The 993,644-nt window shown below is 37.4% G+C and overlaps 2 protein-coding genes across 2 annotated transcripts; one reads left to right on the forward strand and one right to left on the reverse strand.

Annotated features, from left to right (window-relative positions):
• Positions 1 to 99,771: 99,771 nt before the first annotated feature.
• Positions 99,772 to 960,064, reverse strand: THSD7B (thrombospondin type 1 domain containing 7B). The gene is made up of 28 exons (XM_060626021.3): positions 959,878 to 960,064; positions 839,298 to 839,470; positions 677,317 to 678,127; positions 639,977 to 640,222; positions 626,270 to 626,439; positions 575,245 to 575,400; positions 565,000 to 565,197; positions 488,647 to 488,838; positions 486,429 to 486,663; positions 478,134 to 478,249; positions 449,724 to 449,853; positions 445,362 to 445,465; positions 345,944 to 346,138; positions 340,276 to 340,542; positions 292,010 to 292,188; positions 201,999 to 202,132; positions 194,906 to 195,056; positions 143,205 to 143,346; positions 141,090 to 141,205; positions 138,797 to 138,914; positions 123,486 to 123,631; positions 118,230 to 118,389; positions 117,045 to 117,218; positions 116,849 to 116,944; positions 114,121 to 114,203; positions 111,879 to 112,071; positions 108,706 to 108,793; positions 99,772 to 100,954 (listed from the first exon to the last, which is right to left on the reverse strand). The coding sequence occupies exons 2-28, from the start codon at positions 839,434 to 839,436 to the stop codon at positions 100,873 to 100,875; spliced, it is 4,821 nt and encodes a 1,606-aa protein (XP_060482004.3). The 5' UTR covers positions 839,437 to 839,470; positions 959,878 to 960,064; the 3' UTR covers positions 99,772 to 100,872.
• Positions 284,874 to 285,086, forward strand: LOC132673394 (thymosin beta-10). The gene has a single exon (XM_060626022.2). It carries the CDS (start codon positions 284,950 to 284,952, stop codon positions 285,082 to 285,084), a length of 135 nt encoding a protein of 44 aa, XP_060482005.1. The 5' UTR covers positions 284,874 to 284,949; the 3' UTR covers positions 285,085 to 285,086.
• Positions 960,065 to 993,644: the final 33,580 nt, after the last annotated feature.

Consider the following 993,644-nt stretch of genomic DNA (forward strand, 5'->3'; position numbering starts at 1 on the left):
CACACTACCATCTTTCCACATGTAAACCACATTCAACCTCAGTACCTCTAACTTACAAATAAATGACACCTATAATTCTGCTTTGGTTTTTCCATGAAATGAAAATGTTCATCCTGAAATCACTCTAGGAGTCTCCCTGGAGAGCTGGATTGATTGGAGAACACAGTGTGCTCATTACCATTTTTTTTTTTTTTTTTTTTTACCAAGTCTCATGGGGATATTCTTAACAGATTTTCCTTTAATGTCAAAGGTGTCCCTATGTTTAGATTAGCTTTAGAAGTTCATATCGGAACAAGAAATAGCTTCATGGGGATAATACCTCTGTAAAGGAGACATTAATAGTCCAAATAAATCCCAACTGCCATGAGGAGATAAGATATGAAGAAATGAGTAGAAGGCTGAATGTAGATTGAAAAAGAGATGTCAAGTTCACAAAAGACTGTCCTAGGGAGGAAACCACCTACTATTCTCCATTTGAAATCACACAATTTTAGACATTGATGTAGCGATTTTACTAAAGCAAACACTGCAAGGTTGATAAGAGTTATTGTGTTTTCCAAAAGCACATATCCTCAGTCTCAAAGCATATATTGCATTACAAAGTCAGTTGAGCTAGCATCATGTAAAGTAATTCTTCATTTTTCTTTCCTTTCCAATCCTGCTGAGATGTCCTCAGCTAAAGCAAAGGGACTTCATATTCAGTGGTAAATATAAACTATTTTGGAAAGTAAATTTATTTCCAGAGAATTAAAAAGTATAATCTTAGATAAAATGTTTTTGAAATAGTCATTGATTTTGTTTCTTGGGGTCTATTCTTCATTTGAGAGACTGAATTAAGTTTCATTAGGACTATAACCTGTACACGTAGCTGCTTACCTGGTTAGTCCACTCCAGGCACCAGAATCTTGAATCTAATTTTATAAGGTGGATTCCATTCATCCCATGACAAAATACGGAAGGTTCTTTGAGAAATATTGTCTGTCTTTTGTCCTCTCCTGCATAAAATTTCATCTACACACATATAATGTACTTGAAAGTAATTCAATGGTTCTTAGTCTATTTGCAGTTCTAATTACTGTGGAGCTGATACTATCTCTAAGCATGTGATAAGGGACTAGTTCTGCTCTTCTCTGGGTTCTCTCTTTTGGGTATACTCTGATGTCTGTTTCTTTGGGTCCTAATGACTTCTCCTTTTGCTTGTGGGGCAGCCATTAGCAATTCACCCATAGAAGCTGTACTTTATTCCCATACATTCTTCACAGTGCCATCTTCCTATTTTTCATATTATCAAAAATAGCTCTGGGTTCCTGCAAATCTCTGCTCTCTACCTAAGGGATGTGGCTGTGCTGTCACCTGTGACCTCTCTGTGAGGTCAGTATTATCCTGGGTGCTATTGAGATGCAAGGGTATTTCAAAACCTCTTCTGTGGAAAAAGTCCTTTTCTGCCCAGAGACTTTGTAGAAATTGTGCTACTATCTAGCTTAAGCCAATGCAATGGAGTTATTCACAATTATGAGGGTTTTTTTTTTCAGTTGGCAATGGGAAGTATCCAGTAGCTTAGAGGTGGTTGGGAGCTAACGGATATCTCTTACTACCACAGTTAGGGAGTTACAATGAAATATTGTACTGTACAGATCAAGATTTATTAGCAAGCATGCACAAAAATCATAGGATGTGTTCAGTAGTACTGATGCAGTCCCAGGTCCCTGACCATTTCATTGTTCCAACATCACCATACATAATTACTAGGGACAGATGTGACATCATTCTAGAGCAGCACTGACTTAATGTTGGGACAGATGTCAAAATTCTGTAGGTAGTTGTGACGGTTAATTTTATGTATTAACTTGGCCATGGAGTGTTTAGATATTCAAACATTATCCTGAGTGTTTCTGTGAGGGTGTTTTTGGATGAGTTTAACACTTAAATTGATAGACTAAGTAAAGCAGATTGCTCTTCCTAATGTGAGTGGGCCTCATACCATCAGGTGAAGGCCTGAATAGAGTAAACAGGCTGACCTTTCCCCAGTTACAAGAGAAATCCTTCTGCCTAACTGCTTCTGAAGTGAGACACTGGTTTTATCTTGACCTCAGCCTTAAACTGAAACCTCAGCTCTTCCTGGGTTTTAGCCCAGCTAGCCTTCAGACTAGAACTTACGTCATTGGGTCTCCACCTTGCCTCCTGTAGATCTTGGATCTCATCACCCTCTGTAATTGCTTTAGCCAATTCTTGATTATCATTTAATACCCTATGTGTCTTATTTCTGTAGAATGCTGATGCAGTGGTAAAATACAGCTCTAATTTCAGAATCCTAAATCTAAGATTGCATCCTATAGTACTGAGCCTGTTGGGTATGCTGATTCTTACTCTCTGCCCTTACAAAGGTGTTTGAATGAGACATGTTCACCGTGAACAATAACTCTCTCCTCACCCATCTTAAATGCCACTTAGTTCACTGATGAAAACACACTTTATCACCTAATATTTTAGCTTTTAAGGGCTCTGTTGTTGATTAGGAATAAAAACCTGTAAAGCTTCTGGACTAGAGACTCACATGGTTATAGGCTGGTGTATTCCAGTTAGGGAACTTGAAATGTTCACTTGGTGTCCCTATGTTATAGATTAAAAACCACACATGTAGATTGTCTGAGGTATTTTAAAATCAAGTACAGGCAATATAACATAACCAGATCCTTACCACAAGTACAAGGGCAGCAAAACCCTTCCTATATAACCCACTAATTTCCTTTCAGTGGCAGTAACTTGAGTCCTTTTAGTCTCATTATTCCATGACCTATATTATGGGACGATCCAAGAAATATGTCATTTCATATTTTGCATAATACCAAATCTTGAGATTCAGACTCTATTAGCGGCACTTTTAAAAGTATGTGGAGACCGGTGTCTTAATATGACCTGTTCTTACATACTCGTATTCTCATCTCAGCTCCCAGGCTTTTCTGAAGATATACCATTTCATTGCCCAAGTATAATGCATCTTGGAGCATTTCAGGGGAGCAAATTTCACGCTGTCTGGGTTCTTTTGAATATATGAATATACAGACACAAAACCAGCATTCACTCCATATTATTCTAGTCTCCGTTGGTTACCCTCTTTCTTTAAAATGATTCCAGTTCCTAAACATACACCTTCCTATTTTTTCCTTTGAGTAAGAAAACAACATCCACTTCTTAGTCTCTTTACATCGTTTTAAAAAAAATTACCACAGAACCTGGGGCTGATGTTTATTGCTTCCCATGAAACCCTAGCATATAAATCATCTAGGAACTAAAATCTCTTCCCATTGCCAGTAATCTTTTGATACCGTCTGATATTAACTCAGTTTAGCAGTGCCATCAAGACACTTAGTCTGACTATTGCTAACCACCCACTGTGGTAACTGTACTGGTTTTCAGCCTCAAATGAAGTGACCGATAAAAATTCCAAATACATGAAAAATACTACAAGTCCAAAGCCCATATCCAACTAAAGTATTTCTCCTATCAATTTGGCACTCAACACGGGAAAGCAATAAATTAAGGGAATTTCCAGATCTAACCTTAGTGCTTCTGGAGGAAAAATTGGTTCCTTCCTTGTTTATTCTTCTCAAATCCTATTGGGGTACCAGGAAAGCTTCAGCTCCATTTTGAGTTTTAAGGTGGGATAATAACAATACGCTCCTTAATTAAGCTCACAACTTGTCATTTGGGCTAAAATTTAGGTTATTTTACCTGAATACAATCTGAAAGGGAAGCATTGAACATCTGGTCCCCAAGTTCAGTCAACCAATGTACAAAATAGTCTTCATAATTCCTTAATAAAAAGACTAATTAGAATAGGCCAATCAGTTATTCGAGTGAATTCCTATTATGATTCAATTTAGCAGCCTGTTTAATTTGTTATTTCCAAGTTATTCATTTTAAGTGGGTTCTTTTCTAGTATATCATAATTTACTAATAATCTCTATGGCCTAATTGGATAGATTGCTCTAGCACTTTCTAGATTTGAGGACACAACCAATAGGAGAGGAAACAGTGATATTATTATTTTTGCTCCTGCGTCCTCCTCCTCCTGTCTAGAATGATTTTGGAAGCCTCTGACAAATCCAGAAAGGCCACTACAAGCTATGACGGCCAGGTGGTTTTGTTGTGACAAGTTTTAGTATTGCTCTATAAGCCTGACTACCTGGAGGGTAAGGGAGGGTATAGGGCTGCACGTTCAGACTGCCTTCAAGGTCTAGGTCACAAAAAGCACCCTGAATGAAAATTTCTAGGGAAGAAGAGGGCATGGGTGACCCTTCTGTGGTAATAGGGAAGAAGTTAAAGGCAGAAAACAAGACAATGACATGGGGAAACTGGGCATCGCCCCATTCACCCCAAAAAGTGTCAGGGCTGAACTGGTTGGGAGAGATTAGAGCACCTGCATGGGCAGGAGCAGCTGGTGAAATGCCTGTGTGATAATCAGATCAGTAGCTGCCTGTGCACTGCGATAAGGAAATGCAAATTTCACAGGGTTAAAGGGGGAGAATATTGCGTATCTTTAACTGACAAGTTCTAATTGTCCTGTAGGACTGGCAAAGGATCAGCCTCTTAAGGAATACACTTCAAAAAATGCCAAGTGGAAACTTCAGGGCTTTTAGGCTGCTTAGAAATCTGTGTGCTCTTTCAGTGTCCCTCAATTAAAGGAGCACTCAACCGTGCAGTGTTTGCTGGTGGTAAAATGACCAGAAAGGAGGAGCTGAACAAATGGGCACATAAAAAACTGAATATCCAGGTCAGCATTTGGGAAGCCATAAGGCTGGTTTGGTTTCTTTCTTAAAGCAGTATTGGTAACTGGTGAGAAGAGCATTCTGGAGTCCTGTAGATTCACATTCTAGCTCTGCTACCCACTGTGTGACCCTGAGTAACACTTAATTTCTTTGCCTTGGTTTACTTAACCTATAAAATGAGGATAAAGGGATAATGGGTATGGAGGGCTTGGACCAGTGCCTGGAGCTGGATAACACATTTTCATTAGGATTTCTCATGGCTCCCAGGTGCTGCTATGTGACTAGGCTAAAAGAAAAGCCTTTAGAATTCTGGCCTTTCTCTTGATAATGAGAATGAGCAGAATAGATCACATGGCCCCTTCCTGCATGCCTTTTTAGGTGGGGGATTTGGGTGGAGATTATAGGAAGGAAGTTGCCAAAGAGACTTTGAGGGAATGGTGACACCCAAGGAAGTCTACTTAGAAGAGAGTGACAGGCTCCCGTACAGACGGGATTGAGAGTTTACTGCTGCTTTGTTGCCTTTTCGTATTTAACTGAGACAAAAACATGTCCTGATGCCCACTCTTGGCATTTTTATCACACTGCCAGTCCCAGGTGCCCTGACACGATAACTTGGTGGTACCATCTACTTCGAAAAATCTGTTGGAAAACAGTTTTCGAATGAAAGGCCAAGCACCTTATGTAGCTAAACTATTTACAGGTATTGTGAAGGGTCAAAATCTTTTCTTAAGTTAATGAAGTAATAGTCTTCTACCTACAGCTTACATCACCTTGTCAGTTCAATTTACTTTCTTGCCCATTTTCTCTTCAGAATGCAAGGCTGTTGGAACCCAGCTTCATTTCTTTCTGTTGAGGCACGTGTCTTATATTCATTTAGTTACTGTGCGGCATTTTTATGTCCAGAAAACCACAATTGCTGTCATAAAATGACCCTAAGGTAATAAACCATGAATTATCTTTAAAACCTGGTAAAGGATTTTGAAGTTATAAACAAGTAAAATAATTTGCAGGCACTATTATTTCCACACCAGACTTACCTAAAGAGCAGATATTGTGGCAAGATTGATTTATTACACAACTTGTTGTAAAAATGGTGAATGGATATTCCAATTTTTATGCACTCTACTTTCAAATTGGGAGGGAACTGGATGTGGAAGTTGTGGAGAAGCGCTCCGAAATCAAGTTCACTAAAGAATTAGAGAAATAATTCTAAAGTGAGCAAGCTCTTTTAAGACCTGACATCATGTTTAGTATAAGAAATGGGGAAATTGATTTAAATCTGCTATGGAATAAAATTTTTAAGAGTTCATGTAGCATGTGCATACACATTGACATTTTATACCAGCAAGTACTAGGTCCTGCTATCAAAACCATTGGGATCAAGATGTGCCAAGAGGACTTTCTTTTTTTCTTTCATTTTTGCCAGCAATACGCTACGCTCTCACTAAATACCAACCAGTATATATGATGTGTATAAATGTTTATACATATGTTTGTGTACAGCCAGTTCACTGATAGTATTAGTCATTGTATTTGCCTGCTACAATGACTTCTGTATATTTTTCCATAATTTCAGTGGCTTAAGCATTTGGAAAGGTGAGAGAAAGAATAAGATAACTGAGTTTTCAGAATTAGAATATATATTTAAAAATGTATATTATGCAGGGGCACCTGGGTGGCTCAGTTGGTTAAGCGTCTGACCAGCTCAGGTCATGATCTCATGGTTCATGAGTTTGTGCTATGATAGCTCAGAGCCTGGGGCCTGCTTCAGATTCTGTGTCTCACTCTCTCTCTGCCCCTCCCCCACTCACACTCTGTCTCTTTCTTTCAAAAATAAATAAAAACATTAACATTTTTTTTTAATTTACAATAATGAAAAGGAAAAGACAAAATGGAGGCAAAGAAAAGCTAAAAGAAGGGAAAAAAGTAAAGGAGAAAGAAAGTAATGAAGTATTGAAGAAAAATAATCAGAAATTAGGGAAAGGAACTAAAAAGGAATTGGGAGGCAGTCTCTCAATTATCTATGAGTAAGAGGCTCAGAAATAGTTTCCTGAGGGAAGAGGTCTTTGTTAAAGAATAGGAGAAAAAGAAGAGGATGAAATGGGTACAGCTTCTCTTAAGATTGAAGACCTAACAGGAGGATGAAATCTTGCCAATTATCAACTAATAGTACAGAAAACCGACTTCAAAATTGTTTTGAAAAATGATCATTTCTTATACTGCACCTTCTAAAATACACATTATTTACTTCCTATTTAGTTAGTTATTTTCCCTGTAGCCCTGTAACTGTTGGAGGTTGAATTTATGGTTCCTGTAACCTACATTGGAGATTTATAGGCTACTCACACAGTAAGTCTGAGGGCAGGTATTTGCAGACATTGGTCCTGTTGCTCAAAGGTATCTGAGTCCAGGTTTCTGTGACTTTTCTTGGCTTTTCATCAGTGGTCTTAAGCTGGCTGCTCTCACATTTGCACCAGTCAGAAGGAAAGGAGATGGTAAAGGGTAAAAAGGCATGAATGTGCCAAGTCTACCCACTTCAAGGGAGATTTTCAGGAAGATGTCAGCTACTTGTACTTAAATCTACTTGACCAGAATTGCATTACAAGGTAATGTAATTGAACTACAGGTAGTGTAGGTTTTTAAAGGCTGAGCCCTTTGGTGCTGCCCACACAATTGGGATGTCAGTAAAGAAGGGGAGAATGAATACTAGGTATTCATTAATTCAGCTCCTTTAGAATTAAGTAAATTAAATTTACTGAAGTTAATTAAAATAATAAATAGGGCTGGCTTGGGGCACCTGGATGGCTCAGTTGGTTAAGTGTCAGACTCTTGTTTTCAGCTCAGGTCATGATCTCATGGTTCATGGGATCAAACCCCACATTGGGGTCTGTGCTGACAGCATGGAACCCGCTTGGGATTCTCTAGTTCCTTCTCTCTCTCTGCCCCTCCCCTGTTTGCTCTCTCTCAAAATAAACATTTAAAAAATAGATAGGACTGGCTTCACCATATCTTTGATATTAAAGTATTACATTTTTAGTGAATACCTAGGTCTCATAAAAAAATTCTAAAGCATAAATAAATGTTTAATAATGTCTGCATTCTTTTAATATACTTCAAATAATCACCAGGGAAAGTTGAAACTTAAATGCAAATGAATAAATTAAACTATTTACATGAATAAAATCAAACAGAATAAAAAGATGAAAATATTTCTTGAATGAGTGGTATGGATGTCCACAGTTTCTGGGAACATTTATGAATTATTTGTAAGCAATATTCTTACTAAAAATAAGAGTAAACTTGGCAGTTTATAAAGCGATAATATGACTGAGTTGGGATTAGTTTGGCTGCATAAAAGAGAAAATCAAATAACAGTGACATAAAAACGCATAAGAAGTAGGTAAGCCAGTCTCATCTGCTGGTTTGATGAATTAGTCACCTAATGTCTAGGTTTCTACTCAGATGTCTTCACTACAGGGCTTCTATCCTTAAGGTGGTTGATTTCTGGATAAGAGGAATTCTAGGGTTCAAGACATCTTACCTTCAATACAGGTCATAAGAAAAGTGGCTAGAAGGACAGCGAGGCTGTGGAACTGAGTCCGTTCCCCATCTGCAACTTTCCAGGAAACCCCACAGTCCTGCATATATCTTATCAGCAGTGATCCACTCACATGCTCACAATTTGTTGAAATCTGGAAAAACAAGTGGAAATTGATTACATCCTCACTCTAAATAAAAATTTAGAGTTTGGTTTTTATGGAAGAAATGGAAAAATAGATATTGGCTGGCAATTAACATCATCTGTCACAGCAAGTTACACTACTCTACTTCCAGCAGTTTGTAGAGCTCTTAACAATTTGCAGTGCCTGAGTAAATAGAGTAGTGGCCACCCAGCCAACTTCATGATTAGAAATAGGAACTTCATGATATATACAACACAGTAACAACAAGGGAAAAAGGTTTGGGTTGCACATTGTAACAGGTGTACTTTTGCAGCTCAGCCCTTGTCTTCTGCTGATGCTGAGGCTAGGTGTAACATTTTGTAACTTCTCCTGCAAATCCCATACATTCATCTTTGGGAGATTTGCTGAATAATAAAGATGCCAGGAAAGATGTGTGCAGGGAAAGAGATAGATGATCACTTTGCATATAATGTAAGAAATGTCCCTGTATGCCACATCAAACCACTTGGTCTTCGTGGGTTTTTTTCCCTTTGGTGGGCAAATATCCACCGTTCTACCAACTCTTGATTCTGTAGAAGCTTCTCCTGCTTTCTGTTTGAGCCAAACACTCAGATTCACAGAACCTTATTATCTTATCCATGGCAACACCAACAAGAAACCTAAAAGTCCCCTCCGATACCCTACCAATGAAGAACACATAATATTCCTTAACTAGTATCACTACATATTGAGTAGTTATTAAATTTTTGCTATTTAGATATAACAGGATCTGGATTCTTAACAAAATACAAGTGTGTATAAATTGGTGTCTTGGGGCTTTAGGAGTTTGAGCTCCAGTGTAATGTAGAATGTAAGTTCCATGAGGACTAAGGGTGTTCTGCTTGGCTACCAGTGAGTGCTATGAACATCAATGAAGAGAATCATGAGCAAGTGTTGACTTTATTTCTCACGGGGCCAAGCATACCTTCTCTGCAGCTATGTGTTCTCTCCTTGGTGGCTGCTTTCAACAAATGTTGTTCTGGAGTCTTTTCTTCCTATATTTTCCAGCTGGTTTTGTGATGAACATTAGAAAAAAAATATTTTTTTTTCCCAATAGTAGCAAAAAGTAGGTGTACCCCATAGGGCTGATAGAAAATAGATAACTATTTATTATACTTTACTGTGTGCCAAGCTCAGTGCTAGGTGCCTTACAGATATTATTTCATCCTTTATACATAGCTTTAAGCTACTTATCTCTTTTTAATTTATTTTTTTAAGTTTAAGTATAGTTGATATACACTATTATTTCAGATGTACAACATAGTGATTTGACATTTACATGTTACAAAATGATCAACATGAAAGGTCTAATCACCACCTGTCACTATACATAGTTATTCAATATTATTGACTACATTTTCTATGCTGTACTCAATATCCCTGTGACTTATTTTATAACAGAAAGTTTGTACCTCTTAATTCTTTTCACCATTTAGCCCATCCACCCCCCCCCCCTTCTCTCTGGCAACCACCTGTTCTCTGTATTTATGAGTCTGTTTCACTTTTGTTTATTGGTTCACTTGTTTTGATTTTTAGATTCCACATGTAAATGAAATCATACGGCATTTGTCTTTTCTCAGCCTGACTTACTTAACCTAGCATAATACCCTCTAGGTCCATCCATTTTATAACAAATAAGATTTTATTCTTTTTTATGTCTAAGTAATCTGTTGTATAGCCTTTTATATGCATATACCATATCTTCTTTACCCATTCATCTATCAGTGGACACTTAGGTTGCTTCCATATCTTGGCTATTGTAAATAATACTACAATAGATGTCTTTTGGAATTAGGGTTTTCATTTTCTTTAAGTAAATACCTAGAAGTGGAATCACGTCTGGATCATATGCTACCTTTTTTAAAAATGTTTTGAGGAACCTCCATACCATTTTCCATAGGGCTGCATTAGTTTACATTCCTATCAACAGTGCATGAGGGTTAGATTTTTCTACACATCCTTGCTAGCATTTATTATTTCTGGTCTTTTTGCTGCTAGCCATTCTGATAGAAATGAGGTGATATTTCATTGTGGTGTTGATTTGCATTTCCCTGATGATCAGTGATAGTGAACATCTTTTCATGTCTGTGACCATCTGTATGTCTTCTTTGGGGAAAAAAAAAGTATTTAGGTCCTGTGCCAAATTTTTAATTGGATTTTTTTTTATTTAGTGTGGAGTTGTTTAAGTCCCTTGTGTATTGTTTTTATTAACCCTTTGGTATATATCAGATATACCATTTGCAAATATATTTTCCTAGTCAGTAGGTTGCCTTTTTCAATTTATTCATGGTTTCCTTTGCTGTGCAAAAGCTTTTTATTTATTTTATTTTTTTAAAGTTTATTTATTTTGAGAGAGAGAGCAGTGGAGGGGCGGGTGGGCGGGAGGAGACAGAATCTCAAGCAGGCTCCATACTGCAGTGCAGAGCCCGACACGTGGCTTGAACCCACAAACAGATCATAACCTAAGCTGAGATCAAGAGCCAGGTGCTTAACTGACTAAGCCACCCAGGCATCCATATTTTTCTTAATTTTTTAAATGTTTATTTATTTTTGAGAAACAGAGACAGAGAACAAGCAGGGGAAGGACAGAGAGAGAAGGAGGCACAGAATCTGAAGCAGACTCCAGGCTCTAGGCTGTCAGCACAGAACCTGATGAGGGCTCCAACCCATGAACTGTGAGATCATGACCCGAGACGAAGTCAGTTGCTTAACCGACTGAGCTGCCCAGGTGCCCCCTAGATCTTTAATCCATCTTGATTTTATTTTGTATATGCAATATAAAAGTATTCCAGATTGATTCATTTGCATGCAGTTAAATTTAACAAAGAGACTGTTCTTTCCCTCTTTGTATTATTCTTGCCTCTTTTGCAGTATGTTAATTGACAATATAAGCATAAGTTTATTTCTGGGCTCTCTCTATTCTGTTTCATTGGTCTATGTCTTTGTGCCAGTACCACACTCTTTTGATTACTATAGATTTGTAGTGTAGTTTGAAATCTGAGATTGTGATACTTGCAACTTTGTTCTTTTGTAAGATTGCTTTGGTTAGTTGGGGTCTTTTTCTGATTCCACACAAATTTTAGGATTCTTGATTCTAGTTCTGTGAAAAATGCCATTGGTATTTTCATAGGAATTGCACGAAATCTGTAGATTACTTTAGGTACTATGGACAATTTAACAATATTCTTCCAATCCATGAGCATGTTATATCTTTCTGTTTACTTGTGTCATCTTCACTTTCTTTCATCACTGTTTTACACAATTCCATTCCATTCAGAATACCAGTCTTTCACCTTGTTAAATTTATTACAAATATTTTATCCTTCTTGATGAAATCATATTATTTTCTAAATTTCTATTTTTGATAGTTTGTTATTAGTGTGTAGAAATGCAACACATTTCTGTATATTTTGTATTCTGCAACTTCACTGAGTTTATTAGTCCAAGGAGGTTTTGGGTGGAGTCTTTCAGATTCTGTATTTATGGTATCCTGCCATCCATAAATAATGACACTTTTACTTCTTTCTTTCCAATTTTGATGCCTTTTATTTCATATTTGGATGTCTTTTATTTCTTGTCTGACTGCTGTAGCTAGGACTTCCAGTACTATGTTCAATAAAAGTGGTAAGAGTTGGGATTCTTGTCTTGTTTCTGATCTTAGAAAAACAACTTTCAGGGGTACCTGGGTATTTTAGTAGGTTAAGCATCTGACTCTTGATTTCAGCTCAGGTCATGATCTCATTTGAGCCCCATGTCAGGCTCTGCACTGACACATGAAGCCAGCTTGGGATTATCCTCCTCTCTCTCTGCCCCAACCCCACTCACATATGCATGCACTCTCTCTCAAACTTAAGAAAAAACAGCTTGCAGCTTTTCACCATTGAGTGTATTAGCAGTGTGATTGTTAAATATGGCTTATATTGAGGTATATTGCTTTTATACCCACTTCTTAAGAGACTTTATTGTAATGGATGTTGGATTTTGTCAAATCATGTTTCTGCACCTATTGAGATGATCTGATGATTTTTGTCTTTCATTTTGTTAAGGTGGTGTATCACATTGATTAACTTGCAGATAAAAAGCCATCCTTGTATCCCTGTAATAAATCCCACTTGATTGTGGTTTATTTCCTTTCAATGTATTATTGAATTTGGTTTGCTAATATTTTATTGAATATTTTTGCATTTATGTTTGTCAAGGATATAGGCCTATAATTTTTTGGAGTGTCCTTGTCTGGTTTTCTATTATGTTAATGCTGGCCTGGTAGAATAAATTTAGAAGCATCCCTTCCTCTTCATTTTTTGGAGTAGTTTGAGAGGATAAGTATTAAGTCTTCTTTAAATGTTTAGTAAATTCACCTGTGAAGTCATCTGCTCCTGGGCTTTTGTTTCTTGGGACTTTTTGATTACTGACTTAATTTCATTTCTAGTAATAAATCTGTTCAGACTTTGTTTTTACTGATTTAGTCTTGAGAGATTGCATGTTTCCAGGAATTTATCCATTTCTTTTGGGTTTTCCAATTTGTTGGCATAATTGTTTATAGAGGCCTTTTATAATCTTGTATTTTTATGGTGTCAGTTGTAACTTACGGTTTTTTTAATTTGAATTCTTTTTTTCCTGATGAGTCTGGTTAAAGTGTCATCAATTTTATTTATATTATCAAAGAACCAGCTCTTAATTTCATTAATCTATTCCATTTTTTTAGTCTATATATTCACTCTAATCTTTTAAGGATTTTTTTATGTTGATTTTTGAGAGTGAGTAAGTGGGAGAGGGGCAGAGAGAGAAGACAGAGAATCCCAAGCAAGCTGCATGCTGTCAGCACAGAGTCCAATGTAGGACTCAAACTCACAAACTGTGAGATCATGACCTGAGCCAAGATCAAGAATTGGACACTCAACCAACTGAGCCATCCAGGAGCCCCTCATTCAATCTTTATTCTTTCCTACCTTCTGCTGACTTTGGGGTTTTTAAAAATTCTTCTTTTACCAGTTCCTTTAGGTGTAAAGTTAGATTTTTTTTGAGATTTTCTAATTTCTCGATGTACACCTGCATTGCTATAAACTTCTCTCTTAGAACTGTTTTTCCTGAATTTCACAGATTTGAGGATGTTATGTGTTTTGTTTTTGATCTTCTATTTTTTTTTCTTGTAATTGATTTCTTGTTTCATATCATTGTGGTTGGAAAAGATGCTTGATATGATTTAAATCTTAAGCTTATTGAGATTTGTTGTGGCCTAAGTTGTGATCTACTCTGGACAATGTTCTATATGCACTTGAAAATAATATGTATTCTGTTTTAGGTTGGAAATTTCTGTATATATTTGTTAAGTACAAATGGTTTAACGTGTTATTCAAGGCCAATGTTTCCTTATTGATTTTCTGTATTATCTATCCATTTATGTAAGTGGGATATTAAAGTCCCCAAATATTACCATGTTACTATCAATTTATCCCTTTTACATCTGTTAATAATTCTTTCATATATTTATATGCTTTCATGATTGGTGCATATATAATTGTTATAGCCTCTTTAAAATTTTTTTTAACGTTTATTTGTTTATGAGAGAGAGAGAGAGAGAGAGAGAGAGAGAAAATGAACAAGTGGGGGGAGGGGCAGAGAGAGAGGGAGACACAGAATCTAAAGCAGGCTCTAGGCTCTGAGCTGTCAGCACAGAGCCCAATGTGGAGCTCAAACCCAAAAACTGTGAGATAATGACCTGAGCTGAAGTCTGATGCCCAACCAACTTAACCACCCAGGTGCCCCTTTTAACAATTCTTGAATCAGGCTTAGTGATGGACTCCTTTGACTTTTGTTTTTCTGGGAAGCTGTGTCTCTTTCAAACCTGAATGATAACGTTGCTGGGGAGAGTATTCTTGGTTGTTGTTTTTTTCTTTTCAGCACTTTGATTATATCATGCCACTCCTTTCTGGCCTGCAAAGTTTCTGCTGAAAGATCAGCTCATAGCTTACCAGGGTGTCTCTTGTTTGTAACTATTGGCTTTTCTCTTGCTGCTTTTAAAATTCTTTATCTTTTATTTTTGCCATTTTAATTATAATTAATCTTGGTGTGGGCCTCCTCCTCCTTGTTTGGGGATTTTTGTGCCTCCTGGACCTGGATGTCTGTTTTCTTCCCCAAGTTAGGGACATTTTCAGCTATTATTTCTTCAAATATGTTTTCTGCCCCTTTCTCTACTCTTTCTGGGATCCCTATAATGTGAATATTTGTACACTCGATGTTGTCCTAGAGGCCCATCAAACTATCCTAATTATATATATATGTGTGTGTGTGTGTGTATGTATATATATATAATTTGTATATATTATTTAGATTTATATATATTTGTATATATTATATATTATATATGTATATACATATATATGTACATATATATACATATACATATATATATATATATATGTATATGTATATATATGTATCCATCCATCCAATTGGATGATTTCCACTACCTTGTCTTCCAAATTGTTGATCCATTCTTCTGCGCTCTCCAGTATGCTGTTGATTTTCTCAAGTGTATTTTTGCCTTCAGTTATTGTATCCTTCATCTCTGATTGATTCTTTTTTATTATTTCCATCTCTTTTTTGAAGTTCTGTTTATTCTCCAACGATTAGTGACTATATTACCATTTCTTTGTACTCTTTAACAGATAATTGGTTTATCTCCATTTCCTTTAGTCCTTTTTCTGAGATTTTGTTTTATTTAATTTGGACCTTTCCTATTTTGCCTGGCTCTCTGTGTTTTTTCTATGTAGAAGGTACATCAGCTATGTCCCCTGATCTTAAAGGAATTGCCTTATGTGGAAAGTATCCTATGGGGCCTAAAAGTGCAATCCCTCATGATCACCAGAATCAGGTGCTTTAAGGGTATCCCCTCTGTTGGGTTGTATATTTTATCCTGTTGTGGGTAAGCTGACTGCTGCAGATGTATTGGCTGGTGGGGCTGGCCCCCTACCCAACTGGTTGTGATTCCCAGCTGTGATTCCTACAGACTGCCCCACCACCACCACCACCACCACCACCACCACCACCACCACCACCACACACCAGCTGCAGTTGCTGCAGGTGCACTGGTGGGCAGGGTTACCACCTGTCCCCAGTGGTCAGCCTCTTTGGAGGAGCACCAGACCCAGCTGATGCTACCTGCTGGGTGTGGTGGGGTGGGAGCCATTTGGGGGGTGGGCAGTAATGCCCAGTCTGCCTACTAGTGTGGCAGGCTGCTGGCCACTTTGGAGGGACACCTGGCATGGCAGTTGGATTGTGTGGGGGTGAGTCTGATGAGGAACTCCACGTTGGATGAGCATTGCTAGCAAGGTGATAGAGAATATCAGAACTAGTACCACCAGTGTCAGGCCAGGTAGGTAGAAGGTGGGCAAGAAAAATAGCACTTACTAGTGCTTCTCTTCCCAGAGGAAGTTCCTATAGATCCCTGCTCCTCTTGTACACATGTTAAAGTTAGTCAATAAATCTTTTTTACATATAGTTCAGGTGGTTATCTTTTTCTTTTTTTTAAATGTTTTTAAATTAATTTTGGGAGAGAAAGAGAGAGGTGCAGAGAGAGGGAGACACAGAATCTGAAGCAGGCTGCAGGCTCTGAGCTGTTAGCACAGAGCCCAATGCAGGGCTCAAACTCAAGAAACATGAGATCAGGACCTGACCTGAAGTCAGACACTTAACTAAGCCACCCAGGCGCCCCAGTTCAGGTGCTTTTCAAACTGCTACCTCTGTGCTAGGTCTGTGCTAGTAAGTGAGGTTGCATGTGGGTCCTTTAAGAGCCATCTCTATTTCCTATAGGCCTTTGGCTCTAGCAAGATTAAACCCCATAGACATTCAAAACTTCTGCCATTAAGCCACTGATTTTCAAAGCCAGACCTTATGGGGGCTCTTCTTCCCCAATATGGGGCTTGAACACCTTACTTCTTAGTGAGGACCTCTGTACTTCTGATGTCTCTCCCACTTATGAGTCATCACACAAGCAGTGTGGGTCCCAACCAGACCATGTCTCTCACCCTCCTACCATCCTCAGTGTGGCTCTTTCTTTATATGTTTGTCGAAGAGCTGTTCTGCTAGTCTTTAGGTCAGTTCTCAGAGTTGCTCCAAACGTAATTGCAAACTTGGTATGTCCATAGAAGTTGAGCTCAGGATTCTCCTACTCCACCATCATGATCAGGTGAGTGTAGTGTCTTAAGCAGATCATAACTAAAATGATTGAAAGAGGAATCTTGATTAAAATTTTATGTTTATGCTAATACAGAAAAAATAAAATCGTAAGCTACGTTTCATTATTTACATATTTTTTTCTCTACTTGTGACAATTTTATCAAAATTTTGATAGTTAAAACATTTCCTTCCTACCCAGTAATCCCTATCTTCCCTCTAGGAGCTTAAGAGCACAGTACTTGCCTCTCTTCTCTACATGGTCCCTCTATACCTTATTTAAGATAATTAACATATCTGTGATTTATGGATGAAGAAGAAACTTAGAGACATTAAGTAACATCCCCAAGGTTATGTAACCAGTAGCAGGACAGGAATTTAAAGTAAGAATTACGGGGCACCTGTGTGGTTCAGTTGGTTAAGCATTTAACTTTGGTTCAGGTCCTGAACTCCTGGTTTGTGGGTTCGAGCCCCACATAGGGCTCTGTGCTGACAGCTCACAGCCTGGAGCCTGCTTTGGATTCTGAGTCTCCCTTTCTCTCTGCCCCTCTCCTGCTTGTGCTCTATCTCTCTCTGTCTCTCAAAAATAAATATCAAAAAAATGTTTTTTAATAAAGTAAGAATTATCAACCAAAAATTGTATTCTCCTAATCATTATTATATTTAGTCTTTTAGATTCTTAGTATTAGGGGGAGGCTCTCCATAAACAAAGAATAAAACCTTGAATGACCATATCATTCATTAAAAAGAGTATGCTGGTAAATGTTTAATGGCTGGCTATCCAAAAACCCCTGTTTTTAGCATTTATTGATTTCTGTGATATAAATAGTCCCTCCATGGCTGATTTCAAGCAATTAATCCAACAGCACTGAAAGAGGAGTTGAGAAAAGATATGCACAAAAGGCTGTCATTATCCAGTGTGAGCCAACACATCAGTGACTCCATGAAAATTAGATAATTAATCTGTGAACTAAATAAGGCATATGTTGGATAGATTTAGACTTTTCAGCCAGGTCAATCAAAACTGAACCCTTGCCGTACTACTAAATAGCTAATAGATATAATAGATAATATGTGTGTGTGTGTGTGTGTGTGCGCGCGTATGTATACACACATGTATATATACATATATGTATATGTATATACACATTTATACATATATATACATGTGTGTATACACACACACATTACCTATATTTCCTTTATTCATCTATCAGCAGACACCACTTAGGTTGTATCCATGTATTTGCTATCATAAATAATGCTGCAATTAACATGGTGGTACAGATTTCTTTCTGAGTTAGAGGTTTTATTTCCTTCCAACAAATATCTAGCAGTGGAATTGCTGGATCAAAGGGTAGTTCTATTTTTAATATTTTTGAGGAAACTCCATGCTGTTTTCCACAGTAGCTTTACCAACTTACCTTCCTACCAAAAGCACACAGAGGTTGCCCTTTTTCCACGTCTTGTCCAACACTGGTTATTTCTTATCTTTTTTGATAATAGCCATTCTAACAAGTGTGAAGTCATATCTCGTTGTGGCTTTGATTTGTATTTTCCTGATGATTAGTGATGATGAGCACTTTCTCATGTACCTGTTGACCATCTATCTGTAGGTCTTGTTTGGAAAAGTGTCTATTCGATCCCCTACACATTTTTTTAACTTTTTTTTTTTTTTAACGTTTACTTATTTTTGAGACAGAGACGGAGCATGAACGGGGAAGGGTCAGAGAGAGAAGGAGACACAGAATCTGAAACAGGCTCCAGACTCTGAGCTGTCAGCACAGAGCCCAATGTGGGGCTCAAACTCACGGACCGTGAGATCATGACCTGAGCCAAAGTTGGATGCTCAACTGACTGAGTCACCCAGGTGCCCCCCCCCTGCACATTTTTTAATTGAATTTTTTTTGTTTTTGCTATTGGCATTGTATGAGTTTTTAAATATATCTTGGATATTAACCCCAAATCAGATCTATGATTTGCAAATATTTTCTCCCATTTAAGTTGCCTTTTCATTTTGTTGATGGTTTCTCTTGCTGTGCAGAGCCTATTTAGTTTGATGTAGTCCTACTTACTCATTTTTGCTTTTGTTGCTTTTGGTTTTGGTGTCCAATCCAAAAAAAAATTATCACCAAGACCAGTATGAAGAAGCTTAGGTCCTCTGTTTTTTGTCTTTTTGTTTTTTTGGTTTTTTGTTTTTTCTAGGAGTTTGATGGTTTCAGAGCTTGCATTCAAGTCTTTAATCTATTTTGAATTGATGTTTGCGTATTGTGTAACATAGTGGCCTGGTTTCATTCTGATCTTTAAATATCTTCCTTTAAAACACCATAAAACCACTGCTGGATAGGCCAGGTCTGACAGATCTGCTACAAGTTTGTAGCTTTTGAATTAGTGAATAAGGAGAGATTGGATAGCAGAAAAAGTAGATAGAGGAGCCTGAAAAAGAAGATACAGAGACAAAAATAATGAAGGGAGGGGCATTTGGGGCATTCTCCAGGAAGATTAGGGAGTCTGCTGCTAGTAGAGAGAAGTACTCTTGCAGTAGACAAGCTTGGATCAGTATCATCGACATAAATTGATCATGGTTGAATTCCAAGAAATATGATTTTTATTCTGTAGAAAATGAAGAATTTTTATCATAGAAAGTGATATAATTAATCTGGGAGTTGTAGATGAATTTGAGAATGTAAAAGCAGAACATGTGTTTTCAGAACCTCGTCCTTGGTGCCAAGCTGCCTGGATTTGCCTCTGGCTCACCACTTGATAATTCTGCTACTGTGAAGAAGACATTGTTTTTTTCTGGGTCTCAGGTTAATACAATTATTGTGAAGATTAAATGAGTTACTGATTATGGAATGTTTAGGTAGTACATAACACATAGGAAGCATTCAAAGCAATGTTAATTGTTATTATGAATGTTCAGATAAGGGAAATGAGCAGCAGAAACTGATTAAGAAGTCACTATAAATGCAGGTGTAAATTGTTTAATGAATCAAAGGCATTTTATGGCTTTATGAATCAAAGGCATTTTATGGCTTTAAAAAGAAAGTGTAAAAGTAAAGACTGAGGTCTCTCTCTTTTTTTTTTTTTTTTTTAACTTGACTAGTAAGAAAAAATATCTTACACTGACACAAATAAGGAATTGTAGATGACGAATCCTGTGATCAGGGGAAGAGGAGTTCAACTTCACATGCGAGTAGAAATTGAGATAAAATATAAAAATGTGCTGTCAGCAGTTGAAGATATAGGACAAGAGGTAGATTGCAATTTAAATATGACACATTTACTGAACAGTGAATGATGTGCAGCATTTTATGTTCAGTGCTTTAGAAAAACCAGATATGCAAAACAAAATCTATGCTGTTCATCAAACAATATGAAGTTTACTTAACACAGAAAATTAGACAAGGAGAATTAAGCAAGGATGATCATTCCACCAGGTAAGCACTAAAGAAATGATGGCAACAAATGCCCTGGGTGTTCACAGAAGAAAAAGATAATGTCAGAGATGGAGGAGCATAGGAACCTTGGGAAACAGTTTCCCACAGGATGTGCAATGATGTGGTACAGACTTGGAGGGGGGAAAAGTAAGCTTGAGAAGACACACACTGTGGAAGATAGAGGGCACATTGACGGTCCAGGCTCAAGTTAGTTTGGCTAGAATGTGGACTTTCTTTGGGTGTGCATGTTGTTAAAGCAAGAAAAATGGTTAGGAACATACTACATAGGGTCCTAATGGTAGGGTGATGACTTTCTTTTAATGTATAAGGTGAAGAGTGGCACTGAGCATTTTGGCAGTACAGTAATACAAGGAATCTCTGCTTTTGAAAGATTGCTATAGTATTTTATATTGAGTACTGAGTATTTTATATACTCAAATAGGAATTAGTAAATGGAGAAGGCAGACAATTACATGAGGTACAATTTCCATGATTTAGCACAGACTGTGTGAAGGTGGTGAGCTTGAAGGAGAAGAGACGTGCATTTAAGGAAAGCAGCACAGTTGGGCAAAGCAGCTGGTACCCAGGAAAACATCTGCAACTGAGAAAAGAGACTGAGCTTTAAATTGAAAATTTAATAATCACCTAGAAATCACTACTGAAACCGGAAGATAAATGGGATTGTCAGGGGAGCAAATTCAGTGTTAACTGAATCCCTTGGGTGATGCCTACACAGAAAGAATGGGAGAAAGGAGAGAAAACTTAGTGAAAAGGGCAAACTAAAGTGTTCATTGATGTAAAGGAGGAGCTAAGATAGGTCAACGTCATGAAAAACAGATTCAAGAGTGTTGGACAGCAGAGAACCAAAATCATTGAGGAAGAGTTCCTGGACCTCCTTCACTTTTTTCCTTCAACGAAAAGGAGGTCTGTAGGGAAAGTGCCCTGAGCTCTGTCCGACAGTGGGGAAGACCCTTCACTGTAGAGGACAGAATAGGAATAGCCAGAAAGAATTGAGAAGTCCAAAATATTCCCAATTAAAACTGAAAATGCAATTGGGGTTTTTGGAAACTTATTTACATGATATATGCCTATATAAATTATTTGGATTTTAAAAGTTGTTCGCTTTTAATGGAAATGTCTGGTTCTATGTAGACCTATCTTGATCATGTAACTCCATTACACTAAGGAACCATTCAGTAATTCAAGATTCATCAGCCTTGACTCTAATGATATTTTTGACTAGGTATTTTGTTGTTTAGGACTGCTCTTTGATTATAGGCTGTTGAGAAGTATCCGTAGCCTCTACCCACTAGATGCCAGTAGCATCCCTCAGGGGTTGAAAATTTCTTCAGTTACGAATATCCTTTGAAGGGCAAAATTGCCCCCAATGCCCTGCACTGGGAACCACTGCTATAGTTTAATAGTAGCCAGAGTAAGGGTTTTTGTTTTTGCTTTTGTTTTTCTTACTTCTATAAGGGGAAATAAAGCATACCTAGACAATGAAGCTCCTGGAGAATAAAATTTAAAGTTACAAGATTTGTGACATAAAGATGTCTTATACATATACATAAACATATACATATATTGGCAGAAAGAAAAAGTTATGCTTTTAAGTATCTAACGAGTGGAAGAGGCTGAAGTTATAAAACCGCAAAATAAATTAACCATTATATCTAAGCAGATATGCCAAAGGGTAGTATTTCCGTTTAGTGGCAAATACAATTAAGCAGACATTCAGTTTGAAGCAAATAAAATCCTCCATATATCTGGTGGCATCTTTACACTGATATAAACTGCAGTGAGAAGCAATTTGTATAAATCACTATTATTCCACAGAGAGATATATAGACCAAGCAAATCTAATGTGACAGATGTTATAAATGTCGTCATTATGGTTTTTCATTTCAATTCAAACAGTTCATAGACTTCCTTCACTGATTGTATTAAATAGGGGATTTGATCTTTTCTCGTCAAAAAAAGACAACAAACAGCCTTGTCACATAGTAAATTTGTTCACTCAAGTTGAGCCTTTTTAACTTCCTGTAGATAAAATGGGCTCCATACTATGGTATTCAAAACAAATACTTTGGATCAGAAATAGTCTAAGAATTTATCTGAAATCACAGATCAAGACAAAACAAGAAAAAAAATCCAGCCCATATGTAAGCAATTTTAGGTAAGTCTACGCAAAATAATAATTTTATTTTTTTCATATCAATAAATATCAAAATGCACAATACAGAGCCTGATCAGTGGTTTATAAAGGTCTTAATTCCCACATGCAGACACTGTAAGAGCTGTCTTGTGGCTGAAGTTGGCAATTTCCTTTCATTCCCTCAAAAGCAGTGGATGATATACAGGTAGATGAATTCTGCTCTACATGCATGTCTGTAAGGCTATTTCGTGAGAAATATTATTTCCCCTTGAGATCGTTCCTAAAATAATAATATACTGCTATCTATTAGGGGTGAGTTGATTATGTAATCTTAATAGCAAAATGCAGACTTGATTTTAAGATCCTTCTCAGAATAATAAGTTTAATACTTATAATATTTATATACATAGCTCTGTATATAACATTTATGAATGTGACTTATATATAATAGGTTTATTAGATGTTTTGGACTGAATTGTGTCCCCCTAAAAATTCATATGTTGAAGCCCTAACCGCCACTATGACTGTATTTGGAGATAGGGCCATAAGAAGATAATTAGGGTTAAATGAGGTCTTAAGATTGAGGCCCAATTCAGTATGACTGGTGTCCCTATAAGATGAAGAGACACCAGGGATGCATTTGCTCAAACAAAAGTACATTTGAAAGCCAAGGAGAGGCCTCAGGGGAAACCTAATCTGCTGATCACTTAATCTTGAACTTCCATCCCCTAGAACTGTGAGAAAATTTGTTGCCTAAGCCACCCAGTTTGTGGTTGTGATCTTTTGTTATGGCAGCCCCAGCAGACAAATACACCAGAGAAGGTAATCTCTGCCTAAATTTCCCAAAGCCTGTATGCTCACTGCTACCACTTCTTTTTTTTTTTTTTAATTTTTTTTTTTAACGTTTATTTATTTTTGAGACAGAGAGAGACAGAGTATGAACAGGGTTGGGGCAGAGAGAGAGGGAGACACAGAATCTGAAATGGGCTCCAGGCTCTGAGCTGTCAGCACAGAGCCCCACGCGGGGCTCAAACTCACGACCATGAGATCACGACCTGAGCTGAAGTCGGACGCTTAACCGACTGAGCCACCCAGGCGCCCCTCACTGCTACCACTTCTTAGACATAAAAGAACATGTAGAATTTTAAAGATTCTACCTCTGCAAATATCCCCAAATTCCTTAGAAATGCATGTGCTCCATGCAGAAATGAGAATTGACTAAAACTTGTGGTCCTTTTTCAGTGGAATAGCAATGAATGTGAGCCTATTAAGACAGGATTCCAAGCCACTGGTTTTTAAGGTTAGGTGCCCAAGAAAGTTTGGGCTACTGTCATCTCAGGTATTGCCCCACAATGATCGTAGTAGCAAATCTGACACAGCTGCTATTGTCTTAAAGGACTAGCTTTGGAAATGCACTGCTACCATCATATTGTAGGTGCCATTTCTACAGAAAAGAATTGGACTGCTGCCACATTTGTGGCAGTTGCTGTGCACAGGTCTAAAAGCAGCAGGGGCAAAACACATGGCCACAGGGGGCTGATAATCTAGTGAGAGAAATAACAATTCAGTAAATTATCTTGTATTTAAATAAAAGAATTTTCATGTAACTGAAGTACTTAATGATGGAGGTTGACGAAGGTTTCTCTGAAGAGGCAACTTTAAAGTTGAGACCAGAATGATGATTAAGAGTCAACTGCTTGAACAGTTAACCAATGAATGGCATTAGTGAAGACCTGAGGACGCACAGAGCTGGGGGAACCCCAGCGATAGAATGTTTGTAGGCTAGACCCCACTGTGCATGCACAAAAGGGCTGGACAGGCAGTGGGAGAAAAGGCTGGTGAGAATACAAGCTAGAGGAGGACAAAGGCAGATCCCATGCAACATGATGCTTGCAAACCACTGTTTGTGTCTGGCAAAAAGTGAAATCTATGTTATGTTTTCAAGGTGATTAATTATGCTATGCCAACTAATTTTTTTAAGTTTCTTTTCAGAGAGAGAGGGAGAGTGCATGGAGAGTGTATTAGGGGCAGAGAGACAGAGAGAGAGAATCCCAAGCAGGCTTTGTGCTGTCAGCACAGAGCCTGATGCGGGGCTCGAACTCACAAACCGTGAGATCATGACCTGAGCCAAAATCAAGAGCTGGATGCTTAACCGACTGAGCCATCCAGGAACTCCAAAGCTAATCTTCCTGTGCCAAATAATTTGGAAACAAATTACCCTGAAGTGATGATTTAATGTGTATATTGGTGGTAATTGAACAATCAAAGGAGATTAATTCAATTGAGTACAGGGGAGTATTTCTTTGGAGCCTGGTACAGAGATTGCCTGTGTTTGATCTGTTGCTTGACATGTATGCCTGTGGAGGGCACTTAAGATATTTGAAATGGAGCTAGAGCATGTGTTCAAAATATTTAAAACTCATTGATTCCTGATAAGAATCTTCACTTATCCAGAAAATAATAGGTTGTTTCTTAGTTTGTTGTAGCCCCGGAGGTCAGCTGCCTGAAGAATTACAGCTTCTGAGGCTAATTCTTTGCCAAACTAGAGTTGGCCAGAATATGGGAGTTGAGCCTAGTAAGACCAGAACACCACCTTCCTGCCATATTCTGTACCCCTACCAGGAAAGTGAAAGCATGTGATTCTCTATGCTGTGTTAAACACCCTACTTAGTCTTGGATATAAGAACTAGATCTTCAGTGGCAGGTCAACAAAACTAGTGAGTATATTCTCAATTTATTTTGTTACTAGAGAAAAGTTCCTGATTAGAAATAATTTCCAAGTCAGGGTAGCTTTTGAAAGTCTTAAGCCACTGGTGCCTCAGCCACAATCTGTTATAACCCCGTCTAATAATTTCAGCAAATGAGTCTTATGTGCAAATGGCTCAACCATGCTTTTAGCCTATAATTTATTTTCAAGACACTTAGTATACCCTATAGCTGTTAAAATTGTTAAAGCTACAAAAATAGTGATGCCTTTAAAAATGAAAACTAAGTAATTAGGGTTGGCCCTCAAAATACCCCCCAGGTGATCATGGAATTCATAAAGCAAAGATAACTGGTGAAATGAACCTTTAGGTCTTTATAGTTGTTGAGCTACGTGGTAGTCTCTACAGTAAAGATTTAAACATTACAGGTAAAAGAAGTGCTGGCTGGCCCAAACTTTATTCTCACATATTTCCAACTCAACCCTGTATTAAATATTAAAAAAACAAAAAAGTTTCTCCTGGGCTACATGGCACAACCCTCAGTAACTTCTATATAATCAATCCTCAGTAATAAGACATGTATTAGGGGCTGCCTGGGTATGATGAAGACGACAATGATAAACAAGAGAACCATTTTTCCTCCAAGGGGAATACCATTTAATGGAAGAGAAAGATGTCTTCATAAATATACCAACTATGAACTGACAGGTGCTAAATAAAAGTGAAGGATGAGAAGTGCCATCAGACCAAGGTTTGGTGCCAGATTATCATGAACTAAGAAAAATATAACGAGATTTTTCAAAAAAATTAAATATAGCTGAAAGGACTCAATTTTAAGATAAAGGTTATTCCTGATTTTGAGTGGGGAGGATGAACATAATTATTTCATAATAAGAAGATGTTATGGGTGGTAAGATGAAAAATCCAGTGATGAACCCAGAATGTCTTTAGTGGACAAAGACCTCTAAATATCTGAAATCCACTGCTTTGAGAGCCAAAGAGGAAGAATTCAGTGTCTATGTTTAAATATGTCTTCATAAAGGAGATGGTTTTGAGGTAGCTCTGCCTTGAATGGACTACTCAACATTCTGATTTTGTTCTCTCCTACACACAATAACTAAAATACTATTGATACAAAAATAGATATTAAATAGATCACCCTAGTCACCTTAACATTTAACTAGTACTAGAATATTCCCTACAATCAAGAGATTCTACCCCTACATATTGTGAAATTCTTTTTTGTTGACAGAAACAGAAATCAAGAAAACATGTAAACACACTAAGTATAGGAGCCCCTAAGTGTCCCCTAGGACCCAAAGGTAGAAAACAAGTAGAGCTGGATCTCAACCAAAAAACAAACAAACAAACAAAACTAGAAGATACAGCTGCACCATAGCTCCCAGTTTCACTTGTTTCCGTTCAAGTTACCAATAGAGACTTACTTTCTCAGTGTTAATTCGACATTCCCAGGAGACACTTGCTTGACTCAGCATGAAACAGGTAATTCCCCTCTCCTATCACATTAATTCCACCTAGGATGACGAAGGGGAAGTGGACACATGAGTTTGTATAAAATAATAGTCCTATGTCAGGTACTATTTTAAAAACAGTACTTGTATTACTGTTGTATTATTTAATTGTATTATAGACATAGTATTGTATTTATTATTTAATCTACCCAGCAATTCAATGAGAAAATATTATAACTATTATTCTCAATTTGGAAATGAGGAAACTAAGGTCCAGTAAGGGTAAGATCCTTGCTCAAAGTCTTAAAACACTTAAGTGGAAGAACTTAAACCTAAACTCATGTAACTTGGCTTTGGGAACAAAACTTACGTCACATGACTCCTTGGATCTCACACCTGTGATCAGAGAGCAACTGCCTCAAAACGGGAGAGAACTCTGAGCTGAAGAAACTATAAAATAATTAGAATTACAATTAGAATAATTATAATCACTGAAAATGTAATCATCTAAATGTTAGGGACAGCTTCAGTTTTTCCAGACAACTATACATGAAAACTATAAATGAGTTTTTTAAATGTGCAATTAGAGTATAAATTCAGATATAGCATATTCTCAAACTTCCTCTTATTTTGATAAAGTTATACAAATATGTTCTTGACAGAAAAAAAACAGTATCAAAATAGGGGTAACATAAATTTCATGTTGAATTCTTACACCTTGAAACTTAACAAAATTATAATAACAATTTACAGAGATTTTAGTATCCACATTTTAATAAATACTGCTATCTGGGACACTGGAATATACCTTGACAATATGCTTTCATACACAAGTTAGAAATTCTAAATTATCTTAAATACCAAAAGACAATTAGTACTGAGTTATCTTTGCAATGAAAGATAACATCCAAGATGAGCTAGGAAAATACAAAAGTACTTTAAAAATATAAATTGGTGAAGCACCTGGGTGGCTCAGTCAATCATCCAACTCTTGATTTCGGCCCAGGTCATGATCTTACAGTTTGTGGGATTGAGCCCCACACTGTCAGTGCAGAGACTGCTTGGGATAGATAGGTAGATAAGTAGGGAGGTAGGTATTGGGATAGGTAGGTATTGGTAAGCTATCCCAATCTAGGAAAACGTGACAAAGTTGAATTTTCTATGAAGAAACTGATGTGCCTAAATGTCTTAAGTAAATATCCAAAGAAAAGTGATCACTAAAAGGGGAAGGAGACCATTTTCCTTTATGTAAATATAATACAGATTTAAAAGTATATTGAGTATATATAAAATCATATCAAACAGCATTTTTTTTATTGTAAAATATTTTCCCAAAAAAAAGGAATAAGAAAATATTAAGGAAGATAAAATGAAAAAAAAAGTAAAATCTTAGATCTATATATTAGCTATTAAAGTAAGATTATATTGAGTATTTCAGATCAAATGTAGCTGAACTAAAAATACATTTCCATTGAAATTAGATACATGTTTCAGTTGCAAAAATTAAACTATGTCCATCATGAAAATCTTTTTATGTTTATTATTTTTGAGAGAGGGAGAGAGAAAGAGTGTATGTGTGCGAGCAGGGAAGGGATAGAGAGAGAGATGCAGAATCCAAAGAAGTCTCCAGGCTCTGGGCTGTCAGCATAGAGCCAGATACAAGGCTCAAACTCACAAACCACGAGATCATGACCTGAGCTGGAGTAGGACACTTAAAAGACAGAGCTACCCAGGCACCCCGAAAATAATCTTCTCATAAACTCATTAAGACTTAGGTAAACTAAAGTAGAATAAAAAGTGCGATTATTTTAGTCAATCTAAAGTAAACCTGTGGAGGTTTTCAACCCTGTCCAAGTTGGAAATAGGAGAAAAATATCCCCAGCGGTAGGTTCCCCTTTTCCAGTGTTGCAGGTCTGGAAAGTTGGCCTGGTGACTCTACAGGAACCTCCATATTAGATGTGTCCCCAACTCAGACCAGATCTACCTTTCCTCAAACCAGATCTACCTATCTTTTAAGTTCATCTCTATTTTATTTCCACCTCTTCTTGGCTTCTATTACTATGCCCCCTGTTCCATGCTACTAAAATACAAATCTGAATAGTGTTTGTTGAAGCAGCTCTAGATCTCTGTACCTTTGGGTAATGCCCACACTGCTTATTACACTATGGATATCTCTTTACAATCCAGCTCCTCTCTCCCTCTCAAGAAGTCCATTCCCTAGTCCCACTTATATCTATGCTTCTGTCATATGATAGTTTCCAAGTATATCCAGTGTGTTATACCTCCACAGTATTCTGCCTCTGATTATGTGCCTGGAATGCCACTCCCCAATCTAGCTCCATACTTTGCTCCAAGTTCTTTGTGCAGACATCACCTAGTCATTCTAGGCTACCTTAGTGTCTCTGGTCTTCCAGTGTATTCTGAACATGCTTCTATAATATTACCTAAACATTCTATTTTATCATACCATTTATGAGTCTTCCTTCCCCACAACGGATTATAAGTTCCTTGAGAGCAATGTTCATATCTCAACACCTAATACACAACATTGCTGGTTAGATGTGGTTACATACTAGTATCCTACCAGTTGTGGCTGTACAATGTCCTGAATGAACTAGAAAAGATCGAGACACTTCAAGTTGTAATGACTTGTGAAATTCTGTCATCCTCTTGAAGTCAAGACTCCATCAAAACAGGTACATGGAACTCTAATGGTCATCTCATCTCCTATATTTTCACATAATTTATATCATAAATACATTTGTCCTCTATTCTTTCTAATTTGCTTTATGGATTTTGGCCTTTTACATATATTAACAATCCCATTTTTTAAAAATAATAACAATGTCTTCAGAATAATGTTGAATAATAGCAATCATACTGGATACCCTTGACATACTCCTGACCTGTCTCCTTTACCAATGATAACTTATGCCGATGACTTATAGTAGGCTAAGGAACTTTTAATTTGTTAGTTTGCTAGTAGTTGTTAATCATTAATGGGCATTGAATTTAATCAAATACTTTTCATATATTTGAGATAATAATTTCTCCTAATTTTTAAATGTAGCAAGCTACATCTATAAATTTGTTTTTGAATGCCAATCATCATCATTACATTCTTGAGAAAACCTGATCTGGTTGTGATATACTTATAACAAATGTTTGTTTTGGATGCTAACATTTTTTTTTAAATATTTGCATCTATGGTCAGAGTTGCTGTAATTTTACTTTTGAATTATTTTTTTATATTTTATTCTTTGTCTTTATTTTCATTCTCTATTGTTTATCTTGGCACATCTGTTTATTCACTAAAACAAAAACTAATCAGTTCGGGCTGTATTTTTCTTAGTTTAAATTTGTCTAATCCTCTTGTTCTCATCTTTCCACAAATGTTAATCCTCACCCAAGAATGTAGGCATTATTCAGATTTCTCCATGGCCTCACAATAATATATAACATTTATAGACATAAAACATACATGTTCAAACATAGAAGTTTTAGGTGATTATTGAAAATTGAAGAGTCTGGATCCTTTTACTACTTTTTAGCACCTCAGTTTATTCAGTTGCTATTTCATAGAAATATTTCCAAGTTGGATGGTAACTCTAATTTTTTCTAATGGCTGTAAAATACTTCATGATGTACAGATATAATTATTAAACAGTCTTCATTATAAGGCACTTGCCTCTTTTATTCTTGTTCTATGAAAAATGCTGCAATTATATTGTGTATATGTTATGCATTGGTGTTTTAACCTCTATAATATGGTTTCCTAAGAAATACAGTTCTGGAAACCTGAAGATGTATATTTGATTCTTTTTCAGTAAATTTTTAGTAACATCCGCATACCAGATAGTGCACAAATCATAAGTGTACACCACATAGTTTAAGATGTGCAAGATAAGCAATACTTCATTCTTGAACCTTACATAGAATCGTTATACATTCTGCTGTTTATCACTTCTTTTGCTTAATGTGTATGTGAAATTGTTGCATGTAAAAATATTTACATCATTCTCACTGTATGACACTCCATTGTATTAACTGACCACATTTAATCCAATCCTTCATTTGAACATTTCAGTTGTTTCTACTTTAGGGTTCTAATTAATGGTGCAGTATGTACATGCTTCTACATATCTTTGGGTGCACATAGGTCCATTTGTATACAGAAATAGAATCAGTGGGCTTTGGGATGTGCTTTTATTCTACTTTAGTGGAGACTGCTACAGTATTCTTAAGGTTACTGTAACAATTTACATTCCTTATGGTAGTATACAGTCGTATGCCACACTCTGACCTACCCTTGATACTATCTTATTTTAGCCATTTTGCAAATGTGTAGTGGTAACTCATTGTAGTTTTTTTTTTTTTTTTATTTTTGAGAGAGAGAAAGAGCATGAGCAGGGGAGGGGCAGAGAGAGGGAGACACAGGATCCAAAGCAGGCTCCAGGCTCTGAGCTGTCAGCACAGAGCCTGATGGGGGCCTTGAACCCATGAACCATGAGGTTATGACCTGAGCTGGAGTCAGTGCTTAACCAACTGAGCCACCCAGACACCCCTAGCTCATTGTAGTTTTAACTTTAGTGTGTTGAAGACTAGTGAAATTTAGCACTCTTTTTTCATTTATTGGCCAATTGGATATTGTTTTATAAAATGTTCAGGTTTTTGGTTTATTTTCCTGTTGTGTTGTCTTCCTTTTATTGGTTCATAATAGTTCATATGTTCTGGATGCTTATATATCTTCTTGCTTTACCTTTTCACTTTCTCCAGTGGTATCTTTTGATGAATAGATGTTTTAAATTTTAATGCAGTTTGTCTATCAATTTTTTATTTAATGGTTTATGTTTTTATGTCCAGCATAAGAAACCTTTGCCAACCCCAAGCCTATTAAGATATTCTAACATATTTGCTGCCAGAAATTTTATTGCTTTATCTATGACATTTAGATTTATAGTCCTTCTGGAATTGATTTTTGCATATGGTGTGAGGTACGTGTCAAGATTAAATATTTTTCTATACCAGTACGCAGTAGACTCAGCATCAATTACTGGAAAGATGATTCTTTCCATGCTATATTACAGAGTCATCTTTGATATAAATCAAAGATGTGTAGAGTCTTTTTTTAGATTCTCTATTTTATTCATTTTATTTATTAATCTGTTTTGCATCCACACCACATGGCCTTAATTGGTGTAGCTTTATAATAGGTTTTGATACCTGGTAGTAACATTCCTCCGACTGTGTTCTTTTGAAGATTTGTCTTACTTATTCTTGGATCATCGCATTCTCCTATATATTTAAGAACCAGCTTGTGAATTTATATACACATATATATTTTAGGATTTCCTTTAATTTACAGATAAATTTGAAGATAACTGGCATCTTTACACCTCTTAATATTGTTATTATATTGTTATTCATAAAGTTCCACTTAGGCAGGCCACCTTTAAATTCTCTCAAAAATGTTTTGTAATTTTTCTTTCTTACACAACTTTTAGTTTTACTCAATATTTGGTCCTTGGTGCTAATGTAAATGGTATAATTTCAAGAAGACAGGAGTTTGTAATTGTATCTATTATTGCATAGATATCTATACTTTTATATCAACTTTGTAAAATAGATTTTTTAATTCTATTTTTAATATTTTTTCTATATATATGTGTATAGGTATGTAATGTCTTGTGCGAATTATGACCATTTTGTTATTTTTCCTAAACCCTTTTTTTAAATTTTTGCTATATTTTAGTAGAGAGGAATTTTCACAATGTTGTACAATGTTGGGTAAAGGTAGTAATAATGGATATCTTCCTCTTGTTTTTTATCTCCTGAGGAAAAACCAAAAGATCACTATTAAGTAGAGTGTTATAGAAACACTTCAATATTTTTCATTGGAGCTTACATACAGTGAAGTGCACAAATGTTAAGTATTCAGCCTAACCGATGTTGACATATGTATATACTTTTGGAGCCACCACTGAGTCAGTCTTCATAAATCCTAGTACATTGCAGGTATCTCAGAATCTCACATGTGGCCCCCTCCCATTTCGACCATACTTCTTGTTTAGTGACTGAACCCAATTGTTGTTAAATGGGTAAGAGGGCTCACTGATGACATTAACTATTTTCTGGAGAGTAGAGCATGATGAGGAATGTGAAGGTTAAATCAGCAGGACAAAAGGTCAGCCCTTTTTCCTCCTGAGAATTCACTTTTCCCTTCTGTTCTGTTGAAAAACATCTGTCCCCATGCAAAGTCCCAGCAGCTACTTTATCATCCTGAGATGATATCAATTCAGTCATCCTGCTGAAACCTAAGACACTGCTCTTTGCTCTCTGACAGCAGGAAGGGTGGGAATAAAAGGAATTAACGTAGGGGCACCTGGGTGGCTCAGTTGGTTGAGCATCAGACTTGGGCTCAGCTCATGATCTCACAGTCGGTGAGTTGGAGCACCCCCTGTCAGGCTCTGTGCTGACAGCTCAGAGCCTGGAGCCTGCTTCAGATTCTGTGTCTCCCTCTCTCTGCTCCTCCCCATCTCATGCTCTGTCTCTCTATCAAAAATAAACATTTAAAAAAAGGAATTAACATAAAATATGTATGTTGGAGTTGTGATCTCAGTTAAATTAGAGTAACAAAAGTCAGTTGAGCACACTGTAATATTAAAAAAAAACTAAAACTTGGGGCGCCTGGGTGGCTCAGTTGGTTAAGTGTTTGACTTCGGCTCAGGTCATGATCTCATAGATGGTGGGTTCGAGCCCCGCATCAGGCTCTGTGCTGACAGCTCAGAGCCTGGAGCCTGCTTCGGATTCTGTGTCTCCCTCTCTCTCTGCCCCTCCCCTGCTCACACTCTGTTCTCTCTCTGTCAAAAATAAACAAACATAAAAAAATTAAAAACTTTAAAAATTGTATACCTTTAAAAAAATTTTTTTTAAAGTTTATTCTGAGAGAGGGAGAACAAGAACAGGGGAGGGACAGAGACAGAGAGGGAGAGAGAGAATCCCAAGCAGGCTCCACACTGACAGTGCATAGCAGGGCTCAAACTCATGAACCTGTGAGATCATGACCTGAACCAAGATCAAGAGTCATACACTTAACTGACTGAGCCACCCAGGCACCCCTAAAATTTATATACCTTTCAAAGTCATGAAAGAGCTATAGGCACAAAGAAATCTAAATAATTTATTTTTATTTTTTTTAACGTTTATTTATTTTTGAGACAGAGAGAGACAGAGCATGAACGGGGGAGGGGCAGAGAGAGAGGGAAACACAGAATCGGAAGTAGGCTCCAGGCTCCGAGCCATCAGCCCAGAGCCCGACGCGGGGCTCGAACTCACAGACCGCGAGATTGTGACCTGAGTTGAAGTCGGACGCTTAACCGACTGAGCCACCCAGGCGCCCCTAAATTAAATAATTTTTGAAAGAGGATGGCTCTTCAGAGATGAGAAAGACCAGAGATGTTATTTCTTAATACAGTTGCTCAGTCTACATGGGAAAGAAAATGGGTGTAAAAGTAAGACCATTATAGGCAGAGGAACCTTAAGGAGAAAAGAAGTCATCTGAGATTTTTACCCCTGCAAATTGGCTGACATGGCTGCTAACCAATTCTCCACCTGAGAAATCTGGGTAACTGAGCAGTGGTCCTTGAAAACTGGAGGCTGTTGGGAAAATGAAGAGAAATTGTTTAATTTATCTCTGATTAAATTTCAAAGCCCTGCTGGAGGGTATGGCCTGATTTCACTATGAAGAACTAGAATACAAATTACCTAAACTACTGATTAAAGTGAAGATGTATAAGCACTTAGCTGCATAACAAAGGAACGAGGCAAGTCCTTTATGGAAGAATTTATTATCCACTTGAGTCTCTGCTGCTATTTTGTACCTAAAGTGCAATACGCACACAAAAAATTAGAAGACCCACAAAGTGGCAAGTCAATGTGAGCACAGTAAAAAGTAAGAGAGTCCCAAAAAGTAGAACCACTGATGAAACAAATGCAGGAATTAATAGAGTACAAAAAAAGTATTATAAACAAGTAATTTAGAAGAAAAGGTGGATGAAATGGTATAAAGATGAAGAATTTAAGCAGAAAAACAAGAAAATCTAAAACTAAAAGCTGTTTGAAGAATTCATTTGATTGGCTTAAAATAGACTGGACACAGAAGAAAATCAGAATTAATAACTTGAAATTTGAAATAATCTAAACTGAAAGAATTTTCTCTAGAGAGAAAATTAAATGTAAAATTAACAACTGGGGATTAAAGCTTTTTAAGAGACTTAATATTTCTGTATATATGTAGTAACAAATTGGGAAATAAAATTGAAAAATAATACAATTTACAATAACAGACAAAAAAACAATAGAATACTTAATTTCAAATAACCACAGGTAAGAATAATTTTCATACACTGAAAATGGGTGAAAGAAGTGAAAGGTATAAGTAAATGTAGAGAGATACTATCATCATAAATTGAAAGTCTGGATATTAAGATGTCATTTCTCCTGAAGTTGATAGATTCACATTTACCCCCTTCCAAATTCCAGTGTATTTTTATCTTAAAGTTTATTGCTTATAAAAGAATTATAAACTTTATAATAGATACCTAATTACATGTTAATATATATTTTAATAATCATGGTCAACTAAATTTGGACAAAACAGGAGATATTTCCAATGGAAAGACAGTCTCTTCAATAAATAGTGTTGGGAAAACTGGATTAAAACATGCAGAAGAATAAAATGCATTCCTTGCAGTGTAAGGGACCACTTCCTTACACTATAGACAAAAATAAATTCAAATGGATGAAAGCCCTAAATATGAGACAAAACCCATCAAAATTCTAGAAGAGAACACAGGTAGCAACCTCTTTGACATTAGTAGGAGCAACTTCTTACTAGACATGTCACCAAAAGCAAGGGAAACAAAAGCAAACATGAACTACTGGGACTTCATCAAGATAAAACCTTCTGCACAGTGAAGGAAACAGTCCACAAAACTAAAAGGCAGCCTACAGAATGGGAGAAGATATTTGCAAATGACATATATGATAAAGGGTTAGTATCCAAAATCTATAAAGAACTTATCAAACTCAACACCGAAAAAAACAACCTAGTGAAGAAATGGGCAGTAGACATGCATAGACATTTTCCCAAAGACATCCAGATGGCTAACAGACACATGAAAAGATGCTTAACATCATCCATCAGGGAAATACAAATCAAAACCACGATGAGATACCACCTCACACCTGTCAGAATGGCTAACATTAACAACTCAGGAAACAACAGATGTTGGCAAGGATGCCGAGAAAGAGGATCTCTTTTGCACTGCTAGTGTGAATGCAAACTGGTGCAGCCACTCTGGAGAACAGTATGGAGATTCATCAAAGTTAAAAATAGAACTATCCTATGATCTAGCAACTGCACTATTAGGTGTTTACCCAAAGGATACAAAAACACTCATTCAAAAGGGTATATGCACCCCGATGTTTACAGCAGCATTATCAACAATAGCCAAACTATGGAAAGAACCTAAATGTCCCTTGAATGATGAATGGATAAAGAAGATGTGGTATATATACAATGGAATATTACTTCACCATCAAAAAGAATTAAATCTTGCCATTTGCCAGGATGTGGAGGGAACTAGAATGTATTGTGAAATAAGTCAGAGAAAGACAAATACCATATGATTTCATTTATGTGGAATTTAAGAAACAAAACGGGTAGACATATGGGAGGGGCGAGAGAAGAGAGGGAAACAAACCACAAGAGACTCTTAATGATAGAGAAAAAACAATGGGTTGACAGAGGGAGGTGGGTAGAAGATGGGCTAGATTAGTGATGGGTACTAAGGGCATTTGTTGGGATGAACACTGGGTGTTGTATGTAAGGGATTAATCACAGAATTATACTCCTGAATCCAATATCGCACTGTATGTTAGCTAACTAAAATTTGAATTAAAAAAAGTGATTACACTTGCAAAAAAAAAAATCCAGAATGTAATTGTTGCTCCCATTAGATACTGCATCACATATAGACTTTTTACTTCTTTCAATACGTTCATAGAAATAAAAAAATAATTTGTTACATATTATATAATTAGAATTAGAATTCTAAAACTTATGGTATATGTGCTGCCAAAGTGAGCACTGGAATTCTAAAACTTATAAAACATATATAAGTGTATCTTTTATGTATAAATTTAAAGAGGAGCCAAGGCAGTCTGGAAAAAAAGCTGATGTACTGTATTTGAAGATTTAAAATAAAACTACATTAAGCCAATAAAATATTAGCATAGAGGTGAGCAAATAGATTAGCGGAACAACAATAAAAAGTCTAGAAATAAACCCTATATACAATCACTTGATTTTGACAAAGACATCGATGCAGTTAAGTAAGCCAAGGGAGGTTCATTCAGTTAAAAATACACACATTTATTAGGATTCTCAAGAGAAATAGAACTAATTGGATATATATAGATAAGAGGAGATTCATTATAGAAATTGTCTCTGCAGTTATGGATTCTAAGTCTCACAATATGCTTTATCTGTAAATTGGAGTACCAGGAGAACCAGTGGTATAATATAAGCTGAATGTGAAGTGGATAGGTGCTTGTTTAAATCCCAAAGTCTAAAGGCCGAAGAACAGGAGCTACAAAGGTTTGAGGACAGGAAAAGATGGATATCTCAGCTCAAGGTACGAGAAAGAAAGAATTCACCCTTCCTTCATTTTTTGTTCTATCCTGACCCTCAGTGTATTGGGTGATGCCCACCCACACTGGTGAGGGTAGATCTCTTTATTCAGTCTACTGATCAAAATGCTAATCTCTCACAGGTACACCCAGAAATAATGTTTTACCAGCTATCTGGGCCTCCCTTAGCCTAGTCAAGTTGACACATAAAATTTATCATTGCAACAAATATTTCTGGAGAAATTAGATAACCAAATGGAAAAAAAAGATGTTTACAAAATTAGTTACCTTTGACCTCCCCCCACCTTACCCCATGTACCAAAATTAATTAAAAAAGGATCATAAGCCTAAATGTCAAAACAGTGTTTAAACTTGGAGAAGGAAACAGATAAATCTGGTGTAGGCAAATATTTCTTAATTAGAACAAAAAGTGCTAACATAAAAACAATTTGACTTAAAATCTTCTACAACTGAAAGATTAAGGAAGTAAAAAGGCAAACCACAGACATGGAAAGTATATTTACAAAACCTATATCTGGCAAAGGATTTATATCCAGAACGTATAAAGAAATCCTAGAAATCATTAAAATGATAACTTTTTTTCAAATAACCAAGATATTTAGACAAACACCTTAGGAAATGAGATATCCATATGGTCAATGAGCATATGAAAAGGTTCTCAATGCCATGACTATAATTTAAATTATGTTCACAATGAAATTTTAAAATTAAAACAATACCAAACACCACACTTACCAAATCAAATGTTAAACTCCGAGGATTTGCGAGGATGTAGAGCAACTAGAACTTTCTGTATTGAGAGTCTAACATTGTACAACCACTTTGGAAAACTGTCTGCTAGTCTAGAATAAAATTAACCAAGCTTTGATCATATGAACCAGCAACTCTGTATATATCATGCACATCTTCCTTGAGAATATCCATTAAAATTTATAAAAGTTCCTAATTAGAAAGAACCTGAATTTTAAGCAATAATATATTGGGTAAGTAAATTAAGGCTCTAAGACCTTCAAAACTACTAATCCCAAGCTGTTATAAACAGGAAGCAAAGATTTATTAGGTAATTTGGTGAAATCTAAGAAGAATCACTCCTACCCTGCAACGAACTGAATATTTATCTGCCCAAAATTCATACGTTGAAACCTAATCCCCATTGTGACGGTATTTGGAGATGGAGACTTTGGGAGGTGATTAGGTCATGAGGGTAGAATGCTCATAAATTGGATTAATGTCCCTATAAGAGAGACCCCAGAGATCTCTCCCACCCATTCCTCTCATGTTGAGGTCAAAGTGAAAATATAACTATCTAGGGTATATAGTCAGTGGCATTGTAATAGTGTTGTATGGTGTCAGATGGGAACTACGTTTGTGGTGAGTATAGCATAATGCATAGAGTTGTTGAATCACTATGTTATACACCTGAAACTAATGTAACATTGTCAGCTATACTGAAAAAACAATAAAACCAAAAACAAACAAAACAACCAAGCTTATCAAGGAAATGGGTTTTAACCAGACACAAAATTTGCTAGTACCTTTGTCTTAGACTTCCAGAACTATTAACTTTGTACAGTTTCCAGAATTGTAAGAAACTTCTGTTGTTTATAAGCCATGCAGTATATGTTATTGTGTTGTAGCAGCCCAATCAGACTAAGACATACCCTAACACTTTGATTTTACAACCCATTCATGGGGGAGACAATAACTGGTGGACAATTCAAAGGGGGCTTACTGCATCATTTAGGATGCTCCCTTTGACCTTGAGTAGTCAGTCTCCCAAATGTTTCCATCCATAAGCAATTCCACCTTCAGCTGAACTTCTTATAAGACATGGGAGTATGTGGCGAGACTTCTGAATTTAGTGAGCCTATTGTGACACTTCATGTGTGTGAAATGAGTTCTCTAGTCCCAGGTGATATTGTGTGGAATACCTTACAAATGATAATAATTCTGTAAGTCTATTAATAGAGGTGCTGTAAAAGTAATTGATAGTAAATCCTACCCCAGGATATATTTCTATATTTGTGAGATCGACTCCTTCTTCCCTCTATGATGAAGGGTCCAGTATAAATGGTCAACCATCTAGTGGTTAGCTGGTTTATTTGGAGCTGGTGCCATTTTGCTCTCAACATTGGTGTCCATTAGTGGCAGGTTTTGCAGTCAACAATAATGATAGTAGTTAAGCATTTACAAGAGAAAGTACAGGCTTTTGAGCTATATATACTTCCACCCCTGTTATCAGGGCCTCATTATATATGAGCTCATTGACCAAACATCAGAGTGCAGGGGGAAAGAGGCTAACATCAGAGAATGGATCTTATGCATTAATTAAAAGTATCTGATGTTGTGGATATCCTCTGATAAGAATTTATGTAAAACATGGATATCTTTATACTCTGTGCCAAGATATTTATCAACTTACTTCACTCGGACCTCATTGTCACCAATTTTCCAATTTTGTTCAAGTCCCTGACTTACCAGCCAGCATATAGGATCACCTATGAGTTACTGTCGGTTTTTACCATGGGTCCTCTCTATCTTATGTAAGTGAAGAACCAGCTCACTGGGAAGATACCCATCACCACTGTCTTTCTCTTTTCTCTATTTCCACCTAGTGAGAGAACACTGTGTTGATTTATTCATAATCCAGATCTTTTTTTTTCTTTAACTACAGCCTCTAATTAATGTAACTAGTCTGTAACTAGGATAAGGAAGAGACAGTAAAACAGTAGGAGTAGGCACTGAAATCTAAGCCTCTGTGCAGTGTAGCCCCTACAATCTGGACCTGCTAATGCCAGATTGCATCCTATTTCCTCTGTATAATACAATGGCTGCTGAAAATGTTCCAATTTTCTGATTTGGTAACTTATATAACACCAAGTATGTAACAAGTACATAAGGAGTGATTTAGATTGCATAGCTACTTGGTGCCCTGTGGTCATGTGTTCAGTTTCTCCTAGTGCCCAACACCAAACCAGGGGCTGCTTTTCAAATGGAGTATAATTGTTAGTTGAAGAGAGCAAAATGGACATGACTGAACTCCAAAGTCCTCAGGGTCTGCACTGTGGTTCTTCTATGGGGGCTTGCTAGATGTTTCATTAAGCATCTCTCTAGCATAGACATTTCCAAAACCGTATGTCTGCCAGTCACAAGTCTCAATGACAGTACAGCTTTCACTGCAGCCTGTGCTTGCTGCAGAGGCTTTTTGTTGCAAGGCCCCACCCAAATCAAGAGTCTTTCAGTTAACCCAGTAAATACCTTGAAACAGTGCACCTTAATAAATGATAGTTACCCCCAAATCTAGATTATCATCACACTTGGATCTCTTTTTTCATTGATGTGCAGGGCGAAGTATAGCAGTTTCTTTTTAACTTTATAGGAGATATCCCAACATGCTGCATATCAGTGGGTTCAGAAATTCCCACATGGCAGGCCTCTGAATGTTCATAGGTATTTATTGCCCACTCTCTGGCACACATGTATTACTTTGTACTCATTAACTACAATGAGGAACTAGCATAATGTTTTTTGGGATATCCAGAAAATCAAACTCCCTTTGGAATATGTTATAGACAGAGAACAGAAAGGTTAATATGACAAGATCATAAAATAGTACACCATTGTTCATATGTGAAGCTAAACACCTTCTAACTTACTTTGCTCATACCAATAAGGGGAAAAACTTGTCAAGTTATTATCTGTATATTAGGTGCCAAGGGCTGTGTTGTTTTGCTGCAGAAAAATACCACATCTAGAAAGACAACTGTAATTGATATCACTAGCTGATTATGTTTATGCTGATGTATACTAAAAGACTTCTTCAGAGAAGATAAAAGGTAATAAATGGCTCTCATTCCATGGGTCAGAAGACATTTTGAGAACCACTAAGCTAGAATAACACTCAATTGGTTACCTGAACCCTAGAACAAGGGATATTATGGTAAGTAGGGTTCTCAAAGTATGATCCCCAGACTAGAAACATCACTATCACTTAGAAACTTAGATGTGCACTTTAGTGGGCTCCATCAGAGACCTAAAGACAGAAACTTTGAGAGCGGGTGCCCTGAAATCTGTATTTTTGGTAATCTTCCAGAGAAATGGGCAAAAAGACATGAATGTACACTTTTCCAAAGAAGACATCCAGATGGCTAACAGACATGAAGAAATGCTCAACATCACTCATCATCAGGGAAATACAAATCAAAACCACAATGAGATACCACCTCACACCTGTCAGAATAGCTAAAATTAACAACTCAGGCAACAAGAGACGTTGGTGAGGATACAGAGAAAGAGGACCTCTTTTGCACTCCTGGTGGGAATGCAAACTGGTTCAGCCACTCTGGAAAACAGTAGGAGGTTCCTCAAAAAATTAAAAATAGAACTATCCTACGATCCAGGAATTGCACTACTAGGTATTTATCCAAAGGATATAGGAATGCTGTTTTGAAGGGGCACATGCACCCAATGTTTATAGCAGTGCTATTGACAATAACCAAAGTATGGAAAGGGCCTAAATGTCCATTGACAGATGAATGGATAAAGAAGATGTTGTGTGTGTGTGTGTCTGTGTGTGTGTGTGTCTGTGTGTGTGTGTGTGTCTGTGTGTACACACACAATGGAGTATTACTTGGCAATGAAAAAGAATGAAATCTTGCCATTTGCAACAATGTGGATGGAACTAGAGTATATTCTAAATGAAATTAGAGAAAGACACATATATTACTTCATTAATATGTGGAATTTAAGATACAAAACAGGTGTACATAAGGGAAGAGAAGTAAAAATAATATAAAAACAGGGAGGGGGACAAAACAGAAGAGACTCTTAAATACAGAGAACAAACTGAAGGTTGCTGGAGAGGCTGTGGGTGGGGGCATGGACAAAACATAAGAGACTCTTAAATACAGAGAACTGAAGGTTGCTGGAGGAGCTGTGGGTGGGGACATGGGCTAAATGGGTAAGGGACATTAAGGAGGACACTTGTTGGGATGAGCACTGGGTATTATATGTAGGGGATGAATCACCAGATTCTGTTCCTGAAGTCATTATTGCACTATATGCTAACTAACTTGGATGCAAATCTAAATAAATAAAAAATAATAATTTAACTAATCTTCTGGGTGACTCTGGTGTATGGTAAGGTTTGAAAACCACTGCTCTCTTATTATACTAAGTCTTAATTCTTGGATAGGGTAAATCACAGTATGTGTATGAGCTTGCACTGGACTCATTGTGAGATAATGGATTGGAGTCAGAAGTTTATCACCTGACCTTCATAAGTCCACTCTTTGACTTGTGAAACATATTGTTTTTAGTACCTAGGGATTTGAATCAATGAATAGCCAGTACCTAATTATGTCCCAAAGTCCAGAATTAGGTCTTTGTGTTTCCATTTCTGTAGTGCAAAAAGATGATGGAAAATGGCCATGGGTATCTCTGGGGAAGGCTTGAGCTATGATTTGTAGTATACTGTACTAGTTACATTGTAGCTCTCCTTTCCTGTCAAGGAGCTCTAGGTCCATAAATTAGCCTAGGTCTGGGTATTGTGTAAGAGGCCACAATTCCCTACTTAGCCAGATTTGTGCCACCAATCTAGAATTTTCTGTATATGCAAAGCAGGGTCTTAATGAACTTTCAATGTATTTCTAGGGAAATTGTGGTCAATTAACAATCACTAAAGATCCTTATGGGTTGAAATATTCTGATTACTACACTGTCCCTATGAATTTTGTGAATGTTGTTCCCAATTTCCATTGCTGATTTTTAAGTACAGCAGCCTGAGCTTTCCCATGTAGAATCTTATTGTTCTCTTTAAAAACAGGAACCTAATTTGATTGCAATATTACCCAACATTATCTCTAGTCTGTATAAGTCAGCCACCATAAAACTTATGGAAACTGGGGCTCTCTTTGCAATGCATTTTTATAATTTTTCTTTCAGTTTTAGTTAGCTATAATTGGCATACAGCACTATATAAGTTTAAAGCATGCAGCACAAAGACTTACATATAGTGCAAAATGATTACCACAATAAGTTTAATATCCAGCACTCATATAGGTACATTTTTAAAAGAATTTTTTTTCCTTTCTTCTATTGCTATTTGTCAAACTTCTTATTTTGTTCATGTGTTGTTTTCCTAATTCTGTTTAGTTGTCTGTACGTGTGTTCTTGTAGTTCACTAAATCTCTTTAAGATAATTATTCTGAATTCTCCATCTGACGGTTCACAGATCACATTTCTTTAGGATCAGTTATTGGAGCCTTATTAGTTTCCTTTGGCATCATATTGACCTTTTTCATGATACGTGATTCCTTACATTGGCATCTGTGCATTTGAGTAAGCAGTGTCCTATTCCAGACTTTACAGGTTCACTTTGGCAGAGACATTTTTTCACCATGCCGTTTAGCTTAGGGTTCTGAATACATTCAGCTGGTAGCATTCTTGGGTAGATGGAACCTGCTCTCAGGATCTATTTTGGGCAATAGTACTGCATAAGCTCTGAGGTTGGTTGAGTAGTACTTCGGGCTGACGGCAGCTGAATAGGACAATTGGTTTGGTTCCCTGCCCAAGCAAAGTCCACAGTTGCTTGGGTTCCCTGGTCAGGAACCCAATTCTAAAATTCTAAAATCCAAATCTAAAATTCCTAGACTGGCAGGACTGGGTAATATACCAATAGGTATGGCTATTAGCTTCCCTGTCTTCTGGGGCATCAGAACAGACCCCATGTCTTTGGGGACCAGAATCAAGCAAGACTGACTACTGAATTCCCTGGCTAGACAGGGCCACCAGTTTTTCTCTGCCGATGGAGAAAAACATGCTTTTGTTTTTGTTTTTTTTCCTGTTTAAGTGCCAACTGTAAGCAAGGCTGTAGGGTCGGCTAGGCGGCTTCCCTGTTCTACTTAGGTTTCCTTCTCGGACAGACTGAAAGCTGTGTTCACCTATGGGCAGGACTATTAATTAGTTTACCTGCCCATACAGGGCCCCCATACATGCCCCAAGGCTGGCAAATGTCTTGTTTAGTGATCAGATTAGGCTGAACTATGCATTGGGTTCCTTGGCGTAATGGGCCATTATCCTAACACTGCAGAAAAGTAGAGTTGCCAGCCAGGTTCTCTGCTCAAGTGCCACTCTAAGAATTCAGAAAGGGCTGCATAGATTCTTGGGGGCCGCTAGTTAGATTTCCTGGTCTAGAGGCTGTATTCGGCATTGCACAGGGCTATAAGTTACCTTTTCTCTCAGGTTGGGACTGCAGAAGAGGCCCAGGGCTGGCAAGGATTTTTGGGAATCAAATCAGGCATGACTTCATGCTAAACTCCCTGAACAGATGGGGCCACTGTCTCAGTTCTGCAGATGGAGAGCCACTGGTCAGCCTCTCCACTCAAGTGCCACTATAATCTGGGCTGCAGAGTCAGCTTTCAATATTCTCCAGGGCTCTAGATAGGAATCCTGGTTAGCAGGGTTGGAGACTATATTCAAATGTGGGCAGGACTGCAGAATAATTTCCCTGCCTAGGAAGGGTGGGTCATAGAACAGGCTCCAAGTCTGGAAATGCTTTTGTTTGGGGAGCTAATCAGACATACTTATGCACCAAACTCTGGCCATAAAGGATTGCTGGCTTGACTCTTTAGATGGACAGAGCTGCAGACTAGGTTCACTGCTTGAATGCTGCTGGCTTCAGCAATTTCTGGCTTCCTGGTCAGGGAGGGTGGAAAGCTATCCTCAGTAGTGGGCAGGGGCATGAGTTTACTCCCTTTCCCTTGGCAAAGTGGCAGAACAAACTCTGTCTGGCAACACTCTATTTGGAATCTTGACACAAGCCAAACTGGCCCCAAGTTCCCTAGGCAAATGGAATCACTGGCTTTGCTGTGTGGATGATCATTATGCCTACCAAGCTCTCTGCTCCAGTGTTGCTTGGCTAAGCAGCTCACCAAGTGTCCCAACCAAGCTTTCTGGCCAGGTGGGGCTCAGAGTTACACTCAGCAGTGACCATGGTTATAACTTTGCTTTCCTGCCCTAGTGAAGGGATCAACCTCGTTCCAGGGCCAGCAAAGCTCTTTATTTAAGGTTCCAATCAGGCAGACTTATACCCTATCAAGTACTAAGGTCAGGTTTGGCCAACATCTTGACTCTAGTTGAACAAAGCCACTGGTTGAGACTACTACTTGGGTACTGCAAGGAGGATCTTAGTATGTGAAGTTCCAAGTATTGGTTACTATAAGCTCCTCTCCATTTCTCCACAATTCAATTCCTATAAGTCAAATCCTGCAGATTCCTCCATGATCTCCATGAGGAGAGACCAGAGTGGGACTCCCAACAAGCAACCCATGGTGCTGGGGGAAGTAGATGTCCACCCTGGACTGTTTTTTTTTTTCCCCACTGGAGGAACTGTGGGCTCAGGGGAGCCCTCTTAGTTTGGTGCCATGCCAGCCTGGGTGAGAAGGTGATGTGGTTAGTGTGTGGCCTCTCCTCTTACCTTTGTAATACATTTTTTCTCTGTGGTACAGGGAGTGGAGGTTGCTTCAAGCCTCACTGCTGTGTTTCTAGGAATTTCACAGTGTGTTCATAAATAGTTGCTCTTATGAGGGGTAATGAATTCAAGAAAGACCTATGGCCCTATCTTGGTGAAATTACTTTCTCAATTTACTGGTGCATTTCTTAATGCCTTGGGAAAGGCAGTAAGCTCTGAGATTTCTAAGAAAGCAAAGTTAATGTGTCATTGAGCAGGTTCAGAATAGTTTCATTCAAACTATTTGTTCTCTGGAGCTTTTGTCCTCTTCTTCTAGAGTATGTTTAATTCACTATTGTCTCTAGGTTTAAATTAGTCAACCTAGATGTCAATTAATATGACTCCTCAGATGTCCAATGTAACACATTAAACCATAAATTCTAGGTGATCATCTCCATGGCGACACACTCAGGTTAATCAAGTCTCCTGTTTTCCATTTTGGGTCTATCACTAGAATCTACTCACATTATGGGCACCTGGGTTGCTCAGTTGGTTAAGCATCCAATTCTTAGCTCAGCTCAGGTCATGAGCTCACAGTTTGTGAGACCGAGCCTGGCATTGGATTCTGCTCTGACAGTATGGAGCCTGCTTGGGATCCTCTGTCTCCCTCTCTCTCTGCCCCTCTCCCACTCGTGCACGTGTATGCACGTGCTCGCTCTCTCAAAAACAAACATTCAAAAAAATCTCACATAATTCTCCTCAGATTCCTGCCTAAACAAATTCGGTGAATATTTTAATTTTTCTCACCAATCTATACTTCACAATGGGATCTAATTCTCTTATGAGTCTATAGGAAATAAGTGGTGATGATAATGGATACCGAACAGAGTTGACAGCTCCTGTGACAAAACTTTCAGAAGTTTTTATGCATGGAGAAAGTTAGTCCTTCTAAGTGGGGGGGGGGGGGGAGGGGAGGAATTGCCTTTGTTGGCAAAAGAATTAGAGTAATTTGGTGGTTTATAGTTCACAGGATTATTTGTCTGCTTAAATGCCCTGTCTCATATCTCAGAGCCATATTTCTCCCAAATCAGTGGCTATATTTATTGCAAGATATCTGCAGTGCTTTACAATGAAGACTTGGGCTCATGTCTCAGCCATGACTATCCTGATAAACTAGCTGGCATACCAGTTTAATTTTTCACCCACCCATATTATGAGTTGGTATTCAAAACCTTTAATTTTTCATTTTCCTTCTATGTACTTTCCATCATCATTATGATCACTTTTGCCATCATAGCAATGAAGGGCAATCCTCCAATGTTTTGCTTTCTGTTTGTACTCCATAACATTTTACCACCAGTGTAAATCTGGGTAATTGTGAATCTATTGCATATTAATTACTAGGGTGAGAAAGTAATTTGTGTTCCCCTTAAACATATGAGCAATACCAGAATCCCATTTCCTAGGGTCACATTGGTACAAATTACCACTCAATTAAAGCAAGAAAGAAATGGCTTCAGCAACTGATTGATTTGAGTCTAATAAAAGTATTTTTAAATAATTAAACAGGATTAAGGAAAGCCAGTAGTCATAAGCAAGTATCACTTCTATGTTTAAAGGAGCAAAAGGAGGAAGATGGAAAGATAGGGCACTGGAACCCAGAGGGAAAATCTCTTGTTGAATGAGAGAGACACTCAGCAGAAGCTGTGGCCTTAATTAGAGAAATGTAATGAATTCATGGCAATCCATCAGGGAGGTGGTTGGCTGAATGAATAATCTCTATTTGTTCTTTGATCTCCTACCAGTATCTCTCACTGACTGATTGTCTCCCAGAGTCCAGAGTTCAAGGAAGCCCACTGATATAATCCATAAATTCAGTAATCTGGAGTTGGTGAAAGAATTGAGAAAAAAGTCTGGAGAGAAAAATGGAAAACATCTAAGACATACTGCCATTTATTTAAATTTACATTATTGCCTGTAAATAAACAAATATCCATCAGAAAGATCTGATCTGCCCTTTGTTTACCGTGTCTCCCAGATGACTGACCCATCTTCTGTCTCCTCTAATCTGCTATTGATTTTCTCTAGTGTATTTTTTTAAATTTTAGTTATTGAGGTCTTCATCTCTGACTGGTTTGTATATTTTTTTCTATCTCTTTATTGAAGGTATCACTGAGATCCTCTACTCTTCAGTCCAGTTAGTATGACCATTACTTTGAAATCTTTATTAGGAATACTGCTTGTCTCTATTTTATTTAGCTCTTTTGCCTAATTTTGTCCTGTTCTTTCATTTGGGACATATTCCTCTATTTCCTTATTTTTCCTAACTCTCTGTGCTTGTTTCTGTGTATTAAGAAATACAGCTGTGCATTAGCTGGAGTGCAATAGCCCCAGTTCACCAGAACCAGGCACTTCAGGGGTATCTCCTAAGTGGGTTGCAGGTGCTTTACTATTATGGCTGAGCTGCATTTTCCCAGTGAGTTGTGATTGCTTACTTTGCCTGTTGTGGGCATAGCAGGTAGGGTTTGTCCCTGTGCTGTTACAGAGCCAGTCTTGGGACAGGACAGGCTTGTAGTTGGGTGGTGTCAGCAGTGAAACCAGATGCCTGCCCTCAGCCCATCTACCAAGGCTGCTGTAACACCAGCCAGCAGTACCTTCTCCCTGTGTTTTCCCTTGAGAGGACACTGATGGATGGATCTGGCAATCAGACCACATGCCTGCTTCCAGTCCTGGACTGATTAGCAGGGGATGCTCTCTGCACTGTTAGCTATAAGGTTTGACTGCTGGGACTATAGGTGCACTGGTGTATGTATAGTTATCTTCCTCTCTTCCCAAGGCAGGAGTCACTTTGGAGTGTCATCAGTCTCTCTTGGGTTTGATTGCAGGATGTGTTGGGCAGGAGCTGCTTTGGAGTGATGACAGCTGAGGGGACAGGTTGGATGGGATAGATCCTCAGGACTGGGTTACAAGATGCTAACAAGATAGGTGGAGAGTGTTTACACTGATTCCTTCAAGTGTTCTGCTATCTGGGATATGAGGGTGGGGGGAGAAAAGTGGTGCCCACTAGCACTTCTGTTCTTGGAGAAATCTCCTAATAATCCCTGCCCTCTAGAGCCTGTTTTAAAATTAATAAATAAATCTGCTTCTCTCCCAGGCACTTTTCAAACTCCTGCTTTGATGCTATATCTCATCCAGGTTATTTATTATCCTGTGTCTATAAAGACAGAGACTCCATTTCCTATTTCTCTCAGGCTCTCCCTGAGCTAACTCTGCTGATTTTTCAAGTACTGAGAGTAAGCCTGCTGATTGTAAAAACTTATAAAATTAAGCCCTACTGGTTTTCAAAGCCAAACATTATCTTCTCAATGCAGGTCCCCATGTCTTGGGGTGCCTGGGGTGGGGTCTAATCCTCTCACTTCTCCATGCCTGTGGTGTCCCTCCTGTTTGTGGTTAGTCTACTTGGAAAGTTTGGTTCCCAACCATGTCTGGGCCCTCCTACTATTTTTGATTCGGCTTCTTCTTTAGATATAACTGTGGAAAGTCTGTTTTGCCAGTCTTCAGGTCATTTACAAGTCAGTTGCACTAATGGTGGCTATTATCTCAGTGTGTCCATGAAACAAGTTGAGCTCCATAACCTCCTGCTTCACCATCTTCCCAGAACTCCCCATGACTTATTTTATAACTGGAAGTTGGTACGTGTTGAACCCCTTCATCCATGTCCCTACCACCCAGCCCTTGCTTCTGGCAACTACCAATCTGTCCTGTTTTTGTGAGGTTTTTTACATTAATATTTTACATATAACTGAGATCATAAGGTATTTTTTTCCTCTAACTTATTTCACTTAGCATAATGTCCTTTATGTCCATCCATGTTGTTGCAAATGGCAAGATTCCATTCTTTTTATGGCTGAAAAACACTCCATGTATACATATACCATAATTTCATTTTACCTTTATCTGTCAGTTGGCACTTAGGTTGTTTACATATCTGGTTATTGTAAATAATGCTGCAATAAACATGGGGAGGTACATATATCTCTTGAAGTTAGTGTTTTTGTTTTCTTTGAATAAATACCCAGAAGTGGAATTCCTGGATCATATTTTAAATATGATCATATTAAAAGTAGTTCTATTTTTATTTTTTTGAAAAATCTCCATACTGTTTTCCAAAGTGGTTGCACAAATTTACTTTCCCACCAACAGTGCACGATGATTTCCTTCCCTTCTCATCCTCACCAACATTTATATCTTGTCTTTTTGATAATAGCTATTCAACAGGTCTGAGGTGATGTCTCACTGTGATACTGGTTTGAATTTACCTGATTATTACTTATTTTGAGCATCTTTTCATATATTGTTGGCCATCTATGCCTTCTTTAAAAATGTCTATTCTGAACTTATGCTCATTTTTCAGTGGGATTGCTTTTGGTTTCTATTTTGCTATTCAGTTGTGTGAGTTCTTTTATATTTGGGTATTAGCCCCATAAGATATATGATTTGAAAATATTTCTCCCATTCAGTAGTTTGCCTTTTCATTTAGTTGATGGTTTCCTTTGCTGTGCAGGTTTTTGGTGTGATATAATCCCACTTCTTTATTTTTGCTTTTGTTTTACTTTTTGTGTCAAACCTAAAAAATCTATTGTAAAACCAGTGTCAAGGAGTTGACTACCTATGCTTTCTTTTAGGAGTTTGACAGTCTCAGAACTTACATTCAAGCACCTTAATTCGTTTTGAGTTAATTTTTGTATATGATATAATATAGTGATCTGGTTTCATCCTTTAGCATGTGGCTTTTCACTTTATAAAAACCATTTATTGCCAAGACTGTCCTCTCTCCATTGTATATTCTTGGATCCTTTGTCAAATATTGATTGACCATATATGTATTGGCTTATTTCTGGGCTTTCTATTCTGTTTCATTGATCCATTTATCTGTTTTATACAATGCCATACTTTTTGATTACTATAACTTTGTAATATAGTTCAAAATCAGAGTGTGATGCTTCCACCTTTGTTTTCCTTTCACAAGATTATTTTGACTATTTGGGGTCTTGTTTGGTTCCAAAAAATTTTAGAATTGTTTTTCTATTTTGTGAGAATTGCTATTGGAATTTTGATAGGGATTGCATTAAATCTTAAATTGCCTTAGGTAGCATGGAGATTTTAATAATATTTTTCCACTCTATGAGCACAGATTATATTTCCATTTATCTGTGTCTTTAATTTTGTGTGTGTGTGTGTCTTTAATTTTTTATCTGTGTTTTAAAGTTTTCAGTGTATATATAGGTCTTTTACTTCCTTGATTTAATTTGTCCTTAGTATTTTATTTTTCTTGATACAATGATAAATAGGGTTGTTTTCTTAGTTTCTCTTCCTTACAGTTTGGCATAGAAATACAACAATTTTGTGTATTCATTTTGGTATTCTGTAAGCTCAACTAATTTGTTAGTTCTAATAATTTTTTGGTGGAGTCTTTAGGGTTTTCTGTATATAATATATGTCATCTGTAAACAGCGACAGTTTTACTTCTTCCTTTCCAATTTGGATGTCTTTTATTCCTTTTTTATTGCCTAATATCTCTCACTAGGACTTCCAGTACCCCGTTGAATAAAAGTGGTAAAAGTGAGCATCCTGTCTTGTTCCTGATCACAAAGGAATTCAGCTTTTCATTGTTGAGTATGATGGGAGCAGTGGGATTATCATATATGGCCTTTATTATGTTGAGTTATGTTCCCTCTATACCCACTTTGTTGAGAGTTTTTATCATGATGTTGAATTTTCTTACATGCTTTGCATCTATTGAGAAGACCACATTATTTTTATCCTTCTCTCAGTTCATGTGGTATATTACATTAATTAATTTGTGGATATTAAACCATCCTTATATTCATGTAATAAATCCCACTTGATCATAGTGTACTATCCTTTTAATGTATTGTTGAATAAGGGTTACTAATATTTTACTGAGGACTTTTGCACCTATGTTCACAGGTATACTGGCCTGTAATTTTCTTTTCTTGTGGCATTTTTGTTTGGTTTTGGTATCAAGGTAATGCTGGCCTCATCAAATGAGGAAGTGTTCCATTTCTTTCTTTCTTTTCTTTGAAGTGTTTATTTATTAGTATGAGCAGGGAAGATGCAGAGAGAGATGGAGACAGAGGATCTGAAGCAGGCTCTGCAGTCACAGCAGAGAGCCAGAGGTAGGGCTCAAACTCAAGAACCAGGAGGTCCTGACCTGAGCCACAGTGGGATGCTCAACCGACTGAACTACCCAGGCACCCCATTTCTTCATTACTAAGTCTTGGTCGATCATTTGTTTTTTGAAATCAATCCATTTGTCCTAGATTATCGAATTTGCTGGCATATACTTGTTCATAATAGTCTCGTGATCCTTTACATTTCTGTGCATCAGTTATAATGTCTTCTTCATTTCTGATTTTGAGTCCTCTATTTTTTTTCCTTTTGAGTCTACCTAAGGTTTATCAATTTTATCTTTCCAATAACTGCTCTTAGTTTTACTTATATTTTCCACTATGTTTTTCTTTATTTTATTTTTGCTCAATCTTTTTATTTTATTTTTCCCACTACTTTTGGCTTCATTCTTCCTTTTCTACTTCTGATATAAAGATAGACTACTTAAAGTTTTTCTTCTTAAGGTAAACATGTATCACCATGAACTTCCCTCTTTAAACTGCTTTTGCTGCATTCCATAAGTTTCGGTATGTTGTTTTCCATTCTCATTTGTCGTGAGGTGTTTTCTCACATTTCTCTTGATTTCTTCTGACCCATTAGTTCAGTATGTTGTTTAATTTCCACATATTTATTAGTTTTCCAGTTTTCTTTTCGTAGTTTGATTTCTAGTTTCATACCATTGTGGTTAGAAAAAATGCTTGATATTTCAGTTTTCTTAAGTTTATTAAGACTTGTTTTTTGGCCTAACATATGATTTATCCTAGAGAAGATTTCATGTGCAATTGAGAATGTATTTTGTTGCTTGTGGATGGAATGAAATGTATATGTCTGTTAAGTTCATATCCATAATTTAAGGCTAATGTTTTCTTATTGATTTTCTGTGGGTGATCTTTTTGTTGATCTAAGTAGAATATTAAAATCACCTATTTTTGTATCATTACTCTCTTTAGATCTATTGATATTTATATATTTTGGTGCTTCCATCATGAGTGCATAAATATTGATAAATATTTTATTGCTGTTGGATTTCCCCTTTATTATTATGAGACCACATTCTTTGTCTCTGATCACAGTCTATGGTTAAAATCTATTTTGCCTGAAATCAATATAGATAACACCAGCTGTTTGTTTGTTTCCATTTGCAGAATATGTTTTTTCATCCCTTTACTTTTAGTTTGTGTGTCCTTATATCTTAAGTGTATCTCTTATAAGTAGCATATAGATTGATCCTGTTTTTGTATCCATTGATCCACTCTTTGTCTTTTAAATTGGAGAATTTAATCCATTTAAATTTAAAGAAATTATTGATAGGTATGTACTTATTGCCATTTTGTTCATTGTTTTCTTGGTGATTTCTAATTCCTTTGCTCCCTTCTTCTCTTGTCTCTTCTTTGTGGTTTGATGGCTCTCTTTAATGTTGCATTTAGAGACCTTTATTTTTCTCTTTTGCATGTTGGTTTTTGCTTTAAGTTACCATGAGAATTACATATAACAACTTATATTGATAACAGTCTATTTTGAGTTGATAACTATGTAATTTTGAACACATTCTAAAGCTGTACTTTTTTACTATTTCTACTTTTTTTTGAGGTCGTATCTTACATCTTTTTATCTTGTGTATCCCTCATGTTATTATAGTAGTTAAAGTTAATTTCACTTCTTCTCTCTTTTAATGATCTTACTAAGCTTTTTAAATGATTAATGCTATACTTATATATTTACCTTTGCCAGTAAGATTTATACATGTGTATGTTTTGTTGTTACTCATTAGCACACATTCTTTCTCACTTAAAGAGATTCCTTTAAAATTTCATGAAAGGCCAGTTTAATATTGATGAAATCCTTTAGTTTTCATTTATCTAAAAGTTCTTTATGTCTATTTGAATTCTGAATGATAATCTTGCTGGATAGTGTAGTCCGGTTAGGTTTATTTTTTCTTTGTGCACTTTGGATATGTCTTGCTGATCTCTTCTGGTCTGTAAAATTTCTGCTGGAAAATCTGCTAAGTTTTATGGGGGTTACCTTGTATGTAACAAACTATTTCTCTATTGCTTTTTATTTATTTTTTTAAGATTCTCTTAATCTTTTCACATTTTAATTATAATGTGTCTTGGTATAAGTTTCTTTGGGTATCTCTTATTAGAACTCTGAGATTTCTGGATCTAGATGTTTGTTTTCTTCTCCAAATTAGTGAAGCTTTCAGCCTTTATTTCTTCATATACATTTTCTGCCCTCTCTCTCCTTCTCAGTCCCCTGTTGTGCGAGTGCTAGCCTAATTGATGTCTTAGAGGTCCTTTAAACTGTCATTACTTTTTTTTCCCCCTGCTCTGATTGGCAGAGTTCCACTGCCTTGTATTTGAGTTCACTAACCACTTTTTTTATGTTTCATCTAGTCTACTGTCAAACTTTATTATTGTATTTTTTAGTTTATTTATTTTATTCTTCAACTCTGTAACTTCTGTTTGGTACTGTATAAGATATTTTGTCTCTTTGTTGAAGTTCTCAGTGTGTTTATTTTTCTCCCAAGTTCAGTAAGCATCTTTTAACCATGACTTTGAACTCTATTTCAGGTAAATTATTATAATATTTGTTTCATTAAGGTTTTTTTCCTCAAGTTTTATATTGTTTTTTCATTTGGAACATATTTCTCTGTTTCTTCATTTTGCTTGACTCTGTTTGGTTTCTATGCATTAAATGAAACAGCCAGCATTCCCAGTCTTGAAGAAGTGGTTTTGTTTTGAAAATAAAACTTGTTTAACCATGCCCTAGCTCATGTTTGTCCTCAAACCATTGTGTTTGTTCAAGCAGCCTGTTTTTTTTTAATTCCAATATGATTATCATACAGTGTTATATTTCAGTTATAAAATATAACGAGTCAGATAGTCTATGCATTATACATTGCTCATCACAATAAGCATACTCTTAATCCCTTTCACCTATTTCACCTATCCCCCTAAACAGCACACCTCTGGTAACCACCAGCTCTCTATATTTGAGTCTCTTTTTTTCTTTGCTTTGTTTTTTAAATTCCATATATGGTGAAATCATATGCTATTTGTTTTTCCCTGACTTATTTCACATTGCATTATAACCTCTAGATCCATGCATGTTGTTGCAAATGACAAGATACACACACACACACACACACACACACACACACACACACACACAGGTTAAAAAGGTCAATGTTTTCTTATTGATTTTCTGTGGATTCTTTATATATATGTGTGTGTGTGTGTGTATGTATGTATGTATATATATATATACACACATACATACACACACATATACATGTACATATATACTTACATCTTCTCACTTGTTCATCTATATTTGGACGCTTAGGTTTCTTCCATAACTTGGTTATTGTAAGTAATGGTGCCATAAACAAGGGATGCGTATGTATTTTCAAATTAGTGTTTTTGTATTTTTTGGGTAAATACTCAGTAGTGGAATTACTGGATCATATGACAATTTTATTAATTTTTTGAGAGACATCCATACTGTTTTCTACAGTGGCTGTACAAGTTTGCATTCCTACCAACAATGCATGAGGGTTCCTTTCTCTCTACATTCTTTGACGATGGTTATTTTCTTGTGTTTTTAATTTTAGCCATTCTGACAGCTGAGTTAATATCTCAGTGTGGTGTTGATTTGAATTTCCCTGATGATTAGTGATATTGAGCATCTTTGCATGTGTCTGTTGGCCATCTGTATATCTGTTCATGTTTTCTGCTGATTTTTTAATTGGATTAAATGGGTTTTTTGATATTGAGTTGTAGAAGTTTTTGTAATATATTTTCCATACCAACCCCTTATCAGATATATTATTTGCAAATATCTTCTCCTATTCAGGTTACCTTTTTGTTTTGTTCACTGTTTCCTTTGCTGTAGAGAAGCTTTTTATTTTGATGTAGTCCCAATGGTTTATTTTTCTTTTGTTACCCTTGATTAGGAGACCTATCTAGAAAAATGTTGCTGTGGCCAGTGTCCAAGAAATTATTGCCTATGCTCTCTTCTAGGCTTTTTATGGTTTTGGGTTTCACATTTAGGTCCATAATCCATTTTGAGGTCATTTTTCTGTATGGTGTGAAAAAGTTTCATTCTTTTGCATGTAACTGTCTAGTTTTCCCAGCACCGTTTGCTGAAGAGACTGTCTTTTTTCCACTGGGTTTTCTTTCCCACTTTGTTGAAGATTAATTATTTAATTGTGAGTTTACTTTTGAGTTCTCTATTCTATCCCACTGATCTGTGTGTCTATTTTTGTGATAGTAGCATACTATTTTAACTATTACAGCTTTGTAGTACATCTTTGAAAACTGGGATTAGGATCCCTCCAGTATTGGCCATCTTTTTCAAGATTGCTTTGGTTATGCAGGGTCCTTTTTTATTCCATACAAATTTTAGGATTATTTGTTCTAGTTTTATGAACAATGTTATTGGTATTCTGATAGGGATTTCATTACATTTGTAGATTTCTTTGAGTAGTATAGACATTTTAACAATGTTTGTTCTCCCAATTCATGAGTATGGAATATCTTTCCATTTGTTGTGTTATCTTCCATTTCATTCATCAATATTTTACATATTTCAAAGTATATACCTTTTACCTCCTAGGTATTTTATTCTTTTTGGCACAATTGTAAATAGAATTGTTAATTTCTTTTCATGCTACTGCATTATTAAAGTGTATAGAAATGCAACAGATTTGTGTGTACTGATTTTGTGTCCTATTATCTTACTGAATTCATTTATAAGTTCCAGAAGTTATTTTGGTGAATTTTTAGGATTTTCTATATATCGTATCATGTCATCTGTAAATATTAAAGGTTTTACTTCTTCCTATCCAATTTGGAGGCCTTTTACTTCTTCTTGTCTGATTGCTGTGCCTAGGACTTCCAGTACTATGTTGAATAAAAGTGGTGGGAGTGGACATCCTTGTGTTGTTGCTGATCTTAGGGGAAAAGCTCTCAGTTTCTCACCAGTGAGTATGATGTTACTTGTGGCCTTTATTATGGCCTTCATTATGTTGACATATGTTCCCTTTAAACCTACTTTGTTGAGAGTTTTCATCATGAATGGATGTTGTAGTTTGTCACATGCTTTTTCTGCATCTGTTGAAATGATCATATCATTTTATCCTTTCTCTTATTGGTGAAATGTATTATGCTTTTTAATTTGCAAATTTTGGACCATGCTTGCATTCCAATAGGAAGAAATTCCATTTGATTTTGGTGAATGCTTTTTTAAAAATATATTGTTGGATTCAGTTTGCTAATATTTTGTTGAAGATTTTTGCATCATGTTCATCAGATATATTGGCCTGTAGTTCTCTTTTATTGAAATGTCTTTATCGTTTTTTTGTATCTGTATTATGCTGGTCTCATAGAATGAATTTTGAAGCTTTCTTTCTTCTCTGATTTTTTGAAATAGTTTGAGAATGATAGGCATTAACTCTTCTTTAAATGTTTGGTAGAATTCACCTGGGAGGTAGTCTGGTCCTAAACTTATGTTTGTTGGGAGTTTTTTGATTACTAATTCTATTTCATTACTGGTAATTGATCAAATTTTCTTTTTGTTTCCATTTCTGTTTTGGGAGGTTATATGTTTTTATAAATTCATCCTTTTCTTCTAGGTTGTTCAATTTGTTGACATATAAATTTTCATAATCTCTTATAATCCATTATAGTTTTGTGATTTTCAGTGTTATTTTTGTCTTTCATTTCTGATATTGAGTTCTTTTCTTTTTCTTTTTTTCTCTTTCTCTTTCCTTCTTTCCCTCTTTCTTCTTTCCCTGCTTCCTTCCTTCCCTCTTTCCCTCTTATCCTCTTTCTCTTTCCTTCCTTTGTTCTTTCTTTCATGAGTCTGACTAAATCTTTACCAATTTTGTTGATCTTTTTAATGAACCAACTCCTACTTTCACTGATACATTTTATCATTTATTTTTGCTTGTTTGTTTTTTGTTTGGTTGGTTTTTTTTTAGTTTCTATTTCATTTGTTTCTTCTCTAATCCTTATTATTTCTTTCCTTCTATCCTTCTACCATTTTGGAGTTTGTTCTTTCTTTTCTAGCTCCTTTAAATGTAGGGTTAGTTTGTTCATTTAAGACTTTCTTCCAGGGGTGCCCAGGTGACTCAATCAGTTAAGCGTCTGACTTCAGCTCAGGTCATAATCTCATAGTTTGTGAGTTTAAGCCCCGTGTCTGGCTCTGTGCTGACACCTTGGAGCCTCCTTCAGATTCTGTATCTCCCTCTCTTCCTACCCCTACTCTGCTCAAGCTCTGTCTCTCTCTGTCTCAAAAGTAAATAAACACTAAAAAGAAAAAAAGAAAAAATACTTTTTCTCTTTTGAGGTAGGCTTGTATTGTAATAAACTTCTTAGAACTGCTTTTGGTACATTCTGAAGATTTTGGACCATTGTGTTTTCATTTTCATTTGTCTCCATGTATTCTTTTATTTCCTCTTTGATTTCTTGGTTGACCTGTTCATTGTTTATTAGAATAGTATTTAATCTCCATGTATTTGTGTTTTATCCAGATTTTTTTCTTGTGATTAATTTCTAGTTTCATAGTGTTGTGGTCAGAAAAGATGCATGGTATGACTTCAATCTTTTTTAATTTTTTGAGGCTTGTTTTGTGGGTTAATATGTGATCTATTCTGGCAAATGTTCCATGTGTCCTTGAAAAGAATGTGTATTCTGCTGTTTTAGGAGGGAATATTCTGAATATGTTTGTTAGATCCAACTTTGATCCAACACTTTGAATGTGTTATTCAAAGCCACTGTCTCCTATTTGATTTTCAGTTTGGAATATCCACTGATATAAGTGCGGTGTTAAAGTCCCCTATTATTACTTATCACTGTCAGTTACTTCCTTTATGTTTGTTAATAACTACTTTTTGTGTTTGGGTGCTCCTATCTTGAGTAGATAAACATTTACAATTGCTATTATCTTTTCCTTGAATTGTTTCCTTTATATAGAGTCCTTCTTTGTCTCTTGTTACAGTCTTTGTTTTCAAGACTATTGTGCCTGATGGGGCATCTGGGTGGCTCAGTTGGTTGAACGTCGGACTTTGGCTCAGGTCACGATCTCATGTTTTGTGGGTTCGAGCCCTGCATTGAGCTCTGTGCTGACAGCTTGCTCAGAGCCCAGAGCCTGCTTCAGATTCTGTGTCTCCTTCTCTCTCTGCCCCTCCCCCACTTGGACTTTGTCTCTCTCTCAAAAATAAATAAATTTAAAAAAATTAAAAACAAAAGACTATTTTGCCTGAAGTAGGTGTTGTTATCCTGGCTTCCTTCTTACTCCCTTTGGCATGATAAATGATTTTTCATCCCTTCACTTTCAGTTTTTATGTGTCTTTAGGTTTGAAATAAGTCTTTTGTAGGCAGCCTATATATGGGTCTTGCTTTTTTTTTTTTTTAAATCCCCTCCTATATTTTTGGATTAGAACACTTAGTCCATTTACATTCAAATTATTGATAGGAATTTACTTTTTGCCATTTTGTTACTTGCTTTATGGGTTGTTTTTTTAGTTCTTTTCTGTATCTTTCTCCTCTTACTCCCTTCTCTCACAGTTTGCTGGCTTTAGTTATTAATATACTTGGATTTCTTTCTGTTTAATTTTTGCATATCTATTACCAGTTTTTATTTGTGGTTATCATTAGGTTTATATATAACATGTTATGTATATAGCAGTCTATATCAAGTTGATGGCTTGAACTTGTGAACTGTGAGATCATGACCTGAGCTGAAGTCAGACAATTAACTGATTGAGCCACCCAGATGGCCCTTTAAAATGCTTATTTTTGAGAGAGAAAGAAAGAGAGAGAGCATGCATGGTGGAGGGGCAAAGAGAGGGGACAGAGGATCTCAAGCAGGCTCTGTGCTGACAGCAGAGAGCCCATTGTAGGGCTTGAACTCACAAACTGCGAGATCATGACCTGAGCCAAAGTGGGTCACTTAACCAACTGAATTACCCAGGTATCCTGCTGAATAGAGTATTCTTGGCTTCAGGTTTTTCTTTTTAGCACTTTGACTATATCATGCCCCTCCCTTCTGGCCTACAAAATTTATGCTGAAAAATCAGCTGATAGTGTTATAGAGTTTTCCTTGTATATAACTATTTTCTCTTGCCACTTTACAAATTCTCTTTATCACTAATTTTTGCCATTTCAATTATTCTGTGTCTTGGAGTGGACCTCCTTGGGGGTTATTTTGTTGGAGGTTCTCTGGGCATCCAGAATATGGATATCTATTTCATATCAGATATGATATGATTCAGGGCATTTTCAGCTATTATTTCTTCAGTTATATTTTCTGCCCCCTTTTCTCTTCTAATGGGATCCCTATAATGCAAACATTATCACTGAGTTTCCTTAAGTCTATTTGCATTTATTTTCCCTCTTCTGTTCTCTTTGATTGCCTTCAATTACACTATCCTTCAGGTTGCTGATCTGTTTTTTTTTCCCCTCTAGTGTATTTCTTACTCCATCTACTGTATTTTTAATCTCAGCCACTGAATTCTTCATCATTATTTCTTTTTTTTTTATGTTTTCTCTCTTAGTTTAGGGTCTCACTGGGGTCCTCTACTCTTCTCCAGTCAAGTGAGTATCTTTATGACCATTACTTTAAATTTTCTCTCAAGCATATTGCCTCTCTCTCTCTCTCTCTCTCTCTCTCTCTCTCTCTCTCTCTCTCGTTTAGCTTTCTTGCTGTGATTTTGTCCTGTCTTTCATTTGGGACATATACTTTGGCTTCCTCATTTTGTCTAACATTCTGTGTCTGTTTCTATGTGTTAGGAAAGTCAGCTATGTCTCCTGCATCTTGAAAGTAGTGGCCTATAGAGGAAGAAGTCTACCTCTTATAGTGTCCTGCAATGCAATGTCTATGTTCATCAGAACCTGGCACTGCAGTGATGTCTGTGCATGTTGTGTGTGCCTGAGCCACTTTTGCCTTCAGTCTAGTCATTTGCAATGTCTCTCTTTGCCTGTTGTGGGCAGGATTTTGTTCCTGTGTTGTTAGTGGCCAGTGTGGGACCACTATGGTTGAGTCAGACCAGGCATTTGCCAGAGATGCAGTAGCACCCAAGTGCAGAGTGATTTCCATTGTTATCCTCTGAAAATCTTTCATTGGTGGGCAGGCTCTGTAGTTAAACCAGGTGTTTATCCCCAGCCCACTGCTGGGGTCACAGTCAGACTGGTGTATATTGTTATCTTCCCCTCTTCAGGTCAGGAGTTACTTTGCAGTGGTGCTATCCCCTATTTGGGCTTCTTACACCCTGCCTGGCTTGTAGTATCACTTTGCAGGGCTCCACAGTGTGTATTGGAGGGGGCAGGGCTGCAGGAGAACGTGGGTTTGGGGTGAGGAGTGCTAGCAAGGTTTTCACAGGTCTGCTATGAGGAGGGGACCTGGATCTGCTTTAGAAAACTGCTGCCTTATGGCTGGAGAGGGTGAATTCACAGGAGAGTGTAGAGCTAGGAAACACAGTGTCAGTCAGTTCCTCACTGTCTGTTGTAGGAAGGACTTGTATCTGCCCAAAATGCAGAGGCCAGCTGGAGAGAGAGCAGATCTGCAGAAGCACATGGGGGTGGGGCATGCTCTTAGCAAACTAGGTGGGAAGTGTTCTAGCTATGCTAGTTCCGTGTTATCTAGGCTGGAGGGTTGGGGAGAGAAATGGTACCCCACACATACCATGCCTAGCTCTTTTGTTCTTGGAGAAGTTTCCCAAAGATCCCTGCCCCTCTAGCACACACTCTGAGATTAGTAAATAAGTCTCCCTTATACCCCAGGATTCTTCAAGCTGCTGCTTCCATGTTGTATCTCTGTGAGTGTGTTTGTTGTGCTATCTGTTCAAGGATGGAGACTTAGTTTCCTGTTGCCCTCCTGTTGCCCTACCAGACCTGAGCCCACCAATTTTTAAAATTCCAGATGTTAAGCCACACTGATTGTAAGAACTTGTAAAATAAGGTTGCTCTGGTTTTCAAAGCCAAACGTTATGAGAATTCATCTTCCCTAGGTGGGTTCCCCATACCTGGGTGCCTGATGTGGGGATCTATTTCTCTCCACTCTCTGTATCGATGGCCATTCCTCCCTCCTAGGGACAGTCCTGAGGGCCTATTTAGCTCCTCACCCATCTCTGACCTTCCTAACCTCTTCAATGTAGCCTCTTCTCTATATTTAGCTTCAGAGAGTCTGTTCTGCCAGTTTTCAGGTCATTTTCTGTGTTATTTACATTGATGTGGGTGTTATCTAGGTGTGTTTGTGAGAAGAGGTAAGCTTAGGATCCTCGTACTCCCCCATATTTCCTGGAGGTACAGGTCACATTTTTTGTAGAGCCTTTAATATCTATAAATCCTGATGGTTTTTTTAGTCCTAGGTCACAGCTTCTCATTCACATTGTTTAAGCCAGTTATTTACCTCATTCCTTAGATGTCCCAGTCTTAAGAAGATCATTTGGTGGTTAGCTTGGTGGTTAGTGGCTATTAATAGGCATTTAAAACATTTGAGAGAATATAGTACACCCAGGGGGATGATTATGGTTACTATAAGTGGGACAGTTCCCAATATTTGGAGTGTACTTTAAGAACCATGGTCTCCAAGACCTAAACCAGTCAAACTCAGATAAGTCAAAGATCTCATGGAAGGAGTTACTGTTTTAGACCAAGTTGGCTTATTCCTATGTAATCAAGTTTTAACTTCTCCAGAAAGGTTAATCCAGGCATGGCAGGTGGTGTTGGACACGGCCCAGATCCCTCCTTGCTGAGCTCAAAGATAATCAAGAGCTATTCTATTATTAAGGACAACTTAGGCCAGAGAGACTAAAGATTTTTGTTAGGCTGCTATTGCTTTAGAAGATTTTGTAATAATTTTAAGAATTAAGGAGAAATTTTTGATCATAAGTTCATTTACATTTATCCCTAACCAGGGAAATGGGGACCTGCCAAAAGAGGTTTCCTTTTTAACTCAACAAAGTGAATTTAGGGGAGTGACCAATGAGATGTCTTACTTATGAAAATTTAAAGGCACAGTTAGATTTTGTTTTTTCTTAGCCTGAAATAAGTTACCTTTCTTTTGCAGAGATCTGGGAGATACTAATGAGATTTCCATCTTTTTAGGCCAATGCCAGAGTAAAGGAAAGGAAAAGAAAGAGAAAGGGTTTTATATTTAGTTGAAGTATGAAGTCTTGATCTGGTGTCTTGGATGGAAGAAGTCCACACCTTGATATTAGTTAATTCTCCTTGTCAATTTGGCTTAGAGGTCTCTAGCATCTTTTAGTTTGGCAGCAGTGTCGGTGGTCAGAAGCACTTGGTAAGGTTGCTTTTAATGGTGCAAGGGGTGTATTTGCTTTAGAATACCAGTTACTGGGCTATAGACTGTGATGGACAGGCTTTTTTGAATTGGAATTTAGGAACGCTTTTTTAACCAGTTGATGAAGCCTGAGTATAAAACATTAGAGATTTAACATTAGAAACTTAAACATCAGATCATACTAGGGTAAGACAACAGATCAGGAGGAGGTTGTGTACTGATAGAATATCAAGAATTTTGCAAGGTTTTTACTAAGGTTTCTATGATGTATTCAGTGGCTGCCTTGATCACTGGAGTTAATGGAAAGTACACTCCAGGTGGGAAACTTTTTTTTAGGTTTATTTATTTATTTTCAAAGGGAGAGAAAGAACCAGCATGGGAGGGATAGAGAGGAAGGGGGACAGAGGATCCAAAGCTGGCTCTATGCCGACAACAGGGAATCTGATGTCATGCTTGAACTCACGAACCTTGAGATCATGACCTGAGCTGAAGTTAGACATTGAATGTACTGAACCACCAAGGTGCCCAAAACTTTTTCTTTTCTTTTCTTTTCTTTTCTTTTCTTTTCTTTCCTTCTTTTTTTTTTTTTTTTTTACAGTTTTGTTTTGTTTTGTTTTACTGCAAGGACATCAGCCTTAAGCCAAAGAAAGGCTTTAACATATCTAGAAAACATATATACAGTAACAAGAACGTATTGATAACTCATACTAAATGGCAATTGAATAAGGTCCAGTTGCAAGTTTTAAAATTTTATAGAAGTCTCTACGCAAATGTTTGTTGATAATTTGAGTCATTTTAAATGTACTATTGTGGGTGAAGGAATGTAAAAACTGAAAAATGGGGTTTGTCAGGGAGCCTGGAAAAACCAAGTGGCTGTTTGGGGCTTCTCACAGTCCTATTTATTGAATTTATAGCCATCATTTGTCTATTAATTTTTTTCCAGAAGCAGATTATTGCCATATCACAAGGACATTAGAATGGTGAAAATCTGATAAAGGGAGCATTTTTGCAGAAAACAGAAATGCACTTTGTCTATATATGCCACAATCTTACAAACATAATCTAAAGAAGTCTTAGTATTATTTATCTGACAATATTTTCTATGTATTTTACATATTAAATAATCTAATTAACAAATCTTTTGGATATTCCAGGTTAAAAAGACCTTTATATATATTTATATATAAGTATATAAATATATATAAACTTTATATATATTTATATATAAATATATATATATATAAACTTTATATATATTTATATATAAATATATATAAACTTTATATACATAAATAATATGTTATATATTTATTTATATTTATATTTATAATATATATTGTATATATTGTTTACATATATGTTTATTATATAATATATATCATATTTACTATATAATATATATCTTATATATTATATAAATTACATACTATATATTTTTATATATATTACATATATATAAACTTAGTTACTTCAATCTTAGTTCTGACTACTCATATAATTCTTTTCCAAAGCTGCTTTTTCTCACAAACTTTCTACAACTTTCTTTTTCATTTATATTTTATCCTAAATTTTCCTTCTCTATAAACGAGTCTCATTTTAAGAGAAAATTACTTACTTTTCCCTTCACAAAAATGTATTCCCATTTCTCATTTCTTACCAAAAAAATTCTCTTTTTTTCAAAAACACATTTCTTACATTTCTTGCTTACAGAGTTGTTTCCCTTAGTATTCCAGTAGTTTTAATTATATTTATTATAATTCTTAATGCTTAGAAAACTTTTTACCTAGATATCCAAATTTATCTTTAGTTTCTTTGTGATAAGAAAGATACATAAACCTATGTTTAATAATCAATATTTTACTGTTTTATCTTACTTGGAAAAGACTTAGATATCCAACAAAATTAACCCATTTCATCATTTAACCTAGCAAAACTGCAAAGTTTTAGGTTAACAATATTTTGGAAGCTATTTAAATGTTACCTACAAACCATTTATCTATTCCACTTATTCTTAACAATTAGCCAGAAAAAGTTCATGAGACAAACAAAATCAACCATCATTTTAAGTCACTTTTGGTGACAGATTGCAACAGGTAGAATATGAATTTAATAAATTTAAGTAGAATAAAAGTGGGTTATGATGATGAGGTTAGGAACTATGGTGGTGGGGGAAGGATGGGGTGGGTACAGTTCAGAGTTGAGGGCCAAGAAAGAATTCTTGAAGAAGTCTTTGGTGCAAAATAGTGATTTTATTAAAGCACAGGCACAGGACCAGTGGGCAGAAAGAGCTGCACTGGTGTTGTAAAGAATGATTGGTTATATACCATGGACTTGGGGGAGGTAAAGTCAAAAGGGAAGTTTCCAAAGAGATTTCATATGCTAAAGACTCACAGATTACTGGAGGGAGGCCTAGCTGTTGTCAAGCTAAGGTTGTTTTTCCTTCTAGCAAAGCATAAACATTAAGACTATAAGGAGTTTCTGGATTTTAGGCTATTGATAAGATTGCCCTTTTTTGTAATTGTACTAAGATATATGTAAACTGATGGAGACTCTTAACAGTTTAACCATCTGTTTTCTGTCTTTTCCTTTGTCCTTGGGCAGCCAGGAGCTCCTGAGGAATATTACACATATCCCACCTGGGTGGGGGTGCCGTTAGCCTGTACTTTGCCCTCAACTTGCCCCACACTCACTCATCAGGTCGTTTGTGTCATATTTGATATTGATAAGTTGAAATGAGATGTCTATGTTAATTAAACCATCAATTTCAAACTAACTTTTATATCATATATATATATTTTTTAGATCCCATGAACCTTAAAAACATTGGGGTAGCTTTTATCTTTCTGAGTTTTAAAATGCTCAATTTTTATAAGTGCTTGTCTTCAAACCAGCTAAATGTTATTTTACAAATTAATTTTAGCAATACCATCTGGAGATAGAGAAACACATTTACAACACAAATATAAACACATGTCAACATACAGTTAGATGCAAACCTTATAGCTTCTGTTTTAAAATTACTGCCATCAAATAGGTATAAAATTTACTAGTTATAAAGGCTGGATGTGACTTTGTTTTTCTGGTAGATGTAATAAATTAAGGTCATATTAATTATACATATATATATATATATATATATATATATATATATGTGTGTGTGTGTGTGTGTATGTTAAGGTTATATTAATAAGTTAATATTTGTGGAGAATATACTTAAGATTTGTATTTGTCCTTGACCAGTTAAGTTTTAAATGGCTTCTCCCCCTTGTTTTTACATCCCTGAAATTTGCATTTTAAAGAGATGGGCTAATTAAAGAATCCCTGCAGAAGACCAGGCAGAACACTGTATATTTACATTATAGAGGCACAGGGGAAAATGCAAGCACTTTCTAGAAGGACTTTTGCTCTTTTAAGGCCAGACTTTTTACAATACTTATAATCCTTTTGAGATAAATAAGGGAGGTTTGGGAATTAGTGAAAAGGATTGGTCTTGGAATTGTTTTTGGAACTGTGTCTCTGGTCCTGTAAAGACTAGAGTTGTAAAACAAGAACAGCTGTTTTTTTAATTTCTCAAAGAATTTGGTTGTGCCCTAAATAATATTAAAGGACTGACACACCCATCCACCTATGAGAAAGTCTTTTTTTTCCGCTCTGAATACATTTAGCTTAGGGGAGAAGACCTAAACAAATTATTATCTGGCTTTGAATATCAGCTTTTAATTTGGCCAAAATTCTGATTATAGAGCTATTAAATTTTTAAAAAATATCTTGTTATGTTTTAGCCAGGACAAACAGTAAAGATTTCTAGCAGTATTAGCCCACATGGACCTAAAAGACATTTGCAAAGAGGGTACAAAAGATACTATTTTTATAGAGTTTAGAGCCACTCTCAAAGATAGCCAAATAAAGAACTGACAACCTGCATGTCACAGGCAGGCAGAAAGCCAAATCTTGTTCTTAGGATGTAAAACAAGACTTGCAAGAAAGAAATAGTTATTCCCAGGAGGAAAGGGATTAATAACCAGCGAATCTGGATTAGGAAAGGAAGGGATAACATGAATTTTTATTTTCCCCTCTCAACTATGCTCAGGAGGTAATCAATTAAAAACAACAAGTTCTGAGGATTCTTCCTGGGTTTAAGCTTTTTTAGGTTTTATTTTTGTTTTTTGGGTTTTTTTTTTTTCCCCTATGGCTTTTATTTAATCTTTGACCAAAGAGTGAAGTATCTGAGGAGGATCTCCTGTAACTTCAGGTGGTTTTATTTTAAAATGTAATTGTTGCTTCAGAGTAGAAAGGCAGTTGAGACAGAAAATTAGTAGACTGAGAACTCAGGTAAAGAAGGATAGAAAGGAGGAGTAGGAGTTAGGTCAGTATTACAATCTTTTGTTTCAGGTACTCTGTGTGTGTGTGTGTGTGTGTGTGTGTGTGTGTGTGTGTTTGTGTTTTATTAACCTTTGTAATGAATTTTTAATGAGACTATTTTGGACTCTTGAAGCCTTTTGGAGACTTCTGTATACCAGTTAAAATAGACATCCCATTTTGTTTAATTTGGGAACACTTTTTTTAAGTGCACTTTTTAAATGAACAATCTTGTCTAACTGGAACATTCCCCATAATGGCCACTGTGATTTTAGTTTATTTATTTATTTATTTGTTTATTTATTTATTTATTTTAATTTGTTCTTGCTAGACATCTGCAACTTCTGGGACTATAATTCTTAGATAAGATAAACAGGTGTGCAGGGAAGTAGTGTGCTTGATCTTTAGAATTCAAATATCTTATGAGCTAAGACTTTAGGTTTCTTACAGCCAAACCAGTGCCCAAAAGGGATGTGCTGCTGGGTTGGGAATTGGGAAGTGTGCCTTTTTGTACAGTTTACTTGAAGTCAGCAGGTGATCTAGCGTCAATCTAATGTATCCTATGACCAACTAATCCTATCATGCGAGCCTGTTTTAAAGTGGCAAGCACTGTAATAACCTTCCAATACTCAACCTATGCACATCAGTTTTTGCAGTTTTTTGGGCTCCTAGATCCCCACTAGAAATAGCCTTTATATACACAAAACAATATAAACATTGGCCTTAATGTATTAGTAGTCCTGCATCTTGGCCATAAGAAGGCCCTGTGAGCCCCACCACCAATTCCTATGAAACCTTACTGACATTTTCCACCCAGGAACTATAGCCTGGAAGGCTAGGGGCTTGAGTCTGCAGCAAAATATGCCAGCTCAACTGGGCTCTGGGCAGAACTGCCAACTCAGCTGGGCTATGGTTATACTTCTCTGCCAGCTCAAGCTGAACCGCCCTGTAAAGGAAAGCCAATTAGATCAGGAGCTCAAATACAAAACAGAGCAGAGCTCAGACTGAGCTGCCTCTGAAATGACAAGATCACAAATTAAAAGGACACATAGATGCCATGCCTCTGTTTCTTATCTCCAAATGCGGGGGGTGTTCACTTCAGATCCCACCACTGTCACCAAATCTGTTAAAAAACAAAACCAAGTAAGGTTGAAGATCTGATTGGCTTTATTAAATGATTCATGAATCAGGCACTTTTTAATCAGGCATTTCTTAACTCACCTACCACACAGAGAGGTGCTCTGAGGAGTTGTACAAAATGGAAAGTTTGGGGGCACCTGGGTAGCTTAGTTTGTTAAGCATCAGACTCTTGATTTCAGCTCAGGTTATGATCTCACAGTTTGTGATTTCAAGCCCCACATTAGACTCTGCTGACAATGTAGAGCCTGCTTGGGATTGTCTCTCTCTCTGTCTCTGTCTCTCTGCCCCTCCCACATGTGCACTTTGTCTCAAAGCAAAAACAAAACTGAATGTTTTCATAGGAAGGAGGAGATGGGATAAGGAAGTTATTAACAGAAGAAAATAAAGGATTATTTTAGACAAGGTCACTTTCCTTTAGGGGAAAGGGCAGGGTGTCTTATCAGGCAGATTGCTTCATCTTCCTTTGGGGGTTGGAGAGGACCCATGTAACTGAGTTTTTCATTGGTGCTGATCAAAACATTCCTGACTGACCAGTTTAGGCTACATTTCTGTGGGGAGGTTAAAAGTACAATTAGATTGGATACAAAGTCCCAGTGGGAACTTTGTAAGTGACACCATTTTGAGCCTTGGGTCCCCCTCCCCCTTTTTTTCCTAAACAACTAAAACTATTATACCAGCATCCTTTAGATTTGCAAAAATATGAAGATACTTCATAATTTCTAGAATCATATGCCTTTAAAATTTTTCCAATGTAGGATTAGTGATGGACTTTTGGACTGGTAGGGGTCCAGAGATGATGGCCAAGAAATAATTCTTGAGATGTCTTTGGTGCACAAAGGTGATTTTATTAAAGCAAGGGGACAGGATCCATTGACAGAAAGAGCTGCACTGGGGTCGTGAAGAATGCCTGACTATATACTATTGAGTTGGGGGAGGTAAAGGCAAAAGGGAGGCCTCCAGAGAAGGCTAAAGAGGACTCTTAAGATGCTAGGGTCCTTGCTATTGTTAAGCTAAGGTTGTTTTCCCTCTGATAAGGTATTAACATTAGGATAATAGGGGGTTCCTGGAGAAATGTTACAATTTGTATTTGCCTCAAGCACTTGTCAACGGGCTGCATGTTATAAGGAAATTTAATTTTACTTTCCATTTCTTTTTTGCCTTTGTTGTCCATATCACTCTGGAGGAGAGAGTGATATTGGAACTCCAGGAAACTGAGTCTATAGGTTTCTGGAGATTAGGCTAGTGATAATATTGTCTTTTTCTTGTAATTTACTAAGGACATATGTAAACTGATGGAGATTTATGTCCTGTATGACTGTCATCTCTTATCAGTGAACCATTTGTTTTCCCCTTTCCTTTCTTACTGGGCAGGCAGAAGTGTCTGAGGAATGTCACATCCCACCTAGGGGAGAGGGGGGTGTTGTTAGCTTGTGCTTGGCCCTCAGCTTACCTTATGCTCCTTCATCACTAGTATTTCCAAATATGTTTTAGTTCCTCTGTAATAAGAAACCAAAAGTAGATAAACCTGTTTAGTAATTAATGTTGTAGTATTTGTCCTGTTTAGAAAATGATCCAGATAATTATTAAAATATTTGGAAGGCTACTGAAAAGTTAAAAATTTTAAATTTTATTTATATCTATTTAATATACATGTTCTTTATAACTACGTTTAGATTAGAAATAAAAGTTTTACAGGACATTAAACAGCTAACCATCATCTTTATGTTATTTTTGCTGACAAATTGCAACAGATAAACCATTTAATATAACTAGTAAATTCAGGTAGAATAAAAGTTTATCTGCATCATATTCGATGTAGATAACTCTAAAGACATGCCTGTTTTAATTAAACCAACAAATTTAAGCTAGATTTTATACTGAATATTTTTCCAGATCATGTGAACTTGAAAAATGTTTGGGTTAGTTTCTATCTTCCTGAGAGTTTTAGAATGCTCAATTTTTACAAGCACTTGTTTTAAAACCAACTAAATAAAGCTCTTTACAAATTACTTTTAACAGTGCCATCCAGAGGTATAAAAATATCTCACATTTACATCATTAATGTGTGTGTGGGTGTGTGGGTGTGTGGGTGTGTGTGGGTGTGTAGTTCCTAATTTGTGGAGAAAATTTTTAAGATTTCTATTTGTCCCTGGAATTAATCTTAAGGAGGCTATGCTAGAGTTGGGCACAAGAGACATTTTGGAAGTTTGTGTTTTAAAGAGGCCTCTTTCCCCCCACCTTTTCTTCCCCCATTCATCTCAGGTGATTGTGGCCTGTGTGTACATTTTAAAGACATGATAAGATGAGTAACTTTAAGGGATGGAGAAAAAATGTAAGTTCCTAGAAGAAGAGCTTCCTTTTCCTAAGGCAAATAATTTACAAGCCTTTTGAGATAAACAGGGCAAGTTTGGGATTGGTAAAGAAATAGGTGAACTTTGAATTTCTTCTAGAGCTACATTTCTAGTTTTTGAAAAGATCTTTAAGATAAGGACAGTTGCTTTTAATTCCTCCAGGAATTGGGTTGTAACTTAAATGACATCAGAGGTTGATCCACTTATCTAACTACATTATCTTCAATTTGCTTCTTTCCTTCTGGATACATAGCTCTAATTTTAACTTAAAGGAGAAGGTGTTTTAAAAAAGATTCCTATCAGGCTTTGAATATCGGCTTCCAATCTGGTTGACATTTGACTGCAGAGCTAATAAAAAAAACAAAAAGAAAACTTTCCAGTTTTCAGCCAGGAGAAACAATAAATATTTCTGGCAGTATTTAAGAACCATCGCTTTGGTGTAAGATGGGTACTAAAGAAGTTGTGAGGATACTCCCTGAGATGCAGAGTTACTCCCAAAGATATTCCCCAAACCCCACAACCAATATGCCCCAGGCAAGAAGACAAAATGAGGCACCATACAACACCCAGTGCTCATCCCAACAGGTGCCCTCCTCAATGCCCATCACCCACTTTCCCCTCCCTTCCACCCACCATCAACTCTCAGTTTACTCTCAAGTTTTTAAGAGTCTCTTATGGTTTGCCTCCCTCCCTCTCTTTTTTTTTGTTCCCTCTTCCCCTTCCCCATGGCCTTCTGTTAAGTTTCTCAGGATCCACATAAAAGTGAAAACATACGGTATCTGTCTTTCTCTGTATGACTTATTTCACTTAGCATAACACTCTCCAGTTCCATCCACGTTGCTACAAAGGACCATATTTCATTCGTTCTCATTGCCAAATAGTATTCCATTGTGAGTATAAACCACAATTTCTTTATTCATCAGTTGATAGACATTTGGGTTCTTTCCATAATTTGGCTATTGTTGAAAGTGAGGCTATAAACATTGGGGTACAAGTGCCCCTATGTATCAGCACTCCTATATCCCTTGGGTAAATTCTTAGCAGTGCTATTGCTGAGTCATAGGATAGATCTATTTTTAATTTTTTGAGGAAACTTCACACCGTTTTCCAGAGTGGCTGCACCAGTTTGCATTCCCACCAACAGTGCAAGAGAGTTCCCGTTTCTCCACATCCTCTCCAGCATCTATAGTCTCCTGATTTGTTCACTTTAGCCACTCTGACTGGCATGAGGTGATATCTCAGTGTGGTTTTGATTTGTATTTCCCTGATGAGGAGTGACGTTGAGCATCTTTTCATATGCCTGTTGGCCATCTGGATGTCTTTAGAGAAGTGTCTATTCATGTTTTCTGCCCATTTCTTCACTGAATTATTTGTTTTTCAGGTGTGGGGTTTGGTGAGTTCTTTATAGATATTAGATACTAGCCCTTTGTTTGATATGTCATTTGCAAATATCCTTTCCCATTCTGTCAGTTGCCTTTTAGTTTTGTTGATTGTTTCCTTTGCAGTGCAGAAGTTATCTTGATGAGGTTCCAATAGTTCATTTTTGCTTTTAATTCCCTTGCCTTTGGAGATGTGTCAAGTAAGAAATTGCTGTGGCTGAGGTCAGAGAGGTATTTTCCTTCTTTCTTCTCTAGGGTTTTGATGGTTTTCTGTCTCACATTCAGGTCTTTCATCCATTTTGAGTTTATTTTTGTGTATGGTGTAAGAAAGTGGTCTAGGGTCATTCTTCTGCCTGTTGCTGTCCAGTTCTCCCAGCACCATTTGTTAAAGAGACTGTCTTGTTTCCATTGGATATTCTTTCCTGCTTAGTCAAAGATCAGTGGGCCATACATTTGTAGGTCCAATTCTGGAGTCTCTATTCTATTCCATTGGTCTATGTGATAGGTATTTCTTATGAGTCTATAGGGTCTCCATTGCCTTCAGCTCAAAATAGTCCATATTTTGGGGAAACTTGCTCTGTACCCCTTCAGTCCTGCCTAGAAAGTTTAAAGAAAATTCACAATCTGGCAGTTAACTTGATTTTTTAAAATCTGCTGTTTTGCTAAGAATATAGAGGAAAAAGTGGATAGTAAGGGATAGAAACAGCATGGGGAGGGAACAGGAGAAGGAAAGTGTTGAAATCTTAGGGGAAAGAATGGTGGGTAGGGCGAAAGGAGGAGGTAGAAGAGGAGGAGTTTGAGAAGAGGAGGAGTTTGTGAGGCTTCAGCCCACATATCAAATTTGAAAGCCTCTCAAAAGACCTCAATTAGCTTTTGAACATTTTGAGTTAACTCCTTGAAGGGAAGCAACCTTTTTAGTATTTCTTTTGTAGGCCTCCAGATGCCAATTAAAATAAGCTTTCCACTCTTTTGCTTTGATTTTTATAATCTTTCTCTTTCCAGTTGTGCACACATAGAATAATTTGGGGATATCAAGTGTCCCATTTTAGCCCATGAAATTTTAAATTATCCTGGGTAATGTGATTCTAATAGGAAAAACATTTATAGGACGAGGGCCATAATCTTTACAAAAAAATCCAGCTGGCATTCCCAAAGAAGGTTGATCATTTAGGGCTGTTATAGAGGAAACATTTCCTATGATTTGGAAACAATTTAAGTTTAAAGAAAACATGGCCACCAGAAAATAAGTTGAGCACTCACCAATAAATATCTTGAAACCCAAATCCTCCCCCATTTAAGGGGAGAATGGCATTAGAGTGAGGACAGAACCGGTTAGCTTGCTCAAATAAAGTTGGCCTGAACATTGAGTAAAAGAGGTGTAGGAGGTTCAGATCCAGGAGACCTCACAACTAGAACTCTGAGCTTCACACATTGGAAATGCATAGAGAACAATGGTCTCTCGGAGGCATCATCTCCATGTCCACACAGGCAACCAGGATCCAGTATCCATTGCTCTGGATCCTGTCAGCTATGCCAAGAAATGTCAACCAAGGAAGAATTCACTAAAAATTTAAGCAAACAGGCATTTACTTAAGCAATTGGAATTGCAATTTGGGAGACAGCATCAAGTAGAAACCTGACCCCTATTCTAAGGGAGACAAAAAAGGGGTATAAAGGTGAAAGGTGATGAGGATAGTTCTCATTTATTTCCTCTATGCAAAAAAGGGATTGAAACTAGGTTAACTGGGCTAAATTGGATTAATATGCAAATGAAGGATTGAAATTTATCAAATAGCTTTGGCTCCTTTTCAAGTGAAGAATGCAAACAATTCAGCTGTCATGGTGGTGAGGAAGAAGTTAAGTTCTGGCTGAGGACACATAGGTCCTCCCATGAGGCCATGCAAAAATTCTTAATCCTTTATGGTCTCCTGAGTCTATTTTAAAGGAGACTCTCTTAACTAGGCTTGCTTGCTCCATTTTGAAATCTCTTTTTACAGTGACCATCAGCATGATATAATTTTTGATTGGAGACACGTTGCTGTTACATTAAAGCATCCACATTTATTTTGAAAAGCATGACTTTTTCTTATTTTTAAATATATATATATGGCAATATACTTTCCTGCCCTATTGGTCTTGAATTTTATATAAGTGAATGTCTTCCTTAAAATACCCATAATAATACATTATTTGCTTCCCAGCCCTTAGGGAACAGTGTGCTTTAATTAACATATACATTGCACAAATATCTGCTCATCTTAGTTTTCTGCCTGAAAGGGATTGAAATTTGTTCCACCAAAGAAGCAAAATCAACACACTTGGAGGCTTGGTGCAGGTATATTAGCATTTCAGAGGCTCAAGTGTCATAACTGGTTTAACTAAACAAAGCCATAATGTACATTTCAGAAAACTGCCGGCAAGGAAAATCAATTCTGTATTTCAATTGAATTCAAATAAATTCAGCACCTTGTATCTGTACTCTGCATAGCCCTGCTAGGATTTCTATGAATTATTTGCAATCAAAGTTTTACTTAAGCTTGTTTGAAAAGAGGCATAAATTTACCATTTTTCTTAAACTAAAATGTTTGTCCTCACAGATTTATGGATAGTTTGTATCCTTAAAAGTGACTAATGTTGACCTATTTTTCAATTTAGAACTAGATTTAATTATTATAAATTAAAATTTTAATTATAAATTTACTCATTATGTTTGAAGATGGACTAAATGAACTGGTAGTAGCATATAATGCCTAGAAGCAGATGAATCACTTTTAGTGAAGAAAATGCACCAAATATTAAGTCATGTATATATTTAGTGTTTCTGTAAATTGATACTGACTAGCCTTCTAAGGGAAGTCTAGAAAGCTAACGGATTGGTGGATTACTACGTAGTACTTAAGCATTGTTTTTCATTTTTATTTTTTTTGAATCTTAGGATCAGACAAGATACTTAGGATAAGGCAATATTATAATATTTGAAAGATACACTGCAGATGAAAAGCTGATAAATTTAAGATCTTATACTTAATCTATTTAAAGAATATATCAATAAAATATAGTTTTTTAGGTAAAAACATATTTATAGAACTTTTTTTTTCATTAAACTTCTGTTTATGTGGTGTTTTTGCTTCAGTGTAAAACATTTTTTTTTAAATATTTATGTTTGAGAGAGAGAAAGAGAGAGAATGCATGTGCATGCATGTGAGCATGAGTGGGTGAGGGGAAGAGAGGGAGGGAGACAGAGAATCCAAAGCAGAGTCCACACTGTCAGCACAAAGCCAATGCAGGGCTCAAACTCATGAACCTGTGAGATCATTACCTGAGCCAAAATCAAATGCTTAACCAACTGAGCCACCAGACATCCTTAAAACATTGCTTTTTTTAAGAGTTTTTCATTTTAATCCCAGTATAATGTATAGTGTTATATTAGCTTCAGGTGTACAGCATAATGATTTAACAATTCTATACATTACTTAGTGTTCATCATGATAAGTGTACACTTAATCTCCTTCACTTGTTTTACCTGGCACCCACCCCCTGCCCCTGCCACACACACACATACACACACACACACACACACACACACACACACCCTTTGGTAACCATCTGTTCTCTATAGTTAAGAGTTTGTTTCTTGGTTTGTCTCTCTTTGTTTTGTTTCTTAAATTCTACAAATTAATGAAATTGTATTGTATTTGTCTTTCTCTGACTTATTTTGCTTAGCATTATACTCTCTAGCTCTATCCATGTTGCTGAAAATGGCAAGATTTAATTCTTTTTTATGGGTTTTTAAAATACGTATTATATTTATGTATACAATACACACACATACACATATCTTCTTTATCGATTCATCTATCAATGGACACTTGGGCTGATTCCATTGTAACACTACAATAAATATAGGGGTGTATATATCCTTTCGAATTAGTGTTTTAACATTCTTTGTGTAAAAACCCAGGAGTGTGATTACTAGACCATAGAGCAGTTCTATCTTTTTAATTTTTGAGGAACCTCCATAATGGTTTCCACAGTGGCTGCACCAGTTTGCATTCCTACCAATAGTACACAAGAGTTCCTTTTTCTCCATATCCTTGCCAATGCTTGTTGTCTCTTATGTTTTTGATTTCAACCATCCTGAGAAGTGTGAGATGACACTTCATTGTGGTTGGGATTTGCATTTCCCTGATGATGGGTAATATTGAGCATCTTTTCATGTGTTTGTTGGCCATCTGGATGTCTTATTTGGAGAAGTGTCTATCTATGTCTTTTGCTTGATTTTTAATTTGATTTTTTGGGGTTTTTTTTTGTGTGTTTTATGTATTAAAGTTCTTTATGTATTTTGAATACTAACCTTTTGTCAGATATGTCATTTGCAAATATCTTCTCTCAGGTTGTCTTATAGTTTTGTTGACTGTTTCCTTCACTGTGCAGAAGCGTCTTATTTTGATGTAGTCTTAATAGTTAATTTTTGCTTTTATTTCCTTTGCCTCAGGAGACCTATCTAGAAGATGTTGCTACAGTTGTTTCTCTGTCAGAGAAATTACTGCCTGTGCTCTCTTTTTATGGTTTTCAGGTCTCACTTATAGATCCTTAGTCCATTTTGAGTTTATTTTTGTGTATGGTCTAAGCAAGTGGTCCAATTTCATTTTACATGTTGCTCATTCCCAACACCATTTGTTGAAAAGACTTTTTCCCATTGCATTTTCTTGCCTCTTTGGTTGAAAAGTAATTGACCATAAAATCATGGGTTTGTTTCTGGGCTTTCCATTCTGTTCTATTGATCAATACATCTATTTTTTGTGCCCATACCATACTGTTTTGATTACTGTAGTTTTGAATTATAACTTTAAATCTGGAATTATGATATCTCCAGCTTTGTTTTTCTTTTACAAGATTGTTTTGGCTATTTGGGGTCTTTTGTAGTTCCAAACAAATTTTAGGATTATTCTAATTCTGTGAAAAATGCTATTGGTATTTTGATAAGGATTGTATTCAGTGTAAAACATTCTTATTCTTTATTTAAAATACAAAATAATATAATTTATCTTGCAAAATACTAAAATTAAAGGCAATTATTCCAATCTATCAAACTTTGAACACCATCAGGGTTGGAGCGTTATACAACTGTAGATGGAGCTACATGAAAACCAGAGAACAGCAACCCTGTTTTGCAACTAGTATATGTGAATTGAGTTTTGGGGGCTGGGCAATGCCCTATAGCTTCCATGAAGGCTATAAATGTTTCCTATATTTTGTATCCAACATCCAAAGAGGAGGACTTGAAATTCTTGTTTTTGTTTTGTTTTGTTTTGTTTTCTCTCTCCTAATGACATCTTTTTAAACTGCCAGAGTATTTTCTCCATTCCCATCCAAGTGATTAGCCTCATTGGCTTGTCCTGTTGTTCCCTTCAAGAGAAGATACAGTATGGAACCATTAAGAGGGATTACCTCTTATTCTGCTAAAGATAAAAGAATGGGAACAATAATGTTTAGGATCCTTCAGTGACCATGCCTCGAGCATAGCCATATGTTCATGCTTAAATCACACACAAATCTGTATGAAGATTTTAGTTTGCAATGTGATTAACAGCAATTCCAAGCACTGGCTAGGCTATGACATTGCCTATTAGTTAAACGATTAATCCCCTGAGTACTTGGAGGCCTGTTCTAGTGGATTTGTTACAATTTACTGATGGGATCATCTTTCAAAGTACCCAACCTCAATGTAAAATGAGAATAATAATGTATTTCTTGCCTAATGTAGTAAGGTGCAATATATTAATTATTGGACTTAAAATTTGGATTCCCTTAGAAAATGCATACACACACATATGCATATATGTATACACATAGATATGTTTTCTCAATTTTTTAGTCATGAATGAAACTTTTCATAAGTTGCTTTTTATTACAATGGCTTTGGATTCTTTCCATTTATGATTTAATAATCAGCAACGAAAGGTTTTCCTCAATTTTTTTACCTCTATTCTTTTAGTTTCTCTGTACTTCTTGCCTTTTCATATCTGCTTTTCTAATTATATGTTTCCTGGCTACTGTTTTTTTGTACATGAATATGATTATGTTAAAAATGTGTTAATTGCAGGTGTTTGGGTAAAGGGTCTGAAAAGAGAACTTGGGTGGAAGCACATATTATTCCATTGTAAGAAAACTATAAAAATAATATCTGTACAGAACATATTTACTATAGGTGAGTAGTTACACACACAGAAGTCTTTGACTGTTTCCCTTGTGCCTTTAAATATATTGCAAATCAATAATGTTTGATACAGAGACATTTGGAGAATTGAGAAATAAATTGAAGTTGTATTTTTAGGAACCAAAACAACAGCAACAACAAATGAGGCTCAAGTGGTTGTTCATCCTTGAAATGAAAAACAAGCCCATGGAAAATAGACATGGATATCTAAAGCCCTGATATACTCAGAAACAAAATTCTGATTGGTCGTGTATCAATGGTTTCTTCAGAATTACATTCACCAGATTTTAAATTTACAAGGAATATGCAGCAAAATGTAGCATCTGTCAGATATGGTGTGAACTATTGACTTGAGGTAGTTCATATTTCAACATTAGATTGCACTACATTTCTTTCAATGAGGTCACACTTTTATAAAGCTGGTTTTTCACTGATGTGATAAAAATGAATAGTGAATGAAAATCAATATGGAATAGGAAATAAGGGTGGCAGCATCCAATCTAATTCCAAGGTTGAAATTCCAGGAGCACAAATCCACTTTATATGTAATTATGGTTATTTAAAATATCTTTTAATTTGTGTGTATTTTTTTCCCAAAAGGTTACTAAGTTAAGACATAAATTATTAAGTTGTTTGGATCTCACTACTTCATAAACAGGCCAAAAGCAATACCTAATTATTATAGCAAGCACCATGGAAAAATTACTGAGACACTAAGGGTCCAGGAAATCAAGGATGTCTGGGAAGTTCTGAATTATACAATTGTAATATTTGACATGTTGAACAGTTTGAATCTGTTTATTGTTTTTTGAGAATAAACAACAAATGCCAAGTGACACTCTAGGAATTTTTCTGTGGTTGTTGCTTTGGTTTTTTTATTTGTTTGTTTTTCGGAGTGTGTGTGTGTGTGTGTGTGTGTGTGTGTATGATCTCTAGATTATGGTGAAATATTCCCAGGTTCCCTGTCTTTACCAATGAATTGAGGCAGTTTTTTCTTAATTAGGTATCAGAGTAGCGTGTTCTGCTTTCCACAACTCCCATTTGTTGTGTGAGATTAATGAGGTTGCTCCATGGTAGACATATGGGCTATAAGCTCATTAGTAGGGAGTCTTGTAAATGATTTGGTTATGAGAAGGAGGGTCCTAAGTAGTTGTAAGGGAAAAGCCATTTCACACTGCTTGATAAAGGAATTGAAACATCTCAGTTTGGGCTAATTGGTTCTTAGACCAATTCAAGAATGTGAAAAATATTCTCCTCTTTGTCCTCATTCCAAGGAATGTAAAAATTAGATCTGTGGGATAGCAGTGTGGAGGCAATTAGCAGTCTCCTTTTCTCTACTCCATCAAAATGTCTTAACTCTTGAGGGTGTAACTCCAATTCCAATGTCTTCCTAAGCCCCTCCTTGATCTCCCAAATGAAATTTTTCAAGCCTTCCTTGTGCCCCCTTTTAGATCAGTGTTCTTAATGTTTATATATATTTCTTCTAGTTTGTAAGTTCATTAAAAATAGGAATACATTCAGGAAGCCTTTGCCAATTCTCCTAATAAACCTCATAATCTTAGCAACCAAATAAGTCTTTGATTTTTCTTCTCTTCTGGAAAACAAATATTAACAATTATGATTGTTATCCATTGCAGGACTTCTTAACCTTATGGCATTCATATAACATAGTAATTTTATGACATATCAGGATAAAATGATGAGGTTATAACTGAGCTGGGGAAGGTTCTGATCATCTCCAAAGTAGAGGGGTATTGATTTCTCAGCACACCTATAATCCATGGGTAGCATGCATGTGCACTTGAGATATTAATTGGTAAGCTGGATTTTATTGTACTTTGGTTACAATAACATCTTGGCATAAATTTCTCAGAAGACAATTTATGTTTATAAGCATTAAAACAAATATGAGTCATTAAATTTATGAAATTCCCATGAAATCTGTTTCAAAATCATTGAGCTTGCTATTCAATGCTGTTATCAAAGAACTATGCAGAACTTGCCAGTAAATCCATCTTTCCCTGGGGCTTCTGTCCACAGAGGAATTTTCTGAGGTAGAGTCAGTCATTGAACACTGGTCTTTTTGAGTTTCCCCTACCATAATCATTTCCCATTCATGGAGTATTTGCTGTACTAAAATCTGTAGCATAGGCCAGGTAAGTAACAGATGAAGGAGCCTGGTCAGTCTGGGTAAGAAGAATAGGAAGTGATGAGACCATGGTGGCCTGGATCACATCATGTTATTCCACTGTTTAAAACCCTCCTGTGGTTGCCCATAGATGAGAATAAAATTCCTCACCATGGCTTCCATGGTTTTATGCTATATACTACTTATTTTTCTAACCTCGCTTGGTGATTCTATAAATATTTATTGAGTACCTACCATATTCCAAATATTTGGAATACATATAGGAACAGAATTAAGATCCTTGCTCTCATGTTGTTAACATCTTAATGTGAGGGGGAAAAATAAAATAAACTATAAAATATGTATGTATAGTAAAAAGAATTTTAGAGGTGATAGGGCTATGGAAAAAAGAAAAAGTTGGAGAACAAAGGGGTTTTAGAGTACCAGCAGGAGTGGGGTCAGCAAGTTTTTTTTTTTCTATAAAGGGCCAGATAATATTTTAGGTTTTGCAGGTCATAGGGTCTCTGTTGCAACTGCTCAACCCTGCCTTGTAGCACAAAGGCATGTGTAGACAGACAATATGTTAATGAACAGGCATGGCTGTGCTCCAATAAAACTTTACAAAAACAAGCAGTTGGCCTGATTTGACTGTTGGACTATATTATGAGAATCCTGGATTATAGTATTAAATCATCACTGGGAATGTCCCATTGAGAGGGTAGGATTTGAGCTAAGTTACTTTCTGTCCCAATGTCCTATATAGTTTTAATCATAACATTTGTCACCATGTTAACATGTTTTATTTGCATGTTTATTTCAAGCTTTGTTTCTGTCCCATCCTATGAATATGTAAGTGCAATGAGGGCTGTGAACTGGTCTCTTTTTGCTGGGCATCTAGAGTAGTGTCTGGCACGCAGTAGATATTCACTAAATATTTGTTAATTGATGAGTGGAGAGTAAATGTCATTGCTAACGAGTGCAGCCAATATTCAGTTCCAGCAAATTGTTAACATGAGAGATTGAAACATTAATTGTTACCAGATCTTATAAGCTTTGAAGAGAAGCTAGAAATTCAAATTTTTGCATAAAATCTCTCCATTTTAATGTCTGGGACTAGTAAAAAATAGAAGATCTCTGCACATCAAACTAAATACTCCTATAAGCTAGTTATCTAGAATTTTTGCTCTATACATTTATGGAATAAACCAGTTGATGTTTTTATGTGAGTCCCTTTTCTACACTGTGCACTATGAAAGATGACTTAGATGATTTAAGGTCAGTGACTAGTTAGTAGCATTACCTGGTCGCAACTCACTTTTTATGCGTTCCTACCCACATTCTCACATTCTCACATTCTCTGCCTGTAGGAACAACACATGTTAAAGTTGTATTTACTGTAAGAACAATATGCTATCTTAAGAAAAAGATTTCACAGACTTGATATATAAACTTGTGGAATCTGGGGGCGCCTGGGTGGCTCAGTCGGTTAAGCGTCCGACTTCGACTTCGGCTCAGGTCATGATCTCACCGTCTGTGAGTTTGAGCCCCGCGTCGGGCTCTGTGCTGACAGCTCAGAGCCTGGAGCCCATTTCAGATTCTGTGTCTCCCTCTCTCTCTGACCCTCCCCTGTTCATTCTCTGTCTCTCTCTGTCTCAAAGATAAATAAACATTAAAAAAAAATTAAAAAAAAAAAGTTAAACTTGTGGAATCTGTATCTACCTGTAGAATAATTCTATTTCACTTACATTTCTTTACTGGGCTTTGTTCTAGAGAGGTGGTTTCCATATCTTTGGATCTCTGTGGTATAATTTTAAGTAAAGTAAAAGTAGAAGGAATCCTGTTTCACTGATTGAACAGTGTAACTTCTAGCACTGTACCTAGCCCATGGTAGATGTTTAGTATGTAAGAATGAATACAAGAAATCTGTACAATCATGGTATTTGAAAAGTAAATGTAACTGGAATAAAAATATCTTGACTATTGTGTATATCTGGTAAGTTATGCAAGCCATAGATGTTGAAAAATCTCTTAACACGAATTCAATACATGGATAATTACTGAATTTATAGTAAATGAAACAAAAATAAATAAATGTGACACTTGAATGACCAAAAGGCCTCAATTCTTAATGTGCTATGTAATAGTAATTATAGATAATATTGTACTTTTGGTATGTGATGAATACTAATTATCTTACATTTATTATTATTATTTTAGAATAAAGCAGAAAATTTATTGCTAGCATCATGATTGTTCCAAACTCATATGATCTATACAGATTTAACAATGGTGTTAGATTATGGTGAAGTTATCCTCAGATATACTTAGTATTACTAGTGTGGTACTCAATACTTAGTACTACTTATTTCAGATTATTTTCAAAATAAAAAAATGCATGATACTCTAATCTTTGAAACATAAAACAAGGGATCTATTACTGTAGTTTTTAAGTTTATGATGCTTTGCTTTGGAGGCCAGGTTTGAAAAGGGCATGAATGATCTATTTTGGGATTCATTTTTCTAATACTCTTAATACACGTGAATCTACTTGTACGTTTAAGGGAAAAAATTGTCACAAATATTTCATAATATGTAGATAATATTGAGTATTCACTTCTCAAAATGACATTCTCAATCCTCCGCCTATAGCCAGAACTCTTAGTACATACTGGTAATTTTTATTTCCCCTACTTTTACTTTCCTTTTTCTTCTTTTTTTACTGAGCTATAACTGACATATATTAGTTTCAGGTACACAACATAGTGATTCAATACGTATATATTGCAAAATGATCAGCATAAGTTTAGTGGATGGCTATCACCACACATAGTTATAAGTTTTGGTTTTCCTGTGATAAGAACTTTTAAGATCTATTCTTAGCTACCTTCAAATACAAAATACAGTTTATCTATAGTCATTATGCTGTACCTTATATCCCCATGACTTATTTATTTTATAATTGGAAGCTTGTACTTTTTGACCACTTTCACCCATCTCTCCTATTCCTTACCCCCTGCCACTGGCAACTACCAATTTATTCTCTGTGTACATGAGCTTGTTTTTTTTTTGTTTTGATATTGTACACATAAGCAAGACCATGTGGCATTCATCGTGCTCTGTCTCACTTATTTTACTTAACATAATGCCATCAAAGTCCATCCATATTGCAAACGGCAAGATGCCATTTTGTTAGGGGTGAATCATACTCCGTTGCATGTTTGTGTGCATGCACGTGCACGTGTACCACGACTTCTTTAGTTTTCATCCATCTATTTAGCAATGCTTAGGTTTTTGCCATGTCCTGGCTACTATAAATAATGCTGCAGTGAACATGAAAGTATATATATATTTTCAAGTTATTGTTGTATGCTTTGGATAAAGACCAAGAAGTAGAATTGCTGGCTAATAGGATAGTTCTATTTTTAATTTTTTTAGGAAACTCCATGTTTTTTTCCATAGTGGCTGTACCAATTTATACTCCCACCAACAGTGTAGAAGAATTCCCTTTCCCACATCCTCACCAACACTTGTTTTGTTTTTTAACTTTTTGTTTTGTTTTTTAACTTTCTAATTTTAATTCTAGTTAACATATAGTGTTATATTAGTTTCAGGTGTACAACATAATAATCCAACAGTTCCATACATCACCCTGTACTCCTCACAAGTCCACTCCCTAATCCTCATCACCTACTAAACCCATACCACCACCACCCTTCCCCTCTGATAACCGTCAGCTTATTTTCTAAAATTAAAAGTGTGTTTTTTGCCTTGACTCTCTCCCTCATTTTTTCCCCTTTGCTTGTTTGTTTCTTAAATTCTGCATGTGAGTGAAATTATATGGTATTCGTCTTTCACTGTCATATGCTGCTTATACTCTCTAGCTCTATCCATGTCTTTGCAAATGACAAGATTACTTTCTTTTTATGGCTGAATAATATTTCATTGTGTATATATACCACATCTTTACCCATTTATCAGTTGATGGACAGTTGGGCTCCTTCCATATCTTGGGTGTTGTAAATAATTCTGCTATGAACATAGGGGTACATGGATCCCTTTGAATTAGTGTTTTTGTATTCTTTGGGTAAATACCCAGTAATATGATTGCTGGATCATGATGCAGTTCTATTTTTAACTTAAGGAAACTCCACACTGTTTTAGACAGTGGCTGTACAAGTTGACGTTCTTATCAACAGTGCATGTGTATTCCTTTTTCTCCACATCCTCACCAACACATATTATTTCTTGTGTTGTTGATGTTAGCGATTCTGACAGGTGTGAGGTAACATCTCATTGTAGTTTTGGTTTGTATTTCCCTGATGATAAGTGATGATGATCATCTTTTCATGTGTCTATTGGCCACCTGGATGTCTTTTTTGGAGAAATGTCTGTTCATGTCTTCTACCCATTTTTAAAATGGGGTATTTATTTTTTTGGTGTTGAGTTCTATAAATTCTTTATCTTTTGGATACTAACCCTTTATTGGATACATCATCTGCAAATATCTTGTCTCATTGCCTAAATTGCCTTTTAGTTTTTTTTTCACTTTGCTATGCATAACATTTCTATATTGATGAAGTCCCAATTGTTTATTTTTGCTTTTGTTTCTTGTGCCTCAGGAGACCTATGTAGAAAGATGTTGCTATGACCAGTGTCAAAGAGGTTATTGCCTGTGTTCTTCTCTAAGATTTTTGTGGTTTCAGGTCTCACATTTAGGTCTTTAATCCATTTTGGGTTTGTTTTTATGTATGGCATAAAAGAGTTGTCCAGTTTCATTTTTTTTTTTTTTTTGCACGTAGCTGTCCTGTTTTCCCAACACATTTGTTAAAGAGATTGTATTTTTCCTGTTGGATATTCCTGTCCTGCTTTGTTGAAGATTAATTGGCCATATAATTATGGGTTTTTTCTGGATTTTGTATTCTGTCCCATTGATGTGTGTGCCTTGTTTTGTATCAGTACATACTGGCTTGATTACTACAGCTTTGTAAAATAACTTGAAGTCCCTAATTGTGATGCCTCCAGCTCTGCCTTTCTTTTTCAAGATTGCTTTGACTACTCAGGGTCTTTTGTGGTTCCATACAAATTTTAGGATTGTTCTAGCTCTGTGAAAAATTCTATTGGTATTTTTAAAGGGATTCCATTAAGTGTGTGTATTGCTTTGGGTAGTATGGTATTTTAACAATATTTCTTTTTTCAATCCATGAGCGTGGAATATCTTTCCATTTCTTTGTGTCATCTTCAATTTCTTTCATCACTGTTTTATTATTTTCAGGGTACAGATCTTTCACCTCTTTGGTGAAATTATTTTTGGTGCAATTGTAAGTTGGGTTGTTTTCTTATTTTCTCTTTCTGCTGCTTCATTATTGGTGTGTAGAAATGCAGTAGATTTCTGTACATTGATTTTGTATCCTGTGACTTTACTGAATTCATTCATCAGTTCTAGCAGTGTTTTCTTGGAATCTTTAGGGTTTTCTATATATAGTATCATATCATCTGCAAATAGTGAAAATTTTACTTCTCCTATACCTATCTGGATGCCTTTTATTTATTTTTTTATTGTCTGATTGCTGTGTCTAGGACTTACAGTACTATGTTGAATAAAAGTGGTGAGAGTAGACATCCTTGTTTTGTTCTTGACTGTAGAGGAAAGCTCTCAGTTTTTCCCCATTAAGGATGATGTTAGCTGTGGGTTTTTTATCCATGGCCTTTATTATGTTGAGGTTTTTTCCCTCTAAGCCTATTTTGTTGAGGGTTTTTATCATAAATGGGTATTGTACTTTGTCAAATTTTTTTTCTGCAACTATTGAAAGGATCATATAGCTTCTATCCTTTCTCTTATTGATGTGATGTATCACATTGATTTCTGAATATTAAATAACAGTTGCAACCCAGAAATATATACAATCGATCATGGTGAATAATTTTTTAATGTATTGTTGAATTTGGTTTGCTAGTATTTTATTGAGAATTTTTGCATCCATATTCATCAGGGATACTGGCCTATAGTTCTTTTTTAGTGGTGTCTTTATCTGGTTTTGGTATCAGAGTTATGCTGGCCTTATAGAATGATTTTGGAAGTTTTCTTTCCCTTTCTATTTTTTTGAAATAGTTTAAGAATAGGTATTAACTCTTCAGTGTTTGGTAGAATTTGTCTATGGGCACATCTGGTCCTGGACATTTGTTTTGGGGGAGTTTTGTTTTGTATTGTTTTGTTTTTTTTCATTTACTGACTCCATTTCTTTGCTGGTTATCAGCCTGTTCAAATTTTCTATTTTCTCCTGTTTCAGTTTTGGGAGTTTAAATGTTTCTAGGAATTTATGCATTTCTTGTAGGTTGTCCAATTTGTTGGCATATAGTTTTTCATTATATTCTCTTATGATTATTTATATTTCTGTGGTGTTTGTTGTGATTTCTCATCTATCATTTGCGATTTTTAGTCCTTTGTTCTTTTTTTCTTTGTTTCTTTTTTTCTTTTTTTCTTAATATAGTTTTTCATTATATTCTCTTATGATTATTTATATTTCTGTGGTGTTTGTTGTGATTTCTCATCTATCATTTGCGATTTTTAGTCCTTTGTTCTTTTTTTCTTGTTCTTTTTTTTCTTTGTTTCTTTTTTTCTGGCTAAGGATTTATCAACTTTGATTTTACAAAGAACTAGCTCTTGGTTTTGATCTGTACTATGTTTTTATAGTTTCTAAATCATTTACTTCTGCTCTCATGTTTATTGCTTTCCTTCTGCTGTTTTTAAGTTTTGTTTGTTCTTTTTCTACCTCCTTTAGGTGAAAGGTTAGGTTATTTATTTGAGATGTTTCTTCTTCTTCCTTCTTCCTTCTTTATTCTTCTTTCTTTCTTAGAACTGTTTTTGCTGCATCCCAGAGATTTTGGACCATTGTGTTTTTGTTTTCATTTGTTTCCATGTAGTTTTTAAATTCTTCTTTGATTTCCTGGTTGACCTGTTCATTGTTTATAGCATTTTGTTTAATTTCTATGTATTTGTGGTCTTTACAGATTTTTTTTCTTATGGCTAAATTCTAGTTTTATAGTGTTGTGTTCATAAAATATGCATGGTATGATTTCAATTTTGAATTTTTTGAGATTTGTTTTGTGGGTTAATATGTGATCTGTTCTGGAGAATTCTCCATGTGCACTTGAAAAGCATGTGTATTCTGCTGTTTTAGGATGGAATGTTATGAATATATCTGTTAAATTCATCTGTTCCAGTGTGTCATTCAAAGCCACTGTTTCCTTGTTGATGTTCTATTTAGATGATTTTTCCATTGATGTAAGTGAGGTATTAAAGTACTTACTATTATTGTATTATTATCAATTTATTCCTTTATGTTTGTCATTAACTGTTTCATGTATTTAGATACTTCTGTGTTTGGTGCATAAATATTTACAATTGTTATATCTTCATTTTGGATTGTCCCCCTTACAATATGGTGTCCTTCTTTGTCTCTTGTCACAGTCTTTCTTTTAAAATACATTTTGTCAGATACAAGTATTGCACCTCTGGCTTTCTTTTGACATCCATTTGTATGATAGATGTTTCTCTGTCCTCTCACTTTCAATCTGCAGGCATCTTTAGGTCTAAAATTTGTCTCTTGTAAGCAGCATATAGATGGGATTTGTTTTTTAATACATTATGCACCCTATGTCTTTTGATTGAAGTATTTGGTCCATTTACATTCAAAGTACACACACACACACACACACACACACACACACACACACACATATATATATGTATATATTTATTGTCATTTTATTACTGGTTTTGTGGTTTCTGAAGATTGCTGATTTTCTTTAGTGATATACTTGTATTTCTTTTTCTTTATTCTTTGAATGTTTATTAGTGGTTTTTGATATATGGTTTTCATTAGATTTGCATATAATTTCATCTCCATATAGCAGCCTATATTGATGGTTGTTTAAGTTTGAACCCACCCTTTTATCCTCTCCTTCCAGTGTTTTAGGTATATATTATTATATTTTATATCCTTTTTTGTGAGTTCTTTGATTTTTTTACATAAATATTCATTTTTACTGTTTTTGTGTTTCGTATCTCTATACTGTCAGATTTGGTCTCTCCACTCAAAGAGTTCCTTTTAATATTTCTTGCAGACCTGGTTTAGTGTTCATAAACTCCTTTAGTTTTTGTTTGGGAAATTCTTTATCTCTCCTTCTATTCTGAATGATAGACTTGCTGGATAGAGTATGCTTGGCTGCAGATTTTTCCCTTTCAGCACTTTGAATATATCATGTTACTCCCTTCAAGCTTGCAAAGTTTCTGTTGAAAAATCTTCTGTTAGCCTTATGGGTTTTCCCCTGTAAGTTAGCGATTTTTTTTTTTCTCTTGCTGCTTTTAGAATTTTTTCTTTATCATTATATTTTGCAAATTTAATTACATTATGTATTGGTATCAGTCTGTTTTTATTGATTCTGTTGGCGGTTTTCTGTGCCTCCTGAATCTGGATATCTTTTTCCTTCACAAGATCAGGGATGTTTTCAGCTATTATTTCTTCAAATAAATTTTCTGCCTTCTTTCTCTGTCTTCTACTGGGACTTCTACAATATGAATGTTATTATGTTTGATGCAGTCACTGCATTCTTTAAGTGTATTCTTGTTTTGTATAATTCTTTTCTCTAATTTCATTTATTGTAACCTTTCTCTCCACTATGTTATTCTTTACCTCTGTGTTAAAGGTCTCACTCATGTCATCCACTCTTCTCAAGTTCACAGAGTATCCTTATAATTACTGCTTTAAGTTATTTATCAGTCATATTACTTTTATCTATTTTGCTTCTGTGTCTAGCTGTGACCTTGTCCTGTTCTTTCATTTTAGATAAATTTTTCTGTTTCCTCATTTTGTCTCCCTCTCTGTGTCTATTTCTGTGTGTTAAGAAAATCGGCTGTGTCTTCTGTTCTTGAAAGTAGTGAGTTTATGAAGAAGAGGTCCTGGAGTCCCCTGAACTCCAGTGTCCCCTGTTCACCAGAACCTGGCACTTCAGAAGAGTATCTATGTATGTTGCTTATGCCCTCCTATTGTGTCTGAGTCACTTTTCCTTTCCATGTGTGATCTGCACTGATTTTCTGCTTGTTGTGGGCTGTGCTTGCTTTCTGTGGTGTTAATGGGACACAAGCATGCCAGCTCTTGGGGGACATACCCACCAAGGAACTTGGGAGAAGTGGGGTGGTATTAACAAAATGTATGGTAGGACACTGGTTCTATGCCTGATCCCCTGAAATGCTGTGTTGGCTGGAGACTGCGTGCCATGGCAGCTAGGGATGCACAGCTGGGCAAAAAATACAAGGGTGGATGGGGGCACACAGCTAAGTAGGACATGGTAGATGGGTACTGAGATGAGCTCAGGGCCGAGGCCAGCAGTTCTGGAATGGGTGAGTCCTCAGGGGAACTCACGAGAGTGGTGCACTCCTAGTGAGTTAGGTAGCAAGTGTCTGTGCAGCCCTGCCTCCAACAGGTATCTCTCCAAATTCTGGGGGATAGGGTAGGAAAATGGTGCCTGCCTGCCTCATTTATAAGGAAGTCCCTCCCAATACTTAGGAATCAGTATGAACAGACCTGTCTCCTGTTTTTTCCTGGAATTGTGTAAACTGCCATTTTTATGTTGCTTGTTTATGAAAGCTGCTGTGTCTATAAAAGTGGTAGTCCAGCTATCATTTGCCCTACCTGCTTGTCCAGAGCTAAGTCAGGTGACCTCCAAAGCTCTGGGTTCCTAGCCCTATTGGTTTTACAAACTCACAGAATTCAACTCCTCTGGGGTTTGTTTGTTTGTTTTGTTTGTTTGTTTGTTTGTTTGTTTATTTATTTATTTATTTATTTATTTATTTATGTTTTTTAAAGTTTATTTATTTGAGACAGAGACAGCATGAGTGGGGGAGGGGCAGAGAGAGAGAAGGGGAGAGTGAATCCCAGGCAGGCTCGACACTGTCAGCACAGAGCCCCATGTGGGGCTCAAACCCATGTAGCCATGGAATCATGACCTGAGACAAAACCAAGAGTCAGACGCTCAATTGACTGAGCCACCCAGGTGCCCCCAACCCCTCTGGTTTTTAAAGACAAATGCTATGGGAATTGGTCTTCCCTGTGTGAGCTCCCTGTTCAATGGCCCTCTCTGCACTCCCTCCTTCCTATGGGCAAGCTTTCTGACCTTCCTAACTTTTCAGATGCAGGTTCTTCTCCTTACTTAGTTGTTGTTAGATATTTATAATTGTTATATCCTCTTGCTGGATTGATTCCTTTATCATCCTATAATGTCTTTCTTTGTCTCGTTATAGTCTTTGTTTTAAAATCTATGTTGTCTGGTATATGCATTGCTGCCATGGCTTTTTTTATTTTCTGCTTCCATTTCCATTGAGAAAGTTTTCCCATCCCTTAACTTTAGATTTGAGGTATGCCTCTTGTAGGCAGCATTTCAATCAGTCTTTATTATTATTAATTATTACTAATATTATTACTTATCCCTTCTGCCACCCTGTGTCTTTTGACCGGAACATTTAGGCCATTTACATTTAAAGAGATTTTTGATAGGTTTGTACTTACTATCATTTAAAAAATTGTTTTCTGTTGTTTTTTTAATTCTTCCTTGCTTTCTCTGTGATTAATGTGCTTCTATAGTGTTATGTTTTTCTTTCTCTCATTTTTTTTCTTTTTCCTCTTCTCTTCCTGTTTTACTCTCTCCTCCACATTTTATGTATATGTTGTCATATTTTACATCTTCTTATTAATAATTTTCTTAATACTAATTATGGCCATTTCTTGCACTTGAAGTCCTTTTATCATTTCTTATGAGGCTGGTTTACTACTGATAAACTCCTTTTCTTTCTTTTCTTTTCTTTTTTTTTTTTTTTTTTTGGTCTGGGAAACTCTTATCTCCTGGTCAAATATGAATGATAACCTTGCTGGGTAGACTATTCTTCTTTGTAGATTTTTTAGATTTTTTTCCTTTTATCACTTTGAATATATCATGCCACTTCTTTCAGGCCTTCAATGCTTCTGCTGAAAAAGCAGCTGATGGTCTCAGAGGTTTTCACCTCAAGGGTAACTTTTTGTCTCTCTCTTGCTGGCTTAAAGATTCTTTCTCTTTAATCTTTGGCATTTTAATTATGTGCTATGGTATGAACCTTCCTGGGTTCACGTTCTTTGAAATTCTTCATGCTTCTTTGATTTGGAGTCTATTTCCTTCCCAAGGTAGGGAAGTTTTCAGTTATTATTTTTTCAAATAAATTTTCTACACCTTTCTCTCTTCTTCTTCTTCTGGGACCCCTATAATGCAAATGTTTGTTTACTTGATGTCCTAGAGATCTTTTAATCCAGCCTCATTTTTATTTTTTTTTCTCTTTTTTCACTTCAGCTTGTGTTTTCCATACCCAGTTTTCCAGATTGCTGATATGTTTCTCTGCATCCTATAATCTACTTTTGCTTCCCTCTAGTTTGTGCTTTTAATTTGTTAGTCTTCAACTCTGATTGGTTCTTTTTAATATTTTCCATCTCTTTATTGAAGGCCACTGTTTTCTGTAGCCTGGTTAATATCTCTATGATCATCTCTTTAAATTCTTTATCAGGAATATTGCTTATTGTTTTATTTAATTCCTTTTTTGAGGTTTATTTTTGTTCTTTTTGGGGGGAGCATATTCCTCTGTTTCCCCATTTTGCCTGAATTGGTGTTTGTTTCTATGAATTGGGCAGAATGGCTACTTTTCCTAAACTTGAGGGAGTAGTTCCCTATATAGACTCTATGAGTTTGGTGACTTTTGCTGCCTGACTGAAACTGTGGCAGTATATGCTAGCTAATCTTTTAAGTCATTGCTTTTTATAGAAAAGAAAATAATAATAATGAAAGAAAAAAATGAAACAAAATAATAAAAGAAGAAAAAAGAGAAAGTGAGAAAACAAAAAGCACAAAATTAAAACAAGACAAATTGAAAAATACAGTAAAACCTTGGATTGGGAGTAACTTGTGCTGTGAGTACTCTGCAAGATGAGCAAACATTTTTAATAAATTGTAACTTTATAAACGAATGGTGTGTATCAATACGAGTAGTACATGATGCTGAACATCACATGATAACAACTGAACCAATGGTTCTTGAAATTCGCTTTGATATACAAATGCTTTGGATTACAAGCATGTTTCTGGAACAAATTATGCTTGTAAACCAAGGTTTTGCTGTAAAATAAATAATTAAAAAGCATACCAAAAAATTTAATAAAACAAAGCAAACAACAACAACAAAACCCATACAAAACCTGTGGCTTATTTTCTGTGCTCCAGCACCACAGAGGCTGGTGTGGGCTTGAGGACCCTGGACTTGCTGATGTCTCAAGCTCACTGTGATCTGGACACTGTTCTGGTCTGGTCTTTTAAGGTGGAGGTAGAGAGAGTGTCTCCACAACTCCTTGGCCCTTTTAAACTTCAACTTTTTTTCCCCCCTATGTTCCATCATGATTTGGGCTGGTCTAGGCTTAAGGATCCAGAGCTTGCTGAGGCCACAAGATTGCTTTGATGATTGGAGCCCCACCAGCTATGGCATAGGGACCTGCCCAAATGGTATCCAGACTTTTTTGGCCTAGGCTTTTAAAGATGGAGTGGGAATGTAAACTTGTGCTGTTCTCCAGTTCCTCTTACCTGGAGAGCATTCCTGTAGCTGCTCTACTGCTTGGCACAGTAGTTCTAGTGTCGTCTCTTTTGGATGCTAGTTGCTCTTTTAAGCCGTTGGCTTTTTTTTTTTTTTTTTTTTTTTTTTTCCTGTGCATAAGGACAGAGGAATCTCTTTCCAGTCCCTGAGTACCATGCTTCCCCACTGCTATCCACAGTGGGGTTCCCTTCATTACTGTGTCTCTGCATGTCTTGCTGTTCTCTTGCCATTCTCTCTGTGGTTGTTTAGTAGCTGTTCTTTTAGCGCTTCACTCTTCTCCAGGAGGAATTGTTTTATTAATAGGTGCAAATTGGTGTGTTCCATGGAGGAGGTGAGTTCAGAGTCTTCTTTCATTGCCATCTGGGACCAGAACTATCTAGCTGCTCTTTTAAACTGTTTGTCTGTCTGTCTTGTTTGTTTTTCTGTGCCTCAAATCAGACAAATCAGCTCATGGCTCCTCAGTACTATTCATCCTAGCTGTAGTTTTCAGCACAAAGTGTGAGGGTTTCCTTAGTTAACTGTGTCTCAGTCTTTCTTGCCATTTTCTATGTGGTCTCTTGCTCTTTTTTCATATAGAAACAGTTTAGTTAGCCCTCTAAATAGATGTTGATTTGGTGTCTGTGAGTTCAGGGTCTTGGACTGAAACTGGACCCACAGTCTTTGTTTTAAAGTCAATTTTTTGTCTCAAAGTATTATTACTCCAGCTTTCTCTTTGTTTCCATTTGCATGGAATAGATCTTTCCCCATCCCTTCACTTCCATTCTTTGTGTCTATGGGTCTGAAGTATGTCTCCTGTAGGCAGCACATAGATAGGTCTTATTTTATTGTCCGTTCAGTCACCCTATCACTTGATTGTTGCAGTTAGTCCATTTATATTTAAAGTAAATATTGATAGGTATGTTCTGATGGCCATTTTGTTAAGTGTGTTTTCATTATTTTTGTAGTTCTCTCTTTCTTTCTCCTTTTCTTGCCCTCTTCCCTTGTGTTTTGATGACTCTATTCCATGTTGTACTTAGATACCTTTCTCTCTATTTTTATTTTTTGTGTCTATGTATTATAGGTTTTGGTTACAATGAAGTTCATATTTAACAACCTATGTGTATAGCAATTTCTAGGTAATAGTCATTTATGTTCGAATACATTCCAAAGCACAAAATTTTAGTCTTTTCTCCATGGTTTGTAAAAACCATATTTTACGTTTTATTTTATGCATCTCTTGACTGATATTTGTAGATATAATTTATTTTACTACTTTTGTGTTCTAATTTTCTTCCAGTTATGGTCCTGTCTTGTCCACTTACAAAAGTCTTTTCACAAGAAATGTTAGTGCTGATTTCAATAGAGATAAAGTTCTTTAACATTTGTTTGCTGGGAAACTCTCTCACTCTCTCTCTTTCCCCTATTTTGAATAATAACCTTGTTGGATAGAGTATTCTTGGTTACAGCCTTTTTTTTTTTCCTTTCCTTTCAGTACTTTAAATATTCCATGACATTTCTTTCTAGTCTGCAAAGTTTCTTCTGAAAAATCAGCTGATACTCCTATGGGCTTTTCATTGTCTATAACTATTTGCTTTTCTCTTGCTGCTTTTAAGTTTCTTTATCTTTTATTTTTGTCATTTTAATTCTATTGTTTTAGTGTGGACTTGCTTGGGTTTATCTTGTTTGGGACTCCTTGTGATTCCTGAACCTGGATGTCTGTTTCCTTCCCCAGGTTACAGAAGTTTTCAGGTATTATTTCTTCAAATAACTTTTCTGTCCCTTTATCTCTCTCTCTTCTCCTCTGGGACCCCTATAATGTGAATGTTACTATGCTTATTGTCTCAGAGTTACCATAACCTATCCTTTTAAAAACTTTTTTTGTTTTTCAGCTTGTTGCTTTCCATTACCCTGTTTTCCATATTGTTGATATATTCTTTTGCATCCTCACTCAAATCTACTACTGTTTCCCCTAGTTTATTTTTCATTTCAGTTATTGTATTCTTCTGTACTGTATGGTTCTTTTTTTATATTTTATATTTTTTTGAGGTTCTCATTGAGTTTTTCCACTCTTCCTTAATTCTGTTGGTTACCTTTATGACCATTATTTAAACTCATATCAGGTAGATTGCATGTCTCTGTTTTATTTAGCTCCTTTTCTGTGGTTTTTGTGGTTCTTTCATTTGGAACATATTCCTTTGTTTTCTCATTTTGTCTGAATCTGTGTTTGCTTCTATGTGTTAGGTAGGTCAACTATGTCTCCTGGTCTTGCAAGTAGTGGCATTATATAGAAAGATCTTGTGGTGCCCTATAGCCCAATCCTGACCCTGGTCCCCAGGACAAGCTGTTCCACTGATGTACCCTGTGTGGGCTGCATGTGCCCTCCTGTTGTGGCTGAGCCGCAAGTGCTGGTGGTGTGTTTATGGGTGGGTCTTGTCCCCTTCCTGGCTGACTGAGAATCTCTGCTGCAAATGTTTTATGTGGGCTGGTGGGCAGGGGGCTGGCCCTCAGCTAGACTGGCTGCAATGGTAGGCTGCAACTGCTGTGTGCACCCTGGTTGATAGGAACTTCCCCCTGCAGAGCTGGCTGAGAGGCCCAGTTGCAGCTACTCTGTGTGTGCTGGTGGGTAGGGTTTGCACACAACACTATTAGTTGAGAGACCTGGCAGCCACCGCAGACTTGCTGTCAGGTGGGGCCAGCTCTCAGCCTCACTGTCTGCAATATTTGGTTGCTACTGCCATGTGTGCGCTGGTGGGTAGAGCCTGTCCCTGACTTGGTTAGCTGTGAGTCCTGGGTGCAGCTAGTGCAGGAGTCCTGCCGGGTGGGATCAGCCCCCCTCCTCTTTGGAGTGGGGGCAGCTTTAGTGCATCAGTCCCAAGTGAGACTGCCTTCTGGGTGTGGTTGGACACTTTGAGGAGACACTGGTCTGAACTGAGTCTGCCTGCTGGGTGTAGTGGGGCAGGAGTCACTTTGGAAGGGTACCTGCTGGGGTGGGTGGGCTGGGTGGGGCGGCTCTACATGGGAATGATGGGGAGGGCAAGCAGTCCTGGCAAGATAAATGGAGGGTGTCAGAACAGGCCACAAGCATCTGGCTATCCAGGATGATGGGGGATGAGAAAAATGATGCCTACTAGCACTTCTATTTCCAGAGAAAGTTCCTGTAGATCCCTGACCCTCTGGCAAATGTCCTAAAATAATTAGTCAATACATCTCCATGTATAAGCCAAGTGCTTTTCAGACTATTTCTGTGCTGGGTCTCAGGCCAAGTGATAAAGTGTACTGGCTCTTTAAGAGCAGAGACCTGGTTTCTCTGGCTCTCCCACAGTTAAATCCCACTGATTTTTTTTTAATTAAAAAAAATTTAATGTTTACTTATTTTTGAGAGAGAGAGAGAGAGAGACAGAGCATGAGTGGGGGAGGGGCACAGAGAGAGGGAGACACAAAATCCGAAGCAGTTCCAGGCTCTGAGCTGTCAGCACAGAGCCCGACACAGCGCTCAAACTCATGGACGGTGAGATCATGACTTGAGCCAAAGTCAGATGCCTAACCAACTGAGCCACCCAGGGGCCCAAAGTCCCATTGATATTTATAGGCAGAGTTAGGGGTACTCATCTTCCCTATGCAGGTTCCCATGGCTAGGAATGCCCAGTGTGGGGATTTATCCCCTAGCTCTTTCATGCTTATGATATCCCTCTCAGTTGTGTGCTGTGTGCTGCGGGCTTGGTTCCTGGACACATATGGCCCTTTTTATATGTCTTTGTTTTTATGATGTTAGCTATAACACTAGCTCTAACATAGATACTTGATGAAGATCTGTTGTGCCCATCTCCAAGTATTTTTTTTAGAATGAGGTGCAATACATGTAGTTATTAATTTGGTGTGTCCAAATGGGAGGAAGTTAGCTCAGGATCCTCCTACACTGCCTCCTTCCTGAGATCTTTTTGTTTCTTGATGTAAGCCTTATTATGATATATGCATTATCACTAATGGTTTGTACAGAGCATGTTTATTTAATCTTTATGTATGTGGGGATTTTCCAGTTTTCTTGTTGTATTTGATTTCTAGTTTCATACTATTGTGGTCAGAAAATATGCTTGAAATGATTTCAATCTTGAAGTATACTTATTTTGTGTGAGAATGTTCCATGTGTGCTTTGAGAAGAATGTATATTCTGCTGCTTTGGGATAAAATGTCCTGTATATGTCAAGTCCATCTGGTCTAATGTGTTATTTAAGGCTAATATTTCCCTTACTGATTTTGATCTATCCATTGACGAAAGTGGGGAACTAAAGTCTCTTATTATTGTATTGCTTTTCCTCCCTTTACGTATATTAATAATTGCTTTCTATATTTTAGGTGTTCTATGTTGAGTGCATAAATATTTAGCAATTTTATATACTTTTGGGGTTGACCCTTTTATCATTATGTAATGATGTTCTTTGTGTCTGATTATAGTCTTTGTTTTAAAGTCTATTTTGTCTGATGTAAGAAGAGCTATCCCAGGTTTTGGTTTCTACTTGCATGAAATCTCTTTCTCCATCCCCTCATTTTCAGTCTGTGTCCTTGGATCTGAATTGAGTCTCTTGTAGGCAGCATATAGATGGGTCAATGACTGCTATTTTAAACACTTTGTCAGGTAAATCACTTATCTATGTTTCATTAAGGTATTTTTCTGAAGTTTTATCTTGTTCTTTGATTTGGAACATATTCCTCTGTTTCTTCATTTTCCTCAACTCTGTGTTGGTTTTTATCCATTCGATAAAACAGCCACCTCTACAGTCTTGAAGGAGTGGCTTTGTACAGATGAACGTTTTCAATTAACCCTGCTAGTCTGTCAAACCTTTGTGATTGTCCAAGCAGCCTACTTATTTCTTAGTGGTTCTCATTAGATGAGGGTCTACCAAGACTTGTTAGTGTCCCAAAGGCGAGGATCTCAGACAGCATTTAGATTCAAATTGATTGGAAGCTGGAACCTCAGGCAGCAGCTTTTAAAGTATGCAAATGTATCTCTTATAGGAAAAGACTAGGAGATGGGCATTTCAGTCTCTTCCTTCTCCGCTGAGCCCTGGGGTAATAGCAAGTTAAGTACTGCTTGTTGTTTGATGCCTTTTCATCAAACCTATGAACACAAGGCTCCGTGGACACCAGAATCAGGTGGTCAGGAGGCCTCCCCTGGGTTGAAGCTACAACAACCAGGGCCCCAGATGTATATACAGTCTCCTTTCTAGAAGATACTGGTTACCTTAAGGCAATGGGAGAGCATAAAGATGGTGTCCACCAGCTTCCATGGTCTTTGTATTTTTGTAGGCCCCTCTATGTATGTTAGATACCTGACCCTCAAGTCAAAGATTTTAATATAAGCAAATAGCTTCTTTCATAGCAAGACTGCTGCCTATATGCTGTGGCTTGGAGGTTAGCCATGGTGGGTCTGTGTGAATCGTTCAAGAGCTAGTTCTCAGTATTTTTAGTCTTGTAGGCCTTGTGGATGCAAGTCCCATTGGCTTTCAAAGCTAGATGTTTCAGAGTGTCCATCTCTCAGGTACAGCTCTTTAAAGCTGGAGTGCCTAAAGTGAGGTTCAAACCTTTACTCCTGTGGGAGAAACTTGGGGATGTGAGTTCCCTTCCAATTGTGGGTCACTGACCACATGGGGTTTATGGTGAGATTGTGTCTCAGCCTCTCCTGTTTCGATGTTTATATTTTCTCATGTGCCTGATGTGTAGGAGTTGCTCAGATATTTTTTGGGTTTATTTCAGAGGAAGCTGTTCCATAGAAAGGTCTGTATTTGGTGTGTCTGTAGGACATTTTAAACCATAATCTCATTTGACATTTATTTTAATGTCTAACCTGAGATAAAAATGATTTCATTATCTTTATTTTGTGGGTCAAACAAGAGATAATTTGTCATCTTTATGCTGGACCACACACAGGTAAAGGGCCCAGCCAAGATTTCATTTCTGAAGCAGGGTCTCTTGACTGCTGATGATTTTATTTAAGAGAACTTATTAGAGGCCAACTCTAGGGGTTGTTTCCTTAGTCACACTATTGATATAAACCATCCTATTTTCATTTACTTTTTAAAAACCATAGTGCCATTGACAAAACCAGTTAGTCAGTGTTAAATGGTTAACAGAAGTCAAAAGTATAAATGAAAACACCCTCTTTCCACATCACATTTCTAACATTCCCATTTTCTTAAGTCATTTTACACATCAGCATTTGCCTTATTTCAGTGGTTTGTTCTAATATTAACTGAGCTTTAAATATTCCTTCAGAGCTACTCTGTGTAATTGTAGTTGGCTCTATTTCATATTGTTAAGAATGTGGAATAAGAATCCTTTCCTCTGTCAGCGATTTCAGCTGTCAACCCCTACAACAGTGACACAGGGAAGCTGTCACTAAAACTGTTTTTGTCAAAGCCAAAGGTATTTCATAAGTGAATAAATTTAGAATAGGCAACATCTCAGTCTCTTGAGCACTTTATTTGTTATAAATACAAGTCAATACCACAAGATGGCACCTTCTTACTCTCAACATCTACAATTACAAACAATTATCTTCATAAAATGGTTTCAGCCTTTTAATGTGTTTAGATATTATTGAAACCTTATAAAAGCAAGACTTGCTACAAACAGGATTGGTGTTCGATGTATATTAAATGAGGTCAGATAATTAAATTCAAAAGAAGAATTTATAAATATTCAGATAAGAAAATTGAAATTACAAAAGCAGAGTTTGTCGTCATTAAACTGAATTACAACTGTGTATGGCATAGTACTATATCTACATGGCTAAGTTTCTGTTAAAATACAGTTTCAGTAATCAAATAATCTACCTCATTCTCCAATATAACCACCTAACACTCAATACAGATTTCATTCAGAAACCACCTAGCTTTCATCTAAACCAGCAATTACACCCACTCCACTCCCCACCCCCCCACCTCAACAAATGCAATCCGTGAAGTGCCATCATCCCCTGGCTACAAAACAAAGTACAATATTTAAAGGTAAAAACTCAGAGAATTTCTGAAATGGTAAGCCATTCTCTCTGTGTTCATGAAAATAGGCAATCCAACTTGAAAGTCTTTGAACCAATGTAAACTCTAGAAAACTCAGTGTTGAAGTATGGGAAGAATAAAGACTTGCACTAATATAGTGCGTAACAAAGCAGTGTCAGGCTCGTCATTTACAGTAAACGCCTTGATTCGACTTTCCTCCAGATTGTCATCATGCTGCTGAAGATAAAGTTTATGGGAGTCTGTGGGAATTCCATCATGTTTTCTTCTTCCCATTTCCAAACAGGAAGAGAAGGGTTTTTCAGGACCCTTGGGAGAATCAAAAAAGTAAACACACACCCACAAACAACTTGAAAGCAAAATGGCAGACCTAATAATCCTTGACTTCATGTCCAAATGAAGTTGAGGCAATATTACTTTCGCAATATTTGCATTCTGCCCAATGTATCACATCATGAGATTCCTCAAAAAACTGAGAAGTCTGAGAGCTACAAAAGAGAAAGCGGTTAAGGCAGTTGATGTCTACATTTGGATTTCTTTTTCAGGTTACATGTCTAAGTCTCCATCGTAGGCTAAGGTCAGAGGCTTCTGTTGGGGAGGTGTGCTTTGATGTGGTTTTGGCTTCTTGCTGCAAAGGGAAAAGAATTCCTCAGATAAAAATGGTTCACAGAGTTCTGTTTGATCTGCCAAAAACTATTGTGAGGTATAGAAATTCAAGCAGCTAAATGACAAAAGATTGAGCGCTCTGAACCTGTGGCTTTGTTTTTTGAATACTTTACCCCTATTTTAAGGGGAACTTGTCATTTTTTCTAAATCTTAAAAATGGTTTCATGGAACCAGTGAATGTGGTAGAGGGCTACTTTTCTTGTTCTTGTTTATACTCAGTAATGCCAACATCTGCTGTTCACTAATTCCTAAGCTACTGTGACCTGCATGCACATCAGAGATGTTTAACATGAGCAGCTGGAGCAGCTAGGCTTCTGTGCCTTACCCTGGTCTCGTTTTTAAGTAAACACACTTCTGCTCTTGCCTGAAGCCTGACATTTAGATGCCATGTAACCAGAGTCTGTCAGGACACTTTCTCTGATTCTGCAGAGCCGCTCACACCTGGTCTCCGTTTTACCGCAGGTTGACAACTTTGCCAGGTCAGGGAGGGCTGCTCTTCCTTCTCAGAGAAGCTGAGGTTGACTAACCTTGGTAAATCACACAGTGATGGCCCAGATCTGGGGCAAAACAACCTGCATTACACTCTGAGTCTTAGTATGGGTGAAACTCAACTTACGTTGATGAATGTTAATAGTTTGAATTTGGCCACATGGTGCCCCACCTCTACCATAAGGCCTGTCTTCCTTTCTCAGTACTTTTGCATTCTCATGCCTTCAGTGCCCAGGTCTTGGGGGTTGTCCTTACCAGCAGGGAGGCAATTCTTTCCTTGTCTCCAAGTTTATTTTAATAGCATCTATTATTTTTATTAATGTTTATTTTTGAGAGAGAGAGCAGAAGCAGGGGAGAGGCAGAGAGAGAGAGGGAGACACAGAATCTGAAGCAGGCTCCAGGCTCTGAGCTGTCAGCACAGAGCCTGATGCGGGGCTCGAACTCATGAGCTGCAAGATCATGACCTGAGCCGAAGTCAGATTTTAACGGACTGAGGTGCCCCAAATAGCATCTATTATTGGAAATATACTAACTGCCAAGCCCTGTGCTGAACATTTTACATCTCAATAAATCCCAGAACAATCCTAAGAGAGGGGAAGCATTTTTTTTTTTTCATTACAGAGAAGGACTAGAAAGGTCACTTACCTTCCCTCAAGTCACCAAGTGGCCGAGCCTGAAAACTAAGCACCTCTAACACATAGGCCCAGGCCCAGGCATCAGCCTCTTCAGTGCACTTCCTCTGTATCCATGTCATTAACTTGGCACTTGGTAGAAACATTTTGGTGTGTACATGGGAATTTTCATACTTTGAACTTAAATTAGAAACACATTTTAATGTGTACAGTTCGGTGGCACAATGTTGTGTAACCATCATCTTATCTAGTTCCAGAACATTTTCATCACCTAAAGAGAAACTCTATACTCACAGAAGTAGTCTTCCTATTTCTCCCACACTCAAGCCCCTGGCAACCACTTAAACTTCTGCACCTTAGGGGTTTGCCTATTTTGAATACTTCATCCAGATGGAACCATTCTATATGTGGCTTTTGTGTCTGACTTAAAATGGAGAATTCTGTATTACATGAATTTTACTGCACACACACACATGTGCGTGTGCTTGATAGAATTAAAATGGTTTTAAGGAGAATCACCTAGTTTAAATGCTCAAGTTCTAAAAGTATTTTTTTGGTTCGATAATGAATCAAAAACAAGAAATGAAAAAAATGTTTAAATCACTAGAAGGGGGCACGTTGGTGGCTCAGTGACTTAAGTGTCCGGCTTCAGCTCAAGTCGTGATTTCACATCTCATAAGTTCTAGCCCCGCATCGGGCTCTGTGCTGACAGCTCAGAGCCTGGAGCCTGCTTCGGATTCTGTGTCTCCCTCTCTGCCCCTAAAAAATAAATGTTAAAAAACTTAAAAAAAAATCATTAGAAGGAAAACCACAGATGGCATCTGTGTTCCTGCCTGGCAGCTGGGGTGCAGTGGGTGCTCAGTGGGTTATGAGGTGAGGCTGGGCATGGGCTACACAGAGACACCTTCCAACTAGGGAAACTGAGGAGAGGAAGGAACCTGCTCTAGCATCCTCTGTCATGGGAAGCCTCCAGTTTCCTGCTTCTCAAAAGCTTATTCATTTTGTCATTATTAGAATAATAGTCAATGTAACTTTAATATAGAAGTATATTCCAGTGGCTCTGGTTCTATTGTTTGGCCCAGACTCTTGCATAGAGAATGGACCCAGCTTGAAATGAGGTCCAGAGCATGCTAATCTGTAGCATTTAAAAGTGCTAAGAAATCCCACAAACGACAGTTGAGGACAACTTGGAAGTAACAGCTTGTGCATCCACTGTGGTGGAGGTTTGGTTATAGTGGAGGTTGTCCTAATACAAGATAATTCATCTGAAATGACAGTTGGGGTCTTGCTCATCCTCTATCTCTTGCCTTTTGAGGGGGAAGGGAAGATACGGAGGTGTTTCCAAATAGTTTTTGGTTATCCATTCTTAATTTGCATTTGTGAAGGGTGATGGGCAAAAAAGCAAAAGCTGAGTCCTGGGGAGTGGGGAAGAGGGATAGAGATGGCTGGATCTTTATGTCAACATTGCCAGGGAGACACTGAAGCGTGGTCAGCTGTTTTTTGGGCCCATATTGTGCTCAAAATAGGAGCTGAGTTTCCACATAAGGAATTATGAACATTGTATCAACCACTGGGAAAAAAGAGGGGTTTTCTAATACATAGTCCTTAAATCCTTGTGGGCCATGGGGTGTGCTGGGGATCATTTGGATGAAGGCGACGTTTTATTATGATTGTGTAACCTCTCAATTGATACTAATGTCGTAACTATGAATGTGTGCGACCTGAGAAATTTTATTAAATGTTGTTAAATGTTGGTAAACCGAGTAAGGTGATACTGTGCTGGGTAGCTGTGGCTTTTGAAACCTTACTGGTGAGTTAAAAAAACCCCTGAGGGGAGGGGATATGTAGCAGGGTTGTCCTCAGCAAAGCCACCAACTTGGGGACTTGTCTTTAGAGGCCCTGCTCCCTTTCCTTTTTCCCTTAATTCTTTTTCTAAAAATATATTTTCTCCTCCACTCTGGTCTCAGGAAAGGTGTGACCACCTCACTCACACTAAATCAGGACCTGCCGTTGCTTGGCAAATAGGCCACCGCCACTCATCCCATACCCAGGATGGATCTCTCATCCATCACACTGTTCTTCCCTGTCGGACTGAGGTGGAGCCTCGTAACTCTTCCTAATAGAGCACTCGTGACAGCCACCATCACTTTCAGGTTTGGCACAGAGATAAAACTATTATGCGACTCTGGCTGTAAGAGATCTTTGAAAGACACACATTTTTTTTTTTCCTTTTTTTTATTAAAAATTTTTTTTTTAATATTTATTTTTGAGAGAGAGAGAGGAAGCAAGGGAGGGGCAGAGAGGGAGACATAGAATCTGAGGCAGGCTCTGAGCTTCAGCACAGCGCCGAACATAGGGCTTGAACTCATGAACTGGGAGATCATGACCTGAGCCAAAGTCAGACACACTTAACCCACTGCCCCAAATGACACACATTTAAAGTGACCTCTTTCATGATCATTTGAATTTTAGCAAGGGCTAAAACCAGTAAACCAGGAAAACAAACTGATTATAGACTTAAAGGCAAATTGCTGATACTCAACAGTACCAATGAATTCCAGCCCCAGGGCAGTAGAGCTTAAATAGCTTGATGAAAGATGGAACTGTCTTTGGTTTAGGCAGCCATTCCTAAGGGCAGGGCCTCTGGAATTGGGGACACTACTCTCAAACTTGGGCAGAATGGGGGCCCATTTACTGAATGGCACTGGGCAGGGCAGGATGGATATGCGATAGTTATCTGCAGCAATTTTCTGGTACTATATCTACATTAACTACAAGCTCACCCAGAGCTCATCTGGACTCAATTGCCTCATGGATCTTTACTGCCAGGGGAACAGGGCATCAGTAATATTTCAAAAACTTCGAACACTAATGGTAGATGTACAAAGGGTTGTATCTGAACAAAGCGGTCCTTAAGAAGACTATTTTTCTATATTTTCTCAAAAGCGCTTCTAAGTTTTATTATAAATTGCTTTCATCTAAAGTATACACCTAAGGCCTGGCATATTATAGCAGTTCTCTTGTCCTAAGCCTTTTATTTTGGGGAGAAAATATAAAATCACCAAAACTGTCATCCTCTAACTCCTGTGCAACCTATTTAATAGAAGTAAATGTCGTGAAAGTATCTATTTGGACTCTTTAGGCAGCTCATATGTAACAGTAAATGATATGGGTTTTGATATCAAAAGGTCTGTTCCCAAGTCTATAGCTTACTTGGGAAACAAAGAACATCTAAAAAATATGAAAGCTGGAGACACTACATTGAGTTTTTAGGATTACTGAAGAGAAAGAAATTGCAGACGAGAAGACCAGTGGAAAGAACGTAAGCTCTGGGCCTAGGCATACCTAGAAGTGATTTTATCAGGTTGATGACCTCAGAAAAACTTGCTCTGTCTTTAAAATGGGTATGATAATAGCAATAACACATTAGATTATTGTGAGGACTGGAAAAGACAATCTATGTAAAACACCTAGGTTTGGTTGTGTGTGTGTGTGTTTACTTACCACTCATTTAATCATCCACTTATTCTACTTTGGATGGTAGAGGAGTAAGAGATTTATAGAAGTAACTACAATCACAGCATAGAGTAAATGCCAGAGAAGAGGAAGCATGGACATGTTATTCCAGACTGTTTGGGAAAATGTTGGCATTTGAGGTTTACTGGGAAGAACTAATAGCATGTCAATAGCTAATGGTGAAAATTCATTCTAGATAAACGGGACTTAAGGAGGTACCTTGGAAGCAGCCGACTCCTTGCAAAACTAGAAGGTACTACCGTAAGCATCCTAATAAAAGGTTACTTCTCCCAAAAACATTATCCTTCAGAAAGAAGTTATAGGCTTATATTCAACCCTTATATAAGTTTTCCATATAATGAAGAGCTTACCTTTATAATAATAAAAAAAACTGACATCAAAATTGAACATGCACAGTGAAAATGAAAAGGCAAATTTCCCTAATACATTTGAAAGGGTACATGGGGTCTTAGGAGAAAACTTCTGAAACAGCAACATGGATAACAAATGTGGTATCTCAAACAACTTGGATAGAAATGAAAATGGTAAACTTGAGAAACTGAAACTGACTGTGGGAAGAGAGATAACAGTAATTACAAAGTGATCTGAAAGATGGATACAAACTTTGCTATGAAATGGGAAAGTAGAGAAAATGAGTATATTATAATGAATATATAATATAGGATTATGGGTACGAATGCAGAACTAAGCCTATTGGTTAAATATTACAGTAGATAATTTACCATTTCATCAAAATAAAGAGTTTATTAAGGAGGTAATTTTTCTAAAAAATTTCTTCAATGAGAAAAATACACACACGGGACTGTCCAAGGCATAGGGAAATAGATGTACTTGGAATGATTGTTCAGGCTGAAATTATGGAAGGCTAGCTAGGCAGCCAGAACATGACTTTCCTTTTGTTGTCAATGGAAAGTCACTGCTGGTGTCTAAGTAGGAGAGAGGCTGATCATTTGGCTAAATTTTAGAAAGACTAATTTTGCTGTAGATAACAGAAAGGAGTATTTGCATTAAGTCCAAGTATGTAGCTATTGTGCTATACCTAATGGGAGGTGATTAAGGCCAAGCATTGAAGATGAAACAAATAGATGTACAAAATACTGTACATAAATATTTATGTAATTTGGTCACTAAAATGTAAGGGGGATTATACTGATCTTTAAAAAATTCTCTAGAAAACTGTTTCCAGAATTCAGTGATGTACCTAATTAATCCCCAGAGCTTAGGGTCATTCAGAAAGGGCCTCAATAAATATTTATTCCTGAAGGAATGGAGAAATGCAAAAAGGCAAATTTAATGACTTACTGTTGATTTTTAATCTCTTAGATATTCCAGGGAGGCGGGAACAATAGGATTTGGAATTGAGGATGTAGCAATTAACAACTAGAACACATCCCAGCTTTTACAGAACAGATTTTCTGATTCTCTTACACTGTGTTGGGTCATTACTTTCAGAGGAGCTTCTCATCTGTCAAACCTTCATGTCCTTTGTTACAATATAAGACCTTTTCCTCCCTTTCTAATCTTTTCTAGTGATGAATGCATCCTATCACTCTGAACCTCATATAAGGCTTTCAACTTCACACTTGTTCATTAAGACACCATCTAGGAATACATACAAAATTTATCAATTGAGACATAAAAATTGGTCAAATCATTTGATTATAGGTTGAAGGACTAACCGAAGGTGTTACTTTTTACTACAGCACTATGGACACATTAGCTGGATAGAAATCCAATTTCTAGAGATTCAATTTGTAGCACTATAGGTGGCAGAAAGAATTAAAGTCATCTTATTTTCTTCACTAACTTTCACTGATCCAGAGCAAAGATTTAAAAACCTGTGTAACCTTGGAAACAGAATTTGAGACTAAATATACAACGGTTGGATTTGAATCGAGATTAAAACTTGGGTAAAAATTCTCAAGGAAATAGTTTAATAGATGATGAATATAAATATCTCAATTTGGAGAAAAACAAGGTAACATTTGATCTCATGAAAATAAAAAGATCCTTTGGAAATTTTGCTTTGGAAGCTAATAAAATATTGTCAACACACTTGAAAACATTCAAATGTATTTACATCTGTCTGGTCTCAACAACAACTCATCAACTAAATTTTCAGGAACAAGTCACTTAGAAAATGGGGTTCCTGAAATTGTCAAATTTTCTCTACTATCTGGTCAATGTGGATAAAACCTGGCCTCTATTTAAAATGTACTAAAGGGGCACCTGGGTGGCTCAGTTGGTTAAGTGTCCGACTTGGGCTCAGGTCATGATTTCGCAGTTCATGAGTTCTAGCCCCGTGTCGGGCTTTTTGCTGACAGCTCAGAGCCTGGAGCCTGTTTTGGATTCTGTGTTTCGCTCTGTCTCTGCCCCTCCCCCACTCTGTGTCTTTCTCTCAAAAATAAAAGAAAAATGTACTAAACAGGCTGATTGAACCCACTGGTCAAGATAGGTCATATTAGAATTATCTGGAGTAATGGCTCTTAGCCTTGGCTGCATTTTAGAATTACCTGGAGTGCTTTTAAACATCCAGATGACCTGGCCACATGCAAGATTAATTAAGTCAATCTCTGAGGCTGCAACCAAATATCAATTCCCAGGAGGTGCCAAGAGATGCCAACATACAGTCAACACTGAAAGATAGTCTAAATCAGGGGTGCCTGGGTGGCTCAGTCGGTTGGGTGTCTGACTTCAGCTCAGGTCATGATCTTGCAGTCTGTGAGTTCGAGCCCCATGTTGGGTTCTGTGCTGACAGCTCAGAGCCTGGAGCCTGCTTCAGATTTTGTGTCTCCCTCTCTCTGCCTCTCAAAAATTAAAATATTTTAATGTTTATTTAATCAAAAAAAGTCTAAATCAAAATACTAAAATGGAAATTTCCTTATAATGATTTACATCTTCTGATATTATTTGAAAACCAAATAAAAAAGTTATATTCTACTGTTGATAATTATTTGTGGGTTCAGGAGTCCAATTACAATAGCCAATGGCCTTTTAGCATAATATGTCACCTATAAGAATATGGAATATAAACGTTTTGCTAGTTAGTACTTACCAAAGAAGGTAGGAAGTAAATACTAGGAAAATCATGATAAGAAAACCGCCACCTGAAATGCCATAAACCCAGATTTTTACTCGGCCATCTGTTTAAAATAGAGATTAAATAAGGTTAGCATGCAAAAGAATTCTCAGACTATTTTAATTTTGTATGTTTATGTAGTCTTATACATGTAACACAAAAGTGTCACAATACATTTTGACAACATATACAGAACCAAAAAAATTACGAGGCAATCCTACATGCAAAGAAAATTACTCTCACCACTTTTGGGGACTTTGCTTCTTGAATGATGTTGAATGAACAAAAACTATATGCCCAAATAAGCTAATGATAAATTCACCAAATTATGTCAAATTATAACCATACATGTGAATATTTGCTTATTATTTTGATGCCCTATCTGCTATAGTTAAGAAAAATAGAACCCAATAGTCTGATCTGTTTTGTGATTTTTAATATGTATAACTTGAGTGTATATATGTTTTTCTATTTTCTGCTTATGTGAGCATGTTTAACTGGTCTGAGAGAGATGCCTGAGTATCTCCAAGGAACTGCATTCCTTCCTGAAAGATAGATGCACACAGAAGATTCATTATACTACGTGAATGTAATTAACTGCAGGTCCAAAAAACTTATTGGCATCTTGAAAGGCTTCTATGGGATGAACAACTATCAAAATCTATTGTAAACAACAACTGTTTGGAATAAAATCACAATTACGTTCAATTATATTATCACTACCCATTACAGTTTTTGCTTATAAGACACTTTAAAGCCTCAGTCAGGTTTTTAGAATGAGGTTTCAATGTAGTAATGATATTTTTCTATGGTCATAAAATTTTAACAAAGCTTTGATTCAGATCTCTTTGAAACACTAATGATGCAATCCCCTATTACATTGGAAGAAAGAAAAAAAAAGAAAAAAAGTCTTCCCTGAGTGATAAAGTACCTTTCATCTTTTTACTCCTAAACCTCCTAGAACTGAAGTACTGGGAGGGTCCAGTACTTTTAAATCCCCAGTGTAGAAGGATGTGGTCCATGTTACTTAAAAAAAGAATATAACTTTTTATAATAATATAATGGATAGGATCAAACTTCAAACTATTGAAAAAAGATATGTAGTGAAAAATAAGTCTCCCTGATGCTCTCTCTCAATTCCCAACCCAGCAGCGACCATTGTTATCTGTTTCCTTGTGAATCATTTTAGTTTCCTTTGTATATGCAAATATAGCAGCAGAGCATGCATGCAGTTTTCCATGCTAGATCTTAAAAGCAGGTCTCATTCTCTTTAATAGGAGATGTATAAGTGTATTATATTTTGTTTTTCCATATTCTGTTTATCAACATTTAGGTTATTTCCATTCTTTTTTTTTTTTTTTGTTAAAGTTTATTATTTTTGAGAGAGAGGGAGACAGAATCCGAAACAGGCTCCAGGCTCTGAGCTGTCAGCACAGAGCCTGATGCAGGGCTAGAACCCACAAAACATGAGACCATGGCCTGAGCCAAAGTTGGTCGCTTAACCAACTGGGCCACCCAGGCACCCCTCCACTCATCTTTTTATACAACAAGCAGTCATAACAAATATTATTTAGTATATATATATATATATATATAGTTGTATGATGGGTTCCTAGCAAAGAACTCTTAGGTCAAACTGTATGATACATATTGCCTAAACGACTTTCTTGAGGTTGTTCCAATTTACACTATCAAGAGAAAAACATAGACACACAGATGTATGTTGACATACATGCTATTACTGATATTTTAATTAGCTCCCAAAGGCTAAGGACCCCACGTGTGGATTTGAGCATTCATTTCTCTAGAACCTCACCCTAATTCTCTTCCTGAAGTAGGGTGGTCAGGCAATGGGTGACCCTGGCTACATTTTATATCCTGCTTCCTTCAAATTTAAAGCTACTGCTAATTCAGTCACAAAATGAATGAAATGTTTTTAAAACCTATAGCATGCCCAGACATACAGGGAGATCAAAAACGAATAAGATACTGTGGTCATCCTGAAGAGGGGGTTGAAGAGTGTACATCTGATTTCTCCTACTAGATCTAGTTTCTGTTTTTTTCTTCACTTAAGCACGCCATTGAGGCACTTTTGATATGCAGGTGCATAGGTTCTGTGGGGGAAATTCCCAGGGTATATTTTGCTTGAGCTTTGCCTGCCTCTTTCTTCTCCATGCCCTGTTGGACCACTTTGCTTAGTCATTAGTAGCATTTTGTTTCCTAGGAAAGGTGTGTATGATAAGCACCAAGAATCATGCTTTTGTTTTCTGCATACTTCATAAGTGGGGAGCTGAAACAAATGCTATCTATGAAAGGCCTTACTGACCTGCCTTTCAAATATTACTATCACTTACTGGTGGTATGACCTTGGTCAAATTCATTTTCATTGTTTCAGACTCCGAATCTCAAAAATGGGGGATGATAGCATCTCATTAGGTTTTTGCAATTTCATGAGATCGTTCACTCCGTATAACCAGCACAGAATGATAGGGTACACAGAAAGCGTCAAATAAATGTTCATTCCTATCCTGAATCACCACCAATTCCTAAGCCCTGCAGGTCCAGCATGGTGGTAGAACAACAATCCTGTAAGGCAGGTGCTTATGGACCTGTGTACTCACTTATAAAATCAATTAAAAGACACTATGCTGAATCACAAAACGGGTACATTCTGAGCCATGATGCCAAGGTATGTCTGTCTGTGAAATTAAGGCTCTTTACTACTCCACTAGTGTTACTTAAACTAGATAGGGTCCCTAGACATTTCCTAAGGTATCTACACATTCTTGATCTATGGCAATTTTTGCTTTTAATTTGAATTATATACAGAAAACTCCAGTTAAAAGGCATTCTCTCTTGCAGAGATAACTTACAATTGAAAGATAATTTTAAATGTTAATATTTTGAGAACTTAATTCAGTATCTTTTACACTGGGGTTGAAACAGATTTATCTTAAACCATCCATGAGAACATTTTACATTTAAAGGGACTACCTCTTATATGGCACTCAAAGTTAAGAAACCTTGAATTCGACCACATCACCTCTTCAGTCTCTTCCTTCCCTCCATTCTTTCTGTCATAAGCAGTGGTTACAACATGAACCCCACCCCCATGTGAAAAATGTGTATTTCTTACGTCTTAAATGTACCTGGATCAAGGGGTTGAAGTGACCATCCTTTAAAAATATCATGTATTTTTGAATTCACAGGTCTGTTTTTCCCAGCAAGGTTTTTCACATCAGCTTTTTTATCCTCTGAGCCTGGTACTTTCATGCAGTAATCCAAGAAACCATTTGATCTCATTATCTCTGTATAGCCCTTTTCACAGCCACAGACGCCACCCTATGGAATACAGAATAGTTTTACGGTTACACAGTGATGAAAAAGAAGAATTTAAATGTTGGGATCACTTAATACGTGCATGATATGTTATGGCAGTTTGGGGTTTTTCAGCAACAGAGTTGCCAAAGAGATGAAAAGCCAAACAGTTCATCTTTCTGAATTCCAAAGTCAACCCTTGAATACAGCATCAGATTTTTCTGCAGGTTTACAATTCTTACGCCTCCCCTATAAGAAATCACAACAGACGGCATTCATTCCATCCTTTTTTCTCTCTCGCAGAGATATTTGAGGCACACTTAATCAAATTATCTTCTACTCTTCCCCCAACTCTTTCAGATTCCTGCCCACTCACTCAAACCTGCTGCCCTTGATGCTGAGAAGTAAAGCAACACAGATTATGTACTTTGTGCTGTTTGATGTCTGTTGCTGCACCAGCTGCTGAATGTTGCTCATCCCTTGTACCCTTGATCACTAACTAGTCTGAACTACCTTTCTGCTTGGAAGCTTGGTTCTGCACTCAAGTAGAGCAGCCTAAGTAGAGGAAAAAAAAAAAAAAAAGACTTCACCAGATGTCCCATATGCTTCCTTGTAGTAACCTGAGTGTCACAATACATCACATTCCTAGTCGGCACCATGTCAATGTGTTCTTCATATTTGTGAATTTCTGGTCATTTTCATATACAATAAATCTCTCCAAGATGCTGGCTATGATGAGGCATAACGAACAAGGATTTTGTTCTGTCTCTAGGAGTGAAACTGAAAATAATCGTTCTTCCCTCTTCCCTCAAATAAAAAGACGATAGAGAAGAATAGAACAAGTTAAGCATAAAATTATGAATCTGTATGACTTTGCTGTTAGAGCTCCTCATCTGAAACTGTTGATATGGCATTATTTGAACAGGCCCCTAGCCTCACATAACCACTCAGGTCTGGGTGATTCAGAAGGATGGCTATATTTGGGTCATCAATTGTTAACTGAACACATGATTTTAAGGAGCAATAGACACTCCAACTAAAGAGGGCACCTCAATCTTGTACAAAAGGCAAAGATCAGAAAAGTATGGTAGAATTAATCACTGCCCATTGTTTAGTGAACAGGCAGCATTCTTATCATAATGACAATTATTACAACATTTCGTTTGAAGATATTACATGGTGTTCAATGGAGAGAACTAGTTATGACAATTGAGGTAATCTCAATTAGTCTAAGTAAAAAGTTGTAACCAATCACATATGCCAAAGGTTCAACGTAAAAGGTATTTGTTTTATTAAAGAGGGTATCCAGATAGTTGGTGGAAAGCCACAACTTCTATTTTGCAAATCTCATTAGCATATGAAGTTGTTGCTGACCCCTTTTCTCCTCTGTAAGCGTAGGTATTTGCTTTTCTGTGGTAAAGAATTAACCTACTTTAAAAGATCCATAAAATAGGATTGAGTGCTTGAATTATTTTTAACCAGATAATTTTTGGGAGAGAACACATAAGAAGAAGAAAACTATTTCTTTAGGGAACATGACATAACTTTATATATGCACCGCACACTGTGAGTGCCATTGATCAGAATACAGAATACATTGCACATTTTGCATTAATTCCTGAGGGGTAAATGGGAGAAGAACAGAGGGAAAGATTTCTGCTTTAAAAAAAAGTGTGCAGGCGCACATACATTCTTCATAGGCAAATATTCAACTTTTACTAAGTAATTAGCAAATATAAACATTTATATCTTTCAAAATAGTTTGGCTAGATGAAAGTTTAAGAAATACAGAATAAATCCACGAAGAACATTTATCGGTAAACAGAGATAATATAAACTAGACATCTGAAAGGTAGATTTGGCTATAGTCAGAGTTACAGAAAAAGACTGTTCTTCATAAGACATAGCTCTACAAAGAAAAATCCTTAATACCTGCATTTATTCCTGCAAACTCCTCTAGATGGTACCGTGAGCACACGGAACTGCTGCTGGGGCTGGAGCCCCCTGGAAAACACCCAATAGCATATGCATAAGACAGCAATTAACTGTAGAAGGCTCCCGCACCGGACTCACCTGGGTACAGTAGGAGAAAGGTTTCCTGCAGGCTGGATTACACTGCCGAATGGCAGCGGGACGGGCCTGAGGGGAGCAGCCTCCTACAAAAAAACAAAAAACCCACCATCACTTGTGGACTTTGCTATGGTAAACATTAAAATTTTTTTTTTCCTCTTTCCTCTCTGGCAATGGCCACACTATAACAGTATTATTTTTTTTATATCCATTTGCTTGACATATGGTCCAGCCGTATTTTGTAGATTACTCCAGGAAGAATTGTTCAAGAGGGGAGGCTCTGCTAACAAGATGGTCACAGTAGTTTTTACACCTGCTTATTGGCATTGTCATTCTATCATACAGCTCTGCTTGAGGGTAACATCTGCGTGCAGGGATCAGGAAAAGAACTGATGAAATTTCAATGTAAGTTCTGGAGCAGAAAATAGATCTGCTCAAAGACTCATTCTATGTATATTTTTCTCCTGCTCCTGAATACCCTAACTAGGCAATAAGCCAACTGGCAACAACCAAATGTGAAAAGAATGCCACTGATGGATTCATGGACGACAATAGCAAACACTTTGGTAACAGTTTTAAATGTATCTCAACTGGAACACACACACACACACGATCATAAAAATGAAGCTTTACACATTTTTCAAAGCAAATGTATAAGCTCTGGGAGAGGCAGTCATACATCTGACACAGTACTTACAGGTGTTCATTAAATATTTTTGAGTAAATGGATGGAATAATGTCCCTACAATCTGAAAATCATTTACATATTAGTCATGCCTTTCTGGATTCAAGGTACTAAGCTAAGAATTTGACATATTATGAGGGCAGTATTTAAATTGTATTTATATAATACTGGTTTCATTTAGAGATTCTAGATTTTGCTTTACTATAATTGTCACCCAATTATAGTTTATGAATGGGTAGCTGGCGAAAAGCTTTCAGCCAAAGGTGGTATAGAAAACAGATCTATGTTTTCCCTGGGAATGATGCGGCTACATTCCCACTGTTACTGTTCCCACAGGGGGAAAAAATAACCAAAACCAAAAAAATTCTACAATCCAGAATTAGTACCTATGGGTGAAATGGATAATCTGGGCATTAGTGGCAATAACCACATGGACCTATTGCTACCAATAGTGGTTGGAGGACTGTTTACACTCTTTAGACCAGTGATCTCCAAAGAGTAGTGTCTGCACCCCAGGAGTATCAAATCTCTAGGGAATTGGGAAGAAAATTCAAGACTTTGTAGAGTTTATACAGTGTTTAAAGTTAAAAAATATTAAGCTCTAATACTTAACAGCTGATACTCGTAACCTGAGCTGCTCATTGGATGGCCCTATGTTGTCCACCATGCACCAAATACTAGGTGCAGAGAATTTGATAGTGTAACCCTCACCAGTTAACTCTCAGCATGCTGCAGAGGATGCTACTTTCTGTGTTCCTGGTTAAGTAGATTTACAGTGTATTTAGTTTCAACAATAACTTACAGAATGGGCAAGTAGCTTAAAATTATTGTAGGTATAAACAATGGATTAAAGGGAATACACAATGCCGACAAAGGCAGAGGTGATGATTCTTCAATTCCTACAGAAGAACAGAACTTCTCTCACTGGTTCAATAAGCTCTGTCAGCCACAGGAGCAGTAAAAACAATGACAATTTTCTCTGATAAGCCATTAAAAAAACTCAAAATTGAGATCATTTGTACATTCAAATGATATCCACTGTCATGAATGAGGAAGCCTTTTCTCAGTCTATATTTAGATATTAAATAATAGTGACTAGCAAAATATCCAAAACCAAGTTTCTAGTGCATGACACGGAGATCTATAACCTAGAGCAAAAACAGTTTTTTGCACCATTAACAAATATATTTTATCTTTATCCACCCTTTTAATTTCAACTTTTGTATGTGTTTCATAAAATGTTAGGATAGCAGTTCAAGAATAGGATATGTTGAGAGATGTCCTCAAAAACTTTTTACTGAGAAGATAACATGATTTAAAACTTTAGAGACTAGTGTTTTAAACTCTTTTTTAGCCTTTGTCTCAGAACATGCTATTTAAGGAAATTTTATAGTGTGCCTTGTCATATATATTACTAGTCTTCAAATAGAATTGTTTGCATTCTAAGATGCAAAGTTTTATTACTCAGCCATAAGAATGAGATCTTGTCATTTGCAACCACATGGACAGACATGGAGGGTATTATGCTAAGTGAAATAAGCCAGACAGGAAAAGACAAATGTCCTCTTATTTCACTTTATATAAAATCTAAAAAACAAATGAACAAACAACAACAATAAATAAAGAACCAGACTTATAAATACAGAGAACAAACTGGTGGTTGCCAAAGGTCAAGGAGGGGGATGGTGTTGGGTGAAGGGGATTAAGTAGTACAAATTTCTAGTTATAAAATAAGTCACGGGGAAGCAAAATGCAGCATAGGGAATGTAGTCAATAATATCATGATATTCTTGTGGTGGGCATTTCGTAATGTATATAATTGTTGGGTCACTATGTTGTACACCCAAAGTTAATTTAACATTATATGCCAAGTATATATACCTCAAAATTTAAAACAAAATAAGGTTTCATGACAATTTGCTATGAAGATCATCTAAGGTCAACTGCCCAGTCTTCTCTTGCTTATAATGTGTAAGCTAATTCTTCTCACAAACACCAACACTCAGATCTTTTTGAAGTGCCCACACAAATCTTAGGCAGGAATACCTGTGACATTAATGCCATCTGAACGTTGGCACCATACAGTTCGTTCATTATTGTTCCAAAGACTTGCTTTCCATGTGTAGTGATAACATTTGCCTCCTGCAAGTAAATATGATAACAGCGGTTCTATTACACCTCACATACAAATAGAACAAGTGTTGCTCAATCAAGGCTGAGAACTGAAAAGTGCTCTTGGTACCTGTACAAGGGCGTGTTTCTAGAACCTGCTGGGGGCAGCTGTCTTGGTTCTCAAAAGACTGAACTATAAATGTCCTTGACCTAGATTGGCGGCCCATTGTCTCAAAGCTTCTTCCATTGATGCAGGTTAATTCACACGTGCTCCACTCTGACCATTCCGCTAAGTGGCAGTCTCCTGGATGATTGTGCAGTACAGAGCAAGGAAAATAACATGAACACTGGCACTTGGAAACATGGACAGGGCTCACAGTGAGATTTGTGGTGATGGCACAGTGATACAGGCAGGTTCTAGGTACTATACATTCCACCTTGACCAATTTCCCACTTAGAATACACTGAGAATAATAATTTATGGTTTAATCTAGTTTAGCAAGAAAGTACTGAAAACTAGATTACTATGATTTGAAATGAAGTAGTGGCAGTTTTATGTGGATAACACTATATGTCTTCTAGTGATAATAAACTTTTTAAAAGGGAGATGTAAAGATGATAGTAACTCAGTTTTCAAGGAGCAGCATTAACATTATAAAATAAACATCCACAGACACTATATAAAGGTAACAATTTGGTCTCTGAAGTGGACTATTTTTGAGTCTAAAGAATATATAATAATCTAAACATACACATTTGTAAGTATATATATATGTATGTATTTACATGTGTGGATATATTCAGGCACCTTAAATAAACTTATGCCATACAAGCTAGGTTGGTTATTAAGATTAAAATCAACTCATGCATATTATGTATCTAACAACAACCTTCACATTTTTAGAATGTTTTTATGAATCTATAGCATTACTTGCTCCTACCACCCCACCATTCATGGGGTCGTCAAAGATCCAGTCAGCATGTTTTGAGTGATGGCCAATGCTCTCAGGTTAGGCATTATTAACACATTTTCTAGATGTAGCAAACTTAGGCTCAAAGCACTAGACTCTATGTCTCTGGTAAACACCAGTGATGTGACAAAGATTTTAACTTAGTTCTTAAATTTCCAACTCCAGTGCTTTTTTGCCCCTTACCTACTCTGCCTCCATTGAAGCTGTAAGGATATTATAAAGTGGTAACTTTATTGCATTTTTATTGTGGCTAATATGAAATTTCAACTTTAATTAGACGTTCTCCAAAAAAAAAAAATTAAAATCACCAGGGAAGTCCCTCCCAATCATTTAAAATCGCATACCTGGGCAAGGCACAGAACATGGCTGTTTCAGGATGGTGTCTTGAAAGGGCATTTCTCCACACAGTGCCTCGTCCACACTTATAGCTGAGTGAGAGACTGAACCATTGTGGACCACACAGGAAAAGCTGCGGATCTGGACTCCTTCCCCACAGTCTCCACCCTAAGAAAGGAAAGGATGCTGTTACAATTACCCAATTAGCATCTCACAGTATTTTTGGCTCCTGCCACCTCTTGCCCAAGAAAATCCACAGCTTCCTCCTCTTGGGAGTTATCTTTCAATTGTTGACAATAAAGTATCACTAAGTAATCCTCCTAGAGCTGAAAGAGAAGCTAAAGTAAAATGCAAATTTATTCCCTGGAATGTATGTACTCAGACTCTGATGATTCATTTTGGAACTCAGCCAGGATTGAAAAAGAAAAAAAAAAAAAAACATACAAAATTTGTCTAGGTGTATGTATTAAAATAACCTAATCCATAATCACTCCCCAAGAGAGTATGTACAGCCATAGGGCATACATTTCTCTTTTACTTTGCTGGTTTTCCTTTTGTAGGGAATTCAGTACTTTCTCATATGGATTAGGTTGGAGTTCTCAATAAAACACTGATTTTCTCTCTTGCCACATGAAGTTGTTTTCCCAGCATGCCTTCTGTGTTAAATAATGTTCTTTGAAGATATTTAATACAAGTAACACTCAGATTTTTTGGGCAATTAGAAAAAAATTTTGTGCAATGTCTCACAGAAACAGAAGCTTAGAACTAGAAAGCTCTTTGTGGTTATTTGACCTAACCATCTGCCTGATGAAAAGTTTCCTACTATAACATTTTTGGCAGATACTCATCAGTATTTTCACCTCAGTTTTTGTCAAGTGCTCATACTTCAAAAGGAAGTCCACTGGATATTTGGATAACTCTAGACAGTAGCTCTATTTTTCCATAAATAGCTTAGAAAACAAAGCCTAAGGCAAAGCTTCTATGCTAAGGAGGTGAGATCCTAGGATGGCAGAGTGAGAGTAAAGAACTAGAGCAGGAACAGAGGGAAAGCAAATAAAAGGTAGTATGTTACCAAGCTGGCCTCAACTTCACAAGTAAACACAGCTGGTTTCTTGGTCACCCATATCTTCCAAACAGGCCATGTGGTAACATGCCTTAATACCATCCAAGATGGGGGAGGGAAGCAATCCCAGGCAGTATTAACTCCCCTAAACTTCCAAGGTGTGTTGCTCAATTTCCAAAAAATCCAGAAGTCAGTGTAAGAGCTGGAGTTTTCATGACTCCTGCTCATGTGGTGGGAGAGGTGGAGAGAGAAAAAGCTAGAGAGAGAGCTCCCACCTCTGCACCTCTGTTACTGCAGTCAGGGATACCACATGCTATAATCCACTAACCCGTTATTAGGTGACAATGTGAAAACTGCTTTGCACTGGGAAACTGGGGTTCATGTTCTTTTTATGCCCTGCCCCCTGCAGGGGCCAGAAACGGCCTTTCTTAGGCTTTGGAGCTTTTGTGGACTTTTGTGGCAGAAGCAAAGGAGGATGAGGTGATCAGCTAAAGTAGTCATGACAGCGTGCCAGGGCATGGAACGGGTCTGGGAACTGGAAGGCCAGCTGAGAACCGATCAGGTCAAGGCCCTGTGGCAGCAACTGCTGAATGCCAACGGCAGGTCGTGGACAGACTGCTAGAGGTACACGATGTTACAGAGTGGCTGTTGAGAAAAATTCTTGACATAACAAGAAAATTATGATTTAAAGACATACTGTCAAGAAAGAAAAGGTACAACTTAGGGGAGGTCCAAGTTGTAGCCATTTAAAGCTTAAAAACCTGAATAGGCACATAAATTGGGGAGTATCACCTTTGCTTCTAGAGATTTTTTCACAAGGATTAACAATTGTTTAAGATGGCAATTCACACATCTGATTTATCAATACTTCATAATTGCTATAATAATTTTTGTGGCTATTGTGAAGCTTTCAAATAAATGCACCCTAATTTTGACCTGAGTGCATTTTTTGGGAGATAAGTAGAGGTTCAAAGTCCAGACACAGTAGATTCATTTAAGGCAAATCCTCTAATAAGTGTTTACTCTCTAAAGTGGAAAATAACTAGTGTAAGTTGAATTTCTTTTTGGGGAGAGGGTTCTCTCTTATAAGTTATCATTCTGGATGATGGATCCATTGCAGAATTGTCTAAGCTATATGTTTTGCTACAGAGTACTTGGAAAGAAGAGTCTGAAGACTTGGCAGTGTATGAAATTTGCCTTCTGAAACCTCAGGTAACAGAAGATGCAGTTGATTAGAGTTTTGTTTGACATTCCAGGAGATGGGAGTGTGAAGAAGTGACAGGAAACAAGTCTACATCAGGGATCCCTTTAAAAACCAAGACAAACAAGAATGTGTTCCTAGTATGTACCCATATTCAACCTTAATCTCCTATATCTTTGACAACAGCAGCCATAAGATGAAGAGAAATCAGCATTAGAATGATAATTTTATTCATAAGGCAAGCATTCACTCACTGTCATTCATGAAGCTTTCCACACTAAGAGACTGAAAGTAGACCCAGGCTTCTTTGAGCAAGAATATCAACAAGTGAGGATTCTCTCGCTGACTCTCCACTGTCCGCATCATTGATGGATGTTTTGTATACTCTCCAGATGTGGAGAGGCAGATGGTGATAATAATCATAATCATAGTCTTAATCAAAATTATAATAGCAACTACAATTTATTGAGCTCTTAATTTATGTCAGGTACCAAGGTATGCACTATATATAAACTCTCTAATTCCTACCAAAAGCTCCCAGAAAAAAACAGGTACTATTTCTACTCTCCTGATAGAGGTAAGAAAAACAGACTTGGAGAGTTTACAGATTTGGCAGAAATGGCAGAGTTAGGAACTGGCAGAACCTTGGCCAACATTAAGCCTGTTAGACTCTGGGAGTCTGAGCCCATACAACAGATTCATGAACATATGTGTGGATACATGTTATCAACTGAGGAATTTGGATAGAAAGAGCTAGACAACACTAAAAAATAAAATAAAATAAAAGCAAAGCCTAAGGATTAACACTTCCTTTTGCTAATCTCTTTCTATGTTAGTGGCATTTTGCTACATCCACTGTGCCCTGTTGTAGCTTCTCTGATGGTTTGATCCATTGGATGGCAGTCAGCCACTTGGACATCACCACCACCCTCAGTGAATGAGTGCCCAACCTGTTATTTGGCAGGTAAGGGTAGCCAGGACAAGGAGAAGTGCAGCTGTGAGAGACGTGATCTGCCTTTGTATGCAGAGGCCCACATGTATTTTAATCAGTAATTCCAAACTCTGTTTCCATATACATTTAAGAAAAGGCAACCCGCTAAAGAGATACTGAATTATCTGTCTCACAAAGAGTTCACAGGCTTCAGAAAAAGCAGAAATGCAGCTTGAACTCAGGCAAAATTCAACTCATACCATCATGATTCCCTTTCTTTTTTGCCTCCTCTTTTTGTGTGGCACCTTCTTTGTTCGCGTCTGCTTCAGAGTTACTTATTTTATCTACAGGGCAGGAAAATGCAGCAAGAGTACCTGGATACACAATCTTTGAACAGATCCAATACTATTCCAAATTCTTAGGGAAGAAAGCTGACTGGCCCTGTTCCGGTAAGGTGCTCACCCCAGAACAATTCACTACCTAGACTTGTTTTTCAAGAGCTTTGCCTGAATTAAGTTAAACTGCAGCATTTCCTCCTGACTGGAAGTGTCAGTGAACAAGAATAACCTTGTCTAGAAAATGGAAGCATCGCTAAAATTTCTGGATACTCCTGCTACTAGGGTCTCCAGGGTCTCCAAGCCTGGGTATCTCCAAAGGATGCTACAATCCCCAACCCTCACTGGCAATTCTACAGAAAATGTTCACAACTCGCCACTCTTGCTCCTATGGTTCTGGCAAGAACTCAGTTATGTGAGAGCAAAATGAAACAGTACATTTGGCATTTCTCCCATAATATCCCCATGGGACAAGTTGGCAGATTGCATATTTAAAAAAAGCTCTTTATACCTGAGGAGATCAAAAGGGAAGGTACAAAAAGAACAGTTAAGGTAGAGTAGTAGTTATATGCCTGGCAAGACTTAGAGCATGGGATTTTTCTCAGTCTTATACCCTTTCTTTCTCTCCCCCCTAACTTTTTTCTCTATTGCCCTGCAATGGGTTCCTGAATTCTTTGAGTTTATTTTCTCTACTCTGTCAACAGTTATTACAATTATAAGGAAAACTACTCCTTCCATTTTTTATTGTGATTCCAAGCAGCATTTAAAAATTGCTTAAGATTTAGGAAAGAAGATTTTAGACTGGTAGGCAAAGTATTCAGATTCAGTAATGTTAGGTTACTATTGAATTAATGAGCATGATTATCTTATTTTCTGTAAAAAGGAGACTGAACAAATGTACCACACAATTTTGTTCCTCTGGGACTTATTAAAATACATGGGCATTTAACTTCTGCAAGATAGTAATGCTGCATGACAATGTCATCCTGACAGGAACACTAAACATCTCTATGAGAATACTCAGCAGATTTCTTAATGCTTAATCACAATTATTGTTACCTAATTAAAATGTGCTTTGGAATATGAACTGAAGGAAAAACTAGTAAAATAAGAGAATAAAAAAAATCAATGTGCTTTTTCGTACATTAGAAACCAGAGAGAAAATGCAGTAGGAGATCTTTGCTGATCCAGCAAAAGCTCTGGGTATGTGATATATGATGATGTTGCTAGGCATTTATATTTCAGGTCAATAAAAAAGTAATCGTTGAGGAAAGTGTAGTAACCTTGGTTTGTGTAATAATGTTAAAACGTAACTTTCATACACTTTTGATTTTCTGCCCATATGCAAGATTTTGTCTAAGCCTAAAAGTACGTCTTTAAGAAATACAGTCCACAGCAAGCTGTGCCATAGCATCAGGCTTTTGCCTAATTAAATAATACTTTGATATTTTCAATAAGCCAAGAAGATAACATGGTATTTTTGAGAATGCCTAAGAGAATGAAAGTCCCATGACCCTTTTAGAATCAGTGACTAATGAATGGCTATTTTCCTAGTGACAACACTTGGCATGAGGTTAAGTCATTTGGTTATATTTTTGCATGTGCTCTATTGCATAAAAGTACATTGTACAGGCCCCTGGTGCTGTGAAATTTATTCCATCAGCACACAGGTTGACCAGACAGATGCTTTAGGCATACTAAGAAGATTTCTTTAAGTATCATTACATGACCTACCTCCAATTTGCATGCAGCCCAGTTGCCGAGGACCCAGCTGTAGCAGGGCGTCACTGGGCAGGTTTTCTGCTGGGTAAGCTCTGTGGGGCATGGCCGTCCTTCTCCTTGGGTTGGCATAATGATAAATCGAGTCCGGCTCATTCGACCTAAAAGGATAAGGAAGGTGTTAGCTTTTTGTTTACAGGCTGGCTTAGAAAGGGAATTAAAAGACAGAATGTTGCCTTCCATACATAAGTCTTCATTAAAATATACTGAACTTTGTCATGTCTGGCTCTCAGTTTTTCTGCTATTTTAATTTAGGTTCCTATGGGCATGCAGGGTCTATAAAGTCTGCATAATGATTAAGGTTCTGTAGTTCTGTCTGCCTTCTACTTCTTTAGTTTTTCTAACTCCAAACTATATTGTTGCCCAAATAGACTGATCCTATAAACATTGGTGGAATGTTAATTAATTCAACAAATATTTATTAAGCTCCAGTATGATCCAGGCATCCTGCTATGGGCCAGGGATACAGTGATGAAATTGATGTAGCTTCTGCCCTTTTAGACCTTGTACTTTAGGCCAAGATTAGAAATATTAAAAATAGAGTTGCATCTTTCTTGTTAGGTTCTAAATTAGCAGGTAGGGTAAAAATTTGCACACAACTCAAATTACCTTAGAAAATTCCTTAGGAAGGTGCCACCCCAAGATCTTCAGAGTATCTCTCAATTAATTCAACATGGATAATTTTCCTACAGTTTAGAGCCAAATTCTTTTTTAACTGAGTACAAGATTAAGTTGTTGGCTTGTGTCAAGGAGGCATGATGTTTGAAAAATATGTTCAAATACTGGTATTTCATTTCATAAAAAAAGAAAATTGGTTAATGGGAACAGCCAAGAAAGAGCAGGGCTCCCATGTCATTTTAAGGGCACTTATGGGCATCAGGTCATAAGTCTGTTGAAGGGGAAGAGTGGACAGAATGTAAATGTCTGTGTTTTTCTCTGGCTCTTTCCCGACGCACTCCTGTCCTTACTCTTCTTTGTTGATGAGGTACTATTGTGTGGATAGTTATCTGTGACTATGATGTCCTTCCACTGTTGTTATAAAGTTAACTGTGTAATTGTATTTGTGATAAACAACAACAACAACAACAAAAAACCCCAGGGTTCTCTGAGAGAATGTTATGGGGATATATGCCAGTCTGGGAAGGAATCAGAGAACATTTCCATGAGCAGCTGACCTTTAAGTAGAAATCTGAAGGAGTCAGCCAGACAGGATATACAGAAAGTGTCTCATGATGAAGAAAGGGCATGTGAAGAAGTCATGAGATGCAAAGTAGCAAAACCTGTCTGAAGAACTGACAGAAAGCCAAACTGGCTGGAACAGGGGAAACCAGAAGAAGAATAGGTTGAGCCAATGCTATTAAGGCTATTTAAATGGGATCTTTTAGTCAATACCAAAGATTCTAGAATTATAGGTTAAGAAAAAGGGAAAACTAGGGGGTGCCTGGGTGGCTCAGTCCATAGAGCATCTGACTGTGACTTCAGCTCAGGCCCTGAGAGCCATCCAGCTTCGGGCTTCATGCTAAGCTGCTTAAGATTTTCTCTCTCTCCTCCTCCACCCCTCCCTTTCTAAAATAATAATAATAATAATAATAATAATAATAATAATAATAATAAAATGGAAAGCGAGTGATGACTTCAACACAGAATTCACTTGAAAGCCCTGGGTAGGAATAATTCTCAGATGCCCTCAAGTTTGGGGACAAGTAAGAGTGACTCACCTTTCAGTGGACTAGACCTCTTACTGGCCACCAGAATATTATTGATTTTGTAGTAAACCAATTTGGTCTGAGAAGACCTTTTGAAGAAAACTAGGAAGTTCTAATCACTGTATTCTCTATGCCTTCAGGCTTCGGCTTCTGTCCTTAACATGGTATTTCATACACATTAAGTGCTAACTGAATATTTGTACAATTCATATTTTCATAAATTATCTATGTGGTATTTGGTACCTGAAAATGTGTGATGATATGTCAACACAATTGTTGACCAGGTACCATATACAAGGCACTATTCTAAATACTTATATAGTGAAGAATCATAACAACCCTCAAGGAAAATTCTATTTCCCATATTGTGGATAAGGAAAATGAGGTAGAGTTTCAGTCAGATGTCTAAGGTCAAAAAACTAGTAAGCTGCAGAACAGGATTCAAACCCAGGAAGTTTTGCTCCAGAGGTTACTGTATTAGCCCTGAGTTGAGAGAGCAAGGAGAACTACTTACCACTGCCTTTTATGCAAAAGATAAAAGGAACTTTGGATGACAGTAAACCTTGAGTCAACAATAACCTGTGCTTGGTGAATAACAGAATCTACCCATTCTTCTTGGGTGCTGAGTTCCTATGTAGAATGCATTTTTGAAATGATGTTCTACCCAGCATCACTCAAATCAAGTAATACCATTTGGACATCATTTGTATGAAATGTTGTCTCTACTTGGTGAATACATTTGGTATTTTACATTAATTCTTGCTTAAATACTCTTCAGTTTTATAATAATCTTTACGTGTATTCTCTTGACCTAAATGCCTACTACCCTAAGTGTCATTATAATTCCATTCTGTTCTATAAATCGTTGTAAGAATAATAACAATGCAGTGTTGCCTTTATCACAGCTAAAAAAGGCTCTATTTCATTTTAACCAAATAATTTCAAGTTTGTTCTTGAATTGATGACATACAGATGGCCATTACTTTAGAACCGTTTCATTTATTTCTATTAAAGTGATATACCTTTTGCTGGGCATAGAGGTATGTGTGTGTGGGGGGGGGGGCGGGGGGACCTAAAGTATTCAACAGAAAAAAAAAATGATGCTTTTACTTTCTGAAATAATCAAGTCTTAAAACCATTCATTGTAAGCCCAGCCGTATGATTTCTCTGCCTTTTGTTATCCTAATGGAAAAATAATATTTTCAAACAGTGCCAGTTACTACCAAGAACATTTTAAAATCAAAGAGCATATAATAATCCTACATTTTGAAGTATACTGTCATGTTTAAATGGCGAGTATTAAAGTTCAATGAGAAAAAATATTGCTAATGAAAGCATGAGTGTGTAAAACGTTTCTGTGGGTACTTGATATCTTTCATTAAGTTTCTTTTTTAAGTCAGGGATTTGGGTTGTATAAATTAAATAATCAGAGAAATTGCCCCTCAAATTAGGCACTCTTTCACACATCCTGAAGTTTTAAGTGTTAAATTTAGCTGCATGGAATACAGACAGTATCAACAAGGAGGCCTGCCGTCTCCAGTGGTGGTAGTCTAAACTTGCCTGGGATTCCAAACATCAGAATGGATGGAATATTCAATTAAGCAACATCTCTCAACACTGTTTGTTCCAAAAGGAACCCTAAAATGAAACTCTTGAAGAAATGGTTTTGGTGATAGTGAATTTTCATGTGGGGCGGGGGGGGGAGTGAAAATGTGGCCAAATTAAAGACGTTTAAAGTTACGATGTGATAGAGTATATAAGAGAAAGAGAATTTTAAAATAGTGGATGTATGGTGAAAAGAAACCTGGACTTAGCATCAAAATTCTCCAGTTGGAAACAGTTCTCTCAAATTAACAGCTTGTAAATGATGTGAGCGCATGGAAGTATTTTAACTCCTCTGAGCATGAATTTCCTCTTCTGTAAAATATACAAAAAGTCCTTATTATCTGAGGATAACTCATGCTGAGGAAAATGCCACTTAAAAATGCATCTGTTTAAATAGGAATCAAATTATTTTTAATAAATAATAAAAGTCTAAATGGGACTTTTTCTGGAACTGAAAAGTATGCAAGTAGTTTTATTTGATCTACTGTCAACTACCGTGTAGATGATGATGGCGACCCTGCAATCATTATGAGGACAAATGATAAATCAGCTACTGATACTTCTTATATAATGTGGTGATTACCCTATAAAAGGTGCATTGTTTCATGACTGGCTTTTGCAGTTTGACCATCATAATCTTTGGCTTTCACCTCACTTTTCACCAATTTTCTCAAGAACTCCCGTTTATCTTTGGTGTACGGACTATTGCATTTTGTATCCCTTTGTTCTGGGTACATACTCTGTTTTCAGCTAGAGACTGGCCAATGAATACTCTGATGCAGTGACACAACATGTGTCAGTGGAGAAAGGTCATTGGTTGGAGGATGGCTTCATAAATAAATGGTCAGTTCGTTCATGAATATTTTGATATTATAAAGGGACTGGCTTCCTTCAGAACTCACAATTATGCTGATTCAGGTGAAAAATACTGAGATGATGAAGATTCCTTAGAGTCATCTCATGTTGGTTGTATCAATCAAAAAATATCATATAAGCCACCTTAACAATGTATCAGAAATAGAGTAGGTGGTTGTTGAAACTTCTTTTTTTAACCATCTGTTTTAACAACCCCTATTTCATATCCATTCCTAGAATTGGCCCTGGCTGCTTCTACCTGTATTCTATGGGGATTATAATATGAAATGCATATAACTATGAAACTCCTAATGATTCAGCCTGGTCCCAACTCACTAAACCCCTTCCACTCTAGCTTGGATTCCTTCTGCCCTCAGAGTAAGAGTGAAGGTCGCTACTGTGCATATCTTGATGCTTCAAATCTGAAAATGGGGCAATTTTCTTGGACACTCTGTTGCACTCCTCTTGTTTGGGTCTATGTTCTTAAATAGTATTAGACATGGGACTTGGAATCTATTTGGAACCTGAATTCAATAGTAACTATAGACAGGATGCTTCATGAGCAGTACCAAGGAGATGTAGAAATAGAAATGGACTCTCTATTCATCTACTCTTCAAACTATAAAAGAGAGAAAAGCACTGCCTTATAAAATATGTTTTCAATTTAATAAAGACCCAAATTACAGTAGGGTAAGTTTGCTAGGAATTCTCTCTGAGCCTTTTCCTCTCCTCTGAGGAATTTTGGGAACTCATTAAGAGCAACAGTGAGATTGGGCCTACACTTAAATTGGCAATAATTACTTGCAACAAAGGAAAATGAATTACATGGTAAGAACTCCAGAAAAAAAAAGCAACAAGGAGGCATATGAGTTGTAACACACACGTGCGCGCGCGCGCGCGCACACACACACACACACACACACACACACACACACACACAGAGGCCTATATTGGAATCTGCATATAGATTTAAAGCATATGAGACCAGATTACACTCCCATTGAACTCAGCAGTCTTCAGACTTTACTCTGAGGCTCCACTGACAAAGTGGATGTGGAAAATTAAAGCAGTAAAAAGCTCTCAAAACTATTCAAATATTTCTCAATTTCTATATTCATAAAAGGAAATGGAGTCAAATGCAATGGTTCTCTGACCATACTTTCAGGTACGAGGAGTCAGCCACCATGTACCTTTACAGTGGCATGCTTTAAACAACAGTTCTTCTGTGTCCCTGATACATAGTCATTGGATTAACTGAAAATTATGGTTTTGATAGCAGCTCTGGACAGTTTGAATATGACCCAGACAAACAGTGCAAAGTATGTATGTAGGGGAAAGTAGAAAAGGAAATATAAGAATAATAGAGCAATAAAGAACATACCTGTTTAACCTTAAATAGTTCATTAGAGTATATGAGCAATTCATATGAACATGCCCATAAACCCTGATGCACTGTAGATGTGTAAATACAGTATTAGTGGTAGATAAAGTCACTTTGTGCATATGCCATGTTAGTTGAATATTAAGAGTGGTTTGATTTCCACCATGGAATTATTTCTTTTGAATAGGATTTGACTTTTCAAGGCATATGCACAATTGTTGGCAAGGTTGGTCTTCCAGAGCTGACAAGTAACTACAAGGGGCTGACCATGGATGGGGCTCAATGTCGCCAATCTCAAGTTGATGGTCATCCTTTCTGATATGCACCCAACAATTAGGGTACTGAGTACAATGTTTCCATTTTTAAGTATTTCCTCCTATGGATTTATTCTTAAGGTTTTGGTGCCTGCTACCTAAGGTTAGTAGTGGCTAATTCTAGCAGATGACAAAATAAATGAAAAAGAAGAAAGGGAATACTAAAAAACCTCATTAACAGCTGGTCATGCCAATCTATTAATAGTAATCACGTATGTCTCTGGCTAAGATAATTTATTGTATAACACCTTCTGTCATTACAAAAGTATCCTTTATTATGGAGGGAGGGACTAAATTACATAAGTGAATACAATCTTCTTTGATACAGAGATGATATAGAATATTCTTGCTTCATTCTTCTCCCTTCCTTATTCTGCTTGCTTTGCTCCCATTGCCCTGAGAACACCTGTTCTCCCCACTACCCTCAAATAAATCACTTCAACAAGAATCCCGATCTCAGACTCTGATTCAGACACAATTATTAATACTCTCAGTTCATAAGTTGAAGCTCAGAGAAGTTATATATATACAAAACTTTTTTTTTCTTCAAAATCACGCAGCTAGCACGATTGGAAAAAAGGTCTATTTTATTCCAAAAGCATGTGCTTTCCCAGGATCTCATCTGGTCCAAATCAGGTGTCAGATGCTACAGTGTAATTGTTAGGACACTTAGACAAGTCTGAGATGTGTACTTAGGCCTACCCTCTACAATAAATGTGCTACCTGCATTCATACATTTCATATTTTCCTTTAGTAAAAAGTAATTAAAATTATAGTATTAACACCTTCCACTCTGATAGCTCTTTATTTGCTTTTGAGTACTTGTCACTAAATTTCTGAAAGCAGTAGAAACTATATTATCTAAAATGTTCAGTTGATTTCATAGGGCTCTTTATACTGCCATCTACTACTTAATTCTCTTAACAAATATCACTTAGAGGCATATGGTTGGCTCATTTGGTAATGCATATGATTCCTGATGTCAGGGATGTGAGTTCAAGCCCCACAGGTGGTGTGAAGTTTACTTAAAAAGTTAAAACAAATATTGCTTAGATTTTTTTTATCCAAATTTAAGTGTAAATATTGTTTTAAATATACACTCTGGTGGACATGGATTTGGGGTCAAGGTTCTTTATTTTTTAAAAATTTTTTAATATTTACTTACTTTTGAGAGAGACAGAGACAGAGAGCAGAAGAGGAGCAGAGAGACAGGGAGACACAGAATCCAAAGCAGGCTCCAGGCTCTGAGCTGTGAGCATAGAGCCCGATATGGGGCTTGAACTCACAAGCTGTGAGATCATGATCTGAGCTGAAGCTGGATGCTTAACCAACTGGGCCACCCAGGCACCCAAAGGATCAGTGTTATTTTCTAATATAACAACATGAGTAAAAATGTTGGTCCCCATCTGAAACTTAAAGACTGATCTTCGGCCTATGTTTGGCATTGTTATAAATGGAAGATAAACAGTTCTGCATTCAGAGCTATGGTGCAAGGGTTTCCCCTACAGAGGGATTGCTTGGCCTATGTAGAAATTGCTTCAGGCACCCATGTACTTGTCATCCTAGAGAACGCTCAACTCAGGTAAGATAAAGATTCCAGAAGATTTTCACAGTAAAGCAGACTAGTCCAAGCCATGATCATCTATCTGGGAGTGAGGTATGCTAAGCCAGAACCACAGGTTTAGAGATCAAGAGAAGACCATGGTATCATGGATTGCAGTAGGCTTTCCAAGAATAGAAGATTAGGCACCTTTGGTATTGCTTGGCAATAAAGAGCTCTAGACTTCTCTGTTAATGCGTTCTAGCCATCTATCTTTAGTTCTACTCTCAATAATCACATTTCAGTCCCATTAAAAGCTAACAAAAGTTGATGGACCACTGTAAGAACTTACATACAGCAGAAATACCCCAATAAGAAGTTCCCCAGGTGACACAAGAAGAGAAGGGCAGAGAGAGTGATTTTAGCCATCCTGCAGCTACTCTGTCTGTTAGAGTCACACACTTCCTGTCAGTAATATTAGCTCCCTGCAGCTATATTCCAATTAGACAAACCAGATAATATGCAACAATGTTGATTATGAAACCAGTAAATATTTACGAGGCTGAAAATTCAGAGGGACTTCTTAAAGCCCTTGCTGCCCCTTTGTGTTCTTTAAAATTTTTTTTAATGTTCATTTATTTTTGAGAGAGACACAGAGCATGAGCAGGGGAGACATAGAATCCGAAGCAGGCTTCAGGTTCTCAGCTGTCAGCACAGAGCCCAACGTGTGGCTCAAACCCACAGACTGTGAGATCATGACCTGAGCCAAAGTCAGACGCTTAAGCAACTGAGCCACCCAGGTGCCCCTGCCCTTTGTGTTCTAATCTGAGATCCATTTCCTCTGCTTATTTTTAAATATATGTATATATTAGGAGAATTTTTATAAAGTGATATAGCACCCAACACAGGGCCATATACACAACGTGAACATTTACAAGTACGGTGTCAGAGGCAAAGGGGCAAAACGGGGCTTTGGAGACACCTGAACATGGGTTCAAATCTTTCCTCCATAACAAGCTGCATGACCTTGAGCAGATTATTTAACTGCTTATCACCTCACCTGTAAAGTTATACCTGTCCTTTATAGTACTGTTGTAAAGTTACGAAAACACTCCTGGCTCTAGTAGTTGTGCCACTGAACAATACATGTTAAAAATGAAATGTTCTAACATTTCATCGATTTACAGATAAATAGTATAAGTTATGCAAAGACTAGTTCAAAGTCCTCTGACTTGCCATTAGAAGACCCAACTTGAAAACCTAGATCTTCTGGTTTCTTGTCTGGTCTTTGGTTTTCCCCATTCTATAATTTTATAATTTAGCTTATTATCCTCTTGTCATAGGAACTAATTACTTGATATAATTTTCAATTGTTATAGCAATTGGACTGTGCCTGCTCAAGGATACCACACTGATCACGTATTATACAGATACTAAAAATGAAGGTTACCAGCTTACCTTTGCTTAAAAGAAAAAAAAATGCTGGAAATCACAAAGTTGTGGTACTTTGGAGTTAACACAAAATTATCATTTTTTCATTATAGGGAAGAGTTGACAGAAAAATTATGTGCCGTTTGGGAGATACAAAGTCAGGCTGGATTACATAAAATAGAAAATATAAACTCATATACATTGAATTAAAAATATGAAATAGGAAAAAATCAGTTTGAGATTAATAATACTCTTAGAATGTTATCGGTTAAATAATAAATAATTCATGAAATGCTAAATTTAGGGAGTTCTACATTCCACTGAACTGATGAAAATTCAACAAAGAACATGACTAATCCAAATATTAAGCTATTCTATTACAAGCTTTGATCTTTGAAATCTACCTAAAAAGATCCCTTAGTGGAAGCTTAGAATCAGTCTCTGTCTAAGGTGAAATAAATTGGATTCGAACTGTTCTGACCTTGAAATCTTTAACACAATTAGAAAGTATATGCCAAGCATCAGGTGTACATTAAAGAGGTAATGCAGACACTTGGAAAAGAGAGAAAGAGCTCATTTGAAAATCTCTCCCCAGATCAATGTAGTTCTGCGGGTTTGACAGCGAAGTGTGGCTCACGGGGAAGCATCTAGGACATCTAGCACACCAGCATTTGCCTGGCAGCCAGCGAATTCAGAAACTGAGACAACTGTGTGAACTTCTGATAAAGCAGTCAGCCAAGAGCCACAGGTGCTGGAGTCAGACTCCCATGCAACTTGCTTGCCCACTTTAATGTGACTAAATAAACTATCTCCTCTCGTGACTTGTGCCCTATTGCCACCACCAGTTGGAAAAAAGGAAAGAGGCTAACAAAAGACAGCTACTGGTGTGCTGTCTCAGAAGAGACAAGGCACAGATGCTTTTCAATGATAGTTTCCAACCTCTTCAGCTCCAGAAGAGCTTATTGCTTATTGCTCTTAGGCTGTGCTGTGCGAGGATCAAGGCATGATCTAAATACACGATTCTCTCATTTTGGAAACACTTACTCTCTGCTTGTGGCAGGGGTGGGTGATGATCAGGGAACAGTGGTGCCCTAAGTAAAATCAGGGAGAAGTTTGGGGGCTGAGGGGTATAATGCAACCACAAAGGCAGTCTCAGCACCATCCTGAGGGTGGGTGCTTAAAAATTCAAGGGCCATGTATCCTAGTCTTCTTCGTACTGTTCAATTTATTTATTTATTTATTTATTTTTAAGATTGAAATCAGGCACAAATTAGAAAAATGCTTATTTTTAGGTTTTTGTTTGTGGGTCCTGACATCGAGGCTGGAAAATAACAGGTAGTCAAAAAATGCTTGTGAAATTGAAGAGCAGCCTACTAAAGAAAATACCAGTTATAAGAGCTATGGCACCTTGTCATTCAATTTTGACATAGATATTGGCTCTTCAGTGGCCTTTCTTCCCTCATCCCTCACTCCCTTGCATCCATCACATGATCTGTTTTGATTTCATCATTGGTTTCATCCTAACCATCTGTTATTTTTGTGTTTATTTCCTTGTTTACTTGCTGTGTGTCTTGTTATCGCCATCCAATTTTTCACTGGATTCAGTGAGACTTTGAATGTCAGGGGTCTTTGCCTGGGATCTTATGTGTCCCATACACAGTGTAGCTTCAGCTTTTGGGAGAATGCCTGAAGCTCAGAAAGCATCCAGTGAGTATATACGTAAATCATAGGAATACACTTCTACAGTCCTGCCTTCAAGAACAGACATCTAAATAGCATGGTCACCATATAATTTATTTTTCACATTGTCACTGTTGACAATGAAAGAGGACACTGTTAAGTGCCAGGATAATAGGTATAAACTTTACAAATCCTTGTTGAATACATAAAGGAACAATGGGATACATTCATATTTAGATCACTGGAGGGTTTGACAGATATCAGGATTATGGAATAATTTTTTTAAAGGTATTATTACATCTGACAATTCAGGAGATCAAGACATCTAAAGGTCAAGAAAGGATTTCCAAGAAGTCATGCTAATGGAGTTTTAGAAACTACCTAGTGGTGATTTGTAACCAGTGCTATATTGAATGTCAATGGATACTATTTAGATGACTTCCAAGTGCTTTATGCAAGTTGATTTCTGCCAAGTAGTTAACATTCCTTCCCTAATCCCACTGGTACCTTAGTTCACACAATTACTTCCTTAGGAAACCTTTGATTGTTTCTCTTTGTTTATTATTCTCTGGCTTAGAAAAGGTGAATTTAAGTTCAAACTCTAATAGCCTAGAATTCTCCAATAGTGGGATTCAGATTTGGAAATGTTTTTTCATTTGTTTGTTTTTGTCTTCCTAATAGACAACCAGGGTCTGGGGAGTCCACAGCACTAACAGAACTGCTTGAAAAATTAAAGTAATACTTTAATGTTAAACTTACAAATAGGGGTCTTATTTGTCAAGGTAGTATATTAGCACGACACGGAGATCTGTCATGTTTCACTGACTTGGTACAGTGGCAGAATTAGGACTGCCAGGCAAAAATAATAATGAACGGATCTGATTCCTTTGCATTGAATACGTTCTAAGGTAATGTACCTAAGACATATGCATTTAGTTAGAGGGCCAGGAAACCAGCCACTGGCAGGGGTTGGCTGCCTTTGGGCTTGTGATCCAGTCTGCAGGCTCTTCCACTTCCAGCTTTCTTCTATGATCCAGAGCCACCTGGGCAATGACAGATATTAACTGAAATTCCTCCGATGTGCCACCTATTGTGCTCATAGGAACTGAGGGGATTCACACATGAAGAACCCAAAAGGCATTTGGCCCCTCAGACATGCAGACATTGCAAGTGATTTGACGCATGCAAGTTAAGAGTAGTAGGAGGCAGTAGTGCAGTGATGGTAAGATGCTCCACACTCAGGGATGTGACTGAAATACTGTATTAGAGCATAGAGAGCCTATGCACTGGTGGAGGGTGATGGGACTAGAGAGGCAGGCACAGGTGAGATCCCACAGGTCTTTGTGGACCATGCTTGCAATATAGGACCTCATCCTTTCTCTACTTTTCCATGCTACCCTTTACCACCTTAAGAGTCACACCTCCCAGAGACCCATGAGGACAAGACTGCAGTGTTTATAGCAGTAGAATAACCAGGCTGAGTCACTGCTGGACAGAGGAGCAACCAGTTGTTCTGACTAAATGCATCATTAATGTGAAAAACATCTCTCATTTGTATGTCTTCAGCGAACTCATCAACATACAATATTACCTATTTGCTTGTTTACTGTCTCTTGTCGCTCAGTTGCATTGTAAACTCCATGAGAAGAGGGCAAGTATCTACCTCCCCCCAGTGCTGCAATCCCCAGCACAGTGAACCAGAACTGGCACATGGGTATTTGTTTAATGAATAAATTACTCTTAAGTCAATAGGAAAACAATTGTTGAAATTTGCATTTTTTGAGAGAGAAAGTGCACGCGTGCACACACACCGACCCACCTACGCATGTGAGTGGGGGAGGGGCAGAGAAAGGGAGATCTAGAATCTGAAGCAGGCTCCGGACTCTGAGCTGTTAGCACAGAGCCCGATGCCGGGCTTGAACTCACAGACTACGAGATCATGACGTGAGCTGAAGTTGGACACTTAACTGACTGAGCCACTCAGGCACCCCAGGTGCAGATTCCACACCCATTGCAAAGTCTGATGTGGGGCTTGATCTCACAACCCTTGAGATCATGACCTGAGCCTAAATCAAGAGTCAGCTGCTTAAGAAACTGAGTCATGCAGGCATCCCTCAAATTTGCAATTAAAAAAAATTTTTTAAAGTATTTATTTTTGAAAGAGAGACAGAGCATGAGCAGGGGAGGGGCAGAGACAGAGGGGAGACACAGAATCCGAAGCAGGCTCCAGGCTCCAAGCTGTCAGCACAGAACCTGACATGAGGCTAGAACCCATGAACTATGAGATCATGACCTGAGCTGAAGTCGGACACTCAACAGACTGAGCCACCCAGGCACCCCACAAATTTGCAATTTTAAAATACACTTATGCTATGACCATAATGTGATTTTGAATGGGGCAAAAGGATGAGAAGTGAAATTGGGAGACAGAGTGACTAAGTCTATACGATAATCCTTAAAAGATCCTAAGTAGTGTCTGATGACCCTCTCTACTCTTGGCAGCTAAGAAGATGGAGACAGAAATTAACATAAATAAACACCTATTATGTGTCAACTACTATGTTAGGTGTTCATATACTTCATATCATTTAATTCTCAAACCAAAAATACCTCCAGCGTGCATAAATTCCATTTTATAGATAAAGAAGCTGAGATTCAGAAAGATTAAGTAATCTGCCTAAATAGCTGCAATTTGAACCTAGATTTACCCAACTTTCAAGTGGATGCCCAGTTGGAAACTACACCATGCAGCTGATCAGAATATTTGAGGAAAAGCAGGTCAGTTACTGAAATCTTGGGTTTAAGATTTGCCATTTGCTTTCCTGAGGTTCTTTACAGGCTCTCAACTGTGCGGAAAATGGCATGTTATTATTGGGCATTTGGACTCCCGCGTTTTCATTGTGCGTGATGCTCTTTGCAGAAGTAGTTTTCAATTTCCTTAGTCACATTTTCCTAATACAAATCCCAGCTACTGTTTTTTGCTCTACCCTCTCCAAAATCTGACAGCTCAGTTTACAGATGAGCCCCTTTTCCAGGCTGCACCCTGCCAGTTACTCAGACAATCCCAACCGAGGCAGAGAATTATCGGCAACGCCAGCACACTCATTTCAGAGTAGCTCAGAAATTAGCCTATATACTACTGCCAGTGGGCCAGTCACAGAACTTCTAGGAATCTGTTCCCAAGTATTTCTGTTTGACAGTCAGATGCAGGTCTTGGTGTACCCTCCTCCCATCTTGATTCCATGATTCCTGCAACTTGCAATTCTTCCCTTCATCTCCTCTGCTTAGTGCCTAATCATACAACAAGATTTTCCCCTAGGACCCTAGTCTAATTTTCTGACGTTTACCTTGTGAGAACTTAAAATTCTTTTTCAGGATCAGAGTCCTATCCTAAACCACAGGTTTGTGCTTTCCCATTATGCTCTTGTTGTGCTCTCTTCCATGGACAATGTCTTGGTCCCTACTTTGGCCCAGTGCTGGTGTGCCCTCTATATAGCCATTTGTCTAGCTCCTGAGTATCAGTTGCCCTTCAATCCTTGCCATTGTATATCATTTGCTCACTGGCATCCTGGGAACTTGTGGTCATGATTTCTATCTGTTCACCACAGATGTATACTCCTTTTTCTCTATAGCATAACACTGTTGCTAAGAATTACTGGCCATCTAGAGAATACATTTGCTGCTCAACCATCTTGCACTGAACTGGAAACATGGGACTAAATTTTATATAATATAGATGATGGAAGGATGTATGCTACTTCCAAACTGGCTCATAAAAACCTGCACAGAGCCAACTGGATGGCACCATTCGGCTAATATTGGTTGTATTAAAGTGGTAGATTCTCCATCAACCTGTGTCCTTGATTGACTTTTTAAAGTGCAAGCAACACCTCCTTTTATGTGAGTGGCAAATTAGTCTCCAGTCAGGATATTAAGAGACTGTGATTTGGGGGTTTGCCCAACACAGGAGTCAGCTATACTTACATAGTACATAGTTCTTCCAAAAACCAGGGAGGCCAACATTTTTTTGGGTTGGTTGAGCTTATGACCTTCTGAATGAACACTGTCCCACTGGTCTAGCAGCTTCTCTGGTGTCTGCCACTGTTACCAAGTCAGTTTTGCAACCTCTGCCTAGAAGTAAAGGACTCATACAAGACCAAGTCCTATATCTCTTCCCCTCTGGGTCAGGCTCATGTTGCCTCCAACTGGTCAACATGCCTTATGATCATTTGTCAATTTATGGCGTACAGAAAGGCATTTATTTTTTTCCTTTTTTTTAAGTTTATTTATTTGTTTTGAGTGGAGGGGGGAGAGATATGCAGACAGAGATGCAGAGAGACAATCCCAAGCAGGCTCCACACTGTCAGCATAGAGCTCGATGCAGGGCTCAATCTCACAAACCATGAGATCATGACCTGAGCCGAAATTAAGAGTCAGACGCTTAACTGACTGAGCCACCCAGGTACCCCCAGAAAGACATTTAAAAACAAAACTGTCTGGGTGTGCCTGGGTGGCTCAGTGGGTTGAGCATCAACTTTGGCTCAGGTCATGATCTTGCAGTTCATGGTTTAGAGCCTGGTATCAGGCTCTGTGCTGACAGCTCAGAGTCTAGAGCCTGCTTCAGATTCTGTGTCTCCCTCTCTCTCTGTCCCTCCCTTACTCGTGCTCTGTCTCTCTCTCAAAAATAAAAACATTAAAAAATTTTTTTAAAAGCCAAACTGTTTACTGGAAACAAACATAGGGAAACCAAGTACCTCCATGGCCACAAGTCTTTGAACATTCTGTCCAAGCTGTCCACCCTGAGAGCTGACAGTTGACTACACATTCCACCAGGCAGTGAATGCTCATTCTCTGGGGCTTCTCCAAGTTACGCTGTAGATGGAAATAAAGTATGATTTTATTGAAGAATCATATCATTGTCAAAATAAATCACTATCCTTTCATGGGAAAGACTATTCTATGCCCTTTATGCTACAATAATAATCTTTCTACATCTTTGCAGGGAAAAATATCCTCTCATAGAAATTGGTGGGAGTCACAGAAAATGGTTGTCCTTACATCACAAATGAGAAATATATTGGCCCAAATTTATTTTTATGAGATCCACAACTCTAGAATAGACCTGCAATTAGTGTTCTGGGAGAGTAGGCAGTTAGATGCCACAGAAATCTGTCCTTGCTTAGCAAACACAGAATCAGGAGGATGCCTCAGTTTTAAATTCAGGTACCTTGCACTTCTGGATGGGTCAACAGCACATAGAGAGCTCAAAATTAACAGCTATCTAGGCTAAAAAAATAATAAGGATAAAAACAAAATCAACAACTATGCTCATTAAAAAGATCAGTTAGGTTGAAAACATAACCAAACTCTTAATCATGGGAAAAGTTGGTGCTTTGGTTTATTTCTTTCTTGTCGTCTCTGAAACCAGCATCTAGGCAAAATCTATTGCTTTTTGTAATGGCCAAGCTAGAAGAGATCTTAGTGAGAGAATAAATCATCTAAGAAACACTGAAAGAATAATGAAAAATTCCACTACAGAAATCATACACCATGTGCTTATTTAGGAAAACTCTGACATTGAACTCATGTTAAATGTTAGCAATGTCCACACCAAATTAAAATTAATGATTTTAGCATGATTACGTGCTGCATGGGCAAAAGAGAAATTACCATATAGGATCGATGATCCATTTGAGATGCATGGATATTCCAGATAGGTTAATAGTTTGGGACTTCTTTAATATTCTTTAAATATTTGTTTAACGTACGGTATTTGGAAACTGGTTTTTCTATTAATGAATAGTTCAGAACTTACTTTGTATCAAAAGAAAAAAATTATTACACATACCAAATGTAACATTTTCAACTTATTTGGAGTTGCTGCAGATTGGCCATTTATTTTTCCTGCAGACTTCTACAGAGGCAGATTCAATGAAATGTTAAAATAAATCGCTGACACATGGTGGACAGAACTTTGCCCCATATTGGCCAGTTTTACAGTTTCACCAAATGGGATGTTCATCAGATGGCCTGGTCTCAAAGTTGTTGTGTGTCTATGGCTATACTGTTAGTTAAGAGAGCCATGTTTTAATACTTGATAGGATAATACTTAAGTCAGGACAGGTGAGCAAAGTTTGGTTTTGATTCTAATTTCACTTGTGGACTCCACGTATCTTAGGAGAAATGGTACCAATTTCCATTAGCCAATTTGTGAGGGAAGCTTCTGTGGAAATATGAGTTCACTGACCCTGTATTTTCAATTTCCAAAGTTTGGAATTTTCAATTCTAAAAACTATGTTGGTGATTCTTCTAGTGTGACAGCATATGGTCATTCTTATTTCTATTAAACTGTCCCCATAGTGATTTTCACTTTGACGTTGGGGAGGAAATGCAACTTACTTGCAACAGCTTTGACTACAGCGTTTGTCCAAACTATACAGTTCATCACAGGAAAAAAAGGAACAGTAACATCATTACAAAAATTCAGAACTCACTAACTGGCACTTTGTAGGGAGGCATTTTAACTTAGATTGAGAAGAAAAGTACAACTGTGCTATTTATCTAGCAAGGCTTTGCTAAGCAAATTAGGAGTATATTCTAATAGCAAGTGTCAGTGTTCGTCTTATGTGCAAGGCACAGTGTTTATCATACATGCAAATGAATCACCTGCCTAACACAGAATCATATCTAAATATTATAGTCACCTGATAATGAATAGTTTGTTAGCATGTACATACATATAAGTTCTGGAAGTAATACAAATAATTGTTTAATCGACCCATTTCCTCAGTGCAAAATAACCTTTCCTGGTCATTTTGACTAAGTTCAAACTAGTGAGGTATAACTGTGCTACACCAGTTACAACTGAGCCCTAGTTTGGCAAGAAGGAATCAGAGTTTGTCATTTATACCAAGCGTCAAGACGGTAGACTAATATTACAAACAAACAAACAAACAAACAAACAACAACAACAACAAAACAAACCAAAACCAAAACCAACAAAAAATCCAAAGCCCCTAGCATGAGATACAAATACAAACCAATTACCTGCTCACACTGGTCCACACCAACTGGCTTGCCATCGCTGCGTACACAGCTCAGAAGGCGGGTCCTGATACCTTGTCCGCAGGTAGCATTTTCATTCAGCTGGCATGTGCTCCACTCTACAGGTATAGGATCACCACACTGAGTTTCAGAATTATGGTCATGTGAGCAAAATACAACAAACCTTTGATTATTTGCATTGGTGAGGCAGGATAGCATATATATAATCCTAAAATAACTTCCAGGTGGCTTCACAAAGCACCATGCAATTCTTTTACAGCAAAACAAGTAAACAACCAAATCAAAGTGAGTTACCTTCCTAAGTTTGCTTTCTAAAAGTAAAAAGACAGATGGTTTGTTGGAGACCGTGTCACTGTTGTGCTGAAGAGGAAAGGAAAGACACCAACAAGGATGGTAAAGGAAAACTAGTTTCGAATCATCTGTTTGCTGGGGGATAACTCATAGAAAAGGAACCCAGAGATGATGCTATTGCTTAATGTAACCCGAAACTATTTTCAAGGAACAAATCCAGTCATCTAAACCATTTGGTAAAGTTGGTACAGTGGAGCTTAAGTGTCTTAAGACACTTGCCTGAGAAAGGAAAGAGGTACCTCAGAACTACATGAATGTTACAGAAAATCTAATTTTTTTCAAATTATTGTCTCAGGAGAGAAGGTTTTATTTATTCATTCATTCATTTATTTAAATTTTTTTTTAAATTACTTTTGAGAGAGAGAGGCAGAGTGCAAGCAGCGGAGGGGCAGAGAGAGGGGGAGACACAGAATCCGAAGCAAGCTCCAGGCGCTGAGCTGTCAGCACAGAACCCAATGCAGGGCTCGAACCCACAAACTGTGAGATCATGACCTGAGCCGAAGTCAGATGCTCAACCGACTGAGCCACCCAGGTGTCCCCAGGAGAGAAGGTTTTAAAGATCTGGATAGTTGCATTGCAAACTAGACAACTGGGAGTCTGAATGAATTATGCCATAATTAATCTGATTCTTAAAAAAAACAAAAACAAAAACAAAAACAAAAACCAACTCTTACTTTTGGTGTGATTAGAAAGAATGGTCTTTGATGATATACATCAAGAACCTCTTTAAGGACACTTCCCATATTTGATAAATGACCTACGTATGAGTTTAATGGGAATAGTAAACCAATGCATAGTAAAATCAGTATTTTAAAGACATGCTCTCTCTTCCAGTAAAGCAAATTTCACTTATTTCTGAAAAATTACTATAAAAATCAAGGATCTGAAGCACCTTTAACTAAAGAGGGCAAATACATTAAGTCATCTTTCACCAATAAAGACAATCAGACTGCCCCACCCCACCCCCCAGAATTCATTATGAAGTTTTCTATGTGAGAAATATCATAGTGCCACCGTGACCTCAGTGGGGAATTTGTTTCAGAAGAGACTATTACTTTGCCTCGGCAGGCCTGTGGTGGTTTGGCTGTCAGTACTGAATTCAGTGCCGAGACTTAACATGGTTCCACATTTTGTGGCATTTTGCATGTCTGCTCCTTTTGGGAATGGCAGGCAGCAAATCAATGTAACTAAACAGTCTGTGGTATGAGACACAGGAGAATCCTGAGCAGTGGCTGAAAAATGAGGCGGAGGGATTCCCAGTGCCTCTAAAGTATCCCTGTCCACTCAGGACTACAATTTATCCTACTGAGACCCATTGAGCAAGTATACCACAAGCTTGAATTTCTTGAAATAAAAAAGGCCATGAAAGAGCTAAATTCTATGACAGCATGACTACGTTCTTCCCTAAGTGGTAAATTATCCCCTGCTGTGTATTTTTGTTATTGTGGTTATCATGGCTTAATTCAGCTCTTTTCTGAAACTTTGCCAAGTCTTTTGAAGCATCTCGGAATTTGGAGATTCCAGGTGGCCTTGCTGAAGCTACATGCCAAGTGCGGGCATTTCTTTCTGTGAAGGGACACTGGAAACGTCAAAGCCTCGGCCTTGCGTGCAATACACTCTCACATTCTACTGTCAGTCCTGAATCCCAAGAATGAAGACACACACGCACACGCACACACACACACACACATTCTCCCATTAGTCAATGTTCAGGGAAAATAGAATGGCTGTGGGTTTCAACCGTACCTGTTAGATTGTACTGGAACTGGAAGCAATTTTCATTGAGGAGGCAAGGCCGCACTTGCGAGTCTTCAGCACATGACCTTGAATTCAGTGAGGGTCTTAGCAGGTGGCGGGTTCTTCTCTGTGTTGAGTGGGGATCACAGGACTGTGAAAATCAAAGAGCAGACAGAGTCAGAATGGACCCATAGTTAGGTGGCAAATCATGTATGGTTATCTGTGTACATGTAAGCACTTGTGTAACAACTACAGGGAAGAGACAACTGAGAGTGTTAAATATAATACTGAGAAAATAAAACTATTTTGTAATTCACTATAAATTGGTATTTTGTTTGTTTTTTTGCACCTGACAACTCCTTTTCTAGGTTATGGTGAAGGCTACATTTCTGTCTTCCACGTGGAATTAGGCACATAGAGACTATTTTCTTCAATTAAACACACTCTGTACTCTCAAATAGCCTGCCACATAGCAAGAGATAAAATGCATTCTTGAATGTTTCAGTGGATGAGAAAAGGAAGACAATGTCCCCGTGCCCTCAGATAGCCCAACAGAAATAACCATGCAGAAAATCTTAATGAGAAAATAATTGTTAAGACCCTGGAACAGGTATATACAGAGAATTATAAAATCAAGATTGCCAATACACCAGAACTTCCCTCATATTTGGGAGGCTGTCTGATCCACAGGGGATGAGCCACTACACGTCATATTGCCCTTTAAACAAAATGAATGTAAAAATGTGACCTCCTGCGAATATCACTTTGCCCATGGGTCCTCTTACAGCCTCAAGTCATATAATGCCCTTGAGTCAGTAAACCCACCTGCCACATTTCATCCAACTTTTCTAGCCATGGTGAACCTTCAAGTTCCACCTACTGGAATCATCTTTCAACTGTCTAAAATCCTATCCTTTCCCTTCAGAACACTAATCAAGGCTTCATCATTGATACTTTTCAATAAAGATAAATTATTTTCCTCCTCCCTGAGCAAATTTCCCCCCATGCTCAGGAATTACTCTATAGGATTTGTCTCTGAACATATATACATACACATATACTTCTATACTATACCTGCCCTTATAATAATGCCATGATTTCTTTATTCCCTTGGCTCCTTCCTTTCTTTATAAACTGCTTGAAGCCATGACACATTATGGTTTCTACTTCCCATATCAATCTCTAAAAATCTTGTTCAATAAATACCATTAAATATGGTCACAACGACACAATTCAAACCCCCAAATCTGAAGAGGCATATAGATGCCTAAACCACAAGAGAAATAAAAGTCTCTGAATTAAGGTTACCAAATCATCATTTCTATATTGGATGTTTTATTTATTTTTATTCCTTTTACTTTTTCAGATATTATAGCAAGAACTCAACCTATAAACTGAATCTTGGCTATTAATCAAAATGATAAGGTTGGATTACACTGAAGTATGCAGAAAAATGATACAAAATTTTATTTTTACTTATTTTTAAATTTTTTTTAAGGTTTATTTTTGAGAGACAGAGCACGAGTGGGCGGGGGGGAGGGAGGGGAGTGAGAGAGGGAAACACAGAATCCGAAGCAGGCTCCAGGCTCTGAGCTGTCAACACAGAGCCCGATGCAGAGCTCTAATTCACAAGCTATGAGATCATGACCTGAGCCAAAGTCAGATACTTAGCTGACTGAGCCCCCCCAGGCACCCCACTTTTCTTCTAATTTTAAATGTTTGGAGCCATTGAAACACACTTTTTTATCCATGAAACTTTCTAGTTGGATGATCTGTCAATACTTTTAAACTAATTTTACATTTTAATTATATCAAATTATCTCTAAATGATAAAGAAGGGCCATCAAAACCAGGTAATTATACTTAATTATCAGCAAGTGAATCCCATGATAAATGTTTACCAATAATTTATTACTAGTTCACCAATTAATTTGATTGTTTGTTCTCATAAGAAGGAATAAGAAGTTAAATGATTTGCCAATGAAAGAAAAATGAAGGTATCTAGGTAGATACCCCTGATTAGTGTTTTACTGATTTTCTACCTTCTAAAAAAATCAATGTTGGAACCAAATGAATAAGTGTTAGAACTTATGTACCTGTTTAGTCTACACCATCAAATAAAGCAAACGAGATAATAACACACACATAAATTATGTCACCTTGAACAATTTACTTGTATATGATAGATCTTTGCTTATTTAAACTTGGGTGAGAAAAGTGGATCGGGGGATAGTGTAATTTGAGGATATTTAAGAATTTTCTCCCTCAGAGCTCACAGTCTATCAATCTTTAGTTCGGTGGGATGTGGTTTTAAAATATTCAGTTAAGCCTAACCCCTAATTCATAATCATGTAGACTTCCATAATTACTTTCTAGAAATTAATATATTGAAAACCAACGCTGCGTCTAACTCTCCTACTGATTCTCTATCCATAGAAACAGACAAAGGGGAAAGTATGGGTGAGGGGAATCCACAAACACAATCCAACCTAACCTTAGGCAATATTTTTATGTTCCACTTAAAAAGAAAAACTGCCCTGGCACTGCTAAGAAGTGATAGGTACGTTAGTGTTCTCTCCTTATTTCTTTCTATTAGCTATTTGTAGGAAGGTTATGAAATAATGACTTAGTCACAAGGGAGCTGGAAGTAGGGCTCAGAAAAAAAGAATGGTAAAGGAGGCTTATGTCTGGATGATTTCTTTATTGGACCAAGACTCCTCAAATACAAACCTGAATCTCCTCTCCTCTAGAGTATTTAGGCAATGACATATTGTCGGTTTCCTAAACGAAGTTGAGAAAGTGATGTGTGGATAACTAACCCAAAGTCAACTTTGGGCCAGTTTTATTGTAAAGATCAAGGTTATATAGCTAAAGTTTACTTGCTAGGGAAAGAGATGACCAGTAAGAACCAGTTAGTCTCTAGTAAATAAGCCCCCTTTATGAGACTGGATTTTCTAACTTATTACCTTTGAAAACCAGCACTTATCTTAAAGTTCAATCCTTTCTTATGACATTGTGCTTTCTCACCTTTTGTTCTCTCTAGCAATAGGGCCTTTACCCTTGGGCCTGACCTGAATATTTGTATTCATCTGTCAAAATTAAATCAGATATCCCATGGGAGAGCCACCAATGACTCCCTTGCGCCCATAAAAATGGAATAATCTCATTTTTTAAACATTTCCACTGTATATGTACATGTATCAATGTGTGTGCATTCTTTCCCATGGACTATTTGAAGAGAGTCATATCTTAATTTTCTTGGACACTGAAAAGCTTTTTCTATGTCTGGAATAAAGAAGGTAAATAATAAATATTTGTTGTATAGGATAATTTGGTTCTTCCTGGGCAATAATACTAGATATTTGTAAGCTGCCATTAGAAGACAAACAGGACTATGATCATATTTCCTGAATGTAAGGATTCCACAAAGATCTGCATATCTGATAAAAAGAGAATGTAAACTTCTAATTATCATACATTTTCCAGAAAATCTAGATGACATTTCCTAAAATAATAGCATCTCTCATTAATAAAACATATCAGTATTTACTGATGTGGTTTTGATTCACCACATAAAGGATGACCGTTAATTCAGGTATTTTAAAGAAATCCAGATAAAAATGTATAATTTGATATTTTTCTAACACCTAATTATTTTTTAAGTTTATTAATTAATTTTTTTTTGAGAGAGAGAGACAGAGTGAGCAGGGAAGGAAAGAGATAGAGGGAGAGAGATGATCCCAAGCAGGCTCCTACTGTCAGAGCAGAGCAACACAGGGCTTGAACTCAGGAAGCGTGACACCATGACCGGAGCCAAAATCAGGAGTCAGACGCTTAACTGATTGAGCTACGTAGGCATCTAACACTTAATTATTAACAAACACAATTTGAAAAAACTTCACTTAAGTCCAGGTACTTGTAAACTTAAGTAACTCAGTATATTTCTTATGTGGAGATGAGCAGGAGCAAAGTCTAGCCTTGTCAACTCCCACCAGATACAGAAAAATGAACGCTTTTATTCTGCTACAGGCTTTATCTGATTAATGTGAGATGGTTTCTCCCTCATTTTGTTGATTAGCCCTACTGACAGTAGCTCTGCTGTTTCTTTCCATCTCTCTCATGAGGCAGAACTGGATATATAATGCTTTTAACTTAAGTTTTCTTATTTGGAAAAATGGGGTAAAACAATTCACAAAATACCCCTGCAATGCTTTGTAAGGAGATTTTTAATGAAATTAAATCCTGATCCTCTTTCCCCACGTCCTCACCAACATTTGTTTGTGTTTTTGATTTCAGCCCTTCTGCAGGTGTGAAGTGATACTACATTGTGACTTTGATTTGCATTTCCCTGATGATTAGTGATGTTGAGCATTTTTGTGTGTCTTTTGGCCATTTGTATGTGTTCTTTGGAAAAATGTTTATGTCTTCTGCCCATTTTTAAATTGTATTTGTTTTTTGGTGTTGAGTTGTATAAGTCCCTTATATATTTTGAATATTAAACCTTATCAGATATATTGTTTGCAAATATCTTCCCTCATTTAGTAGGTCGTCTTTTTGTTTTACTGATGGTTTCCTTCACTGTGCAAAAGCTTTTTACTTTGGTATGGTCCCAGTGGCTTAATTTTGTTTTTGTTTTTGTGATGAGCACAGAGTAATGTATAGAATTGTTGAATCACTATATTATACACTTGAAACTGCTATAACACTGTATGTTAATTATACTGGAATTAAAAGAAATAAATTCTGATTCTCAAAGGTCGAGACGACCTCTACAGGAGAAAAATCTGGTCCTGAAGAATTGTTATTTATGCCTCTCATGCTTAAAAATATTCTCAAAGATTCTGAGAAGATGGTTACAGAAGTGAAAAAAAATCTTTGGATATTCCAGTGCAAGAAGAGCAAAGACAGAGACATATGGGAAAATGAAATTATGTGATGAATTATGTAATGTGATTAATATGAAATTAAGTGATGAGTTATCTCCATAAACAAACTATGAACATACGGGGACCAGTGACTGAAGTTATAGGACCTGTGTGACATCAGCATCCAATAGGGGAAAGCAAAAGGTACAATGAGGCATCTGCCATATACAAGAACACCAAGATGGAAAACTAAACCTGAGCATAGGAGGATTTTGTACATTCCAGAAGCAGGTGGCTAGAAAGGGGTTCATGGAGAGATTTTGGGCATTGATGTATTAACAAGCCAAAACTCCCTTCCAAAATAGTTCCCTGCACTGAAGAGAAGTGGATGAGAAGAGTTTCCTAAGGGAGCAAAATAGGGAAACTACCAATAAAGGAAAAGAAAGGACCAATAAACAAAGAGGGAAGGAAACAGGATCCAGTAAATCTCACATAGTAAGTTGCTGTAGTTCCGAACACTAAAAACAAAAGAGGGAAAGAATGAACGTGCCCTGGACCACGAAAATGAAATTAGAAAAAAGCAATCCTCAAATACACTCCCCCCCAAAATTTCACAAAACTTGATTTCACACACAAAAAAATAAGCAAAGAAAATGATCAAATTCAAATCCCAAACAACAGTATTATGAAAAAAGGTAATAAAGGTCAAAATAGTGTCCCCATAGATAAGAAAGTATAGTAGAAAGACATGCATGAAAAACAGACATGCATGCAAACTACTACTTCAAAGGAAACAAATAAGAATTTCAAAACTGGCATAGATAAGAAAGAACAACATAAATAAGAATTAGACACAGACCTTTAGTGACAGAACTCAGTAAATAGAAATAAAAGAAAAAGCATTTTCAGAAATGAAGATGAAACTAGGAGAAATACAAGAATAAAAATATACCATTTGGGGACACCTGATTAGCTTAATTGGTTAAACATCCAACTTTGGCTCAGGTCATGATCTCATAGTTCGAGCCCCACGTGGGGCTCTGTGCTGACAGTTTGGAGCCTGGTGCCTGCTTTGGATTCTGTCTCCCTTGCTCTCTTTCTCTCTGCCCCTCCCCTGCTTGTGCTCTCTCTCTCTCAAAAATAAATAAACATTAAAACAATTATCATTTTTTGTCCAAGAAAAAAAAGTGGAGAAAAATGAGATAAAAGAACATAGAGATAAAAGAACAAGAGATAAAATAATTTGAGAAAAACTAGCAATTAGAAAAGTGAGGCAATACAGATGCCACATGCATATAAGATTTTATGAAGAAGAAAACCTAAACAACAAAGCAGAACTGAAGAAGATTCAAAAAAACTTAAAAAAAAAAAGACTCAACTACTTATTGAAAGGGTATCGCAGAATAACTAATACTGAGACATATCCTGGTAAAAGTATTAAGCTTTAAAGAAAAAGAAGGAAATATTCTATGAGTATCTGGACAAGACTACCAGATGTTTTATAAAGGAAATAAAATCAAACTGGTCATGAGACTTTTTGACAGGAAAACATACCAGCTATTTGAAAGATGCACAAAGAAAACAAAGAAACACACAAAAATGATTCAAGGATTTTAGATTCAGCAAAGCTGATTTTCAATTAAAAGACAATGCATAAACTGTTAACAACATGCAAGAACTCAAGGAATAGTGTTTCCAGGAGTCGTAACTTAGGAATTTAGGGGACACTGAAGTTTAGACAACCAAAAGGGCTGAGATGACATTAATCTAAAGACTTGTGGTGAGTCAACTTTACATGTAAAATTTATAAGATATAGATAAAATTCAAATGTAAAAACAAATGAGAAGAACCTTTGAACAAAAATGAACATTTTAAAGTACTTGTGTTGGTAGCTGGAATATTATTCTGGGAATGTTTTCTGTTACATGGATCAAAGCAAATGTGTAATTACGATATACTTTTCTTTTACTGCCAATGTCCTTGAAAAAGTGGATTCTCAGAATAGAAAAAAAGGAGATACATATTTAATGGAGAATTTAAATGAACTCCTATAGTTCATCAGTATGAACCCCTGAAGTTTTTCATTTTCAAAATAAATGAAATAATCGCATGTATTTCTAACCTCTACCACTGAAGTGGCTTTGGGACACTTAATGAGTTTAATGAGATTAATGAATGTAAGCTTTCTGAATTATTAGAGCTGTGGATTTTGCAAGTGCAGTGAACTCTTATTAATGTATTTTGCACAGCTTAAAAATTACATGCAAAAAGGAATGTTTACTATGACATCATAGCAAACCTGATCAGAAATGAAAATACTGTAAACTAAAGTTACTAGTCAGTCAGAAGGGGCAGAAGTTGGATTCCTGGGCCCTACAGTGATGGGTTCTGTTTCTCTCTGTACTTTACCCCACAATTGAGGGGTCGAACAAGACATACAATCCTATGTATAGCAGAATAACCTCTATAGCTTTTGTTTGTCCTTTGAGATATTAAAAGGGTAATAACAGTGGAAACCGAACCATAATCCGGATGCCTAAAACCCCCAATAGCAACAGGTAACATTTTAGAGTATAAACACATGCCTAGCACTGTGGTAGACATTCCATGGGGATTAGCTCAAAAAGCCTTTCAACCTGCTACCGATCTAGGTGTATTTTAATATCCTTATTTTTACAGATGATGAAATTAAAATCCACAGAATGTAACAACATAGTAGGTGCTCAAGCCAGGAGAGGGCTAATTTGCTCTTCAGTATCTTCAACTGTTCTGCTACTGTAAAGTAGCGATACTTGTGGGGTAGGTTGAGGTGGGGACAGTGGGTACAACGTCTAAGAGAGTTGTTTAGTGACTGTGGTTATTGTGACTGCCATTTATTTTAACCTGGAAAGCATTTAGTATGTACAGTAGTCATTAGAAATGGAAAAAGAGAGAGAGACAACAGACACAAGGAACTTTATAAACTAAGCCAAAAGCAAAGTAAGTCACAGTCTGAGGTGTGGGGGACTCAATGTAGGGATGGGGCAGTGAACAAGACTTACTGCCAGCCTTTGAGGAGACCACAGTTCATAAAAGATGCTCATAGGCTAGGGACTGACTCATCGTATTTAGAGAGTTAATTGGAAAGAGGAGGGCCACATGTCTCAGTGTAATGAAACTGACAAGAGCAGGGGCAAAAGCTATCATATCATCAACATGAAATAACGTTCCTGGTAAAGCTTTACGGTCCTAATGCAAGGAGGAAGTTGGGATGACACATAAATATCTGGAGATTTTTGCTTAGCTAAGATGTTTGGGTAAAGATTTTATAATAGTCCGGGACATCCCCACGTAGTCCTTCTGCTTGGTATTTTATGACACTAAGGAGTTGTGAAGGTACAAATTTATATTCCAATCAGAGGCCTTGTAACAAATGAATGATGTATGTCCTATCCAATCACTATTTATATATTATAAATGGTATACCGTGTTCATATTATTATTGGGGCTTGGGAATGAAGAAAGAAGAATGACCAAACAGAGCCCAAAATAAAGGCCTACATTCTTCAAAAATGTCCAAGTCATGAAAGAAAGAGACTGAAGAGACCAAAGGGATAGAATCAGTAAATGCATTATGGTCTGGATCCTGTAATCAAAGGACTATAAATGCTAGAAAAGGCATTACTGGGACCATTGAGAATTTGGGAATATGGCCCAAAGATTAGTTGCAAGTACTGTCGATGAGAAATCTCCTGAATTTGTTAACTATGCTGTGATTATGTTAGAGAATATCCTTATGCTTAGGAAATACATACTGAATGGCCAATAGTAAGGGAATAAAGGGCATGTTGCTTTCAACACATGCTCAAGTGGTTCACAAAAAAGACCGTATAAACACACAGACACCATTATTTTTTCACATATATGTATATATGTGTGTTCATGTGGAGAGAGAAAGAGGTGCATGTCTGTGTGTATGAGGCAGGGAAAGATAAAGTACATGAAGCAAACTTAAAACCTGATGGTGTGAATTTTCTGTAAATTTGAAATTATTTGGAATTTTTTTTCAATAGCAGAATTATAAATGGCACTGGCACACTGATATTTAGGAAGTGCTTGTGAAAAAAATATAAATGAAACACGAAGTCATAAATAAGTATATACCACCTAGAGGATCCCTAGGGGACAACTGCTATGTGAACTGAGGGCAAACAAACTCTTATCTTCAAACTCTCTGTCCTTCCCCTTGCCCCACCCCCGACCCCTCCGGTCCTTCTCTTCTTTAATTTCCCTATGATGCTTATTTCTTTTTCTTCACTCTAAGCCTCATCCACTCAAGAAACAAATTTAAAAACCAAACCAAAATTAGCAATAAACTGCAGTTGGGTTCCTGGTGTGAGTTGGACCCCAGGACGCTGTCTGTAATGAGAATGTCAGGACAGAGTGTTGTGTCTGCCAGCAGTGCAAGAGTGCTGGGCCCCTCTTCTGACCTCCGAAGACTAAAAGAGAGTCAGTTTTGTGATATCTGTTTTAATGTCTGTACCCCATCTAATCCCAGCCCCCACCATAAATCAGAGGAGCTAAACAATGCACCTAGAATGAGTCTAAGATCTCACTCTCTACTTTTGCCTAACCTTTCCCTCCAAAGATCCTTGGGTCTCTTTCCTCTCAGGAGAATCTTATCATTTTTTAGCCAAAACCACTTGATCCACCAGAAGAAGAAGAGTGTTATTAAAATTCTATACTTGGGGCTAACAATATAGAGTACACCCACATGGGAAGCTGATCTGGGCTCATTCTTTATAGGCACCTCATGCATTATGGTCTGGAGCATGAGGTATAGGCACCTCATTGCTCTAGGCTTTTGCTTACACGGAATGTTTTCTTTCCTGTTTTTTTTTCCTCCCTCCATCACTCCTCTACTCCACTTTGCCTAACTAATTATTACTCATCTGAGGTTTATAGATGTATATTTTCTGCCTAGAAAACTTCAGAGATTCTTCCAGGTGTGAAAAAGTGGGCCAATATATGCTGACATGACAACTTTTGTTTTTTCTCTTTTAACAGCTACTACTCTGTTGAAATTGATTAGAAATATTTTGCATTCCTCAGACTGTAGCTTGCTTGAGGGATCATTATATCCTAATGTCTAACAGCATTCATCACCTAGGAGGCACTTAATATTAGTCCAATAAAGAGTATTTACAATTTATTTTTGTACTTACATGCTAGAAACTGTGCTAAATTATTTACATGTATTATCCTTACTATAACTTCTAAGTTGTGCATAATTATTTTAATTTTCCTGATTTATTCAGGTTAAATAGCTTTCTCAAAGTGCCAGTCCTCAGAAGAGAAACAGGAAGGAAAGAGAATACAATGTATTTGGGTTTTTAAAAAATCTCAAATTTATTTCCTATAAATGTTTACTCAACACTTTTGTATACTTAGCATTTGCCTTTCAACATGGCATTTACCATCTAGAGAAAAAGATATGCAACCAAATTGAAATCCATTTTATCTGAGGGTCTTCTGAAACAGGAAAAATAATCTGGGGGGGGGGGGTCATAATTTGGTTTCTATACAATCTGCAATTATAAAATAATTTGAAGGTAAAAGAACCCATAGTATTTTCATTTGCAATTTCAGAATTACCATTTTTCTATTTCTCCCATATAAGTGTACTATCTTAAAACTTAAAAAAAAATCTACAGACACATATAAAGAACTAAGGAATACTAGTGAGATAAGGTAAATCTAATTTAACCATATATCCTTTAAGAAAACATAGTTCACATAAAATTATTCACAGATAGTTTTCTAGGTAATATGGATACTATAACCAAAATGGAAAGGAGGTTAAGATTTGGAGAGCAACATGTAATTTTTAAAAATTTGAAGTATGTATAAAAATCACCAAGATATCTCTCTGATCAGACATGCCATTTTATGGAGAGTTCCCCTGGCAATCAATACTATAGTGTGTCATAGGGGTAAATATATTTTCACATTCTATCTTACCAACTTGAGGGATTGAAATGTTGCAGAGGGGGACTTGTAGGGTAACCTTCACATATGGTAAACACATGTTTAAAATTCAAAGTAAAAATCTGGCCTTTTCTACTTGGACATGAAACCGACATTTGGGATGAAATCAAAATCATAAGTAAAATGGAACATAGATCACAAACCTGAGTTAAAAACCATTAATATACAGTAGTTGGATACTAAAGTTTTAATAATAGCCATCATAATACTGCAATATCATTGACACTAAAGACAGCTCTTCATAGATCAAAGAGAGCAAATGAGTCGTTTCAAAAAATTAAATTTTATATTTCACTATTTCCAAAGTTAAAATAGTCACTCTTTTCAGACTTCTTAGAGAAAACTCCACTGGCAGAAAGCTCAGCAATTAGAAATATTACAAGTAAACTTGGGCTCTGACTCTGATGGTTTAAATTTTTCAATATTATTAATTTTTGATGTACTTGTAATCCCAATAAAATCATATCTGATATTCTAAGGAGTAATTATTATACTCACTTTTATAGATTAGTAAACATAGCTTCAAATAGTGTCAACAACCTGTCATAGCCACATAGTATAATACAAAGGACAGAAACCAGAATCTTGATATCACTTTTGTTATCTTCTTGGATTTCAAGAACTGCACCAAGTATTATCTTTATATACCTACTTTATAAATAATGTTTAACCAATATATGTCAATAACAAGAAGAATAATTTTATTATAATAGTGGCCGATTAGCTTTCATAGCCCATTATACATTATGTGGGTGGTTGAAATCTTCCAAGTACACTGTTCAATGATCTGGATGTTCTTATGTCAGAACTATCCTATATAAAGAGTTAGAGATTTGGGGAACCTATTTTTGCATATTGTGATTACAAAAGGAGCATTGACAGAAGCCCTGCTGCCTTAACAAACAACAGCCATTGCCTCTAGAAATAAAAGGCAATTCTCCATGTCTATTTTTTCACTCATAAATTTACCCCATATAATTCACAACGAAGATAATAAAATAAGTTTGAGAGCACTCTGAAGAACAAAAAGCATTCTGTGAACAGAGAGGGCACTCTGGTGAGGGGAGGGGTTCATACTGGACTGTGCCAAGAGGCAGAAATTGATTCAGCAAAGCATCATCTAAATGAAAACTAAGAGCCATCAAGTTCCAACTCATCACCAATTACCCAAAGGTTGGAGCCACTCAATCAAGTGCCACCAGAAACAAATTGAAAATTGGCAGAGCACAAAATAGATGACAGTCAGACACTGGAATGTGAGCCAGTGAGCATGAGGAGGGCTGATGACTGCTGAAGCAGAGTCTTTGGGGATGGTAGGTACACAGGAGTGACATAACAGAACTCACCAGATTTCTTCACTCCCTATTGACAAACACTCAGATGTATAAAGTATAATTTGGAGTGTATTCCCTGAAGAAGTATGGTGTTCTCTTAGGCTAGAAGTCCAATGCAACCAGAAAGAGGCAAAAGAACCCAATATAGGTAAATGTGAGACAGAAAAGACTACTGTAAATTTAGAAACTCAAACAGAGTTCATAGGGACAAAATTCCAGAGCATTATATTCAATAGATATGACCAATTTTCATAAGACAAGAATCTCTTGCTAAAGTTATGGAGAAATAGGTCAGGCTGAAAGAATATAGATGCTAGCTTTTGAATTAGGCTCAATTTTGACTCTGGACCCTGCAACCCAGATATTATAAGTCTTCTAAACCTTTCACTTTCCTCACTAATATAAGGGGGCTAATTATGCTATTCTATAAGCATTAAAAGATGTAATACATACAAAATACCTAGTATAGAGAAACACTGTATTTGTTTTTATTTATTTTTGTTTGTTTTGTTTTGAATTTGCTTTTACTTTGTAGAGTGATCCCAAGAATACATGGAAACCTATGGTCTATATTATTTCCAAAAAAGCTGAATGCCTATTTTGCTTCTGATGTGTCCTAAGTTCTAATGAAATTGATGGAGTTAGGAGTAGACAAAACGTGTCTGCTTGTTTCCTACATGATTGTGTGTGTGTGTGTGTGTGTGTGTGTGCATGTGGTGTGTGTGTGTGTATGTGTGTGTAGGAGGAGGGAGAAGAAGTAGGAGGAGGGAGAAGGCGAGTAGAAAAGAAGTAGGGAGAAAACAGAGCACAAAGGAAGCCTGAAGGCTTTGGAAAATGGTAACTTCCTGTGGCCACAAGCCTGCAGAGAATTGCTGAGTCTTCCAGGAATGATGCCTTGGTAGGGAAAGGGCAAAAGGATACATGAGTGAAGACCCACCTATGAGCTGTTAGAGTCACTCCATAGGCTTCTGGTTGATGCTTCTTGTTATGCATTAAATCCTCTAGCTTCTATTAAAAAGTTAAGCTTTATAAAAGCATTCAAAATGAATATCTTTGAGGGAGATGTTTATTGCTATCATATGAGAGGGAAGAAAAAAAAAACAAGAGAAAAATCTCTAAGGTTTTCTTTAGTGGGTTGCAAATCATTGAATTATGAGTTACACAGATATTTACAAGCTTGGCCTAGATAGAGTATAGTAATCTATAAATGCTGCTCAAGTGATTTATGGCACAACTGTTCTAACACATTACCAATAGCAGGAAATGTATTTAATTTATTCTCAGGGATGCACATTTACATTATTCACAACAAGCCATTTATAGGGAAATGTGCAACCCTTAAACTAAAGTGAATGCATCTCTAGTGGGTTTTGGGCAGTTATAACTGTCTAATAAATGCTCATATCCTAACTTACTGTATAAGCCAATGTAAATGTTCACTAGCTATCCTGTAAACACTTTATTCTGTGAATTAGTGAATAGTTCTAGAACGTATGGCAAAACATGTAGACTAACAAAGTTTTTTGGGTCCTGAGTGATAAAGAACCTACCTTCCTTGCTGAAATTTTGCTAATGCATGAAAAAGAAACTCATCTTTTTTTCCTGATCCCATATTGTAGGTTTGTCAGATGTAGCAGAGGGATGTATTTCAAAGTTCTGAGGATCTTTTAGCATATTTGGCTACTGACCAGAGAATGTACCATCTGGTGGACTACCAGGTCATAGGTCTAATTTGCAATCTACCTGTGTCAAGACAAAAATAATATTCTGAGCCTTTCTGTTTGTTTTTTTTTTTTTTATAAAAACATATGCATGCATATAGCTTGGAGATAGAGGTGAAGAAAAAGGGGGGAAAGAGGAGACAGGAACAGGATGAGAGGGAGTGAGGGATGTAGGAAGAGGGAGCCCCATCCTAAATCATCAAGGACTTTCATATGTTTTTATAATTTATTTCTCTCAGGAATCCCTAGGCGTAGTTGTCTAAATAACAATTATATATATATATATATATATATATATATATATATATATATATATGTCTTATGGATATACACATATATCCATATGTGTATATATATCCATATGTATATATATGATATATGGATATATATATATATATATATATATATATATATATATAGATGTATAAAGTAAGGACTATACCTCTAAATACACACTGTTTATAATTCCAACCGTCAATCTCTTACCAGTCAACAGTATAGCCCCAATTTAAAATAATTAACCTGGAATTGCCACAGTCATGTACTCTTTGCAGGTCTTAATTCAGAAAACTCCACGTACAGAATATTTTTCTTTTATAAATTTCTTTCATTGACTTTATGTCTTTTGTTCTTGATGATGCCTCAGTTTCTCTAACTATATGTTCTGTATCTTTTGGCCATTGGTCAAGTCATTCCTTATCATTAAGCAAATATTTAAGTGAACTAGAAGCCAACTCTTCCAAGGTCTAGATTCCCAGATAAATTCTATTGTAGTGATAAGTTATCTACAGATGTCACTGCCTTTTCAGAAAACAATTTCCCCCCTGCTTTTGCACTGGACTTTCTTAAATTAGTAAATGACTTTGACAGCTAGCTTGTACAGCTGATGCATTTTGAACACAAAGAAACTTGTTTCCAAACCCTGGAAGACCATGCCCTGAAGCCAGATGGACATTGGAGAGTTCCAAGGTCTAAGACTCTTTTAAAGTCAGGGAATCACCAATTTTATAGGTGTTTGAAAATATAGGTAGAATTCCATTATTCTAAATGCTATTATGACCGAGATCATATACAGCAATCTATTTCCATGTATCACGTAATTGTCCATGGCAACAGTAGTTTGTTGCATTAATTACAATGATGTTGCAAAAAGTTGCCCAACAGAAATTTTAGCCCATTTCTTTCAAACTAAGGGTCATTATCAAAGAGAATAAAGAGTGTATTATATTAACAGTCATTCCCATTACTACTTCTCTGGCAAAGTAAAAGTCTATGTAGGGAAGAACAGAGAAGAGGGCAAAGAGCTTTATTTATTCATGAAAATAAAAGCACTAAGTTATACTTTATTTAGGAAAGTGGGTGATGGGCATTGAGGAGGACACTTGTTGGGATGGAGCACTGGGTGTTGTATGGAAACCAATTGGTCAATAAATTATATTTAAAAAAATAAAAATAAAAATCTACCTCAAAGTTTTTTTACTAACCTTTACTCGAAGAAAGAATCAGAAAAACTTTTTGTAACTACTAGGACCGTTGCTAACTGTTGTGCCCTGGGAAAAACTATTTAACCTTGTATCCTCATTTATAATACAGACATGACCATATCTGCTAAAAATCCCTCATAGTTTGCTTGTGAGATCATATATGTGAAAGTGTGGAATTATAATATTTCTTTTACTTTAGATTTCCTTGGCACTCATCAACACATTCTGAAGAACTTAGTTTTACTGTCTTAATATTTTCTTTGGTGACTGTGTGTGTGTGCGCATATGCTACACATGTAGAATAATCAGAGGGACAATATCTATCATTGTATCTTAAATTTTACCTTATTTTTACAGCTCCCACTATATCTAAATTTTTCAAACCTGTGCTGAGATTTACTCTTACATTACCCCCTAATATTGGCTACTTCCAATATACTAATCTTACAAAATTTCAAAATAACCATCACATTACTTCATACTCATGGATTTTGGACCCTGGGATACCAGGCATACTAGTTTCAAAATATTCTTTTTTGTGAAATACCATATAGTTTTATTTACATATTCATGAAAATAATGAGTAAACCTTAAATATTACTCTACCCTTCTATTGTGTCTACAGAAAGCCACATCCTCTAGCATCCACATCTCTGGAATTTATACAAAATCACCTTGATTTATTAACCTATTTCAAACATGTACAAATAAAGTATAATATATAGTAACAGAGGACTAAATGTACTAATCAATCCACTGTTACTGGACCATAGAAAATACTACACATTACTATCACTTTTGAAGAGGAAGAAAGGAGGAGGAGGAGAACTAGGAAACAGAGAAGGAAGAAGGAAAATAAACTATTCATCTTAGAGACTCAGAGCACAACTCTCACATTAACTAAATTTGTATATACTTTGATGAATCTGATTGAAGTCAATTCATTTTATTTCAATGTGAGATAAATACAAGTTGAGATATAGTTAGAACTGTCTGATACTTGATCAGATTATGTTTAACTACGATACAAGATTTTGGTTTCAGAAGATTTATCTGCTTGTATGAGTAACCAGAAGATGATGTTTGAACACACAACTAAATGAAGTATAATTAAGGGAATATCTATAATGGATGTTTTTAGGAGGTATGAAGTTACCAAAACACATACTAATTCTATATGCTGCCAATTCAAAAGTAATTTGTTAATGCACCATTTAAGACCTTTGTTCTTGGTTCTCATTTAACTGAATCCCCTCAATTTGTTAACAGCTACACTCTACTCCAAGTAAGACAGCTTCTGCTCTTAGAAGATGCTGTATCAACCAGTATGTACTCATGCTCTTTGCCTGTGTTCAGTAACTTTCTATGTGCTCATCATGATTGCAAGATATCTTACTTTTAAGTAAGATATCTTACTCTCTTGGGATTTCAAATAGCTCACTCTCATGATCCCCAAATAAGATTTAAATGCTAACATATATTTAACTATTTTGTATTGCTCTGTGTTTTTGCCACTCATCTAATACCTTTTTTCTCTTCACTGAGATCTGAGTTTTTTAAAGATTAGAACAATGTGATATAGATCTGCAAAAGTACTAAGCAATGTATAAGCTCCCTAACGCTTATATTCAATATTTAATAATTAAAATATTAAATAGGTATCCAATATAAACTTCACCTAAAGGAGTTTTAATAAATGTCATTATTTTTAAAAGTTTTATATGACTGATAAGTCATTCATGATGGATCTATATCTAAAGATATATCTATTTTCATTGCCACATATAGAAATGTGTTTATGTGTATACATAGAAACACACACACACACACAAATATATTTTTAAAATTAGATTCCCCCCTAAAGGACAATCAGCAAAAAATGCTGTAGGCTATATATAAAAGACAGTTCATTCTGGTTTTTTTTTTTTTTTTTTTTTTGACAGAGAGAGAGAGAGAGCGAGCGAGCATGAGGGGGGAGAGACAGAGAGAAAAGGAGACACAGAATCTGAAGCAGGCACCAGGCTCTGAGCTGTCAGCACAGAGCATGACATGGGGCTGGAACTCAAGGACCAAGAGATCATGACCTGAGCCGGCCTACTGAGCCACCCAGGTGTCCCTCATTCGGTTTTAAAGTGAAAGTCAAGTACTTCCAAGCCAACGTAGTAAATCATTAAATTGTTCTGGATTAATACTTGAAAAAGTTTTAAGCTAAACAAATTGATTTGAAATTATACAAATAAGACAACAAAAGTACTAGGAATCAGGAAACATTTTTATATACTACACTGCTCTGACCCATTTGAGAATGTATTTATCTCTTGGTTGTTAGGATGTGTCTGCTTTAGGACTGCTCGGCTGGCCCGATGCTGTACCTATGACATGTGAAACCCACCACGACAATCTTCTCATACTAATTTCTCTGAGAAGATAGGTACAGAAAGGAGAGAATGGATAGATTGACAAATAAAAGGAGCAGATGTAGCATTTTTATATTTTCTTACAATATCATAATTTTGGAATGAAGTCTAGAAAATGGAGCAAAGAGGAGTACTTGAATTTTGGAGGCCATGATACAGTGATGAAATATAATAAGTAAAGGAGGCTCATGAAGTGGGGAAATACTTATTTCCTACAGAAAGAGTATTTTTAACACTAGTGAATTTAGTAATTTCATATGTTTAATATTTAAAAGTTAACAATATCTGTACATTAGTCATCAACAATGGGAAAGTAAAAATAACAATTTCATTTATAGTAACATAAAAATGTGAAAATAGAATTAACATGCAAAACGTCTATATTGAGAACTATAAAACATTGAATGAAATTTAAAAATCTTAAAAATAGAAAGATATGCCATAATCATTGATTAAAAGACTATGAGCCCCATGTCAGTCCTTCCCAAATTGATCTACAGATTCCATGCAATATCAAAAGGATAGCAGAATTGTTAGGAGAAATTGTCACTTTATTTCTAAAATTTATATGGACAGGGGCACCTGGGCGGCTCAGTTGGTTAAGCATCCGACTTGGCTCAGGTCATGAACTCACCATCTGTAAGTTTGAGCCTGCATCGGGCTCTGTGCTGAAAGCTCAGAGCCTAAAGCCTGCTTCAGATTCTGTGTCTCCCTCTCTCTCTGCCCCCGCCCCTGTCATGCTCTGTCTCTCTGTCTCTCAAAAATAAATAAATGTGAAAAAAATTTAAAAAATTTATATGGACATGCAAAAGACACAGAATCACTATGACAATTGAAGAATTACAAAAATTGGAATATTTATATTACCAAGTTTTAATTACTACTTTAAATATATAGTAATTAAGACAGTGTGATACTGGTGTGTGGATAAATAAACCAATTGAATAGGTACTCTGGGTATGCTTTTCTCCATTTGTACATGATTTGCTGCTAGTGACTTACACCTGAGACTCTAAGAGGACTGTCCCTGGAAACTTACAGTAATTCTAAAACTCTAAGGAAAATCATGACTATTCCCCAACTCCCTAAAAGTCAGCCTATAACTGGTGAGTAACTAGTGGCAGGGGACGTAAGGCCACTTCCTTAGCCTCAAGAAGAGACAATTCTGTGGTATAATCATGTTCTAAAGCTATTTTGGAGATCAGGCTGAGTTGGGGACTTCATTTGAGATGGCCAATTGGCTTCTTTCCTTTTTCAATTCCACTTCACCATTACCTTTTTGGTTTCTCCTAGGAATATTTTCTTAATAAATCACTCACACTGAATTATTGGCACAGGATTCAACTTTGGAATAACTAAAACTAATACACTTCTAAAACATGTTACACAAATTTTTGTTTTGTTTTGTTTTTAAACAGGGACCATAGATCTAAATGTGAAAACTAAACCTATAAAGCTTTTAGGAGAAAATAGAGAATGTTTTTATGGCCTTGGGTTAAAGATTTATCAAACAAGACAAAATAGATATCAAGTACAAAATAGAAAAAACTAGACATCATCAAAACTAACAACTTTTACCAAAACAACACAAAATAACCCACTTTAATGAAGGTAAAAAGATAAAGGTTGAAAAAAATATTCACAATGCATGTTTCTGACAAAGGACTTATATCCAGAATATATAAAGAGCTTCTTTAAATCAGTAATAAAAATAGGAAAGTGATATCAGCAAGACAGTGGAATAGGTGGTTCCTGATTTCAGTCCCCCTTCAGAGAAATATCAACCAGCAACTATCCATAGACGAGATGCCTTTGCAAAATCCTAAAACTAGGGGTCAGGGTGAAGCATGCCCTGGACCACAGAAACAAAAACACAGAAAAAAATCATTAGAAGATAAGAGGAATGGTTTCCCTTTGGCTGCACTGCCTCTCCCCCAGGCTGACACAGCATTGCATCCAGAAAGTTACCTTGGGCCTACTGTTTCTCCACTAGGGAAAAGAGAACCCAAGGTTACAGAATACTTTCCCATTGCTACAGAATGCTTCTCAGAAGGCCAACTTAGGTTTTGCCTCATGGGAATCACTGCAGGGAATCAGCAAACTAGACCACTGTGGATTATCTAGAGATAAGAGAACAGAGGCAAGAACCAGAAAAAACAGCACATGGCTCATGAAAACATGTTTCTGCTGGCAATGATGCTCAAGCAGAGATGCTAGCCAGTGGCTTTGGCTATGTGCATTACTGAGCTGGCAGCCCCCTTTGGCCAAGGAACTGGGTGAGTAGTTCTATCTGGTTTGGGTCCCCCAGCTAATAGGTCATCCTGGTGATAGAGCCCATTTTACAGCTTCAGCTGGATAATAAAGCAAGTCAGCAGCCCTCCCCAACTGATGAGCATAGTTTCTAGCCCCACTTACCCAGAAAGCCTTGAAAGAGACCTTGATTAGGCATGAAGCTCATCCAATGGCTAGCCTGGGTAAAAGACCAAGCTTGCAGCCCCACACAATGGTTGAGGAGAGCTGCCAGTCCTGCCTGAGCAGGGAGGCTAACAATGACTATGGAAAGCCTCAGTGCCCTGCCTACATTGGTGTCCCACTGTGGAGCTCAACTTACAGCCTCATCTGGCAAAAGAATACATACTACATCCCAGTCTGATTGCTGAGCACAGCTTGTGGTCTCACTCAGGCAAGGAGCCCAGTTAGTAATGCTGCCCAGTTATGGAGGACAACAAATGGCACTGTCCTGTCATGGAACACACCCTACAACCCTGTCCAACCAGAGGTGATTGCAGAACCCAAGTAGTGGCCCCACCTAATGGTGGAGCTCAACCATCAGCCTTGCTTCATCAATGAGCCAGTGAGTGGTCCCATTTGAATGTGGAGCCCAGTCAGCACAACCCCAATCTCAAAGCATGGGCAACGACCCCACCCAACTAAAGGCCACAACAGTAAGTCTCACCTGCCACAGACATTACCAGTTAACTCATTCAGAACAACAAACTAAGCTGAAAGGAAAAGGTCTATTGCTGCTGAAGGCAAACTGTAAAGGCTGCAAGAGGAGGTAGCTTCCTCAATTGTAGTTACCAATGCAAGGATCATAAAGAATAACCTGATAAACATGACACCACCAAAGGCAACTAATATAGATCCAATAACCAATTCTAAAAGAAATGTAAATCAATGAACTGTCTACAGAAAATTCAGAATAATAATTCAGAATAATCCTCTTAAGTTCAACGAATGCACAGATAGACAATAAAACAAATATTCGCAAACAGTGCATGAACAAAATGAGAAGTTCAATAAAGGAATATAAACTCTCTCTCTCTCTCTTTCTCACACACACACACACACACATGTGCATACATACATGCGTGCGCGCACACACACACACACACACACACACACACACTAAACCACACACAAAAATCCTAGAGCTGAAGAATATAATGACTGAGCTGAAAAATTCAATAGTTTCAACAGCAGACTTGACAAAGCAGAAGGAACAATCAGTGAACTTGAGGACAAGTTGCTTGAAATTAACCAGAGGAATAAAATGAAATATGAATGAAAAAGTTAAGAAAGTCTATGGTACTTATGAGACAGCATCAAAAGATTCAATATATGTGTTATAGGAATCCCAGAAAGAGAGGAAGAGAAAGGGACAGAAAGCTTATTTTAAAAATAGTGGGTGAAAACTTCTCAAATGTGAGGAGAAAAAGAACATTTTGATTCCTAGCTCAAATATCACCAATGGTTGAACCCAAAAAGAATTACATCAAGACACATAAAACAATTGTCAAAAAGTTAAAGACAAAAAGAATTTTGAAAGTTCAACACAAAACATGAAAACATATGAATGTATCAAAGTCACCAGCAGAGTAAATATATAGTCAAATTCAGATACTCTAGTATTGTAATGGTGGTGCAATAAATAAATTTCAACTTGAGTTAAAAAATTAAAATAAAAGGTATTAAATAATTACTATATTCACAATAATTTGTTATTTGATACACAATATTAAAAAGATATCAATTATAACAGCAATAACCTAAAGTGTGATCAGGGAGAGAAGAAAAGTATAGAATTTTATTAAATTAGGTTGTATACTATCAAATTTAAGTTGTTATCAACTTAAAATAGGATATTATCATTATAAGGTAGTTTATGTAAGTGTCATAGTAATCCTAAAGGAAAATTTGTAGAAAATACAAAGAAAGGAATAAAAGTATAACACCACAAAAAATCATCAAATCAGAAAGAAGATAGCAAGAGAAGCAGAAGCAAAGCAATTGCAAAAGAGTCACAACAAATTGGCAACAGCAAGATCTTATAAATTCTCTAATCAGAAGACACAGAATGGCTGAGTGGATAAAAATATAAGATCCACGATGATGAGTGGTGTTGAGCATTTTTTCATGTGTCAGTTGGCCATCTGGATGTCTTCTTTGGAGAAGTGTCTGTTCATGTCTTTTGCCCATTTCTTCACTAGATTATTTGTTTTTTGGGTGTTGAGTTTGATAAGTTCTTTATAGATTTTGGATACTCACCCTTTATCTGATATGTCATTTGCAAATATATTCTCCCATTCTGTTGGTTGCCTTTTAGTTTTGCTGATGTTTCCTTTGCTGTGCAGAAGATTTTTTGTTTTGATGTTGTCCAAGTAGTTCATTTTTGCTTTTGTTTCCCTTGCCTCCGGAGACGTGTTGAGTAAGAAGTTGCTGCGGCCAAGGTCAAAGAGGTTTTTGCCTACTTTCTCCTCGAGGATTTTGATGGCTTCCTGTCTTACATTTAAGTTTCATCCATGTTGAGTTTATTTTTGTGTATGGTGTAAGAAAGTGGTCCAGATTCATTCTTCTGTATGTCGCTGTCCAGTTTTCTCAGCACCACTTGCTGAAAAGACTGTCTTTATTCCATTGGATATTCTTTCCTGCTTTGTCAAATATTAGTTAGTCATACGTTTGTGGGTCCATTTCGGGGTTCTCTATTCTGTTCCAATGATCTGAGTGTCTGTTATTGTGCCAGTACCATACTGTCTTGATGATTACAGCTTTGTAGTATAGCTTGAAGTCTGGGATTGTGATGCCTTCTGCTTTGGTTTTCGTTTTCAAGATTGCTTTGGCTATTCAGGGTCTTTTCTGGTCCCATACAAATTTTAGGATTATTTGTTCTAGCTCTATGAAGAATGCTAGTGTTATTTTAATAGGGATTGCACTGAATATGTAGATTCCTTTGGGTAGTATCGACATTTTAACAATATTTGTTCTTCCTATCCAGGAGCATGGAAACTTTTCCCATTTTTTTGTGTCTTCTTCAATTTCTTTCATAAACTTTCTATAGTTTTCAGTGTATAGATTTTTCACCTCTTTGGTTAGATTTATTCCTAGGTATTTTATGGTTTTTTGTGCAACTGTAAATGGGATTGATTCCTTGATTTCTCTGTCACATTACTGTTGGTGTATAGGAATGCAACTGATTTCTGTGCATTGATTTTATATCCTGCAACTTTGTTGAATTCATGAATCAATTCTAGCAGTTTTTTGGTGGAATCTTTTGGGTTTTCCATATAGAGTATCATGTTATCTGTGAAGAAAGTTTGACCTCCTCCTGGCTGATTCGGATGCCTTTTATTTCTTCGTGTTGTCTGATTTCAGAGGCTAAGACTTTCAATACTATGTTGAATAACAGTGGTGAGAATGGACATCCCTGTCTTGTTCTTGATCTTAGGGGGAAAGCACTCAGTTTTTCCCCATTGAGGATGATATTAGCGTTGGGTCGTTCATATATGGCTTTTATGATCTCAAGGTATGCTCTTTCTATTCCTACTTTCTTAACAGTTTTTATCAAGAATGGATGCTGTATTTTGTCAAATGCTTTCTCTGCATCTATTGAGGGGATCATATCGTTCTTGTTCTTTTACTGATGTGATGAATCATGTTAATTGTTTTGCAGATATTGAACCATCCCTGCATCCCAGGTATAAATCCCACTTGGTCATGGTGAATAATTTTTTTAACGTATTGTTGGATCTGGTTGGCTAATATCAACATCACTCATCATCAGGGAAATACAAATCAAAACCACAATGAGGTATCACCTTACATGTGTCAGAATGGCTAACATTAACAACTCAGGCAACAACAGATGTTGGTGAGGATGCAGAGAAAGAGGCTCTCTTTTGCATTGTTGGTGGGAATGCAAGCTGGTGCAGCCACTCTGGAAAACAGTATGGAGGTTCCTCAAAAAAACTAAAAATAGAACTACCTTATGACCCAGCAATTGCACTACTAGGCATTTATCCAAGGGATACAGATGTGCTGTTTCAAAGGGACACACACACCCCCATGTTTATAGCAGCCCTATCAACAATAGCTAAAGTATGGAAAGAGCCCAAATGTCCATCGATGGATGAACGGATAAAGAAGATGTGGTATATATATACAATGGAGTATTACTTGGCGATCAAAAAGAATGAAATCTTGCCATTTGCAACTATATGGATGGAACTGGAGGGTATTATGCTAAGTGAAATTAGAGAAAGACAAAAATCATATGACTTCACTCATAGGATTTTAAGAGACAAAATAGATAAACATAAGGGAAGTGAAACAAAAGTAATTTAAAAACAGGGAGGGGGACAAAGCATAAAAGACTCATAAATATGGAGAACAAACTGAGCATTACTGGCGGGGTTCTGGGAGGGGGGATGGGCTAAATGGGTAAGGGGCACTAAGGAATATACTCCTGAAATCAGTGTTGCACTATATGCTAACTAATTTGGATGTAAATTTTTTTTAAAAAATTAAAAAAATTAAATTAAAAACATAGACTTTAAAACAAAAAACAAAAAACAAAAAATGAGAAATGTTGCCTACAAGACAGTCACTTTGGCTTTAAGGACACACATAAGTTGATTACAAAAAGAAAGAAAAAAATGTTCCAAGCACATGGAAACTAAAAGAAAAGGTAGTAGCTATACTTACATTAGACAAAATAGGCTTTAAGTTAAAAAGAGCCACAAAGACTAAAAAGGTCATTATATAATTATCAAGAGATCAATTCATCATGAAGATATAATAATTGTAAATATGCACCCAGCATTGGAGCACACACACACACACACACACACACATATATAAAGCAAGTAACTGCAGAACCAGAAGGAGAAATAAATAGCAACGCAATTGTGGAGGACTTTAATAGCCACTATCAATAATGGATGGATCATTCAGACAGAAAAATCAATAAGAGAACGGTGGATTTGAGCAACACTACAGACAACATAGACCTAACATACATATAAGGAGCATTCTCCCCATATACAGAACATTTCCTCTAGTAGCAGAATATACATTCTTCTCAAGTGCATACAAAAAAATTCTCCAGGACTGATTATGTGTTAGACTACAAAATAAGTTTCAACAAATTCATAATTGAAATTATATCAAATATCTTTTCTAACCATAATGATAAGAAGTTGGAAATCAATAGCAGGGTGAAGTTGGAAAATTCATAATATGTAGAAACAAAATAACACACTCCTGAATGACAAATGGGTCAAAGAAAAAATGAAATATGGCAGAGCAGGAGGATCCTGAGCTCACCTTGGCCCATGAACACTTAACTAAGGTAATAGCTACATCTGAACAAGTAACTCTGAAACTGACCTGAAGACTCGCAGAACAGACCTTGCACAGTTAATTATAAAGGGCTGCTATGGAAAGGGTAGGTGGGGCAGAGATGTGGTTGGGAATCAAACCCCCAGTGAGACTAACCACAAATGGGAGGGGCAACACAAGCCCAGAGAAGTGAGAGGATCAGACTCCACACTAGGCACCCCAGGTACTGGGAACTAGTTATGGATTCTGAATTCCCATAATATCTGGCTTTGAAAAGTACGGAGGCTTAAGTTCCAGAGCTTTTAAAATCAGCAGGGCTCAACTCCAAGAAAGCAGGAAAAAGATAAAAAACTGAGTCCCTGCCTTTAACAGAGCCAGCAAAATAAATAACCCTGCTAGACACACAGCAGAGAAGTAGCAGTTTAGAAAGCACCTGGGATACACCTAAAGGAGATTTATTTCCTAATCTCAGAAATGCGCTGGAGGTGCAGAGATCTTCAGGAGCCTTCTCCAAAAACAAAAGTGCTGATGAGTGCCATTTCTCTTCCCCTACCCCAGCCAAGATAGACACTTGAAGGAACCAACACTAACACTCTCCATATATTTTGCTAGCACTGCAAGCCCTGCTCCACCATTTATCCGAGGACCTGCCCCATCCAACCTGCCAGCCTCCACAGGCATTCCTCCAAAGTCACACCAAGCAAGCAGCCCCAGCAGGAACTTATGTTACAACAAAGTGCCTCTTATCCCTGGGAGAAGGAAAGATAACCCCAACAACAGTGCACCTGCAATTCCAGCAGCCAAGCCTTTTAGCTGACTGTGCAGGTAGAAAGCCCTGACATTGGATATACCCGCAACTGTGGCAGAGATGCTGACTACAGACACCTAGTCTGACTTCTGGCCAGCCCACCACAAAACAACTCTATGGGCCTTGCAGAGAAGCTAACTGCAAATAGATAACCTGACTGCTTCCCTTGTACACCTACTAGCCCACCTAGGCCTCAGAGAGGCCCCTCAACAGCTCAGAGACCAAAACCAGCCCAGCATGCTCACAGCTGGCCAAGTGTATCATTGCAGCTAACTGGGCTGAGGACACAGCAGTGGGGTACACACAGCTCACATAAGAGACACCCATGGAGCACCTGGTTCTGGTGAGTAGGGGGCATTGCACTACAGGACACCAAACAACCTCATATATAAGGACAGTATTTTAATTTTTTATTGGAGAGAGTGAATGGAGGAGAGTGACAGAGGGAGAGAGAGAGACTATGAAGCAGGCTCCATGCTGTCAGCACAGAGCCTGATGTGAGGCTTGATGTCATGACCTGAGATGACCTAAACCAAAATCAAGAGTCAGATGTTTAACCAACTGAGCTATCCAGGTGCCCCACAAAGACACTACATTTCAGACAAGGAAACACAGCTGACCTCCCTCATACATATAAACACAGAGAGACAAAATGAGGAGAAAGAAGAATATTTGCTAAATAGGACAAAAAATCACAGCAAAAGAACTAAGTGAAACTGAGATAAACAATAGCCTGATGAATAATTCAAAGTAATGGTCATAAAGATACTGAACTTGAGGGAAGAGTAGATGAATTGAGTGAGAACTTCAACAACAAAATAGAAAATATAGAACAGATGCAATAAGAGATTAATTCAGTAACTGGGGGAAAAATAACAGACTAGAAGGAATAAACAGCAGATTAGGGAAGGCAGAAGGACAAATCAATCATCTGGAAGAGAGGGTAATAGTAATAGAAAGAAACCAAGAATAACAGCAAAAATTAAAAAAATGAAAACTGAGACTAGCTCAAGGGAATTCAGCGCCATCATCAAATGTAGTAACATCCACATTATTGGGATCCCAGAGGAGAGAGACAAAAGGGGCAGAAAATTTATTTGAAAAAATTATAGCTGAAAACCCCTAATCTGGGGAAGGAAACAGACATCAAATCTGAGAAGTACAGAGAGCTCCTAACAAGATGAACCAAGGAAAAATCAACACCAAAACATATAATAATTAAACTGGCAAAAATTGGGGCACCTGTTGGCTCAATCGGTTCAGGGTCCCACTTTGGCTCAGGTCATGATCTCGTGGTTCGTGAGTTCGAGATCCACATCAGGCTCCGTACTGACAGCACAGAACCTGCTTGGGTTCCTCTGTCTCCCTCTCTTTCCATCCATCTCCTACTCACTCTCTCTCTCTCAAAAATAAATAAAAATGCAAAAATTAATGATGAAGCAAATTTTAAAGGTATAAAAGAAAAGAAAACATTGCATACATAGGAAATCTCATAAGGGTATCAGTTGATTTTTCAGCTGAAACTTTGTAGGCCAGAAGGGAGGGGTGTGATATGGCAAGGTAACATTCAGAATAGAAGAAAAGATAAAGAGCTTCTAAGACAAACAAAAATTAAAGGCATTATCACTACTAAGCCAACCTTATAAGATATGCTAAAGGGAATTCTTTGAGTAAAAACAAAAGGCCATAACTAAAAGTAAAAAAATTATGAAAAAAATTCACAGGTAAAAGCAAACACATAATAAAGGTAGTAATCACTTATAAAACCAGTATGGAGTCTAATGTATAGCTTGACAACTATAGTTAACAATACTGTATTGTGTTCTTGAAATTTGCTAACAGAGTAGAAGAGTCAATATCTAGTCTTCTCAAATTATTCCAAAAAATAGAAGAGAAAGGTAAACTTTGAAGTTCATTCTATGAGGCCAGGATTACCTTGATAACAAAACCAGATTGAAAAAAATCCATTAAAAAAGAGAGCTACAAGCCAATATCCCTGAGGAACATGGGTGCAAAAATTCTCAATAAAGTACCAATAAATTAAGTCCAACAATACATTAAAAAATCATTCACCACAATCAAGTGGGATTTGTCTCTGGGTAGCAAGGATGGTTCAATATTCACAAATCAATGTGATACACCACATTAACGAAAGAAAGGATTAAAAACCATATGATCCTCTCAACAGATGCAGAAAAAGCATCCGACAAAGCAAAACATGCATTGATGATAAACAAAATCCACAAAAAAGTAGATTTAGAGTGAACATATCTCAACATAATAAAGGCCATCTATGAAAAATCCACAGCTCACATCATCCTCAATTGTGAAAAGCTGAGAACTTCTCCACTAACGTCACGAACAAAACAGGGATGTCCACTCTTACCACTGTTATTTAACATAGTACTGGAAGTCCTAGTCACAACAATCAGACAAAAACAAAAAAATAAAAGGAATCCAGATTAGCAAGGAAGAAATAATACTTTTACTATTTGCAGATGACATGATACTATGTATAGAAAACCCTAAAGACTCCACAACGAAACAAAACAAACTTCTAGAAATGATCATGAATTCAGTAAAGTTGCAAGATACAAAGTCAATGTACAGAAATCTATTGCATTCTATACACCAATAATGGACCAGCAGAATGAGAAATCAAGGAATCTATCCCATTTACAAGTGCACCAAAACCAATAGGCTACCTAGGAATAAACCTAACCAAAGAGGTGAAAGACCTATATTCTGAAAACTGTAAAACCCTAATGAAAGAAATTGAAGAGGACAGAAAGAAATGGAAAAACATTCCATGCTCATGGATTGGAAGAACAAATGTTAAAATGTCTGTACTACCCAAAGTGATCTACATATTCAATGCAATCCCTATCAAAATACCACCAGCATTTTTCACAGAGCTAGAACAAGCCAACCTAAAATTTGTATGGAGCCACAGAAAACCCTGAATAGACAAAGCAACTTTGAAAAAGCAAAGCAAAGCTGGAGGCATCACAATTCCAGACTTCAAATTATATTACAAAAACTGTAATGATAAAAACAGTATGATACTGGCACAAAAATAGAAACATAGATCAATAGAACACAACAGAAAACCCAGAAATGAACCCACTACTATATGGCCAATTAATCTTTGACAAAGCAGGAAAGAATAACCAATGAGGAAGAAGTCTTTTCAACAAATAGTGTTGGGAAAATTGGACAGCAGCATGCAAAAGAATGAAACTGGACCACTTTCTTATACTATACACAAAAATAAATTCAAAATGGATTAAAGACCTAAACATGAGACTTGAAACCATAAAAATCCTAGAGAAGTACACAGGCAGTAACTTCAACATTGGCTGTAGAAACTTCTTTCTAGATATTTCTCCTGAGGCAAGGGAAACAAAAGCACAAATGAACTACTGGGAGTACATCAAAATAAAAAGCTTCTGCACAGTAAAGGAAACAATCAAGAAAACTAAAAGGCAACCTTCAGAATCAGAGAAGATATTTGCAAATGACATATCTGATAAAGGGTTAGTATCAAAAATACATAAAGCATTTATAAAACCCAAACCCACAAAAGAATAATCCAATTTAAAAATAGGCAGAAGACACGAATAGACATTTTTCCAAAGATGACATATGGAATCCCAACAGACAGATGAAAAGGTGCTCAACATCACTAATCATCAGGAAATGCAAATCAAAACTACAATGACATATCACCTCACACCTATCAGAATGGCTCAAAACAACAACACAAGAAACAATAGGTGTTGGTGAGGTTGTGGACAAAGGGGAACCCTCTTGCACTGTTGGTGGGAATCCAAACTGGTGCAACTACTTGGGAAAATGTGTGGAGATTCCTCAAAGTTAAAAACAGAACTACCCAAATATCCAGCAGTTGTACTACTAGGTATTCACCCAAAGAATACAAAAATACTAATTCAAAGGGATCCATGTACCCTGATGTTTAGAGCAGAATTATCTCCAATAGCCAAATTATGAAAACATCCCACATATCCATTGACTGATAAATGGATAAAGAAGATTTTGTATGTGTATACACACACACACACACACACACACACACACACACAGAGGAATATTATTCAGCCATAATAAAGAATGGAATCTTGACATTTACAAAAACATGGATGGAACTGGAAAGTATAATGCTAAGTGAAATTAGTAAGTCAGAGAAAGACAAATACCATATGATTTCACTCATTTGTGGGATTTAAGAAACAAAATAAACAAGCAAAGGGGGAAAAGGGAGAGAGGGAGGCAAACCAAGAAATATACTCTTAGCTATAGAGAACAAAATGATGGTTACCAGAGGGGAGGTGGGGGGGGGGATGGGTGAAATAGTTGATGGGGATTAAGCAGTGCACTTGTGATGAGCACAGCGTGATGTATGGAAGTGTTAAACCACTATATTGTACACCTGAAACTAATATTACACTGTGTGTTAACTAACTAGAATTTAAATAAAAACTGAAAAAATATAAATGTTCTCAACACAAAATCAAAAACAAAAAAAGGTATCTATGTAAGGTGATGGATGTGTTACCTGCCCCTACCATGGGAATCATTTCATAACATGTATATATATCAAATTCACAGTATATATCTTTAAACTTACACAGTGATATTTGTCAACTTTTTTCCAATAAATCTTGGGGGAGAAAAAAAATAAGAAAACTATACCCCCAAGATAAAAAAAATTGAATGCATTTAAAAAACAAATAGGTAAATGACTTGAACAGACATTCTACAAATAAAATCCCTAAATGGCTCATTAGAGCCATGACAAGTTACTCAACATTACTAGTTAGCAGAGAAATGACAGTTAAAATGACAATGAGATATTCCTACAAACTCAATGGAATGGGTGAAATTTAAAAAGGAGAAAACTTGTACAGCACCTGGGTGGCTCCATCAGTTAGGCATCTGACTCTTGATTTTGGTGCAGGTCATGATCATGGTTTGTGAGTGGGAGCCCCACATCAGGCTCTGTGCTGACAGCAGAAAGCCTGCTTAGGATTCTCTCTCCCCAGCTTTCCCTGCCCTTCCCCCACCCATGCTTGCATGCTTCTGTCTCAAAAATAAATTAAAAAAGTGTTCTTAAAAATTAAAAAAAAAGGAAAAAAACTTGAAAACTTTTAATGTGGATGAGAATGTATTAGAAACGGTACACTTGCACATTCCTGGAAGTACTGTAAAATGGTTCTAGGACTTTGAAAATTGTCTGAACATTTCTAACATAACATATACCTATCTTATGACCTAGTTACTCCACTCCTAAATACGTGTTCAAGAGAAATGAGTTAATATATCCACCAAATGACTCACAGAATCTTCACAGTAGCAATATTCATAATATCCCTAAACTAGAAATGACCCAAATGTCCACTAACAAGAGAATGCATAAATAAATGATGCTATATTCTTATGATAAAATACTATTTAGTACCAAAAAAGAGCAGAGTACTGACCTGTTCAACACTCATACATCTCAAAAATATTGTATTAGGCAAAATAAGCTGGACACAAAAGAATATGTATTGTGTGTTTCCATCTATATAATGTACTAGACATAATATAAAGCTAATGAGATCAGATACAAAAGGTTACATATTGTAATATCCCATTCCATGAAGTTTAAGGCAAGAAAAACTAGTAAATGTGATCAATGATAAAAATAATAATAGTGTTTAATTTGGGGTATGGAATTGTGCACATGAAGTGAAAAGTGGCATCAAAGTGCCTATACGGTGCTAGAACTGGCCCTACATTTTGATCTAAACAGATCAGATGGGTATTCAGATGTATAAAACGTAAAACTGTGTACGGTTGTACCCTTAAGATTTGTGCATTTTAATATATGAAATTTAAACCTCATCAGAAGACTATTAAAAATTCCTAGAATTAGAAAGGGAAAATGCACATATAATATCCTAACTCATACTACACTGAGTAACAGAGAAATGCAGCATGGATAAAGATGCAGCCAGTAATAAGGGAAAATGAGAGATAGAATAGGAATAATGCTATGGCCTTAGAATACGCTAAACATCTGAGCTTGAAATTTTGCCATAATTAAGTAAATAAACTCAAGGTATCATTCCAACTTGCTTGAGGTCATATTTATAATTAAAATATGTCAATTAAAGAGTATCATGTTCTTAAAAGCAAAAATAGTCTAATAAAGAAAATTTAATATTTTCTATACAGAAATCTACAAATAATAAATGATTATGTAAGATATAGGAGCTGATAAAAATGATAACTTAGCTCTGTAATTGAAAATTATATTGGCAAAATAAGAATTTGAGGGTAGAAATAAAATAAGCTAGATATTTTTGATACACAGTGTTCATAATTTAATGTTTTATTCATAAGTTTATAACAGATAAATATATATTCAAGGATTTTTATAAAAATCAAAAAAAGCAGTAATAGTAAAATACTGAAATGCATACAAAAATGCAAGTCACAGTCAATAAAACCAATGGAAACAACAGAAATCAAGGATACCTTCTTTTTAAGCATAAAACACAACAGATGCTAGTTATAAAAATTAAAACTTAAGGGGTGTCTGTGTAGTTCAGCTGGTTAAGAATCTGATTCTTGATTACATCTCAGGTCATGATCTCACAGTTTGTGAGATGGAGTCCTGTGTAGGGCTCTGTGCTAACAGTGCGGAGCCTGTTCGGGATTTTCTCTCTCCCTCTCTCTGGCCCTCTCCCACTCGCACTCTCTCTGTCTGTTTCTCTCAAAATAAATAAAGAATCATCTTAAAAAAATTAAAATTTAAATACTTCTATGAAAAGCCAAAATATTAATGTATGCTTATAATATAGATCTTTAAAAGAAAATAATATAGAAAAAATATCGAGCGAAGATAACATATATAAGAAGAAATAAAGCAGAAAAATCTATGTCAGATGAAATAGAATAACAAGGTAAAGTTCTGATGAAACAAAGATCCATTTAAAATAATTGAACCAGGGTCACCTGGGTGGCTCAGTCAGTTGCATGAATGACTCTTGATTTCTGCTCAGGTCATGATCTCATGGTTCATGAGTTTGAGTCTGCATAGGGCTCTGTGCTGACAATGCAGAGTCTGCTCAGGATTCTTTCTCCCTCTTCCTCTGCCCCTTAACCATTCTCTCTCAAAATACATATAAACTTTAAAAAATTACTCAAGCAAACATTTATGAAACTTATTGTGCTAAATGACATGGTATCAAACTATAAAAATAAAACCTGATCATAAAGGAGAGTTTGACAGAAATAAAATCATAATAGCATTCTAGCAGACTACTGTCAGTCTATAACTTTTTAAGTTGGCTAATGACACGTATTTATACAAGATTAATAAAAACTATAGAGCTGAATTTGTCCATTTATATGCATGCATTCTAAGAAAGGCAATAACTCATTTTTTTCAACCATAGTGCAACATTAATATTGATCCTGTAACAGTCTCCTAAGCAACCCTCAATATATTTTTAAAGCAATAGAAATAAATAAAATGTTAAATAAATAGGAAAGGCTTTGAAATTTAAAACCTTAAATATACTTTGAAAAACAACTATTTAGGACACAAGGACATTTGTATTTTGATGGTCTTTTTAGCCAACAATGAAAATGAGAACACTTCACATCAAATTTAAGGTCAGAGCCATACCCTTAGTATTCTAGCTGCTCTCACCCTGCCTGAATTCTATTATAGATAAATCCTATAATATCCTTTATATTAATATTATTGAATGTTCTCATTATTCAAAAGACAGTAAATACATTAAAAAGTGATTTATTCTAGTTGGAAAAATACATACCTTGAAACCTAAAGAAAATAATATAGAAAAAAAGATTGATAAGTACAATACCAAAAATAACTAGTTATAAAATAAAAAGACTAAAATTGATCATGAAATGAAACTTTGAAATTAAAATCACTAAAGTTAATAAACTTCTGGCAAATCTAGCCAAAATAAAAGGAGATAAAAAGATACTAAAAAATATGAAAGGAAATATAATAACAAATGCAGAAAGTCTTTTCTCCAAGAGGAATTTTTAAATATAGCAGAAAAATTAAGTCAAAGGACAATAGAAATTTCTTCTGAATAAAATGATAATCCTGGATAATTGAGGAAATTACTAAGGATGTCCCATCTAAAGGCCATGTCCAAACAGTTTTATAGACAAATTCTATCAATCATCAAGCATCACATACTTTCTCAGATTGGTAAACTGTTTCAAAGCACAGTAAGGCTTTAAGGCATGCAAAATTTATTTTATAGCATTGAGATAACTCTGACATCAAAAACTCACAATATTTAATGCATAAAAAGGAAATTAAAGGTCAACCTCAATTATACAAACAGGATGAAAAAGGTCAAGAATGTTCAATTATATAATACAGATACAAATGTATGCTCAAAAAAGAAACTCAGTGGTATAGTAAAAAATATAATACACTGTGAATGATTAGATTACTTTTCCTGGGACAGGAAAGATAGTTCACATAAAGAACTTACAGAAGATCACGATTCAGCAATTTATACACACGTACAGAGTAACTGTAATGTATGTCAAGTGTTTAATCAAGAAATCTAAAATCCATTTCTGGTAAAATCTCACACATGTATAGAAACAAATATGTTACTGTTCACAGATGGATATACTAGGCAAGTCAGGCATGGTGACTGCCAAGCCCAAATTCCCATTATGGTTGGCCTCACCCTGCCCACAGTTCTAGCTCAGACAACAATCATCAACCTGGTTCATGTCAGGATCAGGTTCCATATGCACCACATTGCTGTGTCTAGGCTAAAATTGTTTTTCCTAGTGTTAGTCATGGTAAGGTTAGCCGGGGGTCTAGCTTTTGGTCTTGGTCTTCTGTTTCTTGAAACCAAAAGAAAAAAAAATATTATAAATTATCTATCGCAATACAATAGTCATAATAACAATACAATACTTAACATTGCTGTGAAACTCAGAAATATAAGGATGCCCAACAACCAGTAATGTCATTGATCATGGTTGTTGTTAGTGCTGCCCAACTAAATAAGGTCTCATAAGAAAAGAACAATTATACACACTCAGAATAAGGACACATTCATTATTTGAGATGATATAGTTATAGCTCTTAAAATACCAAAAAAACAGACCCAAAATATAAAAGAGCAAGTACAGAAGTCAAGTGAAATGAATAAAAACATGAAAAAACTGAAAGAAAATCCAGTCCTTTGGGCTCCATGCCAGCAATAACACTTAAAGTGGTACTATTTAAAGTGGTAACGCATAAGTATAAGCTCAACATAAAATGCCTACATAAAGAACGCCACAAAATTTCACAGAGAAACATAAAAGAAGAGCTGAATTTAAAAAAAAGTGAAGTACACAAATTGTTAAGATTTTTACAAAGCTAGAAGTTGGACATTAACATTTTCTTTACATAATTCTCTGTAGTTTTTTGTATGCCTAAAATATTTCATGATTAAAATAGAGAGAGGGGCACCTGGGGGGCTCAGTGGGTTGAGTGTCCAACTCTTGATTTTGGCTCAGGCCATGATCCCAGAGTTGTGGAATTGGGCCCTGCATTGGGCTCTGTGCTGAGCATGGAGCCTGCTTAAGATTCATTCTCTCTCTCTCTCTCTCTCTCTCCCCCCCCCACCCCCTGCCCCTCTCCCTCATTCTTGCTCTCTAATATATATATAATTATAATTATACTATATAATTATAACTATTATGTAATTATAATATACTAATATATTCTATATATTTGTGAGAGAGAGAGAGAAAGAAAGAGAGCCCAATCAAGATGGTGGAGTAGGAGAATCCTCAGTTTACCTCCCCCCAGCGACATACCAAGGGTGCAACTATATACAAAGCAACTCTCGCTGAGTGTGACCTCAACACTAGCCAAACAGCTCTTACATAGCTAAAAATATAAAGAAAAAGTCATATCCAGTGAGCAGAAGGGGCAGATGAGGTCTGAGTGATACCCATAACCCTAGCATTGTGACCCACAAGCATGAGTGGTATCACAGGCATAGACGTCCTCCCTGAGGAGTGTGGGGTTCAAGCCCCACATCAGGCACTCCACATCCTCTCACCCCCACCCTGGGAATCTGTGTTATAAAAACTAGCCACCCTAACATCTGACTTTGGAAATCAGGAGGGCTTCACTCTAAGAGTGCCAAAGGGATATAGACACTCTGCTCTTAAAGGGCCCATGCATAAACTCACTCCTCTGAGATTCAGCATAGAGGCAGCATTTGAAAAGTGCCTGGGCCACTCAGAGAAGCAACAGAAGTGTTCATCAATACATAAGTGGATAAAAAAGATATGGTGTATATATACATGTGTGTGTGTGTGTGTGTGTGTGTGTGTATGTGTGTGTATAATATACCATACATGCATATGCATATATGTGGCATATATATATATACACACACGACTCGATATTACTCAGCCATAAAAAAGAATTAAATATTGCCATTTGTGACAACATGGATAGACATAATGGGTATGATGCTAGGTAAAATAAGTCAGAGAATATAAATATCATATGCTTTCACTTATATATGGAATCTAAAACCAAAACAAATGAACAAACGAAACTGAAACAGACTCATAATTACAGAAAACAAACCAGTGGTTTCCAGAGGGGAGAGGGGTGGGAGAATGAGTGAAATAGGTGAAGGGGATTAAGAGGTACAGTATGTAAAATGTAAAGTACAGCATAGGGAATATAGTCAATAATATTGTAATAACTATACATTACATGTCATCAATGTATGGTGACAGATGGTAACTTGACCGATCACGGTGAGCTTTTCATAATGTATGTAAATGTCATACAATTATGTTGTACATGTGAAAAAATATAATATTGTATGTCAACTATATTTCAATAAAAAAGAGAAAATATACCATATTTTAATTTTTAACTGGATATACTGAGGTAAAAATCTTTTCAAATTCACATTAAATAGAAATTTAATAAACATCCAAATTTCTTTTCCTTCAAAGTTTAACAAAAATGTTAGAAGTTTTATTGGGAATAATAAGATATGGATATAGCCAAAGATATTGAAAACAAAAATAAATGACAGGAATGTATCTGCTTAAACACTGAAAATACATACTAATATATATTTAAGGTATATGAACTAAAACGGAAAACACAAGACTTAAACACCAATATATGGAAGAAAACAGAAATGTCGAAATGCCAGAAATGTACACCCACACACACCCACACACGTTTACACAGTATGTGATAAATACATATGAGATAAATACCATGTGAAAAAAGAAAGGGAGATAATCACAGATAGGAGATTAAATGAATTCAAAAAGAAAATTACTTTAAATTGATTTTGTAAAAAATCTAGCAAAATATGCCATGCTCATGCATTATGTCAAAGACTAAAATTGACTCAAGAAGTAGAGGATTTCAAAAGAACATAACTGTGTAAGAAACTGGAAGGATTTTCAAAAACATTCTATTGGATAATAACCTGGCTCCAGATGTGTTTAAAATTTTAAAGAACAAATTCCCATATTTCAAAAAACTGGCTCACAGAAAAGAAATATCTGGAAATCTTTCACATGTATTTTTCCAAATAAGCATAATATTAAATACAACATTTTAATATGGGAAGAATGAGAGAGAGAAACATCCTGAACCAATTAAAATAATGATAAACTATAACCATATAGTTTTAAAATACATGCACATTTCCAAGTCAGTTCTATTTTGAAATCATAATATTCATAAAGGACAAACTCTAAAACTTGTATCAGTAATAGTAAAAAGCATTTGATGAAACAAGTCATTTCTGAAAACATATATACATATACACAGATATAGTTACAAATAGGTTAAAAAGGAATTTAGAGGAAATTCTTAAATATGAGAAAAAATGGCTCAAACATGTTATGATTAAAACCAGGGAAAGACTAAAAGGATTTCTTTTCGATTTTTGGCATTACTTACGAAGTTCTTGATAATAAAAGGTCTAGAAAAATAATATAAATATCAAAAAAGATAAAATATAATTATTTGCAGATTTTGTGGCTATATATAGGTTGTATGATTATATCATATGGAAAATCTAATAATGTAAACTAACGGATCGGATGGAAGATGGCAGTGTAGGAGGATGCTGGGCTCACCTCATCCTGCTGATCCCTTAGATTCCACCCACATCTGCCTAAATAACCCAGAAAACCACCAGAAGTCTAGCAGAATGGACTCTCTGAAGCCAAGCATAGACAAGAGGCCCACAGAAGAGGGTAGGAAGGGTGGAGAGGCGGTACTCGCTACACAGATTGGCTTGGGGTGGAGGGGCAGCCCGCTGGGCAAGGCAGAGCCCCCAAGTCTGACTTGCAAAAGCAGAGGGGCTGGACTGCATGAGTTCTGACAGCCAGCGGGACTTAACATCTGGAATGTTAAAAGTGAACAGTGCTGCTCCTGGAGAGCGGGGAGGGTGAGAGGACACTGGGAGGGAGAGGTGTTGAGCCCCCAAAGACATAGCTCAGCTCCGCCGGGGAACAAAGATGCTGGCCAGCGCCATCTCCCTCTCCCATCCCCCAGCTGAAATCCCAAAGGGAGCCAGTTCCTGTCACTGAACTTGCTTGCACCACACAAACACCCAAGCGCTGTTCTGTGGATCCATCCCTCTGAAGGGTCTGCCTGCCTCCTCCCAGTGCCACAGGGACCCTCCTGCAGGGGACAACCAAGGGCAAAGTGAGCTAAGCCTGCCTCTCCCGCCCCTGTGCACCTTGCAGATCCACCCCAGCTAATACACCAGATCCCATCAAAGCAGCACCACAAGGCTGGCAGTGTGCAAGTGCCCAGACAGGGGCCACACCACTCCACAGTGAGTCCTGCCCCTGGGAGAGGGGAAGATAAGGTACACACCAGTCTGACTGTGGCCCCAGCGGTGGGATGGGGGCAGACATCAGGTCTGACTGTGGCCCCGCCCACCAACACAAGTTACTCCAGACAGCACAGGGGAAGTGCCCTGCAGTTCTGCGCCACTCCAGGGACTATCCAAAATGACGACACGGAAGAATTCTCCTCAAAAGAAACTCCTGAAATAGCGACAGCTAACGAATTGATCAAAAACAATTTAAGCAATATAATGCAACAAGAATTTAGAATAATAGTCATAAAATTAATTGCTAGGCTTGAAAAAAGTATAGAGGACAGCAGAGAATCTATTGCTATAGAGATCAAGGGACTAAGAAACAGTCAGGAGGAGCTAAAAAATGCTATAAATGAGGTGCAAAATAAAATGGAGGTGACCACAGCTCGGATTGAAGAGGCAGAGGAGAGAATAGGTGAATTAGAAGATAAAATTATGGAAAAAGAGGAAGCTGAGAAAAAGAGAGATAAAAAAAATCCAGGAGTATGAGGGGAGAATTAGAGAACTAAGTGATGCAATGAAATGGAACAATATCCGTATCATAGGAATTCCAGAAGAAGAAGAGAGAGAAAGGGGCTGAAGGTGTACTTGAACAAATCATAGCTGAGAACTTCCCTGATCTGGGGAAGGAAAAAGGCATTGAAATCCAAGAGGCACAGAGAACTCCCTTCAGAAGTAACTCAAATCAATCTTCTGCACAACGTATCATAGTGAAACTGGCAAAATACAAGGATAAAGAGAAAATTCTGAAAGCAGCTAGGGATAAACAGGCTCTAACTTACAAAGGGAGCCCCATAAGACTAGGGGCAGACCTATCTACTGAAACTTGGCAGGCCAGAAAGGAATGGCAGGAAATCTTCAATCTGATGAACAGAAAAAATATGCAGCTGAGAATCCTTTATCCAGCAAGTCTATCATTCAGAATAGGAGAGATAAAGGTCTTCCCAAACAAAAACTGAAAGAATTCATCACCACTAAACCAGCCCTACAAGAGATCCTAAGGGGGATTCTGTGAGTGAAATGTTTCAAGGTACCAGAGACATCACTACAAACATGAAAACTATAGACATCACAATTACTCTAAACCCGTATCTTTCAATAATAACACTGAATGTAAATGGACTAAATGCTCCAACCAAAAGACATAGATAAATTGATAAAAAATTGATTTAAAAAAAGACCCATCTATTTGCTATCTACAAGAGACTCATTTTAGACCTGAGGACACCTTCAGATTGAAAGTGAGGGACTAGAGAACTATCTATCATGCTATTGTAAGTCAAAAGAAAGCTGGAGTAGCCATACTTATATAAGACAAACTAGACTCTAAATTAAAGGCTGTAACAAGAGATGAAAAAGAGCACTATATAATAATTACAGGGTCTTTCCATCGGGAAGAGCTAACAATTATAAATGTCTATGTGCCGAATACAGGAGCCCCCAAATATATAAAACAATCACAAACATAAGCAACCTTATAGATAAGAATGTGGTAATTTCAGGGTACTTTAATACCCCACTTACAACAATAGATAGATCATCTAGACACAGGATCAATAAAGAAACAAGGGCCCTAAATGATACATTGGATCAGATGGACTTGGCAGATGTATTTAGAACTCTGCATCCTAAAGCAAAAGAATATACTTTCTTCTTGAATGCACTTGGAGAATGCGCCAAGATAGATCACATACCAGGTCACAAAACAGCCCTTCATAAGTATAAAAGAATTGAGATCATACCACACACATTTTCAGACCACAATGCTATGAAACATGAAATAAACCACAGGAAAAAGTCTGGAAAACCTCCAAAAGCATGGAGGTAAAGAACACCCTACTAAAGAATGAATGGGTCAACCAGGCAATTAAAGAAATGAAAAAATAAATGGAAACAAATGAAAATGAAAATACAACAATCCAAATGCTTTGGGATGCAGTGAAGGCAGTCCTGAGAGGAAAATACATTGTAATCCAGGCCTATCTCAAGAAACAAGAAAAATCCCAAATACAAAATCTAACAGCACACCTAAAGGAAACAGAAGCAGAACAGCAAAGACACCACAAACCCAGCAGAAGAAGAGAAATAACAAAGATCAGAGCAGAAATAAACAATATAGAATCTAAAAAATATTGTAGAGCAGATCAATGAAACCAAGAGTTGCTTTTTGAGAAAATAAACAAAATTGATAAACCTCTAGCCAGGCTTCTCAAAAAGAAAAGGGAGATGACTCAAATGGATAAAATCATGGATAAAAATTGAATTATTATAACCATTCCCTCAGAAATACAAGCAATTGTCAGGAAATACTATGATAAATTATATGCCAACAAACTGGACAATTAAGAAGAATGGAAAAATTCCTAGGCACCCACACACTTCCAAAACTCAAACAGGAAGAAATAGAAAATTTGAACAGACCCATAACCAGTGAAGAATTTGAATCAGTTATCAAGAATCTCCCAACAAATAAGAGTCTAAGACCAGATGGCTTCCCTGGGGAATTCTACAAGACATTTAAAACAGAGATAATACCTATCCTTCTCAAGCTATTCCAAAAAATAGAAAGGGAAGGAAAACTTCCAGACTCATTCTATGTAGCCAGCATTACTTTGATTCCCAAACCAGACAGAGACCCAGCAAAAAACGAGAACTACAGGCCAATATTCCTGATGATTATGGATGCAAAAATTCTCAATAAGATACTAGCAAATTGAATTCAACAGCATATAAAAAGAATTATTCACCATGATCAAGTGGGATTCACTCCTGGGCTGCAGGGTTCAATATTTGCAAATCAACCAATGTAATATATCACATTAATAAAAGAAAAGATAAGAACCATATGATCCTGCCAATTGATGCAGAAAAAGCATTAGACAAAATTCAGCATCCTTTCTTAATAAAAACCCTTGAGAAAGTCGGGATAGAAGGACCATACTTAAACATCATCAAAGGCATTTATGAAAAGCCCACGGCTAATATCATCCTCAATGGGGAAAATCTGAGATCCTTCCCCCTGAGATCAGGAACACGACAGGGATGTCCACTCTCACTGCTGTTGTTTAACATAGTGTTGAAAGTCCTAGCATCAGCAATCAGACAACAAAAGGAAATCAAAGGCATCAAAATTGGCAAAGATGAAGTCAAGCTTTCCCTCCTTGCAGATGACATGATATTATACATGGAAAACCCAGTAGACTCCACCAAAAGTCTCCTAGAACTAATACATGAATTCAGCAAAGTCACAGGATACAAAATTAATGTGCAGAAATCAGTCGCATTCTTATACACTAATAATGAAGTAACAGAAAGACAAAGAAACTGATCCCATTTACAATTGCACCAAGAAGCATAAAATACATAGGAATAAACCTAACCAAAGATGTAAAAGATCTGTATGCTGAAAACTATAGAAAGCTTATGAAGGAAATTGAAGAAGATACACTGGAAAATGGAGAAATGGAAAAACATTCCGTGCTCATGGATTGGAAGAATAAATATTGTTAAAATGTCAACACTATCCAAAGCAATCTACACATTCAATGCAATCCCAACCAAAATTATGCCAGCATTCTTCTCGAAGCTAGAACAAGCAATCCTAAAATTTGCATGGAACCACAAAAGACCCTGAATAGCCAAAGTAATATTGAAGAAATAGACCAAAGCGGGAGACATCACAATCCCAGACTTTAGCCTCTACTACAAAGCTGTCATCATCAAGACAGCATGGTATTGGCACAAAAACAGACATATAGACCAATGGAATAGAATAGAGACTCACCAGAATTGGACCCACAAAAGTATGGCCAACTAATCTTTGACAAAGCAGGAAAGAATATCTAATGGAAACAAGACAGTCTCTTTAACAAATGGTGCTGGGAGAACTGGACAGCAACATGCAGAAGAATGAAACTAGACCACTTTCTTACACCATTCACAAAAATAAACTCAAAATGGATAAAGGACCTGAATGTGAGACAGGAAACCATCAAAACCCTAGAGAAGAAAGCAGGGAAAAAAACCTCTCTGACCTCAGCCACAGCAATTTCTTACTTGACACATCCCCAAAGGCAAGGGAATTAAAAGCAAAAATGAACTATTGGGACCTCATAAGATAAAAAGTTTATGTACTACAAAGGAAACAATCAACAAAACTAAAAGGCAATCGACGGAATGGGAAAGGATATTTGCAAATGACATATTGCACAAAGGGCTAGTATCCACAATGTATAAAGAACTCACCAAACTCCACACCTGAAAAACAAATAATCCAGTGAAGAAATGGGCAGAAGACATGAATAGACACTTCTCTAAAGAAGACATCCAGATGGCCAACAGGCACATGAAAAGATGTTCAACGTCACTCCTCATCAGGGAAATACAAATCAAAACCACACTGAGATATCACCTCACACCAGTCAGAGTGGCTAAAATGAACAAATCAGGAGACTATAGATGCTGGGGAGGATGTGGAGAAATGGGAACCCTCTTGCACTGTTGGTGGGAATGCAAACTGGTGCAGCCACTCTAGAAAACAGTGCAGAGGTTCCTCAAAAAATTAAAAATAGACTTACCCTATGACCCAGCAATAGCACTGCTAGGGATTTACCCAAGGGATACAGGATACATAGGGGCACTTGTACCCCAATGTTTATAACAGCACTTTCAACAATAGCCAAACTATGAAAAGAGCCTAAATGTCCATCAACTGATGAATGGATAAAGAAAATGTGGTTTATATACACAATGGAATACTACTTGGCAATGAGAAAGAATGAAATGTGGCCATTTGCAGCAAGGTGGATGGAACTGAAGGGTGTTATGCTAAGTGAAATAAGTCATACCAAGAAAGACAAATACCATATGTTTTCACTCTTATGTGGATCCTGAGAAACTTAACGGAAGACCATGGGGGAGGGGGAGGGGAAAAAAAAAGGCTAGAGAGGGAGGGAGCCAAAACATAAGAGACTGTTAAAAACTGAGAATAAACTGAGGGTTGATGGGGGGGTGGGAGGGAGGGGAAAGTGGGTAATGGGCATTAAAGAGGGCACCTGTTGGGATGAGCACTGGTGTTGTATGGAAACCAATTTGACAATAAATTTTATATTAAAAAAAAAGAATGTAAGGGGCGCCTGGGCAGCTCAGTTGGTTAAGTGTCCAACTTCGGTTCAGGTCATGATCTTGCAGTTTTTGAGTTCGAGACCCACGTCAGGCTCTGTGCTGACAGCTCAGAGCCTGGAGCCTGGTTTGGATTCTGTGTGTCCCTCTGTCTACCCCTTCCCTGCTCATGCTCTCTCTCTGTCTCTCAAAGATGAATAAACGTTAAAAAAAATTAAATATATATAAAAAGAACTATGTAAACTAATTTAAAAAGGCAACCAGTAAAATTAATAAGGAAACTTAAAAAACATAGTAGGTACAAGATACATATAACATTCAAGTTTAATTAGACCTTAGAACTAACCAGCAGAAATGCATAACCAGCAGAAATGCACACAGAAAAAAAAATTTACAGTTATGTAAATTTTAATTGCATAGGACAAAAAAAATGAAGAAAAGAAACCCTCTCATGAACAAGTTAAAAAATACGTACAATATAAAATACAGAAACAAGTCAGTGGAGGAATATTCATTTAGAATTTAAGAGAAAAGTCTATTTCATACCATATACAAAACTAAAAGCCAGATGAATTAGATATCCTCATGTATTTTTAAACAATAAAAATATTAGAAATATTTTTTAAATAAATCTTTTAAGTTTTTAAGCAAGAAATAACTTAGTTTCATAGAAACTAAATACTTTTCTGTGGCATGAGACACCATAAATTGTGTGAGGATTCTACTGATGGAGATTTGGGTTAAAGACAGAACACTGTGAAGAACTTCAGGAAATACTACTAAAAGATCTGAAAAAGGAGGTGAAATTAGGACTCAAAACTAGGGCTCATTGAAAGTCTGTTTTTGAAGCAGTTAACCCACCCATGTAGCCTCTGCCCACTTAGCATAGCCAGATGCTAGCCTTTCTCAACTCTCAGGAGTAGACCTTTGTCATTTGAAAAAAAAAAAAAAAAAAAAAAAAAAAGGTAAACTAGAATTCTCTGCACAAGGGACACTAGGCACAACGGAGCAGACAGTTACCATTTGGAAAATAAAGGGATGGAATGAAATACTGCCTATGTAACAAACAATGAGACCTCTAGACTTTCCCCCTATTTTATTCTCTACTAAATCATATCTAAAAATAGAGGTCAAGAGGTAAAGATAAGTAGAGAAGAGGCAGACAGAGACAGAGATACTAAGTGCAATAGAAACTTATTTTGTATCCCAAATTGATGATAGTGAGATTCAAAAAAATCACACTGCAAAAGAAAGAAAAACAAATTAAATTAAAAAAAAAAACAAAAAAAACAAAACTGGATGAGCCCAAAGGCTGCCTTTATAGGATTATCATTTGCTACTACATTGCATGAAATGAGACCCTTTTTTTGGCAGGGCCTAGTATAATTCTGGAAGTAAGAATGGTTCTAGGTTATATTAAATCTCACTGACAGTGGGGTAAAATACTCCACAAAGCTCTGAGTAATGAATTACTGGCTTCTAATAAAGAGACAATATCAATTTAACAAAAACAACCAGAGTTTTCAGTCCAGCATATAAAAAAATTAGCATTTTCCTCCACTGGCCTTCAGTTGTGAGTCAAAGAAAAGCATAAGGTAACTTAAGGGTCATGACCATTAGACATGCCCTCCAGAGACAAATACAGGTTGTCATCTGCATGTTATGGATTGAAAAGAGGTTGATAAAGTGCTTGGAGGTGAATATGAATAGTATACATTGGGGTACATTGTTTTCCTGGAAATATAACTTTTAGAGTACTGTTTCAGTGCTAAGGTACTGAAAATGCTGAGTCATCAGTAATAAAATGTCACTGTTGACAGACCCTACAAAAAATAATACTGGAGAGCCATGAAAAAAATAAGGTTTTCCTTAGTCCTCAAATGCTTACTTCTGGAGCTCTTAGAAAATTGGTCTACATTTCTCTAACTGTTTTAAACTAAAAGTTTCTTCACCTGGGAGGTTAATGGTAGTATATATCTGTTAGTATATACCTATACTCGCATCATATTAAGATTATGAAAGAATCCAGATTCAGTTGCACTTAAACTCCAGTTTCTTTGCAAAGCCCTCCTTTGTGATGCTTCTTCAGAAGTTGCCCTGGTAATAAGGCAAAGATTTGAGTCACTGTTTGATCATGAGATTGTATGTGGACAACTGTTAAATGAGTCTCCAATTCCTACAGTGAAAGGGTATGCCCAGCTATAGTTCTGACCAGCTTTTGATGCATTCAGCCGGAAGTAAATCAATTAAAGTTCAAGTAGGTTTGCTGAACTCAAGTCATCTTTTTGGATAGGTTTTGCAAAGGTTTATTTTTGTCAAGTGTACCTCACTTTGGAATTCACTTCTAGGACCCTCTCTGCTGCCTTCTATCAACATTATTGTTTCAGAAATTCCTTCAGTAAGCCTCCAAGGAGAGTCATAAAAATAGAAAATATGTATTACTCAATAGAAAATTTCTGTAGGGATTGGCAGCATACATGACGAGAACCATATATTCTTTCAGTTATGTCAAGGGCTCAACAGTTTCTGAATTTAGAAATTTATAAACCTCTCTTGAAGAATATATGATTCTATGAATAATACTTAGCAGCAAAATTTATAAAGAATAAGGATGAAAATGGGAAACAATTAGGATTAGGTAGGTAAAAAAGAAATTCTTGGTAATAAACAATGAACTATTATATATGTATTTTTCATATTTGTGTACTTATACACATACGTATAGCTTTAAAGAGTGAACACTATTGAAAAGGTTTTTAAATGTGCAATTCTATAAGCTTCCTTCCACATTAAAGCATTCTAGAGAAGTGAGCATATTGGGATAAAAAAAATAAATGAGGTGTGTGTGTATGTTGTATGAAAAACAAGAACATAAAAATAAGTGAAACACGTGGTTTTCCATTTTCTTCAAATTCTGCCTTGAATTGTGTTTGTTTTGCTTGATCCATAGTCTCCAGTTCTTTCCAATACAGTGAAAATGGTCCCAACAAAATTTTTAATGCCTTTGTCTTATTTGCTCTTTGGTATGCTTTGCAATTGGCAGTAACTTTAAGGTCAGTGACCCATTCATTCAAAGTTATCTTTCTGAAGCCTTATTTTTAGGGACTACTATCAAATTAAGCATAAGTCATTTTTTCAGCAGAGAAGATGACATTTTATTTCTGTAAGATCACATAATAACCCATTTTATGTGAAAGAAGGGACATTACCTGTATGACTTAGAAAATATATACCAACCTAGCTTGTTTCCCAACCACAGTATAAAACTTTGATTTGCTTCTTACTTTTCTTTTTTTTTTTTTAACAAATCTGTATCAAGTAATACTTGTGCTGTTCACTTTATACACATTATCTCTAATCTTTAAATGATCTGGAAAAGCAGTGGCCATTGTCCTTATTTCCCGATGAGGAACTTGTAACTCAGAAGTTTAAGTAACTTGGCCATAGCCACACAGCCAGCAAGTTTTCCCGTGCATTAGATCACACCCTCGTTTGTGACTATTTTGCTTTCCCTCCTTGGCAAACTAGTCAAATGATGTAGATTATTCAACTTATTCACAAATCCAATAACCAAAGTAAACCACAAAAAGAGACAACAGATTTTATAGGTTAGCATATTCTCTAGGACAGGAAGTATGGATTCTTTTTCTTTTGAGTGGTTAGGGATTATGTATAGATTACACAGACTTAAATAGTCATGTCCCTTTTGCTAGCTGTTTAAAAGCAGGTTACTAACCTGAGACTCAGTTTGCTCATTTATACATTGGGAGGATAATAGTATATTTCATAGTGGCATTCTGCAGATTAAGTGGGATAATAAATACAAAGTGCTAAGCACATTTCTGGCACATGAAAAGCATCTGTAAATATAAGCTAGGTGTCCAATTAATTCTACATGCTCACTCAATATTCAACAAATAGTTGTGATTACAGTGAGGTTGAGAAAAAAACATGACTTGAATGTAATGGCCTTAGCCTTGGGACTCAGAATGTGTTCCCAGAATAGCAGAATCAGCATCACCTGGAAATTTTATAAATGCAAACTCATGATCCTCACCCAGATGTACTGAATCAGAATCTATAGGACAGGGCAGAGATACTGTGTGTAAATGTACTTTCTAGAGGCTTCTTACATGTGCAAGAGTGAAAGTCATTGACCCAGAGGTTAGGAAGTATAATCATTTTATATATTGCCTACCACTTTATTAGTAAACACAGTGTGAACTAATAAACATTGCTACTCAGCTATTGAATCCTTTGTTATACATACACAGTATGTATTTATAAAGATACCAGAGCTCTGAGTTCTTTGGTAGTGATGGTCTGTCTCATATGCTTAGCCTGAGTGTAGGACACATGCTGAGAAATCAAAACATAATTTTACTTAAATAATTGGTTTTGCTAAGCTTGTTTTAATTAACTGGCAAATCTATTTACTATATTTAAAACATATTAAGCTTTTTTCACATTAAATGTAGTTTTTACAGTTAAATCAAAACGTAAATTTCAGAGTACCATATAAAGACAAACATATTTTTGTCTCAGAAATATCCTGTTTTTGTTTGTTTCTTTGTTGGTTGGTGGGGGTGGGGGCACTTCTCCTTATTTGTTTTTTTTTGGTTATGTGTTTGACTCTAAGTCACACTCTATGTGTGTGACTGCCCTTGTAAGAAAAAGATGAAAGAAAAACATAGTGAATTGGTCTTATTAACATATGTCACACTGCTGACTATCAAAGGAGAATTTAGTAAAATAATGGTCAATAGTTAGATGCACAAATTAGTACATGCTATAGAGAACAATTACACAATAATTGTTTTATTTTTCTCAGAAAATGCACATTGAAGTGCTAATTAAACTTCAAGTATAAAGATCCAGCTTGCTAACTTTGCTATAATCATGATCATGATCATTATCAAGTACTGCTTAAGCACCTATAATGTTGGGGCATTATGCTAAGATGTTGCAATTTATTAAAATTATGCAACACATTTAAGAGAGTCAGGTTTGAGACCTGACTATATTTTTTTCCATTTTAAAGACTTTATTTACACTTGAGAGCAGCACAGCATCTAGAAACAACAAGGTCATTGTGGTCAAACAGACCTGAGTGACTGTGGACAAAAGTCTATCATCATAGCATAGTGTTATGAAATTCCAGCACAGTGCTTGTTACATAAGATGTGCTCAATGAAAGTTATTACTGTTGTCATAGCTATTATTATTATTATTACTGAGCAGGTACATAAGCAGTTGACAGACCAACACTCTCACTTCCTGCTGATAAGCGAGTAACTGCCAATGTCATCTTCCAGACATATGAAAGGTGGCTGAAATATTTTCTCTATCTCCAATTTCTAAATGCTCCAAAAGTAGTGTGATTATGTTGGGAAAAGCAAACCTTAAAGAAAATTGCCTCTTAGAAATTCAAAGAAATAAACACAGGATGCCAGGCCATCACAACATTGTATAAAATGCTCCTACAACAGACATTTAGCTCAATGGACAGACTCCTTAACTTAAGAGGCAACATTTTCATTGTAATGTGAAGCCTAATGGAGTTTACTGTGAGAAAACTGGAAAAAAGAGAAGGAAGATCATGACCTCTACATTTAACTTATTTAGGTTGCTAATTCTTCTGCAAGTTGATTAATAATGTATGCTGCCACATTTTGTAAAGTGTGAATATATGTACTTATAACTACCTATATGTAGTCAGAGAATAATCATACTGACAGTTAACTTGCTTTGTTCTACCTTTTTGATTTTTTAATTTGGTGGGAGGGGGAGAGACGGAGAGGGAGAGACTGACTGAGTTGAGCAAAGAGGCAGAGGGAGAGAGAGAGAAAAAAATCTTAAGCTGAGTGTGGAACCTAACAGGGGACTCAGGGCTTGATCACACGACCTTGAGATCATGACCTAAGCCAAAATCAAGAGTCAGACACTCAATTGACTGAGCTGCTCAGGTGCCCTGAACTTGCTTTGTTTCTTAAAATAAATGCTGCATCTTACAGAAAGAGAAGTAGTGGATCTAAATCTACCTTAATTCTTCTAAGATAAGGGAGCCAAGGATGTAAGAGCAAAGGCTTTGGCTTCAGCAGACAGCATCAAGTTTATTCCCAGCTCCATCACTTATTCAGTGTAAAACTTTGTGCAAGCTACTTAGCCTTCCTGAGAATCAGTTTGTCCATCTGTATAATTGGATTGATAATATTATGTACTTAGTAAGACTGGTGTAGGGTCTAAAGAGAATAATTTTACATGTGCCTTGCACACAGTAAGTGTTCAATAAATGTTAACTTTCATTATATTTAAGTTATACAAAATAAGTGACTTAGTAGGACCAACATTCCATTCCTACAAATTACCGTTAATATCTCTTCATCTTAACATTGTGTTGTCCTACCCCTCCCAAAACAAGATACAACAAAGAAAAAATAATAAAGGGAAAAACTCTTTTAGGAATTGAATATGGAAATGTCAAAGATAAGTCTGCAATATTTAATGATGAACCAATAATTCAAAACTGCAAGTAAAGAATATTAACTGATTTCAAAAATATTTTCCATTTCCATGCAAAGATTTAACACAATCTTATTATAAACTGTCAGTATCACCACTGAATTCACAGTACCCTAAGTCTCCCTTTCCTAATGTTTGGAGCCATATAACATACTCCTTATCCTTTTTTTTTTTTTTTTTTTTTTTTTTAGCTCTGTAAGCTGAAATAATACAAGTCTAAAATATCAGAGTTTAGTTTCTGAGAATATTAAGTGGAACCGTTCTATTTGAGGAATATTTATTTTTCCACACTCACGTTATTTTTCCACTTTTTAAAAAAAGAAAAAAATAAAGGCAAATGCTTTAGACTTTAAAAAAGGTTTTTTGTCAGCTCTGGAAGAAGAACATGACAAAAGAACACCTCATCTTCAGGAAAACAGCAAAAGGCAAAAACAGATCATCACTAACAGAAGCTAAATTACACAGGAGAGTTGAGCTACTAAGATATAATTGATTCTTCCAGGATAAAAATGGAACAGAACCAAGAGATTATAATGAGAATCATTTTGGTACTAAAGAAGACCTCTTTAACAATGGGTGTGCATTCAAATCCTAGTGTGATCATTATAGGCTTATTTTCCTTGTTCGCGTTCCCATGATAAAGGCCTGAAGAGAAGCACTGGCATTTTAAATTGTTCAGTCTCGCTTGCTGAATTTTTTTTTTCTTCCTTCTTAGGCAAAATTATATTCTCATGTTACTAGAAGAATGTTTCGGAGAGCAAGTACTGTGAATATATAGCGGCCAACAGTGAAGATAGCACTGGAGGATTAGGGTACTGATAAGGGAAGAGAAATTACCTGTGGGCATTTGCTCCAAGGTCCCCACTCAGACATGACACATTCACTGGGACACAAGAGAGAGCAGGACTGGGTTTCTGGGGGAATTTCATCCTGGTTGCACAGGCTGTTATCCACGGCTCCCCCTTCACTATCTGCAGCACTCACGCATCTGCAAAGCCAGATCAAAGGATAAAACAATAGAGAGTAAATTTAAAATAGTTATGATATAGTTACTTACCCCTCAAAGATAGTTAAACATAAAATAAGACTAGCAGAGAAATCAAGGGAAAAATATTCCTTCTTCAGCCAGTTGACCTTTATTGAATGATAATCCTTTATTCAGCAGAGCAGGAGAGAATAACGCAAAAAAACTGGAGTCCACTGTCATTCTTGAAGAACTCTCTATCTCAAGAGACCTACACTACTTTAACTCAGGTCCAGCACAGAGTGAATTTTCTTTTTACGGTAACAAATTTTGAAGTCTTTCCTTCTCTGAATGAATTCATCATCACTTTTGTAACAGTGAGAGCCTTCGTAGTTCCTGTGACTCTCTTAGACCTTTCCTACACTTATATCTCACATAATCCAAACTTCCTTAATCTTTGTCCGACACATTTAAGGTCATGACCAAGTAATGTGAAACATAATTGAATATGTTTTTCTTTCAAGTATTCTCTTCATTTCAGTAAGGAATTTTGGTATCACAAACCAAAGGTCAATATGTAAGCATTTACATGCAGCATTTGAGCACATGGTGTGCAGATGCTTGGTCTAATCTATGTTGGGCTTGAGAAGAATGCTGGCAAAGGCAAGACAAAATAATCATGCTATTGATTCAATCAAATTAAAACTGAAGTATTATACCACTACATACCCATTGGAATGGCTTCAGTGAAAAATATGGAAAATATCAAGGGTTGGCAAAAATATGCCACAACTGTAAGTCTTCTTACATTGTCGGTTGGAGCACAAACTCCTTGAAAAACTAGTTGGCAGTATCTACCAAAACGAAACATAGACATATCATGTAACCCAACAATTCCATGCCTATAACATGTAAAGAAATGTGTATGAATGTGTATCAAAAAAGAAAAAAAATCTGGCAATATATGCATATTAACACTATTCATAATCATCCAAACTAGAAACAGTCCAAATATTCAACAAGGTCAATAGATAAATACATTGTGGTAAGTAATTCAATTAAATGCTATCAAGGTGGCGGGAATGCATGAACTATTGTTACATTATAGAGCATGGATGAAGATCACATATCCAATGCTGAACAAAAGAAGATAGACACAAGAGAGTATGCTCTACACGATTCCATTCATATAAATTTAAGAAGTAGGCAATATTCATCTACAGTATCAGAAGTCAGAAGAGTGGTTTGGGGGAATGGTTACTTACTGATAAGGGCTTAAGGTAGTCCTGGTAATATTTTATTTCTCAGCCTCTGGGCTAGCTACACAACTGTGTCTTTGTTGTGAACATCCATTCAACTATACCCCTATGAGTGGGCATTTCTCTGTATTGATATTAAATCCCAATTTGAATTTTCTGTTTGAATTCATTTTTTCAAAAATGTTTAAGAAAGACCAGCTGTGTGCAAGTCTCTTCTGCTAGATATGGGATTCAAAGTTAGTATTTTCAATAATAATTCATTTAGGAATGATTTTTAGGGATTTACTGGGTAACAGGCCCTTGCCTGGCTGTTGAGATATAGAACTGAAAGAAAGAGAGAGAGAGAGACAGACCGATAGACAGACAGACACGAGGGGCAAGATCCTGACTGTTAGCACACTTTTCTTCTAGTGATGATAAAGTGAAGATGAAAATGACAATAATGAAGAGTTAAATGGTGCCATTTGCTGATCTGACAATTTCAGACACAATGCCATAGCCAAGGAATAAGCATTTTAAGATACATATGCTGGAGAAACTTTGGTGCTCCTCAAATCATGCTATACTAGAATGAATTATCGAGAACATGAGCAGGGGAGCGGGTAGAGGGAGAGAGAGAAAATCTTAAGCAAACTCCATGCTTACCACAGAGCCTGATGCAGGGCTCAATCCCACGACCCTGGGATCATGACCTGAGCCAAAATCAAGAATTGGACGCTCAACCAACTGCCATACAGTTTTGTTTTTAATTCAGGAAAATGGCAAAGTAGTCCATTACCTTGTACACAACAAAATAAGCTTTGTGAGGTGCTAAGTAATGAAAGACTATATATTGTATAAAGGAGGTTAATGTAGAATAGGAGAGAGAAGATGTAAGTAATGCCTTTTAATATAGGGAGGCATTGTATAGAGTCATCTATGAACTTTAATTTCTTTTGTGGTAAGAGTCAATAGTGGAAGTAAAGACCACAAAATATCTTATGTGTCTTACTCCGGACAAACTTAAAAGTTGGAAATTGCTTTCCTTCTTGCCTGCATGCTCTCAGCTGATGTTCTTTTATTATTTATTTCACTGAGAAAGAAGAGATCAGACTTCTGGTCAGTGGCATCCAATTCAGCGTTTGCATTAGCCTTTGTTCACTCCCAATATGCCAGAAAAACAATAGTAAAAGAATTTGTTACAAAATCCACAAAAAGCCCACAAACAAAGAAAACCCAAAAACCCAAGGCATTTCCCTACAAGGACAAAGAACATGGGAAAAGGACAAAAGCAACAAATAGAAAATAGATGAACTAGTGGTAACTAACTTAGCATACATACCAAGAAAGCTGAATACTAAGACTTCAAGGAAAAACAAAGGAAGTAACTCCATTTACACCCCAGAACACATAAAAATTTCAGGAACTTGTGGCACCAAGTACCTCTGGAAATATGGCTGAAGGTGAGGCTGAAAACCTGGAAGATTTACTGATCATGTGTTTAAGAAGTACCTGGGCCCTCAGACTCCCTCCTACTTCCAGTCCACAAGGATAGTTGATGGCCTCTCTACTCCCCTTGCAGGTAACTGAAGGTTTATTATCTGGAGGGGTCACAAAAAGAATCTTTGGGCTAGAACATGCATGCCTCACTTAAGGATGGGAGTATCATATTGAAAAATAAGGGTTTAAGTATGAGTTAACACACTGAAAAAAATGACCACAAACCTAGAAGTTTTAACAATGCAGATTTATTATCTTACAATTCTATCGTATAGAAATACAACATGGATCATAGTAGGCTAACATCATTGCTTTGGCAAAGCTGGAGTCCTTTCTGGATGCTCTAGAGGAGAAACCACTGCCTTATCTTTTTAAAGGTTCTAGGGGCACCCACATTCCTTGGGCATGGCCCCTTTCTCCATCTTCAAAGCCAGCAGACTTGCATCTCTCTCTGCCTTACATCTGTAGTTACATTTCCCTTTCTCGCATATTTCCTTTCCCACTTTTAAGAACCCTTGTGAATAAATTGTCCCCGCCCAGACAATCCAGGAATATCTTCCCTTTTTAATCCTAACATCATCTCTGCAAAGTCCCTTTTCCTATGTAAGTTAACATATTCACAGATTTCAGTGATCAAAATGTGACATCTTTAGGGGGCCACCATTCTGTCTACCACATCAACAGCTTTCTTTCATTAGGTTCCCAAAACACTGGCTGCTAGGATTATCTATTTCATGCATGATTTACAAAGAGACTTTTCTGGTGGTTCTGACAAGCCCAAGAGTAATGACTTAAAAAGACTGATATTGAAGATGTTCCAAAATGAAAATACCCCTGCAGATACATATTCTGCATCATCAATTTCTTTGCCATATGTCCCTTCAATTGTCACCTCATTTCTCCTCAAAACTCATGGCAAAACTGTTTTAAAGCTAGTCTATATTTGCTTTCTCCACATGCTTCCCCCCCACTTCTTCCATAACCACCTGCTGAATTTACATTAATCATATGTTTATTACTAATCCAGATAAACCTTTTATCAGCATCATTAACAGAATCCACATGGCCAAACTCATCAATTCTCATCTTAGTAAATTTCTGACAACCATTTGAAACAACTGATTATTTTGTTTTCTTGAAAAACCCTCTATCTTCCCATTTTCATGGTTTTCCTCCTTTTCCAGATATTCTTTTTCAGTGCCTTTGTATAGTTTTCTCCTTGTTGTCATCATGAATATTGGATTTCCCCAGGTCTCCATTTCTTATGTCTTTTCTTATCAATATATACCAAATGTATAAGCTGTTGATGCACAAATTTATACCACTGTCTCTCTCTGAACTCCAAAACGGTACTGTCGCAGTAAGATGGCTAAAATCATCTCAAATTTAATGTGTTCAAAAGCTAGCTTTTGATTTTCTCTCTGAAACTCGCTTCTAATATTCCTCATCTCAACAAATGGCACCATCATTCCTATGATTGTTCAGGCACTAAAACCTAGCCATCATCTTTGATGCTTTTCTTTCTTCCACATTCTACCATCACTTTATAAATAAATCCTGTGGTCTGTACTTTCCGATAATAGTCCAATGTGACCTGCTTACCATCTTCATTATTACCAAGCCCAAGCTAACCATCAGTGTCCCTGAAAACTTCATCCCAGCTTCTACTTATGTACTCCAAAATACCTTCTCTACACTACATCCGACAAGGTCCTTTCAAATGCAAATAAGACTATGTAATTTCCTCTGTCTCAAACATTTCATAGCTTCAAACAGTTGGAAAAAAAATTCTTTGACATTGTTTTAGAAGGCTGTGTCATTTGAGTAGTGACGCCAGCCATATGGAACACCTTGCTATTCATCTTGTTATAACAAGCCAAAAAAGGTTTCTGGCTTTGGACACTCCTTCTCCCTGGGATTTCTTTCTATAGATCTTTATATTCATGCAGATCTCTCATCTTATTCAGATCACTGCTTCAATATTTTGCTGACGAACCTCTCCAAAACAGTATCCCCACTCATTCCAATCCAATTTTTTTTCTTGGCATTTCATAGTAAAGACATTCCATTATGTTTATGTGTTTATTTTTTTTCCTACTGCTACAAGTTATTTGAGGATAGAAAATTTCGTTCATTTTATCCCCAGTGCCTAGACTGCCTGACACACAGAATATTTTTTGAATTAATTGAAGATTGCAACCCAAGATGAACCGTGAAGATGTCCTCCAGATTAGAGGTTTCAAGAAAGAGAAAGGATAAGCTATTTTATTCATTCTAACAGCATCTTATTAAGGTCAGTAGTGGTTTGGAATGCAACACACCTGGAAAATCTGCTTCCCATAATTAATGTTATTATACACATAAAGCATGACAAAATTTGCCAGAACAAAATTTGCAACAAAATATCACAGACTAGGTGCCTTAAGCAACAGAAAATTATTTTCACACAGTTCTAGAGGCTCCAAGTCTGAGATTAAGGTGCTGGCAGGGTGGTTTCTTCTGAGACCCCTCTTGTTGGTTTGTAGATGGCAGATGGCTGTCTTCTCCCTGTGGCTTTACATGGTCTTCCCTTTGTGTCTGTGTCCTAATCTCCTCTTTCTATGAGGACATGGGTCAGATTGGATTAGGGCCCATCCCAGTGACCTCATTTAACGTTAATTACCTCTTTAAAGAGGCTGTCTCCAAATATAGCCACACTTTGAGGTTCTCAAGGTTTGGACATACATAAATTTTGGAGGAATGCAATTTAGCCCATATCAGAGTGATATTCATTAGCTGTGTTACTTTTATTATATCAAGCTCTATATGTTGAGCTGAGAAGTTAAAGGCCTTCTTGTTTAAGTATGTTTTTCCTCAGTCAGCCTGCCACAGTTCTGTTGGTAGTGATTTATTCTCTTAAAGCTTTCCTTTCTCTCCTGAGATTTTGCTTTAGTACTGGTAAGAGGCCTGTCTGGGATGAGAGTGGAGGTACCACAGCTCAGCTGCTTGTTCCTTGATAAGCTAGATTGATCAGTCATTTCTCAAAACCAAGAGAACAAGACACAGGAGATACAGATTTTGAAGAGAAAAAAGTCTGCGACAACCTGAGCACACCAGTCCCAAGAGGAAAGGGGACTGAACAAAGTGACAAAAAGACAATTTCTCTACTAGCCATTCACTTAGGTTGATGAGGAGGAGCACATCAAAGTTTCACTAACAGCTATTTCTTCCAACATGCTTATCAGTGGTTTTGCAACATTGGGACTAAGTCACAGAAATGGTGGATGTGGGTGCATACTGACTTATGGAATAAAGTAGGTTCACTGATGTTCAGTAACAATCAACACATATAAGCAGGCTCTGCCTTGGCAACTGACGTCAATCCAACAGTGAACTCAATAGGGAGTTACAGGCTTTGGGCACTGTCCGTTTGACATGGAGCTTCCTAAATCTCACAAAATGATACCCTATACTCATGCGATTCAATAATTGGCTAAACTCTATTTTCTTCTTGAATTCACATACTAACCATTGTTTATCATTAATATTTTAGTTTTTGCTTGTTCAGTCTCTAACATTTAATCCTCAGTTGGTAAAGAAATTCTTTCTTTCCAAATTGTTTTTGAACAGGCCATTTTGACAAATTCAGACCAAGTGTTTTCCTTTGCTTATCACTGCTGCATTTACAAGACAAAAACATTAAAGAAGACCACTCTGTAAATAACCCAGAATTCACTAAGTTCTTTCAGAGGTGTGCTTTCTTTGTATTAAAATTCATTGCTACTGTTTATAAATATTCTCAGACTTTAGTTTCCAGGGCTAATAGGGAGGGTTTAAATTGAGCTTTTCAATGCATTGACATTCAAAATTAAGATCATGTCCATCAACTATACTACCCATAGAGCAAAATCACAGCCAAAATCTCCTGTTTTTAAAATCTCCGTAACTGTTAAGACTTACTTATAGCTGATTATGAGTCAGTGAAGGGATGCCAGCCTGCTCCATGCAATTAGCTTTCCCACCTAAGTCATTTGTAGGAAACGATAAGGACTGTGACTGAACTGCAGAGGAAATCCCACTGTACACATGGCAGTTAGGGCACATATGCTTCCACAGATACTTGATGATGAGCGAAAGCCAGAGTATGCGGTGTAAAAATCAGAGAGTACTTGGATAAGCAACACTGTTCTTTTATAAAAATGTGTAACTTCCACAGGCCCATTTCCCAAGTGTCTCCATCTCTACACACCTGATTTTCCTAGATTGTGTTCCTCCTCCGCAGCGCAGAGATCTCAGCTCATTGTGGATTTTGCATGGAGACCAGTGTTCTACAACCCAGGAATACTGATTGCATTCACTGTAGCATGGGACTGCCTCATGGACCTGCCAAGCAAGAATAGGAAAGGAAAAAAAAATTATGTGGAACTACCCAAGGTATATGAAAACAGCCTATCTTTTAATAATGCCGGATGAACATAACCCAAGAACTATACTCTGGTTAAAACAGCCAAATTACACTCCCAAAAAGTGAGATGTATTTGGCTTCTCTGAAATTACTGACTTGCCTAAAGAAACATACAGGCGAAATCAACTAAGATTTGATGGCATGCCTTCACAGAAGAGAACAAAGGACAGTCATTTCCTACCACTGAGAATAAGAATTCCATTACCATTTCATTTCCTTGAAGACCTCACACAGCATCTATTAGACGGTCCAGCTCTCAATTATTTGGCGTATTGTATTCTCAGATGTACTTTAAGATGTCAATTGAAACAAATATATGTAAGGAAAATTTACTCTTGAATATAAGAGGTCCTTAGAATGCATAAGAAAAGTGGTGTTATTTGCACCGGAAATTTCTTTTTATGCCCCCAAATGATCAATGCTAACAGGCAATCATTTAGCCTCCTGGGTATTGTGGCTTCATATGAATTCATCTATTTGTAGGATGTTTTCAGAGCATAGCTATAACACTCAGACACACACACATACACAGACACACACACACACACAAGACAAACACTGCTAGACTATTAAAGGTTGTGCATGATTGATTACTGACTGTGAATATTTACACTTTTATGGTAAAAACAATGATTACAGTAAATGAATTCTTAGGTTACTTCCTATGCATTTGTTTGTGATGATTTTTTCCCCCTACAATTGTATCCCAATGGGTAGTCAATTGAGTTTGCCTATTTAAGACTGAATTTAAAATGCATTAGTCAATATAGAGCACAGCACTCTCCCTTGGTAAGAAAATGTTTCATTGCGTGATAGGTTACTCTAGATCACAGAGAGGGCTCTAATATAGCACGCTGATGAAGAGTGATTCAACCTATTACCAAAATACTTAATTAATGCTTTTCCTTTTAAATAAAAATTTAGGCCTGAGTTCTTTTCTCCTACTGCCTTTCTAATTCCACAAAATCATAAATGATGACTAGGCAATGCTACCCAAACAGAACTGTTCCTTGCAAGTTTCCACTAAATGTGAGGGAAAGCACTGTGTAATGGGATAATCAGAAAACAAGATTGGAGCACCGTCAGCATGTTAGATGGAAATCAAATGAGAAAAGGTTATTTGTGAGACTACATCTTAGGAATCACAAATAATGTCAGAAACTATTTTTAACCATGGGGTTCTATTTGGCTCTCTCACCTAGAGCACACAAGGAAAAGGAAAACCACAAAGTGAAAAATATGTGAGGGCAAAATGAAAGGAGATGGGGAAATAGAAGTGGAAATGGGTGTAGGAAAGTAAGGAATTAAGTAATAAAAGAATCACATTTCATGCTGCGAAGGCTGCCAAGAATGGAATGAAAGGTTTGGAAGCAGAATCTACATTAGAATAAGGAGGTAATAACTTGTAAGGGAGAAAAGTCTGCCTGAAAAACTTCTAGCATGGTAGATGTAAGAGAAAAATCGACAAAAATGAAAAGACAGGAACCCAACCGAGCAGACACCTGGAAAGTGAGCTGATGACAGCTGAGGGTTTAGTCAACTCAACTATACCAAGAAATAAAGATTGCACTGAATTTATGGGCTTGTTCTATAAACTTTTCAGTAGGTACCAGACCATTTAAGTAAAGCTCTTTGGCTTTCATATGAAATGCATGAAAGCCTGCCAAACCAACTTGGTACAAATGGGGTAGATGAAAATATTAATTAAAAAAGTGTTTTCCCATACCTCATGTATGAATGTGAAAGCAAATGGATGGAATATGTTGAAAGGGGCCTATATTTCTAAAGCTATCAGTACTAGGCAGAGCTTAGACTACCTTCCCTCCTATGGAAACCCCAAAGACAGATGGGGGGGGGGGAGAAAGAAAACCTGTTTAGTTGCATATTCCTCTGATATACACATTTTAATGTCTGGTCATATATTGGTTTACTGTTTTTACTCTTTATGCTCTGCAATCTACACCTGTAGCAGAGTAACCAACCTCAATGAAAAGCTGTTGGAAGATAGGGAGCATATTTAGGTAGGAAGATGTTGACCCATCCTCTTGGCCAATGGTATATAAAAAAGCAACTCTTAAAAAAGATTCTCCAGTCACGTGGATTTACTTGTTTTTCTTCCCCCTCAGATGTGTATGCTATTTTAATATTGCTCATACTGTTACTTCTAGCTGATAAATCCCTACCCTTCCTTCAAAGCCCAAGTAAACCCCATCGCTTCTGCAAGGCTTTTCCCATGACCCCTAGTTGGCATATCTTTGGTACTCACTGGCTGTCTCAGTTTTCAGTAGACCTGTAGCCAGATTATAACGTCAGGATGCACATGTACACAGCCGGGACAATGCTGGAGGTTAGAACCTCATTGTGTGTTGCTGGGGGAACGTGCACATTCAATAAAGTCATCATCTGACTCTCTAAATGTTTCCTATTTCTCACACCACTTTAACTCGTTTTCTCACCTTGGTCTTAATGTGTACTTTTTACTTTATATAATAAGTCTACTTTTTACTTCAAATAATATGGAGAGAATAAGCTCAGAGAAACACAATTTGTACTTTTCATACCTGATGCTTCTGGTCCTAACCAAAGTCAAACCTGTATAATCAGCATTTGTTTAGGTGGCTACTTAAAGAAAATTTTGAGTTTTAGGCAGTCAGGAACTAAGTTTCCATATGCCTGTTTTTCACAAGACATGGAGAAGAGAGTGGTGTTCAACAAGTAATTGTTGAATTGAAACTAATTTTTTAAGGGAGCCCAGTTGCTAATTGGCCCTCATGTAATTCTTCAGAGAACACAGGCCCACTAAACAGAACACGTAAGGGGTATTTTGCAAAGCCCAAAGGACAATAAGGAGGAACAAAAATAAAAACCTCTCCTTTCCATTATGGGCTGGCGTGAAGAACAATCACTGTGTCATTAAAAGGTACCGCTTGATGATTTTGTTATGGGGAAAAACCATGTCCTTTAAGAATTGTGAGAATAGGGGTGCCTGGGTGGCTCAGTTGGTTAAGTGTCTGACTTTGGCTCAGGTCATGATTTCGCCATTCCCAAGTTCAAGCCCCACATCAGGCTCTGTACTGACAGCTCAGTGCCTGGGGTCTGTTTCAGATTCCCTCTCGCTCTCTACCCCTCCCCGCTCATGCACATGCACTCACGCGTGCTCTCCCCGCCCCCCCCCCCCATAGTAAAATAAACATAAAAAAGAATTGTGAGAATTGTCTCCTTACAGTCCTTGTCCATCAGGCAAGGAATCTTATTGAGAGGGTTAAAACAACCAGAAGCGGCAAAAAGTGCAGTAGGCATTCCAGAATAAAAATTAACTACCCAGCTGGCCAATTTCTTCTCCTGTCAGTCCTTTATGTTCTGGCCATTTCATATTGCTGTTTCGTTGGTGCTTATTACAGTTTCATAATGGAAATGTGTTAAAGCATGGACTTTATCAGGGAATCATATGGAAATGTTCTGAAGGAGAGAAATGAGCCATGGGAAAGTTAAATGAAAATCATTCCTAAATGGCACAAATTAGGAAGAAAATAATAGGGTTTAATAGGGCTATAGATGCTAAAAATGCCACTGAAAAATCTAAATCCTCTGAGAGGCAACATTTGATTCTCCTAGTAATGAGTCTTATTTATTACTTCTTCAATGGGGAATTGTGTTTTTATAATTTTGCTAGTTCTGGAGTCATATCATAAACTTATTCATTGAGTCGGTCTTTTAATATTTATTAAATACATCTCCACTCATTGTAACTGATCAGTTTAACTAAGTACTGTTTTGTGATACCAGTCTCCAACTATAAACTGACTTCCCTGGCCTACACTTGGAAGCAGGGACTTAGTGGTGCTCAGCGGATGTCATTATTAATTATCAGAGTCCTAGGGCTTAAGGACTCAAATAAAGCAAACAAACAATAACCACAATCAAAACAAAAACAAAGAAAGGAAAATTTATGACTTCCAATTTTCTGTGGTAATAACCCTTTGCTCCAGGGAAGCTGCCAGTCAACAACGCCCAGGTAAAAGTCTTCAGGCTGTAGACTTCCATGCTGGGGACTGAGATTAATCAGTAGAACTTGACATCGGTTCAAAACCCCATCTAGGAGCAGAAATTCCTGCAAATCAGAGCCAGGTCTGTACCACTGGAGTGTGAGAGGAAGTGGTCTTCTCAGAGTGGTGAGACCAATAAAGCACTATGGGTTCCCTTCTGCCTCAAATGTTGTGAGCTTTTAACATAAGATGTACAAATTTCCTTCAGGGCTAAGACCCTCATCTCTTAATTCAAAGAACTTCTCCCCAGCCCTTCTCTACTTGCCTGTTTCCTCTCTTTCAGCCTCCAGTTTCCACTGTTTCCCTTCAGAAGGGTCCTCCATGCTACAGCCTCCCTCAGCTTAACCAAAATCTGCCCCTTTTCTTCTTCGGTCTACAACTAAATTAGGTGGTACTCCTCCATTAGGAATATCTGAATGACTGAAAAATATCACATTTATGTAAATAAACTTTTGCTTCCATTTTTGTTAATCATGAATTTATACCTGTCTGTGCATAATGTAATACATGCAGTGCTAAAGTTCAGTCCTAATGCAACTGCACCCACGTTTTACAGCATCACTGGTCCCAGGTTATCAGTGACACCACATAAGGTTGCATATAACTTTATAGCTTCTATACGACATTTTATGTCTCAGGTCTCAACCATCATGATCATTTAAGTTACACATTAGTAGAATCCCTATTTCCATGTAAAAATAAATAAAATTTGAAGATTCTGAGCCATTTATGGCTGATGAATGACTAGGCTGGTCCTCGAGCTGAGATTGGTGATTCGAAAAAAGTGCTGGGTTTTGCCTGTTTAACTTGTTTCAGGCATATCATCATGCTCTGAGGATATCTTTCCAATGAGGAAGATAATGCTAATATTTATAAATCCTAAGAAGGGAAAACCAAGAACAGAATTACAAAGATATCTATATAGTAGATTATGGCTATTACTTCATATAAAAAAATACTGCACAAGCAAGTCATTTCAAGGCTTCATGTATGGGGTCTCTTTTCATAATTTCGAAAAACCAAAAAGTATCTCTGAAAACCAACTTCCATGTTTAAAGCAAGAGCAGGGACTATGTCTTTTACGTGGTTGCAATTCTTGATGTGAATGGGGGATTTAAAAAATCCACAAATGCTTTTAAATTGGTGTCTGGGAAAAACATTACGTTCATCACTTGTCCAATGTGTTGCTCAAGAGGGCAGCATTTGGAGTCAGGTTTTTCTGGAAATCCGCAGTACAGCGATCCATACTTGTGAAGTGGGCAACTGTCAGTTCCAGCCTTGATGTTCAAGTATGAGACCTTGGCTGTTTTCCTCTTCCAGGACATTTTCTCACACTAGCTTCTTTAGCCACACAGCGTTTGAAAAGATTTCCTGAGAATGCCCTGAGCTTATCCCCATGCCTAGTTTGTGAGATTCACCATTGGTTTTAAATATGCATTATATGTTTTCTTTTCAGTTTTCACACTGCAAAATCTAAACACAAACCTAATAATGCTGACTGAGTTTTATCTGCAAAATTTGTAGACAAACTGTTGAACTTTAAAGCCAATGGGTATTTGATTAGAACAGTAAAAGTGGTGGCTACATTCCTCATCTCCTAAAAACAGCGCTTTCTGAGCTGGATGTGCAGACCCTGAGAACTGTAGCATTGTACCGAGGGGCCCATAAGTGCATTCCCATACCAAACCTTGTCTACAGTCTCAATGAATAATATAATCTCAGACATACTGTTATCACCGCTCCTCAAAGGAATGTAGGCAATGCTGTGATTAATGAAGTTTTAATTTAACTTGAAAGTACCGCTAAATTTGAAGTTCCTCATTAGAAAGTTTCTCAATCCAGGTTGGCTAAAAATGAAAGATCCTTATATCAAAAGCTCTGGGAACTACTGCCTTTACATACAATGAAGAGAAGAAATGGACTAACAATGAGGTTATGCCTTGAAATCACCTTACTATTTCTATTTTGAGACAAGGTATGTTGTACAGAATAGCCTTTTTCTAAAGTGAATATTGAAGAATATTTTTTACTGAGAAGTTCTAAACCCGAGATTTTTTTTCCTTTTCCTTTTCTAATGTTCTATTAGCACTTAACCCATTACCTCCAGTCTGAATATCACTGATGATCTCTTAAGCATAATGCCATCAGAATCAAGATGAATATCCACGCACAGCTTAACCAGCTCTGTCATCCACATGGTCCTCTTTTCCTCCCCAAAGTGGGGGTGGAGGTAGGGATGGGTATGGAGACTAAGTAGGGCCCCAAGCCATGCATTTACTTCTTCCCCTTCTCCATATTTCTGCCTCTTTCAAGGGTGTCACACACAACCTGAACTTTACAGAGGGTATTTAATACTGGGGAGCCACCAGGCCCTCACGTAAAAGGCCATGATTAAAGCTCAGTTATCTGTGCTAATGTAGTTTATTTATAATGGCAAACAAGAAGCAATGCCTTAGCTTTTTTTTCTTCATTAATACTGTATTTTCCTGATAGCAGATTTTCATTTCTTACTGTGTGTCATTTAAGTGACTATGAAAGTAAACCATGGTCTTAAAGTAAACTGCATGGTAATAGACAATCAAAAAAAATGATTATTGTGCAAATCCTATAAAGTGTATGATATTCTATAGTAAAGCACTAACACACACACACGTGCGCGCGTGAGCACTGACCAGATTCTCTCTGTGCCTGATATGTGTTACAGAACTGAGGCAACATATTGACATAGACAACTCGGGGCAAGTTGAACTATAAGGCCCACACTCTGTACTTTACCACTATGTAAACAATCATAAAAAATAGAATGAAAGAGGGAAACTCAATCCAGGGTTAGAGTGACTTTTCTAATACCCTGAGAGATGCCAACCACTGCCATGCTGTGTTATGACAAAAAATCAGATGATATTTTGTAGACTGCTCATAGCATGCCAGAGTCTACTGTCACGGTGGCCCATTGGATTTTCATAGAACAGATTGCAGTTACCAGTCAAGCTGAAGTAACAAACAAAACAAGAACAACCCCATCCCAATTATCACTGATACTTCCAGAAAACTCTGGAAGAGTTGAGCCAATAGCTCTTCAGAAATGAGGTTATGAATGAACCTTGAGAGCATTATGTGAAATAAGCCAATTACAGAAGGACAAATACTACATGAGTCCACTTATATGAGGTATCTCAAATAGTCAAACTCTTTGAGGCAAAGAATAGAATGGTGGTTGTCAGAGGCTGGGGCGAGAGAAATGGGGAGATGTTATTCAATAGCTATAAAATTTAAGTTATGCAAGATGAATAAATTCTAGAGACCAGCCTACAACACTGTGGTTATGGATTACAAATACTGTATTACATACTTAAAAATGTATTGAGGGTGGGCCTATGTTAAGTATTCTTACACAATAAAAATTTATAACAAAATTTTTGCAAGAGGTTTGTGTTTTAAAGGGAGTTTGATTGCACCATGGAAACCTGACTACAGAAAAGAACACTTCTGCCCTTACTGTATATGAGATACTGTCCAGGAGTCTGGTGCAAATATTAGATAAATAGATGGATAGATGGATGAATGGAAAGACAGAGAAAGTGAGTGAGTGAGTTATCACTTACCTGGGTCACAGAATATGACCACAAGAAATCAGGAGAGAAAAGACAGCTTTCTTTCTCTGTTTTAATAGAAGAGTCTGAAATGGAAACCCTTGCCTTCTGGCGGGTAACGTAAGTTTTACAAGTTAGAGGCATAAAGAGAGATGAACAGATCTCAGTTCTTCAAAACACATGTCCTAAGGGTATCTCTATGTGAAAGGTATATGGTACTGTTTTGGGTTCATCAAAAAACGGAGGAGAAGGGTTTGTTCTGAGGCTTGCAACTCATTCTCTAAGTGTCAAACACAAGTGAAAGTTTTGGCCAAAGTCTTTACTTTCCTTAATGGCCTTTGCTGGGACAGAGTCTAATATAGTTCCCACTTATTCTCAGTAGTTGAGAACATCATGCTATCCCTATACTCTGGAATACATGCAACTGTTTGTTCACCCAATAAATACAAGAAGCCTATGAAAACATGCTCAGGAAATCAATAGAATTTGGATGATAAAAAATGTAATTATATAGAGAAGCAGTGTAATCTAAGTTGCACACCCCTTAGGCAGAGAAATCCTGTGTTTGTGTGGCTAGACTCTCAAATACAAATGCATAAAGAAGAATAGCCCTAGTTAGGATAATCTAATAGGAACTTCTCTGGATGAGAGGTTGCCAGTCAAGCAAATGAACCACAGTCTAAACATAATTCTCATAAACAGTACACAAGGGCCCCAGTACACATGAGATGAAGCCTGGAGATTAAAGCTAGCTGAGGTAAGTAAATGGGAAAATGTGATGAGATAGAATTTTATTTGTAGATAAGGGGAGTCACTAAAATTTCTGAGATTTATATCAAGAGATAGATTCCAAATAAAGTTTGGGGAACATAAGTCATCTCAAACAGGAGAGAGATGAAAGTACAGGAGAGCTCTGAGCAAGGCGGAAATGGCAGCAGTCCCAGTAGGAGGCTACAGTTTGGGAATAATGATCCTCTTAACTGCTATCTCCACAAAGCTTCCAACTCAATGTGGTAGAAGAGACACCAGGATTTGGAACTGAAAATGAAAGAGACAACTCAAACATCAGTGCTACTTTTTGAAATCATTTAAGATTAGTGTATTCTAGAACCTAAGGACAGATAAAAGAAAACTTCCTCTTTTTCACCAACAGAACCGTGAAGAAAAAGACAAGGCATCAGCTTCCCAAGAGCCCTAAATTCCAGGGAGTATTACTAATGAGCAGAGCAGAAGAAACTCTTGGGTATTTGCCAAGAAAACTTTTCATGACATATTTACCATCTTATTTCGTCTTAAGTTGGTTTAGGTGGGATAAATCAGAAGCCGTGTATGACCTGAAAAGCAATGTGGTCTTTGCAAGGTTTGCTCAGAACTTACCAATACTCACAGTAGGCTAGCACGAAACTGGCTTCCGGCTTCACGACCAAAAGGAAAGCCTCATAATTGGTGTTTCACAGGCAAGGAGAGCTCTAAACCCACCAGGCTATCGCCTTTTAATCATTACCACAAATAAACCTTTCCTGCTCTGAAATGTATAAGAGTTCTCATATAGCACTATTTCAAAGTTAATCAGGAAGTCAAAGAAAAAAAGGAGCCATCAAAAATTTAAATAAAAACTTAAAAAAAATGGCCATTTTTTTTTCTGTTTAGTAGAACCAATTTAAAAAGAAGGAACAATGTAAGAATTGCCGACTACAAAATCCATTCCTAATTTGGCTAATTTCTAAATGATCCTGTTATAACAGACAGGAGGAGAGGAGGGGATCACAGTATCTTTTCATTAAACAAAAACCAGACACAATTATTAATTCCTTATAGGTTGAGCCAAAGATAATAATTACAAAATATCTCTAAAGAGACCTTTGCACAAAAATGTTATGTGTTATAGACACAGAGTGATCTTTCTGTACATAAACATATAAAGCAGCAGTTCTCAGACTGCATTGTGCTCTAACAGTTTTCTCTGCTATGAAACAAGGCCAGTCACAGCATAAAACAGCTTTTTAAAATATGAACTCTTCATGTGAGTCCTCCCATAACAAACCTGATGTATCTGGGACAAAGTTAAGTGAAACATAGAGCCACACATGATGTTTTATAACCCAGGACAGCACAGCCTGACCTTTGTGGAAAAGAGAGCAAGATTGATTGGTTAATGGAATCCCTGCCATTCACTTACATTGTGATAAATTGGGATCTTGCCTCTGATTTCCACCCTAGTTTCATCAGTTGGAGACTCTTATTAGGGACTAATTGGAAGCTGCTACTTTATGGAATAAAGAATATCATGTTGCAAACATTCTTCCTCAGAGTCAGTGAGGAAGGGACAAGACTAAGGCAGACCTTTCTGGTTCTTCACAAAATAAAAACAAGATGATTCTGCAGGAAAATGGTATTTTAAGGCAAACCTGTACCTAGCCCCTGTTTTAGTAAACCTTATTTTGACCAAAAGAAAGACAGCTGATTGTGAGATAGAAATCACGTCTAACAAGCATATTGCTATATACAACACAAATAACTAACTTATTCCTGGGTACTTGCAGAACACAAAGTTATTTGAAAAACCTGACAATGAAGGTCTTAAAATGTGTTATAGAAAGATCAGTTAACCCATTTACATAACGTGGGCACGTCTCTACAAATTTGACCTGGACAAACAGTTGAAACATAAATACGTGTGTGTGTGTGTGTGTGTGTGTGTGTGTGTGTGTGTGCGTGCGTCTAACAACAGCCTTTCTGGGGTCTGTACTAAGAATTCCAGAAATCCTATTTTGTGCAAACAACCCTCCCCACCCCACCAAAATAAATAAATAGGGCATAAAGCTATTGTGTGTCCCTAGTTTATACTGTGTGCTTAATAGATGTATACTGGCATCAATATGAATGAATGAGTGCAGAAATATTTCCCTGGGCGTGCTTCCTGAAAAGCATACACCTAGACCAAACCATGATGTTGGCATCACCTGAAGCTAAAAGTTTTGCTCTCTTTATAATTACTTTTACAAGAATTTTAATATTATGCATTAATAACTCAAATCTAACTGCTTATAATTGTACTCTGGTCCCATGATTTGGAAGTAGATCTACAAATAAATTCAGAGTCTAATATGTTTTTAGGTTTGTAGGATTTTAAAATTCTCTAATTTCTGATCTCTAAATATAGATGCTATTTATTAGACAGACAGTACTACCACATTTGCCTATCCCAATTATGGATGCCTTGAATTAAGAAACATACAAGTAATACTCAAGGTAGTCAGTTTTCACCATTCTTGGCTAAAAGCAGAGCCTGATGGCATGAGGGAGCCAGGTTCATTGTGACCACTGGATCTCTCAGAAGATGGAGGTGATACCTTGCACATCTCTTATGTTGCACATAGCATCTGACACGTGCAGGCTCTTGATAGACTCATAATAAATTCATATGGAACTTAATCAAGCTGTAGGAAGTATGGGACCTATAGTTCTAGATCTGAGCTGACATCTCATTTGTGGAGTGGGGTCTTGTTAAAATATTCTTCCTTACCAGGAATCACACTTCTCTGAACTGATTAAATGTCAAGTGTAGAGCAATTCAGGGGATGGGCAGCATCAGCTGCTTTACTTGTAGTGGATTCCAGTTCTCCATTATTGGATTCTTTGGTGGGAACCTATTAAGTTAATAATGGGGTCCTCTTCTGGGGTGGTTTCATTTCAGTCATGAAATGATCCTTTATACTGCATGAAAAATTATCTGTGGTCTAGTGAGCCAAGAAGGAAGCTGTAACAAAGGGGTTTTATATCAGCTTCTGGCATTGATTTCCTGGTAGCTCACTTAAAGGCCTCTCGGGGTCTAAAGTCATCTGCTGACTTTAATATTTACTTTCAAAAGAACAATAATGGTATATGAGCTTTAGAAAGTTTGAGAGAGTTCGCTTTAGTAAGTAATACCTGTTTAGAGTAAGATTAGCACTGAAACACGGACTAAAGAACTTTGAAGCTGGAAGTAATCTATACGATCATCTATTTCAACTACATCACTTCATTGAAAACACACCTGCATTTCCACGTACATTAACCTAATAAACTTTTGAATAGTTTCCAACATTACAAGCTCAAAACCTGGGAGAGATGACAGAATGCAAGAGACAAATGCCTTGAAGATTTATGCTTCCTCATCCTCCACAGCACCTAATACATTGCTGAGAAAAAGAGATGTACAGTGACAGCTAAGCCAGCAAAACAACTTCAGTCATTCCAAAAAAAGCACTATTATTTCTGATAAAGATACAAGGAGTATTTACAATTCCATAGTCACATCAGTTTTTGACATTTTCTATTGAGCATGAAATGATTCCTCCTAAAAAGGTAAAGTCTTTTTATAGCTGAGACATATAAAGTGCCCCATGTTGCAAGACTTAATGAAAAACTACTAACAGTTTAGTGATCACTTACAAAGTAGAGTATAAAGCATTGATGAGGAATAACATGAAAATAGAATGAATATAATAAGAATTATTCTTCATTAAAGATATGTGTTTGTAGATAACAGGAGTTATAGATCTTTTAACAGTTGAAGCTAGATTTCTTATACTTACTCATTCACTCACACATGAATTCATTGGATACTACTGATGCTCTATTACATAAGACCCAGAATCTTCTTAAACATTAGATAAATAAAGATGACACAAATCCTTTTCTTTTGCATGTTGGTAAACTATGGGCCTGCGGCCAAAAATGGCCTGCCACTGTTTTTAAAAAATGAGATATAACCTACATATCATAAAATATGTAGGTTTCTCCTTTATTTAATTTTAAAATATTTATTTTGGGGGGTGCCTGGGTGGCTCAGTCGGTTGAGCGGCCGACTTCGGCTCAGGTCTCGATCTCACAGTCCGTGAGTTCGAGCCCCGCATTGGGCTCTGTGCTGACAGCTCAGAGCCTGGAGCCTGCTTCGGATTCTGTGTCTCCCTCTCTCTCTGCCCCTCCCCTGCTCATGCTCTGTCACTGTCTCAAAAATAAATAAAAACTTAAAAAATATAAAATATTTATTTTGGGGGGGGAGAGACAGAGAGAGAGAGAGAGAGAGAGAGAGAATAAGAGAGAGAACTCAAGTGGAAGAGGGGCAAAGAAAGGGGGACAGAGGATCTGAAGCAGGAGCTGGGCTAATAGCAGAGAGCCTGATGTGGGGCTTGGACTCACAAATGGTGAGATCATGACCTGAGCCAAAGTCATATGCTCAACCAGATGAGCCACCCAGGCACTTCAGTATTCACTATTTTCAAGTGTATAATTCAGTTTTTTTAAATGTATTTGTAAAGCTGTGAAATCATCATTACTTCTAATTTCATAGTATCTTCATCATCCTGAAAAGATACCTTATACCCATTAGTCACTACCCATTTTCTCCTACTCCCTGCCCCTGACAAACAACAACCAAAGCCTAATCTACTTTTTGCCTCCTTTTTTTTGCCTATTTTGGACACTTCATATACATACAGCATGTAGCCTTTTGTGTCTGGTTACTTTCACTTAGCATAATATTTTCGAAGTTCATCCATGTTGTAGCATGAATAAATACTTCATTATTATTTATGCCTGAGTAACATTCAACTGTATGGATAAACCAAGTCTGTTTATCCAGGTTTGGATAGCTGAGGGACATTTGGGTTGTTTTCATCTTTTGGTTATGAATAATCATGCTATGAACATTGGTATACAAGGTTTTACATGGATTTACGTTTTCAATTCTCTTGGCTGTATACCTAGGAGTAAATGGAATTGCTGGGTCATGTGGGAACTGTTTACATTTACCTTTTAACTACCAAAGAGTTTTCCAAAGTGCAACATTTTACATTTCCATCAGGAATGTACAAGGGTTATGATTACTCTACGTTCAATAATTACTGTCTATCTTTTTGATTTTGATTATAGATATCTTAGTGGCTGTGAAGTGATACCACATTGAGGTTTTGATTGGTGTTCCCCTAATGACTAATGATGTTTAGCATCTGCACATCTTTTCATGTGTTTATTGGACATTTGTATACCTTATTTGGAAAAATGTGTACTCAAGACCTTTTCCCACTGATTAATTGGGTTGTCTTCTTATTGCTGAGTTGTTAGATATCCTTATATTTCCTGGATACTAGATTCTCATCAGATAGATGATTTGCAAATATTTTGTCTCATTTTGTGGACTGTCTTTGAACTTTTTGTGATGATGTACCTTGAATTACAAAAAGCTTTTACTTTTGATGAAATCCAGTTTACCACTTCTTCCCTGTCTTAGCTTGAGCTTCAGATATTCATGGTCTAATCCCAGGTCACAAAGATTTACACTGATATTTTCTTTTAAGAGGGTAATAGTTTAGCCCTTATATTTTGGGCTTTTGTCCATTTTTAATTAATTTTTCTGTGTATGGACCATACTTTATTTTTACTTTTTCACATAGCTCTTCTTTTTGTTGTTGTTGAAAAATTAGACACTTAATATAATGTGGCAACTCTGGAGACCAACTTCTTCCCTCTCTCTAGTATTTGCTATTGTTGCTATTTTTTGTTGTTTTTGACTTTTTAAAAAATATTGGGGTGGGGGGAAGAGAGAGAAAGAGAGAGAGCGCTAGTCAAGGAGGTACAGAGAAGTAGAGAGAATCCCAAGCAGGCTCCGTGCCGTCAGCACAGAACCCAATGCAGGGCTTGATCCCACGAACATTGAAATCAAGACCTGAGCCAAAATCAAGAGTCAGTTGCTTAACCAACTGAGCCACCCAGGCGCCCCTGTTTATTGACTTTTTTAAACTAATTCTGTGAAGTCTGAGTTTGTTATGCCTAATGATGTCTTCGTGTAATGATCTGACAAAGATTCCCTTTAATCCCTAGGACCAAAATGTCTCCAGTCTTTGCTGAGGGCCTGTGTGTTGGGGCACACTTTTAACTGTTCCGTCAGCAATTTACAGCTCTTTGTGTTCATTTTTCTGCTTGCACGGAGCCTCATGGTTAGCCCCAGGTGAGAGAGTCCTGTTATGGCTTTCCATAGTTATCTGCGTGTCCAAGGTGTTTTAACTCCCAGCAATATGTCAGAGTTTTTCAAAACTCCTATGGACATGTTTTTTATTCCCTAGCTTTTCCTTTTAAGCTTTTTGTTATTCTGTTGCTTGCCCCAATGGTTAGCTACTGTCTCAGGTAGCTGCAAGTTAAACAATTACTTCTGATTATTTTGAAGTAATGTCCCCAAGCTTCTTCACACTGGGTCAGTTGAGTCAGGTGAAATAAAAAAAAGCCTTATGAGTGGGTACTTCCAGGGAGCCACCAGACAGTTAAATAAAGGCAATTCTTTAAGAACAGAACTCTGAAGGAGCTCCAACCTTGCTCAGCCCTCTCAGTAGCTACCAGGCTGTTTATTATTATTATTACACCACGATTGTGGGCAGCTTCTTTCAAGGACATTATGGAGCTGGTGTTGTGAACATGGACATAAGACAAGTTAAAATGTAATAAGTATTTCTGTTCTGAGATTCACCTACTTTTCTTGAATAAATGCTTCCCATATTGCTGCAGCTTTTGATTAATGGACAGAGTCCTGAGAAATGTTATTTGGACAATTTTTGCCAGTGTTCTTGTTGCTTTTATGCAGAAGAGGATTTTTGGAGATCTTTTCTCTACTATTTTCACTGACATTGCCTAATTCTTGTATTATTTTTTTTACAATATTTTTTGTGCTGATTTTTGAGAGTGTGCACATGTGGGGGAAGGGGCAGAGAGACAGAGAGGGGCACAGAGGATCTGAAGCGGGCTCCACGCTGACAGCAGAGAGCCCAATGTGGCGAACAGTGAGATCATGACCTGAGCCCAACTCTGATACTTAACTGACTGAGCCACCCAGGCACCCCAGCCTATTTCGTTAAATTTTACTGAGTCACAGCTATGCTTATTCATATGTGTCTTGTCTATGGCTGCTTTTGTACTACTATGGTAGAGCTGAGGAGTCGTGACCAGATCTTACTGCCTGCAAAGTTATATTTGCTTACCCTTTCTTTACATCTCAGTCCATTCTGGAACATATTCTCTATGTTATAATCTACATTAAACTTCTAATCTTCTAGTTTTTTATATTGAAATTTTATGAACATGTTTTGGGGGAAGTCTTCAAATGAGTGCCTTTTTTGGTATAAAGTTAAATAAAAGTGAAATACACTAATCAATAAGATAAAGGATTGGTTATTCAGGAATAAATATGTCATGAACTAAAGAAGGATGTGTACCATCTTCAATCTACAAAAAGGAAACGACTTTATGCCAACAAAATGCATTTGGGGGTCAGTGAGCTAAAACAATACACCAAGTTGCATGTGCCATGCAGTATGGTATATGGCCCTGTTAGCAAAAAGTCGTTATTTTTACTCAGAGAAAAAGTTTCTGTAGGACTCTAAGAACTTATCTTTACAAATCATTATAGCGATCTTGGAGTTAAATATGAGAAGATGAAATGAATCTTTAATTTTAGCAAATGCGTCCTCTTCATAAGATGTTAGTGTATGCCCAGAGCATGAAATGGGAGACAACCCTACGAATGTCATGCCATGATTTTATATATATTTGACCAGAAAAAAACAACTTGAGCATTTAGATGAAGCTTAGACATAACAGAAGGTATCACGTTGCAAAGTTCTTTGGATTTGAAAGTCAGCTATCTAACCCCAGTTAACAGAAGATTGGGTAGGACTGGAGTTGTACATTTTGTACCATCCCCAGTGCACAGGATCCAAACTACCTAGCCATATTATGTTTCATTGATAGTCCTTGTAAAACTTTGCACATGAAAAAACTCAGGATTCTTCTGTGACTGACAAACTCACTTTAGCTGTACTTAGCTCCTGGCAGATAATGCATCATAAATATCACTCCAGTCTACTATACAGTTAGCCTCTGAAAACTTTACTGATGTTTTCATTATCTGACCAACAATATTTCAAACAAAATTGGGATGGACAGAAATAGCATGTGGATTTATTAAAACTATAAAGGAACTAGAGATTTATAGGACATACTGATGTAAACCTGAAAAAAGATTAATTCCTTTAAAAAAACAGGAGGGGAGATTGAGAAAGAGAGAAAACGATATTCTGAATGCTATTTGCTAAAAATTTGGTGACCCTAAAATCTGCTGGATGCTGTGCATGGAACTCTCAATGTTAAGTGTGGGGATAGAGAAATCCAGTACAATGTCATCTAATACACTCTGAAAGTAATAGAGAGCAGAGTTAGTATCAGAAACCTTTTCAGAGCCTGATATACTCCGCTGATTCTAAAATCTTAGGGCATTATTTTCTTCATATCATAAAATAAGCCAGGCATGACAAATTTAAGCCGATATCAATCAATTTTCTGGGTTTCTGAAATAGTTGTTTTGCTGATGTAAAGGTATACATTTAAGAGCGACATATAGGCAACTGACTCTCCTACGGGAAGAGTTTGTTTCTTTCATGTGTGAACAATGTTTTGATCAGGATTTACAAAGAGAAAAAAAGCTGATTTGTGAAGGAAAACGTCAAAGCTTCTTTTCACTAAATGAAAACAGTAGAGATCAAAACAGATTGCAACACCAACCTGAGCCTTTGTAGAAGTCCATGTTGGCAATGCATGACAAGCAAAAGGGAAAGAAAATTATATATGCATTAGTTGAGCTGCTATTATAATGCAAAATTGAAAAAAAAAAAGTAGAAATCCTTTTCCCGGGTTATTCAAAATTAATGGTTTACATTTCAGCTAGAATTTGAATGTTTCCCTCCCAAGTTTCAAGCAAAATGCCTCCTCTTAGTAAATATGAAACATATGATTGTATGGGAATAAAGAATACACGAATCTGAGAAAGCCGGACAGATTTTTCCCAGCTGTCCTCTGGCTTTGAGAGCCGATTCCTAAGACTATACACTAAATCTCTGAAGCTTAGGTCAAACTCACTTAGTATCCCAGTCACAGTCATCAATCATGGCAAGAAAAAAAATTTTTTTTGAAAGATACAGCACATATAAACCAGACTAACTCTTAGAATGTGGATTCCATGACACTTGTTCCTACTGCCCACTTTTACCCACCATGTATCTTTACTCCTTAACCTCACCATAATTTTAATTTTGAACTTACTTAAGTGACTATTTAATTACCGTAATTTCTACAACTAGTCTGTAAGACTGTATGCTCCTTGAGGGCAGGGCCAATACATTTTGTTGTTGTTGTTGTTGTTATTCATCATTGTATTCTCAATAGTTACCTAGTGCCTGGCATAGAGTAGATATTGCAAAACCATTTATACAAAAATGCATTAATGTAGTTCCGAGGCAATACAAATTAAAAATCTTATGATATATCTGAAAAATTATAACTCAACTCCAAAACAAATTTTCAATTTGAATTCAAGTTTTACTCTTTTATGTAAAATATCCAAAATCTTAACTTACAGAACATAATAGTTCCAAAGAAACTAAGTTTGGTAGGTCAATTAAACATCCATATACCTGGTATCTTGGGAATTCTAGTCATATTTCAATCAATTCATCATCATCACCACAGCCTATAAATACTGGTTGTTTACAACCAGAAGTCACTTCACAAACATAGCAGGTGGTCAAGACTTAGTATCACTATTTCAAAAACACTATGAAAATTGATTTGCTGGCTACAAATTATATAGGTCAAAAGGGGACTATCTTTGGTTTTAGATGGAAGTATAAAAACATTACAAGTGGTTAATGACAAGATACTTCGGAAAATTCCTGATAGAGAAATGTCCGTTTCATGATAATGGCTACATATAATTAATGCTAAGTGAACAACATACAATGTCCACAAAATTATTTTATTGGACATTAGTATTACATCTATGGAAGTGACTCATTTGCTTTAATACTTAATATTTTAATATTTAAATTAATATTACTACCCAATCTTGATGATTGTTCCCCATGGACTGTAATTTACATCAATGAAGAGAGACTTGGGCATATTGTCTGTTTCACTCCTATGGTTGTGTTGACACCTTGAGCTTTTTGGCCTGTCCAGAACTTAGAGTTAGTAGGATTCTATGAATACAGCTCCATAGTTTGAGGGTTATTACAACTCTTCAATTTCAGTTAACTGTACTTCTACAGTAAATATGTTAAAATATGTTTAAATAACAAATGCATTATTTTTTAAAATATTTTTTTCTAAAGTTGATTTATTTATTTTGAGAGAGAGAGAGATAAAGAGAGAGAGCTCACAAGCAAGGGAGGGGCAGTGAGCAGGAGAGACAGAATCCCAAACAGGCCTCTCCTGCTGTCAGCACAAAAGCCCTACCTGGAGTTCCATTCCAGGAACTGTGAGATCATGATCTGAGGCGAAACCAAGACTCTGATGCCTAACTGACTGAGCCACTCAGGAGCCCCAAGAAATGCAGTATAATATTAAAGGCCAAGAATCCTCTCAGGGAATAATAATGGGCAATTTCTTTAATATAGTTGGTTAAATTTCTAAAGGGCAATAAATAACAATAATCAAAAGAACCTTTTTTGTTATTTTTCAGGATATCTACTGAAGAAGTTTCCAACGTGTTAAAAATCAAATCAGATATGGGAATGTGACTGTACTTGATGAACCAAGTCATTTTCCAGAAGTTAAATATATTACTTTTCCTTCTTCTGTCTTTTAAAAAATTATGGTACCAAAATGTCATGGTACCATAATGAATTAATCCATGACATATATATATTATGGATATATATATTATGGATATATATTATGGATATATATTATGGATATATTATATATATATATATATATATATATATATATATATAATTTTTGGATAAGATTAATCGTCTATGCTTCTTGCTCAAATTTCTTTCAGATATTTCAACCGTTCTCACCTCTATAAACAGTTTTTATTATTTTTTTTCCTGAGCTTTAGTCAAGCTGCTTTTTGCTCTTTCTACTTTAAACTTCCACTAGTGGGGTAAACTGTAATGTGCTAAACAGAAACTGTCTACCTTTTCCTCTGGACCAACTCTATTTCCATACACCTAAATACTACTCAGTCTTTAAAGCTCAGTTCAGGTCTTAGTTTCTCTCCTTTCAAGTTTTCCCAAATCTGTGCTTCCACACTCCCTGAATTCCAGAGACACAAACAGAAATTCCCACAGATTTGCCTTTTCATATATATATGAATATATATATTCTATATTCCTAGATAGAGTCTAAGTCTGTTTTAAGACTGGGATCCATGGCACGTACATAAGACAAGCTCAGACCAGTTCACTTGGCTACTCAGAACACTGCTGGAACTCCCAGTGCACTCAGAATCATATCTGTGGTCCTCTTACTCATGGCCCATGGAGCTGTAAGTGACCCCATCCTGTCTATTTCTCTAAAATTATCTCCAAGTCTCTCTCTGAAGCTCCTTCCATTCAGTCACATAGCCACCTTCCATGTTGGTCCTCAAACAAGAAAGTGAAAGTCGGTTGCTGGGTCCCTGTGCCTCCTACTTCTCCTCTCTGTTGTAACATTTTTGTTTAGGCTGCCATGCTTCCTTTGCATATCAATCTTGACTATGCTTTGATGTCACCTTCTCAATGAAATCTTCCCTGATCATTCTATCTCCCTACCCTTGTTTATTTTCTTCACACTACCCATCATTATCTGCAAGTATTTATTTATACGCTTACTTATTTGCAAACTATTTCCTTCAGAATATAAGTTTATCAGAGCAGAGCCTTTGGCTTTCTTGTCCTTAGTGATATTCTAAGCCTATGGCAATAGGAGGTACTAGATAGTTATTCATTTCATGAGTAATTTCCTTTTTATACACTAGGCACCTGGTATAATGTCTTAAGAGTGGACTGAAAGCATTGGCAACTGTAGAATAAGAGAAGTTGGTAAAAGGATACTTTGTAGCTCTGTTTTAAGTGTCAATGTGGTCAGTAAATTTAAATAGGGATAGATGTTAGAATTCTATTTTCATGCAATATGATTTATTCATTATCTTAAATTACATATCAATGACAGCTAATATACATGGTAATTAAGACAGATTTCTAGGAGACAGAAACCTCTTTCCTTTTTACTTGCACAGACCCCCTCAGCATTTCCACAAATAATGAATTTTCAGCCAAGTGCATTAACATGAATGAAGAAAAATTGTATGGACATATAAATAATGAATACTAACTGATGGAAATGTAAATATGAAATATGAACCATAAGTAATAATGAATGGAATTGCTATCAAATTTTATATCTCAAGTATTTTCCATATGTGTTAGCTTTATTTACAACTTTTTATAGGCCCAAACACCATAAAATTAAATAAGATGCTGAAGAATATTTGAAATCTACCTTAGAAAAAATTGGAGAAGATCAAGCATTTTTATGAATAGATAGGGAGGATTTCAAAAGACAAAACCAAATTTCAATGCTAGGATTTCAATAGACAAAATCAAATTTCAATTCTAGGAGGATTTTACTCTCTCTCTCTCTCACTCTCTTTTGAGAGAGAGGTGGGACAGAGTGAGTGTGTGGAGCTTGTCACAGTCTCCACAGGACTTGATCTCATGACCCTGAGATCACAGCCTGAGCCAAAATCAAGGGACACTTAATCAACTGAGCCACATAGGTATCCCTGAATGTTTTTTTTTTCTTATGAAATATAATTAAACTAAGGTATGCCACAGTAGTCATTGTTACTACTTTAATATGGAACCGCATAAAATGATATGTTATTATATGATTTTTATATTAAAGTTATCTGCTGTGATCATTAGCGGTGTTTTTTCACTTAATGGACAACCTCACATAGAGACGCTAGTGACATATTTTTTACTCAGATCTCTGTGTATGTTTCTACATACTTTAAAATTTTGGGGAAAAAGAAAACTATTGACATATTTATTTTTAATGAGGGGCACACAATTTTGCCATAAGTGATGCATCTTTCTGTATTTAGTTGCATGGAGGTACAAATGAATTAGCTATTATATAGATTTTACAATTAAAGAAAGAGAAAAGTTGTGACACAGACATAACTCAAACTTGCCTCCTCTTTCCACAGGGCATCTGTATTTTACTGTCTCCTCAGAGACTAAATAAGAAAAAAAAAATACATTCTTCAGGAATCTCCTCAGTGATATTTTTCAGAGTACAACTTCTAGTTGGTCATAAAATGATATTCTACACTCACATTGACATAAAATGGATTGCTATGCACTGTTTAATAGCCACCACTGACTTCTAAAAATAGATGAATGCTATTAGAACTCTAGTTATCATGAATCCTCTGAAATCCTCCAAAAATAGGTAAGAAGGCAGAAAAAGAAATGACTTTATTTTTGATGGTACAGAAAGTAGATACTAAAAATGGAGGAATAAATTGGAATCAAAGCAAAGGGGGAAATACAAGGATTAGGAAAATAATCAGTGTTTCAGATTCTGTGGAAAATCAGAGTTGGAACAAAACAAGCTCCTCTAACACTGTTAATTGTGCACACATGCATGTGTGTGTATGTGTGGGCAGGTGTGCATGTGTAGAGTTACTTATACTTTAAGGATATTTGAATAACCGAGAGTGATAGGAAAGAGAAAGCTCTTAAGACTGCAGTTGCTAAATCAAGTGTTTTGTCAAGGTTTTCATTGTGCTTCCATGTAAAAAAGAATCAGGCAGTCAAACGATATTATCAGAGGCAAATTACTGGTTTTGAGTCCTTTAATCAGATGCATCATGCTGAAATCTCAATAAGCTAGAAAGCCCAGTGGCAGCCCAGGCTAAGGAGGTGCATGCTAGGGTTACATTAAAACAAATATAGTACTCTATCTGGGGATTTCACTACTTTTTTCTTTTGCAGAGAGTTATTTATGTAACATTTACAATACACTGCTTTCCACAGCACTGGACTAGGTCACTAAATTCATTTGGAATGAAGATCTAAAATAAAGAAGCCAAAACCATAAAGCAATAACAATTAACACTCCAACTGCTTTGCTTAACTTCTTGCTATATATCAGAAGAACAAGAATATTTTTTTTTCTTTTTTAGGTAGGTGTGCTGAGATGAAGGAATAATGAAGTTAGTGAAATGAAGGTAAATCTGAAAGTTGTACAATGACACGAGGAAGAAGTTCTTTTCAAGCAGAGGTACAGAAGAGAGATAGATTTAACCAGTATAGGAATAACAGGTTTTACTCTGTATCCTACTTATTTCCTATGGGACAGATTTATGAACATTCATGTTATGAAGAACTGGACTTTTCCTAATACTAGAGGAATAATTCAGGAATAATGCATTCTGAAGAAATTAAATTAACAATAAGGAGCCATTTATATTCAAAAGAAATTTGGTGAGTTAAAACAAATATATTTTGTCTTCTCCATCTATTATTTCTAGGCTATACCATTAAAAAATAGGCTACTTCATTATGTATGCCTGTATCATTACATATTTATATACAATATTACATACCATTTATATCACATAAGATATAGATATGTATGCATAAATATACAAATATACAGATATATACAAATATATAGATATACCTATATAAACATATATACCTATGTAACTATGATATGTATCTATAACATGTATCTATATACCTATTTTGTCTGAGCAAACAATATATGGTCAAATACTTGCCTATTTTTCTGATTCACATATTTTAAGATTCTCAACTTAATTTTTATTATCAAAACCATGGCTTATCCACTATTTTGATTCACTGGCATCAGACTTGTTTGTCCTAATGATAGTCATTTGATCTGTATAGTCACTAATCCGCTAGTTTATAGACTTGTTTTCATAAGCAAGTTATAAAATTTTTAAGTTACTAATAATTAAACTACAAGATCATAAAACCTGGCAGGTAAGAGCAGAGTCAGAGTAAGAAAGAAGGAGGAGAAAACCAACCATACTCTGTATCTTGAGACAAACTCTGGGGGGATACAAACATATTTTGTCTCTATTGTATAACCATGCAGTTTAATCATTATAAGAAATAATTTAATTTCTTGTATTCTCTAATAAGAAAATCTTACCTTAGGGATGTTCACTGTTCCCCAAGGGCTGTGATCTCATCAAATTAAATCCAAATTAAATGTGTTTTGTAGGAATTTATTAACTTATAAAACACATAGAAACAGAATAATCTAGAATTTCCACCCCCCACCCCGAAATCTAAAAGTTTTTCCTCTTCTATAACGAGATTATCTCTAGTTTCTTCAAAGATTAGCAATACCAAAAATCTAAGAATTTCCCTTTAAGGAGCTAAGTCAGTAATAACCTCATTTGTTTAGAAAAACATCCTTTGCTGGCATTTGAAATGCAGAGAAACTGGCATAATACATTTGATCAAGATGGTTTTAATGATACCCCAAGATGCAGATTCGAAATGGTCCTAAAGCAATTGCAAGACTTATTCGTTCATTCACCAAACATTTCTTGAACACTTATGGTGTTCTCAATATTATGCTAAGCAATTAACTTGGTAAATCAGAGCTACTATCCTCACTACCTTAAGATTCAACTTGAAAAATACAATTAAAATGAGCTCTTTCTTTCAAGTACACCTTGCTCCATCAAATACACTCTTTCTGTTTATTTTAGAAGAGTTTAATCATCTCTATTTGGCTATGAGCCCAGGACTTGAGCTCATTTATCCAACAAGAAAGCACTATTTGATATTCTGTGAGAATACCACAACTCACCCAAAGTCTCCATATCACTCCAGGAAGACACTTTACCTACTAAGAATTTAAGATAATACTGAATTAAGCATAAGTCACTAGGTAGTGGAATAAAGGAAACAAGCATTAAGGGGAAATAGTCACATAGGCTCCTTTGTTTTAAGTCCACCTTTAGCCCTTGCAATTAACTGCAGGTGTATGAAATTACATGTGGATATAATTGCATCTGAAATTAGCTGACTGCCCGTGTAACTGGTCAGTTACACACTCCCAAGAGAGTCCTTGGTTAATTACATCAATTATTAGGTAATTACAGGTATAATTATATGAATTTCCATATAATTTTATTGCCTTAAAAACTCTAGTGCAGAAAATAAGATATTCACGTAAGCTGTCATAAAATTTTCATTACGTTAGAGTGTTTTCAGTTTCAGTGCTTTAGAACTGAATTCCGCACCAACAGTTCTTAGCCTGGGTGCTTGCCCCTGTAGTCAGTCATCGTTTACTTGAATCATACCTGCACGTTGTCCAATAAAGTGGTGCAGCAAGGGCATCTGAGTCAGTATATTTTCTTGGGTTCAGAATCAAGTATAAATGCCATCATTAATTATAGAAAACATTATACTTTGATAAGACTGCTTTTTCTGATCTTCAGAGCTCAAGCACTGTAAATATTATACAATCAAGTGTTGTTTTCAGAGAAAAGCAGGGTATGTATCTCACTAGCAGGATATGATCTCACTTTACTGCTGTGGGGTACAATGCCTGTATTCCCTCAGTAAAATGAGCTTGCTCACTGTGATTTTGTTAAATCTTCTGGATATGCAAACAGTGCATTTAGTAAGATTCAGGCTATAAAAATGCTTTGTGCTATTAGAAAATCTATCCCAAATACTGCATGTTTGGATATTTGAGAACTAACGAATCCAGCTGGTTACCTATGTGTGCCTGTGTCTTAATTCCAGACACTAAGCTCTTGCCATATTCCTTGTGGGACCCAAGCCATTAATTATGGCAATTATGGTCATAGGTCCTACCCTTGTTCTCATGTGCTTGAGCCTACTCTGTGCTCTCCAGAACTGTTTTCTCTTTCCAGGCCTCCTGGAGTCCTGTCCTGCATCCTGAGCCCTCAGACCAGGACTGTAATAATGATCTCCAGGTCGTGCCTCAATATGGCCTCTTTGCATTTCCCAACTGGGTCTGCAGCAGGATGGCTCATCTTCCCATCTTGGTAATTAAAAGAGCCTTGTGCTAAAACAGCACAATTATCCAAGAGAGGCCAATGGTCAATCTGCCTTGAAGCTCTATCTTTTCATTGTAAGTATCGCCCGACAAATCCAGGAAGTATCATTCATATTACAGCTTAGTCCCATTTCTGTTGTGTTCTGGCAACATCATCCGCAAGGACTGGTGTGAATAGCACACCTCGTTATGGAGAAACACAGTGAGGCCCGGCGGGTCATTTAGCCACGCCCAGAAATAGCCCTTTGCAAATCTCACAAACGGCTTAACACAGAAGATTGCAGCATGTTTGCAGTCGAAGAATAAGCTGTAAATCTGTGAAACATTCACTTTTTAATAAGTTCAGTAGTCAAATTTATTTGTGAGACATCTGTATAGAACATACAGATACACAGAATATATCCGTCCCCTTTCTTTCAAAATGCACATTTAAGTATCAGAAGTCTGAGACTTCCCAGATTAAAAAAAGGTTTACATTTGTTACAATTCATGTTTTTCAAACTTATTTGAACATGAAACTCTTTGGGAAAAGAGTCTTCATAGCATCCTTGGGACATGCTCTGGAAAACACTGTTCAAAAGCTGCATCTGTAAACATGCCTTACTCATTTTGGATCCCCAGAGCTTCCTTACCTATTAGTCAGTCAATAATTGACTACTGCAAAGGATGGAAGAGGTAGGCACACCTCTATAGCAAGAGCAATAGAATGCAGATTTTTCCTACAGATCTGCACAGCTTTTAAAGTCTAATTCTCTCAGGTGTACTACAGACCATGCTGTGCCACTAACAGTAACTTTGAATTAGCAGTATTTAGAGAGAGCAGTAAAAAAAAATTTAAAGACTTCTTTCCTCTTAATTTTTCCCATACACTACTTAAAAGGCACTTTCCTTCCCTTGTCTCTCAAATTTCAAATGCATGGCAGGACACTCCTCCAAGTGCTGCCTGGTAGTTACATGGTACACTCCAAACCCACGTGTCGCTATTCCCATCTCTCATCTCAACTGCAGCTGGAAAACGAAGTGTGATAGCCAAAGGGCAGTTTAATTCTCTCCATGTAAAACACGTAGCTGCTCTCAAAAAGCTTCAACTTTCAATCTGAATTTCTGAAGTTGGCTAGCACTTCTCTGAGCACAGGTGCACTGTGGATGTCTTTTATTTTTTTGGAGGATTCTAAATTCCTTGAAATACCCAGAGTTCTCAGACATTCCATACTACACTTGCTGGTCTTTAATTCTTGTTTATTCTCCTCCTTCAATGTTCAACTGTTACTTTCACTTTCTTTGTGAGACCTCCCTAAGCACAATGAAATTATTCAGGCTTTATCTTTCCGATAATCATTAGTCCCTTAGCACATGCAAACCTTAGGATGTTAAATGAATTTTAGGTCAAAGAGCTAACTCCTTGATGTATTGAAAACCCCCACTTTTCTGTATGTCATTGTATTTCTAATGCATGTCCCAATGAATCATTCAGTCTTCCTTTCACTCATTCATTCATTAAGCAAACATCTACAGAGGACTCCATTAAATAATAATATCTAGATTGCTGATACTTCAGTAGAGAAATGAGGGAGGGGAGGGAGGTGACAGTCACATAAAAATGAATACTTCATAAAAGTGAAAAGTGTCTTCAAAAGGAAAAGGACTATCTCTGTGAAAGTGGGAGAATCCTGGAAGATTTATTTTAACCTCTATCACTGGCGATAAATAGGAATTTGCTAAAAAAAAAAAAAAAAAAAAAAAAAGATTTTTCATGTGAAAAAAATTACCTGTATGAAAATTTAATAACTACAGATAATTGTATGCCAAGAGCTTTTGGAGTGGCTGAAATGTAGAGGGTGGAGGAAGAACTACATGTTAGAAAAAGAAGTCTGGAAAGTGCCAGTCAGTCGTCTCCTGTGTCATCCCAATTAATGTGGTCTTACCCTGTGGACCAGGAGATCTCATACTCTGGCATGCACTTCAGAAGCTGCTAAGGATTCTGAAGAAGGAGGTCTACAATGGAGTCTGGGAATAAGTATTTGTAACATCTCCAGTGATTTTGATAAAGTTTAACTTCAGAGGAAGTTTTGGGAAATGCTATGTGTATGCAATGAGAAACCTAAGGCGGTTATTAAATAGGCTGTGTGGGGGCTGGATTAACTGGGGAGTTTAATTGTCCACTGCTTGCAGGCTTTGGCACTAGATCAGGCAAAGGGGGTCAATTTTAATGATGATAGTTACAAACAGCTTTATTTGCTTAGTTGCTCCTATTCTTGCAGAACACAAGACTTTCTGAATGATCTATAGTAAAGGCACTGAAGTATCTTTTGTTTGATTTGTGATACTCCAGCATGTATTACTCCTCTCTTATTAAACACAGCATATTACCCACTTAGGCCTCATAAAAACTCCATGAGGCATTTATTACTATCTCTAACAGATGAAGAAACAAGGGTTCAGAGAGTTGAAATGACACTGTTACACAATACATGCATGAGAGGACTTGGAGGGTATTATGCTAAGTGAAATAAGTCAGACTGAGAAAGACAAATACCCTATGATTTCACCTGTATGTGGAATCTAAAAAAAAGTGCAGCAATGAACAAACAAAAAGCAGAATCAGACCTATAAATACACAGAACTGGTGGCTGCCAGAAGGGAGGGGGTGAAGGGTAGACAAAATGGGTGAAGGGTAGTGAGAGATACAGGCTTCTGATTATGGAAGAAGTCACAGGGAAGAAAGGTACAGCACAGGAATATAGTAAATGGTATTGTAATAGCCTTGTGTGGTGACAGATGGTAGTTACACTTGTGGCAAGCACTGGGTAACATGTAAACTTGTCAAATCCCTATGTTGCACACCTGAAACTAATGTAATATTGTGTGCAATTAAAAAAATCTAGGTCTATGATTCTTTTTCCTACACCATGCTGCCTTTCCAAATGACTACAAAGTCACTTCTAAAGTATGCAATGATATACAACAGTATCACTTTTGTGCTCAACAAAGTTGAACACAAATGTAACATTACTGAAGGTTAAAATATAGGTACCAAACTTTCTTTGCATTATGATTCCTCTTATTGCAAATGACAACAAACCGAGCCCAAATGGTTTAAAGAAAGTGAGAATGCATTAATTCTTATGGCTGAAAAGTCTACGGTAGACGCTAAGTGTCATTTGATTCAGGGAACCAAAAACGACTCTAGAAACCAGTCTCTCCCTTCCCATGTCTTGAATGCTCTTTGCTATCTCCACATATAGTTCCACTGGTCCTGTCAAGATGGCTTCCTCCAGAACTCCAGGATCCTATCCTCCAAAGTCAAGTGTAATGGAAAAGAGAACATTTTTCCTACAGAAATTTCTGTCAAAGAACAACTCTAGTCCTTACTGGGTCACATGGCTATTCCCAAGTCAACTACCATATTCCCCGGCTGCTCAGTACTCTGATGCTCCAGGTGGGAGTCTATTATTCACCTTTGGCTCCAGCTTACACTCCATATCACAGCTTATGAGTAGAGGAAAAGGGTTCCTCCAAATAAAATCAGATTGATGGTACAAAAAAGGGGGGTTCGACTTGGGGCAGCAACATTAGCAAATATCCACCACAATCAGCTCAAGAAAAGAAGATAATGGACTGTGGCTTTTATTATTATGACAGAGCGATTAAACTCATCGATGAATTAGAAAATACTTACCTAAATTTCTTAATTTCTTTAGGATAACACACTACAAAAATAAATGGAATTTTCATAACAAGTCTGTTTTGAGATGATTTGAACACACACACACACACACACACACACACACAAGGATTTCTGCAAGGTTATTTGGTTAAAAATTGAATCCATTCAAATAAGATTATTCTGTAAACAAGGGAATTCTGTCATTTTGTTTTCAAGATAACCTGCTGCTCAATTGAAGCCAAGCACTTAAAGAAAAACCCTGAAATTAGTTTCTGTGCACATATAGACATACTCATTCTTCAGCCAAGGTACCTTGGTTCTTTTAATCCTTTAATCAATACTTTATTCCAGAAATTCCTATCTTTTTATTCCCTTTCCAAAATCATTCATTCCTCTAAAGAAAGCATTAGATTTTACTGATCCATCTCTTTGATGGTTTGTTTCACATTGGAGGAGCAGTACAAAATTCCTGGGAGTTTTCCTCTTTGGTGATATTTTAGTTTTTTGTTTGTTTTTGTTTTTTAGTATACGTGTTTATTTTTCAGCCTCCTAATCTTTCAAGCCATAGTTCAATTCTCTAAGCTCCAACATCCCCTTACTCAAAACATTTATCACATTACATACACAATGAAATACTACTTGGCAATGAGAAAGAATGAAATATGGCCTTTTGTAGCAACGTGGATGGAACTGGAGAGTGTGATGCTAAGTGAAATAAGCCATACAGAGAAAGACAGATACCATATGTTTTCACTCTTATGTGGATCCTGAGAAACTTAACAGAAGACCATGGGGGAGGGGCAGGGGGAAAAAAAGTTAGAGAGTGAGGGAGGCAAACCATAAGAGACTCTTAAAAACTGAGAATAAACTGAGGGTTGATGGGGGTGGGAGGGAGGGGAAAGCGGGTGATGGGCATTGAGGAGGGCACCTGTTGGGATGAGCACTGGCTGTTGTATGGAAACCAATCTGACAATAAATTTCATATTAAAAAAAACATTTATCACAATGTGCCACAATTACTAAGTATTAATACCATAATAAATTTCCACAATTTAAAAATTAGTTAATCGAACTAAGAAAATCAGTTTATTCCTACAGAAACTGAAAGCTCAATGAAGTCATAGCCCTGAATTTTCAGCCTCTAGGATAGTGTCTTGCAAATACTAAATGTTGTCTGAATGATCATATTATAAGCAGTCATGCAGTAAGTGAATATTTTATTTTTCCAAAAAGTTGATTTTGCTCTACCCTGCTGGGTGAAAGGTTAGGAAGGTAATGTACTCAGTATCCAGGTGTTTTATTTCCTCAAGGTGGAGGCCGGTGGGAGATGTGACTCCATCCCCCTCTCTCCAGGTAGTGGATGTACTAAGAATGGGGAGAAGAGGGGGAAATGAGGCAGAGAAAATAGATCAAATGGTCGATGGGTTGGAAGGAGCTAGGTAGGCACCGAATATCTGGAGCTGAAGAGTCAGAGCTGGGAAACAAAAGACCCAGACGCCAGAGAAGAGGTGCTTACAGGTGAAGGAGGGAAGAGGCTGGCTGGCATACCAACTGTGACAGAGGCTGGATGAAGCTAGCTTTGATGTTACTCCTAAGCAGGGACATAGGACTACATTAAGGGCTAGGAACAAGGGAGTAATTTGGGCACACAGACACTTATCCAGCCCTCTCTGACTCATCCAATGCTTATCAATGTGTGAACTCACCAGCAGCTCTTTACTCTCCAGCTTTTCTTCTCATTAGCTGCTCCATTTTCTGACTACAATATTTCCATTTGTTAGCATGGTGCACTATGAAATATTGGCATTAATCATATTTAAACGGATTACACTGCACCATTATGTTTGTAAAATGTGGTCCACGTGGATCAACACAACAAATTACAAATGCAAAATGCTACTTAAGCCGTATAATGACAGCGTATTTTAAAATTTATCCCTGAGTGGCAGTTAAGAGAGTTTTCAGAGAAGAGAGAAGAAGTGTACATGGTGGGAAATGGATGAACAAGTCTAAGTAACTACTTCTTGGAAAAGGTTTGCCTCATGAAATATGTGTCCCAAGACATGCTGATGAGCTGCCTGCCTCAGTGAGGAGACAGTAGCTACTACCAAGAGGTGGAAGCTCCTGGCCTCAGCTATCACTATCTCTTTTGTGGTGTTAAGAGTTAGAATAAACTAGGATGTCTGGGGTCAGTGAGAAAGAGTGGTAGAAATTATACATGGTGTGGGTCTTCTATTTTCTCCTTATTAATTCATTAAGTATATTGCTCATGTGAACAGAACATTGATGAGTGGTCCCACTACTCTGAGTACTTTGAAGTCCTAACCAAACAACAAATATATATGTATTTCATAGTAAGGACCAAGGATATGCAAAACATATGGGGAAACTAATCAAACTCCAGACAAACAACAACCAAGAAAAACTGACAGCGATCCCATAGAATACACAGTATGAAGTCTTCAATCCCAGTTGTTGGCACAAGTGAAAAAAGAGAGCAAGCAAGAAAACACCAAACAATGCTGTCCAGAACTCAAATGCATACATGTTCTAAAGCAGGGAAGACACTGAAAATATTTAACAACCTGTGTGGCTGTGTGGCATAATACATAATATATATTTAGTCTCTGCCCCTGGTTCCTGACACAGAGCTTCTAAATCTCTTAGACTTTCCTAGGTAAGAGGAGCATATTTTGTTTTAATGAGGTGGCTCTTGATTGGCTACTGCACAGCCATGATTAGAAGCTTGTACCTTTCAGCCCCAATCTCTGACCTGGAGGGAAGGGAGAGGGGCTGAAGATTAAGTTAATCACTGATGACTAATGATTTAAACAATCATGTCTTGTGATGGAACCTCCATAAACCCTGAACAATAGGGACTGGAGAGCTTCTGGATTCCTGTGCTGAAGGGTGGCACATGCTAATTCTAAGGGAACAAAAGGACCCTTCAGGACCTCACTCTATGTCCCTCTTCATCCAGCTCTTCCTCTGCATCCTTTACGGTAATATCCTTTATAATAATCAGTAAATGTAAGTAAATATTTTCCTGAATTTTGTGAGCTGTTCTAGAAAACTATCAAACCTGAGACGGGTTGTGGGAACACCTGACTTTATAGCCAAGTCAGATAGAAGTGCAGGTAACCCTGGGGACTCAGTACTTATGACTGGCATCTGAAGTGAGAATCTTATGGGATTGAACCCTTCAATTTATGGGATTTGACACTAATTCTGAGTAGTGTCAAGTGGAATTAAATTAGACAACATCAAGTTGGTGTTCAGAGACTGGGAGAATTGGTTGGTGTGGGGAAAGCACCCACATACACTTGGTGCCAGATTCTTACGGGTAGACTAAGTTTTCCTTTAGGCTACTAAACACCAATCTGAAAAGTCACCAAACAACCAGAGGGAGGACCAGTTGGTGAGCTGGACAGGTACATATCCATGGAATGTCAATCCTAAGAGAATGGGCTCCCCCAAGCGGAATGACCTAAGACTGGAAGCTGACCTCAGATCACTGCACGTCAATTTCCTGACTTAGCAAACATATTCTTTTCCTGCATACTCAGTACTTAGAAAACAAAATCTAAACTCTTTGAGAGTTGGGACTGTTTCTTATTCAACATTTTGTACAGGGCAGTTGATTCTAGAACATTGGCTTGACAAATATAAACAAGAATGGGGCAGGCACGTATTAAAATTGTAGAGGTTTCTATTCCGCCCTGTGTAGGAAAGTGATGAGGCACCTTGCACTCCAAAATAGCTTGGACCCAAAAATAGTAGTGAACAGGAAAGAAAGAAAAATGGACAGTGAGCTCTAACAAGCATGGTTCCCATGCTCTGCCAGCCAAGCGGCAATTTCTAGTGGCCCACGGCAGGGATGGTGAGGACACGGTTCCACATGAGAGACTTCTTCATGAGTTGGAAAATGTCTCTTGGGCTAACTGCAAAGCCTCCCCATGCTGACTTGGGATTTTCGAGTGGCTTATTGAATATCCTATTAGTATCTCAAGGCATTCTTTTAAAATGAGGTTTTGATGCCAAATCTTTTGACACTTTGACAGGCTACACAGACTCACAGCAGCAGGACTCTGTATCATTGCTGTTGTTTGGGTTTCAGTGCAGTGGACACACATGCAGTTTCACTCAGTAGACTGTAAATAGAATTGGGTGAAAGCCAGGAATTGATTAGTAGACTATTTTAATGGGGGAAAAATCCATAAACCACTACCTTGACATAAAATTAAATCACTCCGATGTATTTTTTAAGTAAGAGGCATGTATTGAGAACTTACTTGTCCAAAATATGTACAGCAGGGTTTTTCAAACATGGCTTTCCATTTATAATCACAAAATAATCCTTTAAAAAAATGAATTTGCCTCACTGGCACCCTTGAGCTTACAAAGAGCTAGAGATCTGTATGTAGAGGTTGTAAGAAGTAGGTCCCGGGCTGACTAAAATTGCATAATGGATTAACCATGACTGGCTTAGGCCCATCTTTATGAACTCAGTAAAGCTGGATGTATAACTGACTGAACACATTTGGGCTCTATGAATATGAAAAAAGGAATGGAAGGAAGAATGGCTATAGGGCAGGCAATCAACTGTGTCTGCCATATATTCCAAGCATCTCAAATTGTTCTCAGAAATTTTCAGAGTGAGATGGGAAATTTAACAGAGCATAATTTGAAAATAATAGTATTTATCATATCAATTCTTTTGGTATTCTTCCTGTTCGGTTGTGAGTACAATACACAGAAATAACTGGCAATGGCTCAGGAAAATGTGGGATTGGATTCAATAATCCCTAAGCTTTGTTCTACCTTTAAAAGCCCATGATTTAAGACTAACCACGGGAAACTCCAAATGTGAGAAGAAACCGAGCTTTCTGGCCCAGAAAATATGGTAATCTTATGGAGACATATCAGGACACACAGAAAATATTTGAAGAGAGTATCAGCAAATAAAATCTTGTGACAATAAAACTTTGAATGAATGAAAGGGCTATTAACAAAATAACAACTGCGGGCGCCTGGGTGGCTTAGTCAGTTAAGCGTCCGACTTGGGCTCAGGTCATGATCTCACAGTTCGTGAGTTCGAGCCCCACATCAGGCTCTGTACTGACAGCTCTGGGCCTGGACCCTGCTTCTGATTCTGTGTCTCCTTCCCCTCAGCTCCTCCCCTGCTCACACTCTGTCTCTCTCTCAAAATAAATAAAGATTAAAAAAATAATAAAAAAACAAAACAAAATAACAACTGCAACCTATAATCATGTCACTGAATATATGCATAGTCCATTTCTACGTGTGTGAATCCAAAATTATATATGTATCACCACACTGGCCTAAGGAAAGTATATTACTCCTCGCAGCATTTTTAGATTGTGGCATTTACAATGTCAAACATTAATCTTCCAGAGTAATCATTCAAAATACACATTTCTGTTCAGTAGCCACTATGTGGAACTTCCTCCACCACATGTGTTAGGGATATTTAAAGATGAATGAAATGCAATCCTTGCCATCAGACAGATAAACAACTGGTTTGAATGCAATCACCCAGCATAAATGGTAGTAATTGGCAGACTCTTAAATGAAGAAATGGTCTATCTGGAGCAAGTATATGTGTCATAACATAGAATTCTAAGTGCTCAGTTCTGCTCTGCTGAGAGTTTTCTAATCATATTCTGCTTTGTTCTCATTCATGTAGCAGGTAGGTTTGCTGCAAAACTTTGCCCTTATGAAGCTGGATTTATAACAATGTCAATGAAGTAATACAAAGCAGTGGAAAACCAGGGCAAAAGGAGTTGCAGCTAGGGTTTCTAACTGCTAAAGAATTCCACAGTTGCCCCATCTTTATTCTTTCCTCTCCATAAAAAAACAAAAAAACAGCCACTCAGAATTGCCTTCTTTTCCTCACCAGCAATCCATTCAACAAACATCCATCAAGCACTTCCTATGTAGCAAGAAATATGCTAAACACTGAGAAGAAAATGAAACTTGTGAGGCAGCCACAACTCTGGAGTTTCTAGGCAGATAGCATTCTATTTTTGAGATAAACAGATTGAGACATGTTACCTAACTTACTCATATTACCAAAGAAACCGGTACAAAACTAGGGATTAAGATTAGCTGTTTTGTACCTAAATGCTGTCTATATAGGGTATCCTTGGGGTTATCGCCCCAAGAGGGATCAAAGTTCAGGGTCACACAGGGTGGTGCTGCATGACAATCGGGGAGGGACTGGAGCACCCAGTGTCTTATGCTTGAACATAACACAGAATAAGGAGTGGAGGTACTCAACAGCTCAAGGACACATGCCAGCAGATCCTGGCCCTGCTGTGTGGACATTCTGCAACTGACAGACCCTCTGATGCTCTACTGTGTGACACAGTGACCATATGCTAGGAGCAGTCCTGCTCTGTGGGGAGCCGGATGGTTAGAGAAGCCTCCAAAGCCAGGCAGATGCCAGCAGCCCCTCTACTGTCCCTGATGTACCAGAAACAGCCTTGCCAGCTGGAATCTCCACCTCCTCCCACCATGCTTTGATCACAAAAAACAAACAGAGCTGAGCCACCAACAGCTCTATTCCTGTATTGGCACAGCTCTTCCTGGGAGAGATGAATTAATGGTCAAGGGAAAAAGTCCAAAGAGGAGGCCAAGAGGCATGGGTTGTGCCTTCCTCTGGGCTTCTTTTCCTTAGACAAGTTTGTGATGCACTTTGCATGGCCTTCTAGAATTTATTTATTACACAATCCCCCTATTCATTATTGCACAATCTCCCTACTCATTAGAGTACAAGCTTCCTGGTGACAGTGACGGTCTCACTGACTTGAGCCGTCCCAACTCTCTCCTGGCACAGTGGCTGGCATTGAGTGAGAGCTCAACAAATATGTTCTGCTATTTTTGTTAACAGTGATGCTGTGGTCATGAATTGGGATAAAATATGTATTAAATAAAGGCTTTTGAAATTAAAAAAATTTTCTTTAATGTTTTATTTATTTTTGAGAGAGAGAGACAGAGTACAGGTGGGGAGGTACAGAGAAAGGGATACACAGAATCTGAAGCAGGCTCCATGCTCTGAGCTGTCAGCACAGAGTCCATACAGGACTCAAACTCACAAACCGCGTGGTCATTACCTGAGCCCAAGTCAGACACTTAACCAACTGAGCCACCCAGGTGCCCTGGGCTGTGAAATTTATATGAGGCCCTGAGATCCCAGGAAAACCACCCAATCCAGAAATTCATACAAATTACACACCATCCTGGAGATATCGCCCAAGTGGCTATCAGTCTTTTTTTTTTTTTTTTTTAAAGCTCTTCAGCTGATTTTAATGTTCATTTATTTTTGAGACAGAGAGAGACAGAGCATGAACAGGGGAGGGTCTGAGAGAGAGGGAGACACAGAATCCGAAACAGGCTCCGGGCTCCGAGCTGTCAGCACAGAGCCCGATGCGGGACTTGAACCCACGGACCACGAGATCATGACCTGGGCCGAAGTCAGACGCTCAACCGACTGAGCCACCCAGGCGCCCCCGGCTATCAGTCTTTATAGCAGTTTTGCCCCTTGCTGGTTGGTTATGCAGCCTGACAGGCAGCAGGAACAGGAACCCAGCCCACTCCCACTCCAGCTCAGACAAATGATTAGAAAGGGGAGGGGGCTAATATTTTACTTCTCTCTGACCGCAGAGTTCATCACAAATAACTTTCCAACAACTTTGAGATGTGTTAAAAGTCTAAGTGCTATTGATTTTTAAGCATTAATCATGATTAATCCAGCATATTAAATTATCAAATATAATTCTGTAGAAATTTCATCACCCTCTAGCATTATGAAAGCAATAATATATAATTGCAATTTAATATGAAGCATTGGCACGCTTATTGGTTTCCTCATACATCTACTATGCCACTAAGATGCTAAAGACAAAAGTTTGTTGTACTGAAGAATAGTATGTGAATGGACTGGTTAAAAAGAAATCAAGCAGTAAATGACTTTACTATTCTTACAACTGTTGCTGCTACCACAGGGCCACCCAGGAGATTTCAGACCTAAAACACACCTAGTTTTTTTTTTTTTCTTTTTTAAAAACCCTACACATCAATGTCTTTTATTTTATTTTTTAATTTTTTAAAAATGTTTCATTTATTTTTGAGAGAGACAGAGAGACAGAGACAGAGTACAAGCAGGGGAGGGGCAGAGAGAGGGAGACACAGAATCGGAAGCAGGCTCCAGGCTCTGAGCTGCCAGCACAGAGCCTGACGCGAGGCTAGAACTCCCGGACTGTGAGATCATGACCTGAGCCGAAGTCGGACGCTTAACCGACTGAGCCACCCAGGTGCCCCAACACACCTAGGTTTTACAGGCATCTCTGTTTTACACATTTAATGCATTCAATGGAGAGTTGAGAATTAGTTTTAGTTCCGGATTCAGCTTGCCTTACATAAACAGAGTAACTTGTTCACTTATACCTCATTTGTTCCTCTGTTAAATAGGGGTACTTCAACATACTAATGATGATGATGACACAGAGTGCTTCTGGTGTCTGGCATATGGTTAGCTTTCAATAACAATTAGATTCTATTAGTTATAGAAGATGCCATCATCATGATCACCATCATCATCATCATCTTTTGATAAAACAGAACAATGTTTGAGGAGATCTTAAGAGAATTAATTAATCTACACTCTCCTTTTTCTTTAAAGAAGATATACTCTGATGGCTAATGTGTTATAAAAGTCACTCAACGAATCAGCAAGAAAAATGAGAATGCATCCTTATTCCAAGCCAAGAGCTTTTTCACTCAACCATGAAATAATGTACACTGTTTTCAGGATATTAAGGGTAATGGACAACATCAGAAACAGGGAATCTCTACCTCTTAGCATCTTCCCTTGCAAGGTTCCTATGACAAAGCTTCCATTCCCATAGACTGGCTGTCTATAGCTGCTCAGCTGTCTTTTAATGTCAGAACGAAAAAGGTAACAGATTATGAAAAGTTTTGATACTGTTTTGCTGACATTCACTCATTCTCTGAGATAGGTCCTCTTTCAAAAGTTCCAGTGACCAAGTTAAGTTTCTGTTCATATATTTTAAGTATTTATGAACTTTTTCTAAGAATTTGAAGGAAACTATAGGGTCTGCATGTATAAAAAAATAGGACCACTAACACCCCTACTTTATGGCAGAGGCTTTGTATTTTGTTTCCTTTTGATGTGTTACACATATACCTATTAAATTTCAACCCGTTACATTTCCTTCTACTTTCACCTTTTCACCTTCAAACCTGCAATGTACAATTTTGCAGGCTTCCTTGCCAGCAAGTGTCTGGTTATATTCTGTTACTCAGGCCAAAATGGAAATTACTGGAAAGTTAAGACATTCAGCTTCAGGCTGACCCTCCTGAAGTGGTGGTGGCAGACGGTATCCAAGTTCTACTACTAATTAAGCATTTTAAAAGCAGAAGCAAGGAGCTCCATCAAAAGGAATAAAACAGCTCCTGCTCATGTTCCCCTGCATGATTACAGTGGAACCAAAGATAACTGTTCTAACAATCTTAGTGGCAAGAATGCTTTTATGGACATCAGCCCAGAGATGGTGTCACCTTCCTGACATCTGGGCAATGTCTTCTTCTCCTTTTTCTTTTCCAAATCTTATAATACTTTTGTCAGCTTTCCCATGAGGGAAAAAAAAAATAATTCTCTGGCTTGGTCTAGATTGGTGTTGGTTTCCTGACTGGACAACGACTGATATAGACACCAAATTTCTGCAATAACTCTTCAAGCCAGGGTTGTTAACTCCACTTTACAGATGAAAAAATAATTCTTAGAAAAGTTAAGTGATATGCCCAGGGAGATCAGCCTAACAAATAAAAGAATAAGAATTGGAACTATAGTTCTACTGAGCTCAGATACCCTTTACCATTTAATGTTAAGAACTACCTATTTAAGCAATGTATGGAAAAAAAATTTAAGTGTTTATTTTTGAGAGAGAGAGAACTTGACCATGGGGGAGGCAGAGAGAGAGGGAGACACAGAATCCAAAGCAGGCTCCAGGCTCCAAGCTGTCAGCACAGAGCCCGATGTGGGGCTTGAACTCATGAACTGTGAGATCATGACCTGAGCTGAAGTCAGACGCTTAACTGAGTGCCTCTAAGCAATGTATGAAAATTTTCAATGTATTTCATTCTAATTTTGAAACAGTACATAATAAATTTATAAAACTTGGAAAAATACAAGCAATAAGCATTGCCTTCTGAGTCTCCAAATGAACTGAGCAGTGCTCTGATAATCCCCCATTAGCCTTTAATTGATGTGACATACAATACAGCATATATCACATATGATGTCATATATGTCAGCAGTAAGGGAGGGTGCAAGGTCAACTTAGAGATTTTCATCAATTCTCAGTTGATTTCTAGTGGGAAATGCTATCAATAATGAAAAGGCACAGTCATAGAAAGGATAGGCAAAAGAACACAAAACAAAACAGTGAGGGACAGAGATTGAGAGTAACTGGATTACTACTTTGAGACACATAAAAATGGTATTTTATGAAGGTAAATGGAATGATATAGTCAAACTCTATGTCTGGCACAATTTAGGTCTCCTCTCAGAGCCTCTGGATATCATGCATCTCCCACACTCCAGCTTTGGTCATAGAGACCCCCACCTTCTATCACTGTTCCATCTTCAAACTCTGCTCCTTGTCTGGACAACCTCAATTAAGGGTCTAGTTTCCTAACAGCCCAGACCATACTTCCTCTAGCTTTGCCTCAGGATCTGTTTTCTAGGGAACCCTGAGTAAAACAGAAGGCAAGAAAAATCACTCTTAATGAAAAATTTACCTATTTGAAAAATTTACCTCAATGAAAAAATTGTCTAGGTTTATTAAATTGATACTACAATATTTTTGTTAAATTTAATATGTGACCATATACTTCATATGTTGTTGAAGGCTTGAAATTTATCAAATTTATTTATGTCTACTTGCAATATTTGGATCATAGTTCTTCTAAATTATTAAAAGACTTTAGCTGCTTTTCTGCTCCATTGGCCAAGCCTAAATTTTTATGTGCAGCTGAATCCTGCACTCTCCATTTCCTCTACCTCCAATTAAAATATCAGTGCTATAGAGAGATCATCAATTTTTTAACAGTTCACTTTATTATGCCCTTTCAGATATGTGTTGTGGCAAAACTTCCTATCTCCTCACAATTCTTCACTTCAAAAAATTCATGCAGAATCACAACGTAACCTACTGCTTATAATTATTTTAGTAGTTGACTGTACTAAGTATGGGGTGTGAATCAGAGAAACAAACAGCATTATTAAAAATATGATATACAAGCCCTGATTGCTTAAACAACCTTGAGCTTTTCAACGTGAGAAAGCTTGAGGAAGACACTGGGGAATATCAGCGATCCATACAATATACCCTGCTGAGGTTTTCAATGGTGTTGCTTAAAACCTCACTGGTTGTCTTTTAAGTATACTTCAGCCCGTGTCAGTCCTTGAGAAACTTTGATATTATCCTAGGTTTGTTTCTCAAATGCTATGAAAGAAGAGATTCTATATGCTGGTGATTACTCCAGAGTACCTGAATTTAAATCCTGGCTCTGCCATTTAGTGGTTAGATGATCTTCGGCAAGACATTTATCCTGCTTGTGCTTAGTTTACTCATCTAAAATGAGGTCAATAATAATACTGCCTCACAGGAGTGCTGTGAAGATAAAATATATTATACTGAAATAATTAAGAATTGTGACTGCATTAAGTTAATCTTTAAATACATGAAATATTTTATCAGACTTTTCGAGATCTTTTAAAATGTAGTCTCTAATATCATTTAAAGGGGAAAAAAAAGCACTTAAATACAGATTTCATGAATGATTTCAAATTATTTATGAAAGCATTTAAAATAAAATAATTTCACTTCAAATAATGCCTTAATGAGGAATGTGGCTGGTTATACTCTACAGAAAACAGGTTTTAGGTTGATCAAAATTATTAAAAATAATCATTTCAGGACATTGAAAAATAAAGGTAGGCAATAAATTGCAAAAGTTTATTTGTGAAACACTGCTAATTCATCCACAAGAACAGAGATTTTGTGGCCATATTGCTGAATACATTCCTATTACCTCAGTTTGGTGGCATAATACTATAGCTTAACAGTTCAGGGCAGGTGGCAAAGTGATCAGAAATGTAAGTGAGGAACTTTGAAAGTAAGAAAGATGTAGAAAGGCTAAAAAAAATAATGGTTTACTCTTAGATTACATACCAGACAGAGATCCATCCAGATCAAAGATCAAAGAGTGGGGAGAATTGTGGATTTGCCATGCTGTTAAGTCAACCAACATACAACTCAGGTGATAGAAGATGGAAACTTGACTGGATGGAGTTGTGTGAACATAACCTCTGTATATATCACTGGCTAACCATGAAACTCTGCAAGAGCACCAGGCTATCAACACTGAACAGCCACATCAGACTCTGTACACATCAGATTTTGCAGTTTAAATCCAGAAAACTTAACTGACTGTTAAAACAGCACAACAGCCTTTTATGCTGGCATGAAAGTAACTACAACATATCATCTACATTGTTCAGTTTCTCACAAAAGAAATTATTTGACATACAAAGCAAGAGGAAAGTTATCAATCCACAGGGAAAAAACAGTCAATACAAATTGACCTGGAGTGGACTGGGCTAAACTTCAAAGTAGCTATCGTTAAGTCCACTCAAACTTAAAAAAATATATATATAAAGAAGTAGAGGCAAATATGTTCAAAGCATTAAAAACATATGGAAATACAGAAATAATGAGCAAAGAAATAAATTTGAGAACAGGTCAATATCCCATTCAAAGAGAGAGAAAAACCTTTAAAGGTAATGAGCAAAGCCTCAGAAATCTGTAACCTGATGTCAAGCATTCCATTGCTCATGTAATTGAAGTTCCACAAAAAATGAGAGAGGGAAAATGAGAATCAATATTTTAGCAAATAAATCTTTTTTTTAAAGTTTATTTTATTTGGTAGGGTGCAGAGCAAGAGGGAGAGAGAGAATCCCAAACAGGCTCCCAGCTATCAGAACTGAGCCCCATGTGGGATTTGATCCCACAAACTGAGGTCATGACCTGAGCTGAAATCAAAAGTCAGATGCTTAACTGACTGAGCCAACTAGGTGCCCCACAAATAATAGTAATCTTGAAAGTAGCAAAAGAAAAATGATAAATCATATACAAAGGAAAAACTGTATAATTAATGGCAGAATTCTCTTCAGAAACAGTGGAAGGCAGAGCACTGGAACTCTATTCAAAATGCTAACAGGAAAAACTCAATGAAGAATTTGATATCCAGCAAAATCATTCTTCAAAAATGAAGGTGAAATAAAGACTTTCCCCAAAATAAAGAAAAACAAAGAATTTGTGGCTAGGAGAACTGTGTATAAAACATAGTAAAATAAGGCCTTTGGGCTGAAGAAAAATAACACAAAACGCTAACTTAGCTACACTGGAAGACACGAAGAGCACCAGAAATGGTAAATGTGGGGCAAATATATCAAACACACACACAGGTATATATGTACTTTTTTGCTTAACCTCTTTAAGTCTCAGAATTGTGTAAAGTAGAATTTATAATGTTATTTTGGGATTCATAATGCATACAGATGTAATATACTTGACAACACAAAATGAATAGGGGAGATGGAGCTATACTTGTGCAAAGTTCCTATATTTTAACAGAAGCCAGTGTTAAACTTAATTATAGTAAAGATGATATTATAATTATTAGGGCAACAACTTTACAAATAATAAATCAATCTATCTAAAAAGTCAATAGAGAGGGTAACATGGCTATTAAAATTCATAAGAGGAAAGGAAGAGGAATAAAAAATGAGAAAGCTAGAAAACAAGTGGCTAAATTACATACCTAAATCCAACCCTATCAATTATATTACATGTTAACTTATTAACAGTAGAGATTTTCAGAATGGATAAAAAAGAAACTACCAGCTATATAGTGTCTATAGGAAACACACTTTAAAATTAAAAAAATGTAAATAAGTTGACAATAAAAGGATGGAAAAAGTTAAGGCATATAAAAGGGAGCTGGAATTGCTGTATTAAATTCCAGACAAAACAGACTTCAGGAGAAGAAATATTACTAGAGAAAGGAACTTCATATTTAATGATAAAAATAATAGATCACAAGCCTATAATCATTTTAAAAGTAAAATCAATTAACCACAGGAATGATGGCAAAGGAGCATGAGGGAAATCTGGGGGAGAACGTAAGTGTTCTAAAACTTGTTTTGGAAGTAGCGAAAACTGTAAACTTAGAATGGCTGAATTTTGTTGTTAATAAAGCTATACAAAATATATCAAAGAGGAAAGAAAAAAGAACTCAGACAGGAAAACGACCTTAGACCCCATAGGGCTGACACAGGGTTTGCAGGGCCGTGTGCAAATACTTTTGGTAATGTTGCCGTCTATATAAACAATTTTGGTGCTCTGAAATCAATGTCACAGTACTCTCTCCTAGGAACCTGATCTGCTATGATCCTGCAAATAATGCTGTGGTCACTAAGAATGATTCACTGGCCACATTGCCTCTCAGGAACCAGGACCTGCCATGGTGCCCAAGACAATAGTAATTCCCAGGACTGTCTTAGTTAACATGCATAAAATAGAGTGCCCAAGATCTTCCTGAGATAGAAAACAAGACACAATCCCATATAGGTCTAGGTCTGGCTCAGTACCCTTCCTAGATAGCCCTGCTGAGCCTCGATGAGTTTAGGCACAGGATATTTTTTATCAAGGAGAGCATTCCAAAGCTCAAAATCCCTTGAGAAGGGGCAGGACCACCATGCCAAGGACTAAGCATAGTATTGAGATTACACTTACACACATAAATTCAATTTAGCTAATTCAGTTTAAAAATCATTTCTTTTAGGAGTGCTGGATGGCTCAGTTGGTTGAGGGTCCAACTCTTGATTTCTGCTCAGGTCATGATCCCAGGGTCATGGGATCAAGCCATGGATAGGGGTAGCACTGAGTGTGGACCCTGCTTGGGATTCTCTCTTTCTTTCTCTCTCTCTCCCCTTTTGCCCCTCACTCCTGCTCCTACATGTGCACTCACTCTAAAAACAAAAATACAAAACAAAATGAAACAACTGAAATCTAAACTTGGTTTCAACTCATCAGTTTCACTTTAGGATATCTTACTATTTAATAAACATAGTGATTATTGTTTGCCAGTTACTATTTTAGTTGTTTAGTAAATATTTACCAATTTCATGATGGTAACAACCTTGTGAGGTACTTGCTATTATATTTTTCCCATTTCAAAGATGAAGAAACATTAATATGCAGGAAGAAACATTAACATACATTAATATGTAGCTGCTATTATATTTTTCCCATTTTAAAGATGAGGAAACATTAATATGCAGGAAAGTTAAGTAACCTGCCCATGTTTACACAGCCATTTAGTGGTAATGGAATTTAATGCAATTTAATTTAAATTTTTAAATTTTATTTTTATTTTAAGTAGACTCCACGCCCAATGTGGTGCTTGAACTCACGACCCAGAAACCAAGAGTTGCACACTCTACTCAGCCAGCTAGACACCTCACTTCTGGTATGATTTGTATTCTGGAATCCCAAACCCATAATGCATGATTGCAGTTTGACCTCCCCCAGGCTGGCAATTCTTGGACTTTGTGTTGAGGTAGCTCTATTTTCAGTGGTTTAAAAGGAAGCCTCAAGGTAGGAATGTTACTTTCTGGCATTGAAGTAAAACCTATTTGTAATTTCCCTCCAATTGCTGACATTGTACGATTGGTGACAAACAGGCCAGATTTTGGATGAATAAGAACACTGTATTCCCAGAAGGATTATCTATTTTCCTTTCAAGGAAATAATTATGTACCATGCTGCCCTCCCAAATATCTTCAAGTACCTCAAGTCTGCCAGCTGAGTTCGTATTGTTATACTAAAGTAAACACTACTTTCTTCAGAAAACACCAATTATGTGATTATTTCTTGCAAGCCTCTGGAGAGGAGTTTGTCTGCTGAGTTTAAGGTTGTCAATTCACTTTTCTTTCCATCTGCTGCACAGGACTCCCCTCTGACTCAGGTGTTTTCACTATTAGCTGCCTCCTGAGCCCAGGAGCCAGACAGCCTTGCAGTAGCTTCCAGGACATTCCCACAGAACAAAGGCTTAAAATCTATTACCACTGAATGGAGTTTTTATCATGAGGTCATCAGAAACTTGAAAGAACATTGTAAAAGCGAGTGCAAGATGCCCACTCTGAAGCTTTTTGTGTGGTAAATGCTAATGGATAATCTGTTTGTGGGGTTTTCTTGAACCTCCCACCTGAGTATTTATCTAAGACTTTCCACATCCCCTTGCCTCTCTACAAAGCAACCTTTGAGAGTCAGAAGTATGGAAAGTCAAAGACAGGTAGATTTAGTCTTCGTAGAGAAATAAAAGGCTGGTTGATACTAGTATAAGAATAAGGGTTTGGATAAGTTTTTATCCAGCAATACTGAAGAAATTAAGAGGAAATTAAAAAAATGTCTATTTTGACTAGAAAATGGTTCTCCCATGGCCATTACAAATCTCTAGAGCAAACCACCCTCAGATGGAACCAATAATACTTATGATAAAGAGACATCTAAGTGCTTTCTACACTTGTAAGTCACTTCTGAAACAAAGCTACTGGCTGTTTTAACCACGGTTCTAGTTTCTATAAATTGATACTTTAACAGCTACTCTACATATGCAAGACATCCTAATAATATGTCTGAATCACGTTGCCATGGTCTCTTGCCTCCATCATCTGACCCAGCCATTCCTTAGGGGAATCTGCTTCCCAGGGCTGTGCTTTTCAGATACAAACCAATCAATCCAGAGCCCACACCCAATGACCTCCTTTATGGAGCTCTCACACTCTGGGGCCACTATACACCTGCTCTGATCACCCAGGACCCGGTACCAAACTAGAGACAGTCCCTATGTCCAGAGCCCACTGAAGTGATTCAAAGTAGCCAATCCTAAGCCTGGTTACCTACCTCACTCATTCCTTCCTGTGAAAATCACAATAAAGGCCCTTGCCACACTCCCCCACTCCTGAGTACTTTCCAGTAAGACCCTGTGTGGTTGTGCTCCCTCCTCTTGGGACTGATGAATAACAGACTACCTTTTCAGTGATAGTCAACTCCTGATGTGCTGGCCTAACTATACCTTCAATTTTCTATTCATACACTCTATTTTAAAATCTAGTATTTATTAGGCAAGTTTATAACTCTGTGTACATTATCCCAGATGGCTGGTCACAGATTATTGATCCAGAGATGATCATGAAGCACACATCAACCATCTAAAGAGTGGACAATGGCCTATGAGTCAGTATGGGATGCAAGTCCTATGGAACTGAACTTCTTTGATTATAAGTGGAGGAGTAATAGAATCACAAACGTGGATTGATCAACAACTGAGTGCTCTCCACCCCTGCAACCCAACGCGTGGTGCTTGGACCAGGCACAAAAGCAGCTCCTGGGAGCTCACCAGAGCTGTAGAATCTCAGATCCCTTGGAAGACATACTGAATCAGAATCTGAATTTTAACAAAAATCCCTCAACAAGCTGTATGCTCGTTAACACTTGAAAAGGGACCACTTCTGGTGGTCCTGAGAATAATCTTTCAGGACCACAAACTGCTGAACCCTGAAATCCTTCAGTGTGTTTGTGCTGAGGCCAGGCTTCCCACCAGCCACTCCTAGTTTGTGACAGATTACAGCAGGGATACTATGCAAGCCCATTCTTGGGAAACTGGGACTCCTTTGACAGGTAAACTTGGCTCAAGGACTCTGATGACCTTGTTCAGACCTGCACTGTGGCCCAATGGCTCTACCAGTACTATTGCATTTTCTCCCTAGGACATGACCCCCATAAATTGCTGGCACCCTCAATCCTGTCTGAGAGTCTACCTTTTTCTTTTTCTTTACACGCCCCCCCTTTTTTTGAGAAATAGCATCAGCGGGTGAGGGGTAGAGACAGAGGGAGACATAGAATCCCAAGGAGGCTCCACAAGGTCAGCTCACAGAACCCAGTGCCAGGCTTGAACCCACAAAACCACGAGATCATGACCCAGGCAGAAATCAAGAGTCGGACACTTACATGACTGAGCCACCCAAGCACCCCTGAGAGTCTACCTTTTGAACAATCTGGATTAACACACACTCTATACTATTTCAAGGGGCAGGTTTGCAGACAAAAACTACAAAACTGACACAAAGAAACTGGCTGAGTTGCAATTCTGTGGATATAAATATTTCTTTCCTCACCAGCAGCAGTTGCACATAGCCCTTCCTGAAGTTATGATCCAAGACTGAATATCAGACAAACGTTGGACCCAATGTGAGTACAAAGACAAGACAAAAAAAAAAAAAAAAGGCACTTTTCCAAATCTGTGGTGGGGATCCAATTTTTGTTGGTCTCAATCTGATTTGTATTATATCAACCATTTTAGGTAAAGATAGTATTAAATCTCCTTATTGAAGACATTATTGGAATTATTATTATCATTTTGAGCAAGTTCATGAAGAAAAGCAGTCACCCTACATGGAGGAGATGGGAGGGAAATAATCTAACAGGAACCCTGGAAGCTAATGGATGTCTCAGCAGAGTGGTGGGAATTGAGGAAGAATGGGTAGGTAGGCTTTAAATTAGATGTAATAATGACTTATCATCTACAAAATACACACAAAATGTTTTTTTCAACGTTTTTTTTTGTTTTTTGTTTTTTTTTTTTTATTTATTTTTGGGACAGAGAGAGACAGAGCATGAACGGGGGAGGGGCAGAGAGAGAGGGAGACACAGAATCGGAAACAGGCTCCAGGCTCCGAGCCATCGGCCCAGAGCCTGACGCGGGGCTCGAACTCACGGACCGCGAGATCGTGACCTGGCTGAAGTCGGAGGCTTAACCGACTGCGCCACCCAGGCGCCCCCAAAATGTTTTTTTCAATTACATTGTATGCTGTGTATGAACATATAGATTTTGCATGTATTTCTGCAGTACTCTAAGAAGGTCATAAATTCATCACCCTGAAAAGAAACCTTACAAAACAAGACCCAGGGAGTTAGAGATACTGCACGGGACTGAAACTGACCAGAAGGGGTATTCAAAGTAAAAGTAGTTTGAAGATCAGGTATGTTCAGTAACCATAAAGAGTACCACCACAGGGTGAAATTGTTGCAGGATCTTACTTCCTCTTTTCTACACTCTGTAAGTGAGTATTATCTCTGTTAAACAGGAGAGGGAACCAGAGTTCTTAGAGGTTATGTAACTTGAAAGGGAACTATGCATCAAGAGACCAGTAATCTTAAAGTTGAAAGCAGGTCTGTTTTGTATCAGGCCCAGTGCTATTTTTACCACTCCCCAGCTGCATTGCTTAATATTCTTCTCAGGAGAAAGGCATAAACATATTATATAACTATAGTATCTACATATACAGCAATGTAGAATGTTCGAAATGTTTTCACTCTTCGCTGTCCCCAGAGCACAGCATGCTTATTAGAACTGAGTAAGTATGGTGACAAGCTTAAGATGGGGAATATCCTTGATTTTGAACCATGCCCCAGGGGGTGAAGCAAGAGTTGTGACTGAAAAAAGGACATGAGAAAACCTTTTTTGGTAAGCATATTCCCTATAGAGAATGATGTATAGAAATGTTCTATGCTTCAACGGGATGGAAGTTACATGAGTGTATACATTTGCCATATTTCATTGGACTGTAAAGTACACTTAGGAATACATTATATAGAAATTAAACCATCAATGAAGTTGATTTTATGAGTTAAAAAAGATGTCCTAGGGTTGTAACAATGATCTGCTTACAGATTATATGTTCCCTTTGGACACATGATACTCTGCAAACAGCAATGATAGAATGAAGGTTTTGCTTTAAAATACCCATTTTTCCCTCCTACTTTTTTGGAAATTTTCTTATTGTATACAGGCTATTATATGTGCAATATGCAATAATAGGTATCATTTTCCAAAAATTAGACAGGGCAAGGATTTTTTTCCAATTATGTTATATTCTATGAACATATTTGCAGGATTTTCTGCAGTACCCTAAGAATATAAATACAACAACCTGACAAGAAACATTACAAGTATGACCCAGAGAGTCAGAGATATCATACGAGTCTGAGATTGACTAGAAGCGGTCTTCTAAGTAAGGGCAATTTGAGGACAAGGTGTGTCAGCACTGCATTAACCCAAGTGGGGACTGTCCCACAATGTAAAAATCCCACTTGGTTTAAAATTAGTCAGCTAATATCTATTGCAGCTGTGATGAAAATTTTAGTTCCCCAGAGTTGGCTAGTTTGACCACATTTTAGTCTTAGGCCACAAGTAAGGTAGTTGATTTGGAAGCATTATTCAGTGCTAAGAGTCAAGTTTAGCAAGGATTGTATTCATTTTGCACTTCAGGTTTCATTAATAGAATCAATGCACTCCCTTTCAAATGTTAAATGTTGGAGTTGTTTCTTCTTATTCTCTGTGTCTCACAATATATACGTAACACAGCACATAAACACACATATGCTCACATACGTATCTACCTATGTTTAAGGGTTTATATTGTTCAGTGACCTGTTCAGACTTACTAAGAGAACTGCTAAAGGGCAAAATGATTATGATGGAAGAATGTTACTGTTGAAAGACTAACACAGGGATCCTAACCTTAATGCCTGGAACCTGATTTCATCATCATGGGTTTCACGGTCTTATCTAATACATTTTCAGGTTATGCTAAAATGTTTCACCATGCATCATTTATTGGTTTATGAGTTTCTTGCACTTAGGCTTAGGATAAGCAGTGAGAGCTGACAAATCAACACTTTTAGTTTGTGCATTGATCATCAGTGCCCATTTAATCCTTTCCTGTTTAAATTACTCAATTCATTAGCCAGACCACAGCCACAAACACTTCCAGTTGCATTCAGGAGAAGCTCAACATTCTTCCTTGAGGGAAAGCCCTGCTTAGATTTCTGTAACTACCTTCACGATTAGGCCCTGAATTTAACTTACCTCTGCTCTTCTGTGGCTTCAGAGATGTTAATTTCCTTGTTAACCCACAATTAGAGGGGTAAATCACAGGCAATTTTCTTAAGAAAATACTGAATGAAATGCAAATTACTGGAGGGAGGGGGGTGCTAAATTTTATTCTACTTTAAAGGCAAGTTTTCCATCTCTGAAACAATCTAAGGACATATCAATTAATATGAGTAAAGAAAAATGCTTGGAGGAATGGATTCATTTTCATAACGTGGAATAAAATCTGATCAGAGACTTCGAGATGATCTATTTCAACTCTTCAATAAAATACCTTTACCCAATTTATTGTTTTCTTTCAGAAAATAGATGCAGAACACCTCGAGGTAATACTGAAATGATTCTGATATTAAGGATGAATTCATTCAGCATTCTATACTGACTGAGCTTGCATTTTATTGCAGGCACTTTGTGAGAAGAGATGCACCATATTCTGTTAAGAGAGATCATTGCTCCTGCCTGCTAGATTGTAGCTCCTTTCTTCCGTCTATGAATACCCTTCATATTGATTAAAGGGACGCTTCCATAAGGCGCACAAATATTTTTGTTTAATCCTCACAGAGGCCCCCATAAATACATATTAGTATACATATTTTACAGATTTTAAGAAGTAGCTTCAGGGAGTGTGACTTTCAAGATTGCACTGGTAGTAGGCAACAAACCTGGAAAGCAAACATCAATGAACCTGACTTAAAACAGGCTTTTCTAATTTGCGTCATTCACTTTGTTGTTGTGTTAACTCTCTAGGCCCTGGAAACTCTAAAGCACAAACTAGCACCTATCAAATCAAAATGAGAAATGGGCCATCAGCCTCAATATGCACATCTGTAATATCTAGATCTTTGGTATTGAGCCAACAAGACATGTTTCTGAATTATTCGCATAATCGGTTAATTTGTATTTTCTATAGCAGATCTAAAGATAGACTCAAAACTCATTCTTAGCTTATGTCAGGTTGCTAAATTATCCCAACTTATACAACCAGATAGGTTTTGTTAGTCAACATTCAATTCTTGATTCTGAGATTTCAAAATGGGTATGTTAATTAGGTCACGATTTCACTAATGAGTGATAGTTGCCAAGGAAAAAAAAGTCTTCAACTGGAACTGAGGAGTTTTGTCTCAATTCCATGCTTACATAGTGTCTTGAAATCCATCTGCTTTTGTTAATTTCCCCCTATATTATCAGGATTGGCCACTACTGCAGTTTTTTACTACCCTAGTTTTCTTCATAAGCTGCATTCCTTTTTAGAATATTATAACCTCATCTTTCCTCTCAGGATTTATATATAGTTCCAATACCCTTCTCATTGCTTCCAAGTAATACTATATTGCCTGATCTCTTGCAACATATTCCTTCTCCATGAATTTCTGATAGTCTTCAAGTGGAAGTTGGAGGAGGGGAGTGGGGAATTGTTAGACCTGATCACTTTCAGCTACAATCACCACAGAGTATTTCTCATTGTTGATATACTCTATTCACGAAGCCACTTGAAAGGGTTGTGATGTTGACATAGCTCATGGAACCCTTGGAAAGAGCACTGTTAATCACTGATGGGAATTTGGTGAGAAGGTAAGCAATTCAATACCTGTCATACATAAATGACAATGGAATCATATGAAAACCCTTCAGTATTCATAGGGTGCTACTCTTTGACATAAAACATTGAAGGAGCATAAGTAGAAGACGATGAGGTGGATCCCCCACTGCAAAATTGGGAATGGATGCAAAATTAGAGGAATGAGTGGAGAGAAGACAATGAAATGTTGGAATAAGGCAATTATTTTGCTGTAGTTTATGCAACCACTGCTTAGAATGCATTTATGCTTCAACCAAGCTGAAAAATATCCATATCCTTTTTTTTGCAAGCACCAAGATATATTTAAAATTTCTCAGAACTATGCAGGTTGGACAAGTCCCTACAACCTCTTTACTATCTATGTTTATAATGAACAATTGAAACAAAAAGAAGAACTAGTCTCAGATTAGATTGGAATAGAACAGACTGAAGAAGCAAATGTTCTATGGACCTCACTACACTCCATTAAACCAATAATGAGATTTTTTAGCCTTGTCTCATCACCAGACTTCCCATTTTAGGGTCTCCTAAAAGAGGCTCCCACCATACCCCAAGTTTTCTGGTAATCCAGGACAGGTATCCACAGAGGCTTATGAGCCAAGTTCTCAATCACAGTCTTACATAGGAGCTACAGAACTCCCCTGTCCATATTCTGTACCTGGGAAACCACCGGCACAGGTGACCATGCCTATATTCAGGTCAAATGTGAAGTCTGTCTTGATTCTCTGGAGGTCAGAACAACATAGGATTCTTGGAAGAACCTGAGAGTATATCCCTTTCCCCATCAGGGTGCAGTTCACTTTCATTTAGGCCCTGACACTCTTTTGCTCTCTCCTAGAGTTTCATAAAGGCTACCATAATGATCATCTCTTTGGGATATCATGCTCAACTCTCTCTCCACTAACAACTAGTTGAAGTGGCCAATTCCTCCTACTCCTTCCTGTTTTTCTCCCCTTTATCTATGAATGAATGATCTTTATAGGAGACTACAAAATAACCAACAAGCAAATAACAGCCTTCCCCTACACCTTCTACTCATCTCATCAATAAAGTATCCCCATCTAATAGATACAAAAAAAGAAGCACTGGCAAATAAACTTTGTTAACGCTGAACCTTAGTTTGGGATTGGTGGGGCACCTTGTTTCAGATTATTTAACATGAGAAGATACACAGGATCACCTGGTCTGAGATTTTCATTTAAGGATAGGCAACTGAGTCCTAATAAGCATGCTCAAAGTCTCTGGGCTAGTCATGAAATCAATTCCAACTGTCTACATCATGATAATGAATTCTACATGTGAAAAAAGACTTCATTGTCCTTTTATGGAGATGGATATACTGAACTAAGTAGTAGTAATTCACTTTTCTCCCCCCTGTGCCTTACATAATACCGTAACACACAAGGAACTGGGGGGCAGGGTGGCTCAAAAAATACATCATCAATGAAGTCAAAGAGAAGACAGTATAATCTCCAGATTGATTTCATTTCATATTTATCTGAAAATACTTAACCAATCGCAAGAAATATTAGTTATTATGCTACCATTTTATATATGGCTAAGTTCTTTATGCTTTAGAAAATTCCAACTGAAATGGTAGTGAAGCTGGTGTTCTATGGTACAATGAGTCCTATCATGGTGCTTAGTTAAAATCCAGGATTGCAAGGAAATAAAATACCATTGAATCTAGGTTCTCCACATTAAGTTTACATTTTGTTTCACCTTGGTGGAAAATATTCAATTTGAGATTTTTGAGCCTTAGAAGGAAACCAGCTCTCCATGAAAACCAATATTAGTTTACTTTCTTAACGTTGCACATGTGTGACTTTAAAATTGGGAGTCAGTGAAGGAGTCATGAAACCTTCCTGCTATTTAACAATGCCTGTATTTCATGAGGGTAACTTTAGTTAGTAGTAACTGGCAGTAGGAATTAAGTTATACTGCTCTTAGGGAGTTTTTTTTTTAAAGGAATTAATTTCCAGAGGAAATTCTTCATTCAGGAAATAATTTTTTTTGCTATATTTGATCAAACAAAGGTTGTATGCAGTTGCTACATTTGGAAATGAATCTAGTCTCAAAACAGGGATAAAATAACCATGGTTAACAATAGTAAATTCAGAGGGATCTATAACTACTTACCACCAAGTTGAAAAAATTAGGTCTACATTAAATGTTTTTAGGATCTAAAATATTTTTTTGTTTCGCCAGCAAGTAGTTGAAAGAAAAATTCTATTAAAAGTTAGTGTACCATCAGTGTTAATAAACAGAACTTCATCTTCTTTAACAAGCTGACAGAGGCTTAAAGTAAGAGCTAGTATGTGTGTGTACACGGATTCACCTGTAAGATGCCTAACAAAGTAAGCAATATTTCTGGGAGTATGAATTTACTTCATTATAGTTCTGGATGAGTATTTCTTAACCAATTTTTTGGATTATAAATCCTTGAAAAACCTAATGAAGACTATGACTGTTCTCTGCAGAAAAAAAAAAAAAAAGGACAAATAAATAATCACACAGAATTTTTCCTATACTTTCAGAAGAATACATGGACTAGGTGATTAGAGCCTTTTAGGAGTAACTGCTGAATGTATTAATTTCTAAATCCTAAGGCCAGGTACGTTGTAGATACTCAAAAATTGTGGCTGAATTAAAAACTGTCTTTACGAAAAAAGAATAAAGAGAAGTCAAAACTAAATGGATAGAAATTAAGGCCATTTGGATTGGGGGTGTGTGTGGCAGAGCCCTCTGAGGCTTTATTAGGGAAAAGACACTTGAATTGGCTTTTAGTTAGGGGCCTGGACAGGAGGGGACACCTAGAGCCATAGCCTCTCCCTAACGGTAGGCTGAGGACTGGGGCGGAGCCTTACATGGGTCTCTTGTTCCCCATGCTCCCCTGCACAGCTCCTTCCCCCACTGGCTCTATGGCAGCCAAAGGAGTGAGGAAGCTGGGAGGGACCACAGTGGTTGTTCACCTGGACAGGACAGCAGACAACTTGGATACCAGCTTCCCATCTACATCACCCCTACTCGCCGGGTATCCACAACATCACAATCACTTTAGAACTCCTCCAATTGTAAGAGTTTATCTTATAAATAAGTGGATCAGAGATTTATACTACTCAAAGAGATAAAATATTACCCAGTTTTATTTGTTTCTTTGTTTTTTGTTAGAAGTGAAGTTGAAGGACAGAAGTTAAGAATATAATGGTAATTATAACGGGCAATGACTTAAAAAGAGCTGGCCACAGAGGAGAAATCAGCATGTAATAAAAGCTGGTCATACATTTGGGACTGTAAGGAAAACTACAAAACAAAGGGGACTCTAAGAGGTATGAAATGGGTAGGAGGAGAGAAACTTTCGACGGAGATCCCAGATTAATAAATCCAAATTTAAGTTTATCTTTGTTTTATTTAAAATATTATAAAAATTTTTGAGAGACAGAGAGAGAGAGAGAAAAGAAAACCACAAGTGGTGGAGGGGACAAGAGAAGGAGAGACAGAATCCCAAACAGGCTCCATATCATCAGTGCAGAGCCGGATGTGGGGCTCAAACTCACTAACCATGAGATCATGACCTGAGCCGAGATCTAGAGTCATATGCCTAACCAATTGAGCCACCCAGGCACTTTGAATTTAAGTTTATCTTTAAAATGTGAGAGAACAGGGGCACCTGGGTGGTTCAGTTGGTTAAATGTCTGGCTGTGGCTCAGATCATGATCTCACAGTTCATGGGTTTGAGCCCCAAGTTGGGCTCTGAGGTGTCAGGGCAGAGCCTGGAGCCTGCTTCAGATTCTGTGTCTCCCTCTCACTCTCTGCCTCTCCCGCACTTGTGCTTTCTCTCTCAAAAATAAACAAATTTAAAAAAATTTAAATGTGAAACTACACAGACCTAGATTACCTGGAGGGGAAAGTTCTCTGGAAACCTGGTGCTGGTCTGAATCTGTTAGTCTTTGGATACAGAAGGAGACCTTAGGAAAATCGTCTGTGAGTGTTGGTCTGGAATCTATCCATTACTTGCAAGACAAGAGGTCTCATTAACTGAGCTTAAATGTCTTGGTAAGCTTTAAAATTGTAACTTTGATACATTCCTAATTGCAGAATTTCAAAGGATGTTCAAACCACAACTCACCAATTTCAAAGTTTTCTTAAATTTTTGTGACTCTCATTTGGGATACATAAAGTTTTTAAAAAAAATAATAAAAAAGGTGAATTGTAAAGAGTTAAGTATATATTAAAATTTGACTCCCTAGAAAGATAACTGTTGCTTTTGATTTTTTTAATGTGGAAAAAAAAAATGAAACACCAAATGTGCAAATGAATGTAGTGGGCTTCAAGGAGGTAGAACTTTAAATTTGTTTGGACAGAATACATCATTTAAAAGCTGAGAGGCATAGATCTTGTCTAAGTATAGATATCAAAGATATTTTAGGGGCACCTGGGTGGCTCAGTTAGATAAGCATCTGACTCTTGATTTTGGGTCAGGTCAGGATGTCACGGTTCATGGGTTTGAGCCCACGTTGGACTCTGCTGACAGTGCAGAGGCTGCTTGGGATTCTCTCTCTCCCCCTCTGCCCTCCCCCGCTCATGCTCTCTCACACTCTCTCTAAAGATATTTTAGAGCAGACCTTTGTTAAGAACCATGTGCATAGTCTCTTTCAGTTACATAGCCATTCACTGCTCAGAAAGGTATGAAGTAGAAGGACACTGGAGAAGGGGGTAGGCAGTTGGACTCTTGGGACCCCTTGGCAGGCCCCTGAACTCATCATTGAGATGCTAATGAGAGCTGAGGTTTGGACATTCTAAATATCTAATTCACTCACTCTTGAGTCATTCCCACAATAGCACTTGGGGTGATGAGGGAGTTAACCCCAGAGTAAACCTCGCTAGATTTTGGAATTATTATGGGTGTAGGACTGAGAGAGGTAAGACCTGATTCCCCACCAACACCATCAGGGAAGAAGGAATCATGTGGGTAGAGTAGCTTTTAACAGCCAGGGACCAGATGGCAGCAGCTTTGAAAGAAAAAAAAAAAAAAAAAAAAGAAGTCAAGGTTAAGGAGCCTATTGTCTTATTTCCTGCCCACAGTAATTATTATACCTGCCATTTTTTTCTTGGGTATTATTTAATCTGAAATGATAATATTCATTGAAGTTTTTATGCATGTCCCCCACATACTACTAAATAGAAAAGATTACAAATTGGTTGAATAAACATTTTAAGTACACAGTATTTAGCGCTGTACTAAGGAGTCTACCTACCCTATATAGAGAAAAAAACAATAATTACAATATGGGAAATGATGACTGAGAGAGGGTACCCTTGTATTCCTTCAAAACTCACCAGGACTCACAGTGGTCTGGGATGGTGATGGTGATCAGGCCTGCACTCTTGGAGGAGAGGACACAAAGCATGGATGTTAAAGTATGTGTGGGGGTTATAAAGGCAGAGAACAGAGAGGTAGATTGGGTAGGTAAGATGGCAGTTAAACAAAGGGTAGACTGTTTGTTGTCAAGAAGGGAGATTTGAATGAAATTCTAGATGACTGACTTGACCATAGAGGTACTGTAAAAGTCATGATTACAAAGCTAAGGAAGATAAACCTTCTTTTGATATAATAAATAGTAGCTACAAAAATTATTCTAGAAGCAAAATATAGTTTAAGAAGCCAAAAGTAGGTACAAGATAGAAAAAAATGCAGAAGAGTAATAGGGAAAGGGGCAAGGATGGTCAAGTGACATTTCATAAATGCTTTCTAAGGACAACAAGATTACCGTTTTGCATTACCTGTTAAACTAGATGTTTAAAAAGGGCAGGAAAATTATATTCTATTCCCTGTCCATATATCACATGAGCACAGGTTCATTTCTGATTTGAGTATAGAATGAAAGCACAATAAATAGGATCTCATCTAAATACTATCCTCATGGTTTTCTGTACCTAACATCCAGAAAGAGAGAAAGGTGAGGAAACTGGCAATAAGTACCAATTTATTTCTCAAAAAAGTAAATCCTCAGAAATATTTATAGTTCATCCCATCTACTCACCTCTATTTTATGAATCTTGATCTATTGGACTCTCAGGTACAAAATAATATTTAGAAAATAAAACAGATCTAATCATCAGATAACATCCATTCATTATTCATCATAGCACACTCTATTTAATATGGCTAGGTAATAGACTAATACTTTGAAGCTATTTTCAACAGCAAAGATTAGTTACTTTCTGTTAACCACAGCTTTAAATTTTAATAATGAATGCCCTCTCTCCATGCATCTTAGTTAATCAAGAGTCAGGAAGATTGATTTCTCATGGGGAAGTGATGTGCTATTGTTCAATTTACTTACTAGTAAAATTTTATATTCAAAAACTCCACGCATCGAATTTAATTACTAAGCAGATGATTCCATATAAAAAAAGGGTGAGGTACTAAGAAACGTGAGGATTTAAGCTCTAAATTTTAACATTATCATTTTCCAAATGATGTAAAGGGCATTATGCACAATGGTAGGTTCCTTTTTGCCGAGTGTTGGTATTACTCTTCTTAAACTACATGCTGATCAAAATGAAAAAAAAAAAATTAAAAAGGAAATAGAAGCAGGGGAGAACACATTTCCAGGATGTTACTATTCTCTGTCCTTTTAGAAACTTCCAGACTTTAAAGGTTGTCAGCATCTTGCCTCACATCTGGGTGGCTTTGTTTCTCTCCAATCCACAAACCAAAGGTAAAATTGGACTCATGAGCTGACCTTTACCACCGGCCATTCTTTTATTTGAAGATGATAATGGATTTTCCTCATGGAGGAAGTTGTGAGCCACAAGAGCCCTCATTTATCATACCTTTCAAGTGTGTGAAGTGGTGACAGTGGGGGGACAGGAGGCAGCAGCCCCTAGGACAACAGAAGACAGGCATAGTTGCATCATGGTTTATTACCTCAGAATGTTCTTTGATTACATATAATAAAGTTAATCTTTTGCTGACATTTAACCTGCATCTTTGTGGCCAAAATAAGATCATTCTGCAAGCTGTTAGAGAAAGCAATTGTTAAAGTATAAAGCAAAGACCTCAGTAAATTTGACTCAACTTCGTATAAATCTCTTTTCAGAAAAACGAGAAAGATTTGAGGAACACTACAGATAAAATATGAAAACAACAAAGAATGGCTGTCTACAATATTTTTTTTAGTCTATTGCCAAAGTGCTTGAAATAGCCCCATTTCTAAGAGCTGATTTCTTGTGTTATTTACTAGCTGCTAATTTTTCTCTGACATTATCCTGGGCACTTTAAATACATCATCTAATTGCATCATGGCAAGGTTACTCCAAACTGGTCATTGTTAAACCTTTTTTACAGAGGAGGAAACTGAAGAATAAATGGGGCCAGAATGGCTACTCAAATGTTCTGACACCAAATCTCAAGCTGTTTCCATTAAGCCCATCTATCTCCTCTCTACTTAAAGAATTTTTCTTTTGCAAGACAGATTATATTGGGCAGATGACAATACTATGCTTATCAGCCACTTAGTTACACCTTAGTGTAACTTGTTTCAATTCAGATGTTTTCTTCCCTAGAGTTGGTTTCCTTAATGCAAAAATCGGAGTCTGAAGATGGTAAAAGGGTCCCAGTAGGCACATGGGTATGATAGAAATTTCATGGGTGGAAACACTGAACACTGGAAATAGGTTTAAGATGGAAAGAAAGGAAGTTTCAAAAATTAAGCTCATCATTTTGCTGCTACCTGGCCCTACTTAACTGAGGTTGGAATGTATTCTGAAAATTGGCATATAAAGTCTCATTTCCCTTCCATTGCAGTATTGGGTATGTACTTGTATCCCAAAGTAGCAGAAAAGGAATTTAGGGTTAAATGTAAAATAATAAAAGATGGATATAGTTGAAGACAAAGCTAATCAAGAAATTGCTCTTGTCTTCCTAATTGAAGTGCAAAGAGATTAGCTAAAACCAAGACCAGATTAGGAGTGGTATTCTTGAGGGGGAAAAAAAGGTGGGGGCAGGGGAGAAGAAAACACTTTAGATTTTGCAAAGATCAAACACAGCACAGAAATGCTTAATAAAATCAGGTAATAATCATGGCATGTAGGATACTGGAAACAATCTGGAAATTAATGGCATTGTACACTAATTTTCTAGAAACAACTTAATTCACTTCCTTCAAGGAATTTTTCTTTCACTTTTAACTCTTATATCATTTACCTTCCTTTCAATTGAAGTTGAAAGTAATGAAGGCAAAATCTTTTACAAATGAACTGGAATATTATTTCAAACAGTAGAGCATGTAACAGGTCTTGGCTTCATGTTGTGGCAAGCTGGCATCCAGCAGCCTGGGGGTGACGAAGCTTGTCAAGAACTAAATCTTTTGGCCAAGTCTGCATCTAAACTTGTATCCACATGATAGCAAAATGGTGGTTTATCTAGTTAAAACACATTGAGAATAGGGGAGTAAAAGTTACTAAATGCATTGCTTGGCAATATGTAAATTGAACTGAGCAGCTGATTCAAGTTTATAGATTTCCCCTAGTCCCTAGCTGTTACATACATCTAGACTAATGGATACAGTCAGTAGTAATAGTCCTATCAAGAAAAGTTTGCCACATACATAATTCCTTATGGTCTTTCCTGGTAGTTAATTCCAAAAAAAAAAAAAAAAAAAAAAAGATTAATGTGCTTTGTCTTTCTCCCTCTTCACCCTTCTTTCTCTTTTTACTCTAAATCTAGTTGAAAGGGGAAAAAAAAATCACCATTTGTGTGTGTGTGTGTGTGTATTTTGCTTCAAGGATCCAGTGAAAAGCTACCCTTTTGTTTTAATACTGCACAGTATTATGCACATATTAAATACTCAGCTAGACAATGGCCTGTCTACTGCAGAATACATCCTTGTGATAATATGAGACAATATGTCATTAGCTCAAAAGCATAAAAAACTCTACTTCTATATTCACGACAGCATTATTCATAATAGCCAAGAAGTGAAAACAACCTAAGCTTCCACTAACAGAAGAACGAATAAAGAAAATGTGATATATACATACAATGGGATATTATTCAGCCTTAAAAAAGGAATTCCTGCCATATTTGACAACATGGATGAAACTTGAGGACATTATGTTAAGTGAGACAGTCCAGCCACTGAAGAAACTGCATGATTCCAATTTTATGAGGTATCTGAAAGAGTAAAACCCATAAAAGCAGAAAATAGAATAGGGGTTGCCAGGGAGTAGGAAGAGCAAGAAGAGGTTACTATCAAATAGTAAAGTTTCAGTTATTTCACATGAATAAGTTCTAGAGATCTGCTATACAACATTGTGTTTTTAGGTGATAGCACTATATTGCACAAACAAAATTTTGCTAAGAAGGTAAATCTCATGTTGTGTGTTCTTGCCACAAAGATCCTGGGGTTAACTGAATAATTGTCAGTAGTCCATGGATCTCAAATTCAGATATAAAATAAACTTTTGAAGTAATTACTTGTTATTAGTATGACAAGAAAAATATAAATAAAGGTTCAAGTATATTATATGTTAGTATATAGAGCATTTGTTTGAATAATCCAGAATATACTTAAATTCATTCTTTTTATAAGAATTATCTTTGTAATAAAACATAATCACAAATACGTGCATGGACGGTTCTTTTAAACCACTTCTGGGCTGTCTAAACTATGTCCTTTATCTCCTGGAGATCCTCAGACCCCAGGTGGATAAACTTTTATGTAAAATATTAGCATATTTACCACTTTCTCAACAACAATGCTTCTGTTAGGATCTCCCGAGGGACAAAAACAAAACACAACTCCAGCCCCTATTAAAATCTTTAACTTACCTTACTTTCTATCATAATTTGGAATGGATTTATAAAAATATAGTCTTGTATATTTAAACTGAATTGTTGTCAGTAAAAAACATAATTAAAATTTACACCTTGAATTCTATCACATCTAGCAGAAACTTCTAAAAAGTCACTGTCACTGTTTTGACAGTCAGTGATCCACTGTAGGTGACACTTAGCTGGTACTTAATGAGAATCTTTCGAATGTTAGTTGGCAGATGCTAATGGCCAGGAAATACACGTTTTAGCTGTACTTCCTTTACCACGGTTTATAACATCATCATCCATGCTAGCTTGGTGATTACTCTGATCTTATGTTCTGCTCAATCTATTTGCATTTTCTCCTTGGTGAAACTCAAATTACCATTGATTTCTCTGATGGATTTTTCTAACGAATACCTGTTGCTCTTGAGTTGCTCAAGTGTTTCCTCCACATGATACCACACAGAAAAAAAAATGTTGTTCTATGGACTTCACAGTCATGTGGTGTACATCAAGGGGTGTGCATGTAGTGATGCGGGAAGCAGACAACGAAGACAAGGTTTTCTCTGCAAACTGTGAGTGATGGTTGAGATACAGTTAGTAATTTCAGCCAGCAAAACATAAAAACATTCTAGATTGAAGATGTATCTAGGATGTGTGTGTGTGTGTGTGTGTGTGTGTGTGTGTACACACACATCAGGAATAATGCTGAGTTCCAATTTGGGATTTCCTGCCCCCCAATCCTACCGAAGTATAATTGATATACCTGCACACTTGATATATACAATTTGATAAGTCTGACATACACATGAGCATATGCCTATCAACCCATGAACCTATCACCACAATCAAGGTAACAAACACGTACATTATCCTCTAAAGTTTCTTTCTGTCCCTTTTTTGTTGTTAAGAACCCTTGAGATCTACACACTTATTTTTTTTAAGCGTACAGCACCGTATTTTTACGTATAGTCACTATGTCAGGATTTCCTGTTTTTAACTATTCACAACATCTACAGAGTGACACAGTGATTTTCAAAGCTACATTAAGAATTTTCAAATATACATTTGATTTTTTTTTACATTTCTTTAATGTTTAATTTTGAGATAGAGACAGAGAGAGAGAAAGAGAGAGAGATAGCGCCAGTGGGGGAGGGGGAGAGGGAGAGAGAGAGAGAGAGAGAGAGAGAGAGAGAGAGAGAGAAAGAGAGAAGACAACAGAATCTGAAGCAGGCTCCAGGCTCTGAACTGTCAGCACAGAGCCCAACATGGGGACTGAACCCACAAACTGTGAGATCATGACCTGAGCCAAAGTCAGACACTTAACTGACTAGGCCACCCAGGTGCCCCACAAATATACATTTGATTTTAGTTCAATGAATATAATTCCTAAAACAAAAATAAAACAATTTATGGTAAGACTAAATTGGTAAGCACCAAATAAATAAAACCTAATTTTTTTCATTGGTTATAGGATTCGGTGGATTAGTATTTTCTTAAGAGTTGGAGAAATAGGAGAGCAAATGAGTCTTTTCTATTTGTTAGCACTTATAAGCCAAACACACAAAAATGTAAAGTTCCTCCCTTGATCAAATATTAACAAGTATAGGAAACTAGGTTAACATGCACAGAATTTCAATTTTATCCCTAAAATCAGAGAACTGAGGGCAGCCAGAAGGAGTGTTGCTTTGGGAATGTTAGTCCTGGATTTGGTCATCATGCTAGGAAAATCATGTTATACATATCTGTGGCTCATGCTACAGGACAGGTGGAACTTTGTCATGGATAAGGTTCTTTCCTGGTTAGCATCTAGCAATTTCAAACTCAGTATCTGTTCATTCAGTTCTAGTGATATGCAACTCTCTTCTCTTAAGCAAGGCACAAGTGAGTGCTCCCTTCTCTAAAATTCAGTGGACAATGTCTTAGTTTTTTCACCTCAGAAGATTTGTTATTCTTAATAATATACTGTGTGCATGTACATATGTGAAATGGAGAAAAAGAGAATGATAGGAAAAAACTGTGAGTTCTCAGCCTCATAGAGACAGAGCCACTTTGTTAACAGCTTTTAGAGATCATCATCATTATCACAGCCCCAGCATGGCAATCATTATTTCTCCCTGTGAATAACATTTGGGTCATCAGCACCTCTATTTCTAACTTCATAATCAGTGAAAATGTGTATCTTATATTGTAAGCAGTAGATACAATTTATGAAGATCCAATTTTAAAGTCATACCCCCAAATCTACTCCTATATCAATGTTTTGAAATTCTAAGTGCCTTTTTTCATAGAAGATACATATATATAAATATATGCATATATATGCGTGTGTATATATATATACACACATATACATATACATATAGAAGACACATTTAGAGAAGATAGAAGATATACATATATACATACATACACATATCAAACATGCATCTTAATTGTATAAATATATACAGCATATAAAATATACTATGTATATATATTTATTTTCAATTTTTTTTAACATTTATTTATTTTTGAGACAGAGAAAGACAGAGCATGAATGGGGGAGGGTCAGAGAGAGGGAGACACAGAATCTGAAACAGGCTCCGGGCTCTGAGCTGTCAGCACAGGGGCCCAATGCGGGACTCGAACTCACGGACCGCGAGATCGTGACCTGAGCCGAAGTCGGCGCTCAACCGACTGAGCCACCCAGGCGCCCTGTATATATATTTATATGTACTCCTATATATGTGAATACCTTATCTAGGTAATTAGTATTGCATCACTTTGATAAGTTACTTCTGATTATAAAAGTTAATATCAGTTGAATATTTTTACTTTTTGTTCTATCCCAGTTTGCCCTGTACTGAGTGTTTTGCAATGCTTCAGATCTAAATATCAAACTACTGGATTAGAAAGCTGCGCTTAACTACCTTAAGGAACCTCAAACTAGACATGTCTGGAACTAGCATCACATCGAACCCTCAAGGTTTTCTCTGTCCATTAATGGTGTTAGCATCTCACTAGCCATCCAGCTTGAAAGATGATTCTTCCTTAGCCCTCTCTGCCTCAAGTTCCAATCCATCAACACATCTTGTAAATTCTGTCTGTGAAATGACTCCTGAGGCTATAACCAGTTGTACCCAACAACTTACTATTCCCAGCCCCCACCAGTGGCTGAGGACCTTTGTGTTTTCCTGTGCTTGGAAGCCCTTTTTTCCGTTTTATTTTTGTTAATATCATCCTACAGGCTCAAGTAAGTTGTAATTTCCTTTATGAAACTTCCCTAACTTAATTTCCTAGAATTAATTGATTCCCTACTCACTGCTTCTGGAAATCCAACTATAAAAAAACAAAACAAAACACACACAATAACTAGAAATCAAAGAAGTGGATACTGTGCATTCAGGGTAAGGATTAGAGTATATTTACTTCTGAGTGTACTGCTCCAGTATATTCAATGGTCATTAAAGGTTTCAGATGGGATTAGGGGCTTCTGCTCCCTCACGTACTGACTCAGTAGAGAAAGGCATTAATTCAGACCTGGAGACAGGCTTCCTTGGGTTTTAGTCCTAGATCTGAGTTACCAGCTGTGCACCTAGGGCAATAACTTAAACCTTCTGAAGATCACTCTCTGAAGACTTTCTACAGCTTTAAGAAAGGCAAGAGAAGGGCACCTGGGTGGCTCTGTTGGTTAAGTGTTTGACTTTGGCTCAGGTCATGGTCTCATAGCTCGTGAGCGGGAGCTCAGATCCTGGAGCCTGCTTTGGGTTTTGTGTCTCCCTCCCTCTCGGCCCCTCCCCCACTCATGCCCTGCCTCTCTCTGTCTCAAAAATAAACATTAAAAAAAGAAAGAAAAAAAGGCAACAGAGTACTACTTTCCTCACAGGATTAATCCAAGAACTAATGAGATAACACGGGTAAAGCATCCTGCTCATCAGTTTGAACTGTTGATATTATTTCCATGAGCAGGAGACCCAGCAGAATATCAGAACAAATGATGGTTTGGTGCAGCAGAAGGCCAACACCAGCGAGGAGCCATAGATCCCAAGGCATCCTGTTGAGGATACTTCTCATTCCTAAGTGGGACAAAACAAACCTTCACAGCTTTTATCTATGCCTTCTGTCACTTAATAACCTCCCATTCTTTCTTCCTCAAGCTGTTTGCTAGAACCAGAGTGCAGTGCAATGATTTTATGTTCCAGGAGTCTGAATTACCATTGATCTATAATTCAGAGAACCTGAGCTGTGGTGGGCATACAGATCCACCACATCCTTCTTTACTTTCACCAATTCTTGTCACTTCTCCCTGTTCTGGAAGTAGGGAAGAAATCAGGACACAATCAAGGTGGAAACGGTAGTGCTGAGAAGAGAAAGCCCTAAGTGCAGGCTGAGGAAAGGAATAATTATCTGTAGGAGTCTATTGAGCCCTTCAGCCATGGAAGCTATTTCCAGATGGCAAGTTATAATTAAGAATGCTGATAGGTAGACTGAAGCCCAGAACTAGCAACTCTCAAACTATGTTCAATGGATCTCCTATGATTGTTCAAGGGGGCTTTCAGGGTTAAATAAGTTTGGGAAATATTTCCACCCTGTCATCTGGAGATTTACATTATATATAAGTCTATTAAATTTTTTATAGATAAAAAAATAGTTTAATTCTATTTTTCTGAAAATTATTTGAACATGAGAATTTACACAGTTGCTTTTACCTTAGAACACTAAGTAACTTCTTGGTGAACATGTGAGATATGGTTGAAAAGCTGGCCTATACTAATAACTAGTCAATGAATAAGGTTTTGGATGCAAAAATGGACCCTGTGGCTAAGCTTGCACAGAATGATACTTCCACGAGTCTAAGGAAATGCACTCTTCGCTTTTAGGGGAACTGTTCCTGAAAGCCCTTGGATGTGTAAAAGGCTAATGGGGTGCACTGTTTTATTTACATGATCTGATTGTTACTATCTTCTCTAACTCGAGATATTCTGTGAAGCTATTTACAGGGGGCATGAGGGCTGGTGAATGACAACCCATAGGCTAAATCTAGCCTACTCCCTGTCTGTGTAAAGAAAATTTTTTGTGAAACCCAGACATGTTCTTTGCTTACTTACTGTTTATGGCTAACTTTGCCATACAACAGAGCTGAGTAGTCCTGACAGAGAATCATATGGCCTACAAAGCCTAAAATATTTACTGTCTGGTCCTTTACAGAAGAAGCTTGCCGACTCCAGCTTCTAGGATTAGTATTTAATTTAAAATGAGAAGATCTCTTTGTAAAAGTAGGATTACAGACTTTATTCTCCATATTAATTCATTCTGGAAAATATCTGTTTAATTACTTTATATAGTGCCAGGAAAAAAACCTTAAAACTGTCATGGATATAAAACTAAAACATCAAAAACTGGCCATTCTCTCTGAGTGCAAAAGTCATGGCATGCATACAGTCTCAGTGTTTTGAGAAATAACTAAGAACTGCATACTTAGAGAAATCCTTTTTTTCAAAATTGACTTAATTTTCAAAGCTTTACTAAGTTGCCTTCTTAAAACTCCAGACACTTCCCATAGTCCTTCACACAGTTAAAATTTTAATCTTGTTAATTTATTAATGCACTTAAATTTAGCCTCTTCTGAACACTAATGAAAATCTCTATTTGAATTATAATTAATTGGAAAGTTCTTGAAACATGCAATTTAGTTTAATCAAAAGTGAAAATTCTCATCTCTTCTCAATAAAGATAGAACTTCAGAGTTATTGCTCAGTACACTCTACATGTAAATTGAATAAAATAATCTAATACCTATAGCTGGTTTTTTACAGAGTTGCAGAATTTGATGAGACCTAATGGTACTATGATAAACACCTTGTGTTGGTATTTTAAATTAGCATAATATCCTGTAAATAAAAATGAGTTTCCAAAAACTCTCAAATAACATGGTCACAGACTTTTTGTAAATACCGATAACAGTTATGATTTTAAATTGCTAAAAATAGCCTAAGCATATTCTTTGTAGAATCACTAATGATAATCTAATACTGCATTCTTGTCTCAAATATTAAAGAACAATCCAAAAGTACTTTGAAAGTAGTAAGTGTGAAGACCTGAGCAGCGATTGTACATCTAAATACATATTAATTCCAACATGACTGTTACATATGGAGAGTAAATGACATCATTCAAGCCCACTGAGGGCACTGGCCCTTCTAAAAAGTTTATTTCCCTCTTTGAGTCTCTGAAAAACAACACCCAGTCCTAGAGAGACTTAACACTTGGACAGAATTACAAAGAACTAAGAACAAAAGTGAGCAGAAAAGGGATTTAGCCCTTAGAATGATCTCAGGTCATGATTTCAGTTTCCAGAATTCAAGCCCCTGGGGTCCAGCTCTGAGCTGACAGCATGGAGCCTGTTTGGGATTTTCTCTCTCCCTCTCTCTCTACCCCTCCCCTGCTCACATCCTCTCTTTCAGAATAAACTTTAAAAAGATAATGGATTTATTATGACTAAGCAGGAAATCTAAGAGGGAAATGCTCTTTCATTTCAGGAAATTCTATACTCATCCTACTACTTTTAAGGTAATTGTTTCCAAAGTGCAGTTTGTGGACAGCTAAGGAGTCCTTAAGACACCTCCAGAGGGTATAGTGGTCAAAACTATTTTCGGGGCGCCTGGGTGGCGCAGTCGGTTAAGCGTCCGACTTCAGCCAGGTCACGATCTCACGGTCCATGAGTTCGAGCCCCGCGTCAGGCTCTGGGCTGATGGCTCGGAGCCTGGAGCCTGTTTCCGATTCTGTGTCTCCCTCTCTCTCTGCCCCTCCCCCGTTCATGCTATGTCTCTCTCTGTCCCAAAAATAAATAAAAAACGTTGAAAAAAAATATTAAAAAAAAAAAAACTATTTTCATAATAATAATACAGATGTCATTGGCTTTTTAATTTTTTTTTAAAACTCTTCTAGTATTTGTAATGATGATGCAAAAGCAATGAGGGTAAAACTGCTGTTACCTAAAATGAATCAAGAAGTGGGACAAACTGTATTATAGTCATTCCATTCTTCTCCACTCCACTCATGACTACATATACTTATAATATGCTGCATGACTAATTTTGAAGTGTGTATGTAACTCTTCTACTGCATATTGAGGTTGGATGGTTCTCTGAACAAAAGGCAATTATACACAATTGAGTTTCAAGCTAAACTAGCTCCTTTGATCATGGGCTAACACTATCACTTCGAAGAACATTTTCGAGCTTGGAGAAGAATGCTGGTGCAATTTTGATTGGGATTGAATTGAATGTGTAAATTTCTTTAGGTAGTATTGACATTTTGACAATATTTATTCTTCCAGTCCATGAGCATGGAATGTTTTTCCATTTCTTTGGGTCTTCTTCAATTTCCTTCATAAACTTTCTATAGTTTTCGGCATACAGATCTTTTACATCTTTTGTTCAGTTTATTCCTAGGTTATTTTATGGTTCTTGGTGCAATTGTGAATGGGATCAGTTTATTTCTCTTTCTGTTGCTTCATTATGGTGTATAAAAATGCAACTGATTTCTGAAATTTGATTTTGTCCCCTGCGACTTTGCTGAATTCATGTATCAGATCTAGGAGACTTTTGGTGGAGTCTGTCGGGTTTTCCACCTATATCATGTCATCTGCGAAAAGTAAAAGCTTGACTTCATCAAGGCCATCAAGGACATCATCAAAGGCCAATTTTGATGCCTTTGATTTCATTTTGTTGTCTGATTGCTGATGCTAGGACTTTCAACACTATGTTAAACAACAGCAGTGAGAGTGGACATCCCTATCATGTGCCTGATCTCAGGGGGGACAGCTCTCAGTTTTTCCCCATTGAGGATGATATTAGCTGTGGGCTCTTCATTTATGAAACATTTATGATGTTTAAGTATGTTCCTTCTATCCCGACTTTGTCAAGGGCTTTCATCAAGAAAGGATGCTGCATTTTGTCAAATGCTTTTTCTGCATCAATTGACAGGATCATATGGTTCTTATCTTTTCTTTCATTAATGTGATATATCACATTGATTGATTTGCGAATATTGAACAAGCCCTGCAGCCCAGGAATGAATCCCACTTGATCATAGTGAATAATTCTTTCTATATGCTGTTGAATTCGATATGCTAGCATCTTGTTGAGAATTTTTACATCCATATTTATCAGGGATATTGGCCTGTAGTTCTCTTATTTTGCTGGGTTTCTGTCTGGCTTGGCAATCAAAGTAATGCTGGCTTCATAGAATGAGTCTGGAAGTTTTCCTTCCCTTTCTATTTTTGGAACAGCTTGAGAAGGATAGGTATTAACTCTGCTTTTAATGTCTTGTAGAATTCCCCAGGGAAGCCATCTGGTCCAGGACTCTTATCTGTTGGGAGATTTTTAGTAACTGATTCAGTTTCTTCACTAGTTATGGGTCTGTTAAAATTTTCTACTTCTTCCTGTTTGAATTTTGGTAGTGTGTGGGTGTTTAGGAATCCTAAAATTTTCATGGAACCACAAAAGACCCTGAATAGCCAAAGTAATATTGAGGAAGAAAACCAAAGTGGGAAGCATAACAATCCCAGACTTTAGCTTCTACTACAAAGCTGTAATCATCAAGACAGTATGGTATTGGCACAAAAACAGACACAAAGACCAATGGAATAGAATAGAGACTCACCAGAATTGGACCCACAAATGTATGGCCCACTAATCTTTGACAAAGCAGGAAACAGTATCCAATGGAAAAAAGGCAGTCTCTTTAAGAAATGGTGCTGGGAGAAATGGACAGCAACATGCTGAAGAATGAAACCAGACCACTTTCTTACACCATTCACAAAAATAAACTCAAAATGGATAAAGGACCTGAATGTGAGACAGGAAACCATCAAACTCCTAGAGGAGAAAGCTGGCAACAACCTCTTTGACCTCAGCTGCAGCAATTTCTTACTCGAGACATCTCCAAAGGCAAGGGAATTAAAAGCAAAAATGAACTATTGGGACCTCATCAAGATAAAAACCTTCTGCACAGCAAAGGAAACAATCAACAAAACTAAAAGGCAACCGATGGAATAGGAAAAGTTATTTGCAAATGACATATCGGATAAAGGGCTAGTATCTAAAAATCTATAAAGAAGTCACCAAACTCCACACCCAAAAAACAAATAACCCAATGAAGAAATGGGCAGAAGACATGAATAGACATTTCTCTAAAGAAGACATCCAAATGGTCAACAGGCACATGAAAAGATGCTCAATGTCACTCCTCATCAGGGAAATACAAATCAAAACCACACTGAGATACCACCTCACACTGGTCACAGTGGCTAAAACGAACAAGCAAGAGACTAGATGCTGGCAAGGATGTGGAGAAATGGGAACGCTCTTGCACTGTTGGTGGGAATGCAAACTGGTGCAGCCCCTCTGGAAAACAGTGTGGAGGTTCCTCAAAAAATTAAAAATAGAACTACCTTATGACCCAGCAATAGCACTGCTAGGGATTTACCCAAGGGATACAGGAGTGCTGATGCATAGGGGCACTTGTACCCTAATGTTTATAGCAACACTTTCAACAATAACCAAATTATGGAAAGAGCCTAAATGTCCATCAACTGATGAATGGATAAAGAAGATGTGGTTTACATATACAATGGAATACTACTTGACAAATGAGAAATAATGAAATCTGGCCATTTTCGGCAACATGGATGGAACTGAAAGTTATTATGCTAAGTGAAATAAGTCAGTCAGAGACAGACAGATACCATATGTTTTCACTCTTATGTGGATCTTGAGAAATTTAACAGAAGACCATGGGGGAGGAAAAGGGGAGAAAAAAGTTACAGAGAGGGAGGGAGGCAAACCATAAGAGACTCTTAAATACTGAGAACAAACTGAGGGTTGATGGGGGTGGGGGGAGGGGAAAGTGGGTGATGGGCATTGAGGAGGGCACCTGTTGTGATGAGCACTGGGTGTTGTATGGAAACCAATTTGTCAATAAATTATATTTAAAAAATAAATAAAATAAAAACATTTTTGGTTAGCCTGGGTGGCTCAGTCCGTTAAGTGCCTGACCCTTGATTTTGACTCAGGTCACCATCTCACAGTTCCTGAGTTCAAGCCCCGCGTTCAGCTCTGTGCTGATAGTGAGGAGGCTGCTTGGGATTCTCTCTCTTTCAAAGTAAGTACACTTTAATAAATAAATAAGTAAATAAATAAATAAATAAATTCTCAAAAATCGAAGTGAACAGTGATAATATCAAGCTTCCGAGGAAAAATTAAAACTGTGGAAATGCTTCAGAGCTTCTCTATACTTAATTTTTTTCTGGAAAGATGAGTGGTGATATTAATATTAATTTTTAATATTATGAGGTGAAGTATGTCAACATTTCAGCATAACTCAATAGACAAAAATATATTCTAAATGATCAGTGCATGATGTTACAAAATCATGGATTAAAGACTTATTCAAAATGTCAGACAGCTCACTGGATTTTAAGTTAACAAATTATAACAAGTGGATTGCTGGATTTCAGATTTTACGTTGCAATTGAATGTTGATAAACTATTATTCAAATTTTGGTATATAGCAAAGACTATCTAGAGTTATCTAAGAAGGTCTACCACAAACTTTTTCTATCTACCTGTGTAAGGCTGGAATTTCTTCTTATTCTTCACTAAAACCTATTACAAACAATTGAATGCAGAAACAAATATCTTCTATGATGCTAGAGATCAAAGAAATTTGCAAAATGTCTAACAATTTCTACTTTCTAAAATTTTTTGTTTTGGAATATATACTGATTTTTCATTAAAGTATTATTAACATGTAATGGGTTTACTTTTAATTATTTTAAATAAATTAAATCTTTTTTCAATTCCTTACTTTATATATTGAAAATGGTAAACCCAGATACAATCCATATACACAAAAGTTCTTTGGGATCCTCATTTTTAATAATATAAAGGACCTTAAAACCAGAAAATTGAAAGTCATTGTTTTAAGGGCACTTTCCTAAAAGGCTTTTAAATTAAACTCTAATTTCTTCCCTATTTCAACTGAAATAAGCATTCTACAAATTCACTCTCCGGCATTAAGGCAAGCAATTAATATTCATGAACAACTATGTACCATAAACAAAGCATTACAAAATGGGCAGCAGGATGACTAAATTAAGGCCTTGAACTCCAACACCTGCAGACTGCAGGCTCGTGACATAAATACATAAAATAATCTCCATCTAAAAACAAGGACCTTTCCGTCTTCTTGAAATTCTCCACATTATTTTTCCATTAGTCATGTTATTTTTGATAGAGACTTGAATTCTGAGAATAATGCTTTCATTGTAAAACTACCATAAGAAAGCAAGAGCACAAATCTCATGATAAGTAGCCACTGACTATTGCCTCTGGCTTCCCCCTGAGCACAGACAAACCCTCTCTGGCCCTGTTCCCACTGTGTCTCTTCCTTATGGTGAATCATCTGTAGAGACCAGGGACATGTGTATGGGCAGTCTGATCTGTGCCTCCTTCTAGAATCTGTTAGATCACATTCCACAAGCCTGAACTCTAGAATTGTCTGCCAAATGTTCCTCAAAAAATTAAAACTAGAACTACCTTATGATCCAGTAATCACACTACTGGGCATTTACCCAAATAATGTGAAAATACTAATTTGAAAGGATCTATGCACCCCTATGTTTATTGCACCATTATTTACAATAGTCAAATTATGGAAGCAGCTCAAGAGCTCATCATTAGATCAATGGGGAGAGAAGAAGTGGCATATATACAAGGGAATAGTATTCAGCCATACAAAAGAACAATATCTTGCTATTTACAACAACATGGATGGATTTACAGAGTATAGTGCTAAGCAAAATAAGCCAGAGAAAGAAAGACCATATGATTTCATTCATATGTGGAATTTAAGCAACAAAGTTAATGAACAAAGGAAAAAAAAAAGACAAATCAAGAAACAGATCCTGAACTATAGACAACAAATGGTTACCAGAGGAGAGGTGGGTGGGAGATGGGTGAAATAGGGGAAAGGGATTAGGAATGCACTGGTCTTGAGCACTGTATAACATACGGAACTGTTGGATCACTATAGTGTACACCTGAAACTAATATAGAACTAGAAGTTAACAATAGTATAATTTAAAGTAAAACAAATATATACAACAGTAAAAAAAAAAAAAAAAAAAAAAAAGAAAAGAAAAAAATTCCCCAGCCAAATGAGTATGAGTTGCCTTCATGACTTGCATGGGTCTCTTCCCTTGGTGTATCCCCCTGGAGGATGGGTTGCACCTCTGCCTGCACAGAAGTACCCCTAGGCCTGAAGTGTGGACATGGATGCTGGTGTGCAGTGGACAGAGCTTGTACAGATAGTGGGAGTGTGGGCTGGAAGAGAATAAGTACAAACCATAGGCTGAAGATGGGCTCTCCTTACAACCCCACATTCCACTCCAAACTTTGAGAATCCCAAATTTAAGCCTAGCCTTCTGGGTTGTTATGAAGGTCTATTTTTTAAGGTAGAAGGATACAACATATGTTACATAGCAGTGTGTTGCACTGATTTATAACTTAATTATCCAAACATGAGATATAGGTGACTGTTTATTTGCTCTCTCCAGACCACAACCATAAAGGGATGAACCTGGCTATTGATGCCCGACTAGGTACAGGGAAGGAAGATAACCATTATACTGACAGAGTCTGTCTAAAGAGGACAGGCATTCTCAGATTCACTTCATATTTGCCAGATATTACTATTTTCACAGAGATATTAGGAATCTAAATTTTAAGGCAAAAATTCCTATTTTTAAAATTTCAACAATTAATCAAAGACCTGGTGGCAAACACTGATCAGTCTAAATAATGAACTCAGCAATCTATAACTTTCTAATGGATCACCAGATTAAATGATCTGGACTTGGAGAAAGTTTGTAATATGGTGTGGTTTCCAAAAACCTTCCCCAAAATCCTCACCAGCAACATAATCAAGAATGATGTTAGTAGTGACAGCTACTACTTATAGAATGCCTAATGCAAAGCCAGGCACTTATTGTTGACCATGTTGTCTTAACAGCATTTATACTTTCAAAGGTTTTCTCATCTATAGGAAAGCTTTTGGCCTCAGCTGTCAGTTTTCACTTTGCCAGTCCCTTTTATAATAATTTGCATCAAGAAATCTATTTATGCTTCTGCATGGTGACTTAACTGTGGCAAGTATAAAGTATGTACATGTAGATTAGAGCAATTTACCTGATCTGTGGAGGGATTAAATCTTGGCACAAATTGTAATTAAGTGAGTTAATCTGGTTCCATATTGATTCCAAGCCTGTAATTCAATAACAGGTTCTGGGCAAGTGAAAGTTGAACCTTTTTGAGCAATATGGGCATCAGGCATGAAACTCTTCTGCTTCTATGCCAATAAAATGTCATCTCTTGATTATGACTTCCTTTATAGCTTTTCCATAACTCCTTCAAATGGTATTCTAGATGGGCTATAAAGTAGTTAATCAGAATAAATTAAAATTTGTACTTAGCACTAAAATGTAAATTAATTGTAGGTTTTCTCCCAAATCTAACCATTTTAAACATCTGGTATATATATTTTAGTGCTTCATTCACTCTAATGGTGATAATTTTAGCAAGTTGTTAAAACTACGTTTCACTTCCTCATCATAGCAGTTCAAGGGATGCAGCTAATGTGTCAGCATCGAAGCATCCCTTACAAACTCATTAGAGAAACAACCAGTCCTCTTTGGTTCACCATAAAGTAAAATAGAGCAGAACATTATCATCTGCCCACTGCCAACCAGACAATGAAACCACTGGCCTTACTGTGAAGAAAGTTTAAAGTTTTCAAGACTCAAGGGCACTGAGTACAGAAAATTAATCTTTTCACTGCCATGTTTTATACTTCTGAATATCAATTTTCACCAGCTGTGATAGTTTCTTTTGTAACATCTGCTAGAGAGTGGAAAAGATGAATAGCAACTGTATTTAAGCATAGTGATACTTTTTTTTTTGATGATTAAGGCCAACAGAATTATGGGAAATTCATGACTTACAAATGATATAAATTATATAAAGATTGAAAATGCTCATAACTTACTTTTAATTAAGTAATAAACCAGAACAGATTTTTTGGTAGTTTTGAATAATGTGCATTTCAAATGACAGGCAATAATTCATGCAAAGAGGATCATATACTGAGTTCAAGATGTTCATATTTCATTTTTACATTCCAAAGCTGTTTCAATTCAGTTTTTCTCTTAGATCTTTGCTATCCCTATTTTGCTTTAAATAGCCAAATTGACCGATTGTTTCCTCACAATCATTCAGTATTTTACTCAATTATCTTTCTTGTTTGGTTTCCTAGATATAGAGGACTTCAATTCTAATACGTAGAGCTTTGGGGGTAAAGGGGACAAGAGAATCCAGATAGGTCTAGGTTCATGTCACCAAATGCTTCATTTTGGTAAATGATTTTCCCTGGACTTTACTGAACTTATCATTTTTTTAGCTTCATATGGACATAACTTTAGTCACTACATGTGCAAAATGTATCTTTTTTTTTTTAAAGTGGAAAATATAGACTAACAATTTAATTTTCAACAAAAATGGTGTATGGATGTACTGCTTATCTGATTTCAAGCTCGCTTATTTATCATATGGACTGAGGCACTGGAAATTTGGTTATGCCAAATAACTTGCAAAATGGAATGATACCCTTGTCCCCACCACCTCCCCCGCTCTCCAAAAAAAGTGTCAAGGAAGGGACAGGCAATTCATATCCTCATAGGGAAAGTATTAAGTCATTTTTCTTAACACACGAGAGACTTTCAGATATTCAATTACAGACATTAATTTTTCCATCTCAATGTAAGGCTTAAAAATGTTACTTAAAACTAATTTTACTCTTATCAAATTCAATGTCAAAAAGAGTAAAATTAAGAGTATACAGTGGACATTTTAGTTCATTCCTCAAAATACAATCTATCCCAGGTGATTCTCTGGTCTAAGAAAGAGTTCCTTCTCAACTGATATACATTAGCATCCGAAAATGTAATCTACAGTCCAACAGCTTTGCCACCATCTGGGAGCTTGTTAAAATCACAGTCCCTATCCCCTGGGAAGACAACCGCCTGCATTTTAGCAAGATATGTCACATGATTCACATGCACATGAAAGCACTGCCCTACCACCAGGGTCTCTTAGGTGGATTTCACGTGTGTATTAGACACTGAACCTAGGGTCTCAGACCATTCACTGTTGCCACAGACAAATTCCAACACATATTCCAGCTTGTCAGATGAATATTACTGTTTTCTATATGTACTGTGAAGTTTAAAAAATTAAAGGTTGGAAAATATTTGATTGAGCTAATCAAGTTCATCCCATGACTCCTTCCAGAGATGGCTTAAGAATGGACATAAAATCCAACTTCAGCCAATGAGGCAGTCTTTTGGGGGAGTGAACGAGGCTCTGGGAAAATTTTGTTGTTCCTAAGATGCCCCCAAAGGACACTCTCTTATTCTTCTGATCATTGCTGTAACAGGAGGCTATACCTGAAACTGCTGATGGCAGTTCCTAACATCCTGAGGATTAAATCAACACAGAAGATGAGAAAGAGAAATTAAGAACGACTATGTTCTTGATAACATTGCTGAGTCACAGAATCAATCAATCCTAGAACATGCATTACCATTGGATTTATTACAGGAGGTAACGGATTTTCGTATTTTTTTAATGCCAATTTAGTTTGAGGTTTCTGTTAGTTGCAAATCATCCTAATATAGAGAAGGAATGGATAATTTTGCTGATTGTGTCCAAATTTCTTCATGCATTTTCAAAGCTAAAGCAGTCCTGATGCTATAAGCATCTAGAGCATTATCATCTATAATTTCAATCTATCCAACCACTCACTTGAGCTTCCAAGAAGGCAAGTTCCCAGTGGAAAGTGAGCAGTAAAGTTTCTATGAGCATTATTGAGGTTTCCTCTGGGCATATCATTTATTCCAAGTGTTTGCTGAATGAATGAGTGATTGCTAACACATTTATAATTACTTAGAATTCAATTTTATTTTTACCTCTTCTCTTTTTGAAAGCTACCAAGTCTCATTAAAAATTACTATTGCCAAGAAGTCCCTGTCAATATCATACACTTAACATAATTTTGCCTGCTACATTTCTATAGCTCTCCTCCCAATGTCGTTAATTATATGGCATGGAAACACTCAATATTTAAATAATGCAAAGTGTAATATATTAACTACCATATCATACCACTCCAAACCATGGGTCCATGCTATATCTTATATTTTTCTCTGTATTCAGGGGTATTTGCACAGCCAGCAGTTATGTCCCCTCATGCCTAAGGAAAAGGGAGTTTCACAGAGTCCATATATTCATTTAAGTCATCTCCCACAAGATGTCACTTCCTCATGGTAAGGCCATTTCCCTTTAGCAGTACAGGGAGATTGTCAGAAGGGAGTGTTTCAGGACAGAGTATCCTTTATTTGTTTTCCTAATAGAATAATGACCATGTAGTACACATCCGTGTCCCTGGTATTTCTCACTGCATTTCCCCATGAATATCCCAGCTTCCTGGCCCTTCAGGTCTGATAAAACTTGGGCATATATTTTCCAAGTCTCCTAGAATTCCCAAAAAGCTTCAGCTTTTGTGGTCACCATGGTTTCTGGCTTAATAACACACCTCTTGTTGAAGAAGCACTTCTTATTTTCTTCCCTAGTGTTGCTTCCTGCACTTAAGAACTATACTTCTTGTTTTTGAATCCTATATCTCAGGCTCTGTTTCTGGGAGAACCTAACCTAAAACACTGTTATCACTTTTCAAGGTGCTTATCTAGAACCAGGCAGTGTATCTGTTTTAGGGGTGGCATGAAGAGGCAGCCAGAAATTAAAAACAACAATAAATGAGGAAATCATACAGTGGGAAAAGGAGAACCAAGGAAGGGTAAATGGGAGGAGCAAGGGTAAATAAATAGGTAAAACGTTTAGAAGGTAAATTTGAGCAAAGATTTAAAAATACAGAAATACTATGCATATGTCAAATGTCTTTTTAAAGGAATAAAATGTAAAATTTTGGATCAACAATGGCTTAAATACAATTGTGTTCTCTTGCTCCAAAACAGAGCAAAGCAACAGCAATTTCACTGTTATTACCATTTGGGTTTATGACACATGGAACCTACTGGCCCCCATTTGACACACAGTACATTGGAGAATTGCTTCAATTCAAACTTTTCTAATATTGCTACTCAAATCAATTTACCTTCAGTTCCAAGGGTAACAAGATTGTTGTCTATTAGTGTGGAAGATAGTTTTGAACAACCCTTCTGCTATTAGAGAATATTCTTTTGAGACAGACTTTGCAATTGGTTCCATACTTTCATGCTTTCAGCACAGGTAATAAGCACAGTGTCCCTTACCTTGCCATCTAAGAGAAAGATTTCTCTTCAGGAAAGATAGCTACACCTCTAATCAGCCTTGGATGGTCTATATTTAAATAGCAGTGGAGCAGGATTGTAAACCAGCATAGAGGGAATTTGGGGAGTAGCTTCCAGGGAAAAGGCAATACAGTAAATCCAAACATCTACCTTCATTAAAGAATGTTTTGGTAACTTGTAAGTTGAGTCAATTTTTGTTAAAAGCACATTAGACAGTCCCTTGATTTAGCTGATAAGCCTGAAAATGTGACTTCTCACTGTCTACAAGAAAGCATTGTATGAGGCCTGATGGGGAAGATGAAACACAGGAGTGGCTCCTTCCTCCTAACTCATAAGCTGTTTCCTTGGCCTGAGTGATTTGCTGACTTGAAAAGGACTCTGAGCTGGGAGACATGTGGTAGGGACAGGATCATTAAATATCTTATAAACTATAGTAGAGTTTGCACGTTACCCCAAAGGTAGCAAGAGACCCATGAAAGGTTTTATTTATGGCCAGATTTGTGATTTAGAATGTTTGCTGGGGTTGCTGTGTGAGGAATTGAGTGGAGGGGAAGAGAGGAGAGATTAGAGACAGAGGAAAGGTAATGGTTATAATGGCTGTTTTAGTAGACAAGTGAGCAGAATTCAGCCACAAGGGAGTGATCCTACACTTGTTCTCTTAAGACTTGGGGGTAGACACCAGTCACTGATATTCTGTCAAAGAGCACATGTGGAGATAAACATTTAATGTATCCATATGACTTCCAGACCCCTTTTGATTAGTATCAGACAGGTCATACTTCAGGTCATTATTTAGAAGTATATACTATTTGCATTTAGGATAATCTGAGATAATTTACAAGTTAAAATGAAAAATCAATTCTCTACTGAAGTTGAATGTATATGCATGTCCTATGACAGAAATTCTACTCTTAGGTATGTACTAAACAGAAATGCACACACATGAGCACCTCAAGACATGTACAGGGATGGTCACAGTAGTGTTATTTCTAATATCCCCAAGTTGAAAACAACCATAATGTCCACCCAACAACAAAAATAGTTAAGACGTGGTATATTCAATAGTATGATATACATAAGGACATAACAGAGCAATGTCAATGAAATATTGGTACAAATCACAAGATGGAAAATGTCATAAACATAATACTGAGGAGGAAAAGGCAGGCCCAAAGAATATATAGTGCAGAATCCATCTACAGAAAGTTTTTTAAATGAAAGTTTTTAAATGAAAATGAAAACCAGGTAGAAGTTACCCTTTTGTAAGAGATACTTACATGTATAAAGGAAATCTCCACTTGTAAGAGTGCCTCATTCTCTGTACCAGGAAAGGGGGGGGGGGGCGGTGAAACTCTGATCAATGGAGAAGACAGCAACTTAAATATGTATAACAACTTTGTGTTTACTGCACTTTTCCTGGTAGCCTGCTATAACTGACTCCCCAGTCCCAATATCTTCTTGGTCTTTAGCTCAAGATGGTATTTAAGGTGATGACTTCTGGCCATTTCAGGGAGTTACTCATTATTTCTAAGGTCACTCCCATGTATACAGGAAGTATATGGTTATTCAACTTTTGTTTTTGTCATATTAATCTGTCCCATATGATTTTAATTCTTCGACTAGCCAGAAGAATCTTGAAAGGTAAAGTAAAAATTTCTCCTCCTCAACAACAGTGTTGGAAATGTGAATGGTAGTTCTACTTGGTGAAAGGAAGGTAGTAAGAAAGCTGGAGCACCAAAGGGCCACCTGAGATGTTGATAATGTAGGATTTCTTGACATTGGTGGTAACTGAATGAAAATGTTCACTATGAAAATTCATAGAGCTCTACCCAGAATGATTTGGCTATCTTTCTGCTGTACTCTTTCATAAAAATGTTTAAAAAAAATAAAGATCCAAAGAATCACAAATTCATAGGAGATTAGTCACAAATATATAAAAAGCTATGTTTCCTTTTACCACTAAAAAAAAAATGCAGTGCTGAACAGGATGTTTAGCAATAAAATAGACTTTCCATATAGGAAACAGTGACAGTAGCTTTTACTATGTATCTAAGCTGAGTTACTACTACCAAAATATTTGACTACAAATGTTCAAGTAGCTAAATGTAAAAAGAGAAACAATCTGCATAACTTAGTTCTAAAAGGCAATATGGTATAGGTAAAAGCAAATGTGAGTTGTTAACAGAAATTATGTGTTAGAGACTAAGGAAAAACAATTCTACCTAACATTTTTCAAGCACATACTGTATGCCCAAAGAAATAGAAAGTTTCTATTTTCATTTTCTATTAACGAATACATATGAGGTAGTTGGCATTATTATACCCATTTGACATTTTATGAAACTGAGACTCAGTAAGGTTAAATAATTTTCTCCTATTCCCACAGCTAGGAGATGACAGGGCAGCGTTTTACCTCATACCTGATAGTCTCTTTAATCTCCTATATACATCAGGGTGGATTTGGGCAAGTCATTACACCTCTGTAAGCCTCAGTCTCCCCTTCTATGAAACAGGAGGGTTCTCCCAGGTCTGCTTTTAGTACCAAACAAATAGTGGTTGTCTTAACTGTTTGGATTAGGAAGGGCAGCCTTGCAGAGAAAGGCAACTGCAGAGAAAATCTTTTCCAGAACTGATCTCAGCAGAAATGGCAGCCTCAGTGGCAAGAATCTCAGTTCTGGCAGCATTCACCCACTTACTTGCCTGACCAAAAGAACTAGCAAAAACAAAACTTTGTTAGCAAATACACATTCTTGAATCCCTTTAACTGTGTAGACTACAGTCTCCAGAGCAGGGTCCTGGGAAACTTTTTAAAACACCCTCCACTCCCATGGTGATTGTTCTATTCTTATGATCAATAAAGGCTATGAAAACAATGAACTCTGGATTTCAGAAGATTTAGATAAACTTCTCAGGGAGACCATTTTTATCTTGACTCTTAAGTCACACAGAAAAAAAAAAAAAAAAAAAAAAGAAAAATCATGATTCAACAAATGCTTTTCTGTAGGGATTTATCACAAGATCCAGTCAGGATCTAGGTAACTTGTGTTCTGGGATATTGGGATATTGGGATAAAGCTTGAAAAATCTAAAGGGTACAAACTTTAACTAGTAGGTAAGCCCTGAAGATCTAATGCATGGTGATTATAATCAATACTCTATTACAAACTTTGAAGTCGTTAAGAGACTAGATCATAATTGTTCCTACCACAAAAAGGAAATGATAACTATGTGACATGAGAGATATGTTAGTTAATGCCTTGATAATCACTGCAATATATAAATGTACCAAATCAGCATATTGTATGTCTTCAACTTATACAATGTTACATGTCAATTATATCTTAAAAAAAAAAAGCTGGAGAATTAGCATGCCATTAAAAAACAGATATTCAGCAAGTTCATAAGTTCAACTTAACATTCTAAAAAGTATGTTTAGGTCTCTTGCTGCAGCAACGCGAGTGGGAGCACCAGTCGCCGGGCTCGAGGCGGAACTCCACGGATCGCTTTAAGAAAATGGCAGACAAGCCAGACATGGGGGAAATCGCCAGCTTCGATAAGGCCAAGCTGAAGAAAACGGAGACGCAGGAGAAGAACACCCTGCCGACCAAAGAGACCATTGAGCAGGAGAAGCGGAGCGAAATTTCCTAAGAGCCTAAAGGATTCCCCAGCCCCGTCATCTTCGAGACACCCTAGTCGTGGAGGAAGAAGAGCCACCTGCAAGATGGACACGAGCGACAAGCTGCACTGTGAACCTGGGCACTCCGTGCCGACGCCACCGGCCTGTGGGTCTCTGAGGGGACCCCCACCAATCGGACTGCCAAATTCTCCGGTTTGCCCTGGGATATTATAGCAAATTATTTGTATGATTAATGAAAATAAAACACACCTCGTGGCAAAAATAAATAAATAAATAAATAAATAAATAAATGAATAAATAAATAAATAAATAAAAAGTATGTTTAATATAACCAAATCTGGTGGTTAAAGTCAAAAGCATATTCCTTCAATGCCTGAAAAAAAATGAAAAACAAAAAAAAAGAGCGAAGTTTCCATTCTGTATTTAAAGCTTAAATGACAGAATGATTCATAAAAACTTAAAAAGTATGTTCTGCCACTATTTTTTAGAAAAATACTTGAGAACTTCTACTTTAAGCACTTGGTTAAGAAAACAGTTTTCTAAAATTGCAAACACAGACCATGTGATTTCCTATTAAAACTGACTTATCCAAAGTAGTATTTCAGGACTTCAGGAGTTAAGGAGCTAAGGAGGTGTGGGAACACAGTGAAAGAGTTACAAAGACAAAATTTGACAAAATTTACCTGCTTCATAATTTAATAGCTGTCTGCAGCCAATCCTGAAATTCCTGCCTAGGGACAGTATAGGGGCTAAGGGCAAACTGCCCTAAGATGGGCCATTTTGGCATGAAGATTACTTCAAGCTGAAAGCAATCAAGACCCTATGGGCTCAAAAGAAATGTTGGCACCACCCTTAACTACAGAAGAATCTCAACTGGAGTTCTTTCCCAAAATAGTGGTTATTCTCAGAGATAAATTTTATCTGAGTGATCCATCCACATGGCAGGGCAAACATCTAATTATCAAACATTTGCTCCTCTTATCACCCCATGAATTGCACTCCTTTCCCCTGAAGTCCCAGACTCCCACCCCATTCTCTTTAGTTCGGGATGACTTGTATACCTCATTTTGCCTGTCTTTGGAATTTCCACATCTGTGTGCATCTCCCATTCATGCACTGTTAAATTTGATTTTCTCATGTTAATCTATCTCATGTCAGTTTCAGTCTTAGTCCAGCTGGAAGGACCCTTGAAGAAGACATGAATTCTTGCTCCCAGGCAACAGCACTGGGGACATTTACCAAGCCAGCCTAATAAAGAACATTCTAGAAGTACCTAAGAGTATCTTGAACAACTGAAAGTGATTTTGAATATTTTCAGAGTAGCAATGCCTAATATTAAAACAGTAAAACACAAGACAAAGTGGACAACAGGTAAAGGAAAATTTCTTTCATGAGTTATTCTGGCAGCTCTCAAAAATGATCAAAAATTCAAAAGATTGTAACAACCTAGGGGGTATTACTTTGGAATGATCAATAATAGTTTATGTGGAGGCATCAATGTGGGGGAGAGAAATCTCTTAAGAAAAAACAATTTTGGGGGGACCCAGGTGGCTCAGTTAGGCATCCACCCCTTGGTTTTGGCTCAGGTCATGATCTCATTGTTCCTGGGTTCGAGCCCTGCTTGGGATTCTCTCTGCCTCTCTGTCTCTGCCCTTCTCTTGCTGTCTCTGTCTCTCTCTCAAAATAAACAAACTTAAAAAATAACGAGAACACCAATTTTTCTTGGAAATGATGACAGGGCAAGAACAGAGAAGAAAAATTGCATCTCCTCTGAGCTCAGCTCAGTGACATATCACAACGTGAGAGCAGTCTGGATTGGCAGACAGGCATAAAGGATAAAAAAATGGAAGAACACTAGCCCTTACGAGCCATTCCATGCTGCCTCTGAGATGGGGTGCCATATACCTGAGTTTTGGAATAATGAGTACTATGTAGGGGAGAGGTGAAATGTCCTAGGAATATCTGCCCTATTAAATCCTCCCAAATAACCCTGAGGAATGAATCACTGTTTCTCTTGATTTATGGCATATGATATTTCCTACTTAAAACAAGATTTCATCAAAGGTGCAAACACCAACACCACACACAAGAATGGTATACCTGAATGTACTTAATTATGAATAAGCTTGGGCTGCCTTTCATATTAATACTCAAGAACAAGACTTCTTACTCCATTACAGTCTGGGTCTCCTGCCAACATAGTAAGTCCCAAGTGAGCAAAACACTGCCAGGAATGATTTGGACTAGCCTAGGATGAGTGGGAGTTGGCCTGGTCAAAAAGAAGCAAGAAGCCAAAACTAGTTAAGCCAAATTAAAGCTCAAGTGTAGCCATATTTTTCTGATAAACAGACATTCAGATAGAATGACAGTTATCCTATTCCCACATCATAACATGCTACTGTTAATTAATGAAGCAGTATTTAAAAGGAGCATAAGCTATTTATCTATAGAAACCTTTTTTTTTTTTTTCATCTTAAAAGGTCTTCTAAGGAAGAAATATTCATGTGAAAATATTTCTATGTTTCTTTGGAAAGAAAACATTCTTCAAAATATTATTACACTGCTGTGAAAAATAAAATGCACTGCAACTCTATTTCCAAATTTAGACCCTCCTCTTTGGTGAGACAACACACCTTTAAAATGGCAATTGTTTCTAGAAAACACATTTATTTTATATCCTCTCATTCAGTTGCAAACATAATGAAAACTCTTTTAAAATTGTATTTAAGTAGATAGCATGTATTTTAAGAAGTATAGGTAATGAATCTCAATGTATGATTTTTTTTTTTTGCCCATACATACTGTGAACACACAGATTTGCAACCTATAAACAAAATATAATTTCCTAGAACACTCTTGCCTTCAGTCATGTGAAGAACTCTTAAGGGGAAATGTAAGTCCAATAGAGCTCTAACTTCCCCATACTTAATCTTCTATTAAGGAGACTTTCAAAAGAAAAAATAACAAAAGTATACAGTATAAGTAATTCACTCAAGACATTACAGACTATAAAAAATTAAAATATATTATGTATTTTATTATGCACAGGAGAGTCAAAGTATCTGCCAGCTGACCTGATAATCCAATAAACCATTTACAAAGTTTCTGCCTTGATAAGAGTTTTGGGTAAACTTTATGCTGGAGCTGCAGGGTCACAAATATACTTAGTAGAAAGCTACTCAAGTAATGCTGTCGCTTTGGCACTTCTAGAGAGAAAGCTCTCATGTTGATAGGTTTCAGTTTACAAGGGAGGCTTTTTATGAGAGATTATAAAAATTGATTCCATTAATAGATTCAGAACAGTTTATGAACTTGTCTACATAACAGCAACCCTTTATTTTTATTTTTTTTTTTTTAATCGTAGAGTTATGTTTCAATAGGGATTCCACATCCAGGAGTTTTCAGAGGAATCTTGAAAAAATTCAGGCAATAATAGTTTGGAGGTTCTTATTTCTTTCTTCTAGAAGGGCTAATATTTTTGAGTATTTGAATGACACATTGTAGCAAAGAGATCAGGGTTCTAACGTTTTTTATAATGGAACTAGCTACCTACTCAACCACGAGATTGTGACCTGAGTCAAAGTGGGACACTTAACTAACTGAGCCACCTAGGCTCCCTGAGAAGCCTTCTTTTAAAATAAAGAATCCGGTAAATATAATTTGACAATACACAGGGTAGTGCACTAGTGGCTGGAATGAGTTACACAGTAGAAAGACTTTGCCCTCAAAAGACCTCCCATTCTAAATGAAGGAGAGGAATGAATAAGCATATGTAGGTATGCTGATATTTACATAGGCATATGTATTATATATACATACACCAAGTTGTATATGTTTATATATATTTATATGTATTTATATTTATATATACATATATACATATATACACATATATGAAGTATATGTTGGGCTCAATCTGACATATACAGAATTTTCCTCTTGCTTAAGTACTAAAGATATGTGCCTCTCTTACCGCTAAAATTTGGTTATTATTTTTAAGCTCTTATGTGAATAGAGGAGGAAGTATAACCTGGTTCTAAAAACAGGAAAATAAATCCAAACATGAAAACCAACTGGAAAGTAGACAAATAACCTAAGGCCAGTAGTAAAAATGAACTTTACCAAAACGCCTTAGTATACCTCTAACTAGATCATACTTCCTCAAATAGTGATCTTTTCTAAAGAAGAGTTGCCATAAATAATAGAAGTTGGAGAATATTTCCTCAACAATGAAAATTCCTGTCAATTTATATTCAGATGAGTTAAGAAAATATGGCTAACTTCAAAAATATTTCTATATATTATATAATGCACATACACACATACACATACACACACAGGGGTGCTATCATATTTAAGAGTAAATATGTAATAAAGTCAGCAAGATCGCTTTCCACAAATCTACTTACAGGTAAAAGTATGCTTGCTTTAGAAAAGGAATTGCTCTGAGGAGAATTTTTTCTCCATTTAGAATTTTTTACAGCAGTATTTCCACTTGCTGTTAACAGACTTGCAAGTGAGAGGGAAGACATATTACATGTCGCCTGGACCAATTAACTTAGGTTAAAATATAGAGTATGGATTAGGGTGAAGTTTTTCAATTCAAGTTGAATTAAGCCACATACATACTAACTATATGAAACTTCTTTATAGCAGCATATATGCCACACTATATTTGATTTCTTGTCATTCAATCCCAGGATTCATTTCTGAGTGTAACAAATGAAGTCTTTGGAATGCTAAAATTCCCTTCTTGAGCTTAAGAGTTAGAAACACCTCTTGCAGACAGGCCCATCTTCACTTAATTTTCGCTTATGGAATTTATCTAAATTATTCTTAAAGTTGGGCTTATTATTTTTAAAAATATACATATTTTTTATTTTGAGAAAGAGAGAGAGAGAGAGAGAGAGAGAGAGAGAGAGAGGAGCCTCAGAGAAAGAGGGAGACAGAGAATCTCAAGCAGGCTCTGTGTTAGTGCAGAGCCTCAGGTGGGGCTTGATCTCACCAGCCATGAGATCAGAACCTGAGCAGGAACCAAGAGTTGGATGCCTAATTGGCTGAGCCACCTAGGCACCTCTGGACTTACTTAGTTGTTTTGTTTTTTTTGTTTTTTTTGTTTTTGTTTTTTTTTTAGCTTGTACTACTTCTTAAAGTTACCAGTCTTATATGTCAATTAAGCATTTTGAACAAGTTTCCCTTAAGTCACAACAGGTTTACAAGTACTTTTATCTTATCTTATTCATACTCTCAAATTTGATAGACACACTTCTACACATTTGCCTTTGCATAGTGGAAATACAGTCTTAAAGTCTGCATTCCAATGAAGTTCCTTTAATCCCCTGATAATTTCTTAGTTTATAAAATTAGCATATTGAAATTAGTGTTTAACACTAGTGTTATGAAGGCTTAGCTTCCATAGATAGTTTTGAGAAATAATAAGAATTGCCATGCATTTTTTACAGCTTTGTAGTTATTTTCCATTCTAAATGCCTGGAAAATCCCCTAGGGAGTGTCACATAGTCCTCATACATAAAATTCACTTGAAAAATCTCCTTGTAATCATAAACCTGTATTATACCTTTCTTTGTACTAAAGTAAGGCTGATCTCCTTATGCCATCTCTGCTCTGATTATTTCCCTCCTGTTTTTATTACTCCTATATCTTAATCTTCCCTTCACCAAACTACTGTTCATGTGGAGTTTTGGGGTTTGTTTTGTTTTCACAACCTCTATGTTGATTTTATGATCTTCTGCTTTGTCTTCCCCAATAGGTTTACAATAGCTTTGAGAGAAGAAACTATGGTCGCTATTTTATGATATAACCTTAAAAACCAAGACTAGAATACTGTCATCTTACAACAGAACTATTTTTGGATGGAATGGTAATTTCACTTTTCAGTGAGTTATGGGTCTTTTAGCAAAACTTAGGGAAAAAATAGCTAAAGATACTGGCCTCAACTTGACAAATGACACCTACTCATATGCATGCTATTCAAATTAATTAAGAATAAACATAGATTTCCCTTCTATTAAACAATCTGTATGAAAAACCTAATCAAAAGGGGGTTCATAGCGCAGAAAATTAATAGAATTAGTAATAGAACCTTGTGTAGCTATTCTGTTAAAATACATGCATGATCACAAAGGATATAACTACCCATATAAGACAACCTTCACCAGTTTAAGAATAAAGAATTTTCAACTATCACCATCTTGTGCTCCTCTTATTCAATTGATTAAAAACGTATGTATCAGTCCTAATCTAATAACCATTATGCATCATGGGAGAAATCTGAGGTCTTTATTATAATTCTTAACTAAATCTTAGACTGTTATATGTGTAAAGCCAACTAACATACTCTAATCAACTTTGCTTAGGATGACAATTTTATTAGATGTCCATATGGAAGGGTATCCTTTGGGGTTCCATTTATGAAAATAGCTTTGACTTTTTGGGAAACAAAGAAATAGCTCAGAAAAGACATGAAAATCTGGAAACTTTGGTAACATTGAGAAGAAAGGAAAATTAGATCAAGAGTTAGGTGAAGGAAAATAGAATTCCATTTTTGGAGTACATGTATGAGACCACTAACTATACTTACTTCCATAAAGTAATTGACATTCTCCCAGATTATTTATATTTAAATACATATATACACACATCACTTTTATAATAACATTAATCAAATTATGCTTCAAAAACATTTAAAAATCAAGAGGATTTAATTTTTGTAAATGTTATTATTTCTAGTAATACCAGGTTGGTCTCTACCTAGGAGTGGGCAAGTCTTCTATTACTAACTGTTATATTACGTCATGTCCTCCTTACCCTTCTCCTGAACTACTTGCAACATGATAATGACTCTGATTTCAACAAGAAATTATCAAGTGGATAATTTTTAGCTCCGTGTTGTTGTTGCTGCTTCAGGCACTTTACCTGATTCTTGAGATCCAATTTGGGACATGGGCGACCTCCATTGTAAGGTTTTTCTTTTAGCCATTTGGACCGAATTCGCACTCCAATCCCACAAGATGAACTGCAAGACCCCCAACTAGACCAGTCACTTAACTTGCAATCAAACGGGCATGGGATGACACATTCTTCTTGAATATAACCTGAAAGAAAAAGATTTAAGGGAGGAAAGTCTGGTCAAGATGTACTGATAAAGTTTACTTTCTTTTTCCAGTATCATAGCTCAGATTGTTCAATAATATCACTGCAATGGTTTCAGTGATTTTCTACTCAAACAGACCATCATTTTAAGAGATAAGTACATATACTTACATCTGCATCCCAAATTTGTGCCATCTAACACTTGATAGCCAATTCTGGGAGGGGAGTAAAGAAAAGTTCACAGTCCTGCTCTCTGTGATGAAGAAATAAGGTGGGTCAGGGCAAATGATGGCACCATATCCTCTCACTGACCCTTGTGTTCTATAATTCCCACAACTCCCCATCTGGGATCAGGGTGCATAAGAGAGTCCATTTTTCTTAGTGTCTTTCATCTGCCAAGCTTTCACTAAGAGAGCTCTTGATTCTCACTTCCTAGTAGTGTGGCTTGGAGGTGGGAGGAGGACAGAGAGTGGACAACACAATAGCAAGAGCAGGATATTATTAAAAGAGGAACTATAGGAACAACGAAAGGTTGAATGATGAGATTAGACTGCAATCAAGAGACATGGGTGGAAGTGCACAGGCAGATGTTCTAGCTTACCTGGCCTTGCTCTTGTCCCCAGTCCTCTTCTTACTACAGTCTTTCTCTGGAGGATCTCATTTTTTAACTATCACCTCTACTGATCACTACCAAACATATATTTACAATTCTAATCTCCCTACTAACTTTATAAGACCTACTGATACACTCTAATTGGATGGCCAATTATCTCCAAATTCAACGTATCTAAAACTGAGGCCAGTTTCCTTGAAAAACATGTTACTTCTCCTGTATTATTCATTTTAACTAAGTGCATCATATCTGATCCCTGTACCCTGGTGTGCATGCCTATATAATTTCATCCCTTTGAGTGTGGGCAGGACCTGTGAATGTAACAGGAAACCACTCCCATGATTAGGCTATGGTATGTGGCAAAAAGGAAGAGAATTCACTGATAACAATACATCAAATTAGTTGTTTTTGAGATGATCAAAAAGGAGATTGAGAGTTTGGCCCAATATGGTGGCATGAGATGACCCTGAATTCACCTCCTCCATGGAAACACCAAATTTACACCTATTTATATAGCAATTCCTCCTGAAGAACTATGGGCTGACTTAACAACTTCTGCACAACAAAACAGACAACATAGAGAATGGCAAGAGAGATGGCAACATGGTAACTAAAGAAACCGCAAACCCAACACTGTTAACTACGATAGTATGGAGGGGCCACAAGTAGGTTTGTCTACCTGGGGCACAGAAAAAAAACCAAACAAGCCATGGTTTAAAAGAGCAACTAAAATAAAAAGGAGCCAGGCTTAGATCTCTGCCAAACAAAGCTGCTGAAATTCTCTCCAGGTTGGAGGGGCTGGAGAGCATCACAGTTTACATTTCCCCTCCATCTTGACAACATAGACAGAAGCAGGGTCCAGGCATCCTAGTCACCCTGCCACCTCAGCAACCCCCTGGGCACCCAGCCCACAATAGCTCCACAAAAAAGGCCACAGTTTAAAAGAGCAACTTGGATGGCTCAGTCCTTTAAGTGTCCGACTTGAGATCAGGTCATGATCTCACAGCTCATGAGTTCAAGCCCCCATCAGGCTCTGTGCTGACAGCTCAGAGCCTGGAGCCTGCTTCCGATTCTGTTTTCCCCTCTCTCTCTGCCCCTCCCCTGATCATGCTCTGTCTCTGTCTCAAAAATAAACATTAAAAGAAGAAAATTTAAAAGTACAACTTGGACATAAAGGTTGCAGGCCTAGAACTCTGCTCAACAGTGGGAGAGCTGCTGGAACTCTTTCTAAGTCATAGGGCCTGTTGAATGCCACAGTTTATGTTCTCCCTCTATCTTGGTAGTGTGGACCAAAAAAAAGGATCCAGGAACCATACCTTGCCTACTGCCTCAGTGAGACCCTTGCCCCTAAACAACACTAGCCCCAGCCAGCTGTCCCACCAAGGAGGCTCCAGGACAGCTCATACCTGGTCAGCATTGGTCAGCACTCACTGCAGCTCTAGCCATCTTACCAAGGAGACACATGCACAAAGCACCCCCAAACACTCCAGGTCTGTACCACTCAGGCTCCAGACAACTTGGCAGGGCAACCCCTTGTGGAGTGCTTGGCAACACCTGGCCCATTCCTGCCTCAGCTCCAGCCACCCTTCCAGGATGCCCTGGTGTGGAGTACCCCGGGACACAAAACCCATGCCCATAAAGGCTGTAGGCACCCTGCCAGGGTGCCCCTTTGTGCAGAGTGCCCTAGGACACCCAAGCTTTCATCCACTTCAGCTTCAGCTATCTTGCCAGGGCAGCCCCAGCACATAGAACCCAGGACCCCTGTATGCAGCAGGCACAGCTCCATCCAGCCAGCCAAAATCATCAGACATACCTCTAGTTTAGGTGAATAGCTCTTCTGCCTAACTGATACAAATAAAAAGTCAAACAAAATGGGGAGATAGAAGAATATGGTCCAAATGAAAAAAACAAAAAGAAACCTCAAAAAATGAAATGACATGGAAATGAACAATATGCCTGATGAAGAGTTCAAAGTAATGGTCATAAAGATGCTCACCAGACTAGAGAAAAGAATGGATGAACCCAGTGAGAACTTCAAGAGAAAGAAAACAAACAAAAAATCAGAGTTGAAGAATACTACAATAACTTAAATGAAAAATACACTAAAGGGCATCAACAGAGAATTAGAGGACACAGAAAAATGATTCAATGATCTGGAAGACCAGGTAATGAAAAGTGACCAATCTGAATAGTAAAAGACACACAAAAAAAGTGAGGATAGGTTAAAGGATCTTTTATACAACATCATGCAAATAAACATTTGCATTATATGGGGTCCCAGAGGATAAATGAGAATAAAAGTTGCAGAAATCTTATTTGAAGAAATAATAGCTGAAAATTTCCCTAATCTGGAGAAGAAGAGACATCCAAGTTGAGGAAGCACAAAAGGCCTCAAATGATGAACCTAAGGAGGGCCACATCACATTACATAATAGTGAAAATGGCAAAGATTAAAGATAAAGAGAATTTTAAAAGCAGCAAGAGAGAAACAACTGTTACGCACAGGGTAATCCTCATAAGGCTATCGGTTGATTTTTTAGCAGGAACTTGGCAGGCCAAAAAAGAGTCGCATGATATATTCAAAGTGTTAAAAGGAAACAGACAAACAAAAGAAAATCTATACTCAAGAACACTATCCAACAAGATCATCATTCAGAATTAAAGGAGAGATAAGAGTTTTCCAAACAAAAATCAAAAAGCAGTAAACTTGCCTTAAAAGAAATGTTAAAGTAACTTATTGGAAACAAAAGGCCATAAAAAAAAAAAGAATGGAGGTTAAAAAAAAAAAGATGTAAATTATGACAACATATACATGAAGTAGGGAGGGGAAAGTAAAAATGTTCTCTTACAATGTGTTCAAACTAAAGTGACCACCAACTTAATATAGATTGCTATATATTTAGGATGTTAAAAATGCTATATATTTAGGATGTCATGGCAACCACAAACCAAAAACCTATAACAGATACACAAAAAATAAAGAGAAAGAAGGCCAAACATAGGACAACAGAAAGTCATCAATCACAGGAAGAAAGGAACACAGTAGTACATAAGCAACCAGAAAATAAGAAAATGGCAATAAGTATATCACTGTCAATAATTACTCCCAATGGAAATGGGCTAAATGCTGTAGTCAAAAGATATAAATTAACAAAATAAATGAAAAGCAAGCTCCATCTATATGCTACCTATAAGAGACTCACTATAGACCTAAAGACACACACAAACTAAAAGTGAGAAAAAAAAGATATTCTATGCAAATTGAAGTGGAAAAAATCTGGCATGGCAAAACTTATATTAAACAAAATAGACTTTAAAGCAAAGACTTTATCAAGAGACAAAGAAGAGCACTGAATAATGATACAGGAATCAATCCAGTAATTAGATAATGGTACAAATCTATGCACCCAACATTGGAGCACCCAAATACATAAAGCAACTATTTGAAGATCTAAAAGTAGATGCTGACAATACAACAACAGTAGGAGACTTTAACACACCACTTACATCAATTCATAGATAATCCAGGTGGAAAAATCAATAAACAGTGGATTTGAATGGCACATTAGACTAGATGGACATAAGATACATACAGAAAATTCCACCCAAAACAACACAATGAATTATTTTCAAAGGCCAATCGAACATTCTTCAGGATAGATCACATGTGAGGTCACAAAGCAGGTTCCAATAAATTTAGGAAGACTGAAATCATACCAAGCATCTTTTCCAACCACAATGGTATGCAACTACAAACCAATTATTAGAAAAACACTGGGGAAAAAAGAACACGAACACATGGAAGCTAAATAACATGCTACTGAACAACCAATGGATCAGTGGAGAAATCACATCAATGGAGGAATTTTAAAAAGTACCTGACACAAATGAAAACACAATGCAATTATCCCCAAACTTTCCAATATAGTAAAAGGTGTTCTAAGAGGGAAATTTGTAGTGATACAGGCCTACCTCAAGAAACAAAAAATCCCCAACAATCTAATCTTATGCCTAAAGGCACTAGAAAAAGAACACAGCAAGCCTAAAATTAGAAGGAAGGAAATAAAAATAAGAACAGAAATAAATTAGAGAAAAAAAAATAGAAAGATAAATTAAACCAGGAGCTAGTTCTTTGAAAAGATAAACAAAATTGATGAAATTTGGCAAGATTAAAAAAAGAGAGAGAGAGAGAGAGAGAGAGAGAGAGAGACAAGACCCCCAAATAAACAGAATCAGAAAAGAGGGAATGCCAACTGACACCACAAATACACAAAGGATTATAAGAGACTACTATGAAAAAATTATAGGCCAACAAATTGGAAAAACTAGAAGAAATGGGTAGATGTCCAGAAGCATACTATCTTTCAAAACTACATTAGAAAGAAATTGAAAATCTGAACAGATTGATTACTAGGAACAAAATTAAATCAGTTTTTAAAAAAAAAAAAAATTCCTAGCAGACCAAAGTCCAAGACCAGATGTATTCACAGGTAAATTCTACCAAACATTTAAACAAGAGTTAATACCTATTCTCCTCAAATTACTACAAAAGAATAGAAGAGGAAGGAAAGATTCCATATGCATTTTGCAAGGCCAGCATCATCTTGATACCAAAAGCAGACAAAGACACTGCAAAAAATATAATAAATACATACATAAACAAACAAAGAAACAAACTATGGGCCAATATCCCAATAAACATAGATGCAAAACTCCTCAACAAAATATTAAGAAACTGAATTCAATAATACATTAAAAGGAACATTTACCACGATCCAGTGGTATTTATTTCAGGGATGTGAGGATGGTTCAAAAGCCACAAATTAATGAATGTGATACACCACATCAACAAAACAAAGGATGAAAATGATAAGGTCATCTCAATATATACAGAATAAGACCTGGACCAAGTTCAACATCCATTCATGATAAAAACTCTCAACAAAATGATTTTAGAGGGAACATACCTCAACACATTAAGGTCATATATGACAAAGCCATCATTAACATCATACTCAATGGTGGAAGACAGAACATTTCTGTAATGTCAGGAACAGAGACCAGGATGTCCTTCTTGCCACCTTTATTTAACATGGTACTAGAAATGCTAGTCACAGCAGTTGGACAAAAATAATAGACATCTAAACTGGTGAGAAAACACAAAACCATCACTAATGGCAGATGACATGATATTATGCAAATAAAATCCTAAAGAAGGGAAAAAAACCTATTAGAATACATGAATCCAGTGTAGTCACAGAATACAAAATATACAGAAATCTGCTGCTTCTATACACGAAAAGCAAAGTAGCAGAAAGAGAAATTAGCAATCCTATTTACAACTGCACCAAAATGAATAAAATACCTAGGAATAAACTGAACCAAGGAGGTGAAATACTTACCCTCTGAAAGCTATAAAATGCTGATGAATGAAACTGAAGAAGCCACAGACAAATTGAAAGATACCCCCATGCTCATGGATTGGAAGAACCAATATTGTTAAAATGTTTATACTACCTCAAGCAATGGACAGATTTAATGCAATCCCTATCAAAACACCAATAGCATTTTTCACAATATCTAATACTAAAATTTGTATGGGACCACAAATGACTAGCCACATTGCCAAAAGCACTCTTAAGAAGAAAGAAAAAAGCTGTAGGTGTAACAGTCCCAGATTTCAAGATTTACTACAAAGTTCTAATAATCAAAACAGTATGGTACCAGCACAAAAAGAGACACCTATCTTAATAGGATCTATCAATAAAATAGAATAGGAGGCACAAAAATAAAGCAATGCTTATATGGTCGATTATTCTATGACAAAGAAGGCAAAAATATACAATGGGGCAAAGATGGCTTTTCAACAAATGGTTATGGGAAACTGGAAAACTATATGCAAAAGAATGAAACGGGACCACTTTCTTATACCACATACAAAAAGAAACAAAATGGTTTGAGGACCTAATGTGAGACCAGAAACCATAAAATTCCTAAAAGAAAACATAGGCAGTAATTTCTGAGACACTGACCTCACCTACATTTTTCTAGCCATGTCTCCTTAGTCAAGGGAAACCAAAGCAAAAATAAACTTTTGGGACTATAACAAATTAAAAAAAAAAAACAAAAAAAAAAAAACAAAAAAACACACCAAACTTTTGCACAGCAAAGGAACCAACAAAGCAAAAAGGCAACCTACTGATTGTGAGAAGATATTTGCAAATAATATGACTATAAGGGGTTAATATCCAAAACATATGAAGACCTTCTACAACACAAGAAAAAATAATCCAATCAAAACATGAGCAAAAGACTTGAATAGACATTTTTCCAAAGAAGACATACAGATGGCCAACACACATAAAAAATGCTCAACATCATTCATCATCAGAGAAATGCAAATGAAAACCACAATGAGTTATCAAATCACACCTGTAAGAATGGCTAGTATCAAAAGGACAAGTAATAACAAGTGTTGTCAAGGATGTGGAGAAAAAGTACCCTCATGCATCACTGGTGGGAATATAAATTGATGATGCCACTGCAGAAAACAGTATGGGGTTTCCTCAAAAAATTAAAAATTGAAATACCATATCATCCAGTAATCCCACTACTGGGTATTTACCCAAGGAAAACAAAAACACTAATTGGAAAAGACATATGCACCCCTGTTTATAACTGCATTATTTCAAATAGCTGAAATACAGAAGCAACCCATGTGCCTGCCCATTGATTGATGAATAAAGAAGTGGTGTATGTATAATGGGATACTGCTCACCAATATCTAAAAAAAAGAATGAGATCTTTCCATCTATGATAATATAGATAGATCTAGAAGGTATTGTTCTAAATCAAGTAAGTCAGGCAAAGACAAATACCATAGGATTTCACTTGTATGTGGAATCTAAAAACCAAACACATAAAATGAGCAGAAATAGACCCATAAACACAGAGAACAAACCAATGGTTACCATAGGGGAGGGTGATGAAAGGATGGACAAAATGAATGAAAGGGGTGGGAGGTATGGGCTTCTAGTTATGGGATGTGTAAGTCATGGGGAAGAACATTACAGAATAGGGAATTCAGTAAATAGTATTTTAATAGCATTGTATGGTGATACATGGTACCTACACTTGTGAAGGTAATGTGAGATACAGAGTTGTTGAACCAGTGTTGTGTACATGAACATAATGTAACCTTGTATATTAACTTTATTTCAATAATAGTAAAAGAAAAGGACACAGTGTCCATGATAGAACATTAGGTGCGAAACTACCACCACCACAACAACAAAGAAGGGAGGAGATTATTTGGAGTGGGCTTGACTTAATGAGATGAAAACCCTCATAAGAGTATCTGGGATATTTTTGTGGAGGAAGAGATTTTCTGTTGGCCTTAAAGATGCAAACAGCTGTGGATAAAAGGCCTGGGTAGTGGCCACATTGCAGGGACTGAAAGCACCCTCCAGGATCTGAGGGCAGCCTCTGGCTGTCAAACAGTAAGAAAGCAGGGACCTCAGCCCTACAGTGCATGTAGATGAATTGTGCCAAGAATTCCAAGGGAGCTTGGAAGAAGAGCTTTCCCCAGTCAAGCGTCTGATGAGACCCTAGCCTTGGTCTCCATCTTAACTATAGCCTGTTGAGACTCTTAAGCAGAGAATCTAAGAAAGTCATTCCTGTACTCTTGACCCATGGAGACAGAGATAATAAACGTTTTGAGCTGTTAAGTCTGTGATAATTTATGCAATTGAAAATTAACATATCATCCCCAATGAAAATTTGTTATCTTAGACCTTCCTCTGTCATTGTATACATATATTAAGAAGTGTACTAAGTTCCAATTGTTGAAACATCCCAAATATGTCCTTTACTCTTAAATTCCTTTGTCAGACCTTGGTTCAAGATCTTACCGTTTCTGGCTCAGAATACTACAATATTCTCTACACTTTTCCCTAATCATTCCTTTTTATTATTGGTCAAACACTCTGAAGAAAAAGTTACTTTTCTAAAAGAAATAACTTATGCTACTCCTACTTTTAAAACCTTTGCTGATTCTTCCTTTGCTTGAAAATAAACTGCCAAATACTTTGCAAAATCTTTAAGATTCTTTACAAGCCACTCTAAACAAAGGCTTTCAACTCTAGCTGTAAAATATATTTCCCCTGCCCAGGACATACTGCAGATCAACTTGATCAGAAATGTCATAGATTGAGACCTAGAGAAATACGCAGGGGAGTCTACTGTGCAGTCAAAGCTGAGGGCCACCTCTGTAACTCATTCTTTTGCCCTTCCCTCCCCGGAATTGTGAAATCTGTCCACATAGACTAATTCCTTTTCTCCAGTAATCTCTATGCTTTTCCTCATGAAAAAATGTTCTCTTACCAGCTTAGCCTTCCACTTGCATTACATCAGGCACTCTTTTGCCAACAGCATCAACCACCTGGCACCACGGTTCTTCTGCCCGCCAGTCTGGCAAAACTTCAGACCTAGACTGGTCCAGCTGTTTTCCTACTCTGCTTAACCCTGGACTACCAGGCAGAAAAGAAGAAAATGCTAATCGTATGCTTGTGACACTGCAGTGTGTGGTATCCATCTTCAGTCAACCATGTTCTCACACTGACTGGAGGTTCTTCTGAGGTTCCTATCTCTACCATCCCATATTACAGGTTGTTTACGCCTTCTCCATGTCCTCAAACTTTCACGATCTCATCTCTTCTTAACCGAGAAAAATAGAAATAAGAACTCCTTCAATTTTCTGTGAATATGTCTGTATGGATTCCCTTATTTTTCTTCTCTCTTCATATGATAATGGAAAAGGCATTCGTTTTCCTATATAGGGCACATTTTTACCACTCAAGTTCTCTATAAAGCTCTTTCAAGACCTTGTTTCCTTGACCGTATTCCTCCCTTCTCCCCATATCTGTTTTTCTGTGTTTGCATAAATATATACTATATACCTACTTTAAGTTACATATATCATTATATATATATAGTTATAGATACAAAATATATAGATATGTTTAAGTTCTATTTCTCTTCCATTAATATTAGAATGGTTTTACATTCCCCAAATAATACTCACTGACAAGACAGAGTACAACAAACATCTAGGGATCATCAGAAAGGATCCTTGTGAGGTTAAGGAAAATCGCTCTATTTGAGATTATTAAAAGACTAATTTTCTCTACTGTTTTACATAACTTTAATTCTACTATCCTTTGCTAAGAGCTTTGAGTATTAATTTAGTATTAGGTACATAACAAATGCTAATATAAGATTATAGACACCATAAGCATTACTTGATTTTATAGAGAAACTGAGTCACAAAAGGATGCCATTTGCTACTTAAAGAAAACAGCAGGAGGGGCACCTGGGTGGCTCAGTTGGTTAAGGGCCCAACTTCGGCTCAGGTCATGATCTCACGGTTTGTGAGTTAGAGCTCCTTGTAGGGCTTTGTGCTGACAGCTCAGAGCCTGGAGCCTGCTTCTGATTCTGTCTCCTTCTCTCTCTGCCCCTCCCCACTTGTGCTCTGTCTCTCAGAAATAAATAAATGTAAAAAAATTTTTTTTAAATAAAAAAAAAAAAAGAAAACAGCAGGACTAGTAATTAAGTGGAATTAATTTTCCTGGCATACAAGTTTCAAATATAAAATTCCAGGGGACTTTATATAAATAACTTCTAAATATTTTAGTGACTATATAGATCCCATTTTAAAGAAGATTTTGAATTAGATGCCCTTTTAATTCAATGAGATTTTTAAATCATTTTCATCTACACTTGCGTGATGAAGGATTTGGAGAGCCTCTAGCAACATTTTTTTTTTCTTTCTTTCACCCAAAGACATAAACCCAGAGGATCTCTGTGAAAGTCAAGGTCATAAATTCAATAAGTATAAAATAATTTTGAAATTAAACAGGATTAAGCAACAGTGACATTTATTTTTCAGGAAAGTTATTTTCATGCTAGAGTATACCCCAAAGGAAAGCCCATAGTGAGAACCATTAATAATTGCATATTCTTATACCTATCTCATAATTGAAAGGATTAGTTTTACCCACATACTTAGAGTTTTTGGCAACAGAATATGATCAAATATGACTACGTACAAGGTTAACCTGCCATAGGAGAATTCCAATTCCTGACTATGGAAACTTCACTAATGTTTTAAAAACTCATTTACATAAAATATACCACAGAATAGCTTCACTGGCAACATTCATAAATCTAAATCCAATTGCTGTGAAAGAAGCAGTTTTTCTGCCAAAAATATTTTACACCACAATTTATATGCAGAGTACATTGCTTGGACCATCAGATTACTTGGCCAAGGGATGCTTCACATTCCATTTTAGTTACCCATATGCATATGAAGCTAGGGATGAATTAGTGATTACAGAATTACCAATAGAGCATATAGCGAACATTGTGACTTTGTAAAGTACAAACATTACACGTAATAGGTGTCCAAAAAGTATTGTTGAAATTATGGAAAAAGAGGAGCTGAATAGGACCCATTAATAGTACCTCTATCTATATTATAACTAAAGGAATTTATTTAATAACTTAAACATCCAATGGGACTGAAGCCCAGAAACCTGAAATGACTTTTCTATCAATATTACTAATCACAAATTTTGCTGTTTAGGTAAGTACAGTGAACATAGGTGAAAATACAGCTCTCTGAATCAGGTCGTCTGATTGATGAAACTACTTCCTAATTCATTACCTACTGTGCATTTGTTTCCTCCATCATTCAAGTGGTAACACATCCCCTACCCACCCCCCAAAACAACAACAACAACAACAACAACAACAACAAGATCGGTTTTTGGAGGATGTAAAATATTGAGGATATTAAGTATGAGGAAATAACCTAGATCAATTTACTTGTATTTTCCTATTGTATAAAATAACAGCAAACATTTTAACTAGAAAGTGTGTGTTCTATTTACTGACACTTGGCTAAAATAATGAGAACACAGTTCTAACAGTAAGACAGGGAAAAAAAAATCTGATCCTCTTTTCCTCACTTCCAAGTGAGGATCTGGGAGTACCTTATGAGTTAAAATGAGATCATTTCTTAATATTTAATGATTTACTATTTCAATTTACACATTTTAGTACTACTACTTATCTAATAATATATCATACTGAGAAGTATCTGATGACTTGAGTCAAAGTAGTTTAAATTATTTGTTTAGGAGAGGTGTGCAGAAAACTGGAGGCAAATGTTTTGTCCATGTCGTAAGACAAACAACTTGAGAAATTGGATCAATACTTTGCCATTGTTCTCAGGGGAAGAACTGACTATATTAAACATTTAAAATCTCAATCCATTAGTGTGTGGAAAGGTAGGTCAAACTCCATAAGATTACCAGCTTGCTTTGGTGAATTTTATTTTGGTCTAGGAATACCACTCCTAAATAGCAGTTACATTCTTTCAAAGATGGTTACAACTTTGTTTAGGTGTCTGTGGAGCCTGAGACAGGAAAGTTGGAAAGCCCTGGAATTATCATCATCTGTTTTCTTTTAAATTCTGAGTTATTAAAACAAAGTTTCCAAAAGTACTCTCTACTACCAGAAAAATATCTTTATTGCATAGGACTTTTTAGGACATTAGCATAGCCTCTTTTATGTTAAACCTTATAAAATGATGGCTGTGAAATTGTAAATAACAAAGTATATTCTTTGGACCGACAGCCTAATCAGATACCTGGAATATAGCAGATTTAGAAGTTATACAAAGTTTAAACACTCACATTAACAAAAAGTTTTCCTAGATTCTTTAAACTGAAATATTTCATTGCATAATTACTTACTAAATTTTATTACATCTATCAAAAAAAAAAGTCATTTAAGTATCAACTAGTTTCTATAATCAAAAATATAATTTACTGATTTACTTTATTTTAGATGTAGATGCGCTATGCAAAGTCAGGAAGACCAAAAACTTCATTTTACAGACTGGTCAGAAATAGAAAGGGAACTCAAACCCAGACTTGACTGAGATACTTAGCTCACTAGCAAATAGGAAAAAAAAAAATCATTATATGCCCCAGAATGTTCTCCTTAATGCTGGAGTAATAGAGTAGAAAGTCAACCCTGCCCTTAAATTCATATTTTGGAAGACTTCAGTCTTATAAATGAGAAAAAGAAGGCATATAATTAACTACTTAAATTATAAGATACAAATACTATATGCCAATTTTAACATACTATAAGGTAACACAGATGCATATTCTAGCTTTACTTTTTAAATAATTCACATGAACATATTTATTGGCATAATTTGTGGTAGACACAGGTTTTGGACTAATTGCTGGAGATGGTCCACTTGCCATAACTAAATGTATCAGTGTCAATTTAATCAATCAACGAAATCATATAAAGAACCAATCTTTTAAATTGATTTGTCCAGGCAATTTAATCAAGATGGTGTCTCTAGTTGTTCACACAGAGTTTCACATGAACAATCTTGCACCAAGTTCCTCCAAGCAGGCAAAAGAGAGGTTACTCTCAAAATACATGGAGGAAATTAAGGACAAATGGAACACTGGACACAGAACAATTTGAACTGTTGAATTAGGGCAGTATATACTAAAGGGGTTTTCTATCAATACTGCAAATATGTGCTGTTAAAATTCGTGACTGAATGCTTTAACCACATAACAAAGTTGGCAGCTGAAATCCTACAAAGATACACAGATTATTAACAAACCAGTATTACTAACTCGTAGAACTGTGCCTGCAAGAGACAGTATTAAGTCCTGTCATTACATCTCCTTGCTCTGAAAACTCTCGACTTGAATCACACTAAACTTCTATTTCCTTTACAAAATCCTGCAAGCTGATCTGAGAGGGTGCCTCGTATTCATCAGTGCTGTTGCCCAAGTATTTTAAAATCTGCTCCTGAACACCTGGTATGATTACATTTCACTGCTCCTTGTAGTTAGGTGTGATCTTTTAATTTGGTTTAGCCAATGAAACATGCCACTTCTAGGTGGAGGCCTTAAGAGTCCAAGTGTAAATTTGCATACTTTCTTTGCCTTAGGCCACAAGGACCAAAAATGTTATAGAGAGTGGCAGCTCCATTAGCTAGTGTCCTGGAGTGAAGCAGAGCCCCTAGCCAATCCTGGACAGAGGTGAATAATGAGTGATCTTTGTGGCTTTCAACCACTGTCACCTTGAAATATCGGTTGCATTTGTTATTGTACCAGAACCTGTCTCATCCTGATGGATCTACCTTGGCATAGCACAGATAAAGTGGAAAGTCCAATGGAACAAAGAGCATTTTGAGAACCTGTATATAATGTCCTGAGAAAATAAAATTAAGCCTTATCAAGCACTTAGCATACTTTGAAAGGTAACAGCATCAAATGAGAATGTGACCTTGAAAAACTTGAACCTATAGATATGTAATTCAGGAAAGTTTATAATTTATTATTTAAAAAAGCACTGGAGATATGGATTATAAATCAAGGTCTACCCTTATGTGATCTGGAATAAAATATTAAATCCTAATAGTTCAGTCTCCTGAAGTGAAAATAAAAATGTAACAATACTTGTCCTTTTTCACTCCCTTTAACACTGTAAGGTCAAAAAATATAAGCAGGCCTCTGTGGAAAAAAAAATTAACATACAGCACAAATGACATGGTAATATTTTTACCACTACCAAAAGCTGTATAGCAAGGTAAAAGTGTTTTTGCCTTATCTTGTTTTTAGTGCTAGTGATTGATGGAGAATGTAATTCTGTAAACATGTTTTAGTAAAAAAGAAAAAAAAAACATAATAATTTTCACATTTCTCATTCCAAATCATTTTCGTGTAAATTAAAAGCTAGGGTAGCATTGACAAAATGAGAGATCCTGTCTAGCATCAGTAAATCAGTTGTTTGAGTCCATCTTTGTCTTTCCAAGTCTGCCACCAGCCAAGGCCAGACACTCATTATCTCTCACCTGGATTATTATAATGGCTCCTTAACTGCCTTCATGTCTCCAATCTCTTCTCATCCATTCAGGTCTGCTCAGTCCCTGTATTAATGTCCCAAAGCCTGTTTAATGTCCTAAATATATCATGGCCTAACTTTAAATAATCTCTAAAGCATGGAAAAGTTTTGATAAAAAGGTGATCCAGGCAGGAGGGATACCACAAGTTAAATTAAAAGGATGCATGGGGGCACCTGCATGTCTTAGTCTGTTAAGCATCCAACTCTTGATTTAACTCAGGTCATGATCTCTTGGTTCATGAGATGGAGACCATGTCAGGCTCTGTGCTGAGTATGGAGCCTGCTTGGGATTCTCTCTCTCCTTCTCTGCCCCTCCCCCACCCCCCCCTCTCTCTCTCTCCATATATATATTTATATATATATATACATGTGTATATATATATTATATATATGTATATATATATATACACATGTATATATATATATATACATATATATAATATATATATATATAATTTTTTAAAGATGCAAATGGACCTAAAATGTTCACAAGTCCATGGAGACATCTTTTGTACAACAATCTGCAATCTGAGGTGGGGAAAAGTATAATATTGGCTAGGTCAGGTGGGGCTATACTAGAAAGTCATGCTGGAGGGCTTAGAAAGTTGATTAAGAATTGTGATATTAATTCAGGTGTGCTATTGAGGAAAAGACATCTTGAGAACAGTACCTTCTTAAAAGGTGATTTGAAAATTCAGAACTTAAGTGACAGATGGCTAGGACTTAGACTAAAAGACCATTAGGTGTAATAGATATATATTACACTTACTTATATATGTTGTTAGAGAATGATATAATGAAATATGATTGACTATTACTTATAATTAACTAGCTCTGACATGTACACATGGCTAATATACTGTCTAAATGGAAATGATTATCTTCAAAATGACCAATGAACCAGGTCTTTAAATAGTAGCTTCATTTCCCAAGTGTTAAGACAGGTTTAATACAACAAATTGTAACCATAAGCAATGGCCAGTTTATGGGATAGATGCTTGTAAGTATCCCACGGGATTCAGAAATAGGTGAGCTTAGAAGAAAAGTATCCTTTTTGCTTCATCTTATAGGTCCCTAAAGGAAGCTCTGACATGAATCCAGACATAGTATTAAACCAGCATATTGAATTTATTCATTATCTATTTGCTTATTTATATATCTATTTTGAGACTAAGAGTTCAGTGTTGGGGGGTTTCATATGAAAACAAAGATTTCTGGCTTTTCTTGAAAACGTGGAGGATCTGGAAATACCTAGGTCCTGATTCTAACATTGCAATAATTGGCTGAAACTGAGTAGGGTCAGAGGCTCTTCAGGTGAAATATGGCATAGCAGTCTTCTACAGTACATGAGAGTGATAGTTTATATTTCTAGACCAAGGCTTTCTTTCCCCTCAACCTAAGGCAAAAACTGAACTCACAATTCTGATATGAAAACAGATGAAGGGGGTGCTGCTTGTATTGTAGGGAAAAGTAAAAGATAAAGATGCCCATAAATCAGGGCTCATCCTACTCATTACATGAAGGCATCTAAGAGGAATTTAACTAGAAATCCCTACCTTGGAAAAGGGCAACACAAGAAAAATTCCTAGACTGTAAGCTTCATTAGGAGATTTTAGTTCTACTAACACCAGTACCCTGCATATTATTCACACCAGCACTTAAACGTAACTCCTAAAGGTGTCAACAAGAGACATCAAAAACACCTAGAACAGTATGAATATCTAAAATGAGATGGATTAAGGCGTTTTCCATTCAGAGCCAACTGTCTCCAATCTCTGTAGCCCAGAGCAAAGCTCGCAAGTGATAAGGTGTGCATGAGACAAACTTCAAAGATGAAATTGTTTTATATTTGTTGGAATTTTGGGTCATTCAATGATTTGTATTCATAAACAACAAAACATGTTGTTATTATAAATTCTAAATCATGGAGTACATGATGAAGAAAATTTGCCTCCAAAAGTTTGCTTTTGCCAAAGAACTGCATGTTTCACTGAACTAATGCAGAAATCAATGTACTGGAATGAATTCACAGTACATTAACTCCTTGCAAGTTACTGTAAAAAACTTTGAAATATCACCAAGGTGTAAAATTAAATATGACTCCCTGCCTTGATTTATATTGAAAGCTGGCAATGGTGAATGTGTTTCACTTACCAATAAATTTGTTTCCTAATGGATTGTGCATCACCCAATCCAGAGATTTAGGCTTTTCTCATCTTCTACAGACCAAGAGCTACCTTATGATTGTATTTAATAATATACCAGCTAAAGGAAAAAGTTATGCAGTGAGACACCTGTATTTTTTTCCTCTAAGAAAACACAAATAGTCAATAATCTTCTAGTTATACTAATAGCGTCAATTCAATAAAAGATAAGACCTTTCCAAACTATGAAAAAGTCTCAAGAGTGACCAGAAATATTCCTCTGAGGAGAAAACAAAGGAACAGATAAAGATTATTTGTCTCCTAGTGCTCTCATAACAAATTGCCACCAACTTTGTGGCTTACAACACTGAATATGTATTCTCTGGGTTCAGGAGTTGGTAAGGCTGTGCTGCCTCCTGAGTCTAGGAGAAAACCTTTCCTTGCCTTTCCAGTTTCTTGGGGTTTCAGGTGCTACCTGGCTCTTGGCAGCATGCCTCCAATTCCTGCCTTCTCTTCACGTGGCCATCTTCCCTGTGCCCCACAGCTCTTTCTGCTTTCTCTTAAGGACACCAGTCACTGGATTTAGAACTCCCCCTAAATTTAGGATCAGTTCATCTCAATTTCCTTAATTTTACCTCCAAAGATGCTATTTGCAAATAAGTTTACATTCACAAATAGCATGAGTTAGGACTTAAACCTATCTTTTGGCAGGGGCATAACCCACTGGAGAGAGGAATAATGACTATGATAAGGAAAAAAATGTAACACATGGATGAGAACCTTGCCTTTTAGATCAAACCAACCTAGGCCTATATTCCACTTTAATATGAACTAAGTTTTCTAACCTTCAATTTCATCATCCATAAGAAAGATTGGCAAAGTACAGCTTACAAAGTCAAATCCAGCATCTGCCTGTTTTTGTAAATACAATTTACTGGAACAAAGCCATACCCATTTAAGTGCTGTGTATGGTGGGTTTTGTGTTGCAATAGCAGAACTGACTGGTCTCAACAGAGTTAGTATGAGGTACAAAGTCAGAATATTTACTATCGGGACCTTTATAAAAAAAGGTTTGCAAGTTCTGATTTATAAGATGGGAATGGCAGTACTTCCTACATAAGAAGATTGCATGAAAGCTCTAAGTAGTGCTAACCACACAAGCAAGCACCCAGTTGGATGTTTCTAGGAGAGATGCAAAGTGCCATGTTGCATAATAGCATGGGCTTAGAAATGAGAAAGACTGGAGTTCAAAGTCAGGCAGACCACTTCTTAATAGTGGTATTAATTTGTGCCTGTCACTGACCATCTTCAAGCCTTGATTTTCTCATCTACACAATGGAGGTAATTATTACACCAACTTCAAATAACTGGTCTGTAAATTAGAGATTTTGAACAAAGGGTTCACTAATACTGCTACCGTTATTATTCTCCAATATAGAAGATATAACATCATCTTAAGTATAGGAGATTGGATGACAGGTAAGAAGATAGTTCAGCTTGAGAAATCCTTTAAAAGGAGAAGATCCACATGTGGAGTTTTCAAGAATGAGATTTTCTCCTCAAGGCCCAAACCTATGCGGCATGTAGGAATGGATAGAGTGCTTGAGTGTATTTTGATCAAGAAAATAGAACAGGTAATGATGAGCTTTTGGTATTTGCCAATTAATAGTTCATTAAAGCAGGCATATCAAAATATTGAGCAGAGCTTGAAGGCACATGAAGATGGGGATGAAGTCACAAGACCATAAAAACACTTACAATGAACTCATAATCACTCCCCATCCCTCAGCCCTAACCAATCACATTACTCCTTTTAGGTTCCCTCTATCCTGCTCCTATATTAAAGTCCAAGCTCCTTGACATGACTTACGCAACTTCCCCCATCTGTTATTTCCAGGTCTCTCCATTGGCATTTAAGGTTCATCAAATTCTATAAATTCACAATGCTCAACATGTGGTGATAATATGATGAAGTGAAGATATAATTCAGGAAGCACTGAAGACAGCTTCCTTTATTTTTACTGTATGCAGTACATAAGAATCTTAGCTTTACAGGTATCTCTTTCCAATCATCATCAGCTCTGAAGGAAGCAGAGGATATACCTGTATATATTTGGAATATACCTCTGGTACAAGTACTGAATTATTCTAACTGAAGTTAAAATGTACTACCTTATCCTTCCAATGTCCCCAAAGACAGAGACATAGATAGATAAAATCCTCAATTCTTCTCACTCAAGAGAGCTGAGGTGGTACTAAGGTACTTTAAGGTCTGAATTCTTGTTTTGTATTGGCTGGAAATGATTAGATGAAACCAGTCCCTACTAGGATATATGCAAAAATCAGGGACACAATATATAGACCATTGAGATAAAAATTACTCTCTGGCTTTGATTCTGCATATGAGACTCAAAATCTGAGAGGTGTCAGCCGTACAATTCTGTATGTAGAGATGGAGAAAATGGAGAGTGAAAAGAAGAAAGAGTTGGAGGAATAAAACATTCTCACCAAAGGCTACCAACTATTGATTTTTGATGTATTTCTCATTTTTGTTAATGTTCTAATTTATTTATTTATTTACTTATTTATGTAAATTATACTATCCTACTAGCTACCTAATGATCATTCTGTAGCACAAGGTATTCACAACTTCGTTATTTGGCCAAAGCTGGAGTGAAGCCTGGACAATTATCACTAGTGGAAAAGAAATTTAAAATGCTAAATATGTGTAAAAGATGGAATACTATACAGTGTCCCCAAAGGAATATACAATCTATAAAGGAAAGATTGGAAGCAGTTAATATATTAAGAGATACACTCTAGAATCAAATTGCATGAATGAGAAAAGAAGCTGTCACATTCCTTGTTGGGCAATCTTGTACAACCTCTCTATTCTTTAATTCCTTTATCTAACATAGTAATAAGTAATTAACTGATAATGTTGGTATAAAAATAAAATGAGCCAGCAGATCCCTTAAAGACAGGTATAGCCTATTATAAATGCTCAGTATTACCCATCATTACTTATTGGGGAAAAAAATAGAAATACAACTATTCCTATATAGAATAGAATAGGAATAGAACTATTCCTATATACATAGAACTAGCCTATGATCCAGCAATTCCACTACTGAGTATGTATGAAAGAAAATTAAATCAGTATCTTGGAGAAATATCTATACTCCCATGTTCACTGCAGCTTTATTCACAAAAGTTCATATAAGGAAACAACCTATATGTTGATAAATAAAGAAAATGTGATATTTATATATAATGGAATAGGACTCAGTCTTAAGAAGAAAGGAGATCTTGCCATTCACAACATACACGAATTTGGAGATCATTATGCTAAGTGAAACAAGCCAGACACAGAAAGACAATACTGTGTGAGTTCACTTATATATAGGATCTAAAATAATTGAACACAGAAGCACAGAATGATGGTTGCCCGAAGTTGGGGTTGAAGCAGGGAGACATTGGTCAAAGGATGCAAAGTTTCAGTTGTATAAGATGAATAACATACAGAAATCCAATGTAGAGTATGGGGACTACAGTTAAGAGTACTGTATTATAAACTTGAGTTTTTCTAAGAGGGTAGATCTTAATTGTTCTCAGCACACATACAAAAAAAAAAATGTTAACTATGTGGGGTGATGAATGTGTTAACCAGCTTGATTGGGGTGATCATTTCCCAATGTATACATATACTAAAACATCAAATTATAAATTATATATACTTAAGTTTTATATTTGTCAATTATCTTCCAATAAAGGTAAAAATGAGATGGATGTATATTATAAATGTAAATAAATCACAAAGTAAATAATTATATGTATACTTATACTTCAGGAATGCATATACTTTAGTATAAACACGTAGAGTGGATTAGAAGGTTATAAATTAAATATGAGGGAAGCTAATAGGACTGGGGATAGAGAGTGAAAGGGGGAAATTGTGAAACTGAATTAAAAATCAAAGAAGGATGCGCATAGACTGAGGATGAGAACATGCGGCAACTCCATCAAATCCTTTCTCCAAGTATTTAAAATATGAGACAGGGAGACAGCAGTAGAGTTAAGGGAGCAAAACTAGGCCATCAAGCATGACTCAGGAGACCAAAGGAAACAAGACACATGGCAGGGAGCAGAGGCTAGAACCAGGAGCATCTCCTGAGGCAGAGGAAGTTTTCTTTGTTTCCTTAGCTCTCCATATAACAATGGGCCCTGATGCCTGAGGTTACTTACATTTGTCCTCATTCTTTGAAGTTAACAGCCTGATAAGATAACAGTATGAGTGGAAACTCCAAAGAGAAAATGTCCTCAGGATATACATGATAAAGCACTTCAGTTCAAGTTGAGACATAAAACATAAGGACACCAAAAATTATAATGAACTTCAAGATACTGTTTATTTTTCTCCTGCCATATATTTGAAACCTCTGTGTAGAGTGAACCATTGTTCTACTTCTTTGTATCACAGAGAATCTGAATAGATTGAAAATACTTCAATTTCTTCCAATGTGTTACCTTATCAAGGCTGGGCTGTGTGAGCACGGAGAATTTACTCTGGGTAAACAATTTTTTTTAATGTTTATTTTTGAGAGAGGGAGAGGGAGAGAGGAGAGGGGGAGAGGGGGAGAGGGGGAGAGGGGGAGAGGGGGAGAATGAACAGGGGAGGGGCAGCAACAGAGGAAGAGAGAGTATCCCAAGCAGTCTTCACATTGTCAGTGCAGAGCCCAACGCGGGGTTCAATCTCACAAACCATGAAATCAGGACTTGAGCCAAAATCAAGAGCTGGACATTTAATGGACTGAGCCACCCAGGCACCCCTGCATAAACAGATGTTATGAAATAACATAGGCAAAGCCCCAGACAAAATACCTAACACAAAGCATATACTTTGAAAGCTAATACTTTACTCGTCACCTTCCCTAGCCATGTCTCCAATATCCAGGAAAAGCTGTTAAAACATATTGCCACTTTCATTGATAACATCAGTGGGAAGGAATATAACTGATGAGAAATCTGGAATGTAGCTCCTGGGCCTTAATAGTCTTAGATGTGAGGATAAGGGACTTGGGGGGCAACAGGGTGTAATCACGAATACTTTTGAAAACTGGGTCAGTGATAGATGGGGACACTAGCAAGGGTCTGGTACAAACTTGAGAGTGGAAAAGGAGAACTCTGTTTTATTTTGTGGACTGAGCAGAATAATTAGAGATGTTTTAAAAAATGGAAAACATTTGAAGTCAGGAAAAAGAAAGGACTGTAATTATAGGTCTGGGATATAAATTTTGGAAAAGCATCTAGATGGCTTGGTAGGTGATAAGGATGATGTTGAGAACAGGAGAACAGGAAGACATTATCTTGGACAGAACGCTAAGGCCATATTTTTTTTATTTGGGATGGTGAGAGAGAATCCTTTAGCTCCTCACTGACTAGAAACTATCCTAGAACCATCAGCTGAGCATCTCTAAAACTGGAGAGATCTTTTCAAACTTTTCTATTACTTTTCTAGAGAGCGTGTGAGCAGGGGAGAGGGAGAGAGAATCTTAAACAGGCTCCATCCTCAGTGAGAAGCCCAACACAAGGGCTCGATCCCATGACCCAAGGATCGTGAGCTAAGCCGAAATCAAGGTTTGGAAGCTCAATCAACTGAGTCACTCAGATGCCCTGGAAAGATCTTTTTAAAATATAAATATAGCTCCCTCCATCCAATAGTTCCAAATTAACTTTATTCAACCAAAAATATAAAATATTGTCTACAGAAGCGTATTTCAAAAATCTGAATATATACACACATATATAAGATGTTCCCAGTTTTATAAATATTTATAGATGTTTTATTTTCCAGGCTGAATGCTGAGGGGAAAATGCTTGGTCCTTTTTTGTTCAACATTTTGATTAACAACTTCGATAAAGACACAGATGGCATGCTTATCAAATTTTGGGATGATATAAAGCAGAGAGTTAGAGCTAATATGTTGTATGTCAGAATCAAGATTCAGAGTGCTTAACAAGCTGGAATAATGAGCTACAACTAAGAATAGGAGAAACAAGATAGGAAAAAGCACACTTCTTTCTGCATTGTGGTACCCAAAACACAACTGAATGTACATACTCAGAATGGGGGTATAAAAAACTTTCTAGTATTTCCTAAAAAACAAGACTTCAGGATCTGACCACAAACTGAAAATGCATCAGTATTCACTATACAAATTATGCATTTATTTTAATGTAAACTCATCTACTGGAAGCATTTAACAAAACATGCAGGAAAAAACAAAAAAACAAAAAAACAAAAAAACTAAATGGCCCAAAGAAAATGGGTAAATACAATACAACATTGAGAATATTGTACTCCTATTTATTCAAGAGACATTGAGTATATATTTTGGCTGAAAGTGTTCTTGACCTATTATACATCTAGTTAACCTTCACTCTTTAGATCATATTTTCTTCCCTAAAGTGGCCTTGTCTGATTACCCACTTTAAATCATGTCTCCTCTTATTGTGTTCCCTGATCAATTTTGTCATAGCACTTAGGGTAATTTGAAAATTTAAATCCTCTGTATATATTTTCTTAAATATCTTTCAATAACTAGACTGCAAGTTCAATGAAACCAAAGATCACATACGTTTTGTCTAACACTACATAACCAAGGTGTAGCATAGTGCCTGACATATTAAGTGTTCAATAGATAGCTCATTAATTCATTAATGAGCCAAAAATAGGATACTAATAATTTGGGAAGGGACAAAGACCTCTGAAGAGATGAAATATAATCTAAATCATGTTTTATGTTGAAGTAGGACTATATTTCTGTGAGAATACAGAACTGCTCTGGTGAAGTTGGGGAAAATGCTCTTTGGAAAAATGGACATTCAAAAGACAAGCAGAAGTTCACCTTAAAAAGAAAAAGACTTTAAAAAGAAAAGACTAAGGAAAGAACATATTAGGCAAAGGAAGGAGTCATTCAAGGGCAGAGGGTGCGTGGGGAACAGTGGGAAGAAGTCTAGTATGGTTGCAGCAGATGGTACATGAAATGTGTAGTTGAAAGTGACACGAGGACACCATGTTCCCTTTACCATCATTTCAGTGCTTACCGCCAAATAGAAACATATTGGAGAAAAAACACAATAATCAAGGGCTAGAAATTGCATAGGAGATGGAGTACAAACCTCTGGGTAGTTAGCCTGGAAAATAAAGTATTTATATATTTTTAAATACAGGGGATACACACTCATAACATATATACACACATATATAATTTTTAATTGAATGAATTTGGAACCAATGGGTGAAAGGAGCTACATTTAGATTTTAAAAAGATCTTTGCAATTTTAGAGCTGTGCAGCTGACAGTTGTAGGATAGTTTCTAGTCAGTGAGGTTTAAGTGGAAGGTGCAGAACTCTTCTCCCACCCTCCCAAACAAAAATATGGCTTAGTGTTCTGTTGGAGATAATCTCTTCCTGTTTGCAATATCACCCTTATCACCTACCTTGCCAACAAATGCTATTCCAAAATTTACACCCCAGGCCTATAATTACAGTCTTTTCTGACCTCAAGTATTTTCCACTTATTTTAACATCATTATTGTTCTGCTCAGCCCACAAACTGTCTGAAACAGAGTTCTCCATTTTCCACTGTACTCTTGCCAGGGTCCCCATCCATCACTGACCCAGTTTTCAGATGTATTCTTGATTGCACCCTGTTTCTACACCTGTCACCAGTGTTGTTCCTCCTGACTTTCTTCCCTTCCCACCCCATGGCCTCTGCCTTTTTTTTCCACTCTCACTGAGGCCACTATAATGCTCTCCCTGCTAGTTTCTCTACGTTTAATTTTTCTTTATCTAGTCCACAACCTCAACCCTGAAGCCAGAATGATCTTTCCAAAGTAAACATAGAATCCTATCACGGCCCTTGTTAACAACCCTACTTTTAAAGCAGCAAGGTCTTCACAGTCTGAGATTTGCAGCATCAGTGGGAGAGATAAAGGTAGAGTCAGAACAAGGCTCCTGGTTTCACTCATCCTTAAGCAATCTTACCTATGGGGGAAACCCTTTGGAATATCTACTGCTGATGAGTGTCCTAGGCAAACATTATGGAGTATGTAAGTCTCCAGAGTGAAAAGGTTGAGAACTACTGCCCTAAAGCTGTTACACAGGTGTGGCTGTGGCTCTTAAACTCTGCAGATATTTCTTAGAGAACAGTAAATTTCAAATTTTAATATTTACAATTTTATGTTTCTTTCAGTTTTATATAGCTTATATTCTATGAGCATAAGGAGGTTCTATTTCATTTTTTGTTGATACATTTTTTAGTTTTATGATAAAAATAATTTTAGTTAACAATGGAGCTTTGTTGGAAGGGTGTCCCTTAAGAAAAAAAAAAAAGTTCAAACATTATTTAAGTTAAAAAAAAAAAAAAACAAAAGTGCCTTGTATGATAACAGTTTTTCTAGCATTTGAGTTCCTACACAAGTTAACTCAAACCTAGATTTCCAACCTTACCTTCAGTCACCTACCTATATCCTGGTCCTACAGAACTAGTTACCTTTACCAAACTGTATGATAGTTTTTCTAGCATTTGAGTTCCTACACAAATTAACTCAAACCTAGATTTCCAACCTTACCTTCAGTCACCTACCTCCTGGTCCTACAGAACTAGTTACCTTTACCAAACCACAATGTCCACTCTTTCCTCTTTTAAGACCCAGTTCAAATGTTAAACTCACCCCAGAATTAGTTTATCATCGACTTCCCCAAACACTTTGTTCATTTTTCTCTGCTGGCATGTTCTATATTTGATTAGATTTACTTATTTACAAGTCTATTCTTATCAAAAGTGATTCTCAGGAAAATCCTTAAAATGAGTTAGAATCCCAAGTGCCAATATTTTAGATGTGTGTGAATATCTATCTATCTCTACACACACACACACACACACACACACACACACACACACACACACATGTATGTATAAACAAATATGTAATGCATATATATTTTACATCAAATCATTCTTTTCAATTATAAATTCCTCATTAAGTTTTTAAGTTTTGTTTTATTTTTTCAAGTTTATTTTTGAGACAGAGAATGAGAGGGGGAGGTGCTAAGAGAGAAGGGGACAGAGGATCTGAAGCAGGCTCTGCATGGGCAGCAGAGAGTCCAATGTGGGGTTCAAACTCATAAATCATGACATCATGACCTGAGCTGAAGTCCGACACTTAACCAACTGAGCCACCCAGGAGCCACTTAAATTTTATTTTAGAGAATGCATGCATGAGCAGGGGAGAGGGGCGGTGGGGGGTCGAGGAGAGAAAGTATCTCAGGCAGCCTCCACGCTCAGCACAGAGCCTGATGTGGGGTTCAATCCCATGACCCTGGAATCATGACCTGAACCAAAATCAATAGTTGGATACTGAACCACTGAGTCACCCATGTATCCCACCTCATTAGCTTTCAAAGTTTACTTTTAACTTTAAGTTATTCACACATTAAAGTGCACATTTTTAAGGATATTCAGAGTTGTACAATTACTGCCACAGTCAATTTTAAAATATCATCACTCTCCAAGAAGACTGGAGATCATTAGCAGTCTGCTATGCAATGAATTGTGTTACCCTAAAATTCAGTACTGAAGCCCTGACTTCCAAGGTGATGGTATGTGGGAAGTAATTAGGCTTAGATGAGCTCATGAGTGTGGGGCCCTCATAATGAGAATAGTGTCCTTGTAAGAAGAGACACCAGAGACCTCTCTCTTCCCCACTCCCCTGGATAGACTGGTTAAGGTTCTGAAATTTTTATTTATTTGTAATTCAAAAAACTAAAGTATGTTCTGGCAGAGAGAGAAGATAATAGCAAATTTAGAAGTTCTCCAAACAGTCCAGCATTAAATTGGATATCTCCAATGAGCATTACTCCTCTTTATATACTATTATACAGAAAAGAGCCTGATATAAACTAAATTTTCCATTGATGTCTGTTAAAAGAATAAGTGAATACATATACAAATGAACCAGTGTTCCCAATGCAGCCCTTCACTAGTTGAATTCTTGGACTGAGTTCCTCAAACATTTTAGTAGTCCTACTACTTCAAATGAGTAGGACTATTTCAAAAGAGAATAGTACTGTCTTCAAATGAGAGGTTTTCAGTAAGACTTTGTCTCTATTAATAGTTAAATAGGTCAAAATTAGAAAGTAAAATAAACAAGATAATACAGGACCTCGATAGAAGGGCATAACCCATATGCCAAAACAAATAAAACCACAAAACGAAACAAACAAAAAAAGTGAATGGGATTATCAATTCCATATAATGTTGTTCACGAAAATAGCCAAAAGCCCCATTTGTTTTCTTAATTATTACATTTCAGCATTTTGCCAATTAATTTTCCAGACTGTGATATCATTCACATAAACCCCCTTGTGTAGACACAATGCACACTAAGAAATAAAGAACACTAGGTGAATGTTTCTAACACTTGAGAAGCTTCCAACTCATTTTCATTAGTACATCTTTAAAAAGTTTGTTTTCAAAAATTTACTAGCCTTAACATACTATGGTAGGCTGAATAATGGTCCCAAAGATATCCTAGTTCTAATCTCTAGAACCTGTGAATGTTACCTTATAGGTTGAAAGAGACTTTGCAGTTGCAACTAAGTTATTCATATTGAGATGAGAAGATGATCCTGGATTATCAGCACAGCTAGATACTCTTAAATGTCCTTATAAGAAGGATGTAGAAGGGGATTTGACAGAGGGAGGAGGCAATGAGACACTAAAGCAAGCGCCTATGCCACCGGCTTTGAAGATCCAGGAAAATGCCATTAGCCAAGGAATGCAGCTTTAGAAACTGGAAGAGGCCAAGAAACACATTATCTTCTAAAGCCTTTGAAAGGAACACAGCCCTGATGACACCTTAATTTTGACCCGGAGAAACAGATTTTGGACTCCTGATCTCTAGAAATGTGAGAGAATAAGTGTGTTATTTTAAGCCAGTGAGTTTGTGGTTTTGCTATAGCAGTCATAAGAAACACATGTACATTAAAATTCTTTATCCATAAGCATGGATTTACATTATGTTTTGCTAATTATTGAGTATATATGATATGTTGACTCTTTGCCAGATGGTTGTGAAGAAAGAGTGATTAAACAGTCCCTCCCTCAAGGAGCACATGTCACCCACTGGCAAGACCGACTGGCAATAAAGTAGCTGAAATGTGAGAAACATCTAAGAGACACAACACAGATATTTTCAGCTCTTAATGGGTATTAAGGGTTGGGGAAGGGTGGAGTGAAGAGACAGCCTGTGGTCTCCTAGAGGAGGTGATGTTTGTGATGCCTGGCTGGAAAGGTGATTAGGAGTTAATCAGAGAATTAGGTTGTAAACAGGAAAAGTTAAAGTCCTATCAGAAGTAAAATGTAGACATACAAAAGGCAAAAGCTTGGTAGGTGTGCAGATGTGCAAGAACCTGAGAAGCCTGGAGTTGAAACATAGGAAGGGTGAGGGGTAAGGCTTCAGAGATTCAAAAAACAGTAAAACCATGACAGGGCTTACAGGTCATGCTAAAGCATCTGGGCCACAGGTTTTAAACTCTCCTGACAACCTAGGAGAGGGATGATTCCATTTGTCTTTTGGTGACATGCCTCATGAAAAGGGAGAAAAAGGTGGTGGGAGGAAGGATCTGGCGAGGACAGTGGAGGAAACACCCCTGCAGTAAATTCAGGCAAAAGGGGAGGGACATCTGAGCTAATGTGAGGGAGAGCAACTGGGATGGAAACTCATGGGTAGAAGCAAGACACATCTCTAAGTACCAGTATCATATACATTTTTAAAATCAGTACTCATGGAGTGCCTGGGTGGCTCAGTGGGTTAAGCATCCAACTTCAGCTCATGTCATGATTTCACTGTTTGTGAGTTCAAGCCCCATGTCAGGCTCTTTGCTGACAGCTTAGAGCCTGGACCCTGCTGTGGATTCTCTCTCTCTCTCTCTCTCTCTCTCTCTCTCTCTGCTCATCCCCCACTAGCACTCTGTCTTTCTCTTTCTCAAAAATAAACACTAAAAAATTGTTTTAAATGAACACCCTTATTAAAGCAAACAAACAAAAAAAAAAACCCTAAAAAACAAAAAGACAATCAAACAAAAAACTGAGGAATGTGGATGGCTTAGTCAGTTAAGCATCCAACTCTTGATTCTGGCTCACATGATGATCTCATGGTTCATGGGATTGAGCCCCACATCTGGCTTTGAGCTCACAGAGCAGAGTCTACACGGGATTCTCTTTCCCTCCCTCCCTCCTTCCCTCCCTCCCTCCCCCATCCCTCCTTGGGCTCTCTCTCCACCCCCTCCCACAAATAAACATTAAAAAAAATTCAACATGAAAAATACAGAAACCTATTCATCTTCTCAAATTTAAGTTTTCTTGTCCCCTAACAGGCACAATTAATTCTTCCCTGAGTGATGATTTGAAGAGCTTTTAAATGTCACAAAAAACAAAGATGTATCAGATTAAAGGAAACCAGTCATTTGGCAAAAGATGCAGATGACTAAAATGTCTCTTTTTGTAACCAAGGATGGAGTGTACTATTTCATTCATTCTCTGTGGGAGACGTATGAGGGTAGCTCACAATAGTTCAACAAGCTGGTCTCATCTTTGATACAAACAAATCTTTGCCAAGACACTTTGTAAAATACTCTCTAAATCATCTCAGTTAATACAAAAGTTATTTTTTTTTTAATGTTTCTTTTTGAAGGATGCCTGGGTGGCTCAGTCCATTGAGCATCCGACTTAGGCTCAGGTCATGATCTCATGGTTTGTGGGTTCGAGTCCCGTGTCGGGCTCTGTGCTGACACCTCAGAGCCTGGAGCCTGCTTTGGATTCTGTGACTCCCTCTCTCTCTCTGCCCCTCCCCTGCTGGTGCTCTGTCTCTCAAAAAGAAGTGTTAAAAATGTTTTGAGACAGAAAGAGAGAGAAAGAAAGAGTGAGAGAAAGCTTGAGAGTGAGAGAAAGAGAGAGAAAGAATGAGACACAGAGAGAGGGATAGAGAGAAAGAGAGAAAGAAAAGAGAAAGGGAGAGAAAGAAAAAGAGAGAAAGAGAGAGACAGAGAGAGAGAGAGAGAGAGACAGAGAGAGAGAGAGACAGAGAGAGAGAGAGAAAGTGAGAGAGAGAGACAGAGAGAGAGAGAGAGAGTGAGAGAGAGAGACAGAGAGAGAGAGAGAGAGTGAGAGAAAGAGAGAGAGAGAGAGAGTGAGAGAAAAAGAGAGAGAGAGAGAGTGAGAGAAAGAGAGAGAGAGAGAAAGTGAGAGAAAGAGAGAGAGAGAGAAAGTGAGAGAAAGAGAGAGAGAGAGAAAGTGAGAGAGAGAGAAAGAGAGAGAGAGAGAGAGAAAGTGAGAGAGTGAGAGAGAGAGTGAGAGAAAGTGAGAGAGTGAGAGAAAGAGAGAAAGAGAGAGAAAGAGAGAAAGAGAGAGAAAGAGAGAGAGAGAAAGTGAGAGAGAGAGAAAGTGAGAGAGAGAGAAAGTGAGAGAGAGAGAGAGTGAGAGAGAAAGAGAGAGTGAGAGAGAAAGAGAGAGAAAGTGAGAGAAAGTGAGAGAGAGAGAAAGAGAGAGAGAGAAAGAGAGAGAGAGAAAGAGAGAGAGAGAAAGAGAGAGAGTGAGAGAGAGAGAGAAAGTGAGAGAGTGAGAGAGAGAGTGAAAGTGAGAGAAAGAGAAAGAGAGAGAGAGAGAAAGAGAGAGAGAGAGAAAGAGAGAGAGAGAGGAAGTGAGAGAGAGGAAGTGAGAGAGAGGAAGTGAGAGAGAGGAAGTGAGAGAGAGGAAGAGAGAGAGAGGAAGAGAGAGAGAGGAAGTGAGAGAGAGGAAGAGAGAGAGAGGAAGAGAGAGAGAGGAAGAGAGAGAGAGGAAGAGAGAGAGAGGAAGAGAGAGAGAGGAAGAGAGAGAGAGGAAGAGAGAGAGAGGAAGAGAGCCAGAGACAGAAAGAGAAAAAAGAGAGAGACAGAGACAGACACAGACACAGAGAGACAGAGACAGACACAGACACAGAGAGACAGAGACAGAGACAGACACAGAGACAGAGACAGACACAGAGAGAGAGACAGACACAGAGAGAGAGACAGACACAGAGAGAGAGAGACACAGAGAGAGAGAGACACAGAGAGAGAGAGACACAGAGAGAGAGAGACACAGAGAGAGAGAGACACAGAGAGAGAGAGACACAGAGAGAGAGAGACACAGAGAGAGAGAGACACAGAGAGAGAGAGACACAGAGAGAGAGCAAGAGAAGCAGAGCAAGAAGGAGACAAAGAGAAGCAGAGAGAGAGAAGCAGAGAGAGAGAAGCAGAGAGAGAGAAGCAGAGAGAGAGAAGCAGAGAGAGAGAAGCAGAGAGAGAGAAGCAGAGAGAGAGAAGCAGAGAGAGAGAAGCAGAGAGAGAGAAGCAGAGAGAGAGAAGCAGAGAGAGAGAAGCAGAGAGAGAGAAGGCGACAAAGAAGGCGACAAAGAAGGCGACAAAGAAGGCGACAAAGAAGGCGACAAAGAAGGCGACAAAGAAGGCGACAAAGAAGGCGACAAAGAAGGCGACAAAGAAGGCGACAAAGAAGGCGACAAAGAAGGAGAGAGAAAGAGAGAAATAGAAAGAGAGCAAGCAGGGAGGGGTAGAGAGAAAGGCAGAGGATCATAAGCAGACTCTGCTGACAGCACAGAGCCTGATGCCAGGCTCAAACTCAAGAACCGTGAGATCATGACCTAAGGGTAACTCAGACGCTTAATTGACTGAGCCACCCAGGTGCCCCTGATTTTCAGTCCCTGAACATGTTCTCTCAGCTTGGGCAAAATAAACTCGGGTACATGTAATATTAATGGAAATTTTTCAGTAATTTAAAGTTCAATACATACACATAAAATATAAGCTTTTTAGATGTATTTAAGATAATCATTTTTTCAGTAACTCCAAATATGTGAAACATCATTCTTTAAATAACAAAGAGATTGTTTAGGTTTTTTATTTTGTTTTGTCTGCCGTCTATACCTCTTTATATAGGAAAGCAAGTTAATAAAATTGCTGTAATGGTTAAGCTGAAAATTCTAGGTTATTTCTGGATGAAATATTAATATAATTACTTTCCTATTAAAATTATAATTCATCTGGAATCCACTATAAAACAGATCACACTTTCACTTTTCAGTTTGATGAATTAAAATTGTACAGAGCTATCACTGGATCACTTGGAAAACTTTTTTTTTCATTTCCTTCTAAAACACTGCTTGTACACCTACAGCAATATAACTTCACTTGCTCTAGTCCCCAACTGTAGATCAAGGGTAAAGTAGAACAGTAGAACCAGGTATTCTTATAGTCTTTGACCTCATATTAGCTGACTTCTCTATAGATCTATGTTCATTATACATAGTTCTATCCAAAGAGCTATCAGAACACAAATGCACACAGGAACATACACACTTCAGAACTTCTATGAAGGTCTATCTGTGTTGACTCTTGTCCTGTCTACACTGGTCTTTTCACACAGTCACATCACCCATACTGATGGCCTATGATGAGCTAGACACTCTTCCACATGGGGGATGAAGAAATGAACTTGATTCAGTTCTGAATTTCAGTAAGCTATAGTTTTAGTGAGAAAAAAGAAACCTACATGGAGAATTAAAAAAAAAAATGTATGGTAAATATAGGCATAAAAAGAATTATAAGGAATTGTAGGAATCTTCAGATGATGCTCCATTGTGTTCTGGGAGTGGGAATAGGGGAAATACTTTCTGGAGTAGACAACACTTGATCTTAGCCCAACGAGTCAAGAGTCTCCTGAAAGGAGGAGAAAGTACCTTCCAGGTAGACTAATGTCCAAATGTCCAGTGGGATAATGTCATGGCCTGTTAAGGAGCTGTTATGTGAAGGAACTGGGAAAGAGTGGAGACAGAGCACTGGCATGGTCACACTTTCCTTTTAATATGATGGCTGATGGTTCCATCATGATAGAGGTCAGGTGGATAAGACAAGGCAAAATACTTGAACATCTACTACTGGGAATATTAGATAGCAATATAAGAGGATTGAGAAATATTTGACATAAAATTATTAAGAATTACAAAGACTTGATTATTCAGTTCCTTATTAAAAATTTCTAACACTAAATTTCAAGCACTGTTCTTGGTGCTATGCATGCAGTTAAAAGAACAAAAAAGCAGCTATTTCTCTTAGAACTTTACTCTTTAGTGGTAGGAAAGACAAGCAACTTTTAAGTGAATATACAATATTTCAGTTGGTGATGAAGTGGACAATCAAGAAAAATAAGGACTAGTATGGGAAGTAGGAAGTGATGAAGTAGACTAATTTTGTTCATATCCAGTCTTCCTCTAACTCCTCTCTGAGAACCAACTAAAAGGAAGGTGAAAGTAAGGCAGGAAGGAGAAGAAAGCAGTTTATGGGAGTGCGTTCGTGTCCTGTCCTTAGACAAAATGTCAGTGGGATAAGAGACCTGGTTGAAATTAACTCATCTCAAGTATATTAATTTTGGCATATGCTATTTTGTTGCAAGAATTAGGTAATCCCAGTCAAACTCCAGCCTACTGTCACAAGTTGGGAAATATATTATTCCTTTGGTATTAAACCATGATGTGACTCAACAGGAACCAATAATCACTGACAGGACATAGAGAGAAATTCCTTGATTTTTTAAAAATAAAGTACAATTTTAAAGTTAGTCCTCATAGTGATGCTCTCAAAGTCAAATAGACTTGCCTGAGATCTGTGATCTGAATCATCTATGGAATCTAGGAGAATATATAATTAAGAATTTACTAGATTCTGTTACCCATTGCTGTATTGACCACGAGGGTCCACATTGGACACCTCAGCATGAGGAATAATTAACCTCATGAAGAAATTTATCTGATAATCCTAGAGAATCCTATTTATGTCTTAGAGATGCAGATGATAGACAAACCCATGTAAGAGCTTAAAAGGGCAAAGTATTTGCTGTTGTTACTAGGATAGCTAGATTGACATCCTTGCTCTGTGCCTGTTTGTACATGCTGAAATTAGAATTTTTCATAATCAGTGATCTCTGATTAAAACAAAAAAAGTTGTCTTTATTAATAAGTGCTATTAACTTCCCTCCATGTTCACTACCCCATCTTGATAGATGGGGGTGTGTCTCATTTCTAGAGGTGACAAAATGAAGTATTGTCTCTTACTCTTCTTAAAAAGTCCTCTTTGAATTATGTACTGTAGAATTATATTAACACAAATATAAAGGCTATGAGTCTATGGTAAACCTTCATCAAAGAATGGTTTTCATTTGCTGAAAATCTTTTACATTTTCTAACAGTTTTTGCTATTGTTCTGCCAATTGATTCAGTTAGGTCTCTTTTTTCTTAAGGATACGCTCTTCTAACTGAAATATGTATTTCTAAACTTAAAAAAAAACTTGAAAATTGAAAGTAATATATAAAAAAGATGACTGACATTGAGAATAATTTTTCCAAAAGACATGAATAGACACTTCTCCAAAGAAGATATCCAGATGGTCAACTGACACGTGAAAAAATGCTCAACATCAATCATCATCAGGGAAATACAAATAAAAACCACAATGAGGTATCCCCTCACACCTGTCAGAATGGCTAACATTAACAACTCAGGCAACAACAGATGTTGGCGAGGATGAGGAGAAAGAGGATCTCTTTTACACTGCTGGTGGGAATGCAAGCTGCAAGCTGGTGTAGCCACTCTGGAAAACAGTATGGAGGTTCCTCAAAAAATTAAAAATAAAACTACCCTACAGCCCAGCAACTGCACTACTATGTGTTTATCCAAGGGATATAGGTGTGCTGTTTTGAAGGGACACATGCACCCCCATGTTTACAGCAGCACTATCAACAATAGCCAAAGTATGGAAAGAGCCCAAATGTCCACCAATGGATGAATGGATAAACAAGATGTGGTGTGTGTGTGTGTGTGTGTGTGTGTGTGTGTGTGTGTGTGCATATTGGTACACACACACACACACACACACACACACACACACACACACACAAAATGGAGTATTACTCGGCAATCAAAAAGAATGAAGTCTTGCCATTTTCAACTGTGTGGATGGAACTAGAGGGTACTATGCTAAGTGAAATTAGTCAGAGAAAGAAAAAAATCCTATGACTTCACTCATATGAGGACTTTAAGAGACAAAACAGATGAACGTAAGGGAAGGGAAACAAAAATAATATAAAAACAGGAAGGGGGACCAAACAGAAGAGACTCATAAATATGGAGAACAAACTGAGGGTTGCTGGAGGGGTTGTGGGAGGGGGGATGGGCTAAATGGGTAAGGGGCATTAAGGAATCTACTCCTGAAATCATCGTTTCACTATATGCTAACTAATTTGGATGTAAATTTTAAAAAATAAAAAAACAAAATAAAATATTCAGAACTACAAAAAAAAAAGAATATTGAAATCACATTAAGCATTTTTCTAACCACAATAGTATAAAACTAGAAATTACAGGAAAACCAGAAAACTAACAAATATGTGAAGATTAAACAACATGCAACTGAAAAACTAATGGGTCAAAGGAGGAATAAAGAGAAATCAAAAAGTACTCAGTCAGTGAGAATGGAAATACCCACTCCAAAACTTAAAAGGTTCAGCTCAAGGGACATCTGGGTGGTTTAGTCGGTTAAGCACCCAACTCTTTTTTTCAACTCAGGTCATGATCTCACAGTTCATGAGATCTAGCCCCATGTCGGGCTCTGTGCCGACAGCAAGGAGCCTGCTTGATTCTCTCTATCCTTCTCTGCTTTTCCACTGCCCATGCATGAGCACATGCTCTCTCTCAAAATAAATAAACATTTTAAAAAAGTTGCAGCTTAAGAAGTTCTAAGAGCAAAGTTCAGAGTGGTAAATGCCTACTTTAAAAAACAAGAAAAATCTAATAATCTAACTTTACACCCCAAGATTTTAGAAAAAGAACAATGAAGGCTGAAGTTAGAGGAAAAATAAAATAACAAAGACCAGAAAAGAAATAAATGAAATAGAGACTCAAAAGAAAATAGAAGATATCAATGAAAACCAGAGCTGCTTCTTTGAAAAGATAAAATTAACAAACCTTTAACTAGACTCACCAAGAAAAAGCCAGGATTTGAAATATGAAATGCAAGGAGAAACATAACTGATATCACAGAAATCTAAAGGATCTTAAGGGACTACTATGAACAAGTGTATGCCAACAAATTGGAGAACCTGTAAGAAATGAATACATTTCTAAAAACACAAACAACCAAGAGTGAATCATGAAGTAGAAAATCTGAACAGATCAATTACTGTTAAGGAGATAGAATCAGTTGTCAAAATCTCCCAACAAACCAAAGTACAGAACCAGATGGCTTCACTGTTGAATTCTACTAAACTGTCACAATTTGCAGGCACATGATTTTGTATACAGAAAACTCTTAAGACCCCATAAAAATCATAATAACTAATAAAAGAATTAGGTTAGCTTTTGGGAAACAGAAATGGAATATCTATATGTATATCAGTTGTATTTCTTTATATATATTAATGAACTACAAAAAAATGTAAGAAAACAATCCCACTTATAATTACATCAAAAGAATAAAATGCCTAGCAGTAAGTTTAACCAAGGAGGTTAAAAACCTATACACTGAAAACTATAAGACACTGATAAAAGAAACTGAAAAATGAATGGAAAGGTATTCAGTACTAATGGGCTAGAAATAGTATTACAGTGTCCATACTAATCAAAAGAATCTACAGATACATTTTAATTCTTACAAAAATCCCAATGGCATTTTTCAAAGAAATAGAACAAATTCCTAGAATTGTTATGGAACCACAAACACCCCAAATAGTCAAAGTAATTTTAAGAACAAAACCATAGATATCATGATTGATTTCAAATTATGCTACAAAGCAAATAACAATAGTATGATATTGGCATTAAAAACCGACACAGGGAGCCCACAAAGAAACCCACAAATATATGGCAAATTAATTTATGACAAAAGAGCCAAGAATTTACAATGGGGAAAGAACAGTCTCTAATAAATAATGTTGGGAAAACTAGACAGCCACATGCAGAAGAATGAAATTGTACCACTACCTTGTACCTTACACAAAAAAGAAATCAAAATGGAATAAAGACTTAAATCTAAGACTTGTAACCATGAAACTCCTGGAAGATAACCTAGGTGGTAAGCTTCTAGATATCAGTCTTTGCAATGATTTTTTTTTTTTTTTTGGATTTGACACAAAAAGCAAAAGCAATAGAAGCAAAAAATAAACTATTGGCACTATATCAAATTAAAAAGCCTTCTACAAAGCAAAGGAGGCCATCAGCAAGATAAAAAGATAACCTATAGAATGTGAGAATATATTTGCAAATCATGTATCTGATCGGGGGTTAATAACCAAAATAAATAGAGAACTCCTACAACTCAGTAGCAAAACAACAAAATGAAACCCCCAAAACCACAAACAAAACATGATAAAAAAAGCAGAGGTTCTGAACAGACCTTTTTTCAGGTGTACAGATGGCCAACTGCCACACGAAAAGATGCTCAACATCACTAATCATCAAGAAGATACAAACCAGGGGCACCTGGGTGGCTCAGTCAGTTAAGCATCTGACTTGGCTCAAGTCATGATCTTACAGTTCATGGGTTCAAGACCCATGTCTGTGCTGACAGCTCAGAGCCTGGAGCCTGCTTCAGATTCTGTCTCCCCCTCTCTGCCCCTCCCTGACTCGCACTCTTTCTGTCTCTCTCTCTCAAAAAAATTAACATTTAAGAAATTTTTTAGGAAGATGCAAATCAGTCACAAGAAGGTATCACCTCATGTCTCTTAGAATGGCTATTATCAAAAAGATAACAAGTAAGTATTGTTGAGGATGTAGAGAAAGAACCCATGTGCATGGTTGTGGAGAAAGTAAACTTGGTTAGCCACTGTGGCAAACAGTATAAGTCGTCCTCAGAAAATTAAAAATAGAAACATCATGATCCAGCAACTCCACCTCTGGTATTTACCTGGAAAAAAGAAAATAGAACACAAACTTCAAAAGATATGTGTACCCCCATGTTAATTGCAGGACCATTTCCATTAGCCAACCAACCTAAGTAGCCATCAATGGATGGGTAGCTAAAGAAAACAATAGAAATATACAATAGATTATTATCCAGATATAAAAAAAGAAATCTTGCAATTTGCAACAACATAGATAGAGCTTGAAGGCATTATACTAAGTAAAATAAATCAGAGAGAAAGAAAAATACTGCATGATTTTACTTATATGCAGAATTGGAAAATAAACAAAAACAAAAAAGCAAAAGCAAAACTGAACTCATAAGAAACAGACTGGTGGTTGCCAGTGGGACGTGATGGGAAGTGGATAAAATGGGTAAAAAGGAAAAAACTTCCACACATATAAATCATAAAATGTTATGTGCCACATAGTTAATACTCCACTGTATATTTGAAAGTTCTAAGTAAAATCTTAAAAATTCTAATCCCAAAAAAGAAAATTTTAACCATGTGTCTTTGATTTTACAATATATACAAATACTGTATCATTACACTGTATGCCTGAAACACCTTGTATGTCAATCATATCCATTAATTTTTTAAAATTTAAATTGGATTATATTAACTCCCCCCTTCTCATCTATGATTGCACTTAAATTATATCTGTTCTCCTCTCCTTGTCCTACAAGATTCTGCCTACTTGTTCAACCTCACTTCACAAAATTCGCTCCTCACTCCCTATATTCAAATAGAAAACTTTTTTTTTGCAAGAACTTCTTGCTTACCTTATCTCTTCAGAATATATTGATGATCTTGTATGAACTTTTCACATGGTTGCTTCTTTCTCAGCCTTCACATCTCAAGTTTATGTTACTTTAAGGACTTCCCTAAAGTTTATGTCAAGATTTTATACTCAGCATCCAAAGAGCTAATAAAAACTTAAAATTCCTTTTGTTTTGTTTTTATCCCCCACTAGACAATTAACTTCATGAATACTTTGTTTCACATTAAATGTACACCCAAATCATAGAAGATGGGCAGATACATAGCTGGTGTTCAAAATACACATTTTTCTCAAATGAATGACTAAACCAACATGTACATGACATCAGTATGAGGACAGCGAGTTACCCCTCTCTTCTCCCCTTGTAATAACTAATTAGACATCTATAATAGAACAAAAGTGCCTTGGCACATTACTCCACAGGACTCAGAAGATATCTGTCAACAAGTGCATTCAGAAATAAACCAATGACCAAATGCAGAAAAAACATTTGACAAAGTACAATATTCATTCTTGATAAAAACATTCAACAATGTAGCGTTAGAGGGAACATACCTCAACAAAATAATGGAAATACATGAAAAACCCACAGCTAACATCATTCTCAATGGGAAAAAAAAGAAGAGCTTTTCCTGTATGGTCAGGAAAAAGACAGGGATGTCCACTCTTACCATTAGTATTTAACATAGTACTGGAAATCCTAGCCACAGCAATCAGACAAAAATAAATAAAAAGCATCCAAATCAACAAGAAGTAAAACTTTCAGTAATTGCAGATGATGTACTATATACAGAAAACCTGAAAGACTCCAAAAAACTTCTAGAAGTGATCAAGAAAATCAGTCACAAGATAAAAAAAATGTACAGAAATGTGCCACATTTCTATACATGCTAATGAAGCAGCAGAATTGGAAATTAAGGCATCAATCCCATGTACAACTGCACCCAAAATAGTAAGGTATGTAGGAATAAACCTCACCACCGAGGTGAAAGACCTGTATTCTGTAAACTATAAAACACTGAAAGAAATTGAAGAGAACACTAAGAATGGGAAAGTCATTCCATATTCATGGATTGGAAGTACAAATATTGTTAAAAAGTCTACACTACCCAAAGCAATCTACACATCTAATGCAATCCCTATCAAAATACCACCAGCATTTTCCACAGAGCTAGAACAATCTTAAATTTTTTTGGAACCGCAGAAGACCCCAAATAACCAAAGCAATCTTGAAAAAGTAAAGTCTGGTATCACAATTCCAGACCAAGTTATATGACAAAGCTGCAGTAATCAAAATAGTATGGTACAGGCGCGCGCACGCGCGCACACACACACACACACACACACACACACACACACACAGATGAATCAAACCAAAAAGAAAATCCAGAAATGAACCCACAATTATGTGGCCAATTAAGCTCCAACAGAGCAGGAAAGAATATCCAATGAGGGAAAAAAAGATGGTCTCTTCAACAAATGGTTTTGGAAAAACTCAACAGCAACATACAGAAGAATGAAACTGGACCACTTACACCATACACAAAAACAAATTCAAAAATGGATCAAAGACCTAAATGTGAGACCTGAAAGCATAAAAATTTTATAGAACACAGGCTATAATTTCTTTGCATTGCCCATAACAACTTAATTTTAGCTATGTTTCCTGAGGCAAGGGAAACCAAAGCCAAAATAAACTATTGGCACTGCATCAAACAAAACAAAGTAAAACAAAAACAATAACAAAAAAAACTTCTGCACAGTTAAGGAAACAATCAATAAAATTAACAGGCAACCTACTGAATTGAAGTTATTTGCAAATGACCTATCCAATAAAGGATTAGAATCCAAAATATATAAAAAGATGTAAAACTCAACACACCAAAATGAGTAATTAAAAATTGGGCAGAAGATATGAATGACATATGAAAAGACATATGAAAAGATGCTCAACATCACTGATTATCAGGCAAATGCAAATCAAAACCATAAGGAGATATCACCTCACACTTACTAGAATGGCTCCAATGAAGAACACAAACAACAAGTGTTAGCAAGGACCTGGAGAAAGGAAAACCCTTCTTGCTCTGTTGAGGACAATGAAAACTAGCACAGCCATTCTGGGAAAGAGTATGGAGGCTCCTCAACAAATTAAAAAATAGATGTACCCTGCAATCCAACAATCACATTACTAGGTATTTACCCAAAGAATACAAAAATAATAGTCAAAGGGATCCATTCACCCTGATGTTTATAGCAGCATTATCTACAGTAGCCAAATTAAAAGAAGAGCCCAAGTGATGAATGTATAATGAAGATATGGTACACACACACACACACACACACACACACACACAATACTACACAGCTATAAAAAATGCAATCTTGCAATTTGCAAGGACATGGATGAAGTTAGAGATATTATGCTAAGCAAAAGAAGAGAACGGAGAATACTGTATGACTTCACTCATGTGGAATTTAAGAAACAAAACAAACAAGCAAAGGGGGAAAAGAGAGGTAGACCAAGAAAAAGACTTAACTGTGTAGAACAAACGGATGGTTACCAGAGTTCAGGTGGGTGGGGGAATGGGTTCAGTAGATGATGAGGATTAAGGAGTGCACTTGTGTTGAACACTGGACATCATATGGAAATGAAAAATAACTATTGTACATGTGAGACTAATATGACACTGTGTTAACTAACTGGAATTTCAACATAAACTTCTTTTTAAGTTTATTTCCGTATTTTGAGAGACAGAGTACACATTTGTGAGTCAGGGAGGGGCAGAGAGAAAAGGAGAGAATCACTATCTGTGATGTCAGTGCAGAGCCTGATGTGGTAGTCAGTCTCATGAACCAGTAGGTCATGACCCGAGCCATAATCAAGAGTTGGACACTTAGGGGCACCTGGGTGGCTCAGTCGGTTAAGCGTCCGACTTCGGCTTAGGTCACGATCTCACGGTCCGTGAGTTTGAGCCCCGCGTCGGGCTCTGGGCTGATGGCCCAGAGCCTGGAGCCTGCTTCCGATTCTGTGTCTCCCTCTCTCTCTGCTCCTCCCCCGTTCATGCTCTGTCTCGGTCTCAAAAAAAAATAAACATTAAAAAAAAAAATTTAAAAAAAAAAGAGTTGGACACTTCACTGACTGAACCACCCAGGCACCCTGAGATTAGGGATTATGAACACAAAATGGACTGTTTTATCTAGGAGATGTTTTATGTAAGCCTCATGGAAACCACAAAGCAAAAATCTGGAATAGATTAGTAAAGATAAAAAAAAGGAAGACAGTGTATCACTGTGGAAAACTACCAATTTACAAAGGTAGGCAGAAAGAGACGGTCAAGAACACTGGAGATAAATAACCAAAGGCAGACTATAAGATGGTGGTTTTAAGTCTTTACATATCAGTAATCACTTTTAAGTGTAAATGGGTTGAATTCATCAATCAAAAGGCACAGAATGGCTGTATAGATAGAAAAACAACCTAACTGTATGATGACTACAGGAAACTCATTTCAACTTTAAAGACATACATACACTCCAATTTTGAAGGGACAGAAGAAGAATATATCTCATGCAAGTGGGAACCAAAAGAAAGTGGGGATGGCCATACTTAGACAAAACAGACTTCAGCCCCCAAAAAAGCAACAACAAAGATTATATAATGGAGTCAATACATCAATAAGATCTAACATCCCCAAGTGTATACACATTCATCATTAGAGCACCTGATGTTAAGTAAACACTAACAGATCTAACAAGAGAAATAGACAACTATTTATTAGCAGGAGAGTTCAATACCACACTGCCAATAGTGGATAGATCATCCCAATAGAAAAAGAAAACAAGGAAATGTTAGAAGTGAACAATACTTTAGTCCAAATGGAGTTGAGATTATATAGGCTATTCCACCCAACAGAAGAATGCATTGTTTCCTCAAGTGCACATGAAACATTATCCAGGATAGAACACATAACAGGACACAAAACAATACTTAACAAAATTTAAGAGTGAAGTCCTACTATATTTTCTGACCACACTGCTATGAAACTAGAAATAAAAAAAAAAAATCTAACAAGTTTATAAATACGTTGAAACTTAACAAACTTATGAACAAGCAATGGGTCAAAGAAGAAATCAAATGGGAAATCAGGAAGTTAAAACTAATAAAAATGGAAAAACAGCCTATCAAATCCTATGGGATCCTACAAAAGTAGTTCTGAGAGAAAAGTTTATAACAATAAGTGGATACATTAAGAAGTTAGATCTCAAGCTACCCTAAAACCTCAACCAACTAGAAAAATAAATTAAGCCCAAAATATCAGAAGGAAGGAAATAAGAAAGGAGGGGAAATAAAGAAATAGAGATTGGAAAAACAGGAATGATCAATGAAACTAAGAGCTGGTTTCTTTCTTTTTATTTAATGTTTATTTTAGAGAGGGCGGGGGAGGGACATAGAGACAGACAGAATCTACAGCAGACTCTAGGCTCCCAGCTGTCAGCAGAGAGCCTGATGTGGGGCTCAAACTCTCAAATCCTGAGATCACAACCTGAGCCAAATTTGGTCGCTTAACTGACTGAGCAATCCAGGTGCCCCTGGAGAGCTGTTTGAAACAAAATTAACAAACCTTTGGCTAAGAAAAAAAAAAAAAAAGACTAAAAATTAGAAACAGAACAGGCGAGATTATAACTGATACCACAGAAATATATATATATATAATCATAAGAGGCTACTGTGAACGATTACATGCCAACAGATTAGGTAATTTAGCAGACATAAATTAATTTCTAGAAGCCCACAACCTATCAAGACAGAATCAAACATGTGAACAAGTTAATGAGTAAAGGGATTAAACCATTTATCAAAACCCTCCCAACATAAAAAATCCCAGGAACAGAAGGCTTCACTGGTGAATTCTACGAAACATTTAAAAAAGACTTAATGCCAATTTTTCTCAAACTCTTCAAAAAAAAATTGAAGAGGAGGAAACAATTCCAATTTCCTACACGGCCAGTGTTACCCTCATACCAAAGTCAGATATGGACACTCCAAGAAAAGAGTACTATAGAATACTACTCATGAAAATAGATGAAAAAATTAACAAAATATTAGGAGACTACAATGAGTAAGACATGGTGATTATACACCATGATCAAGTATGATCTGTCCTTTCAATTCAAGGATGATTCAACATACACAAATCAGTAAATATATCACATTAATAGAATGAGAGACAAACATCACATGATCATTGAAATAAATGCAAAAAAATTATTTGACAAAATATCACATCCTTTCACAATATAAACCCTCAACAGATGTGTGTGGAAGAAACATACCTCAACATAATAAAGGTCCCATTTGGTAAACTCACAGCTAACATTATATTCAATGTTGAAACAGGAAAAAGACAAGATGGTCCTCTCTTACCTCTCTTGTTCACTACAGTACTGGAAGTCCTAGGTGGAGCAATTAAACAGAACAAAACAGAAAACAAAAACACAAACCCCAAGCAACCAAACAAGAAACATCCAAACAGGATAGAAAGAATTAAAATTGTCACTATTTGCAGGTGGTATTGTTTTGTATATAGAAAACTTCAAGCAGCCGAAATAGCTCAGCTGGGAGACTGAAGAAAACCTCAAAGACTCAACCAAGAAGAAACTGTTGAAACTACTCAGCAATTTCAATACAGTTCCAAGACAAAAAAAAAAAAAAAATTAACATACAAAAATTAGTTATTTTTTAAGTTTTATTTAATTTATTTCGAGAGAGACAAAGTGAGCACAAGAGGGGCAGAGAGAGAGGGGGAAAGAGAGAGAATCCCAAGCAGGCTCCACATTGTGGGACACTTTATCAGCTGAGCCACCCAGATGTCACCCCAAATCAGTTATGTTACTATGTAGTAATAATGAAACTTCTGAAAAATAAAACTATCCCATTCACAACAGCACCAAAACAATAAAAATACCTAGGAATAAATTTAGCCAAGGAAGTGAAAGATCTGTATGATGAAAACTACAAAACTTAGTTGAAAAAAATTGAAAAACAACAAATGGAAAAAAACAACCCATGTTTAAGGATCAGAAGAATTTTGTTAAGATGTCCTTACTCCCAAAAGTCTTCTATAGATTTAATGTCATCTTTATCAAAATTCAGAGAGCATTCTTTTTTTTAAATTTTTTTTAAATTTTTTTTAATGTTTATTTATTTTTGACAGAGAGAGAGAGAGACAGAGCATGAGCAGGGGATGGGCATAGAGAGAGAGGGAGACACAGAATCGAAAGCAGGCTCCAGGCTCTGAGCCATCAGCCCAGAGCCCGACGTGGGGCTTGAACTCACGGACCGCGAGATCATGACCTGAGCCGAAGTCGGACACTCAACCGACTGAGCCACCCAGGTGCCCCGAGAGCATTCTTTATATAGAGAAGATGGAGAGAGAGAAATGGAATCACCAAGGACCCCAAATAGCCAACACAATCCTGAGGCTGAACAAAGATGGAGTTATCACACTCCTGATTTCAAGTCATACTACAAATCTCTCATAATAAAAATAGAATAATATTGGCATAAAAAGACATGGACCAATGAAACAGAATAGAGAGCCCAGAAGAAAATCCATGCATATTCAGTCAACTAAGATTCAACAAGAAAGGAGGGCACACCCAATGGGGGAATGATGATCTCTTTAGATAGTGTTGGAAAAACTGAACACATGCAGAACAATGAAACTGGATCCTTATCTTACACTAAAAAATTTAATAAAAGATATCAAAGATTTAAATATACAACCTGATACCATGAAACTCCTAGAAGAAAATACAGTGAAGATGTTATTTAACATTGCTTTTGGTAATGAGGTTTTGGATCTATCACCACAACAGCAGCAACCCCGATAAGATTATATCAAACTTAAGCTTCTGCATAGCAAGAGAAGCAGTCAACAAAATGAAATGGAAACATAGCAAATGGGAGAAAACTTTTTGCCAACTATGTTTCAGATAGCACTATAATATACAAAGAACACACTCCATCTACTTATGAAACAGGCAGAGAAATAGACATTCCCTCAAAGACATCCAAATGGCTAATAGGTAGATGAAAAGATTTTCAACATAACTAACAATCAGGGAAATCCAACTCAAAACCATAGCAAAATAACACCTCATACCTGTTAAAATGGCTATAAAGAAGAAATAATCAATGTTGAGGATATGGAGAAAAGGGACCCCTTGTACACCTGTTGGTAGGAATGAAATTGGTTCAACCACTATGGAAAACAATATTAAAGTTACTCTAATATTAACAATAGATCTACTATGGGATATAGGAATCCCACATCTGGGTACATACCTAAAGGAAATAAAAACAGGGTATCAAAGAAATATACTCCTGTGTTCGTTGCCACATTATTCACAATAGCCAAGCTATGGAAATAACCTATGTGCCCATTAACAGATGAATGGACAAAGAAGATGTGCTGTATTATATATATGTAATATATATATATATGTATGTAATATATATACATAACATATTATATGTTACATATTATATGTTATAAATATCTCTGATTATATTTATATATATTATATATATGTAATATATATGTAACATATGTTACATATATAATACACATAATATATATGTTACATATATTATATATATATACATATATATATGTGTGTATATATATATATATATGTGTGTATATATATGTGTGTATATATATATATACACACACATATATATATATATATACACACATATATATATATATATATATATATATATATATATATATATATATATAAAATCAGGGAATATGATTTGGCCATCAGGACATCCTGCCATTTGTAACAACATGGATTGACCCTGAAGATATTACACTAAGTAAGCTAATTCAGAAAGAGAAAGTCAAATACTGTATGATATCGTTATATGTGTAGTGTAAAGAAATCAAACTTGTAAAAACAGTAGAATGGTGTTTACCAGGAGATGAGGGGTTGGGCTTGGGGGATAGGACACATGTTATTAAGCTATATCAATTTGCAATTAGTAAATAGGTCCTAGAGATTTAATGCACCCTATAGTGAATATACACACCTATAATTGTGTTATAATCAAATTGCTAAGAGACCAGAACTTAATTATTCCAACCACTAAAAAGAAATAATTTTGTAATGTGATAGTGATGCCAATTATCACTGCAACAGCAATCATCTCCCTATAAAATTCTATGAATTTAACATGCTGTACACCTTAAATGTATACAACATTGTAAGTCAAACATTTCAATAGGAGAAAGGAAAAGTAATTTTCAGAAAACACTGTGTGTGTGTGTGTGTGTGTGTGTGTGTGTGTGTGTGTGTGTGTGCGCGCGCATACATACATACATACATAAATGGAAAAACAAAGATTACAGCCAACCAGGTTTGGCTTTCATAAAACAGATCCACAACTTGTTTGTGATGTGTTTAATGTTTCTAGGAGTCAAATCACTGAAGAAAATTTTATAGAGTACCCCAGGAAGCAGAGCAATGATTTCACCAATTAAAAAGTTATTAAGCTTTAAGTTGTATTCATATAATGATATGGGCCTATCTTAAAGAACAGCTAATGCATGGGGAATGAAGACAAACTCTCATTTATCTGCCTTCTATGTCAGAACTTAATCAAATTACAATTTCTAATATTATTGAGAAAGCTGATTAGAACACAAGACTTTGATCCCAGAGGCCAAAATCTTTTATCCTCCCAGAGTTTGCCAGTCAAACATGACTTCTCTTTCATACTCTGTAAAAATCGTAACCATTTTAGTCTTGAAAAAAAAAAAAAAAAAGACAAACTAGAGTATGAAATTCATAGGCTCCATTGTAATCATTAGTCTCAGGCCACCCCACCCTCCCAACAACATTTACCCCAATTGTATTTAATCTCATTCTTTCTCATTTTCCCCATTCACCCCTATCTTTCAAATTTTCCCAAGATGGAAAAAAAAAAGTCTTCTTCCTAACTGACAGCTCACAGAACTCTCCCAGATTGCCTATGTTTTATTCCTACAGTTTTATTCTATTAATTTAGATATTCTTATATATTACAAGGTAAAACATTTTAAATCAATATTTTAATTGGTATTTTGGCAACTAACTTGGAAGAAATTCACAGCCTGGTTGCTTTCTAGATGTATGATCAGAGCACCAAAACATACCCCAAGATGTATTTTTTAATTAAATATGGCTTTTTCAGTGAAGTAGAGCAACTGTACTCGTCCACAGTTAACCAAGTGGCCAAAGGACGGAGTTAAGGATCCAAACTAATCTCCAAATAATCAGTAAAATATGGATCTATGCATTCCAAATGCCTGCATTTTATGAAAGGTAGTGTGTTATTGACCAAGGAGAAATAAAACAATTTTTAAAGAACAAAGCTACTAATTCTAGACCATCGACACACCTCCTGGGCTGTGTATGTTCCCATCTGTACTCCTTACCAGAGCTGCTGCAGTATGAGGGGTCAACAGGTCTTCCATTTTTATCAGAGCAGGCTATAGCTCGAAAGCGCATTCCTTTTCCACATTCTTTGCTTTCTCCTTGCACTCGAAATCCTCCTCGCTGAGACTCTCTTCTGCCTTCTGGAATAATGCAATCTGACCAGTTTCCATAAGGTTGAGATATAAATACATTACAAGGGCATAGTTCCATTTCCACGAGAGGGTACAGGTCAGAGTCCTGGCATTTCTCTTTCTTCCTGCTTTTCCCTGTTCCAAAAAGAGACATTGCTATATTAATTTCATATCTGTTTTGTAAAAAGTCACATTATTGTCTTTACTAGCTCTTAGAAAATTTAATCTTACACTATAGCCTCCCCCTGCCCTGATTCTTTATTGCCATGAAAGTAAATCTTAGGACAATGAAAGCAATTCCCAAAGCACCTGTGAAATTCAAATTATTTTGGAAAAAATAAAATTAAAAATCGTTTTATGTTGGAGAGTGCCAAAAAAACAAACTAAAAAAAGATGCTTGCTACAGTGACTTAACAGCTAGAAAATTTGTTAATTCATTTAGTATAATTTTCCCTGTGACTTGTTGATAAAAGCAAATTATCGCCTCTCAGTCTTCCTTGGAATCAATGGTTTCCAGGGAAACCAACATAAACACCCTCTCTTTGAAGTACATTTCTGAAAATGGTTTATTTATTCAAAGGATGAAAGGACACCCTCCCATACAATGGCCCTGGAGCGAGGTCAGGTGTCACTCCGGGTGTGGCAGACAAAGTAGAACTTATTTTGGTCCTTGCCATAAAGTAGCTCACAAATGCTGACACAATGAAATGAATGTTCCAATAACATTGGGTAATTTAATCCGAGAAAAAGGCATGGCTTCCACTTTGAGAGACTTTTAACTCAAGCATTCTAGAATATGACTTTGCCTTACCAATTGACTTTGATGGACCTTTTAGCTGTGATTCTGTCTATAAGTAATGAGAATGCAGAATCAATTCCCACTGCTCTGAGTACTTGATAATCATGTTTAATGGAGTTTCAAGTCAGCCTGTAACTTGATTTCAACTTTCTGGCCAATGTACTTCCACTCGATTCCTAAAAATTCTCAAGTAAATCTCATAATTATATTTTGTTACCTCATTAATAAGTCATCAGCTAGAGTCTTGGCAGGCTATAGAAAAATGAAGTAGGCTGATTTACTTACTGGTCTTATTCCCAGTCTTTATAGCTATTTTAGAAATGCTTAATACAAGCTGATGCATGGGATATTTTCTCATTGTCAAATAGTTTATATATATTTTTACAGTTGCTGCTGGATGATTGGCTCTATAGGTCTGACATGCTGCTTATGACCACAATAAATAAGGATTCCTGCAGGACCTGAAATGATCTTGCAGGAATTTCAGGCATGCCACTACCTCTCTGGGAGGATATATTCATTTCCTCTACCATTAGGGGCATTTAGGGAGAAAAAGTTTGGGAAACACAGCTTCTATCATGGCCATGAGAATTTACTGGTTGAGATATAAAGAAACCAATCACTAGGTTCTCTTTTCTGATCCATTAGCTTCACCCACAGAAAGAGTTTAACTTTTTTTTTTTATGTTTATTCATTTTTGAGAGGGAGGGGAGAGGGAGGGGAGAGGGAGGGGAGAGGGAGGGGAGAGGGAGGGGAGAGGGAGGGGAGAGGGAGGGGAGAGAGTATCCTAGGCTCCAGGCTCTGAGTTGTCACCACAGACCAACTGAGCCACCCAGGCTCCCCACCCACAGAAAGAGTTTAAATCATCTACAGCTCTTAAATTCCTTATTATTATCTCCATTCTAGATTTCTTGCTCAAGCTTCTGAGCCACAGACTGGAACTTTAAAGGCCAAACTCAACCTGGCAAAACCCATCCTCAAGCTCTTCACACCAGGGCCTTCCTTTCTCCATCTTCATTTACCAAGTATACCAACATGACCAAGTCAAAATGTAAAATGTCAGACTTGAATTCTGTTGCTCTACCCGACTACCTGTATCTGATTAATGAAAAAGATCATATCAAATGACTAAGTATCTCTTCAATCAGTCCATTGTTTCCATTCTGACCAATACCACCAATATTTAGCCCATCTCCAAATATCCAGCTTAAATCACAACAGCTTCTTCTAATATTTTATACCTTATTTTCCTTTTCATCTTCTCCCCACTCTGCAGTTAGAACCACCTCACAAAGATGTAAGTCTGATCATGTCATTCATCTACTTAAAAGTCTTCAGTGACTTACCATGGTTCTAGGCTCCTTGCCATGGTCATCAAGGCCCTTAAGTATCTGATACCATTAGCACCTGCCTCTTGCCTGTGTGATGCCACTCTGCCTGGGGAATGTTACAAGCTAGACAAAACAAGCATCTTTCAGTTCCTGGAAATGACTCCTTGGTTTCTGGCCTTTGCATTTCTTACACCAGAAATTTTCCTCAGTTCCAACCTCTCTCCATAGTCTAATTAATGCCTGCTTGTACTTCCTCCGTGGCAGGGGTAAAGTATTAGTTACCCCTGGAAAAGGTATTCTTCTGTACTTTTATTCTGCCTACCACAAGCTATGCCTTTCCAAGAATGCTCACATCCTATTTCTTATAATTGTGCTACCTTAGATGGCAAAATGCACTGTGTAGATGTGACTAAGATTATTGACCTTGGGATAAGATTATTCTGGATTATTTGTGTGGGTCCAACCTAATCTCAGGGCAGAGAATCTTTCCTAAACCAGAGGCAGAATGGTCAGAGAGACACAATGTTACTGAATTTCAAGATAGAAGAGTCATGAGCCAAGGAATGTGGACAGCCTCTAGAAGCTAGAAAAAGGAAAGGAATTTCCCCAGAGCATCCAGAAAGGCATGAAGATCCACCAACATTTTGTTTTCAGTCTGGTGACACACACGTTTATTTTAGAGCTATACAACTCAGAATAAATCTGTGTTCTTTTTAAGCCACTAAATTTGTGGTAATTTGTTACAGAAGCATTAAGAAACTAATGTAGCACTAATATCACAGCTATTGTCACAAGTGGTACACTGGGTTGTAACTGTAATAAATTCTCTATCTTCCATTACAGTGGAAGCTCTTAAAGTAGGATTCCTATCTATTCCCCAGTAGTATTCCTAAGGCCTAGCACACATAAGTAAACTGTTGATTAAGAAAGTAAGATTTAAGAAGTGGTAGAGTGGGGGAGAAAGTGAAGACAAAAGGAGAAAGTGAGAGCAAGACAGAATAGGAAGAAAGATACTAATCTACAAGGCAACCAAAAGTTGCTGGCAGAACAAGCATTCTGTACTAATATATGCCATGTCTGTATTTGGGATATCCTTAATTATGTGGCACCACTGTTTCAAGAAAGATTGGAGTAAACTCATACAGAAATGGTTCTCAAAATAAGAAACAAATTATCACTGGTCCTTTACTTTGATTACAGTATAGTCAACAATTAGCATTAACTTGTGGATTCAGAACTAGTTAGTACTTAAAAACAAATAAAAAAACACCAAAAAAAAAAAAAAACCCAAGATAACAAAAAAGTCTACCGCTAATACAACTATAAAGATATTTTTCCTCACTCAAGTCAGAGGGAAATTTGTGCCTGTTCCCCCAAGACATAAAACTATAAGAATATATTAAATGTTATTTATCAAGTTATTTTATATATTAATAACCTGAACAAATCTACTCAATGGATTATTTTCAGCACTGTATAAACAACTACTATAAATACCATTCAATCTAAAACCTAGGATGATCCCGTTTAGGTACAACACCCAGGACATTCAGATATTGAATTAAGGCCTATTGTTAAAAATGGAAAAAAAAAAAATGGAAAACAAGAACACCACCCTAGATGGCCCATTATTCCATGCAGTGGCTAGTATTACTGTGTGCTTCCCATGTGTTTGTGTTAGAGAGAGTCCCATTGTTCTATAGTCTAAGCCCATGCCTTTTACTACCACTGATGTTAGAGATTACTTAAGTTTACCACCAAATTACATGAGAAACCAAAATGCAAGCAAATACCACAACAATGAAAATAAGTCTTAAGAAGTGACAAATTTCAATTCACTACTGCCTCCCACACACCTAATACATGATTGTTGATTTTTTTTTCCCCTACAACGTAGGTGTTTCATAGAATTGACCAGTTATTTCCAAGACATGAAGACACACAAATGTCAATTAGCAAGCAAAAAGCATAATTAATAATAACTCAGAAAAAAATTTAAGTTTTTTGGTAGGATTAATTCTTAGGACAGAGTTTGCAGAAAAGCATACAATGGCTTTTCAATATTTACAAAAAAAGTTTATTTTAAATTTGTCAGCTTTGACAATTTGTAACAAAATTCATGAGTTTAATAAATATCTTGGGATTTTTGATATTCCCTTTTTCAATTTTCAGGTATAAAATACCATCAGTAAACCCTCAGGAAAAAAGAAAAAGACAAAAACTGGCCACTAATTAAAAACATCCTTTCCTTCAAAACTGTTACACCTGAACTTGAAATTATTCCTGTGACACACATTCCACTGCATTATATTCCCTGTAAGAATTTTTTCATTTTAGAAACACAAGCAATGCCGCATAAAGTTATATATGCACAGAATTTTGGGGAAAAAAGCACAAAGTGCAGCATACTTGACTGTTTCTATTTGATTATACATTTCACCTACACTTATGAATGGGCTCCCGGGTTGTGTGCAAAAACCCTGTTAAAGGCTCTCATCGATTAAGTAAATCCATTAGAGTGAGTTAAATTTAAAACAATCTTGTAAGCAATGCATTCAAACAAAGGGAATTTGAAACCAAGAGAATTAGCCCTTAAATTGCTTATAAGAACAAATGGTCTTCGGTGCTTAATTCTTCAATGTCAACACCAATTTTATTATCCCAGTGATTATTTTGGCATTTTTCCTCTGGGTCTTCATTACCTAAATTAAGTTTTTCTGGATATGCAAATACAACTACAAGAAATTCTGGGGTATTTATCTAGAGTAGTAGTACAATATGCTATACTGCATCAATTATTTGTATATTACAGGCAAAAATAGCTCCAGCACTTTGATTAAACTATTAATTACTTTAATTTCCATTAAATTGCACGGATGCAAACAGAACCAAAATAATATACCACAAAAGCAGAACCTATATATGTAATTTGACTTATCTTGCACTACTAACATTTTAAAATGTCAAATTGCTTGTAAGGTAATGGCAAAAAGAGAATGATACAGGTTAGATCTGCCTTTGACGGGTTTTACACATCAGTCACTGCTATCAACTTTGCTGAGATTCTGATATGACAAAATACCAGAATCTTTGTCATTAACTATTCCAAGCTAGCTCGTGGCTATATTGCCATTTAAGACTGTAAACATTATAAAGTCCTATAGAGAGGAACTTAATAGCTATAGAATGGTCCATATCATTTCACAAAAAATGAGTAGATATTATGTGGCAGGCATAGGCACAGAAGATACATCAAGTCAGTAATTGGCTGGGAAAGGGAGAGACCTGATACCATTTCTAGTCCTTCTGGAGCTTCCACCTTCTGTGGCAGGTTCAGAAACACATCCATTGTCTGAAGCTAAGAAATGAAAGGTACGCCCTAACTATGAGCTGTCCCATACCCTACCTGTGAGCTGTCGCCGTCGACTTCGGATTGTTTCACAATCTGTGGAACAGGGTGTAAACTTGGACCAAACCGTGAAGGTGCAGTCATCTCGACACGGGACCGTGCATTCTTGCACAAAGGGAGGCATGCCATCTGTCTGCTTGAGGCATTCCATCATTTCTGCCGACTGGTTATCATCAGAGATGCAGGAGACCGCTTTACAAGAAAACAAAACAAAACGACAACACATGGATTTGTTTGTATTATTTTGATTCAATCAGTCTGCTGCTGGTTCTTCGACAAAATAGCAGAATCCCCCCAGTGTTTGCAAATTTGGTTATCACTGTGACTATGTGTGTTTAACATAGCTAACCCTATTTCTCTCTGGAAATTAAAGGTTTACCCTTGCCAGTGGAGGTATTTGAGGATTTAATTGGTTTCATTAATCCAATTTGGTTACATTGACAGCAACCAAAATAACTTTCTGTAATTTATTGTACATGAGCTTGTATCTGGTCTCGAGGGATGATCTAAAACTAAAAGAATATGTAAGAGTAATAGAGGACAAAAAAAGGACAAAACCATTAAAATCATGTGAATTCTTCCTAGATTTAATTTACTTTACTTGTTTAAATGGCACTTGTAAGAGTGGTCCTATTTTCACTTCACAACCAGTATTTAAAAAAAAAAATGGGGCACCTGGGTGGCTCAGTCGGTTAAGATCCAACTTCGGCTCAGGTCATGATCTCACAGTCTGTGAATCCTAGCCCCACATTGGGCTCTGGGCTGACATACAGCTCAGAGCCTGGAGCCTGCTTTGGATTCTGTGTCTCCCTCTCTCTCTCTCTCTCTCTCTCTCTCTCTGCCCCTCCCCTGCTCATGCTTTGTCTCTCTCTGTCCTCAAAATAAATAAAAACATTAAATTTTTTTTAAATGTGTTGCGGCATGTGGGTGGCTCAGTCAATTAAGTGTCTAACTTCGGCTCAGGTCAGGAGTTTGAGTTCCACATTGGGCTCTCTGTTTTCAGTACGGGGCCTGCTTCAGATCCTCTGTCCCTCTCTTTGCACCTCCCCTGGTCACACTCGTTCTCTCAAAAATAAACGAACGTTAAAAAATAGTAAAAAAAATGTTGTTTCTTAGTAAACCTTTCCTTATTAACATTTTAGGATCAATGAAAAATTTTCAATACTTTTTTCTCAAGTATAGGTCTAATCTATCCAGATAATTCGCATTACAGATACCCTATCAATGGCAGTTATGTCTCATTCACAGCATTTTTCAATGAGAATGTTTCTAGTCATACCATAAAATAACCAATAATCTTAAGCAAAATTTCATAAATACTTTACCTCAATTCTGTATTTGATTCTTTGAGCTAGTGACATTTATTTAAGTATAAAGGATATTTTTGTGCATCTTTTATTCACCCTAATTATGGACCCTCTAGGGTTGTGTCTATATTCTCTAGACCCGTGTTTTGTAACCCTGGAACTATTGACATTATGGGATGGATACTTTGTTGTGCAGACCTGTGTTTCTTGTGCACTGTAAGATATTTAGCAGCATCCCTGGCCTCTACCTACTAGATGCCAGCAGCACACACATCCTCCTGGTTGTGAAAACTCCAAGTTCCAGACATTGCCAAATGTTGCCCTAGGTGAAAACTACTCTTCTAAATGAATTCCTAGTCATGGAGGTTTATGAGAAGACACAGATTCTATGGCATGCCTTCAAACCTACTGCATCAACATCTCTGGGGAAAAAAAAAATTCTAGGAATATTTTTGCCTTTAAGTGCCCCAGGTGGTTCTGATGCAGCCTTTCCACTGACAACCTACATTTGGCATCGTGCCTGTAAATATGGTGCATGTTACTGGATATTTGCTGAATTCATCATCCTAAAGAAATCATAGTTTAGGGTCATCTTTATTACGACTCTAAAATCCACCAAGTTACAAGCAAAAAACCTACCACAGCTTAGGATCAATATTGTTAAGAATACTTTATATAGAAACTTCTGTAAGGCAGGCTAAGTGTACATAGGGGCTCCATTTAATTGCCCATTCTTCTTATATTCTGAATTCCTTTCATTATTCTTAGCACAGACAACAATTCAGTGTGTGTGTGTGTGTGTGTGTGTGTGTGTGTGTGTGTGTGTGTGTTTTAACTGAAAGCCAAACCCAGTGTATGCTTTAGGACCAAGAAATTAGCTAAGATGATAACGGGTGCACACACACTTCCCCATTTGTGCATCTGCTCTGTGGCAGGTGGGGTTATTCAAGGATTTTGAATAATTTGTTTTGATTTTTATTTGCATCCTAGGAACAAAATCCACTGCACAAAAAGCCAACATCCCTGTGTTTGGCCTGTTGGGACTATTATAGTCATTAATGATGAATACACCAACATACTTTATCTTAGGGAGGGTGCAGGCAAATGTTACTGGAATTGCATGTTTAGATAACTAATCTGCAGTCAATTTAGGTGACTTTTATCTTGCCAAGGTATATGTTTCCCTTAAGATAACAATGTACTGATCAACATCAAGGGGAAATTTAAATACTTGGTAAAAGCATTGATATTTGAAACCTGAACTCCTATGTATATACAAATGAGGTATTTTTTTCGATAAAGTTTTTTTAAGATAATTCTTCACGTAAGTTTATAACTTGACAACTATGATAAACATTCAATTTTGAAATTCTGCAAATTACATTAGCAAATACTAGACTTATGAATGTCTATATTGACCTATTTTACATTAATGAAAAAGCATTAAAAATTAATAATAACTATGGCATAGGATATAATTCATAGACATTCTTGTCAAATGGTATGAATGCAAATTCCAATTCCAAACATCTTGAACTGAGTTATTTAGTCTTTGTGCTTAGACTCTCTATCTTTAAAATGATAAGATACCTATAACAAAGAGTTGTGAGAAATCTTAAAACAGTATCCCTTGTACACTAAGGGTTCAATAAATGCTATCAATTATAATCCCTTTGTATTTATTTTTTTAATATTAAGTTTTTTAAAAAATTAGAGCAATTTTTAATTTATTTTATGTCAAGCAGGCTGATAGTTCTCACAGGTATACATGCACACACTATCATTCTCCATGGCCTCATTTCTTCCTTGGTCATTCTAAAAATCTGAGGGATGAAAGAGAAAACCATGATTGAATCTCACAGGATTCTGGCACTAAACTTCAAATCCCCATTAGTCAAACAGTATGTCAAATATGCCATAAACATATTCACTACATTTTAATTAGGTTAGGTAGAACAAATCAGTTCCATTGCTCCTATACAAATAGGCATATTCGAGTCATCTAATGGAGACTTTAGGGAGTTCTACGGGCCAAAGAAAGCATCCACAGTTGTAGCATGAAGTTGGACGACACCCACATTAATCTCAAGATCCCTGCTGTGTGTTATTACTGATGGTCTCTTGACCCAAAGATGAGTGGCAACTGACACACTACAGATCATACAATCATCAGCATACAGTCAGGCATTATTGTTTTCAGATTTCTCCAAGCTCAAGATTCTAAAAAAAAAAAAATCACTAGACACAAAACCATAAATCAGTATTTCCTTCTTGGGAATGTTCTAGTAGAAGATTAATCATTCAATAAACATTTATTGGATGGCTGGATACTGAACTATATACTTTACTAGAGGGTAGGAAATTACTGAAGAAATATCAAGCACCAAGTCTGAAGGACTGGAAAACCAGGAAACAAAAAGAGAAGATATTTAGAGTAAATGAGGGTCACTAGTAGCTACTGGAACAATCCAATTTAGAGCCTCCTTCCATTAGGCCAACTCCTAAGGAGAAGCTATTTTTTAAATGTATTAATTACTTTAAATCTACACTATAGTTCTTAGTCATTAAAGGTATGTAGATTAATCACGTCAGAGAAATTCTTTTAAGAAATACTACTGAGGGGGTGCCTGGGTGGCTCAGTCGGTTAAGCGGCTGACTTCAGCCTAGGTCATGATCTCACGGTTTGTGGGTTCAAGCCCTGTATTGGGCTCTGTGCGGACAGCTCAGAGCCTGGAGCCTGCTTCAGATTCTGTGTCTCCCTCTCTCTGTGCCCCTCCCCAGCTCGTACTCGGTCTCTGTCTCTCTCAAAAATAAAATAAAAAACGTTACAAAAATAAATTAAAAAAAAAAACAAATACTACTGACGTAGCAAAGTGTACTGTAAAATTATACACCCTGGTGTCAACAGAACTAAGAGTGACTCTTGTGTTGCTGTTGTTTGTTACCTTGGGCAAGTTATGTCAACTCTCTGAAGACTCAGTTAACTCACCCATACAATGAGAAGGAGAACGCCTACACCATAAAATAAATTGATGCAGATGAGGTACTTAGCACAGTACTAGAGCACTTGGCACATTCGACTGGAGACTGACCTAATTTTATAATGAAGTCTACTGGAAATAAAAACCTAACAAGCATCAGGAAAGAAGAATCTACCATCACTTGTCTTGGTTCAGGAAAAATTCTCCAAATCCCACCAATTAGTCTGGACTCCTAAGAAGTTTAACTGGAGTCTCCTTTGAATTATACTCTTGAGGTCAGTAGCCTCTTCCCAAGATTGCATGGCTCTCCCAAGGATATTGTCTGTTATACTTCCAAGTCATGCTCTGTGTATTCGGTTTACGGTTTACAAAAAGGAGTCTAAGCTACCAGAGGAGAGCAGAACTGCAAAGAAAGAAACAAATCCAAGGCCCGTTGGGAATTCCTTCCAGAAGCACTAAGATCAAAATCCTTAACTCTTAAGAATTTCATGAGAGGACAGTGAACATTTGCACAGAAGAGTGCTGCCCACATTAGCAACTTTTTACCTCACTCACCGAGGTGGTCCTATCCAGCATAGACACGTGCCATGCCACTGTATGCTAAAGCCGAATTTTTAACATCTAAAATTTAGGGGCATTTATCAAACTTTTCTGACCATTAGAACCATGAACACTTCATTTCTGATCAAGGGAGGAGATAAGGCCAGAAAAAAAGTGTTCATCCCCTAAAATCAGGACTACATCTTAAAGTCATTTTCTCTACTTATACAGTGGTCTTAACATCAGACTTTGCTTATACACCTGGATCTTTATTACTGACATTTTTGTTCCCTGTTTATCTTACTGAACTTGGTCCATTCACTCATCCAACCATCCATCCAGTGACAATAAGTAACTATAAACAATTATGAAAGCATTGTGTTTACACATACATATACATGTACATAAAAATAATCTGGCCTCTGGGAGGCTACAATATTGGCAGTGACAAGAGTCCACAGTACAATGTTGTAGTCTCCCTAATGGAGATAACCAGTGAGGAAACTTGATATAGAAAGGAAAAGTAGGTACTTTAGTCCTAAATAGAAAGGATGCACAATAGGCAGGCTGAAAATAAGCCATTAGGGAGAATTTATCTGTCAGACATCTGCTATTTAGTTTAACTCTGAGTCCTGGGTCCTTTGGATCATAGTAAATCACTTGCAGGCCACAATCTAGAGCAAATATTTCCCTTTTGGTGTTTTTAAGTAGTTAAAGTACTGTACTATACTAGTAGGCAAAGTCTATGAGGAAAGGGAGAGACATTTACTACAGACTCTTCCTGTCATGCATTTCTACCTGAACTGAATTGTTTAAGGGATGGCAATTCAATGTTCAATGATAATCCTTTATTAAACTTGGAATATTGTTGTCTTTGCTGGAGGAAAATTGTACTCTTGGGTAAAATTAGCTCCAATAGCTGCAGAACAATCTCGTTACTGGGTACTGTTGGAAATGTAGCTACCTTAAGCTTTGGACAGAAAGTTGTCAGACTAGCTGTCTGGGACAGCTGAGTATTCTTAAGGAATAATGGAGAAGCAGGTGTTTGAGCTGAGCCACTCAGACAAGCGCTCTCATACAACAGTCACCTGGTAAATGGGTAGGGCAGGGGTGACCTGGAACTCACCAGAAACCTTTGTAAAACCCAAGGTTGTATTTTTCCATTCACAGTAGCTAACACACATAGAACGGAGTTCAGTTTCTTCACCTTTCTCATAATTACGAGACAAGCTGAGACTTGGAAGAAAAAAATAAATAAAAATCACAAAAAGAAGACCAGAGTTACTAATAGCTTTCCCCTGTTACCTCACTCTTTTTGATTTTAGCAGCATGAAAAGGAATGCCCTGACTCAAAATGTAAATTTATCTGATTATTCAGCAGAAGAAACAAAGCAAGGTCCTCTATGAATTCTCAGTGTGTCTGAGTTAATTTTTAAAGAACTACCTGCTGTTCAATGTGGGAGGTTTAGGCAGCCTTCTCAGGCTTCCATGAGGACTCAAATCATCAGATTTGACTATTACTATTACTATTATTAACTATTACTAAACAGATTATTAACTATTACTAAACAGTTAGGCTTTCTGCCCCCTGTCACCTCTAGATTCAGATATTCAGACATGCTGTGATAAAATGGTGTTCTTCTCAATTATGTTATGAGGAGGGCAGGGGTTGCTGTCCTTGTAAGAAAGGATGATGTCCTGCCTGGGAAGACTATGTGATGGAGATTGCTACTTCCTGTCAATTTACACTCCTCACCTTCACCAAGGACAACCACATTACTTGATCCACACTGCTCTGGACTAGAGTCCAATTGTAACAGTTGACAAGAAAGCTTAAGAAGAGTTTCTTTCAAGAGGCCATGATTTCCAGGAAACGGGAATGACATGCTAGAAAACCAGAGGGGCTCTATGATTTGCTGTCCTGCAACCCTGAGCAGCTTCGAGTGCAAAGCTCTATTTATATGCAGGTCATGGAGCAAAAAGGATGGACAACAGCTGATCAGCACAACCAGCATGTTCTCTATGTCAGGCCCTGCACTGTGGCTGGGGGTACACAGATGGAAGAAATGTAGAAATAAAAGGTCACTACCCTCAGGGCCCTGCAAAAGCATAGCCCTGGGGCCTCTGGCACTGGGCAGAGCAGCTTTCTGGAAGGACTGACACAGGTAAGCGGAGTAAGATATACCCAGTAAAATCAACTTGGGCCAGGCCAGGGGCTTGACATACCACAGGCCTGTGCCGACAGCCAGCACTATGGTGGGCTGGCTTCCTTTCCTTGCTAAGCACACTCCCAGGACTCTATGTCCCTATCTTTGAGAAGATCCATCATGCATAGAATTACAAGGTCTGTATCTGGGAAGTTACCAACCTAATGACATTATGCCAGGCTGCCCATAGCATGTATGGGGTCTGGTGTGAAAATGTAAGAAGATGTCATAAACCACAAGTCTAAGGAATTAAAAATTAACATTAACAAATGTGTCATCGATTCATTCTATTCTGCTACCTTAACGTATTTGCTTTCATAAGGACTTAGCTAGGTTACAATAAAAATTCTCAGAGGACTTCAAGTTTCAGTCTGGAATGTGCCTGCACCCAGTCCCACACCCTAGCCCCCTTTCTTCCCTTCTCATTCCCAGTTGAATTCTACCCCAGGAGCAACCTTCTTGCACTTGGGAATGGGACTGTTGTCAGTCCTGCAAAACTCCATTCACAAGTCAGCTGCCTGTGACCCACCCTCAGGTCTAGAGTACACACATAGCTAGACACAGCTTTCCTCAGGTCAGATTCACAAGAGGCTTCTTTTGTCCTTGAAGCTTGCTTAGGGCCATATGGGCAGGAAATTCTAGGGTTCTAAGGACTAGACAGAGTTTAGATAGGGGATGGGTAGGGAAGCTGGCTTGGGGGGTGCTCCTTATGCATGAGTGGGAAGGAAGCTGGAAGAAGGCCAGAGAAGAGCCCTCAAACACACAGGAGTTAGAGGAGACCACCTCTTGCTGAGTCTAAGGGCAAAACTGCATTCCCTTCCAATTATTTTGATACAGACTGATGTAATTGTCCTTAAAAGCTCCCTTCTTGGTAGGTAATCAGGAAAAGTACAAACTCCCAATTAAAGCTATCTGAGTTTGGGCTCTTTTAATTAGTGTCCTTCCTATTTATATTAATTCTTTTCAGGTAGATTCTTTTCAGTCTCCCTCTTTCAGCCACTTCCCCTTTTGACATAGGGGTATGGCACCCAGCAAGGGTCTTGGATTGCCAAGAAGATCCTTCAGAAGCTCTCTGGGACTCTTCCAACACCTGCAGTGGCCCTTGCCCACTTGATGACTGCTGACATTGGTGTCATTCACTTCTGGAGTCTCTTCTCAAGCCCAAAACCTCATGGTGATTCCCTTTCAGCCTGTTCAGGGACAATATTCCTCTAGCTGAGGAGGCCTAGCCTGTCCTGGTACCTGCTGGGGCCATGTGATCGGTGCCCTGGGGGACCCAGAGCAGATTCTTCTGTAATGCCTGCCAGACAGCACCAGCAGCCACCTCACCCTCCCTGGGGCAGGCAGGAACTTCTGGAGACTCCACAGCAGAAGAAACTCTGAGAACATCTGGGGAGCCACTAAGGCCCTCCTTATGGAGTGGGGCCCCTGTAGGTCACCTCTTCCCAGAGTTCCAAACAGAACATGGAGCACAAACTCTTCAGCTTCCTTCCTTTTCATTAGCCAAGCCCTCTACCCTGACAACATCAGCCCCGAGTCAGAGAAACCAGCACGGACATTCATTCAGCTCCACTTCCCCTTTCCCCAGTTTCTTAGTGTTTCTTCCCCAGGACCCACTCTGTCAGCAAGAGGAAAACTTTTATTCTTCTTGTCTGACAGACATTTCTCCTGCATTGGCATCCATATTCCATCTGAGGTGGCCTTTACCCTGTCCTTTTTCCTAAAGCCTTAATGACAGACAGGCTGCAGAGAGAAATCTAATTAGATTAAGTGTATAAATTAAGAAGCACCTAAAAAATACGAAGCCTGCCATATACACGCTTCACCACTAGGTGGGGAGGCCCAGGACTCGTGAGCCTGGGTCTGGCTTGTGTATGCACAGGTCTCCCAACAAGTGACTGACACACATTTAGGTGCCACTAAAGACAGAGATGGATTCTTTGAAGCCACTGTGGAGTAAGAGGCAGGGGCACAGAAGCACTCTGTTGGGAAGCCCAACACTTTCCTTTAGTTTCAGAAATGCCCCATTTTTTTAAATGCTAATTTATTTCCAGGGGATTGTTTTCCTGTTGCCACTGTAACAGATTACCACAAATTTAGCCACAAAAAGAACAAAATTTGTTTCCTTACAAATTCTGGGAGTCAGAAGTTCGGCATCATTTTCTGGAAGCTAAAATCAAGAAGCCATGGGGACTGGTTCTTTCTGGAGGCGAGAGAGAATCAAGTATCTCACCCTTTGAGACGTCTAGAGGCCACCTACATCCTTCACTGCCAGGCCCACAGAGTATCAGCAGCACATCTCCTCAACCCCATCCCTCTGTCTCCTCATCACGTTGTTGAGTCCTCCCGCTACCTTATAAAGGCAGCCATGATTACATTGGATCCTCCTGGGGATTAACCCTCCTGGATTAACCTGGGATAATCCCCACCTGAGGATTCTTAACTTGATCACATCTGCAAAATCCCTTTTGCCTCATAAGACCTTCACAGCTTCCAGAGATTAGACCTTGCCACTTTGGGGGACTATTATTCAGCCTCCAACATAGAGGAGAGGTGTTTCTTCCTAGCTCTGAGGTATTGCCTCATTCGTTAGAATAAGAACCAGGCCTACCTCATGTGTTCCCACTAATAAGGAACACAGATTTGACAGACTTACCACGATTTTCCCATTCCATGTTCTCACAACTATTTTGTTTTAATTCTTTTTTTTTTCTTTTGCAATTATCTGGCATGGCTTTCCTTAGTCATCCAGGCAACATTTATTATTTTTTTAAATGTTTACTTATTTATTTTGAGAGACAGACACACACACACACACACACACAGAGAGAGAGAGAGAGAGAGAGAGAGAGAGAGTTCATCTGCATGAGATGGGCAGACAACAAAGGAGACAGAGAGTTCCCAAGCAGGCTCCACACTGTCAGGGCAGAGCCTGATGCAGGGCTCAGCCTCATGAACCATAAAGTCATGACCTGAGCCAAAATCAAGAATCAGATACTTAACCTACTGAGCCACCCAGGTGCCTCCCCCCAACCCCGACCTTTTTAATATTTATTTACTTTGAGAGTCAGGCTACCTTTAGAATTACTCTTCCCATACACTGCTTGGGGTATCCTTAGAGAAAACAGGCAAGTGGACTTCTTTCTTATTCAAGATCAAGCATAATTAAGAATCTAGCGGTGCCTGGCTGGCTCAGTTGGTAGATCATGTGCCTCTTGATCTCAGGGTCATGAACGACTTCGGGCCCCATATTGGGTGTGGAGACTATGTAAAAAAAAAAAAAAAAGAATGTACATCTATATTAAATACAAGCACAGTATTCTGCCGAATACCAGCACCTGGGTCAGTCTGAGCCAGGCAAAATGCAAAGCCACTTCCCCCCATCCAATTTTTATGCTTCAATTGTTGGCTTCATGAATGAGTGAAGGAAAATCTCTTCAGAGAAATACTCGAATTGAGAAGGGAGTGAGAATAGCTAGAGGTAATAGAAACTTCCATATCTCAAAAAAGAAGACCCACTGTATGCTCTCTTTCACAGCAAGCATGTCTTGTTGTCTCTACTAAGAGGACATGCTCTGAAGTGTCCAGCATGAGCGAGGGCAGCCCTGAGCCACTCCCACATCCCATTCCATGCTCAAGAGCCAAGAGCTGGCCAGGGTTAGGAAGCACATCAATACTGTCACTTGTATGCTGTACGAAATAGTCTTCCCATCTTGTCTATGCTGTTACTCCGGCTGCAGTGGACACAGACTGCTCTGATCCTCTCCCAACATGGCCAGCCCTGGTGTGGGGGAGGGCCAGGAGCCCTGGTAGTATGAGGAAGAACAGGAAAGGTGGCCAGTTAACATTGGCATTTCCTAGGCACAGATATCGGGGTTACCCTGACATGACCAAGCCAATTCTTCCACACAAGGATCAAACCCAGGCCCTTCCCCTTTGGATTTAAATCACCTGAGTTGAACCAACCAACCATTCCACATACTCTAAATTCACTCAGTGGCTATCCTAGCAATGGCATTTCTGTGACAATCAAAAGTTAGTGGAGAATTTATGTTCACTTGCCTGTATCCAAATGAGTCAATTTGGAAGTAAAAGCCAGTTCTTGCCATGCCCCAAATGCGTTCGTTTTTCCCTTGCATTTTCTCTCTCCCTGTGCAGAGCACAGCATGTGGGAGCACAGTATTTGAAGGTCTCATTCTTCAAAACTAGAGTTTGAATAAAGTGTGTGCTTATGATTACATGCTGACTGACATATATGCAACTTTTGAGTGGAACAGCATGAATTGTGGAAATTGAATTAAACAATAAACCCATAATTGCTTGTTAGGGTGCTTTAATTGACTCATAAGTACCATATGCGAAGCTGTGTGGCTGCAGGAGCCCAATTATAAACTTGCTTATGGAAAGATACAACTCATTTTGCATGTTGGAAACATACTCCCCAATTATTGTTGCCTTCTCAGAGAAAAAGCATTTTTAAATAAATAAGAAATACTTAGTGAGCTCATAATGTATACTTAGTCCCTAGGTAACCTTGAAGCACTTTATTTAGGTTCTAATACAAGATCAGAAAATGTGCAGTTAAAAAATGCCCATTTACTTTATTCCAGGGCCTCTGTTAAGCCCTGGAGCTCTCTGTGTTCACAGCTAACCAAAGAAATGCACACGGTTAGGGCTCTTGACTTAAGGGACTTTTCCCCCCCTAACTGACTAAAACTGACAAAAGTACACATTTATGGAAAAAAAGAGAACAAAGTAAAATTACAAACAATGCATCAATTATATTTAAAAATGGCTAATACACATGAGGGCCACAGAGGAGAAAGCAGTGAGATCTTAAACTCTGGCTGCCGATGACTGTGGCAAATTCCCGAAGGGAATGCTAGGATTGGGGGTCAGTTTACCTCAGGTGTGGGCCCGTGGGAATGTGTGGTAGAAGTGGGAGCACAGGAGGTTCGTGTTGACCACTTGGCAAAATCAAGAAATCAGGGGGTTCCAGGTAAGTAGAGTGAGCATATGCTCCTACACTAGAGTGGAGAAGTAACCAGTGGAAATCCTAAATCCAAGAAGGAAAAGCATAAAATTGTCTCTCTAGGATACCATAGAGCCCATTTGTATGAATACAAGTGATCTTGGAATATCTTTAGTTCTCCAATGATTTCCAATCAGTCACAGTGAAACCACCCAAAATAAACAGCTACAAAGAGTAGCTCATTTGTTAACAAAGCTGCCAGACAAGTCTTTTAATCTCCAGCTACTTCCTTCCCTAAACTAGACCGAAAAAAACATACACTCTCAACAGAAAGGGAGGACATGCTATGCAAACAGCTTCCAAAGTTCTCAGCCACTCTTTCCATTTAGAATGCCTCTGTGAGTCCTTCCTCCTACAGAGATGTTAAAACCTGTATTGAAGAAAACCATTATAAATGCATATAAATCATCACACTCCGCAAGACACTGACAGCAATCACTCTAGGTCATGACAGCGAATATGAAGGAGCCATCACTGCATCCAACCTTGTTACACATCAGAGATTCTCTCCCTGATTTTGTAACACCTTAGAGTAGTTCCATTTATCTCACTTGACTTTCTTCCATTAAAAATAATTCAATGGGGAATGACTGCTAATGGGATAGTGTTTCTTTTGGGGGTGATGAAAATCTTCTGGAATTAGATTATCATGATGGTTGCACAACTCTGTGAATATACTAAAAACTACCAACCTATACACATACATTGGAGAGTAAATTGTATCTCAAAGCTGCTGTAAAAAATTATAATGTAAATATTCTGAATCTTGAACAAATATAAATTATAAATATAATTCTTAAGAAAAAGCTCAAAAGTCATGTCACAAAATCATGTCAGGCAGATGCTGCATTTCTAGAAATCCTGGGAATCATAAGCATTTACCAGCTACCAAAGAAATTATTCTCCCAGAAGTTAGGCTCAAAACCATTTACATTAACTTTTATAAACAAAGATGTTCCCATGAGTAATGAATTAGGATTTTATCATTAATACAGTTCTTTGCAGGGTGCCTGGGTAGCTCAGTTGGTTAAGCATCCAACTTCAGCTCAGGTCATGATCTCATGGTTGATGGGTTTGAGCCCTGCATTGAGCTCTGTGCTGACAGTTCAGAGCCTGGAGCCTGTTTCAGATTCTGTGTCTCCCTCTCTCTCTGTCCCTCCCCTACTCACACTCTCTCTCCCTCTCAAAAATAAACATAAAAAAGTTTTAAAAATACAGTTCTTTTCATATGTTTTCTGACCTGCAAAGTTTCATTTTTAAAATTTTTTCCTCCATTAAGTAAAACAAAAAGCAAACTACAATTGCCTAGACTTTCTGTGGTGCCATACTTACCAAATTAGAATTCTATAGAATGCTATTGAGAGAATATGATCAGTTGAACTGTGAGACATTACAGTAATATAAGACAGAATTTCTGCCCTAAGAGGGCTTATAATCTACACAGAATACTCAACTTCTAATGTGTGTGGGGAATCGACAAAATATAGAATATCTACGAACCACCTGTATGTAAATATATTTAGAATACAAAAGCATTTCATGGTGGTTAGAGCTAAATTCTTACCATGTTTTAAAAACTGTCAGGGTAAGAAATAGAAATCTTCTTATAAATTATTTTTCTCTCCTTCTTTCTCCATCATTGCCTCATTAGAGGTGTAAGCTAATGATGAGATGCTTTCTCGTATTTCCAAGTCATTTTTCTCACTGCCACTAAAAAGCGTTCAGATTAGATTCCTTCAGAAATATCTCCCACATTTAAATTCTGTGTCTTATGCCGAATGAAGTCCTCAATTCAAATCATATGAGTTTCTTGACGTTTCTTTTATATATTTAGAAAAAAATTCATAAACACTTCATTCTACAGAATATTGCCTATAACTATGCAATATGCTAGAAGCTTTATACTCCTCCAGCCCCTATTTTATGTACACATACAAGGGGAATGTATATTTGGAAGCTTTGAAAGAATAAATATGCTAATTCATACACTGCATGTAGAAGGTGATTTATTCCATTTTTAAAGGAATATGGCAGTATTTACATAAGTTTCACCTGTAACTCTGCAAACAGCTGTTGTGCAACCAACTTCCAAATCAGGAGAAAAAATGGGCTGGGTATTTTTTTAACAGTTGCTCTGGGCTTGACAGATGGATGGTGATTCAGTTACCCGCTGCACTTCATATAAAGGCACAGGGAAGACTTGGGCACAGAGAATCACTGCACCAAGTACAGAATAAAAAAAAAAACACGCCCCCCCCCAAAAAAAAAAAACCTTCCTCTTGGAGTGCAAAAGCTAAGATTCTTAAACGCCTATATAAAATGGAAACTTTAACTATACGTATCTGCCATGAAATAAGCTATCTTGGTAATGAGTGCTGTATCATTTGTCAGGACGCTAAACTTTGCATCACATAATCATTCTAGTAACAGTAACTAAGTAACAAATGAGATGTGAAACTCCAAATTAAGAAGTAATTTTGTGTTCTCTATTGAAAAACAACTGCAAAGACCCAGGGTATTAATTATCTCGCTGCTACAGAGAAACAATAAATCAGCACAATATCCACATGTATTCCCCCCACCCCTTGCCAAAGTATCCCACATTGTCTTGTGGATCTACTTAAAACATGTTCAAAGGAAATTTTCTTTTTCTACAAATGATTTACTCTTTGTAGATCACTATGAGTACTAATGCTTTACATGGGATCATAATCACCACCATTATAATCAATTGTCTGTTATATACAAAGCTGATGCCATGTGGAAAAGACATTTATTTTCATTTTGTTGGGTCTCCTCCTCTGTACACTCTGCCAGGATGCTGCTGAAATTATGTTTATTCAATCCCCATTTTGTCTTCGGTCCCTCTGGAGACCATGCATTTGCCGCATCCTTTATGAAAAACAAATTTGTTACACTTTAATTCAGTTCCAGAGTCTCAAACTTAATAAAATCCTATAATAAAAGTCTGAGTAATGGTGGATTCAGGGATCATATTGTAGTTCTTATGCACTATATATATTCGCTAGTCATACAACTTAGCTTCTCTCACAAGACGTTTTAATGAAGAACAACTCACTTCATTCAATATGTAGATGGATTCCTGAAAAGGTGTATGCAGTAAATATGAAGGAAATGAATCTACTTTAATGCAACAGAAGAGCGTGCTATCAAAAGGTTTTCCATCCAGAATAATGGTATTTAACCTCAAAGATTCATTTTTCAAAGTAAACAATGCATGCTTTTATGTGAAATTGAATTTTTTTGAAGTGATATATACCCCCAAATCAAGTGACCTCTGATTTCTTATGTGCATTTTTTTTTTTTTTACCTGCTAAAGTTGGCTGAGTTAAGAGTAAAGCTGCCTTCTAGTGTCTTACCGGTTGTAAGATAGGAACTTGATCTATTTTTGCCTTTAAGCACTAGGAAATAATAAACCTTCATGTGACTAATAATATCCAGTTCATACATTTAACTACTTTGAGCTAGTACTGGCATCTGCACAATTCAAATTACCAAGGCTAATTGGTGCCTATAACCAAAACTTCTTCTGATAATGCATTGTTTCACACATTTCCTTCAAGTCTTCATAGCGCCCAAGTGGAACTTGTGTTTTAGCCAGAATTCTACACCAATGACCAGGACCCAAACACAATCTGAAGATGGAGCAGGGTCAGTCAGGAGACTGAGTCTGACTCTGGCTTTTCCTGTGAGAGACGCATGACCCACTCTGGGTTCGGCTCATTAAAAGTCAAGTGTATTTATATGCATAATGATGGAGATGGACCCGGTTGATCTGCCTTCCAGCTCTAATATTACATGACAACATTATAGGTACAGGCAGGACAGAACATTCTCAAATGTATTGTAATCCAGGCTTTTATCAAGAACTTGCAAGATTAGCATAGATAGCTGGTCCTAAAGCAAGCGTTTATGTGTAACTGTTTTTATTTCATTTGATGATGTGTTGTTAAATACATATAGCACACTAGCACACCATTGCTAAAATTCTACAATTATGATAAAAATAAATCCATACTTCACTCAGGAAGGCATTTTATTTTTTTTATAAGACTTGTTTTTAATGTTTATTTATTTTTGAGAGGGGGTGGGGAGGAGAGAGAGGGAGACACAGAATCCAAAGCAGTCTCTAGGCTCTGAGCTGTCAGCACAAAGCCTGCCACAGGGCTTGAACTCATGAACCATGAGATTATGACCTGAGCCAAAGTTGGGACGCTTAACCAACTGAGCCACCCAGGTGCCTCAGGAAGGCATTTTATATAACACATATAAATTAGTTAGACTTCCAGGTAAAGATGGCAGAGAGGAAACATGATTATACTTCTACTTCCTTGTAAAACTTCAGTAAACTTTGTGAGTCCCTAGCACATTAAGAGAATAAGAAGGAACAAAATGGTGTCATGATTTTGGAAGCCATAAATCAGTGGACAAGAGGCAAAGGATTGAATGAATTTAGGGAAATGTTAAATTTGAAGGTAGAAACTACAAAAAGCCAAAAGTGAACTGGCTTGCAACACAGAATCTCTAGAAATGGGGTTGAATGAAAAAAATTGATTGAATAGGCCAGAAAAATCCATTAAAGTTTGTCTGAAATATGATCTGATTATCTTGAGAAAATATTTACTCAATCAGTGGAGAGTTTGGGAGTTTTTCAATTCCTGAGCTGTGTGGAAGGCAAAGGTAACTGGTTACTTAGAAGTTCTCAGTTCACTTTCCTTATTTAGAACTATTGTGGGGGTGCCTGGGTTGCTCAGTCGGTTAAGTGTCCGACTTTAGCTCAGGTCATGATCTCACAGTTAGTGGGTTCAAGCCCCACATCAGGCTCTGTGCTGACAGCTCAGAGCCTGGAGCCTGCCCCTGATTGTGTCTCGATTGCTGTCTGCCCCTCCCCCACTCACACTCTGTCTCTTTCAAAAATAAATTAAAACAACAACAACAACAACTATTGTGCCTTTTTTAGGACATTCAAACCTTAAAGATCACTGATTTAGAGATGACACAATCTCAGGTTTTATTTCTGTGTTTTTATTTCTCCATTTCCAGAAGAGTAGCTTTAATTTATGTATCCTTTACATCTTTCAAGATGAAAAACAAAGGGAAGGAAAAAACTGAATTAGGAACTCTATGGATAATAAAATGTTTCAAGAAATATATGATTATCATAGTGTACTTACACACAGTAAGACTTTAAAAAATACTTATATAACCATACTAATATAAACACTGAATACATTGATCTCATAAAACTACATGATAATCATATGGAGAAAATAGGAAGTGTATCAGCATAGCGAGGGCAGGATAATACAAGAGAGCTAAGTCCCTATTAATCATACTGGGAAGACAATGGTTAATGCTTAAAGCTGAAAATATAAGATGCCAGAAACCAAACATAGTTAGAGACATGAATTTAAAACAGCATAATCAGCTAAAATAGTTGACAGTAGTTGAGGCAAATGGAGGCAAGGAGAAAACCTTGTAGAATTATTTAAGTTTTTTATTTCTGTTGAAGAACTATTTGATCCTTCAAATTGAAAATCTTTACATTTGATAGAACTTACAGGGATTGAAGGAGTAAAACAGACTAACATATTTAAAATATTCCCAGGTATATAAAATAGTATATTAAGTCAAATACATAATATAGTAGATTATGCTTCATAAATACATTCTTTATAGGCAAAGCCTTTCCAATTTGTCTTCTTTTGCCAACCAACTAAAATGGAGTTTAATTTCATATTTCATTACTCTAGATACTCTACTTACATCTTTATCTTTCTCCAAACAACAACAAAACAACAACACCAACAACGGAAGGTGGCATGTTTTTTTCTTCTATTTTGTGACAATAATCGAAATACACACAGGAAACCTAGTTCTTGGCTTTTGACATGTTAAGTGGCTGGTTGGCATGGAGGTTGATTAGACTGATTTAATTTACTCTTATTTTAAAAAAAAAGAAATTGTTTTTTGTTGTTTTTGTTTATTTTTTTAATGTTTATCATTTAAGAGAGAGAGAGAGAGAGAGAGAGAGAGAGAGAGAGAGAGAGAGACAGCAGTAGGGGAGGGGCAGAGAGAAAGGGAAACACAGAACTCGAACCAGGCTCCAGGCTCTGAGCTATTAGCACAGAGCCCAATGAGGGGCTTGGACCCGTGGACTGTGAGAGTATGACCGAGCCCAAGTCAGATGCTTAACTGACTGAGTCACCCAGGCACCCCTGATGTAATTTATTTTTTACCTCCAGAAGGAAAAACTAGGACTGGACCCTGAGAAAAGTGTTGATAACAGAAGTCAAAATGACAAAAATGAAATGAAGTGGTTATTAGCTCATAATGAGAGATGAACTACAGGAACACCAGGGAGTACAAAAGAAAGAAATTATTCCTTAGCTGAGTGGAAAAGCTAAGGCAGCTGGTTATTTAGAAGTTCTCAGTTCACTTTCCTTATTTAGAACTATTCTGCCCCTTTTAGGACATTCAACTCTCAAAGACCACTGATTTAGAGATCACATAATCTCAGGTTTTATTTCTATATTCTTATTTCTAGAAGAGTAGCTTTAATTTACATATCCCTTAGATCTCACATGTCACAAAGAAATAGTCCAATGCAACTCCAAAGCAGTAGACATGAATTTTGGTGGTGAAGGCATCTCTACTCCTCTAAGCTGCTGCTTGCTAAAGCAAATAATTCCAGAAATGAATGTCAGAGACTATCAACAACAATGAACAAACCCAAGCCCAAATAACCCAGTTTCATTCTCGGCCAAGACAGACTCATTACTGACCATGAGAGATCTGCTTCCTCCCAAATTGTGATAACTTGTGGGGAAAAGGAAGGCAAGTGTCTGAGGTTGTTTCAAAACAACAACAACCAGGAAGGGATAGTCGATGAGCTCAAATCAGATCCAAGCAAAGCAGGGGGCCTAGCTGGGAAAATGGTAAAATATTCTTAAAAGACTTGGCTTTAACACACTGAGGTACTGCTAACATTCCAATCTGTCAGTAGTCTGTTTACTTGGGAAAAAAAAATGAACCATTATTAAAGAAACCGAGAAGATTTAGCAAATATATATCAAAATAAGACTAGTTTGAGAAATTCCAAGCAGAGTTCTAAGACTACTTTACTTAAATATGATTGAGAATTCTGAAAATTATGGGATAGCAGTCTTTTTGTGGTCAGGGTTCCCAATACGAGTAGCAAATATAATGAATACATCTTCTAGTTAGGTGGGAATTGGGAATTAATGAAGCAGATAAAGCTAAAACTCAACACACAATCTTCTTCCTAAGGAGTTAATAAGAAAATTTAGTTTCTTTTTAATAATACTTTCCAAATAGTGGAAACTTAGATGGCACCTATTTTTCTTTTTAACAGTGATGTGCTCTTGGCTCTATAATCTTCAATACTGATAATCTGCATTATCACAATAAAAAACATGTCTGGAGAGGAACCCAGGCATTTGAATATTACATCATTGACAAAATGGATTTGTATTGAAACCAACTGAGTTGTTATGTTACCCTTTAACAAACAATTCAGTGTAAGCTAGCTGAAGAATCCAGGATTAACTTAGCTAAATACCTTTGTTATTGATGACATAATTTTCATATGGCTAAGGAGAAAAAACAAAAGGTTATATAAATGTCTAAATTACTGATCTATGCTTTTTTTAAATTTTTTAAATGTTTATTTATTTATTTTTAATTTTTTTATGTTTATTTATTTTGGAGAGAGAGACAGTGCATGAGCAGGGGACTGGCAGAGAGACAGGGAGACACAGAATCCAAAGCAGGTTTCAGGCTCTGAGCTGTTGGGCTTGAACTCAAGAATTGTGAGATCATGACCTGAGCCAAAGTTGAATGCTTAACCGACTGAGCCACCCAGGGCCCCAATATTTATTTACTTTTCAGAGAGAGAGAGAGAGAGAGAATGAATGGGGGAGAGCAGAGAGACAGAGAGGCATAGAATGTGAAGCAGGCTCCAGGCTCTGAGCTGTCAGCACAGAACCTGACATGGGGCTCCAACCCATGAACCGTGAGATCATGACCTGAGCCAAAGTCAGATGCTTAACTGACTGAGCCACCCAGGCACCCGAGATAGACAATTTTTTTAAGAGAAAAAAAAAAAGAGAGAGAGAGAGAGAGAGAGAAAATCAGCTTAGCTTTTTGGTAAGATATTTTAGTATAAATTCTGTAACTTCTTTTTAATCTAGAGATTTGGGTTAATTATAGATTTTTTTCTTTTCTTTAACATATCCTAAATCCATCCTTCTTTAATTTTGGAAGGCAATTCCTTTTCTTTTTTCTTTCTTTCTTTCTTTCTTTCTTTTTTTTTTTCATTAACAGAGACAGAAAATAGTGAGCTCACATTCTGCCCCTAATCTTCGAGTATAAGTAAGACATGTTTTATTCTACCTCAACCATTCCTCTTCAAAGAAAAATGGCTTTGAGTCCTTTAGGGCCTTGGACTACATAGCCCACCCTCTACAACATATTCAGGGACGTTCACCAAATGAGTTATGTTATGGACTGAATATTAGTGTTCCCCAAAATTCATATGTTAAAGCCCTTACCCCTAATGCTATGGTGTTTGGAGATGGAACTTTGGGGGACAATTAGGATTAGATAAAGTCATAAGGGTGGTGCCCATGATGGGACTAGTAGCCTTAGAGAGGGAGCACAAGACAGAAATATCTCTCTCTCCACCACACACACCTAGGAAAAACCATGTAAGGAGCTAGCAATAAGGAGGCCATCTGCAAGCCAGAATTTTACTCTGCTGGAATAATAATCTTGGATTTCCAGCCTCCAAAACTGTGAGAAAATCAATTTCTCTTGTTCAAGTCAACCAGTCCATGATGTTTGGTTATGGTAGTCCAAACTACTGTAAATTATAAATATTATAGCATTTTAAAACTGGAAAGGTACACAGAGATAACTCATTCCAAGGGTTAAAAACTGGTGGCCTTTTGAATTAGACTGCAGACTTGTTTTGTAGGTATTCATAGAATTAAAAAACACTTTAGGGGTGATGACTATAATTTTATAGAAGAGTCATTAGTGTCAATGGCATCCCTCATGCCATAATAACACATTTTTGGAACTTGCTTCATGCCTGTGTCTCTGATTTCTATTGACTCTCTCCTTGTATACATGAGGAAACTAAATTTCAGAGATGTCAGGTGACTTGCCCAAGCTGAAGCAAGTAATTAAAATGAAAAATAGGTTTAGAATCCAGATCTCTTGATACCTTATCTAGTTTTCTACCATGTAACCTGTCTAAAGCTTATTTAACTATGTATTAGTTATGCTAGTTAACTACAGCACCAGGATGTGAGACTCACAAATAGTGTGGCTACTTGAAGCATGAGTACAAGGGGGAAATATCAAGTGAAAAGAAAAAATAATCATCTATTTTTCATTTTATCTATTTTTCCCAGATGGATTAATTCTAAAAAAGTGCATAGTAACTTTGAAGGTAAAATATCATTACTCTGGAAGTAAAGAGGCAAAACAAAAATTTCACATATTCCTCGAACTACTTCCATTAATAATTCACTTCAAATTGAATTTAAAGGGTTTTGGTAGAGAAATATAATAATTGATGACAGCAAAGGAAATAACAGAAAAAGGAAAATAGTTATGGAAATTCTATACTTTAATATTGTATTAGAAGAGTGAATAAATCCATTAAAATGCCTGTATTTTAATTTAATTACATTTTGTAATTAAATGTAATTACATTTATAGGAAACATTAAATATTATTCAAGTATTAAATATTAAAGGGTTATTGTAATTAAAATCCCCAAAAGTTTTCCTTTCAGTCACATCCTATATGCTATCTATCGCCTAATATTTCTTCTCCTCAAAATATCTTATTGATTTACAGCCAGTAAAAGAAAAATTGGAGAAACACTAGGCATTATTATGCCTTTTGTGCAAATCTTTCAAAGATCTGAAAAAGGCAAATAGTGATAGGTAGGGCAGGGAATTATTCCATTTCATACAAGGGGAAACTGAGGCTCAAAAATGTTCAGTCTCATGCCCAGCAGGGTCAGCCACAAGTGCACATTTTCTGCATTCTGGTCCATGTTTCACATGTTGAAATAATGTCTCTGAGGACACTGTTTCATTAAAAAATGTCACAGACTTCAGTGTGTTTTTATTTGGCAAGTTAATTTTTAGTATTGATTTAGTATTGATTACGTAAGCTTAAAAAAATGTAACACTCAGTTAACATAGACCTGCTACATATATGTTAAGCCCATGTTTTATCCACATTACTGGATTTCACATTAAGATGTCTATATTACAAGTGAGTCACTTATTCATTCATTGATTATTATTTCAATAAAAATATCTCACATGCCACCTGCCTTGGGAGCTTGGACGTGTTTGTGAATGTGGGGTCAGAGACCTGTGGAAAGGATAGAAAGATAAGTGTGGAACAAACCCCACTGTCTAGACAGGAGAACAGGAGAAGTGTGTCATATGCACATATAAAAAGGATACCTGGTACATGACCTGTTTTCCTAGAAGTTCATGGTGTGCTTTTTGAACGCAACATGGTATGTTTTAGCAAGTGTTGAAGGTTATTATAATAGCCCACAGGTTAACATGCACCTATAAAATGTAGGTCTGGAGTAAGTCAAGGGTATATAAAGGCCATAGGCCTACTGCATCCTGCTATCTCTGTCCTACTGCCCCCTTCAATGAGAACCTACTCTGAGTCCATCCACTCGTGGCTGACTTCCTTGTAAGTACCATGGCTTAAATCTCCCCGTAATCTCTCTAAAATTTTACGTCCTTTTCCACTGCCTTGATGCCTTGACAATGACTCCCTTTTGCTTAATTTAACGCTCAGATCATTTTTAGATAAGCTGTTTTTTCTGTGTCCTGGCACTAAGCCCTACCAGTCCTTTCTTTCAAATGCAACCCATCAGGGTCCTGGTCCCTTCTCACCCTACCACTGGACTGGGTGGTGGCCCAGAGGCTCCTGGAGGTAGCTCCTTCCCAGGATCATGAATGATGCATACAGTTTTGCCTGATGATATGGGGAAGGATGACATCCTATAGAGAGGTAATGGCATGGCTAATTAGCCCTCTTTGGACTAGAACCTAAGCTTTGTATGGGAAATAAGACTATAAAAGTAAGCATACACAAAACTGCAGAAGGCCCTAGATGCCCTATTAAGGGCTTTGGTTTCTATAGGAAATAAGGATCTGTGGAATTTGTTCTGTTTGTCTTCATCAGAGGTATACGTATTTTAGGCTATCTGATGAATGCCCATAAGTAAAAACCTTCTTTGTAAACAGCTTCAGGTACTCAGAACACCCACAGATCCATAGAGTTGTAACCAAGGACACTGATGTAAATGCTTCATAAAAGCTGACAACCAGACTGTGATACTTGGAAAAGCAAAGTTACTAAGGCCATGTTGAGATAGTCACTCATTGAGGCAGTATTCACTAAACACCTTCCAAATGCGAGATACAGTGTTTGGCGCTGAAGGGATCCAGAGTATAATATGGCTTCTGCTCTTCTTGCCTGAGAGCCACTTTCCCGAATGCATTCCCCTTGAATCCCTGAGATGTTCTCTTTCATAAACCATTAAGAGCTTCGCTATTTTTAAGATTTTTTTCATATTACTTTGGCATATTCATCTCCAGTCTTAAGTATACATATTTTTTGTAGCTGCTGGAAGTTTACATCTAATCATCTACTGTCTGCAAATTAAGTTAGCCCTTAATCATGACCAAGAATGCTTTTGCAGATGCTATCACAGGATACTGAAAAGTTAGCTCTATTGAATCATTTTATAAAAGAGAAAAGGAAATAAGGTTCTTATCAGAGCCATGGGTAGCAATTAAAAAAAATTAAAAACAAAAGAAATATGTTCAGGGAACACATCTGTGAGGAAATTTCAGTGGGTATCTCAGAATTCCCTTTAGGAAAAAAAAAACATGATGAAAGAGTCTTCTATCCTCCAAAAGAAGTGTGCTTCACTTGTTCTCATATATTTGAAAGAGGCATGTCTCAGGACTGGTACCTTAGGACATCACCACAAATAAGGGAATGTGTTAGGGCAAAGGCAGAAGAGAATAAATGGAGAAATATTTTGCTCTAAAATATGAATAAGTGGTAGGATTAAAATGCACACTTAGAAGGGGACTATTAGAAACACAGGTTAAAGCCTTACTCTCTATTTGAAGAGAGCCTTACTCAATGTTCTACCAAGTGTGAATAAGAGTGAGTTGCAGAGTAAATTATCATCACAGCTCTTTCCACAGTTATCACTACATGGGCTATTGCAATCTCATCCCTATGATGTCTTTCATCTTGCAACTCTTAACATCTGGGGATGGAAGATTAGAGAGGAGGATGGTATCAATATGGGTTATGCATTATCCTCAAAGGAGAGACTTACAAGTCCTCCAAGTTACACTGTCCATTTTCTGCCAATATCTTTTCAAACAGCAACATTTTCCCATAGTTTTATTTAAAGTCTGTCCAGATGGCCTCAAACCTCACAACCAGTAATGGGAAGGAGAGCCATGAATGTAATAACAACTACTAAGACATCGAGGGTCAAACATTTTGCTACGTGCTTTATGAAATCACTGTCTAATACTTGTCAAAATCCTATACATGAGAAAATATAGTCTTTGGATTTCAGAAGAAACTAAAGCTCAGAAAAGCCTATCATTTTTCCCCAAATCACAAAAATAGTCAATGGAGATGCCAAAATGTATACCTATGCCCACCAAAGTTCACAGGATGCAGTCACTGCTAATATACATAGCTGCTTCCACATGGAGAAACACACTTTTGAAGTAAAAGAACATTTGAGGATGTTTAATTATAAAATATCAATTTTATTATTTTTCTTCTTTACACATCTTTACACGTTTTAATGTTTATTTATTTTTGAGAGAAAGAGACAGAGTGTGAGCAGGGGAGGGGCAAAGATAGAGGGAGACACAGAATCCAAAACAAGCTCCAGGCTTTTAGCTGTCAACACAGTGCCCGAAGCAGGGCTAGAACTCACAGACCATGGGATCATGACCTGAGCCAAAGTTGGATGCTTAACCGACTGAGCAACCCAGGTGCCCCTTTACTCATATTTTCTTTAAGGTTGAATTTTCTTAATACCTAGTAAAGTCTTTTCCTGGGCATTCACCAAATCTTTCGTTTAATAAATCATACACATATAATGTCATTATTATGTTTCAACAAATGCAATTATAAAATCCATTTCCTAGGAACACCTAAGAACATTTTCAAGCCAAGCATACAACATCTGCTACCTAAGAGTAAAAGTATGCGCATGGTGTGTGCATGTACGTGTGTTTCTCTTCACTGGGGCAAGAGGTATTTGATAGTATTTTAGTTGGAATAGTAGGCATGACACTGTATCAGTTTATCTTTTTTTTTTTTAACTTTTTTTTTACATTTATTTATTTTTTATACAGACAGAGCACAGGTGGGGGAGGGGCAGAGAGAGAAGGAGGCACAGAATCCGAAACAGGCTCCAGGCTCCAAGCTGTCAGCACAGAGCCCGACGCGGGGCTTGAACTCAAAAATCACGAGATCATGACCTGAACCGAAGTCGGACGCTCAACCGACTGAGCCACCCAGGTGCCCCTCAGTTTATCTATTGATACATGCAAACTGCACAAAGCAAAGGCTTACAACTATGGGTTCTCTGGGCAATTCTCCTGGTGTTGCCTGGGCTCACCCATGAGAAAAAATTAAGCTGGAGGATCTGCTAGAAGATGGGCTGAGCTGTCACAGATGGAATAGCCAGGCTTCTTTTCCATGTGGTGTTACACCCTCAAGGTGTTCAAACCTTGTTCAAACAATGACAGCCGCCATCCAATAGGGCAAACTCTATCGGGCAAGCACTTGTCAAACCCATGCTAATGTCATCTTAACTAATACCTATTGGTCAAAGCAAACCATGTGGGCAAGCACAGAGTCAATGTTGGAGAGGGCTTTACCAAGGACATGGATAATAAATAATAGGCTACGAGACTCACTAGGAGCTATTAAAACAACACCCTACCATCGATAACTTTGTGGACTTGAAGTTTTCCTTTGGAAAACTGAGTAAAGCAGTCTTGTTTTTCAGGCTCCTAAAGAGATATTATCAAGTACTTGGTGTTTAAGAATTTAAGGGGGAAAGATGTCTAACCTTTAAGGTTGAGTCCTAAAGAGAGAAAGAGGGGCAAGAGTTTTAGCCCATTTATTGGTGGATCATAGAATCAGTCCTGAATGGACACACTAGGGCAGGTATAGCCCCAAGGGGATATGTCTGGGAAGTAAAAGTCCTGTGCAAAATTGGCAACCTGTGACAGGGTACCCTTGGCCAGAGTTCGCATTACAGCTGTAGAACTGTCTTCACATTAAGAACCCTGGTGGCCCAGTGAAACCTAATGGAGATTAACGCTATAGGACCACTACAACAGACTAGCCTTCAACAGCAACTCCCTGAATCATTGAGAAGCCATGCCTGTAGGGGACTTTGTGGATGCCCATTCTCACCCTCTTAGATGTGCATGGCAGACTACTACATCTATGATTTTTAGGGTCGGGTAAGATAAGGCAAATGGGCAAACAAGCAAAGTATTAGCTAAACTTTACAGACCACTTACTTTGTGCCAGGTACTATTCTGTACTCTACAGCTACGTTCTGTTATCATTCCTACTTTATACAGAAGGAAATAGAAGCCAAAAAAAAAAGTTAATTAACTTTTCAAATTCAAGGAGCTGTCATGTGGCAGAGGTAGGACTCACAGCCAGGAAGTCTCACTCCAGAGTGTAGACTCTGAACCACTGGTCATTCTGCCTTGACAGGGGGTCAATTCATTAGAAAAATTAATGGTGTGACTGTATTTACAACTCTTCAGAAAGTCCATGCTGATTTTAGAAAGCACTCATGCATTAGGAATTATGTATTAGTATATTTTAATCTTAACCATACTTCTTTTAGTCCATCCCAGATCCCCTTGTCTATGCAAAGATACTGATTTCTTTTTCTTAATAGCAAACTGACATTTCTTATACTTTTCATCCTGTCTTAAGATGCTTTTAGAAGAATATATAAATGTTACAATATATCTTTACAGAAGAACTCCTTTATTCTTATTGAAATATTCCTGCTATGATTGTGTCATTTTCTTCCTTGTAAAGTATCAATGATATGATGATGTTGCTTGTTTTGCAACACAACTTTGATGGGCCATTTGGATCCTCAGCCTTGCAGTATTTAAATGACCATCCACATCTCAATGTTAAGAGTTGATAGCAACTGGCTTATTTTTATTGCTCTGGCTCCAGCAAAAATAAAACCCTCTATAAGAACATGAAGCTTGTAAAAAGCTTTAAAGTTTGTGGCTCTTCTTAAAAGCATAAATATTTGAGGTCTGAAACTCATTCATGATTACTCCTTTCACAAACCATTAAAAACTCAATCATGCCAAATAAATCTATTAAAGATACTTATAGTGGATGTTTACTAATTTTTTTTTTTGATTTGGTTGTTTACTTTGCCATTTCTTTGCTAAACCAGTTTCTTGCTATTCTTTTTATTAAAGTTTTTTCCAGTCTCTCATAACATCTGCTTGAAGCCTCGCTGTTAATTTTAGGCAAAATGAAAATGCATTCAGAATATTCCCTTTGATTAGATGATCAAGACAGAAATAAATGGATGTTCAGATACGCAGAGGGACCTGAAATTCAAACTTCGATCAAAATATAACTGAGTTTATGAGATGTTTTTTGAACAAAAGTAGTTCCACCTTGATGCTATATATCATAACTACAAAAAAAACCTGCAAGATTATCATAGATTTCATGATGTGAAATATAACCACAAAGGCAAGTGCTAAACAGCTCAATAACAAGTGACAATGGAGCCTGTATGCAAAACTCTTAACTTGAAGCTATCTCCTATCTGCCAGATATACTCTATGTTATTTTGTTTATACATATTATATATAAATATAAGTATTATATTTATAAAATTGCTTGGACATCAATAGCAGAAAGAATCTAAAAGTACCAATATGTTTTTTATATTGCTTAGCAGAGGATTTGAATATATGAGTATTAAAGAAAAACCCATCCAATTGGTGAAACCATAAATATAATTATAAGCTATTGGCTCTTTCCAAATGTCTACTGTCTATCTACAGGTAATTTAACCAGTTTCCTTTTCTCTTTTTTTTTTTTTTTTTTTTTTTTTTTTTAAGCTCATTTATCTACTTTGAGAGAGAGAGAGCTGGGGAGGGGCAGAGAAAGGGAGAGAGAGAATTCCAAGCAGGCTCCACACTTCCAGCATGAAGCCTGATGTGGGGCTTGGATTCACAAACCGTGAGACCATGACTTGAGCCAAAAATCTAGAGTCAGACACTTAACTGACTGAGCCCCCCAGGTGCCCCTCCTTTTCCTCTTAAAAGAGAGACTTAAAATGTAAAGTGTCATGCATTACACACTTATGGAATTAAGATATCAAGAATAAGGAACTCTTTCTGACTGCATGATTATACTCATGCATTCAATATCCAAGATCTATGAGGTTGTGGGGATGCAAAGGCAAATAAGATACTACTTTAGCCCTTAAAAAACTCATAATCCTGTGAGAAGGACAATTATATAAACAAATAGCTGTAATGTTGTATAATCAAATATTTCAGCAGAGATAGTTGTCTGAAAGCAGAAGGGAGAGAGATACTAGCTTCTGCCTCCAGGGCCAGCCACATAGTTACAAACAGGATTAGTGGGAGAGAGAGGAGCATCAGACATCAGACACAGTTGGAAGGCTGGAATAGCAGGCCATATGGCTGTGAGATTACCTTTCTTTAACAGAAAGTGACACAGAGGTTGATTTAAATGTGTTGTATTTTCTTGTCGTAGCTATAGCCTACTAATTCTCCTAAAATATATTCTACTTCTCTTTTCAATGATGTGTGGTATTTCCTGATATATGTAAAATAAGAATTCTGAGAGATTTGAAAGAAAGCTTCTATATGGTTGAAGCATCTATTATATTCATCAGAGTACGCACACATCCTTTTATTCATATGTATTTATTTACAAGCCTTTATCTAGAAAACCAAAAGGATAAATCCACCTTAATTCTCACCAGTAAAGGATTTAAAAAGAGTGCCAGGCATGAAAACAAACACCCTACTTTGTAAGGGGTGCTACGAGATCTGGAAGAATAACTCCTCACCCCTATAATTCTTTTAGGGAAATCCACGTCACCATCCAGGGTAGGACAGAGTCAACAGAGACATTCCAACTTTAAGGAACAAGAGCAACCTAATAGGTTGGTTAGGACAGTTAAGGATATACATGGAGGCTGGGATGCATGGACACCTGTCTATAGCTGTACACCCCTTGTAGAGAACTGGGGCAGAGTTTCACTACTGATCACAAGCCAACAGTCACAGGAATGCTCTCACAGTACCTCTGAGAATGGATGCATCTTACTAAACTCTCAGGTGAGGCCACCTCTATCTCCCTAAGTTAGCACATCACCATACCTCCCGCTCAGCTTCTCTCTGACTGCTTTTCTTAATCCACATCTCCACTTATTCCTGACTTCCTTCCAACGCTGCATATCTGTCTTTAAAAAATGAGAATCTGAGTCAACTAGTCACTGACTGATACAGAACATTTCAACTGAGCAGAATTCTAGAACTGGACCTACTTATAAGGTACATAGTCTCTTTTAAGGTTAATTTAACATTTCTACTCTATTCCAGGGGACACTAATTCTAGGAGATCTTAAACAGATTTTATTCTGCCATCAAAAAAACTAGGGAAAATGCATACCAAATATACCTGTTAGAAATTCATGATGTATATTTAAAAATTTTTTTAAATGTTTATTTATGAGAGAGAGGCAGAGTGCGAGTGGGGGAGGGGCAGAGAGAGAGGGAGACACAGAATCCAAAGCAGGCTCCAGGCTCTGAGCTGTCAGCACAGAGCCTGATGTGGGTCTTGAACTCACGAATCATGAGATCGTGACCTGAGCCAAAGTCGGCATGACCTGAGCTGAAGTTGGACGCTTAACTGACTGAGCTACCCAGGCCCCCCATAATGTATATTTTTATACTGAAAGCTCTATAATGTTTAAAAACAAAACCTGTTTACCTCTGTTTAAATGGTATTTATTTAAAACAAAATTTTTTTAGTTTATTTATTAATTTTGAGAGAGACAGAGACAGCATGAATGGAGGAGGGGCAGAGAGAGAGGGAAACAGAGAATCCCAAGCAGGCTCTGCATTGTCAGTGCAGAGCTTTGATGCAGGGCTCGAACTCATGAAACTGCAAGGTCATGAGCTAAGCCGAAACCAAGAGTCAGACACTTAACCAAATGAGCCACCCAGGTGCTCCAAAAGTTATTTTATTTATTTATTTATTTATTTATTTATTTATTATTTATTTATTCATTTATTTTTTTAACATTAAATTTATTGTCAAATTGGTTTCCATACAAAGTTATTTAAAGATAAGACTATTACTTTTTCTGAACACACTTTGGCTCTCTGAACATTTAAAAACATTTCCACAACAAGCTTGGCCCTAAGTCTAGTTTGGGAGGCTCTAATCAGCTTCTAGTAGAGCTCTAACACCTGGTCCGTGACGTGTAGATGGAACATCAGGGACACATGATACCTATTCAGCAGTGCGCCTCAGGAACCACCATTGGGAACATTTGCCACAGCAGAGAGGCTGTCTGCTGTCATGGGAGGCATTCTGAATCTTGTAGATCCCTCTCTAAGTAAAGTCCATAAACCTTGAGAAAATAACTTCAAAAACAAGACATTAGATTCTCTGAAGCTGAGAGGATTCCTTCTTAGCCCATGAGCTAAGTCGGGTTCTGAAAGGACCAACAAAACTAAACTGTGTTTGAGTGGGAAGGAAAACAAATGTTTGCCCCTCCTTTAAAAAGTGGGACATTGAACATTAAAACGTGGACTTTCAGAAGTAATCCTTGTTCATCTCAGGTGAACCATTTGCCTATTAACTTCCATTTGGATTATGCAGACAGGTGAGCAAAGTAAGAGAGAGCAAAATGTCTGTTTTGTCCTGACTGGCACTCAGAATCCACCTTTCCTTTATAATTATATAACATTATTCCTCTCCTTTTTTTCCCCTTTTTTAGGTAAAGTGTTCCTTTTGAGAGAGAATAAATAATACGACCATTTACTGTTTTGTGGCATTAGGGAGGATTTCAATAAACCTTTCAATATTGTCAAAAATCTGTCCTTAAGAATTTCAGTTGGCATCTAGGCTTTCCCATGTCCTAATTGTCTTAGTTACATCTAGCTCTTCTCTTTACCTCCCACGTGCTTAGTGTCCTCATGCTGCAAGTTACCCAGAATCTCATTCTGATGACCATCTACATTCGATCTATTTCCTAAACTCTATCAAGACTTATACTCATTCTATCATAACTCTGTTTTCTACTTAGTTGGAAATTATCCCTACTATAAACTACAGGTATAACTCCCTCTGCTTATGAACAGATGGTTGGGTAGTCTTTAATATTACCACCAAATAATCTGAAGCTTTAGAGGTCAAGACTTGCCTAAATTCTCAGAAATATTGTGTGTATCCTGGTGAAAATATAGTACTTCATTAGATGGTGATAAAAAAAAAAACCAATATATCAAATGTATGATTTTAATGTTCCATGTTAAACATAACTTGCTAATTGCATAAGTTATAAAATGATACCAAAAACTTATACCATATTCTATGACTTGACCTTCTAATGTTGGAGTTCTTCAGGGCTTTGGATTCATCTCTTCTGACTTGACATTCTCCAGCTCTCAGATCAGTGGATCTTATCCAATCCCAAAGACTCAATTACCAATTCTGAGACCAATGATTACCAGGCTTGAATCTGCAACTCTGACTTTTCCATTTAGCTCCAGTTGCCCACTAGACATCTCCCCTAGGCTATTTATTTTTTTCAGGATCTTCAAACTCGACATTTCCAAAGTGGTTTTAACGATCTTTTCTCCATCCTGCTCCACCCTAGGGGCTAACTCATTAACGAACACTGTCGTTGCTCCAGCTGGAAACCTGAGTGTTGTCCTGGGTACTTCTCTCTGTTTTACTTCCCTATCTACTTAATCTTGGGTATTCTACCTTTAGCACATCCTTTTCTCTCCATCTTCCCTGGTATATCGATAATCAAAGCTACTATAAAGTCTCCAATGGATTATGAAAACAGTCTCTAACATGGTCTCTTGAATCCAGTTTCCCCCTGCCCCCGCCACACACACACACACAATCCTTCCTCATAGTGCTGTCAGAGTGATCTTTTTCGAACATAAATCTAATCATGCCACGCATCAACCTGACACTCTATTATGGTCCTATTGGTTTCATCATAAAGTCTAAGTACACTAGCTTACAGACTCCCATGTGATCCTTCTTCCCTCCCCACTGATGCAGCTTTACTTTAGGCCACTCTCTCACTCTATTACTGGCTATAATTTAGTCACTAGTTCTATTTCAATTATTCTAATGCACTGAACAACTTCCTTGCATATAGATTTATACATAATACTCCCTTTGTTGGAAGTAAACAACTCACCTTGATCAATCAAGTTCCTTTCATCTGGTATCAACTTTATTAAACTTATTCATTTACCCCAAACTTTTCCTTTACAACACTTACCAGAATAATAACTACTTATTTTTGTAAGTATTTATTTAGTACATAATTTCACTACTAAGTTAAAAGATCCACAGGGATAGTGTTCTATATTTCTTGTTCTCTAGTCCATCCTTGGTACCTTGGTACGTAGCAGGTTATCAAAGCACTTCTTTTTTAAAAATAATTATAAGAAAAAACCTATGATTTAAGAGACATTTTTAGTGATACTTGATAGAGATATATATCACTCTTTCCAAACCTAACTATGTGTTCCATAGTAGAAGTATGAAAAACTTAGTCTAGCAAATTATGATTAACAATTACCACACCTTATGATTTATCTGGGAGTTAACAGAAAAGACAGATACTTTTAAAAAGATGTTTCTTCCTCTTAATCTCTGGTAGTTCTTTTGATGTTATGACTATGGCATATTATAGTTCTCATTGGCTGATCATCGAGTAGGATTTTGATAAAGTATGGACTCATCTAAAAAAATGAGAGAAAATAGATATTTGAAATAACTATCACAAGTCGCTACCTGGGTATTCAAGAGTCAAAGAAAAATGGTCTCAATAAAAGGTTGAACACAGCAGGCAATAGAATAGCCTACTTTGAAACTGTAACTGGAAGCAGAGTTCGCAATAACTATAAGTGGGTCACACAGTTTTGCCCTCCTGGCATAAGTTTTTAAGGAAATTGAAAGGTTCATGAATTAAAGATAGACCTTTCTAAAATATTACAAATCTATAGCCATCACCCGGCACATTATTTAACAAATTGCTAAGGATTTTCATGAACTTTGCACACACCAGGCATGATTCTTATAAACAGCATTGGGGTACTATGTCTCAGCTGGCTTTAATCAGTTGAAATGGAATGCAATCAGCATCATAAATTAGTAATATTCCTTTTCATGATCATCTTGTTCCATAAAGAAATGACAAATGAGTAAAAATGCTGTTAAAAAAATCACAAAATAATGTCTCCCTAGGGAACATAAGTTAGTTTGATTTGAGGATTCCCATGATTGCTTATACATGATTTCCCAAATCAACAGACTTGAATGATGCTTCTGAAGCCATTTTTCATTTTGATCATCGAGTCAAATAAAGGGTTTTGCCAGAGGACAAAATGTATCATTAACTTTATCTAAACCTATCCCAGTCTGTGGAAATAGTTACATACACACACGTACATGCACACACACATGCACATACACACACATGCACATTTCAGGAAACTGCCATCTTAGATGGCCAGAAAAATATTATATCATAATTATTTTATAATGTTATTGATTTTTCAAAACTTTCAGATTTATTATCAATTTTTAAAACCTCAAGAAATGTAAAGAACAATATCCTGTAGGCAGGGATATGCTATCTTTACGCACAAATTACTAAACTTTCAAGACAACAGGAATAAAAAATGCTGCATGTAGATTCTAGTGCCTTGACCTTGGACTTGATTAAGTTAAGCTTTTGTGATCCACCAAGCCCAAGTAAAACTGGAAAGGTAAAAATAAATACATTCTTAGAGAGAGGATAAGGAACTATTCTACACAGCTCATGAAATACTACTACTGTTTCAGATAGACACTTTGATTTAATGTGCATTGCAGACAATTCAAAAATTATGACTGAGCCCTTATGTGACACACATACTCGCTACAAAGCTTGAATTACTCATTTGTTTATCTCATAAAGCATAGGCTGTTGCAACATAAGGACATTTCTAGCACACTCCATGGAGACATAATCTGTAACTGTTTAAAATGATAAAAGGCTAACAAAATGGATTGGACACTGAATATTGAGGGCATATGATTAACAGCACTCAGAAAATAAAAAACTAAAGAAAACACACAAAAACACATGAGTCTGAACATCTGGCCTTGCAGTTATGGATATTTTCATTAGGCATTCAGTGGCAAACAATTGCTTTTTAGTTAATAAATCATGCTTGGCTCTTGACATCACCTTGTGTAACTTGAATCTAGATAGTCTATTGGTGACATGTTAATCATATCTTTTGTTGAGTATCTACATCAATGGGATATTCATGAAATTTTGCATTTAGGTTTCTTTTCACAGTATCTCTCTTCACATGAGAACCTTTAAGATGTGTCAAATGCTTCCATATGGACTTTCCACATAGGTGTATGAACACAAACAAAATGAGTAATGGTCCAATTCAAGTGCAGCTACTGTAAAACTCTGGTCTAGAGTCTCTCTAGTAACGCTACATTTTTCTGAAAATGAATTCCCTACAACTCAACAACAAAAGTAACAGATACCTCAGTTTAAAAATGGGCAAAAGCCTTGAATAGACTTTCCTCCAAAGAAACACAAATGGCCAACAAGCACATGAAAAGCTGTACAACATCACTACTGATCAGGGAAATACAAATGAAAACCACAATGAGATATCATCTGAAACTCATTAGATGGTCACTATCAAAACTTTCCAACCCCCTTGCCCCCAAAAAATAAAGCCAAGAGTTGGCAAGGGTGTAGAGAAATAGGAAACCCTTGTACACTGTGGGTGGGATATAAAATGGTGCAGCCACTAGGAAAATAACATGGTGATTCCTCAGAAAATTAAATATACAATTACTTTATGATTCAGAAATCCTACTTCTGGACATATATTCAAAATAATTGAAAACAGAATCTCAAAGAGACATTTGCACACCCATGTTCATTGCAGAATCATTCATAAGAGCCTGGATGTGAAACAGCTTCAATGTCTATTGATAGATGAATAAAAAATGTGGAATATGCATACACTGGAATATTATTCAGCCTTATAAAAGAAGGAAATCCTATTTTATGTTACAGAAGGTGAACTTCGAGGACATTATGCTAAGTGAAATATGTCAGTCACAAAAAGACAAATACCACAAGATTTCACATATATGAGGTATCTTCAAGTGCAGGAATAGAAATAATGGTGGTTGTTAGGGACCGAGTGAAGGGGAGAAAGGGGAATTATTTACGGTATGATCTTTCAGATTGGCAAGATGAAAAGGTTCTAGAGATATGGACAAATAACAATGGACAAATAACACTCTGTACTGTACAATTAAAAACAGTCAAGATGGTACATTTTGTTATAGGTTTTTTACCACAATAAAAAAAAAAAAGGCCCTGGAAACAAAGGTAAAGAGAGTAAAAGAAGGTGCACAGGCCAAGAAGAGCTGTCAGCACCCTGGTTTTACATAGAAACTTACAGGACAGGTTCTCCTTCCTGCTCCCTGCACCACGCCAACCAACTCAGAACACTTCACCAAGGCAGGGTGCAGATGTTAACTAAATTAAAAAAAAAAAAGCATATGCCTTGTTTGGATTTTTTTTTCCAACTTGTGATGTTTCTTTCTTCCACATGAATTAAGTTTCACCAGCTGAACCTTGGTCTGTCTTGGTCCGTCTCTTCTTCATTTTCCCTTCCATGGAGGGCAGGAAATTGATGGGAGTATTTGGAATAATGTGGGTATACAAAATATAGCACCTTCCTTTTCATCCCATTAAAAATTGGGCCTTCCTGAAAAAATCATAAGGTCTCCTTTGCTCATCCACACTATGGATGTTACAGGGGCAGCGACCACATCTTTACATGTGGGAAGGCCTGTCCCAGTCTGGTGTTTCCATGACTATCTGGTCAGTCTATTTCATTTGGAAACTCATTTGTCCCCAGATATAAGCCACATTCTCCAATATTAGCTTAACAAGCAAAATATTTAATTACCTGTGCCTTAACCCATTGTCTTTTTCCTCAATTCACTCAGAATTCAAAGAGGAAAAGAAACACCATTAGGCCATATCAAAACCCAAAATGCGTATTTGAGATCACTGCTTCCATCACTTATTGAATCCTTTATGTTAGCAGTTTCTGGACTCAATAGATTTCAAAAAGAACGAAGTTATGCATTAAATTATCTTTTCTATCATTTCGAAGGATTAAGTACACTACAGTATATATTTGTACACTATATACTATAGCATTTGTACACTATAGGATGTGGCCTAGCAACTAGAATCATACCCCTTATAAGTAAAACAAATAAACAAATATACAGTCTAGTCCAGAGGCTCTCAATTAGGAGTAAAAGTGCTCTTCTCAGTAGAATTTAAAAATGAGAAGCATTGTAGTTGTTGCAATAACTAGGTGGTATTTAGTACCTAGGGACAGAAAAGCTAAACATCCTGCATTGCTCAGGATAATCCTACACAATACAGAGTCATCCTGCCCAAAATGTCAATAATGCCAATGTTGGGAAATAGCCCAGCCTAACACTTTGGTTACTTAGATAATTCTATGAATTCCTTATAAAACCTTTATATCCCTTACACGTGAGTTTTAAAATATATTTCATCTAGGGGCATCTGGGTGGCTCAGTCGGTTAAACGTCCAAATCTTGGTTTTGGCTCAGGTCATGATCTCAAGGTTCATGAGTTTGAGCCCCACACTGGGCTCTGTGTTGACAGTGTGAAGCCTGCTTAGGATTCTCTCTCTCCCTCTCTCTCTGCCCCTCCCCTGCTCATGTGCACTCTCTCTGTCTTTCTCAAAAATAAATAAATAAATAAATAACTTAAAAAATATATTTTATCTAAAACCTGGAATTTTAAAGTGAAATCTGAATTTCCCTTAAGTTATACAACACGGAGGACATATTTTAGATTTGTATTTATTTGGCAGAAAGAAAGTTCTGGATGTAACAGCACAGTTCAAGATAAAATGTTTATAATAAAGGAAGTGATTTCAATTTGTATTGACTACAAACCATAATATATGTATATATAATATATTAATTCCTATATTAATATAGGTATATATACATATATATATACAATATATACATATATTATACCTCCAATGAAAGATGCTGAACTAGTAAGTTTCTATATAAAAACAATCCTGTGATGTACTTATTAGAACTTTACCCTAGAGAAAAGAAAACTGGGGTATCAGAATTTTCAGGCAATCTGCCAAATATCACCTGGGTAATAAGTAGAAAAACTGGGATAAAATCCCAGATCTGTCTGATAGTGAAAAAGGGGGAAAAAAAGCTTATTCTGTTCTCTCAAGTCAATGAAATCAATGAAGTCAATGAAATCAATGCCCGGCAAGATGGTTAAATTGGGGAGCACAAAGAGTGGTAAGGAGAGAGGTATGGGCAGAAAAGGAGACACACATGTATGTGAGTGAAAAAAGAGCATCCCTTCCTGCCTGTCCCAAAGCCCACCAAAGCCCCAGAATAAAATCCAACAGCTGCTTCCTTCCATTAGTTGGTCCCTCTCTTAGAGTCACATCATGATAATCACGTGGCTCAAGAAACGCTTTCCTTTATTACTCTCAATAAAAAAAAGAAAAACAAAACCTGATTTATTAACAACAGCTGCCAGATAAATTTCTCCCAAACCCCAAACCACAAGTGAAGAGGCTTTCTTTCTTTTTTTTAAAAAACTCAATTTAGAAATTAGGACATCCACTCTAACTCCAGTGCCCAGTCCATCCCTTCAGAGTACTGCACTTTATTTCCCTGCTTCATCCTCTCCCATGTTCCCGAGTATGGCAAGAAAGACTTTCTCTTGATATATGTATATATTTATATATATAAATTTATATATATTTATATATATAAATTTATATATATATATTTATATATAAATTTATATATATAAATATATATATATAAATATATATATATTTATATATATATATTTTTTTCTCATAGCATTCAGCAGAACATTAAAGAGCGTGCACTTGTTTGCTCTTCTGTAGTTATTTTTGCATCTACCACAAACACACCTGCTTCAGTGATTTCTGGATGCGCTGGATGCTTGCCATCTGACAGGAACAGTTGCGCTTATTTGTCTGAGCAGAAAAAGCACATTTCTAATGGCATAGGACTCTGATTGATGACACGGGTCTTAGAAGAAAAGTACCAGAGGTCAGTCTTTAAGTTGTCTTCAGAAGATATTTATTCAGATAAAAATTTTTGTCCTTTGTCAGTTTTTAAGAGAAAGTTCAGGCTGGTACTTCCTTACATTACAGAGAAATAGATGATATCTATAGTATCTACTATAAATACTATCTTGTTAACTAAGTAAAAGTAGTCAGTTATAGAATCAAGAAAAAGATAACTTTTTCCCAATGCTAACGGACCTTCATGAAATCCCTAAAAAAACATTTAACCTCCACAGACAGGAGCTTTACTACCTTTTCAGTCCTTTTTCCCTCCCCGCCATCAGGTATGTTCACATTCATGCCTACAGGCTTTGTAATTAATTAAAGGATGAAATTTTGGTATGTCGTATTCAAAAACCTTCTTTACAGCATTTAGTACCACATCCCAAGCAGAATTAGGGCTTTAATGAAGCAACATCAACTGACACGTAAATTAATATTGTTAATTAAAAATACATGGGATTTTTAGTTTCCCTTGTGTTTAACTTTTCTTACTTTATAATTCATAAGCACCATAAGCATAAATAATATTTTCTTAGTTTTTTGAATTTAGATGTATTAAGTGGCATTAAAATTAATTTAAATCAATACTAGGTATGTGCAGTGGCTTATCTCCAAGATGTCATCATTAATTCCTTCTCTCCTTTCTGTGTAGGCCATTTCCCCATTGAGAGTGGCTGGCTGGGCTTCCTACTCCCGAGCCTTGAATCCACTGGCCTATAACTACTTTGATCAATAGAACATAGCAGAAGTAATAATGTGTGACTTCTGAGGCCAGGTCATTAGGAAGCTTGGAGTTTCCACATGGGTTCCTTGGAACACCTGGTCGGGAGAAGTTACCTGCCATGCAAAATGTCCAACTATTTTGAGATTGCTACAGTATGAGGAAGCCTAACTAGTCATTTGTAGTGAGTATCTAGAGAGAGAAATACCTGACTTAGGTGCACCTGTTCCAACCATTCTTGGCCAAGCTTCAAATAAGTAACTAAAGAAGTCTTCAGCAGTCCTATCAGCTGCCTTATGGCATCTGTTTGATGGATCCCAAGTGAAAAACATCAAACTAAGACAGCCGATCCCCAGAAGTATGAGAACTAATAACACTGCAGAGTTATTTTAATCCACTAAGTTTTGGGTTTGTCACATAGCATTACATAATTGTAACAGTGTCCATAAGAATATATTTTTTCATCTTTAAAAAGTGTTATAAAGAGCCAACCTGAAGGAGTTACCAATGGACAAATTTGGGACAATTTGAGCAATAATATAATTACAGTAATGGATTATAATTCATTGAATAAAATAATTATCCATGAATCCATACTGATATAAATAGTCGAATAAATTGATTGATGGAGAGGAAACAATTCCTCTTACCATTAGCATTCAAATGAATAAATGTAGTAAGAATGATGAAAACAGAAAATTACCACTTGACAAATGTTACATTTATGAATTCAGCGAATAAGAATCACTGATAGTTTTTAAAATAAATGGGAAAAAGAATGATGAGAAACAGGATATTTGTATAGTCTGAAAGTAATTTCCCACAAAAACACTTAGTTACAAGAGAAAAATAGCCATTTTACAATGAAGAAACCAGCCCGATGGTACATTAAGGAAGAGATCAAAATTAAATTGTAAGAAGACATGTTGCTATCATGCAACTCCTTATTTGATACCATTTTTGCCAAAAGATATAACCTCAATCTAAAGAAGAAAAAAAAATCAGATCAACCCATCCTGAGAAACATGCTATAAAATAAATGATGGCTGATCTTCACAACTGTCTGGGTCATGAGAGAGAAAAACTGAAGAACCGTCCCCTGTTGAGGACAATGAAGGCAGTATGACAGCTAAATGCAATATAAGGTCCTGGATTGACTCTTATATCAGAAAAACAAAACAAAACAAAACAAAAATAAAAAATCATGAGACAATGGGTGAATGTGAATAAAATCTAAAGATTATTAATAGCACTATACCACTACTACCTTCCTGGTTCGGAATAATTGTATTATTATTTTTATGTAAGATGTTAACAACAGGGAAAGCTGGCATACAAACAATCAGTGTATTATTTTATAACTTTTTTGCAGGTCAAAAATAGCCTGAAAAGAAAGTAAATATAAAACTAATACAAAACAGTGTGAAGGTTCCTCAGAAAATTAAAAATAGACCCACCCTATGACCCAGCAATAGCACTGCTAGGAATTTACCCAAGGGATACAGGAGTACTGATGCATAGGGGCACTTGTACCCCAATGTTTATAGCAGCACTCTCAACAATAGCCAAATTATGGAAAGAGCCTAAATGTCCATCAACTGATGAATGGATAAAGAAATTGTGGTTTATATACACAATGGAGTACTACGCGGCAATGAGAAAGAATGAAATATGGCCCTTTGTAGCAACATGGATGGAACTGGAGAGTGTGATGCTAAGTGAAATAAGCCATACAGAGAAAGACAGATACCATATATTTTCACTCTTAGGTGGATCCTGAGAAACTTAACAGAGACCCATGGGAGAGGGGAAGTAAAAAAAAAAGGAGGTTAGAGTGGGAGAGAGCAAAAGTATAAGAGACTGTTAAAAACTGAGAACAAACTGAGGGTTGATGGGGGGTGGGAGGGAGGGGAGGGTGGGGGATGGGTATTGAGGAGGGCACCTGTTGGGATGAGCACTGGGTATTGTATGGAAACCAATTTGACAATAAACTTCATATATTGAAAAAAATAAAAAAATAAAACTAATACATAAAAATATTGGAGTGGGGGAAGATGAGGTGTGACCTCAAAGAATTTCATTTTATTCTTGAAGAATAGACATTTAAATGGTGATTTTAACAGACATTTTTAAAACAATGAGGGACTTTTATGTAATGTAATGCTTCACTAAACAGCTCAAAAAGTTGATCTATAGTTCAAGGTTGACACACTTAGTTGTACGGTCTTCTGTCCAAGAACACAGTTTCATAATTTAAATGCCTGTCCTGTGGTCATCTCATTGAAGTTCTTCGTGTTCCCAGCACAGAGAGCAAGACCATGAAAAGAACTGCTCTTATTGCAATTGAACTGCTGGAAGATTTACACACATCTTGATTTTGGTTTGATATGTAGCCCATTTTGGAGGTAGAGCTAGAAGGGAAGGAAGTTTACATTCTCTAATACGATCTCTACAAAGTACATTCTGATGCACAGGGTGGATCTTTGGCTACCAAGTGGATATTGCAAAATTCTGCCCCACTGGCCATGGCAGACTGGACCAAGAGTTGAATGGATAAAAATTAAACTTATTTGAGTTAAAGTGGAGTCAGATAGATGCCATCCTGTGGTACCAGCATATAGGATATGCTCCAAGGATAATAAAACTAGATTCGGGGAGGAGGCAAGTCACTTACTAGCTTTTCCTGCTTCAGCTCTTTATATTCAGCTCTTTATATATGGCAGTTAATTTTCTTAACATCAGACATAAATATTAAACTATAAATGGCCCCAAAATATTTAGTCACCTTGAGTATTTGGAATAATCACATCCTCATGATTAACTGCTCCCCTTACACTATAGTATTGATAATTGAGAACTTTCTTCTACTGCCTCAAGGAAGCAACATATAACTTTCAATAACCAACACATTTTTATACTTTTATACAAACTTACAATGGTTTGACTTAACAATTTTTTCCAATTTTATAAAAGTGCAAAAGCCATAGCGTTCAGTAGAAACTGTACTTGGATTTTTGAATTTGGATCTTTTCCTAGGCTAGATATGTGTATGATGCTTTCTTGTGATGCTGGGCAGTGAGCCACAGCCCCCAGGCAGCCACACAATCAAAGGGCAAACAACTGATACACTTCCAACCATTCTCTACCATACACCCACTGTGTTTTTTACTTTAAGTATGGTATTCAATATATTACATGAGATATTCAACACTTTATTATAAAATAGGCTTTGTGTTGAACAATTTTGCCCAACTGTAGGCTAACGCAAGTGTTCTGAGCACAGTTAAGGTAGGTGAGGCGAGGCTAAGATGTGATGGTCAGTAGGTTAAATGTATTAAATGCATTTTTGACTTAGAGTATTTTCAACTTATAGGGGACTTATCAGAATGTAATCCAATCACAAGTCAGGGAAGATCAGTGTTTTATACTCCTCTAATTGGTAAGCATCTCTGCTCTTTGAAAATTAAGTGTATTAAATAATATTTATTAATTGTTCACTAGTATAATATGTCACCACCAGAAAGAAGCCACAAGAAAATTAAGAAAATATACAAATGAATAAAGCAGTACAAAGAAAAAGAAAACTACTAAAAACTAAAAAAAGAAAAACATTTCAAACTTGGGAGGGCAACATTCTTCACTTAAGACCCAAGAAAGTTTCCTTCTGAATATGCTATGTCTGAATCCTTATCACCATTCTCTGAGAAGGTAAAATCACCTAAAATCAATATTCTGGCCTTTCTTAGGCTTTTGCTGTCTTCAAAATGAGCATTTGATCTATTTACTCTAAGTGCACTGATGGGCAATAACTACAATTCAAAATCACCTTACTACCCCCTCTGTCCTTAATCTGGTTCCAATCTGTCTAACTAATGTAATGCATGCCAGACATTATTTCTCTTCCTAAACCAATATTATCACCAACTGTTGCTGATTTATTTAGAGGCTGTGAGCCTGGGCTATTAGCTCTGGCAGGAAAATTCAATGTGGATGAGAAAAAAACTCTTTCTTAGGGCGGGGAGAATAAAAGAAAGGTTAAAATAAAAGAAGCAAGACTTGATGCATCTAATCTGTTGCATCTGATGCATTGCTAATCTGTTCTCTGTTGTTTTATGGACCCTTCATGGAAACAGCAGGACAAAGATCAGATACTGTTTACAGAGCCTGTGGAGGACACTCACTTCCTTGGAAATCTATTACTAATAGTCAGTGTTTTTGTTACCTTATCTGTGAGCACTCAGAAATTCCCAACAGTAGGCAATTTTTGGCTTACAGAGGATTGAGAGGTAGTGTCTAACTTATGAGTGGTTGTATTCTTAAAGTTCGTATGTTATGATTAACTCAATTTGAGTTTCCAAATGGCTACCATATGTTTCCACAGAAATAAAATGTTCCCGGGGTACATCACAGAAGTCTAGTTAACCCAATTCTAAGCTTATTAAAGTCTTCTATTTCAGGATATATTTAGGAAAAATGCACTCAGGAATCACCATGGAGTGGCAGGAGCAGATGTCATGCTGGGTCAGTCATTGGTGCTGATCTCTAGGGGCAGAGTCCATGGGGGCAGGGGTGGGTGGAGGAGCAGGGAGGTACAGAGACATTTGTGTGAAGCATGTTAAAGAATTAGCACTGGACTAAAGGGAGAATTTGGCAGGAGACATATGATGGTCCAGAAGGGAACAAAGACTTGGGAGTGGATCTGGATATAGAGAAAAAGACAGGAAAGTTTCCCCTCACAGTACCTGCCCCATTTCCTTTCTAACACCTTATGGGGCTGGTGCTGGGCTGGACCAAGCTGAGGAGGGAAGGGGGGGAGGGTGATGGTAGAACAAGATGTACCCATTCTTACTTTCTCTCTTCTTTTTGTGACCATTTGCATTGAGGTAGAAAAAGGATGATATAGAACAGGCCTACATTTATTCAGGTAGAGGTACTCAGAGACAGGAAAACACAAGATTTAATTTAGGCAGGAGAGTGTCCCTGAAAACTTACTGATGAAAGAACCATTAGTTTCACAAATATTCTTGACATATTCCTGAATTTCGAGAAGTTGCAAATGAAAACAATGCATATTTATTAAATAGTTTTCTTTCTTATCTATTTGAGGAAATTACATTCTGAAAATGTTGAAGTTTTATCGCTCCTTTTTTTTTTTTTTTTTTGTCTTTCAATATTGGCTCTCCATTGCATTCTGGCTATGCCATCACTAATGGTGTTCCCAGGAGTTAAATGCTAAAGAAAAGCCACTCTAGAGACCATCTGAGATGAAAGAAAGCCAGTGAAAAGAGCCAGACAGTAGGCAAAGTCCAAAATTTTATAGTATAGACAATTAGAGAAAAGTAATAAAAAAAAATCCAAAATCCATATCTTTATAGCTAGATAACTAGAGAAGAAAGAGCCAGAAATCATGTTTACTTCCTGCTCCCTGATGGCTCTCAAGAACTCAAAGAAATACCAATAGGAGATTGCGTTTTAAGCATCATACGAACTGTGCATTTGCTAGCTTGCCATTAATTGCCTTTAAAGGAAATTAGAAAGTTGATTAATGCAATTTTAACACAGAGCTGAGTATAATAATGGCATAATATTACTGGAAATAACTTTATTAAGACATTATCTAATTTAATTTTTATAATCACTATGTGTCAAGCTATTAGCCCTGTTGGAAAGTAAATTTATGGATAATTATGTAATTTGATCCAGGTTACACAGTTAGACACCAAGGAAGCCAAGACTGGAATTCCAGTCTGCCTGACATCAAAACCAGATCTCACGACTACTTTTGTGTTTTCCTTCCATGCAGAGCTACGTATTGACATATGCATAGAGTTCCTAATCATTATACTAGATTCTGGGAAATCAGGATTAGGCACAACAGACGTGAGTTTGTAATTTGTTTATCATGGAGTCTATTATCTGGTCTTGTCAGATCATCAATAAAAGAGTAGTTATTAAGTAATCACACAGACTCACAAATGGAAGTTGTGAAAAGTACTACAATGACAAGGGGTGACTTGGGAGATCTTAGCAGTGTGGGAACAGAGAAGTTTCCCTTCTTGAGGAAGGTATTCTAGGAAGAAGGGAGAAATCTGTGGAGGGCCTGAGGTTGAAGAGAGCAATGACTGTTGTAGGAACTGAACAAAGACCAGTGTGGCTTGGCCAGTGGAGTCTGAGGGAAGAAAGAGATTTCCAGGCCTGAAAAGAAACACAAACATTCAAGTCTTTCTCAACCATGTAAAGGATCATGCCTTTCTCCTAAGAGGAGAAGAAAATCACCCAAGATTTTAGGCAAGCAAATGACATTGTTCTGTTCCAGTATTTAAAAGGTTGTTTGGGCTGCACAGTGGGGAATGGATTGCAATGCTAATATGAATTAGGGTGGTGGTGGTGGTGGAGGTGGAGACAATCTGAGAATCTTTAAAAAGTAAATGTGTGAGAACCTGGAGCTTGGCCAGAGATAGAGGGGGACAGATGTCCAGTATGATGCCTGAACTCTTAGCATGCACTCACCTACCTCTCGGAAACCTTACGGTGAATTGATGCATATGGTTTCTTGGATACACACAACTACATGACCACCTAACTCATTCTGTTGCTCACTAAACCTTTCTGTGTTAAGAGGATTTGGAAAGGTATGGAGGAGAACAGGAAAACTGGTTTGACCTACTAGTCAGTAGCCATCTAACACTCCTTTTCAAAGAGATATAGTTACTGCTAGTGTATATTCTGCTGTTATGTTTTCTTGATTCATGTTTTAGAGTGACAATTAAAAAAATTGTTTTTGTTTGTTTATCATAGTAAAATAGCAGGGAAATTAGCAGTGTCCTGATTAACATTTAAATGTTTTATTTGAAATTTCAGGAGTGTTCTCCATGAAATTCAAAATAATTAAGCATTAGTGTTAAGAGGACAACCAAAGCCTGTTGCTACTGGAAACTGACTACTGTATTTGTTCATAAGCTTTTCTCTGTCTTACTCTAATTTTTTAGTAGAGAAGCTCTTAGGGGTAAAATAAATTCAATTAAAAAATCAGCAGTTTTTTTTTCAAATTAATTTTAAAAAATAACATGCTATATTTACCTAATTGATTGGACCCAGGCATGTTTAGCTAAGAATAAGATGTCGAGTCTCACAGAACTCACAAAGTTCTACTCATAAAGAAGAAGAAGTGAAAAATGCCAACTACTTGTAAATACCTAATTATAAAGCAAAACCCCCATATCAGTAAGGGAAAAACACAGCAAGAGCACTGTAATCCTATGCTTCCATGGTATCTTGAAAATCCATCCAGCTGAGAAAAAAAACTGTCACCCTGGACTATCTACTTTTCAAAATGTCAGCATACCTTTCACAAAAAGGCCCCTGAAATAATCTGGAAACTTAAAAGGCCGCATCTGTAAAACTTGACAGCTTTTACTTAAAATGATTAATTAATGCTGTTTAGCTACTGTGCTATAAAGAAATACATGTGTATGACTAGAAATCAAAATTAATTTCATTCTCTAACAATTCTGAAATTGTTGCTTGAAAACATTTTTTTACTACATCTAGCTTTACACATTTCAAAGCCAGAGCTTACTATGCACTATGATTGCCTCAGATTTAGTGATCTATGATAAGCTTGCAGTAACTATTTAATGACAGAGAAAGACAGAGGAGAAGGGAAGAGAGATGGAGGGAGGAAATAGAAAGGGAGTGAAGAAGAGAAGGAGGCAGAAGGGAAGGAGACAGGGAGGAGATAAAGGCCAGAGAAGAGAAAATGAAGAGGGAGCAAAGTAGAATCCATGGAAGGAAGAGGAGAAAGACATCATTGGAAGAGTTAGAAGTTAGATTAATCATAGTAAGACACGCTGAGTTTCTATTCCTTGGTATCATATGGTAAGTAGGAAACTATAATGTGTTCTTCTAATATTAATAGTAATAAATCAAAACTAACCAATCAAATCCTGAATGCACTGGGTGGTTGATATGGGCCAATACTCTGGGTCAAGATCAATAAAGAATGCAGCGGACAGCAGATGTCATAGAGAGTCTCGAGCATGGCCATCACCTTGGCTTGCCAGACCCTCACCTGGCCAGATTGGTCCAGCTATCTGTTTTGTGCCTGCTCTTTAAATGAGAGACTTTGGTAGGAGAATATGCAAATCCTCAAAAAGTACACTCAGCTTTCACCTAGAAATGACAAATAACTTTCTAACCACTAAAGGAAGGAAGATCACCTAATCAGATAGAAATAAAACCATTAAATGTATGGATAACTGTATTTTCCAAGAAAGAATCAACAAGCTTAAAAGTTCTAGCATTGACCCACAGAGGGATTTTATGCATTTATTATTTTCATATTTAAACATGTATCATAAAACACATTTAAGCATGCCTGCTGTGAATATGAAACCACTCTGTATTTTATATTCTTAGAAAGTCTTCTGTTTACAAGGAAAAAGGACACATATAGACTCCAAGTTAACAGATTGACAAACAGCCTTTTAAACTATCTTTTAAACTACTATTTTTAACTGCATGTATCAAGGGGGTGTGAATTCTTTTGACATTCTCATATTGATTTGTGCTGGTTTAGTTGCTATTTTGTGAGGACTCAAGTCATTTTTACTTGTGTACATCCAGTTTCGTCAACTATTTTGATTTCAAAGAAAATTCATTCCAATGTCTTTTATTTGTCTTTATATCTCCAAGCAGCTCTCCATTTGGTAGACCTGAAATCAATGTCTTGGACTAACTGACCATTTTTCTTACTAAGAAGGGCAGTGTGAAAGAACTGACAGGCATGATTTGGGGGGGATTTTATAGTTTGAAAAATACAGAGCCACTGTTTCCTTTGCCAATGATTTAGCCCCACTTTCAGAAACTTAAATGGCTTTGTATAAACTGTTGTGAAGTTTCTTTAGTACGGTTTACGTTGAGAATCACTTACATGCCAGGCAAAGATGAAGGCATGTTCACACATTGTTACAATGCTGTTTGTTTTTAATGCATTCCTCGCTCTTCTCCTTCCTGAGGGAACCCTAGTTCTCCTTTGGGTATCTATTTCTCCCCACTAGGATTACATTCCTCTAGAGAAGTGAAATCCCTCACTACTGCCAGAGGTAGGCTTGAAGAGTATGAAAGTTATACTCCTTGAAATATTGATTGGATTAAGAATGCAACCTTAGGCCTATCAATTCTTGATATTCCCCTATTAACAAGATTGGTTCTGGAATGTGCTTGTGACCCAATCGAAGTCAACAGTGCATGACAGATGATTTCCAAAGGAATCTAAGAAAAATGTCCCCACACTTAAGAGAGGACACTAGGAAGATATATCTCCTCTCCTTCAGACGTGATGGCAAAATATGGATGTTAACTCTGGAATTGTGTAGCCATAGAGAAGCCATAAAATGAAGGAAGTACAGAAAAGAGTCAAGACAGTCAGAAAAATAAATGAAGCAGATGTTAAGTCTTGACTTCTGGGTAGTAGGATAAGTTGAGTAGTGTTTTAAATTGCATTAAAATCATCCCTCCAAATCCATTTATGTCATCTCATTTCTTCCTGTCAAATATAATAAATAGATATTATTCCCATATTAAAGATATTAAACTTAGCTAATGTGTACTGAGGACCAGACTCTTGTGCTAAATGTTTTGTTTGTTTTGTTTTTCAGATTAAATCATTCAGTTCTCAGTCATCTGATGTTGTGTCTTGTCATTTTGAAGATCATGAAACTGATGTAGGATACATAATTCCTCACAGTCAGGCAACCAATACATGAAGAAGTACAGGTCTGGCAAACCCCATCAGCAGGTTTTCTTCTGCAATATCATTTTGTTCAGTACAGGTATTTTCAACCTGGTCTCACTGTCATCCTTGCTTTTTTCTATGGGAAGTAAAATTGGGGGGGTAGGGAGGGGAAGCCGTAGATGAAAAGTAAACTATAGTAGAAGTCAACTGCTTACTTTCCCTTCAGTTTGGAGGTTCCTCCTCAGTGCCCCAGACATGAACCTTCTATCTGTGACCAGTTGTTTAAGAGAAGAGGTGGGGAGGGGCGCCTGTGTGGCTCAGTCAGTTGAGCATACGACTTCAGCTCAGATCATGATCTTACAGTTTGTGGGTTCAAACCCTGCATCAGGCTCTGTGCTGACAGCTTGCTCAAAGCCTGCAGCCTGCTTCAGATTCTGTGTCTCCTTCTCTCTCTCTGCCCCTCCCCCACTCGTGCTCTGTCTCTCTCAAAAAAAAATAAATGTTAAAAAAAATTTAAAAAGAGAAGAGGTGGGGAATGCTGCAGAATTCAGAGAGATGATTTCTTATTTAGCTGTGGCTGCCTATCCAGAAACTACTTCTTTCTACAGCAACAAAATCTTGAATAGACACAGCACTTAATGCCAACACCTATGACAAAGCCACAGGCTGGGTAAGAAATAAAACCAGTGAATTTGAGTAAATCTGTCATGTCACATCATGTTAACTGAACAACCAGCTGATGCAGTTAACTATGAAATGGACTTTGTTGACCTGTATTCGCAAGGAAGAGGTATGTATTGATCAAGTTGACTTGGGTCTGAGGCTTTCTTCCTCCTGAGAGAAAGCTCTTTAGAAATCAGTCAGTAATATGGGGCTTTGATTTTGCACTCATTCTTATGTTTTTTTTTTTTAATTTTTTCAATGTTTATTTATTTTTTAGGGAGAGACAAAGAGCATGAGGAGGGAAGGAGCAGAGAGAGGGAGACACAGAATTTGAAGCAGGCTCCAGGCTCTCAGCTGTCAGCACAGAACCTGAAGTAGGGCTCAAACCCATGAACTGTGACGTCATGACATGAGCCGAAGTTGGACGCTTAACCAACTGAGCCACCTAGGTGCTCCAGCTTTCACTCTTATTTTAATTCGTCTTCTTGGTCCTTTCTTTTAACTAGTCCCCTCCTGTTTTTAGACTCTTGATTTGACTAGTATTTCCCTTTGTTTATATAAAAAATATTTCTTTAGCTTTTATTTTTCCATAGGAATATACATTTTCCCCCTTAAACTGTCCATTGTTAATAAGTGGACAGAAGTTAATAAAGGAAGAAGAACTATGTAAGAATCAATATGAGAAAGTTGCAATCCCTCTAAAAAGTATGTTGGTTAATAAACATTAATAGCCCTTTTAACTATAACCATTGTGAGGGTAGGAACTATAGAGGCTATTTTTTGTTCTTGTTATTTCACAAGGTGCGTAATAAAATCCAAAGCAATGAATAATTGGGTTCTAAAATATTTAGTAAATTCTCATTGAATGAAATAAACATGATGAATTTCATTAATTATTGGATGACTACATTACTCATTAGGGAAGAAACATAATATCATTAGTTTATTTTTTTATCCACTAATTGAACAAACATGTATTGAGTGCTGACTTTGTGTCCAACTACACAAGGCTCAAGGGCTGTACATGTTAAAGGCGTTGATTTTTGCTGTAGTGCCTTTAGGATACAGAGAAGTAATTAAAAATGCAAAATAGTGTGACAAGTGAAAGGAAAATAGCAATACCTATCAACTTCAAAGCTAACCACTCACTTTTACATTATATCCCCAAGAGTTCACTACAGGGGAAGAGATAACCTAAGTCTCAAATGATGATATCTCTTGTGGCTACTCATTGCTATAAGCCTCAGAAAGTGATGTATTTTCCTAATTAAAATTCACTTTCAAAATGATCATGACCTAGGGAAAATATGAAAATAAATGAAAGGTATTACTGCTGACAATAATGTGGCATTTTGCTTTGCTGGAACCAGAACATTTATTCTTGTCAAATAAAATCTAATTCATCTTCCTAAATTTTCTCATATAAAATGATGAATATACACCTGTGAAGTTTATGGAATTAATATCTTTCAAAATTACCAATTCACTAAAGTTTGTCTCCAGTTTGGCTGTACAACAAATTTGTCATCAAGCTTCCCGTCAAATTCATTCATACAAACAAGAGACTAAACACTCACCTACTTGATACTACTTTATCAAAATAGCTTACTTTCTTCCCTCCATAGATAATAAGTGTCAAAGAAGACATGCACACCTAGAGCTACGTATAGCCAAAATTCTCTTATTTTTATTTGTTTATTTATTTTTTATTTTTAATTTTTTTAATGTTTATTTATTTTGAGAGAGAGAGAGAGAGAGAGAGAGCGGGGAGGGGCAGAGAGAGAGGGAGACACAGAATCCGAAGCAAGTTCCAGGCTCTGAGCTGTCAGCACAGAGTCCCATGCGGGGCTCGAACTCACGAACTGCGAGATCACGACCTGAGCCGAAGTCAGACACTTAACCGACTGAGACTCAGGCGTCCCTGTTTATTTATTTTTTGAAAAGTAGTTTCCGTGCCCAATGTGGGGCTTGAAGTCACAACACTGAGATCAAGAGCCGCATGTTCTACCAATTGAGCCAGCTAGGAACCCCCAAAATTCTCTTCTTAATGCCACACGCTGCCTTCCAGCATAGTCAGTGAAGAGTAGATACTTTAATTTATTCTTTTGGTTGAAAGTAAAAGAACTGGTTCATTGTACAATGGGAAGTGCAAGAGCACTATAAAGTTATTTTGTCAAGAAAGTTGAGAAGGAAGGATTTCATGAGAATAAACACTAAGCTTCTGGTGGGAGAAAGACACTAGGGTCCATGGAAGCCAGGTCAGACTACTTATTCCCTTGCTCATGAACTGGATTCCACCTCTGCCTCTATCTTCATACTTGTTCTAGTCTAGTCTCTCTGTTAACTGTACTGTTTTTCTGCTCTTCTATTTTATACGTCTTTTTTAATCCCATGGTTTCTTCTCACACATAGTTTTTCTCACTCAAAATTTTTGATTGAGCATCATTCATCACAGCCTCTTGACTTCTCTATCAACACATTTCTTGAGTTTCTACTAAATTATGTGTGTAAATATGTGTTGAGTGGCTTGGGTCAGTGAGCCTGCTCACAAGTCAGGAATGTGGAACCAAACAGTAACAGATGTGGTGGGGTGAGAGCTGCCCTTTCATCAGGAGCTTTGGAATGGCTTTCCATTACAAAATCTGTGCAAGTGTCAGATAATCTATTCAATGTGTTTATGATGGAGATAAGAAAACATCCTCTCCCCCATGTCTTCCCATACAAATTAAACCTAGGTATTTATACATGAAAGACAATGAGGAGAGGCTCTATGTCAAATAGAGCTGTTCCAAGTCTAGATGAGAGGGTATTACTCTTGGTCATTTCTTATATCTTACCTACCTATATTATAACCATTTCTAAGGCTATGATTTAAAGATGTCTGATCAAATATCAACTCAAGATCAAAATATACTTTTGCCTCAGCTTTCATCAAACCTGTCAACTCACATTTACGAAGTGAAGAACAGCAAAGTTAAGGTTGTCATCTCTCTGGTGACCCAACATGTGCTTGAGTCCTGATTCTATACTTTCTTCATGACTGAGCTTGGCAAAACTCATTTCTTTGAGATTTAGTTTCCTCCTACATACATAAAATGGGTACAATAATAGTACCCACCTCATAGGAGTTTTTGAGTACTAAATACAATAATTCATATAGATTGAACAAAGCTGAAAAATAACTTTCATTGGATGTTATTATTATTATACACCAGGGTCTCTACTGCGTACTCTGCTTCTATGATTGTACTTTTAATCATCATAATGTCTCTACTGGGAAGGTGTGATCGCTTATTTTTGACAGAGAAGGTGGTAGATCTGGGACTGGAATTAAAATTTTCGGGGCGCCTGGGTGGCTCAGTCAGTTAAGCGTCCGACTTCAGCTCAGGTCACGATCTCACGGTCCGTGAGTTCGAGCCCCGCATCGGGCTCTGGGCTGATGGCTCAGAGCCTGGAGCCTGCTTCTGATCCTGTGTCTCCCTCTCTCTCTGCCCCTCCCCCATTCATGCTCTGTCTCTCTCTGTCTCAAAAATAAATAAAAACGTTAAAAAAAAATTAAAATTTTCACAGAAATTTCCAGTCCAGTGATTTGCAACTTTATAAAAGCTTCTACTCAAAATCCAGATTAGGGTTTAAATTATGATCCCACACCAGAGAGGGAAAGGGAACTGAGTTTTGGAATGAGCAAATGACTTTTTAAAGTTTCAAAATTATATTCCCACAGTGGTATTAACACTTGACAACCATAATACTCTACAACCTTAAAGCCCTGCTTAATTCAACATATGAGGAGTAATGGCAGTGCATAGGCAGCCACAATGCAGAGTCTTTGAGTGCATAAAAAGCATCTGCTTCCCCATAATGTCTCAATGAATCATTATGACAAACAGAAATAAAGCCAATGCATCTCACTGTATAGCTGATGCTGCTTTTCTGCTCACGAGGCACAGAAGTTAATTATTATGAACAGATGTGCTTAGATTGGATAAGAATTTATACTCCATGAAATTCAGCATGGACTAAAACAACACAATATGGTTGGTATATTTGTATTTCTTTATGGTTGTTGAAAGAGATGCACAGCTCACCATCCCACAGGATCCATTTGAATGCTCTTGAGGGCTCGATTTTCCTATTGCCAACATCTTCACAACCATTTCACTCAAAAAGAATCCACTCTGCATACTGCCACATTGCCTCATTCCTATGGTGTCTGTGATTGGCTGGCTCAGCTACTGACATGACAAACTGATAAGACCAGGACCATAAGTATCTTCTTTATCTGGGAAAGTTAATTTTATTTTGTATCACGGTGAAGCTCTCTCCACCCCTCTGGAGTAGATGATCAGATAAGAATATGTAGATTCATTGGCACACACACAACACTTCTATAACAACTCAGAATGTGTATGTATGATCTTCATATACAAAACACAAGGCACACAAAAATCAATCATTAATCCAATCATTCATCCAAAAGATACATAGTAAAATATATAAAAAACTCATACCACTTAATAGTCAAATTAGGTGACCTGAGTAGATATTTTTTTAAAGAAGACATTCATATTGCCAACAGGTACATGAAAATATGTTCAATATCACTAATCCTCAGGGAAATGCAAATCAAAATGACAATGAGGTATCACCCCCTGCATGTTAGAATGGCTAGTATCAAAAGGGCAAGAGACAATAAATGCTGGTGACGATGTTGAGAACAGGAATTCTTATGCACATGGTGGGAATGTAAATTGGAGCAGTCATTATGGAAAACAGTATGGAAGTCCTCAAAAAATTGCAAATAGGACAACATGATCCACCAATTCTACTTCTAGGTATTTATTTGAAGAAAATGAAAAAAACTAACTCCAAAAGACATATGCACCTCCATGTTCATTATAGCATTATTTACAATAGCTAAGACATGGATACCACCTAAGTGTCCATCAACAAATAAATGAATATGTGATACACACACACACACACACACAAAGAATATTATTCCCCTATAAGAAATAATGAAATCTTGCCATTTGCAACAACATGGATGAATCTTGAGGGAATTATGTTAAATGACATAAGTCAACCAGAAAAAGACAAATACCATATGATCTTATTTATATGTGGGATCTAAAACCAAAGCAAAACAAAACAAAACAAAAAAACCGAACTCATAGATACAGAAAACAGATTGGTTGTTACTAGAAGCTGGGAATGGTTGTCGGGGTGAAAGAAGAGAGTCAAAGGGTATAAACTTCCAGTTATAAAGTAAATAAGTCATGGGGATATAATATACAGCATGGCAACTATACTTAGTAATACTGTATCACACATTTGAAAATTGCTGAGAGTAAATCTTAAAAGTTCTCTTCATACACAAAAAGTAATTATATAATTTTGTATGGTGATGGTAGTTACCTAGGCTTACTGTGGTGATCATTTCACAACATTTATAAGTATTAAATCATTATATTGTACACCTGAAACTAATATAACGTTGTATGTCAAATATACCTCAATAAAACAGACAAAAGTTACTTTAGATTTACCCTGTTCAATGAATGACTTCATCACAATTTAGTTCTAGGTTACTCAAAGATTGGTAAGAAATGTTCCTGTTCTACACTGCAGAATTTACCCTTCAAGAGACACAATGCTCTAAACTACAGTATATGTTAAGTGCTAACATGGAATGAATATTTCTCGTAAAGTTAATGCTAAAGATAAGAATAATGAAAAATTCTGTAATTTGAGGATTAAATATAGACTGACTTCTTTGTGACAACTTTATGTAACTAACCTCATTTAATCTCATAGCTATTTTATAGAATAAGTATTATTATTGTCATTTTAAATATGAAACCACTGAGGCTTAAGGAAATTTAGTAACTTGTCTACAGCACACGTAAATTAAGGTCAGAGAGCCTAGATTAGTGCCAAAATGCATTTTGCAGTAGTACTCTGGGAAGCTAGAGAAGGGGAGGAATAATTCTGTCTTGGAAATTGGAAAGACTTCAGGGAAAAGGTTCCATCTAATACGGGCTTTGAGGATAAGTAGTATTTTATCTGGCAAAGAAAGGAAAGAACATTCAAGGTAAAGGAATAATTGTCCCCAAGAGCAGAGAGGAATTAATGAATTTGCACTAATTGGGACACACTTCTTCCAGTCCACCTTTGTGAGCTTTTTTTAATGTGTAGATAATAATACTCATTCCTCTATTTAGATATGAAAGCATGAGTTCAGGCATTTGGTACAAGGTTACAACCCTAACACTATTCCACGTATTATAGTCAATTTCTATATGGCCCAAATATACAGAGATTAACTCAAAATTAATAAGGTTTTAGGATTCTGCATCTAATGTTATTTCCTTAATCAAAGACTAATAAATGTTACTGAAGGTGTGCAATTTCAAAACAGTTATACTTTCTAATAAACTTGAATGATTCCTTTTAAGAAAAAGGTAACTTTTCTTGATAGAAGTATGGTAGCCTAAAAATGTTTGTCAGTGCTGTGCCATGTAACAAAATATATGTTTATACTTATATATTTATAGTATATAGTTTATATATTTATAAGTATATATGTATAAGTCTATATTATATGTAATATATATTTATATATTTATATATAAATGATATCATAATATATGAACTGATATTTATTGATATAACTATATTGATATTTATATATTTATAAATATACAATTTATATATTTATATACAATTATAATATTATATAACTTTATATTACATATATATTATATATACAGTTATATATTTATATATATATATAAATAATATCAGAATATATGAACTGGGCTACAAAGTGATATAATAATGATATATTTACACATGTGTAAGACCATATGCTAAATTTGGGTACTATGGCAAGAAATAAAACAAACAGAAAAAGTCTCTATGAGAGTCTCTATCATTTAGGAATTGTTATTCAACTGCTAATAACAAATCCAACTCTAGTGGTTTAAACACATAAAGTTCTCTTTCAATTTTATTCTCTCTTATAAAACAAACCCAGTGATAAGCGGTCTCAGGCTGATAGTGTAGTTCCCCTAAGCTCTTCGTGCTTTCTGTCTCTCTGCTGTTTAGTCCTTGGTGCTTGCGTTCCGTCCTCAAGGCCATAAGATGGCAGCTAGCGCACCAAAGGTCTCATTCACCACCCAGGCAAGAACAAGCCAAAGGGATAGCTGGGTTGGCCCATTTAAGGATATTTACTAGTAGCCCTACCTAATAATTTCTGCTTATAACTCACTTGCTACCTCCAGCTTCAAGGATGCCTGGAAATAATAATAATAATAATAGTGATGGTAATAATAATAACAATGATGATTTTAATTATATATAATTATAATCATCATTGTTATTATTATTAGCCTGACTACTTCTAAAAAGTCAAGTTTCTGTTAAGGAAAAAGATAAAAATAACAATTGTACGGGCAACTAGATGTCTCCACCACAGTATCTGATATGAAATATCCAAACTGTTAAACAAGGTGAGAAAACAGCAGCAACAGCAGTGATGGATCTTTCCAGTGCTTCACACTTTATCAGGGGCTTCTGCAGGCCACACAGTATTGAACGTGAAGTGATTAAAGAGCAACAACACAGATTAGAGGGGCTTGGGTGTGCAGATGCTGAGACACAAATCCCTGTGCGATTCCCAATAAGAAGTAACTCCTGGCAAAAGCATTCTAAAGTGCTCCTCTGTGGCCATGATAGGCAAAGTGACATGTGAACACAGACACATCATCCTCAGGTGAGAGTTATAGCTGTAGGTAGCATCGTGCAACCAGGCTCATTACCGTGTGGAGAAGGAAGTCAGCAGCCTACAGATCACACTAAAGACAAGAAAAATCTTCCACAGAAACAAACAGATAAACATCCATTCTCTAAGCTTTGAAGAAGCGCACTGTGAACAAGTGCTCTGAATAAAAGAAAAGACAGATGAGTACCTCTCTGTAGACAGCAGTAAGAGCTATCCTCCAAGCTGGAAGTGGACATCATTGCCAAGTTGACATGCAATAAGAGTACCTCCAAGATAAGAAGGGTGTAGAACAGGACATTCCCAGAGCCAAATGTGTGGCCCATGATTACCAGAACCTTAGTGAGGAGGAGCTGGCTCTCAGGACCCATTATATGTCCTTCCTAGAAACATACACATGAAGTTTTGTCACTGTAACAAAGCTTCATTTATTTAGTCTTCAAAAAGCCTCGGGTTTAACAAGGCTCCATGGTTTTTCACGGAATTATAGAGAATATAAAGAGATATCTTGTAAGAAGTATTACACTAGAATACAGTAAGATTTTAAGGTGAGAAACAATAAGACAGGCAACTTGCATTACAAAATTCTGCTTAATGAGTCTCATTTCCAGATATGCTACACATTACACCTTTCCATATTTGATGCAATTTAATCTTCATAAAGATCCTTATAAAGAGGGGCTATTCCCATTTTATAGATGGGAAAACTGAAGAACAAGGAAGATAGAGGTTAAAATCAAGGTTATAGGGCTATTAGGTACACAGACAAAATTCAAACTCAGATAGTTAGATTCTAATTCTTATGCTGTTTCAGTCAGAAAGGAGTAGAAAAATGATCTAGTACCATGACTGTCCAACATTATCATTGCCCAATATACACTGCCTCCATCCTCTGCTGTCAATATCCTCCCTTTTCCTTGGAGGGGAAAGCTTTGCCCTCATATTCAGTAGATGTACAGGTGTGGGTTCAATTCCAGGCTACAGTAATAAAGTGAACATTTCAACACGATGAGTCATTTTTTGTTTTCACAGTGCACATAAAAGTTACCTTTACACTATGCTGTAGTCTATTAAGTGTGCACTAGAATTATGTCTTAAAAAACAACATGCATGTCTTAATTAAAAATATTTTATTGCTAAAAAATGATAACCATCATATTAGCTTTTATCAAGTGGTAATCCTTTTGCTGGTGGAAGGTCTTGCCTCAGTGTTGACTGATCAGGGTGGCAAATTGCTGAAGGTTGGGGTAGCTGTGGCAATTTCTTAAGACAAGAAAATAATAAAATTTAACACATCAATTGACTTTTCCTTTCACAAACAATTACATTGTAGCATATGACACTCTTTGATAGCATTTACCCACAGAACTCTTTGAAAATTGGAGTCAATTTTTTCAAACCCTGCTGCTGCTTTATCAACTAAGGTAATGGAATTCTTTTTTTCTTTTTTTTTTTCCAATATATGAAATTTATTGTCAAGTTGGTTTCCATACAACACCCAGTGCTCATCCCAAAAGGTGCCCTCCTCAATACCCACCCCCCACCCTCCCCTCCCTCCCACCCCCCATCAACCCTCAGTTTGTTCTCAGTTTTTAACAGTCTCTTATGCTTTTGCTCTCTCCCACTCTAACCTCTTTTTTTTTTCCTTCCCCTCCCCCATGGGTTTCTGTTAAGTTTCTCAGGATCCACATAAGAGTGAAACCATATGGTATCTGTCTTTCACCGTATGGCTTATTTCACTTAGCATCACACTCTCCAGTTCCATCCACGTTGCTACAAAAGGCCATATTTCATTCTTTCTCATTGCCACGTAGTACTCCATTGTGTATATAAACCACAATTTCTTTATCTATTCATCAGTTGATGGACATTTAGGCTCTTTCCATAATTTGGCTATTGTTGAGAGTGCTGCTATAAACATTGGGGTACAAGTGCCCCTATGCATCAGTACTCCTGTATCCCTTGGGTAAACTCCTAGCAGTGCTATTGCTGGGTCATAGGGTAGGTCTATTTTTAATTTTCTGAGGAACCTCCACACTGCTTTCCAGAGTGGCTGCACCAATTTGCATTCCCACCAACAGTGCAAGAGGGTTCCCATTTCTCCACATCCTCTCCAGCATCTATAGTCTCCTGATTTGTTCATTTTGGCCACTCTGACTGGCGTGAGGTGATATCTGAGTGTGGTTTTGATTTGTATGGAATTCTAAATCCTTTGTTATTATTTCAACAACCTTCAACAGCAGGAGTAGACTTTATCTCAAAAAACTACTTTCTTTGTACATTAATGAGAAGAAAATCCTCATCCATTAAATTTTATCATGGGATTGTAGCCATTCATCACATCTTCAGGCTCCACTTCTAATTCTGGTTCTTTCCACCATATCCACAGCTACCTTCTCCACTGAAGTCTTGAACCCGTCAAAGTCATCTATGAGGATCAGAATCAGCTTCTTCGAAAATCCTCTTAATGCCAATATTTTTGCCTTTCTCCATGAATCAGGAATGTTCTTACTGCCATCGAGAATGGTGAATTCTTTCCAGAAGGTCTTCAATTTACTTTGTCCAGATCACTATCTATGGCAGCTATAGCCTTATAAGATGCATTTCTTAAAGAATTAAGATTTGAAAGTCAAACTTACTCTATGATCCATGGGCTGCAGAATAGATGGTGTGTTAGCAGGCATGAAAACAACATTTATCTCATTGTACGTCTCCATCAGACCTCTTAGGTGACCAGGTGCATTGTGAATGATCAGTAAAATCTTGAAAGGAATCTTTTTTCTGAGCAGTATTTCTCAATAGTAGGCTTAATATATCCAGTGACAAACAGACATACTGTCATCCAGGCTTTGTTGTTCCATTTATAAAGCACAGGCTGAATAGATTTAGCATAATTCATAAGATCTTTAGAATTTTGGGAAGAGTAAATAAGCATTGGCTTCATCTTCAAGTCAACAGATTCATTAGCCCCCTAACAAGAGAGTCAGCCTGTCCTTAGAAGCTTTGAAGCCAGGCATTGACTTTTCCTCTCTAGCTATGAAAGTCCTAGATGATATTTTCTTCCAATACAAGGCTGTTTCATCTACACTGAAAAATCTGTTGCTTTGTGTAGCCACCTTCATTAATTATCTTAGCTAGATCTTCTGGATAACTTGCTGCATCTTCTACCACCAGTTCCTACTTCACCTTGCACTTTTACATTATGAGTACAGCTTCTTTCCTTAAACCTCACAAACCAACCTCAGCCAGCTTCAAACTTTTCTTCTGCAGCTCCCTCACTTTTCTGTCTTCACAGAAATGAAGAGAGTTAGGGCCTTGCTCTGGATTAAGCTTTGGCTTAAGATAACGTGGTGGCTGGTTTGATCTTTTATCTGGACCACAAAAACTTTCTCCACATTAGCATTAAGGTTGTTTTCCTTTTTTATCATTCATATGTACATGGAGTAGCACTTCTAATTTCCTTCAAGAACATATCCGCTACATTCACAAGTTGTCTACCTGTTTGGTGCAAGAGGCCTTGCTTTTGGCGTCTCAGTTTTTGATGGGCCTTCCTCATTAAGCTTAATCATTTCTAGTTTTTTATTTAGTTAGAGACATATAGGAGACTGGAGGAAGATGGCAAAGTAGTAAGATCCTGAGCTCACCCCCTCCAATGGACACACTGAGATAATGGGTACGTCTGTGTAACTAACTCTCAAAATGACCCAAAGGCTGGCAGACAGACCTTCCACAGCTAATCATAGAGAGGAGGCCACATCAGAACAGGAAGAAGAGGCAGAAGAGGACCCAAAACTCTGGTGAGACTACCACACACAGGAGAGACACCATAAGCCTGGAAAAGGGAGAGGAACAGACTCCACACTGGGAGCCCTACGCACCAAGGACCTGAACGGGGATAACAAGTTCCCATAGAAATTGGCTTTGAAAACCAACAGGGTCTTTCTCTGACTGACTTATTTCACCTAGCATAATACATTAGTTCCATTCACGTTGTTGCAAATGGCAAGAGAAGGATAAATACATATCATGTGATTTCACTCATATGTGGAATTTAAGAAACAAAACAGGTGAACATAAGTGAAGGAATAGAAAAATTAGATACAAACAGAGAGGGAGGCAAACCATAAGAGGCTTCTAATTCAAATAACAGACTGAGGGTTGCTGGAGGGGGTGTTGGGTGGGGGGATGGGCTAAATGGGTGATGGCATTAAGGAGGGCACTTGGGATGAGCACTGGGTGTTGTATGTAAGTGATGAATCATTAAATTATATTTCTGAAACCATTAATACATGTTAATGAACATGGATTTAACATGAAGATCTGTTTACTAATCTCAGAACATGTGCTTGAGAGGCAGATTTTCAGGAGACTTCTCCAAGAACAAAAGACCTTGAGGGTGCCATTTCTCTTCCCCTACCCTGGCCTAGATAGCCAGACACTTGCAGGACCCAGCACTAACACTCTCCACCTATCATGCTAGCTCCGTGTGCCCTGTCCCTGTGTTTGCTCGTGGACCAACCCCGTCCGATCCCACTGTCTTGGCAGGTGCACCTCAGTGCTCCACTACACAATGCAAACGCTCTGGCAGGAACCTATACCACTCCAAAGTGACTCCTGTCCTGGAGAGGGGGAGATAACCCCACATACCGGCATACCTGCAGTTCCAGCAGCTTCGTCTTTTAGTTGACTGCACAGGGAGAGAGCCTTGCCATTCAGTGCATCTACACCTGTGGCAGAAGCTGGTTGCTGACAAGTCCTCTGACTATTGGCCTCTCCCATGGATAAAAGCTTCTGTGGGACTCACAGGGAGAAAGCCCTGCTGAAGGATGCACTGGTGGAGACAGGCTATTTGCAGACAGCTAGCCTGACTACTGACCCTGCCCACCTTTATGCCCATGGAAGTTTCAGACAGACCCCTCAACTGTGTAGGGACCCAACCCTACCCAGTGCACCCACAGCAGGCAAAGCAGGTGATCTCAGCTGACTGAGCTGAAGGCAAAGGTGGCGTAAACACAATAGTAGAGTGTGTGTAGTCCACACAGTAAACAATCCTGAAGTGCCTGGATCTGGTCACCAGAAAGCATTGTGCTACAGAGCCAATCAGGACCTTTTCTATACAAGGCCAGTAATTTCAAGACTAGGACACATAACTGACCTCTATAATTCATAGCAACAAACACAGAGCATTAGACAAAATGAGAAAACAAAGGAATACACCTCAAGTGAAAGAACAGGACAAAATCACAGCAAAAGAGCTAAATAAAACTGAGATGAGCATTATGGTCATAGAGATACTCACTGGACTTGAAGATTGCATGAAGTCAGTGAGATCCTCAATAAACAGAGAGAAAATATAAAAATGGAACCAGAGATGAAGAACTCAATAACTGAAAACAAACAAACAAGCAAACAAACAAAACGCTAGAGTGAATCAACAGCTTATTAGAGAATGCAGAAGAACAGATCAGTGATCTGGAACACAGGATAATGGAAAGCAACCAAACTGAACAACAAAAATAAAAATAAAAAGAATAATAAAACTGAGAAAAGGCTAAGGGAACTCAGTGACATCATCACGTGCAATAACACTTTCATTAAAGAGATTCCAAAATGAGAAAAGAGAAAGAGGCAGACAAGTTATCTGAAGAAATAAGAGCTGAAAACCTCCTTAACCTGGAGAAGGAAACAGATATCCAGATCCAGGAGGCACAGAGAGAGCCTCCACCCCAACACACATAATAATTCAAGTGGCTAAAAGTAGTGATTAAGAGAGGATTTTAAAAGCAGCAGAAGAAATAAAACAGTTACATACAAGGGAAATACCCTTTAACAAAAGTTAAAGGAATTCATCACCACTAAACCAGTCCACAAGAAATGTTAAAGGGAATTCTAAGAGTGGAAAGAAAAGGCCATAACTAGAAGTAAGCAAATTATAAAAGGAGAGAAATTTACAGGTAAAATAATACATATAAAAAAGGTAGATAAAATAATACATAAAAAAGTATGTAATACACACTTACAAAGCCAGTGTGAAGTTTAAAACACAAAAGCAGTAAAATCAATTATATCTAAAACAAATTAGTCAAGGGATACAAAATTGAAAGATGCAAAATATGATATCATACACATAAAATGTGGAGGGGAGAGTAAAAGATTAGTGCTTGTAGAATGGGTTCAAACTTCAGCAAACATTAACTTAATATAGACTCTTATACATAGAAGATATTATATTTGAACTTAATGGAAACCACAGATCAAAAACCTATAAGAGATACACACAAAGTAAAGAGGAAAAAATCAAAGCATTTCACTAAAGAAAGCCATCAAACCATAAGTGAAGAAGAAACAGAGAACTACAGAACCAACTAACAACTAATAAAATGGCAATAAGTACATACCTATCAATAATTACTTTAAATATAGATGGACTAAATGTTCCAAACAAAAGACATAGGATGACTGAATGAATTAAAAAAAAAGAAACAAAACCAAAAAAACCCCCCACAAAAACAAAGAAACATAACAGCCAAAAAAACAGAACAAAACAAAACAACAAGAAAGACCTGTCTATTTGCTGCCTACAAGAAACTCATTTCAGACCTAAAGACACATACAGACTGACAGTGAAAAAATAGAAAAATCTATTCCATGTAAGTGAAAGAAAAACAAATGCCAAGGTAGTATTCTTATATCAGATAAAATAGACTTTAAAAAAAAAGGCAGTAACAAGAAACAAATAAAGATACTACTTAATGGTAAAGGAAACAATCCAAGAAGATATAACAATTATAAATATCTAGGCATCCAACACAAGAACACTCAAGTACATAAAACTACTATTAATAGACATAAAGGGAGAAATTTGACAGAAATACAATAATAGTAGGGGACTTCAACACTCCACTTACACCAATGGATAGATCATCCAGACAGACAATCAACAAAGAAACAGTGGCTTTGAATGACATATAAGACCAGATGGACCTAACAGATATGTTCTGAACATTACATACAAAAGCAGCAGAATTCACATTTTCTTCAAGTGCACATGGTACATTATCTAAAGTAGATCATGTGTTAGGCCACAAAACAGGTCTCCATAAATTTAAGAAGACTGAAATTACATCAAGCATCTTTTCTGACTATAACAGTATGAAACTAGAAATAAATTACAAGAAAAACTCTGGAAAGTACACAAGTATTTAGAGGTCCAACAACATGCTAGTAAAGAATGAATGTGTCAACCAAGAAATCAAAAAGGAAATATAAAAATACATAGAGACAATTAGAAATGAAAACACAATGGCCCCAAATCTTTGGGACACAGCAAAATCATTTCTGAGAGTGAAATATATAGCAATCCAGGCCTACATCAAGAAACAAGAAAAATCTCAAAAATACAACCTAACCTTACATCTAAAAGTTAAGCTAGAAAAAGTAAAACAAACAAATTCCAAACCTAGAAAAAAGAAGGAAATGAAGATTAGAGCAGAAATAAATGAAATAGAGGCTAAAAAAGCAATAGAATAGATTAATGAAACCAGGAGCTGTTACTCTGAAAAGATAAAAGTATAGACAAAATTGATAAACTTTTATCAAGAGTCATCACAGAAAAAAGAGGACTCAAATAAATAAAATCAGAAATGAAGTAGGAGAAATAACATCTGACACCAAAGAAATATAAAGGATTATACAAGAATATAATGAAAAATTATATGCCAACTAGTTGGACAACCTGGAATAAATAGATAAATTCCTAGAAACATATAGTCTTCCAAAACTGAATGAGAAAGAAATAGAAAATTTGAACAGAGTGATTACCAGTAATGAAATTAAATCCATGATCAAAAAACTCCCAACAAACATAAGTCCAAGACCAGATGGGTTTGCAAGTAAATTCTAAAAAACATTCCAAAAAAATAAAAGTAAGGAAATCTTCCCAATTTACTCTAAGAGGCCAAAATTACCCCAATGCCAAAACCAGATACCACAAAACAGGAAAAAAAAAAAAAAAAAAGAAAGAAAGAAACTACAAAACTGAAAAAAAGATACTACAGAAACTTTAGGCCAATATCTCTGATGAACACAAATGCAGAAATCCTTAACAAAATATTAGCAAACCAAAGTCAACAATTCGTTAAAAAATCATTCTCCATGATCAAGTAGAATTTATTTTAGAGATGCAAAGTTGGTTCAGCATTCCCAAATCAATCATTATGATACATCACATTAAGAGAAAAGATTTAAAAAAACATACGATCATCTACTGAAAAAAGCACTAGACAAAATGCAACATCCATTCATAATAAAAACTCTCAACAAAGTGGGTTTAAAGGGAACATACCTTAACATAATAAAGCCAATATATGACAAAGCCACAGCTAATATCATACTCAATGGTAAAAACAACTGGGAAATTTTCCCCTATGATTAGGAAGACAAGGATGTCCACTTTCATCACTTTTATTCAACATAGTGCTATAAGTCCTGTAGCAATCAGACAAGAAGAAAGAAAAGGTCTCCAAATTGGTAAGGAAGAAGTTAAACTGTCACTATTTATAGATAGCATGATACTACATATAGAAATTCCACCACAAGTCTATGAGAACTGACAAATGAATTCAGTTAAGTTGCAGAATACAAATTAATATACAGAATCAGTTGCATTTTTATATACTAATAACAAAGTAGAAGAAAGAGAAATTAAGAAAACAATCCCATTTAAAATTGCACCAAAAAATAAAGTAAAATAAAATACCTAGAAACAAACTGCACTAAGAAGGTAAAAGACTTGTGCTCTGAAAACTATAAAACACGGAAAGAAAAATTGAAGATGACAGAAACAAATGTAAAGATACTCCACATTCACAGATTGGAAGAACTAATATTGTTAAAATGTCCATACTACCTAAAGCAATCTACAGATTTAATGCAATCCTGATCATAATACCCATATCTTCTTCACAGAATTAGAACAAGTAAAATTTGTATGGAACCACAGAAGACCCCAAATAACCAAAGCAATCTTGAGAAAGAAGTGCAAACTTGAAAACATCACAATTCCAAATTTCAAGATATACTATAAAAATGTAGTAATCAAAAGAGTACTGACACAAAAATAGGTATGTAGATCAATGTTAAAAAATAGAGAGCCCAAAAATAAACCCATAAATTTATGGTTAATTACTCAATGGCAAATGAAGCAATAATATACAATAGGGATAATACAGTCTTCAATAAATGGTGGTGGAAAAACTGGACATCCATACACAAAAGATTGGAACTGGACCACTTCCATAAACCATACACAAATATAAACTCGAAATAGATTAAAGACCTAAATGTGAGATGTGAAACCATAAAATTCCCAGAAGAAAACACAGGCAGTGATTGCTTGACACTGTTTATTGTAACATTTTTCTAGATATGTCTCCTCAGGTAAGGGAAACAAAAGCAAAAATAAACTATTGGGACTACACCAAAATAAAAACCTTTTGCACAGTAAAGGAAACCACCAAACCAAACTGAACAAAACAACAAACAAACAAACCAAAAGGGCAACCTACTGAATAAGAGAAGATATTTGCAATTGATATATCTACATCCAAAATATATGTAAAGAACTTATCCAACTAAACATAAATGAAACAAATAATCTGATGAAAACCGGGAAGAGGACTTGAAAAGACATTTTTTCCAAAGAAGACGTACAGAAGGCCAATAAACTCAAGAAAAGGTGCTCAACATCACTCATAATCAGGGAAGAGCAAATGAAAACCACAGTGAGATATCACCTGTAAGAATGGTTAGAACAAAAAGCACAGGAAATAACAAGTGTTGGTAAGGATATGGAGAAAAAGGAACATCATGCACTACAGATGGGAATGTAAATTGGTGCAGCCACTGTGGAAAACAGTATGTAGGTCCCTCAAAAAATTAAAAACAGAAAAACTGTATGATCAAGTAATTGCATTACTGGTTATATATCCAAAGAAAACAAAAACACTAATTCAAAAATATATATGTATCCTATGTTCATAACAACATGATTTCCAATAGTTAAATATGAAAGAAACCCAGTGTCCATCAAAAGATGAATGGATAAAGAAGATGTGGTATGCAATGGAATATTACTATCCATTAAAAAGAATGAGATCTTGCCATTTGCAACAATATGGATGAACCCAGAGGGTATTATGCTAAGTGAAAGAAGTCTGACTGAGACAAATACCATATGATTTCACTTATATGAGGAATCCAAGAAACAAAACACTTGAACAAATAAACAAACCAAAAAATAAAATAAAAAGAAAAACAGACACTTAAATGCAGATAATGAATTAGTGGGGGGATGAGTGAAATAGATAAAGGGCATTGAGAGTTAAAAACTTCCAGTTTTAAAAGAAATAAGTCACAGAGATGTAAAGTGCAGCATAAGGAATATAGACAATAATACTATAATAGCATTATATGGTGACTGCACTTATCATGGTGATTATTGGGTAAGGTGTGGTATTGTTGAATCAATGTTGTACACTTGAAACTAATATAACATTGTATGTTTATTACACATCACTAAAGAAAGGGAATTAAAAAAAAATAAAGTGGGAGAGTTGTGACTCTTCCTTTCACCTGAACATGTGGAGGCTCTCGTAGGGTTATTAATTGGCCTAATTTCAGTATTGTTGCATCTCAGGAATAGCAAGGCCCATGGAGAGGGAGAGAGACAGGGATGGGCTGGTGGGTGGAGCAGACAGAACACACACAGCATCTAAGTTTGCTGTTGGTATGGGCATAGTTCATGGTGCCCTCAAACAGTGATAATAGCAACATCAAACATGACTGGTCACAGATCACTGTAGCAAATATAGTAATGATAAAGTTTGACATATCGTGAGATTTACCAAGATGTGACACAGAGACACCAAGTGAGCAAATGTTGTTGAAAAAATGGCAGAGATAGGATTGCCTGTGTAAATCTTCAATTTTTAAAATACATAGTATCGGCAAGCACAAAGATCAAAGCTCAATAAAAAGAGGTAGGCCTGTATTCGGGATAGGCTCCACACCATCTCACACCTCCTTGTGTGGGTACTGGACTTAGTGCTAGTCTATGGGAGTCACAGTGACTGTTTCAGGGACATACCCCCAAATCTGGGCAGTAAACCTCAATTTGCCACATGGTTCGCAAAGCAAAATTTCTCATTGTCCTAGGTTTGTTGGGCCTGAAGTGGAGACATACTTCCCTCATGGCTGAGGACAGCTGGAGAATGGAGCCGGAACACAGGGAAGCAGACCCAGGAAGAAAACTCAAGCTCTGATGGCGTTATTTGAATTCTCAAATTCAGTCATGCTTGATGTATGCTCTGCATCATAGAGTTTTGAACTATGTAAGGCAATTAATTCCATCTTTTTGCAATTGGCCTATTTTGTTACATTTTCTGTTACAGTAAGGAAAACAATCTTGACTAATAAAGTTGGTTTACAGAAGACAAAAATATGATGTAAGTACAGAATGTAATTAATACTAATTACTTAGAACTCAAATCAGAGTATAGCTACATGTAACCTAGGATTGATACTTTTTAGAGGCCAAGTGTTGTCAGTTATTTTACCTTCTTTATCCACATTTGTAAAGTATGAAAGTATTTGATTAGAATGTTCTGGAGTCCTCTTTTTTTAATTTTATTTTTTTTTTATTTTTGCCTTGACGTCATTTGATCCTCTAGAATAAGTAGTCCTGTTACCATATACCAGATTTCATAAAGTACCTATATAAGCAGGTAATTGAAGAAAACATAGTCATCCCATATTACAAAAAAGGTTTATATGTAATAGGCTCATTATACAATAATCAGTAAACACTATTAAACACCTTCCACTCATTAAGAGTACTCTAGTGTATGAAAGGACTTCAAATAACTGCTCATAGATGTATGGGAAAGGGAAAAATAGATCAGAAAACTGCTATGTAGGCCAGTGTCATTTTACAGATAAAAATAATACCTGATCAATATTCTGAAAAGATAAAGAAACAAAAAAATCAAGATATACAAAAAATTTACATATCAACATCACCTGGGGCAAACTGTCAACTGCATTCAGGGATCAATGTAACATTGTGAATAAGAATTACATTTATAAATTATTTCAACTTGTACTCAAAATTCCACAGACTTCTCCTTGTATGGTTTTTCTTTTATTCTTGAAATACTGATTATGTCAGAATCTTCCAAGTCAGAGAATTAAAAAGCCTTAATTATCTCTGGGAGTAATAAATTGATATAATGTTAGCAACACTTAATGATTATAAATTCTACTTCCTTCACTGGTTCGTCTCTCCACCTATCTTTCTCCACAGGCAGGTTGTGAAATATATAAAACTGATAACTATTTCTTAACAGCAATTAGTTCTTATTTAGATGACTGACTTCTCTGAAACTAGACTTTTTTTTCAATAGTTTGAGAAATATTATATGAAAAATTGGGAAGATATGAATAAACCCATCACGAAAACCACTAGAGTAAATTCTTAAAAACTTTTTTTTTTTTTTTTTTTGGCTAATTGTCAGAGGTTATTTTAGCACAGAAATGAAGACTGTGGCATTCTGTTAAGATAAATCATAACCCAGTTAAAAAAAACAAATAATCCAGGGGCGCCTGGGTGGCGCAGTTAAGCGTCCGACTTCAGCCAGGTCACGATCTCGCGGTCCGTGAGTTCGAGCCTGAGCTCTGGGCTGATGGCTCGGGGCCTGGAGCCTGTTTCCGATTCTGTGTCTCCCTCTCTCTCTGCCCCTCCCCCGTTCATGCTCTGTCTCTCTCTGTCCCAAAAATAAATAAAAAATAAAAAATAAATAAAAAATAATAATCCAGTTAAAAAATGTGCAGAAGACATGAATCAAAATTCTTACAAAGAAGACATACAAATGACCAACAGACACATGAAAAGATACTCAATATCACTCATCATCAGGGAAATACAAATCAACACTACAATGAGATATCATTTCACACGAGTCAGAATGGCTAAAATTAACAACACAGGAAAATGAGGTGAGGTGTTGGAAAATGAGGTGAGGTGTTGGCCAGGATATGGATAGAGGGAACCCTCCTCCTACACTGTCGGTGGGACTGCAAACTGGTGCAGCCACTCTGGAGAACAGTAGGAGTTTCCTCAAAAAGTTAAAAGTAGCGCTATGCTACAATCCAACAATGACACTACTAGGTATTTATCCAAAGATACAAAAATACCAATTCTAAGGGGCACACGCACCCTGATGTTCACAGCAGCATTATCAACAATAGCCAAATTATGGAAAGACCCCAAATGTCCAAATGCTAATGAATGGATAAAGAAGATGTGGCATATGTATATACAATGGAACATTATTCAGCCATCAAAAAGAATGAAAGCTTGCCATTTGCAACAACATGGATGAAGCTAGAAAGTATTCTGCTAAGCAAAATAGGTAAGTCAGAGAAAAATACTGCATGATTTCAGTCACATTAGGGAATTTAAGAAACAAAACAGATGAACATGGGAAGGAAAAAAACAAGAGAAAAAGAGGCAAACCATAAGAGACTATTAACTATAGAGAACAAACAGTTGCTGGAATGGAGGTGGACAGAGGATGGGCTAAATGGGTGATGGGTAATTAAGGAAGGCACTTGTGAGAAGTACTAGGTATTGTATGTAAGTGAAGAATCACAAAATTCTAATCCTGAAACCAGTATTACAGTATATGTTAACTAACTGAAATTTAGATAAAAACCTGGAGAAATTAAATTATTTAAAATTTACCATGTTCTATAGCATCTTAGTTTTTTAAAATTTTTTTTATATTTGTTTTTGAGAGGGAGAGAGAGAATGTGAGCAGGGGAGGGGCAGAGAGAGAGGGAGACAGAATCTGAAGCAGGCTCCAGGCTCTGATCTGTCAGCACAGAGACCAACGTGGGGCTCGAACTCAAGAATCATGAGTTCATGACCTGAGCCAAAGCCAGACATTTAACCGACTGAGCCACTCAGGCGCCCCAGCTTCTTAGTTTTAAAGATTCATCCAAAGCTACCATTTGTGGTAATCCTTTCTCCCCCCATGCAGCCTATGCAAAGACTATAACTTCTAAAACATCCGAGAAAGTGTATACCTCTTTGCTAAAATTGCTAATACATTTCCACCAGATTTATCTTGCTAAAGTAATGTTTTACTTAAGTAATAATTCTGAGATGATATCAAAGACTATAGAATGCAACCAATGTCAAGTCTTTAACATTAAAATAAACACTTAATAAAGGATTCAAATATTTACCTGGAAGAATAATTATAGAAAATTCTTAAAACGAAAGGTAAAATGGGAAAAATTTACCTAGTAGATGTAAAAACATAATATAAAACTAGGCATGTCACGACAGCAGAATGGTGGTATGTAAATAGATGAATCAAAGAAAGAAAATAGGGCTCAGAAACAGACCCTTACATGGGAAATTTTGATAGGCAGTTTTTCAAATCATGAACTACCTTGGGTAACTGGCTGGCTACTTAGAAAACAATACATTCAATCTCTACCTCAATTTTATCCCACATGTATTCCAGCTCAATACAATAATTACATTTAAAAAATTCAATGTAACAGCAAAAGTACAGGTAGATATTTTTATAAGCTTGGGATAGAGGAACTTTTCTAATATAACACTTAATCTAGAATACAGACAAAAATTTGATAGACGTGCCACTAAAAAATGTTTAAAAAATATGTGTATCAATCCCTGAACTCTGTTCAATAATTTTTAAAAACACATAAATGGTATTAACTAAACAAGAAATATCAAATTGGGAACATATTTGAAAAATATATGACAAATAAGTTTACTATTCATAATATACCAAAGAACTCTTTCAAACTATAGGAAAGACAATAAGACAAACGGCCTTATAAAAATAGACAAAGAACTTTAAGAAGCAATGTTTACAAAAAAAAATAAAGAATATAATTGGCTAAGAAATACCTATAATCAAAGAAATACTAGTAAAAAACTCTCTTATGCATTTTGATCAACAGATACTAATAGTCTTGAGTAGAATTAGCTAAAGCAGTGAAGATATAGGCATGTTATACTGCTCTCAAGAGAAGAAAATAATTTTACATTTCAGAAGCTAATTTGGAAGTATTTACTAAAATGTCTAAAGATACATGATCTCTGGCCCAACAATTCTACTTTACTGTAGAAGTAAATCTTAAAATTAAAAGTGGATAAAGTTGTTCATTGCTGTTTCTGATAAATACCTTCATATCAGTTAGCAATAGATTAGTTGCCACAAAACGAAGTATACATATAACCAGTTACCTTTACATCAATTAAAAAGGACTCTTAAAAATGTCTATTAGGAACCATCAGGAAATTTTAAAAAAACAGGTATGTTTCTGTGATACATATGTAAAAAGATGTGTGAGGGATGCCTGGGTGGCTCAGTTGGTTGAGCTTCCGACTCTTGATTTCAGCTCAGGTCATGAGCCCAAGGTCATGGGATTGAGCCTTGTGTCGGGCTTCATGCTGAGTATGGAACCTAAGATTCTCTCTTTCTCTCCCCCTCTCTCTCTCTCCCTCTGTCCCTCTCCCATGCTTGTGTTCTCTCTCTCTCTTTAAAGTAAAACAAATAATAATACAATAAAAAGATGTGTGAAAAGTTGCTTGCTAAAATTTAAAGACTGGTTTTCAGGCTGGTGAGATTGCAAATACTTTTTATTATATTAGTTTCTCACAAAATTCTGTGTAACAATGGGTGTACATATATATACATATATATGTAACTTTTGCATATTGTATTTTGCATATGTATTTTTGCATATTGTATTTTGAAAACTAAGAAAATTATATAAATATATAAAACAAGCAAAAAAATTTGCTTGTCTGTTACCTATAACTTGACAACTATGTGTTAATGCGTGCTACTGGACAATTTGGGGCTAAGATACATGAACTATTCATGATTCTGAATGAAATCTAAAATAGGCCTTCTTAAATGTGGCTGTTATATATGATAGTATTCGATCACTTTTAAACCCCTCAAAGACTTTAAAGCAGAGAATTGTTTATGCTAGGTCTTTATTCATAGATGAAAGAAGTCTAAGTAGAAAAAAAAAAAAACAAAACTGATCTAGAATCGGATCAGAAAGCTCAGGGCCAGTACAATGAGTCCTCACATGATGTTTAAAAAATGCCTGCTCCCTTATTTCTGGTGATCTTTTCTGCTTGGAGCTCCAATAGAGCAGAGCCCTCTCCACCGCTAGCTGAGGTTGTGGCTTGAGTTTGTGAGTGTGGGTGCACATATGTGCAACATGGTAGGAGCAGGTGGGAGGAAGAATAAAAGGTTAATTTAACACCTGGAAGAAAGGATAATGGGTAACTTCCATTGTTTCCTCTACAATGCATCACATGTGTTTATCAGATAAGACAGCAGGGATAGGATGACAAGGAGTTTGCATGATAGGAAATAGCTGCCCTATTTGTAACTATTCCCAAAGGAGTTCTTGCCTTCTGCTGGCAGGTGGTAGCAGCTCCTGTGAGTTGGCTCTAAGACTTCTATCATCAGAGTCCCTTGAGAGGAACATCTCTGCTGGTCAGATTCTGGAAACCTCTGAATGACAAAGGCACCAAAGCCAAGAATGATATAAACCCTAAAATACAAGCTAATCCTACAATTTACTCTGAGAAAAAGTATGACTTATGCTTGTACAACATAAATCCAGTTTATGCCAGCAATGTTCACATTGCACACAAAACAGTAAAGATCTTCAGTGGTACATGACCATTGATTTTTTTTTTTAACCTTTCATGAAAAAAAAGTGTATGCTTTCATAGGAGTGGATGCCTGGTAGCATTTTAGGGACACATTTCACATTTGGCATTCCCATTTCCACACCCCAATAAATAAAGCTGCAATTTATCTAGAGCCTTCTCATGGCGTTTCTAATATGTGTGTCTTCAGAAAGTAAATGAACACCACCTTTGGATTCAGGATGAAATAGAAATTGATATTGGCTCAGAGCAGTTTCCTCTTATTCCTGGGTTGTAAAGACACGTTTCTAGAAAGTGTAATGTCTCTTTGGTTTTGTTTGTTTGTTTGTTTGTTTGTTTGTCTCCTGCTTGTAATCACTTAATGCTCCCTCTTGTCATGAGGGATCTGGGAGTCACCTTGACTGAAGGTGGTCTTTGGCAAGTGGGCTAAAAAAGAAGCCTTTCACAGGTCTGCTGGGAGCATCCACATCAAAAGTGTTAGCAAGGCAAAAAGGCAACTTGAACTCTTCTTCTCTTAAGGGTTTGCCTGTGTTGTTAAACCTGAAAGAACTGTTAATCCCAAAATAATCCTTCCCTTCTAAAATACGCCTATTTTGTAAAGCTGCTGCAGAAGTTCATGCTCCATGTTTCAAGCTAGTCCTTCAGCTATAAATATAAATGAACAACCAAAGAATCCCAAGATATACAAATCATGAAAACCAGCAGCTTAACAGAGAAACTAAGATGAATGGAGATGATGAAGATTACAGCAGAGAATTTAAGTATTCCTGTTCTCAAAGACTTAAGAGGGCATTGTATCACTTTCTTAAAAAGGTTGTACTTGAAAATATTCATCATCTATTTATCCATTTACCTATGCCTTCCTTTATACTTCTTGACAATGGGACAATTAGAAAATAATAATTATCAGAATTGAAAAAATAACATTGTTGGTATTTATAAACATTCAGTATACATGTTAGAAAACAGAATATATATGACTGAAACCTTATCATAGATCCGAACAATAAATTTAAAAAAGCAGGGGGTGGGGGGTGGTGAGAAAGAGACAATAAGAGAAAAAAAATAATAGAAGATAAATATAGAAAATATGTATCAGTCTAAAGATATCACAGAAAAAAAGAATAGAAAGCATAGAAATAATAAAATATAAATTCTTCATCACTAAAGACACATGCAAATCTGTACCTTTTGCCCACTAACTATAGAGCAAAACCTAAAAGAACAAAACAATAATATTAAAACTATTAACTATATAGATGAGGATGAGAATGAAGATGGTGGTGATGACAAACTGGCAAATTTTTGTAAAATTTTAGAAGTCCAGGTTTAAAATGAAATCTTAAAAGTTTGGAGAAAATGAAAGAAAACATCACAAAAATAGTCCACCTAAAAATATGTGCCTGATGGTTTTATAACGTGTTACCTTGGCTAGTTTTCCAGGACTTGAACATTTCCCAGAATTCCCTTGTGTGTATACTTCAGGTTGGAGTGGGCCACAAGGAAGATTTCAAGGGATTGAAAAGAAGGATGAGAAGGATTGAAAAGAAGGATGCGCCATTTTGTAGCTCAACAATTGTTGCTGATCTGCTGATTTGCTTCCTTGGTATGAAGCAGCAGCTGAGCCTCTACTACCTCCCCCTGGATCTACTTTTAGGTTTTCTGACTCCTGGGCCAGGTTATGTGTTTAATTCTGACAATGAACCCAGACTCAGCTGGATCCTTTCACTACTAAAGTCAAAGAGGAACCCGAGTTTCAATTCATCCTTGTGAGTTTGCAACTACTGTTTGCAGGTTCCAGCCTCCTGTGACCTCTTCTTCTTGAGTATGTACTCTGTAGAGTTCAAACTTCAGCATCAGATAGATACAGCCTTATAGAGACTGCTTAACTAGTTTCCACAATACTGTAAGCTAACTCCCTTACTAAGTCCATATCTCCTACTGGTTCTGCTTTTCTGGTTAATCCTGGACTAATACAAAAAGTGTCTTACTGGCATGATTTTGGATCTGCAGCATGTGTGTTTGGGGGGGGTTGTTATTTCAGAGCCAGAATGCTGTACTTAATCAGATGGTCATTTCAGTTTGAGGGGAAAATAAACTTTTTTTTTTTAACATTTATTTATTTTTGAGACAGAGAGAGACAGAGCATGAATGGGGGAGGGTCAGAGAGAGAGGGAGACACAGAATCTGAAACAGGCTCCAGGCTCTGAGCAGTCAGCACAGAGCCCAACGCGGGGCTCGAACTCACGGACCGCGAGATCGTGACCTGAGCCGAAGTCAGACGCTTAACCGACTGAGCCACCCAGGCGCCCCAATAAACTTATTTTTTAACACAAGAATATCGGAAAGTTACCACTCAGGACCCTTGAAACAAAGCCAAGCAAAATTAAATGCAAAGGTATGAAACACACACACACACACACACACACACACACACACAAAGAAGAAAGAGAGAAAGATAAATAAGAAGGAAAGTAGAACTAAGCTTAAGTTCAAGTCCTGGTTTTACATTCAAGCTGCTGGTCTGGAAAGTCCCATGCATGTGTTTTCAAGAAGACAGTGTTCACCATTAAATGAACAGTTGATCAAAATTTGGAAATGAAATTATTTCTTATATATCATAAGTTTATGATACATAGTTGCTAAGAAAATACATACCACCTATTTTTTTTAAACAACTAAACAAACAAAAAGGAAATTCTAGGAAAAGAAAAAATAAAAAAAAATCCATGGTTCAGATGAAAAAAAGCTTGAAGCAATTAACAGGGCATACCAGAATTTCCCGGAAAAACAAGAGCATACATACAACAGTAAAGAAATTGCAGATGAATAAGAGGCCTGCTGAGAATATGAAGTCAGATGATTTATAATTTTTATTTAATTTGTAATAGGTACTAACTATAATAATTATTCCATGATGGGTTTTTTTTCTTTTTAAAAACTATTTTGTCACTTATAAGAATTTTGCCTTTGCCTATTATTATTTTTAAATCTAGATTTATATCTGAAAATGTATTCTTGGTTTTAAAAGTAAGTTTCATCTACATTGAAATTATTCCATCTTTACTTCCTAAAAAAATGCCTAGCACAAAGTCAGTGCTTGGTAAGTATTTTTGAATCAAGTAATTAATTGTAAAAATCTAGGAGGATTGAGTTTTCTGTTTAGAAATCAGTGGTACATTCTGATTTTTAGGATATAGTTCATCAATTTTTATTAATGGGAATAAATTTATGGCCATTAAGAAACACAATTAAAATTACAATAACAACTTCAACCTTTTAATATTTCCCTGGATCTTTTTTAACTTTAGATTAATTTTTGAGAACCAAATAATTCTATTTTTGAAGCTAAAATGCAGCATTTGAATTATAGCAAATTTCTCATATCCATATCTGATCTTGTTCTTCTGTTACATTGACATAAAATAAAACATTTTTATTTATCTTATTTTTTATGTTTATTTTATTTATTTTGAGAGAGACAGAGACAGAGAAAGAGAGAGAGAGAGAGAGAGAGAGAGAGAGAGAGAGACCACGAGTGGGGGAGGGGCAGAGAGATTGGGAGAGAGAGAATCCCAAGCAGGATATGTGCTGTTAGCACAAAGCCTGATACGGGGTGCCCCAAAACATAACATTTTTAAATAAAAATATTAACAGGTGTATTTTTTCTTGGAAGTGAGTTTAGGAGAAAAAGTATTTGGTTCATATGAAAATATAGCTTTTCTTTATTTTCTAACATTTTTACTGAAAATGTATATCAATTTTTATATTCAGAGAAAAATTAAACATAAGTTAAAAATGAAAACTTCCACATACAATTATATGGAAAGGCATCTGTATTATAAACACTAAATAAAAGTGAAAAGGTTGTAGCACAATACGAACCTGTATTTAAAAAGTGCCTTTATGTGTGTCTGTGTGGATATTTGCACATGCATTTCTGGAGGGGTACACACCAAGGTACTTCTGAGTTCATTTGAGAAGTGAGACAGTGGTTGGATTCATGAGGGACAAGGGTTGAATTTATACTGTGCCATTCTTTTATTTTCATTTTTAATGGTCATAATTTCATTTTTTACTACATAAAAGATTAAACAAGTAAAACTCATCTCTCTTGCCTTTGAGAACATCCTTCCAGCAATTCCTTCCCCTTTGTCCACCATGAGTGTCTCTTTCTACTGAACCATTTACTTTAGCTATAAATTTTCCAGGGTTAGAAACTAACAAAATAAATGAACAAACTCCACTACCCCACTATTTTACTCCCTTTACATCAAAAGTTGTTACAAGGTTTATTATATTTTTATTTTTTTCCCCAGAAACATCTCCAGTCCTCTCTTGAACACACCACCGATCATGCTCTCGCAATCCTCCACATAACTCTTCTTTCGAAGATCAGCAGTGACTTCCAAGTTGTAACATCTCATGGGCCATTCTCCAACCCATCTTACTTCTTCCAGCAATGATTAGCACAGTCAATCCCTTCTCCTCCTTGAAATGTTCTTTTCTCTTGGTGTGCAAAGCTCCACACTCACCTGGTTTTCCTCCTACACAACAGTCTCTTTTCCTCTGTCTCCTTTGCTAGCTGCTCCTCATTTCCCCAATCTCTTAGGTCATTCCTTGGACTTTTCTCTAGCTACATAGATTCCTTGGTGGTCTCATCCAGTCTCACTGTTTAAATATCAACTATGGGGTCATGACGCTCAAAGCCATACCTCCAGTCATCCTAGGACAACCCATGTCTCATAACATTTATCGAATCTTTTTACAAAGCCCAATAACCCTATTCTCAAGATCAGATCCTGTCAGTCTTCTGCATGAAGTCGTCACTACCTGTTCATTCCACTCAGAATAAAAATCAAAATTCCTTCCGAGGCTCTCCTCCACCTTTCTGACCCCTTCTCTCCCTTTTTTCTCCTCCTGGCTTTTATGCTCAAGATCCACAATCTTTTGCTGTTTCTTGAATACAACTGGTTCTTTATTATCTGAGGACTTACACATTTCCCAGATACACGCATCATTCACTCCCTTCGCTCTTCCAAATATTTCCTCAAATGTCACTTTCTTTTTTTTTTCTAATTTTTAATGTTTATTTATTTATTTATTTATTTAACGTTTATTTATTTTTGAGACAGAGAGAGACAGAGCATGAACAGGGGAGGGGCAGAGAGAGAGGGAGACACAGAATCTGAAACAGGCTCCAGGCTCTGAGCTGTCAGCACAGAGCCCGACGCGGGGCTCGAACTCACGGACCATGAGATCATGACTTGAGCCAAAGTCCGATGCTTAACCGACCGAGCCATTCAGGCACCCCTAATGTTTATTTATTTTTGAGAGAGAGAGAATGAGAGAGAGAGAGAGAGAGCCAGCAGGGGAGGGGCAGAGAGAGAAGGAGACACAGAATCCAAAGCAGGCTCTAGTCTGTGGCCATCAGCACAGAGCCGGATGCAGACGTGGGCCTTGAACCCACGAACCACGAGATCATGACCCCAGCCAAAGTTGGACGCTTAACCACTTAACCCACTAAGCCAACCAGGCACCCCACTCAAATGTCATGTTCTTACCAAGAGCTTCCATCAACATATTGTAAATTAAACCATTTTCTTCATCAGATTCTCACATTTCTGATCCCTCTTTCCTGATTCATATTTCTCCAACATTGATCACCATCTGACATACATACCATTCCTTTATTTTGTTGATAATCAAGTTCCTTTCACTATAATTTAATTTCCAAGAGGTAGGAAATTTTTATTTTGTTTACTAATGTATTTAGTATCTAGAACTTGTGCTTATGATATAGATAGTGCCCATTAAGTATCTGCTTAATTAATTAATAAATAAGTGGATGAATTGACAAACAATCATGCCTGAGAGAGAAAGAAGAACATTTTGAAAGCTGGGGTGCATAGCCAGTCTCCTGGGAGCCAGGAAGGGAAAAACAAGATCAGCATTTCAAAAGGAAGCTGGGGGAAGTTGGGTTAATGTCTATAATAAACATTAATGGGCTAGTTGTGATGCAGTGCCAGGTGCAATAATTTTTTTAAAGAGCCAGTGGGAGGAAGATTTTCATATTGCTTTATAAATTATAAGTAAGGTTATAAATTCCAATTATAAAAAGACTTTCATTCCTTTGTCAGTCATGAGAATTACAATAAATAAGTCCATCCCTAGCACAGCCACATATACCTTATTCTCCACCCGTGCCCCCACCAAGGTGGTTTTTACAGCTCTTATGCTTTTTTCCCACATGTCCTCTGCTGTCTCTGTCCTCATTGGCCTGTCTTTCCCCCTACTCACCTCAGTCAGTGCAAGAGCTCTTTCATTGTTTCTTTCCATATACATCTGTTCTACCATCTTTACTTTACCCATAGTCCAATATCAAATAAACTACCCATCATCACCAGCATGAGTGTTTTTCCTTGCTGATTTCACTTTTCCTTTTTCTAGCACGTGCCTTCTATTACAGCAGTGCTATCCTCTCATGAATTCTTATAAATTTCCCATCTCCTGATTTTCAGGCAGTATAAATTACATGTCAGGGACAATGCATTCCTGCTTTTCCACACTGAATTGGTAATAAATTTTGAAAATTTCATTTGCCACATGGAAATGTCCTAACGAACAATAGTTGGACAGAACACACACACACACACACACACACACACACACACAAATTTATCCTATAATCACTGAATCAAATGGTGTCACTAAACATAGATGGAATAGAGATAATACACCATAAAATTATCATTCAAAGGAAGGAAGGAAGGAAGGAAGAAAGGAAGGCAGGAAGGCAAGTTTGTAAATTATAAAATAACACACCCAGGTTAAATTCTTCATTATAGTTGATTAAATGATATGCTATAATAAGTATGGATATTCCAGTTTGAATAAATTAATTTTTTTCTTGTGGTTTAGAAGCTTGCAGAGGGAAGGGGCAGGTAGGAATAAGAAGCAATTAAAATAGCATTAAGTTTATAAATGCTAACTGTAATGAGATTCCTATTTGATTTCCCTTAGCACACAAAATGTAGACGAACAATTCTGTCCATGAAACAGATTTTTGAAAAATCATAATCAACCTTTATCTACTTCCATTCATTCCATGAAGTAGATAAAATATTTTTCATCAAGCACATAACAGTGAGACACAGCAATGCTTTTGTAAGGAATATTGTTCAATGCTTTATTACCCAATTGAGAAAACAGAAGTAAAAGATTGCATATAATATCATGTTTTATGGTTTAAAAGCAATTTCTAAAAAATATAACAAATATATATAGAGAGAAAGTTTGAAAATCATATCTATCATTCACTTGTGCCAAATCAATTTCCTATAGTGAATAGAAAAAAAAAATTACACAATAGCAACTCTTCAAAGTTAAAAAATATGTATGTTTAAGTTTAATAGCCAGTTAAGCCCACAAGTTTTAGGTATTTTTAAAAATGTGATAAGGGTATACTGTTGCTTTTCAATAAAAAAATGTTTCCCTAAATCTTTCTATATCTTAATAAAGTAGCTAATAGCTGCACTAAAATTTTGTTATTTTGTAGCTTTGTTCTCAGATTTCATGATCTGAAAAACCTAAATGCAACCTTTCAATGGCACAAAATAAAATCAATAGCTTTTATAGTTCATCATATATTTATACATGTTTAAATAAAGACTACACCAAATTAGATTAGTAAATTTGCTCTAGAATATTGTCTATTCTGCTATAGAAGTTAGGCTCTTTGGGTTTAGTCCAAGAGTGTGAGAGGAGAAAATGATATACAATACCAACTTCAAGGTCACGTAATGAGTCATGATGGAACTTGGCTTTAAATACTTAAATTGCCATACTTATGGATTCATTTTTTGGCAACCACTTTATTCCCCTTTATATATCTGCGTATTTCTTACCTGAAATTTGTGGTTTTGAGAAAAATTCTCAAATCTCGCCAAGCTAGACTCAGTATGCTTACCTATAACGTATGTTTTAAAGGCAGGGGAAAGGATGGTAAGACAGTGGGGTCATCCTACTATTTATTTTCTGAGATCTCCAACCTTCACATCTATAATTCTTTGGAAAATACAACAGAGCTAAACAAATGTACAGATCTAAGCATTATGAGAATAATAATAAAAAAGTTCCCTGGAGATAAAAACAGAAAAGGCAAAGCAGTAAACATGAGTCAAATATTTGAATCTGATAGGCCAATTATAAGGAATATAGTTTGAAAAAGGTCGGAGTTTTATAGTTAAGGAGCAGCTGAGTATATTAGAATGGACCAAGAAATGAGCAAGAAAGTCATAATATCCAAGAATTTCTAGTCACTGAAGCTTCTCCCTAGGGACTAGATAACTGTGGTAGTTAATTCTGTGTCAACTTGACTGGACCTCAGGGTGCACAGATATTTTGTCAAACATTATTCTGGATATACACATGAGGATGTTTCTGGGTGAGATTAACATTTGTATTGGCAGACTGAGTGAAACAGATTGACTTCCACAATGTGGGTGAGCCTTGTCCAATCAGTTGAAATCCTGAATAAAGCAAAAAGACTAAGTAAGTGGGAACTTTTCCTGCCTGTTTGAGCCAGAACATTGTTTCCTTCTGGCTCTTCCTGTGTCCTAAGGCATCCACCCTTCAGATCTAAACTTGTACCACTGGATGTTTTGAGTAATCTCTGTCTTGTCCACTACAAATTTTGGCATTTGTCAGCCTCCATATCATGTGAGTCAATTCTTTATAGTATAACAACAATAATGAATATTTTTATATAATTATATATTATATAAAATTATTATGTTATTCCATATTATATATAATTTTTTGTTTGTTTCCCTGGCATGAATTCTCTTCATCATCTAGGAGCTTAGATATCAATAGAGAATATTTAGATATAGGTTTGCGATATGACATATGTGAAGAAAAAAAATTCCCATGCCAAATGGATTTACCTTCTCAATGAATCTTGAACCACTTACAGCAGGAAAATAATGGTATTTAACTTTTGATGTTCTGGGTTAAAATGCTGTATCATGACTTATTGATAGCCATAAAGCATATAGCTTAAAACAAAATTCAGGGGCACCTGGGTGGCTCAGTCGATGAAGTGTCTGATTATGGCTCAGGTCATGATCTTGCATCACAGTCCATGAGTTCAAGCCCTACATCAGGCCCTGTGCTGACCACTCGGAGCCTGGAGCCTGCTTCAGATTCTGTGTCTCCCTCTCTCTCTGCCTCTCTCTCTCTCTCTCTCTCTCTCTCACTCTCTCTGTATCTCAAATAAATAAACATTAAAAAATTATAAACAAAATTCAAAGGGAGAACTCAGTCATCAGTGAGTGAAAGAGTGAAAGAGGTCAAGTCATTATAGGACACAGATTTACAAAGCCTAACCCAGCTTGGCCAACAGAAGATAAAGTGTTTTGGGCTTCAGAGATTAATGGAAACAAAATAGTGACATGAACATCAACACTTAAAGAAATATAAGACTAGAATTTCCAGTAACTAAAAACATTTCTCCATTTCAGTAGGGCAAGATGTTCTATTTAATACTACTATGTTTTTCACTGCCTGTGGTATTTGTGTACTCTTTGAGGGCCAGGGGCATGATATATAGGAAAGTTCAAAATTCCCAAGGGAATCATATAGAGGCAACACATGCAAAAAAAAAAAAAAAAAAGTAGGCATCTGTGAAGACTAAGAATCTATCATTCAAATATAGTATTGGAAACTAGGTAAAATGGAAAAATAAATATTCAATTGATAAGTTGTGTTGTTTATTTAAGCTATTTCCTTAGCTTCTGTTGTTATGATATTGCTTGCTGTGCTAGTGTTTTAATTGGAACAGACTGTTGTTTTCTAGAATGACTCAATTAAGGAAATGTAAAGAACATGGAGATAATAACAAACTCATACTAGAAATAACATGTGAGATGTGAGAGCAAGTATCAGCAATGTCACTGCAAGGAGAGGAGGGGGAATAAGGGAAACACAAAAGTAGTATGTTAATAATTATTTAATATGTATGTGTGTATATACATATATATGCATGTGTATGTATAAATGCATACGCACACACACACACACACAGTATATTTGAAACTCTTCCCACAATAAAAAAGTAAAAAAGTCATTATTAGGTAGAATTCCATGACCACAACAAAAGAAGAGCAATGTTATCTATTTTCCAGATATTTACTGGGTGCCAAGAATGTGCCAGATGCTATATATTAGGGTTACAAAGATGAATAAAACATAATTTCAGCCCATCAATAACAGTGAGATAAGTAAACCAATAATTCAACTAGCACTAAAAATGTCCTAAAGAAGATTGTTGGGGCAAGGTGGGAAAAGAATCTTTCATTCATACAGAAGTAGAGTTTGGGCAAAGAAAAGAGAGGAAAAACTACCTGGGGAAAATTAAGTGTGCAGCTGATTTACATACAAGAGGTGGGGGATAGGGGTAGGACCAGGTTAAGGGAAGAAATGAAAGTAGGGGCAGATCATGAATATTTCTATGTGTCATGCTTCAGAAGTAACAGGGATGTATTAAAAATGTTAAACAGGTGGTGATGTAATTAAATATTAATTCTAGAATAATCACTTAGAAATACCAGGTAGAGTTTTTGTAAATAATATGATATAGTCCAGAGATGGTTGAACTAAACTGGCAGTAGTAAGAGGAGAGAGAAGAGAAGAGATTTGGGGTAGAATCTACAGAATGTTCTGCTCAACAAGATATGATCAGTTAAGAATTGGGAAGATTCTAGAATAATAAAAGTAATGTCATTCTTTTTAATATGAAATATAGGAAAAGCAAGTTTGGAGTATTGATATGTATTGAGGATTTAAAATTGCAACTGAGAGAACCAATTCTGGTTAACTTAAGCTGAAGAGCCAGAGAGACCAAGACCGAGAGAGACAGAGAGATAAAGGTAGGGAGAAGGAAGGATATGAGATAGTTCACAGAACCAGAGAAAAAAATAATGATACCACATCTCAAAGATCAAGTAAACATACAAAATTAGGGCAGTTCTTAAATTTGAATACCAAGAAAATTAAAAACACCACAAATGATTCACTCAACTTAATATTCAAAATCCAGGAGACTAGTCTTAATGACTGGCTTGGAAATTATGCCACCTATACCTTAGCCAGAAGAGAGCAGCAATCAGATTCATAGCTCCATTAAGAAATAAAAAAATTCACTGCTCCCACTGGGTTGTAGTGGACGAGGAGTGATAATGCATATATTTAACCCACAAGATGAAATGAGTGATGAGCAAGTCACATTCTACATAAAAAGGCCAATGCAGAGTGAGGTCTGCACAATGAAGTCACGGTCCAGAGCAATTAGAATGAACTGGGATGATGAAACTGTTGCTGGACGCTAGGGAAAGGTGAGGGACTTTACATCCAAAAAATATTGGTAGTTAGCCTCAGGGAATACGTAGCCTAATATGGAAACAATATTAATAGATAAAAGGTTGTGGTGACAAAGTTATCCTTCTGGTAATACAAGGAAGAAAAAGTGCTCAATAAATGCCAACTGTGTTAACAGTTGATTAGGTTGTTACAATAATACCATTACAAATTAAATTTAGCTTCCAAAATATAAACACAGAATAAATAGCTCTTTATGTAAGGTATAATTATACCATTCATGTCACTCCAAAACCCAGACTTTCAAGGAAAGTTGCTGATAAGATGGCAGAGTACTCACATTTTCAGTCTGTATAAGTGCGTCAGTGTTTAATTATGAGTTTGCAGTTTTGCAATTGTCATTATTACCATTTTCCATCCAACTGCAAATTCTGAACTGCTCTGGATCTACACATCAAAACAAATTCTTTTTTTTTTTTAATTTTTTTTAACGTTTTTTTTTTATTTTTGAGACAGAGAGAGACAGAGCATGAACGGGGAGGGGCAGAGAGAGAGGGAGACACAGAATCGGAAACAGGCTCCAGGCTCTGAGCCATCTGCCCAAAGCCTGACGCGGGGCTCGAACTCACGGACCGCGAGATCGTGACCTGAGCCGAAGTCGGACGCTTAACCGCCTGAGCCACCCAGGCGCCCCAAAACAAATTCTTTAAACGTGCCTTTAATATGACTCTGGCTTTAAATGCATTTGTAATTCTTTTACAGCTATACACACAGTTAGCCAATTAGCTTATGTTGTTAACCTGAGCACAATTGTAAGAAATATTTATATGAGCAGCATTCCAATTAGTCCTTTAAATGATAAAGTATTTTAAAATTACATGTGTTTAATCATGAGAAAGTGAAGCTAACACTGTAGTTTTGGCTCTCGAAGGAAAACTTCTCACACTTGGCATTACTGATATGCCAGAATGTTGCCTGTTGTACATCCTGCCTCCTAGTCTTTACCATCAAAAATGTCTCGAGATGTTGCCAAATGTTCCCGGGAGGCAAAGTCACCACACCACATGTGGAAAACCACCACTCTAGAGAAAATAAAACAACACCTTCAGCAGGTCTGCTATGGGTAAGAGCCAAAATCCTCTCATTTTCTTGTAAGTTCTAGGAGAGGAACCTGATAATTACACAACTTTAATTCATAATCTTGACGTCAGGTGGTAAAGTATTTTATCATCATCTCATTATCTTACACAAGAAATATACTTTTGAAACACTTTGTAAAATATGCATACTCTAGAGTAAAGGTTATTCAGACTCTACTCTCTAGGAGTTAAACTCCCATAAGCACAGTTCCTTTTACCATTATTTGATTGAAGCATAGATAGAATATTTTATAATAGTAATTTTAATATAGTATACTTTTTAATTTTGCTTTTAAAGAATAAAATTACATATGAATTATATGTGTATCATATTTTTGCTAAAGTTCTGAACTTCCTATTCTGATACACAAAATAATTGTTGAGCCGATATTTACTGAACAACTATTACATATATAGTACAGGGCTATTTGGAAGCACTGGTGATAGAGAGGTGCATAAGGTACATTCTCTGCATTTGGAGAGCTGAAACATACAATAAGAGGGGACATTTAAGGCATTATATAACACAACACATAAAGTACTAGTAAATAGGGAGTGCACAATGGAAGGGTTTAACTACAACTGAAAGAAGGGAATTATGTGGGGAAGGAGGTAATATCTGAGATGGGACCAGGAGGTGTGCAACTGAACAAGTGGACGAAGATAAGAAGGAGATTTCCGGGCTGAAGAAGAAGGCTGACATTAATGAATGCTTTGTGGATGATGAGTGTCACTTGGGCAATGGCTAGCCAGGGGGACTCTGGGAGACAACACTGAGAGAAGTAAAACAGAATATCAGGTTAGGAGGATATTTAGGGCACAGAGTCATGGCTTCAAACGGGAAAAAGGTTAGCCAGAGAAAGTTCTTCAGTAGGTGAATGATAAAATCAGATGAATTACTCTATACAGATAGCCCTGGCTTCAAAGCAAGGATGGATTAATAAGACATATACCTAGATATAAGGAGAACCGCTGGAAAGTTACTACAAAACCCAGAATACATTCACAGTGATCTAGAAAAGAGGGAAGATACTGTGGAGGCCTTAGAAAGATGAAGCTGCTAGGATTTGATGGCTGACCCTCTTTATTAATGAATGAGAGCGATTTAACTACTTGACACTGAAAACTCAGGAAGAAAAATCCAGTTTCTGGAGGTAGTAAGACAATTTTTGAAACAATGATTTTAAACAATCAGTATTCTGTCTGCAGGGTGAGTAATGTTCAGCAGGTGAAAGTTCTAATCTGGAGTTAAGAGAGACACTTGCCTTAAAACAAAGACCTGGTGATCATCTCTGGAGCTTAAATCCGGGAAAGTCAGGATTCTCCAGGCAGACATTATGGATGGGGATGACAATAGCAAAGAGAAGTATAGAGAATGATGCCATATAAGATTTGGATAGAGGAAGAAAAGTCAGGCTTAGAGATTAGGATCTAAGTATTCAAGAGAGGTAGAGAGAAAACTGGGACATAGGAGTGGGGAGTGGGGAGTCTCAAATAGAAAGGGAGACCCTTCAGAGGTATTTAAAATTAGAAGTTCATGAGTGACTACTGGGAAAGCCATTTTGTAAAAACTCTCTCATCTTTCTTCCTCACTCCTCTTGTATTTGTGTCCTGATATTTTCCTCTAGAGTTTTTATTAATTAATTAGTTTATTTGAGAGAGAGAGAGAGAAAGCAAGTGGGGGAGAAGGGGCAGAGAGAGAGAGAGAGAGCGCTTCCCAAAGCAGATTCCGTGCTCAGTGCAGAGCCCAACACAGGGCTTGATCCCAAGACCCTGGGATCATGACCTCAGCTGAAATCCAGAGTCTGATGCTCAACTGACTGAGCTACCCAGCGGCTCCTCCTCCAGAGTTTAGAATGAAGAGAAAAAGGACTCTTCTTCTTTCCAACTCCTGAATTTATCTCTACATTCAGTATAATCCTCTCCATCCTTCCAGAATCATACTCATATTAATATGTTCTCTCTTTATAACACCTTCAATATATTTCCTTAACCATTTATTTCTATTTTTTCTTCGTATTTGTTTAAGGTGGTCCTCTATGTGCTCTTTGAACCCAGAGCTATAATGCTACTAATTTCCTTGTGTTCTTTGACAAATATTCTATAACATCATCTATAAAATATCCATTTCCTCTCAGATCTTGATCTCAAAACTGTGTTGTTTCTCATCTACAACTATTTCACTGAGACTAGACTCTGAATATGAAACTATGTTCAGTCAGTTGTCAAATTCTTTCTCCCATCTCTATTTACACAGTTATTTCTAAAACGTTTGGCAATACCACATATACATTTCTTTAAAAACCCCCCCTCTGATTTTTATGATACTTTATAAATATATTCATTCTTTATATATATATATATATATATATATATATGTATATATATATATATATATATATGTATGTATATATATATTCATTCTTTCTAATGCATTCCCAAAGTCAATATTCTGGTATAGGCTTTCAGAACTCCTTGTGATATAATTACAAAACCTCAGTGAACCTTAAATTTCTTAGTTTTAGTAGCTACTTTCAATATATTGCTATGAGGTTGATCATTCTACGAACCTATTGAGTTGAATTGACTTTAATAGGTTTTTAATTCTCATTCCTCATGCATCTGGATTAAAAGATTGGGTTCTTTTGTCCCACCACATGACCCTTCAAACTGTGGTTGGCCTAAAAAGGTACTTGTTTTGCAACTTTGGTATCTATTTGAACTCAGAGCAGTGGTTTGTCTGAGTTTTGATGCTCCTCTGTCAGTTTTCAGAGCCTCTACAGTGAGCGGGGACTCCTCCTCCTCTCACTGTTACTAGGCTGCCTGATGGAATTTCTGTTTTCTTTAAAAATGTACAAACATTACTTCTTTCTGACACAATCCTAAGATGGCTCATGGGATAACCAGAAATGAATACTTTGACCTTAGTAACCTGAGAACTAAGGGAAGCCAAGAGATTCGCATCTATTTGAAGAGACTGAATTCGGGTCTTGGACAAGAGAAGTATAATCTTATTACATTTACACAGTTTGCAGTAGACTTTGAAATTCATATTAACATTCCTGAAGGGAAGATAGTTCTGTAACTGAGAGCCATGCAATCAGAAGAGAAAATGATTGCTCCGAGTTTAGCAAATGATTGCATCACTCAAATGAAAAAATAAAAAAAATTACCCCCTACCCGTTCCCTCCCCTGAGACCCATTTCATCAGGGAAATATCTGCTAGGGAGGTGAGTAGGTGGACTTCAGAGTTACTTTGTACTTTGTATTACAGCTTTTATGTTAAAAAATGGAGAGGCTGGTGAAAGACAACATCTCTGAATCTGCATTTAGTTAATAATGTGTTACTAAAGCATCATGCCTTAGGTCACTCACCTCCTTTAATATTTAGTTTTAATTTATTGCCAATTTTTTTAGAAATGTGCATATTCTACCTGCAGCAACCATGAAAGCTCCAAAGCTAATCTTATTCTAAAACATAAAAAGGAAATAAAAAATAACTCCCAGAATCATCATTCACTTATATAAAAATGCAATCTTTGCTATAAGTTTAACACTTTACTCTTTAAACCAATGCCTATGGTATTATAAAAACCATTCTTTTGTTAAAATCTGAGGATATTTTAATTTAGAGAGTTGCCCTACACTGTCACTTTAATTCTACATTCTATCCTGAACTTCCTTGTATTTTCACACTTAAAAAGACCATAGTTGGAGGAGATGTTTTTAAAGTTCCTTAAAAAATATTTATAACTGCTCATTTTTAATCAGGTGCTAATTAATAAGATAACAAAAAAACATGATGTCCTCCAATTGGTTCTTCCTGTGTTGAAGTCAGAACTGAAGTCAGAAATCACCCCAAGAATGATCTTCAATACAAAGAATATTGGGGTCTGATCATTTTTCCTGTGACATGAGCAGTTATTAAAAATGATATCACAAGTTATTGAAAATAGTGTTGTTCATTGCCTAGATTGGAAACCTTAGTACACTGATTTGGGATCTCAACTGGTGTCATGCTGTGGCTTCTTGAAATTGACAAGAAAGATACCATCACATGTCTTGGCCCATTTAAGAAACAGTTACATCTGTGGAAGGAATTCCTGAGGCAGCTACAGTTACCCCCCATTCTCTACTGGAAATGCCCACAATTCATAGCTCATTTTGTTCTCCTTGAATTAAACAGAAATTACTCCACTTTCCTTCCCAGCAAACTTTCCCCTATCTCCTCCCACACCAAAAATAAAACAAAAATAGAAAAGACTATCTTTGCTTTGATTATTGCTCATAGTTTAAACCTATATATTTTTCTTCTGTGAATCTACAAAAATGATTTCTATTTTTTCTTGTTGTAGATAAATATGAAAAAGACAAAATGTGAGCAACTTATAAGGTTGAATGACTATGACTTTCTCCATCTAGAGAATAAGAGGACCAGGGGCGCCTGGGTGGCTCAATCAGTTAAGCACCTGACCAGCTCAGGTCATGATCTCATGGTTCATCAGTTTGAGCCCTGCGTTGGGCTTTGTGCTGATAGTTCAGAGCCTGGACCCTGCTTTGGATTCTGTGTCTCACTCTCTCTCTGCCCTTCCCCTGCTCGTGCCCTGACTCTCTCTCTCAAAGATAAATAGACATTAAAAAAATTTAAAAATAAAAACTTAAAAAAAAGACTAGAGATACTCTATTCCTTTCTTAAAATGCAAAGATTTTTGGTATCAGAAAGAACATGACTAGTTGACTGACTGTTTCAACATTTTATTAACAGGCCATAATTATTTCTCTATTTCAGAATGTTATGTTTTTTGGGCACCTGGATGGCTCACTCAGTTAAATATTCATCTTTTGATTTTGGTCCTGGGATCAGGTGATGATCCCAGGGTTGTGGGATAGAGCCCCTCATCAGGTTCCTTGATGAGCATGGAGTATGCTTGAGATTCTCTCTCTCTCCCTTTGTCCCTCTCCTCTGTTTGCTTGCAATCTCTCTCTCTTTCTCTCTAAAATAAATAATAATTAATAAATTAAAAATGTATGTGTTTTATTGTGTTTCTGTGTGTTTTCCAGACAAATGTTGGCTAAGGGGCTGGTAGTGGGTCAATATCTTTAACTTTCTCCCCATGAAGACAATATAACCAGAGAAGAACATTTTTTGGTCATAAAATTAGAGTACTTGGACCTACAATATGAGTAGGTTCCTCTTAATTCAGCTTATGTAATATCTTTATTTCCTGTTTGATAGGGATATATAGTTTATATTTATATAATTTATATAATCCTACAAAAAGTATATAAATCAATTTTTAAAGATTTAATCATGCATTAAAAGCCTTTTAAAAGTATGGAGTTCCCTCAAAAAGTTAAAAATAGAACTACTCCATGATTCAGCAATTGCACTACTAGGTATTTACCCAATGAATACAAAAATACTAATTCAAAGAGATCCATTCGCCCCAATGTTTATAGCAAAATTATCTGCTATAGCCAAATTATGGAAACAGCCCAAATGTCCGTCAACTGATGAGTGGATAAAATAGAGGTGATAAATATATACACACAGTGGGATATTACCCAGCAATTAAAAAATAATGGAATCTTGCCATTTGCAATGACATGGATGGAGCTAGAGAGTATTATGCTAAGTGAAATAAGTCACTCAGAGAAAGACAAATACCATATGACTTCACTCATATGTGGAACTTAAGAAACAAAACAAATGAGCAAAGGGAAAAAAGAGAGAGAGAGAGAAGAGAGAGAGAGGCAAATCAAGAAACAGACCTTAACTATACGAAAAAAAAAAACAAAAAACAAAAAACTGATGGTTACCAGAGGGGAGGTGGGTGGGGGCATGGGTGAAATAGTTGATGGGGATTAAGCAATGCACTTGTGATGAGCACTGGGTGATGTATGGAAGTGTTGAATCACTATATCGTACACATTAAACTAATATTAAACTGCATGATAGCTAACTAGAATTTAAATTAAAACTTAAAAACAAAGAAGGAAATAACGTGAAATAAAGCCTACTTTACTAAAATGGCAGACACACACAAATACATATTTCATGTGAATTTTCATTTTTGAATACCTGGTATTATTGCTTTACTATTAGAGTTTAGACTACTTTTTTTTTTTCCTTAGCTCTTTCCTATTTCTAACCCTCTTCCTTTTTAAGAAACTCATTTTGAAATTGGATTATTTTGCCAATTTTTTTTTCTGGAAAAGACCTTTATTTAAAGAGATCCCTTGGATGCAAAGAAAACACACAGATTCCATCAAAACTACTGTATAAGCAGACTTTGCTTCTCTCAGAGACAAAAATTAAGGAAGAACAAAAAGATTTGACAGAGATAGAGTTCTGCCTGCATTGGTCCACATAAATATTACTCAGTGAAAACAAACCAAAGAAGAATACAGGTACTTCATGGAAGTCAAGGATATCTGAAGCAGGACAGCTTTGATCTCCAGCACCTATTATGCCTCTATCACAGTGGAATCTATGTCTCGTTCCTATTTATGATGGAGTATACTCACAAGCTTATAAAGGAAAAGAAAAGTATTATCCAAAAGAAACACACTGGCAAGGCCGTTGGTCAGTTTTAAAATAGTCACTGTGAATAGCGTAAGTATCAGACCATATCAGTCCACAGACAAATTCAGTCCCCTTCTAGGACTGCCAATATCTTTAACTTTTTTCTTTTTTATGCTAAAATTGTACCATTTAAGGGAAGTTTCCTCAAGGTATGTGAGAATACTGAAGTTTATTCCTCTGATATTTTCATTTGCCATAAATATTGAGCTACCATGCCTTCTTCATTCAGATTAAATACTGGAAGCTGGGCAGGGAGGATACCTGGCTCTCCCTACAGTATGGGGCAGCTAGGACAGTGGAACCCCAAACACCCATTTCTTTGGAGGTGGTGTAGACATTTAGCTCCAGCTGTAATTCTACTTGCCCTTCTATTTTCCTTTCTTTCTTTTTTATATAAATGTATTCTTACTGTAAATCAATTAACCAGGTCACCAATACAAACAATGACATAAAACAAGGAGTTCCTCTGTTGTGAACAGTGTAATGGCTTAGAAATCATAAAAGACCTCTCACATGAAAAAAAATGGATAAAACATATATCTTCTAAATGTATCATTGGGCTGGCCCCAAAGAAAATAGTCCATAAAGCACAAAACAAAGTAAAAGCTTGGGATGCAAGGTAAACAAGAAAGACAACCTTCATCCTGAAGGCTTCTACCAAATCTTGTAGGCCCCAGTTTCCATTGTCATGTCTTTAAGTACTGCTATGGAGAATCTTACGAAGGGCCCCATAGCAACAATAATGATGACAAAGGCTAGCCCTTGGTGTATGGATGAACTAGAAATAAACATGCAAAGCAAAATGCCTTAGCAAGGCCACTTGCAAATCTAAAACTGAACACTGGATGGCGGTGGGGGAGGGGGTCTCTTCTGAGAATTTATAACCCCAAGCTGGCCTTTCCATGATTTTATGGTCTAAATTCATACTCCCTCTGTGACTCAAAAGCTCCTCAAAGAAAATTTATATTTAAACTGTTTTTGGATTGATAGGGCATCCATGGACTGAAAAGTTTAAAAGACACCTGGCTAGCATGCTAAAGCAGGTAGAAGAAGGGAACTGAAGGTCTCTTAATTCCTTATTTGGACTTCCTTTTGATCCTCCTGATTTGAGGCTAACACTTCATCTCCACTCTCCTCTGCCTGTTGTTCAAAGTATACAATTCTTCTGGTTTTATATCACCAGAGAATACATCTCCAGGCTCCCAAAAGAATAGGAAGAGGGTGACATTGCTCACTGCTCTTAAATCAGACTTTCAAAAGCCCCTGTGTTTTTCTCCCACCCCCAAAACACACACACACACACACACACACACACACACACACACACACACTTGCATACTTCCTTCTGCAGGATATGGTACCTTTCTGGAGTTCTCTAGGACAAGTCACTTTATTTCCCTTCATCCCCACACCTTCACCCCTGCCAAACTTAGGCATAATCTTGTTCTGCAAACTACTTTACCATATCTCCATTCACTTTCCTTTTTTTTTTCATTTTTTAATGCTTACTTTTGAGAGAGATAGAGCATGAGCAGGAGAGGGTGAGAGGGAGAGACAGAGAGAGAGAGAGAGAGAGAGAGACAGAGACAGAGAGACAGAGAGACAGAGAGACAGAGAGACAGAGACAGAATCCAAAGCAGGCTCCAGGCTCTGAGCTGTCAGTACTGAGCCTGACATGGGGCTCGAACTCAAGTGCGAGATCATGACCTGAGCCGAAGTCAGATGCTTAACCAACTGAGCCACCCAGGGGCCCTTCCATTCACTTTCTAAATCATATATTGTGATTGATGTTACAGATATCTCCTCATTTACGTGAAGGTGAGTTTATTGTGCTTCCTGTTCTCTGGAGCAATTTTATAAAAGAGATCTACTGGAGATTAATTTTATATTATGGTTTCATGTTGTCCTTGCTGGTTTCGAAGTTATTTTAGAGAAAAACTGGAGTAGATGTTTCTTTCCTTCACTATCTTAAAATTGGAGACCCATCCCACTACTTTAAAATTACAAGTTTTCCAACAAATAAACACTAGAAATTTTCTAATATTGGTGTCTAATTTAGAGAAAACTCAAGAAGATCACTTGCCTAGTCTAAGGGACAATCAGTTCTCCAGCTAGAATCCATGTAAATTGAAATCCAAAATAGAATTATTTGAGGACAGATAAAATAATTTGCCATTTATGTGATAAGATTCTATACCTTAGGAGCCACATCTCTTCACAAATTACTAAATGGTTTTGCAATGAAAACCAATCATTATGATACCCTAGTATCAAAGTGTCAAAGTCTAGGCCACCATATAGAACTAAGTTGTGCACCACACAAAAGTACCATTTTTAAAAAATTTCACTCCTGTACATATTGCTAATCAAGATATGTTACAGAAATTTTCCAGCAGAAAGTAGGCAAAGGTCTTATAATTATAAGATCATATTATTACAACAATTTTGGAAGTAAAATGTTTTAAGGAGGTGCTCCCATCCCTTAATTTACACAGTCAGTATATAGCCTCATAGCAGTCCTGAATAAAACTACCTGGCCAATAAAACTCACATGTATAAATGTTCTTAGACATTATTTACAAAGTGTAATTGTTATAAACTGATGTGATCCCAAATTTCTTTCTTAAAGCTCCAACCCCAAATAATAGTATATTTGAAAATAATAAAAACCACCAGAAACAGTTTGCTTTTAGGTAGCAAGGCCAACAACATGCCTTTCCTGTCCTTAGGGGTGTATTGACTCTTCAGCCTTATTTCATAATTTAGTTTATGGGCATCTTGACTGTCTTTTCCTTCTGCAAGATAGCAAACTAGTCCATTACATTGATTACATTACTCTGAATGGATCTAGTGAGTAGGAAGTAACAACTACCCTAGATATTTTTGCAGACGTTTTGACATCAGTGGATAAGAAATGAATTTGAAAAAACTCAGGGACCTTCTATCTCAGGGAAATTTCTAGAGGTCCAGTGGTGTGAGCTGTGCCAAGATATCCTTTCTATGAGGAAGAATGAGTTTTTGCATTTGGCCCCTCCTGCAACCCAAACTAGGCACAACACCTAGTGGGCCTCTTTGGATTTTGGAGGCAACATATTCCTTATCTGAGTGTGTTAGTATCACCTATTTGCCAAGAGACTCACAGAGCTGCTAGTTTTTAGTGGGTACCAGAATAAGAAAAATCTCTATAATAATCTTGGCTACTCTGCATACTGTTCTGCCAGTTGGGCCACATTATCCAGCAAATTCAGTGCCATTGAAGTATCAGTAGCAGACAGGAACACTGTTTGCAGGCTTTAGCGGGCTTCTATAAGTCAGTCACGGGATAGGTCCTTAGGATTTTGGAGCAAAGCCCTGTCATTCTCTGCACATAACTATTTGAATGAAACACCTCCTCACTTGATACTGTGTCTTGGTAGAGAATGCAGGCTTAATCATGGGTCACCAACTTATCATGAAACTCAAGATGCCCATCATGAACTGGGTGTTACCTAATCCACCAAGCCACAATGTAAGGTATCATCAAATGTAAGTCGTATATAGATATCTGGGCCCTTGTAGGCCCTGAAGGCACACGTATGTTACATGAATAAGTAGGCAAATATCTATGGTTCCCACTTCTGCTACACTACCTGCTCTCTCCCACCTTATACCTATGGTCTCATGGAGAGTTCCCTACAATCAGTTGACAGAAAAAGAAAAGACTCTAGCCTAGTTTACAGCTGGTTCTGCACAATATACAGGCACAACACAAAAATGGACAGCTAAAGCACTATAGTCCCATTCTGAGATACCCCTGAAAAGAGAGGTATTTTCCTCTTCCCAGTGGATAGAAGATAAAACCGTATACCTGGTTGTCCACTTTGCTTGGAAGGATAAATGGCCAGATATGTGATTATATACAGATTCATGGACTGTGGCCAATGGTTTTGCTGTATGGTCAGGGTCTTGGAAGGAACATGATTGCAAAGTTGATGAAAAGTAAGCCTGAGGAAGAGGGATATATATATAGACCTCTCTATATTGGGGAAAATGAGAAAATATTTGAGTCCCAAGTGAAAGCTCACCAAAGGGTGACTTCAGCAAAGGGATATTTTAACAATTAAATGGACAGGATCATCTGTTCTATGGAGACCAGTCACCTCAGTCATCCCTCTTTCCCCAGTTACTCCTGTCATCAACGAATAGGTTCATGAACAAAGTAGTCATGGTGGCAGGAATGAAGGTTATCCACAGGCTCAGCAACATGGACTTCCACTCACCAATGTCAACCAGACTATGGCCATCACTAAGTGCCCAATATGACAGCAGAAGAGACCAACACTAAGTCCCCAATATGGCACCACTCCCCAGAGTGATGAAGCAGCTACAGGGGAGCAGTTTGATTACATTGGACCACGTCCACCACAGAAGGGAAAGTGTTTTGTTACTACTAGAATAGATATTTAACCTGGATATACATTTCCCTTCCCTGCAAACAATGCTTCTGCCAAAACTACCATCCATGGACTTACAGTATGTCTTATCCATAGTCATGGTATTCCACACAGGATTGCTTCTGATCAAGGAACTCGCTTCACAACAAACAGTGTTGCAATGGGCCTATTCTCATGGAACTCACTAATCATACCGTGTTTCCCACAGTCCTGAAGCAGCTGGCTTGATAGAATGGTGGAAAGGTCTTTTGCAGACTCAGTTATAATACCAGTTAGGTGTTAATACCTTGCAGGGCTGAGACAAGGTTTTACAGAAGGCTGTATATGCTCTGAATAAGCACCCAATTTTGATACTGTCTCTCCAATAGGCAGGAATCAAGGGGAAGGAATAAATGGGGATGGCATAACTCACTATTACCCTTGGTGACTCACTAGTAAAACATTTGTTTCCTGTCTCTTGCTATATTATGTTCTGCTGCCCTTATAGGTCTTTGTTCTGAAGGAAACAGTGCTTCCACTAGGAGACACAATAAGATTCCATTGATCCAGAAGTTAAGATTGCCACCTGGTCATGGTGGACTCCTCACAGCTCTGAATCAACAAACAAAGCAGGGAGTTATTGTGCTGGTTGTAATGACTGATCCTAACCAATACAATAACCTACACAACAGGAAGAGACAATTCTAAATATGGCTTTTAGAAAAATTATAAAACAAGTATAATGCAGTTGATTCCACAAGGTCTTATTTTGCTACATATACCCCTTTAGCAACAAAGTGGTTAGATTTTAAGAATAAAGCACTTCTTATCAAGCTTCATTTGACTGGTACCTGGATTATGAATGAAACAGAAAAGTGAGCAGCCTGATGAGTCTCTGAGTGCTTTTCAGAGATTTCAATATGCCATACCTTGGCATTGATGATTAAAAGCACTTCTACTTCGATCCAGATGCTTATTCACAGGAATAAGATAGCTCCTTTCTATGTATATTATATATAGAACATATAGTAATTATGCATATAACAATTACATTCAAGTCATGCTTATTAAGATTAGTCAATTGATTCAGTTATCCTTAATTCATTTAGCAAACATTAAATTAGCACCTAAAAAGTGCAATGTATACTGTTGGGTCTAGTCATAGACATATTCTTCATTCCTTGGATCATGTCCGGCATGTGTCTGGAACATCAGCATTGGGATATGCAAATAACTAAGAATTCACTTACAGATATTCGCTTACATTGCACTAGTTCACAGATACACTAGCTGGTTATGGTTGAAAGAGAGTATAAAATCAACAATAATTCCCAACTTAAACTCAAATACTGATAAATATAAATAACGTAATCCAATATCATAATTATTCAAATATAAAATAAACAATAGTCTATAAGAAAAACATAAAAAAACTGTTTTAAAATGCCCTTACCTCTTGTTTGTATCCCCTTTCCACAGGCTTCACTGGTGCCCATTATCCCCTGCCTGACAGACTCTGGCACCAAGATACAAGGGCTCCATTTCTGTGGCTTCCACCTGTGATTACAAAGAACAGCGGACTAAAAATTTCACCATGACAAACACACGAAAGAAATATAAAAATAAGTGAATTTGAAATACAAAAGCACAAAAACAGTAATTCAATAAAAATGTATATAAATCCAATGTGATAAAATGGAACTCTGGCACATAATAGGGAGGACAAGAGTCTACTCTGCCCCAGGTTCATGGTTAATGCAGCGTTTCCATTATTTTAAATGTGGACATTTCCCATATAAGCTGTAGTCCATATACCAAAGTGGCAGTAAATATCCTTAAAAGCACGGATCAAATCTAGAAGGCTTACCCTCCTTATCAACTTAAAATCATATGAAGAAGGAGGAGGAGGAGGAGAAGCAGAAGGAGACAATGATGATGATGATGGGGAGGAGGAAGGAAAAGGAAGAGAAGAAGGAGAAGACAGAGAGAGTGAGAGAGGGAGGGAGAGAGAAAATCCTTATGTTCCACTGTATCTTTAGAGAGTCAGGGTTTAAACATCTGAAAGTTTGGGGTGCAAACTTTCACACTCAATCTTCCACTTCAACAATTGTTATAAGGTATTTTCTAAGACTTTAAAGTGACTCAGACATCTCAATAGTGAGGTGGGGAGCCACAGGGACCCATCTTATGTGATAGTTCATCTCATGGAAGAGGAATGGATCCATTTCTGATGAATTATCAATATTTCTATTCCTCAAAGGAAATACTCTGTAAGGAAGGCGTATGGTCTCCCACTGTTTTCCTTTCTCAGGTAAACAAAACTTTCTATTTTTATGACCCACAGGACAGACTGACTTGTATCCTTAAACCTGTCTCTTCAGAATGTACCCAAAAACCCAAACTCTAAGTGTAACCACAAATTCTGCTCCTTCCTTAGTATATGTTGACACTTTTTTAATATGTGCCAATACCTCTAATAATAGATATTACTTCAAAAAATGAAACAGGGGAGCCTGGGTGGCTCAGTAGGTTAAGCATCCGACTTCAGCTCAGGTCATGATCTCACAGTTTGTGGGTTCAAGCCTCATATCAGGCTCTGTACTGACAACTCAGAGCCTGGGGCCTGCTTCAGATTGTGTCCCCCTCTCTCTCTGCCCCACCCCTACTTGTGCTCTCTGTCTTTCAAAAATAAATAAAAATTAAAAAACAAAAACAAAAAAAATGAAACAGAAACATGAATCAAAAATATTATTGAACAGTTTTGCAAGATGAAAAAATTCTAGAGATCTTCTAGATCTGGTCAATAATATTACATATATATTATATTACAAAACTGGTCAATAATATATATTACGTGCGGCGCCTGGGTGGCTTGGTCGGTTAAGCGTCTGACTTCGGCTCAGGTCATGATCTCACGGTCCGTGAGTTCGAGCCTGTGTCGGGCTCTGTGCGACTGCTCAGAGCCTGGAGCCTGTTTCAGATTCTGTGTCTCCCTCTCTCTCTGCCCCTCCCCCGTTCATGCTCTGTCTCTCTCTGTCTCAAAAATAAAAATAAACGTTAAAAAAATAATATATATTACGCTACAAAACTTGTCAATAATATTACATGTGTGTGTGTGTGTGTATGTGTGTGTATAAAATCATTGATCTCACTCAAGTGGACATCGTACTGTCAATAGTTGAGGGATTGGAGAGAAATCAAGAAACAGCTAAACAGAAAAACAGAAAAACTTGGCATTAAAGAAATCACTCCTTAATTTTAAATAGTTGTAAGTTTACCTCGCATATGCATAGATGCATTTAGTATAATTCTAAAACACAGAAACTGAAATGGTAAGGTGTTTCAGGGCAATTTTTCAACTAGGATGTATCATTCGTTCAGATCCCTTAAGTTTACTAAGACTTTCTAGATTGAAATGAGATCATGGTGTTCAGTCTAGTTTAGTGTGCTGCATAAAATGAAATATAAGGAATTTTCAGGACTTGTTAAACTCAGTCTTGGAATGATAAACTTGGCCTCATAAAGGTTAAGTGAAATCACTCAGATTTCACAACTCAGCAGGCCAGTTATCCCTCCTAAATTCTCGGATCCTTAGCCATAGACTCTTGACCCCACATTAATTCTATGTAAGGATACATCTTCATGTTTTTTTCCCTTTTGCTTATTAACTTAATGTGTTGGAGATGTTCAAATTCACAGAAAAATTTCTACAGACATTTTTTTTCTATTTTAAATGGTAAACATGTGAATATGTTACCTTAATGGAGTAAAAGAAGAATCAGAAGAAAATGATACAGGTCTGTATTAACTCAGCTCCCTAACATACCAGTGAAAAGGGATACAAAACTAAATTGGAATATTGCTTAAAATTAAAGGGCGTTTTATTGAGGAGCAGAGAATCTTGCTGATAACTTGTACACATATTAACCTCAGCATCAGGAGAAATGATACAATGATCCAATCCAGACACAGCAAAACTGGTTTCTGGGGAAAATGGCAGGAGGTCAATGATGGAAACGAGTTTAAACATTAATGGCTAAAATGGAGTGCAACCAGGGAGTTCAGAGAGTGGACAATAGAAAGGAAAAGCTCACTAACAGCTTCTAGGATTTTCTCTGATTATAATAGAACTGGGATTATAAAAACTTCTAATAACGTTTAATTTGGCTAATTTTTTTCAATTGGCTACTTTCCCCAAGAGCTCTTTTGGTGGGCTCAGAAGTTTCAATATTTATATATAGTATAAAGAGATGAATATTGACAGTGTTTCCACAGCAGCCCTGTGGTTAATGAAGCAACTGGTAGTCTGGGCATGTTCCCAGTGTTTATTCACATCCTCTTTAAACTGGCCATTAGGTAGAAACAATAAGAATAAAGGATTATAAAGCTGATAGTCATTTAGATTCTTCAGTGGCACTCTATCTAATGTGAGGAGCCTTCTTAAAAAAGAGAGGGGGGCGCACCCGGGTGGCTCAGCCCGTTAAGCCTCAGACTCTTGATTTCAGCTCATGTCATGATCTCATGGTTTGCAAGATAGAGTTCCACATCAGGCTCTGTGCTGACAGGCTGGAGTCTGCTTGAGATTCTCTCTCTCCTTCTCTCCCTGCCCCCTCTCTCCCCACTGCTCATGCTCTCTCTTTCTCAAAGTAAATAAATAAACTTTAACAAAAAGAGAGAGAAAGAAGGAAAAAAAAAAAAAACTTGTGTCCTCCTGAATAAATTAGCTCTTGAATTTCATATCTTTAAGATATAGTTCCTCAAATAATCAGGAGAAACACTAGGCACTTTTGATAAAGGCATTTTTAAGTGTACTGATAACCACAGGAATTTTAAGACAGTGGTTTTTTCTTCACAAGTAAGTAAAACTCAACAGTGAATGATTTTAATCCAGATGTACTTTAAGGCAATGCTTCAATCCAACATTAAAAGGATGGATATTAATGACTAAACACACAAACCTCAGGCATTATTTTTATAAATAATAGTCCCCAAGTTGCCAAGAGGGAATATATTTTAAAAGTCATTTTCTTTTTTTTAATTAAAAAAAATTTCAACTTTTTGTTTATTTTTGATAGAGAGAGAGACAGAGAGAGAGAGGGAAGACAGAGTGTGAACAGGGAAGGGGCAGAGAGAGAGGGAGACACAGAATCTGAAACAGGCTCCAGTCTCTGAGCGGTCAGCACAGAGCCCGATGCAGGGCTCGAACTCATGAACCATGTGAGATCATGACCTGAGCTGAAGTCAGACACTTAACCATAACCGACTGAGCCACCCAGGTGCACATTTTCTTTTCTTTTCCTTTCTTTTTTCTTTTTTTTAAATATTTTATCCATAGGTTAAACTTTTTTATTTTCCCTAAGTAGTTTATTAAAATGTGTATATGACAAAAATTAAGAACCAAATTTTTTTAAAATAAAAGTAAATAATTATTTTAAAAGTAAATTTTTGTCCTTAGTTCTTCATTAAAGGCTTTAGGATGAAAACAATAGAATGAAGTAAATTACATGTGTGTTTGTTTTCCAGGTAGTCTTTATCCTGAATCTCTTTGGATCCTAATCCTTAAAATTGACTGCCTAGGTGACAGAACTCCAGCAGCTCACTTAAAAGCAAACTATGTTTGTTTCTTTTCTGATAATTAGACTTTCTTATTCCTTACTCCCTCAAAATACATTCAAAATAACAGGGGGAAATACTGAGGTGTTAAAGATAAACATTACCTTATCTTCTTTCTCACTAAAAATCATAAACTTATTAAAGAAAATAAGTCATGATTTACACTAAAATCTAATGATTATTTTAAAAGGTAACTAATTACCGATATACAGGACATAATGAAATATCTTCACACTCTCGCTCTTCAAATAAGGTATCTGGGCATTCTTGGCCTCCGTTGGCTGCTTCCTGGATGATAATCCTATATCGAGACTGTTTTACCGTGGCATTTCCTAAAGTAAAGGAAAAATAAAATTATAGTGCCTTTTTATGTAGCTGCACGGAAAAATACAGGGTTAGTAGCAGGCAGGCAGGCATACAGGCAGGAAGGAGGGGAGGAAGGGAAGGGAAGAGAAGGAAAGGGAAGGGAAGGGAAGGGAAGGGAAGGGAAGGGAAGGGAAGGAAAAGGAAAAGGAAAAGGAAAAGGAAAAGGAAAAGGAAAAGGAAGGGAAGGAAAAAAATAAAGAAACAAAGAAAGAAGGAGGTGAAGTAAAAACATGTGGTAAGACTTCTTGGGGAATGAGAATGACAAGCAAAGACCAGGGGTTAATAATATTATACCAATTCTCACTCCTATGAGATAGATAGTTAATACTCAATAATTGTGATTTCAAATCTATATGACCTAATATGCAAAGAGTGTTTCCCAATTGTCTTAATATGCTTTAAATTAATCAGAATTTATATTACCTATGGCATAAGAATTACATGGCATAATCTGAGAAACCACAGAAACCAACTTTGATCTCACAATAGCTCAAGGGCCTAGAGTTTTACTATCAGCAAATCACTTCCTCAGGAAAGGCATTTCCCTCTGGAAATACTCATTAAAATTAATACATTAGTAATTTATTTGTGGGTATTAGTTTCTTATAATATCTCTCATTCATCATAACCTGAGACAATATGGATATAATTGTAATTTAGGGGAAAGGCACTAAAATTGTGACAAAACAAAATATTGTCTACTTCCTGGTTTGGCTAAAAAGCAGAAGTATTAATAGGCACCTCAATAAAGACAGCCAGTGTTCACTATCACTTTAATGGGCTGGGGCACTCATCTCATAATCTTTAGATGCCTTCTGATCAATAACAGCAACAAAAATCAATTACAGTTACAATGGTGAGCAAATATTTCAATTGCTATGTGCAAAATATGCACTAGATATAAAAATGAAAATTCTTGAACTTACCCAGAAAGAAAATGGGGCAGATAGAGATACAACAAATTTAAGACATTGGTAGAGCGAGAAATGTCAACAGTGTGCAGTACTAAGAGAGTATGAAGAAAGAATAATCATTTTTGTCTCTAGAAACCAGACAGTTCCTGGAGGAGACAGATTTTATTCTGGGACTTGAAATCTTAATAGAAAAAAAAAGTTGAAGTCATTTTAGGCCAAGGAAAGTCTGAGAAAAGGTACTCCTGAGACATAAATGGGTGCATGGAATTCATAGAGAAAGACATGTAGGTGCATTTAGATGGAATGTGGATGTTCACATGTTGGAGGGTTATGAAGAATGGAGAGAAAGGGTGGTGTAGGAGAAAATGGAATTAATTGGTAAGTCTGGGACAGACCTAACCATGTTAAGAAGAAAATTTCTAGAAAGCCAGTAAACAAAGTGGAATGTGACAAAAGGGGGGGGGACTTTCAGTAAAATTATATTTTCATGTGGTTTTAAAAAAATCATTAGTACCATGACTTACAATGAGAAAAAAACTGACCCACAACCAATTCCCTGTCCTCCTTCCAGAAGACTTTGAACTCTCTTTATTTAGTTCATCTGTGGTTATCTCCAAATCCATAAATAATAAACTTATGTCATTGCTTCTTGATTCATTAATTTTAGACATCATTTATTGACTTTCTGCTATAATGGATGGAAGTTTACTTTGTACCACCTTTCAATTTTTTATAATTGTATCACTATTTTTATGCTTCTAATGGTTATTTAAAGGCTTTAAAAAAACATTTTTTTTCCAGTCCCACTCCTCACTCCTCCTGTCCTCTATCAGACCAGCCACCATGGTTCTAAAGAGTCTTCATGGGTAAACAAACTTCCTCTTCTCTTACCACCCACATTCCTGCTAAGTTAGGACAAGCTTTCTGTGCTGCATCATCAGTTTCTCTGATCTTTAGTCTTTGTCTATTAAGTTTTCATAAATGCATTTAGAGCTCTCATCCACTGATGGTCTTCTCTCTCTTATTATTTTTTTAACATGGGATTAGGGCTTTCACAATTCATTTCTGTTATTTTAATGAGATTATGGAAAGAAGAGAAACGAATGTACTTGTACATTTCATGATCATGAACTATAAGTTAAGCAGATGTATAGGATCTTTTCCATCTACTTACAGATCTATCCCCCTGCTTTATATGCTGTCTACCCGGGGAACTGATCATAGAAGGACTGTATCAGTGATTCCCTTGTCCATTGACTTCTGGTTGGGTTTGGCCAACAGAGGGATGGGGCACACAATGTAAGAAAAAAGATGATAAGAGGAGAGAAAGATCAGGGAATTTATTCCACCAGATTTTATCTTCTAGATCACCTTAACTGGTTCTCTACACCAACCAAAAGGCATGGTTTCTGTGGAGTGGCCCTCTCATATAGCTGTAATCCTACTAATTGTTCCTACCTCTATCAAATTTCAGGCTCCTAAACATCACTACTTCAGGTACTGAACCATCCCCTGTTAGCTTACGTAACCCTTTCCAGTATTTTGTAAATAGACCCTTCATTAATTTTTCGCCAGTTGCCCCATTTGAATGGGCCACCATTCCTGTTTTCTGCCAGAACATGCCAATAAAATAAGAAAGACATACTACTATATAGCAAGGAAGAATGTTATAATTGGCCCATTTCTAAAACTACTTAAGGTAGTGTGAGAAATATAAAATAGGAGTTTAAGAAGAAATAAAATAAGTGTAATTAAAATAGTTCTGGTGAAAAGCTGAGAGATTTTCCTTTAAGATCAAGTACAAGACAAAAATGCTCACCCTTGTCACTTTAATTCAACATAGTATTGGAAGTCACAGTCACAGAAATTAGGCAAGATAAAGAAATAAAAGGCATCCAAATTGGAAAGGAAGAAGTTAAAACTGTTACTATTTGCAGATGACATGATACCATAGATAGGAGACCCTAAAGACTCCACCAAAAAACTATTAGAACTAATAAATGAATTCAGTAAAGTTGCAGGATACAAAATTAACATGCAGAATTTGGTTGTGTTTATATGTACTAAAAACAGCTATCAGAAAGAAAGACAAACTAAGAAAACAATCCTATTCATGACTACATCAAAAATAATAAAATACCAAAGATTAAATTTAACCAAGGAGACGGAAAACCTGTACTCTCAAACTTTAAGACACTTATGAAAGAAATTGAAGAAGATGAAAATAAATGGAAAGATATACCATGCTCATGGATTGAAAGAATTAATATTGTTAAAATGTCCATGCTACCCAAAACAATCTACAGATTCAAGGCAACCCCCATCAAAATACCAATGGTATTTTTCACCGAACTAGAATAAGAAATCCTAAAGTTTGTATAGAATTGCAAAAGATCCCAAATAGTCAAAGCAATCCTGAGTGGGGGGGGGGGGGGACAGAAACAAAGTGGAGGTATCAATCATATTCTCTGGTTTCAAACTATACTATAAATCTACAGTAATCAAAACAGCATGGTACTGGCATTAAAAAAAGATATATCGATCAGAAATAAATCCATGCATATATGGTCAATTAATCTATGGCAAAACAGACAAAAACATGCAATGAGGAAAAGACAGTTTCTTCAAAAATTATGTCAAAAAAACTGGACAGCTACACGAAAAAGAATGAACCACTATCTTACACTATATACATCTTACACTATATACAAAACTATTTTAAAAATAAATTAACGGGATGCCTGGGTGGCTCAGTTGGTTGAGCGTCCGACTTCGGCTCAGGTTATGATCTCACAGTTTGTGGGTTCGAGTCCTGCATCAGGCTCTGTGCTGACCGCTTGCTTGGAGCCTGGATCCTACTTCAAATTCTGTGTCTCCTTCGCTCTCTGCCCCTCCCCCACTCACTCTTTGTCTCACTCTGTTTCTCAAAAATAAATAAATGTAAAAAATTTTTTTAAATAAATTAACAACTTGTATATAACATCTGAAACCATAAAATCTCAAGAAAAAGGATAGGCAGTAAGCTCTGTGACATTGGTCTTAGAAATACTTTGTGGACCAGTTTCTCAGGCAAGAGTTAACAACAGTTAAAATAACAAATAGGAGTATATCAAACTAAAAAATTTTTGCTCAGCAAAGTAAACCATCAACAAAATGGAATGACAACCTACTGAAAGAAGATATTTACAAATTATATATCCAAAAGGGTTTAATATCCGAAATATATAATGTACTTATTCAACTTCATAAAGAAAAAAAAAACAATTAAAACATGAGCAGTGGATGTAAATAGACATTTTCCAAGGAAGACATACAGATGGCCAACAGACACATGGAATGATGTTCAACATCACTAAAGGTCAGAGAAGTGCAAATCAAAACCACAATGAGATATTACCTCACACCTGTCAAATTGGCTATTATGAAAAACACACACAAAAAAATAAATGTTGGTGAGGATGTGGAGAAAAGGGAATGAAAACAGTATGGGGGCTTCTTAAAAAATTCAATGTAGAACTACCATAAGATCCAGGAATTCCGCTTCAGGGTACTCATCCAAAAAAAAAAAAAAAATGAAAACATCAATTCAAAGAGATATATGCATCCTTATGTTCACTGAGACCCTATTTACAATAGCAAAAATATGGAAGCAATTGTACTGTTCATCAATAGATGAATGGATAAAGAAATTATAGTATATATACACAATAGAATATTATTCAGCCATAAAAAATTAAGATCTTGCCATTTGCAACAACATGGAAGGAACTGAATGACATGCTAAACAAAAGTCCGACAGAGAATATATGTGGAATCTAAAAAGCAACACAAACAAACAAAACAAAATAGGAACAGACTTGTAGGTAAAAGAAACAAACTATTGGTTACCAAAGTGGGCAGGGGTGGGGGGATGAAATAGGGAAAGCGGATTATAAGGTAAAAACTTCCAGTTATAAAATAAATAAGTCATGGGATTGTACCATTCGGCATCAGAAATATAGTCAATAATATCGTAATAACTATATGGTGACAGATGGTAACTAGACATCTTGGGGATTATTTCATAATGCATAAAAATATTGAATCACTATGATGTACACCTGAAACTAATAGGATATAGTACATCAATTATACTTCAATAAAATAAAAACAGTTTTGCATAATAATATAAAGCTATCTTCATTTGGGTGGGGACAGCTTTGTAAAAAATTATGCCTTTAAGAATAAGTCTCCCATTCTCAGTTAATTCCAGTTACACTGTACTTTTTCTGAAAATTATTTTTTACCCTTAGGATTAGTATGAGTGTGGGCCTGTGTGTATATGTGTGTATATGTTTCTGTGTGTATGTGTGTGTTGTCCAAGTGTTATCTTAGAAGATCAGAAATAAAAATTGAAGAGGATAGGAAAAATGAAATAGATGCCTTTCTTGAGAGAGAACATAGATCAATGTTTCTCTGTTCGCATTGTATGTGTATGTGCACACATGTGCATGTGCACACACACACGCACACACACACAATGAACACTCACACACAGAGGTTTTCTGCTTTATGGTGTAATTCCAGGTGAAGTCATTCAAGGTTTAGGGAACACGGCTGCATTAATTTATCATGCCCTACAGATGTTCAGGTGAGGGTTGAGAAAGATGGATTCTATGGACAAAACAAACTTTTAGAATAGAGGTTAGATTTCTACAGGAAAAAACTGATTGTCACTGTATAGAAATGAAGACATTTTATATCTTTTCAAAAAGAGAAACAGAGATAAGGGATGATCTTGACATAGTGAATCAACACCAGGATCTGCAAGATAGCTGCTAAAAATTTCTTTTTCTGTGTGATGTGTTTCTTTGTCCTTCAACTTTGGCACGGTAATATTTAGCAATCACTTTTAAATGATTTTTCCATTTTTTGTAATATAAGTGCCTCAGCTTATAACCAGACCTAAAGCAGAGTCAGTTATGCACAAGAGACATGAATTAGCTGGGGTGTCATGGAACCTCAAGGGCAGGCAACATCCACACTTGGGATGGAGCAGTCAATAGTCTTCTCACTTCACCTGTACTTTGAAGCCAGCCTGAAGGGAGCACTTTTGTACCAAGGAAGGACATTAATTCCAGAAACCCAAGAGGTAATTAGCAACAGAAGAAGCGAACGTCTCTGGCATCACCCAACATCAAGATCTGAAGTCAGACAAGAGATGATGAGCAAAAGGCCAAGTGGAAGATCTCAGAAATCGAAGTCAAATAGAACCTCACTTTCTGTTGAGGACACAAGAAATGATTTAAGGGAAGTAGACAGAAAACGGAAGACAGTGTCTTTGGAGGTTGCAGACATTTGGATTTTAAACGTATGTAAAATGCATTAGAAATTTCCAGGAATTTTCTCCTTCATCTATATCAGATCTGCTTCTGGACATTTTGCATATGGTATCTCATTTTATTATTATAATGCTACAAGGTTGGTGTTACTACTACCATTTTCATTTATTTTAAAATTATAATTATTGTTCCCACTTTCCAAATAAGAAAATGGAGGGTGGAAGAGTTAAATAATTTGCCCAAAGTCACCTTGCTAGTTGTTAGGCGATTAAAACTATGTCATTAAAACTGGCTAAACAGACATCCAAGCCCATGATCTTTCCACAGAGACTTTATGGTAAAACAAAGAGAGAGGGACATTCCAGGGAAGGGTTCACATCATAATTCCTCTGTTATTCCCATGGGACACCTCTTCCTTTTTAATCAATTCTTCAATAGTACCCTGTTGGCAGAAGGCTTCAAATGCCAGTAAACACAGTGCTTGTGGGGCTTGGTGAGTGATGCTTCCAACCTCATTAGGCCTATGAAAAATAACAATAAATTAAAATTCCTGTTTGCAAACATAAGTAACTGTTTAAGCACGATTATTGCTAATAAACTAGTCTAAATTCAATTTTTATTTATGCATATTTTATCATCACTTAGTCATCAGGCATAATTATACTTGCTACCAATTATAATCGAAAGAAGTAACATTTATGAAGATGGCAGCTTAAACATCAAGAGCCATATTTAATATCAGAAATATATAAGTGATTTATTTATACATATATAATAATAAGAGATATTTATAGATTCTCTGAGAAGGTCTATACCAGTCTTTCCCAGAAAGATGGTAGCAAAAGTAGAAGAAATTAGTCTTGCTAAACCTCAGCTTACTTGGCTGTAAAACAAACCAAAAAGAAGTTTTTATGTCATATGATTGACAGGAGGATTAAATGAGATACTGCATGTAAAGGATGTACATATTGCCTGATACAGGGAGTCTTCTACAACATGAATTCATGAGAGAAGGTGAGAAAAAAGATTTAAAAAAACAAAAAAAAAACATAGAAGGGGCACCTGGGTGTCTCAGTCAGTTGGGCGTCTGACTTTGGTTTCAACTTAGGTCATGATCCCAGGGTCATGGGATAAAGCCCTGTGACAGGCTCTGTGCTGATCATAGAGTCTGCTTAAGATTCTCTCTCTTTCTGTCTGTCTCTCTCTCTCTCTCTCTCCCTTTCCCCCACTGTTCTGTCTCTGTGTCTAAAATAAATAAAATGAAACAAGGGCACCTAGGTGGCTCAGTCGGTTAAGTGTCTGACTCTTGATTTTGGCCCAGGTCATGATCTCACGATTTGGTGAGATCAATCTTCACATTGGGCTTCATGTGCTCACAGCAAGGAGCCTACTTGGGATTCTCTCTCCATCTTTCCCTGCCCCTCCCCCACTCACGCTGCATTCTCTCTCTCTCTCTTTCTCTCTCTTTTTCTCAAAATAGACTTATAAGAAAATAAACAAATAAATAAATAAAATGAAACAAAAACACAGAAAAATGCTTCAATAATTGAGGCTTCTTTATATTAAAAGAAAAATATGACAAACTGGCCTTCTATTCAGTGCTACATCTTGGCCATATTCTGAGCATTGAGGAGTAGACTATGAGTGGCTGAAAATCATCCCACATTCCTGGTAAATTAAATTACAATTGCAAGGCAATTTGTATCAACCACCTTGTCATATCATTGGAGAGGAACAGATAAGCTGATCAAGTACCTGTTTGCTCAAGAAAGTCCTAGTTAATGCTTGTTATCTCATCTTAAATATGAATAGCTCATCCACTCACTTTTCGGAAGTACCTCTGTTTGTATGAAAATTATATGCTTTCCGAAAAAAGACTATCACCTCATGCGAATGTAAGTAACAAGCACATTTTGTCTCTCACTGCAGCGTAGGGTTGCATTTCAAATGTATGGAAAAGATAGACTGTGCTGCTGTTCTTAAAATTATCTATTCAATCTGATCACTGGACCTTTTTATTTCTTGCCACAGAATTCTGCTTTAGATATCAGTTCATGCATCCAAAGAAGATGGTCCTGTGCCCCAAGCACACTTGCTCATGAATCATTAAATTAAAAATGAAAGGGAGAGGAAAGTATGGGGCTTACCTGAAGATAATTGCCTGGAGGTACGTGATATGTGTTGTTATGATAGAAACATCACGAATAAAAGCTATGTAACTAAAGAGAAGTGGTGTTTAATCAAAGTGGAGCATCAAAATGAAGAGAAAACAAGTTTCACTTGGCAAAAATTCCAAATGGTCATTAAGAAGTCTGTCAGCCCAACTTTCTTCAACATTACATCCTCTGAAAGCAAAACAAACAAACAAAAACAAAAACAAAAACAAAAAAAAAGAAAGAAAGAAAAGAAAAGCATTCTCTCTCCCGAAAAATTATACACAAGAGAATGGCCCTCATTAGTCTACTCACAACCACTGCTGAGATTTTTTTTCTTTTTTTAGGAAAGGCACAAACCAGGGTTCACCACCAGCCCAACTATCTCCCACTTAAATATGGAAAAACAGTGACTCTGAGTTCTCAAAGGGAAGCACTTACTACATACAGGGTTGTCATTGGTCATAAATATTTATCAGGTTTCCTCTATATGTAGGAGATGAACCTAGGGGCTGTGCGTTATACTGAAACATATATACATGCATTATTAAATCTCCCCAGTGAAGCTGAAGTGAAACTTGATGGATGGATAATAATGTAGAAGTTCTGCACAGTTTTATAAGGATTCAGACATGATAATATAAACTTTATATTTACTATCCAAAGCCCATCAAGCCAGTATCTCTCTCTTTGTTCAAGGATAAATGGCAGGCTTAAACAATAAACATTGTAATGCCCTAGAACTATGAGTAGAGAGTTTTCATACACTTCTTGCCTATTCATCTTGGTGTTCCATATAGAGAACAGATACATCAAGAGTGTTTCCCACCCCCCAAAATTCCCTCCTAGCCTGGACCTCCAAGTACTTCAACATGAACACTGAGCCTATCTATATACCGGTGAAATTAAACAAAATTACAAAGCTTTTCTGCCAAACTTTCCAGGACTGTTGAAAATAAGCTCTAGGATATCCATATACATCTTTCATTTTAAAATGTTGCCTGGTAAAAATGTACTCTATATTCTTAAATGTTCATAATCATCATTCACTTTGCAACAGAGGCCACATTCAATGGCTCTGGCAACAGACAGGACCTCCAGGGCTCTGGTTTCTAATCCCAGCTCATTACTGAATTGCTATATAACCTTGGGCAATGCACTTCACCTTTCAGAGCTTCAATTTTCTTGCTTATCCTATGTGGGGAATACTGTTGAGCCAACTCACAGGACAGCTGTTACGAATGTCTAATTAAATTGGATTTAAATGTAATGTAGTGTGTGTGTGTGTGTGTGTGTGTGTGTGTGTGTGTGTATCCACTTAAAATTCTTTACATGCAAGCCCTCAGTTTCAGATGAAGCAACTTGTGTTCATATCTGCAGAAACTATCTAGGATGACAGTCGAGGCAAACAAACATGTCCTCTCTATAGTAGTTACCATACACTCTCTAAAGCCTATGCAATAGTTCTAATTTCTAGAGACTATCTCCAATTTCCTCTACTTCTATCCTCAACCACTGCTGCTCTTAGAATATCTGCAATCTGTAAAGCTAACCTTATCAAATAGTGACCACCTTTGAGTCTGGCCCGTCCTTTCTCTAAATATGATAAATGAAGTTATCCACAGCTGATCTTGCTTTCTCCTCAACCCATGTGGTCCTTAATCCTGGCTACATATTAGAACCTCAAGGGACACTTTTACAGACTCCTAATGACTCCCCCAACCCAAACCATTTAAATCAAAATCTCTGGTGGGTACTGCCCAAGCATTGGTGTGTTTAAAAAATCTCTAGGGCAAAGAACCACTAATTTAGCACATTTAAAGCTAGCATCTCTTTTTCATCCAATATGTAAAACAGGAAAAAGACAATTCAGCATGCTTAACCAAGCAATAGAAAACAAATGAGCACTAGCTAAATCATTAATGCTCTCAACACATTTAAAAAATGCAACCTGCCCTCTAGCGAAGTACATCATAATGGGTATAATTGGAAATGTGTACTATAAATGAGGAGGGTTAACAACACTATTTATAATGACAATTTGCACTTGTCTTTTCTTCTTGCCAACCCATGCTGAAATGACAGGGATTTATTTTCCCTCCATTCAGACCCCTTTTCATTTTAGCAGAAGAAATGTCTAGTGGCTTCTTGCTACAGGGCTCCCTAACGCATTGCACTCCATCAGCCTTAAGAGTGAAATTCTCTGCAACACCACACTGCACTGTATGCAGACAGGTTTGGGGGGACACAGATGTCATCTAAGATATAAATTCAAGACACAGTCATTAGTAGGCATGAATACTGAACCATATATTCAAAGCAACTCTTTTTTTAAAAAATCTATATTACTCTAAACTTATTAATGCTTTATGCCCTCATGAGCATAAAAGGATTCTATTCATGCCCAATATTGTTGACAGCTAGGGGACAGAAGAACTTCTAGATCAAGTTTATGTGTCACACACAGTGAGGTCACAACTCAGGGATGCACAGCTAGCAACTTCAGACCCTTAGATCCTCTGTTCTTACAGAAGAGTGAAGTGTATCCCTGGGCCATCTACCTGCCATTCTCAAAATGCACCACCATTCACTATGGTTCAACCACATGAATCCTGGTTTCTGCAACTTTTTGCAATGCCCCAGGATGCGTCTACATGTAAAAAAATGGTTTACGTGAATTTAAGGTATGTGGGATCATTTAGATATTAATATTGATTGTGATATTAAAGTTTTTGTTTTGGTGGTAGTAGTAAGACAAGGTAAAGAAAAATAGCTCTGTAAAGATAACCCAATTAAAATAAGGTTTTTCACTTTTAACTATAAATTTTATCACGATGAAGACAAAGACTCTTAATTATCCCTTTTATGCATGAGGTGTGTGTTATTTCCTGTCTTCTTGTCTTCATTAATTTGCAGCATCAACATAAAGCCTCTGGTTTTTGAAATTCCTTTTTTGGCTTGGTGTTGATGTAGTAACATGACTTTTTAGAATTGGTGAGTCTGGAATGTCAGGTCTGTAAACTTGGGAAAATACTTATTCTCTGGTACCTCAAAGGGAAATAATTAGAATAACTTATTTGGGGCTTTGAAGAAGAATAATCAGGTAATGGAATGTAATATCAAATGAACTCAATATATCTACCCATCAGCTTCAACAATCATCTGGCCATGCTTTGTAAAATCTATACCCCTACCCATTCATGACCACCTGAATTATTTCTAATATTCAGGCATCATAAAATTATAACTGTAAATATTTCAGAATAGATTTATAAAAGATAAGGGCTCTTTTTGAAACATGACCACAGTAATACTACCATAAATAGAAATAGCAATACCAATTCTCCTAAAATACTAATAAATATATAACTGTCATTGGGTTATAATTCAGTTCCTGACTGTCAACTGAATTATAATTGGTTGACATGTCCTATAGGCTCCTCCCCTTTTTCTTCTTGTTTTCTTTGGAATTCCCTTTGAAATATTTTCAAAAACAGATTATAAATGCAGGTATAAAAAGACAGGCAAGTAAAAGAAAGTTTGGAGCACTGGTCCTTGATGAAATTTCTCCATTGTTGGCAGTGAGAACACGGCTTTTAATAGATCGGTAAATCAAGAAAGAGGAGACAAAAACTGTGTGGCCAGAGTACAAAGTGATGTTTGGTCAGAGACTATCCCACCGATACACACATAAAACTAGAATTCCCTTCGTGTGTGGATAGTGAAAAAAACCTACTCTGACAGAAAGAGTGGGGTTGCTTTCTTGTCCTGACCTTAACTCTAGAAAGAACAGGAAAAAAAAAGAAAGAAGTCACCCAGAGTTTTCCTAACCAGATGCCTCTTTATTAATAAATGTGTAGAGCTGGAGCTATTCAGCACTATTATATCTGAAGAAGAAAATCTAAGATAATAACCGTTTATCATGTGTTCGGGATTGTTCTGGAAAAAGAATATTGAAGTTATCTAAGGAGGAGATGCCATTCTTGAAATTGAAAATAAAACAAAACAAAAGAAAGAAATATTACCTCTTGGACCTTACATTCTAGTGGAAGCAGAAGGACAATTGCAAAGATAAGTCAATATTTACTATTTCATAAGGCAATTAAATACCATGCAAAACACACACACACACACACACACACACACACACACACACAAATATAGCAGGAAGTTCTAAGGAGTGTGTGTGTGTGTGTGTGTGTGTGTGTGTGTGTTTGTGTGTGTGTGTGTGTGTATGTTTTAAAGAGAGGGAAAGTTGTAATTTTAAACTTCAAAGTCTCAGTGAGAAAGGGATATTTGAGCAAGAACATGAAATACCTAGGTGGTCATCTATATAATACCTAGGAGAAGAGAAATTTATGCAAAGCAAATGCTGTGTACAAAGACAAAGCAGAGTCAAATTCCAGAGAGAGCAAGGGGGTCCAGACTGGCTTTCTTCATTGGGTACACTGGAGTTGGGAGAGGAGGGAGGTCAGTGTTTCCGCAAAGAAAAATAATTCCTATCTAATATCATAGATGAAAATGAATTATTTAAGGCTTACATATAAAAGCTTCTGGAGAAAAACACGGGTATCTTTATGTCTTTGGGATAGGAAAAAAATCTTAAAAAACAAAAGAGGAAAATCATACAGTAAGTAATTGATAAATTCAATCATGTTAATATTAAGCATTTCTGTTCACTGAATGACAAACCTCACTCTGAATGAAAAACCTCACTCTGAATGGTAAGATCTGCGTTATGTGGAAGCACGCAAGGTTTATTATCCAGAATATAACCTTCAAAACAATAAGAAAAACAATCCAAGCACTTGCCATGCTTCATTCATTTGCCAAATGCTCTACATAAATCAACTCAATCCTCACGACAATCCTAAAACACCGTTACTCTTGTTATTTCCATTTTGGAGGCCAGACAATGGAGGAGCAGAGAGGTTTTGTATCTTGTCCAAGATGTCAGTAAGTAATAAACAGGACCTGAAACCCAACAAGTCTGCATCCAAAGTATGTGTTCTTACTGCTCTGCTTTGCTATCCTCTGCTTCCAACCCCTGAATATTCTCAGCCGAGTGCAAGAAGAATTGCAGTCCAATGAAACTGAAATCCAATAATGGCAACTGTTCACAGGAATAAAAGCTCTATCCAGTTAGGAGCCTGGCCCCTACAGAAAGTCAATAAGGACCAAGACTAGCCAGTTCATAGGGCCCCAGGCTCAATAGCGCTCTTAGTTTAGAGTTCTGCTACAACTGTCTTGAAATATTTAATAATTTTTGAACAAGGCATCCCACATTTTTATTTTACATTGGGCCCTACAAATTATGGTTCTGGTCCTGATAAAAACAGTGGCAATGTGGAGAATTAATGAGATCCTCTCTTTTGGGCTTATCTTACTCCTTGGAAGTATAGACACAGAGAGGGGACTAGGAAGGATGTGTTCTGTCCTGGAGTTCTGACAGTTACTTACTGATTTTGCTTCTCTCTTAGCATTTAAATTCCTTGAGCAGGAGAGAGGGTTTGCATAATCATCCAGTTATGTGAACTCCACAGGATGGGCAAAGAACTCAGTACACACTGGGTCATAAAGACATGCTATTAAATACTGTTGAGTTATGGTAATTTATACACTTACGTACAATTCACATTTTTTTTATTCAAGAAAACAGATCCTCCTCATTTCTTGCCCAGATAATTGAATGGCCTCATAATTTTCCCACTGGTTTACAATGGTGTCTAACCTCATTATTTTCTGTATTACTTTTTTTCTAACACACAAATCTGATTTTATCACACCTATGCTTAAAATTTAAAGCATCTATTAGAATTCCAGATAATGTCCAAACTTCTTAGAATGGCATAAATCTTTTCATATACTGGCTCCTGCATATCTCTCTAACCCTATTTCTTATCATCCCTCCCTATGCATTATGCATCCCAAGCATCACTAGCTGCCTATTACTCATTTCATTAACATGTCCTCTCAAGCTGCCAAGCCTCCATACATACATCCTCTCTTCTATATTTAAGGTACTTGTATTCCATGTTTATGTGGAAACTCCTAATCTACCAAATATTACATTATCGGACCACTTAGCTAGAGTAAGACACCCTCCTTTCTGGCTGTTAACACTCTGTGCTCATTCTTGTTAGAGGAAAAATATGTTTACGTACTCTAATTTCATATAAAAAAAAGCCCCTTGAATAAAGTAATCTCATCTCATTAATCTTAATGTTACTAGCAACTGGCATAAAGCTTGGTATATAGTAAACCCTACAAAAAGTTTGCTGAATTAATGATACATTCATTTGTTATCATTCATTTAATTACTATGTCGGCACTTACTCTGCGGCAGCCACTATCCAACGTGTTGAAGCAGTGAACACGACATGGAGCTTACTTTCTAATTGGGAGAATGGTTAAGCACTATGAATAAAAATAACATGAAATAGTGAGTAAGAAAGAGAATGGGAAGAGGAGAATTTCTAATAAGGTTCTCAGAGAAGGGTTCACCAAGACATGATATTTAAACTGAAAACAAATGTTGAGGAAATGGCACCCATGCCAAGGTGAGAGAAGAGCATTTTAGGAAGAAGGGGCAGCAAGTGCAAGTCTGAATAAGAGACAACAAACTTGGTCAGAAGGGAGGCCAGCATAGCTAAGAGGAAAGTAAAGAAAGCAGTGAAAGGTAGAACAGAAGTTTACAAAGCTGCCTAGCATCAGTCTGTGAGGGTAGAGCCCTTCAGATGATTCCTTCTATGTGAAGGGAGATCTACTTCCACAGTCTTCTTTGTCTCAGGACTTTCTCCCCTTCCCCCATTGTGTCTTCTTTGGTAAGGATAAGGGCCATCTAAATCATGTTATTTTGGGAGATGGAAGTGGACATACATCACCTTTCTTTCATTCTCCTTCTTGTTCTTTGGGATGTATCTGTTCATAGAATGCACATATTCTGCTCTTTTCTGGGGCATGGTCATTCAAATTTTTAGTAGTGCAACATGGTCTGTGACCAGAGGGTTAAGCCTGTCTAATTACAGGGTTGAGAATCAGCTGATATTTTGATCCCCCTCTACTTGGACTAATTCTCCATTGTTTCCAAATTTGGATGGAGGAAAAAAGTGGGTGGGGAAAAGGCAGACTTCCTTAAATTCCAAAATCATACATGAGCCTGTTGATCACGTATAATGGTATTTCATGTTCCATGCAGTGTAACAACATATGTTTAATAAACTTCTATTATTTTCCTTCTAGAGGAAAGTCTCTTTCTTGCTTTCTCTCATTTTCACTCAAAACATACATTTAATATATTTCTATCTTCTGTTTATAAAATTAATAACTTTATAGCTTGAGCCTGAGTACTCATGGATCCTACAGCTTACTCAGGGATGATGAAATACAAAATGGAGGGCAAGTAGGGAATTAACACATACAGAGCAACTACTGCTGAGCCAGCCTCTTCATGTAGGATAAGAAAACCCTAGGAAGTAAATTGTCTTATAGACACTACATGTTATGTTTATGTTACAGATGAACATATAGAGTTTCAGAAAGGTTTACTAAATTTTAGTTAAAATTAGCACACAGCTAAGGAGCAATGCCAGGGATGCACCATACACATGCTAGATTCTTCCCACTACACATGAACAAATTAGAGAGAAGCTCAAGAGAGAATATAATTAAGTGCTAAACTGAATATAATCAAATATCAGTTCAAAAAGCATGTGGTCATCCAGCAGCAGAAGAGGATATTGTTGGCTCAAGTTAGAAATGAGCACACTTCCCACAGAACCTGTCATTGTATATGTGGCCTTCTTTGGTTATCATTTGTAAGGCTTCTAAATAAAGTTATTATAAGCATATTTTAGGAATCAGCAAATTAAATTTAACTTGAAAATACCTCAAATGGCAAAGAATCTATCATTCCTAGAATACTTACTTGGGGATACTTTACTCCTAATCACTGAAAACATGCCAATCAGTAGATAGTCTATCTGAACTATCTCCATGTAGCAACTTAATTTTGAAGGAATTTTAAGAGATTAACAGAATATTCAGTGATGATTTTTTTCTATTAAGGAACACTTAAAAGTTGTTCATCTAAATCATGAGCAATCTATTTCATTTTGAGCATGAATTTAATATCTTCTTGATTTGTTACCATACAAAATCATTTGATGTTCTTATAAAACCTGGAGTTCCTAACTGACATATTAAGATCCCAACATTTAGTTCCACCTTTAACTTTCAGGTTTGTTATAGTAAGACAAATTAAATAGTTTATAAATCTACCATCATGTTAGCTAATCCAATGAGTCAAAAGCCTCCTTAAACCACACTCTAATTTAGAATCATACTAAAATAGGATCAAAGCCAAGGAAGTGAAAAATAATTAATGTATTTTTTTTACTTGTAGAAAATTATTTAATAAACTTAAAGTAACACCCTACCGAAATCAAAACTAATTTATTCTATTTCCTCATAGGAAGCATACTGAAAAGTCTAAGAATAAACTCCTAATTAGAACGGGTACCTTGGTTTCTGAAAGGCAGCTTATTTACCTCTACAGGCAAATAAAAGTTATATTGTGATGCACTGTAAAATCTGCAGAGAATTCTAGAGATATGGGAAAGAAACCAGCCAGAACTTAACAGTTTGAAAAGAAGAGCATTCACATCCAAAGAAACACAGATTCTTTGCCACCATGGCTAACAATAAATCATTATGAATATCCATGTGAGCCACAGGATTTATTTATGGTAATGTAGCTTGACTACTGAGTGAGAGATTAATAGTGCTTTATAGCAGGTATTACATGCAAATGAAGAAGTTATGAGTAAGGGTGGATTTCAGATGTAAGGAACAGAACCTCATGCATAAAATCTACATTTTAAAATTTTTGTTTGCTTTTACTTATTTGACTTTGTTTGGTATGTTAGTTTATTTTATAAGATGACCAATACAACACTGTGTATGATAGACTGTTGATAGAAATTACAGCCTGTACATTTTGGTAAGAATTCAAGTACACACGGACTACATATTTTGTTTGTCTGAAGTAAAACCTCTGGCCCAGATCATACTCAGGGTGAGTGCTTTCTCTCTTCTACAAGTTTCTAGTCTACATGAATATACAATTCTACTGTATTTATGTGCCTGAGGCTTCATTTTCCTTTTCTGTATTTCTACCTAATGTAAATCACTCTCTTTCCAAACCAACTCTGATGTGATAAGAGGATGGCTTTTGTGCTGGAAGCAGGCAGGTAGGCCTTACCATGCCTCTGCTTGCAGTTCGGCCAACAACAGAAACAGACTTGCTGAAACAGAAGTGAGGGGAGGAGTCACGTTCTGAATTCTCTCCCAAAGGGCTGAGCGTGGGCCTCCTGGAGAGGCCAGTCTCTTTGGGGAACAATCACTGCTCCGAGAGGGAAACTTCCAAACCCAGTTCCTGTTACCTTTCTGCAAACTGTCCCCTCCCCCTTTCAGATGGGTCCTGACTTGAGGAGGCTGGTCCACATGCTGCTGAAGTGGCTGAGGACCTGACACAAATGGGGCCATCAGACTCTCTTTCTTGGTAACCCGAATAAAGAGCCAGAAGGGAAGTTTCTGTCCACGTTGGCTGCTTGACTTAAAAAAGTGTGGTAGAGTCAAGGCTGGGACAGCCATTCTGGGGCTCTGTATCTGCTAGTTATGACAGTGTACAGATTCAGAGAAGGCTCATTAGAAGAGGCAGACAGTAGGCGCACACAGATTAGCAGAGACAGGAGGAAGCATGCTGGCCCTGAAGCTGCAGATAAGTGCCAGGTCTTGTTGGCATTTCTAGTTCCCATGACTTCCATGGAGAGGTTTTTTTTCCTTATTTTTGGCTATCTGTGAGATTTCTTGTTATAATTTTCCAACAAGTCGTTTTAACCAACTATAGCTTAAAAGCCTTTGATCCTTGAAAACCAAAACAGATGATTAGAACTATACATAGATGCAAGTTATACATTTCTTAAATTGTCCATTGGCTAATGATTAAATTAAATGATCCTATAGTTCAGTTGTTCTCAAACTTTAATGTGTCTTAGAATTACTAAGGCAGTCTATTTAAAAATGTAGATTCGGGGGCACCTGAGTGGCTCAGTCAGTTAAGCGTCCAACTCTTGACTTCTTCTCAGGTAGTGATCTCATGGTTCATAGGTTTGGGCCCAGTATTGGGCTCTGCACTGACTGCACAGAGCCTGCTTGGGATTCTCTCTCTCTCTGTCTCTCCCTCTCTCCCCCTCCCGCTGCTGTATGCTCACTCTCTCTCTCAAAATAAATAAACATTTTTAAAAAATGCAGATTTTAAGGGCCCAGGCTTGACCTCAAAATCAGAATCTCTTAGGGTTTTAACAAGCATCCCTAGTCACTCTGAGCTGGAAGTGTATGGGCCACATTTTCAGAAACTATTCAAATTATTGTTTTACCGTTGGGCCAATCTGGGCCACTGCAAGACTGCACATGAACACAGTTTTGGGTTTCAACATTATGCCCTTGGGTTTTATTTAAAAAGAAAAAAAACATGAAACCTTTTACTTCATTTCCTATGGACATAATGCCTCAGTTGGTGACCTCTGTTGGAATGGGAAGTTGCAGCAGGAAATGCCTTCTAAGAAATAGCGATTGAATAGGCTTTGGTTCCCAGGAGATACTCATATAACTTCATTAAAAATAATAATAAACAAACAGACTGATGGACATATGAATGAGTGAATTAGTAAATGAATGTGTAAACAATTATAAAGGATAAAGAATTCTTTTTAATCATGTTTGCCAGGAAACCAGAGCTAAATCAGATTCTCTAAGTCCCCCATCTTCTTTTTTTTTTTTAATTAATTTATTTTGAGAGAGAGAGAGAGAGAGGGAGAGAACAAACAGGGGAGGGACAGAGAGAGAGGAGGACAGAGGATCTGAAGCAGTCTCTGTGCTGACAGCAGAGAGCCCAATGCAGGGCTCGAATTCACGAACTGTGAGATCATGACCTGAGCTGAATTCAGATGTTCAATGGACTGAGCTAACCAAGTGCCCCTAAGTCCCACATCTTGTATTGCCAACATCACTGTGCATGTTCTTGCAGTGAGCCATGGAAACATTTAGAAAAGAAATTTAGTTGTAAAGGCATATCAATTTCCTCTTAGCAGTTTGCTAGCTTTGCCTAAGTAGGTTGCTTCTAACTGGCATCTGTTTATTTTGTACAGATTTACTGAGTTCTGTTCCATCTTAAGTTTATTACTTAGGCACTTTTGGGAATGAAGGCAGAAAAAGGTTCTAGCCTTCAAAGATTTCACATCCCTTCAGAGGAACACAAAATACCTTTACGGATAGTTAGAATGCAAGCAAGTTAGACAGGGTTATGAGACCCAAGAGGGAGGAGTGGTTGTTTCCAGCAGAAGGATCAGGACAAATTCTGTGGAGGAGGCAAGGATTTATACCTTGGTAAGATCTTGGCAAGCAATAGAGATAAGGAGAAAGATATTCTAGACAGAGCGGAAATCTGATTTCCCTTACTACTTTCTCTCACAACAGTCTCATCTGCCCAACACATACTACAATTGGTATTTAGGTAATTGTGGGTTCAGTGGCTCCATCTTCCTCCAGTAGACTGTACCCTCCACAATGGAAATGGATTGATCTGTGTCTGTTTCACTCACCAGTCTACATATATGCATGCAGTACCTAGCAGAAGGGCTGCAACACGCTGATTATTCAGCACATGTTTATTGCTGAATGAGTAAGAGCCTAGGCTTCCATGTGGTTTTGCCCTCAATTAGTTTTGCAATCTTGAGTCCTATCCCTGGGCCTCTATTTTCTCATATGTAAAATGGAAAAATAACAGTTCTTTCCATATAGGGCTGAGATAAAAATTAAACAGGATGATGGATAGCAATAAATTATAATTTTGATTAATTTGACAGGAAGAGGCAGTGAGATAAAGCAAAAGCATGTGGATGTTTTGGCCTTTTAGTGATAAGAGTCAGACCTTGTCTAGCTTTTTTTGCCTACTACTGTATGGGCTCACCAGACAAGGCAATGTAGCAAGTTTCATGTAAATTGGGTATCTTCACCTGCTCTTTGCTCCGTTTGGATCAGGTGACCAGGAGTGCTTCCCTTGACAATTCCGTTGCCTCCTCTCTGGAGCAGGACTAATGGAACAGCTGTTCCTTTTTCACCAAACTGTCAAGGAAACAGCATATGTGAAAGCAATGTGTGATAGTTCTGTAATGTGCCAAGCCTGTGTCACAGGTTTGAGAGTCCCAGGCTGCAAATTCTTGAATTGCTAATAAACAAGCAAAATGAGTGTGCCTATTGATATGAGAAATAACTTGTTCTGAGATAAAACAGGCAGGCGCTGGAGTCTGAGAAATCTGGATTCCACTCTGGCTCTGCCTCGGCCATGCACATTGGGTAACCGTGGACCCATTACTCCATATTTCTGAGCTGGGGTTCCTCACCTCTATAGTCATGTATGATTACACCTACCTCCTGGGGCCACTGTAGCAAGTGAAGGAAAATCCCAGCTGGTGATGCTGTGAACTCCAGGTCCTGGTAGCTGTACATCGACTCTGGTGCGGAAGAGCTGGGAGTTGGGGATAGGAGGAAGAGTGTGGACTAAGAACACTTTCCTAATATTTCCTCTCAAGGTGAGGGGTGGGTAGTGCCAGCTGCGTGCCAACCTCTGAGCAGCAGGTTGTCTATGGCACAGTGGTGTTCCTCCATGTTAGGAAATGGTCAAGGGGCTCTGATGAAATATTCCCCCCCCTTTTTTTTTCTTATTTTAATGTTTATTTTTGAGAGGGAGAGAGAGAGAGAGAGAGAGAGAGAGAGAGAAAACATGAGCAGGGGAGGGGCAGAGAGAGGCAGAGAGGGAGAATCCAAGCAGGCCCTGCACTGTCAAGAGCCCGACATGGGGCTCAAACTCACAAACCACAAGACTGTGACCTGAACCGAAATCAAGAGTTGGATGCTTAACCAACTGAGCCACCCAGGCACCCCGGAATGTTCTTAATTTATGTTGTTGCCAAACCTGATTTTTTTTTTTTTTTTGCGAAGTCAAATCCACTTCATACTGGGTTTTAAAGAATCAGGCAGAAGGTGCCAAATTTTAAGGAAAAGCAAAAAAAAAAACAAAAAAAAAAAAAACAAAAAAAAAAAACCAAAAAAAAAAAAACAAACAAAAACAAACACAAGAGCAAAAAATTCCAAATCCTTAAGAGAATTTTATCAATTATTTTTTCCCCCATGAATTGAGAGAAAGTGTCTTTTATGACTTTTACCAGCAGAACTCAGTTTGGCAGGAATATGAATGATTGAGAACTGTAATCTCCACAAGCCCAAATGTTTGTCACTCCTCCTACTACATTTTCAGGAATATTTATTGAGTACAAGGGCAATGTAGTGATCTGTATTGGTCTACATTGATCTACATCTACATCTATAGGCTTTAAATTATAGACCAAAGGGGGAAAGTCACCCCCAGTGGAGCCTGTAAAAAACAAAAGAACCTATGCTCTGCATTTTGAGGCTGGAGCTTGGGACATGTATGTGAGATACACTCCTTATTTCATTTTAGTATTTCAAAAACACTTGGAAATAAACAACATGAAACATTTACATAGGTGGTAACTGAAATTTAGGTTAAGTCACTTTCTTAAAGAAAGTCAGTAGAGCATCACGATGCCTTCAACACCATTTTGGGGACTAGTGTCCAAGGCCTCCTCATTATTTGGGAGTAAATTAGTAATCCATCCACCACTTCTCAGGTAGACAAAAGTATTTCTCCTGTAGGGAGAAACAGGGAACGATGCGTGCTGGAAAGGGGTAAGTGAAGGGAGAGGGTGGTGTTCATGTGCATCCGAGTGGGAGAAATTCTGGATTCCAGAACAGGTGATTTTTTTACTTATCTGACATTATAACTGACCAATATCTTTTCCCATAATTGGCATGGATCTGTTAATGCTATGGCTTCATCTTAATGGAAGCAAAATCTTTAGGAATTTTAACTAGTTGTGGGAAAGATGCAGAATTCATTTATTCATTCGTTCAACAACAATTACCGAATGTCCTTCCTATGCCAGCTCTGGTGTTAAGCACTGCAAGTTCATTAATAAAATCGGAAGACAACTGCCCTCTAGATTTTATAACCTGTCCAAGAAAAGCACAGACATGAAACAAGCACCATCATACTCACACAGGATGTCTAGATGTTGCAGGACACCAACATAATAAAAGACAAGTTCCCTGTTCCTAAGGGACTTAGATATTAATAATAATAATAATAATAATAAATTTCCATGTACTTGACATTCTTTAATGTGTCCTGTTCTCAGTTAATCCCTATAACCACTCTAGGAAGTAGCTGCAGATATTCTCTCATTCTGTACAGGAGGAAATTGAAACACAGCAAGTTTAAAGGGAGTCTAAAGTGACTTCTATGGCAAAGATGGGATTTGAGAGTCCATGCACTTAATTGCTACGCTACACTACCTTGGTATTTAAAAAGAATTACTGCCTTTGAATCTAAAAAACCTCAAGACCTATCTCCAGGGGTTTGAACAGGAACAAAGGCTACCACCAGATGAAGTTTCCTACCAATTCCCGGCAGTGGTTTGCCTTTGGCCTTCCTGTTTCCACAACACTGCTCTCCAGCTTGCCCCTTAGAGATGAAAGTTAAAGGAGCTCCCTCAGGCTTTAATTATTGATACTGAAAAATAATTAATCATTAGCTCCATGGTTTCTAGGAATTTATAATAAGAGCTATTTATACATGTTATCTTCCAGTCCAACAGCTTCACCTCCTATGTATTTCCCTTCTATGGAAGTGGTGTACACGTTTGGGAATTATTCCAAAATAATCCATGGGTGGGGTGGTGGAAAGGGGGACAATGGTAGCATGGGGAAAATGAGAGTGGCCATAATTTGGTGATTGTTTTCACCTGGTGATGGTAACACAAGCGCACATTCTATTGATCATTAACCTTTTGCATTAACATTGTATTAATTTATGTACACATCTGAAATTTCATATAATTCAATGTTTAAAATATAAAATGCATCCATTTAAAGATAACCTAAGAGAAATCCTGGAAAATCAGTATTGGTTTCTGACTTTAAAGGAAAAGCATGAAGTGTGATGGTTATAAGAGCAGTGACCAAGATTAATTCCCAACAACACCCAGACAAACAATTATCAATGATCTCCTAAAACAGGTTAAAATGTATGTGAAGGCATGTTGCAAAGTATAAAGCACTAAATGTTTCTCATCCCTGCCCACTAATTAAGAGTCACTTTAGGAGAGTTTTAATATTGCCAATGTCCCTTCAGCATGAAGAGATTCTGACTAACATGGGCTAGGATGAATCTCAGACATCAGTGCATTGGGGGAAAAAAAGCTCCACAGGGCTGAGAACCTCTACAATAAGAAACCTGTTGCCATCATTAAGCAAATAACGTTGGATACTTCAGGCAGTCCTTTGTATTATAGACTGAAGGAAGAATTAAAGAAAACAGCAAGAAAGTACCAAAGGATGATTCTTGATCATTTGGCTAATTTATTACTGGGGCTTAAAAATGAGAAAGGCCACAACAGTGCCACAGCTTGACAAATATCTGATTTGCTTAGAAGAATGTGTGACAATCATTAATCATTTTAGGAGAGACTCAGGTGAGGAGAAGTATGAAGGCTGGAGTAGTGGCTGACTACTAGCTAGAGATCGTTCATGGCTTGAGAATACTTTGAAGTCATAAGGATTTAGCTCATGAACCCAGGCAAGACCAAATAAAAGCTGACACAATTCAGCCATTGCTAAGGCACAAATCACTCCTGGTACACTCAGGCCCCTGAATCCACCTTGGCTCTCTGAGAGGTTTCAAATGGATTTGGTTTGAAGTTCATATCACCCAGTGATTCCCTGATCATATGGAAACTATTAAGTCATAATGTCTTAAAGTAGAACCCAAACATAAATAAAAGTGTATTCTAGAGATCTCTAGGTGATTCCGCTGTGTAGTCAAATTTGGAGACCACGAATATAAACTATTCTTAATTTTGATGACCCAATATGAAATCACACCTGCAAAAGAAAAGCTCCTCCTTCTTCATTAGCCAAGGTCACCACTTGCTCTGGCCCATGCTTCTCCAGACTTCTCAGTTTAGGTTAAACCACTTCTCCTCCCTCCACCCTACACAGTACCTCACCTGTGTCCCCACCTGCTGATCTGTTCCTAGGCTATGCTTTTCACTTTACAACTTTGACCATGTCACTGTCTTGCTCAAAAATTTCTAATGAACCCCACCCTGAACTGGAGCTTTGGAACCAAAATATAGTTATTACCTGGAAGCTTACATTAAGGTACAATTCTAGACCCCATCTAGGTCTACTCAGTTAGAATCTGTATTTACTAAGATTCTCAGGGGATATGTATGAGCATTTAAGTTTGAGAAGTATTATTCAAGAGCACCATTATCCAAAGTACATTTTGAAGCACACTCTCAAGGACAGAGAATATCCTGCCTGGATTCAAAGTCACATCATTCTCTCTCTTTACAGGACATTTGTCCATTCAAAAAAATAGTTATTGACTGACAACTATGCCCCATACTGTGTTGGGTTTAGATGATCTATCAGTGAAGATGACAGAAATGGTCCTGGCATTCATGGACTTCTAGCAAGGTCAATATTGACATGGAAAGATAAGGGTGTCATAAAGGGGGATGTGCAGGATGCCGTGGGATGATCTACTTAATGATGTGAACTGGGGACAGCCTAACACATTTGGGAGATCTAGGACATGAGAATAGCATTCCTGGGGGAAAGCTGCTAATGCAGGTCCCTGTGGATGCACAGGGTCAAAACAGGAGGGGCATCTGAATACAGTGTCAGCTTCACACATAACAGGTGCAAAGGCTCAGGGCAACTAAGGAAATGCTTGCCCAATGCTTACTCCATGCAACAATAAGAAAACTGTTGCCATCATTAAGCAAATAACGTTGGACACTTCAGGCAATCCTGAAGCATGACCCAATCATGCTCTAAGTGATTTCCATATATGTAGGCGTGACTATTAACCCTGTTTTTCAATTGAGGAAACTGAAGCACAGAGAGATGAAGCAATGTGTTCCCATCACAGAGCAAACTTTGAAACTCAGTCTTGCCTATCTGGCTCCCGCATCTGTGTTCTTAGCCATCACATTCTACAACTGTTCCGCTGGGAAGAGCACGATGCATTTAAGAAGCTGAACATAGGCCATTATGTCAGGAGTTCAAGCAGTGATTGTTTATGGATCTATTGTTTTTGTTTGTTTGTTTGTTTTTTATCATCAGAAATAGAGTGCATTACCATTCAGGAGCAGCTTCTTACAACTCACATTTTTGAGAACTGTCCCGTAGTTAATGAATCAGAATTTCTAGCTCTGGAGCTGAAAATAGGCATTTTGGAATGCTTCCAGGTGATTCAGAGACAATAAAGTCTGAGAACCACAGGTTTAGAGGTACAATTCCCTTTAATATTATCCTCCTTCACATAGTCCCTCCTAATTAAGCCATGGTTATTTAATAATATATTGGTCCCAAGGTATAAACTAAACATGAGGGTAAACAGGATTGGAGTGGAAAGTTGGAATAAATCTGAAAATTGAATCTTTGCTCCTCTAGGTCCCCTGACTGCCAGGCTGTGAAAAGAATTATCTAGGCTTGAAAAATTGGAGGCAGAAAAAGGACCACAGAGGCTTAGAACTATTTTCATTACAATGCCAACCATTTAAATAACTAATTGAATTTCCGGAAATTGAAGTAAATTTAAAATTGCTGGAAGAGCAATTATTTCACATGCTCTATGATGCCTCCATCCTTAGCCAGTGCTAGAAGATTCTCAGGCAGCAGGGAATCTTCTTGATGGCAGAATACATGCAAGAGCAGTCTCTGAAATATTCTCTGGCCACTAGAGTGCACTGGCTCAACAAAACGAATATGTCTCCCTCCCTGTCAGGGGACCTTGACAGCTCCAACACCAATATCTGGCTGCCAGTGGGGTCTTCTTTTTAATTCAGTCTTTCCTTTCCTATAATCACTTAACAGAGGAATTATGCTAATCTCTCATGAGGAAGAAACTAAAAGAAACAGCTGAATCTCAATAAAACTCCTTCATCATATATTATTTTATTTTCTTGCATTTTTCCAATACCTTTCTCTCTCTCTCTCTCTTTTTTTTTTTTTTTATCTTTGGACATTTTTTCAAGTACATTACCATTAAAGTGCCAAAAGTCAGCCTCCTGGATGTTGCCTTTCAAATGGTTCAGAGAGATCATAGCTTTTCTGTCCCACTCTGTCTGGAAACAGCATTCTCCTGGTTTCTCTACAAACCCTGTTCATTCAATTCCCTTACTTTGTATCCCCATTCAGGAGAATTAGTTTGCAAAAGTTCCTGGAAGAACCTGTTGTTTCCATCCCTTAAAAGATCATAAAATTATTCCACTGTATTTTTCAAAGCTCTTTCATATTCAAAATATTTATTTGTAATTCTACCCATAAGAAAGCTCACTGGATACAACTATATTAATTTCATGACAAAATATCATTAAGAAAATGAAATGGCACAGTTATGAAAACCTTATGCAGGTTCCCCACCGCTGCACTATAAGACACTGATAATAGTAATCTTCATTAGCTGTCACTATCCCTTTGCCAGTCACTAAGAGTGGGTTTGAAGTATCTGGCAGATCTATGTCTGTGTTGGTCATACTTTCACATCACTCCCATGACGACTTGCGAGTCAAAGAACATTTAGGGGATCCTAGATGCGCAGGGATGGAATTTCCCAAGGAAAGGTATGAATGCTCTCAACTTTTGTGTCAGGTTCTCCCCTTCCAGAACTGCATACAGTACTTCCTTGTCCCTTCTTCCAGAAGGCTAATATAGCCTTGTCTTGTTTGAGAAGACATGACTACAGAGAGAAGGCTAGGATATGTGTGTGAAACCCAATTTACTCTGGGCACTAGGGTTACGATTCTATGCATCCTTCCTTTTCTTGGATTTGCCTTTTCTAACTGTGGCAATGGTAAGATCCAGAGGACCAAGGCTAGGGTATAAGACTATGGGTATAAGAACCAAATTATTAATTCTATATCTTCTGTAGAAATGGAGATTTTGGACTAGGAGTACTGGTATTGACCCATGGACTAGCTCATCAGGGGAGTGCAATGTGCTGGGAGTAAAGACCTGTTCCATGACAGAGGGTCATTCTACCAAAGAGCTCCTGTGTGTTTTTTTAGGATTTTGGTATTAAGTATCCTGGATCACTGCCATCCAAATACACGCAGGTGTATGAAAGTATCAATATTTATAGTAAAGAAACACAAATCTTATGTTGCCAATTTTTGTACCGATTCAAAACTTTTCATGTATCTGCCCTTGTTCTTCCACAGACTTACATTTATCAGTGATGTAAGCACAGTGCTTAAGGCCCTATAGTCTAATAAAGATCCCTACAGTCAGACTCCCAGCACACAGGAGCCACAAAGAAACTGCCATGGTGTTGAGGCTTTATAAGGAACCATATTTGAATGGCTGTTCAAAACACCACAACAAGGTTAAGAGAGGATAAGCATTTCTGCAAAGCGCTACAGTGAAATTTTTGGCACGCAGTAACTGAATAGGTTTGCCCTGCCACGTTCTGGTGGATCTGGAAATCCAAGACTTCATTTACAAATTTTACCAACCTTGTTTCACAGGGGGACACGCAAATGGAAAAGAAAGATGTTCCCATTCTACAATCTCTCATTTATTTAGCAGTGGGGAAGACAATTCAGGTGGTCGGGAAGGAAAGCACTAAGAAACAGAATGCACCGACCTGGTTGGCATGACCTTGGGCAGGGCGTCCACTCACTGAAAGCTGTCACAGTACAGTCTTTTTTGCACGGGAGAAGACAAGGACGCACTGTTTCTGGCCGAGTGGAATCTGGACATCTGTCAATGTGAAGAGACAACATCAGTGCCTCCTGGAAAGAGTAAGTTGTTTAGTTCTATGCTAAACAATAGAACTATAGGATTTCAGAACAGAAAATACTGAGGTTCTGTTTTTACTTTTATAGACAAGGAAGAGAGAGACAAGGAGTTGAGGCTATTTTCCCAAGGTCTCCCAGCCAGAGGCAGAGCCAAAGCAGACTTCAGCTCTCTTGACCTGGAGACCAAAACACTTCTTCACTAGTCCAAGAAAACAGCAATACCAGAAACCAATGAAAGACGAATGCCAAGAAAGTGTCTCACCATCAGCATCAACTCAAGTGACACTTGATTTCTTTTCAGAACGAACACATCTGATAAATTTTTTTGGAAAGCATTTTATTCAGGGTAATATATCAAACCTGTGATATTCTACAAAAGGAACAGGAAAATACAGGGCAATATATGAACATAGTGGGAAACAAAAGTCATCGAAAACCATTTACATTTGCTTTACATTTTGATAATAAAAAGAATTTTAGAATATTTAAACAATCGGTAGGTATCTCTTTTGAACATGTGGAGTGATGAGATGGAGTAAACAAAATGTGACAGAAGGCAAAGGCCAAATAAACTAACTAGCATTAACAAGAGAACACTTCAATTCCATCATTTTGCTGAGAATGAATGCTCATACTTGGGACGAAAATACTACAGTCAACTAATTCAAAGTCATTTAGAAGAACTAAAGTCTCAGAAGATGGCAATCAAGTTGTTGTTTTCTTGCCTGCTTACTTGTTTTATGAATACAGAGGGCTAAAAACCACATTTATTATCTTCTAAAATAGTGATATGCTGAGAAGAAAAACAGGAAAGAACTCAGCAACATTTTTTGCATTTTAAATTCTGTTTCTCATAAGTTCCTCATAAAGCACATAAATGCAGTGTGCGTAAAGCTTAATAGCATGAGATAGCCAGTGCTGAGTTTCCTAATAACAACAGTGAGAGGCACTATAGCCTTCATTTTCAAATGATAAATTGAGGCACTGAAATAATCAGTAATGGACCCAAAGCTACATGGGGACAGGCCATTTGAGAAAAATTATGACAGAACAAAACACCAGTGTAGCAAGTTCAGACAATCAACTGACCTTATAGAAGGAGAGAACAGAAATTAGAGGAGACAAAATTAACAAGAAAATAATGAATTAAAAAGAAACACAGAGCTGACGAAAAGATGACAATTTAGGTGAAAAGTCCACCAATTGTACATAAAACAACCAATGTGCAAACACAAAGGTTGTCCAGTTTTCAAATACTTCATAGAAGTAAGAGAACAGACAATAATGGTTATGGAAGAAGAGGAAGAATTACCCAAGAATGGAGAAGAATCTGGATGACATCAGACCTCATCAATTTAGATAATTAACAAAATAAAAACAATTTCTTAGTTTTAAAACTTTAGAATAGAAATAATATATAAGCCAAACATGGAGGACTGAACTTGACCATGGAACAGAATGCACATGACATCACTTTTGTGACCATAAGGTAAAGACAAAGTAGACAAAGAAGGGGAGATGGAAGGGGATAGAGAAAGAGCGGGGGCTTGGATGTCCTCATCTGACAACGCAGGTGGGCAGAGTGCCAGTCTAAATATAAATGAAAACAGAAACAAAGCTCTAAAAAGATTAATTCAAAGTGCTAATGTAACCTGCCAACAGAACACACACCATTTGGGAGTCGAGACAGGAGTTAGTGTAAATGGGTTCAGGTTCGTTGCTTTCACAAGAGGGAATCGAGGAATGGGCATTTTACATTGACAAGTGAAGATATTTATGAATGATATGTGGAAAATATATTATTTAGAGTCAGGAGGTAAACATCAGAAAGGGAGGAGGACTACAAATATATACTTGTGCTTGCTTGCATTGACATAATGGATGGAGATAAGAAACTAATACAATGGCTCCCAGTGGCAGGACAGGAGGTGGGGGAGGTGGATGGGAGCAGGGGCGTGAGCATGAGGATTCTCTTTGTTATATATATCTTTGCATGTTGTTATGACTTGTGAACCATGTGGAGGCTCACCCAGTCAAAATAGAGAGACAGAGAAAAACACAAAACAACTGTTAAAAAGTTGTTGTGGTTGTGTTTGAGATGTGGGATACTAAATGGAGCATGAGATGGACGGGACCTGTTGCTTGCCATCATCGTCTCTCTGTATCATTTCATTTCTTCTGGGGAGTATATAAAACGGACAAAAATAAATTAAAAGAGAAAATGCATATACTCACAGAAAAAAAATGGCTCAGTAAATTATTAGTGGCATTATTATTATTTTCATTATTATCATTAGTATTTATTTATTTTAGGGAGTGTGAGGGAAGGGCAGGAGGAGAGAGAGAGAGAGAGAGAGAGAGAGAGAGAGAGAGAGAGAGAGAATACCAAGCAGGCTCTATGCTCAGCATGGAGCCTCATGGGGGCTCCATCCCACAAACCTGGGATCATGACCTGAGCTGAAATCGAGTCAGTTACTTAACTGACTGAGCCATCAAAGTGATTCTAGTGGCTTATATTATTATTAATTATACTTAATATACACAGAAACACTGCCTATCAAAGAGATCAATTCAGTAAAAAAAATGAGAGAAAGAAAGAAAAGCGTCTTTATGAGAATATAGTGTTACTTAAACAAGCTACTCGGGTAAGGAAAACTTATGTCATACTTTACTGGAGATAGCAAAAAACACTAAAATCATTCCCAAGTCCTTTATTCATACTCTAAGGTCTACTAAAATTAAATTGAGCCGCTGTTTATTCTAACTCCTCTCCAACAGCTCCTGTGGTATATGGCTGGAAATGAAAGTATGACTCGGGCAACGCCGACTTCTTGTGTGCTCAGTGGAGTGGCAGGAGTCCCACTAAAACCAGCCACCTCACTCTCACTCCTGCATTGGTAAAATAAGCTTAGAAATATTTGTGGCACTAGCTTCAGGCTTTCTCGAGAAGGAGGCTGATCCTGCAGGGATTTTGCTCATTTCAATTAGGAGCAGGTGTTAATCTCTTTTCGGGAACTGAAGTTGTCTACTTTATTTACCCTTTATTGGCATCATGCACAATAAATACTCACTGGGCATAATGTCAAGTTTCCATAATACAGCCTCTTTCTCTCTGTGTGTTCTTCCCTTAAGTCCGTAAGAGAGAAACGGTATTACCTCCTCAATAGCAAAGATCAAGCTCAGGTTACATTCCTTTTATAGAGGCCATGAACTGAGAGCTTTCCTAGAATGTGATTTGTGGTCTGATAGGAGCCAAACATTCTCTTGTCAGTGAAAACTGTGTTTTTGTTCATTTCTTTTGCAACCTCTTTCCACAGGGGTTCAGCTTCCTCTTCCTTTCTCCTTAGATAATGTCTATCCCTTCAAGAATCATCAAATTTCTAATTTGCATCAATTTCTTCTTAGTCTTCAAAAATACTCTGACCATTAGCAACATATGTGCCCTCCATTTCTGAAAAAAAAAAACCTACAAGGTTTATTTTCTGTATTATTGTATTGATACTGACCAAGAAAGGCTTTGACCTCTCTTACTCTGTTTTCTTGCGTGTGTGTGTGTGTGTGTGCGCGCGCACGTGCGCGTGCGCCTGCGTGTCTATGTATGCATGCATGATGCATAAACTAATTTTTAACGCCTTAATGTGGAATTGCATCTTATATCATATCTTAAAAGCGCCATATCTTAGCTCAGTGTAAATATTTAGTAACAGTAAGTGAATGATTCAATAGTATTCAATGTTATTGGAGCCTGAAGACAAATAAATCCCTGGGGATATTAGTCTAATTTGTCCAGCCATTTCTTAAACAAAATTAAAGCCTTAAAATCCAGGGAAACATATGGATTCACTTTTTACATAGTAAACAAAGTATGGCCCCTTGGCTTTTGTCATAATTTATACTTCCTAATTTTGCATACCACTCTGACCCTAGATTGGCAGTGGTCTCAATAAAAGGATGAATGTATTTCATTTCAGCACATGTATTTCCCTGGACTAGCACTGGAATGCTCTATAACTATTATCTCTTTGTTGCTCTGTAGCCTTCAGTTCCTTATAAACACTGTGCTGAAATGCATCAAACTGAGCTACAAAGATCTGCCATTTTTCAGTTATGCCTCCATAATCAAGATGCAGACACAAAGCTCCATTTCTTTGATCAATCCTCCAACCCAGGAACCAACGTACGTCTCACTCAGCTAGGTGGGGCGAACCTGCCAGGTTTGTCAACATTAAATGTTTAAATGGAGCTCTCTATTATTACATCTCACACAATGCCAGGTGTTTTCACATTAAAGGCAGCAAGTGCCTTATCAGGACTTTCAGGAGGCTTTGAGTTGTGTGTTTTTAATCTTTTTTATTATTTTTTGAATGCTGCAACTGAAAAAAAAAAAGACAATAAATAGTGAAACAAAACCAAACAAAATCCTAGAACTATCCCAATAAGCTCTTACTTCTGTTTCACTTGTGCCCTGGCTAGTTCTCATTTTCTGATATGATCAGTTCTATTACTCATACAATGCTAACATTCTCACCTATACAACTGCATAGAAACCAAGACACCAACCCAGGGAAGCAAGAACTTGCAAGGAACTCTGCCTCCCAGTGCAGTGGGCTTGGAGATAAAACACATTATATTAGCCATCCAGTCCATGGAGACATGCTTCTTTCTCTCTACCCCCAAAGGCCCCCTCTTCCTCAGCATACTTCCTTCTTTTCTGTTTCTATTCCCCTACCCCCACTCCAAGGATTTCACAAATGGCAGGGAATCTTTTCCCACTGCAGTATCTTTTACGTGGAAAAGAACAAAAACAATATATTTTTTGAAAGGGCAGAGTAAACAGTATTTTCTACTGCTCATAGTTTCATTATCTCACTATGTGCTTCACTGGACACTAGGTATTAATCTCTTATCTCAATTAATCTCCTTAACCTAAACATTTTTAATTAATTTTATTAAGGTCAACTCAGGTTCCTCATATTTAGCAGGGTCATTTGGAGATACACAGTAAGAATTCAACCTAAGTTGTTAAGTCTCCAGCCTCATTAGCAGTGTAAAAAGTAATTATCAATGTCTCTCTCTCTCTCTCTATCTCTCTCTCTCTCTCTGTGTGTGTGTGTGTGTGTGTGTGTGTGTGTTAGGGAAAACATCTGTGCAATTTATTTTCTGTGATGGTAAACTGAGCAAACCTGGAGGCTATTCACAGCAATAATAACATTTATGTGTTCTGGCTTAAAAAAACAACAACAACCATTTGAAGTAATTCTAGAATAGAAAAGGAAATTGGAGCTGCTTTAACATGTAATCCAATTTTTCATGTCAAAACAGACTTTTAAACGTGACAATTTATTTGGTGTTAGTCTCAATTCTAAAGTCCCTTTGCTAAGAAATAAACAAACTGCGCTCATATCAAGTGGATATGAATTCCCTGTTCTGGTTCAGAGCTGAAAGGGTTTTTGTTTTATTTTGTTTTGTTTTTTTAATTTTATTTTGAGGGACAGAGAGCACACAAGCAGGGGAGGGGCAGAGAGACAGGAAGAGAGAGAATCCCAAGCACACTCCGCACTGTCACTGCAGATCCTGATGTGAGGCTCGAACTCATGAACCATGAGACCATGACCTGAGCCAAAATTAAGAGTCAGACAACCAACTGAGCCACCCAGGTACTCCAAGAGCTGAAAAGTTTTTATGTAAGGGAGAAGATCAGACATCAGGCATGCTAAATTTTCTCATCATGATAAGGAATAACACTTTGCTGCATTTTATGTAGGGTTTACAACTATAAGCCATATTTAATTTTATTTGTATATTCAAGTTGATATTTCATGAGTCTTTTTTAAGCAGTTGAAAATTTACATCATAAAAATTAACATTAGCAAGCCTAAAATCCTTCCCAAGATAAAGGGAGTTTTCACATCTGCATAATATCTTTAGAAGCTTTTTAGGATTTTACCGTAACCCCAGGAATTAGATTTTCACCTGAGTCTAGTGATATGTGAGCATTATTTTCCGTGTTTGGCTATAACTCCCATTGGTTCAATCAGTCCGTGTAGTGCTATACATACCAGGTGAGTTGCAAAACACAACTGACATAAGCTGATACTCCAAAAAACATTTCAAGCAATGTCAAGTCAGGTCTGAAGCAGAAATAACATTTATGAATTAATAAGAGTAGAAGGTCATGCATATGATCTAGTCATTACTTTCTATGGCAGTCCCCTTTGCCAAAATGTATGATGGTGGATCAAATAATTTTTCTTGAACAAAAGATAGACATTAGCTTTTGTCAGTCTTCTGTGATTCATATCCAATCCTCATTAAACCCTGTAACTTTCCACATATAAATATCGTCGATTCCAAAGACATTTATGGTACACCAGCTATATGCCAAACATTGTGCTAAAGTCTGGGTTTGTAGCAATTAAGAACATCCAACTCCAGTACTCTTAGAAGCCACCTTTGGGAAGAGAGAGAGATTAGGTCTTCTGAACTGTGCTTCACTTCAAGTCATATTATCTTTGCTTGCATTTGCACAGTCATCTGCACATCGGATGCTCCAACACCAGCAGTATCTGGCCAGTCTGCATGACTTGTGCCATCCACAGTTCACTACCCTTATCTGAGTTCCTATGACTTTCCTTACATAGCAATTGTGGTTTCCATACCACCATGGATAAGGCTCAGAGTCTATCATCAAGGTGTCCCAAGGTGAAATTAATCAGGTGCTTGAGATGTCCCAGACAGCAACACAAATTGGACTGAATCAGGTGGACAAGTAAGTGTATCTGCCTGTGTTGCCAGGAAGGGCAGGGGCACACTTAGCAGGATAGGCCAAGGACTTGATGTTGCCAGGATGTGCTCTGCTTCAGTTTTTGCTTCTTTCTGAGCATCTTTTTCACTCCCCTCACCTGCTGTTTTCCCCAGGACCATGCTTGTGGCAATTCTCAATTCATATACTTAGAGCCTCATGAACAGAAAGAAGAGAGGGTTTCATTTTCCCAATCTGTGAATTCCTGGGGAAGCACTTTAAGTTGCCTAGTTTGTGACACTAGACAAAAGTTTGGGTGTTCCCATCCTGGTGACCCACCATTCCTGTGATTGGAGTGGGGTTGTTCTGTTTGTTCGTTTGTTTGTTTTAAGTAGGCTTCATTCCCAGCATGGAGTCAAAGGCAGGACTTGAACTCATGACCCTGAGATCAAGAGCTTGATGCTTCACCAACTCAGCCACGTAGGTGCCCCTGGGGTGGGATCTTTTACCACAAGAAGGAGACTAGTTCAAACATGGCTACTAGGAAATCTCCATGGACAGAACAGTTACCTGGTCACTGTACATTGTGTAGGTCCCTTGCATTGTCTTTTCCAAGATACTTCCCATGTGGAATGAGGAAGAGTCAGGTCTTCTCCTCATTTGGTCTAGAGATGAAACTCCCACAGTGGAGTTTTCTGCCTAACTACTCTTTTTGCCTATCACTTGCAATTGTCCCTGACTCTTTTTCATAACTATATCCTAGTTCCTATATCTAAATTATCCTGTTTTGTTTTTTAATTTATGTCTTCATATGAAGAGTCTAACATATATGAGATTATAACCTACTTGCAGGCATGAATTAGTCCATTCAAATGGCTATGTGGCTTTATTGCCCATGTCAGAGAAGATCAGTGGAACCTAAAGAGGAGTGTGACACAACCATATCCTTTCAAAGGGGGGAACCTACCTTCACACTGAACTCGTCTTTATGTGAGTGAAAAAGAACCAAAAATACTGAGAGATCAAGAAAATGTTTGATTACTCAAATAGATACAATATTGGTGGGCCAAATTTACTTTCCATAACTTTACTAATGATTCATATTATAACTGTTTCTACCTTTGTTTGAGAGATATGTACTTTCTTTTTTTAAGTTTTTCAATGAAAATTTTTACTGTATTTATTTATTTTGAGAGAGAAAGAGAGTGTAAATGGGAGAGGTCCAGAGAGAGAGGTGAGAGTGAAAATCCCATGCAGGCTCCACACTATCAGCGCAGAGCCTACCACAGGACTTGAACCCATGAACCATGAAATCATGATGCAAGCCGAAGTCAGATGCTTAACTGACTGAGCCACCCAGGTGCCCCCATACACACTTTCAATAAACTATTGGTGATACCTTTTGGTCATCACTTGTCCCACATGACTCTTGACACAGAAGACCCTCCGTGTCTGAATGCCCACACCACAGGTGGCTTCTCCATTCCAGCCAATGGTTGCATTAAGGGCAGTTACCAATGTGTCTTCAGAACAGGGGCCCCAAGGCGATGTCTCCCAGTAGAGCTGCATACAGGAATGGTCATTACATGAACGATATTCTTGGAGGGCCTGAGTAGCGGGACATGGTTTTCCACCTACAAAAAAATAACAATAAAAAAAGGATACATAGTTTTTGCTGTTGTTCTTAGCAGGCTGCTGTTGTTACTGTCATTCTTATTTTTGCTGTTTTCGCTGTTTATTTATTTTTAGAGAGAAAGAATGTGAGCCAGAGAGGGGCAGAAGGGAAGAGAGACTCCCAAACAGGCACCAGGCTTCATGTAGAGCCCAAAATGGGGCTCCACCCAGCGCTTAATCTCACAACCTAAGACCACAATCTAAGCCCAAATCAAGAGTCAGATGCTTAACTGACTGAGCCACCCAGGGGCCCTTGTTTTTGCTGTTTTAATGGTCCAGAAAGGTGGTTTCTTGACACAGGATTCCAAAGGCCTGAACCTCTGTACCCTTCTGCCCATTCCAGGGCCATGGTCTTTTTGTCCTGAGTAACAATCTGAGGACAATATATTGCACTTTCCCTCCTAAATAATAGGTAGCAGCACATGTTGATTAGATCAAAAACAAAAACAACAAAAAACCACCACCAACAACAAAAAGAGATTCTATTTCCCACCTCTGAGTCCTGTGTCTCTGAGATAAACTCCAAAGAAATCTACTTTTATATTAGTAACATGATGCCTACATAAGTTAGTCTGTTAGATATAGTAGCCCATGACCTTGAAGTGGTATTAGGTCAAACCTATACACTTACACACACATTACCTATATATGGTCTCTTTTTCCTAAGAGCATTATTTTTCTCAGAGAATCATTTTAAGACACCCATCTTCCATCAAGCCGTGCATTTTACTGCAATTTTGAGAAACCCAGAAGTATCTCTTAAAGCTTGGCAGAAGAGAGCCTATCCTTAAACTCTGAAATAATATCTGACAATGTGTTATCCACTGGCAGGGAGACCAGACAGATGTGCATCCTTACACTCTTGGGTGAGTCAGACAATCAAATTTCATTACTGTCTTTTCTTTCACATTTTTATACCCATGTAAAAACTGGCATTAATCTAAAGTATTGATTTTTTTTTCCTACTCTTCCACCCTATGATGTTTTATTCAGTGGGCCAAATGCTGAAAAAGATTTGTGACCTTGGTTTTGTTATTCTTGTTATTTTTTTCCCATTAAATACTGCTGACTTTTTTATCCTTCCAGAAATATAAAAGACAAGAGGGGGAAGCAACTGCAATTTAAGAATATGAAAATCTTCGTTCCTCTTGACCCTGGCCCCATTTTTCAGGATCACAGAACAGAATCTTGTTTAAAAAGGAGCTCCTCACAGCCAGTGGCCACACCATCCTGCTGTTCTTACTGAGCCCTAGGCAGGGAGAGCCTGAAAGAAAGAACGTATGTGTCTGGGGGACAGAGACCATGGCTATCAATGATAGAAACAGCTGCTCCTCCAATTTGTTCTGATGTCACCCGTTTACATTTCCATAGCACATTTTAGCTTCTTCAAAGCCATTTCAGAGCCTTCATCTTCTTCCCTCTCACAACATGCCAGCATGACAGAACAGGAAATTGGGCCGCATGGATCAGATAGCTTGCCGATGTCAGTGGCAGTTCCTGGTCAAGGAGCCATGTCTCTTGATTCCTAATTTGGAGCTTTTTTTTTTTTTTTTTTTTTTTACCAGACATATTTAAATTATATTCCCCAATGTCCCAATGTATGAGCTACCTGAAGCTGGATGTGTGGCAATCAAACTTTGTGGTCCCCCCCCACCAAAATAAGTATAATGAAAAATAACAACCATCTGATTGCCATGGCCTAGGCATAGGTTTGGGCTAAGACAAATCATGTAAATATAGAAACTCAGTATAGATAAACTAGAGAGTTAAAGAGAAAAAGTATGCATAGAAATGACATTTAATTTTGACTCAGGCCATAGAGCTATCACCTGTATGTGGCTACTTCCACAATATGACCTTCTCAAGTGCTTACGAGAAAAAAATAAAATAAAAACAGTAATTTGGCCATTGATTCCCCCGTTGAACCCTTCACTATTACTCACCTTCTCCAGGCAATGCCAGTATAATCCTTGATCTGGTCTGTTTCCCATCTGCGTTTTTATTTGAACAAGACTGTGAACAGGATGACCACTCTGTCCACTCACTCACCACACAATCCATTCGGCAGGGAATTTCGCAAGCCGTCCTTTCGGGAGGAGGAGATGCTGGGCAGAGACTCCCTGATACATCTTCTCCTGTAATCAACCAGATCGAGACAGATGCTGATTAATGCACAATTGAGGAGAGTCCAAGGAACATTTAGGTTCATTGCTTCCTCTACTACTTCAGTTTAGCCGAGAAGACTTCACCTTCTGTCTAAACCAATAAAGTGTGAAAAATGACGGTTTCTTCAGCCATTCATAATATTTATGTCAGGAAAAACTGCCAGGAGATCATTTGGCATTTAGAAAGGTAGATACCACAGCAAAACTCTCATTTGTCATCCTTCACAGGGACAGAGTGGGCTTCTTCCAGGAACAATTTAGCCACGGCTGGCTAGAGATAGACATGATTGACGTGCTATTGATAACCATATGTAATAAGTATATCTTTTTCTGCAAAACAGGTGCTACAGTGGTCTGTTGGACTGCAAACCTCAATTTATGCTGAACATTCTATTCTATGCTATAAAGAATTATATCATTCTAATTATCTGTTGGGTGACTTTACCTCCACAAATGTAACTTTAAGCAAGATTAACACAAAATTATTCTTTTGTTATGTTTGTACATGTGGTAAATAATCCCAGACCATGGTGGAAATGGACTTGTGAAAAAATTATTATATAATGTTGATGGGCCGCCTGGGTGGCTCAGTCAGTTGAGCGTCCAACTTCGGCTCAGGGCATGATCTCACGGTGCGTGGGTTTGAGACCTGTGTCGGGCTCTTGTGCTGACAGCTCAGAACCTGGAGCCTGCTTCAGAGTCTGTGTCTCCCTCTCTCTCTCTGCCTCTCCCCCGCTCATGCTCTGTCTCTCTCTCTCTCTCTATCAAAAATAAACATTAAAAACTTTTTAAAAAAATATTATATAATGTTGAGACAAATTTGAAGGCCCATCTGACATTTTTCCTAATACATTTATTATTCTCCCTTTGAATGATCTAATTAGTCAAACCCAAAATTTTATATATAAAAATAATAGTGGAGAGTTGTTTCTTTTGTTGTTTTGTTTTACAATGAATAGATGTTAAGACTAAGGGGATCATTTCTAAGTTACTTTTCTGTATCTCAAATAATTATAATAATTGAAAAAATCTCTTTTAGGTTATTTACTCACTATTACAATTCCAGTGTTTCTCTTTATAGATTATAGTTCAACTCATTCTATTTCCCCTGCTCAATGTCCCTTCATAAAAACAGAAGACATGAAGAATAATGATGTCATTTATAGTTCAGAGTAACAACACATATTTGGAACAGCATCTATAGGAAAGAGAAGTTTTGTCTGTGTGACTTTATGCCTGTGGAATTCTCCTATCATAAACTGCCTGACAAACAGAATAACTACAAAGGGGACTAATGTTTATAGGGCATCTCCTTTGTGCCAGGCACTGTCCTCGTAAGAAGCTCTTAGAAGCAGGTATAACCCATCTTCTTTTACAGATGAGGAATCAATGGTTCTGGAAGGAAAACTTGCTCAGGGTCCCTGAGATGGGAATCAAATTAAAACTTTCTGACTCCAAAACTTCTGCTTTTCCCATTAAGCACATTGTGTCTAATTCCAAGGAGATGGATATTCCTTTGCTGAGGAAGTAAATAAAACCAGTCGACAGTAAGACTGCCTGGAGGAGAAGACAGTATACTGTTAATATCTGCATTCATATTTGTAAATGAGGCCAGGCTCATTGCCCCTGAGGTACAAATAAAACTTTTCAAGCATATTATGAGAAGTAATAGAGATTCTAGCAGATAATCAAGCTGAAAGACCAGTTCCAATCATTCTGTTTTTAGTCTCAGTCTATTTTTCAGGTTGAGTCCACACTGTATAGTATGTGCATATACACATGCACACAGATGCTCCCTCCCTCTCTCTCTCTCTCTCTCTCTCTCTCTCTCTGTCACACACACACACACACACACACACATGCACACACGCATGTGCCCTGACACAGCTGAGGGATAGTCTTTTCCCAAGTACAGAAGCAAGGAGGCCATACAAAATACCCAACCTACATCTAATCAAAAGTTAATTTCCATATTTGTGAATATTATTAACATAATTTTGATACAAAGCATTTTAGTTCTTAAATTTTTTAAAGTGTATTTATGTACTTTGAGAGAGAGAGTGCACGCACGCATGCAGGTGCAAGCAGGAGAGGGCCAGAGGTAGAGAGAGAGAGAGAGAGAGAATCCCAAGCAGGCTCTGTACCACCAGCACATCTCCAACCGTGAGATCATGACCTGAGCAGAAACCCGGAGTCCAATGCTTAACTGACTGAGCCACCCAGGCACCCCTATTTTTTAAATTAAAAAATATAGTTTTATTTATTTTTTTTGAGAGAGAGAGAGAGAGAGAGAAAGAGAGAATGAGCAAGCAAGCAGGGGAGAGGGGTGGAAGGAGGGGGAGACAGAAAGAGAGAGAAAGAGAGAGAGAGAATCTTAAGTTTGGGTGTCAACCCCATGACCATGGGATCCTGACTTGAGCTGAAATCAAGAGTCAGATGCTCAACCAACTAAGCCACCCAGGTACCCCACAAACCACTTTAAAGCAGTGTCTCACAGAAGACATTTTTGAAGCATAATAGGTATTAGTAGGGCTCTTACAAAAAAGTGGGGAGAAAGCTGTGAATACTGAGTTAAAATAGTAAACTTGGTCTCACTACTGAAAAACTCCTCAGAGTGCTGAAAATGCCAATGTACAGTGTAAATTTCTTAGGGTGGAAGTTGAATGTAGTGTTTTACAGACTTATTTGGCCAACAATCATCCATTTTTGAGGAGAATATCTCCTAGAAGTGGTATTTTGATGAATTGTTTTTAGAAAGCCCTGCCTTCAAGAGTTATAAGATTATCAAGTACTATTTGATGAACGTGTGCTATGTCCAAGGCATATAATGGGGCAAAAATCGGTGAAGATACTATTATATACCCCACTAGAGTTCATAACTCATAACAGAGATGAGCTATAAACATATAAAAAGAAAACTTAGTCCAAAAGTAAATGCCAAGTTGCAAATGTGTGTTTAAAACAGAAAATACTATAGTAGTTCAGGGAAGAGAAGGTCATCTGGGGGACTAGCATGATAGCAGAAGGCTTTCAACGAAGAAAAAAAGAAAGGTTGAAACTTGGTGGCAATGAAAGAGGATTCTCCAGGCAATGAAAGTATCAACAAAATAGGAAATAGGAATAGGTGGTAGGAAAATGCAATACATTTAGAAGATAATACTGAAGCTGCATGAGGAGAAGACAAAACCCATGCTGAAACTGTTATTTGACATCAAATTCTGAATCACTTAGACTGACACGCAAGTTTTGCTATCTCTCTACCTTCCTTAAATTTCCAGTTGATCAGGTTTACCATGACTCAAATTTAACATCCTTCCAAATCACCATTCAGTACCCTTAGTATTCACATCAGGTGCTCAAATACTTTGAACACCTAAGCTCTCATTTAAACTGATATACCTATTTCCTCCATGCAGTTAAATGTCAATATTCCTACCGATATTTTGATAGCTTGTCTATACAGGATAATTCAGACATGTGAGCAAATGAATGAGATTTTCTTTAGGGAAATCAAACTACGAATCATAAGCAGTGTCTGCAGTTTGTGAGTGAGCTGCAATGGGATCCCCGTTACAAGGTAGCCCAGCTGCATACAGTTAAGTGTCTAGATGTGAATCCTCGCCCTACTTCTCCTCTCGAGTACATCACCTAACTTCTTTGAACCTCAGCTATTTCATCTGTAATAAGGAAATAATGACACTTATCTTTCAGGGATATTCTAAGGATTAGGAATCGTTTATGTGACATATATAGCAAGTACCTAGCACATGAAGGACTTTCATTATACAGAAACCTTTAAAGTGTGTTTGCAAAGATGTACACCACAAAAACCTAATGGCCTTCTTTATATGAAAAATCTAGATATTTATGTCATAGCCATTGAAAGCACTTACTGTGCCATTCATATATGTGTACAAACAACTACCAACAGTTTCACAGTCTGGTTCACATAAAATATAAAAACTATGTATAATTATCCAGATCATTTTATTTATATGGTTGGTGAATCTAAACCATTTAAGAGTCAAAAATAAAGCACTTGAGCCTGAATAACCTCAACTGCCCATCCAAATCAGTATAATTATCTGCCCTCATTGTACAGAGAGAATCCATCTCAGAAGAGGAGCATTTATACTTTCCTGTTTTCATTTTCTCGGATGGATCAATGAGACCAACTGAAATCTCAGGCAAGCATGGAAAATAAAGCGGCACATGGGACAGAAACTTGGCTATTAAAAGTGATTTTCACAAGCTCTGATAATCTAATGTCATAATAAAATAGAATATATTTAAGAAGGAAATTGAATTCATCTTTCAAGAAGACTGTAAAATTACTTCCAGCCCTTATCAGCCTCCTCAGGATCAATAATGACAAACTCCACATTCTCTCCTCATGGAGTGGACTTATTTAAACCAATTGTGATTCTGAGAATATGGGATATGATGCTGCTTCAATGTGGCCATTCAGTATTTTTTTAGTAACTTAATTTGGGGAAATTCACATTATATAAAGTTAACCATTTTAGAGTAAACACCTCAGTGTCACTTAGTAACCCACAGTGTTGTGCAACCACTGCCTCTATTTAGCCTCAACACCTTTTCATCACTCCAGAGTAACACCTTTTATACATTAAGCATTTTTCCCCTTTACTCCTCTCCTCAGACCCTGCAGGCACCAAGTTATGTTTTCTCTCTACAGATTTATCTATTTTGAGTATTCCATTTCAATGGAATCACACAATTTCTGATATGTTGTGTCTGGATTTTTTCACTTAATGCTTTGCAGACTCATCCATGTTGTACCATATACACTACTTTATTCCGTTTTATGATGAATAATATTCTATTGTACATATATACCACACTTTGTGTATCCATTCATCCATTACTGGACATTTTTTAAGTATTGTGAATACTGCTGCTATGAAAGTGCTTATACCTGTACTTTTTTGAGTACCCGTTTCCAGTTATTTTCAGTACATGCCTAGGGGTAAAATTTCGGGGTCATATTTATCACTCAGTTTTGTTTGTGATTCTGGGAACTGTGGCACAGATGGCCAGATAACTAGATCTTAGACACAGTAGTTTATACTACTGTCCTCATGCCCACCCATTCCCAGCTAAAAGCTAAAGTATTTAGATGAAAGGAAGATTCCTGAACATATGGATATACTCACAATTCCTTAAAAAGGTTTATTTTCCCCATTGAAGTGCCACTTAAAGTATAAGTAGCTCATGCAGACTCTATGGCTACTGGTCAAGCAATCATGTAAATTTAACACTAGTAAGCTATCAGAGAGAGTCTGGGCTTTCTGTATCAAACTAGTATTTAAACTATACCTATGGTATATATTACATTCTGTAACATTCCTTTTTTGTGACCACTAAGGACTTAGAATTCAATATTGTGAAGTACCATCTATCTTTTGTAACAATAGAGCAAACAACTATAATTCTTAGTTTTCTGATCTATATGTCCAAAAAGAGAAAAGATTATAAACAAAATGGAAAAAAAAGAGAACCCAGCTATTCACAAATCTACAATATTATTTGGAAAGTAGACCAGCATTTTGTCATTATACAAACTTCAAACTACCTTGCTCTGCCCCAAATAATTCACTCTGGGTACTTTATTGATATTTTCTCTTGTATACTATTATACTATCTATGAAAAATAATGAAACAGTTATTGAAAATACTCTACATGTCATAAAATTTTATGTCCTATTTAAATCTCAGAAAAGAATGCCAATAAATGTTGATTAAATGCTTGCCGACAGCTGAGTAAGATGTCAACAGATAATACATAGCAAATTTACTGGAATTGATATGCACTTAATTTCATTTTTAAATTTAAATGTTACCTTCTTAAAGGTACGTAGCCCCTGGCCACTTTTGGACTGAGACCTTAATCAACTAAGGAAGTGTTTATATTTTAAACCAATAAAATATAAAACTAAAGCTAAAGGCTAAGCAGAATCTACATGTAATAATGCAATGCCAGCAATAAATTAATGTTTCTGCTTATTAATTTCACAATTTGAAACTTACTTGTCTATCTAGTTGACACATATGTGAAGACAAAGAAACCTGATGTTAGGTATTATCATAATCACAATAACAAAAACAACTGTAATAAAAGAACATCAGCATCTGACATTTGAGAAAACATAGAGTGTATTATACTCTGTACTTACCGCTTTACATGTAGTGGTTTACTGAATATTCACAGTGACATCATTAGATACCATTGTTTACGCCTGAGATACAGGAAGGTTAAAAAAAACTTGCTCAAAGTCATACAGCTAGTATCTGAAAACATGGCACTGGAAAACATATCTGTTAGACATTATAAATGATATTCTTATCTATTATGCTGTATTGCTTCCTGGCTCCTATCTCACATGTGCATTCATCATTACATTACTTTCAGCTGATGCCAAAACATAAAGATGTGATTCTACACAATCCATTGTCAGCTACTCAATAAATTGATTATTAGAAAGAGTAAGCCTAAAGGAGTGGGCACCTTGATAATCTGGGAATTGCATCACAGGGTGGGGCAGAATAGGGCAATCTATTTCAAAAATAAAAAAGATAAGCGGATGAAAAAAAGCTCAGAACTAAAAGATGGAAGGATAAGACAGAACACAAGACTGGAAAGGAAGTGGATAGGAGGGACACTCAGCAGAAACAGCACAATGCATGATTAAATAAATGATACAAACACAAGCAAAAATATAATAACGATGTAAGGATATTCACAAAGTAAAAACAAACAAACAAACAAAAAGAAACAATCAAATTCTAATAGCTATTAAAAGAAAATAAAGAGAATACAAGAGCAAAGGCTTAAGATGAATGGGGTACTCAAAAGGACTGCTAAAAAGAAAATACTTTAGGTAAGATATAAGAGTTAAAAATAAGAAGCCAATATTTCTAAGGTAGACATGTTTTAAAAAGCTGTAAGTTAGCTGAAATTTAATCTACATGGCAGGTGAGATGTTTGTTCAGAAATCTAACTGAGCAGCGATATCCAGTTCCCCAGCATATAATAACATAATAGCAGGTAACACTTTGATCACCTAGAATGTCACCTGCACAATCTTACATCTAACATGTATTTATTAACTCATTTGATCCTCAAAGCATTCATAACGGTAGACACATGCACCATATGTAGTAGATGTCAGTTGTTACTCTAAGTAAATTACATATATCAACCCATTTAAATGTCACAACAATACTATGAGGTATGAACTATAATTATGCTCATTATAGAGATGAGAATATTGAGTCTTGGATAAATTTAACAATGTACCCAAGGACAAACCTAAGTAAAATGTGGATCCTGAATTTGAGCCTGGACAACCTAGCTCTAGAGCCTATTTCTTAAACATGATGCTTTATTGACACTCATTATCTTCTCACTGTCAAGACAATATATGTCCTGGGCTACATAAGGCCTGATCCACTGGAGTCAGTCAAGCATAGAGGATTATAATACCTTTAGCTCATGAGTACTATACTAAGTGTTACTCAGGGTGAAAGAAAATGTAGACGAGTAGACATAGAAGTAAACTAAAATTATCAAAAACAAAAACAAAAACAAACCCAAGTAAAATCTAACAAAGTGTCTTAGAGCTGAAACGCCATATTTTGTTGGACTTAACCACATATTTCAGAAGAAAGTAACCACTATTTCCTGTGTGTATGTAAAGATTTGAAAATTACTCATTACAACTAAGGTGTGGGGGGAAAAGTAACTATATATATAGTGCTGTTTTTGACACCTACCATAATTTGACCTTGAAAAATAACTTTTTTTTTCCTAAAAATGACATCAATTTGTTAACAAGTCCCAATTTCGGGTTGGTAGTCAAAAACAGACAGGAGTTGCAAAGGGAAGGGGATACATAAATATATCCATTTAAAGTTCCTACTGAAATATTTCCTTAACTTGGTCTTTGTTATATCACTCAAAGATGCATGTTTTTAAAGATGCACCTGCATTATTGCTAATTTATAGTCTTTGACATAGCTTCTGATTTTCTAGTCCACACACTTCATACTCACCTAGACCTGACTCCAAGCTAGTCCCAGTTTCCTGGAGACAGTTAACACTTCCTATCCCACTTTGGAGCATACAGGAATTTTGGGAAGACTTCATATCATAAATGGCCCAGAAGACCAGGTTGTGAGGGTGATAGGCAGCTAGCTCTGATCTCCTTTCTGTGCCTAAACACAGTACATCATCCTCTCACTGTTGCAGCCCCATCCCTTTAGGTGTGGTGCAGGGAACCCCGTGTGCACAGGCTCTTCCCAAAGTATCAAACAGGGGAATGGTCCCTCTGCTTTTGCTTCCCCTTTAACCTATCTGAAACAGCCAGTTTTCATATTCATTGTCCAATATTTCATTTGCAAAAGGAGAGGGGGTAAGAGACACTCATCTGTGTACCTTCTCTTGCCCTCCCTGGGAACTGGCCATTGTAGGATTCTGGCTGACACTAAATCTGTATGGAGTCCTTTGGCCTCCCATCTTGATATCTACAGGGAGCTATTTGGAATTTACAAAATACCTGGCTCTTGCATATGAAAGTCTGGTTTTCAGGATTTTTGTCTCTGAAAAGAGCTTCAAGATGGCAATTTTGGGCACTGACTGGTACCATCTGTTTGCACTCAAGGTATAATAATCCTGATCTTTTGAACACAGTGGACAGCTCAGTAATCAGGGTATGGGGGGAGGCGGTTGCCCACAATGAAAAAAAGCACACTGTTACATCTCAAAATACAATCCGATGACATCTGTTTAATATGGAAACTCTGTTTCTCATGAGAATTTTATAGAGATTCTCTATAATTTTTAAAAGATGAAACCAAAATTCTAACAATGGAATAAATGATCTAAATTTCCCTTTCAAAAGGGAAAATCTTGAAGTAAGTAAACAGTGGTTTATAAGGAACACAATATTTGATAGGAGTTGTGACATCTGGATTTGAGTTCTGCTTTCAACACCTACCAAAATGTGGCCCAGGAAAACTGTTAGGCTTAAGATTCCTTGAATAAGTGGTAGGAAGAGTGCTGCTATCATTCCTGATTATATTATTGGTATGGTGATAGATCAAAGAGGCTAATGTAAAATAATACTTTGGAAATTGCAAAGCACCATTTATATATAATGTGGCTTTTTATTATTGGTTGAAAATGGAGATAAATGACACCCCAAACAGAAAAATGATTTGGATCAAAGATACTACCTCTATTCTCCATCCCAATTTTGTCTTAGCTAGAAAAATAAAAAAGGAACTGAAATGAGTATAAAGGCAGAAATAACATTATTCATTTTGCCTATCTATATACCTATCTGTTTATATATCTAGCTATTCAGAAAAATATATGGATCAGCTTGAATATATGGTATACCTTTAGAAAGTATTTCAAGTTGTCTAAAAGTTTGCAAACATTGATAACCAATGTTTTTTTTTTTTTTTTAAATTTTTTTTTTTTTCAACGTTTTTTATTTATTTTTGGGACAGAGAGAGACAGACAGAGCATGAACGGGGGAGGGGCAGAGAGAGGGAGACACAGAATCGGAAACAGGCTCCAGGCTCTGGGCCATCAGCCCAGAGCCCGACGCGGGGCTCGAACTCACGGACCGCGAGATCGTGACCTGGCTGAAGTCGGACGCTTAACCGACTGCGCCACCCAGGCGCCCCGATAACCAATGTTTTTTAAGTTAAACTGGGTAAGTCAATAGAGTAAACTGATAATATAACAGTAAAAAATGATCATTTCTTTCTATATAATAAACCCTCAACAAGATAATTTGAATGCCTTTAGTGAATAAGAAATATATTATAATTTACTTAGCTACCTTGTTAAAATTGCACAATTAAGACATTTTCAATTTTCTCTGTGACACATAACACAACAAAGAATATTCTTGACCATATCATTGATTGTTTTCCTAAGAACAAATTTTGAGAAATGGAAAAACAAAGTCAAAGGAGATGAATTTCATTAAGGTTCTCCCATGAAAAGAGTTGTCAACGTGTGGGCTTTTTTCATTATTTACCATTACCCACAACTTTTTAATTAACATATAATAAAATGCACTCTATGTATTGTATGGTTCAATGGGTTTTGGCAAATGCATGGAACCTTGTATCTACCAGGGTTATCATGATACAGAACAGCTCTATCAACACAAACATTCCTTGTGCTTTCCCTTCGGGGTCAATTTGTCTCCTGAAATTCTAGTCCCTGGAAACCACTGATCTGTTCTTTCTCTCTATAGTTTTGCTTTTTTTCCCCCAGAATGTCATAGAGATGGAATTACACAGCATGTAGGCTTCGGGGGTTTTTTCATTTGTTTGTTTGTTTTCTTTTCTTTTGTTTTTATTATTTTTTTATTTTTTACTTTTATTATTTACTTATTTTTTAATTTACATCCACGTTAGTTAGCATATAATGCAATGATTTCAAGAGTAGAAACCAGTGATTCATCCCCTACATGTAACACCCAGTGCTCATCCTAAAAAGTGTCTTCCTTAATGCCCCTTACCATGTAGCCCATCCCCCCACCCACATCCCCTCCAGCAACCTGTTTCTTCCCTATATTTAAGAGTCTCTTCTGTTTTGTCCCCCTCCTTGTTTTTATATTACTTGTGCTTCCCTTCCCTTATGTTCATCTTTTTGTATCCAGAATTGTGATGCCTCCAGCTTTGGTTTTCTTTTTCAGGATTGCTTTGGCTATTCAGTGTCTTCTCTGGCTCCCTACAAATTTTAGGATTGTTTGTTCTAGCTCTGTGAAGAATGCTGGTGTTATTTTGATAGGGATTGCATTGAATTTGTAGATAGTTTTGGGTAGTATCAACATTTTAACAATATTTGTTCTTCCAATCCATGAGCATGGAATATTTTTCCATTTTTTTGTGTCTTCCTCAATTTCTTTCATAAGTTTTCTATAGTTTTCAGTGTATATATTTTTCACCGCTTTGGTTAGGTTTATCCCTAGATATTTTATGAGTTTTGGTGCAATTGTAAATGGGATCGATTCCTTTATTTCTCTTTCTGCTGCTTCATTATTGTTGTATAGAAATGCAACCGATTTCTGTGCATTTTTTACATTCTGCGACTTTGCTGAGTTCATGGATCAGTTCTAGCAGTTTTTTGGTGGAATCTTTTGGGTTTCCCATATAGAGTGCCATGTCTTCTGCAAAGAGTGAAAGTTTGACTTCCTCCTTGCTGATTTGGATGCCTTTTGTTCCTTTTTGTTGTCTGACTGCTGAGACTAGGACTTCCAATACTATGTTGAATAATAGTGGTGAGAGTGGATATCCCTGTCTTGTTACTGACCTTAGGTGGAAAGTTCTCAGTTTTCCCCATTGAGGATGATATTAGCAGTGGGTTTCTCATATATGGCTTTAATGGTCTTGAGGTATGATCCTTCTACCCCTACTTCCTTGAGAGCTTTTATCAAAAAAGGATGCTGTATTTTGTTGAATGCTTTCTCTGCATTGATTGAGAGGATCATGTGGTTCTTGTCCTTTCTTTTATTAATGTGATGCATCACATTGATTGATTTGAGGATCTTGAACCAGCCCTGAATCCCAGGTATAAATCCTACTTGATTGTGGTGAATACTTCTTTTAATGTATTGTTTGATCTTGTTTGCTAGTATCTTGTTGAGAATTTTTGTATCCATGTTGATCAGGGAAATTGGTCTATAGTTCTCCTTTTTGGTGGGGTCTTTGTATGGTTTGGGAATCAAGGTATTGATGGCCTCATAGAATGAATTTGGAAGCTTTCCTTCCATTTCTATTTTTTTGGAACAGTTCCAAAAGAATAGGTCTTAACTCTTCTTTAAATGTTTGGTAGAATTCCCCTGGAAAGCCATCTGGCCCTGGACTCTTGTTTTTTGGGATATTTTTGATTACTAATTCAATTTCTTTAACTGGTTATGGGTCTGTTCAAATTTTCTATTTCTTCCTGTTTCAGTTTTGGTAGTTTACATGTTTCTATATTTTTCCCCCATTTCTTCCAGATTGCCCAATTTATTGGCATATAATTGCTCATAATATTCTCTTACTATTGTTTGTATTTCTGTAATGTTGTTTGTAATCTCTTGGGTCCTTTTCTTTTTCTTTTTGATCACACTGGCTATGGGTTTATCAATTTTGTTAATTCTTTAAAAGAACCAACTCCTGGTTTCATTGATCTGTTCTACTCTTTTGTTTTGTTTTGTTTTGTTTTGTTTTGTTTTGTTTTGATAGCATTGATTTCTGCTTTAATCTTTATTATTTCCTGTCTTATGCTGGTTTGGAGTTTTATTTGTTGTTCTTTTTCCAGCTATTTAAGGTATAAGGTTAGGTTGTATATCTGAGACCTTTCTTCCTTCTTTAGGAAGGCGTAGATTGCTACATACTTCCATCTTCTGACCACCTTTGCTGCATCCCAGAGGTTTTGCGCTGTGGTATTATCATTTCATTGGCTTTCATATACTTTTTAATTTCTTCTTTAACTTCTTGGTTAGCATTTTAATTCTTTAGTAGGATGTTCTTTAATCTCCAAGTATTCGTTGTCCTTCCAAAAAAATTTTTTTTGTGATTGATTTCAAGTTTCATAGCATTGTGGTCTGAAAATATGCATGGTATGATCTTGATCTTTTTGTACTTGTTGAGGGCTGATTTGTGTCCCAGTATGTGATCTATTCTGGAGAATGTTCCATGTGCACTCAAGAAGAATGTGTATTCCACTGCTTTAGGATGGAATGTTCTGAATATATCTGTTAAGTCCATATGGTCCACTGTGTCATTCAAAGCCATTGTTTCCTTGATGGTTTTCTGCTTAGACAATCTGTTCATTGTTGTAAGTGGGGTGTCAAAGTCCCCTAATATTATGGTAGCATTACCAATGAGTTTTTTTATGATTGTGAGATTATATATATATATATATATGCATATATATATTTGTATATATACATATTTTTGTATATATGTATATTTTTGTATATATATATATTTGTATATATACATATATATATATATTTTTGTATGCTCTCCTGTGGGGGGCATAAATGTTTATAATTGCTAGATATTCTTGGTTGATAGAGCCCTTAATTATGATATAATGTCCTTCTTCATCTCTTGTTACAGTCTTTATTTTAAAATCTAGATTGTCTGATATAAGTATGGCTACTCCAACTTTCTTTTGGTGACCATTAGTATGATAGTTCTTCTCCATCCCCTTACTTTCAATCTGAAGGTGTCTTTAAGTCTAAAATGGGTCTCCTATAAATAGCAGATAGATGGATCTTGTTTTCTTATCCATTTTGTTACCCTATGTCTTTTGATTGGAGCATTTAGTCCATCAACATTTAGAGGGAGTACTGAAATGATATGAATAAATTCATATCTCACTCTTCATTTCTTTTTCTCAGACTACCAAGAATTGAACAAGGTAATGTCCCCTACCCATGCTGCTGTGTCCACCATTGCCACTATTTTAGATACCTTGGCCGGGGTGTAGGAGTGTGTCAAGCCGTGCTGGACTTACCAAATGTCTTTTCCAATATACCTCAGGCCACCACAAGATCATTTTCCTTCACGTGGAAGGGACAACAATAGACTTTTCTCTAAAGTGTTTCCCCAAGGTTATGTGCACAGCCCAATCATTTGTAATGGGATGGTAGTCTGCAACCTGTCCCTATCCCCTTTCCCCACATTAGTAAACGAGACTCATGACATTGATGACATAACGTTAACAAGTGAAGATGTGCCTCTGCTGCAGGACACCCTGTGGGCTTTGCTTGAATAACTGTGAGGGAGAGGATAGGTGGTGAACAATACAGAATTCAAGATCCAGGAACTAATGTAAGGTTTTTGGACGTCATCTGGCCAGGTAAGATACATGTGGTCCCAGAAGCTGTGACTGATAAAATGCAAGCTCAACCAACTTCTAAAAATATTTATTCCCCACATGAAATAGCATCTCCATCCCTTATGCCACCAAGTAAAGAAAGGACACATATGGGACTGGGAATCAGAGCAGCAAGCTGCCTTTGAGAAGGCAAAAATCTAATGAAGCAGATTAGAGCTCTGGGCATCTCTCAAGCAGAGCTACTATTTGCATTAGATGTGTCCATGACTCTGGAAGATACAGGTTGGGCACCTTGGCAGATACAACAGAAGGAGAGAGTGCCCCTAGGATTTTGGTCCCACTTGGAAGGAATAAAAAATCTGATATGCCCCATACAGCAAAAGCTCCTAGCAGTGTATACAGAGCTCCTCAAGGTAGAGTCTCTCTTGAAGGAACAGCATATCAAGGTAAGAATTTCCCTTCATATCAAGGGTGGGTTAAAATATATATTCCATCAACTCACCTCTGCCATGGCTCAAACCCCCATTTTGACTAAGTGGCAAACCTGTTTGCAACTGAGGACTACCCTGTCCACCAGCCCACTGTCTCTAGACATGTGGGTGCTATTAGGCCCTGTAGAATATGTGAATCCCCCAAATTCCCCTGTCCTTATTACTGTTTCAACCTCTGTGGCCTGTAGAGAGGGAGTGAAAGAAATTCCTGCTGATACCTGCTATAAAGATTGGTCTTGTGGAGGCAATCTGTCCACATGGATTGTGGTCCCTATTCAGCCCAGCACTGACACAATCTGGATGGAAATGAGAACAAATCTCAGCAGCCAATGAGCTGAACTTAAAGCAGTTTGGCTAGTGAAAATTCATGATCCAGGGCTGTTAACCCTTTGTATTGTCAATTGAGCTGTTATAAAGAGATTTACCCTATGGATCAGATAATGGGTAGCCAAGGCGTGAGTGATTTTATAACAAATTCTTGTGGGGTCAGGATATATGAAAAGACATCTGAATTCTCATATAAGAGCTAAGACAGTCCTCGTTGTCTTCTTCATCCCACCTCATAAGACACTGACACCCCTTGCCAATCAGAAAGCTGATGTTCTAGCTCAGATACAAGCTTAGCAACTGACCCTTCAGTAACTACAGCAGATTAGGTGCACAGAAAGGTGGCTACCACAGTGCTCAGGTGGGACAGCATATTGCCAAGGATGCCAGGTTACTTTTAAATTACAGTGACTTGGTTAATGAAGTAACAGAAGGACCTTTGTGTTCTCACCAATATCCAAGGCAAGTGGCAAAGAAGGCTAGCGTTATCTACCAGAGTTCCCAACCAGTGAGGAATTGGTAAATTGATCATATTGGCTCCTGTCCCCGAGTGAAGTTTCTAAATATGCCATGGTTTCTGTAGACACGGCATCTGACATGACCCAAGCTTTCCCTTGTCACCATGCAAAGTAGGCTTCCATCATTAAGGGGTTAGAGAAGAACACCATATATGGATGCCCCTATTGAACAGATGGTGATCTGTGGTCACATTTTAAAGGTCATAATGTGCAAGACTTGGCAAAAGAATATTCCATTAAATAGAGGCTCCCTCTCCCCTATTACCCACAAGTAGCAGGGTTGGTAGAAAGAAAAAAAATGAAATAATAAAATAGCAGATTAAATTAGTAACAGGTAAAATCACCTCGATTCAATGGACTGAAGTACTGTCCAAGGCTTTAATACATTTCAGTGATCAACCAGTAGAGCTTGTTGTTCCACATGCCTGACTGGGCACCTCTGCTGAAGCATCCAATACCATGAAGGTATGTAAGCCTCAGCAAACAGTCATTATTGCTCTGACTCTCACTGTGGATCAACATGGTCTGCCGCTGAGAACACCAAGCCTATTGTGTCTGAGAAAGGAGTTATCTACTGGGATCTGCAGTGGGATGGGTGAGTTACTTAGTGTGCCCCTCAGTAAGCAGGAACTATTCAATATCCACTGGGATCCCATTGCCCTTCTGCACACTGAACTGTTAACATGTACTATACCTGGAATGGAATATGAACCATTGAAAGAAGGGAAATGGTAAGGGTCCTGGTCCAGCATATCCCACTCCCCCATCCATTTCCTCATGCAAGACGGTGCTGCTTCCTCCAGCCAACATGTGCAGTGTGCACAACCAGGTTCAACATTAATAGCTAAGGATCAGTCCACAGGTGTAATTTTCATAGAAGAGGAAGATCTTATACAAGTTCTTATTAAATATTTGTCTTTTTGACCTTAGACTTTTGCTGCATCTATAGTTTCTGGTCACAAGATGAGCACCTGATAGAGATACTTTCTACAGTGGACCCATTTGTATACCTAACAAAGAAATCAATGCCACTGTTGACTATGTGGGCAGTTGTCCTTCTCTAGCTCTCCAAGATTGTCATAGTGGTATTGCCACTCCAGGAAGGGGATTAGACGTCCCTAAAGTAATACGTTAAGAATTAACAAGTTAGGGGCGCCTGGGTGGCTCAGTCGGTTGAGCGTCCGACTTCGGCTCAGGTCACGATCTCACGGTTCGTGAGTTCGAGCCCCGAGTCAGGCTCTGGGCTGATGGCTCGGAGCCTGGAGCCTGTTTCCGATTCTGTGTCTCCCTCTCTCTCTGCCCCTCCCCCATTCATGCTCTGTCTCTCTCTGTCTCAAAAATAAATAAACACTAAAAAAATTAAAAAAGAAAAAAGAATTAACAAGTTAGGACTAATACTCTTAATTCATCGGACATCACCAATACTGATCTAGAAACCTGTGCCACACACTACCAGTAACACTGTGCATGGGTATTCTTTTAATGTTAATCAAACGGCACAGGCAGCCCATAAAACTGCTGATCAGAAGGGTCCTAAAAATTCCACTATCAAAGCCATGGGTGGCTATGTTCAGATTTGGGACAGGTTCATATAACTTATCCCACATGAATGGTTATGGACATTGAACACCTTGGTAACCTCATGTTAGGAAGAGAATGCACTCTAGACAGAACCAACTCAATTATCCAAGAAATCTGGGATGGATATCACCAGAACTATATTTTCATTAGGTCATATTAAAGGATAATGACTGGTTTTCACTGATTGGTATGCCCACCATGTATTCACTAAGTAGCCCTGAATGGCACCCAGCAATTATGTGCTACAAATCTTTGGCCATGGCTTCCACCTGAGTGGTTGGGCTTCTTCACCCTGGGTTTTCCCTGGACACAGGAGAGAATCCACCCCACATTGAAAATTGCCAATTTCACTTCCCTCGAGGTCAGATGGGCACATTCTGTTTTCCACTGATATGGTCATTAGGGACCGTCTTTGCCTTCCCACCCCTGGCCTGCAGGATGTTACAGCACATATAGAAGCCCTTACTAAATCCACCCAGACAGCCTTAAATGATAGACAAAGTTTGTCCTTCATAAACATTGAAATGTCTTTAATGAGAAAAACTGTGCTCTGAAACAGGGTGGCCTTGGACATAATTCTACCTCACAAGGATGTACCTGTGCTATTCTCCAAACAGAATGTTGTGTATTCAACCTGAGAAGTCTGCTAATATATCATCTTTATTAAATAACATGAGGACACATTGAATGATCTGATCCTCTGGCTATAGGACTTAATAAATCAGTGGTTTGGAACATGGGGGCTTTTGGTGGAAACACTTGTCACTGATTTTGAAAATCAGTGTCTTAATCTATGTTTTCTTTTGCATGTGCCTGTATCATTACTGTGGCATCTGGCATCTGCCTTCTGTGTAGTCACATTGCTGTCAAAGAAGCTACCTTCATGCTAGTGAAACCCCTTGCTGACTAATCAGAGTACACTATGGGGGAGGGGGCTGTGGAACATTGTAAGAGCTGGTCATAAGGATGGAGTGTTGCAGGAGGTCATGGAGAAGATGTAACTGCCAGTTGATCGGTGAACTGAACCCAAGCAATTAGAGGCTCCTCACCCCTCCCCTGTCCTTGGAATGTGCAAGGACATTCTGTTTGCCTTCCTCACTCCTAGGATCTGCCCCAAGGATAGAGCCTCAACATAATGATGTGGTATTAAGACCACATGCACATTATATATGACTGAACCCACTTACGGCCTCTATATAAACTTTTACATTTTGGCTGGCAAGTGCAGGAATCTACTCATTTTGCACAGCCACTCAAGACAAGCCTCATATGTAAGTTCTCTTTGCTTATTAAAAGTGGTACCTATCAATCAGGAATAGCCTACCTCTGTCTTAGGTCTCTCCAGTCCTTCAGATTATACTCCGGAAGCTCCTGATGTTACAAACCAACATCTGGATACAAGTTCTTTATCAGACTTGTGATATGCAAATATATTCTCATAGTCTGTGTCCCTCCCCCTCCATTTGTTAACAGTATGTTTTGCAGACCAATTTATTTTAAAATTTTTAATTAAAATTTTAATTTAAGTCTAATCTGCCAACTTTTCCTTTATGGATTATACTTTGGTGTCATATCCAATTTCCTTTTAAGAAGCCAAATGTTCAAGAAGGAAAAGAAAATGCATTTTCTGCTACAAACAAAAAATGAGTTGAAATGTACATATTAGGACTTAAAGTTTCATAATTGTGGGTATTGTGACTCTCCAACCAGCATGCTCTAGTATACAAGTTGTCCACATTGGGTGCTAAAGCACAGCTTTTCCATGTCAAATATTTACTGATATAACAACCAAGAGATGAGCATTATAATATACTGTGATGCAATGGACATTAGCTTCCGGCTAAAACAACATTTATGTATAATCCAAACAGTATAATAAACAATCTATGAAGATGGGACTTTGTATCTTATAACATTGCATCAAACATTTTACACAATGTCTAGCACATAGTAGATATCAATAAATTCTGAAGGAAGGAATGAATGAGAAGTAGAGAGAAAGATGTTTAGTCTATTTAAGATATAAACTGTATCTTAGGTTTTTGTAGAAAGCACCCCAACCAGTACCTTTGATAGATACCTGTGATGAGTCTATTTGGAGACATCAGGAACTGACTGGGAAACAGTTCCCAAAGGCCATGTTTTCAACCGCAACATTAACCGAGAAACAGTATACGTATCCTAATGGTCTCTGGAGTCAGACTGCCCTGGTTCATATTCTACCTCTGCTACTTATTAGCTAACACTTAACTTCTCTGTGCCTCAGTATCCTCATCTTTAGAATGAGAACTTCTAGTTCATGGGTGACTATGAGAACAGTATCCTTTTTACAGCACTCCTATTCTCCTCAGTTATCATGTAGGAAAAAAAAAAATCAGCTAATACATGCAAAGTCCTGAGCTGGGAGCTTACAACATAATAGCTAATATAATAGCTATTATGATATAATTGTGTTGGTAACTATTGAAAGTTACAGACCATGGTGAACTATTTTTATTCCAACAAATTTTTAAGCTCAAACCTCTGGGAAGCTTTGAATGAAGTGTATGTTTGCCTTTTTCTCAAGTTGGTATATCCCTATTCTTTTCTGTTTGAATTATACTCTTGCTACTATAGGAACTATAACACCAGTTTTTTCCTTCAGACCCTGCACAATTTGGGCTCTATGAAGAATATGTAGAGTTAACCAACATCTTTTAAGGATTTTTATACTGGGAAACAGTTCAACAAAAGCACAATATTTTAAAGCAGTTACATATCCCTGATTGTGTAGTTCTCAGAGGACAACTATCATGTTTCCCTGTAAAAAAACACTGTTGATGTTTTTCCTGTACTTGATCTCTTGGCTTTTAAACTGTTCCTATTCAATTTTGCAGAAAATGGCAGGTGTCTAATGGCTACTTTTTATCATATTGAGGAAGTATAATAAAATGCCAAACCATAAAACTACAATGAAGGTTTCCAGTGTTGAACTTGTGGAGAATCACGCTGTATCATTTTCTCATCAAAATGTTGCAAATTATTGAAAGTCCTAAATAATGACTGTCTAGCATTTTTCCAATTTGTTCTACAAACTTAGTTCATATATAGGATTACAGTACTGTAGACCAGAGGGCACGCACACTAATGCTCAGAATATGTTCCATTATCCATCATAATTTGAGATCCAACATAAAACAGAAAGCTGTTAAAAGCTTACTTCAGTCTCTCATAAAGCCAGGCAAATAAAAAAAAAAACAAAAACAAAAACAAAAACAAAAAAAAAAAACAAAAAACAACGTCTGAATGAAAATCAGGTAGATAATAATTAGAAACATGGAATGCTAAAAGATGAACACTGAAGGTTTATTAAAGTTCATATTCAAGTCAAGCTGATGAAGGTGGAAATATGCATGTATGACAAATAAAAGTGTTTTCACCTAGATTAATTACATGGATAGTATGATTTTGATGAATAAATGGATTTTCCCTATTATAATTTTTACATACTGCATTTCACTAACATCATCTTAAGATTAATATTGATGTCTCTTAGCGATTGAATGAATTATAAAGTAGAATAAACCCTATCTCTATTTGCCCAAGTTGCCCAAACTGATCTACTAGTTATAATTACAATTCGTCACTGCCATTTTTCCAACTAATCTCAAATAGTTTAAAAAAAGCCAATAAATGAACTTAAGTAAAGTTTAATAAATAAAATAAAATATATGCTGAGATACTTCAAAACACAAGGAGTTAACTTAAGCAAACATCAAAAAAATCCAAACATTACTTTACATCATTTCCAAATTCTCCTCAATACTGCATAAGTGTAACCATGACATTTGATTCAAGCTGTGTGCTCAGAATAATAAAAGATGAATACAGACACTTGAAATCTGTGTACTCTTGTTTCTTCTGCAGTGAGACCAAAAAGAAACATGTTCTCATTTCATGAAATAAATATTACTTTATTGGATGTCTGCTTTACTTAAGAGGTCAAATCCTTAATTAGATCATTAATAATTATGTTGACATTTACTGCCTGCAAGGCATGGTTTCTTTGGAAGCAATTTAAGAACATTAGATATATCTGATCATTTATCTTATTCTAACTGGCCCACTGGTTAAAAGAATAATTTTCTAATACTTCTAGGCAGTTAAACTAGCACTTATTAGGTTATTTGTACATAGGCACTTTTTTTTTCCTGAGACATAATAAATGAAGGGAAACTTCTGCTCAATAAATTTAAAGTCATATAATGTCTCAAGTATTTAAACCATTATATTGCTTGCTTGGCCAAAGAAAATGATATATCTCATGTATTTCTGAATCCCCCTTGCCTAGAACACTATCTCCCTCATAGTAAGTATTCAATAAATGTTAAATGAACTAAAGTAAGGAATATTGAGCTAAAGCGATGCTTAGAGTCTTAGACATTTCTGGCATCCATAGAGCTAGCACAAATTGAGGAAATTTTAAGATGGTTAGCAATGCACCAATATTAATATATCTGAACAAAGTTCTACTACTAGGAGTAAAAACACTAATTTAGAAGCAGAAAGTTCTGGGTTTGAGTTTTAACCTGTCCTTAATAGTTATGTATCACTAGGTAAGTTATTTCAATTCTCTACATACTGGCTTCCTCATCTAAATATATGTATAATGATTCAATATCAATTGAATATATATATCAATATATATTGATCAATGTAGCACAGGGGTCATGTGATGATTAAATGTGGCAAGACCGAAGTAACAGGCACCTAGGAAGTGGTCAGTATGTGTTGGTGATGATGATGATGATGATGATAACCATGACAGCGTCAATGACCACATAAGTCTACCAACCTCTGTGTAGATCTCGCACATGTTCATTGTAGATACAACTGAGTCTTTGAAAGACTATTTTAGAACAGCAGAGCATTAAGAAAGGATGTAGAAAATGATGAGCATACCAAAAGGCATTTATGGAAAGCTTTGTGAGGCACCATCTGATTTGTCAGTTTTTGTTTGCTTTGGCAGTGGATTTACTTATCCAGGATATTCATTTTGCTTGGGGTAACATTCTACCAGCATACATTTCCTCAGGGGGAGATGCTGAGAAGCAATGCTGGATGTCAAGGAAAACTTGTGGAACGGAAAATTTTGCAACAGGAGCTCTCATTTAGGTAATCAAAAATGACCGAAGGAGCCAAGAGAGGACAACAGAATATTCAAAAAATAGTTAAATTCTCACTACGCATATCTTGGGAGATATAGGAGCAAATTTGCCCTGAAACAGTTGGGGGAGGTAATCTAGATAGGGTCATTTGAGAATTTTTAAAAATATGAACACTGCCATAGGCAGCCTGAGTAGCTGTTTCCAGACCTGTCCTCATGTGACTTTCCAGTCTAGTTTGTGGAGATCAGCCAAAGCTCAGGAAACCACATTTTCTTTCCCTGTGAACTTTCACAAACTATGCGAGTTTGATCATCAACCTGTTCTATATGTGAAGCCAAAGCAAAGCCGACTAACAAGGTCTTGCTGAGTATGCCAAACCCATCCTTGGACACTTGGGCACCACAGTACACTTGCGTCCAGCTCGGAAGTAATCATGCATTGCTCACTGCCAGACTGTGGCAGAGTTCCCTATAATTCCACACGTATGAAGTGTCAGCAATGTGGAAAGGGAAATCTGTTCAGTTTTCCTCATTTATCACTTTACATAAAGTCTCAAGCCTGTAAAAATTTTGATCCATTATTCCAAATTAATATGTGGAAATGTTAAGAGGATTATGTGTAATAATTTGCCCCAAAATACAAAAGGCCCAGAGTTAGAGAAAGTAATACTATTTCTCTTAGAAAATATTCTTCAATCCTCTTCAATATTGAGTTATAATGGAAGAGAATATCCTGACTACTACTTTTGGCAGAATTTTTTACACTGCTGTGTGCAAAGAAGTATGTAAACAGAGAAAAATATTAAAACTTTCAATGTTAATCTATATTTTAATACCCAAGCATACCTTGACAAACTTTCAAATACAGAATGCATGAAATCATAAAATATATATAAGTGTGATTGCATTACTGTTTCTAATTTATTTTCCCCTCCACAAAATTCTGCCTTTGAGTTCTTATTTATTATGCCTTTTATTCAATTGAGTACCTAGGCAGAAAATACAATAAAGCTTTGCTAATTTCATAAAATATTGAAACACTGACACTGCAAATAGAATTGCACTGTCATTATGTACTTCTGGGCCCATCTCACAATTTAATCTAGAAACCTAGTTAAGGAATGCATAATTTCCCAGACCCTTATTCTGATATATTACATTCAGAATCTTAGAGAAAAATATACATATTCAGAAACAACATTTTCATTTTCTCAAAAGTAGTCAGAAAGCTAATTCACAAAGATTAAGAGATTAAGGAAGACAAGTGTGGTCAATGTCTTGACATATTTCTTTTAAAGTAAGTGTGTCTCCTACCCTCTTGCAAGGTTTATAATTGAGTTGAAATCCTGCAAGAGAATAAGGAGTACTTTTAGGTGATCATCTTTATTAGGTCAGCATTTGAAAAATTATTGTACTGTCCTAACTTCCTAATCACCATATCTCCTTCAGAGGCTGAAGCATATAGAGCTCTCCAGGTCAGCATGCTCCCCCCTATCTTCCAGAAGGCAAACTCCTTATTCCAAACAACTCCTCTCTCTACAAACACTTGACTATTAGTTTTCAGAACTCATACAACCTTCTTGGAATCCTTGGCCTTTGTAGAAAAGGATGAAAGTAATTTCAGTTAAAATACTTGTATCTCTCTTTACCTTCTATCAAAGCCAGGACTTTTAAGACTTGCATACATATTATATACCATCCTAGATATGCTTATTAGATTTCATATTCTTATTTTAAAAGCCCAATTTCCATTTATTCTATGGTCAGCAACCTTATAATCTAAACATAGAGAAGATGGCAAACAGAAGAAAAATCCAGGTAAAAATATATGACAATATTAAGAGTTTCTTGTCTCTTAAAAAGAAAAAATAAAAGGGGAAACATATGTGGGGAAAACATATATACTACCATTTGCACATAAAATTTATGAAATAATGTTACTAGCTAGAATCAGAGCCTTCACCTTATTAATTTATTTCTTTTTTACCACCTGAAACATACTGACATGCAAATTCTACCTCTGAATAAAATATATTACTGTTATTATCACACGAGACTGAATTTTACCACAAAAGAAACTTCAAAAATATCCTTTTGATATTAAATCAATGTCAATACTCTTCATTGTTTCTATTATGTTAACTTGATTTTCCAAATATTCTAGGAAGAAAAATGTAGTCATCTTATTAAAAACAAAAGCTTACATATCATTCTCTAAAAGGAATATATAGGTGTTTTCTTAGGTGTGTATCTGATATACCCACATTTATATCAATCATGGTAATTATACACAATAAAAAGAACTTTAAATGTATGTTTCTACATCATTTGTTTCAGACATTATGCTCTGATGACAAATGTGAACAAATAAAACTGGCTGAGGTATTTAACTTTGGTTTTTAACCTAACTTTTTAAAAATTTATATATATGAAAAAGAGAAGGTGAGACTTTTGTGTATACTTTTAAAAGTTAAAAATGATCTTATTTAATTTTAACAGAACTTAATTTAATTTTAGAGCCTATTAAATAAAAGGTGGTCCTAGATATTAAAATTATAAGCAGAACCTGAATCCATGGCTCCAGTATATTATTAAAACTTCATCCTAATGCAATAAGTGGAATTGAAAAACTTCACTCACTTATAATACAGATTTGCATCACTGTAAGGTTCATGGAATGACTGAAGTTTGCCTGAGAAGTTAGGCAACTGGGTGTTCCTGTATCTGGTTCTGTGGTCCAATTCTGCCTGCCATTAGCATCGCTGGTGTCTACTTTGGTTTAAATGAGAATGAGGACAACTCCAGGTCCCAAGATCAAGATTTCAAAATGGGTTTGTTAGTGTTGGTTTTGTCAGCCCAATGTGACTGGGAGAATAGTGGGGATGAGGGATTAACTCTCTGTTTTCTACCTGAATTTTGTTTTACATTTAGTAGATAATTATATACACTATGTATAATTACATGTGATTATCTGTTATTATATATGCTGTATCATACTATTGACTATAATATAGCATAATATAAACTATATTATATTACATACTATATATAACTTGATACTAACTTAATCTAATAATCTAAAAATACCACCTCACACCTGTAAGAATGGCTAAAATTAACAACAAAAGAAACAACAGCTGTTGGTAAGGATGCGAAGAAAGAAGAACTTTCTTGCACTCTTGGTGGGAATGCAAACTGGTGCAGCCACTCTGGAAAACACTATGGTGTTTCTTTAAAAATCTAAAAATAGAACTACCTATGATCCAGCAATTGCACTATTAGGTATTTACCCAAAGGATGCAATAATACAGATCCAAAGGGGTACATGCACACCAATAATGCTATAAGCAGCATTATCAACAACAGCCAAACTATGGAGAGAGCCCAAATGTCCACTGACTGATGAATGGATTAAGATGTGGTCTCTATATACAATGGAATATTACTCATCCATCAAAAAGAATGAAATCTTGCCATTTGCAACAATGTAGACAGTAGAGTATATTATGCTAAGCGAAATAAGTCAGAGAAAGACAAATACCATATGATTTCACTCATATGTGGAATTTAAGAAACGAGACAGATGAATATATGGAAATGGGGGAAAGAAAAAAAGGAGAAAGGGAAACAAACCACAAGAGACTCTTAATGATAGAGAACAAACTGAAGGTTGATGGAGGGAAGTAGGTGGAAGATGGGCTAGATGGGTGATGGGTATTAAGGACGGCACTTGTGATGAGTCCTGGATGTTGTATGTAAGTGACGAATCACTGAATTCTATTCCTGAAACTAATACTGCACTGTGTGTTAACTAAAATTTAAATAAAAAAAAATAAAAAAACAAACATGCATCTTATATATAACTTTATGTTATATAGGTTAATCTAATTTTAAATACTATCGAATATATCATATATTATATATAGTATAGTATTTGTTATGCTATTATAGATTATAATCATCTGCTCATTTAGCAAGAAATTCAAGTGGAGGGAGAGAGTTGGTGATATATAGCACAGATATACTGAAATGTGTCAGCTATATATCTGATACTGGAACTTTCTCTATCTCTCACTCACTGGAATATGAATTTTAGAAGTAGTCATAGAAAATGTGTTATGTGCTCTGTCAAAGAGAAACCAGAGATGGACAGTAAAGTATTTTTTTGGCCTTTTGTTGCTAATAGTTTCATTGCACCCCTGAACCAAACACAGATTGAATAAAGGAGTCTTGCAATAGAGGGGAAAGAAACTTATGTATAGAACCCAGGCTCAGTTCTAAATACAACAAAGAAAAGAGATTTACAGTCAAGGAACAGAGTGAGGAAATAAGTGGTAGATAGAAATTTTACTAAGGGGTAGGATAATTCTTGTTAATCTGACCTAACAGAATTCTTACCGGTGACAGGCCAGGATGATCACGTATTACCTAGGGAATAACCGAAGATAAGGAATTTGGTCGGATACTGAGGGTCATCAGGTACCAAGTGTGGGGATTCTTTCTAAAATGACTGAGCAGGGTTCTTGCTAAAACTGGACTTTACAAGGATGGAGACTCAAGCCCAAGGTGGGGCCTAGCTGAGAAGAAGTCTCAGAGAAGCCTCACTAAAGCTGGCCAAAGAGACTCTTTATCAGCTCCTAATATGCTAATAGTTCTCAGTGTATTTGGAATTACTTCACAGCCTCCTTCAAATTCAGGTTTCAAAGATACTGCATACTTGATAAGACTTCCCTATAACTTTTTGTTTTTCTATTTGTTAATTTTTTATCATACAGATATTAGCTTATGGAATTTGGAACAATTTCTACTTAGGCAGATGCCATGAATCTGGGTCTGAGTTGAATGACATTCTTGTCCTTGAACCTTTACTCACGTATCAACTATCAAGGAAAATATTCTAGTTCTTATTTTTATCCCCGAGCCATAATCCTATACCATTTGCTGTTCTTTCTCAGGCCTTCTCTTCATAGCATCTTAGTTCCCTCCCCAGGGCTGTCCTCAATACTCAGTGCATCTTTTTACATATTCACATACTCAGGTCTCACCTTGAAAATGCTTCATGTTCATGATTGACTAAGGATTGCCCTGAGCAATATAATTTCTGAACTAAAAGTCACAGGACAAAAGTGATATTCTTTGTGTAGCAAAGAAAATGCCAACTTAGAGATGAAGCCTACCTTAGAGCATTTATTATTTCCATATTAGCTCTCAGTGCATTCCACTTTGAAAATCATTAGTCTCAACTCAGACCATGTCTTAATTTGCTTTAAAATTATGCTACATACTATTTCTCTTGGATACATTATCAATCACCCAGTTTGACAAAAATATTGACAAATCAAATTAGAACCTGAATAATTTTCAAGCATTTTCAACTCTTCCCAATATTGGTAAAGGGTTTCCTTATGAAGACTTTTCATAATTCTGATAAGAATATCTAATGTAGGGGCGCCTGGGTGGCTCAGTCGGTTGAGCGGCCGACTTCGGCTCAGGTCATGATCTCGCGGTCCGTGGGTTCGAGCCCCGCGTTGGGCTCTGTGCTGACAGCTCAGAGCCTGGAGCCTGTTTCAGATTCTGTATCTCCCTCTCTCTGACCCTCCCCTGTTCATGCTTTGTCTCTCTCTGTCTCAAAAATAAATAAACGTTAAAAAAAAAAAAAGAATATCTAATGTAACATTGTGTATCAACTATACTCAAATAAAAGCAAAATAAGTTGAAAAGAAGTTTTTCATGGGAAAAAAAAAGAACAGATGATTCTATACCACTTAAGTGCCTCTGAAATGCTACTACCCACATGCCTTTGAGAATAAAATTAATAAAAAGTCCACTCATCAGGATGCCTGGGTGGCTCAGCTGGTTAAACATCTGACTTGAATTTAGCTCAGGTCATGATCTCATGGTTCTTGGGATCAAGCCCAACTTTGGACTCTGCATTGATAGAGTGGAACCTGCTTGTGATTCTTTCTCTTTTGCTATCTCTCTCTCTCTCTCTCTTTCTCTCTCTCTCTCTCTCTCTCTCTCTGTCTCTCTGTCTTTTCTCCATGATCTCTCTCTCTCTCTCTCTCTCTAAAAATAAATAAATAAACATTAAAAAAAGTCTATTCATCACAGGTTGAATTCAAGAAAAGACACCTATAGAACTATGATATCTGCCTAGGATGTTTAAAACTGACAAGAATCAAAGGGTAGTGAATCCAAGAGTGACGTCATTTTACACAAAGTATAGGTTTTAAAATATATTTAATCAGATAAACATTTAACATAATTGGTGACTTTTTAAAGAACATGTCAGAATATATCACTACAAATACTGTTGGGATTTTTATTTTTGTTTTTGTATTGATGCTAGATTTCCTCTTTTGCTTAGCTCCAAGATGACAAAACCTGTTTCTGTTTTTCTCAGCGTGGTATGCTCATTCCCACACTGAACCTAGCACAGAATATGTACTCAATAATTACCATTGAATGAATGGATGCAGGCCTAACAAGGAAGGCTGATTTTTTTCCAGCTTTATTGAGGTATAATTAAGATATGATATTACGTGAGTTTAAGGTGTACAATGTGATGATTTGATACACATATATGCCACAAGATAACAACCACAATAAGGTTAGTTAACACATCCTTCACCTCACATAATTACCATTTTTTGTTGTTGCGGTGGTGGTGGTAAGAACATTTATGATCTATTCTTTTAGCAATTTTCAAGTATACTGTACAGTATTATTACCTAGATTCACCACACTATACATTAGGTCCCCAGAATTTGTATTTATTATAAATAAAAGTGTATATTCTTTGACCAGTAACTCCTCATTTCCTCCACCCACCCAGTCCTGGACTAGCAGTCTACTCTCTTGTTAATAGCTTGGCTTTCTGAAATCCACATATAAGTGAAATAAGTCATATAACATTTATCTTCCTCTGTCTACGTTAATTCACTTAGCATAATGCCCTTAATTAAGGTCCATCCTTGTTGTCGCAAATGTACCCAGAAGTGAGATTGCTGGACACATGGTAGTTTTAATTTTTTGAGGAATCTCCATATGATTTTCCACAGTAGATATACCAATTTACATTCCCACCAACAGTGCAGAGGTTTGTTTTTCCTCAGCATCCCTAACAACACCGTCTCTTGTCTTTTTGATGGTGGCCATTCTAACAGGCGTGAGGTTGATTATGAATGTGATTTTGATTTATATTCCTCTGATGATTAGTGATGTAAGCCTCTTTTCATGTATCTGTTGGCCATTTTTATGTCTTCTTTGGAGAAATGTCTGTTCAAGCCTTTTGCCCATTTTTTTAATTGGATCATTTTTATTGTTGTTATTGCTTTTGAGTTGTATGAGTTCCTTATATATGTTGGATATTAACCCCTTATCAAATATACAGTTTACAAATATTTTTTTCCTACTCAATAGCTTGCTATTTTCATTTCGTTGATTCTTTTGCTGTGAATAAGCTTTTTAGTTTGATATAGTCTCACATACTGACCTTTGCTTTTATTGCTGGTACTTTTCATACCACATCCAAAAGACTGTCAAGGCCAATGTCAAAGAGCATTTTCTTTGTTTTCTTCTAGAAGTTTTACAGTTTCGGTCTTGCATTTAATTCTTTTTAATCCACTTTGAGTTATTTTTTGTGAGTGGTATAAGATAGGGGTCCAATTTCATTTTTTTGCATGTGAATATCCAGTTTACCAACACCATTTCTTGAGAGACTGTCTTTTTCCAATTGAGTTTTCTGGCTTCATGTGAAATATGAGTTGACTTTATATGTGTCAGTTTATTTCTGGGCTCTTGATTCTGTTCCATCAATCTACAAGTCTGTTTTTATGCCAGCATCAAACTCTTTTAATTGCTACAGCTCTATAATATAGCTTGAAACCAGGAAGTGGGATGCCTCCAGTTTCAGTATTTCTCAAGATTGCTTTGATTATCTGAGGTCTTTTGCAGGTACAAATTTTAAGATTGCTTTTTCTATTTCTGTGAAAAATGTCATGGGAATTTTGATAGGAATTGTATTGAATCTACAGATTGCTCTGGGGATTACAGGCATTTTAATAATATTAATTTTTCTGATCATTCAACACAGGATATCTTTCCATTTATTTATGTCTTCTTTAATTCCTTCACCAATGTCTTATGGTTTCAGTATATAAATGTTTCACTTCTTTGGTTAAATTTATTCCTGAGTATTTTATTATTTTAATGCTATTATAAATTGTATTGTTTTCTTTATTTCATTTTCAGACAGTTCACTGTTGTGTACAGAAATGCAACTGGTTTTGTATGTGATTTTGTATCCTGAAACTTCACTGATTTCATTTATTAATTGTAACAGTTTTTTTCTTTTTTTTTTTTTTGGTGGAGTCTTTAAGATTTTCTACATATAAGATCAAGTCATCTGCAAAGAGAGACAATTTTACTTTTTGCTTTCCAATTTGGATGCCTGAAGGCTGATTTTCAATCCTTGATTTTCTTTTCATAATCTAATAATAGGCAGGTGCTCATGTAAATTCCATGAAAGATACTTTAAAATAACAACCATAATTACATTGACAAAAATAACAAAAAAAAAATAAATTTGTGGAGCACTTAACTGTTTACTAAGCAATTTCCCACACTGTGAATCATACATTCCTCACCATTGTTATTAGTAGAGATATTAACAGTCTTATTTTGACAAGGAATCTGAGGCACAAGAAGATTAATTGGGTTGCCCCAAGTTAGCCAATAAAGGATGGAGCCATATCTCAAAAACAGGTCTTTCTACAAAGATCATGTATAAATTCTATACTGAAAGTTATCTAAGTAATTAAGGTACATTATTATAACATTAAAATAAATTGATTAATAATAAAAATTACATAACATCCATACATCTGCCAAATAAGTTAATGTTTTACTTTTTTTCATATAGAATTCTAGCTTAATTGAGGAAATGCTGAGTTTGAGACACTGAAAGCACAACTATGACCTATCTTCGTGTGTGTGTGGAGGGTATGTGTATGCATATGTATGTTTGTGGGTGCATGTGTGTTGCGAGTAAAGGGTGGACAGAGTCTGGGTGAAGAAACAGACAAGCAGTTTGGGTTAAAATTTTACATGGGCGATGTTCTATTGCTCAATGTCAAATTTTATGAACAAAAATATCAAACAGTTGGACCATAAAATATTGTTTCTCATGGCCAGTATCTATGTCTATATGCAAATCTCACTTCATGAGCTGAAGTGAAAGATATCTGAGGTCATTTGGTATCTTTGAAACGTTAAATGCCTGGGAAGTACCTGCTATAATAGGTTCTCAATGAATGTTCACCTTCACAAGCTGCTGAACTCCAGAAAGAAAAAAAGCCAAAAAAAAAAAAAACAACCCCAAAAAACCTAAGAAAGAATTAACTAATGTTCCTGCAATCAATAGGATCAAAGTTTCAAAGAAACAGCTATAATTTCAATAAATTCTCCTTTTCTTCCTGGATAAATTATTCTAAAAACCCCTAAGAATAAATGAAAAATGGATAAGGAGTTCAAAATCCATATGACATCGAAAAACCTGATATACCTAGAGGGCTAAATTCTATCTTCTGAAATAACTTTTTTTCTAAGTTTCAACTCGAGCATAATCTCATTAAATGACATAATGCAAAAGTGAACATAGAAGTTGTACAAGAGAAATATTAAGTACTTTCAAAAGAAATTAATGTTTATTGCTATAGTCTTTGATACTCTGCTCATCTCTACTTAAATGCTGTTTAAATGTATTACTATACATCAAGCCAAGTCAGCCTAGTAATTTCTTATAAAATTCTCCCACTCAAAGTTTATAAGGATTTGACAATGATGTATAGGTGTTTTTTACAGAGATTTATTCTTGAATGTTTTCAATGTTTAACTTGAAAAGGAAAAAAATAGAGGCTCCTACGTGACTGTAAGAGCAAATGCTTCAAATCAGCGGTGATAGGTGATTTAAAATAAATGCATACATATTCAACATCATTTTACAGATTACCTCTTTCCCCCATGTATCTCTGCACCAATTATGCAAAATTTTTTCCAACTACATGGGGCAGAACTTTTAATATTTTATGCCTATGTGCTTAGACATGATCTACTTATGCTTATTGATTACGTAGTGGGAATAGCTGCTTAAATGTCAAAAAGTGAAAGCTTGATAGACTATGAAGAACTTAGATGAGCAGCATCATTGAAGAGAAAAATGAATCTCATGCTGCGTTAGTTTGTTCAGGCTGCCATAAAAAAATTACCACAGACTCAGTAGCTTTAAACAACAAATTTATTTTCTCACAGTTCTGCAGGCTGGAAGTCCAAGATCAAGGTGTCAGAAGGCTTGGTTTCTTCTGAGGCCTCTCTCCTTGGTTTGAAGATGACTGCCTTCTCAACTGTGGTCCTCACATGGTCTTTCCTCTGTTCCTACACCTCCCTGGTGCCTCTCTGTGTCCAAATTTCTTCTTATAGGGACACCAGTCAGAATCGATTAGGACCCACTCTAACAGCATTATTTTAATGAATCACTTCTTTAAAAGTCCAATATCCAAGTGTAGTCACATTCTAAGGTACTGAGGATTAAGACTTCAATATGGTTTTTTGGGGAATACAATTCAGCTCACAACACGTGCCAAGTTACCGTAACGGTAGCATTTCTTAAATTCAGATAATACTTGGTAACTTGCTCTCTATCTTCCATGTTAGAATTGCAGGTAAATCAAATAACTGGGCATTAATGTAGTGATTTGCTTATTTGCAGAATTCAGCAGTACCTAGTTCAAATTTTTTTTAATTCAAAAAATGAGTTTACATATATGACCAATTTTTGTTTTAGTTTTTATTTAAATTCCAGTTGGCTAACATACAGTGTAATATTAGTTTCAGGTGTATGACCAGATTTTTAAAAACAGTTAATAGGGATAGTAGTAATTACATTATTTCTAGGTAAGCAGTATAACTGTCTTGTGTTCAGCCACAAATCGGGCACACTATGGAATCTGGTAATAGTCACCAGTGAAAAGACAAAACTGTATCCATTCATCCATTCATTTATTTGTTATCCATTTATGTTTAATGAGAGAAAACATCTTGTGCCAGGAGTTAGGGATTCAAGAAGAATTAAGCATGTTTCCTGCCTTCAAGACGGTCAGAATCTAGTGGGGTTAGCTATGTAAGCAAAAACCAATTTAACCAGTCTTATAGGAATTTGAGAATAGCAGTGATGGCACAGAGGAGGATGTGACAAAGAACATGTAACATATAGGAAAAGGCTTCACAGAAGAGGTGTCAAGGAACTGAGGTTTGAATGGATAGGAATTCACTGAATTCTAGGAGAAAATTACACGGTCCAGACTTTTGTTCTTGTGTTCTTGTCCCATCGCCCACTCCTGAAGTGACCCACCTCCCCAACCGTATGCAAATTCAATGCCATCTCTTGGCATCATGACTAAAGCCATGCTCTTTTCACTAGTTTTTATGCCACGTGACTTATTAATACGCTTTTCTTCCTGCAAACCATTTGACTCATGCTCTTGTGGACAAAAGATGAAGGAGCAAAGCACTATGTAGAAATTTGTCACCATCTGTTGTCTCTTATGTATTAATTCAATAATTCCTGATTTACTAATGGCTCTTTACAATATGTGTCTTTCTAAGGCAGTGGGGCTTGGTAGATAAGCGAAATGAACATTGAAATGAACCAAGGCTTGGACCCGAAAGATCTGGATTTGAGCAATAACATCACCCATTTCTAATATTCTGACCTTGAGCAAATAAATTAAATGTGCTCAGTTTCAACTTCCTCATTTGTAATATATAAATGTCGATAATAAACTCAACCTGGTTTAACTGTTAACATATGAAAGCACAGAACAGAGTGGGCATCCCTGACTAGCAGATGCACTATCCTTCACCTCCTCCTTTTCCTTTTCACCTCCCACCTCCTCTCTTCATTCCCTCTGATACTGTCCTGAATTACCCATTTAAGTATCTGTTACTTTCCAAATAAATAAATGAATATCTAGTCCTTTCGAACATCAACATCCTCTCCCCTTCTGAACTTTCCTTTCTAGAAAATAGGGACTACCTTACTCAAGCATCACCGTAATCAATTCACATCCCTTCTGTGAACAGTGCACACTTGCTCTAATTAGATCAAATCCTCCCCATATCTAATTGCTTCTATTTCTCTCAGTATGGTAATTTGTATTCATAGCTCCAACCATGAAAATGCATCTATTATCCTTCTTGCGTTCAACTTCAAGTACTGGGTCTCAGCAAACAATAAGCTCATGAATAGTGACTGGCTAATAAGTTAAACAATATGTGTGTCCTTGCCCTCACTCAGATACCTTACCACAAAACATATCTCTTCTCCCTACCCATAATGTCTGACCCAGAATAAAACTCTCCACAATTGTATTCCATTCAAACATGGGGGCCCATTCAGTTCTTATATAGAGAGTAGTTATTTCCAGCCCTGTTTGCATATTAGAATCATCTATGGATCTTAGAAAACATATTGACACTAGGGTTCAGTCCATATTCAATTAAATCACGAGTGTTTGCCACTCTAACCTCTTTTTTTTTTTTTTTCCTTCCCCTCCCCCATGGGTTTCTGTTACATTTCTCAGGATCCACATAAGAGTGAAACCATATGGTATCTGTCTTTCTCTGTATGGCTTATTTCACTTAGCATCACACTCTCCAGTTCCATCCATGTTGCTACAAAAGGCCATATTTCATTTTTTCTCATAAGAGACTGTTAAAAACTGAGAACAAACTGAGGGTTGATGGGGGGTGGGAGGGAGGGCAGGGTGGGTGATGGGTATTGAGGAGGGCACCTTTTGGGATGAGCACTGGGTGTTGTATGGAAACCAATTTGACAGTAAATTTCATATATTAAAAAATAAAAAAAATAAAAAAAAAAAAAAAAAAAAAAAAATCACGAGTGTTTGGGGATAGGTCCATTAATGTTTTTTTAAAAGCTCACCAGGTAATTCTAATGTGAAATCAGGGCTGAGAATCTGTGAGAGGAAACTGCTTACATAAAATTGTGTTTGGGGCTTTAAATACTTTCATTTATGTTTATTGTTTCTCCCTCATTAATTATATTGTTGAACTGAAGAGTATTTCCCTGTTTAAGTTTGTGCAGGTACTAGATGCCCTTAGGTAAGTCATTTAACCTCTTATCACCACATTGTCTTGATCTTCAGAACTTAATGAGGCCCCTACCTCCCAGTGTCTTATCAGTAATTAAACAAGAAAGCAGGTGGAAGATGATGATACAGAGAGGTCTGCAGCTGCTTGAGAATAAGCCACTGAAAATGCCTTTCCTCTGAAATCAACTTACAGCCCATCCCTGAAAAAAATAAAGGAGGGGAAGGCCTGTGTGTCTCAGTCAGTTAAACATCCAACTCTTAGTTTCGGCTCTGGTCATGATCTCAGGTTTCATGGGCTTGAACCCCACTGCCCTGGATGTGCAAAGCCTGCTTGGGATTCTCTCTCTCTCCCTCTCTGTATGACCCCCTCTCCCACTCACTATGTCTCAAAATAAATAAACTTTTAAAAAAAGAAAAGAAGGAATATAAAAGATATGCAGACCCCACAAAAAGCAAAAAGGAGAATCCTTGCTGAAAATATAAATCACTTTCTTTGTCGGAAGAGGCACAGATTTGTATTGCCAATTTACTTCGGTAATATAAGTAAATAAGTTAGCAGATAATATCAATATGGAGAAATATGCTGACAACAATTTACTGCTGACAATATTCTTAACACAATGATAAATAATGTATTAGAAGAGCAAGTAGAGTTTGAATTAATGCAAACTACTGTAAAATAAATGTACAGCTGTTGTAGAATCACTTCCCTGGGATTTAAGATGCACATAATATTAAAAATGAAATATTTAAATTCGAAGGTAGGGCTTTCCAGGACCCTAGAACTTTTCAGTCTGGAGCCATTTCTACACACCTGAATTTTTATAAAAAAGGACGAATTTGGAGAAAAGAGCTTCCAAAGAGGACAGTGATGTCCAAAGTCATCTACAACCATAACACTGTAGAGGCCTCATATCTACTGAAATCGGAGATGACAATGGGAAAACAGCCTTTGCTTCTCTTGAACAAAAATCCATAAAATATATAAAAGAACCAAAATTTACATAATTTAAAAAATAAAATAAGTGTTAAAGGATTGGGTTTAACCATCTATTTCCTTAATTTCCTGAAAACAGCCCCAACATATATTTTCCTCATTTCTTGAACTTTTTTCCAGTGACCAGAAACTTAGTATTTCATTATAGTAACTGAAAAGATTTCTTATAAATTCTATTCATTTGTGGTAGAAGAATCTTTGGGATTCTGTAGAGTATCTTTGGGACCATATAAAACAAATTTAAGACATGTTCTACATGACAGACTTTAAATGCTCAATGACAACTTTTTCAATCCCCAAGAAATCTCTAAAAGATCTACAGTTTTTCACTGTCACTGACACTATATTTAGAAGTAAAACTGGCATTAGAAAAATTGTATTCAGTGACATTCTGCTAATTTCCTTCCATTGAGATTTGGACTATGGTGGGATCTGGACCCAGTTTATTCAGAGTCAACAGAGATTAATGAGGTCAGTAGATTGAAGATACTCCTTTAGATTATCCACTTGTGGTTCATCTGAACTTGTGGTCTCTCACACAATAGTTGGATGCTATATTCAGGTCCAGTATCCCATAATGATGAAGGTTTTTGTCATGTGTCATTGATGTTCCTTGACTCTAGTTTTTGTTAATCATTTTCATAATCTTATAATTGCCAATGTGTTGTAGTGATTTTTTTTTTTTTTGCCTTTTGGTAAATCTGCTAAAATTATATAATGAAATCACTACATCATGAGCTATGCAAAATGCTGCATATCACAACTCACGCTTTTCAAGTATAATTTAAGACATGCAGTTGATTTTTGATTTCCTAATGAATTTTATGTAGGTAATATGCCAAAACAAACCTATATAGTAAATAAATGTGTGTACATAAATATAATTATATTTTAAAAGAAAATGTATCATTTTTGAAATGGTTTCCTTTAAAAAAATCAACAATACAGAATGTCAATTATAATTTCTCAGCAACTCTAATTCTTTAACCTCAGACCTCAATCACACATAGACAACTGAACAGCAGATAAACCGACATGCAAAGTCACTAATAATAATTCACGGCCTATAGAGTAGCACAGAAAATATGGAAATCTGAAGACCACGACACCAGGGGAGAATAATATGCACCACAGTTCTCCTGACCATTACCAGGCATCTTCTACTGGAAGACAAGTGAATAATGGGGAAACCAAATTTTCTCTTTATTTATTCATTTTTTAATGTTTAGAGAGAGAGAGCCAGAGTGCAAGCAGGCGAGGGGCAGTGAGAGGTAAACACAGAATTGGAAGCAGGCTCCAGGCTCTGAGCTATCAGCACAGAGCCCCACGTGAGGCTCTATCTCAGGAACTGTGAGATCATGACCTGAGCCAAAGTCAGACGCTTAAGCAACTGAGCCATCCCGGTGCCCCACAAATTTTCTCTTTTATCCCTTCTTTAGAAGTTTGATGTATTCATACTTTAATTTTATTTACAAGAACACTGAAGCAACTTCTTTTTTTAATTGATTTTCCTTTTAAAAATGTTTGCAACTTTAAACTAGCAGATTGGAATGTTAGTTTCATGGTACCCACCCCAGAGGCCATGCAACAGACTGTCTTCTACATAGAACCCCCAGAGGACTCAACAACACACCTCTTGTCTGTCATTCTGTTCCAATTATCATCACATCGCCAATCTGAGAAATGTTTGATGTTAATTCCCTTGTAACTCTAAGCTGTTCTTTTTCCCTTGAGATTGTGTATGGTTATCTTTCTGTAAAACACTCATATTTCTTGTTGAATGGGCTACATGCTCCCACCTGGCAAGAGAAAGGTTGCCTCCAAGGGGAGTGTGTTATATAGTATTACATCTCCAAATTCTTGGAATAGCAAAGTTCATGCAAAGGTGTGTGTAATGGTAGATTTCTTAAGTTTCTGTTCAAATGTTTTATTTTAATGAATAGCAGTACAAATTGAGAAATACAGTGCACAAGATCCTATTTTCTGAAGTTCAAAGATCATTTTTAACATAAGTACACATACACATACCCACCCATCATTCTTTATTAATATGTTTTAAGGTTCCCAATGTTATTTCAATGATAACTCAGTCCTTTAGTGCAATAAGCAGTCCTCAAACCTACTAACAACAAATTGCTATTTTAACTATTAACAAATTACTAAAACAAGTTTTAAGTTTTCCTTTATCTCATATCTCAGTGAAAATATAAGAGTATTGGACTAGAACCAGAAGCATGACCAAGGCCTAGTTCATATGTTAATTAATTAAGTAAAAAATGAATAAAATTAGTCATTATTTATTTTCCACCCCACCATTGAGAACTAGAGAAATACACCTTTTTAAAATGTGAATTAGCTGTTTTTACTCTCTTATATTCATCCTAATGCCAGAAAACCAAACCTAATTATTATCTTTCTATTCAGGAAAGGATACATTAAAAAAATATGTTTTGAGCATTTTAATAACTATGAGAAATTAGTTCTTGTTCTATTCACTGTTTGGTACCTTAGAACAGGTAATATCTTATCTAAGAATTAGGAGCATATATCATTTGTCTTTTTGGAGAACAGAGTAAATTTGGAGAAAAAGTGAGGAGAATTCCAATTTTTTAAAAAGTTTACAGGGGCACCTGGGTGGCTCAGTTGGTTAAGTGTCTGATTTTTTATTTCAGCTTAGGTCTTGATTTCACAGTTCCCGAGACTGAGCTCCACTTGGGGCTCTGCACTGACAGTGTGAAGCCTGCTTGGGGTTTTCTCTCTCCCTTTCTCTCTGCCTTGCCCTTACTCATGTTCTCTCTCTTTCTCCCTCTCTCTCTAGATAAATAAATAAACATTCAAAAATTAAAAATACATTTTAAAAAGTTTACATAAGACTTCTGGTTTTGGTTATAATGGAATAGCTTGACACACACCAATAATCCCACTGAGAACAAACAAAAAGCCAATTAAACACTCTATTTATCAATTGATCAATCAATCGTCTATCTATTACCATAGGAGAACTGCTGAGTCAAATAGGAATCTTGAGGTTAAGTTTCCAGCAAGATAGAATCACAGAGACTTGACTACACTCTACAATCTCTCTGTCTTTAGAGTATTTGCCAATTCCTGATGTGAATCTGGGCTTAATTCAAGGAACCATAAACAAGAAACTCTATGAAACCTGTATTAATTTCCCAGGGCTGCTGTAACAAATTACTATAAACTTGTTGCTTAACACAACAGAAACTTTTCTCTCATGGATCTGAAGACCAGATGTCCAAAGTGAAGGTGTCAACAGGGCTTTGTTCTCTACAGAGGCTCCAGGGGGGAAATGGTCACTCGCTTCTTCCAGCTACTGGTAGCATTTGCCATTTCTTACTTTGTGGTCACATAACCCTTAATCTGCTTCTGTCTTTTTGCAAAACCTTTGCCTCTGTATTTTCTCCTCTGAGTGTCTTTCTTCATAAGGATAGTTGTGATGGCATTTAGGGCCCACCTGATATAATCCAGGATTATCTCCTCAAGAGCCTTAAATTAGTCACACCTGAAAACACTTTTTTTTTCCCAAATGAAGTAACATTCAGAGGTTCCAGGGATTTAATGCAGATATCTTTGGGGGAACCATTTTGCAGCCTACCACAAAACCCAAGGAAAACAATAAAAACAAAATCATCCATGAGCTCACTCAAAAAAACAGAATCCTTATAAGAAAATTATAATAAATTAGTTCCATAGAAATTTAAAATCTCTTTTCTTCAAAAGACAGTGTTATAGAAGTGAAACAAGTGAAACTGCACAATACACAGTAGGGAAAAGATCGTGGGAAACAAGCCATGTCCAAAATATATTGAGGATCAAGTACTCTTGGAGATCAGCAAAACAACAGACAGACCATCAGAAAAATGGGCAAAGTGTTTAGGAACTTCACAGAATAGGTGTACAAATGGCTGACAAGGATATGAAAGGGCTCAATCCCTTTATTCATGAGAGGAATGCAGATTAAACCACAAAGGAGATGCTGCTACTTTCCCACCTGAGTGCCTAAATGGAAAAAAAGCAACAGCACCCGCATTGACGAGGGTAGGGAGCACCCAGGACTCTCTTCCACTGACACTAGGCTCCTCGCTGGCGCAGCCATTTTGGAGAAGTGCAGAGCCACTTGTACTAAAAGTGACTGCATGTGCATCATATGACAGAAGTCTGCCCTGAGTTTTAAATGCAAAAAAGACACACAGAGAAGTGACCATCAAATTACAATTAATAAATAAATCTATTGTAGTCAAACAATGGACTGCTATTTTGTAATGAAAGAGAATGAACTAAATGGATATTTACCAATAATATTCAATATGAATGAGTATTAGAAACATAATGTTAATAGAAAATAGGTTATTTCTACATAAATTCCAAAAAAAACAGGCAAAATTAGACTATGATAGTACAAGTCAAAATAATTACCTTGAAGAGTGTGTATCCATGGGATGGGACATAAGGAGAAATTTGGGGGACTTAGGAATGTGCTATTTCCTTATATGTATACTGGGTACATGTAAGATTACATTTTACAAATTCATTCAGGAAACATTATGATTTTACTGGTTTCTATGTGTATATTATGCTTTATAAAAATTTATTTTAAACATAAATAGGATAAAGCACCTGAGTGGCTCAGTCAGTTAGGCGTCCAACTTTGGCTCAGGTCATGACCTCAAGGTTCCTGAGTTCGAGCCCTGTGACGGACTCTGTACTAACAGCTCAGAGCCTGGAGCCTACCTCAGATTCTGTGTCTCCCTCTCTCTCTGCCCCTGAGCTGCTCGTACTCTGTCTCTCTGTTTCTCTCTCTCAAAAATAAACATTAAAAATAATAAATAAACAGGATAAACTCATTTTAAAAATCGGTTCCTAATAAACCAAGAAATAAATAAAAATGTGAAGAGAAATCTAAAACAACTTGAACACTCAATTTAAAGCATTTACATACATTTTATGTATAAACATGCCACAATAAGGTAGACTTAGTGGAGATTTAAATTGAAACTAATGATTTAGTTCTCTTACTAATTGAACAAGCACTTATAAAGAGCTTCCATATCACACCCAAATTGGGGTGAGAATGACTATGGTATATAGGAATATACAAAAAAGAAAAAGTCACTTCCATGCCCTTGAATAATTTTCAGCCATCACAGAAAAATATTATATATATATATATAATTATATATATGTATATATTATATATATTATATTTGTATTATTTATATTATATCTATATCTATATATAAATATCTATAGATATAGATATTTATATATAGATATAGATATAGATATAAAATTTGAGTAGAGGAATTTGATGTCCTGGATTTGCACTATCTATTTGAAATTAACAGCCAGAAGAATGGATAACATTAGGTCCCCTCACTATTCCAATAGGGGGAGATCTTACACATATACATATGAAATATCTAAGGGAGAATGCAGTGGTACAGATGTAAGAATTTGAGTAAAGGGAAAATCATTAAAGACTGAAAGATATTCAAGTTTCCAATGCTCCTTGAAGAATGAAAAGGAATAATTATGTGAAGATTCTGCCATAGTCTAGTCAGAGTCTGAGGCTATTTCTTCCCATATCTCAGCTGTGTCTCTCTAGAAATATTTGGCCACCAGCATTCCTTTCTCATTAATCATTCTAGCCACCTGATATCTGGAAAATATTTTATACTACCTTCATGCATTTCATTTTCTCCATGAAAATCAATTTCCACATAAAGTTCAAAAGTATAATGCAAGAGTATCATATTTGCATATTTCCCTTAGTTAAGCAGAAAATAAAGAACCATTTTTAAAAATCTGAGATTGAGAAATAAATTATCCTCACTTATCAAAAGCAAAGATACAATATGCTATGTTTATTCTCAACACTATTTTAGGATATTCATCACAAGATAATTTTTTTTTTTATCTACTACATGGAATGAGTATTAGAATTAGCTTTCACTGTCTTTTCAAGATGATCACTGCTAAAAGCAAGTACATAAGACCCTTGGAGATCAACTAAAAGGAATAAGCTGATATGTCTGTATTTCAATGCACAACAAATGTAAATATATATATATGTATATGTGAAAAACATTTTGAAACCTCAAGTTAATAATGTTAACAAGTTAAGCCTTGTTGATTATTGAGACTAGAGGGAATGGGTGAATGAGGAAGGGGCTTTCAGAACGGGATGTTTTATTTTTGATGTTATATATACACTTATTTTTTAAGTATTTATAATGTACATTAGCTTGTATATTGCATAGTCTTAAAAAGACTATGAATATCCTATTCTCTTTTAATATACTTTCTACAAAAGCAAGGAAAATGAAAATGAAAACCTGAAAAAAAAAAGCATTGTTCTTAAAACATATTCACTATTGCCAGTGAAGAGCTACACATAAAACTTTATATAATACAATTCACTTGCAGAATGGGACGGCATAACCATTATTTATCCAATTACACCATAGACCACACAGGACTACAGTGGTGAAGCTGTGTAACTCAGCTCTGCCCCCTATTAGGATGGTGAGGAACTCTAATGACATCCATTCTTTTGATTGTTAATTTCAAATACATAATGCAAATCCAGGAAATTCTTATACTCAAAGATCTTCCATGAAACCATGATGATATTCTCCCAAAGGTATCCTAAAACTCAAATAGTAAGGGTAAAAAATTAATAGTAAGATAATTTAAAATTTTAGTCTAGAAAACAAAAGAAAATCCCTTCCAAAGGATTTTTCATGTATAACTGCTCACTTACCAATATATTGTAGAGGAAAGGTTTAGTGCTGAGGGTACAACCATTTAAGGAGAATCTGCAGAAATCAGGAGTTAATTAGAAAACAAATTCCAATTTATACATATAGAACCCCTATCCCCAGCCTTCTTCTAAACACATCTTTAACACACAAAGAGTATGCATGCCAGGGAGGGGAAGGGGGGCATTATCTGGTCCTCACTCAGATGGTTGAAAATAGCAGCTAAAATCCCCAGTCCCTTTTTCTCAGAAGGTTAAGTGGTTGAAAGTAGTGGCAGAATTATTTTGAAAGTGCAGCTTCTAAGAGCTTGGAAAGAATGGCAGAGGAGATGTGAACCCTAGTTAAGCATTTTTCCATTTATTCTCAGTAAGCAGATTTTAGTTAAACATAACTCATTCCTCTCCAAGTGTCCTGGTCTACCTGTCCGAGGTTCAGTAATGATGTTACAGGTTACACCACTGAAAAGATTATAAAGGGAAAATGCCACTTCTCAAATTCTCCTTTTGCAAGTGGGGGAGAGAGGCAGGCAGTGGAGAGAGGAATCCCAGAAGGAAGAAAACAAATGAGGACAGGAGGAATTCACTCATCCTATTGATTTTTGAACCCATCACACCTCTCAAGAATTTCTGATAAATGACTACATAGATTCATTAGTATTTCCACTTTTCTTTTATCCCCTTTGGTAAAGAAATAATGAAAAGTAGGAACTAAATAATTGAATAGCTGGCAAGCAGAAAGATGGAGTAGAAACAGAGGCATGAAGGATGTGCAGCTACTTCTTGGAAATAAAAACTGAACTAACACACACACTCTCTGTGGATGTGTGCACGTGCACACACACACACACACACCATATATGTGTATACATGTGTGCATGAATATGTGTTACATAGGAAATGGCTCAGGTCATTTGATTGATACAGGATTCAAACGGCTATCAATGACCATGTAGACCCAGTCTTACTCTCACTGATATAATGGACATTTCTTACACTGAAGAGAATCACACATTTTCATCTTTCACAAACAATGTGTACTAAATGTTCTGAACAAATGCCGATGCCCTAAGGTTATGGAAGAGAATGTTGAGGTTGTTTCAGTGATATTCCCAAGCACCCCAAATCCAAGAACAAAGGTTTCTCTGCCCCTTGTGACTACAGAATTTTTGAATTGCCAACTGTAGTCTATATGTTCCCAGTTCATCTTTCCAAAACTTATGACTTACCTTGACATCTCCTACTCCCCATTTCATAATGTCCAAACTTCTCTCTCTACAGTCTAGTCTCTATTTCTTCTGCTGAATGCTTTTAATGAGCATACATTTGGATTAGTCTTTATTTCAACTTATTTTTCAGTTTTTACACAATTTCATATTGCTATGCATTATCCTCCCCAAATTCATGTGTTAAAACCTAATCCCTAATATGATGGTGTTTGAAGGTGGAATCTTTGGGAAATGACTAGGTCATGAGGGGGGAGACCCTCATGAATGGGATTATCACCCTTATAAAGAGACCCCAGAACTCTCTTGCCCCTTCTGCCATCTGAGAACACAGAGAGAAGTCAACTGTAAACCACGAAGCTGGCCTCTACCAGACCCTGAATCTGCTGGAGCTTTGATCTTGGACTTTCTAGCCTATCTATTGTCTATAGTATTCTGTTATAACTGCTTGAATGTACAAAGACACACACACTTTCATAAAAGTTATAAGAATAAAGCAAAATATTCCTGCATGCATTCAACAAGATTGCCTGAATGTTACATTTTACTCTATACTAAACTGGATTATTCCTCTCTCTCTCTCTCTCTCTCTCTCTCTCTCTCTCTCTGTCCTTCCCATCCCCTTCCTTCTTTCTCTCTTCTGGGTTTCATAAACAATGTATCTTAACATTAAAAATAATATCATCATATAATTTCCAAATCTTTTTAAGATTTTGCTAATTACACCAATGATGCAAATCCTAAATCATGCCATATTTTGCATGCAGTTGTTTTAACTTTTTCTCCTTTAATCTGAAAGAGTTCTTCAGTCTATGTCACAACTAACATTTTTGAAGGTATTTTGCATAATTCCCCTAATTTGTGTTTGTCCAAAATTTCTTCCAGGTTATATTAGATATTTCCTCATGACCAGAGTCAGGGTATGTACCTTTGGCAGGCCAGGATATCACAAAAGTGATACTGAGTTCTCCTTAGGATAAAGGAGGCACATGCTGTCTATTAGCCTCATTACTGCTGATATTTGATTGTGGAAAGTGACACCCCCTCATTCTTTTCATCTGTAAAGTTACCATTTTACTCTCTGTTTTTAAAACATATCTTGTGTGGGGGTGCCTGGGTGGCTCAGTTGGTTAAGCGTCCAACTCTTGATTTCAGCTCAGGTCATGATCTCAGGTCATGAGATCATGAGATAGAGCTCTGCATAGGGCTCCTTGCTGAGTGTGAACCCTGCTCACAATTCTCTCTGTCTCTCTCTCTCTCTCTCAAAATAAATAAACTTAAAAAAATATCCTGTGGGCATATGTTTTTCAATTATGCAAATATGTTCTTCATGAGACTTTCTTTTCACCCACAGTTTCAACATCCCTTGATGATTCTTGCCTGACTCAATAATTATTATGATGGTTGTAAATAGCTATTGCCTAATTTTATCTTTCATTGTTTATTCATTACTTCTAGCTTTCTTCTGCAAGAAAGAGCTTTCCCTTCTCCCCTTTACTCATTCATTCATCCATTCATTTTTATCAAAGCAGACTTTATACTTTATCCAACATATTTTAAACTTAAACATAACTTACTTGAACTTCCAATTGTCCAAGACTTGGCTAGTAGAAAGCCTTTCAAAGTGGCTCCTGCACTCTTTTGCTATATCCTTACTACTTATTGAGTGTGTTCTTACTTTTTGGCACAAGATGTTCCAGTCTCATCCTTGTCCTTAATCCAGTCCTGAAATCAGCTTTTTCCAAGGTGACCAGGGCCATTTTAGTGGAGAATGACATTTAGAAACCAAGATCTAGGCTCTAGGAGTATTTATTGTTGCTGAAATATCACTGCTTTTGGACCCTTTCAGGAAAAAGGTGGAAAATAGATGTTTACTGACACATACATACAAGTATATATCTACATATATATGTACATTTATTTATATTCAGTGTTTGGCTTTTTCCAGTATTTTTTAATTTTTTTAATGTTTACTTATTTTTGAGAGAGAGAGAGAGACAGAAACAGAGAGAAGGAACACAAGCAGGGGAGGAGCAGAGAGAGAGGGAGACACAGAATCCGAAGCAGGCTGCAGGCTCTGAGCTGTCACACGGAGCCCGATGCAGGGATCAAACTCACAGTGAGATCATGACCTGAGCTGAAGTCGGGTGCTTAATGAACTGAGTCACCCAGGTGCCCTAAGCTTTTTCCAATTCTTAAATGAACCTTTATTTGGCAGAGTCTTAGATTTACAGAAAAGTTGTGAATATAGTACAGAGAGTTCCCATATATTCCAAATTCTATTTCTAGTATTGACATCTTACACTGCTATGGTACATTCATCCACAATTTAATGAGCCAATGTTGAGACCTTACTGTTAAGTAAATTCCACACTTTTTCCAGATTTCCTTATTTTTTATGTAATGACTTTCCCTGATCCAGGATCCCATCCAAGGTACCACATTACATTTAGTTACTACATATCCTTAAGTTCATGTTGGCTGTGACAAGTTTCTGAGATGTTCCCTGTTTTTGATCAACTAGACAGTTTTGGAATTGCTCCTCAGGTAGGTTAACAGAATATTTTTCACTGAGGTTGGATGACACTTTTCTCATGGTTAGACAGAGGCTATGGGCTCCAGAGAAGACAAAATATAATTCTAATTACCTCATATCAAAAGTATATACCATCAAGAATCACATTTTTTTTTGCTCAAATTGCAGTAGCTTTGGCCACTGTGAGCCCTTTTAGGTACCTTTGTATCCCTTTGACATACATATGTCTTTGTGTGTGTGTTTGTAAACAAGGCTGTTCAGCACTTGCTCATTTTCCGGCACTGCAAGACACTCAGGTTCATTATCCTCCAGGCTTTTTTTTTTTTTAGTTTATTTACTTATTTTGAGACAGAGAGAGAAAGAGAAAGGGAGAGAGAGAGAGAATGTACACACAAGTTGGGGAGGGGCAGAGAGAGATGGAGAGAGAGAGAATCCCAAGCAGACTCAGCGCTGTCAACACAGAGCCCGATGCAGGGCTCGATCTCATGAACCGTGAGATCATGACCTGAGCTAAAATCAAGAGTCAGATGCTTAACCAGCTGAGCCAACAAGTAGCACCTATCCCCCAGTCATGTCTTAATTCATCATTTCTCTAAGGAGCACTGGTGCCTTTTATTAGAGAAAGATATTAGAAATTAAGGCCTGGGTACTAGGTGTGCTCAATGACCTTGCTTCTAGGACCTCTCAGCCGACAGAACTAGGAAATACATGTGTATCTAGTAACCCATGAAGATACATACATCTATAAATATTTCTATACATATCCAACCAGGTATACATTAAACAAAACATGAGTTCATACTGATGTGTCCAAGTCTATCCTGTTACCACATCGATCATTCTAGCCTCCTCCCTTTCCACTCCAATAGCTCCCACCATCCACCATCTATTTACATAATCATTCAGTTCTGGTATACATGTAGCGTAGTTTCAGAACTGTTAATCCCCTCGATGTGGAAAACAATCTCAGTACTGGCAGTTGCTTATGCATAGTTCTTTTTGCCTAGAGTCTTACATTTTCCAGTCATTTGCAAAGTTACTTAAGTCTGTGCCTTTTCTGCCCACACCCTTCAGTAGTCATTTCACACATGTCAATACTGTTAGATTATTTTGTCACCATCTGCATTCCATCCTAGGATCCTAAATAATTAAAAATAATTGTCCCTAAGGATTTTAGCAAAATTTTCTCTTTATCTGTGGTTTTCTGCAGCTTCAATAAGAAATGCTTAGGTGTTTTTGTTGTTGGCTGTTTGGGGTATTTATTCTTGAGCATCCTAAACAGCTCCATTTTTTCTTTCTTCTGTTTTTGCCAATTACATGCATGTTATAGCTTTTGAAATTGTCCCACAGTTCTTGAATGTTCTGTTTTGTCTTTTTCATTCTTTTTTTCTCTTTTCATTTCATTTTGGGTATTTTCTATTGACCTATCTTCAAGCTAACTGATTCTTTCTTCACTGTGTCTGGCTTATTAATGGATCCATCAAAGGCTCATTCTTCATTTCTGTTGCAGGGATTTTTATTTATTTCAAATACTTCCTTTTGACTCCTTCTTATATTACCCATCTGTTCTTAATGTTGTTACTTTTTCTCCTAGAGCCCTTAACATTTTAATCATTATTATGTTAAATTCTCTGTATGATAATTCCAACATCTGTGTCACATCTGAGTCTGTTTCTAATAATTACTTTGCCTTTTCAGAGAATGTTTTCTCTTGTTTTTTGGTATTCCTTGTAGGTTTTGTTGAAAGTTTGACATACCATACCAGGTAATAAGAATTGAGGCAAACAGAATTTCATTACGTCGATTTACATTAATCTGAAGAGGAGTTAAGCTGTGTTTAATTTTGGTGATAAGTATAAATATGAAAGCCTTCAAATTCTTCTACTGTCATTGTTTTTGTCTTCACTCTTGACTCTGGGCTTCCATGTATATTACTCCTTGGAGACAGCCTGTGTTTTGCTGCTCTTTGAGCTATAATCTACTGTTATTATAATGGAGCCCTTTGGTGTGGTGGTAAGGTCCAGGGGAAGAGGGATATTCTATAATCTTATAATTAAATCTCAGTCTTTTAGTGGTCTTATGTCTTAGGGCTGTGACTTTCACAGTGTTTCTATAATGTTATACCTTTCCCCCCCCTCTCTGACCCCTATTTTCTTCCCTGGCTGCAGCATTCCTAATCTATCTACTCTTCTGACATAACTCTATCCTCGCTTAGCTGAGAGTGGCTGGAGTAAGGAGGACTTCCTTTCCCCAAGCTGGGATAAAGTTTTAGGCTTGAGTTCTGGTAAAGTCCTTTTTCAGGGAGAGTAGATCTAGATGATAGAGGAGACTTAGCATATTTCACAATTGCCTCCCCCTGCCACTGCCAAGAGGGGATCTTTCTGTCATTTTCACCATGACAACCTGATAGGGTTCCTGAAGGGAAGCCCATCAAAGAGTGGTCCCGTTCCCGAAGACTGTAGCCCCTTAAGTTGCTCATTGTCAAACTATCCCACATTCTACCTCTATCAGTTTGACAAAATTGCTATTTATGTGTTCTTTTTATTTATGGTTCCAGCAGTTTCTACTCAATGCACACAAATCTCAGGTGCTGTATTCCTGTAGATGCACCTGTCTCTCCAGATGTTAGGATGCCACTTTATGCTGAGGCTTTGGTTCTATGAAGGGTCCAAGAAAATTAATTTTTAGTTTTCCAGCTTTCCCTTAGTTGTAAATATGTAAGTGAAGACTTTCAAGCTCTTTATATGTTGGAATTCTTTATCTCTATCTATCTATCTATCTATCTATCTATGTAATCATCTATCACATACTGAAGACCATGATTTCATACTGATATCACCAATTTTAAACCAAAATGACAGTGTCCATTTCATGATTTCTCCTTTCCAGATCTGAAATTCACTGCTTCAACAGTGTAAAACCTGGCTTATAGAATAATGAATAACAAGTTGTTTCAGGATTGCTAACCCATGCTTCTGCAAAGAACACTTTTTATGAGACAATTAGAGGTCTGTATTTCTTTCAAATGTTTTGGTTTGTTTTTCTGTCTTTTTTAAAAATATAATTTATTGTGAAATAAGTTTCCATACAATACTCAGTGCTCATCCCAACAAATGCCCTCCTTAATGCCCATCACCCACTGTCTTTTGATGGAAAGTGTATGACTTAAATGTTCTGTTTACAAGTTACTTGAGTTAGTTCTCTTCCCTCACCTCACTTTACCGTGACTGTATGTATTAATTTTAAATACAGTTAATTTATTTCTATTTGATTTTGCTTTAACTTCACCTCCTCCTTATCATTACAGGCTTTATTTATTTTCTATTATTTTTTAATTTATTTTTGAATATATGAAACATTAACATAGTTCTAAAAATAAGGTCTGTAAAAATGGTATATTCACAAAAGGGTCACTTTCTACCACCACCATTCCCAATTCCTTCTGTCTTTTCCACTCAATTCCCACTTACATGGCAGAGGTAATTAACCTTAATCTCTGGATTTTCTTTTGTGTTTCTTAATGTCTCTTATACAAAAGGTAGGATAGTATAGTAACATTTTCATGGTTTGTATGTTTAATTTAACAATACATCCTGGAAATGGGCCTATGTCACTTCAATGTGTGAATGTATCATAGTTTATTCAATACTTTCCACCCAACACCTCTCCTATAGATGGACATTTAGATACCAATGATTCATAATCACAATGGCACAATAAGTAGCCTTGCTTCTGAATCTTTTTGTACCGTGGGAGGTGCATTTTCTGGGTAAATATGTAAGTGGGAAGGCCAAATCAAAGTATAAAAGTGTATATAATTTCGGGGTGCCTGGATGGCTCAGTTGGTTGGGCGACCAACTTCGGTTCAACCAACTTCGGTTCGGGTAATGATCTCACAGTTTGTGGGTTCAAGCCCCGTGTGGGGCTCTGCTCTGACAGCTCAGAACCTGGAGCCTGTTTCGGATTCTGTGTCTCCTTCTCTCTCTGCTCCTCCCCCACTCATGCTCTGTCTCTCTTTCCTTCAAAAATAAACATTAAAAAAAAATTTTTAAGTGTATATAATTTCAATAGATATTTCCAAATTCTACTTCATATCGGTCAACTTCAATATTTATTCCAATGAGCAATATGTAGGGATGCCTGTTTCCCCCATTTCACTGACAAAGTGTTGTTAGAATTTCTTAACATATGCTAATCTCATAGATGAGAAATCATATCTCAGTATAGTTTTCACTCGTGCCACCATGAGTAAAGGTGAACAAATTTTATATGCCCAAAGGTCATTTTTCTATCTATATATTTTTTGTGAATTGTCTGTTCATGCTTCTTCAAAAATTTATATTGATTTTCTTACCTTTTACCTTCATTTTTTAAAAAGAATTCTTTATACAGTAGTTTATGTAGAACTTTAAAGCTATGATATGCAAAATAAGTAATGACAAGGAAGAAATAATTAATCAGAAGGGATTTTATAAGGAGGACACTTGTTGTGATGAGCACCAGCTGTTGTATGGAAGTGTTGAATCACTATATTGTACACCTGAAACTAATGTTACACTGTATGATAACTGTAATTTAAATAAAAACTTAAAAAAAACCCACACACACACACAAGAAACTACTTGACAAATGTCTATGCAAATAAATATGAAAATCCAAATGAAATGGAAAATTTCTAGAGAAATACAGTTTATCAATATTGACCTCATTAAAAATAGAAATCTTAAACGGATCAATTTTCCTAGAATAAACAGAGAAAGTAATCATTGAACCACACCATGCCAGGCCTATAAGGTTTCACAGGGGAATTATTTCAGCCATCAAAGACCAAGTTGCCCTACAAATTGTTACAGAATATAGCATTGATAACTAAACCTACTAAACCCTAGTTAAATTAGTACAGAATATAAAACATGTTTAAATGTTAATGCAGATATTTTAAATAAAATATTACTGAACAAAATCCAATACCATATCAAGAAAATAATACATGGTGGCCAAGTGGGACTTATCCAAGGACAGCAAGGTTGGTTCAATATTAGGAATCCACTTAGGCAATAATGCATCATTTAACAAAATTATACATGCAATCCTATTTTAAAAAAAATATATGTAAGAAAATAGGAATTGATGGATACATTCTTAAAATATGTTTACCTTAGTCCTAAAGCTAGCATCTTTCTTAATGGAGTGATCTAAAGACGTAGGCAAGATTTCTCCTTGTCCAAACCACTATTCATCAATAATGTAACACTCAATGTATTTAGATAAGAGAAATTGATTATTTGGATAAAAATGAATAAAAAGAAGTAAAGCAATATTTTTTGTGGGGATTATATTATTGTGTACTTGGAAAACCTTAAAGAATCAATGGTAAAATTAACTCAAAGGATAAAAGGATTCAATAAAGTAGCAAGCTATAAAATTAGCATAAATCAATAGTCTTCAATTGCACATATAATATTTAATTAGAAGATACAAAGTGAAAAAATGCAATTTACTATAGCAACAAAAGGATGAAATATTTAAGAATAATTTTAATAAGAAATGTACAAAACTTCTACAAGGAAAATATCAAAACACTAATGACAGACACAAAGGACTACCTGAGCATAGGCTCTTTGCTGGAAGAATCAACATTATAAAAATAGAAGTTCTCCTTCAGTTAATTCATAAAATTAATGTAACCCAAATAAAAATACTCACATACTTTTTTCTCTCCATGCAGCATTGCCTCTCCAGGCTGTCTGCTCAAATCAGAGATTTTTAAGTCTCTTTCCAGAAGAGAAAGCTCAGAAGTCAAGTGCATTTTTTCAGTATTTTCATACATGAAGTGATTTTTTTTTTCCTTCTTATGGTGGGTTGAGGTCAGTTTTAGGTCTGCTGCTAGCTCTCTGGTCCCCTCTTTCCTAGAGAGCACCCCTTTCCCCCTACCCCTTAGCCCAGCTTATATTTCCTTATCTCAGGGAGTGCTAGAGACACCTCACTGAATTTGGTGTTTACTTTTCTACTTAATGTGATTGTAAGTTTGGGTCTTCTCTGCCTTCTACTTATGCTGATGTTGTAGGGTTTGCGTAGTTTTGTTTGTTACTCTCATTTTTCTTTTTTGGAGAAGCTGGGGATATCCATTTTATATGACCTGCATTGCATTGGCTATTACCTCAGTGAATCTTTACAGGAAATCTGTGAGGTGAGACTATTAACCCATTTCCCTATGAGAAAGCTAAGGCTGAGAATTAACACTCATTTAATGCATAGCTGAAGAGATGAAGAGCAAAAAAAGCAGAGAGTTGGGAGTAATACCAAGGATGCACAAGTTTATTTCTGTGATTTGCCGTCTAGGTCTAAGAAATGACACGCTTCAAGGCATGCAGATTATAAGTTTTGTATGCGTTTCCTATTCTGTGGCTTCTGGCTTTCATATCCTAGTTTGTATAATTAACATTCCTTAAAGAACAAATTCTTGATTTTATAGGAATCTGCTGTGTTTACAGAAAGTCCAATGGCATGCCTATCATTAAGGACACCAATAAGGCGGACACAGTACTGCCAAGAGCATCCATAGCAATTCCCTCCCTTCAAAACCTGGGTCTGCTACCTCAGGATGCTTCCTTACCAATGAGATTTGTCATGTCACTTCTTGTTTCCATTTCACAGTCCTCTCAAAAATAAGCTAACATGCTCACATACAACCCAGCTTACCTACATACACAAATGCCCAGGAGTGTATATGCACACACACACACACACACACACACACACACACACACATATACCACTACTGGTGTGGCCTGGGTACCCATCACATTGCTGGATTGTGGAGGGGTCTGGTAAGTCATGGCAGACGGGCTGGCTCGTGGAGGGGCACTAGGGATGGATGGATGAGTGACCATTTACCAGTCCACAGTAAACTATTTATTACTTCCACAACCAGCCCAGACCCTCTGAAAATCAGTCATATAAACACACACACACACACACACACACACACACACACACACTCACATACATATATAAGCACAAGAAGCTCTCCTTTCTTAACTATGGAAAATACATCAAAATCAGACTTTGAAGCAAAATGCTCAATAATGTAGCTTAATATGAAGACCTCACTTGGCATTTTCTATGGTTCCTCATTACTTGGCCCAGGTTTTGAAATGGATTTTAACATGCATTTATTGAATTAGCAGGACTTATTAGATTCAATATATATACTACATGAATGAAAGCACGCAGTTACAGCAAGAAGCATAAAGGTGGCGTGCAAATGACAGGTGTGAAAAAAATAAGCGTGAATGTTTCTTATTCATGTGGCAACTACAAACTCTCACTATTCTGGAAAAATATCCATTGCTTTTCTGTTTCTAAGCTTTCCTTTTACAATTCTTTGCACTTTGAATTCTCCCTCCTATTTCTCATCTCCAGTACACAAATCACACCAATTTTTTGGGTCTCCTTTCAAATACCATCTTATCTAGAAAGCTCCCCTACCAGAGAGAGCCAAAGCATAAGAGACTCTTAAAAACTGAGAACAAACTGAGAGTTGATGGAGGATGGAGGGAGGATGGAGGATGGGTGATGGGTATTGAAGAGGGCACCTTTTGGGATGAGCACTGGGTGTTGTATGGAAACTAATTTGACAATAAATTTCATATATTAAAAAAAAAAAGAAAGAAAGAAAGCTCCCCTACCAGAACCACCCTGGACAGAAAAGACATCCAAGATTGATTACCAACAGCACTTGAACTACTCTTCCCTTATGACTTTTTCCATGATCACGCCATTTCTGAATTCATACTGTTCACATTGTATGCTGCAAAAGTCTTAGAGTATATTTTCTGCATCTTCCTATATCCCAGAACACATATGCTTGCCTTCACCATGTCTTATTGAATAAACACATGCTATATACTGATACCATATTATTTATGATATAGCCGTGATCAAACTGGAATAAATGCAGACAGATGCAGGCACTTTCCCCACCTCATCTCTCCCCCCACTCTGTGGTGAACTCTTTAATCCCAAGAATTCTGTGGGAGGTGAAAACGCACAAAACACAAACTGACAGCAGCGATTACTCTTCTAACAATTCATCCTAAGGAAAGCATAAAGATTTGCTTGTACAATATTCACGTCAGCATTATTTGTAACAGCCAAAAAAAGGAACATCCTAAACACCCAACCATAGGTGACCCTTTAAGTCAAATCGTGGTGCATTTGTCCTATGGTATACAATGAAGTTATTAAAATCTGATGTAGAAATGGCAATGAGAAATAATGAAATGTGGCCTTTTGTAGCAACGTGGATGGAACTGGAGAGTGTTATGCTAAGTGAAATAAGTCAAACAGAGAAAGACAGATACTGTATGTTTTCACTCTTATGTGGATCCTGAGAAACTTAACAGAAGACCATGGGGGAGAGGAAGGAAAAAAAAAAGAGGTTAGAGAGGGAGGGAGCCAAAACATAAGAGACTCTTAAAAACTGAGAACAAACTGAGGGTTGATGGGTGGTGGGAGGGAGGGGAGGGTGGGTGAGAGGTATTGAGGAGGGCACCTGTTGGGATGAGCACAGAGTGTTGTATGGAAACCAATTTGACAATAAATTTCATATTTAAAAAAAAAGGTAAAAAAAATCTGACGTAGAAAAACATGTAAGTGATGAAGTGCTCATAACACAGTGGATGTCCTTCTGCAGTATAGACACTGTAGTCCATTTATGCACAACTAGGGTTGCATAAGCCCCACAAAGGGGGCATATCTGGGAGAGAGCCTATCAAATGGAGGGAACCAGAGAGGGCTTCCTGGAGGAGACGGCACATAAGCTGAGATGAGTGGCTGAGGGAGGTGGCAAGGGAAGTACGAATGTGGTATAGAACAAACTGTGTGAACACACTGCGTGTGTTGGCACACAAAATGGTGTGAATAAAGGCCTAGAAGAAAAATAGGTTTGGGGAACCCCAAGTAGTTTACTAAACATTATACTCAGACACCTAGTAAGGAAAGTAGCCAAAGTGCCATGAACACCAGGCTCCCTTACTCCTGTGCCAGGCTGGCTCAAAGCAGAAAGGGAGCTCCTCATCCCAATCTGAGCTCAACTGTGTTCCCACATAAGCCTTGAGGATGCAGCAGAGGGACAATGAAAATAGAAGGGGTACTTACAGAATTCTCATAAGCTTTGGAAAATAAATTATATATGGACTATAAAAGAAACAATGATATCTTGTTATAACAAACTAATGTGGAGAGGACGAAATTGAAGAGGAAAACAAATCCTGCACTAATGGACAAGTGTTTGAATAAATACCTGCCAGGCCAATAGGTGAAGTGACCAAGGATGGCGATGGTGGCACTTTTAAAACTGCTTGCCATTCCCAAGAAGAGTGACTTCACCCGCAGAAGGTTATTGCCAGCACCTCTGCCGGCTAAGCAAGCCCTCATTAGGAGAGAAACCCTCCTGGTCCCCCCAGACCTTTGTAAGGGCAATGGCACACTGCGGTGGGCAGTGTGGCTTGCATGATCCCCTGTCAGCAGCAGTGTGCCAAGAAACTGCAGCATCTCTTGACCCTGGCTTAGCCCCATGACAAGTGGTCCGCCTGAGGAGACACACAGCGATCCACAGCCACCTAACTGCCTCCAGGCTGTCAGTAGTCAGCCATCTCCCAGAGCAGCAGTGACAGCTGACCCGACAAGTGCTCCATCAACACTCCCCATGAGGGAAAAGGTGCAATCCCCTAAAAACCTCAGAAAAAAAAACCCTACATTTGTCAGAAATATGATTTCCTGACATGGTGAACTGCAGATCATTTCCTCTATGAATTAAACAGGTGGATATACATATGTTCTTTAGCCAGCCCCTGGGGAGTTGAAGTTGTCGCTCTGATCCTTGAAAGCCTGGAAACAATGGCCAGCAGAGTCATGCAGTACAAAGACCAAGGCTGTAAATACCTGAGGATACTTTTGCCAAGTGTCATCAAAATCAATGGGTTCAGAAAAAGAGCAAGTTCCCTTGCTGCAGGTGGGGCTGGAAGAATCCTTGTCACCATGGCAATCCCACACTCCCAACCCACCTCCGAGATGGCTCAGAGCAGATGTTATGAGGTTGAGTCATAATATGCTGCCCAAACTCAGGCAACCTGTTCCAGTCCTTCAAGCAACCTGGACACAAAAGAATTAAACACCGGCAATAAAGCAATGGATATGAACTATAATGTACTAAGTGGCTGATACGTCCAAATTCTGAGTAACACATGACATATACGCTGCCTCAGGTAAGCCTCACCACAAGCTTGTGGAGTTCATAAAAATCACCTCCATACTGTCAACTATGAAAAATACTGAGGAGACAGTAAGAGGTAGACAGTCACTGGTCAGTGAAACCCAGAAGAAGGCTTCAGTCATTTGGACCTCTGCAGACTTAATTGTGGGCTACTCCCCTCTTTTTAATCAAAAATATTTTCTGTCAGCCTGGATTAGGCTTCCACACAGAGGTGACCTGATGCAAGTTGCTGGACCATGTTTAAGGGCCGAACTAGGTAAAGTCTAAAGTATTTTCCATGGTTGAAACTCCCTGATTCACGTGAGCCTTACAAAATTCTAGGCACGGCGGGCAATTAAGAATCATTAAGCCAGTTTCTATTTTCAAAGAGAATACATTATATGAAAGAACCCCAAATTAAAATATACAGTTGAGCAATTAAGTGTAAGGCTGTGTAGTAATAACTACATGTGAAATAGGAGAGGAAGGGAAGAGTCAATTAAGGCAGCATAGTCAGAGAAGTCTCCAGCTGCAACACAAAACATGGTACCATGGCAAGTCGAGGAAGTAGAGGCAAGTGACCAGAAAACCCAGATGATGAATCCTGAGGCTCCTGTGGAGAGAACAGACCTGCTCCTGAGCTCCAGAGAGTGTAGACCACAGATGACTTGGTCCTAAATGGTGAACCTATAAACGGAACAGGAAAGAACAGCGCCGATAGTAGACACGGTGGATGTGCACAGCACAGGATCTCTGCTGGGGACTGTCATAGGGCCTATTTACACACAGCTGTTTGTTTTAACTTTCTGATTATTTCCGTCATAGGTTCTTAGCAACAAACATGAAAGTTCTTCAGGAGAAACCAGTTTCCATGGCAAGAATTTTCGAAAACCTTATTTCTAGTGGAAAGAGCTGGCCCCTGGGTTTCACGTAGCTAGGGGGTGACTCCGCATAATATAACAGCAATGTGAGAAGAAGTGAGAACTGAAGGTGATGTGGATAGAGATCAAAGGGGAAGGTGAGTTGCCAACTAGCTGCCAAAGGTGAGATTGAGTTGAAGAGACACGGTGGCTATTGTGTGGGGCTGAGCATGGGAGAATGACTATGTGTCCAAACCTGAATACTTCTGAAATTGAAAAGGGGTGGCATTTGTGATTATGGAAGGACAATGGGAATAAACAGGGTTTTGCTGAGTGAACAAGGGTGAATGGTTATTCTATAGAAAACTCTCTACCCTTCCTATGAAACTTCAGCATAATATACATTTCTCACAGATGCCTAAGTTTAACTCAGTTTAATATCTCAGTTTAATATCATTAGAGGGAAAGAAAGACTTCAAGACATCCTGAAGATGGTCACACCATAGAAAAAGCAGCATAAAAAAGAGGCTGCTCCCAAGGACTGCAGAGAAATGGGTAAGACTTGGTCAACCTTAGAAGGTAGATGACCGCAATCCCCGAAATGTCATCACTGGGAATACTCTTCTAGAATGTGTCAGTATGCAAATTGCAAATAAAGTGCTCATTGCTCAATTTGAAGAAACTCTTGAGGAAACATAATTAAGTAGGATTCTTCAAAGGCATTCTTCTTGGAGCCCTTTCTATAACAATGATGCATTAAGAGTTTCCATAAGAGAGATAACATGTGCAGCATTTTCCACTTTTATTTAACCAGAGAATCTCTTTTTCCAGGTTACTTATTAGGAAACCCTGGAACTAATGTCCCATGGTACATGATTTGGAAAATTCTCTGTTCAAGGGATAAGGTAGATTTCCAGATACAATATCTACCCACAATGTTCCAACTCATAAACTCAGGAACATCAAAGTAGCCCTGCCTTTACAAATGGAATATCCATTTGCTGACAAATGGATGGTAGAAAGAGGACTTGGCAGGCTGCAAGGTGACTGGATTCTAATCTTAGCTCTACCTCTCTTTGAAAAATGAAACCCTTTTGAAATCTCAATATAATGACAGGGTTGAATTCAATGCCTAAGAGTCCTTTGGCTCATAAATCTTATGATTCCTATGGTGTCATTAGGGAGATCTAGCATTATTTTAACTCATCAAACAAATACTGAGTGCCTACCATGTGTCAGGTACTGTGCTAAATTTTAAGGCTACAGGATGAGCAATGAGGCCTTTCCTGCAGTGTGTAGAGCTGGAATCGTTAATCCCCTGGGGAATTTCCATCGAGAGCAAAAGATTTTTTTTACATTTAGCATAAAAGGGGAGCCTGGGTGGCTCAGTCGGTTGGGCGTCCAACTTCGGCTCAGGTCATGATCTCCAGTTCTTGAATTCAAGCCCCTCATGGAGCTCTGTGCTGAAAGCTCAGAGCCTGGAGAGCCTGCTTCAGATTCTCTGTCTCCCTCTCTTTCTGCCCCTCTCCCATGTGCACTCTGTCTCTTTCTATCTCTCAAAAATAAATAAATGTAAAAAATTTTTAATTTAGCATAAAAATCTCAGATATTGAATGTATACATTCCTCGGAAAGAGTGTGGATGGGGGTATATTTGAAAGAAGATTAAATAATATTAAAATTGATTATCCAAACTAGGGAACACTGAACTATTTTTGGAACCAACAACAAAGGAAGCCCTGGTTGAACATTCTGGTCTAATGGCCACAAGATAATATCTCATTCAAAATAAATAACATACCTCCTTCATCACAACTCAGCACCTTCTCTTGGCGTTCTCATGTTTTGCCCAGAGTGGTAGTCCTGGTGTTATTACTCTGGCATTCATTTCAGGTGTGCCAGATCACCTTGCCAAATATTGGACTTCTAGACTCTTAAAAGCAAAAGGGTTGGGAACACCTCTGCCTAAACTGTGCACTGGCCACTCACATTTAGTAAAGATAATAACCCCCTTTCAGGAAAGAACTTCAGTCAAAAACAATCATTTAGAATTCAAAACACTCCCTGCTCTTAAGCTTTGTGTAAAACTGGCACAGGTGCTCTATTTGGTGGGATGTTGTGTAGAACACACAAATCTAAGGAATGGACTTGTAGTTCCTTCCTGACATGCACCCACACACTGGTTGGTTCACAAACCCACTGTCCATATTAAGCCTTGAGAAGCCACATTACCATTCCCCAGTGCCCACCTCTCTCTTCACAGCTCTTAGACTAAGTAGTTTCTAAGAGCAACACCTACAAATATCAAAGATTAGGCAATGGACTGTGCTTTCACAGACACAAAAGGACTTCAGATGTCATTCCCTGGTGAATGAATCAAAATATGACATAAGGAAGAATGGCCCATACTCTGTTTATCCCATCCCTGAAGCCACCTGGATTTTCTAAACAGAGTTTATAAAAGGCACCAAGGATAAAACTCCATAGCCATCCTGTGGCTAGAAAGTCCTCACAGGTGTTTTTCATTAATAAAGTTTTGTTTTGTTTTTAATATGTTGATTTTATTGTAGGGAGCTTATTCTCTTCTGGTTGGGTATTTGTCATTTCTGGAGCTCCTTTTGGGGATACTCATATATTTGATCAAGCATGTCATTTTTATTCTCCATAACTCTACAAAATTGGTTGTAATACACAGTCAATGTGGGAATGATAAAACAAAACAAAGACCTGAGTTGGGAAGTTATTAAGTTATAAATTAATTCATATAATTCAAGAAGAGCCAAAAATTATTCCCAATAATTCAATTTTGGGTAAATAGAATGAAGCCTCATAATCCAAAAACCTATCATCACCTCTAAACAGATTTCAAAATAGTTTTGCCCCATCCATGCTTTATGAATAGATTTCTAGTACAGACCATTTTATTATTTTCTCTCCCCTCTGGCTCCCAAACTCCCTTTTCTCCTCTTCCCAAAGATATTGGTCTAAGGAACAGGAATTTTAGGTGTAGCTAGAGATAGAGAGATACATAAATAGAGATCTTGAGACAGAACATAGATGAACATATAGACATATAGATATGGATTTTTAAGTTTTACTCCAGATAACATAAGGATAGAAATACTATTCAATTTCCCGTATGGATTTTTAAGTTTTTCTTCTAGATTACATAAGGATAGACATATTGATCCTTTTCCCATATGTGTATGTGTGTGTGTGTGTGTGTGTAATTTTAAAGTTTTTCTCCTAAATTACACAATTATTTAATATCTGTTTCAACTCCATGTCCCTAGAGAATCCCAGGATTCAGTACCTAAGACTTTGGAAGTACATTGGTTCAAATATTTGCCTTGTGATCTCAGGTAAGTCATATAATTTCTCTTGTCTTCAATCTCCTCTGTCGTCAAATGAGGGTAAGCCACAAACTCCTGACCATCATGTAGGGCTGTTGTGAGGAATAAAATGAAATAATGTAAGTGAAAGTAAGTGTTTTTTACAGTGTAAAGTAGTATATAAATGGAAGGTGCCATTATCTTTAATCAAAACCACCAGAGAACACATGCATTTTTCATCCGTATTGCACACCATAAACAAATTTGAACTCTAAAAATGAAATCAGCCCAAAGTAAAATGTTAGAAATGACAATAAGTCATTTTTCAGAACAAAGAAATTGATTTTCCATAGATGTTCTTTCCTGCTGCATGTAAAGACCTATATCCATCAATGCCTAGGTCCCCTGTTTTGACAGTGGGTGTAATTATGGCTGATCACACAGTCACTTGGCTCATGTTACTATCAGAGCTTGGGGCCACTATGTTTCCTCCCTATTACCACAGGGATATGTCAGGATTTATAGCAAATTGTGCTGTTGCCAAGACATTTTTTTAATTAATTAAAAATAAAAACCATTATTTTCAAGAACGTGATCTAAGCCTGAAGCTTGAGCTATGTGTGTACTTTCCAGTTCAAAAGTTCTAAATCTTTTACAATCATCACTTTCAAGCAATGTTTTCAAATATCAAACTAGACTGACTAAAGATTACTCTACTTTTACAGACAAGATCAACTTTTAAGAAAAATCAAGATACCTGCCAGACCCTCCATTAAGCCTTTATATTATTTTATAAGAACTCTCAAAACCAGCTATATTGTACCAACATTCATTTCTGGTTTTTGGTAACTGAGCTGTCATTATGTGAGATGTTAAAAATGGGGGAAGTGGGTGAAGGATATAAGAGAACTCTTTCTACTGTTTTTGCACATCTTTGTTTTTTTCTCTAAGTCTAAAATTAGTTCAAAATAAAAAGTAAAAAATAAAATACAAATCTTACAAAATAGTATCCTATTCTTATGAGTCTAGACACTAAGCCTCTAAGAGATGAATCATTTGCCTGAATTCGACTATTGTTTCCATTACTTTATACCATCAGTTTAGTCTACAAAGTATTTAAGGTAGCTCATTTACATGAAATAAAAGATAATAATTATAATAAAAATAGCTTATATTTTTAACCACATACCAGGAATTGTCTTAAGAACTTGACATATGGATGCTTGCTTGGCTCAGTTGGTTAAGCATCTGACTCCTGACTTTGGCTCAGGTCGTGATCTCCCAGTTCCTGAGTTCAAGTCCTGCATGGGGCTCTGCACTGACAGTTCAACAGTGAGGAGCCTGCTTGGGATTCTGTCTCCCTCTCTCTCTGCCCTTTCCCCACTTGCTCTCTGTCTCTCTCTCAAAATAAATAAAAATAAACTTGAAAAAAAAGAACTGACATAGAAGAAATCAATACCTACATCAACCTACAATGCAGGTCCTATTCTAATCTCCATTCATACGAGAAAACTAACGTGCCAAGGAGATCAGTAACTTGCTCAAGGTCACACTTCTAGCAAGTGGCGGAAGGAGAATGACACCCAATACTATACAAGATGACATTCAAACAGCAGAGAAGAAAGGCAGAAACTAAGGGGGAACATGAAGTAGACCCAGGAGAGAAGCAATAAGGAAGCCTGTCAACAGCACAATTTTCAGGGTACATTCAACAGAAGCTGATCAGGAGATGGGAAAGCATCTTTGATTTGGGACTAGCCAACATTTCTCCTAAAGATCCTCATATAGCAGGCAAATAAGCACAGCAGAAAGAATCGAACTTGCATATCCTCTGAAGAAGTTACAATGAGTTTTATGGGGAGGAGTATTATACCCTGACACACTATAGGCAGCCGATATCACAGCAATAAGTGATTCTGTAAAAAAAATTCTGTAGGATGTCAATATTATGTGCTCCAGGGACATAGCTTTCATCTTCCCTGACTTAATCCAGGAAACAATTTTGGTATATCTTTACTAATATTGTTTCTCTCAGCTGCACTTGTGATAAATATTGGATGGAGATGGTTTTGAGATTATGCTCCTTCCAGTTTCCTATAGAACGGTGTTCTACTTATCTCAATAAACACACTCTCATATGCCACACTATCCTTCCAAAGAGGAAGTCAAGCTTCTCCCTCACATCATTCTCCCACACCCACTGGAACATATTATAAAGTAATAAACCTCATTTATTAATCATGGAACTGACTGGTCCTTCTGAATATGTAAATTTCCTATTCTCCTGAAATCTAAAATTTTAACTTCCAGCATGATCTTTTTTGCGTGTGGTTTTCTTTTAGCTGCAATGCATACAAAAAATGCTGAAAATTTCATCTTAATTTTTATTATTTAAATCACCTGGTTAAAATTCATTATTTAATTAAACATAACCTTTTCTTGATAACTTTGGGAAAACTGGGCTTTTTTTTTTAAGTTTTTTTTTTTATTTTGACAGAGAAAGAAAGCATGAGCAGGGGAGGGGCAGAGAGAGAGGGAGACATAGAGAATCCCAAGCAGGCTCCCTACTGTCTGTGCAGAGCACCACATGGGGCTTGATTCCATGAATTTCAAGATCATGACTTGAGCTGAAATCAAGAGTCAGATGCTTAACTGACTGAGCCACCCAGGTGCCCCAAGACTGGGCATCTTCTTGCTTGCGTTTTCCCATCAGGAGAAATCCTCCTGGTGGTGACTACAAATACGTGGGGTTCATTCTGAGCTGACACAAGGACTAGAGGACATGACTGGCATTTTATGGGGGAGATTCAGGGATGATAAGTATCTGTAGGTGCAGGAAAATCAAGAGCAATATAGAACTATCCTGTCCAAACTGGCAGTAGAGGATGCACAGAGCCAGCCTCTCTTGCAGAATAGTGTGGAGAATCTCACCTCTCCTGAGAGGTGTCTAGCCTCTGTGCAAATGCCTTCAGTGACAGCGAGCTCCTTACACTAGTCACCATTGCTAAGGCAACAAAAATGGAACCTGTGTTCACATTTTAAGCCAAAGTTTGTCATATTTTAATTTCTACCTGTTTGCCCTCTAAAGCAGTATGTCTCAGGAAAATCACGTCCTCAATGAACACTTTCAGTTTATTTTAATACACTCTGATATGATATTAAGAGCTACTTTGGTGTATAGAAGTCTGCTTGCTTTTTACTCCCTCAACTTCACAAATTCCTTGAATCTCAAAATATAGTGTCATGGGCAGTTCTGTTATTGCCTCCCTGGAGGAATACCTCTACTCTGAAGGAGTGAAAAGCTAGTTGTCCCTTAGTAGTTGTCTCCCACCTTCTCCTTTGTGACTTTGCATATCTTCTTTTTCAGAGATTCTGCTTCTCTTTCTACTCCAAATCCAGTCTGATGAATAAATTCTATGCTGCTTAGCTGTCTGAATATGATCAAGATTAGAACTAAAGTTGCCAGGGAAAACCAGATAAGTACTATATGTCTAGTTCAAATACACCTTGTTGTGCCAGAAGGAAACGTGTGTGGGCTATATGTTTTCATTGTACCTGATGACCTCTCTCCTGCTGCTAGCTCAGATCAAAGAAAAGAGAGGCAAGATGCTTATTGTGAGACTAGAAGTGGGTTTCAACTTGTGGACACACATCAGTCAGTTGGCAGTGGATGCCTTGAGTGCAGCGTTTAGAGTGAATTTCAGGGTAAGTCTCACGTAACAAACAAACAAACAAAATAACATCTTAACTAATGAAAGCTATTTCACAAGTCTGAGACATGGCAGTGCTGATGCTGCTGGTGCCTGTGCTCTGCATTTGCTGACACTGATGAAGCAGAACAAGCACAGGTTTGGAGTCCTAGGTCTGGAATTCAAACTTCTGGTGTCAGAATTTGCTAGTTGAGTGACTTTGGGCTATCAACATTTCTGGGCTACAATGTTCTCATCAGTAAAACTGGAATAATAGTAATACATCCCAATTGGGCTGTTGTATAAATCGACTGAAATGACTCTTTTAAGTTCTATAAATATTTATTGAATACATCTTAATACACCAGACACTCTGGCATCATGCCAAGAATAAAATGATGAATGAGTCAAGGTCTCTGCCCTTGAAAAACTAGGAGTCAAACGGGAAGAAAAAGAAAGCAGATAATTTCAATATAAAGTGGTAAAGACGTTAATAACTGAACCACAAAGTGTTATGAGAACACAGGAGACAGGCACCCCATCATTTAGAATGACTTGTGCAGCAGCTAAAATAAACCAATAGAATAAGCCAATAGAAACTGGCTTTTACAATAAGGAAATCTATTGTCTTACTTAACAGCCAGTGCTCAGACTGTTGACTAATGGGCTCAACAATGTCCTCTAGGACCCAGAGTGTCTTCACAGGTCTTCCCTACTGCACACAGGAATGCTTTCACCCAGAAGTTACATAAACTGTAGATCATACCATGGATCAGGGAAGCAACTGAAACAACACCCTTCTTTTTTCATGTCCCTCTTCTCACATCCCATTGGCTCAGATGGATTCAACCTGGCACATTTCTGAACCAACCATCTATCAAGCAAATAGGATTATCATAATTGACAAATAATCTGAGGTGGGTGGTAACTTTAATGTTTACCTGAGAGTCCAGAACAGCTTAAAAGAGGTGGGATGGTAGGGAAGGGATGGTTTTCTAAAGGACATTAATCCAGGTTTTCAAAGAATGAGTGAGATCAGACAAAGGAAGAAGAAGATGAGCATCTAAGGCAGGTGAATAAGTGACTGGAGGCAAATTCCCACAGAAGTAACAGAGGTAAGAGTAGCACTTGGTGTGAGCTATGGATTTTCTAGATGTCTGTTGTTGACTGAAATCTACCTCAGGACTAAGGGAAATACCAGGTTCTTAAGATAACCCTAAATTAACATTCAACACTTTTTTACCTTTTAGTTTGTGTTTCTTTGATGTAAAATATATGATTTCTCTAAAATAATTTTTGATTTCTACGTCTTAGATATTTCTCCATGGAAAATGATCAAGTTCTTTGGGATAGCAGACACTCAACTCAGTAAGTATGGAAAGAACAGCACAGCAGAAAGGCTTATACACTATGAATTCTTAACTTTGATTCATTAATCACTTAGATACAGTACCTGTACTAATTATTTCAATTTAGAAATTCAGAGTTAACTATAAAGTCTAAGTAAAATTTTTTCTAGCCTAAATAAAATTTCCTTCTAATTGATTTTGCATGGGATGGATAGGCCTTTCCAGGAGAGATTTTTTTCATTATATTTTCCCTAAAACACTCAGATGGGTACAGCACAGGTAAGCCTGTGATTGCATTTCCTAATCTAGTCATATTGGTGATCCTATCAGTGAAAATTACTCCAGCATATGAGAAATGTGTTTTAATCCACATACCTTACTTTTCCTATGTCTACATAGAGGGAAAAGTGGGGAGATGCTATGTCAGGAGTTACCAGCCAAAGGCCATATGAAACAGCCAAATGACACTTTAAAATGCATTTCAGAATGAGAAAACAAAGTTATATCCCTGTGACTAATGCTAACTAATCCCTGTTAGTAACACTAGTAGAATATACAATGGAATAGGGAAAACTCAGAGCTTGCCCAGAAAATCGAAAGTAATGGCAAGGGTGACAGTCTCACATTAATTCCCATTGGAAGGTCAGGTTGACCATTTAATCATATGAACTATATTTTGAAGAATCAGTACAATCTATGGTTTGTTTTGGTTTTCAAATCCTATGGACCGGGAACAGAAAGTAGACAGCCATTGAGAATTTCAGAAGAGATAGAAAAAAGAGACAGCCTTTCTATGAGACACACAGGCACACTCAGGAAGCAATTTCTTTTCAGGTATTTCCAAATATTAAAATCTGGAAAAATCAGACTATAGTTAATGGGGTAGTGATGTTAACACAGTCATGTCCTTGGGAACCTTGGTAACAGAGTAAAAAGACAAAAGCTAACTTGCATTGTCTAAGTATTTACCAGGGTAGAAAGAGGAAGTAATTCAAAATACAGTATCTGTTTATCGACAGGCAAGGTACAGTAAATATATTTAAACCGCATTGCAGTTCCTCTCTCTTTAACATTTAAATTGATTCACCATTTACATCTACTCCCACCTTCCCATCAAACATGGATAGGGAAACTGATTAGAACAAGTCTCTATTTTTCTCTTTTGGAGTCCCTCATTGCCAAGCATTATTAAAATTTCACCTTTAATTTCACTGCAAGACATCTAAATGAAAGGGAATGCAGAACTTGGCTACAGGAACTCTCAAATTTAATCTCTTTTGCAGTCTGATTCCTGTAGCGTGAATAGCAGCCTGATCTTATTGGCACTTTCAACTGCAAAGTCAGGTTCACTTCAAAATTTAATACAACGTATTTGTCATCACCACACTTCCCTCAGTAAGGACACTGACACCAAACTGCTACCAGTTGGTGGTCTGAAAAAGATAGCTTGCTGAAAATGAAAATTCTCTCCTCTAAACCTAAATAACTCATCTCACATATTATGTGTCTTCTGTTTCTGCAAGAGTACACTATTGCTTTCCACTATTTGATCTTTTAGTAATCCATCTAGGTAACAATAAAGAAATAAAAGAATATTTACTCACTGCTTGCTTCTGGAAAGACAGTAATATATTTCATAGATTTCAAGAATAACTTCCCCAGCAGGAAACAAGAAACAACAGATTATAATCAATACTATTGTTGATTCTAAGTATAAGACATATCTGTCACTGCTGTAGCCTACTTCTGTTATACACAAACATTATGAGGTTGCCTATAGGCCCCCTTCTGCCTAGAGCAGTGCTTCTCAAGGTGTGGTCCCTCAACCATCACCATCAGCATCACCTGGAAACTTATTAGAAATACAGATCCCTAGCCGCATCTCAGACCTACAGAATCAGAAACTCTGGAGTGGGGGCCACTCCATTTGTGTTTTGTTTTTTAATTGAAGTACAGTTGACACATAATGTTACAATAGTTTCAGGTGTACAACATAGTGATTTGACAAGTCTATTAGTTATGCTATGCTTATCACAAGTGCAGCTACCATTGGTCATCACACAACACTATTAAAATACCATTGACTATATTCCCTGTGCTGTACCTTTCATCCCCATGACTTACTCATTCCATAACTGAAGCCTGTGCCCCTCACTCCTCTTCACCCATTTTCCCCATCCTCCCACCTCTTCCCCTCTGGCAACCAGCAGTTTGTTCTTGGTACTTATAGGTCTGTTTTTGTTTGTTTGTTTTTTTTGAATTCCATATATAAGTAAAACCATATGGTATTTGTCTTTCTCTGCCTGAAGTATTTCACTTAACATAATAGGTACATCCATGCTGTTGCAAATGGCAAGATCTCATTCCTCTTTCTGGTTGAGTAATAATCCATTGCGTATATATACCACATCTTTATCCATTCATCTATTAATGGATACTTGGGTTGCTTTCATATCCTGACTATTGTAAATAATGCTGCCATAAACACAGAGATGCATATATCTGTTCAAATTAGTGTTTTTGTTTTCTTTGGGTAAAAACCCAGTAGCAGAATTACTGAATCCCATGGTAAGTCTATTTCTAATTTTTTGAGGAACCTCCATAGTGTTTTCCACAGTGGTTGTACCAGTTTACATTCCCACCAACAAGGCACAAGGGTTCCCTTTTCTCCAAAACCTCACCCACACTTGTTATTTCTTCTTTTTGTTATTAGCCAAGCTGACAGGTGTAAGGGGATAACTCATTGTTGCTTTGATTTGCATTTCTCTGATGACTAGTGTTTTTATAATCCCACTGGGGGATTTTCACACTGTAGTTTTTGAATGACTGATCTATAACAAAGGAGATAGAGAAATATGCTCCCCAAACACTTCAGTCCCAATTTTCCTACACAAATAATTCCTTTAACATTCCAAAGACCTGTTTTTCTCTTGTCCTTATTTAGAAATACTCCAATACACTCTGGAATCCACTATAAAATGAAAACATGAATAACCTAGCTAGCCTTCCCCTGAGAGTCATAAAATAACTCAATTGTTGGAAAACAAGACTCAGGAGGATTGTATAAGTTACCAGTATTGTCTAACTGGTAAAGAAATGGGATTCACTAATGGTTTTATGCTTTCAAAGGATGGGGGAGGAGTGCAGAAGCAGTATACTGAAGCCATCTGATATTACCAAATACTTGTAAATAGTGAGGGTTGTTCAAAATTTTGAATGGTATCTCATGATTGGCAGTATCATCTCTTCCAAGGAAGTTGTTTCTTTAAATATTATCGACATGGTACGACTGGAATTGGATCCTCTATCTGCTGCAGGAATGGATCCATGAAATATCTTTTCACACATCCTTGTCTCAGTTTGAGTCATACCACAATAAACCCTTTGACAAAGATTCTTGGGCAAGTGTTTATTGGGGAGTTACGCCAGAGAACCAATGCAACAGTAGGGGATGAGACAGGGAAGGAGGCTGAGAGAGGGTGTGTGATCAAAGGAAGTCACCATGATGAGTAGGTGGAGCTTCCTCTCAGTGGGAGCTCTCGGAAACAGCAAAGAACATACATCTCAACGTTATCCCATCTGAAAGGCAAGGGCAATGATTTTTACAACTCCCAATCATGGGTTGAAGGCTGCTCCCTGGGATTGTTAATTCCCTGGCACTGCTGACTGCACTTCTGTGGGCAGAGAAATTCCCCCGGCAAACAGAAGCAAGTCATGTCAGCTGGAACTTGGGGGCTGATATACACAGAAATGGTAAATGGCTGAGAGGATCTGAGCAGGAAACAGTGCATGCTAAGTTTAGCTATTTCAAAAAGGCTGTCTCTGGATTTGCACTGCTAATATAAAATGCATGTCCATATTTATTTCCCTATCCTTCGATCCCTCTGAACTCCTGGCAATACAGTTTTTAAATTCCCAAACCTTATGCAAAGGTAAGTGTGTGTATGTGTGTATATAAGTGTTTGTGTGTGTGTGTGTGTTTCTGCTCAAAACAGAAACAAATAAAAATAACATAAGATGAAAATAATAGTTGCTTTCTTATAACTTTAAACAATTAAAATTACTCTTATCCCTTCCAAAATGCACATCTTAATTAGCTACATACTTATTTCCATGAAAGTGCTCACAACTTTTAGAAAAATTTTATTTGAAATTTATTTTGAGGCTGTGTAATCTCTGTGGTGGCTCTAATATGTAGAGTCTCTTTAGCAGGTTGATAGACCACAGACTAGTACTTGTGTGGCAAAGAAATATCTCACCGATAATTTATTCTTTTGTCTTCCTAAAATATAAGAAAATAAATATTGTGCTAAAATAGCAGTTAGAAAACCTTGTAAGACAAAGAAGAAGCATAGAAGAGAAGTAAAGCAGTGCTCAATGACCAAAATGACATACAACATGATCAAAGGGTTTAGAAAATAGTACTTGAAACCACAAAAGGGGTTTTATTTAGAATTCCGATGAATAACTTGTTATCTGGAGTTTGACCTTCTTTTCAAAGCTAATCTAAAGAACATTTCTTGAGATTTAAAGATAAAAAAATAAATAAAACAAAACTTCCAATTCAATCATAGATTTAAAAACATTAAAAAAAATTAACTCACTTCAGTTAAATGATTAACCTAGCATGCTTTCTACCAATTAAAGTCATCCTATGGGTACTTATAAGCACATGCTTATGAGCACATGCCATTTTATCCAAGATTAAATATCACATTTTTGGATTGTCCAAGGTTAATGATGCAAGGCAATAACTCACAGAAAAATGCCTCTGAAATGAAAAGCAAAGTAACCTTAATGATGGAAAATCATTCCCCAAGCTTTCTGTGCAAATATATACACCACTTAAGGAAAATATTTGCATGGAGAAAATCTAGTGCAACTGAAAAATAAGTATCCCTTTATGGAAGGGGGCATTCCAGTAACACTGGAGAACCCTAGTTCCATGTACCTGTCAACATGTGAACTTTGTTCTTCTTAATGTATTAATACTCTGTGTTATACCAACACGGGTATTTGCTTTTTCCAAGTACAGAATGTACACGACATTACCTCCAAATAAAGATGTTTGCCGAAATATACACTCTTTTTTTTCCTCAAGATAACCTACTCTGCAAATTATGGAGCAAAGCACTTGGTGAGTACTCAAGGTCTGACTGCCTAGTAGACAGTCTGGTGTTTATCCATTGACCCTGTGATGTCATCTGTCCACTTTGCATTACAGAGACATGAAAGATGATAAATAGTGATCATATGTCAGTCACTAGGAATGTTGTCCACTGCCCTAGCATTATGGGGATTTTCCCAACCTACTCTGGGAAGATGGTATATAGTGGTACACCTTCATCAACTGCCAGTGAAACCTGGCAACAATGAACTAGTTACGCATTTGAGAAACAAAGTTTAAAACCCAGCATATTAACCTGATAATCTAAAGGAGAAGTAGGTTGGGCATCCAGTTTGCATCACAGTCCATTTATTTTCAAATGTCTACTTTGACTTGCAGGAAACCTGCTTGTCAATGAGACAAGAAAAACCTATGTATATTCTATACTCAGTAGACTTCTATTGACCCAGATTAGTGATAAGATGTTGTGCAGAGGAAAGAAATCAAAGTTCATCGACCAAAGTATTAGAAATCAGATACAAATCAGAATACTCATTCGTGCAATCTTTTATACAATTTTCTTCCTAAAAATAAGTATTACTAACCCATTGTTTGCTACAATCACAGGCTGGATGAGAAATAGTAACTTCAGTAAGACGGGACACTCACTAATAAATCAAAGTAGAGCATGAGTCAAAACATACCTCTACACAGACTGTAGAAATTCATAAATGACTACTTGGATCTTTGATAGTCTAAAGTCGATTACATTCTTAAACTAGCCCACAAATTTTGGTTATCTCAAATTGTTACTTACTGGCTTCAATGTGACAGAGATTATAGATTTTCAAAGGCTCCAAACTAATTTTTCTTTTTTAATTTGAGAAAGAGACAGAGAGAGAGCATGAGAGGTGGAGAGGGGCAGAGGGAGAGAGAATCTTAAATGGGCTCCACACTCAGTGAGGAGCCCAACACAGGGCTCAATCCCACGACCCTGGGATCATGACCTAAATGAAAATCAAGAGTTGGGACATTCAACTGACTGAGCCACTCAGGTGCCCCTAAACTAATTATTTAAACACACTTCTGGGAAAGACAAATATTCTTTCTAGTGGCACAAATACCCAAGAAGACACTTTGAAGAGGCCTACAGAATCCTGATCATGGCTATGTGGAAATCTCTTGGTTCCACAATCTGAATGGGATATAGATATTTTGCAAGGGGTTTCAATGTTATACACACACACACACACACACACACACACATACACACACACACGTGTGTGTATGTATATATCATATACATATGTGCACATACCATACACATATATACATATGTGTGTGTATATATATATATATATATACACATATATGAAAAAGTTACCCTTACAAATTATAGCAGGACTTAAGTCTGATTAGATCTAATATGAATTTGTTTTGTTTTGTTTATTTCTTTGTTTGTTTACCAAAATGAAGATACTTATTTTGGTCTTACCCAGTTAACTCTAAATAAATTGTGAAATAAAGGGCATATAAAACAATAATAAATTCAGAAAGATGAAAAGAAAACTACCAAATGTTACTAGAAAAAAAATCACAGCTGACTTATTAAATATATCTCAACCGTTTTTTTCCCTTCTCCAAGCATTTAAATGAGTGTCAACAGTTCTGGCAGTTCCTGCAGATACGGAAAGACCATGATAATATGCAGAGAGTTAAAGAGAAGCACTTTTCTGTTCAACTTCTATCATAAATTAACCAGAATATCAAAGAAGCTGAATTGCAAAATGTGCAACCAGACCACATTTTCAATTTCTCACTGGACAAAAGACTACTTCAGCTACCAGGCTAGAATGTTCTTGTAACCATGACTATGGCTGATACCCCACAAATGATTAAGGAGCCATCCAAGTATGTAAACACCATAAAGACTTCATGGAATTGATATAAACCAGTAGTAATTTCTACTTTTCCCCATAGAAATCAAGAGTTAGGTCAATGTTGAAAATTAGCCATTTCATAGAGATAAGCAATAAAACTCTAGAAATGCTATACAATGGTAAAATGGATATCTCTGTAGAAAGGATTCTGCATCCATTTTCAGTGGGACAGTATGTGTGTGTTGGGGGAGGTGGGACAATTTCCCCACACCACACCACGGAATTCTCCAACACCAACTGGACGTCCTAATATTCAACTCAGTTCTGACATCACCCAGAAATAGCATCAGATTCCACAGGGAAAAGTCTTGGTCCCACAAGACCACCCTCCTCTTCAGAGGTCAACTGTAAGCCCAGGTGAGCTATGCTTCTAAACAACCAGCTACAAATTTGAGTTTCCCACAACCCCCTCTTTGGCTTTGATTAATTTGCCAGAGTGGCTCACAGAACTCAGGAAACCTGTTTTACTTACTACATGACCCTTACTACATGCCTGGTTGACTGTGAAAGATGTAATTCAGGAACAGCCAGGTGGAAGAGATGAATAGGGTGAGATATGGGGAAAGGGCGTGGAATTTCCATTGCCACTTTCCAAAAATCTCCACAGTGTTCACCAACCTGGAAGCTCTCCAGACCCCCAATTCTTTTTATTATTATTATTTTTTTTATTTTTTATGGAGGTTTCTTTACATATGCACAAGTCATTAAATCATTGGCCATTGGTGTTTGATTCAACCTCCCCTCTCTCCCCTCCCTGGCAATCAGGGGGTGAGACTGAAAGTTCCAACCCTCTATTTGGTTGGCTCCTCTGGCAACCAGCTCTCATCCTTAGGTGCTTTCCACAAATCACCTCATTACCATAAACCCAAATGTGGGAGAATGGTGCTTGTTATGAATAACAACACACTCATTTCTTTCTCTTTTTTTTGTTTTTGTTTTTGAGTAATAACATGCCCATTTCACCTTTACAGAAGCAACTTCAGGAATTGAGGACAAAAGACCAAATGTAACAAAAGATGCTCCCATTGCTCTTTTTGCTCAGGAAGTTCCAAGAGTTTTAGCAGCTCTGCACCGGAAATGGGAAGAATATGTATTTCTAATTATAAATCACAATCATATCACACTCTGCAATACTACAGAAGACACAGATTGTGAAATTGTGAAAAACTCCCCAGCCCTATAGACATAATACATCATGACAAGCCTCTAATACCTGCTGTGAGATGACAAAGCCTGACAGTAATTTGTCTTTGGGACTCAACCACACAAAGCATCTTTTTGATTCCACAGCTGGAGGTTGGGAGGAAGAAGTGATATGGTTATTCTAATACTCATCATTATTTTCATATTATATAAGAATGCTCTTTGCACAATTCCCCCAGGGCAGAGAACAGTAATAAATGTGTATTATAAGAAAAATAATCTTATAGCTTATTTTGAGTGGCTATGTGCCAGACACTTCACTAATCACTTTTATATAACCAGTTTAACTCTCACAATCAGTGAGAGGTAGATTTTATTACCCCTATTTTAAATCTGAAGGAAAGGATGCCTCCACAAGTTAATTAATTTTCCTGAGTTCATCTAGCAGGGGAGTAGCAGACTTGAAAGTCCAACCTGGCTGATTTAGACTCCAGGTTTAAACCTCTATACTACTCTTCCTGAAATCAAAGAAAAGCAATACCACAGTGATCTTATTTGCCTCTGTTAATAAGTTGTACATATATCACCACAATTCAAAAATTATTTGGTAATGTTAGAAGCCACTATTAGTTTTAACAACTTAGCTAATACAGCCTGTTGTTGACCTCTAATTAAACAAATACCTTTCATGAGATAACTGATTACACTGCCTGACAAAATGTCTATCTGCTAATTATGGTGGTGGGAAAGAAAGAAGGAAAGAAAGAAAGAAAGAAAGAAAGAAAAAAAAAAAGAAAGAAAGAAAACAGATCAAAAGCAGGAGGAAAGGAAGATTAGAGAAGGAAAGAAAGAAGAAAGTGAGAGAGGTAAGGGCAGGAAGAGAGGGAAAGAGAGAAAGAGGGCTGCAGGGGGAGACAAGAAGGAGGGAAACAAGGAAACCATTGCTGAATGTCAACCCTGTGTGTATGCGAATAGCCACTCTGAATCCACTTTGTAATTTCCTTCTATTCTATGGATTACTTCACTCCATAAGTCAAAACGTTTCCCTCCACCCATCAAGAGCATTATAAATGGGATTAATAAACATACCAATATTCTTCCAAAAGACTGATTTTTTTTAACTGTAGGATAAAGGTTTACAAATGTCACTTTCCTCATTTCCATGTGACTTACATGTTTTCTAAATCACCCTTCATTTCAAACAACCATTGTACTACAAGCTTGACAATGAAGCAAAGACACCACTGTTTACAGTTTTGCAAATCTTGACAATTTAGATTTTAAAACGGTTCTTTAGAAATATCAGTATTATGTCTAGAACTGAGTGTAGTTGAATGTTCCATAAATGAAAAGATATAGCTTAGTATTTTTTTTCCCTTAACTTGGAGAGAATTGTAGCCCTGGAATCTTTACAAGGTAGTATTTGTTAATAATATATAAAACATGTTACATATTGACCTCAAAAAAGGCAAATAAAACTTGTTTGGTATTGATAAGTTGAAAACTACCCAGAGGAATTCTGTATTCTATTTGTCTTGATAAATTAAGAACTGCACAAAAATCTCTAGCTTCACTGTGTTGCACTGAGGCATAATCATATACTTTTCTTTTGGACTATGTGGCCTCACATTAACTCAAGACTGCTTACTTTGCAGCAATTTAGCACGTGGCCTCAACATAAGTATTCAAGGATAGGAAAGCTGTTTCCCTCCCTTGGGAAAACGACCTGTTTGAGAGCAGTGACGTGTAATAGTAATAGGGCAGCTCTCACTTAACAACACATATGTCTTTGCCTCATACCTCGGTCATTCTGGCACACAGCCTTCAGGATGCGATGTCCTCGGCCACATTTTCCATGATCGGGGATACAGACGCCTTCAGACATCAGCCATCGGTAACACATTGGATCCTCACAAGGAACAGACTCCACCAAATGAGGGCAGTGGCCCGCAGGCCCTGTGGATTCCATGAGGACATGGCGCTGCCTCATTCTAAATCCTGAGAAGAAAAGGAAAAAAAGTTTCACAGGATTCAACTTTATCCACCAAAACAAACAAAACAAAACAAAACAAAACACCAGCAGCAACTAGAAAAGAGATAAAACTTTTATTTTAATCTCTATAGTCCTAAAAGGTGTATGAGTTCAAGGTGTTTTCTTTTATGGGAAATGGGGTAGGGGGATACAAAAAGAAAGGGAAAATGGAAAAGAACTAGAGCAGAGACTGTGTCTTCCAAGACTTAACAATCTTGGAGAGGCCATACACAAACACACAATCAAATGGAGTAGCAAGTAGCACTGGTCCAATGGCATCAGTACACCAATAGAAATAAATGAAGACTCACAGAAATAGCCTAACATAGATAAATCTACATTTTATTTTTTCTGTTGTTTTTGACATTTTGCTTATTCCACATTAAGTTGAAATACATCTACATTTTGACATATCCCTGGTAACTAAGAAATTCACAGCTTTATGCCCGGAGATTTCCCTGTATCCCTTCCTTGACATTACATTCCAGGTCAGCCTTCCCTGTAAACACAGCATCTCTTTGGACTGCATTCCTCACCTTGGCTAGACATGGGTCCCTGGACTATTATTCAGTTAAAAAAAAATGTATTGTGGGACTACAGCCCAACATCACCTGTAATAAGGATATATATGGGCCTTCGACTCTATAAGCTTACAGAGTCATAAACTCAGTGTTGCAAGAGTCAAACAGATACAAACTGAGGGAAATGAGTCAATTGTACAACTGTAAGGAGTCCTGAGTTGTGTGGTGAAATGGAAGATGTATGCTTGCTCTGTAACAGGTGGCCATAATCCTGTTTCCATTGGCTGCTGCCATGAGGGAATGTGGAATTTATCTAAGGAGACAGAAATCCAAGTTGTGTTTTGTTTTTATATGAAATCTCTCCATTTTTAACTAATTTATCATTTTTAAAAAACAAAGTGCCCTAAAATTAAAGAAAAAAAAGTGACTGAGAACTAGATACAACTCTTTAGTCTATGAGTTTTTAATCTCTGGCCTTTATTACATGTCACTTCTGAAATTTTTTCTTAATTTTTTAAAAATATTTTTATTTATTTTTGGGGGAGAGAGAGAAAATGCAAGTGGGGGAGGGGCAGAGACAGAGGGAGACAGAAAATCCAAAGCAGGATCCAGGCTCTGAGCTGTCAGCACAGAGCCCAATGCAGGGTTTGAACTCATGAACAGTGAGATCATGACCTGAGCCGAAGTTGGATGCTCAACCAACTGAGACACTAAGGTGCCCTACCATGTCGCTTCTAAAGGCTATGCCTGCTTTCCATGGACCTCATATTTTAACTTCCATTCTCTAACACATTAAATTCTGTTAACCAATTTAATTCTTTTAATTCCTTCTTTTTAATGAAACCAGTCTTATTGGGAGATAACATTTTAAGGAATTATTCACTTATTCCTTCGGGTGAGTTAAAAGAGAGAAACAGCAGACAGACAGACTTTGATAGGAAAATAGAGAGCTTGAGAACACTGAATGCCCAGCCTGAGAGTTAGATACCCTACTACTATTCCCACAAGAGTCAAGGAGAAGAACAAATTAGGGACCATGAGAGGTCACAAAGCCAGGTATATCTCTCTCCCATATTTTCCAAAGCCATGCCTATTTTCCCACCAATAGTAATGAAATGAAAGGTTACAAAGCTCAAGGTGTAGTGGGCAAAAGATTCACTCCTGTAAAATTGCACAACCAAGGAGGTGTGAACTAATGGACACATGGTTTTAGGCCATAAAAGGGAGCCACGCTTCCTTAGAATATTACAGGGCTGGGAAAGTATTTTAGATAAACCACCTCAAATGCTCTTTTTGGGTTTTCTTGGTCTAGGGTTAACCTATGAAGTCTTTTTATTTATTTTTTTAAGTTTATTTATTTATTTATTTATTTATTTATTTAGAGAGAGAGAGAGAGAGAGAGAGAGAGAGAACATGCAAGCTGGGGAGGGCCAGAGAGAGATAGAGAGAGAGAATCCCAGCAGGCTTAGTGCTGTCAGTGCAGAGCCCAATGTAGAGCTCGATCCCATGAACTGTGAGATCATGAGTTGGGCCAAAACTAAGAGTCAGACTTAACCAAATCAGCCACACAGGTTCAACTTTAAGTCTATGTGTTTATTTTGAGAGAGAGAGGAAAGAGCTCTTTTTAAAAGAGAGTCTTTGATTCTTACTTTGATGATCAGCCACATAGGAGAAGGCATCATTCAGCCAATCAGAGACCACATTCATGATCATGGCATTGAAAATATTAAGGTCAGGGACAATTAAAACAAAAGATGGCTTCTGCCATACTTCGTACCTACAAGTCTATGTCATTAATTAGTCAACATAAAATATGCAGAAGGGTTTAGGTCCCTTCCTGGGCCACCTTCAGAAGAGACATAGGAAACATACAAGGTTCTCAACTACACCTGATGCTCATCCAACGATAATGAACTCCAAGCTCTCAATGCCACACAACATGGATGAACTCAAATCCTTTTTTTTTAATTTTCAAAAAAAGTTTATTTATGTATTTATTTTTAGGGAGATAGAGAGAGAGTGAGAGAAAGCAAGCAGGGGAGGGGTAGAGGGAAGGAAAGAGAGAGAATCCCATGCAGGCTCTGCACCGCCAGCACAGAGCCTGGTGCAGGGCTCGAACTCACAAACCGTGAGATCATGACCTGAGTCAAAATCAAGAGTCAGATGCTTAACTGACTGAACTACTCAGGAACCCCAAATGACCCCTACTATTACAAATAATGTTCATATACTGCTTACTTATCCTCTTATGTTTGCTCTTATTTAGTCGGTATCTTTGAGCAGGACATAGCATAGGTCTCCATGATTTACAAGGTTTCACTACTGTGTCAGAAACTTAGCAGTCTTTCCTGAGGATTCTGGATATCCTTTAACCTAGAGCTTAGTGCCATTAAGGGGTATGTAAAATTTTCTTCTACAAATCAAGTTGCATCCATCTCACCATAAATCTATAGATTACATCTCCTCAGTCAATAAATTCTTCTAGTCTTTCATTTGTATTGCCCTTGTCCTGACTCTAACTAGAATCAAATCATAGCAGAAGCTCAGCATTAGAACAAAAACCTTGCAGTCTCCTGTTAGTGCTTAACTTGAATCACACATTGGTGTTCATGTCTGCAATAGACATCATGCTTCCCCTGGGTGCTTCTGTTCTGAAAGATACACAACTGCTAACTCCACAGTGGCTGGGGCCAGCCAACCACTTACCTTCATTTGCTGAATTCCATATTAATCAGATAGCATCATTCAGTAAACATTAACTGCCATATGTAGATCACTGTAATGTACCGTGGGAAGCCACAGAAGGAACAGAAAACATAAATCTATTCTTCACAGAGCATATAGTCCAACAAGGGGAAAAGGTACGTGCATTAATTAAACATCTACCCTATCCCAAGATGGTGCCAGCCACTTTACTTATATTACCCCAAATTAATAAATCTTTGAAACTATTTTATAAGTTACTATTCTCATTTTATGCATATGAAAACTAAGATTAATGATACTTTATCACTGCTCCCAAAGCACATTATTGATTACATGGATATATATGAAATTCAGCCAAGGAATTTTGAGTCATTACCTCTTCATAAGAAAGAATTTAAATCAGCTCTTGTGTATGATGCGTTCTAGCCCCACCTCATATAATGAATCTGCAGGGCCTATGGGTCATTTCCTTAAAATGGAGGTATACAGATTGGATAGTGATATTTTAGGTACTAAGTAGCAAGGAGTTTTAATAATCACTTCCTGACCACAGAGTCAATTCACCTTTAATGAAACTGGTATTTGCAAGGTTTTTTTTTTTTTTCTTTTATGAACCCAAAGTTTAGTATATAGTCTACTGGCATAGTATATATTCTACTGAATTAGAAAAGAGTGAATTGTGGGTTGGGAAGAGAAAAGGGAAGAAGCGCAGATGGCATAATATGGGTCAAAGTTTTTTAAATGAAGCCATGGAAAAATGAAAGGAGACAGGAGGTAAATTCAGGTCTGAGGATTTTACATCCTCATGGGTTAGTGATCCAAAAGTGGAGCTGTCCATGGTCAACACCGTGTCTCCCCACTGACTCCACTGGGACAGGCCTGAAGCAGTAGCCTGCTGGTTGGCCAAGGATGACAGAAACTTATTCTATCTCAAGCATCCCATTTGCTCCTCCTCTCTGGGAACCTTTTACATGGGGTAACAACCTTGATCCAAAGAACCTGAGCACACTGAATCCTTGATTCCAACTCTTTAGAAATCAACCACCATTCCTGCAAGAGTAGCATTTTAGTCTATCAGTATTACTTTCCACCCTTCTCTGAATTCAGAAAATATGAAAAAGTAATGATAGGGTGATCATGAGCATAAGAGCTCTCAACACTTAAAAGGAGAAGTAGGCACAGCCCCCTCTCCTAACACACATAGATATGGGGAAAAAGGGAAAAGAAAAAAAAAAAACTATTAGCATACATATTTTCTGTAACAAAGCAAAATGATTTTATAGACTTCTCATTAAGAGTGGATCTATCTAGCAGGCAAGGATGGAAAATGTAAATTTTCCCACGTTGTTATACAAAGATCTAAAACATACAGTATTCTCCTGCTTTTGCTGTGTTATCTAAATTGATTTGTTTCAGAGCAGAAAAGACTGTCTTTGTAAAGACAGTCATGGCTTCTCAGTTTCAAAATGTCTTTTCCTATGGGGATTTTAGAACTTTATGTGTATGACTGAGGGTAATACCATATGGGGGGGGGGGGTGGCTGGTGAAGGAATCCCTGAAGTCCTATCACATAAGCAGTTACCTAATATGACTCTGTATTGGGAAGCCTCCATCAAACTGTTTTTTAAAACTTCTGTACAGGGAGCCTGGGTGGTTCAGTTAGTTAGATGTCTGACTTTAGCTCAGGTCATGATCTCACAGTCTGTGAGTTCGAGCCCCTTATCGGGCTCTGTGCTGACAGCTCAGAGCCTGGAGCCTGCTTTGGATTCTGTGTCTCCCTCTCTCTCTGCCCCTCCCCCACTCATTCTCTTTCTCTCTCTCTCTCTCTCTCTCTCTCTCAAAATATAAAAATTAAAGAAAAAAACAACTTCTGTGGTCAAGGGTATCTGTCTTTCTGGAATATGTCTGAAAGGGACAAGGATGTTATATAAGTGTATGTCACTGTATCAAAAAGAATTTTTTAAAGGTATACCTATGTGTAGAGTTCACCCATCAGCAATTTTTTTCAGGTTATTTCTCTTTCATATGCCTCTAATTATAACTCCCTGGGAGTATATCAAAGATAAAGCAATGAATGTTAAAACCTGATCCAATTTAAATTCCTCTGAAAGGTGTCCTAGCTTCACTTGACAAGTACCAACCTGCTGAGTACTGTTCCCCTCGTCTGCCTATCACAGACCTGGTGGAAAGTGTGAAGGCTGGGTACGAGGCTGATTTTCTAATGTATTTCAGATGGCTGACAGCCACAAACCTTACAGGATTCCTGACTGAAGGGTGCCTGCCTTAGAATAACAGCCATGTTAAGATCATTTCTAGAGTAACTAATTTCTTCTATTAGGTAATACGTTAACTGCTTTCCCATTCTTTCCTACTTTCTTTTTTAAAATGCGAACAAAAGTTAACATACCAAAGCAATAACACAGTGACTGGGGAAAAGACTAGCAAAGAGAAAAAAGTAATTATCTCCAACTTTACACATTCATTTTCTTGCTGTTGTTTGATATTTCACTCAAATCTTCCACCTTCCATATATATAAGAATATAAAATATCTAAGAATGTATGTATATCCTAGACTTCTGCTACTAGGTTCACTGCATTTCTTTAGGGTAGGGAATTCAAATGTGAAGCTAAACAGTCCAGTTTACACCCCAGAATTTTGTGATGTTTAATGCATTAGCTTGTGTATTCCAGCCTGCGTGGAATTCTGAACTACATTTAGTTTGTGCCAGTCAGCGTCTCCAAGAGACCCCATGGTAGGACCGTGGGACAGACTGAGATCGAGAAGATCCAAGACCTCAGGTTCACAAGTCAGCAGAATTAACAAAAAGATCATCATAACATGCTCGGTCCCTTTGTAGGCACAGAATCATTTTGCTAGAGGGAAAACTCCATTCTTTATTTTTTCCAGGAGGGATTAGAGGCAGGTGGTCCTGGCAGATTTTAACAAGACCTTAAAAATCAAAATTGTCTCTGCTCTAGGAAGCATTTATAAAATAGCAAACGTCCCAGACGTGAATAACAATCATTGCTGTGTACATGCTCCCCTGTCTGTGATTATTTAGTGTCTAGGGCAGGTCATTTAGCCTAAGTAGGTGCCCTATAAAACAGACTGGTTCTCATCAATCCCAACATGACCCTACACTCTGCAAGTGGCTGCAGTGACACTACTACCTTCAGGTGAGATGTTGTACTGCCTCCACCCTTTCCTTCAGCTCCAAAGGCTGAGCCTCTCTTGACAAGTTTATTGTTTGAGTAAAAAAATACACATTCCAGTTACCTGCTGCTCCCAAGCTGTTCTTGGCACACCTTTCCTTTATCACAGAGCTGCAGTCTACTTTCCCTCTCCCTTCAAAGGTGATACACTAGAGCTAATCCCACACCCTATGCCTTATCTTCTATACTGGCTCAATGATTGGCTCTCAAGACTAATGGGTCCCACTGGCCAATGTGGTGCATGTAGGCAGAGAGCTTCTCTGCTAAGCTCAGTGTTGGACTTGTGCCTTGATCCAAACTTCCTTAGGCCACAGAGGGAAGCACTAAGGAAGCCCAAGGTTTGAAGGAACACTGGACTAGGGAGACAGGAACCCAGGTTCTCAGTGCTAGCTTGGACATTATTAAGTCACTGTGGGATAGGACAAATTGGTTAACTTCTCTATACTTTAGTTTTGAAATATTATGAAGTATTCTATCCTTGCTGAGCTCAAACGCTGATGCAAAGTTGGGCAGTATAAGAGTAACCTAGGGCTGTCATGACAAAGCACCACACTGGGTGATGTAAAACAACAGAATTTTTTGTCTCACATTCCTGGAGGCTAGAAGCCCCAAATCAAAGTGTGAGTAGAGCCATGCTCCCTCTGAATGTTCTAGGGAAATACTGTTCCCATACCTCTCCGTAGCTTCTGGTAGTTGATGGCAATCCTTGGCATTCCTTGGCTTATAGAGGCATCACTCTAATGTCTGCCTTCACATGAAATTTTCCCCTGTGTATCACTGTGTCAAAATTTCCCTCATGGTATAAAGACATAAGCCATTAGACCTTATTTCCAAATAAGGTCACATTCACATATACAAGGTGTTAGGAATGAAGGTGTTTGTTTGTTTGTTTGTTTGTTTTATGAAGGGCACAATTTAACTTGCAACAGGTGATGTCTAATGAATTAAGGACCAGGGTGCTGTTGCAAGAGCTGACTCATACAAGAGAGGAATAGGGACTAATGAAGAAAAGCTTTGGCATTAAATCATCTTGAGCCAAAGGGACACGTGGAACAGTCCAAATGTTGTGAGTCTCCCAGCTGAGTTCCTTGACCAGTCAGGGTTATGTGGAAAAGGAAGATTGAAAGAAAAGTTGAAAGAGCACTTTCATAAAGGGTCTTGTGAAAATTTGGCTTGCGTAACAAAAATTGCAATACAGAATGAGGAAGAGAGCATTCTCTGAATCACTGTAGAAATTCTCTGGCTCAGAACAAAGGGGACAAAGCACTTAATAAATATCTATTTAGTTTAACCTCAGCATTATTTCTACCTTCTTGTAGCATCAGCACCTCATATTTCTTTGAGGGAGCCACCCTTCCCATACTCTCAGTCTGTGAGGCTTGGTGAGCCTTTTTCCTCCAGTGGTGGTCACATGCCTGGGACTTGGCCAATTAGAATGACTGGGTCAGGGTTAGCATATGACACAAAGCAGCCAATGAGATTCACGACTCTTCCCAGAAGCATTAAGGAAGACATGTTTTTCTACTTTATCTACTATCTAAAATCAAAATTAATTTTTTTTCTTTTTCATGGTAAGAATTTTAAAGATTTACTCTCTTAGCAACTTTAAACTGAATACAATATTTTTGATTATGCTCATAATGCTGTACGTTGGATCCTCAGAACTTACTAACCTTATAATTCGAAGTTTGGACCCTTTGATCAACATCTCCCCATCTTCTCCACCAGCCAGACCCTGGAAACCACCATTTTACTCCCTGTTACTATAATTTCAGGGTTTTTTAAGAATCTACTTATAAGTGAGATCACACAAGATTTGTCTTTTTTCCGTATGACTTATAACACTTTGTATAATGTCCTAAACTTTCTTCCATGTTGTCACAATGGCAGGATTTCCTTCTTTTTATGGCTAAATAATATTCCTATATACTCGCTCATATATGTGTGTGTGTGTGTGTGTGTGTGTGTGTGTGTGTGTGTATCACATTTCCTTTATCCATTTATGCATTAGTGGTCGCTTGGTCTTTACTTTTACTTTACTATTGTGGATAACACTGCAATGAACATGGCAGTACAGATAGTAGATCTTTAAAGTTCTTCCCACAGGATAAAGGTAACTATGTGAGGTGATGGATGTACTAACTAACCTTATTGTGGCAATCATTTTGCTATATACATTTATATCAAATCAGTATGTTGCATACCTTAAAATTACACAATATTATATGTCAATTGTATTTCAATGAAGCTAGACAAAATTAATTGATCATAAAAATAAGATCCCATCCTTTATAATGCACTATACTGTTTTATTACCATGTTTTGGAGGGAAAAAATTCCTCCACATAAAATGTACACACCAATTTTGTGACATAATTAGATCTAGAAACCTGAAGTGTGGAAAGAATAAATAAATAAACAAACATTGAAAAAGAGAGAGAGAGAGAGAAAAGCCCAGAGGCACAGGTGTGTGAACTTGGACACGCACGTGGATGCATGTGAGAAATCTGGGAATTGATGAAGTGTGGGTTTTCTTTTTTTTATGTTTATTTATTTTTGAGAGAGAGAGCATGATCAGAGGAGGGGCAGAAAGAGGGGAAGAGAGGATCTGAAGGGGGCTCTGTGCTGACAGCAGCGAGCCTGATGCAGGGCTCAAACTCACGGTTAATGAGTTAACTGACGTTAACTCACGTCAGATCATGACCTGAGCCAAAGTCAGATGCTCAACCAACTGAGGCACCCAGGTGCCCTCTGAAATGTGGGTTTTCAAATGGACACAGAATTAAGCTGAGAGTACCAAGTTTATAGCATCAAGCACTTGGCCATGTATTCTTTCTTTATATGACAGCTAGGATTAGTGCTTAGCAAACACAACTTAAATTTTGGGAGCTCATTTTTTTTTTTCTCAGAAAAAGAAGTATTTCCTTTTTATTGTTATTTAGGGGCTATAATATCAATACAAACTGAAGGGTTAATGAAAGAAAAGTCAAGGCATCACTAAAAATGAACTTTGGAAGATGAAGATGTGTATATAACAGCAAAGTAAAGGAAACAAGACTACAGAGACCTACAAAATTAAATACACCCATAAAGTTTGAAGCTTTCACTTTAAGCCCAAGGACATCAAAAAGTAAACAACATGCATAAATGCCCCTCGTGAAAATCTGAAATAGAACATCAAAGTCAGCATGTGGAAATCTGAAAATAAATAGATATGCACAACAGTTGTTTCCTGATGTGGTTACAGAAATCATGTCTAATTTCTTCAGTATAACCATTACACATACAAAACATTGTTAGATCCTATTTGAGTGATAGTCATTTCACAGCTAGGAGCCTAACCGGAAGGTCAATAAAGGTCAGATTCTTGCTCCATAGAAATCTCCCCAACGGCCTCCCTAATAACTGAATGCTGTCAGGCTTGAGCTAGTTATCTGCATTTTACAAACAAATATTGTCTTAAGCAGGCTTAATCGGCTACTTAGCTACCAGAATAATTGTGTGTACATTGGAAGTAAATGAATTGTGTGTACAAAGGAAGTAAATGAAGCACACACAAACGAGACACTCACCTTTTCTCCCCTGAGGATCGTGGCAGTTTTCATGGATGCACAGGCCCCAGGCAGACCAGGAAGATACTATACAGTTGGTAGAGCAGGGGATATTGCAGAGCTGAGAGGCTGGAGGGGCAGGTCCCAGACACAATGTCTTTTTCACAGGTCTAGAGACTAAAAAAACAGAAAAAATATAATGATCTGTGTCACATTCTAAAATTATTATTATTATCTTAAGTTCATCTATTTACTTTGAGAGAGAGAGAGAGAGAGAGAGAGAGAGAGGGCAGGGGAGGGGCAGAGAAAGAAGGAGAGAGAGAATCCCAAGCAGACTCTGCATGGTCAGTGCAGTCTGATGATGGGCTTGAACTCACAAACCACGAAGTCATGACCTGAGCTGATATCAAGAGTCAGGCACCTATCTGAGCCACCCAGGCACCCACATTCTAGAATTACTAATGTCTTTATTTGTGTGCCTACCTTGCCCACATGGTTCAATAGTATATAGAAACAAAACATAAACACTCTCCCATACTTGTTGCTTAGCTCTATGCCATTAGCATTTTGGGTGAAAAAAGGTAAAAAGATATATATAGCACAAAGGGAATTCACTGAGTTTCCTGCTTCACAGAGTATTCCCTGGGAATTCAAGAGAGGACTGGAAATATAGATACAAATTATCTAGAGTTATGATTTAAACAAATTAAATGGCTTTGTGAAGTTTCAAGATGAGTCTATCTTCACTATAGAAATGACTGAGTTTCTGCCAAAAAGTCAAAATCAAACCTCTGAGGTGGCGTGTTTAGCATAACTAATCTACTCCCCTGAGGGGTGGAGCTCTCAAAGACATAGCAGAAAAATGGTTCTTCGAAAAGAAGAAAAATCAGGATCTGTGGCTACAGAATTAGCCCCTCAAAGTCAGTTTCATTAGTGAGGCTACCCAGAAGCACAAAGAATGTCTGAGAAGCCATGGGTAGATGCCAAACTAGGAGGCTTCCAGCCCTTCTTTGTGCACCTGCACCCAGAGTGTGCCCAGAACTGGGTCACTTCAGGGTGCAGTGACCATCTGGCCATGAGTGGCATTCACCAAGTGACTTTTCCATGCAGATCCATTCTGGGCACCATGAAAATACACAGAAAATGAAAAAGATGAGCTCCTGATAGTAGTTAGAAAACAAATGACACAATAAAAGAATAGCCAAATGCATAACGAGGCTTGGACAGAGTGATCTCACACTAAGGTGGTTTTGGAGCAATTCAGAGTTTGTGAACAAATGGTTTAAGTTCGGACAGTTTTATCTTATGAAATGACTTGTACTACTGTCTAAATATTTCCCATATGTCATGTCCTCCGGTTAAGCAGATTAAAAGTGCTTCAAAGACAAAGACGGGTGTGACAGGACTGGGTAGTAAATCACACTATCTACTTTGCTTCTTCACTCTTTACATGGATGTGAATTCAATGTGGTAAAGACAGCAAGAAATCACATCTTGGACCAGCAGAAACTTGAACATAAATGAAAACAACAGCAAAATTTAAAATAGTGTTTTCTAGAAGTTGTGTGTTTTCTAGAAGTTCCCATGGGGAAAGATGTGTTTCCAACGAACAGTGGGGCAGCTTCAGGTGCTTATGAAGGTGAACAGGAAAAACAAGTTCGTGAACAAAAATAAGAATGCTTTGTTTCTGACTAAGTCTTGTATATTTTACCAAAAGGATGTGACCTGACTTAAAATAAAAGACAAGGGCAAAGCAACATGGCCAATGTAAATGTCAAAGATCACAAGCCATGTGGAGGAGGTGAGGATAGGAAGAGAGAACAAAACTGGGGTTAATCGCTATGTTACTGGGAAGGCTGAGCAGAGGTGGTGATCAAACAGAGATTGGGTTGGCCAGAATGACAGTGAGATGGAAGGTTAGAGTGTCCAGGAATAGAACGTACCTATGACACTGGTGGATTGTGGATAAAGAAGAATCTCAATATATTTCAATAAAATGAAAAAGAGAGAGAGAGAGAGAAAGAGAGAGAAAAGAAGGCCAACCACCACCACCACCACCACCACCACCACCACCACCCCTTTAAGTTGGGTAAGGGGTCTGTGATTCCTTTCCCAGGGGTGAGCAAGAGAAAACACACAAGATTGCCATTCACTGACTACATCATGCATTCATTCTAAAACCATCAGTACCCACTTTAAATAATACCCTCTTGGATGGTATCTGCTTTCAAGGAGCTCTCAATCAAGAAGGGTAAGTCAAGTAGCACATTAGCGAAATTGATGGAAAGTGATGCTTCAGAGTGTTGCAGGAATGGAAAGCTGTACACCCAGAGGTCTTAAGACAGAAATGCCTTTGGGTCTGGGCCTGTGCTTGTTATCACATGTTCTCACAAACTCAAATGTTACTCTCCCCCCCAAAAAAACCTAAGTAGTGATGGTAAAGGAAGTGGGGCTGTAAACTAATTAATCTAGTTATTTAACACACATTTACAGTGCATGCCAGGCACTGGTTACAAACATCAATTCATTTAACATGCATAACTTTGAGATATATATTATTACTATTTCAAGTTTAAAAATGGAGAATCTAGGGGCACCTGGGTGACTCAGTCGGTTAAGCATCCAACTTTGGCTCAGGTCATGATCTCATGGTTCATGGATTTGAGCCTCACTTTGGGCTCTGTGCTGACAGCTCAGAGCCTGGAGCCTGCTTTGGATTTTGTGTCTCCCTCTCTGCCTCTCCCCGACTCACACTCTGTCTCTCTCTCAAAAATAAATAAACATTATTTTTTTTAAATGGAGAATCTGCAACACAGAAATGTTTACTCACTTGCCCACAATCTTAATCAGTCAGTTGCAGAGCTGAGATGGGGATCTCAGTCAGCCTGGCTCCAGAGTCTGTGCTCTTAATCACTGCACTATGTGGCCTCATCATAGGATATTCAACGTACACTGATAAGTACCTACGATGTGTCAACACTGTATTAGGTGCTGAAACCAGAATAGTGAGTAAAACAGACAAGGTCTCTGTCCCCATGGAACTCATATTTCTGTGTGAGTTAATACTAATCATACATGAATCCATGAGACCCAACAACAAGACTAGAAAGCTATTACTGCTACTTCTCTTTTCCTTTGTCTTACTACAACACCAGACAGACTTTAGGTGTCTGGTGATCAATGCTTAGAAGATACCCCAACTTCTCAGCTCCAAGACCCAGGAGACATGTGCTGCTACAACTTTTTTGAGGTTGAGCCCTGCAGTTGAAACTAATCAATCTACCACTGCAGCACCTATGCCCAGAGGAGACCTTCATTAATATCATTAGAAGCTCCTGAATGTCTGTGTAATAAGTAAGCTTTCATATTGGCAGTACAACTGGAAAGAGACTGGGAATTTGTCCTATGTCAAAGACATTGTTTTTATAGATCATTATGTTTATCTGACATGTTTTTGGAGAGCTTTAAGAATGTTTGGGAGGTATGGGGTTAAGTCACCCCAGGTCCCCTTTGATAAATTCTTAACTGTCAATCAGTTGACTGCTGGATATTAGCGATAAGGGTATGCCTAAGATTTGGAAGCAGGGAGGGACATAGTATGCAAGAGAGGAGCTGGAGGGAGTGGGGTTCCCTGGAGACTATTAAGTGACAAAATTATGAGGCCCAGGGGTGGAAATGAGGCCATTTGTCAGAACACTCGTGCCTTTTTAGCACCTACTGTTTTGACAGACAGTAGATCTTAATCCATACAGATAAATTATCCCAGTCCCAGGCAACATGTCTAAGATGCTTCATCTGAGCATTGAGTCAATGTACTTGGGCCAACCTATCTGTATCTCAGACCCTCTGGACAACATTTGTTCTGGAAATAAATCATAAGCAATTCACAAAGCACTTACCAGTTTCAGACCACTTAGGTAGTTTTCTCCCTAAGAACAGCAAACAGAGAATATTTCTATACCTATTGACTATTTAGACCTAGAAGAAAGCTTTAGAGCTAATTTAGTTTAATTCATCAATTTTACCAAAAAACTGAGACATTAAGTAGTCTTTACCAAAGACATTAGGTAGTTAGCAAATTCAGGCAGAGCAGAACTTGAGCCTTGTCTCAGGTGGTTGACTCACCTCTACCTGTCCCTGTTGGATTTCCTTCCATGGAATGGAGCCATCAGACAGGACACACAAGGTTGCTTGTACTAAGGATATTTTGTTTATGAATCACAGTGACTACAATGGAGGCAGTCAGTGACACAACAGATCCAAGATTTCCATGAAGTCTGCAGGCTCACTATAACCTTTTAAATAAAATCCAAAACCTTCTCCTACTTCATGACTATTTTTTTTTTACTTCATCACTATTTTTAAACTCCTCCAAATCCTTGTCCATTCCTCCCCCACCAAGCAAGAGGTAGTGAGACCAAACTTTGGTCAACTTCAAAATATTGTTTACTTCTTTTATTTGTGGCTATTCACATTGTAATAAAATAATCTTGGGAGGTGGGTAGGATGTGGAAGTGAGATGGGCCACCTGAATTTGGATGGTTTGTGCACTTTACTTGGCCAAACTCCAGCCATGATGTCTGTAGCAAGAATTGCGGTCTTTCCACCCATGTGAAATCCTTTCTCTGGATTTACTGACTGAAACAACTTTACTTCTCTTTACCAATTCTGTCTTCTCAGATGCAATGAATCCCTGCTCTAATCAGTGCAGGTCTGTACTTGTCTCTCTTATACCAGATGCCTTTTAGACCATGTCACCTTGATGCCTTCTGCCATTCATTCCTGTGTTGACCAACTGCCTGACTAGATAAGCAATTACCCAAGGTTTTACAGTCTATTTAGGTTTTGTAGGCAGCAAAGTTAGTCCCTATAAAGACTTCTCATGGTCACAAAGTATTAAAGAGCCAAAATAATTTTCAACTCAGAAATTGAGATTGCTACATAGTGGTAGCTTTCCAAGTGCTATTACAATATTATAAGTGATTGTACATATGCAACAGTCATTAATACTTTGAATATTTTGGTGCCTAACCTGGCATTTTTCCTTTGCAATAAGAAATTACTAAATTGACCTGACTTACGAGAAATTTGAAAGTCTGCTACTAATGATTGCAAAGTTGTCTTAAATAATGAATTGTTCCGTGAACAGAATGGTAATTAATAAGAGGGAAAATAAGCTGGGTAGCTGATATGTTTAATTTTTAAAAATAAACACACACAAAACTGTTCTTAATTCTGGAAATGTACAAAGTTCATGATTTTCTTAATGACAAGGTGATTTCAGATGAGCATACAAATTCAATCAAAACGATTTGTAATTAAGAAGAAAAATGCCTGTTGTGACATTAGCATATGACTGCCATTGTAAAGAAAAATGGGTACCTTCACATTTTATTTTTTGAAACTAAATCAAGCTCTAATCTGAACTAATTTGAATTAGCACAGAAATAAGTTGGCAAAGATTCAATACGAGTATATTATCCCCCACCCCTATTGATGACCATTTTGTAAGATCTAAATATCAACACCTCTTAATTCCTCAAGAAGAGACTGAACTGAAATTGCAAAATAATATTTAATTAATTATAACTAATAACCTAGTACCCTTTAATTTGCAAAAATGAGTTATATTTGCTTAAAGTAAAAAGAGCTATCACAGGATCCAGTGGCATTTTCTTGTTTTTTTTTAATATATCTATTACTGGATGAAAAATAAAGTCAGTCTTTGAAAATTCAGAAGGTGTTTGAGGTAATTCTGCCATGGCATAATGGAGCTCACCTTTCCTTCTTCACAGAAAGAAGTGTCTTAAAGATGGTCAAGGAATTAGTCACAAGATACTGATTTTTTTTCCTACTATTTTCAAGGAGGTGGAGATGAAAAGAAACTAGAGGTGATGCTTGCTACTTCCTGGGAACTCTTGAAACCTGGACTGTTTTGCTGCTTTTTATCTTAGGGATAGCAAAGTCCTCCTGCAAACAATTTATTCCATCTACAGTTGATTTTACGTAAGATACTTGATTTCTAGAATGACATAAGCCTTCAGGAAGAAGCTAGACAAAAAAGTCATATTCATTTCAATTTTCCAAATCAAATGCAGGAACTGTAAACCCCAAAGGGAATTTTCACTTAAAGCTCAGAATCCCCTCATTCCATGGGCTCTCCAAGAACAACCATAATAGAAACAGCAATTGCTAAGATTTAATTCAAAACTAATGAAAGAGCCTACTTATGTAAAAATGCTGCTTTCTAAATGATTTTTGAGAAACAATATTGCCTCTGACATATTCATTTAGGGAGTATACTGACTTGGCAGAAATTCAATCCACCTTACTGCTAAAATAAATAGGCCTCTTCTACAGACTGAAAGAGTCAAATGGTTGAAGGGGAAAGATAAATAATATTACAATTTTAACCAGAAAGCTATTTTCCTTCAAGAAGCTTCATGTATTATTTCAATTGCCTTTTGCCACTGGGATTTGCAAAATAATGGATCATTCTTTTAACTTAGTGGATGGAATAAAAGCAATCTGTCTTCTAGCACTTATAGGCAGCTTAAAGAATTAAATCACATCTCATCCTATTATACCTAATAAAGCTTAATTTTAGCCATATTGTGACTCTCTTGGCAAACTTCTGTGCAATACAATTTGGCAGGAAGATGCATGTGTATGTACTGTGAATTTAATATCTAAAAATAATTCCAGCAATTAGAAATAATTACATGAAATGTGACCACATATCAGAGAGTTTTCCAAATTTCATTCATTTCATAAAGCCACTCAGAAAATGCCTAGTGATTTCCTTAATGCTACAGAGTAAAAACACTATAGGTGAAGATGGAAAACAAGATTCAGAATACAAATGAAGGCAAAATAAATGAGGTAGCTGTACAATTTCGGAAAGTAATCAGAATCAATATCAAATAATTACATAATATAGCAGCCTTTGGCCTGATACTCATATATTTCTATTATCATATATTCTCTTCTATTCCTCTTCTGAGAATTTCTTTCTAATTGTTTTTCAGCCTTTTAGCTTGCACCTAAAAGTAAGGTATAGAAAGAGTGGAAGGAGCAAAAGCTGACCTAAATGGCATCTTTCACAGCGTACGAAGTTAAAAATACCATTATTGATGAGAGAGGATAGAAAGGAGATCAATGAAAGGTGGGGAAGTGGTCAGGCAAGGAGAAAAAGTGAAAAGGCAGAGAGGCAGGTAAGAGGAAGAATTTCGCAGGATGTCAGTGGCATAAGTATGCAACATGGGGAAAGTACAGCTTTTAAAAGGGTTTTCATGCAAAAGTTCTCCTCATACTCACAGATTTGAAACCTGGAGTTCATCTTCCCATAGAACCAATGGGAAGAGCTGAATAAGAAAAGTGTTCCCAGGAATGACCATAAATGCCTATTTTACTGATTAAGGTTAGTAATAATAGCCTAATACACACTAGTAACCTACTTGGTTGTAGGCGCTGTGCAACGGACTTACATGCAAATTCTCATTCATTCATCACGATCATTGGAAGTAAGTATCATTATCATTTCCATTCTGTAGATGACATAGCTGAGGATAAATTATTTGTCCAAAATGACAAAGCTAATAAGTGACCAACACAGGTCCAGGGTTCTTAAAAGCCCCTATCCTCTAATACTACACTATACTATGATTTTGTATTTGTAATAAAAATTATGATAGAAAAACCCCTGCTGTAAACAGTAGTAATTGATCAGGAAAATAAACAGATGAATATTCTGTCTACTTCCCAAAATTTCTGAAGTGAGATAAAACAGAAAAAAAAAAACAACGTAATTTAAAAATATCAGTAGTAAAGACCAAACCTCAAGAAAGTGTTGTTAAAGGAAGATGAGGAGTTAGGTAGGTATTTCTCATGTGATTCTGAAAGGTAAAGATTTGAGGGAGGGGATGAAATTAGACTATGACTATTTTCATCCTAAAACTTAGGTTTAGGGCCACCCCTAAGGAATTACAATGAGTTCACAAGATTTCTTAAAGAGAAACGATGCCCAAAGAAACCATTAAGGTAGCTGAAGAGTGAAACCAGTGAAGAGTAGCAAATGTGGGCCCAGCTCACCTTCCACTGGGTACACACAGTATCCCTAGCACAGTCCTCTCTCTTTATCACCATATCCAACCCAGCAACTGAGAAAGGGCAGAGGTGACAGCAGGGTGCCCTAAGTCCACTGGGCAAAAACCTGGTCAGAAGAGGATGTTTTGAGAAATAAAAGAAAAAAATATATAGTTGAGATACAGAAGTCTCAGAGGAAGAAAAGGGAGCAGGAAGATCTGGTAAGGAGGGTGAGAAGGAGACAGCAGAAAACAGAGCTGGGTCTCCCAGACTTCAGAACTGTCACAAGATGCCATATTAGTTCCCCAGAAGCAAGCAAGGTGGACCTTTGTCTGTGTGGGTTTAGAAGGTGGGTATTTCAACCTGGATGTAACTGAATGGAAACTTATAATAATGGTAACCAGAAGGGGAAATCCATATTCTCTGAGGCAACACAAATCTCTAAAACCAATATCACAAACTCCAAAGCTCCAAGAGCTCTTAAAGCTCTTAAAACAAAAAGAGAGAGAAAAGAAAAGAAAAGAAAAGAAAAGAAAAGAAAAGAAAAGAAAAAGAAGGGAAAATATGCGGTATTTATTTTAGAGGGCCAGGAGAAGAACTCTTTGTCTCTAAAATAAATATGCACACTGTCCTGTTTTTAAAGGAAGGGATACTGAAGGCCTCACTGTACCTGATATCCTTGTTAGCATATGCTACTTTATATTTGCAAATCATTTTAGACTGAACAAGTTAATTCAACTTCAAAGGAAGGCTCGTGGGATTCACCAGGTCCCTAAGTAGTGATACGAATGAGACACCGCATAATAATTTTTAAAAGGCAGAACAGTTCATTCTTTTGTGTGAGGAACTGCATTATACATTTTTGAAGCAAAACAAAACTTTCAAACCAAACCTCTGCATTGCAAAGCTGGATGAAAGCTCCTTCCTCCCAGGCCTATTCAAGCATCGCAAGTCCTATACTACATAGCTAGCTCTTCATTAGGTCAAGGCCAACATTGTAAATTAGTAGCTTTCAACCTGCCTAACCCAATAGAGCCTAACACAGTCCCAACTCAGAAACACTGGGTCAAAATTGGTAAAGGGGTAGCAGAGAGTACAGTAAAAATTTATATCTTCAAAAATCTTTTTAATTAGCAGGTTGGGGAATCAGTACTCTAAATAATTTATGGGGTACCATTTAAAAAAAAACAATTGGCAAATATGATTATTTTTTAAAAAACATTACACTGAGAATCTACTACAATGTGAATCGGGTAAATTTCTTAGCATGTGAGCTTCTGTAAAATATAAGGACTAGCCAATGCTTCTCACGTTTGTTACATTCTATCCTTCCTAAGGAGCCTTTTGTAAACACCTTTTCCCTAAAGGCCCTTCCCTCCCCCATGGCATTTTCACACCACAAATATACTGTGTATATGTATATGCTTTATATATAAAAAGTGTAAGATTTTTTTTTACATTCCATGCACCAATTTTTGTCCCCTTGGGGGAGGTATCATCCCCCACTGGGAATGAATGGAGTAGAACACACATTGAACTTAAATTGAATGCTGACCAATTTACAAATGTATTCTGATTCAATTAGCAAAAGGTTGTGTTGAAGTAAGTATTACTAGCATCTTCAGTTACCGGTGAGACAAATGAATGTGTAAAAGTATGCTCAAGCTTTGGGGACGCCTGGGTGGGTGGCTCAGTTGGTTGAGCGTCCGATTTTGGCTCAGGTCATGATCTCATGGTCTGTGGGTTTGAGCCCCTCGTTGGGCTCTGTGCTGACAGCTCAGAGCCTGGAGCCGGCTTCAGATTCTGTGTCTCCCTCTCTCTCTGCTCTTCCTCTGCTCACGCTCTATCTCACAAAAATAAATAATAGTGTTTAAAAAATTAAAAAAAAAATAAATAAATAGTCTCAAGCTTCAGTAATCAGTATACCCGCAGAGTCAGGACTTGAACCCAGCCAGTGTGATTCTGGTTTGCTCTCTTCAACACCATATTAGACTCTTCCAGCTCAAGGCTCTAAATCCAAACCTATTGGATTCATCACACATTTCCATGGCTCCAGGCTAGAGTCTATCTTTTCAATTTGACTACAGTGCTTCTAAATACCTGTGTTTTTCTTGAAGTTGGAGTCTATATGCTGATATTTTCATTGCAATAAGCGAGAGATAATTCTATTAACTAATAAGGTATGTTATTTTCTGATGCATTCAGAGAATACAGACAATTTTAAATAGCCGATATGTTGCATAATTGTATTTATTTATTTTTTTTTGCTTAAATACTAATCATATTATTAAAAACTGCCTTAAGAAGTTGCACTTTTTGGGGGTGCCTGGGTGGCTCAGTCAGTTAAGCATCTGACTTTGGCTCAGGTCATGATCTCACAGTTTGTGAGTTCCAGCCCCGCACTGGGCTCTGTGCTGACAGCTCAGAGCCTGAAGCCTGCTTCAGATTCTGTTCTCCCTGTCTCTTCCCCTCCCCTGCTTTCTCTCCGTCTCTCTCAATAATAAATAAAACATTAAAAAAAATTTAAGTTGCATTTTTATACATTTTTATATCAAAATTTTATATATTTTTTATATATATTTTTTTACATTTGCATATATCATCACAGCAAAATAGGCTATGAGATCAAAAGGACAGTGATTTATGTTTTAAAACATTATAACTGTCTTCTATGAAGTCTTAATTTGAAAGAGAAAGCATTGAATAATTATTCAATTTAAAAATGCAGTTAGTTGATTTTATATTAAAAGCAGCATGGATGGAGCTTCTGGGTGGCTCAGTCAGTTAAGCATCTGATTCTTGGTTTCAGCTCAGGATGTGATCTCGCAGTTTCATGGGCTTGAACCCTGAGTCGGGCTCTACACTGGCAGCATAGAGCCTGCTTGGGATTCTCTGTCTCCTCTCTCTCTGACCCTTTCCCACTCATGCTGTCTCTGTCTCTCTCAAATATAAATAAACTTAAACAAAATATTTTTTAAAAAGCAGCATGGATGTATTTATAGGCTCCTAAATTCAACTAAACATTGACTCTTAAACGGTTATTACCTATTTTCAAAATCATATAGATTTTTCAAAATAATATAGATTTTTACTACATAAAAAGAGATGTGGTTACATGCAGCAATCATTAAATTTTTTTTTAGTATTTATATTTTGGTAATTCAGGTGCTCTAACAAACACTGTGTGGTTCAACCTAAATGAAGCCTAAAGGTAAGACATGTTTGTTATGACTATTATTTGGGAGGAGGGGAACACTGAAAGAATAGTAGGGGTTGTTCAGAAAATTTTCAGACCTTTGGTAGCTCAAAACCCTTAAAGTAGTGAACATAGCACAAAATTCAGGGAGCCTTCAGGAGCTCTCTCCATGGGAGATTACAGAGAATCTGGAAGTACCTCATCTGAAGACCAGCACTACCTACCCAAAATCATCTTGCTTCCAATCTAACTCAACAGAATCCAAACAGGACACACACTCACAACACCACCATTTCCACTCTCTGACATATTACTTGTCCTGAGACAAAAGATAAGACCACATCTTCTAGTAGTAGAAGTAACCAATTTTGTCCTCTTGACTTAATATTGTCAATTAATTATATAAGACACGTTTCATCTAGAATTATTTTCTTAATTTTATATTTGTAATGATCATATGTATATGTATACATATATATATGCATGTGTATATAAACATGTGTGTATATATATACATATATATACGCATGTATATATACACATGTGTGTATATATATACATATATATATATACACACATATATATATGTTGCTACATTTTTAGAGAAGAGAGACTTCTCATTTTTTTTCCCTCAGTTGACACTCATGGTCTAAGGAAGTTTTATGTCTCAAAGAGCCAGATCCTAAAGAAAATAGTAGCCTACTTAGAAAATCTCTTCCTTTCAAACATATGCTCCTTCCTGGAATCTTGGAATGGAAGAGATTCTTAATGATATCTTATACAATATCCTGTTTATATAAATGAGCAAATCAAGGACCAAAGTGGATATGTGACTTATCCAAGACCAACAGATAGTTAGTGGAAGTATCAATCTAGAATCTTCTGTCCTAATATTTAGTTTACTCATTTATGCTGCCTCTAGCTAAATCAATCAATCAATCCTTCATTAACCTTATCATATCCCATTCACATTTATACTTTACATTCATTCAAGGCATATTTTATCATGGAGATGATGTTCTTCTCCAGGAAATGGGTATTCTCCTTCTCAGTTAGGTGGGCAAAAACCCCATTATTAGAGCTGGATTACTTACTTCTTTTTTTCCCCAATATATGAAATTTATTGTCAAATTGGTTTCCATACAACACCCAGTGCTCATCCCAAAAGGTGCCCTCCTCAATACCCATCACCCACCCTCCCCTCCCACCCACCCCCCATCAACCCTCAGTTTGTTCTCAGTTTTTAAGAGTCTCTTATGCTTTCGCTCTCTCCCACTCTAACCTCTTTTTTTTTTCTTCCCCTCCCTCATGGGTTTCTGTTACGTTTCTCAGGATCCACATAAGAGTGAAAACATATGGTATCTGTCTTTCTCTGTATGGCTTATTTCACTTAGCATAACACTCTCCAGTTCCATCCACGTTGCTACAAAGGGCCATATTTCATTCTTTCTCATTGCCACGTAGTACTCCATTGTGTATATAAACCACAATTTCTTTATCCATTCATCAGTTGATGGACATTTAGGCTCTTTCCACAATTTGGCTATTGTTGAGAGTGCTGCTATAAACATTGGGGTACAAGTGCCCCTATGCATCAGTACTCCTGTATCCCTTGGGTAAATTCCTAGCAGTGCTATTGCTGGGTCATAGGGTAGATCTATTTTTAATTTTTGAGGAACCTCCACACTGTTTTCCAGAGTGGCTGCACCAATTTGCATTCCCGCCAACAGTGCAAGAGGATTCCCGTTTCTCCACATCCTCACCAGCATCTATAGTCTCCTGATTTGTTCATTTTGGCCACTCTGACTGGCATGAGGTGATATCTGAGTGTGGTTTTGATTTGTATTTCCCTGATGAGGAGCGACATTGAGCATCTTTTCATGTGCCTGTTGGCCATCCAGATGTCTTCTTTAGAGAAGTATCTACGCATGTTTCCTGCCCATTTCTTCACTGGGTTATTTGTTTTTCAGGTGTGAAGCTTGGTGAGCTCTTTATAGATTTTGGATACTAGCCCTTTGTCCCATATGTCATTTGCAAATATCTTTTCCCATTCCGTTGGTTGCCTTTTAGTTTTGTTGGTTGTTTCCTTTGCTGTGCAGAAGCTTTTTATCTTCATAAGGTCCCAGTAGTTCATTTTTGCTTTTAATTCCCTTGTCTTTGGGGATGTGTCAAGTAAGAGATTGCTACGGCTGAGGTCAGAGAGGTCTTTTCCTGCTTTTTCCTCTAGGGTTTTGATGGTTTCCTGTCTCACATTCAGGTCCTTTATCCATTTTATTTTTGTGAATGGTGTGAGAAAGTGGTCTAGTTTCAATCTTCTGCATATTGCTGTCCCAGCACCATTTGTTAAAGAGACTGTCTTTTTTCCATTGGATGTTCTTTCCTGCTTTGTCAAAGATTAGTTGGCCATATGTTTGTGGGTCTAGTTCTGGGGTTTCTATTCTATTCCATTGGTCTATGTGTCTGTTTTTGTGCCAATACCATGCTGTCTTGATGATTACAGCTTTGTAGTAGAGGCTAAAGTATGGGATTGTGATGCCTCCTGCTTTGGTCTTCTTCTTCAAAATTACTTTGGCTATTCGGGGCCTTTTGTGGTTCCATATGAATTTTAGGATTGCTTGTTCTAGTTTCGAGAAGAATGCTGATGCAATTTTGATTGGGATTGCATTGAATGTGTAGATAACTTTGGGTAGTATTGACATTTTGACAATATTTATTCTTCCAATCCATGAGCACGGAATGTTTTTCCATTTCTTTATATCTTCTTCAATTACCTGCATAAGCTTTCTATAGTTTTCAGCATACAGATCTTTTACATCTTTGGTTAGATTTATTCCTAGGTATTTTATGCTTCTTGGTGCAATTGTGAATGGGATCAGTTTCTTCATTTGTCTTTCTGTTGCTTCATTGTTAGTGTATAAGAATGCAACTGATTTCTGCACATTGATTTTGTATCCTGCAACTTTGCTGAATTCATGTATCAGTTCTAGCAGACTTTTGGTGGAGTCTATCGGATTTTCCATGTATAATATCATGTCATCTGCAAAAAGTGAAAGCTTGACCTCATCTTTGCCAATTTTGATGACTTTGATTTCCTTTTGTTGTCTGATTGCTGATGCTAGAACTTCCAACACTATGTTAAACAACAGCGGTGAGAGTGGGCATCCCTGTCGTGTTCCTGATCTCAAGGAAAAAGCTCTCAGTTTTTCCCCGTTGAGGATGATGTTAGCTGTGGGCTTTTCATAAATGGCTTTTATGATGTGTAAGTATGTTCCTTCTATCCCGACTTTCTCAGGGGTTTTTATTAAGAAAGGGTGCTGGATTTTGTCAAAGGCCTTTTCTGCATCGATTGACAGGATCATATGGTTCTTCTCTTTTCTTTTATTAATGTGATGTATCACGTTGATTGATTTGTGAATGTTGAACCAGCCCTGCATCCCAGGAATGAATCCCACTTGATCATGGTGAATCATTCTTTTTGTATGCTGTTGAATTCGATTTGCTAGTATCTTATTGAGAATTTTTGCATCCATGTTCATCAGGGATATTGGCCTATAGTTCTCTTTTTTTACTGGGTCTCTGTCTGGTTTAGGAATCAAAGTAATACTGGCTTCATAGAATGAATCTGGAAGTTTTCCTTCCCTTTCTATTTTTTGGAATAGCTTGAGAAGGATAGGTATTATATCTGCTTTAAACGTCTGAAGGGAGTTCTCTGTGCCTCTTGGATTTCAATGCCTTTTTCCTTCCCCAGATCAGGGAAGTTTTCAGCTATTATTTCTTCAAGTACACCTTCAGCACCTTTCCCTCTCTCTTCCTCCTCTGGAATACCAATTATGTGTAGATTATTTCTCTTTAGTGCATCACTTAGTTCTCTAATTTTCCCCTCATACTCCTGGATTTTTTTATCTTTTTCTCAGCTTCTTCTTTTTCCATAATTTTATCTTCTAGTTCACCTATTCTCTCCTCTGCCTCTTCAATCTGAGCTGTGGTCATCTCCATTTTATTTTGCAGCTCGTTCAATAGCATTTTTTAGCTTCTCCTGGCTGTTCCTTAGTCCCTCAATCTCTGTAGCAATAGATTCTCTCCTGTCCTCTATACTGTTTTCAAGCCCAGCGATTAATTGTATGACTATTATTCTAAAGTCACTTTCTGTTATATTGTTTAAATCCCTTTTCATCAGTTCGTTAGCTGTTGTTATTTCCTGGAGATTCTTTTGAGGGGAATTCTTCCGTTTGGTCATTTTGGATAGTTCCTGGAGTGGTGCGGAACTGCAGGGCACTTCCACTGTGCTGTCTTGAATAACTCGTGTTGGTGGGTGGGGCTGCAGTCAGACCTTATGTCTGCCCCCAGCCCACCGCTGAGGTCACAGCAGACTGGTGTGTGCCTTCTCTTCCCCTCTCCTAGGGGCGGGATTCACTGTGGGGTGGCGTGGCCCGTCTGGGCTACTTGCACACTGCCAGGCTTGTGGTGCTGGGGATCTGGCGTATTAGCTGGGGTGGGTAGGCAAGGTGCACGGGGGCAGGAGGGGCAGGCTTAGCTTGCTTCTCCTTGGGTGATCCGCTTCGGGAGGGGCCCTGCGGCAGCGGGAGGGAGGCAGACCCGCAGCCGGAGGTGTGGATCCGCAGAAGCACAGCGTTGGGTGTTTGCGCGGTGCCAGCAAGTCCCTGGCAGCAACTGGTTCCCTTTGGGATTTTGGCTGGGGGATGGGCGAGGGAGATGGCGCTGGCAAGCGCCTTTGTTCCCCACCAAGCTGAGCTCTGTCATCTGGGGCTCAACAACTCTCCCTCCCGTTGTCTTCTAGCCCTCCCACTCTCCGAGCAGAGCTGTTAACTAATAACCTTCCAGATGTCAAGTCCCGCTTGCTGTCAGAACACACTCCATCCGGCCCTTCTGCTTTTGCAAGCCAGACTCGGGGACTCTGCTTAGCCGGCTGGCCGCCCCTCCACCCCAGCTCCCTCCGGCCAGTCCGTGTAGCGCAAAATTCCTCGCCGCCCTTCCTACCCTCTTCCGTGGGCCTCTCGTCTGCACTTGGCTCCAGAGACTCTGTTCTGCTAGTCTTGTGGTGGTTTTCTGGGTTATTTAGGCAGGTGTAGGTGGAATCTAAGTGATCAGCAAGATGCAGTGAGCCCAGCGTCCTCCTACACCGCCATCTTCCAATCTACCCCTGGATTACTTACTTCCACCTGAGACTCATTATTAGCAAGTTTTCCGCTAGTCAAGTGCCTATCACCAAGAAAAACATATACAGCGCTTTTTTTTTCAATAATCGGTTTGAAAGAAACATTCCACCTATGATGAAAGGCTGATGAAAAATATTAAATAATAACACATGGACTGAGTTAAGTCCCCACAGATTCCATAAGAACATCCACTGTCTGGCTCACCACTGCAACACCAACTCATCACTGACAGCCAGGTATCCAAGAAATACTGAATAAACACATCAGTCAATTAACATGGTTATGTGAATTTCAATTCTAATCCAGATATTACATAAAAAAAAAAGATTGGCAGTCAATACTTGGTGAACATTTGAATGAGTACGAGGATACCTGGAAAATCCTAACATTCCAGGTGCTACAAGGGTTGGACAGGGTAAGCCTGCAAGAGGTCACCTTGCCAAAGGGCAAGTAGGGCTGAAATCCAACCGGTGCTCCTCTTACAAATTTACACTCTCTAGTTTATGCCCAGAAGGGTATCTTTTCCTAAACTTCCACCAAGAAGGGGAGACTTTTTCTAATTCACACAACACAGCTTATGCTGCCTATAATTCATACACAATCTTAAAGAAGAATAAGTACATATAGAGTCAGGTCAGCTTAAGAATTCCCCTTGGAAATTAGAAGCCATTGTTATAGCCATAGATTAAGGTAAATTGTTTTGTCCTTGAAAACTTCAAAAAAAAAAGAAAAAAAGAAAAACAACAACAAGAAGAAGAAACGCATCAGAAATGTGCTTTGTTTTAAACCTAAGAGATACATATTTTATAAAGGAAAAAACAATTCCAAGTGACTGATCAAGAAATATCCCACATCAATGAAAACACAGTAGATGGAAGAACTAATTAGTAACAGATTGTTAGGGTCTGAGATTAGCCACTGTAGTTTACTAGAAATAAGACACTATGACACAGAATGAACAGTGGCTAGTGGAGTTCAGAGTGAGGTTAATAGAGGTATGCATTGAAGGTCAAAATGTTAAATTTATTTGTTAATGATTCCAAAGTCCAAAAACTTAAATAGAAGCAATATGAAAGTGTCTGAATTAGGCCACTTTCCTTTTGTAACCTCTCAGCAATACCCAGTGTAATTTTAAAAGGAAAGGCTATATTCTTTACAAAAGGAAATATCCTGGAAGCAGAAAAGGCCTACTTAACACAAATCACTGTCAAGTAAGACTGTGCCAATTGAGTTGAAATTGCAACAAAGTGGTAAACTTCTAAAATCTCTTATCTTGGTGACTCTACAATTTGATCAGCTGAATTAGATTTACACATAAAAACTAAGGATTATTATCAAGCAAGTATGTAATTAGGCATTCATGTGCCTAGAGCCAATTGTACATGAGATAGGTACTATACCTCCCAAAAAAGATCAGAGACAGGGGGTGGGGAGAAATTCAGAAAAAGCATGTGATAATCTGAGCATAATCATGAAGTTGTTTGGTAGGACAATCTCTCCCTCTCCCTCTCTCTCTCCCTCTCTGTCTCTTATTTTTTCCTGTTGTTGTTATTGTTGTTGTTTTCTTTTCTTCTTCTCCTTCTCCTTCTTCCTCCTCTTGTTCTTGTTCTTGTTCTTCTTGTTCTTGTTCTTCTTCTTCTTTTAGTATAGTTGACATATGATATTACATTAGTTTTAGGCGTACAACATAGTGATTCAACAATTATATGTTATGCTAGTTCACAAGTGTAGCCGTGACCTGTTGGTGTCTCATTTTTTGAGATCCCAGGTACTAGGGAACTTCTTGCTGCCTTTTGGCCAATATATACACATTGATGGGACACAAGCCTGGACTTCTGAATGTTCTGAAGTTACTATTCTTTCTACTCCATATTAAATTTCCATTCTTATCATCTAACTGATCCCATTTTGTGTTTTATAATCTGACACTAGAGGACATCAGAGGGAAAAATTCTTACATAATGAAATTGCATCACTATACTGTACACCTGAAACTAACATAACACTGTATGTTAACTGAATTAAAATGAAAACTTTAAAAAAATGAAATTGTTCTCATAAATAAAAGTGCAAAAATAAAATGATTAAATGATTAAAATGATTTAAATGATTAAAATATTCTTTCTTGTACTATATCCAAAATGAATCCAGCAGTGTAATAAAATATTAAAAGAATTAAAAAATTAAAAAAGCAAAATTTTTTCTTTCCTAACAATGCAGGAATGGCTTACTATTGGGGTATTTGTTAATGTACCTTACTGCATGGATAGACAGAGTTTCCTTTCCTTGAGGAAGGCAACTCAAAAGCTCATCACAGTGTGTGTGTGTGTGTGTGTGTGCGTTTGTGTATAAAAATATAATATATGGTATAATAAGGTATAACATATGTGATGTAAATATTATTGATTTATATGTACATTCCACAACCATTAATAATCAAACACCCAAATCCCTAAAACAAATGAAGAAACAAACTCTTATATGTAATAAGTGCTCTCTAACACAAATCACAACTAAATCATATTTAGAAGCAAAAAACTCTACATATTTAAGTCAGAAACAAGGCAGGGATACTAGCTAACATTTTATGACGTACCATCATACTAGATTTCCTAGCCAGTGCAATACAATTTAAAAAGACATAAAAGTTATAACTATTAAATGAGAAAAGATAAGCATCACATTTTAAAAATATTTTTATTTGAGTATAGTTGACACGCAATGTTACATTAGTTTCAGATGTACAACATAGTGATTCAACAAGTTTATACAATATGCTATGCTCACCACAAGTGTAGCCACCAACTGTCACCATACAATGCTATTACAATATCATTGACTATATTCCCTATTCTGTGTCCTTTATTCCTGTGATTTATTCATTCCACAACTGAAAGCCTATATTTTCCATTCCACTTCATCAATTTTTCCCATCCCCCATCCCCTCCCCTCTGGCAACCATCAGTTTGTTCTCTGTACTTATAGTTCTGATTCCGCTTTATGTTTGTTTATTCGTTTGAGTTTTTTTTTTTTTTTTTTTTTAGATTCCATATATGAGTGAAATCATACAGTATTTGTCTTTCTCTGTCTGACTTCACTTAGCATAACACCCTCTGGGCTCATCCATATTGTCTCAAATGGCAAGATGTCCTCCTTTTTTATGGCTGAGTAATACTCCATTTTGTTATCTTTTTTATCCATTCATCTACAGGAGAACACTTAGTTTGCTCCTGTACCTTGGCTGTTATAAATAATTCTGCCATAAACACAGGGGTACATATATCTTTTCAAATTAGTGTCTTTATTTTCTTTGGGTAAATATCCAGTAGTGGAATTATTAGATTATATGGTACTTATAATTTTTTGAGGAACCTCAAAACTTTTCCATAAATACTGTTTTCCACAGTGCTTATACCAATTTACATTTCCCACCAATAGTGTATGAGGGCTCCTTTTTCTACACATTCTCTCCAATACGATTTCATGTCTTTTTGCCTTTAGCCATACTGACAGGTATAAAGTGATATCTCATTGAGGTTTTGATTTGCATTTTCCTGATGATTAGTGATATTAAGCATCTTTCTCATGTGTCTGTTGCCATCTGTATTTTTTTTTTTTTTTGGAAATATGGCTATTCAGGTCCTCTGCCCATTTTTTAATCAGATTGCTTGGGTTTTATTTGTTTTTTTTTTTGCTGCTTTGTTCTGTTTTGTGTTAATTATGTAAGTTCTTATGTATTTTGAATTTTAATCCTTTAACAGATATATTATTTGCAAATATCCTCTGCCATTCAGTAAGTCGCCTTATTCTTTTATTAATGGTTTCCTTCTCCATGCAAAAGCTTTTGCATATTCATGTGGTCCCAATAGTTTATTTTTTCCTTTATTTCCCTTGACTTAAGGCACATACCTAAAAAAAAATGTTTCTAGTGCTGATGTCAGAGAATTACTGCTTGTGTTCTTTTCTAGGATTTTTATGGTTTCAGGTATCACATTTAGGTCTTTAATACAGTTTGATTTTATTTTTGCGTGTATTGTTAAAAAATGATCCAGTTTCTTTTTTCTTTTTTTTTTTTTACATGTAGCTGTCCAGTTTTTCTAGCACCATTTCTTTAAGAGACTGTCTTTTTTTTCATTGTATATTTTTGCCTCTTTTGTCATAGATTGACCATATAATTATGGGTTAATTTCTGGCTGTCTATTCTATTCCATTGATCTATGCATCTATTTTTATGCCAGTATTACACTGTTTTGATTACTAAAGTTTTGTATTATATGTTGAAATCTGGAATTGTGATACTTCCAACTTTGTTCTTCTTTTCTCAAGATTGCATTGGCTATTCAGGGATTTGGTGGTCCTGTATAAATTTTAGTATTATTTGTTCTAGTTCTGTGAAAAAATGTTGTTAGTATTTTGATAGGGATTGCATTGAATTTGTATATCATGTTGGATAGTATGGCCATTTTAAAAATATTAATTCTTCCAATCCAGAACATGGAATATCTTTACATTTCTTTGTGTCATCTTCAATTTCTTTTATCAGTGTTTTATAGTTTCCAAAGTAAGATCTTTTACATCCTTAGTTAAGTTTATTCTAAAGTATTATTCTTTTTGGTGCAGTTATAGTGGGATTGTTTTCTTAATTTCTCTTCCTGCTACTTTGTTATTAGTGCATAGACATACAACCAATTTCTAAGTATTAATTTTGTATTCTGCAACTTTACTGAATTCATTTATTACTCTAATAGTTTTTTGATAGAATCTTTAGGATTTTTTATGTATAGTATCATATCATCTGCAAGTGCTGACAGTTTACCTTCTTCTTTACCAATATGGATGCTTCCTATTTCTTTTTTCATATCTGATGGCTGTGGCTAGGACTTCCAGTTCTATGTTAAATCAAAGTGGTAAGAGTAGACATCTTTATCTTCTTCCTGATCTCAGAGGAAAAGCTCTCAGTTTTTCACCATTGAATATGATGTTAGCTGTGAGGTGTTTTGTACATGGCCTTTATTATGTTAAGGTATGCTCCCTCTGAAACCACTTTGTTGAGAGTTTTTATTATGAATGGAGGTTGAATTTTGTCAAGTGCTTTTTTCTGCATCTATTGAGATAATCATGTGGTTTTTATCATTTTTCTTGTTAATGTTGTGTATCATATCAGTTGATTTGCAAATATTGAAATATCCTTGCATCTCAGGAAAAAAATCTCACCTGATTGTGGTGAATAATGTTTTTAATGTACTGTTGAATTCACTTTGGTGATATTTTGCTGAGGACTTTTACATCTATGTTAATTGGGATATTGGCCTATAGTTCCTTCTTTGTAGGGTTTTTGGTCTTGGAATCAGAGTACTACTGGCCCCATGAAATGTGTTTGGAAGTGTTCCTCCCTCTCCTATTTTTGGAATAGTTTGAGAAGGGTAGGTATTAATTCTTTTTTAAATGTTTGATAGAATTCACCTATGAATCCATCTAGTCCTGGACATTTGTTTTTAGTAGTTTTTTTGATTACCAGTTCAGTTTGTTACTAATAATTGGTCTGTTCAGATTTTCTATTACTTCCTGATTCAGTGTTGGAAGATTGTATGTTTCCAGGAATTTATTCATTTCTTCTAAAGTGTCCAATTTGTTGGCATATATTTTTTGTACCATTCTCTTACAATCCCTTCTATTTCTGTGGTGTCAGTTGTTACTTTTTCTCTGTCATTTCAGATTTTATTTATTTAGGTCCTTTCTCTTTTTCTCTTGACGAGTCTGGGGAAGGGTTTATCAATTTTCTTTATCTTTTCAAAAACCAGCTCCTGGTTTCATTGACTGTTTCTACTGTATGTTTTTAATCTTTATGTAATTTATTTCTGCTCTGATCTTTATTATTTCCTTCCTTTTACTCACCTTCAGCTTTGTTCTCTTTTTGCTTTCAAAGTTTATTTATTTTTGAGAGAGACAGAAAGAGAGAGCGTGGGAAGGGGCAGAGAGAGAGGGAGACAGAGGATCTGAAGCAGGCTCTGCACTGACAGCAGAGAGCCTGACACAAGTTTTGAACTCAGGAATTGTGAAATCATGACCTGAGATGAAGTCGGACACTTAACCAATTGAGCTACTCAGATGCCCTTCAGCTTATTCTTATTTTTCTAGTTCCTTTAAGTGTAAAGTTAGATTTTTTATTTGAGCTTCTTGTTTCTTGAGGTAGGCCTGTATTGCTAAATATTCCCCTTTTAGAACTACTTTTCCCTGCAACCCAAAGAATCTGGACAATTGTGTTTTCATTTTCATTCCTCTCAGATATTTATTTCTTCATTATTTGTTTTTGTTGACCCATTATTTGTTTAGTATCATGCCATTTAGCTTCCATGCATTTGTGCTTTTTCCAGGTTTTTTTCCCCCTTGGGATTAATTTCTAGTTTCACATTATTCTGGCCAGAAAAGATGTATAGTATGATTTCAATCTTCTTAAATTTATTGAGGATTGCCTTATGGCCTAACATGTGATCTATTCTGAAGAATATTTCATGTGCACTTGAAAAAATATGTGTTCTGTTGTCTTTGGATGGAATATTTTGTATATAATCTGCAATGTCTATCTGGTGTAATGTGTCATTCAAAGACACTGTTTATTGATTTTTCTGCCTGGAAGATCTATCCACTGATGTAAGTGGGCTGTTAAAGTCCTCTACTATTGTGAATTACCATAATTTTTTTTTTCTCTTTATGTGTTAATATTTATTTATTTATCTGTTCCAATGTTGGACACATAGTTACAATTGATATATCTTCTTGTTGAACTGATCCCTTTATCATTATGTGATGCCCTTCTTAGTCTCCTATTACAGTCTTGTTTTAAGGACTATTTTGTCTGAGTTTACTAGCCTAGATTTTTTTGTTTGTTTGTTTTTGGTTTCATGTGCATTGTAAATATTTCTCCATCCCTTCACTTTCAGTCTGCATGTGTCCTTAGGTCTGAGGTGAGTTTCTTGTAGGCAGCATATAGAAAGGTCTTTTTTTTTTTACACTGTATGTTAGCCAACTTGACAATAAATTATATTTTTTTAAAAAGGATATTTTTTTATCCATCCTGCCACCCTCTGTCTTTTTATTGCAGCATTTAGGCCATTTACATTTAAAGTAATTATTGATAGGTATGTACTTATTGCCATTTAGTTAATGTTTTCTGGCTGTTTTTATAGTTTTTCTCTGTTCCTTTCTTCTTCTCTTGCTCTCTTTCATTATAATTAATGAATTTTTGTAGTGTTAAGTTTGTATTTTTTAACTGTATTTTCTATATATCTATTATAGGTTTTTGGTTTGTGGTTACCATGAAGTTTATGTCTAACATCCTAAGTATATAACAGTCTATATTAAGTTGATGGTCATTTAAGTTCAAATACATTTTAAAAAATAAACCAAAACCTCTTACTCATTCCTCCACTTTTATGTATATGCTGTCATATTTCACATATTTTTTTAAGTTTATTTATTTTTTGTGGAGGGAGGGGCAGAGGGAGAATGAGAGAGAAAGAGAAAGAGAATCCCAAGCAAGCTCTGTGCTGTAAGCAGGGAACCTGATATGGGGCTCAATCCCACAACCTTGAGATCATGACCTGAGCCAAAAGCAAGAGTCAGACACTTAACCAACTGAGCCGTCCAGGTGCCCCTTTAACATCTTTTTAGTCATAATTTTCTTACATCTAATTATGGTCATTTCTTTTCCACTTAAAGAAGTCCCTTTAACATTTCCTGTAAGGCCAATTTAGTAGTGATAAACCCTTTAACTTTTGTGTGGGAAACTTTTTATGTCTCCTTAAAATATGAGTGATACTCTTGCTATGTAGTTGTAGGTTTGTTTGATCCTTTCAGTACAGAGTCTCTTCTAGCCTGCAAAGTTTCTGCTGAAAAATCAGTTGATGGACTTATGGTTTCCCTCATAAACTGCTTTTTGCTTCTCTCCTGCTGTCTTAAAATTGCCTCTTTATCTTTAGCCTTTGACATTTTAATTATTGTGTGTCATAGCATGGACCTTCTGGGGTTTGTCTTGTATGTAACTCTCTGTACTTCTTGAACCTGGATAGCTATTTCCTTCCCCAGGTTAGGGAAGTTTTCAGCTATTTCTTCAAATAAGTTTTCTGCCCCTTCCTCTCTCTCTCTTCTTCTGAGACCTCTAAAACGTGAATGTTTGTTTGCTTGATGTTGTCCAAGAGGTCTTTTAACTTTTCCTCATTTATTTTCATTCTTTTGTCTTTTTGTCATTGAGCCTGAGTGCTTCTCATTACCCTATTTTTCAGATCACTGATCTATTCTGTATCCTCTAATCTACTGTTATTTCTCTCTAGTTTTTTTTTTTTAATTCAATTATTGTATTCTTCAACTCTGGTTCTTTTTTCTATATTTTCCATCTCTCTATTATAGGTCTCACTGAGTTCTTCCCCTCTTCTCTCCAGCCCAGTGAGCATCTTTATGACCATAACTTTAAATTCTTTATCTGGCATATCTCCATTTCATTTAGTTCTTTTTCTGAGATTTTGTGATTTTCTTTATTTTGGAGTATATTCCTCTATCTTTCCATTTTTCTTGATTCTTTTTCTTTCTATGGATTAGGTGAAACAACCACTTCTCCTAAACTTGAAGGAATGGTCTTGTGTATGATCATTCCCTATGTAAACTGTGTGTTTGCTGTCTGGCTGGAGCTGTGGCTTGAGAGGGCTGGAGGTCCTGGAGCTCTCCATGCAGTGGACGTCCTGGCAAGATAGCTAAATCTGAAGTGGGCATAGATCAGCGTGGTCCCTGGGCTCTCCATGAATCAGGTGCCATGACAGGATAGTTAAGGCTAAAGTGGGAGAAGCTGGCATGTCCTGAGGCTCTATATGCAGAAAGCAGGTTGGCAGGACAGATAATGCTAAAGTGTGTATTATCTGGGATGTCTGAGGCTTTCTGCAGAGTTCCCTGGTAGACTGACTCAAACTGAGTCAGGGTGCAGGCTGGGAGGTCGCGGATCTTTCCACACAGTGGATGGCCTCACAAGACAGATAACGCTGAAGTGAAAGATGGGATGTTTTATGGGCACACTACAGGACACCTGAAGCTGAAATGGGCGCACACTGGGGTGTGTTGGGACACTTTGTGCAGGAGGTACCCTGTTAGGGTGGTTGGAACTGAGGCAGTGTGTGGGCCAGGGGGTCCTTGGGCTCCCTGCTCAGAGCATGTCTTGGAAGGATCACTGAAACTAAAGTGGGTGCAAGCCAACAGGCCCTGGGCTCAATGGAGGGCACACCTTGGCAAGGTAGCTAAAGCCACAGTGGGTGTAAAATAGGATGTTCCATGACTCTCTGCACAGAGAGTGCCTCCAGTCAAGATGGGATATAGGCCAGAGAGTCCTGGGGTGCTTTGCACACTGGGAGCCCTGGCAGGTCAACTAAAGCTAAAGTGAGTGTGGACTGATGTGGTCCTTGGGCTCTCTGTGCAAAACGTGCCCTGGCAGAACAACTGAAGCTGAAATAGTTGCAAGTTGGATTGTCCCAGGGCTCTCCACACTGAGGGTGACCTAGAGGGATGGCTATAGTCAACTTGGGTGTAAGCCAGGGTGTTCCAGGGTATTCAGTGCAGGGTGTGACATGGCGGGATGGCTGGAACCGATGCAGGCAAGGGCCAGGGCTTTCCAAAGCGTTCTGCATAGGGGGCACTCTGGCAGGGCAACTGGATCTAAAGCAGATATCAGCTGGGAAGTTCTGGAGCACTGTGCACCACGGGTGACCCAGCAGGCCATCTGAAGCCAAAGTGGTGTAGTCTGAAGTGTTCTGGGGCGCTTGGCACTTGTGTCACCTTGAAGCCAAGGCTGGAATTGTAGTGGGTGCTAACCAGGGAGGGGTGTCTATGTGTGCACTGCCTGTGGCCACCCTGTTGGATGGCTGGACATGTTATGGGATAGGATCCTGGGGTCACTGAGGTGGCGGGTCATTTTGGGTGCCCGGACTGTTCACTAGTCTGTGCTTTCAAGATGGAGGAAGAGACAGACTAGGTTTGTCAGCCTCTCCCATCCAAAGAGAGTTCCAGCACCCCCCTCACTGTTTGGCAGAGTTCTAGGGCTGATTCTTTTATATTCCAGTTGCTTTTTAAACCTTGGTTTTGTTTTTGTTTTTGCTTTGTTTTAATTTTTATTTTTTTCTGTGTCCAAAGGCACAGAAAATCTGCTCCTGGTCCTTCATTACTATCCCTCCTCACTGTGGTTCTCAGCATCGGGGTTGGGGGTTCCCTTTGTTACCAGATCTCTGTCTCTCTTGATGTTCCCATTTGCCATTCTCATTATCTTTTATTGTACAGAAGCTGTTCAGCCAGCCCTCTGTTCTTCTTCAGGAGGAATTGCTCCATAAATAGATGGCATCTGGCATGTTCTATGGAGGAGGTGAGTTCAGGGTCTTCCTATGTCACCCTTTTAGACTGGAACCTCAAACATTGCTATTTATATGTGTCTATTGTCTAGATAATTTAAGAACATCAAATAAAAACTTAGAATTTCTAAGACAGTACAATAAACAGGGTTTTAGGTATTGTCTTTAATTTCTCCATCTTCCTTTCTGTTTATTTTTGAAAGTTATCTGTTACATTTTGTAGCAATTCTTTCTCTGATTAAAAATATTGTTGCTGTATTGTTTATCCAATTATGGGGTGGAATATGTAAAAACAAAAATAAAATAAAAAACAAAGAACTATGTGTAGTAAGATTCTGGTAATCATTTAAAGAAACCTATAGCTACGTCTATGTCTAATTGTATATTAAAACTTGAGCTCGCTATATCCACTATCGAAATACCCAGCAGACAAGGGTGATGATAAAGAACTTTAAACATAAGTGGGATGCTGTGAGTTATCCTTGTATTATATACAAATAATATATAAAAATAAATAATATATAAATATACATTTATATTTGTATATTTATATGTTTATATATTTATATATTTATTTAATATATATAACATACAAATATATACAATACTATATACTCTAGTATACCTTACACACACACACACACACACACACACACACACACAATATTATAAACTCTAGTATATAGTAAGTATACTGGAAAGGGACATTGGTATACCACACAGCACTTATTCAGAGTTCATCAGCTTCATATACATTCATTTATTTGTGTGTGATTCCATGAAATTTTTCACCTGTGCACATTCGCATGACCAGAAACACAATCACAATAAAGAACTGCTCCATATCACCATAAGGCTTTCTTGTGCTATCCCATTATAGCCACACTCATCCCCTCCCAACACCAATTAACCTGGCAATGACCAACTGTTCTCTATTTTTTCTAATTGGTCTTATTATTGCTTATAAATTCTCTAAAGACACTGTGCCCCTTATTGCCTGAGGCAGCCTTACCCCTTGCATTGTACTGTCCTTCTTTCAACACTGGGCTGTGATAATGCTCAGAGGCATCTGACATCTCTCCTCTCACTAGACAAAATCCCAAACACTTGCCTTGGCCAGCACCTCTCTGCATCTTCTGCCTTAGTCCCCTGCTGAGTCTCAGATGCACCTCCTGCCTGTCTCTACTGCCTCACACTCCTCCAGGTGAGAACCTCTTTGCTGCATCAGGGAATATTCCAAGCACACAGCTGCCCTAGGTCTTTGCACCTTTTCTTCTGCCTGGAACATTATTTTGTCCAGAGAGTTAATCTAACCCTCTTCCTTCACTTAAGCCTCTGCTCAAATATTACCTCTGGCAAAAGAATTTTTATGACTTTCTTACTTAAAGTGGAACACACTCTCACCCAGCTCTTCATTATTATCTTGGTTCATAGTCTGCTTTATTTTTTGTCATTGCACCTATCATCCCTCAATATGTATGTTTTTGTCAAATTATCCATTATGTCTCTCTTCTCATCAGAATATAAATACCACAGGAAGGGTTCTGGTTTTGGTTTCTTTCTTACGGCTGTGTTCCATATGTCTAAAAACAGTTCCTAGCATATGGTGGATGCTCAGTAAATATTTGTTAGATAAATAAATTCTCACTAGTGGTCATGGAAATAAATTTTAAACAAGGTGACTATAATTCTCTCTTACCCAGTCAGCAGAAATATGAAGTACTGGAAAAATATGAAGAAACTGGCAAGCTTGGACATTGTTAATGAAATTTGAAATGACACAGAATTTGGGGGAAGAATTTTTGGCTGTTTCTAATAAATCTGAAATGCCCATATCCAACAGTTCTATTTCTAGGAATTTTATTAAAATATTGACAGTTGACATTTGAACAAAGCTAGATGTACAGCGAAATGTTCTCCTCAACATTATTTGAGGATAGCTGGATGCTCTCCTCAACGTTATTTGCTGTAAGAAAGTTCTAAATGCCCTTCTAGCAGAAATGATTAAACTAACTAAGTTCACCTGCACCATGGATGTTATGCAATGTTATGATGAGGGATCTCTGTGTGTGTGTGTGTGTGTGTGTGTGTGTGTGTATGTGTGTGTATATATATATATATATATATATATATATACACACATATATATATACACATATATATATACACATATATATATATACACTATTGTATATATAAAGTATATATATATATTCTTTATAATAAGAATATATATATATATATGTATATGTATCTCTGAATGCACATCTAGATACATGTGTGTGTGCATGTGTGTGTGTATACAAAGTTATATCAGGAAATACTTATGCCAGTTAATTTATGCTATTCCTGATTACTGGGGTAGGCTTGAGGGAATTTTTTAACTTTCTCTACAATATATCCTCTATCTAATTTTTCACAACAATGTATTTCTTGTATAAATAAAATGTCATTAGAAAGGGTAAAAATGAAATGTAATGTGCTCTCATTAAAGTAGTTCAGTATCCTTGACATATAATGTCATAAGGTATTTGGCATAATGTATTATCTTTTAACTGAGGATGCTCTCATTTAAACATAGCTCTTAAGCCAAAGAAATAAATTACTAATGGCAGAATTTCAGCAAGGATATTTCCACCATGGGGGGCTTCCTAGAGCATCTCACAATGGATCATGAAGGCAAATGCAACATCTGCACCAATCAAAGGACAGTTTGGAGGAATCTCTAACTCTCCTTTTATTCACCACCCAGAATCATGGTCCACTGGCTGGCAAACTACAGAAGGGCTTGGAGTGGAATGTTCAGGATTCCATAACTGGAATTCAAATGACTACAAACAGAGAGGAAATCACCCTCTGTCCTGCTGTTTAACCTAACCTTAATACGAGTTGCCCACTCTAACTGAGCTTGGTTTGCTAGATGTTCCACTGCAGCACTGGTCATGAGTGGATATGCCTCTGTATCACATCGTCTCTACACCGCATCCAAATTGCCTCATAAATGTGTTCCTTTAGATCCGGAATAGCAGATCCTCTAATTTCTCAGTCTTTTCAACATAAAAATGATCAGTACACGACTTTCCCGGTGTTCTGCTGGGAGAATGGGGATATGACTAAGTGCAATTTAGTTAACATTACTTGTAAATAACTCTACGCATGTACCTTACTGGCCCTCGATCAACAGCAACATGCCCATAAAGTAGGGGGTGCATATTAACACAGCAGTTAACACTCAATGAATAATTATAGAGTGTACTTCAAGCTGAAAATGAAAGGACAGAAAGAAACAGACCAAATAAAGATGCAAAATGTAATACATGGAGGATAGAATGTCAAATGATAGGACAGAAAAAAACAAACAAACAGTAGAAGGTATGCTTAGTGATACACAGGAGTAAATACTTGGCAACAGTATGCAATGATACTACCATACAGGATGAGTGAGAAATGTACAAAAATGAGGTTTGTAGGATATAGTAAGCGACACCATGACTTGCTGGACTAGGGCCCTCAAGTATGGCACACAACTACCATCAAAAAAGCCCAACAATTTCATATTAAAAAGGAGGTAGGAAAATAATTTACATTTGTAACTCTTTTAGGATACAGTGTTTTCACACACATTTTCACATTAAATGTCACAGGTCTGCTAACCTGCTTAGAAATCAGTGAATCTAAACATATGGCGGGTAGCTCAGGAGAGGCACAAAATGAGATGGAAGAAGAGAAGTAACCTTTGGAAAGAATGATAAGCCCAGCCAATCTGTTGGAGGACATGGATGGTACTTTATTATCCTGGACTGAAAATCTATCACAATCCTTTCCCCAGTGGGTAACAGATTCCAACCTTACAAAAGAAGATATACGATGAGCACATGAAAAAGTGCTCCATTTCATTAGTCACCAAGGACATGAAAATTAAAACCACAATGAGACACCACCACATCTTGAACAAAGTAGCTAAAAGTAAAAAGACTGAAAAGGCTGAGGGTTTTAAAGGACATAATGCAACCAGAACCTCATATTTACACACAGCTAGCAAATAGGTTAAATACTACCATCTATTTGGGGAAAAAAGGATTTGAAATTTTGTAATAAAACTATTCCTACCCCATTACCCACCAATTGCATTCCTAGGTATTTATCCAAGAAGCATAAAAGGATTTGTTCACAAAAAGCCTTGCACAAGAATGTTTGTGACAGTTTTGTAAATAATAGTGAAAAACAGTCCTGATGTCAACCAACAGGAGAATGTATAAATAACCTGTGCTACATTCATACAAGGGAATTTTACTCTGCAATGTAAGGTCAACATGGATGAAGTTCAGAAATTCTATGCCAAGTAAAGGCAACACAAAAAAGTACATATTATATGATTCCATTTATAGAAAATCCTCGAAGTGTATAACCTAACTAAAGTCATAGAAATCAGGTGAATAGTTGCTGATGGGGACTGGGGTTGGAAATAGAATGGGACTGACTGGGAAGGGGCAGAGGGAACTTTCTGGGGTAATTGAAACACTTGTCTTGATATGCATTCATCAAAACATAGATTTACCATCTGAACATTTTACTATATGTAAATTATACCCCAATTAAAAATCACAGAGATATGTTAAGGTAAAATGAGAACTTCAGCTGTGTAAATACTTTATGAAAATATCATTCAACTAAAAGCACAACATCTGGAAAATTCTACTCACAGTACATTATAGTTGAAATTGTAAAAAGAGTAGGGAAAGGAACTGCTATCCTAGGACAAAGTCTGACAAAGGAGAAGTTATCTGTTGGCAGTGTAGACATGATGAGTGCATTGGCAGTAAATAGTCTGAGTGGGATTCACTGAGATCCTGTCCCCTACATCATATTTGGTCACTTTATATAGACATTATTTTTCTAACCTCCAAACTTTTTATTTACTATGTATAATATGGTTAACAAGAAAATAACTGAATTTTCTTCAAAAAAGAAAGAGAAGGAGAGGGAAGAAGAAAGATGGAGAAGAGAAAGGACGAGGAAGAAGGAAAAGGAGGAGGAAGAGAGGAGAGGTAGGAGTTTAAAGTAGAAGAAGAGGAGAGCCTGGGTGGCTCAGTTGGTTAAGCATCTGACTCTTGATTTCAGATCAAGTCATTATCTCATGGTCATGATTTCATGGTCATGAGAAGTACGCCATGTAGGGCTTTGCGTGCCCTCTGCCCCTCCCTCACTCACACATTCATGTGCACTCTCTCTCTCTCAATAAATAAATAGATAGATAAAACAATATTTTTTAGAGTAGAAAAACAGAGACCACCAGAGAATAAAAATTGGGAGGATGATCCTGAGGAAGGCCAGCGTAGCCTAATGAGGAAAATTATTAAGTTAAATTGCTTAATGTAGGATGTGTCTCTTTACTTTTCTCTTCCCTCAAATTTTGAGGAAAACATCTATTTTCTGATTAAATCATTGTTTCACTCAAGCTCTGTTTGAAGACTGCATTCAGAACGTCAGTCTTGTTCCAGGATGGAGATGGGTCAAGAGTGGGGACCACCCACCACAGTTCTGCCTCCTCCAACCCAGGTTCAAGTCCTTATAGAATTTGTTTTTTTTTTTAATTTTTTTTAACGTTTATTTATTTTTGAGACAGAGAGAGACACAGCATGAACGGGGGAGGGGCAGAAAGAGAGGGAAACACAGAATCGGAAGCAGGCTCCAGGCTCTGAGCCATCAACCCAGAGCCCGACGCAGGGCTCGAACCCGCGGACCGCGAGATCGTGACCTGAGCCAAAGTCGGACGCCCAACCGACTGAGCCACCCAGGTGCCCCAAGTCCTTATAGAATTTGTGACAGATGGAAGTCTGAACTAGACTTGCAAACCAGATTTTAGAAATCCAAAAGGATCACAGAAAAGTCATGAGCTAAATCTCTCAAGATACAATACACTTTAAGGTGTAGCCTCCCCCCAAAAAGAATCCTGCAAAAACCTCAAAGAGGATTAACTAGAATAAAAATCCCAAATTGCAAAAGCCTCAAAGAGGATTAACTAGAATAAAGATCCAAGGGGGCCTTGTGGGGTGCTCAGGAGACTCTCAGATGAGCACACATTTTAAAGACTTGCACAAATTTAGAAAAAAGGAAACACAGCCAAGAATACGTATTAGTGACTTCAACATGGCATTATAATAGTGTTACAAGGGCTGAGGCTTGGAATAAAGTGTGCCTATAAAAATGCTAAGGAAAGCCAAAAGAGGGGAAGGGGCACTTTAAAAGTTTTATGGTAAGAAAAATAAGTAGACGACAGGATGATTGTTCAGCTTGGGCAAAAGAATAATAAGATATGGGGGAAGAATGGCAATAAGCGTTTAAAAGAGTTAATACTCACTGAGTATTTCCTAAGTACCAAGTACTAAGCTAAGCATTTTATGTTTACTATTTTATATGACGCTTATAACAGCCTGTAGGCCAGTGGTATCATTAGTCTGGCATTCACAGTGGGCAAGTGACTTTGTCTAGGGCACACAGCTAGCAGAGGATACAGACAAAAGTTTCAGTGTAGCATTCTGAGTCCAGAGCTCTCCCTCTTAGGCACCAGAGGTAACTACCTTTCAAAGTCTCATTGTTGCTGTTATTACTGAAATCCTTGTGTCTGTTGGCCATCTGGATGTCTTATGCTGAGTGAAATAATCAGTCAGAAAACATATATGTTTTCACTCATATGTGGATTTTGAGAAACTTAACAGAAGACCACGGGGGAAGGGAGGGGGAAAAACAGTTACAAACAGAGAGGGAGGGAGGCAAATCGTAAGAGACTCTTAAATACAGAGAACAAACTGAAGTTGCATGGGGGTGGGGGGAGGGGAGAATGGGTGATGGTCATTGAGGAGGGCACTTGTTGGGATAAGCACTGGGTGTTGTATGCAAGCAATGAGCCACAGAAATCTATCCCAAAAACCAAGAGCACACTTTACACACTGTATGTTAGCCAATTTGACAATAAATTATATTGAAAGAAAAAAAAGAAGAAATCCTTGTCTACATCTGAAAAGAGTAGAAACAACTCGCTTAAGAAGGAGTAAAAAATCTAAAATAGTCGAAGAGACCATGCAGCTTTTCAAAATAAAATTAGCCTCCTGCTTAAGCTAAGTTACAGCATAGAAAAGACAGGAAATTTAGATAATCAATGTCTCAACCAGTGTTGGGATGGGAGAGAAAGTTGGCTGTTTCTCTCTGGCATACAAACAAAATCACTCAAGCCCTCACCCCAAGTGGCTGTCGGAAGCACTAACCCCCAGAGATGGGTTTGAGGATTTTCCCACGATGCCAATGCATGTCCTAACTAACATTGGTCCCATCTTCCTGTGGATCCCTGATTAGCTGACCCAAGTGCCTCTGTCACATTCATTCTCTGAAAATGAATTAACAAGATCCCCCAAGCATCCCTATTGAACTTAATTCCCACAGGCACTGTCAACAGGTGGCTTCTCTTACTAAACTCTAGAAGTCAATCAACTGTACTAGAGAAAAAAAAAAACACAGGAAAATACATCACATAAAAATAAATTTGAAACTCAGTACTGGAATTTAGTGGTCATGCCTCCACATGGAATCACCTGGCCTGGCATTTCCACCCCGAGGCCAGGCCTGCTGCTCCCATTTTCTAAGAACTAACCTCCCTCTGCCCTGGAGCAGTGGGTAAGGACTTAGGCTCATACTCTTTAGATAAGAATCCTAGCCCTGCCATTCATTCATTGCAGGGCTTGCTTTCTTCATGTCTATGGTGGGTAATAATGTTACTTGTGGTATAGTAATCTTGTACGGATTTTATGAGATTCTTCATTTACAGCATTTATATGGCATGCGCATCTCATAAGAGTGTCATACACAAAGTAAGCATCAGCAAATATTAGTTACTTGTGTTATTTCTAGTTCTGTGAGATCCAAATTTCTAGAGCTAGAGCTGTGATGTCCAATATGACAGTCAGATGCCACGTAGGCACATATCACGTCGGAATACTTAGAATGTAGCTAATCTAATAGGAGATGTGCTGTAAGTGTAAAACAAATAGAAATTTTAATACATAGCAAAAAAATAATTTAAAATATCATTTTATACTGATTGCATATATTAAAATGACATTTTAGATATGTTGAGTTAAATAAAGTACATTATTACAATTAATTTCACTTCACCCATTTTTTTTTTTTTGCATTTTTTTAATGTGGCTACCACAGACTGAAAATTCCATGTGTGATTCACACTTGTGACTCGTATTAGATTTCTATTGGACAGAGCTGTTCCAAGCATGGTCCATGGAGTAGCAGTATAGGCATCTCTGGGAGCTTACTAGAAATGCAGGATCCCTACTCCAACCCAGATATACTAAATCACAATATGTATTTTAAAAGTTACCCAGATAATTTGCATGTTCATTAGAATCTGAGAAGCACTATCCTACAGGTAAAATAAGTTAGCCTCCTACACAGTCTGTATGGCAAAGAGGGGAATCCCTTATTACTTTATCAAGTGGAGAAGGTGAGGCCCCACATGCCCAACCTTTTTCAGACTTTCCATAACTGGAAGACCCATCAAAAGCCCCATCCTCCTATGTTCACCCACAGAACTCTGTGCTTTCAGACTGATTTCAGATAGATTAGATGAGAAATTTTGGACATAGAAGTGGAAGGAGAAAACAAACCAATTTTTAATAATTGTTCACAAGGGATAGAGGATAGATTCCAAAGTGTATCCAGCATGATAATAATTCAAGGCAAAATTCAAAAGCTTATTTTTTAAATAGACAGTAACCCAAAAAAAATTACATTTCATTATGAAATTATTAGACTTCATTAAGCATCCTTTATGATGAAAGAGCATGAAAATATGCCCCATGAGGAAAATGTTGAAGACTTGTGGTGTTTGGTATAGAGAGAAAAATGTCAAGAGTATAGTGTGGCTATATTTAAATTTTTGAAGGGTTTTTTATATGAAAAATAGATTAATTTTATGCAGCTCCTAAGTGCAGAACTGGGAGAAATGGATGGAAATTAACAAGAAGCAATTGGATATGAGAAGTCTATGTAATAATTAGAACTTTACAGAGTAATGAATTAGTCATCTCTAGCATGCAATCTGAAACCACACTCAAAGATGCTTCAAGAAGCCACCCTGTCAGAAAATTTTGTACCACAGAACCAATCCAGCCTCTTTGTTGGTTTGTAAGCTCCTATCTGCCAAATCTTAAACATTTATATAGAGGTCTTAACTGAGTTCAGTCATGTATATTGTCCAGGCATTCTCAACATCACATCACAATCTCAAGGCTGAGTCCTTGGGGCAGGTTCTAGCAGTGGAGGTGGAAAGCAAAACCCACATCCTAAGGACAGGGGATGGGGTGAGGAGCACCCAATTGCATAGATCCAACTCATCTTGATGAGGAGCCCCCAACTGCATAGATCCAACATCTTCTCGACGACCTTCCTCAACATCTTTTCAAATTACATTTACATCATGATTCTATTACCTCAGTTAGTAAATATAAAAGAAATGGTCACAACAACACTGCTAATGTTATACTTTGACTTCTAGCCTTAACCTGCATAAAACAGAGAACAGAAGGTTAGTCTGGACCTTAGAGACAGTCACTTAGTTTTGGCCAGTTAATAAATGTCTTGATACTATGTTATTTGAACACAAATAAGACAGTTTCCTTATCTTACCAATAGAAAAAGGTCTATTTCATTATATTCCAATTAAAAAGAAAACACTTTTAAAGACAAATGTGTGCATGGCTTCTTTAAAAAAGGAGGTGGAGAAGGAGTGGATTGAAAACTAAAGCTTCTCTAAGAAGTCTTCTATTTGATATAAAAGGAAGAGCAAAACAAGTTGACCAGTGACAATGGGGTCTAATTTGTACTGTATAGAATGTGCCCCTCTGCCAAGGATAAAAGAAAAATCAGGAGAAAGTATTAATAAATTGAGCTTCAGAGTTAAGAATAGTGTAAGCAGGCTGATGTCTGCTATATAGCTACCATGTCTTTTAAGCCTTAAGTCCACCTCAAACCATTTGAAAATGGAGTTAAAAACAAAAATAATCTTCACCTTTGTAACAGGTTAGATTTTCAAAGATCTTTGGCATAGTATTATTACAATAGAGGTTTTCTGCAGGGTCATAAAGAAAAGCCATGTGGCTTATATAAGACACAAGAATAAACAAGAAATGGAAAGCCATAAAATCCTAACTAAAAACAATCTGAGTTAGCAAGTCATTAAGCTCCAATGTTAAAGCTGAAAACTCCACACTGAGCCCTGACATCTAAAATTATTATCATTGCAAACAAGTTCTCACAGAAGCTCTCTGATTCCTGGGGCTCTTTCCAGCCCCTGGAACTTGAATAGATGCCAAATTTAGCAGGAAAGAAAATGTTACACTAGTGAGTAAATAAGTAGGTGGGTGGAATCAGTGTGAGGTAGAGAAGGCACATATTTTGTGGGCACATTACCTGTTAGACCAGGGTTTGTGGATGGAGAACTGGCCAAGGGGTTAGAAGTCTAAAGCCTGCACTGATGGACTGTGAGGACTCAGCAAGTTTCAGCTACTGAAGGTCTCAATTTGCGTATTTGAGGACAAAAATATAAAATTGTGTTAATATTCCCTAACCTTCCTTATTTATCAGAATCACCTGTTTATTTATTTATTTACATTTATATTTATATGAAAGTTTTACAAATTTCCATGCCCACACTAGACCCACTGGATGAGAATCTCTAGGGGAGGAGCCCAAGAAGGAATATGTTTAACGAGTACCATTGGTAATTCAGGTCACCAGGTTTGTTGATAATTATTGCTTAAATGACACTGAAATCTCCTCTCAGTTCCAAAATTCCACTTTTTTTAAATTTGTTTCAAGTAATAGTTTCTCATGACCTAAAGAGATAAATGTAGAACATTTCTATTTAATCAACAAGTAATTACATAAGTTATTTTTATAAGTTTATTTATTTATTTTTAGAGAGAGAGGGTAGAGCAGAGAGAGAAGGAGAGAGAGAGAATCCCAAATGGGTTTCATACTGTCAGCATAGAGCCCGACGTGGGGCTTGAACTCATGAACCGTGAGATCATGACCTGAGCTGAAATCAACAGTCAGAGGACACTTAACCGACTGAGACACCCAGGTGCCCCTTACATAAGTTATTTTAATGAAATTGTCAGTCTTAAAAAATGATAGATATGGTTGCAAGCTTTATCCAGTCTAAAAAATACTGAAGGAGTCTGGCCAACCTAACTGGCCAAAAGAAAATTGCAGGTATAGAATTTAGGGAAAATAATGTCTTTGTAGTATCAATTCTAATTCAGTGAAAAGGAGACATTACAGAAACAAGAAAAAGACTATTACATATAAATAAGTTTTCTTCTGAATGTAACTAATTTTTACATTTATATTTTCCACTAGTTTTGAATATACCTATGAGGTAAGAATAAATACATTCTATTATCCCTACTTTATAAAGGGATAAATTGAAGCCAAAATTGGGTAACTCATCTGGCCCAACGTTAAGTATCATCATCAGTGGCACAGACCAAATCAGACTTCTGTTCACTTAATTCCCCTTTCAATATTTCTTTCCATATAGTTTCACTTTACCAAAATGTAATAACTATTATCTCCACTTTGCATACATTTGAAAGTTCCCATGATGACACCCCCCCAAGAAAAAGTTTGTTACTTTGAGATTAATAGGGGGCAAATTATAGATAAATATCTTACATTCTCTGAAGTAGAATTCCTAGAATATCAGCTCCACAGCCAACAATTGGGGCAGAATAATTTTAAAAACTTTACATCTCAAAAAATTGCTGCAGGAGAAGCCAATCTGTTACATATTTATTTCTCTATCCTTAACAAATTTGTCTCATAGCTTGTTGGATAAAGCTATGCATCAATAGCCCAATACTTCTATAATATCTGTTTGATTCAGGGAAATGGAACATATTTCCCAAGAGTGTGGGTGCTATAATTTTCAAAACAGAGAGGTGATTTTCTAAATAAAAGTAGTGGCTACTTTTACTTTTTTTGGCTATGATATTTCCTTCTATGAATTAATACCACAACGTAGGACATCAAAATGTGAGGTTAGCCTTGGACAATCAAAGATTTTGGAGGACATAGGGCATTTTATTGTTTCATGTAGTAGAAATGCTAGCTCCTGATTATCCTTGTAAAAGTGGCATATCACTCACTATATACAATTATTTTAGTTACATTTTAATGGAAAGGGATATATGAACCAGTGTGAGTGTGTGTGTATGTGTGTGTGTGCATGCCTGTGTGTGTGTACATGCATATGTGTTGTTGCTGGAAGACAATTCCTCCATGGACTTGTCCTATTTTTTCATATCTTATAATTAAAGATACTGACAGCTTTTATTCCAGACTATCTTTTCAAGGATGTTTATATAGCAAATAGCCTTGGAAGAGGATAATGTCATCCTCTGGGGCAACGGTTGTGCCAGGTTTTCTTTTACCTACCTTATAAAAGGTTGGGTTTTCTAAAGCTCAGTATGTCTTTCCTGTCACAGAACTTACTATGTGTGCCGGTGTCGTGTGGCTTGTTGTTATGTTGCCCTGTGGGAACTGAGGCTCAAGAAATAAATACAAATGACAATACTCTGGCTACTGACATAGCTGTGGGTAACAAACTGTCCTTTGTCTCTGATCCGGGATCTCATGTTTTTTGCCAGTATCTATGAAACGGTTGCAGGCTAACATGTTAGCTAGCAAGTAGGGTAATATGTGAGATCCTTTACAGTTCTTGATAGGTGTGTATGTCAGTTATTCACGTTTGAGCTTACAAATAGATCTTCCTACAATGGCTTTGTGCAATTCTTGTAGACCTGTTTGTCTTTCAACTGCTTCTATGTATGCTAAGAAATCCTGGAGAGTCACTTTATAACTGATCATTTCAATTAAGAAACTGAACAGCCCTGGGAAATTTTTTGAAAAATCAAAACTTTTGTCCCAGGTTCTATTACACCATTCCAAAATTCTCACATCTCCCATTTTTTCTGTGTCAAACTATTGTAATAGAATGCTTAAGTCGTGGTTTGTGGACTTCTTGCATTAAAATCAACTGGGATGCTTTGAGTGGGATCCCAAATTTCTAGTGTAGTACCAAATCTATGAGCAGTCAATTCTGAAAGCACTCATAGAGAACTCAGAGTAGTGTTATGTTCTCAGTGACTGACTAAGCTCAAGTGGGTATTAACTGTTATGGAGCTTAAAGAGTGATCCCTCACACACATGCCATAGTAGATACAGGACAATAAAGTGTCCAGTCCAGTGCCTGGGTCATACTTATTGGCTGTTCAGCTTTATCCCTTCCCAGAGAAAAGAGATCACATAATCCCATTATTGAAGGAGACTCTGCCTTTGGATCATATTCTAACTTTCTCATTTCAAAAATGAGGAAGCTGAAGTGTCTGCATTTCAACAGAAACTTTAAAGGGAATACTCCTTTCTTCTTCTAGGTTGTTTGTTTTTCAATCTTGCATTTTACTATTTTAAAAAAAAATTAATGTTTATTTATTTTTTTTTAAAGTGGAGAGAGAGTGTGTGTGCATGAGAGGTGGAGGGTCAGAGAGAGAAGGAGAGAGAGAATCCCAGGTAGGCTCCATATTGCCAGCACAGAGCCCAATGCGGGGCTCGAACTCACAATCTGCGAGATCATGACCTGAACCGAAATCAAGAGTCAGATGCTTTTAACCAACTGAGCCACCCAGGTTCCCCTTTAATCTTGCACTTTTTTTTTTTTAATGTTCATCTATGTTTCAGAGAGAGAGAGACAGACAGACAGAGTGCGAGTAGGGGAGGGGCAGAGAAGAGGAAGACACAGAATCTGAAGCAGGCTCCAGGCTCTGAGCCCGATGCAGGGCTCGAAATCAACTGTGAGATCAAGACCTGAGCCTACGTTGGATGTTCAACAGACTGAGCCACCCAGGCACCCCCCCTTTAATCTTACACTTTAAAAATGCTTTTTACACACCTGTAATATAACACGCATTATATTAAACCCACATGATTTGTTTTTATGTTTCTCAAATTGGCTTTGGCTTTCTAATATTTAAGGTTGGTTTGTTTACCCCTCTATCTTTAATATTTGATACAGTGTCTAGTCTATGGCAGGGCTTCAGTAAATGTGTAAGTGCCCAAAAAAGCAAAGCCTTCAGTGTCTAAAGAGGAGAAAACCAACACCTGGTGCTTACTGAATGCTTACCATGTATCAGGCACTATGCTGTAATTGTTTCTCCTTCAAACATAGATCATCTCATTTAATTCTGATAAGTCTGTTGTTATCTCCATGTTACAGATGAGAAAACAGGACTCTTAAGGAGGCTGCATGATTTGCCCCACATCACATGGCCAGGAAATGGGGGTGCTGGTGCTCAGTCATGGCAATCCCCACTTTAGAACTAAGTTCACTCTTACTAGGCTAACTGGACCTCTGAATCCCTTTACATCACACCACATAACCCATATATTCATAACAACTAGCCTCTTGTTTAATTGTAATAAACCCCAAGTATTATTTATTTCTCAGGAGAAGTGGGAGGGGACTTTGTAGGCAGAATAGTGGTCACCCAAATGTGTCTAAATCTTACTGTCTACTACCTGTGAATGTTAGGTTACATGGCAAAGGGGAGTTAAGGTCTTGAGGAACTGGGATTGCTTCTCATCTGACTTTGAGATGAGAATATGATCCCAGATTATCAAGGCACACCCAATGTAATGACAAGGGTTCTTGTAAACAGAAGAAGGAGGCATAAGAGTCATAGTCAGAAAGACATTTGAAGAGAGTACATTGCTAGCTTTGAAGATAGAAGAAGGAATCATAAGCCAAGAGGTAAGAGTTGCATCGAGCTGGGAAAAGCAAAGAAAGGATTCTCCCTCCAGAAGGAGCACAGCCTTGCTGACACCTTGATTTTAGCCCAGTGAGACTCACCTCACACTTCCAACCTCCAAAACTGTGAGAAAATCAATCTGCATTGTTTTAAGTCATTACATTTGTGGTAATTTGTTACTGCTTCCATAAGAATAATATAGGGGTGCGATTAATAGGAAATAATGCCTGTGCAAGAGATAGTTAGCTGCCCCTCAAAGACTGGCATTTCCCTTCCAAAGCATACAACTGTAGCTAGAAAATGTCTGATCAGCCAGATGTGACACTTTCCAAGGACTTCTAATCCCCCTGTCCTTCTTTGCATTGAGAGAGGGACAATGACTAGTCTCCTTACTGGACTGCTGAAGTGTCTCAGTTCTGAATCAGGATGTTCAAGTTCTAGGTCTGTGATTTCTCATGTTCTCTGCTGTCTAGATGATGCAATGCTAGCTTTTAGCCACAAGATGGAAACTCATGCACAGAAAGGTTAACTAAACTCACCTAAAGCCACAGAGTGTGGCTGAAATAGAATTAATGGAAGGGGCGATGAAGTTGGCTGAGGCTGCCAAAGTAGGCAAGGGCCAGATCACACATGGCTCTGTGAGTGACGTGAAGAAGTTTTCACTTAGAAGAAGTCACTGAAATCATTTTTCATGGGAATGACACACTCAGATAAGCTTTCCTATAAGGTTGATTTGGTAGGAGTATGGAGAAGAAACTTAATCATAGCTAGTAGTTATTAAGTGCTTATCGTATAAGGTTCTGTTCTAAGTGGTGTATAAGTGTGCGTATGTATGTGTTCATTTGATGAGCTAGGAATTATTATTTCTATTTAATACATGAGTAAATTAAAAGTAAAAGAATGAATTTGTCCAAGATTACACAGCTTATAAGTGAGAGAGTAAGAATTTGGACCCAGGTAGTGTGTTTGTAGAGCCCACGTGCTGAGCCACATTAAGCACACACCCCCTCAATGTAGAAGGGGTAAGAGTAGGAGGAAAATCAGCCTGGAAACTATTATAGCAGTTCATGTGAGAAATAATGCTAGAAGAGGAAATAGATGAAATAAACAGAATAAACAAATAAATATATATTTGGAAGTAGAATTAACAGAATGTGATACTAGATTGAAAGTGTGCAAAGAGGTGAATGACAGTAAAATATTAAGGATGCTGTCCGGGTTTCTAGCATAAGCACTTGGCAGGAAGAAAGACAATTTCCTAATTCTGGAACACTGGAAAAGAGTCTCATATGGGATTGAGCAGGATAATGAAGAGTCCAATCTGGAAAACTGAATTTAAAATGCTATGTATTATTCACAGAGAACTAGCTGGGTCCAGTACTGAGTCTTGAGTCTAGAAGGAATTGGGACACTTTGGATACCTTTCACCAACAGTCATAAATAGAATCAAAGTGTTAGAAAAACAGTTCCTAAAAGAATAAAATGAATTGTGATTATGCATTCCACATAGAGACACACAGAATGTTTGAATGAGAAGCAGCACTGCAATTCAGCTGGTTTTCTTGCTTTTTCATTGACATGGGGATTGGTCCTGCACCCCCTCCCAGTGTGCCTGAAATAATGGCCAGAAGACACAAGGAGTAATTTAACCAATCTTAAGCACACAGAGGTCTTAGTAAGCAACACCTCTCTTGAGGACAGAACCTGATGAGAAGTTCAGAGTAGAACATGGAAAAATGCTAAATACTAGATTAAGTGGAGGAGAAAACTGTGAAACTTTCCTGCAGGAACAGTTGGACAATAAGCAGATGGTTCTTCTATATCCTACTTGCCAGGGCATTCACATATTCAACAAGGATGGAGAAACAGATTTGGAAGGAGTAACCTTGTTTCAGAAATTGCGCTGCCAAGAGGAACCTCATTACCTCTTGGCTTGGTGTCCGAGAAAAATCTAATCCAGCTGACAAAATGAAGTTTAGTAAGACACCCAACTAAAGATTGTAAATGCACTAGTCTCAGCATGTTTTTCTAAATACAATCTTTTGCCCTGAAAAGGAGAATCTAACTGTTCATTAATGAAGTGCAGGTGTATGTGAACAATTGAAATAAAGGGTAAAATTGTTCAGAAGTGAAAAGAAATGCCTAAAACCGAATGGTATGACTATATGCAGGGGGGTTATTCATTTGTTCAAGAAATTCCCGTTGAGATCTTATCTGCCTTTGGCCAGGCAATGTGCTCACTGCTGTGAAGACTACTACAGTTGCTAAAACTGTTCCTGCTCTCGAGATATGTGCAAAGTGAAAAGAAGAGGAAAAAATGAGAAAGGGGAAGAAATGAAAAAATTAGATGATGAGGAAGACAGAAATTATATAGAAGAAGAGGGAGAAGAATGAGGTTGAGGGAGAAGAGAGAAAGAATATGAAAAGTGAAAAGAGTTGTTTACAGCCCCCACCGTACTTCAGGCTTGTACCAGGTCTCATCTAGATTAGTATCGTCAATCCCTAAACACAGTGCCTTTTAATATTTCTTTGGACACATATTCATTGTTTTGCTGTGGCCGAGTCTCTAGAAAGCAGAGCCTGCAATAAGAATTCAGGTGTTAATACTTTATCTGGGAGTTACAAGGTCAGGAGACAGTGACAGAAAGTGGGAGGCACAAAGCTAAGAAAATATGAAGAAATACTATGTGATGTGTTGCAGTGCTGACTACCATTTTGTATTGAACCCCAAAGATATATAGCAGGTTCTGTATTTGGAAAACAGAACTGCTCTGGGAGGATTGCAAGAATATATTGGAATAATATACAGGTGCACTGGAAATAGCCTGGCTCCCTCCTAAATCCTGTTTCCTTTTGGTGGAGGTTCACACCTTAAGGAGCCAAATCTCCACTGTCAGGTTGCAACACCTAGTCCTTCGGCTGCTCCTCAGGAAACCAGACTCCACACATCACGATGTGGCATCTTGTCCAGGTCTGAAAGTGGCCTAGCTACCATGTGCTTGTAGAGCATCAACCAAGAGAAAGAAAGAAGGTGGTAAAGGAATATACGAAGAGGCAAAACTTGAATTCAAGTATCTTTTATGTGCCAGAGATGGTGCTGAGTGCTGTGAAAATAACAGTGGACAACAGATATGGTCCCTGACCTTGTGTAGTGGCCTGCTTAACAGTGCACACAAACAATTACAGCGAGGTGAGAGATACAGGGCTTTGACCACTGAGGACCAGAGACCCTATGTGGTCTTTAAAGGTTCCCAAAAAGAGCAATGTCTAAGAGAGAGGGGTTATCCAGGTGATCGCCAGAGCCAGAGAGTAACTTTGTGTTAGAGGGGGAGGTGGTGGCGGGGGAGACTGTAGGACACTGGTCAGTCAGAGACTGTTTCCCAAGGCCTAGAAAGGTTAAAGTTATTGAAGCTCAGGGTGTTGTACAGGGATAAAGAAGGTAATAGTGTAATTCCTACCACCTCATGATCTGATTATCATAAGGCCTAACATCACAGACTAGAAGCCTATCTGGCTACCCTCAACCCACGTTGCTTACTTTCCGCTGCCCTCTATTCAGGTCCAACTTAATTACTGGTTTTGCTCTAAGTATGTTCTATGACTTTCTACTTCTGTACTTTTATTCCAATGGTTTGTTTGGGATTCTTGGGATTCTTTCGCCTTCACATGAATACCTGTCTAAACTCCTGTCCTTCTTTTAAGTCCACTAAAAGCTTTTCCTCATGAACCTATCCTATGTCCCCCACATCCTGCTGGTCTAATCTCTCCTTCTCTAAAATTTTCATTTTATCTTAATATCGTTATGTCAGTTCTGTACTTATTTTTTGACTGTCTCATCTCCCCTCCTAGACTGTTAAAAATCAAAACTAAAACTGATGGACATAAATAACTTAAAATCATTGATGGCATCCATAATCACTTTTCTCTGGAGAACAAAAGGAATACATTTAACTCTGGAAATTATTCAGAAATCAACTAGTGTCATGGGCCAAGATCACTCAGCAAACTCACTGTTTCAGTCCAAGATGATCTCCCTGCCCCAGTGACCCTCCTTGTTTTCCCCTTTGCTTTCTTCCTCAATCTTTCCGCATGGACCATTTCCATCACTTCATGATTCTCAGATATTCCATTTTATCTGATTCCATTCCAGGCTCTCTGGACCACCTGGACTTGACAAGGAATGCTGACATCCAAACCGCAGATCATTTTGGTTTTGTTAACAGTAAAGCAATTTCCTTCTTTGCGTTGCCCATAAAGCAAAAAGAATCCAACAAAACTTAATACATCACTCTCTCACTTGATGAGCTTTTCATTTTGAATTGCATATACATTTGCAATTTTCCATTTATGATGGGCTCTGGCACTTGGGAATACAAAGCAGGACCCTAAAAATGGTCTTCAAGGGCTTTACAAGCCTAGTTGTGACAAAGACAATAATACCAATGGCTAGAAATCAGGCAAAAAGGGATGTTCTGTAACAGGGGTCTGGGCTTAGTGCAATAGGATTAGCAAACCTGAAATGTCACTGGTAAAAGAGTTTGAGAAATTCCTATTCCTATTTCAATCATGTGAATTATACCTTGAGCTAAATAAATTAGGACATTTTTAATGTCAAGAACAGCCTGATAATTTCATGAGTACTAAAGTAAGAACTCTTCAATATTTTTGCTAAGCACAGTAATTCAATAAACATTTGCTAAATCACAGTAGGATAAATTTGTTATACTTGATTTTAAAACAGTCACTAAAGTGAGATACACAAACAATGAAACAGAACAGGTAAAAACCAATCTCAATTTAAACTCCTGGCAACATAATTGCCTTTAAATATCTAATACTCTTTTTCTAAACTTATCTCGGCTTTCACACTTTTGGGGAAAATATTTGGAGAGAATATTTGAAATATATATACATTTGAAGTATACATACACTGACTTTCTCTTATACCCATAACCCCAACAGTGAGGGTTTTTTTTCAAAGTATAATGGTTACCGGCCAATTATCTTCTGTCTTTTGGTCTCATGTGAACTGTCATCAAATAGCCTGTTGTTAACCAGCAAAGATTATTTCATCCAGTTATCTCTGCTTTTCTTTTAGCATGAAGAGAGAGAAAATGCTATAAACACACTTCTTCTCTACCAGTCAACACTAAAGGAAGTTCTAAGTGCATGTTTCCCTTAAACCTTATTCTCACACCCAAATGAGCATATTGACTTTAAAACCAATTTCTAAAGACATGTAAAGGACATTTCTAAGCCCTCAAATGAAGGTGGAATAGATATCCCCTTCAATTGCCCCTTAGGATGTCTGTTCATCTGTTCATAATGTAAATTACTTTATTTCATATCTTAAAAACTTCTTGGATAATCAGATAAGTGTGCAAGTAGGACATGAGCATATCTGAGAATTCTTTTGGTATACTGACATTTATACATTCTTATATACCGTTAAGAATATGAGACTTCTCTGTTAAAAACATGCTGTGGGGAAAGAAAAGCTGTACCCATATTCTCAAAAACAAAGTCTTAATTCTAGAACAGCCCCAAAGGCCTAGGTTTCCAATGTCACTGTGAAGGTCTTATTCTCTGTGTTCCCCTCACACCAATTCACATGCTACCAACACAAATGTGTTGAACACAAATGTCTCTGTTCCTTTCCATATGTCCCCTCTGCCCCCACTTAGAGCATTCTTTCCTAATGATCCCACACACTCTTTGAGCATTACCTCCTTTTGAGAACCTCAGGGTTCTCAGACACCATTAAATGGTTTTAGCCATTATATATATACTTACTTACTTATTTACTTACTTACTTACACATTACTTACAACACTACAGCATAATGCTTAGTTCAACTGTTGTTCCAATTAAAAAAAACCTGTAAAGGGGTACCTGGGTGGCTCAGTCGGTTAAGCGTCTGACTTCAGCTCAGGTCATGATCTCATGGCTGGTGAGTTCGAGCCCCGCGTTGGGCTCTGTGCTGACAGCTCAGAGCCTAGAGCCTACTTCATGTTCTATGTCTCCCTCTCTCTCTGCCCCTCCCCCGCTCATGCTGTCTCTCTCTGTCTCTCAAAAATAAATAAACATTAAAAAAATTTTTTTAAAACCTGTAATTTAATGAGAAGCACCTTCATATGAGTGTCTTGTACATAACCTAAAACATAGTTGCTACTTAACAAATTATTTTTGAAAAAAAACCAAAGAATGTGTGATTTTCATCTACCTTTTACTCAACCAGTCAATAGATTTAAAAATAATTTAACAAATTGGAAGCTTGGAGCAACATTTATGTGGCTTATCAAAATTCTATACAGTTCAAAATTAAAGCCTGCAACTCAAACATTTAAGTCTCCATACGCTACTGAGACCCAAAATGCACTAAGTCGCTATACACTACTTGGCATTTCGGGATACATTCTCTTATCTGACCATATACTTCCTTATGTCAACTCTGGGTCCAAAATGATAAAGACATAAGACTTTCAAGAACTATTTAATCTTACTGGAGTGGAGGATGCAATTGATGTCCCGTTCTTAAAAGAACTGTGTCCATTTAATGTCAAATAATGAATCTGAAATAAGAAAAAAATTCAGGAAGTGTTCTTCTTAACTACAGCCATACCAATACTTTCTCCAAATTTTTTATTTAGTTTTTTTTTGGGGGGGGGTATTTTTTCTTCACCATATAAATACATTCTATCTCTATGTCATTTCACTCCGAATTTGTTGATATCTCAGTTTCTAGGCCATGTTTTCATGAATGGAAAATAACTACCTCCCAGTCTTTATTAGATTTTGAAGGTGTGTTCTTTATCTCAATGTTTTATCTCCTGAGAAACTATGCTTGAATGCAGGCTGAGTGGCTTTAATTTCATTTCGGAAAAGGGCAAGAAGAAAGTGCTCTCTCTAAACCAAACTTTCAGATTTACAGGTAAGCATCACTCTTGCTGGTATTTCTGAATTATAAAAGAGAAGCACAATTCTCTCTACAATAATAACTGGTAAACAAAATCATAAATATTTTTCTACATTTTCATTCCCAATTCTATTGGCTTGGCTCCTATTACAGGTAATGCTTCTCATATTGATTGTTATAGCACTACTTTGGCTGCCTTTAAAACATCACATGAACACTGAACAAAAGAACCAGTTAAATATGCCATAGATATTATGCCATTTCTATAAGCACCATGAATTGAGGTCAAATGGGGAATGGGACACCACTAAGAAGTCACCGACAGAACTGTATCAAAGTCAGAATTCAGCCTCAACATCAAGCATATACAAGAAACTAGGAGGCCCTTGGGGGAGAATTAGCATTTTTCTTTTTTACTCCGGAATCTAGATTTGATTTCATTCTATTACATAAGAGATCCATGGAAATGGGTCTTGGTTTTGGGATTGGTGATTTTTTGTTGTTGTTTATTTTGGTGTGGTTTTGTTTGCTTGTTTGTTTGTTTTTATTCATTGGTGGTTGTGGTGTTTTCCCCAGGGTTGTGTTCCCCTAAGATCAGGTTCTTGAAATGCAGAGCAGCTAACTCACAGCAGATGGTGGGATTTTGTAGGGAAGAAAAGTCAAGCAATTTCAGTCCAAAGATTGAACAGAGTATCCTAGAGTTTAAGGAAAAATTAACCTGTGGGAAAGTCAATTGTCATTGAGAAAAGAGTTCTCAAAATCAATGCTATTAAACTTCCTTTTCCCTCTACAGTCTAACATAAAAAAAAAAAATGTGATGTTCACAGAAACTGATGCAAAAACTGTCACCAATTTTGGCCTTTATTATTGCATTAGCAGAAAAGGTTAGAAATATTTAAATTTTTCCTCTTTAATTGGGCAAACACACTCACTGGTCCATTACAATAGCAATTCAATTATTATCTTGTGTTTAACTTGAACCAAGAAGAAATTCTTTTGTTGCCAGAGGTCTCAAGGTATATCTATAAATGATAACAGTAGGAAATTAAGGCATTTATGAGAAAGGAAAGTAATAGCTGACCAATCTCTCTCATTCACTCCTATACAAAAGCAAAAGAAAGCCTTTGTTAATGACTACCAAGGTAAGTAGTAAGCTATACCACGTCTTTAATGCACTTGCTGACCCTCGAAAACCCTAGTACTATAGACAACAGTAAAGACAAGAAACGACAAGGTGGAACAAAAAAATTACCAAGGTCTTAAAGAATATTCTAGAGCTCTTTCTCTAAATTCTGTTCGTCCAAAGTCAGAAAAGTAAGCATAGTCACGTTCTACCCTGGAACAGAAAGTGTGTAAATTGTCACTTTCCAAATGTGACATTAGATAAGGAAGAAAATTTAATTACTGTTTTTAAAATAACTCTAGCTCTGTAAATGTGACACTGTAATTTTAATTGTTGAAGCAAACTCTAATGGTTCTGTTAAGATGATCCCTCTATAACTGAGAAGTTAAATTATCCAAGGTTATGGTCAGAGATGCCTCTGGAATGTTGAGAGGCCATGTCACACACAAAAATGTACCTGGTATGAAAAGCTTTACGGGGTAAAATAGATGCATTTCCATACCAAGAAAGCATGCATCTTGCCTTCTACAGTAGGGAATTTATGTGCACAGTCAAGGAAACATTCCCACCTCGACTACTTCTGCAAAGAGAACTGCCATGTCCTCCAATGTGGCTGCGATGCCACACGTTCTTCTAGAGTGGAAGCATTCCTGCTCACTTTTGGCGTTTCAGCCAATGGACTGAAATAAACCTGGGCTGGTTTTTCAGTCCCTATATGTAATCACTGTCTCGAACTCTAAAACAAATGGGGTACTGCTAAGGCTGTGCATGCCTGTCAGAGAGTCTACTATGGAGAAGGCTGTTTTCCCTCCTCCTCTGTCTCCTTCTCATTTTCACATTATTTAAAATATGCCAGTAAAATAGTGGATCCATGACATTTGAAAGTGATAGGCCTGTAGAAACTCCCACATCCACAAATTCACCCAAACAGCACTCTTGGGAGGAAAACGAAAAAAGAATGCTACTAATTCATGACTGATTACTCACTCCAACCTACCAGCCCCTTAGCTTATAGCAATTCATTTTTGCTACAGCTCTTAGGTATATGCTCTCATTTAATTTTCACAACGATCCTTTGAGGCTGAAGTTATTATTATTGCTATTATTTCTAACTATTGCCAATTATTACAAGTAGCAGAACCTAGGACTGGTTTGCAAATTCTCAACAAAACAAATACTAAACCTGTGAGTGCTGAGGGTCCATTATGTCAAGAATAATATGCAGAGATAGCTTTAAAGTTGATTCCCTTCCAGTCAGCTGCACCATCTGTCCCTGGAACTGGCTGCCTACCTTCCTTGGCCCTCTGTGCGGTGGACGCTGGCGTGCTCTGGGCACAGTACACCTCCCGGGTCTGGATCCCACCTCCACAAACGGGTCCTGTCACAGGCCAGTAGGGGTCCTGCTGCTCGAGGAGAAGAGAGACTTGGCATTCTTTCCATTCAGAGGTCCTCCAGGAATACCTGTTTGGTTTGATTTATTTAAAAGAAGAAGAAGTAAGGAAAATATAATATTCTAAAGAAAACTTAAGTCACAATATCATATGCATGTAATAATCATTCTAGGGCCAAATCTTCACCTATAGATTAAAAAAAAAGTCAATTGGCTTTGTTTGTTTGTTTGTTCGTTTTTAAAGTCAATTGGTTTTGATACTAAATCCCTTTTATTTCCTAGGAGCAAAAAATCACAGCAGCCTCTCCTGGTGGCAGTATGGAATAAGAGGAGTGAAGAAAGGAAATGTGGATACACAGGGGATGTGCCTCATCCCAGGTACTGTAAGAGAGTGAAGAATCAGACGAAGGATGTGAAAACCCAATGAGCCTGTTCCATAGCAGCCGAACTTTTCATGGGATAACACTTCACAAACTTCTGGATGACTATGTGGAAGTTGGCCTTTTAAAGATAGTAGAGTAGTGTGTGAATGTGTGGAGTTGGGATATATGATTTTAAATGGATAGGGATGACCAACTTTTCAACCTTCTTGATACAGGACAGTATTTCAACTTGTTTGACCCCATTAGCATAACGATATACATACTAAAAATGAGTTATCAGTGTGACCACTATATTTAACTGATGAGTGTTTTATATATGCAGACATGCTGTTATTTAAACTGACTTAATAATATATTCTTCCTGGTTTATAACTGGTTAAGATACATACTAATAGACACACATACATACACATGCACGCATGCATACAGATACGGGGAAGAAACCCAACGGAGTTTGAACACAACTTGCAGAAAACAAACAATCGTAACAGCACTGCACTCAGACCTGGAGAATTATTTCAGACAGAATTTCCTTTTGTGGGTTATTACAACATTCTTCAAGCCCACATCATTAATAGAACCCTATAGCATTCACATAAATACCAATAGACTCATTAACTTCTACAACAATGAACAAAACCTAAGAACATTCTTGTAACTGCTGTCCCATTTCAGATTTGAGGAAAAATTTCTCAGCATTGTGACTACTTAAACGGAAAAAAAAAAGCGATAAAAATGAGTGTGTGTCACCCAAACACTGGCCTTACAGAGACTAGAGTAAAATAGAAGTCAAGTCACAGACATCAAAATAATAAAGCAAATCTCTCAGAAACCTAATAATAACCAAACCCCTTCACAATGAATGTCATAATTCTAAAAAAGCTTGAAAACCTGACAGTCATGAAGTCTTATAATTAAACATTTTTAATGTTTATTTATTTTTGAGAGAGAGAGTTCAAGAGGGGGAGAGGCAGAGAGAGAGAGACATGCACACACACACACACACACACACACACACACACACACAGGATCTGAAGCAGGCTCCAGGCTCTGAGCTGTCAGTGCAGAGTCCAATGCTGGGCTCAAACCCACGAACCGTGAGATCATGATCTGAGCCAAAGTCAGATGCTTAATCGACTGAGCCACCCAGGAGCCCCTCATGAAGTCTTATAAAAAGCGCATTGTAGGAAAAGAATTTGGACAATCCTGGGGGGTTCACTGTGACACAACTCTTCTCCCTCTGCCTCCCCACTTCATTTTCACATGGTTCTCCCAGGCAAAAAAGTAAGTCAGTAGGCTGGACAAGACTTTGGGTGCGCAGTGCAGGTTCTGCTTATGCACACGATACAGACAATAACCTGTTTCCAATTCCTGGGAGTGACAGACTGAGAAAAGTTTGATTATTTCCAAAGGTAGGTCTTCTCCAGAGGCAAACTTCTGAAGCCTGTTCTCCTCACTCAAAGTTCTCACCCTGTTCTCCATGTTCACTCAAGCAGAAAGCTTCTCCCTCATGCCCCTGAGTCCAGGGCAGATGGCTCTGTATTCCAGGGCAAAATGCAATGAGGTAAGGGTTTGTTGGGATGGATGGCTACCAAGGTCTCACTTCAGATCCCTTTCCTCCAAAGGTCCCCTAGGCAAAGAGCTTCTGGCCATTAAGGAGGGGGACAGATAACAGTAGCTGAGTAGAAGCCTCCTATGATATAGTTAACAAATAAGGTAGGCAAAAAAGGGAACAGTGTGGTATAGACAACAGGCATGCTTTACAGCTGAGTTGTGCCTTGCCACTTACTAGGCATGTAACCGTGGCCCACTTCTGTTTTCCTATCTTTAAAATGGGCATAATAATACCAAATGTTGAACATGGCATGGAATAGATGTTCAGTAAATGTTAATTCCTTTTCTGCTTCTGTCCTTCTACATGCAGGTTTTGCCCCTTGCTGCCACAGAACACACACACACACACACACACACACACACACATTAACATTTTATGTATGAGGACTTCATTGATTTCCTCAAGTCCTAACATTAGAGATCCAGGAATACTATGGCCTAACTTCCAGCAACCAAAGTTCAGCAGAGTATAAAAGAAACATAGAGTTCAGAATTACAGCAAGTCACAGCAATTTTTTTGCTTGTTTGAAAGGAATGGGTCACGCTGTATAAATAGCTTTTTCAATTAATTTATCATGACCCTAGAAGAATTAGCAATGGAGGAATTTTGGAAGTCATTATGGAGAAAAATGAGAAGAAAAGTTTAATGACTATGGTTTTATGTAAAGTAACAAAAACCCTGTTGGTAGCTCATTAACCAACAACACCCAAATTCCATTCACTGGCAAACAACAAATTCTCTAAAGAAATATAAGGCATTTATCACTATTGCTATTGTTTATCACCTCAGAGAAAATACCAGACAAGCAAGTGGCAGAGGGAAAATGATCACCAGGTAAGGACTCCTATATTCCTTTTTAAAATCTGTCTTTCACAGTCTCTTGTCATCCTCTTTATTTTTTTTTTTTCGAAAGCCCTATCTATGTGTAGTCACAAATCACCCTGCAACCATGAAAACTGAATGTCCAAACTCTATCAACCTGGGGAAGTGTCTCCAGGAACTGACAGAATGAGAAATCAAAGGAGTCCTTTTGGCTAACTGGTACTCACTTTCTCCTTTAGAAGCTGTTACAGCAATGGTCCTCCAGCCTCTGGACAAGATGGCATCCAGACTGCCTGGGACGCTATCTTTAATGGTGAAGTCCCTGTCAAAGAACAGGCCTTTTTCACCTCTCTCTCCAAATTCTGATGCCTTTTAACACACCCTCATTTTGTCCTTCTGTTTAGGAGGGAAATATGGGGAGTCTCAAAGGCCAGAGTCCTACCTCCTGTGGGCACAAAACATTTTTAATTGATTGTGGAAATGCCTCAAGTAGACAGCCATGGAATGAAAGACATTAGTCAATCCTCATGGCCCCTTAGCAATGTGACTGTGGAGGATCCATTTGCTTTTTTCAAAGTTTCTGTCTGAACACAACAGCCAAGGCATTAATTTATTTGGACTACTAGAGTATCATGACATGGCCTTCAAGTAATAATAACAACAACCAATACCTTCTGTATGCCTACTCTGTGCCAGGCACTCCAATAACAAAAATAGGTGTGTTACCTCATTAAAGTGTCCCAACAAACCCTGAGGAAAATATTATTTCTGCTTTTACAGATGGGATAATTGGAATAAAAAAGAAGTAATTCTTCCAAGGTCATAAGTAATTGGAAGAGCAAGATTCAATGTCAGATTTATTTTTCTTTAATGAAATGGCAGGTAGATTAAAATAGCGAATGGCAAACCAATGAAACACGATCAAAGGATACTGAAAATAAGTTCAGTAGGCAATAGGTAGCTACCTGTCCTGCCTTTATGAGGACAAGTAAATGTTGGTCTTGGTCTGAGGAAGTGGGTTCTGGACTAAAAAAAAAAAAAATCTCTTTTTGTTGGTGGCAAAGATAATGCCAGTGACAACTAACTGATAATGTTTTATACTGCCTATATATATATTTTTTTCTTTCAGTCTCAAACAAAAATAAAGTTTGAGAATATTTTACAGCCAACTTATAATTAGAGCACTGTGGTAATTAGGGTCAAGTTTTGGTGCTTTCAGGATATAATTTAAAAAAAGAGAAATAATATATAAGCCAAATTAAAGGATCCCTAACTATAAAAATTAAAATTCCCATTAAACCTTAAAGAAGGTAACTTTAGGCTTGAAATCAAACTCTCCATGTTGCTCCCTACTGATTAGAGTGTTAAGTAAACTTGTCATGATCCATTCATGTGAAAACAGCTCCAATGTCCTCACTACTAACTAGTGAGAGAGCACACCTCCAACCACTCTGGAACCCCACCCTCTGAGAATGGGAATGCTGATAACTCAAATACTGAATGCACAAGGAAAAGAGCTGATGCAAGGGCATTCTAGTTAACATAAAGATACGTATGAGAGCCTGAAGGCAGGGGGAGGGCTAGAAAGAAGGACTCCCTAGAAAAAGAAAGAGGCCTGCCCAAATAGTAAGGGAATCACTTACACAACCACATTTTCATTAATCCTTTCTTTCAACAAATAATTCCTGAGCTCCAATTATGTGCCAGGCAAGATTTCAGACAATAGAAATGCACAGCAGTAGGCAAGACAAAGCCCCTGACCTTGAGAAGAGAAAGAGCTATTTCCGTGCCATGACCAGGGAAGTCTTCAGAATCCTGAAGAACATGAGGGAATGAGCGGTCAGGGAGCATTCTAGGCAGAGAAGAGCACATCCAAAGTTTCCAAGAGACCGAGTGTTTGGCACTCTCTAGGGTATCGCAGAAGCCAGTGTGGCTGGGTCAGGTGGGTTAGGATAAGAGGGAGAGAAAATGAGTAGTCAGGAGCCAGTCTATAAAGAACATAGTAGGCCAGAGTTAGGACTGTGAGTGTTATTCTAGATATGTCAGGAAATCATTGCAGAGTTTTGAGAACGGTAATATGGTGTGATTTAAAGTTTTAAAGATCACCCTGGCTACTGAGTGAAGAATAGACTATGGGGGATGTGAAGGAAGGAGACAAATTTGGAAGGCTTTGCTCATCTAGGAAGGATGATGGTGGCTTCAACTGAGGCAGTCATAGTGAATGTGGTGAGAAGTGACCAGATTCTGGATATGCTATGAAGGTAGGGACAGCCTTCCAATGGATTAGATAGAGATGAGAGAGAAAGGGAGGAGTGAAGAATGATTCCAAATTATTTTTCCCCAAGTATTAGCACCACAGTGTGTTGGCAATGAATTCTTAAATGAGACAGCCCAGAAAAGGGGACAAGAACCCAGACATCAGGGAAACCATGTATTTTAACTGAGAAACTCAGTTTTTCTTCATTTACTTTCTAGAATCTGTTTTCCAAATCCTTCTCCCATGCCTGAAACTCATTGCCCAATATTCTTATATGGTCCCTATAATTTAAGTCTCCTTTTAGGAAATGGTCAATAAGTATATTCACATGATACATATTAAAAGTTACAAGTTTAATTGCCATGCTGAGCACTGGGTGATGTATAGAATTGCTGAATCATTATATTCTACACCTGAAACTAATAAAACACTGTATATTAACTATATTGGAATAAAATAAATACTGAAAATGTTAACATTAAATATGTTATGATTCTAAAGAAGTATATGCAGCTTAAAAGAAGAAACCAAGATTAAGTCAAAGAAATTTCTAATGGCAGAAATACATATTCCCATTAAGAGATATAGGAGACAAATTGTGGACTAGGAAAAGTGATTTGAGGCCCTGAAATTCATTTGCCAAGATAACCAGCTTGTCTTCCAGACAGTGATGTTGTCTAACTCAAGGAATCCTGTACTTAAACTATTCTTCAAACAGAAGGGGGATAGCAGAAGGAGTAAGGAATGAACTTATTGCTATGAAGCAATGAGTAGAGACATCATAAATTAGCAAAGACAAAATTAGAAAAGAAGGCACATTAGCAACTCTTTTTAAAAGACCTCCATCCTACTAATGTGACATAAAGTGATTCTAATAGCAACAGGATGGCAGGACCATCAGAGTTTTATAGCAACCTCTGCCCTTTAGAATGTATGCTTTATCAGTTTCACAAGGCTTAGAATTGCTTAACGTGTGGATTTCTTTTCTCCTACTAAAGACTTGGATTTAAAGCAAAGCAACATGGAACAGAATCTTAAGCGATTTAATGATGACAGATTGAAAGAATAATTGCATTAGTTAATGGTCATGTTTTGACTAAGCACATATAGATTTGCAAACACTCTTGGAATTGAAGCCCTAGTGCAAGGTATTCAAATTAAATGTGTGTATATTAAAAATCAGTGTACTGCAGCATGACTAATTTATGATAATGTCTGTTGCCCTTTTAAAGTTGTAAATGCATTTAGAAAAGAATTAACTTGTCATTTTTTTTTTGCTGAACAGACGACCAAAATAAAGGGAACAGATCAAGCTTTATATATTTTATGCTCTAGTAATTTTTTATTGAATACAGTGAGACTATTGATTATGGAAAGCTACTCTGAAGTGCAAAGCTCTTTGCCCTTCAGCAGCTGGCTTTGCCAGCCAAACTCCACATATGTATTATTAATAGACTTCTATCACTATGCACAGCACTTAGCAGTACGTTAACTTTTCTTACACTAACAGGGGAACAAATCTTCCATCCAAAGAACTTCAAGTGGCACAATAGGGACTCATGAAAAAATATGTACCAGTAAAAGATAGATTCAATAAAGCATCTGTCTTCTTCTGTTGAAACAATTTACAGATATTTGAAACCATTGTTTCTTATCTAACACACAGTCTCCTGAGGGCTCCAGGTCATCACTCCTTTATTCCTCAAGCTGTTTAATCAAAACAGTTAACAACAACAACACAAAAATCATCCTTAACGAATCCATGAATTCATTTAAAAAATGTACTGAGTTCCTATTAGGTACAGAGTGCTTGTTTGCACTGTGGTAGATGATCAACAGCAGATTCAGGAGATATGGTAGGTGATATTCATGCCGTTCTGTTCTGGAAGGCAAACTTTTACAAACTGAGACTGTGATCTCATTTCTCACCCTTTCTGAAGCTACTCTTACAACCGAATGAAAATAGAAACTTCTTATCTGGAAAACCAGGCACACTGTTAGCAGAAGAAAGGTGGCCATTGGGCACAATATCAGATCAAGCTTCATGTGTCCATCCCTACCCTGGGTAGTTGTTCTTATTTAATCTCCTTGATGATGTCAGTTTCGGCTGCTCTTTATAAGAAATCACTCTAAATCCTTCACACATATTACATAATAAGTAAAATCATGGAAGAAAGTACCATGTGCATAATATTGTTCTGGAACTACCCTACATTTGAACATTTACTCATTCATTCATTGTTTGCTGAGCATTTACTATGAGCCAGGCATTTTTATAGGTGCTAACCACTCGAAGGTAGAGGAAAAAAGTAAATAAACAAAAAAGTAAATAAACATCCCTACATATGGGATGATTTGTAAGAACATTACCAACTATTATAAACATTCTTAAAGGATATGGTAATCATGTTCTGGGTGCTCTAGTTCAACATACAAATTTTTGATTGTGTAATGATGTGAAAGTGAGACACATTCAGTAGAAACCATACTTTGAATTTTGATCTTTTTCCACCCAGCAATATGCAATCTGATACTCTCGTGATCAATGAGCTGCAGCTCCCAGTCAGCCATGTGATCACAAGGGTAAATTATAGATACACTTACAACCATTCTGTATCCATGCAACCATTCTGTTTTTCACTTTCAGTACAGTAGTCAATAAATTACATGAGATATTCAGTACTAGTATAAAATAGGCTTTGTGTTAGATGATTTTGCCCAACTATAAGCTAATGTAAGCATTCTAAACACATTTAAGGTAGGTAAGGCTAAGCTATGATGGTTGGTAGGTTAGGTATAGTAAATGCATTTTCAACTTACAATCGTTTCATCCTGCCATGGGTTTATTGAGAGGTTACTCCATCATAAGTCAAAGAAGATCTTTTACAAGATTCTTAATATGCACAAACTAAGTGAACAAAGACTGAACGTTTTCAGTCTCCTGAATTCTCTAGAAATTAACAGTGACAGGCTGAAGCAGGTGTTGGACAAACATCTCTTCACAACATAGCAACCCTGTTCCAGCACTTACAGAATTCCAATGGGCAAAGAAAGCCAATAATCAAGCAAAGTTTTCCCTGCCATCCTTTTCCTTAGCTCTATCCCTGGTTTCAATATCATCTACAAAGATCTGTCAACTAATCCCCAGAGTTTTCTCAAGGAAAAGGAATTTTTTCTGGAAAATCTAAAGTTGGGTGGAGTGCCTAAAAGAGATGTTAGGGAGAATCAGGCTGGTCATGGGTTGTGGACGAAGGGTGTTGTACAGAGAAATCAAAGTAGGCTGCAGGAGACCCAGACACATTTCTCAGTGTGAGTGTGCACAGATAGATCATAATAAGGATAAATTCATGCATACCAGAGACAAGGACAGATGGATCATGAGAGCCAATCTATTCAGTGTCAGACCCAAACAGTGAAACAATGTTTTACAAATTGGCTTTTCTGTGCAGTAATATCACAGTATATGTAATAGGATCAACCACACAGCTTCTGCCTTAAGATCTTCTTGGGAGTTTTAATCTACATCGGTCACTGTCACCTTTTAATACTGCTGTCTTCTATTCAATTTCAAATTCTAAATGATCATTTAAGAGACAGAACAGCCATTTTTTTTTTTTTTTTTGCATGAAAATTGTTGTCTCCTGGTGAAGTGGTGAAAGTTGCTGGTAGGTCATCTGAGGTGTCATTTCCAGGAAAGGTGTTGACACTTTTCAATATGTTTGTCTGTTATGGTATCTTCAGCCTAATGGGCTCTCCACATAAACACAAGGGATCTGGAGTCACAGCTGTTCCGGCATCAGGTTGTGCCTCAGTTATCTGACATTAAGCATTTAAAATACTTCCCTGGGGTGCCTGCTTGGGTGGCTCCATCAGTTAAGCTTCCCACACTTGTTTTCAGCTCAGGTCATGATCTCATGATTCATGGGTTTGAGCCCTGCATCAAGTTTTACACTGACAGTGTGAAGCCCACTTGGGATTCTCTCTGCCCCCTTCTCTCTGCTGTTTGTTTTCTCTCTTTCTCTCTCTCAAAAAATAAAAATAAATAAGTAAGTAAGTGAGTAAATAAATAAATAAATAAATAAATAAAACTTTCCTTATGCTATCTAGTAAACGGGGCCACCTTATTTACAGTCTTAGAATGATTTTCACCATCCTCTTAGTTCAGATGTAGGATCGAATACTTCAGATGTTAATCAGGACATAAGAAAAAACACAAGTACCAAGGTAGCTTATAAAACACATATCTTTCAATGTTTTGAGGTAGAGAATAGCATAGTGCCTAAGGTCATGATGCCCAATGGCAGGAGATAAACACACCCAGAGAAAAGATGACAAGTGACAAGCAGACTTATCCCATATCTCTCATTTCTATTCCCACCTCACAATATACAGTGTGAGTGCTTAATGTTACGTTGGAATGGACATAAACCTACAAGTAGCCCGAATGCTGAAGGAAGGGGTTTCTTGGAGTCTATACATGTCTTGGTTAAAACCATACTCTTGAAACAAACCTAAGGCTGTACTACACTAACTTCTTTATAGTTGTATAATTTCCTATGTTAGTGTAACAGACTAGCTTCTGTCTCTTTTCAAGTTTACGTAAGCTGGTTGCCCCAAGGAACTACCAAGATGTTCTGGTCTCAGAGAGCACTTGTGGAATGGGCTTCTCTTACTTACCATTCCTTTCATGGGATCATGCCTCAGGGATTGGCACTCGTAGTGTTTAGAGCTAAAATGTTTACCGCTGGAGTCTAGCTGGTGAGACGAATAGCCCCAAAGCTATGTAGCTAAAGAACTTTTACAGCAGTATTAATATGCAGGACCTATGGTACTTCTCTGGCTCTTCCCTCTTCTTGGAGTATTCTTCCCCTAATTACTTAAAAGCTAATTTCCTCACTTCCTTCAAGTCCCCCACCAGTTCAAATGAGGCAACTGTAATGACTCTGTTTAATTCTGTAACCTGAGCTGACCCCACATCCCAGCATCCCAGCAACCCTACTGTAATGTCTGATTTTTTTTCATAGCTCATGCACACAGTATATAGCTTATTTTATTTATTATATTTATTTGATGTACCTTCACTAAAATTTAAGCCCCATGACAAGGAGAGGACTGTTGACTTTTTGACTATTTTGTTCTCTGAGGTATCACAAACTCGACACATAGCAAGAGGTCAATGTACATTTATTGAATGGATGAGCATGTTTCCTATAGCAAAGATGGTGGAAAGTTAAAGCCAAACGGCATTCTGAGAGACTTTAGAAAAGCACCATGAAGAGTCACAGAAATGTACATTTTCCTGCTGGGGAGAAATATGGTGAATTGGATTGCTTGATATATATGACTTGCTCATGAATTCTGGGAAAGGAGAAATGGACATTTTTGTTCCCTAATAGACTTTTTGTTTCCATTTCCCTTGTTCACAATGAATTTTAATCACCATGTCGCACTAGAAACCAAAGTTAGTACGCAGCCTTTGTGCTTTCCTGTGGTAGATGCCACAGCTCAGATTTCAGACAAATAAGAATGTCAGCCAATGTTAATTTTGTTGTTATTTATGCATTCTCCTGGAATCAGTCACTAACATACCTTTCTCCCTAGGAAACACAGGTTGGTATTCAGTGACTTTTCCAAGATTCATATTTCCTACAAATTCACCATTTGAGAAGGTTTTTAAAAAATGTCAAACTAAGTAATGTTTCCAAACAGCAGAACTAGAAGGTCAGGTCCATCGCCAATGAAATTTGTCACATCTATTTTCAGATGTTAAGGTTCAATCAAATGAAGAACAATAAAGAAATTCATCTTGGATGCATCTTGAATTATTACCATTCCACACTATTTTGTTGGGAAAAAATGATACATATAAACACATGAATATGTGTATATATACCTTTATCTGTGTATGTGTCTTCACTACAACTATCATGAAAGTAATGGAAAGAATACTGACTTTGAGCCAAATAGACTTCAATATGAACAACATCAGTTTGCATCCCTTTTACTCTCAAAACTATCCTATTTTGATGAGAAATTTTATGTTCTTCTAAATAATCTTTGTTAAATTTCTGATATAGTTATTGGTGAACAGTAGGTACTCAATAAAAAGTAGCCATTATTTAACAAATACAGATGCAACTCAACTTTCTCATGATCATCAGAGAGAAATTGTTCTGACTTCTAAGAAAACTGTAATCATTTCAACACAGAAAATAGAGGTAAAAATGGAAGGATGTCTATAAATTAACATTTGGAAGAGGTCACTAGCCATTTCATGTAAGGAATGAAGGAAAAGGGGATCAATGTCTATTTCATCATTAAACCCAGATTCTATTCCTAGAAGCCTAATATTGAGAACCCTTCTGAATTAGGCCTCCATAGTGAAAAAGATTTCACATTACCCAGAAGAAATAATTTCCTACCTCTTTAAATTACCATAGTATGCCTTCAAAGGAAAGGAGGTAGTCTCTTTCTGGAGGAAATGAACACACCTCCAAACAGCAACAATAAGGGTTGCCATCTTGGTAGTGCTTCTATGTGCTGAGTACTGAGACTGACAGTTTACATACCTCATCTGCACAACCCTCAACACAGGCAGTATAATTAGACACATTTTATTGAAAAGGGAAATGTCTTATAGAAGTTGTATAGCTTTCCCCAAAACACACAATTAATAAATGATGGTAATATAATTTTGATCCAGGTCTACCCAAAATCAAAAAGAACAAAGATCTCAGGCTTTATGTCATTTCCAAATCCCATGCTGTCCCTTAATATCAGTGTTTTCATTTTATTTTTAGAGAGAGAAAGAGTGTAAGACTGTGAGCACGGGAGGGACAGAGGGAGAAGTAGGAGAATCTTAAGCAGGCCCCACACCCAGCATGGAGCCTGATGTGGACTCCATCTCACAACTGTGAGATCACAGCCTGACCCAAAAATCAAGAGTCAGACACGTAACTGACTGAGCCACCCAGGCACCCCCTAATATCAGTGTTTTTAAAGACTGGACACATACTCACACAACTAGGGAGAATTCTGTGAGACAGTAAGTTAATCTGTAAAGGATAATAAACTACATCTATCTCTTCTGCTTCTGAGGTACAGAATGATATGAATCTAAGGGGTCAACTTGGTAAAAAATGAACAATCAGTATGTGAGGACTTGAATGCACACTGATTTCAATGGTGAAGTGGAGGAAGTGAGTGGCTAAGAATCTGACAACAGGCATTTGTCCCTATATTCCTCTACCCCTGCCCCACCCGATATACACATTATTTCAGGTGCAAGAAATAGCTAAGCTCATCAATAATGCCTGTTGAGTTTGACTGTTAGATTAATTGCTACAAGAAGATATATTTTTGCCTCATTTTACTTTTCACTGGGGAACTGATTCTCAAATTCTACAAACTACAAAAAAACAATAGGAAAGGTCTATCTAAAATAGCTACATATTTAACAGATAGAGCTCAGGGCAGCTGTCCAGCAGGAATTACCACAAATTTGTCCCCCAAAGACTTCTGAATAGCCAGCTGCAAATGACTTATGTCATTATCAGACTTGGCCTACCATAATACAAGAACACAGAGAAAAATATACTGGAGGCCTTCACCAAAGGTCGTACCTACAGTCAGACAAAATATAAACAATATAAAAATATTAAAATACAGCTACTAATCTATGTCAATGTTTTTCTCAAAATTCTCTGCATTGGAGACAATGTCATAGGGTAGCATGTATTAGGGATTGACTCTGTATACATTAGACAATGTATTAGGGGCTGTATATTAGAAACAGTTTCATAGGGTAGCAGTAACATTTAGAGACAGAACTGCATTAGAACTGGGGTGTCACCACCCATTAGCTATGTGACATGAAAAAATATTTAAGCAACAACAGCCTCATTTACAAAATGATGATGCTATGAATAGCCTCTTAACTTGTTACAAAAATCAGGTGTGACATGTCAGGCAATGATAACTAATGGTTATTGAGCAATTATTATGTGCCAGGTTCTGGATGAGGTTAGTACTGCTAAATGAGTAAACTAAGGCACTATACTTAAGTTCCTTGCTGAAGTTCACAAATTTAGAAAATCACAGAAATAGGATTAGAGCCCAGGGAATCAACACAACCCATGCTCTTAAAGCACTGTGCTAGACTGCTTAGTATGGATCTCTATACTGAGTAAAGACACAACAGTTAGAAGTCACAGCTACTGGGGCGCCTGGGTGGCTCAGTCGGTTGAGCATCTGACTTCAGCTCGGGTCATGATCTCACAGTCTTTGAGTTTGAGCCCGCGTCAGGCTCTGTGCTGACAGCTCAGAGCCCGGAGCCTGTTTCAGATTCTGTGTCTCCCTCTCTCTCTGACCCTCCCCTGTTCATGCTCTGTCTCTCTCTGTCTCAAAAATAAATAAACGTTAAAAAATTAAAAAAAAAATCACAGCTACTATTATTATTGTTGAGATCCCTACACCACATAAAATGAGGTTTTGTAGAACACTGAATACTCATGCCAAAGAATGCACAATACCTGGGACATGGCTGCAAAAGTTCTTCAACAATGCAGGCCTCTTTCTCAAGAAGTTCAGGGCATTCCTTTCCACCTCCAATAGCAATGTGCTTCACATTCCGGCTCCTGCTTCTGAATCCTGGTGAGAGACTTCCTGAACGACACGTCTTGGAGCAAGGGCTCCAAGACGACCACTCAGTGGTTTCACAGTCTTTCGGCATGATGCAGGACTGGACAGTCAAAGGGAAGGAGTCTTGTGTGCAAAGGCTGAAAGAATAGAAGAAAAAAAACAGTAGGGTGTAACCAACATTATGAAGTGCCTGTTAAGGGGGAAAAAAAACCCTGAAATTTGATATGAGCTTTCAAAGGATTTTAAAAAATGTTAGAGGCATCATGATAAAATAATGAAGAACATACATCTTAAAAATGTATGTTCTCTTTTATCTGCAACTGTGAAGTGATTTCACTCTAGCAAAACACACATGTACACTTATACCTTGTGCAAAGCATTATGAAAAATAACGACATTACCAGCAACAACCAAACTACAGAGGGAGCCCATATATGCACTGATTGATGAATGGATAAGGAAGATGTGGTACACATATAGAATGGGATATTACTCAGCCATCAAAAAGAATGAAATCTTGCCATTTGCAACAATGACGATGGAGCTAATGTATTATGCTAAGCAAAATCAGTCAATCAAAAAAAGACAAATACCATATGATTTTAGTCATATGTGGAATTAAAGAAACAAAACAGATGAACATGTGGGAGGGCGGGGGAGAGGAAAGAGGGAAACAAACCGCAAGAGATTCTTACTGATAGAGAAAAAACTGAGGGTTGATGGAGGGAAATGGGTGGGGGATGGGATTGATGGGCTAGAGGGGTGATGGGCCTTAAGGAGGCTACTTGTGATGAGCACTGGGTGTTGTAAATGATGAATTCCACTCCTGAAACCAATATCGTACTGTATGTTAACTAGCTAAAATTTAAATGTAAAAAATTAAAATAAAAAAATATAATAAAATACAAAAAAAAAGAAGAAGACGAAGAAGGAGGTTCTTTTAGTGTGTTGTCACCTGCACTATAACTTACAGCTGCCATTTACTGACTGGTTCCCACGTGTCACACACACTGTGCTGTATCTCACAGGTACTTTTTCGCAACAACCCCATGAGTTTATGTATTATTATTTCCAATTGTAGAAAATTTAAGCTCAAGAAGGCTAAAACATTTGTCTAAGGTCAAACAAAGGTAAAGGTAAGCTGTAGAGTATTGATCTATCCACTCTTTTCATTCTGGGCTATGAAAAAACCAAATGTGGTATCATGTTTCCCCACACCATTGGGCTCTGAGCAACAGTTTTCTCATTTGCAAAATTCAGGTGCTATCAAATACTAACAATCTAGTTGGGAAACAAATAAATAAAAAGATGGGATATGTGATAATGTGATGAATTCAACATGAAATCATTTATAATGATGAGGAGAAAAGTTGATGAGTCAGTGATAGACCATCTGGAAAGGCCAGGAGGATGGGAGGGAGTGAGGGGTTCTAAGAGAGAAAGATGTATGAGCTGCATTTCTTTTAAAGATTGATAGGAGCTTCCCAGGCACAGAAAGAAGACTATTTTAGGTCACCAAAATAGTATATTTGAAGCCTTGATATAAAACTTTGTGGGGATGGAAACCAGTGTTATGCCAGAGCTGGATGTACTGTTTCACAAGAACTAACTAGTAACTTTTCACGAATTTTGCAAGCCAGTTGATTTCACTCAGATAGCTTAAAATTGGCCATGGTAGGAGTATTTACACTGCAGAAATCAACAGATGCTACTAATCAAGCCCCCAAGCCCCACCTTACCCTGACGCCCCACCCCCAAGAACAGGTACTTAAACATTTATAAGCACACCAAAGGGGGGGGGGGAGTAAAAACCAATTTGTCAACTGTCATAATTTGTCAATTTATAAAGCATAAAATTCAAAGAGGAAAGTGGATAGATATTAGGTTTGTGAATTCTTCAAAAGTATGTCTGGAAAGACTTCACATCATCAGCTAAGAAATTTGGATTTAACTGAGCATTAAATAATTTTAAGTGAGGAAAATCAGACCCCACCAGGAAAATAATATTTTACATATTAATCAGTGTTCTTATTTTTTTTTTTTTTTACTTTTTTTGTTGTTAGCCTTTTCCTTATTATGTCAAAGGCATCCATTACCTTGGGGAAGAAAAGGATAACTTTGACAGGAACATAAGACAATATATGTTCAAATACTGACTTCCCAAAGTGGGTGAGTGAAACCTGGTGGAGTAATGAACTAATCAGGATTAGGTAATGGTTGTTCTCCATGTTTGTGACTTGTGAAAATAATGCTGATAAGGAAGAGTCACCAACGGGGAAAGGGATTATAGAAGGTGGTGTGCAGGGGAGAATAAAACATGATCAAATTTAAGCAAATTATAGTGAGGTTTCCATATTGATATCTTTCATTCCTTCATGAAGCCATGGAGAGTTAGTGTGGCTTTCAGAAGTCACAATGATATAAGATAAACCTTGTGTGTGTGTGTGTGTGTGTGTGTGTGTGTGTGTATTCAAGTCTATTCAGATCATATTCCTTTCAAAATGAAAAAAGACAATGTATACCTTATTACCATTGCTCACTCCAATGTTACATTTTGGGAGCTTGGGGTTAAGACATACTAGGAAGAACCTGTCTTGAAAATGCCCCACCTATATCAGAATGTACTGTCTCTGTGCCTTGTGGAGGTAGGGGGAGAAGACTGTCTCTTTTGGTGTATAATACAACAGAAACATCAAGAAGTTTCTAGGTTTTCACTTTTCAGAAATTTTTATGGGCTTCCAAATTCATATATTGAAGTACTAACCCTCAGTACCTGAGAATGTGTCTCTATTTGAAGAGTCTTTAGAAAGGGTATTAAGTTAAAATGAGGTCACTAGGGTTGGCCCGAATCCAGTATGAATGGTCTCCTTACAAGAAGAGATTAGGAAACAGATACAGAGAAGGAGGACTATGTGAAGACACAGAGAGAAGACAACTATCTACAAGCAAAAGAGAGCTCAGAAGAAACCAACCTCATTGACACCTGATCTTGAACTCTCCAGACTCCAGAACAGTGAGAAAATTAATTTCTGTTGTTTCAGCCACCAGTGATACTTTGTTAAGGCAGCCCTAGCACACTAATACAAAAATTTAGTGATGTTTTTCAATTTGTGTGTTTTTAGAAATACACAAAATTTGCATGTTTTAGAGAAAAGTCTCACCTTCCAAGATGGACTTAATTCCTTTTATAAAGAAGGTCCCACACAATACAGTTCTCTGTCTACAGTTGTGGTGGTTTGGTTCTTCCCATTTACCAGCTTTCACTCTCTGTTGCTCATCTTCCCCAGAATGACTTTTCCTACTGGATCAGTAGAATGGATAACAAGACTTGCAAGGAGTTGCAGGGAATAATCAGGAAATTTTGCATTTTTGAAAAGGAATCCTAATTTTTGGAACTAGGAAGAGTATACGTTCCACTGATTACATATTTACTTATTTTTTTTAATGTTTATTTATTTTTGAGAGCATGGGCAGGGAAGGGGCAAAGAGAGAGGGAGACAGAGAATCCCAACCAGGCTCCATACTGTCAGCAGAGTTCAATGCAGGGCTCAAACTCATGAACCATGAGATCACGACCTAAGCCGAAACCAAGAGTCAGACGCTTAACCGACTGAACCACACAGGTGCCCATATTTACTTATTTTTAGTGTTATTCTCACAAACCTACCTTCTTGGTTAAAAAAAATCATAAAAGCTGCCACATAGATCCCTGGTCTACTTTGATCAGTGAAATTCCATTTTACTGGAATAGGTAGACAAGCACTAAGTGGTGAATAAGAAATATTTGAGACTTGAAGTTTGCATCACAATATGTTAGCATGACCTTAGTCTCCCGGCTACTTAGCTTCACTATCTGCAGGAAAAAATAATAAAATGTGATTTACTCACCCCCTATCATAGTCATAATAACTTTTAGTATGTGTAAAATCACCTTATAAACTAAAGCCCATAACAAATATTATTGTCTACACATAGAAATGGGAATAAAACTTTTCATAGAAGGTGGTATTTTTAATAAAACAGACATAAACTGTGGATTTGTCTTTTTAAAAAAAGAGATGCTATGTAATTATATCTCCTTGACATTTACAGAACACATCATTTGTAAATTATTTCACAAGTATTCACTGTAAAGGAAATCACTGAAACTAAAAATTACTCTAATAATTCTTACTTCCTATGGAAATATAAGGAAATCTCTTTATTTAGAAAAAAAAGAACAGAAACTCGTATAAGATAAAAACCAAGAGAAAGGTATCTTCCCTTCATCAAAACTTCAACAGTTAAAATAATGTTAAATACCTCAAACATTCAGAAAAGTAGAGTTATATAACACATACTCCAAGACTTTACTAACAGAAATGAACATTTATGTCAAATTTTGTTAAATAAATAAAAAATTACAAATTCAGATAAAGTTCCCTATGTCTCTTGTGATGCATTTCAAGCTGTCTTTTTCAGACACAGCCACTAACCTGACATTGATTTTTAGTATTCTCTACAATGTTTTTATACTTTAGATAAATATGTATATGCTCATAACTATCATATAGCATTCATTGTCTTGCATGTTGCTAAATGTTTTACTTAAATGTTTTATTAAACATATTGTTCTGGAAATTATTTTCCTCACTTAATATTATGACTTTTAGATCTATCTATGTTGACAAATACAGATAATGTTCATTTATTTTTACTGTTTGTATGAGTATATAGCAATTCATTTATTCATTTTCCCATTACTGCACCTTTTGGTTGTGGTTAATTTCTTGCAATTCCAAAGGATTATAAATTGAGCCTCTTTTTATGTCTCTGTCCTACACATGTGTAAAATATTTTCTTCAGTATTTTTGCCTTGAGTTGGGCCATAAATATTCATATAATCAAATGTACTGGGTATTATGAGATTTCTCCTTTCTTACATGCCTTAAAGAGGTATTATCAGACTTACTTTTTTCAAAATGTTGGAAAATTACATTTGTTTTTTGAGCTTACCATTGAGCTTTATATTCTTCTTGAATCTTTAATGACTATTCAGACTTCATCTCTTGTGAAGTGACCGTTCACATTGTTTGTCCATTAGGGTAGACTGCCTAACGCTCACCTTTTTCCCAAGATGGGAATTCCCCTGTCCTTGCTTCATTGTATAGACCTGGATGTTAGCTCCATGAAAGCTGATTGGAGGAAGGGAACTGTCAGGGCACTCTCACAAACTACGTATAGATCTTCATTCCATCTGCATGTTCACAGAATGATGTTTCATATTTACACTACATTCTATAGGTAAGGGAGTAACTTTTAGGCCTATTGGACACATCTATCATCAGAGTTACTTAGCGCCTATAATTGTTAGGCCTCCCAAGAATCTTGTATTAATGGGGCGCCTGGGTGCCTCAGTCAGTTAAATGTCCGACTTCAGCTCAGGTTGTGATCTCATCATCCGTGAGTTCAAGCCCCCTGTCAGGCTGTGTGTTGACAGTTCAGAGCCTGGAGCCTGCTTCAGATTCTGTGTCTCCCTCTCTCTCTGCCCCTCCAGCACTCACACTCTGTCTCTGTCTCTCAAAAATGAATAAACGTTAAAAAAAAGAATCTTGGGGCACCTGGGTAGCTCAGTCAAACGTCTGACTACAGCTCAGGCCATGATCTCATGGTTTGTGAGTTCGAGCCCCATGTCAGGCTCTGGGCCGTGGAGCCTGCTTCGAATTCTGTGTCTCCCTCTCTCTATCTCTCTCTCTGCCCCTCCCCTGCTCTCTTTCTCTCTCAGAAAATGAATAAAACATTAAAAAAAAATTTTTAAAAAGAATCTTGTATTAGAATCAAATAGGTTGTGGTAATAAACCCTGAAATCTGAACGATTTAGCAAAATAACTGTTCATTTTCCTTTTGCATACAGCTCAGTGCGAACTCTCCTAGGAAGCACTCTACCTGAAGACTTAAGGGTCTAGTTTGTGTTCATCTTATATATTCACTGTCTAGAATACACGGCTTCCACATGGAGCTTCAGGAAGGGAAGGCAGAGAAGGAAGATGGCCCAAAGTGATTTAGAACTTTAGCCTAGAAGTGGCTTACATTACTTCTGTCTACATTTCATTGGCCAAATCAGTCAAATGGCTCCAATATAACTGCATAGAAGACAGTGAAATATCTTCCTCCATGCCCCGGAAGAGGCGAAAATGTGATAACCACATAGCTGTGTGTCTCCTCCAGCTGCGCCATGTAAACTGATTTGCTTCCTGCAGATCTTTCAACTGCAAGGGAACTCTCAGCTGGTTTCCACTCCGCTCGGTGAAAACCCTCATCCGTCTGCTTCCCGGCTCCCAACATTTGGTGACATTTCTATTTAGCTGCCAGATCCTTCCCTATTATACTCATCCTTGAGAGTTTATGCCTTTTTTATTCCTTTACTGTTAGGTAAGTGGGGTTCTAGAATATAGCAGTGATAAATGATTATGTTCATCTTGCCATATTTAACAAGAAGCCTGAAAAGTTACTTGACACAGAGTTTTGTTAAAGCCACATAAGGATCCAATCTATAAATTAACAAATTCCCGAAGAGCTAAATCTACACGACACATGGAAAACTTACTGGTTAGAAGTCATTAAAATGTATGAGTAAAGTATCAAATATTGGAAGTATGTTCATTTTCATTAATCTTATTCTAAATTATGTAGTTTGTTTATAGAATCTAATACTTCCAAAATATGTTATGTAGTTAAAAAGTTATTTTTATGGAAGTGAAACTGCAACTAATCTGGGCCATTTGAAAGCAGTTATTCTAATGATTTAGCAAAAGCACTGCTATCCATCTGGTAGCAGCTCACCCAATCACAGCAGACTAACAAGAGAACAGTGGCTTTGAGCTAACAGATTCTAACTTAGAGAATGATCGCAAGATTACATCATGAAAATAACACTGGGGAATAAAATGTGAATGGAGAAATGAAGAGAAATGAACCAGAACTGAGATTGGCTTAAAAAAGAATACATTTGGGAAATAAGATAGAATACATGTTACTTATTTTAATGATTTTGACTCCAAACTAGTAGCATTTTTCTGACACTGGTCAAACTAATTGGGATATCTGAAAAGAGAATAAGAATGATAGCCCAAAGAAGAAAAAACAGGCACATAGCATAAGTCTTATGTGAAACTCTGGATATTTTAGAAAGTGGACTAAAATGCAGAATGCCTATGACAATGTAAGATACAGCAGGTAAAGACATTCAAGTAAGCAGAGTTTCTAAAATGTTGTCTGGAAGACAATTTTGAAAATGTAAGAGTTTAAAATTACGAAGAAAAAATATTAAGGATTACTGAGAAATTTTAGCTGGAAGATTAGGAGTTTACTTTTTTTCTATAACCTGCTTTTTTGGCCAAATTCATCTGAGGTAAAAGATGTCTTGTTTAACAAAAAGTATGTTTACATTAGGTTAGAATGTGGAACCAAGGGGATGCTACTTAAGTTACTTAACTTTTTTTCTTTCTGATTCTCAATAAAATAAAACCAACCTATTGAAATGCCTCTGAATTTTTTCCCAGTTTTATCGAAAAATAACTGACATACATCACTATGTAAGTTTAAAACATACAGCATGATAGTTTGATTTATGTTACTGTGAAATGATGAACACAATAGGTTTAGCTAATGTCCATCTTACCAGATAGATAAAATAAAAATATAAAGAAGAAAAGAAAAAGTAAAAAAAAAAATTTCTTTTTGTGATGAGGACTCTTAGGATTTACTCTTTTTTTCTTTTAAAATGTTTATTTATTTTGAGAGAGAGAGAGCACGAGCAGGGGAGGGGCAGAGAGAGAAAAGCAGAGAGAATCCCAAGCAGGCTCTGTGCTGTCAGTGCAGAGCCTGATGTGGGGCTCGATTCCACAAACTGTGACATCATGACCTGAGCTAAAATCAACACTGACTCAACTGACTGAGCCACCCAGGCACGCATAGGATTTACTCTCTGAACTTTCCTATATATCACAGAGCAGTGTCAGCTATAGTCATCATGCTACGTATTACATCCTTATGTACCTATGTACGTATTTATTTACTTATTTATTTTAAAACTGGAAGTTTTTATCTTTTGACCACCTTCCTCTGTTTCTACCACCTCCCCACCCTCTGTCTCTGGCAAGCATAAGTCTGATCTCTTTTTCTAGGAGGGTTTGTTTTTTTGTTTGTTTAAGATTATACACTGTGTCTCCATTTCTCTCTGCTCCTCCCCTACTTTCACTCTCTCTCTCTCAAAAATAAACATTAAAAAACATTTTTTTAAAAAAGATTACACATATACGTGAGACCATGTAGTATTTATCTTTTCTGCCTGATTTATTTCATTTAGCATAATGCCTTCAAGGTCCATCCATGTCTTCACAAATGGTAGGGTTTTCTCATTTCTTCTGCTTGAATAATATCCAATTATACTAATTTAATACAATATATATAGTACGTGTATATATACACATGTATATATACATCTGTATACATATGTGTGTGTGTGTACACAAAGATACAACACACACACTCTACAATCCACATTTTCTTTATCCATGCATCCATCAATGGACACTTAGGTTGTGTCAATGAATGGTTATTATACATATGCTGCTATGAACATGGGGGTGAAAGTATCTTTTTAATTTTTTTGTAATGTTTATTTATTTTTGTGTGAGAGAGACAGAGTGGGGGAGGACAGAGAGAGAGTGAGACACAGAATCCAAAGCAGCTCCAGGCTCTGAGTGATCAGCACAGAGCCCGACGCAGGGCTCAAACGCACGAACCTTGAGATCATGACCTGACCCGAAGTCGGATGCTCAACCGACTGAGCCACCCAGGTGCCCCTGAAGATATCTTTTTAAAGTTAGTGGTTTCATTTCTTTTGGATATATTCTCAGAAATGGAATTGAAAGGCCATACTGTAGTTCAATTTTTATTTTTGAGGATCCTTCACACTGCTGTCCAAGTTACAATCCCACCAACGGTACACAAGGGCTCTCTTTCCCCACATCCACACCAGCATTTAACTCTTGTCTTTTTGATGGTGGTCATTCTAACACACATGAGGTAATATCTCAATTTTAATGTGTATTTCTCTAATTACTAATGATGTTGAGCATCTTTTTATATATCTGTTGGCCATTTGAGTATCTTCTTTGAAGAAATGTTTATTCAGTTCCTTTGCCAATTTTTAAATTGGAGTATGTATTATGTATGTATGTATGTACGTATGTCTGTATGTACATATGTATTGAGTTGTATGAATTCTTTAAATATATTGGATATTAACTCCTTATCAGATACAAGGTTTGCAGATACTTTTTTCCCCATTCTGTATGTTATCTTTTCATTTTGTTGATAGTTTCTTTTGCTATGCAGAAAAAAAACTTTTTTAGTTTTATATAGCCCCACTATATATTTTATTTTGTTTCTTGCTGTTAAGGTGTTACATCCAAAAAATCATTACCAAGATCCATGTCAAGGAGTGTTATTCTCTATTTTGTTTCTGGGATTTTCATGGTTTCATGTCTGATATTTAACTCTTTAATCTATTTCAAGGGAAATTTTGCAAGTGGTATAAAATATGGGTTGAGTTTCATTCTTTTACAATATGGTACCCAATTATCCCAGAACCACTTATTGAAGAAACTTTCTTTTTTCCATTAAGTATTCTAGCTCCACTGTCAAATATTACTTGACCATATATGTTTGGGTTAATTTCTGGGCCCTTAATTCTGTTCCATTGGTCCATTTATCTGTTTTTATTCCAGTACCATACTATTTTGATGACTATAACTTTTTCTAAGTTTATTGATTTATTGTGAGAGACAGAAAGAAAGTGGAAGGGTCAAAGAGAGGAAAAGAGAAAGAATCCCAAGCAGGCTTCACACCATTGACACAGGGCTTGATGAGAAGCTCGAACTCTCGAACCATAAGATCATGACCTGAGCCAATGGCGTCAATGCTTAACCGATTGAGCCACCCAGGTGCCCATGATAACTATAGATTTATAGTATAGATGGAAATAAAAAAGTGTCCTGCCTCCTGCTTTTTTCTTCTTATGATTTATTTGGCTCTCTAGGGATTTCTGTGATCCATATAAACTTCAGGAGTATTTTCAATTTCTGTAAAAAATGTCATTGAAATCCTCATAGGGATAACATAATCTATAAATGGCTTTTGGTAATATTGACATTTTAACAATATTAATTCTGCTAACCCAGGAACATGAAATACCTTTCCATTTATTTGTGTCTTCTTTGATTTGTCATCAATGTTAGATCTTTCAACTCCTTATTTAAGTATGTTCCTAAGCATTTTAACGTTTTTGATGTCATTGTAAAATAGGATTTATTTTTTTATTTTTCAAAAATTTTGTTGTTAATGTATGGAAATGCTAGTAATTTTTGAATATTCATTTTGTATCCTGTAACTTTACTGAATTTATCGATCATATCTAACAAGTGGTGTGTTTTTTTTGTTTCATTTTGTTTTAGGTTTTTTTGGTTGAATCTTTAGGATTTTCTATACAAAGATGTCATCTGCAAATAGAGACAATTTTACTTCTTCCTTTTTAATTCTCATACCTTTATTTTTTCTTACCTGATTGCTCTAGCTAGGACTTCTAGTACTATGTTGAATAGAACTGATGAAAGTGGACACCCTTGTCTTGTTCCTGATATTAGAGAAAAAACTTCCAACTTTTCAAAACTGTGTTTGATGTTAGCTGTGGAATTTTCACATAATGCCTTTACTATGTTGAGATATGTTCCTTATATACCTAATTTATTAAGAATTTTTATCATAAATGGATGTTGAATTTTGTCAAATGCTTTTTCTGCATCTACTGAGATTCTTTCTTTCCATTAATGTAATGTATCACATTGATTGATTTGTGTGTATTGAAACATATTTGCATCCAGAAATAAATCCCACCTGATCATAGCATACCATCATTTTAATGTGTTGCTAATTTCAGTTTGTTAGTATTTTATTGAGAATGTTTGCATCAATATTTATCAGGGTTATTGACCTATAGTTTTCTTTTCTAGCTGTGTCCTTTCCTGGTTTTGGTATCAGGATAGTGCTAGCCTCCTAAAATGAGTTTGGGACTGTTCCATCCTCTTTAATTTTTTGGAAGAGTTTGAGAAGGAATTGTGTTGATTCCTTTTCAAATGTGTGGTAAAATTCACCAGAAAAGTCATCTGGGCCTGGGCACTTCTATGTTGAGTGATTTTTGATTACTGAATCAATCTCCTTTATAGTAACTGGTGTACGAGATTTTCTGTTTCTTCCTGATTTAGTCTTAGTAAATCGTATGTTTCTAATAATTTTCCCATTTCTTCTAGGTTGTCCAGTTTGTCGGATTATAGCTATTCAGAGTGGTCCTTCATGATCCTATCAATTTCTGTTGTATCAGTTTTTAACAACTCTTTTTTCACTTATAATTTCTAAATTAGAAGTTACTATATTTTTTCTTTGGCTAATCTAGCTATGGGTTTGTTAATTTTGTTTATCTTTTCAAATAACCAACTCTGTTTACTAATCTTTTATATTGGTTTTCTGTTCTCTATTTCATTTATGTCTGCTCTAATATCTATTAATTATTTTATTTGACTAACTTTGGGCTCAGTTTGTTTTCCTTTCCCATATTCTTTAAGGGTCAGAGCTAGGTTGTTTATTAAGGATCTTTTTTGCTTCCTAATGTAGACATTTACTGCTATAAACTTCCCTCTTAGAACTGCTTTTGCTGTATCCTATAAGTTATGGGATATGGTATGTTGTTTTTCTTCATTTGTCTTTCTTGAGGAAACTTTTTTTAAGTATCTATTTATTTTTTGGGAGAGTGCAATTGGGTGGGGATGGGGCACAAAGAGGGGGACAGAGGATCTGAAGTGGGTTCTGCACTGACAGGCTGATATCAGTGAGCCTGATGTGGGGCTCAAACTCATAAACTGGGAGATCATGACCTGAGCCAAAGTTGGATGTTCAACTGAGACACCCAGGTGCTCCGAGGAAACATTCTTTATTTCTCCTTTCCTTTATTCTTCAATCCGCTGGTTGTTCAGGACAGTGTTGTCTAATATCCATGTGTTTGTAATTTTTCTAGTTTTCCTCTTATTACTGATTTCAAGTTTCATGCCATCATGGACACAGAAGACACTGATATGATATCAATCCTGTTGAATTTTCTAAGACTTGCTTTCTGGCATAACATGTGTTCTAATCTATATAACATTCCATGTTTATGTGAAAGGAATGCGTAGGGGCATCATGGTGGCTCATTCAGTTGACCGTCCTGCTCTTGATTTCAGCTTAGGTCACGATCCCAGGGTCATGGGATCAAGCCCCACGTTGGGCTCCATGTTCAGCTAGGAATTCTCTCCCTCTCTTTCTCTCTCTCTCTTTCTTTAAAAAAGTAAAAAAAAAAAAAAAACATACATAAAGAAAAGAACATGTATTCTGATTCTGCTGTTGTTGGATAGAATGTTCTGTGTGTGCCTGTTAGGTCTATTAGGTCTACAGTGCTATTCAAATCTGCCCTTTCCTCAATCAACAAAAACTAAAAGGCAACCGACAGAATGGGAAAAGATATTTGCAAATGACATATCAGATAAAGGGTTAGTATCCTAAATCTATAAATAACTTACCAAACTCAACACCTGAAAAACAAATAATCCAGTGAACAAGTGGGCAGAAGACATGAATAGACACTGTTCCAAAGAAGACATCCAGATGGCCAACAGACACATGAAACGATGCTCAATGTCACTCATCATCAGGGAAATACAAATCAAAGCCACAATGAGATACCACCTCACACCACTCAGAGCAGCTAAAATGAACAATTCAAGAAACTGCAGATGCTGGCGAGGATGTGGAGAAACAGGAATCCTCTTGCACTGTTGGTGGGAATGCAAACTGGTGCAGCCGATCTGGAAAACAGTGTGGAGGTTCCTCAAAAAATTAAAAATAGAACTACCCTATAACCCAGAAATAGCACTACTATAAATTTATCCAAGGGATATAGGAGTGCTGATTCATAGGGGCACATGTACCCCAATGTTTATAGCAGCACTTTCAACAATAGCCACATTATGGAAAGAGCGTAAATGTTCATCAACTGATGAATGGATAAAGAAGATGTGGTTTATATATACAATGGAATACTACCTGGCAATGAGAAAGAATGAAATCTGGCCATTTGCAGCAATGTGGATGGAACTGGAAGGTATTATGCTGAGTGAAATAAGTCAAAGGACAGATAATCATATGTTTTCACTCATACGTGGATCTTGAGAAACTTAACAGAAGTCCATGGGAGAAAGGAAGGGGAAAAAATAGTTACAAACAGAGAGGGAGGGAGGCAAACCACAGTAGATTCTTAAATACGGAGAACAAACTGAGGGGGTGAGGGAGAGGGGAAAATGGGTGATGGGCATTGAGGAGGGCACTTGTCGGGATGAGTGCTGGATGTTGTATGGTAGCCAATTTGACAATAAATTATATTAATGAAAAAGCAAAAAAAACAAATTTGCTGTTTCCTTATTGACTCTCTGTCTGGATGATTTATACACTGTTGACAGGTATTAAAGTCCCCAACTATTACTGTATTACTGTTTATTCTCCTGTTAGGTTTGTTAGTATATGCTTTATATACTTACGTGCTATAATACTGGGCACATAAATATTTATAATTGTTATATGTTCTTGATGTATTGACCTAATTATCACTATATAATGACCTTCTTTGTCTCTTTCACCATATTTAGTTTAAGTTTATTTTGTCTGATATAAGTATAGGTACCCTGGATTTTTTTTTTATTGCCATTTGCTTGAAATACTTTTTTCCATCCCTTCACTCTAAGCCTATGTGTGTTATTAGGGCTAATGTGAGTCTCTTCTTGGTAGCGTTTTGTTAGATCTTGTATGTTTTTTTTTCTCCATTCTGCCATTTTATATGTCTTAAATTTAAAGTAACTATTGTTAAGTAAGGACTTACTGTTCTTATATCGTTAATGGTTTTCTGTTTGTTTTGTAGATTCAAAGTTCCTTATTTTTTATTCTATTGTCTTTTTGTGTGTTTTGATATCTTTGGGCAGTATTCTTTGTCTTAATCAAGTTCTTTTGCATAGTTACTACAGGATTTTCCCTTGTGGTTGCCAGGAGACTTACATAAAATATCTAAAATTTATAGCAACCTCTTTCTTTAAACTGGTAACTTCGATGGAACTCACAAACTTTATGCTCACTACCCCCACTTACATTTCAGGTTTTTGCTATTATAATTTACATGCTTTTTCTTTTTTATTGAGTAGTTAATAAGAGATTGTTGTAGTCATTATTTTTACTATATCCTTTCTTTAACTTTTAAACCAGAGTTGTAAAGTGATCTATGCACCACTGTTAACATATTGCAAAATTTAACTATGGCTATATATTTATCATTACCAGTGAGTTTTGTTTTCTTTCTTTTTTTTTTTTTTTTTTTTTTTTTTTCTTTTTACATATCTTTTTATGTTTCCATGATGATAATTAGTGTTGTTTACTTCCACTCAAAGAATTCCTTTTAGCAATTCTTGTAAGGCAGGTTTGGTTGTAATAAACTCCCTCAGCTTTTGTTTGTGTGAGAAAGTTGTTATCCTTCCTTCATTCTGAAGAGCCTCACCAGGTATAGAGTTGTTAGTTGACATCTTCGTTTTTCCTTCAATATTTTGAATATATCATCTCATTCCCTCCTGACCTGAAACGTTTCCTCTTAATTTCTTATTTTTACTTACGTGATTTTAAACTTTTCAATAGGTGATAAAACTAACATCATGCACTAATTCTAAAATAGCAATGTGAAATTTTATTTTTTTAATGTTTATTTATTTTTGAGAGAGAGAGAGAGAGAGAATACAGTGGGGAGGGGAAGAGAGAGAGAGAAAGAGATTGGGAGACCCAGAATCTGAAGCAGGCTTCAGGTTCTGATCTGTCAGCACAGAGCCCAATGCGGAGCTCAAACCCACAAACTGTGAGATCATGATCTGAGCCTAAGTCGGATGCTTGAATGACTGAGCCACACAGGAGCCCAATAAAATTATATTTTAAATATGATGTTCAGGGGTGGCTGGGTGGCTCACTTGGCTAAGCATCCAACTCGTAATTTCAGCTCAGGTCCTGGTAGGATCAAGCTCCGCCTCGGGCTCTGGGCTGACAGCATGGAGCCTGCTTGGGATTCTCTCTCTTCCTCTCTCTCTGCTCCTCCCCTGCTCACACACACTCTCTCTCTCTCTCCCTCTCTCAAAATAAATAAATAAATATTATAAAATAATAAGCAAAAAAACAAACAAACAAAGCTGCTCAGTTGGTTGGGTGAGAAGGACAAATTGTGCTATAAATACAAAGATAAGCACAGAGATATATTGAGATATGAAATTTTTAGAAGGAATGTCCTTGAAAGTGATATTATATTAAAATGGAATGTTTTTAGTATTGTGATCATTTCCTGTTTCTAGAAAACATTATTATTCAACATTGATTCAACATTTGCACATGTAGTGCAAATTCCAGAATAAAATGAATTCTATTTTCTCCAAATTTCTTAGAATACCAAGAAAGATAAGTAAGTACATATTTTTGGATGTGTGTGTAAGCAGTTAAAGATAAAAACCGTATTAGCAATGACCTGAAGGTCTTAGCCACTACCCTCTTTTTAGAGAAGTAAACTGATGTTCTAAAAAAATCACTCTAATAGGCACACATGAAAGAACAGAATGGTCAAGATTTAAAATTAAATCCCTGTCTTTTAGGCCAAAATTAAGTTTACAGGCAATCCATGTGAGAGTTCTTCTGGTTACCAACTCAAATTTATAAGATCTGACAGTGCATTGAAAACAAAACATAAAAAGCCTATCATGACTTCTAGGTTTGCAGAACAAAGGCAGTTGCCTAACTATGAATTTCTTCCACCACCACTGCACCAAAAAATTATCAAAAAGAAAAGCAAATAAAACCACACATGACCCTATGTTCACCATTGCTAGAGACAGAGAACATGAACATCCATACACACACACACACACACACACACACACACACACACACATGCACACCTTCAAATTATGTATAAGTAGAAAAGTTCTAACAGATTACTCACTGACCACCTACAGATGCAACCTACTGGTTGGAGAAAGTAAGAGAGGAACATCCCAAGAGATTCTATGCAAAAGACTACAGAGGAGTGAAAGGTTTGAGCAAAGTGCAGACAAATCATTTCAATAAGAAGAAAGTTCACCAATAACTTCAAAATACAGAATATGGGTCAGAACATGGTAGCCTGCAGTGCACATACAGACAAGGGCCCTGGAAGTGACAGTCTTAGAGAAGCATCCCCTGGGGGATTATCATACAGAGAGAAAATGGCTGGTAGGTCTTAGAGAGGAGGCAAGGAAGGGAAGGAAGGAAATAGAGGGAGGAAACAAAGGATCCTATGGAAGCAAACATGAAACAAGGCATACCAATCTTCCCCGACCACTACCACTCACAACAACATCCATAAATAAAACTTCACAAAAGAGGGCAAAACTGACAGAGAATATTTTTGAAACAGACGCTGTGTTCAAGAAATGAATAAGAACAGATATAAAGCAGACTACATCCATTCAAAACTATAAAGAAAAATCAGAAAGTGTACAAGATTTTTTGCTGGTAAGCAGTATCCTCTAGCACCAATGACAGGAATGAAGCTAAAAATATATTGAAATATAGCACAAGAAACTACAGTAAATATCCTCAAACAAACATGTGGAGATATTTTAAAAACCTACTTGAATCAGAAATATAGAAGCTAAGACCAGAATGGACAAAAAAAAAAAAAAAAAGAAGAAATAAAATAAAAGGAGACTTAATTGAACTAAGGGGGAAAACACACACACACACACACACACACACACACACACAGAAGAAAAGATCACTTCAAAAAACAAATAGAGAATTACAAGATGCCCATGAAAGAAAAGATTCAAATGAACACAAAATATAGGCTACTGAAAAAGTACAACAGAAAAAAACAAAGAGAAATAAGACGAGGTAAGGAAGGAAGAAAAGTGGACCAGAGAAAGTGGAATCAATAATAGGAAGTGGATGGGACGCCCGGGTGGCTCAGTCCATTAAATGTCTAACTTCATCTCAGGTCATGATCTCACAGTTCATGAGTTTGAGCCCTGCGTTGGGCTCTGTGCTGACAGCTCAGAGGCTGAAGCCTGCTTTGGATTCTGTCTCTCCCTCTCTCTGCCTCTCCTCTGTTCATACTCTCTCTTTCTCTCAAAAATAAATACACAATAAAAAAAATTTTTTTTAATAATGGGAAGTGGAAAGTAGGCAAGAAAGTCCAATATATTAGATGTCCCTTGAGGGGAAATACATTAGAATAAATATGTGTTTAAAAATATAATCTAAAAATATTTTCTAAAAATAAAAGAAAACCTAAATTGTATACATTGAAATCTATACATTTCTATACACCAAGAAATCTGACCCAGAACAATCAACTCTGAGATACAAACTAGAAAAACTACTATAACTTAAAGTAAAGAAAAGTAACCAGACAAAAAGATAAAATAATTAACAAAGGCCAAAAAATAAACTGGCGACCAGGCTTTTCAGACACAACATACAAATCAAGGCTGCAGGGAAGTAGTGATTACCAAGAAACGTAAAGAGAAAATGTGAACCAAGAATATTATATCCTGCTGAGCTGTTCTTCAAATAGTTTTTAACCTACCAAATTCAGGAAATACTTTATATGTTGTGACATACCATAGTAATCCACTGGATGTTGGGCTGTATCCCACCAAAGGCCATTTGGAAGGCTTTGGCTAAATGACTGAACTGAAGCATTTCATATATATAACTGTAAAACTAAGATTATACTGAGCGTGTGTAGAAGAATAATATGTAAATATTATATGTGTTGACAAGTAGAAAGAATTCACCTAAAATATAAAGGGTAAGAAAGAGAAAAATGGAAAAGTAGAATAAGATAGAAAAGAGTAATTTAAAACTATCATAACACAGGGGTGCTTGGGTGGCTCAGTCAGGTAAGCCTATGACTCTTGATCTCAGCTCAGCTCTTGATCTCAGGGTCATGAATTTCAGCTCTGCATTGGGCTCCATGCTGGGCGTGAAGGCTATTTTAAAAAGAAAAGAAAGAGGGTAGGGGTGCCTGTGTGGCTCAGTCGTTAAGCTGCCAACTTTGGCTCAGGTCATGATCTCATAGTTCATGAGTTTGAGCCCCCTGTTCGGCTCTGTGCTGACAGCTCAGAGCCTGGAGCCTGCTTCTGATTCTGTGTCTCCCTCTCTCTCTGCCCCTCCCCTGCTAGTCTCTCTCTCTCTCTCTCTCTCTCTCTCTCTCTCTCTCTCTCTGTCTCTCTCTCTCTCTCAAAAATAAGTAAACATTTTTAAAAAATTTTAAAAGAGGGTAAAACTAACATAACACATACTAATAACTTAGGTTAGATAAAGGAGAGGAAAAGGCACTATAAAAAGAGTTAATATAAATATAGTCCTTAGAACAAAAATACAAGCATTCCTAAATACAAAAACTATATTTAAAAGCAAGATGTATATTCCAAATAAAGACACATAGTAAATACGACATTATATACACTATAATTCAACATAAGATGACAGAACTGAGACCAGTCAAGAGTCATATCAACCAGTGTGAAGTTAATTCATTTGTTAAAAGAAATTTAATGTTTATATCCACTCACAAAGCAAAATCCAACTCCATGCTGATGGTGAATATGAGACATACTTAAAGTATGGTGATTCGGGGCATCTGGGTGGCTTAGTCGGTTAAGTGTCCAACTTCCGCTCAGGTCATGATCTCACAGTTCATGTGTTCAAGGCCCACATGGAGCTCTCTGCTATCAGTGCAGAGCCAGCTTCAGATACTCTGTCCCCCTCTTTCTCTGCCTCTCCTCTGTACACACTGTTTCTCTCTCTCTCTGTGTCTCAAAAATAAACATTTTTTTAAAGTGTGGTGATTGGAAAAGGCTAAAAATAAAGGGATAGACAAAGGTTTATCAGGCAAATGAAAACAAAAAGAATGCACGCGTTGCAGTCTTCATATCAAACAAAGTGAAATTGCCTAAAAATGATTAGAAGAGTCAAATAAGCATACCTGATAATGTTAAAAGCTACATTCCACAGTGAAGAGCAGTTTTTAATGTCCGTGTGCCAAATAATATAAGCAACCGTGCACAGAAAAAAATATATAAGATGCAGAAGAAACAGACACAAATGCTAATAATAGGGAATCTAACAATCGTTTTCAGTCTAAGGACAAGTGGACAAAACATAAGTAAAGATATTAAAAAACCTAAATTGTATAATCAGTAAGGTACATATATAATCACACCAATAATAGAAGATAAACCTTCTTAAGTGTACAGAGAACATTTATAAAGATTGCTCATAGATTATAACACAAAGAAAACATCAGTAGGTTGTATGAAATAGAAATATCATAATTATTAAGATAAGTTAAATACCCTATCCAAAACCATTTCTTAGAAAAAGAACAAAAATAAATACAAATGAAGCATGAGGAAGTAAATAATGAAGAAAAATGTCAAAATTAGTGAGGCAAGGAACATAAAAACAGTAGGCCGAGTTAATAATCCAAAATCTTGTTTTGTTTAAAAACATTAACCAGAATACAAACCACTAGTTTAAATAATAACTGAAGAGATAAAGGATAGATATATAAAAATTTAAAAATGACACAGGGTAGGGCACCTGTGTGGCTCAGGCTAAGCTTCTGACTTCAGTTCAGGTCATTATCTCTCAGTCTGTGAGGTCGACCCCCACATCAGGCTCTGTGCTTAAAGCTCAGAGCCTGGAGCCTGCTTCAGAGTCTGTGTCTCCCTCTCTCTCTGCCCCTCCCCCACTCATGCTCTGTCTCTCAAAAATAAATAAACGTTAAAAAATTTTTTTTGATAAAAATGACACAGGGTAAATAATTCTATACAGGAAATACATGTATGCAAATAAATTTGAAAATCTAGTGGAAAGGAGTCATTAATTTCAAGAATATAATCTACCAAAACTCTTCCCAGTTTGAATAGACCAGTCTCCACACAAAAAAAAGAAAGAACAAAAAGAAAAAAAAGAGAAAGAGAGAGAGAGAATTCTCTTAACAAAAAACAGGAATGGATGGCTACTTCCTTAATATGACTGAATACACACACACACACACACACACACACCCCTTCTAACAGGTAGAATACACCCATTTCCCCCCAAAAGTGCATGCCCTAGTCCTCAGAACCTATGCATGTGTTACCTTAAATGACAAAAGATACTTTGCAGATGTGTCTAAATTAAGGATTTCAAGATGGGGAGATTACCCTGGATTATCCTGGTGGGTCCAATGTATAAACAAGTTTCCTTATAAGGAAAAAAAAAAAAAGAATAGGGGCACCTTGGTGGCTCAGCCAGTTAAGCGTCTGATTCTTGGTTTTGGCTTAGGTCATGATCTCACTGTTCCTGGGTTTGAGCCCCACATCGGGCTCTGTAATAACGGTGCAGGCTCTGCCTGGGATTCTCTCTCTCTCTCTCTCTCTGTCTCTGTCTCTCTCTCTCTCTCAAAATAAATAAATAAACTTAAAAGAAAAAAAAGAGAGGAGATGCAGGGGAGTGAGGGTCAGAGAAATCTCAGAAAAAGATCTGAAGAAACTATACCATCAGCCAAAGAACTCAAGCAGGCTTTAGAAGCTGGGAAAGGCAAGGGAACTGACTCTGCTGGTGCCTCCAGAATAAATGCAGCCTGCTGACAACCTGACTTTATTCCAGGGAGATCCACTGCAGACTTCTGACCTCCAGGACTGCAAAATAATAAATGTGTTGTTTTAAGGCACTAAGTTTGTGGTAATTTGTTATAGCAGTGATAGAAAATTGATAAATACCTCAGTCCTAAAACCAGAATCTTACTTAATGGGGAAATCCTGGAGACATTGTCACTGGGATTTAAGAAAGGTAATAATAGGCACTATCTTCATGACTATTTAAGATTTTTCTGCATTCAATTCATTAAACTAGAGAAACCAAAGGCATGAGAATGAGAGAATATACAAAACTATCTCTATTTGCTGATAACATGATATTATATTTGAAAAGCACCAGAAGGCAAATGATAAAAAGTGACTCATTTAATAAAAGAATTCAGCAAGCTCCAAGTTATAAAATTAAGATACATACATCAATTGCATTTTGTATTAACCACTTAGAGAATGCAATGAATGACAAAAATACCATCTCTAATCCAACAAAAATATAAAACTTCACTTAAGAAAACAACTTAAGAAGTGTTCAGGATCCCTATAAATAGAACTATAAAACATCTCCAATAGACACATAAATAGACCTGAGACAAATGAAAAGATATCCCTTGTTTTTAGTTAGGAGGTTTCAACACCAAGGTGTTAGTTTTTTCTAAGGTAATTTATAAATTTTACTTAATGAAATTCCAATGAGCTTATTTTATTGAGCTGGACAAGTTGATCATAAATTTTGCAAGGAATAAATACCTTTCAAGGATAGCTATGAAATGCAGAAATAGAACAGGTATGAGGAGGGACAAGCCCTATCAGATATTGCATTAGATTGGCAAAGCCTCTCTCATTAAAATACTTGGGGACTGGGACGCCTGGGTGGCTTGGTCGGTTGGGTGTCCGACTTCGGCTCAGGTCATGATCTCACGGTCCGTGAGTTCAAGCCCCGCGTCGGGCTCTGTGCTGACAGCTCAGAGCCTGGAGCCTGTTTCAGATTCTGTGTCTCCTTCTCTCTCTGCCCCTCCCCTGTTCATGCTCTGTCTCTCTCTGTCTCAAAAATAAATAAACATCAAAAAAAAAATTTTAAATACTTGGGGACTGTCTCATAAATAGACAACTAAAATACAATAGAATCCCAGTAAGAAATTCAACTACATATAGAAAGTTAATATATGACAAAGATGTTCTCTCACTTAAAGGGTCAAAGAGAGAATCATTTATAAATGGCACTGGTACTGGAAAGATTTAAAAAACAACAAAATTAGATCCATTCCTCACACCATACACAAGAATGCAGTCTAAACTGATAAAAAATTGAAATGTAAAAAATAAAATTATGCTTGTAGTAATAGAAACCATGGATATATTTAAACCGGGTATGGTGAGTCTGGGTGGCTCAGTCGGTTAAGGATCGGACTTTGGCTCAGGTCATGAACTCACAGTTTGTGGGTTAGAGCCTTGCCTTGGGCTCTGTGCTTACAGCTCAGAGCCTGAGGCCTCCTTTAGATTCTGTGTCTCCCTCTTTCTGCTCTTCCCCTGATCATGCTCTGTCTCTCTCTCTCTCTCTCTCAAAAATAAACATTAATTTTTAATTTATTATTTTTTTAAATGTTTATTTATTTTGGAGAGAGAGGGAGCCAGAGCACGAGCAGGGGAGGGGCAGAGAGAGAGGAAGACACAGAATCCCAAGCAGGCTCCAGGCTCCCTAGCTGTCAGCACAGACCCAACACAGGGCTCAAACTCACAGACATGAGATCATGACCTGAGCCGAAGTCAGTTGCCTAACCGACTGAGCTACCCAGGTGCCCTGAAAATTTTCATAAATTTAAACTGGGTATGGAAAAATTTTTCAAATCATGACTAAAATTCCAAATGCAATATATTTATCAATTTGACTATGTAAAAATTTTAAACTTTTGCATAGCAAAAATCCTATAAGCAAAGTCAAAACACAAAATGCCAACTAAGTGACAATATAAGAATATATATTATGGGATGCCTGGGTGGCTCAGTCTTTTAAACATCTGACTCTTGATTTCAGCTCAGGTCATAATCTCATGATTCCTGAGATCGAGCCCTCATCAGGCTCTCTGCTGACCATGTGGAGTCTGCTTGGGATTCTCTCTGTCTCTCTGTCTCTCTCTCTCCCTCTCTGCCCCTCCCCCACTGGTGTGCATGCTATCTTACTCTCTCTCAAAATAAATAAATAAACTTTAAAAAATATGTATATCTAATATATCTATATATAGAGATATATGTATATGTCACAGATATAGGGTTAATATCCCTAACTACAAAAATTTGAAAATGAAAGCAAAGATAAAACTTCCTATAGAAATAAAGGCAAACAACATGAACAAAGAATTTACAAAAAGATCTATAAATATGGCCCCTAAATATATGGGCAAATATACAAATTTATACATATTAAGAGAAATGAAAATTAAAACCCTATCATAATATCACTTCCCACATTTCAGATTAGGAAAAAGTTCAAAAGCTTGACAGTATAGTCTCGTTGTAAGTTTGTTGATGGCAATGCAAGATGGCATCACTCTCATAAAGAATTTGGCATTATTTAAACAAACTCATATGTATTAATCCTTTTTCCCAGCAATTGTACTTCTAGGAATTTATCCTGAAGATATATCTCCAACAATATGAAAATATATGAACAAAAGCTTATTCACTGAAGAATTATTTGTAATTGCAAAATATTAGAAACTGCCTAGATGTCTAAATGTGGGAATCTGTTCAAATAAGCTACAGTGTGGGGGCACCTGGGTGGCTCAGTTGGTTAAGCATCCTGACTTCAGCTCAGGTCATGATCTCACAGTTCATGGGTGCTGACAGCTCAGAGCTTGGCACCTACTTCAGATTCTGTGTGTGTCTCTCTCTGCCCCTCCCTTGTTCAGGCTCTGTTTCTCTCTCTCTCTCAAAAATAAATAATTTAAAAAAAAATGTTACACACTATGCTACTCTTTGTGTAAGAAAGAAGTGAAAATTAAAAAACATAAAGAAACACAGAAGGATAAGTGAGAAAACAAGAATGGTGATTATCTACAAAAGGTAGGAGACATAGGATGGAGATATATAGGAGGAAGTAATGCTCCTCCCAGTAACATGATGTATACTTTTAACTTTGAGAAACACGTTATTGTTCAATATATTTTAAAAATAAAATTAAATCAATACATAGGAAAAGAGGAAAACAAAATCTAAAACTTAAAGTAAACCAACAAAAAAAACCGAAAACCAGAAAAGAAAAAGTCCTCTATTCTCATTCCCACCAACACAACAATAGCAACAAAATATTCTCTGCCACTTTCAAAGAACAAATTATGAAAATGACTTTTTACATTCAGGGTCAGCACTTATTTATGTTTTGAAAGGGACAGGGATAGGAAATTTCTTTCTAAATCTACTCTGGTGGTAGAGATAAAAAACATAAACAAAAGCAAAGTAACAGTAGGATTTCAGCTGTAGTGATATGATTCTTTTTATAGTCAAAATTTATTACCTCTCAGGAGCTCTTTTCAAGGGAAATCATAGAATATTTATCTAACCATAGCGGCCTGAGAATTTAAAGAATGTTCACCATGTACCAAATGATCACAGCTTTTAAAAGACTGCCCATGCCAAATGTTTCTCTATATTAAAATCAAAGTAAAATCCATTCATCTGAATTTTATTGACCTAAATAATAAATATAAATCACTTCTTTTATTCATATACACAGATTGCCTAGTCTACAACCCAGATTTCTTAACTCAGATGCACTTACACTTTAATGAAAAAAAAAAAAAGATGAATAAAGAAGATCACTTTATTTCATTAAGTTAGGTATTGTAAAAGTTCAATAACAGCATCACTGATAATCTGAAAAAAAAAAATGAACAGGCTGTGGGACGGCTCTTTAAAAATGTAATAGGGGCGCCTGGGTGGCTCAGTTGGTTGAGCGTCCAACTTTGGTTCAGGTCATGATCTCGTGGTTTGTGATTTCAAGCCCTGCATCAGGCTTTGTGCTGACAGCTCAGAGCCTGGAGACTGCTTCAGATTCTGTGTCTCCCCTTCTCTCTGCCCCTCCCCTCTGTCTCTGTTTCTCAAAAATAAATAAACATTAAAAATTTTAAAAATAAAATAAAAATGTAATAGTGGAACCACAGAGAAACTCCCATCAAAATAAAGGTAAAAATAGGATATGCAATGACACAATTAAAAACTAAAGATCTTTAAGCCCATCTTTAAGGCAAATCGGTGATGAGGGAGCAGAGAAGCACCAACACTAAGAGAACTGCCCACCACACGGCAAATGTAAGTGTGAAGGGAAAATTGCTTGAGGTGCTTATCAAAAGTTAACAGTAATCAATGAGAGAACTAGCAAAGGACATTAATTAAACCTTTGTGGTGCCCTAGATTGTGAAATGACTTTCCAGCAAGGCGCAAACAGAAGCGGGCATTATGGAAGTATCCCGTTCTAAATGACATGACAACTAGCCATGCCATAATCAGAACAGAGGAAACAAAATGCCACTTGTCCATACAGTCTCACAGAGACCACCAAAAGGAAAGTGGCCTAAACGTTCATATAAGTATAGCATACAAGGAATCCATTATATATGACAATTTTGACTGATTAAGGGAAACTTAAGTTCGTCCTAAAAGTCAACAGACACACGAAAATAACAATGCTTTCCTGAATGTATCAGATCCACAAAAAGGGAAAAAAAATGTGTACTTTGCAAAGATGGATTTGAAACATTTTAGTAAAAGTTCTGGTGGACTATGTCCACATAATTCATGAGGTTGGATAAAAATGAGATGAGACAATATTGTCAACAATGGCCCTCACAGCTGTCAAGGGTAATGTTTCTGTTCATTGCAGTGGAAGTTAGAGAAATAGATTATGTTCCTACTTAACACTATATTTTCCTAATAACCTAAACATTTCATGATAGGATATAAGTCATTTCATAATTCTTTGATGACTCAATAAAATAAATAGCATAAATTTCATGACATAATGTTTAAAAAGTTGTTTTAGTTCAATATGCTGCCTAGAACTCAAAGGAGAACATCGTCCATGTTAGGCTCTGTGGCTTGGTCAATTAAATGTTTGACTCTTGATTTTGGCTCAGGTCATTATTTCATGGTTTATGGAATTGAGCCCCACATCAGGTTCTCTGCTGACAGCATACAGCCTGCTTGGCATTCTCTCTCTCCCTTTCTCTCTGCCCTTCCCATGTTCATGCTCTCTGTATCTCTCTCTCTCTCTCTAAATAAATAAATAAAATAAAATAAAACTGGAAAAAAAAACTAGACAACATGGTCACTTATGGTTTCTATACAACCACCTAAGCAGTGTGAACTCACTGCTATCATCAAAATGAGAAAAAGCTAGGGGCACCTTTGTGGCTCAGTTGGTTGCACATCCTACTTTGGCTCAGGTCATGATCTCATGGTTTGTGGGTTCAAGCCCCATGTCAGGCTCTATGCTGACAGCTCACAGTTTGGAGCCTGCTTCAGATTTTGTGTCTCCCTCTCTCTCTGCCCCTTCCCCCCACTCCTTTCTCAAAAATAAATAAACATTAAAAGACTTCTTTTCATTCCTAAAATGAGAAAAAGCCAAACAAACTGAAAACTGACAACTTCTTCAGTTCATCAGAGAATTTAGTCACAGGGCAGATAGATGTCCCAAAAGGCACAGAGAAAATAGGTGGATATGGAGAATCATAACTTACTGGGAGCATCTCAGGAGCAGAAACTGCCATTGAAGCCACTACAGGGTAGGAAAACTTAAGCTGTGATTGATAAATTGCTGGTGGTTTCAGTTCAGACGAGCTTTTGACTTAAAAATTTCAAGAGGGCCCAGTCCTACTAGAGATCCTGTATTTTCCTGAGTTTCACCTCCAGAAGTCTGACCAGGTTTTCACAATAAAGAAAAAAAATGTCATGCTCTCATCAAGGGGAGGCATTCTGAAGTAGACCCAGAGGATTCTTAAAAGTTTCTCACCCTCAAAGGAAACTATTTACTGAAGCCTAACCAACTGGGATATTACCAGATCCTAACAATCTGGGGAAAGAAAATACCCAACCCCAGCCCTCTCTAGCCTTTCTCTATTACTTAATTGGGAAGAAAGAAGTTGTGAAGTAGGAGAAGCATTTTTAAAGGCCACATCTAGGAGAACAGGTTCAATAAAAGATTGAGACCAAATTATAGGACTATAAAACACTCCTCCTCCCCCCAAAATTCATTACAAAATTCATTACTCCTCCTCCCCCCAAAACATTAATGAGGCTCCAGATTAATAACAGAGAATTACAATAAAAATAATTTCATGTACCAGAACTTAATTAGGAAGAATTTTCTAAGGAAAACCAAAAAACAAAAGAGGAAAAGGAAAAAAAAAAAAAAACATAACAAGGACACCAGAGGAAAATTTTAGCCTTTGACCCCTATACTACAGCAAACACAGACTAATCCTAGCCAAATAAATACAAAATCTCACACCTAAAGTCTATTTTTTTTTGCATAATAGGACTTTACTGAAACAGAAAAAAAAGCCCATTTATCTCAGTTCCTTTTACCCAGTACATCATGTCCAGCTTTCAACAAAAGAATACAAGGCATACAAAAAGACAAAACACAGTTTGAAAAGACAGAGAAAACGTCAGATTCAAACTCAGATATAGCTAAAATTTTGGCATTATACCGGGAATTTTTTTAAGTTTATCTATTTAATTTGAGATAGACAGAGATAGAGTGAGCAGGGGAGAGGTAGAGACAGAGAGAGAGAGAGAGAGAGAGTGAGAAAGAACCCCAAGCAGGCTCTGCACTGTCAGCACAGAGCCTGACACAGGGCTCAAACTCACAAAACCATGAGATCAGGACCTGAGACGAAACCAAGAGTCAGATACTTAACTGCCTGGGCCACCCAGGTGCCCAGTCATACTGGGAATTTAAAACAATTTTGATTAATATGCTAAAGGCTCTAACATGAAAAAATCATAATACGAAACCACATATGTATATTACGAACAAAGAGATGGAAACTCTATGAAAAAGATCAAAAGGAAATGATAGAAGTTGAAACACTAAAACAGATATGAAGACTGCCCTTTGATGGGCTCATCAACAGACTGGACATAGTTAAGGAAAGAATCACTGAGACTGAGACTGAAAAAATGTCCGGCACCTGGTGGCTCAGTCAAGTTGAGCAACCGACTTTGGCTCAAGTCATGATCTCACAGTTTGTGGGTTCAAGCCCCATGCTGGGCTCAATGCTGACAGCTCTGAGCCTGGAGCCTGCTTCATATTCTGTCTCTCCCTTTCTTTCTGCCCCTTTCCCACTCATGTTCTGTCTTTCTGTCACTCTCTCTCTCTCTCTCTCTCTCTCTCTCAAAAATAAACATTAAAAAAATAGTTTAAAAAAAAAAAAAAAGAAAAAATGTCAACAGAAACTTCCAAAACTGAAATGTAAAGGAGAAAAAAAATGAAAAAAAAAAAAAAAACAAGATATCAAGAACTACAGGACAATTATAAATAGTGTAACATCCGTGTAATAGGAATATCACAGGTAAAATAAAATGAAAGAAAGAAGGAAAGAAGAAGAAAAAAAAGAAGTGTTTAAAAATAATAAGTGAGATTTTTCAAAATTAATGACAGACAACAACCAATCAAAGATTCAGGAAGCTCAGGGAACACCAAGCACAGGATAAGCTTTTTTATTTTTGTAATGTTTATTTATTTTTGAGAAAGAAACAGAGTGTAAGTGGTGGAGGGGCAGAAAGAGAGGGAGACACAGAATCCGAAGCAGCTCCAGGCTCTGAGCTGTCAGCATGGAGCTCGACATGGGGCTCAAACTCACAAGCCATGAGATCATGACCTGAGCTGAAGTCAAAAGTCCACTGACTGAGCCAGCAAGGCACCCCATGGATAAGCTTTTTTTAAAAATGGAAGAAAAAAAAACCCTACACCTGGGCATACAATATTCAAAATACAGAAAGTCCAAGAGAATGTCTTGGGAAAAAAAAAAAAACGGAATGGGGAGCTGGACTGGAAAAACATCTAAGCTATGGATAAGCAAGGATAAAAATTACATAAAATTTCTTTTTAAAACTATTCAAGCAAGAAATATAGTGGAGTGTTGAAAGAAAAACACCCACCAACCTAAATTCTATATCCAGTGAAACTATCTTTCAAAAGTAGAAAAATAAAAATTTTCTCAAAGAAAAATTTAGGAAATTTGTGATCAGTAGACCTGCCTTGAAATAAAGGTTATAAAGAAGTTCTTCAGAGACAAGAAAACGATGCAGGTCAGAAACTTAAAGCTACATAAATAAAGAAGGACTGTTGAAGAAGGAATAATTGAAGGTAAAATAAAATATTTTATTTTTCTCATTCATAACTGATCTAATATCAATAATTTATTCAAAATTATAATAACAATGTATTAAGTAATTATGGGTTATGGCTAAGTGAAAATAATGACAGGAGTGTTATAAGGAATGGGAAAAGGGGACTGGGAATGTTCTAAGAATGTGTAAAGTGGTATGGTGTTATTTGAAAGTAGACTTGGATTAGTTGTAAATTTACTTTGCAAACTCCTGGGCAACCATGGAAAAAGGTAAAGAAAAGGGGACCCTGCATGCCTAAGTCAATTGAACATTTGACTCTTGACTTTGGCTCAGGTTATGAACCCAGGGTTGTGGGATCAAGCCCCACATTGGGCTCTGTGCTGAACACAAAGCCTTCTTGGGATTCTCTCTCTCCCTCTACCCCTCTCCCTCACTTACTGTTACTCTCTCTCTATAAAATAAAGTAAAAAAAAATTAATAGAAAAAAATAAAAAGGTAAAAAAAAAGATAAAGAAAAAAGATATGCTAGGAGAGAAGACAAATGACATAATAAAAAATGGTCAATTAAAATCAGAGATGAAAAAACAAAAAGAGGAACAAAGAACAGGGCAATAAGTGGAAAACAATAAATATAATAGATATTGTTCCAATTACATCAATAATCATTTTAAAATTCAATGATACAAATATATCAGAGGGCTGAGATTGTCAGAGTGGATAAATCAGAAAATCCAATTGTATATTGTCTACAAGAAACTTTCAAGACAAGGATAGATTAAAATGTAAATATTACCATGCTAAAAGTAATCAAAAGAAAACTGGAGTAGTTATATTAATTCCAGACAAATCAGAATTCAGAACAAGTAAAACCATTAGGGATATAGTGAGGCATTACATAACAACAATGGGGGCAATTCTCCAAGAAGATATACTAGTCCTTGATGTGTATGAACCTAACAAGAGGCATCAAACTATGTGAAGTAAAAATTGATACAACTGCAAAGAAAAAATAGATGAATATACTATTATTGTTGGAGACTTCAACACCCCTCGATCAGTAATGGACAGATCCAGCAGGCAGAAAATCAGTACGGACATAGTGGAACTGAACAGTGCCATCAATCAACTGGATATAATTGACACTTAAAGAATACGTTATCCAACAATAGCAGAATACACATTATCCTCATCCTTACACTGAACATTCACCTAGACAGACCACATTTCCAGGCCATAAAACACACCTTAACAAACTTAAAGAATATAAATCATGCAAAGTATACTCTCAGGACACAATGGAATTAAACTACAAATCAGTAACAAAAAGGTGGCTGGAGGAGAATCCCCAAATACTTGGAGATTGAACACCACACTTTCAAATAATGCATGAGTCAAAGAAGAAGTCACAGGATAACTTAAACAACATTTGGAATTAAATGAAAATAAAAATACAACTTATTAAAATTTGTAGATGTAGTGAAAGCAATGATTAGAAAGAAATTTATGGCATGGAATTCACATAGTAGAAAAAAAATAAATACCTAAAAGCAATAACTTAAGCTATCTTAGAAAACTAGAACAGGAAAAGCAAATTAAATCCAAAGTAGGCAAAATGATAAGAATAAGAATTATAACTGAAATCAATAAAACTGAAAGTATAAAATCAGTAGAGAAAATATCTGAAAGCAAAAGCTGGTTCTCAAAAAATATCAGTAAAACTGATAAACCTCTAGCCAGTTTAACTAAGATTAAAAAGAAGAAGAAGAAGAAGAAGAAGAAGAAGAAGAAGAAGAAGAAGAAGATACAAAGTACTAATAAGTACTGATAAGTAATGAAAGAGAGGTCATCACTAATGATCCCATGGACATAAAAAAAGATAATAAAGGAATATTATGAACAAGTCTATGCACACAAATTTGATAAATTAGATGAATGAAATATACAACCTGTTAAAACTCACACAAGGAGAAATCTATAATAAGAATAGGTTCATATCTATTAAAGAAATTGAATCAGTAATTAATAACCTACCAAGCCAGAAAACACCAGGTCCATTGTTGAATTCTACCAGTCAAGAAAAAAAAAACTATACTTATTTGCTACAATTTATTTCAGAAAATCAAAGTAGAGTACACACTTTCTAGTCCATTATATGAGGCCAGCATTATCTTATTATCAAAAAATGAAGACATTATAAGAAAGGAAAACTAAGATCAATATCTCCCATAAACATATATGTAAAAATTATCAACAAAATATTAGCAAATAATATCCAACAATGCATAAAAATAATACTACATCATAACCAAATGTGCTGTATTCCAGGTATGTAAAGCCAGTTCAACATTCAAAAATCAACACAATCTAATTTATCTATAGACTAAAGGAGAAAAATCATACATTGTATCCATACATACAGAAAAAGCACTTGACAAAAACCAACACTAATGTATGATAAAAATTCTCAGCAAACTAGGAATACAGGGTAGGTTCTTCAACATGAAAAAGAACATCCAGAAAAAAACTTTCATTTAACATCATACTTAATTGTGAGGAACCAGATGCTTTCTTGCTATGATCAGGAACAAGGCAAGGATGTCCATTTTTATCACTCCTATTTGAGTCACACTCAAAGTCCTAGATAATATAAGACAAGAAAAAGAAATAAACGGTATATAGATTTCCAGAGTGCCTGCACCATTTTGCATTCCCACCAACAGTGCAATAGGATTCCCCTTTCTCCACAACCTCACCAACATCTATTGTTTCCTGAATTGTTAATTTTAGCCATTCTGACTGGTGTGAGGTAGTATCTCATTATGGTTTTGATTTGTATTTCCCTGATGACAACCAATTTTGATCATCTTTTCATGTATCTATCTGCCATCTGGAAGTTTTCTTTGGAAAAGTATCTATTCATGTCTTCTGCACATTTCTTGGAAGTTCCTCAAAAAATTAAAAATGAAACTATCCTACAACCCAGCAACTGCACTACTAGGAATTTATCCAAAGTATACAAAAATGCTGATTTCAAGCAGCACATGTACCCCAATATTTATAGCAGCTATCAACAATAGCCAAATTATTGAAAGAGCTTAAATGTCTATCAACTGAAGAATGGATTAATAAGATGTACATACAATGTACAATACAACACATACATATGTGCATACAATTGTATGTATATACATATACATACAATGGAATACTACTCAGTGATGAAAAAGAATGAAATTTTGCCATTTGCAACAACGTGGATGGAACTGGAGGGTATTATGCTAAGTAAAATAAGTCAGAAAAAGAGATCATATGATTTCACTCATATGTGGAATTTGAGAAACTTAACAGATGAACATAGGGGAAGGGAAGAAAAAATAAGATAAAAACAGATAGGGAGAAAAACCATAAGAGACTCTTAAATGCAGAGAAAAAACAGGATTGGTTGAGGGGGAGGTGTTAAATGGGTGATGGGCATTAAGGAGGACACTTTTCAGAATGAGCACTGGGTGTCATATGTAAGAGATGAATCACTGGATTCTACTCCTGAAACCAAGATTACACTGTATGTTAACTAACTTGAGAATTGAAAGAGAAAAGAAAAAAGAAAAGAAAAGAAAAGAAAAGAAAATAAAAGAAAAGAAAAGAAAAGAAAAGAAAAGGAAAGGAAAAGAAAAGAAAAGAGAAAGGAAAGGAAAGGAAAGGAAAGGAAAAGAAAAGAAAAGAAAAGGGAAAGGAAAGGAAAGGAAAGGAAAGGAAAGGAAAGGAAAGGAAAGGAAAGGAAAGGAAAAGGAAAGAAAAGGAAAGAAAAGAGAAAGAGAGAAAGAAAAAGAAGAGCAGTATACAGATTGGAAATGAAGAAATAAAACTTCCTTTGTCTGCAAATGATATGCTTATCTACATAGATAATCCCAAAGAATCTTAACAATAACAACATAAAGTCCTGGAACTAATAAGTGGTTATAACAAGGTTGCAGAATACAGGTTAATATATAAAAGTTGATTGTTTTCTTATACACAAGCCGTTAAAAACTACAACTTGAAATTTAAAACACTATACATTTATATTGGCACCAAAAATATGAAATACTTAAGTATCAATCTAATAAAATAGATACAAAAGGTACATGAGAAAAAGTATAAAACTCTGATGAAGAAGTCAAAGATGTAAATAAATGGAGAAATACTGCAGGTACATGGAAAAGAAGACTCAACACTATCAACATGTTATTTCTTGGGGCACCTGGGTGCCTCATTCAGTTAAGCTTCCAACTTTTGGTTTCGCTCAGATCATCATCTCACTGTTCGTGGGTTCGAGCCCCACATCAGGCTCTGCGCTGACAGTATGGAGTCTGCTAGGATTCTGTCTTCCTCTCTCTCTGCCCCTCTCCTGCTCACTCTCTATCTCTCCCTCCCTCTCTAAAATAAATAAACATTAAAAAAAAGTTATTTCTTCCCAAATTGATCCATACACCACAAGCAATCCTAATCAAAATCTTGGCAAGTTATGTTGTAGATATTGAAAAAAACTGATTCTATAGTTTACATGGAAAAACAAAAGATACAGAATAGATAATACAATATTAAAAAAAGAACAAATCCAGAGGACTGAAACTACCCAACTTCAAGACTTACTATAAATCCTCAGTATTTAAGACATTGTTTTATTGGCAAAGAATAGATAAATAGATCAATGGACTAAAGACAGAGAGCCCAGAAATAGATCCACATAAATATAGTCAACTAATCTTTGGCAAAGGAGCAAAGGCAGTTCAATAGAAAAAGGAGAGTCTTTTTAACAAAAGGAACTAGAATAGCTGGGCATCCACACGCAAAAAAAAAAAAAAAAAAAAAAAAAAAAAAGAATACAGACACCAACATTATACCTTTCACAAAAGTTAACTCAGACTGGATCATAGATTTAAATGTAAAATGTAAAACTATAAAACTCCTAGAAAACAATATAGGAGAAAATTTAGTTGATCTTAGATTTAGAGAATTTCTTGTTGTTTTAGATGCAACACCAAAGAATGATCCATGAAAGAAACATTGATAAGTTTGACTTCACTAAGATTAAAACAAAACAAAAAATAACTTCTCTGTGAAAGACACTATTGAGAGAATGAAAAGGGGGTCATCAACTGGAAGGAAATATTTGCAAAACATATATCTGATAAAGGACTGGTATCCAAAGTACACAAAGAATTTGTAAAGCTCAACCATAAGAAAACAACTCAAAAAATAGACAAAAGATCTGAACAGACACCTCACCAAGGAAGATCTACAGATGGCAACTAAGCATATGAAAAGATGCCAAACATCGTAAGTGATTAAGGAACTGCAAATTAAAACAAGATACCACTACACACCTATTAAAAATGGCTAAAATCCAAAATACTGACAATAGCAAATGCTGGCCAGAATGTGAAGCAGTAGGAATGCTCATTTATTGCTGGTGGCAAAACCAAATGATACAGCCACTTTGGAAGACAGTTTGGCAGTTTCTTACAAAATGAAACAATTCTCACTGTAATATGTAGGAAAGTGCCCACTGGTATTTCTCCAAATTAGTTGAAAATGTAAGTTCATATATAAATCTCCAAATGAATGTTTACAGAAGCTTTATTTATAATTGCCAAAACTTGGAAGCAACCAAGATGTCCTCCAACAGGTGAATGGATAACAAATTGTGATATATCCATACAACAGAATACTGTTGGAGGAGGTAATCAAGAGGATGTGACTGCCAGTTGACCATCAGGCTAGATTCAGGCGTTTGGAGGCTCCTCACTCCTTTGCTTGTCCTTGGAATATATGCTCTGTACACAGTGGGAACTGCTCTAAGTACATGGTCTTAAAGGAGTAAGGTCTTTTGAGAACATCTAGATGGTATATGTGACGGAAACCAATTAAGGCCTCTATATAAACTTTTAAGATTTGGCAATGGGTGCAGATACCTACTCATCTTGCAGCCACCCAAGACAAGCCTTATTGGTAAGTTCTCTTGCTTACTAAACTGCCACCTCCCAATCCGGAGTGGTCTGTCTCTTTCTTTGGTCTCTCCCTGCTCTATGTGTACAGGGATAGTTTATAAACCAACAAATACTATTCAGTGATAAAAAGAACCAAGCTATCAAGCCATGGACATACATGGAGGAATCTTAAATACATATTGTTAAGCAAAAGAAGCCAATAAGAAAAGCTATATACTGTATCATTCCAACTATATAACACTCTGGAAAAGATAAAACTATGCCATCAGTAAAAAGATCCCTGAATGCCAGGGAACTGGGGAGAGGAGAGGTGGGACCAATAGGTGGTACACAGATTTTTAGGACCATGAAATTATCCTATATGATACAGTAATTATGAACAATATCATTATACATTTGTCCAAACCCACAGAATGTACAACACAGTGAACCCTAATTAAACTACGGACTATAATAATATGTTGATACTGGCTCACAAATGGTAACAAACACACTACACTGATGCAAGAAGTGTGTACCATACTGTATGTGTGGAGGGGAGTGAGGAGAAGCTATATGGAAACTGTATTTTCCACTCAATTTTTCTGTAAATCTAAAACTACTCTAAAAACAAAGTCTCTTAATTTAAAACAAAGAAAAACAACATGGCAAACACAAGCAAACTAAAACTGAAAACATTCTCTGGAATAGTAAGAAAACAATGTCTTTATAGAATCCCACATACGCATTCAAACAATAATCACCCAAATCATCTGCTTAATCTTTTGGGCTTCACAGAGGCAGGCAATAAAAGGCAGAAAATCACTCTTCAATGGACTTGCCAACCGCATATGGCATAAATCAGAATGAAGCATCAAAGATGAAATATGCTCATTTGTGAAGTCAAATGAAAAATAAAAATTAAAAAAACAAGAAACAATCATCACATTACTTTGTTCTTGAATAGCAGAGGTAGTCTTTTGAGCCTCTCCCAGCCAGCTGTGGATTCTGAGAAAACAGTAACTGGTGATAATGATTAATTCTAGAGATGAGTGTTTCACTATTTTGTAATATACGTCTTACTGAAAGGCATTTAAATTTGGAAAAACTTGGTAACATACCAGTGCTTTAAGACCTTCTGGGGAAAATAAAACAAATACTACTTTGAGCATATTTCTATATACCTAGGTCATGATTTTTCTGTACTACAATTTAAAGTAGAACAATTACAAATAACTTTTAAGCACTAACAGCCTTAACTATTCTTTTTAAAAGTTTTAGTCCATTCCCTCTACAGGTTTGCAATTCTAATTATTGCCGTGCAAGGTAATATGTTTTTCAAATCGATGTCATAGAAAGCATTCTTAGATTAACTTACTGTTATTATTACTACTATAAAAAATCTACCACTAAAATGTTAGAGAATCTTCTTAAACATGAAAACAAAAGTAAACAAAACCAAGTTTAAAAAACATGAATACCGGGTGCCTGGATTACGCAACCGACCTCAACTCAGGTCATAATCTCACGGTTCGTGAGTTCCAGGCCTGTGTTGGGCTCTGTGCTGACGGCTCAGAGCCTGGAGCCTGCTTCGGATTCTCTCTCTCTCTCTCTCTCTGCCCCTCTCCCACTCATGCTCTGTCTCTCTCTCTCTCAAAAATAGATAAGAATTAAATTTTTTTTAAAAAACATGATTATGAAAAATGATAATTTTTGCATAATTTCTATCCCAAGTTTGAGAGTCAATTTGAATTTTTATGATTATAAAGAAAGGTTTAGTCTTCTATTACTATAGTGATAAATGTTTTTTTAAAACTTGTTGACACTTTGATAAAATGTGGAAATGCATGCCTTATCCTATGTAGTTGTACTATTAATTATGTAAGAATTCAGAGCTCTGCCTGGTCTATACTCTGAAATGTTCACAATTGAAATTGAAAACCTCTTAAATTAAACTTCTAAAAACCCAAATCCCCAACCTGATTATAATTATCCCTTTATAGGAAATAATATATCTTATAAAATTATGTTGTAAAATATCTAGATGAAGCAAAGATATAAACACTGAAGGCCTCCTACCTTAACATAGCATTTTTTCCGTCACTTCTGGTGCACCAGACCTGCCGAGTTTGATAACCGATCTCTAAGTCCCAGGGCTTGGAATGGTGATGTGGCTTGTAACTCTGATGTCTAAAGGTTACTCGCTCCTTTGAATCAGAGCTAACATCCAGAACAGTTCTTCCGCTTAGGTTAATTTCTTTAAGATGAGGCAGCCTACATTTACTCCATGGTCCAACTTTAAGGCTAAAAGTATATTCCTCTTCTCCAAGAGGACAGGAAACGGGAGTGTCACAGGCTCTTGACTCAGTCAGATTGGGACACTGAGAACCGCCATAGAGAGGGGGAGCGATGGCTGCCCGGGTTCTGTGTTGCAATCGCTTCTCACATCCCTTGCTACACTCGGACCATTGTGAGAACTCAGATACAACACAATCCCGGGGGCAGGGAATGAGGCAAGCTTGCTCTGTGGGGGGCCGTGGGACAAAGTGTTCACATATTTCATTTCCAGCCACGGTTCTGTTCAACTTCTGAATACAACGCGCAGTCCGGTGCTGTAACCCATGTTGCGCTGTCACACACTCCTCAGGCCGAGGCTCGGCTTGGCCGAGGCTGGAAGGGGCGAGCACACAATGGTGCCAGTCAGAGACCTCCCACTGGAAGAGGTCACTGTGCCAGTCACAGACTCGGAAGCAGCTTCTTTCCTTTGGAGGCCTGCTGTTCTCATCACAGTTAGAGACGTGACTCGTCCACCCTTCCAAGTGGAAACACCACAGTGCACGACTCTGGACTCCTCCTGGTCCACAGTCTCCTGCGCACCTTCCCCAGGGGCCTACAGGCACAAAGACAAGGATGTCAATTACTCAGACATTCCACCCGGCCCTCCACACAAAAATGGGTCAGTCTGCACACTTCCCAACACAACCAGTATGATACTATGAACTTGAGTGGAGGTTTAATTTAGTTGTGAAGAGTGTAGACGCTGCATCGGTCTGCGTTTGTTGAAATCCCCTCTCCCTATCTTACCAGCAATGTAAACTTGGATGAATTACTTCCATTTCTAAGCCTTAGTTTCCTTAACTACATAAGGGAAAGAATAAAAGCACTGACTTGCAGAACTGTTCTGAGGATCAGTAGTACAATGTGGTGCCAAGGAGACAATGCACACGTAATAAATGATTGGTATCATTATAATCGCTACATTCCAAAGCCTATATATCTAACTCAATATTAATACTTTCTAGGTAGACAATGTTTGATCTCAAAGAAAAGCCCTAAACCCAGGATCTTAATAAAGTAGGGTCTCTCATCTTTCTAAGCCTTCAGCTCAATACTGCAGGTGGCTCAGAAGAGAAATACGTTTTTAAAAAATAACTTGCCAAAGTATCCTAAATATATTTTCACTCGCTTAATAGATGTCCCCGCTTTTGGTTTTTGCTTGCAGAGTGAATTGCATGAAAAAGAAAATAGCTGATGGGGGAGGATGTAATAAAAGCAGCAACAGCACTATTGAACTGCCCTCACAATCCCTGAAATATACCCCCTTGGATTTTCGACAGGTAATGACTCCGGGTAAAGCTACCAACATTGGTTCATAATATGCCACTTCTTTTAATTACTGAACACGTTTTCATGAGAAAGAGTCCCACGAAGAAACGGACAGACAAAAGAGTGTCCATTGAGGTTTCTCACATTGTTTTGCATCTGATCTGAAGACATACCAGCCAGCCTTATCCAGAAGGCTGATGATACAACTTCATAAGGATGGCAAGTAAGCACATTTTATGTCAGTTGGAAAGAAAATACTTTCCTCTCTTTCACTTTACTTAAATATGTAATATGAACGCAAGAAAATTTTATCAGCTCAACCATGTAACCTTTGCCCCTACACTAGATTGTGACAATAATAAAGGTAATTCACACCCCGAGAAACAATTTACATAGGTAAGGGAAAGAAGATGCAGTCTTTCTGTCTTTCCCCAAATCTGATCAAACACTCCAAATGCCCAAATGCCATTTAACTACTTCATGGAATTTGTTTCCATGTCCACACATTATATTTCTAGGAACAGTAATGTGTGCATAGTCACATGCATTTAGGAAGAGACATATATATCCTCAGAGAAACAGGTACTTGCATTTGGGGTCAAATGCTGCAGTGAGGATCTATCACTTTAACAGGACATCAGTTTTGGGGTTCTAATGTGCAGTCTTCCCAGTTCTTCCTCACAGCTCTATCTGGTTATGCAGACCTACTATGCCAATGACTTGTCACTTTGTAAGTGAGATTAACGGAGAAAATACCCTCAGGTCCTTTCAGTGTCCTCATCCTGGAGACTCCTCTTGCTGAAGTGGGCACAGAAGTTTCATTGAAGTAAGTCAGCTTTTACTCACCACAATGCCCTTGACTTTGCCCACACATTTCCTAGGCGTGGTGCCCCAGCTCATGACACAGTAAATGCACATAAAAAATGGAACTCTTGGCTCAGGCCGATTTCATCAACTGCCCTGGATTCTGGTGATTTTTCTCCTAGATCACCCACAATTTTGTACTCTGTAAATCGAGATGTTCATTGCTACACGAAAGTCATTTAAAGGCTTCATGTGTCCAGATGCTCTGGAGCAATCTCAGTTCAAGTATGCCATCCCTTGCCCATCATGGCAGACTGTGCACGCAAATTTTTATTAGTGCCCCCCAAAAAAATCACCATGGTTACTCAGTAAAGAAATATTCCAGGGGCACCTGGGTGGCTCAGTTGGTTAAGCATCCAACACTTGATTTCGACTCAGGTCATGATCTCACTCACGATTAGTGTCAGTGCAGAGCCTGCTTGGGATTCTCTCTCACTCCCTCTCTCTCTTCCTCTCCCTCCTTCTCTCTCCCTCTCTCTCTCAAAATAAATAAACTAAAACAAAAAAAAAAGATATATCCATTTAGCAAATTTTAAAATCTAAAATCAGTCTTGAATAAAATAAAACAGTTATCAGATAAAATTGAAAGATGCTCATTTTCTAAGTACTAGGTTTTTAAATAATGGCTGTCTGCTTATCTTTATTTGTTAATGTAGGAAATACACACAACTTTTCCCTTAGGACTGTGTGTGTGTGTGTGTGTGTGTGTGTGTGTGTGTGTAAAGAAAGTAAGAGCAGAAAAATCAAACCATTTCTAACCAATCTGAAAAATTTAATACTAAATTTAATTCATCTAGAACACCTTACAAAGTGATCATTATTCTTACTCTTAAAGCATTTTACTAACATATTTTCTTATTATTAAAATGTTTCCTTCTTGTTCTAAGTTTTTTGCCTACTTTCAAAACTGTTAAGGTAGCTTTTTTTTGTTATTTGAAATCATTAATATTTTAAACCTTGTACATTACTATTCTTCCCTTAGCTTTCACATTCTCCCATCTACAAAGAAATACATCAAACAGCAAAAAATTTCTTAGATCAATGGAAGACAAAATATACATATTAAGAAATAATTATTACCATTTGTTAAGGGCTAGCAGTGCTGTCATAGGCTGGGATGATAGCAGAAGACTGTTACATATTCAAGAATTTTACCAAGTGGTTGCTAAATCATTCATAATTTGAAATCAACCATGATGTGAGTATTTATACCACAAATCAAGACATTTAAAAACAACAACAACAACAACACAGAACTGCTTTGTCATATACCACAAGCAATTTGCTCAGTGCCTTCCTTCCTTTCTTGTTTCTTACAACAGTCCTCTGACACGGGGCTGGAATGCTCCTTTTATCAACTGGGGAAACTAAGCTCAGAGAAGTTACAGGGTGCATCCAAGGTTATACAGCTAGTAAATGGTAGACTAGAATGGGACTCCAGATCTGTGAGACTCCAAACTTAGGCTCCTGCCCTTCATTTGAAATGAGTTTTTGTTGTTGTTGTTGGTGGTGGTGGTGGTGGTTTTTTTTCCATATGCATTGGTATGTGTGATCCTAACATCACAAGGCAGATCTGTTTCTTAGCTTAGCTATGATCTCTCCCATATGGTAGTTAGTATTCCTTTGGATATGAGTACAAGTAATCAAGGTGGTATTTGAGCAATGATTTCCCCCTTCTGGCCCTGGAAATTTAGGATGGCAGGTAAGACACATGCATGTTGATAAGCATTAGTCAGTACATTTAGGAAGGCGCAGTCAGGGTAGAATAGTTTCTCCTCATGTTAAAAGCAAACTTTGCAGACAACTGAACAACAGGTAAATAACAAGCAAATAAAAAAGTGAATTGCGTATGCTTGGAATAAATGAAAAACAAATTGCAAACAAGACACATAAAATGGAGACAAGACCTCTAAGCAATTGACCTATAACAATTTGCATTTCTCAGGCATAGAGGCAAAATGTGTTCCATGATTTATTCAGTTGTGTTTGCCTATGAACTTTAAACACACACACTCGTGAAAATCACATAGCCCTGAGGGATTTTGCCATTTCAGAAAACATGCACATTTAAGTAAGATGTGAACTACAGTTTGAGAAATCTTGTATCTTTGTCCAAGTTCAGAAATAGGAAATATTAAAGTTTTGAGCAGTTGCCTGTAGAAAATGAATATCACCTTTAAATTTTATATATATATATATATATATATATATATATATATATATATATATATATATATATGTGATTATATTCACAATATATATCTTAGATAATAATCTAAAGAAACATATAGGAAACCCATGCTTGTAAACATCAATCATTTGGTATTCCTTAATTGAAAACAGGCCCCAAGTAATACAAATTAAACAAAATTAGAACCAGTAAAGGATTAAAAGTTTAATTAGACATAATGTGCCTTTAAACTAAAACTCATGCTGTGTTACATTTCTCAGAAGATATTTTAATGGTATAACAGGAATAGTAATTCAGTACTTGTTTACCTGGACCAACATTATGCAAAAACAAAATTCACCTGCAATTTACTACCTTTTGTGTATGATAAACATAGTCGTTCTAGAATAAACTGCTAAATCTTTTAAATCACAACAGTTTTAATTATTACATTAACATTTTGGTTTAGAAGGTAAAATCTTTGCACACAAAAGGGTAGTACTGATGGACTCTTGGGTCACATTCACATTTAAGACTCTTTGATTCTTTTTTTCCCCTGCCTGTGTTTCTTGCAGAAAGCGGAAATATGCGAATGCTCTAATGTAATACTCCTCCAGAAGCAGAAAAGTGCTGGCACATTTTATTCTCTTAATTAAGTTATCCTTAACTGGATTAGTTTAGATGAATGTATCTCCCAATCTAAATCATCATATTTAGGACAACCTACTGGATGCCTGAGTTTTAGGTGCGGCATTCACTGAGATACCTACAACAAAGGAAAAACGGAACTCAAGAGGTCAGAGAGAATAAACACATTCCATAGCTTTTGCACACCATTTGCCACTGTTTGAGGCAGCAACCCTGACTTAATACCATTCATGCAATAGGAGGAGATGTTTATTTTACTATTCTTTTTTTTTTCAACCACTGCTTTTATTACCCTGACATTGCTTTCTTTTTATCTTGGGCAATGGGGTTGAGGAATGACATGAATGTCAATGCAAAGCTTTAATACCTTACCCAAATTATTTGTGGATAATTACTATGCCAAAGCATTCATAAACCTCAACATTACCAAATGTGATATAAAACAACATTGACTTGTAAGATGCCTCCCCTCCAAGAAATAGCTTGAAATTTATACAGTAGCTTTCACTTCTCAAAAGGCTTTCACATCAACCATGGAGTAATTAAAATAATGTTTCTATTGCATAGTGAACAAATATCTAAGAAATCTCACTTTCTGAAACACATCAAGGAACCCAAGGAATAAGAAAAGAGTGGCATCTGAGCACTCATTCACTAAAATAACAGTTGCTCATTACCTGCTACTTGACAAGTAATATATTAGACTCTGGAAATATAAAAATAAATGAAACATTAAGTATCTCTTACAAAATCTGGGCACTAAATGTAATGCCAATTTGCTCCTGAAGAGGACATTCCGTCTCTCCTTCAGGTCTATCTATACTTACTTGGTACACAGTTTAGCAGTCTTAATGTTTTGGTTTTCCAAGCTCATTAGATCTAAAGCAGCAAACCAGAAATTGAGAGGGATATTGGAGGCAGGGGCACTGATGGAAGCTAGAAGGGATGGCCATTCTCAAGTCTACACTTCAAAATCTATCATTTTTTTTTAAACATTTATTTTTTGAGAGACAGAGACAGACTGTGAGCGGGAAAAGGGCAGAGAGAGAGGGAGACACCAAATCCAAAGCAGGCTCCAGGCTCTGAACTGTCAGCACAGAGCCCAGTGGGCTCGAACTCATGAACCATGAGATCACGACCTGAGCTGAAGTCAGCCACTTAACCAACAGAGCCACCCAGATGCCTCCTGAATCTGTCATGTTAATTAATAACTTCTACTAGCAGAGGATGTTTAAAGCCATACAGCACCACCGAAACTAACAGAGAAAATTTGTTCATTATATATATCCATTACTGAGTTATATATCAGATATCAATAGAAACACAATGTAGAAAATGTAAAAACATGGAAAATTGTTTTCAATGAGAAAAAATTTAAACCATAATGCATTTTAGTTAAAAATTCTATTATGCTTTTCACAGGAACCAAAAAAATCCTTTATTAATACTAAAGCTATTTTCAAAACACACCAGTGGTCTGAAGGCTATGTGTGCTACAGTATTCCAGTATTTCTCATTAGAGATTTTAACAGCAATGGTTCAGAGCTGTAACTTCATTTTCATAGGTATAAAGATTTACTTTTGGAGACAGTTTATGATTCCATGCAAGGCCACCACAGAGCATTTGGACTGAATTTTTATACTTGCAGAAAGCGCAAGCACTGTTGCTAATATCCCAGGCTCTTTCTGTATGATTGTGCTTTTGTTTGACACCTAACAGCACGTTTTAAGCCCATTTCATCTTTGTGGACAGATGCCTCTGACTGAAAAGCAAAGTGCCTCCATTACTTATCATTTATGATTACAAATTATTAGTTGCCAGTGGCTAGAACATCCATTAAAAGTAGCTTGACAGCAAGGCAGATTAGAAATATATCTGAACGACTCATCAGCTAATGCAAACACCACAGAGACAGAAAACCACCTTTTAAAAATTGTTTATCAATATTTCTGGTCTGAATTCTACTTTCTAAAAATTCTGAAGCTAAAAGGAAATCTCAAGCCTCATATTCTTCACTACATTCTGACACAAAGTGGGTCTTTTCAGATCACTAAAACCTACAGCCTGCTAACTGCCTCAAATATGGGAATGGAAAGGTAATGTGACAGCCCACAGTTTTTGGAGGAGGAAACAAAGCCCAGACAAATTCAATGAGTTGCCCAAGGTCACAAAGTCATTTGGAGCAGAAATGGGATGGAAAATTCCATTCCAGACACCCAGTCCAGTGATCTTTACACTATATTATGCTGGCTTCCATTGTAACACCCTAAGACTGCAAGGGAGGAATAAGGACTCTGTAAATGTAATCCAAGATGGGGGGAAGGGCGCGGTGAAAGGAGGAAAAACATAAAAAACAAGTGAAAATTACATAAAATCACATACAGCACAAGCAACAAAGTGCCTGTTAATGCTGAGAGTTTTCAGTCTCCTGCACCGGCAACTGGAGCCGTTCTCAGGGACCTTTCACAATTTATTATGTGAAATGGGATCCTTCCTGCCTTTGAATGCTTGAGAACACGGACTCAGCTATGTTCAAGAACATAAAGAACCAGCAAGTTTCAGGGGATTAGCACACAAACGAAGCCTCAAGCACCAGTAAGAAATTACGCATCCCTAGAATAACTATAGCAAATAATAGGAACAGTTTTCTCAACACCTACCATCTTCCTAATACATTGTTGATATTGTTCTTCTTTGCTATATGAGACCATCAAAGCATGAGGTCAAAGAACATGCTCAAAGTAAACACCCCAGAAGCCCTGCTGCTGGACCCTCCGTTCTATCCACCTCATGCCTTTTCCACAACAACTGCAGTTTAACTACTTTTAGTAGCCATATCTCTTGAGCAAATGAAGCCTTGCAATGCCCATTAGATAAACTATATTTAGAAGAGGGATCTGTTTTACGTGCAGCTGGTGTGAGGGGCTCAGGGCACAGCCACTCCTCTCCTGCCTAAAGGACTCTGCGCCTGCCTTGGTCTCAGCTCAATGGCCTGGCTCGGGTGATGGCCCTGGAACTCCTGGGGCTCTGCTACCTGTCAACGAATATTTATGGGGTGTTCTCATCCCATAAATATGGCTCCAGTCAACTTTGACTTTACTTACAATAAATGCTTCCGCTAAGCCCTCTAGATTCCCTAGAGAAGCAGAAGAAAATCATTTACTCAGCTGTTTTGTATCCGTTGTGTGAAAAAGGTAATGAAGAGTAAGCCAGAAATGGAGTGAAGCTGAATCCCACACAGTGTTCTTCTGAAGGACTTTCTCCCTTAGCTTATGGGCCACTCAGGCAGTGACTAAACTTCAGGAGGGCCAGAAATTTGTTTGCTTTATACTTCAAAGAAGCAAACTGGAACAGGTGCTTGGGAGGCTGAAATGTTTAAGCTGTACTCCTTCTCCTTCGGAAAAAAAAAGAATAAAGTGCTATTTCCACAGTGAATAATCAATACATGTTGGGATTGATAAAGGAGGCCTATTTTGTGGCTGGTTGTCCTAGACGTTCACTGGAAAAGCAGCAATGTTGAGACTATGTACATAGGCTTTAAGAATACATGAAGCAAAAGGGCAGGGTGGCATCCATTTTATTTATCATTAAGCAACTCAAGGATTAATTTCACCTAGGCTAAAAATTGCACTGGAGCATACTTGAGATAATATTTTTTTTCGTAATTTCAATTCTCTAACAGTTACATGGAGTATATCTACTTTTCAATATGTCTTTTCTCTAGTAGCAGATAGTCATGACGAACAAGTGAGAGAGAACAAAACATAAGGTACATTTTGGTGGATAAAACATCTAGTTCACCCAATTTTTTTCTTCCCAAAGAAATAATTATTTCAGTTTTGAAACAGTAATTTTAACACTATTTGAGACTCTTGTCATCCGAAAAATAACTTCCAAGTTACTGATTTGAAAAAATATCTGAGAAACAGCAGTACCATGGCATAATCACAATATTATTTTCTATCTAGAAACACTAGAAATACCTATGTGTCCTATACAGTCTAATGAGCATCCTAAGGATTCTTTCACAAAGATCAAATCCAATCAATCACGCATCAGTTTTACTTCCTAAACATCAATCCAATTTGCTCATATTTCTTCATTCCCACTGTACCACCCTCTTCCAAACCACCATTTTCTCTTGTATGAACAAAAGGAGTAACCTCTTGTCTGGCCTTCTAGCATGTACTGCCCCACCCTACTGCACCCCTGATGTCAATTCTTTCTCCATATCACAGACACATATCATTTAATAATTCAAATCTGTACCACTTTGGGTGCAGCTTGTCATCTATATGGCATTTCCATGCTTAAAGCTTATCAGTTGCTTCCCATTCCTCTAAAAAAAAAATTAACATGACATATAAGTTCCTACCTGATCTGGCCCCTTTCCACCTCTTTAGGATCCTGATAACCTGGCCACCCAGTTTCACTCACTGTTCTGCCATCATGGTGGTCATCTTTCAGTTCCTCCAATGCTCCAAGTCCCCTCCCATACCTGGGGGACTACATGTAGCTACAATTGTACATGTGGCTACAATTCCTAAAGCCAAATCACATGTTCCACCCCCACTCTTCATATCTTAAGTCACTTTCTTAGAGAATGCTTGCCCTGCTCTGGCACGACCTTACTCTTCCACAAAGCACTCACCACCCTTGTAATTACAAATCCGACTGTGTAATTTAATCCTTGTCTCTCCCACTGGATTCTAAACTCCATGATGGCAGAAACATGTCAGTCCTGCTCACCACTCTATTCCCAGCGCTAACCTAGTGCTTGGCATATGGTTAGCCTCCCACCCATTACTAAAGCTGGAGCAAACAGCACTGTAGGAAGCAGAATCATATCTAAATATAACTAGGAGTAATGTCAGTACCACAAACTCATCACACAAATGAATTGATGGTTTTACCTAAATGAGAGGGGGCGGAAAAAAGGTCCATTCTGTGTTTCCTTAGCATATGTTTAAGGGAAGCAATCTCCAACATGATGTGCAACATGATTCTTAAATACTTGTCTATCCCAACTGTATTCGTAATGCCTATTGTTCTTTGTTGCAACTCTGCAACTCTCTGGGCCCCTTGTGTCCAGACTCCACAAAGCCCCTGCACTGAAGAATGGGGTACCCAGTCTTCTCATGGTTAGCATTCTAATTTTAACATTAACAAATACAAAGTCTACAGAAATACCTTTGACCTTGGACATAGGTCTAATTCAAATATTCTAATTGATCCAGGAAGTTGGCTGAACAAGTAAAATAATATTATCTTTTTTTTTTCTCAGAGGATTAAATCTTTTTTTCTCAGAGAATTACATATCGGATCATATCATCCTTGCCTACTAACAAAACTAAAAAGTGGCCAGGGATGAAATTATCATGGTGGTTACAGCTCCAGTAGAATAACAGCAGCATCAGTCCTACAGATACTGTGGGAAGACAGTGTGCTCAACGCTTTGTAACAATCATGTCACTCAGTCCTCAAAGCAGCCTCACAAAGTAGGCTAATTTTCAGAACTCCCAGCTGCCTTAAATTTCCAATTTCAGGAAAATTGGCAGAAGAAATGAAAAGAGAGTGAATGTAGTCTCTTCAGAGTTTGTTGATATGATTACACTCTCAGATGCCCAGGGAAAGGCCTAAGAAGGGAAGGGTCTGGGAAAGTGCACTTACAGACGGTTAATTTGGACCACTCCTCTGCCTGAGGAAGGGAAGCACCAGAAGCAGAAAGAAACCCTAGAAACCTGCCAGGATGCATGTCCCTGGCTAGACCCTGAAGGATTCTGTGTAAAATGTCTTCCTGCTCAAACCCTAATGCAACTTTGAGAAGCATTGTTATTCCAAAGGGTGGAGTTTGGGTCAGAGACCAAGTCTTTGTGTGGGATTGGGGGATGGGAGAAACATGTTTCAGAAGTATATTTCATTTACAGAAACACAGATTTTAATTAGAAGGTGATGGAAAAAAAATTTTTTTTGAGACACTTTTGAGAATGAACACAGCCCAACTTGATTCTGGCTTTTGTGTTACCAGAAGTCTTGTCCGTTAAGAAGGTTATGTTAGATGTTTCTGAGGGAGGAATGCCCTTCCCCTGACAAATAACTCCTAGCTTGAAAATAAAAAACTTCCTCCCTGCCCCTTTCTCATGTCTGGAGTAAGACTGATAAGAGCAGAGATGTTAGTGTTAGTAACAGAGACAAGGAGATCATGTAGCTTGCTTCCCCAGAAAGGAAATGGCAGCCTGGGCTGTCCAGGCAGAGAAGGCTAAGACCACTGAGCACCTCCCACAGATCCACAGGCTCAGCACAGTGGGAAGGTAGCACAAAGGACGAAACACAGCATAGAATTCTAGAGTCAGCCAGCCTATCAGGAATAAGGGCCTTCTAAGTGGGGACCAGTATAAATGGATGGCTAGGAAACTGGGGTCCAAAGGAAAAAATGGGGGACCCATTTGGTGGTACGACGAGCTCAAAATAAATAACCAAAGTTAGCTGACAAAATTATTTCTTGCACACCTGAAGTTTTAGCTGAGGTAAGTACCCACTACAATAGTCACCACCACATATAATAATTAAAGGGAATCAGAGAAGCAATAATAAACACATACCCCACCAACCCATAAACTGACAGCACCATAGGATATTCAGGCCCTTGGCTCAATAACATACTGAGAAAATCTATCCTCATTACCCTTTCGTAGCTGGGTGAGCACGAGGCAGTGGCCTGAAGCCTGTGTCAACTCTTTCTAGCCTCCTCCTCCCCTGCATGACTGGAATTTCCCAGAGTGCTTTGAGCAAATTCAATTTACAATGAAAGTGAACTGTGGAAATGTCATCTGAGTTATGGGAGTAGTTTACATTTTTACCACGAAAATAATAATTATTGTAAAGTAGCATTTATTATTTGATAGGCTTAATGTTAGTACACAGATGGTTGAAAAAAATGCCAAATTTTAACAACTTCTGGGGATAAGGTAGTAATGGGCTGCCTCCTGGCCTTTCCTTTAGTAACCACTTCCTCTGATCCCTGCTGAAGATAACATATTATCATTCAAGAAATCCCAAAATGTTTTCAGTGGAACAGCTGCATCTTTTAAGATCAGTACAGAGAGAAGAGCATTGTTATTAAATAAATTTGTGAACAATGCAGAGTTAAAAAAAAATTCAAGTTTTCTCTTTTTAGGAGTCCTCAAAGCTATCTAAATATCGTGAATCCCAAAGAATGTATCCCTAGGGTACAACACTTCATAAACTTCTTTCCCTATGTCAGTTTTTTCCTGGAGGAAAAAAAATAAACATATTTTGCATGTGTGATGCTTTTCCCTTGCTAGATGAGGTGATGGACCCTAGTTTTTAACCTTAATGATCTTAATTAATATGAAATAAAATCATAATTTTAACTTTAGGATCCATACCATAAGATGAAGTTAAAAATGCAACTTTCAATCCACAGCCTGGCGTTCACATCCTTGCAAAACAAAACACACAAAACCACAAAGTAAAGAACACACCAGAATAAATCTAAGATCTGCCACCTGTTCACAAAGAACAAGACAGATAGAAAACACACAGCAGAGATCCACCTATCTGTTAGGTGTTAGCAGAGCAATTTCAAAGACCTAAGACACTAGATCAAAGTGCATGGAAGAGGGACAAAGCTTAATGTTGTGAAGGCACGAACTGATTTAAAGCAATCACTGAGCATGCCACTAATTTGCAGCCCAATAAAAAAGTCCTGCATATGCTACACGTCTCTAATTGTTAGATTTTCTATGTCATTTCAAACATAGCTTGTGCTGTGCTAGATTTTACTTCAGGATATGACAAGATGTACTTCACTGGCCATACAGTGAATCATAGGATAATTATAGTAATGTAATCAGATTCTAAGTTTAGAACACAGCTTTATTGACTCTGTATTCCATGCAAGAACACTACATGAACTTGATATTCTGTAGCACGCAATCAAAAGAATTGATTTATATATACATAAATATATATATGTATATATAAATCCATTGTAGTATATATTATATTAAGGATATAGCATATATTTACACATTTATATTGTATTATACATTGTATTAAACATATAGTACACATAATACTAATTTATATTGTGTAACAAGTATTTAAGCCAATTCTATTTCCTATGCATGATATACATTATATATTTCTGTATGCATTTATTATGTAGTATATATAAATGTATATGTAATATAACAGATTATATTATATAATCATATTAGATATAATACGTATGCATGAGTTTGTGTGTAAGGCTGTAAACACATATACACATACATACACATATATGCATGTTGCCTGTTGATTCTGTTAACCTCTTATGATATTTCATTAGTTCCAATCTATACCCAGCACTAGAATGCTTTGCCCAATGACAGAAGGTACTGCTTATCAGCATCCCCATCCCTGTCCCACCACCAATAAACTCAAGGAGTCTTTTTCTGCTCCTCTTCCTTCTTATCCAAACAAACGGGTAACTATTCCCCTTGGTTAAAAGACTGTGCTTCTGGGTACTAATAAACATACATACATACATACATACATAAACATCAGGGTACTAATATCCAATACTTAAGGAACGTCAGTTCTTTCCCCACACAGAGACCACACAGAAACTGATGACGCACAAAAAGATATTTCTGAATCGTGCAAACAATTATTAATTTACATTCACTGTCAACCTACCCTCTATTATATTTCTCTTCTCCCAAAATCAATATGTAATTCATGGTCTAGAGATGGAGATTTAATGTGGACCATAACATTGTACTCCCTGGGCTCTTACTGTAACAAGCTATTAGAACTCTTTATCCCCCTTGTGATTTCAGAGAATTAGTCTGAGCACCTCATAATTCCTATCCTGATGAAACACATTATCAAAAGCCTATGCCACTTTGAAGTAATTGGAAGTCCACACTTCCTAATCTACATTAAGATTTACTTGAAGTGTTTTTTTTTCTCTATTTCAAGACAAATGTAGTCTCAGCATGAATCTCTCTCCTTTGCTTTTTTCCAGTTGACCACATGAGCCATGGGATATGTCAGACAACCCATCTACTGGGTTCCAGAAGAGATAATGCTACTTCTTTGCTCACTGAGGAGAAAGGAAGGATCAAAATTAGCTTTCATACTCAGCTGGGCGGGGGGAGTTTGGTGACCCCCACAGCTCTCCTGTCTGCCTTTCCATTAGAATACATTTGCAGGAAGGAGTGCCTGGGTGGCTCAGTGGGTTAAGCGTCCCACTTGGGCTCAGGTCATGATCTCACGGTTTGTGAGTTTGAGCCCTGCATTGGGCTCTGTGCTGACAACTCAGAGCCTGGAGCCTGTTTCAAATTCTGTATCTCCCTCTCTCTCTGCCCCTCCCCTGCTTGTGCGTGCACTCTCACTCTCTCAAATAAATAAACATTAAAAGAATACATTTGTAAGCATTGTCTAGCCTCTGTAATTCTCACTGAAGAGTCCCTTCTGGGAGTGAAACAGCACCACTCCTCTCTGACCTGCTTCTTTCTTTTGACAACTGCAGTAAGCAACAGGGGCAGAGTGTCACCCACAGTGCTGTCAGACCTTTAGTTCTACCCTGGGGGTGACTACAGATGTGAACAATTTGGCAGTGTTCTGGGAGCCTTACCTGAGTAGACTAAGGAGCAGGGGGCAAGGACAGCTACCTCTAACCAAAAAATCAACATCTTACCTGACCATCTGGTCTTGGTAAATGGAGAGAAACACCCCACAGTGGGCAAGACTCTGCACACAGTGTCTGACAAACTACTCTTAAATGCTTATGTTCATTCATTCTTCCAAACACTTAAAGCAAAGAGTCAATGACAGTAACTTCTTTAAAACAGGAGAAAGTAGGCTTATAGAAAGTGTTTTGGAGCTATACAGACTTGAGTCCAAATCTTGATCTTGCCATGGAGCACTCTGTAACATTCAGCAGCACGTTTTGCCTTGATTTTCAATCATTTCAACCTATAGGCTGGTAAGAACAGATATGATACATGAAAAGCTCTTGACTCAGTGCCTGGCACACAATGGGCACGTAATAGATAACAGGTCCAGGGGCACCTGGGTGGCTCAGTCGGTTAAGCGTCCAACTCTCAGTTTGGGCTCAGGTCATGATCTCACAGTTTCATGAGTTCGAGCCCTGCATCAGGCTCTGCACTGACAGTGTGGAGCCTGGGATTTTCTCTCTCTCTCTCTCTCTTCTCTCTCTCTCTCTCTCTCTCTCTCTCTCTCTCTCTCTGCCATCCCCTGCTCATGCTGTCTCTGTCTCTCTCAAAATAAATAAATATATAAATAAATAAACTTTAAAAAAAAGATTAAATAAATAAATAAATAACAGGTACATGTGGGAGATACTGTCTGTTACTAGGCTCTTGGTCTACATAAGCATCAATCTCAAATTTGGCATTTGACATCTGGGGCCAGATAATTCTTTGCTACAAAGGGCCATCCTTGCCTTACACCCTTGAAGTGGTGGCAGCACCCCTCACCCCAGTTTCTAGGCATTGCCAAATATATGCCCCGGGAGGTAAAGTTGCCACTGGTGAGAACCACTGGTCTACACCATATCGTTTATTTTATTGATTTATTTTTTTTAATATATGAAATTTATTGTCAAATTGGTTTGCATACAACACCCAGTGCTCATCCCAAAAGATGCCCTCTTCAATGCCCATCACCTACCCTCTCCTCCCTCCCACCCCCGATCAACCCTCAGTTTGTTCTGTTAAGAGTCTCTTAACACAAATCCAGGAGGTGGGTGACTCGTCCATTCTACAAAGCAGCTCCATTACCCATCCAGAATCCCAGCAGTAACAACGGGGAGATCCAGAACAGTGAGCCAAGAGCCTAAACTCTGCCTGTGCTCCCCATCTTTTTGTTAGTTTGTTTTTTTATTTATTTTGAGAGGTGGGGGAGAAGCCGGGCGGGGGGGGGGGGGTGCGGGGAGAGAATCCCAAGCAGGCTCCACACTGTCAGTGCAGAGCCTGATGTTGGGCTCAATCCCATGAACCATGATGAGATCATCACTTGAGCTGAAATCAGGAGTCAGACACTCACCTGACTAAGCCACCCAGGCACCCCTATGCTCTCCATATTTAAAATGTGATTTTAAAGAAGAATAATAAAAGTCCATTGATACCTATTCAGCATTCTATGTTCCACCTCTGGCTTCCTAAAGCAATGTTTATACGACTTCATGATTTATCTTTCCCCCATTTTTACTAATTTTCAATATATGAATTTTTCAAGCCATCCTTCCCCATATATTTCAGTGCTATTTTATTAAGGTTCACCTTACCTTCCCCATCCTGTACTCTGGAAATAACCTGGACTTTGGAATCACAGTCAGGATTTGAACTGTGGCTCCTCCATTTTCTAGCTATGTGACCACAGGCACACAACTTAACCTACCTTTATGTCCTACAGAAAAGCAAACTGGATTTTGTCAACTTCACAGTTGTATCAACAGCTAGCCCTCCAGTGCAGCTTGCCACGCAGGGCAAAGCTAAAAGGTACAAAATTGCCATTGTGAAGTGAAACCAAGCCCTCAACCCTTTTGTGCCAGCCATCACTACAGGTGGGATGATTCCTTCCCCTGCATTGAATGTACTCTGCCTGTTCACACCTCAAAAACAAAATCTTATTTCCCCCCACAGAAACACAAGTTTAAAATAACCAAACTTCCTCAACAAACTGAATACCCCAACTGCCCCAGCTAGTCTTAAGGCTAAGAAATTGGTCGGGCCATGGGCCTTGCAGTGCTTGTTAGCGGCCAAAGGCAGGAGAGGAGGCTCTTTTCCCAGGAAAGGGGACAGGGTCATCCACAGCATGGATTGTCCATCAGAGGGCAGTAAAGACCTGCTGTCCAGCACAGACAAATGATTCCTTGTCATCCAGTAGGATTGAACATGACCATTTAGCTTTCAACCCCTTGCTGTAGTGATTTTGAATGAGGAGGTTTTAATAAGATGCCTAAAAATCTCATAGAGAAAATGCCAAATATTTCAATCACTTTCTACTCTTATAACTTCAAAAATCATGAAACATTTGAGGACATTTTTAAGCACACAGACCCTTAAATTCCAAACTTAGTGATAATGACATGACCATCTTGAGCCCACACTACAGAGTGAAATGAAACACTATGCGGTCAGGGTTCCATCTTGTGTTAAAAGTTTTACAATGTTAAAAAAAATCCAACTGATTCACCACAGGAAGAGACGAACAAAACATTTTTTATTTTATTAAGCATTAAATAAGATGAAATTCTTAACATATAAATGAGAACATTGGGATTATCCTTCTCATAGATGATATGACCAACACCAATTCGGCTTTATACATCATCCTTTATTTAAAACATCCTCCTTAACATCCTTAAAGTTATTCTTAATGTCCTCTGAATAACCTTTTCTATACTCTCTATAAGACATGCATTTTCTAATATAAACTACACTGTTTATACCACCTTGTCACACAATGGAAACATGTGTGATAAAGCAATCTTAAGATACAACTTGTTAGTGCAGAAAGTACTTTGGTCACATAAATCCATATTTATCTTCTTCAGAGATGTAGAGAGGAGGGAATAAAGGAAAACCGTAACCCACCACCCACCCTACCCCCCACCAACCTGGGTTAAGACTTTCTGGAAAATAAAAATAAGACCTTTTCTCAGACAAACAAGTGTGAAAAATGAAAACAGCAGATTATATCCACATGGAAAAATAAACTGGATTCCTAAAGGCCTGTCCCTTTAGAATAAAAGAACAATATCACAATATGCTATATACATATATATTCCATTCAGAAACATGAGCTCCGCCTTCATACAGCTCTTCATTAGCCCAGGTAAAAGACTCTAGTACTCATTTAAATTTAGATCATTTTAATATATAAATATAAAACAGTCAAGTTGAAATAGTACTCCCTGATATAAAATATCAATTCAGTATTAACTACAAATAATATTATACTACTATTTATAGTACTTACATATATAAACAATTCAATTCAGCATTAAGTGACCGCTATGTAGAAAATGTAGACATCAGAATTATAAGAGGACTTTCAGAAATTAATGTCCAAATTTAAATCTGCGCTCAGATTGCTTAGAATCTCCTAGGAAAAGAAGACTTAGCTAAAATTATGTCAGTGTAAAGAATGATTAGTAGTTACTCCAATCAATACACAAAGGCTTTACAAACACTGAGTCAGAAAAATTATCCACTCAGAAAACTGGATGTTTCATGGACGGCAGAGTATTATAATGACACATGACACTTTCTTCTCAGGGAAGGAAGAGAAAATGGGAATGATGTGAGCAATTTTTGAGGAATCCATACCAAATGGTCTTGATTTTCTCAATCAAATGGGAGGGAAGTGACAAACTATCAGTTATAAAACAAGTCACAGGGGATGAAAAATACAGCATATAGAATGTAGTCAATAAGACTGCAACAGTTTTGTATGGTGACAGATGGTAATTACACTTAGCATGGTGAGCATTTCATAATGTATATAATTGTTGAATCATGATGCTGTACACCTGAAACTAATATGATATGTCAACAATACTTCAGTTTAAAAAAAAGAAGCAAAGAGGAGTCTGGGTAGGAGAAGCAACCTGACATTTACTGATCGCATGCTTTCTGCCAGCCACTGTGCTGAATGCTTGAAGTACTCAGAGACCATACTGTATGCCATCTTCCTTGCTCTTGTGAACAAAGAGAAACATTGGCTCATGCTGAGTATCATTAGAAGCCGTCACTTTTATATAAGGATCTAAACTAAGGGTTCGACACAATATCCCATAGCTGTTGATGCCAAAATATGTTATGATCCCATGAGAGTTGTAGATGGAGCTGGTATTTCAATTAAATAGTTGTTTAATACAAAGAAAAAGAAAGTCCTAAAATAATGAAAGGGAAACAGAGAGAGGAAGTTTCAGCCCAGCCACTGTGAGGCAGGGAGACAGACAAAGAATCCAGTAGGGATGAATAACTGTCCCTCTAAATCTGCTGTCTGGTATTACACTATGCAAATATTTAAAGGTTACCTTGCATCTGTGATAGAGATACCCTTTCAGTGATATTCTCCTGCTTTCCTAAGTCCCTCTGGGGAAGGAATGCACACACCATTCTGATTAAATACTTACAGAATGATGTTCTATAGACACTACAGAAGTTAGAAGTATTTCAAAATAGCCCTATTTAAACAAAAGTCTACTTGTGACAGGTATGTCTTTTTGTGTTTTTCAAAATCATACTGAGAAAGTTGTAACAGTTCCTTCAAGTATACTGAAAGTGAGCAATCACTCTTTGGCAATATTGGTAATAATAATATATCTTCATCCTTCATAGTTATTCATAAGTTTGATAGTGTAACTGAGAAGGAAAAATGAGTATTTCTCTGAAAAAAAATTGTGAATATTACATTTGCCATGCAGGTGACATAAAAAAAAAAAAGATGTAACAAGAAGATTATGTGTGCTGACATTTCATTAAAAGCTCTGTGGACATTTGTATATGGCTATTAAGCAGAAAAACCAGGAAATGAAGATTATCTTTCAGAAAAGGAAATCATAAGGTAGTTCTACTGAACATTTTGAATTGAATGGTATTTCATGTGGATTTGTGAAAATAACTAAAAGTTGTGGCATTTGTAATAAAAGTTGTGGCATTTGTAATAATGCCTTAAAAATACTTACAATTCTGTACGAAAAGCTCTGAATCATTTAATCATTTTTTAAAGCATCTAGTCATTCGTTTTAAGCGTTTGCACATGTTGAATATGTGGAAGCACATTTTATGTACTCTAGAGTACTGCTGATGTAGTAGGTAGTATATCATCAAACTACTGCTGCAGCAATTCTAAGGTCAAAGCTATTGCTTTTGGGTTTGATACATTTTACACATGATTTATGGATTAATTTTATGGAAAATATGTAAGCTATATGTCCCAAAAAGCATTTTATGGCATTGTAACAATAAAACATTATAGTTATGGGATGCCCTTCATCTAGTCATATCAAAGCCCTTTCCTGACATTAGTTAATCCTTGTAAATACCCCCTCAGAGGCAAGAAAGTATTACTTGCACTACCTTTTTTTAGAACACAGAGAGCACTGGGGATTTTCACAAGTCTACCTGGATTTAGAAATACTACAAATCATCAATGCATTTACTCATTCATTCCATCTATGATGAGCCCTAGAAATCATGTTAAGACCTGGGGATAGAATGGGCCAAAAAAACAGGAGCACCATCCACGGCCCCTTTCTTGGAACTTCTTGTGAAATGTGTGAAATGCTTTAATTCATGGGGATCAAAATCAAACGATAAAGTAATACTTCTCTTCTCTAAAAGCTCACACTAATAATCTAGGAACATACCTCTCTACAGTATTTGCTAGCAGCAAAAAGCTAAGCTTCCAAGCAGCAAAAATGTGTCACCAAAACACCACAAAACGCTCTGAGAATTACTTTCCACACCTCCCTGACAGAGATTGGTTAACTGGTTTCCAAGCCAGTGAGTCAAAGTAAAATTAGAAAAGAGTGGGGTACAGTTAAATGGCAGTAAGAAGCAAGCACTTCAACAACACATATAACACAGACAGCTTAATGATAAAAAAAGAGCGACACAGATCCCTACAAAAGGCCAAAAGTAGAGCTCAAAGTTCACACCAGTCAGAGGCTTACCATTGTCAGGGGCTGACAGTCCTGGAGTGCATTCTTTCTTGATGATGTTATTGATGACATTTGTAAGAAAGAGCACCACATTTTCAACCCTCTCTGTATCCAAACTCTGCAATATGACTTCTCAGAACTTCCATCAAGACGTGGAGTCTAGTTCTTCATCTGAAACTAGGTTAGCCTCATGACTTACTTTGGCCAAAACAGTGTGCTGGGAGTGACTGCACCAGTTCTGAAAGGTCTGGAGAAGACTCGTGTACTCCTGCTTCCTGTGTACTCCCTCTGCTGCCATGTGAACTAAACTCGGGAGAGCCTGCTGGAGGATGTGACCCCACATGCAACAGAAATGAATCACAGCAGCTATGACCATCTCAGATCAGCCAGCTTCTGGCAGACCTTCTAACTGACTAGAGATACAAGGGCAAGATATAATCTGCTAATCCCAGATTAGCAGGACCCACCTAGCTCACCTGTAGACACATATACAATAATAAAATTAGGTATTATTCTGGACAAGCCTAACCTAAGACTTGAGATCACTATTATGAAGAGCTCCAAAGGAATCGTCCCAACACCCACATGTATGTACAAATATGTTTTCCTAAGCCTTTCAGCAACCTGCGAAATCTCCTTTCTCTACGTATCCTGCATATCCTTCTATAGAGGATTTCCCATGGTCTGTATACAATATAAGCATTTTTGTATTTGTGTTTTTACCACCAATCTTTCTCTACACCCGTACACTTATGTACTCATGCATGCTCACACACACGCACACAATTACCATGATACACTAAAGCTGCTTCTCCTATACCAACATGTGTCCATGAGGTGCAACAGTCTTAAACAGAGTACAAAAATTGGACCAATATGACTTAAGGTATAACCATTTTTACCTTAGCTGTTATAATCTTTCAACCAGCTACAGGCTGCCTCAAAGTTATGATAAATCAATGTTTCTAAAACTGTGCTCCATGGAACACTAGACCTATGGGATGTCCTATATAAATAGGCTACGATGATCAAATAACTTCAGGAATCACAACATGATGATACTCCTCCTGTCTTGTAGATTGGCAATGCACATTAGCATATTAAGTCCTCTGAAAAATCCCACAACAACCTGATCCAATACTGATCATTTTCAAAGACCTCTTGGTTCATACAACAGAAGTCTACTCGACTGAGCACTGACTCAAGGAAGAGTCCTCTAAGGAGACTGTAAATCTCAGAAGATTCTACTTTTATAGTCATAGTAGCCAAGGAAAATTAATTCTGTCTCAATTTGACTTTTTGCACTATCCTTAAGAGATACAGATTATGCATTATTACAACAAATATGTTTCCATATCTTTGAACATCTTAAAAATAGAATATTAGTTCCCGGTGATTTTTTAAAATGAATAAAATGGAAATAATCTAAATGTACAGCTACAGTAAGAGTCAGATTTATCCACAAGATGGGATACCTTTTAGCCATTAAAACTATGCCTTTAAAAAAACCTGGAAAATGTTTATAATATTATTCTAAGTGACAAAACAGAAAATATTTTATATTGTGCTATTTTAGTTATATAAAAGGTACACAGGAATGAAATAAACTGAAATATTGACAATGATTTTCTTTGGTTGATGGGATATGGAAAATGTATATCTTCATCAGTATATTTTTATATAATTTCTAATGTAACCTAATATAAAACAAACAAAAAGTTAATTCTAGGTCCTCATAAAGAACCAAAGCATCATTTACCTGCCCAGCTTCAACCTATTTTTCAGGTCTGAGCTTAGTCTCCTCTAGGAGACCATCCAGAACCCTATAGCTACATTAGATTCCCTTCTTGAGAATGTCCACAGGATGCTCTGCTCTTTACTATCATAGCACTTAAAACTGAACATTCCATTTTGTCATTTACTTGTTTATACTTTCAGACTATAAACCCTCTCTGCTTAGTTCATCACTGCAATCCCAGTGCCTCGCACAGTGACTGGAACCTGGTACCTGTTACATAAACATTACTGAATAACTGAAAGGTTGAATGGTTTCTCATTTCCTAAAAGTGTTGCATAAAGTGTGGCACAGAGAATGTAATATCTGCAGATATTAATTAAACTTCCCCCTTAAATAATGATATCTTTCATTAAGGCAAATGATTTTTTGATAAATTATCAGTAATTTAAACTTCCCATGAAATTTTACCTACAAACTCTTTCTTCCATACCCAGTTTAAAGGATAACAGAGATCCCTGTAATTTGGTATATAATTTTATTTGCAGGACTGTTTAAGCACTATAAGGTTACATATGCTCCTATTCGAGGCTCTCAATTTGCCTTAGGTAGGAGTATGCTCCTCTAAGTGTATGAATCCAAACCAATAAATTGTCTCAACATCAAACTTTTACCTATGTCCAAAAACAACCACCTTAATAATGGAAACTGTTTTAATTCCAGAAGTGAAATTCTATTCACTTATCCTCAAAATTTCATGACATGGTTCATTTGGGGAGATATATACCTATATAATAACAGGAATAATAATATAATTAGCTTACATTTACTGAATGCTTACTATGTGCTGGGCATAATGCTAAGCAATATGCATACATTATATCCTCTGACCCGCACTTTATGAGGCAGATAATATAATTTTACTATTTAACGATGGGCAAAATTGAAGCAACTATCTTGAGTTTACAATAACTGCCAGAGTCAGGATTATGAAGTACAGAGTTCAATTTATTAATCGTATTGTCATTCCTTCTACAAATATTGCTGAGTGTCTACTCTAATAAAGACATTGCTCTGTGTCCTGGGAATATACCAACGAACAAACAGCCCTGGGCTCCTAGAGCCTACAGTTTAATCAAGGTAGATAGAAACTTAAACACATGAGTGCAAGCATACTGTGGCAAAGATGACTGAATGTCCAACATGCATTTCCCCTTTCATAGAATATTATGTCATTGAGAAGCTGTTGTTCAGACAGGATTAAATTTCTCAGCTCTCCTTGCATATAGATGTGGCCATGTGACTACTTCTTGTGAAGAGAATGTGAGTTAAAGAGATTCCATTTTGGCAAAGGTTTCAAGAAATCTGGTGCAGATTTCACCCACTTCTCTTTCTCCTATTATCTGAAGTCCTAAGAAACAGTACAGGAGTGTTGACGCATAGGGAGACCTGTACCCCAATGTTTATAGCAGCACTTTCAACAATAGACAAATTATGGAAAGAGCTGAAATGTCCATCAGCTGATGAATGGATAAAGAAATTGTGGTTTATATAAACAATGGAATACTACTTGGCAATGAGAAAGAATGAAATATGGCCATTTGTAGCAACATGGATGGAACTGGAGAGTGTTATGCTAAGTGAAATAAGTCATACAGAGAAAGACAGATACCGTATGTTTTCACTCTTATGTGGATTCTGAGAAACTTAACAGAACACTGTGGGGGAGGGGAAGGAAAAAAAAAGTTAGAGAGGGAGGGAGCCAAACCATAAGAAACTCTTAAAAACTGAGAATAAACTGAGGGTTGATGGGGGGTGGGAGGGAGTGGAGGGCGGGTGATGGGCATTGAGGAGGGCACCTGTTGGGGATGAACACTGGGTGTTGTATGGAAACCAATTTGACAATAAATTTCATATTAAAAAATAAAATAAAGTCCTAAGAAACAGAGGAGCCTCTACATGGAAGCTGCCTGAGTCTCCCAATTTCTACTTAGAAAAAAGGCATCTGCCGACCAGGAGGACATGCCGTGGACTGTTCTGTGAGTGACAAATAGCCACTATGGGCTAAGGCATTGTACTACGCTCTATTTCTGAGAGCAGCTAACACCACTCTAAATAATACAGAATATGGTACCTTGATTTGAGTGCTACCATGAAAATAACCTGAATATGTGACATCAATTTAATGGCCAAGCAGTGAGTGACACGGAACAGATATCATATATTACCTCATCATAAAATATTTGAGAACACTGTTGCCTACAATAACTGGGAAGACTGACCCAGCACCTACTTGGCCTATATCTCCAGGAAGTTTGACTTTTGAGCATTAGTTCTTGTCGGGTTATACTTGCTGCTTTTTCCAATGCATTATAAGAAACTAATAAGCTCAAGGTAAAGTTGACTGCTTAGTAAACAGAAACTAAGAACTTGCTGGGAGAGAGACAAATGATAAATGACCATAAATATCCTGAGATGGGAATGAAAAATGAGGACAAATGTTTATTTAAAAACTTATAATTTAAACAAATATACTCGGCTGGAAACAAAAATAAGATTGTTGATGTGGCTTTCCAACACATACATATTATTTCAGGTGGCCACCATAGGATGAGAGGCATGGGTTTGAGGAGGCAAAGAACCAAAGCAGTCTCAAAACAGATACTGGAAACTGGTAGGGGAGTGTAGACATACAACACGGATTGAAAGCAGATAGAGCAAAAGGCTAAAACGTTTTGAGGAAATTCTATTGGCAAAGAAACCAAAAGCCTGGCTTTTAAAAAGCCTTGGACTCTCAAACTCTTAAAGCAATCCTTGGTCTCTCCAAGTTTCATGAGCAGGGAGCAAGTTGCAAAAATTGCATAGCCTCTAAAAAAGGTATTTTCCCAAAGCTCACTTCAGATGTGTCCATGGAGAAAACTGAAGAAGAGTTTCTTAGAAGGCAAGGAAAGAACCATAGAGAACAATGGAGATGGAAGTTCCTCCCAAATGCAATCTAGGTTCTAATCAAGAAAAAAAGGGTATCTGGGTGGCTCAGTCAGTTAGGCGTCCAACTCTTGACTTTGGTTTAGGTCCTGATCTCACGGTTGGGTTGTGAGATCAAGCCGCATGTCAGGCTCCACATTGAGGGTGGAGCCTGCATAAGAGGCTCCCTCTCTCTCTCTCTCTCTCTCTCAAAAGAAAGGAAAGAGGGGGATGGAAAGGAAAGGAAAGGAAAGGAAAGGAAAGGAAAGGAAAGGAAAGGAAAGGAAAGGAAAAAAACGGAAAGGAAAATTCCTCCACTGGAAAAGCAGTCTTCATAATCCCTGTCTTAAAAAGATTCCATTATGTTCTGAACTGCTAACTGCCCTGTAATTGTCCATCTTCCTTATTCTGAATGGGAATTATGTTATACATATGCTGTTCCTGTTCTACCATTTTATTTAGATGTAAGACAGTGATCTCTTCATTACCTCCACCTCTTTGCGAGTAGGTGAAGGAATGTGATTAGTTATGACCAAAAGAATTTGAAGAGGGTATATGTGCCCATTCTGGACAAGATTTTAAGAAGTTAGCATGCTTCGCACACACCACACTCATTGTCCCCTTCTGCTGCCTTCAGACTCTAGAGAATAACATCTGGATGAAAGATATCTGGGACTATGAAACTTCACATGGAGAACAGTTGCCTGCCAAACAGGAACATTTATCTTGAACTACCACACAAGCAATAAATAAACATCTATAGTGCTAGAACCATCACACTATGTGGTGATCTATTTGTTACCTCCACTTAACCTATGCTAAATAATCTACATGCACAATAAAATTCTAAATGGTGAAGTTCTAGGAAGAAAATAAAACAAGGTGATGGAGAGTGCTGTATCTCAATTAGTTGGGATGACTGAGATAGGAAGATCAGAGAAGGTCTCTCTGAAGAGGGTACAATTTAGTTGAGAAAGGAGGAGTCTGGCAAAATTGGGGACAAGCAACTGGGGCAAATATCATAGCACATTTAAAACTCTTTATCCACAAACTAAGTGTATGCTTTTAAGAAAGAACAAAAAGTCCAGTGTGGTTGAAGTATAGATAGAAAAGGGCGAGAGCCTGGACTTAGTGAGTTTTGAGTCTTATTGGCTTAGTGAGAAGATTGGACAAATTTTAAGTCTAATGGGAAGCTCCCGGAAGGTTTTAGGCAGAATGACATAAATGATCTAGTTTATCCTCTAGCTACATGAAGAATGATTTAAGGTAGGCGAGATGGCAGAATGAGATCAGACTGGAAGCTACTGTGGTACTCTAGGCATGGGATAATGTTGATTTGCCAAGAAGAGGAGTGATATTGATGGTGAAAAGTGGTCAGATCAGGCTACATCTTGGAGCTAGAGCTGAAAGGACATTCTGGGTGAAGAAAAGATAAGAAACCAATGATACTTACATGTTTGACCTAAAAAGCTAAGTGGATGGTGGTGTTCTTTGCTGGTGTGTAAAAAACTAAGGGAATACGAAGTTTGACTATACGTGGGAGAAGGAAGAAGTGTGTGTGTGTGTGTGTGTGTGTGTGTGTACTTTTTGCAGAGTACCTGACTCAGGTTATGAATTAAGTGTGAATTTTTAATATAGATATATTAATATATGTTTCTTGTTTTCAGGTTGACCCAATTATAATGGGAAAAGAGTGCTAAGTTTTAGAGGTTTTAAAGGGACCCAATAAATATATTATATCCCCCTTCTTCTAAAGCTTAAATTTGAACTTGACTGGGCAACAAATCCAGAAACCAATTATGTAATGATCTAAATATCACTTGTAATAAATGATGAGGCTGATTAGAGAATATAACTTTAGACCCTAGGCTAAGTAGTCTTACTAATATTAAATCCCACTTCCTTCCCTGTCACAGGCAGCTCTGAGAAAAAGCATGGCACCATATGTTTTCACTCTTATGTGGATCCTGAGAAACTTAACAGAAACCCATGGGGGAGGGGAAGGAAAAAAAAAGAGGTTAGAGTGGAAGACAGCCAAAGCATAAGAGACTCTTAAAAACTGAGAACAAACTGAGGGTTGTTGGGGGGTGGGAGGGAGGGGAGGGTGGGTGATGGGTATTGAGGAGGGCACCTTTTGGGATGAGCACTGGGTGTTGTATGGAAACCAATTTGACAATAAATTTCATATACTGAAAAATAAATAAATAAATAAATAAATAAATAAATAAAATGTTCCCAGCCTTAAAAAAAAAACAAAAAACAAAAACAAAAAAACAAAAAAAAAAAAACATGGCTACATTACCGTGAGGTTCCTAAACCCATAATGGAGAACATATGCCAACACATACTTTCTGAGCAATGAGGCCAGAAATGCCTGACCACACATGTCTAGGTTCTTCTCCCAAACCCACCACCAACCAGTTCAGTGTGTCCCATTCTTCTAAGGAAAGAGTGAGGCAAATGAGTCCACAAATGCTACCTACTTAGAAATATAAAGGAAAGGAAGAGAAGTTTCTGTCTTAAAACAAATACAAATAAATGAGTATTGTAGATGTCTGGAAGACCTCTATATCTGATATAATGAGAACAAAGGGAGGGGATTTTCAATGAACAGATGTCATTTTAAAGAGAGGTGAATATGTAAGAAATGGCCTTCTCCCTGATACTTTTTAAACCCAGCTCTTGGAACCAAGGGGCAGATCAAAGCAAAGCTGAGATTTTACTTTATTTCAGTTAGTCAAAGAAGAAAAAAAAACTAGAAGGAAAAAAAAATGTCTTGTCCATTAGTTGGATTTGAAGTGAAATTCTGTTTTCCTATTTTCCAATCTCATATGATATAGGTGGCTCATACCCAGAGGGAAAAATTGTCACACTTCCTCCAGCTACAAACCGCCAGCTCACATTCCATCACTGCCACCGCTTCTCGCAAGCTCCTGATGATTTACTGACAGAACTGATAACTCCATCTGAGGACTCTGGTCCTTGGGCCTTTCATCTTTATTCTTTCTTGACTAACCATTCCTCCCTGAGGGATTAAATAGTAAAACTACTAAAAAAGACTCGACACAAAGGAAGGAAATATGCTGCACAAAATGCTGTTCTTGGCCACCAGGCTAGCTCAAAGCTCCCTACTTTCCTTTCATTTTAGGTTTAATCTGTGGACTAGGAAGGCACTGCTCACAGGTCCTTTCCTCGTGCTACCGGGGCTCTGCTCAGCATTGGAGGGAATTACATTTCCCAGATTCCCTTCCTGATGTGGGTTCATCCACCACAATGCACTGGCAGAAGACTGGAGGACAGAAGGCAGGGGGAACCTCACAGCTACTAGACATCCCCCAGTGTCTGGTCCCATGACAGCCACTCTGCCTGAAGTCCCACCTCATGCCTGGCAGCCCCAAACATGATACCAGCTCCTACCAGATAAACCCTAAGAACACCCCTCTCCTCCCTTCCATCGTCTCTCCAAATGTAGGGGCGATAACAGCTTCCAGTGATTTCTAAATTCTAGGATAGTTCACCACCCCTGTTTAGTTTCTCACCTCTTACATCAAATTCCCTATTAAATTCCTTCTGTGAAAATATCTAGGATGGTTTCTTGCATACAGACTTGAACATATCTGATACAGCCCATGTGTCTGGAGTTTTGTTGTAAGTTTGTTTATATTTAGTATACCAGGAAGAAGCAAACTATAGCCTTCAGGCCCACTGCTTGTTTGTGTAAGTAAAGTTCTATTGGAACACAGCCATGCTCATTCATTTAAATATTATCTATAGTTGGTTTTGTGCTACAACAGCAGAGTTGAGTACCTGCGATGGAAACTTTATGGCACTCAAAGTCTAAAATATTTACTACCTGGCCTTTCACAGAATGTGTTTGCTGACTCTTGCACTAAATAAAACAAGACCTTCCATCTAGGCCCAGGTGGGCTCTGTGATCATAACAGTCTAGACCAGCACTGTCCAATAGAAATAGAGTGTGAGCTACCACGAAATTTTAAATTCTCCCGTAGCCATATTAAAAAACTAAAAAGAGGGGCGCCTGGGTGGCTCAGTCGGTTAAGCATATGACTTCAGCTCAGGTCACGATCTTGCGGTCCGTGAGTTCGAGTCCCGCGTAGGGCTCTGGGCTGACAGCTCAGAGCCTAGAGCCCGTTTCAGATTCTGTGTCTCCCTCTCTCTCTGCCCCTCCCCCGTTCATGCTCTGTCTCTCTCTGTCTCAAAAATAAATTTAAAAAAACGTTAAAAAAAACGAAAAAGAAACAGGTGAAATCAATTTCAATGATATAATTTTATTTAAGCCAATGTGTCTTATAATACTTTCAACATGTCACCAATATAAAAAGCTGTCAAGATAATTCACATTTTTAACACTATGCCTTCAAACTATGCCTTTACACCTATAGCACATATACTTTACACATATAGCACCACATTTTGGATGCTATGTTTTCATTGCAAATACTTGATTTCTATGTAGCTTTCATGAAGTTTATAGTTAAAAATGTAGATTTATAGTAAATAACTTGTGATAATGGATAAAACAAAAAATAATGACAACACTAAATGCTGGCAAAGATGTAGATAAACAGGCTCACTCATGCACCACTACTGGGAAAATAAAATGCTACAGACACTCCAAAAGCAATGTGGAAGTTTTTTATAAAATGAAACATGCAACTACCATATAATTCAGCAATTGTACTCTTGGTCATATATCTCAGTTAAATAAAAACTTATTTTCACATGCAAACCTCTACACACATGTTTTATTGTGGCTTATTCATTACAGCCCAAAACTGTAAAAGAAAAAGAAAAAGTCCTTCACCAGGTCAATGGTTAAACAATCTGTGGTACATCCATACACTAGAATTTTACTCAGCAATAAAAAGGAACAAACTATTAAAACATGGAACAATGTGGATAAATCTCAAAATTAGGTGAAAAAAACTCAGACTCAAAAAGAAGCTTACCATATAATTCCACTAATATGGCATTTTTGGAGTGACAGAATTATAGAAACGGAGAATAGATTGGAGGTTGCCAGAGTCTGGGTGGGAGATGTTGGGAGGCACGTAGGTATGACTATAAAAATATAAAAGGGCACATGAGGGATTCTCGTGGTGATGGAGAAGCTTTGAATCTGACTATATAACGTCAACATCCTGGTTGTAAACTTGTGCTACACTTTTGCAGATGTTATCATTGAAGAAACTGAGTCAAGGATAATACTCTCTGTATTATATCTTATAGCTGCATGTAAACCTACAAAATAGAAAGTTTAGCATTGATAAAAATAGATTCACATAACCAAGCTTCTCTAATAACTAAAAGTCTTCCAATAGCTGAATCAAATATCAGTTTATACATTGTAAATACTGATTAAATTTTACAAAACAAAAAATTCAATCCTTAGTCACCCTCACCACATTTCAGGAGTTCAACAGCCACATGTAGTAAGTGGCTAAAGCATTACACAGAGCACCTCCAGATACTCTTTTTGGGCTAGAACAGGTAAAAAAAATATAGCCAAATTAGAGCCATTCAACAGGAAAATGGCCACACAAAACTACTCCCAGAAAGCACACTTCCTACAAAGAAACACACATTTCTACTTTAAAAATTCTGCAATTCCAAAAGAGGTAATGAAACCTCCACGGTATTAAAAACTAACCAGTTGTGACAAACTGCGTATAGAGATGCATTGTTCTTCAGACAGTTTCTCAGCCAGCTAGCAGGATGTTGCTTCCGAGATAAGATGTACATTTCCTCCTTCTACTCCCTTATTTTAAAAAGAGGAATACAATAAATAAAAGTGAATTGTTTTAGATTACAGCTTTCCCCACCAACCTTGACTTCTGCATGAACAATGGGGTTTAACATGATGAGTGGTGATGGTGACGGCACACATTCACAAAAGAGAAGCTGACGCTGTGCTCAGAAGGCCCCTCTCTTTGACAAGATGACAAATGAAACTGGAAGATGAAATGAAACCGCGGCTCCTGTGCACACCGGGCTGGCTGCCACGCAAAAGGGCCATGGGAGACAGGTGGGGGTGGTCTCTTAATGGAGCACTGAAGAGAGGTGTGCAGGGTTCAGGGGCTCTGCTCTGCTTGGTGTCCACAGTGATTAGCTGCTCAATGAAACAATGGTGGGGGGTGGGAGGGGTAGAGCATAATGTACCATGCTATTTATGTGTGCGTTCCCACTGGTGGGGATAGGGGAGACATGCTCCTTTTAAATAGACAGGAACTGGACCAGGTTGGAAGAAAATGAGCAGAAACAATTTTCTAAAGGAACCGCAGTGGTTCAGCAGTTCTGGAGAACAGTCAAGGGCCCCTCAGTCTAGCACTCAAGGCCCTTCATCACCTGGACCTCTCTGCATGCCAACTTGTTATGCCTGCATCCTCCAATCTCATTTGGCCGGCTTGTCTCCTTCAGAACACCGTCCGGACCGCCCCTGTACTTCTGCCTACAGGGACACCTGTTCCATTTCCTTTTATTTGTCCTCTAAAGTCCAGGTAAAACCACACCTCCTGGAAACTCAACCAAACCATAAATGGTCTTGCCTTCTGTGGGGTTTCCATAGCAAATAAAATAACAGCTATGAAGAAAACAAAACAAAGAGAAACAAACCCATAAATACAGAGGATACACCAATGGTTGCCAAAGGGGAGAGGGGTAAGGGGGACAGACAAAATGGGTGAAGTCGAGTGGGAGGTAAAGGCTTCCAGTTAGGGAACAAATACGTCATGATAATAAAAGGTACAGCGCGGGGAACATAGTCAATAGTATCGTAACAGTTCTACATGGTGACACGTGATAGCTACGCTTCTGAGCATGGCAAAACCTATAATAAACTTGTCAAATCACTACGTTGTATACCTGAAACTAACATAACATCATGTATCAACTATACTCAGATTTAAATTTTTTTAAATAATCTTGGGGCGCCGGGTGGCTCAGTCAGTTAAGAATCCAACTTCAGCTCAGGTCATGATCTCAAGGTTTGTGGATTCAAGCCCCACATCAGGCTTGCTGCTGTCATCGCAGAGCCTGGAGCCTGCTTTGGATTCTGTGTCTCCCTCTATCTCTGCCCCTCCCCCACTTGCTCTCTCTTTCTCTCTCTCTCTCTCTCTCAAAAATAAACATTAAAAAAATTAAATAATCTTAAAAAATAGGAATAGCTGCCATTCATTGGGCAGCTCTGTGTTCCCAGTTCTGTGGCTGAAATTTTCATGCTCCCTAACTTAATCCTCACAAACCTATTGTGCATGAATCATTATCTCCATTTTATAGACCAGTAAACTGAGGATCAGAGCTAGTAAGTAGCTAGCCTAAAGTCGCACAGCAGGTAACTGTCAGAATTGGCATTCAAATTAAATCTTTTTTTTTTTATGTCTCCAAAACCTGTTCTTTTATCCCTGTGCTATTCTATTAATTCAGGACACATGTCACCCAAACTACATTTATGGAGCATCTGATGGATACCAAGCACTGAGCTAGGCACTAAGGGCAAAGTAAATAATAAATTAAAGTCATAATATAATCATGTAAGTGCACTCTGTAAAATATGCATAAAGAAGTATAAGGTGTCACAGAGATATGACACTTACAGTGGATTTGCAAGATGTATGAAAGTTTAACAGGTAGAAAGGGTTTGATCAAAGGCATCTAAAGGGGTGGGGGGATGCAGGATGATACATTCTAGATGGAGAAAATGCATGTTCAAAGATAAAGAGTCCCAAAGGTCCACAGAGTGTTGAATACAGTTCAGCAGCATGCTAGAAATATGGTCAAGGACAGGTTATAAGGAATTGCATTGCCACACAAAGGAGTTGGAATGTATTCTGTGGGCAAATGAGACCGACAAAAGGATTTTTCAGTAGAGGATGATCAGATCACATGGGTACCTCTTTCCTTTACTCATCAAGTATATATTGAGTACCAAGCATTGTGTTGAAATTAGAGACATAAATACAGGTTTTCAGTTGAATGGTGGAGAGAAGCAAACCAATCAACAACTACATAAAAATAGAGTAACTACTAGACAGAGATGTGTGCAGGGCGATTTGAACACAGAGGATGAGGTGCCGGTTCGAATGGCAGGAAACAATGGGTGTGAGCAACAGTTCCCTGGAGGTGATACCACATTGGTGATGGCCGGAGGATGGGATAGAAGGTGTTAGGGAATGAAACGAGAGAATTGTAACTACAACAGGAATATATTTGAGAATTATTTCATAAAAATGATTAAAATATTTGCTGACTTACTAGAATAGGTGTGGGGACAAGGAAGAAATAGAGGTAAGAACTGGGTTGTGACTAAAATATTCAGTCCACTGTCATTACGGGAAGCCAAAGTATTTGTACATAGTAAAAGGTACTTTCAATAATTCACACAAAAAAAGAAATGTATAGAAAGAAAATATTGGAAATAGAATAACATAATGCCAGGTAACATCATGCTTTTATTTTTTTTTAATATTAACCATTACATTACTTAGTTAATAATGGTAAATATTGAGCCATTTCACTCAACAAAATAGTATGTTTGAGTATGTTAAAATAATATATCCTATTTTATTTATTTATTTTTCATTTTTTGATGTTTATATTTTTGAGAGAGAGAGAGAGCACAAGCAGGGGAAGGGCAGAGAGAGAGCGAGACAGAATCCAAAGCAGGTTCCAGGCTCTGAGCTGTCAGCACAGAGTCCAATATGGGGCTCGAACCATGAACCGTGAGATCATGACCTAAGCTGAAGTTGGACGCTTAACCAACTGAGCCACCCAGGCACCTCCCTATTTTATTTATTTTTAAAGTTTATCCAACTATCTTGGGAGAACGCATGTGCAGGGGAGGGACAGAAAGAGAGAGGGAGAGAGAGGATCCAAAGCAGGTTCCTCACTATCTGCATAGTGCAGAGCCCAACTCAGGGCTCCAGGAACCTTGAGATCATGACCTGAGCTGAAACCAAGAGTCAGATGCCCAACCAACTGAGCCACTCAGTGCCCCAATAAATCCTATTTTATCTGCTTTCTTGCTCCATAGGTGTCTTGCACGTTGCAAACTAAATTCCCTGCAAATTTGTAACCTGCACTTAAAATATACAATAGAGTTTTCCAGAAACCATATTTCATTTGTTGCATCACTCTGAGAGCATAAATGTGTGCTTACGATTCCTTGTGCTTTTCCAAAATTTTTCAAGGTTTAGAGTATAGCTATGTACGTTTCCAGAGATTATCTGAGTACTTCTGTGTCCTTATGAGGTTTCTTTGGTTTTACCTGCTATCATCTTTCTAATCTCATTGCCAACCAATCATTAGTTTAAAATCTGACAATTGTCCCTGTGCTTATTTGGAAACACCATAAGAAGTATACTTTGCTGTCTTACAATATTCTTAACTTTAAAAGAAATCTAAAATTTAAAATGTGATCTATGTGTTATTTTTTAAATTTAATAATATTTTATTTAAAAATAAAATAACATTTATAATGTATTTTTCTTATATTTAAGGTTAGTTTGCAAAAGAGAGAGAATTGAAGACTCACTTTCTCAACACACAGTAACATCAATCTATGTGTAAAAATGTTGAAACATCAGAGTTCTTGACTGAGGAAAGGGAAGAACCCACTCCAAAGAAAGTTAAAATAAAACTCAGTCAAAAAGGGTCTTTATCTCTGCCTCACAGATGTTAAACATTGTCTCATTGCATCTTATACAACAGAACTTTTGGAAATATTATAATGGTGCAAGCTGAGGTACAGCATTAATTTTGAATCCAATTGCTCGGCATTTAAAGAAAAAGGAATTGGATATTCCTTTTTGATGAGATCTTTGAAAGCTAATCATGACTGAGCACAACTTTTCAAACTAGAAATGAAAAGCAACAGAAGCATCTGAAAGGATAAGACACTGTGCTGCACGGAGTGGGGAAGGGCCCACAGTCCCCAAGCAACAGACTAACGTTGTCTGTACAAGTGACAGAGAAAGCATAAGGCACGTCCTGACATCAAAGTTTGAAAGCCGGGAATCCAAGCTTCAGCTATATCCTCACTTCTGCTTGATAGTCTGTTTTCTACAAGGGCATTTGCCCTTTCAGACCCAAGCATCATCCCTACAAGATTGAGAATACACCAGCCCCCCATGAGGACTTGAGAACCAGCTCCTCAGACCTATGCTTGCACGTGCTGCCTGCTGCCTACTCACAAGGCCACACTCCCTGCCCTTGCCCTCCTCCTGGCTAGCGGTTCATGTCCTGTCCCTCCTATTCTCTCCAAGGTGTAAATCTCTCCTCCAATCTCTACCCAAAATTGGTTCCATCCTCACTAATGATTAAGTTTTTCTTATAAAGACAGAGGGAGAAAGAGAGAAAACACAGAGTCCCTTCTTTCAATGTCAAGTCAGTTTTGCCTCAAGCTACTATTCTACTTTTTGTTGGTTTTTAACTTTTTTTAATGTTTTATTTATTTTTGAGAGAGAGAGACAGAGTGTGAGAAGGGGAGGGGCAGAGAGAGGGAGACAGAGTCCGAAACAGGCTCCAGACTCTGAGATGTCAGCACAGACCCCATGTGGTTCTTGAACCCACGAACTGTGAGATCATGACCTGAGCTGAAGTTGGATGCTTAACTGAGCCACCCAGGTGCCCCACTTTTTGTTGTTTTTATTTCCTTTCTGGTTATGAATAGTGGATACATACTCCAGGTCCACGACCCCTCATCCACAATGCTAAAGTGCCAAAAGCTCTAAAAATGAGATTATACATACATATTTACACACGCACACACACACACACACACACACACACACACACACGTATTATTGCACATATATATGTTTATATACATATACTTTGCAATTCATTTGAGAGAAAAACCTTATATTCTAATTTGGCAGTAAAATCTGCAGGAAACTGACATTTTAGCTTAATTTTCTTATGTTCTTCTGTGGAAATATCATCATGACTGATTCCAGTGTGCGGGGGGTGCTATGTAACACAAAGTATATATGCACTGTATTATATTTTTAAAACACCTATGGTTTGAAAAGCATCTGGCCCAAAGGACTTGAGATGAAGGGCTGTAAACCTGCAATATTTTTCATATCAAGCTCAATAGTTAGGAGAAACTGTAAAAGTATTGACAGTATATCTGTGATTAATACAGAGGCTGATATGAAACACAGTGGTTTCTGACTTTAGAAGCCCGACTACAGAATTGCGGTCTAATTTACACAACGGTACTACATTAAGGGGCATTAACATGTCTAGACACTCTTCATATACCATTTAATATTCTCAGAGAATGTATCCTGGTCCCAGTAAGGAGAGCTGTCTTAATGAAATAAGCCCTGATGATCCCCATGAGAAACAAACAACAGACACAAAGAGAAAATAACTGCTGCTTCTCTCCCCACCACAAGCCTCTAGGAGTGGTTTTCAAAGGTGTGTGTGATGGGGAGTGGGCTTCACGTTCAGGTGTCAATGTCCAGTTCACCAAGGAGGTAAGATTATATGCACTATCATTCCAAACTGAGGTCAAAATCAAAGCTCTCTAAAAGATGTAGTTTGAGAGAGAGAGAGAGAGAGAGAGTGACAGGTGACATTTGTCAAAAATATCTCCTAAAGTCTTCTGGATACTCTATTCTTATATACTCTGCAAGTGTCATATTTACTGTTATTTCTTTACTTTAGAAAACAAAGAGATGGCCATCAGTCTGCACAAAGCTGCCGATAAGATTCATTTTTATTATTAGTTGCTGGGGAAAGCTCTCAAGGGTCTCTTTTATCTAATTATTCATCTAGCAAACCCCCATCGGCCTTTGGAAGGAGAAGCAGAGGTAAAACTGCAGGCTCTGAGGTCAGGTTGACTGGGCTGGAATCCTCTTCTGGGACTTCATGACATGATTTAACCTCTCTGAGCCTCTGTTCCTCATATATGATATCAGGAATCACCTACCTCAAGGTGTTCTTGTGAGGATTACATGTGATTTTCCCTGTAAAGCATTTAGCAAAATGTCTGACACATAGTAAGCATTCAGCAAATGTTAGTATAGCAGGATATGAACATTCAGACTCTTTTATTATGTAAATTTAATTATTTTGTTTTACCATTCACTGCTGCACTAGAAAAAGGAAACACAAATATTTCCATTTCTCTTCATCTCCTAAGAGGTCTTGATGATTAAGTCCTCCCTGCTCTCAAAGGAAGGGGAAATGGTTTTTGTGTGCCACTAGTTCAGGTTCCAAAATTCACGGGACATCAAAGTCTACTTTCAAAAGAAAAAGAGAGTAACTGATATTTAAGGAAGAAATAAAGAGTCTCACAGAAGCAGGAAGCAAAGAGGGGTTTCCTCAGATGAGAAAGAGCTCCTTTAAAGTAGGAGCAATGGTACAGGACAGGTTTTGGGGTCTGGAATAACAAAGACTCAGCTCTTACAACACTAACTGCACCCAGGGAGGTGGAAATTACCATCAAGGAATGAAATATGGTTATTTCAGGGGAGATGGACTCAGCTGGCCTTGATATCTATCCCCACCAACGATTTCCAGTCCCAGCCACGGCACCGAAGCTGCAGGCAGCTGCAGACACAATGGCTGCCTTAGGAGTAACCTCTGTGGACCCATGAGTGATCACTGGAAAAGCTCCAATAGTAGGGCACAATCTGCAGTGAGGGAGCTGTCCCTAAGTCAAATCAAGTTGAATCTCCTAACAGTCCATCGGAGTAATTCAGAGCCAAAAATTAAATAAGGGCATTTCTTGGAACCTGGTGTGAGAATGAGACTCACATCCTCTACTTCAGGTATCATGATCCTGACTCTGTACCACCATTTTTGAGAGGCTTTGGATACAGAGCAGTGAGTAAGACATACGGTTATTGCCCCTGAGAGTTTATTGTTTAATAAGGAAGATACCTCAAAAGCAATTTTAAGAAGAGGTGGTGCTGTGATACAGGAAGTCTGAGATACAAGTAGATTCAAGGGAATAGGACTAGGTCTGGGGGTCAGGGAAGGCCTTTCTGACCATGTGAGGGTGAAGCTGAGCCCCACAATGTGAGGAGTTGGGCGGGTGAAGCATTCCAGGCTGGGAGAACAGCATGGTCAAAGCTTCAGAGACAAAAAGGGCACCATGTACTTCAGGACATAGAATATGGCTGCTCAGACTGCGGCACAGATAGCAAGGAAAGAAATGGCTTGAGATGAGGCCTGAGGGAGACAGAGGTCTGGTCACAGAGAGCCAATTTCACTGAGTGACTCCGGTGAATTTACCAAGGCAGCTCACAAAGGAGTCAGGGCAGCCCTCGCTGCCATGGCCATGAAGACCAGATATAGCTCCTGAAGATGGGGATGAGGGAGAGGCCAATGCTGAGCGGACTGGACAGGGAATTCCAAGGGGGACCAGAGAAGCTTGGAGCAGTCAGGAAAGAACTACATGTGGTGGCTGTGTGTGTGCACCAGCCTGTGTGAGTGCACTCCTGGCAAATTAGTGAGGACATCAATGGAAACTAATTAAGGAATATATCTCTTCCATACTGGATACAGACTAGACTACTGTTATGGACTAACTATTTGTGTCTCTCTAAAATGCTTATGTCGAGGCTCTATCCCTCAGTGTGATGACGTTAGGAAATGTGGCCCCTAGGAGATAATTATTAGGTTTAAATGAGTCTTGAGGGTGGGGTCTTCATGATGGGATTAGTGCCCTCAGAAGAAACCAGAGAGTGCCCTTTCTCAGTCTCTCACTCTCTCTCTCTCTTCCCTCCACTTCCTCTCCCTTGCCATATGAAGTTATAGCCAGAAGGCAGCCATCTGCAGCCACAAAGAGGGTCCCCACCAGGACCTGCACATGCTGGCACCCTGATACCAGATTTCACAGCCTTCCAGAACTATGAGAGAAAAATACTTTCCGTTTAAGGCACCCAGATTATGGTCATTTTATCACAACACCCAAAGATGACTAAAACAGGGATTTAAACTTTTAAAGACCAAAGAAAAGTACCCAGGACCGACAACCAGGACCGACAGCTTGAAAACTCCAAGCTGAGGGAATGACTTAAGTAAGCAGGCATCACCCTGAGCTTTGTGGAAAAGCAGCAAAGAGAACTGTCAAAGCTGGCCTCAAGGCACAGATACATGTCTTAAGCAATGAAGCCAGCCATATGCATGCACAGCAGCACCAAGGAAAGGGCCGCCATCACACAAGTGCCCAATCACAAGACCATTCACAAACCATTTACTCTACACAATTATTTGTATCCATTCTAAACTTTGCTGATGGAAACCATGACCACACACATAATTGCACAGATTTCTGAACACTGAGCACAAAGCTGGAATCCTGACTTAACCACGTCCTAGCTCCACTGCTCTGGATGAGTTACTGGCTTCTTTGGACTTCATGTTTCTTATTAGGAAAACAGAGAAAATAATTGCTTTCAAGGTTCTGTTGCTAGCAGAAACCCAGTCAACCAGCACAAGCAAAAGAAGATGACTTTGTTGTAAGGATTTGGATGATGACATGGATCCTACTGGAAAGACAGGCAGTCAAGCATTCCCAGGGAAGGAAAGGAAAAACTAGAAAGCTTGTGGGGAGTGATTTCACACTCAGTGCTCTGCCTCTGCTTTATGTCCTCGCCCCCAACCTCTGCTTTCCCAAACTGAACATGATGAACTATGGCTTTCCATGACCACCACATTAACATCAAGTTACTAACAGAAACTAACTAGTTTCCACACATCTTAATTCCTAATTCACAGGAGAGCACCTGGGTGTCCCAGCTCTTACCCAGAGGTGGAAGGCATTTACACCAGCCTGGACCCTGAAGCTCTCTGCTGTGGGAAGGTTGGGTGGGGGAGGAGTAGGGCTTGGGGGTGGATCTTAAAAAATGGCCTGTGGAATGACAGGGAGTCCAAAGGGAATACTATACAGGGAAACCTCACAACAGGTTGTGTCTAGGATTCCTCAGTTGCTACATGTAGAGTGGCTAGCAAATAAAATAATCAGTATGTTATAACCTAGCTGTTACTATACTCTCACCAAGAAATTAAGTAAATAGTCATTTCAGGCTGTTTTACTGACTGGCTGAAATGTATCCACCTGAGTGGGTATGGCATTTGACCCACAAATCTCTCACCACAGGAGCATTTCTCAGGTACGTCTATACCCCAGGCATTTTTTATCTAGCTGTTCTATTGGAAATAATACAATTCACATTGCTATTTAAAAGAACTTATTTATGAGAAATCATGAGATAGGTCCATGTTTCAGAAATCCCTATGTAGTCTATTAAATGTGAAAAGCAGAAGAAGGACTATGAATCATATCCTAAGTGGAGTAAACACACACTAGGAGCCCGGAGACCCCACATGCAGTGTGGTTGTGCTACACTTCTCAGATGTCATTAAAAGGACCTTGAATTTGGTTCTCCAGTGTTCAATAATTACCTGAATGCCACATGAGTACTGAATTTACTTAACAAACACATACACTCTGAATAACAAGTTTTATTTTGATGCAGAAAGAAGTTAATGTGTAGGCACTTCTTCCAGTGAGACCTATTAACCTACCCTTCAAGAGTTAAACCAAACCATCGACATGGAGAAAGGTACACGTTTGCTTTACCTGAATGGATGCCCTTTTCCATACATTCTTCTCCAAGGATGTTGTTACTTTGTTACCAAAAACAATTAAGTTCAAGTTATTAAACATTATGTAAACATCTTTTGCGTCAAGAGCTAACAATTACCTCGAGCCTTGTGCCTGATGAGGAAGTCCATTATTTAAAGTGTTCTGACCCTCCAACTCAGGATCACCCTAGATGCATAACTTATTCTAAGCTCTTGTAAACTCAGTTCCACCAATATCAGTATTTGTTACACTTGAATTGTACATTGAGTTCATAAAAATTTAATTTTCCAAAATAACTGATTGTTATGAAGACCATACCATCTGTGTTATTTATCACTTCTCCTGACTAAGGATGGGGTTGTTGGTGATTAAGACTGCTTCTGCTAAATTCAACCTATACTTCAAGAATTTCCTTATCCAAGTGCCCCAGGGAGATGCAAAGGTGACTAAGCTGTGGTCTTTACTTTTGGAGAATTTATAATCTAGGTGAGATAAAAAGGTATGATTCTTTCAATAAAAAACAATGGGCTCAGCTAATGGATGAAAATAGCAATGATCAAACAGAAATGACTGAGAATAGGAATTCAGAAGTAGAAGCGAAACAGGCTATAGTGCTTAGGAGGAGGCTCCATGCAACAGGCAAAAAAATTCAGCTGGGTCTTCAGGGATGGGTGGGATACACATCATCAAAGGGGAGAAAGGAGCTTGTGGTGCTGCATTAGTAAACACAGTGGGGCAACAAAAGCACTTGCAGGAGATGCTATATACAGAAGCTAGACAGAGAAGGTTCCTAAAAGGCAGTTTTCAGCTGAGGTCAACTTTGGCTCGCAGGGGACATTTGGCAAGGCTCAGAGACATTTTCAATTGTTACAAATGGAGAAGGGATGCTACTGGCATCCAGTGGGTACAGATCAGAGATGCTGCCAACATTCTACAACGTACAGAACAGCCCCTCAAGAATTAGCTGACTCAAATGTCAAAAGTGCCAAGATTGAAAAATTCTACTGTAAGAAGAGGTTAAGAAGGATTTGAAGTAGCTCATTAAAGTTACCTTCTTTACACCAAATGAAACAGAAAATGGTAGGGTACTGTTTAGGAGACAAATAGTATATCAAGTTTTGAAGGTAAAACCTCCTCCTTATCGAGGGTCTCATATGCAGACTGAATGAACTAAGGTCTCAGGAATGATTCATTGCATGGTCAAAACCCCCATTTCAAAGCCATAAGATCTACCCGAGGCCCCATTTCCTAGGAGTGGTTTCAAGGGGAATCAGGTCAGAGTATGTAAATAGTTCAGCATCCCTAATAGGAAGATGAATCAAAGTACATGTTCTACTAATGAAAGACTAATAGCGGCACCTTGATGATAATGTTAATCATGAAAACGATAAAAATATTATGTTAATTACTTCCTGAGAAGTCTTTCCTTGCCACTCTCTATAAAATAGGTTCCTCCATCACTCTTATCTCATCTTGCTATATTTTTTCATAGTACTTATCCATTTATAAATACCAGAAATTATGTAGGTCTGTAGGTAGATGAGAAAGACAAAGAGAGAGAGAGAGAGAGAGATTTCAATTCTTATTGACAGCCTGGCCCACTGGAATGCAAGGTCCATGAGGTTAGGAATTTAAATCAATTCCTTGATGTATTTCTAAATTTTTTTTTTAATTTTTTTTTTACATTTATTTATTTTTGAGAGACAGAGTGAGACAAAGTGAGAGCGGGGGAGGGGCAGAGAGAGAGGGAGACACAGAATCCGAAGCAGGCTCCAGGCTCTGAGCTGTCAGCACAGAGCCCGATGCGGGGCTGGAACCCACAGACCATGAGATCATGACCTGAGCCGAAGTCGGACGCTCAACCGACTGAGCCACCCAGGCGCCCCATGTATTTCTAAATTTTGAGGGTACCCCAACTGGGCTTTGAAAAAGTAGGTGGTCATTAGATATTGAATAGGGACACCTGAGTGGCTCAGTCAGTCAAGAGTCCAACTTTGGCTCAGGTTATGATCTCGCAGTTCATGAGTTCCAGCCCTGCATGGGGCTCTGTGCTGACAGCTCATTGACTGGAGCCTGCTTAGGATTCTGTGTCTCCCTCTCTCTCTGCCCCTCCCCCACTCACCCTCTGTCTCTCTCTCTGTCTCTGTCTCTCTCTCTCTCTCTCTCTCTCAAAAACAAATAAACATTTTAAAATTTTTAAACAGAAAAAGTAGATAAAAAAGAATATATACTGAATGAATAAATGAGAGTTACTAACATTTGTATAGTATATGCTATTACAAAGTAATTCATGAATGTATTTCATGAAAAAATATTTCATTTCTCTTTTCTAAAGTTTTTTACGTATTTATTTTGAGAGAGAGAGAGAGAGCACAAGCAGGGGAGAGGTAGAGAGAGAGGGAGAAAGAGAGAAAATCCCAAGCAGGCTCCACTTTGTCAGCACAGAGCCCAATGCAGGGTTTGAACTCATGAACCTTGAGATCATGACCTGAGCCAAAACCAACAGCATAATGCTTAACCAACTATACCACCCAGGCACCCCAAACTACTTTCACTTCTTTAACTGAGGAATGACATACGTTGGCGCTGTGATGGAGACTTTAACGAGTGAGAAATCTGAGCCTGCCCCTTACACACCTTCCAGGCCAGCAAGAGTGGCATGCAGTGAAAAAAGAATTACAACCAAGTGTGATGAGTATTCCAATGCAGCGTCAGGGAGACAGATATTATTGTTCTTTTAATTTTATCGGTGAGAAAATTAATTAATTTTATTGGAGAACTTTGGGGAATTGTTCAAGTCATGTAGTTGAAAAGTAGAGAGGAGATTCTTGTAAATATATACTGAGTCCTTAGATATGAAGATTAATAGAGTGCACACCTAATTGCAGTCAGAGCCATGGCTCCACTCTGCCAATATCTAGTTTCTTCCACTCCCACTAGCTGTGAGGGTGTCTGTGCATGCTTCTGTATCTGATTGTGATGGATTGCACAGCTCCTCAGATCAAAGTCAAAGACGTCTACACAGTGAGATGACCTGCCACCAACAGTGTTCCAGCGCTGTACAGCTTGAAGTCCTCAAGCAGAAGCACGGGGATGACGGGGTGAAGTGGGGAGTGTAGGTGGAGAGTGGAATTCACCCGAGTTTATTCAGAGTTAGATAACAGAATTAGGGATGGGAAATGAGAGTTGCCACCCCACTGTGACATGACTAAATGACATGTTCAGATGCATTCAAACCCGGAACACATTTCTGGATTCCCTGGTAAACACATTCTTGTTTTATGCAGCATCATAACTGCACTTTGTTCTTCAGGAAATATTCACTCAATATCAACTGTGTGCCAGGCATCGAGCTGGCCCTTGTCTGGAGACATTCTTGATTATCATGACAATGTGGGGGGTTGGGGGGGGTTCTTCTGGCATCTAGTGGGTAGAGGCTACATACGCTGCTAAAAGTCCTAGGTTGCACAAGACAGCCCCTAACAACAAAGAATTATCTAGTTCAAAGTATCACAATTACGAAGGTTGAAAAATCCTGGCGTGGATATAAAGATCAAAGGAAAGAATTTCTGTCCTCCAGGACTTAAGGCATGCAAATAATGACAATAATGACAATCCAACACAATAAGCCTCATAATGGACAATATCTAAGATACCACAGAAGCACAAAGGAAGCTTTACTGCTATCCACACTCCTGAGAAGTCACCAGAGGAAATCATGGTTCTTAACCCTTGCTCTCTGATACTCAACATCACTGTTATGTTATAATTCATCTGAGTTTTGAAGGCAGTGCTAGATATCATATCAAAGAATTAGGAAATTTACTCCCAATGATTTTTATCGGGCGCTGTTCCTTTCTGTCTGCAGAATAAAAAGGCCCCATATGGCATTTTAGGTCTAGAGACTGTCAGAAGCATTTTATGTCAACCCTTAAAGAATGGAGCAAGCTGATGTTTCCAATAACAAAACTTACACTGTAGTTTGTACGTGAATGTGGAACAAAAGACCTCAGAAATGAAATAACAAAAGGAGACCACTTTTAAGTCATTTATAGCTCCAGTGGTTAGCAATAGGTGCAATTTATGAACTATCACTATCTCTTTCATAAACAATGATATTTTTATCATCACTCTCCTCATTGTTATAAAATAAAATATTTTACATATTGCAATGTCCATGAAAATAAAGGGTTTCTATAAGATAGATTCTAGTAAAAAAAAAAAAGAGTTCTGTCTCTTTCGATGGAATAGAAACACATGCATACACCCCAGAAAAATCAACCACATTAAACCAAAGAGCATAGTCCAATTTAATCTTATTCTGGAAGAACTTACTTCCACCTCATCAACTAAAGAAATACACCACACACTTTGGGTTGTCCAATAGTTCATAAGTCCAGTTTTATTAACAGCTAACAGATGTTTTATAAGAAGTTGACATCTAAAGGTATAATGTACCCTTTGGCCTGAGTGTTTGTTTTATAGTTTCCCCTTAATTAAAATTGATTTACCTTTTTTTTTTTCAAAAAGGGGCTTCTTAAACTAATTTGTTTCCACCTGTTCAACTCACTATCTGCCACAGACATTCTCATTAAGATGAATTTTCACCCACTCTTCTATCATGACAGTGTAGAAACCAGAAAGGGCCTTCCACTCTGAGTTGGAAATAAAAATTTTGGCCATAGGGCATTTTCCTGATCCAGCCCAAACTAGGATACAGTGTTTTATTGATCATACAATACTTATTCATGCCTTGCTCGTAGAATGGATTAGATATGAACCCATTAAGTCTTATAGCTTTGACATCATATAAAATTTATCTGGATAGCTGAATCCTCCAAGTAATTATTGCTGAAACCAAGCCAACTAATATCAATCATATTCAGCAAAGTATTTCACATATCATTCCATATTTTATGACGGATATTTGTTTCATAGATTTTAAATGAACTAATGATAACATCAATTGACTTGGAATTAAATTGGCATTCAGGTGATTCATAGATAAATAAAAAGACTTATGGCCTAATTAATTCATCATAAAGATTTCTTTGTCCAAGGTTTTCATTGGCAATATGATCCCTATAGAAAAATTACTGTTGATGTTTGCCTTAATTTCTCCTTTTTTTTTTTGTTACCATGAAGAGTGTCTTCACAATTCTTATCTCACTGCATTGTACCTTTACAATGAATGGTCCAAGTGTAGAATTTTAGGTCTGGTCAGGCCACAGGATTCATTTATCTCTCACTGATACAAACTTTACACATCACCTTCCATTAATTTGTATTTTCTTCATGGGTTGTTTATTCTCTGCTATGGAAATATATTAAAGTATTCACCTCTAATCTTTTCCAGAGAGCTCCTGCCTTCATTTCTACATTAGGCGGTCATCTGTCTTTACTACATGTTAATGTGATTCAAATCCACAGGAAACTTTTAATTGATAAAATGCTTCATATTGTAATTTAAACATTCCTGTGAGAATTAGTATACATTCTTGTCATCTAAATGTTTTCAGGCATAATTCAAGCTGCCCACAAAGTCATTCCCTTAAAGTGACAAATGTCTAATTTGACTATACTTTCACTCACTAGTGCCCATTTTTACATGAATATTTCCATCTGAAAGCTGAGACAACCTAAGTATTTACACTCAGGAATATCTGTCTGCATGCAAATATTCACTATTAGTCATATGAAATGATGTGACATAGAAAAATTTTTTAAATTACACTAATAGAATCAAATGAAATGCCTTCAATACTAAGAGAACACTGAGATTAATTTGCTTGTCATCTACACAGCTAGGAAGAAACTGTTTTGTACAATATTTATTTGTGTAAAATTTACATTTTTTACATGGAAAATTCTCTTTCAATTGTTTCTACTCTAGTCTTTCATATCACAGTTTTATAGAGTCGTCATAATATGAGAAATAGTTTATAACTATATAGCCATAGAGAAATTGAAGACAGTATGGTACAGAATTTGCAAAATATAAAATGGCCCACAAAAATGAAAAGAGATATATTATCTGTTACAGTATTTGTTTTAGTATTATTTGTTATAGTATCAGCCTGGGATGAGATAAATATTTAATTATTGTGTACTAATGTCTACAAGAAGTTGGGAGAATTGGCTAAGCTTTCTCTCTCAGCATTGATGGTGGAGGGCAGATGGGGGTAGGGCATGGAATCACCCAACATGCCAGTAGAATGGAAATTAGAGGAGGCATTCTTCCTTCTTCACACAAATTTCAGGCCATGTCACACACAAGTGTGCCCGCTGCTCACAAACATCCCATACTGATTACTTAAAAAGGTTCAGATGGGACTTCAGTTTGCACATTTTGGGGTAGATCTTACTGCTTCAGTATTTAAAAATGTGAAATTGGTTCTCTGTTCAATATTATCATTAGCTCAGATTTTGTTAATAATTTACAAAAGATATAAAGTTTAAGATTTGTTGTAAATGTACACATGCACACACGTACACACACACAAGCACACATACATGTAAAATCTGAAATGAGTTCTCTCTCCACTCTTGTACCACACACAACTTTGTAGTCAATACGTTATTAGATTTACTTTAATTCTAAGGCCAAATGCAATCTTTAGAAGGTAAAACTTCTGCTAACGATAAAACAAAACTGTGCTGTTTCAAATATATATAATAGAATCAAGAAAAATAGACCTCTCCTCCTTTTCTTTGTATAATAAAAAGCCTAGATTGTAGGTCCATCTTTCTCTACAATGGAAGCCTAATTAATTGGCTAACTTGAAATTTGTGGAACTTGGCAACTGCAGAAGTAATTACAACATAGAGTAGCCAACAATACAAGTGCACAATTACTTCTGTTAAGCTATCTCAATTTCTTCCAACAGCAATGCCAACACATGCAGTCTGGGTTCTGAGCATCATAACATCCTACAGCTCAACTGAGGTAAAAAGTCACAAGGTACCAGTGCAACAAAGTAAAGGATGGGCAGTTTCACTGATGGCAAAGCCAAGCTGGTTCCCTGGGGAAAGAAAATAGCAGATGATATTTTCCGTACCATACCCTACATTTCTTTCCTCAGGGAATTGAAACATAAAACAACCGACATGCTTTGGCAGGCTTCAGCACCTTTCAACTCCACTGGTTGACTTGTTCATAAACATTTGTTGGCTCAAAAGGAAAATTATTGGTAAAAGGAGTTGGCTGAGAACTGAAATCACATCTTCATTTAAAAATTAACTTTGACATAGGAAATAAGTAAACAAACAAACAAACCAATAAAAATAAAAACCCTGAAAACATTCTAGCTCTCCTGTCTCACATCAAATAATTCTTTAACAGACTTGCAGAAGAGTTTTTTGTGATATATAATACATGTACATATTTCACTAGGACTTTCTGAGCAGTTGGATTTGTTTACTTAATAAGACTACATATACTTTATCAAATTATTTTACAAAAGGAAGAGAAGTTGTAAAATGCATTCATGCATGAGTAAATAGTACCTTTACATGATATCCAACTTCAAACAGAAAATAGAAGAATATAATGATTTAACTATTCACAGATATTTAGAACAGAAGTGACATAAGGCAGTTAAAATAAACTTTATAATCTATAATTTATTTTAATTATAATTATAAAAACAATTTATAAGAATCATATTATTATATAATTTAACTATATAATAATATAATACATATGATATAATTATATTATATATAATTTTTCAAATTATAACTTTTACAAAATATAATTTATAAAAACACAGTGTACTCATGAATATATTTCAAATAACTATAAAAATCCAACAAAATGAAGACTGCACATTCTTGAAAGTAAATGTTCACATTGAAATGGGAAAATTTACTCAAGTATTTGGGTTCAGTTAAATGTCCACAAATCCGGCTGATTATCTTGAACAGAATTCAAGATGGTATCAACATCATCACGATGTTTTTCTAAACACACAAAGATTGCTATCAGAATTTTCAAAAAGAGGTTTCTTCAAAGCTTGGTATAGGACCATAATTTTCCAGAAAGACAAATGAACTGAGTCACATATGCAGTTTTCCCCATGAAGTAGCCTGTTCTTTTGTATTTCAGTGTCTTTTCCCTCCAATACATCATAGGCATAGGTGGCACTTCCAAAGGCTTTAGTAACGTCTGTGAGTTCATAAGCAACTAATTGTTTCCTTAGGAAAAAATAATGTGATTTACAGAATGAAGAGATATAGTCACAAGACCTTAGAGTGGCTCTTCTTGAATGATAAGTATTTGAGCGTGTGAGTGTGTGTGTGTGCGTGTGTATGTGTGTACTGGATCAGGCAAACGACGATGAAGGTGGATGAAGGCTGGCAGCCCAACTTATGAATGTATAGATGTGCATACTTCCAATTTTACACAGAGCCATCTTTGAATCCTCATCATCAACATTTTTTTTCTTTCAACTGATTAAATAAATTTCCTACATAATTAGTAATTAATGTTGTTTTTCAGAAACTTTCTTTATGTTCACAATTGAGATACTATGGCAGAGTTATAACCCTTCAACTGAATGCACAATTATTTCAGGAGGCAGTGGTGGGGAGGTGAAGGGAATTTCTCAGGCATCAGCGGAATAAGACAGATTAGTGTTTTGCGACTAGAGTTCATAAAATCTATATGATATTTTTTAACATTAAGAGGTAATATAGCCTAGAAAAAGAATTAAAATGCTGTAAACTCATATAAATGTCAGATTCAAATCTTAGTTCTACCACATGTATTGTTTAACTGTGGGTATGTTACTTCACGGCTTTGTGGCTCTTTCCCCTTGTCTGTTAGATGGAACTGATAATGTTCACCTCAGAATTAGCTGTGATGACTGATGAGCTGATAAATGCAAAGACAAACATAACACAGGGTAGGAACCGAGTAAACATGTGTTTCTAAAGAGTCTTTCTATGGGAAGAGATCATCCAGAAGAGGTACTTAAAAGAAATTCATATGAAAGTCAGAGCCTTTCCAGTCCTGCAAAGGATGAGACCCTTCCATTTAATGATTTTGAATCTCAGTGGTTGCCATGGCACACTTTATATTTCCTTTTAAAATTGAATAGGATATTTGGGATCGTTGACTTAAAGAATTTGAGCAATTCTTCTATTCTTATATCTACTATCTTCTAACCTATTCTCCAGTTTTTGTTAAAGGCAGAAAAACACAGTACCCTACTCCCTATCTACCCTGTAAGCAGTTAACCATGCCTTTCTTATCCCTAGAATGCTCTTCTAACTTTCCTTAGCAAAACTGTGAACTTTCCTCTTTCAAGATTGTTCTAAAGGAGCAGGACTCTAAGACAAATTCTGTCTTTGAATTTTGTATGCTACTCATTTATAAAAAGCAGTATGTGGATGTTCCCATTACAACAACACAGAAAAACAGCATCTAGTTCAAATCTTCCCATTAGACAGATTACCTAGACTTACAAACTAATAGATGTTGTTAACTGACTTACAAACCAATAGATGAAGAGACTTTCCAGTGAAAAATGTCAAACATTTGAAAAGTTCATGAGGTAACAGCAGGCAACTAGTTTTAAAAGACTTAAAAGACTTTAGTTAGCATACAGAGAGTTAATTTACCCATATACTAGGGGTTCCTGGGTGGTCAGTCTGTTAAGCTTCTGACTCTTGATTTCAGCTCAGGTCATGATCTCACATTCGTGAGATGGAACCCTGCACCAGGCTCTGCTTGGGATAGTGAAGAGCCTACTTGGGATTCTTTCTCTCCTCTTTCTCTCTGCCCCTCTCTCTAACTCCCCCTCCTCTCTCTCTCTCTCAAAATAAATAATTAAGCATTCTTTTAAAAAAATTGTTCATACACTATGCAGGTAAAGTAAAAAGACTTTGACAATAATTGACACCCATGCTGTTGGGTTTTGCTACTCACACACTAAAAAAAGAGCCATTAACTACCTACAATTTTTCTTTTTCTTTTTTTTTATTTTAGAGAGAGCTTATGAGGGGGGAGGGGCAAAGGGAGAGAGAAAGAATCTTAAGCAGGTTCCACCATCAGTGCAGAACCCAGCACGATCTCACAACCTTGGGATCATGACCTGAGCCAAAATCAAGAGTCAGAAACTCAACCAACTGAGCTACCCAGGTGCACCTACTGATATTCTTTTATCTTTTAGCTAAAATGTAGTTATAAGACATGAACAAAATTCTGATCACAAAATGGAAAGCTAATATGATGCAAATATAATTTTTAAAATAATGAGAATTTGGGGGGAAAGAGGTATATAGAGGTACATATTCAAATATATGGAAATCAATGCAGGAAAAAAATAAAAATGCTAGCATGATATGGACAATGATATTTACATTTGGTGGGCCCTTGTAGAGAATTCAATTTCTGTTAGAGGTTACGGAGGATGATGGAAGACAAAGGGTAAAAGCAAGGAGGTATGGTCCCTGAGTTCCAAGAATTTACAAAGTAACTGAGGGGGAAAAGACACACATGCATAAAGAAAGTTAAAAAAAACTCATAAGATACCAAAGGAGAAGTATATTTATGTGTGTGCTGTAACACAGCGGGTGTGAGAACGGGCATGGGATTTGGAGTCATCAGTTCCTATTCTGACATTTAAGGGTCTCATATTCTTGGTCAGCTCAGGTGACCCACTCTAGACCTCAGTTTTTTCATCTATAACATAAGGAGATTTGAATACATGATCTCAAAGATAGAGTATTCTGTAATTCCACTGCCATGGGGAGGCATCTGGATGTAAAAAATCCTTGAAAGATGAGGCACCTGGGTGGCTCAGTCAGTTGAGTGTCCAACTCTTGGTTTCAGCTCAGGTCATGATCTCGTGGTTTGTGAGACTGAGCCCCCCATCAGGCTCTGCACTGAATGGAGTATCGACAAAGTGTCAAAGAGGAAACTCCACACACAGAAAAAGTCATGTTTAAAACCCCAGAGCAAGAAAGGAGAGAATCATATGAAAGGCAAAACACATACTTGGTTGGCTGGAATATGAACTCAATCAGCGATAAATAACAGTAATGAGATGGGAAAAAAAAAGATAGGGTCTTGGAGAGATCAGCAGCTCAAGTGAAGACAGGGCAACAGTAAAAAATAATATGAATAAAATAAGAGTATCTGAAGAGTGAGAAAAAAATTTTAAGGCCAAAATAAAAATATTTGAAAACAGGAAACAAAGAAATCAAGGTGCAATTAAGTCAGAAAAGTAGAAAAATAGCTCTTGGGTTGATAAAGAGTAAGAAAAGTAATTGAGTGTGAGGAAATGAATGAGGAGGCGGCTTACAAAAAAGTAGATTAAGGTTACAACGTAGATAAATGGTCAAAGATTCGAGTATTATTTCTGAATTGGAGCCTGTACGACTGCATTAGAGTGGACATTTCAGGGTCACTGAAGTATCCTAGAGAGTTCGGCCTCTATAAATGTCTTAGCTGCTAAACTCCTAGCATCTCTAAGCAGGAGAAGTGCAAAAGAGGAAGTGAAATTGTTGGAGACTTCTGATGAAATACTTTCTTCCTTCTGAGCTCAAAACCAACTAATTGGTCTCAAATTGGACTTCCAGCAGTATTGAATGCAATGCAATGCTAACCATAATTATTATCTTAGCTAACATTTATTGAACCCTTCCATGCACCAGGAACCTTGTTGTGTTTTAAAGGCACTATCTCATTTAGTGTTTCCTATGAAAGGACAGAAACAGATGCAGGTGGCCAGAAACTGATTCTATCCTGTTTATCTTTTCCTCGTTTACATAGGAAATTCAACACTCCTAGTAAGAAAGAGTATTAAAAAGTCAGTGCTAGGGGCGCCTGGATGGCTCAGTCGGTTAAGCGTCCGACTTCGGCTCAGGTCATGATTTCATGGTTCGTGAGTTCCATGAAATTCAGGTTCTGAGCCAGCTGTGCTGACAGCTCAGAGCCTGGAGCCTGTTTCGGATTCTGTGTCTCCCTCTCTCTCTCTCTCTGACCCTCCCCCATTCATGCTCTCTCTCTGTCTCAAAAATAAATAAACATTAAAAAAAAGTCAGTGCTGAGGACATCAGTTGTCAGCACACCAGGAAAGTACAGGTAGAATCACCATTACCACCTCACACAAATGAGTCCACAGCATTAAAAAGAAATCAGGAAAATGTCAAACGTGAAAAGGACTGCAGTGCATAAAAGTTAAATGAAGCAATATGATAGAACACATGCTCTTAAAACCCTCAGCCTCGCACTTTTATTCTGTAATGTAAACATGATACTACTACCTGGAGGGTAGATGAGGAACAGCTGGGACAGTTTGGTTCTCATGGGGAGTAAAATAAGGAAACATCACTCAAATTTCTAATTAACAAGACTGCCTCTGTCACAACTATGGAAGACACCCTTTCCAAATGCAGTGACTTGTCGGTGAAGTTTCCATCTCACAACGAAAAATACAAAATAAAATAAAAACATCTTCAAAGGTATGCCTGGTAGTTTTCTAATTAATGATCAAAAATGTGTTTACTTCAGCATAATTTCACATTTTTGTGTAAAGTCTTATTTGATTGTAATTAGCACAGACTACAGAACTTAATTAGGACTAATCATCCCTTAATGCAATCAGAATCCCAAAAGAACAATATAAACAGATTTTTATTGGTATTAGTGATGCAAACTTGTAAAATATAGAGCCAATTAACCCATAACAATGCTTCCAAAATATAAAATAAAAATAAATTATGGGTGCATTACCAAACAGTTTCATGAGTACACTAGGAACATAATAACAGAGTTAATAATCAAACCCCACAGGATCAGTATTCCTTCTTAAGTGCTAAAGATAGCGGTCACAATTGTGATGCATGTTAAAATGCACTACCTCCTTTTCGTTGTTGTTAAGTTTTTTTTAATGTTTATTTATTTTTGAGAGAGAGACAGTGTGAGCCAAGGAGGGGCAGAGAGAGAGAGAGAGAGAGAGAGAGAGAGAGAGAGAGAGAGAGACATAGAATCGGAAGCATAGAATCAGGCGCCAGGCTCTGAGCTGTCAGCACAGACCCAGATGTGGGGCTTGAACTCACAAACCATGAGATAGTGACCTGAGCTGAAGTCAGACACCCAACCGACTGAGACACTCAGGCACCCCAAATGTACTACCTCTTAATGAGATTAAGCATTAAAAGACTTTCCCAACCACAGGTTCTATGATATCAGCACAGCTTCCCAGTTAAATTCTTATAAGAATTTCACAATTTTTAGATGACATAACAAACCTTAGTTACAGTCACCTATAGTTTTGAAAAGTTAAGCTTAAGGGAAAAAAGTTGGGAGGGCTTAGTAAACATTTCTGCTCTGTAACCTTCAAAGCGTAATGGCAAATGTATTTCTCTTGTTCACTGTACCCTAACTTTGTAAGTTTGCTTCTCTAGCTTCATAAAATGATTTAACCTCTCTGGAGAGAAACTGGTAGCCAATAACTGAAGTTAGACAATCCTGTTGCAATTTATGAAAAGACATAAATATAATTTGTCTTAACATAGAAGTCCCTAATGAAATTTCTCCATTGGAATTGGAATCTACCCTAGTCAGGAAGATTTCACACAATTAGATGTGGAACTCCAAATGTTCTCCATCCATTTCCAAAATGTCCCAAACTGAACACGTTAGCACAGGATGGATTCTCCTGCTTCAGCCTTGAAGCAAAACTTGAAAAATACAAATTGGCATAAAACTCCTACTGAACCAAAATTACTTCCCAGCTGGGCTTTAGTCAGACATTAAGGGGGAGGTGCAATATTTGAAATATGTAATCTAAACAGTATGCTCATATTTCTTAAATATTGTGAGTTTCCCCCTCACAATGCTGCAGATTCATAGCAGCTTGCTGGTGAGACAGATGCCAAAATCATATGCTAGGAGGGTAGGGGAACAGACTTGCAGATTTGGGGAATTAACTAATCCCTTACCTGCTGCCATCATTTCTCAGAATTTCTAGGGTGAGTTCAGCCAAGTTCACAATGATGTACAAAAAGGATAAATCAAAACTACCACCATGCTTAAACAAGTAACCCAAGCTCTGGCTTCAATCTATCATCCTCCATCACTTTTACTCAGAACCTTCTTAGTCTTTCATTTTTTTCAATCAACACACAAGTCCAACACATGCAGTTTTTTAGTAAACATGACTTAGCAGAGCTGACTAAAAAAGGATTCACCAGGAATTTCTAAAAGACTATGTTGTTTATTTGGGATAGTTGTGTGGTTTTAATGTTAGTTATCAAGTATTGGTTATCTCTGTTGCCCTTTGTGCCCAGAAGAGCAGAGTGACATCACAAGACATCTCTGCTGTCCCTAGGGGGCTGATCATCTTTCCTGAGGAAACATTAAGGTCTCATAGAACCGTTCATAAATCTTGAAGCCAAATACAATCAGTCCTTAAACAAGGAATATAGAAAATTAATATTGAAAAGAAGAAAGAGATGGGAGAGTTTGTGTAAGCCTTCAACGAGGAGAAGAATCTTGAATAGGCTCTTTATCCATGCTTAAAACTTGGATAAAAGGAAAGCAGGAAGGAGTGTGTGTGTGGGATGTGCACGCACACACACATCCCACACACACACATTAGGGAAAAAAGCATGAAACAGATGATGAAAATGAATGCCACTAATTACTTCTTTTGCCTATCACTAAGTGTGTTTTTAAGTTTCTCAAGGCTGTCACTTAGCTTTCTGCTTCTTGAAACAGCTTTAGACTCAGAACTTAAGAATCTTTGACCTCAACTTCCCACCCTCCTGAAAGAAACCACCAGCAATATTCTTGAGTAAAAAGTACTAAATGAAGGTAGGTTTGTTCTTTGATGCTATAAAGCCATTCTCTATCCTACAACCAGCAATCTCTCTCTCTCTCTCTCTCTCTCTCTCTCTCTCTCTCTCTCTGTCCAGTGTTTGTGTAATTCAATCCTTCACAAAACTTGACTTTGTAAAGCTTTATGTTTAAAGTTGAATACCTCAGGAAAACTTTACAAAGGTCTTCCAGTCTCTGCCATTAGAAAGGCCCTTCTCATTTCTCCTACAGATGTGATGTGGAGAAAAGGACCACCTGCTCTCAGACATTTTAGTGTGAATCATGGGTTGAAATTAACATGTTACACTCAAATGTACAGGAAAACATGTTCCTAATCCATGACAATATGAAGCTTAAAAAGTTACAATACAGGTCTTTTAGGTTCTTTCTGTTTATAAGATAATTTTAGGAAGTAAACTCTGTCTTTAAAAAATAAATTATGGGCTTTCACAGTTTTTAATACCTCCTCTTCCCAAAAAGAGCATCTTAAGAATAGCAAACAAGCTTAAGTGATACAAATTAGGTAGAGTCCTTGATTTTTGTATGGGTCTTCAGTTGGTGTCTTCTGCTGATCCAATGTGTTCTGAGAACTTGTGAAGTTGTGTGTTAAAGTCTGACTGCTGAATTATTGGCTTTTTTTTTCTTAGCTCAGTCCAGGCCAGTTCTCTGTCTCACCTCATCCTTTGGTAATGCTGGGGAACACTGGGTCTTAGTCATGCCCGGCAGCTTAACCATGGCATAAGCTATGCACTCTGCAGCCCACATGGTTTTCAACTCAGCTCCCTCCTGCATTCCCAAGGTCTGAACCATCTGACCTTGAATCATCTGATTCACTTCCAGGAAATAAAGCTACCAGATTAGGCAAGGAGTCATTAATTCAGGACTTTGCTGTGACTATTCTTATTTTGTGGCGACTGGATGAGGAAACTAGGACAGACACAGGTGTCAGATCACTTGTTTCTACTATTTCAGTTTCATTTATTCTTCTACTCTCAGAAACGTGCAGGTTCTATCACATTCTCTTCCACTTTATGGTGGTGCCTATGCACCTGCTTTCCATTCTCCAAAGTGGATAGGGTAAATAAAATCAGTGAATGCAGGCAATAAACAAACCACCTTGGTTTCATCTTTTCAAAACATTATCCCAACTGAGTCTAGATATGACAATAGCCACACAAAATCAGAGAACTTATAGGAGCTATTTTATACTTTAATCCCTAATTAAACAAATCCCTCAAGCATGTAGGTTTTGTATTATATTTGTACTCTACTTTTAGTTGCATAAAGTAATTGTCAATAAAACAATTTCATAAGTAGGATTTTTACTAAAGAAGAGAATAAAGAGTAGGAAAATGAGGAGATAAAAAAGAAGAAAAAGGAGTAAGAAAAGAGGAGCAACTTCCCATATCAGGAATATTCTCATCAGCTGGATACAGGCTCAGTCATCTATTTTATTCTTCAACTTTATAATAACCCTTCATGTTTACTATGACTAATTTGTGGTACTTGAAAAACATCCTGAACCCAAAGAGCTATCAATTACATTATTGGGACTATGTTTCCAAGGATGAAGAGTACTATTACAGACTTTCAACCAATACGTATGTAAGAAAAAATAATTCACATCACTGCTTAGAAAATAAAGATAATCCACCCTCCCGTCACTCTGTCCATAAAAATTTAATCATGAATGTTTCCAATTCAGTCCAACATCCGAGAACATAAAGTATTTCACTAATACTGTTAAAAGACAGCTCTCGATCATTTCCTTACATTTCTGTGCATTTGTTAGATGTATTTGTTTTGGCATCCACCATGTTCTCTCTAAGAATGCCCAATGAGTACTTATTGATTAATGATGAAATTATCTTATCAAAAGCACCAATTTGTGTTCTTAGTATACTTCTAAATCACATGTTAAAAACACAGTCTGACTCATCTGTTAATAATTTAAAATAGTTTCAATGTCTTTTCTAACTACCTACTGAATTGTGAAGTGGCTTCTTCCAGTCTGCTAGCCTGTGCACAGACAGAGCAGAGAAAACAGAAATTAATGCTATAGCAACATCTCTGCAGAGGTGTCAACACACAGAATTATTCCATTAAAAATTAGCATAACTTCAAATCATGTTATTACATCTTCAAATTATATGTTGCTATTCAGGGATAGCAAAATACATGAGATAAAGCAAAAAGTAAAGATGATTCCTCAAAACCTTTGGGATAAAAATCAGTTGGTGGATCAAGGGATGAGGGATGAAAAAAACTAATGTGGGACACACCACTGTTAACTCCGATCTCAATAATGACACGTATTCTGTCCCCATTCTAACCATCTATAAATAAGACCTAACTTTAAAAGTGAATAGCCCAGAGAAAATTGCCTCAATATAGCATGTAGAATTCCACCTTCAACAAGCTTTTCTCAATTTCCTGTCTAAAATGAAACAGACAAAAGCAGGTAACAACCACGTTTCTTATTTCTTAGTGAGGTATGTATGAGATTTTGTCTCCTTAAGATGATGAAGTCATGAGAAGTAATTACTTGCCAATCATATTCTTCTCTTCCCAAGTAAAGAAGAATTGATGGTTTCAATATTGATTCACATCACACTTCCCCAGGAAATGTCCCCTTAGATGGGGTCATTTCATTTCACATATCAGAAACATTCAGACTAGTTCAAATTAAAAATAGGTATTTAATGGAAGAATTCAGAGAACAGAGCAGAAATATAGGCAGAAAGCAGAGCTTGTTCTTGGAGAAGGAAGAGGTGAGGAAGTGTTGCTGTCTCCTTTCTCAGGGATGCAGATTCGCAGGTCCCTGCCTCTCTCTGAGTTTCAACATTACTACTCTCAATCTGTTCATCTGCCCTGTGCTAACCTCCGGTGCCATCTCTGCTTTTGTTGCTTTGATGACACATTATGTTACCATCTATTGGCAAACATCCATTTCCCACCTGCTCACAGCCCCACTGGAGTTTGTTCTGAGACAGCCATTCTCAGCCATAAGGTCGTAGGTTAGGTAGGATTGATCCTTTCCCTCTACCGCAGCCACAAGCTTTGGATTGCTTGAAATGTCTGCTGACAGATTAAAACACTCTTCTGAAAAATTTAGCTAACCTGTTAAAAGACTCCAGTAGACAAATGGGTTATGGAGTAACGCAGAGTCAGACTAGCTCAGGCATAAAGAGAGGCACATGCTCTATCTGAAAGTCCCCAAATTAACCAACACTTATCAACCTACATGCCAAAGAGGAATACTATGCACAAATAAAATAAATGTATATTTTTCCCACTTTCTGAAAAATGCGGACAATACTTGCTTCTTTGAAAACCTTATGCAAGGGATTGTATGCATACTTTAAGGAGTGTGATCTGTATATAAGCCTTGGGACTAATGAATATTGTTTCTATAATCTGTAGAAAACAATTAAAACTCTAGGTCTTCATTTACACATATGCATAAAGGGGTACATTCTCCCTTCTCTAAAATAATTTAACACCATACGTGATTGTTGTTGGGGCTAAATGAGATAACAGAGGCAAAATACCTTGGGCCCTAGCACCCAGGAACTCTCACTATATGCTATTCTTATTCTCAAGCCACAATTAAAAGTCCTTATGAACTTCTCCATGCTCCCCTTCTCTTACAAAACAAACCATTTAAATCTCTTATCTTATGCCAGACCTATTCAATGGATTTACCTGCAAATCCACCTATATACCAAGAAACCCCTCTTGGCAAAAATCTTTTCTGATAAAGGCAAGAGTCAGTGATGTGGCAATGGCTTAGTTGATCTTGAGGTAAGAATATGATTGAAATGGCAGAAGACTATGGAAAACACCTTTGCTATCCTCTCCATTCATAATCTCAAAAAAATACTTATCTCATTGTTGTCAATAAAATGCATGTATCTATATATACACATACATAAATGCATATGGATATATGTTCATCATAAGCGCATCAGGTGATTGTCTCTCTCTCTCTCTCTCTCTCTCTCTCTCTCTCTCTCTCACACACACACACACACACACACACACACACACACACCGTCTTCCACCTCCAGCAATGACAGTCATCTGGTATTTATACACTTCTCTGTATCAGAGTTCTCCAAGTAAATTTGACAGATATGCTGAATCCAGTCAGCAAATGTGTTTTACCTGGCCTGATATGTTTGGGCCACACAGTGTTTTAAATATATGTGAATTACCTATTCATTTAAAACTTGAGACAATGTCACATGAACCTCCATATACCTATTACGGAGAGTTTGGTTAATCCATAACCACTAAGACTGCATTTCCATATGGCAGCCTGTCCCCTTTAGATGGAACTCAAGTTCTCTACTTTACTGAAGACTCTACTATTCTATTCCTGACCATAAGGCTAAGTGTTACTTATCGTATTACACCTGGCTTGCTTTCTCATTCACTTTGCTTTCATGGCTCTTATTTCATATTGTGCACTCTGGACTATGCTTTTATATCCATTTAGGTGTTTTGCTCAGATTTCAGATTCCAAGGGGAAAGGAGCACATTGGTTTGATTTGCTTTTTATACTGTCTAAAAGTGTCATATTCAAATGGAGGTGCCTAAGAAATGTGTGACATTAATGATGACAGTGATACAAGCACTAGATGATTTGTTCTTGTGTATAGCTCAAACAGTGAAAGCATCCTCTTAGCTGCAAAGGCCTGTTCTGACAACCCATGATTATTCATGATCTGCTTCTCCAGTTTATGAATCATTCAGGTAGCTTTGTTTCTCTTCATTTTGCCCACTGTCAGATTGCCTCCAAGTATTTCTTCCAATGCAAAAGCATGAGTAGCAAGATGAAGGAATCTCTTGATTAGACTATCAATGAAGGAAAGAGAAGTAATGACTTAAACAGAGAGCAAAGATTTTAGGACTTAACTTTATTCTTTTTTTTCTGTTTGTCAGATAATCTAAAATTAGAGAAACGACACTTTCAATGGCCCATGGTTGCCCTGGGACCATTGTGTGTGCTAGTATCAGGCTGACTTCCAATTACCAGCAGCTGACCTTTGGAATGACGGAAAGATGAGTTGCCCAGATTTGCTACTGTATGACAGGCCAGAAGTGCCAAGAAGCTAATACCCACAGGAACAGGGCAGTCTTCAACCAATGTCTTGAGACTTGGTAACGCAATTATCTCCTCACCCCTCAGTTGTGGGTTTCACATTATTTCCCAGAGTCTGCCCTCTGGGTCAAGCTCCAGGCACCCACTGTAATGCTGGTGGTATAGCTCCCCTTTTTTGGCTGCCTCCCCTTTCCGACATGACTTAAACAGAGAGCAAAGATTTTAGGACTTAACTTTATTCTTTTTTTTCTGTTTGTCAGATAATCTAAAATTAGAGAAACGACACTTTCAATGGCCCATGGTTGCCCTGGGACCAGAAGTGCCAAGAAGCTAATACCCACAGGAACAGGGCAGTCTTCAACCAATGTCTTGAGACTTGGTAACACAATTATCTCCTCACCCCTCAGTTGTGGGTTTCACATTATTTCCCAGAGTCTGCCCTCTGGGTCAAGCTCCAGGCACCCACTGTAATGCTGGTGGTATAGCTCACCTTTTTTGGCTGCCTCCCCTTCCCGACATCACTTCCCCACTCCCTACACGTTTTCCCTGCACTTTCCAAGTAAACTCCTTCCTTGTTCAATCCCAGATATGCTGCTGAAAGCACCCTCAGTAATGCATATGTGCATCAGCAACAGCTAGACTGCCAGGAAATAAACCATTAAATTGGGTCCCACAATTGTCTTAGAACCAAAATGATACCTTAAGAGAGAGAAACTCCTTCTGATCAGTTACAGCGTTTAGCCAGCAAAAGTTTTGCCAGAGAATAACTTTTATATAGTATACTTCAGTCATTTAAGTAAGGTCCTAGTAATTTGAGATAAAAGATTATTGCAAAACGAAGTCAGTTTAGTCAAGTTTTTTTTTTTTTAATCTTGGTTGATCTAACATGTCTTTTTATTGCTATATCAATCAACTAAACGATTTTTTTCCAAGTCCGAAATAAAATTATATATTAGTGTGTTGGGCAAGAGAGACAAAGAAGATAAAATTTTAATTTGTTTTCATGAATGTGACTTTATAGCTTATGTGACTGCTGGAGAGGACTCTGTAATGTTCATTATGGTAAAGTGACTAATGAAGAAGGCAGAAGCCAAATAAGAAATCCCGTTTTAGGGCCAGACAAGCTTCTGAAAACTGTAAAAACTAAGCTGTTGTGGTTTGGCATTCCAAGTTTATGGACCTGAGTTCCAAAATACTCTTGACAAATTTAATTTGGCCAGGGGCAGTGGTGAGGAAATAAGAGAACTTTAAGGAAAGAAGTGAGGCAGAAGAAAAGTTAATGGGATGAAAGAATTGGCTATGAGGACAGAATGCAAACAATAAGGCTAAGTAGAATTAGTAATACTCACTGTCTTGTTAATGAAGAGCAAATCAAAGGGTTTACAGACAAACTGATGCCCTCCACTCAACCTGCCCATCTCTTCCAATTACTCAGTGGTTGGGGATCATCCAGCCACCACTTAGCATTTTGCTACTCTGGAGCCAAAGTGATACAAGTACAGAAGTGAAGGGGGAAGAGGCCCACCTCTCCACTGCAAGCTCAGGCATGTGGAGTGACCTCCAACAACGCAAAGGTAACCACAGGACAGACTTCCTTGCAAATATATCATTCAACCCACTCATCTTTCTCAAGATCACGGCTGACCTTCCTATTTTAATTTCCTACTCTCCTTATCATAGAGGTTTATCGTTCATGTAACCAAAGCATTTTTTTTTACTTACCTCCTTAATAGCAGTTATGTTCGAATCATTTTTTGTGTGCTCTCTCTGACTAAATGGTGAGCGATTTGAGATATGGGATCCTACCTAGCTCAATTTTGCATCACCAGAACCTAGCACTGGATCTGGCCCACAATAATTGCTCCCAAAAAAATCTCTTGAGTTAAAATGTTAAATTACATACCAGGGACTTTCTAATAACATAAAAAGGATAGCCTCTCTATTGAAGCTCATACTTGTTCAGGCTTTTTAACATATAACCAGCTTTATTTTTTATACTTTTTTTTTTGGTATGAAACTGTGCCATCAGAGAAGATGTGACAGTTTTGATGTGTTTCCCACATCAGATTCTTCTGATTTAGTTGCTGATTTGTTACAAAAATCACCTCATCTGTTGGGTTATGCATTGTTTCACTTCTGAATATTTTACTTTTAAGGGAATTTTAATTTGTAAAAATGCTCAATGGTCAGAAGAAATGCCATTGGCCAGGCACTGTGGCATGTCCTAATCAGTATCTCCATCTCAAACATGGTATTAGAGAAGGAAAAGCAAACTGCAAATATTTCCCCAGTTCCCCAGTTTAGTGCATTTAATGTAGAAAGCTGTTGCGAACTTGCCCACTGTTACAGCAAATGTTCTATGAAATAAGAACATTTTCCCCCATGTTTTGCAAAGCACCTCCATCACGAGTAATTAGTGTCAACAACAGTGTTGTTCACCCCACGTTCCAGCACAGCCCATCTGCTGACTGTCCTGTAATGCCCTCAGACAGTCTCAGGTTCATCTGCTCCCCGCCTGGCATTACCCCCCTACAGCTCTGTCCATCTGTTGTCTTCATCACTCTGACCTTTTAAAGTCCTGTCGCTTTGCTGGCTCTCTACCACCCTTACTCAGGCATCTTGGTCACCTTGGGTTGACACAATGATCTGCTCTGCCAGCTTGTCCTCCTAACTAAGGCCTCTCTGCCCACTGACCAATACATCTGACTCTTACAACAAAGAATATGAAAATGATTACATTTCATGGGAATACCACCCAGGCTGGACATTAGTGGAAGGAACAATCAGTGAGGAAGGAACCTTGAGCTTGGGTTCTGTTCTTGGCTCTGTCATTAACAAGATGAATAAATGCAGTCGAGTCACTGATTTCTCTCCTGACTTCAGTCGCCTCAATTCTAAAATGACAGGATTTCACTATATTGTCTCTGAAGAGTATTTTTAGTCAATGACTTAAAGCCATCCTCACTAAGGTTACTGAATTCAATGAGCAAAAGAAAGAAAGAAAGAAGAAAGAAAGAAAGAAAGAAAGAAAGAAAGAAAGAAAGAAAGAAAGAAGAAAGAAAGAAAGAAAGAAAGAGGAAAGCAGAAGATGTCACTAACAGGACAGATGCACAAAGAATGAAGAGAGAAAGCATCATGTTAAGAATCAACATGTGTGGGGCACCTGGGTGGCTCAGTCAGTTAAGCATCTAACTTAAGCTCAAGTTATGATTTGTTGTTTCATGAGTTCGAGTCCTGCGTTGGGCTCTGTGCTGACAGCTCAGGGCCTGAAGCCTGCTTTGGATTCTCTGTCTCCCTCTCTCTCTGCCCTTCCCCACTCATGCTCTGTGTCTATCTGTCTGTCTCTCTCTCACAAAAATAAAAAAAAAAGTTTAAAAAAAGAATCAACATGTGTGAAACTATCAGATGGCACTATGACCCTAGTATAAGCTACTCCCAGCTCCTTCCCATGAACCCTTAATTCCATTTTACATCCAGTACTTAGAATAATCTGGATTAAATGTAATTCAGACCATATCACTACCCCTTCTCCCCCACAACTTCCTATTGCACTTACAATAAATACCAAAAGCCTTACCATGGGTCCTAGCCTCTCTGACCTCTTCTTGGATCACTCTCTCTCTTCCAAAATTATGGCCACACTGGCCTTGTTTTGGTCTTTCAATTGGTCTTTCAATTGTTACATGTTCTGCTTGGAATACTTATCTAGCAAACAAATCTTCACATGGCTGGCTCCCTCTGTGACTCTAGCCTCAGCTGAAATGAACTCCTCATGGAGGCTTTCTCCTGATCACCCTATCTATAGTAACCCCACCATCCTGCATCACCAATTATGCCTACTGCAACACCCTGCTTTGATTTCTATCACTGCCTTCTTTCTGAAAATACCTTATTTATTTAGTATTTCTCTTCCCCTACTAGAATGTAAACTTCAGGGGAACAATGGTGTTGTTTTCTTAATCACACCTGTGTCCCTATCATCTAGAACAATGCTCAAAATAACAAATTCTTGTTCAATGGATGAATGAGAGAAGGGAGAGTTACTAGGGTAGTGAAGCTTTCTTCAAGATTCTAAATGACAGGATTGACTTTGCATTGAGCAGGAGTGAAACAGATTTTGAATGGAAAACAGTGTGGCATCCTTGCTCCCAAGCTGACCAGAAAGAGTGGAGAAACTTCTACAAAAAGTGGTTTGAAATTACTTAATCCTTTCTCTGGCCAGAGTGTGACCTCAGTGATCTTACTTGGGAAGATTGGCCTCCACTAACATGAGAAAAAATTCCACATGCCCAAAGCTGGAAATCCATGAAAGCCTTCTCAAAGTTATAGACAAGTTTCTTTGGGAAATGCAAATATTCAGAGGTTAAGGACAAAGATCTCCCTCCTGTAGCCACCTCAAGGACAGTCTTCAGTGGAAGCTCCTCACACACTGAATGGTGTACTAATACATTAGTGGAGGCCAATCTTTCCAAGTAAGATCATCCAAGGTCATACTCTGGCCAGAGAAAGTATTAAACAATCTCAAACTACTTTCTAAAGAAGTTTCTCAACTCACTCTGGCAGATATGGAAGCAAATACAGATTAGGTCTTGTTGTTTCCACTACCCAAGGCCATTTTCTCATACAATAGGTAAAAATCAAAAGACTTACAAAACTGAAACTTCAGTATGAGCTCATATTTAGCCTCCCTACCCACATCTGAGGCCAAAGACACAAAAATCCATCCTAAACTTCCTGGATCAACTTGCTTTCCTTAAAATAAAGCCTTTGGCAAATCTGTAGAGAGCTGAAGTACATTAGTAGTTGCCTGTGACTGGAGGTGGCAAAAAAAGGGCACCAAGGATCTCACTAGGGTGGTGAATGTCTTGTAAAACTAGGCTTTTGTGATGGTAGAATAACAAAATAAATTCACCAAAAATTGTTAAATTATATACTTAAAATGGGTGAATTTTATGAAATGTAAATGATATCTCAACAGAGCCTGGTTTTGTTTTGGTGTTTTGTTTTGGTTTGGTTTCGTTTTAAATTAAGTCTTCAGACTTAAGCAGCTGGATTACCCTGGCTTTCCATCTCAAGGCGGACAACATCTCTACTCCATATAAAAATGAAGTTTTATCTGTTCTTCTCTCAACTTAATGTATGGATCTACAAAAGTCTTCACTTGATACTATTGCCAGAGGTTCCTAGAAGAGGTAGTTTCCACTCCAAAAATAATGTGCCATTTCTCCTTCAACCCTTTTTGGCAAATATAAAGCAATCAGGTGTAAAATCTTTAGCACATACCTTACACTTGATCAAATGCAAATGGACCCAATGACCAGATATAAAAAATGTTCAGAGAATAATCCAAATTAAGTTAAAATGACATGAGTCAGAAGCTGAAGTCAGAAGCCTATGCTGTGTGGTGGAAAGGCTGGATGAAATGATGGGCTTCCAGGCCTTTCTCAGCCTCTCAAGTTGATGTTTTCAGTCTTTACAGCTGCCTCATCCCCATCTTCTTCAGGCAGTGAAAATGCAGACATTATTTCTCACCTTTATCCCATCCTCACATGCCTGACATCCATCTTGTTTATGTTACTCCTATTCCTATTCCTTTTATGCCTCACTTTTGGTTCTGTTTTTGCCCTAATTTTTACATTTTTAAAATGCCCCTTTTATCGAGGTGATAAATCAAAGAATAGCCCCAGTGGTTCTCCACCATGGAACTTGCAAAGGTGTAGCATAGAAGTCAGTCACCTGCCGTGGCTAAATGACTTTGCAAAATCAAAAGAAGGACTCTCTTTGTTTGCTCTCTAGCATATATTCTGAATGTCAGATGGGACAGACACAGACATGGAACATACTGAAATGACATTTGCACCACTGGGAATCTAATTGTTCTCAAATGAGAAATGGAGGTGTGGGTAACTACCTTTCTGGATTGCTGGCAGGTAGTAAGATAACACTATGGTGCTGTTACAAAGTAGGTGTTGAATTCAGAGGGCTAAATAACTTATGAATCAACACTTTTACCACCAACATCTCTGAAAACTGGGATAGCACCAAGTTACCCCCAATAACTAGTAGACAGATATTTAGTGTGCCAAAACAGCATTTGTCCTATTTCCAAAATTATAAGCTGTCCTTACAGTCATAGTTTATTAGCAGTGGGAGCTGATAAGGTGACAGAAATAAACTTTCTGGGATGATGTTCACAAAGGTACACTTGCTCCTATTGGCAGGAATAGTTACCTACCCCGTGATTTGTGTTCTCAATCCATGTGCACTTATTTGACTGAAACAATCACAGCAACCCTAGTGTTGTTTGACATTTCCCTAAGAAACTCAAGAGAAGAACTCCAACTCTGTCTACATTTTGAAGCCTATGTTATTTGCTTCTACATACCTGCTCATTTCACATCCTTCATAGCTAGACCCTTCTGTACAATGGGATGGGCAGATAAGAACCATGGAAATGGAAGAACATGAAGCTCATAGAACTTACTGTCCACTTGGTAATTCCTCACAGACTTTCTTGTAGGTGCTTACAGAATACCTTCTCTTTAAAACAAAAAATCTTACCAGGTCACCTAGGTGGCTCAGCTGGTTAAGGGTCCAACACTTGATTTCATCTCACAGTTCATGAGATCAAGCCCTGTGTTGGGTTCTATGCTGACAGCATGGAACCTGCTTGGGATTCTCTCTCTCCCTCTCTCTCTCTCTCTCTCTCTCTCTGCCCCTCCCTCCTCTCTCTCTCTTTATTTCTCTCTCTCTCTCAAAATAAATAAATAAACTTAAAAAAATCTTACCTTCTAGGTTTTCATGTCATATTTTCTTATCGGAGGGCTACTACCTCAAAGGAAGAAATTATGTTTATTGTGTTCCATCTTACAAATCACTTCAGCTTGCATAATCAGTGTCCAATCAACTTTCATTGACTTAAGGTGTTTGGGTTGTCCAGAAACTTCTCATTGAACATGGCAGTGCTACATACTAAGCAAAATCATGAAATCCAGGTTAGCAGACTGCATGTTTCTGAAAGAAGGGACTTAACATATTATATTCAGCCCAGCATATTTATCATGGTATTTCTTCACTCTAACACAACACACTTCTCATTTCTCTTCCATAGCTGTTAAACAGATAGTTCACTCTGTTAGATTTGGCTGTTCATGTATCTATCTCCCTAGTTATGTTGTGAGTTCCTTGAGAACAAAATAGAGTCACATACATCCTGGTATCCCCAAAACCTCACCCAGGGCCTCCTCCATGAGCTCTGTCAGATCCAGGCATTGTGATAAGCACCAAACAACAAATGAATAAGACAAGGTCCTCACTGCCATAGAGCTCACTGGCCAATAATAAAGAGAGTTAGGTAAACCAACTATTACAAGATGGCACACTAAGCACTATAACCTGGACGGCATGGAACTTGAGTGGGCAAAGAGCTCCTCCACTCAGATTGGAGGGGGCAGGCAAGGTTTTCCAGATAAGTGATCATGCAGAGGAAACCAGGTGAGTGAACAAACAGAAAGTACTCACTCCAGACGTATGAACTGAACCAGCATGGAGACATGGCATTGGTGATAATAATAGAGAACCCAAGTCTCTGCAAGCCATAGTGCAGGGTGAGGAAGGGCTCCCTAGAAAAAGGACACCAAGCTACCCTCAAAAGAGAAATGGCTAGATTCAAATTAAGCTAAAAAAGCAGAGTTAATAATGAAGCGAGAAGGAAAACACTCATGCAGATTATTTAAATTATCAGATATCCAAGGTAGAAAATCAGATATCTGAGGGGAAGGTTGATTCCCACAACTATGTATGTACACACCACAGAGTCCAGATCAACATGCAGCCTCTTTCTTCTGACCCAACACTTCACCCTTTTCCCTCTTCTCAGCATCCTGTCCTGGGAGGATAAAACCAGAATCTTCATCTAGCGCTTGACATTACTTTCAAGGTTAAGGTCTCTGAGAGCATTTTCTTGTCCTAGGTAGATTTAGCACTGACAACTACATATTCTCTCTTGTTTTCAGACCAACACATTACTTTGGTTTTTGTTTAGAGCACTGGTGTCTTTAAACTATATTACAACTGCTTGGCGATTCTCCCACAGAAAAAAAAAAAAAAAAAAAAAAAAACTTTGCCAACTTCCTAGGTCAAGTGTCTAAAAGTCATTTCAAAAGGTATGCTACAGAGAAAGGTATTTAAAAATCACTAATTGTATTTCTGCAAAGAGATTTTTTGTTGTAACAGAGATAGAAAAAAAATCATCTAAGTTTGTTTTTCAGTTTAGCATTAATCTATTGCATATACAAATTCTCACTTTGGGGTTACAGGAAAAAAATTGATACTTTAAACTTTAACATAAAAACTATTTTTGGAGGATCATTCTATGAACTGCACACAAAAAGAGGTCAAACGTATACCATAGTTCTTTTTTTTTCTAATTAAAGAAGGCATTTTTATCATCTAAATTAAGTATGTATTCCCAATTGGAAGATAATATTTTTTAAAATAACCATATTTAATTGCATTCTCTTATGTCTAATAAGAATATAATTCATTTATCATTTTCCTCTGGTTTTGAGTATACTAAGTTTAAAAGTATACAGCTATCTTTCATGGAAGCAACTAACAAGACAGAGGGGCACATATTAAGCTGACCTAACTGCTCACCCTAGAAAAGTTGAAGAAACATTTCAAATATATACATGATTGTTTAAAATTATTTTGTTTTTCTCAGTATTTTTAAAATAGTAAATCAATGCTAACGTTTTTAGGTTATGCACTCATATTCCTATATAGCATTATTTTTCTCTTTTGCCATACCCACCTGCACACCTTCAAACATGTAACAAATAGTGACATTGAGCAATGGAGATAAATTAACCTAAATTATATAGATAAATTACATGATATAAAACACTACTTAAAATTTTAATTATATACTTCATCTGTCTAGCTCCTTATGCTTTTGACCTTAATAATATGACAGACTCAAGTTGATCATTTTCCAATCAAGTTAGGCTTTTGGCAATAGTAGCCAATTCCTGAGAAAATTGATTCCCACCCATGCCACGATGCTGAATTATCAAGATGTCTAAACTCAGTTATTTTGATCAACCTAAAAAATCATACATATTGCACAACAATCTGATCAGCAGCTTAGTATTTAACATTTTTAATCTCCAACACCACATAAATTGGCATGCGGTATACTCAGAGATAGCCTGGAAATACAGTCTTTTAAACTTCAGAGTATAGGTTCCATTTATTAACCAATTACCCCTCAGCCCAAGTCCACAGCTTTGATACTCTGCTTTGTAATCCTGGGCCTGAAATTTGCAAGCTACATACATTTCTCAGCTTCCCTTGACAGCAGCCTTCTGGTTAGCTTCTGCTGCTGGGAGGCACTGGTGGAAGAGGAAGGAGACAGGAAGGAGAAAAGAGGCAGGAGAAGGCCCTCTCTCCAACTCCTATCACTACCCCTCCAGTAGCATTAAATAGCTCTAACATCCCTTCCCTGCGGCGTCTGAGCATCAGTCCCAAGACACACCTGTAGGACCAAGATGGGCCTTGCAAAACTCTCCCAAAGGCCCTAGTCTCCTAATGGAACCTCTCAGTCACCACTCCTGGCCCCATGGTGGCCACTTTCCAAGTTTCTAGGTTCTCATAGCACCATCTCATCCCTTTGTTATTCCAGCCAGAGGACTGACAGCCACTTTCTACAGTTACCAATTTCTGGGTCACCTCTTTGACCACTTGATACTCTCTCAGTTTCTCAAAAGCGAATTAAATCCATTCTGTTTTAAATGCCTACATTATTTTCTACTTCTTGAATGAAGCCTGATTAACATACTATATAATGTATTTTTTAATTGAAGTATGATGAACATATAGTATTATATTAATTTCAGGCATACAATATGATGATTCAACAATTCTTTACATTTTCAGTGCTCATCAAGACAAGTGTCCTCTTAATCCCATTTATTTATTTCACTCATTTCCTCCACCCACCTCCCCTCTGGTAACCACCAATTTTCTCTTTAAATTAAGAGTCTGTCTTTCTGAATTTTTTGTTTGTTAATTTGTTTTGTTTCTTAAATTCCACATATGAGGGAAATTATATGGTATTTGTCTCTCTCCGACTGACTTATTTCACTTAGCATTACACCCTCTAGGTGTAATGTTGTTGTTATAAATAGCAAAATCTCATTCTTTTTATGGCTGAGTAATATTACACTGTGTATGTATACCACGTCTTCCTTATCTATTCATCTCTTGGTGAACACTTGGGTTGCTTTCATATCTTGGCTATTATAAACAATACTGCTATAAACATAAGGGTGTATGTATCTGTTTGGATTAGTGTTTTGTTTGCTTTGGGTAAATACCCAGTAGTGAAATTACTAGATCAAATGGTAATTCTATTTTTAATTTTTTGAGGAACCTCCATATGGTTTTCCACTGTGGCAGCACCAGTTTGCATTCCCATCAAGCATGCACCATGAGAGCTCCTTTTTCCACACATCCTTGCCAACACTTAGTGTTTCCTGTTGGCTGTTCATTTCCTTTAGTCACTCTGACAAGTATAAAGTGCTATCTCATTGTGGTTTTAATTTGCATTTCACTCATGAGTGATGTTGAGCATCTTTTCATGTGTCTATTGGCCATGTGATGTCTTCTTTGGAAAAATGTTTATCTAAATAGACATTTGCCCATTTCTAATCATATTCTTTGTTTGTTTGGTGTTAAGTTGAAGGTGTTCTTTATATATTTTGGATATGAACCCCTTATCAGATATATCATTTATAAATATCTTTTCCCATTCCATAGGTTGCCTTTTTGTTTTCTTCATGGTTTTCATAGTTGTGCAAAAGCTTTTCATTTTGGTGTAGTCCCAATGGTTTAATTTTGCTTTTTGTTTCCCTTGCCTGAGGAGACATGTCTAGAAAAACATTTCTAAGGCTGATGTCAAAGAAATTACTGCCTATGTTTCCTTCTAGGAGTTTATGGTTTTGGGTCATGTATTTAAGTCTTCAATCCATTTTGAGTTTATTTTTGTGTATGGGGTCAGAAAATGGTCCAGGTTCTGTTTAAAAATCATATTAGCCATAAGACCTGGATAAATGTGAAAAAAATATATATATAACCTCTAAGCCCCTGTTCCCTCGTATGTGAATTCAATATAGAAGTAATATCTATTAAGACATTATAATTATTTGTTTTGGTGAGGTTAAAAGAAATGATGGAGACCAATCCTTCAACATAGTTTCTGCTATGAGATAACCACTCAACAGATGTTTACTTGTTATTATCATTACTACTATTAACTAAATGCAACATTCCATCCACGTTGCTAAGTGATTGTGCATACTTTCAAAACATACTTACAATGACAATACAGTCAATCTAATAAAACAGAACTCTAAAACTATGATATTATACAGAAACCCTGTACAAAAGCATCACTGAAAGAGAATGGTCTACATTATAAAGATACCAACTATAAAATCTCGATTTAAAATGAACTTCAGCAGTGCCCGGCTGGCTCAGTCAGTTAAGCATCTAACTCTAGATTTCAGCTCAGGTCATGATTCCAGAGTCATGGGATTGAGCCCCACATCAGGCTCCAAGTTGAGTGTGGATCCTGCTTAAGATTCTCTCTGTCTCTCCCTCTGCGCTTCTCCCCAACTTGTGCTCATTCTCTCAAAAAAATTTTTTAAAAATCAAAAAAAATTTAGGGGTGCCTGGTTGGTTCAGTCAGTTAAGTGTCTGACGCTTGATTTCAGCTCAGGTCATAATTTCAGGGAGAATCAGATTCTCTCTCTCTGCTCCTCCCCTTTCTCTCTCTTTCTCTTAAAATAAATAAATAAATAAATAAATAAATAAATAAATAAATAAATATTTTTTAAAAAATTAAAAAAAAATGGGGTGCCTGGGTGGCTCAGTCAGTTAAGCGTCCGACTCTTGGTTTTGGCTCAGGTCATGATCTTGTGGTTTGTGAATTTGAGCCCTGTATCAGGCTCTGTGTTGACAGCATGGAGCCTACTTGGGATTCTCTGTCTCCCTCCCTCTCTGTCTCTCCCCTGCTTGAGATTTCTCTCCCTCTCTCTCTCTCTCTCTCAAAAATAAACATTTTTTAATACAAAATTTATTGTCAAATTGGTTTCCATACAACACCCAGTGCTCACCCCAACAGGTGCCCTCCTTAATGCCCATCACCCACTTTCCCCTCCCTCCCACTCCACATCCCCTCAGTTTATTTTCAGTTTTTAAGAGTCTCTTATGGTTTGCTTCCTTCCCTCTCTGTAACTTTTCTTTCCCCTTCCCCTTCCCCATGGTCTTCTGTTAAGTTTCTCAGGATCCACATAAAAGTGAAAACAAATATTATAGGCATAACTATACAATGCAAGGAGCAAATAAGTGTCAATAGCAGGATGAAAATAAATGTCATAAGTTCAGATGAATATTCATTAAATTCATATAAAACATAATGAGAAAAACCATAATCTGAATCATCATTACTTAATCACAGCCATTTAGTCTAACTCTCATTAAATTATAAAATCCTTTTGAAATATGTGGTTATACAAAGCATTACCTCATGATATTTTAAAATATTGCTTTCCTAAGCAACACAAATCATTAAGGAATAAAATATTTGCTTTCATCAAAACTCTACATACTAACATGTACTCTCTAGAATGCCAGAGTTCAAAAATATTACACTAAATATTAAAACTCAAGGGTTTTACTTTAGTAAACTCAATTATGCAAAACCGTGAATGCAAAAACGTACTAACAAAGGAGCAATTTGAAACAGATGCATAATTACAATAGCTTGCTACAGATGGCATAGCAGTACAATGTATTTGTCAAGTTTGGTTTTGATCAAAAAAAGTAAATTGAAAACACTTTACTGTTACTGTCATAGAATGAATATGTTGAAGACTTGGAAATCCATTTTCACAAATAATTTTAGAAAATAATGAATTTTGCTTTTTCTGTCATGACAAATATTGATTTTAAAAAAACAGTCCATTATAAGGAAAAAAGTGCAGTGCAGAATAAATAAAAACAAAGATATTTAGTCTTTAAATTCAATTTATTTGCCAAACTAGGCTGTAAAAGTAGAAACAAAGTCTTCACATTGGAAAGCAACAGCCATTCAAGAATGTGAAAGAACCCAAATGTGAGGGGTGCAAAAATAGACAGGAGAATAATGCCAGTTAAGGAAGCACATAATTCAGAATGGCCAATACAGACAAGACATCCTCTGCCCCTTCAAAAGAATGACAAGACTGGTTACAATACAAAGGAAGGACAGAAGAAAGAAATGATATCCCCCAACTGCAACCTTTGCGCTCTAATCCTAAAATTTCTTGCCTTGAGGCAAGGGGAAGGGAGGATGAGTGAGAGGGAAGGCAAGCCTGGAGATGAGAGAAGAAGTGAAGAGGAAAGTAATGGGTGTAAGTAATTACAGAATTATAATATCAAATCAATACGCACCATAGACATCATAAATGTTTTTAAATCATGATTGTTTTGAGTGGGAAAACAATTTCCCTAAATACAGTGATTCTCAAACTTGTATACTCACTATATCACTGGAAGTTTTCAAAGTAAACCCATGTCTGTGTAGCTGCCCCAACCTCCAAAAACATTTGAATACAGTTGGTCTGGGGTGCAGCCCAAGTACTGAGCTATTGTAAAATCCCTGCAAGTGACTCCTATGTGCTCCAACATTTGAGAACCACCATTTGAATCTTTAGTGCTTTCTTCCTAATAATTACTTGCTTCAAACCATATTTATTTAATGCTTGTAAGTATGTCCAAAGTATTCTAAACAAAACAAGGCTCACCCTTCATGTTTGTATTAGCAAAAGGTTTCAACAATCTAAATACATTTCAATAGGGGACGGGTTCAATGTTATGGAAAACTGTGTAGTAGAATGTTATATTGTTTCTTAAAATTGTGGTATTAGGTTTAATACTTACTGTTTTGTTTTTAAGTGGCATTTTATCAAATATATGCATGTTGTTTAAAATATCAGATAACACTGAAAAGCATGATGAAGTATTAAAAAACAAACCTTTTTCCCCCCTTCCTGTTTGTTCTCCAGAGTAACTGCTTTGAAATTGTTTTTCTTTCTGCTGATATTGACCACCGGATCTCAAAATAATAACTTACACTTCTATATCTTAATTCATCAGTGTTGGACATTATGTACAAACTTCCAAGGAAGATAGGGACATAATTCTCACTACTCCTGAACATCTCCTATTTCAAGTTCAGCAGATAATGTTGGTTTTCTATCCAACATTTACACTTTGGTCCAAGACTCTAAACCTCATGGTGGTCCATTCTCCTTGACAGTGATTTGGTTTCAGGTGTGGGCATGTAACTAATCCTGCTCACAGAGACACAGTGGAAAGTCTTCTCAGTAATTACTGAGGAAGGCTTCCTAGATCCTAGGAAAGAGACTTCAGCAGAAATTATCCTTTTTCTGTTTCTGGGCTTTCTCATCACTTTCTCATTAATGTAATGCTTGGAACTTCTGCAGCCATCTAATTATCTATCTGAGGATAAAGATAAAACAGGAGGGGAGAAGTAAACATTCAATGAGACGTGGAGCCCAAACCCTACCAACACAGTGGCAGTTTCCTATCTCAGACTTCTTTTTATGTGATATATTAAAGTTAAATTTTGGTGAAGCCAAAATGAGGTAGCATTCCCTATTACTGCTCAAATATACCTCAATATCCCTCGGTTGTTCTATCATGCAATATAATTTTATTATATATTTTTTGGTTAAACCAATAATTCAATGTTTGTGTTTTGTATCTGTATAAGTTCTGACCAGTGATAAACAATAATTACATTTGCTTTCCTATGCAATATTTAATATTCTTAGAACTTAAAATATGCCTCATTTTTCATTTGCTTAGTTTGCTTTATGCCTATACATTTTACTCCTACACAATACGCAAGACTTTTGAGGCAATTTTCAACATGGTAGAACATATCTAGGGTGACCATATAACTTAATATCCTTCATTTCTGAAAGTCAAAGTATGTGTTATCAATGACTACAACAGGTATAAATCAGGATTGTACTGAGAAAACCAAAACATGCAGTTTTCATAAATATACCTAATAATCTATCAATGCATTTTTTAACTGAAGGTCTTTTTAATTAAGGTCTCTATGGGTCTTTCTTCCTCCAGCTATAAACTAGACCAGTTGTGTTTTGTTTGTTTGTTTTTAGGTGAGTAAACCATAGTTCTGTAACTTTGCATTCCAAACTTTCTGGACAGTCTTCTTACACTTACTTTTCTTCTTTTAGATACTCTATGCCTAGCTCTCATGTTTTCTCTTTATTTATGTAGAAAATATACTCCAGTAGTTTCTGCTTTCTTGGTTTATTCCACTGTTCTGTTGAAATACATGATCAAGTAGCTTCTTTAAAAAAGTTGATTTGGGGAGGAGGGGCCAACATGGCAGAAAAGTGGGATCCAAAGTTCCCTTGTTTTTCAAACACAGGAGTGTTGAGGCCAAAGGACTTTGAACTCCAAGATTCCAGGCAGCAAAATGACAGGGACACTTCCAGGGACCCATCAGGACAACCTTATGGGCCATGGGTGCATGATTATGAACTGGGAGAGATAAAATGAACAAAGGGGAGGAATCCCCATCTGTGGAGAGACAAAGGGAAGAGAAAGAGAGGCTGGGGAAGCATAGGGTTGTATCTGGACAAGAGAAAAACCATGCACTGGGACAGAGAAAAATCCAAACTCTAACAGTGGGACTTTCTCCCAACTGGGACCGGCTGCCCAGATCATGCACCTGGGGAGGAGGGGAGCCAGCCTCAGGCTCAGTAACTAGTTCAGATGCACAGTCTGCAGTTGGAGAAAGCAATCCCATCCCTGGAGTGCTGTGGGAAGAAGGTATATATCCACTCAAAGGAGTGGCATGTCCTGAAACCGGGGCACACAGAGTGGGAACCTTAAAGACATCGGGGTTTAAGTCCCAGCCAAGCCCAAGGGAAGCATGGGAGTCAGTGGAGTAGGACAAACCATGCACAGCACTGTGAGGTGGCAGGGAGGCTTTTCCCCGGAACCAGGATGCATGGAGCAATAATCTTTAAGACACCAGGGTTTAAATCCCAGCCAAGCACCAGGGAGGCATGGGAGTCAGAAGAGCAGGACTAACCGCCTCCTTTGCATCCACGTCACAGCAAGGATGGCTCGAACAGAGAGGTTTGGGACACCTGGTCCTTGGAGGAGAGACAGGGGTGTCACCATTTTTCTCCATATCACCACCAACATGAGGCTTCAGGGAACAGGCAGTGGGCCCACAGTGGAGGCGGACCTGCCCACACCAAACCACACCCCTCTACACCTGGTAACTGCATATCTGCTGGAGTGGGATAGACACTGAGGAACCAGACAGCCCCTCCTAAAAACCTGTGCTGCTGCATTGCTTGCTTTAATTCTTGGATGATTCTTATTACATAGATATATTCTTCCTTCCTTTTCTCCTTCTTATCTCTTCCCTCTTCTAGTCTGGTTACTCTGGTTGTTGGTTTGTTTAAGCAGACATATTTAATGCATTCTCTTGATACATGTTCCACACCTCCTTCTTTATTTTCCTTTCTTTCTCTCTGGATTAAGCCATATAGTTTCTCTGTATGGTCAATTTTTATTTTTTTCTTTTTCCCTACACCTGTCATTTCTCTCTTTGTATAGGATAAGGCCTCTTCCATCAGCACCGCCTCCACCCTGTTGTTTATTTGTAGCTGGTATCTCTGGTTTTTTGTTTTTGTTCTTGTTTGTTTTTTTGTATGTTTTTTGTTGTTGTTGTTTTCTGTTTGTTTGCTTTTTTGTTTGTTTTCCTTCCCAGGGATACTTCAATGAAGAAATCAAAACGCAACTGGTGGAGGGTCCAAAACATCACCACAGTAGGCAGATAAACTAACCAAAGTCACAACAGAGAGTAAGTAACACTCTCAAAAAATCACTTCTGAAGTGCCAGGCCCTGGACAGTGTATGACCCCTCTTTAATACAGTAGTGCTCGCAGGTGCAGGCCACATAACAAGCTTAAAAGAAATTCCAGGTATAAATGACAGCTAAAGAATTGATCAAAACAGATATAAACAATATAACTGAACAAGAATTTAGAATAACAGTCATAAGATTAATCACTGGGCTCGAAAAAAAACATAGAAGACAGCAGAGAATCTATTGCTGCAGAGATCAAGGAAATAAAAAAAAAAAAAAAACAGTCGTGATGAATTAACAAACGTTGTAAATGAGGTGCAAAATGAACCAGAGGCAGTGACAGTGAGGATGGAAGAGGCAGATGGGAGATTAAGTGAAACAGAAGAAATTTATGGAAAAAGATGAAACTGAGAAAAAGAGAGATAAAAAAAATTCTGGACCACGAGGGGAGAATTAGAGAACTAAGTGATTCAATGAAATGGAACAATATCCATATCATAGCAGTTCCAGAAGAAGAAGAGAGAAAGAGGCTGAAGGTGTACTGGAACAAATAATAGCTGAGAACTTCCCCAATCTGGGGAAGGAAACAGACATTGAAATCCAGGAGGCACAGAGAACTTCCTTCAGATGTAACTTGAATCGATCTTCTGCATGACATATCATAGTGAAATTGGCAAAATACAAAGACAGAATTATGAAAGCAGCTAGAAATAAATGGGCCTTAACCTACAAGGGTAGATACATAAGGGTAGTAGCAGATGCATCTACTAAAATTTGGCAGGCCTGAAAGGAGTAGCAGTAAATTTTCAATGGGCTAAATAGGAAAAATATGCAGCCAGAATCTTTATCCAGTAAGCCTGTCATTCAGAATAGAAAAAGAGATAAAGGTTTTTCCAGACCAACAAAAACTGAAGGAATTCATCACCACTAAACCAACCCTACAAGAGATTCTAAGGGGGATTCTGTGAGTGGAATGTTGCAAGGACTACAAAGGACCAGAGACATCAGTACAAGCATGAAAACTACAGATAACACAATGACTCTAAATCCATATCTTTCAATAATAACACTGAATGCAAATGGAGTAAATACTCCAATAAAAAGACATAGGGTATCAGAATGGATTTAAAAAAAAAAAGACCCACCTGTTACATGCTTTCTAGAAGAGACTCATTTTAGACCTGAGGACACCCTCAGATTGAAAGTAAGGGGATGGAGAACTGTCTACCATGCTACTAGAACTCAAAAGAAAGCTAGAGTAGCCATAGTTATATCAGACAAACTAGATTTTAAACTAAAGGTTGTAACAAGAGATGAAGATGGACATTATATCATAATTATGGGCTCTATCTATCAAGAAGAGCTAACAATTATAAGTGTTTATGCACCAAATTTGATAGCACCCAAATATATAAAACAATTAATCACAAACATAAGCAATCTTATTTGTAAGAATGTGGTAATTGCAGGGGACTTTAATACTTCACTTACAATGGACAGATCATCCAGACAGAAAATCAATAAAGAAACAATGGCCCTGAATGATACACTGAACCAGATGGACTTGACAGATATATTTAGAATTTTTCATCCTAAAGCAGCCAAATATACATTCATCTCGAGTGCACACAGAACATTCTCCAAGATAGATTGCATACTGGGTCTCAAAACAGCCCTCAATAAACATAAAAGAATTCAGATCATACCATGCACACTTTCAGATGACAATGCTATGAAACTTGAAATCAACCACAGGAAAACGTTTGGAAACCTCCAAATGCATAGAGGTTAAAGAACATCCTACTAAAGAATGAATGGGTCAACCAGACAATTAAAGAAGAAATTAAAAAATATATAGAAACAAATTAAAATGAAAACACAACAGTCCAAACCTTTTGGGATGAAGCAAAGGCAGTCCTGAGAGGAAAATACATTGCAATCCAGGCCTATCTCAAGAAACAAGAAAAATCCCAAATACAAAATTTAACAGCACACCTAAAGGAACTAGAAGCAGAACAACAAAGAAACCTCAAGGCCAGCAGAAGAAGAGAAATAATGGAGGTCAGAGCAGAAATAAACACTATAGAATCCAAACAAAAAACAAAAAAGAGTAGAACAGATCAATGAAACTAAGAGCTGGGTTTTTTAACAAAATGGACAAATTCCTAGACACCCACACACTACCAAAACTCAAATGGGAAAAAAATAGAAAATTTGAACGGACCCATAACAAGTGAAGAAATTGAATCAGTTCAAAAATCTCCCCAAAAATAAGTGTCTTGGGCCAGATTGCTTCCCTGGGGAATTCTACCAGATATTTAAAGCAGAGTTAATACCTATCCTTCTCAAGATGTTCCAAAAATAGGAGCAGAAGGAAAAGTTACAGACTTATTCTATGAAGCCAGCATTACCTTGATTCCCAAACCAGACAGAGACCCCATGAAAAAGGAGAATTACAGGCCAATATCCCTGATTAACATGGATGCAAAAATTCTCTACAAGATACTAGCAAATCGAATTCAACAGCATATAAAAAGAATTATTCACCATGATCAAGTGAGATTCATTCCTGGGCTACAGGGCTGCTTCAATATTCACAAATCAATCGATGTGATACATCACATTAATAAAAAAAAGGATAAGAACCATATGATCTTGTCAATAGATGCATAAAAAGCATTTGACAAAATACAGCATCCTTTCTTAATAAAAACCCTCAAAAAGTTGGGATAGAAGGAACATAGTTAAACATCATAAGAGCCATTTATGAAAAGCCCACAGCTAATACCATCCTCAATGGGGAAAAACTGAGAGCTTTTCCCTGAGATCAGTAACACGACAGGGATGTTAACTGTCACCACTGTTGTTTAACATAGTGTTGGAAGTACTGGCATCAGCAATCAGACAGCAAAATGAAATAAAAGGCATGAAAATTGGCAAAGAAGTTAAACTTCCACTTTTTGCAGTCAACTTGATACTCTACATGGAAAACCATACAGACTCTACCAAAAGACTGCTAGAACTGATACATGAATTAAGCAAAGTCACAGGGTACAAAATCAATGTACAGATATCAGCTGCATTTGTATACACCAATAATGAAGCAACAGAAAGAGAAATAAAGAAATTGATCCCATTTACAATTGCACCAAGAACCATAAAATACCTAAGAATAAACCTAACCAAAGATATAAAAGATCTGTATGCTGAAAACTATAGAAAACTTATGAAGGAAATTAAAGAAGACACAAAGAAATGGAAAAAAATTCCATGCTCATGGATTGGAAGAATAAATATTGTTAAAATGTCAATACTACCCAAAGCAATCTACACATTAAATACAATCCTAATCAAAATCGCACTGGCATTCTTCTCAAAGCTAGAACGAAAAATCCTAAAATTTCTATGGAACCACAAGAGACCCCAAATAGCCAAAGTAATATTGAAGAAGAAAATCAAAGTGGAAAGTTAAAATCCAGACTTTAACCTCTACTACAAAGCTGTAATCATCAAGACAGTATGGTTTTGGCACAAAAACAGACACTCAGACCAATGGACTAGATTAGAGAACCCAGAATTAGACCCACACATGTATGGCCAACTAGTCTCTTTAGCAAATAGTGTTGGGAGAACTGGACGGCAACATGCAGAAGAATGAAACTAGACCACTTTCTTACACCATACACAAAAATAAATTCAAAAGGGATGAAACACCTAAATATGAGACAGGAAACAATCAAAACCCTAGAGGAGAAAGCAGGCAACAGCCTCTTTGACCTCAGCTGCAGCAATTTCTTGCTTGACACATCTCCAAAAAAAAAGGAATTAAAAGCAAAAATGAACTATTAGGACCTCATTGAGATAAAAAGCTTCTGCACTGCAAAGGAACACAATCAACAAAACTAAAAGGCAACTGACAGAATGGGAAAAGATATTTGCAAATGACACATCACATAAAGGGTTAGTATCCAAAGTCTATAAAGAACTTACCAAACTCAACACCCAAAAAACAGAAAATCCATTGAAGAAATGGGCAGAAGACACGAATAGACACTTTTCCAAAGAAGACATCCAGATGGCCAACAGACACATGAAAAGATGCTCAACATCACTCATCATCATGGAAATACAAATTAAAACCACACTGATATATCATCTCACACCAGTCAGAGTGGCTAAAATGAACAACTCAGAAAACTGTGGATGCTGGTGAGGATGTGGAGAACCAGGATCCCTCTTGCACTGTTGATGGGAATGCAAACTGGTGCAGCCACTCTGGAAAACAGTGTGGAGGCTCCTCCAAAAATTAAAAATAGAACTACTTTACAACCCAGCAATAGCACTACTAGGTATTTACCCAAGGGATACAGGAGTGCTGATTCATAGGGGTACGTGTACCCCAGTTTTATAGTGGTACTTTCAACAACAGCCAAATTTTGGAAAGAACCTAAATGTCCATCAACTGATGAATTGATAAAGAATGTGGTTTATATATACAATGGAATACTACTTGGCAATGGGAAAGAATGAAATCATGCCATTTGCAGCAACATGGATAGAAATGGAAGGTATTACACTGAGTGAACTAAGTCAATCAGAGAAGGACAGATATATGTTTTCACTCATATGTGGATCTTGAGAAACTTAACAGAAGATCATGGGGGAAGGAAAGGGGGAAAAATAGTTATAAAGACAGAGGGAGGGAATCAAACCATAAGAGACTCTTAAATACAATCTGAGGGTTGATAGGGGGATAGGGGAGAGGGGAAAGTGGGTGATGGGCATTGAGGAGGGCATTTGTTGGGATGAGCACTGGTTGATGTATGTAAGCACTGAACCATGGGAATCTACCCCTAAAACCAAGAGCACACTGTATACCCTGTTAGCCAATTTGATAATAAATTATACTAAATAAATAAATAAATCTCCTTTAGACAACACCAACAAAAATTTTCTTAAAAAAGTTGTTGTAGACAACACCAACAAAATTTTTTTTTAAAAGTTGTTACAGTTAATACTATTTGGCAATAAAAAGGAATGAGGCACTCAAAAAAAGTTAATTTTGGGGGTTCCTGGGTGGCTCAGTCAGTGGAGCATCCAACTAGTGATTTCAGCTCAGGTCCTGATCCCTGCAGCATGGGATACAGTCCTGCCTCAGAATCCCTGCTTGGGATTCTCTCTCCTTCTCTCTCCCTCTGCCCCTCTCCCCAGCTTGTGTTCTCTCTCTCTAAAAAAATAAATAAAATAAAATAAATAAAATAAAATAAAATAAAATAAAATAAAATACAACAAATTAAATTAAATTAAATTAAATTAAATTAAATTAAAATAATATAATTAAAAACTTCATTTTTTACATATAGAGGTATAAAAATCTCTTTATTCTATGGGGCATCTGTGTGGCTCAGTCAGTTAAGTGTCCGATTCTTGATACTGGTGCAGGTAATGATTTCATGGTTCATGGAATTGAGCTCTGAGCTGACAGCACATAGCCTGCTTGGGTTTCTCTCTCTCCCTCTTTCTCTGCCTCTCCTCTACTCTTTCTCTCTCTCTCTCAAAATAAATAGAGTATAAAAGAATAGTCTCCTTATTCTACACTTAAGCTTAATTAATAATTTATTTAAACTATTTAAAGCTTTGATATATTACCTCATAGGTCCCAATATTCCTATCCAGGAACCCAATGCAATTTTCATTCTAGTTTTTGGTATATAAGCTGGGTTTTTCTCTTTGTGTTTTTCTCTTTGAAAAATTTTAGGATGTTCTCTTTATTTCTGATATTCTTGTATTTCACTGTTTTGCTTTGGATAGATTTGTTTCTTCTCACTTATTGGGCTAGATATTGATAATATCTTTCAATCTAGTCATTGGGACATTACAATTCTAGGAAATTTCTTATTATTTTTTTCATTATTTCATCCCTTTCTCAGCTTTGTCTTTCTGAAATTATTATTTATCAAATGTTAGCCCTCTGAAGTTAATTTTTTAAGTGTTTTTATATTTTCTTTTTGTTTTTATTCTTCCTTGAATTTTTTCTTTTCTTTTTTTTCTTTTCTTTTGTTCATTTGGTTCTGAGCATCCTCAACTTTTTCTTCTAAACCTTTATCTGATTTTTTTCTACTTTATTGTGAACTTTCTTTTTTAAATTTTTTAATGTTTATTTCTTTTTGAGAGAGAGAGAGAAAGACAGAAAGAGCATGAGCAAGGCAGGGGCAGAGAGAAGGAGACACAGAATCTGAAGCAGGCTCCAGTCTCCGCAGGGCTTGATGTCACAAATTGCAACAGTATGACCTGAGCCAAAGTTGGACACTCAACCGACTGAGTCATCCAGGCGCCCTTATTTTGAACTTTCTAGATCATGTTGATATATATTTTTTAAATATCCTGATACTGTATTTTGGGTTCAATATTTTCTCCTATTTCTCTCAAGATAGTGATTGTTAAAAATATTTTATTTTTTCCTGCATTGCTGCTGTATCCTATAAGTTCCTTTTGTAGGTATGAGGTTGTTTTTGTTTTGTAACAACTTTGTTCAACTTTTGTTTTGGAGTTTTCCCTGAAATGCATGGTGATCTTGGCTGTTCAATTATATCAAACATGAAACACTAAAAAGCTAATTAGAAGCTTATCAACTGGTGAGCTTCACTTACAGAGATTAGATTATGTTTGCTTTATTTTTTAGAGTCTCTGTTCCCCAAATACAGGTATGTCTATGTCTTTCCTCTGAGGTTATTCAGTCTCTATAAGGAAAACCTCTCTATATCCTACCTGATGTGTTCTGGAAATAGGGCAGGAAATGACGGCTGGAGGTCTCCATTTATTCCTTCCTTTATACTGTTACTTGTTTTCACAAAATATCTTTGCAAAAAAATTATTCTTATAATTAGGTAATAGTTATAAACTCATTCGAAAGGAAAACAGGATGAATTGATGAACAAATTACTTCAAAAAAATATATATATATCTGAGATCCTACAACATGTAAGACATATGTTTGAAGCTCTCCAAAATTCAAAAGTTATTAAACTTAGATATTTTCTCTAAAAAAGTTCACAATCTACTGTAGCAAGAGTCATTGACATAACTAAGTTTAGAATAAAATCTATGTTTCATGGTCTTACAGAGAGGTAAGTCTGGAATGGGGAGAGGTAAGCTATTCCCTAACTCGATCTGAGAGGCAAAATGCAGTGGCCTAAGTGTAGAGCAGACATTTCTCAATAAAGGAGTCTGGGAAGGTTTTGAAATTGGGCTGGAATTCACAATGTATAAAGAACTTTAGAGGGTCAAAATCAGAGAAAAAGGTAATGGAAAGCTGACAGGGGAAAGTCCAAGACATAGAGTTAGGGAAATCAAGGCAAGAATTGTTACTAGAGGGGCACCTGGGTGGCTCAGTCTGTTACGTGTCAGACTCTTGGTTTTGGCTCAGGTCATGATCTCATACTTTTGTGAGTTCAAGCCCTGTGTTGGGCTCTGCTGACATTTTAGGGTCTGCTTGGGATTCTCTCTCTCTCTCCCTCTCTCTCTGCCCCTCCCTTACTTGCACTATGTCTCTCTTAAAAATAAATAAATAAATAAATAAATAAATAAATAAATAAATAAATAAAAACTTAAAAAAAGAATTGTTACTAGAACAGAAAGCAGGTCAGTGGCTGGCATAGTTACATGAGCTCAAGATGTGAGTGGAAACTTGTACATGGAGACAGGGGTCACCCAGGTAGCACCTTAAATTTTAGGGTAAAAAGCTGGGTTGTTTTCTCTGTGCAATTGAACAGTATTAGTATTTTTTTATTTAGTTAATTCTTACTGTGTTTTGGGTAACGTGCTGCATACTTTTCACACACAAACTATTCAAGCTATTGTTTTAGAAATGTAGGTGGCTGCCAAATGTGAGACAGATGGGAGGTGAGAGAAACCAGAGGGCAAACCAAAAAGAGTTAAAAGGCTATCACCAACTTGAGGTGCCAGGGTGGCTCATTTGGTTAAGCATCCGACTCTTGATTTTGGCTCAAGTCATCTCATGGTTTTGTGGGTTCAAGCCCCACATCAGGCTCTGCACTGGCAGTGCGGAGTCTGCTTGGGATTCTCTCTCTCTCTCTCTCTCTCTCTCTCTCTCTCATTCTCTACCCCTCTACTTGCACTGTCTCTGTCTTTCTCAAAATAAATAAATAAACTTAAAAAAAGGGCTATCACCATCTCCTTAAGTGCTAAAACAAAAATCTGTCAAAGATGAAATAATAAAACCTAAATATTAAACACTTCCATAAAATAATACATGTACATTACAGCATAAGCTCAGGGTAGGAAAGAATTTCTTACACAAGGTTTTAAATGTCCTAGTCATAAATACTGACAAATTTATCTACATTAAAATTAAGAACTTCTGTTTTTAAAAATACCACAAAGAAAATGAAAATATAGACATAGCAGAAAAATGCATTTGCATCATATATAGCCAACAGAGTTCTCTTTGCAGAAATATTTAAAGGATTCCTAAAGTTAATAAGAAATAAAGAGAAAACAAAATAGACAATTGGGCAAGGTATTTAACAAAAAAAGGAAAGAAATCCAAATAGCCCATAAAAAAGAAAAGATCCTCAACTTTGCCAGTAATAGAAAATGCAAATTAAAACTACAAAAGAGATACCTTTAAACACATATCACCTTTAAACACATATCTATTCTCTCTCTCTCTTTCTCTTTCTCTCTCTCTCTCTCTGTCACACACACACACACACACACACACACACACACACACATACACACAAACAAAACCAAAATTTTCAAAGCTTGATAATACCATACAACATTAGAATATGGAATAATATGGATGTTCATATGATGCTAAAACAAGTGTAAATTGGTTTAATCATTTGGGAAAAGAGCTTGTCATTAATAGATTAAAGATATACATGGCCAGCAAATCCACCCCTAGGTAAAAACCCTGCAGAAACTCATGTACATCTGTATCATGATACATTCATAAAATGTTCAAAGCAGTACTATTTTTAATAGTAAAAATGGAACCCCCTCAAATGTCCATTAATAACAGAATGGATAAATAAGCCATATCCCTTCAATTATTGCTATACGGCAAGGAGGACATACAGTAACGTGACACAAAATGGATGAATGTCAGGAACACAAGTAGAGTATAAGAAGCAAATCAAGGAAGATCCATATCTTCAGTGGTAACATTATTACAAATATCAGGGAAACTGCTTCCCTCTGGCTGGGAGGAGTAGACTATGATAAAGATGAGGCACACAGGGGTACAGGCAATATTCTATTTCTTGGCCTGGGTTGATGTATCATGGCTCACTTCACAATTATTCTTTAAACCTGTATTTATATGCATTTTTCCCCTAAGAATATCTACCAACAAAAATAAAATAAACACATCCATATTTTGAAATTCATGAATAAGGCAGAAAAGATTGTGAGAAAGAAGCAGAGGAATGGGCTATTTCAATAACGAAGGGAAAGCACTTGGGATCTTGAACCATGGCCATGAAGTGGCAGGAAATGGCACCGAGAATGCTCACAGTAGAGATGGAATTAATAGAATTTGGTGAATGTTTGTATATAATAACAAAAGGAAATAAAAGAAATGAGGATGCCTTCAAGACTATATTCAGGTTACTGGTAGAGAGAGGCAATACAGGAAGGCGAACAAGTTAGCAAGAGAAAGAGGGGGCAGGTGTCACAAACAGCTTGGCCATTTTTGCATCTCTGTGTAATACTCTCGTAAAGAAGTCCACTAGTTTTGACATACTCATTTAGAATGTTATTCCACTGCAAAAATTTATTTCAAATAGCCAACCAAGTAATGCTTTTTTGAATACCTCCCACCTGCCAGGTAACATACGGAGCACTGCAGAGGATACAATAAAGCATAAGCAGCATTCTGTTCCCCAGGAAGCTGATAATTTAGCCAAGGACACAGGACACGTATAAAGGGAATGACAGCTAAATAAAAGACAAGGCTAAGTGAGTTGCTGAGATGATGAGTGATAGAGAGTTCATAAGAAGAGGGAGAGAGAAAGGAAGGATGAGTAGGTGGATAGAAGAGAAGAAAGAGGGAATCATTTACAATTAGGCTTTTTATTGATCTGTGTCTTGAAACATGGATAGGACTTAGGGAGAGGAAAATGTTTCCAGAAAGGGAAGGTGCTTACTAACATATTCAGAGGACAAGTCTTAGGGAGAATTGAAGGAACAGGAAAGACAATATGGGAATGGTAGGTTGGTGCCAGATTTTTTTCATCAGCTAAGCAGTAGATAAGAAAAGCAAAAAGTAAGGAATACAGTTCAGAGACCATGCCACGAAAGCAGTCGAGACAAAAAGATACAGACCAAAGCTAAAATGTGGCAATATAAACGAAAGCAAAGGAATGGACTGAAGAAATGTTGTTTAGAATGAATGAATATAGACCGATTTGGAGAAGAGAGAAAAGCTAAAGCCAGCTCCAAAGTGCGAAGTCTAGACAACAAGATCCCTGAGACCACTGTGAGAAAGCAGTTAACCAGGAGGGGGAGATTCTGAAGAGGGACAGGAGTTCAATTTTAAGCACAGGTTGGATAATGAAACAGAAGCTCACTAATCAAGCAAAAATGCCCAACATTGTCTTGGAAAACTAGAGTATTTACACAGGAAAAAAAGTTAAGTCAGCAGAAGAATGAAGACGTATGCACAGACAAGTATGGACTGAAGCCAGAGAGGTAAACAAAGGTCTATAACGAATGTACTGAAAAAGCATGTACTGAGCACCAATAACATGTGATTTACCATCAGAACTTTGAGTTAAGAAGATAGAAAAAGAATTCTAGAGAGAAAGTAAAAGAAATTAATGAGTTTAACAGGTAGGAAGAAAAGAAACCATTAAAAACTGACTATGATTGGCAACTCTCCATTTCCCCCTGGCAACCATGTATACATTTCAATTACGCAAGATGAAAACTTCCTAGAGATCTGCTGTACAATCTTGGGCCTATAATTAAGAATGTAGTATTTATACTTAAAATTTCTTTTAAGAGAGTAAATCTCATGTTAAATGTTATTATCACAATAAATGTTTTTAAAAGATATATTCTGACAGAATAAAAGATAAACAAAAATCAGAAGCCAAAGGAAAACCAAATTATCTCAACAGGACAGTAAATAAAAAAAAAATTTTTTTAAAGGGAAAAAACGGGATTGAAGAAAGACTACAACAGAGACGTCAAGAACAAATGAACAGAGAAAGGACCTTTGAAAGGCAATGACAGTGAAAAAGTCATGGGTGAATTTCTGGAAAGCAGTTTCATTAAAGTCAAGTGGGCAGAAGTCAGCTGGGAAGAGGGGGTTCTGCCTGTGTCCTGTCTCCCAAAGCACTTTCTTCATGGATGCTCCTCATTCTCCTTCAGACCTTTGCCCAAATGCCATCTTCTTAGTGAGACCTTTCTTGAACCTCTTATTCAAAACTACACCTCCAGCACTCCACATACTGTTTGCATTGGAGCATTTATTACCATACATGTTACATATACATATACATACATATATATATATATATATATATATATATATATATATATATATATATATATATATAACTTATCTGTCTGACCCCATAGCAACTCCATGAGAGCAGAGATTTATGACTAATGTTCACAGCCCCAGCACTGAGATCAGTGCCTACACAGAGGATGTCCTCAAAATCAAGTCAAGAGGAAAGTATATTAACTGTGTTACATGAAAGGTCAGATAATAAGAGTCCAGAGAACTGACAATAGGATTTTGGAAGATGACCTTAGCGAAGGCAATTTCAAAAAAGCACTGTGAAAACCACGTGATTGGAGTGAGTAAAAGCATTAATGGGTAGTGAAGAAGTAAAGCTAGCATGTATAAACAGTCCTCTGGAGGAAGTTAGCTATATAGAGAAGAGAGATGGCTTTGTTTTTGTTCTGTTGGGAAATGGGAGATGTTACAGAATATTGGTATAAAGATGAAAATGTTCAAGTAGAATGGGAAAAAGTTACTGATGCAAAATAAGAGAAATAGTAAAGTCATACCGTTGAGAAGTCAGGAGGGGGTGGATTGTGGGGCATCTTTGGGGACAGTCCTAGACAGAAGTACAGACAATTACCCCATTGGGAAGGGCAGCAAGGCCTAGCACAGGAGCAAGTTGACACAAGATGAGAGAATTCTAATTCCTTTCTTAGTGGAAGGAGAATTGAGCTTGCTGAAGGTTTAAGAAAAGAAGACATGAAACAGTTGTCTTGAGCACGACAGAGTAAATGGACTAAGGAGCTGTGAAAGAATCTTCTGACTCTCCTGATCAAAATCTCTGTGACACAGGGTTGGCATGGACTCTGCTCTTTCCTTCTAATTTCCCTCTTCTATTACCTTCATTCTCTTCAGCTTCTCTCAAGCAAATCATAAACCTTTCCAGTACAAATTGTCTTTTCTTCTCCTTTCCTTCCTTACTAATTACTATGATCTGCAAAATAAATGGAGGGGTGGGGTGGGAGGGATGTGAGGGAGTGTTTAATGCCAAACAAGCCGATCCAAAGTCTTCCTTAGCGAGTAAGAATGGGAAGCAATGGTGAATACTGATGCATTCATCCCTGTTACATAGCTTTAATCATGTAATTCTGACCCCAAAAAGCAGTATTTTGACCCACTGCCTCCATCTCTGGAATATGTATAATATTCAGAACCAGTAATTTAATCTCCATTTACCATTCTATTAGAAACTCTACTCTGGCCTCTGTTGAAGCAAACTAAAGAGTAACACAACAAAAACCCAGATTTCAAAATGAATATTTCATGATCAAACTTGAAGTATTAGCTTTTATGTTCCTTTGTGCAAACTATGTATGTTTTATAGCCAGCAAAAAAATATCCCCCCAAATGTGTTATTTCCATAAGAAAAGTAATAGATCACTTATCTTTATTAAGTTACATTTCTCAGCAAAAATACATCATATTTTCTATAGCACTTTCATATCATTTCACTCAGGATTTCTCCTCAACTGTCTTGGGAGTATTTCTACACTAAGGTCCTGAGGAGGCTTCTCAAGCCCAGGAACTCCTCTGCCCTCCCTGTCTTCTGTTCCTCTGTCCCCAGAGACTCTGCTCCTTTGTCTTCAGAGGCCTCCTGTGGAGGCCCCGCCCTCCTCCTTTTTGCACAAGACTGACTGTGGAGGAGGGCACAGTAGGCCCAGCTCTCCATAACTCTGCTGTTTCCAAAAGCAAGGTCTTCTTCAACTCCTAAGATTTTTATTGCCAGATACTGTGAAGAAACAGATAACATATTTTCATAAATACACATAGTGTATTTGTTTCCTATTGCTGTTGCAACGGATGACCACAGACTGTGTGGCTTAAAACAACACAGATTTAGTATGTTAACAATTCTCAAGTCAGGTGTGTGAAGTAGTCTCACTAGGCTAAAATCAAGGTGTCCGCAGGCCTTTGCTCCTTCTGGAGGCTCTAGAGAGGAATCCATGTCCTTGCCTTTGACAACCAGAGGCTGCCTGGGATCCTGTCTCATGGCCCTGTCCCATCTTCAAAGCCAGCAATCGCGGGTCTAGTCTTCATGCACACCACTCTGACCCTCGCTCTGTGGGACCTAAGGAATTTAACAAAAATCCCCTACCCCTGGACAAGCAGAGCAAGACTAACTCCATTTTGTGCTACACCCACCATCTCATGTATAACCTCCACATGACCTACTTATTGCTTAAGACACCCCCCCACCCTAGTCAAACCGCTGAGCACACCCTTACTGGAAACTGGCTCATTTAGGAATGCAGAACCCCTAACCGTCAAAGAACGTAAACCCTGCCTTTTGCTCACCAAACTTGCATGCCAATTCTGACCAGAGTGATAGGCTAGTTCAAACAGTTACTATAGGGTAAATTGTAATTCAATTGGCCACCTGCATGTGGACTGACATGAATGTGCAACTTTCTGTGTGTGTTACAATCTCATTGGCCACTGGCCCCCATAAAACTGCTACGCCTCTTAACCTAGGGGTCCAAGTCCCTGCTCCGCTGTGTCAGGTATACTTGGGCCCAAGCTCGAGCTTTCAAATAAACTCTCGTGCGTTTGCATCGGTATTGGCTCCTTGGTTGTCTCTCGGATTCGAAATCGGGGGCATTACAGCTCTTCTTCTGCCTCTCTCCTTCATGTATAAGGACCCTGGTAATTACCTTAGGCCCAGCCAGAAAATCCACAATAACCTCTCCAACTCAAGTTCATCCGATCAGCAACATTAGTTCCATCTGCAACCTGAATTGCACTTTGCTATCTAACATAATGTATTCCAGGTTCAGGAGATTAGGTCATGGCTATCTTGGAGGTAGGGCGATAGTGCATTATTCTGCCTACCACAGATACAAACATTACAAAATCTAAGAACTTTTTTTTTTTTTAATTTTCAAATTCCTTTTTCTGAGTTCTCGATTCCCTTGATGATATAGTAAGTAACTGGAAGTTGCATGACACTTCTATTCTCTTCCATCATTATAGAAGATGGAACTTATCACAGTGCACTTTCATGAATAGCCTACCTGGGCACCCCTCCTCCATGATCACTTACCTTCCTTAAATATAAAGGTAAAGGCAGAATAAATCCATAATAATAAGAGTCACCTTGTTTCAAGTTGCACGTGCATATATTTGAAGACTTCAATAGTAAAAGACACAAAGCTCTGCCAAGAATGATCCATTCTGGGCATCTCCTCTAAGTTTTACTACTTATATTGAATACTATTTACCTAAATACCAATAACACCTATAAGTTAATGTAACTGATTTCCATCAGAAGCAGAAATCGTACATTTAACCTGAGAACTTGCTATGTTTTCTGGTGTTACATTTTCAAATATGCCATTGGTTTTTATTCCCCCTGCAAGTCTACATTTTCATTCTCCTTCTTTTGTTTGTGCAACTCTAAGCGACAAGTACAGCTGAAAGATTTCTGTCCATAAAGGTAGGAAACTTGTTGGATAGGGAAGGCCTGACATGGGGAGGGTAGGACAGGGGGCTATGGGTTAAAGCTGTTGTTTGAAAACCACTTCTCAGAAAAGCATTTGAAAAGAATGGTGGAGTGAAACCAAAGGAGCTAAAGGCATTCCTGTCCCAAAGCTACCCTGTTGTTACCAGCAATGACAAAGACCATGGAAACCCTGTATTTGGAAAATAAATTCTGTTGAATGCCCTCAAATGAGTATCCACAGGTCACAATCTGCTGCAATATCACTTTGCATACAAACAACCCAGAAGTCACTAACTCAAAATGGTTAGACTTTGGCTCTTAGTTCTAAATCTGTGTGATGTTAACTCTGAATCAAGTATGCCTTCCTCTAGTTGTGCTGGCTCTTTCTCTCAACCTAATATCTGATTCCTGCCCCTGAAGCCCCCCTCCAGAGTTCCTCTCTTGCCAGGCCTCAATTCTAGTTAGGGATAAATGTCAAAATTATTTTAACCAAATTAGCACAAAAGCACACCTCACTATCTTTGCAATACATTTATGGAGGTAATTGGTAGGGGTGTGAACACCTTGCTCCCCTTGGCTAGGTATTCTATTTCTGATCACCCAGATTTCAGGCTGAAAAACACTTGGCTAAAGAGCAATAATGGCTTGACTTGAAGTTCACATCCTGCCAGAAAATCAACAAGGAAACTGAAGATGATTTCTCTGACCAAATAGAATGTGCTATTCGAAAAAGTTCACAAGAGGAGTGTTTTGACAACCAGGTAATTTTAAGAGAAGTGGAAAGTAGTAGGCTTTTACCAAACCCATGTTTAGGGGCAAAGTGAAGCAGTGAATGTGGAGAAAGACAAGTTCTATGACAAGCAAAGGCAGGACATCAGAGTGCAGTTTCAGTAATTTACTGGGACAAATGCTATAAATTGGACTGAAGGATGCAAAGCTGCTAGTCAAGACAGAGCAGCAGCTTAGCTGTTTCAGTGTCTACTTCCCTAAGCAACCACCAGTAGAAGCTGGGGAAGAAGGCAGTACTATCAAAGAAGCAGATTATTTAAAAAGTCACATAATGACTGAAGTAATTGAGCTGAAAACATATGATATTAAAGTAGCTCCTGGCTCTAGGATGTGCTAAGGATCCCTAATGCCTGATAGATAGATAGATAGATAGATAGATAGATACACACACACACATACACACACACACACACATATATATATATATGTATATGTGTGTATGTATATATATATATATATATACACGTATATACATATATACATATATATGTACGTATATATATACATATATATGTATATATATGTATATATTAATGTTTTATTTTTGAGAGAGAGAGAGAGAGAGAGAGACAGCATGAGCAGGGGAGGGGCAGAGAGAGAGAGAGGGAGACACAGAATCCAAAGCACACTCCAGGCTCTGAGCTGTCAGCACAAAGCCCGATGTGGAGCTTGAATTCCCAAACCATGAGAACTCCAAACCGGCTGAGCCACCCAGTCCCCCTGAATGCCTTATTTCTGAGGTTTACTTGTGATTCTGCCACTGATAATACTTGAAACCAATTCCACTTCTGAAGAATTTGCCAGAATCCCAGATTGGAGGGAATGTAAAAGGCAGGTGCACTGCCCCTCCCACCACCACCACCATCACCTCTACCAGCATTACCACACAGTCTGAGGCTTGTATATCCAAAACCCACATGGGAAAAAGTTCAGCCCACTTTGGGGGAGCTCTATTAGACTCCTCAGTCTTAAAGTAATCTGAAACAGGCCTCCAAAGAGTAGGCCCAGTTCTGCTCTCCAATGCCACTCAGAATAAATTCACTCAGTCTCTCACATAATATCATTCAAATATTTAAAGACAGTTTCGTTTGCTGTGAGTCTTCATTCCTCCAAGGCAAACATCCCAATCCCTCAGAAGAGTGACAAGTGCTCTCCCCAGGTTCTGCCTTTACTCTGAGCCCCACCTTTTGTCAATATCCCCCAAGCACAATGCCAAAAACAATGGATTCTTCAGAGGTGGCCTCATTACCCCTGGATAAAAGGTGACTATCACCTCCAGAGTTTGGGGCTTTTGTATCTAGATGAAACCAGTCTACAATTGCATCAATGCATCCAAATTAACCATTTTGGCCAGTATACCAGGTTGTTAAATCATATTGTGTTTGCAATCAACTAAAACCACTAAATCATTTTCACAGTGCTGCTGATAAACCACACATCTCCTTCATCCTGTGCTCCTCCTGTAGTCTGCTGTTTATTTGAAGGACACAACTATAGATCTTTACTTTTAGAAATCTTTAGAGCTACTTTTGCTTTTTGATTAAAAAAATTAAGTATCCAATACTTGCATTTTAATAAATTCCAAAATATCTTTATCTTATCTCTTCATTCATTACATTTGAAATCATTTCCACAAAGTAAATTAAAATGAACACATTAATTTGTTTTGGTAAATGTATGTAAAATGTTGTAATTAATAAGAAATATAAGCTTGATAAGTCTTACCATTGTATACTATTATACAAAATCAGAGTTGTTAAATTTCATCTTGTTACTTACAATTATTTTAATTATTGAAGATCTTTGTGTATCCTGATTTAGAGATGCAAAATAATACTCCTCACTTTCATTTGTGTAGCCAACTGATAAATATCTCCATTAATGGCTAATTTCAAGACACTAAGAAAAATAAGTGACCAGATTGAAGCGACCAACAGCCCTAAGGTACACTGTTAGCAACGAGTAAATATCATTAACTTTAATCATCACAATCCCAGTATAGTCTTTTCATGAGTCAGGGGTGCCTCTAGCTTTGGACTATCATTTGGTTCAAATGTACTTGACCATATTAATTCAGATATAGAGTGCTTGAATCTAGACACAAAACACAAAACTCAGGAAGCTCTTCAGAACATAATAACAAAGAAAATGAAATGCTTTAGACCAATGAAACTATATTTACCAGGACTCTGCTGTCAGTTACAAAAAGAAAATATTAATAATAATGACTACTAATAATGAACTGCTCAAGGCAAAAAATAAATTGTGTTGGGCCCATGTAACTGAAAAGTCTAAGGTAGTGACAGCAGGACGCTGGGCTCACAGTGTGCTGCTGGGACCTAGCTGTCTATCTCTCAGCTTTACCTCCATGTAGGTAGCAAGACAGCTGCCAGCATCTTCCACCCTATTCCATCTCAGAGTCAATTCTTGAATAGTAACACCAGCCCAAGACCCAGAAATAACTAAAGGAACCAACATTGGGTCCAAATGACACTCAATGGCCAGGCCAAGTCACATGATCCCATCTGGACCCCGAAGTGAAGCCTTTTCTAAACACTGCGAGGAAGGCAGAAGGAATTCGAGGTACTGTCACCAGAAGAAGGTACAATGGTTGTTAGATGGGCCCCAACTTCAAATGACTGTGGCATAAGCCTAATAAATTTCTCATGGTACACTATCCACAGGAGAACACTTGGCCACATAAAAGAAGGAGGTGGGGCTGCTATGGGTCAGACTAGTAGGAAACATGTTCCCAGGTGCAAGCAGCCAAGCCATCTCTCTCAGATTTGCAAGACATGTAACCACGTTTTCCATTTCCAGTGTGAGATTCATTCTCACTCGGGGCCAAGCTGGCATTGTATGCTGCTAAATAATTTATTTTGCTGACATGAAGTTAAAAACCAGTCATGTCTGCCTTGCAAAGTACCTTGGAGATCAAAGATTTAGTTCAAGATTCATGCAGCTGACTTCCTTACATATTTAAAAAATTTAGGGTAAATTTAATCTTACTCCATGCCTGATTTATTTATTAAATTTCTACTGCCTAAGAGTAAGAAATTTAATGTTTTTTATGTGCATGAAAGCATGTAGTTTCTACATCCCTCTTTTCTGCTGTCTCCTATAAATGAAATGCCCTCACTTTTACTCTGCTTTTACAGTCACATCCTTCATATACAACAATCTAAAAATGTTTTATACCAATTTAAAATCTGACAAATCTGATTAAAGAAAACTCACATCCTAAGCCTAATTAATATCAAAAAAATTCTTAAGGAGACTGCAACTTTAAAGGAACTCTGATGGTTGATTCTGTGACCAGATTTCTAGAGACGGCATATCTGTTTCTCTGAGAGTTTCCTTTTTAAGGAGCATGGGAAGCTATTATTAACACATAGGAAAAATCTATAGAGAGTAGATTATGTTGGTCATATCAAATCCAATTCCCTTCTGGAGTGAGGCTAATTTAGCTAGGCAATTTTGTAAATTAAGTTAAAACAATTTGATGTTATAGGCTGAAACTTACTCAGTTAAAGATCTAGGTAAACAATAGTTCTCTAAATTTCCATTTATACATCAGCTCTATCAAGGTGACCCCATATATTCCAGCTATCTGACAACCACCTTAAATTGCACACAATTCTATTGCTAAGTCTTTCACCTCAAACAGGGCAGAGCTCCCCAGAGCTGTAACTCAGGTTCACCAGTAGGTGGTCCTCATATCTACATTCTTTGTATGATTGGTCTTCCCTTCACTCTCCATGACTGTCTTAGAGTCCCTACAATAAAAGTCAATACAAATATGTGGATTTGAAGGATAGTAATAGCTAAGAAAGCAAAATTGCAATGTAGTGATAAAAATCAGAATGGGTTAACCCCAGAGGCTATTGAAAAACACAAAGAAACTACTACAAACAACCATATGCAAATGTTTAATGAAATACACAACATCTGGATACTGCAGGCTAAAGTCTGCAGAGAACCCAGAAATGCATTCCTTTATAGTCTAGTAGAAGAAGCAAGAGAAACGATACAAGTCAAAGAATAGAAAGCTCTTACGTGATGTCTTAAAAATAAGACATTCACTAATGGGACACTATGTAGAGGCACAATAATGGTGCAAATGAAGAGGGAAATCACTACGAGATAAGCTGATCAAGGAAAGTTTGCAGAACACTACCTTTTTTACACCTGGCTATCCTTTGATGGGTTCCTTCCAATCTCAGTTTAAACGTTACCTCCTCAGAGAACCTCCCTGACTCCAGATTAACCTCCCTCCCCTTCACTCCTACAGCAGCCCATTTTTCTCTTTTGCAGACATATCACAATTGAGACTCCATAATGAATAGTATAATATTTTTTTCAAATATCTGATTACTATATTACAAATTCAACAACTAAAGAGATCATGCCCGTGTTCCTAGCACCTAGCAGCGTCAATAAATAATCCAATAAGTAATGTGTAAGTAAAAAAAGAGGTTAGAGTGGAAGAGAGCCAAAGCATAAGAGACTGTTAAAAACTGAGAACAAACTGAGGGTTGATGGGGGGTGGGAGGGAGGGGAGAGTGGGGGATGGGTATTGAGGAGGGCACCTGTTGGGATGAGCACTGGGTGTTGTATGGAAACCAATTTGACAATAAATTTCATATATTGGGGAAAAAAAAGTAATGTGTAAGTAAATAACGAATGAACCATCTGAATTTGACTGTAAAATAAAATCCTAAAGTACATCACTACTTCTATGTCTGGTAAGGCTGTATTTCTGACACATTTGTCATTAAACGAAACTCTAATCTTTCTTCAATTTGAACTCTAGAAGTGTTGGCAATTTTGACAATCTTCAGTAACTTAGAGAGAAGTGAACATAGTAAAACAAGATGATGTCTATATGAAACTCAGAGGAGCATTAAAAAAACTATTTAAGGAATAGGGATTATTAGAGCTTCAAGAATAGATGTTTATTTGCAGGCTTTATTGTGAACATGTTTTGGGATTGATGAAATTAATTTATGAGGAAAGTGATGTTCAGTTAACGTGCAAAGATGTTGAAGTGGCTCTGGGGGTCATTTGTCTTTCCACTATGGTGCTCCATTTAATCGTGACCCATTTGAACCCTTACTAATGACTTTCATACATTTGTACATAAGTGGCATAACAGTGAAGTAACTCTAGAAATAACTCTCTAAATGTACAAGAAAAGCAGAAGTATAAGGATATACAATTCTTTCTTACTGTTTCTCTGCTGGAGTCTCTTATTCCTTGGGTAGTAAACATTGTAGCCTAATATGAAAAGAAGTTCCCAAGGCTGAAAATAGTAGTTCTTTAAAATAGCTTAATGTGTTCTTCAAAACCAGTAATCGGATTAAGCAGCCGTGTCTTCGAAGGAGTTAGCCAGCCTTGAAGCTCAATAAAGAAGTTTGTCTTTCCTGCAAAATGAATCTAAGAGTAAATTTTCATTTCTACAGAGGGGCCTGAGGCTGTCTGTTCCTTTGCTCTCAGACTACAAGTTAAAAACTATAAATGGAAGATCTTAACCATGTTTCTTTTTTTTATTTTTCCCCTCCACATACTTTTTTTTTTTAATTTTAATATTCTGGCACTTTTTATTGGATCAGTAACAACACCCCTTGCCATGTTACCAGTACAATATTATTACGTACTTGCTTACTTACTTACTTACTTACTTATTTACCTTGGTCTTTTTTTTTCTTGAGGAATGTAGAGCTTTAGCTAAATGATACGTGACTTATCTGAAGTTATTTGGCTAAAGTTATAAATTACCATAAACATTTGCTTTGGAAGAATCCATATGAAACTATAACTCTAAGTGGTTTATGAATTTTTTATTCCCACTAATAGCAAATCTCAGATATACACAAGGGAGAAGGTAACCCACTATCTTAATGTTCTGCAAGAATATCTCTAGAGAGGAAAACGTCATATGCTAAGGTCAAAAGTGAAATGGGCTCAAGTCTTCATGTTTGATTCTAGAGACCTTGGTCAAGACAACAAAAGAATAGTATCTCTTTGTTACCACACTCAACATAAAATATATGAAGAATTTTAGGTTCCTTGAGAACGTGTTTTGAAGTGCTGGTAAATCACACATTTGACATAGTAATTCACAAAGAGTAAAAATATTAAAGTGGATTTGGGTCTCTTAGATGATTTGTTATCTTACTCAGATGAAAAAACCCTCCAAAGATTAGTCCTCTGCCACTGAACAAGCCTGTACTTAAATCATCTCAGATATCTCTAGGAAAGGAGATTCAATAACTTACACTAACAAGAAAACAATATTCACACACAAGAAAGTCTTCCACCCAGACTGTCTCTCAGTGCATTTACATTTGTTACTGAAACTGGGAAATGGAAGCTACAGTGCACTACTCATATTCCAGTGCAGGAAACATCCCATTTAAACAATTAACTTGACAAAGAACAATCCAAATCCCAAAGTTATTTCCATATCATGACCCAGTGGAATATGTTTAGTTGATGCAGCTTCAATGAGTTCCATATAAGTGCTATTTTTTTTTTCTGGTCCCTTTTTATTTACAATGTGTTGGATATTAAAAAAAAAAAAATCTTGATGATGAGTTACCTCTATTTGTAATGAGAGAGAAGAGCTGATTTATGATTTAGGTTGAAATTGTCACAGTTCCTTTTTTCTGACCACCAAGGAGCAATGATTATGTTGGTGACTAGCCGATCTGAATTATGTGAATTCAAAAGCCCATCAAAACTACGAAACCATCCTCCCTAATTAAATACCGTTCTAAAGCTCTGGCACAAAAAGCAAAGGATGAAGGACAGTAATCGTAGAGGAAGTTGGAATAACTACTGTCTCCTTTTGGATTCATGCACTTTTTTTTTCTCTAGTTTATTCACTATAGAACTAGCTGGACTTTAGCTGTGTTTTCTTCCCAGACCTACTGGCCAGGAATGAAATCCATATATACAATGAATTCTAACAGTATTTCTTGACATAAAAATAAAAAGAAATAGATGTTACTATATAGAGTTCACTATATTATAATTATACTTACATTTTTTATCTAAATAAGCTTACAGAGCACATTAATCAGCAAACTACTTAAATTGAGCCTGTGTAGGGATTGGGGTAGGAAGAGACAATAATAAGGAGATGAGGCATGGCAGGAAAGAAAGAAAGAATGTTTTGTGGTGTCTCCCTGTTTTAAGTTACTCAATAAACATATCTCCTAAAAGCTAACCCTCAAGTGTATATTTCATCCCCAAGTAGACCGATTCTCAGTAGGGTCCATCATGCCTGCTACAATTAGGGATGTCATGAGGCCTTCGTCCTGCACTCCATCCTCCCTGACCCTGCAGATGCCAGGGCTGAGAATGAATCAATGGTAGGAGCCTCTCCATCATCTAAACACATAGTTTGTCTAAGTATTTTCAGTCTCGAGCCACTGGATATGGTAGTCTTTACTACAAATACCACTTATTTGCATTTCCTCCCAAACATGCCCCAAACATAGCATAATCTGAGTAGAAACAAAGGAGGAAGTTATTTCTTTGTTCCTTTCTTCAACATCAAGAGAATGCCATGCATAACCATCAACCTTTCTTTAGTGTTCCTCAAAAGAATTATGAAACAATTTGATGGGGCCATTGCAAAACAATAGTGAATGCCACCATTTGTACTTGAATCCTAGGAACCCATTAACCTTTGGGGGTTTTTTGTTGGTTTTTTTTTCACAGTGGTAATTTTGGGGTGAGGGTAACAACTTCCATGAGCGATTTTACTGATTAATCAAATAATTCAGACAGCATCAAGGGTAAATTCACCTCATCTGAGCTTAATCTTAGTATTAAGAATCACATTGGGGCACCTGGGTGGCTCAGTCGGTTAAGCTTCCAACTTCAGCTCAGGTCATAATTTTGCTGTTTGTGGGTTCGAGCACTGCATCAGGCTCTGTGATGACAACTCAGAGATTCTGTGTCTCCCTCTCTCCCTGCCCCTCTTTCACTTGTACTCTGTCCCTGTCTTTCAAAAATTAATAAAAGTTAAAAAAAAAAAAAAAGAATCACACTGAAAGGCACTTCGATCACAAGGATAGATAGTAAAGAATAAAATCTGAGAGCCAGCAGCTTACTGCTGGACTAGAGGATCACAACTCTGGCAGAATATTAAAATCATCTGGGGAACTTTTTAAAATGCATATGTTCAAGCCTCATCACAGGCTAATTATAACCAGAAAGTCTGAGATAGCTGTCCCTTGAATGGTATTTTTTCAGACTCAGTCATGATTCTAACACAAGCCAGGGTTGAGGACCCCTGGTCCACTATTATTACCCGCACCCGCTTGGATTTTGCTACAATGCTGAGATTTTTTTTTTTCCAGCAAAGTGAGATACACAGACCACCACAGCAGCAACACTAATGACCACTGCAGAACATGATTTCAGCAATAATGCTGCAGCAACCAGCAATCCCCCAAACCTCAGGGGCTTCAAATAGCAAGCTAGGTAGTTTAAAATGCATGTCTTTTAGATAAAGACTCTTAGACAAAAATGGGATTTTCCCTAACATCATTCTTAGTAAGGGAATCAGGCTGAGGAGGACCCAATATCCATTCACACACAAAACTAAAGCAGGAAAATAATGTATATAGAGAATCCCACAGCTGCTTTTAAAGCTTTCCTCCAGGGGCGCCTGGGTGTCTCAGTCAGTTAAACAACTGAACCTTGGTTTCAGCTCAGGTCATAATTTCATGGTTTGTGAGATCGAGCCCTGCACTGGGCTCTCTGCTGCCACCACAGAGCCTACTTGGGATTCTCTCTCTCTCTGACTCTCTCTGCCCCTCCCCCCCTCTCTTTTTTTTCTCTCTCTCTCCTCAAAATAAAAAAAGTTAAATTAATTTTTTTAAAAAGCCAGAAAGGTTTCCTCCAATTCAGACTTGCATTTGTGGAGAAGTTAAGTCTCAGTACCACTTACTTCCATAAAGGACAAGAAGTATGACTACAGCACTTGACAAAAGGGAAGGAGGATAGATCCGGAAATCTTTGGTGATCATTGCTGATGTTCACTACTGTAACTCACCAACTTGCTTCAGCTTTCCATAAGGCCATTCAAACTAAGAAGACATAAGGTTTGAGAAGTTCCTCAGAAATGCATGCAGGCCAAATCTTCTCACAACCAGACATGCAGCCACAGACATTGCAGTTTATGAAGGAATTAGGTTCAAAGATAGGTGCATAAGGTAGAAATCGTGTCTAGCAAAAAGCAACTTGGAAAATGAATTTAAAGTTCTCATGCTGACACATTAATGACACAGTAGCTCTCAGTAAGTCCAATATAGCTAGCTTTTCCTTGTGTTCAGAGCAGATCTCAGTTTCAACTAAGCAACAAGTGAAATACTTGATTCTCATTCTGGGGCCAAGTTAAACAGAAATGCATTATCTTTTAACACAAAAATATCACCCAGACAGGCAAAATGCTACAGGCCAATGAGTCAGCAGATAGCAGAATCAAATTACCTATCTCAGGTTTAGTCCAGTATAGATGACCGTTGAAGGAAAAGCGGGCAGAATTTTATATACTCCTTACATTGTTATTCTCTCTATAAAAATTATTGTCACTAAGATTGTTTTACAGTTGAACTAGCATAAACTAAATGCACACATGATGCAATTTCCTTTTGTTTGTATAACACATTACAGGATGTGCTTCTTACTCTTTTCTTCCCATTCAAATTATATTCAATTAATACTACAGTTCTGTAGTATCACGCATTTGTGCAAAGTTAAACTATGTAAATAAGAGAGTATTATAAAGTCCTAAAATATTTGAAATATCAGAAATAATGTAAATCATCCAAACCTTCTTTTCAACTAGCAAAACTGAATGATTTCTAAGCCTGTGAATTGTAAATTGTATCTATATTATTATCACGTAGTAACAAAACCCAAGGTTTTTCAGGAGCAGTCTCAAAGTCTGCAAGTTTTCTACAATGCTAGGTCAAGAATTTCTCTCACAGACAGGAAATCATCAAAACCCTAGAGGAGAAAGCAGGCAACAAACCCTTTGACCTCCACTGCAGCAATTTCTTGCTCGACACATCTCCAAAGGGAAGGGAATTAAAAGCAAAAATGAACTCCTGGGACCTCATCAAGATAAAAAATCTTCTGCACTGCAAAGAAAACAATCAACAAAACTAAAAGGCAACCAGAAGAATAGGAAAAGATATTTGCAAATAACATATTGGATAAAGGGTTAGTATCCAAAATCTATAAAGAACTCACCAAACTCCAACCTGAAAAACAAATAATCCAGTGAAGAAATGGGCAGAAGACATGAACAGACACTTTTCCAAAGAAGACATCCAGATGGCAAACAGACACATGGAAAGATTCTCAACATCACTCAGTATCAGGAAAACATTATTTCAAGTTGGCTGAAACTAGAGGAGTGTCCTTAGCGACAAGAGCATTTGTATCAGGAAATAATGGTGGGGAAAATCCTGGCATTTTGAAGTGTGGTGTCGGAAGGGAGAGAGCAGCATGAGCAAAGAAAAAGAAGTATGGGAGCTGTGGTGCTCTTTGGCCAACCTTGAGAAGTCAGGATTGTCTACTGGGAAAGTAATGAGATACAAGAATTCTACATTATGCTGTATCTAGATGGTAAGAGGCTTGCCTGAAGGCTAAGGAATATAGGTGTTTGTAGAGACAATGAGGAGTTCCTGAAGGTTTGTGAGCAGGACACAGTGTGCACTATGTACATTTCTAAGAAATTCAATCTGTGATATAGGAGGCAAGAATACTGGTTTTGCTTCTGTATTTAGTCAGCAAATGTCCACTCTGTTTCTATTTTATGACCCACACCATGCTAGGTTAAGTCTTTAAAAACAAACAAACAAGTGTTATAGAGTTAGAAGGAGTTGGACTTGTTAACTGATGAGATTTCACTTACAAGAAAGAGGAGGGTATTCATGTCAACTCAGAGAGCTAATGGTGTCTCCATTCAGAGAAAGGCAGGATTGTAAGGCAAAGGGCAGAGGTGACAGAACTTATTTTGGACACATCCTATGATATGCCTGCAGGACATTCTCAGCAGCTGCCTGCTGAGTAACTTAGAACATGGCAGGGAGAGACATACTTGTAGGATGGCTTAAACTGGGGTGTCACATTTTCAGGACAGAAAAAAATGATAGAGAAAAATGTGCAATTATTAAATGCAGAGCCAAAATCATATAAAAAGTGATCTAAAGAAATCCCACATGTCTATAGATATTAATAGTTCAGTATGATAGTTCAATCTAATGCATACATCATAGAATTAATAACCAAAGAAGGATTTCACCTCTTTTGTTCCCTCACATGCCATTTAATGGAAATGCATCTTCTTAAGGAAATGATGGAGGATAAGACAGAAAGAAGGAAGAGAGAGATAAACCAAAATATTCTCCAAATTGGATAATCTCTGATCAGGGTGAGCCGTTAATAAAAATCCTTATTTTTTTTATTCCTTAAAACAAGGTAAAAGTAATACCTAATATATCACAGACTGCATGCTGTAATATTGCACTTATTTCAGTTGATCAAATATTTCTGTCTGCCCATGTCTGTGTCACTTCTCACTTCTCCCTTTTCACCTTTCAATGCAGAAATAACCAAAAACATACTAAATAGAAAATAACAGAGCTTTCAATTTTTTTCCCTGCTAGAATAAAGACCTTCTCTTAGCTGCATGTAATTATAAACACGAAGGCTATATCAAAAAGAACCTATGTGAGGGTTAGTTTTGCAGACCCCAAGTATTATACAAGGGAGGATCTTCCCGGCTAGGATGGTAGGAAGACACATTAGTATCTGCTGCCCTTTATATACAAAAAAACAAAAGTTCTGCTTCACCCCTGGGTGCTTCAGGATGAGTTGGCGGCAGTGGTGGTGGGTGCTACTGAATAATCTAAATGCTCTGGCCTAGGGATCCCGTGTAATAGATGCTGCACTTTGACAAGATGGCTCAACAGAATTAGGGTAGAATTTGTGTCTGTGAAACAAAGGGGTCAAAAGTGAGATGGTGACATGTATACAAAGCACAATAGTAAGTGTTATAATAAAGAGACAGTATGCACACAATGGCTCAGAGAAGAAAAAGGTCATTGCCAATTGGTCAGAAAGAGAAAAAGGTTTTATGGAAGAAACAGATGAGCCAAGGCTCAGGGAATAGCTGGTGATGGGGGATGCATATACCCTATTCACTGTGAAAGGAAAGACCCGCCTTGGCAGGAATTATATTAGAAAATCACAGGGCATTAGGGGATAAAGCTGTAAGGGCCAGTATGCCAGATGAAGGTGAATGGAACTATTAACTAGAGGTAAAGGGGGGAAAAGTTAAAAATCCTGGTAGCATGATAACATATTAGCCTCTGTGTTTGGAGAACATTAATCCAATATCTTCCACTCCAGAACTGATTAGAAAAGGATATATCAGGAGAGTGGAGAACAATCTAGCAGCTGCTGCTAGAGTTGTGGCAATAGAAATAAAAAGGTAATTTGAAGAAATTCTCAGCATAACTTGATTAACTGGACTTGGGAGGTGAATGAGGGAACGGAGTCAAGGCCAGCTACAGAAACGCAAGCTCAGATAACCAGACAAATGATGCAGCCAATGAAAGGGGTGGGAAATTCATTTTTATTGAAATCTGCTTAAAATGACATATTTAGGAAAGATGCCATGGAATCTTGTTTTGTATGGCCAGCTAGGCTAGTGGCCAAAAGGGACTCAACAAACAGCAAAGAAATTAGATAAGATTCTTTCTATTACTATTGCCAAGTCACATATACGTATCTTGATTTCTATGGCAGTATGGGTTGTATTATTTCCTTTTTTTTTTTTTTTTTTTTTTTTTGCCCATTTTGGCAGTCACCTCTGTTATGCCACACAAAGTCAGATTGGTTTATTCATCAAATTACTCTGTTACAGACATGGACACAATGGAGGCTTCATCAGTTTGGTTCCTCATCTTATTTTTCTTTTCAAAAGCTCTGTCCACACATTGAAGCATCAAATAACAACCTTCCCAGTGATGCACTGTGCTACAAAAAAGGAAAAATGTGTCTCAATACAAAGTCTGATCTTTACCACAACAAAAGCAGAGAACATTACATTATCTAAATGAAAAGAACATTTATTTCAGATCCTGTGTACCACAAGTGCCTGAATAAAAGCCAAACACACAAAAAATGTATGAAAAATATATATTAAATACATATAATACACACACACATATGTATATACATATATATACATGTAATGAGTTAAAAAATATCATATTTGAGGAAAAATGGGATGGAATCAAATTAAAGTTTTAGTGTTTCAAGTGAAGGAAAAAAAGCCTCTGATTGTCTTTCACTACTACAGGATACACTCTAATTGAATTATGCTCTTTTTCTTCCTTCAGCTCCTCAGTGTCTGGGTTCTGCCTCTTTCTCTTCCTCCTCCCCTCCTGGCTTAGCATTTTCTGTCGGTCAGTGACCCAGGCTTATTTTCCTTCTATTCAAGCCCAACTCCTCAAAATCTCACATTCCACTCATTAGAGTGATGGGCACTTCATTCTCTCAGAGCCCTGTGTCTCTGGGTGTGATCCACAGACCACCCACATCAGCACCCCCTTTAGCGTAGGTAAAAGGCGGAGTCCAAAGTGCAGTCCAAGTCAAAGTGAGTCGGACTTCTCACCCCTTCCTGCATGTCTCACTCTCTGGACTTCCTCCACGTCTCAAAGTCCTCTTTTATTTTTCCACTATCTTGATTCAGCTTGTACAAAAATTGGATAAAAGCAAAGTATGTCCTGATACAAGCCCTGCCATCGGGGATGTACCTACCTGAGGCCCTGTGCTCAGCTATGGCAAGTATTTTATTTACTCAATCACTAAATTAAGCAACTATTCTACTCAGCTATGTCTTTAATAGTTAAACTCAACGCTCCGTCAGCTGCAAGTGGAGTGATAGCTTTTTCCGAACAAGAAGTATCCACCGTAGCAGACCTCTCTGATTTTAAGGCGGCAAAGATGACTTATAGCCCAATTGGGGCAACTGTATCAAGCAGATAAGTGAACAGAGATGACAGTTAATATGTATTGAGTATCAACTCTATACAAAGAACCACTAAATGGTCTGTAGGATACATGTAAGCTAAGTATCCTGTACTTAATTTGGGAAAATAATCCCAACATATGAGCAATTAAAAGAAGATTTTGGCTTAAAACAGAATATTTGACACATGACGGTACAAAATATTCTGGCCAATTCAAGAACTGCAGGTTCAGAAATGCCGAGATATCAGCAAAGGTTTACAGAGAAGATGAGATTTGAACTAAGAGTAATAGGAAGAACAGGAGAGGGACAGGTTTATCAAGGTGAGGAAAGCAGATGATGGACAAAAAGGCAGAGATGGCAAACCAAAAACCATGTTTAAACATGAATACACTGGAGTAGAAATTCCAATCAGAGAAAATGTAGGAGAAAGGCTGAAAAATAAAGGAAGAGAAAGAACATAGGGTACTGATTGCCTATGGTTACGGGTGAGGAGGGGGTGACTACTAACAGAAAAGGAGTTTCTTCGGGAGGGATGACAAAAACTTTAAAATTAGAATATGATTGGACAACTTTGTGAATATACTAAAACCCAGTGAACTGAATATTTTAAATGGGTATTTGTAATGGTATATGAATTCTATCTCAATAAAGCTGTTAATAAAAGAGACGGAAGATGGCTTGACAATCATTGTCACTAAAAGGTCTTCACAATTATCTCTTATATAGGTATTCCAAAATCCAACAAACATCTCTGTATATACCCAAAAAATACATGACTGTTGTTATCCCTTTCACACTTTGCCTAGGCAATCTCCACAGAGTACAGCCTTCCTCCCTTCTCTCATGTTCTTATTTACTTGAAGGTATAACACACTTAGTATTCATCACGGCTCTGGGAAGAGTAAATGATATTAGTTACATCCGATTTCCTCTATGAAAGAAATGACACTGAGTTCACAATGTATCTGAATCTCAAGAGGCTGCTGTCTTTTGTCCACAGAAATTTCCCATCAAGTTAAAAACACTTGTCCCTAAACCCATCCATTCTGTTGATACACGAACGGCTTAAAGTAGCTAGTTATTGATGGATTTCAGGATGGATCCAATACATTCCATCTAGCTCTATCCTTTACATTATAAAGAATAAAAATGGCACAGTAAAAATAGCTTAACTACACTGTTATTATTACTGACATGTGCTGAACACTTTCTACAGACACTCGTTAAATCCCCACCACAATGCCATGATGCAGGTTTAATGACCCCCATCATGTAGATGAAAAAGCTGAGGCTCAGGAAAGTGTAGTAATTTTCCCCATCGCTAGGAGGTAGTGAAATCAATGTTCAAGCAGGTCTATCTGACGCAAGCCTAGCAAGAAATGTTCCAAAGGGAGAATGAGCAGAGTTGTAGGTAAGTACAAACAGCACCTGAAGTTGGAAAAGAAGAAAGTGTTATATTTGAATCATTTCTTAAAAGCCTTTGGATGCTTTTAAGTGTGAATGTGTACCTCTAATTGCCTTCTCATCCATGAGCCTATTCTCATGATCATATTCTGCATAAATGCTGCAGTGTTATCTTGGAAACATGCAAACATCTTTCACGTTCATCTTCATTTTTGAAGTTTCTTGAATGTCTAGATATAATGAATTTTATGTTAGTATTCCCTTGTCTGCACACTAACTAAAATTGTGATGTGATTTAGGAATAAAAATATAAATATGAATGACTTAGCATTTTTTTACATGTTTATTTATTTTTGAGACAGAGAGAGAATGAGACAGAGCATGAGTGGGGGAGGGGCAGAGAGAGAGGGAGACACAGAACCCGAGCAGCTCCAGGCTCTGAGCTGTCAGCACAGAGCCCAAAGCAGGGCCCAAACCCATAAACCGTGAGATCATGACCTGAACCAAAGTCAGACGCTCAGCTGACTGAGCCACCCAGGTGCCCCATGACTTAGCATTTTTATAGAATGAAATAGTAGAAATTTTGAGATAGGCTAAAATGATTACAGTTTAACATGCACCCAGAAGAAAAGGGAAACTATATGCTAACATACTAAAATGAATTAGGTATGCCAAATTTCTTTTTGATACACTACATTTATTTCTCAAGTTAATGCTGACCGATAATCTATTTTTATTCAAAATAAATAAGCCCTAATGCATATACAACTGTTGTCTATCTTTGTCTACAGAAGGTGCTAAGATTCCTACATCTTGCCAGACAAGTAAAAATTATGTGGGTCCACAAATTCATTTGGTAATAATTTGTTTATGCAATGATAAAGCAGTGAAGTTACCCATGTTTAAGTGTAAAACAATGGAAGATATAAATTTAGTTTTACTCGAAATGAGAGAGTGTTCCACTGTTCTGCACAATCCATTAACTACTATACCTAAACAAAGTCTTTATAATGTTATGTTTCTCATTTCATGAATTTTTATAACTAATGTGTTTTCAACCAAGAATAATGTGGCGATTAGAAGAGAATTCAATAAGAATATGTGGCAATGCAGGAAGTATAGAAGTTAATGAATTCTTCAGTGACTAGAAAACAATTATCGATCACCAATGTTTGGAAAGCTTTAAATCAATGTTTACTACAAAACATTTTCTGAAAAAAAAAAATCAGGAGGAAGTAGATTAAAGGTTTGAAACCAATAAAATACAGTAGCCTCCCTTATCCGTGGTTTCACTTTCCACAATTCCAGTTCCCCAAGGTCAACCTCAGTTCAGAAGCAGATAATCCTTCTTCTGATATAAGGTCAGAAGGTCAGTAGTAGCCTAACACTACATCACAGTGCCACCCATGTCATTCACCTCATTTCATCTCATTCCGTAAGCATTTTATCATCTCACATCATCACAAGAAGAGGAAGAAAATAGGACATAAGATACTTTGAGAGAGTGACCACATTCACATAATTTTTATTATAGTATATTGTCATAATTGTTATTATTTATTAATTATTGTTAGTCTCTTACTATGCTAATTTATAAATTAGAGTTTATCATAGGCATGTATGAATATGAAGAAACATAGTATATAACGTTCAGCACTATCTGTGGTTTCAGGCATCCACAGGGTCTTGGAATATATTCCCTGAGGATAAGGCGGGGGGTGGGGGGGACTACTGGATTGATTTTTCTAACTTTGTACGCTACTTTGTGGATTTTAGACTAATGCTTTTTACATGAACATGGCTTGTAGGGAAAAGCTACTTGACAAACTGTCTGAATTTCTGAGTTGATGTAACTGCAAAGAGGGAGAAATTAATACACTTCTAGCTTGGGAACCTCAGTTAATAGCACAACCTAAATAGCTATGGATTTGGAAGATCTATATAGTTTCACACTTGTTTCTTATTTACTTAACACTTTAGATCAGAAAAGATTAAAAATTGATTAAAATTTTCAATTAGGTTCACTATCAATTAGGTCAATACATTTCAGCATTAGAATATGAAAAGAGAGTAAGACACTTCATTTCTGTGATAATGCTGAAGGATGGGAGGGTCAGAGTGGAGAGAGAGAGAGAGAAAGAAAGAAAGAAAGAAAGAAAGAAAGAAAGAAAGAGAATGAGAGAAAGACTGATTACAGAAATGAGAATAATATAATTAAAATCTATCAATTATACAAAATCCAGTTAAAGTTTTAACTAACCAATAATTTTCTATGACAGCTAGTAGTAGTAATTATCTACTAGTGAGTACATACATCGGAGCTTACCTTTTATTTTTGAGTCAACCAACTTGAGAATGTATTTAAAAAATAACAAAATACTCAAATGTTCAACCAAAAAACAATAGATCATCTATAAATGGAGTGGTTATCCCCTGAGTAACATCTGATACTAAGATATTCCCTGAGTAACAGAAACTAGAATGACATATATCAATCACTTTTCCCTTCTTTTAACCATTCTCAGTGTTACTAATGCTTGATCTACAGGGTCAGCCCTACAGCCTCTGGTGCCCTTCAAATGTCTCCGTGACATTACCACCCCCTGGTGGTTTGAATGAGAAACTCCTGCTCCCCTTTGCTTCCTTACAACCTTATTTCTCCCCAGCTGTATAAACTCACAGTGTATTTTCACTGTTTCCATATCTTCCTGCCTGACCCAAGGAATCAGTTTTCAGATTTATTCACATATCCAACTCTCCATGTTTCAGCTTCTGTATCTCTTCCAACTTTTAGTTACTTCCTTTAGGAAAACAATTTTCTCTCTCCTTACCCTTCTTTCTATCTCATTCTTTGATCTCCATAATAAGTTAAAAATGGATTAAGAGTTTAGGATTCAGGTAAATCATCACTAATAACTATTATTTCTAATGACAGTACTTTAGAAAATTATACCAGAGGCATAAATGAGATGTAACTATATCAACAAAAAGGAAAGTCACAAATGCAATTGAAAATATCAGGACCAGCAGTATCTACATTAAGTGCAATTTTTAAAAATGTTAGACTCTGTAAATCTACATTAAATGTAATTGAAAAAAATGTTGGGACTATTAGTGTCTACATTAAATAATTTGACAGGTGTCCAAAATATCATCTGAAATCTCCACAAATGTTTTCCCCATCTTTTAAAACCCTTTAACTAAATATTCCTATATATTACAAGTGTTATACATTAAAAGCTAGTCCTAGTTTAATTTTGATTTTTGTTTTGGGCAACAAAACATTCTACTTTTTTCACTATTAACCTGGAACATTTTATAGACTATACTGTAGATAATACAGATTTTACTGGCTAGTGTTTGACTAAACACTCTTTGTGACACTTCCTAGAGAGAAAAGTTCCCCATGTTTTATATCACTGAGGATCACACAGATGTGGAGAACATGTCTCCCTCCTACAGAACAGAGCAGAGCTACAAGGGCTATGTTTGCTGAGAACAGACACTTGCAGCATAAAAGAAAGACCAGGTAAGGACAATTAATATAATTAGCATTTAATCTGATCATGACCCCCTAAGACCATGACGAGAGGCAGCCTCATGAAGAGAAAAGAACACTAGTTTGGAACCAGATGAACTCAGGCTTTGATTGGCAATCTACCATCTACCTATTTAACCTTGACGAAATTGCTAGGTTTTCTGAGCAATGATTTTCCTCATCTGCAAAATGCAGCTAGTAAGGCTTATATTCTAGGGCTGTACTAATGTACACATATATGTATGCACACAGACATATACATATACATATACACATGCATATACATTCACACACATATATTTCCCTCCAACCCCCTAGTCACCGTTCTTATCACTACGTCCTTGTGCATGCTGGCTTTACTCTCTCAGGCTTGTTGCATGAAGCTCTAACAATACTGGCGGGCAGATCTGGTCTTGTATCTTTATGGCTTCATGACAGAAGGGAAAATAGGGCTTCCTCTAACTAGAAAAATCAGAACAATTTCTGGAAAACCCTTTTACTGGCTTACATTGAGTTAAATGGCTGTCATAAGACAGATCACTCTGCCCTGGGGGGTGTAGTACTATACTGAACCAACATGAGCAGGGCAAAAGGCCTCAGCCAAAAGAGGCTGGGCAGGCATCCTAAGCAGATACAGAGGCTGCACTATACGAACACCATGTCCACATCTTGGATTCTTCACTCTCCAGAGTTAATTTTTTTAAGTTCCTAATCATGTTTCATGCCTCAAATATCTTATAATAATACCTCAACCATCTTATTTTCCTAGCTGGGTACCACTTCCAGATTCACCTTTCCACCACTGTCCTTTCAGATTACTTCTCGGCTCAAGAACAAACATTGGTTTTGTGTGTCCTGTCATAAAAGATCTAATCTCTGCCACTTAGCTTTGAAGTACCTCAATGCCTGGACCTCCCTTGGCCAGCCAACCTTATCTGCATCTATTCCTTAAGCTGAGCCATTCTTCTTGGATACTTAACATTCCCTGTCTCATCACAATCATTTTTCCCCCAGGTCTCCCATTATGTTAAGCTCATTAGTTAAAATGGTCTACTCTCCCATTTCCAAATTCCAATCATCCACAACAAACTAATGTTCTAATGTTGTCCTATTTTTTATAGGCAACTCATACTGATCCCACCCATTCTTGAATTCTTACAGCACTCAGGTAGAATCGATTTTATAATAATTTCCTATTTCCTATTTGTTTTGCTATCTCTACACTTCAGCTGTAAGTGCTGGAGAGCACAGGCACATCACAGAGCCATCTTCCTCCCAGACATCTTCCTTAGGGACATTGTCCTCAGAATGCCAGGCATAATGGGCCCTCAACAACAAACACTTGATTTTCGTGCCATTTGCAAACAGAAAACTTGGATATCCTACAAAGTTAACCCTAAGATAAAAACACACAGAATTGTTCTTTGATTAAACTCATCCATCTCATTTCTCTGTAGCTGTCATGAAAATGTTATGTTTCCAATTCAACATGTAAGTCCAGTTCTGCTACTGGATAAAGGTCATCTTCAGATGCCCTTCACGTGACATAGAGGGAGTCAGAAACTGGAAATCTGCACATTTACAACCAGAACTCTCCCACAGGGGTGACCTGGTGCTTTTGTTCACAAAAAATCAGCGGTCTGTCATTGTGAACTCTAGTGACCACTTTTCTGAAAACATCTGAACACCTTACAGGGTGTTCAGTAAGGTCTTCAGATGGGATGCTCCCGAATCCTAAGTAGCCAATTCATCCTTAACATCAAGCTGATAAGAAAAACACCACTGCTTCATGTCTTAACTGAACCACTGTCAGTGGTTGCTATTTTCAGGAGTGCTGAAAACTTTCCAAAGGAGTGGCTTCTTAAGGTGTCCTTTCTTTTTCTTTTTTAATTCATGAATTCACAGAACCTAAAATGTCCTAAAACTTAGATTTACAAATCTGGCATTCTTTTGATTATTATTATTAAACGTTTATTTAGTTTTGAGAGAGAGAGCACACTAGCCTGAGAGGGGCAGGGAGGGAGGGAGACAGAGGATTCAAAGCAGGATTTGTGCTGACAGCAGAGATCCTACTTGGGGCTCAAACTCACAGACTCTGAGATCATGACCTGAGCCAAAGTCAGACACTTAACCAACTGAGCCACCCGGGCACTCCACAAATCTGGCATTCTAAAGCAAACAGATCACACCAATGGCTTTATAGAAAAACAAACTACACATACTGCAGTTCTATGGTTCTATTTATGTAGAAAATTGCTGAAATGGGAAGTCATAGCAGGAAGGAATCAGGAAAGCGAACAACTGCTGATTTGGAGCGATAAGTGTTTCAAAACTAAATTGAAAAAACCAAAGCAACCATATGTTTTATAAACTTAAATGATTAATGTTTACTAAATCTTCTGATAGGACACTGTTTTTGGCAAAGCATTAATTTATAAGAAAACAGAATAAACGGGCAATCCAGCACATTTCATAAAGGATAACTACATTTCCCAGTTATCCATCTGGGTCCTTTTCATTTCAGTGGTTTAATTAAAACTCAATGGTATTATCAATCTGTTACATTTTTCATGTTGATGGTTATTACATTTACAGTACAGCAGGAGTACAAATTAAAGTGAGAACATGATAAATCTCATTTCCAAATTTCATTTCTGTTTCTCTAGTAACTAATACTCTGGTAATATTTTTTAGCTCACTCATGTTTATAGAACAATTTTCATGATTTTTTTCTGATTACAATAAAGGATAAAAAAGATAAGTGTGATTTTTTCAATAGCTTATTTTTCTTTTTGCATGCAATACATTTTATGACTCTTCTATCAACCTACTCTGTAAATATATTTGAGTTGGGCTCCTCAAAATCTGTAATAAACTTGTTTTTATTTATTTCTTTTAAAAAATATTTGTCTTTTATCTGAATGAAACTTTAATTACTAGACTTCCTCAAATTAAAATAAGAAGCATATAATTCAATGATGAACCCTGGGGATTTAATTTATATGGAAAACATGGTTATTTTCTGTCCAATCAGTAACAAAAGAAATGGGTACCTTTTTCATATCAAGAATGCCTCCTCAGGGGCACCTGGGTGGCTCAGTCGGTTGGGCGTCCGACTTTGGTTCAGGTCATGATCTCACAGTTGATGAGTTTGAGACCAGCGTCGGGGTCTGTGCTGACAGTTTGGAGCCTGGAGCCTGCTTCGGATTCTGTGTCTCCCTCTGTCTCTGCCCCTCCCCTGTTCATCCCCTGTCTCTCTCTCTCTCCCAAAAATAAATAAAAACATAATTTTTTTTTAAAAAAGAATGCCTCTTCAAACCCAGATTATTAAATATATATTCTTTGGGGTATGCCAGGGATATAGTCATATAATCTTGTTAACAGATGATTATAAATCAGTTTATAATAATGCCAAAAAGTAGGATGTAGCAGGTTATACTGAAAAAAAATGCTATTCAAATGCTTTCAAAATATTAAAAACTATACAACTATAAGCAATGTACTGAAAAATCAAATTGAGGCTGACTTCCAGAAGAAAAAACATGTACAAAACTCCTCTCTTCTTCTCCCTCCCAATCTCCTGGCCTGGAGAGGATTCCCATGATAAGAATGGATATAATCCAATGTGTCTTGACAGACAATTAGAAGGGCTTTAACTTGGTGACTCCTTAAGAAAAAGAAACAATTACATTGAAATAACTGGTGTCAAAAATTGATCTGGAAAATCTCTACTCCTGTCAACATTCTTGCATTTCTAAGCACTGGTTGTCCCCTATCAGTGTCTGCCAACAGTCAGTCCTGACTATTTACACTCTTAGTTCTTTGACCCAAGGTGGACTTGCATCCCTAGAGGCAAAATTTACTATGATCAAGTCAACCTTTCTCAGAAAGAAACACCTGTTCCTCAGAAATGCTAATGAAATGCCCTACAGTTTGACAAACTTAAGCTCTTTGCTACTTACACAGCTAAATTTATCTGTTCAACACTTTGAACAAGGGCTTCATCTCTGAAGCCAATTATTTAATAAGGATCCCTCAACATTATCTAAATGTCAAAAGATATATGTTCTAGTTGGATAGCAGTAGAAGAAAATCCTCTTGTTAGTATTCCAGAAGTCGATTTGCCTGAAACTCGAACCATGTATTGGCAGCATAACAATGAGAAGACAACTCCCCCAGAAGGGAGGATACCTGAGTGCCCAGTGGAGGAAAGCCTCTTCTAACCAAGTGTCTAGGTGTGTAAGGTGATGATGATCAGGACAGAGCTCACAGAGCCAGGGGTGTTTCTGCTGTTCTTAAAAGATTAAAACAAGCTAATTATGTAGAGAACAGAGAAAAAGTCAGAAAAAAAAAGTCACAAAGTCAGAAGGGGGAGGAGGAAGGGAGAGAGAGAATAAGGGGAAGAAGAAGAAGGACAGATGAGAGGGAGAGGGGAAAAAAACTAGTAAGTAAGAGATATTCACTTTGCTGGAAGGACAAATAGTCCCATATTGCTCAAAATTGTATGTGATGGCTTATTTCCATATCTTAGCTATTGTAAATAATGTTGCAACCCAAGTGTCCATCAACAGATGAATGGATAAAGACACAATCAAGTATTACTAAGCCATAAAAAGAATGAAATCTTACCATCTGTAACAACATGGGTGGATATATAGGGTAATGCCAAGTGAAATTAGTCAGCCAGAGAAAGACAAATAGCATATAATTTCACTAATATTTGGAATTTAAGGAATGAGGTAAATAAACAAAGAAAAAAAGAGACAAACAAGCAAACGAAAAAAGACTCTTAAATCCAGAGAACAAATGTGTAGCTACAGGGAGGGAGGGAGGTAAGGGCATGGGTGAAATAGATAAAGGAGATTAAGAGCATATTTATCTTTTTTTTTTTTTTTTTTTTTTTTTTTTAATTTTTTTTTTTTTAATGTTTATTTATTTTTGAGACAGGGAGAGACAGAGCATGAAAGGGGGAGGGTCAGAGAGAGGGAGACACAGAATTGAAACAGGCTCCGGGCTCTGAGCTGTCAGCACAGGGGCCTGATGCGGGGCTCGAACTCACGAACCGCGAGATCGTGACCTGAGCCGAAGTCGGCGCTCAACCGACTGAGCCACCCAGGCGCCCCAAGAGCATATTTATCTTGATGAGCACTGAAAAATGGATAAAATTGTTGAATCATTATATTGTACACTTGAAACTAATACAGCACAGTATATTAATGATACTTCAATTTTAAAAATTATTAAAAATATATGGGATAGATGACAGACTATAAAGCCGAGGCAGAAGACAAATCACAAAGAATCTTTCTGGTGTACAAAGGAATTCAGATTTTATCCTTTTATCCTAAAACCGGTAGAATATTTTAAGCAGCAAAGTTTCAGAAGCAGTTTTGTTTGTGTTTTATAATGATAAGTTGGAACCAGTTCGAAAGTTGGAGATAAGGAGATCATTTAAGAACAATAGGATAGCAATGCATTTGAGAAACAAGGAGAAAAATAGGAACATTTAAGACAGAGATAAGGGAAAGGGAATTAGGGAGTGGTGGGCTGGGATAAGGACATTTTTATTAACACAAAAAGTATGGCCAAGAAGATCTCACAGAAATTCATAGAAATGGACCTAAAAGGTTCTCAGCAAGCTGCTGCTGAGCACCAGTTTGGACCAAATGAGTTTGAAGTGATTTTGTAGCATCCAGGGAGATCTGCAGGCCATAAGCATGTCTGGATTTCAGAATAAATTTGGAAATGCATATGTATATCTCCCATGTATATATTTTGAACCAAAAATGAATATTAAAAATGTACCTATGATTCTGAGTAGAAGAGCTCAGACAAAGTACAGGGAGACTAGAGCTAAAGGCCGATGCTTGAGGAATAAAGACTAAAAGGCGAGTGAAGGAAATGAGCTTATCAAAAAGAAAAAAGAAATGGCCAGAGATGTAGGATGAAATGAAAAATGAAAAAAAAAAAATTTTCAAGAGAGAAAACAATTTCCAGGAAGAAAATACTCCAAATACCTCAGAGATATCTAGGAAGGTCAAGATCAACACATATGTGTGTGGTAACCTTTACAATTCCAACTATTTAAGGGAGATATTATCATTATTATTGTTGCTTTTGTCTTTATTTTAAATCAAGAAAATAAAGGCTCACAAGGTTTATGTAGCTGGTTTATGTAAACTGACAAGTGAGTGGTAGAGGAGAATTTAGAAATACCTTCAGTGAATAAAGGTAAACAAGGTTGAAGAGAAAAGCATTTTTTAAGAGATGCAGAGAAAGGGACAGGGAAACAGAGCCAATGTAAGAGGAGAGAAGGACTACTTATTGGAAAGGAAGTGAACCAAGAGAAATTATCAGAATGGAAAGTTCAAGGGAAGAGATGAGACCAAAACAGTAGGAGGGACCTACCTGCCTCAGACATGGGAGGAAGGAAGGAATTACATGTACACAAGCAAATGCAGCACTAAGGAGACTGTGAAAGTGGAGAGATATTTTGCCTGATTTTTATTGTTGCAGTTTGCTTGTTTGTTTTCGTGGTAAAGTTGATCAAAAGCTATTTGCAGAAAGAAATGAGACTCGAAGAGTTGTAGAAGAAACACAATATTCTACCTAGCATTCCTAAATTATTTTACACCCTTACATTTTTAAAGGAGTAATGTCATATTCCTTTCCTTCACCAGCAATATCAACACAATATGTGTGTTGTTTAGGAGGGAGGGGAAATCAAGACAACTGTGTCACTAAATTTAAACAAATGTGCAGATGGTTAAGGAGATTGAAACAGCAATCAAAAACTCCTAAAAAATAAAAGCCCAGGACAAGATGGCTCCCCTGGAGAATTCAACTAAGCAGTTAAAGAATTAACACCAATCCTCCTCAAATTCTTCCAAAGAATTGATGTGGAGAGAACATTTCAAAACTCATTCTATGAGGCCACTATTACTCTGATACCAAAACCAGACAAAGACACGATAAGAAAACAATAGATCAGTATACTTGATGAACAGTGATGCAAAATCCACAACAAAATACTAGTAAGCCTGATTCAATGGCACATTAAAAGGATTATACACCATGACCAACTGGAATTTATATGCGGAATGCAAGGATGTTTCAACATACAAAAATCAATCAATGCAATACGCTATACAAGCAAGATAAACATAAAAAAACCCTGATCATCTCAAATGATACAGAAAATACATGTGACAAAATTCAACATCCTTTCATGATAAAAATACTCAGAAAACTAGGAATAAAAGGAAACTATATCAACATAATAAAATCCATATCACAGTTAACATCATACTCAATGGTAAAAAAATGAAAACTCTCTCTAAGATTAGGAGCAAGGCAACTATGCCCACCCTCATCACTGTTATTTGGAAGTCATTTTTTTTCCTTACCTAATTTTTATGGCTTCCAAATTGGAAAAGAAGTGAAATTATCTCTGTTAAGAGATGACATGATCTTATATGCACAGAACTCAAAAGATTCCACTGGGGCGGGATGGGAGGGGACTGTTACAACTAATAAACAATTTCAGCAGAGTTTCAGGATACAAAATTAACATACAAAATTCAGTTGTGTTTCTGTACATTAACAATGAGCAATCCAAAAAGGGAATTAAGAATATAATTTACTATAGGGCATGAAAATGATAAAAAGCTTAGGAATACGCTTAAACAAGGAGGTGAAAGACTCATACACTGAAAAGTACAAAACAGCACTCAAAGAAATGGGATATCCCATATCAAAGATATCCCATATCCACGGGGTGGGAGACTTAATACTGTTAAAATGTCCATGTTACCCAAAGCAATCTACAGATTCAAAGAAATTCCTGTCAAAAACCTAATAACATTTTTTTGCAGAAATATAAAAATTATCTAAAATTCATAAGGAATCACAAAGGACCCCGAATAGACAATGCCAGGACTACACAATGGGGAAAGACTACATAATCAACAAACGGTGCTGGGAAAATTGGATACAAAGAAGTTGGACCCTTATCTTAAACATATACAAAAATTAATTCAAAGTGGGTTAAAGACCTAAACATAAGCACTAGAGCTATAAACCTCCTAGAAGAAAACATACAGGGAAAGCTTCAGGACACTGTATTGTACAATGATTTATTAGACATGACATCAAGAAAACAGGCAACAAAAGCAAAAATAAAACTAAAAACTTCTATGCATCCAAGGAAACAATAGTGAAAAGGCAATCAACCTACAGAATAATAGAAAATATTTGTTAATCATAGATATAATAAGAAGTTAATATCCAGAATATTTAAGGAATTTCTACAACTCAACAACAACAAAACAAATAACTTGATTAAAAAAAAAAGCAAAGGACTTGAATAAACAATCCCCCCCCAAATGATGTATGAATCACCAATGAGCATATGAAAAGATTGTTCCACATCACTAATCATAAAATAAATATAAATCAAAACTACAATAGGATATCAGTTCATACCCAAGAACAGAAAATAACAAGTGTTCGAGAGAATGTGGAAAATTGGAGTCCTTGTACACTGTTTGTGGGAATGTAAAATGGAGCGGCTATTATGGAAAAGAGTACAGGGGTTCCTCAAAAAATTTAAAATAGAACTACCCTGTAACCCAGTGAGCCCACTCCTTGGGTATATATCCAAAAGAATTCAAAGCAAGATCTTGAAGAGATGTCTGCCTATCTATGTTAATCCCAGAATTATTCACAATAACTAATAACTATCCACTGATAAATGAGTGGATAAAGAAAACGTACTATCTACATATAATGATTCCATTATATTAAGTGGCTTTATAAAAGAAGGAAATCCTGTCACATGCTACAACGTGAACATTTTACTAAGTGAAATTAGCCAGTCACAAAAGGATAAATACTGTGTAATTCCACTCATATGAAATATCTAAAATAGTCAAAATGATAGAAATGGCAAGCAGAAAGGTGGTTGGTCACCATGGGCAAAAGACAGGAGGTTGGGGAATTAATGTTCAGTAGGTACAGATCTTCAGGGTTGCAAGATGAAAATATCTGGAGATCAGTTGTAAAGCAATGTGAGAATACTTACCACTGAGCCGTAGACTTAAAGCTGGTTGAGATGGTAAATTTTAGAGCATGTGTGTTTTACCACAATAAAAAAGATATTGGGAAAAATTGAAAACAAAACAGAATAGTGGTAGAGCCACATGCATATAAACTACATGAATATACAGAGGAATGGCATTTGGGCTGAAAGAACATGTTCCAGGGCATCAACGGTCTCTGACGTACAAATAAGAGTTAACAGTTCACTTAGTCATTTTAATGGCAAGGTGAGCAATAGCTATCTTGATAAAAATAGAGACTGGTCATGGGAATGAGTGTATTACGGAGTTTTAATTTTAGAAAAATGTAGAATTCTGTCAAGGTTATCTACTTTAAAAGTAGCAGCAAACAAGGGTTCATCAATCAAGTATAACAAACAGAATGTGTGCCTCCTATCTATATCTCCAGCTCACTGGAGAAGCTGAAAATTGAAACATATAGAGATAAGAAAGCTTATTACATTTTTAGTTTTAATTTCAGGTTGATTGGTTGAAAAGATTACCAACTGGAAATTATATCATGGCCAACTAAATGAATGTTCCTCTCCAAATAATGTAGCTTTATTAGACACATTCCCTTCTCCTCTCCACCATCTTCAGAAAGCTGGAAGTGGCATGATTTCTAGCCAAGAGACCTTGATAATAGGGAGGAGGAGGCAGGTATAATTTCAGTAGAATCAAGTACGAAAAAAGGCAGAAATTATGATACATAATTATATGACATCTTACAATACTGTGTGGCAACAAACCCTTATGGTCAGAGAAGGGCTGCATAATCCCCCATGCTGAGTCTGCACAGCAAACTAGACAGCCAAGTGTAAATAAAGGTAAAGTTGATGCCAGACACGGTCCCCTTGGATGTGGTTGCTCATGTCCACCAGCAGTGGGGGCACGCACCCAACAACCAAGAATCCAGACAGTGAAGGAGAAAGAAAAGGATACTGCAGAGAACATTAGGGCTTTTGATTCCTTTGCTAATATACAAAGGCATGCCTGAGATGCGGTAGTAAAAAGTAAGAAGAAAAGAATACTGAAAAAGGCCAAAGCAACTCCGGGCTCCAAATTCTCCAACCTATCTTTATAGTTTGGGAAATTTCTAAGGAAAATAGCCATCTCTGTGCAAAAAAGATAACCAGTCAAAAAGATAAGAGACATGTGAGTTCTCACCATCTAGGAACAGAGTACAGTTTGGCCCAATTGCTCTATTGACTGTAATTAAAACTGCAGTGCTCTGTTGTGCAAATAGTGGTTTGTAAAAACACAGGCTTTATGAATTCTGCCATCTAATGATTTTTCCATTAACATGCTAATTAATTCTATAATTAAGAAAATGTTAAGAACCTTAAAATCTTAGAAAATCAAGGAAATGCTGAATGGAAATTGCCATCTAGTTCTTAAGACGGTACTGTTAGTCGTTGGTAACATCTCAGAAAAATTCCAAACATTCTAACTTCTTCATAACTAAACTTTGCTTTCCACCTTCCTTAGCTTAATACATCTTACCTGCACCATGGCCTGACTTTTTTTTAAATTTTTTTTAATGTTTATTTATTTTTGACAGAGAGAGAGACATAGCATGAGCAGGGGTGGGGCAGAGCAGGGGAGGGGCAGAATCCAAAGCAGGCTCCAGGTTCTGAGCTGTCAGCACAGAGCCAGACACGGGGCTCGAACCCACAGACTGAGAGATCATGACCTGAGCCGAAGTCAGATGCTCAACCAACTGAGCCACCCAGGCGCCCTACCATGGCCTGACTTTATAAGAAAAATAAAATCCAGCATATGAAAAAATAAAAATATGGCCTTGCACATAAATAGGATAAGACGATGGCCTATGGGCTGTTCTTTGTGGGTCTCCAGCATGAAACATCCCCTGAACTTCACGTTAGAAAGCCTGCCTGCCACAACAATAAATTTAGTCCTTTGGGTTAAGATATTGCACGTTTAAAATGAACCTATAGGTGGTATCTCATTGTGGTTTTGATTTGTGTTTCCCTGACGATGAGCTATGTTGAGCATTTTTTCGTGTGTTGGTTGGCCATCTGGATGTCTTCTTTGGAGAAGTGTCTATTGGCTAACATTAAAAACTCAGGCAACAACAGATGTTGCCGACGATGCAGAGAAAGGGGAACCCTCTTACACTGTTGGTGGGAATTCAACCTGGTGCAGCCACTCTGGAAAACAGTATGGAGGTTCCTCAAAAAATTAAAAATAGAAATACTCTACAACCCAGCAATTGCACTACTAGGTATTTACCCAAGGGATATAGGTATGCTGTTTCAAAGGGGCACATGCACCCCCATGTTTATAGCAGCACTATCAACAACAGCCAAAGTATGTAAAGAGCCCAACTGTCCATCGATGGATGAATGGATAAAGAAGATGTGATATATATATACAATGGAGTATTACTCGGCAATCAAAAAGAATGAAATCTTGCCATTTGCAACTATGTGGATGGAACTGGAGGGTATTATGCTAAGTGAAATTAGTCAGCCAGAGAAAGACAAATATCATATGACTTCATTCATATGAGGACTTTAAGAGACAAAACAGATGAACATAAGGGAAGGGAAGCAAAAATAATATAAAAACAGGGAGGGGGACAAAACATAAGAGACTCTTAAATATGGAGAACAGACAGAGGGTTACTGGAGGGGTTGTAGGAGGGGGGAAGGGCTAAATGGGTAAGGGGCATTAAGGAATCTACTCCTGAAATCATTGTTGCACTATATGCTAACTAACTTGGATGTAAATTAAAAAATAAATTAAATAATAAAGAAAATTTTAAAAAATTAAAAAAACAGTAAACAGTAAAACCAATGAACCTGTGGGGAGGTGTGCATTCCTAGGAGAAGCAACTGCTATTATAAAAAAGTCATTAACATAATCTGATCTGAATGAAGGAAGCTAGGTGTCTATACAGCAAGGTTCCAAGTGTGGCTCAGAAAGGGAGGGGCAGTGCTGCAGGGGAAATCACCTCCTTCGGTTCTGCTAGAGGCTAGTCCTAATTACCAGGAAATAATCAAAGAATATATTTTGGCAGAAGAGAAAATGTACTCCAAGGCATTAGCGTTTTAAGCAACTATGTCCTTTGTGGTTGTTTTATGTGTGTGCCATCTTTAGTCAAGAGCTTCCAGAGAGTAAAAAGGACTAAAGCTATTGAATTGTCAATTATTTACTACTGCTGTCCTAAACTGCATGCATTTTTAAGGAATTCATCATTTGGGAAATTGTTTCGCTTTTGGGCTTAGGAAGGACTACTTTAAAGAAGCAGAATTAAAGGTACTTTTTAAAAGAGTTCTAAATTAAGTGCCTAACAAGGAAGACTTGAGGCATAAATGCCTCCATGAAGAGAATGTCAAGTCACTACCAGAACCAGTACCCACAGGAGTCATGCCCTGAGGCCTCACAGTGTTAAAAGGTATTGTCTGCTTTATTCTCCCAGTTCTGAAGATCAGTACAGGATATGCTTGAAGAGAAAGGAAAGATACAAAATGGAAGAAACTAACATCCCTTTAAACTCCCTTGGTTGAATCTAGTTAACTTTCTTAAACAGGAAAGCCAACTGAAAGTTGCATTTCTGGAAAGTGACTAAAGAGGCCAGGTTCCCCAGTCTGGTCCTGGCAGGCAGTTCCAGTTCACAATGTCTGGCACGGAAGAAAATAGCAAAGCTCTGGACACTTGCTGTTGTTATCCTTCCATCTAAGGAGTGTGCTATACATCCTTTAGCAGCGGACCTGCAACTATTGGACCTTTAACTTCAAGGACCCTGTCACTTGCCGTGATCTACCCCAAAGTCTTCATTACATGCATTCGGGGGCAGGGCGGGGGGAGGACAGGCTCCAGGAGTAGGTCTTATCCAGACAGGATAAGAATAGATAGAATGTAGCAACTATATTTGGCAAGGTGATTCAAGGAGAGGAAAGGGGAGATAGATTTAGTTCCCCTTTACTTTTCTATTTCCAACTCACTGAAACCAGAGCAGGGAAAGTTTTAAACATGAAAGAGACCTAGGCTGTGATTTTTCACTAAAATAGAATGATGTGGATGGGAGATGATATAACCAAAAGGGTCCTCCAGAAGTCAGGTCACTTGGGTTCTGGTTCTAGCCATGTGACCTTCAACAAGTCAGTTTTGTTTCTAGACCCAGTAGTTCTTCACAGACAAACTAAATTATACAGGATTGTACAAAAATAATCTCTGTAGTCTATTTCACCATCCAAAAAACCCATGACTAAATCTATTTCTCATCAAACTAAATTCACAAATAAAAAAAAAAAAAACTTGAACTTTAAAGAATCAGTGAAAATGAATGGAATTTACAGATTCAAATTTCTTCAGACTACAACTAGTAACACCATTTTGGAATTGCAATTAGTGTTCTAGAAATTTCTTCCATCTAACCCTAAGCCAACAGTTAGAGAATGCTAAGCTTTTGGATATTGTACTTGAGACTTTATGCCAAAGTAAAGAAATCGCTCAAGGCACATTTGAATTTTTATGACTCTAATGATGTCAGTTCACAAGATGGACTATTTCCTTTGGAAAATAAAGAGTCCTCCAGGGTGACAGAACAGACGGTAGGCCAACTTTTACTTATGGCTCAGATTACATAGACGCTGCACCTTAAATAATTTATATGATATGATCATACTCGGGCCTCATCTGTGGGAACAGACTGAACTGAAACCAAATATGTCCCAATCTGTATACTAATCACTGTTCAATAGCAGAGACGCAATGGCGAGTCCATTAGGCTAGCCCCAGTCTGGAGGCTCATGCTACTTAAGCACTGAGCAGATGTTCAATTCTGGTTAAAATGCCTGGTTCCACCCCACCCCCAGCTGAGAGCTCGGTAAATGTAAGCTGACTCACTGACTCAATTAGACAAGAGCTGGCTTTGGGAGTCCATAGACACCATGCACAATTAGCTTTGTCCATTCCTACTGAAAGAACCCAAGGAAGTATGTGATTTCAATAAGCTACAAACCACTGCAGCAGTGCAAATATACTTCTGTTTACTAACAGGAACTAGGAGAATAGGAACAAATGAGGAATGTTAGTACCAATACTCCAAATTGAAGATTTCATACAAATTCAAAGTTGTTGCCCCCAAGTTTGAGATTGGATAATTTCATCATTTCTAAAATCATACCATAGTCAAATATCTACTTCATGAAAGTAATTTATTATATGTCCTAATTGCCTCCTATATGACACTGATAAAATCGGTGTTGATTTGAAGGCTACTTTTTTGGGTAATTCTATAAACTTTCTTTTTAGAGACTCATAATAATGCTGTCTGTAACCATAGGCCCAATAACTCTAAGTATCCATTTTATAGATAGAGGCCCTAAAGTATATTCAAAGAAGTGCAATGCCATGACTGAAGAATGAAATGACTGGTTCATGATAATCATTATTTGGATTCAGACATATTTGGATTCAGCACTATAAAGTGCTAAGTGCTGTCTCTCTGTATCTATGATCGGGGACCAAAGCCAGATGCAGTGGGAAAGCAGTCTCCACATGGCTGAACAATCTGGATCAAAAAGGAGGCAAGGGAAGGTGAGAGAGTCCAGAAAACTAATACCAGCTGGAAGCTCCGCTTCATGCCCAGTAAGAAGCAATGGGGAAAAGCATTTCCTAGATCACATGCTTGAACTATAATAAAAGGCACTATAGAAAGGTGGAAAGTGGGCAGGAATCCCAGAGATCTGAATTCAGAACTGAGTTCTGTTGCTCATGAGCTATGTAACCCGGAGTAAATTTCAGAATTGCTGTATGCCTGGCTCTTCTTACCTGTAATACAGGGATAACCAGGCCTTCTTTGCTCTAAGGAAATGAGTCAATGGATGTAAATTAGTTCACTTCACATGGTAGACCCTTCATTAATAACACGTTTCTTACTATACCTGCTACAGGCAGCCACCAAGTCCTTTCAAAGACACAAAGTTCAATCTGAACCAGTAGACACAAATATCGGTCATCATGGGCAGAGGTTAGTACATGCTCTTCCCTACAGGCCACGGACAATCAAAACAATCTCACAACGAACAGGCACAATGAAATTTGCTCTTCTGGCTTTTTTCTTTTTTTTTTTTTTTTTTTTTTTTTGGTAGATAGAAGTAGATTAAGAGAGAGAAAAAGGCTTCTTCCTTTTAGCAAAATTTAGACAAAAAATAAAGCAATGAAACAATTATTAGGCAAAGTTAAGAGGGGTTCCTTATTTCCTTTTATACGAGAAGGGAAAAGAGATGTTTATTTCTCTAATTTCAAAATGTCCTTCAAGTATACATACTTGGCACAAACCCACAAACCTGGAAGTGAACTGTCAGATTGAGAAGAAATCTTTTTCTTGCTATATTTAACACCAGGTATTATTATTATAACCATTCAAAAATATTAAGTACCTATATAAAGAATTAGTTTAAGGGGCGCCTGGGTGGCTCATTTGGTTGAGCGTCTGACTTCGGCTCAGATCATGATCTCACAGTTTATGGATTCAAGCCCCACATCAGGCTCTGTGTTGACAGCTCAGAGCCTGGAGCTCATTCTGCATCTCTCTCTCTGCCTCTCCCATGCTCATGCTTTGTCTCTCAAAAATAAATAAACATTAAAAAAAAATTTTTTTTTTAAAGAATTCATTTAAGACCCAGTCTCTGGAATCACAAGGAGTTTGAATGTTGGCTCTCATACTGACTTGCTGCGTGACCCTGGGCTGGCTACTTAACCTCTCTGTGCCACAGTGTCCAGATCTACAAAATCAAAATAACAATAGTATGAACCTCCTAACAATCCAGGTGAGGCAAAAGAATATATAAAATCCATGCAAAGTAAATGGAATAGTGCCTGACTATTAAGAAAAAGTAGTAAATGTTAGCCATTGTGCTTAGTTATTACTGAGTGAATCTCACAGATCTTAAAAGAAATGGGATAAATAAAGGCTGATTGGGCTAGCCAAAGTCTTGAGAGTTTGAAATAGCATTTTATAATAAAGTTGCTAAAAAAACTCATTGATACTTATGTTGCCTGCTGCTATCACAGAAGAAACAACATCCTATCACTACATTTACACCTGATATGGGACATGCAGCGATTTATGATAAAGTTCTCTATCTTTGGAATGAGTGTCCTCCTGATTCATTCTACACTATGAAAAACTAAGCATTTCACCTTGCTTCGGAAAAGATTTTATTTAAGCCAGCGTGGCTCCCACATGGATGTTTCCTCAATACTGAAACGTCTTGAAAAAGACTAGGACTCATCTACTGCATGGATGTGGTTACACCCCCACCTAATATTCCACCCTGTAGGTAAAAACATCTCCTTTAGGGACATTTATTGTCCAAACTGTCCAACTACCATCTGAGATAACCCAGAAGCCATTTTGTGTTCCTTGTAGCTTAAATGCAATTTTTTTTAACTTGAATTGTTGTAGTAAAAAATGGCATCTTAAAAATGTCATTGTAGGGGTGCCTGGGTGGCTCAGTCGGTTGAGTGTCCGACTTCGACTCAGATCATGATCTCAACAGCTCGTGAGTTCAAGCCCCGCATCGGGCTCTGTGCTGACAGCTTGGAGCCTGGAGCCTGCTTTGGATTCTGTGTCTCCCTCTCTCTCTGCCCCTAACCCACTCACATTCTGTCTCTGTCTCTCTCAAAAATAAATAAACATTTAAAAAATGTCATTGTATTTGTTTTACCTATCTCTTTATGTTTTTTTATTTATTTTTTATTTTTTTTAACATTTATTTATTTTTGAGACAGAGAGAAACAGAGCATGAACGGGGGAGGGTCAGAGAGAGAGGGAGACACAGAATCCGAAACAGGCTCCAGGCTCTGAGCGGTCAGCACAGAGCCCGATGCAGGGCTCGAACTCACGGACCACGAGATCGTGACCTGAGCCGAAGTCAGCCGCTTAACCGACTGAGCCACTCAGGCACCCCGCTTTATGTTTTTTTAAATGTTACTAATAACACAGCTCAAAATTATACAGCTATATGGTACCTATCATGCGGCAGACACCGACTGCAACACTTCACATAACTCATTGTCGTTCTCACAGTCCTACAAGGCACTATTATTATGACCTTTTCACAGGTGGTAAAATTCAGGCAGACAGAGCTTGAGTAAACTGCCCAGGGTCATACAGCTGTGAAGCACAGAGTTAGAAGCACACATACCATGATGCTACACACTAGCTCCTTCCTTCCTTTCTGCTTCCCTCCTTCTCTTCCTGCTTCCACCTCCATCTGTCCATCCACCACCATCCAGATGTCCTTTCATCGATCTGCCCTTCTCCCTTAACTAGCTATCAACTAAGAGTTGAATGGGAGGAAGATGGAATGAAAGCACAAACTTAGAAAGAAATTTGGAATTTAATTCAAATGTATCAGTAGGATTTGTTGGCTGTAAAGATCTCTCTTGCAGTAGGCTCAGCATGACATGCATTATTAAAGAAACACTGCTTTAAATGAGTGTCAATTTTTTCAAAACGTAAAGACTGGCTCTATTCAAGAAACCCAGCAGATTTGAAGGAACACGTACAGTCTTTCTATACAGCAGCCACGTTACTCAGATATGAACACTATATCTAAAAGGAGAGACATAATCAACAACTGTTCCTTTCCTTTCCGTCGGAAGAAAGCTAGGTAGGAGTATGTCTAAACTATCTTCCAGTCCTTAATGAAACTGCTATTGATTTTTCTTCTTAGTGAGTCATTGCCTTGGAGCAATTTCTTTTAGCTGCAGGTTCTCACATTTAATTTGGATGTATGCTTAAGGGAGAGTTTATCAATAAAATGTCCAGAGGAACGCCAAAAGGTTTTTATTAGAAAGAAACAGTGAAAGTAATTTTATCAATTTTATTAAATACAAAGATGATCAAAGAATTATTAATGAATGACATATGAAGAGCAATTTCAACGTGAATATGGGTCATATCAACATAATCATCACTCTAAATGTTCTCAGTGGGTATAAACATTAAAGATTTCCGTGAACAAAACATAAATTTGCCTGCCCTTCCAATAAACAGCAATATGTAACTTTTCCAAAAGCTTTTGGAAAAAGTTTTTCCAAAAACTTTTCCACCTTTAAAAAGGTGACTTTGCTGACTAAAAATACTACTTCTCTGAATTCTTTCTGTACACCCCTTATTATATACTCATTATTGAACAAAGCATGAACCATATATGTATTATCTCATTTGCTCTACTGACTCAGGTACCCAAATTTATACATAAAGTAAGGCAGAGAGAATTTAAGAAATTTGCCCCAAAGTGCATAATTACCAAATGGCAGAGCCATCATTCAAACTCATGTTTGTGTATTTCCAAAACACACATCCTAATTCATGAAGAGTTTGTATATGCAATGCACTGTGATTATCTGCCATATATAAAAAAGCCTTCAAATAAGTGAATACTTTCATAACACTCATTAATCCTTCAGAATCATACATTTTTAGACTAAGCGTGTCCAACATCAATAACCACAAAACCCATGTGCAGATTAGAAAACAAGGTATTTTTTAAAATACAAAAACATCTTGAGATTCAACTTACTTTAGATCCTCAAATCCATAGAGGTATCATAAAATCCCAAATGCAGATGATCAAGTCCCTCTGAGAACACAGTCCCTTATTCCTAACAATGCACCACATTCAAGAATGATGCCACTATGGGGGTGCCTGGGTGGCTCGGTCAGTTGAGCATCCAACTTTGGCTCAGTTCATGAGTTCGAGCCTTGCATCAGGCTCTGTGCTGACAGCCTGGAGCCTGTTTCAGATTCTGTCTCTGTTTCTGCCTCTGTCTCTCTCTCTCTCTCTCAAAAATAAATCATCAAAAAAAAAAAAAAATCCCACCACAGACAGGACTAGTTTCAGAACCATCTGTATATTGACTTTTCTCAAAACTTCCTCTGATCTCTCTCTCTTGCTCTGTACCTCTTACTTAGCACTGTGTATAGTCTCTACTCAGTTCTAGATGTTTGTAGTTAAAGTTGTTTTCTCCCTCCTGACAGAGCTTCTCCATAGACTGATGATACGCTACTCAATTCTTTCCCTGAGAAACTGTTCCAGGACTCCTGGAACCAAAGTCCTACTCTTGAAAGTACTTCAAACCAAGGGAAATATCATCCCACAGACCCTAGGGGGGCCCCTGCTGTCAATATATATCTAAGAACAACATTGTTGTTTCTGCCTGCCAACAACCCTCCTTCCTGTGCTATTCTACTCTCAGACTTCCCAGAAAGTCATCCCATTACACCAGTAATTTGCATTCACCCCCAGGGAAATAATACAGAAGAATGAGTAGTAAAAATAATCCCCCAAAATAATCCAAGCAAAAATGGGCAGAAGGCATGAGTAGACATTTTTCCAAGAAAACATACAGATGGCCAACAGACACATGAAAAGATGTTCAATTTCACTCATCACCAGGGTAATACAAATCACAACTACAATGAGATATCAGCCCACACCAGTCACAAGGGCTAAAATCAACAACACAAAAAACAACAGGTGTTCTCGAGGATGTGGAGAACGGGGAACCCTCTTGCACTGTTGGTGGGAATTCAAAGTGGTGCAGCCACTTGGAAAACAGTATGGAGTTTCCTCAAAAAGTTAAAAATAGAACTACCCTATAATCCAGCAATCTCACTACTAGATATTTACCCAAAGAATTCAAAAATACCAACTCACAGGGATAATGCACCACCATTGTTTATAAAAGCATCATCTACAGTAGCCAAATTATGGGAACAGCCCAAGTGTCTGTTGACTGACAAATGGATAAAGAAGATGTGGAATATTACTCAGACATAAAAAAGAATGAAATCTTGCCATTTGCAACAACATGGAGTATGAAGCTAAAGAGTATGATGCTAAGCAAAATCAATCAGTTGGAGGAAAACAAATACCATGTGATTTTACTCACATGGAATTTAAGAAACAAAACAAACAAACAAAGAGGTAAAAACGGGGAGGGGAGGCAAGACAAGAAACAGACTCTTAACTATAGAGAACTGATGGTTACCAGAGGGAGGTGGGTGGAGGGATGGGTTAAATGGGTGATGGGGATTAAGGAGTGCACTTGTGATGAGCACCAGGTGTTGTATGGAAGCACTAAATCACTACATTGTACACTTGAAACTAATATTACTCTGTATGTTAATTAATTGGAATTTAAATAAAAACAAAATTATAATAATTCAGTTCTAAAAACGAACACATAAACAAAAAAACAATAACCAAAACCAGAGCAAGAGAAAAAATAATAGAAAAGGACTTAAGTAGTTTGGACATATCACAAATACTAAAGCATCATGTAGATTCCACCAATATCTTTATTTTGAACACTTATTTTGAACATGCCTGTTAGGACATGTTCACAAGCTCTCAATTAACAATGACATCCACTGTTTTTATTTCCAGTGCAATTTTGGATTATATGTCAGATACAATCTGATTAGTATTTGGGATTTCTCAGCTAAAAAGAAGCTCAAACTGGATTTTCCAAAGTCACATGCGTATTTGTCACGCATTTATTCCCTTGTGCACACATTTATTGAGCTTAAAATGGAGCAAGACTCTGGAATCAAAATCATGAGACATTCAAAGATGAGTAAGAAATGGCATTTTTCTCTAAGTGTTTCTATTCCAGGAATGCAGAGAGTGGTGTATTGGTCATCACTAGTGACGGACAAAACAAGGAGAGTTCTCTTGCTGTCCTCCCCTTCTTTCCCTCGGCCTCATTTCTCACACTTCATCCTTGCTCTCCAACCCCTTCCTTATCTTGCCATCTTTCAGGCACCTAGAGCATCAGGACCCACTCCTGTTCTTTCCTACAGTGGGTGCCATAAGCTGAAAGGGGTGACTCAAATGTATTTTCTAGAATAGTCCCACTTTTAATTATATCTGCCCTATTGTTCCCATTAGTTTACTTAAGTGATGTTCTATTTGTATTTATTCAAAAAACATAATACTTGATATCCAAGCCTCAAAATGTCCTTCTTCCCCCATATAGAAAACTCTAATTCACTCAGTCTTTACAATTAGTCCTTGATGTAGCTGACACAATTAACTAAGGCATGATGCCATCCATTCAAAACTATTCTCTCCTTTATTTGTCCCTTCAATAAGTATGCATTATAAGCTAGTGTGTGCAGACTGTCTCCTAGGTGGCTGAGTCCAGATTTAGAGCTCCCTGGGAAAGTTGTCTCTTCCAAATGAGAATCCAAGGTTCCTGATAGACTCCGACTTGGAATCTCGGTGTTGTGTAAAGCAACTGTTTAGAAGCACAAGTCTATTATCAAGAATATTCTTGTTCAGGGGCGCCTGGGTGGCTCAGTTGGTTAAGCGTCTGACTTTGGCTCAGGTCATGATCTCACAGTCTGTGAGTTCAAGCCCCACGTCGGGCTCTGTGCTGACAGCTCAGAGCCTGGAGCCTGCTTCCGATTCTGAGTCTCCCTCTCTCTCTCTGACCCTCCCCCGTTCATGCTCTGTCTCTCTCTGTCTCAAAAATAAATAAACATTAAAAAAATTAAAAAAAAAAAGAATATTCTTGTTCAAGTCCAATTCTGCTACTCATGTCAATATTTTGAGTCAGTTTCATCAGATGCAATATGGGAATAAGAATATCATAGGAGTTTTGTGAAGATTGAATGTAATAAAGTATGCGAAAGCAATAAGGCATCTAATAACTGGTCAGTCAACATAAATACTATCATTGTTGTTATTATTTCTAGCACATTTTGTGGGACTTTTCACAAGATTTTTTCTTATATATTATTAATTTTGTGCATCTTATCTTATGCATCTTATGTAGCTCTAGAGATTCTGCAATGAGCATAGGAGGCAAATTTTGGCAGCCATACTCAACATTTCTCTGCAAAAAAATTAAAACCATTAAAAAACATAAAGTATTTTAAATCAAAGCTGCCAAATAAATTCTCTGAAAAGATTAAATGAAGACTGAATCACTGAATTCTCAGGCAAATACAAAAACTTCAGATGAATGATTTTTTCATCTGCTATAGCCACCAATGTCAAATTTCCTCTACTGTTAGTGTCATCCGTATCACCAGAAATACTGCACCAGAGGAGACACCCTGCTGCTTAATGTTGGTGACATTTATTTTTCAGCTTGAGAAGGAAAAACACAAACCTCTGAACTGAAATCTGTGTGGGCCAGTGAAATACGGCAATTGTCTTATCAAAAAAGAAGAAAAAGACAATTTTTCAGTTTTTGAGACCATAATTGTTACTTCAGTTTCTCTTTAAAAAAAAACACACAATAAAAATTATCAGATTTTAAGAATAGATTTTCACTACTACAGTACATTGCTAAAACATTTCATCAAACTAAACTGCTGTTTACTACTAGGTGTAAAACTAATTAAGACAGTAACAGTTTTAATTGTTTAGACCTTAAATGAATTAAAGTTATTCCATGGTCACTATTTGTCATTTTACTATTTTCTTACTTTGTTTTCTATTTTCTCTCTTGGTTATCAAACATGGTTTTAACCAAATGTAAGTGAATAAAAAAATGGATTGAAATGTACTCTCATGTATATATATTTAATTTTTTTAACTTCACTTACAATTTTAAAAGCAATCAGTATTCTCTACTTTTGTAACTGATTCAGTGAAAGAACTCTGAAGACTACTTAACTCTTTACCATACTTACTTTTTTGTTCATTTTGACAAATATATTGAAATCTTTTTCACATTTCTCATCTAGAAAACTTTATTTTTCTAGAAAAATTATTTATTTTATTATTTTTAAATCTTTTTTAGAGGGAGAGTACAGTAAAGGAGAGGGACAGAGGGACAGAATGAGAGAATCCCAAGCAGGCTCCACACTCAGCACAGAGCCCACTGCGAGGCTTAATCCCACGGCCTGGGATCATGACCTGAGCTGAAATCAAGAGTCTGATGCTCAACCAACTGTGCCACCCAAGTGTCCCAAGAAAAATTTATTTTGGCGGAGTGAGACCATATAGTATTTGTCTTTCTCCATCTGATTTATTTCATTTAGTATAAGGCCCTCAAGATCCATCCATGTTGTCACAAATGATAGAATTTCCTTCTTTTTATGGCTGAATAAAAAAATCCAATTTATACATATAAATAATACATATAATTTGCATAATAAATAAACATATAATAATATATAATATGTATAATATAAATTATATATAATCACAATTTCTTTATTCATCTGTCAACACTTTAGAGCAGCATTATAAACATGGAGGTGTAGATACTTCTTTGATACAGCTCTTTCAATGCCTTTGGATATATACAAGTGAAATTACTAGAGCAAATGGTAATTCCAGTTTTAATTTTGTGAGGAATCTTCATACTGGTTTCCATAATAACTGTACTGATTATGTATACAATGTTATATGTCAATTATATCTTATGAACTGAAAAAAGGAAAATTTCTGTAAAAAGATCTTGAAATGTAAGGGAACTATAAACAAGTTATTGACTTAAAAAAAAAAGTTAATGTTTATTTATTTTTGAGAGAGAGAGAGAGAGAGACAGACAGACAAAGTGTGAGCAGGGAAGGGGCAGAGAGAGAGGGAGACCAAATCTAAAGCAGGCTCCAGACTCCGCGCTATCACTGCAGAGCCTAACACGGGGCTCAAACCCACCGACTGTGAAATCATGACCTGAGCCAAAGTCAAAGACTTAACAGACTGAGCCACCCAGGAGCCCCAACATTTTATTGACTTTTAATGGCAAACGACATTTTGTTCAACTTGTTCTCTACAAACTCTAATAATAATATTCTCACATTATTTTATCTTCATTTTAAAAAGAATATTTCCACAGACTACTTTTGCAGATTTTATAGAAAAACTAAAAAGGCCACTTAAAGAAAGACCACTATTATTTATATCATGCTTCTTCTTCTGTTCTACTCTATATACAAAGTCACCTTTCAATTATTTATTCCCTAAACAAGAAATAGAGGGGAACTCTGCAAAAGTTAATCAGAACTTCCAAGACAAATATACATTAGTCTAAATTACTATTTGGAAGTATCCATACTCTCAGTTTCCTGTTACTATAGTCAACAAATTAAAAATACAAAAATGACCACAAAAAGCTCAGATTTCCTTTATGTTACTCCCATGCTCCCAATACACCCTCCTTTTATACTAGAAAACAACCTGTAAGTGCAAAAAAATTAGTGTGTACACTTTCTCTACCTACGCGCCTCTCCCCTACACACAACTCTCCCTGTCTCTCCCTCTCCATATATATATATATATATGGAGTTTATATATATATATATATATAAAACCAATATGCAGAACACTTTGAAAGACAAGATAGTTTGAAGTTAGGAGATTCTCATAGGGTATCCCCCTGCAGCTGAATATCAAGTTCATGCCAAACCTTAGATCCCCTGGAAATTCACTGCAAACAAGGGAAACAGGATAAAAGAGGGAATAAAGAGTATTTTTAAAGACCTCTATGAATAAATGGAGAGAAACTAAGCAAAGCGATCACAAAAAGCAGAGCAGAGATTAAAAAAAAAAAAGTGGGGGCGACCAGATTAAATGTGTTAGAATGTTGAGACATTCCACCAGCAATTAAGTGAGAACCTCAGTCTACTCCTGCAGAGCTTCCCAGGCAAGAAAATGCCACAGCTTGATTCTGCTGGTAGCTGTGAGTATCTCCCACTGGTATTCAACATCCAGAGCCATCTGCATGCCTTCCTTCCGTCCCCAGTATCAGAGGCTCCAACGCTAGCCCCAACTGTCCTCTTCCACTGGACTTTCACTGGTTGTCTGTCTTTACATAAGACTGAATGCTCTCTCAATTTTAGGTTACCCATAACGATAATTTTTCTCAATGTTAAATGATGAATATGTTTCAAATTATTGGTTATCATTTGTTTACCTGTCTACAACCAAAAGTGAAACATTATTCCTGATATACAATATTGTATTAGATTGTATTGTCTTATATGAGAAATACTGGAATATTCTACTGAAGCTTGGTGAAGAAAATAAGCACTATCACGATGAGGGAGGATGACTATATACCTAGCTATTAATTGAAGACCAATGAAATAGTCTTTCTAATACACAAACAAAATAATTCAAGCAAAACACTTAGCCCAGTGCCTGATGTACAGACTATTATAGCTCCTTTCCACTGTTCAAGGCAATATTTCTTATATAATCTTTATATTCTCATAATGCTTTTGATGTATCTCTGCTAGATTTTCTTTCCGTAATGGTCTGTTTATGTGCTAAGTCACCAACTGGATGATAAACTCCCTGGGGGTGGAGGAAAGGAAATCATCACTATCCTCAGGGCCTAGAATGTGGTAAGTACCATGGAAAATGCCTTATAAATACCTGATAGCCAACTGAAGGAATGAAGGTAAAATTAAGTATTATAAAATTTCACTACTACAATAAGTAAGATGATGATAACAGCACTCAGCCACTTCTCTGGAAAGCTGGATTTTAATTTCACCTCTACCAATGATTCTCTGCATTGTCTTAGGCGACCCATGCGCAAAAGACTTAACCTAAAAAGTTCCTAGGGTTGCTATGAGGACTACACTTGATCATAAATGTGAAGCTTAGGGCCAAGGATGTAGTGAATCAGAGTCACTTCCTTCCCCTTGCATACAGTATCCCCAGCTGAAAAATGGAATGCAGTACCAGCTTCAACACAGTATGAGTCTGAGGAATCCTTAGATCGACTACCCCAAAGAAATTCTCAGATGAATAAGAATTTAAAATTCACATCAAATGGGACATTCATTTTGAAAACATTTTTTTTTCTTTTTTACTCTCAGTTTTCTCTAACTTATCTGTCCAAATTAATTCACTTGTCCCAAACTACCTCCCAGTGAAATCCCAGAGCCAATCACTGAAGGTTCCTGGGGGGTCTCCAGGCCACTTACTGCTTCTCTCCAGTGGAGACATACCACGATCACCTCAGCACCAGCTGTCCCACCTGACTGTTCTAACCATGTCAGAGATGGCCCTTGTCATAGAGCAGAAAGCCTCAGCCAGGTGCTAAGCACCTCCTTTCCAATCCTGATAAGCACAGGGTCCTCTACTTAGCTCATCACATATCTGTAGCCAATCAGAGGAGCAGAAGGAGGAGTCCTTTGGTGGCCACACAGAACATGCCCCACTTTCCTCAGGAAACAGCCCTGGAAGGACTCTACATGGGAACCCTTCCAGGAGCTAGAGTGATAAAGAACCCCCATCACTGCACACTACTTTTGACCCTACGAATTTGGCCATTGTCTCTATTTCTCTGTGCCTGCCACCAATTCAAGGATCATGATTGCTCATTCACTCAGACACCTTTCCACCACTGCCCAGGATCCCAGAGAATGTCCCACAAGTCAGTAACACCCCTTCCAATCCCTTCTCACTTTTGCTGGGGTTGCCTGATACTCTCACACACCTCACCAAATGGTATCAAATTGTGGGGAAGATTAACCGTGATTTTTCTCCCATAAATAAATTCCTGTCCTTACCCTCTCCTTCCCTTGGGAGCATGTGGGGACACAACTAAGGCTACATTTTGATTTTTGTTTTAAGGCTTCCAAAAATCATGCCTCTGGCTCAGCTAAGAGAACCCCCCAAGGAGACACCACATGGTCTAATTGCTCCTTTGAACATTCTGATACTTCTGCTGCCTATCCCCTCAGACTCAAGAAGGAAACACAGAGCTTCGTAGAAAACAGACACTGTGCTGGAACCATCAGTCCTGTGCTCCATCACTGTGATAAGAGCTTCAGGCTGAACTTCCATTTGGGCAACTCAGAACCATTGGTCCTTAGGGTCTGGGAAGGTTCTGGTCCTCTGCGTGTCTCTGTCACCCAGGATGGACGGATGCGGTAGAGTGGAGTGAAAGACCTCCACCCTGTCCGTGCTCCAGCTTTGTAGTAGCCAATCAGCATCATCTTTGAGGTATACACAAAATATATATATATAACATATATACAATATATATAATATATATATATTATATATATATTTTTTTAAATGCTTTATTCTCTGCCGTAATTAAAAAAGAAAAAAGCATTTGAAAGCAACCCAGCAAACAGCAACAAAAACAAAACAAGACCAAGCCACTCCCTAGTATCAGTAAAACATCAGTCATCTCCCCATAACCATCCTTTTTATCATTTTCACTCTAAATTCTTTATCTCATAGGTTTTTCCCAGCCAGAAACCTGGTTTTCCTATGCCAACTGATCAGCACTATAAACAATTTTATCACCTTTGGAGCATTTACTATATGCCAGGTTCAGTGCTAAGCATTTTAGTACATGATCTAATTTCATATTTAAAAAAAAAAAACTCTCTGGGATGGATATCAATCACCTTATTTTGCAATATATGACAGGGTCCATAATAAATGCTCCATAAGTGTGTACAAGTGAATGTGGGAAGAAATACATTGCTGAGAGAATACTGAGGCATGGAAAGGATGCATGACTGGCCCAAAACTCACACGCAGGCAAGGACACAAACCAGATTCATCCAACCTCAAAATGTCTCTATGCTGGACTAAACTGCCATGTCATTTTTCACATTGTGTCTAAAATAATGTTTAAAAAAAAACTTTAAAAAGGGGGTGCCTGGGTAGCTCAGTCGGTTAAGCCTCCAACTTCTGATTTCAGCTCAGGTCATGATCTCACAATTTCATGAGTTGAAGCCTTACATGGCACTCTGAGCTGTCAGATTGTTCTACTCTCCCTTTCTCTCTGCCGGCCCCTGCTCACACTCCCTCTCAATGCCCGCCCCTGCTCACACTATCTCTCAAAGTAAATAAACAAGTTTAAAAGATAAGCTAAGGCAAGATAAGGTACTGTTTACTCCCGTGTAAATATTTGGAGTCGCTGCCTCTTTTTAGCAGATTCCAGAGCTTCCAACTCTAGTTCCCTCAGGAGAACAAAGGTTCTTCCATGTCCAATGACAAGAGGGGAGTCAAGACCTGCTGTCAAGTCGCTCTGTACATCTCCACTATATCTTTTCATCTGCCCTTTCTCCTGAGAGCTATCATCTGGATTTATTGACTTTAGCTCCCAGTTTTAATGACTACCTACTATTTTGACTGTAAAAACGGGAATGTGTACGGCTGAAGCCCACCATCCATCCCCTCACAGTGAGGCTCCGGTTCCTTCCACCATCAGCCCATGTGGTAGAAGAAAGTGAACTGCACTTGAAACTGGGAAGGGAGAACGGACTCAAGGCACCCAGGTCCCAGTTCTGTCTCTGTTGCTCCAAACTGTCTTTCTGGCTCTCAGTTTGCTCACTGTTAATAAGGCAGCCAGATTTGATAACATCAAGATCCCTTCCAGCTCTAAAATTCTATAGAAACAGTTACTTGTATATCTGCTTTATATAAACTACTAAACAATAAATTTGAACTTCAGCTGATCTCTGGCGTCAGTACCGACATCAGTGTTCAGACTGCTAATATAATCACCCTAAAATATGGTCCCTGATCAGTCAACAAATTCAGTATCTCCTACTTTTGTCCTCTCCTCCATTTTCTAAACTCCAGATTCTTTAATGGACCCAGAATTTCCATTATGCAACTTAAGTGAATTTATCTCAGATTAAGAGGGACCTTTTGACATCTAGAATTGAAGACCCAAAGGGAAATGCGCTACCCTTCGGTCAGCATAGGGGTATCAGATATCACTGACATATACACTACATCTGTTCATTAATTCATTCTGAACACTGTTTCAACATACCTTCAAATCTGATTTTGGGCCTTGGGTTCTATAATAATTAAATCATTCTCCTGCGCTGAAAGCTGGCTCATCTATTTCAAAATCAATCAAGGGCAAACAAATCAGGTAGTCTAACAAAGATGGAATAAGAGACGGCAAAGCCTACCTTTTAATGCATCACTGGCTTTAATACTGAATGCAGAATGCCTTTAAAAGAAACTTAAAAAAACTATCTTAGCTTCCTAGAAATCCTGGTGAGTGCATGGATTCTTTCTTGAGTATATAAATAAAACTCTCTGGGGAATCTCTCCTTGTCAAAGTTCATCCTAAGGGAAATGTTTTTAAAATATCAAAAGGACTTAAAGAGCTAGAGTCACTTCCCCAGTAATTTTTTTAAAAATTAACCTAAGTACTGAGAAGTATTTAAATATCAATGAGATTCTTCTCAAGCATCCCCTTTCCAGTCATTTTTTTTTTACCATCCTTTACTGACCTTATTCCAGAGCTTAAAAGAGAGAGAGAGAGAGAGAGAGAGAGAGAGAGAGAGAGAGAGAAGCCTTAAGGATAGGGTACATTCTTAAAGCATCCAAAGTTGTGCATCAATATAACTTAGAAATTCTTGGCATTCTTTCAGAATGGATCTTTGAGGGCCATGGTCTACTTGCTCCATGTTGAGATCAGTAAGCGCAACCACCCTGACACCCCCCTACTGGGAAACAGGAACTGTGCCTTGCTTCACTTTGTATTTTTCACAGCACAGCACCTGACATAGAGGAAAGCCCAAGAACTATTTGCTGCTTGAATAGAATCTTAACATTCAAGTATAAAAGCAGGAAAAAGAACCCACGTCTTTCAGATCAAAACATCTCTACCAAAACAATCATAATATCCAAGGAAAGAGAACACTTTCCTCATTTATTGTCATGAATTTATATTATTCTCTCCTCTCACCCCTTGTGACAGAGATTTGTAGAGGAGACACTTTCCAAAAGAAGAGGCATGTATTTTGTTTATTCAGAACACACATCCATTCATTCACAGACTCAGAAACAAAACTAAGTTCAAGCTCCATGTTGAAATCACAGCTGTGAATCCTTATCTTCTTTTCATCAAAATTTGAGCCCAACATCTTCCGTGGATGTTAATATTTTTCTCTTAAAAAGTAAGTTTTGAGGGGCGCCTGGGTGGCTCAGTCGGTTAGGCGGCCGACTTCGGCTCAGGTCATGATCTCGCGGTCTGTGAGTTCGAGCCCCGCGTCGGGCTCTGTGCTGGCAGCTCAGAGCCTGGAGCCTGTTTCAGATTCTGTGTCTCCCTCTCTCTGACCCTCCCCCGTTCATGCTCTGTCTCTCTCTGTCTCAAAAATAAATAACAAACGTTAAAAATTTTTTTTTCTAAAAATAAAAAAAAAAAGTAAGTTTTGAATCACTTTTAAATTGTCATAAAATGTTTATTTTAAATGTTACAAATGCATGAAAATAAAAGACAGCAGGGGCGCCTGGATGGCTCAGTTGGTTGAGCTTCTGACTTCAGCTCAGGTCATGATCTCACAGTCTGTGAGTTTGAGCCCCACGTCGGGCTCTGTGCTGACAGCTAAGAGCCTGGAGCCTGAATCCAATTCTGTGTCTCCCTCTCTCTCTGCCCTTCCTCCACTCTCACTTTGTCTCACTCTGTCTCTCAAAAATAAATAAATGTAAAAAAAAAAATTTTTTTTTAAAGACAGCGGTATATAATTGATATATTTATAATAAACAGTGTTCTTTGAAAATATGAGGTACCAAATAAATGTAAGCTGATAAAGCATTAAACGGATGCTTTTTTGTTTTTAGGGGTTTTTTTAAATAAAATTTAATAAAAGGCTTTTCTCTATGGTCACACTGCTGTATTATTGAAAATGTTTTCCACACTGAAATACAGAGGGCTTTGTTATGCTGTGTGAGTGTGTGTGCATGTGCGTGTGCATGTGTGTGTGTGTGTGTGTGTGTGTGTGTGTGTGTGGTGTGTTCTAAATTAAGCCATGGTTCAGAGGCAAACTTAGTTCTACTGATCAATAACAATACACGACTCAAAGGCATCCCTAGGGTAAAGGAACCAAAGAACCTTTTTAACTGTCACAAATAGCTCATTACAAAGACAGAGAAAGGCAGCAAGAACAGACACACTCACACACATGTGCCCTAGGTTAGAAGCAAGACCTAACATTTTATAGACCAACATGGGTTTCAAGGTCCTATTCTCAGCATCAGTGGGACACCAAGTAAGGGTACAGCTCTCAGCTGCAAAGATGTCAGATCTTCATTCATGGCGTTCCGATTGGATTCTCTTTGAACATATGCCCTTGCAAGTGAAATTAATCAATCTCTTTATCACTCTCACTGCATCTGGAGCCATAATCATTACCCAACTGCTGAGAAAGAAATGAAACCACTAATCGCACAGGGAGTAGAGCTTAGTGTTCAGACCAGGAAAGTTTTTATTAAGTTCTAATTTGAAAAGTGATTTTTCATGACGAGCCATATAAGACATATCATGTCCAGGAGGCTGCACTACCAAAGCTGTCAGCCAAGTATCCACCAGCATATTACCAACACGTTAACAACTACAGAACTTATGCTTTCTGTAAATTATTCAGTGATTGACTCTTATGATGAACTCACAATACTCAACATGTAATATTCAAGGTAGGAATATCAGAATCCATCTGCTTCTCTGAACTTAATGTAAATGTTGCTAAGTATCAAACACATTAATGTCTAGTTATTCATAAGTCTTAAGTCTCTCCACCAGCAACTTTAGAAATCCCACTTACAACTGTAACATAAACCCACTGAAATACTGGGCACCTGGGTGGCTCAGTCAGTTAAGTGTCTGACTCTTGATTTCAGCTCAGATCATGATCTTACAGTTTGTGAGTTCAAGCCCTGCATTGGGCTCTGTGCTGACAGTGTGGAGCCTACTTGGGATTCTCTCTCCCCTACTCTCGCTGCCCCTCCCCCCACTCATGGTTGGTCTCTCTCTCTCTCTCTCTGTCTCTCTCTCTCTCTCTCTCAAAATAAATAAATAAACATGGGGAAAAAATCCCAACCTAAACGCAATTAACAAGGTTGTTACTTTTTAAACTTTTAAACACGTCCCACTCTTTCAGAACAGTAAATATAGTTGGGCTTCCCTGGAAACTATAGGCAAGTTCTTGTAAAAAATTGATTTACATTAACTGAAATGGATTGTGCAATTGGCTCACCTTATAAAATTGGAATGTGTTCCCAAAAGAAGAGTTACAGTGTCAAAATACAGTTTTAAAATCATATTTAAGAATTCATAAACATCTTTGCATCATATAATTATATGATAAATAGTAGTTACTTGAAGCATATAATACATGATGTAAAAATACATTAAAACAAAAGTCAGACATTTAACTCCCAAGAGGCTAGAATTATAGAGCACGAGACATAGACTGCAGTATTGATTTTTAAACAGTTTTAAGAAATGGAAAAACAATACCTTTCTCCTTTTCAAACTAGGAACTCTCAACAACATAAGCTAAATACACTAGCCCAAGTTCTGCTATGTCTTAATAGTCTATTCATTTAACTGAGGGTTTTTTTTTCTTAATATGGTTTATTGGTGTTTTAAAGGATATTTGCTCTTATTGATGTGTCTGGCAGAACAAAAGCTCTTGCCATGATACAGTGCTAGGAGTGGCCTTCTGGACCTGAGAGGTAGCAGTAATCATTAAAAGGCTCAGTTTCCTACTATTATATTCCAAGTGAGTTTTAATACTTTTGTTAGGCAAGAGGCTCCTGTCAGGCAAGAAGTACTGCAAATAAACTTTACTGCTGCATTTAGTATCCATAAAGTCCAGAAAATTCTACATAGACCCCTGGTATCATCCATTTTAAATCAGGGAATACCTTAGTAACTTAATAACAAGCTCAATAGCCAGTCATGGCAAGGTACAAGATGTACATAAAGAATCAACTGCATTTCCTTGTACTACCAATAAACAATCTTAAAATGAAATTAAGAAAACTCTATTCAAAATGAATAAAATACTTATGAATAAATTTAAAGGAAATAAAAAGCTTGTAACCTGAAAATTAAAAAATATTACTAGGGTAAATTAAACAAATGGAGGAACACTCCATGTTCATGGATTAGAAAATTCAATATTGTTAAAATGGCAACTCTTTCTAAATGGATCTATAGATTAGGTATAAACCCTATCAAAATTCCAGCAGGCTTTCATGCAGAAGTTGACAAACTGATCTTAAATTGGAAATAGAAATGTAAGAGACTCAGAATACCAAAAGCAATTTTTAAAAGAACAAATTTGGAGGATTTTCACTTTCCAATTTCTGAACTTGTTATAAAGTTATCAAGATAAGCTGCAGTTATCAAGACAGTGTACTGGCATAAGGACAGATGTATAGGGATTAATGGAACAGAGCTCAAAGTCCAGAAATAAACCCTTTTATTTATGGTCAATTGATGTTCACAAAAACACCAACGCAATTCAGTGAGGAAAGTATAGCCTTTCAACAAATGGTGCTGATACAATTGGACAGCCACATGCAATAAAATGAACTTAGATCTTTATACCCACCATACAGAAGAGTAACTTAGAATGTACCATGGGCATAAATATAAGAGCTAAGATTATAAAAATTTTAGAAGAAAATTTAGGAGAAAATCTTTGAGAACCTGAATAAGGCAAAGAGTTTTTAGCTATGGGGCCAAAAGTGCAATCTATAAATGAAAAAAAACTAATAAATTGGACTTCAAAATTCAAAACTTTTGCACTTCAAAGACACCATTAAAAACCAAAAGGGCAAACCTACAGACTGAAAGAAAGCATTTCAAAACACCTGTCCAATAAAGGAGTTGTACCAAAACATAAAAAGAACTTTTGAAACTAACAAGACTATAACCCAATTCTGAAATGCAAAAAGGATTTGATTAGACATTTCACCAAATCAAATATACAAATGGCTAATAAATATATATAAAGACAATACCATTAATCATTAATGAAATTCAAATCAAAACTATAATGAGATTCTATTTCACACCCACAATAATGAATTTACTCAAAAACATAGACAATAACAAATGTTAGCTCAGATATAGAAAAAGAGGAGCCCTCATATATTGCTGGTGGGATTGTAAAAGGCATGGCCACTTTGGAAAATGACTGAAAGAAAGCATTTTCAAAACACCTGTCCAATAAAGGAGTTGTACCCAAACGTAAGAAGAACTTTTGAAACTCACTAACAAGACTATAGATTAGGTATAAACCCTATCAAAATGCAAAAAGGATTTGATTAGGCATTTCACCAAATCAAATATACAAACGGCTAATAAATATATATATAAAGACAATACCATTAATCATTAATGAAATTCAAATCAAAACCATAATGAGGTTCTATTTCATACCCACAATAATGAATTTAATCAAAAATATAGACAATAACAAATGTTAGCTCAGATATGGAAAAAGAGGAGCCCTCATATATTGCTGGTGGGAATGTAAAAGGCATGGCCACTTTGGAAAATGATGTGTCATTTCTTAGAGTTAAGCATCTATTTGCCATACAACTCAACACTTCCTCTCCCAAGAAAAATGAAAATATATGTCCATACCAAGACTTACACACATACATTCATAGCAGCACTATACACAGTAGCAAAAAAGTAGAAATAACCCAAATGTCCATCAACTTGTGAATAAATAAAAAATGTTATATTAATATAATACAATATTATACTATTCACAATACAGAAGACTGAAATATTAATACATGCTTAATATGAATGAAGTTCAAAAACATTATGCTACATGGAAGAAGTCATCCACCAAAGACTACATTCTGTATCATTCCATTTATATGAAATATCCAAAAAAAACCCAAATATAGAGACCAAAAGTAGATCAGCAGTTGCCTAGGGCTGGGGGTGTGAATGGAGATTTATGGTAAACAGATTGTGGTGACGGTTGTGTAACTTGGTAAATGTAGTAAAAATAACTGAAATACATATTTTAAATGGTTAAATTTTTGGTATGTAAATTATACTTTTAAAAATAATCTTTCATGCTAATAAATAGTAGTATGGTAACAGCATAGAATGCTATATAGAAAAGCCTCCACATGGCATAAAACATGTTTATTTGGGTCATCAACCACCAAAATGATAAGCATTTAACATGAAATCTGAGGAAATAGAGAAGGTGGTCGTGTCTTAGGTTCATGGGCCTCTCTATTGAGAACGGCAACACCTCAGCAATTCTAAAAATTTCAAAAGAGGAAAGCCAAAGACCTCTGCATAATGAAAATTCAAGTAATGAAAAAACACTGGCCTAGTTGTAATCCCATACTACCTATGCTATTCAATCTCGTTTGCATCTCAGGTTGTTGTGAGGACAGTATAAGATGAATAAAAGAGAAGGATTATAGTATAATTATTTGGTCACCTTGTTGCCAGATATCAAGGTGTTCTTGCACTCTTGTTTTTGTCTCAATTTGAGGCTTAAGACAGAAGAAGTCAATCAGATAAACCCATGTAAGTTCAAACTTTTGACCTTTTGTAGTAAAGTGTATTCATAACAGTTTTGGTCAAACAGGCCATACATACATTCTTGGCCCTTAAGAAAGCTTTAAGACTGTATTCTTCCTGGTAATTGTTTTGTATAGCATCCCATAGCTCTTGCTTTGAAAACAATAAAATAGAGTTTTATGAATGGACATGTCAGGGAACAATATTTATTGGAGGTCCAATATTTGAAACAACTAAGGTGCACGAATGCCACTAAAAGCAAACAATAAAATGACAATTAGAAAATAAACTTTAAGTGGAGAAAAAGAATATCCAATTACCTCTTGAGTGAAGTGATATTCATTATACCTTCATATCTATATGTTCAAATTAAATTGTGTTCTACATTTCAGAAGAGGGGAGGAAAAGGGCATAAATTCTCAGAGTAGCATCCATTTAATAGCAATGGAAGAGTAGCATTGAATATTTAACATGATTTTGATCATGTAATATTTACTTTGTTGTTGTTTTTTCAATTGATTCCTTTTTTATTATTTAATTTGGTTTTAAGACATTTTATAATTCAGGTGGCAAGAATGAACACTTTTTGTAAAGTGAATTTAATTTTCACAATAAGTGGTGATTACACTGGTTAAGAAGGCAAATGAGGCCAACTGGAGCTGTCCCTTCTTGGAAGAATGGACCGATCCTGGGGGCTTTGGCCCTGAAGAGACCCCTTTGGCTGCTATCAACAGCCCATACCTTATCAACAAGTAATTTATTGGTCGGATTCACATGCTGTCCTAAGGTCTCTGGTTCTGCAACTTTGAGTATAGAAAATGTACTCTGAGGATGTATTATAGAATATGAACTATATTCTACAAATATTTTCTCATTTATTCCCCATTTACTGGTGAGAAAGCAAAGGCATAAAGTTGAGGTCACCCACACCTTGGCTTAGCACCCAATCTGACTATGGTGTCCATGTTCTGGACCATGCCATCAGCCTGCCTAGTATGTACTGTGGGCATCTTTCTTATTTACAGGTTTGCTACAAATATGGCTAAGTAATTAAACTTCAAAATGGTTTTATAAAAAAAAGATTTAAAATGCAGGCACTCCTTTTCAACACAGTGCATATACTTAGCAACAAAAATCGTTGAACAGCTGCATTCAATTAAAAAATTATTAACCCTGTGGAAAAATACACACACACACACACAAAAATATATCCATATGCTATTCTTATCATTTCTTATGTTACTTTTGCAGTAAAGTGTATTCATGAATGAAATCCACCATTGGGTGATAAAACTACTTATTTCCACATTAGCTTATTATTTTCCTCTTTGGGGGAGAAAATGATCAATGTAAGGGGATAATAATATCACAGACTCCCTACATGAACTACTGTTTGGTTACTATAGTAACTCCAAAGAAGAAAAGAAATAAAAGAATGAGATGGTTAATTCATATTCATACTTTGCTATGAAAATAAGCCTCAAAAGTACATAGCATTAATGAGAGTAGTGAACATGAATGGTGTTAAATGTATTCCTTTTTTAAAAATTTTTTATTTCAGGGTAGTTTATATACATATTACATTAGTTTCAGGTATACAACATAGTGATTTGACAAGTTTCTACATTATGCTATGCTCATTGCAAGTGCAGCTGCCACGACCCAGCAAGTTCACTACTAGGAATTTATCCAAAGGATACACAAATGCTGATTTGAAGGGGCACATACACCCCAATGTTTTTAGCAGCACTATCAACAATAGCCAAATTATGGGAAAAGCCCAGATGTCCATCAACTGATGAATGGATTAAGAAAGTGTGGTTTATATATACAATGGAATACTACTTGGCAATAAAAATAAATGTATACCTTTTGAGTTATTTCTCTGGGTCTCTGAGTCTGCACCACAGATGTCATATGTGGCTATAAAGTTCAGAGAACTTCACTGATATACCAAATACTTGTATGAATTGAGTAAATCTATAATCAACTTACAAAAAGACAGGCATTTTTTTCTTATTTATTTCCAATCAAGATTTACTGTGCTTCTTTCAACAATAGCCAAATTATGGAAAGAGCCTAAATGTCCATCAACTGAAGAGTGGATAAAAAAAAAATTGTGGTTTATATACACAATGGAGTACTACATGGCAATGAGAAAGAATGAAATATGGCCCTTTGTAGCAACATGGATGGAACTGGAGAGTGTGATGCTAAGTGAAATAAGCCATACAGAAAAAGACAGATACCATATGGTTTCACTCTTATGTGGATCCTGAGAAACTTAACAGAAACCCATGGGGGAAGGGAAGGAGAAAAAAAAGAGGTTAGAGTGGAAGACAGCCAAAGCATAAGAGACTCTTAAAAACTGAGAACAAACTGAGGGTTGTTGGGGGGTGGGAGGGAGGGGAGGCTGGGTGATGGGTATTGAGGAGGGCACCTTTTGGGATGAGCACTGGGTGTTGTATGGAAACCAATTTGACAATAAACTTCATATATTGAAAAATAAATGAATAAATAAACATTATTTATTTTATTAAAAAAAAAAGATTTACTGTGCTTTATGGTACCTCAGGAGATAAGCATGAAGCTCTTTATAAAATAAACTTCTAGGGGCACCTGGGTGGCTCAGTCAGTTAAGCATGCAACTTCAGCTCAGGTCATGATCTCATGGTTCGTGAGTTCAAATCCCATGTTGGGCTCTGTGCTGACAGCTTGGAACCTGGAGCTTGCTTCAGATTCTTTGTCTCCCTCTCTCTCTGCCCCTCCCCAACTTGTGCTCTCCCTCCCTCCCCCCCCCCTCAAAATAGTAAAAATATTTTAGAAAATAAGCTTTTAAAGTGGCTTCATGAATTCACAATACTGTCTTTTAGCCTTTAACTCATGTTTCAATCCCACTTTGACAGGCCTCAGTTATTTTCATTTTTATTTTTGTATTTATTTGCATAGCTAAGAATAATTCAAATGTATGTTCAATATCAAAATTCTTCCATGGAAGAAAAAGTTGAAGGGAGATATTTCCAGGTGGCCATAAAGGAGCTTTCCATTGATAATCTGACCTCCAGAGAGAAACTGTGCCCAAATTCATCACCAGTCCAATAGCTCAGTCCAACTCAAATCATACAAAGCCAATGAACATTTAAATTAATTTTTTTAAAAATTTAACCTAGGCACAGTTTGGGTGGCCAGTTAACTTTATAAAGAGCCAGATTTGGTAACACATGCTCAAAGAGAATAACTGAGTCAATCACCACAGAAAAATTAACATTTCAACATCCTTTCCATTCTGAAATAATTAGCCTATAGTAAAATTGGCAGAAAAGTAAGTGAGAAGACTTCCCATTAACCCAGGGAACATGACACACATATATATTTTCACTCTTCTGATACCCCACTGAAATGACAGTAAAGGCATTAAAAGGTATAACTCGATAAGGGTCAAAAACATGGAGTAAGAGGTGGAGAACAACTAGCAATAAATTTGGAGCTTGGAGAGCAGATAGAGGAGCAGTAGGCACCTTGACTGTAATGGAAGCTGAAGATTAGGCGCTTACATAAGAGTTATGGGCATAACATCAAAAAAAGCCAATTTATACTTGCAGAACACTGGGAAGACTTGGGACCTAGGGGCACCAGAAAGGAGTAAGGCTTGTGGCTTCAAATGGGGAATAATTAAAAGTTGATAAATAGAATTAATTAGCCTCCCCCCATATGCCTCTCTCTATTCCTTCCTCAATCTCTGGAGGAAAACAGAGGCATACAACATGGAAGACAATGATGAGGTATGCTACTCAAAACAGAGGAACTTAAGCAAAATGTTGAGGACTCAGTGTTGAGCCACTTCTGCCAAGACTTCTGCCCTGGTCATTTTAGTAGTCTAGTATAGGCAGTCCAGAAGGGGTTCAGTTCAGGAGATGAAGGTATGATGGTTATTTTTATGTGTCAACTTGGTTGGACCACAGGATGCCCAGATATTTAAACACCATTTACTGGTGTATCTGTGTAGGTGCTTCCTGAGGAGGTTAGCATTTGAACCAGTAAACTGAGTAAAGCAGACTTTCCTCCCCAATTTTGGCAGGGACTGTCCAATCCACTGAGTGCCTAAACAGAATAAAAAGACAGAGGAAGGAAAAAGTCACTCTGCCAGACATCTTGAGCTGAGACATTACTCTTCTCCTGCCTTTGAACTGGTTCTTATACCACTTGCCCCCCTGCTCTCAGGCTTTGGGCTTGAACTGAAACTATAGCACTGGTTTTCTGGGGACTCAGGTGGCAGGTCATGAGACTTCTTAGTCTCCATAATCACCTGAGCCAATTCCTTGTAACAGAGAGACAGACAGATAATACACAATCTCTCTTCCTCTCTCTCTCTCTTCTCTCTCTCTTCATGCACGCAAATGCACACACACACCATACACACACACACACACAGACACACACACACACACACACACACACACACACACACACACACACTCTGTTTCTCTGGAGAACCCTGAATAATCCAGACATTAAATAGTCCCTGTGATGAAGACTGCTAATCTTGACAAAATCTATTTTCTCTGCTTACATGGCTGCCAAACCACAGGCTACATTTTCCATCTTCCCTTGTGGCTACACATGACCATGAAACTACATTCTCACCAAGAGAATATGAACAGAGGTGGTGATGTATCTTGGCAAATTTAAAACATATCTGCAAATGATTGGACAATCTTCTCATCAAAAGATGGAACCTAAGCTCCCTCCTTAGAGACTCTCTTGCAACCAACAGAGTACAGCAAAAGTGACTGCATGACTCCTGGGCTAGCTTAGAAAAAGCTACACAACTCCTATTTCTCTTTCGAAGTTTGCTCTAGGGGTCCTTAGCTTCATGTAAGAAGTCTGGCTACTCAGAAGCCTCAGTATGGAGAGACCAAGCACCCAGACCACATAGAGAAAGAGAAAGAAATACTTACAGGCCCAGCTGTAACAACCCCAGCTGTTTGAGACTTCCCAGCCTGGGTGTCAGCTATGTGAGTGAGAAGGCCTTCCACATGACTCAGCCCCTACCACCATCTGACTGCAATAGCATAAGAGACCACAAGTGAGAACACCTTGCTGGACCATCAGCCCCGGGAGCCGACTTGATGACTGTTAATGTTTGAAACCACTATTTTCGATTCAAAAGAGAGGAATTTAAATGAAATGTTGGAGTAGGCTGCTGCATAGAACAAAAGAAATGAAACACATATGGGACTTCTATGCCACTTGTTGAAATCCCTTGTTTGAGACTTAAGCTTTGTGCCCTTTTGATCAACTAGAACATAGAAATGCCTGTGATCTGTCCTGGATGGGCAGAAAGGGATAATATCCTTCCACAAGACTGAAAAAAAAACCCACATGGCTGAAGGACCACATGTTGCAGATCAATCTGGACCACTAACTTTATGAGACCTTCATGTAACAGACATAGGAAGTTCTGTCATTCTTAACTCACTGTATCTGGGAGTATCTTTGTTATGGCAGCTTAGCCTTCTTCTTAAATAATACCCATATTAAGTCCCAGAGTAAAACCCTTTAGGATTGAGGGATATAGCCTTCTGAGGAACCCATTCTTCAATAAAAAAGTCAACTCATCACTCACAAAAGCCTGACAAGGAAGCCCAAGCTGAATCAAGTACACAGAATGTCCCATCAGTTTTTAGTGCTTTACTCTTGGGAAACACTAAGGAGATAGACAATAATCAATAGACATTAAAAGAAAGCTCCCCCACATCAGAGGCCATGATCAAACAAACACATGCATAAAAGAGAAACTTAGAGGAAGCCTAAATAGAACAGAAAATGAAAGGGAAAAAATTAAATTATTATTAACATCTTCTAAATTAAAAGACACTATGTTTATGAAACAAGATGCGCTAGAAATATAATCAGAGAAGTAAGAGGTATTAAAATTTTTTAAATGTGATACTGAAATAAAAAAGTATTCAAAGGAAAGGCTGAAAGATTAAGTAGAATAAATATTTCAAGTGATGGATATTGAGGAGGGCACTTGTTGGGATGAGCACTGGGTGTTGTATCAAAATCAATTTGACAATAAATTATATTAAAAAAAGAAAAAAAAGAAAAATTAAAAATAGAATTATAATATGACCCAGTAATTCCACTACTGAGTATTTACCCAAAGGAAACAAATACACCAATTCAAAAAGAAAAGAAAAGAAATTAAAATAAAAACACAAACAAAAAGAAAGCAAAAGAAAAAGTGGGGGAAATATCTGAATATTGAAGATCAGCTAGAGAGCTGAAATATCTAAGGAGTTTAGGGGGGAGGAAAACACATACAAAATAAACATGAGCATGTTAATTAGAATATCTTCCTAATATTCAGCACAATAAGAAGAAAATACCCAAAAGCACAAGATCCATGAAATTTCAGAACTTCCTGCATAAAAAGAAGATTCCAGGAAGAGGAAAACAAACAGGTAATGTACAAAGAGATGAGAACAGAATGACATCAAACTTCTTAGTAACAACACTGGAAGCCAGAATACAGTGAGGCAAAGCCTTCTGAAGGAAAAGTGCTTTTTAACCTTGAACTCCACACCCAAGTTATCAGCCACGTACATGCCAACTACAGAAGCCCTTTCAGACATAAAAAGTTACTTCAGATGTACACTATTTCAGGAGTTTTACAAGGTAAGTTTGGCAGTTCTAGAAAATAAAGCAGTAAAGGCAAAGAAGAGAAACACAACAGGGACCACGGGGTTCCAGATGAGAAAATGAAGGAACATTCCAAAGAAAACAACTGTGGAAAGATGTGGGAAAATACCCCAAAGAAAAAATATGTTCACGGATTTAAATATTTTGATCTCCCCATTTTAGAGTGGGGTCATAAGGAAGGAAAGTGGTAATTAGATGACAGATAACATCCTCAACTAACATAACAGAAAGTCAGTAGGAAATACCTAGTATGTATAAACCAAGAATTGTCAATAATGAGCATATTACTTAGAAATATGGAGATGAACATCAGAGTAAACAGAAAAAAGAGTTGTAAGTGGCTACCTCAGTGAAAATGAATTGGGAGGTGGCATGCAACTGTAATACATCATCATAAGAATTAGAGCAACAGCTAAATTTCTAACTATACACCTGCACCCTTTCATAAAAAAGTATCTTCAAAATCTTTACCAGAGATGATCAGAAAGGGTCCTGGAGCCAGGCAACAAGGAAATATAGATCATTTATTTTCATAGTTAACTGATTCATAAGTTTGACTCTGGTTTTTATTAGTTTTACATTCTCTCCTCAATATTTATTTCAAGTTTGATAATAACAGCCTCATCACTTTTCAACCTTCTCAAATACACATATAACACACACAAACCCCAACGACAGTTCCACTCATTCTGCAAGTACTTAATGTGCTGGGAATATTTCATGCAACAGTTATTTATGTTCTATGTACCTGGAATATATCCATGAATAAAATTGGCAAATTCCCTGTCCTCAGGGAGCATACATTATAGTGTTATTTAGGGGGGGGGAAAAGCAGAATAATTTATTTTATATTATTTAAATAACAGAGACTTTTTCTGACTCACTGGAAACATTGCAAAATTAGTACCTGTGGTCTCCAAAGAAAAGTAATTAGAATTTTTAGCAGTGAGTCCCATTCCATATATGTCTATGCCTTTTGATAGCACAGAAATCACACCACTGAGAGTATATTATGCACATATCTGTAAGACAAATTGATATCCATAGAAGTAATTAAAACGATTTCAATTTAATCAAACTCCCAAAAGAAATATTTCATGGACATAGTCAAAAAATTAGCTTTCTCCTAAGAACATTTTATTTTCCCTAGGATTCCTAAACTTTAAAAAAACATACATATGTAACTTTTTTCTTAAAATGCTTTCAACACTGAAAACATTATTTCTTAAGGTATAATTATATATTACCCTGTGTAAGATCTTTTCTCCTTATACAATATCATTTTCATAGTCCTTTTTTGTTTTCCCAGAAAGACTAATTCCAATTTATCTACTTAGTTCTTAGAATGTGATCCATTATCCTCACCCTTTTCGTTTACTGGGAAGGAGCTACTAAAACTAAGGGTCTGTCGTATAGAAAGTTTTAGACCTAAAAAGTTAGTAAAATTACTTTTGACGATTTATCACTAAAATATATTTAGCTGTCAAACCAACTTCCCCTTTTGTGTGTATTTAAGGAACAAAAGTATGCAAAAGTTGGATACTGTAAACATTAAATGATTATATAATAATGATAAAAATAAGAGCTAACATTTATTGAGTAGGTACATGATACACAGGTATTTCAATATATAGTTTTACCTAATGTTCAGAATAGCCCCATGAAGTATTTTATTATCCTCATTTTTGAATGGATAAGTAGAGTTGAGAGAAGTTAAAGAACTTTCTCCTCTTTATATACTTAGGATTTGAATGTGGGTCTGCCTGTGTCGAAAGCTCTAGCTCTTTCTACTAGACTCAAAAGATCTCTTAGGATGACTTAAGGCTAGTAAAAGAGCTTCTCACAAAGAGACAAAGGTGGCTTTTTTTTTTTTTTCTCCTTTCATGCATTATGATTCATAGCAAAACTTGTTTTTCCAGTCTTTTTATAAACTCACTTGTAAAACATCATTTGGAGCGATCTGGAACTAGATTGTGGTGATATCTTCACCAACTGTGAATATACTAAATGCCATTGAATCGTAAACTTAAAAATGGTTACAACGGTAAAAGTTCATATTATGTGTATGTTACCACTACAATTTTTAATGTGATTTGGCCCAAAGGAAGCACAGGTGTATCCTCCACATAAATGGGATCACAAATTTCAAAGCCACCTCTTCATTTCTAAGGCTATACATTTAAATTCTACCTCTTTGCTAGTGACTTCCAAATTTATGTCTTTGGCACAGACCTTTCTCCTGAATTCAGACCCATACATCCCACTTCCTGGTCAGCATCTTCCATGAATTTCTAACAGGTTAAAAAATGTAACATGTCCAATGCCAAGTCGCTAATGGTCCCTCCATGCAAGCCTGTCTCGTCTAGCTGTTAAGGGCAAAGTCTCAGTGCCACCATTGAATCTCTTCCTTCCCCGCCCCCTCACATAAGTAAGTCATGATGCTTTACCTTAAATCAATGTTTCTCAACCTGGGCACTATTGACTCTTGGGGGCCTGGTAATTGTGGTAGAGGCCATCCTGTGTCTTCTACCCACAGATATCAGTAGCTCACCCCAGTTGTGACAAACAGAAAAAAACCCTGCTGGGCAAAATCACCTAAGTTAAAAAGGATGGCCTTAAATATGACCAAAATTCAATCTGTTCTTACCACCTTCACTGCCATGACTCTAGATCAAGCTAGTAGCATTATTCTTCACTACTTTTGAAGAAGCCTCCTAACTGACCTCCCTGCTTCCACCATTCTCAATTGACCACTCACAATGACATATTAAAATCTTATTAAAATGAAGTCAGATCATGTCACCACTCTCTCAAAACTCCCCAGTGTCTTTCTTTCTCACCCATAGTAAAACAAATTGTATATGACTATGAGGACACACCTTATTTGGGTCCCGTTCTATCTCTAACCCCATGCTCGCTCTGTTCCAGCATGCTGGCCTCTTTTCAGGTCTCCAAACATGCCACATATGGTCCTGCCTCAGGGCCTTTTGCCTTTGCTGTTTCCTTCATCTGGAAAATTCTTCACCCAATATCCCCATGGCTAACTGCCTTCTTCCTTTAGGTCTTTATTCAAATTTGCCTCCTGAGGCACCTGGATGGCTCACTTGGTTAAGTGTCCGACGTTGACTCAGGTCATAATCTCGTGGTTCACAAGTTCGAGCCCCACGTTAGGCTCTGTGCTGACAGCTCAGGGCCTGGAGCATGCTCCAGATTCTGTTTCTCCCTCTCTCTCTCTCTCTGACCCTCCCCTGCTCATGCTATGCCTCTTTCTGTCTCTCAATAATAAATAAATGTTAAACTTTTTTTAAAAAAATTCGCCTCCTTGGTGAGGCATCCCACAGCCTACATGTTAACAATATCTGCCTCTCACCTATCATTGTATATCTCTCTTCCTTGCCTTCTCTTTCCTTCTAAACACTTACCACCATCTAATGTACTTTTTATTTAACTTCTTGATCATGTTCATTACCCCATTTCTTTGCCTGTTTTATTCTCAATTTATCTCATGTGCTTGTAACAGTACCTGTCACACAATAAGGACTTGACAAGTGTTAGTGGAATCAATGAACCTCTTAGAACCAATACTGAGAAATTCTTTGAAACCACTCACTATTATGGCTTCAGAAACCATGATCTGTCCATCCTTACAAACCATGCAGACATGAATAGTTATATATTTACTTAAAACAACAAGTAACATCACTCCCTATCTGGTACTCTCTCAGACACAATCCTTCCTTGGCATGAATGGCAGATTGCTTGACACTAAATATAGATCAGAGGATCTCATCACAGTGATGACAGACATTCAACAGCCCTGCCAGATCAATGACCCCCACAGCCTACAGCTCACCAGACTTTCTCAGTACAGAAATCCTTAGCAACATAACATACCACTCATTATTCATCAATCCATTGTTTATCCAAAGCCAGGAATCACTTAGAAATGCCTCCAATTCAGATAAGGTTGACTATCAGCTAATTCATGGACTCAAGGGAAAACAACAGACACCAACAAAAATCTTAAATTGTGGATCCTACAATCAAAACCCAGAGAACAGTTTCTAGGTTTCTAAGTATATTTGTCTGGGTCTCCTGGGGAAAGCTGTTCAAATTTCAGAATACACTGGACCTGGTTGTCAGATTTGATAACATACTCCCAAAACACAACTGATGTCACCTGCAATACATGTCTTTTAAAACCAAATTGAAATATAATACACTCACATATAAGTAGATTAACAGATTCTAAGATGTTGAAGTTGCCTTTGAAGGTAATGACCCAGAATTGCTCTAGTGTACAATGACTCCTCAAGATGATGTATTGTTTACCTTTAAAATAATGTTGCATTCGTATAACTATAATTTATAGTAGCAAAACACTAAAAACTGCTGAAATGCCAGGCAAGCATTAATAAACATACTATTAAATAAAAACACAAAAGAATACTATGTAACCATTAAAAGATGAAACTGACCCATGTGCACTATTATGTAATGTTCATCAAGACATCATGTGATAAAATCAAGCTGCAAAAAAAGGGTACATGGTATGATTCTGATTGTAGGAAGCAAAATGTGTGTGCGTATGTACATATATGTATGTATGAGTTAAATATTTTCAGAACCACATTGTCCACCTTTCTCTACTCTGCTCCCTGCCCAGGAGGCCGGTCTGTATGATAAATCAGTGGAGTCCCTTGCCTCATGACTTCTGGTTGGATTCAAGCAATGAGAGCCCTGGCAGGAGATGTGAGGGCAAGGGCCCTTCATTCCCCTGGCCCCTTTCCTACTCCTCTCTGCAGGCTGGTTATATCCCTCTGAAGGTCACAGCATCTTTTGGGTATCCTCTCCATGAAGTTTTCTCTCCAGATTCCAGAAACCACTTCCTTTCTTTGCCTCTGCAGATCTAGAAGTCATAAAGACTGACACTAGCTCACAGGCACTCCACAATTCCTTGTCGCTGTTCTTAAACAGTGTTCACACTTTCCCACTTTTGCAAACAGTCCTTTTATTAAACTCCTCCCAATGACCTTCTGTGCATGTACTTTTCCTTTTTTGGCAGACCCCTAATAAATAATATTAGTGATACTTTATGTGTATATGTGTGTATCTTATGTGGTTTATATACACAAATATGCATGGAGAGGTACCTACATGCACAAAGAAAATCTTCGAAGGATACATAAGAGATTGGAGAACGGGATACATGGTCTGGACTTTTGCTTTTCATTTTGTAGCTTGTAATTTTTTTCCACTTTTAAAATATCCAGTCATATACAAGTAATAAATTTGTAATTTCTAAGCAAATCCAAATGGGAAGTATATATTTATTACCTCTTTGATGGCACATTAAGGAGGGAAAGAAGTAATTAATACCAGGGAAAATGAGACTGATGACAGAGATGTTCATTTGAACAGCGCAATGTATCTTAGTGGAAGGATTCTATCTCTGAAACTGAAGTTTGACAGTTATCAAAGAATTCATCCACTGCAGCGAGGGTCTGTACCACCTTATTCCAATGACCTGCTTTTAGAAAAGCAGTCTTATTTTTAAAATTTGTTTCCAAATAAGCCCCTTTTCTTCACACATCTCATTTGTGGTTCAGATTTGCTACTTTCTATCTTAATTGCACTTTTTTGAGAACTTCAGACAGAGTAGAGTCACATGAGTGTGCTCATTTAGATTTGATAAATATGTTTAGCGTTTTGTGATTAGAACAAAATAGCCCCTTTCACAGAATTGCAAGACTGACTTTTAGACCTAGTTCCAAAGCTTACTAAAACCACTCTGAGATAAAAAATACAAATCACTAATGTGGTACTAGAGCCCACAATTAAATTAATTTATAGGGGCTTTAGTGCAATTAAATTTCCTCCAGACTATCTCTAGTGGCACTAGGTTTTTTTACTTAATATACTTTAAAGCATAATTTACCTTAATTTTTGCAAAATCATTTAAATACTACAAATATCACTTTTGTACATATTTCCATGGTGACACAATACATTTGCAGTCTATTTAATTTACGACTGATGAGACTAAAATGAAAATTCTTCAAGGGCCATACATCTTCTATAACATCACATTTTCCTATTCCAAGATATTAAGCATAAAAGTTATCTGTATTTGCAAGAATGGACTCTGGAAACAGTAATAAATATTTTAAATGATCTGATTTTGAAACTTCAAGAAAATTAAAATCTAGAGCAAAGAGACACATCAGTGATACAAAGAGCCAAGACGTTTAGGGTTCATCATTTAAGATAATAAAACATAAGCATTTAAAATTAAATTTAACAGATCTTTTCTACACTCAAATTAAAGAAATTATTAGAAAAGAACATGACTTATACACAAGCCTCCAAATCTCAATTCAACTTATTCATATACTTGTGTACAAGGTATCTGGGGATCTCAAAATACATTAAGGAGACTTTGGAGTCACAGCTAATGAGCAAAGTTGTTAGGACAATTCTTCATGCTCCCAAATTTAGATATACAGGATCTATGCTACAAAATATTTAATAATAAACAGCTAACTAGTCTGTTAGCTAAAGGAAGAAACATACAGAACTGGTCCAAAGCATTTGTAGCTAAGGCTATCAGCTAAATTCAGTAGTCAATTTTGCTACACATGTGCAGCACAGTGATATATGTGACAAAGGAGAAGCAGATGTAACTATGGAAATCATAACTTTAATTGACAACAACATGAAAATTCAGAAGGATAACAAGGATCATGGGTAGAGGTGACAATTATGCAGAAATAAAAATTAAATGTAAGCTTTATTGTAAAAAAGAAGAGTCTTTTTTTCCTCTCTGAATATTCTCTACTACTCCACAAATAAGAACAAGAATGGAAGAATAGTCTTCTCATTAATGAAAATGGGACAAAGGAACAGCCAGAACATTCCTACCTGGTTTCCAGATGAACTGATTATCCTTTTTGCCTTCCAAATGAGCTGCATGGGACAGCAAGAGAGAAAGTAATAGAAACAGCTTCCTCATGCTCCTCCATAACCAGCAAGTGACAGCCAGATTACCCTTTGAAAACATTCTTCAGATTTTCAGCCTCTTGACCTTCCTATTCCTAAAAACAAAATTTTTTAAAGGAAAAAAAAGAAAGAAAACCAGATAAGTTTCTTCTTTACAGAAATTATAAAGACTCACATTGACTGCTAGAACCTTTATCATGATGATACTACAAATTCCCCATTACCATAAAGAGAGTGCATATAATATCAACATTTTAAGATCAAAGGTTAATTAGCCATGCTTTCAATCCTTACCCATTGAAGAGACTATCAATTCTAGCGACTCCATGGTCCCCTTATCAGTCGACTTTTGTGAGAGGAGGGTTGGCAGATACCTGGTCTACTCTCTCCTTCAACTTAGCCAAACTCCTTGAGGAGCTCACAATTTGGGAAGAAACATGCACACACATCAAAGTCCAAAATAGGGCAAAGAATACTCTAACAGTAGTATTAAGAAAGTGAAATGGAGAAATTGAGGGGGAGGCAATTAGAACATCTGTGCTGAGAAAAAAAGAGGAAAGTCTCATACAAGGTAATGTCTGAGAGGAGCCTTAGGAAAACAAGGTTTTCCTAAGTTTGAGGGAGCCAGGGGGTGCATTTCTGGCTGTGAGAACTAGGTGCTGACATGCATTTTGTGTTTAGGGGATGGTGAGTGGGCCGGTGGCTGCTGTGAAGGATGAAAAGGGGAGGGAGGAATGGACAGAGAGGAGATTTAGAACACAGGTTGGGGAGCAAATTATGAAGAGCCTTGGATGTCATGTGAGTGATTTGGGACTCATTCTATAAATAATAACAATAAGAATTATAGGCAAGGGAATGACTTTTAAACAATTGACACCAGTGTGCACAACACATTCATGGTGGATGAGGCCAGTTAGGAAACTAGCAAATAGTCCAGGCAAGAACTGACAAATGAAAGGATCCAGGTAAATGTCAAATGCAGTACAGAGGCCAGATTCAGTTACCAAATGGATGGAATATGAGAGAGAAAAAATAAAAAAGACAGCAAGACTGCCAACTTACATGATCAAACAGATGGGACCTCTTTACCAAAGGAGGAATGGTAAAGAGGGGCATGTTTGAAAAGGAAGATAAGAAGAGTTTCCTCCCAGCAATATTAAGTCTGATGTGCCTACAGGATATCCAGGTAGCTTCCCAAAGGATAATAAGTCTACCTGGAGGTAAGGAGATTAGAGATCATGGGCCACAGTTCATGTAATAGGAAAATGTATTAAGAAACATGGGTGGAGGGGGGGAATAAAAAGATTGAACAGTAAAAGGATATCAAGGTAGAAGTATTGTCCCTACACATTTACCCACATAGTGGCTAAGAGTGAGGAACAAATCTGACTATGAGCTTCCCAGTGACCAAAGAAAGGAAGTAGCTATTAATGTCCTCATGTATGTAGGAGAAAATTATATCTTCTTTTTTATTATTGTTTCAGGAGAAGCCACTAGTCTACTTTCAGGCACTCATGGAATTTACCCTAGGAGTCCTCATAAATACAGACGCTGTGCTGAGCAATGTGCTGAACACAACACTTCATCAAATATAAGAAACATGGCAAACCATGTTTCGTGGCACTCCAGGCACATTCCAAGAGTATAATGGAAAAGTACAAAATCAGTAAAAAAGATTCTACAAAGGATCAAGCAATGAAGTTCAAGTACACAGCTCTCTGACGGCTGGCCTGGATCCAGGGATGAAGAGAGTACATGGATGGATAAGCAACCAAAACCTTTTCTTCAAATTTCTGTATCACATACCAATATTGAGACTCATCAAAGTGGAGTCATCTGGCTGAAATAAAACAGAGCTCTCTTGCTTCACTGCCCCCAAGACTGGCCTGGTAAACTATCTCATGGAACTTTTGTGGCATTGCTGGACATGATTCAAACACCTCAAGCCCAGAGAACTGAACTGGTCATACTTCTTTGTAGCAAACATCCAAGAGTATGATTTGCTACAACTATGCTTTTGCTATAGGCTGGGCAGCATGGATATTAATTTTAGCTTATTCCAAGGATAAAACTTGTAATGAAAATGATCTGTGTAGTTAATCCTAAGCTATTATTATTACTATTAAAGTAATTTGCCATCAGGACCAGCTCTCTACAAAGATAACTTCTTTTATGCAGGAAATCACCAGGGTAAAGGAGAGGACTTTGTTCATCCTCATCATTAAGAGACACATATCCAGCATATCTAAAAATATATTCAAATCATTAATATGTAAACTAAAGAGAAGGAAGACCCAAACCATATTTGCTATACTCCAAATGGCTGTAGGTGGAAAGCCACAAAAGACTTAAAAGAGTTAAGAGTTCCAGTGATCTGGAATGATTAGTCAAAAAGTAATATTTAAACATCTTGAATTTGTATCAATCTTTGTATTTAATTCAAAATAAAACAATAACAAAATCACCACAATTCCCTGAGTAGAGGCCGCTATGAGCCCTGATCTCATTTTAGGCTTTCTTATCATTCCAGAACCCTGTGCTGACTCTGCAAAGGGACCCAATGTCTTGAAGCTTCCTTTTGTGTTCATCTAAGCCAGTGGCAGATCCCTGAGCAGAGTGGCTTGGGAACCTCATAGCCACTCATGTATGTACAGTCACCACATCTTCTGGCTGTCACTAACAGGAAGAGTGCCAGTAGAAACCTTAGGCTGATCTTGACCAAACAAACAAACAAAAAAACAAAAAAACAAAATCTGAAATACAGATCTTAGAGAATGAACAAAAGCATTTCAATCTGGGATACCACAGCAATCTTACTCCTGGGAATACCTACACATTTTAGTATCAGTATTATCTATGATCCTATACGTCATTACCTCCCTTTCCCCAAGAAGCTGAGGGAGAAATGGTGGGAAACTAGGTTTGGTGAAGCTTCCACCACTTGCCACGCTCCATGCTTTAGATGTATAAGTAAAATGAGAATCTCTGCTGGGTTGATGGACAGCACAGGATGGAATGTGACCCCAGGTTTGTCTTACTCCACTAAACTGTGTTTCCTCTCTTTCCTCCAAATGTCTGAAAGTTTACTCAATTATTCCTTCAAAGACACTGGGAGTCATTCTTGTATTCATTACATGAAAAGCCACACAAGTATTCACAATAAAAAAAGAGGGGAAACAAGAAACAATTAGAGATTCCACTCCTCTATTTGTACAACATAAATAGATGTTGTACAAATGCTGTAACTACAATAAAAATATATATTATGCAGGAAGCATGTGCTACCCACGATGGCATAAATAATTTACATCACAACCATCGTTCAGTTTCCAAATCAACTTATTTGCTATATATCTTAGCATCCAAAATATATTTGTAAGGTTAGCTTTAAATTGATGAATACTAAGAGAACTAAAAAAACACTATCCTTTTTGCCTCTGTTTTCTAACCATTTGAAGGCAATTCGAACTATGAAAAATGCGTCTTATGTTTTACACGCATTTCATTTCCCTTTAAATGTATTCTTATCATTGAAGTCCTTGAATATTTAAAAGGCACAAAACTTAATAAAATAAAATAAAATAAAATAAAATAAAATAAAATAAAATAAAATAAAAGCTGTTCCAATTTGCTTTCAACCTGCAGGAACAGCAGTGAAAGGGAGGGAAGCAAACTTGAGCACGCATATCCCCATAGTGCCATCTCATGGCAATTTGTGGACAAGATGGCTCGATAAAGATGGCTGAGTAACAGGGGCTGGAGGAGAGGACACCCAAGTTGAGACCCACCCAACTGACTGGCACAGCTGATTCAGCTGATGGCCACTCCAGATAGATGCCTATTACAAGTGATTGTTAACTAAATACCACTGGAGAGACCACAGGAGCATTTGCTTTTTCTCAGCTATCTGCCTGATTTCTGATTGCAATATTGTGAATTCCATTTCATCTTTCATAATCTGTTGTATATAGAATATTGACCTAAATACTCTAACTCTCACCAAAGCCCTGCTATGTAGTTATTCCTATTTTCTCTCATTTCAGAGACGAGGCATGGAGAGTTAAGTGACAAGCCCAAGGTCACAGAGGTGGTAAGTCATTTGCAAGTGATCTCAGTGGCCTTCCTCTGAAACAAGAGGGAGTAACATTGTAACCCTGTATCAATGCAAGCAATTTTTTATAACCCTGAAAATGGAGATCCTTTATAGCCCTATGTAGGGTCTCTCAGCAGCTTATACATGGCAATTTACATATCATTTCACTCAATCCTCACATAATATTATGAGCAATTATTCCTATTTTTCAGATATAAAAGAGACTGATCATTAAGGATGTTAAATAATTATTCCAAGGTTACCTCAGCCAGAAAATGTCAAAGCTGGATTACATAACAGGCCTGACACCATAGTCCCGATCTGTTTATGGCATCACATGCAGTGACCCTGGCAGGTCACCTGGCCTTGGAGCCTCAGGGTCCTCATCTACAAAATGAGGAGGACAGTCATCTCATAACCTCTAGGATGGGATAAAATAATGGATGGAAACTACTTAGATGGGGGCCAGCCAGAGAACGAGTGTTTGCTAAATAAAGGGCCACCATTGCTAATATTGTAATTACTCTCTCAAAATTCAAAAAACTCTTACTCTAGCAAATTTAAATAACAGTGCGAATGCAATCCTGCCCTGCAGCAAAGGAATGAGAGATGATTTTTTCCAACCACCCAATCTTGTGACTTTGTGCATACCATATTTCTGAAGAGCTAAAAGCAGTCTGTACCAAGAGCCCCATTAAAGATTCACACTGACCCTGTGAAGGAGAAAACAGGGATTATCATCTCTATTTTATGAGAAAGTAACCTCTGGCCTCACAATGACATGATATTTAGTAACTTTCTCAAGCTATGTAACTGCCAGCCTCTTCCTCCACGTACCTCACTCTGCAGAAACCAATTACATCAACATATGAGGCAGCTGCAAGCATACCGAATAATATACAATCACGTGGACTCTGGTTTTCCATAGTAATAATTTCAATAGGTTTGCATCATGTAATAAGGCCACAGAGAATTCTGCACAAAGTCCACACAAGTATTTTACATATATCTGGACAAACTTTTGCCACAGGAACAATAGAAAGAGGGCTTGAAACAGATTTGTCACAACCTTCAAAGCTACATCTTGGTAGCTGCAGCAGACACAACTTACTATCTCTATCTCTATCTCTGTCTCTATCTCTGTCTATATCATCTATATCTACCTATACCTACATCTATATATCTATTCTATATATCTATATTACACATTGCCAGATTTTCTTTCAGTTAGAGTGACCACATAACAGTTCTAAGCAATGGATTGAGTGTCAAATATATTTTTATTCCCCAAAAGAAATACAAAATCCCAAAGGACAAAACGTAAAAGTGTGGTTCTTTGCCATTACCCCTGCCTGGAACATACATATAATGTCTGGAAGTACCAGAGCCGTCTTAAGCCCATGACAATGAACACTGCCCACTACTATGAATGATGGACAGGGGATGCAGAAGGATCCTGAGACTCAGAGGCCATAGTGGAGCCTCAGCAACTGTCCTAAATTGTCACCCTCTGGACTTTCCACCTTGTGAGGGAAATAAATCCGCTTGTTTTAATCCCCTTTTTTCTGTGTTTTCTGTTACATGAGCTGAAAGCAACTCTAACTCCTAACGGTATCATGTCCCTACACGCACTGGATCTGTTAATAGATATACCTATTTGTATGCGTGTGCCTCTCTCTCTGACTTCTCCAGATTGAAACACAGTATCTTGCATGATTCAAGCAACACACTGAAATTCTCTGTAAACCTGATCGTGGATGCCCCTATTTCTAAACAGGGCAGGTTGGTTTATTTCCCATACTGATTACTTCAGGTAATAGACACACTATTCAAAGAAAAGCCACTGCATCTGTTGTCATTTTGCATAAGAGTTATCAAAGTGAAGAAAGGGGGCTTCATGGGTGATAAACTATAAATAAAAAAGAAGGGTAGTGATTACTTTGGTAAGCTGCCTGAGGCTCCCCAGTGAGAACAAATCCACTCATACACAGTCTAATTTAAGAACATATTTATGCAGTTATTCCCCCATGCTGTTGCCAAGCCCCTCCCTAATTCTGAAGGCATTATGGACAGATTTTATCATTTGAGAACTACCTTGTCATCACCTCATGGAAAGCCATTACCTCATGGAATCACATCCTCGTTACTCCTAGTGTTTCTGGTTATTGTGCAAATCTTCCACTTCCTCTTAATCACTTTTTCACTTTGGTCAGGGATACCAAACTTTTTTTCATTTCTCACTGGCCACTTCTCACCCTCCTTTTCTATCATATCCTCCCATTTGACCTCTAAATTGACATATCTCTCACTCTGTTCTCAGAGCCTTTTCTTTCCTCACTTCCCAAGTCATCTTAGTCTCCCAGCATGAAATACCATGCTTCAAGTTCCCATTTCCCCATATCCATCCCCATATCTCCAGTCCTGATTTGTTCCCTGAACTCATGCATCCAAATTACTGCTGAACATCTCCACAGGGTGTGTGATAGGCGACTGACATGCAGCACACATAGCAAAGCTTGTGATCCCCTTATGTAGGCTGCAGCCCACTTCTCCTCCCCCAGTGTCATCTCCAAAATGGCAATCACACTTCACCAGGCAAGAAGCCCAGGAGTCACCCTGAAATCCTTTTTTTTTCTCACATATGAAAAACAATCCATCAGCAAACCTAGCTGGCAACACCTCCACAGTCTGTCCAGTATCAGGCAAGCTCCCATCTCCTTTGCCACCATCTTCCTGGTGCAAGCCACCACCATTTCTCACCTGAGCTACGCTATCAGTCTCCTAACTGGTGGAGTGCTGTCACTCTTGAATGCCTTCTATGCATTCTCCATAGAAAATCCAGGATAACACTCAAGAAAGAAAAATATGCTGCCCTCCTTAAAATCCTCTCATGGTTTCCCATCACAAAATAGAACCTAAAAATTATGCTGGTTAGACTCTTGCTTCCTCTCTTTCTTACTAATCTCCATTCAGTCTTCTAGCCCAGGCATGCTGGCCTCTTTCTTGTTCCTCAAGGATGCACCTTCTCAAGGTCCTTACAGTACTGTTTTTTTTAGATATCCACAGGGCTTGCTTCCTTACTTCATTATTCTCAAAGGCCTTCCCAGACCACCATCTGTTCAGCACAGTTGCATTCAATCTATCCTCTTGGCATTTGTTTGTTTGTAACACTTACAAAAGATCAATACCTGACAATCTAGTACATATTAGTTTATTTTTTTAATTTTCATCTCCTCTAGTACCATCTGCATACTTTATCTTGTTCACTGTGTATTGCTGGGAAAGTAGATGTTCAACAGATATTCGCTAAATGAATGAAAGAAGGAATGAATGAGTCTACATTTGTAAAAATTTTTTCTAGTTAAGTTTTCTTGATCATGGACCATAATTTTGATGAAGAGGTTTTAGCATATAAGGGCAAATGAACAGCTAGAAAAGCCCATCTACTTGAAAAATTAGCCAACTGAAATATATTAAAATTATTTCTAAAATCCCGATATTTGGAGCATATGTAGCATGTCTAAATAACTAGGTAAGGGGGTTTTATCCAACACACAGAACTATCTGCTGCAAATTTAAGAAAGAACCAGAAGTGCTGACTCTTGGGGTACCTGGCAGGCTCAATCATTAGAACATGCAACTCTTGATCTCAGAGTCGTGAGTTCAAGCCCCACATTGTGTGTAGAGATTACTTAAATAAATAAATTTTTAAAAATACATAAATAAAAGTGCTGACTCTCATTTTTAAAAGAATCATATTTCCATGTTTTTAGATGAAAAATTATCACTTACTTTTTTCTAAGTGCAAAATGGCTCCTTTGGGAGCAAAATTTACCTAAAAGGAATGGTTTCTAAAAATGTATATTTTCCTACTTGTCATCATAGGAACCTCCTTACATTATTATTCAAGAACTACAATCACTACTGAATGCTATTTTGCTTCAATAAATGATGTTGTCAGCTTCCTAACCCTTGCATTTAAAGCAAAAAAAAAAAAAAAAATAACAACAAAAAAATCTTTGATTAAAGTGTATACTTGTCATTTTAATTTTAATGGCTACTAAAATTTATTTAGTTTAGAGACAAATGGAAATTATTTAAATTTAGAACAACAGGTTGTCTCTGAAATAACATTCATCAGATATTCAAGAGCCAACAGTAAACTGTATAATGTTATGAGTTTCTCTTATTTTGAGTTTTTGAATTCTCTCCCCTGTGTCCAGTAGAGTTAATTTAGTAATTGTGAAACCCTGAAAATCACATGGACTCTGGCAAACAGTTGAAAATTCCTCTCACTTTATAAATAAATTACAAACACCTTATTCCACACCCCAAAAAATATCAGGAGATCTTTTTTTTTCTATAAAAAATTTTCTATATTGCCTGTATTTGAGTCCACAGGTGGAAGACTCTTTTTTATATAAAGCAGGAAAAAGTGAAAGTTAAATAGTTTAATGAAACAACATGAAAAAACATAAGATATTCACTACAGAAAAAATAAAATCTATATAATTTGCTTGGAGGAGCTTAGGTTAATTACAAAAAGAAAATGCATTCAATTTGAAAGCATTACATTCTAGAAAGAGTAATAAAGTTAGTACAATCAGATATTTTAAGAAATAAAACAGGAACCTAATGGCATTAGTCTACAGTCCATTATGCTTAAAGATGTAGGAAAGAATTTGATAATCTCTTTTTACCAAATTTTATAACTAAATATATATATTAGTATTTTATATGTGTGTGTGTTTTACATATATATATATGTATATATATATATGAATGGAGACAGAGAGAGAGTGATTTTTTGTGTGTGTAAGGTTATATTTAACCATTACTCTAAAGAGCTTTATACGAATTCAGTATAACTAGAATGTGTGAACAAGACATCGTCTTCTCAAATGCTATTGACCTTTGAAATTAAAAAATACTTAATTACTCATTAATATTTTCTGCAATGTAAGATTCTAAATATTTAATGTCAAGAGAATTATCTAGTTAAACATAAATATAGTTTTGTGTTCTCTTCATCAATTATGCATCTACTGTTGCAAAAGAACTTATTGAAAAATGTGTTCACAGTTGACATAAAAAATAGTAACATGTTTATAAGCCTGTAAAATTTTCTAGCAGTCCCTCCCATTATCTTTTATAAGTTTTCATGTATTATGATTATGATTCGGCATTGACCATTAATAAGTTGCTCATTAGATTCAGAAGATTTGATAGAATTTACTCTCATCCTTTTTCATCTCATTCTTCCCAAAAGAATGGGGTAATATCTGAAAGAGAATACTTTAATTTAAGTTGAAATGCAAAGGTCTTTTTAGATTCTTCTTTTATTGCACAAGCCACAAAGAAAGTTGTAAGAACATGTTTAACCAGTGGAAAACAGATTATGTTCCCTCTACTAGCAATTCCAAGGTTGTTGTGTGTGTGTTTTTTTAATTTTATTGTTTCTAGGTGTTTTAAATGTATCAACAAAGTCTGAAGTCAGCTGCCATGAAATATATTTCATTTAACATTTTCCTACCTTAAAAATGCAATACCTCCATTTATCAATACTATCTACCTTCAATTTCACAGAAACAGGCAGAAATTGATGACACTAAATAAAAAGCCATTCTTCATCTTCATGTACTGTATTACACTATTAATGTGCATCTGCTTATGTGTACACATACACACACAAATACTTCTAAAATGATAAAATGATCAAAACACAAAAATGAGGCTTTCAAAGAGTGATTTCTCTCAGAGAAAGAAAACCAAGTTCACTGGGTACCCTGGCAATTTTCCACTGGAAATTTTACATTTAGAAGTTTAATTACAAACTTAGATAAGTGGATTATAATGAAAGATATCTCTAGTAAGGGAGCCCAGACAGATGCATCATGAATGCATTAAAGAAAACACTAGAGAGAGAGAAGTTTCCATCAGCAGAAAGATTTTAATTAAACAGCAATAGGATGGATCTTTTCTGTGAAATGATACTACTGTTACCCACAGTTCATTAAAACTATTTACTGTATAATATATTCATTGAAACCATTTGAGTCTGGAAAGTATGTTTAAACCTTTCATTCTTAGTTATGAGGGCAGAAAACTGTGGGCAAGGAGGAGGGGAAAGGTCTACCAGGGAAATGTGGGAATGAAAAACCATTTCTCTGTTTGCATTGTGTCCTTGGAGAGCTATGCCTGAAGTAGCTCCACACTTTCTGGAGACTCATGGGCTTCCGAAGAAGGCAAAAAAGCCAACAGTGACCACCAAAATATCCACTGAATTCTATCTGTGATCCATTTGGGATAGCCAAGTGGATGGCTAAGTTGAGCATTCAATGTCATCTGTCTATACTTTATTCTTGGCATGGATTCAGTTATTTACTTGGTATACTAGGTTGTTAAAGACATGCATATCCCAGTGGCCTCTGCAGTGTCCTACCATAAGGTTTTTTCTTGAAGTTAGAAGCCACATTTTGTTCATTTTGTATTTCTAACTTGTGGCTTAACAACTAGACACAGTATGTTCATTTGTGAAGGACAAATGAAGTGAATAGGTACAGCAGGGTATATACTAATCAAATAAAATTATAATGAACAAAAAGAATCAGACTAGGAAAGCCAGCAACCTCAAACACACACACACACACAAATTGATTCCAACATGCTCCCCCCAAAAACGCTGCAGAGTTCCATTCTGAACGACTTCCTTAGATAGCCACCATTTGCTATTCACCCTATCAATGTTGCACCTTTTCTAACCCTTTTCCAGACTGTTGCCAGTTACAAGTTGGAATGAGGACCACCAGCTCCAACGTTGGAGGAGCTCTAAGGCCCCAAAAATGAAAACATTTCTGAGTTTAACAGTGCATAGGAAAAGAAGTGCCAAGTGGATATTTTAGTAAAACAAGTAAATATTAACTAATAATTAGGTAATGTTCTGGGGCGCCTGGGTGCATCAGTCAGTTAAGCATCTGACTTCGGCTCAGGTCATGATCTCACAGTTCATGAGTTCGAGACCGGCATTGGGGTCTCTGCTATCAGCACAGATACGCTTTGGATGCTCTGTTCTCCTCTCTCTCTGCCCCTCCCCCACTTGCGTTCTCTCTCTCAAAAATAAACACTTAAAAAAATAATTAGGTAAAGTTCTTAAAGAAAATTAAATGACTCAGGCCCCCTGGACTAATAGTCTTGAACTTTCAGATGCCTTATAATTTCTAGAAATCATCACTCATTTTAACAGAGTTAATAGTGAATCACAGGAAGTCTTCAAAGGACCTCGGCCTTTAAAAATAATGTTTTAGTATAGTAATTTTTTATTAAAATGCAAAATATAACATCCTACACATCTGTTATTTGTTGTACCAAACTAATAGATATTAACAGCAACACAGACATAACTTCTGTCAGCTAGGGGGAGAGGAATGATGTTCAGAAATCTTAAGGTCAGGAGGAGATGTCTGTGAGAACAAAAGCTTGAAAAAAATTGGTATCAATTTTTAAATGACAATGCTATATTCCCTTAACAATTTCCAACACATGCCACCATTACTCTAAAACTGATCCTACTCTTCTTCTACAGCAATTCTTGCATCTTCTAGCTCCCAAACATGAGAATAAATAAATGTCGAAATAAGTATTGAAACATATAAGAGGTGATTGATAGCACTAACATTAACGCTTAAAGGATTAATGAATTAAAAGAATGTTAAATATCTATAACTTAGTTTCCCTTATACCCTTGGTAGTAATGCAATATTTACAATGACAAAGAATTAACTCAGTGCCCCACAAAGTGGCCTATCCCATTTTGTGACAACTTCAGTGATTAGGACAAGCATCTCAACCCAGAACAGTTATTTTACTTTCGTATCTAAAGCCTTTGACCTTAACGCTTCCCTCTGCAGTTATAAAGTATATCTCATCTGTCTGCCACATAAAAAAACTCCAAACTTCCTCCTTTCTAGGCTCAACATGTTTATCTCATACTCCATTATTCATGGTTCACGGTATCTACATCCTTCACCAAAGTGGGCCTTTTCTCCAGACATGCCTCCAGAAGGTGAAAGACAACTCTATGCAGAAGGAAAGGCTGTGAGCCATTAGTAGCCAAATTCACAGTAACTGGTCAGGTAAAAGGGCTTTTGGATGGGGCAAGAACTGCCTCAGAAACAATCCTAACTACGGGAAAAAAATAACCTGTGCAGAGAAGCATTCATATCAGGGATTATTATTAATGTTAATTAGAAACATGGTAATGTTAATTAGAAGACAGTAACCTAAATGTCTACCATAGGGAAATGATTAATTAATTTTATTGTATCTTCTCAATGCAGTACTGTGTAGCCATATTATAGTTATTAAGAGTATAAAAATATGGAATGTATGTGTAGGATAAGTTGAAAAACCTCAATATTATATTATATTTAACTAAAATTATGCGGGAAAAATCTATGCATTAAGTTTTTTGGAAAAAAAGTCATACCAAGAATGTTAGTTGCATTAACATGGTATAAACATGAGAGATTGTTTTTATTCTTGTCTTCTCACTTATCCAAGCTTTAAAAAAGTTATTTTAGGATGAGTAATTCAGACTGCCTTTATTTCACAGATTTTTTTCCAGTTTTATTAATAAATAAATAATACACATCACTGTAAAAGTTTAAGGCATACAGCATGATGTTTTGATTCATAAAAATTGTCAAATGATTACCACAATAGGTTCAGGTAACATTCATCTCCTCATAAAAAGAAAAAAAAGAAAAGAAAAGAAGGGGTGGGAAGTCTCCTTGTGACAAGATTCACAGGATTTACTCACTTAACAACTTCCCTATATACCATACAGCAGTTTTAGCTATAGTCACTATGCTATACTTTACAGCCCAAGTACTTATCTTATTACTAGACTTTTGTACCTTTTGATTACCTTCTTCCAATTACTCCTCCCCCCTACTCTCTGTCTCTGGTAACCCCAAGTCTGATCTCTGTTTCTATGAGTTTTAAGATTTCACCTATAAGCAACATCATATAGTATTTATCTTTCTGTGCCTGACTTATTTCATAATGACTTCAGTGCCCACCCATACTGTCACTAATAGCAGGATTTCCTTGTTGTTCTGTGGCTAAATAATATCCTATTGTGTATATATACCACAACTTCATTATCCATTCATCCACCTATGGACACTTCAGTTGTTTCCACATCTCGGCTAGTGTAAATAATGTCCTTTCACGTTAGTGTTTTCATTTTCTTTGGATATATTCTCAGAATTGGAATTTCAGGAGCATACTGTAGTTCTATTTTCAAATTTTGAAAATCTTCCATGCTATTTCCATAGTGGCTATACCAATTTACATTCCCACCAACAGTTCACAAGAATTCCCTTTTCCCCATTAACCACCCCAGCATTTGTTATCTCTTGTCATTTTGATCATGGCCCTTCAAACAGGCATGAAGTGACATCTCATTGTGGTTTTAATTTGCATTTCCCTAATGGCTAGTGATGTTGAACATCTTTCCATATCTCCGTTGGCCTCTTGTATATCCTCTTAGGAGAAATGCCTATTCAAGTCCTTTGCCCATTTTTAATGGGTTATTTGTTTTTTCATTACTGACCTGTATAAACTTTTAATATATTTTAGATATTAACCCTTTATCAGATATATGGATTAACAAATATGTTTTCCCATTCTGTAGGTTGTCCTTTCACTTTATTGATGATTTCTTTTACCATATCAAAGACTTTTAGTTTGATGTAGTCTCACTTGTTGATTTTTTTATTACGTTGCTTGTATTTTAGGTGCCATCTCCAAAATTCTTGCCAAGACCCATGTCAAGAGGCTTTATTCCCATGTTTTTTCTTCAAGGAGTTTCATTATTTCAGGTCTAACATTTAAGTCTTTAAATAGATCATTTTGATCTATTTTTTGTGAGTGTTGTAAGATATGGGTCCAGTTTCATCCTTTACATGTGAATATCCAATTATCCCAGCACCATTTATTAAAGAGAGTGCCTTTTCTCCATTCAGTATTCTTGGTTCTCTTGTCACATATTAGTTTACCAAGTATTCTTGGGCTTATTTTTGGGCTCTTAATTCTGTTCCATTGGTCTATTTGTTTGTTTTTATACCAGTACCATATGTTTTTTATAACTGTAGCTTTATAGTTAAAGCCATTTGGGGTCTTTTGTGAATTTATATACATTTTAGGAATGTTTCTTTCTACTTCTATAAAAAAAATGCCATTGGAATCTTGATAAGGATAGCATTGAACCTACAGATGGCTTTTGGAAGTATTGACATTTTAATAATATTAATTCTTCCAATCCACAAACACAGGATATCTATTTATTTGTGTCTTCTTCAATTTCTTCCATCAACATCTTGTAGTTTTCATAGTACAGATATTTCACCTTCTTGGTTAAATTCCTAACTATTATATTGTTTTTCATGCTACTATAAATGATATTTTATTTCTTTTTCAGAAAATTTTTTGTTAGTGCATAGACATGCTACTGATTTTGTATGTTCAGTTTGTATCTTGCAAGTTTACTGAATTCATTGATTATATCTAACAGTTTTGATTGAGTCTTTAGTATTTTCTATATATAAAATCCCATCATCTGTAAATAGAAATATCTTTCTTTACAGTTCTGACACATTTTTGTTTTCATGACTGATTGCTCTAGATGGGACTTTCAGTACTATGCTGAATAGGAGTGGTGAAAGTGAGCACCTTTGTCTTTCCAGATATTAGAAATATAGCTTCAACCTCTCACCAATGAGTGTATTAGCTGTGGGCTTGGTATATATGGTCTTTATAATGTTGAGTTATATTCCTCTGTGCCTAATTTATTAAGAGTTTTTATCATGAATGGATGTTGAATTTTGTCAAATGTTTTTTTTTTCTGTGTCTATTGAGATGATCATAGGATTCTTTTCTTTCATTCTATTAATGTGTTGTATTGCATTGATTGATTTGCAGATGTTAAACCATCCTCGCATCCCAGTGATAAATTCCACTTGATCATGATGAATGAACCTATTAGTGTGCTGCTAAATTTGGTTTGCTAGTATTGTACTGAGAATTTTTGCATCTGTATTCATCAGGGGTATCAGCCTAAAATTTTCTTTACTAGTATTGTCTTTTTTCAGTTTTAGAATAATGCTTCAGATTTTAAGAAAACCCAGAGAACACACTGTAAGTACCCAACACCAAATATGGTATAACACATATTGAGTGCTTAATAAGTATCTGCTTCCTGCTTGAAGAAGCCAACTCATCAAGGCCATTTCAGTGCACTATGTGGATTTTGGCAATCTGTTGGTGAAAGAATGTTTTTCCAAGGAAGGAAAATAATCTGTTGCAAAAGAAAATTTAATGTTTCTTCAAAATTTTAATGTTTTAACTACTTTAAATTAGTGTTGTTTCCCCATGTAGCCATTCTTCCTCAAGTAGCAAAAATGAGAAGAGCTTCCCCACTCTTTTATGCTCTGCAAAACCCATTTAAACACAGAATTACCATCAACTTTTAATGGAAATGCCTGGAGAAGAGAGGAAGGACCCTTGGGTTTCATGATACTGCATAAATAATTAAAGCTGATTGCAGGATAATTTTATATTTTTTATCATGAAAACTAAAATGAATGTAAACAATTTGCCTCTTTTAAGAAAATAATCTCAGTTTGACTTATTTCTGTTGAAGCTGGTCCTGTATTCAATAATGAAAGCTTAAAATCAAACAGAGATCAAGATGTCTACTCCTTCTGGTTTTCTTTCCTACTCCTCAGAGTTGTACAAGCCATGAGACCCTCTTCCTACACCCCCTATGCTAACTGAAATCCATTATAAAATTTTTTGTCAATATTCTCTGCTCTACTTTGCTGTCCATTCTGAGAACTGAAGCCAAACACTATCACAGTCATAGTCACTGCCCCAGCCAATTGATAGCTGATTTAATTTAATATTATACAAATTTCTAGTGCAATAGGATCTAGATGGTCCCTTGAATGCTGTTAAAACCAAATATACACCTAACTCCATGATACTATGTCCTAGCAACACAATGAACAGAATCCTATAATTCTGCTCCTACTCTAACATGAAATTTCATAACAAATATTGCCATGACCAAATATTTAATGAATACCAGAATGGAGAGACAAAGTAGAGTGCTATACTCAGGTAAAATAAAAAAGATCATGCTTACCACCTCTTTTTCAGAGCTTGTCAACTAATCGTAATTACTGGACATACAATAAGTAATAAATTTAATTAATGAAACAGTAGCATACAGGGCAGATTAAGGAAGATAAGGTCAAACTAGAAGACTAGAGCAGTAATTTACATGTAAACACGTGCTACAGGTAAAGTGACCATTGTGGAAATGTAAAAATGGAAGGGCAGCAAGAGATGTAACAAAGGAAGTAGAAAGTGAAGGAAGAAAGAAGAGGGTCATAGCTAACAATGAGGTCTCAAGATACAGAGTTGGAAGGAGGAACCAGTTAAGGAAAGTGATGACGATTGCTTCTTTGTTATATGTTTGATGTAATAATGTAATATTCAAGTAATAATGTCTATTAGAGAGGTGGAGAAATGGAACTGAGAGGGGTCAAAGTTAGAGATACAATTTGGAAAATCAGGTCCATTAAGTTGGTAGTAAAGTTCACAAAAGTAGAAAAATTGGGTAGGCTCTCCAAGTGAGAGAATGCAGTACTGACAGAACAGGAGGCTAAGGGCTAAGCTCTTCAGTTTGCTCATATTCAGAGGAAGAGGAAGCAGTTTTTGCTCATGCTATCTCTTCTAGGCAAAGCATTCTCTTCTACTTGACAGTTTTATGAACTTGTCTGCAACACTCAAGGGCTAGCAAAAATGGCACCTTATCTGCAGAATCTTCTCCAGCTCACCTGGGAAGAGTTCCTCGCTACCCAACTTATAATCCTAAAGTATGTTGTACAATAATCATTTCTACATCTCTTTTATCCATTAGACTGTGAACTCCACAGAGATAAAAATTTTGCCTGATTATTTTTTACATTCCTAGCAAGGTGCCTGGCACAGATAAACATTTAACTAAGTCTTATAAAATGCTCAGTGTCTAGCATAGTTGAGAAAAAAATGACCTGAGCACTAAGAGGGGACCAAAAACAGCAAAATTTTGTGGAATAATAGTAATAATATGTGAACCTGACTTAAATGATGGGATTCTGGATACTGAAATGATGCAAGGAGACTCTGGGGGGCCTGGAAAGGGGGCAAATGCAGTCTGCATGTGGAAAAGATGGGAATTATGGTGGAACACGGGACAGACTCTGGAAGCTAGCCTCCAAGATTTCCTCTGATGATTCTCACCACATGGCATTCATGCCTTACATCCCCTTTCACACTGAATAGGAAATTATGAAAATGATACTGGGTTACTTTCTAGGCTAGGCCATAAAAGACATTGCAACTTTTGTCTGAATGCTCTCTTTATCACTTATCTGGGTAACATAAGAGGATACTCCAGCAATCCTACTGAGAGTCCACATGGCAAGAAACTAAGGCTCCTTGCCAACAAGCTGCACTAATGTGGCAGGCACGTGTGTCAATCCCTGTGGAAGCAGATACTCTAGCCCCAATCAAGCCTTCGGATGACTGCAGCCCCAGTTGATGTCTTACTGCAACCTCATGAAAGAACTAGGGCCAGATTCCTGACTATAGAGACTGTATGAGATTATAAATGTTTATTGTTGCTTTAGGCTTTTAAATTTTGGAGTAACAGGTTACACAGAAACAAATAACTACTACCCTAAGGTTCTTTCTATTTCTCTAGATCTCTAAAAAAAGGAAGAAGATGATAAGGAATAGTAAATGATAATCGCTCTTACAGAGTAGACACTTGATTCTGCTGATAGATTGGAGACTGCCAAGTGGAGTGCACCTGACTCAAAACTAGGAGAACCAAATTGAAGTCCCCATTTTGTCACTGGCTTACTCTGTGACTCTGATCAAGTTCATCCTCTTGAATCTCCATTTCCACCTGCCTAACAAAATGAGAATACTTATACCCAAACCATAGGGTTGTTGTGGGATTGTCTTAGACAAAATTTCTTGAGCACACATTATTATATGATCTAGCACATGGAAGATGTTCAACAAATATAAGTTAAATAAAAATCTAGAGAATGCAAAGAGAAACCAGCTTAAAAGGATAAGAAATAAGTGGAAGAAACTATTATAGAAGGTGAACCAAGAAATAATGAGATCCTAAAATTAGACTTCTGCATGACACAAAGCATTTCTATGCCAAGTCTTGTCTCCTACATGTGGCAAAATAGGTCCATCTCACTTCTTCATCAAATTCCTTCCACGTTACCCAAATTGCTAAGTCTTTAGGCACATATATCTTAATTCAAAAAAATTAATTCTATCAATACATATTTAGTGAGTGTCTACTGTGTGACACATATTGTTTTTGATTCTAAGGATACAATGGTAAACAGAACAAACTTAAAGTAGATAAGGCTAAGATACACAGATCTGGGAAACAGTGTTCCAAGCAGACAGAACAGTAAGTGCCAAGGTTATGAGGCACAGAAGACTGTGAAGTTGGAGTAAAGTTAGCAAGAGGAGAAATAGAAAAGATGGTGTCAGAAACAACAGAGTATAGGACCTTATAGACCACTATAATAACTTGATGTTTACTATGAGTGAGATGGGGAGTCACTAGAGTGCTTTGAACAGAAGAGTAACATGATGTGACTTACCTTTTAGCAGGATCTCTCTAGCTGCTGTGTTGGGAATAGGCTGCAAGAGGGGAACATATCGAAACAGGGAGACTAGATGTGAGGCAGTTATAATTGACAATGGTAAAAATAAGTCAACTGCTAGAAATATTTTGAAGGAAGTGCGAACAGGATTTCCTGATGTACTAGATGGAGTAAAAGAGAGGAACCAAGGATGACTTCAAGATTTTAGACATAAACAACTGAAAGAATGAATTCCAACTCATAGGATATGAGGTGAGAGGAGCAGATGTGAATGAAGAAGGATATCAGGAGTTCAGTTTCAGATGTGAAGACTGAAATGCTTAATATACATCCAAGTAGTGATGACACATAAGAAATTGCATCCATAAATCCATAGTTCAGGGGGGAGTCCTGAGCTGGTGATATTCAGAAGATGTAGCTACTAACAGTGTGAAGTTGGGTGTAGTCACCAAGGTCATATGAGTGAGGATAAAGAAGACCAAGGATTGCATCAAGTCCACCATCAACAATAATGTGCTCCTTCCATTCACATCTCCATGTCTTCTCAGTTCTCCCTTATTTCACTTCTCTGGCCTCCCAAGATACTGCCCCCCACTCCTCAAATAAACCCTGAATGATCTTCTCCAATCCACTCTTTTATTAAACTAGAATCCACACTTAAGTCTTCCAATTTCTGGAATGATTTGGTTTCTCTCACTGTTCTCTTCATCCACTGACAAACAATGGGAGAACTGGTTATCAACCCGTGCTATCATCTCCATTATAGTTCAGCTAATGCATTTGAATTCTTCCTTCCCTTCTTTTCTGACACTTTGAGTTCTGGGCTTCTCTTTTGTGGTCATACCACTCCTCTTAAGAAAAACATCAAAGGGTTTGTAGAAAGGCTCTTTCTAATGGACATTAAAAACATCTTACGGCAGCAAATGTTGACCAGTCTTCTCCCTTGAATGCTACCTACAAGTAGGACATTCACAGCCATACGAATCTCTAATCATTATTTTTTATTTCTCATCTTATTGGTAACTGCCACTCATCCTTCCTTTGAACTCTGTAAACTCTATTCTCAGTGTAGTGTCTTCTCTAACTATTGGTTGCTATAGTCATCATCCCTTAGCACATTAACACAGTGTTTCTTAAGCCTGACCAACTCTGAGTCTACCTTCTGTACCAAATCCAACTATTTAAGTAGAGAATTTTTAATTCTGGCTAAAATAACTTTTTTTTAATTTTTTTTAACGTTTATTTATTTTTGAGACAGGGAGAGACAGAGCATGAACAGGGGAGGGGTAGACAGAGAGGGAGACACAGAATCGGAAGCAGGCTCCAGGCTCTGAGCCATCAGCCCAGAGCCCGACGCAGGGATCGAACCCACGGACCGCGAGATCGTGACCTGAGCTGAAGTCGGACACTCAACCAACTGAGCCACCCAGGCGCCCCTGGCTAAAATAACTTTTAAAACAGGCATATGCATAATACTTATCTCCTTAAAAAATTATTCACAAACGTGTGAAGGTCTCATTTCAGATGCTTTAAAACAGGTAATTTTTTCTCCTTTTGAAAATGATAACGAAAAAATGATGAAAGTATAGCTGAACAAGATTAGGTGACTTCTCTAAAGCCATGATTCATAGTTGGACTCCTGGTTTAGTAACCTGTTAACAGGGACTGCCAGTCCAACCCAAGTTTCCAGGAAGGTCATAAGAATGCAGAGTTCAAATTGTATATCTACTCCTGTAATTTGTCCTTCCCTGCTGTCACTCTCATTATGGTTCAATTAACAGTAGAAGCCGGGAGCGACTTGATGAACATCTGTCGCATCCACCTGGAAATAATTCAATGAGGGTGCACCATGGGAAAACATGATGGGACGTCAGCCTGTTTTGGTTTTTTTTTCCCATTTTGACACTGGGTGGCAAGAGCAATTCAGATAATGAAAGAAAGAAGGGTACTTCATCACCTGAAAATATTAGGTCAATTTCCAAGTATAGCATTCCACCACATATTTGAAAGCAATATAAAGATAATAACAAAAATGGATTAGAGTCATGAAGCTACATGATCACAATGGCATCACTGTTTTAGATCATATAAATATACTGTTGGCAGAAGCTGCTATCAAGCAAAGTATCACTGTCTAAAAAGTGTGTATGGTATAAAAGAATATATTTTTGAAATATCGCTTAAGCATTTCACAGGTTGTCCAAGGATGATCCGCAAATGGACAAAAACATGAAGGGTCATTAGCCTTATATTGTGTAGAATGAATGGAGAATGACAATCGCCACTTAAGAAAAGACTGAAATGAGCCACATCTTTGCATGTCTAAAATTCCCAAAGTAGACCCAGTTATCATTGGATAGACCTATAGATTCATTTTAAATGATCATTATTTGTTGATTTCTCCAAACTAGATAATTTCAATCCTCAAAAGAAAAGATTCCAAAAACAGTGAAAATCTGCTACCCAAGCCTACATAACTATTTGTTTAATAATCATCACTTTAAAATTGCTTTAATTAGCATATCTAAATAAAAAAATCTGTATTCATTTAAATCGTTAATTATTTTCCTCAAATGCTGTGCTCAATTATGTTTTTAAGACATCTGTTTGTAATGCTACTCCCATCCAGAATAAAGAGTTGAGATATTAGGCTTAAGAAAAAAGTCTACAGAAACCACAAACATTTCAGAATAAAAAAGAAGACAGCCAGTGAATAAATACAATTGCCTTCAAGCAATACAATGGGTAGTAGACAGACGGGGGAGGCAAACCACTATTCTCTACAGATGCTAGCACAGCAAGAAATGGGTTTAAACGGCAGGTGAGGAGACAGGATTCATTTTGGGCAGAGAAAAGATGATCTATCAATGTTCAACAATAGAGAACCATTATTATGAAGGACATGACTCCATTCTTTTCCTCAAATTGTTGTAAAACTATTTGCTGTGTGAAATTTTGTTGGAGTTCTCTTGTGTGAATTTAGCAACCCATATCTGGTGGACCCTCAAATCATTCCTCCAGATATGTGATTCTACTTGACAATTATACCAGAAATTTTCACATAGCCATAGAAACATTTCATAGACACTAAATAGGATAGATCTGAGCAAAAAATTAAGCAAGGGGGAAAAAAACACAGGATGCCTAGAATAACTTGAAAAAGCAAGATCTGTTTTAACACTGTCAGGGGTAAGGAACAGAACAGCACAAGTTGCTGCTGCTTTCAGTCACTTATCGTCACATCTAAAGAAATGGAGGCATGTGGTTTGTCATGCGAGCATGGACTGTGTGGGATCAGAGCACTTCCAGCCCACAGCCTGAGCCCAGGGTGGACATACCATGTCACATGGAGAGTCTGACTCTGGCAACTTAAGAACTTATCATTTTGTTTGTTGTTAAACATTTAAGCTTGGTCACATAATTTCATGAACTCACATTTTCAAATGGGTGACAATTTAAAATCAATACAGTCAATTTAAATTTTAATTTAGTGCTTATACATCAAATGATTTTTCATAGAAGATAAGCCACATTTCTGGTGACTATTGAAACGAATCAGCTAAAAACAGCATAACATCTCATCAAAACCCAATCTATGTCTCTATTCTAAAAGAATGACAATTAAGCATATTAGAAAAGTAATATCTGAAATATTGGGCCTGCCCTCCTTCTCTCCCTCCCACCCTCCTTCCTTTCATCCTTCTCTCTCTCCTTCCCTCCTTCTCTGCTCCTTTCCTTTCTGTCTCTCTCTTTCATGCTGTCTCTGACTAGGAGAAAATATTAAAATGAAGAAAGAAGGAAAACAAATTAACAGGAATTCTGAACACCACTCAAATATAGAGCTCATTATAATTGAGTGATCTATCTCTTCAAGAGCTAGGTAAATTGACCTAGGTTCAAGAGAGGATTTAGCACTCTCATTAAAAGGCATTTTAAAGAAAATCTGGAAAAGAATCATCACACTGATGCAATACTAAGAGCCTTTACGTGAAAGGTAACAAGTAAGAACTGGCATCAACCCGTAAGAAAGGTAATCAGGATGTGCTTTAGAAGATCCCTCAACCTTTCCCTATATTTAAACTCTACCAATTCCCTAAATGCCCAGATGCACATTAGTAATGTGGGCACAGTTCATTCATTCATTTAATAAGCAGTTATTAACAGTCTACATGCCAGTGACTGTGGTAAAAATAGGAGTGCCCTGCCCTCCATTGATACTGAGGAAATTAAGAAGTAAAGAAACACTTGTGCAAAATTCTTTCTCAGAGTGATAAATGCTATAAAGCAAACAAAACAGGGTGGCATGATAGAAAGTAATGATGGGAGTAATGACTGGGTGGCACACAGGAAATGCTTCCTTAAGAAAGTAACATTCGAGCTGAGACTTGAATGGTAAAAAGGAACCATCCATGGTTCTGGGGAAGGGGAGCATAGTAATGTAAGCAGAGGGAGAGTTATTGCAAGATCACAGGGCGGGGGTGAGGTTGATATATTTGAGGGTAAAAAGGTGCTCACTGAGGTTGGATCATAAGGAATGAAGGAGACAGTGATGAGAGAAGAGGTGGGTTAACAGGCAGGTCATATGCGGCTTTTTTAAATCCTGATAACTAGTTCAGATTTATTCTAAGATAATAGGGGGCCAGTGTAAGGTTTTAAGCACTGAGTGAATAGATGATATGATCTGATATATACTGGGAAAAAGATGCTTAAATTTTACTCCAGATATACCCACTCTTCACTATATATATAGGAATAAAACCCAAATAGGTTAAAAAATACATACATAAACATACAGAAAATCAAAGAGATGTATCTCTATGGATAAGCAGTAAGTAAAGCGAAAGCCATAAAATGCTGATCTCCATGTTAAGAAGTAGCAGAAGTGGCCAAACTTTCATCTACTGATGCACAAAGGAAACTAAAAATGCTTTATGTAATATAACAGACCAAAGTGAAGCTAATTATTTGAAACCAGTACCTGGGAAAGTATTTCCCATATTTAGAAAAGAGACTAAAAAATAAAAACCCTTACTGACCATCACTTGGGTTATGGATTATAGAAAATGTTGATAAGAGGGATGAAACAGATACTAGCAACCAGGAACTGAACCAAGGTGGATGGATCTCCCATATCTCTTTCCATGGCTGGATCTCCCATATCTGCAATATCACTCCAAGTCAGGAGCACAAAATACTACCACAAAACTCTCAACAGAGATGGGTAAGTAAAGAGAGAGAAAGAGATTACTGAACAACTTCTCATTAAAAATGACCCAGCTGCTTTGCTTTTTATATATTCACTTCCAAATTTCCCTTGTCATCTTTCCTTCCTTTCCCTTTCTAGGCTTGGCAAAGAGCATCATGGAAGCATGTGGAAGCAGGGCAACAAAGAAGAGTGAGTCCATGGTGATGTGCAGAGAGAAAGCGGGGCAACGCAGAGGAGAGCATCAACAGAGACAGGAAGGTGGTGGAAGAAGTGATGTGAGATTGGGAAGTGGGCTATTGAGCAAATAGATTAACTGAGAGAGCGAGGAAGTAAATATATCAAAGATAACAGGAGCCATTTCTTACTGTCTAAGAAGAGACTTAAAATATGGAAAGAGGGAAGACTGAGAAGAATTGTCAGATATTCACCTGGAATTTAAATAAATAAATAATTTAAATAAGTACACACAAGTAAATATACATAAATATAGATATATAATTACACACACACATATATACACACACATACATACGTATTTATTGTGTATTGGGTTTTTTTTTTCTAGCTCTGTCAGCTAAGAGGAAATGACATGCCTCTTAAGAGCAATGACATCCAGTCATCCTAAGAGCAATGACATTCCAGTGGCCATGAGCACACTGAGTACCCTGACCTGGCTTTGAAATACCAACCTCCAGGAAAAACAGCTGATTACGGGAGGGGTCAGGAAAAGTACAAGATGACAAAATGAGCCTAGAACATCCAGATATGCCAGAAAGTAAGGAAGTACTCAAAGAATGAGGGGGATATGGGGTGCCTGAGTGACTCAGTCAGTTAGGTGTCCAACTTCGGCTCAGGTCATGATCTCGTGGCTCATGGGGTCAAGCCCCACGTCGGGCTCTGTGCTGACAGTTCGGAGCCTGGAACCTGCTTCGGATTCTGTGTCTCCCTCTCTCTCTGCCCCTCCCCCAATCTTGTTCTCTCTCTCTCTCTCTCTCTCTCTCTCTCTTTCTCTCTGTCTCTCTCTCTCAAAAATAAATATACAATAAAAAAAAATGAGGAGGATATATCAAAAGGTTACAAACAAGTTTTATGAGCTACCATAGGCCAAATCTAGGACAATCTGAGAAAATAAATAGTGAAAGTACAGAATTACACCCTTTTGAATAAAATAGGAATCCATGAGTCCTTGCTGATATAATTGAAAAAGATTAAAAAGACAAAACTGGGAGAGAAGAGAGAATTCTTGCTCACAGCAAATGCTACTCCACACATGTAAAAAGGATGATGGAACTAGACAGTCACCATTTGGCAATCATGACAGCGGCAGCTAATACAAGCAGCAGTATCAGTGAATGCCAGACCTGATCAGGGAAGATTTAGCATCAAATAGGACTATCTCTCCATAAAATGCTAATCAAACACAAAGGGAAAATAGTTTTAAAAGTAAGAAACCTAGCAGACACGATCTTGATCAGATAATGAAAGCTAGTATCAGCAGTGATTTTGTGATTCAACGTGATTTATTCCTGATTTCATGCACTGAGAAGAACACAGAAATATTTACTTATTTATTTATTTTTATTATTTTTAATGTTGTATTTTATTTGAGAGAGAGAGAGACAGAGAGAGAGAGAGGGAATGGGGGAGGGGCAGGGACAGCAGGAGACACAGAATCCGAAGCAGGCCCCAGGCTCTGAGCTGTCAGCACAGAGCCCAATGTGGGGCTCAAACTCACAAATGGTGAGATCATGATCTGAGCCAAAGTCAGATGCTTAACCGACTGAGCCACCCAGGCACCCCAGAACATAGAATCATTTCTGTGGTACCCTCCCAAGAATACATGGCTTGAGTTTGGTCATGGGACAACACTGGATGGATCCATGGTAAAGATCATCCTACAGAACTAAGGCCTGTATTCTTTAAGCTTCTCAAAGATAGAAGAGACAGAAAAAAGATGACAGAAGGGCTCCAGATTGAAGGAGAACATTAATACCTGGCAACTAAATGTAATACACAATCCTAGCTTGCATCTGGGCCACACAGGACAAGGAGATCTTGATGGGGCAAATGGGCGAAATTTGAGTGAAGACAGTAAGATGAGTAACAGTATTGTACCCATGCTGACTTCCTGACCAGGAGGGATGTACAGTTTTAATAAAGAGAACGCCCTTGTTTGGGTGCAGGTACACACTGGAGTATTTAGGGATGATGAGCATCATGTCAGAAAAAGACTATAGACATACATATACACACAGACAGTTGGGGGGGTGGGGAATACAACAAAATGTTAACAGTTAAGAAAAGTTACTTAAGGAGATGCAGTTTTTTTACTGTTCTTTTAACTTTTCTGTACATTTGAAACAATTCCAAAATTGTTTCAATTACATATTAAAATTTTCTGACCAAAATACCCCAAAAACAGGAAGAAATTTCATGGTAAGAAAGACAAGCAAATATCTCAGCAAATAAAAGAATTCACTTTAATAAAATTAATTTTGTGTCAAACTATAAAAATATCTAGGATGTCCTTTTATCATAAAATAAAAATAACTTTTAGTAAAAATGGAAATAAATCATGAAACAAAGACAGGCATGAGTTACATTAAAAGATATTATGGGAAAGGATAAAATCAAAACCATGGAGATTGCTGCCATAACAAGTTACCACAAGCTTAGCAGGTTAAAACAACACCCATAATCATCTAACAGTTTCTTTGGGTGAGAAATCTAGGCATAGCATGGCTCAACTGAGTCCTTGGCTCCAAGTCTCATAAGACTGAAATCCAGGTATCAGCATGGCTGAGTTCCTTTCTGGAGGCTCTAGGAAAGAATCCACTCTTCCAGCTCATTCAGATTGTTCCCAGAATTCAGTTTCTTACATTAAGACTGAAGTCCCTGTTTACTTGTTGGTGATCAGCTCAGGGCCACTGTCCTTAGCTCCTACAGTCTCTCTCTGTATTCCATGTCTACATGCCCATGCATGTCAGAACCATTCTCAAACTTAGACTCTCTCTGATGCCCCACCTCTTACATCTCTTGTGCCTTCCTCTTCTGTCACATCATTCTGTTTTAGTGAGGGCTCACATGACTGAATAAGGCTCCTTGGATAATATAGGACCGTCTCCCTATTTTAAGGACCATGCATTGATTAAATCTACAAAACTCCCTTTTGCCATAAAACATATCCCTAGGGATAAGAGTGTGAGCATCTTTTAGGGGCTATTATTCTGCTATAACAGAAATTTTTAAAAATACAGTCAGTATGGATTGCGTTATGGGCCTCAATTCTTCATCTTTCCCTGGGGTTGTATCCTTTGTCATCATCTTTGGAATTCCTCCCATAAAACCAGAATATATCTCCACACTCCTTGACTTTGGGCTCAGCCAACACGAATCACTATGTCCAACAGAAGAAGTAGAAATGGTAAAAGACTAAGCCTCAAGAAATTTTGACTGTTTCCATTTGCCCTCTGATACCTCTACAATCACCATGAGAACATCTCTCTCTAGCCCCCTTGTTCAAGGAAGATGAGAAACACGTGTTAAAAAGCCACCCCAGTGGAGTCCAGCCAAGATCAGCTGATTTCCAGCTCACCCACAGACAGACAGATAAGCAATCATAAGAGATAGTTGTTTTAAGCCACTGAACTGGATGATGATTTGAAGGAACGATAGCTAACAATATGATGAGATAAATGCTAGTCCACATACAATCAAAGAATTAAATAATCAGAAAGTATTATAAGAAATCCAGCAAGGACAAAGGGTGAAATAGCAACAAGGTGCAGTTCAGGGACACAGAGGGTAGAATGAAGGGCTGTATAACATGCAATTGACAGTGGTTACAGAAAAAAGAAGATAGGGAATAATGGACAGGAATACTTAGAGATAATAGATGGGAAGTTGACACTATGAACCCACAGATTAAAGGGATATGTGGAGTATCAAGCAACAAAATGAAAAATTAATCCATATCTGAATATATCATAAAAAACTATAGAACATAACAAATAGAGAAAAAAGACTCTATTCTCAGAATGAAGAAATGATCTCTAATTGAACAATTATTCTGACAACAGAGTTCTCATCAGCAACAACAAAAATACATAGCACTACCTTTAAATAGTTGAGAAAAAAATAAATTTATATCTCCAATTTATAACCAGATAAATTATCACTTCTGAGTTCAACAAATTTAAGCATACAAATACAAGGGAATTTCAACAAAGAGAGAGAAAACACTTCAGAAAGAAAAAAATTGAAAATAAAGGGATAGGATATAAGAAGTAACAGTGGGCACAAAATACTGATGAAAATGAATCAGTAAATTAAAATACAATAAAATATTAGCTATAACATATTTATTTTTATGCCTAAAAATAGATAAAACCATCTTTTATTCATTGCCAAGCAACATATGAAAAAATGTTCAACATCACTAATTAGGGAAATGAAAATTAAAACCATATTAACAGCCCAATTTTATACTTCTCAGACTGAAAAAAGTTTTAATTATCTGATATTATAGTTTTGCAATAGGGAATTCTTACAAACTGCTAGTGGTACTGTCCACTAGTATAACCCTTTGAGAAAATAGGCATCATACAGGAAAACTGAAAATGCAGAATATCCTGTATCCCTGCAATCTCACTTCTAAGTATCTTACATTATTTGCTTTATTTTTCTCTTAGGCATATTAGAGAAATCTTTCAAATGTACTCACAGAAAAAAATAACCCAAAACGATCATGATATCACTGTTTTAATAGCAAAATATGGAAACAACCTAAATGGCCATTCAAAAGAAAATGGATAAATCATCTTTAGTGTAGTCATACAATACGGTATTATACAGCTGCAAAAATCAATGAACTAAAATTACATTTATCAACACAGAGAAATCTCGAAAAACATAAGGTTGAGTGGAAAAGCAAATTGTAGAATGATGCACAAAGTATGAAACCATTTATGTAAAGTTTAAAACCATCACACAGCATAATATATTTTCCCAAATGCATATATATGCACGAGTAGTGCAAAACTACATACTGGAATTTCAAACACCAAATTAAAGAGGGTAGTGTTTAACTCAGCAAAGGGATGAAGAAAAATGGGTTTGAAACAAAGAACATGAGAAGTTTCCAATGTAAAAAAAAAAAAGTGTCATAGTATTTAAAAAACTGAAACATATATAGAAAATTATTAAGATTTGATAAAGCGTGATAGTATAAACACAAATGTTCTATTATTTCTTTTACCTTTCTGTAGTTCTCCAATACTCTGTCACAAAAATATCTGAACATTTTTTCTAGAGAAAGACCATTCGGCTTATTTCAGTAGAGAATGAAATGCAATCTCGGAGGGCATTTTAGTGCATTAGCCCTCCCAAGGATGGACGCATTTGCAGAAGACAACTGCAGAGAGCAAGGCTGCATTTATAGTCATAAAACACTAATGGATAACTATCAGGCTCTCTAGTCCCTACACAGTTTACCAGGAAGGCAGGGGGGGGACAGGACTTACCCACACTCCACAAATCTCTCTAGCAAGAAGACTTCCTGTTCTGTCCATTATTAAGTCTGGCCATGGTTAGGTGAACTCACCACAACAATTATCAACTTCAATAACAATTAAAATAAGACCATTTATTTCAAGCCTTTAGGGAAGCACTATTGTGTCTTGAAAAGAGTACACGTTTAGGAGCCAGAAAGACTCTGGTTCAAATGCTGCTCCCCAAATTATTTATCTAACTCCTTTCCTCTTCTTTGAAGCTCTAGAACTCTCATCCTCAAAATAAGGTAAACACGTTACTCCACTTGCAGGATACAGTGAAGAGTAAATGAAATCACATATACAAAACGGATAGCATCTAGTAAGCACTCAGTATATCTTAACCTTTCTTTGACTAACATTGATGTTAACAAACCCAAAATGCTTCAAGAACCAGATATATCATCTGGGGGTGGGGAGGATGTGTTTTATAATGAAGAAAATGCAAGTCTTTGCAACCTAGGATATCAAACTACATACGTTATATGATGATCTCAGTATCAATCTCCTCAGCTAGGAAACAAGAGTAAAAAAATTTAACTTACAGAGTAACTGGGAGACTCAGAGACCCTAAACATTAAAGTGCTGGGCATAAATATGTATTCACTTGATAAACAGTAGCCGCTACTATTGTTGCTGCTGTAATATTATTCTCTAAAAACTGAGAAGAAAAGAGAAAGAAATTGGGAATTTGTGATCTCAGACTGAGAAATTAATTATGAATTTTGAAACCACTAAAAATCTTGTTCAGTCTAATGTGTCTCTGCACAAACTTTCAAGAGAATAAGAACATTTCATCCTCAACAAAACTTTGCATAACAAAAACCCCTACAGCTTTCTCAAAATGATTGGCAGACTTACTCCTTGGCAAAAAGTGAACAGAAATATATAATAAATGCTTAGGTCTTAAGTCTTCATTGCTTTCAACAAATACATTCAAAGGAGCATAATAAAATCTAAAATTAAGATTTTAAAATGAGAAGCATTCTTGAGAAAGTTATTAGAATTTCTACTGTATCCCCAATTTAGCATGTCTTTTTATTACATACTCTTTGTTATTTTTCAAATCTCAAGAACCACCCAAAAGTATATATTATATTTTTGTTCTCAAAATATGGTCTCCAGACAAGCAGCACCTGGAAACATGTTAGAAATGCAAGTTTTAGGGCCTTACCCCCAAAATACTGAATAAACACAGCCATCTATGTTTCACAAGCCTTCCACGTGATTCTAATGTGGGCTCACACAGAGAAACACTGGGTTACATAATAGGAGATACCCAGGGTCCAAATCTCAAGGAGAACAGCCCAATGTACTGCCCTGGCCGTATCTGCCAGAGGTAGTTGCGCAAAGAGTTTGGCCTCAGCCTGGATTAGAAGACCTCTAAGGGCCCTTACACCTCTGATGCTATAAATAATGGAGTCTATACTCAAAGAAAGTTCTTCAGATCACATTGAAGGAGGTTCTACGTAATGACCCTTCCAGCCCAAATTTTTATGACAGGCAACACAGAATGTCATGAGAATGTTCAGATGCACATCATAACTTTGACAAATGTTTTCCTGTAAGAACTGATATATAAGGCCAGGTTGGGCTGCACGGTTTTAGAATTCCAAATGTTTACTTCTGATGTATTCATTCAATCTAAATAAAAGCCTGAAGCAGGAAAAGACCCTGCTGGAGTCTAAGGTAAAAGTCAAAGTCATGTCCAAGAATCTCAAAAGCCAATGATCTGCTTATATGCTCTTCGATATGGTTTTGATAGGTGAGACTTAGATAGACAGCCTCACATGGACAATGACAAAAAGTCCTGATCAGGCTCAAGTTTCTGTGCTCCTACTGAGAATTAACTGACAATCATATCCGTGCATCGCTTATTCAGGTTTACTACAGAGAAATCTCTTAAAGGAACATTAATATACTGTATATGAAAACCTGCATATTTTACCGTTTCAAAGTTAACGCTAACTCCAGACATATATCCACCTGTTTCTAAACGGGCTACTAAAGACTCTCTGAAAGGCACGGTGCCCCTCCCAGGAATATGCATCTCCTTAGCTCCAGGAGAAAGAACATATCTCCAAAGCCCCCCAGATATCCTTTGCCCTTTCAGCTTATTGTCTGTATCCATCAAAAAGAGGCTTCCAGAATTCCAAAGTTTGCCTTCCAGACAGTTCTAGATGGAGCTAAAGTCAAGCATCCCTCAATGCATACTCATATCCTTCATGGAAGGCCCACCCTCAGATTCCACAGGCCAAATGTGACTTTCTCATTCTGTGACTATTCTTGCTTCTCCATGACTTTATGAACATAGTGGCACCTTGGTCAGCAGCACAGTCTTTTTCTAATTAGGGCAGCAGACCTCCTTGCCAGAAGGTTGATTCCAAATTAAAGTGATTCCATTTATTTCCATCCAAACTAACATGTGTTCACAATACATCTTCATTCCCACCTTTAATTCAGCAATAAAACTTTCTCATGGGGTGTGTGTGGAGGGGAGGAGTACTATAGGAAAACTCTCACATGAAAGCTTTTCACATGTGTCTCCTGTGACCAGAGTTAAACTTTATGCAAACTCTAAATAAGCTATGTGGCTACATATAGATCCAGGATGTATAAAAACTGAAATCTCAATTTTTCACCATTATTTTTGTTGTTGATATTTATTGTCCATCAATAGGGTCCTAGGAAAGAGAGTTGCCGGTAAATTCTAATGCTGTCCTAAAGTTAATATGGGAATCTGTGTATCATACACTGCACACTGTGCTTTAGCATGTGATTTTCTTCTCCATATGCCAAACTCTGATCATATTCTTGCTGAATTCTACATCATATGAATAAAACAGTTATATCCCAGTAGGGCAATTTTCAATGTATAATTATGATGATGTCTTTGTTGCTTGCACTCTGTATGAATTACTAAGTAGGTTAAAATGGAATCATGAAGTGCTTTTTAATAAAACAAGGGCACCTATAAACTATTTTCATGTTGATTATTTGGCATCAGCTTCATAACTAAAGACAATCAGGCAGGTACTGGGGTGTTACTCCTGCTTCTTGTAATATATAAATTTCATTATCAAATTACTGCAGCAGAAAATGTATTCATTTCTTTAATGAGCAAAATGATTGCATTTCCCGGTTATGGCTCCTTTCCTACATGACATTACGCATAAAAGAATCCTAAGAGTGGCTTTCAGACATTTGTCTCAGTACTTGGTATCTCCTCTGTCACTATATTTAGATTCCTATCAGAACAGGCAATGCCTTGGGGCATTCACTCTCTCAAGCCCAAGTCGCTGTCAATGTGCATACTCATAGCAATGAAGGCCTCACTTTATCAGGAAGACTCTACTCTTGATTTGACTGCTGGTGATAAGCATCCATCATTAGTAAAAAGAGAAAATCTCTAGTTGGTCTCAGGAATCTAATGAGTATTCCCAGAGCCAAGATAAAGGACAGTGACAGGAAGATGTTTGACTACCTCCTGCACTCACCACAATTCCCTCACCAGGCTATCCACATCACAGCCAGTATCAGGGATGGTCCATATACTCTTTTTGTGTATACAACATATCCTAGGATTGTCTAAGATCCTAAGAAATCAGCAGGAACTTTCAGTTTAAGCTCCCAAATGTTCAGGATAATTTTTGATGACCCCTATCTCTTCCTCACCATAGCCACAAGAAAATATTTGCATGTTTAGCATAGTTATCTTCTTTGGAAACATGATAAATTCATGCTTAAAGAGTACCTACATCTACTCTGGAAGAAACACAAAAGCACATCTTGCCTTTGTGTACTACTGTGCAACTCCTTTCCTAAACCAAAGTTTATAATAGGCTAACACACCATTCCATTATGTAATTGCTTATAATAGTGCCTTTCTGATTTTATTCCTTTCTAATATGGAATCCCAGAAAATAAAAAGAATCTGTATCTAAACAATGACTTTTCTACCTGGCTCAATTATGCTTTTGTGATTAAAGGTTTTCATGAGGCAGAAACCAAAATAAAAGAGTGTACAAAATCTTGTTTAAAAAACTTATTTAAAATCTACACACCTCTTTCTGCCACACTGTGAAATATGTTTCCCCAGATGCTGCAAAGTTTAAAAGAAAAATCTTTTGCTCTTATCATGGCTTCTAGTCCTTCCCTAGAGCAGAATTTAGGACCTGGCCTTGGTCCTAAATTATTGCACTACCTCTTTCACTAAACATAACAATTCCCACTGTTACACCTTCCACTGAGCTCTTCATCTCTTCCAGAAACCTCCCTTCCCTGCTACTCACCTATTCAAACCTCTTAACCCTTTCACCCCCTCCATGATGGTGTGCTCAAGTTCTCCACTGCACAAGGAACTCTCCCTTTTCTCGTGATTCTCTAATCTGTATGATCTTGTTTCCCCCTCTCACATCCGAAACTTATTCTTTTCTCCCTCTGCCCTGGACCACATCTGAGGTTGGAGTTGATAAATACATCCATGTCCAAGTTCAAGTTATCTAAAAGCAGATACTGAAATAGAGTTGAGCTACAAGAGATGTACTAGGTATCAATACCTGTGAAAGGAAGAAGGAAGAAGGAAGAAGTGGTCAAACTGAAATTCTTGCTTGACAAAGACCTGGCCACCCACCTTGGAGCTCTAGAAAGAACATCACTGGTAAAGTTGTACCATGTGGAGATCTGACGAGCAGGCCATCCTCTGTTCATTTTCCCAGCTCAGGCATCAGATGACCTCAGGCAGGCAGGCTCTTTGTAGCTGAGGCAAATTGAAGTAGCTGGCAGTTGGAGGCTTCCACCAACCACACTTCCTGCAGCTGGCTGTTGCCTAATAGAGGGCTCACCTCCATGTCTGCCTCAGTGGCAGTCACCTGTTCAAGCTCAGATGCAATCCTGACCTTTCTCCTATGAACTACCTTCTATAAGTTCCCAGTTCCCTTACTAGGTTACAATAGGAAGCGTTAGGAGAGCAGCAGAAAAGGAGAAGCCAGGGTACCTCTTTCTCTGTCTCTCTGATGGGTGGGTTTTCCTTCCTGATTCCAGCTCCTGCCTGAACATCCTGCCCTCTGTAGCAACCAATAGGCAGGCCAGCCACAATTGCAGTCTCCACCAAGTACACCTAGCTCCTGGGCTTTGGCTACATCTCTACCTCCTCTTATTTCTCCAGACTTAGGAAAGGTAGTAGCTTCCAGCTGCCACCTTATAGCTCCCACATTGTCTATTGATTGGCTTCTCAGATCTTCCATCACCTATGTTACCAAATCCCTATGTTAAATTCTCTATGCTCAAATATCTAGAATAATTTTTGTTTGCATGATCGGACCCTATCTGATACAATTTTCTCAGAAACAAAACCATATGCAGAAGCTCAACATCTAAAAATGATTGAAGTCATGGAGCTCTGGCCAAAGACGGTGGGGTGGAAGCACTGTGCTCTCTGTCCCAGAAAAACCTCTGGGCTCTCAGAACACAGTTGGCAATTCACAATGGAGGATCCTCAATTCCTACTTTACACATTGCTCCCACAGCTGGGGACATGGGGACCCGACATGGTTGTTGGGTCACAGAATCATGCAACCTGGAGTAAATCCCCAGAGTTCAAAGGGCACTGAGTGCTTCTAGGAGAACAAGGAGTACTCTAGCACCCAACCATATGACAATACCCACATAGGCATCCATCTCAGAACTGTCAAAGTGCCTTCTTTGGATACCTCCTCACCCTCCCAGTACAGAGAAACAGTCTTACTAACACATGCACCTTTTATCTACAACCAGGTGGTAAGTTGCTACACACGGATCATCTTCAGATACCCATAATAATAGGCGCAATGCCTCCCTTATACCATTGCAACTGCCATTGGTTCTTCATACATCTGTTTCTTCCATTGGAGTATGGTAATAATGCTGCCTTATTTATTGAACTCTGCCCATAAGAAAGTGCATGGCATATAGTCAATTCTTATTAATTTTCTGTTGAACGCTTAAAAATTATTTAATTATTTTTCCATTTTTATGGTTTACCTATGCATGTGGAATGGTTATGATGCAGGAGAAAAGGACAATGGGACATTCATGAACCTGATTTCATTATGGGGGATAAGCATATAAATATAAATATGATCACAGAGAACTTTAGATGGAGCCAGGATTCCTCTTGGGAAATGTAAGAAATGCAATCTTTAAACAGACATGCTAAAATTCTAACATTCCCCCCAACAGGCATCAATAACTGTAACAATGGGACATTGCCTTACTTCAAATGAATGATTACCCTTGGCAATAGAAGTATAAACAGTGCTTTTAAATATGTTAAGTTAAATGAAATAAAAGAAAGCCATGTCTTAGTAGGAAGCAAAAGAAAAAGCAAAAAGAAAGAAACCACTTGGTATGAGGGAACAGTTATTTTTCTCAGCTTCAAAATTACATTAACATTTTTTTTGGAAAAGGGAGACCTTGCCAATATGTACCTGATTAGAGTCCATTATACAGGAAGGAAAAAAACCTTATTGAATAATTATGGCACATGAAGGACTGTGCTTGATGCTTGCACATATATTTTCTTGTCCAATCCCTAAAATCAGTCTGTGAAATACAGTATTGCTCCACTTCATGGAGAAAGAAACAGACACCTGTAAAGATGAAATTCCTTGTCCAAAGTCAAGTAGTAAAGTGACAGGATGGAGGTTCAAAGCCAAAGCATTCTGATGTCAAAACCCCATATTTCTTCACTCACAGTGTTCTGTGATTTGGGTGAAATTATTGCTCCTTTAGTGAAAACATTTTATTATTTTTGGAAATGCTTTCCCATAGAGAAGAGAAATTTACTTTGCATTCCACTTTCAAATGTCATTTTTAGGAACACAGCTCAGTTTTTGTTCTCCTAATAATCCTGAGGTAGAAACTAGGGGTCTCATTTAGGGCATTTTTCCCTGAAATCACCTCACTAAATAATTTTTCTAATTATTGCTTTCTTGGTAAGATAATATCTGCTAAATGCATGCCTATTTGTGAACTGATATTCATCCACTTATTAGAATTAACCTATCTTTGACCCTCATAATGGGACCAGATTGATATAGTTGAAATTAATGAGTCAATTATTTTTGGACAAGGTACAAGGAACACAGACTGTTTCACACGGTTAGCACCTCGTGGTGTTCTTCAGCTTCTGTGTAGCTTTTGACACCCATAAAATAACCCGGTGCAGTTTTTTTCCTCCAACTTAACAATGATGAATACTGATATTTTCCCAAGAACACAGAAATCATTTGGATGACAAAGTAAGTGATAATGCAAGAGTGCAAGCTATTCTTTAAAAACAATTGTCTTTAAATCCTTTTATTTGACAAATTCAGGCTTCCACAGACTTAGCTGCCTCAGAGTGTCATTTTTACAGTTCAATTAGCCTTCTAGGAGGACTGAGGTCCCATTATTGGTGAAACAGGAGACACTGACAAATTCTCAACAGACTAACATGGCAAAAATCTAGAAATCTCCAGAACCATTGAGAAAAACTTTGTCATGATAGTAAGTATGACATTCCATATAAATCTACTTACATGAACTGATCTTTTCATTTCTTCAGACAAAATCTAAATATATGTATTTGTAGAAGGTCAGGGTCCATACACTTGCCAGAGTGAAGAAAGTTTTGGTTATTTTTCTTTAACATATTTTCTCCAGTTTTATGGATTACCTACTACCTGTCCACTGATGATTTCCAAATAGGTTTCTCTGGCTGATTGCTAGTCTAAAATCCATACTCAAATATTCAGCCACCTACAAGATAGCTGTGTAACCTGTAGACATCTCAAACTCCTCTCCCCATGTGACAACCCACCCAGAACAATAAAGCCAAGATTTGGCTTTTTGTGTGGCAAGACCCTGAATGACTCTTTCCTGTTTTTGCGTTTAGGTATGTTGTCACTTATATAATGAGTGCTCATTACCTTAAAAGGGGAATGATAGTAAACATTAAATATATAAATTTAAAATATTTGTAGGCAAATTATGGAGTCAGTCAGCTTGCGTTCAAATCCTGGCTCTGACACTTTTAATTGTGTGACTTTGGCCACAGCATCTAATCTCTTTGGAGTTCATAAAGTGAGGAACAGTAATGATCCTTCTCTCTTAGGGCTCTCTCTTGGAAGAGTTAGCTAAGAGCACAGATGCAAAAGGCATGACACACAGCTCATGCTCAATAAATGCCAGCTTCACCAATAAAAACATAGGCAATTCTTTTTGCTACTTCCCTCTTCTTCAGTAACACCACCTACTAGCCAAACAACCCCAAAACTCTGGATTCATTTCATATTTTCCCTCTCATTTCCCACAGCCCTCATCTCCTGTATGGTCACTTACTGCAAACCTCTTGACTCTCTGCTTTTCCCTTTTCCCCTGTCATCTTTTGCCTTATCCTATCTGGTTTCCCAGAGGGCTTATTCCCTTACAGTTGATTCTCCACATAATACCCAGAGCAAGTTCCCTGGAATGCAAATCAGATCATACCCTTCCTGTGTTTAAAATCCTGCAATATCCCTCCCCCCATTTTTAAGGTAAAGTTCAAATTCTTTCACAAGACATCCAAGGCCTCTGGTGATCTGACCCTGGCATTTCTTGCCAATCCCTCAAAATTCCTATGTTCCCAAACAAAATAAATTTATTTAGACTCCCTGAAACGCTAAACTCACCATTTTTGCCTCAATGCCTTTGTTTGCATAACTCTCCTTCTGCCTACCTGCCAAGCTTTTCCTCAACCTCCAACTCAGGGGTAACCTCTTCAGACAGTCTTCCCTAACCTGACCTGCAACTACCCAACAGAACTGGGTTCTTTTCTGTCCTCTGTATGTCTTCTTATTCATACCTCTACAGTGTGTGCTATCAATTTGCCTTGTACTTATTCTTTTATCTGCCTGTTTCCTTTACTAACCTGGGTTCTCCTTAAAGCTAAAACCCACAAGTGCCTGGGTGGCTCAGTTGGTTAAGTGTCCCACTTTGCCTCAGGTCACAATCTCATGGTACATGAGTTCAAGTCTCACATCAGGCTCTGTGCTGAAAGCTCAGTGCCTAGAGCCTGCTTCAGATTCTGTCTCCCTCCCTCTCTGACCCTTCCCCAGTTGGGCTCTGTCTCTCAAAAATGAATAAAAACATTTAAAATGTTTTTTAAAAAAGCTAAAACACACACGTCTTTTCAATTTATATCCCCAGACATAATACAATATCAGGTACACAGCACTCCATAAATGCTTATTAAACACATGTTCTTGAAATAAGACATATATATAAGAGATATCATTTTAAAGCTCATTGACTCTAGTCAGGTAGACGCATTTTTCCAGATCTGCTTGATTTGATGGATATCATGAAATTAGCAGGACCATCAGAAACAAGTGAGATCTAGATGCTCATCAGGCCCCACAGAACCAAGAGAAAATGGGGATTACAAAGCATTGTAATGAAGTAATATTATCAACACATTAAAGAAAAGCATTGATCATTTCTTTGAAAGTCTTTTCCCTCTATACCCTCCAGTTTGAAGGTCAAGTATCTCCTGAGAAGAAGAGGGAGGGCTCTTCCTAGAGGAAGAAGGTCAATGCTAGACACTGAGTCAATGAGTCCATAGTGAGACAATAATTCCAAAGGTCTTGCAAGGTTTATAACAAAATTAAAAGTTTGAGTTTTCTTTATTATTATTATAAGCTCTCCATTTATATACCAAAATTAAACATGTTGAATTCAAATCATGGAGTTTTACTATAAGCCATGGGGTATTGGGGTGGAAGATATGATGTGGGGGAAGCTCCCACCTGACAGGAAGCAGAAGGAATAATTCTTCCTCTGATTCTCATTAGCAGGGACTAGAGAGAGAGAGAGAGAAAAAAAAGCAAGAAGTGGAAGGAGTATCCTCCCAACTACAAATAAACCCTAGGCAGTGGAGGAGAGGGAGGTGTGATAGAAACGCCAAGTTTATGAGGAAGCTCCATGTAAGGGCTACTTGGTCTTTGCTCCCAAGAGCATAGTCTAGGAAGTCTGCAAGCTCCTCTGTCAACTCCTTTGTTCAATATGGCATGGGAGTGACATGACAGTATCCCAAAGTAGTGTAGAAATGGATGGCAAAGGTTTCTAGGGCCAAAGCGCTCTCTTGCTGGGTTCTGGAAGTCCAGCATGGTGAATGAGATCCTGATATCCTCCCCACAGCCCAGGCTTTGTAGGTTCCGAGAGAATGGAGGAAACTTAAGAAACATGTACTACAGAACAAGGCTGGTGGAGACCTCAGGGAGGAAACTGAGATTTTGTAATTAAAAAAAAAAAATATTTCATCAGTGAATTCTAGTATAGTACCTACAAAATTCAGGTCAGGCTGGTCTTATCTCTGCAGGCACAATGCCAGAGGCCCAAGGGCTGAACAAAATGGCCACAGCCCACCAGACTCTGACAAAGGCCCAGAAGTCAGTGTGCCAGCCTCACAAGCCTCTCCTGACACATGGACCCAATCTTGGGAAGAAAAATAGGAAAAGGGGAGAAACTCAGGAAAGCTGCATATTTAACCACAAAAAAAATAAATTTGATGACTAAAATATGAGCCCCACTTTTTTTTTCAATGAGAAGAGACTGGTATACCTTTAATTAGCAAGTTTATGTTTCTCCAAACCCAGATACTTGATGGAGAGAGACAAACAAGCAAAATGAGATCAATTACAGAAAATGCACAAATTACATTTATTATAAGTTTCATTTGTATTAGTTTAAATATCAACTCTACTGTATATGTAAATGATAAAAGTGGAATTGTCCACCCTTCTATCTGAGCTCAAACTTCTCATTTACGAATGGTCAAACAACCCGCCCACCCTTCTTCCCTCTCCCAAGAAAGCAGATCCTAAGAAAACACAGAATCATACCCAAGTTAGCAAACAAAAAAAGATTGACAAATTTGATTATTTTATCAATGGTTTGATCAGAAGAAATTTGTTCACATTCCTTAGCACCAAAGGTCATAAGAACACGTACCACATTTAAGCATTAAGTCTATACTAGGAGCTCCACATACAGTGAAATAAACATATGAATGTGGTGTCATTACCTGAGTTTACAAATGAGACATGAGGTCAAGGGAAGTGAATCAAACTGTCCAAAAATCATAAAGTCAGTAATTAGGCAACATTAAACTCACAGCTGTTTCTTTCCAAGCCTTGAGCCTGGACCCATTATGCTCTTACAACTGCCTCTTAAATCAGATGCTCCTCTGTTCTAAAGGGACCATAACATTGTTCAGCATTCACAGTAACATAGAATGGGATATAAAGAGACAGTTTAAATTATCACAAAATAAAAAAAAAAAAAACACTAGAGAATGGGTAAGGATATGAGGAAGAAAAATGTATCATGTATTCATCCCCTCATCATATGTCAGATATCATTGCTGGAGACACAGCAGCAGAGACACAAACAATGCCATACCCAAATGGAGTTTCCCTGCTTTCTGGATAGACAAATAAGTGAAATAACCAATATTTCTGCACGTAATGAGAAATGCTATAAAATATTAAGAAACAGCAAAGAGTGACAGGATTGCTATTTTAAATAGAGTAGTCAAAGAACACCACCCTGAATGAGATGAGAAAGGGAGGCCTGCAGGCAAGTGGAGGAAGAGAAAGGAGTTCTAAATGAGAGGAGGGAATGATCCATACACATATCTGGGGGAAGCACACTGCCAGCAAAGAGAACAGAAGCTCTGAGGTGGACAGTTGGTGGGCCAGTAGAGAGGGCAGTATAGCTAAAACAGAATGAATGAAGTGGAGACAGAAGAAAAATAGCAGAAAATGCATAAAAAGTGATAGGCAATGGCCAGACCATGGCAGACCTCGTGGTAAGGACTTGAGAATTCATTCCCAGCAGGACAAAAAGTCTTTAGAAGACAGAGAGTGATAGGATTAGTTTTATATTCTTCATCATTCCCTCTGAATACAGAAGGTGGAATAGTGGCTACCATTGTGTTAAGAGGGAACACAGATCTTTTGGGAAGATGAAGCCAGTCCAATGTAGGAAAATAACAGTTGAACTGGTGTGATTTATTTTGGAATATATGTGTTATCTATCTTAAAAGCATAGCTTCAGGACTTGCTAATGGACTGAATGTGAAATGGATGAGAGAGAAAGTTCAAGGCTAATCCCTAGGTTTTTGCACCTGGGCAACTCGATTAATGGTAATGTCATTCACTGAGGTGGAGAAGACAGGAGGGGAGCCAGAGGGGGAGGTGTGTATGTGGTGTGTGTGTGTGTGTGTGTGTGTGTGTGTGTGCCCTCATGCACATGTGTGGTAGGAATCAGTATTTAGCATTTCAGGCACACCAAGTTTGAGATGACTTTAGATACCCAAGGAGAGCTATACAGCAGACAATGAACACAAAATTCTGAAATTCAGGAACTTCTGGGGCTGGAAATAAAAATATGAACACATTCAGCATATAGATGGCATTTATTGCCATGGAATTGGATAAGATCACCTGAGGAATGACTGTAGTTAGATAAAGGAGTGCTCTAATAACTGAGCCTTGGAGTACTCCAACACTCAGAGGCCAACAAAGGAAGGGGATCTAAGAAAAGTGATGGGAAAGGACAACAAGCAAAGTGCTAAACTCTCTTGGAGGTGTTAGGTTGCAAGTTTATTTAACCAACTATTATATATAAAACATAAATGCACATAAACTAATGAATCTCCTCCTTACTGACCACAGAACTAGACAATATGAGGTTAAAATATTGTGCATGCGTGTGCACGCACACACACACACACACACACACACACACACACACACCTCCTGACAATAAAGATAGAGAAGGGCTTCTCAATTCAGGCAAAAGTTGAGTTAGTACCAATTCAAAAAAGGAGACCAAATTAATACCTTTGCCCAATGTGTAGCTAGATCTCAGCATCAGTTAAGTTTTCATTTGTGATTATACCCACAGGGTATTTGTATAGCAGCACACATACATTTTTTGAATAGATATGTTTCAAATAATGTAATAACATTTCCCAAATGGCCTACCCTGTTTTGACTAGCAGTTTCTTAAGCTCTGAAATTAACTTCAAATTCTTTAATTTCATATTTGAAAACATACACCAGCTGAATGTTCTTCCCACATGCAATGATCTTTTTAATAATGCAGTCTGCTGTTTTCTGAAGCAAAGATTAAATAGTACAGTCAGAAACTTCCTAAATATCTTTGATGAGATTAGTTTAATTTCTTCCCTGAAAGCAAAGATAAACAAACATTAATTCTCATTTTCTCTGTCCTTATGCATCTCAAACTTCCGTGTTCTTTTATCAATATCAAGGATAGATCCAGGCCTTTATCTAACATCCAAATATGTGCCAGTCTCTCTTCTCAGAGTATAGAATATTCAAGAAGTATAGCATGCTTTTCAGAATGGAAAAATGTAAGTCTTTTATTTCTCCATTGTCTGTAAGGAAACTAAAAGTCTAAGAGATAATATTTTAGATATTCTTCATGTCTAAGCATAAAAATGCTAAAAGAAAATGCTGACAATAGGGTTAACTCCACAAGAAAACCAAAGATATAATTCTAACAGTTATCCACAGAGTGACGAGGGAGAAGTGTACATAAGCCAGCTTGTCAAAGGCTCTAGTCCATTACTGATATCAGTGAAGGGACAGATGTTATAGCCACACCCTTGTTTCAGCAGCAAAACTTAATAAATTCACATTCCACATCATGATAATTCACATCATCAATATTCCTAATTTAAAAGTTATTCAACAGTCAATAATATCTATGAGACAAGCTAGCATTCATAATCCTATTTCAATAACAAAAAATACATGGGTTAGCAGACTCCAGAGAATTATGCCTGGACTCAAATAAAGAGCTCAAAATATTACCCTGCTCCCCTTTCATTTCATGAATGATGCAGAAACAATGAATATGGCATCCCTTTTTTACATTTAGTGTTTTTCTTTCATTGTGTTTTGTTTCATGACCTGAAAATCTCTCTTAACTTTACAGGTACCTTATTTGAAACATTATGGGAGGAAGCAGTTTCATGTGGGCTCTGGGGTCAGATCTGAAGCCTTGGCTATAGATCCACTAGTCAAAAGCATGTGGCTTCCATCAAGTTAGGTAATCTCTGTAAAACACAGATAGTAGCACCTTCTCACTGATTTTATGAGGATAAAATGAGGCAGTGGGTACATCTGAATATTTATTTATATCTAACCTACATTAATGATGTGTGACATTTTACTGCTACACAAATTATAGAAGGTAACATAAATTTGTCAGAAGCCACCAAGTTAGTATTCTTTCAATAAATCCTGGAGTCAAAGCACTTCTGTAACTTCTAGAAGGTATCTGTGTCTACACTCACAGCTAACAAACCTACAATCCCCAATCCTAAACACCTCTAGCATAAAACTGTGAGAACTCCACAAATATTTCACACAGTCAACCTACATGCTTTCCTTTGGGAAATAATGCTAGCAACAAGACAAAAAAAGCAAAAACAAGCATTATTCCATTCACTTTTGCCTAGATATGTGGGGTTTTTTTCAACCATAATATCTATTACTTGGAAGACTCTATTACTGATTTTAAATAGGAACAATGTCTGTGAAAGAATATTCAAAAGTCAACTCTCAGATTAGCGAGAGCAGGAAAGATCCATGGCCACTGGGCTACACATCTTTGCACATCATGGCAGAAAGACTGCAAAAGAACAACCAAATGTGATATTCAAAACACAGCCACCAACAGGATGGATGCTGGCCATGAACTGGGTCCTTAGTGGCTAGATATTAACCCTTAGCTATTGGATTATAAGACGTTTCAGCAGGTGGGGCAGTGACTTTTACCAACCAACAGGAAAACATTTCAATATTTTGACAAGCAATGTGATCACACTGCTATGTGTATTACCTACATATTAGTCATGGGAACAACTCTTCAGCAAGAAAGAGTTCTGATATGAGTTATGGCTACACTTTTGAGCTTCAAAATTCCAGCAATAAATCTCAAAAAGATGTATGGGGGTTTGGAGGCTATGACACACATTTTAGACAAGGAATTAAAAGTATAATGATTATTTTCTTGTTTTTATTTTAGTAAATTTTATAAATTTTTATGAATTAAAGCTTGTCTCAACAAATTCATTTTATCTAATCTCAAACCACTTTCATTTCCTTGTCCTCATCAAAGACTGAACAAGTGTACCTATAACACATGAAAAGAAAAAAGTGCTTAATGATGGCCTAAATTATTCCACTTCACCTCTTGTACTTTGCCTGAGTGAAAAACATTCTCTTCTATGAACGAGGCTCTAAATCAGCAATTTTTAGAAATGTGACTTTGAATAAACAAAAGTAAAATTGCAAAGTAGGATATTTCTAACAATATTCAGTACAAAGTCCTTTAAATTATGAGGCCCACATTTGACCCGTTATAGTTATCTAGCCAAGATTAGCTCTAATTATTGTCTTAAATCTAAGGAGGAAAAAAATGAGTCATTAAAAGCACCAAACAGCTAACTGTTAAAAAAAAAAAAAGGAATCTCCTAGAAAATAATCAAGATCTATGCACCTAATTGCCCTGTGCTTTTGAACTTAGAGGATTAATTTCTACCAGTATGATAATCACTTATCAAAGAATCCATTGAGAGATTATTAAAATGGTGATGGTTTCATGTGGAAAATCCACAAATTCTTATCTAGCTGCCAATACTCCCAGACTGAAGGCAAAGACAAAAGCCAGATTAAAGATACATCTAGAGGATGGATACCAGGCAGGATTCAAGAGTCAGTATGATGGAAAAAAGAGTGCATCCAAGTCTGCTACTTACTGGGTAACCTTGAGCAAGTTACTTAAATTCCTGAGCTGCTATGAAATGGATAAGCCAACAATAGAAGGAACTAGCTTATTGCCTGCTATTTGCTAGATGCAAGACAAATGATTGCTGTATTTTTAAAAGGTGATATGAATGATTGGAGACTAGGATGGCCTGTGACAAAGCAGTTAGACCCATGAGGACAGTACTACCCCATCCACTGTTGTCTAACTGGGGATACAAGGAAGTTTAAGCATGTTTCCATCCATAAGAAACATACAGTTGAAGAATCAGAGCATTTACCAGGAAATTAAGCTAACATTTGCTAAGTGCTTAGTGACTAGAGCAGATAATCATTGTAGGAGTGTCCCAAAAGAAAGGCATCCCAGTGTCCTGGGAAACACGGGGAAGGCCCACCAAGAATGGCTATTAAGTAGGCTAGGGCAGAAGAGGGAGATGGGATAGCAAGGATCAGGTACCAAGAGTAGGAAGTATACTCCCAAAAGGTAATGCTGGGTAGAGCCTCAGATTCTCCTAAAGCCTACAGAACAATTTGATTCTAACTCCCAAACTCTTCTCTGTGGTACACAAACCTTTCAAGTCCACCAACAGCTGATGTCCATGGATTAATGGTCAAGTCTGCACTACTAGGCAAAATATTATAACAGATTAGGTCTTTACCATAGAGAAACTCCTTTATCATGTTCTTTGGAGAACATCTCTTTATACAGAATGTGCCCACTTAAGGGCCAGTTCTTCCACCAAAGGCATAGTGGAAATGCAAAGAGGAAAGCCCAAAGCATCTGAAAACAGATGATTGGCTGGAACTCTAGCTCTGCTCTCCGATAGCTACATGGCCTTTGATCATTTAACACCTCAGGTTCTTCATGCATAAACAGAATATAAATATCCACTAGGTTAAGGATCAAATAAAAAAACAAATGAAAATATAATAAAATATTAGTTACTAAATAGGGATATCATTCCAATCTTTAAATACAACCCTTATTTCTTCTTACTATAAAGATACTGTTAGAAAACAGCATTTTGAGCTGCCTCTGATGGAAAGAGAACTTAGAAAATCCACTGGCAAAAAGAACGTAACTAAAAAGGATTCTTCTGCAGGCCTAGAATTCCAGAGCACCACTCAAACAAGGCAAACTAGGAAACAGGGCACAGTTCCAAAAGATTATAAGAAGAAATTGCAAACAGTTTTATTGATAGCAATTACCAGTTGATTGTTTTGTGTACTTATAATTGACCCACATATGTCATTTTCTGCTAAGCAATGTGACGCCTTCCTTTTCTAAAAACAATCTAAAAAGAATCAATGGGTATTTATACATCACTTACCACAAGATCTAACTCCTAATTTCAAGAGATCTACAATAAAAGTGGAGTAAAATATCACTAAACATTAAATGAGGAGCAATTCTGGACAGGGAATAAGTGACAAATTGTATGTTGTACTAAATTCAGTGGCCATAAAATAGCCAATGAAACATATTTTTAAAATAAGCCATCGTGCATTTAAAACATCTAGGTACAGGTGGTTAGTCTGACAGGGCAAAGAGAAGAAAAAAATTGCATTTACGGTATAATTTGACATTGGAGACAGAAAGCATTAGAGTACCATGTCAAAACTCTTTTGCAAATACTTTAAGATTAGAGAAACTCAGAGCACCTTAACGCACTATCTGTGTAAGCTGAATAATAAAGGCAGAAGGAAAGAACCCCCAAGAGGAAATAAAAAATGAAATCTGAGTACTCACAAAAACATATTCAGAAGATCACTGGGGACCTAACTTATTTGTTTGGTTAAGTTTCCCATTTAATTCCTTTTCAATGGAAAGGTTCATTACAGTATGGAGCTAATTTTCCATCTTTTAGCTTAATGTACTAAAACAGTTTTACATTAAAAATTTCATTTGTGAAATGCCAAACATCTGCACCCTGATTACAGCCCTGCGATTGAGACTCTGGTTTTTCAGGTACCATATGTCACAGTATTTTACCTCAGCTCAATCCTTGTTTATGCACATTCAGGTGGGGGGGGGGAGGGGGAGTAGGTGTGTATGTGTGCACATGAACAGGCACATCAACACAGGGGTGCAAAAAAAGAAAATGACATCTGGTACCTAGGAAGAGAAAGGAGCAGGACTGTGAGGAAATGCAATGAGATGTGTCAGTGAACATAATCTAAGCTACATCCACAAGCACTCACAGTTACAGACTGTGACACCCTGTGGGGTCACAACTTACGGCTTTTATATGGAAATATATAAAAACGATAAAAGGAGGCAAGAGAGAAAAGGAGATTTTTCTAAGGGATGTTTTAATGGATAATTTACTCCATAAATTAAAATTAAAGTAGCAAAGCCTAAGGAAAGTAGATACAATGGTTATGATTTAGCTAAACTCTAAATAATGGTTTTTGCCAAATATATAACCCAGCCCTTCTTCACCTAGCTTCACCTACACACCTGTTTTTTTTTTTTCCGCAGGATCTTCCTGGCTTTCCCTTTCCCTATTAATTGCAATTCCCAGCATGTGTGCCTCATCCTATTAATGAAAGCTTAATCTTTCTTCTCTAAATTTAAATGAGACAACCCAGCAAAGAACAATGAGCCTGGAGTCAGGGGACCCAAGTTATGGCTGCAACTTTTCTTCTAATTATCTATGCAACCTGGTCCAATTTACTGCACACCTGCCTTGTATAAGGCAAGAGCTTCTCCTCTCCAGGTCTTAGTCTCCTGATTTGAATGGTGGAGAGCTGAAGCCTGCTCTTGAGGTTATCAAGTCTCCACAGAGAAGGGGGTGCCAGTCAATGGTTCTACTCCCTCTCTCTTCCATCCCCATGAGCCCCATACCTAAGGGGGCTAGAAGACAAAGCCAAAGAAAGAGGCACCATGTGCAAAAGATAGTGACTACATCTCCACGTACCCATGAACAAAGGTAAACCAATCTCCAGGTCTTAGCTCAAACCTGCATTGTGCTCAGAATCATTTGGGGCACTCCACAAAACTTTTTTAAGCATAAGATATGTTTCCTGTCCTCAGGGAATTTGCAGTTCCTTTTAGAACTTACCATCTAATTAAAAAAAACTGTAATGTACATTAAAAGAGAACAAGGGAAACTGACACTTAAGTGACGAACACCAGAATAACCTTGAAAAGGGAGAACTTCATGGTATGAACAATTAATGAAGACTTCATAGAGGAAGTAAGATTCCACTCATTTAATAAATATTTACTGAGTGCACACTCTGTGTCTGGTGCTAAAACAGGTGTGGTTTCTGCCCTCGTGGAGTTTACAGTCTAGTAGGACACTGTCATTTATAGGAGAGACCCACGCTGCTGTGTGACAGACAAAAAGGAGAAGGGGCCTAGTAAGGAAACCCAGAGCAAACTTTCCAAAAGTCTCTCCCTAAGGTCTCCCCCTCTCCCTTTCTCCTTCTTTTCAATGTAACTGCTTCTAGCTACATCTTCCTATGGAAAATGCCTACACCTAAGTAGCAAGTCAAGAAATTTGCCTGTATCTTCTGCTAAAGAGAGTGGTCCATCACACAATCTTAGCACTGGGACAGCTTCTGCTTGTTTTTCAACCCAGTGTCTGAGGCTGAGAGGTCCTTTCTGGCACTCATCACCTGCTGTCAACATCTGCTAAACTGTGGCGACACACTAGCAATAGAGGCTGGCCACCTAAGAGATATTCTTTCCTCAATCAAGACTTCAGTTTCACCCTCCAGTGTAGACATGAACCGGTGCCATTTGCCTTGCCTGGATAACTAAATGTAAGTTTCTGTCTCCTTGCTGCTTAAGGCCACATGTGATTCTTCTTCTGTTTGTCTCCAACATTTTAGAAATGTCCATCCATCTTTATTTTCAGCGTGTTGACCCTGGTCTGGACACCAGAGTACCACAAATATGAGTTTTCTAGATATCTTGGATATTGTAGCACTCTTTACTGTGTTGTATGTTCCAAATCAATGACAGACCCCACCAAAAAATGAGTCAGAAGTCCTGGAGAAGTAGGGAGCTGACCTAGCATTGCCAGAGGGATTGGTGACTTCTCCTGATTCTCTTTGCTGTTACTATAAGGTCTAATCTGCTTGTTAATCACAGAAACCATATTAACTACGTTAATACTTAGCATGTTTTATTTTCCTGCACTTGTTCTGATTTTCTAAGTTTCTATTTATTTGTATACCCTGTGATAAGAAAAGTCAGAAATTCTATCATTGAAGGGAGGGGGATATAAATATACAAATTAACCAAAAAATCAGTAACTACCCAGAGTTAGATACTATGCTCTAGGCTCTTATTAAAATATATCAGATCACCCCTTTTCTGTCACTGAACATGTAGCAATGGACACATCTTCTAGTGCAGAGAAAATAGGGAGCGTAGTGTGATTTAAGGACCATCAGGAAAGGCTTATTGCTAAGAAATTCCTCTTCCATTTATTGGATGCATCTGAAGTTGCACCATGTCCCTCTTGGGTAGTTTTCAAGTGTATTACAGTGCAAACAAACACATTTTGCCAGCCATCACGAGTAAAGAATTTAACAGCAGATTGTGCTAGGCAAAAGATTCCCACACCTGCCAGAGGAGGCAAAATGGGACAATGTGACATGGAATGGAAGAGAGGGATAAGAGGCTAAAATCAGAAAACACAATCTGAGCCTTGCCTAATGTTCCTTTGGCCAGCCTGATTGGAGTTATTTAGTAATCAAACAGCTTATTAACAGCAATCAACAAATGAACAAGAAACGATGGGCTTAGCACCAAGCATGACCCTTTGGGGAAGGCCAGACGCATCACATTTACCTCCTTCAGTTCATTTGGGAGCTACCACAAATGCACAAAACAATTTCAAGCCATAGAAGACAATAACAAATTCTCTCAATTCTAAGCCTAGGAAACTAGTAGCTTCTTAACTTGAGGGAAATTTAGTAAAGAAGAGCCTCCCTATTTTATATCTGCCATTTCCTGAAATCTGTCTCATTAGAGTACACTTAAGTAATTATGAACTACTTTATACTTCAGAAAGTCTACTTCAGAGTCTATAATTTCATAACTAAAAGGGTGAGACTAATGCATATAAAGAGCCCTTTTTCAATCCATGTCATGACACTGGAGAACCTGTGGTAGGCAAAATAATGTCCCTGCTACAGGTGGTCACATCCTTATCTCCTGAATCTTTGAATATGTTACCTTACATAATACAAAGGGCACTGAAGATGTTAAGAGTCAGAGAAAACTAACTTGTTTTCCTTTTTTATGTTGTCATCTGCAAAAATGGTTCTCATTTTTCTTTTAAATTGTTGCAAAAGTTAAAAAGCAAATCCTGGACAAAATTTTTAAAGAGCTGAGTAGAAAGAAACAGAATTTTAACCTTTTCTTCAATGCATCTCCTTTTTCTAAAGTTTACAGAATTCGGTCAATCAGAAAATAAACCAGAAACCTAATATATGTTAACAGTTTCATGGCATCCCCAGGTAATCAGAGGCAATCTTTCATATTGATCATAATATAAAACCAGTTGAGTTATAGAGACACACATCTTGTCAGTTCTTTGGCAAATATAAAGCCTCCCTTAGAAAAATACAGTAATGAAATATTCTCAAAGTCAGTATGCAGATCTCCAACTGCTAGGCAAGTTAATGAGATGCATGGCTAGGGACTTAGCATGCATCTGAAGCACTGGTTCTGCATAAGAAACACAGTTGATTCTGATCTCATCACCTTATCCATTTTTTACAGAAACATCTATCAGCCAGAGAAGACACTCCATGTATTAAAAGTTTCCACACCCACCCTTAGCTTTCCGAAACATGACAGCAGGCCATGTATTAGAGTTTGCAAACCTAATAAAATATTTTGCAAGTAACATATTTAATCAGTCAAACACTGATTATATTTGGTACACGCAAGATACTGAAGCCCAGCCACACAAAATGATTCGTCAGCACTCCAGGAATAGCCCTCCAAAAGAAGGAACTTTGGGGTTTATATATTAGATGCGTCCAAACAAATGGACTTCCAAGCTCACATAATAGAAAATCATCACCTAGATATGAACAAAAAAAAGAACCTTAGCCTAATACTAAGTAGAGGTGCTTATATACAACAAGAGAGTGCAAATTCCAAAATTAATATGTTTACAGTCTTTTTTAAAAGGCAGAGAAGGAATAGATGTGTCCAAAGCAATTATTTACATTGGCCATACCACCTACTGCTTTGTATCTTTGGGAAAATTTCTTAATTCTTTTTCATATAACTTCCTTCACATGTACTAGCATTTAAATTTTTTGCATTTGAAATACCATTTAAAATTTTGGGTCTGCTCCCCACTCCTCCCCACTCTTGATTTCTCCTCCTGCCACCCATCCCTACCAGAGGCCCGGCCCTTTTGTCATCAACAACCCAGTTGCAGTGCCTCGTGTGAAACTTCCTTTACCCTGTGGCATCAACATTCAGGAAAGATGGACTGATTGCACTCTGGTTAACAGCAGGAGCACAATGACTAAAACCTATATTCCTATCATGCTGGCGCAAGGGCAGGGTGGGTGGGTATCTTGACAGGTAGGGGAGCCCATGAAACAATCTCTCTGACATTCTCAGGCCCCACGAAACCACCTATTCTTGGCTGTTCCCTCTGAAGAGGTCCCATCTTCAAACCATCCCAACTCTACCAGATTCCTCATTCCCAGTAAAACAGCATCTTTCCCTTCTCTAAACAGAAGGGGGGTAAAAGAACTGAGCTCAGCACACAGTCATGAAGATTAAAGGAGATAATAGTTGCAAAATGTTCAGTACACTGTCTGAGCCACAGTAGGTACTCAATACATATTGGTAATTACTTTCATCAGTTATGATCATCATCATGGCAGGACCAATTTACCACAATATCTGCTAAAGAATCCTGTCAATGAATCAATATTCATGAGATCCATTTTTTCCATGTCTTGGCTAATTTCCTAATACCAGTAAGGAACAATTCAAAGGAAGAGACTTTACCCAAACGTTCTTTGTCAATTAAGTAAAGAAACAGAAAGGAATTTCTTAAGGGTATAAATGTTAAAGCGACTACATGAACCCTGAGAAAAGGAGGAGAAAAGTCAGGGAGATAATAAAAAATGAACTTTAGAAAAGAAAATTTTGGCTAAAATGAGATCTTTGTGGAGAATAAAGAGCAAATGGGACTGTCGTGAAAAGCATAGTTAGGCCAGGTTTTACGTATAAAAAAGTAAATGTGTGAAGATACAAGTTTAGAAAACGACAAAAAAAAAGTTACTGGCAAAAGACAGAGAGGACTTTATGAAGCAAAAGAGAGACAAAGGACGAAAGGTTAACTGATAATTGTAAGGATAATTTAAAAAGAAGTATCATCTGCTTTCTCCGAACCAAAGCGGGTACCGTCTGTCACAAGAAAAAAGAAAAGGAAACCAAAATTGAGAGAGAACATACTAAAATGTCCTTTAGCAGCTGGATATCTTCAAATCAGCCGAGTCTTAATGGCCCACGCTGGAGGATAGTTGAGGAATTTCCAAATGTTATTACTGACAGCCCCATTCTCCTTGGTTATCCATTACCTCTGCCTTTGTCTTTGAAAAAACCATCTCATAGTAGGCTATCCTACATGGTAATGCACCTCTTCCAGATGATACACATCTCTTCCACATTAAAGAACCAACCAATTAACAGAAAGCACGTATTGTGCCAATTGATGTTCCAAATATTACCCGAGTCCTAAAAGAAGATGCTTAGTTGACAATACTGCCTTGGAATTAGAGCCCAAACTTCTTCAAGGAAAGGTCCTCAATAGTACACTACAAAATAAATTAGGAGCCACATGTTTACTTAGAAATAAACTACTTACTTAATGTATGCAGTTAAATCTAGCTAATCCTCTGGGGCAGTTAAGACATCAGAATCACCTGGAGTGCTCCTACAACTATCAGACATCCCACTGCATCCACTGAGTCATGATGTCTGGGGACAGGCATCTCCCTTTTAAACCTGCTCCATGGTGATATTCAGGAACACTAAAGTATTGCCCTGGCCTTCAATTGCAAGCTCCTTCTATGGGATGCTTCTTCTCTTCTTTCATTAGACATATTTTTAATTTTTTTTTTAATTTGAGAGGGAGCATGAGCCAGGGAGAAGGGGAGAGGGAGGGAGGGAGGGAGGGAGGGATGGAGGGAGAAAGAGAGAGAGAGAGAGAGAGAGAGAGAGAGAGAGAGGGAGAGAATCTTAAGGAGGCTCCATGCTCAGCACAGAGCCTGACATGAGGCTCAATCACACAACCCTAGGATCATGACCGGAGCCAAAATCAAGAGTCAGATGCTCAGGGAGGATGGATGGCTCAGTCGGTTAAGCGTCTGACTCTTGATTTCGGCTCAGGTCATGATCTCATGGGTCATGAGATCAAGTCCCATGTCAGGCTCTGTCTGGATAGTACAGAGCCTGCTTGGGATTCTCTCTCTCCCTCTCTCTGCCTCTCTTATATATATCTCAAAAATAAATAAACTTAAAAGAGTCAGACATTAACCACCTGAGCCACCCATATGCCCCTTTTTACTGGACATTCTTATGCATATTTTAAGACAAGGTTTAAGAGCTAGAAGCTTCAAAGCAATCAGAACTAGAGTCAAAACCTTGCTGTAAAATGTTCAGTGGTCATATGACTTCTCTAAGACTCAGTTTATTCATCTATAAAATGGGAACAATAAGGTCTATCTCACAAAGTGCTCTATTGATCAAAGACCAAATGATTCCAAGTGTTGAAGGTGCTTAAAGGAGTGCTTGACACTCATTTATCCCTCAGGGAAGGACCATTAGTGGTGCCCAAGATGGCAGCAGCACCAGCAGAAACAGGAGTCAGACTCAGGGGAGGCCCATGATGACTTCTGGGAGGACACAATGCCCCTCGGCTTTTGCAGTTCAGTACACACAACCTCCACACTTATGGGATTCTTGGCTGAAATTAAACCATCCTCAAGTGGGTTTGGTGGAAGGATGTCTGGATGGGGTCTCAGCCCCATAGTCCTCATAACTCTGATCGATCAACTCACCAGGAATGGCAGTGCACTGGTCTCTATATCATTTACATAAATACAAGAGGAGAGAGGATCGAACTTCCTCTTTACAACCCCTAACTCATCTTCCCATTATGCCCCAGTTACTCTGTCCTGTGTAGTGTGAGTGTCGCTCACTCTCCCTCTTCAGAGAAGCTTGAATTAAGTGATCCATGATCCAGGGCCAAGCCATCTGTTATGTTTCTAGTCATTCACATCCTGATAGTTTGTCATGGGCCCTGCTAAGGTGTGCAAGAAAGCAAGGAGATTCCTAGTCAAAGGGGTTATGGAAGGTATCATGGGTGAAAGGTCACAAAAAGATGTGAAGGCTCCACTAGAGGTCAATGAGTTTGGAACATGGAGGCAGGGCACACACATTACATGTGTTGAGAACACCAAAACCAGAGAAACTCACAGGAGACAGTGGCCAAAGACCGCACAGGGACCTTGCAGAAGTTTCGGCCATCCATCTCCAGCGACGGCCCGGGAGGCAAGTGGTGACAGAAAAGGAACCTCTTCCACCGGGTCCAGCCACTGTGCTTGTTAGTCATAGAACAGGACTCTCCCAGGCCCCCACGGCAGCCACTGCCATTGCCTACTTCCCATCCAGCCACCACTGCTGAGGAGCAGGACGGAGAGGGTGGGGGAAGGGAAGGAAGGGAGCACCTGTGAGCCAGGCTCAGGAGACACATTCTTGAGAAGCCAAGACCAGGGTGTTCTGAATGATTACACAGGATGAAGTTTAGAGTTTTAAGCTGATTACAAATGAACATCAAGTATGACAAAATTATCAGTAGAAACTGATAAATCGCTAATTGGCAACTTTACACTTTCTTCCTTTCCCTCAGCAAATACACAGACTACAAGACCTTAAACAGCTGGCTGATATAAATTTCTAGGAGAAAAACTGATCCACATAAATACATTATCCAGCAAAGATTGTCCAGTCACACCTACCACATGTGCTTCCTTCTTAAAATTTTTCATTAAAAAACATCAAACTCACAGAAAAGCTGAAAGAGTATTAGATAAACTATGTGAAGTTGGCATTTGTATAAATCAAAAATGGCCAAATATTGGTAATTTCAAATGGCTCTAGCTAATACTATTCTCATAATTTAGGTGTAAGGTTTTTTTTTTTTTAATACAATGACTTTTCATCTACTCTTCACCTAAATTCTGTAATTGCTAACATTTGATAGCACTTTTTAACAGATAGCTACAGATATGGATATGTAAATATAAATAGATAGTGCTGAAATTTTTGAAAGTTGCAAACACCGTGATGCTTTACCCTAAATACTCTATGTGTATTACATAAGAATAAGGACAATATCTTACTTAATCACAGGATCATTACCAATTCAAGAATTTGACATTGGTAGATTACTATTATCTAATATATAGTCCATATTCAAATTCTTCCAGTTTTCCATTAACGACCTTCGTGTCACTGTTTTCTGATCCAGGATCACATGTTGCATTTGGTCACCATGCCCCTTTAGTTTCCTTTAATAAAGAAAGTTTCTCAGCTTTTTTTTCCATTTATAATACTGGTATTTTTGAAGAATAGAAGCCATCTTTTTGCTGAATGCTTCTCATGTTGGATTTATCTGATATTTTTAAGTTTCCTTTCATTTGTGGCAAGATGACCTAAACCTCAGCACATCACTTCAGGAAACATGTAACGCTGACTTGTCCCATTGTTGGTGATGTTGACATTGACCACTTGGTTAACATGGTGTCCTCCAGGTGATTCTACTGTGTAACCGCTTCCCCTTTGTAATTAGTAAGTAATCTCTGGAGAAATTAGGTACCATTTTTATATAGTTCAACAAACATTTACTGAGCAGTCACCCTATCTTTCAATTGAAGCGCTAGGGATACTACAGAAAATAAAACAAACACAAATCTCTTCCATCAAGGATTTCATATTCCAGGACATGTAGGGTAATCCTGACGGTTTACAAATAATTAGGGATTTAGAATGCTAGAAGGCAATTGAAGGGTGGTTATGGAGGGACTTATCTGCTTCCATTTTAAATAAGAATTCAGGAAAGGCCTCCCTAAAGAGGTACCTCCTGACCACAGATGTGAAGGGGGAGGACCAGAGCCATGGGGAAAGGAAGAATTTTCCAAACATAAAGACCAGCCAATGCAAATGCCCTGAGGTGCCTGATATGTTTCAGGGACAGCACAGGGCTGAAGTAGAATAAGCTGAGTGAAGAGAATAATAGATTTCTCAGGATTCTTTCCTTTACAGATGACCAAAATATTCCCTAAACTCCTAAAATGAATTAAAAAAGAGGAAAAAAAAAGAAAATGTATAGGTGAATATACATCCACTGTAGAGCTCATTTCAGCTACAGCTGGACTGGGAGAGGGCTAAAGCAAGCAGCTCAGGAACCTCTACGTCTTGTTTCTGATTTCTCCTCCGCAAGTGGTGGCTCAGATGGTCATCCCAAGTCCAGCCTCTCATTACACTCATGTAGCACCCCCAGAAGGAATTCAGTGCCTCTCCACAGCAGATTGAGGCCACTGCCTGAGAGCAATGTGCATTGGCGTTGCTTGGTTCATATCTCACTTCCTGAATAAATCCTTAAGAGGTGAGGTGGAGGAGAAAAGCAGGGGAGGACATTTGGATTGACAAGGTCAGGACCACAAATCCAATCCAGAGACATCAAAGGTGAGGTCAATTCCACCCTAAGAAGCAGTGAGAGAATGAATGAGTAATGATTCTCTCCAGAATAAGGTCCTAATTCCAAAGAAGGGAAGAAGGTATACTGAGTGAGCAGGAAAAACAACAGATGTGCATTACTAGTGCATTTACATAATTATACTTTGTATCCTTGAAAAAATAATAATGATCTTGACTTTCAAAGCCCCTGATAAATGACAATTTGACTGAGATATTTTGCCCATTATATATTTCTTTCAAGGACACTAGTTTAGAGCCTTTTGTTCCTAGTGTTGACATTGGGGGATTGAGAAGAAATAAGCAAAGCAAGGTATTAAGCACACAGCTTCTCAGTGGTTTTCATGTTCATTAAATCTACTTTCACCCATGCATGAATTCCTAATTCTCCACTGAGATGCCAGGGTATCAAGAGTATAAAAGTCTGAGAGCACCTAAAATGACAGTTCTCCTTTATAACAGCATCATTTTAGTAGAGCTGTAAGCAGCCAAGTCTAGTGCCCTAAAAACCAACTTATTTGAAAGCCAATGGACATTGCTAAATGAAAAAAATTAGAAATGAAGAATCAGTGACATTTTATTATACCATTGGCCTTAACACTCATGTTAAACAATTTCACATAAAGGCTGAAAAACTAAATTAAAACATAAATTCTATTTTAAGCTAAAAGAAGCAAGGGACTGTAGTCATTTCCTAACCCATTCCAGGTTCTTCGTAATGCTGAACACAATTCAACCCTTTTCTAAGAAAAATCATATTCTCTTTTTTTAAAAAAACAAATATAACAAGAAACACCAAACAAGACCTTACTATTTCTAAGAGTTCTACTCCTAAAGGACAGCATTCAAAATTGCATATTAATCCAGTTTTATTCACCTAAATTAGATTCTATCACCTTTTAACTTACTAGCATTGGTTTTGTTTGTTTGGTGTGTTTCTCACTAGCATTGTTTTTTGACTTAGATAAGAATGTACCAACAACAGAGGTTTTCTGTGCATTTTCACATACAGTGAGGAAAGTGGAAGATTTTCATTCCTAGGATTTACTCTCACTTCTCTATTGTCCAAATACAAACTGACTGAATCAACTTAAATACATTTTTTTTAATTTTTTAAAATTTACTTATTATTTTAGGGCACCTGGGTAGCTCAGTCAGTTGAGCATCCAACTTCAGCTCAGGTCATGATCTCACAGTTTGTGAACTCAAGCCCTACATCGGGCTCTATGCTGACAGCTCAGAGCCTGGAGCCTGTTTAGGATTCTGTGTCTCCTCTCTCCCTGCCCCTCCCGTGCTCACACTCTGTCTCTCTGTCGCTCTGTCTCTGTTTCTCTCTCTCTCTTTATAAAATAAACATTAAAAAAATATTTATTATTTTAAGAGGGAGAGAGAGTGTGTGAGCAGGAGAGTGGCAGAGAAAGAAGGGGGCAGAGAATCCCAAGCAGGTTCTGTGCTGTCAGCGCAGAATCCAACATAGGGCTCTATCTCAAGAACCTAGAGATCATGACTTGAGCCAAAATCAGGAGTCAGATACTTGACTGACTGAGCCACCCAGGTGCCCCTAAATCAACCTAAACACTTTTAGAATGAACATTAGAATTCAGTAATATGACCATATACAGAATGAACCAAAAATAATTGTTTTCATAATACACCAGCAAAAAGTTGATAGAACATAATGGAATAAAAAATCTCATTCATCACACTAACAGATAAATAAATCTTTGGGTATAATATTCATAAGAAATGTGCCAATCCACATAAAGTCATGAAATTTTTCTCAGATATACAAATACAGATATGAAAATAAATAAACAGGGCATTCATGTACATTCCAAATGAAAACATAATCTGTACAACCTTTTTGGTGGGCAATTTGCCATTACATGTTAAGTCTTACAAGTAGGTATACCCTTTAACCCAAGGAATTCCATATAGAAATCTACCCTCAGGAAATTATCAGAAATGTAACCAAAGATGAAGGCTGTTTATCTCACTCTTATTAATAATAGCAAAATAAAACATCCAAAAATTTAAGAATAGAGAACTGATTAAACTATGTTCCATTCATGCAATGGAACACTATGCAGCTAATAAAATCATTGTTTTCAAGACTATAAAATGGCCTCAAATAATCGACTATTGAAGCAGGATATGAAGTTGAAGAGGCAGAATATTCTCCATTTCACAATTGTATGCATGCAATAACAGACATTTCACATTATCAAGTGAAGCTTTTCAAGCTTCTTAAAACCCCAAATCTGCAAGCTTCAATACAACCAATAATCTCTCTCCTAAAATGCAATCAGATATAATGAAATAATGTTAAGGACCATGAAACTCCAAACCTAAAGAAACTCTAAAAAGCATGGGGCACAGAAATGTTTTCTTCACGTTCCATATAATCATAGGTTAAACTCCGATGTCCCGCCCCAATCCTCTCTCCTGACTAGAAGAAGCTCCCTTTCAGCTGGGCACTCCCTTATCCCATTTCTTCAGTCAAACTTTACCTCTCTGCGTGTTTTGCACATGCCCCGGATCTTACAATTGAACTCATAACCTAATTGTTTTCATCTTTGTTAAATAGTATTTTACAAACTTTGGCCATACTAAGTTCACAATATTTACCAAATTTACATAGTATCAAGTACTATCTATTTCTTCTTTATATCAGCTCATGTTTTTATGTAAATATTTGAGTCTCATATCACCCATGAAATCAAAGGTTTGATGGTATAATTACTTTTTTTCTAACATTTTAAGTTAAATATCTTCATCAAAGAAAAAAAAGCATCTAATAAATTTACCTCATACATTCACTAAGATCATTGCTTTCAATTCCAACAGGAAACACATGGGAAATCCCAACTTAGCGGATGCTGAGAGGCGACCTGAGTATAGCATTAACAGGATTTATCAGGAGAAACAATGTATTACTCCAAATCAATGCCTCTCAGCACCAACTCAAGAGTCATAGGAGACTGGCAGGGGACATCTTATAGAACAGGCCAAAAGATTAACATCCTCTGTCTTGGCTGGCCCACTCAAGTCATTCTTGCCCTAGATCAGTAAATCCTATGCTGCTTCTCTCCAAAATCAAAGAGGTAATACCATTTATTTAGTAAATAAAAGATGTATTAAAATACTGATATACTTTCCTATAATTTTCTTTAGATCATGAGTTGGCAAACTTTTTTTGGACAGAGCTAGATAATAAATATTTTTGAGTTTTCAGACCATACAGTTTGTCACCACTACTCACCACTGTCATTCCCATGCAAAAGTAGAAAGAGATGATACATAAATGAATGAGCTGACCATGGCTGTGTTTCTCTAAAACTTTATTCATAGATACTAAAATTAGAATATGATATAATTTCACATCTAATGTAGTATTATTCCTCTTTTGATTTATTTTCAACCATTAAGCAGTATTAAAAAAAAACCTCTTCATAGCTTAAAAACCATTCAAAAATAGGCAGCAGTTTAGATTTGGCCCAAGGGCCATAGTTCACCAATCCCTGCTTTAGACTAACGGCATTCTTACTACTCACATAAACTGGTGGAAGCAAAACTCCAAGTGTTCATAACAATTTTTCCTGAAGATGTATTTGCACATACAAAATATTATATATCAAAGCAATAAGAACATGTATATTATTTTAGAATATATTCTTTAAATTTTCTTTTAGTTCATTTTTTTGAGAGAGAGAGCAGGGAAGGGGCAGAGAGAGAGAGGAGAGAGAGAATCCCAAGCAGGCTCCACACTGTCAGTGCAGAACATGATGTAGGGCTCAAACTCATGAACTGTGGAGACCATGACCTGAGCCAAAACCAAGAGCTGGATGCTTAACCGATGGAGCCACCCACGCACCCTAAAATACATTTTTAAAGAGATTTAAGATTTTCAATTGGTATCATTTCATGATACATCTATAATTACCACTAAGTCCATTCTGAGACATTAATCTAAATGAGTGCCCATTAGTAATAGAGCTTTAACTTTTCCACTGCCCATTTAAGGCCTGTTTTCATTTTATACGGGAATTTAGGCATCCTTATCCAGGAACAAAGCAATATATGCAGTTCATGTAACTCTTACTCAATAATTCCTCTAGGGAAATTCTGACCCAATTCAAAGATTAAAAACAAATCAAAACAAAAAAATAGAAGTCAAAGTTCCTGACTGGAAGCTCTGGAAAGCATGTGTAACAGAACCTGGGAGATACTGAGAATTATGGGAGCCCACAATAGCCCAAGCCAGAAAACCCAAGGTCCCCAGTCCTTCTGTTGCCACATAACAAGCTCAGAGAGCAAGTCACTGTGTCACTTTGCTGAGTCAAAGATCTTCGCATATACAATGAGGATCACTTAATTCACAAAAATTTTCTGCGAATCCAAGGGGAAAAAAATCCTTCTACGAACTGAGGAGGAGAATGCAAAAATTAATGAAAACTAAAAGGGAAATTTGATAGAGTCATGAGCATAGAAATAAGCTGATCATGCTCAGGAAGTAACATAACAACCTCCCTTGGAAGACTACGGCCATCATTTCACCCTATGTGTCTGGAAACAACAACAACAACAAAACCACTCTGCGGAGCTCACTAAAAAAATAATAATAATAAATCAATCACAGAGTAGCCCTTGAACTGAACTGTGGCATTTTCATAAATAGCATTCTTACTTTTGTAGTTGACATTCAAAGTTGTGTGAAATGAAACTTGAAATCAGGGATTAGAAACCTTCATCTGTCTCCAAACTAAAATCTATGTTAATTCAGTCAAGCCATTTGTCAATTCTCTATTTAAGTCATCTCAAAGGGAGTAGTTCCATTTTCCCTTCTCTTGGGAAATGCAAAGTGTCCATCATTAACTTTCTAACCAACATGAGCTTCACAGGCATACTGTGGGGCTAATGCAAAGGGTCTGCATGCACAAAGAACTCCAGTAAGTCCTGTCTGAGGGCAGGTTAAATGGCTTTAATTAAAATAATAATAAAAAAGAAAGATCATTTGACACACAGGTCAATATTTTTGCTTCAAACCCGATGTAGGCATACTGGGAGAAAAAATCATTGCATGTTCATCAAAATGAAGCAAGTACGAGGCCTCCGAAAGGATATTAAATAAAGAGAGGAAAAGTAATTAAACAGAAGAAAACTGTGGTACGTAAGACACACTTCTCCCGATCATATTATTATTTTATCTTGTAAATCAGCTGATGTAATAATAGCCAAGGAATTTAACTTACTGCTGGCCAAACACCAACTGATTCTACTCGTTGGCATCATCAGGTATTTGCAAACAGATTCATATTCACCCAGCAACAATAGCTTGTGTGAGCCTTCAAAGATAGTTTACTTTTAGAACAAAGCTTATTGTAGTCCAAAAATCAATGGTATCCTCAATTAGAAGATTGGAGTACTGCCATTTATTGGTAGAATAACCTAGAAAGTTCACGGTGGTAACATATGAGGGAAAGGGGCTCAAGGCTAAAATCCACTCCACTGCCTATTTGTGTGTGACCTACAGTACACGGCTTCAAGTTTCCAAATTTCCATTTCTTCCTCTCAGAAATGAAGGTACTCGTGCCTGCTTCTTTGAGTTGGATGGATGAGCATACAGGATAATGTTTGTACACAATGTAATACTGTGACTGGCACACAGAAACTTCCTAAGAGTAGCTGTTGTTGCTATTATTATTTTTATCACCACCATCATCATTAAGATCATTTTGCTCAGCTTCTGTTTTAGCTTACAGCTACTTCACCAACACCTTATCTAAATCACGTAAGCTACAGCATGAAAACATGCTCTTTATATTACAAAGAACCAAATACAATATATCAGTGCCAACCACCAAGCTTTGGGTCAACTTAGCACTATAAATTTTTATATTCTTTTCAGATAATTCACTGCAAACCCCATTAACATTTTTCATGATCATCTTTATACAAATAACATAGGAAGGTGTTGGCCAATTAAACAAGAAAAAGAAATCACCATTTCTAGGCTGAAATAACTGTGCACAGAGAGTGCTCTGGCAATTTCAAAAAGATTCCAGAATGAGTTTTCAAATTATTGACATTTAAACAACCAAGATATGCTTTCTTTAGCATTAATTAATCACTTACATGTGATTCAGAAGATCATGTGAAAAACAGTGCTCTAATCAAGTAAATTGCTTTATATTTCACTTAATAATTCATTTTACGTTAGTTTAGGTAGGAGTTGCAACTAAATTCTCCATTGCAAAGCACAGTCTTCATTCTACAAAGAGGTGGATCTCTCCTCTGCCATGTTTCCTGCTACCGGACAACCCACATATGGCCTGGACTTGGATTTTTCCCCATTGGACTAGACATCTATCTTCTTCTGGTTGAGAGTTTGGATTTTATTTTACAAACTCACAAAGTAGAAGTAGGGAGTAGTTCTTTTGCTATGTTAGACCCTCAGGCCTTATGATAAATGTCCATTACATGGCAGGCAAAAGAAAACAAACAAACAAAAAAGTTCCAAGTGAAATAGTAGAGGGATAAGGGTGAGGATTCGTGCCTGTCTTACTTTGAGTTTTGTCCTCTGCCTTCTTGGGATGGTTTATTATCTACATCACAGAATGCTTAGCCATTGTCACTGCGTTACTTCCTTAGATTGTATACATTAATTTCATAGTTCATAAGAAGTATTTTTTTGTGAAAATTTCTTTTCCTCAGCTCTTTTTTTTTTGGCTCATTAGCTTACCACTGTCAACACATTTTATTTTGAAGAAGGTAGGACATTCATACACTAAGGTGGAGCTTAATTAAGAATAAGCATTTCAGTGGCTGAATCTAGCCTTTAGACATGGTTTGCTTGGCCTGAGCTAGGTTTAGAACTTTTTTCAATTTGTTTCCACCATTAAAAAATCAGATTTTACACAAGACTTGTGATTCCTGCGCTTCTGTTGAAATGTCTCCAGAGTGCAGCTACATTTACAAATAGTGACCACCACGTGTACTCAGCAGTGGCTATCCTCTTTTGAAGGCTGTGCTCCCATAGTCCTCTGTACTCAATGATGTCACATGCCTCATCTCAGTAGGTATTGGATTGAAGGTCCACTGCTCTAGAGAATAAATTCCTCGAAGACTGTGTTTTACACTTAAGAGTTTAGTTCCAACCCTTACCTAAATGAACATAAAATGAATTATGGACGGATGTTGCTGACAGGCTAGTGTAACACACTCACCAGCCCTCAAGATGCTGCTTTAGAAAGAAGTTCATGGATAGAAACCATCTTGACGGGGGGAAGGGGGGGGTTGGGGGGGCAGGGAATTGAGGAGTAAAGGAGTCTCACCAGGACATCAGGGGCCTGCTGCACCACCTAAGGCACATCGAGGTGCCTCCTAATGCCTCACATTCAGAGCAGAAGGAGTTAAGAATGATGCGCCCATAAAGAAACTCAAACAACTCCTGCCAGGAGCAGTGCCAACGCAAGGGTTACAACAGTGTCATCACTTTTTATTTCTTCACCTTTCAAAAAAGGTTGGCACAGCTCCAATGCATCATCCATCAGGAACATGCCTCCTGGATCATACTCCGTTTATCTAAGCAAAAATGGCACACAAGCCAACTAAAGTATACAGTGTTAAAGGACACATCTATGTTCTGTGCCCACAACACTGCTAGAAAATGCCTATGGGCGAAGCTACCCTTCATAAAGGAACCCGATGTAAGCAATAGTCAACAACCAGCTTGATTAAGACATTCCCAGAGAAACCACACCATTTCAGCAGCTACAGAGCACATGATGTATCTTTTATGGTTTCATTTTTGGACAAGACATATCTTCCGACCACTTTTGTGGCAGGGAGTGGGAGATTAACTACCAGACTCAGCCTGGAAACTGGCATAGGTATCTATGGCTCTCTCCTTTTATACTTAGTGACCGCTTTTATAGTCGCATAGAGACATTTTTAAAGAGATATCACTTCTATCTGCTCAAGGAGAGAAGCCTGAAACAAATGAATTGGGTCTGTTTTGCTTCTCCTCTGGCAGGAGCAATTTCTTTGAAAGACTACTCTCTGGAAAATTCAAAGTTCAGCTTAGCTCCTCGGTGGCTACTCTGCTTTCCAGGAAAAGCTTTCATGGGCCATGAACTCAGGCAGCAGCACATGACAGCAGAAGTGAAAAGTAAAAGACAAAGGCACTTGTTAGACTCCTCTCTTCTCATGTTAACTACCCCAAATCTCCCAAACTAAATCCAACCACTTCTGATACCGAGCGCAGGTAACACACATCTTGTCTTTGCATGAATTATAAAAAGGCACCCACTTCTGTCTAGTGAGGAGGGATTGTCAAAGAGATGTCTTCCTCTCAGCTAAAGCGCCACAAAATAAAAAGCTTAGCAAACGGAATGTAGCTGGATTGCCAGCTCGGTATGTATTTTGGGTAGTGCACAAACTACACAACTATGCTGGCTGGCATTTTTCTCATTACTGTCATCACCACCACCCCAAGACCAAGTACCAGAATCGTTCAGTTAAGCATCCAACTCTTGATTTTGGCTCAGATCATGATCTCACTGTTGTGGGATCAAGTCCTGCGTTGGGCTCCATGCTGAGCATGGAGCCTGCTTGGGATTCTCTCACTCTTCCTCTCCCTCTGCCCCTTCCCAACTCAGGTGCATGCTCGCACTCTCTTGCTCTCTCTCAAAATTAATAAATTAAATTAAGTTAAATTTTTAAAAAACTTGAATGGACTCTTTCATTCAAGAGTCTTGAATGGACTCTTATGAATGAACAAAGAAAATGGATTCTTGAGATGGAGTCTACTCTTGAATATGCTGTGAAGATTATTGAAATGACAACAAAGGATTTAGAATATTACATAATCTCCATTGATGAAGCAGTGGCAGGATTTGAGAGGACTGACACCAATTTTGAAAGAAGTTCTATTGTGGGTAAAATACTATCAAACAGCATCACACGCTACAGAGAAAGTATTTATGAAAGCAAAAGTCAATTGATGCAGCAAACTGCATTGTGGTCTTCCTTTCAAAAAAGGACACAACCACCCCAACCTTTAACCACCACCACCCTGGCCAGTCAGCAACCACCAGCATCAAGGATTTGCTGAAAGCTCAGATGATGGTTAGCATTTTGTAGCAACAAAGTATTTCTAAATTAAGGTATGTACATTGGTTTTTTTTCCCCAATGTTTATTTTTGAGAGACAGAGCATGAGTAGGGAAGGGGCAGAGAGAGGGAGACACGGAATCCAAATCAGGCTCCATCCAGGCTCTGAGCTGTCAGCACAGAGCCCCATGCAGGGCTCATGACCTGAGCCGAAATCGGATACTTAACCGACTCAGTCACCCAGGCACCCATGTTTATTTTAGACATAATGCTATTGCACACTTACTGGTCTATAGTAAAGTGTACACATCACCTTTACATGCACTGGGAAACAAAAATTCTCTTGACTCACTTTTTTGCAATATTCACTTTATTGCGATGTCCCTGAGCTATGCCTGGACATATATTTCCTTGCTCTGTCGGCTGAGAGGGTCTGGAAGCAATGACTCCACAATAGCAAAGAGCACACTCAGGGCCCAGATCTTAATTTCTAATACTGTTCTCCAATAAAAAGATCAGAGCATTCTTGGAAAAATGACTACTTCTAGGATGGGATGAAAAATACATAAGATGAGCCAAAACATCTCGTAGTACCAGAAAATAAAGAGGTGTTCAAAAAAACAAAATGAGGGACTATATCAAAGGGACATAGGAGGAGGTTCCGGAAGATGGCGGCGTAGGAGGACGCGGGGATCACAACGCGTCCTGCCGATCACTTAGATTCCACCTACACCTGCCTAAAGAACCCAGAAAACCGCCAGAGGATTAGCAGAAGGGAGTCTCCGGAGTCAAGCGCAGACTAGAGGCCCACGGAAGAGGGTAGGAAGGGCGGCGAGGCGGTGCGCGCTCCACGGACTGGCGGGAGGGAGCCGGGGCGGAGGGGCGGCTCGCCGGCCAAGCAGAGCCCCCGAGTCTGGCTGGCAAAAGCGGAGGGGCCGGACAGACTGTGTTCCGACAGCAAGCGCGACTTAGCGTCTGGGAGGTCATAAGTGAACAGCTCTGCTCGGAAAGCGGGAAGGCTGGAGGACAAAGGGAGGGAGAGCTGCCGAGCCCCCGGACGGCAGAGCTCAGCTTGGCGGGGAACAAAGGCGCCAGCGCCATCTCCCCCGCCCATCCCCCAGCCAAAATCCCAAAGGGAACCAGTTCCTGCCAGGGAACTTGCTCGCTCCGCGCAAACACCCAACTCGGTGCTTCTGCGGAGCCAAACCTCCAGCAGCGGATCTGACTCCCTCCCGCTGCCACAGGGCTCCTCCTGAAGGGGATCACCTAAGGAGAAGCGAGCTAAGCCTGCCCCTCCAGCCCCCGTGCACCTTGCCTACCCACCCCAGCTAATACGCCAGATCCCCAGCAACACAAGCCTGGCAGTGTGCAAGTAGCCCAGACGGGACACGCCACCCCACAGTGAATCCCGCCCCTAGGAGAGGGGAAGAGAAGGCACACACCAGTCTGACTGTGGCCCCAGCAGTGGGCTGGGGGCAGACATCGGGTCGGACTGCGGCCCCGCCCACTAACTCCAGTTATACACCACAGCACAGGGGAAGTGCACTGCAGGTCCTCACCACTCCAGGGACTCTCCAAAATGACCAAACGGAAGAATTCCCCTCAGAAGAATCTCCAGGAAATAACAACAGCTAATGAACTGATCAAAAAGGATTTAAATAATATAACAGAAAGTGAATTTAGAATAATAGTCATAAAATTAATCGCTGGGCTTGAAAACAGTATACAGGACAGCAGAGAATCTCTTGCCACAAAGATCGAGGGACTAAGGAACAGTCACGAGGAGTTGAAAAACGCTTTAAACGAAATGCAAAACAAAATGGAATCCACGATGGCTCGGCTTGAAGAGGCAGAGGAGAGAATAGGTGAACTAGAAGATAAAGTTATGGAGAAAGAGGAAGCTGAAAGAAAGAGAGATAAAAAAATCCAGGAGTATGAGGGGAAAATTAGAGAACTAAGTGATACACTAAAAAAAAATAATATACGCATAATTGGTATCCCAGAGGAGGAAGAGAGAGGGAAAGGTGCTGAAGGGGTACTTGAACAAATTATAGCTGAGAACTTCCCTGAACTGGGGAAGGAAAAAGGCATTGAAATCCAAGAGGCACAGAGAACTCCCTTCAGACGTAACTTGAATCGATCTTCTGCACGACATATCATAGTGAAACTGGCAAAATACAAGGATAAAGAGAAAATTCTGAAAGCAGCAAGGGATAAACGTGCCCTCACATATAAAGGGAGACCTATAAGACTCGTGACTGATCTCTCCTTTGAAACTTGGCAGGCCAGAAAGGCTTGGCACGATATCTACAGTGTGCTAAACAGAAAAAATATGCAGCCGAGAATCCTTTATCCAGCAAGTCTGTCATTTAGAATAGAAGGAGAGATAAAGGTCTTCCCAAACAAACAAAAACTGAAGGAATTTGTCACCACGAAACCAGCCCTACAAGAGATCCTAAGGGGGATCCTGTGAGACAAAGTACCAGAGACATCACTACAAGCATAAAACATACAGACATCACAATGACTCTAAACCCATATCTTTCTATAATAACACTGAATGTAAATGGATTAAATGCGCCAACTAAAAGGCATAGGGTATCAGAATGGATAAAAAAACAAGACCCATCTATTTGCTGTCTACAAGAGACTCATTTTAGATCTGAGGACACCTTTAGATTGAGAGTGAGGGGATGGAGAACTATTTATCATGCTCCTGGAAGCCAAAAGAAAGCTGGAGTAGCCATACTTATATCAGACAAACTAGAGTTTAAATTAAAGGCTGTAACAAGAGATGAAGAAGGGCATTATATAATAATCACAGGGTCTATCCACCAGGAAGAGCTAACTATTATAAATGTCTATGCGCCAAATACCCGAGCCCCCAGATATATAAAACAATTACTCATAAACATAAGCAACCTTATTGATAAGAATGTGGTCATTGCAGGGGACTTTAACACCCCACTTACAGAAATGGATAGATCATCTAGACACACAGTCAATAAAGAAACAAGGGCCCTGAATGATACATTGGATCAGATGGACTTGACAGATATATTTAGAACTCTGCATCCCAAAGCAACAGAATATACTTTCTTCTCGAGTGCACATGGAACATTCTCCAAGATAGATCATATACTGGGTCACAAAACAGCCCTTCATAAGTTTACAAGAATTGAAATTATACCATGCATACTTTCAGACCACAATGCCATGAAGCTTGAAATCAACCACAGGAAAAAGTCTGGAAAACCTCCAAAAGCATGGAGGTTAAAGAACACCCTACTAACGAATGAGTGGGTCAACCAGGCAATTAGAGAAGAAATTAAAACATATATGGAAACAAACGAAAATGAAAATACAACAATCCAAACGCTTTGGGATGCAGCGAAGGCAGTCCTGAGAGGAAAATACATTGCAATCCAGGCCTATCTCAAGAAACAAGAAAAATCCCAAATACAAAATCTAACAGCACACCTAAAGGAAATAGAAGCAGAACAGCAAAGGCAGCCTAAACCCAGCAGAAGAAGAGAAATAATAAAGATCAGAGCAGAAATAAACAATATAGAATCTAAAAAAACTGTAGAGCAGATCAACGAAACCAAGAGTTGGTTTTTTGAAAAAATAAACAAAATTGACAAACCTCTAGCCAGGCTTCTCAAAAAGAAAAGGGAGATGACCCAAATAGATAAAATCATGAATGAAAATGGAATGATTACAACCAATCCCTCAGAGATACAAACAATTATCAGGGAATACTATGAAAAATTATATACCAGCAAATTGGACAACCTGGAAGAAATGGACAAATTTCTAAACACCCACACTCTTCCAAAACTCAATCAGGAGGAAATAGAAAGCTTGAACAGACCCATAACCAGCGAAGAAATTGAATCGGTTATCAAAAATCTCCCAACAAATAAGAGTCCAGGACCAGATGGCTTCCCAGGGGAGTTCTACCAGACATTTAAAGCAGAGATAATACCTATCCTTCTCAAGCTATTCCAAGAAATAGAAAGGGAAGGAAAACTTCCAGACTCATTCTATGAAGCCAGTATTACTTTGATTCCTAAACCAGACAGAGACCCAGGGGGCTGGAGGGGTAGGCTTAGCTCGCTTCTCCTTAGGTGATCCCCTTCAGGAGGAGCCCTGTGGCAGCGGGAGGGAGTCAGATCCGCTGCCGGAGGTTTGGCTCCGCAGAAGCACCGAGTTGGGTGTTTGCGCGGAGCGAGCAAGTTCCCTGGCAGGAACTGGTTCCCTTTGGGATTTTGGCTGGGGGATGGGCGGGGGAGATGGCGCTGGCGCCTTTGTTCCCCGCCAAGCTGAGCTCTGCCGTCCGGGGGCTCAGCAGCTCTCCCTCCCTTTGTCCTCCAGCCTTCCCGCTTTCCGAGCAGAGCTGTTCACTTATGACCTCCCAGACGCTAAGTCGCGCTTGCTGTCGGAACACAGTCTGTCCGGCCCCTCCGCTTTTGCCAGCCAGACTCGGGGGCTCTGCTTGGCCGGCGAGCCGCCCCTCCGCCCCGGCTCCCTCCCGCCAGTCCGTGGAGCGCGCACCGCTTCGCCGCCCTTCCTACCCTCTTCCGTGGGCCTCTAGTCTGCGCTTGACTCCGGAGACTCCCTTCTGCTAATCCTCTGGCGGTTTTCTGGGTTCTTTAGGCAGGTGTAGGTGGAATCTAAGTGATCGGCAGGACGCGTTGTGAGCCCCGCGTCCTCCTACGCCGCCATCTTCCGGAACCGAGCCAAAAATTCTTAATAAGATACTAGCAAATCGAATTCAACAGCATATAAAAAGAATTATTCACCATGATCAAGTGGGATTCATTCCTGGGATGCAGGGCTGGTTCAACATTCACAAATCGATCAACGTGATACATCACATTAACAAAAAAAAAGAGAAGAACCATATGATCCTGTCAATCGATGCAGAAAAGGCCTTTGACAAAATCCAGCACCCTTTCTTAATAAAAACCCTTGAGAAAGTCGGGATAGAAGGAACATACTTAAAGATCATAAAGGCCATTTATGAAAAGCCCACAGCTAACATCATCCTCAATGGGGAAAAACTGAGAGCTTTTTCCCTGAGATCAGGAGCACGACAGGGATGCCCACTGTCACCGCTGCTGTTTAATATAGTGCTGGAAGTTCTAGCATCAGCAATCAGACAACAAAAGGAAATCAAAGGCATCAAAATTGGCAAAGATGAAGTCAAGCTTTCGCTTTTTGCAGATGACATGATATTATACATGGAAAATCCGATAGACTCCACCAAAAGTCTGCTAGAACTGATACATGAATTCAGCAAAGTTGCAGGATACAAAATCAACGTGCAGAAATCAGTTGCATTCTTATACACTAACAATGAAGCAACAGAAAGACAAATGAAGAAACTGATCCCATTCACAATTGCACCAAGAAGCATAAAATACCTAGGAATAAATCTAACCAAAGATGTAAAAGATCTGTATGCTGAAAACTATAGAAAGCTTATGCAGGTAATTGAAGAAGATATAAAGAGATGGAAAGACATTCCCTGCTCATGGATTGGAAGAATAAATATTGTCAAAATGTCAATACTACCCAAAGCTATCTACACATTCAATGCAATCCCAATCAAAATTGCACCAGCATTCTTCTCGAAACTAGAACAAGCAATCCTAAAATTCATATGGAACCACAAAAGGCCCCGAATAGCCAAAGTAATTTTGAAGAAGAAGACCAAAGCAGGAGGCATCACAATCCCAGACTTTAGCCTCTACTACAAAGCTGTCATCATCAAGTCAGCATGGTATTGGCATAAAAACAGACACATAGACCAATGGAATAGAATAGAAACCCCAGAACTAGACCCACAAACGTATGGCCAACTCATCTTTGACAAAGCAGGAAAGAACATCCAATGGAAAAAAGACAGTCTCTTTAACAAATGGTGCTGGGAGAACTGGACAGCAACATGCAGAAGGTTGAAACTAGACCACTTTCTCACACCATTCACAAAAATAAACTCAAAATGGATAAAGGACCTGAATGTGAGACAGGAAACCATCAAAACCTTAGAGGAGAAAGCAGGAAAAGACCTCTCTGACCTCAGCCGTAGCAATCTCTTACTCGGCACATCCCCAAAGGCAAGGGAATTAAAAGCAAAAGTGAATTACTGGGACCTTATGAAGATAAAAAGCTTCTGCACAGCAAAGGAAACAACCAACAAAACTAAAAGGCAACCAACGGAATGGGAAAAGATATTTGCAAATGACACATCGGACAAAGGGCTAGTATCCAAAATCTATAAAGAGCTCATCAAACTCCACACCCGAAAAACAAATAACCCAGTGAAGAAATGGGCAGAAAACATGAATAGACACTTCTCTAAAGAAGACATCCGGATGGCCAACAGGCACATGAAAAGATGTTCAACGTCGCTCCTTATCAGGGAAATACAAATCAAAACCACACTCAGATACCACCTCACGCCAGTCAGTGGCCAAAATGAAGAAATCAGGAGACTATAGATGCTGGAGAGGATGTGGAGAAACAGGAACCCTCTTGCACTGTTGGTGGGAATGCAAATTGGTGCAGCCACTCTGGAAAGCAGTGTGGAGGTTCCTCAGAAAATTAAAAATAGACCTACCCTATGACCCAGCAATAGCACTGCTAGGAATTTATCCAAGGGATACAGGAGTACTGATGCATAGGGGCACCTGTACCCCAATGTTTATAGCGGCACTCTCAACAATAGCCAAATTATGGAAAGAGCCCAAATGTCCATCAACTGATGAATGGATAAAGAAATTGTGGTTTATATACACAATGGAATACTACGTGGCAATGAGAAAAAATGAAATATGGCCTTTTGTAGCAACATGGATGGAACTGGAGAGTGTGATGCTAAGTGAAATAAGCCATACAGAGAAAGACAGATACCATATGGTTTCACTCTTATGTGGATCCTGAGAAACATAACAGAAACCTATGGGGGAGGGGAAGGGAAGGAAAAAAAAAAAAAAAAAAAAAAAAAGAGGTTAGAGTGGGAGAGAGCCAAAGCATAAGAGACTGTTAAAAACTGAGAACAAATTGAGGGTTGATGGGGGGTGGGAGGGAGGGCAGGGTGGGAGGGAGGGCAGGGTGGGTGATGGGTATTGAGGAGGGCACCTTTTGGGATGAGCACTGGGTGTTGTATGGAAACCAATTTGACAGTAAATTTCATATATTAAAAAATAAAAAAAATAAAAAAGAATGTGAAAAAAAAAATAAAATAAAAAAAAAAAAATAAATAAATAAATAAATAAAGTTCAAAAAAAAAAAAAAAAAAGAAACAAAGGGACATAGGAGCCAACTGAAAGAATACTCCATAGCCAAAATCAGACTAATGTGAGCAATAAAATAAATAGTGTAGTATTATATTATAACCCAAAGTATAAGACAGTCATGAGTGCGTGCTGATATAAACGACAGGATAAGAAAATAAAGGGAAAGGGGGTAATAAATCTTGTGTACAAAAAAAAAAAAAAAAGATTCAAAGTAACTTATGTAGATATTCCTCCCTTCCAAGAGGTAGCACACAACTTCCGATCCTTTAAGTTTGGGTTATACTTAGTGACTCACTTACAAAGAGCAAAGCATAGAAAAGTGGGAAATAAAAAGTAACTTGATAAACATGAACTCAGCCAGCTGATCAATGCTAAAAGGTTAACTCAATAATGATGAGTCACATTGATAGTATGTACCCTTGACATGCTGAGAATACTATACCTATGTGTCCTTCCTCCCAAAAATCCAGAGCCCCAATATAATCATGAGAAAAATATTAGGCAATCCAAAATAAAAGAACATACTACAAAATCCCTGACCAAGTTTATTAAAACAAACAAACAAACAACAACAACAAAAAAAAGTGACAAACTATCATAGTCCAAAGAAGCCTAAGGAGACATATGACTAAATGTGATATGGTATCCTGAATGGGATCACAGAACAGAAAAAAGAAACCAGGGAACAAGTTATAAATCAGAATAAAGTATAGAATTTAGTTAATAAGAATAGATCAGGGGCGCCTGGTGGCTCAGTCAGTTAAGCCGCCGACTTTGTTCAGGTCATGATCTCGCAGTTCGTGGGTTCAAGCCCCACGTTGGCTCTGTGCTGACAGCTCAGAGCCTGGAACCTGCTTTGGATTCTGTGTCTCCCTCTCTCTTTGCCCCCTCCCCGCTCACGCTCTGTGTCTCTCTAAAAATAAACATTAAAAAAATAATAATAGATCAGTAGATGTTCATCAGCTGTAATCAAAGTACTATGGTGACATAAAATGTTACAATAAGGGAAATTGGGTACTGGGGATGGGAACACACTCTGTACTATCTTTAGATCTTTAATATAAATTTAAAACTATCCCAAAATGTAAAGGCATTCATGAAAATGAACTCAAGATTGAATATCACATATTTCTGTGTCCTCTTGCTAAGCTATGGCATATCTCATCACCAGGTCTCCAATATATACACACACTATACTTGGTAGTTTACAAACATCATCTTACTTAGTCTCCTAACAACCACAGGACCCAAGTGTTATTCTCACACTTTATAGATAAAGAAATAAAGATTATATAAAGCACCTAGGGGCCATATAGCTAGGAAGTGGGAGAGATGGAACTCAAACCCATGTTTTCCTGATTCCAAAACCTATATACCATTCTGACTCCACAATACAACTCCAAAAACTTCTAACATATCATGGGAAAGAAAAGAGGGAAAAAAATTCACTCTACACTACTAAAGAAGTAGCATAATTCCTGGGAGAACTGGACACCAACATGCAGAAGAATGAAACTATCTTTTTTAAACCATATAAAATAATAAACTCAAAATGGATGAAAGACCTGAATGTTAGACAGGAAACCATCAAAATCCTAGAGGAGAAAGCAGGAAACAACCTCTTTGACCTAAGCCACAGCAACTTTTTACTCAACACATCTCCAAAGGCAAGGGAATTAAAAGCAAAGATGAACTACTGGGACCTGGTCAAGATAAAAAGCTTCTGCACTGCAAAGGAAACAATCAACAAAACTAAAAGACAACTGACGGAATGGGGAAAGATATTTGCAAAAGACATATCACATAATGGGCTAATATCCAAAATCTATAAAGAACTCACCAAACTCCACACCCGAAAAACAAATAATCCAGTGAAGAAATGGGCATAAGACATGAACAGACACTTTTCCAAAGAAGACATCCAGATGGCCAACAGACACATGAAAAGATGCTCAACGTCACTCCTCATCAGGGAAATACAAATCAAAACCACACTCAGATACAACCTCATACCAGTCAGAGTGGCTAAAATGAACAACTCAGGAAACTACAGATAGTGGCAAGGATGTGGACAAACAGGAACCTTCTTGCACTGCTAGTTAGAATGCAAACTGGTACAGCCCCTGTAGAAAACAGTGTGGAGGTTCCTCAAAAAATTAAAAACAGAACTACCCTATGACCCAGCAATAGCACTGCTAGGAATTTATCCAAGGGATACAGGAGTGCTGATGCATAGGGGCACATGTACCCCAATGTTTATAGCAGTACTTTCAACAATAGCCAAATTATGGAAAGAGCCTAAATGTCCATCAACTGATGAATGGATAAAGAAGATGTGGTTTATATATACAGTGGAATACTACTTGGTAATGAGAAAGAATGAAATCCTGCCATTTGCAGCAACGTGGATGGAACTGAAGAGTATTATGCTAAGCGAAGTAAGTCAGGGAAAGACAGATACCATATGCTTTCACTCATATGTGTATCTTGAAAAACTTAACAGAAGACCATGGGGGAAGGGAAGGGGGAAAAAGTTACAGAGAGGGAGGGAGGCAAACCATAAGAGACTCTTAAATACAGAGAACAAACTGAGGGTTGATGGGGGGGTGGGGGAGAGGGGAAAGTGAGTGATGGGCATTGAGGAGGGCACTTGCTGGGATAAGCACTGGGTATTGTATGGTAACCAATTTGACAATAAATTATATTAAAATAAATACAATGGCCTGCAAGAAAAAAAGAGTCAACTTTGGCAATGCCTTAGCCAACTTATATTTGGCTATATTTACCAGAAGCCAGAATCATTCCTAGCCTACATCTCTCTGGGGCTCCCACCCTCCAGGTGGACAACAGCACTAAAGGACAAGAGCAATCCAAGGCCCTGGAAGACACCAATGGCACTCTCGAACTGGGTGTATGAAGAAAGTCTATTAAAGAAATTATTGACACAGGTGTTGGCTGGATGTGGAAAAGCCATGATGAATAGTGTGATACACCAGAGCTAATGACAGCAGAGCTGCTACCAGCCCCCAGCCTGTAGTGACCAGAGGACAGAGCAGTTACCAGAGCCTGAGACAAAAATCCAGGTGAAGAAGGCCACCTGACAGGAGCTAGAGACCTTGCAGGGAGGACGCCAGGGGAATAAAGACTCTACCCTTAATTTTCTCTGACCCTAAGTTCCTCCCACTGGCCAAACCCAATCAGAAGCCAATGGGCAAAGGAGACAAAAGATGAAGCCAATACGGTTCTGCCTGCTAGAGCTCACTGTAGAACAAATAAAGGGGAAGAATGGATCTTGAGGGACAAACATTAGCTCTTCAACACACATGGGAAACTGGTTAGCTGATCTACCTCCACACAACTCCAAAGACTCTGACTGTGTTCAATTTAGCAAGGCCCACTCTCACTGCTGCCATTTTAGAGTTAGAGGCTATCTCTCTTCAGACAAAACAGATCACCTCTCTCATCCCCCTGGTGGAGACATAAAAATGCTATTTAAATGTATTATATTTTTTCTCCCCTCTGTTTCTGATTCAAGCGAACTTAAAACTGAAGTTTGATCACTGAATCGTTTAACTGCCAAATGTACGGGAGTCTATCCCAACAGAAGGTGTAGCAGTTGAAGGGAGCCGATAAGAGACAGTGCTGCTTACCTGATCAAGTCCCAAGAGCAGTAACAGTAATGATTGTATGGAAGCACTTGTACTTCCAGTATTTTTGTAGGGAGAAGAACAGTCATGCCCCCAAGTCCTTGAAAGTTTAGTTCAGTTTACCAGACTGCTATGTGGACTTCATGCAATTCTAACTTAAGTTTGTTTAGCCACCAGCCCAAAAATTCTCCTGCTTGCATCACTCCTGGACTATCATCCCCATAGTGACTGTAGGGGGCACCATTTCCCTAGGACAAAAAGTGAACCTGCCAAGGTGGCCCTGATGCCAAGGAAGTCATACTGACCACTATCTGGAAGCAGCATGACCCCTCCATCTTAATAATTAAGCAAGTTTTCTTTGAAAGGTACTTAAAAGAAGTGCCCAAACAGAAGTTACTCTAAAGGCTTTTTAAAAAGTACCCAAACAGAAAAAGGGACTTCAAGAAAAGGATGCAAATAATTAGGTAGCTCCAGGTCGTCTGTAGAAAGGCTGATCCAGAGCCTCTTGTTCAATACAATCTAAAGCTTCAAAGACTAATGCCCAAGATCTTAACACTCTGGCTGACAAAACACCATAACATTATTGAAACACCCCCAAGCTGAACTTTGATATTATACTGATCATCATGGCTTTAAATTTAATAAAGAATCAGATCTATTTTCCCCAGTATTAATATATTTAAGGATGAATCTCAAATTAAAAAGATGTTTGTGTGTGTTGTAGTACAGTCATTTATAGCACAGGGCTAAGAGACAAAGGAATGACCTGACATTGACCTTCAATCTCTACATAAGCATATTAATTCATTGTATCTTTCAATAACTCTAAAAGGAAGATCTTTGTAGATGAGGAAACTGAGTATCATTAAATTGTTGACGATCACACAGATATAAGTGCACAAACTAGTGTTCATACAACAAGCTCTTTCCACTGCCACATGTCTTTCAGAGGCCGTATCACACACCAATCTTTGTATAGGAGTATAGGATCTCATTTTTTATTCTATATTAAACAACCAACGTAAAAAACTGCATTGGTATTTACTGTCAAACAGCCACTGTTGACTTTTAACTTTCATAATGCCCAAAGCCTTCTACACATGGTCCTATGTAAAATATTTCTTTCAGAATTTCATGTTGACAGAAGCTTATCTATAAAAATTGACAGGCTCCTTCCTTACTGACAACAAGAATTTTGCAACCCATCACAACACGCCTCCCAGCCTCGACTGCAATGAAAGCCAGCATCAAAATTAAGACTCAATCACAGTAGCTCGATTAGGTTTTTGGTGGAGAATTTGCTTTTTCCTTCTTTTTTATGGTCTTGAGTGCTCATTATACGAATTTATTGCATGCTTAATGAAAATTCAGCCAAAACAAATCAACACGTCTTTTTTATATATGCATTGTTATTCCAGGAAATATGATTTCATCCATATCTAAATCCATGAAAGACGAATCTATAATATCGAGGATGTTTCTGGATAGTTGATCAAATGTTTTTTTTTTAAATAAACATCTTTTTCTTTAGCTATGACTCATAATTTTTATGAGCTTATATTTACTCTCCAAAAAACAGTAGAACTGAATCTGTTGTTAGATATTAGCTCTATTTTTTGCAGGAGAAGTGTTTCCTAGCATGCCCATCATTAGGTGATAATAAAGATCTAAATAATAATAATGGCATTAATAATTTATTTGGTTATACAGCAAGTGTCCCTCTAAGTGAAGAGAAAGGTCTCACATTTCTAAACCACTCTGTTGCAGTTCAGCAGGTGAATTAAATATTTAGCAGGCTGCTTAATATTTTATTGTAGACAAATCATAGTGGGTTTTACCCACTCCTGGGTACAAAAGCAGTGATCAAATATCACACGTATATATAAATTTAATTTATAAATCATTTCTAAAGGGATTACAGTCAGTAGTACACATGTAAGAATGCTTGATGGACCATAACATTGGGTCCTCAGAGAGCAATCACAGCAGCGTGTGTGTGTGTGTGTGTGTGTGTGTGTGTGTGCACGCGCACACGTGTGTGTGTGTACTATTTTGTAATCCTCTCAGGAGAAGTGACCTGAGGACAGGGGACTTCACTCCTGCTCTGTATGTTTCTGAAATCAAGAGAAGCTACGTTCACCATTCCTGTTACAAAGAAAGTCAATACTTCAGCCAAAATATTCTGGCTCCCTTACTAGTGATAGCTTTCCCAATTGCTTTCACTGAACATATATCACTAAAATCTATTTGGAAATGAAAGGAAGATAATTCTCCAAGGATCCATGGGATTGTATCGCCTCTGGCTATTCTCACTTCCTTTCCCACATGGTACATTTCTGTCAGCTCCAAAAATCTCTCGTCATGGTAACTGGCAGTTTACCCCATTAATGTTCCCCTTACATTGAAATTGTTTCCCTCATTACCAGCTATTTCTTATTCTGTCCCTAATAATGGGGAAAAATAATCCATCTCAACCCAAGTTATAGTGACTCAGGGAGGTTTACAAGGAATTGCTTATTAAACAATTATTAACTGTTCGGAAACCACACATGCATTTGTGTTATTGTAACAGCCACTCATTTCGATACAAGCAGCTCACTAAATATGCATAAGCCATTTCGCTACAATAACAGTTTAACCACTAAGTCCACATTATGCAACCAGAATGAAATAATACTCTGGTTTAAGATACTATCATTTCCTTCTCTGAAGTCTCCTCTTAGTGCTAGCCCTCCAGATCACAGCATGTGCTAAAAATTACTGCCTTCGTTTCAGCCTTTCAAAGCTGCACAATCACATTCCAGCCCTCAGACACAAATCCACTCACTGCCTTGCCAATTGCATTACAATACTATTCAAACCACCCTCCCTGCTTTCAAAATGCTCTCTTACACTTGTTAGAGCCCTTTAATGGGCCCTTCCTTTGCCATGCTGCCATTTTTCTTCTCCTAATGTAGATGCTAACCAGAGAGTAATGAATCAGGGAACAGAAGGAGAAAGAACAAACTATGTGAACCTTTTGAACAGGTGGTCTTAACTACCTCAAGCTGAGATCAAAATAAGCCTTTCTATAAAGCTCAGGGTCAAACCAAACTAGCCCTACCATCTCTCTGTTTTAAAATGGGTTATATTCCAAATGTATCCATCCAATGCTATCTCAAATGATTCTGAATACAACCAAGTCTACAGGATGGCAACTGCTCTTTGAGGGTCCTCAGTTTTTCTCATCTCTAAAATGAGAAATCTGAACAGAAAAAAAAGTTTTCAAGATTTCTTTTAATTCTAAAGTTATTTAGGTCTGTTTCTCCAGTGTTCATGGCAGATAGAGCTACAAGTTATACTACTTGTAAAAATAAGTATCTCTGCCTTCCAAGTCATAAATGATATTGCAGGCAGAGATACATAAACCATCCAGACTTCGGACTATTCCTAGAATGTACATTATAGAGAGGATAAGGGAGAACTGTAAGAAAAAATTGCAGGTCAACCTAGGAATGTCAGGAAAGGCTTCATGAATGAAGCAGCCCTGGAAGTATTTGGAAGGATGAAGAGGAGATCCTGTGGCAGACAAAAAGGCTGAGCTCACAACAAGCCCAGGGAACTGCACAGGCCATAAAATGAAGGCCTTCAAGATCCTAGGGTATTCTGGGCACTGCAAAAGTTTTGTGCTACCTGAGAAGCAAGCAAATTAAGAAGAAAATTTGAAAAGTTGATATCTCTCTCTCCCTCTCTTGACATCCCTCTCTTAGTATCTTTCTCTCCCTCTCTCCCTCCTTCTCTCTGTCTTCCTCCTCTCTTATAGCTCCTATAGAGTCTTAGCCCACCATCCCAACTTCTAAGACAGAAAACATGAGAAAACTATGGAAACCTATACAAATCTGCCTCTACTTGAAAACAGCTCATCTTGAAAATGTTTTACTTCCAAAATACAACAATTTCAGCAGTTTTGGTACAAATTGAATATACAGAGATTCACTTAGCTTTGTGATTAACAGGTGAAAACACCCATTTCCCCCTTGATTACAGTTTTACAGTGTTCTATTCTGATCTTGCAGTGACAAGTCATACAGTATTACATCCCGCTTTGTGGAAAAGATCCCACAAAATAATCACCTATTTGAAGATAATGAATATAAGCCACAGAGAGGTGAAGTAAGTCAGGAAATGGTGGAGATAGATTTCAAAACCAGGCGGTCTGACCCAAGCTCTTATGCTTCTTAATATGTTTACCTCTCAAAAGAAGGAGGTAGTCACACACACACACACACACACACACAAAATTTTGTTTTGTAAAAATAGTTGAAACTGATGCAAATATAATGCCTGGATAAAATGTTGGTGGCCTGGGAGTTGAAAAACATTTTTAAGCATATACTACATAAAATACTATATAGCACATAATTCATTATGAGAAACAATGTGGGAGTTCAGATACTAACAGGTCAGGGATTCCTTAAGTCACAAAATATAAAATCGTTTTTTCAAATAAAATCAAATTTCCATAGACCACCATCCATCAGAATATTGTTTTATTCCACCTAACATGGACACATATCTAAAAGGAAACTCCAGGGGCACCTGGGTGGCTCAGTCAGTTAAACATCTGACTTCAGCTCGGGTCTTGATCTCATGGTTCATGAGTTTGAGCCCTGCATCGGGTTCTTTGCTAACAACTCAGAGCCTGGAGCCTGCTTTGGCTGTGCCTCCCTCTCTCTGTTCTCCCCCACTCGCACTCTGTCTCTTTCTCTCTCTCTAGAAAATAAAGATTAAAAAAGTTTTTAATATTAAAAAAAAAAAAAGGAAACTTCAGAGGCACCTGGGTGGCTCATTCAGTTAAGTGTCTGACTCTTGATTTCAGCCCACACAGGTCATGATCTCATGGTTTGTCAGTTTGTGCCCTGTGTCGGGCTCTAGGCTGACAGGACAGAGCCTACTTGGGATTCTCAGTCTCCCTTTCTCTCTGACCCATCTCCTGCCTGTGCATTCTCTCTCTCTCTCTCTCTCTCTCTCTCTCTCTCTCTCTCTCTCAAAAATAAATAAATTTCAAAAAAAAAGGAAAGTCTATATGTTTTAGAAGGCTTTCTTCTTTCAAACACTATTTCAAGGTAATAGTTACACAATTATCCTATTTGTACAATGATTCCATCATGCCCGTGTTATTGAGAGCAGAAGTAAAACTGAAGTTACCCATCCGGGGATCTAGAACAGTGGAGACACTCTTACATGCATAGAGATATACTAAATTACAGTGAGCCTTTAATAACAGCTTACTTGGGGAATGTAATAAAAATTTATGTTGATCCCATTAAAAAGGCAGTATGCCAATCTCTGTAAGTTCTATATTTCCTTCAAAGTAACACTAATCCAGGAGGAGTATTCCACAGTGACAAAAAGAGTATGTGTAATGTATAAAGATGTGCCTGGATATGTGTGTGTGTGTGTGTGTGTGTGTGTGTGTGTGTGTGTGTTCACATGTGTGCATACAAAGTCACAGTCTTAGCAATTAAAAAGTGACATTGAACTATGAAAAATCAAATGCTGATTGGCTGCAGAGGAGGTAATGACTTAAATATATCTGAACTGACCTGAATTAAATTATAGACTTGGTTGGAACACAGGTCAGTGAATTTGAAGGTGAAATCGGGTTGCAAAAAAAGCAATCTATGGTAACTATTGATTAGCAAGTAAGGGATTCTCTTTTTTTTTCTTTTTGCCACTGAAATAAAATAAACAGACTCTAATTAATGTTTCCAACTGTTCAAAGGAAATATTTCTAACATTTGTGAAACTTAAATGTTAAAATTGTTTTTTCAACCTTCTTAAACACTTCCAAAAGATATTCCGTACTGCAAAATTGGACTATTACAGTGTAGGTCAGTAATGACATTATAGTAAAATCCCAGAGCTAGCTAATGTGTTTCTTGATATATGAAAATAAATCATTTTTCTTATTCAGCTAACATTAAGTATTGAGCACTATCCTACAAAGCAAGTTTAGATGGAAGGTATTGCTTTTGTTTAGTAAAGAAGAGTAGGAAAAGGAGTTCCTGTAACAAAAAAGACAGCAGTAAGCTTTCAAAGAAGGATTCTTTATAGGAACCCAAAAATCTACAGGTTCATATTGAAAGCAGCTATATGAAAGTCTAATAGGGGAGATGCCCCAAACTGGCAAGTGAATTCCTAGATAAGGCTTAAAGGAAGTTAGGAAATGAATACAAACTATAAAACCAAAAAGAAAACATTACTGCCATTATCCATTTGACTGATGTCAATGGGAATTTCAGTTTTCAAAGGAAATTAGGTAAAATGCAAACAAATGATTACTGCTTTTACATAAATCCACAGAGAGTGGGCATAGTCAGTGTAGCCTTGGCCATTGTTAATTTCACATGAGAGTAAAAATGTTTACTGACCAATTTGGCTATTGTTGGTTTGATTTTGGTTTGGGTATGGTGTTGATATCATGTCAGTGGATCTCAACCTGGAACAGTGCCACCCCCCCAGGGGGTCTTTTGGAAATGTGTGTAGACATTTTTGGTTGACTGAAGGTAGCTTTTAGAAGACAGGGAAGACCCCATCCCAAATGACTCATTAAAGAATACTGGGTTATTTCACTACCCACTAAACCCCTTCCCTCTGGAGGCCAATCTCTGGCAGTCTAAAGCATCCATATTAACTTTGAAATCTTGAAAAGAAACCCAAGAACTGAACGCAAAGCTTTCAAGGAACTGTTCCCAATAGGTTAGCAGCCAGTCAGGGCTAGTCCACAATCAAGAGCAACTCAGGTATATCTTAATGAGTAAATAGGGGTTACTAATATGCAAGATATGAAGGATCCAGACTCTGAATCCTGTTCTTCTAACAAGGGAGGAAAGAGAGTAAAACTGAAGGAGGTGATATGGAGTCAATATAATTGCATTTTTTTTTATTTTTTTTAACGTCTATTCATTTTTGAAAGACAGAGACAGAGCACAGGCAGGGGTGGGGTGGAGGGGGGGGGGGGACACAGAATCTGAAACAGGCTCCAGGCTCTGAGTTGTCAGCACAGAGTCTGACGTGGGGCTCGAACTCATGACCCGCGAGATCATGACCTGAGCCAAAGTCAGATGCTCAACCAACTGAACCACCCATGAGTCAACATAATTTTAGATCTCACTGCACTCTTACACAATAGGCATCCTTTAGTCTCAGGTAGGAGCCCAAGAAATGGCATTCCAAATAGGAAATGGTCACGGAGGAGATGGTGGGAGAGAGAGAAAACAAACTTAACAGAACACCAATAAACATAACACTGACCAAAAATAATTCTAGATTCTCCACTTATAATTCTAGTAATGACAGCCTTTAAATTCTCTGAAAATCATTTCATATACCAGTTTTTGCAAGGATGTGGCTCATCCTGTGCATAATCGCTCCCATGCAAAAGTCAGATATATTAAATGGCAAAACAGAAAATTCAGCAGACCATTTGGTATAGGTATAGGTATATGAAATCTAGTTTTAAATAACTGTAAGTGTTTGCATATGGTAGAGAATACTCGGAAATGTTATTTTCTTTGTGAGAAGGCGCTAAGCCTTTGAAACCAGCATTACTTGATATCAGACTAAATGTCTTGTTTGAATAAAAAGACTGAAAGGACGGATGAATAAAAAGCAAATATAGAATGTCCCCCTAAAGGTTCAGAAAAATGGAAGTGCCAACGCTCAATAAAAATGATTAAAATGTGTGCAGAACACTATTGCTTTCCATCTGACCACTCTCAAAAAGATCGTGAACAGTCATTATGTGTAATCAATGGCCTATTCATCTGCAACACATGAACAAGCCCATTTTAAATAAGCCCTACTCCATGGTCTTTACCCTTATGTTTCATCTGCACTAGTGAGACATCACCAGGCAGGTGTCTGCTCTGAGTTTGTTGATTCTGATGAAGTTGCCTATAAAAAGACTTATGTCCTCTCCAATCGTTTTTAAGTCCATTAATTCAAAATCCAGAGAGGTTATATCATTAGTTTGTGGGTTTCAATGACTCATGGCCTTGAGAGAGCTAGAGAAGTGGTCTTTTAAATCTTTCCCTTGACTTGGGGGCGAAAGGGAGTGATGAGTATCTAAACCAAGCAGTGGAGACTGGAATAGCTTCCCAGAAAAATTTTTCACCCTCTCTCAATAACCTGTTCCAGAATCCGAAGGTTAGTGATACATAGGAATAGTATTCTCTTGTTCTTCAAAGGCTCTTGAATGAACAAAATTTGGTTTCTACAAAAGATGTCCCAGACACTTCACTTGTTACTAGTTATTCTTCCTTTCCTTTTTGACAAAAACAAATAAATCTTCACTTCTCCTTTTTTGCAGGTCAACAAATTTGGTATTTCAATATTTTAGCTAGTAAAACTGACAATGTTATAGTCTGCCAAACGGTTCCAAAATTTAACTAGAGGTTCTTCATAAATGTCCCAGATGTAGAAACAGAGCAAAAAATTTAAAAAATAAAATAAAATAATAAAAAATTCTGTTTATAATTTTAAATTACTATTTTAAAAAACCTAGTATTAAAAATGGAAGCTCTTCAAGAAGAAAGACAAGTTCATGACCTCAGTCATGATAAAATTTATGTTGTGACCTGTCTCTAACTTCATAAAGAATCACTTTCCAAACCTAAACAAATAATCACTTTAGAAGAACTCAAAAGTACCAGAATTGATTAGAAGCACAAAGGTGAAGATACTGGGAAATATTTCAATTATATCATTTAATAATTAATCACTGAAAATCTTGAATTCGATTTTATGACTAAATGTCTCTTCTCCTGCCACCTACAGGCAACACTCAACTCTTACAATCCATTCCTAAAAAATTTCAGTGGGAGCTAATTTCCAAACAGAAACCTCTCAGAGCTGTGAGGATTAGACAGCCATCTAGTCTACTGCTGAATTTTCATAGTTCCCAACAGGAATTCGTGTCATGTCAAAATTTACAAACCTTCCCAGGAAGAAACTACTAAAGTCATAGGAAAACAAAAGTAAAAGTGTCCTCAAACATCAGCTCATGCCACTTCTCAGGTCGAGCCAGTGTCTCTGTTCTATACCAGGTTCCCTAACAATCTGCCTACCATGTTCCATACACAGTAGTTCCTTTAACTTTTGTCCCTCATAAATGATAATTCCTCATAAATGATACTTCCTGATAAATGTGCTTTTAAGATGGTTAGAGAGGGCGTTGCTACTGGTAAAGGTCTTGCTGTAACTACCAAAGGAAAAAACATAGAAGATTTATTTCAAAACTCATATTTTTTTTTTCAAAAATCATATTTTATTTTATTTTATTTTTTTTTTTAAAAAATCATATTTTAAAAGACATCAAAAAGATGTGGGAACATGGGCACTCAGTCAGTTAAGCATCCGACTTTGGCCCAGGTCATGATCTCACAGTTCGTGAGTTCGAGCCCCGCATCAGGCTCTGTGCTGACAGCTCAAAGCCTGGAGCCTGCTTGGGATTTTGTATCTCCCTCTCTCTCTGCTTCTCCCCTGCTCATGCTCTCTCCTTCTGTCTCTCAAAAATAAATAAACATTAAAAAATGTTTAAAAAAATTTTTTAATTATAAAAAGATGTGGGAATAATGAAGGCTAGATGAACTAAAATCACACAGAGGGAAGAATACTTTCAAGGTGTAAAGAGGGTAAATGAGTGTAAGATATACGTGTGGGTGTGCTGAATATGCAAATGAGACTGATAATCAACAGGAAAATAAAAATAAAAGGAGATTCCCATATACTCCGGGCAATAGAGCTAGCATACAAGAGCTTTAAAAATGTAAGTTATAAAAAATATTTCAAGGTGGACTATAATGTCTTGGATACATACGGAAATCTCTAAGATAACCACTAAAAGTCATAAAATTATACATAACTAAAAAGACTGAATGAGCAAAAACAGATCAATAAAATACTTGTTTAATCCACAAGAAGGCAGGAGAAAGAGGGTGACAAATAGAAAATAAGGAGCAAGATCGTACACATAAATTCATTTAAGCCATTAATTTTATTATTTGTAAATGGATGAATAATCAAAAGAAAAATTTTCAGAATAGATAAAAGTAACCATAACTATATGCTAGTTGTTAGGCTGGGTAACAGTTCCCATAAAAATGTCCATGTCCTACTCCCAGAACCTGTGAATATGTTCCCTTATATGACACAAGGGACTTTGCAGATATAATTAAATTAAGGATCTTAAAACAGGAAGATTATCTTGAATTGTCCAGGTCGCCCAATGTGATCACAAGTATTTTCATAAATCCTGAAAAGGATTCAGGAGAGTCAGCATCATGAGTCAGCAACATGAGAAAGAATAAAGTGGCAGTTTCTGGTTATGAATAATGAAGGGAATCGTGAACTAAGAAATGTTGTGGACAGCCTCTAGGAGCTGGAAAAGGCAGGGAAATGGGTTTTTGCCTGAAACATTCCAGTAGGAATGCAGGCCTGCCAGACTGTTGACTTTAGACCAGTGGGACTCATTTTGGTCATCTAACCTCCAGAACTATAAGAAAATGGATTTTTGCTATTTTAAATCAAGAAGCTATGGTAACTTTTTACAGCAGCAATAGGAAACTAATATAATTAGTTATAAGAGAAACATCTTAAATATAAGGATATGGTAAGTCAAAGGTAAAGAATGGTAAAAGATATATCAAGAAAATACAAACCAAAGAAAGCGAGTGTGGCTGTATTAATACTAGACAATATAGAGTTTTTGACAAAAATATGAGTATATTTCCTAAATATAAAAGTGTCAGTTAAACTAGAAAACACAGCAGTCCTAAATTTTACAACACAAGGAAGAAACAAATATATATATTTGCATAATATATATACGTATATATATATATACAAATACATATATGTACATATATATAATTTTAAAGTATATATACGTGTGTGTGTGTGTGTGTGTGTATATATATATATATATATATATATGTTTAATACAGAAAGGAAGGAAGGGAGGGAAAGAAGAAAGAGAAAAGAATACAAATCCGCTATCATCTTTAGAGATTTTAACAACTTTCCCTTAAGAATTAAAAGAATGAGGGGCACCTGGGTGGCTCAGTTGGTTGGGCACACAACTCTTGGTTTCGGTTCAGGTCATGGTCTCACGGTTCATGGGTTTGAGCCCCAAGTTGGGCTCTGTGGTGGCAGTGTGGGACCTGCTTGGGATTCTCTCTCTCCCTCTATCTTTGTCCCTCCCCTACTCTCACTCTCTCTCTCTCTCCCTCTCTTTCTCTCTCAAAAAATAAATAAATAAATAAAAACTTAAAAAGAATTGAAAGAATGGCAGACAAAAAATTGGTAAGGGTATTATTATAGGAGCTATGAACAACAAAATGAACTAAACTGATCCAATGAAAAGTATATAGGACAATTTCCAATAACTGGCAGAATATACATCCTTTTGAAGTACACATATAACATTTCCAAAGTAGATCATACATTGGGTCATAAAGCAAAACTCAACAAATCCAAAGGGACTGAATTATATAGACTCTGTCCCATGGGAATTAATTTAGATACAAAAGAAGAAAGATAGCTAGAAAAATCCATCAACCGTTTGAAAACTGAGTAGTACACTTCTAAACAGAAAAAAGTAGAAATTATAAAGTATTTTCAAGTGAATGAAAATGAAATATAACTTACCAAAACTTATGCAATGCAGCTAAAACAGTTCTTACAGGGAAATTTTAGCTACCTGCATATAGTATTAGAAATGTAGAAAAGTGGAAAATCAATTAATTAGCTTATGTCTCAAAAAAAAACCACAAAAAGCTAAAGTGAACAAAGTATAATACAGGAAATAAGAAAGTAAGACAAAAATTAACTAAAGAGAAAGCAGATGTACAGAATTCAATACAGGCAAAAAGCAGCTTCTTTTAAAAGATCTGTAAAACTGATATACACTTAATCAAACTGATCAAGGTAAAAAGAAAAAGAAAAAGAAAAAGAAAAAGCAAAGCAAAGAAAAGAAAAGAAAAGAAAAAAGATAAGACAGACACATATATCAGGAATTAATGAGGGGGATTCAGTACAGACAAAAAGATACATAGAATTTGTCAACCTAGATGAAAGGGACAAATTCACCTAAAAATTACCAATTACCAAAATGCAGAGAAACATAAATGAAAACTTGAATCCATTATTAAAAATCTTTCCACAAAAGCCCACAAGGCTTTACTGATGAACAAATTCAAACAAATAAGAAAGAAACAATACCAAACTTGGGGTGCCTGGGTGGCTCAGTCGGTTAAGCGGCCGACTTCAGCTTAGGTCACGATCTCGCAGTCCATGAGTTCGAGCCCCGCGTCGGGCTCTGGGCTGATGGCTCAGAGCCTAGAGCCTGCTTCCGATTCTGTGTCTCCCTCTCTCTCTGCCCCTCCCCCGTTCATGCTCTGTCTCTCTCTGTCTCAAAAATAAATAAAACGTTAAAAAAAAAAAAAAGAAAGAAAGAAACAATACCAAACTCAAACATACTTCTGTACGGAATAAATAAAATGGAAATTCTTTCCAATTTATTTTATGAGGCTAGAATAATCCTGATACTGAAACTCAGGAAGGGTATTCCAAGAAAAGAAATTTTAGAACTTTTATCCCTCATGAACACAGATACAAAAATCTCAAACAAAAATTTATCAAATTAAATGCAGCAGTACATAAAACAAATGATTTAACATGATCAAGTGGTTTTATTCCAGAAATGCAAGATTGGTTTAATACTCAAATGTCAGTCAGTGGAGCATGAATAATTTAAAAAATTTTTGTGCTGACTCAAAATTAAATAATTTTCTCTTCAAAAGACGCTACTAGGCAAAAGAAAAGATAAACTATACACAATGAAAAATTGTGAAACATATACACAAAATAAAGGGCTCCTATCCAGATTACATAGAATCACTGTAGGTCAATAATAAGAATGGAACAACTCAATTTTTTCAGTAGGCCAAAGATATGTCAAATGATTCACAAAAAATAATAAGCATGTTGGAAAAAAAAACACATGGGAAAATGTTCAACATCATTAGTCATCAGAAAAATATAAATAAAAACCAAATGAGGTATCATCACACACTCAAAAGAATGGCTATAAAGTCAAAATGATGGACACTGTCAAGTGTTGACAAGAATCTGGAGAAACTGGAAAACTCATACATTAGTGATAATTACAAAGTATTGCTACTTTGGTAAAGTGTTAAGCAGTTTCTTAAAAGTTAAACATACACAACCATATAACACAAGAATTCCACTTTTATTTATTAATTTAAAGAAATGAGAACATATGCACACACAAAAATACTTGTACCCAACGTTCCTAGTCACAGTATTCATAATAGCCAAAAGCTGAAATAATTCAAAAGGCTTTAACATGGTAAAAAAAATAATAATAATAATTAAAATGTGATATATCACTGAGGTAGAATACTACTCAGCAATAAAAAGGCATTAACTACTGATGCATGCCACAACATGAAAGATTTAAAAACATCCTGGTTAAGAGAAAGAAACCTAACACAAAAGAGTATGTTTGCATGATCCCATTTATATAAAATTTCTACGAAAGGCAGTATAACTATAAAAATAGAAAAAGATCAATGGTTTCTTGGGTTTGGAAAGAGGATTCACTGAAACTTAACACAAAGGAACATTTTTTTAATAAATTTTCTTTTTTAAAGTAATTTTAGGTTTGAGGCCAATTTGAGAGGAAAGTACAGAGATTTTTCCCAGGTACTCCCTCCCTCTACATGTACACAGGCTCCCTATTATCAACATCCCACAGCACAGGGATACGTTTGTTACAGTGGATGAACCTATAGTGACATGTCATTATCACTCAAAGTCCAGAATTTAATAGAGTTCACCCTTGGTGTTGTACACCTTATTGGCTTTGACAAATGTATGATGGGATGTGTTCACCATTTTAGTACTACACACAATGATTTAACTTCCCCCCAAAATCCTCTGTGTTCTGCTTATTCATCTCTCTACCCTCCCAACCAATGATTTTTTTTACCATCTCCATAACTTTTCCTTTCCCAGAATGTCAGAGTTGGAATTATACTATCTGTAGCCTTTATGGCCTGGCTTCTTTCACTTAGTGATATACACTTAGGGTTCCTCATGGGAGAATTTTTGAGAGATAATGGAAGTATTCTTAACCCTTGATTGTGACATTGATCACCATTAGCCATCAGAAAAATGAAAGTCCAAAGTATGAGATACCACCTCTAACCCACCAAGATCAAAAGGCACGAACAAGCATCAGCAAGAATCCAGAAAATTAAAAACCTCATGCACTGCCAATGGGAATGCAAAATAGTGCTTTGAAAAACAGTCTAGCAATTCAAAAGATTAAACACACAGTTACCCTATAGTCCCACAACACCACTCCTAGATATAACCAAGAGAAATTCAAACAGGTCCACACAAAGACTTGTAGAGGAATGTTCATAGCATTCATCCAAGGAAATATTACTAGACAATAAAAGGAAAAGAGTACTGATGGATGTTGACAAACATGGATAAGCCTCGAAAACATTACGCTAAGTGAAAGGCACCGGTCACAAAAGATCACATACTTTTTGATTCTATTTATATGAAATTTCCAGTATAGGAAAACCTATAGAGAAAAAACACAAACTAGGGTTGTCCAGGGTTGGTACAGAGGAGGGAGGACTTGAAAAGAACCTGGGAGTTGACTGTTAATGGGAATGGGACTCTCTTTAGGGTAATGAAAATATCCAAAAATTTACTGTGATAATGGTCACACAACTCTGAATATACGAAAAACCAATGAATAGTCCATTTGAAATGGATAAATTGTATGGTATATGAATTGCACATCAAGAAAGTTGTTATATTTTTAAAAAGAAAAAAGAATAAATCTGTCTTTTTTTTAACTTTTTAATGTTTATTTATTTTTGAGAGAGAGAGAGAGAGAGCGCTCAAATGGCATTGGGGCAGAGAGAGAGGGAGACACAGAATCCGAAGCAGGCTCCAGGCTCTGAGCTGTCAGCACAGAGCCCGACGCAGGGCTCGAACCCACAAACAGAGAGATTATGACCTGAGCCGAAGTCTGATGCCCAACCGACTGAGCCAGCCAGGTGCCCCAGGAATAAACCGGTTTTGGTGCAATTAAAGTAAAACAACTTGCTTGTGGAGATGGTTGTATAACTATGACCTTACCAGGTTTCTTTGTCTAAAATCACAGTCTATCGACATGAAGAGGTATAGTTTTTTGGGGGGTGATAGATGCCTAGGAGTTACCAGATCTTCTGATTTTGTGATTTTGTTTCTCAGGACCTTTAATTTCTCCCTGTCTTCTATATTTTTGAAGTTTATTTATTTTGGGGGGTGGGGAGAGAGTGGGGGAGGGGTTGAGAGAGAGGAAGAGAGAGAACCCAAGCAGGCTCCATGCTGTGAGGCTCCATCCTAAGAACCATGAGATCATGACCTGAGCCAAAACCAAGAGTTAGACGTTTAACCAACTGTCCCACCCAGGTGCCCTTTTCCTTTCTTCTTTCACATCACTACCAGGCCTCCAGTGAATGCTCCCCATGTCAAGTCACCCACTCATCCACTAGAGGCACTGTCTCCCTGGAAAAGCCATCTCTGTTCCCATAAAATTTCAAGTATTTCCTTTTAATTCCCCACCAGCCAACACTCTGACCTGCCAAATCTTAGACCACCTCCTAAAGTCTCCATTCTAAGTGGTATTTGCCCTTCTGCTAGTGAATATTTTCCATGTTTCCATCAACCTTCCTGTGTCCTTTTCCTCTCTTCTGATTTTCCTCTGCCAGACTTGGGTGTTTCTTTTTAACTTGAGTTAATGTGCAGTTTGTAGTGTCCAAGGTCTCTTAGTTACACTGTGGTTTTATTTTCTCTGTTTATTGATCTGTATTCTTTATTTGAAAGATGTATGGATAAATCTGGATTTAAACAGATGCCATTATGCAAGGGGAACCTAGAAGTTCTACGTAGCCTTTTTACAACCACCACAGAGGAGATAGTGTAAATTATAGTCCTTGGAATGTCTAAGGACTTTCATCTTTTTAGGGAGAAAATGTTTTAACACAGACAATAGGAGATGAGATACAAGGCAATTCAGAATTGACAGCTCTATTACATACAGAAATTGTAAGTGTTTAGAAATTTGGAATAGAAGTGGAGATAACTGTGACAAATTATTGACAAAAGCTTCATAAAGAAGGAAGAATTTTATTTTAACTTTCATGAACAAATATGATTTGTTACTGAATTGAAATCTGGATATTGTAACAATATCTAGTTCAATAAAAGTAACCAGATATTATTTTACTATCTTGAGATATCAAATAGGCTTTATTGTCCTTCACATTTTCTTATATTATCTATGCTTTCCTCCCTCTAATCAATGGGGTTTATTACCTGTGGGTAAACATAATTCATCAAAAGTGAGGTGAGCAGGGCACCTGGGTGGCTCATTCGGTTAAGCATCTGACTGGCTCAGGTCGTGATCTCATGCTTCATGAGTTCAAGTCCCACATCGGGCTCTGGGCTGACAGCTCAGAGCCTGGAGCCTGCTTCAGATTCTGTGTCTCCCTCTCTCTCTCTGCCCCTCCCCTGTTCCTGCTCTGTCTCTGTCTCTCAAAAAAATTTTTTTTTAATTTTTAAATAAATAAATAAATAAATAAATAAAAGTGAGGTGAGGAAGGAGTTGAGTTTCAATACACCAATACACATACACACACACACACACACACACACACACACACACACACACACACAGATTCTTGGGCACTGGGGGGCGGCAGAGAGTTAGATTGGAAACAACCTTGAACTAAGAATTTGGTAGGCCCTGAGGGAAGGGAAGCCTTGTCCCTTCCCAAGGCAATGAAAGATCTCTAGATAGGTTTGGAAATAAAAGAGCATAAGATAGCTCTGCACAGGGCTCCATTCTTTCTGTCACTTGAAACTAAGTGATCCTTTGCTCATACGAAGCCACATACTGTAAGAACTAGGAATAAAATAGTTATATATTCTTTATTCTCTAAACTATTCCCTAGACAAAGTTTTTATAATGTCCATATTAACTTTGCTGCTCCTTAGATTCAGAATTCAGCTTAGGGGCACCTGGGTGTCTCAGCCACTTAAGCATCTGATTCTTGGTTTAAGCTCAGGTTATGATCTCAGGGTTTGTGAGATCAAGCCCAGCATAAGGCTCTGCACAGACAGTGTAGAGCCTGCTTGGGATTCTCTCTCTTTCTCTCGCTCTCTCTCTCTGCCCCTCCCCCATGCTCTCTCTCTCTCTCTCACTCTCTCTCTCTCAAAATAAATTTTTTTTAAAGTTAGCTTTGAAAATAACACATTTTCACAATGCTTTGTCCATCTTTCCCTATTTCCTCATAATAAAATTACTCTCTCTTCTATAATATTCCTATTATACCATATATCAAGTTATGCATTGTTTCTGTTTTGGTGTCTATTTTCTTTCTTAGATTGTAAACCTCTTGAGGGTAGGGAGCAAATCTCTTCACCTCTGTATTACCAGTTCAGCACAGTGACCAACCCTCAGGATGTGTTTCGTGAACTGAACTGAACTGAGTAATCCAAATTAACATTAAGTAGCGATTATCAATTCTTTAGGATTGGGAAATGTGTATGCACACTTTTTTATGTTAAAAGGATCACTTCTTGCTAAGGACTGAAGTATAGAAGGAAATGGCCTGGAAGCAATTTTAAAAACTATAAAAACTTTAAAAACCAAATTGTTATAATTTTAATTATTAAATCTTGGCAATAATATACCTTTAAATACTGGTTTTAAATATTCTTACACCTCCAAGAACCTAATTTTGTCCTGAATATGCAAATCTAGAGGTCATTTCATTTAATAAATACATACCTCCTATGAGCTGCATACTAAGAAGTTAATTTGAAGGCTAAATTTCAATTGTGATTTATAGACCCTCATCTCTGTTTTTTGACTCCCTGAATTACCTAGATCTGGAAATTTCCAATACATAGCAAAATGATCTGCTGAGAAGAAATCCTTTTGAACACCAATTTCATTCAGTCAAGTGAGGTTAAAACTGATGTGTCTCTAATTCTTAATTTTTATGCAACTCTCCTTATGCAAAATAATGATTTATAACCACCCAGTAGGTAACGTGGCTAACTTAAGGCATGCTGCACAGGTTTGGATGTTTAAACTGAGCCATAAAACTTAAGATCCTTGAGGTTTGTAATTAAGGCACACACTTCAGCAGGAGTATTTATCCTGCTTTAGTTCTGAGAAATTAATTTCCATTGAAGAGAGAATGGTTTTTCCTCTCAATTCATAGCTCTCACACTTTATTCTGAGCATGTTTTCTCCTAAAAAAAATCAAATATAAAGGAATCCTTTTCCAAAGCTGAGTAGGACATACATCAGTTGACATTTATACTTCAGTTGAAAATTAATTTGTGTGACTATAAAAGCAACAGATTGTGTTATTTCACAATGTGACACTGCAATTCAAATAAGTATCTCAAATAGCATATCTGAAAGAAAAATAATTAAAAAGTTCCAGCTCACTTTCAGTTAATTGTTCCAACAAATCACTAGTGCTAACCTCAAAGAAGAATAATGCTCCAATCAGAGAAAGTTCTTTCTTATTCTTGCAAACAGTTGTGATTTGTGGTGTGAGGCGTGACTTTAGTAGCTTTAGGTATCTCCCCATGGGCACTTTAACCCCATTCTAGTTTGGCGGCTTACTTTATTGAATTACAGAGCTGAAAGGAAAATCCAGATGCCATCAAGACAGCTATGCAAAGGATCACTTACTAAAATTCCCATCCATACCCTCTAGTTGGTATCAGTACAGCCCTCTATTATATTCACCCATCTCACGTCTCTCTGTAGCGGTCAGTTTAGGCTAAGCTATGTTTCAATAACAAACAAACCAAAATGTTACTGGTTCCCAACCACAAACAAGGTTCCTTTCTCAATATGCTATCTATTTGTCATAGCTCTAAGAGCCCCAATGTAAGAGCAGCTGCTACCTGGGACATGCCAGTCTCGGGGCAGAGGAAGAAAAGAGTATTGGTGGGACCACACAACGATACCTAAAACTTCTGCTTGGAAACAGCACGTATAATTTACTCTCACATTTCATTGGCCAAGTCATGTCACATGGCCAAGCTAAGTCCAGGAAGGCATCTGAGCAAGGGAGAGCAATATGTTTCTAATAATACAATCAATAAGAAGGTAATAATACAACAATATAATCTACCCATACCTCTTAAAACTACCAATATTTATATTTCCTAAGGAAAACTTCAAATTCTGCTCTAAGCCTTCAAGGGACTTTGAATCATGTCATCCAAGGGGACAAACAGACCAATAAAGTAGGTTCCTCTTCCAAACTTACACACTCCGGGCACATTTTCCAAAGCAGCCTGCCCCTAAAAGCCATCTCTTGAAGCTCTTTAAGAATCCAATACTATCTAATCCTCCCAGCAGCATTAGAAGTAGCCAGTGTGCCAGAATACAGGGTAATTTACTCCTGGCAAACAGAAAAGAATAATTTACATCTGGAGAGCAGAAAAGAGAGGGCTTGTGAAGAAATTGTCAGAGCTCATAAAATCCTAGTATTCATCAAAAAATACCATACTGATTTAAAGGAAAAAGTATTCCAACTCAAGACTTTCCTTGAAGAAAAGTGTCATCCAATTTCAATTTTTGAAGTATCTTAGATTTCATTTTTAACATGCCTTAAAATTTTTGGATAACATTGGATTATGAATTCCATCATTTCTAAACTTTCACCCTCCCCTTACACTCATCCCAAGCACAAACTCAAAATCATCCTTGGCTAAAATCACCCTATGCTTTCTTCTGAATTTTAGGCTCTATTTTTTACATTTCTGGCAATCCTGTGTGTCTTGGCCAAAAAGATACACCTTAGCCAAAGACTACTATGATCTGGCCTCCTTCCTAAGTTAAACAGCAAAAAGCTGATACAGCCACCTTTTGAAGATTTTCCACGCCAATATCTATCTCTATAACATACTGGGTCGTTTCTTTTGATTCAAAAACCGTTATTCATTATAACTGGCATTAAAACTGTAAGGTGAGTGCTAGACGAGGAATTAGACATTCACATGATGCCAAAATAACCCCATACATATCGCTTACTAGACAGAAGGAGAAATACTTAACTGCACAATGAAAGTGATGTCAGAGTGCTATCATCCTAATGCAGCCATTCATTTAGCACCGCTAAGGTTCTGTATTCTGATATCATGTGATGTGTAGCATCCACGACGAAGCAAAGTTAAACAAAACAAAGTTATCTTTTGTTTTACAAAACAAAGTTAAACAAACTAAAATGTTTGTCTAAACATTTTAGACAAAGTGTCCAGTTAACCAAAAGCAGAGGAACAAACTACACACCTTGAAGAAGAAACGAGATAAACCCAGAAGGTAAGACATTTCACAGGACAACTGGACAGGTCTCCTCAACAAGCCAATAATAGTAAAAAATACACTGCTCTTAAGGAAACAAGACATAAGGGACATAACACACAATGGCAATGTGCAGTCCTCTTTTGGATGCTGATTGGGATAACGAGCAGTGAAAGCCGTTTGGGAAAAGGAGAACATTCTTTGGCTCTAAATGAGATGAAAATTATGTTATAAATTTACATACGCATACATATATACATTTACACACACACACACACACACAGAAAACTAGAGAGATGAAAGTAAGTATGCACTAATGTGTGAAAGTGTGAACAGTAGTAATCTCTGCATGCTGGAATATGGTGACTTCTTTCTTGTTTTTTTTTCTTGTTTTTGCCTGTTGGTGTTGCCTAATTTTCTACCACACACATGTACTGCTTCCGTAGTAACATAAGACATTTTTGAGGCTCTGCCTCACCAGAGTTATAGGAGTAAGACTTTGAATTATAGCCTTGAGTCCGCTTTCTGATTTTATTTGCTATTATGTATCTACCTCAGTTAAACTTTTCTCTGTCTCTAAACTATGGGGGAAGAGGCAAAGAGGAAGACTAGTCACTGGGTGTGGCAGGCAACCTAATCTATCACGTTGAATCTTCATAGTAGCCACATAAAGTGGGTCCTATAATCCCTCTTTTACAGGGGAGGAATTAGGATCCCAGGATTTACACAAGATGCTTTAAGAAAGCGAAGTGGGTATTATCTGAGGCTCCCTCACCCCTGCTTTACTGAATTTCTTGACTGGGACTGTAGGCCTTTCCCTATAAGGGCCTCTACTGAATTGTTCATCGCCTAAAGGGCATGCCTGTAAGAAAATCAGGAAACAAACGCCTCAAAATCTTAACTTTTAGGCTTAAAAATGGCCTTGTAAAAATGTTTTGTTTTGTTTTTATTTAAATTCAAGTCAGCCTTGGCTTCAGGAGTAGAATCCAGTGATTTATCTCTTACACAGGACCTCCAGTGCTCATCCCAGAAAGTGCCCTCCTTAATGCCCATCACCCATTTAACCCATCCCCCACCCACCTTCCCCACAGCAACCCTCAGTTTTGAAAAGAGCAAATACATTTAAAGGGAAACAGAAGAGTTAAATATAATTTGGGTTTCTATGAAGGGGGGAGGAGGAGAACAATCACACCCCCTCACCTAGAGTCATGTCCTGTTTCCTTCTGGAGCCTTGGGAAATGGTAAGTGGCCCTCTACCCCTCCCCTCCCCCTTCCCCCCCTGACATCTGACTGTTTCCATGCTGCCATAGCCCAGAACACTAGGTGGTGATGGCAGCAAGGGGCTAGCACAGAAGCTAGACCGCCTCACCAAGCTCATTGAATGACATGAGGAGCAGGCAAAGATTACCCTCATCACCAGGAGAGGCAAGGTTGTGACACACAGGGCAAGACAGCAGACCAGAAGCCCCGCCCAGTGATAGAGGATGCTGTGCAGAGGGCAGGATGGATCAACTGAAGGGAGCATAGATGGGAACTGAAATATTCTGTAGAGGCCAGTATGAGGAAGGCCTGAAAATGCCCAATGACCAGCACAGGGTTTACATCTCAGAAAATGCCAGCTTGGCCCATGGCAAACCCCCAGGAGCTACATACCCCTCTCACAACAGGTGCCATTGAGGGAAGAAAGGCTAGAGAAATATCTTGAATTGGATGAGGGAAAAAGTATATATGATGAAGTTAACTTGCAACTAAGAAATTTACTTATTTGCACTCTTAAGGATGTGGCTTAAAATACTGTAACCAGTACAATAATTTATCCCTATTTACAGAACCAGTGGATGTCAGTGTGACTTGCCTTGTAAATTGCACTTTGCAGTGCTACTAACAGAGGAAAGGGTAACAAATATTTCACCATGACCACAATTTTATAGACTAAGAATAAAAAACGTATCTTGCATATAATGCCTTTGAAATTCAGAGCTAAATGTTAGCTCTGAAATACAACTATAGAATACATAGAGGGAAATAAATTTTTTTTGAAATTTAAGATATATTTGTTAAAATTCAATTGCATTTTTTATTTCACTACTACTGCCTCCTTGTAAGGAGGAATTAGTCGATTTTAAAAGCATTTTATTCATGCACTTAAAGTTTCTTTCACATATTTCACAAAAACAAAAACAAAGAGTGGTGTCTACAAAGTAAGTACTGTATAGTCTTTTCACTAATCTGAGCCCTTTAATATCTTTCAAAAATAACAATAATAATAATAATAATAATAATCTGTGCCTAGCCATCTCTGCAGTATATAACATTGTTGTGATAAATGATACAAGGAAGGACCCAAATAAAAATGCAACCCAAACAGAAAGAATGTTCTGAGTTTCCAGGATAGTCAGCTTAAAATCATTATTTGTAAAAGTTCCGTTTTGATTACTTTTGTTTTGCCCTGGAGGATAGTTTAATATTCAGGTGGAAATATAATTTCTGGAGGACAATATTGCCTATAAACTGCAAGGAAAATAAGGGCAAAGGTGAAAAGCACTGCATTGTTCCTATGACTGAAGCTAGAGAGAGACTTCACCTTTTTTATTTTTCAATATTTTGCATCAGGACTTATTAGGACATAAGTTTCATCATGATATAGATTACACCCCTCTGGTAAACTAGATCTATGCAACAAACACTTCACTTGTAATTATAAATATTCCATTAACCAGTAAGTGGCTCATACAGAAACTCTAAAGTCCTTTGTGTCCTTTCCTTACAAACTGACGAAGAAGAATGTCACAAAATGATCCATAAGGCAACACTGATACCATTGGTCACTTGATTTGTTGAAAAGGATGCAATGAGGGGCGCCTGGGTGGCTCAGTCGGTTGAGCGGCTGACTTCAGCTCAGGTCATGATCTCACAGTCCGTGAGTTCGAGCCCCGCACTGGGCTCTGTGCTGAAGTCTCAGAGCCTGAAGCCTGCTTCAGACTCTTTGTCTCCCTAACTCTCTGTCCCTCCCCTGCTCATGCTCTGTCTCTCTCTGCCCCCCAAAAATAAAAACATTAAAAAAAATTTGAAAAGGGTGGAATGGAACAGTAGAGCCACACCAGTCTTCTGCCACATTGCACTCTCCTTACCCCTGCTCTGTTCTGTGGGGCGGGTAGCTCCTTTGGTCAACCCATGCTCCCACACTTCCTCACAAACTGGCTTCTGGTAAAGTTCTTAAAATGGGAGGCACTGGCCTGAGAGTTGGGATGCAAGGACAGGAGGAACTAGGTTTTGTTTGTTTGTTTGTTTGTTGTTTGTTGTTTGTTTGTTAGCCTCTTCTCTTTCTCTCTCTGCTTGGGCAGTATTTTCATCTCTGGCTGTGACTCCTTTGTGGTGCCAGCTCCCTTTGGGTAGCTCTGACCTTCACCTCTGGTAAGACTGCCTCCTTCATTGGTCTCTCCAGTCCTACGGTGGGCAGCAGCTTCCTGCTGTAATCGACCTCTGGATTACCTTACCATCTCCTTTGGTTTTTCTTTTTAAATAAAAATTATATGTATGTAAGGCATACCAATGTTGATTTGAGATACATATACAGTGAAATGATTACTATAATCCAGTCAGTTAACATATCTTCTCCTCAGTTACTGTGTGTGATATGAGCACCTGAAATCTATGCCCTTAGCAAATTTCCAATATTCAGTACAGTATTATTAACTATAGTCATCATTCTGTACATTAGATCTCTAGAGTTATTCACCCTACATAACAGCAACTTTGTATCTTTGACCAAGATCTTCCCCTTCCCTCAAACCCTCCACCACTGGTAACCACCATTCTACTCTATGCTTCTATATATATTTGACTTTTTTAGATTCCACATATAAGGTGAGATCAGCCAATTTTTTTCTCTCTGTATCTGGCTTATTCCACTTACCATAATACCTTCCAGTTAATCTATGATGTTGCAAATGGCAGAATCTCCTTTGTAGTAAGACTGAATAATATTCCATTGTGTATGTATGTATGTATATATGCAACTTCTTTACCCAATCATCCATCAACAGACACCTAGGTTAGTTATTTTTTAGCTCTGAAAAATACCTTCTGAATAAATACCCATCTTGAGTTCCTTCCATTGAACAACTTGACCTTAAGTTCTATTTTTCCACCTCAGTTTTGCCTAGTACAGGGATCATGTGGGTAATAAACAAAGAACATTATTCTAAGACCTTGCTCTCTAGATAAATAATAAAAAACAAACAAACACCAACCCCGTAATCAGCTATAAACCTTTCACTCATAGGGTATCTAGAAGACATAAGAGTCCTGAGAAAACAGAAGATGAAGGGAAATTGCAAAGAAAGATTCATTCATTTGTCATGTGCTTACCACCAAGCAGACAATGTGCCAGATGGCGGAGCTACAAAGATGACCAGAGGCAAACACAGCCCTGCCTTTATGGTGTCTGGTCTAATGGGAGAATATGAGCATTCATGGAAAATCACATGAATACATATAAGTTTACAAGAGCATACACTCAGTTCTCCTGACATGTGTTTTGAAACTGTGAAGTTGATATATCAGGGAACAGTCTGATCAGAATGTGATTTTGTATGTGTATGTGTCGCTAAGGAAGTTTTTAAATTTTGTGCCCCTACTGCATTTTCCCTTAAGCCCTTTGGTTTTTATTGTGCCATTAGCATAGCTTGGTGATCATTTTAAATGTATATGTTGCATTTCAACAGAACAGAGTATATTTTGAATGAAAGGGCAATGGTGGTAAGAATGCATATACTAGAAGAAAAGGGAGAGAGGGAACGGGCAGAGGTACAAGGAAGCAGGAAGGCATGGCAGGGTTACTGGAAAATAAGGAGACAGAACTGTGGTCTGGTAGGAGGCCAAAGAGCTGGAGTTGGAGGCAGGGGCTGCCTGTGGAGCCCACCAGGCATGGGACGTGGTGAAGGGCCACAGTGGACCAGCCAGAGGGAGCTGGGCACCTAAACATTCCCTTTAATCAACGATAAAATGCAAAATAATTGGGGACCAAATTGAATGGATACACACAAATGCATACACACCTTTGGGTGTATATATTAACTTGACAATACCTACTTATAAAAAAAGAATATCTACTTTTAAAAATTTCAAGTTATTAATTTTGTTACACATGCACATTTAAGATCCCATAACATGAAATCATGCAGTGATTTTAAAAGATTGCTTTTTATACTCACACGTTTCATGAAGCATTTTACTCATACTCTATATGCACCTTCACATCCTTTATATGCATGGCTGGCATCAGTGTTTATCTTCACTGTCTACCCTCCTTCTAATTATTTCTCCTTTAATTATAGGTGGAAAAAAATGGACCTCTTTGGCCCTGGTCCAAATAGATCACATTTGGATAAGGAATCTAAAATGTTTGTTTAAATACTTCTGCAAAAATTAAGTATTTGAAAGAGAACCTTTTAGGGAAGCCTTGGTAGGTGATTCTCACTATTTGAAGGAATAGATCGGAGAAAAGGAGTCCTTTACATATAGTGAAAATGAAAAGCAAGTCAAAGTCACACAGGAGAGACTCGTGAGCCTTAGGGCAAACTAGAATCTTCCCGCTCTGCACAGAGGAAGTCAAGTTTAGCTGGGGTAGGGTGGAGGCAGAATGAAAAAGAGAAAGTGTGTGTGCGCGCTCACACACACACACACACACACACACACACACACACACACACACCAAAAAAACATATCTGTGCTGAGCAGAGTCTGCAGCCCTTGCCAATCTACTCCATCAACTCTGGCCTTTCCATTTCACCCAGATTCAGAGCAGACTCCTTTGTTCTCCCACAATTTCTATCCATGTATTCTGAATACACACCTTTTGCAGAAGGTCTGGCATCTTTCCCTCCATAGGATTAGCACTATTTGCATCAATAGCCAGTCTGTTTGCATTCTTCCATAGGATTGCTGAGACTGAATGGGTCCGTGTGCATGCATATCTATTCCTATTTATAGCAAAATCCCATTTATTATATGTCTAAAACCCAAGAAAAATAAACAGAATTTATAGTGCCATTCAGTGGTAATTGATTTTCTTACTGTTTCTGGGAATACTCCAAGTTCCTAAAGGAACTCTAAATCATCAAAGCAAGATTAACCTATGTTCAATGGAGTTTCCAAGTATTTTTTCCTGACGCTAACATGATTCACTTAAGAAATGCTTAAATTAGCTCCTACTATATACACAGCAATGTGCTCAGCATAAAAGGCAGAATCCAAATACAATACAAGGTTTGGGACCTTAAAGTAATTACAATACTCATATGAAAAGAAAAGCCAGAACATAAATTAAGCTACAATATAACAATACTTATATTAATGCCACATGCCAATGAAGACACTTTTCTTTCTGCTCTAATGTGTCCTGAGAAACTAGGTCATAAAATTGGATTATATTTCCCAAAGGAAAAGTGTTATAAATTCGGACTAGAGGTTGTTTTCTTGATCAAGGACTTGGCATTTAAAAGAAAATACACACATACACACACAAACACACACACACCACTCAATAACATGTCACATAACAAATAAAAATTGCAACAAATCCTAGTAGCTATTTAACATAAGTGTCCCCAAAATGGGATAATAATTATGTAGAAATTATACAACGAGATCCAGCACACTCAAGCGTACACATAGCGTAAAAGTAAAACTCTAATGTAAACTCTAATGTATCGTAAATTTTACTTAGTGCCATAATGCCAGCTCTGATAAACACAAGCATATCATTAACCATAGTTTTGCTTGACTTGTTGGATTTAAAAGGGTACTTTGGGGATGGCTTGATGGCATGAGTCTTTTTTTAAAAATGAGCTGATGCATTCTTTTTCTCTAGATAAATTTCCCTGCAGAGCATCTGAGCACTCAGAATTTCTCACTGACCTTACAGCTGACTTACAGGACCAGGGCAGGTGTTTCATAAATGTCTGCTCCTGATGATTATGGTGGCATTATTGTGTCTCTCCTCTTTTAGAAGGACTGACCTATTCCCTCCAATCTCTCCACTCTCTCAAGCATTCTCAAAGTGATAGTTTCTGAACAACAACAACAACAAAAAAAAAGCGAGGAAAAGGTAAATATCAAATAAACGTAGAGTATGTAAATAGATATCTAAGAATTTAATTGGGAAACCCTACCCCCACCAGCAATGATTAGATAGGGGACTAAGGTATTCTTTGAAAGACAATTCCAATGGTAATGCTGTCAATCAGAATATTCTACAAGCATATCTTTCATTCTCTCTTCACTCCTCAGTCAGTAAGTTTGGTGCTCATAAGGGCATCTGTGTCCAAGTACATGCTCATCCTTATACATTCCTTAAAATGTTGCCCCTTTTAACTTCCTCTTTTGACTTCAAAGTCTTCTAGAAATAGGGACATTTCTGTATGCTAAGCAACATTTCTCCTCACCCCTTGTTAAGTTAACAGGGTTATCTTCCATAAGGATTGTTATATTTTCTACTAATACATCCAAATTAAATTGCCATTTACTTACCCATGTCTTGCTCAATTTCCAAAGGCTGATATTCCAATTTCAACTTTATTTTGGAGCCATTTTTTTTTTTGGCAAAGGGTTATACACTTCAATCTTTTCCAGTTTATATGTAGTCCAAAATTATCCATTTTGCTTGTCTAAATCTTCAGTACTTATTTTGGCAGCTTTAAAATGGAGAATCAAAATGGTAGGATCATGGGAACTTTGCCAGTCCATTCTTGGCTTCTCTAATATACTAAGATTCTTCTTTTAATCATCACAATAAAAGAAGACTGGAAAATGTCCATTGGATTTGACAACTGGGAAGCGATTCATAACTTTGGCAAGAACCTATTCAATTGGAGCAGCGGAGGCAGAATCCAGGCTGAGTGATTGGAAGAGTGAAGGCAGGGTGAAGACAGTGAGTAAATTCTATCAATTTCAGAAGGTAGAATGGGGAAGGAAGGCAAGAGATAAGGAGATAACTGGGAAGGGAATCAAGAGTATATTACCAACATCGTGAAGACTGAATTGGAAAGACTTGGGCTTGCGCATATTACATAATGAACTTCCGATGGTACATGATACACAGCATTCAATTTCACTACATCTCACTGCTTCACTCCTCTCCCATTTGTTTTTGCTCTTGTTCATAAGGTTTCTCTAGATCCAACAGGACGCATAATCTGACTGGGTTTTACAGGTTTCTCTTACCTTTGTCACTGTTCAACCTCTGGAGCAGTATGCTTTCCTTCTGAAGGCTTTTCCTCTAATCCCTTCTAAGCAACTCATTTGCTGGCTTCAACTGAATGATATTTCTGAACATATGTATAGTCCCAGCAAGTGAAAATGCTTTCCTTTTCCAGGGGAATTGTTTGTCTCTTCTTTCCCCTGTCACTTCTCATCTTGTATTTGCTATCACTTTCTTATGTGTATATTTTCTTTGGTGTGCATATGTAATGTATGTGTGTGTGTGTGTGTGTGTGTGTACACATACTCACATGCATGCTCTACCAAATTTCCATCATCCTATGCTCACTTCTTGAGCCCTCACAGCATAAATTATTTCATACTATTTTGAGCAACCCTTAGCTTTCAGTTCTTAGGGCTGATTGACTACTTTGCTATTTTGAATGCTTTTATCTTGTAGGCATTTACCAAACATCTACGCTTGCCAAACTTGTTGCCAAATCAATGGATAATTCTATCCCTGTGTACATTTCCTGCCACACACTAGGACAAAACTGTTTACCTTAGATTATAAGGATTTGGGTCTCACTTTATTTAGACTGTGGGCATCACAAGTTCTCAAAACAGAGTTGGAGCACATGATCAAGTTCTACGCAGATCAGTAAACCAGGGATAAGCCATTCTGCCCACACTGCCAGGCTGTAGGGGAGCGTATTGTTGTTTTTGTTGTTCTTAAAGAATCTTGAAGAGGTTTCATAAGCCACTGACTTGAAAATCCTATATAAAATAAGATTTTATATCAAAGGAAATATAAATAACCAGTTTTAGAGACTAGCATATATGACCCAAAATGAGAAATACTATTGAGAACCCCATATGAAAAACAAATAGGTTGACAGAGATCCCAATTTTTTCCTTCTCATGCTGAATCTACCAATCTATAAAACTGCACAGATGAATTTTTTTAATCTTTGAAGCTTCCTTCCTTTTTTTCTCCTACCTCCACATAAACTCCATGAATATTCCTTAAGGATGGCCAATTCTTGAGTACAGCCATACAGTTGCCTGGGCCAAGCATAGTGTATGGCACACCAGGGAAGCACAGTGTTTCTGTCAGCTAATATTCTCCTCGAGGAATCCTGTAGTGCGGGAAGAATTATTTTAATCTATCAAAGTATATTAGAGTCCTGGCTTGTAAACTGCTACAGAAATGTTTTCCTGATGATCTGATGCCCCGTTTATACCAACTTTTCTATAAGTGGCTGAAACGGCCAAACTAACAGTACAGCATGTTCTATGCACTTGGTGGGCTATTCAAAGGGGCCTCCCCTTCTGTAGGTTATATAGCCTTGCTAATCTTTAGTGGATTCCTTTTTGTTCACAAATACTAAGTGGTCACCTGGTATTATTTAGGACTGTATTTTTTTATTTAATATATTTTACTTCCCCAATATATCCAAACTATTATCATTTAAACATGTAATCAACATAAAAAGTTGAGGTATTTAACTTTTTTATACTGTTTGAAATCCAGTATGCATTTTACACTTACAGCACATTTAAACTTGAACTAGACATACTTTTAGTGATTACTAGCCACACGTGTCTAGTAACTATCATATCTATTGATCAGTGCAGGTCTAAACCATAAGTCCCATGAGGGCAGGGACCTTGTCTATTTTGTTCACTGCTTTGCAAGAGCCTGGCATGTGTTATATACTCAGGAAAAAATTGTTGAATAAATTAATAATGTGTTGATACTAGATTAAAAGTAAATTATAACATATATTCATTCCATATGTGGTATTTCCAAAACATTCCGGTGATTTTCTATATTAAAAAAACAGACTTAGTTATCATATATAATGCTGAAGCTCTTCACAAAGAAACCTCTTTGGGATTGCCTGGGTGGCTCAGTTAAGTGTCTGACTCTTGATTTTGGCTCAGGTCGTGATCTCACAGTCATGAGACCGAGACCCATGTCAAGCACCACATAGGGCTCCATGTTGGGCATGGAGCCTGCTTAAGATTCTCTCTCTCCCTCTCCCTCAGGCCCTCCCTCATCACTTACACTCTCTTGTGCTCTGTCTCTAAAACAAGACAAAACAAAACAAAAAACACCTCTTTGGAGCTTTGTTACTTGTTGGTCTGGTATTCAATATGAAGAAATTTAAATCATTTTATCCTCTGTGTATGTGTTATGATCACTAAAACCTACATACACTTCTAAATTTCAAAACATAGCCTAGACCGATCCCTGTCCCCAACTCCTCCATACTGCCCCCCTTTACCTAACCTGAAGCCTACCCTACAGCTCCTGATCACTCCAGTTTCCATCAAATTCTGGACTTGAGGGCTCCGTAGCAGAAGAGAACATTGAAGCTCCTAATAAGCCAGATGGCCAGAAGACAAATTCTCTGTTCAACTCTTTGAGCATCTATCTCTTTCAAGAACAGTTCCAACATGAAAGAAGCTCCTGAATTGTTATTTGGGGTTTTTCATTCTTCATAATGAGTTTCTTAGAGTTAGAGAAAGTCTGAAAACATTGATGACACTACACAAAAAGATGGTAGAACTCAATTTGAACAACCACAGATTTAAAAGTAATATCCAGAAGTTAAAGAACTAGTGGTTCTAACTCATAAATATAAAGGCCTGGGTTTTTCCCAGTCTTATTTGGAAATAATTGATGCACCTCACTGTAGAAGTTTAAGACCTACAGCATGATGGTTTAATTTACATATGTTGTAAAATTATCACACAACAGGTTCAGCTAGCATACATCTTCTCATATAGATACAATAAAAAGAAAAGAAAGGGAAAAAAAAGGAAAAGTGTTTTCCTCATGGTGTGAACTCTTAACAACTTTCCTATATACCCTACAGCAGCCTCAGCTATCATCATTGTATGGCACATTACCCCTCGAGGACTTGTTTATAACTTGAAGTTTATATCTTCTGACCACCTCCCTCCAATTCCCCTTCCCCCAACCCTCCGCCCCTGGTAACTACAGCTCGATCTCTTTTTCTATGGGCTTTGTTTTCTTTGGTTTTTAGATCCCACATGTAAGTAACATCATATGGTAGGTGTCTTTCTCTGTCTGACTTATCTCATTTAGCATAATACCCTCTAGGTCCACTCATGTTGTCACAAATGGTAGGGTTTCCTCATTTTTCTATGGCAGAATAATATTCCCTTGTATATGTACACGTGCACGCACACACACACACACACACACACACACACACACACTGCAATTCCTTTATCCATTCATCCATCAATGGACAGGTAGGTTGTTTCTATTTCTTAGCTATCATAAATAATGGAGGCGCAGTTATCTTTTTGAGTTAGCATTTTCATTTTCTTTGGATATATTTCCAGAAGTGGAATTGCTAGATCATATGGTAGTTCTATTTTTTTTATTTTTTGAGAATCCTCCATACCATTTTTCATAGTAGCTGTACCAACTTTCAATCCCACCAACAGCGCATAAGGGCTCCCTTTCCCCTTACCCACACTAGCATTTATCTCTTGTCTTTTTGATAATGGCCATTCTAACAGGTGTGAGGTGATATCACATTGTGGTTTTAATTTGCATTATCCTAATGACTAGTAATGTTGAGCATCTTTTCATGTACCTGTTGGCCTTTTGTATATCTTCTTAGAAGAAATGCCTTTTTAAGTATTTTGCCCATTTTTTTTGTAATTTGGGTTATTTGTTTTCTCACCATTGGGTTATATAAGTTCTTTATATATTCTAGATATCAACCCTTATCAGATACATGATTTGCAAATATTTTCTCTCATTCCACAGGTTGTCTTTTCACTTTATTGATGGTTTCTTTGCTGTGCAGAAGCTTTTTAATTTGATGCAGTCCCACTTGTTCAATTTTTGTGTTCTTGTCTTTGCTTTAGATGTCATATTCAAAAAATCATTACCAAGACCCATGTCAAGGAGCTTTATTCCTATGTTTTCTTCTGCAAGTTTCATCATTTCGGGTCTTACATTTTAAGTCTTTAATCCATTTTGATTTTTTTTGAGGTGTAAGATATGGATCCAGCTTCATCTTTTACACATGGGTATCCAATTATATCAGTACCACTTAGTGAAAAGACTATATTTTCTCCACTGAGTATTCTTGGTTTCCTTGTCAAATATTTGTTGACTGTATATGCTTGGGTTTATTTCTGGGCTTGTGATTCTGCTCCACTGGTCTATTTGTCTGTTTTTATGCCAGTACCATACTGTTTTGATCACTATAGCTTTATAGTAAAATTTAAAATTAGGAAGTGTCGGGGCGCCTGGGTGGCGCAGTCGGTTAAGCATCCGACTTCAGCCAGGTCACGATCTCGCGGTCCGTGAGTTCGAGCCCCGCGTCAGGCTCTGGGCTGATGGCTCGGAGCCTGGAGCCTGTTTCTGATTCTGTGTCTCCCTCTCTCTCTGCCCCTCCCCCGTTCATGCTCTGTCTCTCTCTCTGTCCCAAAAATAAATTTAAAAAGTTGAAAAAAAAAATTAAAATTTGGAAGTGTCATACCTCTGCTGCTTTCTTCTTCTTTCTCACGATTTCCTTGTTGGTTTGGGATCTTTTAAATCACTATCTTCTTCAGTAGTCATTGGAAACTCTACACAGACATATGTAAACATATTTTTTGTGTCATCCCATTCTCCAGCTCTCATATCCATATTTCTAAGGATTAATGTGATTAAATGTCAAGTTTCTTCATCCTCATGACAAAATAGAATTATTATTATATTCTCTACCCTGAAGGAGTCTTTGGCTAAGGTTAAATCCTACTATGACACTGGCATTCTAAGAAAAGAGGCCCACACTTCCTTCAGGTTAACACCATCTTTTTCAACTGCAGCCGAACTGCTAGAAGTCACCAACTGGAGTCAGCAGAAGGGTAAGCACAGTAGCAAAGGGATTGGCACTGGATTTTACTTATCTTCATTATTTAAAAAAAAATTTTACTGTTTATTTATTTTTTGAGAGAGAGAGAGAAAGAGCTGTCAGCTCAGAGCTGTCAGCACAGAGCCTGACACAGGGCTCAAATCCATGAACCATGAGATCATGACCTGAGCTGAAGTCAGATGCTTAACGGACTGAGCCACCAAGGCTCCCCAGTCTTCATTATTTAAAATGAGATTTTTATATAAGTGGCTCCATTATAAATATGGTATTATAGCTATTTTTAATCCATGTGTATCAATAAAATTAATGTACCACTTCCATTTACTCCAACTCATGCCCACTGCATAGTTATTCTCTGCAAGGTGCAGAAGACCCAAATGTGAGTGGGATGCACCCCTGCCTAATGGAACTTATACTTCATAAGGGAGCTAGACATATATAAATAAGGTAATTTGCTTTGCTAAGGGCAGAGGATACACATGTCATATCTCCCCAGTTAGACTGCAGATTCCTGGAAATCAGGGCTGGTGTCCTAAACTTACTTCTGTATTCTGTGCCAGGGACACAGATGATGCTCAATAAGTCATCTTTAAATTTATTCATTTGGCTCACAAACAAATGCATCTTGCACTTTCCATTGGTTTGTCTTTCCGTGTTAAAACTGTTTAGTTATTAAAAAAAAAAAAAACAACTAAAAGATGTGCCACATTGGGGATATATTATGTCCACAAGCATTATGTTTTAATTCCACCACTCTATAATCCAAATGAAATATCTAATATTCATGCACATAATATTAGATGACATATCCTTAGAGTCTATCTCCACAAGGAAATTCTTCCCTGTGAAGTTTAGAATTCTTCTTTCATCCCCACTGAAGCCTTGTTCTTAATATTTTTCTTTTAATAAGCAACTGAAGTCAAACTTAAGCTACCCATGTAATATGCCCCCACAAAGAGACTTAGAATTACTAAAATGTTTCACATTAGCATGTATAGCTGAATAGAGGTTGCACTTACAAAGGAGACACAGGACTTTTTTGTGTGTTCTGCACAATGAAAGGCATGTCACATTCTGCTTTTTTTCAATTGAAGCATGCCGCAGCCCAGAGGGTCGGTTACTGTCAGAAATTCTACTTGAGAAAGGCCCTTTGGATCACAGGGAAGAATACTACCTGCCAGGGAATGAATCAAACCTACCAAAAAATTACTACAATTTGGTCAGAAATATCACTGTGGTGGGCCGCATGTCATTTCTGACTGCAGTAATCATTACAAGGGTATATTGTAAAAGAGAACTGAGAAATACGCGTGAAGTGTAAATGAGAAAAAAAGTGGTTAAGTTCACTCTTTGGTAAAGGTTACTCTTCCCTTCCCGTTGTTACTAGAGATGCACAGATCCTGAGCTGTTCCCATTACATAAGCATCAGGCTACACGTCTGCCCTAGCAAACCAATAAAAAAACAAACAAAGTAACAAATGACAAAAGAAACTAGGTTCTTTAGCCTGGAAATGAGAAGGGCGAGGCGATTTCATAATGTGTATGAATAGTTGTAAAGTGGAAGCAATCCAGATACACTCCATCTTCACAAAGGAAAGACATATGGGATTCATTTTTTAACAGATGAGATACAGAAAAATCTTCCTATTTTACAGGTTTTTAAAGTAAATATGTTCCTGACAGAAGTCATGGAAGTGTCTTAAGTTTTTTTAAAGAAATATTCACGCTGGCATTTAAGGGCAAAATTAACAAACAGATGAATGGCATCACACACACAATGACTGATAGGTGCATGCTTTGGAGAGAAACTTGGCCATCAACAGACAGAGGTAGAGTAGAAATGTTCCTGGTACGGGTTCTAGTCATGTCCCATATGGTGGCCACCCCCACCACAGGTAGCCACTGAGCACTTGAAACACGGGTAGTCTGAACAGAGATGTGCTTGTGAGTAAAAATTAATAGTTTTTTCATAATTGATACATGTTGAGATGATAATATCCTAGATATATTAGGTTAGCAAATATACTATTAAACTTAACTTCAATGGGTTTTTTTTTCCTTTTACAATGCAGCTACTAGAAAATTTAAGATTGCATATGTGAATTGTATTTGCGGCTTGCACTCAATTTCTGTTGAGAAGTTCTGTTCTAAGCTCAGACTGACTGAGTACAGATCCTGATCTGAAGCAAATCAGTTACCATTTTTGCACCCATAAAATGGAAAGAATAATAAAACAATCAACTCCAAGCCTTTTTAGACGATTTCATGAATTACTATATGTAGAATACTATCTAGCATATAGTATGTGCTCAATAAATCTGCTATTAATATCCAATGCACACATCCTCTCTGCAGAGTACCCCGGCATGTCATTGCTTATCCTCAGTTTGAATACCCTCAAAGATGGGGAACTCACATTTCCTTGAGACAGTGTATGGCATTTCTAGACATCTCTGAATGTGAAAAAGTTCAACCCTGGAATAAATAAAAATCTCTCTTTACAACTTTGAATCTTTTGAGCTTCTTTATATATGATTAAGCCAGAAGCAAAGAGAGAAACTGGTCATATTCCAACACTACATTTCTATAAAAATTGTTAAGGGACTTTGCTATTGGAAATGAGGATATTATATATTCCCATGGAAGTTCATGTCAAGAGACCTCATGCTGACCCAGCAACATGCTTTTAAGGAACAGATCTTTAGAAATGTGATTTGTCCGTACATGCCCAACCAAAGGACCATCAATTTCTGTTCTTAGCAAGGTTGCCCCATGCAACTAACGATATTTTCCTATTAGGATGACATGAAGCAAAGAGAACAGACAAGGGCACTCACCTGACCAGACTGCTCAGCCCGATCCCAGGAGTGACCACTGCCAGTCTACCCATACTCCTATGTGAAGACTGGTTTTCCCCTTTGCTACTCTCAGTGCTAATCTTTTGCATATTTGGCAGAACAATTCTGTCTTCATGATAAGTCATTAATGAAAAGGAACGTGATGTGGATTTCCTAAGTATGCCTGGATTTTCTGAATCTTCCAGTGGTTCTTCAGGAAGCCTGCACTTTTGGATTTGAATGTCTCAAGCTCTCTACAGTTCTAAGACATTACTGTCTTCATGCATAAGGTCTGTGTCAAATCAAAGCACAGCCTTTTCCAATATTTCCAAGTGACGCTTCTGCCTCCAGGTAGAAGTGATTCACCAATCCTCAACCTGTCAGTCACCTCTGTTGTGTGTGGCGACTCTGGCAGTGAGTTTGTGTATGCTCTCTTACCTGGAAGAAATACCAGCCAAGGTTTAGACTAAATTTGTTGACCCGAACTTCAGGCTCTAGGGCAATCTGGTGTATGAGGAGCAGAATAGGCCATTCAGTCCAACAGACTAGGATGCAAGTCTTGGGTTAGGACTCCACCAGCTGCACTGACCCTACACCAGGTGCCAAAGATCCCTCAGCCTCCATTACCCAGTATGAAAAAATGACACCAAATAATAGAACCGACTTTGCAACATTATCACGAAGATTAGACGTACTGATCCTAACGCACCTAGCCTGGTATGCAGTATATTGTAAATCATAATTAGCAATCACTTTTCTTGCCTACAAGTATGTTGGTAAGCCTTGCCTTAGGGATGCTCAAAGGGCTGTTACCACCCAGGCCCCTACTTTCAATCACATTCTCCTCTCCCAACAGTTTCCAGAACTCTCAACAGAGAACAATAGAGAGTGGTGTTCTTTCTCATTCAAATCCTTTACTATCAGACCTCCACAAGTAGATGCTAATAAGAAAGCTGATTCAATCAAACATTAAAATTAGAATTTACCACCTGAGTTGCTCGGACAGAGGGAGGGCTTTGTGAATTGGCATAATCAGAGAAAGCTCCGCGGAAGTATAATTAAAACCAGGTCTTGACTAATAGGTAGAATTTGGATAACTGGAGGTTGGGGGTGGAGATAGCAGCATTTGGGGCCTTTTAAGCAAGTGTGGGTCTTGTGCATGACTTAAAGGAGGTAGGCCTTTTAGAGAGAGGTGGGTGGTAAGGAGTTAATAGCTGGCCTGAGTATATTTGATGTGCTACCTGGCACACTACTTTTTCTGTTTAAGAAGGAAGCATAACTTGAATTGTGTTTTTCAGGGCCCACCTAGCAGTGCTTGTTTTTATTTTTATCTAGAAGAGATCCAGAATGAAGTACCAAAAATTTTTTCTTTAGGAGTCTGCAGAGTCAAGAACATCCCACTCCTCTACGTGACTGGCCAGAAGATGTTCCAGTTCACAGAATGGGTCAGTTCAGGTGAGATGAAGCCTTATTAACAATTCTTAATCACAAAAATGAATGGAAGTCAATACGAAATAAATTGAGTTAATTCTGAGGACTAGAAATGGAGATGGAAAAAAATACTTTTTCTCCAAAAGAAAAAAAAAGCCTTGTTCAACTACTCCCACATACATACATTTTAATTAAGTAGTCTGAGACAGTTGTGTGGTAGAAGGTTGTAGTGGACAACCTGGGTTATAAATCTGGCTCTTCCCACTTACCTACAATATGACTTTGTATGCCTGGTTTATGTTTTGGGGGAAAACAAATTAAAGTGAAGTTACAATGGCTTTCTGTGACCTGATAACGCCATGGGATCTAGGTACCTTTGAGCTCTTTGCCAGTATAAATATATGCATATAATAATATTTAAGTGTTTTTAAATAAATGTTAGATATAAAAAAATTTTTAATGTAAATTTAAACAGATTCCAACTTCAGCTACTTGATAGTGCCAATGGTTACATTTATTCATGTTATAAGTAAAAATAGCAAAGGAAGATAAAAATATATGCCACGTGCTAGGGCTCAAGCACCAACTGATCAGAATAAGCTCGGCAATAGCCTGAAGCTGGACCCACTGCCTCCCTGTCACACATACCAAGTGGTGACTCTCTTTGTGGTTGTAACAAGAGATGATCTGAGAGGTGTCAGGGGAGTGGCCTGTAGGATTGAGGTAGTGGCGGGGTCTTCAGGGAGCTTAGAACAGCCCCCATGTATCAAGTGGTACAGATGCATTACAACATTTTTACAACCAGTAAGGCTATATCAGAGCACACTGGCCAAATCACCCTGAATATGTCTAACGTAAGCATAAAGGGCAGAAATCAATAGAGGAGAGCCCAGAAGGAAGCTCTTCAAGGAAAGATTAATGCACGCCTTAGTCTTATTATAATTAAAATCTTTCATTTATATACGCTACTTGGTATGTTTTTTTTAAATACCCGCCTGAAAAAAAATTAAAATATGCACTATTACAACACTAGAATCTAAGAACAAGGCAATGGTGTCTAACTGCTATGAAGCTGAAAGCTTTTCTCAACATTATGATTCTTCCAGAAGTAATGAGCTGTTTGCTAACATGACACTAGGGCACAAATCCACAGCCAACCCTCATGCAGGCAAGTGGAAACCAGCAAAGAGTTTCTCTCCAGTCAAGGCATTGAAGAATTGTTTGTGCACTAGTTACTTAGGATTCTGTTTTTAGCCGCAGCATATTTAATTTTAAGAGGCTCATAATTAAAATATGTCTAGAGAGGCAAAATCAAAAGCAAGCATCATGTCCCTGGCTGCAAAATACCTAAGTTCAACAATTATAGCCTTTTGTTCTTCCTAGGAAACAGTTCCGCATTTTTACAGATCCTTACATGTAGGCCAATAACAAACTTGCCTGATATAGGAAATTTTCTTTTTTTTTAACTACAAAAAATTCTACAGGTCCCCACATCACAGCAAAGACTTGTACTTTCAGAATCCACTAACTGCAAACCTACCTAATGACCAAAAGATAGTATGAATAGTGATACCTTGAAATGTCACTGGCTTTTGTCACCACAGCATATACATACTCCTAAAGTATAGTAGTTCTTATGTATGCTGTGTGACTTAACTGTTCAGATTACAAACCAAGACTTGAACTGAACTTTCTACCTTGCAATAACTGTACATTCTTACCAGTGCCGAGACTCTATTCCACGGCATCTCCAAGGCTGCTTTCAGAAGCCTAGACTGGATTTCACTAATATTCTATCTCCTCAGTCAACAGCTTCATACAAGCCAACAGGGAACTGTACCTAATCCTCTTTCACTTGCTTTCACCAATAGCTACTGCTAGTTATTGTAAATAACCACCCATGAAAACATGAGTAAAACATCAACAAAAGAACCCCAATTAGTGCAGAAATTTTAAAGGTTGAATAAAATGTTTATCAATGGAGCATGACTGCCACGACTTAACATCTGTAAAACACTGGTCACACTCAAACTCACAATCTCCAAAATTTCTAGAATTAAAAGCAGAGTTTAAAAATCATTCTACTTTCACAGGTTTAACATGCTAATTATCACTTAGATATTAATCTTGTTAACAGCTCCAAATTAAGGACCTATATTATATTTAGGAAGCTGCCTGGTGCTCAAAGTGAATGCAATTTATTCTTTTATAGTTATATCCTGGAAAAGTGTCTTCTTTTAAAAATATGAGGTATTCATGTGTAGTTCACATTCAACAATCCAAAAGCATATCTAAATAGCTCATGCTAGTAGTTTTAATAACAGAATACCTTCTATTTAGCCAAAGACCTGGCCTTTACGCTTTCTCTGTAGAGAATCTCTGAGCCTGTGTTGTTAATGGTGCTGTTCTTTTCTCCACCAAATGGTATAGCCGTCACCTCTCAGAATCCTTTTTAATCTGTTTGTCTTGATCATGTACTTAATATATGGTACCATTTGTCATTCTGACTCTTAATTCAATAGGACCAGTCAACTATTCTTCATGGTTCTATTCAAACTTCTGAAGCAATGGTATTACGTTCATGCCTAATCTTTACAAAGGTGTGCAGAACAGTGAAACTGCAGTTGGGGCAAGATTTTTTTCCTTTGAAGAAATCATATGACTTTGCCTTCGGTCTGTGAAGTGTAATTAAAATGAACTGATATGCTTTGGAATTCTTCTTGTTTGGACACTCCTCTTCCACTAACTTAGCTCCTTTTCATTATGCTTTGTCAGACTTTTATTTAAGGACAAACTTTTCTTTCACAGATATTAATAAAAGAGTCATTGCTTCTGAAACAAGAGCTGCAGCAAAGTAGAAAACATTCTTCATAGGCTTTTGAATGAAGTACATTATAGCAGTACCATCTTTCTTTAATTCTTTACTTTTGTTCTCTCAAAAGGTACACTCAGCAGAGACCAGAAAGGTGCCTTTACCTTTCGGTAAAGGGGCAAGGTGCCCCTTGCCGATTAATGTCAATACTGGAAAGAGTGGAGTCTGTGTTCATACTGTTCTTATGATCAGTAATTCTGTCTACCCGCCTCACACTCTTCCTTTCATAGCATTTCAAATTCGTTAACAAGCAACAGCTTTGATTAAAACAATGGGGAGGGTCACCCACAGAGGAATAAGAGACATTGTAAAGATCATTTCTCAAGTGTTGATTTAAATATTAAGGTAGATATAAAGTAAGCCAACTTGTTATGAACCCTCAAACTGGACTATCAGACTCCACTGGCAGTAGGCAATCCTTTCCCCCACCATACATCTCCAAGCACTCATCATGGATTCGTCTCAAATCTTCAGAACTCTGAATGGACGGAATGTTCAGCAATGCTAGAACTGATCGGTGCTAATGTGCAAGACCATCCCACACTCTCTAAGTGAGCAATTGTATCTGTGTGTGTTGTCACACCTCAGGGGAATTCTCTGCATAATTCTTGTTTACTTTAATTTGCACAAGGAAGAGTTTCCAGTCCTCAACTCCCAGCAGTTAGGTGGAAACACACACACACACACACACACACACACACACAGAGCCCAAACCTAAGAAGCCAATTCCAGGGAAGCTGCCCAGTTGGTTCATCTACCCACAGAAAGCAGAAAACTGGCCACATTAAGTTTTAAAAGAAGACTCCTGGTATTAATGGCATTGAGGTTTAAAAACAGCAGTGCTTCAAAGTGAAGCCTCAAGACAGTGACTTTATATAGCATTCAACCCACAAATATATGAGCCCTTCAGTCACTAGTAGATAGGATTGCTTGATTTGGTTAGTAACATCCCAAGTGGATTTCAGGAAGCCTTCAGCAATGGCTGTAGTATAGTCCAAAGCACAAAAAAAAGGCTTCCCTGGAGATCACTGCCTCCAAGTTACCCAACAAACCCAGACTGTCCTGACACTGCCTGGAAGATAAATGTATCATCTTGACATCCCATGACTGCCTGTCAAAAGGAAACTCCAGATGCACGTGCACATGACTACACACACACACACACACACACACACACACACACACACACACCACAGCCTAGCTGACATGCACCCTACCATTTCCATGATAATAGACACCCACAGGTGCACTCCTGGAAAACACCAAGAAGGCTTCTCCAGCTAGGTTGTCATTTACCAGAGTACAAATGCACTTACAGCAGACCACCCTGGCAATGAATAGAGCACCAAATAATGCTGGCCTCTTCCACAGAACATGCCCAAGTATTAGAATCTTAAGTCAAACTCCCCTTTGACCACACTGAATCAAATAGAATTGTAACAGCTCTTAAGAGATGTTCTGAATATTTTGAAGAAAAAGTACCAGTAGGTCACACACCCTTCTCCTGAAATAAAGTGTTTCTTCCTCTTATATTTAAATAAAGGAGATTGAGAGAACTTAAAGCTCCCTCCCTTCCCCAAACACACACACTCCAAGCTTTCCAACTTCTAGACTCAAACTATGCAGACTTGAAAAAGGGAGGTTCATTTGCATATTCAAATAACTTTAATAATACAGGGGGTGCCAGAAAGGAAAGGTGACAGGAACATATGGAGTGATGCTGTAGAAATTACATGCGTCCTCCTCCTTGCCCCTCACTCTCACCCTCGGTTCCCAGTTGTCTCTGGATAAACTGCTAGATGTCTCGGTAGACCCAGTAGTCCTATCCTCCCTAGCTCGCCCCTCGCCCCAAACAGGGACAATGAAAATGTAAACTGTTGCTGTAGCCTACTGACACTCCACTGATATATCAGAGGAAACTGCAAAACTTCTCGACTTGCTCAGCTATCCTCCAGGGGCACTGAACGCCCACGCGCAGATTTCACAGTCTGCACTACCGAAAGGGAACCCTCAGTCAACCTGTTTGCAAAGCCCGCAGAACTCCCCGCCCTCCAATCCTGGGCTCTGAGGCTCCCGGGCAGGATGGGGGAACCTTTGGGTCCCTTCATCAGCATCCCCCCAAAGCATGCGGGAAGTCGGGGAACACGGCTCCTGCCACCCCAATTCCATGGCTCCGTCCCGTTGTCTTAGGTCTGTGACCAAGTGCCTACGTGGGGTATCTCCACCCGCCCAGCCCCGGGCTCTCCGCACCCTGCACCCTTCCCGCAGCCCCAAGCCAGAGGCTTCGGGGAAGCTCCGCTTGCAAGTTCCCGCGTCTGGCAGGGAGAGAGGGTGAGAGAAGCTGCTCGGAGAGCAAAGAGCAAAGTCTGCCCACGGAGCACCACCACCCGAGCACCACCACCACCCCGCCACCCTGGCTGCTGCCCCCTCTCTACCGCGCCGCCGGCCAGGGGCTGGGCATTCCCCGCTCGGGGCGCAGCGCGGCCGCACTCACCCGCCTTGCCCGAGCCACCGCCGCAGCCTCTGGGAGCCGCCGAGCCCCGAGCTTCCCGAGCGCAAGAAAGATGGTGGTGTGTGTCGGGAGACCACCCATTCCAGCGTCTGGCAACCTCAGCACTGAAGGAAGAGGAGGAGGACGACGAGGAGGAGGAGGAGGAGGAAGGAACGGCGCAGTCGGACGCCATCTGCTGTACACCTCTGCGCAGCCATTGGCTGTCTGGTGCGTCCCCGGGAGCCGCGGGGCGCGGGGCCGCGGGGAGCCACCTTGTGCCTCGCCTCGCCTCGCCTCGCCTCGCCTCGCCTCCCCCAGCGGCCGCTCCCGCCTCCCCTCCATTCGACCCCTCCCGCCTCCTCCTCCCACCACCACCCCCAACCCCTCAACCCTCCTCCTTCGCCTAGCTGGCACCCGCACGACCCTCGGCTCAGCCCGCTGCCCCGGGCGAAAGCCGCAGGCGCCAACCTCTGCTCCCGCACTCCCCACGACTGTTTCCCGCAACTTTGAAGCTTCGGGGTGCAGGAGCAAGTCGGGTGAAGGGGACTCCCCCAATGGCCTGAGCCTGGGATACCCAAGCTGCTGACCGCCAGGGACTGGGGCAAGGGCTTTGCGCCTAGGGAATCCACAAAGTAATGGGGGGGGGGGGGGGAGGAGAAAGAGTGGGGGTGATTTACTCATCATTTATAACCGCCCCCACCCACACCCAGCTGCGTGGGAACACTCACACACACACACACACGCACACCACAAACCACACACACGTAGAGCCGTGCCGCCCGGGCCACGATGGACGGGCGTTCCTCCGCAGTCCTGGGCAAGAGAGGGCTTCATCACAGGCAAAAAGACAAAGAAAGATCCCAGTGGGAAGAAAAGAGAGAGGAAAGAATTGGGGGTGACTCAGGAGGAACGCCAAAACCTGGGTCCGCACCTGCCTAGCTGTCCCCTTGTTGACGGGCTCTCAGAGGCTGTCAGTTCATGCAGACCAGTCTGGGAAAACCGCTAGCTCCAGCCTCTTTTTAAGAGGGGTTTTTAAGTCCTGGAGCTTGGAAGGTGGGTGCCAAGGAGGGAGGGAAAGAGCCTTTGGCTCCTGGGTGGCCGGTGCCCAAGGCAGCGGAGGAGGTGAGAGAGTGGAGTCCGCCCAGGTGAGGCAGGAGTGCAGAGAGCACGTGGGCAGGCTAGGCGCAGAGACTCTGAGAGCCATTTGCTTGCTCTCTGACACTTGTTCCACACCCCCCTGGTTTTTTGACACCTTTGATCTACGGAACTTCTTAGGCTTGTTCAAAGAGATGAAGAAGTTTCTTCAAAAGGGGGAAAGGGGGATAAGTATGAGGACTACCTATTGCCAATTACAGGATACTTTGCCTGTCATGCCTCTTTAAATGAGCGAGCCCAGCGACAGCAGGGATTGTATCTTTTCGATTTTATCCAATGCTTGGCACACCATGGGTGCTTAAAAAGAAGCAAAATAATCATGAGAAAATTAAAGCTTGGTGTCATAGCGCAAATTAGATTAAAGAGATAAATAGAGCAGCTAGGGCTGTCACAGGAAAAAAAAAAATAAAGAATGTAAGTGCCACAGACAAGAGAAAGTTGAATGTTATAAATATAATGGGGAGGGGTTCTGATGCATCTTGCCTGAATGGATCAGATCCATTCTGAAAGTAGAAAAGGGAACCCACCTTACTGAATATTTTAAACAGCAATCCTTATTCTCTCAGTGAGCACTGCCGTCACACTCTGGGTTATGCTTTTCTTTCTGACATCACTGTCTTAAAAATAAATCAGCTGCCGTTCATATCCTAGAATACTTTCCCAAATCCAAGACTGCGATTTGTTACTCCCAAGAAATATAATGCCCAATTCTGTGAGCCTGGAGAAAGAGAAACTGGTCCATTATGTTTTATTGTAATCTCAATATATACAGATCAATAGCCAATGAGTCTCATTTAAGTAACTTCAGAAACAACAGCCAAAGAAAAACACTTCTGTTTTCCTGAACTGTTACATCCAGGCTTCCCGGATTTCAGTCTTCCCAGAATCGACAAAGTGTTTTCAGACCACATCCCGTGCAGGCACAGCCATATGGTGGAAAGATCTATGTTTGCAATCCTTCTGGAAAGAGGCCGTCAAGGATGACTTCTGAGTATGTCATTTATGGATATCTTTATAGTTATGTATCTCCCTCCCTCTTCAGAAATAGTGATATGTATATTTTTCTTTAGGCTGGCAATTTGATGACAACCTGCATTCTAATTTAACTTTAGCCCATTCTCACTGACCCCCAGCTCTATGTCAGTGATCACTTAGGGTACTCATAAGAATATTTTGATTCTTAAGATGTCACTTTCCTCCTCTGCCATTGTTATTTGTATTTGGTCCCCTGTTTTTGGAATTGAGAATACAAGAGATAATAGCTACAAGGCAGTTATGTTGGTAGACACTGGACTTCTTAAAATCAAAAATATGTAATTCATAAGGATGAAATCCAAGTTATTTCTAAACATACAAAGAACTATGAGCTTTAAGTATTGCTAGATTTTGCTAGCTTACTGACTCCTTAAACTACAAAATAGCCACTTTTCATTAAGGCGCTATGCTGACAACAGGTTTTTCAGTGTAGTCAAATAGTATAAGGTGCCTGAACATTCTCTGACACTGTTCAATTGCATAAAAATCCATTAAAAGGATAAGGCAGACATTTCTACCTCAGACTCCCAGTTTATGTTCTAAACACATATTTTACTAATAATATGAGTTTCTTGCCAAGATAATCAGCTTTGGTCCTTGATAAAAGCACTGCCCTCAAAATCTAGATCAGGTTATAGACATTAAAAAGATAACACAGGCAGGGAAAGAGACATTGTCAGCAAAGGCTGATGGGGGTAAGGGGGAGTTTTACAAAATAAGAAAGGATTTGAAAGAGGTGGCCATGAAAGATACGTGACATTATTATATGTAAGGAATAGATCAGTGGTTCAATGTGGAAAATAAGCTGGAGATTACAAATTCTCATAACCCCACACACAGAGATGCCAAAAGCCCCAATCACCTCCAGGCTTCCAGTGAGTAGGGAACAAAACAAGAGAACAATGGAAGGGGAGAGGAGATGGGAGGAGAAAGTCTCTTGGGATCTAGTCACTAGTGAGACCCAAGAGAGACCCACAGAGGAACGTAACCCTGTACTATCCAAATACTGATGGAGTTTAAATTTTCATTTTTGTTGTTATGTGTATTTGTCATTGTTCTTTCTGAACATGATATTCTCCATACAGTCTAACAAGCTAGATAGGAAAGTGCTGTGTAAATAAATAGACAGGTATTGGCATTACACAAATAAGAGATAAAGAAAGCATGTAGATAAAAAAGCCCAATGTAAAATAGGAGTAAGAAATGCAAGCCTGGGCCAACATTTTGGGCTTGCCGTCCAGAAGTCATTTCCCAGGTCTACACTAGCCCCACCACTGAAGCAATGAATTGAGTCAAATGTTCAGTCACTTTGGTAGGCAAAACAGGAGTCGGGGGAGGGGGAGCACCATGGTTGTCATAATTTACACAATTCATTCAGGCCAATTCCAGGTTGGATGAGATTCCATGGCAAATATGAACATTTTTTCAGCCAAAAAAGAACATTTCATCCTGGCATACAAGTGTAAGTTTTGAGCTTGGTCCAGTAATTTGATTTTGATGTGTCAACATCTTAAAATACAATGTAAAGATAATGTATTGAAAAGTAGTGTAGTGGAACTCCTTTGGCTTCTGGCCCAGTGCAGTCCCTGTGAGGCACCAATGCTTTCCCAGAAGACACTCAGCATTCACAAACTTACTCCTGAACCATCAGCTTCAGTCATTCATTTAGCAAGATATTTGTTGGCTGTCTGTTGTGTTCCTAGAACTTGTATAACATTTGTTTTTTGGTGATATAGGGGGCTGAGTCCTTGCCCTCATGGAGTTTATAATATAATGGGGCATAATACAGTATACAGACACACAAGCATATATTATTTTATATTAGAAGCATATAAAATGAGGGAAAAGAGTTTTGTGAAAAAAGAAATGCAGTAGAGGGGAATAGAAGAGAAGGAAAAGGCTCAGGTGAGTTCTCTCAAAGGAAATGATGTTTAGGCTGAGACCCAAAAGATAATCAGAGGTAATATTTAGTGAATTTTCTCTACCTATTGGACATTGGGCTAAGTCCTTTACATGCATCATTTAAACCTCATAACTAGCCCATGAGGCAGGCACTATTATCAACCCCATTTTACAAGAGAAGCAGAGACAGCATAAGCAACTTCTTCAAAGTCACACAGCTGAGAAGTGAAAAAGCTACAATCTGACCAGGCAGTCTCTTGTGGTCAGATACACTGCATCTCATATAAGTAGACATTAGCCAAGAAGGGGAATGGCAGAGAACACGACCAAAGACCCTGTGGCTTGAAGAGCTTGGCACACAAAGAACCCATAGGGTCCACAGAAGTTGGACATTAGCGAGCCTGGGGCAGAATGACATGAGGTAGGGCAGGAGGGCAGGCAAGGACCAGAATGTGTGGTTCTTGTGAGCCAATGAGTGGTTTTAACTCTGTGAGCAAAATGATCAATCTAGACTTTTGAAAGTTCCCCAGCATGCCATTCAGAGACAACAAATAGAGCAGCAAGACTGGAACAGTCATGCAGTCAAGAGATGATGGGGACTTACTAGAAAGGGAGAGAACCGTACAGGTGGATGGATATTGGGAAGGCTTTGTTCGTCTCTTCATTTCTACTTCTGCCTTCCCAGATCTCCTCAAGTCTGACATGCGGTTTTACCCCAGGATCCAAAATCCTAAATTCTTCATCTCAGTCACTGGATCATGGGTCTGTTTTCTTGTCACATGCTTGTATTGTAGATAGGATGAGTAGCAGTGAACCCCCCACCCCTTGCCCCCTGCCATCAATTTGCCCAGTTCTGAGGCTCTGCTTCTGAGCTCTGTCATAGAATGCCCCCTCTCCACTCCGTATTATCTGAGTTCTTCGTTTTGTTGCTTATCCTCCAACAATATTTACTGACCAATAAATCAAGGGTATGGTGGTCCTTTCTTCCCCACCGTTCTCTAACATCACCAAGCCATAGCAGAATCAGGAGAGGCGGCAGTCACTGGATCCACATTAAACAAGAGAACAGGGGCAGGCAATTTCAATATATATAAGAAACAACTCCGACTAATTTGGAAATAATAAAACCCCTGGAGTGACAACTTGGATCACATTCATAATGACTTGGTTTGTAAAGACCAGGTGTTATGTAGATTGGAGCTTGTTATTATCCAAAGATTTGGCAACCCTAATCCTCTTCTACTGGGCACAAAGCCATGCAATACTCACAGGCCTAACTTTGACAAGATGGGCATGAGAGCCTATATCTTCTATTCTGCTGTTTTTCAAGGACACCAGTCTATCTAATGGGCACCAGGTCCCTCTGTAATTAGGAAGGATAGAAAACACTGGAAAATGACCGTATTGTCAACAGATCGCAAGCTACCGTGTTTGTGAGTGTGGAACGTCAGGAAGAACAAACGAAAGAGGTTTTTCTCATTTCTTGGTCATTTAGCCATAATTCCCAATTGTCTGGGTTACAGAAAAACCCCCAATACATACAACGTCGAAACCAAATTTTATATAAGAGAAAATTTCATAACTCTAGCATGTTCTTCATAGATTCAGAATTATGCCATTTTTCTTGCTGCTTCCTCATTGACTTTCCACCCTTATATGATATGTTATCTTCCTGAAATACTCTCTGTCATATCACTGTGATTCCCAGGAATCTACTATTCCCTTCATCCTCTCACTTGGTCGGTCTCTTCATAAATATCAGCTCCTCAGAAAAGCCTTCCCTGACCCTCCCTTGTAGAAAATGGCATGTTCCATCCCTCTCTATCTCCTTAATCTGCCTTTCTGTGCTTCATAATATTTATCACAATCTTAAATATTTCCACATACTTGTTTCAATGCTTTTATTATCCTCCCGTCAACAATGTAAACCTCATGAGGTCAGAGACTATGCCTTCCTCCACACACACACCATACTTATAATAGTGGCTAGTATATGGTAGGGACTCAATAATTGTTTCACAAGCGAATGAATATATTAATAAACAAATGGCATAGATTACCAGTTTACTGACTTTTGAAATCCTACCGAATCTCGCCCCACCCTATCTTTCCAACCATATTTCTTGCCATGGCCCAATAAACACCCTTTCTCTAGTTTCAGGGGTCTCCTCACTTGCTCCTTCACAGTTGGAAGCTTTGATTCAGCACTTCTATGTGTCCCTCCCGGTCTTGCAGATCTGACTTCGCCTCAAAGTCCCACCTCCTCTAAGAGATTTTCCTAGATCTAATTTTATTTCACATCCATCTGTTTCTTCCCCTTATCAAACTCCTAGAATGCTCATTGTCTGTGCCATTCAGTTTTTCAATTAACTGTACACTGTCTCTTACTATTCTCTGATGGTTACATAGCCATTAGCCTCATCCTCTCAAATGCACTGTTAACTGCCTTGAGGGTAATATAGCCACTTCCTATCTTTCCTTCAGTGCATAATTTTTGGTACCCAGCAGGCATTTGGTAAGTACTTATTGATGGTCTAGGTAGGTGAAGAATCTGAACAAGGAGGTTAGGCTTCCTTTGGTCATTGATGTTAACACTTGGTTAAGAAACACTCACCACCTTATCACCAGCACCCTTATCACCTCATGTTTGTGGGAGTTGATACTGCCTGGTGCCAGGAAGGACTGTCCATAAATTGAACAAACACTGAAAATCTGCTTTATGACAGACACCTTTGTAAGTGCTAGGGAGAGTCCTGGAAGAGATGATTACCTGAGAAAACAATACCCTTAAACTGCAATCTAAAAAGCCTTAGAGACCTCCTATGGACCTGGTGGAAACCTCAAGAAGTTTCATCTAGTATTACCTAGTGTGGGGCGAGTCAGGAAAAGCTTTCCAGGTTGGATCTCTCTGCATCTGCCCAAACTTAGAGCCAACCACAACGACGACAAAAATTCCTCAGGTCTTGTGACCTACTGGCTTGAAATAGTGTACCAATGTAGCCTCTTGCAATGTGCTGTGCTCTACTCATGACTTCATTCCAAGAAATCATAGCACCGGCTCTCTCCTGTAACCAACAATGTGGGGAAAACACAACTGCCGTTGCAATGTCTATGCATGCTGCGAAATCAGTCCTCATGCTCAAATGGGTTTGGACTCCTATTTTTATACTTCATCTTTTTTTCTTAACTTCCTAGGCACCATACAACTCTGATCTCCTCTTTTGTTCAAGCCCAGTGTGTTAGAGCACATTAGAGTTTTAGACTGGGCTCTCTTTTCCTCTCCATTTGTACTTTCTCCTTACATGAAAATGTCCATTCCCATGATGTCAAGTAGTATCTTTTTACTGAAAGTGCATAAATACATTTATGTCCCGGTACTGGTCAGTACAGGCTAAGTTGTGCTACAGTAACATATGAGCCCCCAAACCTCAATGCCTTAACACAAGAAGGTTCATTTCTCTCTCATCTTGTGTGACCAACACAGATTAGCAGAGGGAATAGGCATTCTGCTTCACATTCAAGGCTCTCCCATCTGGAACATTGCTGGTCACTGTGGCAGCAGAAAGAGAGATCACAGAGAACTTGAAATATCTCTTCAGTGCTTCAGCCCAAAGTGACATCATCCATGGCCAGAGTAGTCACATGACCCGTACCAAAACATATGTGCATATACAGTGAACAATAACTCTCTCTGCCACACCAACACTGGGCATCGTTGGTAGTCCAGCTTCATATCCAAGTGCTTGCTTGACATCTTTTTTGACGTTACCAATGTACTTCAAACTGAAAATTGGTTTTTCCCCCAAACCTGCTTCTGTCCCAGTCTTCTTTGCCTCGATATATACCACCATCTGTTAAATTACTCAACCCCAAACCCTAAAAATTACTCTTTATTCCTTCCTTCTGTCACTTTATCCACATGGGAATAACTAATTATTTGTATCCATGTCTCCACATCTCCACTACCAAAATGGTGATCTAAGCCATCATGGTCTTTCAGAGTAGGTAACAGTAGCCGCTTACTAACTGACCTGCTTTCTTATGATCTTGTCCTCTTACAATCCATTATCTATAGAGGAGCCAGAGTGATCTTCTTAAACAGTACATTGATAAAAAATTTTCCCTGATTAAAACCTTCTGATAATTTCCCAATACTCTTAGAATAAATTCCAAATTCCTAATGTCTGGCTTCTATCTTTCCCTGAGAAGTCATCCCCTACCTCTCTACTCTGTCGCTTAAGCATGCCAATTTCAGTGCTGCCTTTGGGTCTTTGAGCCAACTCTGTGTTGTGCCTTGATGATCACTCCCAGACCTGCATGGGATGCCTTTCTCTTCTCATTCAGGTCTCAGCATTAATGTCATTTCTTGAAGGAGGCTTTTCTGGACACCTAATTAAAGTAGCCCCCACTCACTCTCAATCACACTTGCCTACTTTGTTCTTTGCATAGTATTCATCATTATTTGATATTTTTCTATTTCCATATTTGTTGCTCCATGGGAATAAAGGCTCTTTTAGAGCCAAACTCCCCATCTGCCTGTTTACTCTTGTACCCTTCAGTTCCTAGAGGAATAGTGCCAGGAATATGGAATAGTTGTTCAATAGACATACACTAAAGAAATGCATTCATCAGCACACTTCAAAACTCTGACACCATTTCTATGTCTCACCTTCATCCTAAGAGTGAGCATTGGCTTCTTTTCCATTTATCCTTTTAACACAAAAGACTCAGGCTGAAATCCTTATTTGAACTGATGGAGACAAATCTAAAATAAAATAGTGAAGTGATCATCTATGCATTGGTGGTTTGCAGTGTTCTCCTTGCCAATCAGAAGGAAGAAGTTAACTAAGGAGGCAGCTACTTGTCACATCTAGAGGTTCTCTTGACCCAAGTGATTAAGATGATGTGCCTGATGTGGTGAACTTTTATATTACATTGCCAGATAACTGTGAAAACAGCCCTTTTGTCACAATGAGTTCTCAATTTTGGTGATGGCTGTCACTGTTCTGGAAGGAGATGACTCACCTAGAATAGGGGGCGGAGAGTGGGGACAGTGACAGGATGGGAGACAGGACAGATCTGAGGGTATGTTTCCAAGCCCAGTGAAATAAATAGAAAGTGAAGGTGCCATAATACACAGACATATCTTGACGCCACAATATTATATAGCTTCAGTCCAATTTCTAAAGCCTTCAAGAAAGGAAAGACACCCCTCCCTTCTTAGTAGTGTCCTCTCCCTAAAATGAGGATTCCAAGAGACTAGAGGCAGTTTATCTTCTAGTGTCTGGGTCTACTTAGCTTCTCAAAACTGTCAGGACAGGTATCTGGGGACATAGAAAGGAATGTCCCCATTGTGTATCAACCTTTATACAGAACTGCTTTCCCAGAACATATCCTCACATCTTGATCCTTGACTTGCTCCTGCTCCTCCTCATCACGAATTCCTTGATCTGGCTTCTTGTTTATCCCTTTTAACCCCATTACCACAATGCCTCTTAGCATGCTTCCCCCACGAGGACAATTTGCCTTCCATGCCAACCGTGATTTGGTCTATCACATGATATTTCTTCAGGTGTTTGAGAACAATATCCTACCCAGTCTAGTTTGACCTTCATGTCCTTATTTGTCAAAGCAGACCCACTAGGTAGGTTTACCCTACTTAGAGCTGCAACTTCCTCAGCAGGATAGTTATTATGGATGAAATGTTTCTGTCCCGCCAAATTTCATATGTTGAAGCCCTAACTATTGATGTGATAATATTTGGAGGTGGAGCCCTTAGGAGGTAATTAGGTTTAGATCATGTCATGAAGGTGGGGTCCCCATGATGGGACTAATACCTTTATAAGAAGAAACAAAAGAGCTTGCTCCCCCTATCTCTCTCTTTGTCTCTGCCATGTAAGATACAGCAAGCAGGTAGGCCCTGCAAGCCAGAAAGAGGGTCCTGACCAGGACCTGACCATTCTGACACCCGGATCTCAAACTTCCAGCCCCCAGAACTCTGAGAAATAGATGTCTATCATTGAAGCCACTTATACTATGGTATTCTGTTATATCAGCCTGAGCTAAGACAGTAGTTATTCACCTTTCCTAACTGTACATTTCCAAAAAGAACCATGTTCTATTCATTATCTTGTAACCTTTAGAGTCAGACAGGGAGGAAGGAGGTCTTCTATATTTCCAGTCTAAATTCCTCAGGATTTAATTTAATTAGAGCTCATACCAAAATGAAGATTTTGACCCCATGAGGGAAAAAATGCTTCTTACTTCATTCCTATAAAAAGAACTCTTTCAATCTTTAAGAACCTTATTTCAATGATATTTGATCTATCCCTGATTATACAATTATTAGCCTTTTGGTGATCTAACCAATGACATTTAAATGTCATTTATGTGCAGGGCTTGAATCATGGAATCACAAAACTTTTGAGCTTAAAGATACCTCGGAGAAAATATAGCCCAATTCCTGTATTTAAAAGATAAGGGAAGTTGAGCCCCCGATAGCTGAGTGTCTTGTACAAGGTCACACAGCTTGTTGAGAAATAGAAGAGAAGAAAATATGTGAGATGGCCTTCCTAGCATTCCACCTGTAGTTGAAGAAAAGTATTTAAAAAGATAAAAAGGAAAAGAAAGGGTTTTAGTCTCTTATACAAAAATAAATAAATAAATAAATAAAACAAAAGGCCCCCATTGAACTGATGCCTTCCCAATAAACTTTATCACACTTCTAGTATCTCATTAACACAGACATTCTTCCAAACATAATTTTGAAAACAGTGGCTAATTCCCAGATCACTGGGCGTGAGGCATGGGAGAGAGTGGAAGCAGAGGTCTTAAGAATACCAAAATCATAGCCCCCGGAACCAGTTGTTCCTGTTTCTATCCTGTTGGGAGCCTTGTGTAAGAGAAAACTGAAATTTTTCAGCTGCACACAGATTGCTTTATTTAGCAGACAATCTCAAAAAAACAACATGTTCTCTTGTGATTTAAAGCTTGATTATCTAATTTTCTCTTTGCAGTGCCCCTCTACCAGCAAACACCTGCTAAATGGCCAGAATAGACATGACTACTCTGTGAATTGTCCTGGGCTCTCCAGGCTTCTTGCGCTTCACGGTCTCACTGGGAGTGTCCATTCACTCCCACAGCTCCCACCACACTGGCTCAACCTCAGCCTCCAGCTCTGAGCTTTCCTTGGAACTTTAGATTCATTTCTAACTGCCTAAGGTGTATCTCTGCCTTGATGTGACACAGGCACTCTAAACTCAGCAAGTCTAAAAACAGATTACTTTTCCACATGACCCCAAATCAGTCTCTTATAACCTACCTAACCCATCTAGGTTAATGGTGTCACCAAGCACTCCATTGCCTCAAGAAGCATCTCTGAGTCTTCCTTCTCCTCACACACCACATCCAGTCAATCACCAGTCTCTCCTGCCCACCTCTAAGGTATCTCTGGAATCTGCCTCCTATTCTGTAGCCCCTTATCATCTGTCCAAAGTCCAGACTCCATCATCTTTTGCCTAGACTATTGTAATAATCTTCTCACAAGATAATCTTATTTTCCCTGCCTTTTCCAATTCTAATACACTCCTGCCAGAAATCCTTCTGTGGCTGCCTATTGCCTAAAGAATAAATTCCAAAATCTTTAACACAGAAAAAACAGATGACTTTAAATTTACTTACTTGACATTTAGCTATACTGAGCCTAAATTTGCCATCCAGAAAATTTTATCATCAGTAATAGATCTATTCTCAAGAGCTGAACGTGGCATAAGAATATCTACGCCCATACTCAAAAAGAGAAATATGTATTGCGGTTGAGAGAAAGGAACAGATGAAACTAGATGAAGTCCTGACTCTACCATGAAACACCATGGTGATCTCTTTCCCTATCTGCAAAATAGGGATGACAATAGTACGTAATGCTTTGGGTTGCTGTGGGAATTACATGAGATGGGTGCAATGTGACTAATACCTGAAGGTGTCAATATTATTATTATTACTAATATTATTAGTCGACATGATTACTAATATAATAATTACTATGAACATAACAGCTCTTTAAATATTTCAGGATAATTATGATGGGCCCCTCATTATTCTCTTCTTCAAATCAAACATTACACTTCTTACAATCGTTTTCAAAATCATGTTGTTTTGAGAATGGTTCTCATTCTGGTCAACTCCTCCAGGCCATTAAGAAACTTACCATCATGACTTCACCCTAAGACTTTCAGGAATTCATCCTTCCAAACAGTTTAAAGGTGATTAATAGAAAGTTTCTTTCTGCAAAGGTGTTTCCTCTTTTAATCACTACAACTCTAGAAGCTTCAACTCCTCTTTACTTTAGTGTACAGTTTCGCTTTCTAATTGGGGCTTTCAAGGAAATTTTAGAGTGACTATCTCAGACCACGAATTAGTCTCTCCTTGCTAAAAAAGCACCTTCCAGGTTTGGGTCAGAGATTATTGGCAGGAAGTGAGGGGAAGGTTTGCACTTCCTTTCTGTGGCTTCCTAGAGCAGTGCTATCAGTCTAACACTTTTCACCAGCTCTGAATTTACAGTCGTGTTAATAAGTAAAAGAGGATAGTTGGTAAAGCAGCAAATTGGTCTCCCCTTGCTATAAAAACGAAAACAGATAGCAAAAACAGTATTCTATCAAGTAAGGGAAGTACTCCCAAGAAGTCAAGATATTGTTAGAGATGTCTTCAAAATATCAACAGATAATGAGATTGGGCAATGAGCCAATGATATCCAAGCAGAATATATTTATTTTTTTCTTATGTGAATTAAATGATACTTCAAAAGTACCAGAGAATTTCCATTTAACACATTCACGGTGTAGTTACTGTCATCCCAGGTGTGACTGAGGAAGTTTTAAAACAAAATCACTGCAATAAAGCTTGTTTCAAGTAGCATCATGGGAAAGAGCACTCAAGTCTAAATATTTCAGTCTTAATATTGGCCTATCTTTTACTAGCCCTGTGACCTTGGGTAAGATACCTAATCTCTCTAGATCTCCATTTACTTAACTATAATATGAGGAGGGGAAAAGAGAGGACCTTAACATATTGTTTTGGAATGAGGACCAAGTCAAGATAATGCACATCACAGACTTCACACAGAGCCTAGCACACAGTAAACGCTCAACAGTTGTTGGTCAAACATGACTGTGGTTGAATAATAAATAAAACTGCTATGAATCTCACTTCATTTTTGCTTAGAGATCCAGTGCAGTGACACAAAGTGAAAAATTCAGTCAACAGTTTTATTTTTTCTAATGAACTTTATTTTTTAAATGTTTATTTATTTATTTAGAGAGGAGGAAGAGAGAGAGAGAGAGAGAGCAGGGGAGGGGCAGAGAGAGATGGGGACAGAAGAGCCAAAGTGGGCTCCACGCTGACAGCAGGGAGCACGATGCGGGGCTCAAACTCATGAACCATGAGATCATGACCTGAACTGAAGTTAGACACTTAACCAACTGAGCCACCCAGACACCCCAACAGTTTTAAATTTCATCTCTTCATCTATTTGTTTTCAATCTACATAAAATCAAATACTTCAACTTTTATTCCCACTAAAATGACCAGCTGTTCTATCACCAGGTAGAAATGCCCTGTGTGAATATTTCCTTTGACACAATGCACTTTCTTGTTTCATAAACTTAGCTGCTCCACAGAAACCTGTACACGCTAAAGAAATCTTAAAGTTCTGTGCAAGGTCAGGGAGTGGCATGTGATTAAGAAAAAAAATCATTCAAATATGCCAACTGAGAATGTTCTGCAAAATAAACTACAGTATTTTTTACCCTAGCCAAGGTGTTAATAAAGAAAGGAAAGATTCCTTAAAAAAATTCCACCAAGCACACTGGTGGCTTTAATTAGGTGTTAAATACAGGCACATGAATAACTAAATCAAGTCGTACTCCTGTCAGCCTGGAAAATATTATTGTATTTATTGCAACCAGGGTGTGGGCAGCAAGTTTTGAGAGATGTTTGAAGAACTGCAGGACAATTATACGAGTCTCAGATTTCCTTGGGTTTCGTGGCGTTTAGATTAGCTGCTGCTCTATTAGGAGTCAAATACAGAAGCATGCCATATGTCCCCCTTCCTGTTAGATACAGTTCAAGTGACATTATTGGATGATGAATACAGGATCACGATGAACTAAATTAAGTCAATATAAAATACCATGGTGTAGGTTTAATAAGGTGTTTTACCAGTATTAGTCTATAAATAAACCACACTGTCTTAATTCAAGAATATGTATAACTTATTTTCTTTTGATTGATCAAAATATGTTTATCAATAGTAAAAAAGCATCCCTTAATGAAAAGTCCAGGGCAGAGCAAAATGTTGATAATAATATTTGCTAACATTTATTGACTTCCAGATATACACATGCATAGAGTTCTAAGTATTTCATAGATATTTAATCATTTAATCCTCCTAGCAATTTTAAGACTGTCTAGTGTAGCCAGTATTATCATTCCCACTTTATAGAGGAGAAAACTAGGCACAAAAATGTTAACTACATTGCCCATGGCAACTCACCTAGTAAATTCGTAAGCCAGAATTTGAATGCAAACAATCTAATCTAGATGCCTTAGTAATAGTCTCTATACCAGTGGTTCTCTGAATCCAGGGTGATTTTACCCCCAAGGGATATTTGGCAACATCTGAAGATAGTTTTGACTGTCACAGTTGGGAAGGGAGAACTACGGGCATCTACTAGACAGAATCTAGGGATATGGTTAAATCCTATAATATACAAAACAGTCCCACAACAAAGAAATGTCTAGCACAAACTGTCAACACAGTGAGGTTGAAAACACTGCTTTATATTATACTTCCTCTGGGATCAGTTATACCTTTGCTACGGAAAAGTTGGTCCTCAGACCAGCAGCATTCCATCACTGAGGAGCTTGTTAGAGAAGCCCACCCCAGATCTACTGAATTAGAATCTGCATTTTCATTAGATCCCCAAGTGATTTATCTGTACATTGAAGTTTGAGAGACAGTGAGTTATTACTATTAGCTACCATACTTCAATAGGTCTGTAATAAGACAAATACATATACGTCCCATACAGTAGTCCAGTTTCTATGCACAGGCACAGATAGGGAATGTTAGGAAGATGGTGGGGCAAGAGGGGAGGAGGATGGATAGACCCAACTGGGAAGTAGTATTAAGGGCTGGAATTTTCTTCAGTTACCTGAAGTAGCAATCAAAGGCAAGTACAACCTAAGTCTACAAAAGAGAGACAAAACAACAGTCAAAATCTAACTTCGTTCTTCCTCAGGACTAAGAGTAGAAGATACAGGAAGATGGCCAGGAGCCAGACAAAGGCAGGCATGAAGTAGAGGGGAAAGCAGCATATGGGGATGGACAGCAGGATAATTGTCACAATTATACAAGTCAGCCAGGACAGCAAAGTTCTTTGCATCTGGGTACCAGCTGCATGGGCTGGGGATTGGCCTGGTTTAAAGGCACAAAGACAGAGAAGGCCCATTCACCTGATGAGGTACATATGTATTTTCACCATGAAAATTAATAAAAGGAAGCCTCACAAAGTGAAGCTAGAATGATAGAAGGGGAGGCTACAATGGGGAGCCATACTACTCAACATTTCCTACAGGAAGAATTGTCAATTACAGACCACAATAGAAGAATAGAAGAATAGAAGGATCATCACTTACAACCCCCATCAGGGAAAAATGAAGGTTGCACCTCCTGTAAGAAATCGACTAGCTATGCAATTCAGCCTATGGGAACCCGCATTACCCTGAACCTGTGCTTTCTTCCAATGGACTTCCTTTCAAAACAACCTGTCCTTACTTCCTCTTTATTTTCCAGAAAATACCATGCCTCTCCTATGTTGGTGGACTTGCCCGTGTTTTTACCATAGCTTCCATGTCTCCAACTGCAACTCTCTGTTATTCCCAAATAAACCCATTTTTTTATGGTAAAATGACTGCTTTATTTTTAAGGTTAACACCACAGAATGAAACTTTTCTAGATACCTTTTTTTAAATTTAAAAAAACTTATTTTTATTTTTTTAATATAATTTATTATCAAATTGGCTAGCATACAGTGTGTAAAGCGTGATCTTGGTTTTTGGGGTAGATTCCTGTAGTTCATCACTTACATACTACACCCAGCACTCATTGATCTAGACATCTTTTTAACAGTCAATAAGGTAAAAGCACCGCCAAAATACAAAGCTCCCACAATAACGCATCATTCTTTTCGAAAAAGACTCCCGTCCTTTTAGGAAATACATGCACAGCAGCTAATGAAGAAGAGACACAGAAGGCAATTCTACTCCCAAGTGGCCCTCAGAGTTGACCACAAAGTGCCTTAGAAGGACACTGATGCATAAACCATTATACAATTTCACATTTGGAGATTTAAGACAATACTTTTGCAAAACATGATTCCTCCCCTACAGGCTTCTCAAAGCAATAAGCAAAATAACAATGTTTTGTGAACTTTACCAAATGTTAACTGGGAAACCCTACTGTTTTTAATTGTGCTTGAATAAATACAGACCAGGATCTGTGAGTGCAAATAAAGTGATTTCTTTCCCCCCTGTCTCCCTAGATCAGCTTTGCGCTGATGGGTGGCTATTCCCAAAGGCAAAGGTGAGCTAAAGGCAAGATTGTGGCAAAATCCTCAGAGCCCAACCACTGTGAAAACCATTTCACGGTAAACTGATAATTTAAGAATATTATTGTTGTGGTATCCAAATAATTTCTCTGCCATCATTCTGTATTCTGAAATCACCACTCTCACTATTGCATTAAAATCAGAGGATTTGAGGATGAATGAATCTAAAAAGATTTTCTAGCACAACAGTTTCCAGTTGTGGGGTCTTCAGACTTGGGGTGAGAGGACTACATGCAAATAAGCCAAGGCACTTTTCAAAGTGCATAGTCCCTGGGCCCCACCCCTGAGAAGTCTCATTCAGAAGGTTTCAAGAGGGCCTGAGGAATCTGTGCATTTAACAAACTTCTCAGATCATTCTGATAGCTAGCAGGTTTGGGGAGCACTGTCAAGCTTAATTCCCCCATTTTATCAGTCAGGAAACTGAGAACCAGTAAATTCACTGTAATGCCAGAATTAGCATCTTAATATCCAAGCTTAGTTTATTTTGATGACCTAATTTTATCATTTTTTTCATTTGATCAATACTGCATAATAGTAAAATATAGTGATTCACAGTATGATCCACCAAATGCAGAAGAATCCAGAATTTAGAAATAGGATCCCATCTATTTTTTTCTACTTCTCATTCCTACTCATTTGAATCCCTTGAAAAATGGAAGAGCCTCCCAGATATTCCTGAACACCAGCCTCATGGACTTTACAGGGTGAGGAGAGGAATGTTTTTCAAGAAAGTCTGCAAATTAGTTGTGTAATCAATGACATTCCATAATTGTATATTCTCTCCTTTGATCTCTTACAGATTTATTGTTCTTGAACTCTCAAGGAATCTCTAGTTACAACCTGAAAATAAAAGTTGCATCATTATAACTCAGGAACATCGATGTTTTGCTTCCATGGCGCTATTGACTGGTCAGCTTCAACTATTGTAATTACCTTTTTACCTACATATACACATACTTTTTAAGAGGAAGTTGATTTTAAGAACATTTCCACTGTTTTCTTTAATTTCCCTCATTGCAGTCATGATTTTTTAAGTGACTCATCTAACTTATTCACAAAACAAATAGCATTAAGAAAGAAAAAGTGCAACAATTAAGACAGTAGTCTTGTTTCTTTGAGGGGTAAGGGATAACAACAACAACAACAACAACAACAACAACAAAACCCAAAGAAGCTGTTTATTTTTAAGGAAAGGCTCGCTCCTACTTGTGAAAGTATGTCCATATTCTGGCTGAATTAATTTAGCTCACTGCTTTGCTCTAGGATACAGGTGTAATGTCATTATGTCTATTTCTTTTTCAGGCATTCAGATTTAAAGAAGGGCAGGTAATCCTAAGAGCCATGGCTTTCCTGCACAGTAAGCCTGCTCTTTAGTCCAGAAACTTTACACTCTTTTTTGGTATCTTAACAGCCACATTATTTTCTCTGGTATAATCAAGGTAACAAATATAAAAAATATGTGCTGATAAAAGATCTCAAAGCATATTATATTTGTATCAATCTATCAAAACCATACAAGCGGTAGGGCCTACACAGTATCCTGCCACCTCTGGGAAGCGCTCTAGCACTCTAGAATCATCCAGCTTTTACTCTTCCTACACATCTAGCTTGTTAGAAATGCAGAATCTTGGCCCCACCTTAGACCTGCTGTATCAGAATCTACATTTTACTAAGATCCCTAAGTGATTCATATGTCCATTTGAGTTTGAGAAGCACTGCCCTATGCCATGTAGGTCTTTGTTAGAATGTGCTTCAAATCTTTTGTCTCCTCCAACTCAATTCTTATGCCTTATAGAGAGCAACTTTTGTGTTCTCTCAGCATTTGGTACCATGGAAATCTATGATGGAGTTTAAGATAATACTTGTGTAGGAGACAGAGTTGGGGGGCTGTCCAACAGCTCTTTCTCCCTCCAAATCTTGCTAACAGTACCTAGACTTCAATCACATAGGCATATCCAGGTGCCCCAAAGGAAGTGGGAACAGGCCCTGGCACAAATCACGACTGATTTATGCTGACCATGGTGATCCTACTTCTCTCCCCAGTGACTGGGGATCAGGGAGTAAGGGCATGAAACACAATTCTAGCCAAGTTACTGATGAAGGATGGCCCCTGGGAAAGGTTTCTGAACAATGACAAGACATGTAAGTACTAAAAAGCCCCACTTTCTGACTCTGGATATTTCTTGATGAAGATGTCCTTAAAACCAAAGAAATCATCTTTTGAGAAGAGTTAGCCCAAGAGAATATTTACAGTGGTTGAGTGGAAAGTTGGAAGGACCTGGATCTCCACAGCATCACCATATTACTGAATTCACCAACCTTGGATTTGTTTTACCTCCAGGCTTCTTGTCATATGACATGTAAATCATCTTATTAAGCCACTTAAGCTGGATTTTCATTACCTAGAACATTAAGCATTCTAACTGATAAAACTGTTGGCTAAACTACTGACCAATAACTGAGAATGTACACTCACCCTTTACATATATCATCTCATGTGATTATTATGTCAGTTCTATGCTGGAGACACCGTTGTCCCATTTTACTGACATGGAAACTAAAATTCAGAAAGATGAACAGTTCCAAGATTTCGGATTTGAACCCAGGTTTGCCAGATCCAATGGCTCAGACATCTTTTCCATTCTTCCATGGTTTGACCAGTTAATAGCCATAATCATTTACCATGATCTTTGGGAGGATTATGTTCCAGCTTGGATGGGAAGGGGAGTCTTTTATAGGTTTTCTTGAGAGTGGTTTATTATTTGCTTTACTGATGACGCTGCATGAACAGATGCGAGGGTTATTTAAAATGGGAATAGTCTCATCCCACAAAACTCTATTCCCAAAGAATCCTGCAGCATGCCAAGTAGGTGCGAGATGAATAAAATGAAGCTCCTAGTTTGCAGAACTATTCATCGCAAAGAGATGTTGTGTTATAAAATTAATGAATCCTTCTAAGAGAGTTGATAACAATGAACTGATAGCTAATTCCTGACATGTACACATGGGTCTGAAGGGAGATGAAACCTCTAGAAGCAGGGCCAGAGGAAAACATACCGTACTTCTTTTAATCTACCCGTTCACTTTGAAAGTATGTGGCTCAGCTTTCAAATTTGTGCAATTTAGGAGAGCATCTGCATTCATTTGTTCAGATGTTTTGTCTGAAAGAGGAGATAAAAAAATATCCAAATATGTGGAGGTCTCCAAAAACACTTCCTAAATATTTCATTTGCCATTCCCACATGACAAAGTGGTAGAGACATAGCTCTTGAAATGAGGCCAACAGTTCACTCAGGCTGGACTCCAAAATTATAAAAGATGAAAGGCTTTTTGACCACTCTTTAGCTCCCAAGGTAGTGTCATTCTTACTCTTAGAAATGTCATTTCCTGGGTGTATACAGATACATTTATTTCCTTTTGAAATAAAAGGAGAACACATGCTTAGGCACAACTAGTGACACTAAAGGCAAGAAGCTACCTTTCCACCAAAACAAGGCTTTGTCCTCACAAAAAAATGAGTGTCTTGGGACATTGGCCTTCCACTCTGCATGTGCAGGCTGTACTTGGAAGGTCACTTTACGTAGACAAAACACTAAACCCAGCTCTTAATTAGGTCATTTAGTCAATACAGTGGATAATTCAGTCCCAATAGTTATGTAATGCATGTAAACAGTGTTTGTCTTTTTTCATTTTGATGTTAAAATCTTTCGAATCTGTTGTTGGAAGCGACCAATTATTTTAGTTAAAAGAAATGAAGTAATAATTCTGTGCAGACATAGGCATTGCTAATTAACTCTGAAAGTGGTAATTCACTCAGCATTTTATCCAAAAATATTCTACTTGAGCTTCTTAAAATAAGGACTCTGACTCATTATTGTAAGAATCAGAAAACTGTGTCTCGATTTCAAGTCAATAGAACAACAACAAAAAGAACTTATTTCAGTATTTCATCTTCTGATTGAATTTCTGAGTTTTGCACGGACATTCTCATAATTAGGAGGAAGAAAAAAGATGTCCAGGAATAGTGGAAAATGAACCCCCCTAACTGCTAAAGTTGAACTTGTACTACCAGTCTGTTCTTAATGCAACTAAGGAATTTTAATTTTTTCTTCCTAATTAAAAGTTAAACCCACCTTTTTTGATAGATCAATCTTTCCAGTTAGTCAAAGAAGACCTATGATATGATTGATGATTTTTATATATTTTTAGAAGAGAATCTCCAAAATATTAAGCAATCATATTATGGCCATAAACTATAGACATTTAAGGAAGTCAAAATATTAAACTACAAAAAATACTTATTAATATACTGAGATAGTACTGATAGACATTTTTATTAAAATTGAATATAGAAAACTTAGTTTTGAGTATAGATACATATTGTTGCAAGTAAAGCATGTTATCTTTAACACACACATACATATGATATTATCATGAAAACATAATTCTAAGGGGATTAAGGAGTATACTTGTCATAATGAATACTGGGTGATGTAGGGAAGTGTTGAATCACCATATTGTACACTGAAAACTAATATAACACTGTATATTAACTGGAATTTAAAATATAAAATTAAAATAAAATAAAATAAAATTCTTAATATATATTAGACACAAAACAACCCAAGAATTAGAAATCCTGAAATCATATTTTTTCCTTTTGCACAGCTTATACCGTAACAATAACAAAAAAAGCTTTAAATGGTGCCACGGCCATTAAAAAAAGAGGCAAAAGTTTTTACCTTCTATTTTCAGCCAATCTTTAGCTCTCATTCTCACAAAATAATAAATGCCTATCACCTTAAAATTTTTCACTAAGTAATATAAGATCATGTTTTGTTTTCCATTGTTTCAGTTACATACGCTGTCTACTCAGAGGTATATAATTAATTACATATTTGCAAAGATTGTTTTTTTAATATTCGAGTGAATCTTTATTGTTTTTATACAATATTCAAAGCAAAGCTGAATGGTAGTTGGATAAAAGTCTTAAATTTTCCCACATAGTGAATGTTGCTTCCGATGCCCAAAGCTTCTGCCTGCACACTTACAGACTTTATAGAAATATACAGAAGTCCTTTCTAGCAGCTTACCGGGAAAGCTGAGAAGACTAATATTACATTGACTATTCTTACAAGGTGAATAAAGGTTTTCTTCTGGAGAAGACAAAAAGTTGCTATAAATGTGAATTCTAATAGCTATGGAGGTAGGAGAATAGAAGGCATCTCTCTCCTTTTAAAATCATTTTCCATCAGTCAGTAAAGATTAAACAATCTTTTGGTTCAAAAGGAATTTGTAAAGAGGGCTCTTTTCTGAATAGTGCTATAATTCAAGACATCTATATTTCATTTTCCTCCTCTAGTTAAAGATTTGCTGACCAACCTAAACCCAAGAAGTTCTGTTCTTGGAGCTCTGCTTTAGGAGAATGGTTTACACAATATTAGAAAGTGGAGGGGAGACAGCAAAAATTATCTACTCCAGTAGTTTTTATTACATTTCAAGGTTGGGAACCTTCTGTGTTCTTTTTATTTCCCCAAACTCCAACAGCTGATGTGATATGAGAACAGGGTTCAAAGGATATGTAGCAGGAACAAATGAAACATGCCTGCTATGACCAACAGATCCTTGAACCCTCACTTGAAATTCAGTTATTAATTCTTTTAAATGCATTTTATATTTTACTGATATGTGTCTCATCCCAACCCAGCATGCAGTGTGACTGCCTCCTTTAGTGCTCTCAGACATGTTCTAGCCTATCAGATACCTCTGTGCACCAATGCACTCTCTCTCGACGCTACCCCTTGCCTGAGTCACTGCAACAGCTAGTTTTCTGAGCCATCAGCTTCACTGGTTTGCATCCTGACAGTGCTACACACCCCAAGCCTGAGCCCAAGCCCTACACCCCTCCCTTCCTGCCCACTACTTCCTGGAAGCCACTGAATAAATGTTTTCCTGTGGTGGTGATATCATCCACATATATGTCAACTTGACTGGCCAAGAAGTGCCTGGATTAAACCTTATTTCTGGATGAGTCTGGATGAGTCTGTGAGGGTATTTCTGGGTGAGATTAGCATTTGAATCTGCAGACTCAGTCAAGTAGATTGCTCTCTCCAATGTGAGTGGGCATCATCCAATCCCTTGAGAACTGCATAGAACAAAAGGCAGAGAAAGGAGGGATTTACCCCTTTTTTTCCATGGCTCACTGTTGAGCTGGGTCATGTCATATTTTCTTGCCCTCAAATTTATTTACATGATCAGTCCCCTGGTTGTCAGGCCTTCAGATACATACTGATTATACCAGTAGCTTTCCTGGGTCTCCAGGTTGCAGATGGCAGATTGTGGGACTTCGGAGCCTCCATAATTATAAGAGCCAATCCCTCATGTTAAATCTCCTTTTATAAACTATTGGTTCTGTTTCTCTGGAGAACCCTGATAGCATACATCCCTTTTAAGATAATTTTGAGAGAGAGAGAGAGAGTAAGAGAGAGAGAAAGAGAGTGGGAGAGCGCACACAAATGCATGCAAGTGGGAAAGGGACAGGAGAGGGAGAGAGAATCTTAAGCACGTTCCATACCCAGCACAGAGCCCAATGTGGGGCTTCATCTCACAACTGCAAGATCCTGACCTGAGCCAAAGTCAGGAGTCAGACGCTTAACTGACTGAGCCACCCAGGTGCCCCTAGACAAATTTGAAACACATTTCATAAGGCTCTCCAGAAGGTCCTTACAAGAATGAGTATGTCATCTGTAGCAATGGCCAACTCAGCCACCAATATCAGTTTCCCCCTTTCCCTCATACATTTTCCAGGTCCCTAGTTCCTGTTCCCTAAACTCATTTGCCAAATCATCTACCCACACCCAAGGCTCTGACTCAGGCTCCATTTTGAGGTGGACCCCGCCTAAGATATGTAGTTTCATAGTTACCTGTGAACAACAGCTCACCATGAACTAGTTACTTTACTCAAAAAGCTGACGGTCCTAAATAAGAAAATTAACACTGAGTGATATAGTAAGGATGTAAGCAGGATTCAAACCCAGATCTGCTGGAGATCAGTATTGCCTTCTATGCAGTATTGTTCAGAACAACACTCTGCAGACAGTTAGAATGTGACACCAGCAAAACATTACATTTCAAAGTTCATTCAAGTTGTGCAGGTATTTCCTTATACAGACAACAATAACTACTATTTATTGAAGGCTTTCTATGCGTCAAGTTCTGTGCATATTTGTGATTTCATTTCATCTTTACAAAAAGCACATGAAATAAGCCAGACCCTATTTCTTCACTTCTGTGTTACAGTGCCAAATATATAGACAGTCAGTACTTGTTTATTGAATTAAATTGAACTGAAATAAAGTTTGGAAACTACAGATTGGTTCCATCTTTCACTTTCTTTCAGAAAAATGAAGTGGACCTCATGCTCACAAATTTCCTGAAAATTTCCACTTTATTCTTTGACAACATATTCTGGTACCTCCAGAACAAAGAGAAACATTTTAAAAGCGAAGGCTAGCAGTATCTTCAAAGGAGGAATAAACATGTTGGATTCACTCAAGGAGATTAGTATCATGGAATTATGGGGTTATGGTGAACCTCAGGAGGTTATCTAGTTTACAACCTTGCCTCCCAGCAGAACTACAACAAAGTTACAATGAACACATTTCTGTCTGTGTCTACAGGTACAGGTCAAATCTTGTTATAACCCAGCATAATCCCAATCTCCAAGTAAAAAGATCCCTCTGATCCAACAACTGGCCGGTTTATTTCAAGCAGTGCTTAATAAGGCAAAATTCTAATGAGAAACATTTTAGGGGGCCAGAAAATCAAAACTTAAATGGGAAGAGAATTTCAAAATGCCACGTAAAGGCCAAAGATTCCAGGAGCGTGGATTTGCATCAACAAGTTCATTTTATTTTTTTAAAACTGCAAACCCTGGACTCTAAGAGAAATTAAAGAGCAAAGAAATCCTGAAACTATAAAACTTCATTACACCAATAAAATAAATACCTATTTCTTATAGGTCAGGAGTAAACGATCATCATTACATGTACTCCTTTATTGGATTAATAAACATGGTCTTGTTCAAGAGCCCCTGGGCAAATGTACAATAAAAACGTGAACAAGAAGAGGAAGAGAAGGATAATATCTTGGAGCACCTTCTAACCCAGTGAGTGATGTTTCCATTTAAAAAAAAGCAAAGATCATTTATGAAAATAGGATGATAATGATGGGGCCTGAAGTGCATGCATCAGAATTCCATTATAATCTAGCTCATTATTAGATGCTTTTTGCATATAGCCCAGGTCAAGATATCTCCTCTGAGACATCTCAACTACATCCAGCAAAGCACAGCATCAGGTTTTCTTATGGTATCAGGCTTACGACAGAGTCGAATCTACTCATTCACTACAAGTGAACAAAGATAAATAATGAACTTAATTAATTAACTAGCTAGTTTATTAATTAATTAAAGATATTCTAAACTACTGCTATGTCGTCTGCTGACGATGAAGACACTGGTTCTGTAGAGAGTCAGCTATACAGCTGATAGTAGAAATTGGCTTTTCCATGATGAAATGGCATAAAAATAGAGCATTAGTTTTCCATTCCCCTTCATGCCTGGGTCCCACGAGCACTTCCAGGGCTACCTCCCTGTTGTTCAGAACAAGGCCCTGGTGTATCCAGTATCATATTTTTCATGCATCCTTAGACTCTGCCCTTTCTATTTGCAGCCATCCCTCTTTGAGCCACATACCAAATTAATGACCAGTACAGGCTGCAGACATATCCTGGAGATTGGAAACCCGAGGACATGTATCCTCTGGAAAACTAATCAAAGCTGTTGTGGCTGCTGTTATTGTTTTAATTTTAATCATTCTATTTGGACATCTTCCTTAAAAATGTATTTCTGCCTTCATAGCATAGTATAGTTACGTAAAATATTATAGTGTAGCATTAGTATTATAGCATAGTACAGTATTAGTATTATGGCATAGTATTACTACCAGAGTATAGTATAATACAGCATAGTTATTAGCATAGCATAGCATATTAGTGTAGTCTGGAGTAATATACTGAATATATATTTCTGTATTCGTGAGGTAAGTAATGTTAGCTGCTGGGACAAATCCCAGCAGACAAACCCTGGAAGCTCATTATAAAAAGTGTTTATTCTTCACTCTATCCCATCTTATTCATGACTATAGCAGGTAGGCTCCCAGACTCCACACCTGTGCTGTGCTGTTGTCAGCTTCAGTCAGTGCAAAGGGAAAGAGAAAGTAGATGGGGTCAAACAGCCTCTCAAAAGTCTTGAATAGGAGTGCCACTCATCACTGGGGATCAGGATGTGACTGGTAGAGCCAGAGGGCATACCAAAGATGCCAGGAGGGTTGGCAAATTCAGTCCCTGGCTGCACGTCCATTTCCAGCTAAAATTCTATCATGTGGATGATACAAATGGACCGCGCTAGGCAACTAGCCATCTCTCCTACACTGTTCTAGAGCACAGCCTTAAAAGGCCTTTCCTCTTACTTGTTTTTTGGCTGGGTTTCAGAGAGGTGAAATGTACTATATGGCTAAAGTACAAGCTATTTTATGAAAGGGTAATCTCCTTATTATGCTTGCTTTACTCACAGCCAAATTCATGTCTCAAGTTCTTGTCCACTTCGGTAAAATTTTTAGCAGATATTTAAGTGGCTACTCTTCTTTCTGCTTCTATATTCCTACTGATATAATGCCAAATTATTAATACTGAAATTTGCAAGGGAAGTTAGTCAGTCACTCAAATGTGGGCTCATGTGCAGACCTACCCTATCTCTAATAAGGTCTGTGTCTTTTTTTTTCTGAATCTATCATAGATTTCAAAGTTGAGGCAAGGTTCTTTGCCAACAGACTCCATCTATCATTGGAAAAAATCTGGCAAGTTTTTTAATTTATTTATTTAATAAATATTTATTGAGCACCTACTATCGATAAGATACTGTGCTAGACTGTAGGACCCATAGGCTATTTAGAGTTCAGTCTCTACTCCCAAAGCATTTATCAGTAACATAAAGAATAAATACAATCCTTCCTAAATTTTCTTTCTCCTTTCTCTTTTCCCATAAAGAAAAAAAAAGGGGGGGGGGGAGAAACTCCCAAATACTTATTTAGAAATCAAGTCCAGTAGAGGGCAGCACACACACACATACACACACTTCCACTAGCACCCTTGCACCCCCAATAAATCTAGCTAAGTGAACAGAACAAAGTGGAAGTTCTCTGCACAGTAACCAGCACATGGTAGGTATGCAACTGATTCTCAGAAAAAAAAAAAAAAGACATAGAATAGCAAGGGAGAAGGCATTTACATACAGGGAGATGTGCCTTAAATAAAATTAGTATTCTAAAAGATAACAAAGAACAACCTAGTTTATTCCTCATGTCTTAGTAATTGTTTCAAAAACACAGTATACATAGAATGCAGTAAAAACCCACTTATAGTAAAAATGCTCTATAATTCAGCTCTATTATATTACTGTTTGATTTGTTTTCTCTGAACTCTGATACAGCTATGAAAATGAGAAAATCAAGTGTAGCATTTTTTCATCAGTGAAAATAGAGATAGATGAAACCTAATTATTAAAACTGTCATGTACCTTAGTCACCCACATGCTTAGATAAATTGTCCAGTTCTCCAGCACATTTTAACCATAAAAGAGAGCAAGAGATAAGCACTAACTCATTAACACTGTATGAAATTGTTCAGTTTATTAATAAGAAACTCACTATAAGAGAGCCTTGTGGGTACATAAGAGAGATTTACAACTGACATTTGCAGGGAAAAAATGTGTATATTTGCTGTTAATAAATTGAGAGCTAAAATTTTTCTCCTTGTAATAAGCCTACATACATAGGTTGTGTATTGTGTTGTAATTATGGTCTTCAAACCAGAGAACTGCTAAATTAGCACATCTAATGAAATCAATACATTCTGGGGCTCAAAGAACCTTTGTGAGGTCTTCAAGGAAAACTGTTTAGCATGGCATGGCTGCCCTTTGTATGCATACAGTGCTGATTCATCACCTCTAAGTAGATGCCTAATGATTGAACATCTATTACTGAAAGAGTAAGTAAGGTACAATATTAGTAAGTTTACTCGTTCCTACTTTAATTAAAAGGAAAAAAATCCCTTTCCCTTGAGAGTAGCAAAGTTTTTTGTTGGCAACATTACTAGTAGAAATGGCTTCTCCCTCCTGTTTCCTAGATGAGTGCAAGTGAGAAGAACAAATAAAAATTAGGGAAAAAATGGTGGCGGGTGGGGGGGGGGCGCCTGGGTGGCTCAGTCAGTTAAGCATCTAACTCCTGCTTTCGGCTCAGGTCATGATCTCACCATTCACGCAGGGCTCAGCATGGAGCCTGCTTGGGATTCTCTCTCTCTCCCTCCCTCTATCTCTCACACTCATGGTGTCTCAAAACAAATAAACGTAAAACAACAAAGAAAGACCATGGGGGAGGGGAAAGAGGGAAAAAAAGTTACAAAGAGGGTGGGAGGAAAACCATAAGAGACTCTTGAGGACTGAGAACAAACTAAGGGTAGATGGGGGGGTGGGGGAGAGGGGAAAGTGGGTGACAGGCAGGGAGGAGGGCACTTGTTGGGATGAGAACTGGGTGTTGTACGTAAATCAATTTGACAATAAATTATATTTTTTAAATAAATAAATAAATGACAAAAATGGCAAAAAGAGAAAAATAAGACATTTCAGAAACTCTGGGTCACATAAGATATTTCATCCTTCTTTCCAGTAAGGTTGTAGCCCATCAGATTTTCACCGTGACATTTGGGTTTTTTAATACTGTATTGGGTGTCGGTGTAAACATTTGTCATGTTTTCAGATCAATTTAGGAAAAAAAAATCAATACTTTAAAAGAGTACATATCAAAATGCCCCTACCCCTTTCCCACTTTGAACTTTCTCAAGCTCTAAAAAGTTTCCTTCAATTTCTTCCTTCAGAAATCTAAGTGCTCCTCCCCCTGCCCACCAGCCTTACATTTCATGAATTCTTGAAAATGAAAAACAACAACAAGAAGACACTATTCACTCTAACTTGGTTGGTAAAGAAAAGAAGAGGGGTTCCAACAGCTTCTTTTCTCTGATAATGACAATTTACTGAGGTGTAATTCTTGCACATATATGCATTTCAGAAGAAGGTGGCAGAACAGGGAGACATAAGCTTGGCCAGGAGGACACATTAGCAACTAAAGTCACTTGTACACTAGGAAGGGAGAAAATAACTAGGAATGCTGCATCAGTAGTACTTTTCCTTAACAGTCTTGGTTTAAACAATGGAATCTTCTGAGTTTGATTTTTTGCAAGTCCTGTAAAGAATACATTGCCCCCCAAATGGTTCAAGAAAAGGGTAGATTCTCCCTGGCTCCTGAGTTTGCAATGCTTTGATTTGTGTTGGAAGTTTGGGGAAGTTAAGTTTATTGCACTTGCTGAGATTTACAAATTCTACATTTTTCTACCTTGCCTCCATGGTTTTAAGCTGGTTAACACCAAAGATCTTCACATGAATTATTCTCAAGCTTTATACTTTCTCATTAGAAGCATAGACCAATTCTGTAGAGTCACTTACCCTTCCCTTGCTTCCAGATAGCAATAAAAAAATGTTTGAGTATCACCTTACAGTACACAAAGTACTTTCTTATATGATAGCTTGTATGAGGCACAGAAGTACTGTGACACAGACCATGTTATCTCTGTCAAACAGTGAACTGTAAAACATACCAAAAAACAGACCAACATTCAATCTTTCAGTCATTAGGCATGTGCTTCTACTGGCTGCTTTGTGTGTATGTTTTTTCTCTCCAATTGATTTGTAAAATCTTCCAAAGATCATATCATATATTTTTCTATCACCCTCAGTTCTAGCATAATGTTGAATAAAAATAAATGTTCAATAAATGAGAGAATGAGAAAAAATGAAAGAATGCATGACAAAGAATGACTCATTAGGGAAGAAGCCATTACAATTTATCCTGAGAACTATAAAGCCAGAACTTTTGAGTAGAAAGAAATGTGGCTCCAATTCTAGGCTGAATCCCTGCCCATTCAATTGTGCGCTTTAATAGCTTTCACCATATGAAGTGGGATAGAGCACAACTGATCTCTTCTCTCTGCTGAGCTTCTCTCCTTAGCTTCAAGATACCTATTTGGCACTTTCCCCACCCTCCATAAAGTCCTCCTTGCCTAAGCTTGAAGATCTGTCCTTCCTCTGAATTTCTATATTGCTTTCAGTCAAACCAGCACTCAGTCACTCCCTAAATTTTTTAATTTCATGTTTTGACAATCTTTTTGCTCAATTTTAGACTGTCTTCTATTCCTTTCGGTCTACCAGGATATTTAACATAGTAGCAGAGTCACGTAGTATACACTTATAAATATTTTTATTTAGATAATGGCTTTATTCATGCATGCAGTCAACAAATAATGTCAAATGCCTACTCTGTACTGGGAACTGTTTTGAGCATAGTGATACAGCAGGATACAAAACAAAGTCACTGCCTTCATGAAGCTTAAATTCTAGTGATAGAAGACATACATAAACAAATAAGCACATAACTAGTGAAACAAATGGTGAGAAATACCATGGGAGAAATTAAACAGAGACGTTTATATTCTTATATAATACAAAAGAGTGATCTAGAGCAGTGGAGACGGGACTAATGACTGAAAAAGTATCTGAAGTATCTGAAGCAGATTTGGAGAGGGGAGGTCTCACTGATAAAGTAATATTTGCGTAGAGATCTGAAGGAAGCAGGAATGTAAAACATGCAGATGCCTGAGAAAGGGTGTTCTAGTTTGAGGGAGCAAGCACAAATGCCCTGAGGTTGGGTCATGCTTAACACATTTAAAGAGCATCGAGGCTTGTAGAGTAGCTGGAGTAGAGTGAGGTTAGAGTGTAGGAGATGAAGTCAAAATGTTGTGCGGATCGACTGTAGGCATTGTAAGGACTTTGGCTTTTATTCTGAGTGAGCTGGGAAGCCATTAATGAGCCCCATGAAGGAGACTGATATAATCTGATTTAGATTTCATATAATCATTCTGGCTATTGGATGAAGATCAGAATGTATGGAAGCAAAAAAAAAAAAAAAAATGTAGAGAATAATGGAAGTAGAGAGTTAGGCAGCACTATAGTTGTCCAGCTAGTAACAGGGGAGGTAGTGAAAAATGTCTGGATTCAGGATATATTTAGAGCCAATAGGATTTACTTATAAATCAGATGTGTAATGGGAGGACAGGAAAGGAGTCCAGAAAGATGCTGAAGTTTTGGTCTGGGTGACTAGAAGAATTGGATTGCCTTTGCTTACCCTGAAGAAGACTGTGGAAGGAATAGGTTCAAGGAAAAAAACCGCGAGTGAACTTTTGTTCATCTCTGATTTTAGATGCCAACTAAACACAAAGGTTGTTAAGCATCCAACTGTGTTTCTGTAGAGAGCCTCAGACTATAAATATGAGAGTCAACAGTATATAATGTTATTTTAAGTCATTAAGACTAGATGACATCATTTAGGGATTAAGTGTAGCTAAATAGCAGATGTGAGAAGACTGAGCCCTGCAGACATATTTATTAGATGTCAGGGAGATAAGAAATAAGCAAGGAAGAGTAAGAAGGACAAGGAAGTAGGAGATCTAAAAAAAGACCGGTGAAAGTTTTATCAGAAAAAGTGTTTCAGAGCACCTGGGTGGCTCAGTTGATTAAGTGTCCAACTCTTGATTTTGGCTCGGGTCAAGATTTCATGGTTCTTGAGATGGAGCCCCATGTCACGCTCTGCGCTGACAGTGTGGATCCTGCTTGGGATTCTCTCTCTCTCTTCTCTCTGCCCTTCCCTCATTCATGTGCACTTTCACTCTCCTTCTTAAGAACAAACAACAACAACAAAAAACCAGGCTTCAGGAAGGAAGAAGTTATCAGCTGGGTCAAATCCTGCTGATAGATAGAGCAAGATGAGGTCTTAAGACTGGATCAGGCAACATGGGGTCATTGGTGACCTTGACAAAAGTGTATTTGCTGGAGTGGTGCCAAAGGAAGCCTGGTCAGTATGGGTTCTGGAGATAAAGGGAGGAAGGGGATTAAAGCTAAGGAGGAGAACAGATTGCTGCCTATAGACTATAACTTTGGATGAATCTTTCTGCAGAGAAAAACAGAATAGAATGATGCTATATGTTCATATGTGTACTATGTAGTCAAGGAAGGCTTTTAAATATGAGAAATATTAGCACATGTTTACTTTATGGGAAAAATCCAGTAGAACAGGAAGAATTGATGACCCAGAATAAAATGCACATATTTTACAAATACCCACTGGATAGGGAAAGTGCAGTGTTTAGCCCATTGTGTAAATAGGGCAGGGGACCTAGCATTGTGTTTTAAAAATTGTTCTTCAGCTATTTATTCTCATTTTGGTACTTGGGTTTTGTTTTTGGTTTCCATTCGTTTGGTATACTTAATGGAATCAGGACATTCCTTTTCATTCCTTTTGCTCCTTTTTGTGCTTTTATTTTGTGTCATGCTGTTCTAAAAAGTTGCTTTACGTAAGAAGGAGAATCAACACGGTAAAACACAGGCACTGGCTCTATACGCCTGTTGTTCAAGCTGCTTCTTAGACTACTGAGGTTCTCACCAGACTAGGTCCCCAATAAAACTTTTCTTGGGTCCTGAGAGCTTGGCTGTGAAAGAGAGTGTGTTCTTCCTAGTTTTATGCCCGCCTAGGGGTGTGGATTATTAGGTGTGCATGTGGAGGAGGACAAATATTAGGGTGGGTGCCCAAGACATGACTGCACAAGCATTGCTCTCCTACCAACTGTTGCCACCCCTCTTGGGGTTGCCTATGTCTCGGTTTTCTCCTCCAGGAAAACTCTCATTGTAATCTGAATTCTTACCTCTATCTTTCTTTTTAATGATTTTTTTTTTGGTGGGGAGAGAGAGAGAGAGAGAGAGAGAGAAAATGCATACACACACGAGAGTGCGAGGGGCAGCTGGAGGGGAAGAGAGAAAAATCTTAAGCAGGTTCCACTCTCTGAGCTAATCCACATTCAGTGCTCAGGGCTCAGCGTGGAGCCCAACATGGGGCTCCATCCTATGATTGTGAGATCATGACCTGAGCCGAAATCCACAGTCAGACGCTTAACCAACTGAGCCACCCAGGTGCCCAATTACATCTATCCTTCTAAATGGCATAACTTCTCCAAGGATGACTTAGGCCTTCAGTGGCCATTCTAAGGGACACCTGAGAGGGGAAAAAACTGTTCATTTGAGAGGCAACTGAGGAAAGAAAGAGAACATTACTGAGTCTCAATTGGCAGATTTTTTGACTGCAGAGGCCTCCAAATGAATTCTGATCAAAAGTTGCTTCACTGAAAGATTCTTTGGCTAAGCTAATGAGCAATTTGACAAATTTAAGCAGCAATAAACTAGATTCATTTCCCTAGTAATCCCTCCCCCTCCTGTCTTCCAGTTGCCTCCTTACATCCATTTCTCTGGCTTCCCCCTTGCCCTCTATTTTCTCTCCCACACCTCTGTCCACTCCTCTCTCCTTCTACTTGTCCAGACTCCCTACTTTTCCCCAGTGATTCTCTGAAGACTCCAAAATACTGGTTGCCTCTGAAGATCCATCTTCCTATGAGGTAGGGATGTGGGCAACTATAGAACTTAAACTTTGTCCCTAAGCTGAATTAAGAGTTATAATTCAGATTTTTCTACACTCAGAGAAGTCCAGAAACTATTCATAAAAGAAGTTAGACTTTTGAGAGGTGTAGGGGGCCCAAAGTTACCTAATCTATATTAAATTGTACACATATTGAACAGAAGCTCAGAGGCTGTCTTGAATGGCAAAAGTTTATTGAACTTACTTAGAAAGGGACCTACAGGATCTCTCTTTCCATAAGTCTAAGGATAAAAACATAACAAAACAAAAAAAGGTCTGAATGAATGTAAGTCAATATTTCCTAAAAATCACACCGAAACCTTTC

The sequence above is a fragment of the Panthera onca genome, chromosome C1 (assembly GCF_046562875.1).
Source record: "Panthera onca isolate mPanOnc1 chromosome C1, mPanOnc1 haplotype 2, whole genome shotgun sequence".
NCBI classification, from domain to species: domain Eukaryota; kingdom Metazoa; phylum Chordata; class Mammalia; order Carnivora; family Felidae; genus Panthera; species Panthera onca.

Excerpts from the sequence above, each read along its gene's own strand:
- THSD7B (XM_060626021.3), bottom strand. The coding sequence starts at position 839,436 with ATGTTTTCAAAGGGTAATCTGGCTGTCACTTGCTGGTTATGGAGGAGC. Across the intron at positions 678,128-839,297 it reads TCAGTTCATCTGGAAACCAG|GCCCCTGGGGAAGGTGCGCA; the intron begins GTAGGAATGTTC and ends TTGTGCCTGTAG. Across the intron at positions 449,854-478,133 it reads CCCAAGGTCATGCCAACCAG|GAAATGCCACGGTAAAACAG; the intron begins GTCGGTGCATTC and ends CCTTTACTTTAG.
- LOC132673394 (XM_060626022.2), top strand. The coding sequence starts at position 284,950 with ATGGCAGACAAGCCAGACATGGGGGAAATCGCCAGCTTCGATAAGGCC.